This window comes from Ranitomeya variabilis, chromosome 1, assembly GCF_051348905.1.
Source record: "Ranitomeya variabilis isolate aRanVar5 chromosome 1, aRanVar5.hap1, whole genome shotgun sequence".
In the NCBI taxonomy this organism is placed as follows: domain Eukaryota; kingdom Metazoa; phylum Chordata; class Amphibia; order Anura; family Dendrobatidae; genus Ranitomeya; species Ranitomeya variabilis.
Window position 1 is genome coordinate 768,074,845 of NC_135232.1, and position 1,153,433 is coordinate 769,228,277.

The window sequence follows — 1,153,433 nt, forward strand, 5'->3', positions numbered from 1 at the left end:
GCGCTTGGCGGTTCCTGGGGCAGATGGAGCTATTAGGTGTGACACGCGGCACAGCATGTGGGGATGGTACCGATAAGGGTGCGGTCTTGTGGGGGAGGGGCCTCCCATATGCTACGTACCAGGCAGTTCACTTGGATTGGCCTGCTGACCCCACCTGGGGGAGGTACCTGAGGGAGACCAGGCTATTTAAGAGATCCCTTTGGGCTAATACAGGCTCCTTATCCATATTGGAAAATGGAGTCTCAGGAGCAAGGTGCTATGCAGCAGTCTCGTTCCTTGGAGGAGCCCCAAGTGTCGGCTATTCAGCGAAGGTCCAGTGGCAGTAGTCACCCGGGAAGGGAAAGGACCAGTCAGAAACTTAAGCCTGGTAGATCCTCAAGCTGTAAAGATGATACACCGGCTATGAAGGACCCCTCAGTCTACGGTACCAATCAATTACTTTCTAGGGGTAAGTGATCTCCGAGAAAGTTCACTTGGTGATGTGTGTCTCCTCTTATGTTCCCTCTCTCCTTTTTTATCAGGGAAAGAAACGGTCCACTAAAACTAAGCATAGAGAATGTGCTGAATGTGGAGACCCTTTACCGGACAACCACATAAAGAAGCTATGCGGACCTTGTATTCAGCATTTGATAGCGGAGGAGATGCCAGACTTTGTTACCAGCCTGAGACAGATGGTCAGGCAGGAGGTCAGAGGTTCGGTCAAATCCCTTTCTCAGGATAGAGATATTAGAGGAAGATAGCTGTTATGATCCCAGTGGCTTAGGATCACAAATCTAACCAGCTAAGTCAGAGAAAATAGGACAAGCTCTGGGGATGTGGTAACTGGACTGACCGCAAAACCTGATCCTAACCAAACACACTAAAGGTAGGCGTGGAACGTTTCCTGAAATCCTAGACGTCTCTTCACGGCCTGAGAAACTGACTACCCCTAGAGATAAAGTAAGACCTCACTTGCCTCAGAGAAATAACCCAAAAGATATAGAACAGCCCCCCACAAATAATAACGGTGAGTTAAGAGGAAAAGACAAACGCAGAGATGAAACAGGTTAAGCAAATGAGGCCCACTAACGCTAGATAGCAGAAAATAGCAAGGGATCTGTGCGGTCAGTAAAAAACCCTATACAAAAATATCCACGCAGAGAATGCGAGAACCCCCACACCAACTAACGATGTGGGGGGAGCAACTCAGCACCCCAGAGCTACAGCAAGCGGAGAAATCACATATTAGCAAGCTGGACGAAACTCATAATATTCAAGGAAACATATTGAACATAGATGAGCAAGAATAAGCAAACAGAACTTAGCTTCTCATGGAGAGACTGATTACGGATGTAGACAGGAGCAATCAGAATAGCACTGAATACAACGACAGCAGGCATAGACTGAGAGTCCAAGTGAGCTTACATAGAAAACCAGCCCACAGATAACGAGACAGCTGATGCCAGTCACAAACCTGCAGAAAGACAGCACTCACACAGTACCACTTGTGACCACAAGAGGGAGCCCAGAAATAGAGTTCACAACAGTACCCCCCCCTTGAGGAGGGGTCACCGAACCCTCATCAAGACCCCCAGGGCGATCAGGATGAGCCACATGGAAGGCACGAACCAAATCGGCCGCATGAACATCAGAGGCGACAACCCAGGAATTATCCTCCTGACCATAGCCCTTCCACTTAACTAAATACTGAAGCCTCCATCTGGAAATACGAGAATCCAAGATCTTCTCCACCACGTACTCCAATTCGCCCTCAACCAGCACCGGAGCAGGAGGCTCAACAGAAGGAACCACAGGCACCACATACCTCCGCAACAAAGACCTATGGAACACATTATGAATGGCAAACGATGCTGGAAGGTCCAAACGAAAAGACACCGGGTTAAGGATTTCCAAAATCTTATAAGGACCGATGAAGCGAGGCTTAAATTTAGGAGAGGAAACCTTCATAGGAACATACCGAGAAGACAGCCATACCAAATCCCCAACACGAAGTCGGGGAACAACACCACGACGGCGGTTGGCAAAGCGCTGAGCCTTCTCCTGTGACAACTTCAAATTGTCCACCACATGGTTCCAAATCTGCTGCAACCTATCCACCACAGAATCCACCCCCGGACAGTCAGAAGGCTCAACCTGACCTGAGGAAAAACGAGGATGAAAACCAGAATTGCAGAAAAAAGGCGAAACCAGAGTAGCAGAACTAGCCCGATTATTAAGGGCAAACTCGGCCAATGGCAAAAAAGTCACCCAATCATCCTGATCAGCAGAAACAAAACATCTTAAATAAGTTTCCAAGGTCTGATTAGTTCGCTCGGTTTGGCCATTCGTCTGAGGATGGAAGGCCGACGAAAAAGACAAATCAATGCCCATCTTAGCACAAAAAATCCGCCAAAATCTGGACACAAACTGGGATCCTCTGTCAGACACAATATTTTCAGGGATGCCGTGCAAGCGAACCACATTCTGAAAAAATAAAGGAACCAAATCTGAGGAAGAAGGCAACTTAGGCAAGGGCACCAAATGGACCATTTTGGAAAAACGATCACACACCACCCAGATGACAGACATTCTCTGAGACACTGGAAGATCTGAAATAAAATCCATGGAAATGTGCGTCCAAGGCCTCTTCGGGACAGGCAAAGGCAAAAGCAAACCGCTGGCACGAGAACAGCAAGGCTTAGCCCGAGCACAAATCCCACAGGACTGCACAAAGGAACGCACATCCCGCGACAAGGAAGGCCACCAGAAGGACCTAGCCACCAAATCTCTGGTACCAAAAATCCCAGGATGACCTGCCAACACCGAAGAATGAACCTCGGAAATAACTCTGCTGGTCCATCTATCTGGGACAAACAGTCTCTCTGGTGGGCAACGGTCAGGTCTCTCAGCCTGAAATTTCTGCAGCACTCGTCGCAAATCTGGGGAAATGGCAGACAAAATCACTCCCTCTTTGAGGATACCAGCCGGCTCTGAAACTCCCGGAGAGTCGGGCACAAAACTCCTAGAAAGGGCATCAGCCTTCACGTTCTTCGAACCAGGCAGGTACGAGACCACGAAATCGAAACGGGAGAAAAACAACGACCAACGAGCCTGTCTAGGATTCATACGCTTGGCAGACTCGAGATAAATCAGATTTTTGTGATCAGTCAAGACCACCACACGATGCCTAGCTCCCTCGAGCCAATGTCGCCACTCCTCAAATGCCCACTTCATAGCCAACAATTCCCAATTACCAACATCATAATTCCGCTCGGCAGGCGAAAACTTTCTTGAAAAGAAGGCACAAGGCTTCATCACAGAGCCATCAGAGCTTCTCTGCGACAAAACAGCCCCTGCTCCAATCTCAGAAGCATCCACCTCGACCTGGAAAGGAAGAGAGATATCAGGCTGACATAATACTGTAGCTGAAGAAAACCGGCGCTTCAGCTCCCGAAAGGCTTCCACTGCCGCAGGAGACCAATTAGTCACATCAGAACCTTTCTTGGTCAAATCCGTCAAGGGCTTAACCACACCAGAAAAATTAGCGATGAAACGACGGTAAAAATTAGCAAAACCCAAGAACTTCTGAAGACTCTTAACAGATGTAGGCTGAGTCCAGTCATGAATAGCCTGGACCTTGACTGGGTCCATCTCAATAGTAGAAGGAGAAAAAATAAAACCCAAAAAGGAAACCTTCTGTACTCTGAAGAGACATTTTGAGCCCTTCACAAATAAGGCATTAGCACGCAGGACCTGAAATACCATCCTGACCTGCTTCACATGGGACTCCCAGTCCTCAGAAAAGACCAAAATGTCATCCAGATACACAATCATAAATTTATCCAGATATTCTCGGAAGATGTCATGCATGAAGGACTGGAACACAGAAGGAGCATTAGAGAGTCCAAAAGGCATCACCAAGTGCTCAAAATGGCCCTCGGGCGTGTTAAATGCTGTTTTCCATTCACCCCCTGCTTAATACGCACAAGGTTATACGCACCACGAAGATCTATCTTGGTGAACCAACTGGACCCCTTAATCCGAGCAAACAGATCAGACAATAATGGCAAAGGATACTGAAATTTGACCGTGATTTTATTTAGAAGACGATAATCTATACAAGGTCTCAGAGAACCTTCCTTCTTGGCCACAAAAAAGAATCCTGCACCAAGAGGGGAGGAGGACGGGCGAATATGTCCCTTCTCTAAAGACTCCTTTATATAACTCCGCATTGCGGCATGTTCTGGTATAGACAAATTAAAAAGTCGTCCCTTAGGGAACTTACTACCAGGAATCAAATTTATAGCACAATCACAATCCCTGTGAGGAGGCAGGGCACCGAATCTGGGCTCATCAAATACATCCTGGTAGTCCGACAAAAACTCAGGGACCTCAGAAGGAGTGGAAGAAGCAATTGACACCAAAGGAGCATCGCCATGAATTCCCTGGCAACCCCAACTTGAAACAGACATAGCTTTCCAATCCAGAACTGGATTATGGGCCTGCAGCCATGGCAGACCCAAAACGACAACATCATGCAGATTATGCAGCACAAGAAAGCGAATCGCCTCCTGATGCACAGGAGTCATGCACATGGTCACTTGAGTCCAATACTGAGGCTTATTCTCAGCCAATGGTGTAGCATCAATACCCCTCAGTGGAATAGGGAATTCCAAAGGCTCCAGGACAAAACCACAGCGCCTGGCAAACGACAAATCCATCAGGTTCAGGGCAGCACCTGAATCCACAAAAGCCATAACCGAGTAGGATGACAAAGAACAAATTAAAGTAACAGACAAAATGAATTTAGGCTGTATAGTACCAACGGTGACAGATTTAGCAATCTTTTTTACGCGCTTAGAGCATGCTGAGATAACATGAGTTGAATCACCACAGTAAAAGCACAACCCATTTTGACGTCTATGATTTTGCCGCTCAATTCTGGTCTGAATTCGGTCACATTGCATAGACTCAGGTCTCTGTTCAGAAAACACCGCCAGATGGTGCGCAGATTTGCGCTCCCGCAAACGCCGATTAATCTGAATGGCCAAAGCCATTGAGTCATTCAGACTTGCAGGCGTGGGGAACCCCACCATAACATTCTTAATGGCTTCAGAAAGACCTTCTCTGAAATTTGCAGCCAGGGCACACTCATTCCATTGAGTAAGCACCGACCATTTCCGAAATTTTTGACAATACACCTCAGCTTCATCCTGGCCCTGAGAGAGAGCCAGCAAGGCCTTTTCTGCCTGGTTCTCAAGATTAGGTTCCTCATAAAGCAATCCAAGTGCCAGAAAAAACGCATCCACATTAAGCAATGCAGGATCTCCCGGCGCCAGGGAGAAGGCCCAATCTTGAGGGTCGCCACGTAACAGGGAGATAACAATTCTAACTTGCTGAGCGGAATGACCAGAGGAACGAGGTCTCAAAGAAAGAAATAATTTACAATTATTCTTAAAATTCAGAAACCGAGATCTATCTCCAGAAAACAACTCAGGAATAGGTACTTTTCGCTCAGACATAGGACTGTGAACAACAAAATCCTGAATGCTTTGCACCCTTGCAGCAAGATGATCCACACTAGAAGTCAGACTCTGAATATCCATGTCTGCAGCTAAACTCAAAGCAACCCAGAGATTAAGGGGATGAGAGAAGCTGGACAGACTGCAGCAAAGGGAGAGGAAAAAAAAAATTGTACTCAGGGCTTCTCTTATCCCACTTCTGCGATGCATTAAACACTTTTCCGGCCTGCTGTACTGTTATGATCCCAGTGGCTTAGGATCACAAATCTAACCAGCTAAGTCAGAGAAAATAGGACAAGCTCTGGGGATGTGGTAACTGGACTGACCGCAAAACCTGATTCTAACCAAACACACTAAAGGTAGCCGTGGAACGTTTCCTGAAATCCTAGACGTCTCTTCACGGCCTGAGAAACTGACTACCCCTAGAGATAAAGTAAGACCTCACTTGCCTCAGAGAAATAACCCCAAAGATATAGAACAGCCCCCCACAAATAATAACGGTGAGTTAAGAGGAAAAGACAAATGCAGAGATGAAACAGGTTAAGCAAATGAGGCCCGCTAACGCTAGATAGCAGAAAATAGCAAGGGATCTGTGCGGTCAGTAAAAAACCCTATACAAAAATATCCACACAGAGAATGCGAGAACCCCCACACCAACTAACGATGTGGGGGGAGCAACTCAGCACCCCAGAGCTACAGCAAGCGGAGAAATCACATATTAGCAAGCTGGACGAAACTCATAATATTCAAGGAAACATATTGAACATAGATGAGCAAGAATAAGCAAACAGAACTTAGCTTCTCATGGAGAGACTGATTACGGATGTAGACAGGAGCAATCAGAATAGCACTGAATACAACGACAGCAGGCATAGACTGAGAGTCCAAGTGAGCTTACATAGAAAACCAGCCCACAGATAACGAGACAGCTGATGCCAGTCACAAACCTGCATAAAGACAGCACTCACACAGTACCACTTGTGACCACAAGAGGGAGCCCAGAAATAGAGTTCACAACAGATAGCCGAGATCCCCGATTTCAATTGAGGACAGTGACTCGGGAGCTAACGTCAGAGTCTCCTCATTCTTCATCATCCTCTTCAGAGACTGAGTCCGGTCATTCATGTTTTTCTTTTGACCGGAAAGACTGGCTGGTCAAGGCGATAAATAATACTATGGGGATTGAAGAGACCCCGTCAGAGAAATCTATGCAGGATGTCATGTTTAAAAGGCTAGACCGGAAATCTCGTAGATGTTTTCCGGTGGTTGACAAGGTAAAGTCCCTTATTCTACGAGAGTGGAAGAAACCTGAGAGGAAAGGTTCTCTTCCGCCGTCGTTTAAAAGGAAATATCATTTTGAGGAGGCGGCATCTTCAGCATGGGATACAGCCCCAAAACTCGATGCTGCCATAGCCAAAGCTTCCAAGAAATCCTCTACCATTTGAGGATTTGGGAACTTTAAAGGACCCGCTGGACAGGAGAGCTGATGTGTTCCTTAAAGGGGCTTGGGAAACGTCAGCAGGAGCTCTCAGGCCATCAATTGCAGCCACCTGTACAGCACGTTCTATGATGGTGTGGTTAGACAGTTTAGAGGATCAACTTAAAAGCAAGAAATGAGATTTTATCCTCTCTTCCTATGATTCAAGGAGCGGCAGCTTATCTTTCAGATGCATCTGCAGATTCTGTGAAGCTGGCAGCCAGGTCAGCGGCCCTTTCTAATGAAGCTCGTAGAGACATTTGGCTAAAATGTTGGCCAGGGGACATGCAGGCCAGATCAAAACTGTGCAGTATTCCATGTGAGGGGGCGCATTTGTTCGGATCAGTTCTAGATGAACTATTGGAGAAAGCAGGAGATAGTAAGAAGCGTTTCCCTTACTTAGGAAGACCCTCCTACAGACGGGGTACTAATAGAAGATGGTTTGACCGTACAAGAGCTAATGTAATAATTATAGGGGATAACTCAGGAGACTCTTTGCATGGAACAAGACAACTACAGGACACAGTTTTATAAGTGGTAAAGTCTATATTATCACACGGTGAGTCAAACAGGTGCAGAGAGAAACTCAAGTCCACAACACTTGGAGTAAATATTAAACGCAGCTTAGCAGTCTATAGGGAACTTCAGAGGAAAATGCAATCATGCAGAAAGTCTATGAAGCAAAATTATTCTAGAGGATACTTGACACGAATAAGTCCTTGCTTAGTCCAAAACACAGATAGATATGCTTATAAGGCAGTTCAGATAATATCTTAGCTCAACCAGGGAGGCCTGGGTAATAGTCTCAGGTTTTTGCAGAGCAGCAACAGCTTACATGTCCAGCAAATGCAGATGGAAGTAAACACGAGCAGCAGATGAAGGAGGATTACTGGAAACTGGTGTATGCAGCAGGAACTCAGAGCAGAGTAGCAGGATCACCACACAGGTTCACAGGAGCAGGTATATAGCCAGGGAGTAACCAGAGGTCAGGAGCTGGATGCAAGGCAGAATACTCTAGCACAGACTAAAGGCTGGCGTGGAGTTTTATAGCAGGAAGACACAGTGCACATGAGACCAAATACGCCATCTTGGAAAAGGGCAGTAATGCACAAAAAGGTAATAAAAAATGTTCAGAGTCCTGACAACGTCCCTGGAAGGTATTAGGAGATACAGGCTTTAGAAAAGATGAAAAAAGTGGACAAGCCAGCTCACCGGTTATTGGAAGCACGGAACTCCGTCTTGAAAGGCAATGGATTCACAGCAGAAAAAAACACATGTTCCAGCTTCTTAAAAATAAAATTGCAGATTTATTGAAAAATTCTTAAGAAGTGCATACTCCACGGATCTCACAATAGCCCCGGGAGGAAAGCGACGCGTTTTGACTGCAACCGCAGTCTTTATCCAAGCTGAGCTTGGATAAAGACTGCGGTTGCAGTCGAAACGCGTCGCTTTCCTCCCGAGGCTATTGTGAGATCCGTGGAGTATGCACTTTTTAAGAATTTTTCAATAAATCTGCAATTTCATTTTTAAGAAGCTGGAACATGTGTTTTTTTCTGCTTTAGAAAAGATATATGAAAAACTGGATGTACCTTCATAGTCCTAGGCAGCTTCAGCCGGGAGGCCACAGAGCTCACAATACCGTTGATCTTGAAAGGGCCAACGAATTTCTGTCCAAGTTTTTGTGAAGGAACGTTTAACTTCAGATTCTTAGTTGCTAAACACACGGAATCTCCTAACTTGAACATGGGTGCAGGTTTACGGAATCTATCAGCCGATCTCTTATAACGTTCTTGAGCTGTGGTCAGGGATTCCTTCAGAACCTCCAGATTTTGCCTCATCGCAGTCAGCCTTTCCTCTACTGCCGGAACCGGAGAATTAATTGGAGACCTAGGTAAGATACACGGATGATAACCCAGATTGGCAAAGAAAGGTGTAAATTTAGTGGAGGCGCTCTGAGAATTCTTATATGAAAATTCGGCTAACGGCAGCAACTCCAACCAATCATCCTGGAGATGGCTGACATAGCATCTTAGATATTGTTCCAGCGTCTGGTTGGTACGCTCAGTCTGACCATTTGTCTGGGGATGGAAAGCGGAAGAGAGACAGACATTAATATTGAGTGCAGAGCAAAACCCCTTCCAGAATCTTGAAGTGAACTGCACTCCACGGTCAGAGATGATCTCATCCGGAACCCCATGCAACCAAAAGACATACTGTATAACCAAGTTCACTGTATCTTTAGCTGAAGGGAAGGCCGGTGCACGTAACAAAATGAGCAGCTTTAGTCAGGCGATCAACTACCACCATGATTGTATTCATGCCCCCCGATGTAGGCAGCTCCACAATAAAGTCCATTGATATAGACCCCCCAAGGGCGGGACAGAACAGGTAATGGTTGTAGAAGACCCGTAGGTGCCACATGAGGAGTCTTGTAACGAGCACATACCTCGCAAGAGAACATAGTCCTTGGTATCCTTCAGGCAAGTTGGCTACAGAAGAATCGGCTCAGGAACTCTTGTGTCTTCTGTACCCCCCTGTGACCAGCCAACTTGGAGTCATGTACCAACTTGAGGATCTGCAGATGGACGACCTCAGGGATGTAGATACGTCGATCTCTGAACCAAATGCCACCCTTAAAGACAAGATTAATATCCACAGGTGGGTTGGCCAGAAATACATCACCGTCATAGGCCTCCCTGCACTCCTTCCACAAGTCCTGATCGTGGATAACTCCGATGAAATTGGCATCAGATAGAATGGTCTTGGACGGGGCTACAGGTACAGAATCCGCAGCATGGATTCGGGATAAAGCATCAGCCTTCCCATTACGAGAACCTGGACAGTACGAGATAACAAAGTTAAACTGATTTAAAAATAAGTTCCAACGAGCCTGACAAGGAGAAAGACATCTAGCGGATCTAAGGAACTCTAAAATGCGATGGTCAGTTAGCACTATGATCTGTTGTGCAGCTCCTTGCAGATGATGCCTCCATTCTTTGAAAGCCGCAATAATAGCCAGCAATTCCTTGTCTCCTACATCGTAATTCTTCTCTGCCGAGGTCAGTCAACGGGAAAAGAAAGCACAAGGATGTAGTAGACCCTTCTCTCCAGTTCTTTGGGAGAGAATAGCCCCCAAAGCATTATCAGAAGCGTCCACCTCCACAATGAAAGAAAGTGTTGGATCTGGGTGTATCAACAGCGGTGCTGAGGTGAAACAGATCTTAAGCCGATCAAAAGCTTCTTGAGCCTGTGATGACCACTTAAAGGGCTTTTCCTTCTTTGTCAAGGAAGTAATGGGACGGACAATATCAGAAAAATTTCGAATGAAGCGACTGTAGAAATTTGCAAAACCAATAAAACGTTGGACCTCCTTAACGTTCTTGGGTACCGGCCAGTCAAGGATAGCCTGAATCTTACCAGATTCCATGTTCAGCCCCTGGGGAGAGATGATATAACCTAAGAACTGTATCTCAGAACGATGGAACTCGCATTTCTCCGGCTTAATATACAGATGGTTCTCTTTCAGACGTCTTAAAACAGTTTTGCCATGTTCTTCATGTTCCTGTAGAGCAGGGGTCCCCAACCTGTAGCTCGGGAGCCACATGTGGCTCGCGGTCCCATGAATTGTGGCTCGCGGCTGTTTGTCAGCTTGCTGCATTAGCTCCTGTTCTAGCAAACAGATATGAAGAGCACATCTGAAAATGATGAATTTTTTGAGCAGCCCTGCACAAAAGAGCAGATCTGGATGCATATATCCTGGTCTTAGGGGTTTTGAAATAATTTAAGTATGGTACACTGTAGACAAGATGACACCACCTGTCAAAGGAGGTGTTTGAAGCTGGATGTGACAGTGTCTTGGGAGTGCTTTATAGGAGAATACTGAATGGGGGTATTGTAGGAACCTCTGGATCTTTGTATACTGCTTTGGGGTGATTGATTTTTGTGGAAAAGCTTTTGTTACCATTATTCCTGTAATGGGGGCTTTGGTTGCCACTATTGTGAGGGGAGCAGGAAGTGAATGTGGCTCTCGACCCTCTCTCAAGGTTGGATGTGGCTCGCGACCCTCTCTCAGAGCTGAATGGGGCTCTCAAGGTCTGAAACGTTGGGGACCTCTGCTGTAGAGAGTCAGAAAAGATTAGTATATCGTCCAAATAGATCACCACAAACTGGTCCAACAAATCTCTGAAAATGTCATTAGCAAGGTGTTGAAACGTTGCAGGGGCGTTACAAAGCCCGAAGGGCATCACAAGATATTCAAAGTGTCCATATCGGCATCTGAATGCTGTCTTCCACTCATCCCCTTGACGAATACGCACCAAATTATAAGCCCCACGAAGATCCAGTTTAGAGAACACCTTAGCATGGCGAACTCTTTCCAGTAATTCGGGAATCAGAGGCAAAGGGTAACGGTTTCATACGGTTACCTTATTGAGTTCCCGATAGTCAACACAGGGTCTCAGGGTCCCATCCTTCTTTTTTACAAAAAATATAGGTGCCCCTGCTGGTGAGGAAGAAGGACGTATGAAGCCTTTGGCCAGATTTTCATCAATATACTCCTTTAAGGCTTGAAGCTCAGGTGCCGCCAAAGGGTATATATTACCAAAAGGAATAGCTGCCACAGGAAGCAGCTCAATGGGACAGTCATAATGCCTGTGTGGAGGAAGCTGATCTGCATTCTTCTTGTCACAGATGTCAGAGAACTCTTTATATGCTGGAGGTAAAGTAAATACCTGTACATGTGGTTCCGTAGCCGTGGACTCAGGGACAGCTTCTGTTAATGCTGAGTTGCTCCTTGTTGGAAAGATAATCTCCTTGGTCTCCCAGTTGATAATTGGGTCTGAGAACGCAACCAAGGAATGCCTAAAATTACAGGAAAATGAGGAGAAGAAATTAGCAAGAAAGAAATTTGCTCCTGATGATTAGGCTCCAACGAAATTTCAAGGGGTATGGTCTCCTGATCCACAGGCCCAGAGATTAAAGGTGACCCATCCACTGTTTCCATGGTAATTGAAGAGGCTCTTTGCTGAATTTCAATACCATGTTCCTTGGCAAATGCAATATCCATGAAATTGCCACCTGCCGCAGAGTCAATCATAGCTGCACTGGAAATCCACTGTCCTGAACACAGGATCTTAATAGGGAGAGAACAGTGAGAGTTCTTTACCTTAAGCTCCTTGGGGGGTGAAGTCATAGAAAGTGAATTGAATACAGCGTTTAAAGGCAGGCTACATTGAGATGTCAGACTCATCATCACAGTTGTCATACTCCCCTACTGCTGCTAGCACCTTGTTAGGCCATCTAGGACACTTAGGACAATTGATCAAGAAGTGGTCAGACTGGCCACAGTAGAAACATAGACTTTCACGAAGGCGATGCTCCCGGCGCTCATTGATCTCGTGCCTCTGAACGGAATCAATTTGCATGGGCACCTCCTCCACCTCCCGAGATGTTTTACCTGCAGGCTCTTTGGAAGGAAGGGAAAAGTTAAAAATACGGTTATATGCAGCAAACTTCTCCTGCCTACGCTCAGTAAGGCGAATGTCAATGTGCACATAATGCTGTATAAATGTCTCTAGCTCTTGTCGTGACTCAGAGCGAGCTAGTTCATCTTTTACAATACTAGACAGAACCCTTTTAAAAATAGGCAATTGTGCATAACTGTCCCAATTGGTATCTACCGCTAATCTCCTGAATTCAGTAGCATACTCAATAACAGAGCGTTTAGCCTGGCGTAAAGACAATAAAGCAGATTCAGCAGTTGCATGGCGATTAGGATCATCAAACATTAATGCCATAGCGGCCAAGAAATCATCCAAGTTATTTAACCGTGGGTCACGAGACTCAATCATCGGATTCGCCCAGGCGAGCACTCGTGCGGTCAGCAGCATTATTACACACAATACTTTGGATCTATCATTAGGAAAACGGTCAGCATGCACATCAAAATATAGCATACATTGATTCACAAAGCCACGAAATTTGTCGCGATCACCATTAAATCTGAATGGAGCAAATTAGGTGGGCTAGCTGGTGGCGGTTGCCCAGAGGGTAAAGTCGCTTGTGCAGCTATTTGCGTGCTTACCGTATTTTTCTGACCATAAGACACACTTTTTTTCCTCCAAATTTGGGAGGAAAGTGTGGGTGCGTCTTATGGTAGGGATGTAGCATGTGGGGAGCGGGGCAGCAGCGAGTGGGATCGCACTGTTATCCCACTTCAGGAGGCAGAAAAATGTCCCCACTGCCAGGGAATCAGCGCTGGGGAAACCATGTGGTCCCGATGATTAAGTGCAGTGAATATTCATTAGCTACTCCCCGCCCACCTATCAGCTGAGCGGTGAGCAGGGAGCAGCAAATGAATACTGCACTTAAGCAGCAACACACATGGTTTCCCCAGCGCTGATTCCTGCAGCAGCTGGGGAGATCCGTGTGTCCGGGGGAGGAGGAGGCAGCAGCAGCAGGGTCCGGGGGAGAGGAGATCGCTGCGTATCTTCCTGGGCTGGAGCTGAGTGCTGTGCAGTGTGCACAAGGAGGACCTGTGATGATGTCAGAAGTAGGTGGGCTGAAGCATCACATGGCAGCACAGAACACTCCCTCTTCTTGACATCATCACAGGTCCTTCAGACTCCAACACTAGAATCTGCTGGCTTCCATTACCTGTGCTGTAGAAAGGCAACAAGAGGGAGGGCTCTGTGTGTGCAGTCATGGGATGCTTTTACCTCACCACAGTGGCTGGCTGGCTGCCACAATTAAGAGGTTAGTCTTTCCAAAACACAATAAAGCACTCTGCCACTCCTTTAGTGAACTATAACTCCCAGCATGTCATAGGATCTGCAGGACATGCTGAGAGTTATAGTTCTCCCATGGGATTTTAAAGCAGCACTCCAGTGTTATTTTGCAGTGCTGGAGTGGTGCTTTCAATATAAGCCCTGTGCCCCCATTCTTATACTCACCCTCCAGCATCTTCATATAGTACTTCACAGACACCACACTGGTCCCGCAGCTTCCAACATAATAACATACTATTATATATAATAACATTACATATAATAGTATGTTACTTATGTTATTAAATATTTTACCACATTTTTTTGCTTCAAATATTTTTTTCCCTATTTTCCACATCTAAAACCTGGGTTTGCCTTATAGTCCGGTGCGTCTTATAGTCCGAAAAATACGGGTATGTCCTGAAAAGCCCATCCATACTGGGACTCTATGCCAGCAAGTTTGTTTTCCTGGACTGCCATTAAATTTTAAGTTTAATCACAGGGTGGAATGTATAAATTACCTATGTGCTACTACCCAAGGAGGTCCTCTCATGCTCTGTAATCCAACTGATGCGGGAGAGAGGTGCCGCCCTTTTATCTCTGTAGGTTTCCTGTCTCTGAAGGGCGGATCCCCTCTCTCGTTAGTGCTGTCATGGGCTCCTGAAAAACACCGCTACCGGTAAGTAGCTTGAGTATTTCTATTCCTATTTCCCAACCAAATGTTCCCCTCTCATCCAAGTACAAACAAAACGAAACTAGAGGAAAAGTCTGTCCTCAACTATATGGAGAGTATTAAAAAATTAACCAAATATAGATACCGTATTTTCTGGTGTATAAGACGACTGGGCGTATAAGACGATCCCCAACTTTTCCAAATAAAATATGGAGTTTGGGAGATACTCTCCATATAAGACGGGGGTCATCTTATACGGCGTGTGCGGTCCGGATGGTTCCCAGGGTCTGGAGGAGGGGAGACTTGCACACGCCGGCGAATAAGATGACCCCCGACTTTTGAGATGATTTTCAGGGGTTAAAAAGTCGTCTTATACACTGGAAAATATGGTATACACATCAGAGAAGGTGCCATGGACAAAGTCTGATGGAGCTGAATCACTGCTCCACCTTATATTGTCTCACAGAGAGACCGCTCTTCCAGCCGAACAGAGAGGAAAACATAAGTCCTTCATGGAGTTCACTGTCTGCTATGTTAGCACCTAAATGTAGCATAGAATCCTTAGTTACTGAACAGCACGAAAACATAAGAGACAAATCTAGGATTTCTGGCCGTTGATTTCAGTAGGAAAATGTGGTCCATAGAGTCAATGTTAGGGGTCGAGTTCCCGCCTCTGCACAGGGGGAATTTGGGGCCATCTCCGCTGCGGTCTCCCATTCTTCTCCTGCCGCAGTGGAGCCTGCTCAGCGGAGACGTCGGTCCCAGCGTCTCGCTCAGTCTGACTCTGTACGGAGAGTTACTGCTGTTTTTCCTGCTTCTGCCATTGGAGTCAGTGCTGGGCAGCGGCGAGCAGATGCTTCTGGGACTAAGTCCTGCTTTTCTCATTCTGAGCATGCCCAGAGTAAGATCTCTCAGTGGAGAAAGAGGGTCACATGATCAGACACTGCAGCTAAGGTCATTGGTCCTTCAGGAAGGTCCTGTAGGTGCTCACGCTCTGTGGCAGCCTCTCATTGGTCCTTCTAGGAAGGTCCTGTACGTGCTGCAACTATTTAAGGCTCGCATGGCTGCACGGCCATGCGCTAGTATTGTTCTATGTTGTACTTTGCGCCAGTGTGGTCACGTATGATAGTGTTCAGGGACCCGGCTGAAATAAGCCCCTAGAATGCTGGCACCTTCGGCGAGGAGTTTGTGTGTTTGAGTATTCAGGGACCTGGCTGAAATAAGCCCCTAGAATTCTGGCACCTCTGGCGAGGAGTTTTGTGTGCATGCATGACCACTGACTGCTCTCATTTGGGTAGTTAGCCTGTGCCACTGTGAAGGTTAACAGGGCGCAGTGCTTTGAGTTCACGGCTACTCTGTGAAGTAACAGAGGTAGCTCATACCGCAGTTTAGTTCCACCATTTGCTGGCAGCGGGTTCTCCTGCACGGTGGACCCCGGGCTGCGAACGCATATATTATAATAAAGTCTCTATATCCATTTGGTGCGTTCCGCTAGCCCTAACAGTCAATATACCTAACTAAATGTTTTGTGACAGCCTTGTGTATCTTGGCGCAAAAATATATTATGATGCCTGCACTTTTACTTACTGCGACAACGCAGTGGGCTTTTAGCGTTTTACCACCAGGTCTGCTCCAAACGACAAAATCAGTACACGCAGGCAGAAGCAGAGTTCTTCCAGCCGGGGAGCAATACTGAGGAGGCTTGTGCTATAACGCTTCCACAGGATGTGGAACCTTTCACTTCACAGGTCCCGGGCCCCTTCTGTTCTTTAACAGCTTTTCCAGCAGCAATTCCCTTGCATCCGGACAGGTTTGGATACCGGCTCAGTTCAGCTTCAATCTGCCACTGCTCTTTACTCAGTTGGATGCTGTCCCGAGGGGATGTCACCGTATCCCTCTCCTGCACGGCCTCATTCACTCCTCATTCCTGCAGACTCTACCCACGATGGCTGCGCATCCTCTTTTTGTCTTTCGCTTTTATAAAAAAACATCTTCACATCTTACGGACATATCACAGTCTCTTAACCATGTTCAAACAACATCGACATCTTGTGGCCAGTTAACAACATTAACTATAAAGAAACAAATCTATTGACAACAAGCACAAAGATTATTCAGGAGTGAGTACAATTACATTTATCTTCAATTATACAGCCCTGGTGAACTGACACATATCTCACATGCCACCCCACTAGAGGTTGACGCCCTCGGCAACCTTCCTCATACAAATTAGTCTTGCTATAGTGCTGTCCCATTTGTTGTGTGATTCGTGTGCAATGCAAGTCACTCACTTTTAGATTGGAGTTCTCAGGTTGCATGGTCCCAATTCCAGATATCATCACACACTGATTGACAGAGTCCAAGTCCATTTTTAACAAAACAACTTTGCTCAGCAGGTTCAGTTCAGTCACTGACATCGCACAGTAATTCTCACTGATCATAGATCCTTTCCTCTATGCTGTCCATTGCTCTCCTGGCAATCTTTGTACCAATAACGTACCATCCGTTACCGCAGCCTGGGGTTCCCTGCTCGTTTTTCCACCCGAGGGCGAAATAAAGGATGGCTCTTCCAAACCTTTTTCAGATCTTAGGTTTCAGATGTTTCGGGATTTCCCACTGAATCTAGTCGCTGCCGCTCTCATGCTGCTCCTGTTTCCTAGTAATCGTGTGACTTCCAGCCCTAAGGCCCTGAACTGCTGGACTCTTCGTTTTAAACTTGTTCCTGAAACAACTTTACTGTTCTCCATCCAACTCTCTGACTGACTAAAACCAGGAAGTGTCTCAACTAACACTACTCTGGCCCCTCCTAACTTGGAAATCCCCTATTTCCTTAAAGTGCCACTGTCACCCCCTCCAGCCGTTATAAACTAAAATAGCCACCTTGTGCAGCAGTAATGCTGCAGTCTAACAAGGTGGCTCTTTTAGTTTTTGATTCATTTGTTACCTCAATAAAGCGTTTTAAAAATTGGCCACAAATACCAGATATTGTATCTGGAGGCGGTCCGAATCGTCCTCTATGAATCTCCCAACTGCCGTCACTCTTCTCTTCAGGGGCGATGGTCGCCGCCCCCTTCGCGCTGTTGCTTCTTAAATCCGGCGCCTGCGCTGTGCGTGCCTGCCTGGGGCAGGCGCAGTCTTCATTGTCAGTCACAGCTCAGACGCAGGGTGCCTGACTGCGCCTGTGCGGGCAGTGCGGCCACCCTGTTCCTGAATCCCCGCCCCGCACTGTGTTATTCATTATGCACAGTGCGGGGCTGGGGTTCCTGGGCATGCGCACTGCGCTTGTCAGACGCTCCCCCGGTCCCCCGCCTTCCAGCATTGCCGGAATATACAGGTTTCATTGCCGACATTTTGAACAGCCACAAAGAACAACACTGGAAGGCGGGGGACCGGGGGAGCGTTTGACAAGCGCAGTGCGCATGCCCAGGAACCCCAGCCCCGCACTGTGCATAATGAATAACACAGTGCGGGGCGGGGATTCAGGAACAGGGTGGCCGCACTGCCCGCACAGGCGCAGTCAGGCACCCTGCGTCTGAGCTGTGACTGACAATGAAGACTGTGCCTGCCCCAGGCAGGCACGCACAGCGCAGGCGCCGGATTTAAGAAGCAACAGCGCGAAGGGGGCGGCGACCATCGCCCCTGAAGAGAAGAGTGACGGCAGTTGGGAGATTCATAGAGGACGATTCGGACCGCCTCCAGATACAATATCTGGTATTTGTGGCCAATTTTTAAAACGCTTTATTGAGGTAATAAATGAATCAAAAACTAAAAGAGCCACCTTGTTAGACTGCAGCATTACTGCTGCACAAGGTGGCTCTTTTAGTTTATAACGGCTGGAGGGGGGTGACAGTGGCCCTTTAATTAGTTCTTATCCTAATGGAGCGCCCCCACACCGCCACAGGGCCGAGGGGTACCCAGAGCCGGGCCTCTGAGTCTCAGTCTTGGGGTTGTCACAGTGGCTAGACCCGGTCCGTGGCCCTGTCTGTCAGTGGGGGACGTCCGGTGCAAATAATGGTGTTGTAACGGTGCAGTTGTGGGGTGCAGGTCGCGGTAAATAACGAGGACACCAGGTTGCAGTCTCTTTACCTCTTTACTGGAGATCTCTGAGTCCTCAGTCCAGAATACGGTTCACCAGGCTGCGCAAGCCCGGCCGGTCCAATGGCACCTTCAGAGTTCACTTCACAGGTGGAAATCGGTGCCTTCCTTCTTAGCGCTATGTGTTGTAGTCCTTCCCTGCTGTGCTTACGGAAAGTACCCCACAACCGTTGTGTCTGTTTCTTAAGTTCCCTCACAACTCGATTAAGTGATGTTCTTCTAATCTTCCGTCCCTTCCTGATGTTACAGTTAGGACGGCACCCGTTTGTCGGATAGGCCTGGAGTTCTTCCGGGACCCTAGAGACGCCCCTCTCCCGCAATTGCCTCCCAAGACTACATAGGTGATATGTGTTAGACAGCCCGCCTGAGACTGACTGTCCTGCCGCTGTTTGGAGTATGGCTTGAAGCTGTATGCTATTCCACTCCCTCGGCGTTCCGGCCACCGGTAATGCGCCTCAGTAGGATGTTGCTCCGGTCTTACAGCACGACCCCTACTGGTATTCTCCTATCGCTTGATCTCGTTTCTCACTCAGCACAATCTATCTCGCTTCTAGTCCTTTCTTGGGCACCGCCGCTACCCGGAGCAGGCGCGGTCCCTTTTCGTTCTTTCTCGTTGCCAAGCCTCTGTCAGGATCCCACCCCTGCCAGAGACCCTACTGTCTCTTACTCCGCGACACCCTCTGCCACTAGGTGTTGCTTCGTTCAATCCAGTCAGCTTACTCTCCTAACTTCCTGCCTGACCCCCAGTTTACCCACTATGGTGGGGAGTGGCCTAATGAATAGAACCCTTAGCTCCCCCCGGAGGCCCTGCGGTGAAATGTATTGGTGTCTGTGATACCTGATCAGACGAACTCCTTCAGTGCCATCGAACGCACCATGGCTCCCCATAGTGGCGGAGCCACAGTACTGCAACGACCAGGACTCTGGGGCGCTGCACTCCCCCCTGGTTAAACACAGTACTCCGGGACTGGGAAGAAAACAACAATACAAGTTAGCAAAAAGACATACAATTTTGTTGAGTGCAAAACAATAAGTATACTTGAACAGGCTTCCCTTTATGGGAGGTGAGGACACTTAAACGTTACAAACATGGTTAACATTATAAATTACAGGCTATAAATAACTCCTGTTACCCAACCGGGTATTCTACTAAGTGCAAAATTGTTGAACAATAATTTAACATTGCCTTTAAGGACTCACACTCTAAATCCACTAAAGACCTTCCTATAATCACATTATAAGGCACTTTAACTTTTTCATTCTCCTACTTTGGATCTGCAGGACTGCCTGTCCTATCGGCACCAGACCTACTGCCTCTCCTTTCTGCTACAGGACCGCCCCGTTCAGCCAGGGCCTACTGCCTTTTCAACTACTATACACAGTATAGAACATAACTTTTTCTTTCAGTTTGAGAACACTGAGCCGGCTCTACTTGGCTCCTAGAAGGACTCATTCACTAACCCCTACGGGTTCACTTTCTGTCCTTAGTAACACATTATTAACTTTCAATGGGGAACGCAGGGTCTACCTTCTATCCCCCCCTTCTTTTTCTTACCAACATTATTAACTATCTTCTTTTCATAACGTTAAACTTGCTCTCTACTATGCATGCTGGACACCACGTCTACCTCTACGGGTCCACTGCATCCTTCTATTACCTTTCACTTTCTTCTTTCCGAAAACATCATCATCAGCATTTCTTTACATTTAACTAATTGCATACACATAACTTTTACATGTGAATGTTATCATCACTTTTCTTTATCAGCATTATAGCTATTGGCCTTAAAGCATTATCAACAAATAAACATCCCCTTTAAGAGGGGCCAGGTCTCTATGAGGTAGCGCGTCTTTTCTAGCTACCAGTCCATACTCAGCAAAGGCTCCGGTACGGTATCTTCGCAAAGAGTCTCTTTGAGTAAAACCAGTAGGAAGCGCCTTTAATAAGGTGCAAACTATTTACAAGGGAAAAGTTTGTATCATGCACGGTCCATGATTACTGCAGTTCTTTAAACTTTGTGCAAACTTGAATAGCATAAACAAACGGCAAGGTTCCCGGGTCAATAAAGGGATCCATAAAGAGTTAACCCCGGACGGGTTTAGCAGCAAACAGTAAACAGGGAAACAGTAACTATATACATTTTCAGGTTTCCGAGGTTTATTCTTATTCAGGTGGCCTTGGCCCCTGGCTCCCGGCTAATGTCGCGCCAGTGTCACTGGTGGGTCTTCCCGGTGCAGTCAGACCGCTTGATGCCTGAACCTGAAGACGGATCCTAGCTGCCAGCTCAGTTGCTGCAATAACATGTGCGGTGGCAATGTTGGTAAGCTCTGCTACATTTGGTTCAATCACAGCTGAAGTAGTAGATGACACTCTCTCAGGTCCACGTCGGCGAACGTTACGGGCACACCCTTCCTGGGCACTCCGATGGCGGGTATCTCCTGACCGTACAGGCTTCAGACCCTGGTTCCCGGCTGATGCGGCGGGGGTTTGTCCCATCTCTTTCCAGTCTTTCCATTGGGAAATCAGGCACTGTTTATATTGTTCCCAAGTGAGCACGGCAATGGCGTGACCTCTTCTCCAAACCCCATTCGGCTCAATCCGGGGGGCCTCCCACCGGAGAATCACTCCCTCCGAGCTCACATCTAGGAACTCTCCCATTGCGGTCGGTGGCGGGGGTACCAGACCCTTCATCACTTCGAGGGATGATGCCACCATTCCCGCCATGCAGAGGCGGCTACTGTTGTGAGGGGGGTCGGTCGCAGGAGCGGGATCGAGCGTGGAGGCAGGGGTGTCTTCCGTACCTACACCTGATGTGGTTCCACCGATGGCGATCCGGTCCGCTGACAAGAACGCTGGAGTCGGCTGCCGCTCGGACCGCGGCTCCTCCAATGGGGTCCCCGGGTGCGGCTCCGCCCACCATGGTTCCTCCTCCGCTGGCTCCGAGGACGGGATGGGTAAGCTCAGCTCCGCGGCCGGTTCCAAAGAATTCGGATCTTTCCGCTGCAGTGGACATAGGTCCGCCTCTGGTGAAGGAGGGCAAGCCGGAATCGCTTCTTCCTCGTTCAGGTACTTGCTGCTCGTCATCGCTGCCTGATAGTCGGTGGCAGTGCATGCACCTGACTCCGCCATTTCTCCTGGGCCGGGCTTCTCCATCTCCTGCTTCCCGCCGTTGCGAATCAGGGGGTGGTCTTGTACTCCGAGGTAGGTCATCGCTTTGCAGCCAGAAACACGGGGCGGTAGCCATTTCTCGCGCCACTCTGATAGTCTCCTCCCATGGCACGCCCTCCTTCTTCGCTGGCGTAGCAATGGCGGCGGCTTTTGGCGGGAACTTCTCTTGGTCAATGGCAGTACACAGTCTCTCAATAAAGTACAGTTCAAGCACAACAAATCACAGTCTCTAGGCACACATGACCTGATTCTTCAGGCTTAAGTAGATCCTGTTTGTGACGCCAAGTTGGAGCGCCCCCACACCGCCACAGGGCCGAGGGGTACCCGGAGCCGGGCCTCTGAGTCTCAGTCTTGGGGTTGTCACAGTGGCTAGACCCGGTCCGTGGCCCTGTCTGTCAGTGGGGGACGTCCGGTGCAAATAATGGTGTTGTAACGGTGCAGTTGTGGGGTGCAGGTCGCGGTAAATAACGAGGACACCAGGTTGCAGTCTCTTTACCTCTTTACTGGAGATCTCTGAGTCCTCAGTCCAGAATACGGTTCACCAGGCTGCGCAAGCCCGGCCGGTCCAATGGCACCTTCAGAGTTCACTTCACAGGTGGAAATCGGTGCCTTCCTTCTTAGCGCTATGTGTTGTAGTCCTTCCCTGCTGTGCTTACGGAAAGTACCCCACAACCGTTGTGTCTGTTTCTTAAGTTCCCTCACAACTCGATTAAGTGATGTTCTTCTAATCTTCCGTCCCTTCCTGATGTTACAGTTAGGACGGCACCCGTTTGTCGGATAGGCCTGGAGTTCTTCCGGGACCCTAGAGACGCCCCTCTCCCGCAATTGCCTCCCAAGACTACATAGGTGATATGTGTTAGACAGCCCGCCTGAGACTGACTGTCCTGCCGCTGTTTGGAGTATGGCTTGAAGCTGTATGCTATTCCACTCCCTCGGCGTTCCGGCCACCGGTAATGCGCCTCAGTAGGATGTTGCTCCGGTCTTACAGCACGACCCCTACTGGTATTCTCCTATCGCTTGATCTCGTTTCTCACTCAGCACAATCTATCTCGCTTCTAGTCCTTTCTTGGGCACCGCCGCTACCCGGAGCAGGCGCGGTCCCTTTTCGTTCTTTCTCGTTGCCAAGCCTCTGTCAGGATCCCACCCCTGCCAGAGACCCTACTGTCTCTTACTCCGCGACACCCTCTGCCACTAGGTGTTGCTTCGTTCAATCCAGTCAGCTTACTCTCCTAACTTCCTGCCTGACCCCCAGTTTACCCACTATGGTGGGGAGTGGCCTAATGAATAGAACCCTTAGCTCCCCCCGGAGGCCCTGCGGTGAAATGTATTGGTGTCTGTGATACCTGATCAGACGAACTCCTTCAGTGCCATCGAACGCACCATGGCTCCCCATAGTGGCGGAGCCACAGTACTGCAACGACCAGGACTCTGGGGCGCTGCACTCCCCCCTGGTTAAACACAGTACTCCGGGACTGGGAAGAAAACAACAATACAAGTTAGCAAAAAGACATACAATTTTGTTGAGTGCAAAACAATAAGTATACTTGAACAGGCTTCCCTTTATGGGAGGTGAGGACACTTAAACGTTACAAACATGGTTAACATTATAAATTACAGGCTATAAATAACTCCTGTTACCCAACCGGGTATTCTACTAAGTGCAAAATTGTTGAACAATAATTTAACATTGCCTTTAAGGACTCACACTCTAAATCCACTAAAGACCTTCCTATAATCACATTATAAGGCACTTTAACTTTTTCATTCTCCTACTTTGGATCTGCAGGACTGCCTGTCCTATCGGCACCAGACCTACTGCCTCTCCTTTCTGCTACAGGACCGCCCCGTTCAGCCAGGGCCTACTGCCTTTTCAACTACTATACACAGTATAGAACATAACTTTTTCTTTCAGTTTGAGAACACTGAGCCGGCTCTACTTGGCTCCTAGAAGGACTCATTCACTAACCCCTACGGGTTCACTTTCTGTCCTTAGTAACACATTATTAACTTTCAATGGGGAACGCAGGGTCTACCTTCTATCCCCCCCTTCTTTTTCTTACCAACATTATTAACTATCTTCTTTTCATAACGTTAAACTTGCTCTCTACTATGCATGCTGGACACCACGTCTACCTCTACGGGTCCACTGCATCCTTCTATTACCTTTCACTTTCTTCTTTCCGAAAACATCATCATCAGCATTTCTTTACATTTAACTAATTGCATACACATAACTTTTACATGTGAATGTTATCATCACTTTTCTTTATCAGCATTATAGCTATTGGCCTTAAAGCATTATCAACAAATAAACATCCCCTTTAAGAGGGGCCAGGTCTCTATGAGGTAGCGCGTCTTTTCTAGCTACCAGTCCATACTCAGCAAAGGCTCCGGTACGGTATCTTCGCAAAGAGTCTCTTTGAGTAAAACCAGTAGGAAGCGCCTTTAATAAGGTGCAAACTATTTACAAGGGAAAAGTTTGTATCATGCACGGTCCATGATTACTGCAGTTCTTTAAACTTTGTGCAAACTTGAATAGCATAAACAAACGGCAAGGTTCCCGGGTCAATAAAGGGATCCATAAAGAGTTAACCCCGGACGGGTTTAGCAGCAAACAGTAAACAGGGAAACAGTAACTATATACATTTTCAGGTTTCCGAGGTTTATTCTTATTCAGGTGGCCTTGGCCCCTGGCTCCCGGCTAATGTCGCGCCAGTGTCACTGGTGGGTCTTCCCGGTGCAGTCAGACCGCTTGATGCCTGAACCTGAAGACGGATCCTAGCTGCCAGCTCAGTTGCTGCAATAACATGTGCGGTGGCAATGTTGGTAAGCTCTGCTACATTTGGTTCAATCACAGCTGAAGTAGTAGATGACACTCTCTCAGGTCCACGTCGGCGAACGTTACGGGCACACCCTTCCTGGGCACTCCGATGGCGGGTATCTCCTGACCGTACAGGCTTCAGACCCTGGTTCCCGGCTGATGCGGCGGGGGTTTGTCCCATCTCTTTCCAGTCTTTCCATTGGGAAATCAGGCACTGTTTATATTGTTCCCAAGTGAGCACGGCAATGGCGTGACCTCTTCTCCAAACCCCATTCGGCTCAATCCGGGGGGCCTCCCACCGGAGAATCACTCCCTCCGAGCTCACATCTAGGAACTCTCCCATTGCGGTCGGTGGCGGGGGTACCAGACCCTTCATCACTTCGAGGGATGATGCCACCATTCCCGCCATGCAGAGGCGGCTACTGTTGTGAGGGGGGTCGGTCGCAGGAGCGGGATCGAGCGTGGAGGCAGGGGTGTCTTCCGTACCTACACCTGATGTGGTTCCACCGATGGCGATCCGGTCCGCTGACAAGAACGCTGGAGTCGGCTGCCGCTCGGACCGCGGCTCCTCCAATGGGGTCCCCGGGTGCGGCTCCGCCCACCATGGTTCCTCCTCCGCTGGCTCCGAGGACGGGATGGGTAAGCTCAGCTCCGCGGCCGGTTCCAAAGAATTCGGATCTTTCCGCTGCAGTGGACATAGGTCCGCCTCTGGTGAAGGAGGGCAAGCCGGAATCGCTTCTTCCTCGTTCAGGTACTTGCTGCTCGTCATCGCTGCCTGATAGTCGGTGGCAGTGCATGCACCTGACTCCGCCATTTCTCCTGGGCCGGGCTTCTCCATCTCCTGCTTCCCGCCGTTGCGAATCAGGGGGTGGTCTTGTACTCCGAGGTAGGTCATCGCTTTGCAGCCAGAAACACGGGGCGGTAGCCATTTCTCGCGCCACTCTGATAGTCTCCTCCCATGGCACGCCCTCCTTCTTCGCTGGCGTAGCAATGGCGGCGGCTTTTGGCGGGAACTTCTCTTGGTCAATGGCAGTACACAGTCTCTCAATAAAGTACAGTTCAAGCACAACAAATCACAGTCTCTAGGCACACATGACCTGATTCTTCAGGCTTAAGTAGATCCTGTTTGTGACGCCAAGTTGGAGCGCCCCCACACCGCCACAGGGCCGAGGGGTACCCGGAGCCGGGCCTCTGAGTCTCAGTCTTGGGGTTGTCACAGTGGCTAGACCCGGTCCGTGGCCCTGTCTGTCAGTGGGGGACGTCCGGTGCAAATAATGGTGTTGTAACGGTGCAGTTGTGGGGTGCAGGTCGCGGTAAATAACGAGGACACCAGGTTGCAGTCTCTTTACCTCTTTACTGGAGATCTCTGAGTCCTCAGTCCAGAATACGGTTCACCAGGCTGCGCAAGCCCGGCCGGTCCAATGGCACCTTCAGAGTTCACTTCACAGGTGGAAATCGGTGCCTTCCTTCTTAGCGCTATGTGTTGTAGTCCTTCCCTGCTGTGCTTACGGAAAGTACCCCACAACCGTTGTGTCTGTTTCTTAAGTTCCCTCACAACTCGATTAAGTGATGTTCTTCTAATCTTCCGTCCCTTCCTGATGTTACAGTTAGGACGGCACCCGTTTGTCGGATAGGCCTGGAGTTCTTCCGGGACCCTAGAGACGCCCCTCTCCCGCAATTGCCTCCCAAGACTACATAGGTGATATGTGTTAGACAGCCCGCCTGAGACTGACTGTCCTGCCGCTGTTTGGAGTATGGCTTGAAGCTGTATGCTATTCCACTCCCTCGGCGTTCCGGCCACCGGTAATGCGCCTCAGTAGGATGTTGCTCCGGTCTTACAGCACGACCCCTACTGGTATTCTCCTATCGCTTGATCTCATTTCTCACTCAGCACAATCTATCTCGCTTCTAGTCCTTTCTTGGGCACCGCCGCTACCCGGAGCAGGCGCGGTCCCTTTTCGTTCTTTCTCGTTGCCAAGCCTCTGTCAGGATCCCACCCCTGCCAGAGACCCTACTGTCTCTTACTCCGCGACACCCTCTGCCACTAGGTGTTGCTTCGTTCAATCCAGTCAGCTTACTCTCCTAACTTCCTGCCTGACCCCCAGTTTACCCACTATGGTGGGGAGTGGCCTAATGAATAGAACCCTTAGCTCCCCCCGGAGGCCCTGCGGTGAAATGTATTGGTGTCTGTGATACCTGATCAGACGAACTCCTTCAGTGCCATCGAACGCACCATGGCTCCCCATAGTGGCGGAGCCACAGTACTGCAACGACCAGGACTCTGGGGCGCTGCACTAACCTTATCTAATCTTCTAATCTACAGTGCCCCCCACTGTACTAAATCCTATACTACTTGTTACTATTAGGCCATGTGCACACGTAGGTTCGGGTCCCTGCGGGTTCTCCCGCAGCGGATTTGATAAATCTGCAGGGCAAAACCGCTGCGGTTATCCCTGCAGATTTATCACGTTTAGTCTTGCGGTTTCCGCTGCGGGTTTACTCCTATACTATTGATGCTGCATATGCAGCAATATGCAGCATCAATAGTAATGTTAAAAATAATAAAACATGGCTATATACTGACCCTTTGACGTCCCGATCTCCTCGGCGCTGCACGCGGCGGTCCGGTTCCAAAGATGCTGTGCGAGAAGGACCTTCGTGACGTCACGGTCATGTGACTGCGACGTCACGGTCATGTGACCGCGACGTCACCGCAGGTCCTGCTCGCACAGCAACTGAGACTGGACGGCCGCGTGCAGGGCTGAGAGGTGAGTATAACATGATTTTTTATTTTAATTCTTTTTTTTTACCACAAATATGGTTCCCAGGGCCTGGAGGAGAGTCTCCTCTCCACCACCCCGGGTACCATCTGCACATTATCCGCTTACTTCCCGCATCGTGGGCAGAGCCCCATGCGGGAAGTTAGCGGATCAATGCATTCCTATGTGTGCAGAATCGCAGCGATTCTGCACAAAGAAGTGACATGCTGCGGGTTGTAAACCGCTGCTTTTCTGCGCGGTTTTTCCCACAGCATGTGCACAGCGGTTTGCGGTTTCCATAGGGTTTACATGTTAATGTAAACGCTATGGAAACTGCTGCGGACCCGCAGCTGCAGAAACGCTGCGGGTCCGCGGTAAAACCCGCTATGTGTGAACATGGCCTTAGGCTGCCGTCACACTAGCAGTATTTGGTCAGTATTTTACATCAGTATTTGTAAGCCAAAACCAGGAGTAGGTGATAAACGCAGAAGTGGTGCATATGTTTTTATTATACTTTTCCTCTAAGTGTTCCACTCCTGGTTTTGGCTTACAAATACTGATGTAAAATACTGACCAAATACTGCTAGTGTGACGGCAGCCTTACTCTCACTAAATCCTACACTTACACTGAAATTCCCTAAAACTATCCCTAGTCCATAAAGATGCATAACAACACATTACACATACATCATTACATCATAATTAGTGTTGAGCATTCCGATACCACAAGTATCGGGTATCGGCCGATACTTGCGGCATCGGAATTCCGATACCGAGATCCGATACTTTTGTGGTATCGGGAATCGGTATCGAAACAACATTAATGTGTAAAATAAAGAATTAAAATAAAAAATATTGATATACTCACCTGTCCGGAGGCCCCTGGACATCACCGCTGGTAACCGGCAGCCTTCTTTGCTTAAAATGAGCGCGTTTACGGCCTTCCAATTCTAGGAATTTAGGACCTGAGAATTACGTCACGGCTTGTGATTGGTCGCGTGGCGGTCACATGAGCGGCACGCGACCAATCAGAAACCGTGACGTCATGGAAGGCCATAAACGCGCTCATTTTAAGCAAAGAAGGCTGCCGGTTCACAGCGGTAAGGTCCAGGCTGCGTCGGAGAGGTGAGTATATCAATATTTTTTATTTTAATTCTTTATTTTACACATTAATATGGATCCCAGGGCCTGAAGGAGAGTTTCCTCTCCTTCAGACCCTGGGAACCATCAGGATACCTTCCGATACTTGAGTCCCATTCACTTGTATTGGTATCGGGTATCGGTATCGGATCAGATCCGATACTTTGCCGGTATCGGCCGATACTTTCCGATACCGATACTTTCAAGTATCGGACGGTATCGCTCAACACTAATCATAATGCATCTTACACGTAAAACAAACGTTTTATCAGGAAGGGATGTAGGGCATGACTTGCCCCCTATTCTACATACTGCATATCATATTGTTGAAAAAAAAAATAAAGTAACATTCATCAGGCAGGTGCCAGAGACACCTGCGCTGTAGCATGATACAAGCTATAATATGCATATTTTAATTTGATTTTGTCATAATTTTTTTTTTCAAATCAAAGATTTTATTGAGAAATGTTTTGATAAGTTAAAGAAGTGTAACAAACCCTAGCCCTAGCTCGCCCTTTTCAACGGATTGCTTCTGATGATGAAGATGCCTTGCTCCTGAATCTGCCCGCAGTCTGTACTCTTCCCCCACCCATGGAAGAGGGGTAATACAGCGTCATACACCAACCACAATAAAATGGTAATATAAACAGAGATAAAGGAAATTACCAATTATACAAATATTGTCACACAAACAACAGAAGTAAACACCTGGGAGTGGAGAATGAGGTAAAACCAAAGTAGGAGAAGGAAAGGGATTAGCACACACCCAAAACTTAGCAACAGTCTGTTTATTTGTAAAAAAAAACAAAAAAAAGAAATTTGGTAAACATTTTGCAATTTTCAATTTTTATGCCCTTAAATCAGAGAGTCATATTGCACAAAATTATTAATAAATAACATTTCCCACATGTCTACTTTACATCAGCACAATTTTTGAAACATATTTTTTTTTGGTTAGGAATAGTGTTGAGCGATACTTTCCGATATCGGAAAGTATCGGTATCGGAAAGTATCGGCCGATACCGTCAAAATATCGGATCTAATCCGATACCGATACCCGATCCCAATGCAAGTCAATGGGACGAAAATATCGGAATTAAAATAAACCCTTTATAAACTTGTAGGTTCATTCTACATGAAGGAAAACAACTAAGAATAATGTAGGATGTATTGGGGGACGTGGCGGAGACATTAAAGGCACAGAGGTTTAGCCCAATGTAATAGAATAGCAGGATTTTGGGTTTTTTTATGACGTTCGGCGGTAGAAAGATTTTGACTATGTTAATTTTTTTTTTATTTTGTCAGATATTGATGTTTCACTACTTCCACGCCCTTCACCTTCTTTTTTACTTCTCCCACACTTTCTTCTTCATTATCCTCATCATCAGCTTCTTTGACATCAACTTCTTCACCTTATTCATCTTCTTCTTCATCTTCTACCTATTATTTTTTTGGTTACATTGTTCATATTCTTTTTATTTTACTATTATCTTCTTCATATTCTACTTCTTCATCATATTCTTATTTGTGACAGGCATTGCCGTAGTTGTTATCTATAAAAGTTTGAAGATTACACCTTCCGTTCTGCCTGTCACAAAACAGTTACATTTGTCCGCGTTCAGTTTGGCCTGCAGCATCAGGCTTTATCCAGGGGCACCACGAGGAGGAACGGACTCACCCCCATACACTGCTTAGTCTTCTTCTGCTTATAATTTAGATAATATTTTTTGCTCTGATATTTAGTGTTATGCTTAATGTTCTTCTGCTCTTTGTTCTGCAGCCTCTTGTTCTTCTGCTTCTCGGTCTTCCAGGTCGTCGTCGTCTCCAGGGTCATCGTCTCCGGGGTCGTCGTCATCGGGGTGGTCTTCAGGGTCGTCGACTCCGGGGTCGTCGTCATCGGGGTGGTCTTCAGGGTCATCGTCTCCAGGGTCGTCGTCATCACGGTGGTTGTCGTCTCTGGTGTCGTCGTCATCTTAGGGGTGGTCTTCCGGGTCATAGTGTTTAGTCTCTTGAACTTGGAAATGTAGCAGAAGGTACAAGAAGGCTGAGAAAATGCCGAGAAACAGCTGATGGAACTGGAACTCGGATGGCTACCCGAAGGTCCAAGAGCCAATGGAACTACCGAGGACCAGCTGACGTTACTGGAACCCGGTTACTAAGCAGGAGGTACCCGTGCCTGAAAGCACTACCAAGGACCACCTGACGTTGGTGGAACTCGGATACCCAGAGGGAGGCACCTAAGCCAAAGGCTCTGCCCGGAACCAGCTGACGGTACTGGAACCAGGATGGGGAGCAGAAGGTACAAGAGCAAAAGACACTGCCGAGAACCAGCTGACGGTGCTGGAACCCGGATGGGTAGCCGAAGGTCCAAGAGCCAATGGAACTACCGAAGACCAGCTGACGTTACTGGAACCCGGTTACTAAGCAGGAGGTACCCGTGCCTGAAAGCACTACCAAGGACCACCTGACGTTGGTGGAACTCGGATACCCAGAGGGAGGCACCTAAGCCAAAGGCTCTGCCCGGAACCAGCTGACGGTACTGGAACCAGGATGGGGAGCAGAAGGTACAAGAGCAAGTGTCTGCGTGGCTTTTGCAGGACACGATGCTGGCTGCACAGCAGGGGAACAGCTGGCGGTGCTGAACCCCACTGACACATTGGCTGGTGTTTTTCTCTGTGCAGCTAGCAGTACCGGGCCCCAACTGGCGGTGTTAGAGCCCGGGGTCAGCAGGAGGAGGAGATGGAGCAGAGTGTAGGCCGAAGCCTGCACTGGCGGCAGCTTTGGGTCTGTTGTGCCTGCGTGGCTGTTGCAGGACACGTTGCCGGCTGCACAGCAGGGGAACAGCTTGCGGTGCTGAACCCCACTGACACATTGGCTGGTGTTTGGCTCTGTGCAGCTAGCAGTACCGGGCCCCAACTGGCGGTGTTGGAGCCCGGGCTCTGCAGGGGGAGCAGAGTGTAGGCCGAAGCCTACTTGAACCAATTTCAAAGGTAACCTTTAACCCCCCCTCAGGGGTTACAAAGTAGAAGAGCCACAGCTTATGCAGCAGTAGTGCTGCACAAGTCAAAGGTTGCTCTTTTAATTTTGCTCCTTGCACACGCTGAATGAAACACGTATAACATTTAGCCCTTTATACAGTCAAACTGTGTTGGAGGCGCGAGTTCCCTTTGTAATGAGACGCAGCACAGATGTCAAGAATCCCACCTTGGTGCTGGGTGCAGCCTCCTGAGCGTTGTTATTTGCTGTACAGGAGTCTGCGCTGTCGTGTTATCCCCTGGCCTAGCGCTGTTAGCGCTGCCCATCTTCTGACCTCATTTAATGTCGGCCGCTGCGGTTCGCGATGACCATGAATCCCAGCCCCGCGGTGTCTTAACATTGTTAAAACACTGCGGGGCTGTGATTCATGGCCTGGCGCAGCACATATGTTCGCCTCTCGCACTCGGGTCCTTACACCCGCTTCAGACTGTGCGGCGTCAGCTGATCCCTTATCGCATGCCGCGGCCATGAAGCCGCACAGTCTGAGGAAGGCGGAAGGAGATGAGGGACAGGCGAAGAAATGCACCGTTCATGCCCATCAATCACACCCTCGCAGTCCAAATAAATAAGACACCGAGGGGCGTTGTGTGGGGCAAGGCGGCCGCAGAGGCGCACCCAGCCAAACAATGATGCCAGAAGACAGGCAGCGCTACCAAGGAGCTTGTTGCGTGTCAATACAAAGGAAAATCACACCTGAGGGACGTTTTAATGGTCGCAGAGGACTCATTTTTAGACGTGTTCACTTCAACATGGGCAAGGAGATTAAGTTTCTGAGCCACCTTGCACACATGCAGCATTACTGTCGTACAAGGTGGCTGTAAAACGTAAAAACGCCTGGGGGAGGGGGGACAGGTTTCCTTCAATTTCAGTTCTTGTGTCTGCGTGGCTGTTGCAGGACACGTTGCCGGCTACACAGCAGGGGAACAGCTGGCGGTGCTGAACCCCACTGACACATTGGCTGGTGTTTGGCTCTGTGCAGCTAGCACATCTGGGCCCCAACTGGCGGTGTTAGAGCCCAGGGTCAGCAGGAGGAGGAGAGGGAGCAGAGTGTAGGCCGAAGCCTGCACTGGAGCAAGTTGAAAGGGAAACTTTAACCCCCCCCCCAGGCGTTTGTAGCTGAAAGAGCCATCGTGTACAGCACTAATGCTGGAAAAGGTAAACTTAGCTCTTTTAATTATGGTCCTTGCACATGCTGAACCTAACACTTATAAAAAGTGTCCCCTCCTACCGTGATACCGTCCGGTGGGTGGAACTTTCCTTTGTGATGTGACGCAGCACAGCCGTCATTCTTACCCCCTTGGCGCCGTGCGCCGCCTCCTCAGCGTTGTTTGAATCAGTCCCGGAGCCTGCGCTGTTAGGTTAGCCCTTGGCCATGCACACATTTTGCGCTGCCCGTCTTCTGACATCATTTGGTGTCAGGCTGGCTGCGCCTGTGCGGCCGCGCTGGCCGAGAGCCCGCCTCGTACTGTCTTCTGATTTAATCCCACTGGGGGCCTGAGATCCATGGACATGCGCAGTGCATATCTGAACCTCCACCTCTCACTCATCTCCCTACGGCTTCTTCTGACTGTGCGGTGTCACGGCCGTGGCATGCTATTAGGGACCAGCTGACACCGCACAGTTTGAATAAGCCGTAGGGAGATGAGTGAGAGGTGGAGGTTCAGATATGCACTGCGCATGTCCATGGATCTCTGGCCCCCAGTGGGATTAAATCAGAAGACAGTACGAGGCGGGCTCTCGGCCAGCGCGGCCGCACAGGCGCAGCCAGCCTGACACCAAATGATGTCAGAAGACGGGCAGCGCAAAATGTGTGCATGGCCAAGGGCTAACCTAACAGCGCAGGCTCCAGGACTGATTCAAACAACGCTGAGGAGGCGGCGCACAGCGCCAAGGGGGTAAGAATGACGGCTGTGCTGCGTCACATCACAAAGGAAAGTTCCACCAACCGGACGGTATCACGGTAGGAGGGGACACTTTTCATAAGTGTTAGGATCAGCATGTGCAAGGAGCACCACGAAAAGAGGCACTTTTTACCTTTGCATCATTACTGCTGCACAAGGTGGCTCCTTCAGTAACAAACGCCTGGGGGGGGGGGACAGGTTCCCTTAAATTTAACTTGTTGTGCCTGCGTGGCGGTCGCAGTACACGTTGCCGGCTGCACAGCAGGGGAACAGCTGGCGGTGCTGAACCCCACTAACACATTGGCGAGGTGTTTGGCTCTGTGCGGACAGCACTTCTGGATGGCAACTGGCGGTGTTGGAGCCCAGGGACAGGTGGAGGAGGAGGAGGTAGGAGGAGGTAGGAGGGATTGCCACACACACAGCAGGGGAACAGCTGACGTTACTGAACCCCAATAACAGAGGAGCGACTGTTGGGACTGTGCGGACAGCACTTCTGGACGGCAACTGGCAGTGTTGGAGCCCAGGGACAGGTGGAGGAGGAGGAGGTAGGAGGAGGTAGGAGGGATTGCCACACACACAGCAGGGGAACAGCTGACGTTACTGAACCCCAATAACAGAGGAGGGACTGTTGACTGTGCGTACAGCACTTCTGGACGGCAACTGGCGGTGTTGGAGCCCAGGGACAGGTGGAGGAGGAGGAGGTAGGAGGAGGTAGGAGGGATTGCCACACACACAGCAGGGGAACAGCTGATGTTACTGAACCCCAATAACAGAGGAGGGACTGTTGACTGTGCGTACAGCACTTCTGGACGGCAACTGGCGGTGTTGGAGCCCAGGGACAGGTGGAGGAGGAGGAGGTAGGAGGAGGTAGGAGGGATTGCCACACACACAGCAGGGGAACAGCTGACGTTACTGAACCCCAATAACAGAGGAGGGACTGTTGACTGTGCGTACAGCACTTCTGGACGGCAACTGGTGGTGTTGGAGCCCAGGGACAGGTGGAGGAGGAGGAGATAGGAGGGATTGCCACACACACAGCAGGGGAACAGCTGACGTTACTGAACCCCAATAACAGAGGAGGGACTGTTGACTGTGCGTACAGCACTTCTGGACGGCAACTGGCGGTGTTGGAGCCCAGGGACAGGTGGAGGAGGAGGAGGTAGGAGGAGGTAGGAGGGATTGCCACACACACAGCAGGGGAACAGCTGACGTTACTGAACCCCAATAACAGAGGAGGGACTGTTGACTGTGTGTACAGCACTTCTGGACGGCAACTGGCGGTGTTGGAGCCCAGGGACAGGTGGAGGAGGAGGAGGTAGGAGGAGGTAGGAGGGATTGCCACACACACAGCAGGGGAACAGCTGACGTTACTGAACCCCAATAACAGAGGAGGGACTGTTGACTGTGCGTACAGCACTTCTGGACGGCAACTGGCGGTGTTGGAGCCCAGGGACAGGTGGAGGAGGAGGAGGTAGGAGGAGTGTTAAGTCCTTCTCAGTCCCTGGCTTACTAGAGGTAGGGATCCCATAGAAATGACACGCAGCACAAAGGTTGTGTGATCATATACAGGGGAAGCCCAGGAGCACGTCTGACTCACTGGGCTGTACCCCCTCCTTTTATATAGAAAAAAGTTAAACATTTTACAGACATGCGTACAAGCGCTCATATTTCACATCCTTATACAATAACAGTCTATACTAGAGATAAGATTCAATTTCTGGTATGTAGGTAAAAGGTTACAACACAGAAGGAATGCGTCCATAAAAGGAAATGTCAACTTTGCTTAAGTTATCTTGAAATAAGCCAGCTGTTTCAGGAGAAAGACACAATGGATTCTTTCAGTCTGATCTCCACAATTCCCCCCTTTGACATATTCTTTTATTTATTACCACAGGGCTAAAGACAAAGCCTTTATTTTTGGTATTACACATGTACACACTTATATTATTAATAAGAGAATCAAATCTAGTATTAATTCTTCTATCGCAAATTATTTTCTTCTTTAGCAGTATACTAAAATATAAAAACAAAAATTAGTACGGTAATATTAATTTATACTCTTGCATCTATTACACAAAGTTTATCTGTGCATACTGAGATACCCTTGAGCACAATCTGGAATAGTACGTATATGACTACAATAATCATAACTATATGTATTATGCTCTGCATAATCCCAGCAACCCACCCACCGATCCCTCTGAACCAGTTGGCTGGGTTAAGAAAAGAAAAGGTATCTGACCACCAGCTATCCTTATTCTGGTCATTATCTTTGTCATACTGATCTCTGAGTCGTTGTACGTCCTTTAATTTAAATGTCATACTCATAATACTATTAACATCAATATCATGAGTTTTATACTGCTCTTTTGCAATGGCTTGCATGTATCCATGATGCCTTTCCTTCAAGCTTGACTGATGTAGGTGTTGTCAACAGGACTTGGAAGGGTCCGTCAAACCTTGGTTCTAGAGCCTTTCTGGTGTGTCTTTTTACATAGACTTGATCACCTGGTTCCAACTTGTGACTTCCTTCAATGTTGTCAGGATCTGGAAGGGAAGCAAAAACTTGTGCATGCACCTTAGTTAATTGTTTCTGAAGATTTTGCACATAAGAAGTCAATGACTCAATATTTAACACAAGTTGCTGTGGAAAATAACATCCTAAATTGGCAGTCCTACCAAACAAAATTTCATATGGAGACAGTTTAGTCTTACCCCTTGGGGTATTGCGTATTGAGTAAAGGGCCAGTGGAAGGCATTCTGTCCAAGGCTTTCCTGTTTCAGCCATGGCTTTCTGTATTTTTAATTTTAAAGTTCCATTCATGCGTTCCACCTTACCAGAACTTTGAGGATGATACGGAGTGTGTAACTGACTTTCAACACCCAACATTTTCAGTACATTTTGAAATATTTCTCCAGTGAAATGAGTACCCCTATCTGACTCGATCACTTCAGGGAGACCGTAACGGGGTATCAGTTCGGCAACTAGCTTTACAGCAGTGTTTTTAGCTGAAGCCTTCCGAACTGGATAGGCCTGTGGCCACCCTGAGAACATGTCCACACACACCAACACATACTCATACCCATTACTTTTTGGCAGCTGGATAAAGTCTATTTGTAATCGCTGAAACGGATAGAGAGGTCGGACGTGGTGCTTCATAGGGGTCTTTGTTGTCTGTCCGGGATTATGTGCCAGGCATATAGCGCATGCAGCACAATAGTCTCTTGCATAGTTGCCAAAACCTGGAGCCAACCAGACTTGCTTTGCCAGTAGTGTCATTGCATTTGCAGACACATGAGTAGGGTGGTGTAGTCCACCAACTACAATCGGGTACCAGGCTCTAGGTAGACATATTAGTCCATCTTTCTTCCAAATTCCTGCTTGTTCTTCTGCCCCTTCCTTTTTCCATCTATCCCTCTCCTCTTCTCCTGCATCTTCCTGTGCTTGTCTCAGTCTATCTTCAGTATTTTCTGTGAGGTTTACAGTATGAACCTGTCGTAAGGGTTTGACTGCCGCTGCTTTGGCTGCTTTGTCAGCCCTATCATTTCCCCTAGATTCCCTAGTGTCGAGTCTCACATGTGCAGCTACCTTAATTACTGCTACTTCTTTTGTTTCTTGTGCAGCCTCTAAGATCTGTTTGATCAAAGAAGCATGTTTTACAGGTTGTCCTGACGCTGTCATGTAACCTCTAGCTCTCCAGATTACTCCAAAATCAAACACAATACCATGTGCATACCTAGAATCAGTGTATATATTAGCTGTCTGATTCTCAGCTATTTTTAGCGCTTCAATCAATGCTGTTAGTTCTGCTTCTTGTGCAGACTGTTTTGGTGGAAGTGGTTCTGCTTTGAGAGTTTCAGATTCTGACACAACTGCATACCCTGTATGGAAGTTACCTGTGTCATCTGCAAACCTACTACCATCTATAAACAGCTCTAAATCTGGATTTTGAAGTGGTGTTTCGGATACATTGGGTAAGCCTGCTGTTTCTTGTAAAATGAGCTCTGTACAATCATGTGTGTCTGTAGGGAAAAAATTTGCGTGTGGATCAGTGTCCTTATTCCCCCCTTCAGACTCGAGAGGTAGCAGTGTTGCTAAATTAAGAGTCTGAAGCCTTGCAAATGTGATAGTAGAGGGGAGCAGCAAAGAACACTGTAGCCGCAAATGTCTGGCCATGGAAATGTGTTTTGGTTGGACCTGGTTTAATATCCCATAAACATCATATGTAGTTTGAACTGTGAGTGGATGCTCTAGGACAATTTCTGATGCTTTGTCCAACAATAGTGAGACAGCAACAACTACACGTACACAGGTTGGCGCTGCTCTAGCTACGGGATCTAACCTTGCTGAAAGATATGCAATTGGTCTTTGTTTCCCTGCATGCTTCTGGGTAAGAACTCCTGTAGCATGGGAATCAACTTCTGCAGCCATAAGCTGAAATGGTTTGGTGTAGTCTGGTAGCCCTAACGCTGGAGCTGAAACAAGGGCATCTTTTAATTGTTGGAACGAAATCTGACCTTCTTTTGTCAACAAATAAGGTTCACTTTTTACACAGTCATACAGTGGTTGCATTAGTTGACTGGCATGTATAATCCATTGTCTACAATGAGACACTATTCCTAAAAATGCTCGTAGCTGTTTATGATTTCTAGGCTCATTCATCTGTCTTATTGCTTCAGTTCTTTGAGGTGTAAGATGCTTTTTACCTTGAGAAATGCAATGACCTAGAAAGACCACTTTGATCTGACAAACTTGTAGCTTTTGTCTATTCACTTTACACCCTTCTTTTTCTAGAAAACATAGTAAACTCACAGTGGACCTTTCTGCGGTTTCTAGATCTGGGCAGCAAAGTAGTATGTCATCCACATACTGCAAAATTACTACCTGTGATTCAGGTTCAAACCTTTGAAGAACTGTTTGTAGGGCATTTGAATAGAGAGTAGGGGAGTGTATCATTCCCTGTGGAAGGCGTGTCCACGCCAACTGTTTGCCCTTAAATGTAAATGCAAACAAATGCCAACTATCTTGGTGTAAAGGAACCGAGAAAAATGCATTTGAAAGATCTATTACAGTAAACACTTGAGAACTGGCTGGTATCTGTGATAGTAACGTATGAGGATTGGGTACAACTGGGGTGATTGGATCTAGAACTTTGTTTATTTCTCTTAGATCATGTACCATACGATATTTGGGCATAGAACCCTTATCAAGAGTTCTCTTCTTGACTGGATACAGAGGAGTGTTAGCAGGTGATTGTATCTCTACCAAAACTCCTTTCTCTCTGTATTCCTCTATCTGTTTTGTAATCGCTAATTCCTGCTGGGCACTCACAGGGTATTGTCTGAGCTGTGGGAGAACAGTTCCTGGTTGCACAGATAATTTTACAGAAGAGATATGCAATAATCCCACATCAGTGTCACCCTGTGCCCACAGTGTTTCTGGGATCATTGAGAGATCTAGATCTGTAGTGTACTCTTTTTCTTCAGTATAATCCTCAAAAGCCTGAATTCTGACATATTGTTCTAATGATTCTGCATCATCAGGGATAGTCAGCATAACTGTGCCATCTTCCCTAAATTTGATGTTAGCTTCTAATTTCTTTAGTACATCAGTTCCTAACAGACATGTTGGGGCACCTCTGGCATACAAAAATCTGGATGCAAAACATTTAGGTCCTAATGAGACCTCTAGGGGCACAGTATATGGCAGTGTTCGAATTACCCCATCATAACCCTCAGCAAAAGTTGTTTGTTCTGAAATATCTTCCGGATTCGGAAGAAAATCTTGATTCAAAATTGAGGAAGTTGCACCTGTATCTATCAAAAATGGAATCTCTCTCCCCCCCACATTCACCTGTATCATAGGTCTTCTAGATGGTAGGGAAGTTTGTAACACATCGAGTCAATCTGAATCTGGTATGGGACCATCTATGATGGTAGATTTCTGCTGGTTGTCCGTTTGGGGAGGGTTATTTCTGGGAACAAATTTGCCTGACTTTATATCTGCCAACTTCTTCCTGCACTCTCTTTGAAAATGACCTGGCTTTTTACAGTAGTGGCAAGAAAAATTGTGTCTCACTCTTCCTCCTGTATTCGCTTGTGCTATTCTAACAGGCTTACGATTCTCTCTCATATCCATGACTATTCCTAAACATCGTTGTTTCACAATATTTGGTTGTTCAATTGTTCTCCAATCTGGAGTAGAGGATTTAAATTTTTCTCTGATTTTCGGATCTAGCCCCTCTATCAATTGTTTTGTAAAAAGTCTCCTTACTGAAGCATCAGTCAAATCCAATCCTTCATCCCTAAAGCTATTTTCTAGTTCTTGACTATATTCTTCAATACTTTGCCCAAATTTCTGCATAATCACACCTGTAGACCCCCTTTCCCTCTGTTTTCCTCTCATGAAAATTATTAATGCCTCTGTGAACTGGGTACCTGATGCTTCTGTCTGTAAGGCACCCCCTTCTGCCACTGGTCTATTGGGCTGTAGGTGTGTCAATAATTCCTGAAAAAGTCCGGGGGACATTTTCATTCTACATAATTCTTCCCCGTCCGCCCAGACCCCAGCATGAGTCTGCATGATTTGTTGTATATACTGCGCAAATCGGATAGGATATTGAGTGGGATCAGGCGCATTATGCAGGAGGGACATACCCTCAGCAGGGGACCAAGGAAAGTATTGTCTGGTCTGGTGATATCTGGTGTTCATTACCCCGTCAGCACCAGGTTCCCTAAAGGGTCTTGGTACTACCCTAACAGGGGCAAGTACAGCGCCATATCTAGGTGTACCACAGGCTAGGCAATCATTTCTCCAATCTGGATTTTGTTGTCCACAGTGTGAACATTCCCATCCTCCTACCCCACCAAGATTGGGATACAAGGCTGGAAATTGTTTTCCTCCTTCTGCTCTTCCAGATGGTACAAATGATTGGGCTTTTGGATCTAGGTAAGAAGGTGGAATACATCCTTTCCTTCCTATAGACCATTTGAAAGTGTCTGGATCATATCTCCAATTTTCTTCTCTTGCTGTTTTTGAGACTTTTATCATGCAGTGCACAATATCTTCCCACCCATTATCTTTAACTATTCCTCCTCTTTCTTTATTTACTCTTTCCCATTCTGTACTGAACATAAGTGCTTCTGAAATTCCCAATTTTTCTCTTACCCTCCTAATCTGCCTTCTGACTATCTTTCCACATCTTTCCTGTATGATATCTGCTGCTTCCACTTGTCCTAAGACGGTTTTTGTCTGTTTATTTCCCATTTTTCTTTTTCAATATTAGCTATGACTACCCTAGGTGACGTTTGGACAACCACTTCCTCTGTTGGTGGCGTCTCGTTGCCTTCTCTCCTAGGGAGCTAAAATATTGAAAGGCTCGTCTGCTCCATTTCTTCTAATATGCAGGACGTACTTAAGTGCTATTATGCACGCAAACAGACTCAGCAACACCATACAGATCACAAAACTTTCTGTGTCAGTTAGCATACTTGTCCCAGGCTCATGAAACCGCGTCCTGGGCTCATTCTATCAAACCTTATCCAGAAATGAAGGAGGTTTAAGCACTTAATAAGAGTCAAGCATGGGCGGAGAAGAAGAACGCAACCACATGACCCAGTTAGGCTGACTTCCATGTATAAGTGTTATGACCCCAATGGCGAGGGTCTCAGAGGTACGTGGAAGTCTGCAGAATACAAAAATCCAGCTCATAGGGCAGTGGTAACTGGGTTGACCATATATCTACTCCTAACGCCAACACTAGAAGTAGCCGGGGATCATTCCTACGTTGATTCTAGATGACACGCTCCAGCCGGAGAATCTAGCTACCCCTAGTAGAGGAAAACAAAAGACCTTTCTTGCCTCCAGAGAAGGGGACCCCAAAGCTGGATAGAAGCCCCCCACAAATAATAACGGTGAGGTAAGAGGAAATGACAAACACAGAAATGAACCAGGTTTAGCACAGAGAGGCCCGCTTACTGATAGCAGAATAAAGAAAGGTAACTTATATGGTCAACAAAAACCCTATCAAAATCCACACTGGAAATTCAAGAACCCCCGAACCGTCTAACGGTCCGGGGGGAGAACACCAGCCCCCTAGAGCTTCCAGCAAAGGTCAGGATATAGATTTGGAACAAGCTGGACAAAAATACAAAACCAAAACAAATAGCAAAAAGCAAAAAGCAGACTTAGCTGATATAACTGGAACCAGGATCAGTAGACAAGAGCACAGCAGACTAGCTCTGATAACTACGTTGCCAGGCATAGAACTGAAGGTCCAGGGAGCTTATATAGCAACACCCCTAACTAACGACCCAGGTGCGGATAAAGGGAATGACAGAAAAACCAGAGTCAAAAAACTAGTAACCACTAGAGGGAGCAAAAAGCAAATTCACAACAGTACCCCCCCCTTAGTGAGGGGTCACCGAACCCTCACCACGACCACCAGGGCGATCAGGATGAGCGGCATGAAAGGCACGAACTAAATCGGCCGCATGAACATCAGAGGCGACCACCCAGGAATTATCCTCCTGACCATAGCCCTTCCACTTGACCAGGTACTGAAGCCTCCGCCTGGAGAGGCGAGAATCCAAGATCTTCTCCACCACGTACTCCAACTCGCCCTCAACCAACACCGGAGCAGGAGGCTCAGCAGAAGGAACTACAGGCACAATGTACCGCCGCAACAAGGACCTATGAAATACATTGTGAATAGCAAACGACACAGGAAGATCCAGACGAAAAGATACAGGATTAAGGATTTCCAATATCTTGTAAGGCCCAATAAAACGAGGTTTAAATTTGGGAGAGGAGACCTTCATAGGAACAAAGTGGGAAGAAAGCCATACCAAATCCCCAACGCGTAGTCGGGGACCCACACCGCGGCGGCGGTTGGCAAAGCGCTGAGCCCTCTCCTGTGACAACTTCAAGTTGTCCACCACATGATTCCAGATCCGCTGCAACCTATCCACCACAGAATCCACCCCAGGACAGTCAGAAGGCTCCACATGACCCGAAGAAAAACGAGGATGGAAACCAGAGTTGCAGAAAAAAGGCGAAACCAAGGTGGCGGAACTAGCCCGATTATTAAGGGCAAACTCAGCCAACGGCAAGAATGTCACCCAATCGTCCTGATCAGCAGAGACAAAACACCTCAAATAAGCCTCCAAAGTCTGATTGGTTCGCTCCGTCTGTCCATTAGTCTGAGGATGGAAAGCAGACGAAAACGACAAATCAATGCCCATCCTACTACAAAAGGATCGCCAGAACCTGGAAACGAACTGGGATCCTCTGTCTGACACAATATTCTCAGGGATGCCGTGCAAACGAACCACGTTCTGGAAAAACACAGGAACCAGATCGGAAGAGGAAGGTAGCTTAGGCAAAGGAACCAAATGGACCATCTTTGAGAAGCGATCACATATCACCCAGATAACAGACATGCCCTGAGATAGCGGAAGATCAGAAATGAAATCCATGGAGATATGTGTCCAAGGTCTCTTCGGGACAGGCAAGGGCAAGAGCAAACCGCTGGCACGAGAACAGCAAGGCTTAGCTCGAGCACAAGTCCCACAGGACTGCACAAATGACCGCACATCCCTTGACAAGGAAGGCCACCAAAAGGACCTGGCCACCAGATCTCTGGTGCCAAAAATTCCCGGGTGACCTGCCAACACCGAGGAATGAACCTCGGAAATGACTCTGCTGGTCCATTTATCCGGGACAAACAGTCTGTCAGGTGGACAAGACTCAGGCCTATCAGCCTGAAATCTCTGCAACACACGTCGCAGATCCGGAGAAATAGCTGACAAGATAACTCCATCTTTAAGAATACCAACAGGATCAGCGACTCCAGGAGCATCAGGCACAAAGCTCCTAGAAAGAGCATCGGCCTTCACATTCTTTGAACCTGGTAAATACGAGACAACAAAATCAAAGCGGGAGAAAAACAATGACCAGCGGGCCTGTCTCGGATTAAGGCGTTTAGCAGACTCGAGATACATCAGATTTTTGTGATCAGTCAAGACCACCACACGATGCTTAGCACCCTCGAGCCAAAGACGCCACTCCTCAAATGCCCATTTCATGGCCAACAACTCCCGATTGCCCACATCATAATTTCGCTCGGCAGGCGAAAACTTCCTAGAGAAAAAGGCACAAGGTTTCATAACAGAGCAACCAGGGCCTCTCTGCGACAAAACGGCCCCTGCTCCAATCTCTGAAGCATCCACTTCAACCTGAAAGGGAAGTGAGACATTGGGCTGGCACAACACAGGCGCCGAAGTAAACCGGCGTTTCAACTCCTGGAAAGCCTCCACGGCAGCAGGAGCCCAGTTAGCTACATCGGAGCCCTTCTTGGTCATATCCGTCAAAGGTTTCACAATGCTAGAAAAATTAGCGATAAAACGACGGTAGAAGTTAGCGAAACCCAAGAACTTCTGAAGACTCTTAACTGACGAGGGCTGAGTCCAATCAAGAATAGCTCGGACCTTGACTGGGTCCATCTCCACAGCAGAAGGGGAAAAAATGAACCCCAAAAAGGGAACCTTCTGTACACCAAAGAGACACTTTGAGCCCTTGACAAACAAAGAATTTTCACGCAAAATTTTAAAGACCAACCTGACCTGCTCCACATGCGAATCCCAATTATCAGAAAAAACCAAAATATCATCCAGATAAACAATCAAAAATTTATCCAGATACTTCCGGAAAATGTCATGCATAAAGGACTGAAAAACTGAAGGCGCATTGGAGAGCCCAAAAGGCATCACCAAGTACTCAAAATGACCTTCGGGCGTATTGAATGCGGTTTTCCATTCATCACCTTGCTTAATGCGCACAAGGTTGTACGCACCACGAAGGTCTATCTTGGTGAACCACTTGGCACCTTTAATCCGGGCAAACAAGTCAGACAACAGCGGTAAAGGATACTGAAATTTGACAGTGATCTTATTTAAAAGCCGATAATCAATACAAGGTCTCAAAGATCCGTCCTTTTTTGCCACAAAAAAGAATCCCGCACCCAGAGGGGAAGAAGACGGACGAATATGTCCTTTCTCCAGAGACTCCTTGATATATGAACGCATAGCGGTATGTTCAGGTACCGACAGATTAAACAGTCTTCCCTTAGGAAATTTACTGCCTGGGATCAAATCTATAGCACAGTCACAGTCCCTATGAGGAGGCAGTGCACTGGACTCAGACTCACTGAAGACATCCTGATAATCAGACAAATACTCCGGAACTTCCGAAGGCGTAGAAGAAGCAATAGACACAGGCAGGGAATCCCCATGAATACCCCGACAGCCCCAACTTGAGACTGACATAGCCTTCCAGTCCAGGACTGGATTATGGGTCTGTAACCATGGCAGCCCTAAAACAACCAAATCATGCATTTTATGTAAAACCAGGAAACGTATCACCTCGCGGTGTTCAGGAGTCATGCACATGGTAACCTGTGTCCAATACTGCGGTTTATTTGCTGCCAATGGCGTAGCATCAATACCCCTCCTCCAGAGAAGGGGACCCCAAAGCTGGATAGAAGCCCCCCACAAATAATAACGGTGAGGTAAGAGGAAATGACAAACACAGAAATGAACCAGGTTTAGCACAGAGAGGCCCGCTTACTGATAGCAGAATAAAGAAAGGTAACTTATATGGTCAACAAAAACCCTATCAAAATCCACACTGGAAATTCAAGAACCCCCGAACCGTCTAACGGTCCGGGGGGAGAACACCAGCCCCCTAGAGCTTCCAGCAAAGGTCAGGATATAGATTTGGAACAAGCTGGACAAAAATACAAAACCAAAACAAATAGCAAAAAGCAAAAAGCAGACTTAGCTGATATAACTGGAACCAGGATCAGTAGACAAGAGCACAGCAGACTAGCTCTGATAACTACATTGCCAGGCATAGAACTGAAGGTCCAGGGAGCTTATATAGCAACACCCCTAACTAACGACCCAGGTGCGGATAAAGGGAATGACAGAAAAACCAGAGTCAAAAAACTAGTAACCACTAGAGGGAGCAAAAAGCAAATTCACAACAATAAGGCTTATACCCCAACTATTTCGGCTTATTTTTCTACGCACTTTTGCTCTTCTTTCACAACATACCACAACCTTCACACTGTTCACACACTGCCAGGGACAGGACTCATAAGTCTATACAATATGGTAACCCGAGTTTTATAGGTATCTACTCACTACTAGACTAACCCAGCGTGACACGGCTCATAGAGATCTTTCGGATAATACAGGGCAGATAAAAGAGAACTAATAATGTCTCTTACCTGGCCAGGTTTTGCAGTTCATTTGCCGTCCATTATCCCAGATCTCCGTTGTCCGTATCCGCAGGTAAATCTCGAGCAAATACTCTCACCTCAGGTCCCTGTTCGGTGCGCCAGAGTAATGTTGAGTCCTTCTCAGTCCCTGGCTTACTAGAGGTAGGGATCCCATAGAAATGACACGCAGCACAAAGGTTGTGTGATCATATACAGGGGAAGCCCAGGAGCACGTCTGACTCACTGGGCTGTACCCCCTCCTTTTATATAGAAAAAAGTTAAACATTTTACAGACATGCGTACAAGCGCTCATATTTCACATCCTTATACAATAACAGTCTATACTAGAGATAAGATTCAATTTCTGGTATGTAGGTAAAAGGTTACAACACAGAAGGAATGCGTCCATAAAAGGAAATGTCAACTTTGCTTAAGTTATCTTGAAATAAGCCAGCTGTTTCAGGAGAAAGACACAATGGATTCTTTCAGTCTGATCTCCACAAGGAGGTAGGAGGGATTGCCACACACACAGCAGGGGAACAGCTGACGTTACTGAACCCCAATAACAGAGGAGGGACTGTTGACTGTGCGTACAGCACTTCTGGACGGCAACTGGCGGTGTTGGAGCCCAGGGACAGGTGGAGGAGGAGGAGGTAGGAGGAGGTAGGAGGGATTGCCACACACACAGCAGGGGAACAGCTGACGTTACTGAACCCCAATAACAGAGGAGGGACTGTTGACTGTGCGTACAGCACTTCTGGACGGCAACTGGCGGTGTTGGAGCCCAGGGACAGGTGGAGGAGGAGGAGGTAGGAGGACGTAGGAGGGATTGCCACACACACAGCAGGGGAACAGCTGACGTTACTGAACCCCAATAACAGAGGAGCGACTGTTGACTGTGCGTACAGCACTTCTGGACGGCAACTGGCGGTGTTGGAGCCCAGGGACAGGTGGAGGAGGAGGAGGTAGGAGGAGGTAGGAGGGATTGCCACACACACAGCAGGGGAACAGCTGACGTTACTGAACCCCAATAACAGAGGAGGGACTGTTGACTGTGCGTACAGCACTTCTGGACGGCAACTGGCGGTGTTGGAGCCCAGGGACAGGTGGAGGAGGAGGAGGTAGGAGGAGGTAGGAGGGATTGCCACACACACAGCAGGGGAACAGCTGACGTTACTGAACCCCAATAACAGAGGAGGGACTGTTGACTGTGCGTACAGCACTTCTGGATGGCAACTGGCGGTGTTGGAGCCCAGGGACAGGTGGAGGAGGAGGAGGTAGGAGGAGGTAGGAGGGATTGCCACACACACAGCAGGGGAACAGCTGACGTTACTGAACCCCAATAACAGAGGAGGGACTGTTGACTGTGCGTACAGCACTTCTGGACGGCAACTGGCGGTGTTGGAGCCCAGGGACAGGTGGAGGAGGAGGAGGTAGGAGGGATTGCCACACACACAGCAGGGGAACAGCTGACGTTACTGAACCCCAATAACAGAGGAGGGACTGTTGACTGTGCGTACAGCACTTCTGGACGGCAACTGGCGGTGTTGGAGCCCAGGGACAGGTGGAGGAGGAGGAGGTAGGAGGAGGTAGGAGGGATTGCCACACACACAGCAGGGGAACAGCTGACGTTACTGAACCCCAATAACAGAGGAGGGACTGTTGACTGTGCGTACAGCACTTCTGGACGGCAACTGGCGGTGTTGGAGCCCAGGGACAGGTGGAGGAGGAGGAGGTAGGAGGAGGTAGGAGGGATTGCCACACACACAGCAGGGGAACAGCTGACGTTACTGAACCCCAATAACAGAGGAGGGACTGTTGACTGTGCGTACAGCACTTCTGGACGGCAACTGGCGGTGTTGGAGCCCAGGGACAGGTGGAGGAGGAGGAGGTAGGAGGAGGTAGGAGGGATTGCCACACACACAGCTGGGGAACAGCTGACGTTACTGAACCCCAATAACAGAGGAGCAACTGTTGGGACTGTGCGTACAGCACTTCTGGACGGCAACTAGCGGTGTTGGAGCCCAGGGACAGGTGGAAAAGCAGAGGAACACAATGTAGGCCGAAGCCTGAGAAAGTCGAAAGGGAACCTTTAACCCCCCCCCAAGGCGTTTGTAGCTGAAAGAGCCAGCTTGTGCAGCACAAAAGATGCAAAAGGAAAAGGTGGCTCTTTTCATCACGCTCCTTGCAAACACAGAACTAAACACTTATAAAATGTGTCCCCTGAAACCGTGAAACCGTCCCGGAGGTGGGACTTTCCTTCGTAATATGACGCAGCACAGCCGTCATTCCTACCCCCCCGGCGCCGCGCCCCGGCTCCTCAGCGTTGTTTGATTCCGTCCCGGAGCCTGCGCTGTTATGTTATCCCTTGGCCAGGCACACTTAGCGCTGCCCATCTTCTGACATCATTTGGTGTCAGGCTGGCTGCGCCTGTGCGGCCGCGCTGGCCGAGAGCCCGCCTCGCAGTGTCTTCTGATTTTATCCCACTGGGGGCCTGGGATCCATGGCCATGCGCAGTGCATATCCTCGCCTCTCACTCCCCTCCCTACGGCTTCTTAAGACTGTGCGGTGTCACGGCCGTGGCATGCTATTAGGGACCAGCTGACACCGAACAGTCTGAAGAAGCCATAGGGAGATGAGTGAGAGGTGGAGGTTCAGATATGCACTGCGCATGTCCATGGATCCCAGGCCCCCAGTGGGATTAAATCAGAAGACACTGCGAGGCGGGCTCTCGGCCAGCGCGGCCGCACAGGCGCAGCCATCCTGACACCAAATGATGCCAGAAGACGGGCAGCGCTAAGTGTGCCTGGCCACGGGATAACATAACAGCGCAGGCTCCGGGACGGAATCAAACAACGCTGAGGAGCCGGGGCGCGGCGCCGGGGGGGTAGGAATGACGGCTTTGCTGCGTCATATTACGAAGGAAAGTCCCACCTCCGGGACGGTTTTACGGTATCAGTGGACACATTTTATAAGTGTTAAGTTCTGCATGTGCAAGGAGCTAAAACAAAATAGCTACCTTTTCCTTGTGCAGCATTACTGCTGCACAAGGTGGCTCTTTCAGTAACAAACGCCTTGGGGGGGGGGGACAGATTCCCTTACATTTCAGTTGTTGTGTCAGCGTGGCGGTCGCATGACACATTGCCGGCTACACAGCTGGGGATCAGCTGACGTTACTGAAACCCAATAACACTGGGTCGTATGTTTTGACTGTGCAGACGGCACTTCTGAGCCTCAACTGGCGGTGTTGGAGCCCAGGAATTTAAGTTCAGGTGGTAGAAAGATGAACACAACAGGAGACCTGGATAACGTATACAGTGACCTAATTATTTAATCAGGAGGAGGAGTGGCAAATTCCTGCGAGATCCAGGCCTTGTTCATTTTCAGGAAAGTAAGCCGGTCAATGTTATCGGAGGATAGTCGCATGCGACGGTCAGTTAGTACACCACCTGCAGCACTAAAGACACGTTCCGATAATACACTGGCCGCAGGGCAAGACAGCACCTCCAATGCATACTGGCTTAGCTCTGGCCATGTATCCAGCTTTGAGACCCAAAACTTGAAAGGGGAAGAGCCGTCTGGGAGTACAGCAAGAGGGCAAGACATGTAGTCTGTCACCATCTGACGGAACCGTTGCCTCCTGCTGACTGGAGCCGTCTGTGATGGTGTAGACTTTTGTGGGGGGCACAGAAAACTGTGCCACAGTTGGGCCATACTGGTCTTGCCTTGGGCAGAGGCACTGCTTCTGCTCCCTCTTTGTGCAGAGCCTCCACCACTGCCTGGATGCACTGAGCTGCTTTGGAATGCACTAGCAGCACTTCTCTCAGTTGGAATGGAGAAGATGATGGAATTGACCAGTGTGTCTTGGTACTCCCGCATTTTTCGCTCCCGGTTCAACGGTGTGATGAGGCTTTCTACGTTGTCCCGGTAGCGAGGATCGAGGAGGGTGAACACCCAATAATCAGACATGTTGAGAATGTGGGCGATGCGGCGGTCGTTTCTCAGGCACTGCAGCATGTAATCCACCATGTGCTGCAGACTGCCAACTGCCCAAGAAACACTGTCCCCTGCTGGAGGCGTGATCTCTGCCTGCTCGTCATCACCCCACCCTCGCTGTACACACTGAGTACTGGACAATTCGGTAACTCCCTCCTCTGGACGGATGTCTTCCTCCTCCATTGACTCCTCCTCATCCTCCTCACAAACTGTCCCCTGCCTACGCGTTTGTGAGGAACCACGTGGCGCTGACTGTCCAGAAGATGATGGAAATGGTGAATCCTCATCCTCCACCTCTTCCACAACATCATCCCTTAGCGCTTGCAGTGATTTTTCAAGCAGGCAGATAAGGGGGACAGTCATGCTGACTAGTGCATCATCTGCACTCGCCATCCGCGTGGAATAATCAAAGGGACGCAAAACCTGGCAGACGTCATTCATAGTGGCCCACTCTGTGGTTGTGAAGTCTGTACGGCGCTGACTGCGACTTCTTTGCGCCTGAAGCAGCTGGTACTCCATTACAGCTTGCTGCTGCTCACACAACCGCTCCAACATATGTAACGTGGAATTCCACCTGGTAGGTAGGTCACATATGATGCGATGTTCCGGCAGGCGGTGTCGGCGCTGCAGAGCCGCAATGCGCGCTTTTGCCGTGCTGGAACGCCGCAAGTGAGCACACTCTAGGCGGACCTTGTGCAGCAGTGCATCAAGATCCGGATAGTCCCTCAAAAAGCTCTGCACGACCAAATTGAGCACATGTGCCAGACATGGGATGTGAGTGAGGTTGCCGAGGCCCAGAGCTGCCACCAGATTTCGGCCATTATCACACACTACCATGCCTGGCTGGAGATTCGCTGGCACAAACCACACATCACTCTCCTGCTTGATGGCATTCCAGAGCTCCTGCGCTGTGTGGCTACGATTCCCCAAAAAAATTAATTTCAAGACGGCCTGTTGACGTTTGGCCATGGCTGTGCTCATGTCGGTCGTAACAGGTACACGTTCATCACGGGTCCATGTGGAGGTGGACTGTGACGGCTCCTGCAGCGATGATTCTGAGGAACTGGTGTAAGAGGAGGAGTCAATGCGTACAGAATGGATTCCTGCAATCCTTGGAGTGGGCAGGACACGTCCTGCGCCACTCGCACGGTCTGTACCCGGCTCAACGACATTAACCCAATGGGCAGTGAGGGAAAGGTATCGCCCCTGTCCATGTTGACTGGTCCACGCATCGGTGGTGAGGTGGACCTTGCTACTGACGGCGTTCAGTAGCGCGTGTTTTATGTGTCCCTCCACATGCTTGTGCAGGGCAGGGACGGCTTGCCTGCTGAAGTAAAAGCGGCTGGGCACATTGTACTGTGGGACTGCCAATGACATCAAGTCACGGAAGCTGTCAGTCTCCACCAGCCTGAATGACAGCATTTCCAGTGAAAGAAGTTTGGCAATGCCTGCAGTCAGAGCCTGTGCTCGTGGGTGGTTTGACGAGAAAGGCCGCCTTTTCTCCCATGCCTGTATTACCGATGGCTGTAGACTGGGCTGGGAGTGTGTGGATGACTGGGAAAGTGGTGCTGCGGGTGGAATTACAGCGGGTCTCTGGACAACAGGGCCAGAGGTTCTTCCACGGCGATCCTGGGAGGAAGCCGAACCAGCTGCGTGTGAGCTAGAGGAAGAGGCAACACGAGCTGAAGAGGTGGTAGCTGCCGCTGTTGGTTGGCCTAGCTCTTCAGTGTGTTTTTCTAACTCCGCCGGGTGCCTGTTGCGCACATGTTTCCACATGTTGGAGGTATTGAGGTTGCTGACATTTCGACCTCTTTTGACTTTTTGATGACACACCTTGCATCTGACATAGCAAATGTCATCTGCAACTGTGTCAAAAAAGGACCAGGCACTGCAAGTCTTGGGAGCGCCCTTTTTGGCTTTTGGAAGAGACATGCTCCTAACGGGTGCCAAAGCGGAGGCTGCAGGATCCGCAGTCTTCCCCCTCCCTCTCCCTCTTTGGGCCGTACGGGGAATCTCTTCCTCAGAGCTGCTCCCACCACCTTCCTGTCCCTCACGCCAAGATGGGTCAAGGACCTCATCATCTACACTACCCTCTGCCCCCAACTGCTCCTCCTGGGTAGTCTCAGCAGCAGAGCACGCACCAGTAAGTGGCACCTGAGTGTCATCATCAGCTGATGTGGTGACCGGAGCCACTGGCCCACCCGCCTCTTCAGAGGAAGAGAGAAAAAGCTGTTGGGCATCACTGCACCCTGCCTCTTCTTCCATTTCTCCAATGCTGCTTGGCTGGCCCCCTGTTTCCAAGCCAAGAGATTCAGAGAACAGAAGTAGAGACGGCTCCTGTCCTGGGCTCTCTGTCTGCCTGGGCAATTTGGCAGGTGGTGAAGAGACAGATGGCTGCTCTCCAGTGCTCTGTGTCTGAGAGGATGTGGCACTAATTGAAGTTGATGCATTAGCTGCCATCCATCCGACAACGGCTTCAATTTGTTCTTCACGCAGCAGCGGTGTACGGCACTCTGACACAAAGCTGCGCATGAACGACTGTTGCCTGGTGAAAGTGGGTGCTGATGAGTCACCGGTGCCCGCAGCAGGCACAGAATCCCCACGTCCCCTCCCTGCTCCGCGCCCACGCCCACGCCCACGTGCCTTACTCACTGCCTTCTTCATCTTGGTTGACTGATAAAGATAAGCAGAAAAGTACTAACGGCTTTGTGTGCTTATTCCTGAGCAACTCCTCCTAACAGGTATAAGAAACACTAATTTTCTAAAGTGTGGACTAGACTTTAATATGAGCTAATGTGGCCTACACAAATGTAAAGTGGTGTAACTGGTGTGTTTGGTGAACTTTATTATTTATTTATTTTTTGGGGGCTGAACTGACAACGGATAGAGCTGCAGTCACACGGAGACCGTGCAGACAGACGTAAACGGCGCTGCAAGGCCCAAAAACCCTCCTCTACATTATCCTATGTAGTGTTTTTCCACAAGTTAGCTGGAGACGGGTGGAAAGACACTAATAGGATTTTTTTGAAAAAATGTGCAGCAGCCTGCACTACTTAAAACAAAATGAAAATTGATTTGGCGGTATGACGCAGTGAAGAACCCTGAGCTGGAGACAACCAGGCTATGGCTGCTCACAGACTACAGGGCGAGCTGCAGTCACACGGAGACCGTGCAGACAGCCGTAAACGGCGCTGCAAGGCCCAAAAACCCTCCTCTACGTTATCCTATGTAGTGTTTTTCCACAAATTAGCTGGAGACGGGTGGAAAGACACTAATAGGAATTTTTTGAAAAAATGTGCAGCAGCCTGCACTACTTAAAACAAAATGAAAATTGATTTGGCGGTATGACGCAGTGAACAACCCTGAGCTGGAGACAACCAGGCTATGGCTGCTCACAGACTACAGGGCGAGCTGCAGTCACACGGAGACCGTGCAGACAGCCGTAAACGGCGCTGCAAGGCCCAAAAACCCTCCTCTACGTTATCCTATGTAGTGTTTTTCCACAAATTAGCTGGAGACGGGTGGAAAGACACTAATAGGAATTTTTTGAAAAAATGTGCAGCAGCCTGCACTACTTAAAACAAAATGAAAATTGATTTGGCGGTATGACGCAGTGAACAACCCTGAGCTGGAGACAACCAGGCTACGGCTGCTCACAGACTACAGGGCGAGCTGCAGTCACACGGAGACCGTGCAGACAGCCGTAAACGGCGCTGCAAGGCCCAAAAACCCTCCTCTACGTTATCCTATGTAGTGTTTTTCCACAAATTAGCTGGAGACGGGTGGAAAGACACTAATAGGATTTTTTTGAATAAATTAGCAGCAGACTACACTACTTGAAAAAAAAAAAAAAAAAAGAACAGTATGAGGCAATGAACCACCCTCCCTGAATTGAATACAACTAGCTATGGATGGCCTATGTGGCTGCACTCAGACTACAGAGTGGGCTGCACTCACACACACACACACACACAGACCTTGCAGATCGCTGTGAAAACAGCGCTACAAGGCAAAAGCAAGGTGAATAGTAGGTGAACACAGCGGTTGCTAAATTAGCCTTTGGAAAGCACAAAGAAGCAAATCGCTATCTCTAAACTGTCCCTCAGTCAGCAAACAGCGTCCTGTCACTAACTGAATTCACAGCAGAGTGATCGCAAAATGGCGCCAGCGACTTTTAAACTGCATCATGACATCATTTCAGCAGCCAATCACAGCCTTGCCAGTAGTTTCATGCCCTCCATGCTAAACAGGATGTGCCCACACTTGGAATCATTCTCATTGGCTGAATTTCTGCATTTTGAATCTTGGAACTTCCGATTCCGGTATCCGATACGCGGCAAGTATCGGAATCCCGGTATCGGAATTCCGATACCGCAAGTATCGGCCGATACCCGATACTTGCGGTATCGGAATGCTCAACACTAGTTAGGAAGTTATAAGGGTTAAAAGTTGACCAGCGATTTCTCATTTTTACAACAAAATTTACAAAAACATTTTTTTTTGGACCACCTCACATTTGAAGTGACTTTGAGGGGCCTATATGACAGAAAATTTCCAAATATGACACCATTCTAAAAACTGCATCCCTCAACGTACTCAAAACTACATTCAAGAAGTTTCTTAACCCTTCAGGTGCTTCACAGGAATTTTTGGAATGTGGAAGTGAAAAAAAAAAATTTACTTTTACAAAAATTTTCATTTAGACCTATTTTTTTAACTTTCATAATGGTAACATACATTTTGTTGTGCAATTTCTCCTAAGCATGACCATACCCAATATGTAGAGGAAAACAACTGTTTGGGTGCACGGCAGGGCTCGAAGGGAAGGAACACCATTTCACTTTTTGAATGTAAAATTTGGTGGCATAATTAGCGGACGCCATGTCAAGTGAAACCATTTTGGAAACTAGACCCCTTATGGAATTTATCTAGATGTGTATTGAGCACCTTGAAACCACAGGTGCTTCACAGAAATTTATAACGTTAAACCGTGAAAATAAAAAAATAAACAAAAATCTAATTTTTCCTACAAAAATCTTTTTAAGCTACCAATTTTGTATTTTCACAAGGGCAAAAAGAGAAAATAGACCACAATGTTTGTTGTGCATAGAATCATAGAATGGTAGAGTTGGAAGGAACCTCCTGGGTCATCTGGTCCAACCCCCTGCTGAAAGCAGGATTCACTAAATCATCCCAGACAGATGTCTGTCCAGTCTCTGTTTGAAGACTTCCATTGAAGGAGAACTCACCACCTCTCGGGGCAGCCTATTCTACTCATTGATCACCCTAACTGTCCAAAAAAATTTTTCTAATATCTAATCTGTCTCCTCCCATTCAAGTCTCCTCTCAGTCTTCTTTTTTGCAAGCTAAATATTCCCAAATCCTGTAACCGTTCCTCATAGGACATGGTTTGCAGACCAGTCACCATTCTGGTCGCTCTTCTCTGAACTCGTTCGTTTGTTGATGTCCTTTGTAAAATGTGGTGCCCAAAACTGGACACAGTATCCCAGATGAGGTCTGACCAAAGAGGAGTAGAGGGCAATAACGACTCTGCGTGATCAACACTGTATGCTTCTGTTAATGCTACCCAGATTTGCATTTGCCTTTTTTGCTGCTGCATCACACTGTTGACTCATGTTCAGTCTGTGATCTATTACTGTACCCAACTCTTTTTCACATGTGCTGTTGTTTAGCCTGTAGCATGGCTAAAGGGTGTGTAGTCGAGGGGAGGTATGTGCCACATAAGTGCCTTGTTGCTGTAATGTAGCCCGGAGTATTTCTTTGTTGTATATAACCATGTATATATGTGTGTTCCAGGACCTGTGGTGATGTCAGACCACATGGCTAATCATGTGATGGGTTACTGGGTGTGGTTAGCTCTATATAAGACAGGCAAATGCTTAACACAGGGGACATGTGTGGAGGTGAAACCCTCCTGAGTGTGTTAACGCTACAGGACTGAGCCTGGTGGACTGGACACTTTGTTATGCTTTTCCTGAACTTAAGGGTATTTTGTTTGCTGTTATTTTTCCATGTGGTTTATGACGTAATAAACCCTGTGAACTTTAAAGGAACGTGCCTCCTGAGTGTCAGCCGTCGCACCTGAGTGAGTGGAATCCCTACAATTGGTGGTAGACGTGCGGGCAGCGTTCCCAGCGGAGACTAAAGTCTGTTATTGAATGTCCTGGGTCAAGTCTGTTGTAAGCCAGCCAGGGAAAATGGAGGAACTGCTGAAACACTTGGTCCAGTTGCAATCACAGCAGGAGCAACGGCAGCAGGTACAGCAAGAGACCAACAGGCTGTTGATGCAGCAGATACAACAGAGCCAGCAGGAGCAATGGCAGAGCCAGCAGGAGCAACGGCAGCAGATGCAACAGAGCCAGCAGGAGCAACGGGAGCAGATGCAGCTTCTGGCAACCGCCATCCAGGGCAAGACGAGTGCCCCAACCCCAGGTCTGGCTGATGACACCCACGTCCAGAAGACGGTAAGACGCGCATTGCAGAAAATGACCCCCGGGGATGATGTTGAGGCCTTCCTGACGGTATTTGAGAGGGTCGCTGAGAGGGAAAAACTCCAGCCAGAGCAGTGGGCAGAGGTACTGGCGCCATACCTGACGGGAGAACCCCAGAAGGCGTACTATGATTTGACCTTGCAGGATGCCAAAGAGTATCACAAATTGAAAGTTGAGATTCTCGCACGTTTGGGGGTGACACTGACTGTCAGGGCACAGCGAGTTCACAGCTGGGCCTATCACCGGGACAAAGCGCCTCGCTCTCAAATGTTTGATCTGTTGCACCTGGTCCAGAAATGGCTGCAGCCATAGTCATGTACACCTGCACAGATGGTGGAACGAGTGATGATGGATCGGTTTGTGCATTCCCTCCCGAGGTCCATACAGACTTGGGTTGCCCAGGGTGATCCCCAGAATGCCGACGAACTGATCGGACTGGTCGAGAGATACCAAGGGATGGAAGGCTCCTTTGGGAGGCAGACCGTGCCGTACTGGGGGTCCCAGAAAGCTGCTGAGTCCCAAAAAGGGGTGGCGCCTCCAAGGTCACAAAGGGTGGGGGAGGTGGTGCCCAAGGTCCCTACGGGTGATATTATTTGCTGGAGATGCCACGGGCCAGGACATATAGCTGCCCGTTGTTCCCAGACCACTGAGCAGATGGACTGCAGCATGGGACGCCGTTGTTCATACTATGCGTATCCAGCCTGCAGTGTGAACTCTCCGCCCAACGAGGGACCTCAAGCGTGTCCCGTAAGGGTGAACGGTCAAGCAGCAACGGCGCTGTTAGACTCAGGGAGCTTAGTGACCCTGGTGAGGGCCACTTTCCCTCTCCACCTGCTCCCAGGAAAGAAGGTCGGCGTGCGGTGCATACATGGTGATGCCAAGGACTACCCTTTGGCCAGGGTGGACATTGAAACGGCATGTGGCACTGAGTCCCACATAGTTGGCGTCGTGCAGGACTTGTTGCACCCTATAATTATTGGCCAGGATTTCTGTCTGTTTTGGGATTTGTGGGAAAAAGGTTCTGAGCTCCCTAGCAAGAGTAGGGAACCAGTGAACCCTGGAAGGGTGTCACCACACCCAGAGACAGATAGGTTTCCTTTTTGTGTGCTGGTTGGGGATGAGGAGGAAGTATCCCCTGCATCTGACACTATGGAGTTAGAGGTAACCGGTGAAAATTTTGGGACTGCCCAACATAGGGACCCCACTCTGAGGGAAGCCTTTAATAATGTCACAGTTATTGACGGGGTGGTACAGGAGCCAGGGGCAGACACAAGATTTCCCCATTTTCTGATGAGTGGGGAGTTGTTGTACCGGGTCACGAAAATAAGGGAGGAGTTGGTAGAGCAGTTGCTAGTGCCGGGTCCTTATAGACAGAAGGTGTTGGACATGGCCCATTCACACATCTTGGGTGGACACCTAGGGGTGGAAAAAACGCAGGAACGGGTTGTGCAGAGGTTCTATTGGCCTGGGTGTCACCGGGAAATAGTGAACTACTGCAGGTCCTGCCCTACATGTCAGCTAACTGCTCCCACTCCTCATTTCCGGAACCCCCTTGTGCCCCTGCCCATTATTGAGGTGCCGTTCGAGAGAATTGCCATGGACTTGGTCGGTCCCTTAGTTAAATCAGCCCGGGGCCATCAGTATATATTAGTCATCCTGGACTATGCCACACGCTATCCTGAGGCAATTCCTCTGAGAAATTCTTCCTCGAAGAGTATAGCCCGCGAGTTGGTCCATGTCTTTTCCCGGACAGGTCTGCCGAAGGAGATCCTGACTGACCAGGGGACACCTTTCATGAGCAAAGTGATGAGGGAGTTGTGCAAAGCCCTGAAAATCTCCCAGTTGAGGACCTCGGTGTACCATCCCCAGTCAGATGGCCTTGTTGAGAGATTTAACAAGACACTGAAGAGCATGCTGAGAAAAGCTATAGAGAAAGATGGTAGAGACTGGGATTGTCTCTTACCCTACCTGATGTTTTCCATTTGTGAAGTTCCACAGGCCTCCACAGGATTCTCACCATTTGAGCTTCTATATGGCCGACATCCGCGAGGACTCCTCGATATAGCCAAGGAAACCTGGGAAGCCGAAGTCACGCCCCACAGAAGCGTCATTGAGCATGTGGCCCTGATGCAGCAGAGGATTGCAAAGGTGATGCCTATTGTGAAAGAACACCTACTCCAGGCACAAGAAGCTCAGGCCAGAGTCTACAACCGGTCTGCAAGAGTGAGGCAGTTCAATCTGGGAGACCGAGTTCTTGTGTTAGTTCCGACGGTGGAGAGCAAGTTCTTGGCCAAATGGCAAGGGCCATATGAGGTTGTCGAGAAACTTGGTGAAGTAAATTATAAAATTCACCAACCAGGAAGACGGAAACCATTCCAAGTATACCATGTCAACCTTATCAAGCCGTGGCAAGATAGAGAGCCGACAGTATCTCCATCATTGTTAAGCAACCCAGAAGGTGAGGTTGGAGCGGTTACTATAGCGGAGATGCTATCGAAGTCCCAGAAACAGCAGTGCCTGGAGTTACTCCAGAAAAACAGGGACCTGTTTTCAGAGTTGCCAGGACACACGAAGGTCATAGAGCACGAGGTCCTAACAGAGCCACATGTGCGGGTGAACGTGAAGCCCTATAGTATTCCTGAGGCTCGTCGAGAAGTTATCTCCAAGGAAGTGGAGCGTATGTTGAAGCTTGGCGTCATCGAGGAATCCAAGAGCGGTTGGTCGAGCCCAATTGTCCTGGTCCCAAAACCTGATGGAGAATGGAGGTTTTGCAACGACTATCGGAAGTTGAATGAGGTCTCCAAGTTTGACGCTTATCCCATGCCCCGCGTTGATGAGCTCATCGAAAGGCTTGGGCACGCCAGATATATATCCACCTTGGATTTGACAAAGGGGTATTGGCAGATCCCCATGGCACAGGAAGCCAAGGAGAAGACGGCCTTTTCGACACCTGATGGATGCTTCCAGTATGTCCGGATGCCGTTTGGCCTACAGGGAGCTCCGGCGACCTTCCAGAGGGCTATGGATAGAGTCCTTGCACACCATAAGGCCTACGCTGCTGTGTACCTAGATGATATCGTCATCTTTAGCCCGGACTGGGAGAGTCATCTGGAGAAAGTCCAAGCGGTGTTTGATGCTCTAAGAGAGGCGGAGTTTACAATAAACCCGAAGAAGTGTGCCTTGGGTAAGGAAGAAGCTAAATACCTAGGCTATATAGTGGGTCGTGGAGAAATAAAGCCCCAAATCAGGAAAGTGGAGGCAATCCAAACATGGCCGAAACCACTCTCCAAAAAGCAAGTTAAAGCCTTTCTGGGAATCGTGGGATATTACAGGAGGTTCATCCCGAACTTCGCCAGTGGCTGCGCCTCTGACGGATCTGCTAAAGGGGACAAAATCAGTGATGGTTAAATGGTCCGAAGAGACAGAGTCAGCCTTCCAAGAGTTGAAAGGGGCTCTATGTAAGCAGCCCGTTCTGATGGCCCCAGACTTTAATAAAGAATTTATTCTTCAGACAGATGCCTCAGATGTTGGGGTAGGAGCAGTCCTTTCCCAAGAGCTACATGGGGAGGAGCATCCTGTCCTCTATCTGAGTAGAAAGCTGTCCTCATCTGAGAAGAACTACTCAGTCGTGGAAAAAGAGTGTTTGGCCATAAAGTGGGCGGTGGATACATAGTTACATATAGTTACATAGTTAGTAAGGCCGAAAAAAGACATTTGTCCATCCAGTTCAGCCTATATTCCATCATAATAAATCCCCAGATCTACGTCCTTCTACAGAACCTAATAATTGTATGATACAATATTGTTCTGCTCCAGGAAGACATCCAGGCCTCTCTTGAACCCCTCAACTGAGTTCGCCATCACCACCTCCTCAGGCAAGCAATTCCAGATTCTCACTGCCCTAACAGTAAAGAATCCTCTTCTATTTTGGTGGAAAAACCTTCTCTCCTCCAGACGCAAAGAATGCCCCCTTGTGCCCGTCACCTTCCTTGGTATAAACAGATCCTCAGCGAGATATTTGTATTGTCCCCTTATATACTTATACATGGTTATTAGATCGCCCCTCAGTCGTCTTTTTTCTAGACTAAATAATCCTAATTTCACTAATCTATCTGGGTATTGTAGTTCTCCCATCCCCTTTATTAATTTTGTTGCCCTCCTTTGTACTCTCTCTAGTTCCATTATATCCTTCTTGAGCACCGGTGCCCAAAACTGGACACAGTACTCCATGTGCGGTCTAACTAGGGATTTGTACAGAGGCAGTATAATGCTCTCATCATGTGTATCCAGACCTCTTTTAATGCACCCCATGATCCTGTTTGCCTTGGCAGCTGCTGCCTGGCACTGGCTGCTACAGGTAAGTTTATCATTAACTAGGATCCCCAAGTCCTTCTCCCTGTCAGATTTACCCAGTGGTTTCCCGTTCAGTGTGTAATGGTGATATTGATTCCTTCTTCCCATGTGTATAACCTTACATTTATCATTGTTAAACCTCATCTGCCACCTTTCAGCCCAAGTTTCCAACTTATCCAGATCCATCTGTAGCAGAATACTATCTTCTCTTGTATTAACTGCTTTACATAGTTTTGTATCATCTGCAAATATCAATATTTTACTGTGTAAACCTTCTACCAGATCATTAATGAATATGTTGAAGAGAACAGGTGCCAATACCGACCCCTGCGGTACCCCACTGGTCACAGCGACCCAGTTAGAGACTATACCATTTATAACCACCCTCTGCTTTCTATCACTAAGGCTACGTTCACATTTGCGGTGTGCGCCGCAGCGTCGCCGCCGCAACGCACCGCATGCGTCGTGCGGCCCTATCTTTAACATTGGGGCCGCATGGCGCCGCATGTACATGCGTTGTCATGCGTTGTGGTGCGTCGTACGCCGCATGCGGCGTTAGGGCGCACCTGCCAGGGCGCGGCCAACGCAACATGTTGCATTTTTTTGGCGGCGCAGACTTTTTTAAAAACGCATGCGTCGTGTTTGCGTCGTGTTTGCGTCGTCAATGCGCCTTTTTTCCCATTGACTTGCATTGACAACGCAGACGACGCAAGTACTTGCGTCGTGATGCGTTGTACGACGCATGCGTTTTTCTTTCAAAAATGCAAAACATTGTCTAGACTTTGTCTAGACACTTAAAAAAAGCACTATATATATAAAAAAAGGGGGGGGGGTTTGCCATTGTCTTTCACAAGGCTATTCACACAACACACAGAGAAGACACTGAGAGGAGCAACCTGCTTTCCAAACCTGTAAGTATATATTTCTCTTTGCATAATTTTTTTTCTGTGTTTTATTTCTTGTTTTTGATTTAATTTGTGCAATGTTTGCTCTGTGATATTGTACGGTTATGGCACTGTAGGTTGTTATTGAATACTAACATTTTTTTTTAATGTGTTTCTGATATATGCTGGCGTTTCTTGTGTGCGGCCTTGCTGGGTTTGGATTGGTTTTGGATTTATTTTTGGTTGTTCTTGTGTCATGCGGATGTTCAATGCCTTTTTTTTGTAAGATTTTTTATTGTAAAATTTGTGGTGCATGTCTTTTTCTGGCTTCTATTGTTGGGGTAACCGTATGGCGTTTTCTAGGCTCATGTCTTGCTGTGTTTTATTATGCTGTTGGCATTTTGTTTTCTTTCCTTGAGTGTCTTTTCTTGCTGGTGGGGGGCTACATTTATGATGTTTCATTTGTATTGTATTGTTCCGTGCTGCTATATGCCATTATATGTTTAATTGTATTATGGTTACGTAGTTTTCTGTATGGCTTCCATATATATATCTCCTGTATTGAATGTTTCCATAGCCAAGTGTGTAGTTAATTTTTTTTTTTTTATTTTTTTTTGGGCCCTTTTTTTAAAATTTCTTGTGTTTTCTTTTCTATTTGACTATGGTTTTTCTTTTGGTTGCTGTATATTGTAACAGCGGTTGTCCTGTAATGTTTATTGCTTATTATCTAGAATGGTATTTATCGCCTTCTCCAGATGTATTTCTGTGGTAGATGTCACCAGATGGTGTTGTTTTGGATCATGTCTTGTTGCTATTGTAAAGTATTGCGTGCAGTTTGCTATTTCATTGTGCCTTTTTTTTCCCTGTACAGTTTTTTTATATTTAAAAATTTGGACATTGGTGTCTTTTTTTGGTAAAATTTTTTTGGGTCTATTCTTGTAGTTTCTTCTATTGTATTCTCTTGCAATGTATGGCGTTGTGGTGTCGCTTTTTCAGTTTGCATTGTCCTATCAGTCAACAGTCAATTGTGGTTGTTTTAATTTTTTATGCCGATTTTATTGTATGTGTTAGATTTGGATGTGATTTTTTGCTCATTTTTTCATTGCAGAGCAAACTTGCAAGAATGACGAGTGAGTCAGAGTCTGAACATAGGCAATCGGCGAGGGGGAGTGCGGTGAGTAATTATGTCCAGTTGCTTACTATTCGCTGCCATTTGTAGCATTGTCACTAATTTTTGTATACATTTTTTTACAGGCTTCTTCAAGTGAGGGGGAAGGCACACAGCGGGAGCAGGGAGATCGGTGCCAAGATGGGTCGTCAGGCCGGCAAGTGAGTATTTTTTTTTTTTTTTTATCTTTTTTTTGGAGTAGCATCCTGCTGGGAGGAACATTAGGAGCAACCTGGTTTCACTAGGGCTGTTTACTAAGCTTAATTACATATAGCTTTTCAGGGCAGCAAGTATTTGGGGGAAGGTAACATACAGTTGAACTCCCTGCACAAAAACATTCAAAAATACAGGTGTAGAAACCATCAATATAGATACATCAAATGGCAAAGGATAGGGCAAAGGTACAAATCATGCCACGTGCTGATGATGGTTGTTTATATTTGCCTATTTGTAACCTTTTTGTTTTCTATTTTTTCTAGGTTTCACAACGGGACCACAGGGAGTGTATTGATGTGGAGCTCCTGATCTCCAGCATCCAGGAGCGTGGCCCGTTGTGGGACAGCCGTGACCCTCGGCACATGGACCAGGTGGTGTCGAGGCGTTTGTGGGCAGAGGTGGCAAAGTCGCTGTGGGATGGCTTTGACAGTGCCTCAGCGAAGGACAAAGGCACCTTTAGTGAGTATTGCTGAGACGCTGCTATGACCCATCTTGCCAGGATAAACACAACCGTGTGTGATGCGATCAACGCCTAAACTTTGCATCGCTCACGGTTGTTTTATCCTTTTAAAATGCGACATATGTAACCTTTTTTTTTCTTTGCATTCACAGTGAAAAAGTTGAGGACCAGATGGCGATCCATAAAGGACCGTTTCAATAAGGGGCTCAGGAATGAGGAGGAGCAATCGAGGAGTGGTGCTGCTGCGGCCAAGTCGGTTCCATATAAATACAACCGCCAATTACAGTTCCTAAGACCAATCCTTGGCCGCCGACAGTAAGTATTTTGTCCACATACCATATTGCACATTGTACATTGCCCAGACACATAACATATTGCACAGCCACATAGTTCATTGGCCAGCCACGTACATTGTGCATCCACACACATAGTATATTTACAGGCCACTATATCGCAGCCACATAGTACACGTTCTAGCCACGTATCCACATAGTACATTTCCCAGGCACATAGTGTATTGGCCATCAATGTAGTCAGCGTAGCATATTGGCCATCCACGGTAATTATTTTAGGTTAAGCAAGAGTCCTTGTAGTTCCTGACAGGTTCCGTTCTGAGTCAGTGTAGTTCTGATCGCAGGAATAATGATGACGTCTCGATCACATGATCCTAACGTCATGGACATTCCTGCGATCAGATCAGCAAAGTCTGGTTTTTATTTTTTTTTAATTCTTTTATAGACCTTAAATTTTATATTATTTTTGCAACATAGCCAGCATCTTGAAATTAGTTTTTCACACAATAATTTTTTAAAAATATGACAGGGGTATGCATTGCCTTTGGCAGAGGGAATGTACAGTCATTTTCTGCCGTCGGTATGTCCATGATTGTTATCGTGAGCCCTAATGGTCAGCTGGCGATAACAATCAGCAATTTATTATAGGCCACACAGACTGAGAGACAGGGGATTGTAATGTTTTGATGTGTCATGTAATTTTTTTGACAGGAGTTGGCGTATGTGATAGGTTATTAATTGAAGACTAATTTTTTCATTATCTTTTCACAGGACACACAGCAGCACCCTCCAGCGAGCTCCCCCCTGTGAAGCGGAACTTCATGGATCGCCATCTGAGCCGTCACAGCCATCCCACAGCGACAGCAGGCCTGCACCACCATCATCTGGAGAACCGGCTGCCGGTACGTCAGGTTTTCCCCTGCCCGAGGCCTCTGGCGCACCTTCGTTCGGGTATTCCCGACAGCGCCAGCGGGCCTCGGACAGGTCAGTCATGCCTGAATTTTTGCACTTGGGCACGGTGTTCCAGAACGGTTTCAAGGCGTTGAGAGATGAAATGTCCAGTATGGGACGGCGCCTTGAAATCCTGGAAGCCGAGCTCTCAAATCCGGCAAAACATTTCTTCAGCACACTTGCTAAAGGCATGGTGGAAAACCTTACGCCGGAACTCCAGATTTCGGTGATGCAGGACTGCAACAATTCTTACGTGAGGGCTCTGCAGCAGTCTCGGGTCGCGCAGTCAGCGACACTGCCCGTAGTGCCGTCGCTGGCTAGCGTGACTCCGACTACTGCTGCAGAGTCACTCCAGCCCCCCCACCCTGGTCCAAGTGCCGGGCGACGCCACCACAGGCACCATACCAGTGTGCGGCCCACTCCTGCTCCTGCCAGGCCCTCATCCTCCCGTAGGAGTGCTTCTGGGGGAGATGCCGCAGAAGGCAGGAAAAGGAAAAAAAAGAGGAGGCACACAGACAAACACACAGAGGCACAGGTTCTGGCTGCTCCAGGACACACACCATCTCGTCGTGGCTCTAGCCACAGCAGGAGCAGCCAGGGCCAACCAAGCCAAAAACGTAGGCGGCTTGTGTTGCCTCCTCCCTCCTCTACTGACGAGGCGGTCTCCCTAGTGTACCCTGCGGGGGGTTTGGACCTGCCATCAAGCTTACTAGAGTATGGCGGCTCCTCCTCCTCCTCCTCCTCTACCACTCCCACTCCCAGGTCCAGAACTCGAAGCTACCGGTCACCGGTGGTAGCGGATGTTGATCCCCCCTCGGCTGTTGAAACCCCATAATTTTCTTTTCCCTTTTTTTTCTGTTTCCCCTCAATAAAAATTTAATTTTTTGTATACAATATTTGGTCTTCTTTTCAAGTACACTGCTCGGTAATTCACTCCGTGCGTCGTTTATTTGTGCTTCAAACACCTCATATATGCAATGTCAGACAGTATTTTTGGATTTTTTAATTTGACCGTTTCTTTGGGTGTCTTTCATTGCTGTATGAGGTGTTTCCAAACACTAAAGTGTATGAGTTGTTTTCAAAGAAAAAGGGTATGTGTCCACGCTCAGGATTGCATCCGGATTTGGTCCGGATTTTAATTCAATATTTGTAGCCAAAACCAGGCGTGGGTAATAAATACAGCAGTGGAGCATATGTTTCTATTCTACTTTTCCTAATTGTTCCACTCCTGGTTTTGGCTTACAAATATTGATGAAAAAACCTGAGCAATTCAGGATGCAATCCTGAACGTGGACACATACTGTAAAGGTACCTTCACACTTAACAATGCTGCAGCAAAACAGACAACGATGCAATTCACTGCAGCATCGCTATTTGGGAGCTGGAGAGCGGTCTGTGTGACCGCTCTCCAGCGACCAACGATGCCGAGGTCCCCGGGTAACCATGTTAAACATCGGGTTGCTAAGCGCAGGGCGCACTTCCGATGTTTACCCTGGTTACCAGTGTAAAATGCAAAAAAAAAAAATATTCACAATCGCATCCCCCGGCGTCAGCTTCCCTGCACTGACTGAGTGACGTCCCTCACAGCAACGCTGTGCTGTGCATTCACTTTACGGCCGGCGCTCACTCAGTGCAGGAAGTGGACGCCAGGGGACGCGAAGATGAGTATATTTATTTTTATTTTTTAGTTTACAATTAACACTGGTAACCACGGTAAACATCGGGTTACTAAGCGCGGCCCTGCGCTTGGTAACCCGTTGTTTACCCTGGTTACCAGTGTAAAACATCGCTGGTATCGTTGATTTTGCTGTCAAACACAACGATACACGGCGATCTGACAAACAAATAAATATGGTATGGTATAAATTTTGTCTTGGAAGCATGGTAGAAAACGTAAGAAATTTTTTTTATTAAAACACAACATTTTAAAAACAAAGGTTTACAAGTTTTTTAGATAAGGCACATTTACATTGGTGAACTATTTTTAGCATAGTCACACCAGAATACAGTCCAACAGTTTATTACACCATTGAATCTTGCCATGACAGACGGCCAACATCTGACACAAAATAGGCCGCAAAACGGTCCCTCATCTGCGCAATTTCCACGCTTGACCTCAGAGGATGATCATGGAAATTGGGCAATGGGTTGGCTATGGTTTCATCCAGATCAACGTTCAGTCTCTCTTTGGCCAGAATAAAATTGTGGAGAACCACACACGCCTTCACCACCTCATCCACTGTCTCAGTTTTCAGATTAATGGCGGATCCTAATATCCGCCATTTAGAGACAAGGATGCCAAAGGCGCACTCCACAGTCCTTCTGGCCCTGGACAGTCTGTAATTGAACACCCTTTTCGTGTGGTCCAAGCCCCGACTTGAGTAGGGTTTCAATAGGTTGGCAGACATTTGGAATGCCTCATCCCCAACCACAACAAATGGCATCGCAGGGCCTTCGGTGTGGGGAAGAGGTCGTGGCTGGGGGAAATTGAAATTGTTGCCATATAATTTTTGGCCCATATCAGACTCTTTGAATGTGCGCGAGTCATTTGACCGGCCAAAAGCACCAATGTCGACTGCCAGAAAACGGCAGTCCGCACCGGCAATTGCCATCAGCACAGTGGAAAAATATTTTTTGTAGTTATAGAAAAGGGATCCACTTTTCCCTGGCTTGGTAATACGAATGTGCTTGCCATCCACCGCGCCAATACAGTTTGGAAACGAACACACTTCCTCAAATTTCTCGGCGTTGGCCAACCAGATATCGCTTGTAGGGACGGGTAAAAATTCTTCCCGGAGGTTATCCCACAAAGCGCGGCAGGTCTCAGCAATAATTCCCGAGAGAGTGGAGACTCCAATCCGGAACTGAAATTGAAGGGATCGCAAGGTCTCTCCGGTAGCCAGGAAACTGCCAAGAAGATAAAGAAATTACATTAGTACATTGCAATTTATAAGGGTATGTCTCCACTGTCCGGAGACGCGGCGCTATCGTTGCAGCGGCGAAGCCGGTCGGCGATAAGCCCCGCCCCCTTCCTGGGACGCAATGGTGCCGGATGTGTACAGTACACATCCGGGATCATCGCACCCCTCGCCGTAGGGCCCTGTGATATACCTTGCGGGGACGCTGCGTCCCCGCAAGGTGTACGGACATGCTGTGTTCTGAAAAGACGCGCAGCATGTCCGGAGTCGCAGGGCCTCCGCGTGCGGGTTTCCACGCATAGTGGAGACGGGATTTCATAAAATCCCCTCCACTATGCTGGAACATCTGGACGCTGCTTGTTTGACGCTGCAGCGTCAAACAAGCTTACTGACCGTAGAAACACAGCCTAAAAGTACATTGACCATACCACCCCCAACAAAAATTAAGAAAAAAAAAAAAAAAAAAAGGGAAGATGTGAACGTAGCCGAACATATCTCAAGTCATTCAAACAGCTACGTACCGTAGAGTCACCAGCAGCCGCTCCTCTGCGGATATAGCTCTCCGGAGCTGAGTATCCTGCCTGCTGATGGCTCCTTCCACCCGACGCAGAAGATACCGGAAGCTCTCCTGAGACATCCTGGTGTACTCGAAATACTTCTCCAGGTTCTCATTCAGTTCGCCAAACAAGCTATGGTATGCTCCACGGCTCTCCCGGACTTCCAAGATAGGGTGTATCCAAAATCTGCGATGAATCCATCTCCGTTTTTCTCTTTCTCTTTGATGAGCACAGGCGACAGCATAGGCATGAGCCAAGGCTAAATCCATCTCCATATCCATGATAACACTGTCCAAGGGACGCTCCATCATGAATACCAGCAAATGGGAGGAATTCATGTCTGCCATGGTATATATACACAATTACATAAACACCAACCCTCTTCTAGCCATTGGTGGCCCTTATCTATTGTGTAGACACTTTTTTTTGTGGGTGGGATGAAGAATGACTCACTGCACAAAAAACGCATGCGGCGCAAAACGCTGCGTTTTTTGTTGGAAACGCAACTGCGTTTACAAAAAACGCTGCGTTTTGCGCCGCATGCGTTGAACGCATGCGGCGCAAAACGCAGCGTTGTGCATGCGTTGTGTTGCGTTTTTGTCTGCGTTGTGCGTTGCGGCGGCGACGCTGCGGCGCACACCGCAAATGTGAACGTAGCCTAAGCCAGTTACTAACCCATTTACACACATTTTCCCCCAGACCAAGCATTCTCATTTTGTGTACCAACCTCTTGTGCGGCACGGTATCAAATACATTACGGTACTATCTGCTGGGTCGTAAATTCAGATTGATATCTGACCATGCCCCACTAAGATGGATGAGGGAAACAAAGGGTAGAAATGCTAGGGTCACCCGTTGGTTCTTAGCCCTGCAGGACTTCAGTTTCCATGTGGAATATAGGGCCGGAAAGCTGCACGGTAATGCGGATGCCCTATCAAGAATCCCTTGTATAGTGGGGAAAAGTGCCAAGCCCCACGGCTTTAGGCAGAGGGGGGAGGTATGTAGCATGGCTAAAGGGTGTGTAGTCGACGGGAGGTATGTGCCACATAAGTGCCTTGTTGCTGTAATGTAGCCCGGAGTATTTCTTTGTTGTATATAACCATGTATATATGTGTGTTCCAGGACCTGTGGTGATGTCAGACCACATGGCTAATCATGTGATGGGTTACTGGGTGTGGTTAGCTCTATATAAGACAGGCAAATGCTTAACACAGGGGACATGTGTGGAGGTGAAACCCTCCTGAGTGTGTTAACGCTACAGGACTGAGCCTGGTGGACTGGACACTTTGTTATGCTTTTCCTGAACTTAAGGGTATTTTGTTTGCTGTTATTTTTCCATGTGGTTTATGACGTAATAAACCCTGTGAACTTTAAAGGAACGTGCCTCCTGAGTGTCAGCCGTCGCACCTGAGTGAGTGGAATCCCTACAAGCCATATTCCTCCCATTCTGTAGATGCTTTTTTCATTTTCATTGCCCAGATGTAGTACTTTGCATTTTTCCTTGTTAAAAACCATTCTGTTAGTTGCTGCCCACTGCTCCAGTTTATATCTTTTTGAATCCTCTTTCTCTCTTCTCTAGTATTAGCTATCCCTCCTAGCTTTGCGTCATCAGCAAATTTAATCAGTGTACCCGCAATTGCTTCATCTAAATCATTAATAAAGATGTTGAACAATACAGGGCCCAGGACAGAGCCCTGTGGTACCCCACTTGAGACATTTCTGAGTTCACCGATACCCCATATGTGGTCAAAAACTACTTTTGAGGCACAGTGCAAAGCTCAGAAGGGAAGTAGCACCATATTGCAGTGCAGATTTTGCTGCACTTGTTTGAGGGGCCATGTTACATTGGCAGAGCCCCTGTAGTGCAAAAATCAGCAGAAGCCCCCATAAGTGACCCAATTTTGCCAATTAAACGTCTCATTGAATTCATCTAGGGGTGCAGTGATTATATTGACACCACAGGTCTGTCACAGAGACTTTTATACCATTGGGCAGTGAAGAAAAAATAATTTACATTTTTACCACCAAGATTGTGTGTTAGCCCCAACTTTTACATTTTCACACTGGAAAATGGTTAAAAATGGTACCAGAATTTGTGTCACAATTTCTGCTGAATGTAGAAATACCCATATGTTTCTGTACAGTACTACTTTGCCATATGGAGTGACTCAGGAGGGACGAAGTGCTATTTGCCTCCTGGGGCGCAGATTTCCTACACTGGTTTGGGGATTCTACATAAAGAGCCACCAAGCGGTAGAAAAACAGAAACCCCCCCCCCCCCCCCCCCCTCAAGTGACCACATTTTGGAAACTATAACCCTTTGGGAATTTATCTACAGATGTAGTAATTATTTTGACTCCATGGGTGTTTTCCAAAAACAGGCAGCAGTGGATGTTGCCGAGTGAAAATTGCAAACTGCCGTTGTAGTGACCAGTATGCTGTAGTGACCAGTATGTTGCAGTAACCAGTACATTATGCCCAGCCCGTGCTTCTGGAGATACGCACCTGCAAATTTGGCTGTCTGTAATCACTACAGAAATGCCAAACATGTGGGTGCTAAATGTGGTTTAGGCACACTGTGGCTCAGAAGAGATGAGGGCATTTGGATTTGGGAGCGGAGAATTTGCTGAATTTCTTTTGGCTTGTGAGGAAACATTTCGCTTTTCCAGAGCCTTTGTACTACCAGTAACATGGATGCCCCCTATATTTCCGTTAACAGATGACAGATCTGAGTGGGGACTTGCTTTTTTTATGGATTGAGTTGAAGCTTTTATTAGGAACATTTTACATAACGTTTGGGATCACATTTATCCGGCACTCTTCGCTGAGCACTTACTTTAGGGTTTCCATCTAAATCTCTGAGTGATGTGACAGATGAGGCAGCAGATTTACTCTGGACTATATCTGGCCTCTGTTCAGCGGTGTCCTTTTCAAAAGTGCACAACACTGTGGCCGTCGGACACCGCCGGATCACAGGTCAGATGGCGTCCACAATGGCTCCATCTGCCTTATCATAGGGTATTTTCCACCTGGGAGTTCTGTCTGAATCACATAAAGTATTTCAGAGATTTAAACGGAAACCCCGGTGTAAGCGCTCAGCGCAGAGCGCTGGATAACTATGAGCCGAACCTTACAGCGATCTTTGGAAGGCAGAATGAAAAAATCAACAGTAGGTGAAGAATTGGTTTTATTTATTTTTTACGCCGTTCCTCGTGCAGTATAATTAGGCTACTTTATTCTTCTGGTCGGTGTGATTACAGCGATACCAGATTTATATCGGGTTTTTATGTTATGATATGGGATATTAGTTGTGATGTACGTTGATAATTTTTAGGTTTTATTGTTCTCAACACATTCCACTATGTAATGAATAAAGATTTACAACTGGAATATTTCATTCAGTGATATCTAGGATGTGTCATTTTAGTGTTCCTTTTATTTTTTTTGAGCAGTGTAAAATGGTAAAACTGTGTGGTGTTTTATTTGATTGAAATACTTTTTTCTGCATGTGTGTGTTTATTTAACTCTTTAATTACTATAGGATTAGTAATAGATAGGTGTCTTATTGATGCCTCTCCATTACTAAGCCGGCTTAATGTCACCTTTCAATAGGAAGATGACATTAACTCCAATGCCTCTTGCCACTGTTCTCACCTTTGTTGATTGGCTGCAGCAGTAACTTCATGCTTACAGTGCTGTTATCTATCCCCTAGCTCAGTGGCTTGTGATGTCTACATCAGACATCAGACGAGTTCAGTGATTGACTACAGCGCTGCAGCCGATCAAAGATAAAAAGAATAAAACCTCATTTTTTTGTGTTTTTTTTATACACCTGAGCTTATGGAGTAATTTTTGAAATGGGACGACCCTTTTAATGATCTACTTTCATTAACTTCTTTGGGCGCGGGGAGGTGGTAATTTTTTTACTAGTATATATTTGCTACAAGCAACATTATATATATGTATATATATATATTTTAATTTATTCTGCATATAAAAATGCCTTTTTTTATAAAGTACATATGTTTTGGCATTTTTCTTTTTTTTTTTTGGGGGGGGGCACTTTTAGCTAAAGCTTCTATCTTTTTAATATCTGACCATCACTAAAAATGTCACACATATACACATTCACATAAATGCAGACCTATACACTGTATTTTTTATATAGTGCACATATTTATATTTGTGTATACATTTATACACACACAGAAATAAGATGGCAACATATCTGGCAGTAAGCTCCATAAAGATAATAATAAATAATAAATCTTTATATAGCGCTAACATATTTTGCAGTGCTTTACAGTTTGCACACATTATCATTGCTGTCCCCGATGGGGCTCACAATCTAAATTCTCTATCGGTATGTCTTTGGAGTGTGGGAGGAAACCGGAGTACCCGGAGGAAACCCACGCAAACACGGGGAGAACATACAAACTCCTTGCAGATGTTGTCCTTAGTGGGATTTGAACCCAGGACTCCAGCACTGCAGTGCTAACCACTGAGCCACCATGCTGCCCATAAAGATGGGAGCTCCTATCACCATCACAGAATAGCAGTGTGGGGAGACATTGTGCTATCAACAGATGGCAGAAAGGGTAGAGGGGGCAGGGAAAGTGCAGCTGTGTGGGGCAAACAGGAAAAAGCTTTTGCTGGAGTGGAGGACAGGAGGGAGTAGAGAGAATAGAGACATAATACAGGAAGCTCCAGTAGTCACTTCAGGTCAGCACTATGTTCCTCGGGAGCCTCCCCTCCCCCTCCTGATAATGCCGACCAGAGAACTTAGCTGATCCAGCAGTCCATGTGCGAGAGGACACCTTCACTTGAGGGGGAGGGGTTGTGCTGAGCCTCCTTGTCTCCCTCCATCCTACCCTGAGATTCCTGGATAGGGAGAAAGAGAAGAGACCCACCCTTCACAGTTCTCTTATGCTGCAGTCTGAGCCACTGATCCCCACCCTACCTTATACTGTTGAGGGAGGATCTGGAGTGACCCTTCACGGTTGACTCAGTGATTTTCAAATTGATCCACAGAGCGTTGCCGGCAACTGGGAATGACCAGACGGAGACATGTGTCTCTATTTGGGAGGATCGAGCAGATCTCTGACCCCCCATTTATTGTGTCGCACTTTTCATAATCTTAGTAAGTTATACTTCAACCAATCAACATAACACGCTCACAGTTCTTAACCTATAAGAATGCAGGAACAGCCTGTATGCCAAGGTCTTGTAGAACAATACATTAGGGGGCATTCAGAGTAGAATTTCAATATTTGCAGATGACACTAAACTCTGCAGGGTAATCAATACAGGGGAGGACAATTTTATATTACAGGATGATTTATGTAAACTAGAAGCTTGGGCTGATAAATGGCAAATGAGCTTTAATGGGGATAAATGTAAGGTCATGCACTTGGGTAGAAGTAATAAGATGTATAACTATGTGCTTAATTCTAAAACTCTGGGCAAAACCGTCAATGAAAAAGACCTGGGTGTATGGGTGGATGACAAACTCATATTCAGTGGCCAGTGTCAGGCAGCTGCTACAAAGGCAAATAAAATAATGGGATGTATTAAAAGAGGCATAGATGCTCATGAGGAGAACATAATTTTACCTCTATACAAGTCACTAGTTCGACCACACTTAGAATACTGTGCACAGTTCTGGTCTCCGGTGTATAAGAAAGACATAGCTGAACTGGAGCGGGTGCAGAGAAGAGCGACCAAGGTTATTAGAGGACTGGGGGGTCCGCAATACCAAGATAGGTTATTACACTTGGGGCTATTTAGTTTGGAAAAACGAAGACTAAGGGGTGATCTTATTTTAATGTATAAATATATGAGGGGACAGTACAAAGACCTTTCTGATGATCTTTTTAATCATAGACCGGTGACAGGGACAAGGGGGCATCCTCTACGTCTGGAGGAAAGAAGGTTTAAGCATAATAACAGACGCGGATTCTTTACTGTAAGAGCAGTGAGACTATGGAACTCTCTGCCGTATGATGTTGTAATGAGTGACTCATTGCTTCAATTTAAGAGGGGATTGGATACCTTTCTGGAAAAGTATAATATTACAGGGTATATATATTAGATTCCTTGATAAGGCGTTGATCCAGGGAACTGGTCTGATTGCCGTATGTGGAGTCGGGAAGGAATTTTTTTTCCCCATGGTGGAGTTACTCTTTGCCACATGGGGTTTTTTTGCCTTCCCCTGGATCAACATGTTAGGGCATGTTAGGTTAGGCTATGGGTTGAACTAGATGGACTTACAGTCTTCCTTCAACCTTAATAACTATGTAATACACCTTCAGTCTCATGCTCTTGTTCAAACTAGAACAATCAAGGTCTCGTAACAGCTATGAACTTTTACCTAGTAACAGAATTTATCTAAAAAAAGCAAGATGGAGTCGAAAAGCACAAAATGAAGCCTGCTTTAATTTCTTAGTTTAACCCTTCACATTCCCCCCTAGATAAATTTTGTTAACTAATGTCCAGCATCAGAGGTACTATCCCAAGCAATAAGCTCAAGGGGTACTGGTCTTCACATGACTGGTGCCATGTTACCAGCCATAGCTGTTGCGGCGTACCCATCCCCCCTGTATGCTAGAATTTACGAGTAACAATTTCTGATAATGGTGGTGGGGATCTTTTGAAGGTAGCCATGCACTTGGCTTCAACATCTTCATCAGGTAACTTCGTGAAATCAGTGTAGAGAAGAGCAAGGGTGGCAACGCTTTTGGTATCATCATTAGTTGTCCCAGTGCAGAATTTTCTAATACATACAGAAATACACCAAAGAACAAGTTTTAGTATTACATACATGACAAGGATAAAGGCAGCGATGTGTAACAAACTTTGCAAAATTCCAGCTATCCAGCCCCAAATTCCTTTGAACCAGTTGGCTGGATTAAGAAAGGAGAAGGTGTCTGCCCACCAACTGTCCTTATTACGGTCATTGTTTTTATTATATTGATCTCTGAGTCTTTGAATGTTTTCTAACTTTAACTTCATAGTGCTATTGGGATCTATATAATGACAGCAAGCTGGTCCAATAACCTGACACATACCACCCTGTGCTGCTGTTAAGTAATCCAGTGCTACAGTATGTTGATTAGTGACTATGATAAGTTGGTTTTGGACAGCAACAGTAGTATTAAACATTATGCCCCTTTATTTGCCACTAGTCTGTTTAACCAGCTTGCAGTGCGAGGCGTGGATCCACATCGGTCTCCCTTCCAGCTTTACTGATGGAGTGATAAGGAGGACTTGATAGGGACCATCATACAAGGGTTCTAGTCAGTGTTTTCTGACATGCCTTTTCACGACCACAAAATCACCAGGCTTCACGTTGTGACAAGTGTCGGTTTCTGCTGAATCTGGAAGGGAAGAAGAAACTAGAGCATGGGTGTTAGCAAGATTTTTACTAAGCTGAATAACATTGAACAGCATGGTCAGTTTCCTCTGACAACTGCTGAGGCTGGAAATTTGCAACTGGGGGCCTAGCACCAAACAATATCTCATATGGGGACAGGCCATGTTTTTGTAATAGGGGTAGTACGAATGTGGTACAGTACAATGGGTAGGAGCTCTTGCCATGGAGCCGTAGTCACCTGCATCATTTTGGTCAATTGTCCCTTCAGTGTGCCGTTCAGGCTCTCAACTTTCAAACTGGATTGTGGATGGTACGGAGTATGGAGGGCTACAGTGGATCCAAGCATTGTCAGAACCTCCTGATACACATGAGAAGAAAAGGCCGGGCCTTGGTCACTTTCAACAACTTATCTGCATATCTGCATATGACTTCCATCACCAGTTTCTTTGCTGTATTTTTAGCAGTCATGTTGGTAACGGGGAATTCTTCCGGCCAACTGGAGAACATGTCGACAACCACCAGACAATATTCATACCTTCCAGACTTAGGCAACGTGATGTGGTCCACCTGGAGCCTTTGGAAAGGATAGTCGGGCTTAGCAAGGTGCTTCGGGGGTAAACGTTGAAGTTGACCGGGATTGCAGGTCTGACAGATGTTACATGCATGATTGAGGGCTGTCAGGACTGTAGAAATACCTGGAGCCCAGTAGAATTTTGTACCAGGGCTAGGGCCTGCTTTTTTCCTCGATGTGTGGGCCCATGTGCCCACCTGGCAATAGCAGGGTACATCCTCTTAGGAAGACACACAAGTTGGTCCTTTTTACAGAGACCATTGTCCATATGTGCTCCATCAGCCTTCCACTGCTTCACTTCTTCCTTTGGGGACATTCTCTGCATCGTCATTAAGCAGTCACGCGGGGTCCAGCAGAAAACCTCAGTGTGGCGCAGATCATCTGGTTCCTGTAGAGTCAGTGTTTCTTGTAACTGTTTACGCTGAGAGCGTGTGGTCACCATAGTTGGTATGGTTCAACGGGTAGGAGAGCAGAAGCTTTTGCTTGCATATCTGCAAAGGCATTACCAACAGTCTGTGGACTGTTCCTAGGACCATGCGCCTTAACTTTGCTAATGGCCACCTGGGTAGGTAATTTGATTGTCCATGAGGGTTTTAACAGCTTCAGCATTCTTCACTGGAGTTCCGGTGGTAGTAATAAACCCTCGATTGGCCCATAGGGCTCCGAAACATGAGCAATACCAAATGCATACCGTGAGTCCATGTATATATTAGCCCACCTGTCTTTGGCCAGAACACATGCAGTAGACAGAGCCTGAAGTTCTGCATCTTGTGCTGATTGTGAGGGAGGGAGTGCAGCTGCGTGCACTACAGTATCTTCCATAGTAACAGCGTATCCGGTGTGGAATCTGCCAAACTCATCAGCATATCTTGAACTATCCGTGTATAACACCAGATCAGGATTTGGAAGTGGATTTTCACTGACATTTGATGAAGTAGCTGTTTCTTCAGTCAGAAGTTGGGAACAGTCATGTTGGAGGTAATCCTCATCACTGCCATCTTTCTTGGGGACCGGCAGTAAAGTAGCAGGGTTGATTGTAGTACAGCAATGCAACTTGACGTAGTCAGGCAAAAGGAGTGAACACTGCAGCCGCAAGTGTCGTACAGTCAAATGTCTTGGCTGTTGGAGTGTTAGTATTGCCTCAATATCATGCGGGGCAAAAATGTGCATCTCATGTCCAAGAATTATGTCTGCAGTCTTGTCAAGCAACGAGTGAGTGTCGTGAACTGCCCTCATGCAGCTTGGTGATGCCCGGGCCACGGGGTCGAGGCAGGACGAATAATAGCCCACTGGGCGTTGCCTATTGTCATACAACTGTGTGAGTACCCCTGCAGCGTGTCCTTCACTCTCAGACACATATAAATGGAACGGTCGAGTATAGTCCGGGATGCCCAAGCCAGGGGCAGAAGCAATAAGCCGCTTTAATTCAGAGAAGGCATGATAAAGGCTTTCCATACAAACCGGTGATCTTTCCTTATACTTCATTATACCATCTTTCAAGGCATTGTAGAGAGGTTGCATTATGCGGCATGCGTCCGGTATCCACTGACGACAATAAGTACATAGTCCAAGAAAATGCTGTATCACGCTACACGGAAGTGAGACAGAGGGAATGGAGAACCCGAGAGTGGACCCTCTGGGTCACAACCCCAGAGCCCCCAAGGGCGAGCAAACCTGATGGACGCACCCCCTATACAGGGATTGTTAGGAGCAGGTCCAAGGAGGATGGAACCGCAACTGCCAGAGCCAAAGGGACGACTGGGTCAAGACGGTTAGCAGGAAGATGAGGGAACACTCAGGATCAGAAGATGACTGGAGGCAGAGAGCTGAAAAAGAAACAAAAATAGTAAGTGACGGCAAAACTGGAGACTACGGAGACAGAGATGGACAATAGATCCAGGAATGGATGAGACAAGTAAGGAAAGGGAAGGAGCACTTGGAGCTAGCAAGTGAGAAGGCAGGAGAAGGCCTGAGAACGACGCAGGATCAGCTTAACTAAGCAGAATCACAGCAGCAAAGATACACATGTGCTTACCTGGGTAAGCGCCAAGCAGAAATACCCTGTGGGTGCTGCCATATTGGAGGCGGGGCCACCGGGTCACAACCTCCCAGAAACCCGGGCGGCGGAAGAGACACTACGGCGCATGCACGGACCACCGATGCACCAGGAGCCAGAGAAGCCAGGCAGAAAAGGAGGAGGGACATCGGGAGCGCGCTAGCCGAACAGGTACAGCGGTTGTGACAGTACCCCCTCTCTTACTCCCCCTCTTTTTAAAGCTAGAAAGAAACCTCTTTAAAATATGGGGTGCATTGATGTTCTCTAGAGGTTCCCATGATCTCTCCTCAGGACCAAATCCCTTCCAGTCAATTAAAAATAACATCCGACCCCTAACAGTTTTTTGGGCTAGAATATCCTTAACTTCGAATAAATCATCAGAAGTGGAGAAAGAAGGGACCAGAGATTGGGACTAGTGAAAACGATTAAAAACTGCGGGTTTAAGAAGCGAGACATGAAAAGAATTAGGAATACGCAGAGACAGGCAATTTTAACTTAGAAGCTACATCATTGATTCGACTAGAAATTTCAAAGGGACCAATGTAACGAGGGCCTAGTTTATGTGAGGGGATTTTAAGTCTAATGTAACGAGAGGAGAGCCAGACCTTATACCCTGGTTGGAATGGAGGAGCGTCAAGACGTCTCTTATCTGCATACATTTTCATCCGATTACCAGCCTTTATAAGAGCCTCTTTAGTCTCCTGCCAAATTTTGGAGAACTCCAAGGATAGAGAATCCGCCGCCGGTACACCTGAGGTGCAGGAAATGGGAAGGGGAATGCCAGGGTGTTGCCCAAAGACCACAAAAAATGGAGGCTTAGTAGAAGATTCACTAGGTTGATTATTATAGGCAAATTCTGCCTAAGGAAGCAAGGAAACTCAATCATTTTGATGAGCATTGGAGAAATGTCGTAGATAAGATGTGAGAACTTGATTAACACGCTCAACCTGGCTATTGGACTGAGGATGATAAGCGGATGAGAAATCTAGAGTCACTTTCATTAAACCGCACAGAGCCCTCCAAAATCGGGCGGTGAACTGGACTCCTCGATCCGATACAATATGTAGAGGGAAACCATGAATTCGGAAGATATGATGAATGAAGACCTTCGCTAATTCAGGAGCAGACGGTAAACCAGATAAGGGTACGAAGTGGGCCATCTTGGAAAATCGATCCACAACTACCAAAATAACGGAGCAATTCGAGGAGCGAGGGAGATCCGTGATAAAGTCCATAGCAATATGACTCCAAGAACTTGAGGGCACTGGAAGCGGATGCAAGAGTCCGGAAGGTAATTGTAGAGGAACTTTGTTCTTAGCACAAGAGGAGCACGAAGTGGTGAAATCCACGACATCTTGGCGAAGAGACAGCCACCAATAGTGGCATGAAATAAGAGAGTCTTTTTGCCTCCTGCCTGCCCGGCAAACTTGGAGGAGTGACCCCACTGCAGAACTCTCCTTCTGTCACCGCTTGCTATGAAGGTCTTCTCTAGAGGAGGAGAAATTACATCCAAAGGAGCCACGGAAATGATCCTAGCCAGATCAATAATATGTGCAGGACTCTACTGCATCCAAAGGTTGAAAGGATCGGGAGAGAGCATCGGCTCTAACGTTTTTATCACCTGGACGAAAGTGGAGCTCAAAAGCAAAGCGTCAAAAAAACAAGGACCATCTGGCTTGTCGAGGATTTAGTCTTTGGGCAGACTGAACATAGGCCAGATTCTTATGATCCGTACAAATAATGAAGGAATGAACAGCCCCCTCGAGAAGATAATGCCACTCCTCTAAGGCCAACTTTATGGCTAACAGTTCTTTGTCACCAATGGAATAATTACGTTCTGAGGAGGAGAATGATTTAGAGAGGAAGCCACACATGACGATACATCCAGAAACAGATCTCTGTAAAAGGACTGCTCCAACTCCTACGGAAGATGCATCCACCTCAAGAACAAAGGGTTTTTTGGCATCTGGACGGTGTAGCACTGGGGCAGCAGCAAACCTCTATTTCAAAGTTAGAAATGCATTCTCTGCTTCCGAGGACCAGCAGTTGGAATCGACTCCTTTGCGGGTGAGAGCAGAGATGAGTTTGGTTAAAGAGGAGAAATGAGGAATAAATTGCCTATAATAATTGGCGAAGCCAAGAAAACGTTGAATGGCTTTTACCCCAATGGGCCATGGCCAATCCAGAACAACAGACACCTTAGCTGGATCCATCTTTAGACCGGAATCAGACACAATATATCCAAGAAAAGGTACACTGGACTGCTCGAAAACACACTTTTCAATCTTGGCGAAAAGATGATTCTCCCTTAGACGCTGTAAAACTAGACGAACATCACGTCAATGGGTGGAGAGATCCGGAGAGAAGATGAGAATGTCGTCAAGATAGACTATGACACTAGCATAGGGGCAATCTCTGAAGACGTGGTTTACGAACTACGAAATACAGCAGGTGCATTACAGAGGCCAAAAGGCATAACTAAGTTTTGGTAGTGACCGTCACGGGTATTGAATGCGGTCAACCACTCATCTCCTGCACGATTACAAACCAGGTTGTAGGCTCCTCGAAGATCCAGCTTTGTAAACACTCATGCCCCTCTAAGACGGTCAAAGAGCTCGGAGATTAGTGGAAATGGGTATTTGTTTTTTACCATAATGTTGTTCAAGCCTCTGTAATCAATGCAAGGATGAAGAGAGCCATCCTTCTTTTTGACGAAAAAGAAACCAGCACCGGCGGGGGAAGAGGATTTCTGAATGAAGCCTCTGGGGAGATTTTCTTGGACATACTCAGACATAGCTTGAGTCTCTGCTGGCAAGAGGGGATAGATTCTTCCTCTCGGAGGCATGGTACCTGGAACGAGGTCTATTGGGCAGTCATAGGACCGATGTGGAGGAAGATTCTCTGCTTCCTTTTTATTGAAGACATCATTAAAAGAAGAGTAAACAGAAGGCAAACCAGAAGGAATAAGGGAAGAGTGAGAAACACCAACAGGACGCACTGGCAGCAGACACCGAGCCCGACAGGAATCCCCCAATGAAGAATATTGCCACTATGCTAATCTAAAGCGGGCTCGTGGGTCCGTAACCAAGGTAGACCTAGAAGATGGATGCAAAATATTGGCTAGAACATAAAACACAATTTTCTCCTTATGCAGAATCCCTATTTGAAGTTCTACTTCTTGCGTGACTTGGGTTATAGTCTCTTGCAGGGGCTTGCCATCCACCGATGCAAGGAAAAGGGGATTTTCTAAGGTCCTAATGGGAACAGAAAATTTAATAACCTCCTCTAGCCTAATAAAATTCCCCGCAGCACCCAAGTCAATATAGGCTAGCAAGGAAAAGCGTTTACCAGAAACGTGCAATAAGACAGAAAGGGAGGAGTAGAGAGGTATCACATGCACCTAGGGAGGCCTCTCTTACCTGGTCTAGGCAGAGGAGTTTTCCGGACGATCCGGACAGGCACGAAGGAGATGGGAGGCACTGCCGCAGTAGAAACAAAGACTTTGGGTGCGTCTCTCCTGGCGCCGTTGCTCAGACATTTTGAGCCGGTCAACTTGCATCGGCTCCGGCGCAGGTATGGAGGTGGACACCATGGGTCAAGGACTAAGTTGTCTACGTGAAGACAGGGAAGGCCGAGGAATCCTTCGCACGGGCTCGCTCCTGAAATCGAAGGTCAATATGGGTAGCCAAAGAGATCAGATCCTGCAAATTGGTTGGAGTATCGTGACCTACTAACTCATCTTTAATACGCCCGAATAAACCTCGCCAAAATGCCCCCACCAAAGCTTCATTATTCCAACCTAAGTCAGGAGGTAGAGTGTGGAACTGAATGGTGTACTGACCAACAGTTAAGGACCCCTGTTGTAAGTTAAATAGGGACTCCGTAGTAGAGGCCAGGCGTCCTGGTTCGTCGAATACTAGACGGAAAGTCTCAAAGAAATCAGCTAATTGTGAAACCACAGGATCATCACGCTCCCAGAGAGGATTTACCCACACCAACGCATCTCCCTCCAAGTGAGAAACTATAAAAGCTATCTTGGCCCGATCAGTGGGGTATTGTAAAGGCAAAAGCTCATAATGAAGGCGACACTGATTTAAGAATCCCCGACATAATTTGGGATCACTGTTACAGCGTGGTGATTTAGCCAGATGAGGAGATGCGTGAGAAGACGAGACTGGAGCGGCAGCAGACGCAGTGGACTGCAGGGAGAGAAGGCGAGTGTCTACAGAGGCCATGTAACTTAAAATATGGGCTTGGGTGTCTCGCTGTTGCGCCAGCTCTTGCTGCAAACTGGCCAATTGGGAAGCATTCCCGGGGTGTCGCAGGACTGAAGTGAGGACAGACGAGAGTCCATGGACTTCATAAAGGACATTATGCAGGACTGATTTTCTCTTAAAAAGAGTAGCTCTTTCTGAGCAGCTGAGGCTCCAATGGGATCCATGGCCTGTGTATACTATCACGCTACACGGAAGAGAGACAGAGGAAATGGAGAACCCGAGAGTGGACCCTCTTGGTCGCAGCCCCAGAGCCCCCAAGGGCGAGCAAACCTGATGGATGCACCCCCTATACAGGGAGTGTTAGGAGCAGGCCCAAGGAGGATGGAACCGCAACTGCCGGAGCCAAAGGGACGACTGGGTCAAGATGGTTAGCAGGAAGATAGGGAACACTCAGGATCAGAAGATGACTGGAGGCAGAGAGCTGAAAAAGAAACAAAAATAGTAAGTGACAGCAATACTGGAGACTACGGAGACAGAGATGGACAATAAATCCAGGAAAGGACGAGACAAGTAAGGAAAGGGATGGAGCACTTGGAGCTAGCAAGTGAGAAGGCAGGAGAAGGCCTGAGAACGACGCAGGATCAGCTAACTAAGCAGAATCACAGCAGCGAAGATACACAGGTGCTTACCTGGGTAAGCGCCAAGCAGAAATATCCTGTGGGCGCCGCCATATTGGAGGCGGGGCCACCGGGTCACACCCTCCCAGAAACCCGGGCGGCGGAAGAGACACTACGGCGCATGCACGGACCACCGACGCACCAGGAGCCAGAGAAGCCAGGCAGAAAAGGAGGAGGGACATCGGGAGCGCGCCAGCCGGACAGGTAAGTATCAGCGGTTGTGACATGCTGGAGTTCAGTCTCATCTTTCGGAAAAGGAAGGAAGCTGACGGCTATCTTTCTTCTGTGAGGTGTTTGACACCCTGAAGGACAAAGTGACCCAAAAATATCACTTGACCAAGGCAGAACTGAAGTTTTGAGGCCGAAACCCGACAGTTCAGTTCTGCCAGATATCTGAGGAGGCTAACAGGGGCAGCAATGGCTTCCTGCTCTGTTCGTGCACACAACAAAAGATCATCCACATACTGGAGCAGCGTGACACAGGAGTGATCTAACTGCCAGGGTAAAATACACTCGCCCATATTTTTTGCAAACTGATTGGGACTGTTTTGGGCCCCTTTGTTTCATAACTGTCCACGTGAATTGTCGTCCCTGATAAGTGAATGCAAACAGAAACTGGCAATCTGGGTGTAATGGAATGCTGAAGAAGGCATTGGCAAGGTCGAGGACTGTGAACCAAGCAGCATCCTGAGGTATCTGGGACAAAAGAGTATGTGGATTAGGCACCACCGGAGTTTCCAGAACAGTAGCTGCATTAACTGCCCGTAGATCTTGTACCAGCCAGTACACAGGGGGTTGGCCGGGTGGAGTCTTTTTCTTAACGGGAAACAAGGGCGTGTTACATGGGCAAACACAGGGTACCAGGGCACCATTACTGAGTAAGATTTGTATTTGCCCCTTGAGGCCCCACTCCTGATCATGTTTCAAAGGTTAATGATGGACTTTGGGAAAAGGGGCACCAGGTTTGAGAAACACTTTTACTGCTTCTACAGGCATTTTCCCTATATCATCTGGCCCTTTTGACCAGAGTTTGGGTGGTATCTCTGAGAGATATGGGGTGAGTCACTGGTCCTCAGGCATTATTGGGGGTGGATCTGGGCCTATTAGGGCCATCATAACTGTGAGAAGGGCGTGTAGGATACAGATCTCCCCATTGTGTTCATCTGCATAAGGGTTATGTAACGTAAGAACCATCTGACTATCATCTTGGAATTGTATTCTGGAGCGGAACTGTGATAATAAATCTGCCCCCAGTAAATTTACCGGACATGTGGGAGAGATTACGAACTGGGCCGTGACCTCAGGAAAGGGTCCCACAGGGATAGGTTTTGTAAGAGTATGTTTATTGGGTCTGCCATCTACTCCAATATGGGCGATTATCAGGATTTTGAGGCTGTCTGTAACTAGAGTATCCCCCAGAGTTCCCAGTATTCAGATTGCGATTAGAAGGGGGAATCTGAAGGTAGCATCTGTCAGCAGGAGTGTGCCAATCTCTCTGAAAGTGCCCGAGTCCGCCACAGCGCCAGCACTGCAAGCGAGAACTGGTGCAACGGGGCTGGGGAGCGGGATTCCCAGACATAGGGTTAAAAGGGATATTGGAGTAGGGAACTGAATTTGTGTAGGGGAGGAGGGCAGGAGCCTGAGTCTGTTATGTGGGCCACTGAAAAGGAACAAGCTGTGTCCTTGTAGCTGGGGTGGGGGCTGATGTTGGAGCAGGAATCGCTGTGGCTACTGGTTTAACCTTTACCTTTCCTGTTGATGCAGAGCGAGCTAAATTCTTCTGAAAACTTTTTACTATTTTCAATGCATCATCCGGAGTGGAAGTCTCGATATCAGGTCTAACTGACATTATTGCCTCTTTTAATTCAGATTTGAGGCCGGACATTAAAGCTGCCACAAAAGGTGTGAATGGGCTTTATTATACAGTGAGAATCTCAAATCTTTAAACACTACCATAAGACACCCATAAAACTTCTCGGCAGTCTCCCCCTTGTCCTCTGACATCTGTGAGGGAGGTAGCTTGGTCCGCTAATCTATCTTGTGCCCAAACTTTTAAAGCATTGCAGAAATCAACACCACTCTCATATGTTCCCTTGTCCAAATTCACATTATAGGTTATGCCACCCTCAATAATTGGAAAATACCCCTCTCCCCAGCTTTTACTTGGAGTAAGTGTAACAGATCTCTCCGGGGAGTGGAATAAATCTCTCGATTCGCTGCCATTTGTCTATAAAAGGCCATGGGGCAGGTTTCTGGATCGGGTAACTGGTTGCAAAGGGTGTTTATTTGGGATGGGGAAAAGGGGTGGCACATTACCCTCAGTCACATTCTCAATTCCTTCCTGCACCCCAAAACATCCAGTCGCTTTCTCAGTCTTTGTCATAATAGTAGATAGCTTTCCTTTTTCAACGTAACGATAACAAAAACAATCAGAATTTACTTCCTCTTCAACTTCTACATAATTTTCATCACACAATTCATGTGCCAGACCATGGAATTCCTCAGCATCTTTAAGCAAACCACCATCAGTTAACCTCCCCATATTCTTTCTGATACCCTTGTCCCATAGCGTAGGCTGTAGCCTCCCGCCCTTAGGAAAACCTATGATTAAGAATATTTTTCCTGCATTCCTGACAGATTGCTTTCCCCGTCTTTGAATCATGAGACTAATAGTATCACTTCCATCACACAAATTCTTCTTTTTCTTCCACGGAAACATGATTCTCCTTTAGAGCTAAATATCCTTACTTCAGTTATGCACAGTACTGGAGCGGCCGTTCAGTCTGTTCCACCAGGTCTGTCTGTCCCCCACTGGGACAACCCAAAATTCAACGTGGTACTCAGAGAAAGGAGGAGGGCGTCTCAGGCTATCCCTCCGGACACCTCCGGTTATATATATATAATTATATATATATATATATATATATATATATATATATATATATTCCTGAGTTATGTATCCTACCCAATCTTCGATCACCTCACCGCGCCTGATTCTAACAGTGATCAGGATTTCAGGATATTTTGACTAAAAAGAGAATTACATCACTGGTCAATCCGGAGTGTCCGTCCCTTATGAGGTACGGTTCAATCACTGGGCCCCCAACGGAACTACACCTCTATATGATTCCACCCAAGAATCACCCCACCATCGGGGACAACCTCAGATCCTCTTTGCAGCAACAAACACAGGAAAACCACACGAAACAGTCAGTCTGAACAGTATAACTGCCAACTTGCCATGGTTATCGTGGGGGATGATCAGTCCCATTTTCCAGTGCATGTGTCCGGTCCGAGGGTCCTTTGTCTTGTTGTCCTTCGGGGGGCAGAAGCGTTCCTGTTTGGGGGCCCCACTTTGGGCACCAAGCTGTTGAGGGAGGATCTGGAGTGACCCTTCACGGTTGACTCAGTGATTTTCGAATTGATCCACAGAGCGTTGCCGTCAACTGAGAATGACCAGACGGAGACGTGTGTCTCTGATTGGGAGGATCGAGCAGATATCTGACCCCCCGTTTATTGTGTCGCACTTTTCATAATCTTAGCAAGTTATACTTCAACCAATCAACATAAGAACATGCTCACAGTTCTTAACCTATAAGAATGCAGGAACAGCCTGTACGTCAAGGTCTCGAAGAACAATACACCTTCAGTCTCATGCTCTTGTTCAAACTATAGCAATCAAGGTCTCATAACAGCTATGAACTTTTACCTAGTAACAGAATTTATCTCAAAACAGCAAGATGGAGTCGAAAAGCACAAAATGAAGCCTGCTTTAATTTTTCTTTGTTTAAACCTTCACAATACCAGGCACTGTTGGAGGCTATTAGAACCCGAGAAGTGGACCCTCTGGGTCGCGGCTTCAGAGCCCCCCGAGGGCGAGCTGACCAGATAGTGCCACCCCCTATACAGGGAGTGTTTGGGACAGGCCCAAGGAGGATGGAGCCACAACTGCCAGAGCCAAAGGGGCGACTGAGGACTGGGCCAAAGATGGTACTGAGGACAGGAGTGAGACGGGACCACAGAGGAGACCAGAACAGAGAAGGCACCGGACGGGCAGGGACGGCAAGACACTGTACTGACCGGTATGGTGGAGACACGATAGACGGAGAACAACAGGAACACAGGACTGGCAGGAGCAGCAGGAACACAGGAGTGGCAGAGACGGTAGGAACACAGGACTGGCAGAGACAGCAGGAACACAGGACTGGCAGGTACGGCAGGAACACAGGACTAGCAGGGACAGCAGGAACACAGGACTAGCAGGTACGGCAGGAACACAGGACTGGAAGGTATGGCAGGAACACAGGACTGGCGAAGACGGCAGGAACACAGGACTGGCTGGGATGGCAGGGACACTGGACTGGCAGGTACAATAAGTAACAAGTCAAAATCTGATTCTAAGCGTGGGGAGCAGAGACTCCGGCAAGAAGCCGGCGAAAGCAATAGACACAAAGGCGTCTTACCAGGAGAGATGCAGGGGAGAAATACCCGACGGGAGCCGCCATATTGGGGATGGAGCCACCGGATCACGACCTCCCAGAAGTCCCAGCGGTGAGAGGAGCGCATCTGCGCATGCGCGGACCGCTGAAGGGACGAGCACCAAAGAATCCAGACGCAGAGGAGCGAGAAGGAGCGTCAGGAGTGTGCCGGTCGGAAAGGTAAGTATGAGGCGGTATAACAGTACCCCCTCTTTTACCCCCCTCTTTTTAAAACTGGAAAGGAACTTCCTCAGGATTAGAGGAGCATTGATATTCTCTAGAGGTTCCCAGGACCTTTCTTCGGGACCAAAGCCCTTCCAATCAATTAAATAAAAAGTCCTACCTTAAACAAATTTTTTAGCGAGAATATCCTTAACTTGAAAAGAGGCATCAGAAGAAATGGGTAGGTGAGAACGTGAGAACGTGGCGGAACAGAATGAAAATGTTTAAAAATTGCGGGTTTGAGGAGCGATACATGAAAAGCATTAGGAATGCGTAACGAAGCAGGCAACTTCAACTTATAGGCTACATCATTAATTCGGCTAGAAATCTCAAAGGGACCGATGTAACGTGGACCTAACTTTTGAGAGGGAATCTTGAGCCTGATGTAGCGAGAGGAAAGCCAGACCTTATCACCAGGCTGATACGGAGGAACATCTAAACGTCTCTTGTCAGCATACCTTTTCATTCTGCTACTAGCCTTCTCAAGCGCCTCCTTAGCTTTCTGCCAAATCTTGGAAAATTCCAAGGACAAGGAATCCGCCGCCGGTACACCTGAGGTGGGGAGAACAGGAAGGGGAATGCCGGGATGTTGCCCAAAAACAATAAAAAAGGGAGACTTAGACGAAGAATCACTAGTGTGATTATTATAGGCAAATTCTGCTCAGGGAAGAGACACCCAGTTATCATGATGAGCATTGGTAAAATGGCGAAAATAAGATATGAGAATTTGATTTACTCGCTTGAATTGGCCGTTTGACTGGGGATGGTATGCAGAAGAAAAATCCAGCGATACCTTCATAAGTCCGCAAAGGGCTCTCCAAAAATGGGAGGTAAACTGAACTCCTCGGTCGGACACGATATGCTGAGGGAATCCATGAAGTCGAAATATTTGATGTAAAAAGATCTTTGCTAGGTCAGGAGCTGAAGGTAGACCAGGTAAAGAGATGAAGTGGGCCATTTTGGAAAAATCTATCGACCACCACCAAAATTGCTGTGCAATTAGAAGATCTCGGTAAATCGGTGACAAAGTCCATCGCAATATGACTCCAGGGAACAGAAGGCACGGGAAGTGGATGCAGGGATCCTGAAGGAAGCTGTAGAAGAACGTTGTTCCTAGCACACGAGGAACAGGAAGCAACGAAATCCAAGACATCCTGGAGAAGAGAAGGCCACCAATAATCGTGAGAAATCAGGGAGAGAGTCTTCTTGCCCCCAACATGACCAGCGAAGCGGGAGGAATGACTCCAACGTAAAACTTTCATCTTGTCATGATTAGACATGAAGGTTTTTCCTGGAGGAGGAGTGATCACATCCAGGGGAGCCAAAGAAACAATCTCAGCAGGATCCATAATATGCGCAGGTCTCTCCTCTTCAGCCAGTGGTTGAAAAGATCTTGAAAGAGCGTCAGCTTTTATGTTTTTATTTCCAGGTCGGAAATGTAACTCGAAGTCGAAACGAACAAAGACCATCTGGCTTGCCGAGGGTTCAACCTTTGGGCGGACTGGACATAGGCTAGATTCTTGTGATCCGTAAAAATAACGAATGGATGTACAGCCCCTTTAAGAAGATACCGCCACTCCTCCAAGGCCAATTTAATGGCCAATAATTCCTTGTCACCAATGGAATAATTATGCTCTGGAGAAGAAAATGCTTTGGAGAAGAACCCACAGGAAACTAATCGACCCGAGTTAGACCTCTGTAAAAGTACAGCTCCGGCTCCAATAGAGGACGCATTCACTTCAAGAATAAAGGGTCTATTAGTATCCTGTCGATGAAGCACAGACGCAGAAGCAAATTCACACTTCAGGGTTTGGAAGGCAGTTTCGGCCTCCGGAGGCCAAAGATTAGGATCGACTCCCTTGCAAACTAGAGCAGAAATTGGTTTAGTCAAGGAGGAGAAATGAAGGATAAATTCTCTATAATAATTGGCGAAGCTAAGAAATCGCTGAATAGCCTTTACCCCCGAAGGACGTGGCCAATTCAGAACGGCAGACACCTTCTCAGGATCCATCTTCAGGCCATCCTTAGAAACAATATAACCCAGGAAAGGTATGGAAGACTGTTCAAAGACACATTTCTCAATCTTCGCGAAGAGATGATTCTCCCTTAAACGTAGTAAAACTTGGCAAATGTCTCAATGAGTTGTTAATCTGGAGAGAAAACGAGGATGTCGTCCAAGTAGACTATGACACTAGTATAGAGGCAATCTCGAAAGATATCGTTAACGAACTCTTGGAACACAGCAGGAGTATTACAAAGTCCAAAAGGCATTACCAAATACTCGTAGTAACTGTCCCGAGTGTTGAATGCAGTTTTCCACTCGTCCCCCACACGGATATGAACTAAGTTGTAGGCTCCCCGAAGATCTAGCTTGGTAAAAATTTGTGCTCCCCTCAGGCGGTCGAAGAGTTCTGAAATAAGAGGCAAAGGGTATTTATTCTTCACAGTGATGTTATTTAACCCCCTGTAGTCAATGCAAGGGGGAAGGGTACCATCCTTATTTTTCACAAAAAAGAAACCTGCTCCAGCTGGAGATGAAGATTTTCGAATGAATCCTCTAGTAAGGTTCTCCTGAACATAGTCCGACATAGCTTGAGTTTCTGCAGGCGAGAGAGGATAGATTCTTCCTCTAGGAGGAGTGGTACCAGGTACAAGGTCTATAGAACAGTCGTAGGGTCGATGTGGCAGAAGAGTCTCCGCCTCCTTTTTGTCATAAACATCCGCAAAAGAAGAATAAACAGAGGGCAACCCGGAAGGGATGGGGAAGGGACAGGGGACACCAACAGGACGCACCGGCAGCAGACGAGTCCGACAGGAATCCCCCCAACGAAGAATGTTGCCCCTATGCCAATCTAAGAAAGGTTCGTGGACCCGTAACCACGGAAGGCCAAGGAGAATAGGATGAGAAATGTTGGCTAAAACAAAAAACGAAATCCTCTCCCTATGAAGAGCCCCAACTTGAAGCTCTACCAACTGCATAACTTGAGTTATAGTCTCTTGCAGAGGCCTCCCGTCTACGGAAGCAAGAAAAAGAGGATTCTCTAAAGACCTAACAGGAACAGAGAATTTAATTACCTCCTCTAACCTAATAAAATTTCCCGCTGCACCCGAGTCCACATAAGCCTCAAGGGGAAAACGTTTATCATGAATATGCAACAAAACAGGCAGAGTGAGGGGTTGAGAGGTTTCACATGCACCTAGGGAGGCCTCTCTTACCTGACTTAGGCAGAGGAGTTTTCCAGACGATCAGGGCAGGCTCGTCGGAGATGAGAGGAGCTTCCACAGTAAAAACAGAGACCCTGGGTGCGTCTCTCCTTGTGAGGTTGTTCGGAGAGTTTTAAACGATCTACTTGCATCGGCTCAGAGCAGAAACCGAAGCAGAGATTGTGGAACGTGGACTGGGAGGCCTATGGGAGGACATAGAAGAACGAGGAAATTTTCTCTCCCGAGCTCGCTCCTGAAAGCGAAGGTCGATGCGTGTGGCCAAGGCAATTAAATCCTCCAAATTAGTTGGAGTATCACAGCCAGCTAGTTCATCCTTCATACGGCTAGATAACCCCCGCCAGAAAGCCCCTACCAATGCTTCATTATTCCAACCCAAGTTGGAAGATACAGTCCGAAACTAAATAGCGTATTGCCCAACAGTTAAAGACCCCTGCAGTAAATTAAACAAAGCCTCAGTGGTTGAGGCCAAGCAACCTGGTTCATCGAACACTCGACGAAACGTCTCCAAAAAAGGAGTCAACTGAGTGACCACAGGATCATCCCGCTCCCAAAAAGGATTGACCCAAGCTAGGGCCTCACCCTCCAAATGCGAAATAATAAAGGCCACCTTGGCCCGATCAGTGAAGTATAACGGGGAGGAGCTCGAAATGAAGACGGCACTGATTAAGGAATCCCCGACATAGTTTGGGGTCTCCATTAAAACGAGGTGGTTTAGCCAAACGGGGAGAGGGATGAGGAGCAGGAGCAGGTGCAGGAACAGACACGGCAGACTGAAGAGAAAGAAGTCGACTATCGACAGATGCCATATAACCCAGGATATGGGACTGGGTATCCCGCTGTTGTACCAATTCTTGTTGGAAACTGGCCAGCTGGGAGGCATTCCCTGGATCAGAGGACTGGAGAGCAGAAAGACGAGAGTCCATAGATTTTATGAAGGACATCATCCGGGACTGATTCTCCCGCAGGAAAACAAGTTCTTTCTGAGCAGCCGCAGCTCCAGTGGGATCTATGGCCTTTGCGTACTATTAGAACACGAGAAGTGGACCCTCTGGGTCACGGCTTCAGAGTCCCCAAAGGGCGAGCTGACCAGATAGTGCCACCCCCTTTACAGAGAGTGTTTGGGACAGGCCCAAGGAGGATGGAGCCACAACTGCCGGAGCCAAAGGGGCGACTGAGGACTGGACCAAAGATGGTACTGAGGACAGGAGTGAGACGGGTCCACAGTGGAGACCAGAACGGAGAAGGCACCGGACGGGCAGGGACGGCAAGACACTGTACTGACCGGTATGGTGGAGACACACGATAGACGGAGAACAACAGGAACACGGGACTGGCAAGAGCAGCAGGAACACAGGAGTGGCAGAGACGGCAGGAACACAGGACAGGCAGAGATGGCAGGAACACAGGACTGGCTGGGACGGCAGGAACACAGGACTACCAGGGATGGTTGGAACACAGGACTAGCAGGTACGGCAGGAACACAGGACTGGCAGGTATGGCAGGAACACAGGACTGGCGGAGACGGCAGGAACACAGGACTAGCGGAGACGGCAGGAACACAGGACTGGCAGGGATGGCAGGTACACAGGACTGGCAGGTACGACAGGAACACAGGACTGGCAGAGACGGCAGGAACACAGGACTGGCAGAGACGGCAGGAACACAGGACTGGTAGGGATGGCAGGAACACAGGACTGGCAGGCACGGCAGAGAAATGACAATAAGTAACAAGTCAAATCTGAGTCTAAGCATGGGGAGCAGAGACTGAGCCTAGGAACCTAAGGAGACGCCGGCAAGAAGCCGGCAAAAGCAATAGACGCAAAGGCGTCTTACCAGGAGAGATGCAGGGGAGGAATACACGATGGGCGCCACCATATTGGAGGCGGAGCCACCGGGTCACAACCTCCCAGAAGTCCCAGCAGTGAGAGGAGCACGTCTGCACATGCGCGGACCGCTGAAGGGACGAGCACCAAAGAATCCAGATGCAGAGGAGCGAGAAAGGTAAGTATGAGGCGGCGTAACAGAGGCGACAGTGAGGAAGTCACCCCATGCTCAGTTTTTCTCCCCGAAGCTTAAATCAGGCACGCAGCATATGTGCTGCATGCTGAGAGGAGAGAGACTGTTGGAGTCAGGGGCCCACCGGAGGATCCACCGATTTTCCGATGGGCCAGTCCTAGCCTGCCCATGATGCCTTGCAGCTACCATATCACAAGGTCTAGCACAGCCAATTAGGCTGGCTATCACAGTCACTATAAAAGATGAGGTAGGAAAAGTAGTGTCCATTTTAGGGTTTTACAGCCTTAATATATGAGATCTGAGCATACAAATCTTCATTACAGATAGGGATAGAAAGGCTAAACCAGGGTGTAGTGTACTACTGTGGTGCTAAAGAACAGAGAATATGGAAATGGTTGTCTCAGTCTGTGAATAATAATATACCGATTAAAGTGGTAGGGAGGTCCATGACCTGAAGAGTCAGTGTGACTGTGAATTAATTCATCCATGATATACAGCAGCACAGCTTCATAATAACACCATTTTTTTCATTCCAGACGCACTGCAAAAAAGGACTCCTTGCTCCTAATCCTTGACTTTTCACCTATTGTGTCTTTCTATTTCCATATAGACTGTAAGCTTGCGAGCAAGGTCTTCACTCCTCCTGTAACTGATGTTACTTTATATTGTATTTATTGTTTGTTCAGGTCCCTGGTTAATTGTAAAGTTCTGTGGAATATGTTGGCGCTATAGAAAGAAAATTATTAGTATTAAGTTGATTAACTTTGCATTTAGGAATTAAATGAACTAAAAAACAGTTGAAAATAGACAATAATGGTTAATAATTATCGGGAAGTAACCTTTATACAAAGCAGAATGAGACTACAAAATAAACCATAAAATCTAATGACCTAAACCTGAAGTCCAGACAGATTATACAGTAACTCAGGAATCAGTTGTCCATACCAGACAAAGGAGAAAGCTTTCATGAATGTGTAATATTTGTGTTCTATATATGGATTTGAAATGGATTGAAATATAAAATTGCTGTGATATATAACCACGTCCTTACTTGGTGGTTTCCTTAATGGGAAAGAATAAAGTCCCCATGGAAATAATGTGTCATTTTTCAGTGATTTGTGTAGAAAGTAGAGGTCATTACAGTCCTCAGAAGCCCTGTGCAAATCTCTCTGTTGAAATTCCATAGCTATGAATCATCTTTTAGAAAGTACATTGCTTTATTGATGTGAAGGAACTTGAGCCCCAATGGAAATCCTGGCTATGCGGGGATTAGGCACTCCAGTTAGCAGAAAATTGAAGGGGATGTCAAGGCTTAGAATAACCAAGCTTTCCTTCAAAAAATAGCACCACACCATGCCACCGGATTTGGCATGGCATTTCATCTCAGTGAAGCAGATACATGATATATAGGCAAATGGTGTGGGTTTTTTAAGAAAATAGTCATGCTTTCAAATCCTGTACAACCCCTTAAAAGGGATTGTCCCCCTTCAGAAAATATTTTCCTATAAATTCCATTAGTAGTTAAAAAACAAACTGTGCTATACTTACCATTCTTGCCAGTTCCAGAATTGAGTCTACTGCTAGGTCTTTGCTACAGGTCCTGGGGGTCTGTTGTCTGCCGCAATGACATCACGTCAACAGCATTGTAGACAATTGAGTTCAACAGCTCTGCCGATGTACAGTTACATATAAAACTTTGTGCACCCCTGGTTAAAATTACAGCTATTGTGAACAGTTAAGCAAGTTGAAGATGAAATGATCTCTAAAAGGCCTAAAGTTAAAGATGACACATTTTCTTTGTATTTTAGGCACACAAAAGAAAACCATACATATATGCATTGTGGTAAATCGGCTCATTTGGCTGTACATGGAGGTAGACTCGGGAACACTGTAGCTTTAGAAATGTGCTTGGTTTATTCAGATACAATGTAAACCAAGGTGAAGTAAAAAGTAAACAAGGCCCTCTGGGCAAAACAGCAAAACAAAACAGTAACACAAAGCGCAGTCCTTGTATTAGCGAGGATCAGCCCACTCAGGGTTAGAAAGATCTACGGTTCAGGCATAAACAAAACAGAAAACACTTCTCTGGAGTGTTCCTCTCCAGACACTGAACACTGCTGCCTTTGGAGGGTAGCTGCTAAAGCCACAGACCACACCCTGGGGTGGAGATAAGGTGGACATCCTCCCACCTGCTCTTTTTTTTTTTTTTTTTTTTTCCTCTAGTTCTGAGTGTGCGCTTAATTGAATCACTTGCTAGTCTGCCTATACTGCAGCCTTCCTCTCTTTCTCTCCTTCTTATCCTTGAATGGCTCTGTGTTCACCTGTTTCAAATGGATCTTCAGAGTGTAGCTACAGGTTTGAATAATCTCACCACAAAGGTACAAAATTTGCAAGATTTTGTTGTTCATGCACCTATGTCTGAGCCTAGAATTCCTTTGCCTGAATTCTTCTCGGGGAATAGATCTCACTTTCAAAATTTTAAAAATAATTGCAAATTGTTTTTGTCCCTGAAGTCTCGCTCTGCCGGAGACCCTGCACAGCAGGTCAGGATTGTAATTTCCTTGCTCCGGGGCGACCCTCAAGACTGGGCTTTTGCATTGGCACCAGGGGATCCTGCGTTGCTCAATGTGGATGCGTTTTTTCTGGCCTTGGGGTTGCTTTATGAGGAACCTCATTTAGAGCTTCAGGCGGAAAAGGCCTTGATGTCCTTGTCTCAGGGGCAAGATGAAGCTGAAATATACTGCCAAAAATTCCGCAAATGGTCTGTGCTTACTCAGTGGAATGAGTGCGCCCTGGCGGCGATTTTCAGAGAAGGTCTCTCTGATGCCATTAAGGATGTTATGGTGGGGTTCCCTGTGCCTGCGAGTCTGAATGAGTCCATGACGATGGCTATCCAGATCGATAGACGTCTGCGGGAGCGCAAACCTGTGCACCATTTGGCGGTGTCTACTGAGAAAACGCCAGAAAATATGCAATGTGATAGAATTCTGTCCAGAAGCGAGCGGCAGAATTTTAGACGAAAAAATGGGTTGTGCTTCTATTGTGGTGATTCAACTCATGTTATATCAGCATGCTTTAAGCGTACTAAGAAGCCTGACAAGTCTGTTTCAATTAGCACTTTACAGTCTAAGTTGATTCTATCTGTGACCCTGATTTGTTCTTTGTCATCTATTACCGCGGACGCCTATGTCGACTCTGGCGCTGCTTTGAGTCTTATGGATTGGTCCTTTGCCAAACGCTGTGGGTATGATTTGGAGCCATTGGAGGCTCCGATACCTCTGAAAGGGATTGACTCCACCCCATTGGCTAGTAATAAACCACAATACTGGACACAAGTGACTATGCGTGTTAATCCGGATCACCAGGAGGTTATTCGCTTTCTGGTGCTGTATAATCTACATGATGTTTTGGTGCTGGGATTGCCATGGCTGCAATCTCATAACCCAGTCCTCGACTGGAGAGCTATGTCTGTGTTAAGCTGGGGATGTAAAGGAACTCATGGGGACGTACCTTTGGTTTCCATTTCATCATCTATTCCCTCTGAGATTCCTGAATTCTTGTCTGACTTTCGTGACGTTTTTGAAGAACCCAAGGTTGGTTCACTACCTCCGCACCGGGAGTGCGATTGTGCCATAGACTTGATCCCGGGTAGTAAATACCCTAAGGGTCGTTTATTTAATCTGTCTGTGCCTGAACACGCGGCTATGCGAGAATATATAAAGGAGTCCTTGGAAAAGGGACATATTCGTCCTTCGTCATCTCCCTTAGGAGCCGGTTTTTTCTTTGTGTCTAAGAAAGACGGCTCTTTGAGGCCGTGTATTGATTATCGACTTTTGAATAAAATCACGGTTAAATATCAATATCCGTTACCACTGCTTACTGATTTGTTTGCTCGTATAAAGGGGGCCAAGTGGTTCTCTAAGATTGATCTCCGTGGGGCGTATAATTTGGTGCGAATCAAGCAGGGGGATGAGTGGAAAACCGCATTTAATACGCCCGAGGGCCATTTTGAGTATTTGGTGATGCCTTTTGGTCTTTCAAATGCCCCTTCAGTCTTCCAGTCCTTTATGCATGACATTTTCCGCGATTATTTGGACAAATTTATGATTGTGTATCTGGATGATATTCTGATTTTTTCGGATGACTGGGACTCTCATGTCCAGCAGGTCAGGAGGGTTTTTCAGGTTTTGCGGTCTAATTCCTTGTGTGTGAAGGGTTCTAAGTGTGTTTTTGGGGTTCAAAAGATTTCCTTCTTGGGATACATTTTTTCCCCCTCTTCCATCGAGATGGATCCTGTCAAGGTTCAGGCTATTGGTGATTGGACGCAACCCTCTTCTCTTAAGAGTCTTCAGAAATTTTTGGGCTTTGCTAACTTTTATCGTCGATTTATTGCTGGTTTTTCTGATGTTGTAAAACCATTGACTGATTTGACTAAGAAGGGTGCTGATGTTGCTGATTGGTCCCCTGATGCTGTGGAGGCCTTTCGGGAGCTCAAGCGCCGCTTTTCTTCCGCCCCAGTGTTGCGTCAGCCTGATGTTGCTCTTCCTTTTCAGGTTGAGGTCGACGCTTCTGAAATCGGAGCTGGGGCGGTGTTGTCGCAGAGAAGTTCCGACTGCTCCGTGATGAGACCTTGTGCTTTATTTTCCCGTAAATTTTCGCCCGCCGAGCGGAATTATGATATTGGGAATCGGGAGCTTTTGGCCATGAAGTGGGCTTTTGAGGAGTGGCGTCACTGGCTTGAGGGGGCCAGACATCAGGTGGTGGTATTGACTGACCACAAAAATTTAATTTACCTTGAGTCTGCCAGGCGCCTGAATCCTAGACAGGCGCGCTGGTCGTTGTTTTTCTCTCGGTTTAATTTTGTGGTGTCTTACCTACCGGGTTCTAAGAATGTTAAGGCGGATGCCCTTTCTAGGAGTTTTGAGCCTGACTCCCCTGGTAATTCTGAGCCCACAGGTATCCTTAAAGATGGAGTGATATTGTCTGCCGTTTCTCCAGACCTGCGGCGGGCCTTGCAGGAGTTTCAGGCGGATAGACCTGATCGTTGCCCACCTGGTAGACTGTTTGTTCCTGATGATTGGACCAGTAGAGTCATCTCTGAGGTTCATTCTTCTGCGTTGGCAGGTCATCCTGGAATCTTTGGTACCAGGGATTTGGTGGCAAGGTCCTTCTGGTGGCCTTCCCTGTCACGAGATGTGCGAGGCTTTGTGCAGTCTTGTGACGTTTGTGCTCGGGCCAAGCCTTGTTGTTCTCGGGCTAGTGGATTGTTGTTACCCTTGCCTATCCCGAAGAGGCCTTGGACGCACATCTCGATGGATTTTATTTCGGATCTGCCTGTTTCTCATAAGATGTCTGTCATCTGGGTGGTGTGTGACCGTTTCTCTAAGATGGTCCATCTGGTTCCCTTGCCTAAGTTGCCTTCTTCTTCCGAGTTGGTTCCTCTGTTTTTTCAAAACGTTGTTCGTTTGCATGGTATTCCGGAGAATATCGTTTCTGACAGAGGGACCCAATTCGTGTCTAGATTTTGGCGGGCATTCTGTGCTAGGATGGGCATAGATTTGTCTTTTTCGTCTGCTTTCCATCCTCAGACTAATGGCCAGACCGAGCGGACTAATCAGACCTTGGAGACATATTTGAGGTGTTTTGTGTCTGCGGATCAGGATGATTGGGTTGCTTTTTTGCCTTTGGCGGAGTTCGCCCTCAATAATCGGGCCAGCTCTGCCACCTTGGTGTCCCCGTTTTTCTGTAATTCGGGGTTTCATCCTCGATTTTCCTCCGGTCAAGTGGAATCTTCGGATTGTCCTGGAGTGGATGCTGTGGTGGAGAGGTTGCATCAGATTTGGGGGCAGGTGGTGGACAATTTGAAGTTGTCCCAGGAGAAGACTCAGCTTTTTGCCAACCGCCGTCGTCGTGTTGGTCCTCGGCTTTGTGTTGGGGACTTGGTGTGGTTGTCTTCTCGTTTTGTCCCTATGAGGGTTTCTTCTCCTAAGTTTAAGCCTCGGTTCATCGGCCCGTACAAGATATTGGAGATTCTTAACCCTGTGTCCTTCCGTTTGGACCTCCCTGCATCCTTTTCGATTCATAATGTTTTTCATCGGTCATTGTTGCGCAGGTATGAGGTACCGGCTGTGCCTTCCGTTGAGCCTCCTGCTCCGGTGTTGGTTGAGGGTGAGTTGGAGTACGTTGTGGAAAAGATCTTGGACTCTCGTGTTTCCAGACGGAAACTCCAGTATCTGGTCAAATGGAAGGGATACGGTCAGGAGGATAATTCTTGGGTCACTGCCTCTGATGTTCATGCCTCCGATCTTGTCCGTGCCTTTCATAGGGCTCATCCTGATCGCCCTGGTGGTTCTGGTGAGGGTTCGGTGCCCCCTCCTTGAGGGGGGGGTACTGTTGTGAAATTGGATTCTGGGCTCCCCCGGTGGCCACTTGTGGAATTGTACTTGTGTGCATCATCCCCTCTGTTCACCTGCTCCTATCAGGATGTGGGAGTCGCTATATAACCTTGCTCCTCTGTCAGTTTCATGCCGGTCAACAATGTAATCAGAAGCCTTTCTGTGCATGTTCCTGCTACTAGACAACTCCCAGCTAAGTTGGACTTTTGTCCTTGTGTGTTTTTGCATTTTGTTCCTGTTCACAGCTGCTGTTTCGTTACTGTGTCTGGAAAGCTCTTGTGAGCGGAAATTGCCACTCTGGTGTTATGAGTTAATGCTAGAGTCTTAAAGTAATTTCTGGATGGTGTTTTGATAGGGTTTTCTGCTGACCATGAAAGTGCCCTTTCTGTCTTCTTGCTATCTAGTAAGCGGACCTCGATTTTTGCTAAACCTATTTTCATACTACGTTTGTCATTTCATCTAAAATCACCGCCAATATATGTGGGGGCCTCTGTCTGCCTTTTGGGAAAATTTCTCTAGAGGTGAGCCAGGACTGTCTTTTCCTCTGCTAGGATTAGGTAGTTCTCCGGCTGGCGCTGGGCATCTAGGGATAAAAAAACGTAGGCATGCTACCCGGCCACTTCTAGTTGTGCGGCAGGTTTAGTTCATGGTCAGTATAGTTTCCATCTTCCAAGAGCTAGTTCTCATATATGCTGGGCTATGTTCTCTCGCCATTGAGAATCATGACAGGTGACCTGTCTGCAAACAGAGGATTTGGGAATGTTTAGCTTGCAAAATACAAGACGGAGAGAAGACTTAATAGCTGTCTACAAATAGCTCAAGGGCTGTCACACTGTGGAGTGATCAGCCTTATTCTTATTTACACAAAGAAAGACTACAAGCAATGGGATAGAACTGAAAGGGAGAAGATAGACTTAGATACCATATATACTCGAGTATAAGCCGACAGGAGTAAAAGCCGAAGCACCTAATTTTATCACAAAAACTGGGAAAACTTATTGACTCGAGTATAAGCCTGATATGCATTGCCCCCTCATCCCCATCCTTTTATGCATGACCCCATCATCCCTATCCTAGTAGGCACTGTCCCCTCATCCCCATCCTGGTATGCATGGCCTCTTCATCCCCATCCTTGTATGCATGGCCCCATCATCCCTATCCTAGTAGGCACTGTCCCCTCATCCCCATCCTCGATGCACGGCCTCCTCATCCCCATCCTTGTATGCATGGCCCCATCATCCCTATCCTGGTAGGCACTGTCCCCTCATCCCCATCCTGGTATGCATGGCCTCTTCATCCCCATCCTGGTGTGCACAGCTTCCTTATCCCCATACTTGTATGCATGGCCTCTCATTCCCATCCTGGTATGCATGGCCTCCTCATCCCTATCCTGGTATGCACGGCCTCCACATGCCTATCCTGATATGCATGGCTCCTCATTCCTATCCTGGCATGCATGGCTCCTCATCCATATCCTGGTCTGCATGGCTCTTCATCCCTATCCTGGTCTGCATGGCTCCTCATCTTGGTATGCACCGCCCCCTCATCCCTTTACTGGTATGCATGGCCCCCTGATCCCTATCCCAGTATTCATGGCTTCTTATCCCTATCCTGGTATGCATTGCTCCCAGCAGAAAAACTTACAAAAAAAAATCCTACATACCATCCCTGCGCTCCCTCGCAGCGTCTTGTTCCGATGCCAGCAGCTGCTGTGGCGGGGCAATCATCTGTGCCCGCTGCTAAAAAGGAATTAATATTCACTGTGCTCACAGAGAATATTCAATCCCTTTAGTAGCGGGCACAAGTCATGGCCCGGCAGCTGCAGGAAGCCGGGCCATGACGGCACAAACAATGTGCTGAAAAACTCGGCTTATACTCAAGTATATATGGTATTAGAAAAAAACTTTTTGACTGTGAGGGTGATCAATGAGTGGAACATGCTGCCATGAGAGGTGGTGAGTTCTCCTTCAATGGAAGTATTCAAACAGCAAACAGAGGCTGGACAGACATCTGAGATGGTTTAGTGAATCCTGCATTGAGCAGGTGGTTGGATTAGATGACCATGGAGGTCCCTTCCAGCTCTACCTTTCTATGATTCTATGACTATACGTTGTACATTGCGCAGCCCACGTTGTATATTGCGCAGCCCACGTTGTATATTGCGCAGCCCACGTTGTATATTGTGCAGCCCACGTAGTATATTGCCCAGCCACGTAGTATATAGCACAGCTCATGTAGTATATTGCCCAGCCACGTAGTATATTGCCCAGCCCACGTTGTATATTGCACAGCCCACGTAGTATATTGGGCAGCCCACGTAGTACATTGCGCAGCCCACGTTGTACATTGCGCAGCCCACGTTGTACATTGCGCAGCCCACGTTGTATATTGCGCAGCCCACGTTGTATATTGCGCAGCCCACGTTGTATATTGCGCAGCCCACGTTGTATATTGCGCAGCCCATGTTGTATATTGCGCAGCCCACGTTGTATATTGCGCAGCCCACGTTGTATATTGCGCAGCCCACGTTGTATATTGCGCAGCCCACGTAGTATATTGCCCAGCCACGTAGTATATAGCACAGCCCATGTAGTATATTGCCCAGCCCATGTAGTATATTGCCCAGCCCATGTAGTATATTGCCCAGCCATGTAGTATATTGCCCAGCCATGTAGTATATTGCCCAGCCCACGTTGTATATTGCGCAGCCCACGTTGTATATTGCCCAGCCACGTAGTATATTGCCCAGCTACGTAGTATATTGCCCAGCCCATGTAGTATATTGCCCAGCCACGTAGTATATTGCCCAGCCCACGTTGTATATTGCGCAGCCCACGTTGTATATTGCCCAGCTACGTAGTATATAGCCCAGCTCATGTAGTATATTGCCCAGCCACGTAGTATATAGCACAGCCCATGTAGTATATTGCCCAGCCCATGTAGTATATTGCGCAGCCCATGTAGTATATTGCCCAGCCACGTAGTATATTGCCCAGCCCACGTTGTATATTGCGCAGCCCACGTTGTATATTGCCCAGCCACGTAGTATATTGCCCAGCTACGTAGTATATAGCCCAGCTCATGTAGTATATTGCCCAGCCACGTAGTATATAGCACAGCCCATGTAGTATATTGCCCAGCCACGTAGTATATTGCCCAACCACGTAGTATATTGCCCAGCCCATGTAGTATATTGCCCAGCCACGTAGTATATAGCACAGCCCATGTAGTATATTGCCCAGCCCATGTAGTACATTGCCCAGCCCACGTAGTATATAGCAATGTGGGCATCATATCCCTGTTAAAAAAAAGAAATAAAATAAAAAATAGTTATATACTCACCTTCCGGATTCCCCAGATCCAAGCGAAGTGGTTACCGACGGTGCTCATGCGCTCCGGTCTCAAGAGTGCATTGCGGTCTCGCGAGATGATGACGTAGCTGTCTCGCGAGACCGCTACGTCATCATCTCGCGAGATCACAGCATGGACCGGTTACCGGAGCGTCGTGAGCGGGAAAGGCCTGTTGTCGATCCGGGGACCGACGGACGGTGAGTATATAACGATTTTTTATTTTTTAATTATTTTTAACATTAGATCGTTTTACTATTCATGCTGCATAGGCAGCATGAATAGTAAAAAGTTGGTCACACAGGGTTAATAGCGGTAACGGAGTGCATTACACCGCGGCATAACGCGGTCCGTTACCGCTGCCATTAACCCTGTGTGAGGGCAGACTGGAGGGGAGTACGGAGAGGGCACTGACTGCGGGGAGGAAGGAGTGGCCATTTTTCCGCCGGGCTTTGCCCGTCGCTGATTGGTCGTGGCTGTTTTGCCACGACCAATCAGCGACTTGGGTACCATGACAGAGGCCACGACCAATGAATATCCGTGACAGAAAGAAAGACAGACAGACAGAAGGACGGAAGTGACCCTTAGACAATTATATAGTAGATTAGTATTGTCTTTTTTTACTAATGATCAGTATTGTAGCATTCAGTCACTATGTGGTGGTAAATGTGATCTGGCCATGATGTGGAGGTATTTTTCCCTTCTATGTGGTATTATGCCGTCACTATGTGGTGGTAATATGTGATTTGGCTATGGTGTAGAGGTATTTGTCCCTTGTATGTGGTATTAGCTTTAGCTTCCTGGCTGATGTCTGGAGATGTTGCTTCAGTATCACCACATAATCTTCTTTTCTCATGATGCCATCCATTTTGTGAAGTGCAATAGTCCCTCCTGCATCAAAACAACCCAACAACATGATTCTGCTGCCCCCAAGTTTCACAATTGGGATGATATTCTTAGGCTTTCAAGCTTCTCCCTTTTTCTTTCAAACGTAACGATGGTTGGTCATTATGCCCAAAAAGTTCAATTTTAGTTTCATCAGACCACAGGACATGTCTCCAAAAAATAAGGTCTTTGTTCCTGTATACATTTGCAAACACTAATCTGACTTTTTTGTTTCTTTCAGAGTAATGGCTTCTTCCTGGCAGAGTGGCCTTTCAGCCCCTGTTGATATAGTACTCGTTTCATGCGCCCCAGGGTCCTGGTCGTCACAGTAGCATTGCTTTCCTCCCGGGGAGAGTGATGTTACGCTTGAAGGCAAGAAGGGATAACTGTAACCAGGTACCACAAACACGCAACACATTCACACTCCAGGCCACCAGGGGGAGCCTTTGATCCTATTTACTAGGTGACTCCCCATATATATATATATCTGAAAGTCAGTTAGTTCTTGCCAGGAAACAGACTGGATCACTCTGAGGCAGAGGAGGGTTTACGGAGCTGTGTAGCCGCAGTGCAACAGTTCCCGGACAGAGATATTCAGAAAGCCGAATTGATTGCAGTGAACGTGCAGGAGAGGAAAGCACAGGAGAGGATATCAGGGGGAGACCAGCCCCGAGCAGGCTGCCTCCTTCTGAGGCGCAGAGACCAGTAGCCGGAACACCGAGGTTGTAAGGACCTCTATGACTTACATCAGAGACCAGCAGGACAGCTGAACTCCACGTTACCTGTCCGACCTAATGTCCAGGAGGCACAGTGTCACCCTTAGAGGCCGGGGCGTGCTAGAGTCCCTATAAACTGCCTCAAGTCATCAGTCATACGGGTTATGTCCTATCCTAACCGGGGGACAGAGAGAGATAACATCTGTGAGGACCTTATGTGAAGCCATAGGCAGTAAGGGACTACACCACCACGGCGCTAGAGGAAGGCTTTGATTTCCACCTGGATAAGGGGACTCCTAACTTGCCTCCAAGCCGGCCGGACCCTGCGTGCCCTGTGATCTGGTGCCCTGGACTGTGGCTGCCTGAAGACTTCAGTAAAAAAGGTAAAGAGACAGCAAACCTGTGTCCTTGTTCCTTACTGCACCATCCACCATCTTCTATCTACACACCGGGAGCCATGGGGATATACTTCACCTGTAGGAAGTTATACCATCTAGCTGCCATAACATCAACCCAGAGGACCCCTTAAAGCAGCATCAGTCCCCACTGACCGAATACCACAGTTGGCGTCACGAACACAAACTTTATTCCCTTTAAAGACCTTTCTCTTTTACATGGGCGCCCAGGGCCACGAACCGGGTCGCAGCCATCGTGACATCCCCCTGTGAAAACACCGGCCCTGGTACCAAGTACCCCACGGCCCTAGCGGGCGACTCAGTTTTACTGTGGATATTGGCACAATCTTACCAGCTTCCACCATCATCTTCACAAGGTCTTTTGCTTTTGTCCTTGGGTTGATATGCACATGTTGGACCAAAGCACGTTCAGAACCTGTCTCCTTTCTGAGCAGTATGATAGCTGAACATTCCCATCTTGTTTGTACTTGCGTATAATTGTTTGTACAGATAAACGAGGCACCTTCAGGTATCTTGATATTGCTTGTTTGTTTTTTGGTCTGTACTGTATATGTCTCAATGACATATATATATATATATATATATATATATATATATATATATATATATTATATATATATATATATACACAGTACAGAGCAAAAGTTTGGACACGCCTTCTTATTTAAAGATTTTTCTGTATTTTCATGACTATGAAAATTGTACATTCACACTGAAGGCATCAAAACTATGAATTAACACATGTGGAATTATATACTTAGCAAAAAAGTGTGAAACATCTGAAATTATGTCTTATATTCTAGGTTCTTCAAAGTAGCCACCTTTTGCTTTGATGACTGCTTTGCACACTCTTGGCATTCTCTTGATGAGCTTCAAGAGGTAGTCACCTGGAATGGTCTTCCAACAATCTTGAAGGAGTTCCCAGAGATGCTTAGCACTTGTTGGCCCTTTTGCCTTCACTCTGCGGTCCAGCTCACCCCAAACCATCTCGATTGGGTTCAGGTCTGGTGACTGTTGAGGCCAGGTCATCTGGCGTAGCACCCCATCACTCTCCTTCTTGGTCAAATAGCCCTTACACAGCCTGGAGGTGTGTTTGGGGTCCTTGTCCTGTTGAAAAATAAATGATGGTCCAACTAAATGCAAACCGGATGGAATAGCATGCCGCTGCAAGATGCTGTGGTAGCCATGCTGGTTCAGTATGCCTTCAATTTTGAATAAATCCCCAACAGTGTCACCAGCAATGCACAACCACACCATCACACCTCCTCCTCCATGCTTTACGGTGGGAACCAGGCATGTAGAGTCCTTTCGTTCACCTTTTCTGCGTCGCACAAAGACACAGTGGTTGGAACCAAAGATCTCAAATTTGGACTCATCAAACCAAAGCACAGATTTCCACTGGTCTAATTTCCATTCCTTGTGTTCTTTAGCCCAAACAAGTCTCTTCTGCTTGTTGCCTGTCCTTAGCAGTGGTTTCCTAGCAGCTATTTTACCATGAAGGCCTGCTGCACAAAGTCTCCTCTTAACAGTTGTTGTAGAGATGTGTCTGCTGCTCGAACTCTGTGTGGCATTGACCTGGTCTCTAATCTGAGCTGCTGTTAACCTGCGATTTCTGAGGCTGGTGACTTGGATAAACTTATCCTCAGAAGCAGAGGTGACTCTTGGTCTTCCTTTCCTGGGGCGGTCCTTATGTGAGCCAGTTTCTTTGTAGCGCTTAATGGTTTTTGCAACTGCACTTGGGGACACTTTCAAAGGTTTCCCAATTTTTCGGACTGACTGACCTTCATTTCTTAAAGTAATGATGGCCACTCGTTTTTCTTTACTTAGCTGCTTTTTTCTTGCCATAATACAAATTCTAACAGTCTATTCAGTAGGACTATCAGCTGTGTATCCACCAGACTTCTGCACAACACAACTGATGGTCCCAACCCCATTTATAAGGCAAGAAATCCCACTTATTAAACCTGACAGGGCACACCTGTGAAGTGAAAACCATTTCCGGTGACTACCTCTTGAAGCTCATCACGAGAATGCCAAGAGCAAAGCAAAGCAAAGCAGTCATTAACCCCTTCCCGACCTTTGACGCCACGTAGGCGTCATGAAAACCCGTGCCAATCCGACCCATGACGCCTATGTGGCGTCATAGAATGATCGCGTCGCTGCAGAGCGGGTGAAAGGGTTAACTCCGATTTCACCCGTTCTGCAGGGACAGGGGGAGTGGTACTTCAGCCCAGGGGGGGTGGCTTCACCCCCCCGTGGCTACGATCGCTCTGATTGGCTGTTGAAAGTGAAACTGCCAATCAGAGCGATTTGTAATATTTCACCTAAAAAACTGGTGAAATATTACAATCCAGCCATGGCCGATGCTGCAATATCATCGGCCATGGCTGGAAATACTGAAGTGACCCCCCCCACCCCACCGATCGCCCCCCCAAGCCACCGATCTGTCCCGTAGTCCCCTCCGTCCTGTGCTACGCTCCCCCGTCCTCCTGTCCGCTCCCCCCGTGCTCCTATGTCACCCCCCCGTGCTCCGACGCCCCCCCCGTGCCCCGATCTCCCCCCCCTTATACTTACCGAGGCTCCCGGTGCCCGTCCGCCTCCTCCATGGGCGCCGCCATCTTCCAAAATGGCGGGCGCATGCTCAGCGCGCCCGCCGAATCTGTCGGCCGGCCGATTCATTACAAAGTACATTTTGATCGCTGTGGTAGGTTCTATGACAGCGATCAAAATAAAAAAAAAAAATAAATAAACCCCCCCCTTTATCACCCCCATAGGTAGGGACAATAATAAAATAAAGAAAATATTTTTTTTTCTTTTTCCACTAGGGTTAGGGTTAGAACTAGGGGTAGGGGTAGGGTTAGGGTTACGGGTAGGGTTAGGGTTATGGCATGTGCACACAGTGCGGATTTGGCTGCGGATCCGCAGCGGATTGGCCGTGGATCCGCAGCGGATTGGCCGCGGATCTGCAGCGGATTGGCCGCGGATCCGCAGCGGATTGGCCGCGGATCCGCAGCAGATTGGCCGCTGCGAATTCGTACCAGTTTTCCATCAGGTTTACAGTACCATGTACACCTATGGAAAACCAAATCCGCTGTGCCCATGGTGCGGAAAATTCCGTGCAGAAACGCTGCGTTGTATTTTCCGCAGCATGTCAATTCTTTGTGCGGATTCCGCAGCGTTTTACACCTGTTCCTCGATAGGAATCCGCAGGTGAAATCCGCACAAAAAAACACTGGAAATCTGCTGTAAATCCGCAGGTAAAACGCAGTGCCTTTTACCTGCAGATTTTTCAAAAATCGTGCGGAAAAATCTCACACGAATCCGCAACGTGGGCACATAGCCTTAGGGTTAGGGTTGGAATTAGAGTTAGGGTTGGAATTAGGGCTAGGGTTGGAAATAGGGTTAAGATTAGGCTTGTGGTTAGGGTTACGGATAGGGTTAGGGTTGCGTTGGGGTTACAGTTGTGGTTAGGGTTGGGATTAGGGTTAGGATTAGGGTTGGAATTAGGGTTACTGGTGTGTTGCGGTTAGGGTTGTGGTTAGGGGTGTGTTGGGGTTAGGGTTGTGATTAGGGTTATGGCTACAGTTGGGATTAGGGGTGTGTTGGGGTTAGTGTTGAAGTTAGAATTGAGGGGTTTCCACTGTTTAGGCACATCAGGGGTCTCCAAACGCAACATGGCGCCACCATTGATTCCAGCCAATCTTGCATTCAAAAAGTCAAATGGTGCTCCCTCCCTTCCAAGCCCCAACGTGCGCCCAAACAGTGGTTTACCCCCACATTTGGGGTACCAGCATACTCAGGACAAACTGGGCAACAACTGTTGGGGTCCAATTTCTCCTGTTACCCTTGCAAAAATAAAAAATTACTTGCTAAAACATAATTTTTGAGGAAAGAACAATTATTTTTTATTTTCACGGCTCTGCGTTATAAACTTCTGTGAAGCACTTGGGGGTTGAAAGTGCTCACCACACATCTAGATAAGTTCCTTCGGGGGTCTAGTTTCCAAAATGGGGTCACTTGTGGGGTGTTTCTACTGTTTAGGCACATCAGGGGCTCTGCAAATGTAATGTGACGCCCGCAGACCATTCCATCAAAGTCTGCATTTCAAATGTCACTACTTCCCTTCCGAGCCCTGACGTGTGCCCAAACAGTGGTTTACCCCCACATATGGGGTACCAGCACACTCACAACAAACTGGGCAACAAATATTGGGGCCCAATTTCTCCTGTTACCCTTGTGAAAATAAAAAAATTGCTTGCTAAAACATCTTTTTTGAGGAAAGAAAAATGATTTTTTATTTTCACGGCTCTGCGTTGTAAACTTCTGTGAAGCACTTGGGGGTTGAACGTGCTCACCACACATCTAGATAAGTTCCTTGGGGGGTCTAGTTTCCAAAATGGGGTCACTTGTGGGGGGTTTCTACTGTTTAGGCATATCAGGGGCTCTGCAAACGTAACATGATGCCTGCAGACCATTCCATCAAAGTCTGCTTTCCAAAACGTCACTACTTCCCTTCCGAGCCCCGGCATGTGCCCAAACAGTGGTTTACCCCCATATATGGGGTATCAGCGTACTCAGGAGAAACTGGACAACAACTTTTGGGTCCAATTTCTCCTGTTACTCTTGCAAAAATAAAAAATTCTGGGCTAAAAAAATATTTTTGAGGAAAGGAAACACATTTATTATTTTCACGGCTCTGCGTTATAAACTTCTGTGAAGCACTTGGGGGTTCAAAGTGCTCACCACACATCTAGATAAGTTCCCTTGGGGGTCTAGTTTCCAAAATGGAGTCACTTGTGGGGAGTTCCTACTGTTTAGGCACATCAGGGGCTCTGCAAAAGCAACCTGACGCCCGCAGAGCATTCCATCAAAGTCTGCATTTCAAAACGTCACTACTTCCCTTCCGAACCCCGACGTGTGCCAAAACAGTGGTTTACCCCCACATATGGGGTATCAGCGTACTCAGGAGAAACTGGACAACAACTTTTGGGGTCCAATTTCTCCTGTTACCCTTGGGAAAATAAAAAATTGTGGGCTAAAAAATCATTTTTGAGAAAAGAAAAATTATTTTTTATTTTCATGGCTCTGCGTTATAAACTTCTGTGAAGCACTTGGGGGTTCAAAGTGCTCACCACACATCTAGGTTAGTTCCTTGGGAGGTCTAGTTTCCAAAATGGGGTCACTTGTGCGGGAGCTCCAATGTTTAGGCACACAGGGGCTCTCCAAACGCGACATGGTGTCCGCTAATGATTGGAGCTAATTTTCCATTCAAAAAGCCAAATGGCGTGCCTTCCCTTCCGAGCCCTGCCGTGCGCCCAAACAGTGGTTTACCCCCACATATGGGGCATCATCGTACTCAGGACAAACTGGACAACAACATTTGGGGTCCAATTTCTCCTATTACCCTTGGGAAAATAAAAAATTCTGGGCTAAAAATCATTTTTGAGGAAAGAAAAATTATTTTTTATTTTCACGGCTCTGCGTTATAAACTTCTGTGAAGCACCTGGGGGTTATAAGTGCTCACTATGCATCTAGATAAGTTCCTTGGGGGGTCTAGTTTCCAAAATGGGGTCACTTGTAGGGGATCTCCAATGTTTAGGCACACAGGGGCTCTCCAAACGCGACATGGTGTCCGCTAACGATTGGAGCTAATTTTCCATTCAAAAAGTCAAATGGCACGCCTCCCCTTCCGAGCCTTGCCGTGCACCCAAACAGTGGTTTACCCCCACATATGAGGTATCGGCGTACTCAGGAGAAATTGCCCAACAAATTTTAGGATCCATTTTATCCTGTTGCCCATGTGAAAATGAAAGAATTGAGGCTAAAAGAAATTTTGTGTGAAAAAAAAGTACTTTTTCATTTTTGCGGATCAATTTGTGAAGCAACTGGGGGTTTAAAGTGCTCACTATGCCTCTAGATAAGTTCCTTGGGGGGTCTAGTTTCCAAAATGGGGTCACTTGTGGAGGAGCTCCAATGTTTAGGCACACAGGGGCATTCCAAAAGCGACATGGTGTCCGCTAACGATGGAGATAATTTTTCATTCAAAAAGTCAAATGGCGCTCCTTCGCTTCCGAGCCTTACCATGTGCCCAAACAGTGGTTTACCCCCACATGTGAGGTATCGGTGTACTCAGGAGAAATTGCCCAACAAAATTTAGGATCCATTTTATCCTGTTGCCCATGTGAAAATGAAAAAATTGAGGCTAAAATAATTTTTTGGGGAAAAAAAAAGTACTTTTTCATTTTTACGGATCAATTTGTGAAGCACCTGGGGGTTTAAAGTGCTCACTATGCTTCTAGATAAGTTCCTTGGGGGGTCTAGTTTCCAAAATGGGGTCACTTGTGGGGGAGCTCCAATGTTTAGGCACACGGGGGCTCTCCAAACGCGACATGGTGTCCGCTAAAGATTGGAGCCAATTTTTCATTGAAAAAGTCAAATGGCGCTCCTTCCCTTCCGAGCCCTGCCGTGCGCCCAAACAGTGGTTTACCCCCACATATGAGGTATCAGCGTACTCAGGACAAATTGGACAACAACATCTGTGGTCCAGTTTCTCCTTTTACCCTTGGGAGAATAAAAAAATTGTTGCTAAAAGATCATTTTTGTGACTAAAAAGTTAAATGTTCATTTTTTACTTCCATGTTGCTTCTGCTGCTGTGAAACACCTGAAGGGTTAATAAACTTCTTGAATGTGGTTTTGAGCACCTTGAGGGGTGCAGTTTTTAGAATGGTGTCACTTTTGGGTATTTTCAGCCATATAGAACCCTCAAAATGACTTCAAATGTGAGGTGGTCCCTAAAAAAAATGGTTTTGTAAATTTTGTTGTAAAAATGAGAAATCACTGGTCAAATTTTAACCCTTATAATTTCCTAGCAAAAAAAAATTTGTTTCCAAAATTGTGCTGATGTAAAGTAGACATGTGGGAAATGTTATTTATTAACTATTTTGTGTCACATAACTCTCTGGTTTAACAGAATAAAAATTCAAAATGTGAAAATTGCAAAATTTTCAAAATTTTCGCCAAATTTCCATTTTTTTCACAAATAAACTCAGAAATTATCGACCTAAATTTACCACTAACATGAAGCCCAATATGTCACGAAAAAACAATCTCAGAATCGCTAGGATCCGTTGAAGCGTTCCTGAGTTATTACCTCATAAAGGGACACTGGTCAGAATTGCAAAAAACGGCAAGGTCATTAAGGCCAAAATAGGCTGGGTCATGAAGGGGTTAAAGCAAAAGGTGGCTACTTTAAAGAACTTAGAACATAAGACATAATTTCAGCTGTTTCACACTTTTTTGTTAAGTATATAATTCCACATGTGTTATTTCATAGTTTTGATGCCTTCAGTGTGAATGTACAATTTTCATAGTCATGAAAATACAGAAAAATCTTTAACTGAGAAGGTGTGTCCAAACTTTTGCTCTATACTGTATGTGGTAAATTTCAGTCTATATTATGTGTTTATGAAAATATTGGAAATTTTACAAAATATAGAAAAAACATCACATTTTCAAACTATACATTTTTATGCCTTTAACACCTTTACCCCCGAAGATGGTTTGCACGTTAAAGGGAACCTACCACCCCGTTTTTTAAAGATTAGATAAAAATAGTGTGAAATAGGGGCAGAGCTGGGCTTTACATTAGTGCCTCTTTGGTGCCTTTACACCCCCGTTAGGCTGCCGAAATACCTTAGTGAAGTGGCCGTTTTGTCCTGTCACTCAAGCTGGTCAGGTCGGATGGGCGTGGTCACAGCGCTGTTTGTCCCCCAGGATCCTGCTCATCATTACGTTGGTGGCGTAGTGGTGTGCGCATGTCCAGCAGATGAATCCACTGCCCAGGAGATGAATAACAGCGCGGTCTTCGCTATTCAGCCGTTTACCGGTGGGCGCGGCCATCTTTCCTGTGGCCGCGCCTGCGCAGATGGAGCGCTCTGCTGCCCGGGGCTTCAGGAAAATGGCCACCGCGATCTCCATCTGCGCACGCGCGGAATCCCGCGGCCATTTTCCTGAAGCCCCGGGCAGCAGAGCGCTCCATCTGCGCAGGCGCGGCCACAGGAAAGATGGCCGCGCCCACCGGTAAACGGCTGAATAGCGAAGACCGCGCCGTTATTCATCTCCTGGGCAGTGGATTCATCTGCTGGACATGCGCACACCACTACGCCACCAACGTAATGATGAGCAGGATCCTGGGGGACAAACAGCGCTGTGACCACGCCCATCCGACCTGACCAGCTTGAGTGACAGGACAAAACGGCCACTTCACTAAGGTATTTCGGCAGCCTAACGGGGGTGTAAAGGCACCAAAGAGGCAGTAATGTAAAGCCCAGCTCTGCCCCTATTTCACACTATTTTTATCTAATCTTTAAAAAACGGGGTGGTAGGTTCCCTTTAATGACCAGGCCAATTTTTACAATTCTGACCACTTGTGCCTTTGTGAGGTAATAACTCTGGAATGCTTCAATGGATCCTGCTGATTCTGAGATACAGTATGTAACAAAATAATTAATAAATAACATTTCCCCACATGTCTACTTTACATCAGCACAAAATGGAACCAAATGGAACCAAAATTTTTTGTTTGTTAGGAAGTTATAAGGTTAAAAGTTGACCAGCGATTTTTCATTTTTGCAGCAAAATTTACAAAACAATTTTTTTTAGGGACCACATCACATTTGAAGTCACTTTGAGGGATCTACAGTATATGATAGAAGATACCCAAAAGTGGCACCTTCTAAAAACTACATTGCCTGTATGTAGCAGAGCCGATAGGGCTATGGCAGCTTCTAGTCTCCTATGGAGGCTATCGAAGCATGTTTTCGATAATAAAAGTTTTTAAAAATATAAGTAAAAAAAAATTATAAAAGTTCAAATCACCCCCTTCAAAATAAAACAATAAAAAAATTCAAATATACACATATTTGGTATCGCTGTTCAGAATCGCCCGATCTATCAATATATAAAAAGAATTAATCCAATCTGTAAACAGCATAGCGAGAAAAAAAATGAAATGCCTGAATTACGGTTTTTTGGTTGCAGCAAAATTACAATAACGGGCGATCAAAAGAACGTATCTACACCAAAATGGTATCAATAAAAAGTCAGCTCGGCGCGCAAAAAATAAGCCCTCACCTGACCCGAAATCACTAAAAATTGAGACGCCACAGCTCTCAGAAAATGGCAACTTTTTTTTTTTCACCACTTAACATAAAAACCTATACATGTTTGGTATCTATGAACTTGTAATGACTTGGAGAATCATAATGGAAGGCCAGTTTTAGCATTTGGTGAACATGGCAAAAGAATTTCAAAAAATAATTGGGAAATAGCACTTTTTTTGCAATTTCAGCGCGTTTGGAATTTTTTCCCGCTTTCCAGTACATGACATGGTAAACTAAATGGTGCTATTCAAACGAACAACTCGTCCCAAAAAAAATAAGCCCTCACATGGCCATATTGACGGAAAAATGAAAAAGTTATGGCTGTGAGAAAGAGAGAAAAAAACGGAAAAGCAAAAACAAAAATACCCCTTGTCCTTAAAGGGACTCTGTCACCTGAATTTGGAGGGAACAATTTTCAGTCATATGGGCGGGGTTTTCGGGTGTTTGATTCACCCTTTCCTTACCCACTGGCTGCTATATTGGATTGAACTTCATTCTCTGTCCTCCGTAGTACATGCCTGCACAAGGCAATCTTGCCTTACGCAGGCGTGTACTATGGAGGACAGAGAATGAACTTCAATCCAATATTGCAGCCAGCATGCAGCCAGTGGGTAAGGAAAGGGTGAATCAAACACCCGAAAACCCCGCCCATATGACTGAAAATTGTTCCCTCCAAATTCAGGTGACAGAGTCCCTTTATGGGGTTAAAGATTCAAAGTTTACAAATTGCAAAATTTTCAACAAATTTCCGTTTTTACACAAATATTCGCAAGTTATATAGAATAAATTTTACCACCATCATGAAGTGCAATATGTCATGAGAAAACAGTATCAGAATCAGTGGGATACGTTGAAGCGTTCTACATCACAGAGTTATAACTGTTGGGAGATATGCAACACATACAGACTTATTTGTGTGCAGGAGGAGTTTACACTTTTCTGACAGTAGATGGCGACGTTGTTACTGTTATATGCTTAGTTAAATGTAATGCATATACTTATACTTTGGTGTCACTTTCTCTCTGATAAAAGGTTGTTTAGACTTCCTGTTATGCTGTATTAAGAAGCTGATGCATGTACCTCATACTCTGTGTAGATAAATATTGCATTACCCCATATAATCTACTCTCACAAGTTTCTTCTGCGACCAAACTATGCAACAATAGCTAGAGTTGAGTGAATTTGTTCGGCTCCCTCCTTATTGAGCAAGCTACAGCGCTTACCGAAGAAGGTGCAGAGGGAACCCGGATACCTGGTGCGTTTCGATAATCAGGTGTCCGGAGCCGCAGCTGCATGTGTCTCTGCTGTGTGACAGTCACATGTATGGAGAGCCTGTGTGTTGTGACTGTCACACAGCTGCGACACCTGCAGCTGCGGCTCCGGACATCTGATTATCGGGAGTGCTCCAGGTATCCGGGTTCCCTCTGCTGCTTATTCGGTAGCTTGCCAAATAAGGGGGGAGCTGACAACGTTCGTTCATCTCTAATTATAACCTCATAAAGGGACAGTGGTCAGAATTGTAAAAGTTGGCCCAGTCTGTAGCGTAGTCTGCTCAGAGGGGGGCCCACCCGGGGCTACGCTACAGTAACTGTATCGAAGCACGCAGCGTGCCGATACAGTTACCTTCTGCGGCAGAGCAGGGAGAATCGGTCTCCCTGCTCTGCCGCTATGGGGCCCCTGAGCAGGCGGGGGGGCCCGGTGCCAGCAGTGGGCCCCCCGCCTGTCATCGCAGGGTCAGCTGTACCGGCATTTAGCCGATACAGCTGACCGCAATGATGAGGGAAGGAGCGCTGCAATGCGCTCCTTACCCCATCATCCCCGTCAGCATCTGACGTCGGTGACGCTGACAGCGGGCGCGATGAGTCACTGCCCGGCGCCCGCTGTCAGGAGACGAGCAGGAGCTCAGAGCAGCGCAGGAACTAGGAAGAGGTATTTATTTTTTTAAGGAGTGCTGCTTTATACTACAGAATATGCCTATGGGGGTGCTGTCTTATACTACAGGGTCTGCCTATGGGGGGTGCTGTCTTATACTACAGGGTCTGCCTATGGGGGTCTGCCTAATACTACAGGGTCTGCCTATGGGGAGTCTGCCTAATACTACAGGGTCTGCCTATGGGGGGGTCTGCCTAATACTACAGGGTCTGCCTATGGGGGGGTCTGCCTAATACTACAGGGTCTGCCTATGGGGGGGTCTGCCTAATACTACAGGGTCTGCCTATGGGGGGGGTCTGCCTTATAGGGTCTGCCTATGGGGGGTCTGCCTAATACTACAGGGTCTGCCTATGGGGGGGCTGCCTAATACTACAGGGTCTGCCTATGGGGGGTCTGCCTGTGGGGGGGTCAGCCTTATACTACAGGGTCTGTCTATGGGGGGTGCTGTCTTATACTACAGGGTCTGCCTATAGGGGGGTCTGCCTAATACTGCAGGGTCTGCCTATGGGGGTGCTGCCTTATAGTACAGGGTCTGCCTATGGGGGTGCTGCCTTATAGTAAAGGGTCTGCCTATGGGGGTGCTACCTTATACTACAGGGTCTGCCTATAGGTGTGCTGTCTTATACTGCAGGGTCTGCCAATAGGGGTGCTACTTTATACTACAAGGTTTGCCTGCGGGGTGCTACCTTGTGCTATAGAGTCTGCCTATGGGGAGTGCATTATACTATATTGAGGACTATCTAGTACATTATAGTATATTGAGGACTATCTGGTGCATTATACTATATGGAGGCCATCTAGAGGGGCAGCATACAGTGTGGGGATTACAGTGTTGGAGCTATCAAACAGTTTGGAGGCTACTAAGTGGTCAGTATACTGTGTATAAGGCTGCCGTCACTTTAGCAGTATTTGGTCAGTATTTTACATCAGTATATGTAAGCCAAAACCAGGAGTGTGTGATAAATACAGAAGTGGTGCATATGTTTCTATTATACTTTTCCTCTATTTGCTCTACTCCTGGTTTTGGCTTACAAATACTGATGTAAAATACTGACCAAATACTGCTAGAGTGACGGCAGCCTAAGAGAGCATCATACTGTGTATAGGGAAGCTGTACAGGGGGAGACTCAGGACATTATTAAATGTAAAGTGGGCACTTATAGGGGAACTCAGGTTACTGTGACTATCAAAGGGGCACACATGGCAATATTACTTTCTAGGGGCAAAATGTGGGCACTGTTTTCTAGGGCACTTGCACCTGGCATTGCTATATTATAGAGGGGTGCTTTAGAATTTAGAGGGCACACAGAAACACACAGCAGGTGCAGTAATAGGGACACATACGGCAGCAGCGGCTCAGTATTGGGGTATCAGGGACAGTAATAGGTTCACATACAGCAGCAGCAGCTCAGTATTGGGGTATCAGGTGCAGTAATAGGGACACATACGGCAGCAGCGGCTCAGTATTGGGGTATCAGGTGCAGTAATAGGGACACATACGGCAGCAGCGGCTCAGTATTGGAGTATCAGGTGTAGTAATAGGGACACATACGGCAGCAGCGGCTCAGTATTGGGGTATCAGGGGCAGTAATAGGGTCACATATGGCAGCAGCGGCTCAGTATTGGGGTATCAGGTGCAGTAATAGGGACACATACGGCAGCAGCGGCTCAGTATTGGGGTATCAGGGGCAGTAATAGGGTCACATATGGCAGCAGCGGCCCAGTATTGGGGTATCAGGTGCAGTAATAGGGACACATACTGCAGCAGCGGCTCAGTATTGGGGTATCAGATGCAGTAATAGGGACACATGGCAGCAGCGGCTCAGTATTGGGGTATCAGGGGCAGTAATAGGGTCACATATGGCAGCAGCGGCTCAGTATTGGGGTATCAGGTGCAGTAATAGGGACACATACGGCAGCAGCGGCTCAGTATTGGGGTATCAGGGGCAGTAATAGGGACACATATGGCAGCAGCGGCTCAGTATTGGGGTATCAGGGGCAGTAATAGGGACACATATGGCAGCAGCGGCTCAGTATTGGGGTATCAGGGGCAGTAATAGGGACACATATGGCAGCAGTGGCTCAGTATTGGGGTATCGGGCAGTAATAGGGACACGTATGGCAGCAGCGGCTCAGTATTGGGGTATCAGGTGCAGTAAGGCTGCCGTCACACTAGCAGCATTTGGTCAGTATTTTACATCAGTATTTGTAAGCCAAAACCAGGAGTGGGTGATAAATGCAGAAGTGGTGCATGTTTCTATTATACTTTTCCTCTGATTGTTCCACTCCTTGTTTTGGCTTACAAATACTGATGTAAAATACTGACCAAATACTGCTAGTGTGACGGCAGCCTTATAGGGACACATACGGCAGCAGCGGCTCAGTATTGGGGTATCAGGGGCAGTAATAGGGACACATACGGCAGCAGCGGCTCAGTGTCGGGGTATCAGGTGCAGTAATAGGGTCACATACGGCAGCAGCGGCTCAGTATTGGGGTATCAGGTGGAGTAATAGGGACACATACGGCAGCAGTGGCTCAGTATTGGAGTATCAGGGGCAGTAATAGTGACACATATGGCAGCAGCGGCTCAGTGTCGGGGTATCAGGTGCAGTAATAGGGACACATACGGCAGCAGCGGCTCAGTATTGGAGTATCAGGGGCAGTAATAGGGACACATACGGCAGCAGAGGCTCAGTATTGGGGTATCAAGGGCAGTAATAGGGACACATACGGCAGCAGCGGCTCAGTATTGGGGTATCAGGTGCAGTAATAGGGACACATACGGCAGCAGCGGCTCAGTATTGGGGTATCGGGGCAGTCATAGGGACACATACGGCAGCAGCGGCTCAGTATTGAGGTATTAGGTGCAGTAATAGGGACACATACGGCAGCAGCGGCTCAGTATTGGGGTATCGGGGCAGTCATAGGGACACATACGGCAGCAGCGGCTCAGTATTGAGGTATTAGGTGCAGTAATAGGGACACATACGGCAGCAGCGACTCAGTATTGGGGTATCGGGGCAGTCATAGGGACACATACGGCAGCAGCGGCTCAGTATTGAGGTATTAGGTGCAGTAATAGGGACACATACGGCAGCAGCGGCTCAGTATTGGGGTATCAGGTGCAGTAATAGGGACACATACGGCAGCAGTGGCTCAGTATTGGGGTATGAGGTGTAGTAATAGGGACACATACGGCAGCAGGGGCTCAGTATTGGGGTATGAGGTGTAGTAATAGGGACACATACGGCAGCAGGGGCTCAGTATTGGGGTATGAGGTGTAGTAATAGGGACATATACGGCAGCAGCGGCTCAGTATTGGGGTATCGGGGCAGTCATAGGGACACATACGGCAGCAGCGGCTCAGTATTGAGGTATTAGGTGCAGTAATAGGGACACATACGGCAGCAGCGGCTCAGTATTGGGGTATCAGGTGCAGTAATAGGGACGCATACGGCAGCAGTGGCTCAGTATTGGGGTATGAGGTGTAGTAATAGGGACACATACGGCAGCAGGGGCTCAGTATTGGGGTATGAGGTGTAGTAATAGGGACACATACGGCAGCAGGGGCTCAGTATTGGGGTATGAGGTGTAGTAATAGGGACATATACGGCAGCAGCGGCTCAGTATTGGCGTATCAGGGGCAGTAATAGGGACACATACGGCAGCAGCGGCTCAGTATCGGGGTATCAGGGGCAGTAATAGGGACACATACGGCAGCAGCGGCTCAGTATTGGGGTATCAGGTGCAGTAATAGGGACACATACGGCAGCAGCGGCTCAGTATTGGGGTATCAGGTGCAGTAATAGGGACACATACGGCAGCAGCGGCTCAGTATTGGGGTATCAGGTGCAGTAATAGGGACACATACGGCAGCAGCGGCTCAGTATTGGGGTATCAGGGGCAGTAATAGGGACACATACGGCAGCAGCGGCTCAGTATTGGGGTATCAGGTGCAGTAATAGGGACACATACGGCAGCAGCGGCTCAGTATTGGGGTATCAGGGGCAGTAATAGGGACACATACGGCAGCAGCGGCTCAGTATTGGGGTATCAGGGGCAGTAATAAGGACACATACGGCAGCAGCGGCTCAGTATTGGGGTATCAGGGGCAGTAATAGGGACACATACGCTCAGCGGCTCAGTATTGGGGTATCAGCAGGATGAGGAGTTTGTGCAGGTTGGGAATAGATGGTGATGGGGCTGGAATGTGAAGTGAAACGTGTCTTTGTTGTATTCTCTGCAGATGAGTCCTGGGTGGAGACGTTGTCATCTCGGTCTGGGCCAGATGGAAAAGACGGGAAAAATGAATGATTCCATCATAAAGGACGTCAGCGGTAAGAGATTATCTGTAACTGTGCTGTGATCTCTTACATGTTCTGTAGGGCTGGTATCTACCACTGGCCATATGGCGGTAATATCCATGTTGGGCGTTATATAGAGATTATCTTCAGTAACAGCGCGGTCATCTGCTGAGGTTCTCCTCCACTATTAGGGGGCATCACCCAGCTGTAACCAAGGTTACCTGGTTAGCGGCCCACTCAGAAGCTTCGCCCACCCCCAAAACCCTAGCTACGCCTCTGGGCCGTCATTAACGTGCAAACCACCCTCGGGGGTAAGGGGGGGGTAACCCTTTTGATACCACCCTCCGGTGCCCATTTGTGTGCTTCCTATGCGTCTCTCATGGCTGCTGACCACGGCTTACGGCTCCTCACTACAATGTAGCCATTACCGACCATTTCTGTAGATTAAATGATAAAAGAACATTTTGCAGTAAGAAGTGGTAAGCAAGAAGCCGACTTCCGCCCGCCCCCTGTGGGCACCGGACCCGAGAGTTGCCCCTCACCCCAGTGACTGGAGCAGCACAGTGAGCGGCTCACCGCACGTGTCCGCATATGCAGCACAGGGCCGTGATCTGCCTGGCCAATCAGGGAGCCAGGCCGCGTGGCCAATCACAGCGCTGCTTACATGCTGCTACCGGAAGGGCTGCCCAGTGCAGGTGTTAGCGGCGCGGAGCCACAGGTGCCGTGTGCAGGTACCCGGGGCAGGGACGCGGCGGCGGCAGGAGGTGAGCAGCGGACTATGGCTGCGTCTTGCAGGGGCCCCACACATACACGAGTGTTCCCTGCGGAGGAGGAGAGAACCGCCGTGTGCTCAGCCCCTATGGCAGCTTACTCCCAGGGGTCAGGGTTCTTGGTAGTCAGTGCTGGGTACACAGACTCCATGAGGGGAGGTGCAGGGGGCCGGTCATCAGGAGAGCACCCCTGGCTCCAGATTAGCACTTAGTATGGAAGTTCTGGTGAAATCCAGCCCCCAAGTGCGGGGAGCGGACCCTGCCCCTCCAGCTCCGGGGGGCTACCCTAGCCTCTTACCTCAGTGACCTGCCTGAGGGATTGGGCAGTCTGTGGCCAGGGTGGTCCTCACCGAGGGGTCTGCCAGTGTCTAGCCTCCTGATGATGATGCGAGAGGTGGACTACTGCCCCTCTAAGACCGTCCCAGGCGGTGTCTGCCCAATTATCGTGTGCGGGGAGGCAGCTCGCTCAGACAAGCCTGGAGACAGCCCGGGAGCTGGGCGTGAAGTGTCCGCCCCATGCACCGTCCGCCCCGTGCACCGCCATTAAATCTTCTAAGCTGGATTTCTTTCTAGTTTAGTTTGTACCAAGGTAGAAAGCGAGGGCATGGGGCGGTCTCTGCCGTCGAGTCAAGGTGAAAAACTTCAGGTTACTTGAGTAGAAATTTCTTTGCACTATAATAAAACAGTAAAACCCTATATACACGGCGCGTTTTCGCTGCTTTCAGCCTTCTTCAGGTGTATGGTAAAAATGAACTTGGCTCTTACATAGAGGTGAGGGAATGAAGGAACGGAAACCAAAAAAGGAGGAGTGCTTAATCACACACTTATCCCTTATTTCTTAAACTTAAAATGTTGCTATAAAATAACAAACTATATCTTAAAGGGAACCTGTCACCCCGTTTTTTCGGTATGAGATAAAAATACTGTTAAATAGGGCCTGAGCTGTGCATTACAATAGTGTAGTTTGTGGACCCCGATTCCCCACCTATGCTGCCGAAATACGTTACCAAAGTAGTCGTTTTCGCCTGTCAATCAGGCTGGTCAGGTCAAAAGGGCGTGGTGTCTTCCCCCAGATCTTGCGTAGTTTTCCGTTGGTGGCGTAGTGGTGTGCGCATGTCCAAGGTCCCGAATCCACTGCACAGGGGTGTGAAAATAGCAGCGATGTCCGTTATTCCATTGGTGATCGGTGGGCGCGGCCATCTTGCTTTAGCCGCGCGTGCGCAGAAGCGGCGCTCTGCTGGCCGCGGCTTCAGGAAAATGGCCGCGGGCATCCGCGCGTGCGCAGATGGCTATCGCGGCGGCCATTTTCGTGAAGCAGAGTTCGCATCTCGGCTTCACGAAAATGGCCGCCGCGATAGCCATCTGCGCACGCGCGGATGCCCGCGGCCATTTTCCTGAAGCCGCGGCCAGCAGAGCGCCGCTTCTGCGCACGCGCGGCTAAAGCAAGATGGCCGCGCCCACCGATCACCAATGGAATAACGGACATCGCTGCTATTTTCACACCCCTGTGCAGGATTCGGGACCTTGGACATGCGCACACCACTACGCCACCAACGGAAAACTACGCAAGATCTGGGGGAAGACACCACGCCCTTTTGACCTGACCAGCCTGATTGACAGGCGAAAACGACTACTTTGGTAACGTATTTCGGCAGCGTAGGTGGGGAATCGGGGTCCACAAACTACACTATTGTAATGCACAGCTCAGGCCCTATTTAACAGTATTTTTATCTCATACCGAAAAAACGAGGTGACAGGTTCCCTTTAAAAAATGATATATTAGGCTAACATCCTATTGTCTTTAAAAAAAAAAGAGAAAGAAATAGAATATATCTAATCATCATGAAGCCTTCTTAAAAAATGAAAAAAACTTTTTTCTTTGTTCTATCCTCGCATTGGAAATAAATAATATATTTGGGTGCAAATAAATTTCTACTTAAGCAACCCGAAGTTTTTCACCTTGACTCGGCTTGGTGGCAAAGACAGCGCCACTCCCTGGCTTTCTACCGTGGTACAAACTGATTTCTGCAAGTAAGGTAATCTGGCTCATGTTCCCCAAACGTGCAGCATGAATCTGCCTGGTTGCAGGATTGAAGCCAGGTATATTTTTGTCAGAAACTCTGGAACATAGAAGTCCTGTCTAAGGAGCATAGGCGGAGATGAGCCCAGCCCCTGCGCGCTACTTTCCACAGTCGCTTGACCGATCTCTCGCATTTCCATAGAGAGACTTTTTATTAATTTGGTGTGGATGTTTAAAAAAATCATCAATTTTTCATCCAAATGAAACGGACAATTTTTTTGTTTGTGTTGTCATCTTTATGCCATCAGTTTTTATACATCAGCAGTTATTAAAATTTCCAAGACCAAATGCAGTGTCCTATGTTAAAGGGAACCTGTCACCCCAAAAATCTAAGGTGAGCTAAGCCCACCGGCATCAGGGGCTTATCTACAGCATTCTGTAATGCTGTAGATAAGCCCCCCCATGTAACCTGAAAGATAAGAAAAATAGGTTAGATTATACTCATGCGGGCGTTCCCGCTGCGGTCCGATGGGCGTCGTGGTCCGGGGCCTCCCATCTTCTTACGATGATGTCCTCTTCTTGTCTTCATGCTGCGGCTCTGGTGCACTTTGTCTGCCCTGTTGAGGGTCAGAGAGGTCCAGCGCCTGCGCACTGCAGTACTTTGCTCTGCCCTCAACAAGGCAGACAAAGTACGCCTGCACCGGAGCCGCAGCGTGAAGACCAGAAGAGGACGTCATCGTATGAAGCTAGGAGGCCCCGGACTGCGACGCCCATCGTACCGGACGGCAGCGGGACCGCCCCTGGGTGAGTATAATCTAACCTCTTTTTCTCATCTTTCAGGATACATCGGGGGCTTATCTACAGCATTCCAGAATGCTGTAGATAAGCCCCTGATGCTGGTGGGCTTAGCTCACCCTCGATTTGGGGGATGACAGGTTCCCTTTAAAGTGGTTGTCTGGTGTTCTGATAAGTCTGTAGTCACTATATGAATGCAGACTTCTGAATCCTTAGTGAGCACACCGCTTGTTGTAAAGGCTCTCCAGTGTTGCTGGAATGTGGCTTGTAAATCGCATACTTGCGGCCCACCAACAATGCCGTCTAGGCTTTTAATTGAGATGAATCTGTGCTGCACTTTCTGCACATGCTCAGTAGTGACCAGTTCTGTGGGGTTCGTAAGCCAAACCTCCAACTCCTCAATTTCCCTGACTCCGACTCCCCAGCACTGCCTCACTAGTGAGCATGTACATAAAGTGCAGCACAAATTCATCCCAACTAACAGCTGAGACCCTTGGATCAGGAACAGAACAGACATTTATAGGACATTTCAGAACTTTCCCAAATTATTATGAAAACATTTACAGCCCATCCTGCATTGTACTACTGCACCCTACTTATTATATATTTTAGGAGTCGGAGTCAGTCCATTTTATACCGACTCCACAGCCCTGCCTTGCAGTGTGCATTCTATCTGAAGACAACCCCATTAATAATGGCAATGTATCTGTAACAATCAGATGCTACACAACTTTACTATGTTTGTTTTGTAGTGGAGTGTCATACCTATAGACAGGCATACGTGAGAAATATGGAGACTAGTGCATATTGCAATATTTTTTCTTTTTTTGTTTTGTTTCCTTTCTGAGATTTGGTCCATAAAAGAATCCCAAAAACATGTAATCTGAATAGGCCTATTGAATAATATTGTGCAGTCAATTTTTTTTCATAACACCGTATGTAGACCGAAATTATGATCGTGTGAACCTAGTCTATAAATTTGGCAGGTGGATATCAATAAAGATATATGGGGAATAGTTTGTATATTAGTTGGGCTGCTTATAAGGCCATGGTCACACATTCAGTATTTGGTCAGTATTTTACATGAGTATGTGTAAACCAAAACCAGGAGTGGGTGATAAATACACAAGTGGTGCATATGTTTCTATTATACTTTTCCTCTGACTCTTCCACTCCTGGTTTTGGCATATAAATACTGACTAGCTGTTTCCAGCCAGCTAACGCTCGGCATGCTCATTGCTATCTAATTAACGCTGCTAGTGATTAAACTAAAGTAAATAATGACAACATTCAATAGCGCTTACGCAGGTGGTAAATTAACTTAAAATGAAGTTAATAACAATAATAATAATTAAAAATCAGAATAATACTAATACATTTTATTCACAGTGTGGTAATGTGTGGGGACAGAGTCTCGTGTGGTAATGTGTGGGGACGGAGCCTCGTGTGGTAATGTGTGGGGACGGAGCCTCGTGTGGTAATGTGTGGGGACGGAGCCTCGTGTGGTAATGTGTGGGGACGGAGCCTCGTGTGGTAATGTGTGGGGACGGAGCCTCGTGTGGTAATGTGTGGGGACGGAGCCTCGTGTGGTAATGTGTGGGGACGGAGCCTCGTGTGGTAATGTGTGGGGACGGAGCCTCGTGTGGTAATGTGTGGGGACGGAGCCTCGTGTGGTAATGTGTGGGGACGGAGCCTCGTGTGGTAATGTGTGGGGACGGAGCCTCGTGTGGTAATGTGTGGGGACGGAGCCTCGTGTGGTAATGTGTGGGGACGGAGCCTCGTGTGGTAATGTGTGGGGACGGAGCCTCGTGTGGTAATGTAGGGGGGGCCGGATTATGTGTGGTAATGTGGTGGGGGTGGGATTATGTGTGGTAATGTGGTGGGGGGCGGGATTATGTGGTAATGTGGTGGGGGGCGGGATTGTGTGTGGTAATGTGGTGGGGGAGCGGGATTGTGTGGTAATGTGGGGGATTATATGTGGTAATGTGGTGGGGGGCGGGATTATGTGTGGTAATGTGGTGGGGCGGGATTATGTGTGGTAATGTGGGGGGGTGGGATTGTGTGGTAATGTGGTGGGGGGTGGGATTGTGTGTGGTAATGTGGTGGGGGCGGGATTATGTGTGGTGGAGTGGTGGGATTGTGTGTGGTGATGGGGTGGGGGGCGGGATTGTGTGTGGTAATGGGGTGGGGGGCGGAGCTACTGTGCAGGGGGCGGGATTAGAGTAATCACGATGCCTCATATATAGATATATATATAGATGTAAAATACTGACCAAATACTAATAGTGTGATTGTGGCCTAATAGTCGCCGTAGATAAGACAGACCAATAACCCCATTAAACGCGTGACTCGTCCTTTTTTGCCAACCCTATATACACATTTGTTCCAATGCATTTTCCTGACATACTCTGTCCATCAGGGTACTGAGCAGGGAATAAACCGGTAGACATAGTGACGTAACATGGATATTGGCAGATAAGACATTAAAAGGAATCAAGCAAATGTGCTAATAGCCAGACCCATGATAGTCACCTGTCTACCCAACGTGCATGTTTTTCTTGGTAGCATGTGCTCAGGTCAGTGTTTTAGCATCTTTGCTTCATCTCAATGTTTTATTTGCCACATATCAATGTTATTTTATTGGTTTTGCAGACTCCACTTCTGGCATGGGGCATCACATGCTATATCTGTGCCCAGTCCACAATACTGTGCCTTCTTCTAACCAGCAGAGGGTTCTGATCAGTGACCCCACAACCCACCCTGTAATCTGACAGCTCCCGTGGTGATTGTTTTGTGAATGATTAAAGGGAACCTGTCACCCCCAAAATCGATGGTGAGGTAAGCTCACCGGCATCAGGGGCTTATCTACAGCATTCTGTAATGCTGTAGATAAGCCCCCGATGTTACCTAAAAGAGGAGAAAAAGAGGTTAGATTATACTCACCCAGGGGCGGTCCCGCTGCGGTCCTGTCCGATGGGTGTCTCAGGTCCGCTTCGGCGCCTCCTATCTTCATTCCATGACGTCCTCTTCTGGTCTTCACGCCGCGGCTCCAGCGCAGGCGTATTTTATCTTCCCTATTGAGGGCAGAGCAAAGTACTGCAGTGCGCAGGCGCCGGGCCTCTCTGACCTTTCCGGTGCCTGCGCACTGCAGTTCTTTGCTCTGCCCTCAACAGGGCAGACAAAGTACGCCTGCGCCGGAGCCGCGGCGTGAAGACTAGAAGAGGACGTCATAGAATGAAGATGGGAGGTGCTGTACCGGACCTGAGACGCCCATCGGAGCGGGACCACCCCTGGGTGAGTATAATCTAACATCTTTTTCTCCTCTTTCAGGATACATCGGGGGCTTATCTATCTACAGCATTACAGAATGCTGTAGATAAGCCCCTGATGACGGTGAGCTTACCTCACCATCGATTTTGGGGGTGACAGGTTCCCTTTAAATACACAAATCTACTTTATTTCTCTAAAGTGGTTGTCTACAGAGTGTCCCTAAAGTCTGCTCACATAGCCAAAAATACATATTTTCAAGAAACAAAATGTATTAACAACACTTTATTCAATTGGAATATTAAATATCTTCAATATTTGCCATGCAAAGGGTGATGCACTTTGCAAAATTCTATTATAGTTAATTAAAATAATTCAAATTATTGTTAATGAGAATTCCTGTGTGTCCAGACTTTAGGGACACCCTACCCTGCATTAAGAACTGCTTCTTTTTAGGAGGCATTCAGCCTATTTAATGCAGAGTGTAGCCCATTCTGGTCCATTAATACGGTCTCAGGTGTGACCCTCCCTCACCTGTTCATTGCCCATTTGCTAGAACAGGGCACATGTCAGGGGATCTCTTTAGAAGATGGCCATTTAGCAAGCTATAACTACCTGTACAGCCGCCAGGCCCTATTTACACCGGTGTCACAGCATTTGTTTAAGCACCATGACACCTGACAAATCCCTTATGATCCCTCTTTCCCAACTGATTCTTAATCAGCCCGTAGGGTATCTGTCTGTTTTTTATGAATAGAACAGTGCTGCATGAACCTGAGATGGAAATTGAAGAAATCTGCACGCTTGTGTGAATAGAGCCTAAGTTTCACTTTTGTTTAGCCCTCCATACGGGAAAGATCAACTTCCTGACTGCTATGGATTGCTACAAAAACACAAAGTGCTTTGGATTACTGCTACTTCTTGCCATTTATCTCACCCTTTGGCCTTGTTCACATATCTGTGCCCAATTTGTGTATACAAAAATGGCTAGTTTTTTAGTCCACTCCTGTTCTTGTGTCTGTTTTTACTGTCAGTGGTCATCCGCTATAGCTCCATACTATATAATGGGACCATTGAAAAAAGCTGACGCCACGCAAACATCAAATTTTCACGTGTGAATAAAGCTTTAGGTATTCTTTCAGGGGCCTGGACAGTGGACCATCTCTAATTCTACTCCTCAGGCATGTGACCTAACGCTATGTAGATAAGATGCCTATCAACCGACTATGCGTATGCGTGTTCAGGTTTGGCAAATGGGCATGGTATTTCTGGTAGTGCATGCATTGTTTATTTAGAGGAAAGCAAAGTTTGGATGTTTTTTCTTGGGCTTCCTTTGTGTTTCATGTTTCCCCAGCAGGATTTACTTGGGAATAGAGAATAAAACCACATGTAGCTTATAAACTGTACAAGATACTGAGCATCTCCAATAATGGTACCATATACCTACTGCTGCCACAACTGAAGCCATTTACTATGTGGACGGTTTTGGAGCTTTAGCTGATAACTCTGCAATACAGTTGTATACAGCGTGGCCTGCCTTCTGGTAGTTTTCCAACACTTGCCTCTTATGCTCGCAAAGATACTGTGATGATAGTTCAAAAGACAGATTAGATGACCTGTCACTGGCTGTAGACGTGTTTGTAATGTGTCAAAATTCAGCTCTACTGTACTGATAGCTATAACACAAGTCTACAAAAAATTGTTGTCACGGGTTTACTGCGACAGAGGAGCCAGAAGACCACATCGTCTGATTTCTCCTAGTCTTGCACTTATTAGAAGCACTTCACCTTCATATTAAACAGAGCAGATTTCTGTTAGCAGTGCAGGGGTTAATCTGCTGAGTTGAGAGCTCCTGGAAGCTTTCCTGCATTAAGGCTCAGCTGTTCACTGTTAGCCACTCTCATCTCCTATATAATCTGACTCCTGGCTAGCACTCATTGTCAGACCTAGCTTATGCTGCATGGCTGGTGGTTGTTATTGGAAAAGGCATTTGGTGGATTTATCTTTGAGTGTGTGATAATTCACCTTCTTCTCCACCTTTGGTTTAACCTCATCCTCCACTCCCCGGTGCATTCCTCTGTTCGAATATTTTTGTACGATTGCTTTTTTTCATTATCCCTGTTCATATTACCTTGTTAGGCTATGTGCACACGTCAGGATTTCTTGCAGAAATTTCCTGACAAAAACCGGACATTTCTGCCAGAAATCCGCATGCGTTTTTTTTGCGTTTTTGCGCGTTTTTTTCCCCAATGCATTAAATAGCGGGAAAAATGCGAAAAATCCACAAAATTAATGAACATGCTGCTTTTTTTTTACTGCGATGAGTTTTTTTCGCGGAAAAAAAACTCATCATGTGCACAAAAATTGCGGAATGCATTCTAAATGATAGGATGCATATGTATGCGTTTTTATCTCGAAAAACGCAAATCAGGCTGTGTTCACACGTTGCAGATTATTCGCGTTTTTTTCGCGTTTTTTCCCTATAAAAACGCTATAAAACCGCAAATAATCTGCTTATATTATGCATCCTATCATTTTTAATGAATTCTGCACTTTTTGTACACATGATGCGTTTTTTTCCGCGGTAAAAAACGCATCGCGGTAAAAAACGCAGCATGTTCATTAATTTTGCGGTTTTTTTGCGGATTTCCCACTTAAAATGCATTGGGAAATGTCCGGAAAAAAACGCATCAAAAACGCGTCAAAAACGCGGTAAAAACGCGCAAAAAAACCGCATGCGGTTTTCTAGCAGATTTCTTGCAGAAAATTTCAGGTTTTCCTCAGGAATTTTCTGCAAGAATTCCTGAACGTGTGCACATAGCCTGAAAGTGAAAATTCCTGAACGTGTGCACATACCCTTAGTGTGGTTGGTTTTTTACCGTACACTACTACTCCCCTCTTACCTGGGTGGGGGAAAGAGTACCAACTGAGGGCGGATTCAGGAGCTAAGGCGAGGTACGTGGCCTGGGCGTCTTCACCATCGGAAGTATTCTGGGAAGCGGGTCTAGCTAGCAGTCCCCTAGCCTTAGGAATAGGGAAGGAGCCCCTGGTCCCAGGACACCCAAAAGAGTCGTGACAATTGTTTTTTTTAAAAAAAATTTGAGTGCCAAATTCAAAAATTCTATTACTTTTGCTGAATTGGTTCTAGTTTTGAGATAATTCATCCATGAAAATAATGCATTCACGCAAAGCGACTTGTGTATGATGACAAATGCAGTATCTTTTGGTCGTATGACTCTTTACAGTCTTAGAATATCTCAGAAAATAGAGTGAATCTGTCAAAACCCAAGTCATATTCTTAATCAGCACCATAAGCTTAATATAAAACCGTTCAGACATGGTTGGCACCAAAATCACTGTACACCAGTGTTATACACAGCTGTGCAGTGAGATCAGGAGAGCAGACTGTCGGTCATTACATGTCTCACACTGATAAATCCCCCTTCCATCTATATATATATAATTGTTTAAGGGTCTGTTTGTCTGTAACCGAAATCCTGCGTCGCTGATTGGTCGAGGCCGGCCAGGCGCGACCAATCAGCGTTCATAAATAAACTACATACATATACTAGAACGAGAATAACATGAAGGACAGTCTGTGAGGGAGAGAATAACATGGAGGACAGTGTGTGAGGGAGAGAATAACATGGAGGACAGTCTGTGAGGGAGAGATTAACATGGAGGACAGTCTGTGAAGGAGAGATTAACATGGAGGACAGTGTGTGAGGGAAAGAATAACATGGAGGACAGTCTGTGAGGGAGAGAATAATATGAAGGACAGTGTGTGAGGGCAAGAATAACATGGAGGACAGTCTGTGAGGGCGAGAATAACATGGAGGACAGTCTGTGAGGGAGAGAACAGCATGGAGGACAGTCTGTGAGGGACAGAATAACATGGAGGACAGACTGTGAGGGAGAGAATAGCATGGAGGACAGTCTGTGAAGGATAGAATAACATGGAGGACAGTCTGTGAAGGAGAGAATAACATGGAGGACAGTCTGTGAGGGAGAGAATAACATGGAGGACAGTGTGTGAGGGAGAGAATAACATGGAGGACAGTCTGTGAGGGAGAGAACAACATGGAGGACAGTGTGTAAGGGAGAGAATAAAAATGTTCCCCATTTTTAAGTTTAACATATGGTAAAATAAATGGTGTCTTTGAAAACTATAAGTCATCCTGTAGAAAACAAGCTGTCATACAGCGATAGATGACTAATAAAGTTTTGACTCTTAAAATAAAAACAGGAGAAAAACAATGTCAGTTTGTCCAATGGGTTAAACATAAATGTGAGCACCAATGTTTATATGAATACTAGATGGTGGCCCGATTCTAACGCATGGGGTATCTACTATATAATCTGTTTGTAACGGAAATCCCACGTCGCTGATTGGTCACGGGCAGCTGGTGAGACCAATCAGCGACAGGCGCAGTCCAGCTGCGTCCAATCAGCGATATTGGCGCAGTCGGGCCGCGAATTGGCACAGGATTTGAACCACCCTTTGCTGATTGGTCGCAGCCAGCCGTGCACGACCAATCAGCGACAGGCGCAGTCCGGCCGTGAATTAGGGCAGGATTTGAACCACGCTTCGCTGATTGGTCGCACCCAGCCGGCCACAAACAATCAGCGATATTGGCTCGAGATTTAAACCCTGCTGCGCTGATTGGTCGCGCCCGGCGGCCAATCAGTGGTATTGGTGTGGGATTTAAACACCGCTTCACTGATAATGTATATATCCTGTGTATTCATTGCATTATTCTTAAATCTTCATAAATAAACTACATACATATTCTAGAATACCCGATGCTTTAGAATCGGGCCACCATCTAGTATATAATAATCTCTGGAGGCAGATTCTCATGCAGATCCGTGTCCGGTCCATAGTCCTGAACAGCTCATTTACATATAAGAAAAATGTGGATTTCTCTGAAATAAGATATCGGGTTGCAGATGTAAAGGTATTATTGTATTCAGCTTCCTATGACCTGCATGCCCATATAGACCGCTTACGAGCAGTCATCCTACTGACAGATTCCATGTAAAGGGAACCAGTCATGTAAACAAAAATCTGCGGATTAGTAGCGTTCTGAAGCCATGTGGCCGCTGCACTGAAAGCCTGGGTGCTGTGAGGAAATGAAATTTATTCCTCCCGACAGCCTCTGGCATCGATTCATAGGGGTGGGTCTGTGCTGCTTCAGCCTCTGCTCCGTACATAATGAGCAGTAGCTGAAACTACACATCTTCATTGACTGAAAGTCAACTCCGGGGTGTGATTACAGCTGCCACACGCTATGTACTAAGGGGTGACTGAAGCCGTGTTGGTAGTGCCCCTATGGGCTCAGTCCCAATTGCGATGAAATTGCACAAATGCAATATGATTAAAAATCAGATTGCATTCGGACCAATGTTATTCTATCATTGTCTGTTCATCGGCGTTTTTGTTTTCCAGCCCGGATCTCATCACATCACGATTGGACTGGAAAAAATTCGCAGCATGCTGCGATTGAAATTGGAAATCGGATCACATCGCGAAACAGAAGTCAATGGGTCGCGAGAAAAAAAAAATTGCACAGCACTCGGACCATGCGAGTGCTGTCCGATTTTTACACACTAATCTCCTTGGAAAATCCGGCAATCTATGTACCGTGTACAGTAAAATCACAGCGTAGAATAGATATATACACATAAGATAGGTAGATATATAAATGTCAGTGATGTGAGTGTGCGTGTATGTATGTATGTGTGTGTGTATATATATATATACCATATATATATATATATATATATATATATATATATATATATATATATATATATATATATATATATATATATATATATGCAAATCAGCAGCCACGTAGTGTAAAATCACAGCAGGAACCTACAGGATAGAAGACCTGGATTACATACAGTAAATACACATATAATAGGTGGGTTTTATTTATTTTTACTCAGTTATATAGCGCCATTAATTCCACGGCGCTTTACTAACATTATTGGCTCTGTCCCCATTGGGGCTCACAATCTAGAATCCCTACCAGTATGTCTTTGGTATGTGGGAGGAAACCCACGCAAACACGGGGAGAACATACAACTCCTTGCAGATGTTGTCCTTGGTGGAATTTGAACCCAGAACCCCAGCGCTGCAATGCTAACTACTGAGCCACCGTGCTGCCCCACAGATATACAGATGTCTGTGACGAATACAATTAGTGCAGTGTGTGTTGTTAACTGTACATGTATTTAATTATTAAAAGATTATTTTTCTGAAACAAATGGCGTGGGCTCCTGCATAATTCTTAACCAGCAGAGGGAAAGCTGACAGCTGGGGGCAGATGTTTATATTCTGGGAAGGGAGTAATACCCATGGGGATTCCCAGGCTATTAATATCAGCTCACAGCTGTATACTTAGCCTTTACTGGCTATTAAAATGGGGGACCCCCCTAAAAAATGACGTAGGGTCCCCTATAATTAATAACCAGCAAAGGCTATGCAGACATCATTGTCGTCTGCAAAAGTTAAACACACCCATGTTCCGTTTCACTTTCCATGCTATCAGGGCTGATTTCTGGCCCAATATAATCCCGTTAACGGATCGGGCTTATATCTAAGGAGGACTGGTGGCAGTCTTACCAGGCTGACCAGACTCTGTTTCACTGGTGCTAGTGAATGGTGCCATGTCAGCAACTGTGTGGGCCACATTCTCTCACTCCCTGTGTCTCCCCGGGCCCTTGTGGACAAGGGGGTGTCTGTATAAAACTGCCAAGCTGACCTTACGTGACCCCAGGAGGTGTGAAACGTCACATAGTTTTAAGTGAGGAGAACGTACCACGTGATCCCTCAGATGTAATAGTGACGTCAGGCGGTGGGATTCTGCGTGATCTCTCTGGTGCCATTCTTCACATGTGGTGGTATTGTGCATGATCTCTCTGCTGTCCTGCACAACATCTCATTCTAAACCCATATGCAATAATATGGAGTTGTTCCCACATTACACAGACGCTAATGTTGGATTAGAGGGCCTATCATTCTAGTTCTTTCCAAAGGGTGTTTGATAGGGTTGAAATTAAAGTTCTGTTCCAGCATTCAGGTTCGTCCGCATCATACGCCCTCAACCATTCCTTTATGAACCTTACATTGTGCACTTGGGCAAAGTCATGCTGAAATAGAAAAGTGCCTTCCCCAAACAACTGTCAAAAAGTTGTTATTGTCTTGGTATACTGTCATGTCAAGATTTACCTTCACTGCAATAAAGGGCCTTGACAACCATTGGAAAACTATGCCATATCATTATCCCTCCTCCACCAAACTTAACATTTGGCACAATACAGGCAGTTAAAGTTCTCCCGGTATTCACCAAACCCAGACTGGTCCATCAGACTGGCAGATAGAGACGTGTGGTTCATCACTCCACAGAACACATGTCCTCCAGAGTCCAATGGCTGTGTGCTTTACACCTCTCCATCCAACACTTGGCATTGTGCTTGGTGATGGAACCCATGCCCTTAAGCTCCCAATGCTTATTTGTACTAATGTTGATGCCCAAGGAGGTTTGGACCTGAGCAGTTGTCAGCAGTGACTTGGCTACTTTTATGTACTGTACATGATTCCTACAGAAAAATGGGGTCACATATCATTTTAATGACTGGGTAAAAAAAATGGATCACTTTATTAAATAGCAAAAATTCTTTCAGTCAGATAAAGGTAATAAATAGTAGCATAACAGAAACATATGCTAGTGCAGCACTATAATGTAGACCAGAACTGATAATCCTAAATAAAAGTACTGACTGTATAATGCTAAAACTGCACAAAGCATATTCATATGTACAAGTGCTTACCCATACTCAATCTGTCCAAAGGAGGAAGCCCACACGAAACATGTCGGGTCTGTGGGTCACATCGTTATGCTACTATTTACCGTATTACCGTTATCCGACTGCAATCTGTCAGCAATTGTTCTTGCCCCTCTATACAAATGTCTGCATTTGTGCCCATTTCTATTTGAGCCTTTCTACATTCAGCAGAAATTGTGGGACGAATTTTGTTGCCATTTTTACCTATTTCCCAGTGTGAAAATGTAAAACTTGGGGCTAACACACAATCTTGGTGGTAAAAATGTAAATAATTTTTTCTTCAGTGCCCAGTGGTATAAAATTGTGACACCCCTGTTGTGTCAATGTAATCACTGCACCCCTAGATTAATTAATTGATAGGTTTAGTTTGTAAAATAAGGTGGTTACTTATAGGGGGGGTTCTGCTGTTCTGACACCTCAGGGGTCCTGACAATGTACTATGGCACCCTCAAACCAGTGAGTGAAATCTGCCCTGTAATATGGCGCTCCTTCCCTTCTGAGCTTTGCACTGTGCCTCAAAAGTAGTTTTCGACCACATATGGGGTATCTGTGCACTCAGGAGAAATTGCACAACAAACTTTGGGGTCCATTTTCTCCTGTTTTGTGAAAATACACACTGTTTAGTCGCATCAGGGGCTCTTAAAATGCAACATGGCATCAGCTAATTATTCCAGCTAATTTTGCATTCAAAAAGTCAAAAGGTGCTCCTACCAAGCCCTGCCATGCGCCCAAACAGTAGTTTTCCCCACATATCTGGTATCTGTGTACTCAGGAGAAATTGCACAGCAAAGTGTATGGTGCAATTTCTCCTGTAACCCTTATGAAAATGCAAAATTTGGAGCTAAAAATGATTTTTGTCGGGAAAACGTTGTAAACTTCTGTGAAGCACCTGCGGGTTCAAGTTGCTCCATAGCCGAGACCCCGGTGATTTTCAAATGCTCGGGGGATTTATACACTTAATTCTCAATGCCGTTAAAAAGCGGCGCTGAGGAATAAGGCCCCTTAACTGCCGCCGTTAAAAGGGGTATCGGCGGTCATTAAGGGCATAAAAATTGAAAAGTTTGAAAATTGCAACATTTTTAACATTTTCGCCAAATTTCAAATTTTTTCACGAATAAATGTAAGTCGTATCAAAGAATTTTTACCACTGTTATGAAATGCAATAAGTTACAAATTAACATTCTCAGAATCATTGGGATCCATTGAAGCGTTGCAGAGTTATTACCTCATAAAGTGACAGTGGTCAGAATTGTAAAAAATGGCCTGGTCAGGAAGGTGAAGACAGGCTTGGGGGTGAAGGAGTTAGTAAAGCGCATTTTTCTTTAATGTAATGGCATTAGCATTATTGTATGCCATCTATAACTTTTTGTGGGTTTCTTTTAGCTGATTGTGTTTTCCTGTCTTGATCCAGAGGATGGCGTCCCCAGTTGAACTTGTGTCCAGTGTGGATGACTCTCCAGTGCTTGAAGATGGCTCCGACAGTGCGCAGCTGTCGGAGAATGACTCCAAACCAAGAGACAGGACTTCCCTGCCGGACAGTTCAGAGGAGTTTGAGATGATATACAGCAATGGGGAAGAGGATGACTTCAGTGATCTTCCACTTCTGGAAACTGTGGGGAACAAGGCATCGGCCAAAACCCAAAAGGAGTCCAAAGAACAGACAGACGATAATGCTGGTGGCAAAAGCCCAGAAGAGGAGTGGCAAGATATTCTAGGTAAGAAGTTGGCAGAACCCATATGGTGGGCGCAACACGGGGGCTGGATATCTCCGCTCAAAATGCAGGCTACTGAATCAGTCTAGTCACAGGAAAATGCACCCAAGATTTCCAAAATGTCAGTGTATGCAGAGGCAAATGGTCTATTTTTTTTCTGCCCTTTTAATATGGTTTCTAATAAAGTACGTTAAAAACTACATTTTGCCCTTTTTCAAAAACAAATCAAACTGTGAGTGGATCCTGCGCACAGAAATCCGGCCAAAGGTGTGATGGGAAATACATCTAAAACCTCTGTGTATTGTAGCCACAGACATAGCACTGCTTGCTGTTGTTGATTGCGTTTTCATTTTTAGGGTTCAGTTCGCACATTTCATACATAGTGCAAATACTTGTCTGCTGAAACTGTACTGGCGTACTCTACCATGTTGGTGAATAAGGTTCTAACATGCCCCGTTTGATCAAAGCATGGAGAAAACAGCAGGGGATTTTTTATCCACAGCTTGCCTTGCCCGTTGTAGGAATGCCATGGATTTTACCTATGGCTTTCATTCATTGTAGTGTAATGTGAAACATGTATATTTTCATGGAGATTTTGGTGCACATCTATACGCTAGACTTGTTGCTTATAGTCATATGGTCTGCCGTCATGTAACACCAGTAGGACCCGATAGAGAACTGCAAAGTGACCCCAGCAATTGTCTGTAATCTGTAGGAAAATCTGGATGCACTTGTTCAATTGATCACAATGGAATTTAAAGATAATCTGTCACCAAATGTTTCTTGTTTTAAAGGGATTATCCACTATTTGGACAACCCTTTCTGAATCCCTATGTTTCCCCCAGTAAAATAGCCCACGCCCCTTTTTGAAAAAGCGTTCCTCTGGTGTCGGCGCTGTTCCAACAGTGTTGGCACCGTCTCTCCTGGGTTCACGTGATATTGTGGTTTTTCTGATTTACTTTTTTTTTTTCTTACGTAATGAAAAAAAAATCAGTTTGGTATCGCTATAATTGTATTGACCTGGAGAATCACGATTCAAAGTAATTTTTACCACAGTAGGTATACCATAAATGACAAAACCCCAAAACATTTATTCCACCTTTTTCATCCCACTTGGAATTTTTTGGTACATTATTTAGGATAATGTGTAAAAATCAAGACCTTCTATGACTATGTTGTTGGAAAAATAAAAAAAACGTTATGGCTCTTGGACAAAAGCGCAAAAATAAAATTTGGCTGCTGATGCAAGGGTTTAAAGGGGTTGTTGATTATTTTTAGATATTGATGACCTATTCAGTGGATTAATAGTTGGTGTTTGCTGACAGGGAGTTTATAGCTGTTATGTCTTCCTGATCTCCTCTTAGATGGTTTACCAAGGGGATCTTGGTCAATTGATGATTCAGCTGTCCTTTGACGTGGTTTGAGGTCATAGTTTTGTGACCAGCAACAAGATCAAATAAATCTCAAATAGCCCAAATGTTTATTTTACTATATAGTTAGGCCATGTTCACACTTTGCGGTTTTTACCGCGGAACCGCGGCGATTTTGATGCTGCGGGTCCGCAGCAGTTTCCATAGCGTTTCCATTTACATGTAAACCGTATGGAAACCGCAAACCGCTGTGCACATGCTGCGGGAAAAACCGTGCAGAAACGCAGCGGTTTAAAACCCTCAGCATGTCACTTCTTTGTGCAGAATCGCTGCGATTCTGCACCCATAGGAATGCATTGAACCGCTTACTTCCCGCATGGGGCTGTGCCCACGTTGCGGGAAGTAAGCGGTTAATGTGCGGGTGGTACCCGGGGTGGAGGAGAGGAGACTCTCCTCCAGGCCCTGGGAACCATATTTGGGGTAAAAAAAAGAATTAAAATAAAAAATCATGTTATACTCACCTCTCAGCGCTGCCCGCGGCCGTCCGGTCAGAGTTGCTGTACGAACAGGACCTGCGGTGACGTCGCGGTCACATGACCGTGATGACGCCCGGGTCAAATGACCGTGACGTCACGAAGGTCCTTCTCGGCACAGCATCTTTGGAACCGGAGCGCCGCGTGCAGCGCCGAGGAGATCCAGACATCAGAGGGTGAGTATAACCAATTTTTATTATTTTTAACATTACTATTGATGCTGCATATTGCTGCATATGCAGCATCAATAGTATAGGAGTAATCCCGCAGCGGAAATCGCAAAACAAACCGCGATAAATCTGCAGGGATAACCGCAGCGGTTTTGCCCTGCAGATTTATCAATTCCGCTGCGGGAGAACCCGCAGAGGGACGCCGCAAAGTGTGAACATGGCCTTAAGGTTACCATGAGGCACGTGAATACAGAAATGAAAAAGAGAGAGAAGTGCCAGGAGTCGGACCAAGGTGTAACATTGTCAATAAGAACAAAACTTTTATTAAATAAATTAAAAACAATCATATACCATATAATCAAAACCGATTCCAAAAATGCAGGTACAGACAACAAAGGCAATGGGTGGGTGAGCTAGTTGAAAATATCCAAAATAAATGTTTCACAACAGCTTCATTAGCTGACTCGCCAGCGCAGAAGATCGATGAAGTCTCTGGCCATAGAGAGTGGATAAGGTTCACATAATCGTGCGAGTGGATGGCGCGTGCGTGGGATTACAGTGCCGCGACTGCACTTCACAGGTCAGTGTGACGAGCATAGGAGGGGGGTGCCATTATAATGGAGAGGAGGCAGGGATTCTTCCAGGCACCGCACGCCCTGGAGCCTGGAAGAAATCATTAGATTAAATCTGCTTTTCTCAACATCTACACTACAGCTATGAGGCATACAGGCAAGACTGTATGCCCACAGTAATAGCTTAAATTCGTCCAGGGGGTGACAGATTCCCTTTAAAGAGTAACTAAACCTTTGTAATGCTTTTTCATATTTTATTGTCTGTCAAACTAAAAGCAGGTTGGAGGGAGTCTGGGTGCTGAGTCCCCCACTGATTTGTAGCTCAGGAGATGGGATCACCCAGCTCCTGGCTGACCGTGTCACAGATCGGGGTATGGATATAATAGAAGGCATAGACCTCCTAACCTCTGCTTTCTACTAAATCTCTACTCTGGACTGTGTGTGAGCACAGTCAGGCACTGCGTGCTCGGCTGTGCACCTCTTGGGTTGATGGGGAAGGGGTTGGGTCACCGGCTCCAGACCCCACAGATCTGCTTGTAATTATAATGAAAATACATTACTAAGGTTTAGTAATTCTTTAACTTATTATCTGCCAGGGCCGCTGGCACTGGCCTCCCCCTCAAATACTCACCTCTCTCCATTCTCTCAGTGTCGTCTGACTTCTCAAAGCAGAGGGCGCGATGACGTCACTACAGCGTTCCCTCTGTAATATATGGGGTCATTATATACTGTATGAAGTAATATATGGGGTCCATTATTCTGTGTGGAGCATTATAGGGGGCCCATTGTTTTGTATGGAGCATTATGGGGGGTCCATTGTTCTGCATGGAGCATTATAGGGGGCCCATTGTTCTGTATGGAGCATTTTAGGGGGCCCATTGTTCTGTATGGAGCATTATAGGGGGCCCATTGTTCTGTATGGAGCATTATAGGGGGCCCATTGTTCTGTATGGAGCCTTATAGGGGGCCCATTGTTCTGTATGGAGCCTTATAGGGGGCCCATTGTTCTGTATGGAGCACTAATATTGTCTGGTCTAAAATTAAGTCTGCAGTCACTCAGTGTGACTGCAGACTTTAAAAAAGCAAAAAAAAAGAAACCCTCCCCCCTGCGTGGTGGTGAGGATTCATCACTTTCTGAGCTGTTTTAAAATTTACAATAGATATCACTTATGTAATAGAAGTGAAATCGCTGGCATCGTGCTATACCTATATTTCTCTGTTCATCATGAATCATGGTATGTGTTAAAGGGGTCCACTGAGACTTTCGCCCTGGTCAGACATCATGAGAAATGTGAATGACCCTACAGTGGCTTGCGAAAGTTTATTCTCTCTCCCCCCCCCCCCCCCCCCCCCCCGCTTGGTTTTTTACCTATGTTGTTGCATTACAACCTGTGTTAATATTTGTGTAATCTGATTTGTGTATGATGCATCAGCACTAAATAGTCTAGTCACTGGTGAAGTGAGAAAAATAATAGACATACCGTATATACTCGAGTATAAGCCGACCCGAGTATAAGCCGACCCCCCCCCCCCCAATTTTGCCACAAAAAACTGGGAAAACTTATTGACTCGAGTATAAGCCTAGGGTGGAAAATGCAGCAGCTACCGGTAAATGTCAAAAATAAAAATAGATGCCAATAAAAGTAATAATTGAGACATCAGTAGGTTAGGTGTTTTTGAATATCCATATTGTATCAGGAGCCCCATATAATGCTCCATACAGTTCATGATGGGCCCCATAAGATGCTCCATATTAAAATATACCCCATATAATGCTGCACAAAGGTTAATAATGGCCCCATAAGATGCTCCATAGAAACATTTGCCCCATACAGTGCTGCATAAAGGTCGATGGCCCCATAAGATGCTCCACACATTAGGGGCCCCATGAGATGCTCCACACATTGGGGCCCCATGAGATGCTCCACACATTAGGGGCCCCATGAGATGCTCCACACATTAGGGGCCCCATGAGATGCTCCACACATTAGGGGCCCCATGAGATGCTCCACACATTAGGGGCCCCATGAGATGCTCCACACATTAGGGGCCCCATGAGATGCTCCACACTTTAGGGGCCCCATGAGATGCTCCACACATTAGGGGCCCCATGAGATGCTCCACACATTAGGGGCCCCATGAGATGCTCCACACATTAGGGGCCCCATGAGATGCTCCACACATTAGGGGCCCCATGAGATGCTCCACACATTAGGGGCCCCATGAGATGCTCCACACATTTGGGGCCCCATGAGATGCTCCACACATTTGGGGCCCCATGAGATGCTCCACACATTAGGGGCCCCATGAGATGCTCCACACATTAGGGGCCCCATGAGATGCTCCACACATTATGCCCCATAAGATGCTCCTCATATATGCCCCATAAGATGCCCCACACATTAGGGGCACCATGAGATGCTCCTCATATATGCCCCATAAGATGCTCCATACATTTGCCCCATTTGCTGTTGCTGCGATTAAAATAAAAAAAATCACATACTCACCTCTCTTCGCTCAGGCCCCGGGCACTTGCGATAGTCACCTTCCACGTTTCATCGCTGCGTACTGCTCTGTCTTCCATCTTCTGCACTGACTGTTCAGGCAGAGGGCGGCGCGCACACTAATCGCGTCATCGCGCCCTCTGACCTGAACAGTCACAGCCAGAGGACGGAAGACAGAGCAGCGCGCAGCGATGGAACGAGGAAGGTGACTATCGCGCAATGCTCACCTCCCCCGATATACTCACCTGCTCCCGGCGGGGTCCCTGACAGCGTGTCACTGTCAGATGGTCTCGGGGAGCCGGCGGCATCTTCCTGTGTTCAGCGGTCACGTACCGCTCATTACAGTAATGAATATGCGTGCATATTCATTACTGTAATGAGCGGTACCACGTGACCACTAAACGCAGGAAGAGCTGCCCGGAGACCATCGGACATGCAGGGACCGCGCCAGGAACAGGTAAGTATGTGACAGCCGCCGCTCCCCACTCACCCGCCGACCCCACACCGACACTGACTCGAGTATAAGCCGAGAGGGTCACTTTCAGCCCAAAAAAGTGGGCTGAAAATCTCGGCTTATACTCGAGTATATACGGTAAATTAAACTTATGCGATCAAATAACTAAAAATTGGCATGTGCATATGTATTCACCCCTTCACCATGAAGCCCAAGGTGGTCTGCAAACAAGTCAGGGACAAGGTTAAATACAAGTCAGGATCCACTGGAGCACCATCAAATGGAAAGAACATGGTACCAAAACAAACCTGCCAAGGGATAGCCGCCCACCAAAACTCTCAGCCCGGGCAAGGAGGACATTAATCAGAGATGCAGCACAAAGACTGAGGATAACCCTGAAGGAGCTGCAGAGTTCCCAAGCAGTCGCAGGAGTATCTGTTCATATGACCACAATAAGCCGTTCACTCCATTGAGGTGGAAGAGTGGGCAGAAAAAAAACCTTTACACATAAAAATTGTAAGGCTTGTTTTGAGTTTGCCAAAAGATATATGGGAGACTCCCAAAATGTATGGAGGAAGGTGTTGTGATGAGACAAGACCAAAATTGAACTTTTTGGCCACCATGGTAAACCCTATGTCTGGTGCCAAACCAACACAGCTCATCTCCCCAAGAACACCATCCCCACAGTAAATCATGGTGGTGGCAGCATCATGCTGTGGGGATGTTTATTTGCAGCAGGAACAAGGAAAATGGCCTGAGTCAAGGGGAAAATGAATGGTGTGAAATACAGGGATATTCTTGAGCAAAACCTGTTTGTTGGTCAGTGATTTGAGACTGGGTCAGAGGTTCATCTTCCAACAAGACAATGACCCAAAGCATACTGCTAAAGCAACACTCGAGTGGTTTAAAGGGAAACGTGTACATGTTTTGGAGTGGCCTAGTCAAAGACCAGACCTTAATCCAATTTTGAATGTGCGGTCAGATGGATGGTTTCCTCTGGTGAACACCTAACTTGAAAGAGCTGGAGCAGTTTTGACTTGAGGAATGGGCAAAATTCCAGTGGCAAAATGTTTGAAGCTCATAGAGACTAATCCAAAGTGATATGCAGCTGTAATTGCCACAAAAGGAGGCTCCACAAAATACTGACTTTAGGGGGGTGAATAGTTGTGCTCATTAAACATTAAAGTTTTCAGTTATTTTGTCCTATTTATTGTTTGTTTCACAATGAAAGGAAATCAAATGTCCACAGTTGTAGGCATGTTCTTTACATGAACTGATGCAAACTCTAAAAAAAAGAACACTGAAATTCCAGGTTTTGAGGTAGCCAAACACAAAAAATGCCGGGGGGAGGGGTGTGTGTGTGAATACTTTAGCAAGCAACTTTTATGCTCACTTGTTGTGTATTTGCTGTTGATTTTATTACGGGAAGATCTGCACCTCCATTTTTTAGCTTCTGTAAGTTAAACAAAACCAAAGAAATGTGCCGACACACCTGTTGGTAGAAGTGCAAAGCGTGTAGGTGCACATTCACACTGTGGCCGTTAGGAAATATAACCTAGGATAAACATGAAATGAGAGAATACCCTGCAGTATGTAAATGGTAATAGTAGGTGTAACCACATATGATAGTTCATCGATATTGTTTTTGATCAGAAAAGCGTAAAAGCAATCTCAACCCGACAGGGCAGTCCTGATTGGGCACACCTTATCTCTAGTGTAAAACCTTTCTCTGCCAGCAAACTTCAATAGACAGGGGCAGAGCAGGACCCAGACGTGACGGTCTACCCACCTGCCCATGGAAAGCTATATAACCGAAATGCACAGCTCAAAAAGGCATGCTGGCACATTGCGAGTTTTTCCATTGGACATAGGACCATCCTGATTGTTGTGGTGGGGATGACACCGTGTCAGCTAAGTATCCAATGTTGTTTACATGTGCTGCTATTACTATTTACTTTCTGCAGGGAATTTGCTCATTTTGTTATTTATCCTAGCTTATGTTTCTGTAACTTAACAGAAAATTAGAATTTCTAATGCAGATCTAAATCTAGCCTTAAGGCTATGTTCACACGTTGCATTTTTGCAGTGGTTTTTGTTTTTGCTGCTTTTTTTAAATGTGAATTTGAAGCTTAATTTTACATTACCAACAAAGTCTGAGATTTCTGAAATCTCATGCCCACTCATTGGTTTTATTTTCCTGACTGATTTAGGAAAACTGCAACATTTCACTTCTTTCAGCTGCGGATTTGCGGCATTTTTTCACCCATAGGAAACAATGGGTAAGTGCAAAAAATGCTGGTATCAGGTTTTTGCACCAAAACACAGCAAAAACTAAGGCCATGTGCACACGTAGGTTCGGGTCCCTGAGGGTTCTCCCGCAGCGGATTTGATAAATCTGCAGGGCAAAACCGCTGCGGTTATCCCTGCAGATTTATCAAGTTTTGTCTTGCGGTTTCCGCTGCAGGATTACTCCTATACTATTGATGCTGCATATGCAGCAATATGCAGCATCAATAGTAATGTTAAAAATAATAAAAAATGGTTATACTCACCCTCTGACGTCCCGATCTCCTCGGCGCTGCATGCGGCGGTCCGGTTCCAAAGATGATGTGCGAGAAGGACCTTCGTGACGTCACGTTCATGTGACCGTGACGTCACCGCAAGCCCTGCTCGCACAGCAACCCTGCGACCGGACGGCCGCGTGCAGCGCTGAGAGGTGAGTATAGCATTATTTTTTATTTTAATTCTTTTTTTTTAACCACAAATATGGTTCCCAGGGCCAGGAGGAGAGTCTCCTCTCCTCCACCCCGGGTACCATCTGCACATTATCCGCTTACTTCCCACATCGTTGGCACAGCCCCATGCGGGAAGTAAGCGGATCAATGCATTCCTATGGGTGCAGAATCGCTGCGATTCTGCACAAAGAAGTGACATGCTGCGGGTTGTAAACCGCTGCGTTTCTGCGCGGTTTTTCCCGCAGCATGTGCACAGCGGTTTGCGGTTTCCATTGGGTTTACATGTAACTGTAAACGCAATGGAAACTGCAGCGGTCCCGCAGCTGCAGAAATGCTGCGGGTCCGCGGTAAAACCCGCAAAGTGTGAACATGGCCTAAGGGTGTTAAATCCTGATTTAAACTTTATCAATGTTCACAAGAGAGAACACACACTCAGCAAGAAAAATGCAGCGAAAGCCATTTCTTTACTGCATGGTGTAAACTTAGCCTTTCTGCCACATAATACAAAGCGGTCTGTTCCTATATGAGAACTGCCTATTTCACAGCCCGTCAGTGGGCTTCCTAATGTCTGATAGCTGCAGATTGCAATCACATACTGCCATACCAGTCAGCCAGGACAGTGCGGAGCAGGAATACTGGTGGAATGACTGAGGCTTCCTCCCTAAACCTAGTCCTTTTCTGCAGTCCATTCTTCATAAAGCATTCGCCTAATGAAGCGGGGCTGAGTAACGCACAGTGCCCCAGACTGCAGGTGAGCTGATCCAGAGACAGCAGAGGGAGTAGCAGTCAATGATTATTTCCATTCAGAAAGCCATTAATAGTCAGCCTGCCATGGGTCTCCACACTCGCCTATGATGCAGGGAATATATTAGCTGTCACCCAAGTAAAGTATAGGAGGCCCAGAGGAAACCATTACAGGCACGGAGTGTGACGGGCGGAGGTGATTTATGAGATGCCGGAATAATCCGACCAGCCAGTGAGGACATTGGCAGGATATGGGGAAATGGTGCGTATTTAAGGACAGGTGAAGTGAGTAGCCTTAAATCTCCCTATTAAGAGTGCGCAGGTGGAATAACAAGGCTGCGGTTGGGGATCGCAGAGCTGGGAGCTCATTAGGAGTATAACCAGCATTTGCCAGGAGACACGGAATTATGTGCGATTTAGTGTCCTAGTGCTGAAGGCACAACCCTATGGATTGCATTTACAAATGGCGTCCCATTACAAGCTGTAGGTGCAGGGAGTATCATTTATATGGTGTTCTTGAGATATTAGGAAGGCGAAGTGCAATGCTGGTCCTAGTGGAGGCTCACAGATGACCCCAAGCTGGGATACTTGCGCTTGCACATTTGGATGCCTGTGGAATACTGTAAGGTGGGGAATCATCATCATCGCCTTATCACTATCTAATGTGTCTAGTTACAGGAAATGTGGAATTCACATAGTGGCTGCCGTAAATCAGTTTGGAGTAAATAAAGTGACGGGCAGCACCTACATAATAGCTCAGCAAGTTTTTATCACTTAGTCTGAGAGCAGCATGATATAGGGACAGAGACCCTTATTCCAGCAATGTGTCACTTACTGGGATGCTTGTTGAAGTTTTAATTAAAAAAAAAAAAAAAAATCCCTGTTTTCTCTGCTGTTGATCTACCCGTTCTGTGAAAGTTGAGCTCTGTATATCCCTGCCTACACCCCCGATTGGCAGCTTTGCACCTTTGCACAGTGTACACAGAAAGCAGCCAAGTACTGTAGTGGATGGGGTAGATTATACAGAATTCCTGAATATGGTGGCTATGGCGGCATAGTCTTCTAATGATGATCTCCTGCTGATAACTGAGTTTATTGGCCTTGGCTATACACTGCTGAACAACTTGTTACAGCACACATCTTTAAAGAGTTGGTCCGGCATCTAAAATGTCCTTTCTACAGATCTCTCCTTACACCACAACCACTTTTGTCATTCGCTTTATTGTAAAATAGAAAAAACGAAGACAGAAATTACCATATATTATTTTCAATAACTGTTTACTGCAGGGTATTTAATCCTTATGTTTGTGTCTTTGCTTTTTCTGCTCAGTGGCTAGTGTGAATGTGCGCTTACACGCTACATGCACACCAGTTTAGATTCCAGTTCATACCTTTTGGCTTTATTGTCAAATACACTTCTCCCTATCCTGCTGATCCCTACATTTTTTGTTGTTGTTGTTTGTCCTGCATTTCCTGTGGTGTTTCGTTTGAGCGTAGTCTCAAGAGGGACATCACAGGGGGCTAGGGCTATAATGGGGCATCGCTGCCCTCTGAAGATGTCCTCAATCCAAGGTGATAGAAGCTGTGGGAGAGGTGAGGTCAGCGCCGGCACTCTGCTTTTAAGGGATCGTGCATATGACTGATTTTATATTGGATGAGTTCTAGCCATGGTTTTCACAGCACTCGCACCCATGATATTTTATAGGGCTGTGCACAAATTGTGCTTTTTTTTTTTGTTTCTAACACGGAACAAAATTGGCAATGCAAGCATAGGAGTCTGTGACAAACATCGGACCGCACATGGATGACATCAGAGTGTGGTCCGGTTTTCACAGATGGACAGAACGGAGAAACTTTTTTTTTTTTTTTCTCTCTCTCCACCCTTGAGAAACTGATCAGAATAATCAGTTTTGCTCAGATGGAGAGAAAATGGCTGTGTGCCCCCTACGAAAGAAGATGTAATTAGTGGGATGTTAGTGAGTGACACCAGTTTAGCCCCACAGCTTCTAGCACTGCCCTCAAACGAATTGTCATCGGGGGTGATGAAAGAAGCAGTGAGTTACACCTGATGACCATTTTTGAGTGTGGTGCTAGAAGCTCTGAGGCAGAGACAGTGTCACTCACTGCTTCTATCCCCCCACAATGTCTTGTTTCACTGAAGCTGTAGTGGTGGAGTTAGAAGCAGAGTGCTGGTGCTGCGCTCGTCTCTCCTGTAGAGTCCATTGCCATAGATCCAGGACATCTTCAGAGGGCGTAGATGCGAGAAACTATAGTAACTGATCTCTGTCCTCTGACGTCCTGCAGCGGTCGGGGCAAGTGACTGCAGCCCCAGCCTCCTGTGACATCCTGTTTCAGAGGCATATCAAATGTCACAGGAAGTGTAGTAAAAAATTCCAAAATAAAATAACTCCTTTATGGCTCATTAAAATATCAGTGATTTTTTTCATCAATGTTTACATGCCAAAAACCACGAGTGTCTCCAAAACACAGAACAGGTGTCCATATTTCATTTATAGTTTTTCTCTGTATGGTTCCACTCCTGATTTTAGCATTCAGGCACTGATGAAAAATCACTGATGTGTGAATGATTAGCTGGATAGGGAGAAGTGTAGGGTACAAGAGTGGTTGTGGTGTAAAGATAAATATTTATAAAGGACTTTTTAGGTGCTGGACCAACCCTTTAAAGATGTGCTGTCCGATAACCTCAATGAAACAAGATTTACAAGAATAATGCACATTTGATCTGAGCATTACCTGTAGAGAAGTTAATACATTTAAAGGAAATGTGTTGGCTGGTTTTTGCTACATCATAGTAACATAGTTAAGGTTAAAGGAAGACTTTAAGTCCATCTAGTTCAACCGATAGCCTAACCTAACATGCCCTAACATGTTGATCCAGAGGAAGGCAAAAAAAACCCATGTGGCAAAGAGTAAGCTCCACATTGGGGAAAATATTACTTCCCGACTCCACATACGGCAATCAGACTAGTTCCCTGGATCAACGCCCCATCAAGGAATCTAGTATATATAAGGGTACCGTCACACAGTGGCATTTTCATCGCTACGACGGCACGATTCGTGACGTTCTAGCGATATAGTTACGATCTCGCAGTGTCTGACACGCAGCAGCGATCAGGGACCCTGCTGAGAATCGTACGTCGTAGCAGATCGTTTGAAACTTTCTTTCGTCGCTGGATCTCCCGCTGTCATCGTTGGATCGGTGTGTGTGACACCGATCCAACGATGCGTTCGCTTGTAACCAGGGTAAACATCGGGTTACTAAGCGCAGGGCCGCGCTTAGTAACCCGATGTTTACCGTGGTTACCAGCGTAAAAGTTAAAAAAAAACAAACCGTACATACTCACCATCTGATGTCCGTCAGGTCCCTTGCCGTCTGCTTCCTGCTCTGACTGTCTGCCGGCCGGAAAGTGAGAGCAGATCACAGCGGTGACGTCACCGCTGCACTCTGCTCTCACTGTACGGCGGCACTCAGTCAGAGCAGGAAGCAGACGGCAAGGGACCTGACGGACATCAGATGGTGAGTATGTACGGTTTGTTTTTTTTACTTTTACGCTGGTAACCACGGTAAACATCGGGTTACTAAGCGCGGCCCTGCGCTTAGTAACCCGATGTTTACCCTGGTTACCAGCGAACCTCGGCATCGTTGGTCGCTGGAGAGCGGTCTGTGTGACAGCTCCCCAGCGACCACACAACGACTTACCAACGATCACGGCCAGGTCGTATCGCAGGTCGTGATCGTTGGTAAATCGTATAGTGAGACGGTACCCTAACCTGTAACATTATACTTTTCAAGAAAGGCATCCAGTCCCCTCTTAAATTTAAGTAATGAATCACTCATTACAACATCATACGGCAGAGAGTTCTATAGTCTCACTGCTCTTACAGTAAAGAATCCGCGTCTGTGATTATGCTTAAACCTTCTTTCCTCATCTGTGAGCAGCATGCTTTAGGCAAAGGGAAGCTGAATCCAGTGATGTATCCCTTAGTTTACTGGGTGCAGTAGTTGTAACACTGAGTTCTTAGATGTAGCAGACCTGTGAAAGCTAATCCCGCCCACACCAGGCTCCCTATGCACATAGGCTATTGACAGTGAGCTGCTTATAACAGGAGTAGGTGGAGTCAGGACTAGCATGCACATGCTGCTGTAGTTCGAACGATGATCACCAGGTGATAAAACCTTAATTGTAAGTAAGCACACAGCTCTTGCTGTTCTCAGATTATATAGCAAAAACCTCTGACAGATGCCCTTTACTTGAAAGACTCTCATAAGGATTCTGGAGACAGGAGAGGGCAAGCCCTTGACTGTTCAGAGCCTCATCAGTGTTGTAAAAGACATAGTTGAATAAGTTGACTTTTTTCCTTCCTATTACGTTCACCTACTTGAAAGTAAAGCATGATTTATACTTAAGTGGTGCTGGGCATTTAGTGCATTGTTAATAGGAGTTCTCCATCATTATGAGTTATGAAGAGCAGATTGGAAATTCCATCACGCAGGGTGCCAGGACGCTGATCCCATGCCTGGTTTCCAAAGTCCCGTATTTAGCTACCAGCAGTCTGGCATTCATTTACAGTCTGCATCGAATTTTAGAATTGATCTTCTGTAAGCAAAGCTAGAAACTTGATCCCAGCGCATTTCCTTGAGACCTGAATATCGCCCATTAATTTGATATACGGTCTATTCTGTCCTCTGGTGGTCACCCTGAGTATACCATGTGTTTCTTTTCTGGTGAAATTACACATAAATCCTTCCTCCCCCAAATTGTTTATATGGTCATGTTGTGCTCTGGAAGCTGCTCATCCACACCTTCGCTTATGCAACTTTTATTCCTTAACTGAAGATTGCTGTTTTAATTCCTATTCACTGTGCCTTCCAGGTCATACCCGCCCCCCCCCGGTTCCCTCACTTACATTTCCTTCCTTTGAAGTCCACGCTGTCAGACTCTTTAATCCCTTCTCCTTGTGAGTGGCGGTTGTTGATCACCCTCCAGGCTCCTCCCGCCAGTTTCTAAACCACTTTGCCACCTGGCTTACTCACTTTCTATCCTGTGACATCCCCACTCTCATCATGGGAGACTTTAACATCCCCATCAATGATCCCCTCTCCCAATCTGCCTCTCATCTTCTTTCTCTAACTTCTTCATTCGGCCTCTCACAGTTTACTAATTCTCCTACGCATGAGGATGGGAATACTCTGGGCCTGGTTTTCTCCCGTCCCGGCTCGCTGCACGACTTTACTAACTCCCCTCTCCCGCTTTCGGACCACAACCTTCTTTCCTTCGCTGTCAAGAATTGTCTTCTTACTCGGGACACCCCCACTTACCACACTTATCGGAATACACGTTCCATTAATACCCAGCAGCTTATGGACAATCTCCACACATCTTTAGCCCCCATCTCCTCCCTCTCCTGTCCAGACTTAGCATTGTCACACTTCAATAATACACTGAAGAATGCCCTAGATCAGGGGTGGGCAATTAATTTTGCCATGGGGCCGCATGAGAAATTGGGATGGGTTTTAGAGGGCCGGACTAATATAATTAACTCATTTTTACCCAATACTGTAGTATACATATGCTATCTTTTCATAAACAGACAGGGATGGCTCTGTTTTTGGAGTAAAGCAGCCATGTTTTCCTAATCGTGGACAACCCCTTTAAGACTGTGTACTAAAACAGCAAATCCACCCACTGTAACATAAAAGCACTATGGATTTTCCAGTTGGGGTCTGATCACTGCTTAACAAAGGGAAACCTACCCCCAGTGACTGGATGACAAGGTAAAATGCTTAAAGGGGCCCGTCAGCGCGTCTTTACACCTGGCAGTATTAATATTGCTGTGGAGGAGCTTTTTGTCCCCAATAACAATACACCTTTTGTATAGCAATCCAACGGACCAATATTGAGAAATCTAGTATAGACGTCACATGCAAATCGGGCTGGACGTGCACTGGGGGCGTGTCACTGCAGCAGTATTGTCTTCCAAGTGCATTGACACGCCCACAGTGCACTTTTTGCATGATTTGCATATGGTTTCTATGCAAGATTTCTCAAGATTAGCACATTGGATCATTACAAATAAGGTCTCTTTTTTATGGGGGGACAAGCACTAACACATTTACACCACTGCTTCCATATTTAAAAGACAAAACATACAGGAAGTTCCCTTTTAAAGGGGTTGGCCCGTGAAGAGCAATTATGACCCCTCTACAGGAAAAGAGCTGTCTGTCTGATCACAGGAGGGATCCTCTGCTCACAAGATCCTGCGCCCAAGTGGTGGACACATATGTGCAATGGCTATGGGGCTGACGGGAGCGCCAAGTGCTGGGGTATCTGTAACAGCCCCATAGTGTCCTGGGGGACCACCCAAACACTGAAATGGGGTCTCCGCACCCCCCGAGATCACACACGCAGCACTAGATGTACAGAGTTTGTATCTGTTATAGAAACACACAATGCATGATTCAAAGCAGGAGCTTTCTATACAGGTGCACAGGCATGGAGCCCTCCTATCCCCCCACACAGAGACAGCAGCTGCCCCCCAGTCACCCCTGCTGGCAGGCTGCCCCGAGCCTTGCATGCACCCCCTCCTCTCCCACCTGCAGCCCCCATGACCTGCCCAGGACTCCCCTCTTCTGCAGCTCTTACTTGCTCTTGTGCAGACTCAACATGTTGACTTCCGTTGGCTTCTGGGATGCGGGGGAGGGCAGATTGAGCAGGAAACAGGAACCTGGTGGCGCTGCTGCTGCATCCTCCTGCACAGGGGAACATGGCTCCTCATCACCCTCAGCTCTGCAAGCTCAGTTCCGACAGCGTGTGGATGAGCTCGGGGCCTTCACTCCAGCCGCCAGCGGTCCTCCTCAGAGGCGGCTGGCCGAGCGGTGCCGAGGGCGGCTGTCAGAAGTGACAGCTAGCTGGCGGGCCGTTTAAAATCATCAGGCGGGCCGGATGAGGCCCGCGGGCCGCATCTTGCCCAGGTCTGCCCTAGATGAAGCAGCACCTTCTACACGAAGAAAGACCCGACACAGACAACGGCAGCCCTGGCACACTATGCAAGCACGCTTTATCGGTCGTCCATGACAGCACTACGGATGTACAGGTGCTGTCATGGACTCCGAAAAACACCGTTAACCGGTGAGTAACTCAGACTTTATCGGTCGTCCATGACAGCACCTGTACATCCGTAGTGCTGTCATGGACTCCGAAAAACACCGTTAACCGGTGAGTAACTCAGACTTTCTTCAGCGTTGCACAAGGTGTGCAGAGCGGCAGTGGAGAAAATCTCTCTTAGCAGAAGACTTCATCCACTATAAGTTCATGCTCAAAACCTATAACTCTGCCCTTTATCTGGCCAAACAATCCTACTTCACCACCCTCATCACCTCACTATCCAACAACCAAAAACGACTTTTTGAAACCTTAAACTCCCTCCTGAAACGTAAAGTACAGGCCCCCATCACCAACTTCAGTGGTGAGGATCTGGCCACTTAAGGTACCTTCACACGAAGCGACGCTGCAGCGATAGCGACAACGATGTCGATCGCTGCAGCGTCGCTGTTTGGTCGCTGGAGAGCTGTCACACAGACCGCTCTCCAGCGATCAACTATGCCGAGGTCCCCTGGTAACCAGGGTAAACATCGGGTAACTAAGCGCAGGGCCGCGCTTAGTAACCCGATGTTTACCCTGGTTACCAGCGTAAAATCTAAAAAAAAACAAACAGCACATACTTACATTCACGTCCCCCTGCGTCCACTTCCTGACTGACTGAGCGCCGTACAGTGAGAGCAGAGCGGTGACGTCACCGCTGTGCTGCTTTCACTTTCACTTTGCGGCGCTGAGTCAGAGGAGGAAGCAGACTGCAGGGGACGCAATGTGAGTATGTGCTGTTTGTTTTTTTTACATTTTACGCTAGTAACCAGGGTAAACATCGGGTAACTAAGCGCGGCCCTGCGCTTAGTAACCCGATGTTTACCCTGGTTACCAGTGTAAAATATCGCTGGTATCGTTGCTTTTGCTTTCAAACACAACGATACACAGCGATCGGACGACCAAATAAAGTTCTGGACTTTATTCAGCGACCAGCGACATCACAGCAGGATCCTGATCGCTGCTGCGTGTCAAACGAAACGATATCGCTAGCGAGGACGCTGCAACGTCACGGATTGCTAGCGATATCGTTATAATGTCGTTTCGTGTGAAGGTACCTTTACTTCCTAGAAAAAATCAACCACATCCATCAGGATATCTCAGCCCAATCTCCTCACTGCCTGGATCCCCTTCCCTGCCACACCTTAAGCTCACTAGACATCTTTGAGCCTGTTTCAGAAGAAGTTTCCAAGCTCCTCGCTTCTGCTCGGCCTACAACCTGCAACAGGGACCCCATTCCTTCACATCTCCTGCAGTCTCTCTCACCAGTGGTCACCACTCACCTGACTAAAATATTTAACCTCTCTCTTTCTTCAGGTATCTTTCCCTCCTCATTTAAACATGCCATCATAACCCCTTTACTTAAAAAGCCATCCCTGGACCAGAACTGCACTGCTAACTACAGACCTGTCTCTAACCTTTCCTTCATCTCTAAACTCCTGGAACGCTTGGTCCACTCCCGTCTAATCCACTATCTCTCGGATAACTCTCTTCTCGACCCCTTACAATCTAGTTTCCGCTCTTTACACTCCACTGAAACTGCCCTCACTAAAGTCTCTAATGATCTAATAACAGCTAAATCCAAAGGTCATTGCTCTCTGCTGATTCTCCTGGATCTCTCTGCCGCATTCTCACTATACTCCGCTCCATAGGCCTCAAGGACACAGCCGTCTACTGGTTCTTCTCCTACCTCTCTGACCGCTCCTTCACTGTATCTTTTGCCGGCTCCTCTTCCTCTCCTCGTCCCCTTACTATCAGGGTTCCGCAGGGCTCAGTCCTAGGCCCCCTCCTCTTCTCTCTATACACTGACCCTATTGGACAAAGTCAGCAGATTTGGGTTCCAGTATCATCTCTATGCCAATTATACACTTCTTCCCCTGTCATCACCCCTACCCTAATTCAAAATACCAAGGATTTGTCTGTCTGCTGTCTCTAACATCATGTCCTCCCTCTATCTGAAACTAAATCTCTCCAAAACGGAACTTCTTGTGTTTCTCCCTTCTACTAACCTCACTCTTCTCAACATCGAAATTACCCTGGAGGGTTCAACCATAACTCCCAAGCAGCATGCCCGCTGTCTTGGGGTCATATTCGACACCGAACTTTCCTTTGCTCCCTATATCCGATCACTCACTCGCTCTTGTCACTTGCATCTTAAAACATCTCCAGAATCTGACCTTTTCTCACCTTTGAAACTGCTCTTACTGTCGCTCTTATTCATTCTCGTCTGGACCACTGCAACTCTCTTCTGATCGGTCTCCCTCTTAGGCTACTTTCACACTAGCGTTAACTGCTATCCGCCACAATGCGTCATTTTGGCGAAAAACCGCATCCTGCAAAAGTGCTTGCAGGATGCGTTTTTTTCCCCATAGACTTACATTAAGCGACGTATTGCGACGGATTGACACACGTCGTAACCGTCGTGCGACGGTTGCGCCGTGTTGTGGCGGACCGTCGGGACCAAAAAACGCTACATGTAACGTTTTTTGCTCACGACGGTCCGCTTTTTCCGACCGCGCATGCGCGGGCGGAACTCTGCCCCCACCTCCCCGCACCTCACAATGGGGCAGCGGATGCGCTGGAAAAATGCATCCGCTGCCCCCGTTGTGCGGCGGAGACAACGCTAGCGTCGGGAACCTCGGCCCGACGCTAGTGTGAAAGTAGCCTTACCAAACTTTCTCCTCTCCAATCCATCTTGAATGCTGCAGCCAGAGTCATATTTCTGTCCAGCCGCTTCACCGATGCCTCCGTCTTGTGCCAGTCATTACACTGGTTACCCATTCGCTACAGGGTCCAGTATAAACTCATCTCTCTCACCCACAAAGCTCTCCACAGTTCTGCACCACCTTATATCTCCTCTCTCATCTCTGTCTATCGCCCTACACGTGCCCTCCATTCTACAAATGACCTAAGACTAACATCCCCCGTAATCCGAACCTTGCACCTCCGTCTCCAAGACTTCTCTCGTGTTGCGCCAGCTCTCTGGAATGCACTTCCCCAGACGATCAGACTGATACCTAGCCCCGACCTATTCAAGCGCGCTTTGAGAACCCATCTCTTCAAACAAGCCTACCACATCAACTACTCAGGAAACTAACTTTGCCCTGTTCCCTCCTTCCAAATATTATTCTGAATCTGCACCCTACTATTCATCTGTCTCCACACCCTCCATGCTCACGATAACTGCACTTGATACTTGACTATTGCACTTAAACGCACGGGCTGATGACCGGATCATGCAGCTTTATATGAAAATCCCTATTTATCATAATTGCCAGACCTGAAACAACAAGCACTTTTCACCTATTGTGTCCCCCCATTTCCTTGTAGATTGTAAGCTTGCGAGCATGGACCTCACTCCTAATGTCACTGTTTAAATTGTCTTAACTCGTACCGAATTTATTGTTTATACATGTCCCCGCTTAATTGTAAAGTGCTGCGGAATAGGTTGGCGCTATATAAATAAAAATTATTATTATTATTTTATTCAAATGAGCCTTAAGTGCTCCTGGAGAGTTGGAGCACTTCCCGAGCATCTACCACCTTGGCTGTGTTTTTTGCCCAGCCTCGCCTTCCTCTTCTTGATTGACAACTGTTAGTAAAGAACTGGATGACCTTATCTTTAAAAGAGCGTCATGACCATATAAACAGTTTTTGTTTTTTTTTTGGGGGGGGGGGACAATTGCTCTTGACAGATATTCTTTTAATTTTAATTGTCTTTTCAAAGAACTAATACATTAATTTCTAACTATTTGTAAGGTTTGTACAGACTGCGATCTGGTTGTGAATAAATGAAAACAGTTGTCCTCTTTGCAGCATTGTTCCAGAAATCAGACCGATAAAGTATTTAACCACTTTCATGTTTGCTGGATATCTATAAAGTAAAAACACAATTTTCACACTAATTCATATACAGGTAATGGACTCCTGAAAAAGAAAGTTCTGGCTCCAGGCAAGGGTGCGGAGAGCAGACCAAGGAAAGGGCAAGATGTCACTGTGCGGCTGAAGACCTCACTAGGAGATGGCAGCGTAGTAGATGATGATGGTTCCCTCACTTTCACACTGGGAGATGGCGATGTCATCCAGGTAATGCAGTCTGTGGGTGTATAATGTGAGCAGACGTGGACCTTGATCATAATGTGTCCATGAGGAAGGAGTGCTTTTCTCACTGATCAGTTGATCGGCAGCTTGTAAAGCCAGCAGATGAGGAATTTTTAGGAATACTGGTTTCACAATCGCCATATCGTCTCTTTACTTTACCAAGAATATACTTTCTGTGATTGATTTGATTTTACACAACACATTGTAAGCTCCCTGGTGATTTTTTTTTTTTTTTTAGTGTGTGGTGGAAAATGTATCCAGTCACTTCAGGCTTAAGGTGGCCATCCATTATTATGTAGTATGGTGGTTCCTCAAACTACAACATTAGAATTAGCTAAATTAGCCATTGAAGAGGGTCACCAAAAAACAAAAAATGAAGTGTCCTGACACACTGCATACCCCCAAGTGAGAAGGGTAATGTTAATGCCTAGCTGTGAATACAGTCATACGTTTCCAGTAAGAGGGGAACAGCATTATGCAGGTGGTAAGAAGAAGCTGCTGTAGAATAGTGGTGTCCTGAGAAGCAGAAAGAGAAGAGGGCTAACCTTCCCTGAAGGCTACAAAGTGGGCTTCTAACGACCAGGTCATTGTTCTGTGTCTCTGTCTAGGCCCTGGATCTGTGTGTGCAGCTTATGGAAGTGGAGGAAACCATACTTATTGATGCACATGCGAAATACTGCTATGGGAAGGAAGGCAGGTCGGTATCTCGTTACTTCTTAATGTAAGCCTTGATCAGGGCTTCAGGTCTTTGCCTCCTAATTAGTGATGAGCGAGTGTACTCGTTGGTCGGGTGATCTCCAAGTATTTATGACTGCTCGGAGATTGTTTTCATCACCGCAGCTGGATGATTTACAGCTAGTAGTCTGTTTGATTACATGTGGGGATTCCCTAGCAACCAGGCAACCCCCACATGTACTCAGCCTGGCTAATAGCTGTAAATCATTCAGCTGCCACGATGAAAGCTAAATCTCCAACACGAACAAATACTCAGAGACCACCTGAGCGTGCTCGGGAAAACCCGAGCAATGAGTACACTCACTCATCACTAATCTTGGGCATTCTAGCTGCTAACACTTTATAGATCTTCTTCAGTCACATAAGGCCTTGTCTTATGTGGGAGAGATTGTATTATTTTTTTTTATTCCTGTTTTGGGATACAAATCAAATAATGCATGTATTTATTTCTTTTTTTTTTTTCAGAATAATTATTGAAAAATCGTTTTTTTAAATGTTATGTTTTATATTGCTCACTGTTCACACTAAATAACCTATTAAATTATTATTTAGATTATAACTTTTTTCCTCAAAGTTGTCGCTTTTTTTTCTGTTGGTGAGGAACTTAAATGGAGCCCTTCACTACTAAGAATGTGAAGCCAGGTTTGGTTATAATGCGTTTGTACCTTCTCCTCCGGGTCTCTGACAGCTGGGGACACAATCTCGTCCTTTCAGCCTAGGGTGCACCATGACAAGATCGTGTCCCGCTGTATGATGTTGTGCGGCCCACTCAGCTGTCTGCTTCTTCTTCTTATATTTGAATGTATTCACGGCCAATACATTTCAACAGTGTGGAGCCGGGACAGGAGCAGCGCTCGTCACTCCCAGCTCTGACGTGCAGCAGCATCACGAGGTCAGCACTCTGTGGACGTCACCACAATGCTGCCGGCACCGAAGCGCCTTGAGACCAAACGGAGCCGCCAACATTAAGTGCTCCATCAAGGAGCCAAGGATTGAATGCCTAAATATATGTAAAAAACTGTCTCTTACTGTAGCGTTTGAGATTGAGGCGGATTTCGCCAGATTGGGCTCCGTTTCTGCTCTAAGAACTCAATGTCGGTTAGCGTGTGTTCACATTTATTTTTTGGAGCACAAACTGAGCAGAATCTCTCCAAATCCTCCTCAAATACTCCAAACTTGGGTCTGGTGATGTATGTACTGTTTTAAATTTATTGCAGCCCTTGGGATTGATTCAGTATGGCATCGCAGCCCTTGGACCCAAAAAAATGTTATGCCCCCTTGTGTTAAAATGTGAATGGAAATTAATCTAAAAAAAAAAAATGGTAGAAAAAAAAACATCTGGTGTTTCTAGAAAAATCAATGTCTCTATTTTGGCTCCAATGCATTATTGTTGCCTGTGGCAGCTGCATTTACCAGCGCAGTGTACAATGCCAAACCTGCATGCTTTGAAGCTTGCGCAGCTGCTATTATGAATGGCGTTGCATATACCGTCATTTCTTTACATGCTAAAAAGGTACAATAGATTTCTTTACCTACATGTCATCTTTTTTTTTGTCAAGGAGTCCAAGTATCTTCTCCAATGCTAACCTTGTCCTTGAGGTGACCCTGCTTGATGTGAAAGATGGTCCAGATTTGGAGCTCCTCACGGGACAGGAAAAGCTAGCCTTGGCCAACAAGAAGAGGGAACGTGGCAATTTCTATTACCAGCAAGCAGATTATGTGTTTGCCATAAACTCTTATGATATAGCTCTGAGGATTGTGAACTCCAGCTCCAAAGGTTTGTCTGCACTTGTGGTACTTATGTCAGGAGTACATGGAGCCAGATCCACACTTAGCACTAGGATATTATCAGGTGTTCCTATCTCTGTGTGGACACAGTATCCCTTGATTTATTAATTTATTTTTTTGCAAAAAAGCCCTGCTGGCATGAAATAAATTTCTCTGTATGTAATGGAGTTTAAGGCTTCATTCAGATGTCAGTGAGTTGTCACATACACAAAAAAGCCTGAACTTGATCAGTATTTTGGAGCAGATTTTCATCAGTGTTTTGTTAAAGGGAATCTGTCACCCCAAAATTGGCCTATAAGCTGCGGCCACCGGCATCAGGGGCTTATCTACAGCATTCTGTAATGCTGTAGATAAGCCCCCGATGTATCCTGAAAGATGAGATAAAGAAGTTATATTATACTCACCCAGGGGCAGTCCGGTCCGATGGGTGTCACCGTCCGGGGCCTCCCATCTTCATACGATCACGTCCTCTTCTTTGCTTCTTGCTGCGGCTCTGGCGTACTTTGTCCTGTTGAGGGCAGCGTAAAGTACTGCAGTGAGCAGGTGTCGGGCCTCTCTGACCTTTCCCGGCGCCTGCGCACTGCAGTACTTTGCTCTGCCCTCAACAGGTCAGACAAAGTGCGCCAGAGCCGCGGCGTGAAGACAAGAAGAGGACGTCATCTGATGAAGATGGGAGGCCCCGAACCGTGACACCCACCGCAGCGGGACCGCAATACATTTTTTTTTTTCATACATTAAAGGGAACCTGTCACCCCCAAAATCGAAGATGAGCTAAGCTCACCAGCATCAGGGGCTTATCTACAGCATTCTGTAATGCTGTAGATAAGCCCCCGATGTATCCTGAAAGATGAGAAAAAGAGGTTAGATTATACTCACCCAGGGGCGGTCCCGCTGCGGTGGGTGTCACGGTTCGGGGCCTCCCATCTTCATCAGATGACGTCCTCTTCAGCAAGAAGCAAAGAAGAGGACGTGATCGTATGAAGATGGGAGGCCCCGGACGGTGACACCCATCGGACCGGACTGCCCCTGGGTGAGTATAATCTAACCTCTTTTTCTCATCTTTCAGGATACATCGGGGGCTTATCTACAGCATTACAGAATGCTGTAGATAAGCCCCTGATGCTGGTGAGCTTAGCTCATCTTCGATTTTGGGGGTGACAGGTTCCCTTTAATGTATGAAAAAAAAAATGTATTGCAAAACTTCTCCGAATACATTACAATGTTAATCACAGACAGCACACAGATTGTATACTCATGCCATCCGTGTGTTCTCTGTGATTTTCACAGACCCATAGACTTGTATGGGTAATTTTGATCCCTGATGCAGATCAAAAATGGACATGCCGCAATCCTTTTATTTCTGGACACTTTGTGTGCAAAAAAACAAAGAACAATGCACGTACACTTGAACACCTCCATATAATGGCTACATATTCTATACATGAAATCCGGACATCTGAATGAGGCCTAAAGCATTTTCCAGGATTAGAAAGCCACTGCCCTGCATCTTTCCATTGGTTATGTATGAAGACCCTGATTCCACCAATGTGTCACTTACTGAGCTGCGTGCTGCAGTTTTGATAAAATCATGGTTTTCTGTGCTGTAGATCTACCAGTTTTCTGAATGCTGAGCTCTGTATGACCCCACCCACACCACTGATTGGCCACTTTCTGCCCATGTCCAGTGTACACAGAAATCTGACAATGGAGGTGTGGTTAAACAGCTCATGAATATGGAGGAATACCTGGGAGCAGGTTTCCTAGTCCACTACTGATAAACTCACTGATTAAAATCAGCATGAGATTATCAAATCTGCAGCAAGCGTAGTAGTAGTAGTAGTGGTAGTGGTAGTGGTAGTGGTAGTGGTAGTGGTAGTGGTCGTAGTGGTCGTCTGGAGGAAACCCGCACAAACACGGGGGGAACATACAAACTCCTTGCAGATGTTGTCCTTGGTGGGGTTTGAACCCAGGACCACTGAGCCACTGTGCTGCCCTAGTAAGTGACACATCACTGGAATCAGGGTCTCAGTCTCTACATAATGCTGCTCTCAGACTAGGTGTTAAAAACCTGGTGACAGATTCCATTTAAGGCCCTGATGAGTCTTGCATTACAATAGTATAATCCATACGCTAGTCATTAACCATTCCTGCCTGAAGAAGTGGCCATGTACAGTCTACAGGAAATTGTGGCAAATGCAACATGTTTATTCTTCTGTGTCAAAATGATTCCATATTGGAGAGGGGAGACCCTTAATGTATTTTTACATTGAGTTACGGCATTGAGAGTTGGCTGTCGGCTACTGTATTTCATGTGGTTCCCTATTCAGCTGTCTGCTATTTCAACCCTATTCACTCATGGAATAATGGATCGGGGGTATTTGCACAGAAAAACTGCACCCTAATTGGTTGGTATGGTAGCAAGCTTTATTTCCAGTGCTATTTAAAGGGACTCCTGTCAACTCGGGAAGCCCCCTAAATTGCATTAATCAGTACTTGGATTATGGGGCACTAGTCACTTGCTATGTGCCTGGATGCAAAGGCACGACCTACTAGTTTTCTCCATGCATCCATATGCCACGGAGACCTAAAAATGACACAGATTGAGAATCTACTTCTTAGAATTTCTCCATGGATCGTTTTGAAGGCAATGTCTTAAAGGGATCTTTTAGGGTTAGAAAATTGTTTACTTCCTATGAAAGAACAACTAAAGCACTTCCATTCCAATGTTTTCAGAAAACGCTATTGCTGTCCTTCCAATCCACTGGTTGATGAGTATAGAGCAGGTTAGAGGGCTGAGCCTGATCCATACGTGGCCGGTATCGGCTGTGTTATACAGCTGCCAGCACAGAGAGAACTGCAGCGTAATGCCTTAGGTACTGCACCCAATAGCAACCATGGCGCATTAGCAGTTAAGGGGTGGGACCCGCTCTTCCCCCCTCCAAGGCCAATGATAAAGATGATTGCAGTGGGTGCATGAATAGGGGTATACTTGGCTTGGAAATCTTAAGAAACACTGGCCCACTCGCCTACCAGAAAGCCCATGTAACGAGTGATGTGTGTGAAAGCTAACCTGTTTCCTGCCTTCTTATCTCTGCTTTTAGTTGATTTCACACATGAGGAAGAGGGGGAATTGCTGGATGTTAAAATGAAGTGTCTGAATAACCTGGCAGCTTCACAGTTAAAATTGGATCACTTTGAGGCAGCCCTGAAGTCATGTAACGTGGTGCTGGAGCAGCAGCCGGAAAATATTAAGGCCTTGTTCAGAAAGGGAAAGGTAATGGAAACACACGGAGATCCGAGTCTGCAGCTGAAGCTGACCCGCCATCACATTTTCTATCCTTCCTGTTGATCCCTGTTGTGGTGTAAGAGCGATTATCTGTGTCCTTTCTGCCTGTTACTCTGAAGTCAGGCAGGTGGCAGTGTGTGAGCTGTCTAAATGTGGCTCCTTCTTCTCTGTTATTCGGCTGAGATAAGATTGCTTCCTACTAGCCTCTGGTGACATCACAACCTTGTGTAGATTCAGGTAGGGGACAAGATGGCCACAACACCACTTGTTTCCTGGTGCCTGTGCATTTCCTCTCTGCTCCACTAGATGTCGCCCAAGCTCAGCGATGACATGTATCGCATGCCTCACTCCGTACTGATCTATCCACGGGAAGATCACTGTACACCCTCCACAGGGATCCCCACAAGTCCCTGAAATGGGGGTCCACAGTTTTACTGTTCCTCCTCGCCATGGCACTTAGCCATGCTTTTATCCTGTTTCAATGTATTTTAATGTTTTTGGGTTATTTCTGATAGTGTTATGTACTAAGGTTTTTTTTTTGCAAGGCATACGGTAGTTTGTTTTGAAGTTGTAACAACCATTCCCACCTTCCACGCACAAAGTGAATATATTAAAGTGGTTATCCGGAACTATTTGATTGTGTTACTACAGGCCTAAGAACTAACTGTACTACCAAGCACCTATCTCTGCCGGCACAAGAGTGGTCATGGATCCCTTCTTACATCATGCTGATTGACAGCCGACTTCTCAGTGGTAGGTAGTGGGGAGCCGGCTGTCAATCAGCATGACGACTGCAGTCACGCCCTGTCAGCAGGGTGGAAAAGAAGCCATTGCTCTGTCAATGTAATGCCAGTGGAAGTCACAGAATGGCTGGCAGGAGCGGTCAGTGGCCATTCTGTGCCAGCTCTTAGCAACTACCTGTCCGTAAGTTCTTAGGCCAATGTTAAAGGAGTTTTTCGACTATTTAATTTCTTTAAGTCCTAATATATTTATATATTTTTTTAATAGAACTTTTTTTTTTTTTTTGGTGTCCACATTTGTAGAAGATATTCAACTTTTATATGACTAATTTACGAAATAAGAAATGTACTCATACTGATGCTTTCACTTTCTACTTCTCTATCTCCAGGTATTGGCCCAGCAGGGAGAATACAGTGAGGCTATAGCCATCTTAAGGAAGGCATTGAAGCTAGAGCCATCTAATAAGGTACATGGCTCAAATGAATGTGGCTGTATTTTACGGTCTATGTTAAGGACACAATTGAAAAACAGCTGGTTCCTGAATATAGTTAAAATATAACCTTTAATTAATTACTCTTAAAAAAGTGTGAACATATAGTGCTAACAAAAGTGCAGAGTGCATACGTACTAACATAGAGACACATATAAAAACGTATGAGAGTATTACCGCACAAAGACAGACACTGTTACAAATGTAATCATATACTGGTGTCTTTAAACAGAAACAGGCTAGAGACTATGAATCCGTAATCTCTAGATCTCAAGTCTCTATGCCACAACTGTATTCAATAGGAAGGGAAAACAACCTCAGCGGGCTATATCTATATTTACTTATCAGCCCCTAAATGACTGCTGTTGCAGTAGCAGGTTATCCCTATCCGGCGGTATATCTCTCTTTATATTATTCAAAACACTGCAGTGACAATAGTTGTCTTGTAATCACCCTCTACAATTCAAAGCCATATTCAGGGCAAAGACACGCAGTACGTCACATGCAAATGCAACATCATGATACTTATCAGTCTTCTGCTGGTCTGCTAGTCATCCTTTAGGAGATCTGGTGCAGTGCTGTGTATCAATAGCCCATCGTGTCAGTCATTCCACTTTCGACCTCACACAATTCTCTGGGCCCATTATCTTTTACAGTGCTTCCCAACGCGTTTCATATGGAGTAATCATCAGGGGACTGTGTCACCAATAAAGATATTGCGTGAGCATAACGCTAAGGCGGTCCGTTTACCGCCCTTTTTTTATATGTAACTACCTGGCGTATCTTCTTTCCTCATTTCCGGACGCCGGGTACCTCACTTCCGGTGTAACCGGATAGGTTGCACTCTCGGATGCCCAGAAACGCAAAGAACAGTTCCGGATGCCCTACTATCGGCATATCCTGCCGTGACGACATAACCGGTGCGCATCTGGGTATTACGCACTCCGGAGTAAAGGGGAAAGTAAACCCCGTTCCGGAAAGTCCGACGTCGGCACTTCATGCCGTTACGTCAGATCCGATGGGTGGGTATTCTCTCCCTGCTACCCGTTCACTGCTGTATCAGCGTTTAGCGCTAACACTCATACACGGGTAGAGGGAGGAGTCCCATCTCTTAAACATCTCTGTAACCTAGTAACATGGAGATGAAATGGGAAGGGGGCACATAGACTCAAAACGCGCCTCCCCCCTCAGAGCCCTCTATAGAGAGGTATATGCACAGGCTTCTACTGACAAATTAAACCAAAGACACACACATCTCATGGGGCGTATGACACCTCGAAGAGCAGTATAGTGTACCCATAAAAAATAAATGCAAAATGCAAAAAAATGGTCCATCACTATTTAAGTGACCAACACAAAAAAATGAATGGTCCATCACTATTCTAGTGACCAACACAGAAGGGACCAGGCCCCTGTGAAGGGGATGATCGCTTAAACTGCTAGAGAAAAGGAAAATTTGGGGGGATGAGCCACAAAAAACGCAGGAGACACCGCGGACCTCCAAATGGCAGAAAGACAGTAAGGGTGCAGCTATAGGTCTCCCTGAGCCGACCCTTTCTATATAGCTCCCTACCTATCGCGGAGGTTGGCACCCTAGACCTGCGCATTGGCGCCCCCACTCGACGGCGGCTGCCCCTAGTCTAGGATGCCCTATCATTCCCTGTTACTACAGGAAGGAAGAAAAGCCTACGTGGTCATTAAGACCATGTGGTGTAGTGGTTTGTAAGCGGTAAATCCATCTGCTTTCTCTCTGCAGTATGTTCCTGTCCCAGTCACCACCCCTCTGGGACTGATATACCCTATCAATACCCATAAATTTGATCATTTTCAGATCTCCTTGATGAAACCGGTTAATGTGATTGGCGATAGGAGTATCTCTTTTCTTTACGGTGTCGCAATGATGTTCTCCAACTCTCCTTCTAAACTCTCTGCTTGTTTTCCCAACATATTCCAATCCACACTCGCACGTGATTTTATATATCACCCCCTTAGTTTTGCAGTTTATGAAATGGTTGACATGAAAGACTTTCCCTGTTATGTTACTCGTGAAGGATCCACCCTGTTGTATAGAATGACAGTACTTACAGTCACCACATCTGAAACATCCCTTAATCTTTCCACCCAACCAAGTAGTTCGTGACTGTGGAGGGGCAAAGTGGCTGTGGACCAACCTATCCTTTAGCGAGCGGCCTTTTCTAAAGGTGATTAGAGGGGCTGGAGTTAGGATACCACTGAGATCAGTGTCCATCTGTAAAATGGACCAATGTTTCTTAATGATCTCACGCATTAGTCCCGCTCCGTTCGTGTATTTGGTTATCAATCTTACACCGTTCCCATTTTCTTTTTTGGGTGTGGGGATCAAGAGGTCCTTTCTTGGTTTAGTGAAGGATGATTTAAATGCCTCACTCAAAACTTTATTGGGGTACCCTCTTTCCAAAAAACGCTCCTTAAGATCTTTTGCTTGTGTTACAAATTTGGCATCGTCAGAGCAGTTTCTCCGTATGCGGAGATATTGGCCCTTTGGGATTCCTCTCTTAAGAGGTATAGGGTGGTTAGACTCCCATCTAAGGAGGGAGTTTGTTGCCGTAGGCTTCCTAAAGGTGCTCGTAATCAGTTGTCCATCTTCCCCCCTCTCAACAAGGATGTCCAAAAATGCCAATTTTGACCAACTCATCTCAAAGGTGAAGTGTAAACCCAACTCATTCTGATTTAGGTCTGTCACAAAATTCTTGAAGCTGGTTTCATCCCCCTTCCAGATGACGAACACGTCATCAATGTACCTTAGCCAAAGGATGACGCTACCCTCAAAAGCTGTGTGTTCACTGAAGACGACGTTCTCCTCCCACCAGCCCAGGAGCAGGTTGGCATATGAGGGCGCGCAAGGGCTCCCCATTGCTGTGCCCCTGAGCTGGTGGAAGTACCTGCCGTCATACAGAAAGTAATTTTTTGTAAGGCAAAATTCCAAAGCCTGTTTGACAAAAATATTATGATTCAAATATTGTCGTCCTCTCGTACTCAGATAGTGGTCCACTGCCACCAAACCCCTGTCATGTGGAATGGAGGAATATAATGCTTCCACGTCTATGGAGCATAACAGCATGTCTGTGTCCAATATGATGTTATCTAATTTCAAGAGGAGGTCCGCTGTGTCGCGTACGTATGAACTCAGAGAGGTCACAAAGGGCCTCAAGATTTTATCGACATATAGACCCAAATTCTGAGTCAGACTTCCGATACCGGACACAATCGGTCTACCTTTCAGTGGGTTGGTACCCTTGTGTATCTTAGGTAGACAGTAGAACGTGGCCGTTATCGGGTGTGCGGGTACTAGGAAGTCTCTTTCGTTGGAATCAATAAGTTTATTGTCAAAAGCTTCCTTAATAAGCTTTTTAAGCTGGCCAAGGTACAGATTGGTGGGATTAGACTCGAGCCTTTCATAACCCATTTCTTCTTTCAAAAGGGAATAACATAATGTCCTATATTGCGTCACCTCCATCACGACCACGTTTCCCCCCTTATCCGAGGGTTTTATCACTCGTTCATGGTCATTCTCCAATTCACGCAAACTATCCATTTCGGCCTTGGTCATGTTGTAAATTGACCTTTTATGTCTAATGGATTCTAAGTCTTTCAACTCTTGTGTGACTACGTTCAAAAAAACGTCTATGGGGCCTACGTCCCTTGACAATGGGGGCATCCGTTTACTTTTATTCTTCAAAGTTGTGAAAGGTCCCTCACCCATGTCATTCGGGTCTATGTCCCCTAGATGGAAAAGGAATCTAACATCTTTGAGAAGGTCCTCATCTATGCCTAATTCTAAACATCGTTTCTTATCTTCATTAATGAAGAATTTTTTCCATTTTAATTGTCTGACAAACAAATTCAGATCTTTTATTGCTTCAAAGCTATCATAATCCGTAGTAGGGACAAAAGACAGGCCTTTGCTAAGGACCGCCATCTGTACCTCACTCAAGGACCTAGAGGATAGGTTAATGATACTTTGACCTATGATGGATTTCTGGGGTTGAACCTGTTTCTCAAGGGGTAACTGAGATCTAAAAAACGATCCCCCTGAGGTGATCCTCTGGTTGCTCCCCTACCTCCCCGTGCTCCTCCTCTACCTCTAGACTTCCCTCTTGTGTTCTTATACCTTGTTTCCGAGTCCGAAAATTCTTGCTCAGATGATGATAGATCTGACTCTTGGGGTCTGGTTTGTTTGGGGTTTGTTGGTAGGCTCCGACTATCATAAGCCTTATTCTCTCTAAAATCTTGTAAGTCTCTTACGAAAAATTTATGCTTTTTCTCTTTTAGATGGTACTGAAATTTTTCTATAGTGTTTTGTAGACTTTTTTCTTTGGCTCCAAATTCTGGTTCTGTGGAAAAATTTCTAGTAATATCTATTTGTTCTTTCAGACTATTGTTAAGTTTAGTTAGCATCAGTTTCTCTTCCTCTAGTAGCAGTCTCATTAATTTTAAGGAACTCTCAGTCACTTCCTTTTCCCATCTCACAAGAAGTTCTGGATTTTTATATCTGAATCCTGGGGAAATGGGGATTCTCAGATGTCTTGGTACGATCCCTGACTTAATGTAGCTATCGAGGCTCTGCACCTCCCACCACGATGCAATCTGTTCTTTATATAATTTGGTAAGTTCTCTGAAACTGATGCTAACTAAACTTAAGAATTTTCGGACTCGGAAACAAGGTATAAGAACACAAGAGGGAAGTCTAGAGGTAGAGGAGGAGCACGGGGAGGTAGGGGAGCAACCAGAGGATCACCTCAGGGGGATCGTTTTTTAGATCTCAGTTACCCCTTGAGAAACAGGTTCAACCCCAGAAATCCATCATAGGTCAAAGTATCATTAACCTATCCTCTAGGTCCTTGAGTGAGGTACAGATGGCGGTCCTTAGCAAAGGCCTGTCTTTTGTCCCTACTACGGATTATGATAGCTTTGAAGCAATAAAAGATCTGAATTTGTTTGTCAGACAATTAAAATGGAAAAAATTCTTCATTAATGAAGATAAGAAACGATGTTTAGAATTAGGCATAGATGAGGACCTTCTCAAAGATGTTAGATTCCTTTTCCATCTAGGGGACATAGACCCGAATGACATGGGTGAGGGACCTTTCACAACTTTGAAGAATAAAAGTAAACGGATGCCCCCATTGTCAAGGGACGTAGGCCCCATAGACGTTTTTTTGAACGTAGTCACACAAGAGTTGAAAGACTTAGAATCCATTAGACATAAAAGGTCAATTTACAACATGACCAAGGCCGAAATGGATAGTTTGCGTGAATTGGAGAATGACCATGAACGAGTGATAAAACCCTCGGATAAGGGGGGAAACGTGGTCGTGATGGAGGTGACGCAATATAGGACATTATGTTATTCCCTTTTGAAAGAAGAAATGGGTTATGAAAGGCTCGAGTCTAATCCCACCAATCTGTACCTTGGCCAGCTTAAAAAGCTTATTAAGGAAGCTTTTGACAATAAACTTATTGATTCCAACGAAAGAGACTTCCTAGTACCCGCACACCCGATAACGGCCACGTTCTACTGTCTACCTAAGATACACAAGGGTACCAACCCACTGAAAGGTAGACCGATTGTGTCCGGTATCGGAAGTCTGACTCAGAATTTGGGTCTATATGTCGATAAAATCTTGAGGCCCTTTGTGACCTCTCTGAGTTCATACGTACGCGACACAGCGGACCTCCTCTTGAAATTAGATAACATCATATTGGACACAGACATGCTGTTATGCTCCATAGACGTGGAAGCATTATATTCCTCCATTCCACATGACAGGGGTTTGGTGGCAGTGGACCACTATCTGAGTACGAGAGGACGACAATATTTGAATCATAATATTTTTGTCAAACAGGCTTTGGAATTTTGCCTTACAAAAAATTACTTTCTGTATGACGGCAGGTACTTCCACCAGCTCAGGGGCACAGCAATGGGGAGCCCTTGCGCGCCCTCATATGCCAACCTGCTCCTGGGCTGGTGGGAGGAGAACGTCGTCTTCAGTGAACACACAGCTTTTGAGGGTAGCGTCATCCTTTGGCTAAGGTACATTGATGACGTGTTCGTCATCTGGAAGGGGGATGAAACCAGCTTCAAGAATTTTGTGACAGACCTAAATCAGAATGAGTTGGGTTTACACTTCACCTTTGAGATGAGTTGGTCAAAATTGGCATTTTTGGACATCCTTGTTGAGAGGGGGGAAGATGGACAACTGATTACGAGCACCTTTAGGAAGCCTACGGCAACAAACTCCCTCCTTAGATGGGAGTCTAACCACCCTATACCTCTTAAGAGAGGAATCCCAAAGGGCCAATATCTCCGCATACGGAGAAACTGCTCTGACGATGCCAAATTTGTAACACAAGCAAAAGATCTTAAGGAGCGTTTTTTGGAAAGAGGGTACCCCAATAAAGTTTTGAGTGAGGCATTTAAATCATCCTTCACTAAACCAAGAAAGGACCTCTTGATCCCCACACCCAAAAAAGAAAATGGGAACGGTGTAAGATTGATAACCAAATACACGAACGGAGCGGGACTAATGCGTGAGATCATTAAGAAACATTGGTCCATTTTACAGATGGACACTGATCTCAGTGGTATCCTAACTCCAGCCCCTCTAATCACCTTTAGAAAAGGCCGCTCGCTAAAGGATAGGTTGGTCCACAGCCACTTTGCCCCTCCACAGTCACGAACTACTTGGTTGGGTGGAAAGATTAAGGGATGTTTCAGATGTGGTGACTGTAAGTACTGTCATTCTATACAACAGGGTGGATCCTTCACGAGTAACATAACAGGGAAAGTCTTTCATGTCAACCATTTCATAAACTGCAAAACTAAGGGGGTGATATATAAAATCACGTGCGAGTGTGGATTGGAATATGTTGGGAAAACAAGCAGAGAGTTTAGAAGGAGAGTTGGAGAACATCATTGCGACACCGTAAAGAAAAGAGATACTCCTATCGCCAATCACATTAACCGGTTTCATCAAGGAGATCTGAAAATGATCAAATTTATGGGTATTGATAGGGTATATCAGTCCCAGAGGGGTGGTGACTGGGACAGGAACATACTGCAGAGAGAAAGCAGATGGATTTACCGCTTACAAACCACTACACCACATGGTCTTAATGACCACGTAGGCTTTTCTTCCTTCCTGTAGTAACAGGGAATGATAGGGCATCCTAGACTAGGGGCAGCCGCCGTCGAGTGGGGGCGCCAATGCGCAGGTCTAGGGTGCCAACCTCCGCGATAGGTAGGGAGCTATATAGAAAGGGTCGGCTCAGGGAGACCTATAGCTGCACCCTTACTGTCTTTCTGCCATTTGGAGGTCCGCGGTGTCTCCTGCGTTTTTTGTGGCTCATCCCCCCAAATTTTCCTTTTCTCTAGCAGTTTAAGCGATCATCCCCTTCACAGGGGCCTGGTCCCTTCTGTGTTGGTCACTAGAATAGTGATGGACCATTCATTTTTTTGTGTTGGTCACTTAAATAGTGATGGACCATTTTTTTGCATTTTGCATTTATTTTTTATGGGTACACTATACTGCTCTTCGAGGTGTCATACGCCCCATGAGATGTGTGTGTCTTTGGTTTAATTTGTCAGTAGAAGCCTGTGCATATACCTCTCTATAGAGGGCTCTGAGGGGGGAGGCGCGTTTTGAGTCTATGTGCCCCCTTCCCATTTCATCTCCATGTTACTAGGTTACAGAGATGTTTAAGAGATGGGACTCCTCCCTCTACCCGTGTATGAGTGTTAGCGCTAAACGCTGATACAGCAGTGAACGGGTAGCAGGGAGAGAATACCCACCCATCGGATCTGACGTAACGGCATGAAGTGCCGACGTCGGACTTTCCGGAACGGGGTTTACTTTCCCCTTTACTCCGGAGTGCGTAATACCCAGATGCGCACCGGTTATGTCGTCACGGCAGGATATGCCGATAGTAGGGCATCCGGAACTGTTCTTTGCGTTTCTGGGCATCCGAGAGTGCAACCTATCCGGTTACACCGGAAGTGAGGTACCCGGCGTCCGGAAATGAGGAAAGAAGATACGCCAGGTAGTTACATATAAAAAAAGGGCGGTAAACGGACCGCCTTAGCGTTATGCTCACGCAATATCTTTATTGGTGACACAGTCCCCTGATGATTACTCCATATGAAACGCGTTGGGAAGCACTGTAAAAGATAATGGGCCCAGAGAATTGTGTGAGGTCGAAAGTGGAATGACTGACACGATGGGCTATTGATACACAGCACTGCACCAGATCTCCTAAAGGATGACTAGCAGACCAGCAGAAGACTGATAAGTATCATGATGTTGCATTTGCATGTGACGTACTGCGTGTCTTTGCCCTGAATATGGCTTTGAATTGTAGAGGGTGATTACAAGACAACTATTGTCACTGCAGTGTTTTGAATAATATAAAGAGAGATATACCGCCGGATAGGGATAACCTGCTACTGCAACAGCAGTCATTTAGGGGCTGATAAGTAAATATAGATATAGCCCGCTGAGGTTGTTTTCCCTTCCTATTGAATACAGTTGTGGCATAGAGACTTGAGATCTAGAGATTACGGATTCATAGTCTCTAGCCTGTTTCTGTTTAAAGACACCAGTATATGATTACATTTGTAACAGTGTCTGTCTTTGTGCGGTAATACTCTCATACGTTTTTATATGTGTCTCTATGTTAGTACGTATGCACTCTGCACTTTTGTTAGCACTATATGTTCACACTTTTTTAAGAGTAATTAATTAAAGGTTATATTTTAACTATATTCAGGAACCAGCTGTTTTTCAATTGAGCTAATTTTGGTTCTCTTGTTGATCATTTGAGCCTAGCTTGGTATTAAGGACACAATTGCCAGCCTGACCGAGGCCTCTCTTGACTTGAGGTAACGGTCGTATATGCACAGGTGAATCTGGCCAAAAAGTGAATAGAACTGGAAGTACAATACATTCTAAAGCCTTATTAATTGAGGGTAAGAGCAGTAAAAGTATGTGCACACATTGGCAACCAATTTTTTGTATTGCTGAAATGCATCTACAATTAAAATAAAGTGGCTTTAACAACAGGTATTGATGAAAAAGAAAAAAGGTCCTATTTTAGGTCTACAGCTCCTATGCATCTCCATTGTAATAGCCAACAAAAAACCCTGTGTAGTTTGATTCTGAAGTCTTTCTATTGCAATTTGTCCTCCGCTTCTTGTTTAGATTGATGGCAGCAAAACCATGAAGGAAACCATATGGAAACAAGGAGTGAAGAAACATGTGTGAAATAAACTAGAGTTCTTTAAAATACCTTCTTTTTAATCGGATGACCACTTTACAACCCTTTAGCCTTCTCCCACACAGCTTCATTATCTAGTCACCTGGAGGGGCTTCCAACAGTCTTGAAGGACTTCCCAGAGGTCCTGAGCACTTGTTGGCTGCTTGGCCTTTTAACTGCGGTCCAACTCATCACAAACCATCTCAATTAGGTTGATGTTGGGTGAATGAGGAGGCTTTGTAATTTAATGCAGCACTCCTTCCCTCTCCTTTTTGGTTACATAGCCTGGAGATGTGGTTTTGGGTCCTTATCTGGTTTCAAAACAAATATGATTTTCATATATTTATGAAAATAACTAAAATTCAGCATTTTTTTTCAAAATTTTAATTTTTATGCCTTTAAATCAGATAGTTATACCACAAAAAAAAAAATATTTCCCACAAGTCTTTCACTTTTTTCACTAAAATTTTACTTCAGTCCCAAATGTTTTACTTTCACAAGGGTAACGGGATAAAATGAACACCAAAATGTGTTGTGCAATTTCTCCTGAGTACCCCAATACACAAGATGTGGGGGAAAACTACTATTTGGGCACACGGCATGGCTCGGAAACAAAGGCACTCCATTTGACTTTTTGAACGCAAAAATAACTGGAATTGACAGCGGACGCCATGTCGTGTTTAGAGCGCTCCTGATGTGACTAAACAGTGGAAACCCCCCAAGTAACACTATTTTGGAAACTAGACCCCTCAAGGATTTTATCCAGGGGTATAGTGAGCATTTTGATCCGAAGGGTATGACGCAGAACTTGATAACATAGGTTGTCATATTGAATATGTTGTCCTTAGTGATGAGCACAAGTGATTGCATTCAGTGCTCGCATATGCACCGAATATCACTGCCCCGCATGCTTCACGGCTGTTAGATACCCAAAAACAAAGATGCTGGGATTGCCCATGTATGGGCTTGCTCCCACTTGCAATTAAATCAACAAATGCAATCCGATTAAAAGTCAATACCAATTAAATCCTATGCTTCTCTTCTCAATTGGGTTTTGGTTTCCTGTTCCAATCAAATCGCAATCAGACGGGAAAAAAATTGCATGCAAGATCCGGGTTGCACTCGCCCATATAAGTCTATGGGTGCATTGAAATATAGCATTGCACTTGGATATCACCTGAGTGCGATTCATGCCGGCAGCAGAGGAGATAGAGAAATTACTTTCTCTGTCTCCTCCGCACCTGTGCTGTGATTCTGTCATGCGAGAGGATCAGAGCACGGACACTGTGCTCACGCTCGCAACAGAGCAGGAGCCGAGTGTTATTAGTATAGCACATCCAATGCTCTCACATGTGATATTGTAGTGTGACCCCGGTCTATGGCACGCAATCCCTGCATGTTTTTTTTGTCTTAACAGCTGTGAAACATGCAGGTGCGGAGACTCCAGCATATCACTCGAGCACCCGCGATACTCAGTGCATACCCGAGCACCCGATGCAAACTCAAATGGTGAGCGCTTGTGCTCAAGACTATTGTCATCTTTTTTTTTTTCTTTCTTTCTTTAATGGGAACCTGTCACCCCCCCCAGCGTTTGTAACTAAAAGAGCCACTTTGTGCAGCACAAGTGCTGCATTCTGTCAAGGTGGCTCTCTTAGTTCTGGTCCCTGCCAGCGGTGCAATAATCGCTTTTATAATGTGCCCCTCATACCTCGAATTAGACCCGGGGGCGGGTCTTTCTCCCCTAACACAGACGCACCACAGCCGTCACTCATGGCCTCCGGACGCCGCCTCCTCTTCCTTCATTAGTGTTCCCGGTGCCTGCGCTGTAAGTTCGAAGGGCAGCGCAACTGCACATGCCCGGAAAAAAAACTTACAGCACAGGCACCAGGGACAGTAATGAAGGAAGAGGAGGCGGCGCCCGGCGCGCAGAGGCCCTGAGTGACGGCTGTGGTGCGTCTGTGTTAGGGGAGAAAGACCTGCCCCCGGGTCTAATTCAAGGTATGAGGGGGCACATTATAAAAGCGATTATTGCAGCATTGGCAGGGACCAGAACTAAAAGAGCCACCTTGACAGAATGCAGCATTTGTGCTGCACAAGATGGCTCTTTTAGTTACAAACGCCTAAGGGAAGGGTGACAGGTTCCCTTTAAAAAAAACAAAAAAACAATCTTAACGTCAAAGATTGAAATAAATAAAAATTATAAAATAAAAAACTAAATCTGACTAAGGGAATGACATACTAATTATTGGCTTTTGATCACTGTGATATGGTTTATAACAGTGATCAAAAGGAACCAACAGGATAAGTACCTAGTGCTGCTGTCCAGCAGATTTTAGCGGGCGCACCGTGCATGTGCATACCCTTTTTTTTTTTCTTTTTTTTTTCAGGTAGAGGAAGCGGAGGGGCAGATCAGGAGGCACGGGGAATGCCAGGGGAGTTGGGGACATCACCTGTATATCATGTCAGAAGAGAGAAATTATTTGATGTGCTATTTTGATCACAATCCTTCCACGGTAGTTAACCTGTTAAATGCCACTGTCAAATGCTGACAGTGGCATTTAACACGCACTTCCGGCTAGTGCACAGGAAATCCTGCCCATCGCTGACCCCGTCACGTGATCATGGGTCACTGATGGGTCGGCATGACAAACAGAGGTCTCCAGAAGAGCTCTATGGTTGTCACTGCCGGATTGCTGTGAGCGCCGCCCGGTGGTCGGCACTCATAGCAAGTGAGTAATTCTGCTGTATACAGGCGATCTGATAATCACCTGTGTGTAGCAGAACCCGTCAGGTTATGGCAGCTTCTAGTCTCCCATGGAGACTATTGAAGCATGCCAAAATTTTAATTTTTTTTTTAAAAATATAAAAGTTTAAATCACCCCATTCAAAATAAAACAATAAAAAAATCAAATATACACATTTGGTATCACCGAGTTCAGAATCGCCCAATTTAGCAATATAAAAAAAGTTAACCCAAATGCTAAACGGAGTAACGAGAAAAAAAAGTAAAAATGCCAGAATTACGTTTTTTGGTCGCCGCAACATTGCATTAAAACACAGTAACAATCATAATATCGTATCTGCACCAAAATGGTATCATTCAAAACATCAGCTCGGCACGCAAAAAATAAGCCCTCACCCAACCCCAGATCCCGAAAAATGGAGACGCTACGGGTATTTGAATATGGCAGAATTTTTTTTTTTTTTAACTTTGACATTTTTCTTCACCACTTTGATAACAAAGAACCTAGACATGTTTAGTGTCTATGAACTCGTAATGACCTGGAGAATCATAATGGCAGGTCAGTTTTAGCATTTAGTGAACATAGTAAAAAAGTAAAACAAAAAACAATTGTGGAATTGCACGTTTTTTTTTTTTTTTTTGCAATTTCACTGCACTTGGAGGTTTTTTCCCGTTTTCCAGTACATGACATGTTAAAACCAATGGTGTCATTCAAAAGTACAACATGTCCCATAAAAAACAAGCCCTCAGATGGCCATAATGACTGAAAAATAAAAAAGTTATGGCTCTGGGAAGAAGGGGAGCGAAAAACGAAAATATCTGTGGTCATGATGGGGTTAAAAAAACAAAAACTTATTTGGAAATAAGAATTTGAGGGATTGTTGCACCTTTTTCTGAGACCTGTATCGTTTACCTTTTTCGGTTGATGGAGCTGTGTGATGGCTGATTTTGTGCAGGGTGAGTTGTTGTTCTTATTGATACCATTTTGGGATAGAGATTACATTTCGATCGATTGTTACAGAATTTTTTGTAGTTTTGCAGCAGCCAACGAAAAAAACGTAATTTTGCTGGGTTTTTTTTGTGTGTATGGTGTTTACTGATCAGGTTAATGAATTTTAATAACTTGTTGTTTTTTTTTGACCGTGGCAATGCCACATATGTATTTTTTTGAAATTCTCTATTTTTAGTGGGGGGAAAGTGGGGTGATTTGGTGTAGGGGGCTTGAAGCTGTGATTGTCTGATTGCTTGTGCTATATGCAGCAATCCCACAGCACTGCTATAAATGGTAAAAATCACGGTCTCCTTTGAAGCCTGGTCGCATCCTGGATTTCAAGGAATCTTTGTAATGACAAGCACGGGGGTCTTCAATGGACCCCTGGATGTCATAGCAACCCAATGTACACCTTCCATTTTATTTTGTCTTAAGGTACCTTCACACGAAACGACGCTGCAGCGATAGCGACAACGATGCCGATCGCTGCAGCGTTGCTGTTTGATCGCTGGAGAGCTGTCACACAGACCGCTCTCCAGCGACCAACGATGCCAAGGTCCCCTGGTAACCAGGGTAAACATCGGGTAGCTAAGCGCAGGGCCGCGCTTAGTAACCCGATGTTTACCCTGGTTACCAGCGTAAAATGTAAAAAAAACAAACAGTACATACTTACATTCGCGTCCCCCGGCGTCCGCTTCCTGCACTGACTGACTGACTGAGCGCCGGCAGTAGCAGGGCACAGCGGTGACGTCACCGCTGTGCTGTGCTTTCACTTTCACTTTGCGGCGCTCAGTCAGAGCAGGAAGCGGACGGCGGGGGATGCGAATGTAAGTATGTACTGTTTGTTTTTTTTACATTTTACACTGGTAACCAGGGTAAACATCAGGTTACTAAGCGCGGCCCTGCGCTTAGTAACCCGATGTTTACCCTGGTTACCAGTGTAAAATATCGCTGGTATCGTTGCTTTTGCTGTCAAACACGACGATACACGGCGATCGGACGACCAAATAAAGTTCTGAACTTTATTCAGCGACCAGCGACATCACAGCAGGATCCTGATCGCTGCTGCGTGTCAAACTAAACGATATCGCTAGCCAGGACGCTGCAACGTCACGGATCGCTAGCGATATCGTTACAAAGTCGTTTCGTGTGAAGGTACCTTTAGTTACAGGGTTCTATGGTCATGACCTGCTGTGCGGTTAGGTTGGGTCCTCCACCATTGTATTTAGGAGATCTGGTTTTTGTTTGTGTCTGGGGAACTGAAGAGGTTTAGGCTATGTTCACACGTTGCTTTCTTGCTGCGTTTTTTGTAAGCTGCATTTCACAGTACCAGCAAAGTGTAAGATTTCAGACATCTCATGTACACACATTTGTTTTATTATCCTGACTGATTTGGAAAGCTGCTGCATTTTTGAAAATTTTGAATGTCACTTGTTTCATTTTTTTTGTCACCCATAGAAAGCAATGAGTAAGTGCAAAAACGCAGGTGTCCGGTTTTGCTGCGATTTTTATTCAAAAACCTTAAGGGAGTTTAATCAGGCACTAAACTTTATTAACGTGCACAAGAGACGACAAAAACGCAGCAAAACCTGCTTTTTGGAAGCTGCTTAAAATTAGCTGAAAAAAACACAACGTGTAAACTAATGCTGGACCTGCAGGGTATGAAAAGCTTTCTCTCCACAAAACTAAGAAACGTGCTGGTGGCCATTGTATCCTCCTTAGTAGTTGTGCAATCTGCGATCAGACTTTGTGGGGAGTCATAGCAGGTATCACCATAGCCATCTCCACTAGTACGCAGCACCAAGGTGGTCTTTCTACGAGTCCTGGATGGTCACGTTGTCTGGGGCTGCCATTACCCTTCCTATATAGCTCTATCAGGGCTGAAGGATCGTACATACTCTCTCATTGGAGAGGTCTTCTGTTTGTGAAGTGATATAGCAAAGTGCTTCCCGACGAGCTTCTGGGTTGTGCCCCTAGGGGGAGCTTACTGCGGGGTAAGGGGGAACCTGTGCTCTGATCCATGCTTACTGACGATCGGCAGCAAGAATTAAACACTAGCTGCGTTATTGCACCCAGCTTTATTCTGGAGTGCTGCCATGTCAGCCAGGTGCCATATGTCCGAAGTAACTATATGCAGCCAGTGGTCTGATGCCAGGCTCCCGTTCATTTACAGTGCTCCCACTGACATCAGACATATTAGTGAATTGTGCTCAGCTCTTTAAATGTTATCATTTATTAATCTCTACAGTGATGTCTACAGCCACTTCTCAGGTGGGGGCACATTTCTGGAACTGGGCTGATTTAGGCGGATGGTGCTGTTAAACGATGTAATACCCTTTTTGGGGGCTTATTATTTAATTAAATGTGTGTATTTTGGGCTAAAAATACTTTTTTGTTGACATTCTTTTCATTTTTTGCATAGTTTATCTTCTCTAGCCTCTGTGTTGCACTGTCTATTATAGTAACCAAGTCCCCCCCATACACATTTGAGGAAAGTTGGCTGAATCTGCCAATATTGATGGGCTCAGCCGACAGTCGTGTGTATGGGGGCGCCGGCCGACTGATGGCTGGGAGAGACATCTATCAGGCACGTCCGATTGTGGACTGCAGTGTTCTCCCTGAGATGAGCTGCCAGCCGACTTGTCAGTCATAGAGAATTTGGGAGACTCGTCTGAGATGACTGCATTGTTCGGCCTACAGCCATCTAACCTATATGGCCAGCCTGAGGATCAGTCAGCTAGCATTGATAAAGTGGATTTGTAAGGTTGTCTGCCTTTTTCTGAACTTCTCTCAGCTGATCTATGGCCACAGAGCTTTTATGTGGTGATAAATCAGCTGATAAGGGCTCAGTAAAGCCAGCCAAGTTAGACTATCAGAACCCGCTCACTTATGGAGTCTTAGAGAACTCACTCTGCAGCCAGCAATAGACAGTACCGTATGGTATAGACAGAGGCTATAGAAGGCAAGTTGCATCACATTTATATTACAACATGACTGCAAAAATATTTTTTTAGCCCAAAATACATAAATTTAAGAAAAAAAAATATTTAAACACAAATGCACATATGTTTTTCACCTGTAGCTATGTGGCCTACAATGGGTCCTTTCTGACAAAACCACTTGTGAATACATCCTTACTGATCGGTGCTGATGTTTTATAATCTATGGATCTTGACAGACCATCCACGCCGAGCTGTCTAAGCTGGTGAAAAAACATACGGACCAGAAGAATGTAGAGACTGCTATGTACAAGAAGATGCTGGGAAATGTGAGCACTTCGTCCAACAAGCCAGACAAGAAGTCCTCTTGGGTAAGAAGCTACACTACTTCTTCATGTTAAAGTCATTACTCTCATCAGGACATGAAAATGGAGGGACATTTTTGTAAGCTTGATGCAACACCATAGGATCACAACTGATAGAAAAAAAAAAAGATGGATGGCAACTGTTGCATTTTTCCATCTACACACAGGCGCTGGCTCATATCACAATGCTACATAAGACATTGATGTGGTGAGCTGGGAAGTTGGGAAAGATCCCATTTCAAACAAGAGGCTCAGTTCCCCCATCCATGTCCATCCAGCGTTTTTTATAAAGGCCAAATGGAAACGACTGCAGCACTGGATATATGTTGATCTAGGCATTCATACTATCTATGGGTCGTCATGTCTGGACATGTTTGTGTTAGGCTGCTTTCACACATCAGTTTTTTGCCATCAGTCGCAATCCGTCGAATTTTGAAAAAAAACGGATCCATCGCAGATTGTGAAAAACTGATGCGACGGATCCCTTTTTTTCACCGGACCTGACTAGCTGATCCGGCTAATAGGATCCCACACAAATCGGAGCATGCTCAGTTTAAAAAAATTGAACCAGTCGCTGGATTCTGTCATTTGACTGATCCGGCGCCAGAGGTTTCCATTCTAGCAAACGACGGACGGCGACGGATCCGTCACTGTCCTTTTTTTTTTTTTTTTTCCGACGGGACACAAAAAACTTTTCTATGTCTGTTTTCTCCGGCCGCCGGACCGACCATTTTCTAACAGATCCGACGAACGACTGATGAAACGTGAGGCCATTCGTGGCAATCCGTCGTTAATACAAGCCTATGAGAAAAAAACGGATCTGGCGGCAACTTTTGCCAGATCCATTTTTTTCAAAATTCCCCGGATTGTGACTGATGGCAAAAAACTGATGTGTGAAAAGGGTCTTGGTGAACATTGGTATTCTTTATGAAATGCCAATTCTGGAACATCTTTTCTTATCCCCTTCATGACCGAGGGTATTTTCATTTATGCAATCCAAAAGATCAACAACAGAAAAATGCGGCAGCACTCACCCAATTGTGGTCCAGACCTGTAGAAGCGCTTGGATCAGCGCGAAACAGCTGTCGTCATTCACCTGCTCACCTCCCATCCAACTGCACTCCATCGGACCGAAAAGCTGTATTTACTCATGTTCTAAATAAAGAACTGGACCACAATTGGGTGAGTGCTGCCGCATTTTTCTGTTGTTGATCTTTTGGATTGCTTCTATTTTCTCATGCGAGCACCTCCTATATTTCATTCAGCTTGTCACCACTCACCGCTGTCGACCTTCGGTCTGCACACACAGGCTGTGCAGCTTACTTTTTTCTTTTTGTATCGGATTTTCATTTATGCGTTTTTGGTTTTTGCTCCCCTTCTTCCCAGAGCAATAGCTTTTTTATTTTTCGGTAAATATGGCCATGCCTGGGGGCTTGTTTTTTGTGGGACAAGTTTTATTTTTGACCTGTAGCGTCTCCATATTTCGTGATCTGGGGTTACGTGAGGGCTTATTGTTTGCGTACCGAGCTGACGTTTTTATTGATACCATTTTGGCCCAGATACGATCTTTTGATCGCCCCCGTTATTACATTTTAATAAAATGTGGCGAGGACCAAAAATACCTAATTCTGACGTTTCTCATTTTTTTTCTCGTTACGCCGATTAGACATCGGGTTAATTCTTTTTTTTCTTATATTGATAGATCGGTCGATTCTGAACGCGGTGATACCAAACATGTCTGTTTGATTTTTTTTTTTTTATTTTGAATGGGATGAAAGGGGGTTGATTTGAAATATATATATATTTATTTTAAAACACTTTTTTTTTCTTTACATGCTTCAATAGTTACCATGGGAGACTAGAGGCTGCAGTTTTTTGATCGGTTCTGCTACACTCAGTCGATGAGCAGATCACTTGTGTGTAGCGGAAACGCTCACTTGCTATGACAACCATAGAGGTCAACCGGAGACGTCTGGTTGTCATGCCAACCCATCGGTGACAGATGGGCGGGATTTCCGTCTCGCTTCTGGTAAATGCGAGTTAAATGCCGCTGTCAGAGATTGACAACGGCATTTAACAGGTTAACAGCCGCAGGTGGATTGCAATTCCACCTGCGGCTGTTAGAGGCATGTCGGCTGTTAGAGGCATGTCGGCTGTTTTGGACAGCTGACATGTGATGGGAAAGATGTGAGCTCAGCGCCTGAGCCCACATCAAAGGGAGGGAGTCTGACATCAGCTTACTATTATGCCCAACATCGGAAAGGGGTTCATCTTTCTTAATGAATAATGCATTAGAAGCTGGTAGCACTGACACTGTCCAATCAGGGCAGGGAAACACTCCTATCACAAGGGGAAGGGTAACACCTAGTTGTCAATTTATTCATGAGAAATAATGGGAACAGCACAACACAAAATTAGAGATGTAATACTTCAAAATTATTTCACAGACAATACAAGGATTTATCAGTTTAGACATGTCAGGAGAGATGACTGCTCCTTTTTAAAGAGGACCTGTCGCCAAGTAAAATGTGGAAAGTTTTTGCTCATATTTTCTTCCTGCTGCTCCTGAGTAATTATTTTGAGTTTTTTTGGTTTTTTTTTAAATTTCAATCCGCCATATGGTTCCAGAGATTTGTGCTTTATTTAGTGCTTATTTTTACTAAGGGGGCAGTGTTCACAAGGTTGTATTGCAGGGCAGCCCAAAGACAAGACCTTAGGGAATCCTGTGAGCAACGACTCCTTGGTGCAGACTATAAAAATGCTCACTAAATCAAGTCTCGTATCTCTGGAACTGTATGGCGAATTTGCAAAAAAAACCACAACTGGCCTATTCTGGAGCAGCAGGAATAAAAGGAGCAAGAACTGGGAACTTCTGACAGGCCCTGTGTGAAAAGGGTTTTCATTTGAGAAATGTTTGACCCCTTGAGGCCCTCACCGATTCACTGACTGTGTTTGTGCTGGACTATTAAGAGGAACTGGGGACTGTTCCACCTAATTTAGCCATTTCATGCAGTGGTTGTAAAATGGTCCACCACCTAGTTTCCCTGAATGACAGATGACTGCTGTCACAGTACTGAAAGTTTATTGCAACTTGTATTTGACCAGGTTGGCTTTGTAGGAAAGGATCGTAAGTTCTTCTCCATCATGAGCTGCACAGGATGGCGATCTTCCTATTTATACTCTTGCTGTACACATACCAGCCAGTGGGCAGCCTGCGCTTTGTAACTTCCCCTGTCCCACGTGTATATACAGTAGGTGCACTCCCACTCACATTCTTGTCATATGAATCACTTGGTAGCATTCCTTCTATATATCTCAGCTATGATCCTCTTTTCTGTGACTAGATTTAACATGTTGTTACTCATAGGTCTGTATTAATGTGTATATACAATCCATGGATATAGGGTTTTTACTTGGGTTAGATTAGGTAGTTGTTTAACTATTCTCCCTTATCCAGTTTGTTTATCAGCATACAAAGGGTAACATTTCTCCTTGTAGAGAGTGACATGCCAAGCCTGGCATGTCAGAGTGAGGAGGCTTATAAGCCTTGCAATGCTCTTCTGGGAAATTAAATATGCAAATTGCCTTTTCAGAGAGGAAGAAGACTAGAACTCTAGTGCCACCTATTGGAAGTAGCAATCCTAAAACTCAATATCGATCCTTTAACAAGCCTTGTCACATGACGTAGGGTAAAAGCCAAACCAGAGTCTCAATTTGCAGACAGTGTATATCAGCATACAAAATTGACCAACTCTATCTTTAAAGGCAGTCATACCAACCGTACCAAACCTCAGGGATTGACTGGTATTACTGGGGGATAGCTGTCGTAGTGCGATCCAACAAAACATCAGATCACTCTCGTACCGATGTTAGTCTATTGGGCCATGCACATGTTTGACTTTCTTTTTTTTTGGACAGAGAGAGACTGTCCAAGGAAAAAAAATCATTGCGTGCCCAAGTTGGGTCAGATATTTGGATCACACTCTGCTATGCAACTCAATGAGTGTGTGGAAAACGTGAGACTGCACTCTGATGACTTCTGGGTCAGTGATTTCCGTGCACTGATAGTGTCTGGTATCCTCAGACGAGAGCTTCGGGTCACACTCTATACAAATGACCCTCTGATCAGAGTCTGATCAATCAGCCCGATTCTCTTGGATCGTAGAATCTATGGCAATTTGATCCTCGCTTTATAGGCATATATTAGACTGTCACGGTCAGGTCCGGAGATCTGCGGCCAGTCCGTGCATCACAAGCCATACTTGGACATGGCAAAAACCCAGTGATGTTTTACTGTGATTTCTCAACATGTGAATGTGGCCTAAGAGGGTTTACATTTTACAGCCAAATCAACCCTTGTCCTGAATTTGTGATTTGTCGCCTGTTCTAATGCATTATACCATTTTGTTCTGATTTGCTAAAATAACTCTTTTCTTTTCCACAGTCTATTTCCTGGAAGTGGCTTTTTGGCGCCACAGCCATAGCAATAGGAGGTGTTGCCCTTTCTGTTGTAATAGCCGCCCGCAATTAAGCTGGCATTATTCGATTACGAGGACAGAAGCCATTGTCTCTACTACAAAGATATGGAAGCATCAACAATTCTCCCACCTTCACTCTGAAAGAAGTTTTGTGTAAGGTGCAGTGTACAATCGATAAAGATATTTACGTGATCTTTCTAAAAATATTTTTCTGAGCAGATAATTTGTCCCGTCAATCAGCACACCTTTATCACGGAGTTCTCTGATCGTGGGATGTGACAGTGCAATGATTTCAGCTCCATTCATGCAGTGCTTGATGTACGATTTATGGATCATGAGAATGTTCTTGTTCTGTATATTTAGTGAAATGCCAAGGTCTGGAGCTTGGAGCTCCTTCCAGCGTACTGACTGGCCGAGAGGCGCTGCACGTAAGGTGTCTTCACATCTAGTCGTTTTGGTAGATGTCGCACAGTGTTTGACATAGAAGACACCACAGGTTACCTGCTGGAGCTCCTGGACATCTAGGAGTCCCTGGCAAATAGTGTTCTGTATATTCCAGATTACTTTAATGACAAAAGAAAGATGTATATTTATTACAGAGTTTAAGAATGGTCCGAAATCTGAGGGTGCTCTACCATCTTGGCACCAACATGGTACAGGACGAAACACTTATAATATTACTTTCACATTCTTTTTTTTCTTAGCATTGGCTTTAAAAAGCATAAAATTGCATCATAGTGGCACATGGAAGCACCCGGTCATTTCTCTCAGATGTCTTTAGTGGGACCATTCCCTCCAAGCTGCTAGTAAGCTCTGTAGGACCAAATTGTAGTTAGCCCATTCATTATTTGCAATTGTTACTTACCTGTTCTTTTATTGTTGATATTTCAGTAAGAACTTAACATTGCCAAATTCATATAACCTCCTATTGTTGAACCTTTAATCAAAAAATAGATGATTAAATCAAAGTTATAAATTAAATTTGCAATACGATATACTGCCAATAGGTGACCCTTGAAGGGATATTCCAGCCCTCCTCACTTGTGCACCAGGAGGTGTTGTCACATTTGCAGACCTCGGCCTGCTCGTGTGCTGGAGCGACTACTATCGCGCTTCTCTCCTGATTCCATTCTTACAGGAAGGTGTACAGGTAGTGAGTTCCTGCTGTGCACAGGAGTCAGCAGATATGAGTAGGTGTGACGTCACCGGCCTTCTGATACAGAAGTGAGCAGAGCAAAATTGCCCCTCTGTGTACAACGTTAGCTTTGTTATGGCATCGAATGACTGAGCATTCAGTTTCTATGGCAATATAGCCAATGTTCTTGCAGAAAACTCATTACCAGGAGGGCTGCTTAGCTATACCAAGAAGTAGGCATTGATTTATAGGTCCTGAGATGGTTAATAGAGACCAAGTTCTGAGATCGAGGCACTTTCCCAGACATGCTTCATTGCCTCCAGCTAATAAAAGTGATATATTTTGGAATTGAACCTGCTGACTGTTGGTAGGTACCATTATGAAGACCATTTTAGAGATAAGATTATATATGTTAATTGATTATATTGTTTTCATTTTATCGTTTAATAAACCTGATTCCATTGTTTAATTTATTAATGGTCTGTTCCAATGCATTGTGAGACTTCTAAATGTAATTATGAGAATTTTGTGGAAATATCTTCAGGAAATGGCATGAAAGAAAAAAAATGATTCCGTAGTGCTGCGTCTTCTTAATTGTGAAGATTGGTAGAGGGCCAACAAAGTCCTTCTCCACGATCACTAATTGAGGTGTAATACTAGAAAAATCTGCAAAGTGATTAGTGAACAAGCACTCAAATGCGGTAGATCAAGAAATCTATTCTTCATTCCGGGCTAGAAATAAACTGGGGATGTATTTATAATAAATTCTGCCATTTGTATGGTTTGTCAGTTCCACTGCTGCAATTAATATGAACACGTGTAAAAGGATGTTATCGTAAAAGTTGTAAAGAGGACCTGTAATCCGATCAAAAGTGGTCCGCTTTTGTGTATTCCATTTTTATAAATCCACCATATATAAATCCTACATACATCCAGAGCCTTAGGCCTTTTAACTTGGTTCTAGTTGTTCTGGTCTGTTCCAAAGGGCAACGCTCACAGGTAACAATGCAGACACCACCCAATTTGTTCTGACTTGAACGCCCCGCCCTTCAGCATGCTGTGATTTTAATTACATCCAAACAGTTGTTTCTGAGCTTCCTATATAAGCAGGCTTTATCATGTTATTAGCCATAGGTAAGTGTTCACACTAGGCAGTCAGCTCAGGTACCCATCCGTTTTGAGATTACCTTGACGTTTGGTGGATGGGCTCACAATTTTTGGCCAAATCTTGTGCTAAGCATCTCATGTGTTTTTTCATAAATTTCACAAGCCATTATGCTATTCACGTTTCATATATTGCACATTTTCTTGCCTTAGCACAGTATATTTTGAGTGCAGCCATTGATCTATTTGCGACACCCCCCAATTAACGCTATCGGCCACACAAAATTAGCATGAAATATAAGGGACCATATCTCTGGGACCAGATGGCAGATTTAGAGAGAAAAAAAGGGGTTGGAGTGCATTGGGATTAAAATAAGAGTAAGATTTAGTTAATATTGGCCTCTTTTTAGGTCCTCTTTAACCCTTTCGCGCCAGACCCCGTTTTCTCCTTTGTGACCAGGCCAATTTTTACAATTCTGACCAGTGTCATTTTGAGGTCATAGCTCTGGAACGCTTCATCGTATCCCGGTGATTCTGAATTTTTCTCGTACTTCATGATAGTGGAAAAATTTGTTAAATATACTTGCGTTTATTTCTGAAAATATCTGAAATTTGGCGTAACATTTGAAAATGTCACAATTTTCGAACTTTAATCTTCATGCCCTTAAACCCAGAGAGTTATATCACACAAGATAGTTAATAACATTTCCCACATGTCTACTTTACATCAGCACAATTTTTGAAACCTAATTTTTTTTGTTGCGAAGTTAGAAGGGTTAAAAGTTGATCAGCAATTTCTCCATAAAATTTACAAACCCATTTTGTATTAGGGACCACCTCACATTTGAAGTGACTTTGAGGGGGTTTATATGACAGAAAATACTCAAAATTGACACCATTCTTAAAACTGCACTCCTCAAGGTGCTCAAAACCACATTCAAAAAGTTTATTAACCCTTCAGGTGCGTCACAGGATTTAATGGAATGTGGAAGGAAAAAAATGATTATCTAACTTTTTCCCACAAAAATGTTACTTTAGTGCTAAATTTCTCATTTTAATAAGGGTAACAGGAGAAAATGCACCATAAAATTTGTTGTGGGATTCCTCTTGAGTATACCAATACTCCATATGTGGTAGAAAACTACTGTTTGGGTGCACAGCACGGCTCCAAAGGGAAGGCGCGCCGTTGGAGTTTTGGAATGCGAAATTGGCTGGAATTGACAGCAGACGCCATGTTGCATTTGGAGAGCCCCGATGTGCCTAAACAGTGGAAACCACACACAAAGTATGCAGGTACCCCATACTTGTTGGAAAACGACTATTTAGTGCATGGTAGGGCTGGAAAGGGAATGTGTGCTATTTTGCCTGGAATAGGTTCGGGATACCATGTCACATTTGAAGAGCCCCTGACATGACAAAACGGCAGAAACCCCCACAGGTGATCCCATTTTGTAAACTACACCTCTCAAGAAACTCATCTAGGGGAGTAGGGAGTATTTTTAACCCTCGGGTGATTCACAAACTTGTATAAAATTGTAAATTAAATATTACTATTTTTTTTCCCACTAAAAATGTTGCTTTGACCCCAGGTTTGCAATTTTCAAAAGGGGTAATAGGAGAAAATGAACAGTGTAATTTGTTATGCAATTTTTCCTGAGTACATCAGTACCCCACAAGTGGTCGAAAACTACTTTGAACAGTGCAAAGTTCAGAAGGGAAGGAATGCCATATTACATTCCAGATTTTGCTGCACTAGTTTGAGGGGGCCATGTAACATTGGCAGAGCCCTTGGGGTTCCAGAATAGCAGAACCCACCTGTAGATGACCCCATTTTACAAACTACGCCTCTCAATGAATTAATCTAGCGGTGCAGTGATTATATTGACAACACAGGTTAGTCATATAATTTTATACCATTGGGCAGTGAAGAAAAATTACATTTTTTACCACAAAAAAAAAAATTTAGCCCCTGATTTTACATGTTCACACAGGAAAATGGGTAAAAATGGTGCCAAAATGTCACACAATTTCTGCTGAACGTGGCAATACCCCACATGTGGCTGTACAGTACTGCTTAGCCACACAGCAAGACTCTGGAGGGACGGAGCGCTATTTGACTCTTGGAGAACAAATTATTATAGAATAGTTTCCGGACTCCTTATACTGAGCATCTAAATGCCAGGAGAGCAGAATCCCCCTCAAGTGACCCCATTTTGGACATTACACCCCGTTGGGAATTTACAACAACAACAAAGACCAGTCTGATAAACTAGATAAATACAAATCATACTTAAAAATTGAATGCTTTATTATAGACCTATAAAAGGTAAAAGGCTTAAGACAAACACAAGGTGCACCCTGTAGGGGGAACTCCAGTGCTCTCCTGCACAATAAGTTAGAGCTCTACAAATATACTGTCAGTAACCAGGTGTTATATCAGAAAAAGTCACATGCACTGTCTAGCAGATATATAAATAACATAAATCAATCAAATGAATCTCAAAGTATAGGTAACACATGAGTACTGAGAAGAATGGAAAAAATACCAAAAGTAAATAGGCCCACTAAAAAACTTGTATACAAGGTAAGTGCCTGTAGGTGTATAGAAATAAACACTAGATCAAAGTATTTGGTCATATTTCCTCAGAATACAGGGGCCACAACTGAAGAAGGATAGTCCAGATGCTCCCCCTCACCCTGACATGCATTTTGCCCTTAGCTTCTTCCCTTTGGGAATTTATCTACAGGTGTAATGACTTTTGACTCCATATGTGTTTTCTAGAAACAAGCAGCAGTGGATGTTACTGAGTGCAAACTGCCATTGTAGTGACCAGTACTTTGTAGTGCCCAGTACGTTAGGCGCAGCTCATGCTGCTGGAGACATTCACCCATAAATTGGGCAAGCTCTCATCACTACAGAAATGCCAAACATGTGGACGTTAAACATGGATTTAGGCACACAGGCTCAGAAGGGAGGGGGGCATTTGGATTTGGGAGTGCAGAATTGTGCCCTAGAGCCTTTGTACTACCAGTAATGTGGAAGCTCTCAATATTCCCATTAACAGATGATGGACCTGAGTGGGGAATTGCTTTTTTTTTTTTGTGGATTGTGTTGACGCTTTTATTGGGAACATTGATCCGGCACTCTAGGCAGAGCACTTACTTTGCGTTTTCCATCTAAATCTCGGAGTGACGTGATTCAGATAAAAACCCCAAGGGATCCATTCACTATAATGAGGCAGCAGAGTTACTCTGGCCTCTGTTCACTGGTGTCCTTCTTTTCAGAGGTCTGGCAGACTGTGCTTTTATGAACGACTAAAAGACTGACACTGCCGGATCACGGGTCAGACTGCGTCCACAGTGTCTCCATCTGCCTCATAGGGAATCTTCCACTGGGAGTTTTATCTGAATCACGTGTTTCAGAGATTTACATGGAAACCCTAGTGTAAGTGTTAAGCATAGAGCGCAGGATAAAAGTGCACCGAGCCTTACTGCGATCTTTGGGAGGCAAAATGAACAAATCAACAGCAGGTGAACAGTTAGTTTTATTTATTTTTAAGCCGTTGCTCGTGCAGTATAAGTGATTAGGTGACTTTATTCTTCGGGTCGGTGCAATTACAGCGATACTAGATGTATATCGGGTTTTTATGTCTGGCTGCTGCCACATACTAAAAGACGCTTTTCTCCATATTTTGAGAGCTATAATTCTTCCATAGTTCTTCCAACAGTAATGTGATGGCTTGCGTTTTGCGGGAAGAGTTGTTGTTTTTATTGGTACCATTTTCGTGCACATGATATTTTTTAATCACTTTCTATTCCAATTTTTGGGAGGCAAATGAACAAAAACCTGCACTTCAGGATTTTTTTTATTTTTTTTTTATTATTGCCGTTACACGTGTGGTAAAAATAAGGCAGCTTTATTCTTCGGGTCAGTACGATTACAGTGATACCCCATGCCATCTTACGACCACTACTTCTGCCTGACCGGGTGTCAGAGGTAAGTATAGGTTCTCAATGTAGGTCTATGAAATCCTCCTTTGAGCTCACAGACTTATGTTCAGTAATAACTTCCGAATTTCCAAGTAAGCACAGAAGCAATCCAAAAGGTCACAACCTGCAGAAGAGGAATGGAGCTGCACCAATAACAGATGAGAACGACGGCTGATATTTTTACTAGGGGCAGGGAACTTAACATTAGTGACACCACTCCAGTGCTGCAACAACAAAAAGAAAACACTGGAGTGTGGCTTTAAGGCTACATGCACAGGCAGTGGTTAGCTTAAAGTTCTGTAATTAAATATGAAATTAAGAAATCAAAAGCTATTTTATCACCGTTTGGGAATATAGGTGCCATTTTGAGTAATAGATCTAGACATACTGAAGCTTGAATTGTAGCCCAGAGCTGTATTCAAAGTTCTGCTGTTAGGTAGTGGATAAGCTTGTCAAAAACACATTACAGTTAAGCTGAACTCTTATAACTCATTCAGTCCTTTATCAAACATGGATATGAAGACTACATTTCAAGAAAGTACATTACCAGATTGAAAATGGCAAAATTGTGAATGCAGCTCTGGAGAAATACAGGCTGATGTGCAGTAGGTTTAGCAGATGGTCATGAATATAATGTATTATGGCACTATTTTTAGTAATGTATAGCTGTTCAGTCAGTAGTGGTGTAGAAAGCACATAACCTATTTTTGCACCGTTATTGGAGGTAGGATAGTATAGTCCAAAAAGTTATTATAGCATCTGTGTAGTCACAAACTGCATTGCAGAATGGCAGCAATTCACAGTAACAGTGTGTGCTAAGTGGCCACATGGCTAAAAGAGTGCCATTCAGAACATCTGAAACCTTCCTTTATAAGGATTTCCCCCCATTCACTAGAATAGTCATACAAGGTGGACACTGCAGACCTAGGACCCCCAGCAATGACACATTTATCAACTATCCTGTTGTGCTTAACTGTAACTATAACCGCAAATTCTACAGCTGACCTCCACTTCATAATCACAAAGTAAGTACACTGCTGAAAAAATAAAGGGAACACTCAAATAACACATCATAGATCTGAATGAATCAAATATTCTCATTGTACAGGTCCTTCTCAAAAAATTAGCATATAGTGTTAAATTTCATTATTTACCATAATGTAATGATTACAATTAAACTTTCATATATTATAGATTCATTATCCACCAACTGAAATTTGTCAGGTCTTTTATTGTTTTAATACTGATGATTTTGGCCTACAACTCCTGATAACCCAAAAAACCTGTCTCAATAAATTAGCATATCAAGAAAAGGTCCTCTAAACGACCTATTACCCTAATCTTCTGAATCAACTAATTAACTCTAAACACATGCAAAAGATACCTGAGGCTTTTAAAAACTCCCTGCCTGGTTCATTACTCAAAACCCCCATCATGGGTAACACTAGCGACCTGACAGATGTCAAGAAGGCCATCATTGACACCCTCAAGCAAGAGGGTAAGACCCAAAAAGAAATTTCTCAACAAATAGGCTGTTCCCAGAGTGCTGTATCAAGGCACCTCAATGGTAAGTCTGTTGGAAGGAAACAATGTGGCAGAAAACGCTGTACAACGAGAAGAGGTGACCGGACCCTGAGGAAGATTGTGGAGAAGGACCGATTCCAGACCTTGGGGAACCTGAGGAAGCAGTGGACTGAGTCTGGTGTGGAAACATCCAGAGCCACCGTGCACAGGCGTGTGCAGGAAATGGGCTACAGGTGCCGCATTCCCCAGGTAAAGCCACTTTTGAACCATAAACAGCGGCAGAAGCGCCTGACCTGGGCTACAGAGAAGCAGCACTGGACTGTTGCTAAGTGGTCCCAAGTACTTTTTTCTGATGAAAGCAAATTTTGCATGTCATTCGGAAATCAAGGTGCCAGAGTCTGGAGGAAGACTGGGGAGAAGGAAATGCCAAAATGCCTGAAGTCCAGTGTCAAGTACCCACAGACAGTGATGGTGTGGGGTGCCATGTCAGCTGCTGGTGTTGGTCCACTGTGTTTCATCAAGGGCAGGGTCAATGCAGCTAGCTATCAGGAGATTTTGGAGCACTTCATGCTTCCATCGGCTGAAATGCTTTATGGAGATGAAGATTTCATTTTTCAGCACGACCTGGCACCTGCTCACAGTGCCAAAACCACTGGTAAATGGTTTACTGACCATGGTATTACTGTGCTCAATTGGCCTGCCAACTCTCCTGACCTGAACCCCATAGAGAATCTGTGGGATATTGTGAAGAGAAAGTTGAGAGACGCCAGACCCAACACTCTGGATGAGCTTAAGGCCGCTATTGAAGCATCCTGGGCCTCCATAACATCTCAGCAGTGTCACAGGCTGATTGCCTCCATGCCACGCCGCATTGAAGCAGTCATTTCTGCCAAAGGATTCCCGACCAAGTATTGAGTGCATAACTGAACATTATTATTTGATTGTTTTTTTGTTTGTTATTAAAAAACACTTTTATTTGATTGGACGGGTGAAATATGCTAATTTATTGAGACAGGTTTTTTGGGTTATCAGGAGTTGTATGCCAAAATCATCAGTATTAAAACAATAAAAGACCTGACAAATTTCAGTTGGTGGATAATGAATCTATAATATATGAAAGTTTAATTGTAATCATTACATTATGGTAAATAATGAAAATTAACACTATGCTAATTTTTTGAGAAGGACCTGTATACTTTATTCTGTACAAAGTTGAATGTGCTGACAACAAAATCTATTAGCCAATGGAGGCCTGGATTTGGAACGATACTCAAAATGAGAGTGGAAAATCAAATTACAGGCTTATCCAACTTCAGTGGAAATGCCTCAAAACAAGGAAATGATGTTCAGTAGTGTGTGTGGCCTCCACGTGCCTGTATGACCTCCCTACAATGCCTGGGCATGCTCATGATGAGGCGGCGGATGGTCTCCTGAGGGATCTCCTCCGAAACCTGGACTAAAGCATCCGCCAACTCCTGGACAGTCTGTGGTGCAACGTGACGTTTGTGGATGGTGTGAGACATGATGTCCCAGATGTGTTCAATCGGATTCAGGTCTGGGGAACGGGCGGGCCAGTCCATAGCTTCAATGTCTTCATCTTGCAGGAACTGCTGACGCACTCCAGCCACATGAGGTCTGGCATTGTCCTGCATTAGGAGGAACCCAGGGCCAACCGCACCATGATATGGTCTCAAGAGGTCTGAGGATCTCATCTCGGTACCTATTGGCAGTCAGACTACCTCTGGTGAGCACATGGAGGGCTGTGCAGCCCTCCAAAGAATTGCCACCCCACACCAATACTGATCCACTGCCAAACCGGTCATGCTGAAGGATGTTGCAGGCATCAGATCGCATTCCACGGCGTCTCCAGACTCTCACATCTGCACATGTGCTCAGTGTGAACCTGCTTTCATCTGTGAAGAGCACAGGGTGCCAGTGGCGAATTTGCCAATCCTGGTGTTCTGTGGCAAATGCCAAGTGTCCTACATGGTGTTGGGCTGTGAGCACAACCCCCATCTGTGGACGTCGGGCACTCAGACCATCCTCATGGAGTCGGTTTATAACCATTTGTGCAGACACATGCACATTTGTGGCCTGCTGGAGGTCATTTTGCAGGGCTGTGTCAGTGATCCTCCTGTTCATCCTTGCACAAAGGCTGAGGTAGCGGTCCTGCTGCTGGGTTGTTGCCCTCCTACAGCCCCCACATCTACTGGTAGTGCCTCCAGCCTCTGGACACTACGCTGACACACCGCAAACCTTGCCACAGCACGCATTGATGTGCCATCCTGGATGAGCTGCACTACTCGAGCCACTTATATGGGTGGAGAGTCCGTCTCCTGTTACCACGAGTGTGAAAGCACAGCCAACATTCAAAAGTGACCAAAACATCAGCCAGAAAGCATTTGTACTGAGATGTGGTCTGTGGTCCCCACCTGCAGAACCACTCCTTTATTGAGTGTCTTGATAATTGCCAATAATTTCCATCTGTTGTCTATTCCATTTGTACAACAGCATGTGAAATTGATTGTCAAACAGTGTTGCTTCCTAAGTGACAGTATGATTTCACAGAAGTTTGATTTACTTGGAGTTATAGTCTGTTTAAGTGTTGCCTTTATTTTTTGAGCAGTGTATTTCTGCCTCATCCCCCTTTGTGGTATTGGCATGATTTTCTCTTCACTTTGTTTTGAGGGGTTGTAATTAGGGAGGCCTAAAGCATCTCCCCCTAAAGTTCTTTGGTCCAGGCAAAGATTTCTTCTTATCTAAGGCATTTTCCAATAAATCATCCAGAACCAGTTCAAACATGTATTCCCCCCAGAAGAGAATAGAACAACACTTAATTTTAGAAGCTACATCTCCGTTCCATTATTTTAGCCAGAGTACTCGCCTTACAGAGTTCGACATAACTAAAGATCTCGCCACCACACTCACTGATTCTGCCAATGCATCTGCCAAGAATCAAGCGGCATTCTGGAGTAGAGGTAAGGAAGTCAATAGATCCTCTGAGATGATCTTCCAATTGGTTTCACCCAGGATGGGACAAAGATCGTGTAGCACATGGGGAGATGACATTTATTTTCAGTAGGGCTGCTGAAGTTTCCCTTGGCAGACTATCTTCCATTCTAACGAATCCTTAACCCCTTCCCGACAAGCGCCGTATATATACTGCTTTTTTTCCAGCTAACTCAGAGATGGGGGGTTCCAAACACAGACCTGTTCACAGCACAGAATAATGTGAAGGTACCAACATTTTTTCCTTAAACCCTGGGTACAACCAAGAAGGGATAGATGCCTTATCCCAAAGTTGGGAAGTGGATCTTCTCTATGCATTTCCCCCATTCCCGCTTATATCAAGGGTCCTAAGGAAGATTCAAAAAGACCAAGCCAAAGTGATATTGGTAGCCCCCCTTTGGCCCAAGAGAAGTTGGTTCCCGTTGCCCTGGAAGAATGGTTCTCCTACCAGACAGATACGACCTGCTGTCTCCGGGTCCCCTTCTACATCAGGACGCCTGCTTTCTACAACTTGTAGAGAAGATCACTGCACTCGTATAGTTCAAGTTGCTTATATCAAAAAGTTTATTTGGATAAAAAGTTCATGAAAAATAGGCGATATAAAAAAAAAAAATCACCTATTTTTCATGAACTTTTTATCTAAATAAACTTTTTGATATAAGCAACTTGAACTATACGAGTGCAGTGATCATCTTCTCTACATGTTCTATGGAACCTCAGGCCCCGTTCACTAGCACCGTGAACTGCAGTGATTGAGTGCTAGCTTTCCGTGTACCCTGCTTTCTACAACTAAGGGCTCATTTCCACTGGCGAGGAAAACGGACGAGTGCAATCCGATAAAAAATCGGATTGCACTCGGACCAATGTTATTCAATAGGTGTCTTTTCATTTGCGATTTTTTTCTCAGCCGAAATCGGACTGAGAAAAAAATCGCAGCTTGCTGCGAGTCTCGGACGAAACTCGCCGATGCAAGTCAATGGGTGCGAGAAAAAAAATCGCACAGCACTCGCACCATGCGAGTTCTGTCCAATTTTTACGCACCGGTGTCCTTTGAAAAGCAGGTAATTCAGCGCGGTGTACAGTAAAATCACACTGACCAGTTAGAATAGAGTAGATATATACACATAGAATAGGTATATATACATATATATATATATGTCAGTGAGACACCTATAAATGTATATTTATATTTAATGCAGCGCAAGATAGCATAAAAGCCGCTAATTCAATTACCGGCTTTTCATTTCTCCTTCCCAAACCCGACAGGATATGAGACATGGTTTACATACAGTAAACCATGTCATATCCCCCTTTTTTTTGCATATTCCACACTACTAATGTTAGTAGTGTGTATGTGCAAAATTTCGGCGCTGTAGCTATTAAATTTAAGGGTTAAATCGCGGAAAAAATTGGCGTGGGCTCCCGTGCAATTTTCTCCGCCAGAGTAGTAAAGCCAGTGACTGAGGGCAGATATTAATAGCCAGGAGAGGGTCCATGGTTATTGGCCCCCCCTGGCTACAAACATCTGCCCCCAGCCACCCAAGAAAAGGCACATCTGGAAGATTTGCCTATTCTGGCACTTGGCCACTCTCTTCCCACTCCCGTGTAGCGGTGGGATATGGGGTAATGAAGGGTTAATGCCACCTTGCTATTGTAAGGTGACATTAAGCCAGATTAATAATGGAGAGGCGTCAATTATGTCACCTATCCATAATTAATTTTTTGCATATTCCATACTATTAATAATGGATATATTAACCCTTCATTACCCCATATCCCACCGCTACACGGGAGTGGGAAGAGAGTGGCCAAGTGCCAGAATAGGCGCATCTTCCAGATGTGCCTTTTCTGGGGTGGCTGGGGGCAGATGTTTTTAGCCACGGGGGGGCCAATAACCGTGGACCCTCTCTAGGCTATTAATATCTGCCCTCAGTCACTGGCTTTACCACTCTGGCGGAGAAAATTGCGCGGGAGCCCACGCCAATTTTTTCCGCCATTTAACCCTTTATTTTAGCAGCTACAGCGCCCAAATTTTGCACATACACACTACTAACATTAGTAGTGTGGAATATGCAAAAAAAAAGGGGGATATGAGATGGTTTACTGTATGTAAACCATGTCTCATATCCTGACGGGTTTGTGAAGGAGAAATGAGAAGCCGGCAATTGAATTACGGGCTTTTAACATATATCGTGCTGAATTAAATATAAATACAGAATATATATATACGTGTCTCAATGAGATTATATATATATATATATATATACTGTATATATGTTTTCCCGAACATTTGAGCACATAAATCCATTAGATGTCGGTTTTGCAAGCCTGCGAGAAAATATCGCAGTACGGATGCCATACGGATTACATACGGAGGATGCCATGCGCAAAATACGCTGACACACCCTGCCTACGGATCACTATTTTGGGAACATTTCTCCGTATTACGGCCGTAAAAAACGGACCGTATTGTCTTACGCTGAGTGTGACGCCGGCCTGAGGGTGAGATGGAGGGGGGCTTTTAACCTCTGGTCTTCCCTGTCCCTAGAGGATGAGAAGGACTACCTCCTCCTAACGTGCTGTCATGATGGACTTCTGGATGATGGACTCCTAGAAATATAATTACTGGTAGGACTAATTCCTAATTTTTTCCTTCCACATTCCATTAATTCCTGTGAAGCACCTGAAGGGTTAATACACTTAATAAATGTGGTTTTGAGCACCTTGAGGGGTGCAGTTTTTAGAATGGTGTCATTTTTGTGTATTTTCAATCATATAGACCTCCCAAAGTCACTTCAAATATTATGTGATCCATAAAAAAAATGGTTTTGTAAATTTTGTTGTAAAAATTAGAAATCACTGGTCAACATTTAAGCCTTATAACGTCCTAACAAAAAAAAAAAAAGTTTCTAAAATTGTGCTGATTTAAAGTAGACAAGTGGGAAATGTTGTTTAACTATTTTGTGTGACACTACTCTCTGATTTAGGCTGTGTGCCCACGTTGCGATTTTTATGCGTTACTGCTGCGTTTTTTTGCTACAGCGGAAACGCTTAAAAATGCTTAAAAACGCATCCCCATGCAATCCTATGGGATTTCGCAGTGCTGTGCCCATGCTGCAGATTTTCCCGCTGTGGAATTGCATAGCGGTAAAATCCACAGCATATTCATTATTTCTGCGGAATCGCGGCAATTCCGCCTCCATAGGATTGCATTGAAACGCTCACTTTACGCATGTGGCTATGCCCACTACGCGTAAAGTGAGCGCTTAATATGCAGATGGTACCCAGGGCCTGGAGGCGAGGAGACTCTCCTCCAGGCCCTTGGGAACCATATTTCTGTAAAAAAAAAAAAAAAAGAATTAAAATAAAAAAATAAGGATACACTTACCTTCTGATGGCCCCCGGAGTTCTCCCGGCGGTGCACACGGCGGCTTCCGTTCCTAGGGATGCATTGCACGAATCACCTGAGATGACGTTGCGGTGACGTGACCGTGACGTCACAAAGGTCCTTCGCGCAAAACATCCCTGGGTACGGAACGTACTGGGAGCGCCGCTGAGGAGATCGGGGGCCGTCTGAAGGTGAGAATATCACGATTTCTTATTTTTTTTAATTATTTTTAACATTCTATCTTTTACTATTGATGCTGCATAGGCAGCATCAATAGTAAAAAGTTAGTCACACTTGTCAAGCACAATGCTTGACAAGTGTGACCAACCTGTCAGTCACTTTTCCAAGTGATGGGAAACGCACTCATTCTGCAAGCTAAAAACGCTTCTGTTTTGTGGGAAAACGCATGTGAATTCCGCATGCCTTTTACCTGCGGCAGGGAGTTGCAAAATGCTGCGGACATTTCTGCAACGTTGGCACATAGCCTTAAGGGCTAGTCGGGAGAGAGAGCTGTTAGAGATCAGTTGACTGATGGTTGGGCTATCTATTGTGTAGGGTGGCCTTTACATTCTTATTTCAAACTTCAAGTTACTAAAAAGTAAGCGCTATAATTTACCAACATTGGTCCACTTCTGGGCATTACACCGGCACTATACGACAGTACCAGGTGGATATTGGAGGGTTAACTTCTGGGCATTACATCGGCACTATACGACAGTACCAGGTGGATATTGGGGGGTTATTGGTCCACCTCTGGGCATTACACCGGCACTATACGACAGTACCAGGTGGATGTTGGAGGATTATTGGTCCACTTCTGGGCATTACACCGGCACTATATGACAGTACCAGGTGGATATTGGAGGGCTATTGGGACCCTTCTGGGCATTACACCGGCACTATACGACAGTACCAGGTGGATATTGGAGGATTATTGGTCCACTTCTGGGTATTACACCGACACTATACGACAGTACCAGGTGGATATTGGAGGGTTATTGGTCCACTTCTGGGCATTACACCGGCACTATACGACAGTACCAGGTGGATATTGGAGGGTTATTGGGACCCTTCTGGGTATTACACCGACACAATACGACAGTACCATGTGGATATTGGAGGGTTATTGGGACACTTCTGGGTATTACACCGACACTATACGACAGTACCAGGTGGATATTAGAGGGTTATTGGGACACTTCTGGGCATTACACCGGCACTATACGACAGTACCAGGTGGATATTGGAGGGCTATTGGGACACTTCTGGGTATTACACCGGCACTATACGACAGTACCATGTGGATATTGGAGGGTTATTGGGACACTTCTGGGTATTACACCGACACTATACAACAGTACCAGGTGGATATTGGAGGGTTATTGGTCCACTTCTGGGCATTACACCGGCACTATACGACAGTACCAGGTGGATATTGGAGGGTTATTGGGACCCTTCTGGGTATTACACCGACACAAAGATTCAAAGAAGCTTTATTGGCAGGACCAAATACACATCAGTTTTGCCAAAGCAAGTGTATAAAGGCAATAGGGATAGGGACTGTGGGAATGTTGGGTAGGAGCTGTAGGGGAGGTGGACACTATACGACAGTACCATGTGGATATTGGAGGGTTATTGGGACACTTCTGGGTATTACACCGACACTATACGACAGTACCAGGTGGATATTGGAGGGTTATTGGTCCACTTCTGGGCATTACACCGGCACTATACGACAGTACCAGGTGGATATTGGAGGGTTATTGGGCCACTTCTGGGCATTACACCGGCACTATACGACAGTACCAGGTGGATATTGGAGGGTTATTGGGACACTTCTGGGTATTACACCGGCACTATACGACAGTACCATGTGGATATTGGAGGGTTATTGGGACACTTCTGGGTATTACACCGACACTATACGACAGTACCAGGTGGATATTGGAGGGTTATTGGTCCACTTCTGGGCATTACACCGGCACTATAGAAGAGTACCAGGTGGATATTGGAGGGCTATTGGGCCACTTCTGGGCATTACATCGCCACTATACGACAGTACCAGGTGGATATTGGAGGGCTATTGGGCCACTTCTGGGCATTACACCAGCACTATACGACAGTACCAGGTGGATATTGGAGGATTATTGGTCCACTTCTGGGCATTACACCGGCACTATACGACAGTACCAGGTGGATATTAGAGGGTTATTGGGACACTTCTGGGCATTACACCGGCACTATATGACAGTACCAGGTGGATATTGGAGGATTATTGGTCCACTTCTGGGCATTACACCGGCACTATACGACAGTACCAGGTGGATATTAGAGGGTTATTGGGACACTTCTGGGTATTACACCGACACTATACGACAGTACCAGGTGGATATTGGAGGGTTATTGGTCCACTTCTGGGCATTACACCGGCACTATACGACCGTACCAGGTGGATATTGGAGGGTTATTGGGACCCTTCTGGGTATTACACCGACACTATACGACAGTACCATGTGGATATTGGAGGGTTATTGGGACACTTCTGGGTATTACACCGACACTATACGACAGTACCAGGTGGATATTGGAGGGTTATTGGGACACTTCTGGGTATTACACCGACACTATACGACAGTACCAGGTGGATATTGGAGGGTTATTGGTCCACTTCTGGGCATTACACCGGCACTATACGACAGTACCAGGTGGATATTGGAGGGTTATTGGGCCACTTCTGGGCATTACACCGGCACTATACGACAGTACCAGGTAGATATTGGAGGATTATTGGTCCACTTCTGGGCATTACACCGACACTATACGACAGTACCAGGTGGATATTAGAGGGTTATTGGGACACTTCTGGGCATTACACCGGCACCATACGACAGTACCAGGTGGATATTGGAGGGTTATTGGGACACTTCTGGGTATTACACCGACACTATTCGACAGTACCATGTGGATATTAGAGGATTATTAGTCCACTTCTGGGCATTACACCGGCACTATACGACAGTACCAGGTGGATATTGGAGGGTTATTGGGACACTTCTGGGTATTACACCGACACTATACGACAGTACCAGGTGGATATTGGAGGGTTATTGGTCCACTTCTGGGCATTACACCGGCACTATACGACAGTACCAGGTGGATATTGGAGGGTTATTGGGCCACTTCTGGGCATTACACCGGCACTATACGACAGTACCAGGTAGATATTGGAGGATTATTGGTCCACTTCTGGGCATTACACCGACACTATACGACAGTACCAGGTGGATATTAGAGGGTTATTGGGACACTTCTGGGCATTACACCGGCACCATACGACAGTACCAGGTGGATATTGGAGGGTTATTGGGACACTTCTGGGTATTACACCGACACTATTCGACAGTACCATGTGGATATTAGAGGATTATTAGTCCACTTCTGGGCATTACACCGGCACTATACGACAGTACCAGGTGGATATTAGAGGGTTATTGGGACACTTCTGGGCATTACACCGGCACTATACGACAGTACCAGGTAGATATTGGAGGGTTATTGGGACACTTCTGGGTATTACACCAGCACTATACGACAGTACCATGTGGATATTGGAGGGTTATTGGGACACTTCTGGGTATTATACCGACACTATACGACAGTACCAGGTGGATATTGGAGGGCTATTGGGCCACTTCTGGGCATTACACCGGCACTATACGACAGTACCATGTGGATATTGGAGGGTTATTGGGACACTTCTGGGTATTACACCGGCACTATACAACAGTACCAGGTGGATATTGGAGGATTATTGGTCCACTTCTGGGCATTACACCGGCACTATACGACAGTGCCAGGTGGATATTGGAGGGTTATTGGTCCACTTCTGGGCATTACACCGGCACTATATGACAGCACCAGGTGGATATTGGAGGGTTATTGGGACACTTCTGGGCATTACACTGGCACTATACGGCAGTACCAGGTGGATATTGGAGGGTTATTGGTCCACTTCTGGGCATTACACCGGCACTATACGACAGTACCAGGTGGATATTGGAGGGTTATTGGTCCACTCCTGGGCATTACATCGGCACTATACGACAGTATCAGGTGGATATTGGCGGGTTATTGGTCCACTTCTGGGCATTACATCGGCACTATACGACAGTGCCAGGTGGATATTGGAGGGCTATTGGGCCACTTCTGGGCATTACACCGGCACTATACGACAGTACCAGGTGGATATTGGAGGGTTATTGGGACACTTCTGGGCATTACACCGGCACTATACGACAGTACCAGGTGGATATTGGAGGGTTCTGGAGCCACTTCTGGGCATTACACCGGCACTATACGACAGTACCAGGTGGATATTGGAGGGCTATTGGACCACTTCTGGGCATTACACCGGCACTATACGACAGTACCAGGTGGATATTGGAGGGCTATTGGACCACTTCTGGGCATTGCACCGGCACTATATGACAGTACCAGGTGGATATTAGAGGGTTATTGGGAGACTTCTGGGCATTACATCGGCACTATACGACAGTACCAGGTGGATATTGGAGGGTTATTGGGCCACTTCTGGGCATAACACCGGCACTATACGACAGTATCAGGTGGATATTGGAGGGTTATTGGGCCACTTTTCAGCATTATAAGATAGTATACATATGTAGTATGAGGCACTATTAGGCTATGTGCACACGTTGTGGATTTGCCTGCAGATTTTTGCGCACTGAATCCGCATCGCTTGGCAGGAAACGCAGGTGTGGTTTTTATGTGTTTTTTGTGCGGATTTTTTGCGTTTTTTGAAAGCTAAATGAAGATCTATTATTGAACAAAAAAAAAGATTTGTGATGTAATTTCTTGTCCAACCTCCTGTTTTACATTTGCCCAACCCACACTCCATTACACACGGATAGATAGATGGAATGAGATGGATAGATAAAAGGAATTAGATAGAAGGAATGAGATAGATGATAGATGGAAAGAGAAGGAATGAGATAGATAAATGGAATGAGAGATCTATATATAGATAGATATATCTATCTATATCTATGGATAGATGTAGATAGATATATGGATAGATATATCTATAGATGGATATAACTATGGATATATCAATCTATCTATAGATATATCTAGAGATATATTATTATTATTTATTATTATAGCGCCATTTATTCCATGGCCCTTTACATGTGAGGAGGGGTATACATAATAAAAACAGGTACAATAATCTTGAACAATACAAGTCACAACTGGTACAGGAGGAGAGAGGACCCTGCCCGCGAGGGCTCACAATCTACAAGGGATGGATGAGGATACAGTAGGTGAGGATAGAGCTGGTCGCGCAGTGGTTTGGTCGATCGGTGGTTACTGCAGGTTGTAGGCTGGTTGTATATCCATAGATATATAATAACAAGGCCGATGTTTATTAATGAACAATGTTTAATTTTGATCAAAAATGGGAAAAAAAAAAATGGCATGGGCTCCAGCGCAATTTCTCTGCTCCAGCGGGGGAAAGCCGACTGCCGAGGGCCAATATTTGTAGCCTGGGAAGGGGGTAATACCCATGGCCACTTCCCAGGCTATGAATATCAGCCCACAGCTGTCTGCATAGCCTTTACTGGCTATTAAAATAGGGGGATACCCCCAATAAATGACGTGGGGTCCCCGTATATTTTATAGCCAGAAAGGCTACGCAGACAGCTGTGGGCTGATATTCATAGCCTAGGAAGGGGCCATGGATATTGGCCCCCCCAGCTACAAATACCAGCCACCCCAGAAATGGCGCATCTGTTAGATGCACCAATTCCGGCACTTAGCCCCTCTCTTCCCACTCCCTTGTAGTGGTGGGATATGGGGTAATAAGGGGTTAATGTTACCTTGCTATTGTAAGGTGACATTAAGCCCAGTTAATAATGCAGAGGCGTCAATAAGACGCCTATCCATTACTAATCCTATAGTAGTGAAAGAGTTAAAAGAAACAGCCAGAAAAAAGTATTTTAATATTCTTAATTTTACCATACTTACAAGCATGCCTAATTCCTGCGACGCCCTCGATCGCCTTCAAAAAATAATAAACCAACCGTATACTCCCTGTCTGCCGTAGTCCAATTAATAACGAGTGGCCCATGACGATCTCCCCTATAGAACAGTGACCGAGTGATGTCACAGCTCTATAGGGCCTCCAGTGACACACTGACAGGAGACAATGGCTCCTGCAGTGCATCACTGAAGAGGTCACTGTAGTTCATTGCTCTCACTTTATGGCAATGCAGCGTGGGAATTTTCCCACACAGCAGTGCCGCAAGTGAGAGTATGAACTATACTGTACTCACAGCGGCGGAGGGATACAGTGCGGAAGGATACCTTCTGTCGTATCGCCGGTGCCCCTGGAGAGCGGTTGCATCTGCTGATGTGACAGCTCTCTACGGGAGATCGTCGAGGGACGATCGTATTAATTGGATTACTGCAGACACAGGGAGTATATTTTAATATTTTTTACAGGTGATCAATGGGTTCGGGATCAAGGTGATTGGTATGTTGTATGTACTGTATATGTGTATTTTTTATTTTTTTTTTTACATTCAACACATTAGCCGGATGATGGACTACTACTGTCTCATCATTGGCTAATGTGTCAATCACTGTTGCAGGCATAGCCAGATGGGACTTGTAGTCCCATCGGACAATGCCCGCACACACACAACCCCCCAAAGACCCCTCCGGACAGCGCCGCACAGCCCCGGCAGACCCATGGACAGACCGCACACAGTCACCGCCCACACACTCCCTCCTCCCGACCTGCAGCTTTTCATCCACAGCTAAACCACAGATCTTTTTTACATCTGCGGTTTTGCTGTGTATGTGCCTGACACAATGGAAGTCAATGGGTGCAGAAACGCTGCAGATCCACCAAAAGAATTGACATGTTTTGAAAAATAAACCGCATCGTTTCCGCGCTGTATTTTCCGCAGCATGTGCACAGCGGATTTGAGTTTCCATAGGTTAACATGCTACTGTAAAACGCATGGAAAACTGCTGCAGATCCGCAACGTGTGCACATAGCCTTATGGGGGCGTTATTTCGCACTGGATAGGGGTCTGCTGTCTCTGCCAGGGTCTCGATCCTGATCTCAGAGCCCCCAGCACAGGGGAAGCACACCCCCAGCACAGCACAGGTGCCCCTCTCCCCCATCGCAGGGGCAGCACTCCCCCCACACAGCACAGGTGCTCCTCTCCCCCCACACAGCACAGGTGCTCCTCTCCCCCAGCACGGGCAGCACTCCCCGGCACAGGCGCACTTGTCCTCTGGTAAATGCTAGACTGTATGGGCTCCTTCCAGGTGTGACGTCACCTGACAGGAGCCTGTACCGTCTGTATCTACAATAATATATACCTGACAGGAGCCCGTACAGTCTATATCTACAATACTATATACCTGACAGGAGCCCATACAATCTGTATCTACAATAATATATACCTGACAGGAGCCCGTACAGTCTATATCTACAATAATATATACCTGACAGGAGCCCGTACAGTCTATATCTACAATAATATATACCTGACAGGAGCCCGTACAGTCTGTATCTACAATAATATATACCTGACAGGAGCCCGTACAGTCTATATCTACAATAATATATACCTGACAGGAGCCCGTACAGTCTGTATCTACAATAATATATACCTGACAGGAGCCCGTACAGTCTATATCTACAATAATATATACCTGACAGGAGCCCGTACAGTCTGTATATACAATAATATATGCCTGACAGGAGCCCATACAGTCTGTATCTACAATAATATATACCTGACAGGAGCCCGTACAGTCTATATCTACAATAATATATACCTGACAGGAGCCCATACAGTCTATATCTACAATAATATATACCTGACAGGAGCCCATACAGTCTGTATCTACAATAATATATACCTGACAGGAGCCCGTACAGTCTATATCTACAATAATATATACCTGACAGGAGCCCGTACAGTCTATATCTACAATAATATATACCTGACAGGAGCCCGTACAGTCTATATCTACAATAATATATACGTGACAGGAGTCCATACAGTCTATATCTACAATAATATATACCTGACAGGAGCCCGTACAGTCTGTATCTACAATAATATATACCTGACAGGAGCCCGTACAGTCTGTATCTACAATAATACATACCTGACAGGAGCCCATACAGTCTGTATCTACAATACTATATACCTGACAGGAGCCTGTACAGTCTGTATCTACAATAATATATACCTGACAGGAGCCCATACAGTCTGTATCTACAATAATATATACCTGACAGGGGCCTGTACAGTCTATATCTACAATACTATACACCTGACAGGAGCCCGTACAGTCTGTATCTACAATAATATATACCTGACAGGAGCCCATACAGTCTATATCTACAATACTATATACCTGACAGGAGCCCGTACAGTCTATATCTACAATAATATATACCTGACAGGAGCCCGTACAGTCTGTATCTACAATAATATATACCTGACAGGAGCCCATACAGTCTATATCTACAGTAATATATACCTGACAGGAGCCCGTACAGTCTGTATATACAATAATATATACCTGACAGGAGCCCGTACAGTCTGTATCTACAATAATATATACCTGACAGGAGTCCGTACAGTCTGTATATACAATAATATATACCTGACAGGGGCCTGTACAGTCTATATCTACAATACTATATACCTGACAGGAGTCCATACAGTGTGTATCTACAATAATATATACCTGACAGGAGCCCATACAGTCTATATCTACAATAATATATACCTGACAGGAGCCCGTACAGTCTGTATCTACAATAATATATACCTGACAGGAGCCCGTACAGTCTGTATCTACAATAATATATACCTGACAGGAGCCCGTACAGTCTGTATCTACAATAATATATACCTGACAGGAGCCCGTACAGTCTGTATCTACAATAATATATACCTGACAGGAGCCCGTACAGTCTGTATATACAATAATATATGCCTGACAGGAGCCCGTACAGTCTGTATCTACAATAATATATACCTGACAGGAGCCCGTACAGTCTATATCTACAATAATATATACCTGACAGGAGCCCATACAGTCTATATCTACAATAATATATACCTGACAGGAGCCCGTACAGTCTGTATCTACAATAATATATACCTGACAGGAGCCCGTACAGTCTGTATCTACAATAATATATACCTGACAGGAGCCCGTACAGTCTGTATATACAATAATATATGCCTGGCAGGAGCCCGTACAGTCTGTATCTACAATAATATATACCTGACAGGAGCCCGTACAGTCTATATCTACAATAATATATACCTGACAGGAGCCCGTACAGTCTATATCTACAATAATATATACCTGACAGGAGCCCGTACAGTCTGTATCTACAATAATATATACCTGACAGGAGCCTGTACAGTCTATATCTACAATAATATATACCTGACAGGAGCCCGTACAGTCTATATCTACAGTAATATATACCTGACAGGAGTCCATACAGTCTATATCTACAATAATATATACCTGACAGGAGCCCATACAGTCTATATCTACAATAATATATACCTGACAGGAGCCCATACAGTCTGTATCTACAATAATATATACCTGACAGGAGCCCGTACAGTCTATATCTACAATAATATATACCTGACAGGAGCCCGTACAGTCTATATCTACAATAATATATACCTGACAGGAGCCCGTACAGTCTGTATCTACAATAATATATACCTGACAGGAGTCCATACAGTGTGTATCTACAATAATATATACCTGACAGGAGCCCGTACAGTCTATATCTACAATAATATATACCTGACAGGGGCCTGTACAGTCTGTATCTACAATAATATATACCTGACAGGAGCCCGTACAGTCTGTATCTACAATAATATATACCTGACAGGAGCCCATACAGTCTGTATCTACAATAATATATACCTGACAGGGGCCTGTACAGTCTGTATCTACAATAATATATACCTGACAGGAGCCCGTACAGTCTGTATATACAATAATATATACCTGACAGGAGCCCATACAGTCTGTATCTACAATAATATATACCTGACAGGAGCCCGTACAGTCTATATCTACAATACTATACACCTGACAGGAGCCCGTACAGTCTATATCTACAATAATATATACGTGACAGGAGTCCATACAGTCTATATCTACAATAATATATACCTGACAGGAGCCCGTACAGTCTGTATCTACAATAATATATACCTGACAGGAGCCCGTACAGTCTGTATCTACAATAATATATACCTGACAGGAGCCCATACAGTCTGTATCTACAATACTATATACCTGACAGGAGCCCATACAGTCTATATCTACAATAATATATACCTGACAGGAGCCCATACAGTCTATATCTACAATAATATATACCTGACAGGAGCCTGTACAGTCTGTATCTACAATAATATATACCTGACAGGAGCCCGTACAGTCTGTATCTACAATAATATATACCTGACAGGGGCCCGTACAGTCTGTATCTACAATAATATATATCTGACAGGAGCCCGTACCGTCTGTATCTACAATAATATATACCTGACAGGAGCCTGTACAGTCTATATCTACAATAATATATACCTGACAGGAGCCCATACAGTCTGTATCTACAATAATATATACCTGACAGGAGCCCGTACAGTCTGTATCTACAATAATATATACCTGACAGGGGCCTGTACAGTCTATATCTACAATAATATATACCTGACAGGAGCCCGTACAGTCTGTATCTACAATAATATATACCTGACAGGAGCCCGAACAGTCTATATCTACAATAATATATACCTGACAGGAGCCTGTAGTCTGTATCTACAATAATATATACCTGACAGGAGCCTGTACAGTCTATATCTACAATAATATATATCTGACAGGAGCCCATACAGTCTGTATCTACAATAATATATACCTGACAGGAGCCTGTACAGTCTATATCTACAATAATATATACCTGACAGGAGCCCATACAGTCTGTATCTACAATAATATATACCTGACAGGAGCCCGTACAGTCTGTATCTACAATAATATATACCTGACAGGGGCCTGTACAGTCTATATCTACAATAATATATACCTGACAGGAGCCCGTACAGTCTGTATCTACAATAATATATACCTGACAGGAGCCCGAACAGTCTGTATCTACAATAATATATACCTGACAGGAGCCTGTACAGTCTGTATCTACAATAATATATACCTGACAGGAGCCCATACAGTCTGTATCTACAATAATATATACCTGACAGGGGCCTGTACAGTCTATATCTACAATACTATACACCTGACAGGAGCCCGTACAGTCTATATCTACAATAATATATACCTGACAGGAGCCCATACAGTCTGTATCTACAATTATATATACCTGGAAGGAGCCCGTACAGTCTATATCTACAATAATATATACCTGACAGGAGCCCGTACAGTCTGTATCTACAATAATATATACCTGACAGGAGCCCGTACAGTCTATATCTACAATAATATATACCTGACAGGAGCCCGTACAGTCTATATCTACAATAATATATACCTGACAGGAGCCCGTACAGTCTGTATCTACAATAATATATACCTGACAGGAGCCCATACAGTCTATATCTACAATAATATATACCTGACAGGAGCCCGTACAGTCTATATCTACAATAATATATACCTGACAGGAGCCCGTACAGTCTGTATCTACAATAATATATACCTGACAGGAGCCCGTACAGTCTGTATCTACAATAATATATACCTGACAGGAGTCTGTACAGTCTGTATCTACAATAATATATACCTGACAGGAGTCCGTACAGTCTGTATATACAATAATATATACCTGACAGGGGCCTGTACAGTCTATATCTACAATACTATATACCTGACAGGAGTCCGTACAGTCTATATCTACAATAATATGTACCTGACAGGAGCCCGTACAGTCCGTATCTACAATAATATATACCTGACAGGAGCCCGTACAGTCTGTATCTACAATAATAATATACCTGACAGGAGCCCGTACAGTCTGTATCTACAATAATATATACCTGACAGGAGCCCGTACAGTCTGTATCTACAATAATATATACCTGACAGGAGCCCGTACAGTCTATATCTACAATAATATATACCTGACAGGGGCCTGTACAGTCTATATCTACAATACTATACACCTGACAGGAGCCCGTACAGTCTGTATCTACAATAATACATACCTGACAGGAGCCCATACAGTCTGTATCTACAATACTATATACCTGACAGGAGCCCGTACAGTCTGTATCTACAATAATATATACCTGACAGGAGCCCATACAGTCTGTATCTACAATAATATATACCTGACAGGGGCCCGTACAGTCTATATCTACAATACTATACACCTGACAGGAGCCCGTACAGTCTGTATCTACAATAATATATACCTGACAGGAGCCCATACAGTCTATATCTACAATACTATATACCTGACAGGAGCCCGTACAGTCTATATCTACAATAATATATACCTGACAGGAGCCCGTACAGTCTGTATCTACAATAATATATACCTGACAGGAGCCCATACAGTCTATATCTACAGTAATATATACCTGACAGGAGCCCGTACAGTCTGTATCTACAATAATATATACCTGACAGGAGCCCGTACAGTCTGTATCTACAATAATATATACCTGACAGGAGTCCGTACAGTCTGTATATACAATAATATATACCTGACAGGGGCCTGTACAGTCTATATCTACAATACTATATACCTGACAGGAGTCCATACAGTGTGTATCTACAATAATATATACCTGACAGGAGCCCATACAGTCTATATCTACAATAATATATACCTGACAGGAGCCCGTACAGTCTGTATCTACAATAATATATACCTGACAGGAGCCCGTACAGTCTGTATCTACAATAATATACACCTGACAGGAGCCCGTACAGTCTGTATCTACAATAATATATACCTGACAGGAGCCCGTACAGTCTGTATCTACAATAATATATACCTGACAGGAGCCCGTACAGTCTGTATCTACAATAATATATACCTGACAGGAGCCCGTACAGTCTGTATATACAATAATATATGCCTGACAGGAGCCCGTACAGTCTGTATCTACAATAATATATACCTGACAGGAGCCCGTACAGTCTATATCTACAATAATATATACCTGACAGGAGCCCATACAGTCTATATCTACAATAATATATACCTGACAGGAGCCCGTACAGTCTGTATCTACAATAATATATACCTGACAGGAGCCCGTACAGTCTGTATCTACAATAATATATACCTGACAGGAGCCCGTACAGTCTGTATATACAATAATATATGCCTGACAGGAGCCCGTACAGTCTGTATCTACAATAATATATACCTGACAGGAGCCCGTACAGTCTATATCTACAATAATATATACCTGACAGGAGCCCATACAGTCTATATCTACAATAATATATACCTGACAGGAGCCCATACAGTCTGTATCTACAATAATATATACCTGACAGGAGCCCGTACAGTCTATATCTACAATAATATATACCTGACAGGAGCCCGTACAGTCTATATCTACAATAATATATACCTGACAGGAGCCCGTACAGTCTATATCTACAATAATATATACCTGACAGGAGCCCGTACAGTCTGTATCTACAATAATATATACCTGACAGGAGTCCATACAGTGTGTATCTACAATAATATATACCTGACAGGAGCCCGTACAGTCTATATCTACAATAATATATACCTGACAGGGGCCTGTACAGTCTGTATCTACAATAATATATACCTGACAGGAGCCCGTACAGTCTGTATCTACAATAATATATACCTGACAGGAGCCCATACAGTCTGTATCTACAATAATATATACCTGACAGGGGCCTGTACAGTCTGTATCTACAATAATATATACCTGACAGGAGCCCGTACAGTCTGTATATACAATAATATATACCTGACAGGAGCCCATACAGTCTATATCTACAATACTATACACCTGACAGGAGCCCGTACAGTCTATATCTACAATAATATATACGTGACAGGAGTCCATACAGTCTATATCTACAATAATATATACCTGACAGGAGCCCGTACAGTCTGTATCTACAATAATATATACCTGACAGGAGCCCGTACAGTCTGTATCTACAATACTATATACCTGACAGGAGCCCATACAGTCTATATCTACAATAATATATACCTGACAGGAGCCCATACAGTCTATATCTACAATAATATATACCTGACAGGAGCCCATACAGTCTATATCTACAATAATATATACCTGACAGGAGCCTGTACAGTCTGTATCTACAATAATATATACCTGACAGGAGCCCGTACAGTCTGTATCTACAATAATATATACCTGACAGGGGCCTGTACAGTCTGTATCTACAATAATATATACCTGACAGGAGCCCGTACAGTCTATATCTACAATAATATATACCTGACAGGAGCCCGTACAGTCTATATCTACAATAATATATACCTGACAGGAGCCCGTACAGTCTATATCTACAATAATATATACCTGATAGGAGCCCGTACAGTCTGTATCTACAATAATATATACCTGACAGGAGTCCATACAGTGTGTATCTACAATAATATATACCTGACAGGAGCCCGTACAGTCTATATCTACAATAATATATACCTGACAGGGGCCTGTACAGTCTGTATCTACAATAATATATACCTGACAGGAGCCCGTACAGTCTGTATCTACAATAATATATACCTGACAGGAGCCCATACAGTCTGTATCTACAATAATATATACCTGACAGGGGCCTGTACAGTCTATATCTACAATACTATACACCTGACAGGAGCCCGTACAGTCTATATCTACAATAATATATACGTGACAGGAGTCCATACAGTCTATATCTACAATAATATATACCTGACAGGAGCCCGTACAGTCTGTATCTACAATAATATATACCTGACAGGAGCCCGTACAGTCTGTATCTACAATAATATATACCTGACAGGAGCCCATACAGTCTGTATCTACAATACTATATACCTGACAGGAGCCCATACAGTCTATATCTACAATAATATATACCTGACAGGAGCCCATACAGTCTATATCTACAATAATATATACCTGACAGGAGCCTGTACAGTCTGTATCTACAATAATATATACCTGACAGGAGCCCGTACAGTCTGTATCTACAATAATATATACCTGACAGGGGCCTGTACAGTCTATATCTACAATAATATATACCTGACAGGAGCCCATACAGTCTGTATCTACAATAATATATACCTGACAGGAGCCCGTACAGTCTGTATCTACAATAATATATACCTGACAGGGGCCTGTACAGTCTATATCTACAATAATATATACCTGACAGGAGCCCGTACAGTCTGTATCTACAATAATATATACCTGACAGGAGCCCGAACAGTCTGTATCTACAATAATATATACCTGACAGGAGCCTGTACAGTCTGTATCTACAATAATATATACCTGACAGGAGCCCATACAGTCTGTATCTACAATAATATATACCTGACAGGGGCCTGTACAGTCTATATCTACAATACTATACACCTGACAGGAGCCCGTACAGTCTGTATCTACAATAATATATACCTGACAGGAGCCCATACAGTCTGTATCTACAATTATATATACCTGGAAGGAGCCCGTACAGTCTATATCTACAATAATATATACCTGACAGGAGCCCATACAGTCTGTATCTACAATTATATATACCTGGAAGGAGCCCGTACAGTCTATATCTACAATAATATATACCTGACAGGAGCCCATACAGTCTGTATCTACAATTATATATACCTGGAAGGAGCCCGTACAGTCTATATCTACAATAATATATACCTGACAGGAGCCCGTACAGTCTGTATCTACAATAATATATACCTGACAGGAGCCCGTACAGTCTATATCTACAATAATATATACCTGACAGGAGCCCGTACAGTCTGTATCTACAATAATATATACCTGACAGGAGCCCGTACAGTCTGTATCTACAATAATATATACCTGACAGGAGCCCATACAGTCTATATCTACAATAATATATACCTGACAGGAGCCCGTACAGTCTATATCTACAATAATATATACCTGACAGGAGCCCGTACAGTCTGTATCTACAATAATATATACCTGACAGGAGCCCATACAGTCTATATCTACAATAATATATACCTGACAGGAGCCCGTACAGTCTATATCTACAATACTATACACCTGACAGGAGCCCGTACAGTCTATATCTACAATAATATATACCTGACAGGAGCCCGTACAGTCTATATCTACAATAATATATACCTGACAGGAGCCCGTACAGTCTGTATCTACAATAATATATACCTGACAGGAGCCCATACAGTCTATATCTACAATAATATATACCTGACAGGAGCCCGTACAGTCTATATCTACAATACTATACACCTGACAGGAGCCCGTACAGTCTATATCTACAATAATATATACCTGACAGGAGCCCGTACAGTCTGTATCTACAATAATATATACCTGACAGGAGCCCGTACAGTCTGTATCTACAATAATATATACCTGACAGGAGTCTGTACAGTCTGTATCTACAATAATATATACCTGACAGGAGCCCGTACAGTCTGTATCTACAATAATATATACCTGACAGGAGCCCGTACAGTCTATATCTACAATAATATATACCTGACAGGAGCCCATACAGTCTGTATCTACAATAATATATACCTGACAGGAGCCCGTACAGTCTGTATCTACAACAATATATACCTGACTGGAGCCCGTACAGTCTATATCTACAATAATATATACCTGACAGGAGCCCGTACAGTCTATATCTACAATAATATATACCTGACAGGAGCCCGTACAGTCTGTATCTACAATAATATATACCTGACAGGAGCCCGTACAGTCTGTATCTACAATAATATATACCTGACAGGAGTCCGTACAGTCTGTATATACAATAATATATACCTGACAGGGGCCTGTACAGTCTATATCTACAATACTATATACCTGACAGGAGTCCATACAGTGTGTATCTACAATAATATATACCTGACAGGAGCCCATACAGTCTATATCTACAATAATATATACCTGACAGGAGCCCGTACAGTCTATATCTACAATACTATACACCTGACAGGAGCCCGTACAGTCTATATCTACAATAATATATACCTGACAGGAGCCCGTACAGTCTGTATCTACAATAATATATACCTGACAGGAGCCCGTACAGTCTGTATCTACAATAATATATACCTGACAGGAGTCTGTACAGTCTGTATCTACAATAATATATACCTGACAGGAGCCCGTACAGTCTGTATCTACAATAATATATACCTGACAGGAGCCCGTACAGTCTATATCTACAATAATATATACCTGACAGGAGCCCATACAGTCTGTATCTACAATAATATATACCTGACAGGAGCCCGTACAGTCTGTATCTACAACAATATATACCTGACTGGAGCCCGTACAGTCTATATCTACAATAATATATACCTGACAGGAGCCCGTACAGTCTATATCTACAATAATATATACCTGACAGGAGCCCGTACAGTCTGTATCTACAATAATATATACCTGACAGGAGCCCGTACAGTCTGTATCTACAATAATATATACCTGACAGGAGTCCGTACAGTCTGTATATACAATAATATATACCTGACAGGGGCCTGTACAGTCTATATCTACAATACTATATACCTGACAGGAGTCCATACAGTGTGTATCTACAATAATATATACCTGACAGGAGCCCATACAGTCTATATCTACAATAATATATACCTGACAGGAGCCCGTACAGTCTGTATCTACAATAATATATACCTGACAGGAGCCCGTACAGTCTGTATATACAATAATATATGCCTGACAGGAGCCCATACAGTCTGTATCTACAATAATATATACCTGACAGGAGCCCGTACAGTCTATATCTACAATAATATATACCTGACAGGAGCCCATACAGTCTATATCTACAATAATATATACCTGACAGGAGCCCGTACAGTCTATATCTACAATAATATATACCTGACAGGAGCCCGTACAGTCTGTATCTACAATAATATATACCTGACAGGAGCCCGTACAGTCTATATCTACAATAATATATACCTGACAGGAGCCCGTACAGTCTATATCTACAATAATATATACGTGACAGGAGTCCATACAGTCTATATCTACAATAACATATACCTGACAGGAGCCCGTACAGTCTGTATCTACAATAATATATACCTGACAGGAGCCCGTACAGTCTGTATCTACAATAATACATACCTGACAGGAGCCCATACAGTCTGTATCTACAATACTATATACCTGACAGGAGCCTGTACAGTCTATATCTACAATAATATATACCTGACAGGAGCCCATACAGTCTGTATCTACAATAATATATACCTGACAGGGGCCTGTACAGTCTATATCTACAATACTATACACCTGACAGGAGCCCGTACAGTCTATATCTACAATAATATATACGTGACAGGAGTCCATACAGTCTATATCTACAATAATATATACCTGACAGGAGCCCGTACAGTCTGTATCTACAATAATATATACCTGACAGGAGCCCGTACAGTCTGTATCTACAATAATATATACCTGACAGGAGCCCATACAGTCTGTATCTACAATAATATATACCTGACAGGGGCCTGTACAGTCTATATCTACAATACTATACACCTGACAGGAGCCCATACAGTCTGTATCTACAATAATATATACCTGACAGGAGCCCGTACAGTCTGTATCTACAATAATATATACCTGACAGGAGCCCATACAGTCTATATCTACAATAATATATACGTGACAGGAGTCCGTACAGTCTATATATACAATAATATATACCTGACAGGAGCCCATACAGTCTATATCTACAATACTATATACCTGACAGGAGCCCGTACAGTCTATATCTACAATAATATATACCTGACAGGAGCCCGTACAGTCTGTATCTACAATAATATATACCTGACAGGAGCCCATACAGTCTATATCTACAGTAATATATACCTGACAGGAGCCCGTACAGTCTATATCTACAATAATATATACCTGACAGGAGCCCGTACAGTCTGTATCTACAATAGTATATACCTGACAGGAGCCCGTACAGTCTGTATATACAATAATATATACCTGACAGGAGCCCGTACAGTCTGTATCTACAATAATATATACCTGACAGGAGTCCGTACAGTCTGTATATACAATAATATATACCTGACAGGGGCCTGTACAGTCTATATCTACAATACTATATACCTGACAGGAGTCCATACAGTGTGTATCTACAATAATATATACCTGACAGGAGCCCATACAGTCTATATCTACAATAATATATACCTGACAGGAGCCCGTACAGTCTGTATCTACAATAATATATACCTGACAGGAGCCCGTACAGTCTGTATCTACAATAATATACACCTGACAGGAGCCCGTACAGTCTGTATCTACAATAATATATACCTGACAGGAGCCCGTACAGTCTGTATCTACAATAATATATACCTGACAGGAGCCCGTACAGTCTGTATCTACAATAATATATACCTGACAGGAGCCCGTACAGTCTGTATATACAATAATATATGCCTGACAGGAGCCCGTACAGTCTGTATCTACAATAATATATACCTGACAGGAGCCCGTACAGTCTATATCTACAATAATATATATCTGACAGGAGCCCGTACAGTCTGTATCTACAATAATATATACCTGACAGGAGCCCGTACAGTCTATATCTACAATAATATATACCTGACAGGAGCCCGCACAGTCTATATCTACAATAATATATACCTGACAGGAGCCCATACAGTCTATATCTACAATAATATATACCTGACAGGAGCCCGTACAGTCTGTATCTACAATAATATATACCTGACAGGAGCCCGTACAGTCTGTATCTACAATAATATATACCTGACAGGAGCCCGTACAGTCTGTATCTACAATAATATATACCTGACAGGAGCCCGTACAGTCTGTATCTACAATAATATATACCTGACAGGAGCCCGTACAGTCTGTATCTACAATAATATATACCTGACAGGAGCCCGTACAGTCTATATCTACAATAATATATACCTGACAGGAGCCCGTACAGTCTGTATCTACAATAATATATACCTGACAGGAGCCCGTACAGTCTATATCTACAATAATATATACCTGACAGGAGCCCGTACAGTCTATATCTACAATAATATATACCTGACAGGAGCCCATACAGTCTGTATATACAATAATATATACCTGACAGGAGCCCGTACAGTCTATATCTACAATAATATATACCTGACAGGAGCCCATACAGTCTATATCTACAATTATACCTGACAGGAGCCCGTACAGTCTATATCTACAATAATATATACCTGACAGGAGCCCATACAGTCTGTATCTACAATAATATATACCTGACAGGAGCCCATACAGTCTGTATCTACAATAATATATACCTGACAGGAGCCCGTACAGTCTATATCTACAATAATATACACCTGACAGGAGCCCGTACAGTCTGTATCTACAATAATATATACCTGACAGGAGCCCATACAGTCTGTATCTACAATAATATATACCTGACAGGAGCCCGTACAGTCTGTATCTACAATAATATATACCTGACAGGAGCCCGTACAGTCTATATCTACAATAATATATACCTGACAGGAGCCCGTACAGTCTATATCTACAATAATATATACCTGACAGGAGCCCGTACAGTCTGTATCTACAATAATATATACCTGACAGGAGCCCGTACAGTCTGTATCTACAATAATATATACCTGACAGGAGCCCGTACAGTCTATATCTACAATAATATATACCTGACAGGAGCCCATACAGTCTATATCTACAATAATATATACCTGACAGGAGCCCATACAGTCTGTATCTACAATAATATATACCTGACAGGAGCCCGTACAGTCTATATCTACAATAATATATACCTGACAGGAGCCCGTACAGTCTATATCTACAATAATATATACCTGACAGGAGCCCGTACAGTCTATATCTACAATAATATATACCTGACAGGAGCCCGTACAGTCTGTATCTACAATAATATATACCTGACAGGAGCCCGTACAGTCTGTATCTACAATAATATATACCTGACAGGAGCCCATACAGTCTGTATCTACAATAATATATACCTGACAGGGGCCTGTACAGTCTATATCTACAATACTATACACCTGACAGGAGCCCATACAGTCTATATCTACAATAATATATACGTGACAGGAGTCCGTACAGTCTATATATACAATAATATATACCTGACAGGAGCCCATACAGTCTATATCTACAATACTATATACCTGACAGGAGCCCGTACAGTCTATATCTACAATAATATATACCTGACAGGGGCCTGTACAGTCTATATCTACAATACTATACACCTGACAGGAGCCCATACAGTCTATATCTACAATAATATATACGTGACAGGAGTCCGTACAGTCTATATATACAATAATATATACCTGACAGGAGCCCATACAGTCTATATCTACAATACTATATACCTGACAGGAGCCCGTACAGTCTATATCTACAATAATATATACCTGACAGGAGCCCGTACAGTCTGTATCTACAATAATATATACCTGACAGGAGCCCATACAGTCTATATCTACAGTAATATATACCTGACAGGAGCCCGTACAGTCTGTATATACAATAATATATACCTGACAGGAGCCCGTACAGTCTGTATCTACAATAATATATACCTGACAGGAGTCCGTACAGTCTGTATATACAATAATATATACCTGACAGGGGCCTGTACAGTCTATATCTACAATACTATATACCTGACAGGAGTCCATACAGTGTGTATCTACAATAATATATACCTGACAGGAGCCCATACAGTCTATATCTACAATAATATATACCTGACAGGAGCCCGTACAGTCTGTATCTACAATAATATATACCTGACAGGAGCCCGTACAGTCTGTATCTACAATAATATACACCTGACAGGAGCCCGTACAGTCTGTATCTACAATAATATATACCTGACAGGAGCCCGTACAGTCTGTATCTACAATAATATATACCTGACAGGAGCCCGTACAGTCTGTATATACAATAATATATGCCTGACAGGAGCCCGTACAGTCTGTATCTACAATAATATATACCTGACAGGAGCCCGTACAGTCTATATCTACAATAATATATATCTGACAGGAGCCCGTACAGTCTGTATCTACAATAATATATACCTGACAGGAGCCCGTACAGTCTATATCTACAATAATATATACCTGACAGGAGCCCGTACAGTCTATATCTACAATAATATATACCTGACAGGAGCCCATACAGTCTATATCTACAATAATATATACCTGACAGGAGCCCATACAGTCTATATCTACAATTATACCTGACAGGAGCCCGTACAGTCTATATCTACAATAATATATACCTGACAGGAGCCCGTACAGTCTATATCTACAATAATATATACCTGACAGGAGCCCATACAGTCTATATCTACAATAATATATACCTGACAGGAGCCCATACAGTCTGTATCTACAATAATATATACCTGACAGGAGCCCGTACAGTCTGTATATACAATAATATATGCCTGACAGGAGCCCGTACAGTCTGTATCTACAATAATATATACCTGACAGGAGCCCGTACAGTCTGTATCTACAATAATATATACCTGACAGGAGCCCGTACAGTCTATATCTACAATAATATATACCTGACAGGAGCCCGTACAGTCTATATCTACAATAATATATACCTGACAGGAGCCCATACAGTCTATATCTACAATAATATATACCTGACAGGAGCCCGTACAGTCTGTATCTACAATAATATATACCTGACAGGAGCCCGTACAGTCTGTATCTACAATAATATATACCTGACAGGAGCCCGTACAGTCTGTATATACAATAATATATGCCTGACAGGAGCCCGTACAGTCTGTATCTACAATAATATATACCTGACAGGAGCCCGTACAGTCTATATCTACAATAATATATACCTGACAGGAGCCCATACAGTCTATATCTACAATAATATATACCTGACAGGAGCCCATACAGTCTGTATCTACAATAATATATACCTGACAGGAGCCCGTACAGTCTATATCTACAATAATATATACCTGACAGGAGCCCGTACAGTCTATATCTACAATAATATATACCTGACAGGAGCCCGTACAGTCTATATCTACAATAATATATACCTGACAGGAGCCCGTACAGTCTGTATCTACAATAATATATACCTGACAGGAGTCCATACAGTGTGTATCTACAATAATATATACCTGACAGGAGCCCGTACAGTCTATATCTACAATAATATATACCTGACAGGGGCCTGTACAGTCTGTATCTACAATAATATATACCTGACAGGAGCCCGTACAGTCTGTATCTACAATAATATATACCTGACAGGAGCCCATACAGTCTGTATCTACAATAATATATACCTGACAGGGGCCTGTACAGTCTATATCTACAATAATATATACCTGACAGGAGCCCATACAGTCTATATCTACAATAATATATACGTGACAGGAGTCCATACAGTCTATATCTACAATAATATATACCTGACAGGAGCCCGTACAGTCTGTATCTACAATAATATATACCTGACAGGAGCCCGTACAGTCTGTATCTACAATAATATATACCTGACAGGAGCCCGTACAGTCTGTATCTACAATAATATATACCTGACAGGAGCCCATACAGTCTGTATCTACAATACTATATACCTGACAGGAGCCCATACAGTCTATATCTACAATAATATTATACCTGACAGGAGCCCATACAGTCTATATCTACAATAATATATACCTGACAGGAGCCTGTACAGTCTGTATCTACAATAATATATACCTGACAGGAGCCCGTACAGTCTGTATCTACAATAATATATACCTGACAGGAGTCCGTACAGTCTGTATCTACAATAATATATACCTGACAGGAGCCCGTACAGTCTGTATCTACAATAATATATACCTGACAGGGGCCTGTACAGTCTGTATCTACAATAATATATACCTGACAGGAGCCCGAACAGTCTGTATCTACAATAATATATACCTGACAGGAGCCTGTACAGTCTGTATCTACAATAATATATACCTGACAGGAGCCCATACAGTCTGTATCTACAATAATATATACCTGACAGGGGCCTGTACAGTCTATATCTACAATACTATACACCTGACAGGAGCCCGTACAGTCTATATCTACAATAATATATACGTGACAGGAGTCCATACAGTCTATATCTACAATAATATATACCTGACAGGAGCCCGTACAGTCTGTATCTACAATAATATATACCTGACAGGAGCCCGTACAGTCTATATCTACAATAATATATACCTGACAGGAGCCCGTACAGTCTATATCTACAATAATATATACCTGACAGGAGCCCGTACAGTCTGTATCTACAATAATATATACCTGACAGGAGCCCATACAGTCTATATCTACAATAATATATACCTGACAGGAGCCCGTACAGTCTATATCTACAATACTATACACCTGACAGGAGCCCGTACAGTCTATATCTACAATAATATATACCTGACAGGAGCCCGTACAGTCTGTATCTACAATAATATATACCTGACAGGAGTCTGTACAGTCTGTATCTACAATAATATATACCTGACAGGAGTCCGTACAGTCTGTATATACAATAATATATACCTGACAGGGGCCTGTACAGTCTATATCTACAATACTATACACCTGACAGGAGCCCGTACAGTCTATATCTACAATAATATATACCTGACAGGAGCCCATACAGTCTATATCTACAATAATATATACCTGACAGGAGCCCGTACAGTCTGTATATACAATAATATATACCTGACAGGGGCCTGTACAGTCTATATCTACAATACTATATACCTGACAGGAGTCCGTACAGTCTGTATCTACAATAATATATACCTGACAGGAGCCCGTACAGTCTGTATATACAATAATATATACCTGACAGGGGCCTGTACAGTCTATATCTACAATACTATATACCTGACAGGAGTCCGTACAGTCTATATCTACAATAATATGTACCTGACAGGAGCCCGTACAGTCCGTATCTACAATAATATATACCTGACAGGAGCCCGTACAGTCTGTATCTACAATAATAATATACCTGACAGGAGCCCGTACAGTCTGTATCTACAATAATATATACCTGACAGGAGCCCGTACAGTCTGTATCTACAATAATATATACCTGACAGGAGCCTGTACAGTCTGTATCTACAATAATATATACCTGACAGGAGCCCGTACAGTCTGTATCTACAATAATATATACCTGACAGGAGCCCGTACAGTCTATATCTACAATAATATATACCTGACAGGAGCCCGTACAGTCTGTATCTACAATAATATATACCTGACAGGAGCCCGTACAGTCTATATCTACAATAATATATACCTGACAGGAGCCCGTACAGTCTATATCTACAATACTATACACCTGACAGGAGCCCGTACAGTCCGTATCTACAATAGTATATACCTGACAGGAGCCAGTACAGTCCGTATCTACAATAATATATACCTGACAGGAGCCCGTACAGTCTGTATCTACAATAATATATACCTGACAGGAGCCCATACAGTCTGTATATACAATAATATATACCTGACAGGAGCCCGTACAGTCCGTATCTACAATAATATATACCTGACAGGAGCCCATACAGTCTATATCTACAATAATATATACCTGACAGGAGCCCATACAGTCTATATCTACAATACTATACACCTGACAGGAGCCCGTACAGTCAGTATCTACAATAATATATACCTGACAGGAGCCCGTACAGTCTATATCTACAATACTATACACCTGACAGGAGCCCGTACAGTCTGTATCTACAACAATATATACCTGACAGGAGCCCGTACAGTCTATATCTACAATAATATATACCTGACAGGAGCCCATACAGTCTATATCTACAATAATATATACCTGACAGGAGCCCGTACAGTCTATATCTACAATAATATATACCTGACAGGAGACCGTACAGTCTGTATCTACAATAATATATACCTGACAGGAGCCCGTACAGTCTGTATCTACAATAATATATACCTGACAGGAGTCCGTACAGTCTATATCTACAATAATATATATCTGACAGGGGCCTGTACAGTCTGTATCTACAATAATATATACCTGACAGGAGCCCGTACAGTCTATATCTACAATAATATATGCCTGACAGGAGCCTGTACAGTCTGTATCTACAATAATATATACCTGACAGGAGCCCGTACAGTCTGTATCTACAATAATATATACCTGACAGGAGCCCGTACAGTCTATATCTACAATAATATATACCTGACAGGAGCCCATACAGTCTATATCTACAATAATATATACCTGACAGGAGCCCGTACAGTCTATATCTACAATAATATATATCTGACAGGAGCCTGTACAGTCTATATCTACAATAATATATACCTGACAGGAGCCCGTACAGTCTGTATCTACAATAATATATACCTGACAGGAGCCCATACAGTCTGTATCTACAATAATATATACCTGACAGGAGCCCGTACAGTCTATATCTACAATAATATATACCTGACAGGAGCCCGTACAGTCTATATCTACAATAATATATACCAGGAAGGAGCCCGTACAGTCTATATCTACAGTAATATATACCTGACAGGAGCCCGTACAGTCTGTATCTACAATAATATATACCTGACAGGAGACCGTACAGTGTATATCTACAATAATATATACCTGACAGGAGCCCGTACAGTCTATATCTACAATAATATATACCTGACAGGAGCCCGTACAGTCTATATCTACAATAATATATACCTGACAGGAGCCCGTACAGTCTATATCTACAATAATATATACCTGACAGGAGCCCGTACAGTCTGTATCTACAATAATATATACCTGACAGGAGTCCGTACAGTCAGTATCTACAATAATATATACCTGACAGGAGCCCATACAGTCTATATCTACAATAATATATACCTGACAGGAGCCCGTACAGTCTGTATCTACAATACTATATACCTGACAGGAGCCCATACAGTCTATATCTACAGTAATATATACCTGACAGGAGCCCGTACAGTCTATATCTACAATAATATATACCTGACAGGAGCCCGTACAGTCTGTATCTACAATAATATATACCTGACAGGAGCCCGTACAGTCAGTATCTACAATAATATATACCTGACAGGAGTCCGTACAGTCAGTATCTACAATAATACATACCTGACAGGAGCCCATACAGTCTGTATCTACAATACTATATACCTGACAGGAGCCCATACAGTCTGTATCTACAATAATATATACCTGACAGGAGCCCGTACATTCTATATCTACAATAATATATACCTGACAGGAGCCCGTACAGTCTATATCTACAATAATATATACCTGACAGGAGCCCGTACAGTCTATATCTACAATAATATATACCTGACAGGAGCCCGTACAGTCTGTATCTACAATAATATATACCTGACAGGAGTCCGTACAGTCAGTATCTACAATAATATATACCTGACAGGAGCCCATACAGTCTATATCTACAATAATATATACCTGACAGGAGCCCGTACAGTCTGTATCTACAATACTATATACCTGACAGGAGCCCATACAGTCTATATCTACAGTAATATATACCTGACAGGAGCCCGTACAGTCTATATCTACAATAATATATACCTGACAGGAGCCCGTACAGTCTGTATCTACAATAATATATACCTGACAGGAGTCCGTACAGTCAGTATCTACAATAATATATACCTGACAGGAGTCCGTACAGTCTGTATCTACAATAATATATACCTGACAGGAGCCCATACAGTCTGTATCTACAATAATATATACCTGACAGGAGTCCGTACAGTCTGTATATACAATAATATATACCTGACAGGAGCCCGTACAGTCTATATCTACAATAATATATACCTGACAGGAGCCCGTACAGTCTATATCTACAATAATATATACCTGACAGGAGCCCGTACAGTCTGTATCTACAATAATATATACCTGACAGGAGTCCGTACAGTCAGTATCTACAATAATATATACCTGACAGGAGCCCGTACAGTCTATATCTACAATAATATATACCTGACAGGAGTCCGTACAGTCTGTATCTACAATAATATATACCTGACAGGAGCCCATACAGTCTGTATCTACAATAATATATACCTGACAGGAGTCCGTACAGTCAGTATCTACAATAATATATACCTGACAGGAGCCTGTACAGTCTGTATCTACAATAATATATACCTGACAGGAGTCCGTACAGTCTGTATCTACAATAATATATACCTGGAAGGAGCCCATACACTCTAGCATCTTCAGTAGTGAGCCGGCTACACTGTATGGGCTGCAGTCAGGCACCAGGAAGAAGCCCATACACTCTAGGCTCAGCCTCAGCCCTTGTCCTCTCTCTTCCTGTGGTAGATGCTAGAGTGTATGGGCTCCTTCCAGGTGTGACGTCATTTCCGGGGGCGTGTTCTCCAAGGCGGCAAAGGAAAGCAGCATGACAGCTTGTGGACGCCATGGAGGTCAGTGGTTTCAGGGTGAAAAATGCTACTTGCCGATCGCTATTCGCTATTGGGGGAGGCCCTGTGGTGGTCGACCTATTTGTCTGTGTGGGGAGACCCCTGTGGTGGGGTTTTGGGGGGCTCCGCTGCTGCTGGCTATTGTGGGGGACCCCTGTGGTAGGATTTTGGGGGGCTCTGCTGCTGTTGGCTATTGTGGGGGATCCCTGCGGTGGGATTTGGGGGGCTCCGCTGCTGCTGGCTATTGTGGGGGACCCCTGTGGTAGGATTTTGGGGGGCTCTGCTGCTGTTGGCTATTGTGGGGGATCCCTGCGGTGGGGTTTTGGTGGGCTCCGCTGCTGCTCGCTATTGTGGGGGACCCCTGTGGTAGGGTTTTGGTGGGCTCCGCTGCTGCTGGCTATTGTGGGGGACCCCTGCGGTGGGATTTTGGGGGGCTCCGCTGCTGCTGGCTATTGTGGGGGACCGCTGCGGTGTAGTTTTGGCGGGCTCCGCTGCTGCCGGCTATTGTGGGGGATCCCTGCGGTGGGATTTTGGGGGGCTCCGCTGCTGCTGACTATTGTGGGGGACCCCTGTGGTAGGATTTTGGGGGGCTCCGCTGCTGCTGGCTATTGTGGGGGACCCCTGCGGTGGGATTTTGGGGGGCTCCGCTGCTGCTGGCTATTGTGGGGGACCCCTGTGGTAGGATTTTGGGGGGCTCTGCTGCTGTTGGCTATTGTGGGGGATCCCTGCGGTGGGGTTTTGGTGGGCTCCGCTGCTGCTCGCTATTGTGGGGGACCCCTGTGGTGGGGTTTTGGTGGGCTCCGCTGCTGCTGGCTATTGTGGGGGACCCCTGCGGTGGGATTTTGGGGGGCTCCGCTGCTGCTGGCTATTGTGGGGGACCGCTGCGGTGTAGTTTTGGCGGGCTCCGCTGCTGCTGGCTATTGTGGGGGACCCCTGTGGTGGGGTTTTGGGGGGCTCCGCTGCTGCCGGCTATTGTGGGGGATCCCTGCGGTGGGATTTTGGGGGGCTCCGCTGCTGCTGACTATTGTGGGGGACCCCTGTGGTAGGATTTTGGGGGGCTCTGCTGCTGCTGGCTATTGTGGGGGATCCCAGCGGTGGGATTTGGGGGGGCTCCGCTGCTGCTGGCTATTGTGGGGGACCCCTGTGTGTGGGATTTTGGGGGGCTCTGCTGCTGTTGGCTATTGTGGGGGATCCCTGCGGTGGGGTTTTGGTGGGCTCCGCTGCTGCTCGCTATTGTGGGGGACCCCTGTGGTGGGGTTTTGGGGGGCTCCGCTGCTGCTGGCTATTGTGGGGGACCGCTGCGGTGTAGTTTTGGGGGCTCCGCTGCTGCTGGCTATTGTGGGGGACCCCTGTGGTGGGGTTTTGGGGGGCTCCGCTGCTGCCGGCTATTGTGGGGGATCCCTGCGGTGTAGTTTTGGGGGGCTCCGCTGCTGCTGGCTATTGTGGGAGACCCCTGTGGTGGGGTTTTGGTGGGCTCCGCTGCTGCTGGCTATTGTGGGGGACCCCTGTGGTGGGATTTTGGTGGGCTCCGCTGCTGCTGGCTATTGTGGGGGACCGCTGTGGTAGGATTTTGGGGGGCTCTGCTGCTGCTGGCTATTGTGGGGGATCCCTGCGGTGGGATTTTGGGGGGCTCCGCTGCTGCTGGCTATTGTGGGGGACCGCTGCGGTGTGGTTTTGGGGGGCTCCGCTGCTGCTGGCTATTGTGGGGGACCGCTGCGGTTTTGGGGGGCTCCACTGCTGCTGGCTATTGTGGGGGACCCCTGCGGTGGGATTTTGGTGGGCTCCGCTGCTGCTGGCTATTGTGGGGAACCCCTGCGGTGGGATTTTGGGAGGCTCTGCTGCTGCTGGCTATTGTGGGGGACCCCTGCGGTGGGATTTTGGGAGGCTCCGCTGCTGCTGGCTATTGTGGGGGACCCCTGTGGTGGGCTTTTGGGGGGACCTGCTGCTGGCTATTGTGGGATTTTGTGGGGGGGGGGACTGCTGCTGGCTGTTGTGGTGGACTTCTGTGGTAGGCGACCTGCTTGTGTGAGGGGGGCTGCAGGCTATTGGGGGACCCCTGACCTGCTTGTGGGGGGGCGACCTGCTGCATGCTATTGGGGGTGACCCATTTTAGTGGGGGGTGACCTGCTTGTGGGGGGGGGGGGGACCTGCTGCTGGCAATTGGGGGGACCCCTGTGGTGGGATTTAGGGGTGACCTGCTTATGGGGTGACTTGTTTGGGGTGGGAGACCTGCTGCTGGCTATTGGGGTGACCCCTATGGTGGGACCCCTGTGGTGTGATTTGGGGGCGACCTGCGTGCGGGGGACCCCTTTTAGTGAGGGTGGACTGCTTATGGTTGGGTTTGGGGAGGCGACCTGCTTGTTGCGGGACCCCTTTTAGTGGGGGCGACCTGCTTGTGGAGGGGTGACCTGCTGATGGCTATTGATGGGCCCCTGTGGTGGGGTTTGGGGGTGACCTGCTGGCTATTGAGGGGGACCCATGTGGTGGGGTTTGGAGGTGACGTGCTGCTTACGGGGTGGACCCCTTTTAGTGGGGGCGACCTGCTGCTGGCTATTGGGGAGACCCTAGTGGTGGGGTTTGAGGGCGACATGCTTGTGGTCGGGTTTTGGGAGGGCGTGACCTGCTGTCTATTGGGGGGGACCCTTGTGGTGGATGTGGGGGGAGACCTGCTGCAAGCTATTGGGGGACCCCTGTGGTGGGATGTGGGGGTGACCTGCTTGTGATGGGATGTGGGGAGGCGACCTGCATGTGAGGGGTGACCTGCTGCAGGCTATTTGGGGGACCCCTGTGGTCAGATTTGAGGGCGACCTGCTTGTGGGGAGGCGACCTGCTTGTCGTTGAATGTGGGGAGGCGACCTGCTTGTCGTTGAATGTGGGGAGGCGACCTGCTTGTCGTTGAATGTGGGGAGGCGACCTGCTTGTCGTTGAATGTGGGGAGGCGACCTGCTTGTCGTTGAATGTGGGGAGGCGACCTGCTTGTCGTTGAATGTGGGGAGGCGACCTGCTTGTCGTTGAATGTGGGGAGGCGACCTGCTTGTCGTTGAATGTGGGGAGGCGACCTGCTTGTCGTTGAATGTGGGGAGGCGACCTGCTTGTCGTTGAATGTGGGGAGGCGACCTGCTTGTCGTTGAATGTGGGGAGGCGACCTGCTTGTCGTTGAATGTGGGGAGGCGACCTGCTGCTGGCTATTGGGGGGATCCCGTGGTGGGATTTGGGGATGACCTGCTGCTTACAGATGGAACCCTTTTATTGGGGGGTGACCTGCTGCTTACTGGGGGATCCCTTTTATTGGGGGGCGACCTACTTATGGGTTGGGTTTGGGGGGGGCTGAAGAGGGTTTAAGCTGGGTGGGGGGTGGACATCGAAGGGGGTGTGTGCTGGGTGGGGGGGGTCCACGTCCGATGGGTGTTGGACGTCCGATGGGGGTTTGTGGGGGTTGGACGTCCGAAGGGGGTGTGTGCTGGGTGGGGGGGTCCACGTCCGATGGGGGTTTGTGCTGGGTGGGGGGGGTCCACGTGTGATGGGGGTTTGTGCGGGGTGGGGGGTCTGCATCTGGGGGTTTCTGCTGGGTGGGGGGTTCCGCGTCCGGTGGGGGTTGTACGTCCGATGGGGGTTTGTGGGGGTTGGACGTCCGATGAGAGTTTAAGCTAGGGTGGCGTTCGATTGGAGGGGGTGTCTGATGGGATTTATGGTTGGGGCAGGGGGCGTCATATTTGGATTTACGCTTGAGGGGAGGGAATGTCTGGTGGGCTTTGGATTTATCCTGTGGGGTCCGCTGGTTAATGTGAGGTAAATGTTTCTGACTGGGGGAGCGAGGTTATGCTGTGTGGCCCGCTGGTTGATGTGGGGGGGGCTAATGCTTCATTGGGGTACACAAAAAAAATATGAGTGTATGCTGCTTATGCTATGCAAAAATTTTTTTGAGGTATTTCCCTGTAGAGTAGGCCACACCACCAACTGGCACGAAGCTAATCCTTTTTAGCTTAATGTCAGTAGAAGGCAGACATGGGTCTGGACCACCCAGCCCAGTTCTGACTTAGGTTTTGGGTTTTTTTTTTTATTAACGATTTTCCTTTTTCTTTTCTTTTTTTTTTTTTCAGATACGGCTTTTGAGGGCGACAGTGGAATTGTCACTCTAATCTCCCACCTAGAATTGTCACTACCGTATCATCTGTGGTCTACGAGGCAAGGCCCTAACACATCAAGAGTGTTTGTGGTTCCCCAGAGGACGGTCCATGCCACGAATCCCCCTACCCTCCGGCCCCCCCAGAGCCAGATAGAGTAGGGAGGGAAGACTAATCCGTTATGTGCCAGCCGCCGAAAGGTCTGCGTCCAGGTTATTCCATGCCCATCTTCATCATCGGTCTGTGAAGAATGATGTGTGATCTTCAGGACACATATATCCTACCAGGCAGTGAGGGGGCTACTTTAAAAAAAAAAAAAAAATGGACAGGATAAGTATGTCCTAGTTTGCCCCTGAGCAATATGGACGTCTCCTGGGGAAACCTTCCTATTCATGCAGCCTCCATGTTTTCCAGAGGCTCCTGTGACCCTGCTCTTAAAATATCCAGGCTTCGGTCTAGGACTTCTCTGGTGGCCGGTCCACACCGCCAGTGCCCTGAACAATCATGCACGCCAACTTTCTAGTGCGTCCTACTCTGCACCTATCAGTTTAAGAGTACTTCGCTTCTGCAACAGAGTACTAAAGTCTGCCTCCCAAGAGATCTGCTGTTCAATTTTGGTTGTCTTGGAAATGTTCTGTCCAAAAAACCGACGGGACAACTCTCCGACCCGCCAGGAAAAGACGAGACCTTCCTTTAAGCCCCCGTCTCACATAGCGAGATCGCTTGCGAGATCGCTGCTGAGTCACAAGTTTTGTGACGCAACAGCGACCTCAGTAGCGATCTCGCTATGTGTGACACGTACCAGCGATCAGGCCCCTGCTGTGAGATCGCTGGTCGTGTCGGAATGGCCTGAACCATTTTTTGGTCGTTGAGGTCCCGCTGACATCGCTGAATCGGTGTGTGTGACACCGATCCAGCGATGTCTTCACTGGTAACCAGGGTAAACATCGGGTTACTAAGCGCAGGGCCGCGCTTAGTAACCCGATGTTTACCCTGGTTACCAGCGTAAATGTAAAAAAAACAAACAGTACATACTCACCATCTGATGTCCGTCAGGTCCCTTGCCGTCTGCTTCCTGCTCTGACTGTGAGCGCCGGCCGTACAGTGAGAGCACAGCAGTGACGTCACCGCTGCGCTCTGCTCTCACTGTACGGCGGCACTGTCAGAGCAGGAAGCAGACGGCAAGGGACCTGACGGACATCAGATGGTGAGTATGTAGTGTTTGTTTTTTTTGGTAACCAGGGTAAACATCGGGTTACTAAGCGCGGCCCTGCGCTTAAGTAACCCGATGTTTACCCTGGTTACCCGGGTGCTGCAGGGGGACTTCGGCATCATTGAAGACAGTTTCAACAATGCTGAAGTCGTTCCCCCTGATCGTTGGTCGCTGGAGAGAGCGGTCTGTGTGACAGCTCCCCAGCGACCACACAACGACTTACCAACGATCACGGCTAGGTCGTATCGCTGGTCGTGATCTTTGGTAAATCGCTATGTGAGACGGGGCCTTTAGGCCAACCCCCTCCTGGCATCCATGAACCCACCAGCACTGGTCTGCTAGGCCTGGATCTAGCAGACTCTCTTCGACATGATGGGGCGTTCCCACCTTGGATGTTTCTCAGGGTCGGCTGCCGTGTCCTTCACAATTCAAGGCCGGTATTATGATCTCTGGTCTGGGACACCGAAACCTCAGACATCGGAGGCAGGCCTGGGGGGAACAGAGCCACATACCAAACCGACAGTCCAGCCCGCATGCACCAACAGCATACTACAGTTTTACAATACTTTAGAAATGCATAAAATGAAACAAGCAAAGGCATAAAGTTATTCAATGCAAAAAATGCAGTTTTATAAAATTGGAAATGTTTCTATATCTAATGGTAAAATGATATTTATCCAGTATTTCTATAAGTAAAAGTCTGAGATTTCTGTGGGAAATGGTAATTTGTTCCTCTTAAACCAGTTCTGAATGTAAATAAAACATTGCTCTGATGAAGTCTCCACATTGTATTTTTGCCTTTCATTTCATGCGCAGGGCAGGACAAGCCCATGATGTATCTGTGTTAAGGTACCTTCACATTAAGCGACGCTGCAGCGATAGCGACAACGATGCCGATCGCTGCAGCGTCGCTGTTTGATCGCTGGAGAGCTGTCACACAGACCGCTCTCCAGCGACCAACGATGCCGAGGTCCCCGGGTAACCAGGGTAAACATCGGGTTGCTAAGCGCAGGGCCGCGCTTAGTAACCCGATGTTTACCCTGGCTACCAGCGTAAAATGTAAAAAAAACAAACAGTACATACTTACATTCGCGTCCCCCGGCGTCCGCTTCCAGTACTGACTGAGCGCCGGCCCTAACAGCAGAGCTGTGCTGTACTTTCACTTTCACTTTACGGCGCTCAGTCAGTGTGGGAAGCGGACGCCGGGGGATGCGAAGGTGAGTATGTACTGTTTGTTTTTTTGCATTTTACACTGGTAACCAGGGTAAACATCGGGTTACTAAGCGCGGCCCTGTGTAAAACATCGCTGGTATCGTTGCTTTTGGTGTCAAACACGACGATACACGCCAGTCTGACGACCAAATAAAGTTCTGAACTTTGTTCAACGACCAGCGATATCACAGCAGGATCCTGATCGCTGCTGCGTGTCAAATATCGCTAGCCAGGACGCTGCAACGTCACGGATCGCTAGCGATATCGTTTAGTGTGAAGGTACCTTAACACATGGAAGGTGCTATAATAACAGCCGTAGGCTGGTTTCACACCAGCGTTCGGCAGGGCTGCGGACGGCAGCCTTCTTCCTCCGTTAAGGCTACTTTCACACTAACGTCGCTTGCTGTACGTCTCAATGCGTCGTTTTGGAGAAAAAACGCATCCTGCAAAGTTGCCTGCATGATGCATTTTTTCTCCATAGACTTTCATTAGCAACACATCGGGACGGATTGCCACATGTCGCACACAGAAAAGGTGAACGGATGGACTCTAAATGCCTGGTTTCCACCGTGAAGCATGGAGGAGGAGGTGTGATGGTGTGGGGGGCTTTGCTGGTGACACTGTTGGGGATTTATTCAAAATTGAAGGCATACTGAACCAGCATGGCTACCACAGCATCTTGCAGCGACATGCTATACCATCCGGTTTGCTTTTAGTTGGACCATCGTTTATTTTTCAACAGGACAATGACCCCAAACACACCTCCAGGCTGTGTAAGGGCTATTTGACCAAGAAGGAGAGTGATGGGGTGCTATGCCAGATGACCTGGCCTCCACAGTCACCAGACCTGAACCCAATCGAGATGGTTTGGGGGTGAGCTGGACCGCAGAGTGAAGGCAAAAGGGCCAACAAGTGCTAAGCATCTCTGGGAACTCCTTCAAGATTGTTGGAAGACCATTCCCAGTGACTACCTCTTGAAGCTCATCAAGAGACTGCCAAGAGTGTGCAAAGCAGTCATCAAAGCAAAAGGTGGCCACTTTGAAAAACCTAGAATATAAGACATATTTTCAGTTGCCTTACACTTTTATTAAGTATATAATTCCACATAGTTTTGATGCCTTCAGTGTGAATGTACAGTTTTCATAGTCATAAAAATACAGAAAAATCTTTAAATGAGGTGTCTAAACATTTGGTCTGTACTGTCTGTGTGTATGTATGTGTGTGTGTGTATATGTATTTGTGTGTATATATATATAAATATATATATATATAAAATATATTACACGGACAGCGGAATAGCTGATAGTTAATTTGTCGGCTTCTGTTAAATCATTGCAGAGGCTGACAGGATAGGAGACATGGTTTACATACAGTAAACCATTGCAGAACAGTTAGACTTATATAGGTCAGTGACTAATACGGTTAGTAGTGTGTGTGTGTGTGTGTAAAATTTGGGGCCTGTATGTATTTAATAATGTTTTCACTGAAAAAACTGGCGTGGGCTCCCGCACAATTTTCTGTGCCACAGAGGGAAAGCCAGTGACTGAGGACAGATATTATAGCCTAGAGAGGGACCATGGTTATTGCCACCCCAGAAAAGGTGCATCTGTAAGATGCGCCAATTCTGGCACTCAGCCTCTGTCTTCTCACTGCCCTGTAGCGGTGGCATATGGGGTAATAAGGGGTTAATGTCACCTTTGTATTGTAAGGTGACATTAGGCCAGCTTAGTAATGGAGAGATGTCTGATAGATGCCTCTCCATTACTAACCTGTGCGCTTGATGTTACTTGACAATAAAAAGGTGACATCAACCGCACAATTATGAACCCCTCTGCTACAGGGCAAGTGGGAAGAGCGAGGCTAAGTGCCGGAATTGGCACATCTATAAGATGCACCATTTCTGGGACGGCTGACAGCTGATGGTTTTTAGCCTGTGGGGCTGCCAATATCCATGGCCTCTTCACAGGCTATAAATATCAGCCTACAGCTGTCTGCCTAGCATTTGCTGGTTGGATTTTATGTCAATATTTTGTGTCCCCCTGTAAAATAGCCAGTAAAGGCTAAGCAAACAGCTGTGAGCTGATATTAATAGCCTGGGAACCTTTATGGTTATTGGCTCCTTTCCAGAATAGTAACATCAGCTGTCAGCTTTCCCACTGCTGGTTATGAAAATTATGCGGGAGCCCATGCAGGTTTTATTTTTTGAAAAATAAACATTGCATTTCACGCAGGTTTCTTAGTTGTTTTTTTTACAGCATATGTAGGTTAATTATGTTAATGCTCCTACATGGGTGTGTATGTGTCTTTAGTTAATATTAATGAGGGTATCTCGTGAAGAGATTGAATAAGGAAATGCATCAAATTCCTTTATTTATTTTTTAATATATCTTTATTTAGCGCTCACGATTTACAGAAACGCATCAAATCCGCATAAAAAAGTACAGAATTTCCACTGCGTTTTCTGCTAAGAGACGCACTAACCATGCAGACATTTCCTCAAGCAAATCTGCAACGTGCGCACATAGCCTTAACCATTATGCGTCCATATTCATTAATGGAGAAGAAATTGGTGTGCACTAAGGTTGAAATAAGGCGAGGTGCAGGTGTAGAGGACTGGGATGTCCTAACACACTAAGATTAAATTTAATACACCGCACACTCTAAGTGTATCATTTGTGAAAAACTTGAAATTTATTGAAGTGCTATAGACATATCATTCAACAATGCAGAATGCGACCAGAAGTCAAACTGACAACGTTTCGACTCCTCCCGAGTCTTTATCAAATGGTCGCTTAGCAAGGTGAATAGTAGTATAGCATAAATAGTATCCTCGTAGCATAAAGAGTATCTTATAAAATGGTATTAATAATAGGCAGGTAGCCTTACGTTATGGTACCGCAAGTATAGTCTTTCAGAGTTGGTGGGAGTACTAAAAGTATTTTTGTAGCTCAAAGAATGCGATGTTCCTGTTGTGCCGTAAAGCGAATCCTGGCAGGCTCTGTGGGTAGTAAGAGGATTAGCCTCGTGTGGTATATGGACAGCAGATGGGTCTAACGTGACGTAGGTACTGCCTAGGACTACTGGTAGTGTGGGGCTATTTGTGAAGTTCCTCTGGCAATATTAGTAGATAGGTAGCAGCAGCTACCATGAAGCTGAAGACAGGGTACTTCTTTATAAGCAAGGCTCCACACAGGCTGTATGCGGCGGTAGCAAAGAGTGGGTTGCATAAATGGCAAAAGGGGCCATGGGTTGGAGACCTCTTAGGGTGCTGGGGTGTAGGCGGCGCTCCTGCCGTTACAGCAAGGCGCAGGAGCGCCGCCTACACCCCAGCACCCTAAGAGGTCTCCAACCCATGGCCCCTTTTGCCATTTATGCAACCCACTCTTTACTACCGCCGCATACAGCCTGTGTGGAGCCTTGCTTATAAAGAAGTACCCTGTCTTCAGCTTCATGGTAGCTGCTGCTACCTATCTACTAATATTGCCAGAGGAACTTCACAAATAGCCCCACACTACAAGTAGTCCTAGGCAGTACCTACGTCACGTTAGACCCATCTGCTGTCCATATACCACACGAGGCTAATCCTCTTACTACCCACAGAGCCTGCCAGGATTCGCTTTACGGCACAACAGGAACATCGCATTCTTTGAGCTACAAAAATACTTTTAGTACTCCCACCAACTCTGAAAGACTATACTTGCGGTACCATAACGTAAGGCCACCTGCCTATTATTAATACCATTTTATAAGATACTCTTTATGCTACGATGATACTATTTATGCTATACTACTATTCACCTTGCTAAGCGACCATTTGATAAAGACTCGGGAGGAGTCGAAACGTTGTCAGTTTGACTTCTGGTCGAATTCTGCATTGTTGAATGATATGTCTATAGCACTTCAATAAATTTCAAGTTTTTCACAAATGATACACTTAGAGTGTGTGGTGTATTAAATTCATATTCATTAATGAGCAGAACCACGTGACCGCTGAACACAGGAAGAGCTGCCCGGAGACCATCGGACATGCAGGGACCGTGCCAGGAGCAGGTGAGTATGTGACAGCCGCCGCTTCCCCGCCGACAATGACTCGAGTATAAGCCGAGAGGGTCTCTTTCTGCCCAAAAAAATTTCGGCTTTTATGCGAGTACATACGGTACAGCACTCTAGAAGGGTGTGTATAAGGGCATATAGGTGCTGGTGGTACTATATATGGGGAAAACCTGGTGACAGGTTCCCTTTAAGAAACCTATGGAACTAGGTTAAAATTAGCATTTTTTTGGATGGTGAAAAACTTGTAATTTAAATATTGATGGTGGCTGAACTGCAGGTGGTCTGTGTCGCTTCATAAGCTTAAGGCCGGGGTCACACTAGCGTAGAATACGGATGAGCGCTATGTGAGAAAGCATCGCATGGCACTCGGACCAGTGTTAATCTATGGGGCAGATCACATCTGTGATTATTTTTTCATGCCAAATCAGCATACGAGAACAATTGCAGCATATATACCTGACAGGGGCCCATACAGTCTATATCTACAATAATATATACCTGACAGGGGCCCATACATTCTGATATCATCACTAATATACACTCACTGGCCACTTTATTAGGTACACCTGTCCAACTTCTTGTTAACACTTAATTTCTAATCAGCCAATCACATGGCGGCAACTCAGTGCATTTAGGCATGTAGACATGGTCAAGACAATCTCCTGCAGTTCAAACCGAGCATCAGTATGGGGAAGAAAGGTGATTTGAGTGCCTTTGAACGTGGCATGGTTGTTGGTGCCAGAAGGGCTGGTCTGAGTATTTCAGAAACTGCTGATCTACTGGGATTTTCATGCACAACCATCTCTAGGGTTTACAGAGAATGGTCCGAAAAAGAAAAAAAATCCAGTGAGCGGCAGTTCTGTGGGCGGAAATGCCTTGTTGATGTCAGAGGAGAATGGGCAGACTGGTTCGAGCTGATAGAATGGCAACAGTGACTCAAATCGCCACCCGTTACAACCAAGGTAGGCCTAAGAGCATCTCTGAACGCACAGTGCGTCGAACTTTGAGGCAGATGGGCTACAGCAGCAGAAGACCACACCGGGTACCACTCCTTTCAGCTAAGAACAGGAAACTGAGGCTACAATTTGTACAAGCTCATCGAAATTGGACAGTAGAAGATTGGAAAAACGTTGCTTGGTCTGATGAGTCTCGATTTCTGCTGCGACATTCGGATGGTAGGGTCAGAATTTGGCGTAAACAACATGAAAGCATGGATCCATCCTGCCTTGTATGGAGCATCTTTGGGATGTGCAGCCGACAAATCTGCGGCAACTGTGTGATGCCATCATGTCAATATGGACCAAAATCTCTGAGGAATGCTTCCAGCACCTTGTTGAATCTATGCCACGAAGAATTGAGGCAGTTCTGAAGGCAAAAGGGGATCCAACCCGTTACTAGCATGGTGTACCTAATAAAGTGGCCGGTGAGTGTATACCTGACAGGGGCCCATACATTCTGATATCATCAGTAATATATACCTGACAGGGGCCCATACATTCTGATATCATCAGTAATATATACCTGACAGGAGCCAATACATTCTGATATCATCAGTAATATATACCTGACAGGAGCCCATACATTCTGATATCATAACTAATATATACCTGACAGGGGCCCATACATTCTGATACCATCACTAATATATACCTGACAGGAGCCCATACATTCTGATATCATCACTAATATATACCTGACAGGAGCCCATACATTCTGATATCATCACTAATATATACCTGACAGGGGCCCATACATTCTGATACCATCACTAATATATACCTGACAGGGGCCCATACATTCTGATACCATCACTAATATATATACCTGACGGGGCCCATACATTCTGATATGATCACTAATATATACCTGACAGGAGCCCATACATTCTGATACCATCACTAATATATACCTGACAGGGGCCCATACATTCTGATACCATCACTAATATATACCTGACAGGAGCCCATACATTCTGATATTATCACTAATATACACCTGACAGGAGCCCACACATTCTGATACCGTCAATGATATATATACCTGATAGGAGCCCATACATTCTGATATCATCGCTTATATATACACCTGACAGGAGCCCGTACAGTCTACAGTATATCTATAGTAATATATACCTGACAGGAGCCCGTACAGTCTATATCTACAATAATATATACCTGACAGGAGCCCGTACAGTCTATATCTACAATAATATATACCTGACAGGAGCCCGTACAGTCTATATCTACAATAATATATACCTGACAGGAGCCCGTACAGTCTATATCTACAATAATATATGCCTGAAAGGAGTCTGTACAGTCTATATCTACAATAATATATACCAGGAAGGAGCCCATACACTCTAGCATCTTCAGTAGTGAGCCGGCTAGAGTGTATGGGCTGCAGTCAGGGAACCAGGAAGGAGCCCATACAGTCTATATCTACAATAATATATACCTGACAGGAGCCCATACAGTCTATATCTACAATAATATATACCTGACAGGAGCCCGTACAGTCTATATCTACAATAATATATACCTGACAGGAGCCCGTACAGTCTATATCTACAATAATATATACCTGACAGGAGCCTGTACAGTCTATATCTACAATAATATATACCTGACAGGAGCCCATACAGTCTGTATCTACAATATTATTTACCTGACAGGAGCCCGTACAGTCTGTATCTACAATAATATATACCTGACAGGAGCCTGTACAGTCTGTATCTACAATAATATATATCTGACACAAGTCCGTACAGTCTATATCTACAATAATATATATCTGACACGAGTCCGTACAGTCTATCTACAATAATATATACCTGACAGGAGCCTGTACAGTCTATATCTACAATAATATATACCAGGAAGGAGCCCATACACTCTAGCATCTTCAGTAATGAGCCGGCTAGAGTGTATGGGCTGCAGTCAGGCACCTGGAAGGAGCCCATACACTCTAGCATCTTCAGTAGTGAGCTGGCTAGAGTGTATGGGCTGCAGTCAGGCACCTGGAAGGAGCCCATACACTCTAGCATCTTCAGTTGTGAGCCGGCTAGAGTGTATGGGCTGCAGTCAGGGAACCAGGAAGGAGCCCATACAGTCTATATCTACAATAATATATACCTGACAGGAGCCTGTACAGTCTATATCTACAATAATATATACCTGACAGGAGCCCGTACAGTCTGTATCTACAATAATATATACCTGACAGGAGCCTGTACAGTCTGTATCTACAATAATATATACCTGACAGGAGCCCATACAGTCTATATTTACAATAATATATACCTGACAGGAGCCCGTACAGTCTGTATCTACAATAATATATACCTGACAGGAGCCCATACAGTCTGTATCTACAATAATATATACCTGACAGGAGCCTGTACAGTCTGTATCTACAATAATATTTACCTGACAGGAGCCCGTACAGTCTGTATCTACAATAATATATACCTGACAGGAGCCTGTACAGTCTGTATCTACAATAATATATATCTGACACGAGTCCGTACAGTCTATATCTACAATAATATATATCTGACACGAGTCCGTACAGTCTATATCTACAATAATATATACCTGACAGGAGCCCGTACAGTCTGTATCTACAATAATATATACCTGACAGGAGCCTGTACAGTCTGTATCTACAATAATATATACCTGACAGGAGCCCATACAGTCTATATTTACAATAATATATACCTGACAGGAGCCCGTACAGTCTGTATCTACAATAATATATACCTGACAGGAGCCCATACAGTCTGTATCTACAATAATATATACCTGACAGGAGCCTGTACAGTCTGTATCTACAATAATATATACCTGACAGGAGCCCGTACAGTCTGTATCTACAATAATATATACCTGACAGGAGTCTGTACAGTCTATATCTACAATAATATATACCTGACAGGAGCCCATACAGTCTGTATCTACAATAATATTTACCTGACAGGAGCCCGTACAGTCTGTATCTACAATAATATATACCTGACAGGAGCCTGTACAGTCTGTATCTACAATAATATTTACCTGACAGGAGCCCGTACAGTCTGTATCTACAATAATATTTACCTGACAGGAGCCCGTACAGTCTGTATCTACAATAATATATACCTGACAGGAGCCTGTACAGTCTGTATCTACAATAATATATACCTGACAGGAGCCCGTACAGTCTATATCTACAATAATATATACCTGACAGGAGCCCGTACAGTCTATATCTACAATAATATATACCTGACAGGAGCCCGTACAGTCTATATCTACAATAATATATACCTGACAGGAGCCTGTACAGTCTGTATCTACAATAATATATACCTGACAGGAGCCCGTACAGTCTGTATCTACAATAATATATACCTGACAGGAGCCTGTACAGTCTATATCTACAATAATATATACCAGGAAGGAGCCCATACACTCTAGCATCTTCAGTAATGAGCCGGCTAGAGTGTATGGGCTGCAGTCAGGCACCTGGAAGGAGCCCATACACTCTAGCATCTTCAGTTGTGAGCCGGCTACAGTGTATGGGCTGCAGTCAGGGAACCAGGAAGGAGCCCATACAGTCTATATCTACAATAATATATACCTGACAGGAGCCCGTACAGTCTGTATCTACAATAATATATACCTGACAGGAGCCCGTACAGTCTATATCTACAATAATATATACCTGACAGGAGCCCGTACAGTCTATATCTACAATAATATATACCTGACAGGAGCCCGTACAGTCTGTATCTACAATAATATATACCTGACAGGAGCCCGTACAGTCTATATCTACAATACTATACACCTGACAGGAGCCCGTACAGTCTATATCTACAATAATATATACCTGACAGGAGCCCGTACAGTCTATATCTACAATAATATATACCTGACAGGAGCCCGTACAGTCTGTATCTACAATAATATATACCTGACAGGAGCCTGTACAGTCTGTATCTACAATAATATATACCTGACAGGAGCCTGTACAGTCTGTATCTACAATAATATATATCTGACACGAGTCCGTACAGTCTATATCTACAATAATATATATCTGACAGGAGCCCGTACGGTCTGTATCTACAATAATATATACCTGACAGGAGCCCATACAGTCTATATCTACAATAATATATACCTGACAGGAGCCCGTACAGTCTATATCTACAATAATATATACCTGACAGGAGCCCGTACAGTCTGTATCTACAATAATATATACCTGACAGGAGCCCATACAGTCTATATCTACAATAATATATACCTGACAGGAGCCCGTACGGTCTGTATCTACAATAATATATACCTGACAGGAGCCCATACAGTCTGTATCTACAATAATATATATCTGACACAAGTCCGTACAGTCTATATCTACAATAATATATATCTGACACGAGTCCGTACAGTCTATCTACAATAATATATACCTGACAGGAGCCTGTACAGTCTGTATCTACAATAATATATACCAGGAAGGAGCCCATACACTCTAGCATCTTCAGTAATGAGCCGGCTAGAGTGTATGGGCTGCAGTCAGGCACCTGGAAGGAGCCCATACACTCTAGCATCTTCAGTAGTGAGCCGGCTAGAGTGTATGGGCTGCAGTCAGGGAACCAGGAAGGAGCCCATACACTCTAGCATCTTCACAGTGAGCCGGCTAGAGTGTATGGGCTGCAGTCAGGACCTGGAAGGAGCCCATACACTCTAGGCTCAACCCTCTTCCTGTGTACAACGTACGCCATTTGAATCTCGGCGTCCCTACACAGCTGCCGGTCATGTGATCGCGGGCACGTGACTCGTGACGTCAGGTCCTTCTAGGGGATGGGAACCAGCCGCTACCGTGGGGAATGGTGTTGTTAAGATGGCGGCACTGCAGGAGGAACGGAGTTACGGGCTGTCCTGCGGGAGGGTCGGAGGGAGGGTGTCCGTCTTCCACGTGAAGCTTACCGACAGCGCCCTACGAGCCTTTGAAAGCTACCGGAACAGCCAGGTACAGCGGGCAGGAGCGGCTGGTTGGGGTCTCGTGCTGTCCGGGCTCTTACTCTTGCTGTGTGGGGTCGGTGCGGCTGAGCTGCCGTTCTGTGGCGTGCTGGGCCGGTGGCCACTGTGCCCTCCTGAAGTTTGTCCGGGCGTCCCTGCCAAGTGCCCTCCTTATAAGGAGGTGGGAGCCTGTGCCGCCCCCGGGGCGCCCCATCCCGCAGGTCACACCCCACCCTCGGGGGTCCCAGGCTGTGTGCCCCTAACATGGTGGCAGCCGTGTGCCATTACTTGTCCCCTGAGCCTCCCTTACTCCTCACATTCCCCATAGGGGGTGTAGGGCTTCTGGCAGGATGTCGCCATGCTTCCTCCTGGCTGTGTAGGGACTTTTCTTCTATTGTGCACCAGGACAGGCTTGGGGGCTTCTCCCTGCCCTCGGGCTGCCCTCTATGCCACTGGCACCAAGATGGGATTGGGTCCCCGGGCTGTGGAGGCGGTATAAAATGGCCCGACTCCTAAAATATATATATATATATATATATATATATATATATATACACACACATTGGATACAGCAGTACAGTGCAGGATGGGCTGTAAATGTTTTCATAACTTGGGAAAGTTCTGAAATGTCCTATAAATGTGTGTTCTGTTCCTGATCTGAGGATCTCGGCTGTTAGTTGCTATGAATCTGTGCTGCACTTTATGTACCTGCTCAGTAGGGGGCAGTGCTGTGAGGTCAGGGGAAATTAAAGGGAACCTGTCAGCAGACTTTGCCGATATAAGATGTGGCCACTGCCTTTCAGGGCTGATATACAGCATTCTATAACACTGTAGATGGGCTCCCGGTCCGACCTGCAAGTGAAGAAAAATAAGTTATACTCACCCAAGGGGCGGTCCGGTCTGATGGGTGTCGCAGGCCCGGGTCCGGCACCTCCCATCTTCTTGTGATGCCACCCTCCTGCTTCTTCACGGCTCCCTGGCATTGCGCTCCTGCACAGACTTACTTAGGCTACGTTCATCTGCCCTGTAGAGGGCAGAGGAAAGTCCTGCAGTGCGCAGACGCCGGACCCCTCTGATACATGCGCACACAGACATACATGCGCACACACACATGCGCGCGCATACATACATACATACATACATGCGCGCGCGCATACATACATACATACATACATACATACATACATACATACATACATACATACATGCGCGCGCATACATACATACATGCGCGCGCACATACATACATACATACATACATGCGCGCATACATACATACATACATGCGCGCGCGCATACATACATACATACATACATGCGCGCGCGCATACATACATACATACATGCGCGCGCGCATACATACATACATACATGCGCGCGCACGCATACATACATACATACATGCGCGCGCACGCATACATACATACATACATGCGCGCGCACGCATACATACATACATGCGCGCGCGCGCATACATACATACATGCGCGCGCGCATACATACATACATGCGCGCGCGCATACATACATACATACATACATGCGCGCGCATACATACGCGCGCGCATACATACATACATACATACATACATACATACATGCGCGATGCAAAATACCCAAGTGTGACACCATTCTAAAAACTGCACCCCTCAAGGTGCTCAAAACCACATTCAAGAAGTTTATTAACTGTTCAGGTGTTTCACAGTAATTTTTGGAATGTTTAAATAAAAATGAACATTTAACTTTTTTACACAAAAAATTTACTTCAGATCCAATTTGTTTTATTTTACCAAGGGTAACAGGATAAAATGGACCCCAGAAGTTGTTGTACAATTTGTACTGAGTACGCCGATACCCCATATGTGGGGGTAAACCACTGTTTGGGCGCATGGCAGAGCTCGGAAGGGAAGTAGCGCCATTTGACTTTTCAATGCAAAATTGACTGGAATTGAGATGGGACGCCATGTTGCATTTGGAGAGCCCCTGATGTGCCTAAACATTGAAACCCCCCACAAGTGACAACATTTTGGAAAGTAGACCCCCTAAAGAACTCATCTAGATGTGTTGTGAGAGCTTTGAACCCCCAAGTGTTTCACTACAGTTTATAACGCAGAGCCGTGAAAATAAAAATTATTTTTTTCCCCACAAAAATTATTTTTTAGCCCCCAGTTTTGTATTTTCCCAAGGGAAACAGTGTAAATTGAACCCCAAAAGTTGTTGTCCAATTTGTCCTGAGTACGCTGATACCCCATATGTGGGGGTAAACCACTGTTTGGGCGTATGGCTGAGCTCGGAAAGGAAGGAGCGCTATTTGGAATGCAGACTTAGATGGATTGGTCTGCAGGCGTCACGTTGCATTTGCAGAGTGCCTGATGTAACTAAACAGTAGAAACCCCCCACAAGTGACCCCATATTGGAAACTAGAACCCCCAAGGAACTTATCTAGATGTGTTGTGAGAACTTTGAACCCCCGTTTCACTACAGTTTATAATGCAGAGCCGTGAAAATAAAAAATATTTTTTTTTCCCACAAAAATTATTTTTTAGCCCCCAGTTTTGTATTTTGCCAAGGGTAACAGGAGAAATTGGACCCCAAAAGTTGTTGTCCAATGTGTCCTGAGTACACTGATACCCCATATGTTGGGGTAAATCCCTATTTGTACACACGGGAGAGCTCGGAAGGGAAGGAGCACTGTTTTACTTTTTCAATGCAGAATTGGCTGGAATTGAGATCGGACGCAATGTCGCATTTGAAGAGCCCCTGATGTGCCTAAACAGTGGAAACCCCCAATTCTAACTGAAACCCTAATCCAAACACACCCCTTACCCTAATCTCAACTGTAACCCTAACCACACCCCTAACTCTGACACACCCCTAACCCTAATCCCAACCGTAAATGTAATCCAAACCCCAACCCTAACCGTAGCCCTAACCCTAATGGGAAAATGGAAATAAATACATTTTTTTTTTATTTTTTCAAATTTTTCGTAACTAAGGGGGAGATGAAGGGGGGTTTGATTTACTATTTATAGCACGTTTTCTAGCGGGTTTTTGATTGGCAGCCGTCACACACTAAAAGACGCTTTTTATTGCAAAAAATGTTTTTTGTGTTACCACATTTTGAGAGCTATAATTTTTCCATATTTTGGTCCAGAGTCATGTGAGGTCTTGTTTTTTGCGGGACGAGTTGACGTTTTTATTGGTAACATTTTCGGGCATGTGACATTTTTTGACCGCTTTTTATTCCGATTTTTGTGAGGCAGAATGACCAAAAACCAGCTATTCATGAATTTCTTTTTGGGGGCGTTTATACCGTTCCGCGTTTGGTAAAATGGATAAAGCAGTTTTATTCTTCGGGTCAGTACGATTACAGCGATACCTTATTTATATCATTTTTTTATGTTTTGGCGCTTTTATACGATAAAAACTATTTTATAGAAAAAATAATTATTTTTCTGAGGACTATAACTTTTTTATTTTTTCTTTGATGACGCTGTATGGCGGCTCATTTTTTGCGGGACAAGATGATGTTTTCAGCGGCACCATGGTTATTTATTTCCGTCTTTTTGATCGCATGTTATTCCACTTTTTGTTCGGCGGTATGATAATAAAGCGTTGTTTTCTCTATCCCCATGATGGCACCACGGAGAGAGGGGTCCGCCCCCAGGGACAGGAAACCTACAGGTGAAAAAGGGCGTACCTCTCTCCCGCATCAGTTGGTTTCCTGTCCCTGACGGGGAACCTACAGCACGTACCTGAAGGATTCTTCGTGGGATTCCAGGGGCTGGTCCAGTCGATTTCCTGATAGGGGGCGCCCTGTCAAGGCTGGATTAAGCGGTTTTCTCCCCTTTTTTCCTTCCCTGGAGCACCACCACAGGGGTCGGCGGGCCTTATGGGTGAGTGAGAGGGGAAGGCAGTGAAAGGATCAAAGTCTGCCTTCCTCACGAAAAAAAAAAAAAAAGGGGGTAGGAGGAGCGGGTGACGGCGGTCACCAAAAGAGCTCTGTAACACCATATGGAGGTAGCGGCGGCTACCTTTCCATAAGCCTAGGCGAGAGTCGCAGAACCGAACCAAAATAGGGTCGGACGCCATGGGCAGAGACGCCGGAGGAAAGCAGAACCGGCGCCATCTCCGCCAAAGTGCAGAGCCGGACGCCGAAGTGCAGAAAGCGCCGGCAAACAGAGCGCTAGTACGCGCGCGCCGGCGTCCCAGCACATATCCTTCCTCATGTGAGGCCGGAACCGGAAGTTAGGCGGGCGCATGCGCAGATCGCCACTTCCGGGATCGCCGGTTCAAAATGATAAAAGAACGCTCAACAAGCGAGGAAGGGTGGCAAATTCAAACTCCAATGCACCAGTCAGTGCGGAGGCCACTATGAGTAAGAATGAGCAGCAGGATGTGCAGGAAGTCGTCCAACTATCCCCTGAGCAAGCACAGGTGCAGCGGCGTCTGCACTCACAGCAGCAGCGCAAAGGGAACGCTTCCTCTGTACAGCGCAGCAGCAGCGGACGATCAGAGTCACAACGCAGCCGGGGGTCTGCAAAAACCACACGGCCGGCGACGATTCCAGCGGATACAGTCCCCAGGGCCGAGACGGTATCTCTGATTCACAGGGGGTGAGTGACCTACGTGAAAGTGCTGAGTTTTAATACGGGGTTACTGTTTTTTCCTAGGGAAGAAAAAGTGCGGGCAAAACAAAGCATAGACAATGTGCTGTATGTTCAGAGGAACTGCCTTCCTCCTGGGAGAAGAGACTGTGCAGCAATTGTATAAAAAAGACAATTCAGGAGGAAACACCAGCATTTGCCTCAGAATTAAAGTTATTAATAAAAAATCAGGTAGAGAGTGCCCTCAAAGGCATTAAATCTACAAAGAAAAAACATAGAACAAGTCATGGGTTCCCTGAGTCTAGTACGGACGGGTCAGAGAGCGAGCTATCTGACTCAGATGATTCATCAGCTCTAACACCTCTTCAGTGTCCTCAGAAGGGGGACGCAGTTGCTTCCCCATCGAGGAAACAGACGCTTTGGTAAAAGCGGTCAGATCAACAATGGGGCTGGTAGATGAGCGACCTAAAAGAACAGCGCAGGACGTAATGTTCAGCGGCCTGGAACAAAAGAAAAGAAGAGCATTCCCGATAAACGAAAAAATTCACTCTCTAATTAAGAGAGAATGGAATAAGCCAGATAAAAAAGCTCTTCTGACCCCTAAGAGAAAGTATCCTTTCGATGATCCAGCCTGCTCATCATGGATCAAGGCACCAAAGTTAGACGTAGCCATAGCAAAGGCTTCTAAAAAGTTCGCCCTGCCATTTGAGGACATGGGTACCTTAAAAGACCCAATGGACAAAAAAGCCGAGGTTTTTCTAAAAAAACTCCTGGGAAGCGGCAGGGGGTGGACTAAAACCAGCCATCGCGGCCACCTGCACGGCCCGCGCCTTAATGGTGTGGCTCGAACATTTGGACTCCCAGTTAAAGGAGAAAGTCTCAAGGGAGACAATTCAAAAATCAGTTTCTGTTATGCAAGGTGCAGCAGCCTTTTTGGCTGACGCGTCTGTGGACTCGGTCAGGCTAGCGGCCAGGTCAGCCGCCTTTTCAAATGCCGCAAGACGCGCCCTGTGGCTAAAATGCTGGCCAGGGGATCTGCAAACAAAAACAAAACTATGTTCAATACCTTGCGAGGGCGAATTTCTGTTCGGTTCAACTCTGGACGACATCCTCGATAAAGCCGGGGATAAGAAAAAATCTTTCCCTGGATTCCCCAATCAGTCCTACCGGCGGCCCTTTCGGAATAGGAAATTCATGCGGAGGAGACCTCCGAAAGGGAACAAAGAGGCATGGGAAGACAAAAGAAACAAAAACAGAGGTTTCTTATTCAACAAAACCACTCCCGATAATAAAAAAAACTCAATGAAGGTACCCCCCGGGTTGGTGGGAGGCTAGCCGGTTTTCTTCCAGCCTGGGAAAAAATCTCAAACAGTCCCTGGATATTAGGCATAGTACGAGAAGGGCTCAAACTAAAATTCCACGTTCCCCCCCCCAGTGACTTCTTTATGGTAACACCGCAGAGACAGTCGCAAGAACAGTCGGCTCTTCAGATAGAAATTTTAAGCCTAATCCAGAAGGGAGTTTTGCAGGAAGTCCCACACCAGGAAAGAGGCATGGGCTTCTACTCTCCCCTATTCCTTCGAAGGAAACCAGACGGATCGTACAGGACGATCATAAACCTCAAAAAATTGAACAGTTTCCTCGAAATACCACACTTCAAAATGGAGACAATAAAATCTTGCGTCAAAATACTCTTTCCCTTGTGTTTCATGACTGTTCTAGACTTACGAGACGCATATTACCATGTGCCAATCCACAGGGATCATCAAAAGTATCTCAGACTAGCAGCGAATATTCAGGGGGAGGTGAAACACTATCAGTTTCGGGCCCTACCGTTCGGGTTAGCTATCGCACCCCGGGTATTTACAAAAATAATGTCGGAAGTGATGGCTCATATACGGGAACAGAATATCCTGATAGTTCCCTACCTGGACGACCTCCTGGTAGCAGGCACATCGTTCCATCACTGCAAACAACAGTTGGACTCGGTCATGACTTCCCTGTCAAGTCTGGGTTGGTTGTTGAACCTCTCCAAATCCAAAGTAGTCCCTTCTCAGGTACAGGAGTACTTAGGGATAGTCCTGGACTCAAGCACACAAATGTGCTATCTTCCTCAGGGGAAGGTTCAGAAAATGACACAGGCGGTGTCAGTTATCGACTTCCCCGGTCACCACTCTCAGGAAAGCTATGTCGCTGCTGGGCTCTATGACAGCCTGCATCCCGGCCGTACCATGGGCGCAGTGTCATACCCGGGAGCTACAATGGGAAACTTTAAATTCAAGCCGGTATCTGGGAGGAAATTTAGACAGGCAATTAAGTATATCATCAACTACGATACACTCCCTAAAATGGTGGGCGGACCCAGTAAATCTTACCAAGGGGGTCCCTTGGGCATTACCGACGGAAAAAATCCTAACGACGGATGCAAGCCCCTGGGGGTGGGGGAGCGCATGTAGACGGTCAAGTGGCACAAGGGAACTGGAACAAAAATCAAGGACTAACCTCATCAAACATGAAGGAACTGTTAGCGGTAAAGCTCGCCCTGACACTTTCTAAAAATCCTCCGCTCCCACCACGTAAAAATTTTCTCAGACAATCAAGTGGTGGTAGCATATCTAAACCACCAAGGGGGCACCAGGTCGCAAGCACTGATGGAAGAAACTCGATCCATCTTTTACATAGCGGAGCACAACCTGAAATCCTTAACAGCCCTCTACATAAAAGGCTCGGAAAACCAAACCGCAGACTTCCTCAGCAGGACGCGTTTAAAACAGGGGGAGTGGGAGCTAGAACAATCAGTGTTCAATCAGATAGTAATGCGTTGGGGAAAGCCAGAGATAGACCTATTCGCAGACAGTCAAAACCGGAAGGTAGAAACGTTCTGCTCAATCAACCCCCAGGGGGGGCCGGTAGCTCTGGACGCCCTCACAATCCCCTGGAACTATCACCTCGCATACGCGTTCCCGCCAATATCCCTTATTCCCCTAGTCCTGAGGAAAATTCGGGAGGAGACAGCAACCGTGATAGTAATAGCTCCGTTCTGGCCTCGCAGGATATGGTTTTCTTGGCTAAGAAAAATGTCCATAGACAGTCCATGGGTTCTACCAGACACTCAAAATCTGCTATCCCAGGGCCCAGTGTGTCACCCCAGCGTAAAAAGCCTACACATGACAGCTTGGCTTTTGAAAGGAAGCTATTGAGCGATAAGGGGTTCTCACCCAATCTGGTGTCCACATTATTACAGAGCAGGAAGCTTGTAACCACCAGAATATACGGGAAAGTGTGGAAATTTTTTTTATCAGTATCAGGTGCTGACCCATCGGGGGAAATCCCAATAGGGGAAATTCTTGAGTTCCTGCAAAAGGGTTTGGAAAAAGGGTTAGCTACGAGTACGCTAAAGGTTCAGGTAGCAGCCTTGGGAGCACTATATAATTACGATCTAGCCAGAAACCGATGGATCACGAGATTCATTAAAGCTTCGGGTAGATCAAGGCCTATACCTTTGCATAATGCCCCTCTGTGGGACCTAAACCTTGTTTTAAATGCGCTAACCAAAACTCCCTTTGAACCCCTGGCAGACGCACCCCTAAAGATACTATCTCTAAAAACCACACTCCTAGTGGCCCTAACCTCGGCCCGTCGTGTCAGTGACATACAAGCATTATCCGCGTGTCCTCCCTTCACTCAAATTCTCGATGACAGAATCATTCTAAAAACTGACCCGGCTTACCTCCCTAAAATCGCGTCACAATTTCACAGAACACAAGAAATCTCTCTGCCCTCATTTTGCTCCAACCCCAAAAATGAGGGAGAAAAAACACTACATACCCTTGACGTAAAAAGGTGCCTAGTTCAATATTTGTCAGCCACTAGGGAGTACAGGAAGGATAGGGCTCTGTTTGTCTGCTTCCAGGGTCCACGAAAGGGACAAAAAGCGTCGAAAGCCACGTTAGCAAGGTGGATAAGGGACGCCATCGCCCTAGCCTACTCATCCAGCGGGACGGCCATCCCGGAGAATATAAAAGCTCACTCAACCAGAGCAGTGGCATCATCCTGGGCGGAGAAAGCTGGCGCTTCGATACAACAGATATGTAGAGCGGCCACTTGGTCTTCACAATCTACATTTTTCAAACACTACCGCTTAGACTTGACCTCCTCTGATCTTACCTTTTGGGCGAAGGGTTCTAGAGGCAGTGGTCCCTCCCTAAGAGTTATAATCTATGCAAATCTCTCCGTGGTGCCATCATGGGGATAGAGAAAATTATAGTTACTTACCGATAACGGTATTTCTCTGATCCCATGATGGCACCCGTATATTCCCTCCCTTTTCACACACAGGTGTGCACACTATAATGTATAGTTAGTTACCTTAGTCACGGTGCCTCTGTTAAGTTAAAATTGTTAAGCTTAAATTGTGTAAATATTAAGTTGCAGCTGAAGTTCTGTATAAGGCTCTGTAAACCAACTGATGTGGGAGAGAGGTACGCCCTTTTTCACCTGTAGGTTTCCTGTCCCTGGGGGCGGACCCCTCTCTCCGTGGTGCCATCATGGGATCAGAGAAATACCGTTATCGGTAAGTAACTATAATTTTTTGCCTCGTGTTTTGTGTTTTTTTTTTTTTACGGTGTTCACTGAAGGGGTTTACTAGTGGGACAGTTTTATAGGTCGGGTCGTTATGGACGCGGCGATACTAAATATGTGTACTTTTATTGTGTTTTTTTTTTATTTAGCTAAAGGAATGTATTTATTGGAACAATTTTTTTTTTTTTATTATTATTTATTTTTATTTTTTTTTTACACATGGGATTTTATTTTTTTTTACTTTGCCCCAGGGGGGAACATCACAGTAAAGTGACAGATCGCCGATCTGACACTTTGCTGTGCACTCTGTCAGATCGGCGATCTGACGTGCACAACAGGGAGGCTTCCCGGCACCTGCTCTGAGCAGGCGCTGTGACGTCACCTTCCTGCAGGACCCGGATGCAGCCCCGCGGCCATCTTGTATCCGGGGACTGCAGGGAGGAGACGCTCGGTACAAGGTGAGCACATCGCCTTGTACCGATCGTTTCAGGGAAGCACGCAGGGAGCCCCCTCCCTGCGCGATGCTTCCCTGTACCGCCGGAACACTGCGATCATGTTTGATCGCAGTGTGCCGGGGGTTAATGTGCCGGGGGCGGTCCGTGACCGCTCCTGGCACATAGTGCCGGATGTCAGCTGCAATAGTCAGCTGACACCCGGCCGCGCTTCCCCCGTGAGCGCGGCTGATCTTGCTGGACGTATTATTCCGTCTTTGGGAATTAGGGCCCACCCCACATGGACGGAATAGTACGTCTAATGGCAGAAAGGGGTTAAAAAATGATGCAGATGTAAATTAGGCATGTGGGGAATGTTAGTTATAATTCACAAAATAATTAATATCTCATTTGGAGGAATAAGAATTTAAGTTTTAAACTTGTGAAATTTTCCAATAAAATGTGTCAAATTTTTGATATTTTTATAAACGTAAATCATATCGTTTTTATCACTAACATGAAGTACAATATGTCACGAAAAAAGCAGTTTCAGAATCAGTAGGATCTGTTGAAGCGTTCCAGAGTTATAACCTCATAAAGTGACAGTGGTCAGAATTGTAAAAATTGGCTCAGGCATTAAGTACCAAATTGGCTCTGTCACTAAGGGGTAAAGAAGGGTTTGTCCTAGCAGTGAACATCCTGTTTAAGGTGAAACTCTGCTCCATCACGAAGGGTCTATAGTACATTCACCAATTCCTGATGTGTATGTACATGCAAGTCACAAATCAGGTGCCGGTGTATGCAGCAGGCTCGAGTTGCTCTGAACCTGCCTCTAAGGCCACGTGCACACGTTGCGGAAAGTGGTGCCACTTTTTCCAGACTGATCTTGGTAAATCCGCAGGTAACCCGCACTGCGGATTTACCTCAATTTTTTTTTTGCAGATTCCTATTATGGAGCTGGTGTAAACCGCTGCGGAATCCGCACAAAGAATTGACATGCTGTGGAATAAACGCTACGTTTCCGTGCGTTTTTTTTCTGCAGCATGGGCACTGCGGATTTTGTTTTCCATAGGTTTACATGGTACTGTAAACTCAGGGAAAACTGCTGCGGATCCGCAGCAAAATCCGCAACGTGTGCACATACCCTAAGGCAGTGTTTCCCAAACTCCAGTCCTCACGGACCCCAACAGGTCATGTTTTCAGGATTTCCTTAGTATTGCACAGGTGAGATGGAAGTATCAGGAGTTCTCTCACTTGTGCAGCACTATGGAAATCCTGAAAACATGACCTGTTGGGGTCCGTGAGGACTGGAGTGTGGGAAATACTGCTCTAAGGCTACATCCCCACGGTCAGTATTGGGCAGCGCTTTGGATGCAGCACATGTTTGCTGATCCAAAGCGCTGCCGGCTATTGAACGCAGGTGATTCCACATGTGATCACTGAACCGTGTGAAATCACCGCGTCCAATACATTGTGCAGGTGAGATTTAGGCTACTTTCACACTAGCGTCGTGCACTGCAGAAAAAACGCATCCTGCAAAAGTGCTTGCAGGATGCGTTTTTTCTCCATAGACTGACATTAGCGACGCATTGACACACGTCGCAACCGTCGTGCGACGGTTGCGTCGTGTTGTGGCGGACCGTCGGCAGCAAAAAACGTTGCATGCAACGTTTTTTGCTGCGTCGTTCCCATCTTTTCCGACCGCGCATGTGCGGCCGGAACTCCGCCCCCGCCTCCCCGCACCTCACAATGGGGCAGCGGATGCGTTGAAAAACAGCATCCGCTGCCTCCGTTGTGTGGCACTTTCAACGCTAGCGTCGTTGCGACGTGCAGTGCACGACGCTAGTGTGAAAGTAGCCTTAACTTGTGGAAACTCGCACCTCCGCAAGATAAATTGACATGCTGCGGTCTGGAAAGACGCGTCGCATGTCCGTCTCCGCAGGTCTGTGCACACAAAGTGGTCATGGGGTCTCTTGAAATCCCATCCACTGTGCTGTAACAACAGGATGCTGTAGATGTACGCAACATCCAACCCACAGCTTTTGCTGACCGTGTTCACCTACCCTAATAGCTCAATCCGTTTGCTGCTTTTTAACCACTTAAGGCTAGGGCCACATGACGATATTTGTTGTGCGACACTGAAATCTCTGTGCAACTAATGACTTATCGTGTCATCTTGCGATCTCCTGCAGCTGCAACATTCAAATGTTTCCAAATATGCTGGATTTTCTGTTTTAAGTTGCAAGCGATAGACTTCAGTGCAAGGCACAAGTAACGTGACTTGTCGTAACTTGGCGGTTATATTTCACTGCAAAATCCGAGCTGTAAAATAGTTACGCAGCACCAGTAAGTCATGGATAAGTCGCCACTTTTCTGCGAATTGCTGTTGCGTTACACATGTCACCATGCTGCATCAGTCTAAATTGGCTCTTCCGGTGCCCATCTGACCCTCCTGTGGTGTTATTGCTGGGTGCTGATGGGTTGCCATGATAGTTGGGGTCTTATTGAAGGCCCCCATTCCTGCCATTTTTGTACATGCCACAGGATTTACTTCATAGATCAGTATTGCAACATATAGAACAAGGGTTCAAGCCTACTAGAGGGACTAAAAAAAGTGAAAATGAAGAAAAAAATGTTTTAGAAAATTTTAAGTTTGAATCCCACCCACCCACATTTTTCTAATTTAAAAAAAATATATATATATATATGGTATTTATTATTTTTTTATATAGCATCATTGATTTCATGGTGCTGTACATGAGAAGGGGTTACATACAAATTATAGATATCACATAGGCTATGTGTACACGTTCGGAATTGGCATGTGTTTTCCCGCTAAACATTAGCGTTTTACAAGCGATTTGTAGCATCGATTGGAAAACTGACAGGTTGGTCACACTTGTCAAACAGTGTTTGACAAGTGTGACCAACTTTTTACTATTGATGCTGCCTATGCTGCATCAATAGTAAAAAGATGTAAAGTTAAAACTAATAAAAAATTGTGCTATTCTCACCTTCCGGCGGCCCACGCAGCCTTCCCGATCCTCACAATTCCCCCGGCAACTCTTGCTCCCAGCGATGCCTTGCGACAATGACTCCAGATGATGTAGCATCACGCGAGACTGCTACGTCATCACAGGTCATTGTCTCAAGGCATCGCTGGGAACGGGAGCTGTCGGGAGCATCACTAAGGCCTGGGCTGGATCCGGAGGCTGCTGGAAGGTGAGTGTATAACTATTTTTTATTCCCAGGTCCTGGAAGAGAGTGTCTTCTACTTCACACCATGCGGGAAGTAAGCGGATGAATGCATTCCTATGTGTGCTGAGTCCCCGCGTTACCGTACAACGAATGAGCTTGCTGCGTATTTTTATGCAATTCTGCCGCGGAACAATCCGTAGCATTAGCACAGCATTACAGAATCCCATTGAATTCAATGGGTTGTGTTGTGTGTGCGTTTTTGCTGCAAAAAAAGTGGCAAAAACTCATACAATCCGCAAAGTGTGCACATAGCCTTACAGTTATCAAACTAACAATTACAGTCTGATACAGAGGGGCGAGGACCCTGCCCTTGCGGGCTTACATTCTACAGGATGGTGAGGAAGGAGACAGTAGGTTGAGGGTTGCAGGAACTCCGGTGTTGGTGAGGCGGTAGCTCCGGTAGTGGTGAGGAGGCAGTGGAGTCAGTGCAGGCTGTAGCCTTTCCTGAAGAGATGGGTTTTCAGGTTCCGTCTGAAGGATCCGAATGTGGTTGATAGTCGGATGTGTTGGGGCAGAGAGTTCCAGTGGATGGGGGATATTCGGGAGAAGTCTTGGAGGCGGTTGGGTGAGGAGCAAATAAGTGTGGGGGAGAGAAGGAGGTCTTGGGAGGACCGGAGATTACGTGAGGGAAGATATCGGGAGATTAGTTCAGAGATATATGGAGGAGACAGGCTGTGGATGGCTTTGTAGGTCAGTATTAGTAGTTTGAACCGTAGGTAACATAATTTCCATGTAGGTAATGCTCTTATCTATGAAAATATAAAATTAACCCACTGTCAAGAAAGTGTAACTCCAGAATTGCCATTTTCACGGTGGCAGGACCTTTCCTAAACAATAGCAATGCAAAGCATCACTTTTACCCCCCCAAATCTACAGGTAAGTTATAGATCAGCTTGGCACACAGAAATGCAAGCCTTCATACAGGTCCGTTGACAAAATTAGGTTATAGTTTGAAGAAAATGGTGACACGAACCACTTTTTTCCCCCTCAAAGTTCTGTTATTGCTGTAATCGCACTGACCCTAAAAGTCACGTTGTCAGGTCATTTTTCCAATACAGTGAACTCTGTCAAAATTTGCATGTCATTCCCCCTTCATTTTCTAGTTAATTATGAAAAATGTGTGCAAACTGTAAAGCCCTGAGGAATATTTTAGCGCTTTATAAAAATAAAGATTATTATATTATTATATGGTGGCGTTAAAGAGAACCTGTCACCCCCCTCAGGCGTTTGTAACTAAAAGAGCCACCTTGTGCAGGACTAAGGGTATGTCTCCACGGTACGGATGGGCGGCGGTATCGCCGCAGCGGCGGTATCGCCGCAGCGGCGAAGCCACTCGGCGCTACGCCCCGCCCCCTTAATGGGACGCGATCATGCCGGATGTGTTAACTCTTCACATCCGGGATGATCGCTCTCTCCCATAGGGCCCTGTGATATGCCTTGCGGGGACGCTGCGTCCCCGCAAGGTGTACGGACATGCTGCGATCTGAAAAGACGCGCAGCATGTCCGTAGTCGCAGGGCCGCCGCGTGCGGGTTTCCACGCATAGTGGACACGGGATTTCATAAAATCCCCTCCACTATGCAGGAACATCTGGACGCTGCTTGTTTGACGCTGCAGCTCTGCGCAGCGTCAAACAAGCAGTGTTTCCTGAACGTGGAAACATACCCTAATGCTGCACAAGGTGGCTCTTTTAGTTATTCTCCCTGCACACGCTGAATAAGGCTACTTCCACACTAGCGTTAACTGCAATACGTCGCAAATGCGTCGTTTTGCCGAAAATACGCATCCAGCAAAAGTTCTTGCTGGATACGTTTTTTCGTCATAGACTAACATTAGCGACGCATTTGCGACGCATTGCAAAACGTTGCGTCCGTTTTGTGACGCTTGGGCGTGTGGTAGCGGACCGTCGGGAGAAAAAAAACGTTACATGTAACGTTTTTTGCTCCCGACGGTCCGCTTTTTCCGACCGCGCATGCGCGGCCGGAACTCCGCCCCCACCTCACCGCACTTCCCCCGCACCTCACAATGGGGCAGCGGATGCGTGGGAAAAATGCATCCGCTGCCCCCGTTGTGCGGCAGAGAACACGCTAGCGTCGGGAACGTCGGCCCGACGCACAGCGACGGGTTGTTCCCGACGCTAGTGTGAAAGTAGCCTAAGGTTTTGCACATGCATCTTTGGGCCTCCTTCAGACGGCAATGTTTCACATATGTGTTCCGCATTTGTCCTCCCCCCCCCATTTCCTTTTCAAAATTTGAAAAAAAAAAAAAAATAGCACTCATGTCATCAGAAAACGGATAAAAATGGAAATGAGCCAAAAACAGACGCAACGCTGGATCCAGCGCACCGATAAATGGTCTTTTATTTCTGTAAAAAAATAAAATGATATAAAATACATATCTGAATAAGGCTTTGGTGAAGAAACAAAACATGGAAATGGCGTGTTCACACTCCTAAGATAGGCACGGCTGACCGCCACTGGCATGGGCTGTCCAAAAGATTGTTGTCTCAATGAAGCCTAGTGATTAAACTGGATTGATAAAATGTCCATACAGGGGGTCATTAAAGCGGAAAATACATGAGGGGAAGAGTTCTTTTAGGGGAAACCCGAATTAAAAAAAATAAAAAAATTACTGCTACACAGAAGCAAAAAAATCTCAATTACTCCCTGCCAATGTGTCCAAATTCTTATCATGACTCAATTTTATTATTAGGTCAGACGCAGCACAGCAGTCACTCCGGGCGCCGCCTCCTCTTGCTTCATTAGCATCCCCGGCACTGTAAGTACAAAGGGCAGAGCAACTGCGCATGTCCGGAAAAAAAAAAAAAAAACTTAATGCGCAGGTGCCGGGAACGTTAATGCTGCAAGAGGCGCCGGGAGTGACGGCTGTGCTGCGTCTGATTAGGAAAGACCCGCCTCCCTGGCGATTTCAGGGTAAGAGGGGGCCCATTTTATAAGTGATTATTTTTAGTCCCCAGCCTACAACAGGTCTCTTGACGGGTTTTTGCCACTTAGGCCGGTTTCACACGTCAGTGGCTCCGGTACGTATGGTGACAGTTTACTCACGTACCAAAAACACTGACTCACGTAGACACATTAAAATCAATGTGTCTCTGCAGATGTCAGCGTGTTTTCACAGACCGTGTGTCCGTGTGCAAAACACGGAGACATGTCAGTGTTCGTGAGAGCGCACGGATCACACGGACCCATTAAAGTCAATGGGTGCGTGTATACACATACGGCACATGGATGCTGTCCGTGTGCTTTTTTTTTTTTAAAGTCATAGGGTTAAAATTGAAACAAATTGTTTCAATGCACGGACAGCACACAGCCGATATACACGGACAGCACACAGATGACACACGGATGGCCTACGTGCACACACGGACACGGATAGCTCCCGGACCGTTTCTTCCGGTAGACTGGCCTTAATCTGAGAGCAGCATAATGTAGACAGAGCCCCTGATTCTAGTCATGTCACTGGGCTGCAAAAAAGCATTTGCCACTCACACGATATGATGATACAGGTCAGATAAGTAATGTGACAAGCCCAATTACGTGCTTCTATAACTTTATGTCCATATATCCGTTTTGTAATGATTCGTGACTTGTTTAACCTTAATCTTTATTTTCTTTCATCCCTGTGATGTATCATTGAAAATAGTTTTAGCATTCATTAGTCCTGTCAGGTGACTTGTGATTCTACAGAAGACACTGCACTACTTAGGTTGTGCATTAACCCCTTAGTGACAGCCAATTTTGACTTTAACGACCAGGCCAATTTTTACAATTCTCACCTCTGTCACTTTGAGGTTATAACTCTGGAACGCTTCAACGGATCCCGGAGGTTCTGAGTTTTTTTTCGTGACATATTGTGCTTTGTTAGTGGTAACATTTCTTCAGTGTGACTTGCGTTTATTTGTGGGGGAAAAACAAACGGAAATGTGGTGAAAAATTTTGCAATTTTCAAGCTTTCAATTCTTATACCCTTCAATCAGAGAGTTAATAAATAACATTTCCCACATGTCTACTTTACATCAGCATCATTTTGGAAAAAAAAAATTTTTTGCTAGGAAGTTGAAAGATGACCAGCGATTTCTCATTTTTCCTACAAAATTTACAAAACCATTTATTTATTTTTTTTATTGACCACATCACAGTTGAATAGAATTTAAGGGGTCTATATGACAGAAAATGCCCAAAAGTGACACAATTCTAAAAGCTGCCCCCCCCCCCCCCAAGGTGCACAAATCCACATTGATGAAGTTTATTAACCCTTCAGGTGCTTCACAGGAACTGAAGCAACGTGGAAAGGAAAAATTAACATTCATTTTTATTTAGCAAAAAATGTACTTTTTAGACCCAAACTTTTTTTTGTGTTCACAACTGTGACAGTAGAAAATGGACCTCAAAATTTGTTGTGCAATTTCTCCTGAAATACGTCGATACTTTATTTGTAGTGGAAATCTTCTATTTGGGTGCATGGCAGGACTCTGACGGGAAGGAGCGTCATTTGATTTTTTTCTTTTTTTTTCTTTTATGTAACACTAGATGGCAGCCCGATTCTAAAGAATCGGGAGTCTAGAATCCATATATACTTTATTTATTCAAATGTAAGAATAATACAATTAATAAATAATAGTAAGAAAGAACAAAAAATGGCTGCACACACCAGCTCTTGACAATTCTTGACAGTACGGCACATTTCTGATTGGTCGCTCGCGGCAGGCGGCAACCAATCAGAAAAGTGCCGCGCACCACGAAGGCATATATCTTTGTCCACCCTGAGCGGGTGTAGGACGCTGGTGACGTCACTTATCTCCGGACATTATCTCCGGACAAAGCCACGGAAGTTGGCACAAATTGCCAGAAGTAGTATTCTAGGCAATTATATATTAGATTTTAATGTTATCAGTGTTTACCTTTGAACGTTTATATTATATTGTCCTGTCACCAGCCATGTGTACGATTATCGGCCGAAAGCCTCTCTGGAACCAATAATCACCCCATGTAAAGGTATCTTTATAAGTTAAAGATTCAGAATACTATGACTTTTATCATATCCTGAACAGTCAAGTTTTTTATGAACCGTTAAGGTTTTCTGGTTGAAGTAAAAAAAACTCTGAGTGTTTACAGTTTGAAACCATAAAATGTTGAAAAATTATGTCATTCTTGAGTATATCACTCAATGGTGCTCATAAACGTGTCAAATTTGATCTATAATATACTTTAATATACGTTACTTTAATCTTTAATATACTTAAGAACGGGGCCCCAGACATCACACAGGGGGTCTGAAACACCGCACAGTGGTCCAAAATATCGCTGTGCTCTGCCTGGGGCCCCATATGCTGCCTGGGGCCCCTGTGCTCTGCCTGGGGCCCCTGTGCGCTGCCTGGGGCCCCTGTGCTCTGCCTGGGGCCCATATGCTGCCTGGGGCCCCTGTGCTCTGCCTGGGACCACTGTGCTCTGCCTAGGGCCCCATATGCTGCCTGGGGCCCCTGTGCTCTGCCTGGGTCCACTGTGCTCTGCCTGGGGCCCCATATGCTGCCTGGGGCCCCTGTGCTCTGCCTGGGTGTAGGACACTGGTGACGTCACTTATATCCGGACATTATCTCCGGACATTAGCTCCGGACATTAGCTCCGGACAAAGCCACGGAAGTTGGCACAAATTGCAGGAAGTAGTATTCTAGGCAATTATATATTAGATTTTCTGGAATAATTGACCTTCATTTAAAAACTGCATTTTGTTATCTTTGTGTAATATTTAAATTTGTTTGGCGATCTGATACACGTACACTACCGTTCAGAAGTTTAGGGTCACCCAGACAATTTTGTGTTTTCCATGAAAACTCACACTTTCATTTGGCAACTCATTTGATTAATAAATGTAAAATCTAGTCCAGATATTGACAAGGGTCGGAAAAAAGATTTTTATTTGAAATAATAATTTTCTCCTTCAAACTTTGCTTTTGTCAAAGAATGCTTCCTTTGCAGCAATTACAGCATTGCAGACCTTTGGCATTCTAGCAGTTAATTTGCTGCGGTAATCTGGAGAAATTTCATCCCATGCTTCCAGAAGCCCTTCCCACAAGTTGGTTTGGCTTGATGGGCACTTTGTGTGTACCATACGGTGAAGCTGCACCCACAACAGCTCAATGGGGTTGAGATCTGGTGACTGCGCTGGCCACTCCATTACAGATAGAATACCAGCTGCCTGCTTCTGCCCTAAATAGTTCTTGCATAATTTGGAGGTGTGCTTTGGGTCATTGTCCTGTTGTAGGATGAAATTGGCTCCAATCAAGCGCTGTCCACGGGTATGGCATTGCAAAATGGAGTGATAAACTTCCTTATTCAAAATCCCTTTTAGGCCAGTCCCACACATCCAGATAATAATCGGTACCGGAGTTATCCGTGTCAGTGTGCGGCAGCCGTGTGCCGACTGAGGACCACACGGACCGTGCAGGAGACAGCGCTAGAGTTAAGCGCTGTCCCCTGCTTTGGGTGCTGAAGCCGGCATTCATTCCTTCTCCCCAGCAGCGTTCGCTGGAGAGAAGGATTGAAAAATCAATGTTTTGGGGTTTTTTTGTGTTTAAAATAAAGTTCGTGGTCACCTCCCGCCTCCCACCCCCTGTGCACCCACCCGCTTGCATTAAAATACTCACCCGACTCCCGCGATGCTTCCTCTCAGCGCCGCAGCTTGTCCTGTATGAGCGGTCACGTGGTACCGCTCATTACAGGGATGAATATGCGGCTCCACCCCTATGGGCATCCGTGTGCGGTACGTGTTAACACGGACCCATTGACTTTAATGGGTCCTTGTGATCGGTGCGCTCCCACGAACACCGACATGTCTCTGTGTTTTGCAAACGGACACACGGTCCGTGAAAACACGCTGACATGTGCAGAGACACATTTATTTTAATGTGTCTATGTGAGTCAGTGTCTCCGGTACGTGAGGAAACTGTCACCACACGTACCGGAGCCACTGACATGTGAAACAGGCCTTACCTTGTACAAATCTCCCACTTTACCAGCACCAAAGCAGCCCCAGACCATCATATTTCCTCCACCATGCTTGACAGATGGCGTCAGGCACTCTTCCAGCATCTTTTCAGTTGTTCTGCATCTCACAAATGTTCTTCTGTGTGATCCAAACACCTCAAACTTGGATTCGTCTGTCCATAACACTTTTTTCCAAACTTCCTCTGTCCAATGTCTGTGTTCTTTTGCTCATATTAATCTTTTACTTTTATTAGCCAGTGTCAGATATGGCTTTTTCTTTACCACTCTGCCCTAAAGAGTTGCCTCTTCACTGTAGACGTTGACACTGGCGTTTTGTCTGTACTATTTAATGAAGCTGCCAGTTGAGGACCTGTGAGGGGTAGATTTCTCAAACTACAGACTCTAATGTACTTGTCTTGTTCCTCAGTTGTGCAGCGGGGACTCCCACTTCTCTTTCTACTCTGGTTAGAGCCTGTTTGTGCTCTCCTCTGAAGGGAGTAGTACACACCGTTGTAGGAAATCTTCAGTTTCTTGGCAATGTCTCGCATGGAATAGCCTTCATTTCTAAGAACAAGAATAGACTGTTAAGTTTCACATTAAAGTTCTTTTTTTCTGGCCATTTTGAGAGTTTAATGGAACCAACAAATGTAATGCTCCAGATTCTCAACTGGCTCAAAGGAAGGTCAGGTTTATAGGTTCTCTAATCAGCCAAACTGTTTTCAGCTGTGCTAACATACTTACACAAGGGTTTTCAAGGGTATTTTAACACAAAATGCAACTTGTTGCATTCCCCTGCGGTCGGCGGGCGTGTCAAAACAACGCATCCGCATGTCCTGCGTACCCAGTGTTAAAGATAGGTATGCAGGACGCATGCACAAGTAGGCGGGGCTTAGCAGAGGAAGTATGCAGCCCTCCACAAAGCCCCTGAACGTTAATGTGAACTTAGCCTTTGAGATGGTTATATCCATCAGTAGATACATTGTTTGGGTAGGCTGCAGAAAGGTGATTTATATGATATCCTTGGGGGCATTACATAATTTTTGTGTTTTGATGAAAAGGAGGCTCCTGAGATGCCGTTGGAAAATACAGGGTGGTGGTGGTGGTTTGGGGCAGGCACAGCATCTGTCAGGTCTCACAACAACATCTTGGCTTTCATTATAATGTGCAGGAATGAAATGATTCCACCCAAGCAGAATACATGCGATTGTTTTCTGCAGTGCTCTGATCGTGGCTTACCTGCTGCTGTTAAGGTGATTGCTACTAGTAAAACTTCAATTTGACCCATGGAAGCTTAAGTAACGGAAACTAGAAATAGAAGAAAACCGATTGTACTGTGAAAAATGCAAGCTATGTAGCTTTTATCTGATAGTTTGGGCACTTCTTTCCCTTTCCTTCTGCTTGCTGCCCCCTGAGTGAAAAAGCGCTGTTTTTATTTAGCACATTTTTCATTCTGTCAGTCTAGGAATTGAGCCAAAACCTCGAGCCAGAAATTGTACTGTTAGATGATGGCATGACTCAGACATGTTATTGTAAAACCAATTGCTGGAAACTGGGGGATGGGTTTCCAACGTATGTCTGTCTCTGCAGATGCGTATACACAGTGAAGTGCTATCATCTCTGCATTTTCACATCTTCCCATACAGACACCTTAAAGGGAACCTGTCAGCAGGATTGTGCACAGTAACCTACAGACAGGGTCAGATCGGCGCTGTTATACTGATTAATGATGCCTGGTGATGAAATCTGTCTTGTGGTTGTTGTTTAATCTTTATTAGCAGTTTTCAGGTAATGATATGCTCGTGCTTCGGGGCGGCCTGTGGGGGGATCTTCGTGTGGTGCTCTGCTTGCATATTCATCAGTATGGCTTCTGACAGGTCACTGATCCCTTCCCTGACCTGCCCCCTAGTTTACATAATGAAAAAAAATAAGTATGTATATAGTATATAATCAAAATATGTGTGTATATATATATATATGTGTATATATATCTATCTATCTATCTATCTATCTATCTATCTATCTATCTATCTATCTATCGTTTTTTCCGTCTGTCTGTCTGTCTGTCTGTCCTGGAAAACCCGCGTCTCTGATTGGTTGAGGCCGCCAGGCCTCGACCAATCAGCGACGGGCACAGTATCGACGTAGATGTCATAATGGTTGCCATGGCGACGATGATGTCATAAAGGTTGCCTCGACCAATCAGCGACGGGCACAGTCTGCCGCGAATTCTGGAATCATCATTGTCCATATACTACGGGGACATGCATATTCTAGAATACCCGATGCGTTAGAATCGGGCCACAGTCTAGTGTGTGTATATATATATATATATATATATATATATATATATATATATATATATATATATATATATATACATACATACATACATACATACATACATACATACATACATACATACATACATACATACATACATACATACATACATACATACATACATACATACTACGTGGCTGGGCAATATACTACGTGGACATGCATATTCTAGAATACCCGATGCGCTAGAATCGGGCCACCATCTAGTGTATGTATATGTATGTATGTATATATATATATATTATTGTTATTAAAATATATATATTATCTATCTATATCTATATTATTTATATCTATATTATCTATCTATATTATTTATATCTATATTATCTATATTTGTTTTTTTTCCCTTCTGCAGGCACTAGTGGTGGCACCTGCGCCGCAACATGATCGCATCTATAATGTGTATCTAATTATTATTTTTTATGGTATACATAAAATCAGTATAACTGCGAAACCTGACACTGTCTGTGGTTATTGGGCACAATACTGCTCCCAAACTACACATAATGGTTGTTTTTTGGCAAAATCACTTTTCCCTTTCCTGTCATTCCGTTTCTGCATGTTACACTGGGCAATGATTGTGATCGATTATCGGCACGTGTAAAGGACCCTGGAAGTGGACAACAACGGAGGTAGTAAGCAGTCATTCCTGCTTCTGACTGGTCTGCGAGCACCAAGTCTGTGGCCTTCCCACAAAATGTGACCTCCCCCCTCTTTACCTTACAGCCTTCCATGGTGTGATGGGAAGGGAGTGAAAGCTCCCCCTCATTGTTCTGCTGCCCACTGTATTTGGTAACTGATGTCCTGCCCCATATATGTATTTTTTAGCTGTTACAGGAAAGCATGGCTCTAGTGAGAACCATTGGCCTGGCATTTATTTTCTTGTCCTGTGGTGCAGACTGTCTGACTTGGGCCATGTCTCCAGACAAAAATGAGGGCTTTCTGCACAATCAAAACAGTCATTAGATAACTCTGGGGTAGTGTTTAAGTTTCCTTTATTTTTGTTTCCACTTGTCAGCATATTCTCCTTCTGAAGTTATACAGGTAATATTTTATCCTACCGAGCATCACGGTCGGTAATTAACCCCTTAATGACTGGAGCTTTTATTCCTTTTTCGCTCCCTTCCTTCCCAGACACACAACTTTTTATTTTCCGGCAATATGGCCATGTGAGGGCTTATTTTTTTGTGGGACGAGTTGTACTTCTGAACAACACCATTGGTTTTACCATTTAATGTACTAGAAAACAAGAAAAAAATTCCAAGTGTGGTGAAATTGCAGAAAATAGTGCAATCCCACAGTTGTTTTTTGCCATTATGAACTCGTAATGACCTGGAGAATCATAGACACCAAACATGTCTAGGTTCTTTTTTTATCGAAGTGGTGAAAAAAAAATTCCAAACTTTCAAAAAAAATTAAAGAAAAATTAAAATAAATAAATAAAAAAAAAGCAATTTTCTGATACCCGTAGCGTCTCCATTTTTTGTGATCTCCGGTTGGGTGAGGGCTTATGTTTTGTGTGCCGGAAGCGCTATTTAAATGCCGCTGTCAGTTTGACAGCAGCATTTAACTAGTTAATAGCCGCGGGTGGATCGCGATTCCACCCGCAGCTACTGCTGGCACATGTCAGCTGATCAAAACAGCTGACATGTCCCGGGAAAGATGTGGGCTCACCGCCGGAGCCCACATGAAAGGGTTTCTGACATTGGCGTACTAATACGTCCAATGTCAGTAAGGCGTTAAGCAGACATGCACATTATTATTGGACTTGTCCTCCGTCTGCACCCCCGCTCTCCTGTAGAAATATGGATTCTGTACATAGAACTTGCATCGGGAAGCTATATACCAATTTGTTTACTTTAATATCTATGGTTTGATATACTTTCCACGTTTTAACCCCTTCATGACCTTAGGATTTTCAGTTTTCACGGTTCAGTTTTTTTTGCTCCCCTTAAGTCCCGGAGCCATATCATTTTTTTTTTTTTTTTTTTTTCCCTTGAACATGGCCACGTTAGTTTTGTTTTTTTTTTTGCAAAACGAGTTGTACTTTTGAACGACAACTTTGGTTTTACCATATTGTGTACTGGAAAACAGGGAAAAAATGCAAGTGCAGGAAATTAAAAAAAAATAAAAAAAAAAAAAGCTAAAACTGACCATTATGGTTCTCCTGGGCATTATGAGTTTGTAGATACCAAATGTTTACAGGTTTGTTTTTGTTTTTTTTCCCTTAATTTGTGATGTAAAAAAAACCACATGGCTCTATTTTCCAAGACCCGTAGCGTCTCCATTTTTCGTAATCTGGGGCTTGGTGAGGGTTTTTTTTTGTGTTTTTTTTTGCACGCCAAGCTGACGTTTTCATTGATGCAATGTTTTGATCGCCATTGCATTTTACTGCAATGTTGCGCTGACCAAAAAAAGCAATTCTGGCTTCTTCTTTTTTTTTCACATTACGCCGTTTACTGATCGGGCATTTCTGAACTTGGCGATACCAAATATATTTTATATGTTTTTAATTGTTTTATTTTGAATGGGGCAAAATGGGGGTGATTTGAACTTTTTACATTTTTATTTTTTATTTTAAGACTTTTTTTAAATTTATTTATTTTTATTCAATAGTCTCCTTAGGAGACTTGAAGTTGCGATCTTCTGATCGCTTGTGATACTTATTGCCCTGCTATGTGTAGCAATGACAACCACAGGGATCTCCTGCTGACCCCAAGTTGTCATGCCATCCCATCGGCGCTCTGTGATCACACAACAGGGGCACCGATGGGCTGGGTTAGTGACGTGCTTCCGGCGCTGCCATGTTAAATGCCACTGTTGCAGATTGATGGCAGTATTTATCATGGGCGATTCCACCCACGACTGTTAGGGACACATGTCAGCTAATGAAATCAGTTGTCGTGTGCTGGAAAATATGCAGGCTCAACTCCGGAGCCCGCATGGAAGGCCGGACATGACTTTTGACGTATATACTGTATGTGTCATAGGTCGTGAAGGGTGTTAAGGGAATCTGTCAAGATGATTTTATTTGTAACCTGAGATTGCTCGCCAATTACCAATTTAACTGGTGTAAACTGTGTAAATCACCGGCTAAGTCTACGTTCACATTTGCGGTCTGCGCCGCAGCGTCGGGCGTCGCAGCGTCGCTGCATGCGTCATGCGCCCCTATATTTAACATGGGGGCGCATGGACGTGCGTTGCACTTGCGTTTTGCGACGCATGCGTCACTGCGGCGCACGTGTCCGGGCGCAGAGGACGCAGCAAGTTGCATTTTTGCTGCGTCCAAAATCAACCAAAAAAAGGACGCATGCGTCGCAAAACGCAGCGTTGTGCATGCGTTTTGCTGCGTTTTTGTTTGCGTTGTGCGTTGCGTCGCCGACGCTGCGGCGCACAACGCAAATGTGAACGTAGCCTTACCCCCTAATTACAAGTAATCATAATATTAAGGCATTATTTTTATTTGATATAATTACAAGAGAAATAAAAGTGATGTCTTAATAAAATAATAATTACTTGTAATTAGGGGCTGAAACACAGATTTCAGGTATGTCACTCATCAGCCTGTGTGCGATTTGCGTACAATGAAGGTTTTATCACCTGGAGAAATATTACTGCCTGGACTACAGTTCACGTGCCTGCTAGTTTGACCGCACTCCCTCCTGTGCTAAGCAGCTCACTGTCATTGGATGATGTACATGGAGAGGCTGATGTGGGCACGGTTAGCTGTCTCAGCTCTGCTCCATGTTAAGAACGCTGTGTCACAACTGCTGCACCCAGTAATCAGTGATGCATCGCTGGCATCAGGGTCTCTTCTCCTATGCTGTTCTCAGATCAGATAGCCAAGACCTGGTGACAGATTCCCCTTAAGCTTACGTTCCTATAATGAGTATTTGGTGATCTTTTCACTGATCTTATAGCAACGTGGATGGAATTTTAGAAATTTCATGCCCACTTTTTTTTTTTTTTAACGCCGCGTAAACTGTCCTGCAGTGCGTTTCTCAAATCTGCATATGTCAACTTCTTTTGTAAGTACTCTTATTCTGGGCAGATTTTCTCAAAGATTTGCATTAGATATTAAAAATCTGCAGAAAAAAAAAAATGTTTGCACTAAAACTGCATGTAATGTACACATGACTGTATCAATAAAGTGTTGTCAAAGTCTAATACCAGGAATTCCCCAAGACAAGCAGCTGTATGTAGAACGCGATGTACCGTAAAGAGACAACTGCAATAGAGAAGCATGTAAAAAAAATCACTCAAATGCACCATGACAAAGCACAACCTAAGTTACCTAATAGGTGCCGAAAAAATTAGAATATTGTTCAAGAAAACTACTTTTTTTTTTTTTTTTTTTTGCTTTGTGGTCTCCATTTTCCGAGACTCAAAAGTACCGTAATTTACACTCTTCTGTTGATGGGGCTAAGTGAGAGCTTGTTTGCGTGGTGAGCTGATATTTTTATTACTACCCAATTTGTATGGCAGTTTAATTTTTTTTGTTTTTTTTTGCTTTTCTTTATGGCATATACTGATTGGGTTGATTCCATATTTTAATTGATCTGGCTTCAACAAATGCAGCAAAACCCATGTTTGTTTGTTTTTTTATACAAGAGAATATATACTGCAATGCAACATAACTTCAGTACAGGTATATAGTGAAAATATCTGTCTCCGCCTATATCGGAGCTTCATAGGGGTACAAAGATGACAATGAAAGGAGTCTTCAGACCCCCGGCTGTCATGGTATCCAATTGGTTGCCTGTGATCATGTGGTGTGGGGCCGATGAGAGCTGGTGCACCGGCACATGTTTAAATACCACTGTCAGTGAGTGTCAGCAGCATGTAAATGGTCAACAGCAGGGGCTGCAAGTCAGCTTCAGTGGCAGCTCTAGACTGATACAGGCTATTTACTATAGGTTCCTTAATATTGGAAGGGGTTAGACAGCGCCTAAACTGACAGTAAAAACCGAGCACATGATGTGTAGGGAACATGGGCTCTGTAAAGTGTTCTAATCATTTGTTATGCAGAAACTTAAAGAAACTTTTTTATTTTTTTTTATTTCATTAATCAGTAGTACATAAGATATTTTACTGTTGCTTATTTTCATATCAGAGAAATCTGCTTCTTTCTCTTCCAGTACTGATCAGTCATCAAATTCTCAATTCTGAGGTAAAATCTGTATTCAGTGACCACGGACTTTCCCATTGCTGAGAGGAGATGGCAGGTGCTATAAATACAAATATATGTACGCGGACGGAGGGAGGAGCTACCGGCAGAGCTCCTCCCTCTTCCCGTCTACTCAGAATCTCATCAGTAGCAACCGCCATCTCCTGTATCAGTAACGGGAAAGTCCGAGGTCTCTGAATACAGATTTTACCTCAATTGAGAATTTTGATAATGGCTGATAATTTCAGTAGAGAAGCCCTTCTGATTCAGTGTTACCCCCCAGTAAAATAACCCTTCCATTCAGTGCTGCCATTATTCCAGTGGTGTTGGCACGGTATCTCCTGGGGCTCGCGTGACGTTATGCCAAGTGATCCCTACAGCTGGTTGGCGCTAGCTTCACTTTCTTCTCATTGACGTTCCCTTCCTGCAGATGTCGTCACATGTTCGAGGAGAGTGAAGCCTCAGATGTTTGGCTGCAGGGGTCCTAGTAGTGGACACCACCTTTTAAATAGAAAATAAAATGGACATGTTTGCTTATAGCCGTAACTGTATTGACCTGGAAAGTCTTTTTGTCATGTTTTTACCACGCAATGAACGTACTAAAAAGAAAACCATAAATGCAACAGCAGAATTGCAGTAAAATAAATGTTTGGGGGAAGAGTGGTTTTTGTGTAATAAGCTCCTCTGTTCCTCTATGGGTCTTAGAGGAAGGTAAGGGGAAAAAATGCTCAAAAAAATGAGAAATTGATTGGTCATGACTGGGTTAAAGGTTCCTCCAACAAATCACAGTTGTGTCTGCCATTCCTCTTGGCAGTTCTTCTGTCATGTAGCCTCCCTTATAGGTCTCTGCCCCTACTGCTATGGATCATTGTCAGCTTCACAAGTGTCCTGCTTCTAGCCTGGCACCTAGCCTTCCTACGTCTCTGCCCGCGTGCACGTGGTGGCATCACTGACATATGCAGTAAATGATGAGTAATGCTTTACAGCCATTCCTGGAGTCTGATGAGAGCGCTGCATCTGCTATCACTGGCATCTCTGCACTGGAAGGTTTTCTGAGCACACCTATAAGGGTATGTGCACACGTTGCGGATTTCTTGCAGAAATTTCCTGAAGAAAACCGGAAATTTTCTGCAAGAAATCCGCATTTTTTTTTTGCGTTTTTTTTCCGTTTTTTTCGCGTTTTTTTAGCATTCTGCAAGCGTAATTAGCTTGCAGAATGCTAAAGTTTTCCAAGCGATCTGTAGCATCGCTTGGAAAACTGACTGACAAGTTGGTCACACTTGTCAAACATACTGTTTGACAAGTGTGACCAACTTTTTACTATAGATGCAGCCTATGCAGCATCTATAGTAAAAGATAGAATGTTTAAAAATAATAAAAAAAATAAAAAAATGCTTATACTCACCCAGACATCTCATCAGCGGCGTCCGTTCGTCTTCCTATAGCTGGTCTGTGCGCACAGGACCTTCCGTGACGTCACGGTCACGTGAGCGGTCACATGACCGCTCACGACCAATCACAGGACAGTGACGTCATCGGCAAGGTCCTTCGCCGCACATCAGCTACAGGAACCGAAGCGGCAGCATGCAGTGGAGGCGGGAAGACATCGAGGGTGAGTATATCGCTATTTTTTATTTTAATTCTTATTTTTTGACCACTTATATGGTGCCCAGTGCGTGGAGGAGAGTCTCCTCTCCTCCACCCTGGGTACCAACCGCACATAATCTGCTTACTTCCCGCATCGTGGGCACAGCCCCGTGCGGTAAGTAAGCAGATCAATGGACCCCTAGGTGTGCGGAATCCCCTGCAATTCCGCATTTTAATGAACATGTTGCTTTTTTTTCCGCGATGCGATTTTTTTCGCGGAAAAAAAGGCTACATTTGCACAAAAAATGCGGAATACACTTAAAATAATGGGAGGCATATGTAAGCGTTTTTTTCGCGTTTTTATAGCGAAAAAAACGCGAAAAATACTTAACGTGTGCACATGGCCTAAGACTGCCAGGAATTCCGACACCTCACAGGTGGAAGAAACCTCTCAAACATTAAGGCTGTGTTCACACGTTGCAGATTATTCGCGGTTTTTTCGTGTTTTTTCCCTATAAAAACGCTATAAAACCGCAAATAATCTGCTTATATTATGCATCCTATCATTTTTAATGAATTCTGCACTTTTTGTACACATGATGCGTTTTTTTCCGCGGTAAAAACGCATCGCGGTAAAAAACGCAGCATGTTCATTAATTTTGCGGTTTTTTTGCGGATTTCCCACTTAAAATGCATTGGGAAGTGTCCTGAAAAAAACGCGGCAAAAACGCGTCAAAACCGTGGCAAAACGCATCAAAACCGCGGCAAAAACGCACACGGTTTTCTTGCGGATTTCTTGCAGAAAATGTCCGGAATTCGCCAGAATTTTCTGCAAGAAATCCTGAACGTGTGCACATAGCCTTAGGCTATGTGCACACGTTCAGGATTTCATGCAGAAAATTCCTGAGAATTCCGGACATTTTCTGCAAGAAAACCGCATGCGTTTTTGCCGCGGTTTTGACGCGTTTTTGCCGCGGTTTTTTCCGGACACTTCCCAATGCATTTTGGAGTGGGAAATCCGCAAAAAAAAACGCAAAAAGATAGAGCATGTCCGGATTTTGTGCTGTATGCGTTTTTTTTGCGGAAAAAAACGCATCATGTGCACAAAACATGCGGAATTCATTCTAAATGATGGGATGCTTATTGTATGCAGATTATTTGCGGTTTTATAGCGTTTTTATAGGGAAAAAACGCGAAAAAAACGCGAATAATCTGCAACGTGTGAACACAGCCTTAGGATGCCTAAATGGCGCTTTATGGATTAAGATAAGGAGAAAGTTTTTCCGGAGAGTCAGCTGCGCTTCTGGCTATGGGTGTATATAGCCTGCTTGATGTAGATCGCGTGTACCCAACTGTTTGTTACTTATCTGCCATGCCCTTTAAAGTGGATCTGTCATCCGATATAAAACACTTCAAACTGTGTGCATTAACCCCTTCATGACGTGTTGCTTGTTGTGTGCCAGTTTGGAGCTCAGGAGCTGAGCCTGCACCATTCCCAGGAGATTCTAGAGTGGTTTTACCATTTAAATGCTGTCAGTCACTGACAGTGGAAGTTAAATAGCATGATAACCAGTGCATCGGTTCCATTGTCGGGCCCCAGAGCAAGGTTGTGTGCCATTCCATGTGAAGGAGAAGGTTGGTTTGGCCCAGCCTTGGATGAGATTCTGGAGAAAGCTGGGGATCTCAAGAAAGGATTCCCTAATTTATCCATCCCAGCCAAACCTACAAGCGGTCCTTTCGGAAGAGAAGATTTATCTGGAGGAAGCCCCCCAGAGAGCAAGATGGATTGGTGGACCAAAGAAAAAAATGTAGGGGCTTTGTTTAAAACCTCCTCCCAGGATTGTAAGAAATAGCGCCAGTGTCTCCTGTTCCCAGATAAGGGGAGGCTGTCATCCTTGCCTGCCTCCAAAGAAAATCTGGAAGCAGCTGGATTCTTAGCCTGATAAAATCAGGGTTAAAGCTAGAGTTCCAGTCAGTCCCACAGACTTCAAGAGAAAAAAACTAGCTAAATGCATCAAACTTGTCTTGGGGGCTGTCTGGGTGAACAGAGTTGCACGTATAGTCACCAAATATGCAAGCCTCAGGGATTGGGGAGCTCAACTAGAGGAGGTAATGGTCCAGGGCGTCTGGACAGGAAACAAAAGAGTAGATAAATCAGAAGAATTGCTTGCAGTGTCACCATGTTAAAAACCTCTCATGCCATCGGGTGTTAGTGGCATATACAGTATAAATCACCAGGGGGAATATCAAATCCAGACACTTGATGGAGGTGGCAGATCGCTTATTCCAACTGGCTGAGGGTCATCTCCTTTCTTTGATGGCTCTTCATATAAAAAAACGTCAAGGCTGGCTTTCTAAGCTGCAATCAACTAAGACGAGAGTGGGAGCTAAATCAGTCGTCTTCAGCCAGATAGTACGGTGTGGGCCATGTATATGGATACACCTAAATAAAATGGGAATGGTTGGTGATATCAATTTCCTGTTTGTGGCACATTAGTATATGGGAGGGGGAAAACTTTTTAAGATGGGTGGTGACCATGGCTGACATTTTGAAGTCGGCCATTTTGGATGCAACTTTATAAACGGCCCACCCAGGTGTATCTATTTAAATGGCCCACCTTGTACAGATGTGAGGCCTACCAGATATAGATCTATTTGCCAACAAAAAAAGTGTGAAGATTCTGTTCTCTAAATCCCAGAAGAGTCCCTAAGTGGTAGATGCCTCCTGATCCCATGGGATTATGACCTGGCATACACCTTTCCACCGGTGGCCTTAATCCCATTAGTTATGGGAAGATGAGGGAAGACCAGATGAGAGCAAGAATTATTCTGATGGGTCCCTTTTGGTCCAGAAGACCATGGTTTTCATGGTTAAGGATAATGTACGTCACCGAACAGTGGATGTTTCCGGAGACTCATAACCTTCTCACAGGGGTCGATGCACCATCCACAAGTAGCCAATCTACATTTAACGGTAGCCGTGGGGAACAGGGTCGTGGTCTTGTCAAGATCCACTCAAATCATGGGTAATTACTCTTATTATTGATGTATACTCTCTTCTTTTCGACCTCACATAACATGTGCAGCATTCAATTATGAGTACTATATGACAAGCAGGTGCTCAGCGCTCCTTCTCTAGACTACTGTCCTTTTTAGTAAACATGGAGCATTACTGAATCTGTGAGTATCATTTGATATAGATGCGAAACGGATCTAATCTATTGATTGCACATGTACTGTTAACTTTTTTCCTGACCAATTCCCCGGCCCTTTATATTCACTTATGGATTTAATTGCATTGTACCCATAAAAAGGAAAAACAAAACTTTATATCGTACATTTATATGCAAATTTTTGTAAAATAAATAAAATCTTTATACTCTTGTAGCATTTTAACTCTTGTCTTCTTGTTCAACTACATTTAACGGTGTCGAATTTGAGAGGGTGCTGTTGAGAGAAGTTTTTTTTCCCCCCTAATCTTATTTCCATCCTACTAAAGAATAGAATAGCAGCTACTACAAAAATTTATACAACAACTTGGAGAAAGGTTTTAATCGCTTCAGGGTCAAAACCGGAGGATGGGTCACCAGCTAGTCGTATTCTAGAACTCCTGCAAAAAGGTGTTGAACTAGGCCCGTCCACCACCAGTACACGTAAAGTTTAGGTGTCTTCATCGGGTCTCTGTATAATTGTGACTTGGCTATGAATCATTGGATATCTAGATTTATTAGAGCTTCATCTAGATCCATTTTGAGAGAGAAGTTGGCTCTATGGAATTTACATCTGGTCCTAACAGCCATGACGAATGTACCATTTGAGCCTTTGTGTCACTTAAGATTCTTTCACTTAAAACGGCCCTCCTGGCAGCTTTTACATCTGCTCGTAGGGTCAGTGACATTCGGTCCATTTCTGTAGGTCCACCATTTACGCAAATCCTAGAAGACATTTTGAAGCCTGAGCCAGCCTACCTTCCCAATTTCATAGATCACAAGGGGTAGTTCTTCCTTTTAGCTCTAACCCAAAAAATCAAAAAGAAAAAAAAACAAAACGCTGTACTCTTAGGGTACTGTCACACAGTGGCACTTTGATCGCTCCGACGGCACGATCCGTGACGTTGCAGCGTCGCTTGATTATCGCTCCAGCGTCGTAGACTGCGGTCACACTTCGCAATGCACGGCGCTGGAGCGATAATTTCATGACGTAGTTGCGATGTAGAAGTCATACGGGACATTGGGAATATCGTGCACACCTTTGTTACACGCTGCGATCATGCCGCCACAGCGGGACACTTGACGACGAAATAAAGTTTCAAACGATCTGCTACGACGTACGATTCTCAGCGGGGTCCCTGATCGCAGTAGCGTGTCAGACACAGCGATATCGTAACTATATCGCTGGAACGTCACGGATCGTGCCGTTGTAGCGACCAAAGTGCCACTGTGTGACAGTACCCTTAGATGTTTAAAAGATGTCTGGTTAGATACCTAAGAGTTACAGAAGCTTGGAGGAGGGATAGTTCATTATTTGTGTCCCTCCAGAGGCCCAGGACAGTGCTTAAGGCTTTAAAATGCACAATAACTAGGTGGATTAGGCAGGCCATTTCTTTAGCTTGCTCTGCAAGTGGCAAAGCAGTTCCAGAAGGTGTGAAGGCTCACTCTACCTACAAGGGCTGTGGCAACCTCCTTGGGTGGAGAGATTAGATGTTTCAATCGAGCAGATTTGTAAGGTGGCAACCTGGTCTTCTCCTTCCACTTTCTATAAGCACTATAGGCTGGATATGATTTCCTCTTCTTACCTTACGTTTGGGAGAAGGGTTCTGCAGGCTGTGGTCTCTCTCCCTGAATTCTTATTTCTCTGTAATTCTCTTGTGGTGGTTTCATGGGTTGAGAGACTTAGTTGCTTACCAGTAATGGGATTTTTCGGGAACCCGTGACAGCACCCTTATATTCTCTTCTGTCATGTGTGGGTGAGTACTACTTTCACTAGGGTTGTAAGTTCACATTTGAATTTTAAGATACGTGGTGGTGCGTTTTGAATTGTTGTAATAACCATTGGTGGTCCTATCGTGCTCTGTAATGCAACTGATGCAAGGGAGTGGTTCTGCCCTTTTTTATCCTGTAGGTTTCCTGTCCTTAAAGGGCGGATCCTCTCTCTCATGGTGCTGTCATGGGTTCTGAAAAAGTTACTGGTAAGCAAGTCTTTGTTAGCACTAATGAGACTGATGTGCATTCTGTGGTGGATTTTGAGACTATTACAATGAGAATTCTTTAAAAGGACACTGTCACCTGAATTTGGAGGGAACAATCTTTAGCCATAGAAGCGGGGTTTTCGGGTGTTTGATTCACCCTTTCCTTACCCGCTGGCTGCATGCTGGCTGCAATATTGGATTGAAGTTCATTCTCTGTCCTCCGTATTACATGCCTGTACAAGGCAATCTTGCCTTACGCAGGCGTGTACTATGGAGGACAGAGAATGAACTTCAATCCCACATTGCAGCCAGCGGGTAAGGAAAGGGTGAATCAAACATGCGAAAGCCCCGCCCCTATGGCTAAAGATTGTTCCCTCCAAATTCAGGTGACAGTGTCCCTTTAAGGTTAGCATGGTGGGGGTAAGATATGCCGAATTCATTAAGAATTACATGCAACTTAATGAATGCATATCTTCTGTGGTGCTTGCTTTTGCCAGAAATTTGTACACCAGTCAGGAACTTCTGATTGGTTTGGTTGGTATATATATTTCCGAGCCAGGACATATTTTTCTTCGGACACTGTAGCTAATCCAAATAAAGCAATATACACACTGTTAGAATTTGGCTCAGCTTGCCATTTTGAGTGTTTTTGAGAGAAGCCGTGAAAATAAAGGAAGTTAGTTGGCACATGTCATATCCACATATCTTGGGCTACTATGGCTGGAGGGTTCATCACACAAATGGTTCTTTGTTCACTTTTTAAAGGTGTTCTGAAAATAATTGCTCATGCTTACTGTGTAACAAGGCAGGATTTTACGTTCCAGTTGAACATATTCTGTGGATTTGTCAGAACTGTCTGAACCCATAGTAGCAATGCTTCATCAGCTAGAGGCAGTGGCTGTCTTCTGTTAGTTGAGAGATTGTGCAGGCCAGTTTATAGGATAGTTGGAAGAAGTATTGAGAGTGGAGATTGTTGTATGGTGTGAGACGTAATCTTATTAAAGGGAATCTGTCACCCCATAATTTTGGCCTATAAGCTTCGGCCACTGGCATCAGGGGCTTATCTACAGCATTCTGTAATGCTGTAGATAAGCCCCCGATGTATCCTGAAAGATAAGAAAAAGAGGTTAGATTATACTCACCCAGGGGCGGTCCCGGTATGATGGGCGTCGCGGTCCGGGGCCTCCCATCTTCATACGATGACGTCCTCTTCTTAGTTTCCTGCCTTGGCTCCGGTGCAGACGTACGTTATCTGCTCTGTTGAGGGCAGAGCAAAGTACTGCAGTGTGCAGGTGCCGGGCCTCTCTGACCTTTCCTGGCACCTGCGCACTGCAGTATTTTGCCCTCCACAGGGCAGACAAAGTACGCCTGCGCAGGAGCCGCGACAGGAAGCAAAGAAGAGGACGTCATCGTATGAAGATGGGAGGTGCCGGACCACGATGCCCATCGGACCGGACCGCCCCTGGGTGAGTATAATCTAATTTGTTTTTCTTACCTTGCAGGTTAGGGTATCTGCACACGTCAGGATTTCTTGCAGAAATTTTCCTGACAAAAACCAGACATTTCTGCCAGAAATCCGCATGCGTTTTTTTCGCGTTTTTTCATGCGTTTTTTTTCAAAATGCATAGAATTGTGGAAAATCCGCAAAATTAATGAACATGCTGCTTTTTTTACCGCAGTGCGTTTTTTTCCCGCGGAAAAAAATGCACCATGTGCACAAAACATGCAGAATGCATTCTAAATTATAGGATGCATAATGTATGCGTTTTTTATGAGTTTTTATAGCAAAAAACGTGAAAAAATCTGAACGTGTGCACATAGCCTTAGGGTACCGTCTCACAAAACGATTTTCCAACGATCACGACCAGCGATACGACCTGGCCGTGATCGTTGGTAAGTCGTTGTGTGGTCGCTGGGGAGCTGTCACACAGACCGCTCTCCAGCGATCAACGATGCCGAGGTCCCCGGGTAACCAGGGTAAACATCGGTTTACTAAGTGCAGGGCCACGCTTAGTAACCCGATGTTTACCCTGGTTACCGTCGTAAATGTAAAAAAAACCAAACAGTACATACTCACATTCCGGTGTCCGTCAGGTCCCTTGCCGTCTGCTTCCCGCACTGACTGACTCCCGGCCGTAAAGTGAAAGCAGATCACAGCGGTGACGTCACCGCTGTGATCTGCTTTCACTTTACGGCCGGGACTCCGTCAGTGCGGGAAGCAGACGGCAAGGGACCTGACGGACACCGGAATGTGAGTATGTACTGTTTGGTTTTTTTTACATTTACGACGGTAACCAGGGTAAACATCGGGTTACTAAGCGCAGCCCTGCGCTTAGTAACCCGATGTTTACCCTGGTTACAAGCGAACGCATCGTTGGATCGGTGTCACACACACCGATCCAACGATGACAGCGGGAGATCCAGCGACGAAAGAAAGTTCCAAACGATCTGCTACGACGTACGATTCTCAGCAGGGTCCCTGATCGCTGCTGCGTGTCAGACACTGCGATATCGTATGGATATCGCTGGAACGTCACGGATCGTACCGTCATAGCGACAAGTGCCACTGTGAGACGGTACCCTTACAACGGGGGCTTATCTATAGCATTACAGAATGCTGTAGATAAGCCCCTGATGGCGGTGGTCGCAGCTTATAGGCGAATTTTGGGGGTGACAGGTTCCCTTTAAAGGAACCATGATGTGTGGCTGTTTTGTGTTCTCAATTTCACTTCCAGAAACTCTCAACGCTGGTGCCGATTATTCACACGTGGTGGGATGTAAAGTAAAGGCTTCCAGTAAATCTTTCTAGGGTTTTATTGGGGAAACTCAGGAGGTGTGTTTTTTCCAGCAGATGGCCCCTGCATTGTTCCCTGGGGAACTCCCGTGTTCAGCCTATATCAATCAGCATGTACTCGATAGTATCATGCTGGTACTTTGCCATAATCTGGCTGTGTATGTCAGATCTCAGACTAATGCAAAATATCTAATCATGTTTGAGTTTTGTATTCTGGACTTTTGAGTGACGATCCATTCCTATTCTGGAGGTTGATCTTATATAATCAGTTGGATTTTTAGGCTCTTTTAAAGAGGACCTGCCTCTATGAAAACCTGACCAGTATTTGCTCCTATTGTATTCCTGCTGCTCCCCAGTATTGTTCTTAATTTTTAAAAATCCACAATACGATTCCCGAGGTTTGGTTCTTTGTATTTGGTGCCAATATTTATGGTCTGGACAGGGGGGCATGGCTCATGGGGTAATAATGCAGAGTAGCCGAAATCCGCGTCACCATGGAATCCGGTGAGCAACGACTCCTTGTAAAGACCATAAAAATTACATTACCGTATATAAAAAGCCCATATGCTGGCTTTAGAAATACACAAAAAAAACAAACCACTGTCCACTTTTCACCTGGTGACCGTTTCTCTTCAATACTTTCCAACAAAGACTTCAGCTGTTGCCCATAGCAACTATAAGCCTAACTTTTTTCTGCGTTTTTTCCAGATTTTTTAGCAATCTTTTTTTCTTTCTTTTTTTTTTCTTTTATAGTTTTGTGATTTTGAGAAAAACAAGGTATTTGACTTTGAAATATACTGTTTATCATAGTATTTGGGTAGTGCAGGTGGTCTTTAAATATAGTTTTCACTTTCCAAAGGATTCCTAGTAAGCTAACTTTAAAGAAGCACAGTGCTATATAATGATGACTGCATCATATTTTCTCAAACCGATTTATCTTGTCATAATAAAACAGTATGCTTGAGGGAAGCAAGGAAAGGCAGGGAACATAGAGACTTCTGGCAGATGTTGCTCAAGCCCGTGTACTGAGCCCTATATGCTGTAGACTGTTAAACTATTTGGTTGTAGCAGGCGGCCATAATTTTGCCACTTCACCTTTGGCTGCATGGAGGGCACTTTAGTACTTAACATATGGTTACATGTAATTCATTTTCATAAAATTTGAAATCATACCTTTGCCTTCCAGGACTCCTTAGCTTTGAAGCCAGCCATTCGATTCCAAGGTACCCAGGGGGTAAGATTGAGATTTTTTTTTCCTCCCTAATATAGTTTTCATTTTGCAAAGTCTAAATTTTATTCTACATAAGGTGACAATTGTGCATGAATGTATGTTAAAGGAGGTCTCCGCCAGGGCTAGAAGTCATTCACTTTACTGTTGAGGCCTGTTTGGCTGTAGGCAGTTGGACATGATGTCCTCACTTCCAGTCCTGCTGAAGATCACCTACAGGGGTTTCACTTTATGACTTGTTCTAGTATCTTGTGAGCCACGAGCAGTACTCATCTTTAATTTTTGTAGACTTTTTTTGCTCCACTGCCCTAACTACAAATTATGCCCTTCACATTGTGCAGCTGAAGACCAGACCGCTTTTGGGGTGTGCTGCATTATCATTTTTCTTCTAACTACTGTATACTTTGCAGATTTTGATTTCCAACATTGAAGTATATGAGTACAGATCATACAGCTCTGAAAATTTTGCAGTGATCTCTTAATCGTTGCCAGTTTGTCTGATTTTTATCTATCTATCTATCTATCTATCTATCCGCTGAAGAGCCCGGCGTTGCCTGGGCATAGTAAATATCTGTGGTTAGTTATAGCACCTCACTTCTCTTATTTTCCCATTACGCCTCTCCTTTTCCCCCTCACATCTCTCATTTTCTCCCTTACACCTCTTATTTCCCCCCTCACTCCTCTCATTCCCCCCCCCTAACACTTGTCATTTCGGCCTCACATCTGTCATTTTCCGATCACTCTACTATTTTCCCTCCCTCTCATTTTGCACTCACACCTTTTCATTTTCGCCTAACACCCCTCATTTTCACCTCACACCTCTCATTTTCCCCTCAGTATATACATGTTTCTCATCTCCCTTATATATAGTATACACCTGTGTCATCTCCTGTATATAGTATATACCTGCTGTATGTCATCTCCTCCTGTATATTGTATATACATATGTCATCTCCTCCTATATATAGTATATATACTTGTATGTCATCTCTTCTGTATATACTATATACCTGTATGTCATCTCCTCCTATATATAGTATATACCTGTATGTCATCTCCTGTATATACCTGTGTCATCTCCTCCTATATATAGTATATACCTGTGTAATCTGCTCCTGTATATAGTATATATGTCATCTCCTCCTGTATATAGTATATACGTGTCATCTTCCCTGTATATAGTATATACGTGTCATCTTCCCTGTATATAGTATATATCTGTGTCATCTCCTCCTGTTTTAGACCGCGTTCACACGTTATTTGCTCAGTAATTTTAGCTCAGTATTTGTAAGCTAAATTGGCAGCCTGATAAATCCCCAGCCAACAGGAAGACCACCCCCCTGGCAGTATATATTAGCTCACGCATACACATAATAGACAGGTCATGTGACTGACAGCTGCCATATTTTCTATATGGTACATCTGTTGCTCTTGTAGTTTGTCTGCTTATTAACCAGATTTTTATTTTTGAAGGATAATACCAGACTTGTGTGTGTTTTAGGGTGAGTTGCGTGTGGCGACATGCATGTAGCGACTTTTGTGAGATGAGTTTTGTGTGGCGACATGCGTGTAGCAACTTTTTGTGTCGAGTTGCATGTGACAGGTTAGTGTGGCGAGTTTTGCGCATGGCGAGTTTCGCGCGTGGCGAGTTTTGTGTGGTGCGTTTTGAGTATGTGCAAGTTTTGTGTGAGGCAACTTTTGCATGTGTTGCAACTTTTGTGCATGTGGCAATTTTTCCGCGTGTGCAAGTTTTGCGTGCGGCGAGTTTTCCATGAGGTGCGTTTGCATGTGGCGAGTTTTGCGCGGCGACTTTTGTGTTTCGACTTTTATGTGGCGAGGTTGGTGTATGTGTGGTGAAATGTGTGCTGAGGGTGGTATATGTGTTCAAGCACACGTGGTAGTGTGGCGCATTTTTTGTGTGTGTTCATATCCCCGTGTGTGGTGAGTATCCCATGTCGGGGCCCCACCTTAGCAACTGTACGGTATATACCGTATTTTCCGGCGTACAAGACGACTTTTTAACCCCTGAAAATCTTCTTAAAAGTCGGGGGTCGTCTTGTACGCCGGGAATCGCCTTGTACGCCGGGTGTATATGGTGGGTGGGGGGGGGAGTGATCCTGATGACGACGAGGGGGCGTCTCACAGAAAAGTGAGTATCCCCCATTACCTTATCATAGCGCTGCAGCGTGGGGTCTCTGTGCTGGGAGCGGCGGCGGCTGCTGTGCTGTGCTGTGGCGGCTCCTCTTCTGCAGTGTGGGGCCTCTGGTGCTGTGGGGCAGTGGCGGCGGCGTATCTTCATGCAGTCGGGGCTCCTCCGGCATCTCAGCCTGGAAGCCCCGCCGGCAACTCCATCGGTACAATGCGCTGGCCTCCGGGAAAATGGCCGCTGCTTAGATTCAGATCTCGTTGAGATCTGAATCTGAGCATGCGCAGCCCCCAGCGGCCGGGCCACCGCATCGCACCTATTGAGCTGCCTCCGGGAAAATGGCCACTGCTCAGATTCAGATCTCGTCTCCCGAGATCTCGGGACGAGATCTGAATCTGAGCAGCGGCCATTTTCCCGGAGGCCACCTGACCGCATTGTACCCATGGAGTTGCCGGCGGGGCTTCCAGTCTTTGAGATGCCGGAGGAGCCCCGACTGTATGAAGATACGCCGCCGCCACCGCCCCACAGCACCAGAGGCCCCACACTGCAGAAGAGGAGCCGCCACAGCACAGCACAGCACAGCAGCCGCCGCTCCCAGCACAGAGACCCCACGCTGCACCGCTATGATAAGGTAATGGGGGATACTCACTTTCCTGTGAGACGCCCCCTCGTCCTCATCAGGATCACTCCCCCCCCCCCCCAAAAGGCACATATTCACCGGCCCTATAAGACGACATAGGGTGTATAAGAAGACCCCCGACTTTTAAGAAGATTTTATTTTTTAACTGGTAAAGTTGGGGGGTCGTCTTATACGCCCAGTCGTCTTATACGCCGGAAAATACGGTACTCTTTGGCACCATCGCTCTCATTCTTTAAGTCTTTCCCCCCCCCCCCCCACCTTGTTCACATCTGGCAGATGTCAATTTGCCTCCAACACTTTTCCTTTCACTTTTTCCCCTTTATGTAGATAAGGGCAAAATTGTTTGGTGAATTGGAACGCGCAGGGTTAAAATTTCGCCTCACAACATAGCCTATGACGCTCTCGGGGTCCAGACGTGTGACTGTGCAAAATTTTGTGGATGTAGCTGCGACGGTGCAGATGCCAATCCCGGACATATACACACACATTCAGCTTTATATATTAGATTTTTGAGTAAAATGTAAATTGTTCTTTTATTCTATAAACTCCTGAGAACATGTCTCCGAATTTCCATGCAATAAATTTTGTATTTTCTGAAAATGAGAAATGGTCAAAATAACAAAAAAAATGCGTTGCCTGCAAACCTCAAATAATGCAAAAAAAAAACAAACAAGTTCATAATCATTTAGAAACATAAACACTAATGTTTTAACTCAGGAAGAGTTCAGAAATCAATATTTTGTGGAATAACCATGATTTTTAATCACAGCTTTCATGCATCTTGGCATGCTTTCCACCAGTCTTTCACACCGCTTTTGGGTGACCTTGGCTTGTGACTATCCACCTTCCTCTTGATTACATTCCAGAGGTTTTCGATGGGGTTCAGGTCTGGAGATTTGGCTGCCCATAACAGGAATTTGATGTGGTGGTCCTTCATCCACACCTTGATTGACCTTGCTGTGTGGCATGGTGCAGTGTCCTGCTGGAAAAACCAGTCCTCAGAGTTGGGGAACATTGCCTGGTCATCTGATGGTTAGACGGAGACCTGGAGAGGCGTACAAGCCACAGTGTCTTGCATCCACTGTGAAATTTGGTGGAGGATCGGTGATGATCTGGGGATGCTTCAGCAAGGCTGGAATTGGGCAGGTTGTTCTTTTGTGAAGGATGTATGAATCAAGCCGCATATAAGGTTATCCTGGAAAAACAGTTGATTCCTTCTGCTCAGGCAATGTTCCCCAACTCTGAGGACTGGTTTTTCCAGCAGGACAATGCGCCATGACGCACAGCTAGGTCAATCAAGGCGTGGATGAAGGACCACCACATCAAATCATGGCCAGCCCAATCTCCAGATCTGAACCCCACTGAAAACCTCTGGAATGTAATCAAGAGGAAGATGGATAGTCACAAGCGATCAAACAAAGAAGAACTGCTTAAATTTTTGCACCAGGAGTGGCATAAGGTAACCCAAAAGCAGTGAGAAAGACTTGTGGAAAGCATGCAAAGACGCATGAAAGCTGTGATTAAAAATCATGGTTATTCCACAAAATATTGATTTCTGAACTCGTCCTGAGTTAAAATATTAGTTTTGTTGTTTCTAAATGATTATGAACTTGTTTACTTAGCATTATTTGATGTCTGCAAGCAATGCATCTTATTGTTATTTTGACCATTTCTCATTTTCAGAAAATAAATACAAAATGTATTGCTTTGAAATTCGGAGATATGTTGTCAGAAGTTTATAGAATAAATGAACAATTTACATTTTACTCAAAAATATACCTATAAAGAGAAAAATCGGACAAACTAAACATTTTGCAGTGGTCTCTTAATTTTTGCCAGAGCTGTAGCTGAAGACCATCTGTTAGCGGGACGGCTTTTTGTCACTTCGCATGTCCTGAATAGGTGAAGGGTTTCAGAGTTATAAAGGGATGACGACTTGAGACGTGAACCGAGCCTGACACCTCACTGTCCTGGCAGTCATTCTATTCTTGAGCAAGAGTGATTTGAGCTCATTGTCAGAGTGAATGTTGCATTCAAGGAGTAGGGGATGAAGTGGCTCATTAATGGAGAAAATTGCAGACTTCTCTGATAAGATGCATTACAACGTTTCTTACATTTTTTTAGCATTGGTTTTATTCTAAGTTAGGTGAAAGTACAGTTTGCATGATAAAAAGTAGCCCAGTGACCACCACCACCTTTCCTGCAGCCATCCGATTTTCTATCAAACTGCTCTTGTTCTACACATCTGTCTTGTCGTTTATTATCAGTGCGTTGTATATTCATGTAATGTGTGCTTTGTCATAAATTTTGATGCCATGTTTATTTCCTATACAGCAAATAACTATCCCGCGACCGGACTGTCCTACGGAAGTGCGAACCTTCACTTTCTATCTATCTAATGTTGGCAGGGATAGCCCTCAAGGGAGCTTTGATTGCATCCAGCAGTATGTTCAGAGGTGAGCCATTTCCACTTTGTAACCATTTTAATTACATTCTGCATGTTGTTATATATCAGAAAAACCAAATTCTATATTGTCCATCTACACCCCAAGGGAGTCCCAATGATGTCCTTATGGAATTAAAGAAACAGTGCTCGTAATATTCTCTTTCCTGTGTGCTGTATAGTTCTATGTTGTATTCTAAAGGATGAAAACATCTATTGTGTACATTTTGATCTAAGAAAGTTGTAAAATGCAGATTTTGTACTTAAAGGCTTGTTGTGGGTAAAAGTGCAGATGCGCCTAGTATGAGGCCTTAGGTGGCAGCACAATACATGGCTTCTCCTTGGTGTACTGGTGTAAGCCCATGGTCACCCCTTAAAAATCAGGCCTAATTTGACCCTAAAAGGAACCTGTCATCTGGTACATGCTGCCCAAACCGCAGGCTGCATGAATCCGAGCCTTGTCTGCGTCCAGTTATACTAGTTAGCTCAGCCCCAGGTTTATAACCATAGACGAGGCCAGTCCGGCACCACCCCCAGTTGGCTTTTCTCAGTGCTGCTAGAGGTGATTGACAGGTCTCTTCTACAGGTCCTTCTCAAAAAATTAGCATATAGTGTTAAATTTCATTATTTACCATAATGTAATGATTACAATTAAACTTTCATATATTATAGATTCATTATCCACCAACTGAAATTTGTCAGGTCTTTTATTGTTTTAATACTGATGATTTTGGCCTACAACTCCTGATAACCCAAAAAAACTGTCTCAATAAATTAGCATATTTCACCCGTCCAATCAAATAAAAGTGTTTTTTAATAACAAACAAAAAAACCATCAAATAATAATGTTCAGTTACGCACTCAATACTTTGTCGGGAATCCTTTGGCAGAAATGACTGCTTCAATGCGGCGTGGCATGGAGGCAATCAGCCTGTGACACTGCTGAGATGTTATGGAGGCCCAGGATGCTTCAATAGCGGCCTTAAGCTCATCCAGAGTGTTGGGTCTTGCGTCTCTCAACTTTCTCTTCACAATATCCCACAGATTCTCTATGGGGTTCAGGTCAGGAGAGTTGGCTGGCCAATTGAGCACAGTAATACCATGGTCAGTAAACCATTTACCAGTGGTTTTGGCACTGTGAGCAGGTGCCAGGTCGTGCTGAAAAATGAAATCTTCATCTCCATAAAGCATTTCAGCCGATGGAAGCATGAAGTGCTCCAAAATCTCCTGATAGCTAGCTGCATTGACCCTGCCCTTGATGAAACACAGTGGACCAACACCAGCAGCTGACATGGCACCCCACACCATCACTGACTGTGGGTACTTGACACTGGACTTCAGGCATTTTGGCATTTCCTTCTCCCCAGTCTTCCTCCAGACTCTGGCACCTTGATTTCCGAATGACATGCAAAATTTGCTTTCATCAGAAAAAAGTACTTGGGACCACTTAGCAACAGTCCAGTGCTGCTTCTCTGTAGCCCAGGTCAGGCGCTTCTGCCGCTGTTTATGGTTCAAAAGTGGCTTTACCTGGGGAATGCGGCACCTGTAGCCCATTTCCTGCACACGCCTGTGCACGGTGGCTCTGGATGTTTCCACACCAGACTCAGTCCACTGCTTCCTCAGGTTCCCCAAGGTCTGGAATCGGTCCTTCTCCACAATCTTCCTCAGGGTCCGGTCACCTCTTCTCGTTGTACAGCGTTTTCTGCCACATTGTTTCCTTCCAACAGACTTACCATTGAGGTGCCTTGATACAGCACTCTGGGAACAGCCTATTTGTTGAGAAATTTCTTTCTGGGTCTTACCGTCTTGCTTGAGGGTGTCAATGATGGCCTTCTTGACATCTGTCAGGTCGCTAGTCTTACCCATGATGGGGGTTTTGAGTAATGAACCAGGCAGGGAGTTTTTAAAAGCCTCAGGTATCTTTTGCATGTGTTTAGAGTTAATTAGTTGATTCAGAAGATTAGGGTAATAGGTCATTTAGAGAACCTTTTCTTGATATGCTAATTTATTGAGACAGGTTTTTTGGGTTATCAGGAGTTGTAGGCCAAAATCATCAGTATTAAAACAATAAAAGACCTGACAAATTTCAGTTGGTGGATAATGAATCTATAATATATGAAAGTTTAATTGTAATCATTACATTATGGTAAATAATGAAATTTAACACTATATGCTAATTTTTTGAGAAGGACCTGTATACTGCTTTTATACGAAGAATACAGTTTGGAAATAAATAATTTTGTTTGGCTCTCAGAATATGGCAGTACATTAGTTCAACTTTTTTTTTTTTTTATCCACAGATCTATATGTATATTTGTTGTGTGACCAGATGGTTTTTCATTGGTCCCATTTTTGGTTATACATGATCTTTTGATCCTTTTTTTAGCTAATCTCATACTTGGTAAATTTGCCATTATAAAAAGAACCCTCAACCCTGTTTTAAAATGCCTGTTTTTTGTCATGTAAACAAAATTCATACACAGAAGAATAATTTCAGAACTTTTTCCACCTTTTAAAGGGGTTGTCCACTACTTTCAGTTAACCCCCCAATGTATCCCCCGGGGCCCCTAATCAATTTTATAAATACCTTCTGGTTTTTTTTTTCGCCTGTGAGCAGTGCTATGGCGATGGCTGAGTCCGGGTCACGTGACCCCCAGGCTGCAGCCGCCGCTAATTTCCGCCGACGTCACATCAATTTCCAGACTTTGGAAATTGACGTGATGTCAGCAACAGGCGTGACCCAACCTCCACAGACAGCAGTCACTCAAGAGTGACTGGGCTTGGGGCTACCTGCGGGGCTGTGCTGGGATCTACTGGCCAGCCGCGCTCATGTGCTGAGATGTGTGGCCGGTGCGGTGGCGGTGGTCGGTGCGGCGGCGGAGGTCTGGGAAATATGCAAATGCATGTAGAAAAGCCGCGGAGACACCATCACGTGTTTCTCAACGCAGTAATCCCATTAGGGATGGGGCAGTGTTATGGATCACTGCGTTGAGAGACACGTGATGGTGTCTCCGCGGTGTTGGATGTTTTGATCTCCCCGAGGTCATTCATCCTCATGTTTATAGTCTTTTCACCAGGCACTGCTCCTAATAGCCAGTTTCCTACTCCACACTGATGAGGGGCAAATACCCCGAAACAGCTGTCTGTGGATGGATACCATGTTTTGGCATAGGTGGTTTTCCTTTATTGGATGCTGCCCTTCCCATGGTTGTTCCTTCCCGGTGAAAGACCTGGCTATTCATTGCTTGAGTTGAGAAACACGTGATGGTGTCTATGCGGCTTTTCTACATGCATATGCAACATGTGGCGACATGAACCATGCAATGACATGGACCATGCGACGACATGCAACATGTGATGACATGCAGCATGCAACATGTGACAACATGCGATAACATGTGACATGCGATGACATGCAACATATGACATGCGATGACATGCAGCATGCGATGACATGCAGCATGCAACATGCGATGACGTGCAATATGTGGCATGCGATGACATGCACCATGCGATGACATGCACCATGCGATGACATGCACCATGCGACTACATGCGATATGCAACATGCCACATGCAGTACATACATACATACATATAGACATACAGTACATATAACATAGATTACATACTCACCATCACTTGTCACTTTGTTCCCCGAAGCCATAGTCACCTGTAAAAAATATTAAAATAATAAGCAAACAATATACTCCCTGATCCACAGAAATCCAATTAACCCCTTCATGCCGCGGCCCTTTTTCGTTTTTGTGTTTTCGTTTTTCGCTCCCCTCCTTCCCAGAGCCATAACTTTTTTATTTTTCCGTCAATATGGCCATGTGAGGGCTTATTTTTTGCGGGACGAGTTGTACTTTTGAACGACATCATTGGTTTTACCATGTCGTGTACTAGAAAACGGGAAAAAAATTCCAAGTGCTGTGAAATTGCAAAAAAAGTGCAATCCCACACTTGTTTTTTGTTTGGCTTTTTTGCTAGGTTCAAAATGCTAAAACTAACCTGCCATTATGATTATCTAGGTAATTACGAGTTCATAGACACCTAACATGTCTAAATTATTTTTTATCCAAGTGGTGAAAAAAAATTCCAAACTTTTGCTTTAAAAAAAAAAAAAAAGTGCCATTTTCCGATACCCGTAGCGTCTCCAATTTTCGTGATCTGGGGTCGGGTGAGGGCTTATTTTTTGCGTGCCGAGCTGATGTTTTTAATGATACCATTTCGGCGCAGATGCGTTCTTTTGATCGCCCGTTATTGCATTTTAATGCAATGTCGCGGCGACCAAAAAAACGTAATTCTGGCGTTTCGGATTTTTTTCTCGCTACGCTGATTAGCGATCAGGTTAATGCTTTTTTTTAATTGATAGATCGGGCGATTCTGAACGCGGCGATACCAAATATGTGTAGGTTTTTGTTGTTTTATTTAGGATGGGGCGAAAGGGGGGTGATTTAAACTTTTATATTTTTAATATTTTTTTCACATTTTTAAAAACTTTTTTTTTTCACTTTTGCCATGCTTCAATAGCCTCCAAGGGAGGCTAGAAGCAGGCACAGCCCGATCGGCTCTGCTACATAACAGCGATCATCAGATCGCTGCTATGCAGCAGAAATGCAGGTGTGCTGTGAGCACCGACCACAGGGGGGTGCTCACAGCTAGCTGGGATCAGTAACCATAGAGGTCTCAAGGACCTCTATGGTTACCTTCCTGATGCATCGCCGACCCCCGATCATGTGACGGGGGTCGGCGATGACGTCATTTCCAGCCGCCCGCCCGGATGCGGTAGTTAAATGCCGAATAGCGATTTTTTTTTTTCTGGCTTTTTTTTTTTTTTTTTAAACTCTTTCACTACTATAGGATTAATAATGGATAGGTGTCTTATTGACGCCTCTCCATTATTAACTCGGCTTAATGTCACCTTACAATAGCAAGGTGACATTAACCCCTTATTACCCCATCTCCCACCGCTACATGGGAGTGGGAAGAGAGAGGCTAAGTGCCTAAGTTCTGGGGCGGCTGCAGGCTGGTATTTGTAGTCGGGGGGGGGGGGGGGGGGGGCAATATCCATGGCCCCTCTCTAGGCTATGAATATCAGCCCGCAGCTGTCTGCGTAGCCTTTCTGGCTATAAAATATAGGGGGACCCCACGTCATTTTTTTTGGGGGGGTCCCCTTATTTTAATAGCCAGTAAAGGCTACGCAGACAGCTGCGGGCTGATATTCATAGCAGGCTACAAATATTTGCCCCCGGCCGTCTGCTTTCCCCCTCTGGCGCAGAAAATTGCACGGGAGCCCACGCCATTTTTTTTCCGTTGTTTTTTTTTAATGAAACATATTGTTCATTAACCCAAATGTATAAGAAGAGAGGAACGCACTCACCGGGCAGGTAAAATCCAATCCTTTATTGAAGCATGGATAAACTTAGCAGGGAGGGGAGTGGAGGATGACGGACACCCTCCACTCCCCTCCCTGCTAAGTTTATCCATGCTTCAATAAAGGATTGGATTTTACCTGCCCGGTGAGTGCGTTCCTCTCTTCTTATACATTTGGATATTTATTGTCTTGTTTTCCTTGGATACTGCACCACTGGAGCTGCCGTGTGGGACTCTCAGCATTATTTTTGTTTGTTATGCTAGGTGGTTAGCTTGGCTGCAGCTGTGCGGAGGTGATCTCTTTTTTCTTTTTCTCTGGATATATTGTTCATTAACCCCTTTCTGCAAGCTGACGGAATAGTACGTCAGCTGTCAGTTTTCCCCGCTTTGAGGTGGGCTTCGGCGGTGAGCCCACTTCAAAGCCGCAACATGTCAGCTGTTTTCAATACAACAAAAAAACTTACATGATCGCTAAACGGCGTAGCGAGAAAAAAAAAATTTTTTTTTTGGAAACGTCAGCTCGGCGCACAAAAGATTAGCCCTCACCCAACCCGAGATCTCAGAAAATATAGACTGGTATCGGAAAATGGCGCAATTATTTTATTTCTTTTTAGCAAATTTTGGAATTTTTTTTCACCACTTAGATAAAAAAATGACCTAGACGTGTTTGGTGTCTATGAACTCGTAATGACCTGGAGAATCATAATGGCAGGTCAGTTTTATGCTGTGTGCACATGTTGCAGATTTGGGTGCAGAATTTTCTGCACAAAATCTGCATCTCCTTGCAGAAAACGCAGCTGCGTTTTTGATGCATTTTTTTTTCACTTTTTTTATGTTTTTACGCGGTTTTGATGCCCTTTTTTTGTGCGGTTTTGAGGCGGTTTTCAGTGCGTTTTTTTGCGTGGTTTTGATTCAGGTTTTTTATGCTATTTTTATGCAGTTCTGATGCAGTTTTTGGTGCGGTTTTGATGCAGTTTTTGGTGCGATTTTGATGCAGTATTTGCTGTGGTTTTGGTGCAGTTTTGATGCCTTTTTGATGCAGTATTTGCTTCGGTTTTGGTGCAGTTTTGATGCGTTTTTGGTGCATTTTTTGCACGGTTTTGATGTTTGTTTTATTTTTTTTGGTGCGGTTTTTGCGTGTTTTTTGTATGCGTTTTTGAAAGCTAAAAAAAGATATATTATTGACCAAAAAAAAAGATTTGTGATTGTCATTATTGTCCAACATCCTCTTTTATATTTGTCCAACCCACACTCAATTACACACAGATAGACAGATGATAGATGAAATGGATAGACAGATCTACATATAGATAGATCTATAGATGCATACATCTGTCTATTCATATATCTATTTATAGATATATCTGGATAGATATATCTATTGATAGATGTATGGATAGTGTAGGGTGCGTGTCCACTGTCCGGATTAGGCTACTTTCTCACTTCCGTCTTCTGGGCTCCGTCGCAATCCGTTGTTATGGGAAAAGACGGATCCTGCAAATGTGCTTGCAGGATGCGTTTTTTGCCCATAGACTTGTATTAGCTACGGATCGCGACGGATGGGCACACGTTGCATCCGTCGTGCGATGGATCCGTCGTGTTTTGCCGGACGCGACGCACAAAAAAACGTTCAATCTAACTTTTTTTCGTGCGACGTGTCCGCCATTTCCGACAGCGCATGCGCAGCCGGAACTCCGCCCCCTCCTCCCCGTTCATCACAATGGGCAGCGGTTGGGTTGTAAAACTGCATCCGCTGCCCACGTTGTGCTAAATTTAGCACAACGTCCGTCGGTACGTCAGGCCGACTGTTTGCGACGGCCCCATACCGATGGAAGTGTGAAAGTAGCCTTACATCAGAATTAGCTGCAGATTGGATGCTGCGTACTTGTAGTCCCATCGGATGATGCCTGCAAACACACCCCCAAAGACCCCACACACACCCGAACAGCCCACAGACCCCGCCTGCACACACATACACGCACACAGTCACCGCCCACACACTTCCCTCCTCCCGAACTGCAGCGTTCGGACCCACATCCGCAGCAAAACTGCAGATCTTTTTTACATCTGCGGTTTTGCTGCGGATGTGCCCGACTCAAGTAAAGTCTAAGGCCGGAGTCACACTACAGCGAGATACGGCCAAGTCTCGCAGGTTAAAACCTAGCTCTGGCACCGGCACTCCAGAGCGGAGCGTGCAGCTCCATGTATTGCTATGCGGCCGCACGCTCCGCTCTGGAGTGCCGGTGCCAGAGCTTGGTTTTAACCCCTTCATGACCCAGCCTATTTTGACCTTAGTGACTTGGCCGTTTTTTGCAATTCTGACCAGTGTCCCTTTATGAAGTAATAACTTAGGAACGCTTCAACGGATCCTAGCGGTTCTGAGATTGTTAGATTGTTTTTTCGTGACATATTGGGCTTCATGTTAGTGGTAAATTTAGGTCGATAATTTCTGAGTTTATTTGTGAAAAAAACGGAAATTTGGCGAAAATTTTGAAAATTTCGCAATTTTCACATTTTGAATTTTTATCCTGTTAAACCAGAGAGTTATGTGACACAAAATAGTTAATAAATAACATTTCCCACATGTCTACTTTACATCAGCACAATTTTGGAAACAAAATTTTTTTTTTTTGCTAGGAAGTTATAAGGGTTAAAATTTGACCAGTGATTTCTCATTTTTACAACAAAATTTACAAAACCATTTTTTTTTAGGGACCACCTCACATTTGAAGTCAGTTTGAGGGTTCTATATGGCAGAAAATACCCAAAAGTGACACCATTCTAAAAACTGCACCCCTCATGGTGCTCAAAACCACATTCAAGAAGCTTATTAACCCTTCAGGTGTTTCACAGCAGCAGAAGCAACATGGAAGGAAAAAATGAACATTTAACTTTTTAGTCACAAAAATGATCTTTTAGAAACAAACAATTTTTTTATTTTCCCAAGGGTAAAAGGAGAAACTGGACCACGAAGGTTGTTGTCCAATTTGTCCTGAGTACGCTGATACCTCATATGTGGGGGTAAACCACTGTTTGGGCGCACGGCAGGGCTCGGAAGGGAAGTAGCGCCATTTGACTTTTTGAAGGAAAAATTGGCTCCAATCTTTAGCGGACACCATGTCGCGTTTGGAGAGCCCCCGTGTGCCTAAACATTGGAGCTCCCCCACAAGTGACCCCATTTTGGAAACTAGACCCCACAAGGAACTTATCTAGAGGCATAGTGAGCACTTTAAACCCTCAGGTGCTTCACAAATTGATCCGTAAAAATGAAAAAGTACTTTTTTTTTCACACAAAATTTCTTTTAGCCTCAATTTTTTCATTTTCACATGGTCAACAGGAGAAAATGGAACCTAAAATGTGTTGGGCAATTTCTCCTGAGTACGCTGATACTTCATATGTGGGAGTAAACCATTGTATGGGTGCACGGCAAGGCTCGGAAGGGAAGGCGCGCCATTTGACTTTTTGAATGGAAAATTAGCTCCAATCGTTAGCGGACACGATGTCGCGTTTGGAGAGCCCCTGTGTGCCTAAATATTGGAGCTCCCCTACAAGTGACCCCATTTTAGAAACTAGACCCCCCAAGGAACTTATCTAGATGCATAGTGAGCACTTTAAACCCCCAGGTGCTTTACCGAAGTTTATACCGCAGAGCCGTGAAAATAAAAAATAATTTTTCTTTCCCCAAAAATGATTTTTAGCCCGGATTTTTTTATTTTCCCAAGGGTAACAGGAGAAATTGGACCCCAAATGTTGTTGTCCAGTTTGTCCTGAGTACGATGATACCCCATATGTGGGGGTAAACCACTGTTTGGGCGCACGGCAGGGCTCGGAAGGGAAGGCACGCCATTTGGCTTTTTGAATGGAAAATTAGCTCCAATCATTAGCGGACACCATGTCGCGTTTGGAGAGCCCCTGTGTGCCTAAACATTGGAGCTCCCCGACAAGTGACCCCATTTTGGAAACTAGACCTCCCAAGGAACTAATCTAGATGTGTGGTGAGCACTTTGAACCCCCAAGTGCTTCACAGAAGTTTATAACGCAGAGCCGTGAAAATAATAAATGTGTTTTCTTTCCTCAAAAAATATTTTTTTAGCCCAGAATTTTTTAATTTTCACAAGGATAACAGGAGAAATTTGACTGCAAGAGTTGTTGGCCAGTTTCTCCTGAGTACGCTGATACCCCATATGTGGGGGAAAACCACTGTTTGGGCACATGCCGGGGCTCGGAAGGGAAGTAGTGACGCTTTGGAATGCAGACTTTGATGGAATGGCCTGCGGGCATCATGTTATGTTTGCAGAGCCCCTGATGTGCCTAAACAGTAGAAACCCCCCACAAGTGACCCCATTTTGGAAACTAGACCCCCCAAGGAACTTATCTAGATATGTGGTGAGCACTTTGAACCCCCCAAGTGCTTCACAGAAGTTTATAACGCAGAGCCGTGAAAATAAAAATCATTTTTCTTTCCTCAAAAATGATGTTTTAGCAAGCAATTTTTTATTTTCACAAGGGTAACAGGAGAAATTGGACCCCAATAGTTGTTGCCCAGTTTGTCCTGAGTATGCTGGTACCCCATATGTGGGGGTAAACCACTGTTTGGGCGCACGTCAGGGCCCGGAAGGGAGGGAGCACCATTTGACTTTTTGAACGCAAGATTGGCTGGAATCAATGGTGGCGCCATGTTGCGTTTGGAGACCCCTGATGTGCCTAAACAGTGGAAACCCCTCAATTCTAACTCCAACACTAACCCCAACACACCCCTAACCCTAATGCCAACTCTAGCCATAACCCTAATCACAACCCTAACCCCAACACACCCCTAACCACAAGCCTAATTTTAACCCTATTTCCAACCCTAGCCCTAATTCCAACCCTAACTCTAATTCCAACCCTAACCCTAAGGCTATGTGCCCACGTTGCGGATTCGTGTGAGATTTTTTCGCACCATTTTTGAAAAATCCGCAAGTAAAAGGCAATGCGTTTTACATGCAGATTTACCGCAGATTTCCAGTGTTTTTTGTGCGGATTACACCTGCGGATTGCTATTGAGGTACAGGTGTAAAACGCTGCGGAATCCACACAAAGAATTGACATGCTGCGGAAAATACAACGCAGCATTTCTGCGTTGTATTTTCCGCACCATGGGCACAGCGGATTTGGTTTTCCATAGGTTTACATGGTACTGTAAACCTGATGGAACACTGCTACGAATCTGCAGCGGCCAATCCGCTGCGGATCCGCAGCCAAATCCGCACCATGTGCACATAGCCTAATTCTAAGGGTATGTGCACACGCTGCGGGTCCGCAGCTGCGTTTCCGCAGCTGCGGGTCCGCAGCAGCGTTTCCGCAGCTGCGGGTCCGCAGCAGCGTTTCCGCAGCTGCGGGTCCGCAGCAGCGTTTCCGCAGCTGCGGGTCCGCAGCAGCGTTTCCGCAGCTGCGGGTCCGCAGCAGCGTTTCCGCAGCTGCGGGTCCGCAGCTGCGGGTCCGCAGCTGCGGGTCCGCAGCAGCGTTTCCGCAGCTGCGGGTCCGCAGCAGTTTCCCATGAGTTTACAGTTGAATGTAAACCTATGGGAAACAAAAAACGTTGTGCACATGCTGCGGAAAAAACTGCGTGGAAACGCAGCGGTTTACTTTCCGCAGCATGTCACTTTTTTCTGCAGATTCCGCAGCGGTTTTACAACTGTTCCAATAGAAAACGCAGTTGTAAAACCGCGGTAAATCCGCAGCGGTTTTGCACTGCGGATTTATGAAATCCGCTGCGGAAAAATCCGCAGAGTACCAGAATACGTGTGCACATAGCCTTACCCTAGCCCTAACCCTACCCCTAACCCTAGTGGAAAAAAAAATAAAAATATTTTCTTTATTTTATTATTGTCCCTACCTATGGGGGTGATAAAGGGGGGGGGGTTCATTTACTATTTTTTTTATTTTGATCACTGTGATGGGTTTTATCACAGTGATCAAAATGTACATGGAACGAATCTGCCGGTCGGCAGATTCGGCGGGCGCACTGCTCATGCGCCCGCCATTTTGGAAGATGGCGGCGCCCAGGGAGAAGACGGACCGACTCCGGGAGGATCGGTAAGTATGAAGGGGTGGTGGGGGGGGTGGATCGGAGCACCGGGGGAGCGGACACGAGGACGGGGGAGCGGACAGGCGGACGCAGGGGAGTACGGGACTGAACGGAGGACCGGGGAGCAGATCGGTGGCGGGGGGGGGGGGGGGGGGCAGTTCAGGATTTCCAGCCATGGCCGATGATATTGCAGCATCGGCCATGGCTGGATTGCAATATTTCACGATTTTCATAGGTGAAATATTGCAAATTGCTCTGATTGGCCAATCAGAGCGATCGTAGCCACGTGGGGGCAAAGCCACACCCCCTGGGCTAAAGTACAACTCCCCCTGTCCCTGCAGATCGGGTGAAATTGGAGTTAACCTTTTCACCCGATCAGCAGGGACGCGATCCCTCCATGACGCATACGGTGCGTCACAGGTCGGATTGGCACCGACTTTCATGACGCAGCGTATGCGTCAAAGGTCGGGAAGGGGTTAACCTGCGAGACTCGGCCTAAGGGTATGTGTCCACGTTCAGGATTGCATCAGGATTTGGTCAGGATTTTTCATCAATATTTGTAAGCCAAAACCAGGAGTGGAACAATTAGAGGAAAAGTATAATGGAAACATATGCTCCACTTCTGTATTTATCACCCACTCCTGGTTTTGGCTTACAAATACTGATGAAAAATCCTGACCAAATCCTGATGCAATCCTGAACGTGGACACATACCCTAAGGGTGCAGAAACGCTGCAGTTCGGCACAAAAGAAGTGACATGCTGCGGAAAAAAAAAAAGCTGCGTTTCGGTGCGGCTTTTTCCACAGCATGTGCACAATAAGTCTGCGGCTCCCATAGACTTACATTGGTTGTGCACTACACTGCGGATTTGATGCAATTCCGTGCAGCAAAAAACTGCGGATCTGCAATCAAATCCGCAATGTGTGCACACAGCCTTAGCATTTAGTGAACCTAGAAAAAAGCTATATACAGTCATGGACAAAAATTTAGAGAATGAGACAAATATTAATTTTTCAAAAGTCTACTGCTTCATTTTTTCCAATAGCAATTTGCATATACTCCTGAATGTCAGAGTGATCAGCTTAACAGCAACTACTGTACTTGCAAAGTCAATATTTGCCCAGAAAATGAACTTTAACCCCCAAAACACATTTCAACTTCATTGCAGTCCTGCCTTAAAAGGAGCAGCTAACATCGTTTTAGTGATTGATCCATTAACACAGGTGTGGGTGTTGATGAGGACAGGGCTGGCGATCAATCAGTCATGATTAAGTAAGAATGACATCACTGGACACTTTAAAAGGAGGCTGGTGCTTGGTATCATTGTTTCTCTTCAGTTAACCATGGTTATCTCTAAAGAAACACGTGCAGCCATCATTGCACTGCACAAAAATGGCCTAACAGGGAAGAGTATCGCAGCTACAAAGATTGCACCTCAGTCAACAATCTATCGCATCATCAAGAACCTCAAGGAGAGAGCTTCCATTGTTGTCAAAAAGGCTCCAGGGCGCCCAAGAAAGACCAGCAAGTGCCAGGACCGTATCTTAAAACGGTTTCAGCTGCGGGATCGGACTACCAGCAGTGCCGAGCTTGCTCAGGAATGGCAGCAGGCTGGTGTGAGTGCTTCTGCACGCACTGTGAGGCGGAGACACTTTGAGCAAGGCCTGGTTTCAAGGAGGGCAGCAAAGAAGCCACTTCTCTCCAGAAAAAACATCAGGGACCGACTGATATTCTACAAAAGGTACAGGGAGTGGACTGCTGAGGACTGGGGCAAAGTCATTTTCTCTGATGAATCCCCTTTTCGATTGTTTGGGAAATCTGGAAAACAGCTTATTCGGAGAAGAAGAGGTGAGCGCTACCACCAGTCTTGTCTCATGCCAACTGTAAAGCATCCTGAAACCATTCATGTGTGGGGTTGCTTCTCAGCCAAGGGAATCGGCTCACTCACAGTCTTGCCTAAAAACACAGCCATGAATAAAGAATGGTACCAGAATGTCCTCCAAGAGCAACTTCTCCCAACCGTCCAAGAGCAGTTTGGCGCCCAACAATGCCTTTTCCAGCATGATGGAGCACCTTGCCATAAAGCGAAGGTGATAACTAAATGGCTCATGGAACAAAACATAGAGATTTTGGGTCCATGGCCTGGAAACTCCCCAGATCTTAATCCCATAGAGAACTTGTGGTCAATCATCAAGAGATGGGTGGACAAACAAAAACCAACAAATTCTGGCAAAATGCAAGCATTGATTATGCAAGAATGGACTGCTATCAGTCAGGATTTGGTCCAGAAGTTGATTGAGAGCATGCCAGGGAGAATTGCAGAGGTCTTGAAGAAGAAGGGTCAACACTGCAAATATTGACTTGCTGCATTAACTCATTCTAACTGTCAATATAACCTATTGGTACTCATAATATGATTGCAATTATATTTCTGTATGTGATATAAACATCAGACAAACACTAATAAAAACCAGAGGGCAGCAGATCATGTGAAAATATAATTTTGGTGTCATTCTCAAAACTTTTGGCCATGACTGTAGATAGATAGATAGATAGATAGATAGATATATCTCTGTATCTATCTATCTATCCCATATCTATCTATCCATCTATCTATCCATCTATCTGTGTGTAATGGAGTGTGAGTTGGACAAATGTAAAAGAGGAGGTTGGACAGAAATGACATCACAAATCTTTTTGAAGCGAGAGGAGGGAGGGGTTTGGGTGTGTTTTGGAGTGGGTGTGGTAGGTTTGGGCTTAGAGGCCAGGGCAATGCATCATGGAACTTGTAGTATTAGAACACAATAACTCAAAAGAAAGGAAGTTGTCGATTAACCCCATGAGAGCTGGATCCAGCACTGAAGATGTCCTGCTGCTACAGCATGATAAAAGGGAATATTGCTAAAATAAACACAGTGGATTTTTTCAGTGGCACATAATAGCAAGATTTATGGAAAAAAAAAATTATTGTAGTGGACAGTTTCTTTAATGTTGCCTATGATCTGTACAATTCAATTTAAAGGGAACCTGTCAGCAGGATTGTCCACAGTAACCTACAGACACTGTCGGGTTGGTGCCATTATACTGATTACAATTATACCTGGTGATGAAATCCGTCTTGTGGTTGTTTATTCTTTATTTTCAGTTTTCCGCTAATGAGATTCTTGTGCTTCAGGGCGGCCTGGGGGGGTGGTGTTCATGTGGTGCTCTGATTATATATTCATCAGTATGGCTGAAGGTAACTGATCCTCACTGATCTGCCCCCTAGATTGCATACTGAATATATAATATGGTTTGGAAAAAAAAAAAAAAAATCCTATTTAGCATGCAGGCAGCGGCACATACGCTGTAGCATAAGGTGGATAATGTGCATGTTTTCTTTTAATTTATGTATTTTTTTTTTTCCAATAGATGCTACTGCGCAGGCACCGCCTGCACCATTTTGGCAGAGAGAAAAATAATTGGGCTTCATCAAGATGGTGCCTGGGCAGTACCATCTATGGGAACGATGCTACTGAGTGGCGGCACTGGTGCCATCTTGATGAGGCCTAATTGTTTTTTTTTTCTTTGGCGGTGGTTGCGCAGTTGCTTTTATTGGAATGCGATAGATGCTACTGCGCAGCCGCCAGCGCCATTTTGATTAAGATATTTCAGTTAAACACGATAAACAAGGAAAAACTAAAATAATGTGGTTGCATAAGTAAGCACACCCGTAAACTAATACTTTCATTGAAGTAGCCTTTGAATTTGACAACATTCAATCTTTTGGGGTAGGAGTCTATCAGAACTGCACATCTGTCAGATTGCGAAGACATTTCCTGTATAGAGCTTTTTTTTAAGTCAACCCACAGATTTCCAATTGGATTCAGGTCTTGGGGTGTTGCTGAGGCATTCCAGATATTTGATCATCTTCTGGTGAAGTCATTATTTTGCTGATTTGGAGGTATGCTTTCAGTCATTGTCATTCTGAAAGGTGAAATTCCTTTTTAGCAGAGGCCTGAAGGTTTTGTTGCAAAATTGACTGATATTTGGAATGGTAATTCTGATATTTCCCCCCTCCTTGACTAAAGTCCCAGTTCCCACTCCTCAAAGCATAATGCTGCCTCCACAATGATTCTCTGTAGGTATGGTGTTCTTACACATGCTACTTTTCTTTTCATCACTATTTGAGGGGTGTCCAGTTCTAGGTAATGTCACTGTTGTGCCAAATTGAAGCCACTTCATGATGCCTCTTCAGTTTTACTAGGCATGTCTACAAAGCCATCCACAACCTGTCCCCTCACTATATCTCTGAACTAATCTCCCACTATCTTCCCTCACGTCATCTTCGATCCTCCCAAGACCTCCTACTCTCCTCCACACTTATTTGTTCCTCACACAACCGCCTCCAAGATTTCTCTCGAATATCCCCCATCCTCTGGAATTCCATGTCTCAACACATCCGATTATCCACCACCTTCGGATCCTTCAGATGGAACCTGAAAACCCATCTCTTCAGGAAAGCTTACAACCTGCAATAACCATTCTGCCGCCTCACCAACCGCCCGAGCTGCCGCCTCACCAACCGCCCGAGCTGCCGCTTCATCGCCACCAGAGCTGCGGCACCCCCGACCTTCTGTCTCTTCCCCAGTATCCCGTAGAATGTAAGTCAGCAAGGACAGGGTCCTCTCCCCTCTGTACCAGTCATTCTAAATTTGTGTACTGTAAATGAGATCTATAACTCTGTATGTAACCCCTTTCTCATGTACCGCACCATGGAATTAATGGTGCTATATAAATTAATAATAATGTCTAATTAGTAGATTGCATCCCTTGGATTTTTTTTTTAAACCTTTTTATCCAAACATAATTTTCAACAATGAGATCCTTTTGTTGTGTTGTAAGCTGTTTTCAGACCTTTGCTATTGCTGTAATATGCAACTAAGAAAATGTCAGGAAAACACGGTGGCTTAGTAGTTACTACTGCAGCCTTGCAGTGCTGGAGTCTTGGATTCATATCCCACCAAGTACAACATCTGCAAGGAGTTTGGAATGTGGGAGGAAACCCACGCAAATACAGGGAGAACATACAAAGACATACTGATAGGGAATTTAGATTGTGAACTTCATCCGGGACAGTGATGATGTGTGCAAACTGTAAAGCGCTGCGGAATATGTTGGCGCTATATAAATAAGATTATTATTATACTAGATGGTGGCCCGATTATAACGCATCAGGTATTCTAGAATATGTATGTATGTATGTATGTATATAGCAGCCACATACTATATAGCACAGGCCACGTAGTATACAGGAGGCATGTAGTATATAGCAGACAAATAGTACGTGGCCTGTGCTATATACTATGTGGCTGCTATATACATACATATTCTAGAATACCCGATGCGTTAATACAGCCCACGCAGTATATAGCAGCCACGCAGTATATAACACAGGGCACGCAGTATATAGCACAGCCCACGTAGTATATCACACTGCCCATGTAGTATATAGCACAGCCCTCGCAGTATATCACACTGCCCATGTAGTATATCGCACAGCCCTCGCAGTATATCACACAGCCCACACAGTATATCACACAGCCTACGCAGTATATAGCACTGCCCATGTAGTATATAGCACTGCCCATGTAGTATATAGCACAGCCCCCGCAGTATATCACACAGGTCACGCAGTATTTAGCAGTGTGGGCACCATATCCCTGTTTAAAAAAAATAATTAAAATAAAAAATAGTGATATAATCACCCACCGGGATCCACCGAAGATCTGGCGATGCGCGGCTGCCGCCATCTTCCGTTCTGCGGCTGCTGCCATCTTCCGTTCCCAGGATGCATTGCGAAATTACCCAGAAGACTTAGCGGTCTCATAAGACCGCTAAGTCTTCTGGGTAATCTCGCAATGCATCTCTGGGAACGGAAGATGGCAGCAGCCGAGTGCGGCTCGGTGGACTGCGGAGGGTGAGAATAGCAGGTTTTTTCTTTTTTTTATTATTTTTAACATTACATTTTTTTTACTATTGATGCTGCATAGGCAGCATCAATAGTAAAAAGTTGGGGACACACAGGGTTAATAGCAGCGGTAACGGAGTGCGTTACCCGCGGCATAACGCGGTCTGTTACCGCTGCCATTAACCCTGTGTGAGCGCTGACTGGAGGGGAGTATGGAGCGGGCACCGGACACTGACTGCGGGGAGTAAGGAGCGGCCATTTTGCCGCCGGACTGTGCCCGTCGCTGATTGGTCGTGGCCGTTTTGCTGCGACCAATAAGCGACTTGGATTTCCATGACAGACAGAGGCCACGACCAATGAATATCCGTGACAGACAGACGGAAGTGACCCTTAGACAATTATATAGTAGACTAGAAGAGCAAAACTTTAATCAGTATGACTGTAAAAGGTAGATGTGTACTGACTACTATTTAACACAAATGTAAATGTGCTTGGCTAATTCTGAATGCAACTACAACCCCAGTTATAAAAGGGTGTTCACAATTGTTCAACTATATTATTTTAGTTTTAATTTTTTTTTTTTTTTTCAAAATGTTTTCAGTTTTTCTCCATTGATTTGTACCGATTGTAGGTGACATTACAGGTGAAAAAAGTTCTGAAATAATTTTTCTTGCTCTTTTAAAAAGGGTGTTGTAGACTTCTTATATCCACTATACCATCACTACTTGAATGACCGGAAGGGGCAGCGACGTGTAACATCATAAACCTAGAATAGACCCTGCTGGCTCCATTTGTAGCAAATCTTCAGTTATCCCTCTTTTTATGGGATCAATGCAAACTTCACTTGCTGACCAGCCAGCAGCTAAAACGACTTTTTTTTTTTTTTTTTATGGTGGGCAATAAGCTTTACACAGTGTACAGTCAGGGGTCATTATTATGTCTGTCTCCATATAGCAACATTATTTTAAAATGCCTCCGATTGTGAAAATGCTAATTTTCAATTTTCAGCACTTTTGTTTTTTAGGGCCACTCCTTGAATTCCCGTAGTTCTCTGCAATGCAGCTTGCTCATATTCATGTAGCAGCCGTAGAGTGAGAACATTAAGTCCAGATAGAGCTCCCACGTTATCTGCTTCCTTCTCTTGGATGTTTCTGGCTTTACCCCAGCTGGGGTAGTCCCTTTGGGCACCTCCGCGTGATTCCATGTCACAGCAGAACTTCTGATGGCAATTATGCTAAGCATCGGTCAGAAATGCTCTGGAGCAGTGAGGAAACCTCCAGCCTTTGAGAAGGACATCTTGCAGGATATGGCACATCCACACGCCCTTTCATTTTACTTTCCCAATACTGCGGGTGCATATGGAAGTTATTCCATTAGTGATGGAAAAATAACGGATCCAAGCAGGACAAAGTTTTCTTACAATAAACACACACACACGCACGCCTTGGGATAAGTTAGGGCTTGTCCTCTTAGTGCTGCAGCTACATTTGGTGGGACTTGTAGTGTGCCCCTTGTGTAGATTAGCAGCAAGTCCCCTAGTGCTCATTTTAAGTGATGTTGCTAACAACTTGTTTACCTGGATCTGCACTTGGGAGTCTTCTAACCCCCCGTGTCCTACAGAAATAACTTTCTCTGGAGCTTACAGGGCAAGCCAGCATCAGATGAGAAACCTTCTGCCCACCATAGTCATGCTGAAACCTCTTCTAAAATGTTCTTTAATTTTTATCTTCCATTTTTTTTTCATTACACAACTATGTAATACTTAGCCTTTATTACATTGCGCATAGACCACTGTAGGTTAAAGGGTTCTTCATGTCATAGCCATTCATAGGAATATCGGCACCCAAGTGCTGGCCACAAGAGGTTGGCTACTGGAAACGCAAGTGCTGCTGTGCCTTTTCATAACCCGCATTCACTTCTATGGAGGGGTTCTGGAAACTGCACAGTTCAACCACACTGACTTTTGGAGAACCACCTGTTACTAATGATTGGATATCGATACTCCAATTTCAGCCATTAATGGCTACATTGGAAACAACCTTTGAAGCTGGGCTTGAATTTATGTTTAAGTTGAAACTGGGGGCATTGCTGGAGCCGAAGTCCTGGATCTCATTCATTCTGGGTGTAAGTGAAACGTTAAGTAGGTGTACACACCTTGCTTTTTTTTATGTGTCATGTTTGTATCTTATTTAGCAATGGGAATATCAAGCTCGACTGTCTGGGCAGCATCCAGGATAAAGTCACTGTATGTGCTACAGACGAGTCCTATCAGAAGGCACGACAGAGCATGGCCCAAGCTGAGGAGGAGAACAAGAGCCGAAGTGCCATCGTCATTAAAATGGGGAGTCGGTGTGGAGGTAGGTTGTTTCCTTACTATTCTTACTTGCCTTTTATTTAGTGTTTTCATGACTTTAAATGTGATGACAAATAGCTAGGATATGCTATTACTTTCTGATCGGTGACTGACTACAGGTATCCTCACCTACCCTGGGACTGAAACGGTTTGGAAACTATCACCCCTTGCCTTACAGGTTTTCCCACAAACACAGATCATTTTAAAGTTCATTTTTAATCAATACATCTTGCAATAATAATACTTTCCACGACTGGATGTGTTTTTTTTTTTTTATTTGCCTGTGCTGAGATAATCTTATAAATGTGTTCCTACTGTGTATTGGCAGTGTCTGACCGTACAGGGACATGGTCTGATCATACCACAGCTCTGGGGTGAGGGGGAGGGGGGGACACAAAAGAGAGTATACAGTCATTACAGCATGAGATCTGCCTGTATTTAAAAAATGTTTTGCCTCACAGAATCAGCTGTGATCCCGTTCTGTAATGTCTGTGTACTCCCGTCCTCTCATGCCCAGGAGCTGTGGTGTGATCAGACCATGTCCCTGTATGGTTAGACACGGCCATTACACAGTACACAGCAGGGACACATTAATAAGATTATCTCAGCACAGGGACGTTTTGTTCAGCACAGGGACGTTTTGTTCAACACATCCAATGGTGGAAATTATTATTCCAAGATCCATTGATTAAAATGTACTTTGTTATTGGGAAAACCTCTTTAAAGGGTTGATCACTTTCTGTTAGTGCGGGTTTCCTCACTGACTTGCACAGCTATCCTGTCAATACAATGTCTGCCAGTGGAGGAACATGTGATCAGACCTGTCCATCAGCCTCCAATAGAAAAGCAGCTTTCCCATGTGATCTGTATTACATTTGGAGGAGGCTGATGGTCAGACGCGGCCCCTCTATCAGCAGCCATTGTATGGACTGGATAGCTGTGCAGTATGTGGGGCATGTGGCCGACCCAATTATGGTGTGGCTGCTTAGCTCTCTATATGTATCACTATTAATAACAGCTGCATTAAATAAGACATGCTTTGATCATTGCATACGCTAATCATTACATGGAATCATACGTGACTGAAGAGTCACAGTGGATGGCCCATAAACACATTTTTGCTTAGTTGTCATCCCTGACTCTGATTTAGAGGGCATATGTGTAGTACAGTCAGAAGGAACACGCTTGGGCGTCACTACATAATCGTGTGGCTTGTACAGCAGTCCTCTTCGGTCTTGCCTTGTCCATCCCTTTGCCGATAGAATACTCTGTAGTGTCTGATCTGACCATTATGTGAAAATGAAGAATAAACTCTACCAGCAAACTGGCAACATGATAGATGTGGTTTATAAACTTGCTTTATGCTTTACAATTCAGTGTCGGTTATCGGTAGCACTTTGGCGCAGCACGTGTCCGATACATCCAAAGCGCTGCCAGCTATTGAACGCAGGTGATTCTGCATGTGATCACTGAACCGTGCAGATTCACTGCATCCAATATATTGTACTGGTGCAGTCTGAAAAGACACGCCGCATGTCTGCCTCTGCAGGGAAGCCGGAGGCGTCTGTGTACACACAGTTGACATAGGGTTTCTTGAAATCCCATCCACTATGCTGTAACATCTGGCCGCTGCAAGTTGGAGGCTGCAGATATACTCAGCGTCCAACCCGCAGCATTTACTGACTGTTGGAACATATCGCAAGTGTCGGGCCTTGTTCAAATCTTCTTTGTAGTGTTTTTTTTTTTTTTTTTTTTTTTTTTTTTTTTTAAACCCTTTCCAATCAGCATGCTGGATCCCAACTTTTGTGTTTTTGGTCTGTCCATTTTTATCCTAGACGTGGCATCTATTATTCTTGAGTGCAAAATGATTAAAAATGTTTCCAAACATCTGTGCTTCAGATAGTGTAAAAAAAAAAATAAAATAAAAAATCAGCACTTGGGTGACACACGTGGCATCTGAGATTTATTTATTTTTTTTTCTTTTGTTGTTGTTTTTTTTTTATCTGCAAATCGGATGAAAAATGGACAGGTCTCAGACAATTGTTCTGAGTGCGACAACAAACGATGTCTGAATATGCCGTGGTCTCCTTCTGATGCCCTGAAATACGGGATTCTGGTGATTCCCTGACAGGGGCCATTCACATTAATGAGTCAGATGGAGTGGCTTTGCACTCTTTCTGGCCTGCATATAAGTCACTCAGTCTACCTCATTAAAATGATTGGCCCTGTCTGATGCCCTGTGCCATTTTTTTAGGGCATCAGAAGAAAGTCCCGATAGAGCCACTGACGTGTGGCCCAAAAGCATTGTGACTTTATCTGAAGGCCAATATAAGGTTTTGAAAAGCCTATTCACATGCATGATCTGCAACAAATCTGTCTCTTCTCTGTGCAACCTAAGTTAGCATTTGCACCACAGAGGTTATACGGCATTAATAAGCTTATGGTAAATTTCCAACAATCTGTATAGGACTGAACATAGAACCTCCATCCTGGTTCTCATTAGGGGAGATTCCATCAGGGTCTCCTACACTAAATGTCCCATTCCTAGTAATGCCAAGACAATGTGTCAATGATTCCACTAACTAACTCCTGAACCTGCACTGAGTGTTTCCACAGCAGCTTCTTTAGGATCTGGAATGCTTTTTGTGATTGCTTTTCCAGTGTGTGATCTTCTGCGACTATCACAATTCTTTCTCCAGTAATGTTGAGCTTGTGTTGTGCACATGGCTAGATGAGTTCACCTCCTCTGACATGTTGATGGGACTTGTACTGGCCATGATTCCAGTAGTATGATCTCAGCAGACAAGTATCTGGGCCTGACAGGTGACATCACAGTACACGCTCCTTGGCTGCTCGCTTAGATTTGTGCTACGCTAGACTGTTACTTGGCCCCAGAGAACTGTATGGTTACAACCTGCTTGTGCGAGAGTGATGTGAAGAAATGTGCCGTCAATACAAGGCTCCATTTGGCCTTTAACGCACTATATAAGGAATTTCTAAACTATATATTCTGATATTTTATTAGGTAACATTCTTTTAATGATTGGAATTATACTCTACAAATAGCAAACGCATATGTCATGTTCTTTCTAACTGCACGTACAGTACAGAGCAAAATACACACCTTCTCATTTAAAGATTTTTCTATATTTTCATGACTATGAAAATTGTACATTCACACTGAAGGCATCAAAACTATGAATTGACACATGTGGAATTATATACTTGGCAAAAAAGTGTGAAACAACTGAAATTATGTCTTATATTCTAGGTTCTTCAAAGTAGCCACCTTTTGCTTTGATGACTGCTTTGCACACTCTTGGCATTCTCTTGATGAGCTTCAAGAGGTAGTCACCGGAAATGGCTTTCAATTCACAGGTGTGCCCTGTCGGGTTTAATAAGTGGGATTTTTTGCCTTATAAATGGGGTTGGGACCATCAGTTGTGTGGTGCAGAAGTCTGGTGGATACACAGCTGATAGTCCTACTGGATAGAATTTGTATTATGGGAAGAAAAAAGCAGCTAAGTAAAGAAAAACGAGTGGCCATCATTACTTTAAAAAATGAGGGTCAGTCAGTCCGAAAAATTGGGTAAACTTTGAAAGTGTCCCCAAGTGCAGTGGCAAAAACCATCAAGCGCTACAAAGAAACTGGCTCACACGAGGACCGCCCCAGGAAAGGAAGACCAAGAGTCACCTCTGCTTCTGAGGATAAGTTTATCCAAGTCACCAGCCTCAGAAATCGCAGGTTAACAGCAGCTCAGATTGAAGACCAGGTCAATGACACAGAGTTCTAGCAGCAGACACATCTCTACAACTCCTGTTAAGAGGAGACTGTGCAGCAGGCCTTCATGGTTAAATAGCTGCTAGGAAACCACTGCTAAGGATAGGCAACAGAGCAGAAGAGTCTTGTTTGGGCTAAAGATCACAAGGAATGGACATTAGACCAGTGGAAATCTGTGCTTTGGTCTGATGAGCCCAAATTTGAGATCTTTGGTTCCAACCACCATGTCTTTGTGCGACGCAGAAAAGGTGAACGGATGGACTCTACATGCCTGGTTCCCACCGTGAAGCATGGAGGAGGAGGTGTGGGGGTGCTTTGCTGGTGACACTGTTGGGGATTTATTCAAAATTGAAGGCATACTGAACCAGCATGGCTACCACAGCATCTTGCAGCGGCATGCTCTTCCATCCGGTTTGTGTTTAGTTGGACCATCATTTATTTTTCAACAGGACAATGACCCCAAACACACCTTCAGGCTGTGTAAGGTCTATTTGACCAAGAAGGAGAGTGAGGGGGTGCTACGCCAGATGACCTGGCCTCCAGTCACCAGACCTGAACCCAATCGAGATGGTTTGGGGTGAGCTGGACCGCAGAGTGAAGGCAAAAGGGCCAACAAGTGCTAAGCATCTCTGGGAACGCCTTCAAGATTGTTGGAAGACCATTCCCGGTGACTACCTCTTGAAGCTCATCAAGAGAATGCCAAGAGTGTGCAAAGCAGTCATCAAAGCAAAAGGTGGCTACTTTGAAGAACCTAGAATAAAAGACAATTTCAGTTCTTTCACACTTTAAGTATATAATTCCACATGTGTTAATTCATAGTTTTGATGCCTTCAGTGTGAATGTACAATTTTCATAGTCATGAAAATATAGAAAAATCTTTAAATGAGAAGGCGTGTCCAAACTTTTGGTCTGTACTGTATGTCTAGGTGTGTCTCCATGTACCTATGGCTTACACCTTAAGGCTTCATCCAGAGCTATAGAACTTGGGCAGAGTTCCAAACCTAGTGCAACTAAAAAACATTAGCCCTTTCAATATAGAACATCATTTGGTGTGCTACTGCTGTTACATGAACTTGCACACCGGCCATATCATTAAAGTATATCTAAACCTTCACACAGTTTTTTTTATTATAATTTGCAACCTAGATACAAAGTTAAGCACCTTTTTAATTGGTCTTCATTACAAATAGTTTTACCATTGCATGAAGTCCTTTATCTAACTTAATCCTTTATTAAAATGGAAACTAATCTGTCAGCGCTACTTCTGAGGGTTCTCTTTGCTAAACTCCCATCCTTAGAAATAGCAGGTGGAATCACAGACGTAAAATGGAGAGGGGAGAGTATTCTGGAGAGTACTGAAAACTGGCTATAGACAAGGAGGAACAAAGCACATGAAGTAGAAATTGCAGTAACTGTAGCTGTGCTGATACTTGAATGCAAGTTTAGTGTAATATATACTACAGCAAGTGACGCCTGCAGAGCCCTGGATCCACAGACCTCACATCCTGCCTATATTACCGAGAGAGACACTACCACAAAAATCTTTTACTTGTTTCAGGCTTCACTCTATATTGAGGGGTCTGAAAATGAATGATGAATGCAGGCTTAAATTAGTGACATTGTACTAACTAAAGATAACCACTAAAATGTAAAGAATAATTTTTTCCATTTAATAGGTTTTCCATAGCTATTACTGGAATTTTCCAGGCTTGCTACATTGTTGACCTGTCACCAGGATTGGTCATCAATATCAGGTTGATGGAGGTGCACCTACATTCACTTCAGTAGCTGCAATACCTGATAATAGCCGATTAGGCCCCTTTCACACATCAGTTTTTTGCTATCAGTCGCAATCCATCGAATTTTGAAAAAAAAAAAAAAAAAAAACAGATCCGGCGACTGATGCCGCTGGATCCTTTTTTTTCTCATAGACTTGTATTAGCGATGGATTGTGCCGGATGGCCTCACGTTTCATCCGTCGTTCCCCAGATCCGTAGAAAATTTTGTCCGGCGGCCGGAGACAACGGACAAAGTAACGGTTTTTGTGTACGTTGAAAAAACGGACTGCGACGGATCTGTCGCCGTCCATCGTTTGCTAGAATGGAAGCCTATGGCACTGGCTCCATCAAATGATGGAATCCGGCAACGGATTCCGATATTTTTTTTTTTTTTTTTTTAAACTGCGAATGCTCCGATCCAATTAGCTAGATACGCTAGTCGGATCCATCCAAACAAATGGATCTGTTGCATCAGTTTTTCACATTCTGTGACAGATCCATCGAGCCAATGGACTGATGGCAAAAAAACAGATGTGTGAAAGGGGCCTAAGCTGAAGTGTGCCGTTTGGTTATCTAGACTCTCTACATCCAGCCACTGCCTTCTGATTTGTGGGGGTGGCGTGTGTAGGGATAGATCATCAATATCCGATCTGGGAGTGACCATGCACAGGCCATCCATATAGGTCGTAGACCACCCCTTCAAAGGATTAACCAGTCTGTTCTTTATGTTGATGCATTGGAAAATGGGCATAGGTGAGCATCTGAGTAAGTTTGATGGGGTCAAATTTTGACAGCTCAACCATTAGGGAACCACTCTAAAGCAGCAGATCTTGTAATAGGTTACTGATATGCAGTGGCTAGTACCTACCAAAATAGGTGTGAACTGGTGACAGGGCCATGTGAGGTGAAAGCTTACCGAGTCCCGTAGGTAGGAAATGCTAACCTATTTGGTCCAATCCAACAAAAGCTGCTCTGACCAAAGCTAGGTAAAAGGTTAATGGTGGTTATAATAAAAGGTGTAAGACATGAGCATGCATTGTGGCTGTATTGGACAAAGTGCCCAGGCTGACGTGTGTCTACCATCTGAAGCGTCTACAGTGGGCATGTGAGCATTGGAAGTGGGCCACGGAGCAGTAGAAGTTGGTGGTCTTGTCTGATAGCATAGTATTTTCTTTAATGTTGTCAGCTGAGTGTGCATTCCTTTCCTGGGGAAGACATGGGATGCATTGTGGGGAAATGGCAAGTCTGGGCGAGTATGGTGATCTCTGGACTCTTGTTTTATAAATTGTGACCTGTTTAGCATTTTATTAGGTTGTATGCAGCAATATTACCTTAATTTCACAGGGATCCTATTTAACGATTGGCTTTGTTTCTCCTTTCAGTTAAAAAAGTTCAAGTTCGAAAACCTGCACCAGGGGTTCCAGATGCTGTCCCGTCTCGGAAGAGGCCAACGCCTGTCAATCTGGCCAGCGCAATGAAAAAAAGCTCCAGCGCTGTGGCCCAGAGACCCTTCAAAGACAGGGTCCTGCACTTACTGGCTCTTAAATCGTATAAGAAGCCTGAACTAATCCTGCGCCTGCAGAAGGATGGTCTCTCCACGCAGGACAAGGATTCCCTGGATGGCCTCCTGCAACAGGTCCGTATCGGGTCACTTCTCATAGTGCACAATGTTGTCTGCTAGCGTTGCCGGACTGTACTCAGCTGTAGCATCATAGTGCCTGTTTGGAGATTATCAAAGAACGGAGAGAGAGAAGACAGCAAATATAGAAAGAAATATTGGTCCCTGAAAAGCAGTAATTTGTTCCCCTATTTACTTACACTTAGATTAATGAAAGTCTCAGGCAGTGTAATAGTCAGGAAAGCCAAAGAAGTGTCTGTCATTGAGCCGTACTGTTTGTGAAGTGGCTGATTAAATGGAGTGTACACTCGCAAATGTGACTTTATTATCCAGGTTGTCTTTGTTTATTAGTGTAATATTGGAGGTGAAAGCACTTTTAATGCATTGGCTATAATCCAGCATTCATTGTGCCAAGAACTTAGTGTTGCAGATGCATATTCTGTCCATTTTCCTCACCGCTCCTCATCTAGTGCAGGAATCTGCGTATTCAGTCTATCAGTGGCGCTTGTGTGCGGACCTCAGCCTCCCTTTTCACAGAAGTCACATTTCTTACTATTCAGTTGCTTAATGTAGGGAGAATGCTTATCGGAATTTCTCAGCTAAAGAAGCAAAATGCAATTTACTCCTTCAATATAAAAGTGCACATTCTCACAAGTCTCCTTTGGTCTGCTTTAATATAGATTTCCATAGCTTGACATTTCGGTTACAGGATGCAAAATTTAGAAAGGTTGTCCACTACATTATTATTGATGACCGATAGGTCATCAATGTCTCATCAGTCAGGGTCTGACCATCACAATCAGAAGACAGAGCAGCAATTGAGCATTTCCAGGTGGCCGCCCAGAAAAGCTGATCAGCAGGGGTCCCAAACCCTGACCAATCAGACAATAATGACCTATCCTCTGGACAAGGTCATCAGTGATACAGTAGTGGACATCCTCTTTAATTTCATGGCTTCTGTAGTACACGCAACTCTTGGTCTTTTTAAAGCAACCACAAAATTCTTACCGCTGCTACCTGCTATCTGCTCCACTAGTGGGCACATTTGTAACTTTGCTTGAGTTAGAGAGTAGGGGACGCAAAAATGCATATATAAAACTTGGTGAGGTTGTCGGTCCTCAAAGCCTGCACTCTGGGTGACAACTCTCCTAAAGCTGATCACCAGGGCTTTGCTTGCCCTTTGTAGCTTTTCTGCACTATTGGTAAAATGTTGGATCTTAAGTTTGTGTTTTTTCTTGGTAGCTTTTATTAGAGGTTCCTGTTTGTTTGCATTTCTGCAGTGCACTCTGGGGTTCCACCTGAAACCCCCCATAAAACAAGAGTCAGACAAACGCCTGTGGGAGGCCATAGAATACAATGATGCAAATGCAGTCAAATGACTTGTTGGTTTCTTTTCTTGTTTTTTTTTTTTTCCCTGGAATTGTCCATCTTTTGAAATGGCTACAGACACGTGAGCTGCTATCTGAAAATATGGACCATTTTAGAAAAAAGCACATATTGAATTAATTTGCAGTCTGTTTCAGTGCCTACTATGGACCCTACAAGAGTTTGTCTGAATCCTGTTTTTAATAAAAAATCAGGTGGATCACCCCAAACTTAGTGTGAACTGGACCCTAATAGATCATTGAGATTCTTAACCAGATGGGTATCCTTTTTAATGCAGTTGTCTGGGTGTTTAATTTTTTATTTTTTACTTTTTTAGGTAGCGATTCTGAGTGCCAAAGACTGCACCTACACCTTGAAGGACTGTCTGTATAAGGAGGTGCAGAAGGACTGGGCTGGTTACTCTGAAGGAGACCAGCAGCTGCTAAAAAGGATCCTTGTCCGGTAATTTTATGTCTTTAGTTCCAGAACACTACACTGGGGCTCCAAGGGTATAATTGTATTTTCATTGTTAATTTTTTTTTTTTTTTTTCCCATTAGTGTTTTTGTTATATTTGGCAGAATGTTTCAGGGTTTTTGTTGCAAGGTTGCCTCAGTCTTTAAGCTTCATATTGCAAGTATGAATGCTAAAGTGTATCCCAGAAAAAGAATGGACTTCCCAAGGATTTGAGACTCTGCATCACGTGATGTTTTCTGTGTGTAACATAACCCCAGTGTGTAGATGAGATGTGTTAATTTTACAGTGCTAGTATACTTATGTTATGTTTGGGAAGTTGTGTGCATATCTGTAGGATGCATGAGGCAGTCCTGTATATTTGCAGACCCACTTTTTTGATCCATCATGGGATGTTCTGAGCCTCAACCAATTAGACCTTGTACGTGTTCTACTGACTCCATAAAATATCTTTTGCCTCTTGTCATTTACTCCTTCTTACCCGTTTCGGGCCTTCTTACTAGTTTGGTTTGTAGGCTGTTGGATTTGGAGAAATCGCTTGTGGCTGTTTAGTTGCACTTCATCTGGATATTGCTGCACTTTCTTTTAGGCTATGCGCACATGTTGTGGATTTGTGTGTGGAATTTTCCGCACTGTTTTTTCAAAATCCGCAGGTAAAACGCACTGCATTTTGTGCAGATTCCACCTGCATTTTGTGTGCGGATTCCACCTGCGGTTTTACACCTGCAGATTCCTATAGAGGAGCAGGTGTAAACAGCTGCGGAATCCGCACAAAGAATTGACATGCTGGAAAATACAACGCTGTATTTCCGCAGCATGTGCACTGCGGATTTGGTTTTCCATAGGTTTACATGGTACTGTAAACCGCATGGAAAACGGCTGCGAATCCGCAGGGCCAAGTCTGCTGCGGACCCGCAGCCAAATCTGCAACGTGTGTACATGGCCTTAGTGTTTTGTTGGATACAATCCAGTTACATTTCTCTTGTGAATAGGAGGTAGATGATGGATAAAGACTACCATCATACCGTGCAGAGGGGCACTCCTGCTGCAATCCTGACAGTGTACTGTGTATTCTTGGGTGGGACAGGGCAGACTATACGGCAGTGTCTTTGCTGTGAGTGAGCGAATTGTATAGTGACAACTAAAATGTCTAGTAACTTAATTTCCTGTATCAAAGGTTCACAAAATTCTGCATTAAAATGAAACAGTGGCTTGCATTTCCTGTAACTGCTGTCTTTCGAAGGCTGGGTGCCCACGATCCGGAACTAGCAGCACTTTGCATGCAGAGCATGTTCACTATGTCCAAAGGGCTGCCGTCTATTGCACACAGGTGACTCCGCATGTGATCAGTGAACCGTACGGATTCACCGTGTCCAATCCGTTCTATGGGTGAAATCTCTCTTGCGGAGATGATAGTCTCCACAAGAGTAATAGACATGTGCTGTGGTCATGAGACGCGCCACATGTCCGTCTTCGCGGGTGAGCATGGGATTTCTAGAATCCACTATGCTGTAACTTCTGGCCGCATGCAACTTAAATATGCAGCATCAAACCCGCAGCAATTACTGATCGCGGGCACTGACCCTCAATGAGCCTGTTGCTGTGTAGCACCTAGAAGTGTAATATTCACAACTATGAGGCCCATCTGAATGATTGCTGCAGCAATTGGTTCCGAAAACTCTTTTGTGTGTTTTCCCACAGTCTGATTAATATTACCATTCTCTGCAGGAGAATATTGGCAAATTATATTGAATACATGTTTTGACATCTGATCTGGCACATCTTCAGGAGATTGCCTGTCCTTTTCTATTTGGTAGTTTCTCGTTGTTTATGGGCTTCCTTTTGTTTCCATAGGAAGCTCTGCCAATCACAGAATCCAGGATTAGGTGGAGACAGTGCTCCTCTGAGTCCCCCCAAAGACAATGTGAATTCCTCTACCCCCTTTCCTCAAGTAAGTGATAAATCCTTCATGTAAATTAGCAATATTTGGCCAACTGTACGTATATGATCACAAATCACATTTTGTTGCCCATTTTGTATTTTACTATTGAAAACGAACAGCCTCTTTTCTGCCTGATAAAGATGCTTTTGATTTCTTCCTTTTAAAGGCAAATGCCTTGAAATAAAGGCTTTGTTCACACTTTGTGCTGAGGTATCCATAAAAAGAAAAATACTTTTTTTTTCTCCAGGAAGACTATGCCAGGTTGGGGGACGATTTTCCAACTCTTGGCGGCGCTACAGCGTTCTTCCCTTAATAAGTGCCCTTAGTGGCCGCCGTTTTGTTTCGTATTGGTGGTTGCTGAGGGGTTAACACAGATTGTGATATGTAAAACAAAATAAAAAAATATATATATTTAACAAACAAAACTAATTTAAGCTATGTTCACATGTTGTTTTTCTGCAGGAAAAACCTTCTCCGCAGTAAAGAAGCTGCTTACAAAAAGCTTTTGCTGCGTTTTTGTGCATGCTGATAGTTTAACCCCTTAGCGACTGCCGGTACACCTTTTAACGGCGGTAGTTAAGGCTACTTTCACACTAGCGTCGGTCCCCGCCGCACAACGGGTGCAGCGGATGCATTTTTCCAGCGCATCCGCTGCCCCATTGTGAGGTGCGGGGAAGTTCGGGGAGGTGGGGGCGGAGAAAAATCGGACCGTCGTGAACAAAAAACGTTACATGTAGTGTTTTTTGCTCCCGACGGTCCGCCACTGCATGACGCATCCGTCGCACGACGGGTGCGACGTGTGGCAATCCGTCACAATGCGTTGCTTCGTGTTAATCAATGGTGAAAAAACGCATCCTGCAAACACTTTTGCAGGATGCGTTTTTTCGGCAAAACGACGCATTGTGACGGAATGCAGTTAACGCTAGTGTGATAGTAGCCTAAGGGTACTTAGACCACAGCACCGTTAACGGCACTGTTGAAAAAGTATATAGGCCTCCCAGAGTCGGATTCTCTCTGGGGTCTCAGCTGCCGGATAGTAGCAGAGACCCCAGAGAACATGATTCAAGTCGGGTTTTTACCGACCCCCGGGTTGAAATCTCCGTTATTAACTGTATAACGGCGACCGTAAAAAAAAAAAGCGCGATTTTGCAAATTAACTTCTCTGTCCTCCGATGTGATCGCACATCAGAGGACAGAGAAATAGAAGCCCCAATTCCCCCCCACCCCGATATGTACCAGTGTCCCTGGGTCCTCCTGCTTCCTCCCATGGCCGCTGGCGTCGTCTTCCAGTAAGAAAATGGCGGGCGCATGCGCAGTGCACCCGCTAAAATCAGCCGGCCGGCAACAATAGGAAGATTTTTCCTATTGGTTCTTTTTGATCACCCCCTTAGTTAGGGAAAAATAATAAAATCTTCATTCCAAAACATCACTGCTTCCCTTTCGAGCCCCGACATGTGCCCAAACAGTGGTCCCCCACATAAAGGGTATCTGCATACTCAGGACAAACTGGACAACAACTTTTGGGATCCAATTTCTCCTGATACCCTTGTGAAAATAATTTGGGGGTGAAAAGATCTTTTTTGTGGAAAAAGTGATTTTTTATTTTCATGGCTCTACGTTATAAACTTTTGTGAAGCACTTTGGGGTTCAAAGTGCTCACCACACATTTAGATCAGTTCCTTAAGGGGTCTAGTTTCCAAAATGGTGTCACTTGTGGGGGGTTTCCACTGTTCAGGCACATCAGAGGTCTCCAAACGCGACATGGCGTCCAATCTCAATTCCAGACAATTTTCCATTGAAAAGTCAAACGGCGCTCCTTCCCTTCTGAGCTCTGCCATGTGCCCAAACAGTGGTTTACTCCCACATATGGGGTATCGGCGTATCCAAGAGAAATAACACAAAAAATTAAACTTGTGAAGATAAAAAAAATTTGGTTCTGGAGTAAAATGTTTGTTAAAAAAAAAAAAAGTATTAAATGTTTCATTTTTTTCCTTTCACATTGCTTCAGTTTCTGTGAAGTGCGTAATGGGTTAATAAACTTCTTGAACATGGTTTTGAGCACCTTGAGGTGTAGTTTTTAGAATGGTGTCACTTTTGGGTATTTTCATGCAACCCCCCCCCCCCCCCAAAGTGACTTTAAATGTGAGATGGTCCCTACAAAAAATGGTTTTGTAAATTTTGTTCGAAAAATTAGAAATCGCTGGTCAACTTTTAGGCTTAGTGCACACGTTACAGAATTTCGGAATTCCTGCCGCGGGTTTATTGCATGTGGAATTGGCATGCATTTTCCCGCTAAACTCTAGCGTTTTACAAGCGTAATTAGCTTGCAGAATGCTAGCGATTTACAAGCGATCTGTAGCATCGCTTGGAAAACTGACAGGTTGGTCACACTTGTCAAACATAGTGTTTCACAAGTGTGACCAACTTTTTACTTTTGATGCCGCGGAAAAAAACGCAGTATGTGCACAAAAAATGCTGAATGCATTCTAAAAATAGGATGCTTAATGTAAGCTTTTTTTAGCGTTTTTATAGCGAAAAAACACTAACGTGTGCACATAGCCTTAACCCTTATAACTTCCTAACCCCAAAAAATTTTTTTCAAAAATTGTGCTGATGTAAAGTAGACATGTGGGAAATGTTATTTATTAACTATTTTGTGTGACATATCTCTCTGATTAAGGGCATAAAAATTCAAAGTTTGAATATTGAAAAATGTAAAAAATATTCACCATATTTCCATGTTTTTCATAAATAAACGCAAGTAATATCGAAGAAATTTTACCGCTAGCATGAAGTTCAATATGTCACGAAAAAACAATCTGAGAATCACCAGGATCCGTTGAAATGTTCGAGTTATAACCTCAAAGTGACAGTGGTCAGAATTGTAAAAATTGGCCTGGTCATTAAGCTGCAAATTGGCTCCGTCACTAAGGGGTTAATGTTAATAGTTGATGCCAAAACCTTAAGGAAGTTACATCAAAAAAGCATTAAGACCCGATACCTGCGGATTTTGCTGCGTTTTTGCACTTACTCATTGCTTTCTATAGAAGCATAAAAATGCAGGAAGAGTGTCCTTTTAACATCTTTTGGGTGGAAGCTGTCCCATCTGGGGGTATGTTACCATCTATTGGTTTCCCTTACACCTATGTCTGGACCACACAAAAGCAGAAATCAACTTTCCGGATACCATAAAAAAATCAAAATGGTTCAATCCAAAGTCAAGTTTGTGGGATGAAATGTATTGAATTTGTCATGGAATATTAGAAGTTCTTGTTCAGACTCAGTCCAGATCATTAAGATGTCATCGATTTATAGCGGAAATAGGTTAAGGGTTTGATGGAACAAGATGCTAAAAAGTCATTCTCCAGTGTAACCATTAAAAGACTGGCATATTGGGGTGCCATTTTGCTGCCCATAGCAGTTCCAGGGTGGAGTAGATATATCTCCTCGCTGAAAGAGAAAAAACTTGTGTGAGGATACATCTGGTGAGTCTGAATGCAGACTCACTCTGTGAGTCTAGTATAGTAGCTGTAATCATAATGGTAGCAAATACCTCCAGGGGGTGACCAGTTCCGATTAACCCCATATCTGCAGGTTAACCCCTTTCTGACATCAGACGTACTATCCCGTCGGGGTGGTCTGGGCCCCTATGACCACCGAAGGGATAGTACGTCATCACCATCACCAATCAGCCGAGCTCACGGGGGGAGCACTATGTGCCAGGAGCGGTCACTGACTGGCACAGTAACCCCCGGAACACTGCGATCAAACATGATCGCAGTCTTCCTGCAGCATAGGGAAGCATCGCGCAGGGAGGGGGCTCCCTGCGTGCTTCCCTGAGACACTCGGAACAAAGCGATGTGATCGCGTTGTTCAGAGGGTCTCCTACCTCCTCCTTGCAGGCCCGGATCCAAAATGGCCGCAGCCTGCAGCACTGCCTGTCAGATCGCCCTGACTCTATAACACGGTGTACCACCCTGGGACAAAGTAAAAAAGTAAAAAAAATATTGTTCCTATAAATACATTTCTTTATCTAAATAAAAAAAAACAATAAAAGTACACATTTAGTATCGCCACGTCTGTAACGACCCGACCTATAAAACTGTCCCACTAGTTAACCCCTTCAGTGAACACCGTAAAAAAAAGGCAAAAAACAAAGCTTTATTATTATACCACCCAACAAAAAGTGGAATAACGCGATCAAAAAGACGAATATAAAAAAAAAACATGGTACCGCTGAAAACGTCATCTTGAACCGCAAAAAAACGAGCGCTGGAGTCCTGGGTTCTAATCCCACCTTGGACAACATCTGCAAAGAGTTTGTATGTTCTCTCCATGTTTGCGTGGGTTTCCTCCGGGCACTCCGATTCCCTCCCACATTCCAAAGACATACTGACAGGGAATTTAGATTGTGGGGACAGTGATGATAATGTGTGCAAACTGTAAAGCGCTGCGGAATATGTTAGCGCTATATAAAAATAAAGATGATGATTATTATTATTATTCTCAAACATGGGTCGGTATAAACACCCCCCCCCCCCCCCAAAGAAATTCATGAATAGCTGGTTTTTGGTAATTCTGCCTCACAAAAATCGGAATAAAAAACAATCAAAAAATGTCACGTGCCCGAAAATGTTACCAATAAAAACATCAACTCGTCCCGCAAAAAACAAGACCTCACGTGACTCTGTGGACCAAATTATGGAAAAATTATAGCTCTCAAAATGTGGAGACGCTAAAAACCCGCTAGTTTCATCACCCCCTTAGTTAGGGAAAAATAATAAAATTTAAAAAAATGTATTTATTTCCATTTTCCCATTAGGGTTAGAGTTGGGGCTAAAATTAGGGTTAGGGTTTGGATTACATTTATGGTTGGGATTAGGGTTATGGGTGTGTCAGGGTTAGGGGTGTGGTTAGGGCTATGTTTAGGGTTGGGATTAGGGTTAGGGGTGTGTTTGGATTAGGGTTTCAGTTAGAATTGGGGGGTTTCCACTGCTTAGGCTCATCAGGGGCTCTCCAAACGCGATATGGCGTCCGATCTCCATTCCAGCCAATTCTGCGTTGAAAAAGTAAAACAGTGATCTTTCCCTTCCGAGCTCTCCCGTGCGCCAAAACAGGGGTTTACCCCAACATATGGGGTATCAGCGTACTCAGGACAAATTGGACAACACCTTTTGGGGGCCAATTTCTTGTTATCCTTGGGGAAAATAAAAATTTGGGGGCTAAAAAATCATTTTTGTGGGGAAAAAATGATTTTTTATTTTCACGGCTCTACTTTATAAACTGTAGTGAAACACTTCAAAGTTCTCACCACACATCTAGCTAAGTACCTACCTAAGTACCTTCCAAAATCGTGTCACTTGTGGGGGGTTTCAATGTTTAGGCACATCAGGGGCTCTCCAAACGCAACATGGCGTCCCATCTCAATTCCAGTCAATTTTGCATTGAAAAGTCAAAGGGCGCTCCTTTCATTCCGAGCTCTGCCATGCGCCCAAACAGTGGTTTACCCCCACATATGGGATATCGGCGTACTCAGGACAAATTGCCCAACTTGGGGTCCAATTTATCCTGTTACCCTTTGGAAAAATAAAACAAATTTGAGCTGAAGTAAATTTTTTGTGAAAAAAAGTTAAATGTATTTTTTTTTTTTTTTTTTTAAATAGTCCAAAACTTCCTGTGAAACACCTGAAGGGTTATAAACTTCTTGAATGTGGTTTTGAGCACCTTGAGGGGTGCAGTTTTTAGAATGGTGTCACACTTGGTTATTTTCTATCATATAGACCCCTCAAAGTGACTTCAAATGTGATGTGGTCCCTAAAAAAAAAAATAAAAAAAAAATGGTGTTGTAAAAATAAGAAAGTGCTGGTCAACTTTTAACCCTTATAACTCCCTAACAAAAAAAATTGTTGTTTCCAAAATTGTGCTGATGTGAAGTAGACATGTGGGAAATGTTATTTATTAAGTATTTTGTGTGACATATCTGTGTGATTTAAGGGCATAAAAATTAAAAGTTGGAAAACGGTGAAATTTTCTAAATTTTTACCAAATTTCCGGGTTTTTTTTCAAATAAACGCAGGTAATGTCAAAGAAATTTTACCACTATCATGAAGTACAATATGTCACCAGAAAACATTGTCACAATCACCAGGATACATGCAAGTGTTCCAGAGTTATAAGCTCATAAAGGAACAGTGTTCAGAATTGAAAAATTGTCCCGGTCATTAATGTGTAAACCACCCTTGGGGGTAAAGGGGTTAATGGCTTTTTTTTTTTGCTGCTGACAGGGTTCATTGATATATGGAGTAATGCTACTATTTATACATTGGCGATTGCGCTGTTTATGATCTAAAAAAATATATAGTTCTACTTGTGCAGATATAGATTTATATTATATTATACTTGTCTTTTTGTGTGTTAGCTGGTCTGACGGCAACACTTGTTTATCTTCAGGGATACCAGCAGAGAAGTTCCAAGGCTTAAAGGGGTATGCCCATCTCCAGGATCCTATTTCAATACGTAGTGATGTTAAATAATAATGTTAGCAAATGCCTCCAATTAGAAAAGTAGTATAGTTTTTCTCATTCGCCGTGTCTCTTTCCTCATGTTCAGGCATTGCAAGACTTTAGGTATCCATGGTTACAACCACTTGCAACTGGCTAACGGTTACTATATCTTTGGTCGAAACCATGGATACCCAAGATCCTTTAATGCCTGAACATGAGGAAAGAGATGCAGCGAATCGTAAAAACTAAATTACATTTCTAATTGGAGATATTACACCTTTAACATATTCGGATAGGTTCTTGGAGATGGGAATACCTTTTAAGTCTGGCTGATGGCTGGTTACTTGCGGAGTCCCGTTTAGCCGTGGAAGGTGAGGCTAGCCATTAAGAAGGTGCTTAGTTGGTTGGGAGAAGGCCAAGTCATGCTGCAATCTACAGCAGTTCTAGGATGGTGCGCTACAATACAAATCATGTCCGCATTTTCGGCAGCATCACTTTAGATAATGTGCTGCCCACTGATGTTCTGTGCTCATATAATTTTTAACCATGTGTCTAAACAAGCCATTCAACAACTGCAACTGTAAATAGACTCTAAGGGCCCCTTCACACTGGTCGATTCTGCTACGATTACGACGCATTTGCGTCATATTCGACATCGCAGTACGAGCTCGTAGCCAGCGGTCACACTCTACGATGTTAACGCTTTTTCTGACGTAGTTGCGATGTGAACGTCACGCGTCGCAATCGTACGCTACCCTTCACACCGCCATAGTCCTACGACTCCGAGCGTGACGTATTACCAGCATGGGCGTGCTAAAACGTCACGCCCAATCAGGAGACAGGTATGCGGAAGCCCAACCCACGTAGTCGCATTACGAGCTCGTATGACCGCCGTCACATACTACGATTTCGACCGCCACAGCGAGACATTTACGACGAAAGAAAGTTCTGCTCTTTCTTTCACATCGTACGATGCTGGGCTGCGTCGCAAATCGTAACGCCATGTCACACTTTGCAACCTCGGAACGAGGACGGATAAACGTCACAAATCGAACGCTCGTTCAGACTTTGATTGCACAGTGTGAAGGGGCCCTAAGGGCTACTGTACTGATAAAAAGACAATACCTACTTCTGTCTATATATGTCTTCTTTAGATGTGCCTCATTACTGAACTGCTTGTTTGTCAGGTGAAATGATTTTTTTTTTTTTTTTAAGCCTGTGTAAACCAGATGTGTTGCCGAGATAGACTGTTTACACACAACAACCTATTAGTCATCTGAAGCCTGCCTAAACAGGCTAGTAAATGACCAAGCAGCAGGCCCACAGTCTGGGGGGTTATATTTGACACTAACTTTCCTTTATTCCTTATATCTGATCACTCACTTGCTCATGTCACCTGCATTTTAAAAACATCTCCAAAATCTGACTTTTTCCTGACCTTTCAAACCGCTAAAACTCTTACTGTCACTCTTATTCTCTCTCGTCTGGCCTACTGCAACTTTCTTCTGACTGGTCTCAATTACTAAACTCTCTCCTCTCCAATGCAGCCAGGGCTGTATTTCTGTCCAGCTGCTTCACCAAAGCCTCCACTTTGTGCCAGTCATTACACTGGTTACCAATCCAATACAGAATACATTATAAACTCATCACTCATCACGTCCTCCACAGTTCTGCACCACCGTACATCTCCGTCTATTGCCCTACATGTTCCCTCCGTTCTAAAACGGACCTAAGACTAACAGCCTCCATAATCCAAACCTTGAACCTCCGTCACCAAGACTTCTCCCGTGCTGCGTCAGTTCTCTGGAAATCACTCTTTTAAACTTGCTTTAAAAACCCATTGCTTTAAACAAGCCTATCACCTCAAGTCATTAACCTAACTATTCCCTGTTCCCTCCTTCTAAATATTAATCATATGATGCTCCCTCCTATTCATCTGTCTCCACACCATACATGCACCTGATAATTGCACTTAATCACACTGGCTGATGACATGTAGCTTTATATGAAAACCTATTACAGTTGCTGGACCTGAAATAACCTGCACGTTTAACCTGTTGTGTCCCTCTGTTTCCTTGTAGATTGTAAGCTTGCGAGCAGGGCCCCCCACTACTAATGTAGCTGTTTGCACTGTCTTGCCTTACATTGCATTTACTGTCTGTATGTGTCACCGCTTACTTGTAACGTGGCGCTATATAAATAAAGTTATGACGTCTCTATTATTGTCTAATGTAAATGCCCCTTAGTCCTGATTGTAGCTCTGAGGAGCGTCTGTTCCCAAGTAGAAAGCTCCATGGAACAGTTGGTGAACGGACACGTCCAATCCATGGTAGATTGCATGTGAGGGAAAGGTATTCATAAACTAGTACTGCTGTAAATGCGGGCAGGATGTGAATCATGCGGGATTACTGACCATGGCGTTAGTCTGTAGCCTGACTCATCTTCCTGCAAAGCCTGCCTCACGTTACCTTGCTTCATTAACCCCTTTACACCAAGGGTGGTTTGCACGTTAATGACCGGGCCAATTTTTACAGTTCTGACCACTGTCCCTTTGAGGTAATAACTCTGGAACGCTTCCGTGGATTCCAGTGATTATACATATTGTACTTCATGTTAGTTGTAACATTTCTATAATATGACTTGCGTTTATTTGTGAAAGAACGGAATTTTGGGGAACATTTTGCAATTTTCCAACTTTAAATTTTCATGCACTTAAATCACAGAGATATGTCACACAAAATACTAAAGTAACATTTCCCACATGGCTACTTTACATCAGCACAATTTTGGAACCAAAATTTTGTTTTCTTTGGAAGTTATAAGGGTTAAAAGTTGACCAGCGATTTCTCATTTTTCCAACAAAATTTACAAAACCCTTTTTTTAGGGACCACATCACTTTTGAAGTCACTTTGAGGGGTCTATATGATAGAAAACACCTAATCCGAATAGCTGCATCAGGAGCCCGGATACCTGGAGCGCTCCTGATAATCAGCTGTTTGGTGCCGCAGCTGCATGTGTCGCGGCTGTGTGACAGTCACAGCTAATTATAACGTCCTAACCAACAAAAATTATTTCCAAAATTGTGCTGATGTAAAGTAGACATGTGGGAAATGTTATTTATTAACTATCTTGCGTGACATAAGTCTCTGATTTTAAGGGCACGAAAATCAAAAGTTCAAAAATTCAGTTTTCAAAATTTTTGCCTAATTTCCTTTTTTTTCAATAAATAAACTATCCTGAAGTACATTGTCACGAGAAACATTCTCTGAATCAGTGGGAACCATTGACGTGTTCTAGAGTTACAAGAGAGTAGTAAAAAGTGTTGGTTCTCTTACATGAGTTTTGTTCATTTTTTTTGATGCCTTGAGATTCCCTTCCCAAAAAAAAGTGCGCTGCGTTTGTTTTTTTGTTTCTTTTTGTATGAACAGAACACATTCAAAAGGCCTGTTTTTTTTCAGCTTTTTCTTGTAATTTTTTTTTTTTTTTTTGGGGGGGGGGGGGTGGTTGGGAGCAGATAACGTGTTTATTTAGGCTATGTGCACACGATGCGGATTTGCTGCGGATCCACAGTGGATTTTTCCCGCGCAGAAACACTGCAGAGCCGCACTGTGATGTACAGTACAGTGTTAGTCAATGGGGAAAAAAAAGCTGTGCACATGGTGCGGAAAAATCAGTGCAGAATTGCTGCGGATTTCAAAGAAGTGCATGTCACTTCTTTTGTGCGGATCTGCAGCGTTTCTGCACCCCTCCATGTTAAAATTCGCAGTGGCAAAAACCGCACAAAATCTGCATCAATTCCGCATAAAAACCGCACAAAATCCGCATAAAAACCGCGGCTGCGGATTCTGCCAGGTGATGCGGATTTTGTACAGAAAATTCGGCACCTCTTTTCCTACTTGTGCACATACCCTTACAGTACGTGTGTAATGGTTCTATTCACCAAAAATACTTTGATACACTCTGCGAATATAAACTCAAAACGCTGAAAATTGCTGCAGCTCTTAAATTCAGTTAGGAAAACATAACCAAGCGTGTGTGTGAGATTTCTGAAATCTCCAAACCTTTACTGGGGCTGTAAAAACCAGCTTCTAATTTGTATAGCAATGCAGACATGTGAACATGGCCTCATTCTTCATCCCTGTGATCTAGGTTTGTGTTTTGTAGGGCAGTGCCATCTAGTGGTAGCTGCAAGCATTGCCCATAGCTTTCTGCAGCACCATGGGACTGTGTGATCTGTAATCTTGCCTGTACTGAGAATGACTTGCTGGTTGTTGCACTAGTGTATGGAGACTGTAATAAAATAAGATGGTTGCCTAATTATCAGAAACACAAAATGACTGCTGTTCTCTTTTCTGCCCTCAGAAACGACCTCCGCAAAATCCCGAGTTCATTGACCCTTTAGCCAACAAGAAGCCACGTATTTCCCACTTCACGCACCGATCACAGCCTACCTTTAATGGAAAGCTCAGTTCTTCCAATGGAAAGGATTCGCCAGCTCCCCCAACGTTGGATTCGGTCAGTTCAAGTTCCCACCTTCCTCCACCCCATGAACCTCTTTCAGATTCCAGCTCTGATACACAACACAAAGACTGTGAGGGAGAAGAAGCCTCTGAGAGGCTAGGCCTCCCTCTAAAGACAGATGGTCTCAATGAGGCCAAACAGAACTGTAACCCAACACGTACAAAGCCCAAAAAGAAATCCCGAAAGCACAAAGAGCGAGAGCGAACCAAGGAGAAGGGAGCCGGTGGAAAACAAAACTGCAGCTTGGGCAAAATCTCAGGCTTAATCAGTGGCTCTTCTCCAATAGTGCTCGGTGAGTATGGCTGACGACACACGCATAAACACCGAATCAATCTAGGCTACAAGTGGTGCCCCTGTAGTCTGGAGGGTGGGCTATCCATCTACACCAGGGGGCTGATCACAAGTGGTAACCAGGGTGTTAAATGGCTATTGGGATATACTGGGTCCACAGTGATGAGAGAAAGCTAGAAAAGGGAATGGGATATGAAAATCACGCTACATGCATGGGATGTAAAAGTTATCAAATCTTATGGTGGGATGTAGTCTTGGTTGGACCAGTGATGCTGTGGCAACTGGTCGGCTGTACTGCTGACAGACCTGTAAGGCTATGTTCACATGTTGCATTTTTGCTGCTTTTTTTCTGCAGGCAAAACCTGCACTCTTGGCAGGAAAGGAGCTGCTTTACAAAAAGCCGGTTTTGCTGCGTTTATGGTCTCTTGTGCATGGTGATAAAGTTTAGTGGCTCTCAAAAAAAATCAGTATGCAATTTCCTTAAGGATTTTGCACCAAAAATGCAGCGATACCTGCATTTTTCTCCATTTTCAAAAAAGAAAAAAAGCTGCACAAACGCTGAAAAAAAAAAAAAAAAAACCACTGACCTGTTGCAGTTTGCAAAAACGCAGCAGTTTTCCAAATCGGTTAGAGAAATAAAAAAACCGTGTGCATGAGATTACTTTAATCTCATAGACTTTGCTGGTACACAGCTTATAATTTACATAAAACGCAGCACAAAAAAAAAAAAACTGCTGCAAAAACGCAACACGTGAACATAGCCTTAGAGCACACAGACAGCCATTTCTCCAAACCTTTCTACCTAGGCTCCCTTGGATGTTTTTCAATGAGGGGAATGGAAAAAGCGGGGAATCTGTAACCGTGCTTTTAGGATTTGGAAAGGATGCAGTACTTCATTTTATTAATTTTCAACATTACTACGGAGTATGCAGTGGCATGTATAAGTTTGGGCACCCCTGGTCAAAATTACTGATACTTTGAACAGTTAAACAAGTTGAAGATGAAATATCTTCTAAAGGGCTAAAGTTAAAGTTGACCCATTTCCTTTGTAGTGTAGGCAAAAAAGTCTTTTTTTATATTTTAAAAATTATAAAAAGAAAAATGGGCCGATGTAAAAGTTTAAGCACCTTGCATGGTTAGTACCTAGTTACACCCACTTTTGAAAGTATCACACATTGTAAATGTTTTTTTGTAGCCAGCCCAAGAATCTTTCAATACTTGTTTCTTCAAATTATTTTTAATCTTCTTTAAGGGATTTTCATTCATTTTTCCTTGGAAGATTCTTCCAGTTTTGTGAGATTCCTCGATCATCTTGCATGCACTGCTGTTTTTAAGGTCTAACGACAGATTTTCAATGATTTTCAGATCAGGGGACTGTGAGGACCATTGTAAAACCTTCAGCTCGCGCCTTTTGAGGTAGTCTATTGTGGATTTTGACTTGGATAATTATTTAAACATCTGTAAAAGCCATTCTCTTTTCAACTTCAGCTTTTTGATGGATGGTGTTATGTTTCCATCAAGAATTGAAATTTAATTGAATCCTTTTTTTCCTCTACCTGTGAAATGCCTTTGCCATTGGCTGCAACACAACCCCAAAGCATGATTGATTCAGTCCCATGCTTAATGGTTGGTGAGATATTCTTTTCCTGAAATTCTGTGCACTTTTTTCTCTACACATATCTTTAATCATGTAGCAAAATAATTTTTTAACTTCATCGGTCCACAAGACTTGTTTCCAAAATGCCCAAAAGAAAAATGCATCAGGCTTGTTTAGATTTGATTTGCATACTTATGGCACTGAATTTTATGGTGAGGACACAGGAGTGGCTTTCTTCTGATGACTCTTCTGTTACGGCCATATTTGTGCAGGTGTCTCTGAACAATAGAACAATGTACCACAACTCCATAGTCAGCTAAATCTTTCTGAAGGTCTTTTGCAGTCAAGCTGGGGTCCTGATTTTCCTCTCTAGCAATCCTACGAGCCGCTCTCACTGAAATTTTGCTTGGTCTTTCAGACTTTATTTTGACCTCCACTGTTCCTGTTAATGGCCATTTCTTAACTACATTTCGAACTGAGGAAAGGGCAACTTGAAAACACTTTGCTATCTTCTTATAGCCTTATGCTTTGTGGGCCTCCACCATTTTCAGAGTTCTAGGCAGCTGCTTAGAAGAACCCATGGCTGGTGTTTTTTGGCACAAGGTTAGAGGATGCTGGGTTTTTATAAAGCTGGGATTTTTCCATCACTTAACTGAACGTTCATAGTGAACAAACCATAACCTGACCGGGTAATTAAAGTCTGAAACTTTGGTCAAAGTTATGAGCACACAAATCTCCATGGGTGCCCAAACTTTAGCATTGGCCCATTTGCCTTTATGTAATTTTTAAAATGTAAAAAATGGTGTGTGTGTATTCAACACATAGTGAAGTGCGTTGAGAACAATAAAACAAAAATTATCACTGTAAATCAAAATGAATATCCCTTCGAGGTCTGGACTTAAAGTAATACTCAAAATCAAAGTGGAAATTCAAATTACAGGCTGATGCAACTTCAGTGGAATGCCTCCAGACAAGGAAATAATGCTCAGTGTTGTGTGTGGCCTCCACGTGCATGTATGTCCTCCCTACTGTACAACGCCTGGGCATGCTCCTGATTAGGCACCGGATGTTCTCCTGAGAGATTTCCTCCCATCCCTGTATTAAAGCATCCACCAACTCCTGGACAGTCTGTGATGCAAAGTGGCTTTGATGGATGGAACAAGACATGATTTCCTAGATGTGCTCTATTTGGATTCAGGTCTGGGGTACGGACTGACCAGTCCATAGCATCAATGCCTTCATCATGCAGGAGCTGCTGACACACTTCAGCCACATGAGGCCTAGCATTGTCATGTATCAGAAGGAACCGAGGGCCCACTGCACCTGCATATGGTCTCACAATGGGTCTGAGGATCTCATCCAGGTACCTCTGGCTAACAAAGGAAAAGGCAAAGCCAGCTCACCAACAACCACCGCAGGTGCTTGGATCTTTAGCCATGCTGGCTAACACATGGAGGGCTGTGCAGCCCTCCAAAGAAATTCCTGCCCACACCATTACTGACCCACTGACAAACCGGTCATGCTGGAGGATGTTACAGGCAGCAGAACGTTCTCTGTGTCGTCTCCAGACTCTGACATGTTCTCAGTGTGAACCTGCTCCCATCCGTGAAGAGCACATGGTGCCAATGTTGAATCCACTAATCTTGGTGTTCTTTGCTAAATGCCAACACCCACTTGTTGATGTCAGGCCCTCATACGCGCAGTAGCATCTATCGGTGATGGTGGCGCCATCTTGTAAGAGGATTTTTTTTTAATGATTTCCCTTTTTTTATACATTATTCATTATGTAAAATAAGGGGCAAGTCACTGAAGGATCAATGGCCTGTCAGAAGCCATACTGGTGAATACTTGATCAGAGCACTATATGAAGACATATATGATGAGTAACCAATTATACAGAACAGGTGATAACTGTTTCACCCTATGAATGAAAGTAATGACTAACTGAAAAAAGCGTGTAGAAGGTTTTAAACTGGTTGAGGAGCAGCCAGTGTCTGCTATAAATGTGCAGTTGTGGAAGTCTTGTTTCATGTCTCCGCTTCATACGCCATGGAAAGACTGGGAACTGGAACAAGAAACACGCATTATTAAAGGGACCCTGTCACCTGAATTTGGCGGGACCGGTTTTGGGTCATATGGGCTGGGTTTTCGGGTGTTTGATTCACCCTTTCCTTACCCGCTGGCTGCATGCTGGCCGCAATATTGGATTGAAATTCATTCTCTGTCCTCGAGTACACGCCAGCGCAAGGCAATATTGTGAACTTCAATCCAATATTGAGGCCAGCATGCAGCCAGCGGGTAAGGAAAGGGTGAATCAAACACCTGAAAACCCCGCCCATATGACCCAAAACCGGTCCCGCCAAATTCAGGTGACTGGTTCCCTTTAAATCAGCAATGTCTCTCGCAAGCAAAGATTTCCAAGCACACCCGGATACTGATATGTGGTGTTCAAGTTCTTTTGACAAAGCACCAAGAAATGGGTAGGTTTGAAAACCATACTCGGTGGTTGGCCAAGGAAACTTGGAGACTGTCGGCACAGAACTACAGTTCAAGCCAAATACAGGTGCTTCATGGCGGAGCCAATCATTTAAATAAACCTTCCCACCTACTTGTTTTCCATCTATCTCCTCCCTTCTTTTTGCTTCATGAAGCCCGAGCTTTAAATCAGAGGGGAGAGTGGAAATAAAGGGTAAAACGAGCATGTGGGAAGGTAGGTACTATAAAGCAAACAAGACCTCACATGACTCTGTGGGCCACAATATGAAAAAATTATAGCTCTCAAAATGTCATGCAAAAATTAATTTTTGCAATAAAAAGCATTTTTTTTTGTGTGTGTGGGACAGCAGCTAAACATAAACACTCGCTGTAAGGCCTCTTTCACACGTCATGATATTTCCGGTGCCGGAGATGTCGGTGTCCCTGTGTGTAATACTTGCAGCACACGTGTGGCATGCGTGTGCTGCATCAGTACTATACGGATCGACGCCAGGGAAGAAGCGTTACAGTAAGAGCTGTTCCCCGGCGCCGAGTGCTGAACACTGCTCTCATCATTCTCCCCTGCTCTGCCAGCGATCGTGCGAGCAGGGCAGAATGATGAGTTATATTTAAGTGATAAGAGACAGCAGGCGGTGATTGATGGGATTATTCCTCCCATCAGCCTTCTCCTGCTGCTGCTAATAACAGTGATACCGGAGCGGCTAATGGGGATATTCATCAGCCGCCGCCTACGCTATACATAAATAAATGAAGAAAAAAAACCTGCGAGGATTTTATATAGATATATTATATATATCTAAGGGGTACTTCCGTCTTTCTGTCTGCAACTTCTGTCACGGAAATCCCGCGTCGCTGATTGGTCTCACCAGCTGCCTGTCATGGCTGCCGCGACCAGTCAGTCCGATTAGTCCCTCCCTACTCCCCTGCAGTCACTGCCCGGCGCCCGCTCCATACTCCCCACAGTCAGTGCCCGGCGCCCGCTCCATACTCCCCTCACTGCTCACACAGGGTTAATCCCAGCGGTAACGTACCGCGCTATGCCGCGGGTAACGTTACCGCTGCTATTAACCCTGTGTGTCCCCAACTTTTTACTATTGATGCTGCCTTTGCAGCATCAATAGTAAAAAAAATCTAATGTTAAAAATATTAATAAAAAAAAAAACCTGCTATACTCACCCTCCATAGTCCGACGATGCGCTCGCGCCTTCCGCCAGCTTCCGGTCCCAGAGATGCATTGCGAAATTACCCAGAGGACTTAGCGGTCTCGTGAGACCGCTGTCTTTTGGGTAGTTTCGCAATGCATCCTGGGAACGGAAGATGGCGGCAGCCGCGCGCACATCGCCAGAGCGCTGTTGGATCCCAGGGGGTGAGTATGTAACTTTTTTATTTTCATTCTTTTTCTTTCTTTTTTTTTTTTTTTTTAAACAGGGATATGATGCCCACACTGCTAAATACTGCGTGGGCTGCGTTATATACTACAAGGCTGCTATATACTACGTGGGCAGTACTATATACTACATGGCTGCTATATACTACGTGGGCAGTACTATATACTACATGGCTGCTATATACTACGTGGGCAGTACTATATACTACATGGCTGCTATATACTACGTGGGCAGTACTATATACTACATGGCTGCTATATACTACGTGGGCAGTACTATATACTACATGGCTGCTATATACTACGTGGGCAGTACTATATACTACATGGCTGCTATATACTACGTGGGCAGTACTATATACTACATGGCTGCTATATACTACGTGGCCAGTGTTACATACTATGTGGCCTGTGTTTTGTACTGCGTGGGCTGTGCTATATATTGCGTGGCCTGTGTTATATAGTATGTGGGCTGTGTTATATACTGTTTGGGCTGTTATATATTGCGTGGCCTGTATTAACGCATCGGGTATTCTACAATATGTATGTATGTATGTATATAGCAGCCACATACTATATAGCACAAGCCATGTACTATTTGTCTGCTATATACTACATGGCTCCTATATACTACGTGGCCTGTGCTATATAGTATCTGGCTGCTATATACATACATATTGTAGAATACCTGATGAGTTAGAATCGGGCCACCATCTAGTTTTCTATAACCAGCCAGGCAAAACTCGCAGCTGGGCGGCTGCACCCCTCAGCTGTCAGCTTCAACAAGGTTGGTTATCAAGAATAGAGCAGGTCCCCACGCTTTAAAAAAAAAAAAAAAAAAATTTAAATAATTGAAGAAAACGGCATGGGATTTCCCCCCTCCCCCCATTTTTGACAACCAGCCTTGCTAAAGCTCACAGCTGGGGGCTGGTATTCTGAGGCTGGTAAGGGGCCATGGAAATTGACTCCCCCAGCCTAAAAGTAGCAGCCCGCAGCTGCCCAGAAAAGGCACATCTATTAGATGTGCCAATTCTGGCCCTTTGCCTGGCTCTTCCCACTTTCCCCCACGCTTTTTTAAAATTTATTTAAAAAAAAAAACAAAAAAACAGCGTTGGGACCCCTCTATTCTTGATAACCAACCTTGCTGAAGCTGACAGCTGAGGGTTGCAACCCCCAGCTGTGAGTTTTTCCTGGCTGGTTATAGAAAATACAGGGGAACCCACTCCGTTTTTTCATTCATTAAACCGCATGCAGCAGATGAATACCCCCATCAGCCACTCCTGATGTCACTGTTATTAGCGGCAACGGTAAGCTGATGGGAGTAATAGTTCCATCAGCCACCGCATGCTGACTTTTTGGTATAAAATTCTGTGACATACCCATGGTGTCAGTATGATGAATTAATTGAGGGGTGTAGTTTGTGAAATGGGGTCACTTTTGTTTTGTTTGTTTTTTTATGTTCTGGCACCTCATGAGCTCTCCCAGTGGGCCATGACACCTGCAAATCATAACAGTAAAATCTGCCTTCTGAGCTTTGCACTGTGCCTGAAAAATATTTCCTGATTACATGTAGGGTATTGGCGCACTCGGGGAGAAATGGACCTCAGTTTGTTGTAAAAAAAATTCCTATTGGCCCTTAAATTAAAAACTTGGGGCTAAAACAACATTTTAGTGGTAAAAATGTAATTTATTCTTTCTTCACCTCTCAGTGGTATAAAATTCTGTGATGCACATGTGGTGTCAATACGATCACTGCACTCCTCCCTCATTGGGGAGTGTAGTTTGTAAAATGAGGTCACATATGGGCGTTTCTGTTGTTCTGGCACCTCAGGGGCTCAGCCAATGTGACATGGCACCCTCACACCAATCCAGCAAAATCTGATCTCCAATATGGCACCTCTTCCCTTCTGAACTTTACACTGTGCCTCCAACATAGTATTCCCCTACATATGGGGTATCGGCGTACTCAAGAGAAATTGCACAACAAATTGTATGGCGCAATCTCTCTTGTTACCCTTATGAAAATGCAATATTTGGAGCTAAACTAACATTTTTGTGAGGAGAATGCGATTTTATTTTCACGGCTCTAAAGTTCTAAACTTCTGTAAAGCCCATGGGGGTTCAAAGTGCTCACTACACATCTAGAGAGGTTCCTTGGGGGGGGGGGGGGTCTAGTTTCAAAAATGGTCTCACTTGGGGGGGGGGGGGGGTGTTCCACTGATTAGGCACATCAGGGGCTCTCCAAACGCGACATGGCGTCCGATCCCAATTCCAGCCAATTAATGAACATGACACACAAGTGGAGAAGTGGTGTATTTTTTTTTTCCTTTTTTTTGTGCAAGCAATAATTAACATGCAAGGTAAAGGGGTTAAGATTGGACTTCAGAAAGGCAGAATTTAGTGGGCTTAGAAAGAGGGTAGGAAAGGTACAATGGCTGGATGTTCTAAAGGACAAATGTCCTGGAAGGATGGGAGATTTTGCTGAATGAATTTCTCACCGCACAATCTGTAACAATCCCGAAAAAGAAATAATTGGAAGCATTTAAAGAGGCAAGGGTGGATGAACATATAACTTAATCACTTGTTAAACAGGAAAAAAGAAATGTATCTTAAATGTAAAGGAGGGGCATATCTAAAGAAGAATATAATGCTTTTTGCACAGAATGCAAGGCAAGTGTTAGCAGAGCTAAAGTCCGTAATGAAGTGAGGCTTGCCAAGGAGACCAAAAGCGGTAAATATTTTGGGGGTATGTCAAAAGCAAAAGATAAGTCAAAGATGCTACAGGATTATTATGGGATGAAAATGGTGAAAAATGATGTTGAGCAGGCCAAACTTTTAATTTCCTATTTTGCATCTGTGATCTCTAAGAAAGCAATTGTAACATCAGCTGATCTTCACAGTGCCATCAAAAGAATCAAATAATCCACACCATCTACAAACAGAGATGGTAAGGGAACACTTAACTAATTTAAATGACTTTAAATCTCCTGATCCATTTGAATTACACCCTAGGGTACTGAAAGACTTGGCAGAGGAAATTGCAGAACCACTAGCCAGAATCTTAGAAAAATCCTGGCGTACAGGAGAAGTCCCAGAAGATTGGAGATGGGGAAATGTTGCCACTATCTTCAAAAAAAGAAATAAAGATAGAGCCATGAAAATTACAGGCCAGTGCGCCTTACTTCTATACCTGGAAATATCTTTGAACAAATTATTAAACCGCATGTATGTATGTATGTATGTATGTACAGTTTGTACTTGGATAAAAATACAGTATAGATGACCCAGGCTCCACAGAAGGAGGGTCACAGCTCACCACCTCTTCCACCTACAGAGTGTCCTTTTCACTATGGCTCCTATTGCTGAATGTTGGTAACAGCAGCCCAGGCCAAATGGCTGTCCCCATAATCGTGTACAGAAATAAACGATCTATTAGAAAATAAAAAATCGTAGTAATTGCAATCCAGTGTTGGTATAAACAATATATTTTTCCCCATGAAATTCCTTGTATATGGAGCACTTTCTTTTCACCATTTTTCTAGGTGTACCTATAAATGGCCTTAGTACTGAGTATTAAGCTTATAAGGCTAATGTCGGCTGGTTCTGCCTACAGTCTTTTGTCTGTGAGCCTCGGACAATTAACTGTCAAGGAAATTTCTATCCAGCATGTTAGATTTCTGATTGCCTCCCCTCTCCATCTCTTTCATAGAGAACACAGGAGCGCTCAGCTCTTGGGTATTGGAGAGCCAGCCGATATGGCTGCCAACCAAATGCTCCAGGGCCTCAATGGGACCTGCATCCTATTTAGTTTAATTTCTAGGCCATTTGTCCGACTTCTCTCTGGCTGCCTGACATTGGGCGTTTGGTTGTGCGTGACGCTGTGTAATGTTTGTGGTGACTAATTCTATCCTGTTAATGTCACTGTGCTGCCACCATGTGCCGCATGGTTGCGTAGGACATTGCACACCACCTATATGGTCCTATTCCACATGTGCACCACTACTGGATTGTTTGCCAAATGATACATTTATGTGTGCAGCTAGGAACATGCACCTGAACTCTGCTATGACAACCCCTGATCACTTTTAGAACTACTTTGGGGACCCACCTTTTTTGTGTGTCCCTGCATTATAAATTTAATGATATTCTATATAAAAATGCTCTAGCTGATTTTAATGGTTTACACCCGATCTGACATGGATTTTCAAAATAAGCACATCTGCCTCATGAGGTCTAAGAGCTATTTAATAATGTATGCACTTAGAAATGTGAAATGTGGTGACAGATCTGCTTTACCATAGATTAGTTAGTGCTCGGTTGTGTATGTGTATGCGTAGACACATTGCTGGAATTAGGGTCTCTGCCCCTACTTTATGCCACTCCTGCTGTAAACGTGGTGCCTGATTTCCCTTTGTTTACCTCTAAAGAGGAGATTTGTGCAGGAGAGAAGTTGCCTGGGTGTCCGCCCTCCCAAAAGACGTGCTGGTGGCAGCAACAGATGGGAGTACCAGCCCAATCTGACTGATAACCCATGGTGCCCCTTTTACAGCGCCTTTAATGATTGAAGGCTATTGGTTAACTGTATGGTGGGCACTTAGAAGCTCTTGTTTGCGTTTTGACCTATGTTTGTTGGCTAATGGTCACACTTTTTTCCCCCCTAGACTTAAATGGAGCATGCAGTAATTCCAGTATTCCATCATCCACGTCAGAGATGCCAGATTATATTGTGTGAGTACAAAGCCACATTGCCATTGTATCGGCTCACACTTCTCTATTTCAGTCCTGATGTCTTGGTTGTTTGTCATTTCCTAGGAAATACGCCGCAATCTCATCACAGGAACAGCGCCAGAGTTACAAGAATGACTTCAATGCCGAATATAACGAATACAGAGACTTACATGCGAGGATAGAGAGGATAACCAGCAGATTTACCCAGCTAGACTCGCAGCTGAAACAGCTGTGCCCGGGTACCGAGGAGTACAAGGTAAAGATGGCTGCCCGCCGGGCATGGCTTCCGGCAGGGGACGCCCCGGAGAGTGTAGGGGAAGATGTAACGGAAAGGAAAGTGCGGGTTCTCACTACAATTACTTGTGCTAGTGGTTCTATTGGGTTACAGTCCATGTTCCCACTGCGGCCTTGGCATCATATCTGGTCTTGGCTCTGGATTCTGTGACTGCGTAGATCAGTGCAACAATCCTCTCGTCTCCATGTTGCTTCAGGAAACCAGGTGTTAACGTTGTGGGGCAAACTGTTATAATGCTGTAAGGATGGAGTACCATTGTGAAGTCATGCTCACCCTTTTCAGGATTCTGTGCCGGTGTAGATGCAAAATGTTAGAGTATTTTCTGGATGATCTGTTCCATGTGAACATGACACACAAGTGGAGAAGTGGTGTATTTTTTTTTTCCTTTTTTTTGTGCAAGCAATATACAATGTGTCCACTAGAGGTCAGCATAACACTTGGCGTGTAATGTGTACTTTGTTGCTCCTCCACATTTTGACATGTCCTCACTAAATAATGTTTTTCTTTGTAGACCATCCACGATCAAATCTTGCAAGAGTACCGTAAAATTAAAAAGGTAAGCCGTTCTATTAAATATGTTGTATACCGCAAACTGTAAATTACCTTTCACAAGGCAAGGAGAAAAGGCTGCACTTGATTTGGTTATGGCTAGTAAAATCCTTATATGACCAATTAACAGCAGCTTGTAACATTGTCTATTAATGAGAGGGTTTGTAGAAGACGAATGTGCTACCTTCATTTGGTGCTCACTGCTTAAAGGGAACCTGTCACCAGGTTTGGCTGATATAAGATACGGCAATCACCTTTTAGGGTAGATATACAGTGTTCTATAACACTGTAGATAAGCCCCCGATCTGACCTGCAAAAGAAGGAAAAATAACTTTTATTATACGCACGTGCGGTCCGGTCCGATGGGTGTTGCAGGTCCGGTGCCCCCCATCTTCATGTGATGCTGTCCTCCTGCTTGCGCCATGGCTCCCCGGTATAATGCTCCGGCGCAGGTGTACTTCTCTGCCCTATTGAGGACATAGCAAAGTTCTGCAGTGCGCAGACGCTGGGAAAGGTCAGAGAGGCCCGGCGCCTGCGCACTGCAGTACTTTGCTCTGCCCTCACCAGGGAAAATCAGTGCGCCTGTACCGGGGAGCGATGAAGAAGCAGAAGGACGGCATCGCATGAAGATGGGGGGCACCGGACCTGCCACACACATCGGACCAGACCGCCCCCCCGGTGAGTATAATAAAACTTATTTTCCTTCACTTGCAGGTCAGATCGGGGGCTTATCCACAGCATTATAGAATGCTGCCTAAAAGGCAGTGGCTGTATCTTATCGGCCAAACCTGGTGACAGGTTCCCTTTAATCTTCCAATTCTGACATTCATGTGTACGCGAGTTGCCAAAACCTGCTGGGAGTTGCCGATATGTACGGTGGTTGGGTGAACCCACAATGACAGACATAATGGGAATTTTTGCATGTAAACTGCAAAACACGGATTAAAAACATTTCGCTGTAGTGCTCAGACATTATGGGATATTGATCAACTAAATGCAAGAATTCTGACATTTCTGCCTTGCACCAGATTCACGATGTGTTTTTAGATCCTTTATACGACTTGTCTGACAAGGGGGTGTGGCTTAAAATGCACCTCTCGAAGCGAATTCATATTGTAGTCTTAGATTAGGCTTTCATAAGATTAGACCGATCCATCAAACCGCATGAGCTGCTGTGATAAATCTGTTCTGTCCAGTGTTCGCTGTCCGTGATGATAAATCTGCAGTAGTATATTATAGAAGGTACATGGAGGGTCTTATTGATCTTAAAACAATTTCTTCTTTCTTGCAGTCAAATCCCAAATACAGTGAGGAGAAGAACAGATGTGAATACCTTCATAATAAGCTGGCTCACATAAAGAAACTGATTGCACAGTATGACCAACAGCAGTTTCAGTCGTGGCATTAATGCCCACGTCCAGGTAGCGGTATCTGTGCACCTGGGAATGTGACTGGCTTTTGGGTTTTTCCTCTCCATTTCTTTTTTCTTTTTTTCCCTATAAATTCTCTGTGCAGGCGATACCTATTCTCCGGTCAGCACCAGTGGAAGTATTTGCCGTAAGGCGCAGTCAGACTTTCGGTTAACTTCATGCAAGTGTCTTGCCAAGCCAAGTAGTGGAAGCTGCACCTGGCTGAGGCACTCTATAAAGTACAATTTAATATATACATATATTTTTTGTCACAGGCCTCATTCTTTTTTTTTTTGTTGTCCCTTTTAACATTGGGTGGACTAATGAGATATATACAAATGCCAAAAGAAGATATGCTATTTTTATTTCCTGAATTATTGCTGGAATCCAATAATAAATGAATTAATACTGTTGAATGTATGCTGAGACTTCCAAGTGTGGTTTTGAAATAAGTCCTGTATGAAAAAAATTATTGTAAGGATTTACAAAATGCTTAAAATGTTCATGATTCAGGGCTATCTTCACACTATAAAGCGATCCTATGCCACAAGCCAGTTACTGGACGATATCTGGAGGGGGACAGTGGTGTCAGCATGTGATTATCAGGGATACACCTCGTCCTATTGCCTGTGAGTTACACCGGGTTCTTCATTCTTCAAGCACTGGAAAACAAGAAGCCAGTACAAGACCCCTGCGTCCCCCTAGCACACGCCACAGAGTGTTTGCAGCAAGGATTGCAAAAGAAATGCAAAGGGTGAATAATTGTGAGATGAGGCTGCACTGGATGTCTGGATTGTTGGGAATTTTCTCTAAGTGTGCATGTTACGGTTATATTTGTATGCACACCCCTGCACGGATGTAAAACATTTGTTGCACATTCCCACAATGGACTTGAAGCACATTTTGGCACTAAAGTAGTCTGGTGTTATTTCCCATGTAGGGGCGAGTGTGTGATGTGTCTTCAAACACCCAACTGAACAGGTCCATCTTCAGTGGAGATGTAAATGCCAGGGATGATATCTCCTTGGTTGATGTAGGTAGTGAGCTCCAGAGAGTGGAGGATGTGTAACAAAAGTCCTTGTCTCCAAATGTTGGAAGCTGGATCCTAGGTATGGATGTGATTTTTGTGCCTGCTGACCTGAGTGGTTGGCAGAGTGCAGTGCTTCTGTAGATCCCTCATATAGCTGTGGCCCAAGTTGTTCATAGCTCTAAAGAAAAGGCAAATTTTGGGTCATTCTCCATTTGCTGAGGAATTGGTATAGGAGAATGTCGCTTCAGAATGTACACCACTACCTCCATCATCTCCAGTCCATGTGCCCACGAGATCCTTCCTGAACCTTGCTGCACCCATCCTGGGAAGCAAAAGGATGGAGTATACAGGGTCCAAAGTCCCAGTGAGGTGATGCAGCAGCCCGGTAATGCAGCAGAGCCGGGTGAATCCTGATGATATCGGTGGGCGCGGCCATCTTCCTGAGGCCGCGCGTGCGCAGATGGAGCTCTCTGCTGCCCGGGGCTTCAGGAAAATGGCCGCGGGATGCCGTGCGTGCGCAGATGGGGATCGCGGCGGCCGTTTTCCTGAAGCCGAGTTCGCATCTCGGCTTCAGGAAAATGGCCGCCGCGATCCCCATCTGCGCACGTGCGGCATCCCGCGGCCATTTTCCTGAAGCCACGGGCAGCAGAGCGCTCTATCTGCGCACGCGTGGCCTCAGGAAGATGGCCGCGCCCACCGATAACAGGATTCACCCGGCTCTGCTGCCTTACCGGGCTGCTGCATCACCTCACCGGGAAAAGGGACCCCGCTCACTGCGCCTCCTCATCGCCGCACCTCTGCCGCCGCACCTCTGCCACCGCACCTCTGCCACCACGGTAAGCCTGCATTGCGACTATTAGACGCACCCCCCATTTTCCCCCCTTTTTTGGGGGGGAAAAAGTGCGTCTTGTAGTCCGCAAAATACGGTACTTCCTTTTTGGCAAGGGGTAGGGGGTTACATTTAACAAAATAAAAATAAAATGAATATACCCATTTAATTTTGCAGGTCTTTTTTTTTTTTTTTTTCCACCTGTTCAAAGGGAACCTGTCAGGTCCCCCATGCCCCAAGAACCATCAGGAGTTGTATGTACATATCTAAATTCCCTGCCTAACTGTTCTTTATTACATTACACAGAAGCGGATCTTTAGAAAAAGTATTTCTAAAGTCTGTTTTTGATATGTAAATGAGGGCTTTGACTAGTCAATTGTATGTTCGTGTCCCCAGACTAGTTGGCCCACTTAGCATGTGATGACCTGACTTGCAAGCGCCTGCATCTACGCCAGCGTTATACTTGCCTTGTGCATGTGCGCGGCTTCTTTCCTTCACTGCGTCCATCTTCTGAAACCGGGTGTACATGTCCCGGCTTCAGAGAGGCGTGCACTGCACATGATCGACAGTGAAGAAGACTCTCTGACGCTGGGACGCGTACTACCTACCTCTGTTTCATTAGGCATTTTTAGTTTCCTGCATATTGTAACGGGGGCCAGGGTGGTAGCCGTACCAAGGGATTGCTGCTGCTTCCTCATCACACCCCAACGCTCCGCTACAGAAATATCATGTCCATTTTGTGGTGTGCTGTGTGTGTCAAGTAGTTCACCCACCTGTGGGTCAGGGATTTCTTCAGCATACAGGGCTCCAATCCGTCGCAGACACACACAAATGTTATCAAAGTCCCGATTAATTTTCAATAAAACTTTACTCAATTCATACATCTTCATAAGACTTAATCCAACAATCTTCAGAAGACCTAAGAACTTCTCCTCCTGCACTTTCCCTGGTCTTTTCCTTCAGCTTACCTTCTAGCACCGTGGCTTCCAGACCCGCAGTCCCCTGGGAATTCCAGCTTTCTGATACTAGGTTCTCCCCGTCCACTTTCCCCTTACTGGGCGAAAAAGCAGGTTGCCTCTGCAATTCCTTTTCAGAGCGTAAGTCCGGGACGTCACGGGAGGTAACCCACAGACTGGCCACTGATTCTTCATAGCTGCCTCACTGCTCCATAATCTAACATCTCCAGACCTGCTTCCTTTAGTTCTCCTTCTGTCTCTTTGAACTGTAACTCACCACACAACTACTACCACTCCTTCTAGAACAATTCCTCTCACTCTGCCTTCCTGAGGTAATTTTCAGGTAGTGCGAGGAGCTAGAGCACTCTCCCTGTCACTACACTAGCTCTGCCCCCTTTCCAAACTGTCACTACTCTGACCGAAACCAGTTCCCAACACAATCTAATCTCCTACTCTACAGTGCCCCCCTTAACACTAAGGCTACTTTCACACTAGCGTTTTTTGTGAATCTGTCGTTTTGGGCAAAAAATGGATCCTGCAAATGTGCCCGCAGGATGGACGCTGCCCTTTCCTCCCCGGACTTCAGAATGGGCAGCGCATGCGTTGAAAAACTGCATCCGCTGCCCACGTCGTGCGCAAATTTCACAACGTGCGTCGGTACACTGCTTTAGTTGAACACGTGGATTATGGTGCCGGGTATAGGAGGACGCCGCTGCCATATGGAGGTGGGTGGAGCGTCTAGTATTATGCTATATAAGCGAGTGGATAAGGTAGGAGACAGCACAGATTTTGGAATCCGGTATCTTGATTCCTGCTTGTGGCTCTGACCTACTATGGTGGAAAAATCTAAAGTCCCCTGATGAACCCCCTGAATGAATAGAACGGGGGAGAAACGCGTCGGGCAGCGTGTACATGAGCCGATGGACTGACATGACGGCCATGAGGGATTATCTGAGGAACAAGGAGCTAAGTGGATAACTGGCATTAAATTTAGCGTTATGATGCAATTTATGGCATACTAAAGCACTAGATCTGTTCAAGCTAGTTATGCATATAACATATATATATCCCCGGTATCTTTGAATGGGGTAACTGGGAATGTGGATCTGAACTGCATATATACAAGCCAATATATTGGGTGATAACTAGTCTATTCAGTACTGTGTTTTTTTTTTTATTAATAACTTTAGCTAGAAACAATAGTAGATTTTTTGGGGGTATATCCTCCTGATGTCAAGTGACTAATAGTTTTTTTCTAATATCTATATGAGGATCTACTAAAGTTTATGCCTTGATATAGGACAAGCCTGCATAATATTATAGGGCTGTTGGCTAGATATAGGTGTTGCTAGCATATATTAAACAACGTGCAGTTCTAAGTCTTCATTTGATCATTGTATATCCACTATATAATTAACTTGAGTTTGAATATCAGGTGCAGCATCTAGCGTATTTTAATGGATCTAATTTGATCCATATATTTGTGGTGGTGTTTGTCTGTGGGTATTAGATTTGTAGGGGCCATCTAGGGAAATAAGGGACAGTCGCCGTTGAGCGGGGGCGCCATATCGACATTCTAGGGTGCCAACCTCCGCTGCAAGGAAGGTTATCAGACCTTAGGGCATATTAGGGTGAATATAGGTATACTATATCTAATATTTTCATTTTTTATGTTTTTTTCATGTTTTTTGGTTTTTTAGTGTTATTTTTCACGTTTTGCTTATTTTTTCTATTGTGTTATTTTGGTACACAAATGAGATATAGTTAGGCGGTGTCTCTGATCCCTGGATTTTTGGTCCCCTAATTGGGATGTTTTTTATATAGATTTTTTGATAATTATTTGTATTATACTGGATTATTAATAAAGATTAATGTTTTTAAGGGGTAGGTTTATTCTTTCGGTTGTTGGTTCGCTGCCCTTTCCTCCCCGGACTTCAGAATGGGCAGCGCATGCGTTGAAAAACTGCATCCGCTGCCCACGTCGTGCGCAAATTTCACAACGTGCGTCGGTACATCGGCCCGATGCATAGCGATGGACCCGTACCGACGCAAGTATGAAAGAGGCCTAACCCACAACTACACTGTCATAACCCTTGCCAATGCTGACCTACCACTGCCACTGACTGTACCTATTCCTGTCCCTAACACACAGATATCAGAACAGTGTCAGCCATAATCATATTAAACAGTGTCAGCTATCATAAACTACACAGGGCACACAGCAAACACAAAACATACCCAGTTTCATTAGGTAGGCATGCACAGGAATGCAGGGCTCAAGCCAGCCGCCTGCACACCCCCTTACAATATCTTCCTAGTATTTGACAATCCTTTTTGTCAAAGGTTGAATAACAGTGGTTGAAAAATTTTGGGGACGTTCGTTATACTTGTGTACAAAATATATGGCAAAATAAAGTGGCAATAGACAGGTAGTGTGAAAGAAACCCAAGCAATATTAATAATGTGACAGCCACTAGTAGCAGCACCCCTGATATTAACTATGCAGGCAGTAGTACTACCAATACAGTCACGGCACGATAACCTATAGAAATACCACAATAAAAAGTGAAATATAATCCCTGAAAATCTTATACAATCAAAAAATGGGTCCCTTCTGATTTTAAATAGGGAATAGTATATAAAATATCCTCTATATCAGAAATAATGAAGAAATCCGACAACTAAGGGAATGGAAAAGGACAGCCGCTACTAGAACAACCCCTTCATGATCCAAATGCTTGGCCCCCATAAATTAATAAAGTCTACATTCTCTTCCTGTGCCGGCACTGTTCCCACGGTGTCTGCTCTCACGGTCTCGGGGCTCCGGTGCTGCTGTTGTGACACGTGACGCTGGCACCCAGTTAGTGCTGGTGTCACTGATCCTGCCTTTGGGCAAATAGAACATAAAAGAGGAAGTCCGGACTGCTGCTGGTCTCGGACTTCCGCTTCATGCCGAGTTTGACAGGCGGTGGGGACAATGATGCCAGCGCTGATTGGGTGACTGCATCACATGACACAACAACCACACGAGAAGCAGAGTGCCGACGCCATGGGAACGGCATCAGCACGGGAGGAGAGTATAAGCTTTATTATTTTACTAGCTGTTCTACCCGGCTTCGCCCGGATTAATAACTGCTGTTGGCAAAATAGAATGTGTTAACAAAAATTTTATTCTGCACACAAAAACTACAAAATGGATAGCAATGTAATAGCCTGTAACTGGCAGTTTCTATATCCTCTCACATAGAGGTAATGTGACTGATATCAGCCTTTCCACCAACACACCCTAACTGACATGCTATTACCTCACCCAAACTTTGTTATACTGAGAATGTCCTTTGTTGTCTATATTAACCAATCAGAGCTCAGATTAAGTAACTGTAGCAAAATAGAAGCTGAGCTGTGATTGGTTGCTATTGGCAGCCTGATAAATCCCCAGCCAACAGGAAGCCCTCCCCCCTGGCAGTATATATTAGCTCACACATACACATAATAGACAGGTCATGTGACTGACAGCTGCCGTATATCCTATATGGTACATTTGTTGCTCTTGTAGTTTGTCTGCTTGTTAATCAGATTTTTATTTTTGAAGGATAATACCAGACTTGTGTGTTCTAGGGCAAGTTTCATGTGTCAAGTTGTGTGTGTTGAGTTGCGTGTGGCGACATGCATGTAGCGACTTTTTGTGTGTCGAGTTGCATGTGACAGGTTAGTGTAGCAAGTTGTGTGCAGCAAGTTTTGCGCATGGCGAGTTTTGTGTGTGGTGCGTTTTGAGTATGTGCAAGTTTTGTGTGAGGTAACTGTTGTGCATATGGCAATTTTTCCACGTGTGCAAGTTTTGCGTGTGGCGAGTTTTCCATGAGGTGAGTTTTGCCCGCGAGTCTAGTTTTGCATGTGGCGAATTTTGCGTGTGGCGACTTTTGTGTTAAGACTTTTATGTGGCGAGGTTGGTGTATGTGTGGTGAAATGTGTGCTGAGGGTGATATGTGTTCAAGCACGTGGTAGTGTGTGGCGCATTTTGTGTGCGTGTTCATATCCCCATGTGTGGTGAGTATCCCATGTCGGGGCCCCACCTTAGCAACTGTACGGTATATACTCTTTGGCGCCATCGCTCTCATTCTTTAAGTCCCCCTTGTTCACATCTGGCAGCTGTCAATTTGCCTCCAACATTTTTCCTTTCACTTTTTCACCATTATGTAGATAGGGGCAAAATGTTTGGTGAATTGGAACGCGCGGGGTTAAAATTTCGCCTCACAACATAGCGTATGACGCTCTCGGGGTCCAGACGTGTGACTGTGCAAAATTTTGTGGCTGTAGGTGCGACGGTACACACACACTTACACACACACTTACACACACACTTACACACACACACACTTACACACACTTACACACACACTTACACACACACACTTACACACACACACACACACACACACACACACACACACACACACACACACACACACACACACACCTTTATATATTAGATGATGGCTAAGCAATGTATGAGAAGTTGTCCAAGTAGTGGACAACTTGTTTTAAAGGTTATTACAAAATACACAAGTTAATACAATATAAAAATGGAGCGAAGTATTGCTAAAAACTACAGGGGAAGATGGAAAAAGCCCCTGTATAGGAGAAACAAAAAATCCCCAAAACCTGGGCTCCCAAGGATATATACACACTTGAATAGTGTGGTCTACATTTCAACTTGATACTATACTTATGCATGTTGCATACAGGTCCAACAAGCCCATCCATGGATATATTTAAATCTATGTTGCATGTGCCTTTCACTACCCCCCCCCCCCCCAGCCCCCCTTTCTCTTCAACCACAACATCTATATATTTTTTATGGGGCTTACCATCCATGGGAGCCCAGGTTTTGGGGATTTTCTTGTCTGTTCTATACAGGGCTTTTTCCATCTCTTCCTGTACTTAGCAATACTTCTCTCTGATCTCCATTTTTGTATTGTAATATGTTAACTTGAATATTTTGCAATAAACTTTAAGATATTTTTCCATTCTCCTAGTTTTCTTACCTAGTTAAGCTGCTGGTGGTGCAGTTGCTGCCGTGTCACTTAATGGAATCTGCTGCCTTCTGGGAAATCAAGGTGTGCGGTTAACTTTATTGGAAGACAAGCCACTTCTCACAAAAAGGGGTGCCCACTCTGCTCTCATGTACAGGGGAACTTTGGCCACTCTCTCGACTGATCTTTGAGCTCAAAAATGCACTGCATGTGGTAGATGCTTGGAGCAGCAATTATGGACAGTGATAGTACAAGTCTTTCATGACCCAGCAGATATCTACCTTCTTTTACATCTGCTCTAAATAGTTCTCAATAGGCATGAACCAACCGGCAATGGGTCATAGCGTTGCATCTACCTTATGCCCGCATTATTTTCGTTCATGTAAGGTAAAGCACTGCAAAGCTGTTTTACAGTAGATAAGTATGGGCACCAAAAGCTGTATAGGGGACCTGTTGCCGCTGTTCTTCAAGCGTGGCAAAGCTCATGCTGGTTGGCTCCCTGTCATTTGCAACTAGGCAATGTACTGAGCGACACTGCAAATGTAAGGAAGCTAGAATGTTGAAGGCAATGTAACTCCCGATCCCGGACACTGACAATGATATTGATGAGGACGTGTAGGTCATGATGACTAACCAACACAGTGAGGTGTGGAAAGTGAACAGAGGTCCTCTGTGATTTGCACAACAAGCAGTCTGCTTGATTGCATTTGGGCTGATGGGTGTATCGTTGGCATCAAGCAATGGGATGCCTATTGGATAAACATGCTTTTCACACCTTCACTATAAATGCAAAATGGAGGATTTTTTCCAGCTTCTGAAAGGAAATCAAAATTGGCGCATTATTAGGATAAACGGAGTTCCCTGCTCGGCTAAGCTTTCACATAGGAGAGATACCTGCTGACTGCTTGTGACCCCTCTTTGTTCCCCTGCCTGTACCAGCGCTAGGGCTAGAACAAGTAGATGAGGCAGTAACCGTAATTAAAACATCTGGTCTATAATGTCCTATATATTGTATCTGCCATTGCCCATCCTCATGCATGTCAGACACACCACTTGAACAGAAAGGACACAGACCAGGTACGACTTTTGGCTCCTCAAACTGGACCAGTGGCAAGAAGTGGTGGCTTTCTATGGCCGTACAGTCATATCCAGTCTCCCGTGTATGGTCATAGAGGCAATGAGTACCGCATATGGCTTTGTCATAACCAAGCAGATCAGATTGCCTGCAAGTGTAGAAAACGTTACATTTTGTCAAAATGAAAGACATTTTTTTAATTCATCTACAGCTGATGCCAATGATTAGAATAGCTGCAGCAACTGCCTGCATGTCGATTGTACCCTATGGTGTTCTGTTGACCCTCAGTGCCAATGCCTCCCTGCATAGTCAAGCATTTCCTGCATGAGAATTTATACAGTATGCAGACAGACATCTTGCCTTTTCTATAGTGTGCGGTAGTTCCTGCCTGTCCACTGTTATATTGCAGGGCCTGTCAGTCCTGGCCCTGCACTGCCATGTATCTCCTTGCCTGCCCTGTTATGTTCTATAGTGAGGTTAGGCTGCCTAGTGTAGTTTTGATCTCCTGCTGTTAAACAGTAATTTTGTTTCTAGAGGACTAGTAAACCTGCTGCCATATAGTTAAACCATGTCCCTACCACTGATTGCCAGCTTTGGTAGCTTTCTGCCCATATTTAGTGTACACAATCAGTGGTGGGGTTATGCGAAACTTGGCTGCAAATCTATCAGTTGTCTGAATGCAGAGAAAACAGTTATTAAACAGCATGTATGTAAGTACTTGGATAAGAATACAGTAATCAACCAGAGCCAGCATGAGCTTGTAGCAAACAAGTTATGCTAGACTAGTCTAATTTCCATCTATGCTGGAATCACAGACTGGGTGGATCCGGGAAATGCAGTAGATATACCGCAAAGGATTTGATAAAGTATTTCATGCTATCCTTATTGAAAAAATGACCATGTATGGGATTGCAAGGCTACGGTTAGGTGGATTCATTAGTGGCTCAGTGATCATACTCAGTGTGGTAATAAATCGTTGCACATCCAATTGGAAGGCCACGTGCACACGTTGTGGAAAGTGGTGAGGATATTTCCTGACTGATTTTGGTAAATCCGCAGGTAAACCGCACTACGGATTACCTGCGGAATTACCACGGATTTACTGCGGGGTTTTTTTGCAGATTTTGTGCTGATTCCACCTTCGGTTTTACACCTGCGGATTCCTATTTTGGAGCAGGTGTAAACCGCTGCAGAATCCGCACAAAGAATTGACATGCTGCGGAATAAACAACGCTACGTTTCCGCACATTTTTTTTCTCGCAGCATGTGCACTGCTGATTTTTTTTTTCCATAGGTTAACATGGTACTGTAAACTCAGGGAAAACTGCTGCGGATCCGCAGCAAAAACCGCAACGTGTGCACATACCCAAAGAGTGTTTCAAGTGGAGTACCACAAGGCTCTGTCCTGGCCCCAGTGGTGGTCAACATTTTTATGAATGCTCTAAATATGGGAACTGAATGTAAACTAATCAAATTTTCAGACTATGCAAAGCTAGGAGAGATAGCTAACAATATAGAAGACAGAGAAGGGATTCAGAAAGCTCTAGATAAGTTTGAACAATGGGCAGCGACTAATAGAATGGTATTTAACAAGGAGAAATTCAAGATTCTACATCTGGGCAAGAAAAACGAAAATTCCATCTATAGAGTGGGAGGAATAGACCTAAGCAACAACACGTGTGAAAACGACTTGTGTATACTATTAGATCACAGACTGCACATGAGTCAACTGTGTGATGCAGCAGCAAAAAATGCAAACGCAGTTCTAGGCTATATTAAGAGAAGCCTAGTCTAGATCACGTGAAGTAATTATCCCCCGCCTACTCCTCCTTGGTCAGGCCTCACCTGGAATCCTGTGTACAGTTCTGGGCACCACATTTAAAACAAAAAAGAAGCATTAATAAACTGCAGCAAGTACAGAGAAGAGTGACCAGGTTGATGAGTGGCCTGCAAAGTATGTGGAACGAGGAATGGTTAAAGGATCTGGGAATGTCTAGCTTGCAAAAAAAGGCTAAGAGGAGACTTAAAATGTCTACAAATATATTAAGGAATGTCAGTATAGAGGGATCATCCTTCTTCTCATTTGCACATGGAAACACAAGAAACAATGGAATGAAACCGAAAGGGAGAAGATACAGATTAGATATTAGAAAAACATTTTGACAATGAGGGTGATCAATGAGTGGAACAGGCTGCCACGAGAAGTGGTGAGTTCTCCTTCAATGGAAGTCTTCAAACAGAGGCTGGACAGACATCTGTCTGAGATGTTTTAGGTGAATTCCGCATTGAGCAGAGGGTTGGACACGACCCTTGAGGTCCCTTTCAACTCTAACATTCTATGATTCTATGACAGAAAGCAGCCAAGTTAGTTTTACATTGCTGGAATTCGGGTCTCTGTCCCTACATCATACTGCTCTCCCATGGGGGTAACAACTCGAACCTCTGCGAGGCTGCCAGGAGGAATAAAGTTAATTTCCTCCCGGCAGTGGGGCACTGTGCAGGTGTCGGGCAGCTTCATAACACTATTAACCTGCTCATTAACCCCATATCTGCAGGTTAATAGTGTTTTTTACATGACCAGTTCCTTTTCATTTTTGAAGGCCACGATATCTTCTCATGGGTCAAAATGGCAAATATGGGTGAACAGTATGGCTACTTTAATCACAAAAGTTGCATTCTAAAATTCTGAATGGTGACTCTTACTCCTGTGGACTCTGGGTCACGATTGGCTTATACAATACCAGTCTTGATTAATCCCTCCCATTATTCTATGGCGACACAGAAATATGTTGTGTAACATGGAGATTGCGGTGTCACGTGGCCACCTGCATGAGTGTTATTATTATTTATTTATACAGCACCATTAATTCCATGATGCTGTACATGTGAAAAGGGGTTGCATACAGGGTTATAGATATCGTTAACAGTAAACAAATTTACAGTGACCGACTGGTACAGAGGGGAGAGGACCCTGTCCTTGCGGACTTACATTCTTCAGGATAATGGGGATGAGACAGGAGGTCGGTGTGCTGCAAGCACTGGTGGTGGTGAGGCGGCAGCTCAGGTGGTTGGTGAGGCGGCAGCTCTGGCGGTGGCAGCTCGGGTGGTTGGTGAGGCGGCAGCTCGGGTGGTGGTGAGGCGGCAGAATGGTTATTGCAGGCTGTAGGCTTTCCTTAAGAGATGGGTTTTCAGGTTCCATCTGAAGGATCCGAGGGTGGTGGATAATCGGATGTGTTGAGGTGTGGAATTCCAGAGTGTTATTGGTCGTTTGACATGTCACCATGTACCCCTAGCCTTATTGTAGTTTAGATTGCCACAATAGCTAAGATTTACAAGCTTAAATGAAAAATACACAACAAACTTAAGGTTTTAATTGTTCAATGATTAGTCTTGATATTTGGAGGTGGCTTGGTCAACAATTCCTTAAGTGTTCCGCTATCTTCTGTCTCTCATTAGTATGGCACACAGCTAGATCAATATAGTAGTATTAACCCCTTACTGCCAGCAAGCTGGCAGTATCCCCGCTTTGAGGTGGGCTCCAGCGATAAAAAAATCAAAACACCAGAATTACTTTTTTTGGTCACTGACATTGCATTAAAATAAAATAACGGGCAATCAAAAGAACTTATCTGCACAAAAGTGGTATCATTAAAAACGTCAGCTAGTCCCTCAAAAAATAATCCCTCACACTGCCAAATTGACGGAAAAATAAAAAGTTATGGCTCTGGAAAGAAGGGGAGTGAATAATGAAAATGAAAAATCGAAAGAAGCTCCGGTCATGAAGGGTTTAAGACTTTCTATCATAAGTTTTTGGGTTGTTTTGTCTTTCTTTTCCTTTTTTTAAGCAAATAAACTAAATTTACAGAAGGTCAGATTAATAGATTAGTGACTACAGTCTAAAAAACTGTTGACCAGTATAGTCCCATGTCTCAAAATCATGTAGTCTATGCAAAACTCTAGGACTGAGGGCATTCTGCTGATGCCCTGAGAAAAATGCCCATAGACTAGAAAATGAACGCCGAGTTATTTTATGGGAACACACTTTCTATTGCTGACCCAGTTGGTAACACTTTGGACTTGGTTTCCTTAGAGTTGCGAATGAGAGAGTGCCACGCTAGTTCATGGGCAGTATCTGGTTTTGTGTTCACTTGTATGGGGCTGAGCCTGAATCCGAGACGCAGTGAGTAGACGGGAGCGGTGCAGTTTCTAGAGTGAACTGAGCTAATATGGGTGACCTCAAAGCAAACCTATATGGAGGATATACCAAGCTTGCCGGTAATCTGTTGCATTTTTGATCAATTAATTTTTCCACCATTGACAAGTGTTTATGAAAATGGATCACACAGACATGCGCTGAGGCTTGTATGCCAGTTCTTGTAAGTTAAAGGAGCTTTGCACTAGTTGGCTCCTTTTACAAGACACAATTTGCTTGTTGTGTAGCAGACTGAAAAATAAAGACCATGGCTTGAATAGACACTGGATATTCAAAGCCTCTCTGTCAAGCTCAAGGGAGTGAAAAGCTATTGAAACACTTTGGCTTTGTGCCTGTTGGTAATATGGCCTCCTTTTTAACATACCCATTCAAGCCCAGCCACATGCCAGCCTTCTGCCTGATGAATTTGCTTTGTGAAATAACAGGGGTAGAAGATACAATCAGAGAAGGCTGTATATTTTATTAAATTTACATTAATCCCATTGCACATTATATGAAGTCATCCTTTAAAAAAAACATACAAGTCTTTCAAGATGTCTTCTAATGTTTTCAATGACCAGTTGGTGGTTCATGGTTCTTATATATTTCCTTATAAAAAACAAAAACACAACAAAATTCACCCTAGCGAATTCATGTCCACAAATAACCATATAACCAATGTCAAAAGTGAACATATATCAAATAATCACATGAAAGATATATATATGTTAAAAAATGATTTTACCAAAATTTATTACAAAAAAGAAAAAACGACAACAAATAATACTACAGTATTTTACAAAATGTATAATTAATGAGGAGACCAGATCCATATAATAAAAAAGATACTAGAAAAATATATAATTCATATACATATATGTGACCTTCCAGAGTGCAAAAACAAAAAACAATAGATGGCGCTATAATAGGCCTTCTATCCCAATAAAGTGCATATGCATCAATAATAATAGTCTAACCCAGACAATAAAGTGCATAAATTTCTGAAAAAATACTAGTACCAGTGTGAAGATGATCTGTGGCCCTCCAGGACTCCGACCCCAACGTACGTTTCACCTGAGTGGCTTTTTCAAGGAGACTCCTTGAAAAAGCCACTCAGGTGAAACGTACGTTGGGGTCGGAGTCCTGGAGGGCCACAGATCATCTTCACACTGGTACTAGTATTTTTTCAGAGATTTATGCACTTTATTGTCTGGGTTAGACTATTATTATTGATGCATATGCACTTTATTGGGATAGAAGGCCTATTATAGCGCCATCTATTGTTTTTTGTTTTTGCACTCTGGAAGGTCCCATATATGTATATGAATTATATATTTTTCTAGTATCTTTTTTATTATATGGATCTGGTCTCCTCATTAATTATACATTTTGTAAAATACTGTAGTATTATTTGTTGTCGTTTTTTCTTTTTTGTAATAAATTTTGGTAATAAAATCATTTTTTAACATATATATATCTTTCATGTGATTATTTGATATATATATTTCCTTATGCCAATAATATTGCTGGACTGCCACATTTTCATAGTAGACATGCTGATTTTAGATCGTAACTTGCTCATATTCACCAGATAAGGCAATCATTCTTTCCCATAATTAATAAAAATGAACTACTTGTTACACCAATCTGGACCACATCCTTTGCATATTACCTGTCCTCGCGGCATCCTGTGTCTTTGCCCTGCATGGGTGCCTATGGCATCTGGTACAGGTACTAATGTAATCTTTCACGAGACTGCTTAGTAAGGACATAAATCCTTCCATGTAACATAACCTACTGGGCCCTCTGTAATGGGCTGAATGACCTCTGATTGTATCTGTCTCATCTTCCATTCTGCAGGAAGACAACAGCTTTGTATCCTGTTATAGATTTAGGCAATATTTAGCCCTGCATAGTCATGCTGGCTCTCCTGAAATGTGCATATAATCTCTAGCTTTAGTACCGTAGTCCTATTAATACCTAATCTCTTGTGTCCTAATTTGTGACGTGGACATACTGTGGGAGCGGGACATCGGTCATAAATAAGTCAAGCCCTGTATTCACGTTGGCAGTGCTCTCTTTCTACTAAAATAGTGTCTTGTGATGGCCTACGGGAAAATACTGCCGTCCACTATGGGTGCTGCTTTGTGTGGAGAAAAACATTCGGAGCAGCAGAAGTTTGGCAGTATTTAGTGTGACACTTTATTAGTACTCCTGTTGCTCCACGTTGTTCATAGAAGGGTTGTGGAGTCGGCATGACAGACTTCTAACTCTGACTCCTCATTTTCCCTGACTCCGACCCCACAGCACTGGTCGCTACTGAGCATGTACATAAAGTGCAGCTTTAAGCAGTGTTCCTTAGATCAGAACAGACCTTTATAGGACACTTCATAACTTTCCCAAATTATTATGAAAATATTTACAGCCCATCCTGCCCTGAACTATTGTACCCAATTTATTATATATTTTAGGAGTCTGAGTCAGTCCATTTTATACCGACTCCAACTCCACAGCCCTGTTTCGTCATGTATTACTTTATTTTGGTGTATTCACTTGGTATTTGACATGACTGACTGATTCAGTCCATGTCAGAAGCTAAAAACATTGATATGCACTTGAGTGCATGTACTAGCAGACATTTCGGACACTACAGTGGTCACAATCTCGGTTAAAGGAATGTGTTATTAGAAAATGACCTATTTGCATCAAATGTTTATGCTAAACAATTTTTAAGCTTTTTATTTCAATATTTTCATGTCACTTTTATAAAAAAAAACTAACTTCCTGTAGTTTTTACACTAATCAATATGCTTCAAAATGTACTGACTAGTGATGAGCGAACGTGCTCAGATAAGGTGTTATCCGAGTGTCCTCCAAAAATGTTTGAGTCCCTGCGGCTGCATGTCTCATGGCTGTTAGACAGCCGCAACACATGCAGTGATTGCATAACAAACAGGTACGGTAATGCCTACATGTGTTGCTGCTGTCAAACAGCCATGAGACTTCCAGTAGCGGGGACTCGGAACATCGTATTCGAGCACTCCCAAGTCACTCAGATAACACCTAAGCATGCTCTGAGAACACCTCATCGAGCACATTCACTCATCACTAGTACGGGCACATCTTGTTCTGTAGAAGTCACTTTTCATCAGTAATTGGGTATGATCTAGGTTTAGGATGACACTTTTATGTACACTTTGGCATCATAGCTGAGGCCCTAAGTGGCTTATGAATACAACATATGATCGCCTCAACCAATCACTAGCAACACAGGTCTAATCAGGAATTCCAATAACTGAATCCACTAGGCAAAGGCTGCATGGGGTGTTTTTTTTAATTTTATTTTTAATACCCTTAATGAGTACAATATGCGATTTATAAATTTTATATTGTTGGGGAAAATAGTTAGAATATTTTGAGTATACACTCACCGGCCACTTTATTAGGTACACCATGCTAGTAACGGGTTGGACCCCCTTTTGCCTTCAGAACTGCCTCAATTCTTCGTGGCATAGATTCAACAAGGTGCTGGAAGCATTCCTCAGAGATTTTGGTCCATATTGACATGATGGCATCACACAGTTGCCGCAGATTTGTCGGCTGCACATCCCAAAGATGCTCCATACAAGGCAGGATGGATCCATGCTTTCATGTTGTTTACGCCAAATTCTGACCCTACCATCCGAATGTCGCAGCAGAAATCGAGACTCATCAGACCAAGCAACGTTTTTCCAATCTTCTACTGTCCAATTTCGATGAGCTTGTACAAATTGTAGCCTCAGTTTCCTGTTCTTAGCTGAAAGGAGTGGTACCCGGTGTGGTCTTCTGCTGCTGTAGCCCATCTGCCTCAAAGTTCGACGCACTGTGCGTTCAGAGATGCTCTTAGGCCTACCTTGGTTGTAACGGGTGGCGATTTGAGTCACTGTTGCCTTTCTATCAGCTCGAACCAGTCTGCCCATTCTCCTCTGACCTCTGGCATCAACAAGGCATTTCCGCCCACAGAACTGCCGCTCACTGGATTTTTTTTCTTTTTCGGACCATTCTCTGTAAACCCTAGAGATGGTTGTGTGTGAAAATCCCAGTAGATCAGCAGTTTCTGAAATACTCAGACCAGCCCTTCTGGCACCAACAACCATGCCACGTTCAAAGGCACTCAAATCACCTTTCTTCCCCATACTGATGCTCGGTTTGAACTGCAGGAGATTGTCTTGACCATGTCTACATGCCTAAATGCACTGAGTTGCCGCCATGTGATTGGCTGATTAGAAATTAAGTGTTAACAAGAAGTTGGACAGGTGTACCTAATAAAGTGGCCGGTGAGTGTATTTATCACACGTAAACTAATGGCTTCCTTGAAACAAACCCTGAACAGTATTGCTGGTGTGAAGAATACTTTTCCTACTTGCAGTGTCGGGCTCCCCTCAGTTGGCTCTGAGAGTAGCTAAAATCTTTTTGTCGGCACATGACCGAAACTATGCACATCACATATTGTGACCACTGGCAATACCTGGGAATAATGATTGTGTGTACCACACAGTGACGGCAGACTTCCCAAGCCTGGACAACCCCTAATAAATATAAAATATGTTGTAGAGATTAATTCAGTGTTTAGCAGTGCTGAATTAGCAGGATAAGTATTGCAATACTCTGCAACCTGTGCATTGTGCTATTAATGCCAGCGTCGGATGCTTGGCAGGTCCAGGCATTGGAAATTTCCACTGTCTAATGAGACGCTGCTAACTGGTCCTGGAAATTTCCACCAGCATCCTCCATTCAGCCTCTCATTAGCCATTCTGACTGATTCTAGATTCTTCACCCCTAACAACAGTATCACACTGCTTTGGAATCTAACTCCTAAGCGGACTCCGTTTCTTCCAGAGATGCTTATGTGAATGATTTTACTTTGTAATTTAAAGGGAACCTGTCAGCAGATTTTGCTACTATAAGATGCGGCCACTGCCTTTCGGGGCTTATCTACAGCATTCTATAATGCTATAGATAAGCCCCCTGTCCGACCTGCAAGTGAAGAAAAATAAGTTATATTATATTCACACGGGGGCCCGTCCTGTGCAGTCCGGTCCGATGGGTGTTGTAGGTCAGGGTCCGGCACCTCTCATCTTCTTGCAATGCCACCCTCCTGCTTCTTCATCGCTCCCCGGCATCGGCGCTCCTGCTCAGGTGTACTTCTCTGCCCTGTTGTGAGGGCAGGTCTTTCCCTCCGACACAGACGCCTCACTGCCATCAGTCATTTCCTCCTTTCTTCTGGATGCTACCTCCTCAGCGTTCAGTTAATTACCCGGCGCCTGTGCTGTAATCTTTTTTTTTTTTGGGGGGGGGGCATGCGAAGTTAGCGCTGCCCGTCCACTGACATCACATGATGTCTTCCGTCTTGCGCCTGCGTGGACGCGTGGCCCGAGACAAAAAGATTACAGCGCAGGTAAATAACTGAACGCTGAGGAGGCGGCGCCCAGAAGAAAGGAGGAAATGACTGATGGCTGTGAGGCGTCCGTGCCAGGGGAGAAAGACCTGCCTCCCTGACAAACTAGAGGTATGGGTGACAAATTATAAAAACGATTCTTTCAGCGGTGGAAGGGACCTGAACTAAAAGAGCCACCTTGACAGAATGCAGCATTAGTGCTCTTTTAGTTAAAAACGCCTGGGGGAGTGACGGGTTCCCTTTAAAGAGAGCTATATCAGTGATCTAATTTGGAAAAATTAACCCCTTCCCAGCTTGAAATCAAATAGGTTGATAACTGCATACAATAGCAGGTTGAGAAAAGAGAATGTTTCAATTCAGGATAATGGGGTATTAAAGGGGTAGAATTGTATTTATTACATAGTCAACCAACTTCTGGCATCTGTCAACTGTTATTCCAGCCCAGGATGCTTGGACTACATCCCACAATGTTCTGACATTTGTTAACTTTGCTTCAGAAATTACATTTTTAGTGTCACCCCACAAGTGTTCTATTGGATTAAGGTCCAGAGATTGGGCTAGCCTCTCATTTTGATGGACTACAACCAAGATGTTGCTCATTTACTGGTGGGTGTTTCAACATGCAATGACCCTAAACACATTTCAAGGGCATATTCTGTTCAGCGTAAGGCATGACCTCATCATGTATATATGCAAACTGGTCCATGATCCCTGGTGTGCGGTAAATAGGTCCGGCACCATAGTAAAAGAAACATGCCCATATCATGATGCTAGCACCACCATGCTTCACTGTCTTCAGGGTGTCTTGTGGCTTGAATGCAGAGTTTGGGGGTCGTCTGCCAAATTGTCTGTGACCCTTGTACCCAAAAAGAACAAGTGTACTTTCATCAGTCCACAAAATGTTTCTACATTTCTCTTAGGTTAGTTGATGTGTTCTTTGACAAATAGTTTCCACCTCAGCACATGTCGTTTTTTTTTGTGTGTGTTTTTTAACAGTGGGACTTTGCAGTGACTTCTTGCTAAGAGATTAGCTTCACACAGGCTTTTTCTAACTGTCACAGTACTCACAGGTAACTTGAGACAGTCTTTGATGATCCTGAAGCTGTTTATTGGCTCAGCCTTTGCTATTCTTCCATCCATTCGAATGGTAGTCTTCCATTTTCTTCCACATCTCTCTGGTTTGGCTTTCCATTTTAAAGCATTGGAGATCATTTTAGTGGACCAGCCTATCGTTGTCTGCATTTCTTTATAAGTTTTGTCCTCTCCAATCAACTTTTTAATCAAAGTACGCTGTTCTTCTTAACAATGTCTCAAACTACCCATATTTCTCAGGCTTTCAAGGAAAAATGCATGTGCAACATGTCCTGGCTTCACCCTTAAATAAGGGCCACCTGATTCACACCTGTTTGTTCACAGAATGATTGACCTCACTAATTGAACTCTACACTGGTATTATTTTGAACACACCCCATTCAATTAATTATTCTAATAGACTCAAAAACATGCAGATCATGAATACTGAGTCTGTTGGTTTTCTTAAAATCTACTGCACAAACTGGTAAATTGTTTGACGTGGTAATATAATTTATATCAAAAACCGCAATTAATCTGGTTAGTCATATTGGACTGCTATTATTTTGAACAGTGCCTTACATCCCTAAGGCAAAACTTAATGCATAAACACCAACAAATAAGCAACAACTGAAGTCAGCTGCCGTAAAGGCAAACATTTGGTGACGTTCATGGCTTCAAGACTTCAGGCAATCCTTGTCTACAAATAATTCTCTACAAACTATTAAAATTGTACATTTTATTTATGGTAAAGTTAATTGATCCATTATTACTTTTGAGCCACTGAAATGCGGAGGCTTTGTAGGAAAATGGTTGCAATTCCTAAATGCGTCATAGGAAATTTTTGTTCAACCCCTTTAATTAAAGCTGAAAGTCTACACTTCAGTTGCATCTGTTTCATTGTAAGCAAATGGTGGCATAAAAAGCCATGAAGTCATGAAGATTCGATCACTGTTCAAATATTTCTGGACCTAATTATGCATGTACAGTTCTGCTCAAGTTTACATGTCCCAGTAGAATTTTTGCTTTCTTGGCTTTTTCTCAGAGAATATGAATGATAACACCAAAACGTTTTCTCCACTTGTGGTTAGTGGTTGGGTGAAGCCATTTATTGTCAAACTACTGTATTTTCCCTTTTTATATCATAATGACAACCCAAAATATCCAAATGACCCTGATCAAAAGTTCACATACCCTGGTGATTTAGGCCTAATTCAAATGGGTTTGAATGGCTACTATAGGTGATATCCTCACCTGTGACCTGTTTGCTTGTAATCAGTGTATGTGCATAAAAGCTGAGTGAATTTATGGGATCCAGGCAGACTCTTGCATCTTTCATCCAGCCACTGAGGTTTCTGGATTGTGAGTCATGGGGAAAGCAAAAGAATTGTCAACAGATCTATGAGAAAAGGTAGTTGAACTGTATAAAACAGGAAAGGGATACAAAAAGGTATCCAAAGAATTGATAATGCCAGTGAGCAGCATTCAAACTGTGATTAACAAATGGAAAATCAGGGACTCTGTAAAAACAAAACCACGGTCAGGTAGACCAACAAAAATGTCCACAACTGCAAGGAAAATTGTTCGGGACGCAAGAAAAACCCACAAATGGCATCAGCTGAAATATAGGACTCTTTGAAAACTAGCGGTGTGGCTGTTTCAAGATGCGCAATAAGGAGGCACTTGAAGAAAAATGGGCTGCATGGTCGAGTCGCTAGAAGAAAGCCATTACTGCGCAAAAGTCACAAAAGAATCTCCTACAATATGCAAAACAGCACAGAGACAAGCCTCAAAACTTCATGAACATGGTAATTTGCAGTGATGAGACCAAAATTGAACTTTTTGGCCACAACAATAAACGTTTCATTTGGAGAGAGGTCAACAAGGCCTATGATGAAAGGAACCCCATTCCTACTGTAAAGCACAGAGGTGGATCGCTGATGTTTTAGGGATGTGTGAGCTACAAAGGCACAGGAAACTTGGTCAAAGTTGAAGGGAAGATGAATGCAACACGTTATTAGCAAATACTGGAGGCAAATTTGCACTCATCAGCCCAGAAGCTGCGTATGGGATGTACTTGGACGTTCCAACATGACAACGATCCAAAACACCAGGCCAAGTCGACCTGTTATTGGCTACAGCAGAACAAAGTGAAGGAGTGGCCATCTCAGTCTCCTGACCTCAATATCATTGAGCCACTCTGGGGAGATCTCAAGCGTGCAGTTCATGCTAGACAGCCCAGAAATTTACAAGAACTGGAGGCTTTTTTGCCAAGAAGAGTGGGCAGCTTTACCATCTGAGAAAATGAAAAACCTCATCCACAACTACCACAAAATACTTCAAGCTGTCATTGATGTTAGAGGGGGCAATACATGGTATTAAGAAATGGCGTATGTAAACTTTTGAACAGGGTCATTTGGATGTTTTGGGTTGTAATTATTTAAAAAGCAAAAACACAGTAGTTTTACAATAAATGGCTTCACCCAACCACTAACCATGAGTGGAGAAAAAGTTTTGGTGTTATCATTCATATTCTCTGAAAAAAGGCCAAGAAAGCAAAAATTCTGCCGCGCTATGTAAACTTTTGAGCATAACTGTATGTATGTATGTATGCATGCATGTATGTATGTCTCACCCCGTTTCTCTCCATGTATGATATACTATTAGTCTAACCAGGGGTGAACCTAGCCACACTGCTGCCTGAGGCAAACTTCAAAACGGTGCCCCCCCCCCCAAACACATACAGTACAGCCCCCCTATAGGGCTCCCATCTCATATACAGTCCCCCCCATACATTACATGAGTGATAACTATTGTACATTCTACAATAGGTTATAAATCAGACAGTATAGTCCTCCATACAGTATTCTGGGCACCACAGTGCTCCATACAGTGTAATGAGCCCCATATATTGCTCCATACAGTATAATGAGCCCCATATATTGCTCCATACAGTATGAGCCCCATATGATCAATACTGTATAATGGCCACACATGATGCTCCATACCTTATAATGGCCACACAGTGCTCCATACTGTATAATGGCCACACATGATACTCCATACCGTATAATGGCCACACAGTCCTCCATACTGTCTAATGGCCACACAGTGCTCCATACCGTATAATGGCCACACATGATGCTCCATACCGTATAATGGCCACACTGCTCCATACTGTATAATGGCCACACATGATGCTCCATACCGTATAATGGCCACACATGATGCTCCATACCATATAATGGCCACACAGTGCTCCATACTGTATAATGGCCACACATGATGCTCCATACCGTATAATGGCCACACAGTGCTCCATACTGTCTAATGGCCACACAGTGCTCCATACTGTCTAATGGCCACACAGTGCTCCATACCGTATAATGGCCACACATGATGCTCCATACCGTATAATGGCCACACTGCTCCATACTGTATAATGGCCACACATGATGCTCCATACTGTATAATGGCCACACAGTGCTCCATACTGCATAATGGCCTCACATGATGCTCCATACTGTATAATGGGTCCACATGATGTTCCATACTGTATAATGGCCACACATAGTTACTCCTACTCACACGGCTCCGCTCCGTACACCTCATACACACACGGCTCCGCTCCGTACACATTCAGCTCCGCTGCGTACACCTCGTACACACACGGCTCTGCTACATCCACACTGTAAACCCCTACTGACCCCACACATAAGGCAGCTTACCAGCACAGCAGACTCCTGCCATCCATGGAGGTCCCGATCATGTGACCCCTGACTCCTCCCCTCCTGTGACCTCATCACAGGTCCTGTTTGCACAGAGCAGCCAATATGTAGTGTGCTGCTCTGCGGGTGCAGGGATGACCGGCTGATACTGCACACCGTGGGTTATGACTAACCTAACGGTTAGGTTGTGAGCAGGGGTGCGCGCACCGCACTAGTGACACTCAGCAAATGTCAGGGATTATGGAGAGTCGGAACCAGGTATTCTGACCACTGCTCTTCCGCCCCCTGTCATTCAGTGACGACCGCCGCCTGAAACAAAGGGCTCAACTTGCCCCATGATAGCGGCGCCCCTGAGTCTAACTGGTCCTGCATTCATCAGTTAGTCAGATTGTTATAATAATGTATTGACCCTGTGAAAAAAATCAGTTGTCTGTAATGACACCCATGCACATTAAAGATGGGGGAGGGAAATGTCAAACAAAACAATCATTTGTTGGGTAAAACCTTAAGAACAAAGAGGCATTTTAGCTGATAGGTCAGGTTGGCATTGCTTGAAATTAAGTTGAAAGATGGCTTGTCAACTGGTGTCACTAAACATATATGGCCAGCTTGGTGCCTCAGTGGTTAGCACTGTTCTTTGTAACACTGGAGTCCTGGGTTCAAATCCCATGAAGGACAACATCTGAAAGGAGTTTGTATGTTCTCCCCATGTTTACGTGTGCTTCCTCCAGGTACTCCGGTTTTCTCCCACACTCCAGACATACTGATAAGGAATATAGATTGTGAGCCCCATTGGGTAACTGCAATGGTGATTAACCCCTTAAGCCCCCTGGGTGGTTTGCACGTTAATGACCGGGCCAATTTTTACAATTCTAACCACTGTCCCTTTATGAGGTTATAGCTCTGGAACGCTTCAACGGATCCCGGTGATTCTGACATTTTCTCGTGACATATTGTACTTAATGATAGTGGTAAAATTTCTTTGATATTACCTGTGTTTATTTGTGAAAAAAAAACAGAAATTTGGCAAAAATTTTGAAAATTTCGCAATTTTCCAACTTTGAATTTTTATACCCTTAAATCACAGAGATATGTCACACAAAATACTTAATAAGTAACATTTTCCACATGTCTACTTTACATCAGCACAATTTTGGAAACAAAATTTTTTTTTTTGTTAGGGAGTTATAAGGGTTAAAAGTTGACCAGCAATTTCTCATTTTTACAACACCGTTTTTTTTTTAGGGACCACGTCACATTTGAAGTCATTTTGAGGGGTCTATATGATAGAAAATAAGCAAGTGTAACACCATTCTAAAAACTGCACCCCTCAAGGTGCTCAAAACCACATTCAAGAAGTTTATTAACCCTTCAGGTGTTTCACAGGAATTTTTGGAATGTTTAAAAGAAAAAAATGAACATTTAACTTTTTTTCACAAAATATTTACTTCAGCTCCAATTTATTTTATTTTACCAAGGGTAACAGGAGAAAATGGACCCCAAAAGTTGTTGTACAATTTGTCCTGAGTACCCCGATTCCCCATATGTGGGGGTAAACCACTGTTTGGGGGCGCATGGCAGAGCTTGGAAGGGAAGGAGCGTCATTTGATTTTTCAATGCAAAATTGACTGGAATTGAGATGGGAAGCCACGTTGCGTTTGGAGAGCCACTGATGTGCCTAAACATTGAAACCCCCCACAAGTGACACCATTTTGGAAAGTAGACCCCCTAAGGAACTTATCTAGATGTGTGGTGAGCACTTTGACCCAGCAAGTGCTTCACAGAAGTTTATAATGTAGAGCCGTAAAAATAAAAAATATTTTTTCACAAAAATGAAATTTTTGCCCAATTTTTTCTTTTCCCAAGGTTACCTGAAGAAATTGTACCCCAAACATTGTTGTGCAATTTGCCCTGAGTACGCTGATACCCCATATGTGGGGGTAAACCACTGTTTGGGTGCATGGCAGAGCTCGGAAGGGAAGGAGCGCTGTTAGACTATTCAATGCAAAATTGGCTGGAATTGAGATGGGACACCGTGTTGCTTTGGGGAGCCCCTGATGTGCCTAAACATTGAAACACCCAGTTTTGTATTTTCCCAAGTGTAACAGGAGAAATTGGTCCCCAAAAAGTTGTTGTCCAATTTGTCCTTAGTATGCTGATACCCCATATGTGGGGGGAACCACTGTTTGGGTGCATGGCAGAGCTCGGAAGGGAAGGAGCGCCATTTGGAATGCAGACTTAAATGGATTGGTCTGCAGGCGTCACGTTGCATTTGCAGAGCCCCTGAAACAGTAGAAACCCCCCACAAGTGACCCCATATTGGAACCTAGACCCCCCCAAGGAACTTATGTAGATGTGTTGTGAGAACTTTGAACCCCCAAGTATTTCACTACAGTTTATAACGCAGAGCCGAGAAAATAAAAAATAATTTTTGTCCCACAAAAATGTTTTTTTAGCCCCCCAAATTTTTATTTTCCCAAGGGTAACAAGAAAAGTTGGACTCAAGAAGTTGTTGTCCAATTTGTCCTGAATACGCTGATACCCCATACGTTGGGGTAAACCCCTGTTTGGGCACACGGGAGAGCTCGGAAGGGAAGGAGAACTGTTTTACTTTTTCAACGCAGAATTGGCTGGAATTGAGATCGGACGCCATGTCGCGTTTGGAGAGCCATGATGTGCCTAAACAGTGGAAACCCCTAATTCTAACTGAAACCCTAACCCAAACACACCCCTAATCCCAACCACACCCCTAACTCCAACACACCCCTAACCCTAATCCCAACCATAACCCTAACCACACCCCTAACCCTGACACACCCCTAACCCTAATCCCAACCGTAAATGTAATCCTCACCCTAGCCCCAACCCTGACCCTAGCCCCAACCCTAACCCTAGCCCTAACCCTAAAGGGAAAATGGAAATAAATACATTTTTTAAATGTTTTTATTTTTCCCTAACTAAGGGAGTGATGAAGGAGGGTTTGATTTTACTTTTATAGCTGGTTTTTTTTAGTGGATTTTTATGATTGGCAGCTGTCACACACTAAAAGACGCTTTTTATTGCAAAAAATATTTTTTTGCGTTACCAAATTTTGAGAGCTATAATTTTTCCATATTTTGGTCCACAGAGTCATGTGAGGTCTTGTTTTTTGCGGGACGAGTTGACATTTTTATTGGTAACATTTTTGGGCACGTGACATTTTTTGATCTTTTTCCGATTTTTGTGAGGCAGTATGACCAAAAACCAGCTATTCATGAATTTCTTTTGGGGGAGGCGTTTATACCATTCCGCATTTGGTAAAATGGATAAAGCAGTTTTATTGTTCGGGTCAGTATGATTACAGTGATACCTCATTTATTTCATTTTTTTATGTTTTGTCGCTTTTATACGATAAAAACTAAAGAAAAAAGAATTATTTTTGCATCACTTTATTCTGAGAACTATAACTTTTTTATTTTTTCTCTGATGACGCTGTATGGCGGCTCGTTTTGTGCGGGACAAGATGACGTTTTCAGCGGTACCATGGTTATTTATATCTGTCTTTTTGATCGCATGCTATTCCACTTTTTGTTCAGCGGTATGATAATAAAGGGTTGTTTTTTTGCCTCGTTTTTTTTTTTTACGGTGTTCGCTGAAGGGGTTAACTAGCGGGACTGTTTTATAGGTCTGGTCGTTACAGACGGGCGATACTAGATATGTGTTCTTTTATTGTTTTTTGTTTTTTTTATTTAGATAAAGGAATGTATTTATGGGAACAATATTTTTTTTTTCTTTATTTAGGTGTTTTTTTGTGTTTTTGTTTACACATGTGAATATTTTTTTTTACTTTATAACATTGCCCCAGGGGGCATCATGTTATAGGGTCAGATCGCTGATCTGACACTTTGCACAGCTCTGTGTCAGATCAGCGATCTGACATGCAGGGCTGCAGGCTTACCAGCGCTTCCTCTGAGCAGGCGCTTGGTAAGCCACCTCCCTGCAGGACCCGGATGCAGCCCCGTGGCCATTTTGGATCCGGGGCCTGCAGGGAGGAGACGCTCAGTACAAGATGAGCCCATCGCCTTGTACCGAGGGTCTCAGGGAAGTCCGCAGGGAGCCCCCTCCCTGCGCGATGCTTCCCTATGCCCCGCAACGCTGCGATCATCTTTGATCGCAGTGTGTCGGGGGTTAATGTGCCAGCTGCGATAGTTAGCTGACACCCGGCCGAGATTGGCTGCGCTCCCCCCGTGAGCGCAGCTGATCCCGCTGGACGTACTATCCCGTCACTGGGAATTAAGTCCCAGGTCACCTTGACGGGATAGTAGGTCCAATGGGATTAACGGGTTAATGTAAAGTGCTGTGGAATATGATAGTGCTATATAAGCAATGCAAAATAATAATGAAGTATTGGCTAAAGTGTGTGTGGCCATTGAGCATTACAATTGTTGATTAAACAATTATTCAGCCAGCAATATACTTTAATGTGCATTAGCACAGTGCCTTTATGAAGCTGTTGCATTTGCCATCTAATCACTGTCAGCTACTTCACACACTGTTTAATTGCTAGTGTAAGGCTATGTGCGCATGTTGAGTATTTGCTTGCAGAAATTTCTGCAAGGTTTCTGCATTTCTTGGCAGGAAAATTGCTGGGGCAAAAATGGGTGTTTTTGCTATGTTTTTGTATGCGTTTTTAGCATGCAATTTTTGCATGCATTTTTGTACAGCAATGGATGCTTTTTTGATCTATATAAAGATATATTAAAAAAAATTTTGTTTTGAACCAAGAAATTACAACACCACCTTTTTCATTCATGCAGTGGCATCAGGATAATGGGATTAGGGCTTGGTGTCAGCAGCTGTCATTAACACTTAGCCCTAGGCTTAGTAATGAAAAGGTGTCAGCCTGACACCTTCATTACTAAATCGGTAAGTAAACACAAACACACACAGTCACCAACCTATGTAGGAGCGTTAACAGAATGAATGTACATAGGCTGTAACCAAACAGCAACTGTTAATTTTAAAGTAAAAAAATGAAAAAAAAAAAATTGTGTGGGCTCCCGTGTAATTTTAATAACCAGCAGAGGGAAAGCTGAGGGCTGATAATCTGGGAATAGCTATAAAGGTTCCCAGGCTAATAATATCAGCTCACAGCTGTTTGCTTAGCCTTTACTGGCTAGTTTACAGGGGGACCCCAGAACAAAATTGGCATAGTGTCCCCCTATAAAATCTAACCAGCAAAGGCTAGGAAGACATCTGTGGGCTGATATTAATAGCCTTGGAAGGTGCCATGGATATTGGCCCTCTCCCAGACTAAAAACATCAGCTCTCAGCCACCCCTGAAAAGGTGCATCTATAAGATGTTTCAATTCTGGCACTTAGCCTTGCTCTTCCCACTTGCCCTGTAGCGGTGGCAAGTGGGGGTTCATATTTGTGGGGTTGATGTCACCTTTGTATTGTCAGGTGACATCAAGCCCATAGTGATATTGTATAAAAAAAACACACACCCAGAATAAAGTCCTTTATTTGAAATGTCAGACTCCTTTTTTGAATCTTATTTAAACCATGCTCACTAAGCGCTTAACCAACTGATGCCAACGTCTCTTGCAGCAAAAAATAATAAACTACAATATTCCTCACCTATCCGCATTGAAGATAATCCACAATGTCCCACGACGATTCTGATTACTTTGAGAGCAGTCACATCAGTGACTCAAAGACAGCCGGTGATACACTGACAGGAGGTAATCGCTCTCGCAGTGTATTACTGAGCTGACATGAGAAAGTTCTCACGCAGTGGGACATAAGTGAGAGCACTGGAGCTCATCAGCTGATGGTGAATTCTCTTACGGCAGCTCAGTGATATATTGCGGGAGCGATAACCTCCAGTCAGTGTATCGCCGGCGGCTGGGTAGAGCAGTCGCATCCCCCGATGTGACTGTTCTACACGTGTCATCGCCACAGGACACTTGGGATTACGTGGACTGTGGCGGACAGGTAAGTATATGATGGTTTATTATTTTACATTTTTTCAAGGAGACAAAGGCATCAGGGATTTGTTGTTAGATGCGTATAATGGGTTTTTTTTATTTTTGTTTGAATGTGTATGTAATTTTTCTTTTTTTAAAACTGTGAGCACAGGTGCCAGCTCATGAGACTGTCTCCCATCAGCAGCACCTGCTCTCACTGTTATCAGTGACAGCAGATGTAGTCAGATGGGAGTAGTCTCATCGGCCCACACCTGCTGACCTGCAGCAAGCTTTTTACTGCAGGTCACTGCTGTGGGTCATAGTATTTCTGCGGGGTCACGCTGACCTCTGGCGGCATGACCCTGCAGCATTCTGACCGACAGTCTTACCGGCGGTAGGGTTACCGCTGATAAGAACCTCCGCGCCGGTGTTTCTCATGCTGTCACACAGATGACAGCGTGGGAAGCTCCATAGGAAGTACGTGAAAACGTAAACAAAATCTTAGCAAATCCACAAACCTTTTTATACCTGCATTTTTGCTGCGGATTTGACTGACTCAATTGAAGTCAATGGGCGAAAGACACTGCAGAAATGCACAAAGAATTGACATGCTGCAGAAAAAAAACACACTTCTATACTCAAAAGAAATGTACTGATCATATGCACAACACTTCAGGATTGGCATTGAATTAACTTGCATAAGGGTACATGCACACGGTCCGTAAACTCTGCTGGTTGGATGCTGTGTACATTCGCAGCATTCAACAAACAGCGGCCAGATGTTGCAGCATAGTGGATGGGATTTCGAGAAATCCCATGCCCACTATGCATGCACAGACGCCTGCTTCTTACCTTCAGAGATGGGTATGTGGCGCGTCTTTCCAGACCGCAGCATGTCCATTTATCTTGCATGCAGAGACACTAGTCTCCACAAGATAAATGTCACCCATACAATGTATTGGACATGGTAATTCCGCACGGTTCAATGAAAACATGCGGAATCACCTGCATTCAAAAGCTGGCAGCGCTTTGGACACAGCGGACATGTGCTGCGTCCAAAGCACTGCCTATTACTGACAGTGTGCACCTACACTAAGTATTCCATAGCGGTTCTGGCCCCTTTCTGCGCAGAAAAAAAGGTGCAAAAACGCACCGTGTGCACACAGCCTAAGCGGTCTGTTGTCAACAGCCAATCTGTAAGCAGTTTGTATGCACTTATCAATGGCAGTCCTCAATGTTGTTCCTCCTTTAGACCATATCTTCTGTCTCTGTTTCGGCTTTCCTGATTATTGCCGGTATGGATTCCTGGATGTCTCAAACTTAGAGGTTGTCCACTAGTTTTGCATTGATAGATCATCCTTAGGCTACGTCATTAGTGTCTGATCAGCCGGGCTCCAACACCCGACGCTTCTGCCTATCAACTTATCGGTGGCAGCCACCGCCGGTACTTACTTGCAAAGCTGGTTGTCTACTTCTAGAAGCCAGGACTTGGTACTGCACATCTGCCTCCTATTCAGATCAATAGAAGGTTAATGTGCAGTAACAAGCTCCGACACTATAAGTAGACAACCAGCTTTGCAAGTAAGTACCACTGGCCAGTGGTGGCTCCACCAATAACAGCTGATTGGCGGAAGTGTCACGTGATAGACCCTGACAGATCAGACATTGACGACTTATCCTAAAAGTAGTGGACAACTTCTTTAAAATTTTCTCAAACAATTTTGGCATCAAAACTCAAGTTAAAAAAATCTGATTAGTAAAGCTGCTTAAAATTGTGTCTCTTTGCTTTACTGAAAATTTCAAATTGGAACCATGTATAATAAAATTGCTCCTGTGGGAAACCCGACTGATTGACTTCTGACTTCAGTTCACAAGGTTATTGAGGTTTTTTGACTCTTTATCACGTTTTTGTTTTTTTTTTGTTGGATTTTGACTTCAATGCCAAGTTTAGTCTGCATTCTATTAGAAATCTAGTTAAACAGTGACATGTTATTTATTTTTCAGAACCTTGTCAGAAAAAAAACTTATTGTACAAAAATGTGAATTCATTAAGCAGAATTTTCTAAATGATATTTGAAGCTGTTTATGTGAATTTTAGAGCGGAATTCCTTTGTGCACATACAATACTGCTTCCAATTCGTGCAGATTTTGCATGTACAAGTGCCTCTCACTAAATTTGAATATCATCAAAAAGTTAATTTATTTCAGTTCTTCAATACGAAAAGTGAAGCTCGTATATAAAGTTGTTACAAACAGTAATGTATTTCAAGTGTTTATTTCTGTTAATGTTGATGATTATGGTTTACAGCCAATGAAAACCCAAAAGTCATTATCTCCGTAAATTAGAATAACAAAAAACACCTGCAAAGGCTTCCTAAGCGTTTAAAAATGTCCCTTAGTCTGTTTCAGTAGGCTCCACAATCATGGGGAAGATTGCTGACTTGAGAGATGTCCAGGAGGCAGTCATTGACACACTCCACAAGGAGGGTAAGACACAAAAGGTCATTGCTAAAGAAGTTGGCTGTTCACAGAGTGCTGTATCCAAGCATATTAATGGAAATAACAAGGAATTGCCACTATTATTTTTAGTCTTTTTCTAGCAATTCTTCCCTTCTACATGCGGCAAATTTTCTTCGCTCAGCCAAGAAATCAATCGGTACTCTCTTTTGGTAACCTACAATGAATTTTCTGTGTTTCCCTATGATGCAAAATGTAACAAGTGTTCCATACTCTTGGAACACATTATTTTTTTATTGCTTTTTGTGTTGACACACTGCTTTTCAATGCAAGTTCCCAAAACTTAATGTGTCTTTTAATTCTAATGTTGTACATCTTAAGTCTGGTACGGTCACCAAAGACCCCACAAGTAAATATGCCACCAATATAGCGACCTTGCATACTTAACCCCTTTTCGACCTGTGACACAGCGTATGCGTCATGAAAGTCTGTGCCAATCCGACCTGTGACGCATATGCTGTGTCACAGAATGATCGCACTCCTGCAGATCGGGTGAAAGGGTTGACTCCAATTTTACCTGACCTGCAGGGACAGGGGGAGTGGTACTTCAGCCCAGGGGGGGTGGCTACGATCGCTCTCTGTTTCACTTTCAACAGCCAATCAGAGCAATTTGTAATATTTCACCAATGAAACTTGGTGAAATATTACAATCCAGCCATGGCCGATGACGCAAAATCATCGGCCACGGATGGAGACCCCGATCCACCCCTGCCACCAACTGACGGCGGTGATCTGCAGCCGCCTCCAGTGTTTCCTACCCCTCTGTCCTGTCCTCCGCGCCCTCCTCTCCCCTTTGTCCTGTCCGGCGCCCATGCGCTGTCCGATCCCACCTCCCGTACCTCCGGGGTCCTGTGGTCCCTCCTAGTGTCCTTCCATCTGTTAGGATGGGCGCCACCATGTTCCAAAATGGCGGGCGCATGCGCAGTGCGCCCGCTGATTCGTTCATTAATTTTGATCAATGTGATACATCCTATCACAGTGATCAAAATAAGAACAATACTAAATAACCCCCCTTTATCACCCCCATAGGTAGGGAAAATAATAAAATAAAAGTAAATATATTTTCTTTTCCACTAGGGTTAGGGTTAGAACTAAAGTTAGGGTTGCAATTAGGGTTAGGGTTGCAATTAGGGTTGCAATTAGGGTTCGGGTTAGAATTAGGGTTAGGGTTGCAATTAGGGTTGGGGTTATAATTAGAGTTAGAGTTAGAATTAGGCTATGTGCACACGTTGCGGATTGGCCGCTGCAGATTCGTAGCAGTTTTCCATCACTTTTACAGTACCATGTAAACCTATGGAAAACCAAATCCGCTGTGCCCATGGTACAGAAAATACCGTGCGGACACGCTGCATTGTATTTTCTGCAGCATGTCAATTCTTTGTGTGGATTTCGCAGCGTTTTACACCTGTTCCTCACTAGGAATCCACATGTAAAATCCGCACAAAAACACTGGAAATCCGCGGTAAACACTGCGTTTTACCTGCGGATTTTTCAAAAACGGTGCGGAAAAATCTGCACACGAATCCGCAAAGTGGGCACATAGCCTTAGAGTTAGGGTTGGAAATAGGGGTAAGATTAGGGTTAGGGGTGTGTTTGGGTTAGGCTTCTGGTTAGGGTTAGGATTAGGGGTGTGTGGGAGTTAGCATTGTGGTTAGGATTAGGGTTAGGGTTGTAGTTAGGGGTGTGTTGGAGTTAGAATTGAGGGGTTTCCTTTGTTTAGGCACATCATGCGTCTCCAAACGCGACATGTCGTCACCATTGATTCCAGCCAATCTTGCGTTCAAAAAGTCAAATGGTGCTCCCTCCCTTCCGAGCCCCGACGTGCGCCCAAACAGTGGTTTACCCAAACATATGGGGCATAAGCGTACTCAGGAAAATTGCACAACAACTTTGAGGGTCTAATTTCTCCTGTTACCCTTGGGAAAATAAAAAAAACTGGGGGCTAAAAAATTATTTTTTTATGGAAAAAAAATGATTTTTTTATTTTCACGGATCTGCATTATAAAATTCTGTGAAGCACTTGGGGGTTCAAAGTGCTCACCACACATCTAGATAAGTTCCTTGGGGGGTCTAGTTTCCAAAATTGGGTCACTTATGCAGGGTTTCTACTGTTTAGGCACAACAGTGGCTCTGAAAACGCAACGTGATGCCCGCAGACCATTCCATCAAAGTCTGCATTTCAAAACGTCACTACTTCCCTTCCGAGCCCCAACGTGTGCCCAAACAGTGGTTCCCCCCCACATATGGGATATCAGCGTACTCAGGACAAACTGGACAACAATTATTGGGGTCCAATTTCTCCTGTTACCCTTGTGAAAATAAAAAATTGCGGGCTAAAAAATAATTTTTGAGGTAAGAAAAATGTTTTTTTATTTTCACGTTATAAACTTCTGTGAAGCACTTGAGGGTTCAAAGGGCACACCACACATCTAGATAAGTTCCTTGGGAGATCTAGTTTCCAAAATCGGGTCACTTGTGGGGGAGCTCTAATGTTTAGGCACACGGGCTCTCCAAACGTGACATGGTGTCCGCTAGCGATTGGAGCTAATTTTTCATTCAAAAGTCAAATGGCGCTCCTTCCCTTCAGAGCCCTGCCGTGTGCCCAAACTGTGGTCTACCCCCACATGTGAGGTATCGGTGTACTCAGGAGAAATTGCCCAACAAATTTTAGGATCCATTTTATCCTGTTGCACATGTGAAAATGAAAAAAATTGAGGCTAAAAATGTTTTTGTGAAAACAAAGTACTTTTTTCATTTTTACAGATCAATTTGTGAAGCACCTGAGGGTTCAAAGTGCTCACTATGTATCTAGATAAGTTCCTTGGGGGCTCTCCAAATGCGACATGGTGTCCGCTAACGATCGGAGACAATTTTTCATTCAAAAAGTGAAATGGCGCTTCTTCCCTTCCGAGCCCTGTCGTGCACCCAAACAGTGGTTCCCCCCCACGTATGGGGTATCAGCGTACTCATGACAAATTGTACAACAACTTTCGGGGTCCAGTTTCTCCTTTTACCCTTGGCAAAATAAAAAAATTGTTGCTAAAAGATCATTTTTTGTGACTAAAAAGTTAAATGTTAATTTTTTTCCTTCTATGTTTGTTTCTGCTACTGTGAAACACCTGAAGGTTTAATAAATTTCTTGAATGTGGTTTTGAGCACCTTGAGGGGTGCAGTTTTTAGAATGGTGTCACTTTTGGGTATTTTCAGCCATATAGACTCCTCAAACTGACTTCAAATGTGAGGTGGTCCCTAAAAAAATGCTTTTGTAAATTTTGTTGTAAAAATGGGAAATCGCTGGTCAAATTTTAACCCTTATAACTTCCTAGCAAAAAAAAATGTTGTTTCAAAAATTGTGCTGATGTAAAGTAGACATGTGGGTAATGTTATTTATTAACTATTTTGTGTCACATAACTCTCTGGTTTAACAGAATAAAAGTCATAGTTACTCACCGATAACGGTGTTTCTCAGAGCCCATGACAGCACTACCAGAGAGGGGATCCGCCCTTCAGGGACAGGAAACCTACAGGATAAAAGGGCGGTACCTCTCCCCTGCATCAGTTTTGTTTACAGAGCATCGGAGGTCCTCCAGGTTAGTCACAACAACAACAAAAAAATATACAATTTAACGTATCTCTTAGCAAGTAAACACCGTGTCTATATGGAAAACCACTTCACACAAAATAATGTGCTCACCGCACACGTGATGAGGAGGGAGAATAAGCAGGTGCTGTCATGGGCTCTGAGAAACACCGTTATCGGTGAGTAACTATGACTTTCTCAGTCGCCCATGACAGCACTACCAGAGAGAATTTCAGAGACATTGCTTAGGGAGGGACCACAGCCTGTAGAACCCTTCTTCTGAAGGTCAGGTCAGATGAAGAGGCTAGGTCTAAGCGGTAGTGTCTGAAAAAGGTTGAAGGTGATGACCAGGTAGCCGCTTTACAGATTTGATCTAATGGTACCTCCGACCTTTCGGCCCAGGAGGTCGCCATAGCCCTCGTAGAGTGGGCCTTCAGTCCCTCTGGAACAGCGTTTCCGGTGGATGAGTACGCCAAGGCTATTGCGTCTGTCACCCATCGAGCAATAGTGCCTTTAGAAGCTTTGAGTCCTTTTCTGGGCCCCTGGAAGCAGATAAAAAAGAGACCCTTCCTTCCTATGCTGCTGGGTGATTTTAAGGTATTGGGCTAGACACCTTTTCACATCTAGTGTGTGGAATTTCTCTTCCTTCTTATTTTTAGGGTCTGGACAAAAAGAAGGAAGTATTATTTCCTGAGATCTATGAAATGAGGATGCAACTTTTGGCAAATAGGCAGGGTCTGTTTTTAGTATAACTCTATCATCCAGGATTTGTGTAAATGGATGGTTTGCGGATAGGGCTTGGAGGTCACCTATTCTACGGGCCGAAGTCAGGGCTATTAGGAGGGCCGTTTTAAGTGAAAGAATCTTAAGAGGGAGTGATTCTAAAGGCTCGAACGGGGATTCTGTTAGGGCTGACAATACTAAGTTCAAATCCCAAGATGGTAACCTCCGTATAGTTACGGGTTTAGACCTTGCGGCTGCTCTGACGAATCGTACTACCCAAGGGTTGGCTGATATGTTTTCACAGTATAATGCTCCTAGGGCTGCTATTTGTACCTTTTAATGTACTTACTGAAAGGCCTAGGTCTAACCCTTTTTGTAAAAACTCTAGTATTTCAGTGATTGGGACCATGTCTTGCAATCTTACCCCCGAGGATGATAGAAATTTTTTCCAGGTTTTACCGTAAATTTTTGTAGTCACAGGTTTTCTACTTTTCATTAGAGTGGACACTAGTTTGTCAGAAAACCCTCTTTCCCTCAATAGTGACCTCTCAAATACCATGCTGTCAGATGTAAATTCTCTGACTGAGGGTGGAACACCGGTCCCTGAGACAGGAGGTCCGGAAGATCCGGAAGGACCCAGGGATCGGTGATTGATAGCATCCTCAGCCATGAGAACCAGACTCTCCTGGGCCAGAAGGGGGCTATTAGGATGAGTCTGGATCTGTCCTGCCTGACCTTCCGCAGGACTGCTGGAATGAGAATGGTGGGGGGAAAAGCATACGCCAGTGTTTGTGTCCAGGGAATTGTGAATGCATCCACAACCTGGGGGTTCCCCCCGGAGTCCAGGGAGCAGAAGGCTTCCACCTTCCTGTTGTGAGAGTTAGCAAAGAGGTCTATCACAGGGACTCCCCATAGATCTGTGATTTTGTTGAAAATCCCCTGATTTAGAGACCACTCTCCCTGTCTTAATTGGGTACGACTCAAGAAGTCCGCTTTCTGGTTTTCTACCCCCTTTATGTGTAGGGCCGATAGGGAAAGAAAGTTGTTTTGAACCAGGCTGAAAATTTTGGAGGTGGTCCTCATTAATGTTTGGGATCTGGTTCCCCCCTGGTGGTTTAGGTTAGCTACCACTACTCTGTTGTCCGAGAATACTCGGACATGGTGACCTTGTAACTCGTTTAGAAAGTACAGTAAGGCATGCTTTACCGCTCTCAGTTCTTTTTGATTTGAGGAAGATTCGAGCTCCTGATTTGTCCATAACCCCTGAGCGATTCTGAGATGTCTCTATCACCCAAGGAACTCCCTTTGACAAGTTGCTGGGATTTAACCGCCAGGCTAGGGAACGAATAGTAGGCAAATCTAGAGTCATGCGACCTTCTAACTGCCCTCCCAGTAGTTTCTGTTTTTTTAAGACGTCCCACTGGAGGGGTCTTGTGTGGAGTTGCGCCCACTGAACTGCTGGGATGCAAGCAGAGAGGGACCCCAGCAGTGACATCGCCTTCCTCAGAGTCATGGTAGGGTTCGCACGTGCCTCTGACACTAAGTGAATTATTTTTTGTTTTTTCTCGTGTGGCAGGAGACACATTTGAGAATTTGAGTCTAAGATGAGACCCAAAAATTCTTGAACCCTGGCTGGTTCCAGCTTCGACTTTTGGAGGTTCACTAACCACCCCAATTTTTTTAAAACGTCTATGACTCTGTCGCGTTGCTGGCAGCAGAGTTCGGCCGAATTGCTCACAATCAAAAAGTCATCTAGATATGGAATAATCAAGACATTTTCCTCTCTCAGATGCGTCATCATCTCTGCTATCAGCTTGGTGAAGACGCGAGGGGCAATTGATATACCGAATGGGAGAGCCTTGTATTGGTATTCCTTTGTCTGTCCTTTCAAGACTACCGCTAGTCTGAGGAATTTCTGAGAAGATTTGTGGATGGGGACGTGATAATATGCATCGCTGAGATCTAGAACTATCATAAAACAGTTTGGAAACAGATTTTTTATCGTTGACTTTATTGACTCCATTTTGAACCTCTGGTTTTTTACATAGGTATTCAACTTCCATAAGTTTATTATGGTTCGAAAGGTTCCGTCTGGTTTGGGCACCAGAAACAATGGAGAATAAAATCCCTTTCCCCTCTCCAGAGGGGGGACCTCTTGGATGACAGATTTGTTTAGTAGTTTTATGATTTCTAGCTCCAGGGCTTCTTGCTGTAGGGGAGACGACCTCAGCGGTGTTACCACATAGTTCCTTGGGGGTAAGGATAGAACGTTTATGTGAAGCCCTTCCCGTATTAGATTTATAATCCAAGGGCTGGACAAAATTTTCTCCCAGGCCGGGAGGAATTGAGATAATCTCCCTCCCACCCTGGGAGAGATGTCACTTGGAGGGGTTTTTTTTATCGCGAGGGGAGTTACCAAAAAGGAACCCTCTATCCTTCCTTCTCCCGTCATCCCATCGGGTTTGTTCTCTTGGTGGTCTCCTTTAAAAAAAATTTCTGTTCCGAAAGGGCCGCTTATTATATGTTGGGGCAAGGATGGGAAACCCTTTCTTTTTATCACCCGCTTTTTGCAGGATATCATCCAGGGTTTCTCCAAAGAGAAATTTGCCCTCACACGGGATGGAACAAAGTTTTTGTTTAGTTTGCAAGTTCCCTGGCCAGGTTTTCAGCCACAAGGTTCTACGTGCTGCATTTGAAAGGGCTGCGGATTTGGATGTCAATTTAATTGAGTCAGCCGAAGAATCCGCCAGGAACGCAGTAGCTCCTCTAATCATAGGGATAGACTCTAAGATTTTATTTCTCGGGACCCCATCTCTGAGCTGTTTTTCTAGGCTATCGACCCAGATCATTAGAGACCGTGACGTGCAAGCTGCCGCTATGGTAGGCCTTAAGCATCCTCCTGCTGACTCCCAGGCCCCTTTGAGAAAGGTATCTGCCCTCTTATCGAGAGGGTCTTTCAGGGTTCCCATGTCCTCGAACGGTAAGGCAAACTTTTTTGAGGCTTTAGCCACCGCAACGTCTAGTTTGGGGGCTTTATCCCATGTAGCAGAAGCGTCATCTTCAAAGGGGTACTTCCTTTTAATAGAGGGGACCGATGCGTTCTTCCTTTCCGGTTTCTCCCACTCCTTTTTAATTAATGCCTGTATATTTTCATTAAGGGGGAATACTTTACGCTTCCTTTGAGATAGTCCCCCAAACATAATGTCCTGAACAGTTTTGTCAGGACGGGGGTCCAGAACCCCCATTGTAGATCTTATCGCCTTAACAAGGCCATCGACCTCCTCTAGGGGGAAACAATGACGACCTCCACTCTCGTTATCCGAAGAAGAGGATGAGGAGTCATGCGTATCTGAGCTCTTACTCCCGGAATAGGAAGGGTCAGAATCCGCAGGGGAAATAGGTTGTTTTTTAGTAGTCTTCCCACTTTTAAAGGAATTAAACGCAGTCTCAACCTCCGATTTAATTACGGACCGTAATTCGGAGGCAAAGTTTGGGGTCTCCTCACAGAGGACTCGTTCTATACAAGACCCACATAGCTTTTTATCCCACGTCTGCGACAAAGCTTTTTCACATAGGGGGCAGGTTCTATGCTTCATCTTCCCCGTTCTCTTTCTTGCCTAAGATAAATAGAGAAGGGGAACCCTAATTACAAAAGGTGAACTTTCACGAAGATCACTCACCAATCTGACGCAGCCACAGGTACCAGTTCTGTAGGAGGGGTCGCCTGAGAAGCATCCGTGGGAGGCAGCTGATTTACCACACTGGAGCTTTTACTGCGCTGCGTGGAACGGCTCGCATGCCCGCAGCCAGCAACCCGGAAATGGAGTATTCCGGTTCCGGGGCAGCGCCATCTTGGTGCAGTCACTCAGAGCGGCGCCCCCGAACCGGAAGTTCCATATTACTTCCGGTGTGGCGCCATCTTGGATTCCGGCATTCACACAGCATGATGAAGCCCCAGGCTCCCATCAGAGCAGCGGCTGCGCTTCCCCCCGCACACACTACCGGACCCATCAGTCGGCGCTGTGGCTGCTTCGGATACCGGACAAGCCGTGGCAGGGGCGTCCCCGCTGCCAGACATGGGACTGGCCGGCCCCGGTCCTCGTCGGTCGGTCTTTACACAGGTACCGTCCAGGGAGGTTCCCCGTCAGGGACAGGAAACCAAACTGATGCAGGGGAGAGGTACCGCCTTTTTATCCTGTAGGTTTCCTGTCCCTGAAGGGCGGATCCCCTCTCTGGTAGTGCTGTCATGGGCGACTGAGAAAATTCAAAGTTTGAAAGTTGCAAAATTTTCAAAATTTTCACCAAATTTCCATTTTTTTTCACAAATAAACACAAAAATTATCGACCTAAATTTACCACTAACATGAAGCCCAATGTGTCACGAAAAAACAATCTCAGAATCGCTAGGATCCGATGAAGCGTTCCTGAGTTATTACCTCATAAAGGGACACTGGTCAGAATTGCAAAAAATGGTCATTAAGGGCAAAATAGGCTGGGTCATGAAGGGGTTAATATCAGAACTTTAAAAAAAAAACACAATTTTTACCTATAGATGCTCCATATAATTGGCGAAAGAAAAGTACAAATAAAAAAAATTGTTTTAGCAGGTAATGGACTACTGATCACAAATATTCCTGAAAATATTAATAACTAGATCGTGGCCCGATTCTAACGCATCGAGTATTCTAGAATATGTATGTATGTATGTATATAGCAGCCACATAGTATATAGCACAGGCCACGTAGTATATAGGAGCTATGTAGTATATAGCAGACAAATACTACGTGGCCTGTGCTATATACTATGTGGCTGCTATATACATACATACATACATATTCTAGAATACCCGATGCGTTAATACAGGCCACGCAGTATATAACAGTGGCCACGCAGTATATAACACAGGTGACGTAGTATATAACACAGGCTACGCAGTATATAACACAGGCCACGCAGTATATAACACAGGCCACGCAGTATATAATACAGGGCATGTAGTATATAGCACAGCCCACCCAGTATATCACACAGCCTACGTAGTATATAGCACAGCTCACGCAGTATATAACACTGCCCATGTAGTATATAGCAGCCACGCGGTATATAACACAGCCCACGCAGTATTTAGCAGTGTGGGCACCATATCCCTATTAAAAAAAAAAAAAAAAAGAATTAAAATAAAAAATAGTTATATACTCACCCCCGGGGATCCAGCGAAGCTCTGGCGATGCGCGCGCGGCTGCCTCCATCTTCCTTTCCCAGGATGCATTGCAAAATTACCCAGATGACTTAGCGGTCTCAGGTAATTTCGCAATGCATCTCTGGGAACGGCAGATGGCGGCCGGCGAGAGCGCATCGTCGGACGACGGAAGGTGAGAATAGCAGGTTTTTTGTTTTTTTATTATTTTTAGCATTACATCTTTTTACTATTGATGCTGCATAGGCAGCATCAATAGTAAAAAGTGGGGGACACACAGGGTTAATAGCAGCGGTAACTGAGTGCGTTACACCGCGGCATAACGTGGCCCCGTTACCACTGGCATTAACCCTGTGTAAGCGGTGACTGGAGGGGATTATGGAGCGGGCGCTGGGCACTGACTGCAGGGGAGTAGGGGAGGGACTTATCGGATTGTGCCCGTCGCTGATTGGTCGCGGCAGCCATGACAGGCAGCTGGCGAGACCAATCCGCAACGTGGGATTTCCGTGACGGAAGTTGCCGACAGAAAGACGGAAGTACCCCTTAGACAATTATATATATATATATATATATAGATTTCTATAAAATGTTTATAAACCATTTTAGAGCGATGATACTATAGTTATGAGGAATAACGTTATATAATGAGATCAGCTAAGAAAAAAAATATATGCTCTAGTCCATTTTATTGACAACATGTATTTATACATATAAATATGACTTCTGAGGTCTTTTTTTTTTTTCTAACCTGAACAAAGCCAATTTTTAAAACCACTCTTAATGAGAGGTTGGAAAAATTGGGCAGCTTTTGGCTGGATCAAGGGTGATATCATTTACATATGTGAACACGTGTGGGCGATACAGAGAACTGGCACATAATTTATTCCAGTGACCTTGAAGAGAAATAGGGGACATTGATTACATAAGTAAGGGTAACTATTTCAGCAGCATTTAAAAAGGGCCAAATGATTTTCTAACTACAAATGGCATTGTGGGTTCTAAATAATCTAGCGATACAGAATGTATAACCGAAAAAGATTGAACTTGATGGGCCTGTGTGATTTTCAACCTTTGTAGCTTCGTCAACAGTGATCTACCTGTACCAATCACCCCAAGGAAAATGATTAAATGCAGATAACTTATTTGGTATCCTGTATGAAGCTCTTAATAGATTGAATTAGAGGCTGCCCATACACAGAGGTGTTCCTTAGGCCAGTCTCACACGTCCAGATAATTCCGGTATCGGAGAAATCGGTACCGGAGTTATCTGTGTCCGTGTGCTCACGTGGCACATCAGTGTGGCACATGTGCGGCAGCCGTGTGCTGCCCGTGTGCCGACTGAGGACCACACGGACCGTGCAGGAGACAGCGCTACAGTTAAGCGCTGTCCCCTGCTTTTGGTGCTGAAGCCGGCATTCATTCCTTCTCCCCAGCAGCGTTCGCTGAAGAGAAGGAATGAAAAATCAAGGTTTTTTTTAAAAAAAAATTTTGTTCAAAATAAAGTTTGGGGTCACCTCCCGCCTCCCACCCCCCGAGCGCCCGCCCGCTTGCAGAGAAATACTCACCCAGCTCCCGCGATGCCTTCTCTCAGCGCCGGCAGCAGTGACCGCTCATTACAGTGATGAATATGCGGCTCCACCCCTATGGGAGGTGGAGCCGCATATTCATCACTGTAATGAGCGGTACCACGTGACCGCTCACACAGGACAGGCTGGCGGCGCTGAGAGGAGGCATCGTGGGAGCTGGGTATTTCTCTGCAAGCGGGCGGGCGCACGGGGGGTGGGAGGAGGGAGGTGACCCCAAACTTTATTTTGAACAAAAAAATTTTTTTAAAACACCTTGATTTTTCATTCCTTCTCTCCAGCGAACGCTGCTGGGGAGAAGGAATGAATGCAGGCTTCAGCTCCAAAAGCAGGGGACAGCGCTTAACTGTAGCGCTGTCTCCTGCACGGTCCGTGTGGTCCTCAGTCGGCACACGGGCGGCACATGGCTGCCGCACGTGTGCCACACTGATGTGCCATGTGAGCACACGGACACGAATAACTCCGGTACCGATTTCTCCGGTACCGGAATTATCTGGATGTGTGAGACTGGCCTTAGAGGGCCAATGGAAGCTGTTGCGTGTGAGCGCCGCAACTGTTCATTTATATGCCGCTTTCAGAGATTGACAGGCATTTAAATGGTTAACGCACTGAACATTCATGTGATAGTTCACATGAACAGTTTTACACATGAACCAATGGTCCGCATGTAAAAAATAAAAATACCGCATGCAGTACTTTCATCTATATTCCGGATAAGATTCGCCTGTTATAAATCAATGGATGCACAAAAAAATGGATCACAAAGGGGCAGAGGCGTAGCTAGGGTTTTGGTTCGGGGAGGCGAAGCTTCTGAGTGGGCCCCTAACCAGGTAACCTTGATTACAAATCGGTGACGCGCCCTAATAGTGGAGGAGAACCTCAGCAGATGAAGATAATCTAATACAGTGATTTTCAACCTTTTTTGAGCCGCGGCACACTTTTTATACTTAAAAAGTCCCGGGGCACACCACCAACCAAAATGGCACAAAATGACACTAAAACATTACATATTCTACATATAGTTAATAATATAGATTCTAAATGTATTTATACTCACTCAGTGTGAAACCTGGGCCTGTTTCGATAAACACAAAAGGGATATCCTGGCAGGAATGGTGGAAAGACACACACGAAGCTCTTCCTCAACAGTTCTCAGTCTCTCCCTGTTTTTAGTTTTTTTTTTGTGCACATGCCCTACCCCTAACCCTACCCCTAACCCTACCCTTAACCATACCCCTAACCCTACCCCTAACCCTAGTTCTAACCCTAGTTCTAACCCTAACCCTAGTGGAAAAAGAAAAAAAAAAATTTTCTTTTTTTTTTATTATTGTCCCTACCTATGGGGGTGATAAGCGGGGGGGGGGGTCATTTACTATTTTTTTTATTTTGATCACTGTGATATATTTTGATCACTGAGATATAACCTACCTGGAACGAATCTGCAAGGCGGCAGATTCGGCGGGCGCACTGCGCATGCGCCCGCCATTTTGGAAGATGGCGGCGCCCATGGAGAAGACGGGCGGACACCGGGAGGCCCGGTAAGTATGAGGGGGGGGATCTGAGCATGGGGGGTTGATCGGAGGACGGGGGGGTGGCATCGGAGCACGGGGGGAGCGGGCAGGAGGACGGGGGAGCGGACAGGACGACGGAGGGGAGCGGAGCACCGGACGGAGGACCGGAGAGGAGATCGGTGGTGGTGGGGGGGGTACATAAGTGTTTGCAGCCATGGCCGATGATATTGCAGCATCGGCCATGGCTGGATTGTAATATTTCACCAGTTTTTTAGGTGAAATATTACAAATCGCTCTGATTGGCAGTTTCACTTTCAACAGCCAATCAGAGCGATCGTAGCCACGAGGGGGTGAAGCCACCCCCCCTTGGGTGAAGTACCACTCCCCCTGTCCCTGCAGATCGGGTGAAATTGGAGTTAACCCTTTCACCCGATCTGCAGGGACGCGATCATTCCATGACACCACATAGGCGTCATGGGTCGGATTGGCACCGACTTTCATGACGCCTACGTGGCGTCAAAGGTCGGGAAGGGGTTAATGAGCTGTTGCTGACTTAATGATTATACACAGCATTATTGGCGGGCATTACCTTGGCGGCAGGCAAATGCGAGAGTCTCTCCGCTCTCAGGATGACGCGCCGGCCTCGGTGACGTCATTAAGTCGCGCGAGAGTTCAAAGCTCGCGCATGTGTTATTCCGTGACTGCACATCGCTGCGCATTGCCGGGGAACAAAACAAAGGGGGCACCATAGTTTGGGGAACTTTCCCCGCGGCACACCCGACCATGTGTCGCGGCACACTAGTGTGCCGCGGAACACTGGTTGAAAATCACTGATCTAATATATAAAGACCAATATGGATATTACCGCCATATGGTCAGTGGCAGATACCAGCCCTACAGAACATATAAGAGATCACAGCACAGTTACAGATAATGACTTACCGCTGACGTCCTTTCTGATGGAATCGTTCATTTTCCTGTCTTCTCCATCTGGCCCACACCGACACAACTTCTTCCAGCCAAGACTCATCTGCAGAGAATACAACAAAGACACATTTCACTTCTCACATTCCAGCCATCACCATCTATTCCCAACCTGCAGAAACTCCTCATCCTGCTGATACCCCAATACTGAGCCGCTGCTGCCATATGTGTCCCTATTACTGCCCCTGATACCCCAATACTGAGCCGCTGCCGCTGTGTGTGTCCCTATTACTGCACCTGATACCCCAATACTGAGCCGCTGGCGCCATATGTGTCCCTATTACTGCCCCTGATACCCCAATACTGAGCAGCTGCTGCCGTATGTGTCCCTATTACTGCACCTGATACCCCAATACTGAGCCGCTGCTGCCGTATGTGTCCCTATTACTGCACCTGATACCCCAATACTGAGCCGCTGCTGCCATATGTGTCCCTATTACTGCACCTGATACCCCAATACTGAGCCGCTGCTGCCGTATGTGTCCCTATTACTGCACCTGATACCCCAATACTGAGCCGCTGGCGCCATATGTGTCCCTATTACTGCCCCTGATACCCCAATACTGAGCAGCTGCTGCCGTATGTGTCCCTATTACTGCACCTGATACCCCAATACTGAGCCGCTGGGGCCGTATGTGTCCCTATTACTGCACCTGATACCCCAATACTGAGCCGCTGGCGCCGTATGTGTCCCTATTACTGCACCTGATACCCCAATACTGAGCCGCTGCTGCCGTATGTGTCCCTATTACTGCACCTGATACCCCAATACTGAGCCGCTGCTGCCGTATGTGTCCCTATTACTGCCCCTGATACCCCAATACTGAGCCGCTGCTGCCGTGTGTCCCTATTACTGCCCCTGCTGTGTGGTTCACTGTGCCTTCTAAATTCTAAAGCAACCCTCTATAATATAGTAATGCTGGGTGCAAGTGCCCTAGAAAACAATGCCCATATTTTGCCCCATAAAAAGTAATAATGTCCTGTGTGTGCCCCTTTGATAGTAACAGTAACCTGAGTTCCCCTATAACAATAAGTACCCACTTAACATTTAATAATGTCCTGAGTCTCCCCCCTGTACAGCTCCCCTATACATAGTATGATGCTCTCTTATACAAACCATGATGCCTCCTCACTGTAATGCACCCCCACACAGTATACTGACCCCTTTGTAGCCTCCAAACTGTTTGATGGCTCCAACACTGTATGATGGTCCCTTCACTATAATCTCCACACTGTACGATGGCCCCCTCACTGTAATCTCCACACTGTATGATGGCCCCCTGGATAGCATCCATATAGTATAATGCACCAGATAGTCCTAAATGTAGTATAATGCACTCCCCATAGGCCTACTATATATATAGTATAATGCACTCCCCATAGGTCTTCTATATACAGTTAGGTCCATATATATTTGGACAGAGACAACATTTTTCTAATTTTGGTTATAGACATTGCCACAATGCATTTTAAACAAAACAATTCAGATGCAGTTGAAGTTCAGACCTTCAGCTTTCATTTGAGTTTCAGCTCCTTAACATGTGCCACCCTGCTTTTAACCCCTTCATGACCCAGCCTATTTTGGCCTTAATGACCTTGCCGTTTTTTGCAATTCTGACCAGTGTCCCTTTATGAGGTAATAACTCCGGAACGCTTCAACGGATCCTAGCGATTCTGAGACTGTTTTTTCGTGACATATTGGGCTTCATGTTAGTGGTAAATTTAGGTCGATAATTTCTGAGTTTATTTGTGAAAAAAACGGAAATTTGGCGAAAATTTTGAAAATTTCGCAATTTTCACATTTTGAATTTTTATTCTGTTAAACCAGAGAGTTATGTGACACAAAATAGTTAATAAATAACATTTCCCACATGTCTACTTTACATCAGTACAATTTTGGAAACAAATTTTTTTTTGCTAGGAAGTTATAAGGGTTAAAATTTGACCAGTGATTTCTCATTTTTACAACAAAATTTACAAAACCATTTTTTTTAGGGACCACCTCACATTTGAAGTCCGTTTGAGGGTTCTATATGGCTGAAAATACCCAAAAGTGACACCATTCTAAAACTGCACCCCTCAAGGTGCTCAAAACCACATTCAAGAAGTTTATTAACCCTTCAGGTGTTTCACAGCAGCAGAAGCAACATGGAAGTAAAAAATGAACATTTAACTTTTTAGTCACAAAAATGATCTTTTAGCAACAATTTTTTTATTTTCCCAAGGGTAAAAGGAGAAACTGGACCATGGACGTTGTTGTACAATTTGTCCTGAGTACGCTGATACCTCATATGTGGGGGTAAACCACTGTTTGGGCGCACGGCAGGGCTCGGAAGGGAAGGAGCGCCATTTGACTTTTTGAATGAAAAATTGGCTCCAATCTTTAGCGGACACCATGTCGCGTTTGGAGAGCCCCCGTGTGCCTAAACATTGGAGCTCCCCCACAAGTGACCCCATTTTGGAAACTAGACCCCCCAAGGAACTTATCTAGAAGCATAGTGAGCACTTTAAACCCCCAGGTGCTTCACAAATTGTTCCAAAAAAATGAAAAAGTACTTTTTTTTCACAAAAAAATTATTTTAGCCTCAATTTTTTCATTTTCACATGGGCAACAGGATAAAATGGATCCTAAAATTTGTTGGACAATTTCTCCTGAGTACACCAATACCTCACATGTTGGGGTAAACCACTGTTTGGGCACATGGTAAGGCTCGGAAGGGAAGGAGCGCCATTTGACTTTTTGAATGAAAAATTATCTCCATCGTTAGCGGACACCATGTCGCGTTTGGAAAGCCCCCGTGTGCCTAAACATTGGAGCTCCTCCACAAGTGACCCCATTTTGGAAACTAGACCTCCCAAGGGACTAATCTAGATGTGTGGTGAGCACTTTGAACCCCCAAGTGCTTCACAGAAGTTTATAACGCAGAGCCATGAAAATAAAAAATAATTTTTCTTTTCTCAAAAATGATTTTTTAGCCCACAATTTTTTCATTTTCACATGGGCAACAGGATAAAATGGATCCTAAAATTTGTTGGAAAATTTCTCCTGAGTACACCAATACCTCACATGTGGGGGTAAACCACTGTTTGGGCACATGGTAAGGCTCGGAAGGGAAGGAGCGCCATTTGACTTTTTGAATGAAAAATTATCTCCATCGTTAGCGGACACCATGTCGCGTTTGGAAAGCCCCCGTGTGCCTAAACATTGGAGCTCCTCCACAAGTGACCCCATTTTGGAAACTAGACCTCCCAAGGAACTAATCTAGATGTGTGGTGAGCACTTTGAACCCCCAAGTGCTTCACAGAAGTTTATAACGCAGAGCCATGAAAATAAAAAATAATTTTTCTTTTCTCAAAAATGATTTTTTAGCCCACAATTTTTTATTTTCCCAAGGGTAACAGGAGAAATTGGACCCCAAAAGTTGTTGTCCAGTTTCTCCTGAGTATGCTGATACCCCATATGTGGGGGTAAACCACTGTTTTGGCACACGTCGGGGTTCGGAAGGGAAGTAGTGACGTTTTGAAATGCAGACTTTGATGGAATGCTCTGCGGGCGTCAGGTTGCGTTTGCAAAGCCCCTGATGTGCCTAAACAGTAGGAACTCCCCACAAGTGACTCCACTTTGGAAACTAGACCCCCAAGGGAACTTATCTAGATGTGTGGTGAGCACTTTGAACCCCCAAGTGCTTCACAGAAGTTTATAACGCAGAACCGTGAAAATAATAAATGTGTTTCCTTTCCTCAAAAATATTTTTTAGCCCAGAATTTTTTATTTTTGCAAGGGTAACAGGAGAAATTGGACCCCAAAAGTTGTTGTCCAGTTTCTCCTGAGTACGCTGATACCCCATATGTGAGGGTAAACCACTGTTTGGGCATATGCCGGGGCTCAGAATGGAAGTAGTGACGTTTTGGAATGCAGACTTTGATGGAATGGTCTGCGGGCATCATGTTACGTGTGCAGAGCCCCTGATATGCCTAAACAGTAGAAACCCCCCACAATTGACCCCATTTTGGAAACTAGACCCCCCAAGGAACTTATCTAGATGTGTGGTGAGCACGTTCAACCCCCAAGTGCTTCACAGAAGTTCACAACGCAGAGCCGTGAAAATAAAAAATCATTTTTCTTTCCTCAAAAAAGATGTTTTAGCAAGCAATTTTTTATTTTCACAAGGGTAACAGGAGAAATTGGACCCCAATATTTGTTGCCCAGTTTGTTGTGAGTACGCTGATACCCCATATGTGGGGGTAGACCACTGTTTGGGCATATGCCGGGGCTCGGAAGGGAAGTAGTGGCATTTGAAATGCAGACTTTGATGGAATGGTCTGCGGGCGTCACGTTGCATTTGCAGAGCCCCTGATATGCCTAAACAGTAGAAACACCCCACAAGTGACCCCATTTTGGAAACTAGACCCCCCAAGGAACTTATCTAGATGTGTGGTGAGCACTTTCAACCCCCAAGTGCTTCACAGAAGTTTATAACGCAGAGCCGTGAAAATAAAAAATAATTGTTCTTTCCTCAAAAATTATGTTTTAGCAAGTAATTTTTTATTTTTGCAAGGGTAACAGGAGAAATTGGACCCCAACAGTTGTTGCCCAGTTTGTCCGGAGTACGCTGGTACCCCAAATGTGGGGGTAAACCACTGTTTGGGCGCACGTTGGGGCTTGGAAGGGAGGGAGCACCATTTGACTTTTTGAACGCAAGATTGGCTGGAATCAATGGTGGCGCCATGTTGCGTTTGAAGACCCCTGATGTGCCTAAACAGTGGAAACCCCTCAATTCTAACTTCAACACTAACCCCAACACACCCCTAATCCTAATCCCAACTGTAGCCATAACCCTAATCACAACCCTATCCCCAACACACCCCTAACCACAACCCTAACCGCAACACACCCGTAACCCTAATTCCAACCCTAACCCTAATCCCAACCCTAACCCTAATCCCAACCCTAACCACAACTGTAACCCCAACACACCCCTAACCCTATCCGTAACCCTAACCACAAGCCTAATCTTAACCCTATTTCCAACCCTAGCCCTATTTCCAACCCTAACTCTAATTCCAACCCTAACCCTAATGCTATGTGCCCACGTTGCGGATTCGTGTGAGATTTTTCCGCACGATTTTTGAAAAATCTGCAGGTAAAAGGCACTGCATTTTACCTGCAGATTTACAGCAGATTTCCAGTGTTTTTTTTGTGCGGATTTCACCTGCGGATTCCTATTGAGGAACAGGTGTAAAACGCTGCGGAATCCGCACAAAGAATTGACATGCTGCAGAAAATACAACGCAGCGTTTCTGCACGGAATTTTCCGCACCATGGGCACAGTGGATTTGGTTTTCCATAGGTGTACATGGTACTGTAAACCTGATGGAAAACTGCTACGAATTCGCAGCGGCCAATCCGCTGCGGATCCGCGGCCAATCCGCTGCGGATCCGCGGCAATCCGCTGCGGATCCGCAGCCAAATCCGCACTGTGTGCACATGCCATAACCCTACCCCTAACCCTACCCGTAACCCTAACCCTACCCCTAGTTCTAACCCTAGTTCTAACCCTAACCCTAGTGGAAAACGAAAAAAAGGAAAAAAAATTTCTTTATTTTATTATTGTCCCTACCTATGGGGGTGATAAAGGGGGGGGTTATTTATTATTTTTTTTATTTTGATCGCTGTGATAGAACCTACCACAGCGATCAAAATGTACTTGTAAGGAATCTGCCGGCTGGCAGATTCGGCGGGCGCACTGAGCATGCGCCCGCCATTTTGGAAGATGGCGGCGCCCAGCGAGGAGACGTACGGACACCGGGAGGATCGGTAAGTATGAAGGGGTGGGGGGGGGGGTGGATCGGAGCACAGGGGGGGTAATCGGAGCACAGGGGGGGTGAATCCAAACAAGGAGGGAGCGGACAGGAGGACGGGGGAGCCGGCAGGCGGACGGAGGGGACCGGACCCCATAACGGAGGACTGGGGGGGCGATCGGTGGGTGTGGGGGGGTCACTTCAGTATTTCCAGCCATGGCCGATGATATTGCAGCATCGGCCATGGCTGGATTGTAATATTTCACCAGTTTTTTAGGTGAAATATTACAAATCGCTCTGATTGGCAGTTTCACTTTCAACAGCCAATCAGAGCGATCGTACCCCCCTGGGCTGAAGCACCACTCCCCCTGTCTCTGCAGATCGGGTGAGATTGGAGTTAACCCTTTCACCCGATCTGCAGGGACGCGATCATTCCATGACGCATACGCTGCGTCATAGGTCGGATTGGCACAGACTTTCATGACGCAGCGTATGCGTCAAAGGTCGGGAAGGGTAAGGGACCAAAAGTAATTGGACAATTGACTCCAAGGCTATTTCATGGACAGGTGTGGGCAATCTCTTCGTTATGTCATTCTCAATTAAGCAGATAAAAGGCCTGGAGTTGATTTGAGGTGTGGTGCTTGCATTTGGAAGGTTTTGCTGTGAAGTAAACATGCGGTCAAAGGAGCTCTCCATGCAGGTGAAACAAGCCATCCTTAAGCTGTGAAAACAGAAAAAACCCATCCGAGAAATTACTACAATATTAGGAGTGGCAAAATCTACAGTTTGGTTAATCCTGAGAAAGAAAGAAAGCAAGCACTGGTGAACTCATCAAAAAGACCTGGGCGCCCACGGAAGACAACAGTGGTGGATGATCGCAGAATAATCTAAATGGTGAAGAGAAACCCCTTCACAACAGCCAACCAAGTGAACAACACTCTCCAGGAGGTAGGCCTATCAATATCCAAATCTACCATAAAGAGAAGACTGCATGAAAGTAAATACAGAGGATTCACTGCACGGTGCAAGCCACTCATAAGCATCAAGAATAAAAAGGCTAGACTGGACTTTGCTAAAAAAACATCTAAAAGAGCCAGCACAGTTCTGGAAGAACATTCTTTGGACAGATGAAACCAAGATCAACCTCTACCAGAATGATGGAAAAGTATGGCAAAGGCGTGGTACAGCTCATGATCCAAAGCATACCACATCATCTGTAAAACACGGCGGAGGCAGTGTGATGGCTTGGGCATGCATGGCTGCCAGTGGCACTGGGTCACTAGTGTTTATTGATGATGTGACACAGGACAGAAGTAGCCGGATGAATTCTGAGGTATTCAGAGCCATACTGTGTGCTCAGATCCAGCCAAATGCAGCAAACCTGATTGGTCGTCGTTTCATACTACAGATGGACAATGACCCAAAACATAAAGCCAAAGCAACCCAGGAGTTTATTGAAGCAAAGAAGTGGAATATTCTTGAATGGCCAAGTCAGTCACCTGATCTCAACCCAATTGAGCATGTATTTCACTTGTTAAAGACAGAAAGGCCCACAAACAAACAGCAACTGAAAGCCACCGCAGTGAAGGCCTGGCAGAGCATCAAAAAGGAGGAAACACAGCATCTGGTGATGTCCATGAGTTCAATACTTCAGTCAGTCATTTCCAACAAAGGGTTTTCAACAAAGTACTAAAAATGAACATTATATTTAAAATTATTGAATCTGTCCAATTACTTTTGGTCCCTTTATAAACAGGGTGGCACATGTTAAGGAGCTGAAACTCCTAAACCCTTCATCCAATTTTAATGTGGATACCCTCAAATGAAAGCTGAAAGTCTGAACTTCAACTGCATCTGAATTATTTTGTTTATAATTCATTGTGGTAATGTCTATAACCAAAATTAGAAAAATGTTGTCTCTGTCCAAATATATATGGACCTAACTGTATAGTATAATGCACCCCCCATAGGCAGACTCTATAGCACAAGGCAGCCCCCATAGGCAAACACTATACTGTATAATGTATCCCCCATAGGCAGACTCTATTGCACAAGGCAGCACCTATAGACACTCTATAGCACAAGGCTGCACTCATAGGCAGACTCTAGTATCAGGCAGCACCCCATAGGCAGACCCTGTAGTATAAGACAGCACCCCCATAGGCAGACACTGTAGTATAAGGCAGCACCCCTATAGGCAGACCCTGTAGTATAAGGCAGCACCCCCATAGGCAGACCCTGTAGTATAAAGCAGCACCCCTACAGGCAGAGCCTGTAATATATGGCGGCACCTCCTATAGGCAGACCCTGTAATATAAGGCAGCACCCCCATAGGCAGATCCTGTAGTATGACAGCACCCCTATAGGCAGACCCTGTAATATAAGGCAGCACTCCTATAGGCAAACCCTGTAATATAAGGCAGCACCCCTATAGGCAGACCCTGTAATATAAGGCAGCACCCCTATAGGCAGACCCTGTAGTATAAGGCAGCACCCATAAAAAATAAATGCTCACCTCTCTTCCTCCGCAGCTCTGAGCGCCCGCTCATCTCCTGACTGCGGGCGCCGGCTTGTGACGTCATCGCTCCCCCGTCAGTGTCTGCGTCGGTGACGTCAGACGCTGAGAGGGGGATGATGGGAGGAGCGTAGCGCTCCTCCCATCAATGCGATCAGCTGTATCGGCTAAATGCTGGTACAGCTGACCTTCCGATGACGGGCGGGGGGCCCACTGCTGGCATCGAGGCCCCCCCGCCTGCTCAGGGGCCCCATAGCGATGGGGCGGCAGAGCAGGGAGATCGATTCTCCCTGCTCTGCCGCAGAATGTAACTGTATCGGCGCACTGCAGTAGCGTAGCTTCAGGTGGGCCCCCTCAGAGCACTGGGCCCTTGGCGACCGCTCCCTCTGCCCCCTGTAGCTACGCTACTGCATAGGGGTTACTATCTGTATGTAATGCAGTTTTTATGGAACCATTAAACTTATGATATGAAATTGTATTATTAAACCTTTATTAAATTCATGTAAAAACTCTTTGCCATACTGATGTATAAAACAGACACACAGATGGCTCATTGACATAAAAACAGACCCACGTATGACAATATGCATGGACAATCGTGTTTTTTTTCTAGATGACAAATACTAAAAGCGACTGTCCAGAATTTTTCTGTGAGATTGCATGAAAACTTGTATATATAGCTTTATGGAACTGCAAAAACAAATTCCCGATAGTACGCTTGGTGATTCTAAACCTCCTGGCAGTATAGTATCACTCAGTGGTACATTCATGTCTTAGACAATCACTGCCAGTGGTGTGCTCATGTGTGAGACTTGGTCACTGCCACCATAGGTATCGCCCAGTGGTGTGCTCATGTGTGAGACTCGGTCACTGCCACCATAGGTATCGCCCAGTGGTGTGCTCATGGGTGAAACTCGGTCACTGCCACCATAGGTATCGCCCAGTGGTGTGCTCATGGGTGAGACTCGGTCACTGCCACCATAGGTATCGCCCAGTGGTGCGCTCATGTGTGAGACTCGGTTACTGCCACCATAGGTATCGTCCAGTGGAGCGCTCATGTGTGAGACTCGGTCACTGCCACCATAGGTATCGCCCAGTGGTGTGCTCATGTGTGAGACTCGGTCACTGCCACCATAGGTATCGCCCAGTGGTGTGCTCATGTGTGAGATTTGATCACTGCCACCATAGGTATCGCTCAGTGGTGCGCTCATGTGTGAGATTCGGTCACTGCCACCATAGGTATCGCTCAGTGGTGCGCTCATGTGTGAGACTCGGTCACTGCCACCATAGGTATCGCCCAGTGGTGCGCTCATGTGTGAGATTCGGTCACTGCCACCATAGGTATCGCCCAGTGGTGCGCTCATGTGTGAGACTCGGTCACTGCCACCATAGGTATCGCCCAGTGGTGCGCTCATGTGTGAGACTCGGTCACTGCCACCATAGGTATCGCCCAGTGGTGCGCTCATGGGTGAGACTCGGTCACTGCCACCATAGGTATCGCCCAGTGGTGCGCTCATGGGTGAGACTCGGTCACTGCCACCATAGGTATCGCCCAGTGGCGCGCTCATGGGTGAGACTTGGTCACCGTCGTTGTGTGTGTGTGTGTGTGTGTGTATATATATGTATGTATTTATGTGTGTGTGTATATATATATATATATATATATATATATATATATATATATATATATATATATATACTAGACTGTGGCCCGATTCTAATGCATCGGGTATTCTAGAATATGCATGTCCCTGTAGTATATGGACAATGACTATTCCAGAATTCGCGGCAGACTGTGCCCGTCGCTGATTGGTTGAGGCAACCTTTATGACATCATCGTCACCATGGCAACCATTATGACATCTACGTCGATACTGTGCCCGTCACTGATTGGTCGAGGCCTGGGGGCCTCGACCAATCAGAGACGCGGGATTTCCATTATGACATCATCGTCGCCATGCTGTGCCCGTCGCTGATTGGTCGAGGCCTGGCGGCCTCGACCAATCAGAGACGCGGGATTTCCAGGACAGACAGACAGACAGACAGACAGACAGACAGACGGAGAAACCCTTAGACAATTATATATATACTAGATTGTGGCCCGATTCTAATGCATCGGGTATTCTAGAATATGCATGTCCCCGTAGTATATGGAGAATGATGATTCCAGAATTCGCGGCAGACTGTGCCCGTCGCTGATTGGTCGAGGCAACCTTTATGACATCATCGTCGCCATGGCAACCATTATGACATCTACGTCGATACTGTGCCCGTCGCTGATTGGTCGAGGCCTGGTGGCCTCGACCAATCAGAGACGCGGGATTTCCATTATGACATCATCGTCGCCATGCTGTGCCCGTCGCTGATTGGTCGAGGCCTGGCGGCCTCGACCAATCAGAGACGCGGGATTTCCAGGACAGACAGACAGACAGACAGACAGACAGACAGACGGAAAAACCCTTAGACAATTATATATATAGATAGATATATATATATATATATATATATATATATATATATATATATATATACTAGATTGTGGCCCGATTCTAACGCATCGGGTATTCTAGAATATGCATGTCCCCGTAGTATATGGACAATGATGATTCCAGAATTTGTGGCAGACTGTGCCCGTCGCTGATTGGTCGAGGCAACCTTTATGACATCATCGTCGCCATGGCAGCCATTATGACATCTACGTCGATACTGTGCCCGTCGCTGATTGGTCGAGGCGAATTCGCGGCAGACTGTGCCCGTCGCTGATTGGTCGAGGCAACCTTTATGACATCATCGTCGCCATGCTGTGCCCGTGGCTGATTGGTCGAGGGCCTGGCGGCCTCGACCAATCAGAGACGCGGGATTTCCAGGACAGACAGACAGACAGACAGACAGAAAAACCCTTAGACAATTATATATATAGATATATATATATATATATATATATATATATATATATATATATATATATATATATATATATATATATATATATATATATACATACTGTGTGTGACGCGGACGGTGCCAAAATGGCAGCTGTCTTCAATTTGAACTTCTGTCTTCAATAGGGAAAAACTGTAATATTACAGAAATTCCAGGTATAAATAACATACTAGTGATTTATCAAAGAACAGAAACAGGTCGCGCTGCACATGGAGCTTGTCCAATATTCACACTTTTTTATAATGATATTTGTAAAACAGTTGTGTAAAAAACAAAAAAAAGTAACAAAATTGGGCGAACTTTGCAAGGTATCAAAACGGACTAGTAGTGGTTTCTGAAATCCCATTTTTTGCTCATATAGCAGCGTGAGGTGGCCATTTATGACATTACTACATGTCAGCGTTTATTACGGTGCTTTCTTCAGAGAAGGTTCTGGAAGGTCTATCCGCCATAAGGCCTGACAATGATTAATGGTGACAGGTACAGCGCCCTTTCCCTCACTGCACTGTGCATGCTGTCTGTCATCACAGGTCCCCCTCCTCAGGGCTTGTATGTATAGAGGAGGGCGGGGAGCCGGCTGGGGGCGGCCATAGTGTGCAGCGTTGTGACTAGGGGAGGGGAAGAGGAGGGCTGCCAGCAGGGTGGCACAGCAGACGTGTGTCACTAGCAGGAAGCTCCAGCTCAGCCGGCATCTTCTGACAGCTCCTGGTGAGTGCCGGAGGCTCCATGTCTCCCGTCCAGTCTGACAGCAGTATATAGCAGTGAGTGGCATCCCTGTCTGTCAGGCTTCTAGTACCTGCCATGCTGGCTAGAGCACTGGCAGAATGGGTGGAAATGGGGTCATGGCAGAGACCCTGTATGCTTCTCTAATGTCATAGCCTATATGGGAAGATCTTGCCCCTGTGCCAGGGCTCATTCATTGCAGACTCACCTGCATCACCTGCCCTCCTAGTGCTGTGGACTGGCTGTAAGATGATGCCCCCATACACTATAGATGCCCCCGGCCGCTGTCTCTCCGTCTCCTTAATACACCGCAGCTCCTATGTATGGCTGTGTTTTCCCTGAAGCATTTTTTTTATAGTATTTTATAAGCGTTTTGTGGGGGATTGTCTTTAACTCCATTAAAGGGGTTTTCCCAATAACAAATTTCATTTTAATCAATAGATCATGGAATAATAATTTCCACCATTGGATGTGTTGAATAAAATGTCCCTGTGCTGAAATAACCTTATACATGTGTCCCTGCTGTGTGCTGTGTAATGGCCGTGTCTGACCGTGCAGGGCATGGGCTGATCATACCACATCTCCTGGGCAGGAGAGGACACAAAAGAGAGAATACAGACAGGACAGCACGGGATCACAGCTTTCTGGGAGGTGAAACATTGTTTAAAAACGGGCAGTGAAATCTTGAACTTCACAGAAGGTCTCAGTTGTGATCCCAAAGAAAGCGTGCACCTCTTCATAAATCAGAAGTGTCTGACTCCAGCAGCCCCCTCATCAAGACCACCCTGAACGCCAGCCCTAAGTGTCTATGAATATAGTGGTCATGGGCATGCTTCTACATACTTGCGTCAGATATACAGCCTCACATAGTTTCCACCTTTATTTTGCCTAAAGTTGGAATTTCTCTTTGCTTTTTCCTCCTCACCATCTCTAGGTTTCCCCCTAGGTGCTGCTACTATTCCTATTGTCATGAGAAGGACTATGGATCCCTGTATAAAAGCATTTACAGTAGATATCAGAGAGACGACTTTAACGTGTTTCATTATCTGAATTTTTTTTTCTCCTTAAGATTAAGAATGGCAGAAAGATTCAAGATTGAAAGCCCCAATGTACGATACTCAAAGGATCTTATAGAAGCAGATTACAACTATAATACCACCCAAGTGTATGAAGAAAATGGGGTTACCAAGGTAATACCTGAAAGCTCATGTAATGTTGGTCACTTGTTATGGTAAACGATAGGATAAGATGTCTGGCCATCGGAGGAGATTGAAAAAATAGCTACTATGCAGTAAGGCTACTTTCACACTAGCGTCGTGCACTGCACGACGCAATGCGACGTTGTGGCGCATCGACGCAAACTGTGAAAGCGCCGCACAACGGTGGCGGCGGATGCAGTTTTACAACGCATCCGCTGCCCCATTGTGAGGTGCGGGGAGGCGGGGGCGGAGTTCTGGCCGCGCATGTGCGGTCGGAAAAGACGGTTACAACGCACAAAATTTTTTTCCATGTAACTTTTTTTTGTGGCGACGGTCCGACGCAACACGACGCAACCGTCGCACGACGGTTGCAACGTGTGGCAACACGTCGCTAATGCAAGACTGGAGAAAAAACGCATCCTGTAAGCAATTTTGCAGGATGCGTTTTTCTGCAAAACGACGCATAGCGACGTGCAGTGCACGACGCTAGTGTGAAAGTAAACAACAACCAAAGGAAAAAGAAGCAGCATAAAGTCCAGATAAATATGTAAACAAGCTTTATTAACAATTTATTACAGGTTTAAAATGAGCAGAGGGAAGTGGTCCCCGTGCTGTACTCAGCACGCACCTACAGAAACAGGGGGTATGTGCCTGTAGTATATATATGCCCACATTATAGCCAAGGCTAGTATAGCAGAAAATTAAAGTGACTGTGCATAGGATTCAAAGAAGCCTGCATTGGACACACAGGTCCATAAGATTAGCTGACAAGCATATTTCATATTAAGTATATAATACTATACATACCAGGTAATGTGGAAACAAGTCACGGCATGGATTGGCACTTCACCCCTGTATCCCCCGACGCACGTTTCGGCTATCGCCTTTCTCTTGAGAATACTACAGGCACATACCCCCTGTTTCTGTAGGTGCGTGCTGAGTACAGCACGGGGACCACTTCCCTCTGCTCATTTTAAACCTGTAATAAATTGTTAATAAAGCTTGTTTACATATTTATCTGGACTTTATGCTGCTTCTTTTTCCTTTGGTTGTTGATTAATTTAGGCAGTGGTCCTATATGTTCCTGCCCTTGGTCCCAGTTTTTCTGTACTGAATATACCCTATCTGGGTTTAAATACTATGTTGGTGACCTTATATTGTTCCACCTTAGTGTTTTACTTAGTGTGAAAGTAGCCTAAATGGGACTTCGGTGACACGTTCGTGCTGTCCTTTTACACAACTTAACTCATTCAGCATTTAAAGGGAACTGGGCACATGAAAAAAAAAGTGTTAACCTGCTGATATAGGGTTAATCTGCAGGCTAATTGCATTCTGAACCAGCCCGGCACCCATACTTAGAGCCCTGCTGCCATTAGGAAATGAAGTTCATTCCTCCCGGTAGCATTCGGCGTACAGTCACAGGGGTGGCACCGGCGCTGGTTCAGTCAGCCCTCTGTGTATAGAGAAACTGCATTCCCCCCAGTGGCTCAGGGTCAGCTGTCAGTCAGTGCCAGGGGCATGGTTACAACCACCTCTCTATATACACAGCATGGTGACTGAACCCGCTCCGACGCCACTTCTGTGACTAAATGCTGCTTGGGGGAATAAGGTTAATTTCCTCCTGGCAGTGGGCCTCTTAAGTTCAGGCACCAGGCAGGTTCAGAATGTGATTAATGGGGTTTTTCATGTGACAGGTTCCCTTTATTGCCTGGCTGCAAAACATTACAAATTATTAGCTGAAGTAAGCAGCCCCTTAGATGTCTCAAAATATAAAGACCCCCATTTCAGTCATCCATCTGCAGTGTATAATTTTCCCTCCAGCATGTTATTCACAAGAGACGCAGGATCAAGCTTATTTTAATATCATTTTCCACAACTTTTGTCTTCCATGGAGATAATCCTCTGCCAGAGGTGATCATGGCTTTCTGCCATCTTGGCCCGGTTGAGCATTTATATGTATGGGATAGCTGAGGGAGAGAGCTATCACCGGTGGTCATGTAGGGTGTGTATGCACTTTTAATGTTCTGTTCACAACAGCATAATATATTCTTATTACTTATCTTCTTGCAAATAGAGGTGAGCAAATGAATTCCCCTTCCATATATAATAATCCCTTGAGACAGACTCCCATGCAAATCAGTGTCCGGCCCATAGTCCTGAACAGCTCATTTACATATAAGAAAAACCTGTAATTCTCTGGAATAAGACATTGTATCACAGATATCAAGGTATTATTGTATTCAGCTACATATGACCCGAGTGCCCATATAGACGGCTTAGGAGGGTTCATCCTACTGACAGATTCCCTTTAAAACGCACACACACTTGAAACGTGATGTTAAACTCCTGATCCTTCGTTTTCTTGACATCACATGTGATGTTAGAGGAAAGTTGAGACACCATGGTACACATTAGATATTTAGTTGATCTTGCTGAAATCAGCAGTTTCGACAGACATTCATCTAGTGCATTGTTCCCCAACTTTGGTCCTGCCCAGGTGATAATTGCATCAGCTAGACGGCAAGAATTCCATCACCTGTGCAATACTAAGGAAATCCTGAAACCATGACCTGTTGGTGGCTCTTGAGGACTGGAGTTGGAGAACACTGATCTGGTGTGTATGGAATTGTGTAACTGGCATTCAAGGTTTCCTGTGTGTTCTGCTATTTAGGATGTATGATAGGTCTGAAATATAACACACTAGACTCGACTGTAATCACTAGAGTATTTAAACATTCATAGAGCACATACTTAATGTCTGGGACAAGAGTACAATGTACCCCCCATCCCTTCTAAATAAATGATTCCCAAAGACTGACTATAATCAGATGATGGAGTACTTCAAACTTTATCGACAGCAAAAAAAAAAAAAAAAAAAAAAAAGAACCAGCAGGGTAGCCATAAAGCACAAAGTATGGTAGTTAGAAGTATTGTTGCTTACCCAAAGTGAAGGAGGATAAAATGCACTCACCACGCTGCCCCGACGCGCGTTTCACGTGACACTTTCTCAAGGGGAAGTATTATAGGATTGGTATCCAGTTGGTTTATACTGTGGTCACAGGTGCCAATTAGAGCGGTGCATGGGCACTGCTGCTCGTGCCATTTGTCTGCTGCTGCCCGCCGCCATCATGTCGTAAAATATATGACTGGACGGAGCAGGAAGGCATGGCCACTTAGCTTCTCTCAATAGGGTTATTCTGTGCCGAGTGTTGCTTTACACATTGGAGTCTTGATGCTCTCCACCTTTTTTCCTGTTTACTAGACTCTTATGTATTTAATGGTAATTATTTTTTTAATGTGAATTTTTCAATAAACTATCTTTTAAGTCTTATTGGTGGTTTATGGCTACCCTGCTGGTGTTCTATTTTTTGCTTTCTAATCACTAGTGTTGTCTGTCACAGTCGCTGTATTTGCAGGCCATGGTAATGGCTACACTTGGGCATTATCGCACAGATCCAGTGCTGGCCATACTTTCATAAATAAAATATGACTTCTATCACAGTATCACTGAGCTTGTCTCACATTTCATCTGCTACATTCCATGGACAAGCTTTCCAGATGACAGAGGAAGAAAACATCAGCCATACCATTTGATTACCCCAGTAAATGTGTTTGAAACAGCAACATATACAACTTACTAATAAACTTCAATTGACACTGTGCTCTAATCTGAAAATATCAGTGCCCATCCCACAGCACCAGCTCTGACTTGTGCTCCAAATTCTGCCATGGTGGATGCATAACCAAATAAGAAGGTGCAATAAAACGGGATGCTTAAAAATGCTAACAATTTACAGATCGGGGCCCAAAGCAGATGTTTGTTTATTGCTTCTTTTGGGAACAATATGAAAGACCGTGTTAAAGGGGTTGTACGGAACTTAACAATTGGTGACCTATTGTAGAATGAATAACCAGTGTGAGCTTGGTTGGCACCCCAGTGATCAGCTGAAAACTGCACTTAAGGGTTGTTTCATGTTTGTTCTTCAGGAGATTGACAGATCATGCCGGCTGTGTGGCTGAGCCACTGGCCTGATCCAGACTGTTTCTGAGCAGCACATGCAAGCTCTATACTAAACCATTAACAAGCGTGCACTCCTTGCCTAGTAAACCAGCCATGGCAGAGATGTGGCTTGTAACTTAGCTAACAATCTGTAAAGTGTAAAATGAAAAAAAAACAACACTTTATTCTTGAGAACCAAGAGGCGTTTTAATCAAGTTAGTTGCCAAGTTGCTTGTTTATGCAGTCACTTTGCAATTTTAACCACTTAAGAACATGCGACAACCACTTTTTAATCTCCTACTGGAAGATAAACCGTATTCAGCAGCGAGAACAAAGCAATGGAAGAGGCTGTTTTGTTCAATATCTGTATCCGACTGCTTCCAGTGCTAATTTCAGCTGATTGCTGGGGGTCTAACACACGGCTTCCCTACCAACCTTATACTGATCACCTGTTCCATGCATAGAAATTTCAAAAATGTCCTTATTTATTTGACTTTATATGAGTTGGTGACTCTAGGTTCAGCACCTGTTCACACTTAGTCTATGTTTGGATGTGACGGTCAGTTTTTTAAATTTGTATTCATTAGCCTTCTGACTGAGCACTCCTCCTTTTAGCTATAGGTGTTTTTAATCACAGCAGGGCCACTACCACTCCACAGAGAGAGAGATTTTTGTGAGAGGACTCACATTAGGTTCCCTTTCAGATGTAGACTGTATTCTCAGAGAGGAAAGGTATTATTAGGCCCTTGTATACGAGAAATGCCTTAACGTGGGTACAAGGTACACATAAATTGGCCAATTTATGCGCTAAACTTTCTCAATTTTTCATATTTCTAGTGCAGTAATGCAATTCAATTTTCATGTTTCATGTTTGCAGGTTTTGGCATTACAATGTGCTGCCTTATTTACTTGACTATTCCATGGATAGGTCATCAATAGGGATGAGAGGTCCGGTGGAAGTTCGGGTTCTGGTACCCGTCCTGAATTTATTCTAAAGTTCGGCTCGGTAACCAGAACCTGAACCCCTTTGAATACAATAGGAACCCGAACTGGGGAGCTGATCTCACTCTCATTCTCCCACTCCCACCCTGGAACTCCGAAAATTGCATTAGACTTACAGGGAAAATCCGTGTTCAGCATTAAGCACTGGACAGTCACTGTCTGGTATGAACGCCCAACTTGCAAGTTTGGGTTTGCTCATCTCTAGTCATCAAGTGTTCTGTCTCCGATAATCCATGTAAGAGTAGGGGAACTCTGATAGCCCTACTAATAATCAAGTCTTCCACTGTAATTGGGAGCGCACTGGTTGCACTAAGAATAATGCATTAATATTAGTAATGACATCACTTTGTTAATACTAGTAATATCTGAGGACACTTTTTGATTTTTGGGCAAAGAGTCACCATCACTTTTTAAGCATACTACTTATTTTCTGACAATGAGCACCTTCTTTCACTACAGGGCAAAATGGTCATTGGTTAATATGGGCACCTGTGACCCATGTTACACATAGACAGAGCCTCATAGGTGCTGTTCAATAACCGATGAACACCTCTTACTAGAAAGCAAAATGCTCATTGGCTGCTTCTGTGAAAAGGTGGGCTATAACTGTGTGACATCAGCCTTAGCTAACCCATGACTGCTTTCCTCTGTAGTAAGGGTACGCTCATTGCTTACGCAGGGGAGCCTGTATTTATTAATGAGTGCCTTCTTTTACTAGCAAGGGAAGCGCTCATTGTAGTCTTGTAGGGGCTGTCCTGGCAATCAGCTGTGTTACTTACAAGGAAGACTGGGGCCACAAGTGGAGGCAGAGTGGGCTGCATGAACGATTATGCTCTCTAAAGCTTTATGTATTGGTGTTTACACTTTGGAACCAACTTATTGTAGAAAATCCTACAGGTCATCTTTTGATTACAGCACACCCAGCACTGGGGCTTGGTAACAGCTAAATTGTACATTCATGCTCATTTTGTGGGTTTATCATATATAAACCTAAATGTCCATGTATCCATCTGTCGTCATTTGATGCAAGAGTTGGACGCTCTTGGCTTTGACCATAAATTATTTTGGCTAGCTGTAAAGCTAAAGCTTTGAACAGCAGACTTTATGTACGCCCATGCTCCATGTTTCTCTTACACACTCTTACATGTTTCCATGCCATAAATACGCAACATCTTTCTTACCCCCACAGGTCAAACCGTGTTCCACCACGTTCACTTTCAGGACAGAAAGAAAAGTACCCAAACTTGGAGTTATGTTGGTTGGCTGGGGCGGAAATAATGGGACCACAGTTACCGCAGCAGTATTAGCCAATCGAATGGGGCTGTCGTGGATGACCAAGACAGGAAAGAAGGTACGTGACACATAAATATTTAATTTTACTGCCCCAAACTGTAACACTTCTGATGCAGTAACATCAGCAAACACAAAGGCTTTGAAGTGCATAACTAGGCAAGGCCTACTGGTACTGTAATAGGCATGCACAGTCACTTTACTGTAATGGGGTTACGCTGTCCACAGGATGATGTGTCATGGGTTACGGCAAAAATGCATGTCCGCACATAGAAGGTTTGGGCAGTGCTACGTGTAAGGTGAAGACTGCAGTAGTCCTGGAAGACATTGCACTGTGCTATCTGGTTTCCTCTGCTAGTGATAAGATTATAGAGGCTTTATACAAGTTTATTACTTTGTGTGTGGGGTTATTGAGTGCAGACACATCTGGTGATAGTTTGCCTAGATGAACCGATTTCACTCCTATGAATTCTATTTTTAGGTTGCCAACTATTATGGTTCATTATTCCAGTCATCCACAGTCTGTTTGGGCAGTGGACCTGCTGGAGATGTACATATTCCTTTTCGTGACCTTCTTCCCATGGTACATCCTAATGATATTATTTTTGATGGTAAGTTGTGGTCGGTCTGCTTTTTTTTACTTTCAGTCATACACCAATCAAATTCAAGCTTGCATATTTCGGGAGCAAATTTGAAATGGTAAGAAGTGATCGAGTTGTTGATTTTTGACAACACGACGCGTCATCAACCCCACCTATAACTCATTTTTGGTCTATTCTGTCCATCTTCCTTTTATATCTCCAAGGGAAATACACATTACTGACCCAAGCAAGATTCTCGTTCAACTCTAGATTTGAGCCAAAAGTTGCATAAAAGTGGATTTCTGCTTTAACAGATTGTTTAAAAATTTATTAATTTATATTTATTTGGAATAATATAGGTTGGGATATTTCATCTTTAAATCTGGCTGATGCTATGAAGAGAGCAGAGGTTCTAGACTGGCAACTCCAGGAACAATTGAGACCTTACATGGAAAAGATGCAGCCGCGACCTTCAATTTACATACCAGAGTTTATTGCCGCCAATCAAGAAGACAGAGCAGACCATGTTATCCATGGCACCAAAGCTGAACAAGTAAGTACAGCCCTACCCATCTGAAAACATGTGCAGGGCAGAATGACCACTAGTATGGATAACAAACAAAAAGGCAGCACCACGTAATCCCATCCAAACGACAGCAAAGCCCAAAAGGCATGTATAGAGAGAGGATGCATCGGGGCTCTAAGGCCAAGCATTAGAATTTCATGCCATATCTAATCTATACTAGTTTTTATAGAAAAAGGGTGCATTTCAGCACTCCAGTCGGTACATAAATAAGTCTTTTATTACATTGCCAAAAAACAGGAGCAGCGTTTCTATTCATGTAGAGTACAAACACTGCTTTCTGTTTTTTTTGCAATATAATAAAAGATTTATTTATGTACCGACTGGAGTGCTGCAATACACCCTTTTTCTATAAACTAGTTTAGCTTATCTACTCTTATAGTGGCATTTAATTCTAGTGCTTGCTTTTATTCTTAGTAAGTGTAGTGAGCTGAACTCCTTGCATCAAAAGCTTTCACAGGTCAGGCACAGCTACCTGAGTGGATAAGTTGCAATACCAAACTCAGCCCAGGGACAATCATAGCTGTGTTTTTGGAAAAAGCCAAGCTGTCTTTTTTTTTTTTAAACGTTTTGGACTAACCCTTTAACCCCTTAATGACCGCCAATATGCATTAAAAACGCGACCGCTAAGGGGCCTTATTCCCTCATCGCTGTTTTAAAACAGCAAACGGGAATAAGCCTATAGCGTCCCCCAGGGTCTGAAAATTTTCTGATTGCTGTCATTCAATGAATAACATCGATCACGTAAAAAAAGAAAAAACTGTGCTATTAAAATAATATCTCTCCCTTCTGACATGATATTCATATCAGAGGAGAGAGAAACTGTCCCCTAAACAACCCCCGGTACTTCCGCCATTCCCCAGGCCCCTCCTGCTCCATCCCCGGCCCTCCACTTCCTTTTCCTGGGAAAAAAATTGGCGTACGCATGCGCAGTGCTCCCACCAAGATCTGCCGACCAGCAACAGCAGGGATTTTTCTTATTGGTTCCGTTTGATCACTGATAGGGTCTATCACAGTGATCAAAAGCCATTAATTAGTATGTCATCACTCCCTCTATGTCATCCCTTTAGTCAGATTTTTTTTTTTTTATTTTATAATTTTTATTTATTTCATTCTTTGCAGTTAGGGTTGATCTTAGGTTAGGGTTTTAACAAAAGTGAAAAAAGAAAAAAATGATGACGATATGACTAGTGTTTAGCGCAAGTGCTCGCTACTCAAGTTTGCGTTGGTGTCACTTGAATACCCTCGATACTTGGTGCATACTGGAGCGTCCCAATTCAAACTCGAGTAACGAGCACTTGCGCTCAACACTAATGACGACATATTCATTATGACGACCTAATTTTATCTAATTCTGTGTAGTACCTTGAGGGGTGTAATTTCCAAAACGGGGTCACTTATGGGGGTTTCCACTGTTCAGGCACATCAGGCGCTTCCAAATGCGTCCACTCTCGATTACAGCCACTTTTGTGTTCAAAAAAAGTCAAACAGTGCTGCTACTCTTCGGAGCCCTGCATGTGCCCAATAAGTAGTTTCTCCCACATATGGGGTATCGGCGTACTCATGAGAAATTGCACAACAAATGTTGAGGTCCATTTTCTCTTTTTATCCTCAAAAAAAAAAAATTTCTGAAAAAATGTAAGTATTAATTTTTTCCTTCCTCATTCCATAAATTCCTGTGAAGCACCTGAAGGGTTAATAAATATGTGCCCACCATTTTCTTTTTCAGGAAGAGGAGGCAGAGGGCCATGGAGACATAGCTGGAGGGACCCTGGCATGGCGGAGATACTGAGGGGGGGTCTTGGGGACCTCATTTCTTTCGCCTCTGACCTGTACATCATGTCGGGAAAGAGAGAAATATTTTTAATAGCGAGCACACTTTTTTATTCAGTGAAAAACGGCGATCACGTCATCAGAGACGGGGGAACAACTGCCCTGATTATGTTCTCCAGGGTCTCGGCTAACCCCAATAGCTGAAACCCCTGGAGATTTTCTGACCCTGGGGTATTCCTGATCCCTGTTTTAAAACAGCAGTGAAGGATTAAGGCCCTTTAATGGATGCCGTTTTAATGCGTATTGGCAGTCGTTAAAGGGTTAATTTAAAGTTAGAAAATTGTTAAATTTTCAGGGGTTGTTTTATCAAATTTTTTATATTTTCATAAATATACGCAAATCATATTGATTAAATTTTACTACTATCAGGAAGCACAATATGTCATTGAAAAAACAGTTTCAGAATCGCCGGCATCTGTTGAAGCGTTCCAGAGTTATCATCACATGAAATGACAGTGGTCAGATTAAAAGAAATTTGGCCTAGTCATTAAAGGGAACCTGTCAGCAGGATTGTGCACAGTAACTACAGACAGTGTCTGGTCAGCGCTGTTATACTGATTACACTGATACCTGGTGATGAAAATCCGTCTTGTGGTTGTTGTACAGGGGGCAGTCTGTGGGGGGGGTCTTCTTGTGGTGCTGATTAGGTATTTACCAGTATGGCTTCTGACAGGTCACTGATCCCTCACTGACCTGCCCCCTAGTTTACATACTGAATAATATATCTAGTGAAAATATAATAATTCCATGTCTTATGGGTTTGTATACACTTGCATTTTCCACTTTTCATCCAGCGTTCTGGTAGTAGTTTCATACAGGTTACAAAATGTATATCTATGTAATTTAGTGTTCTGAAACACAAGAAATGCCATAGATGACTGATAGGTAGTCCTAAGATCTCTATATATCTTGAGTGTGATGTTCCCCACCTCGTTTCTGCTGTCAGTGAAGAAGTGGCAATAGAACCTGCACTGTCCCAATGACTGGAAGCCAGTGGCTGCATGGAGAATAGAATTTCATTTCCTCCCTATAGCCGCTGCTCCAGTGACCTGGCTAAATAGAATTGAAATATTATATATCTGTGGTAAACGGTGTTTTGGGACTTTACAGAGTTTGTAGACCAGACCTTTTCGGAGTTTACTTTATTGACTGCTGTATAAATCATTACTATGACATGACACAGCACAGTAGTGGGGAGACGTCATCCCATTTCACCTGGGGTTTGGATAACTGTAGACTCAAAAAACAAGGTGGGTTTCCTCACACACCTATCAAAACATTTTTTTATTCATTTTTTTGTTATTTATCAATATTTGTACTTTTTTTCTCACTTTATATATGTAGGTCCAGAAAATTCGTGAAGACATCCAAGAGTTTAAGAGAACCAGTGGAGTAGACAAGGTTATTGTTTTGTGGACTGCAAATACTGAAAGGTTCTGTGATGTGATCCCCGGGGTTAATGATACTGCTGATAACTTGCTGAAGGCCATTGAGGTGAGTGCTCTGTGAGTTTTTTGGGCAAAGTTCTGACAAGCAAATGTAATAGTCCCATGTGTCAGGATAAAACTTGTGTAGGTTGTCTGAGAATACTGATGGAACAGGCAGGGCTGTGGAGTTGGAGCCCATTTTGGTGGAGTCGATGTCATGGAAATTGAGGAGTCGAAGGTTTGGCTTACCGACTCCACAGCCCTGGGAACAGGGATGCCACGCAACCAAGAAAAGTGTTGCAGGCCATATCTTTCTTCATAATCCAACTCACTTTAGGTAGAGAAGCTTCTGCTGCTGTCAGCTGTCCCATCTGTTACCTGCTAGAAGCATAGGCCGAATTCCCTGCGCTGTATGAAATGGGAAAGCTCTTTTCTATGCATGTGGGTGGGGGAGAACATGTAAGCAGCTTAGTTCCTCCCCATCACCTTGTAGTGCTCCCGTCTCTGGTTGGTTCAGAGAGATGATGCCATTCATGCTGCTGTCTTTGCATTTCCTTCCTAAGGGTCAGGTTTCATCACACTGGTGCTCTGTCCTGCTCTCTGCTTGACACGTCAGTTGTCTTGCATAGGAAAATGTGTGTAATCTAGAGCGATTAGCACAACCTCGGGGTGATAAGGCAAGAACACAAGTCTAGCACTGAACTTTCCCCGCTCTGAGTTGGTATCCTGACCTAGTCACTTAATAAAGTAATTGTTATGTAGTAATATCCTTGCGCTCGTTTTCTCATTATATAATGGCATGAATTGGATGAATGCTTCTCAGTCAATGATTTTTGATAACTTCTGGCTAGTTTCTTACTGATGTTTGTTTCTGGTTTCTTCCCTTACACAGCATGAACTTGAAGTGTCCCCTTCCACAATGTTCGCAGTGGCCAGCATTTTAGAAGGCTGTGCCTACATCAATGGATCTCCCCAAAACACATTTGTTCCTGGGGCGATCGAACTGGCTGTGAGGCACTCGGTCTTTATTGGTGGAGATGACTTTAAATCTGGGCAGACGAAGATTAAGTCCGTTTTGGTGGATTTTCTTGTCAGTGCCGGATTGAAGGTAAATATGTGCTCCAAAATATTGTTAGACCTAAGCTTGTGTGCAGCTTTTTGCCTATGACATCTGTAAAAGAGGCCCTCTTACTTGTTGTATATAGAAGTAGACTGCAGCCCTTTACTGAAGGAGGCTCAGCTAAAATAACCTATCTAACCCAAGAAGGTTTGAGCTGGATGTAACGACTCAAAGTCAATGTCCTATCTTGTAATGTCATAGAGGCCAGACTAGAGGGTCAGGCGTTGGGAATATGGTACTACAATCTCCTCAGGCCGTCCTCTCAGAGCATTTTGGAGTGTAGGAATGTATTTTACATTTTAATCTGAACCAAAGCCTCAATATGAGGGAGTATTCTTAGGTGATGTATTCAGATTTACTTCCCCCAGCTTGGCTGCCTTTAGCTTTCCACATCTGCATAACAGCACAGACAAAGGCTATGGTCTCCCTGAGTTTTTTTCAAGAGTTTTTGGAGCAGATCCTCTTCAGAATCCCCCTCAAAAACTATTGGCGAATTCTTACAGTTTATTTGTATGGGAAATCCACTTTGCTGCTCACATGAGTATTCTCTTTTTTTTATTCCCCTTAAGAAATTATGAAAACTGGTGGGTGGGAATATGAAAGTGCCTGTTACTTCTTTATAGAGGACCCTGAAGGAAACCTCTCCAAGCGAGGCTGCAAAGAACTCTTCAGAAAAAAAACCTCTTCAGGAAAAGAAAAACTCCTCCAAAACCTCCTTTTCTGCTAGAATTTTAAACTCCTGGAGAAAGTTACCGTACTTAATTATGTATTTGTGCACTTAAACCCTGATTTATAGTTTGTGGCTTTTGAGTCACTTTTCTGTTTTTGTCTTGTGGTATTTGCTACAGTTTTTGCTACAACTCTTCAAAGTAGCTTGCGTTGTTCTTGAATTTTGCACAAAGTAAAAAAAATAACCTTTTTTAGGCCCCTTTCACACATCAGTGTTTTGCCATCAATCACAGTCCGTCAAATGTTGAAAAAACGGATTCATTGCAGATTGTGAAAAACTGATGCGACGGATCGATTTTTTTTTTGATGGATCTGACTAGCTGATCCAGCTATTTGGATCCTAAAAAAATTGGAGCATGCTCAGTTAAAAAAAACAATCCGTCTCTAGATTCCGTCATTTGACGGATCCGGCGCCATAGGGTTCCTTTCTAGTAAACGATGGACGGCAATGGATCCGACGTTGTCCGTTTTTTCGACGGACACAAAAAACGTACTATGTCAGTTTTCTCCGGCTGCCGGAAAAACAATTTTCGACGGATCCGGTGAAAAACGGATGAAACGTGAGACCATCCATTGCTAATACAAGTCTATGAGAATAAAACTGATCCAGCGGAAACTTTTGCCAGATCTGTTTTTTTCAAAATTCGCCAGATTGTGACTGACGGCAAAAAACTGATGTGTGAAAGCAGCCTTAATCTTTCACTCAAATAGACGTTATTGTAGTCTTTTACCTCTTTAATGCAAAATGGCTGAGAAATTGCACCAAAATATCTTGTGTACATAAAATCACTTCAAGGGAAACTGGAACATAGTTCTGACAAGTTTAACAACTTTTAGAAGAGTTGCATACGATGAATCAGGCGATAACTTATGGAAGCCTTGAACTCTGTCCAGTGGCGAAGTAAAAAAAAAAAAAAATTCTATTCATTCTTATGTATTCCCACTTTCTGATCATATGCTCATGTTTTTGCCTGTCTTTTAATCACTCCAGGTCTCCATAAACACCAAGTGGTTAAAAGAAGTAAGCACACCATTCTTCTGGTCAATGGGAAGGTTATAAAACACCCCTGAAGACCCCTGGCTGTTTTAAATTTTTTTGTTTTTGAACGTTTTGTCAAAGTTTTCACTTAAAAAGAAATAAAAAGGCTAGTGTTTTCTTCATTGCTTGATAATGTCAAAAAATCTCTGAAAACTGCTAAGAAAAAAAAGTCTTTTACAGAAAACCTCAACAGAAATATTAGCAAACTACTTCAAGAAATAGTAACAAAATGATAACACGCCTGCTTCATGATTTAACCCCTTCACGCTGCAACACATTTTCGTTTTTGCGTTTCTGTTTTTCGCTCCCTTTCTTCCCAGAGCCATAACTTTTTTATTTTGTGGTCAATATGGCCATGTGCGGGCTTGTTTGTTGCAGGACAAATTGTACTTTGGAATGACACCATTGGTTTTGCCATATCATGTACTGGAAAATGGGAAACAAAATTCAAAGTGCGGTGAAATTGCAAAAACTTTTTTTTTTTTTTAAACCATGTTCAGCAAATTCTAAAACTGACCTGCCATTATGATTACCCAGGTCATTACGAGTTCATAGACACCAAACATGTCTAGGTTCTTTTTTATTTAAGTGGTGAAAAAAAAATCCAAAGTTTGTAAAAAAAAAATATATATCATTTTCCGAGACCCGTAGCGTCTCCATTTTTCGTTTATTGATACCATTTTGGTGCAGATACGTTCTTTTGATCGCCAGTTATTGCATTTTAATGCAATGTTGCAGCCACCAAAAAAAAATGTAATTCTGGCGGTTTCACTTTTTTTTTTTTTTTTTTGCTACGCCCATTATTGATCAGATTAATTATTTTTTTTGTATTGATCGGGTGATTCTGAACACAGCGATACTAAATATGTTTATTTTTAATTGTTTTATTTTGAATGGGGCAAATGGGGGGGGTGATTTGAACTTTTATATTTTTTTTTATATTTTTAAAAACTTTTTTTTTTTACTTTTCACTTGCTTCAATAGTCTCCATGGAAGACTAGAAGCTGCGATAATCCGATTTCCTCTGCTACACACAAGCAATGATCAGATCGCCTGTGTGTAGCAGAAATGCTCACTTGCTATGAGCGCCGACCGCTGGGTGGCGCTCATAGCAATCCGACAATGACAACCACAGGAGTCTGCTGCAGACCCCGAGTAGTCATGCCAACCCATCGGTGACCTGCGGTCATGTGACACAGGCGCCGATGGGCAAGTTAGCGATGCTCTTCCGGCATGATCACATTAAATGCCGCTGTCAGAGATTGACAGTGACATTTAACAGGTTAACAGCCGCGAGCAGAATTGCAATTCACCTGCGGCTGTTGGGGGCACATGTTAGCTGTACAAAACAGCTGACATGTGCCAGGAAAGATGTTGGCTCATTACCGGAGCCCACATCAAAGGGAGAGACACGACATGCGCAGCACATGTACAAAAATAAAAAAAAGAGCCAATGTTTTCTGAAGCAGATTCCTCTTTAAAACCTCATCATTTTCACCTCCCTGAAAAAATTGTGTGAAAATACGCTAAGGGTATGTTTACATAATCTGACACACGGCCTTTAATCGACCGTTCCTACTGTATTCGGCTTGTGTAAACAGGCTTCCGGTCACCTGACGAACAAGCAGGCTATTGAGCTAGAACAACTAATTTAGATCTCAATTGAGTCTGAAGAGCATGCCAGAGAAGAAACTGAGAGACAACATTATTTGGTAGCACAAACACGTCTTTGAGCTGTTGAAAGCTCTTAGAATTCCCCTGGCAAGCAACTGATAAGTATTTAAAGGGAATCAGTCAGCAAGTTTTTGGTATGTAGTCAGAACGCAGCATGAGTTAGGGGCAGAGACCTTGATTCCAGCTGTGTCACTTGCTGGGCTGCTTGCTGTCGTTTTGATACAATCACAGTTTTCTTTGCTGAGCCCTGTATGAGCCCCCCACACCACTGTTTGACAGCTTTTTATGTACACTGTACTGTATATTTGCAGCTGCTAATCATTTGTGCTGGCGTGGTTACACAGATCAATTGACTCTGAGGCATGAGACAACTACCCCTTGTGTAGTGATAATCTCCTCCTAATATATAATATCATCATTTAGCTCTCGGATTACATGGTAAAAATTTTCTGAGATTCCGTTTAACCCTCTTTAGTCTCTACTTTTGAAAGCCTTTGCTTTTGTGTATTTTGTTTGTGTTTCTAAGCAAAAGCCAGGAGTGGAACAAAGACAGCGAAAGGTGTCATGGAAAAATTAGTTATGTTTTGGCTTACAAATACAGATGCAATCTGGTGTGTGGAAGGGCTCTTCTATTGGAACTACTATTACCAGCAAAATATGCATAATCACTTTTTAGCACTCTATATAGCAAGAAACAGGAAGGGTTAAAAACTGCTTTCTTTCCCTCTCAGGTGCTTGGTTGTGACTGGCACCTGGGCATCCATCCTTTCAGCTACATATAAATACTAAGCGGGTGGTAATTAGGGGTCACGCTCCCATAAAATAGTACATGCTCCCCACCCGCTTGTGTCTGCCAGGCTCAGATAACAGGCCGTCATAGGTTTTAACCTAGCTTTTTTTTCAAATATAATTCTAACGTGTGTGTAATAAATATATTTGTACATTTATAGAACTTTAGCTTCTTTATGCTACAAAAGCTACATGTGTGATTCCAGCCTTATCCTTTGGATAGGGAGTAACTTGGTGATTTGTGTGGGTCTGATTGCTGAGACCCCAGCACTCTCAAAAATGTGCTCTGCAGAAAAGGAACACAAGTGCACATAAGCAATCTCCTCTCCTCAAGAGCCTTGTTCTCAGTGGGTGGACCCCAGCAAGCCTAGATTAGTCCCATCGGCTTCAGTTTTGTGAATGCCCCTTTATGCATGAAGAGCCTTGTTCTCAGCTGGTGGACCCCCAGCAAGCCTAGGTTAGGCCCATCGGCTTCAGTTATGTGAATTCCCCTTTATGCATGAAGAGCCTTGTTCTCAGCAGGTGGACCCCCAGCAAGCCTAGGTTAGTCCCATCGGCTTCAGTTATGTGAATGCCCCTTTATGCATGAAGAGCCTTGTTCTCAGTGGGTGGACCCCCAGCAAGCCTAGGTTAGTCCCATCGGCTTCAGTTATGTGAATGCCCCTTTATGCATGAAGAGCCTTGTTCTCAGCGGGTGGACCCCCAGCAAGCCTAGGTTAGTCCCATCGGCTTCAGTTATGTGAATGCCCCTTTATGCATGAAGAGCCTTGTTCTCAGTGGGTGGACCCCCAGCAAGCCTAGGTTAGTCCCATCGGCTTCAGTTATGTGAATGCCCCTTTATGCATGAAGAGCCTTGTTCTCAGCGGGTGGACCCCCAGCAAGCCTAGGTTAGTCCCATCGGCTTCAGTTATGTGAATGCCCCTTTATGTATGAAGAGCCTTGTTCTCAGTGGGTGGACCCCCAGCAAGCCTAGGTTAGTCCCATCGGCTTCTTCAGTTATGTGAATGCCCCTTTATGCATGAAGAGCCTTGTTCTCAGCGGGTGGACCCCCAGCAAGCCTAGGTTAGTCCCATCGGCTTCAGTTATGTGAATGCCCCTTTATGTATGAAGAGCCTTGTTCTCAGTGGGTGGACCCCCAGCAAGCCTAGGTTAGTCCCATCGGCTTCAGTTATGTGAATGCCCCTTTATGTATGAAGAGCCTTGTTCTCAGTGGGTGGACCCCCAGCAAGCCTAGGTTAGTCCCATCGGCTTCAGTTATGTGAATGCCCCTTTATGCATGAAGAGCCTTGTTCTCAGTGGGTGGACCCCCAGCAAGCCTAGGTTAGTCCCATCGGCTTCAGTTATGTGAATGCCCCTTTATGCATGAAGAGCCTTGTTCTCAGTGGGTGGACCCCCAGCAAGCCTAGGTTAGGCCCATCGGCTTCAGTTATGTGAATGCCCCTTTATGCATGAAGAGCCTTGTTCTCAGCGGGTGGACCCCCAGCAAGCCTAGGTTAGTCCCATCGGCTTCAGTTTTGTGAATGCCCCTTTATGCATGACACTACACAACTTCCCCATGACTTTTTCTTTTTTTCCAGACGGTGTCCATAGTGAGCTATAACCACCTGGGTAACAATGATGGGAAGAACCTTTCTGCTCCTCAGCAGTTCCGCTCCAAGGAGATCTCCAAAAGCAATGTGGTGGATGACATGGTTCAATCGAACCCTATCTTGTATGGAGCAAATGAGAAGCCAGACCACTGTGTGAGTACTCCTGCTATCTGTCGTCTTTTTCTCGAACAGTTTGATCTTTTGGTTACAATAAAATATTTCTACTCCTGATATTGAATCTTAAATACTGTGCGCTAATGGACCAGTTTTAGGAATACTCTATTTCAGCCAGTATCCCGTGTTGTGTGCTTTATCTAATACTCCCTGTCTGTGTCTAGGTGGTTATTAAGTATGTCCCGTATGTGGGAGACAGTAAAAGAGCAATGGATGAGTATACATCCGAAATTATGATGGGTGGCACCAACACCATTGTTATTCACAACACTTGTGAGGTAAGCCGTGCAATATCCGTCTTGTTCACCGCCGTGTTAGAATTTGTAATATGTTATGTTGTAAAGCAACTGCAAGAACGTGTATACAGTAGTAATGATGCCAATTTCATAACATGTTAGCAGTAGTCTTATCACCTCAGTGAGGGTTGTAGTCAGAAAATGACAGTACATGGGTAGAACCTGTTGCCATCCATTTTATTCATCTTAACGGGTCCATCTTGTAAGGAAACGCTTTGCTGAAGAGTAGCATGCCCAGTGATCTGCATGTTACCACGGATACGGTCACTCTAACCCATAACAATGAGCTGTAACTACCAAAGAAATGGGCACATCTTTCCCTGTACGGACATTTTATTTAAAAAAACAAAACCATTTTGTAAGTTTTTTGGTATTTTTTTATTGTGGCATTTAAAAAAAATTATAATTTGGTGAGCTTTGTTTTGCCTCAGAAAATTTTATGGAATAATGGGTAAAAAAGAAACGGGTGGAAAAAATACTTTAAGGCTATGTGCACACGTTCAGGATTTTTAGTGGGTTTTTTTAGCGTTTTTTTTATAGTTTTTTCGGCCGTTTTCCCCAGAAAAAAACGCTTACATAAGCATCCCATCATTTTTAATGCATTCTGCAGCATGTTCATTCTTTGCAGGGATTCTGCACACATAGGAATGCATTGATCCGCTTACTTTCCGCATGTGGCTATGCCCACCATGCGGGAAGTAAGCGGATCATGTGCAGTTGGTACCCAGGGTGGAGGAGAGGAGACTGTCCTCCGGGCCCTGGGAACCATATACCTGTTAAAAAAATAAAAAAAAAGAATTAAAATAAAAAATCGTGATATTCTCCTCACGATGCTTCTGTTCCCAATAATGCTTTGCGACAACAACCTGTGATGACGTAGCGGTCTCACGAGATGCTACGTCATTGCCGCAAAGCATTACTGGAAACGGGAGCATCGCGAGGAGTGGGAAGGCTGCGGGGGCCGCCGGAAGGTGAGAATATCACGATTTTTTATTTATTTTTTTTTTAACTATTTTTAACATTAAATCTTTTTACTATCGATGCTGCATAGGCAGCATCAATAGTAAAAAGTTGGTCACACTTGTCAAACACTATTTTTGAGAAGTGTGACCAACCTGTCAATCAGTTTTCCAAGCGATGCTACAGATCGCTTGGAAAACGCTAGCATTCTGCAAGCTAATTACGCTTGTAAAACGTGTTTAGCGGGAATATGCATGCGATATACTCGTGGCAGTGAGTTGCAGAATTGCCGCGGCAATTCTGCAACGTGTGCACATAGCCTAAAGCACATAATCAGCAAAAATGTAATGAACCCCCACTGTTTGTAGTTCTTTCCTATGTAATTCCAGCTAAGGTCTGGTCACAGCATTATATGTGCTGCAAATACAACCAGGAAAAACCTGCAAAAGACACTTGGTTTTCCTGAGAATTGCTGAGTATAAGAGCACTACACCGTGTGCAGAATTATTAGGCAAATTGTATTTTAGAGGATTACCGTATTTTTATTATTAATCAACAACTATGTTCTCAAATCAACCCAAAAGACTCATAAATATTGTTTTTCAGCCTCCCTTACATTAGCCATGTCCCTGAGTATCAAAAGAATCAAATCACTGCACTCATAGTTCAAGTCAAATTTTGCTGAAGCGGCAGGACTCAGGGACAGGGAGCTTGTGGCCGCCAGGGCGCTTGGAGCATCAGTTGTGATCAAGGCCACCGCGTGGCCGAAACGTTAATTATTTTTTTTGATTGCCTTATTTCTTTGTCTTCACCTTCAATAAAAATATTCACTTCAGCAAAATTTGACTTGAACTATGATGAGTGCAGTGATTTGATTCTTTTGGAGCTCTTGGGGTCTTGGGACTCCGTTCACTTGCACCGCCTACTTCCATCTACAGTCGAGTGCTAGCTCTTTGTCCATTCCACTATGTCCCTGAGTATCGCACACCTTGTGCTTTTTGTTACTCCAGTAATGTAGCAGCTCTGAAATATGGCAAAACTAGTGGCAAATGGCATCTTGGCAGCTTCACGCTTTCCTCAATTCATGGGCAGTTATTTTGCACCTTTTTTGCCCAACACGCTTCTTGCGACCCTGCTGGCTATTTGCCACGAAAAGCTTGATTGTTTGGTGATCACGCTTCAAAAGTTTGGCAATTTGAAGACTGCTGCATCCCTCTGCAAGACATCTCACAATTTTGGACTTTTCAGAGCCCGTCAAATCTCTCTTCTGACCCATTTTGCCAAAGGAAAGGAAGTTGCCTAATAATTACGCACACCTTATGTAGGGTTTTGATGTCATTAGACAACACCCCTCCTCATTACAGAGATGCACATCACCTGATTTATTTAATTGGTAGTTGGCTCTCAAGCCTGAACAGCTTGGAGTAGGACAACATGTATAAAAAGTATCATGTGATCAAAATACAACTTGCCTAATAATTCTGCACACAGTGTATACCGGGGGAGGATCACTGAGTGTAAGGGCACTATACTGGGGGAGGATCACTTAGTATAAGGGCACTATACTGGGGGAGGATCGCTTAGTATAAGGGCACTATACTGTGGGAGGATCGCTTAGTATAAGGGCACTATACTGGGGGAGGATCACTGAGAATAATGGCACTATACTGGGGGAGGATCGCTGAGTATAAGGGCACTATACTGGGGGAGGATCGCTTAGTATAAGGGCACTATACTGGGGGAGGATCGCTGAGTATAAGGGCACTATACTGGGGGAGGATCACTGAGTATAAGGGCACTATACTGGGGGAGGATCGCTTAGTATAAGGGCACTATACTGGGGGAGGATCGCTTAGTATAAGGGCACTATACTGTGGGAGGATCGCTTAGTATAAGGGCACTATACTGGGGGAGGATCACTGAGAATAATGGCACTATACTGGGGGAGGATCACTGAGTATAAGGGCACTATACTGGGGGAGGATCGCTTAGTATAAGGGCACTATACTGGGGGAGGATCACTGAGTATAATGGCACTTTACTGGGGGAGGATCACTGAGTATAAGGGCACTATACTGGGGGAGGATCACTGAGTATAAGGGCACTATACTGGGGGAGGATCGCTTAGTATAAGGGCACTATACTGGGGGAGGATCGCTTAGTATAAGGGCACTATACTGGGGGAGGATCACTGAGAATAATGGCACTATACTGGGGGAGGATCGCTGAGTATAAGGGCACTATACTGGGGGAGGATCGCTTAGTATAAGGGCACTATACTGGGGGAGGATCGCTGAGTATAAGGGCACTATACTGGGGGAGGATCACTGAGAATAATGGCACTATACTGGGGGAGGATCACTGAGTATAAAGGGCACTATACTGGGGGAGGGTTGCTTAGTATAAGGGCACTATACTGGGGAACGATCGCTTAGTATAAGAGCACTATACTGGGGAAGGATAGCTGAGTATAAGAGCAGTATACTGGGGGAGGGTAGCTGAGTATAAGGGCACTATACTGGGGAAGGGTAGCAGAGTATAAGAGAACTATACTGGGGAAGAATAGCCGAGTATAAGAGCACTATACTGGGGGAGAATAGCCGAGTATAAGAGCACTATACTGGGGGAGAATAGCCGAGTGTAAGAGCACTATATTGGGGGAGGGTAGCCGAGTGTAAGAGCACTATACTGGGGGAGGGTAGCCGAGTATAAGAGCACTATACTGGAGGAGAATAGCCGAGTATAAGAGCACTATACTGGGGGAGGGTAGCCGAGTGTAAGAGCACTATACTGGGGGAGGGTAGCCGAGTATAAGAGCTGTATACTGGGAAAGGGTAGCCAAGTATAAGAGCGCTATACTGGGGGAGGGTAGCCGAGTATAAGAGCGCTATACTGGGGGAGGGTAGCCGAGTATAAGAGCTGTATACTGGGTGGAGGGTAGCCGAGTGTAAGAGCACTATACTGGGGAAGGGTAGCCGAGTATAAGAGCACTATACTGGGGGAGGGTAGCCGAGTATAAGAGCACTATACTGGGGGGAGGGTAGCCGAGTGTAAGAGCACTATACTGGGGAAGGGTAGCCGAGTATAAGAGCACTATACTGGGGGAGGGTAGCTGAGTATAAGAGCACTATACTGCGGGGAGGGTCTAATTGTGTAAATTTATGCTGGATCCTATGCCTTCATGTTTTGAATGTTGCAGGTCCCAGTATTTAAAAAAATAAAAAGTGGTAAATAGTGATTTATTTTTGTCTGCAAAATCTTTCCCAACCCATTGTTATGCAGAAACTGCAGTTCTGCCCCACTGTTAGGCTATGTGCACACAATGTGGAATGGGGTGCAGAATTTTCTGCACAAAATCCGCATCTCCTGGCAGAAACCGCAGGTGCAGATTTGCCGCAGATTTTGTGCGGTTTTTATGCGGAATTGGTGCGGATTTTCGGCGGTTTTTACCACTGCAGATTTCTATAATGGAAGGGTGCAGAAACGCTGCAGATCCGCACAAAAGAAGTGACATGCACTTCTTTTAAATCCGCAGCGTTTCTGTGTGGATTTTTCCGCACCATCTGCACAACTTTTTTTTTTCACATTGATTTACATTGTACTGTAAATCAGTGCGGATCTGCAGCGTTTCTGCGCAGAAAAATCTGCTGCGGATCCGCACTAAATCCGCATCGTGTGCACATAGCCTTAGAGTAGATTCGACGTCCTTTGCTCCAGGGATCTGTAGACCCCCATTTCTAGTGAGGATGTAGACTAGCAATATAGCATGAACCTGTGTGGTGGTAAAACCTCTTCACCAGTGTGGAACGCTGGCAGAAACCGCAGTGGCCATTCCCAGCTTTTGTCATGCATTCATGTTCCATACAGACAGGGAAATAATGCCGGATTACCTGTTTGTCTTTAATAGCTTTCACAATGTCATAATCATGTTTTCTGTTGCCATAAAAAGTTCTTTTGAAAGTGTTTAGCACATTTTTCATAACTTCTATTATTTTTTTTTTAGGACTCCCTTCTTGCTAGTCCCATTATCCTAGACTTGGTAATCCTTACTGAAGTTTGTCAAAGGATAACTTTCCGCCGTGAAAAAGATGAAGATTTCCAGACTTTTCACAGTGTGCTCTCCATTCTCAGCTTCCTCTGTAAAGCCCCTCTTGTGCCGGAAGGAGCCCCAGTAATTAATGCTCTTTTCAGACAAAGAAACTGCATTGAGAACATCCTGAGGTAATGTATAAGCTCTTTCTGTATTAAAGGGGTTGTCTCCTCATCTATAGTGGGGGAAATAATTATTTGATCCCCTGCTGATTTTGTAAGTTTGTTCACTGACAAAGACATGAACAGTCTATAATTTTAAGGGTAGGTTAATTTTAACATTGGGAGATAGAACATCAAAAATAAAATTCAATAAATCACATTATATAAATTATATAATTTTATTTACATTTTGCAGGGAGAAATAAGTATTTGATCCCTGTGGCAAGCAAGACTTAATACATGGTGGCAAAACCCTTGTTGGCAAGCACAGCAGTCAGATGTTTTTTGTAGCTGATTATGAGGATTGCGCACATGTCAGGAGGAATTTTGGTCCACTCCTCTTTGCAGATCATCTCTAAATCATTAAGATGTTGAGGCTGTCGCTTGGCATCTCGGAGCTTCAACTTCCTCCATAAGTTTTCTATTTGATTAAGGTCTGGACTGGCTAGGCCACTCCATGACCTTAATGTGCTTCTTTTTGAGCCACTCCTTTGGTGCCTTAGCTGTTAGTTTTTGGGTCATTGTATTGCTGGAGACCCAGCCACGACCCATTTTTCATGTCCTGGTGGAGGGAAGGAGGTTGTCACTCAGGATTTTACGGTACATGACTCCATCCATTTTCCCATTGATGCAGTGAAGTAGTCCTGTGCCCTTAGCAGAGAAACACACCAAAAACATAATGTTTCCACCTCCATGCTTGATCGTGGGGATGGTGTTCTTTGGGTCATAGGCAGCATTTCTCTTCCTCCAAACACGGCGAGTAGAGTTAATACCAAATACCTCGATTTTGTCTTATCTGACCACAGCACCTTCTCCCAATTACTCACAGAATCATCCAGGTGTCCATTGGCAAACTTAAGACAGGCCTGCTCATGTGCCTTCTTAAGAAGGGGGACCTTGCGGGCACTGCAGGATTTTAAACATTGTCGGTGTAATGTGTTACCAATGGTTTTCTCGGTGACTGTGGTCCCAGCTGCCTTGAGATCCTTAACAAGTTCCCCCTGTTGTAGTTTTAGGCTGATCTCTTACCTTCCTCATGATCAAGGATATCCCACGAGGTGAGATTTTGCATCGTGCCCCAGATCGATGTTGATTGTCAGTCATTTTGTATTTCTTCCATTTTCTTACTCTTACACCAACAGTTGTCTTCTTCTCACCCAGCGTCTTACTTATGGTTTTGTAGCCCATTCCAGCTTTGTGCAGGTCCATGATCTTGTCCCTGACATCCCTATAAAGCGCTTTGGTCTTGCCCATGTTGTAGAGGTTAGAGTCTGACTGATTAATTGAGTCTGTGGATAGGAATCTTTTATAAAGGTGACTATTTAAAGGGAAACTGTCACCCCCAAAATGGAAGATGAGCTATGCCCACCGGCATCAGGGGCTTATCTACAGCATTCTGGAATGCTGCAGATAAGCCCCCGATGTACCCTGAAAGATAAGAAAAAGAGGTTGGATTATACTCACCCAGGGGCGGTCTGATCTGATGGGCATCGTGGTCCGGGGCCTCCCATCTTTATAGGATGACGTCCTATGGGCAGACAAAGTACGCCGGAGCCGCAGCGTGAAGACAAGAAAACAATGTCATCGTAAGAAGATGGGAGGCCCTGGACCGCGACGCCCATTGAACCGGACCGCAGCGGGACCGCCCCTGGGTGAGTATAACCTAACCTCTTTTTCTCATCTTTCAGGATACATCGGGGGCTTATCTACAGCATTACAGAATGCTGTAGATAAGCCCCTGATGCCGGTGGGCTTAGCTCATCTTCTATTTTGGGGGTGACAGGTTCCCTTTAAGACAGCTGTCTTTAATGCAGGTAACAAGGTGATTAGGAGCGTCTAACTGATCTGTAGGAGCCAGAACTCTTAGGCCGGCGTCACACTTGGCGTAAGACAATACGCCACGTATTATACGGCCGTAATACGGAGAAATGTTCCCAAAATAGTGATCCGTAGGCAGGGTGTGTCAGCGTATTTTGCGCATGGCATCCTCCGTATGTAATCCGTATGGCATCCGTACTGCGATATTTTCGCGCAGGCTTGCAAAACCGACATCTAATGGATTTATGGGCTCAAATGTTCGGTAAAACATATATACAGTATATATATATATATATATATATATATATATATATATATATATCATTGAGACACATATATATACATAGTCTGTATTTATATTTACTTCAGCGCGATATCTGTGAAAAGTCGGTAATTCAATTGCTGGCTTTTCATTTCTCCTGCCTAAACCCGACAGGATATGAGACATGGTTTACATACAGTAAACCATCTCATATCCCCTTTTTTTTTTTGCATATTCCACACTACTAATGTTAGTAGTGTGTATGTGCACAATTTCAGCGCTGTAGCTGCTAAAATAAAGGGTTAAATGGCGGAAAAAATTGGCGTGGGCTCCCGCGCAATTTTCTCCGCCAGAGTGGTAAAGCCAGTGACTGAGGGCAGATATTAATAGCCAGGAGAGGGTCCATGGTTATTGGCCCCCCCGTGGCTAAAAACATCTGCCCCCAGCCACCCCAGAAAAGGCACATCTGGAAGATGCGCCTATTCTGGCACTTGGCCACTCTCTTCCCACTCCCTGTAGCGGTGGGCTATGGGGTAATGAAGGGTTAATGCCACCTTGCTATTGTAAAAAAGTTCCCAGGCTGCAGTTCATGAGAACATCCAGCAGGGGCGCATCACCGCGACTGAATGTAAGTATAGATCACTCTGCTTTCCTTTCAGCACCCGGGGATTACAGGCACGAGCGAGTGCATTATCGCAGCTCCTGCCTGTAATATTAGTTAACCCCTTCAGATGGATTACCTCGTGGGACGTGATAGGACATCAGAAGGTATGTATATTGTGTGTTTATTATTTTGCCAAGCGAGGGTGTTGCTGATGGATTGAGAGAGCAATAAATTATTTAAACAACCTGTTTGTTTCTTTCATTAAAATACTTTTTAATAATGTGTGTGTGTTTTTTAACCCTTTCAAACAATTGGATTAATAATGGAGAGGTGACATAATTGACACCTCTCCATTATTAATCTGGCTTAATGTCACCTTACAATAGCAAGGTGGCATTAACCCTTCATTACCCCATATCCCACCGCTACAGGGAGTGGGAAGAGAGTGGCCAAGTGCCAGAATAGGTGCATCTTCCAGATGTGCCTTTTCTGGGGTGGCTGGGGGCAGATGTTTTTAGCCACGGGGGGGCCAATAACCATGGACCCTCTCCTGGCTATTAATATCTGCCCTCAGTCACTGGCTTTACCACTCTGGCGGAGAAAATTGCGCGGGAGCCCACGCCAATTTTTTCCGCCATTTAACCCTTTATTTTAGCAGCTACAGCGCTGAAATTTTGCACATACACACTACTAACATTAGTAGTGTGGAATATGCAAAAAAAAAGGGGATATGAGATGGTTTACTGTATGTAAACCATGTCTCATATCCTGTCGGGTTTAGGCAGGAGAAATGAAAAGCCGGCAATTGAATTACCGACTTTTCACTAACACCGCTGCGTATTTCTCGCAAGTCACACTGCAGGTCCGTGTGGAATCCGTATTTTTCTCGCCCCCATAGACTTTCATTGGCGATTTTTTTTGCGCAATACGCTGACAAACGCAGCATGCTGCGATTTTGTATGGCCGTAGAACGCCGTATATTACGGATCCGTAATATACGGCTGATAGGACTAGACCCATTGAGAATCATTGTGCCGTATGTTATGCGAGTTTTACGGACGTAGTTTATGCGCTCTTACGTCCGTAAAACACGCATGTGTGACACCGGCCTTAATGGTCGGTAGGGGATCAAGTACTTATTTCCCCCACTGTATCTCCAGAACTACATTGCTCCCTAGCGTCCCTGCCACATGCTTGTTTGGGGCGGTGCTCTCCTGCCTTAGCGATATTTTTGGTTTCCTGATGCGAACTGTGCTCTATGATGCTGTAGGCAGAGGCCTCATTGCAGCATGGAGGAGTGCAATAGTACTGAAGGCGATTTGGACAGCTTCAGCCCAGTGCTTACAAGCTCTAATGGAAAGAGCATGTAAGCACGGCACACGTTCTTTACAATTTTACCCACTTAAGATAATTACATGTAAAATAAGTTTTATTTGTATCATTTGTGGCAAAAGGGTGGCAACCCCACAAATGTCTACTGCAGAATGAACATCCAGTAACTCTTTGGATCTTCCAAATGTTTCCCACCAGAGCTCCGATTAAGTCTTGTTACAATTCCCTGGTAGCGTCTTGAGATGGCAAATATTTCATACATTGTGCAATATCTTGATCTGGCCATATGCTTTTATTACGAAGTACATTTTACTGTGGTTTGATCGGGATGTGAAGTTTCATCTTTTTTAAAGGTAATTCTCAAAGAATATCATATAAGATGAATTGCAGCACACTGGAATATAAAATCCAGAAGACTTTATTCCAAAAACATAAAATTACAGCGGGCTAGGCATGTGGAATACAGAGAATATGGGTAAGGCTAAGTTCACATTAACGTTCAGGGGCTTTGCGGAGGGCTGCGTACGTCCTCTGCTAAGCTCCGCCTACTTCCGCATACGTCCTGCATTCCTATCTTTAACACTGGGTACGCAGGACATGGAGATGTATGCGGATGCTTCGTTTTGACGCGCCCGCCAACCTCACGGGAACGCAACAAGTTGCGTTTTGTGCGGGCGGTTGGCACGTCAAAACAACGCATCCGCATACATCTCCATGTCCTGCGTACCCAATGTTAAAGATAGGTACACAGGACGCATGCAGAAGTAGGCGGAGCTTAGCGGAGGACGTACGCAGCCCTCCGCAAAGCCCCTGAACGCTAATGTGAACCCGGCCTAACAGCGGTTTCGTGCCTGATCTGCATTTCTTCCTGGTCCCGAAAGCACAAAATGATGGTTGTCCATATTTTCTGTACTCCACGTGCCAACCCGCTGTCATTTTATGTTTCCGGATTAAAGTCTTCTGGATTTTATATCCCCATGAGTGCTGCAATTCATACTATAGCATATGCTTTGCCTTTGCTCTCTGGACTTTTCTGACATTTCTGAGCACCTCTAAAGTGTACGAGGGGAATGTCTCCTAATATGTGGCGATATGGATTTTCTTGCAACTAATTTAATATCTTTTTCATTTGCTTAATTCTTGAAGTACCACTCAGGGGTTTTCTTGTATATCCCCACCAGATAGGTAACATATGTTCCCTGTATGTAGTAAAATACGTGTCAGAGGCTATCTTCTGCTGTTTCCAGTGCCGCTATCTTCTGACCACTCCGCTGAATGGTGGAAGTCACTGTTGATGGTTAGTGTTGTGATCTCTCTGGCTGTACTTCTGTCTGAAAGCCGTATTCTGAGTCTCATAGACTTACATTTAGGAGAGACTTAGGTCTGTCCAGCAAAAACTGAAGTGTTCCGGTCAGTAACAACTCTGGTCACGTGGTTCAGAAGAGAACCGGAGCAGTGCCAGGAACAGCAGAAGATGACCACTGGACAGTATTTTACTAACAACCGGGAACTTGCGTTACTGATACCTATCCGGGGGTGAAATAAGGAAAAGAACCCGAACTGGTACATTAAGGTGACCTGTCCATACTGGGAGCTAATGTTTTACTTCCTATGCCTTGAAGTCGTTCCTATTCCATCTGTGACATTCATGAACTGTGTTTTTGTTTGTTCCAGGGCTTGTTTGGGTCTACCACCTCAGAATCATATGATGTTGGAGTACAAGATGCAAAGAAGTTTTATAAATCTCAAGAGATCCAGCCAAGTCTTAAGTTCGTGCCCTGTATCCAGTAAGAAAGGACCTGGCCAGGTTAATGGCTTTTATCACCCAGGCATGAAAAATGGCCACTGTAATGGACTGGAGCAAACTGTAACCACCAGTGACACAGAGATAGAGAATTAGTTAAGGCCCACAAGTTTTTAGAATTTATCAATAGGGACCCTTATGGAAGATTATTACCATAGAAGTTTGGGGTTCACACTACGATTGCACTGATCTTTTCTACATTAGATCTTGTCAGTTGTTTGATATGATCTAGTTACTAAAATTTTGCACTTTTTTCAGGTTAATATCCATATATTATTTTAATGATAACATAACGAGGTTAATAAAACTAACTTCAAGTAACTTTGGTTGGTCGTGTGATTGGACTACACTTATTACCCTGATAACCGAGACGTTATATATATTTACATAGGTTGCTAGAAAGACCAAATGAACCCCACATGAGAGGAATGCGAGCCAAGTCACCCCGGTGTAACACCTTACAGGCAATATGTCTTCCTGAACCCATATTTAAGTCGATAAGCGCTATAGGTGCAGCAGATTCCAAATCTTTATACTGAACGCAATCCTGAATGTTTGTACAGATTGCCTCTTTTGATGAAGAACAAAACCAGATTATCCATTTTTTCTTTGTAAGTGATGAGAAGCCTCATTATGAGAAATATTGAGTGGCACTGCTTACGCTGTCTTCACGTTGGGCCTATAGGAGATTGCAGACATGCTCAGTCAATACACTGTGTAAACCAAATCCAAATGTAGTGTGAACATTGCCTTATTTTGCAGGTAGCCAGTATACCCAGGTCCTCATCTTGATGTGTTTTAGCTAGCTGTATTTAGATTCATTCATACACAGCTACACTTTTACTGCTGCCTTTAAGGCCTCTTTCTCACTTCCGTCTTTCAGCTCCCATCACAATCTGTCGATTTTTGAGAATGCAGGATCCTGCAAAAAAATTTGCAGGATCCTGCATTTTTCCATAGACTTGTATTAGCGACGGATTGTGACGGATGGCCATTCGTTTCATCCATCGTACACTGGATCCTGTGTAAAAAAAAAAAACGGTCCGTCGGGCAGAGAAAACGTTCAGAGGAAAGTTTTTTCTGCACGTCGGAAAATCGGTCTGCGCTGCCCGTCACTGGCTACAATGGAAGCCTATGGGAGCAGGATGCCTCTCTGACTGTGAAAAGCAGGAATCCAGCGACGATTCCCGCCTTTTCAAACTGAGCATGCATGGAAGAATTTCCCGTCAGGGAAATTCTCTCTCACTCGCTCTCTTTCCCTTTTTACTATTGATGCTGCCTATGAAGCATCAATAGTAACAAGATATAATGTCAAAAATAATTAAAAAAAAAACAAAATCGCAATATTCGCATCTACCGACGTCCCGCGCAGCATCACCGATGCTCCAGGCAGCTAGCGTTCCTAGGAATACATTGCAAAATCTCCCGAGAAGTCGCAATGTATTCCCAGGAACACTAGCTGCCGGGAGCATCGGCGCGCGGGACGCCTGTAGGTGAGAATACTGCGATTTTTATATATTTTTTAACCTGGTTTGTGTTGTGTATGTGTTTTCGCAGCGGAAAACCGCTGCGAAGACGCATACACAACAGGTGCACATAGCCTCGACGGGTCCGTCAGAAAGACGGGTGCAGTGCACACGTTTTCCACAATCTGCACAGGATCCGTCATTTCAACGTCACTCTTGACGGATCCTGTGCAGATTTGGAAGACGGAAGTGTGAAAGAAGCCTAAGCAATAGGATGTGTTCACATATTCAAAGCCAGTTTTTTTGTTTCTTTTTCTGCAACTTGCACAAATACAGTTGTATTGCTATTAGATTTGAAGAGTAAATACACCTTTTACATTTTTTCTTTCCATACATCAACAGTACAAGTAGAGAGACAAAACTTTGTAATAAGCCACTTTGTCTCCTGCTCTGATCGTTCACTTTCAACGAGTGATAGGTTTACACCTGTATCCTATAAAAGTCTATTCAGAGGGACAAGTGTGGGAACATGCTAAAAATACAGAAATAGTGTTACTCCTCATATACAGACCCCTCATCTGACATCTCTGATTCTCAAAAGTTGCGCTTTAAGGCCTCATTCAGAGATTCATTATTTTTCTTGTCCTCTGTGTTTGGTCAGTGATTTTTCACCGAAGAAAAAATAAACTGCAAAGCTTCTCCTACATTTTGCAATATTAAACATGAATAGGACACTGATGCCATCAGTGTGCCATCTGTGATTTTGGAGGACCCATAGACTTATATGGGTAATTTGGTGCATGACTTATTCAAAATCTGACATCTCACTGTTTTTTAGACATGGGTCCAGCCCTCTATACTATAACAGGTACAAGATCTATCTGTGAAAAACATAGCACGTGTACATGACTCATGTACATCTGAACGAGGCTCAAATGATATGGAGACCTATGTATGTATTTTTTTTCTATTAAATGCATATATTTTTGGATAAAGATATTTTTTTAATTGGTTTAATTCAAATTTTTGCAGTGTCTTTTACTATAGTCTCTTTTTTCAATTGACCAAGCCATTTCCGCTAGTTTTCTGGCTTGAAATGCCTACATTTTTTTGCTCGGCTTGCAGGTGAACAGAAATAATGCTACCTTTTGCATTGACCAACTCAACCAGCGTTTTGGAAAGTTTGAGTAGCCTGTTGGTGGTGTGGCCAAGCATATCCGACAAGCTCATTATAATTTAGGCCAATAAAGTGGTGTAAATTATTCCAGAAATGTACTCCAACTGCATAGTATGTGCCAAATTCATGAATACGTTGCAATACGAGGAAACGGGTGCACAACCTATACTGTGTGCCATGGTGCTACATCATGTATCATAGGAACCGTAACATAGAAAAAAGGGATACACTAGTGAAGAGCACACCTGAAATACGCAAAAAAAAATGAAACCTAGAAAGCCATAAAATCATTTAAAACAGTGAAAGACGCAGGCAAGGATCCACTTTATAAAGTGAGAGAGGGCAGATGCTTATGAACAGTAAACAATCATGCAGTTGACCACAAATACCAAGGCACGGCCAGATATGTGTGCATGGATAAATAATGTATACAGTTAGGTCCATATATATTTGGACAGAGACAACATTTTTCTAATTTTGGTTATAGACATTACCACAATGAATTTTAAACAAAACAATTCAGATGCAGTTGAAGTTCAGACTTTCAGCTTTCATTTGAGGGTATCCACATTAAAATTGGATGAAGGGTTTAGGAGTTTCAGCTCCTTGACATGTGCCACCCTGTTTTTAAAGGGACCAAAAGTAATTGGACAATTGGCTCCAAGGCTATTTCATGGACAGGTGTGGGCAATCCCTTTGTTATGTCATTCTCAATTAAGCAGATAAAAGGCCTGGAGTTGATTTGAGGTGTGGTGCTTGCATTTGGAAGGTTTTGCTGTGAAGTAAACATGCGGTCAAAGGAGCTCTCCATGCAGGTGAAACTAGCCATCCTTAAGCTGCGAAAACAGAAAAAACCCATCCGAGAAATTGTTACAATATTAGGAGTGGCAAAATCTACAGTTTGGTACATTCTGAGAAAGAAAGAAAGCACTGGCGAACTCATCAATGCAAAAAGACCTGGGCGTCCACGGAAGACAACAGTGGTGGAGGATAGAAGAATAATCTCCATGGTGAAGAGAAACCCCTTCACAACAGCCAACCAAGTGAACAACACTCTCCAGGAGGTCGGCGTATCAATATCCAAATCTACCATAAAGAGAAGACTGCATGAAAGTAAATACAGAGGGTTCACTGCACGGTGCAAGCCACTCATAAACATCAAAAATAAAAAGGCTAGACTGGACTTTGCTAAAAAACATCTAAAAAAGCCAGCACAGTTCTGGAAGAACATTCTTTGGACAGATGAAACCAAGATCAACCTCTACCAGAATGATGGAAAGAGAAAAGTATGGCGAAGGCGTGGTACAGCTCATGATCCAAAGCATACCACATCATCTGTAAAACACGGCGGAGGCAGTGTGATGGCTTGGGCATGCATGGCTGCCAGTGACACTGGGCCGCTAGTATTTATTAATGTGACACAGGACAGAAGCAGCCAAATGAATTCTGAGGTATTCAGAGCCATACTGTGTGCTCAGATCCAGCCAAATGCAGCCAAACTGATTTGTTGTCGTTTTATACTACAGATGGACAATGACCCAAAACATAAAGCCAAAGAAACCCAGGAGTTTATTAAAGCAAAGAAGTGGAATATTCTTGAATGGCCAAGTCAGTCACCTGATCTCAACCCAATTGAGCATGCATTTCACTTGTTAAAGACTAAACCTCAGACAGAAAGGCCCACAAACAAACAGCAACTGAAAACAAAATGACAAAAACCCTCAAAGCCACCCTAGAGCAGATAAAGGCCAACGATGAGTGCGGGAGCTGAATATATAGTAGCACAAACAAGTCCAAGGGGAGCAATGCTAGGGGGAGTCACACATGATGAAAATCAAGAGATGAGGGAAAGTAATGGTGGAAAATGCACAGCAGCAAAGCCCATGTGTGCGGAATGAAACCCCACGCGTATCGCTGTCACAGCTTCATCAGGGGAAGTGTGGGGAAACACCAGGCAGAAAGAAAAAAGATGGAATGATTGAATAGTGCAATACCGGTGGTTGTGGTATACAGCTGAGAAGGAAGTGTCCGTCACTTAATAAGGGTATGTCAGGTGGCACAGGTGCAATCATGATAACAGATCGCATATCCGTCAGAGCATTAGGTATATGCGGTCTGTCAGCGCATGCACAATCGCGATTAAAGGTAACCAGAGGGCAAATTGTTTGCCACTTCATATGTGCACTGCGGACGAAAACCTCCAATGGAAATCTATGAGCTTTATAGGGTCAGATTATGGAGGGTACACCTCCCCGCAGTGATGTCACAGGCAGCCCAGAACATCAAAGGATCATTTGCTCCGGCCCACCAAGACTGCTTATGGTCCCTAAATGACAGCAGCGAGGTGGCGCATACTACATCCAGATATAGGTATTATGAAAGCATAGTATCATAGTATATGTGGTTACGGAAAAGCGGCTCATACTAGTAAACTAATGCTGGTATTGAGAAGACGTGCTGTGTAGCTGACCCATAACGGATGCCAGCTGCAATGTGGGTGCATAAAATTTCAAAAGCAATAGAACACATTATGAACAAAAAGGGATAAATAAAAGCTGATCAAGTCCACGTCACACATGGAAGACAAGCAAGTGGGGTACAGAACATTGGAGGTGGCACCCAAGAGGCCAGAAGGGTGAGGACAGGAACCAAATGATGCGGGTGACCTGTGTGTAAGGAGCCAACGCCATCAGGTAAATATGCAAATAGCAAAACCACAAAAAATTGGTGCAACAGAGTCCAAAATTCATACCAAAATCTTTATTAAGTACAAAATATATAGAACAAGAATAAAAAACTAGTGGTGGGTTAAAATCTGTTTGCAAAATACATAGAGCACGCAGAGTGTAGGAACTCCATCACAACAGCAACCAGGTATAATATACTGTGAACCTCACAATGGTATTGCTTAATGGCACCACCATAGCAGAGTAATCAGCAAAGTCCGCAGAGCTATAAAGCCAAATAGCACATAGTCACAGATGCAATACAGTGAAATACCTGATAAGCTGGTAGCGCAGGGAGACCGTACACTCCAAACCCACCCCAACGCGCGTTTCGGAGATGTCCTTCCTCAGGGGGCGTGTCATGTAAACACCGCACGTACTTTATATAGTCCCAGGGCATAATAACCAGCCAATGCGCAGAAAGACTAAAGCAGGCGGGCGCCCAGACCGGCACCGGAAAGCACGGGCCCATGCAATCCGGCGCCAGACCGCGACCCGGAAGTGAAGAAAATGATAACTACTGCGCATGTACGGAAATGAACCCGCAGCCATATTCAAAAAGGGGGACTACAGAGTACAGGGTAATGTAATGATGCATGGGACCGGAAGTGCCGTAGCGGCCATGTTAAAGAAGGGAGAAATGCCATATATATAAAAAGGCCAAGCAGCCAATAGGGACAAATATCTATGCACATAACCGTATATCTAGGAACTACCCAAAAAAATAAATACCACGAAAAAAGGGGGGCAGAATACACACAGATAAAAGAAAATATAGATAATCATAAATATCGCCAAAAACAATAAGGAGCAATTCAATTAGAATACACCAATGCATAAGTAGTAAGTAACAATATAATAAATAATGATATATACAATATAATGATATGTACTAATAATAGATGGCAATATGGTATATATATATATATATATATATATAGATAAAGATTACCCATAATACTACATTATATGTACCCAGAGACAAGAAAACATCAATTTATTATATGCATAGAGGAACATGATGGTAAATAGTCCAAGATATAATACATATTTGGTTGCTGAGAGGAATCCCACGACGGGCCCATGACTGGATGGAGGAAATACCCAATGCAGATAGATGACATGACAGATGGCATAATGAAGCTACAAGGTAAGAAGCAAAAATTAATAAAAAACACAAAAAATAAAAGAACCATGTATAGATCCACAGACTACATACACACCAAATAAATACAGCCGATTCAAAGAAAGGGAGCAAATGAGAAACATTCATTGAGGCCATACGGGTGAACTGTATTCAGTCGCCAGATCCATCTGGCCTCCAGCTGGCCAAGGCGTTTGGACAGATTACCGCCACGTATATTAATCTTAATGCAGTCTATGCCCCGTACTCTCAACAGGGCGCTGTTGCAATTATGTAGTAATTTAAAATGGAGAGGAATGGTTTTCAGGGTGGCCGGTTCCGCATGAGTGGCTGCTGCCTCAATGCCCAAAACGTGTTCCCTGATACGGACCTTGAGTTGTCTTGATGTTAATCCAATATACACGAGTCCACAAGGGCACGTGGCATGGTATACCACGTATCTTGTTGTACAAGTAATATACTGGTTAATTTTATAGGTCCTAGACCCATCGAAGTTGGTAAACGTATCAGTACGGTCCACGTTTGGGCAGGCGACACAGCCACCACACGGAACACAGCCAACCCTCCTTGCAAATATGCAAATAGACGTATATAAAAGGTATAGGGCGGGAATTACTACTGAAATGACCAGTGTCAATCCCTGCTAAATAAGCAACAAACCAAAACCATGGAAAGTATAATATAAATGCAGAATGCTGGACATGTATATAAAAGCCTACCGATGGTCTGATGGCTCCACTGGACATGTAGAGAACCTAAGCACCCATAGAACTAATATATATACTGGGCAGTGATAAAACGCAGGGCCAAGCCATACAGTGGAACTGGCCTGATTGAAGATAAGGGTCCCCCTACACAGCAGCTGATGGAAAATGCAGTAACCAATATAAATCTTAACAGAGATGAAAAAAGAGTAAGCGCAGCCACACTGAAAACAGAATCGACCTAAGAAACCGGTAAAGTGTAACTCTTCATTAAGACCCGATGGAGAAGTGGACTTCAATATTTGGATTTTAGCTGCAGGGGGAGCGTACTACAATTATCTCGTCGGACACACATTTTGTAGTCCTACTATCCCAATATGGATAAGTTTACCCTGGTGAAGAGATAGACGTGCCAAATTCATTAGGAGGTGCACACTTGTCAGTATACAAAAAGAGGGAATCGGGGAGCCTCACCTCTGCATTGTAAGGACTTGCTGGCAACAGAATTGAGCTATCGGTGTATCATTCTGATGGGGAGTTTGTAACTCTTATCTGTGTGAACGTCTCTCAGCTGGGTTATGACTACAGACCGCATCAGAGTTGAGCTGAACTTTGATGTGGTCAAAATCAAATGAGAAAAGTCCAGTAAGGGACAGAAAATGAGTTTAGGTATGTGCACACAATTTCTTTTTCAGGGCAGTTCCCACCTGGATAAGCGCTACAAAGAATTATTATTATTACAATAGTGCCATTTCTAACATGTGAAAGAATGAACATAAGGAACATTAATGTAAAAACTACTTGCTGTGAAATGTTCCATAGTCTGTCATCTCTTAATCACTTTAGGCTTTAAAAGCCAAGAAGCGGTTAAAAAAGGTAGCATATTAATTTTTCAGTCCGTTTTCACTTGGAAGCCGCTCGTTATTTAAAGTATAAATTGCAAAAAACAGGATTCTGGTGGCATAGTCACCACAAACACAGAGGGGGAAAAAAAGCCAATAACTCCTCAGGAAGAACATTGCTGCCATTTTCCAGAAGCGTCTTTGCCTTGGAAAACTCAGCAGGTATGCTGGCATCAAAAAGACGTGTGTACATACACTGCTCCCAAAAATAAAGGGAACACTAAAATCCCACATCCTAGATATCACTGAATGAAATATTCCAGTTGTAAATCTTTATTCATTACATAGTGGAATGTGTTGAGAAAATTAAAATCTAAAAATTATCAACGTAAATCACAACTAATATCCCACGGAGGTCTGGAGTTGGAATGATGCTCAAAATCAAAGTGGAAAATGAAGATACAGGCTGATCCAACTTCAGTGGAAATGCCTCAAGACAAGGAAATGATGCTCAGTAGTGTGTGTGGCCTCCACATGCCTGTATGACCTCCCTACAATGCCTAGGCATGCTCCTAATGAGGTGGCGGATGGTCTCCTGAGGGATCTCCTCCCAGACCTGGACTAAAGCATCTGCCAACTCCTGGACAGTCTGTGGTGCAACATAACATTGATGGATGGTGGGAGACATGATGTCCCAGATATGTTCAATCGGATTCAGGTCTGGGGAATGGGTGGTGTTGTGAATCCGCTTTTTGGGCTCCCCTGGTGGTTGCTGGTGGTACTGGTGACTTGTGTCTGCTTTGCTGTCTCAGTTCACCTGCTCCCATCAGTGTTTGGGAGTTTCCTATTTAGCCTTGCTCTCCAGTCATTTCCTTGCCGGTCATCATTGTAACCAGAGCCTTCGGTTGCATGTTCCTGCTACTAGTCTGCTGATCAGCTAAGTGGACTTTGTCCTTTTGTTTTGTATCTTTTGTCCAGTTTGCAGTTTTTGTTATTCTCTGTAGCTGGAAGCTCTTGCGGGCTGAAATTGCCACTCCTGTGTCATGAGTTGACACAGGAGTCTTAAAGTAATTTCAGGATGTTTTTTTTTTAAAGGGTTTTCAGTTGACCGTGAAGTCCTCTTTTGTATCCTTCTGCTATCTAGTAAGTGGACCTCTCTTTGCTAAATCTACTTTCATACTGTGTATGTCTTTTCCTCTTAACTCACCGTTATTACATGTGGGGGGCTGCTATCATCTTTTGGGGTATTTCCCTAGAGGTAAGCCAGGTCTGTTCCTTCCTCTACCAGGCGTAGTTAGTCCTCCGGCTGGCGCGTGGCATCTAGGGTTAATCAGGTATGCTCCCTGGCTACTATTAGTTGTGTGGTAGATTTAGCTCACGGTCAGCTAGAGATTCCATCACCCAGAGCTCATCCGTTATTTTTGTGTTCTGATGTTTCCCCTGCCATTGGGAATCATGACAGTATGACCGGCCAATGTTAAAGTTATTGGCAGAAGAAAGGAGAGAAAAAAGAAGTCTGTATATATTTTTTTTTTTTTTTTGGTTTCCCCCCTATGCTTGCTCCATAGTTGGATCAGTTGCATTTCAGCTCTAATTACAGCCTTTGCCTTTCTCTCCTTCTAATCCTTGAATGGCTCTGATCTCACCTGTTTAAAGATGGACCCTCAGAGTTTGGCTGTAGGTTTAAATAATCTTGCTACCAAGGTTCAAAATTTACAAGATTTTGTTATACATACTCCGATGTCTGAACCTAAAATTCCTACACCAGAGGTGTTTTCCGGAGATAGATCTCGGTTCCTGAATTTCAAATATAATTGTAAATTGTTCCTTTCTCTCAGACCTCACTCCTCTGGAGATCCTGTCCAGCAGGTTAAGATTGTAATCTCTTTGCTGCGAGGTGACCCTCAAAATTGGGCATTTTCATTGACACCAGGGGATCCTGCGTTGCTCAATGTGGATGCGTTTTTTCTGGCTTTAGGGTTGCTTTATGAGGAACCTAATTTGGAGATTCAAGCTGAAAAAGCTTTGATAGCCCTATCTCAAGGGCAAGATGAAGCTGAGATATACTGCCAAAAATTTCGTAGATGGTCTGTGCTTACTCAGTGGAATGAGTGCGCCCTAGCGGCGAATTTCAGAGAGGGCCTTTCTGATGCCGTTAAAGATGTTATGGTCGGGTTCCCTGCGCCCACAGGTCTGAATGAGTCCATGACAATGGCTATTCAGATTGATCGGCGTTTGCGGGAGCGCAAACCCTTGCACCATTTGGCGGTATCTTCTGAAGAGACGCCAGAAAAAATGCAATGTGACAGAATTCTGTCCAGAAGCGAGCGGCAGAATTATAGGCGTAAAAATGGGTTATGCTTCTATTGTGGTGATTCTGCTCATGTTATATCAGCATGCTCTAGGCGTACAAGGAAGGTTGACAAGTCTATTTCAATTGGCACTTTACAGTCTAAATTTATTCTGTCTGTAACCTTGATTTGTTCATTATCAGTTATTACCGTGGATGCCTATGTGGACTCTGGCGCCGCTCTGAGTCTTATGGATTGGTCCTTTGCCAGGCGCTGTGGGTTTGATTTAGAGCCTCTGGAAGTCCCTATACCTCTGAAGGGTATTGATTCTACGCCTTTGGCTTGTAATAAACCACAATTCTGGACGCAAGTGACTATGCGTATGACTCCAGACCATCAGGAGGTGATTCGCTTCCTTGTGTTGTACAATTTGCATGATGTTTTGGTGCTTGGATTACCATGGTTACAATCTCATAACCCAGTCCTTGACTGGAAAACAATGTCTGTGATAAGCTGGGGATGTCGGGGGGCTCATGGGGACACACCTTTGGTTTCCATTTCGTCATCTATTCCCTCTGAGATTCCGGCATTTTTGTCTGATTATTGTGATATTTTTGAGGAGCCAAAAATTGGTTCACTCCCTCCCCACAGAGATTGTGATTGCGCCATAGATCTGATTCCTGGCAGTAAATTTCCAAAGGGTCGTTTGTTTAACTTATCTGTACCTGAACATGCTGCTATGCGAGAGTATATTAAGGAGTCCCTGGAAAAGGGACATATTCGTCCTTCTTCATCTCCTTTAGGAGCTGGTTTTTTCTTTGTATCTAAAAAGGATGGCTCTCTGAGGCCTTGTATTGATTATCGACTCCTGAATAAAATTACAGTCAAATATCAGTATCCGTTGCCTTTGCTGACTGATTTGTTTGCTCGCATAAGGGGGGCTAAGTGGTTCTCTAAGATTGATCTTCGTGGGGCGTATAATTTGGTACGAATTAAGCAGGGGGATGAGTGGAAAACCGCATTTAATACGCCTGAGGGCCATTTTGAGTATTTAGTAATGCCTTTCGGCCTTTCTAATGCACCTTCAGTCTTTCAGTCCTTAATGCATGATATTTTCCGTGAATATTTGGATAAATTTATGATTGTGTATTTGGATGATATTTTGATTTTTTCTGATGACTGGGAGTCTCATGTTCAACAGGTCAGGAGAGTTTTTCAGGTTTTGCGGGAGAATTCTTTGTGTGTGAAGGGTTCAAAGTGTGTTTTTGGGGTTCAAAAGATTTCCTTTTTGGGGTACATTTTTTCCCCTTCTTCTATTGAGATGGACCCTGTCAAGGTTCGGGCTATTTGTGACTGGACGCAGCCTACTTCTCTTAAGAGTCTTCAGAAATTCTTGGGCTTTGCTAATTTTTATCGTCGATTTATAACTGGTTTTTCTGGCGTTGCTAAACCTCTGACGGATTTGACCAAGAAGGGTGCTGATGTTGCCAATTGGTCCCCTGCTGCTGTGGAGGCCTTTCGGGAGCTTAAGCGCCGCTTTTTGTCTGCCCCTGTGTTGCGCCAGCCTGATGTTTCTCTTCCCTTTCAGGTTGAGGTCGATGCTTCCGAGATCGGAGCGGGGGCGGTTTTGTCGCAGAAAAGTTCCGACTGCTCAGTGATGAGACCTTGTGCGTTCTTTTCTCGAAAATTTTCGGCCGCCGAGCGAAACTATGATGTTGGTAATCGGGAGCTTTTGGCCATGAAGTGGGCATTTGAGGAGTGGCGTCATTGGCTTGAGGGTGCCAGACATCAGGTGGTAGTTTTGACTGATCACAAGAATCTGATTTATCTAGAGTCTGCCAGGCGCCTGAATCCTAGACAGGCACGATGGTCGTTGTTTTTTTCTCGGTTTAATTTTGTGGTTTCATACTTACCGGGTTCTAAAAATGTTAAGGCAGATGCTCTTTCTAGGAGTTTTGAGCCTGACTCTCCTGGGGATTCTGAACCTGCTGGTGTCCTTAAGGATGGGGTGGTTTTGTCTGCTGTCTCCCCAGATCTGCGACGTGCTTTGCTAGAATTTCAGGCGGATAGACCTGATCGTTGTCCGCCTGGTAGACTGTTTGTTCCTGATGATTGGACCAGTAGAGTCATCTCGGAAGTTCATTCTTCTTCGCTGGCAGGTCATCCTGGAATTTTTGGTACCAGAGATTTGGTGGCTAGATCCTTCTGGTGGCCTTCCCTGTCTCGGGATGTGCGTGTTTTTGTGCAGTCTTGTGATGTGTGTGCTCGGGCCAAGCCTTGTTGTTCTAGGGCTAGTGGGTTATTGTTGCCCTTGCCTGTTCCGAAGAGGCCTTGGACGCACATCTCTATGGACTTTATTTCTGATCTCCCTGTTTCTCAGAAGATGTCTGTCATCTGGGTGGTGTGTGACCGTTTTTCTAAAATGGTTCATTTGGTACCATTGCCTAAGTTGCCTTCCTCATCTGAGTTGGTCCCTCTATTTTTTCAAAATGTGGTTCGCTTGCATGGTATTCCGGAAAACATCGTTTCTGACAGGGGAACCCAGTTCGTGTCTAGATTTTGGCGGGCATTCTGTGCCAGGTTGGGCATTGATTTGTCTTTTTCGTCTGCATTCCATCCTCAGACTAATGGCCAGACGGAGCGAACTAATCAAACTTTGGAGACTTATTTGAGGTGTTTTGTGTCTGTGGATCAGGATGACTGGGTTGCCTTTTTGCCGTTGGCAGAATTTGCTCTTAATAATCGGGCTAGTTCTGCCACTTTGGTTTCTCCTTTCTTTTGCAATTCAGGGTTTCATCCTCGTTTTTCATCTGGTCAGGTGGAATCTTCGGATTGTCCTGGAGTGGATGCGGTGGTGGATCGGTTGCATCAGATTTGGGGACAAGTGGTGGACAATTTGAAGTTGTCCCAGGAGAGGACTCAGCAGTTTGCTAACCGCCGTCATCGTGTTGGTCCTCGCCTTCGTGTTGGGGACTTGGTGTGGTTGTCTTCCCGTTTTGTCCCTATGAGGGTTTCTTCTCCTAAGTTTAAGCCTCGGTTCATCGGTCCTTATAGGATTTTGGAGATACTTAACCCTGTGTCCTTTCGTTTGGACCTCCCGGCATCTTTCGCTATCCATAATGTATTCCATCGGTCGTTGTTGCGGAGATATGAGGTACCGGTGGTTCCTTCTACTGAACCTCCTGCTCCTGTGCTGGTGGAGGGTGAATTGGAGTACGTTGTAGAGAAGATCTTGGATTCCCGTATTTCCAGACGGAGACTTCAATATCTGGTTAAATGGAAGGGCTATGGTCAGGAAGATAATTCTTGGGTAACTGCCTCTGATGTTCATGCCTCGGATTTGGTTCGTGCCTTTCATAGGGCTCATCCAGATCGCCCTGGCGGTTCTCGTGAGGGTTCGGTGCCCCCTCCTTAAGGGGGGGGTACTGTTGTGAATCCGCTTTTTGGGCTCCCCTGGTGGTTGCTGGTGGTACTGGTGACTTGTGTCTGCTTTGCTGTCTCAGTTCACCTGCTCCCATCAGTGTTTGGGAGTTTCCTATTTAGCCTTGCTCTCCAGTCATTTCCTTGCCGGTCATCATTGTAACCAGAGCCTTCGGTTGCATGTTCCTGCTACTAGTCTGCTGATCAGCTAAGTGGACTTTGTCCTTTTGTTTTGTATCTTTTGTCCAGTTTGCAGTTTTTGTTATTCTCTGTAGCTGGAAGCTCTTGCGGGCTGAAATTGCCACTCCTGTGTCATGAGTTGACACAGGAGTCTTAAAGTAATTTCAGGATGGTTTTTTGAAAGGGTTTTCAGTTGACCGTGAAGTCCTCTTTTGTATCCTTCTGCTATCTAGTAAGTGGACCTCTCTTTGCTAAATCTACTTTCATACTGTGTATGTCTTTTCCTCTTAACTCACCGTTATTACATGTGGGGGGCTGCTATCATCTTTTGGGGTATTTCCCTAGAGGTAAGCCAGGTCTGTTCCTTCCTCTACCAGGCGTAGTTAGTCCTCCGGCTGGCGCGTGGCATCTAGGGTTAATCAGGTATGCTCCCTGGCTACTATTAGTTGTGTGGTAGATTTAGCTCACGGTCAGCTCGAGATTCCATCACCCAGAGCTCGTCCGTTATTTTTGTGTTCTGATGTTTCCCCTGCCATTGGGAATCATGACAGGGTGGGCCAGTCCATAGCTTCAATGCCTTCATCTTTCAGGAACTGCTGACATACTCCACCCACATGAGGTCTGGCATTGTCCTGCATTAGGAGGAACCCAGGGCCAACCGCACCATGATATGGTCTCAAGAGGTCTGAGGATCTCATCTCGGTACCTAATGGCAGTCCGGTTACCTCTGGCGAGCACATGGAGGGCTGTGCGGCCCTCCAAAGAAATGCCACCCCACACCATTACTGACCCACTGCCAAACCGGTCATGCTGAAGGATGTTGCAGGCAGCAGATCACTCTCCATGGCGTCTCCAGACTCTGTCACATCTGTCACATGTGCTCAGTGTGAACCTGCTTTCATCTGTGAAGAGCACAGGACGCCAGTGGCGAATTTGCCAATCCTGGTGTTCTGTGGCAAATGCCAAGCATCCTGCACAGTGTTGGGCTGTGAGGACAACCCCCATCTGTGGACGTCGGGCACTCAGACCATCCTCATGGAGTTGGTTTCTAACCGTTTGTGCAGACACATTCACATTTGTGGCCTGCTGGAGGTCATTTTGCAGGGCTCTGGCAGTGCTCCTCCTGGTCCTCCTTGCACAAAGGCTGAGGTAGCGGTCCTGCTGCTCGGTTGTTGCCCTCCTAATTCCCCCTCCACGTCTCCTGGTGTACTGGCCTTTCTCCTGGTAGCGCCTCCAGCCTCTGGACACTACGCTGACAGACACAGCAAACCTTCTTGCTGCAGCTCGCATTGATGTGCCATCCTGGATGAGCTGCACTACCTCAGCCACTTGTGTGGGTTGTAGAGTCAGTCTCATGCTACCACGAGTGTGAAAGCACAACCAACATTCAAAAGTGACCAAAACATCAGCCAGAAAGCATTGGTACTGAGATGTGGTCCTCACCTGCAGAGCCACTCCTTTATTGAGTGTGTCTTGATAATTGCCAATTTCCACCTGTTGTCTATTCCATTTGCACAACAGCATGTGAAATTGATTGTCAAACAGTGTTGCTTCCTAAGTGCACAGTTTGATTTCACAGACGTTTGATTTATTTGGAGTTATATTCTGTTGTTTCAGTGTTACCTTTATTTTTTAGGAGCAGTGTATATTTACAGACTCGAGTCAGAATGAACTGATTGATAAATTCTCAGTTAACTCATTCTGCAGACGGCAATGTGCAGGGACACAAAGAGCCAGCAAAACCCAAATGAGGCAAAATTGTAAATTTAGTGAGTTGTAGGCATAAAAACATGCATTTTAGTAAAAGAAAAATTAGTTTCCCCCTTTTTCATACGTGTTCTTCTACTTTCAGTGCTCAACATGGCAATGTATCTGATGAAAATCTGCATCAGGTGCCACAAAGATATTCTCTGTTAAGATCCCTGTATGCCTCTGGATTACGTTGGTCGATAGTGATGAGCGAACGTGCTCGGATAATTTCTTCTCTCAAGTGTTATCCGAGTATCTTGGGCATGCTCGTATATTATGTTTGAGTCCCTGCGGTTACATGATTTGCAGCTGTTAGGGAATCGTGTTCAGACTGTCTAACAAACAGACGATCCCCGCATGTGTTGAATCTATCTAACATCAGCAAATCATGCAGCCGCAGGGACATAACATAACATAGGAGATCTCCCAGATGCTCGGATAAGATGTTATCGAAGCACGTTCGCTCATCATTGTGTATGGGGTCCTCTTTACTCCTCAGAGAAAAGATGATAACTCCTACGCTAAGCTGGATCTTCTGGTCTCAGAAGACAGAACTGTTGCTTGAGCGCTGATTCTGCTGACAACTTTCTAAGGTTTCTGGGCACGTTTTAGACTTGTCCTTTCAGGGGAAGGATATATCTGTAACATGGAATGCCACAGTTTCTTTTCTCTTTGTCAGATCTGTGTAGAAGTTGACAGAAAACACCTTCTGTATGAAAAAGACACAGTAAGACCCCATTTCCCTTTGTGTGCATTATTGCGGAACATACAACAGCAGTACATCCCTTTGTGTCAACACCAGATGACTGTCCAAACGAAGTCCCGCCACTCGGTGCTTCATGGTGGAGCCAATCATTTCTATACACCTTCCCACCTGCTTGTTTACCCTCCATCTTCACCCCGTTTTCTTTGATTTACAGCTCTGGCTTCATTGAGCCAGAGACAGGAGGAGATAGAGGGGAAACCAAGTAGGTGGGGAGGTGTAAGTGTGGTGCCCCAGGGTCCTAGTCGACACAGTGATATTGCTTTCCTCACGGGGAGAGTGATGTTACACTTGGAAGCAATGAAATATCTTCTTTTATCAGGTATCACAATGCAAACAACATGTTCACACTCCAGGCCACAAGGGGGAGCTTTTGATCCTATTTCTAGGTGACTCTCCTATATATATATTGTGATTTGGAGGGAAAGTTGAGTTAGTTCCTGTCAGAGAGACAGAGGAGAGGGCAGACCGACATAGTGTCAGAAGGTCTGAAGGGGTCCTGTAGTCCGAGGTACTACAGCCCCTGGAGAAAGAGACATACAGAAGGAAAGAACATCGTTTAGTGAGCGTGCAGGAGAGCGAAGCACAGGAGAGTGATATCAGGGGAGACCAGCTACAAATAAGCTGCCTCCCTCTGAAGCGCAGATAACCGGTAGCCGGAACACCGAGGTTGTAAGGGACTCTACGACTTACAGCAGAGACCGGCAGGACAGCTGAACTGCAAGTTACCTGTCCGCCTCAATACCCAGGAGGCACAGTGATGCTTAGAGTCCGGGGCGTGGTAGAGTCCCTGTAAAAAGGCTTGAGTCACCTGTCATACGTGTTTGTGTCCTATCCTATATGGGGGACAGAGAAGAACAGTGAGGACATTATCAGAAGCCATAAGCAGTAAGGGTCTACAACACCACCGCGCTAGAGGAAGGCTTTAAGTCCACCTGGTAAAGGGGACTCTGGATTCGCTTCCAAGCCAGCCGGACCCTGCCTGCCCTGTGATCTGGTGCTCTGGACTCTGGCTGCCTGAAGTCTTCAGTAAACCAGGTAAAGAGACTGCAAACCTGTGTCCTCGTTCTTCATTGCACCATTCACCATCCTCATCTATACACCAGGAGCCCTGGGGATATACTTCACCTGTGGGAAGTTATACCATCTAGCTGCCATAACATCACCCCAGAGGACCCCTTAAAGCAGCGTCGGTCCCCACTGACCGAATACCACAGGTGGCGTCACGAATATAAACTTTATTCAATTTCCCCTTTTACATGGGCGCCCATGGCCACGGACTGGGTCGCCACCATGACATCCCCCTGTGAACACCGGACCCGGTCCCGGGTACCCCACGGCTCTGGCGGGCGACTCATCTATAAATGATTGGCTCTGCCATGAAGCACCGTGCGGCGGGACTTGGTTTGAACAATCGTTCTGTGCTGACAGCGTCCCATTAAACCTAAGGACACATGGTAGCTTTCTCCTCCTGCATTGGATGCTGGGACTTGAACTGAGAAGGTGGCGTGTATACCGCTCACTAGCTGTGCACCCTACTGCATGTAGTGCACAGCCCGAATAGGAGAGGCAGCCATTAGTATGAAGGTTGTTACTCTATGCGGTGCACAGAAAGATTTCTTTTTATTAAACTTACTGAGTGTGTGCTTTATATGAAAGCGACTGCTATAGCCGCGGTATAATGCCACATCTCATCAAGGCAGGTCTGCTGTGCATACACTATTGACGCAATGGAAGTGCTTACAAGTGGGTCTAATGTTCTCAATATTGGCAATCTATAACAATCCCACACCTCTCTAATTATGTGTCTATATACAGGCTAGCGAACTAGGCACAGCTGAGAGATATATGGCTGCAACATATAAACTCATCTGCTATAACATTAATAGCAAAAAACAAAGGGAATAACAGATTCATTAATTAACAAAACAAACTGCCTGCATCTGCCACTAGGGGGGGATAACTGCACATGGATTTTACATCATTACTATTGGCCCTGATCCATTAAGGTTGGCAGCATGGCGGCTCAGTGGTTAGCACTGCAGCCTTGCAGTACAGTGTTCACTTTAGGACATGATCATATATGAAAGTCAAACATCAGAAATACTCATTTTGATGCCTGACTCTGATCTCACTGTTCGATAATTGCTGCAGCAGAACTTTCATCTTGTTCCATTTCTCACTATTGAAATAACTCTGTTGTGTAATGATGCTCTCTATCCCCATCTTGTGGCTGTTTTTCAGTACTACGCTCCCATTACATATACTCTGCTTAGACTACCATTGCAGATCATCCTGGCAGTGCGCATGGGCAGTCTGTGCCCAGTAGATTCCTTGCCTCCTGTATCTCCCTGTGTGCTTTAGCATCATGAACTTGTTTGTGACGCGGTTGGTCTCATGACGTGGGTCGCAGTGAGCTCCCGCATCCATTGGCTAGCGCTGCACTTTTATACCTCTTCCAGTGATGATGCCACCCCCTGACGAAGGCACCGCAGGGTGGGCGCATCACAGAGGAGCTCCTACTGTACATCGAGTACTATATTTTAAAGAGTATAAGACACACCGGAGTATAAGAGGCACCCAAAATTTTGGGGTGGAAAATAGTAAAAAAAAAATGTTTTTTAATAACATGGGGGTGCACTTTATAGTCTGCTTTAACCGTAGCTTGCTGCGGGGGTGGTGACGGTGGAGTGGGGTCTTAGTAGAAGGGGTCCCTGCTTCAGGAGGCCAGTGGTGGCAGCAGGAGTGCGGGGTCCGCAGCCTCGTACAACCTGGATGTCCCCTCCTCCTGGACTGGAGCCTGCAGCATCGCCACACTCCTGCTGCCACCACTGACCTCCTAAAGCAGCGACTCTGCCTCCAGTGACCCCCCGCCACCCCAGCCATTCCCCCTTTAAGCTATCTTTACATTATAAGACATAACTCCATTTTTTTCCCAAATATTTTTGGGAAAAAAGTGCATTTTATAATCTGGAAAATACATTATGTATTTAATTACACTTTGACCCCTTTTATGAGATAATGCTGACAATTAGCTATGTCCTACATGGGATTATCCCCACTTGATCCCCATCTACATGCGACTACACTCACCTAGGTTTATATTTCCTGGATCATTTATATGGGATGTCTCTCACCCGATATTACACCCACTTGTTACCCCATCACTAACATGTGACTACACTTATCTCAGTCCTCAATCCCCCATATCACATTGTAGTCAGTCATCTTCTTTGGTGCAATTTTTGTCCATATACATCTCCAATATACAATGTCAGTTCTAGCACAGAGAAGAATATACTGTAGATCTACCGCCGACACAATTCTCAGAACTAATCCTCCAGAAATATGGAAGGGAGTCGTCCACTCTGGACATAGGACATACGAGGGAACAATATATTTCTACATTGATGTCTGAGTTGTTCTGTTATGTCTTTACTAGTGAAGAAGAGGAAGTGGAAGAGATTAGGGTGGAGGAGGGAGAAGAAGTGAGTGAAGAGCAGAAGGAGGAGAAAGCAGAGGAGACCGCCGTGGTGATGTAAGTAGAGGTAGAAGGAGGTGATTACAGCCATAACATCAGAGACGTCTGATCTCTACAGGTTGAGGGATAGGACGTCTGTCTCCACCTCTCCCCAGCTGTAGAGAGACCCAACACTGGGGGCGCCAGCTGGGCAGCAGATAATATTGTACATGGACACTGAGAATGGGTGGGGACATGAATTAGAAGCCCCCATTATCTGATATGGTCACAGGGTACAGGAAGGGACTCCAGCCATCTCATGTGACAGCAGAAGAGACTCCATATTCCAGATATGAGGAGACAGAGATGGATTCTCCTCATCTTCCTCTGAGGATCATTTAGGGATGGCAACAGATAGAATAGGAAGAGGACTATTATTATTAGGGACAGACAGTGATTTTTTGGGGTGTTAACACTGACGTTACATGGGGTCCCTACAGGACTATCCTCCACTTATAAAGGATAAAACCGGAGACCACTATGTGGAGGCTTATTATGGGAGTCATGGTTCGGGGGCTATAAATCTTTGCTCCCACCAGTCTAATCTAATGGGATGTTTTCATTCTGTATTTCACAGTGAGGACGCAGAGAAGGCAAAGAAAGCTGCCAAGTATGAGTAAGTGTCCACATAGAACGGCTGCTGGTCATTATTGGGGTCATCACATCTCATTGTCTGTTTTTCTTTTTTCGAGATTTTTTTTAGAGCAGATAAAGCCTGGTACATCTGGCTGGCGAACAACATGTGAGTGATAGAAGATCTTGTTACTACAGACATCCTCTTTTTTTGGAGTCTGCTCATCTCCAGGAGTCATTATCACCTCTTGTAAATCACAGGAAGTAGGCAGAGTTGTCACAGTGTTAGTCAGAGCTTGGGGGGGGATGCAGGATGGTAACCAGATGTATGGGGGGGCGGTAGGGTCTATACATATCCTGCTGCAGAAATTGGAGCTGCTGTCATGTGGCAACTTCTCCTTCCCGTCCTTCATACTGTGATCCTAGTGATCGACTGAGGGGGGAAAGAAACTGAACAGCTGTAAGTACATAGTCACGTAATAGCTCAGTGTAAAGGTCCCATACACATTAAGCCCCCAAACCATTATTCAGCTGACAGCGATCTCTCCCAAGAACCCCATACACAGGACGCTCAGATCGGCCCAGCACCCCTGTGTTCTCTATGACAGAGCCGGTGTCAGACTCCTCTGGAAATCCAACAGGCCGGGTCCTTCTCCCCCGACATCACACATAACTATAGGGCCCTGGGATGGATTTTACGTGGGGACACAGGAGCTTTACACTCAAACTTTGATTATAATAATCTGGATATTTACAACATTGTTTTGTATTTCTTCAGTAAATAGACAAATTGTCCCTTCAGAGAGGGAGGACTAGGACTCTAGTGCCACCTATTGGAAGTAGCAATCCTAATAGTCAATGTCATACCTCCCAACTTTTGAAGATGGGAAAGAGGGACAAAGTTTGCGGCGCCTGACCACACCCATTCATAATTAGTCACACCCATATCCACGTCCCAAGCACACCCATTTAGCACTGCTGATCACACTGTTTCATATACAATAGTTATAAACAAAAAAATATGGCCACACAGTGCTCCATACTGTATAATGACCGCACATGATGCTCCATACTGTATAATGACTGCACATGATGCTCCATATTGTATAATGACCACACATGATGCTCCATACTGTATACTGGCTGCACATGATGCTCCATATTGTATAATGACTGCACATGATGCTCCATATTGTATAATGACCGCACATGATGCTCCATACTGTATACTGGCTGCACATGATGCTCCATACTGTATAATGAACACACATGATGCTCCATACTGTATAATGGCCACACATGATGCTCCATATTGTATAATGACCACACATGATGCTCCATACTGTATAATGACCGCACATGATGCTCCATACTGTATACTGACCGCACATGATGCTCCATACTGTATAATGACCGCACATGATGCTCCATACTGTATAATGACTGCACATGATGCTCCATACTGTATAATGACCGCACATGATGCTCCATACTGTATAATGACCGCACATGATGCTCCATATTGTATAATGACCGCACATGATGCTCCATACTGTATACTGGCTGCACATGATGCTCCATACTGTATAATGACTGCACATGATGCTCCATATTGTATAATGACCACACATGATGCTCCATACTGTATACTGGCTGCACATGATGCTCCATATTGTATAATGACCGCACATGATGCTCCATACTGTATAATGACTGCACATGATGCTCCATACTGTATAATGACCCCACATGATGCTCCATACTGTATTATGGCCACAGTTCTCCATACTGTATAATGACATACAGGCACGCAGCTCACACACACAGTATCACACATACACACGCAGCATCACAAACGCAGCTCACAAACACATGCAGCTTTGACACAAATGCATCACACATGCAGCCATCACACACACACACAGCCATCACACACACACGCAGTCATCACACACACACACGCAGCCATCACACACACACACACACACAGCCATCACACACACACGCAGTCATCACACACACACGCAGTCATCACACACACACGCAGTCATCACACACACGCAGCCATCACACACACACGCAGCCATCACACACACACACGCAGCCATCACACACACACACGCAGCCATCACACACACATGCAGCCATCACACACACACGCAGCCATCACACACACACACGCAGCCATCACACACACACACGCAGCCATCACACACATGCAGCCATCACACACACACGCAGCCATCACACACACACACACGCAGCCATCACACACACACACACGCAGCCATCACACACACCCAGCCATCACACACACACACACACCCAGCCATCACACACACACACACCCAGCCATCACACACACACACACACCCAGCCATCACACACACACACTCAGCCATCACACACACACATCCAGCCATCACACACACACACACACAGCCATCACACACACACACCCAGCCATCACACACACACACCCAGCCATCACACACACCCAGCCATCACACACACACACCCAGCCATCACACACACCCAGCCATCACACACACCCAGCCATCACACACACACACGCAGCCATCACACACACACACACGCAGCCATCACACACATGCAGCCATCACACACACACACACGCAGCCATCACACACACCCAGCCATCACACACACACACCCAGCCATCACACACACACACACCCAGCCATCACACACACACACACACCCAGCCATCACACACACACACTCAGCCATCACACACACACACCCAGCCATCACACACACCAGATACCCCATACACACATGACACACACACAAATGCAGCATCACACATCTCACACACACACACACATCACACACACATCACACACACACACAATCTCCTCTGTGGTGCAGGGGCGGCTGATCTGTCCATGTGCAGCTCTTCAGTTTCTCCGGCTGCTCACAGCTCTGCACTGTCCCGGCACCTCCCCCGTCTCTCCTTCTCTGCCGGGATAGCAGCTAAGAGCAGGAGACGCCGGAGCTCCGTGCACACACAGGAGGAAGTGAGTCGCTGACCTCTCATCTTGATCGCTGCTGGCTCTCTTCCTCAGCGTGGCAGCGCCGCACACACAGGGGGCGGGGGCGGGGGGGGGGGGCGGGATCGGTCGGGAGGAGACACAGCATGTATAAGAAAAAAAAAACAGCCACAAACCTAAGCTACTCAGGTGCCGCCCCCTGCATTGTCCCTGCCCTAGGCACGGGACATTAGTGTCCCGCCCGGGATCCCGGGGCTGGCTGTCAAAATCAGGACAGTCCCGCGGGATCCGGGACGGTTGGGAGGTATGGTCAATGTTGACCCTTTAACGAGCCTTGTCACATGACTTAGGATAATAGCCAAACCAGAATCTCAATTTGCAGACACTGTTTCGGGGTACTGCCCCTCGTCAGTGCAAAGTGGAGGTCTGGTTTGGCTTAGTGAGAGGCATTTCACCGGGATCCAAGATGTATCGTTTCTCCTTGCGGAGAGTGACATAATAAGCATGTCGAGATGAGGAGACTTAAAGCTGCAATGCTCCTCTGGGAAATACGCAAATTGTCTTCAATAGGTGGCACTAGAGTTCTAGTCCTCTTCCTCTCTGAAGAGACAATTTGCATATTTCCCAGAGGAGCTTTTTGGTATCAACTCCTCCAACTTCCGTGTTTTTGGAAGAAGAATGAGTAAAATCCCAAGAACGCTGTCCCAACCGTGAAGCATGGTGGGAAAAACATCATAATTTGGGAGTGCTTTTCTGCAAGGGGGACTGGACAACTGCATCGTATTGAAGGGAGGATGGATGGGGTCATGTATCGCGACTATAGATACTGATGAGGACATTTATACCCTCTATTATTGGCACTGTGACCCCCAAAGATCACAATAATTAAATCCCAAGCACCATGTTCCTTCTCATTGCACAGCCGGAGTAAGGCGGATAGGAATGAAGCGCCTGCCCAGCGTGCGCGCTGCTGTTCCTGCACAATGTTTTGCAGGGTGCAAGCTGCTGTATGTCACTCATTCTTGTTTCTCTTCACTGATGATGAATGTGCAATTTAGGATTATTAGGCTGGGGTCACACTTGGCGTAGGAAAATACTGTCCGTTTGTTACAGGCGTAATACGCAGAAATTATCCCAAAACAGTGATCCGTATGTCATCCGTATGCTACGTTCTCCTGCTTTCAATTCATTCCCCAGTTTTTACAAACAGGAGCAACAGCTGCATTAGCAGGCTCCTGGTTGTAAAATTATTTAACCCCTTCAGATGGATTTACAGCATGGGATGTGACTGAGCGCCGGAGAGGTATGGGATATTGTTGCTTTTTTCTTTTACAGAACGAGGGTCTTTAGGTGGATTAAGCTTACAATAAAGATTTTACAACCCCATGTGTGTATTTATTTCATTAAAATACTTTATCCATAATGTGTGTGTATTATTAACCCTTTACTACTATTGGATTGATAATGGATAGGTGTCTTATTGACATCTCTCCATTATTAACCAGGCTTAATGTCACCTTACATTAGCAAGGTGACATTAACTCTTTATTGCCCCATATCCCACTGCATCAGGGGAGTGGGAAGAGAGTGGCTAAGTGCCAGAATAGGCGCATCTTACAGATGTGCCTTTTCTGGGGTGGTTGGGGGCAGATGTTTTTAGCCGGGGGGGGGCAATAACCATGGTCCCTCTCTAGGCTATTAATATCTGCCCTCAGTCACTGGCTTTCCCACTCCGGCGGAGAAAATTGCGCGGGAGCCCACGCCAGTTTTTGATTGTGATTTAACCCTTTATTTTAACAGCTAGAGCCCCCAAATTTTTGCACACATACACTTGTAACATTATTAGTGAGGAATATGTAAAAAAAAATAAGGGATATGAAATGGTTTACTGTATTTAAACCATGTCTCATATCCTGTTGGGTTTGATAAGGAGATAGCAAAAGCCAGCAATTGAATTACTGGCTTTTAAGCTATCTACCGCTGTATTAAACATATATATATATATATATATATATATATATATATATATATATATATATATATATATATATATATATATATATATACATATATACATATATATATACACATATATATATATACATATATATATATATATATATATATATATACATATATATATATATATATATATATGTCCCACTGACATATATATATATATATATATATATATATATATATATATATATATATATATACACAATACAGACCAAAAGTTTGGACACACCTTCTCATTTAAAGCTTTTTCTGTATTTTCATGACTATGAAAATTGTACATTCACACTGAAGGCATCAATTCAAAACTATAAATTGACACATGTGGAATTATGTACTTAACAAAAAAGTGTGAAAAAGCTGAAAATATGTCTTCTATTCTAGGTTCTTCAAAGTAGCCACCTTTTGCTTTGATGACTGCTTTGCACACTCTTGCCATTCTCTAGATGAGCTTCAAGAGGTAGTTACCGGAAATGGTTTTCACTTCACAAGTGTGCCCTGTCAGGTTTAATAAGTGGGATTTCTTGCCTTATAAATGGGGTTGGGACCATCAGTTGTGTTGTGCAGAAGTCTGGTGGATACACAGCTGATAGTCCTACTGAATAGACTTTTAGAATTTGTATTATGGCAAGAAAAAAGCAGCTAAGTAAAGAAAAACGAGTGGCCATCATTACTTTAAGAAATGAAGGTCAGTCAGTCCGAAAAATTGGGAAAACTTTGAAAGTGTCCCCAAGTGCAGTTGCAAAAACCATTAAGCGCTCCAAAGAAACTGGCTCACATGAGGACCGCCCCAGGAAAGGAAGACCAAGAGTCACCTCTGCTTCTGAGGATAAGTTTATCCGAGTCACCAGCCTCAGAAATCGCAGGTTAACAGCAGCTCAGATTAGAGACCAGGTCAATGCCACACAGAGTTCTAGCAGCCGACACATCTCTACAACAACTGTTAAGAGGAGAGTTTGTGCAGCAGGCCTTCATGGTAAAATAGCTGCTAGGAAACCACTGCTAAGGACAGGTAACAAGCAGAAGAGACTTGTTTGGGATAAAGAACACAAGGAATGGACATTAGACCAGTGGAAATCTGTGCTTTAGTCTGATGAGTCCAAATTTGAGATCTTTGGTTCCAACGACCGTGTCTTTGTGCGACGCAGAAAAGGTGAACGGATGGACTCTGCATGCCTGGTTACCACCGTGAAGCTTGGAGGAGGAGGTGTGATGGTGTGGCGGTGCTTTGCTGGTGACACTGTTAGGGATTTATTCAAAATTGAAAGCATACTGAACCAGCATGGCTACCACAGCATCTTGCAGCGGCATGCTATTCCATCCGGTTTGCGTTTAGTTGGACCATCATTTATTTTTCAACAGGACAATGACCCCAAACACACCTCCGGCTGTGTAAGGGCTATTTGACCAAGAGGGAGAGTGATGGGGTGCTATGCCAGATGACCTGGCCTCCACAGTCACCAGACCTGAACTCAATCGAGATGGTTTGGGGTGAGCTGGACCGCAGAGTGAAGGCAAAAGGGCCAACAAGTGCTAAGCATCTCTGGGAACTCTTTCAAGATTGTTGGAAGACCATTCCCAGGGACTACCTCTTGAAGCTCATCAAGAGAATACCAAAAGTGTGCAAAGCAGTAATCAAAGCAAAAGGTGGCTACTTTGAAGAACCTAGAATATAAGACATAATTTCAGCTGTTTCACACTTTTTTGTTAAGTATATAATTCCACATGTGTTAATTCATAGTTTTGATGCCTTCAGTGTGAATGTACAATTTTCATAGTCATGAAAATACAGAAAAATCTTTGAATGAGAAGGTGTGTCCAAACTTTTGGTTTGTACTGTGTATATATATATATATATATATATATATATATATATATATATACCTATACTATGTGTAGACAATTATTTGATCTATTCTATTCTAACCTGTCAGTGTGATTTTACTGTACACCGCGCTGAATTACTGGCTTTTATATAGAACAACGATGCGTATTTCTCTCAAGTCACACTGTTGGTCCATGTGTAATCCGTATTTTTCTCGTCCCCATAGACTTTCATTGGCGGATTTTTTGCGCAATACGCTGACAAACGCAGCATGCTGCGATTTTCTACGCTTGTAAAATACAGCTGCAAAATATACGGCAGATAGAAGCTGCCCCATAGAGAATCATTGGTCCGTGTGCAATGCGTTGTTTTTGCGCCTCTCATACGTCCGTAAAACTCTCTAGTGTGACCCTGGCCTTACTCTCATCATCCTGGTGTGACCAGTAGAAGCGCCACTGCAGTGCGAAATGGCTGTCGTCCATTCCACTCCTGCTCCCATCCTCCCAACGCCGATGTTTTAAAGTATTGGAATAAAGAAGACATTTTTTTAACCGGTGAGTGCCATCCTTTTCTTTACATTTTTGTATCCATTGTGGCTATTTTCTTAGGAGTGGCACCCCGGCTCACGGAGCACTTACCGCTGTATATATGCCTGCAGTATCGGTTCACGCAATACCTGTGCACTGAGTGGGCTTCCTCGCTGTGCGGATTTATACTTCGTTGGAACTCTCATCATCCCGGCTGAGCCCGGTGGATGGGGCTCCAGCAAACAGACTCTTATAAACCACCAGACCTAAGGAAATGTGATAAAGGTCTGTAGTGGGACAATACATTCAGGGTAGATATGAGAAAAATAGACCAGGGGCATCACTAGCGTCAAAGATCAGGGGCTTCAACCTCAAAATTCTTGCCTGGGAATAAGTTTATCTCCAGTGACTGCCACATTAAACTATGTCAGTGTCAACATGATGGCAATACGGTTCAATCACGTGATAAAGCAAGAAGCCACAAGCTCCTGCCATATTACTGTCCATCTTTTAGGCCACAGGCTGCTGTAGGCCTGCAACTTACAACCCATGAGCGTAACCATCACTGTGCTGCCTCCCTGTTCCCGAGGAAGAAGAAGCTGCATTGGGCAGGATCTCAGGATTAGGTAAATAATAGTTTACGTGTTCGTTTTTTTATATGTTATCGATCTTTGGCGACACCATTCTCTGTCAAAGGGGTCATGAGACTATGTATGGAGGCGTACAGGCCAACATACTGTATATAGAGAGCTGAAGAGGCATCATGGTGGATATAGGGAGCTGTGGTGTAATCATGTGTAAAGGGGAGCTGTTGGGGCTATTATACTATTTATAGGGAACTGTGGGGGACATTATGCTGTAAATAAGGAGCTTGGAGCTACCATAGTGTACATAGGGAGCTATGGTGACATCATACTGTATATAGAGAGCTTTTAGGACACCATAGTGTATATAGGGGGACATTGCGACATCATACTGTATATAGAGAGCTTTAAGGACACCATAGTGTATATAGGGAGCTATGACGTCATCATACAATGTATAAGGAGATGCACAGACCTCATATTGTGCATAAGGTACTGTGAGGGAATCATATTGTAAATAGGGAACTGTGGGAATATCATAATGTATATAGGGAGCTGTAGGGACATCATATTGTGTATGTCGAGTTCCCCCAGACGCAGGGCCGAGGGGTACTCGGTACCGGGCCTCTCTGTCTCGGTTCTGGAGTCGTCACGGTGGCTAGACCCGGTCCGTGACCCTGCTAAGGGGCGTCCAAGGAAAGATGTGGTGATGGTGCGTGGTGTAGGTTGCGGTGAATAACGAGGACACAGGGTTGCAGTCTCTTTACCTCTTTACTGAAGGCTTCAGGATCCACAATCCAGAGTACTGTTAACAGGGCTGGCTGAGACCGGCCGGTCTGAAGGCACCTCCAGAGTTCCCTTTGCAGGTGGAAATCTGTGCCTACCTTCTAGCGCCTGTGTGTTGTAGTACTTCCCTGCTGAGCACCACGAGATAGTCCTCACAACTGTTGTGTCTGTTTCTGATGTTCTTTCCCACAACTTATATCTGTTCTGATGTTCTTCTCCGTACCCCAGATGATATGGCTAGGACGCACCCGTATGACGGGTAGGCCTGGAGTTCTTCCGGGACCCTAGTGTCGCCCCTCTCCCACAATCATTCCCTATGTCTGCTTAGGTGATTTAGGTGAGACAGCCAACCTATAATTAACTGTCCTGCCGTTGGTTTGAAGTAATGCTTGGAGCCCAATACTTCCTCGGCGTTCCGGCCACCGGCTACGCGCCTCAGTAGGATGTTGCCTCGATCTTACGGCACGACTCCTACTGGTGTTATCTCCTTTTTGCTGTTATCTCGTTTCTCACTCTCCACAATAAACCCCGCTTCTTGTACTTTCTTGAGATACCGCCGCAATGTTGTGCAGGCGCGGTTCCTTAACACTCTGTCCTGTTCGCTAGGCCTCTGTCAGGATCCTACCCCTGACAGGGACCCCCCTGAATCTTTCCCCACAACACCCTCTGCCACAGGATGTTGCCTGGTTCCAACCCAGTCAGCTTCTGACTAACTTCCTATCCAACCCCCAGTTTTACCAGATTGTGAGGAGTGGCCTAATACATAGTACCCTTTCCTCCCCCTGGAGGCCAGACTGTGAAGTGTATTGGTGTCTGTGATACCTGGTCAGGTGAACTCCTTAAGTGCCATCAGACGTACCATCACTCCCCTTAGCGGCGGAGCGTCAGTACTGCAACGACCAGGACTCTGGGGCGCTGCACTCGGGGAGCTGTGTGGGCATCGTACTGAATACCTCAAGCTATGGGGACATTACTGCATATAGGGAGGTGTGGGAGACATCATACTATACTGTATATAGGGGCTCATTTGAAGCAGTAGCGAATGGTGAGATAGGGAGCCTGAAAGTCAAAACTTCAAAACATTGTTACCCTTTTGCTCCTCACTGTATATTACCCCCATATCTCTCAACCACTACAGATTCAGCGGATCTATTCAAAATTTAAGAGCTGTCCTGGGAGGTCGGGGGGGATCTCCAGAATTTACCTAGCTCCTAGCAGCATGGCGAGAAGAGATGGGGCACAGGTTGCTTCAGCAGCAACAATATCATCTCCTGTTTTGCAGAAGAGATACTTATTTTATCTAATAGCTACGCTGCCTCCTGCTGGTGTCATAACACAGCCAGGGTCCAGTAGTGAGATTAGTCTATGTTGCCTAGGGAGAAGAGAAGAGGAGAGGATGTTTGAAGCCGTCCTCCTTCCCTCCTTACAGCCCAACCTCCAATATCAATGGACTCTAGTGATGAGTGAAGGTGCTCATATAATGTCTTATCTGACTGTGCTCGTATATTATGTTCAATTCCCTGGACTGCTTAGTTTGCGGCTGATAGCTTCAACACATTTATTAGGCAATCCCCGGATGTGTTGAGGCAGTTTAACAGCTGCAAATCATGCAGCCGCAGGGAATTGCACATAATACAGGGTGGGCCCTGGTTGGCCCTATCAGCTTCCTGTTATACATTAGTATATGGGAGGGAGAAAACTTTTCAAGATGGGTGGTGACCATGGCGGCCATTTTGAAGTTGGCCATTTTGGATCCAACTTAATTTTTTCCAATGGGAAGAGGGTCATGTGACACATCAAACTTATTGAGAATTGCACAAGAAAAACATGGGTGTTCTTGGTTTTAACGTAACTTTCTTTCATGAGTTATTTACAAGTTTATGACCACTTATAAAATGTGTTCAAAGTGCTGCCCATTGTGTTGGATTGTCAATGCAACCCTCTTCTCCCACTCTTGACACACTGATAGCAACACCATAGAAGAAATGCTAGCACAGGCTTCCAGTATCCTTTGTTTCAGGTGCTGCACATCTCGTATCTTCACAGCATAGACAATTGCCTTCAGATGACCCCAAAGATAAAAGTCTAATGGGGTCAAATCGGTAGACCTTGGTGGCCATTCAACTCGCCCATGACAACCAATCCACTTTCCAGGAAACTGTTCATGTAGGAATGCTCGGACCTGACACCCATAATGTGATGGTGCACCATCTTGCTGGAAAAACTCAGGGAACGTGCCATCTTCAGTGCATAAAGAGGGCAACACATCATCATGTAGCAATTTCAGATATCCAGTGGCATTGAGGTTTCCATTGATGAAGAATGGCCCCACTATCTTTGTACCCCATATACCACACAATACCATCAATTTTTGTGCTCCAACAGTCTTGGAGGGATCTATCCACTGTGGGTTAGTGTCAGACCAATAGCTGTGGTTTTGTTTGTTATCTTCACCATTCACAAAAAAGTTTGCCTTTTCACTGAACATAATGTTCTGTGTAAACTGAGGGTCCTGTTCCAATTTTTGTTTTGCCCATTCTGCAAATTCTGGGTCATCCTCGTTGAGATGCTGCAGCAGCTGGATTTTGTAAGGGTGCTATTTGTGAGTAGCTAATATCCGCAGAAGGGATGTTCAACTGATACCACTCTCCAGTGACATGCGGCGAGTGCTACACTGTGGGCTCTTACTGAATGAAGCTAGGACAGCCACTGATGTTTCTTCATTAGTGACAGTTTTCTTGCATCCACATTTTGGCAAATCCCAACACTGAACCTGTTTCATGAAATTTGGCAAGCAGTTTGCTAACTGTAGCATGGGAGATGGGGTGTATTGCATTGAAATCTGCTGCAATGACCCGGGTACTGCGTTCACCAGGCATCAACACAATTTCTATCCGCTCCTCACGTGTTAACCTCTGCGATATGCCAATGGCTGTAAACAAAAAGAAAAACTTGTAAATAACTCATGAAAGAATAAAGTTACGTTAAAACCAAGAACACCATTGTTTTTCTTGTGAAATTCTCAATAAGTTTGATGTGTCACATGAACCTCTTCCCATTGAAAAAAATGAAGTTGGATCCATAATGGGCGACTTCAAAATGGCTGCCATGGTCACCACCCATCTTGAAAAGTTTTTCCCTTCCCATATACTAATGTGCCACAAACAGGAAGTTGGTATCACCAACCATTCCCATTATATTTAGGTGTATCCATATAAATGGTCCACCCTGTATACTATGCGATTGCTGCCACTGTTTTTCCAGGGTGTTGTATAGCTACGTATATTATATTGTGCTGGGAATTGTATCCTCTTCTTGGTACACAAGCATAAAAATGCTTCTAAAATAGGGATAATTCTTGCATGGCTTGCTGACAAGCAATTGCTTCTTATCTTGTTCCTGCTCCTCAAATAAAGGGATAATTTTTGTATAGCTTGCTAAAAAGCCATTGTAATTATTTAATCATTTTACTAACAACAAATCTGTTTTGGAAAAAAAGGGAAATTTCTCACGGTGCTAGCAGTGATGTCATGGTTGCGGCAGTCCATCAGCCGGCTCACACTGAACTGAGAGTGGGAACAGCAGTGACCGGCAGTAACCTCTAGGATGTTACCGCTCATCACTGAAGCTGTGCCCCAAGCTCAGCTCAGTGTGTCCTGGATTCATGGCTGTGTGGTCACATTTTTCTTCTGGGGTCCCCGTAAACTAACCAGTAAAGGCTAAGCAAACAGCTGTGAGCTGTTATTAAAAACCTGGGAACCTTTTGGGATATTATTCCCTTTCCCAGATTATTAACATCAGCGCCCAGCAGTTGTCTTTCCCTATACTGGTTATGAAAATTATGCTGGAGCCCATGCAATTTTTTTTAACTATTTATTTTACAAGTGATGTACACAGTGGTTGCTGAATACAACTCCCATCATTGTCACCTGGTCGCGCTGATCTGAGGGAGACCAGATGACAATTATCCGAGCTGTCTTCAACACCCGGTGCCTGGGAACATCACGAAGTGTGCCACTTTTCCCAGGCGCCAGTACGTGTCACACTGATGTGGCACACAGATGCCACACGTATGTAACACATGGACACAGTAGCATAGCTACTGGGGAGCAGAGAGGGCGGTCGCCCAGGGCCCCGCACTCTGAGGGGGCCCACCCGGAGCTATGCTACTGAAACTGTGTCGGCGTGCACATCGCGCCGATACAGTTACATTCTGCGGCAGAGCAGGGAGAATTGATCTCCCTGCTCTGCCACTATGGGTCCCCTGAGCAGGCGGGGGGCCCTGTGCCAGCAGTGGGCCCCCCGCCCATCATCTCAGGGTCAGTTGTATCGGCTAGATGCCAATACAGCTGACCACAGTGATGAGAGAGGGAGCTTTAGGCTCCCTCTCTCATCATCCCCCTGTCAGCATCTGACGTCACCAACGCCGACACTGACAGCGGGCGCGATGATGTCAGTACTCGGCGTCTGCAGTCGGAGATGAGCGGGAGCAGTGCAGGAACCAAGAGGAAGAGAGGTATTTAGTTTATGGGGCTACATTACACTACAGAGTGTGGCTATGGGGGTGCATTATACTACAGAGGGTGGCAATGGGGGTGCATTATACTACAGAAGGTGGCTATGGGGGTGCATTATACTAGAGAGGGTGGTTCTGGGGGTGCATTATACTACAGTGGGTGGCTATGGGGCTGCATTACACTACAGAGGCTGCCTTGGGGCTGTATTACACTACAGAGGCAGCCTATTGGGGAGCATTACATTATAGAGGCTGCCTATGAGGGTGCATTATACTACAGAGAATGGCTATGGGGCTGCATTACATTACAGAGGCTGCCTATGGGGGTACATTACATTATAGAGGATGCCTATGGGGGAGTATTACACTACAGAGGCTGCCTATGGGGAAGCATTACATTATAGAGGCTACCTATGGGGTACATTACACTACAGAGGCTGCCTATGGGGAAGCATTACATTATAGAGGCTGCCTATGGGGGTGCATTATACTACAGAGGGTGGCTATGGGGCTGCATTACACTACAGAGGCTGCCTATGGGGCTGTATTACACTACAGAGGCTGCCTATGGGCGTGCATTACACTACAGAGGCTGCCTATGGGGAAGCATTACATTATAGAGGCTGCCTATGGGGCTGCATTACACTACAGAAGCTGCCTATGGGGGAGCATTACATTATAGATGTTGCCTATGGGGGAGCATTACATTATAGAGGATGCCTATGGGGGAGCATTACATTATAGAGGTTGCCTATGGGGGTGCATTACATACTGTACAAAGGCTGTCCATGGGAGTGCATTACATTATAGAGGATGCCTATGGGGTACATTACACTATGGAGGGTGCCTATGGGGGTTCAATTCACTATAGAGGCTGCCTATGGGGTGCATTATACTACAGAGGGTGCCTATTGGTGAACATTACATTATAGAGGATGCCTATGGGAGAGCATTACATTATAGAGGATGCCTATGAGGGTGCATTATGCTACTGAGGGTGGCTAGGGGGCTGTATTATACTACAGAGGATGCTTATGGGGGTGCATTACACTACAGAGGCTGCCTATGGGGGTGCATTGCATTATAGAGTATGCCTACGGGGTGCATTACACTATGGAGGGTGCCTATGGGGAGCATTACATTATGGAGGATGTCTATATGGATGCATTATACTACAGAGGGTGGCTATGGGGCTGCATTACAATACAGAGGCTGCCCATGGGGGTGCATTACATTATAGAGGATGCCTATGGGGGTGCATTACGCTACAGAGGCTGCCTATGGGGGAGCATTACATTATAGAGGATGCCTATGGGGGTGCATTACATTATAGAGGCTGCCTATGGGGGTGCATTACATTATAGAGGCTGCCTATGGGGGAGCATTACACTACAGAGGCTGCCTATTGGAAGTGCATTATACAGTATAGTGTCTTCCTATGTGGAGTGCATTATACTATATGGAGCCCTATGAGGAGTGCATTATACTTTATATAGAGTCTGCCTATGAGGAGTGCATTATACAATATGGAGGCCTATAGGGCATGCATTATACTATATGGAGGCCTATGGGGAGTGCAGTATACTATATGGAGACGGTGAACCTATTGGGAGTGCATTATACAATATGGAGAGCTATGGGGAGTGCATTATACAATATGGAGACCTATGGGTAGTGCACTATATTATATTGAGGACTATCTGGTGTATTATGCTATATGGAGGCTTTCTAGGGGGCCATCATACATTGTGGAGATTACAGTGAGGGGGGCCATCATACAGTGTTGAAGCCATTAAACAGTTTGGGGGATATTAAGGGGTCATTATATATACAGTGAGGAGGCATTGTACTGTGTATAAAAGAGCATCATATTGTGTATAGAGGAGCTGTACAGGGGGAAGACTCGGGACATTATTAAATGTAAAGTGGGCACTTATTGTTATAGGGGAATTCAGGTTACTGTGACTGTCAAAGGGGCACACAGAGGGCATTATTACTTTCTAGGGGGCAAAATATGGGCAGTGTTTAGAATTTAGAGGGTACAGAGAACCACAGAGCAGGTGCAGTAATAGGGACACATACGGCAGCAGAAGCTCAGCATTGGGGTACCAGAAGGATGAAGGAGTTTGTGCAGGTTGGGAATAGATGGTAACATGCTGAAAATGTGAGAAGTGAAATGTGTCTTTGTTGTATTCTCTGTAGCCAAGTCCTGGTTGGAAGAAGTTGTCATGTCGGTCTGGGCCAGATGGAAAAGACAGGAAAAGTGAACATTTCCATCAGAAAGAACGTCAGGAGACCTTAAACTATGTTTGCGTTCAAGCACTCGGAAGGTTATCGGTACAGTCTTCAGAGAATTCAGACTGGTACACTTTTTTTCTGAACAATGAAAGACTTAACAGTGTTGGCAAACTGTGGAGAATGGATTCGAGGAAAATCAAATTTTGGGGAAATGGGGCAGTCCAGAACATCAATCACAGTGCGTGAGTGTGAATATTTTGAAGAGGACGTGATTGAAACAACTAGAAATGCCACCCGAATGACTAAATAACAAGGTCTGCGATCCAATTCCCTAAGGATAAAAAGTGTTTTATTGACAAATACTATGCTTGGATATCTTGCTTTAGAACGCCACGTTAGTGATGCACATTGCATCACTAATAAAAAGTTGGGGACAGTTTAGTATCGACAACTGCTACGACAGGTTCCCTTTAAGAATGATCTTTTGCAAGCCCGTCTTAATAAAGTACTCCAAAGACTGGAGTACATTTCTGTCATAATTTACACCACTTTTATGAATTTGCTGGACTCTATTGGACAAACATTGTCCAGGTTAAGCTCTGCCTACTTTTCAAAAAGATAAAAGTTTGGTGGTACCAGAGTAAAAATTCAAAAAGTGTCCATATTTTTACGCAACTCTGAGCTGTACAAACTTTTTTGCAGCATTTTAAAGAGTTTTACCCTAGAATTCTGTCAAAAACTGTTTGATAAGCCAGCCCTTTTGGATCTTTTGCAAATAAATATACAGTAATGTATCATAATATACATTTTTGTAAAGAAAATATTTGTCATTGAGCACTACACAGTATAGTGGCTGGACCTGGTACTAGGCATTCACCCAATGCCATACCTGGTCACCGCCGCTATACAGTTTACGGAGTAGTGCTGTGCAGTGCAGCTCCACAACTGATCACATCAGTGTCCCCGGATATGACAATGTAAAAGTCCAGAACAACCTCTTTAAAGGCTGTCTATACAGGAGTCCCAGGAGACTGCCCCCACCAGTCAGAATGTCATATCATAACTATATGCTAATTTTAAGAAGCTAATATCCTTAAAATTGTGTTAGGGAATGGATTGGCTAAACTATTTCAGAAAACACTCAGTTTAAAAGATGAGCAGGCATTGGCAAGAGGCAAATTTCCAGTCACGACACACCTGACAGGTGACCCGGGACCAGGGGCTCCTTCCCTGTCCCTGACACTAGGGGGAGCCCTAGCTCACCCCATTCCCCAGGATACTTCTGAAGGTGAAGATGCCGGGGCCTCTGCCCTTGCCTTATCTCCTGAATTAGCCTTCCGTCTGTTCTCTTCCCCCATCCAGGGAAGAGGAGTGCTACTGTGCACCACAGTACACCAACCTGACAAACAAGGGAACACAAATGAGGGTAAACAGAAAACACCTGGCATACAAAATATTTACTGAGATATAACAGAGGAATGTATCTGCGAATGGAGGAAGGGAAATAAACCAAAGTAGAGAAGGAAAGGGAATTATCACACTTACAAACCACACAACAATCACAGATTACTCCTCCAGAACTCCTCCTCATATGAACTCCTCACCTCCTAAGGCATGCAGCAAATGCTAGCGCTGACATGGATTTGAATCAGGAGCCAGATTGTAAAGGGAACGGGAGTGGCTGAGCTCAGCTGAGAGCTCAGGGTTTTCCAACATGGCTGATTAACCCCTGTTCTGCTAAAAGGAATAAACACCATTAAAATGAAGGAGAAGTGCTTCTTCTCAGCGCCTGAGTAGGAGCAGTCTGATGCCGCGGTCTTCTGGCTCTTCTCTGTTTTGGAAACCCCGTGACATTTCCATACTCTCCATGGCTGGCTCAGCTTGATGGACAGGTTTTCCTTTGTGCACATTGAAATAAAGGAGTCGTCTTCCCATCGTTGTTCAGATTTTAAAACTGTTTTCAATGAAACACTGCAGCATTTCCGAGTGAAGTATGGCTCCTTTGCAGCCATTCTTGCTGAAGTGGCATCAGAAGTGTAGCCTGAAGAGGTGGTGTTTGTCTTCATTTTATCAATTAGTATTACATATTTCAAACAAAGAGACTTGACTAAAATATATGAAAAAATTCAAATTACATTTATTGATGCAGTTTTGTTTTTTTTTCTTTTTTTGTTAAGCAACTTTCAGTCTAAAGAATTTTTACAATATAAAGAACATACAAATGACATGATGTACATTATATATATATATATACATATATATATATATATATATATATTTGTAGAGCCTACATTGGACAACTAAAATCTAGGACTGAATTCTAACCCTACGAGCAAAATACAAAGCAGGCTCTTTGAGAGAATGCTTTATATCCCAAATACTGTCATATCATATAAAGAACAAATAGCAGTACAATTTTATTTTTTTGTCTTTTAAATCCTGTCCTAATGTTACAGTATTTTACATCACACTAGAATAACGCAGACATTGCAGGAGGTAAAATAAAAGTATAAAAATTAAGAACAAAAAGGGTGTGGGTCAATAGCATAATTCTGTACAAAGTTACTTTGGGATACAATAGAAAAAAAATCCAAGTGAACAACAAAAAGAGCACAGACATCTTTTGCAATGAGGTCCTTTATGTTTAAATTTAAAAAAAAAAATACAAAAAACAAACAAAACAAAAAAAACCAAATCCTTCATAAGAAAGTTAAAGTGTATTCTCTGTTCTTTAAGAGACAGTTCATATTTCTCCTTACTTCATTCCTAACCCCTGCAGGCTCCAAAAGTTGGAGAATGTAAAAAGCTCCCATGTGAAGTATATTTAGAGTTACTTCTTATCCTCGGCTTGTATGTTGCTTTTGTCTACTCTGCAGCCTTGAAGGGGGCTCGTAAGCCTGATTTAACATTTCACAGTAGTATTACAGACCAAAAAGTCCCTCTCAAGAGTCATAATGGAGGAGTTCCTGTATGAAACTGTATGTAAGATATGTAGTGCACGTGTACTCATGCATATATTGGGATGTTAGCGTGTAGGGCTGTCAGGCTAGTCAGCAAAGGCATCATGTGGATCAAGTCCTCCAAGCACTGTGTCTGTACGCTGGAGACAATGTATGTGTCCAAACTTTTGAATGCAAGAATTGACCATTGCTAAACCAAATTAATGTCGGTAAAGGCCTTTGAGCAAAATATGGAGTAGTGCCCCTCTTTTTTTGTAGACAGAGGGATCTTTCAATTTTTTGAAGAAGGAAAAGAAATGTATATAAATATATCACCAAAAACAAGTATTTATATAATCATAATGCTGTAGTGTGTAGACTATGGTGGCACCATGTTTCAACAGTGACAAAGAGTGAACATTCAGTTATTTGAATGTTTTTTTTTTAAGAGGGAATGGTGGAGGGCCCATCACACCCCTAGATAGTCGAGGCCCTTGGGCAACGTTTGCCCTTCCTATGATTCACCCATGACCATTACTAAGGCATTTCCCCAGTAAGAACTGCAGCTTCTTGCTCACAGTTGGCTTTGTAGAAAATATAAAGAATCAGCTAAAAATGACCATAGTCTCTCAGATATCTGTTCATTTTCATGAGAGCCCACTTTTGATGACCAGATTAGGACAGGACTCTAAAAGATACATCTACTTGTGCTGAGGTTCTTATTCATTTTACTGATCCAAACATCACGGAATAGTTGAGATGCCTACATAACAATGGCTTTCAAACAACAGCAATAAATGTATGACACTTATTAAAGATGTTATTGGACCAACACAGACAGACTTTACTGCTTGGAAGACACATGAATGGCTATTACACGAACCTCACATAATATTCCTCCAGTGATTCACTGCAACAGATTAATCTGACCTGACTTTAAACCATGTGGACATTTACAATGAAAAAAATGTTCAATTACATTTACCAGCACAAAATCTGAGAATTCACTTCCTGTTTTATATCCAATCTGCCATTTTTCCCCATATTGACCTGATTCCCAATATCTTTAGTATACACAATTCTCGCTCATGAGATAGAATTACTACCATTGCGTACTGGCCTAAAGAATATTGCTTCAGATATAACAGAAAGAAGGATAGCATGTCATCCTTTTCTTAGCTCTTGAACATGATCTAGTACATTTATTCATATAAAAACTACTATCATTGAGATAACTCGGTTCAAAATCATCCAATTTGGTAACAATTGTGATAACATCCAGTAGTGTGTTTCCATAGTTTTTTCCCCTAATTACATTGAAATGGAGGATCATGCTGAGATATCAGGATGTTATTATTATGTCATTATTTATTGCAGTAGTCACAGGTTTGTCTGTGTATATTGTTTCAACAGCCCCCTTTGTCCTATGCAAAATGAATTTGAAGAAAATCTGTCCTGTCCCTAAATGCTATGAACCTGCAGGTATAGGGTTAATCTGCAGGTTAATAACGCTAAAATACCTCTTTACTAAAAGCGTAGCTACCGGGAGAGTATGAACTATATTCCCTCTAGGAGCCGCCGGCTTTCAGTCATACAGTCCTGAAAGTAGCAGCTACATTCATTGCTCAAAGCATTGTGATCAGCAGCTGTAAGCACACCTAGCGAGTTGTCTATCAAAATGGGGGGCATGCTTATAGCCACCGCTCACTGCGTACTGAGCGGTGACTGTAGATGCTTCGGGCAGGCCTCTATGACTGAAAGCCAGCGGCTCTAGGGAGGAATATAGTTAATTAGCATTGTAACACTATTAGCCTGCAGATCAACCCTATATTTGCAAGTTACCGTAATAGTGTTTGGGACATGACAGGTTCCCTTTAAAGTCCATATATACCTTCTACAACCTTTGAATCCAATCTTTTTATTGCTCCAGTGCACGGAAAAAAAAAATGAAGCAACTTTGCAAGAAGTATTGATTCATCTATATATAGCTGTTATGCAGACTTGCAACAATCAGCCACGAAGACCAATGACGGGTCAAGTCAGTAATTATTATTTTATGAGATTGGTAGGTTGTCCTAGACAGAAAGTGAACAGTTCACTCTTGGTATTGATGTGTTGGAAGCATTTCAATTGGCAAATGCAAAGGCCCCATACACATTCAATAAAAGTTGTCCAAACCCGACGACTTTACCTGGATTGGCTGGCCATCAAATGAGTAAGGAGGTCTCCCGACTCTCCCCCAATGGATTGCGTCAGCAGTTGGAATTCATTTACCCGATCCTTTAGTTCTGATGGTGGAAAAGCCACTTACAGATCATTGTGGCTCAGGCCAGCTCATCTGGTCTGATCTTACAGTGGAGCTACTGTAGCGCAACGTTCTAAAGACATCAATGCTTGCTGTGATAGAAAGCGTCAGAAACCAGGCGCCTTTAGCATCTGTATTACAGCCAGATGTCCAGGCCTGATTGCCAGAATATTAACCAAAAAACAACAGAATCCTAGATCCATGTTACACGGTTAGTTTGAGCCACATGCCGAGCCAAGATTTGCAGCTGGAATACACTGGTTTTTGGTACATGGTTTCATGTTATGCCTGATCAATATATGGAAAACAGATGGGCTTCTTACAAATTAATTGAGGGAGTTGTCAAAAAGGTGGACCTCAAATACTGTAAATTATCTAAAATAACAAACACAGAGGTGCTCGCATCTCCCTAGGTCCAGCTGTCCGCTGCTGCTTTAAACTGCAGTGGTGACGTCACATCAACAGCGTCCATCACCGCTGCAGCCTATCACTTAACTCAGCAGCTTGTGCCATCTACCATGGCACAGTGAATGAGCTCAGTAACTAGTTACAGCGGTAGTGCTGTCAACATGTTGGCGCTGCTCCTGCCAAACCACTGAGACACCGGTCGCTGGAGCGGGGGAGAGCTGAGTATCTGCTGTATTTGTTATTTTAGCTATTTTATGTTTGAGGTCTCCTTTCCTTAAGAAACCCATCCGTTTCTTCTCCATGACAATTGGAGTCAATTGTTCCAGTAGTGTGCAGATAAAGGCATAGAAAAATACACCACCACATGCCATTAGGAAATGTTTGGGTGCAGGGGCCCATTTTGGTCTCTACTGTGTATAAAGAAATGCTTCATTTTCGGTTATACTAGAATCCATAATACGCTTGCTTACATTGGGTTACAACAATTTACTCTAATACCTATGCATCTGTTTTCTTCATATTCCTCTATGCATATTAATTATTTTTTTAACAAAAGACCCATGGTGTACAGAGAAATGAAGGAATATTTTGTCCTCGGAGAACTTTCCAGGTGATGCAGAGGTGGTGTGGCAGACATCAGGAGGTGACCGCAGAGCCAGTATTCATGTCGCATGATGGGACTTTGTGGGCTGCTATATTATGTACACCACAAGGAGGTGAGATAACAGGAGGTTGGGTCTCCACATGATCCAGTAAGTAGAAAGAAATGTAATAAATAAAATCAGAAACTTGCACAGATATAGGTTTAAACTCTTCAATGTCAGAAGATTTTTTTTTTCCTGGCACAAAAGAATTCCACGATTCATGGTAAGTCTTCCAATACTTCTCCTCTGAAGCCAAGCTTGAATTCTTGACAGGTTTTAGGTCTACGAGTTGATGGTTCATCCAATTACTTTGCTGACAGTTGAACCCCAGTTTCGAGAGTTGTGTTTCAATGTCATGGAACGATCTCTTGTCTTTGTTAGTTGGGATTTGGCAGAAGAATAAGAAAGAACTTCACAAGGTCGTGGCTGAAATGCCCGTCCTTCACACCACTGCTCAATAGGTCAAGTCATTGCAGAGATGCAGTCCACCTGACTGTAAGGATTTATAGTGTCTGTAGAGGAGCCTGGAGGGTGGGAACGTTCCTGCTTTGAAATATACAATGTCCTAATTTGTAATCCTCCCTGCTTGGACACGGACAGTTCTCCACGTGAGAGGCTCAATGCACTGGTGTATATGAGGATATCACACACTCATAGTCATGCTGGGCGAATACTGCGAGGAGGAGAAGAAAACATTGTCACTTACATGGAAGAAGTCTCTAGAACTGTTCACACACAAAACGCAGAAAGAAGAAATCCTCTGCTCTTCTTTTTATTATGTGGATGGGGGTCTTACAAGTTCACCCACATCTACCGACTTCTGTTGTGGAATTTACACCAAAAATCTGCAATAATTAACCCACTCTAAAGGTAAGATACGAATTTCTGGAGTTATTTTTAATGGAAAATACTGACACTAATTTGCTGATATTACTGGTGACTGAAATCAAATCTCATAGATATACTTGCATGTGACAATTGAATTAAACTATTGCCATTAGGCTTTAAAATGGATGACCGTGGTTGCAAAGTCCCATTACAGTAGGCGGAGAAGCGCTGGAGCAAAAACTAACAGGCACATTTTAGTTTTCATAGAAAGGTGCCTAAATATGGAGTCCAACCTCATTACTTTCTCTAGAGTCAGCGCAAGGCCCTGCACTATGCACCGCTCAGATTGGGCTTAAAGGGAATCTGCTGCCAGGTGTCTGATACCTAATCTGAGAGCTGGATAATGTAGGAGCAGCGATGTATCACTTTCTGGGACATTATTATTAGAGGACTAGCAAACCTGCTGCTTTGGTAATCCTTCATATTCAAGAGCTCTGTAGAACTCTGCCCCCACCACTGAGTTTCAGTTTCTGCCTATACACAGTGTACACAGGATGCTGCCAATCAGTGGTGTGGGTGGAGCTATACAGAGCTCAGCATTCAGAGAACTGCAGCAGAGAAAACAGGGATTTTATCATAACTGCATCAAGCTGCCCAGAAAGTGACACATTGATGGAATGTGATTCTCCTCTCAGATGGGGGAGATAAAACCTGGTGGCAGATAACCTTTAATGCAATCTAGTCTGGAGAAACTCCGATTTGTCTATGAAACTGACAGATAGTGAAGCTGGCTTCATCACATCACTCCTCTAATCTGCCACATAATGGCATGAAGCTCCTGAGAACAATGCTGGCGCTTTTAGGAGGACTTGTAGCCCGTTGTCCTATTGTGTGAGCTTGTGTGGCATCTATTGGAACTGCGGAACACTTACGCTTTCACTTTGGAAGGGGTTTAAGAAATTCCCGGCCATCTCGCCATCATCACGAGGCGTCCCTGGAGGATTATTCATCCCTGCCATGTTATTTGGAGAATTCTGGAAATAAAATACAGAAACAAAAAGAATGTTTAGGTAACTCAGTAGGATACACTTGTAATATATCTTATTAGACCATAATTTTGGAATGCTTTTGTGAAAACAATGCTCCTTGCAAGAATTGGCAGAACTGTTTGCAATATGTTCTTCCTTGCATCCTATAGCCTGTTGGTGTCTAACTCCCAACCACCAAGTAGATCACACATGAGTTCATCTATGGCCTTAAATGATTGTCTGCTCTGACAAAATAAGGTAAACCTTTGAGTTCAACCAGATTTTGTTTTTTTACACAAGTTCTATCGTTTAGAGACCACTTTTATTAAAAGTGAACCACCCCAATAGCTCCTGTCATGCATACGGTCCTGTATACAAATATACTGTAATACCTTTGGCAACACATCCATATCTCCAGAGCCTGTAAGGAGAAAAAAGATGATGGTCAACACATTGAATTAAGAAGAGCAGACTTAGAATTAGGGCAGAGACAGACTGCCGTATTTCTCGTGCGATGATCGCCTCGCACTGCACGGACTGGCCGCTCCTGACCTGAGCATGACAGTGTGATGGATTACTATGCAGCTATCAAGCTCAGGTCAGGAGAGCCGTCAGCCAGTACAAGGTTTACCATGCGATGCTCGCACGAGAAATACGGCAGTCTGTCTCTGCCCTTAGAATCAATGTAAGTAGTGACTAAAGGAGTTTCAGATCAGATATAAAACCTAGCAATACGTCTTCTTTATTTGTGGCATTCTAATTCTGACATGCTGCATCTTGGAAACCAAAAACGTTACGGAATTTCCCAAATCCCAATGTATATAACTTGACTGAGTAAGGTATTATTCCTATAAAAGTTACCCTTTATTTAGATTCTAAGAGGCTGACCGACATTAAATGCACATTGTAATTCATATTGCATTCAATAGGATATGATTAATTATAAAACAAGCGCAGTATTGTTATTAAATAATATATTTTCTTGCCTCCTGATGAGTTGCCTAAATATGGGGTGATGAAACAAGGTGGGACAGTATATGATGTTGTCTTGGAACAGTAGCGGTAATGAAGGTTAGCTCAGAAACCATCAACAAGTTCCGTATCACTAAGATTAGCACATAAAGAAGAGTCTACTGGGGATAAATCTGTGATATTTGTACTGCGTACTGAACTGCAGGCAGTATTTAGGCACCATCACCATGAGTACGATAAAGCAATCCGCAGATCCGAGGCACTTTATCAACTTGCTGACAGTTTCCGGGTACTGACAGATATACATTAAACTCACATTGGAGCAAAACAAACTAAAAACACACAAGTACATCATGAAGCTATATTACTATGATATATCCAATATGTTTTCTCTAAGTAGTACCCTAATTCAATAGGATGCATATTCTTACAAATATTCTGTCTCCTTTATACATATTATCAACATTCAAATACAGTTGATTTTTTTGGTTGTTACCAGAAATACACACTTTACTGTTGCTTCACGGTTTAATTGAAGCATTACAGTTTTTTTCAACTGGCACATATACTTTTTGAATAATTGTGCTTTTTTTTTCCACCATTGGAGTCAAGAATGAAAAAATGCCATAAAATGGTATATTGGTGCAACTTTCAAAAGCAAATAAAGAACAAAAAGAAAAAAAAGAAGCGAGCCTTAACATAACAAAGCTTTCAACGAGAAATTATATTTTTATAATGACTTGCTACTTGCATATGAAAAAAATGATGAAAGTGATCTATGTAAATGTAGGCTTTTGCATTCTTGCTGATCAACTGCATTTAGACTCAAGTCCACTAGGTGTCACTATAACAATACAGTATGCGACTTCAAACCTGCCTGTAGCCCACAAAGGTACTATATAGGATTTCATGACATTTCATTTTCTCTAGGGGTTTGAAAGAACACCATTATTATAACTCCTTCCTGTTTGCAATGTGTTTTTTTTCCTTATGACTGTTTTAAGAAGACAGTAAAGTATCTCTTGCAAAAAAAATAAAATATCTGTAATAGAGTTTTTGCTATGATCTTTCATGTTGTGATGTTACTGTAAAGATATATATGTATGAAGGTCCTGATTTATGGAGGAAACCTGCATGGTTTTGATTGTTACATACTATTCTATGATAAACAGGTAAATGCCAACATATATTCCTTACAGGTCAAATTTTATTTTTTTGATAATTAAATACAAAGTTTAATTAATTTAAATATATTTCAGAAATTAATCTACCTAATGATCCATTCATATGATGGGGTTCCATTGCACCCATTCCTCCCATTGGGCCATCAGGACCAGGACCCATTGGAAACTGGGAAAAAAGAAACAAACACTGGTCATAAACAAGTATGAGAACATCACACACCTATAGAACAGTTGTATTCACACAATTTCTCTCAATAGGGATGTGAAACAGGACTGCAGACAGCTGATGATCTACAGGGTGGGCCATGTATATGGATACACCTAAATAAAATGGGAATGGTTGTGATATCAACTTCCTGTTAGTGGCACATTAGCATATGGAAGGGGGAAAACTTTTCAAGATGGGTGGTGACCATGGAAGCCATTTTGAAGTCGGCCATTTTGGATCCAACTTAATTTTTTCCAATACGAAGAGGGTCATGTGACACATCAAACTTATTGAGAATTTCACAAGAAAAACAATGCTGTGCTTGGTTTTAACATAACTTTATTCTTTCATGAGTTATTTACAAGTTTATGACCACTTATAAAATGTGTTAAAAGTGCTGCCCATTGTGTTGGATTGTCAATGCAACTCTCTTATCCCACTCTTGACACCATGATAGCAACAGCGCAGGTTTTTGCCAATTTCTTTGTAAATACTTTTAAGAAGTATTCCTTATAGATCAGACTAACAGTTAGGCTGTGTGCACACGTTCCGGATTTTCTCACGTTTTTTTCATGTTTTTTTGCTATAAAAATGCATAAAAAACGCATACATATACATCTCATCATTTATTATGCATTCTGCAATTTTTGTGCATATGTTGCGTTTTTTCCACGAAAAAAACGCATTGCGGTAAGAAACACAGCATGTTCATTAATTTTGATTTTTTGTAGATTTCCCACTATATTATTGCATTGGGAACCTCTGGAAAAATCCGCAAAAAAAATGCACAAAAACGTGAGAAAAACGCACAAAAAAAGCAAAAAAAACGCATGCGGATTTCTTGCAGAAAATGTCCGATTTTGTTCAGGAAATTTCTGCCAGAAATCCTGACGTGTACACATAGCCTAAGTCTGGTCAGTCACGGAGTTAAATCCTTAAGCCCCTGCTAGAGGGAATAAATAGCATAAAGATTTATATTTATGTCACATAGTTATGAGAGCAAGATAGACCAGTGGTTCCAATGCTCAAAAATATGTATTCAACATCATCAGCACGGATTGGCAGTAGTGTCATGGTTGTGACCAAAAGTTTTCAGACGGACGTAAATTTTAGTTTTCACAAAGTGTGCCATGTCAGCGTCTCTAGATTTTGTTCAGACGTTTCTTTGGTTACTGAAGTTCACTTATAAGATTTTCATGCACTTAATTGACAAACCCACATCATGTTTATGCAAATACTCTATATATACAGCATTGACCCTTAATCTTCAAGGCTTCTGCAATTCTCCCTGGCATTCTGGATGTCTCTTCTGGGCCAAATCTTGACTGATGACAACTAGTGTTGAGCGATACCGTCCGATACTTGAAAGTATCGGTATCGGAAAGTATCGGCCGATACCGGCAAAGTATCGGATCTAATCCGATACCGATACCCGATACCAATACAAGTCAATGGGACTCATGTATCGGACGGTATTCCTGATGGTTCCCAGGGTCTGAAGGAGAGGAAACTCTCCTTCAGGCCCTGGGAACCATATTAATGTGTAAAATAAAGAATTAAAATAAAAAATATTGCTATACTCACCTCTCCGACGCAGCCTGCACCTTACCGAGGGAACCGGCAGCGTTGTTTGCTTAAAATTCGCGCTTTAACTTCCTTAAGTGAAGTCCCGGCTTGTGATTGGTCGCGCGCCGCCCATGTGGCCGCGACGCGACCAATCACAGCAAGCCGTGACGTAATTTCAGGTCCTTCAGGATTTTAAAATTACGTTCCGGCGTTGTGATTGGTCGCGTCGCGGTCACATGGGCGACGCGACCAATCACAAGCCGTGACGTCACGGGAGGCTGGACACGCGCGCATTTTAAAATGCCATTCCTGAGCAGGCTCTGCACTGGTGTTGAAGCAATCCCATAGCTGAATCCTCATTAGTCTTGGCACTTGCTAGACTTTCTTGTGTGTTCTAAAGTTTTGAACCTCTCTCTTGGAAGTTCTTGATGATCTGATAAATGGTTGATTTAGGGGCAATTTTACAAGCTACAATGTCTTTACCTGTAAAGTTCTTTAGATGCAAATCAATGCACATTTCCTTTGAGGTAACAAAGAAAAAATAAAATTCAAGTACAAGCCCTATTCTAAAGCAACCAGTCTGCTCTTATATTTCAATCTGCATGACAGAGTGATATCAGCTGCCTTGTCCTCATTAATACTTTCTCCTGAGCTAACAAGAAGATCGCTGATATAATGTAAGCAGGTGATTTTATGTCGGTGGTGTTTTAAGTAAATTTCTATGGTGAGGAATGACTCTTTTGCAATTCAACTGATCATTCTTCATGCCAATCTAGACATAATGCAAATTGCCCCTATCAAAACTGAAGCTGAAAACTTTGTGAAGACCAAAACGTATGTCAGTATGAACAATTTTGCCCACGACTGTACAGCTCTAAGAGTATGCCTAATTACAATATATTATTATAATATCATTACTACAGTATATTTAATAATTTATTGACAATAATAATGTAGAATCCATAGTAATACTTTGATATGATCCCTCTTGTAGGAACCCAAAGATCTGTTGCTCTAATAATAATCGTCAGGGACCTTTGCTGTTCAGCTGCTATGATGATGATGGTAGTACAAAAGAGGAGAGGTCTGACACATTCACATCAATAGTCACGCAGCAAGAATAGTCTGTGATGAAATAGTCCTGCATGAATTTATACATCCAACTGTTCACTTCACTTACACCAGGCCTGCTTCCGCCTGGTCCTATTGGGTTCATCATTGTGTACATGTTCTCACTGGAGTTTGTAGAGTCTGCAAAAGAAAAAATGCCAAAATAAAAAGCAAAATCCATTACATGGTTTCCAATGTACAGTTACACAAATTTCTAATCCACTATGCATTCGATGACTGAAAGCAGAACTCTTGAAAATGGGGTAAGCAATTGAAGGAAATAGCAAAACCTTTCATTGTACAATGAATAAACTTTATATGCACAAAACAAGAAAAAAATTCCTACCAAACAAAACAATCTTTGATTATAGTAATTAATATCATTAATATATAATTCTCAGGGTTTGGGCGATTACTAAACATAAATAGGGCATGTGTAATGACTAGTGATGAGCGAATATACTCATTACTCGAGATTTCCCGAGCACACTCAGGGGTCCTCCGAGTAAGTACATGTGGGGGTTGCCTGGTTGCTAGGGAATCCCCACATGTAATCAAGCTGGCTAACAGATGTAAATCATTCAGCTGCGGCAAGAAAAACTAAATCTCCGAGCACTAAAAAATACTGGGAGGACCCCCGAGCATGCTCGAGAAATCTCGAGTAACGAGTATATTCGCTCATCACCATTAATGACCCAAAAGGGGCCATTGTCATTCTGTCAGATTAAATGTAAGTTGTTGCCCTGTAATACCAGTGGAGACCAGCAGGTGGCAATATAAGGGTTGGCGAGGGTCTGTATTGGAGGATGTCTGACCAACATCCTCTATAGTCTGGTCAATACGATGACCATAGAGAGTTGGAGAGAGTAGAGCCCGACTAGAGGAGAGGAGTAAGGTACAAGGGTGGCTAGGATTGAGTACCTTGCCAGACAGTCTTTTCAGAGCCCTGACAACCAAGAGCTGACAACAGAAGAAATATAATGACATGTTCCTGCATTATGCAAAGAATCTAAATAGAGACATTTATTGACATAACTGTTTATCACTCATGGTAATTCTGCTTCATGTCACCTATCTTATCCATGTTTTTTTTTTCTGTGCTGTGTTGTGCATAAATATGTGATTCTTCAGAATTTCTTTTAGTCTTTGCCTGATGAAGAGACCTGTGTAGTCTCGAAAGTTTGCAATTTGTTACCATCTTTTCAGTTAGCCATTAAAATGTATCAACCACTGAGGACTCTCAATTCTAAATATTTTTCTTGCACTGAATGCGAGAATTCATCCTGATAAATATGTATTGTAAGACAGCCATAATAAGACATATAACACTCTCGCTGTGTTGTGTAGTTCCATGGATTATACATATGACAATGTACTAAGAAACCATCAAGATAAAAACTGCTGAGAAAACTTCCTGTTTCTTTTATGACATTAAAGACTGACTATTCCTTTCTGCTCTTGCTCTTTGTCCTTGGTGACCTTATTTCTCCAGACATATTCCAAAAGCAGATGGAAGAAGTCAATTCCTAGCCAAATGATCAACTATGAGACCATGGATATGTTTTGGGAGGACAAGCCTTGTCTGTAGTATGACTGTTCGGATTAGGCTTTGTCAGGAGAACATTTGTCGGCGGTGATTGTCGGCGGTGATCTCTGGGCTTTGTGCACCTGAAAAATCTGCTCTTGTATCACTTGTTATTCTATCATTTTTTTTTCTATAGAAACATAAGTGTTGGTTAAGTGCTAAGCTGCACTGTGCAAAATAATGCTGAAAACAGTAGTAAATTAATTACAATCCTAGAAATACTGGAGAACTTGGACACAATTCTCTTTTGGGAGGTCAACATCTGTTTTACCTCTGAACTGAAAAACACACAGGCTAGACCTATGCTTCTTGGCTGATATGAGAGGTACTTCTGAACTGTGTAAATATACTAAACACAGCAGATAATGTCAAAACTCATAATGACATGCAGCTCTAGAGTATTGACTGTGTGCTGCATGGCCCAACACTACATCATTTTTGTAGGCTCTGAAGCATTGTCATCCATATGAAACACAATGGTCCATGTAACAGAAATATCATGACACAATGATAAGAATTGTATATAAAAAGAGCTTACCTCCAGGACTGGGCATTATAGGTGTGCCTGGTGGGCCACCACCACCCGGAGGACCCTAAATTAACATATAAAACATAAGAACTGTTATTAGTATAAGCAAAATTAATGAATCTATAAAGATCTGAAATTTTTCTCAAATTATGTCAACTTAAACTTTAATGCTGGTACAGTGGCCAAGAAGCTTTTGTAACACCGCCCCAATGGAATCAATATGGCCGCATTAACAAAAGTGTCAAATTGAAAAATAAAAACAGAAAAAGTGAAGAAAAAAAAACAAACAAACAATTAAAATCTCTCACCACGTAGTTTCCTGGTGAAGATGATGAATATGCTATCTGAATATGAAGAAAAATAGAATTAGTGAGACGTAACGTACACTAACAATAAGATTCCAGCAACTTTGTCAAGAGTTTAAAACTTACAAAGCATAAAGGAGAACTCTACAATGCAATACAAAGAATACAGCTATTATGTTAATCCTGATGGCACAATTTTTAGCCAAAATTTTTATAAAATTTGAAATCAGCCCTGTGTATATTTAACACAGTGGTGTAACACCAATAGCGGGAGACCACATGGCCGCTATGGGACGCATGAGTTGGTGTGGGAGGGCGGCCTGATCTAGAGGGCTCCTACCACTCACTGTCTCAATTTCAACAGTACCTGCCTCCTCAGTTATAGGAGTGGAGGGAGAACTGTGGAGACATCATATTCTGGGAGAATCACTGTGGGTGTCTAATAATGTATGTGAAGGCCTCAAAATATGTGTGTATGGGGGAACAGTGGAGACATCATACTGTGTCAGGGAGAACTGTAGGGCATCCTGGTATGCTGAGGCCACTATGGGAAAATCATACTTTTTAGGGGCCACTGTGGCAAAATCATACTGCATTGTAGTCACTGTGGAGTATCATAGGGTATCATACTGTGTGTGATTTTTGGGGCTATAATGCTCTATGGGGGACATAAAAGGTGTATCGTAGTGGGTGAAAACACTAAGGTTCTTCGATAGGTCAAAGTTACTGTTTAAATGTCACAATACATGTTCCTCTCCCTTTTTTTAAGTTTGGAAGGTATGTACTTCTGTGACTGTGCCCCTGATTGTACACTTCCCAAAATATATATCACCAGAACTATGGACAGACAATGAGTTGACATTGTTACAACACTTCCACTGTGAAACATGAATCTCAAAGACAGCTCTGAAGTATCATACTGTCTGCAACACAGGGTTAATGATAAGTAATGCTAAGTGTTTACAAAGTTATTCAACCTCTAATAAGTTAATGATAAAATGTTCTTCAAAAGTAGATATACCTGTTAGGCTGGGTTCACATCAGATTTTAGCCACACGTCAACGGCTCCATTGGGGTCTCCATCTGAAACCCTCAAAAAACAGGATTCAGCCACATCCTTCGACTGGGCCATTTACTTTAATGAAGCAGCTGGTGTCACTTTGTGCTCAGTATGACCTTATTTTCGGTAGTGTCTGCCTTTTTTCAGGCAAGCGCAAAAATACAGTTGACCACGTTTGTGTGCACGCCTGAAAAAGACAGAGACTGACGAAAACGAGGCCAGACAGAGTACAAAGTGACTCATTAAGTCAACAGCCCTATCGAAGGATATGCGTGAATCCTGTTTTTGAGGGCTTCAGATGGAGGCCCAGACAGATCCAATGACGCGTGGCTAACACATGATGTGAACCTAGCCTCATATATTAAATGTTATTTTTTTTATCTACTTAATGAAACAAAACTTTTAGAATTGACTATATGGGGAAGAAACTAATCTACTGAGATATCTGCCATTTTAGTGCATAAGAAAAAGAATACATTTTATTGGCTACTGTAAACATTTCTATACAAACTGTAAGTTGTAATTTAAGCTCAGTCACAAAAGTCAACTGGACATTTTGATGCCTCATCTTGGCTCTTTGTTTTTATAGTGAGCTAGATGAAATGTGATTTAGTGTTGTTTGAATAGTCTCAATTGCTTACCGAATTAGCATTAGGGTTAGGCCAAGGACCTCGTCCTCCTGGGCCCCTATAAAAAATATGAATCATTATTGGAGATGAAGAAAGGTAACACATCTCACAACATAAAACCAATGAAACCAAGTGTGAATGTGCCTACATGTTCATTCCAGGCATTCCAGGTCCACCTAATGAATTTGGAGGGGGTCTCATTCCACTGCCGTAGTTCTAGGAGAAGAAGAATCGATTAGTTAAGAGGAAAATAATATTTATTTTGTAGTATCAAGCAGAGAATGTTATAATATCATATTTCAAAACAAGGGTTACACTAATAAGATTACCTGAGGTCCCATGCCCGCCATGCCTCGGGGTGGGTTCATTCTTTGCATGGGTCCTCCCATGTTTGGATGACCTGGAAAACAATCAATAATAAAAAAAATGAAACCATTATGCAGAATTTATACATACATATATACATGGGAAATGTATTGAAATCATATATACCATTCAACTAAATGCTGTAAATAAATCATTAACTTATTTAACTCAGGTTTTTAGGAAGGTACAGATATTATGTAGAAATATTTAAAATTATAAAAATATATACCCCAAAATGAGTGATTGATTCCAATTATCTCAATAAAGCAAGGCCCAGTATATGTTTATTCTACTGTACAGGAGGGTCTAGCAGACTGACAATGACAAAAAGACAAGCAAACCTATACTGCACAGTATATTTAGCTTTTTACAAGTTGAATCAATGGATGACATGCCTTTGCAAGTGACATACAGGTGCATCTCCCAAAATTAGAATATCATCAAAAAGTTAAATTATTTCAGCTCTTCAATACAAAAAGTGAAACTCATATATTATATAACATGATTACAAACAGAGTGATCTATTTCAAGTGTTTATTTCTGTTAATGCTGATGTCCTCCGGAGTACACGCCTGCGCAAGGCAATATTGCATTGCACTGGCGTGTACTCCGGAGGACAGAGAATGAACTTCAATCCAATATTGCGGCCAGCATGCAGCCAGCGGGTAAGGAAAGGGTGAATCAAACACCCGAAAACCCCGCCCATATGACCCAAAACCGGTCCCGCCAAATTCAGGTGACAGGTTCCCTTTAAGGAGCTTGGATTGTCTGCCTCTCCACTCTTCCTCCAGACTTTGGGACCTTCATTTCCAAGGTCTAGTGTGAAGTATCCACAATCAATGATGGTTTCAGGAGCCATGTCATCTGCTGGTGTAGGTCTACTTGTTTTATCAAGACCAAAATCAGCACAGCCGTCTACCAGGAAATTTTACAGCACTTCATGCTTCCCTCTGCCGACAAGCTTACTGGAGATGGACATTTCATTCCCCAGCAAAACTTGGCACCTGTCCACACTGCAGAAAGTACCAATACCTGGTTTAAAAACAACAGTATCACTGTGCTTGATTGGCGAGCAAACTCATCTGACCTTAACCCCATAGAGAATCTATGGGGTATTGTCAAGAAGAAGATGAGAGACACCAGACCCAACAATGCAGATGAGCTGAAGGCTGCTATCAAAGCAACCTGGGCTTCCATAACACCCCAGCAGTGCCACAAGCTGATCGCCTACAGGCCATGCCGCATTGATGCAGTAATTGATGCCAAAGGAGCCCCGACCAAGTACTCAGCGCATTTACTGAACATATATTTTCGTAGGCCAAACATTACGGATTTTAAAATCATTTTTTCAACCTGGTGTTATAAAGTATTCTAATTTACTGAGATAATGACTTTTGGGTTTTCATTGGCTGTAAGCCATAATCATCAACATTAACAGAAATAAACACTTGAAATACATCACTCTGTAATGACTATCTAATATGTGAATTTCACTTTTTGTATTGAAGAACTGAAATAAATTAACTTTTTGATGATATTCTAATTTTGTGAGATGCACCTGTTTATATAAAAAATTTAACTCAATGGAAGAATCCATAATAGGACCACCTGCTCTTAGCTGTGTGGATCTGGTCAGTTCCTTGTGCCATCACAACTCTTACATTACGTAACATACATACTCTATCAGTTATGAAATCAACCATATACATGGCCACATATTTCCTTGTAGCCCATTATTATGCCATCCGAAGTAATCCAGTGCATCTTTCTACACACAAAGTCTGCAGCGTTTTACAGTACCAGGAAAGTGGATGAATTTTATCTCTCTTTCATCCATATTCTGTGGGGAGAGGAGGGTTTGTCTGTTTTCATTATTTTTCACTTCACGAAAAATGTTTTTTGTTGCGTTTTTTGGCAGCATGTCAATATCTGCTTTGGAAACGCACCTTTTTGATGTGGATTTTACTCATTTATTCCAACAGGTACCCTATATCCACAGGTTAAATGGCTGGCTCGGCATTGTTTTGTTGTTTTATTTGTACTGATTCCGTAACAAACATGAATGAATAAGTACAGCAAATAGATGCAAACTTAAGATTTAGAAGTGCTGCAAATTTCAGAAATCTGTGTGCAAAATGCACACCACATCCACAACACATGAACATGGCCTTAATATAAATATATTATGAGGCCCCAAAATCCAGAGAGCTACAACGTTTTCCTTGAGTAGCCATTTGGGCTCATGGACACTGACCAAGCCATGTACACAGAGTTGGTGTGACGGTGTACATAGGCAACGATACCCATGTGTGCTAACGTACAATTTGCTGTCTCCCAGCAGAAATGCCCCCCGTGGGAGAACACCTCCATTCATAGAGAATACATAGTATCATTTTTAGGACACCCCTGGCCCTCATAGCCAATTCAAGCATACCTTATGGGGGCTTCTGCTCAGAACAAAAGTTTATCTGCAGTAATAGGCTTTGAATAAGAGCTTAAAAGAGTTGTCTGGTCTTACAATACTCTTGTGTTACTGCAGACTCGTGAATCCTCACATCGCACGCATTGCACACTGTGAGGATTCTCCGGTGCCGGCAGTCATGTGACCGCAATTATGTGATATGCATACTCCCGGCCACATTCCGACTAGACTGTGTCTGGCTTTGCTCAACACACATTGCATAGACTGAGGCCGCTTCCACCTAGTCAGATTGTTGCCAGGAGTATGTAGGTCACATACTTGCGATCACATGACCGCCAATAGGGAATCCTCACAGTAGCCACGTAGAGTGACTGCAGACTTGTAATTTAATACAGAACAACACCTTTGAGAGATTTTTAAGCTATTATAAGGAGAGGAAAACTTCTGCCTTATCAGATACTGAAAAGACTAAAGACGTATGGATTAGTTGATGTGTAATAGCATTTAACATCATATTAAAGAACATTTAGACAGGACGATTATTGGGGAACAAGCATCCATAAGAACTTTTGTTCCTGCAACCCATCTAAACAATCAATCAGGCCTAAAATTCATTGCTCTCAGCAGCACACCGCCTCACGTAAAAGGGGATGTGCTGCCGATAATATGATATTTTATGAGGGCAGAATGAACATCTTATTGTGTTTATAGAACGTTTATTGGTCTAAACAGGCTATTAAACGGCCACCAATCAGCTTTCAAGATTGAGCCATTAACGATAAATCTGCTGGCACTAAATTGTGAGTTAATAGGGAGAAGATGGCAGTAGGACAAACGGTCACAGCATACAGAAAAGAGCAAGGTACATGGTGTCTCTAGGACATTGTACTATGAAGCAATGCTATAAGAGAATACTCTGATATATCATGGCACTTGATAGAACCTTGCACATATTACATATTAAATCAGAAGAAATATGGAGGAAGAGTAGGGCTGGAGCACAGTAGTGAAAATGAGCCATTACTCTCACTTTTGACCTGTGATATCATTTAGTGTCTCCCTAGAAGCTATAATGGTAACATAAAAAAACAATGTAGTTGAATACCATATACCGTCATGGCCGAAAGTGTTGGCACCCTTAAAAATCGTTAGAGAAAATAAAGTTTTTCTCCCAGAAAATCATTGCAATTACACATGTTTTGTTATACATATGTTTATTTCCTTTGTGTATTGGAACAACACAAAAAAAAACAGAAAACAAAATGCAAATTGGACATAATTTCACACAAAACCCCCAAAATGGGCAAGACAAAATTGTTGGCACCTTTCTAAAATTGTGGGTAAACAAATTTGTTTCAAGCATGTGATGCTTGTTCAAACTCACCTGTGGCAAGTAACAGGTGTGTGCAATATGAAAATTCACTTGAAACCAGATAAAGAGAGAGAAGTTGACTCAATCTTAGCATTGTGTGTCTGTGTATGCCACACTAAGCATTGAGAACAGAAAGAGAACTGTCTGAGGACTTGAGAACCAAAATTGTTGAACAATGTCAACAATCTCAAGGTTACAAGACCCTCTCTAGAGATCTTGATGTTCCTCTGTCCATGGTGTGTAACAAAATCAAGATGCCTACAACCCATACTAATCTCCCTGGACAGCAGAGAAAAATTGATAAAAGGTTGCAATGCAGGATAGTCCTGATGGTGCATAAGCAGCCCCAATCAAGAAACCAAAGAAATTCAAGCTGTCCTAGAGGCTCAGGGGGCATCAGTGTCAGCGTGAACTATCCGTTTACATTTGAATGAAATGAAATGTTAGGCCCAGACCCAGGAGGACTCCACTGCTGACACAGAGGCATAAAAAAGATAGACTGTCATGATCTCAATGGCAAGAGAACATAGCATAAGCATATATAGGAACTAGCTCTTGGAAGATGGGAACTGAGCTGACCATGAACTAAACCTAACGCACAACTAGCAGTGGCCGGGTAGCATGCCTACGTTGATTCTAGATGCCCAGCACCAGCCGGAGGACTAAATAATGCTAGCAGAGGAAAATATAAGTCCTAGCTCACCTCTAGAGAAATACCCCGAAAGGAGACAGAGGCCCCCCACATGTATTGGCAGTGAATTAAGATGAAATAACAAACGTAGTATGAAAATAGGTTTAGCAAATTTGAGGTCCACTTACTACATAGCAGAAGACAGAAAGGACACTTTCATGGTCAGCTGAAAACCCTATCAAAACACCATCCAGAAATTACTTTAAAACTCTGGCATTAACTCATAACACCAGAGTGGCAATTCCTGTTCACAAGAGCTTTCCAGACACAGTAACGAAACTACAGCTGTGAACTGGAACAAAAATGCAAAAACAAACATGGACAAGAGTCCAACTTATCTAGTAGTTGTCTAGGAGCAGGAACAAGCACAGAGAGGCTTCTGATAACATTGTTGACCGGCAAGCAACTAACAGAGCAGCAAGGTTATATAGCGACTCCCACATCTTGATGGGAACAGGTGAACAGAGAAGATGAAGACACCAGTTCAATTCCACCAGTAGCCACCGGGGGAGCCCAGAATCCAAATTCACAACAGTACCCCCCCCTCAAGGAGGGGGCACCGAACCCTCACCAGAACCACCAGGGCGACCAGGACGGGCCCTATGAAAGGCACGAACCAGATCAGAGGCATGAACATCAGATGCATTCACCCAAGAATTATCCTCCTGGCCGTATCCCTTCCACTTGACCAGATACTGGAGTCTCCGTCTGGAAACACGAGAGTCCAAGATTTTCTCCACAACGTACTCCAACTCACCCTCAACCAACACCGGAGCAGGAGGCTCAACGGAAGGCACAACCGGTACCTCATACCTGCGCAATAATGACCGATGAAAAACGTTATGAATAGAAAAGGATGCAGGGAGGTCCAAACGGAAGGAAACAGGGTTAAGAATCTCCAATATCTTATACGGGCCGATGAACCGAGGCTTAAACTTAGGAGAAGAGACCCTCATAGGGACAAAACGAGAAGACAACCACACCAAATCCCCAACACAAAGCCGAGGACCAACACGACGGTGGCGGTTGGCAAAAAGCTGAGTCTTCTCCTGGGACAACCTCAAATTGTCCACCACCTGCCCCCAGATCTGATGCAACCTCTCCACCACAGCATCCACTCCAGGACAATCCGAAGATTCCACCTGACCAGAGGAAAATCGAGGATGAAACCCCGAATTACAGAAAAACGGGGACACCAAAGTGGCAGAGCTGGCCCGATTATTGAGAGCGAACTCCGCCAATGGCAAAAAAGCAACCCAATCATCCTGGTCAGCAGACACAAAACACCTCAGATATGTCTCCAGGGTCTGATTAATCCGCTCGGTCTGGCCATTAGTCTGAGGATGGAAAGCGGACGAAAAAGATAAATCTATGCCCATCCTAGCACAGAATGCCCGCCAAAATCTAGACACGAATTGGGTCCCTCTGTCAGAAACGATATTCTCAGGAATACCATGCAAACGAACAACATTTTGAAAAAACAGAGGAACCAACTCGGAAGAAGAAGGCAACTTGGGCAGAGGAACCAAATGGACCATCTTAGAGAAACGGTCACACACCACCCAGATGACAGACATCTTCTGAGAAACAGGCAGATCTGAAATAAAATCCATCGAGATGTGCGTCCAAGGTCTCTTAGGAACAGGCAAGGGCAACAATAATCCACTAGCCCGAGAACAACAAGGCTTGGCCCGAGCACAAACGTCACAAGACTGCACAAAGCCTCGCACATCTCGTGACAGGGAAGGCCACCAGAAGGACCTTGCCACCAAATCCCTGGTACCAAAAATGCCAGGATGACCTGCCAACGCAGAAGAATGAACCTCAGAGATGACTCTACTGGTCCAATCATCAGGAACAAACAGTTTATCAGGTGGGCAACGATCAGGTCTATCCGCCTGAAACTCCTGCAAGGCCCGCCGCAGGTCTGGAGAAACGGCTGACAATACCACTCCATCCTTAAGGATACCTGTGGCCTCAGAGTTACCAGGCGAGTCAGGCTCAAAACTCCTAGAAAGGGCATCCGCCTTAACATTCTTAGAACCCGGTAGGTATGACACCACAAAATTAAACCGAGAGAAAAATAATGACCAGCGCGCCTGTCTAGGATTCAGGCGCCTGGCGGTCTCAAGATAAATCAAATTTTTGTGGTCAGTCAATACCACCACCTGGTGTCTGGCCCCCTCAAGCCAATGGCGCCACTCCTCAAAAGCCCACTTCATGGCCAAAAGCTCCCGATTCCCAACATCATAATTCCGCTCAGCGGGCGAAAATTTACGGGAAAAGAAGGCACAAGGCCTCATCACGGAGCAGTCAGAACTTTTCTGCGACAACACTGCCCCAGCTCCGATCTCAGAAGCGTGGACCTCAACCTGAAAAGGTAGAGCAACATCAGGCTGACGCAACACAGGGGCAGAGGAAAAACGGCGCTTAAGCTCCCGAAAGGCCTCCACAGCGTCAGGGGACCAATCAGCAACATCAGCACCCTTCTTAGTCAAATCGGTCAATGGCTTAGCAATATCCGAAAAACCAGCAATAAATCGACGATAAAAGTTAGCAAAGCCCAAAAATTTCTGAAGACTCTTAAGAGAAGAGGGCTGCGTCCAATCACAAATAGCTTGAACCTTGACAGGATCCATTTCAATGGAAGAGGGGGAAAAAATATATCCCAAAAAGGAAATCCTCTGTACCCCAAAAACACACTTAGAACCCTTCACACACAAAGAATTAGACCGCAAAACCTGAAAAACCCTCCTGACTTGCTGGACATGCGAGTCCCAGTCATCCGAAAAAATCAGAATATCATCCAGATACACAATCATAAATTTATCCAAATAATCACGAAAAATATCATGCATAAAGGACTGGAAAACTGACGGAGCATTTGAAAGACCAAAAGGCATCACTAAGTACTCAAAGTGGCCCTCGGGCGTATTAAATGCGGTTTTCCACTCATCCCCCTGCCTGATTCGCACCAAATTATACGCCCCACGAAGGTCAATCTTAGAGAACCACTTGGCCCCCTTTATGCGAGCAAACAAATCAGTCAGCAACGGCAATGGGTATTGGTATTTAACAGTGATTTTATTCAAAAGCCGATAATCAATACATGGTCTCAAAGAGCCGTCTTTTTTTGACACAAAGAAAAAACCGGCTCCTAAGGGAGATGACGATGGACGAATATGTCCCTTTTCCAAGGACTCCTTTATATATTCTCGCATAGCAGCATGTTCAGGCACAGACAGATTAAACAAACGACCCTTTGGGTATTTACTACCCGGGATTAAATCTATGGCACAATCGCACTCTCGGTGCGGAGGTAACGAACCAAGCTTGGATTCTTCAAAGACGTCACGATAGTCAGACAGGAACTCAGGAATTTCAGAGGGAATAGATGATGAAATGGAAACCACAGGTACATCCCCATGAGCCCCCTTACATCCCCAGCTCAACACAGACATAGCTCTCCAGTCGAGGACTGGGTTGTGAGATTGCAGCCAAGGCAATCCTAGCACCAAATCATCATGTAGATTATACAGCACCAGAAAGCGAATAATCTCCTGGTGATCCGGATTAATACGCATAGTTACTTGTGTCCAGTATTGTGGTTTTTTTATTAGCCAATGGGGTGGAGTCAATCCCCTTCAGAGGAATAGGAGTCTCCAAAGGCTCTAAATCATACCCACAGCGTTTGGCAAAGGACCAATCCATAAGACTCAAAGCGGCGCCAGAGTCGACATAGGCGTCCGTGGTAATAGATGACAAAGAGCAAATCAGGGTCACAGATAGAATAAACTTAGACGGTAAGGTGCAAATGGAAACAGATTTACCAAGCTTTTTAGTGCGCTTAGAGCATGCTGATATAACATGAGTAGAATCACCACAATAGAAACACAACCCATTTTTCCGTCTAAAATTCTGCCGCTCGCTTCGGGACAGAATTCTATCACACTGCATACTCTCTGGCGACTTCTCAGTGGACACCGCCAGATGGTGCACTGGTTTGCGCTCCCGCAAACGCCTATCGATCTGAATAGCCATTGTCATGGACTCATTCAGACCCGCAGGCACAGGGAACCCCACCATAACATCCTTAATGGCATCAGAGAGACCCTCTCTGAAAGTCGCCGCCAGGGCGCACTCATTCCACTGAGTAAGCACAGACCATTTACGGAATCTTTGGCAGTAAATTTCCGCTTCATCTTGCCCCTGAGATAGGGACATCAAAGTTTTTTCTGCCTGAAGCTCCAAATGAGGTTCGTCATAAAGCAACCCCAAGGCCAGAAAAAACGCATCCACATTGAGCAACGCAGGATCCCCTGGTGTCAATGAAAAAGCCCAGTCTTGAGGGTCGCCCCGGAGCAAGGAAATCACAATCCTGACCTGCTGTGCAGGGTCTCCGGCAGAGCGAGATTTCAGGGACAAAAATAATTTGCAATTATTTCGAAAATTCTGAAACCCAGATCTATTCCCCGAGAAAAATTCCGGCAAAGGAATTCTCGGCTCAGATACAGGTGCATGACAAACAAAATCTTGCAAATTTTGTACCTTCGTGGCGAGATTATTCAAACCTGCAGTTACACTCTGAAGATCCATTACAAACAGGTGGACACAGAGCCATTCAAAGATTAGAAGGAGAGAAAAAAAAAAAAAAAAAAAATATTTCAGCAGACTACTTATTTCTCTCCTTTCTCAGCCAAGGATTTTAACCCTTTAGTGGGCCGGTCAAACTGTCATGATCTCAATGGCAAGAGAACATAGCATAAGCATATATAGGAACTAGCTCTTGGAAGATGGGAACTGAGCTGACCATGAACTAAACCTAACGCACAACTAGCAGTGGCCGGGTAGCATGCCTACGTTGATTCTAGATGCCCAGCACCAGCCGGAGGACTAAATAATGCTAGCAGAGGAAAATATAAGTCCTAGCTCACCTCTAGAGAAATACCCCGAAAGGAGACAGAGGCCCCCTACATGTATTGGCGGTGAATTAAGATGAAATAACAAACGTAGTATGAAAATAGGTTTAGCAAATTTGAGGTCCACTTACTACATAGCAGAAGACAGAAAGGACACTTTCATGGTCAGCTGAAAACCCTATCAAAACACCATCCAGAAATTACTTTAAAACTCTGGCATTAACTCATAACACCAGAGTGGCAATTCCTGTTCACAAGAGCTTTCCAGACACAGTAACGAAACTACAGCTGTGAACTGGAATAAAAATGCAAAAACAAACATGGACAAGAGTCCAACTTATCTAGTAGTTGTCTAGGAGCAGGAACAAGCACAGAGAGGCTTCTGATAACATTGTTGACCGGCAAGCAACTAACAGAGCAGCAAGGTTATATAGCGACTCCCACATCTTGATGGGAACAGGTGAACAGAGAAGATGAAGACACCAGTTCAATTCCACCAGTAGCCACCGGGGGAGCCCAGAATCCAAATTCACAACAATAGACTGCAGTTTGCCAAAATGTACGTGAGTAAGCCAAAATCCTTCTTGGAAAGTTTCTAGTGGACAGATGAGACCAAGATAGAGCTTTTTGGTAGAGCATGTCATTCTGTTTACCGAAAATCGAATGAGGCATACAAAGAAAAGAACACAGTACCTGCAGTCAAATATGGTGGAGGTTCAAATATGTTTTGGAGTTGTTTTGCTGCCTCTTGCGTGGGTGCCTTGACTTTGTGCAAGGCATCATAAAATCTGAAGATTACCAAAGGATTTTGGGTTGCATTGTCAGAAAGCTGGATTTGTGTCCTAGGTCATAGGTTTTCCAGCAGGACAGTGACCCCAATTATACTTCAAGAAGCATGAGAAATGGATGAAAACAAAGCACTGGAGAGTTCTGAAGTGGCCAGCAATGAGTCCGGATCTAAATCCTATTGAACACCTGTGGAGAGATCTTAAAATTGCTGTTGGGAGAAGGCGCCTTAAAATATGAGAGACCTGGAGTAGTTTACAAAAGAAAATTTGAGAGGTGTAAGGAGCTTGTTGATGGTTATACGAAGAGATTGATTGCAGTTATTTATTCCAAATGCAACCAAATATTATGTTGAGGGTGCTAACAATTTTGTCCGACCATTTTGGGGGTTTTGTGTGAAATCTGTCCAATTTGCCTTTTTTTTTCTCTGTTTTTTTGTATGGTTCCAATATACAAAAAGGAAATAAACATGTTTTTAACAAAAAATGTGTAATTGCAGTTATACTCTGGGATAAATACTTCATTTTCTGCAACAATTTCAAGGGTGCCAAGTGAAAATCTCATGATTATCTTTGTGTATATATGTAATGCCCAGATACAAAAAAATGCATTTCTCAATGTCGAATACCTGATGTCAGACTAGGTTCCCACCAGTTATATTGGGATGGGTCTAAGATGTGTCACAGACAGAACCCCTAGAACAACACTATATGTAAGCGAGACTCTTCTCATGTTCCTAGTAGTGTATTCATTATTACTTACTCTACACATGGAAGCTGGCCAAACCTCAGCAGTAGTTGAAGGCATTACAGCAGGTAGAAAAGGGCACATTATGTGGTCTAAGCGGCTGTGAATTTCCATTGCTGGTGCCAGCTGCTGAGCAGCGCCTCACAGGAGAGGTAATGGGACGCCTAGCATCGTCCCTCTGCTCCTCCTGCTACCTTTTCCCAAGTAAAGTTAAAGTCACCATATGGTGTTAAAGCAGCGTTCAGCAATTCTAATTCATGTACTTAGGATACACTACACAAGTACCCCTTAATAGCAGAGAAGGCCTGTCTGGGGAGTGCTCAGGAAGAAGCCTGCTCTGCTTTGAAAGGCTGCTGTAAAATGCCGCCCTGGTCTTGGTGACCGCATAATTATTTTTGCACTTTGTCCTTTTGTTAGTCCAGCACTAATGAGCCACTGACGGGAGAGGAAATATGAATCGTATTGCAGAGTTTAGAGCATTGTCGCAGGGCACAGTTTCTCCTTGTATGTCAAAGTAAATGCCATATGAGGAAAGACCTCAAGCATGCATGATGTCTTTTGGCACAACCTCCCAACACATGGAAACATAGGTATTAAGCACACACACATACCTGTGTCTATACATACATACATAGATACTGTATATATAAGACTTTACTAAGAACATTTCTCGCCCATTCATTAAATTTGGTTGCCACTTGCAGAAGCTACAAGGCCCCTGTTAGGTGTCGAGTTCCCGCTGCTGCACAGGGGGAATCTCGAACCACCTCCGCTGCGGTCTCTCATTCTCCTCCAGACGAAGTGGAGCCTGCTCAGCAGAGACATCGGTCCCAGCATCTGGCTCAGACAGATACTGTGCGTTTGGTTACTGCTGCCCTTCCAGGTTCAGCCATTATAACCAGTACTGTTCAACGGCGAGCAGGCGCTCCTGCTCCTTCTGAGCATGCCCAAGGGAAGGCCTCTCATTGGAGGTCGGGAGTAACACGCTCAGGTCCTGTAGCAGCTCCTATTGGTCCACTAAGAAGGTCCTGGAGAGCTACAGCTATAAAAGGTTTGCATGGCCGCACAGCTATGCGCTAGTATGAACCTATTATCGTGTGTGTTTGTATGCCTGTTCTGGTGATTGCTTCTTAATCATTCCCATTCCTTGTGATGTTGAATGCTCGCGAATGTTGGAGTTAACTAGCGCCTGACAGAGCTAATTTATACACAAGAGCATGATCTGTACTGCGTCAAACCAGCAGTGACCGCCAGTGCAGCGCTGTACGCACTCTGTGCGGCTATCTTCTATTACTCCTGACAACCGGTCAGTGTAAGGTGGGAACTCCCGCTTGATCTCTGCATCTGACTCAGGGCATCCTTAGGCGCGGGCTCAAAAGCCACCGAGGGTCGGAGCGGGATCAATCACCAGCATAGTGGGGGTGAATTGCAGGGATCCCACTAGTATTCATTTGCTGCACCCAGTGACTGCTAACAGGGCACAGCGTTTCCTTGACTCCCTGCGACTCTGTGAAGCAGCAGAGTTCACTTCTGTACATACCGGGTGACGGAACCTGTGTCTTTTCTGGTATAGTACCGCCATATGGTGCTGCCATTATCTAGCAGCAGTTTCCACTCCTGCAGGGTGGACCCAGGGCTGTGAACGCACCTTTTACTAACGTTATATTTACTCGGTGCGTTCCGTGAGCCCTAACAGCCCTGTTGCTGACAACAGACCTCAGGGATTTGGTCTAAATGTTATCTTTTTAAAATGTTTTTATTAATGGGGGTGGGACTACCTGTCACTCTGTAGAATTTCGAACATGTATTTAAAAATCAATCAATATCAACATTAGCGACTACTTAATTTAAAGACAAGGTGCAAAGGTTTGCAAAGGCAAACTAAGGGTGGTATTTATTACATTATTATTATTATTTATTACAGGCCTAGCAGTAGAAAGCAATGAGAAAAATCAACAGATTCATTCCTTGTTGGAGCTGCAATGTAATGGAAATGTTAGATGTACAAGTATCAAAATCCACCGATTTTTATAAAACATTGTTATACATTCTTCCTAACAGAATTTAAGCTCTACAATAATTCACAGCAAATCTAAAACATAGGCCCCACTTAAATGGGTTGTCCGGTCAAAATCGATAAGTCTACAGTCACTCTGCGTGACTGCAGACTTATGAATCCACCCAGCGTACGCACTGTGCCCTACAGGGATTCACCAGTTTCAGACCCGGGAACAGACGGCATGTAAGGGTTATACATGCTCCCGGGCCAGTGGCTGCACCCTCGTTCTCCATACCCTTGTATAGAGCAAGGCAGTGCCCACTAGATGGAATCGCCCACTGGCCATCTGCATCACTATTCGGGGCGCGGCCTTGGCTCATTACAAGTGTAGGGGTCTGAAAGTGGCGAATCCCTGAATTCATAAGTCTGCAGCCACACAGAGTGTGAAAAGGTTATGGCTCTTGGAAAGAAAAGGGAGGAAAAAAATTAAAACTTAAAAATGCAAAATCACTTGCTCAAGAAGGGGTAAAAGAAAAGCGCATTATGACTGGATCACCTATGTTTATGAGCACAGGTAAGAAAAAAAAGAAACAATATTCTGTATACACATATATGTAAATGTACCTTGTGGCCGTGTAGGGTCCATGGAATTTGGCAATAGGGGCTGTGAACCTGGGACTCCTACAGGGGGCTATAAACCAGAAAATCATACATTTCAATTTATTTTTCATAAACTTCCAATGTAAACATCTTAATTCTAAAAAGCAATAAGTACAGAGTCCTTTTCCTCAAAGTTTTCTTATATTATGCCTGGGACGGACTGTTTTTGTATATCACCTTTATTGTCAGGTGCCTTTGTCTCAGCAAACACCATAGGAAATAGATAATAAAAATCAAAGTTCTAACACATGCTGAAACTGGAATGAATGATACATGGGGTATAAATTGGAGAAACCAGAAAGGCCTGCTCTAGCTTATTCAGCAAACTTTCCGTTAGTTGGATAAATAGGCCACCATTCTCAGGCCAAAATAATGTTGTTTTAGCCTCCATATGTCTTGTATAAATTAGGGTTAGCATTATTTTACTGTATGGAGTAGCATAACACACTGCACAATTCCATACAAAGATATCTAGAAACAAGAATATAACCCCCATAGTATACTTTTTTTTAACATGGGAGTTTATGAGTGTAACTTAGTAACTCTAAGTTGTAATACTAAAACCAATAAGTGTGATATGAAAAAAAGCCTAAAACATTTTATCTGAAATGAACAAACCTGATTTGGCATTCTTAGGGAAGGTCGAGGGCCACCAGGATACCGAGGTGACATAAATGGCTGCAAAACAAAAGGAAATAATGTTAATTGGGATATGTAGATTTAAAACTTAACCTATATAGTATACAGCTGGTGAACTAAATATTAAACACATCGCCTTTTTTCTAAGTAAATATATTTCTAAAGGTGTTATTAACATAAAACTCTCACCATATGTCTGTAATAACCCATCCAATCCACACAGGCAAAGAAATTAAACCATAGATATCCACAAAATAAGTTATGTATAACAATGAGAAATGACACAGGGAAAAGTATTGAACACGCTTACTGAAATGTAATGAATACGTCATACAAAAGCCTTTATAGGTGATTACAGCTTCAAGGCGCCTCCTGTATTGAGAAACTAGTCACATGCATTGCTCAAGTGTGATTTTGATTTTGTTCCACACAAACACTCTTCAAATACTAAAGTTTCTGTGGGCTCCTTCTATGAACGTCCATAAATATTCTATTGGATACAGGTCAGGTGATTAGTTGGGCCATTCTAGCAGTTCTATTTTCTTTATCTGAAACCATTTGAGAGTTTCCTTGCCTGTGTTTGGGATTATTATCTTGCTGAGATGTCCACTTTCCTTTCATCGTCAACATCCTGGTAGACAACTCTTGGACAACTCTTCTGAAAATTCTTTTCACTTCTCTGTCTGAAATCTTGCAAGGAGCATCTGGTCATGGATGGTTTACGGTGAAATTATGTTCTTTCCACTTCCTGATTATGGCCCAACAGAGCTCACTGGAACCTTCAGTACTCTAGAAATTTTTTCTGCAACCAATGCCATCATTACATTTTGCAATAGTAAGGTTGCAAAGGTCTTGAGACAGCTCATTGGTTTTACCCATCATCAGATTTTTCTTCTGTGGCACCTTGGTTATAAGACACCTAGTGTCAAACTTTCCATGACATTTTGCACCTCTCTTGCTTCATGTGTTCAATACTTTTTCCCTGTTTCATTTCTCATTATTACACATAATTAAATTTATGGACATATATGGTTTGATTTCTTTGCCTGAATGGATTGGATGATATGTTACAGACATCTGGTAAGAATTTCATGTTAATAGCACGTTCAGAAATATGTTTACTTAGAAAATTGGTGACGTGTTCAATATATATTTCACCCACTGTATATGGACAGTGCTATAGGAAACTTCATTTGTGTAAAAAAAAGGTTTTTCATGCCTTCCATCATAGGAGGAATGTGCTAGCTGAAAAGAGACGTGGCCTAATGTGTACAAATTTCTGACAAAAAGCCAACTAATAAGTGAGAATATAGACTATACAGTACAAAAATGCTGTAAATTTGTCAAAAAGCATAAACTACTTTAATAAATTACATACTATTGATAAATATGCACCTAACAGTGAAAATGACCAAGTCTGGATGTAATCATAATTTGGAGGAGTTACCAACTAGATGTGTGCCCATCATAATTGATCATTTTTGACCACCAGCCATAAAAAAGTAAACATTATAAAATATTATTGTTTGTCTGGCTAAAGGACAGTTGCCTTTCAGAATTTGAACAACTTGATACTGATCTGCCAAGCTTATTGGAAATAATGTGCTTCCACCAGGCAAAAATAAAACTTGCAACTTTGTCCCTTTCAGTATTAAAGTAATTGAGATGAACTCAGTTGGGAAAGATGTGTAATTAAAAATATGCTCATATCTACCAAGAAGATGGAGGGATGAGATTGATTGCTTTGTGACCAGAGCTAGATAAAGTCATTATGTTTCAGTTATTGCTGTTGAGAACATCATTCTTTGGGCATGCCCACCCATAATTGCCTAAGTTATTATAAATAGCCCTCACTTCCAGAAGCTAAACGCCTTGGAATGAAAAGTTTGACATTGCTTGCCATTACCTGACTATGTGGACCTATCATTGGGTTATTGGGGTTGTGCGGAGGTGGTTGTGCATGAGGTGATGGCTGAGAACCTGGAGGACCCTATAAAACACAAACAAATATGTTTATGATCATTACATGTTTAGAATAATATAGGACACACAAACAGGGAAAAAAACATGCAATACTTAGTCAGTATATCATGTTCATAAAGAGATCGCAGCTATATACCCGGTAAAGAAGTTCTCTACAGTACAACATAGATTGTGATAGGACATTGTCATAGGCAACTAACACCTCTTCACACTGAATGATTTGGTGTTGTTGTGCAGAAATCAACCTTCCTTGGTTTGGTCCTGTCCTAACACTGCTTGTTTGGGGTGCAGTACTTCCAAATGTGGGCTTTCTGATAATTTAAAATCTTTTAATCTTCCACTTTACTTTAAGGTCGGGATGAAAAATCATCTGATTTTCATCCATACTCCTTCCGCCTGTCATCCAGATGTCCATTTTTTCATCCATATGGCATTTGTTTTATTACATGAGCAGTAACGTACAATCCGATTGTAACACGGATACGTATAATACACTCATCACACCTGCATTTACTTCTGGCTTCATAAGGGAAAGAAAAAAATCATTACATAAGTTATAAAATTCTGAGCCCCCAATTTTTGGGACGTTAATGTGAGCGAGAAACAGCTTGTAGCTTTCTGGAGCAAGTGTATTAATGGTTACATGCACCACCTGACATTTCGCTTCTCTACGAGAACTCATTGTAGATACCACCTCTCGCCATGTCTTGTCAGGTTACTCAAAAACTACGACAGAATGGTAAGGTCTGAAGTCTTTAGAAATCAAGCTGTTTCTAATTGCAGGGTGAAGATCAGCTCTGGACGAAAAACTGCTCCTCCAACAAGTGACATACTGTGCAGAAGAGCAGGAACTTCTGGAGAGCTCATAAAAGTTGCCTCATCTGAGGAGTCTTGTTTAGAGATATCCTGACCTCATGTTGTTCATGCCAGGTGCTTGATCATTCCTATATAAATCAATCACATAACTTAAAATGTCTAGAAGCAATGAAAAGCGCTAGTGCAAGGAGTTGTCATAAGCCTGGGTTTGGCTGAGGATGTGAATTAATGATTCTTCTCCAACATTGGAAATCTAAGGTGTCACCTCAGACTCTACGCTCAGCAAGGCTTATACTTATTAATGGAGGCCATATGCTTTGCACATTACTTACACATCTGACTGTGACACCAAATAGTGTCACCATAACTGTACTGGCCAGTGAGCAGCTGGAAGGTAGCCATCTAACTCCACCACAAACACCTTCCTTGTCTCCATCCTCACATCCTCCCACTCATGGAGAAACTCCCGCACATTCCAGCCCATTGTTCACTCAAGTGTGGAATGGGGAAATGCAGCTGGATTGTTTTCCAGTATCACGAAAATATATGGAGCGATATAATAAGGCGCTGTACGCGACCGTAAAGGGAACACATTGCTGATACAGACAATAGCATAGTGTATTAGTTTGTCCTAACCTTTGCCTACCATGGGTGATTGACAGGGCACTGTATTGTTCTGCAGTTTTGTAAAATGGTAGCTTATTTTAGGTTATACCCTGTGACTACAAGGTGAGGGATATGAGAAACCATTGAGTTTATGCACAAACATAAAAATAGTAAATAAATTAATAATAATCTTTATTTTTATATAGCGCTAACATATTCCGCAGCGCTTTACAGTTTTGCACACATTATCATCGCTGTCCCCGATGGGGCTCACAATCTAAATTCCCTATCAGTATGTCTTTGGAATGTGGGAGAAAACTGGAGTACCTGGAGGAAACCCACGCAAACACGGGAAGAACATACAAACTACTTGCAGATGTTGTCCTTGGTGGGGTTTGAACGCAGGACTCCAGTGCTGCAAGGCTGCAGTGCTAACCACTGAGCCACCGTGCTGCTTAATTAATTAAAGGGAGTGTGTACTCCCATAACTGGATTTAAACTACATATACAATTAAACAGTAGATTTAGCCTCTATAAAATGAAACAATGTAGTATAGTTTTTATTTGCTTGGTTTTTCAGCAAAGGCGTTATATTTCTTATGCGAAGGAAGAAGCCTCGGTGCACCCTTGGCATGGCCACCATTCCGCAGCTCAATTCTCATACCACGCACCTCTTATGTAGATTGACAGCATTCATCCAGGTCGAGAACTGCCTGAAATCAAACTTTGGCACTGTGTGTGCGCACTGACACTGCAGGATCCCAGCATGCATACGCACATAATGTCAGTGTGTGCACACTCCCATCCCTCTCTCCTGTTTGCAGCACCTGCTCGCAGCATATCTTTGTATCATTGGAGCGAGCAGCGGTTACAGACAGGAGAGAGGTATGAGAGCGCTGCCTGCAACTCCTGCAGTGTCAGTGATTCAGGGACTCAGTATGGGCAGCACGCACCCTGGGTTAAGCGAGCGCTGTTAATCAACACATGGGGAGCAGCACATCATGGGGATTTAGGGGCAGAAGAGTGCATCGGAGCTCCTTCATTTGCATAAGAAAACACTTTTTCTTAAAACTACAAATACATATTATGATTTTTTCAAGGGCCCTTTATTTATAAGTAGTTTACATCAAGCTTTGTGGATGGCCGGCTCCCCACAAACAAGCACCATAGAGGGTGACCACCCAAGATCTTCATGTTTTTGATTAGATCAGCATACCACCCACTATGGTGCAGAATGCATACTGGTGGTTAGTATTGTACAAGCACATTCCAAGCATGCTCACACATGGCAGATTTCTTGCACTAATCTTGGAACCTGAAAAATCCATCCTACATGTGTAAATTAATTTATTTTTGAAACATTTCTGTAAGGTTAAATTTTCATCAAAAAATAATTTTTTAATTTTTTGTAGTAAATCGCACTTCTATGGCAAACTCTACATTGCCAATCCTGATTTTGTGATACAAAGTACATGAAATATCACTGAAGTCCATTTTCTTTATTTCCCATTTTGAAGTACCAATCTTATTGCTCACATACCGCTGGACAGGCCCCTGGTCCTTCCCTGGCCAGGACTGGAGGAGTTCAGTGGAGTTGTGAGTGGCAGGGTGCATGCGAGATTAGGGGCTCCATTAACCTTTACATGGCCAGGTTTGTGCATCCATAGGAGAATTGGGAACAAAGTCCTCCATTCTGGCAAGCACAGATCTTTAAGTGATTACTAGGGTTGAGCGAAACGGATCGGTCATTTTCAAAAGTCGCCGACTTTTTGCAAAGTCGGGTTTCGTGAAACCCGACCCCAGTGTGGGATCGGCCACACGGTCGGCGATTTTCGCGCCAAAGTCGCGTTTCGTATGACGCTTTCCCCGCCATTTTTTTCAGCCAATGAAGGAGTGTGTGCAGCGTGATGACATGGGTTCCGGCTCGCTTTGTGCGGCGTCACAAGGGGTAAAGCTGCCATCCTAATGTTTGGGATATAGCGATTCCCACAGTGAAACACAAATTTTGCAGGGACGGAGGAGAGAGAGAGAAAGAGAGAGAAGAAAAAAAATAAAAAATCAATCCCCATTGACTTGCATTGGGTTTCGTGTTTCGGTCGGCCCCCCGACTTTTCACAATAATCGGCCGATTTCACACGATCCGACTTTCGAGACAGTCGGGTTTCACGAAACCCGACTCGATCCTAAAAAAGCAAAAGTCGCTCAACCCTAGTGATTACCCATTCATAGGGACGTTGATCACTTAAGTAGACTGGAAAACCCGAAGTTGATCACTTTTGTAGACTGGAAAACCCCTTTAATAGAATTGCTCAAGCACAATGCATTTTATATGGTATATTGTTTGAAAAAGTTTAGAAAAAAGAAGTAGCCAATAATATGTTGCATGGCTGACTGCTTCCCAGTCACTTGGAGTTAAGTTTCCAGAGGACTTCACCCTAAATAATCAGCAGGATCTTGAGACGAAATCTCTACTACTGCCCAGCCCAGTACCTCTGCTGGAAGAATTTCCATACAACTGAGTGTTCTCATCTGACATCTTGCGGCTTTTAAAGCTATTTATTGCCTGAGGTGTAGGCACTTTACATCTGGTACATAAGGGGTTACCATGAAAGCAGTGGCTTTGATATTTAATAATGCTTCTTCCTGCTGCCTTGCAATTATCGTCCAGGGCTAATAAGAGACATATGGCAGTCGCTGGTTTGAGTCTGTGAGCCCAATCCCGCTAGGTACCAGCCCCGCCAATCGCATTTAGGCAAAAAGAAGGGGGATAAATGAAGCAATTAATAAAATCATTTTCTATCCAGCTAAGGAGATAAATGTTTGGCATAGTCACCCTGGCCATCCATACGCACTAGCGGGGTATGCAGCAATAGATGGCACTGTAGCCCTTCTCTTTTCTGTAGGACAGCGCTGATGAAAAAAATCTTACTTCCACAATTTTGACAGCAACAAGTTTGTTGAGATTTTGTTCTGTTTCTTTCTTCCTTTCTTTTCTGTCTATAATACACCATAAAATAAAACATGCCATGATTTAGCCAGGTGTACAAGCAGGAGTGGCGGACCAAGGTCCAGCTCCTTCATTACAGCCTGTCCTCCCTGTATACAGCCTAGGAAGAGCGATGATCACACTGATACATGTAGTAACTGGGATATGTAAAAATTACAGCTGCAGAAAAGGAGGAAAACTAATCAGTGATTAGATGTTAGATTATAAAGGCAACATCCACCTTCGCGCAAGATGAACATACATAAAAAGTGCAAGAGAGCTATAGAATATGTGTACGATCCCTACGTTCATCTACATTTCTCGTATTGTGTGGCTATATCATTCTTCTTGGAAACCAGAAACAAGCTGATCAGTTTCTTAATAGATTATTAAATTGCAACTTTTTAATTACGATGACTGGGAAGGAGACCCCCAATCATTTTTAGACACTCGTATTACTAAATGGAGAAAGAAAATGAAGAGCTACGAATAGTTTACAGATGGGAACAGGGGATGTTTTCCATAATAAAATGAACAGAATTAATATAAACCGTAAAACAGCTAAATAATGTCACAGAGATGCCATATTTTTCATTTGCTTACTGTATACCCAATGTAAATAAAAGGACAAGGCTCACTATACTCAAAGCCTACGGAGAAAACAGCCGCTAAACCTGTAGTAATGCAAAACCTCACTCACACGGTATGATGGATAATACTTACTGGTATTGGATTTGCACTGGTTGAAGAAAGCAGTACTATAATAAAAAAAACAGCTAATTTCATTGATAAATACAGTGAAGGAAATAATTATTTGATCCCTTGCTGATTTTGTAAGTTTGCCCATGAACAGTCTATAATTTTAAGGGTAGGTTAATTTTAACATTGAGAGATAGAATATCAAAAATAAAATCCAGAAAATCACATTGTATAAATTATATAAATTTCTTTGCATTTTGCAGTGAGAAATAAGTATTTGATTCCTCTGGCAAACAAGACATAATACTTGGTGGCAAAACCCTTGTTGGCAAGCACAATAGTCAGACTTTTTTGTAGTTATGATGGGTTTGCACACATGTCAGGAGGAAATTTTGTCCACTCCTCTTTGCAGATCATCTCTAAATCATTAAGATTTTGAGGCTGTCGCTTGGCAATTCGGAGCTTCAACTCCCTACGTACGTTTTCTATGAGATTAAGGTCTGGTGACTGGCTAGGCCACTCCATGACCTTAATGTGCTTCTTTTTGAGCCACTCCTTTGTTGCCTTGGCTCTATGTTTTGGGTCATTGTCTTGCTGGATGACCCAGCCACGACCCATTTTTATTGTCCTGGTGGATGGAGCGCGGTTGGCACTCATGATTTTACGGTACATGGCTCCATCCATTCTCCCATTGATGCGGTGAAGTAGTCCTGTGCCCTTAGCAGAGAAACACACCCATGATTGACAATGGGGATGGTGTTCTTTGGGTAATAGGCAGCATTTCTCTTCCTCCAAACATGGCGAGTTGAGTTAATGCCAAAGAGCTCAATTTTTGTCTCATCTGACCGCACCACCTTCTCCCAATCACTCACAGAATCATCCAGATGTTCATAGGGCAAACTTCAGATGGCACTGCACATGTGCCTTCTTGAGCAGGGGACCTTGCGAGCACTTCAGGATTTTAAACATTTACTGTGTAAAGTGTTACCAATGGTTTTCTTGGTGACTGTGGTCCCAGCTGCCTTGAGATCATTAACAAGTTCCACCCGTGTAGTTTTAGGCTGATCTCTCACCTTCCTCATGATCAAGGATACCCCACGAGGGGAGATTTTGCATGGTGCCCCAGATCGATGTCATTTTGCATTTCTTCCATTTTCTTACTATTGCACCAACAGTTGACTCCGCACCCAGCATCTTATGTATGGTTTTGTAGCCCATTCCAGCTTTGTGCAGGTCTATCTTATCCCTGATATCCTTATAAAGCTCTTTGGTCTTGTCTATATTGTAGAGGTTAGAGACTGACTGATTAATTGAGTCTGTGGACAGGAGTCTTTTATAAAGGTGACTATGTAAGACAGCTGTCTTTAATGCAGGTAACAAGTTGATTAGGAGCGTTTAACTAGTCTGTAGGAGCCAGAACTCTTAATGGTTGGTAGGGGATCAAATACTTATTTCTCACTGCAAAATGCAAATAAATGTACGGTATATAATTTATACAATGTCATTTTCTGGATTTTATTTTTGATATTCTATCTCTCAATGTTGAAATTAACCTACCCTTAAAATTATAGACTGTTCATGTCTTTGTCAGTGGGCAAACTTACAAAATCAGCAAGGAATCAAATAATTATTTCCTTCACTTTATATGGCAAAAATTCTAAAGGTCTTCAATGCTGGAGATATGTGAGATAAAGTAGTGATTGTGGCAGACAGAATACTTTGCGGATTTAAGCCGACCATACACATTAGAAGGCTATTGGCCAAAAGGTGCTTCAGACGATTGTTTAGCCGACAGCCATCTTGACCGTCTCTCCCATACACAGCAGCACTCGTTCAGCCAAGGACCCCTGCATTCTCTATGAGAAAACCACCAACAGACATCTCTGCAGGTGGCTTATCTCTGGAAGAACAAACCAATCGGCAGTCTGAAATCTGACATGCCCAATCAACCTAACTTTCAGCTGGCAGGGGCCGCCCCAGGCATTATAGTTTTGGCCGAACCCATCTAGATCCGTGGCTTCAGATGACGTTGCCACAGCATTTGTCCACCATAAAGGCAGATTGCAAAAAAGTATACAGTAGATGGGGAACAAAAAAAAAACACACACACTTTGGGCCTCTGTTTAGTGATTTTGAGCATATTGCCGGAGATTTTCCTGACATGTTGTTCAGCTAAGTACATGAATTCAATGTGCAATTTTCCTTAGCTCCACATTTCACATAAATAATGTTGAACATATCATTTGTGAAACCCGTGAAAAAGGGGCCCAGTATGTTGAGGGGGGGGACATGTCTTACATTTACATGGTACATAAGATGAGCAGCAAAATAGATTAATATATATTTGTAGCATAATCTGTGCTAAAATCCTCATATTTTACACACATAGCTTGTCGCAGGTTTGGAATGATTTCCACATTATGCATTGTGAAGCCCACAATGGAAATCTCAAGTTTTATCAGATTTCGATGAGAACATCATCCGAGTTTCACCTGTTTTTATCGTATGTAAAAAAAAAAATCAGACACTCAAATCAATATCACACGTCTCTACAATTTTGCACCAACTACTTGGTCTGCAAAAAAATCATGGACATGTGAACAACCCCATAGATCGTTATATGAGCGTACGAGTTCTATCCATGAAAAATACAATTACAGAAAAACTGATGTCTAAATGTATATTTACCGTAGATTCCATGTAAAAGACTGTGCTAATCATTTTCACTACTTACAAATCGACAAAAAGTTCACACAGGCACATTAAAAACTTGTGCGTTTTTCATCCAGAAAAAACTAATGAATTTTCATGTGTATTGTGATTCCTATGGGATCTGTAGGACATTCTTGTGACATCTGCTTTTATAGATCAATAATTTAAAAAATTATGCACGACCAAATACAGTTTCCTATGTTAATAATTCCATTGGATCCAATATAAACGGGTGTCATACGGATGGTATATGTATGTTATCCATTTTATTTTGAGCACCGATTGAGATATATAGGAGAGCCTCATTCGAAAAACTAAAAGATAAGTGCATGGTTTGATTTTCTTCCACACAGTTAGTCCTTGTGGAAAAAAATGCTCGCGTGAAGTAACTTACTCCATATTGGTCTGTGTGTGGTCAGTTTCTCACAGGAATAAAAAAACATTTGTGTGAAAGTATTGTTACTGAGGAGAAACATAAGGTGTGTTCCTTGGCGAGATGTTGGAGAATAAGGGCCCATACATTGGTATTGCACAGGGACCCTCTGTTTGTTTCTGACCCTGATACAAAGGAGCTTTCTGGCTATCTAACGTTTAAAACAGTCTAATGCTTTGATGATCGGAACATTTCTTTTGAAGGTATTAAATAATTAATTATGTTTCAAAACAGTTTTTCTGCAAAATCCTCCACTCGCTGGTAGGAGAACCATCGCTTCACTTGCATTTCACAGAAACAGTGGCTTGTTTCCTAAAACCCTACTGCAGGCTTAGTCAGGTGTGCACAGTTAATTATAGCAACAGTTGCAGATGGGACGCAGCATGTCTGTGTCAATGTTCATTGTAGAGGCGCGCGCTGCCACCGCCAGAGAGCCTCCACAGGAGCTACATTTACAGCCAGAGAGACAATGACAGTCATACAACTGAGTACACAGCAAAACTCAAAGAACCAACCTTGATCTCAGGATTTTTTAGCTATTTCCATTCTCTGTGCTAGGCTAATGTATGCATGCTCTTTTCTGGCACAGGTTTCAGATTTGTAACAAATAATGAGAAAATATTTTAGAAGAAGAACCCATGAGCTAAAAATCCTTTGTTTCCCATTGTCAAAGCCCCATGCTGCTTAAACCTCACCCACATGGGTGGCCAGCCACCCAGCATTTTTAAAAGTAATGACCACATAATCATGCAGCCATTGGCCACCACATACTGGCACGTTCTCAGTAACATGCGGCTATGGCACCATGAAAACCTGGCCTTAAAAGTTTGTACAAAACACAAAGTCCTTTAGGACTAGGACATAAAAAGGGTCTGTCATTTTTCCTATGAAATAAACATATACTTAAAGGGACTCTGTCACCTGAATTTGGAGGGAACAATTTTCAGCCATAGGGGCGGGGTTTTCGGGTGTTTGATTCACCCTTTCCTTACCCGCTGGCTGCATGCTGGCTGCAATATTGGATTGAAGTTCATTCTCTGTCCTCCGTAGTACATGCCTGCACAAGGCAATCTTGCCTTATGCAGGCGTGTACTATGGAGGACTGAGAATGAACTTCAATCCAATATTGCAGCCAGCGGGTAAGGAAAGGGTGAATCAAACACCCGAAAACCCCGCCCCTATGGCTGAAAATTGTTCCCTCCAAATTCAGGTGACAGAGTCCCTTTAAGCTTTGGCGATGCCCTACACATGGGGGTAAGAGACATAGATATTCAAACGTTTTCCACTGTGGCCTCACCATATTCAGTGGAGGTCCATGCTGAAATAAAAATCTCTCTGTATGATGCCCCTCAAACTTCCTCCACATAGTATGATGTCCCCCCAAAGCTCCTTTATACAGTATGATGGCCTCCACAGGGCTGTCGCTGGGCAACATTGAATTTCAGGTCCCTCCAATGATTTTCTATTAATGGGTTCAGGTCTGGTGACTGGCTAGGCCACTACAGGACCTTGAAATGTTTCTTATAGAGCCACTGCTTAGTTGCCTTAGCTGCATGTTTCGGGTCATTGTCATGCTGGAAAACCCAGCCACGACCCATCTTCAATGCTCTTACTGAGGGAAGGAGGTTGGCCAAAATTTCACAATACATGACCCTATCCATCCTCCCTTCAATCTGGTGCAGTCGTCCTGTCCCCTTTGCAGAAAAGCACCAAAAAAGTATGATGTTTCCCCCACCATGCTTCACGGTTGGGACAGTGTTCTTGGGGTTGTACTCATCCTTCTTCTTCCTCCAAACATGGCGAGTAGAGTTGATACCAAAAAGTTATTTTGGTCTCATCTGACCACATGAACTTCTCCCATGCCTCCTTTGGATCATCCAGATGGTCATTGGTGAGCTTCAAATGGGCCTGGACGTGTGCTGGCATGAGCAGGGGGACCTTGCGTGCCCTGCAGGATTTTAATCCATGACGGCGTAGTGTGTTACTAACAGTAATGTTTGAGACTGTGGTCCTAGCTCACTTCAGTTCATTGACTGGGTCCTCTTGTGTAGTTGTAGGCTGATTCCTGACATTTCTCAGAATCATCCTTACCCCACGAGGTGAGATCTTGTATGGAGCGCCAGACCGAGGAAGATTGACAGTCATCTTGTGTTCTTTCCATTTTCTAATAATTGTGCCAACAGTTGTTACCTCCTCGCCAAACTGCTTGCCTATTGTCCTGTAGCCCATCGTAGCCTTGTGCAGGTCTACAATTTTGTCCTTGGTGTCCTTAGACAGCTCTTTGGTCTTGGCCATGGTGGAAAGGTTGGAGTGTGATTGAGTGAGTGTGTGGACAGGTGTCTTTTGTTCAGGTAACGAGATCAAACAGGTTGTCATGCTCGCGCCCAGACTGGTTGGCGCGGGCGTGCGGGGGAGTGGCCCCACTGGACCACAGACCAAACCTCCCTGGAAGGGGCGTAACTAAGTAGCTTCCTAGGTGTTCGCTGGAGCCTCTGATGGTGAGGTCAGACTTGTGCAATAGGAAGCCACCAGGTACCACTCCAGGGTGGAGTCTGGTTGTGGCTGCTGATCCCACCGGGGAACGGAACATAGACAAGCAAGCGGGCACGGCTGGCACATAGGCAGGCAGACGGGTACAACAGGAACACTGTCAGGCAGGCGGGCACGGCTGGCTCTCTGGCAGGACTGGCGGACAAGACTGGTACACAGGAAGAACCGGTAGGGACCGGTCTGCAGGCAGGTATGTAGAACGGGTAAGAACCTGTTCAGACACGAGGACCTAGGAATAAGTAGATAAAGACCGCAAGAGCGGATGCAGAGCGAAAGCACAGGAGCTAGAGCCAAGAACAGAAATGCAGGAGGCGGAGCCAAGAGCAGGAGGCGGAGCCAAGTGCAAAACCGCAGGAGGCGGAGCCAAGAGCTGGCGGCGGAGCCAAGTGCAGGAGAAGTAGAACCGCAAAGAGCGGAGCCAGGTAGAACCGCAAGGAGCGGAGCCAGGTAGAACCGCAAGGAGCGGAGCCAGGTAGAACCGCAAGGAGCGGAGCCAGGTAGAACCGCAAGGAGCGGAGCCAGGTAGAACCGCAAGGAGCGGAGCCAGGTAGAACCGCAAGGAGCGGAGCCAGGTAGAACCGCAGGGAGCGGAGCCAGGTAGAACCGCAAGGAGCGGATCCAGGTAGAACCGCAAGGAGCGGAGAGGAGCTGCGGGAGGGGTCACTGCAGCAAAGCTGAGCAGAGCCACAAAGAATGTGGAGAGAAGCTGCAGCAAGGGATAACTGCAACAGCAGAAGATAAGCAGAGTAGAAAGGAGCAGAAACGCAGAAGTGAGGAGCAGAGGTAAAGAAACAAAGGTTCAGAGCAGGCAGAGCTGCAAGAGTGCGGAGTGAAAGCAGACTGAGAATACAAGGAAAGACAACAGGGAAGGAAGCCAAAGACTAGGAGACCGAGGTAAGACTAAGTACAGACAAGGCAATGGAACAAGACACAAGGACAAAGACACAGGGACCAGGATATACTGCCTCCTGGTGGGCGGACAACAAGACCAAGAATACAGAGTAGAGCCTCCAGCGAGGGAGTAATATAGAGCAAGGCCAGGCAAACTCAGCAGCTAGAGACTAACTGAGCAAACACATTGCACAGGCCCAGAACACTGGGTGGAGCTGCACTATATACTGGAGGCCTCTTGGTAATTGGTCAGGAACAGATTGGACAGATGCACCTGATTCCTATAAGAACCAGAGAGTTCAGGCGCCGGCCCCCTATACACACACAGCCATGAAGCATGCAGGAGAGCAGAGACATAGAACATGGTGCTGGCAAGAAACAGAAACCACAACATGACCTGGAGCAGTGGGTAAGATAGTGTGAGAGATGTGAGGCCATGCCGTGATGCCAGCAGAGTTGTTACACAGGTGCAATTAATACAGGTAATGAGTGCAGAGTAGGAGGGCTTCTTAAAGAAAAACTAACAGGTCTGTGAGAGCCAGAATTCTTGCTGGTTGGTAGGTGATAAAATACTTATTTCATGCAATAAAATGCAATTTAATTATTTATAAATGATACAATGTGATTTTCTGGAATTTTTAAGATTCTGTCTCTCACAGATGAAGTGTATTTATGATAAAAATTACAGACCTCTCCATTCTTTGTAAGTGGGAAAACTTGCAAAATTGGCAGTGTATCAAATACTTATTTTCCCCACTGTAGGTTTATTTCACAGAGGAAAATATAATGAAAAGCGCTCTAGAATCATTTATTCTATCTTTGATTTCTTAGCTTAGCTTATTTTCCATGTTAAATAGACTAGAATAGGGAGCCAGGCTTGTCTTTATGCATGGAGTGTACAAATACATTCAGTTATTACTTGACAAGTCTAAAATACCAAAATGTCACAAAGTCAGTCCCTAAACCATAACAGAAAATACGTGTTCTGTCAAATGGAACATGTCTTAGGCATTGCTTTCAGCAAGCGGTTGCATTATTTATGTTCATCTCAGAATCCTATAACTTTACCCTGGGATTTTTCTAAGGATTAGAAATACATCTCATGAACCTATAGGCCCCCTTCCACTATGCCAATTTCACTTTTTTCAGAAAAGTGGCAACTGGGAAAAAGGTTGAAAATGTTTTGGGCAAATTTGTTTTGCAGCTGAAAAGCATAGTTGACTTGGGTTTTACATGCAGCTGACAAGCTGAAAGTTAGACCTAAGTGTATTGGCCAAATGTACGGTATGTCTGGCCAATAGAAGTGTATAATCATGGAAGATGTATATGTCAGAAAATCCCATGATTAACTTGGCACACAACATTGCTTGAGCATGACCTGTACTGTATATACTGATGAAGCAATGAAGCTTCTACACGTGCATTTTCGAGAACACAAATTACAAGCCATATGTAGTCAATGAACTGGTTTATCTCTCTCCGCATTATTATATCATTCTGAAGGAATTCTGCAGCGAACACACCAAGAGTCAGATGAGGCAAACAAGTCTAGATACAATACGACCATCTTAAAGAGGTTGTCACAAAAGTTTTCTACATGCCCGTGTGAGAAAGCTCTTCTGGAGTGAACCTATAATTTTGGTATGATATCTGATTGGGAGCTGTAAGCTACAACCGTTAGGGAATGTTACCTTCTCTTATTTTCCAGAGACCTCAAACATACAGTAGTAATGACAGAGAGCTGGTTACATTGCAGTAATTTATCTTAATGACTCAGAAAGAAAGAAAATTCACATACACAACTGTATTTTTAGTGCGCATTTGCAAAATGAAGGTCGTAATTTTAAATCCATTACATCTTGCCAGGGTCTTCTCTAGTGTACTACCAGGCACAGTCTCTTGTCTAGGGAAGGGAAAAGGACTGCAAACCAGGTCTCCTAAATAGTAACTAAATTAGGAGTATTTTATTACCTTTTGGAGAAAAATACCTCTTTCTCTACTTTTTAGCACTTTTTGTCTCCTTGATCTGAGCATTCACTCTGAAAAATTATTCATATCTATTGCCAATCTTACACCTTCTCCTATAAAGCCCAAGGGTAGGGTACGAGGAAAAGCTCAACGAGAAACTGCCCATGCTTCAAGTGCAGGAGAAAAGTTCTAAAAATGTAGAATAAATATAATTTAAAGATTAGAAGTAGAAGTAGAGGTATTCCTCTTGTACAAAAATGACAGCTTATTCTGAAAAGTCACAGGAAAATGCAGGAACACTTTAAAGGGATTGTCTGGTCACAAGATATGTATTTGAAATATCATGGATAAACTATTGTACAATTGCACTAAAGATTGTCTCAGACTTAAATGGGCTGTCTGGTCACAGGATATTGATGACCTATCCCTCTGATAGGTCATCAGTATGAAATCAGTGAGGGGTCAACACCCGACACAGCACCATTTAGCTTGCATAAGCTTTTGAGGTGGCCAGATGTAAAAACATAGAATGATGCTTATCACAGCTGAACGGGGAGGGTCCTAGGTGTATAATCCCCACTCATCTGATATTGATGACCTATGCAACGGATAGCTCATCAACATCTTTTGATCGGACAGCCTCTTTACGTTTTAGACAATTTTCTATGGAGTTGTACAAAGGTGTGTACTTGATAAGTTTTAAAATGTTGTCAGATGCTTCTCGTTTTTAAAGCGCTGTTCAAATTGCATTTGAACCCTCCATATATGTCTGTATGGAACAGCATACTGTTGACATATGCTGAAAAGAGTTAAAACCTAGTGTGAAAACACCCTAAAAATCTATTAAATAAATACAAAACCTCAGCAAAAGAAAAGTAGAGATATTTAAAGGGTTCTTTTGGACTTAAATATTAGTGGCATACCCTATGGATAGGCTACCAGTGTTTGATTAGCGGGGTCCAATGTCCATAACCCCTACTGATCATTGCAATCAGGGAGGCATGGCGCTCTGGTCATCAATGTTAGTGTCCCAGAAAAACCTTTACATGCACTTCTGAAAGCATTATGGTACGTGCTTGAAAGTGCATCCTTATTGTTTTTCCCCCTTAATAAAGGGGTTAACAGAACATAATTTTACATAAACAGACTACAAAATAATGTTTTCCATTGAAGGACTCTTAATAAATTAATAATGCATGGATTTCCAACATAATATAGCTACCCATTCAGTACTATTTAAAAGGATAGATTTTGTAAGGTAACCCACTTAGGCTGTTAAATATTTTACGAAAGGTCATTTTTGGACGGATGTATTACACTACAACAGCTGTCAAATGGCTTCTAATGGAATCCTGGAGATCTCCTGAGACACGGATGAGGAGAATAGTAAGGGGAGGAGAGAAGAGCCGGTCAGGGAGGAGGGAAGGCATTGATGGATGGAATCTGGACCATTAGCAGAAATGATAAAAGGTAATTACAGAGCCATGGTTTAGCTAAGAGACATGATATTCCACAATTCACAAATGGACTTTGGGGCATTGAACATGGGGCTTCAATGAGGTCTTTGAACCTATGCTTACTATTAGTGTTGAGCGATACTTTCCGATATCGGAAAGTATCGGTATCGGAAAGTATCGGCCGATACCATCACAGTATCGGAATCCAATCCGATACCGATACCCGATACCAATACAAGTCAATGGGACTCAAGTATCGGACGGTATTCCTGATGGTTCCCAGGGTCTGAAGGAGAGGAAACTCTCCTTCAGGCCCTGGGAACCATATAAATGTGTAAAAGAAAGAATTAAAATAAAAAATATCGCTATACTCACCTGTCCGACGCAGCCGGGACTTCAGCGAGGGAACCGGCAGCGTTGTTTGTTTAAAATTCGCGCTATTACTTGGTTACGTGAATTCCCGGCTTGTGATTGGTCAGGTCGGCCATGTTGCCGGGACGCGGACCAATCACAGCAAGCCGTGACGAAATTACGTCACGGCTTGCTGTGATTGGTCCGCGTCCCGGCAATATGGCCGCCCTGACCAATCACAAGCCGTGACGTCACGGGAGGCTGGACACGCGCTCATTTTAAAATGGGCGCGTGTCCAGCCTCCCGTGACGTCACGGCTTGTGATTGGTTGCGCCGCGATCAACCAATCACAAGCCGGGAGGCTGGACGCGCTCATTTTGAAATGGGCGCGTGTCCAGCCTCCCGTGACGTCACGGCTTGTGATTGGTTGCGCCGCGATCAACCAATCACAAGCCGGGAGGCTGGACGCGCTCATTTTGAAATGGGCGCGTGTCCAGCCTCCCGTGACGTCACGGCTTGTGATTGGTTGCGCCGCGATCAACCAATCACAAGCCGGGAGGCTGGACGCGCTCATTTTGAAATGGGCGCGTGTCCAGCCTCCCGGCTTGTGATTGGTTGACCGCGACGCAACCAATCACAAGCCGTGACGTCACGGGAGGCTGGACACGCGCCCTTTTTAAAATGAGCGCGTTTCCAGCCTCCCGTGACGTCACGGCTTGTGATTGGTTAATGGCGGCCATGTTGCCGGGACGCGGACCAATCACAGCAAGCCGTGACGTATTTTCGTCACGGCTTGCTGTGATTGGTCCGCGGCCCGGCAACATGGCCGCCCTGACCAATCACAAGCCGGGACTTCGCGTAACCATGTAAAAGCGGGAATTTTAAACAAACAACGCTGCCGGTTCCTGCGCTGAGGTCCCGGCTGCGTCGGACAGGTGAGTATAGCGATATTTTTTATTTTAATTCTCTATTTTACACATTTTAACATTAATGTTGTTCCGATACCCGATACCCGATACCACAAGAGTATCGGAATCCCGGTATCGGAATTCCGATACAGCAAGTATCGGCCGATACCCGATACTTGCAGCATCGGAATGCTCAACACTACTTACTATTGCTAATGAAAACTTCTCACAAGGTATTTACTGCAAGAAAAGCCTCCTAATGGTTCCGAGGCATCTCATAGTTTCTATAAGGTGTTACTACTTGTGGCTTTCCTATTCAAAATAAGAAAAACTTGATTTAATAATTTTATGTGTCTACTCTCAGTATGGCCACTTGTGGAATGCTTGTTAAGAAACTTTAGTACATACAGAAACCATATTGTAAAGGACTGAGATCGAAACTTACAACCAAACCAAATTAGAACATGTTACTCTAAACCCCACCTTAGAAAAAAAGTACAAAATCAATTCACTGGTGCAGTAGTCAGTCAAGTTACTCATTTATTTTAGGTCGATCATTGTAACTTGAGACCACAACTCAATGGAAACCTTGTTTGGCTTTAGAATCATTAGAATCATCAAATTATCAACCAAAGATATAAATACTAAAGAAAAATAAGGAGGTAACTCATAAAAGTAAAGCAAGTCACAGTTTCATAGTTTATAAGACTGAAAGAAGATAAAGGTCCATGGTGTTCCACCTATTTTTCTAATTTCCCCATATGAAAGAAAAAAATCCCTCCTCACTCCAGATCAACATCCCATCAGAAAAATCTAGTACCCATAATTTCTATTAATAAATTATTCAAGAAAGGCACCCAAACCCTACACTTTTAGTAAATCGACTATGACAACATCTTGAGGCAGAGAGTTCTACAGTCTCACTGCTCTTACAGTAGAGAATCACATAAGTTTGGAAAAAGATACTAGAAGTTATAAAATATTGTGATGCAGACAGGAACTTCTTGAGGTCCATGTACAGAACCCAGAAAAATACAATGTAGCCACCTGCACCTGGTGATGTATAGTGGTAGCTCTTCTGGAGACAGGTAGCTCTGGCTGGCTCAATTTGCTTAATCACAAGTGTTTTTAATGATAAAATGCCCATGGTGATTAGCTGGATCTGCCAGCCAACAGTATGTGCCCTAGATCGGCATTAACTTGTGGTGTTATTTAGTTCCTGTGTCTTATATAGTGCCACCATTTTCCGCAGCACTGTACAGAGGTTGTCATCACTTCCATCAGTCCCCAAGTCCCATATTAGTGAATGGTTACTTATGCAATCCCCTAACCAAGGTGGAGATGATTATCTTTAAAGACATTCAATGGATCTGGTTCAATGTTCTTTTCCAGGGATTACACAATTGGAACGAATAACATTTATGTGAACTTGCAATTAATAAAACAGACACATAACTAAATTATGAAAGACATGTCACCCAGTGGACTATCAGCCACCTGCTTGCCCTGTCTGACCTTCCAGTTGTATTCCGAAATAAAATAAAATTAAACATGTGAAGAAATCCAGGAACGCCAGTAATGAATCTAGCAGATGAAACAGAAGGAACACGGCCAGGCTGTGAAATGAAGGTAATATCCAGAGCTGCAGAAAAAGTCTCCTAGCTTGGCTCATTCTCTATTTGTGCGCTGGTGATTGCATTTATGCGGGACACTCAATCCATTAAGTAACGTGTGTAATTAGATATATAGATGCTGGCAAGCCGATGACAGATTGACCTCAGCTACATTGTTCATTTTCTTTATACTCTTACAATACCGCATACACGTGATGTTGTAGATTCTCCAGTTGGATTACAATAGGAGTCATTACTACTAGTTGTCCATTATGTCCCAAGTCCTTCAATGCACCTAGATATGTATGTCACAACATGATATGAGAGGCAATTATTGTGGGGACAGAGGTGCTACCATAAATGCCTAAACACCACAAACATGAAGCTTTCTGGCAGCAAAATGTGACAAATAATGCCAACACATTAACGTGATGGGAAACCCCACTCTCGCCATTTAGGATGAGCTTGCATCTTGAAGCACACTTCTGTTTCTGTTGGGTAGCCAAATACATTGTAACATACTGGAGCCGTGAAGTAGTATTTATAATTGGATATAGATATATAAATATGGAAGCCAGAGACATAAAACCCCATCAGCCAGAACAGCTCTTCACATACTTTGCATGTCGCTGAAAGGGCTGGTCATGTCTTCACTCTGTTCTACTACTTAGACTAAGCATGTCCTGAGCCTGAATAATCCCTGCCTCATCTCAGTCATTGGCATGTGACTACAGCGATGCGGCACTTGGCCAAATTATATTGTCCCCTGCCTCAGATGGTTGGAAATCTTTCTCTCCTATGACAAGTTTTCTGATTACATATCATATTCCTCAAAGAGACAAAATTTTATCAGGATACAACAATAATTACATTTGATATACTGCATGGTATATATAGGGGCACTGCAGCCTTGCAGCACTGGAGTGCAAGGAGTTTGTATGTTCTCTCCATGTTTGCGTGAGTTTCCTCCAGGAACTCCGGTTTCCTCCCACATACCAACGACATACTGATAGGGAATATAGATTGTGAGCCCCATCGGGAACAGTGATGATAATGTGTGCAAAGACTGTAAAGCGCTGCAAAATATGTTAGCGCTATAAAAAAATAAAGATTATTATTATTATTATGGTACATCTGCAAGGAGTTTGTATGTTCTCTCAGTGTTTTCGTGGGTTTCCTCCAGGTTCTACAGTTTCCTCCCACACTCCAAAGACATACTGGAATTTAGATTGTGAGCCCCAATTGGGACAGCGATGATGATGACACGTGTAAAGTGCTGTGGAAATTTAATTAAATAATAGATGGTATATGGAAATTACTGTTCACACACGGCACAGTTAGAGAATTTTTTTCACTCAAAATCTGTTCCATGTGGGTATATTTAACCCCGTAACGACCAGAGGTAGTTTTGGTTTTGAATTTTCATTTTTTGCTCCCCTTCTTCCCAGAGCGATATTTTTTTTAATTTTTTGGTCAAAATGGCCATGTGAGGGCATGTTTTTTGCGTTTTGGATGTTGACTCTTGAGCCAAAGCCACATTTCTAGATTCAAACTGGATATTGACTAACGGAAAGTGCAAAAAAAAATGAATGGTTTCGACAGGTTTTTGCAGATATTACATTGCTTGAGGACCACCAATGATTTCCAAAATAGGCTGTAATGCTCTTACAGTAGCAGAAATCTCCAATAGGACCTAAAGTAGTTTGAGGGCTTTATAGTTTTGTAACTTACAAATTTGAAAGAGGCACATATAATAAAGGCTAAAAGACGTTCTGTATAGCGTAAATTACACTTTGCTGACACCTTAACATTTTATGGTAGTAGTCCTAAGCAGTGTATAGAAGACTTTCTGCATCAGTTCTCCCATCCTGAAAAGTTAGAGGACATGACGGACTGTAAATCATTGTGCTTTGGTTACATGATAGACCCAACCATGCTATGGATGTAAAGTCTACATATCCGCACCATATCCTATCGCGTTGGCTTCAGAAACTCCTTCTCTACATTGCTTGCATAACATCAATGCATGCTAAATAACACCCCCTCTACTATTCTCACCTATCCAGTTGCAAATGCACATCCCCTGCCAATAGTATACTGGCATGGCTCCACCTTGGTATTGGCTGTGCTAATACCACTCAATTAGTACAAGATGTCACAATGAGAAATAGCAATGTCTCCGCTACATTTACTCAGTGTATGCTCATTAATTTGTTGCTAGTAATTAAATGGTGTTGTAGGAAATCGGATCCGTTAACTAATGGAATACCACAACAATCATAGCCTTATAGCTGACAAAGCAGAATTAGGGCAGGTTTTAATTGCTTTAGTCACAGGTTCTCTTTCATAAATACAGCTTTGTCCTTACGAGTGAAGTAGATGCCGCCATTACTATTATATAGCACATCTGCCTGCACTGCGGCACGTTAATAGCAACGTATGATCACGCACCAATTGGCCTCGACTGATGGCAGTTACCTTAACTCCTAATACGGAGGATACCACTGATAGGCCTAATATTTGTTGTATAGCAGTTCTTTTCATACTACATAGAGCAAACAGTCCAAAATAATTGTATACTAATGAACCAATTTCTACAGGTTTAGGTTGACTGGAAATGCCATGTGTGTATGGGAAAAGTTATTAGTCCACATTTATCCCAGCAAGTGTGCCTTTTCGGTTCATTGTGTAGGGCAGCACGGTGGCTCAGTGGTTAGCACTTTTGTTTGCAGCACTGGGGTCATGAGTTGAAACCCCACCAAGGACAACATCTGCAAGGAGTTTGTATCTTCTCCCCATGTTGGCGTGGGTTTCTTCCAGGTTCTCCGGTTTCCTCCCATGCTCCAAAGACATACTGATAGGGATTTAGGTTGTGAGCTCCAATGAAGACAGTGCCAATAATGTCTGTAAAGTAGTGTGGAAATAATGGTGCTCTATACGTGCACAAACATATAACTTTAAGTTCCTATTCAAGGAGCTAACAACAGCTGATCGTTGGGGGTGTCAGACCCCACCAATCTCAATAGGCTATCAATATTAGATGGTCAAACGACCCTATTAACCATTTGCACCAGAAATCAGAGCAATTTCCCCCATGCACATTAGTTAGTAAAAACGAAGGGATAAGTGCACATTGTCCGCTTGGCCAGGATTTAAGCACATTATAGAATTGTGATTTCAAAGTTGCAAATGAGAAAAAAAGTTGCATCTCAACTCCTCACAAACACTGGGATAGTGCAGAACTGCTGTACATTCATCCAGCCCGGATGTTTTTCTGGGTCTTAAATATATAATTGTTATAATTAATGATAACTATAACACTTCAATTAAAATATTCATATACATAAAAAAAAGAAAAGAAAAGAAAACACAAGGAAAGAAAACATTAATGAATCTTACATCAAAATCTAGAGTGAAGTAATTGCGAAGGATTGGAAACATTTACTTCATGTTCCAGCTCGGAATTAAAGGACATTTTAAGACTTGTTAAAATGCAAATTTCCAACTGATGACTTCTCCTACAGCAATAGTGCATAGAATTCTATCACCAGCGCTGAAAGTGATCCATGATAATAATTATTTTGTTTCTATAGTGCCAGCCTATGCCAAAGCACTTTAAATGATATATTATGTGGTCATTCCATATTCTAATGCTTGTTAGATGGCTACTTCATGTACACTCTTTGTGTGCTATATAGTGCCTGTAAAAAATGCAAGTCATTTTAAAAGTTTTTCATAATGTTTTTTCCAATAATTTTTGGTGGCAAACTTTATATTATTACATTTGTAACATGTATTTTTTGATTAAGAATATCCACGCAAAATGCTGCAAAAAAACATACCGTAAGTGGATCTGACAAAAGGAGATTGCAATGGAGGCATATCTCATTTGGTTGCACTCCTGGCGTTGGCTAGAAAAACATAGTAAAAAACTGCATGTTTGAACGCAACATAATATTCTCCTATACAGTAATATATTCCAGCACGTGTGCTATATTTGGTTTTAGCGTTTGTTGCATTAGTTGCCAGTAGCTAGAAATACGGTAAAAAAAATCTGACAAATGAGAGCTAAAATCTGCCATAAGCATCTTTCCTCTGTACCTTTGCAATCTCCTGTACTCTCATCTTACGAGAATAGGGCATCAATGTCTGATCGGCCGGGTTCCGGCACTCGGCACCCCCACCGATCAGCTGTTATTGGCGCCAGCGGTGGTGGCCGCTGGCCAGAAGTACTTCATTGCGGAGCTAGGCCGCCTACTTGTAGTGGCCACCGTGGGGCACTACACATCCATCTCCAATTCAATTCAAGAAGAGGCGGATGTGCAGTAACCAGCCCCAACCACTACAAGTAGATGGCCAAGCTCCTGAAGTAAGTACTGGCACTTATAATAGCTGATCGGTGGGGATGCAGAGTGCCGGACCCCGGCCGATCAGACATTGATGCTCTATCATGAGGATAGGGCATCGATGTAAAAGTAGTGGACAACTTCATTAACTAATCAAAATGCAAGTATTGTACCAAAAATACTGCACTAAAGTTATCATGTGTTTTAGAGACTTTTTACACCACACTAGTCAAAAAATGGATTTGCCTAGAAGTGATGAAATACATCATATTTTCCGTTAAGGTGTGCTATTATTTGGCATAAAATGGTAAAGTACAAAGGCTAGAGGTGGTAAATCAGCAATTTTCGCATGTAGCTTAAATGCTGATTCAGAGGACAGCAAAAACCCCATGGGGCAATCAATAATAGCTCCATATTAGGGGAAAAATTATTTCCCGGCTCCAATGGACAATCAAATCATGATTTTAAGTAGTTAGCTGGTCCACTCCTGACCCATAAATTGTAGGCTTTTTTTGCCCCGGAGAGGTGACAAAACAGGACAGGGACCCAAATATGAAGGACGCCTTGATGTGGCAATTGGGCTCACATACATTGGTCAATTTATGCGCGAAGTACCTTCCTTTTTTCATAGCAATTTTTGCAGATAAATATTTCATGTGTACATTATATAGCGCTTTTTTCCTATTTTCTATGGCAGTAATGCATTTTCAATGTTCTAGAGTAATCATTCTTGGTAAATAATGGTGCAACCTTTATTGTTTTTCAACTTATATGTTTTTTGGTTGGCGCTTGTTCATACTAGCTTGGATGTGCTGGTCATGTTCACTATTTGAATGAAACCTTGTCAGGCAATTAATGCCCAAACCACAGAGAGCATGAATTGCACAATGGCTGCATGCAGGGCTGACGTCAGCACCTGGGCAAGTGCCGGGGCCCTGAGCAGGCGGGGGCCCACTCAACGTCGGGGACACCGGCATGGAGGCCTGGTGTCTGTGCCACTGCCGGCGCCTGCAAGTGGGCCCTTGCTTGCTCAGGGCCCGGGCACTTGTGATACTTACCTCTCCCTGCTCCATCACTGTGGCACCTTCTGACTGTGACATTCAGGTCAGAGGGCACGATGACATCAAGTCTGTGTGCCCTCTGCCTGAACAGTCGTAGTGTAGAGAGCCGGAAGACGGCAGCGCTGAGGAGTCTGGAAAAGAGCAGCGGCTGGCAAGGAGAAGTGAGCATTTTATTTAAAAAAATTTTTTTATCATGTTTCTAGCGTTATATATGGGGACCATCATACACTGGAGCATCACATATAGGGCCCATCGTAGATGGAGCATTATATATGAGGCCCATTATACACTGGAGCATCATATATGGGGCCCATTATACACTGGAGTATCATATATGGGGCCCATTATGCACTTGAGCATCATATAAGAGGCCCATTATACACTGGAGTATCATATATGGGCCCATCATACACTGGAGCACCATATATGGGGTCCATTATATATGGGGCATTATATGGGCCCATCATACACTGGAGCATCATATATGGAGCATTAGATAAAGCTAATCATGGAGCATCATATGGGGGCCATTATATATGGAGCATCATATGGGATCCATTATATATGGAGCATCATATGGGACACATTATATATGGAGCATCATATGGGGCCCATTATATATGGATCATTATATGGGGCCCATTATATGTTGAGCATTATATGGGGACTATTTTGTATGCAGCATTAAATGGGGCCCACCTTATACTGTATGGAGCAATATACAGGGCTCATTATACTCTATGGGGCCCGTCCTATACTGTATGTAGCATTATATGGGGCCCATTATATATGGAGCAACATATTCGGCTTATCATATGCTGGAGCATTATATGGAGCCCATCATATACTGTATGAAACATTATATGGAACCCATGATGTATGGAGCAATATATGGGGCTCATTATTCTTTATGGAGAACTATATGGGGTCCATTATACAGTATGGAGCAATATATGGGGCTCATTATACTGTATAGAGCAACTATGGGGCCTGTTATACTGTATATAGTAATATATGGGGCTCATTATTCTGTATGGAGCAATATATGTGGCTCATTATACTGTATGGAGCATTATATGGGGTCCATTATTCTGAATGGAGCAATATATGGGGCTCATTATTCTGTATGGAACATTATATGGTGCCCATAATACTGTATGGAGCAATCTATGCGGCTTATTATACTGTATGGAGCATTATATGGGCTCATTATACTGTATGGAGCATTATATATGGCTCATTATAATGTATGTAGCATTATATGGGGCTCATTATACTGTATTGAGCATTATATGTTGTCCATTATACTGTATATATGTGGCTCATTATTCTGTATGAACCACTATGTGGTGCCCATAATACTGCATGGAGCATTATATGGAGCCCATATTGTATGGAGCAATATACTGTATGTGGCCTTCATATACAGTATAGAGCAATATATGGGGCTCTATACTGTATGGAGCATTATATGGGTTCCATTATTCTGTATGGAGCAATATATGAGGCCCATTATTCTGTATGGAGCACTATGTGGTGCCGATAATACTGCATGGAGCAATATATTGTGCTCATTATTCTGTACGGAGCACTATGTGGTGCCTATAAAACTGTATGGAGGACTATACTGTCCAGTTTCTGACCTATTGTAGAATGTACGATAGATATCACTCATGTAATGTAAGAAGTAAGTGAATTTTTGCATTGTACTATACTTATATTTCTCTGCTGTATCTGTGCATCATGAATTGTGGTATGTGTTAAAGGGGCCCACTGAGACTCTTTAGCCCGGGGCCCACGAAAACCTGGAGCCGGTCCTGGCTGCATGATTGCAGGTATGCATTGTTTGCAATGTTCCGCCGTTTCAGAGAAAATATACTTTGAAGATCTGGCTGGAGATGAGACTAGTGTGGGTTTGCCCCTGGTCAGTACTGCTACAGGTGATTGACAGGTTTTCCCTTGCTTGCACGTAGGGAGAGACCTGCAATCACTTCTGGCTTTGCTGGGAAGAGCCGAATGAGGGCGAAGCCGGCTCTACCAAAGTCGCCTTTCAGGCTATGGTCCTCGGCCAGATCTTTAAAGTATATTTTCTCAGAAATGCTGGAGCGAATAATGTGCCTGTAATCGGGCAGCCAGTCTGCTACTCACCATTAATCGCCTGACAGGATTTCTTTAACATGCATTCAAGGTTGCGTCCACCTGAAAGTATTTATTTTACTCATTTATACGGGCAGCATGCGTGTCCAGTTCTACACGTCCTATTCAGAAGAGCGAATCACAAATGCTTATGCCTTGAAACTTTTTGCACAACAGTGTTGTATTATAGTCTAATAATAATGGATATTATTATTATTATTATTTTATAACTGATTTAATCTTCTTATACAGTAGATAGCAGGTAAGGGGTAGAAACTGAGAAAGTGATTTATTCCCTTCCAGATAGCTAAGCAAACAGAAGAACAATTACCTCATCATCACTATGAAAATGGGGTAATATCTGCTTTAAATGCAGCTCTGGAAAATTCACCAATGTCCCCTCCGCCATAGTCATCGCTTTTTCTGGCTGCGAAATGCAGATCACTTTAAGAGCTGAGCTGCAAATACCTCATCTCTGAATCCTCCAAAACCACAATTTGTCCCCTCAGGACGCTGAGCTGCAGTGTTCCAGGATCACTCCTCCTGCAGAGCGCTGGCTCCTGACACGGAGCTAAGCTGATACAGCTGTGGCTTCTTTTTTTTTCCCTTTTGAATGTTGATCAACTCAAATGGACCAATATATAGTAGAATATCCATTGGGATGAGTGTGATATGCTTTTACTACACGCTCACAATTACCACGGCAGGAAATATGATATAATCCATATTTTAAATTAACTCTTTGATTACCTGCCTTAGGCTGCATTCACACATCCATTTCCATTTTTATATCTGTCAAAAACTTGCATTTCTCCATGAATGATCCTCTTTGCTTCCATTTGCATTTATTTTTTTCTCAAAAATGTTTAAAAACGGGAGATTCATTAATTTTTTAAACACTGATATTTAGCAATGGATGAATTACAAACTTGATGACAAATCCCCATAGAGTTGAATAGTAGAGTCTTAACTGTAAAAATGGATGAGAATAGAATACAATGGAACCAACAATATACCATTAAGGCACTGTTCACATCTGTGTTGGTTATTTCCATTTATCTCAGGCTCAAAGACCCATGCTGATAAGCTTTACAGGAATCTATGAAGCTGTCAACTAAAGGTACCTTCACACTGAACAACTTAACAACGATATCGCTAGCGATCCGTGACGTTGTGTTTGACACGCAGCAGCGATCAGGATCCTGCTGTGACATCGTTGGTTGGAACTAGAAGGCCAGCACCTTATTTCGTCGCTGGATCACCCGCTGACATCGCTGAGTCGGCGTGTGTGACGCTGATTCAGCAATGTCTTCTCTGGTAACCAGGGTAAACATCGGGTTACTAAGCGCAGGGCCGCGCTTAGTAACCCGATATTTACCCTGGTTACCAGTGTAAATGTAAAAAAACCCAAACACTACATACTTACATTCCGGTGTCTGTCGCGTCCTCCGGCGTTCTGCTTCCCTGCACTGTGTCAGCGCCGGCTGGCCGTAAAGCAGGGCACAGCGGTGACGTCACCACTCTGCTTTACGGCCGGCGCTTACAGTGCAGGGAAGCAGAACGCCGGGGAACCCGACAGACACCGGAATGTAAGTATGTAGTGTTTGGTTTTTTTTACATTTACACTGGTAACCAGGGTAAACATCGGGTTACTAAGCGCGGCCCTGCGCTTAGTAACCCGATGTTTACCCTGGTTACCCGGGGACTTCGGCATCGTTGGTCGCTGGAGAGCGGTCTGTGTGACAGCTCTCCAGCGACCACACAGCGACGCTGCAGCGATCGGCATCGTTGTCTGGATCGCTGCAGCGTTGCTAAATGTGACGGTACCTTAAGTTCCAAGGTCAAGCAAGGACTTGCACCTGTAATATGGGACCACAAATACACCAGTAATGTGCTTATTGGAAACTGGCCTATCTCAAGGATTCCCTTACAATTGTAGTGGTTCTTAAGTTGTCATTCAACTGTTTCTTTGATTTAGAGCATCATGATAACTTCCTAAGTAGCTTCATACATCAGTATGGTCAGAACTCAACTGTAGCCTTTGCATTAGCTGGTTATGCCAAAAGGACGTTTTTGTAGAGTTAATTCAGTGCATTGTCCGCATTACCAGAAGAGGCCTGCAGCTGTTAGAATCAATATTACTATTGACAGATCAGGATGTGTCAGAAACATTTCAAGCTTCATTAGTTTGTTAGTACTAGGCCAGAAATGTAATATTTAGAATTAATAGGAGAGGGGCTGAAGTTGTATTTTGATGGCTAAAGGATCAAAAATTTTGAATCATTGGCTAACCCCTTTAAACAATGCAAAACATACCAGTTTATCAATTGGAATCATTTGTGAATGGTCTTAGCTTAGGTAAAAGAAAAAACATCTGAACATTTGGGAACATCCTGGCAAATATGTAACTGCGACATCAAGACCCAGGACTAGAAGTGGGAGAATCATTTTCCAAGACTCTGATCCATCAGCCAGGTCAGTAATCGGTAACCACTGGATGGGAGGCCTGGGAATCTTCTTACTTACCGGTATTCCTGGCTCTTCTTATGATTGGTCAAGCTGGCTCAACGACACGTTTATGTGTCACGCAGCAATGATGATGTTGCATACCCCGACTAATAAAAAAAAGAGCTGGGAAGTAAGGAGATTCGCAGGTCTACCATACAGTGATCACAAAATATGGGCAGGAGTCCTGGGAATTGATCTTCCCATCTCCAGTCCTGGGTCTAGATGTTGCAGTTACATACTTGTCAGGAGGCTTCCAGAAGTTCAGATTTTTTTTCTTTTATCTCTTCTCAGATTGTCCACCTGATGTTACAGTGCCGGTGGTCACACATACTCATTAGCGCAAGCAACAATTACTGCTATTGTGAAGACCAACCATAGGGAGACAGTGAAACCATTAGGTGAACATTCTGTGAGGGAATTAATAGAATACAAGTGGGCGCTATAATAATTATGTAACAGCAATCTCTAAACGAGAGCATTTTTTTTCATAACGATTCCAATTAAAAAAGTAACAGTTAATTAATATATTTAATCATGGGCCAAAAAGTATTGGAGATTCAACCACCATGAGAAATCATCACTTTCAGTCTTTAAGAATTAGCAAAGCTTTGAAACATTAGCCTAAAGTTTCCTTAATTAACATTAGGAAATATCTTTGTGACCACTGTGATTTGTTGTGTGTGAAGGATAAATGTGCAATGTGATACATCAGCTCTAATAAGATCATCAGATTTATGACATATGCAATGTATTACTAAAGTAAAGAAATTGTTTTTAAGTTAACAACCTCTATAAAATGCAGTTGTATTGTCTAGTTTGACTGTCATGAATTACTAGATACCTACTAGTAGCAAGAAAAATGGAAAAAGTTTGATATACAATAAAATTTAAACAAAAATCTCCCAATGTTTTTTGCTGTTTATTTGATCACTTAAACAGATTAATATTTCACTCTAAGATAAATCTGATATGTATTAAGAGTAATTTGCTGTTGTGCTGATATTGACAAGCTGTGACCTGTAAAAGAAGTTGTATAACTGATATACTGGTAAAGATATATCTATACATACAATATGCCTGTAATGAAAAGGAAAACTATTTAGATTTTTAGGCAGAGAAAAAAAAGCACTCCGTGGCTCACTGGTAATCTTTCTACAGGTTGCGAGTTTAAATCCTGGGAAATACGACACTTCAAAGAAAGTTAATAGCGAATTGTCTGGGCAAATTAGAACTTTGCCCAGAGTGCCGGATCTATAAAAAAAATAAGTAAATAATAAACTCAGCCATACTCACCTACTGGCACTACCTTGATCTAGTTCAGGCTGATTTGTGGTTTTCACCTTGAGCCGGCACGCAATGCTGCAGCAGTCAAGTGACTTGAGCAGTGTGTCATCAGATACGACACCTGACTGCTTCAGCCATTCACAGGCGACTGGTGGACATCACTGATTCCTGATTCTAAACTAATAACGTAGCAGCCTGTGATGGACCCGGGTGGGTGCAGCAGGGCCGCCATCAGGGCATTACTACCATTACTGGTGTATGGGGCCTGGTGAGCAGAAGCAAAGAGGGGGACCCTGATGGGGTGGGACACACTTACACACTGGGCCTGAGCTATTTACTTTTCTTTGCCCCAGGGACCCAGTCACTCACAGACTCAGCTACATAGAATGTATGGCCACCGCAGAGGGGGCTGGCTGACTCTGACATCAGTGATGACAGACATTGCTGGTCTGTACCCTGTTCTTAAGCTGACGGTGCACCTTGAGGCACATTATATGCAGAAGTTGAGAGCCCGAATGTGATGAGGTATCTGTTTGCCTGCAATATGGTACTATTGCCTGTCTTAAAAGGGATATTCTAGTAGCGTAATACTTATTCCCTATACACAACATATGGGATAATTATTAGGGCCAGTTCATATGGCAGCTCTTCCAGCAGAAGTTTGGAGTGTACAGCCACGCCAACAGGCTGCTGAATATCCACAGAGGCTGCTTCCTTCATGCGTCCCATTCTTCTCTATGGGAGACAGCAATGAGGATTGCAGAACGGCGGGTTTCAATTAGTTTAAAAAATGTATGTGACTAATTTCATAAAGAAAAATAAATAAAAATATACCTAAAAAGAGTATTGGATATTTTAAGAAGTTTTTAATAGGTTAGAGTATGACCAAAAGATTCTACCTTGTTGTGGTGGAGGCTTAAAAAATCTTTAGGCCAAAACAAAAGCTGCTGGCTGTGTATGTGATATGGTTCGATGGGAACTGTTAATGTGTAATTGGTGAATACAGGGGCAGAAGTTTTACCATACAGTACACAAACGCACACACATATTATGCTTCTATTATCTTAATGTTATTTTCTGATCTGACGGTTTAATCTTTCATCCCAGTGAAAAATGGAAAAAACTAGGCATCAGAATGTCGTTCCACCCAGACATTCTTTTGCAAGGTACTCAGTGTCATGTGATGTAACATTAAAGGGAACCTGTCACCACGTTTTTGGAAGATGGGATAAAAATAGCGTTAAATAGGGGCAGAGGTGGGCGTTACATTAGTGTGTGTGTTATGCGTTTATTACCCACCTAAGTTGCCGAAATAACTTTGCAAAGTCTCCGTTTTCGCCTGTCAATCAGGCTGGTCAGGTCGCATGGGCGTTGTCTTCCCCCAGATTTGGCGTAGTTTTCCGTTGGTGGCGTAGTGGTGTGCGCATGCCCAAAGTCCGGAATCCTCTTCCAGGGGATTTAAAATAGCGCGGTGTTCGTTATTGCATTGGTGATCGGTGGGCGCGGCCATCTTCCTTTGGCCGCGCGTGCGCAGAAGCGGCGCTCTGCTGGCCGCGGCTTCAGGAAAATGGCCGCCGCGATATCCATCTGCGCACGCGCGGCATCCCGCGGCCATTTTCCTGAAGCCGCGGCCAGCAGAGCGCCGCTTCTGCGCACGCGCGGCCAAAGGAAGATGGCCGCGCCCACCGATCACCAATGCAATAACGAACACCGCGCTATTTTAAATCCCCTGGAAGAGGATTCCGGACTTTGGGCATGCGCACACCACTACGCCACCAACGGAAAACTACGCCAAATCTGGGTGAAGACACCACGCCCATGTGACCTGACCAGCCTGATTGACAGGCGAAAACGGAGACTTTGCAAAGTTATTTCGGCAACTTAGGTGGGTAATAAACGCATAACACACACACTAATGTAACGCCCACCTCTGCCCCTATTTAACGCTATTTTTATCCCATCTTCCAAAAACGTGGTGACAGGTTCCCTTTAAGCAGCACAGGATAGGCAGCGATACATAGAATTGAGTGCTAAGAAGTCAAGTCAGGATACCAAATGCTGCGCTCAGAAGAACACGCTGTGCCCAGCTAATAACTATGAATGTAACTTACGTTACAAAATTCTGAGTAATCTGACTGAGAATTGTTCTAGAAATGTGAGGTTAGACTGACAACAGTGGCACACGTGCCTTTAGTGTAAGCAGTCAGGAATATATTTGACACTTAAGAATTTACTCACTTTATGCCTGGAACCATTTCTATGCCTTGAACAATGACAGTCTGTCAGTCCTTCATATCTTATCAGTCTGTGCTACCACATCCCTTTGTTTTCCTCACCTCTGGAACTAACAGCTCACATTAATGACTGCACTGGATGCAGGAGTTTCCCCTTTGCATGTATGTAGCTTTTGGGGAGGGTTACTTGCTCTCCTTAAAGCAGGGGTAGGGAACCCCAATAACCTTTTCTCTGGCCCCCAGCCAGATTCTTGTGTATTGAGGCATGTGCAATGAAAAATTGAGTCCTGACACTAGTGCCACTTACTTTGTGGGGGGAGTTAGCGCACAGTTTGTACAGCCCCCGAAGGATGGTATAAATATTCAAATGGTCCTTGGCAGGAAATGGATTCCCCACCTTTGCCTTAATGAGACCAATTGAATATAGAGCCTAATTGGTAATGATCTTGCAAATTATCTTTCTCCTGGAAGTGAAGAAAATGATGTCTCAATTGCCTCCTATTAGAGGAAGCTACTCTTTAAAGTCAACGTCCAACCCTTTTTTTCCTCCGAGAAAGAGATCATTTCTATACATACTTGTACAGGGTTGATCCAAAGAGTATAATAAGACGGGTAAGAATGCCATGAAATTACTGAATTTATCATATTAAAAAAAAATACTATAAATGTAATTATGGATCTAATGTGGCACAGTGCACACAACTCGTTCAGCTGTTCTTTTGGGACACTTGAGCTTAGTCTACATTGGTGAGATTTAGGGCAGGTTCAGAAGGCCCTATCAGAACATACGTCTGTCACGTCCACAAATGGTGAATGTGAATGGCTCTGCATGCTCATAGAAGATGGCTGCCTAATATTTACAGGCATTAGTCTGGTATGTAAAATTAACTGGAAGACAGCATGCTGCGATTTATTCACATAGGCCACTGAATTCGTGAAAAATCGCTGGTGTGTACTGGCTTCTTGTTATCATTGGCACAATGCGCCATCCACATGGACAACATGCTGCCTGAAAACATGGCTGTCTGAACCCACCCATTGGGCCATAATGATATGAAAGTCATAATCATATGCAAACGTTTTATCACAGAACTTTGGCACTGTCCCATTCTTCTAAATTAGTTTTACAGAGATTCTACAGAAACCACCCCAGTCAGACATATGGAATGGATTATTTTTGTTGCAGTCATTTCTACAATGCACAGGTTTCCAAGCATTTCCTCCACCATAAGTTTCATCCAATTTAAAAGAATTTTCACTGTAAATATCCTATAAATGAAACAGATATAATATTTTATCTTATCTGCAAAGCAAAGCTAAATTATTTGCAGACACCACTAATTCCCTATCTCTATTGGATGACTAAATGTACAACCCATATTTAGGGGATATCTCACTTATGGCTTACATGTAGAGCATGTGCCATAGCACACAAGTTGATCTCCATCTAGAGATCACCAAAATGATTCATAGGACCCTGGTCAGGCATCCACATTGGCAGCCAGACCACGACAGTATAAACTTTCTTGGCCAACAGTGTCATGATGTTCAGGGGCCTAGTGATTACAAGAGGAACATAGATTGTTGGCATTCCAGGCGTTCCAGTGCAAACTGAGGAAGTCCAACAAGGACGCTAGACAGGGTCCTGCAAATCTCAACTCTACAACTAAATTATTTGCAGATACCACTACTTCCCTATCTCTATTAGATGACTAAATGTACGACCCATATTTAGGGGATATCTCACTTATGGCTTACATGTAGAGCATGTGCCATAGCACACAAGTTGATCCCCATCTAGGACCCTGGTCAGGCATCCACATTGGCAGCCAGACCATGGCATTACAAACATTCGTGGCCAACGGTGTCATGATGTTCAGGGGCTTAGTGATTACAAGAGGAACCTAGATTGTTGGCATTCCAGTGCAAACTGAGGAAGTCCAACGTGGACGCTTGACCAGGGTCCTGCAAATCTCAACTCTACTTTTGTCTTGATTGTCTCCTCTTGAAACTTTCATCAGGCTTAAGGATGGTGGCCGCTTTTAAAACACTAAGGGTACTGTCACACAGTGCAATTTTGATCGCTACGACGGCACGATTCGTGACGTTCTAGCGATATCGTTACGATCTCGCAGTGTCTGACACGCTACTGCGATCAGGGACCCTGCTGAGAATCGTACGTCGTAGCAGATCGTTTGAAACTTTCTTTCGTCGCTGGATCTCCCGCTGTCATCGCTGGATCGTTGTGTGTGACAGTGATCCAGCGATGCGTTCGCTGGTAACCAGGGTAAACATCGGGTAACTAAGCGCAGGGCCACGCTTAGTAACCCGATGTTTACCGTGGTTACCAGCGTAAAAGTAAAAAAAAACAAACCGTACATACTCACCATCTGATGTCCGTCAGGTCCCTTGCCGTCCGCTTCCCGCTCTGACTATCTGCCGGCCGGAAAGTGAGAGCAGATCACAGCGGTGACGTCACCGCTGCGCTCTGCTCTCACTGTACGGCCGGATCTCAGTCAGAGCAGGAAGCAGACGGCAAGGGACCGGATGGACATCAGATGGTGAGCATGTACGGTTTGTTTTTTTTTACTTTTACGCTGGTAACCACGGTAAACATCGGGTTACTAAGCGCGGCCCTGCGCTTAGTAACCCGATGTTTACCCTGGTTACCCGGGGACTTCAGCATCGCTCCAGCGCCGTGATTGCAACGTGTGACCGCAGTCTACGACGCTGGAGCGATAATCATACGACGCTGCGACGTCACGAATCGTGCCGTCGTAGCGATCAAAATTGCACTGTGTGACAGTACCCTTACAGTATTAATTAATGAATAAATGAGTGAATTAGCATAAGTGTTAGCTTGGCTGCTGCTGCAGGATCTCTTGCAAAAACAAAGTTATAAACTGTAGAAAACTCAATAAAAATAGCATACCCTAAAGTTTGCTAGTATTTCTTTCCTAATAAGAAAAATATTTTGTCAAAATGTAATTTCTACAGAGACTTTTTTTTAGTTAAAATGATCTTTAAAGTATCAGTTTATTATTTTAGAAGGATTTCTCTTACATTTTAGCATTCCTATATACTGTTACTTTGTTAGACAATTTTAATTAGGTGTAACTGAGACTGATTCTTGCAGTAAGGCCTTTATCTAATCATTTTAAGAGAAAATTTAGATGTCCATGAATAACAATCACTTTTCAGAACATGGCACTAGGATTGGCCATGTCTCTCCTAACCTGCATTTGATAACCTCATAGGCATTTACGAGGATGTTGAATGTAGGTCAGTCGGTGCATTACAGTGCGGACATGGACCATTATTCCTATGTCTGAATTTGCCCCGTGTCTCAGCAGTGAATTTGAGGCCATATGACTAGTCAGTTACCTGTCACTATGTAGTGGATTCAGCTAAATGTCGTATTCCATATTAAAACATAATTCAATCTCAGGAAAACTACTGGTATTATTAAATTATAATTGTCACACAAGTAAAAATATCTTCATTATGTATATTTACAATTAAAGGTTAAAAAGCATCTGCAAACATCTTTGTGTGGACCGTTGTTCTTTGAGGAATCATTGTGCTTTATATACATAATGGTTAATCATAAATCAGAATGTTACACTGTTAACATTACATTAGCTCTTTGAGCTATTAAAATAAAACATGACCTTCAAAATGACCTTAATATGTTCCTCTAGACTAGTGGAGCTGTTGAAATCTAAAAAAAAAACCAAAAAACAATGCAGAACTGGGTGTAAGGCAATAAATTGATAACCTAGGATGTTCTGAATACAATGTAGTGTATTCACAGGTCAAAGAGAGAGAATTTGTAGAAACTGTGAATAGCAGAAGAGTAGAACAGATCCTTCTTGAAGAATACTGTGAGCCAGGTTCACAAAGAAAACAATTACAATGACTTTACAATTTCTCTATCAATATGACTATAATATCCGTATTTATGGGAACATGAAAGACAACCTTGGTCTTCTACAAGAATTACAACAAGGTAAATGTGACCCCCACTGTCTGTGTTAAAGCCACACCACCAACTCTAAACAGTCCTTGTTATATGAATGGCATCAAAGGAGGTGACAGCTCGACAGAATGGAGATGGTATTACCGTGAGGAGCACCAGGGAGCCCATTACTTGGGAGGATCATGTGGGATTATTTGAGTGATATTTCAATTTTTGCTCTACCTGTCCCTCGTGTGTCTCCCCATGAGTAATGATATCTGAATTGCAGCTATTTCTCGCCACTATTCCTGGCATTCACTCATTCAAGGGAAGGCTTTCAAAGAAAAGCGGCCTTTCTCCTGCTCCTATCTGCGTCCCTCTAACCCTACGGGAAGCAGGCGCCTGCCCATTTCAGCGTGATGGCTTTCACAGCAAAGAACTTCCAGCCTCTGATCTGCTTTGAAGCCAAGTCTGGTTAGCTGGGGCATGGCAGCTTAACTGGAGGGGAAGACACAGCACTTCAGTAACTTACAGTACATCTGTATATGCTGAGCAGGGAACGTCAGGGTTCAGGGTGTAGGGAAGGATGTAATGGGGAGGTCTCACATCTGGGACCCTTTCTATGCTCAATCTTCGCTCACCTTATCATTTATGTACATTTTGACTACTAACTGCTACTTTTTGCATTATTATTATTATTATTATTAATAATATAATTTATTGACCGCAACACTGGAAAACAAAAAGAGAATAAAACAAGTTAATGTATCCCTTCTTACTTTAGTCATGTTTAGTGTTGAGCAATACCGTCCGATACTTGAAAGTATCGGTATCGGAAAGTATCGGCCGATACCGGCAAAGTATCGGATCTAATCCGACACCGATACCCGATACCAATACAAGTCAATGGGACTCATGTATCGGACGGTATCCCTGATGGTTCCCAGGGTCTGAAGGAGAGGAAACTCTCCTTCAGGCCCTGGGAACCATATTAATGTGTAAAATAAAGAATTAAAATAAAAAATATTGCTATACTCACCTCTCCGATGCAGCCTGCACCTTACCGAGGGAACCGGCAGCGTTGTTTGCTCAAAATTCGCGCTTTAACTTCCTTACGTGACGTCCCGGCTTGTGATTGGTCGCGCGCCGCCCATGTGGCCGCGACGCGACCAATCACAGCAAGCCGTGACGTAATTTCAGGTCCTTCAGGATTTTAAAATGCGCGCGTCTCCTGCCTCCCGTGACGTCACGGCTTGTGATTGGTCGCGTCGCCCATGTGACCGCGACGCGACCAATCACAACGCCGGAACGTAATTTTAAAATACTGAAGGACCTAAAATTACGTCACGGCTTGCTGTGATTGGTCGCTTCGCGGCCACATGGGCGGCGCGCGACCAATCACAAGCCGGGACTTCACGTAAGGAAGTTAAAGCGCGAATTTTAAGCAAACAACGCTGCCGGTTCCCTCGGTAAGGTGCAGGCTGCGTCGGAGAGGTGAGTATAGCAATATTTTTTATTTTAATTCTTTCTTTTACACATTAATGTTGTTTCGATACCGATACCCGATACCACAAAAGTATCGGATCTCGGTATCGCAATTCCGATACCCGCAAGTATCGGCCGATACCCGATACTTGCGGTATCGGAATGCTCAACACTAGTCATGTTACCTACCTGACAACTACCAATACCAATTACCAATTCACTGTCATCAGACATATTAAAGCGTACTTGTTACAGGTGACATTTCTTTATAAGCTGTCCTGTGTATACTTGAGGAATAAAAATATTTCTAGCAATTCTATAACTTCCTGTATTTCTACCAGTTCTTCTCTGCAATGTCCATCTATTTTTTCAGTTGTCTCAGGAATAGTGGGTGGAGAATAGCTGCTATGATGCCTTTCATACACCACACACAGACATAAAGGATTCCTGTACTCCTGCCTCTATAAAAAAAAGAGTAAGTACCCCATAGCAAGGTATATGTTCATTTTGCTTGTATTTTAGGTTTTGTCTGTTTAATGGCCAGTCTGAACATGCTCCTATTTTGCATGCATACCAACTTCAGTTTTCAGTTTAGTTTCGGGTTCCTACATTTAGTGCAGGTAAGGGTGTGGTTTCCCTTTCTTTGAGCTGGCCATTATGTTCATGTAGCTTCCCATATGAGGAGTATCCATTTGGGACTCGGTCCTGCTCTGCCCTTATTCACACTGGCGTCCCTATGACACATGGTAAGATTATAATCCTAGAGGTTAGGACTATGCTGATTGTGGTACACTTTGACGCTGGTGGGATGGGCTTTACGCTTTTTTTTAAAATCAAAAACGGTGTTTACTAAGTACCCTATGTTATTTATATGCACCATTGCTTTTACTTATTTACTTACAGCAGGGTATATGTTCATTTTGTTTCTGTTTAATGGCCAGTGTGAACATGCTCCTATTTTGCATGCTCACTAACTTATACTTATATTGGTCAAGTCTCCTGCCTATACGTTGCACAAGTTCAGAAGTAGCATGGTAAAGGATGAGCAGGGTAGTGAGCAGGGTAGTGAATAGGGTAGTGAGCAGGGTAGTGAGCAGGGTAGTGAGCAGGGTAGTGAACAGGGTAGTCAGGAGAGTAGTCAGGAGGGTAGTGAAGAGGGTAGTGAGAAGGGTAGTGAGCAGGGTAGTGAGCAGGGTAGTGAAGAGGGTAGTGAGGAGGGTAGTGAGCAGGGTAGTGAGCAGGGTCATGAGGAGGGAAGTGAGGAGGGAAGTGAGGAGGGTAGTGAGCAGGGTAGTGAGCAGGGTAGTGAAGAGGGTAGTGAGGAGGGTAGTGAGCAGGGTAGTGAGGAGGGTAGTGAGCAGGGTCATGAGGAGGGAAGTGAGGAGGGAAGTGAGGAGGGTAGTGAGCAGGGTAGTGAGGAGGGTAGTGAGCAGGGTAGTGAGGAGGGAAGTGAGCAGGGAAGTGAGGAGGGTAGTGAGGAGGGTAGTGAGCAGGGTAGTGAGGAGGGTAGTGAGGAGAGTAGTGAAGAGAGTAGTGAGGAGAGTAGTGAGCAGGGTTCTGAGCAGGGTAGCTAAACAAAGCAGTGTAACCATAGTGAATCCAGCAGTAGGGTGATATAAAACAATTATTAGAACCAACAGCAGCACAGACTCTCTGCTCCTCTCTCTATCTCTGCTCAGTGGTGTGGTTGGGGTTATACAGAGCTCAGCATTCAGAGAACTGGTAGATCTGCAGCAGAGAAAACTGTGATTTTATCAAATCTTCAGCAAGCAGCTCAGTAAGTTATTCATTGCAGGAATTAGGGTTTTTACCCATACATGATGCTGTTCCCAGATGATATAGCAAAAGCCCGGTGACAGATTCCCTTTGAATGTGACATTTAAATGGAAAAATCCCAGTATGGGTTCTGTTCTGTCTGTCACTCATCAGCCTATAATACGATCATAAGGGTGCTCATTGGCAACAGGAAAATTCCTGAAGGGAACCATATTTTCACTATATACTACAATATTCTGGCATACGTTGATTAAAAAATAAAGTATAATGTAAAATATAAGGTTTTTAAGAAATATAACAAAAATAGGACAAAATATTTTTTTAATCACCTCACCCCATTTTCTCCAGTTAAAGAAATTAAAAGTATCCAAAAAGTATACAGTATTGCACATGTCTATAAAATGATGATCAAAATAGAAAATTATTTAACCAATAGACATTGAAAAGAAAATCAAAATGCCAGAATTTACATTTTTGGATTGTCGCATTTCCCCCCAAAACAGCAACAAAATCAGTAAAAATGGTATATGTACTCAAAAATGGTGCCATTAAAAATTAGAATATATGTATTATGGTCTCAGGAAATAGTGACACAAGCAGGGCCGTATTTAGAGTTTCTGCTGCCCTAGGCACTTTTCGTGCTGCCTCCCCCACTGGTGAGTATGGCTACGTTCACATTAGCGTTGTGCGGCGCAGCATCGGGCGCAGCCGCGGCGACGTATGCGTCATGCGCCCCTATATTTAACACGGGGGCGCATGGACATGCGTTGTCTTGTGTTTTGTGACGCATGCGTCATTTTGGCGCAACTGTCAGGGCGCAGAGGACGCTGCATGATGCAGTTTTTTCTGCGCCAAAAATCATGCAAAAAATGAACGCATGCGTCACAAAATGCTGCGTTGTGCATGCATTGTGCATTGCGTCGCCGATGCTGTGCCGCACGACGCAAATGTGAACGTAGCCTAATGCAGACACTGTCGGCAGTGACTTGGGCTACTTTCACATCAGCGATTTTTACCATTTGTGGCAGATCCGGCAGTTTTTCTGCATCTGCCACGTAACGCATCACTTACTGCAACACTGCGTTCGGTCTCTCATTCACTGTGGGACTTGCGGACATGTGTGGCACTTGCAGTTTTGCCACGATCCGGTAAATGCGGTACTTGCAGCAACAGAAAAAAAACGCTTCTAGCAGTGTTTTTTTGTCTCATCGTAAGTGTAAAACAGCAAGTGCTCCACATGTTCGCAAGTCCCATAGGGAATCACTAAGGGGTCCAAATCTATGTATATGCCCATGTAGCTCTTTCAAAGACAATTCCAGCAATATTTTTATTTTATTATTATACATATGCAAATGAGGGAGTAGATCTGTTACTCCAGCTCTATACCCCCTCAGTGCTGTATTATGTAGTATATAACACAGCCACGTAGTATATAGGAGCCACATAGTATATATAACAGCCACGTAGTATATAGCACAGCCCACGCATTATATAACACAGCCCACGTAATATATAGCACAGCCCACACAGTATATAACACAGCCCACGCAGTATATAGCACAGCCCACGCAGTATATAGCACAGCCCACGCACTATATAGCACAGCCCACGCACTATATAGCACAGCCCACGCAGTTTATAGCACAGCCCACGCAGTATATATCACTGCCCACGTAGTATATAACACTGCCCACGTAGTATATAACACAGCCCACGCAGTATATAACACAGCCCACGCAGTATATAACACAGCCCACGCAGTATATAACACAGCCCACGCAGTATATAACACAGCTCACGCAGTATATGACACAGCCCAGCCCACGCAGTATATACCACAGCCCACGCAGTATATAACACAGCCCATGCAGTGTATAACACAGCCCACGCAGTGTATAACACAGCCCACGTAGTATATAACACAGCCAGGCAGTATATAACACAGCCCACGCAGTATTTAACACAGCCCATGCAGTATTTAACACAGCCCACGTAGTATATAACACAGCCAGGCAGTATATAACACAGCCCACGTAGTATATAACACAGCCCACGCAGTATTTAACACAGCCCACGTAGAATATAACACAGCCCACGTAATATATAGCAGTATGGGCACCATATCCCTGTTAAAAAAAAGAATTAAAATAAAAAATAGTTATATACTCACCCTCCGGCGTCCACCGAAGCTGTCCCGATGCGCGCGATGCTGCCGCCAGCTTCCGTGCATCACTGGGAACGGAAGCTGGCAGCAGCATCGCGCGTATCAGTGGACGGCGGAAGGTAAGAATAGCACAATTTTTAATTTTTTTTAATTATTTTTAACATTATATCTTTTTACTATTGATGCTGCATAGGCAGCATCAATAGTAAAAAGTTGGTCCGGGATGGGGCGACACACTGGCACTGACAGCTCCGCACACACATACAGCTCCACACACATACAGCGCCGCACACACACACACATACAGCTCCACAAGCATACAGCGCCACACACACAGCTCTGCACAAACACACATACAGCTCCGCTGCCAGCACACACGCACATACAGCCCCACACACAGCTTTGCACGCACAGACACACACATACATACAGCTCTGCACACACACACACAAACACACACACACACAGCTCTGCACACCAGCACTGGCAATGTTTGCTACCAGGACCCAGATAGAGTGAGTGGGGGTGTATTATACCCCACCCCCACCACTCACTCTCTGGGTCCGTCTGCCGGGAGCAAAGATCAAACAGACATTAAACATTCAAGGGCTGCTGTGTTTGCACGGCTCCTCCAGCCTCAGGCACTACAGGCAGAGATGAGGCTGAGGAATGTGAGGGAAGGGGTGAGGACCGTGAGGTGAGTCACAGACAGCCGTGCAGCAGGCAGCGCGCGGGCAGGAGCAAGGAGGCTGATCATTGCAGAGACAGTACACTACTCACTGTGTATGTACTGCTCTACTGCGATTCCTCCAGGCAGGCAATGTGAGTCCAGGACCGGACCCAGGGTCGGGACACAGGGCGCGTGCCCCTCCACCTCAGCAGTCAGTCACATTCCGGCCGGGCACCAGTTAGGCTGTGAGCAGGGGGTCACTGTGTCTCAGCAGGGGGAGTAGGGAGAGTCCGCACCAGCACCACGTGTTCTGGCTGCCGCTCTGCCGCCCCCTGTCTTCAGGGATTGACGCGTCGCACAGGACTGGTATTAAAAAAAAAAAAAAAAAAAAAAGAGAAAAAAAAAAAACTTGCTCAGGTGCTGCCCCCCCGCCTGTCCCCGCCCTAGGCACGTGCCCTCAAGTGCCTAGTGGCAAATATGGCCCTGGACACAAGCCTACTGATGTTTTAGTCACCAGTCTTGGTAAAGAGTGCGCTGGAGAAAGATGGGACAATTTCATTAAAGTGTGTGTTGTGTCTCAAGGAATTTTGTGTGTCTTGTACCCATCGTGCGCCACTGAAAAAAAGTACTCCAGTCAGGGAATTACATTTATTCAGGTACTCCGGATTTTTCTCACACTTAATACACTTTCTTGGGAAACTTACACTTTGAAAAAAACATTGAGTCCTGCTGAGGTCAGAAACTGATATGAATGAATATACTGGGGCTATAAAGTAATGGGAAATTAATAGAAATAAATCATGCAGTAAAAATAAATAGTTTGTAAATTTTTTTTTTACTGCGCCATGGTATTTAATTACCATACTTTATCTAATACAAAACCTGCTTTTCTCAACTATAGACAGGCATGCTTTGTGAAGGTAATGGAGAAACTGGAACAAGACTTGGGAGAACAATGCAGGTAGATACTAAAATATGTTAGTTTATTACACTGTATAAGAAGTTAGATATTACATTTAGCAACACAAGGTAGGTTATTACAATCCACATTTTTAAAGAAATCTATTGTCTCTGATTTTTCCCTCACATTTCTGCCAATATAACCAGTTAATTTCTTTAGTTCAAAGACACTTGTCAACATTAGAGGCAGATCCATTTATTCCTGTAAGTTGTAAGGTTGGACCATAATGGATTGGACATGTTTTTAAGTGTATCTATCCTACAAATTGAGTTTTTGGGAATTTGGAAGTCAAGACTTTGATTTTTTCCTGAATAATGTGTGCTGACAGGGCTCATTGCATTGCCTAAAAAGGCCTTTCCATAAATGGGTGTACTTGGTCTGTCTGCAACAATGTTTAGGTAGATAGTTGGTGTCAATGTAACATCCACATTGATGCCAGCCTCAAGTTGCCTCTGTTGACTAGCCTTCTTTCCATAGTGTATGCTAGTGAGATCTTTGCCCCCAGTTAACCACTGCATGAGGACATATTTGATCACATGATGTACAAAAAAAGACATGGTTCACCAGATCAGGGCACCATCTTCCACTGGTCAATGGCTTAACATGAGCACTCTAAGAGTTCTAGGTAGTCCCATACCCAGTAACGTACAATGCACTGTGTGACATTTTTTTCTTTCTCAGCTAGCATTTACTTTTTTAGCATTTTGATCTACAGTAACTCTACTACAGAATCAGATAAGAAGGAATAGCTTTCACTACCTGTGCACATCAATCAGTCAAAGCTGCCCATGATCCTGTTTCCAGTTGCCCGTATTGTCTTCCCTAGGCCACTTTTACTGAGTACTAATCACTAGAGCAGGGCTCCCCAACCTGTAGCTCGGGAGCCACATGTGGCTCGCAGCCCCATGAATTGTGGTTCTTGACTGTCTGCCAGCTTGATGCATTAGGTCCAGGTCTAGCAAACAGGTATGAAAAGCACATCTCAAAATGGTGAATTTTGTGAGTAGCCCTGCACAGAATTGCAGATCTGGATGCAAATTTACTTAGGGGTTTAGAGATGTTTTAGGTAGGCTGGAGGTTTGTACTGCCTGTTAGAGGAGGTGCTCAAAGCTGGATGTGACAGTGTGTTGGGAGAATACTGAATGGAGGTATTGTGGGAACCCCTGGATCTCAGTGTACTTCTCTGGAGTGATTTCTGTGGAAAAGCTTTGGATATCATTATACCTGTAATGGGGGCTTTGGTTGACACTACTTTGAAGGGGGTGGGAGCTGGATGTGGCTCGCGACCCTCTCTCTAAGCTGAATGTGGTTCGCAAGGTCAGAAAGGTTGGGGACCACTGCACTAGAGGAACACCCACAAGACCTGCTGATTTAAAGATGCTCTGACCCAGTTGTTTAGTTAGACGCAGTTGACCACATTTTTGGGTCCACCTGAAAAAGGCAGACACTACCAAAAGTGATGACAGACAACACACAAAGTGTCTCCGTCTGCTTCATATAAGTCAATGGCCCCATCAACAACTTTGCTTGAATCTTGTTTTCCAGTGCTTTAGAAAAAAAGCTCATCCACTGACACGTGGCAAAAATGTGATGTGAACCTGGCCTTATTAAAACTTTGCCCTTGTCAAGTCAGCCAGACATTGTCCACTTTTCCTGCTTTCAATACATTGATTGCAAGAACTCACTACTTGCTGTCTCAAATGTCAAACACATTTATGAGCCTCATTGTCACAAGATTGTCAGTTATTCACTATTCTTATGTATTTAATGCATCTTTCCATAGAGATCAATAGCTCCAAGTTTCTTTTAGGCTTGATTGGCCGAGTACATACAGTTCCATATGCCTATGTCCATGGTTCTAGGCTGTGCCCACCTATTTCTACACATTGTGAATCATAATTCACCTGACCACCTTATTTTTCTTCGGAGAACCTCAAGCAAGAAAGCAGTATTTCCTGGACATCTCGGAGTTTCAAGCATTGTCTGAGTCCCCTTCAAGCACACCCAATAAACCACAGTTTCCCAGGGCCAGCCCTCATTTTTCCTCCTTGCTGCTTCAGAAGCTGGTAACAATTAAAGAGATTTTTTTGTGCCGAGGGAGAGAGAAGAAATAAAAAAGGGAGAGAGAGAAATCTGAGGGAATACTAAGAACAACCAACCCCCCTCTCCATCTTCCGCAGCTGAGATTTATGGCCAGCTGCACCGCTGAGTCGAGATGGAAAAAAAATAAGCTGGAAGAAGAGGCCCAGGTACTCGTAGAGGGGGAATATACCAGAATGCTCACACATATGTATACATCAATACCGCATATATCATAATGAGCCTGAATTATTATATTAGCTCATTGCTCGCAGTATTTATTATGTTCAGCGCCATTACATTAAGTATGGCTTCATGTGCTAATATCCATGTATCACACTGGTAGCAAAAGTGTTGTAGTGTTTTTATTGTCTGACTCTGTACATGTCCCCACTTAATTGTAAAGTGCTGTGGAAAATTTTAGCGCTATATAAATAAAATGTATTATTATATTATTCCTCCTCCCTCCATAGAACTTTACCAGCACCAACTGCCATCTCCTGTCTCAGTAATGTGAGAACTGAACACAGAACCTACCCATGAAATGATAGTGAGAGATCAGTCCAAGAAAAGGAAGAAGCGGATTTCTCTGATAAGATATATTACTGTACTATTGATTTATGAAATAAAGATTAAACGGATGGTTATGCTTTAAGCAAATAATAATAAACTCTGTGGCCAGATTTTGGGGGCATGGTGACAGGCAAAGCAAGCTTTGTCCCCACCAAACAGACACAAGACCCTCTCCAATTTGAGAACATAAATGAATCAGACCATGGTATGGTGACGGCTCTGTGCCATCTATAGGTCTCAGCATTATGTTCTTGCAATAATCCAGGGTTGAAAAGAGAAAGAAGAACCAAGAAGAGCAATTGTCTAGTAATTCTGAGGCTTAAATACTGTACTGAAATACTGATGTAGGGATTGTAAAATTAGCGTGTAACCTCTCGCTGCACTCATTAACCCCTCCACTGTGTAATGGCAAGAAGATACAAAGCAACGCAGCAGAGAAGAGACAGCAGAGACTCTTCCCTATCTCCAAGCCTACTGTCCCCGTGCTTGTGAAGCTCCGACAAGCACCGTCTGATAATCCTGTTTGGAGAGGTCTCCCGCTCGCTGATATATACCCTTTGGGATACAAGAGGGCTTAGCACTGCTTGATTTAGACTACATGGCCAGTGTTTAAATGCTTCACTTGCTGAGGGAAAAAATACCCAGCTTAATACAGCTGTCTTGAATCCTGTCAAACAGCATTTGAGCAATGTGAGTGCGTACACGGGAATAGGATGGGAACGGAGAAGGCACGGTCTAATGTATGAAATGTAAAGGCAAAGATTCCAAAATCACAATGTTACACTTCGATCAGATAAATTAATATATTTCTACTTACTACAGTGGCTTGCAAAAGTATTCACCCCTTTGGCTTCTTACCTATTTTGTTACATTACAACCTGTGTCTAAATATTTTTGCATGTGATGCATCAGCACTACATAGTCTGTTTGCTTCACAATACAAAGAAAACCAAATGTTCACAGTTGGAGGCATGTTGTTTACATGAACTGATGCAAATCCTCAAAAAAAAGCGAAATTCCAGGTTGTGAGGAAGCAAAACACAGAAAAGGCCAAGGAGGGGGTGAATACTTTCGGAAGACTCTGTATATGAGGCTTTTTAACTGATATTCTTCGTTATTGGGCAGAAGATGCACAGAGCTGCTTGGAGGTTGTGGCGAGCCATTACAAGCTTGCGTTCAGGCTCGGACTGGCTCACAGGGGAGCAGGGGAATGCTCTGGTGGGCCTCTGTGCAGGAGTGAGCCTCCAACATGAGCAGAACTTGGCACAGTACACATTTAATGCACTATTTGCAGAAAAAGGAAGCATAGAGCATCTCATTTAATTAACAAACTACCCATTTTATTATACTAAGGAAGCATTTGCTGATATTACAAAAAAGAATGACAGCAAAAGGCATAGTATCCTACTTCTCCAGCCAATGATATCTGCATGTGGCTGAAGAATGAGCTCCCATAACCAATGTTACTGGTGAGCCCTTGGTACCCCAGCCTGACATTGCTTGTGTTTATAGTAAAGTAACACTTCAACCCCTTAAGTACGGCCGATACGCATAAAAACGGCGGCTGCTAAGGGTTCTTATTCTCTCATACCAGTTTTAACTCGGCAACTGGAAATAAGGTAATAGCTCCCCCGGAGTCCAAAAATCTCTAGGGTCTCAGCTACTGGGGGAGGTTGAGACCCTGGAAACCACAATCAGGCCCAGTTTTTACTGTCCCTGATTGTCGTAATTAATTAATAACGGCGATCACGTAAAAAAAATCTGGTGTAAAAATAATTTCTATCTCATGTGACTTGATCTAACATGTCAGAGGAGAGAGAAATGATGGCCACAGGCCCCCACGGTACCTTAGTACCGGATCCGAGATCCCCCCAGCCTCCCACCTCCTTCTCCTGATGCAAAATGGCAGGTGCATGCTCTGTGCACCCACCGAGATCTGCCTGCCTGCACTCAGCAACCGCAAGGATTTTTCCTATTGGTTGCTGACTTTTGATCACTGTGATAGATCCTATTACAGTGATCAAAAGCCCAATGATTAGTATATGGGACAACATTTGGGCTGTGCCTCGCTGTGCATCCCTTTGATCACCCTCCATGTGTCAACCTCCTAGTCAGATTAAAGTTTTTATTTTTTTATTTTATACGTTTTATTTCTTTCATTCTTTGCTGTTAGGCTTAGGGTTAGGATTTTTCAAGAGTTACAAAAAAAATGATGATATGACAACATATTCAATATGACGACCTAATGTTATCAAATTCTGTGCAGTACCTGTAGGTTCAAAATGCTCACTATACCACTGGATAAAGTGCTTGAGGGGTTTTAGTTTCAAAAATGGGGTCACTTGGGGGGGGGCTTCTGCTGTTTAGGCACCTTAGGGGCCCTGCAAATGCTACATGTTGACCACAATCTCTTTCAGCTAATTTGTGTTCCAAAATTTAAATGTTGCTCCTTCAGCTCTGAGCCCTGCTGTTTGTCCAAACAGAACTTTTTGACAACATGTGGGGTATCGCTGTGCTTGTAAGAAAGTGGGCAACAAACTCTGGGGTCCACTTTTTGGTGTTACCTCTTGCAAAAGTGAAAAAATTGGGGCTAAATCAACATTTTAGAGGCAATTGTTTTTTTTTTAATTCCACTGTGCATTAATTCCTGTAAAGCACCTGAATGGTTAAAAAAATCCTGACAACAGTTCTGAAATTTGAGGGGTGCGGTTTTTAAAATGGTATCACTTTTGGGGAGTTTCCAATATATAGGCTCCTTAAAGTCTATTGAGATCTTAATAGGACCCTAAAGAAACAGATCTTGTAAATTTGTTGAAAAAAATGTGAAATTGCTGCTAAACTTTAAACCCCTCTAACATCCTAACAAAATAAAATGACATTTGAAAAATGATGCAGATGTCAAGTAGACATGTGGGAATCTTATTTATTATTTTGTACAGCATGATTAACTGGTTTAAGGATATAAAGATTGAAAGCTTGAAAATTGTGATTTTTTTTCAAAATTTTCATCAAAATTGTGATATTTTCACAAAGAAACGCAAGTCATATAAAACAAATTTTACCACCATGATGAAGTACAAAATGTCACAGAAAAACAGTCTCAGAATCAGTGGGATACGAAGAAGCGTTCCAGAGCTATAACCTCATAAAGGGACAGTGGTCAGAATGGTAACATTTGGCCTGGTCTAGAAGGTCAAAATTAGCTTGGTCACTAAGGGGTTAAGGAATGGTTTACAGTGTATACTGGTTCTCACAATACATACAGAGAAATCTGTGAAGAGGGCAAATTATGGGCGCTCTAACATGGGTGGTATTTGGGTATTGACATGGATTAGGGCATTCTTACTCACAGACAGTTATGCCTGAGGCCAAACAAGTAAATGATAGAATTACAGACAGTGAAGCAATGCTTGGCTTGTGTCAATTAAAGTACTAAATTGTTAGAAATTTTAACCGAAGCTGATGCAGTAATTTTCCTAGACCATGTTCTCTAACCATGTGCATATCTAGCTTAAAGAGGACATGTCAACACTTTTAAGCTGTCAGTTTATTAAACACTTACATTCCTCTTTAAAGGGAATCTGTCACCACATTTGACCTATCTGACCCATTAATATGGGCATACAGGTTACAGACTGCTGAGGGGAGTGATGCCTGTATGTCTCATATCAGATACCTTATTGTGGAGAATTCATCTGTTATCACTTTATATAAATGACATCTTCCAGGCTCTGGGGTGGACGCTGCCTGGAGATAACTCTGCCTCCAGAGATTATTATATAGAAGAGGGAGTTACCAGTGTGATGGCCGCTCTCTGCTCTCCTGATCTCACTGCAGAGCTGTGTGATTATACCTGACACATCTGCACGTTCCTCTCGACTTCCAGCTCATATGCAGATGGGGTGTGATATTGTTACACTACAGCAGAGCTGAGAGAGCTGCAAAAATGTGCTTATAAGAAGACAAAGTTAATTTCTCCTGTTCTGTGTTACAGGTCTCATACTGGTAACTCCCCCTTTTTTGTCAAATAATTTCTGGAGGCAGAGTTATTTTACAGAAAAAAAATTGAACAGCTCATTTACATATAAGAAAAATGGATTTCTCTAGAATAAGACATCGGATTGCAGATATCAAGATACTATTTTATTCCGCTTCGTATGACCTGAGTGCCCATATAGACAACTCTACTGACAGATTTCCTTTAAATAAAATCTCTGGAGAATTATTTTTTATATACCTCTGTGTTATATCAATCCTCTGTGATTCCTCCAAGAAATGTAAGAATAAATTGACAGAATGCTACCATTCCTCTTGGTAAAAGGATGTACACACAGTATACCGATTGGACAGTAACAAATGACCAACGGTAGTGCTCAGTTGTTGTTATTTGTCAAATTTTAGATGGAATAACAGAGGAGTAGCACCAGAATAGTCTTTTTTTTACACTGTGAATATCATGTAAAAAAGATTACTAAAACAGACTTGACAGGAAGCGAAAACTCACTTTAGTATCTCCCATTTGTCAGTCTAACAAAGCCCCTTATTAAAGGTGGTGGATTTAGTTTCCATAGGGAAAACCTGGTGACAGGTTCCCTTTAAGTTCAATATCAGAGAAGCATATAGTTTACTAATAACTAGACCATGCCAAGTATGAGTGTAGTCATTTGCCACCTGCCATCCTGTCTCCTGCTAATCACATTTTATCATTGATAGCTTGTGCATAGTCGCCATCAACAGCACTCCACCAATCTGTTTAGTAGAGTCCACCTCCCCTGAATATAAAAAAAACCTTTTATAATACTCCGGTCCAGTCCGGTGGAAGTCACTGGTCTGTGCTCGGCACCTCCTCTGTCTCCGCAATTGCTGTCCTCTTTGCCTTGTCTTTTTCATCATCCAGTCTGTTCATATCTCGCGCCCATTCTGACTTAGATTTTCAAAGTAGCTACACCAGTCTCAACAAGTCTAAGATCTCAGTTTAATCTGCTTTAAGCTTTAAAATTTGGTTGTAAATCAAGAAATTATATGGTAACAATTCTAGAGTTCATTTTCCTTAAAGGGTTTATGCAGGATTTATGGGGCTAAAAAGTTATCATTAGGTAATTGCTAACTGCCTGCCTGTTCTGCCGTGTTACGATCTCTCCTGGTGGCAATCCTCCTACTTCCTGTGATATCACATCACCAGAGCAGCTCCTTCTCTTCCACTCTGTAGATGGGGCGTTACTGCCAATGTCATCTTTGATTGACAGCCAGTTCAGCCTAACACAGCAGGGAGATAGCTGTCAATCAGCATAACAGCAGCAGTGACTCCCAGTCAACAGAGCAGAGTGGAAGAGAAGGAATTGCTTTGTCGACAAGACATCACAGGAAGTAGGAGAACCGCTGCCAGGAACGGTCTAGGACGAGAGAACGTCGCTCAGTAGATCAAGCAGACATTTAGCAACAACCTGCCAATAAGTGCTTAGCCACATAGAAAGATAAATAAATAGTTTGTGGCTCATTTAAATAATTAGAATGTTGGCATAACCCTGTTCGGGTGCCCATACGTGATGTAAATGTGGGGCAGTAATGTGTTTCCTGGTTAAACTGCACTCAGTTTTTAACTATTTTTTTTTGCCATGCAACAAGTTCAGGTGAAGCATATTTCTAATGTCTATACCCTCACACATAACTCATCTACTACTAGGAGAATACAAGAAACTTTAAGATATGTGCACACCGATTTTTAAGTTGAATTCCGTATGGAACCCACCTGAAAAAGTGTTAAAAAATGACAAAAAATAATTAACATATGCACTGTAATACTAAAACGACACGGCTGAGCGCAGGTTTGTCACTTCCTATAACTGCTCCAAGCTTCGAAAGCCATGAAACTTTTTTTAGAGTGTTTTGCATGTATAACTCTTTGAGATACATCTGGTCCTGCTCCACCAATCTCCTCATCTTAGTCAATGTAAAGGGTAATTCTGCCTATATACTATACTATATATACTATCATCAGCATGGTATTGAGGAATGTCAGAAGAATAAATAATACAGGGTAAGGTCCAACGGACAGAGAGTGAAGGTACTTTAGTGGTCGCAGGATCGGTTTGTTAGGCCAGCTATGCACATTAGGTGGCTGTTGGCCAAATGATGCTGTGGCCGATCGTTCGGCAGGCAGCCCTCTTTGCTGGCTCTCCGATACACAGGAGTGCTTGTTTGGGTGAGCGTGCCTATATTTTCTATGAGAAAGCCTTCCTTATCTCCGAGAGAATATAGCAACCGTCAGCCTGAAATCAGACATGCCCAATTGACATCTCCCTTTCTGACCAGTTGTTTGACCTTAGACTGTCGGCCAGACCCGCCAATATCGTTGCGCTCGGCCGACAATAGTCCAATGTGTATGAGGGCCTTCAGGCACTGAGAGTTTAGATAACTTCTAAGAATACTAAGCAAATGTTGTGACTAGTATAAGATGAGACACATTCACAGAGTATAATACTTGTTTTGCAATTTAAATATCATCTTTTATCACACGAGGTAAGGCAAAAAGGTTAATATGCATTTTGTCCCGCCTGCCAGGTCTACTCTGCTCACTTTCTTCTAGGAAAGTGGCAATCTGGAACCATACTTACTGCTGGTTGTGCAGGAAATAACAGGAGGCAGACGTTCCAAGCAGAGACCGCTTCACTTTATCGATTGTTGGCACACAGGCTTATCCAGCAGCCAGAGAGTCTACATGAAGATAAGCTCGCTGGATGTTTTGGAAAGGCTTTGCTTTCCATGAACTATGCGGTAAACAAGCAAAGGGTTAGTGGCACCTGTCCATTGAGTGTTAATAGACTGTGCATGGAAGGGAAACCGGAATCCCCAGAGTGAACCCATCCATTACGACACAAAGGCAATAATCCTCTTTGATTAAATGCCATAAGAATACAGCGTACCTCTGTCTTTATTTGTTTCTAGCCACTACTATTACATTTTTAGAAACATTTTGTAGGTATAAAGGTCTGGACAGTGACTTTTTTTTTTACATAGTCTACTTTTCCTGTACACAAAACAAAGAAGTGGTAATCCATCTTGTATCAGTATTTACTTGTAATGTCACTGCTATATATTAGGAAGGTAAGAATGCATTTGGAAAATACTTTAGGCAGAAATAATGTAACAATGCAAATTGCCATTTCATTAACGGGGATAAATGCATTTTAAAGACTTCAGCAATTTGCTCAAATATTCTTTAAGTGGAAGGCAGTGCTTGTTATTTTTGGCCTTCGCTGTATTGTGACGTACTGATGTTTCTGCTCTATGTTGTTTGTTAGGTAGACATAACCTGTAGGTGGGGAAGATGGTAGAGTATTGATTGCCTCCATATTTATTGCACCATTGTCATCAGAGCTGATTCTAATTTTTCTGCCGCCTGAGGCAAAAATTTAAATGGTGCTTCCACATGTCCCCTCAAAAAAAAAATCATTAATAAAAAAATCAACACAAAAGAAGAAATCTAAAATTATGCTTCTGAAACTTCAAAGTTTTTTTTCTAAATGACCAAATCCTTACAGTGTTTGATAAGTCTGCAGTCAGGATTCCCCTCTATTTCCAGCTTCAGTGGGTCATCAAGCGACTTCTCATATGTGATTTGTTAATTTGAGGTCACATGACAACAAGATTCTCATCCACTTCTCTCAATAGAATTTTGAGTGATACAGATGAGAGTCTAGCCAGCACATGACCATTAATATACACATCAGAACAGAGGATATCTGTCTGGGCATGTTATGCAACAGCACAGGAACAATACAAGAGGCTCTTTTTCACCTGTCAGGGCAGAACAAAATGTGCCTGTTTTTTGTAGACTGTATTTAATTGACTTTGAAAAGTCAAAATTGTTAAAAGTCTTACAGAGGGATGCCACGCTGTTAAAATTGGGGTGTAATCACAGAAAGTTTAGTTGCAAATAGTCAACACGGTCTAAAAACATGTTATTAAAAAAAGCTGCCAAAGATTTAAGAAGAATCAAATGTGAAGCCACCAGGAGCCCATTATCCTCCAGTCCTGTCATATTCCAGAACTGTAACCTCCCTGGAGTGGTCAGAAGTACAAGGTGTTCAGTGCTCAGAGACATGGCCGAGGCCATGAAGGCTGAAACCCGACTACCATTGAACAAGACACAGAAGGTGAAACGTCAAGACTAGGCCAAGTAATATTGTGGACTACCCATGGTGTAGTGGGCACCTAATTTGTAATTTTACTTTTAAGATTCTTTTCTTTTTTTTGTAATTTTACTTTTAAGATTCTTTTCTATGCATTTTGGAACAAGTATGCTTCTTCTCAGAGAAAACTGCCCTACGTGGATATATGCTTACTTTGTTTTGTGATTTGCTTTGATGGACTTTAAGTGGCTTTAAACTTGAATCTCCACTTTAAATTGGATAAAATAATGAGGATTGATTGTGTGATATGCAAATATGAGCTCCATAATTGCCATATGCAAGTAAAGGTCCCGTCACACATAGCGAGATCGCTGCTGAGTCACAAGTTTTGTGACGCAACAGCGACCTCAGTAGCGATCTCGCTATGTGTGACACGTACCAGCGATCAGGCCCCTGCTGCGAGATCGCTGGTCGTGTCGGAATGGCCTGGGCCGTTTTTTGATCGTTGAGGTCCCGCTGACATCGCTGAATCGGTGTGTGTGACAGCGATCCAGCGATGTCTTCACTGGTAACCAGGGTAAACATCGGGTTACTAAGCGCAGGGCCGCACTTAGTAACCCGATGTTTACCCTGGTTACCAGCGTAAATGTAAAAAAAAACAAACAGTACATACTCACCATCTGATGTCCGTCAGGTCCCTTGCCGTCTGCTTCCTGCTCTGACTGAGATCCGGCCGTACAGTGAGAGCAGAGCGCAGCAGTGACGTCACCGCTGCGCTCTGCTCTCACTGTACGGCTGCACTCAGTCAGAGCAGGAAGCAGACGGCAAGGGACCTGACGGACATCAGATGGTGAGTATGTACTGTTTGTTTTTTTTTGGTAACCAGGGTAAACATCGGGTTACTAAGTGCGGCCCTGCGCTTAGTAACCCGATGTTTACCCTGGTTACCCGGGTGCTGCAGGGGGACTTCGGCATCGTTGAAGACAGTTTCAACTATGCCGAAGTCGTTCCCCTGATCGTTGGTCGCTGGAGAGAGCTGTCTGTGTGACAGCTCCCCAGCGACAAAACAGCGACGCTGCATCGATCAGCATCGTTGTCTGTATCGCTGCAGCGTCGCTGTGTGTGATGGGGCCTTAATACTAACATAATAAATCTATACTGGCACAGAAGTGTTGATGATACAAAGATAATTAAGAGACTAGCCTCTTGGCTAGCTAGTACATTACCAGGAAAGCATGTACACTAAATGTGCCAATCAGGTTACATTGACCATTGAGAGGTCACAAGAGTGACCATTTGGCTTCCTTTGCATCAGAATAGATCAGTAGACTGCACAATTGCCATTACATACTCTCCTGGCTATTGAATAGACAGGATCCTGTAGAAAAATTATACCATAATAGTCTAAGGGTACTGTCACACCGTGCAATTTTCGTCGCTACGACGGCACGATCCATGACGTCGCAGCGTCGTATGAGTATCGCTCCAGCGTCGTAGACTGCGGTCACACTTTGCAATCACGGCGCTGGAGCGATGCCGAGGTTCGCTGGTAACCAGGGTAAACATCGGGTTACTAAGCGCAGGGCCGCGCTTAGTAACCCGATGTTTACCGTGGTTACCAGCGTAAAAGTAAAAAAAGACAAACCGTACATACTCACCATGTGATGTCCGTCAGGTCCCTTGCAGTCTGCTTCCTGCTCTGACTGAGTGCAGCCGTACAGTGAGAGCAGAGCGCAGCGGTGATCACCGCTGTGATCTGCTCTCACTTTCCGGCCGGCGCTCACAGTCAGAGCGGGAAGCAGACTGCAAGGGACCTGACGGACATCACATGGTGAGTATGTTCGGTTTTTTTTTTTTTACTTTTACGCTGGTAACCACGGTAAACATCGGGTTACTAAGCGCGGCCCTGCGCTTAGTAACCCGATGTTTACCCTGGTTACCAGCGAACGCATCGCTGGATCGCTGTCACACACAACGATCCAGCGATGACAGCGGGAGATCCAGCGACGAAAGAAAGTTTCAAACGATCTGCTACGACGTACGATTCTCAGCAGGGTCCCTGATCGCTGCTGCGTGTCAGACACTGCGAGATCGTAACGATATCGCTAGAACGTCACGAATCGTACCGTCGTAGCGATCGTAATTGCACTGTGTGACAGTACCCTAAGAGTTCCAGTGCTACTGAATGTCATCCATCACATGCAACTGAATGATTAATCTGTTAAAATGATGCTATAATAACCTATGGATGACATGATACCATGCATTAACAACCATCGGCAATGTATGACTAAATATGTCAACCACTTGAGCCATAGGATACTATTATTGTGTGTGGCTATATGGAGCATGCTAAGAAGCTGAGTTCACTCCATGGTGGGCACTGGCTAGCTCTGATCACTACTGTTTAACCCCTTAAACACTGTCACGTTTCCGGTGGCATGCCTTCCCCCTTCCCATAATTAGGGGGGAGGTTAGGTTACTATGATAGTCAGAAGCCTAATGAAGGTCATTGCTACTCCTGTAAGCCCAGCTACAGGCTGGACTTCATAGCAGACCATCATCTTCACTCTATTCTGCAGTAATGTAGTATTACAGAATATAGGACAAGTGATCAAACAATTTCAAGTTAATTTCCCGTGAGGAAATTAAAAAATAATAAAAAATAAGTTTTTTAAAAACATTGAAAAATATTAAGGTTTTGATACCCCCTTTTCCAACTTTGAGAATAAAGAAATGAAAAAAATATTTGACATATTTAGTATTGCCACATCTGTAATAGTTTGATATATCAAAATATTTATTAACTCGTACAATACACACTGTAAAAAGAAGAAAAAATTGAAATACAGAAATGCTGTTTTTGATTACCACACATCCCTAAAAACATCATATAAACCCCCAAATGGTATCAATACAATATCAGCTTGCCATGCAAAAAAACCCAAACAAACCCTAATAATTCAATCGAGAAATAAAATGTTATGGATCTTAAGCTTTTTAGTAGAGAAAAATGCTTTTACCTGAAAGAATCCTGGGGGCATGGGTCCTCCTGGCATTCCATCATTCGGAGGCATGTTGCCCATCACAGGACTAGGAGCAGCAGCTGCACTCTGTGGAAAACGGAAAAATAAACTGGCATCAAAATAATGACTCTTCCCAAGTGAAGTCGGATATACAGTTGGTTACTTGCCTGTACACTTCTGACTGTTTTAACACTGAAAACTAGGATGTGATAAAATAAGAGGAGACTCTATAGCACAACAGAATGGAGCCCCTTAAGTCTTCTGGACTGGAGGAGCTGATGTTCAGATACCACACTACTTCCATCCTATCTTTTGCAGGGAAAAAAATTGAAATAATTCATAGCCTGCTTCCCTTTTATGCAGCAAGGATAGACTCAACCTGAGCTGGGCCACCCTACTGGAGCCCAACCAGATGCCACTGTGGTTCATATGCCTTGGACCTGATGGCAGGGGGCATTCATGGAATAGGAGGGGGATTACACTTTTCATTGTTGCCGTTAGTATTATTAGCACATTGTTTATGTGTAATGACTACTGGGCGGTAATACTACTAATGGCCTGATTCATCATTTGCATATTTTTGCTTTGTTACTTCTCCTTTATAATAATAATAATAATAATCTTTATTTATATAGCGCCAACAGTTTAACAGTTTCAAACACAACGGTCATAAGTAACAACGTTAAAGCAAAATAAGACGGCCCTGCTCGTGAGAGCTTACAATCTACAATGAGGTGGGGGAGATACAAAGCACAGGTGTGTATTTACAATGATGTATTTACAATGATGGTCCAGCCATCTTCAGGGGGTGGGGGTAGATGGAGATAGTGAATGGGCTACACACACAAACATAAAATGACTTCGATTAGGGAACGTGATAGGCCGCTCTGAACAAATGGGTTTTGAGCGAGTGCCTAAAACTAATCAAATTGTGGATGGTAATATCTTGGGGTAGAGCATTCCAGAGGATTGGCTCAGCACAGGAGAAGTCTTGGAGTCAGGAGTGGGAGGTACGGATTAGTGCAGAGGTTAGTCGAAAGTCATTTGCTGAGCGCAGTGGTCGGTTAGGCTGATAGACAGAAATGAGGGAGGAGATGTAAGGGGGTGCCGTACTGTGGAGAGCTTTGTGGGTGAGAACAAGTACTTTGAATTGTATCCTGGAATGAATAGGCAGCCAGTGTAATGACTGGCGAAGAACAGACGCGTCCGAGTAACGATTAACTAGATGGACAACCCTGGCTGCTGCATTAAGGATAGACTGGAGAGGGGAAAGTCAAGTAAGGGGGAGGCCAGTTAATAGAGCATTGCAGTAGTCCAGGCGGGAGTGGATCAGGGCGACAGTGAGGGTTCTTGTTGTTTCCATGGTGAGAAAAGGGCGGATTCTAGAGATGTTCTTTAGGTGTAAGTGGCACGAGCGGGCAAGAGATTGTATATGGGAGGTGAAGGAGAGATCGGAGTCAAACATATCACCCAGACAGCGTGCCTGCTGCCAGAGTGTTATTATGGTGCCACCCACGGAGAGGGAAATGTCAGATTTAGGGAGGTTAGTAGATGGCGGGAGCAGAACAAGTTCAGTTTTGGAGAGGTTGAGTTTCAGATAGAGAGCGGACATGATGTTGAAGACTGCAGACAGACAGTCAGTGGCGCTCAGTAGTACAGTGGGGGTAAGGTCCGGGGATGACATGTATAGTTGTGTGTCATCAGCATAAAGATGGTACTGAAAGCCAAATCTGCTGATGGTCTGTCCAATTGGGGCCATGTAAAGGGAGAAGAGACAGGGGCCAAGGACTGAGCCCTGAGGTACCCCGACAGTGAGAGGAAGAGGAGATGAAGTGGAGGCAGAGAACAGAACACTGAAGGAACGGTCAGAAAGATAGGAGGAAAACCAGGAGAGAGCAGTGTCCTTAATGCCTAGTGACTGGAGCCTAGAGAGTAGGAGAGGGTGGTCAACAGTGTCGAAAGCTGCAGAAAGGTCGAGAAGAATGAGCAGAGAGTGGTCACCGTTACATTTTGCTGTCAGAATGTCATTGGTCAAATTGTCTTGTGCTATTCATTGACATTTTTTGGCGCCAAATGAAGTTGATGCAAAATAAAAAATGCTCTTAATTTTTTTCTCTAACTTTTTTTTTTTAAAGTTTTTAGCAGGAAAAAGTTGCACTCTCCACGTAAAATTTACACAAATCCAGAAATACATAAAATCACTCAAGGGACTGGAATGCATGTATGCAAAAATATTGTGACTTTTAAAAAGTTGGAATTGATGCATCAGCTGAAAACATGTGAACACCCAAACCCATCTCACAACGACGAACATAAAAAAGTGAGTGCGTAAAATAGGCTTTAAAAAATGCACTAATTAAAATAAAGCACAAATTGAAAAACAACAAAAATAGACCAAAAAGGACTTGCACAAGTTAGGCTTATCCTTGGGTACAATTTCAAGATACCTAAAGGTGCCTCATTCATCTGTACAAACAATTATACGCAAGTCCAAACAAGATGGGAATGTCCAGCCATCATACCGCTTAGGAAGGAGACGGGTTCTGTGTCCCAGAGATGAACGTGCTTTTGTCAGACATGTGCATATCAACCCAAGGACAAAAGCAAAAGACCTTGTTAAGATGATAGCGGAAGCTGGAAAAATTGTGTCAATATCTGCAGTGAAACGAGTACTGTATCAACATGGGCTGAAAGGCCACTCTGCTAGTAAGAAACCATCACTCCAAAAGAAACATAAAAAAGCCAGATTAAAGTTTGCAAATGCACACAAGAACAAATACCTTAATTTTTGGAGACATGTGGTTTGATGAAACTAAAATTTTACTTTTTGGGCATAATGACCATTGCTCTGTTTGGAAGATAAAGTGAGAAGTATGGAAGTCTAAGAACACCATCCCAACTGTGAAACACGGGGGTGGCAGCATCATGCTGTGAGGTTGTTTTGCTGCAGGAGGGACTGGTGCACTTCACAAAATAGATGGCATCATGAGAAAGACTATATGGCAATACAGAAGACATCAGCCAAGAAGTTAAAGCTTGGGCGGAAATGGATCTTCCAAATGGACAATGACCTGAAGCATGCTGCCAAAACGATAACAACGTGGCTTAAGCATAACAAAGTCAATGTTTTGGAGTGGCCATCATAAAGCCCTGATCTCAATCCTATTGAAAATTGATGGGCAAAGCTGAAAAGGCAGGTGCGAACAAAGCGACCTACAAACCTGGATCGGTTATACCAGTTTTGTCAGGAAGAATGGGCTCAAATTCCGACAAACTACTGTGAGAAGCTTGTGGAAGGATATCTCAAACGTTTGACCCAAGTAATTTAGGTTAAGGGCAATGATACCAAATACTAGTGAAATGTATGTAAACTTTTGACTTTTCAGTAATAAAAATGCCTTAAGACTCTCTCTCTCATTATTCTGGCATTTGTCAAATATTAATAAATGTTATGGTAATCCTAATTGACCTAAAATGGGAAAGGTTTATTCTGATTTCATGTCAGATATTGAGAAAAACATGCATATGTGTCTATTTATATAGTGTATGTAAACTTCTGGTTTCAGCTGAATATATATACACACATATATAGGTAAAGAAAATACACTCCGCTATGTGGGTATATACCGTAGATATCATAGTGAGGTATCTTACTATTTTTGTAAATGTGTCACTATTTCTGCAGACTATAAGTGCCACAATAACCATGTTTTCTAGGCTGAATTCTTCTTTGGCTTATTGGCTCCCTGGCACCTGCTGCTCCTCCTCACAGACTGACAATCATCATAAGCGTCTCTCACGTAATAGCTTTACATCAGGCATTCTAAGTTACACATTCAGGTAATTGAAGGGTTACAGCACAGCGAGACAGGATATTTTATTTAAGCATATCTTTCAGCTGAAGACATCCTCTCCAGGGGAAACCGTTTGGCACGATCCTAACTGCTGAAGGGCGGAAGTGTTTAACCAAAGTTGTGTCTTGTTACTATGACAACAACCGACTTCCAACCGTTTATCAAACTTGGCACAAAAGTCACATTCCCTGAACAGCAAGTCCTGTCATTTAAGACTGTGCACTTCCCTCAATGTGAAAGCTGCAAGTCTCAGAAGTGGGCAGGTCACGTGGCATATGGCTTTCTTACAGACTACTTTGTACAACACTCCTTTCCCAGATTATTAATCCATTGTAAACAAGACACAGAGCAAAATCTGTGTCTGGGCCTCTAATTGTCCTTCGCAATGGCCTTCTGCAGCATCTATACATGAAGACCATCTACATAACAGAAGAAGACTGGATCCTCTGTAACACTGGCAGGTGACACAAGGATGATGGACATTTGCTGTTGTCACCTAATGAATGCCTGGACTACATGCAAAAAGCACACAAAAAAGTCTTTATAAGCAGAAAGCCAGAAGAGCACTGGCTTCAGACATCATGATGTCAAGTAGGAATTGTCACGGTAAACTAGCACTTTGAATTAGACAATGTAAAGAACAAGACTACAACATAATATCAGACTCATGACGTTCAGAACATTCGAGCAACATAACTCAAAAATTATTACTGTAAATTGTGTTCTACAGAAACGCGAAATCTGCCTAAAAAATACAAAAATACTATTTGAAAAAAATTCTAAATCTGTGGAATGTTTAGTCATGAGGGACTTTGCACATGACGCCTTTTAGGATACAACTGTGTCCTTTGTCCTGAAACGTTTTTCTTTTGCAAATTTTCAGTCATTTTCTGAGCGTTTTGCGATTCCAGCATTTTTCTTTACTTGTATTGTGCAAATTAGTGAGCGCCGCAGCTTCACCTGAAGAATTGTCAGGCCACGTCTTTTAACCTCATCACGTCTTTGGAAACCTGAAGCAGTTAAAAGAAGTTCAAAAGACTAAACATATGAAAAGCCAGTCGTTTTTAAATATAAACGCATATGTTCTTCCTTTTTAGCATTTAGTGCTTTTTCAGGTGGGATAAGGAGCGTACCTGCCTGAAACAGACATTGTGTGCACATGCTCTAAGACTTACATATGTCTACAATTAGTTTTTTTGGTTCTCAGCTCTTAGGCCATGTGCACACGTTCAGTATTTTTCGCGTTTTTACGCTATAAAAATGTGAAAAAAACGCGAAAAAAACGCTTACATATGCCTCCTATTATTTACAGTGTTGCATTTTTTTCAGCGAAAAAATCGCATCGCGGAAAAAAAAGCAACATGTTCATTAAATTTGCGGAATTGCGGGGATTCCGCACACCTAGGAATGCATTGATCTGCTTACTTCCCGCAAAGAATTAAAATAAAAATAGTCATATACTCACCTTCGATGGCACCCCGGAGTCTTCCCGCCTCAGCGGTGCATGCTGCCGCTTCCGTTCCTATAGATGGTGTGTGTGAAGGACCTGCGATGACGTCGCGGTCTTGTGATTGGTCGCGTGACCGCTCACGTGACCGCGACGTCATTGAAGGTCCTGCACACACCATCTATAGGAACGGACGCCGCTGAGATCGGCTGTCTGCAGAGGGTGAGTATAACCATTTTTTTATTTTTTTATTATTTTTAACATGATATCTTTTTACTATTGATGCTGCATAAGCAGCATCTATAGTAAAAAGTTGGTCACACTTGTCAAACACTATGTTTGACAAGTGTGACCAACCTGTCAGTCAGTTTTCCAAGCGATGCTACAGATCGCTATAAAAACGTGATAAAAACGCGAAAAAAACGCGAAAAAAACGCTTACATATGCCTCCTATTATTTACAGTGTATTCCGCATTTCTTGTGCAAATGTTGCATTTTTTTCCGCAAAAAAATCGCATCGCGGAAAAAAAAGCAACATGTTCATTAAATTTGCGGATTTGCGGGGATTCCGCACAACTAGGAATGCATTGATTTGCTTACTTTCCGCATGTGGCTGTGCCCACCATGCGGGAAGTAAGCAGATCATGTGCGGTTGGTACCCAGGGTGGAGGAGAGGAGACTCTCCTCTGTGGACTGGGCACCATATAATTGGTAAAAAAAAGAATTAAAATAAAAAATAGTGATATACTCACCCTCTGATGGCCCCCGGAGTCTTCCCGCCTCTCTTCGGTGCATGCTGCCGCTTCCATTCCTATAGATGGTGTGTGTGAAGGACCTGCGATGACGTCGCGGTCTTGTGATTGGTCGCGTGACCGCTCATGTGACCGCTCACGTGACTGCGACGTCATCGAAGGTCCTGCACACACACACCATCTATAGGAACGGACGCCGCTGAGGAGATCGGCTGTCTGCAGGTGAGTATAACCATTTTTTTTTTATTTTTTTTATTATTTTTAAACATTCTATCTTTTACTATTGATGCTGCATAGGCAGCATCTATAGTAAAAAGTTGGTCACACTTGTCAAACACTATGTTTGACAAGTGTGACAGTCAGTTTTCCAAGCGATGCTACAGATTTTCGGAGCGTGGCTTAAGGCCTTGTTCATGGACTTTGCCCCATTCTCTCCTCTAGATGCTATTCTGGTGGTGGAATCATTTGCAATATAACATATGATGGAACCTGCCTCATTGTATTTTTCTCGTGGATTCCATTTGTATCTGTGAGAGAAAAAAAATCTCAAAGTAAAAAGTAGAAATTATATGATTTTTTATTAAATCAGTGCTGCAAAGGTAAAAAAACCACGACACCTGTAGCGCAATATACCCAATATAAAGTCTAGATATAGGTGGATTAGAGGGGGATGTGCTCACCTCCTTTTGGGTTTGTGCAATTTCAGGCACAACTCTGGTAGAGGCTGCTTCTTTCCTCAGCAATGGTGGACAAGCAGCACTGCAGGAAACACAACTATATAGAAAAAATGCAGGACAAGGGCGCTGCTGATAATGACAAAAGAGACTAAGAGATGTAGAAAAGGTTCCTTTATTACTAAGATATCCAGCCTACTGTTTTCAATAAAAAATTGCTAACTTCATCAGGTCATACTGTATGATTGGTGTTTTTTTCTTTATTTTTATTGTACTTACTGTGTACCCCCATTTTGTTAATTAGGCCAAAGAGCACCATACCTGGAGCCTTTTTTTTTTTACTATTTAGGCCACATGCATGTGCACTTTGGCCTGATGAAGATACCAATTTGGTATGGAAACATGTAGCCTGAATATCTTACCAATAAAGGAATCTTGAATATATCCTTTATTATACGGATGTCATTATCAACAGTGCCTATGTGGTGCATTTATGTAAAATCCAAAGAACATGGAGATATAGTACAGACCAAAAGTTTTGACACACATTCTCATTTAAAGATTTTTCTGTTTTTTTTATGACTATGAAAATTGTACATTCACACTGAATTCACCATTCCCAGTGACTACCTCTTGAAGCTCATCAAGAGAATGCCAAGAGTGTGCAAAGCAGTCATCAAAGCAAAAGGTGGCTACTTTGAAGAACCTAGAATATAATTTCAGTTGTTTCACACTTTTTTGTTAAGTATATAATTCCACATGTGTTAAGTCATAGTTTTGATGCCTTCATTGTGAATTTACAATTTTCATAGTCATGAAAATACAGAGAAATCTTTAAATGAGAAGATGTGTCCAAACTTTTGGTCTGTACTGCATATATATATATATATATATATATATATATATATATATATACACTCACCGGCCACTTTATTAGGTACACCATGCTAGTAACGGGTTGGACCCCCTTTTGCCTTCAGAACTGCCTCAATTCTTCGTGGCATAGATTCAACAAGGTGCTGGAAGCATTCCTCAGAGATTTTGGTCCATATTGACATGATGGCATCACACAGTTGCCGCAGATGTGTCGGCTGCACATCCCAAAGATGCTCCATACAAGGCAGGATGGATCCATGCTTTCATGTTGTTTACGCCAAATTCTGACCCTACCATCCGAATGTCGCAGCAGAAATCGAGACTCATCAGACCAAGCAACGTTTTTCCAATCTTCTACTGTCCAATTTCGATGAGCTTGTACAAATTGTAGCCTCAGTTTCCTGTTCTTAGCTGAAAGGAGTGGTACCCGGTGTGGTCTTCTGCTGCTGTAGCCCATCTGCCTCAAAGTTCGACGCACTGTGCGTTCAGAGATGCTCTTAGGCCTACCTTGGTTGTAACGGGTGGCGATTTGAGTCACTGTTGCCTTTCTATCAGCTCGAACCAGTCTGCCCATTCTCCTCTGACCTCTGGCATCAACAAGGCATTTCCGCCCACAGAACTGCCGCTCACTGGATTTTTTTTCTTTTTCGGACCATTCTCTGTAAACCCTCGAGATGGTTGTGCGTGAAAATCCCAGTAGATCAGCAGTTTCTGAAATACTCAGACCAGCCCTTCTGGCACCAACAACCATGCCACGTTCAAAGGCACTCAAATCACCTTTCTTCCCCATACTGATGCTCGGTTTGAACTGCAGGAGATTGTCTTGACCATGTCTACATGCCTAAATGCACTGAGTTGCCGCCATGTGATTGGCTGATTAGAAATTAAGTGTTAACAAGAAGTTGGACAGGTGTACCTAATAAAGTGGCCGGTGAGTGTATATATATATATATATATATATATATATATATATATATATATATATATACATGCAAGAATATATTGAGCCCGCCTACAGCTGTTACCCGTTTTCTTTTTTTTAATTAAATTAATATACAATATCTTTACACTGAACTATAATGAATGGAAAAGATGCTTAACCTGAATTGTTCCGACACACACTGCATGGCACACAACCTTCCAGCCAAAAAGATCCCTCTAATTTATAGAAGAGTGCTACTGATATGTACACTTCTTTATGAAGAGTAATTTGACAATTATCAACACACTGGTTTCTAAAAGAGAACGTAGCAGATGCAATAACCAAATTTTATGTGCCGAAAAGAATCGGAAGTAGAATTTAGTTTGGTGTTTTCAACAAATGCTGGGAATATAAGGGTTAAGCTGCTTAAAATTCAGATATTGCCCGACTGCCGTCATTGCTCCTCTATCACCTCCTTCTCTGCTTCCACATCGCATCGGCCAAGGGAGAAAAGTACCTTGCTCAGCAAAGCCTCCTGCATATCAATGAGCTTAGATTCAGCAGAGAGAGGGTGAGGTGATGGTGGAGAGAAGATGGGGGCAGGGGAAAGAGAGAAACACAAGCCACTGAGGGGGGAGGGGGAGTTGACGAATTATATGGATATACTGTGAGGTGCTGAAAAATAAAGATATTTCACTCTAGATGAAGGTCAGTACTAAATAAAAAAGGATAAGATGAAAGAAATGTTAAAAATAAGGTAGGCACCAATGCAACAAATTTTTCCCAAAATAAAATAATATTATTTTGGTCATAACTATTTTGAAATATTGCAGTGTCCTGTAAATAAAACAACTGATGAGATCTATACACACGACCACATACTGAACATCCACAACTAGAGTAAATTCATGCTGCAAACAATATGTTACAGTTGGGAGACCATTTTAGATCATTTTTAATAAACTTGAAACAATTATCATTATGAGGGCCCATTGTTTTTTAGAAAATGAATGTAAAGAACGAGAGAACTACATTTAGACAACTAGATATAAGATGGTGTCTGCAAATGTATACAGTAGTGAGCTCTATACATGGGATACTTTCAACCATCATTGGCCAATTTTTATGGAAATATGAACAGTGCCAAGTTTTACATAGTGAGATCATGTATGAAACATGGCCATCAACGTCAACTGTTAAGAGACCCTACGACTAGGAATCCAAACAAAATCAGTTGGTGTTTACAGTCAATTCTGCCCCTTGTTGGGTACAGCCAATGTCTTGGAAATATGCCGCATACATTGAGCAAAATAATCTATCGTTTTGCATTGAATTATATTTTGGAGCAGTGGCTCAACATGATTCATTGCAAATACATTTCCAGACATGCTTACTGAAGATCGGAGTGCAATCCTTTGGTTTTCATTAGGAAATAAAATTTTATCACAATGTTCTACACATTGTTACTTCCAGAACTGCTTCTATGGAAAAGTGACAACTTCAAGAGGACAAGTCGCAATGGGCTCAACCTATTGGCACAGCGTAACATGACTGAAATAGAAAAGCACTACGTCACAAAGAAACACAAGAACCGCGACAAGTACATGAAAACGTAGAGACACTATGTACAGAGCGCCAAGTCTAGCATGCCATAATGGTACCTGAGCCATGCATGTATTTCTATCTATGAACAGGGTATCAGTAGGGTTAATGTCTGTTTTTTTGTACATTTTATGTTGTCCCTTGAACTTTTATGGTCCTGCTACAGACAAACTTAGCTTGGCTCACAAATGAAGATTTATTTGAAGTGATGGCTGGTGGAAAACATGTTGCCAAGATCTGTTTCCAATATGGTTAATCAAAACCAGGCATGTAAGGAGTTACAGCAGACGCTGCTTCCATTGGGTGTGCCTACGCCAAGACGCACTGCTAATGATATGTGGGGAGCAGCTTATCCTGAGGGAGCAGAGATGAGAGAAAACATTCCCTTTCTTATACAGACTGCATACAACAGGTTCTAGCACAAGGTTAGCCCATCCACACTGATAATTATGGTACCTTAATAAGAAATGAAGCAGCCATAGAAAAAAATTGCCTACATAGCTTTAGACTATTTTTTCCTGCTCAAAAATCCGGGAATGAGTCAAATTTAGCCTATAATGCTCACTCTATGCAACGTAATTGAAGAATGTACAAATGTTTTCAATAACAGACTAGGATCATTCATGGTTTGGCACATTTTTCATACATCTCTTCAGAGCGGAGAGGAAAAGTATACAGAAAAAATATTAGACTTCTCTTGTATTGTACCCACTCGTTTAGATAGTAAACATGGTCTACCAATGCTTGTTCTTGAATATAAAAGTTCCCAAAAAACAAAAATGAAACAAAACCAGCTGTTGGTAATAGGAACGGGTACTGAAAATTTACCATGTAATTGAAAACTGTTAGACCCTGTTCACACATGATTTCTGCAGTGATTTCTGGTGATGCTGTCTGACTCAATATATTTGTGCTAGGATCTATTAGATGCTGTGTTATGCTTGTAGTGAATAATACACTGCTCAAAAAAATAAAGGAACACTTAAACAACAGAATATAACTCCAAGTAAATCAAACTTCTGTGAAATTAAACTGTCCACTTAGGAAGCAACACTGTTTGACAATCAATTTCACATGCTGTTGTGCAAATGGAATAGACAACAGATGGAAATTATTGGCAATTATCAAGACACAGTCAATAAAGGAGTGGTTCTGCAGGTGGGGACCACAGACCACATCTCAGTACCAATACTTTCTGGCTGATGTTTTGGTCACTTTTGAATGTTGGTTGTGCTTTCACACTCATGGTAACATGAGATGGACTCTACAACCCACACAAGTGGCTCAGGTAGTGCAGCTCATCCAGGATGGCACATCAATGCGAGCTGTGGCAAGAAAGTTTGCGGTGTCTGTCAGCGTAGTGTCCAGAGCCTGGATGCACTACTAGAAGACAGGCCAGTACACCAGGAGATGTGGAGTGGGCCATAGGAGGGCAACAACCCAGCAGCAGGACCGCTACCTCAGCCTTTGTGCAAGGAGAAACAGGAGCACTGCCAGAGCCCTGCAAAATGACCTCCAGCAGGCCACAAATGTGCATGTGTCTGCACAAATGGTTAGAAACCGACTCCATGAGGATGGTCTGCGTGCCCGACGTCCACAGATGAGGGTTGTGCTCACAGCCCAACACTGTGCAGGACGCTTGGCATTTGCCACAGAACACCAGGATTGGCAAAATCGCCACTGACGCCATGTGCTCTTCACAGATGAAATCAGTTTCACACTGAGCACATGTGACAGACGTGACAGAGTCTGGAGACGCCGTGGAGAGCGATCTGCCGCCTGTAACATCCTTCAGCATAACTGGTTTGGCAGTGGGTCAGTAATGGTGTGGGGTGGCATTTCTTTGGAGGGCCGCAGAGCACTCCATGTGCTTGCCAGAGGTAGCCTGACTGCCATTAGGTACCGAGATGAGATCCTCAGACCCCTTGTGAGACTATATGCTGCTGCAGTTGGCCCTGGGTTCCTCCTAATGCAGGATAATGCCAGACCTCATGTGGCTGGAATATGTCAGCAGTTCCTGCAAGATGAAGGCATTGAAGCTATGGACTGGCCTGCCCGTTCCCCAGACCTGAATCCGATTGAACACATCTAGGACATCATGTCTCGCACCATCCACCAACATCACGTTGCACCAGACTGTCCAGGAGTTGGTGGATGCTTTAGTCCAGGTCTGGGAGGAGATCCCCCAGGAGACCATCCGCCGCCTCATCAGGAGCATGCCCAGGCATTGTAGGGAGGTCATACGGACACCTGGAGGCCACACACACTACTGAGAATCATTTCCTTTTCTTGAGGCATTTCCACTGACGTTGGATCAGCCTGTAACTTCATTTTCTAATTTGATTTGAGCATCATTCCAACTCCAGACATCCGTGGGATATTAGTTGTGATTTACGTTGATCATTTTTAGGTTTTATTGTTCTCAACACATTCCACTATGTAATGAATAAAGATTTACAACTGGAATATTTCATTCAGTGATATCTAGGATGTGGGATTTTAGTGTCCCCTTTATTTTTTTAGCAGTGTATACCAGTGATATTGTCCTATGTAAAACACCTTACAGGAAGCAGAACATCTGAATAAAGTTTCATACGTACCGTGACAGTGTCTCCATTCATGCTTTGTGCATAAATACTTAAAGCGACTGTCCAGTGATGACCTAAAAAATTATATGTAGGGGGTGGAGAGTATATGGCGCCAAGTGGAACTGTAGTGTGACAGTTCAGTTCTCCTGATTATCCTTTTGCCATATACAAGCATGTGAAATGTTATGAGTAGGACGCTATGGATGATCGTTAAACTCACGCACCAGGAGATTAATAGAGCTTGCAGCTCCAAACAAGTCAAGGTATCTAACATGGTGGACAGAGCCACTTCAATGAACTCCAAATAGGTGGAGAAGAAGAGATCCTGATCAGGAACACCACAACTACTTCTACTCACCTGACAAGACTGCATGTAGTTACTCTCTCATGTGTAGACCTTAAAATGTACCTGGTTTACATATCGCCATAAGGCAAATAATCCCTAACTAAAAAGTCTATTGTAAATAAAATATAACCTTTATTTATTAAATTAATAAAACTAATGTGCATTATTAAAAACACAAGGTTTGTATTGGTCACTATTAGAAATCTTCTTTTGTCCTGAGTTGCAATTTATATTTGAATAGTCATGAATTACAACAATTAGTACATACAAAATGTAAAAGAAATGGTTAATTATTATAAAGCAATCGGTTGTAAATAAAGGTTATATTTTATTTACAATAGACTCTTTAGTTAGGGATTATTTGCCTTATAGCAATATGTAAATAATGAATGAAATATCCGCTTATTCTTTTTGAAAATTTGGTGGTTTCTTAAAGTGTACCTAGCGCCAGTCCGTGACTGACATTTTTATTTCTGATTTCAGTGGGCAGCCACCTACTGATGGTTTTTCTGCATACACTGTGTGCAGAATTATTAGGCAAGTTTTGTTTTAGAGGATTATTTTTATTATTGATCAACAACTATGTTCTCACTCAACCCAAAAGACTCATAAATATCAAAGCTTAATATTTTTGGAGGTTGGAGTGGTTTTTTTTTTTTAGATTTGGCTATCTTAGGAGGATATCTGTTTGTGCAGTTAACTATTACTGTGCAGAATTATTAGGCTACTTAATAAAAACCAAATATATTCCCAGCTCACTTGTTTATTTTCACCAGGTAAACCAATATCACTGCTCAAAATTTAGAAATAAACATTTCTTACATGCAAAAACACAACCCCAAAAACTTAGTGACCAATATTGCCACCTTTCTTTATGATGACACTCAGCAGCCTTCCATCCATAGATTCTGTCAGTTGCTTGATCTGTTTACGACCAACATTGTGTGCAGCAGCCACCGCAGCCTCCCAGACACTGTTCCGAGAGGTGTACTGTTTTCCCTCCCTGTAGATCTCACATTTTATGAGGGACCACAGGTTCTCTATGGGATTCAGATCAGGAGAACAAGGGGGCCATGTCATTATTTTTTCTTCTTTGAGTCCTTTACTGGCCAGCCACGCTGTGGAGTAGTTGGAGGCATGTGATGGAGCATTGCCCTGCATGAAAATCATGTTTTTCTCGAACGATACCGACTTCTTCCTGTACCACTGGTTGAAGAAGTTGTCTTCCAGAAACTGGCAGTAGGTCTGGGAGTTGAGCTTCACTCCATCCTCAACCCAAAAAGGTCCCACAAGTTCATCTTTGATGATACCAGCCCATACCAGTACCCCACCTCCACCTTTCTGGTGTCTGAGTCCGAGTGGAGCTCTCTGCCCTTTACTGATCCAGCCTCTGGTCCATCCATCTGGCCCATCAAGAGTCACTCATTTCACCAGTCCATAAAACCTTTGAAAAGTCAGTCTTAAGATATTTCTTGGCCCAGTCTTGACGTTTTATCTTATGTTTCTTGTTCAAAGGTGGTCGTTTTTCAGCCTTCCTTACGTTGGCCATGTCCCTGAGTATCGCACACCTTGTGCTTTTTGTTACGCCAGTAACGTTGCAGCTCTGAAATATTGTAAAACAGGTGGCAAATGGCATCTTGGCAGCTTCACACTTAATTTTCCTCAATTCATGGGCAGTTATTTTGCGCCTTTTTTACCCAGCACGCTTCTTGCGACCCTGTTGGCTATTTACCATGAAACGCTTGATTGTTCGGTGATCACGCTTCAAAAGTTTGGCAATTTCAAGATTGCTGCATCCCTCTGCAAGACATCTCACAATTTTGGACTTTTCAGAGCCCGTCAAATTTCTCTTCTGACCCATTTTGCCAAAGGAAGGGAGTTGCCTAATAATTAAGCACACCTTATATAGGGTTTTGATGTCATTAGACAACACCTCTCCTCATTACAGAGATGCACATCACCTGATTTACTTAATTGGTAGTTGGCTCTCAAGCCTGAACAGCTTGGAGTAGGACAACATGTATAAAAAGTATCATGTGATCAAAATACAACTTGCCTAATAATTCTGCACACAGTGTATAGCTTATTATCAAAAGTGGCCAGAAGTGCCCCGAATTTCTAGCAAAAGTTAGGTCCAAACTTCCAGGTTGTGGGATCCTGAAATACAGAACCAGAACCCTCTGAAGACCCCACCATAGTGAAAGTGCGAGGTTATTGCACTTTGCACCAACCCAGCACTGCCGCATTCTTTACCAAGTGGTTACCGAACTGTAACTGCTGCAATGATGTTAGCATTTGATAACTGCCTAGTGTAGGATGTGTCAGTGCTAGGTTAGCGCAAAGTGCGAGATCTCTCCTTTATTGTCCTCTTTTTTTTTCTTTTCCCTCCTTGTGATCCTCTGTTCTCCTCACCCACCCTTTCCTCTCTTCTCTTCCCAGTAGCCTTAGACATCTACTGTGGGCTCCTCTACAGAAATGGCGACTTTTAATTTTAGTTCTCTGAATAACAGGGAATTCAGTAAGCCTGAAAAAGATCCTAAGATCTATGGCATATGCATAAACAGCATGTTCATATACTCTAATTGCAAGAAATCACTCTTTAAAACAAGTTATGTAACTAAGGTGAAAAAGCAGCTTTAAAGAAGCATGTCCATCAAAGTTTATATATATATATATATATATATATATATATATATATATATATATATATATATATATATATATTGCAATCACCATATTATATAGCACTGTGTAATTACAATTGCTCGTTTTACTTTTCTACCCATTAACACTTACTTATTAAACACGGTAAACATCTTAAAAAAAAGAAAAGGCTTTTGCTATAACTACATTTCTAGTTGACAACTAGGATTTTGATGCTTTTTATAAATGATCACAAGACCCTCAAATCCTATATTAACTAACCACATCTAGGAATATGTTGAGAGCATTCCTAGTCCAAACGTATGAGGCCTTTCGTGATTGTAATCGCCAATTTTTGTTTTGTTTATAAATACTCAACTAAACCTGGCAGTGCATTAGTTAAATTTTTGCACCTAAGGAAGCAAAAACTTTTGTACCTTTTCTCAAAACCTCATCAGGCAATACGCAGCATAAATCAGAAGACATTGTAAAAATTTTCAGAGAATATTACCAGTCTCTTTATAACTTAAGAGGCTCATTGGCAGACATTCTGAAAGCAGAGTTGTCACAAAGACTGGATATTTACTGTATATTAAGGAAGTCATCTAAGCCCTGCCTATTTTCTCATAGAAAGACTTCACTTCTTTACAGGAAGATTAGACAATATCAGAAACTGAATTGGGCATTATGGACTCCCCAGGTGACCGAAGCCTGCGTTTACAAAATGTTTGCCTCTCAGTTGTCTCCTTTCATGATTAAAGTCTGCTCCTCTTGATATTTTATGTTGAAAAATGCTCAATCCTAGAGTAACTGATCTTGGCGGAGAATGTCTTCAACAGGTTCCATTTCTCATGAATCAACAAGCCCTGAAGCAGAAAGGTATTGGTCCAGCACTATCAAGCAAGATAATGTCTCACTATACAGGGCATACTTTTTGAGTAAAGCTTCTTTCACACTTGCGTCGGTACAGGTCCGTCGCTAAGCGCGACGTACCGACGCACGTTGTGAAAATTTGGCATGACGTGGGCAGCGGATGCAGTTTTTCAATGCATCCGCTGCCCATTCTAAAGTCCTGGGAGGAGGGGGCGGAGTTCCGGCCGCGCATATGCGGTAGGAAATGGCGGACGCGACGTACGAAAAAACGTTCCCTTGAATGTTTTTTCGTGCCGACGGTCTGCCAAAACATGACGCATCCAGAGCACGATGGACGCGACGTATGGCCATACGTCGCGATCCGTCGGCAATACAAGTCTATAGGCAAAAAACGCATCCTGCGGACACATTTGCAGGATCCGTTTTTTGCCCAAAACGACGCATTGCGACGGATGCCAAATGACGCAAGTGTGAAAGAAGCCTTAGGATAAATGAATTTTAATCCTCCCCACAATCTGTTTCCAATGGAAGCATGCCAGGGTTCCCTTGTTCCTGCTCTTGAATGTCGATGGAATGGAACACTAAGGGGTGGCCATCTTGATATTTCTGAAATGATTAGAAATCAGCTGATGACCTTCTGCTCTATATTACCAACCCAGTGGTGTTCTTGCCTGTTACACAGGAATTTAAGCGGTTTGCCAGGTTCAGAAATTTTAAAGTGAATTATTCTAAAACTTAGGCATTGATGTCACTCTGTCTCCCAATATAATTCCTAACTTTGGGACATCTTTCTCCTTTAAATGGCAGAGGAAACCAATTAAGTATCTGGATTTGTAAATCCTGACTGACCTTGCTGATCTGGCCTCTTAATTTACTACCCCTTCATTAGCGCACACTCTTTGAACTTAAAGTATACAACAGACAACATCTGCCTTGGTTTGACTGTATAAATGTAGCAAAAATGAACACAATCTCCTGCTTTCTATACCTTTTCCAAATTGTCCCCAATTGAGTATCAGAAGATACACAATGTTACCTGGAAGTTCATATGGGACAAGTTAAAACCTAGTCTAAGGGTACCGTCACACATTGAAATTTCCATCGCTACGACGTTACGATTCGTGACGTTCTAGCGATATCGTTACGATATCGCTGTGTCTGACACGCTACTGCGATCAGACACCCTGCTGAGAATCGTACGTCGTAGCAGATCGTTTGGAACTTTCTTTCGTCGCTTGATCACCCGCTGACATCGCTGGATCGTTGTGTGTGACAGCGATCCAGCGATGTCTTCGCTTGTAACCAGGGTAAACATCGGGTAACTAAGCGCAGGGCCGCGCTTAGTTACCCGATAATATCCTGCTTTCAGTATTTTCAGCTTCAGCATTTCTTTTCAAGAAACATTGGTAGGGCTACGGCATCCAATTTGAATTGGTTATACTGCAACTTACACCACCCTCCCATGAAATATCTTTTTGCTATGATGTTATCATAGGGACCAATGAGCTTGAATCCTCCCTAAATAAGCTCATGAAAACAAGACCCTGGTCAAATTTTTAGATATTTTCATATTAAACACAAATTGTCACGGGTTTACAATGACAGTGAGGGGCCAGAAGACTGAAGCGTCTGATTTCACGAGCTCCGGCACTGATTAGAAGCACATCTCCCTCTTATTAACCGATGCAGGTTTTTGTTAGCACTGCAGGGGTTAAACTGTTCAGCATAGATTGTCTGAAGCTTTCCTGCTTGGATGATCTAAGCTGTTAGTATTGGCCAATTTCCTCTGCTATATATATTTGCCTTTGGCAATCTGGATTGCCAGTGTTAAGTCTTGTGCTGCCTGGTGAGGAGTGGAGGAGTCGGTTGTTGGTAGAGGCGTTTGGAGTATTGTTCTGTGACTGTTGCTTGGAGTTTTTGGCTGTGTGCAAATCCTCTTCCTCTCCTATTTTGGTTTACATACCTTTTCTCTCCAGTATTCCCCTTTGTTATCTGAGTGCATGATTGTACAATTGGTATTTTTCCTTTTTCTCTGTACGTCCTTCTTTATTGGTCTGGTTTGCGTATATAATAATAATAATAATCTTTATTTTTATATAGCGCTAGCATATTCCGCAGCGCTTTACAGGTTGCACACATTATCATTGCTGTCCCTGTTGGGGCTCACAATCTAAATGATGATATACATACACTATTACTCCCCACTTCCCTGGTGGGGGTCGGATATACGGCTGGTTCAGCAAGGTACGTAGCCCCGTCATCTTCACCATCAGAAGTAATCTGGAGAACAGGAATAGCTAGGACACCCCTAGTGTTAAGAAAAGGGAAGGAGCCCCTGGCCCCCTGGGTAATAGGCAACAGAGTTGTGACACAAATCATATCCAACTAAATATACCACTAACATAAGTTCAATGTGTAATAAAAGCATAAAATATTTAGAAGTATTACCACATAAAGTGACACATGTCAAGTTTGAAAACTTTGGCCTGGTAAGAAAGGTGGAAACTGGCTTCAGTGGTAAAAGATTAAAGATGGTCTCATTGTTTAGATGCGGTTAAATAGATAGCTCATCTTCTGTCTGCCCCACTCCACTTATTCTATTTCTATTTAACTTTATTTCTTCCTTCCCAGAACTATTATCTTACTTTCTTTTATTTCACTTTCTTGTGTTTTGTCCTTATTAGCCTAGCATAGAATTACACAAAACGACTATTCTCAGCTGGAATGATGATTTATTATTTAATTATTGCACTGCATATTGTGAATATATCATCATGCAATGTCTTATATTTGATACATTCTTGTTGATACCTTTATGCCTTTGCATTCTTATCCCACTGTGTGCACTCTTTGGTCATGTTGTCAGCAAAGATGTACAGTACTGTGGAAAACTTTTAGGCAGATATAGAAAGCTAACTTAAATCAGTATTTGGTGTGACCACCCCTTGCTTTAAAACAACATCAAAACATGAATTCTTCCAGGTTTGGAGAACTAACCCTAGATTTTCTGTGGATGTAAGTTTGTAAATATCCTTCTGTTTTACCATGTAATCCCAGACAGACTCAATGATGTTGAGATCAGAGTTCTAATGAGTGAGTTCTGATGTGTTTGCAGTCAGTGTCCTACTGATGAATAATTTTGGAACCAATCAAACACGTCGCTGATGGTATTGCATGATGGACAAGTATCCACGTTGAAGACTGTAGATGTAGGGGTTGGCCAAGGAAACTTAGAATAGCAGATTAATGACATATTATGCTTACTTCTCTTCAAAATCAGAAAATGTCCAGCAGTATCATCAGCTCAGAAATGGCAGAAACCAGTGGGACCCAGCTTGCTCAGAGAAGTCTGGCCAGTAGTGGTTATTATGGAAGAACTGTAGCTATAAACCATACCTTTGACATAACAACATAGGAACTGTGGTATAGGAAAATGACAGCAAGTCCTCTGAATTGATGAGTTAAAATTGTAAATATTTGGCTGTACCAAAAAGCAGATATAGTGTCTGCAGGCAGGTAATGTTTTTTCAGTATCAGGACAACAACCCCAAACATGAAGCCAATGTGATAAAGAACTAAGTTCGGTGTGAAAAACATCAAAAAGTCATTGGAGTGATGATATGGTCCCATAGAGCCCTAATCTCAATATCATTGAGTCTGGGATTGCATGAAGAGACAGAAAGATGTTTGTAAGAACCTCCCTCTCGAATTACTGAATTCATTGAAAAACTTTGCACAAGTGTGCCTAGAAGAATTGATGATTCACCTAGAAGCAAAAGATGATCATTATCTTTTAACTCTACAGCCCATACATTTAAAAGAATGATCCCTGTTAAATGTGAGCCTGCAGGATTGCCTTAAACGCATATGTTGGGCCTGGCATTGTCATTTGATAATTTTTATTCACTTCCTACATCAAACATATACAACATGACTACATTGTTTGGCCAATAACTTTTGATGTAATGATTGTATTGATTCAACCGTTGCACATGTAATTATCGAAAATGAGCTTAGTCAGGAATGTGTGTGAATTTAATCATGAACATATGAATGTATTATTTTAACTTAAAGCATACATGTAATTTCAGGTAATTTTACTAAATATGCTGCAATGTGTATGTACATGAGGCCTTTATAGGACTTCTATCCTACATTTTTTCAGTTGTTTCTGAACAGTACACATAAACATTCCTGCTTTTCCTTCTATGTTTAGGACAAGTTCAGAAATACAAGGTAACAGCAGTAGGATAAAGTACATAATACAGCAGTATTGAGCCCTGCAGCTGTGAATCCAGCTTGGGGCTGAGCTAAATGATGCACTAACTGCAGTACCCTGCTCCTCTCCCTTCACCTTTCCATTGAATATAATAGGAGATATAACCTGACACCTCACTGTGCTGTCAGGCTAATTTGCTTTCACCAAGAATGATTTGAACTCTTTCAGAAAGGATGATGAGTTCAGAAGGCGGGGAAGAAGTGACTCATACATGGAGAAAGAATCCGATATTTATGGTTAGATATATTACAAAATTGCTAATATTTGCTACCGATTTATACAAAGTTTGCTGAAACAAAAGTGACCATTTATGATTGTTTTACATTATGATGTTAAAAGCAGAAATTAGAAAAAATGTAACTTTCTGTTAGCCTGTAATTTAGATGCAACATTCATATTTAAGTATGACATTGTAAGGTGCAATAGTCAGGGCTAGTGTTCAGCACATATGTTTGGAATTGGTCGCCGAATCTGAATTTGCCATATTGGTACCCTACTCGTGCTGAATTTATGTTTGATCATCGGCTCCGAACATATTCGGTCATTTCCACTCCCACCGACTCCTCTGAAATTCGGCTGTGTTCGATCATAATCGGAACCGAATTTTGAAAAATTCACTCAACTCTAGTCATGGCCTTAGACAGCTTGCGACCTGGGATAAAGTAGCGCCAATATGATAACAACACATATCTTTGTATTTATTTCATAGCATATAAGGAGTTTGAATTTACTGATCAATAGAGTATATTGAGAGTAATGAAACTGCATTGCATGTTCAGTGTTAGTTGTAAGAAAACACATATTAATTACAGTAGGGCATTGAGTATATGGCATAATAGTGATTAGGCAAATAAATAACGTATTAAAAACACAGGCAAATTGCACTTAAATGTGCGGTTCACTGATATAATGAGAAGAATGCCAACATCAGAGTCTTTCAAAAACAAGAAACATATACAAGCAAATATAGCACAAAAGAGAACTGAGGATCATGAGCGTAAATGTAATTTACTACTGATAGACGAGACACATTGTCAAGGTATCCAGACCTTGAATAAAATTAGGGAGAAAGAAACAGTCTGGTGACAATCAGATAAACACCACTATAATGACCTTGAACCTCTAAAAGAGAGTCAATGGGATTATACTACGTTACGCTAAGATATACCTGAGCCAGCAAATACCAGGTGGCAAATGAATTGGGTTTATAAGATGCCAATATATTAAGATGTCTTTAATGGTGGTAAAAAAAATGTCCTAAGACATAATTCCAATTACAATTGAAGATGGAGGTCACTTGCAGGTTACTTAGAAGCATTAGAAGAATAAAAAGGTGACCTTCTATTCATCCTCAGTCACACGTACAGTAGATAGAACAACAGGAACACAGTATGACGTGGCTGATAGTGACAAAGTCGCCATTTAATAAAAGCACAAAGATTATCATGAAAGTTTAATATTGGGTAATGCAAGATAGGCAACAGGAGAAAGATATCAGATATACAGGTACAATGGGGAAAATGTGCATTGTGTCCACGAGGAATGCTGGGAGATTTCAGCTCTGATGACTAAAGAATTATAAATGCAATATGGTCTGTAAATGAGGATCAGTATAACATAACTGATCCTATATGCAAACTGTGACATGGTGCCTCAAGTAATCATCTTCTGTTCCAGCGGCTTTGCAGAACCCCATGGTGTCAAGGCATAACTGGCTTCGCTGTCTGAAGCCAGTTTGTGCTCTTCTTCTACACAGTGTATACTGTTGCGCATGTCATAATAAGTTGGATTGGGGTCTTCCTTGCGTTTTCTGCAGGCTGGCCGCATGACTTCCTCCCAACCCTGCAGCAGTTCAGGTCTACAATTTTTTCCTCTTCCTATGTGTGCCAAAATTCTTTGATTCACTTTAGTGGAGAGATCACAGTACCTGGGCTGCGCTTGCAGAAATGAAGAATCATTGATGGTATAAAATGAAAGTTTTCATTACACCAACGCATTTTGGTGTCTCTTTCAATGTAAAATATCATTTGGTATAATACATTTTTTTATACCTTTAAGGATTCTTCATTTCCACAAAAGCAGCCCAAGGTACTGTGATCTCTCCAGGAAAGTGAATCGCTGTCTGAAAGAATTTTTCCTCCAGCCATGAGGCTATAGCCACGGATTCTAAGGCTCTTATAGGTGTTGTGTTCCTAAACAACCATCCCACGTGACCACTACCATCACTCTCACCCTCTCTCATTTGCGATATTACCCTATTGAACACTTCTGTCCCAACCAGACCTCTGCAAAATTCATTGATTTTCAATTTGTATAGGGGTCTGATGTAATTTGGGGTTTTACTTGATGAAGAGGTCTGAGGTGAACGGCCATTAGGTTGCAGCCTCGAGAAAAGTGAGGCACATATCACTTGGCTAAAGACTTGTAAATGAATTAGGGTTTCCAACAGTCACTAGTTTTTTCTTTTTCTTGTCTGTGCTGTCACCTTTTTGTAAAATAGGGGCTTAATAGGACATACAGGGATACCGACATGGAGCGGGGGCACCGTATCATGACTATTAGGGTGTCAACCTCTGTTGTCAGGTAGGGTGACTGATAGGGATCTTTAGGGAATTGACAGTTCCCACTATTGTGTATATGCATTTATTTCTTTATTGATGTGTAACTCCATTGTTAGGAAGAATTTTATGAGACTTTTACTTTTAAATATAAGAATAAAAGTTATTTTTTAGGGGTCTATTTTCTCTCTGTTTTTTTTTTTTATGTTGAGGCCCTATTTTTCTAGTTATGCTTGTTTTTTTGGGGTCCCCTGACCTGAAGAAGTTTGGGAACCACTTGAGAAGTGAACATTTAAAAAATATCCAAATATAAGCAGAAAATCCCAGTTGTCATAATTAATCCTACTGAAGTATAAAGTGTTTGTAGTATGATTATCAAAATTTAAGTGCCATTTTTTCTCCATCTGACGTGTTGGGAAACATTGTGGAATGTCTGTTGAAACTATACATTTCTGCTTTAAGGTTTGCGCTTTTAACTCCAATGCTCTAGCTCATTCCCACAAGTTTCTAAGCCTGAAGAACACAAGAACTGGAGGTGACAGGACAAGGATGGTGGTTGCGAAGTCAGGATCCCAACCTGCTCTGCTCAGCAGCTGGGCGAGAGCTTGACATACAACAGACAAGGTTAACCACACACAGAACCAGAATATATTATTGTCTTTCTCCATGCAGAGTCCTTTGTATCTTTGTGTCCTGCTCCCACACACTCTCCAGGCTGCCTCCTCCGCTTTCAGCTCTACAGCTCTGGATACAAACCAAGTAGTGTTTACGTAGAATCTTTTCAGCAGCCTGTGCTGTTTCTGTTGCACAAAAATGCAGAATTCCCTTGACACTTTCAACCCATCCTAAATTAATTATAATCTATGGCAGATGATGTAAATCTTATTTTACTATCAGGATAAATATATATTTTCTATTGTGTGATAAACAGGAAAATGTAAAAACACAGTTACAGGAAAATAGAAAAAAAAAGTAATTTAATTAATCAAAACCACTGAGGATGATACAGAGATATAATGGCTTTTTATTTAAATATTTCTATAACCCATTTTAGGGCAATAGGTACTTGTAAAAACATCTTCCAAGGCCTAGTTGCCTGCAGAATAAAATCTTCTACTGAATACTGTGCTTCTTCCAGCTGGTTACAGTTATTAGTCCCATAATGACCTATTAATGGACTTCAGTAATATTGTTAAAGGATTATTTTTGAAAGCACAATGTGATCTTATAATAATATATATGTATACATATATTTATTAATTTGTGCCAATATAACTCATTTTTAAATCTTCCCAATTTTGCACATCTCAACGCCAAAGGATGTCCCTCCAAGCTTGGTTTACCTTCCAATTTATATTGAACAATAATAATAATAATAATAATTTTTATTTATATAGCGCCAACATATTCCGCAGCACTTTACAACTTATAGAGGGGACTTGTACAGACAATAGACATTACAGCATAACAGAAATCACAGTTCAAGACAGATACCAGGAGGAATGAGGGCCCTGCTCGCAAGCTTACAAACTATGAGGAAAAGGGGAGACACGAGAGGTGGATGGTAACAATTGCTTTAGTTATTTGGACCAGCCATAGTGTAAGGCTTGGGTGTTCATGTAAAGCTGCATGAACCAGTTAACTGCCTAAGTATGTAGCAGTACAGACACAGAGGGCTATTAACTGCATAAAGTGTATGAGAACATGATGCGAGGAACCTGATTTTTTTTTTTTTTTTTTAATGGGCCACACAGGGATGGTTAGGTTAATGCATTGAGGCGGTAGGCCAGTCTGTACAAATGAGTTTTTAGGGCACGCTTAAAACTGTGGGGATTGGGGATTAATCGCATTAACCTAGGTAATGCATTCCAAAGAATCGGCGCAGCACGTGTAAAGTCTTGGAGACGGGAGTGGGAGGTTCTGATTATTGAGGATGCTAACCTGAGGTCATTAGCGGAGTGGAGGGCACGGGTAGGGTGGTAGACTGAGACCAGAGAGGAGATGTAGGGTGGTGCTGAGCCATGGAGTGCTTTGTGGATGAGGGTAGTAGTTTTGTACTGGATTCTGGAATGGATGGGTAGCCAGTGTAATGACTGGCACAAGGTAGAGGCATCCGTTTGTAATGGTTGGTGAGGAATAGGATCCTGGCTGCAGCATTCAGGACAGATTGGAGCGGGGAGAGTTTGGTAAGAGGGAGGCCGATTAGTAGAGTTACAATAGTCCAGACGAGAATGAATAAGTGAGACAGTAAGAGTTTTTGCAGAGTCGAAAGTAAGAAAAGGGCGAATTCTAGAAATGTTTTTGAGATGCAGATAAGAAGAGTGAGCCAGTGATCGGATGTGGGGGGTGAATGAAAGCTTGGAATCAAGGATGACCCCAAGGCAGCGGGCATGTTGCTTTGGAGTAATGGTGGAACCACACACGGAGATGTCAATGTCAGGTAAAGGTAGGTTAGTAGAGGGAGAGAACACGAGGAGTTCAGTTTTTGACAGGTTCAGTTTCAGATAGAGGGAGGACATGATGTTAGAGACAGCGGTAAGACAATCACTGGTGTTTTCTAAAAAGGTTGGAGTGATAACAGGAGAAGAGGTGTATAATTGGGTGTCGTCAGCATAGAGATGGTACTGGAAACCAAATCTACTGATTTGACTGTCTTCCTGGAGTTCTAGCTGTCACAAAGTGACTGTCCTGGTGTGACCCAACTCAACGAGTGTGAAACAAGGTACACCGGGGACACTTTAACAACAGTGGGGCCTGTAGGTAGGGAACGGGGAATTGGACACCTCCTGCACTCACCTGAGGATGTGCCCTGATCTTACTATCGTCCCTATATGGGTTCTTTCACCCCGTTGCCAAGCAGGAGACCTAATCCTTCACTTGCCCTGCTCCTATCCCTAAGTAGGGAACTGGCAGGTGGGAGCACTGGTCCCAACGCTGCACTAATACAACAAAAGGGAAAGTTACAGACAACAAAGGGATAAAGAAACAACACCACACTTAGCTTTCTCTGCTACAATGCACTGCACAGCAGAGTAAGGCACCAGATAACAGAATTCAGCTGAAGAAACACAGCACTCAGCAAGCTCCTGTCTCCAGCAAGGTTGGTCTCCAAGAGGACCTGTATAGCCAACAGTCAGCTGATGCATCAGGAGACCTTTTAAAAGGAAGATGGGAGTGGTTACCACCCACATCAGCAGAACTAGCAGCAATGCAATTACACCAGCGGCCACCGGGGGAAAAACTGCAATAACTCCCGATAGCCTGAAAGGAAAAAGTTTTAATCTGAGAGGCCAGATCTGCCACAGATCCAAGCATGGATCATGACACTAACACTCCTGCTTGATCATGCACATCACAGTGCTTTTCTGCTTGTTTACTACCAGCATAACTCTTCTCTGTGTCCACCTCTGATAGAGTGTATCTAGATCTAGATAGTGCATCTAGAATACACTATATACCTATGTGCACTCCCTGTTTATGTACAAGACCCAGCCTGCATTCATTTACATTATTGTTAGCTGGTATCTAGCAGAGCTCAACTCTCCTGCTGTCATGTCCCACGACTTGAGAAATCATTTAATGTTTGCATTGTTTGTGTTCCATCCTTTCTTCCTAGGCAGAAGTTTGCCTTTCCCTTTATTTTGTCCCAACTCTCTCACTGTAGTCCTGTGATGTATGTTTGTTCACGCCCTTATTCTCCATTTTGTCATCATCCCCATATCTGTATGCATCCTATTACATGTCCTCTGTTGAATATTCCTTTTTACCTGCTACTTTCATCATAATACAAGAATTTCGGTTAAAGCAATCCTCTTTTCCTGGTGTCTTCTTATATGAGAACGTGGCTGAGTTAAGCTATCTGATAAATCGGTATGAACGTGAGTACAGGTCAATACGGAAGCGCCCAAAAGAATTGGCCTATCCAGGCACCACTGCGTTCTACATATCCATGAGTCAGAATAGTAAAAAGGAATAACCTGCCTTCAGAGACAGTAACTCAAGGTCTGTGCTGAACCTCAGTGGAAAAGGACATTTCCCAGATACACAGTAACCCAGTTCCCAGCCAGACCCCAGCGTGCATAGAAGCACACACTGCAGATAAACAGTGAGAAGTATAACCCTCATCATCCACTCTTCCTGCCTGCAAACAAATCATGTCTGAAGCGAGGTATACAATGTCCCTACCAGACTTACAGACACAGGAAAGAGACCTAGATCCCCATCCACCAGCTAGTGAAAGAGGAAAACGTACAGTTAAACCTACATGGAAAGTCATGGAGAATTTAGAGACTGAAAAAGGTGTTGTATATCGTGATGTGTCTTCACTATGGGAGAAAGTGCTGAGTCACATAGACACTGTATCAAGGCCTGCTTCTCATGAGTTACCACTAGAGGGAGTCCTAGAACAATTATGCACAGCATACCAAAGGTATATGGAGAAGACTGACCAATACATTACTCTCCTGAAAAAACTGAATCTGCCAGAGACTTTAAAAGAATTGCAAAGTTTCCAGCAACTTAATTCTGAAAGGGACTACACCGTACGCGACATTAAGACAAAGATAGAGGCTAAAATTGCACGGACACCAGATGCATCATCTCGCTCATCCAAATCGTCTAAGCACTCAAAACGCTCATCTAGGTCAAGTTCATCAAAATATTCCACTCTCAGCCAGCAGCTTATAAGGGCACGTGCTAAGGCAGAAACGTCTAAGATACAAGCAGCCTTTGCGCAAAGGAGAGCAGATATGGACGCAGCCACAGCACAAAAGAGAGCAGAAATGGATGCAGCACAAAAGAGAGCAGAAATGGATGCAGCACAAAGGAGAGCAGACATGGATGCGGATGCAGCACGCAAGGAAGCTCTGGAGAAGGAATGTGAGCACGCAACAGCCATGGCGGAGTTAAGGATCCTGGAGCGAGCTATCAGTGGGAGTCAAAGAGACAGCATCAGTTTGTGTGAAGTGGAGGCAGAGGACCCTATTGAACGCACAAGAGACTACGTGCTAAGCCAAAATGGCGAACCGCAGATCATCACTAACACTCCTGATGGCGTTCATGCTTCTCCAGGGCACCAGGATGCCTATCCACTTACAGAACCCTACACTCAAGGTCAGTACAATGCTCCCGAACTTGAACTTCCTTCGTATTCCGGTATGCGCCAAGACCCTGCATCTCATCAAACTCCACAGGCTATTATCTACACGCAACCCAATATACCGGCAGGTCATTATACTCTCGACAACCGCATAGTGCCAGCTCCGCATGTAGCAGAGACTATACCCACCAAACCGGTTGCTGGACTAAATGCATATGCCACTCCATACTTACCCACGTTTCAAGGCCAAGACGTCTCCACTCCTATGTACAACACCGCTCAGCCCACATTCGTGCATCCTAAGTCAGAAAGAACAGACATGTCTGACTTCGCAAGGTTCATGATTCGCCGCGAACTTACTAAAACCGGTCTCACAAGGTTTGACGACCAACCTGAAAATTACAGAGGTTGGAAAAATGCCTTTAGAACCGTAACTAGTGACCTCGGCATCACTGCTGCCGAAGAGCTGGACCTGCTAATCAGATGGCTAGGACCACAATCCACAGAGCGTGTCAAGAGACTCAGGTCTGTACATATCAGTAATCCAATGGCTGGTCTCATGGCTGCATGGGAAAGACTAGAGAAAAACTTTGGCAGTCCAGAAGCCATAGAGGATGCACTGTTCAAGCGTCTACAGAGTTTTCCAAAGATAGCAAGCAAAGACAGTTCAAAGTTCCTGGAGCTCAGTGACTTGCTGTTAGAGCTCCATCTGGCCAAGGCAGACACCCACCTACCTGGCCTCAGCAATCTGGACACTGCTCGTGGAGTAAATCCCATTATCTCCAAGCTACCGTACAACGTGCAAGAAAGGTGGACTACACTAGGGTCAAAATACAAGAAAGACCATCAAGTGTCATTTCCTCCATTCTCCTACTTCTGTGAGTTTATAAAAGATGTGGCAGAACGCAAGAACGACCCAAGCTTTTCCTACCAAGAATCCAGTGGCCCAGCTTCACCTCCTTCTAAATACGTCAGCGCACGCTCGAACGACAGAAACCGCAGGGGTCCAGTGTCAGTGAAGAAGACGGATATTCTTCCCATACCAACATCAGCCCCAGGCAAGAGTAACAAAAGTGAAAAGATAGAGAACCCAAATCGTGAATGTCCCATCCACAAGAAGCCACATCCCTTAAAAAAGTGCATCGGCTTCAGGAAGAAACCGCTCCAGGAACGCAAGGAGCTTCTAAAGAGGTTCGGGGTATGCTACAGATGTTGTGCTTCTACTGAACACCTTGCTAAAGACTGTAAAACTACAATTAAGTGCATGGAGTGTGACAGTGAGGACCACGTACAAGCACTCCACCCATTCCGTCCTGACTCTACACTTACTCCTTCCCCCACCACGAGCCATGGCGGGGAGGACGCAGCTCAAACTGCAAGCCATACCACAATATCTTCTTCATGCACAGAAGTCTGCGGAGAAGACCTCTGGGACAAGTCCTGTGCGAAGATTTGCCTGGTGAACGTATATCCCAACGGTCATCCAGAGAAAGCCGTGAAGGTGTACGTCCTTCTGGATGATCAGAGCAACCGATCACTTGCAAGGTCAGAACTCTTTGATATGTTTAACTTAAAGGGAAATGCCTACCCTTACACCTTAGGTACCTGCAGTGGTGTTACAGAGGTTTATGGGAGAAGGGCCAGTGGTCTTACAGCGACATCTCTCGAGAACACCGTCGAGATACCGTTACCTACACTGGTCGAGTGCAACCAGATTCCATCCAATCGAGAAGAGATCCCAACGCCAGAGGCTGCTCTTCATCACCAACATCTCAAGGGGATAGCAAACAAGATACCAGCCCTCAACAACAGTGCAGATATCCTGATTCTGCTAGGCAGAGACATCCTCCGGCTGCACAAGGTGCGTCAGCAAATTAATGGACCACACGATGCACCATTTGCCCAACGCTTAGATCTAGGCTGGGTAATCATAGGCAATGTTTGCATACACAAGATGAAGAGACCTAACAACATCTCCTCTTACAAGACACACATTTTGTCAAATGGTCGCAGCACCCATTTCCAACCATGCCCACATCACTACTGGGTGAAAGAGAAAGTGAGCAACACCAAGTGGCAACAGGAATCCTTCAACAACATGAACACACTCCAGTCCTGGGAAGAAAACCTCGGGTCATCAGTGTTCGATTCCACAAGTAATGACAACAAGTTGGCACCCACAAGGGAAGATAAAGAATTTATAAAGGTTATGGATAAAGAATTTGTTCAAGACGACTCCAACAGTTGGGTAGCTCCTTTACCCTTTCGTTTCCCAAGAGTGAGGTTGCCGAACAACCTGCAGCAAGCAACTGCAAGGTTCTCATCCTTAAAGCGTACCCTAAAGAGGAAACCAGAGATGGAGAAGCATTTCATTGACTTTATGCAGAACATCTTTGACAGAAATCATGCTGAACCTGCGCCACCACTGAGGGAGGGAGAAGAATGTTGGTATCTTCCATCCTTTGGTGTCTATCACCCTCGCAAGCCTAATCAGATCAGAGTGGTGTTTGACTCCAGTGCTCAGTTTGAAGGCCTCTCTCTCAATAACCTGCTCCTAACTGGGCCCAACCTGAACAACAGCCTCCTTGGAGTATTGATCCGCTTCAGACAAGAACCTGTTGCCATAATGGCCGACATTCAGCAGATGTTTCATTGCTTCATTGTGAAAGAAGACAACAGAAACTATCTTAGGTTCCTATGGCACAAGGACAACAACGTCAACAATCAGGTCATAGACTACCGGATGAAGGTCCATGTCTTCGGCAACAGTCCCTCACCTGCTGTGGCGATCTATGGACTGAGACGGACAGCCCAGGAAGGTGAGAGAGAGTACGGTTCCGATGCTCGGCAATTTGTAGAGAAGAACTTCTACGTGGACGATGGGCTCAAGTCCTTGCCCACAAGCGAAGATGCAATTGACCTACTCTCCAGAACACAGGAAATGCTATCCACATCAAACCTCAGACTCCACAAGATTATCTCTAACAGTCAAGAGGTAATGAACGCGTTTCCATCTGAGGACCATGCCACAAACCTAAAGGACCTCAACTTGGGTTCCGATGTTCCTCCAACACAGCGCAGCCTTGGTCTACTGTGGGATATCAAACGGGACACCTTCACTTTCCAAGTGTCACCCTATGACAAACCCTTTACCAAACGAGGAGTCCTATCTGTCATAAATAGCATCTATGATCCTCTCGGGTTTGTAGCACCCATCACTATTCAAGGCAAGATACTGTTAAGACAGCTTACGGCCGAGAACATGGATTGGGACACCCCGCTCCCAACTCAGAAACAGCAAAGGTGGGAGGCGTGGAAGAAGTCTCTGAAGTTCTTAGAGCAACTCCAAGTCCCACGTTGTTATTCTCCAAGATCACCTTCGACTGCAATCAGAAGAGAAGTCCATATTTTCTCTGACGCATCTACAGAAGCCATAGCCGCAGTAGCTTATCTGATGACCTTAGGAGCTAACAAGGTACACTGTGGTTTCATCCTGGGTAAAGCCAAATTAACTCCAAAGCCTGCACACTCTGTACCCAGACTCGAGCTTTGTGCTGCGGTATTGGCAGTAGAAATTGCTGAAGTTGTACAAGACGTAATGAACGCGTTTCCATCTGAGGACCACGCCACAAACCTAAAGGACCTCAACTTGGGTTCTGATGTTTCTCCAGCCACACTTCTCACACAGAAGATTGGAGCTGCTACAGTTCCGCCTGGGAACTTTGATAATAAGGACATTTACAGACGTCAGTGGAGGCAAGTACAACACCTGGCTAACGTGTTTTGGCATCGATGGAAGACCAAATATTTACACTTGCTTCAAAACTGTCACAAATGGCAGACGCCCAGTCCCAATCTCCAAGAAGGAGACCTTGTTCTCTTAAAGGACAAAGAGGCTCATCGTAATGACTGGCCAATGGGACTTATCACCAAAGTCCTACCCGGTGAGGACGGAAAGACTCGTAAGGTAGAAGTTAAGGTGACAAAAGGGGGCTCTACCCGAACCTTCTTCCGCCCGGTCACTGAACTCGTGCTGCTTCTACGAAAGGAGGACATCACATGAACTGAACATGCTCCTGGACGTTGTTCACGGCGGGGAGCATTCCTCCTCATTCCCCAGTTTATTGAATGTTGACATTTTCCATTGGATTGAACCCTTAACATTCCCATTGGATTCTGGGTTGGTGGAAGAGTTTGCATGTTTGCGGCTTCCCCAATCTGAAGATGGGTTTTATATACTTGAACTTATCTTTCGGTGTGATCTACGGGTCAACAACAACGAGTTGGACTTAAAAATCTTTTATGTTTATTATTGCATGCATGTTTTCTTCCTCTTGTTTTTTCAGGTTCGAACGACTTCGAAAAATTACGGACATCGTGAAATCCAAGGATTTCAGACGGGGAGTGTCATGTCCCACGACTTGAGAAATCATTTAATGTTTGCATTGTTTGTGTTCCATCCTTTCTTCCTAGGCAGAAGTTTGCCTTTCCCTTTATTTTGTCCCAACTCTCTCACTGTAGTCCTGTGATGTATGTTTGTTCACGCCCTTATTCTCCATTTTGTCATCATCCCCATATCTGTATGCATCCTATTACATGTCCTCTGTTGAATATTCCTTTTTACCTGCTACTTTCATCATAATACAAGAATTTCGGTTAAAGCAATCCTCTTTTCCTGGAGTCTTCTTACATGAGAACGTGGCTGAGTTAAGCTATCTGATAAATCGGTATGAACGTGAGTACAGGTCAATACGGAAGCGCCCAAAAGAATTGGCCTATCCAGGCACCACTGCGTTCTACATATCCATGAGTCAGAATACCTGCACTCATCCACAATGGAGCTTGTAATTACTAGGCAATTCAGAGTTGAGCTGTGTTTGTTGCCTGCTGCTGACAAATTATTCATATGAAAATGCTGCACTATTGAAGCATATGACAGAGGATTATCTTTTGCCATAAGCATCAACAGAGCACCATTGGTAGTTTCACATCACTGGTCGGTCAGGCAATAAACCTAGCTCAAATCTCCACCACCTAATGATTACAAACTCTGTTGTGGAGGAGTGCAGGAGAGTTATGCTCTGAGATAAACCAGCTAACAATTATGTATCAACACACAAGCAGCTATACTGATGTAGATCGCAAAAGATAATATCAGCCAGGCAAGGTACTATACATGAGTAGACAGTGCACAAAGCATAAGGTGAATTTTACACTTAAATTAGCTTGATGATAAGCTAGAGAAGTGGGGCTGGTAAGGAGCATAGAGGAGAGGGGGATGGGGTCTGCACCACTAAGGAGAAGCAAACTGCTGCTGATAAAATATAGTTTTAGCAGTGTAAGTATGATATTGCCCATTCAGCTATGTGAAGCTGGAAGCACAGAGATGCAAAGATAAAATATACAAGGGTACAAGACTTTTGGGGCTCAGTCTGTATATTAGCATTAAGTATTCGTTTGCTGTGTTTTGTGAAAAATAATGTGATTGTGGCAATAACCCTTTAAACTAATCAAAGAAAGCAATTATGGCATGCACAGAATACTGATCCGTATAGGACTGTTGCTACAAAGAAAGCACTATATGGAAAATCAGTTTTACCCACTTATTTGTGCATGAAATATCATTAGAAGCAGTTCTAGGAAATGATCTTAGATAGCTTTCTGGATAAATGCACTGCATAACCACTTGTAATTTTTACATTTTTAAATGCGGTTTCACCATTCTTCCAAGTACGTGGAAAAACATAGCAAAAATGCACTTGTTAGACATGTTGTAGTTTCACAATTTCACAAAATTTTATGCCCCCAAAGCAGCATGGTTCTTTACTGTGAAGTAAGGTTGGCACCCGTCTAAACATACCCCTACATCTGATTGGTAGTGGCTATAACTCCCAACAGTCCCAGATTTGAGGGCTCAATTCCGCTATCCTGACACGTGAGGGCTTTTGTTCCAGATTCTAATATTCTAATACTCATCTCTCTCTGGCATCTTCATTGCTCCTCCTTGGGGGATGGGGTTCCAACCCTCTGTTTACTGCATACATTAAATTATAATATTCACACATCTCTCCTGTGATCAGGTCTCCCAAACTCACTCAATCTCACATTTCGATGTTCGTAGGCTGCAGCTCTATCTATGAGCCACAACCCATAATGACAAACAGGAAAATTTGGTAATCTTGACCTGTATATGTCCATAGAGATATATTGTATATAACAATGGATTTCTATGTTCCCTGTATACTAGAGGTGAAGAAAAAGTCTTATTTCTTTGTTCCCATATAACTACTAATATATTAAAAAGCAATTACAAAAATGTAATTTTTTTCTTTTTCTGTGAGTCTCCCCGTTATTTGAACCCACAACCTTCAACATCACATGCATGAGATAAAGAAATTGACTCACAGGCTCTGTTGATGTAATGGGGAGAATTTTGTGTAATTGATCTGTATTGCAGGCGCTGACTCCACAGACAGATTATACTGCTAAATTGGTATCAGTAATGTAATTTTTAATTCATTTAAAAAAAATAAAAATAAACATTTCAAATTAACAAATAACATGGACATATTTGGTGTCCCTGTAATCATAATGACCCGCACAACACGGCAATCAGATTTTTTACGGAGATCGGTAAATGAAGTAAAGATATAGCTGTGCTGAACTGTGAGGTTTTGGTGCTTTTTTCTCTCTTTCCTTCTATGTGAAGCCTAAAAAAATAAATGTAAAAAACTGCAGTTACTTTTTTAAGTGCAGAATCAAAGCTTTTCTGTACTATAAAAAACACATTAAAAATGAGGCTTCAAATCTGCCCCAAAAAGCATCAAATAAGGGAGAAAAGGCCTAATGCAGCAATAATCAGAGAAGATTGTTATTGTGTAGTTTGGTGTGGACATCTGCAGAAAACCAAAAACGCAGTATTTCTGCAATATGTGAACACTGCATTACAGAGACAAAAGAGCCGGATGTCATATAGTGAAGCTACATAAAGATGAGAAAGTTCTGGCTGGTCCGACTGTGAATAATGCACAGATGACGTCCTGCAAGCCCTGGCTAACGAAAATCATGCTGGGGAAGCCAGAAGGTTGGAGATTTGCCTCCCATCCAGCTGCTTGGCACCACTGACCTGTACGCTGGACCAGTGAGTGATCTGTGAATTGATCCGCTCATCTCTAGTCCCAACTGTTCCACAAACAGTCCCAGATTTGTGTCTAAACCCTAATGTCTTGGGCGTCTGCTGAATTTCCCTCACTGCCAGCACAGCTCTGACATTTCCGCCTGTCAGGGTAGAAAAAATGGTAAATGGCCATGTATTGGAGTGTGGACAAAGTTTGCCATGATGCATAATGTGTTCCTCTTTCTGTTCTTCAAAAGATGGGAGGTATGGTAGTTGTGTAAGGGTTGTACAGCTCCCGCAGTGGTGCCAGTTTTGGTAAAGCAGTGGTCTGGTGCTGAAATGTCCCCATCCCTTATCTGGGTAATTCCACATAACTCTCTCCAATGCATGAAGTTACCACAATTAAAATACTATCTGAACATATCCTAGTGACATAGCTGTATTACATAAGGGATTAAGGTAAAGGCATTAAGGACACTGCTCTCTCCTGGTTCTCCTCCTATCTTTCTGACCGGTCGTTCAGTGTTCTGTTTGCTGGCTCCACTTCATCTCCTCTTCATCTCCTCTTCCTCTCCTCAGGGCTCAGTCCTTGGCCCCCTTCTCTTCTCCCTCTACACAGGGCAGATTTGGCTTTCAGTACCATCTTTATGCTGATGACACACAACTATACACGTCATCCCCTGACCTTACCCCGCTGCACTACAGAACGCCAGTGACTGTCTGTCTGCAGTCTCCAACATCATGTCTGCTCTCTATCTGAAACTCAACCTCTCCAAAACTGAACTTCTTCTGCTCCCGCCATCTACTAACCTACCTAAACCTGACATTTCCCTCTCTGTGGGTGGCACCCTAATAACACTCTGGCAGCAGGTGTGCTGTCTGGGTGTTATGTTTGACTCCGATCTCTCCTTCACCTCCCATATACAATCTCTTGCCTGCTTTTGCCGCTTACACCTAAAGAACATCTCTAGAATCCGCCCTTTTCTCACCATGGAGACAACAAAAACTCTCACTGTCGCCCTAATTCACTCCCGCTTGGACTACTGCAATGCTCTATTAATTGGCCTCCCCCTTACTCGACTTTCCCCTCTCCAGTCTATCCTTAATGCAGCAGCCAGGGTTGTCCATCTAGCTAATCGTTACTTGGACACGTCTGCTCTTCGCCAGTCGTTACACTGGCTGCCCATTCATTATAGGATCCAATTCAAAGTTCTTGTTCTCACCCACAAAGCTCTCCACAGTGCGGCACCCCCTTACATCTCCTCCCTCATATCGGTCTATCGGCCTAACCGACCGCTGCGCTCTGCAAATGACTTTCGACTAACCTCTGCACTAATCCGTACCTCCCACTCCCGACTCCAAGACTTCTCCTGTGCTGCGCCAATCCTCTGGAATGCTCTACCCCAAGATATTAAGACCATCCACAATTTGCATAGTTTTAGGCACTCCCTGAAAACACATTTGTTCAGAGCGGCCTATCACGTTCCCTAATCAAAGTCATTTTATGTTTGTGTGTGTGTAGCCCATTCACTATCTCCATCTATTCCCCACCCCCTGAAGATGGCTGTGCCATCATTGTAAATACACACCTGTACTTTGCATCTCCCCCACCTCAGTCTTATTTTGCTTTAATTATTGTATTGTTAACGTTGTTACTTATGACTGTTGTGTTTGAAACTGTTAAACTGTAAAGCGCTACGGAATATGTTGGCGCTGTATAAATAATGATTATTATTATTATAAGGGAAATGTTATCTATAATTATACAATCTTTTTAGATGCAATCACAGGTAGGTTTTGAAATGTAGCAATGTTTTGTTTGCATGTAGCCAGCCAAGAATGGCAATCAATCAGAACTTTTCTTTCAGGATTATTATATTGCAAATAACATTCCCTTTTAATACTTCAGCATACATCTCCCACTGTGTCTTCAATATCCAAAATCAGCACGGATCTACAGCTTCAACCTCCTTTTCAGATAATGTCTGATTTAAAAAAAAACAAAAAACACATCAAACCAGAATAGGTAAACTGCCTGTAAAGTTAATCATCGAAAACTAATATCTCTCGGATGTATTTGTATACAATTAGAACACAAGTTCAAAATAAGATTATAAGCTCTTGGGGCAGCAACTTAGTATAAAGCATGCATATCATAATGCTGGCAATACAAAAGCCAGCACACACGGTCATTCTGATTATTTGTAGATAATACAAGTGTATCAGAAGAAGGATAATGCTATTCTCGAAGGATGGCATAGAATAAGTGCTGGAGGGGTTAATCCGTGTCTAGAGACTCATTTGCAGAACGGCTCGCCCGCTTCACACCACCGGTTGCTATGGAGACCATGGCCCCGGCTGGCTTTTCCAAGCGCTCCGTTCAAGCCGGCCGCCCGTCAATCACACAGCATATAGTTTGTGGGAATTAATAAAACGTAGAGAGTAAAGGTGATTAAATACATGAGGAAAATACTTTAAAATTAACAGTGGAGAAGAAAAAGCAAAATATTCCACAGCTCATTGCTTCTTACACTGTTTATTCATATTTTGAAATATATGTCATATGCTAACGCTGTGGAAACAACACTCACATGTTGGTTTCTCTCATGGGATAGTTTGCAAACAATGGCATAAAATGCTTGGAATACCATACATTGTGGTGATAAGGAAGCAACCTATACCTTAGGGTACCATCACACAGTACCATTTACATCGCTACGACGGCACGATTCGTGACGTCGCAGCGTCGTATGATTATCGCTCCAGCGTCGTAGACTGCGGTCACATGTTGCAATCACGGCGCTGGAGCGATGCCGAAGTCCCCAGGTAACCAGGGTAAACATCGGGTTACTAAGCGCAGGGCCGCGCTTAGTAACCCGATGTTTACTGTGGTTACCAGCGTAAAAGTAAAAAAAAACAAACAGTACATACTCACCATCTGATGTCCGTCAGGTCCCTTGCCGTCTGCTTCCTGCTCTGACTGAGATCCGGCCGTACAGTGAGAGCAGAGCGCAGCGGCGACGTCACCGCTGTGATCTGCTCTCACTTTCCGGCCGGCAGACAGTCAGAGCGGGAAGCAGACTGCAAGGGACCTGACGGACATCAGATGGTGTGTATGTACTGTTTGTTTTTTTTTACTTTTATGCTGGTAACCACGGTAAACATCGGGTTACTAAGCGCGGCCCTGCGCTTAGTAACCCGATGTTTACCCTGGTTACCAGCGAACGCATCGCTGGATCGCTGTCACACACAACGATCCAGCGATGACAGCGGGAGATCCAGCGACGAAAGAAAGTTTCAAACGATGTGCTACGACGTACGATTCTCAGCTGGGTGCCTGATCGCAGTAGCGTGTCAGACACTGCGAGATCGTAACGATATCGCTAGAACGTCACGAATCGTGCCGTCGTAGCGATAAAAATGCCACTGTGTGACGGTACCCTTAGATGTACCAACAGCATGGGCAAGACCAATGTGGCTTACTCTGCTTCGGTGGGTCACAAGCTATGGCCTGCAGAATCGCTAGTGCCAAAGTTAAAAGCACAAATTCAAAGGCTGCTTAGATGGCTATCATCATTCCTAAAGATACGTAACAAAGTCCTAAAATTAAACAAATTATGGTTATGAATGTTTATTGCTTTTTTTATCTACCATTCACATGATTCTTGCCTAAAAAAATCCTTGGCACAATTAAAAGAGGCCACTACTGTACAACCCCTTATTAATGGGTCCAGCGAGTTGAGAAAAAAATTATATCCCCTCCATGATCAGTTCTGTGTCCCCACCAGTCTGCTGGATGAACATCTGGCAGGGGCATTATAGGAGCGCTGCAGGCAGTCATTAACCTGCAGATCTAGACGGCATAGTGTTCCCAGAGGACCTTCCGGAATTGACATGCTGACTACTGAGGAATGAAGCTAATTTGGGGGTATAAGTTATTTATTTGGGCTCATATAACAAGTAACTTCTCAAAAAGAGTGATACATTTTTCTAACAAAGGGAATTTCAGTAGCTAATTTTTCTCAACTAGACAAATACACACTATGGCCAAATTAATGGGTGCACGCTTCTTAATCGTTGAATTCAGATTTTTCTTTCCATCCTAATCAAACAGATGTATAAACTCATGCACCTAGCCATGCAGTTTGCATTCATAAAAAATTGTGAAAAATGGGTCATGCTAAAGAGTTCATTGAAATTGAGAGTATTATTGGTTAGGAGGATGTGACTTTGACAACATGTTTAAACATTCCATGATCAACTGTGAGTGGTATTATTGAAAAGTGGAAACTTTGGAGACCACAGCAACTCAGCCACAACGTGGTAAATCACATCAAGTTACAGAGCACTGTCACCGAGTGATGCCATGCTTAGCACATAAAAATACTTTGTTGACTCAATAACTTCAGAGTTCCCTTACCACTAACATCAGCTCAAAAACTGTACACTGTAAACTTCATAGCATGGGTTTTCAGCAGCTGCATACAAGTCTCCAAGGAGAATGCCAAATATTCAATCGAGTGATGTAAAGTATGCTTCCACTGGACTTAGAAGCATTGGAATTTTTTTTGGAGTGACAAACCACACATCTCTGTCAGTCTTACAGATGAGCCTGGGTTTCAATATTGCCAGGAGAAAATTACCTGCCTAACTGCATTGTTCCAACGGTAAACTGTAAAGTTTGTTGGAAAACAGCAGAAGGCACAAAACATCCAAACAAGAAGAGTTTATCCAGCGAGTAGTTTTAAGTGTGTGAGGGGTGAATTTTTTGTCTTTATATGTAACGTTTTGATTCACTAAATATCAAGAGTTTTTTTGCAAAAACGTCTACTACTGTTTCTCCAACGCTCGCTGGATAAACTCTTCTTGTTTGGATACAGCTGTGCTTAGTTTGGACTGAACTACATCCATATTGGAGCGTCTTAAAAGGCCGTCACAGTGGTGAGCTGAAATGTAATGATCTTTTTCACTCAAGGCACAAAACATGGTCCAGAAAGGAAAGGTTGGGAGTGTTGGATGTCAAAGAACTTGACTTCAAACCTATCAAACATCTTTGGGAAGAACGAAAAAGGAGATTGAGAACCAGGCCCTCGTATCCAACAATAGCGTCTGACCTGTCTAATGCTCTTTTGGATGAATAGGTGAAAATGCCCATACAGACACTCCAAAATCTTGAAGAATGCCTTTCCAGAAGTGTGAAAGCTTTATTAAGCGCAAAAGGAGTTTCCAAATCAATACGCCTTGTAATATGACTATAACATGCCAAACCAGAAGTTCCATTTGCAGACATGTGTTTTGTTTTATTGCTCTCCATCAGTTTAAAACAGGAGAACTGGTTGGCTGGGTGATATGCCTTTGCTAGGGGATTTAAAGGGTGCGAGAAGAGCACTAACTTGGTGTAGGGAGACTTATAGGTCATTTAATGCTCCCAAGAACATTTAAATATACAAATAGCCTTTTCGGAGGGGAAGAGCACAAGATATCTAGTGTTGCCTAATGGAGGCGACAGAGATAATAATACACCACAGCAGAAGTGTTACTAAAGATCATTTCATAACACAACACATATTCTGGTTGAATGACTTAACACATATTCATATTTATACATTTAATATTTTTTGGAGAGTGAGAGAGTGGAAATATGACCAGAATGTACAAGTATTTGCAGAACACATACAGCAAAACCTCTCAAAAAGACTTCCTCTTTGAGAAGAACACCCCTTTCATCTAGACATGGTTTTCTGTGAAAGATTGGAAATATATACAGTCATGGCCAAAAGTTTTGAGAATGACACCAAAATTATATTTTCACATGATCTGCTGCCCTCTGGTTTTTATTAGTGTTTGTCTGATGTTTATATCACATACAGAAATATAATTGCAATCATATTATGAGTACCAATAGGTTATATTGACAGAATGAGTTAATGCAGCAAGTCAATATTTGCAGTGTTGACCCTTCTTCTTCAAGACCTCTGCAATTCTCCCTGGCATGCTCTCAATCAACTTCTGGACCAAATCCTGACTGATAGCAGTCCATTCTTGCATAATCAATGCTTGCATTTTGCCAGAATTTGTTGGTTTTTGTTTGTCCACCCGTCTCTTGATGATTTACCACAAGTTCTCAATGGACCCAAAATCTCTATGTTTTGTTCCATGAGCCATTTAGTTATCACCTTTGCTTTATGGCAAGGTGCTCCATCATGCTGGAAACGTTGGGCGCCAAACTGCTCTTGGACGGTTGGGAGAAGTTGCTCTTGGAGGACATTCTGGTACCATTCTTTATTCATGGCTGTGTTTTTAGGCAAGACTGTGAGTGAGTCGATTCCCTTGGCTGAGAAGCAAGCCCACACATGAATGATTTCAGGATGCTTTACAGTTGGCATGAGACAAGACTGGTGGTAGCGCTCACCTCTTCTTCTCCGAATAAGCTGTTTTCCAGATGTCCCAAACAATCGAAAAGGGGATTCATCAGAGAAAATGACTTTGCCCCAGTCCTCAGCAGTCCACTCCCTGTACCTTTTGCAGAATATCAGTCGGTCCCTGATGTTTTTTCTGGATAGAAGTGGCTTCTTTGCTGCCCTCCTTGAAACCAGGCCTTGCTCAAAGAGTCTCCGCCTCACAGTGCGTGCAGAAGCACTCACACCAGCCTGCTGCCATTCCTGAGCAAGCTCGGCACTGCTGGTAGTCCGATCCCACAGCTGAAACAGTTTTAAGATACGGTCCTGGCGCTTGCTGGTCTTTCTTGGGCGCCCTGGAGCCTTTTTGACAACAATGGAAGCTCTCTCCTTGAAGTTCTTAATGATGCGATAGATTGTTGACTGAGGTGCAATCTTTGTAGCTGCGATACTCTTCCCTGTTAGGCCATTTTTGTGCAGTGCAATGATGGGTGCACGTGTTTCTTTAGAGATAACCATGGTTAACTGAAGAGAAACAATGATACCAAGCACCAGCCTCCTTTTAAAGTGTCCAGTGATGTCATTCTTACTTAATCATGACTGATTGATCGCCAGCCCTGTCCTCATCAACACCCACACCTGTGTTAATGGATCAATCACTAAAACGACGTTAGCTGCTCCTTTTAAGGCAGGACTGCAATGATATTGAAATGTGTTTTGGGGGTTAAAGTTCATTTTCTGGGCAAATATTAACTTTGCAAGTACAGTAATTGCTGTTAAGCTGATCACTCTGACACTCAGGAGTATATGCAAATTGCCATTAGAAAAAATGAAGCAGTAGACTTTGGAAAAATTAACATTTGTCTCATTCTCAAAATTTTTGTCCATGACTGTAGGTCTTTGATGGAACTCACAAACAAAATTTAAAAAAACTAACTGCATCTTACCAAATTTTTACTACATTTCTTTTAGCCATAACCTGAATTGGATAGCTCTATGTTTCTCTTCCTTAATGGCTTGATTTACTATGAAGGACTTCTCCAGAATTGACATATCAGGGCAATTTATTTGACTTTAAGACCATTCAATGGCCTAGAAAACCAGCTAGGTCATCATAATTATAGTCCTCAACCTGATTGCATGTTTATTGTTCTCCTGCTTTGTACAGTTTTGCTTCTGTTATTAATGTGTAAAAAAATCAAAATGAGATTACAATAATCGTTACAGAGTATTAACGGCATTCCCTGCATCCAGTAGAGCTTACAATCTGTTTAAGCACAAAAAAGTTTCTATTATGTAGGAAATTTGCCCCAAAAGGTTGTACCCCTTATTTTTTTTTTTAAAATGATTAGACCTGAACTCCATCTTCTGGAATGAAATATGTTACTGAAATGTGATCGGTCTTTTGCCCCACTCTTGTGAGCAGTACAGAAGAGCAGGCCTATGTCACAAACACCAACATTCCCTAAGCATTCCCATCTAGCCTGCTGTGTCCGCTCTGGTAGTTAACGAGCAATTAATTGAAAGGGATTAATGGGACTAATTAGCAATTCACAACAGGAACATGAGTAGGCAAAACACTTACATATAGGTAGAAAGCACTTGGTGAAAAAAAAAACTATTAGCTATATGGCAAATGGTCTATTGTACTTGGTTTGGTAAAGAAAAAAATTTCAGATAAATCAGTTTATATTCTTCTATATTCATTGATGTGGCTTTCAGATATGTTCATATATCTACATACATGGTGCACAATGCATCTGATAAATGTTGTATTCTTTTAAATCTGCTGTAATAATTGTGCATATATAAAATATCAACAAGCTTTTATAGATTTTTTGTAAAATGAGCAAAAAAGTGATAAATCTTTAAAGTTGGGTACTTCTGGTAGACAAAGGAACACTAGAAAATCACCTGGTCCTGGGGTGGACAGAATGTGTCTAATGATATATTCCCCTATGTTTATATCCCCAGCTACATATATAATATACTTTTAATATACTTATATACATAAGAAATGTATTGTAATTACATAACAGTGCTCAGCATAAATTAGTATACCCCCATTGAAAAGTAAAATTTTAATATCTCACTGAATAGAGGAACAATTTCCATCATTTTGAAAAATAACATATTTTTAACCTATAAGATGAAAGAAAGGCTAATAATATGTTTCATTACAAAATCTTCAGTTTTATTCAAAATACTTGTTGAAAACATGAATATACCCCACCTTAAAAACTACTACATTTAGTATTTTGCAGGACCTCCATGATTTTTAATGAAAGCACCATCTTGTCATATTAGAAAAGTGCATGTCTACCAAGGGCACGGAGTGATGGTAGCATCTTCTCTTATAATATAGAGCAGTATATCAGTAAATTTAAGATTTTTCTAAATGCATGATGCCTACAGTGAAACGTGGTGGTGGCAGTGTCCTTATGTTGGAATACATGAGTGTTGTTGGTGTTGAGGAGCTACATTTCATTGATGATATCTTGAATTTGATCCTCTTTGCTGGGAACCTAAACTAATGTGACTTCTCTCATGGGCTGATCTCTTCACTGTTTCTTTTTTTCTAAAGCAGTAATGCAATTCCAATTCCATATATTTCATGTTTGCATGCTATAGTGTCACATAGTGCAACTTTATTTGTTAGATACTGATAGCATTGGCTACAGAAGAATTCCTAAACTACTGAAGGCTCCAGTGAACACTGTTGAGGCCATAATCTGGAAGTGGAAAGAATATTTGACCATAAATCATCCACGACCAGGTGCTCCACGCAAGATTTCAGACTTAGGAGTGAAAATAATTATCAGAAGAGTTGTCCAAGAGCCAAGGACCAACTGTGGATAGCTACAGATTCCTGGAATGAGCAGGCACAATTTTTTCAATGAAAACTATGAGTAATGTGCTCAACCTCCATGGCCGTATGCACGCTCACAATGAAAGACTCCATCGCTAAACAAAAAAATGTTCAAGTGCTTTTAAAGTTTTCTCAACAACATTTAGACAAGCCTGTGAAACACTGAGAGAATACAGTCTGCTCAAATAAGAACAAAATGTAACTTTTTAGATGCCATATAATACACCATGTTTGGAGGCCAAAAGGCACTGTATATCACCCCAAAAATACCACACCAACAGTGAAGTTTGGATGTGGGAACATCATGGTGTTGGGTTATTTTTAAGCACATCACTTTGGCAAACTTCATATAACTAAAGGAAGGATGAACCGACAAATTTACTGAGAGATTTTTGATAAAAGACTGCTGCCATCTACCAGGATGATGAAGATGAAACAAGGGTGGACATTTCAGCAAGACAATGATCCAAAACACACAGCTAAGGAATCTCTCAATAGGTTTCAGAGATAGAAAATAAAACTTTTAGAATGGCTCAACCAATCACCTGACCTGAATCCAACAGAAGGAAGGAAGGAACTAAAGGAAGGAACTAAAACTCAGAGTTTATAGAAGATGCCCATGGAACCTTCAGGATGTGACAAGTGTTTGTGCAGAAGACTGGACCAAAAATCACACCCGAGGAATACATGCAACTAGTTTCTCCATACTGGAAGCATCTTAAAGTTGTCATCACCAACAAATTATTTTGTACGAATTATTAATTAAAGCGTGTTCAATACTTTTTCCTTATGTAATTTCACCCTATTACACATAACATAATTTCTGGACATTGATGGTTTGATTTCCTTGCCTGTGTGGATTGGATGGGCTGTTACCTGCATCAGGTGAGAATGTATTGTCAATAGCACTGTCATAACTCATTTTGGGGATTCGATCCGGTGACCTGTTGCTGCATGGTTGGTCTCTCTGTCTGCTGAGCTATTGCTCGTTCTTCCATGTCCAACTGCTGATGATTTATGTTTTCTTTGTTTTCCTTGCTTGGTTTTCTCCCCTCCAGGTGTCTCTTGCTTTCCCATTTTGGTTTGCTCTATCACATCTTGGGTGGGGTTTTACATGTTCACATTTCACTGCACTTCCTTGATGCACTTTCTTGGTGGATGTGTGTTCATGAGTTCCAGCACTTCAGCAAAGGGGTTTGCTTGGTAAACTCCAGTTGTATTCTTGCTGAGAGTCTATTTGCTTTCTCTCCCAGCACCTTTTCCTTTTAGCACTGTTGGGTTTCTGAGATGATATACTTGTTCCTTTTATTTTTGGTTCTCCTTAGCTTTTCCTCTCTACCCTGTAATAGTTTGTTTCAGTTTCTCCGGGTTTTCGTATCTTGCTTTACACTTTCCCCTTATTGGCACTGTGTTACGCCTTCTTCTCTGGTTCCTCATGAGGTACAAGAAACCTCTCAACAGCCTTTTAGGGAGTTAGGAACTAATTGGTGTTTCTAGTTGTGTGGCTAGGACCTTTCTAGTCTGTACAGGGACCAGTTGAGTGTTGGTGCTGCATTTCTGGTGAATGTAGACACTTTCATAACAAGCACCTTTAGAAATACATTTACTTACAAAATTGGTAACGTGTTCAATACTTATTTCACATGCTTGTAGACCTGAAAGTTCAGAGCTCAGTGTGTTTCCTAAGAAGTAAACACATGCCCTTTCGGAATACTATCTGATTGTTTAAAGCCTTACGGTTTCTGCATCTCGATCTCTTCTTGCCTCTCACTGTCATGGCTGAGCAAGCTGTGATTTCTTTGACAAAATGCAGCTGAGAACTCTCCTCAGAGATGTATAACTACCGTATGTGAATACTACTTACCTGCTCAGACCGCTAATTCCTTTCCAAGGTCAGGATGAAAGTAACAAGACTTCAGAAAACAACTTGACTATATATATATATATATATATAGACTACACAGGATTTGTCTGTAGTCTCTACACAAGGAGAACAGACAATCATAATCTTAAGGACCTGTTGTATATACAATCAGAAACTCACTAGGTATACCATAACCTAACAGTACATATCAGGTGTTTTATGTGTACAAATCTATATGGAATGATCTAATAATAACTTAAAAACCAACAGTGGCCACTTGTTAAATGTCAGTCTGCGAATCTAACAAGGACCCAGTCTAAATTCAGATCGACACAAACTAGTAAGACATATTTAGTCATGACTGCAGTTTACCTATGAAATTAATCTACATATTAAGTTATGTAACTTAGCAATCACTTATTGTATTACTTATCTTGTGCTTATCCTGTAACGCGGCCTGTATTTATGTTCACAGGTGCCCTCACAGTTCAGCTGATCACCATTGGAAAGAGTCAAACAAGCTTATTGTAGTACACACATGAATCAGCTTAGTTGAGCCCCTTTGGTAGAGTAAATCTAATCATACATGTACAACACACATGAGGAAGAGCTATTTCACACAACAGAAACATGTGCTTGGCTGAGTGTGCATGCTTATTCCAGTGAGGAGAAGAGAATAAGTGACTGCCAAATGCCACTAGCATTAACTCCCCTTACATGGGCACAAAGGATTAGATAATTTGAAATCTGGCCTACCAAAACCAATCATTGGGTGGCCTACATACACATTAGATTGATGGTCAATTCTATTAAAATAACAAATTTTGGCTGCCATTTATCTAATCAGGAAATCCTCTTACTGTTTAGTGCAAAGTGTCCCGTAATGGGAAGAGTTTTAGGCAGGTGTGGAAAATATGCTGTAAAGTAAAGGTACCGTCACACTAAGCGACGCTGCAGCGATAGCGACAGTGATGCCGATCGCTGCAGCGTCGCTGTTGGTCGCTGGAGAGCTGTCACACAGACCGCTCTCCAGCGACCAACGATGCCGAGGTCCCCGGGTAACCAGGGTAAACATCGGGTTGCTAAGCGCAGGGCCGCGCTTAGTAACCCGATGTTTACCCTGGTTACCAGCGTAAAATGTAAGTACATACTTACATGCGTCCCCCGGCGTCCGCTTCCTGTAATGACTGAGCGCCGGCAGTAGCAGGGCACAGCGGTGACGTCACCGCTGTGCTGTGCTTTCACTTTCAATTTGCGGCGCTCAGTCAGTGTGGGAAGCGGACGCCGGGGGAAGCATGTGAGTATGTGCTGTTTGTTTTTTTTTACATTTTACGCTGGTAACCAGGGTAAACATTGGGTTACTAAGCGCGGCCCTGCGCTTAGTAACCCGATGTTTACCCTGGTTACCAGCGTAAAATGTCGCTGGTATGGTTGCTTTTGCTGTCAAACACGGCGATACACGGCGACCTAGCGACCAAATAATGTGCAGACCTTCTAGCAGCGACCAGCAATTTCACAGCGGGATTCTGATCGCTGCTGCGTGTCAAATACAGCGATATCGCTCCCTAGGACGCTGCAACGTCACAGATCGCTGGCGACGTTGCTTAGTGTGACGGTACCTTAAGAATGCTTTCTAAAATAGATGTGTTAATAGTTTACTTTTAGCAATTAACAAAATGCTAAGTGAATGAATGAAAAATCTAATCTAAAATCAATATTTGATGTGACCACCTTTTTACCTTTAGCATGAAAACATCAATTCTTCTAGGTAGACTTGCACAGTTTTTGAAGGAACTTTACAGGTAGATTGTTCCAAAAATCTTAGAAAATTAACCACAGAAGTGGTTGTAGGCTTATGCCTCTATCTATCATTTCAAGGAATTCCTCACATTCCTGGTTCAGAATAAATTTGGAGCTAATCGGATGCCTCTCAAATTGTATTGCATGAAGAATAAGTATATGCCCATACTTCTCACCATTTATAACATCATTCATTGTGACCAAATTTCTAACTCCTTTTGCTGAAATGCAGCCCCAACGTTCAAGGATCCTCCTGCATGCGTCACTGTTGCCTGCCTAATTCTACCACTCTTCAGCCAAATATTTAACATATTGACTACTCAGTCCAGAGTACCCTCTGTCATTTTTCTGGACCCCGATTCTATTGTTCTCATGCATAGTTGAGTCTCTTCGATTTGTTTCCATGTGGCTTTTTGGTTGCAATTTTCCATGAATACCACTTCTGTCGAAACTTCTCTGATCAATACATTGGTGTTGCTAGGTCCTAATGGTTGCTGCCAATTGTGAGCTGATGGCACTGCTGGACATCTTTGGATTTTGAAGAGAAGAATGATGCATCTTTCATGTACTGCACTAAATTTCCTTGGTAACCACTGAATAATCATATCACTGTACTCAACATTGTCCATTTGTTGGTGTCCTCAATGCTGATAAATACAGGCAGATACTTATCCATTGTGCAGCATCATCAAGAAGGTGTCTAACTGATTCCAAATGTATTCTGCTGCAGAACAATGATCTCAAACATATAGCAAAAGTCATTAATAACTGTCTTAAGTGTAATGAAAAACAAGGAGTCCTTGAAGTAACGATATGGCCCCCACAGAGCCCTGATCTCAATATTATCGTGAGTGTGAGGGACTAATAAAGGGACAGAAGGATATGTACAAGCCTACAGCTGAAAAAGATCTGTGGTTTGTTCTCCAAGATACTCAGAACAACCTCTCTGCTGAGTTACTTGTGTTCAAGCGGACTTGAAGAAGTGATGCTTTAATGCTGTTTTGAAGGCAAAGGGAGGTCACACTAAATATTGACTTGATTTAGATTTTATGTTCAATCACTTTTCATTTTGTTATTTGGTACAAAATAAACTATTAATATTTCTATTTTTTAAAGCATTCTTAATTTTCAGCATGCTTTCCACCCCTACTTAAAACTTTTGCACATTACTGCATAAATGACACATTTTCACGAAAACCTGGATAAAAATAGGCTAGGGAGACAATGAAGTGTAAATAGGGTTGTGGAGACACGGACGGGGGTCGGCAGGTGCCCCTGGTCTGCTAGCCGGAAATCCATGGACCAGGGATTGTCCCACCGAACCCCTGCTCTGCTCTCCCTTTAACGTGGGCATAACGCTACTCAGACAAAACAGGTTAATGGTAAAACAGTGTGGCAATGTTTTATTGGACCACAAAATAGGAAGATAACATGTAGGACAGTCTCAGCAAAATACTGCAAGATGGTGAACATTACAGAGTCCCACTCTTCCGCTAACTTGCCAGGATAATGGCAGCTGTTACTTCAGAGCTCCCAGGGTCAACTAACCCACCTGTGGCACGCACACATAGAGAAGGCTACGACAAGCATAGGAAGATGACAGTCCATTCAGGTACAAGGCCAGTTGAGCGGAGGGTCACAACCTAGCTTCATCTTCCTGGGTCAACTACCCCACCTGTGGTGCGCAAACACACAGAGAGGAGGTAATGACAAGCTTAGAAAGATGACAGTCCATTGAGGTACAAGACCAGTTGACCTGAGGGCCACAACCTGGCTTCTCTGAACATCTCCATGGAGCCAGGCGACCAAAGGTCCCAATCCTGGCTTTCTCCAAACGTATCCACGGGTCAGTGATGGTCAATGAAGAAGATCTGTATTCTTCCATCTGGGGCTGGTCCCCTAGTTTGTTTCCTGTAGAATGATAGATCCTTGTCCCTCATGATGGAGCCATCATGTATTGGCAAGCAGTCCTGTAGGATCTCCTGGATGTTTGGATGTCTTGGCAGAATCTCTGGCTGTCCCTTTCTCCCTGTCTCTCTCTATAGAAGCATTTAACCTCTTTTTATACTTAACACGTGTCCTTCATTCAGTATTTACATAAAGGGTAAGAATGGAAATGAGATCAAGTAGCATTACTTGATTATTTAATCTATTTGCATAGTTTCTCCTCCTCTGTTTTTTAAGTCACCAAACTATCTGGCCTACACAATGCATAATTAGCATATCAGTAACCATCACTAGTCATCAAGGATAAGAGCACAATTTGTTATGTGAAATGTCAATATTACAGGCTTACACAAGCAAAAGTCTTTTTTTTTGACCAAGACATAAATTCAAAAGTCAACATACAGATAACAGTCTATTCTTCTGGTTTTGATAAAAATAGTCATCTGAATAATTAGGATACAATGCTGTGTCTCCTCAAGGGTCTTATCCGATATAAAGGAGAGAAGCAGAAAAATAGTTTATGCTCATCTTGTTGGGTTGTGACAGACACAACTCCTGTTTTACCCTGGAGAGCAGAACGCTGCTGCAGATCCACTGAAGCAGATAAAATGTAGACGAATGGAACGATGGTTATGAAATCACCCTACCAATCTCCCACCAGATGATGAAAGGACAGTGAGGGATGTTTCGAAGCGGTTTTTATTTGTCAATGTGTTTCAAAGCATACAACACTTCTTCATCAGGACAAAACACTATGTTCTTATACAGTGGTTTGTACTGATGAAGAATTGTTCTATGCTTCGAAACACGTTGACAAATAAAAAATGCTTCCAAATTCCCTTCACTGTCCTTTCATCTTCTGGTGGGAGATTGGCAGCGCAATCTCAGATCCAAATTTCCATTTGTCTACATTTCCCAGAAAATAGAGCACAGAAAGTGAGCACAGAATGGGAGAGATCAGATCTTAACCATGCAAAATTGTAATTTCAGCTCTGTACTATAATACAGGATGTACCACAGCATCGGTGGAAAAAATACCAGAAACAGCATATTTGCAAAGTTTCATAATTTTATGTAAATTATATGTATCCTGTGAAATGTGTTTTAAACGTGGACATACACTATAAACTTGAAGTGCTCAAGGCGCTAGATATATTGGTTGAACCTGCACATAGAAATAAAGCTGAGGGTGCTTAGTATGTTTTTAGGATCACTGTTATTTAAATCTTACTTGCTGAAATAAGCTGCCAATGGAGAGCATGGGTTAACTGTATTAACACAACCGCTGTGACCCATATTTACAGGAGCTTTATAAAATGATTCTGCTATCTGGCTTTTGTCATCCTTTAGTAGGTCACAGCATAGTGACTGTGGCTTAAAGTTAACAAAAACAGATTAGTCTACTTGCTTGTTTAAATCCCCCCTCTTAAACTTCTCCAAAGCCAGTCAGGAGATAAAGTAAGTGACCTTCCAGATTGAAGACAGCAGCTCCACTGAAAATAAGTTACTTGAGAGATCTCTTGTGTGTAAAGGTACCGTCACATTAAGCGACGCTGCAGCGATAACGACAACGATGCCGATCGCTGCAGCGTCGCTGTTTGATCGCTGGAGAGCTGTCACACAGACCGCTCTCCAGCGATCAACGATGCCGAGGTCCCCTGGTAACCAGGGTAAACATCGGGTAACTAAGCGCAGGGCCGCGCTTAGTAACCCGATGTTTACCCTGGTTACCAGCGTAAAATGTAAAAAAAACAAACAGCACATACTTACATTCACGTCCCCCTGCGTCCACTTCCTGACTGACTGAGCGCCGTACAGTGAGAGCAGAGCGGTGACGTCACCGCTGTGCTGCTTTCACTTTCACTTTGCGGCGCTGAGTCAGAGGAGGAAGCAGACTGCAGGGGGACGCAATGTGAGTATGTGCTGTTTGTTTTTTTTACATTTTACGCTAGTAACCAGGGTAAACATCGGGTTACTAAGCGCGGCCCCGCGCTTAGTTACCCGATGTTTACCCTGGTTACCAGTGTAAAATATCGCTGGTATCGTTGCATTTGGTGTCAAACACAACGATACACAGCGATCAAACGACCAAATAAAGTTCTGGACTTTATTCAGCGACCAGCGACATCACAGCAGGATCCTGATCGCTGCTGCGTGTCAAACTAAACGATATCGCTAGCGAGGACGCTGCAACGTCACGGATCGCTAGCGATATCGTTATAAAGTCGTTTAGTGTGACGGTACCTTAAGACATGAACTGAAGAGTTGACGTTTGCTGCCAGCATAAAACCTGAGCAGTGAAAACATAATCTCACATACTAGGCCTTAAACGAGGAGCAGGGGGCTTTACATACTGTGCGTAATTATGTGATGTCAGGGATGAGACACACAAAACAGTAAATCAGTACAGCTAGAAGTGATATCTGAACAGCTGCCAAAAAATAGGCCAATCTAGCAAATTAGCTATATAACTATGAATTAAGGGGGTTGTCCAGGCTTGGGATAAAAGTCTGCAGTCACTCCATGTGACTGCAGACCGGTGAATAGTGACAGCATATGATGCACAAGCTGTTTCAATTCCCTAATATTGATGATGCAAGTGGGTGGTCAAGTGACCGTATTTATGCGATTGGGTTTCTCTCCATAGAGGTGAATTGAAAGAAGCGGAGGAGAATCTTGTCAGCACATGACTGAAAGAATGCAAATCGCATAGATGCACTCACATAACCACCCTCTTGCACTAGGAATACTGGGGAATCGTGAAAGCATGCGCACCACACACTGTCACTTTTCTGCAGTTTGCAGTCACATCTATTTATTATCTATCTATCTACTGTATCTATTTATCTATCTACCAATGTATCTATCTATCACATATCTATCTACCTATCTATCATCTACCTATCTATTATACTGTATATCTATCATCTATCTATTATCTATCTCTATATCTATCTACCTATCTATCTATCTATTATTTATTTATATATTATCCATCTAGCTATCTATCTTCTATCTATCATCTATCTATCATCTATCTTTATATTATTTATCTATATATTATATATTATCTACATATTATCTATCTATCTATCTATCTATCTATCTATCTATCTATCTACCTATCTATCTATCTAGTCATGTGCCAAAACAAAATAGGGTAGGAAGCTTCCTTTCTGTAACGAGACCAATCTGGAAGTACAGCTAGATTGTCCTAGATATAGGGATACTAGAGCTTATAATTAACATACACTACTAGGCATTCATGAAAAATAACTAGTATTGTTATTAGTGATAAGTGATTGTGTTCAAATAGCGCTGTTATCCGATCATGTGGGAGTGCACGTATATTATGTCCGAGTCCCTGTGGCTGCAAGATTTGCGGCTGTTAGATAGCCTCAACACATGTGAGTATTGCATAACAAACAGGTAACGTCCTCAGGTGTTGAGGCTGTCTAACAGCGGCAACAAATCATGCAGCCACAGGGCCTCGAACGAAGATGTTATCCGAGCACGTACGCTCATCACTAATTGCTATATAAAATATAGTATGTATGTTGTATAAATATTATATTGTATAATATTCTATAGATGCTAATTTATATATCTTATCATATAAATTAGCATTTATCCCCATTGATGACGTTTTTATCTGGCTGGCAACGCCTTTAAGAAAAAGTACTGCCTACCAAACTAATGCATCTCACTATTTTTTAAGCCTTTTAAATAGTAAGTAATATACTAACTTCAATAACATGAGCCTTCTTTTCGATGTAAGCCACATTTTACGGAAGCGACCACTTTAAGGACACAACTTTCTGAAAGCAAAGCCGTAAATAGCTGCTGTCACAGTGATGCTGATCGGCTGGGCTGTGATGGGCACAGAATGCTCCCTTCCCATGCCAGTTTGTAAGATTGCTCTCTAGCACTCAGATGGGGTGGGCGTGCGTTATGTGTCCAAAAGACCAGGACATTAACCCCCAGTAGTGCTGAATCTTTGCGTAGTGACTATATAGTGTATAAAGCTCTGCATGTCAATGCCTGTAAAGGTTCTAGATGCCAAGATGAGGTATAAAATCACTAAAGAAAATTGAGAGATATCTCTCTTCCAAAGATGTATCTCTATATGTCTTAATAGCTGTATATCCCTAGGGTAGAAGTAGAAGGTTCAGCAGCCGGTGAGCACCTGGAAACCATGGAAGGTACAAGATGGTAGAAAGAAATAACCCACTAAGGTACGCCCTTAGTTTTCATTTAACACTCATTAGGTGTCTCATTAGCTGCCATGTAATAATTACAACACATGCTGAACAAATTATTTTCCCATCCATCCATGTAGACAGTAGAGTATTACCATACAGAATAGTATCACGTGATAATGTTCTAGGAAGGTGCCTTAACCCCTTCCCGACGGGCAATTTTCCATTTTCTCACTTTCATTTTTTCCTCCCTTCCTCCCCGAAGCCATGAATATCATATTTTTTTCTGTTGACATAGCTGCATAATGGCTCTTTATTTTTTGTAGGACGAATTGTACTTTTTAAAGACACCATTCAATGTACTGGAAAACGGGAAAAAAAAACTAAGTGTGGTGAAATTGTGATAAAAATGTAATTCCGCCATTGTTTTGGGGGTTTTGTTTTTATGGTGCTCAATTTGCAGTAAAAATGACTCTGAAACATCATTTTCCAGGTCAGTATGATTACAACAATACCAAACTTGCAGATTTTTCTTAAGAGGTTAAAAAATATTCAGAAGTTTGTGAAAAAAAAAAATTATTTGGCTTGCGTTACAAATTTTCCAAGACACCCAACTATTTTTTATGTCAAGTTAGCCGTGTGAATGCTTGTCTTTTGCATGAAAGTTTTATTGATACCAAATTTGGGCAGAATTCAACATTTTGATTGCTTTTTCATTGCAATTTTTAGTGAGCAATGGTGAGCAAAAAAACTCAATTTTGCCATTTAGATTTTTTTTTTTAGTTATAGCTTTTATTTTATGGGTTAATTATCATATTTGCTTTTCTTTTTATTGGAGAAAAGGAAGGTGATTCAAATTTTTATATATTTCTAAACTTTTTTTTTTTACTCTTTAGTCCTTTTATGGGGACTTGAACCTGCAGTTGTCTGATCGCTTACACTATATAATGCAATACTGCTAAATTGCAATGTATAGTGAATATCGAAGTCTCTTTTGAAGCTCAGCGTGAGACAATGAGAGACAACTTCAGCAGGCTCCAAGGTTACAATAGTAACACGTCAGTTGTCTGTGATTGCGTCACGATGAGCGTGGATGCGTGTGAGCAGCGGCGCACGTTCCATTTAAATCCCACTGTCAGAGCTCATCTCCGGCTGTGATTGTTTAACAGAAATGTTGGCACTATAGTATATTTCGCATTTGCCTATTGTGGAGAGAGCTAAGCACCTGAGCCCTCACCACAGATGCCGGATCTGAAATATATCCGTCATCTGCCATGTGTGGGGAGATGTCAGCTCCTGATCCCTCTCCTATGTGATCACCTTTGCAATCAAAGGGTTTACTTTAAAGATACCAACTTTCCCTGCCAAAGGAATCTTCTCATCTATGCTGCTATACTTCTGTAGAGTCCCAGGTCCTTCTCTGACAACTGGCTCTAGGGAAATTGACTACCAAGTAGGACCAGCAGCGCTCAACCTAAGGGCAGTCTCACACGTCCAGATAATTCCGGTACCGGAAAAAATCGGTACCGGAGTTATCCGTGTCCGTGTGCCCGTGCGTTTCTGTGGCACATCAGTGTGGCACACGTGCGGCACACGTGTGCCTCCCGTGTGCCCACTGGGTACCACACGCACGGTGCAGGAGACAGCGCTAAAGTTTAGCGCTGTCCCCTGCATCGTGCTGAAGCCGCTATTCATATCTTCTGTGCAGCAGCGTTTGCTGTAAAGAAGATATGAATAATCCATTTTTTTAGTGGTATTTCATGTGAGGTGGAGCCGCATATTCATGACTGTAATCGGCGGCCCCACGTGACCGCATACAGTAGAAGGTGCGGCCAGGACAGGAAGCAGCGTCAGCCAACGAGGGAGCCGGGTGAGTATTTTCAGAACAGCGGGGGGGCGCACAGGGGGTGGGGACATGGAGCTTTATTTTAAACACGAAATACCACTAAAAAAATGGATTATTCATATCTTCTTTACAGCAAACGCTGCTGCACAGAAGATATGAATCGCGGTTTCAGCACCATGTGGGGGGGACAGCGCTTACTGGAGCGCTGTCTCCTGCACGGCACACGGAGAACGTCCGTGTGCGGTACGTGTTTTACACGGACCCATTGACTTTAATGGGTCCGTGTAATACGTGTGCTCCCACGAACACTGACATGTCTCCGTGTTTGGCACACGGAGACACGGTCCGCAAAAAATCAATGACATCTGCACAGATGCATTGATTTTAATGTGTCTACGTGTGTCAGTGGCTCCGGTACGTGAGGAAACTGTCACCTCACGTACCGGAGCCACTAACGTGTGAAACCGGCCTAAAGTTGGATGTGCACATTGGTATACCATGTAAGTAAACGTCCTAACTCTTAACTGGAACATTTAAGTGACCCGTAAGTGGCAATTATTGCTCATTGTTAGGTCTGTACAGAGAGTGTATTATTTAATGGTAAGAACACACCTTTCAGTCAGGTGGCTTTTTAATCTTTCTATTTGATTTGTGATTTTAACCCCTTGGAGGGCTTTTAACCCTTCATTTTACATCTTTTTTTAGTCAAGCAAGAAAGCGTTTTCTTTTTGGTACATAAAAAAGTTTTTATTTTACAATTGCTACTGAGGAAAGAAGGGACAGAAAGAAATAAAAAGAATCAAAGCTAGAACAAACAGTGGGATTTACTTCTCAATATAATGCAGCTTCAAACAATTTCATAGTAAATAGTTCTAGTCACCTAGTTTTTAATTTCTGTCAAAATCAAAGCCAAAGTAAATGGTGGAAGAAATGCAATTTTTAGCAATTATTATGATTCATCTTATAATTATTATTATTAATAATAATAATAAAAACAACATCATTGTATTAAATATATTAATAACCAGTTTTGATCATACCGGTCTGCATTACATTTACTGTCAGCCATGGGTTGGTATTTTCTATCATCCCATAATATTCTTGCTATAAGTAATTTTTGTCAAAGAAATACTTGCAAATGAAATAACCATTGTCCCATTGCCCTGTAGGGGGCAGCGACAGATCCGGTAATTTGTGATTATGACCAGCGAAGGGACTATGACATTACACATTAGGAGGGCTTCATGATTGTCCATTAAACGTGAAGACAATTCTACTTGATTACTCCATAGTCATCGAAGTGTTTAGTATATTCTACAGTAGCCAAACCATAGTGACCAATAAAACATTGCTGATCCTGAGAGAGCTAAGCGCTGCTTGTTGTGTTTTGTTTCGGAGTAGTTTAAGTAAATGCTAACCAACCTCCAACCTTGTAGCCACTTGCAGAATATATTTGTGAATCCCTCTGGCTATTCTGTAAAAAGAGTTAATAATGATATATACAGGAGACAATGTCCAAAGTGGACCCTAAGTTCCTCATGCTGATCCTGAGTATTGGTGATTGAATATATAGGATGCTAAAAAATTCGGACTGGTCTTTTTTTATTGTATAAAAAAATGAATTAGGAACGCTTAATAAGAGAAACTCTTCCAGTCAACGTGGCTTTACATACATAAAAAAAAAGAAATGAAAACACAACATAGAAATGGGAAAATAAATGACTGGGGTGTAGTCACTCATTAATTTTTTATTTAACCTTTGAAAGTGGGATTTGGTTAGGGGTTTAAAGAGCTCCTCTAAAGTAGACTTTTTATTTTATTACAAAATCTATTTAGAAAGATAGAATAAAATCAAATATCCACAAACAAAAGGGTATTTCAGGTCATGGTGAGAAAATGGTGACCTAATTTGAAATTGCTTTGTTCAGTTGGCTGGCGATCAGCAAAGCTTCAGCAGACATCATATTTCTTTGTCTGGACACACTAACTAGTGAAATGACTTGCAAAGTAAAAAGTGAAAAGATCACCTCAAGGCTGTTTTTTGCTTGCCCAAAGGCACAGACTCTTGGAATGGCTGCCGTCTGAATAGCCGGAGGAACATATGATGTCTCGAAATGCTGGCTAACTTTAAACCTTTAATCTCTTTTTCAACACCCGCAGACCTTTTTTTCTCCTATCTGCATTTGCTTTGTCCTGATCTCTGTTGATTGGCATTTCAACAATCACGCTGGCAAATAAGCAGTGAGTCTTAGGCCATATAAAAGAAGCAACACTCCCTTGGCTAAACCTTCGGAAACTTTATACGTGTCTGGCATTTATACCTTGTATGTCTTAGCGACACCAGAGTAACAGAAGACCTAAGGGGCATTTACCCTGGACAATTATCAAGAATGAGCGTTCCTAGGAAGGTTAGCTTCCTGATAATCAGCTAGAAAAGGAAGGCTGCCGATCTCCCAACGAATAAGCAAAACACTCGATCGTTGAGTGAAATGATTTTTAAGTTTGCTTATATCCTGGTACCACATCATCCTGTGTAAACATGACATGTGCTGCCGAGAACAATGGCAATCTATGTACCCACAACGATTTATTAACAATTGTTCTGTGCTAAACAGAAGCCTGGTCAGCCTGTCTAAACAGGCTAATAAACAAGCATTGATCAGCAAACATGTAGCTGATCAGCAGTTTTTTTCGGTTACAGGTTTATTGAAATACACCCCTACATTTATTAGAAAGGGTTGATCAGATTCACTACAATGATAACAGTGCAACAGTACTACAACTATGTAAATGAATGTCAGCTAAAGTCAACTAGTGGAGGACCTTCTACTAGAAATAGTTGTATCACAAAAGATATTACCTTTATGCTTTTCAATTAAAGAAACCTGTCATGTTATCCATGACGTCCTATATCTAAGTCCTTGCTCTTGGAGTAGGAGTCCAGTAAGCGGTCCTTCTTAGTGACTGGCAGCAGTTCAGTGTCAATGTCCGTCCACTGGACTCCAAAGCATGGCGCTAAGATATTCATGAATAAATTGCAGGTTATTGAATCCTTTCACACAAGCCTATACATCAGTATATGTCATGATTAATAGATGATGAAACCTTGATACATGTGAGCATTTTTTCTGTGTCTAATCTTAAGGATTTAACCTTTTTCTACACTGGATGCTAATGTTTTCTTTATTACATAGTGACCAATTTGCCCCATACTCCATGTATCCAAGCAGGTTGCAGGTGAGCTGGATTAAGCTTTTTCTCATCAATCACTGCACAGGACTAACTCCCAAGCAAAGAAACAGCAGGGATTTAAATGAGAAAATTACAGTTGTACTCAAAAGTTTACATACCCCAGCAGAATTTTTGCTTTCTTGGCCTTTTTTCAGAGAATATGAATGGTAGCACCAAACCTTTTTCTCTACTTTTCCCATAGGCCTACATATTCCCCCGGCATCTCTTGCTACGAATCAGACATGATATTCAATGTAGTGGGTTCCCTTTTGGAACAGATAAGATCAACCCACATGGGTTTTTTTTGCCTTCCCCTGGATCAACATGTTAGGGCATGTTAGGCTATGGGTTGAACTAGATGGACTTAAAGTCTTCCTTCATCCTTAATAACTATGTAACTATGTAACCATCGTGTCCTGATGTTAAGATGATGTTGGGACAACACTAAACAGGTTCTTGTGTGAACACTCCCACATCTTAAACTACATGAACAAACTGTCGGACTTTCCTTCTAAGGACATGGAGAGAAGTTATGAGGATGAAACCCCTTTGAAGACTATCACACTACACTTGGAATTTCATTACTTTGTTACATTAGTAAAGTAGCAATTATAAGTCTAGTTCAAATGGAGCTTGTGAAAGGGGTTGCCCGGTCTAGAATTAACAGTCTGAAGTCACTATGTGTGACTGCAGACTTGTGAATCCTCCTGATGCTCCACTGAGCGCTCCTGTGTTAACTATGAAAAAGCCACTGACTGATACATTGGCCAGTGGCTTATCTCAGGAATAACAATGCGTTTGTCAGTCTAAAATTGGACATGTTCAATCGACATCTCTCTCAATCTCTGCACATGCAATATCGGTGAGTTCTTCTGACTTTAGTCCAATGTGTATGGGGGCCTTCTCCCGCTCTTTGTCTTGTTCCCATTCTTGCTCTCTTCTCTTACTCACTCACATTTCTTTTGCCTTTCCTTTCATTCTCATTTGTCACATGTCCACCTGACCTGCATCTAAGGGTCAGGTCTATGTATCTACCTAAATCAAGTCCGCACTGCCATGTTGCCGGAACTGCACTGCTGCTTAGTTGCATTTGATTTCCAGTCCTTTGGCTGCCCTGATCTGTGGAATGGACAGGAACAGTAAAAAAGCAGAATGTGGCCCATGGGCAGCAATTTGTCCAGGTCTGTTCAAGATTAATAGAGTTACTTTGGAAAGGGTACATTCTATTCATACATCCTATTCTGTAGTAGCCAAATACCCTTCTGCTGTATCTGCAAAGACTTATACGGCATACTTATAAAGTGAGAAATTTAGCTATAATGGGTCCCATTTTAAAAGGGTCCCATTTTTCATATTTTAATGAGCAGTAATAACTTTTTCGGTACCTTCTTCACAGGCCCTACAATATGATCAACTATAACAATGGAGTATTAACTGAAGAATCATAGAAAGGAGAAAAGGGGCAAACAAGTGCCTCGGTCACCCCAAGTGGTTAAGGGTGCAGAGTGTCGGCCAACATCCCTTTTGAATCTTTTCTATAGGGACCCTCACCTCTATGTAGGACTTTGCCTGTTATCGTTATTACGTGGATAGCGGATCTTCACTATATATCAGATAAACACTACAGTGTTCTACATTTTCTTGAAAATGGTAGACTTCACAATTCCCCCACGCTTCAAATCTGTAGTTTACACGTAGCAAAGCTCTGCCAGATCTATCACAGCAGACAAGGAAGAAAAGTGGGGAGGCTGGAGGCGCAAACAATGAGCACCACAGCCCTCCCCCGCTTCTCCTCGTCAGACCCTGCAGTTCATTTCAGGAGTCAGTGACTTATTTAAATGAAATATGACTAATCCTCTCTCTGACAGATGTCACCAATTTAGCGAGCGGCAGCGGCAGGGGAAGCTGCTTCATTTGCAAACGGCCCCTCCATAATGATTAGATGGGCAGGGATGTGTCAGGACTGGGAGGCAGACTAAACTTCCTCGCTCTGTGGACAAGATTATTTAACCTTATCCATCCTGGGAGTCTCTGGCAACTGGTGATGGCTTTTAATGAGTGAGATTCTGAGCAATATAACAGCTTATATATAGTAAAAAGAGTAATAATCAGATTCTTCATATTTATATATAATTAGGTATGGTACATGGGATTCAGGTAAAGAAGAAAAAAATTTATTCAGAATATGATCCTAAATCCAGCATTAAAACACTTTCTCCCAGAGCAAACAATGCCTATACTGCAAATCACCAGTTCCCAAACTGTTTGGCCTGGCAATGAGTGAGACTTTATTTTGATGACTTTTTGGAAACATATACAAACTGCAGAATATGAGGTTAATGTCACATACATAAAAATATGCTTTTTATATGTGATTCTCATCATGGGTGAACAGAATGAAATATTTTTCAATCACAATATCATGCACTTTATGTAGGTATAAAACATTAATTGACACCAGATCTACAAGCAGGAGGGATTTCCAAGCACTGCCATAAAAACCATAATTATGTCAGTTGTGGGATAACCCAGTATTTGAGATTCCCAGATCCTGTGTTTCTCTATCCTAAAACGAGCAGACTGCCGCTCAGCCTGGCTAAAGAGCTCTCGGCTTCCACGGCTCCCATGGCTGCCATATCCTGGGCTGTTAGTCTTACTTTGTATTCAGAACAGCACTGTCATAAGCACATTGTTATGCTGTTGCTGGATGGATGCCTTCCTACCAGGCCCTATATGCATATTACACTGCTTGTTCCTTATCATTGCGGACTACAAAGTTTTATCAGGATTCTATTCATCTGCAAGCTTTATGTACTTTTACGACTTTATGCTATATACTGGAGTACACTGTGCCTTTTTACTTAAGGCTCTGCCATCATGTCCATGGACAAGGCTAGTAATGAAATATCCTTCCCAAACAATAAGCTAGTGTTACTAAATAGCATTGCAAGAATATGTATTGTGAAATTACCACAACAACAATCCCAGCCGAATATGCCATGCAACATCCAAAATGCATAAAAGAAAGGAAGAGCGCTTTGGAGATATTTATTTCAGAATAGTGAAACGTTTCAGGCCTAAGGGTTCCTTTCTCAGACTTGTTGGTTAAAAACACAGCTTTTGACATGAAACCCCCAAGGCATATATCATTAAATACTACGGGGTAAATTTGCTGACTGCCTAAAATTTAGACTTATAAAAATCTTTACATTCATAAAATGTTCTAAAATGGATACTAAGGGGCTCATGCTGCTTGATAAATTTAGTGCATTTTAAAAGAGTTGTCCACTAATAGGACAACCCCTTCTTGAACTAAATGTTTGGCCTCCATGAAATAATAAAGCTTAAACTTACCTCCCATGCCGGCGCCGTTCCAGCGGTGTTGGCACTTGTTCTTCCCGGGCCTCTCATGCGGTGATTTGACATGTGACCCAATCAGTACTAGCGTCACTGTACCCGCCTACGTACGAATTGAACATGAAGAGAAAGACCGCGCTGCAGTTGACCCTGGTGTCCTCTTCATGCTCAATCCATACGTAGGCGGGGACGGTGATGCCAGCTCTGATTGGGCACTGGGGTCACGTGTCACAACACCGCATGTGAGCCCCAGGTAGAGTGAGTGCCGACTGTGCAGGAACGGTGTGGGAACGACACCAGCACGGGAGAGGAGTATAGGTTTTTTTATTTTATTGGGGACAAACATTTAGCTTAAGATTGAGATTTTAGAGATTTTTGCCTAAATTTATAACATCTATTAGATGGCTTAGTTTGCACCATAATTTGGCAAAATACTTCAGAAATACAGCCATCCCCTTTTCTCATAAATTGGTCCCACTTCTAGATAGGTCACAAACATTGGGAAAAAGAGTCAAAAACATATTAGAAACGCAGTGTTTTTGGCACAAACTGAATTCAGATTCTGGCACATTTAGCTAAAGTAAATTTCTCTCCACATGTCCATATCCTAACCTTACCAAGAATATTCATCAAAAGAACAATAGAACAACCCCTTTCTATATTTCCTTTTATTGCATATGTACCTGATACAGAGAAATTCCTATCTATTAACCATAACAAAGAAAACTATACAATAGGCACCATGTAGAACCAGATTCTGGAGAGCCAAGCTGGATACTCTATTTAACTCATTTGCTTTGTGCAGTTTCATTATTAACTCTAAAGAAACATTAATAAAACTCCTTGGAAAAAACTTTCTACAAGATGACACCGAGTATGAAAACACAGTTAAAACTAATAGTCTTAAGGTAAATAGCGCTTAACTCCATTTATCTTTTTGTCCAAACATGCCCCAAAGACTTTCATTTTACCCATCGTAATCAAATAGCCCTCATCCTTTCATTTTCAACTTAACTCTTGCACTTGCACTATAGCTTAAGTTTCATTTGACCGGTGTATTGGCTTGCTGTAATTCAACTGAAATCTTATTGAATATATAAGATCATATCAACATACAGTTATGGCTGAAAGTGTTGGCACCCTTGAAATTGTTCCAGAAATTGAAGCATTTCTCTCAGAAAATTATTACAATTACACATATTTTGTAATACAGTACATACGTTTATTTGTACAACACAAAAAAAACAGAAAAAAAAGACAAATTGGACATAATTTCACAAAAACCTCTCAAATGGACCAGACAAACTTGTTGGTACTTTTCCAAAATTGAGGGTCAATAACTTTTGTTTCAAGCATGTGATGCTCATTCAAACTTACCTGTAGCAAGTAATAGGTGTGTGCAATATGAAAATCACCCCTGAAACCAGATTAAAAAGGCAGAAGTTGACTCAATCTTTGCATTTTGTATCTGTGTGTGCCACATTTAGCACGCAGAACAGAAAGAGGAGAAGAGAACTGTCTGAGGACTTGAGAAGCAAAATTGTTGAACAATACCAACAATCTCAAGGTCACAAGTCTATCTCCACAGATCTTGATGTTCCTTTGTCCACAGTGCGTAACATAATCAAGAAGTTTACCGTGTTTTTCACTTTATAAGACGCTCCAGATTATAAGACGCACCCCAAATTTTGAGGAGAAAAATAGGAATTTTTTTTCAATAAAATGGTGGTGCTTCTTATAATCCATGGGTCTTATTGCTTACCAGGGTGGTGGCTGCGGTGAAATGGGGACCCAGGGCCGCTGCTGGAGGAGGCAGGAGTGGGGTGATGCTGCAGGCTGCAGGCTGGGATGAAGGGGTGTCCAGCTGTGCTGCTGGTGCCTGGTGCTGCTGCCTGGTGCTCTGTGAGTGTTTCCGGTGCCCAGCGGTGCTGTGGGGGTGTCCGGCGGTCCTGTTGTGGGTGTCCGACGCTGCTGCCCAGTGCCCTGCTGGTGACTCCGATGCTGTGGGTGCCGGACGGCACTGCCAGGTTCTCCTGCAGCGGTCTCCAGTGCTGACGGGGCTCTGTCTACATTTTGTGAAAGACCAGAGCCCCAGCAGTCCCATGATTTCCTGTGCGGTAGACTCCGGTAAAATGGCCGCCGGGGGACCGAGATCTCCATCTGTGCATGCGCTGCTCCCCTGGCGGCCATTTTACCGGAGTCCACCACACAGGAAATCATGGGACTGCCGGGGTGGGCCCCGGCAGCACCGGAGACTGCTTCAGCAGCATCGGGCAGCGGCAACCACGCACCCACAGCACCCAGAGACACCAGCAGAGCACTGGGCAGCAGCATCGGGCATCCGCAGTAGCACCGCTGGACACCACCACAGCACCGCTGGGCACCGGAGACACTCGCAGAGCACTGGGTACCAGCGCCAGACACCCGTGGCACCACCGGACACCCCTGCATCCCAGCCTGCAGCAACGGTACCCGTAAGGTACATTAGCATTATAAGACGCACCCCCATTCCCCCCCCAAATTTTTTGGGAAAAAAGTGCGTCTTATAATCCGAAAAATACAGTACTTCCCATTGCACTGTAACTAATCACTCTGGACATGGACTGCAGAGAAAAACTGATGAAAGGTTGCAATGCAAGGTAGTGGATAAGCAGCCCCAATTAAAGTCCAAAGAAATTTAAGCTGTCCTTGTGGCTCAGGGTGCATCAGTGTCAGCGCAAACTATCCATCCACATTTGAATGGAATGAAACGCTATGGCAGAAGATCCAGGAGGACCCCACTGCTCACACAGACAAAAAAAAGCAGAGAAAGCCAAGAAGATAAACAAAAACAAAAAAGGGGCCCTAAACTAGAATACTAAAAGATAGAATAAATTCCGATAAAACAATCTTTATTAAATGCTATTAAAATACTGGAAAAATAGACGTCAGAAAAAAACACACATATTAAAAATTGTCATTGCATAGGAGAGGGTTAGGCTCTATAGTCCCTAATTTAATCCTGATGTACCCCTACCTGCCTGCGGAGGCTGGCACCCTAGTACAGACGATATGGTGCCCCCGCTCACAGTGGACTGACCCTAATTTGTCCCTAAAAGACCCTAACTCATTATTTAGGCACCAAAAACACCCAGTGAAAAATATCACAAATCCTGTGAAGGTAGATAGTGAGTGGAAATTAGTCCCTTGATAGAGGTTAGTAATAAGAACATATATAAATTATAGGCAAGTAAAGGTTGTAAATTAGTACATATGTGCTGTGCATCTATGTCATAAAGTCAATGTATATTATGAATAAAGTCAATGTATATCATGAATGCCGTGCATAAATAGCTCCCATGCCCATAAAATTTACAATATCATAATGTCCATGATGCTAAAATTGAAAGGCAGAAGAGGGAGATTAGAGGATTTTAATCCACTATGACACTGGTATTAAATATACACAGTCCACAATTGGGAAATAATGTCCCTCCATTTGCAGCAGCTGTTCTGATAATACAATAAAATATGATTCACACTTAACTGTATCTTATCTCAAATTAGTTCAAATATTAAGTTGAGGGTGGCAACAATTTTGTCCAGCCCATTTTGGGGGTTTTGTGTGAAATTATATTCAATTTGCCATTTTTTCCTATGTTTTTTTGTGTTGCTTCAAGAAACACAAAGGTAATGTGTATATATCAAAACATGTAATTGCACTAATTTTGGGGGATAAATACTTCATTTTCAAGGGTGCCAACACTTTTGGCCATGACTATAGATAAAAGTTGAGAATTCATCCTTCAGCACCTGTTTAGCATCCATTGAGCATGATAAAAATAGGTTTTGCTTTTTGCTTTTTTTTCCTAGCCATAGCATCCTTTATTGTAACATTTTATATTTTAAGCGGTATGTCCAAAACACAACTGTAGTTTAATAAGTAACCACCTTTCACTGCAAACAATGTCAATGATTTCCAGCAAGTTTTGTCAAGTATTTAGAGGGTTAAATAGCTAGATGTAATTTCCTTTCTTTAGCATTTGATTTGTTAGAAGAGTCTTGGTCTGTTGAAGCGTTTGATGCCGCTCTACCCTTACCCTCTCCTTACAGGATTTCCTCCGGACTTCCTGTCTGCTTTGGGTCTCCGTTACAGGGATGACCCATGAGGTCTGCCAAGTGTGCCATAACACAGTCCGTGTTTAAGGGGCCACAAACCTTTTTTCCACAATAGTTTCAGAGGCTTCTGGTGAAACAAAAGTCAACACACCACGTTCTACAGCAACAGAGAGCACTGTGCATATTACAAGCCCTTGTTACAATAGCAGTGTAGAAGCTATTGATAGCCTGCCTATCTTGGAGAATCATGCAAACTCATCATTCATAGTGGGCATTATTCAAATGATTAAATCTAATCAAACGCAACCAAAATCAGGTTCTGTATAAATGTTTTTCCTAATTAACCTAGTTTATGACAACTGATGCCCGTGTTAATTACGTAAAGGGACATGATTTAGTAGATATACATTATATTTAAAATAAAAGGACATCCATTTTATCACAGTGGACAATAAAGAAAATTATGTCATGACCTGTTTACGCTAAATTTTCTAGCACAGTATCTTTAGAGTAACTTGGTAAAACCAACAATATCCATATCACAATAAAGGAAGTTCTCATAATGGAATAAAGGAAACTGTAATACTGTTTGCCAATGGAGGAAACACAGAGGGATTGTGCAGTGGTTGTTGGTAAGAAAAATTCCAAATCAGTGCACCAAACACTAGGTGAATTAATTTCCCACACACAATAGATTGCTGTTGACCAAACAATGGTTTTCGTCAATCGTTTATCCCCCAGCAATTCCTCCTGATTCCCCCACATACAGAAGCCCTTGGCTCCCATTATGGTGGCATATTTTAAGGAGAACAAAAGGAACGGCAATCTGAAAGCAGAAAAGCTGGATCCTTCTCTCCTCTCTTCCCTGACTTAATCTGTTAGGTTAGGCTACTTTCACACTAGCGTCGTTTTGCTCACGTCGCAATGCGTCGTTTAGGAGAAAAAACGCATCCTGCAAAGTTGTCCGCAGGATGCGTTTTTTCCCCATAGACTTACATTAGCGACGCATTGCGACGCATGGCCACATGTCGCATCCGTCGTGCGACGGATGCGTCGTGTTTTGGCGGACCTACAGCACAAAAAAAGTTCCATGTAACTTTTTTGTGCGTTGAGTCCGCCATTTTCGACTGCACATGCGCGGCCGAAACTCCGCCCCCTCCTCCCCGGACCTTGCAATGGGGCAGCGGATGCGTTGTAAGACTGCATCTGCTGCCCACGTTGTGCTACTTTAACACATTGTCCGTCGGTACGTCGGGCCGATGGTTTGCGATGGCCCGTACCGACGGACTAGTGTGAAAGTAGCCTAAGAGTGGTGAAGCCCCCATACACAAAAGACTGTCAAACACCAACAAACTAGCATATATGCTAATAATCAGCCATTGCTAAATCTATCAGTAAACATGAAGTCACACAATACATGCCCACTTAAGCATGCAGATCCAAGCTGCAAAATGAGTGCTGACTGACAATATACAAATGTGGCAAAAGTTGTCGGGTGTATTACGACACCCCGTTGAAGCCATTTCAATCACATTGTTAGAAACAGAAGGGTAATCCACCACAACTGATAAATACTGAAAGGAATCATGGTAAACACACCACCAACACTCTTATAAACTCTGACTAAAAGAAAATCTGCCTTTGCTCCTCAGAGCAACAAATCACAGAGCAGCTTTCATTTCTTATACTGCTGAGGTAGAATGAAAGCTGTGCTCTGATTGGTTGCTGTGGATACCACCACACTGTTATGAGCTGTGGCTAAAAGAAAATCTGTCATTATTGCCCATAACAACCAATCACTGTGCAGCTTTCATTTCTTATACTTCTGAGGTAAAATGAAAGATATGCTATGATGCTATGGACACCACCAGACTCTTTGGAAGCTCTGTTTAGAAAATCTTCTCTGCCCACAGCAGCCAATCGCAGCTCAGTGTCCATTAATATCTAACCAATCTAATGACACCAACATCATCCACCAAAGGTCATGCAAAGGGATCAAAAGTGTGGTGCAAGAAAAAGTCTAAGGAACCAGGGTTTGTGGAAAAATTATACATGATGGAATTGTTTTGCTATTTCTTTATATAATTTTTTTTTTATTTCTATAATTTTTTTGTAAATAACATTCCAAACATACAAAGAACATAATCCTCAGTCCCTCCCCCATAACATACATCACTTTTACAATGTAATGATGTAATAGTGATCCACCGTTCTGCATCAAATCGAGAGAGTTTGGTCATAAATAAGCAATTAGATGCTGGATCGGATTAACAACATATATCTTGCATTACAAGGATGTGTAGTGACATTGAATAGAATAGGCCTACACAAAATCATTGCAATTCTCTAGATCTCAAGCTTGAACCATCAATCCATGGGGCCCATGGTTTAGCAAACCTAGAGATAGCTCCCCTTTTTAGATAGATGACCCTTTACCGGTTTAGAAGCCAATTAATTTTATTTATAAATTCTGGAATCGTGTGGGCATCTGATCTGATCCCCAATTCTGGGCTATTCATTTCCTGGCCATATAGCATACGTGACCCTGCTATCTTGCCATGTTCAAATCCTCAACAGATCCCAGTATACATACAAAGGGTGAAGGATCCACAATATCTTTCGATATCTTTAGTGAGTTTAGCGATCGAAGGTATATAAAAATCATCTCTTACTTTTCAATTTTACCCTTGCAGGCCTGTGTGATAGTTGTATGGACTCCTTAATCTGGCTCTGTAGGTTCTTTCCTACTTAGATTGATTTGTTAGGCTCATAACTATAGAAGAGTACCATCCTAAAAAAACAACAGCACAACCAAAAGTGGTAGCAGTACTTTATTATTTCTGATGGGTAAAGGCCCATTTCGATGGGTCAATAACAGTCAATCCAAGGAATGTTAATTTCCGACTCTCAGATGGCCTAAACAGGACAGTAATCACCTGACGATCAAGCAGAATGCTTGTTCACTGGATGCTATGATTTTAGATCATCGTTATTGGCGACACATAATCCTGATGCTGCTGATAACATGATATCCTTTGAGCCAAAAATAATTGTTTTTAAATTGGCTTGTACTCATCCCGTGTAAACATGATAGGCTTGTATGTAGCCTTTTGGTGGGTCATGTAAATGGGCCTTATTGAATCACCATTTGATTTTCACAGGTAGACTGAAGATAGAAGTTTAGTTTATGTAACTAGTCAGAACAACTTTATCATTTCCATGAACAATGGCCCTACCAGTAGTTACATGGCATACATTTTCAAGTATTCAGAATGTAAAACATATTTAGCAAGTTGTAATTTAATATGATAGCTACCAATTGGTTTCCAGACATTTTAGCAGATGCTATGTCCTTATTATCTAGCACAGTTCTTAGGAAAAACAAAATGCTGAATATGCTGCATTATTTGTATTTATTGTTCCTTAGCCTGGCAAGCCGTTTCCATCCGAGAGCAGAAAAGCCTATCCAAATTGAGTAGTTTGAAACATCACCTTCTAGAAAAACTACAAGGGCTTTTCCGCTCTGGGACTTCTAGGGGACATGAGTCAAGTTCAGGAAACACAACTGTGTCTTGTTAGTTGGTTTCAGATGTTAAAAGCTTTGGAGCTGTCTCTTTTTAATTACAAACATTTCCGCACTTGGATTTCAGGTCCTAGGAAAGGGAAATAAAATATTGTGCTATAGATTGTAGACGATGGGTGGGTTCCAATATTAACTATTTGAGATCTGCCTGGTAATGAGGCCCTTATAACTCGTCTTATGCTTGCAGAGATCCTCTTACAGTATTTAACCAGGTAAATGGAGGATGGCAGCGTTACAAGTGTGCGCTATTTACAAAAAAAACTTTAGCTTTCCCTTCATGGAATAAGCTACCTTATTTACAATATTATGCAAAGAAATAAGAAAAAAATTTCACTAATGTCCATTGCACATCACTACAAACTTCATAGAAAGGGATGATAAAGGCAAAATAATTAAAATACCAGTCAAAAGGGCAGTATTTTTAAAGCTCCATAAAATGATTGACCCCCTAATATTTGCTCTATTGACTTTTAGATGTACTGTGCGATCTTAGAAAAGTGCAAGTAATTGTTGACCATCTCCAGTTGAAATGTACTAGCAGAGAGCGTGATTCCTTTGAGACTATTACAGTTATTTAAAGGTGTTGCGTACAATGAGATCTAAACTATCAACAGGGAAATATTCCCCCCCAATAAAAAGCATGAAACAATCTGCCTCCTTGGCAGTAAGAGGTCCCACTTTGTCTTGTGGCTCCGTTCAGGAAGCAGAACGCCATGTGTAATTGACAGCAACCTGATTAGCTAACTACGGAAGTAAACAGAGACTGTCTTTAGTGAAGCTGCTTCCAACTTGCACATTGGATCCATGGGCTCTCTCAGGGGCAGTCTCTACCTCCTATTGTAAATGTATAAGGCCTGTCAGTGTGGTATTGGTGGGCAATGAATGAGATCTAACTGCACAGCTACAAAAGTCTTGATAATGCTTCTTTAAGGGACGTTATCAGAAAATGGCTATTAAAATTTTTGTGTTAAACATATTTCTAAATATTTTGGCAATGTTTTTATTTATTTTTTTACTTCACATTTGTACTGGTTTTTTTTCCAGTAGGTTTTAGGCATGAACAAATCAGTTTCTGATTGTTGGATAGCATATATTACATTCAGGTACATTTTATAGAAGTCTCATGAAATGTACCCTTCCTGTTTTTCCATAGACCTCCATATCCAAAACATGCCCAGTAGGAGAAAGGTAACTAAGATTATATGAAGCTTTCTGAGGCATAATCTGTTAGGTGTCAAGTTTCCGTTGCTGCACAGGGGGAATCTCGAGCCACCTCCTCTGCGGTCTCCCACTCTTCTCCAGCTGCAGTGAAGCCTGCTTAGCAGAGACAATGGTCCCAGCGTCTGGCTCAGGCAGATACTGTGCGCTTGGTTACTGCTGCCCTTCCAGGCTCAGCCACTGTAGCCAGCACTGTTCAGCGGCGAGCAGACGCTCCTGGGACCAAGTCCTGCTTTTCCTTTACTGAGCATGCCCAAGGGAAGGCCTCTCATTGGAGGTCAGGGGTCACATGCTCAGGTCCTGTAGCAGCTCCTATTGGACCAGTGATACCTGCACACCTAGCACATGTTACAGTGCCTTTTGCTGTGCCCGCTTATACGGCACCGTGCGCAATCAGTGCGCTTTCCTGACAGCCTGTCAGTGTAGGGTGGGAATTCCTTGGACTCTGCATCTGACTCGGGGCGTCCTCTGGCGCGGGCCCAAAAGCCACCGAGGGTCAGAGCGAGTCCAATCACCAGATTAGTGGGGGTGATTCATAGGGATCCTACTAGTGTCTTGCAGCTGCACCCTGTGTCGGTTAACATGGCGCGGCGTATTTTGGTGGCTCTGTGAAGCAACAGAGTTCGCTACTATTTACACGGGGTGAAGTCTAACCCACGTGTGAACAAGTGTCCATCCGCCATTACTCAGCAGAAGGTACCATCTCTGCACGGTGGACCCCGGGCTGCGAACGCACCTCATATCTACCTCTTTATTATTTGGTGCGTTCCGCTAGCCCTAACATAACCAAATTGGAGAGGCTGGATAACCTTCATGAGTTATAATTGGAACAGCACAAAACCATATACCCAACTTTAGAATGCGGGTGTATTGGATGTGGTTGTCCAGCCATAACATGTCAGGTTATGTGTCTAGTTTTTCATCAACTGGAGAGCCACAAATTGCAGAACACTGCTTTTAAGTAAAAAACAGGGATTAGCTTTAGGGATCACAAGGGTCGAAATTGCAACCAAGCCTGGAAGCATGGTGCGCAAAGGTGGCTTTACTGTTAGGAGGTAATATTACTTTTATGGTGCTACAACAGTGATCATTATAAATGTTAGAGGTCACCATAGAGGCATTACCATCGTGAGGGAACACATAGGGGGTATTCTTACAGTAAGGAGCATTTTACTGAGGAGCACCATTACTATGTGGAGTTTAAAACAGACATTATTCCTTTTGAGGGAAACCAATGTGGCAGCAATATTACTGTCTTGTAGACTGTAAGCTTGCGAGCAGGGACCTCACTCCTAATGTCACTGTTTAAATAGTCTTAACTTGTATTGAATTTATTGTCTGTATATGTCCCGCTTAAGTGTAAAGTGCTGCGGAATATGTTGGTGCTATATAAATAAAAATTATTATTATTATAAGTGGCAATATTGCTTTCTACAACACAAAGGGGGCACTTTTTTCAGGGATACAATTTATTTAGCATTAATGTATTATGAAAGCAGCACTATTATTATGGGTGCAACTAAAGTCACAAAATAGAAGGGAGTGGGCACTACCCAGGAAATTCAAAATAATGGCATCAGCCTCATGCATACAAAAGTAGTCATAAAGAAGGATAAGAGAAAAAAAGTATGCAAAAAACAGCGATCACCAAAAGATATATACATAAGAATTCTTTTTTATTGAGTCATAGACAACATATGGGAGAACAAACACATTTAAAAACATCTAAAAGAGAAACCATTAACGGCTTACAAGAACCACGTACCAGCAACAGCCTATAATATGACCATTGGAGGTCCCAAAACTTGATGGTAGGCAAAAATAGGGGGCAAAGCATGTAAACATGGACAATAAAGTACAGCAGTACCAAGTATTCAGTAAGCACAAATATATGTATGCATGCATGGGTACAGGCAGTAACATACATAATAAGTCAAGTTCAACAGGCGCACTGTGTTGGATATGCAAGATCCCAGACAATCTATATCCTGCAGAATGCCATGTTAAATGTCACAGAGAATTCAAAAGGTGAAAGGTAAATAGGCATATTGAAAAAAGAAGCAATTCAAAGGACAGCTGTAAACAATACTTAGCATTTGTATAAGATGACCATCCTGTGGCCATAGAATGCCATACATAGTGGGAGTGGGGATCTTTTGAACTTGACTAATTGTGTATGTTACTGCCTGTACCCATGCATGCATGTATTTGCATTTTTGAGGAGGTGTTAGACATATATATATTTCTTTGTGCTTATTGGATACTTGGTACTGCTGCACTTTATTGTCCATGTTTACATGCTTTGCCCTCTATTTTGGCCTACCATCTAGTTTTGGGACCTCTATTGGCTATATTATAGGCTGTTGCTGGTGTGTAGTTCTTGCAAACCATAATTGGTTTGTCTTTTAGATGTTTTTAAATTTGTTTGTTCTCAGATATGTTGTCCATGACTCAATAAAAAATCACCCCCCCAGGTGTTTGTAACTAAAAGAGCCACCTTGTGCAGCAGTAATGCTGCATTCTGGCAAGGTGGCTCTTTTAGTTCGGGTCCCTGGCACTGCTAAAATAATAGGTTTTGAAATTTGTGCCTCATATCGTGAAATCGGCCCGGGGCAGGTCTTTCTCCCCGAGTCCAGCAGCCTCCCAGCCGTCAATCATGGCCTCTACGCGCCGGGCACCGCCTCCTCTTTCTTCATCAGCGTCCCCGGCGCCTGCGCTGTAAGTTTGAAGGGCAGCGCAACTACGCTTGCCCGAAAAAAAAATAACAGTGCAGGGGATGCTGATCAAGAAAGAGGAGGCGGCGCCCGGCGCGTAGAGACCATGATTGACGTTTGGGAGGCTACTGGATTCCGGGGGGGGGGGGAAGATCTGCCCCGGGACAATTTCACAGGGACAAATTTCAAAACCTATTATTTCAGCAGTGCCAGGGACCCGAACTAAAAGATACACACTTTTGTTCAGGGAGGCTATATCTGACCAGGGGCACTGAAAAATAGGCTCACACTTGGGTACTGCCCTTGTAAGGGCGGGAGTTGACTGCAGAGGGCACGACAGGGTAAAAGAGGCCCCCGTGTTCCCCACTCCCCCCCTATGTCGTTTATTTGGTCTTGATGTCCTTTCTCCCCATCATCTGGTCTCTTGGTATATGGAGCAGGATCTGAGGGCCAGCTAACAATTTGGGTGAGATTGTGCCATTTTTTATCTAGTGCACTGTTAATTATGAGCACTTTATGTATACAATTTTGAATTATGTTTTTATTTTTAGGTGTATTAATAAATGCTAAGTTTTACTAGGATTTAAAGGGCTGACTTTGCTGTTAATTGTTTGATATTTAGTCAGAGACATTCAGAGTAGATCTTCTGGGTGATTACATTGTTTATATTCTCTAAAAGAGCCACCTTGTCAGAATGCAGCATCAGTGCTGCACAAGGTGGCTCTTTTAGTTACAAATGCCTGGGGCGGGTGACAGGTTCCCTTTAATAAAAGATTCTACTCATGGAACACGGAAGAAGAGCATTACTTGAAGCACCAGTTCATTTTTAAGGCTATGTGCACACGTTGCTGAATTGCCATGGAAATTTCTGTGGCAATTCCGCAACTCCCTGCCGTGGGTAAAACGTATGCGGAATTGGCATGCGTTTTCCCGCTAACCACTAGTGTTTTGCAAGCGTAATTAGCTTGCAGAATGCTAGCCTTTTCCAAGCAATCTGTAGCATCGCTTGGAAAACTGATTGACAGGTTGGTCACACTTGTCAAACATAGTGCTTGACAAATGTGACCAACTTTTTACTATTGATGCTGCCTATGCAGCATCAATAGTAAAAAGATGATGTAGCATCACGCAAGACCGCTACGTCATCACGGGTCATTGTCGCAAGGCATCACTGGGAACGGGAGCTGCCGGGAGCGTCGCTAAGGTCTTGGCTGGATTCGGGGGCTGCCAGGTGTGTATATAACTTTTTTATTTTAATTATTTTTTTAGGGCCTGGAGGAGAGTCTCCTCTCCTCCACCCTGGGTACCATCCGCACATGATCCGCTTACTTTGCGCATGGTGGGCATAGCTCCATGCAGGAAGTAAGCGGATCAATGCATTACTATGTGTGCAGAATTGCTGCGATTCCGCACAAAGAATGAGCATGCTGCGTATTTTTACGCGATGCGATTCCGACGCAGAAAAATACGTAGCATTAGCACAGCATTGCGGAATCCCATTGACTTCAATGGTTTGTGTTGTGTATGCGTTTTCGCAGCAATTGCGCCTCGTTTTCGTAGCAAAAACGCATACAATCCGCAACGAGTGCACATAGTCTAAAGCAACCAGTCTGCTCTTAAAATTCGACCAGCACAACAGAGTAAAATCAGCTGCCTTATCCTTGTGAACTTTCTCCTCAGCTAATAAAAATATCACTGAAATGATGTAAGCAGGTCATTTTGTGGCAGGAGTGAAATTCTGTGGATTCTGTGTAGAATGGTGGATAATCAAAAAGGAGGCTAATTTTCATATGTGAATTTATAATCCCTTAAAAATAATCTTTATTTATAAATTGTTAAAAATATCAATATACCAGTGTAACATACATTATAAAAAAGTTGATATACCATAATATTCAGGACCATTGATCTAGATGTTAATGGTGAACTGTATAGATTGTCCTTTAACACACATAAAATGTTATAAACCAGAAAAAAGGATTCTAAATCTCTAGCTGATAGCCTTAACTGGTACTGCCTAGCCACGTAGGTTGGCACCCTAAAAGATACAAGATATGGTGCCCCAGCTCGGCGACTGCTCTCCCTATCTTCCCCTATAATGCCCTATTATGGTAAAATATAGGTTAGGTAATAGAAATGAAAACGAGACTATAAATATTAAAGGTAATCAAAAACCCACTATAATAGACACTAGTTATATCTCACAACAAAGTGACTATTGCTTGTAAAAAGAGTCACGGTATATATGAAATAGGGAACTTATCCTATAGCTGCTGTACCTCAACGTGTTTCTCCGACCACTTGATTTATCAGGAGGCATGATAAATGGATGTATGATATAGAACTCATGATAGTTGAAACCAAAGGATAATTCTGGCATGGCTGATTATTACCATACAGGGTGTCCCCTTTCTATTATATGCTCAGCTCTGCGCTGCCTATAGGCATCACCGCTGTGATCCAGTCTGGCATACGCGCCATGTGCTCTATTTCACTTTTATGGGGAGTAGGCTACTGTTCCCAGATCTCATTGGCTTCGTCTAGCAGACCAATGGGAGGTATGCTGTATAATAGCTTGGATGGTGAGAACCCCGTTGAAGACTGTGGTACCTCTCGGACTACAAACATTAAATAGGGCAGTAACATATCCCAATCCCTCTCATCTTTGGAGACCACATTTTTGAACATAAATTTCATTTTTTATTAATTTTTCAACTAGACCATCGGTCTGTGGATGATACACCGACATGCGCAATTGTTTAATCTAGTTGAATCTGGAGGACCTTGCACAGTTCCTTTGTCACCTTGGACATAAAAGGAGTCTCCTGATCCATAAGGATCCATAAGGATCTCCTTAGGTAGCTCAAGGCGGCAGAAGACAGCAAACAGACTGGAGCCACTTTTTTTATTAAAGGGAACCTGTCACCCCCCCAGGCATTTGAAACTAAAAGAGCCACCTTGTGCAGCAGTAATGCTGTATTCTGACAAGGTGGCTCTTTTAGTTGTGGGTGCTGTAACTGCCGAAATAATCAGTTTTGTAATTTGTCCTAAATACCTTTTCTTCAGTCCTGGAGGCAGGCCTTTCCCCCTCTGCTGCAGACCCCACACAGCCGTCACTCAAATCTTATTGGCGCCGGGCGCCGCCTACTCACCGCTGTTTTGAAATGAGCCAGCACCTGAGCTCTTTTCTCCTGCCTTGGGCAGGCGAAGTGAGCGCTGCCCGTCTGTCCTCTGTGCTTACGTACGCCCTGCCTGTGAATCCCAGCCCCGCAGTGTCTTCTGATTTATTCACATTGCAGGGCTGGGATTCACAGGCAGGGCGTACGTAAGCACAGAGGACAGACGGGCAGCGCTCACTTCGCCTGCCCAAGGCAGGAGAAAAGAGCTCAGGTGCTGGCTCATTTCAAAACAGCGGTGAGGAGGCGGCGCCCGGCGCCAACAAGACTTGTGTGACGGCTGTGTGGCGTCTGCAGCAGGGGGGGAAAAGCCTGCCTCGTTGACTAAAGAAAAGGTATTTAGGACAAATTACAAAACTGATTATTTCGGCAGTTACAGCACCCAGAACTAAAAGAGCCACCTTGTCAGAATGAAGCATTACTGCTGCACAAGGTGGCTCTTTTAGTTAAAAACGCCTGGGGGGGGGGGGGTGACAGGTTCCCTTTAACTTCAGCAAGTCATATGCCTGAGACCTTGTGGGTCGGGTCTCCACAAAAGACCACTGGTACACTCGTTCTACCCATACTTACATATTAACCCCCAGTCGGGCAAGGATCTCATCATTTGAGTTTCCCATAGTCCTGGGCATCCTCCCAGCTTAGATCAAAATAAGCCTTCTGGGCATCTCCCATCAGGAATGGGGCCACCAGTTCAGCCAACTGAGAACTTGGCAAGCTCTCCCACTCCGCTGTGCATGAAAGCACGGTGAGGAAAACTTCTATGTTGTCCTCTGCACTCATCTTGCCCAGCGCTGACCTGACTTTCTCCTGGACTTCGGGACAAACCAGGGTCTGAAGTGGAGGGCGTCTCTCCCAGGACCACAAACAGTTGCTAGGTTGTTAGCTGCTGTTCTGGGAGAGGACCAATTGTTTTGGTATTTCCTCCATCTTGTCGGTGGGCCTGAGCTGTAGCATTGCAGGGTTGATCACTGATATGCAGTTTTCTTTAGGGTATGCCTTAGTTCACACAGCCTACATTCTCCATCACATGTAAGGCAGCAGCTTTCATGACAGTGCGGTAATGAGGCAGTGATCCTCGATAGTTCAACTGAAAAATCTTTATTTTGGCAACTTGCAAAATGAACACAAACATTATCCTATGGTTTGCAGCCGAATCGTCCATAACAGTCCGTGTTAATCTGTTGCCGTGGGTGACCATACCACCACCGTATCACTCATGGATGCGCCAATGGCGTTGCTGTCTCTGGCACTGACCTGTCTATAGCTTCATAAAGACCTGGTTTACACAGAGCTCCTGCTCTATTGCTTGCAAAACCAATATTGACACACCCAAACCTTCACTGAAAGTTTAAATGGGAATTGTGGGCATGAGCCACTCCCAAGACCCATAGTGGAGGGAGAGATCCGTCACACTTTCATCCTACAGGTCTCTTCAAAAATAAAAGCCCATGTCAGGCTTTCCTAAATCTGACCTGGTCAAATAGCTTGACATTGCCCACACTCTTTTATTTTGCATTGTAATCACAGCTGTGGCTGTAATTACAATGCTCTCCAGTGTGTTCAGTATTTTTGTATCCACATTCAGGGGGACACATAACGACCCTCATATATGATCCCCCTTCACTGCCTTATACCCTACAAAAACTGAAGCAGAAAACTTTTTGAAAACCAAAATTTGTGTCAGTCTCAAAACTTTTGGCAATGACTGTAGACGCTCAGCCAACAGCTTTCTCCAGATAAAATGAAAGTGAAATTCCAATGACCGGATATTTCTCTCTCCAGACAACATCTGTTGAAAGGCGGGAGACCCAGATAGACTGATGGCTACTTGTGCCTGTATTGGAGGGTTCGGATGAAATTAGTCTAATGTGTAATCATGGCTTAAAACACTCTTTGTATCAATATTAAAGAAGGGAGGCTTAATTTATTTAGCCTAATGAAATAAATAGTAATGACCTCATACTAATACTGATGAATTTCTATAGTCATGTTAGAAAGAATCCTTTGGACACAGTATTACAACTCACACCTGAACCTGACCACATCAGGACCATGTATGTCTTAAGCACAGTTAGGAGGCTTGTGTTTTTTAAGTGCCTGTCCTTTCTATCACCCCCATTCATTTCCCTCCCCCTTCCTTTGTCTATTGTTTATCCAGATCTAACTAACCCTGGGCGGGCCGAGGGCGCCTGAAGCCTCACACAGTCCCAGAGCGGGCTCCGCTTTTCCATATTCAAGACAGCGGCTGCTATGGCAACCAGGCCTAAACCTGCCAGCTGACCTGCGAGGCAGACTGGCTTCTGAAGCAGTATGTCTCCGTTCAGGAGAATCTCATTAATTCTAAAATAGAAATCATTTATGCATACAGCGTGCATACCCCCTCCTTTTCTAAGAGGAGCAAAGATTTTTCTTTCAGGTTTTTTTTCTATTTTTTTGGAGAATTACATATATATGTCTCCTAGTAGCAAAAATTATATCTATCAGCTTTATTCTAGCATGAGTGATGTATCTGTATGCCTCGGCCAAAAAAATTGTAACATTGCTTGTAAAAGTGAGGCTAACACACAACATTATGAAATATGTTGTGTGCAATAAGGCTGCCAGTGAACTTCACCCTCATCCTAGGGCTTTTCAGTCAAAAAATACAATCTTGCAGAACTCCAATGAATGTAATTTGTATTCACTTATTCAGGCTTATGTACCTCATATTCACCTCTAATCAATGGAGTGCTGCAACATCTTTATTTTATAAGTGATATATATTGTGTATACTTTGTGCACAATCGTCTCATACTATCAGCCTCAGACATGCAATTGTATCCTTTGTCACCTCTTTACATATCTGTCATCAATTTAAAGTTATACTTCTTATTATATATATATATATATATATATATATATATATATATATATATATATATACACAAAATACAGCAAGACTAAGAATCGTTCTCACTAGTGATAGCCATCTCAATAGCCGTGCATGCCATTGTAAAACACGGATGGTTGAAGAAACAGAGCAAGCCATTTATGCCAAGGAGTGTAAATGATTCTTCACTGCTCTCTTGTGACATAGTGCCATACATAAGCCAGTTATATCTAGTTAATTGCCTGAATCCTTTTGGATAAAATATCAATCTGTAATATCCTGTGACAAAACTGGGCCAAGAGGCAGGACAAACCGACAGTTGACTGAATGCAACACAGCTTGGAGAATTGAGAATCGTATAAACACACTCCCACTACAAATATTACACTACAGCTATTTCAATGCTGAATAATGTATATATATATGTATATATACACAGCATATATATATATATATATATATATATATATATATAAATACACACACACATATATATATATATACAGTGGGGCAAAAAAGTATTTAGTCATTCAGCAATAGTGCAAGTTCCACCACTTAAAAAGATGAGAGGCGTCTGTAATTTACATCATAGGTAGACCTCAACTATGGGAGACAAACTGAGAAATAAAAATCCAGAAAATCACATTGTCTCTTTTTTTATCATTTTATTTGCATATTATGGTGGAAAATAAGTATTTGGTCAGAAACAAACAATCAAGATTTCTGGCTCTCACAGACCTGTAACTTCTTCTTTAAGAGTCTCCTCTTTCCTCCACTCATTACCTGTAGTAATGGCACCTGTTTAAACTTGTTATCAGTATAAAAAGACACCTGTGCACACCCTCAAACAGTCTGACTCCAAACTCCACTATGGTGAAGACCAAAGAGCTGTCAAAGGACACCAGAAACAAAATTGTAGCCCTGCACCAGGCTGGGAAGACTGAATCTGCAATAGCCAACCAGCTTGGAGTGAAGAAATCAACAGTGGGAGCAATAATTAGAAAATGGAAGACATTCAAGACCACTGATAATCTCCCTCGATCTGGGGCTCCACGCAAAATCCCACCCCGTGGGGTCAGAATGATCACAAGAACGGTGAGCAAAAATCCCAGAACCACGCGGGGGGACCTAGTGAATGAACTGCAGAGAGCTGGGACCAATGTAACAAGGCCTACCATAAGTAACACACTACGCCACCATGGACTCAGATCCTGCAGTGCCAGACGTGTCCCACTGCTTAAGCCAGTACATGTCCGGGCCCGTCTGAAGTTTGCTAGAGAGCATTTGGATGATCCAGAGGAGTTTTGGGAGAATGTCCTATGGTCTGATGAAACCAAACTGGAACTGTTTGGTAGAAACACAACTTGTCATGTTTGGAGGAAAAAGAATAGTGAGTTGCATCCATCAAACACCATACCTACTGGAAAGCATGGTGGTGGAAACATCATGCTTTGGGGCTGTTTCTCTGCAAAGGGGCCAGGACGACTGATCCGGGTACATGAAAGAATGAATGGGGCCATGTATCGTGAGATTTTGAGTGCAAACCTCCTTCCATCAGCAAGGGCATTGAAGATGAAACGTGGCTGGGTCTTTCAACATGACAATGATCCAAAGCACACCGCCAGGGCAATGAAGGAGTGGCTTCGTAAGAAGCATTTCAAGGTCCTGGAGTGGCCTAGCCAGTCTCCAGATCTCAACCCTATAGAAAACCTTTGGAGGGAGTTGAAAGTCCGTGTTGCCAAGCGAAAAGCCAAAAACATCACTGCTCTAGAGGAGATCTGCATGGAGGAATGGGCCAACATACCAACAACAGTGTGTGGCAACCTTGTGAAGACTTACAGAAAACGTTTGACCTCTGTCATTGCCAACAAAGGATATATTACAAAGTATTGAGATTAAATTTTGTTTCTGACCAAATACTTATTTTCCACCATAATATGCAAATAAAATGATAAAAAAACAGACAATGTGATTTTCTGGATTTTTTTTTCTCAGTTTGTCTCCCATAGTTGAGGTCTACCTATGATGTAAATTACAGACGCCTCTCATCTTTTTAAGTGGTGGAACTTGCACTATTGCTGAATGACTAAATACTTTTTTGCCCCACTGTATATATACACATTTATATATATACACCTCACTACAGCAATTTCAATGTTGAAGTGTGTGTGTGTGTATGTACAGCTCTGGCAAAAATTAAGAGACCACCACATTAAAACCCTGTCATGGGCAGCCCAATCTCCAGACCTGAACCCCATTGGAAAGCTCTGGAATGTAATCAAGAGGATGATGGATAGTTACAAGCCATCAAACAAAGAAGAACTGCTTACATTTTTGTGCCTCAAGCAGTGTGAAAGGCTGGTGGAAACCATTCCAAGACGCATGAAAGCTGTGATTAAAAATTATGGTTAATCCACAAAATATTGATATTTGAACTCTTCCTGAGTTAAAACATGAGTATTGTTGTTTCTAAATTATTATGAAATGGCTTTCTTTGCATTATTTGAGGTCTGAAAGCACTTTTTTTTTTTTTTTAATTTCTCCTTTTCAGAGAAAAAATACAAAATGCATTGCTTGGAAGTTCGGAGACATGTTGTCAGTAGTTTATAGAATAAAAGAACAATTTACATTTTACTCAAAAATATACCTATAAACAGAAAAATCATACAAACTGAACATTTTGCAGTGGTCTCTTAATTTTTGCCAGAGCTGTATATATGTTGTTGTTTGTCCTTCGTAGTTTAAAGGGAACCTGTCACCACGTTTTTGGAAGATGGGATAAAAATAGCGTTAAATAGGGGCAGAGGTGGGCGTTACATTAGTGTGTGTGTTATGCGTTTATTACCCACCTAAGTTGCCGAAATAACTTTGCAAAGTCTCCGTTTTCGCCTGTCAATCAGGCTGGTCAGGTCGCATGGGCGTTGTCTTCCCCCAGATTTGGCGTAGTTTTCCGTTGGTGGCGTAGTGGTGTGCGCATGCCCAAAGTCCGGAATCCTCTTCCAGGGGATTTAAAATAGCGCGGTGTTCGTTATTGCATTGGTGATCGGTGGGCGCGGCCATCTTCCTTTGGCCGCGCGTGCGCAGAAGCGGCGCTCTGCTGGCCGCGGCTTCAGGAAAATGGCCGCCGCGATATCCATCTGCGCACGCGCGGCATCCCGCGGCCATTTTCCTGAAGCCGCGGCCAGCAGAGCGCCGCTTCTGCGCACGCGCGGCCAAAGGAAGATGGCCGCGCCCACCGATCACCAATGCAATAACGAACACCGCGCTATTTTAAATCCTCTGGAAGAGGATTCCGGACTTTGGGCATGCGCACACCACTACGCCACCAACGGAAAACTACGCCAAATCTGGGTGAAGACACCACGCCCATGTGACCTGACCAGCCTGATTGACAGGCGAAAACGGAGACTTTGCAAAGTTATTTCGGCAACTTAGGTGGGTAATAAACGCATAACACACACACTAATGTAACGCCCACCTCTGCCCCTATTTAACGCTATTTTTATCCCATCTTCCAAAAACGTGGTGACAGGTTCCCTTTAAGGTGACCATGAGGACCATGAGGGTTTAGAGGAGGATCATTGACGGTCGGTCTGGTGACTAATGAGGCCAATGTGGGCTCTGAAAGCTCGTCCACATAAGGGACATAAGTAAGTAGATGTAGTCAGGACACAGCTCGCTTTTGAATTGCCTCAAATTTTCTCCTGTCTTAAGCTGCTCACCTGAAACTCCAGCACCTAGAAAGAGAAGCCATGGCACTGTGGAAATCACAGGATGGATAGAAGTGTTAACGATGAAAAAGTGAAAACTAAAGTTTCAAAACATCTTGATTTTTTCGGCATCAAGTATAAGAGCCACATGCAGAAACACCCAACATGGTAACGAGACAGTATCAGACCATGTAATTCTCATGTTACTGTGAGCTGCCATGCTACCATGGCCTACAGTGTCCCTTGACTTGTCTCCCATGGAGCACATCTGGGATATGGTTGGTTGGCAATTGCAAAGGGAACTGTCAGTAGGGGATCTTCATGATTTGCATGTCCAAGTGCATTCAGTAAGGCAGAACATTCGAAAAGCGGTGCTTGCTCTTGTTCCTGTCCACCATATTTTTTTAATTGTTTTTTGATGGAATAAAGATTACTCTGAAAATTTTACCAGAAGCTGGAACATTTTTTTTTTTTTTCTTGTTTTTGCATATACTAAAACTACATGAATGCTAAATAAATGTGTAGAACTCGAACGTTGCACTGGTTTGGACGTATATACCTTAATTACCCTCTTGGGTCAGTCTTAATTTGCTTTTTAATGCCACTTACTCATTTAAAATACCTGCACACATAGTTGCTACACTGTAGGCAAGCAATGTGATTCCAATACTAAATTTCCTACATGCTATATGGCAGGTCCTTTACTTTTACCAATTAGAATTTGAAGGGCTTTGGAATATTCCATCTTAGTTTATCTTGACATTTACAAAATGTATTACAAAAAATATTAATATATTGCAGTTTGGAAAAACTTTTCTAAGGATTGTTATCCATATATAACAAGTACATTCATTTAAATACACATGGACTGGTAGGCTTTACACACAGAGCCAGGTATAAATTATCATATACAAAGATGTTTAAAAAATACTTACATTCCTTTCATATACTTTACGGAATATGTAAAGCATATGCCGTAAATGTATACTAGATGCGGGTCTCATTCCCATTCATTGGTTCAGGAATTACAAACATGTCTCAATCAACAGTGTCCAGTGTGGCTCCATTCTCAAGATTGATATAGGTCTCATTGATGGGACACGTATTCGTATCTACTATAAATTTATGTCATAGCTCGTAGAGTGGGAAAATTAGGACACTTTAGTGGGATTTTTTTTAAGCCTTTTTGTACATAGCACTAAAAAATTAGGAAAAATGTAAAGTTGCATTCTAAAATAAGAGGCTTTTTATGGTCTACAAAAGAACATTCCTGAAATCACATTTTTTATTTAAAATGTGCAGTGATAAGAGAATATTCTTATGTCCAATTCTCTGTCCATGGTGCTGAAAGGCAAAAGGGGTCACAAAGGCCAATAAGAGTCATTCAACCATATTCAGATGCACCCTGCCACATTCAGATGGATCAAGTCCACAAAAACAGCATACGAATAGTATACAGATGAATACAATAAAAACAAGATAGAACACATATGTATAAATATATTACATACTCCTCAATATTGAAATTGCAGTATCAAGTAGGAAAAGTCATGGAATTATGATAATCAATTGACATCTTAATGATATGCAAACAGTGAAAATATAGAAAAAAATTTTTTTGAAACATCTTATTTTATTAAGCATTGTTATTCAGAAATACACTTACTCAATCTCTTGGATGCTGTGAATGAGGTTACTCATGGTTATCTGGTTCTTCCACACTGAATACACTAGCAAAGGCAAATCATCAAGATCCAACACTGTCAGCTCTATTTGCAATTGCCGACCAATGACATCTGAGATGTGCACAATGAGAGATAAATCTGGAAGTGGTGCAGGCCATGGTAGCATGTTTAGACCATGAAGGTTCCTCACAGCAGCACATGATACATGCAGCATGGCTTTAATAGGATGCTAGTATCATAACAAATAAATCAAGATATTTTGAAATTTTGTTGAATTTTTGCATTTGCATATCGTTAACATGTTTATCAATCTGGCATTTTCAGAATTTCACAACTTTTCCTTTTTGGTGCTGCAATTTCAATGTTGAGCAATATATATACACTCACCGGCCACTTTATTAGGTACACCTGTCCAACTTCTTGTTAACACTTAATTTCTAATCAGCCAATCACATGGCGGCAACTCAGTGCATTTAGGCATGTAGACATGGTCAAGACAATCTCCTGCAGTTCAAACCGAGCATCAGTATGGGGAAGAAAGGTGATTTGAGTGCCTTTGAACGTGGCATGGTTGTTGGTGCCAGAAGGGCTGGTCTGAGTATTTCAGAAACTGCTGATCTACTGGGATTTTCACGCACAACCATCTCTAGGGTTTACAGAGAATGGTCCGAAAAAGAAAAAAAATCCAGTGAGCGGCAGTTCTGTGGGCGGAAATGCCTTGTTGATGCCAGAGGTCAGAGGAGAATGGGCAGACTGGTTCGAGCTGATAGAAAGGCAACAGTGACTCAAATCGCCACCCGTTACAACCAAGGTAGGCCTAAGAGCATCTCTGAACGCACAGTGCGTCGAACTTTGAGGCAGATGGGCTACAGCACACCGGGTACCACTCCTTTCAGCTAAGAACAGGAAACTGAGGCTACAATTTGTACAAGCTCATCGAAATTGGACAGTAGAAGATTGGAAAAACGTTGCTTGGTCTGATGAGTCTCGATTTCTGCTGCGACATTCGGATGGTAGGGTCAGAATTTGGCGTAAACAACATGAAAGCATGGATCCATCCTGCCTTGTATGGAGCATCTTTGGGATGTGCAGCCGACAAATCTGCGGCAACTGTGTGATGCCATCATGTCAATATGGACCAAAATCTCTGAGGAATGCTTCCAGCACCTTGTTGAATCTATGCCACGAAGAATTGAGGCAGTTCTGAAGGCAAAAGGGGGTCCAACCCGTTACTAGCATGGTGTACCTAATAAAGTGGCCGGTGAGTGTATATATATATATATATATATATATATATATATATATATATATATATATATAGAGAGAGAGAGAGAGAGAGAGAGAGAGAGAGAGAGAGAGAGAGAGAGAGAGAGTGATAAATACAGTGAGTACTGAAAGAATTCAGACACCTTTTAATTTTTCACTGTTTCATTGCAGACATTTGGTAAATTTAAAATAAAGTTATTTTTTTCTCATTAATGTACACTCTGCACCCCATCTTGACTGGAAAAAACAGAAATGTACAAATTTTTGCAAATTAAAAAAGAAAAACTGAAATATCACATGGTCATAAAAATTCAGACCCTTTGCTCAGCCACTCATATTTAAGTCACATGCTGTCCATTTCCTTGTGATCTTCCTTGAGATGGTTCTACTCCTTCATTGGAGTCCAGCTGTGTTTAATTAAACTGATAGGACTAGATTTGGAAAGGCACACACCTGTCTGTATAAGACCTCACAGCTCACAGTGCATGTCAGACCAAATGAGAATCATGAGGTCAAAGGAACTGGCCAAGGAGCTCAGAGACAGAATTGTGGCAAGGCACAGATCTGGCCAAGGTTACAACAAAATTTCTGCAGTACTCAAGGTTCATAAGAGCACAGTGGCCTCCATAGTCCTTAAATGGAAGAAGTTTGGAACCACCAGAAGTCTTCCTAGACCTGGCCATTCAGCCAAACTGAGCAATCATGGGAGATGAGCCTTGGTGAGAGAGGTAAAGAAGAACCCCAAGATCTCTGTGGCTGAGCTCCAGAGATGCAATAGAGAGATGGGAGAAAGTTCCACAAAGTCAACTATCTTTGCAGCCCTCCACAAGTCGGGCCTTTATGGCAGAGTGGCCAGACTGAAGCCTCTCCTCAGTGCATGACATATGAAAGCCCGCATAGAGTTTGCTAAAAAACACACGAGAGACTCCCAGATTATGAGAAATAAAATGCTCTGGCTGATGAGACGAAGATAGACCTTTTTGATGATAATTCTAAGCAGTATGTTTGGAGAAAACCAGGCGCTGCTCATCACCTGCTCAATACAATCCCAACAGTGAAACATGGTGGTGGCAGCATCATGCTATGGGGGTGTTTTTCAGCTGCAGGGACATTACAACTGGTTGTCATTGAAGGAAACATGATTGCGGCCAAGTACAGAGATAACCTGGATGAAAACCTCTCCCAGAGTGCTCTGAACCTCAGACTTGGTCGAAGGTTCACCTTCCAACAAGACAATGACCCTAAGCACACAGCTAAAATCACAGGGAAGTGGTTTCAGAACAACTCTGTGACCATTCTTGACTGGCCCAGCCAGAGCCCTGACCTAAACCCAATTGAGTATCTCTGGAGAGACCGGAAAATGGCAGTCCACCAACGTTCACCATCCAACTTGATGGAACTGGAGAGGATCTGCAAAGAAGAATGGCAGAGGATCCCCAAATCCAGATGTGAAAAACTTGTTGCATCATACCCAAGACTAATGGCTGTACTAGCTCAAAAGGGTGCTTCTACTCAATAATGAGCAAAGGGTCTGAATACTTATGACTGTGATATTTCAGTTTTTCTTTTTTAATAAATTTGCAAAAATTACTACATTTCAGTTTTTATCAGTCAAGATGGGGTTCAGAGTGTAAATTAAGCCCTTTCTGCCAGCTGACGGAATAGTTCGTCAGCTGTCATTATCCCCCGCTTTGAGGTGGGCTCCGGCGGTGAGCCCACCTCAAAGCCGCGACATGTCAGCTGTTTTCAACAGTTGACATGTGCTCGCAATGGGCGCGAGCTGCCCACGCCCATTAACTAGTTAAATTCCGCTGTCAAAAGCTGACAGCGGAATTTAACAAGTGCTGCCAGCCGCGCGGCCGGAAGTACTCGCACCGCTGACCCTGTCACGTGATCGGGGGTCATCGGTGCGTTGCCATCACAACCAGAGGTCTCCTCGAGACCTCTATGGCTGTTGATAGCATATTGCTGTGAGCGCCACCCTGTGGTCAGCGCTCTTAGCAAGCCTGTAATTCTGCTGCATAGAGGTGATCTGTGGATCACCTCTATGTAGCAGAGGCGATCGAGTAGTGGATGCTTCAGGAGGCTACTGAAGCATGCCAAAATAAAAAAAGTGCTTAAAAATATAAAAAAATAAAAAAAAATAAAAGTTCAAATCACCCCCCTATCGCCACAATCAAAATAAAACAATAATAATAAAAAATCAAACCTACACATATTTGGTATCACCGCGATCAAAATCGCCCAATCTTACAATAAAAAAAGGATTAACCTGATTGCTAAACGGCGTAGCGAGAAAAAAAATCAAAACGCCAAAATAACATTTTTTGGGTAGCTGCAACAGTGCATTAAAGTGCAATAACGGCCGATCAAAAGAACCTATCTGCACAAAAGCGGTATAATTAAAAACGTCAGCTCGGCACACAAAAAAATAAGCCCTCACCCGTCCCACAGATCATGAAAAATGGAGACGCTACGGGTAAAGAAAAATTGCACAATTTTTTTTTCTTTTTTAGCAAACTTTGGATTTTTTTGTTACCACTTAAATAAAAGAGAACTTACACATGTTTGGTGTCTATGAACTTGCAATGACCTGGAAAATCATAATGGAAGGTCAGTTTTACCATTTAGTGAACCTAGCAAAAAAGCCAAACAAAAAACAAGTGTGGGGTTGCACTTTTTTGCAATTTCATCGCATTGGGAATTTTTTTCCCGCTTTCTGTTACACGACATGGTAAAACCAATCGTATCTTTCAAAAGTACAACGTGCCCTGCAAAAAAAAAGCCCACACACGGCCATATTCATGGAAAAATAAAAAAGTTATGGCTCTGGAAAGAAGAGGAGCAAAAACCAAAAACGAAAAAAGCTCCAGGGTGAAGCTGTTAATGAGAAAAAAAAACTTTTTTGAATTTACCAAATGGCTGCAATGAAACAAAGAGTGGAAAATTTAAAGGGGTATGAATAGTTTCCGTACCCACTGTATATATATATATATATATATATATATATATATATATATATACATATATATATATATGTATATGAACAAAAAAAGGAAAACAGCACAAAAAAATGAAAAAAAGTGGGCTTTAATGCCTGAACGGCATGGCAACGTTTTGGATATGGTATCCTTTATCAAGCTATTGGAAGCCATTGGATCATTGGTTTGGAAAGCGTTGCACGATAACTGTGGTAGTATTGGATGCTGTTCCAATTTTGACTCTTATATATATATATATATATATATATATATACTTTTCAAAAAAATAAAGGAAACACTTAAACAACACAAATGTAATTCCAAGTCAAAGTTGTTGAGCAGTACAAGATCGGGTTGGGTTATAAAAAAAAATTGCAATCTCTAATGGTCCCCTGGACCAACATCAAATCTATTACCATCAAATGTAAAGAACATGGTACCACAAGAAAGCTGCCAAGAGAGGGCAGCCCATCAAAACTCTCAGTCTGGACAAGGAGGGCATTAGTCAGGGAGGCAGCACAAAAAGACCAAAGGTAACCCTGAAGGATCGGCAGAGTTCCTAAGCAGAGAATGGAGTATCTGTCCATATGACCACAATAAACTATACACTCGATAGAGTTGGCCTTTATGGAAGAGTGGGCAGAAAAAGCCTTTACTTACGCACAAAAATTGTAAGTCTAGTTTTGAGTTTGCCAGAAGACTTGTCGGGAGGTAGGTGCGGTCAGATGAGACCAAATTGAACTTTTTGGCCACCAATGTAAATGCTATGTCTGACGCCAAACACACACAGTTCATTACCCCAAGAACACCATCCCCGCAGTGAAACATGGTGATGACAGCATCATACTGTGGGAATGTTTTTCAGCAGCAGGGACAGGGAAAATGGTCCAAGTCAAGGGGAAGATGGATGGTACAAAATACAGGGATATTCTTAAGCAAAACTTGTTTCAGTCTATCACTGATTTGAAACTGAGACGGAGGTTCACCTTCCAATAAGGCAATGACCCAAAGCATACTGCTAAAGCATCAATTGAGTGGTTTAAGGGGAAACATGTAAATGTTTTGGAATGGCCTAGTCAAAGCCCAGACCATAATCAAATTGAGAATCTGTTTTCAAACTTGAAGATTCCTGTTCATCAGAGAAAACCATCTAACTTGAAGGATCTGGAGCAGTTTTGCCTTGAGGAATAGGCAAAACTGTCAGTGGTACGATGTGGAAAGATCATAGAGAGTTATCCAAAGTGACTTCCAGCTGTAATTGCCGCAAAATGGGGCTCTACAAAATAATAACATTAGGGGTGTGAATAGTTATGCACACTTAAGTTTTCAGTTATTTTGTCCTATTTGTTGTTTGCTGCACAATAAAAATAAAATCACATTTTCAAAATTGTAGGCATGTTCTTTACATGAACTGATGCAAACTCTAAAAAAAAAAACTGTGAAATTCCAGGTTGTGGAGTAGCAAAACATGAAAAATGCCAAGGAAGGGCAAACCCTTTTGCAAGCCAATATATAGTGTCTTGCAAAAGTATTCACCCTTCCTTGGCTTTGGCATTTTTCATGTTTTGCTACTCCACAACCTGGAACTTCACAGGGGGAAATAAGTATTTGATCCCTTGCTGATTTTGCCCACTGACAAAGACATGAACAATCTATAATTTTAAGGGTTGGTTAATTTAAACATCAAAATTAAAATCCAGAAAATCACATTGTATAAATTATATAAATTTATTTGCATTTTGCAGTGAGAAATAAGTATTTGATCCCCTACCAACCATTAAGAGTTCTGGCTCCTACAGACCAGTTAGACGCTCCTAATCACCTCGTTACCTGCATTAAAGACAGCTCTATTACATAGTCTCCTGTCCACAGACTCAATTAATCAGTCAGACTCTAACCTCTACAACATGGGCAAGACCAAAGAGCTTTCTAAGGATGTCAAGGACAAGATCATAGACCTGCAAAAAGCAGGAATGGGCTACAAAACCATAAGTAAGACTGCTCACGCTGCTCACCACACACCTAGAGAAATTCCATGAGGGGTCTAGTTTCCAAAATGCTGTCACTTGTGTGGGGGGAGGGGGACTGAACAATTGCTGCCACATTTCCACACATATTACAGTTGATCACTTTTTGTTTTGTTAAAAAAAAGAATCACTTTAGTCGCTGTGGTATTGCTGGATGATCTTTTTTTGTTAATTTTGTAGAATTTATTTTTAAATACATTATACTTTTATGATTTTAATTCCCACGGGATAAAAACTGGCATTAAAACAACATAGGTCAAAAATAGAATAGCAATACCCTAACACGTGCCTCCGAATATATTAGCAACACAACAATATCATATTCACACAGTTAAGGACTGGACCTATCCGAATCCTATTTGCAGAGAAGAAAGCCTGCAATCATGAACATTCAACGTTGATGTGGTTTGCAGTCATAAGACAACTGAGAGGAGCTAAAAAAGGCAGATAAAAGAGTCAGAAACTCTCAAATTGGACTGTCAGAATGAGTTAATGGCAAATTCTCAGTGAACTCATTCTGCAGCCAGCAATAAACAGTGTAAAACAAGGGATAGAGAAGTCAAATGATGCAAACATTTTAATGAAACTCAATATCAAAAATTATTTTTCGCTTAAAGAAAAAAATAAATAAATCTGTACATGATTTGGAAATAAATGCATTCTAGAACTACTACTTATTTAGGAAAGAATCAGATGGTTGACATTTACTGTAAGCACACGGCATGGTTGTAAGAAGCACATATTGTCATTCATATCGGTTTAGTAATACATTTTCCCCTCCCATCTTGATTCTTCATGAGCTGTCAATACTAAACAGGTTTCCAGAGGAACGCAGTCGAGAGCGGTGGCTCCCTGCCGAGGGTAATGTTGGGCTAGCGGGGCAATGCAGCAAGAGAGACACGTCTTGTATCCCAGGCAACAATCCGGTAAGCACACTGCAGCAGCATGGCACAGACAAAATGACATTTGTCACTTGTGAAGTTGTGAAATGCCTAATGAAACATAAGGGCTTCCGACTGCAGCAGCATGCTGGTAATAACAGCCTGATTGGAAGGTTTCCTTCTGGAGGCTGCCTACATGTGGAAGGAGGAAGTGGCAGATCTGTAGGAAAGTAGATCTCTGGTGTGTGGGCGCGAAGAAATACACACCAATATGGGACTGTTATATAGGTACATAGGTTGTAAAAAGACCTAGGCCCATCAAGTTCAGCCTTTCTCCACCTATTGTTCATTTGTCACTAATTTAACTATAACCCGCAATGTTATGTGCATCGAGGAAATCATCCAGCCCTTTTTGAAAAGCCGTTATAGTGTCTGCCATTGCTACCTCTTGCGGTATGGCATTCCACAGTCTGACTGCTCTAACTGTAAAGAACCCTTTCCTGTTTAGCTGCCGGAATCTCCTTTCTTCCATCTGTAATGAGTGCCCCCTGGTCCTCAGTATGGTCTTTGGAAGGAATAAGTCATGTGACAGTCCTTTGTACTGACCACACATTTATTTATACATGTAAATGAGATCTCCTCTGAGGCGTCTTTCTTCTAAGCTAAACAAGTTTTCCGACCTCATCATATGAGAGGCCTTCCATCCCTTGTAATAATCTAGTTGCTGCTGAACTTCTGAATATTCTTTTTAAAATGTGGAGCCCAAAACTGGATCCCATATTCTAGATGTGGCCTCACCAGTGATTTATAAAGGGGTAATAATACGTTGGCATAGCGGGATTTTATCCCTGTTTTTATACATCCTAAATTCTTGTTTGCTTTTGCGGCTGCTGCTTGACATTGAGTACTACTGCGAAGCTTACTTGTAACCAGAATACCCAAGTCCTTCTCCTGTTCTGTATAGTCCCATGTATACTCCCATTTAAACCATTTAATGTATATGCAGCAATAGGATTTCTCCATCCTAGGTGCATTACTCTACATTTATCTACAATGAATCTCATTTGTCAAGTGTTTGCCCATTCAGACATCTTATTCAGATCATTTTTAAATTTTGTAAAGTCAACATCAGATTTTATTAGACACTATAACAGCTTTTAAAAAAGTGCTGGATGATTTCTTTGATACACATAACATTGCTGGTTACAGTTAAATTAGTAACGAAATGTATAATTCATGGAGAAAGGTTTCACTTGATGGAACTAGTTCTTTTTTCAGTTAGTGTCCGGTGCTAAATGTCGAACACGGACTTCTTCAGGAGATCCATTACAATGTTTGAAGTTCCAGGGGAAGTCCGTTGGAGAGAGAGAGAGAGAGAATTTTTGGGCTCAAAAGTTTGTGTCCTCATTGTTTCTAGTCCAGAACCTGAACTTCCACAGGTCCACTCATCACTAGCAGTAAGGGTATGTTCACACAATGTCTTCTAAACTGAGGTGAACCTACCAAGGTCTTGACGCAGAGGACGTTTTAAGAAACTCTGGTGTTTCTTTTTCTGAATAGTCTTTAGTGTGCTATTTTTGGCTGTTTGGCACTTTTTTCGGAGGGTTTTCCCATTGATTTGTATTGTAAAGTGCAGCACATGTTACAAGTGGACAATGCTGAAGGAATAGACATGTCCCTTCTTTTAACCTCTTTTTTAGAAAGCAGAAGCGGTTAAGAATCATTTGTTTTTGGCAGTCGGTAGTTTCTTGAGCCATTCCATTGCCTTTCTTCATGAAGTACAGAGCATGTTTAAAGTGGAAAATGCCTGAAGAATTGTCAACTAACTTTTATTATCTGCTAAGCATCTTTGGAAATTAGTAAAAAGATGATCAAAAGACTGAACATACGGACAACAAGTTGTTTTTACATAGTTTTCGCATAATTTCATTTTTTATATAGATGAACCAGAATCCATTTTTGACCCACATGGCATGTTAACCAAAAGCCAGTATGCTCTTGACAATGTGTTTTTGTAGGCCATTTTGACACACACAATTTGATTAAATCTGGACCAAAAACTTACTGCTTGTATTAACTGTTTTGCTGTTTTTTTTAACAAATATTAAAAGGAGTTGTCTGCTCTGAGCAATCTCTACTTGTCAGAAGAGTCCTTTTAAAATAAGTAGATCGGAAAATGTCTTACTGGAGGGATCCACAGCAATCAGCTGTGATTTGTGGGGAAACTTGAATAAGTTTACAGTTCTCACTCAAATCAATGGAAGTGTAATGCAGAAGACAAGTCCACCAAAGCAACCAAAGATAATCATTATAACTTCTTTCTACCGTAGGCTAGAGATGAAGATCAGGAACAGAGTATGTAAGTATTTCCCCTCCAAATTTCCTAATGAGGTAATGAAAATGGATGGAGAGATTGAGGGTTTGTTCCCACAATGTGTACTTTCTGCGGAGAGCCAATACCTTGCTAGCTATATAGATGATGCTCCAACAAATTCCATGTACAAGTTGTGCAGAACTTCTCCATAAAAAAAAAAATCTGCAGTATGTTAATTCTTTGTGCGGAATTCATATTGGAAAAGAAATAGAAATTTAAATCAAATCGATATTTGGTGAGATCACAGTTTGCCTTCAAAACATCATCAGTTTTCAACCATGCATCACTATTGCCTGCACATACTCATATTGTTCTACTCTCCAAGCCCTTTGGCAAACTGTTTTCTGTTGCCGCCAAATATTTTAAAATGTCATTTAAAAGCCCAGAGCACCTGCAACCATTTTTTCATTATTTTATACTTAGTTGAGTCACTTGGCCTTATTTTCATGCGGAAGGTGTGGTTTTCAGCCACATTTCTGCCATGATGATCACATTTGGCCAGACTTCTCCAAACAGTAGATGGGTTTAGCTGGGTCCCACTGGTTGCTGCCCCTTCTGAGTTGATGGCACTGCGAGATATCTTGAGATTTCAAAGGGAAGCATGATGGGTTTTTCAACTGATGTACTAAGTTTCCTTGGAGGACAACTACGTCTATGATCCTCAACGTTGCCCCTTTCTTGGTGTCCTCAATGTTGATAATCACATGCAGATACTTATCCATCATGCAATACCGTCAGGGAGGAGTCTGATTGGTTTTAAATTTATTCTGCAGCAGGACAATGACCTCAAACATGCAGAAAAAATAAAAAATAAATAGAATAGGGACTAATCAAAACTAGTTGTGCACATGTAATCCCTTTAAAACTTAGCTTTTAATATTATAAATATAAAACCCTGACCCAAAACAAACCTTGGTTAGATACCATATAAAATGTAAATGCCACAAATTAGGTCACCTGTTGCTGCCTTGCTGTGGAGGTTGGCACCCTAAGAAATGATTTATTGGCGCCCCCACTCAATGCAGGCTGTCCCTCTCTTCCCTACAATATCCCTCTCAGTATAGGTGGGAAAACAATATAGTGAAGAACAGTGGTGAAAAAAAGGGGTTTCACAGATATATAGATACAAACAGTACCCAAAAAAAAACCTCAACAGGCACCCCCAAGTACCATAATGATGATCCAACACATCGCTAAGCGGCAAATCAGATAGTCAAACATTAATATTCAGTCCAGACAATAGCCGTATTTGTCCCATGTCCATCATGGACGTAAAAATGTTGCAAACCATAATCCAAAAGGGACCAGCCCAAAAGACCAGAATATCATAATGGATAACGATAGAAGATAACTTAGCGTGTGCTGGTATCGCCCCGACGCGTTTCCCCGTTAACACGGTTCATCAGGAGGGAATAGTGTGGTCATCAATACCGCCGGATGCCATGGAGATGAATAGCATAAGCCGGCGGTGGAAGTGCGCTAGCATAAATAGCTCACATTGAATCCACGCGCCTAAATAGGCCTCGCCCCCACAAGGATACAGCGGGACTCCATCCGGGTCATACCAGAGTTCTGTCCCCCAATTTTGGATAAAATCCCAATACCACTAATCCAATACTCCTTCACACGAAAGTACCATACTTAAACATGCATTGAGCATGATTACTAATATTCCTATGCTCTTAGTTGCCTTACCCGTATCTTTACTTCCGGGTCCTAATGTATCCAGGTGCGTGCCTTCTATTCTGTGTTGCTCATGCGCACACCTGGATCCAGGTGACACGCACAACCCTCATACAGCTTGCATATCACAGGGAGACTGCGCCGTGTTACTAGAGGGGCGTGTCCCAATGCCGATAAACACTCAACCTGGCCTGCCGTTGATTACTAGCACGGCTAAATGTTACTACAGGGCCCTACAGCAGATTAATATTCTGTCAAGGCAAAACAAGGAATAATAAGACGATTGTATATACAATCAAAAGGAGTTATGGAAATAATATTTATTCCAAAAAGGATGAGGATATACATTCCTGTTCATGGCCACTGTAAAAATAGTGGCTTAATAGTATTACCTTACTTTTATTTTTATTCGATCAAAAATTGGGGTGACCAAACGCCTTGAAATAAATTCTATAACCAAAGATAATAATAGACAAATATAATGCCAAGATTAATTCCCCTACAGTCGGGAACATGCAAAGGCATGTATTTGTTAGGATATGGGATTAGTACGGAAGATATTCCAATCTTTCCTTATTATTTAATGTGTGACAGAGACGGACAACCACAAGTAATCTAACAGAATGATATTCAAATAAAACAGGTATACGACAGGCACTCATTGAGCCCCCTAGGGGACAATGATTGAATTCTATATATCCACTCGGTCTCTCTCCTTTGTATAATCCTGTCCAGGTCGCCCCCTCTAGTTTTTGGTTTCACCAGTTCAATCATACTAAATGAAATCTCACGGAGGTTTCCACCATGGCAGTTATTCATATGGCGAGCCACTGGGGTATCCCGTTTATGCCTAATATCCCCCAGGTGCTCGCCAACTCTAACCCTGAGCTCCCTCAGGGTTTTGCCTATGTAGTCCAACGGACAGGTACAGGTAGCTTTGTAGACTACACCAGTGGACTTACAGTTTCCAAAATCTCTCAAAGAGAAAACCTTGCCATTTGATGCACTCTTAAAGGTCTTCCCTTGGGTCATAACATCGCATCTTGTACAGTTACCGCATCTAAAGAAACCTAAAGGTCTCCTATCCAACCACGTCCCTGGTTTAGGTGGTCTCTGGTATAGGCTTTTGGATTATGGTTTGCAACATTTTTACGTCCATGATGGACATGGGACAAATACGACTATTGTCTGGACTGAATATTAATGTTTGACTATCTGATTTGCCATTTAGCGATGTGTTGGATCATCATTATGGTACTTGGGGGTGCCTGTTGAGGTTTTTTTTGGGGTATTGTTTGTATCTATATATCTGTGAAACCCCTTTTTTTCACCACTGTTCTTCACTATATTGTTTTCCCACCTACACTGAGAGGGATATTGTAGGGAAGAGAGGGACAGCCTGTGTTGAGTGGGGGCGCCAATAAATCGTTTCTTAGGGTGCCAACCTCCACAGCAAGGCAGGTGAGAGCAGTAGGCTGTATTGTAGTACCTCAACAGGTGACCTCAAACATACAGCAAATGTCATTAAAAAATCAAACCGCCTCTACTTGTTTTGCCTCTCTCAATTAGTACAGCGGTACTTAGGCCTTATGCAGAATGTAAACAATTACGCAGAATGTAAACATTGCGCAGTGCACACATGTTTTTGCCCACAACATTACCCCACAAAAGTTGATTAAAAATGTCACCCCCCCCGCGACCAAGCAACCAAAGGGCACAGTACCCTCACAGAGGCGGATTAAAAATTTCACCCACAGGTTCCTTGCATAAAGAAAGCAGGATGAAGAATGCCAATGGCGCAATTGAAGGAGCGCCTGAAAATGAACAACCTGAAATGGTACAGCGTACAAATTCCAAAATAGTGTATGGTGATTCAGATCTTAAATTGAACAAATTAAAATGGAGGCCAACAGCATGGATCCCAAGATGGTGGTGACCTGTGGTCTGAGGTGGAGAAGTCCGGACCACCGTGAGAGTGCACGGCACCCAAGGAAGTGAAAAGGTGCTCTGCCCATTGCCCATACTAATGTGTGCAACTCAGATTTTCATGCCTTAGATTGAGCAGAGATTTTATAGGTATAATGATGCTTGGTCCTTGTGTCTACTCTAAGTGAGGTCCCATGCATTTCAGAATAAGATACAGTATATACAGTTAGAATAAAATCAGATATATTTGTAAACCCTGCTATATATTTCAACTTTTCACATGTAAAAGGGAGGGTTTCCGTAACAGTCATAGTGGATAGTGAATTCTATTTATGCTTTGTTTGCTCTGTAAGACTAACACGATAACCCCTGCAGGAGCAACCTGTCAACCAGCATGTGTACACAATCTGTATCTACACACTTATGTCTACTTCTGGGTAGCAAAAATATAATCTACAAGAAGATATATACCAGGGATGTGGTTATCATTCACAAAAGAGCAGCCACCATCTGCTGATGATTGGAGACATGGACAAATTGGTTGGTAAGAAAACAAGCTATTTGTTGCCAGGATGAACATCATATTCAGGCTGATGATACCCCTCTTAATCACAGGTATGTGTCATGTCCATAATGAATGAATATCTTGTCACAGACAGTGTCTTGCATAAGTATTCACCCTCTACCCTTGGCTTTTTACCTATTTTGTTACATTAAAACCTGTGTTTAAATATTTAAATATTGTAAACTGATTTGTGTGTAATGCATCAGTACTAAATAGTCTAAGTTGGTGAAGTAAGAAAAGTATAGGCATAAATTAAATTTATGGGATCAAATAACTAATAATTGGCATATGCATATGTATTCACCCCTTTTGCGTTAAAGCCATCAAAAATTTCTGGTGCAGACACATTAGATGTTTGACCTAATTTTAGTAGGGCAGTAGTGCTGTGCACTGTGCCATTGGAAGAAACATTTAAAAAGATTTGCATTGTTTTGAATAATTTTGCTACAATTATACTTGTGTTTATGATGTTATTTGTATGAGAAAAAGTAAAATCTTTAAAAAATAAAGTTTAATTAAAAAAAAAATTCTGGAGCAAGCAATTACCTTCATAAGTCACCTGCTTAATGAAAGGAAGTCCCCCTGTGTGCAATCTAAGTGTCACATGGTCTGTCAGTATATACACACCTTTTCTGAAAGGCCACAGAGGCTACAACACCATTAAGCAAGAGACACCATTAGCTGAACAGGGTTGGGCTATAAAAAAATATCCCAATCTCTGATGATCCCCCGGAGCACTATTAAATCCATTATCATCAAATGGAAAAAACATGGTACCACAAGAAAGCTGCCAAGAGAGGGTTGCCCACCAAAAGAAAGAGATGCAGAGTTCCCAAGCAGAGATGGGAGTATCTGTCCATATGACCACAACAAACTGTACACTCCATAGAGGTGACCTTTATGGAAAGCTGGGCAGAAAAAGCCTTTACTTACATACAAAAATTGCATGGCTCGTTTTGAGTTTGCCAAAAGACATGTCGGAGACTCCCCAAATGTATGGAGGAAGGTGCTGTGCTCAGATGAGACCAAAACTGAACTTTTTGGCCACCAAGGTAAACTCTATGTCTGGCTCCAAATCAATCTAGCTCATCACCCCAAGAACACCATCCTCACAGTGAAACATGGTGGTGGCAGCATCATGCTGTGGGGATATTTTTGGGCAGCAGGGACAGGGAAAATGGTCTGTGTCGAGGAGAAGATAGATGGTGCAAAATACAGTGATATTCTTGAGCAAAACCTGTTTCAATCTGTCAGTGATTTGAGACAGGGACGGAAGTTCACCCTCAAACAGACAATGACCCATAGCATACTGCTAAAGCAACACTCAAGTGTTTTAAGTGTAAACATGTAAATGTTTTGGTTTGGCCTAGTCAAATCCCAGACCTTAATTCAATTTGAGAATTTGTGGCCAGACTTGAAGAAAGTTGTTTACCAGAGGAAACCATGTAACTTGAAGGAGCTGGAGCAGTTTCATCTTGGACAATGGTCAAAAATCCTAGTGGCAACATGTTGAAAGAGACTTATCTAAAGCGACTTGCAGCTGTAATTGCCACAAAAAGAGGATCTACAAAGTATTGACTTTAGGGGGTGAACAGTTATGCATATTGAAGTTTGCAGTTATTTTGCCTCATTTGGTGTTTGCTTTACAATAAAAAAAAAACAAAGGTTCACAGTTGTATGCATTTATTAGGTTGTGAGGTAGCAAAACACAAAAAATGCCAAGGGGCTGAATATTTTCAGAAGCCACTGTTTATGAAGTCCTCAATTTGCAGGCTTTGTCTAACAAGAGAACAATTTCTACTTAAAGGGAATCTGTTAGTAGGATGAACCCTGCTAAGCTGTCTATATGGGCATGCAGGTCATAGGAAGCTGAATATCGTGACACCTTGATATCTGTGATCTGATGTCTTATTCCAGAGAAATCTTAGTTTTTCCTATATGTAAATGAGCTATAGGTTGGATATAGATCATGGGTCTGCCTCCAGAGCTTATTTTAAATGAAAGGGGTGTTATCAGTGTGAGACATGTATATCACAAGAAAAGTATGTCAGTCATTACATGTCTCACACTGGTAACGCCCCCATTCATTTACAATAAGCTCTAGAGGCAGATTGTCAGGGAGATCAGTGTCCACCCTGTAGCCCTGAACAACTCATTTACATATAAGGAAAACACAGATTGCTCTGGAATAAGACATCGCATTGCAGACATCAAGGGTGTCATTTTATTAAGCTTCCTATGACCTGCATGTCCATAAAGAGGGCTCAGGAGGGTTGATCCCACTGACAGATTCCCTTTAAGAAGGCTACAGGTTTCTTTTATTACTTTTATTTATTAAGTTGCAACAAGAGATATATTAAAATCAGTCATGACTTTAGGCTAGACACACTACAGCAAAATTCAGTCATTAAATTGGGAGTAGTATATAAGTTTTATGATGACCATATGGGCAGATTTACTAATCAAGATTAGGCAGTCTTACAAAGTTCCACATTTAGTGGTCATACCAGATGGTAAATCTCGTGCATCTTTAGACTGCCTATTCTAAGTTTACACCATTTAAAAGATGGCTAATTTTCAGACCATTTTTGGTCAAAATACTGGACCATACCTTTGTAAATTTGATCTATTTTACTAACACCATTAACCTCACACCCATTTTTGTAGCTATTCTAAAAGCGTCAGATAAGGTCCAAATATGCGTAAAACAGTAAATAAATGTGGCACAAGGTATGTGTGGAAAAATACTGGCTCAATTTCAGACATAATTGTTGTGCATTTTCATTAGTAGATCTCCATTCCCAGTGTAAATCTCAGTGTTACTGTTAGTCATTAGTCTAGGAGAAGCCGAGAGGCTGAGTAGTCAAGAGGTCCAAGGTCAAAAGCCAGGAGGGCACGTCATAGACAGAGGGGTGAGACAAAGGCGTAGTCAGGCAACAGTCCCAAGTAAGAATTCGAAGAAGGTAGCGGATCAAGGCAAAAGGGTTAGTCAAACGGATGGTGAAGGCAAATCCAAGGTCAAGTAGCAAAGAATCAGAATACTAGACTAGGAGCACAGACAAACACACATATTTTGAGCAAAGCTGGCAGCAATCTAAGTCAGAGAGCTGGCTAAATAGCCAGGTAGTAACTCTGAACAGGAGACACATGGATAAAGCCACAGCACACCCTGGTCCTGATTGAACGGCTAAACTGTCACTCAAGACACTGAAAGCTCAGCACATCCCAGCATTCGATTGGATGGCTGAGCTGTCAATACATATATATATATATATATATATATATATATATATATATATTAAAATCATATAAGAAAAAATGCGTATAATGAACAATTCATAAATTAATCTTTATTGTAAACAAAACATAAGGGATATAATCCCCATAATATACACAGTAAAACACACACACCTGGAAGCCACATGTGTGTTACATAGGTGAGCCAACAAAAATTGGTGGCACCACTCTGAGTGTGTACAGGTATCAAAGTAAAACAGGAACAAAACTGGACTATCGTATCTTATATATAAATGGTATCAGCAGATAGAAAAGGAGTTGAAAAAAATCCAAACAATAAATGAGATCAAATCATCACTTGCCTCCCATAGTGGTAGAGCCACTGTGACAAAAAGAGCTGAATATCCAAAAACAAATTAGGACTAGTATAACAAGCACATAGACCAGATAGTGATAAAAGTATCTTACCCAAAACACTCAGAGACTGGTGCCACGACCCCTACGCGCGTTTCGGCAGCGTGCCTTCGTCAGGGGGAGTGCATATATATATATATATATATATACTGTGTATACACTCACTCATACACATACCCTGTATCCTGTATACACAGAGAAGGTGGAAAGGAGGAAGAAATATAGAGAGTAAGGAAAATAATCTATATGCTTTTGGGGGATTGGACTTGAGCTGTCAAAGCCCTAAACCACCTCCACCTCCCTTGAAGTAACTAGTTGCCTTAACGTTCTTACGCTGTTACTGTTTTGGATAAAATTAAGTTAAGTGTGAGAAAATCTGCCTCTAATCTATGATTACAGGCACACACTGTCACAGCTCACCCATATTTTGCATGCGGGTGGGAGGTCAGGTGCCAACTAGTCTCAACCGGGTGGTCTCTTTAGAGTTTAGTTGGCACGTGTCACGGAGAGACTAGGTGGGCGAGAGCTTATAACCCGGGCCCCTGCAATTTCCCTAAGACTAAGGAAATACTGACTGGCCCTCTACCTGAAGTTTACACTGATGGTGTGCATGTTCCGGCCTCGAACCTCACCCTGCCTCCTGATACACCCCTGAGCTGGAAACCTCCTCCCTCCACCCAGTGAATGCAATACACCAGTACCCACAGTTAGCACAGACAAGGATAAAGGAAAATATACATCACTAGTGTTGAGCGATACCGTCCGATACTTGAAAGTATCGGTATCGGAAAGTATCGGCCGATACCGGCAAAGTATCGGATCCAATCCGATACCGATACCCGATACCAATACAAGTCAATGGGACTCAAGTATCGGACGGTATTCCTGATGGTTCCCAGGGTCTGAAGGAGAGGAAACTCTCCTTCAGACCCTGGGATCCATATAAATGTGTAAAAGAAAGAATTAAAATAAAAAATATCGCTATACTCACCCTCCGACGCAGCCTGGACCTCAGCGAGGGAACCGGCAGCGTTGTTTGTTTAAAATTTGCGCTTTTACTTGGTTACGTGAAGTCCCGGCTTGTGATTGGTCAGGGCGGCCATGTTGCCGGGACGCGGACCAATCACAGCAAGCCGTGACGAAATTACGTCACGGCTTGCTGTGATTGGTCCGCGTCCCGGCAACATGGCCGCCATTAACCAATCACAAGCCGTGACGTCACGGGAGGCTGGACACGCGCGCTTTTTAAAATGGGCGCGTGTCCAGCCTCCCGGCTTGTGATTGGTTGATCGCGGCGCAACCAATCACAAGCCGGGACGTCACGGGAGGCTGAACACGCGCCCATTTTAAAATGCGCGCGTGTCCAGCCTCCCGTGACGTCACGGCTTGTGATTGGTTGCGTCTCCCATGTGACTGCGACGCAACCAATCACAAAGCCGGGACGTAATTTTAAAATCCTTAAGGACCTGAAATTACGTCACGGCTTGCTGTGATTGGTTGCGTCGCCCATGTGACTGTGACGCAACCAATCACAACGCCGGAACGTAATTTTAAAATCCTGAAGGACCTGAAATTACGTCACGGCTTGCTGTGATTGGTTGCGTCCCGGTCACATGGGCGGCACGCAACCAATCACAAGCCGGGACTCACGTAAAGGAAAGAAAAGCGCGAATTTTAAACAAAGAACGCTGCCGCTTCCCTCGGTAAGGTGCAGGCTGCGTCGGAGAGGTGAGTATAGCAATATTTTTTATTTTAATTCTCTCTTTTACACATTTTTACATTAATGTTGTTTCGATACCGATACCCGATATCACAAAAATATCGGATCTCGGTATCGGAATTCCGATACAGCAAGTATCGGCCGATACCCGATACTTGCAGTTTCGGAATGCTCAACACTATACATCACGCTGCAGTCACTCAGGAATACACTATAAATGTGCAGGGCAAAATAAACACAAATATAGGAAGGAGTAAATAAGACAAGGGAAAATACACCACCAGCAACGATACTCCAACGACCAGCTCTCCACTCCAGACCGAGATAACAAATGCGCAAGACAGAAGCTATAATCGGCGACACCCAATGATCAGGAGAACTATAAAAAGGCAATGGGCATGGCCCAGCCTCCAATCCGAGGATCAGGTAAATTAACCCCGGAACAGCTAGACAAAATCTAGCCGACGCCAATGAGCAAATAGTGGTCAAAAGCGGAACTACCGCCGTCTGTCGGATGACCTGGTCTGAACAGCGTCTGACATGACAGCACGTGACCACAAGTGTGGAGATCATGTTACCATCACCCATCTGATCAGGGGATACTAAAGAATGGTGTCAGCCTGCGTAACACCAATTGTCTTTATTCAGTAGCTGCAAATTAGATAGACTGACTGCAGACTTTTTCTTCAAACTCAACACTTTAAGAATCATAAGCCACATATGCAGAGCTGACATTGTGATAATTTATGATAATATATCTACTATTAACTATCAAACAGTTCACTAAGCACTAAATACAGACTTCATGTACACAGATCAATATAGCCCTACCCAGTTTGGGCTTACAGTGAGCAGCGGACCCAGCATGGAGACACACAATGTTCAAATGTTAATTAATTACACAAGATTTGCGTCACACAAGCTTTCCTGTTGACTCTTTGGTAATTGATTAACCAAGCAGTAGCCCAATTCTGGAGATAAGCAAGTCAAATTCAACAAAGCCATCGCCCAAAAAGGATGCAATACATTAATTACCAATGTGTAGGGCCTAACAGAGTAAAGGTCATCCTAGGAAGACAAAGTGTGATGAATTAATGCAATTTATCAATCATTCAGTAAAGACAATAGTGTAAGGTTTCCTTCTAGCAAATAGCACACAATAGCTGTATAAGAAGTAGCCTGTAACATTATTCCTGAAAATCTTACATCTCAAACATTCTGACATTTTCTTTCTATCTTATTGTATAGCTATGCTTCATATCCAAGTTGTACCCAGTATTTTTACTTACAGACCATTAACAAATGGTAAAATAAGGTTTTTTTTAGCCATAATATCATAGTTTCAATAACCAGATAATTTTTAAATTTAACGCTTATTGTCACATTAGTGTTATAGCATAGCCATGACATATCATTAGAAAAAAGGAGCATTGTAGTAAAGGGGACCCAAAGACAAAAGATATCAGCTTGCTCTTGTGGCAACTGTCGGCCCCCATACACATTCCACTCAGCCAATGTTCTAATATATGTGGGGGACTTACAAGGACAGATGATGTCGAGGGAGATAAGGATTTGGCTTGTCAGATTTCAGAGTCTAGCTGCAGCTCTGTCATAGAGAACACAGGTGTGTGGCAGAGAGTGCACTCCATGTATAGAGGACACGGGAGAGGAGGCGGCAGCTATCAGGCAGTTTGGTACAAGGAGAAGTAGGGAGAAGGCTGGCAGTTTTGTACAACAATATACAGCGGTATGTCAAAGTTTGGGCACCCCTGGTCAAAATCAATGTCATTGGGAACATTTAAGCAAGTTGGAGATGAAATGATCTCTAAAAGACCTAAAGTTGAAAAAAAAAAACAACATGGTTTGTACCTAGTAGCACACCCTTTTGAAAGTAGCTTTTTTAGCTTTTTGTAGCCAGCCAAGAGTCTTTCAATTTTTGTTTGAACGATTTTCATCCATTCTTCCTTAGAAAATTCTTCCAGTTCTGTGAGATTCCTGGGTCGTTTGGCATGCACTGCCATTTTGAGGTCGAGCCACAAATTTTCAATGATGTTCAGATCAGGGGACTGTGAGGACCATTGTAAAACCTTTAACTTGCACCTTTTGATGTAGTCTATTGTGGATTTTGACATGTGTTTTGGATCATTATCCATTTGTAGAAGCCATCATCTTTTAAACTTTAGATTTTTTACAGATGGTGTTATGTTTGCATAAGAATTTTTTGAAATTTCATTGAATCAGTTCTTCACCATTGATCCACCCCTATGCTTAATGGTGAGATTTTCTTTTCCTGAAATTCTTTGCCCTTTTTCTTCACACATATCTTTGATCATTATGGCCACATAGTTCTATTTTAACTTCATCGGTCCACAGGACTTGTTTCCAAAATGCATCAGACTTGTTTAGATGTTCTTTTGCATACTTCTGACTCCAAATGTTATGGTGCGGTCGCAGGAGAGATTTTCTTCTGATGACTCTTCCATGAAGGCCATATTTGTGCAGGTGTCTCTGAACAGTAGAACAATGCACCACAACTCCAGAGTCTGCTAAATTTCTCTGAAGGCCTTTTGCCGTCAAGTGGGAGTTTTGATTTGCTTCTCTAGCAATCCTACAAGCATCTCTCACAGAAATTTTGCTTGGTCTTCCTAATCTTGACCTCCACTGTTCCTTAATTGCATTTCAAATTAACGAAAGGACAACTTGAAAATGCTTTGCTATCTTCTTATAGCCTTCTCCGGCTTTGTGGGTGTTAGGGCTAGTGGAACGCACCAAATAATTAGAGAAAAGGAATAAGGTGCATTCGCAGCCCGGGGTCCACCGTGCAGAGATGGAACCTGCTGCTAGGCAATGACGGACTATATGGCGGTACAATGAAGATACACACACGGGTTCACTTCACCCTGTGTGAAAGAAGCGAACCCTGTTGCATCACAGGGCCGTGGTACCGCACGTAACAGAAATAATAATAAAGTAGCACAAGAGTGATGTGGTCCCTAAAAAAAAATGGTGTTGTACAAATGAGAAATGCTGGTCAACTTTTAACCCTTATAACTCCCTAACAAAAAAAAATTTGGTTCCAAGATTGTGCTGATGTAAAGTAGACATGTGGGAAATATTACTTGTTAAGTATTTTGTGTAACATATCTCTGTGATTTAAGGACATGAAAATTCAAAGTTGGAAAATTGTGAAATGTTCTAAATTTTGGCCAAATTTCCTTTTTTTTTCACAAATAATCGCAAGTAATATCAAATAAATTTTACCACTATCATGAAGTACAATATGTTATGAGAAAATAACGTGAGAATCACCGGGATCCGATGAAGCGTTCCAGAGTTATAACCTCATAAAGGGACAGTGGTCAGAATTGTAAAAATTGGCCCGGTCATTAATGTGTAAACCACCCTTGGGAATAAAGTTGGGGATTTGGTCAGGATTAATGGTGTCCTCAATGCTGAGTAATATAAGCAGATACTTTTCTATTATACAGTAAAATCAGGGAAGTGTCTGATTTTTTCCAAATTTATTTTGTACTTTGTCAACTACCCCAAACATACAGTCAATGTCATTAAGAACTATCCTCAGTGTATAGAAGAACAAGGAGTCCTGTAATTGATCATTTGGCCCCCACAAAGCCCTGATTTCAACATCACCGAGTCTGTCTGACATTACTTGAAGAGACATAAGGATTTGCAGAAGCCAACATCCACAGATCTGTGGTCAGCTATTATGACTGCCAAAGCACATTCACACGGGTAACGTACAAACCAGGGTAGACAAATACTTGAATCTGACAGGTCCCTGTTCACACCAGGAAAAGTCTATGACCAGCAAGAAACACCAGCAGGGAAAGGTATTTAAAGCTGCACCCCAAAGATGATAGGACAGACAAACAGAATAAATTAAAAACACCTGTTACCCAAAACCGACAGAAACAAAGATAACAGAACTAAAACACACAAAGAAAAGGTGTATAAGTTGTGCTTCAGCGGAAAGAGATGTTGACCACAGAATACAGAATAAAGGGTTCGAATCCAAAAGCGTGACATTAGCTCTCCATGATGTTTAGAACAACCATGCATTTTGTTAACTGATACAAATAAACTATTAACACTTCTATATTTGAAACCATTCTTGCTTTCCGCATCTTTCTCACATCTGTCTAAAATCTTTGCACAATGCTGTATATTTTGTTATTACTATGTCACCGTATACACATAGTTCGTATTAGGAGCAAGGTGTAATTAATAAATCTGCAAAATAAAAATGAAGACATGGTGGTTTGCAGGAAAGCTCACAATTTCTACATGGAATTCCTTCCAGTTGTATCAAGTGAAAATATGGAATTTTCATATGCTTCTACAACTAAGCGCTCAAAGCAGTTTACAAGAACAATGTCCAAAAAGCTTTGTGTGATTTAATGTTTAACAAAGCCAGGTTTCACTTTAAGGTCCAGCTTCCAACAGTGAGGTTATCCTGGCATGACTCCACACTCTGAAATGGTTGACACGCATAGAGCAAAGGAAGAGCCAGCGGGGATGATCAGGCGCACAGTTGCTGGCTTCTGCACAACAACCTCCTGCCCGTCCTTCCAGCCTGCTGCAGTAATGGTGTCCAGATGTGACTGGCCCGCTGCAGTACATGCTGGCAGCCGGGAGGATGGCCGAGTTCTTGCCAAATAACACATTACTTGTTCCTCTGTAACAAGTAACTGTTGTAAGTGCCCCACATTTACATTGTGCTACAACTTTTTTCACAACCTACTTAACCAGATTTCCTTTCTGTTTATATATTTAAAATAAATTTCTCGTTTTATTACTTTGGCCTTCAGGACTAATTAATTAATTCTTTGGATGATTCTTGTTGATGACATTTTTTTTTTCCCATCTGAAGCAAAGTATTCATTTTATTTCCTCTATGGAGCTATGGAGGTGGTGTCCAAATGATCAAGATCCAATCGTTCTGCTTGTTGTCACCTGTGCATTTGTGCTGGGATGTACCTAAAACCACTTATGCAGAGTACAGTTTTCTCTTCAGTATATGTCCAACCAAAGTCTAACTACTGACAGGCTCTCTTAAGGAGACAGACTGTATGTTTGTGTGTGTATATATATATACACTCACTGGCCACTTTATTAGGTACACCTGTCCAACTTCTTGTTAACACTTAATTTCTAATCAGCCAATCACATGGCGGCAACTCAGTGCATTTAGGCATGTAGACATGGTCAAGACAATCTCCTGCAGTTCAAACCGAGCATCAGTATGGGGAAGAAAGGTGATTTGAGTGCCTTTGAACGTGGCATGGTTGTTGGTGCCAGAAGGGCTGGTCTGAGTATTTCAGAAACTGCTGATTTACTGGGATTTTCACGCACAACCATCTCTAGGGTTTACAGAGAATGGTCCGAAAAAGAAAAAAAATCCAGTGAGCGGCAGTTCTGTGGGCGGAAATGCCTTGTTGATGCCAGAGGTCAGAGGAGAATGGGCAGACTGGTTCGAGCTGATAGAAAGGCAACAGTGACTCAAATCGCCACCCGTTACAACCAAGGTAGGCCTAAGAGCATCTCTGAACGCACAGTGCATCGAACTTTGAGGCAGATGGGCTACAGCAGCAGAAGACCACACCGGGTACCACTCCTTTCAGCTAAGAACAGGAAACTGAGGCTACAATTTGTACAAGCTCATCGAAATTGGACAGTAGAAGATTGGAAAAACGTTGCTTGGTCTGATGAGTCTCGATTTCTGCTGCGACATTCGGATGGTAGGGTCAGAATTTGGCGTAAACAACATGAAAGCATGGATCCATCCTGCCTTGTATGGAGCATCTTTGGGATGTGCAGCCGACAAATCTGCGGCAACTGTGTGATGCCATCATGTCAATATGGACCAAAATCTCTGAGGAATGCTTCCAGCACCTTGTTGAATCTATGCCACGAAGAATTGAGGCAGTTCTGAAGGCAAAAGGGGGTCCAACCCGTTACTAGCATGGTGTACCTAATAAAGTGGCCGGTGAGTGTATATATATATATATATATATATATATATATATATATATATATATATATAGTATATGTATATATATACAGTACAGACCGAAAGTTTGGACACACCTTTTCATTTAAAGATTTTTCTGTATTTTCATGACTATGAAAATTGTAAATTCACACTGAAGGCGACAAAACTATGAATTAACATATGTGGAATTATATACTTAACAAAAAAATGTGAAACAACTGAAATTATGTCTTATATTCTAGGTTCTTCAAAGTAGCCACCTTTTGCTTTGATGACTGCTTTGCACACTCTTGGCATTCTCTTGATGAGCTTCAAGAGGTAGTCACTGGAAATGGTTTTCACTTCACAGGTGTGCCCTGTCAGGTTTAGTAAGTGGGATTTCTTGCCTCAGTTGTGTTGAGCAGAAGTCTAATGGATACACAGCTGATAGTAGAAAAAAGCAGCTAAGTAAAGGAAAACAAGTGGCCATCATTACTTTAAGAAATGAAGGTCAGTCCGAAACATTGGGAAAACTTTGAAAGTGTCCCCAAGTGCAGTTGCAAAAACCATCAATCGCTACAAAGAAACTGGCTCACATGAGGACCGCCCCAGGAAAGGAAGACCAAGAGTCACCTCTGCATCTGAGGATAAGTTTATCCGAGTCACCAGGATAAAAAACACATATACATGCATGCATCATATGGACAAAAGTATTAGGACGCTCTTCTTAGTCATTGAATTTAGACTGTTCATTCAGTCCCATGGCCACAGATGTATAAAATCCAGCACTTAGCCATGCAGTCTGCTCTAATTTGTGAACTAATGAGTAAAGCTAAAGAACTTACTGAATTTGAGCGGGGTACTGCAATAAAATGCCACCATTGCAACAAGTCAATACATAAAATTTCATCCTAAATATTACACAACCATCAACTGTGAGAAGCAGTATTATTGAATAGTGGAGGCATTTAGATACCAAAGCAACATGTAATGTTAAAGAGTGGGGTCACCAAGGGCTGAGGCATACGAGTGCATAAAAGTCACCAATACTCGGCTGACCCAATAACTTCAGAGTTACAGGTTTTAACAACAGCACAACAACCGTGCACCGGGATTCTCATGGAATGGGAAGGGTTTTCATGGCTGAGCCTAAACCTTGCATTATTAGGGACAATGCCAAGATGGAGTCGTGTAAAGCATGCTGCCACTGGACTCTGTTCAGTGGTGAATTGCACTTCTTTATCTGGACCAGGCTAGGTTTGGCAAAGGTCAGGAAAAAGTTATTTGCATGACTGCATTGTGACAGCTGTAGAGTTTAATGAAGAAGGGATAATGCTGTGGGGTTGTTTTTCAGAAGTTGGCCTAGGCCATGAGATTCAAAGAAAAGTGAATAATAAAACTTCAACATGCCAAGACACGTTGAACAAGTATATGCTTTCAACTTTATGGGAACAGTTTGGGAAATTTTTTCTGTTACACCATGACAGTGCCCCAGTGCACAATGTAGGGTCCAGTAATCCATTGTTGGGTGAGTTTAGTGTCGGGGAACATGACTGGACTGCCCAGCACCCTGACCTCAACTCGTCAAGCACCTTTGGGATAAACTAGAACCGAGATTCTGCTGCAGGTCCTCTCATCTAACATCAGTATTTGATCTCACAATTAGACTACTAGATGGAAAAATTCTTTTGGAAAAGCTTCTCAAAAGAATGAAAACTGTTAGAGAATTGAGAAAATCAGGTTGAGACGAATTGGCACATGACTAGACGTATGCAAATAGCATGCATATGATCAATTGACCATGCATGAGGAATACAGGAGAATCGTAATAGTGTACGTGTTACACAATTTTATAATTTGGCAGTCTGCAGTGACTTAAATTAACTGTAGACTTTTCATTACAGCCTAGTCAACTCTTTAAACAGCTAAAACAGTTAGATGGGTAAATAAAAGCTAAAAGGTAGTGCATCTTTTATGAATGCTTTATGGAACTAAAAAAGATGCATGTGAATTATGTCTGCAGATATTATGACTGGCATATGGCTGCAACCAAAGGTCAAGATCTGCCAGGTGTCAGACATGATGCACAGTTATAAAAAACACAGAGCAGAACAAAGAACAATCACAATATTATTTTACACCTGTTATTATTTATTCCACTAACATGCTCGGTTTTAGTGTCCCTTTTCCTTCATATATGAGATTATGCATGTCACATGCTGTCACAAATGTGGGACCCACCAGGATAAATCACATAGTGTACTTTCACTGTAATTCTTTTCGTTACTGCAACTCTTTCTATTAGTGTACTTTTACTTTATCATATTTTTTTTACAGAAATTATATCTTAAATTAAAAGGAAACTGTCATAAGAAATAGTATTTATATGCAGCTATAATGATATTCTGCAAGTAAGTACTGTTTTAAACATGTGCAGTAGTCTAACTGGATGTTCAGCTGCAGGGAGAAAATGTGAGTTATATTCTCCCTGCAGCTGCTCACTTCCAGTCAACAGGGAGGCGCAGAGGGCTGTGAGCTGTCAGCGATCTACAAGAAGTGAGAACACTGTAATATATACAGTAAAATACATTGACCAGTCACATCTGGATATCATTAAGGGAACAGGCTGGAGGGACGGGGCAGAGGTGGTTGTGCAGAAGCCAACGACTACGTCACTTGAGTGCTGAGTAAGATGTGAGTCAAGGAGTGTACAGAGCATGGACATCTGTCAGCCTCCGGAGACACCCACTTGACTGGAACTGAGCGGCTGCAGGGAGAGTATAACTTCATTTTCTTCCAGCAACCAAACATCCAGTTAGACTGCCGAATATTTTTAGATCGATATTTACCTGTCAATTAGCATTATGTCTACATGTTCATACTGTTCTTTTTTATGACAGGTTCCCTTTAATTTGAGATGTCATTATTGAAAGTGTGAAAAAAGACAGTAGATAGTAATAGCAATAAAATAAATAAATAGATTACAGTGCCTTTAAGTAGTTTTCTAAAATCATTCTAAGAAAACAGTAGATTTCTAAAACACAGTAACTCATGCGCATTCTGCAGATTTCACACTGCCCCGCTCAGGGAATTCGCAAGAAGGGAAGTATCCAGAGGAAATGCCAATAGAATGAATGCATGGCCAAATGAAAATGCTTGAGATTCAATCTATGTAGTGAGAGACTATGGAAGAAAAATGAAAACATATTACATAGGCAAAGGTGATCTCAGGATATTTTCCAGAAATACATGCACTGTTAGTTTTTTTTTTTTTCCATCACCAGCCTAAAGTGTGTCTGAAAGAGCTTGGGAAGCGGTTTGTGAAAGGACAGTGACCACAGTGTTGTGGGATAGTTGGTTTGCTGATCTAGCTGAATAGTAACTTATATCCTTCTGAACTTCAGGAGATGTGTACATATATTTACATCATGTATTATATACAGCTTAGAGCTCCTATAAGCCTAACTAGACTACACGGTGGGACAAATTGTACTTACCATAGAGGCAGACCATGTGGCTGCTATGTGACCCTTGGAGAGAGGGAGCAGGGGTGTAGCGAAACACTTATGGATGACTACACAATTTCTCTTCATGTCTATAACTTTCATCTATCAACGGAATCAATGGAACAGACTACATAGTATAACAGTAAATAAGGCCCTATGCCAAAACAGTTCATAATCAAGGACACGCCCATTAGAACTTCATCCACATAACACAGCCCACTGAGGAAGCCCACGCGAAACGAGGCTGGTGACATACTTTTCTAGGTGGGGACTAGGGGTAAGATTTAATGGAGCCACTTTATTTTTTATCGCAATGTATCCTTAAAGTGGTATATACACCATTAGTTATAACTGAGTCCTTTTGCCATCAATATGATACACTTTTCAGTTATGAAATTATAAAAAATTGGATATATGGGCATTGGGGGTTTATTTAAGTGGATTAATGTAGTATAATGCTACTGATTATATGAGCACTGGCACTTTAAGCAATTTTTGGTTATCCATTTCTCTTCCCACCCTATAAAGACTATTTTGTGGACAGTATGTTCCTTATACCTGTGCCCAACTATCTACTTTTTCGGTACTTTGTATTTTAATGCTTATGCTTAGTCTTTTTCTGTACTTAATTAAATGTTGTTATATTTGATTATGATCTATAACTTTCATCTGCATCATTGGCAAGTTGAGTTCCCTCTAAGCCTTTGTAGGTAATGAGTGGGCCAGTTAGGGACCTAAGCATTGTTTCCACTAGGCCAGATAATTAATATCAAATACTAATATGCCTTAATAATTAGCTATAAAGTAGCCACACATGCAAGGCCACATAACATAATGGCAAATTATATTACACAGCATCCAGGTCTTGTGACATTTAAAGTGTTTTATGGCGTACAAACTTTGTTGAAACCGCCTCACAATTTTTTAATCCCTGGTGCTCTGGGGGCAGTGAAGTGGTAAATGTCAGTAAAACTGCTGGTTTAGAAAAGGTTTTGGGAAGTGAAAGTGTTAATGTTGTTTTAACTGGTGGTCTAGGGCAATGAGTGGATTCATTCCAGTATTCTTTGTGGTCTAAGATAGTGAATAGGTTAATAAGGGCATCCATGATGGTCTAGAGTAGTCAAAGGAAATGTTTTAACATCTCTAGGTGAAGGAAGTGGAAAGGTTAATGCTGCATATCTGTGCTGCAAATGTGTCCATTGGTTTCTCACCTCTAGAAGCTCCATACTTCTACAAGCTCTTTTCTACAAGCTCCACAATCCTACAAGCTATCTTCTACAAGCTCCACAATTCTACAAGCTCACCACTACAAGCTCCACAATTCTACAAGCTCACTTCTACAAGCTCCACAATCCTACAAGCTCACTTCTCCAAGCTCCACAATTCTACAAGCTCACTTCTACAAGCTCCACAATTCTACAAGTTCACTTCTACAAGCTCCACAATTCTACAAGCTCACTTCTACAAGCTCCACAATTCTACAAGCTCACTTATACAACCTCCACAATTCTTCAAGCTCACTTCTACAAGCTCCACAATCCTACAAGCTCAGTTCTACAAGCTCCACAATTCTACAAGCTCACCACTACAAGCTCCACAATTCTACAAGCTCACTTCTACAAGCTCCACAATCCTACAAGCTCACCTCTACAAGCTCCACAATTCTACAAGCTCACTTCTACAAGCTCCACAATTCTACAAGCTCACTTCTACAAGCTCCACAATTCTACAAGTTCACTTCTACAAGCTCCACAATTCTACAAGCTCACTTCTACAAGCTCCACAATCCTACAGGCTCACTTCTACAAGCTCCACAATTCTACAAGCTCACTTATACAACCTCCACAATTCTTCAAGCTCACTTCTACAAGCTCCACAATCCTACAAGCTCACTTCTACAAGCTCCACAATTCTACAAGCTCACCACTACAAGCTCCACAATTCTACAAGCTCACTTCTACAAGCTTCACAATCCTACAAGCTCACCTCTACAAGCTCACTTCTACAAGCTCCACAATCCTACAGGCTCACTTCTACAAGCTCCACAATTCTACAAGCTCACTTCTACAAGCTCCACAATTCTACAAGCTCACCTCTACAAGCTCTACAATTCTATAAGGTCACTTCTACAAGCTCCACAATCCTACAAGCTCACCTCTACAAGCTCCACAATTCTACAAGCTCATGTCTACAAGCTCCACAATTCTACAAGGTCACTTCTACAAGCTCCACAAGCCTACAAGCTCACCTCTACAAGCTCTACAATTCTATAAGGTCACTTCTACAAGCTCCACAATCCTACAAGCTCACCTCTACAAGCTCCACAATTCTACAAGCTCATGTCTACAAGCTCCATAATTCTACAAGCTCACCTCTACAAGCTCTAGAATATTATGATTGGGCTAAGTCACTCAGAAGTGCTCTGCTTCTATCATTAAATGATTATTTTTCACAGGATAGGTGATAGCTTGATGATCGATGAAGGTCCCAGTCCTGGGTCCCCCACCGATCCATAGAACAAGGCTCTAGAGTACTTATGTGAATGAAGCAATGGCAGCACACACGTGCCACTGCGTCACTCACTGTCTATGTACTGCTGGAAATAGATGAACTTTGTACTTAATTATATTTAGCTGTCCCATAGAAAGGAGGAGGCATGCATGCGAGGCCATTACTACATTAAGTCGAGGCACTTCGGAGTCCGTCTCTCTAGACTAGTGCGCTTCCTAATGGTGGGAACCCCAGTGATCGGCAAGTTGTCACTTTTTCTATGCATAGGTGATATCTTGCTAGGATGGTAATAATTATTTTAGGGATGCCAGTGAATGTGTTGAGGGGGTGCCTGTAAGCCCCCCTGGATTTGGGGGTCTAATAGCAACTGTGACCATTGGAATGCCTATGACCATGATACAGTAACAGGCTCACACTGTCTTATCTCATAACAATTTAAAGAAGCTGTCTAGGCAAAAATAAAAGTTCCTCAGAAAAACATTCCATGACACGCTGCTCAAATCACCTGACTGCTGCAGCCAATCAAAGTTCACAGCGGTTCTGCTGAAGCGGCCTGTGCTGCACCCATGTGAGTGTGGGTAGGCGAGTATCAATTATTTTGTACTTTGACTTTTTATACATACAAGCCCCCTGAGAAAGTTTTATTTTTACTGGTGAAACCATTTTTACCATAAGCTTTCACATTCATTAGGACATAAATTTGCAGTAAATTGGTACAAAGTTCATTACAATTAGTTTCTGAGCTGCTAGTTCAAAGGTGGCAACCAATCAGGCTGCAATTTTTGCTGTAACATATGCAAACATGGCTGTTGTAATATAACTGAGCTGAAAAATACCAATTTCCTTGCAAGCATAAACAATTAGTTAAGATTGGCTACTAATATAACTTCTAAATTCCCACTATATTTTCAGTTTTAGATACTAAAAAATAAGGGCTTGTTCACATGCTGCCTTTTTCCAGGGAAAAAAATGCAGCGTTTTACAGTACCAGGAAAGGGAATAAGGTATCTGAAATCTCAAGTACACGCTGCTTATTATTTCCTTGCAGATTTGACCCATCCAAGCATTTATTTCAAATCTCCCGGGTTTTTGCAGCGCTATTCAAATACATGGGGAAAAAAACAAAAGCAAAAATACAAAAACTAAAGTAAAAAAAAGTAAAAAATGCAACAAAAGTGGGCATATTTTATGGGAGTATAAAGAGAAAAAAAAAAATATGATACATAATAAAAATATTGAAAAAGGTAAAGCAGTGTTTTATTCTGTACACCCCAGCATTTCTACAAAGGCAACATGAAAGGGAAAATACGATGTAAAGCATGAATTTCACCTCTTTAGTCTTCAGTAGATATAATATTAAAAAATATATATTAATTAGAATAAAAAGGAAAAAAAAAATATGTATTGTATTATGATTATTATGGGAAAAGTTAATCAAATAGAAGTCTCATATTTCTTATTAATCTTTATGTAAAAAATAGACCACACTTTAGAACTGCATGAATTGAACATAAATTTCTATTGAAGCAGGAGTTTTACTATTTCTACAATGTAGCATAAGGTGGTTATTAGTGATGAGTGAACGAGCTTGGATAAGGTGTTATCCAAGCATGCTCAGGTGCTAACCGAGTGTATTCAGCATGCACAAAAACATGCAACCCCTAACATGTGTTGCGGCTGTCGAACAGCCGAGAGACGTGAGGGGCTCGAACATATTTTTCATGCAGGCTGAAGACACAGTTTTTGATGCAGCTTATTCAACCAGAACTAGAAGTTGATCTAGCAAGAAATAAAAGTCCTTACTTTACATTTTCTATTCATTTTGAATTTACTCCGTGGCTTTGGCTTAAAAACTGCATCAATAATTGCATGTATGATGCCACCCTTAAAGGGACTCTGTCACCTGAATTTGGCGGGCTATGTAAATGCCCTGTGTCCGGTCCGATGGGCGGTGTTTCCTCTTCGTTCATTCACCCTTTCCTTTGCCGCTGGCCGCAATAGGCCGCACTATGTCCCGGAACACAGCAAAATACTTCCGGGACATAGTGCGCTGGCGCATGCGCACTAATGCTTTTCGCCTTTGCACGCAGTTGGGCAAAGCATACTGCAAGATTGCATTGCGCACACTGAACTATGGAGGAAACCTACTGAAATTCAAGAAAATATTGCGGCCAGCGGGAAAGGAAGGGGTGAATAAAAGAAGAGGAAACACCGCCCATTGGACCGGACACAGGGCATTTACATAGCCCGCCAAATTCAGGTGACAGAGTCCCTTTAAAGGAGTATTCTTTTGTTATGAAATTGGTATGGAAAGAAGTAATTTTGCTACTGACTTGCTTTTTTCTATCTGCTTTCATTCTATTGTTATGAGAGCTTTCATCTTACAAACTATAAAGCTTTTTGCCCAGAGTCTGGTCTAGTTTGCCCAGTAAATACATTAGGAGTTAACTCCTGAGCTCCTAGCCCCCTCTGTCCAGCCCAGTGACTTTTATAGTTAGCTGCTCACCTCCCTACATCTCTCTTTTAGCTCCTGATTTTTTATCAGTCCTGTAAACTCACAAGTCCACAGCCCCACCATAGGCAGTTTTGATTCGAGCTTGTTCACTGTTATCTTTATATGCAAATATAATGATCACAGAGCAGAATTCAGAACAAGCACTGACAGAATATTAATGAGTCAAAGTTGCATAATCTCAGTAGGAAGCTACAAGTGCCCACCCCTTATCAGCAACAAGGAACGTTATAGAAGTCAATATTGTTCAGAACAGCGCAGCATGACCCGAAAGTGGCTGTTTGCAAACACTATGGAGCCTCAGAACAAGCATGGAGGATTTGATGAACTTTGCTGGATTTGCTTGGACTACGTCAGATTCGGTGGACTACGTCGGACTTGCATGGGATTTTTTTTTTTTTTAATAAAGTGGTGAATCATGAATCAGGGAAAGTGTTGTATTGTCATCCGTCCTGATGGAAAAAAAATGAACATGTCTACGGATATGCTCGCAGCCCCATAGATTATGACAGGTGTTTGTGTGTACGTGTCTCCGGTGCATTTGAAAACAGACGTCACACGTACCGGAAACACAGATGCATAGCATGATATAGAGAAGGAGAAGCTGAGAAGAATGATGTAAAGGCTTGTTAGAAAAGATTCTGTATAAATGGTATACTATTTATTGAAATCCCTGGAGTTTGTATGCATATGAGTCCAGTGGGTGGTCTTACTCAGTGACTGACAGCTATCTCTCCATGCACAGTCATACAGGGAAGTCTGTCAATCACCCACTGAACCCATATGTATGCAAACTCCAGGGATTTCAATGAATTAAATACAAGTTTTAATTAAACTGTTCCAACAAAAATGTGATGAGCTCATCCTGCTCTATTACATCCTGCCTACAAATCAGATACCATTTTCAACACGACAGGTTCCTGAAAAGGTAATATTTCTATTGTACGTTCATAAGGATTTTAAATGACAGAAAAGCCTCAGTAGATTCATGTTCATGCTTCATCGCATGGTCAAAAGGTGTTCTATAGGTGTACTTTTATATTATGCCCTTTTAGGCTGGTTTCACGCATCCATGTTTTGGGCCTGAGTTAGGACCTTGATGCATGGATTGGCTGTAGTTATCCTGACCTGAACTTGACAGCCTCATAAGCTTATTTGAGGCAGTCATTTTCAGTTCAGGAGACCCTGTTGTGAATTTGGATTCTGGGCTCCCCCGGTGGCTACTGGTGGAATTGAACTGGTGTTTTCATCTTCTCTGTTCACCTGTTCCCATCAAGATGTGGGAGTCGCTATATAACCTTGCTGCTCTGTTAGTTGCTTGCCGGTCAACAATGTTATCAGAAGCCTCTCTGTGCTTGTTCCTGCTCCTAGACAACTACTAGATAAGTTGGACTCTTGTCCATGTTTGTTTTTGCATTTTTGTTCCAGTTCACAGCTGTAGTTTCGTTACTGTGTCTGGAAAGCTCTTGTGAACAGTAATTGCCACTCTGGTGTTATGAGTTAATGCCAGAGTTTTAAAGTAATTTCTGGATGGTGTTTTGATAGGGTTTTCAGCTGACCATGAAAGTATCCTTTCTGTCTTCTGCTATGTAGTAAGTGGACCTCAAATTTGCTAAACCTATTTTCATACTACGTTTGTTATTTCATCTTTATTCACCGCCAATACATGTGGGGGGCCTCTGTCTCCTTTCGGGGTATTTCTCTAGAGGTGAGCTAGGACTGATATTTTCCTCTGCTAGCATTATTTAGTCCTCCGGCTGGTGCTGGGCATCTAGAATCAACGTAGGCATGCTACCCGGCCACTGCTAGTTGTGCGTTAGGTTTAGTTCATGGTCAGCTCAGTTCCCATCTTCCAAGAGCTAGTTCCTATATATGCTTATGCTATGATCTCTTGCCATTGAGATCATGACAGTTTGACCGGCCCCCTAAAGGGTTAAATTCCTTGGCTGAGAAAGGAGAGAAATAAGAAGTCTGCTGAGAATTTTTTTTTTTTTTTTTTCTCCTTCTAATCTTTGAATGGCTCTGTGTCCACCTGTTTGTAATGGATCTTCAGAGTGTAACTGCAGGTTTGAATAATCTCGCCACGAAGGTACAAAATTTGCAAAACTTTGTTTGTCATGCACCTGTATCTGAGCCGAGAATTCCTTTGCCGGAATTTTTCTCGGGGAATAGATCTGGGTTTCAGAATTTTCGAAATAATTGCAAATTATTTTTGTCCCTGAAATTTCGCTCTGCCGGAGACCCTGCACAGCAGGTCAGGATTGTGATTTCCTTGCTCCGGGGCGACCCTCAAGACTGGGCTTTTTCATTGACACCAGGGGATCCTGCGTTGCTCAATGTGGATGCGTTTTTTCTGGCCTTGGGGTTGCTTTATGACGAACCTCATTTGGAGCTTCAGGCAGAAAAAACTTTGATGTCCCTATCTCAGGGGCAAGATGAAGCGGAAATTTACTGTCAAAGATTCCGTAAATGGTCTGTGCTTACTCAGTGGAATGAGTGCGCCCTGGCGGCGACTTTCAGAGAGGGTCTCTCTGATGCCATTAAGGATGTTATGGTGGGGTTCCCTGTGCCTGCGGGTCTGAATGAGTCCATGACAATGGCTATTCAGATCGATAGGCGTTTGCGGGAGCGCAAACCAGTGCACCATCTGGCGGTGTCCACTGAGAAGTCGCCAGAGAGTATGCAGTGTGATAGAATTCTGTCCCGAAGCGAGCGGCAGAATTTTAGACGGAAAAATGGGTTGTGTTTCTATTGTGGTGATTCTACTCATGTTATATCAGCATGCTCTAAGCGCACTAAAAAGCTTGATAAATCTGTTTCCATTTGCACCTTACCGTCTAAGTTTATTCTATCTGTGACCCTGATTTGCTCTTTGTCATCTATTACCACGGACGCCTATGTCGACTCTGGCGCCGCTTTGAGTCTTATGGATTGGTCCTTTGCCAAACGCTGTGGGTATGATTTAGAGCCTTTGGAGACTCTTATTCCTCTGAAGGGGATTGACTCCACCCCATTGGCTAATAATAAACCACAATACTGGACACAAGTAACTATGCGTATTAATCCGGATCACCAGGAGATTATTCGCTTTCTTGTGCTGTATAATCTACATGATGATTTGGTGCTAGGATTGCCTTGGCTGCAATCTCACAACCCAGTCCTCGACTGGAGAGCTATGTCTGTGTTGAGCTGGGGATGTAAGGGGGCTCATGGGGATGTACCTGTGGTTTCCATTTCATCATCTATTCCCTCTGAAATTCCTGAGTTCCTGTCTGACTATCGTGAGTCGTGACGTCTTTGAAGAATCCAAGCTTGGTTCATTACCTCCGCACCGAGAGTGCGATTGTGCCATAGATTTAATCCCGGGTAGTAAATACCCAAAGGGTCGTTTATTTAATCTGTCTGTGCCTGAACATGCTGCTATGCGAGAATATATAAAGGAGTCCTTGGAAAAGGGACATATTCGTCCATCGTCATCTCCCTTAGGAGCCGGTTTTTTCTTTGTGTCAAAAAAAGACGGCTCTTTGAGACCATGTATCGATTATCGGCTTTTGAATAAAATCACTGTAAAATATCAATACCCATTGCCGTTGCTGACTGATTTGTTTGCTCGCATAAAGGGGGCCAAGTGGTTCTCTAAGATTGACCTTCGTGGGGCGTATAATTTGGTGCGAATCAGGCAGGGGGATGAGTGGAAAACCGCATTTAATACGCCCGAGGGCCACTTTGAGTATTTAGTGATGCCTTTTGGTCTTTCAAATGCTCCGTCAGTTTTCCAGTCCTTTATGCATGATATTTTTCGCGATTATTTGGATAAATTTATGATTGTGTATCTGGATGATATTCTGATTTTTTCGGATGACTGGGACTCTCATGTCCAGCAAGTCAGGAGGGTTTTCCAGGTTTTGCGGTCTAATTCTTTGTGTGTGAAGGGTTCTAAGTGTGTTTTTGGGGTACAGAGGATTTCCTTTTTGGGATATATTTTTTCTCCCTCTTCCATTGAAATGGATCCTGTTAAGGTTCAAGCTATTTGTGATTGGACGCAGCCCTCTTCTCTTAAGAGTCTTCAGAAATTTTTGGGCTTTGCTAACTTTTATCGTCGATTTATTGCTGGTTTTTCGGATATTGCTAAGCCATTGACCGATTTGACTAAGAAGGGTGCTGATGTTGCTGATTGGTCCCCTGACGCTGTGGAGGCCTTTCGGGAGCTTAAGCGCCGTTTTTCCTCTGCCCCTGTGTTGCGTCAGCCTGATGTTGCTCTACCTTTTCAGGTTGAGGTCGACGCTTCTGAGATCGGAGCTGGGGCAGTGTTGTCGCAGAAAAGTTCTGACTGCTCCGTGATGAGGCCTTGTGCCTTCTTTTCCCGTAAATTTTCGCCCGCTGAGCGGAATTATGATGTTGGGAATCGGGAGCTTTTGGCCATGAAGTGGGCTTTTGAGGAGTGGCGCCATTGGCTTGAGGGGGCCAGACATCAGGTGGTGGTATTGACTGACCACAAAAACTTGATTTATCTTGAGACCGCCAGGCGCCTGAATCCTAGACAGGCGCGCTGGTCATTATTTTTCTCTCGGTTTAATTTTGTGGTGTCATACCTACCGGGTTCTAAGAATGTTAAGGCGGATGCCCTTTCTAGGAGTTTTGAGCCTGACTCGCCTGGTAACTCTGAGCCCACAGGTATCCTTAAGGATGGAGTGGTATTGTCAGCTGTTTCTCCAGACCTGCGGCGGGCCTTGCAGGAGTTTCAGGCGGATAGACCGGATCGTTGCCCACCTGATAAACTGTTTGTTCCTGATGATTGGACCAGTAGAGTCATCTCTGAGGTTCATTCGTCTGCGTTGGCAGGTCATCCTGGCATTTTTGGTACCAGGCATTTGGTGGCAAGGTCCTTCTGGTGGCCTTCCCTGTCACGAGATGTGCGAGGCTTTGTGCAGTCTTGTGACGTTTGTGCTCGGGCCAAGCCTTGTTGCTCTCGGGCTAGTGGATTATTGTTGCCCTTGCCTATTCCTAAGAGGCCTTGGACGCACATCTCGATGGATTTTATTTCAGATCTGCCTGTTTCTCAGAAGATGTCTGTCATCTGGGTGGTGTGTGACCGTTTCTCTAAGATGGTCCATTTGGTTCCTCTGCCCAAGTTGCCTTCTTCTTCCGAGTTGGTTCCTCTGTTTTTTCAAAATGTTGTTCGTTTGCATGGTATTCCTGAGAATATCATTTCTGACAGAGGGACCCAATTCGTGTCTAGATTTTGGCGGGCATTCTGTGCTAGGATGGGCATAGATTTATCTTTTTCGTCCGCTTTCCATCCTCAGACGAATGGCCAGACCGAGCGGACTAATCAGACCCTGGAGACATATCTGAGGTGTTTTGTGTCTGCTGACCAGGATGATTGGGTTGCTTTTTTGCCATTGGCAGAGTTCGCTCTCAATAATCGGGCCAGCTCTGCCACTTTGGTGTCCCCGTTTTTCTGTAATTCGGGGTTTCATCCTCGATTTTCCTCTGGTCAGGTGGAATCTTCGGATTGTCCTGGAGTGGATGCTGTGGTGGAGAGATTGCATCAGATCTGGGGGCAGGTGGTGGACAATTTGAGGTTGTCCCAGGAGAAGACTCAGCTTTTTGCCAACCGCCACCGTCGTGTTGGTCCTCGGCTTTGTGTTGGGGATTTGGTGTGGTTGTCTTCTCGTTTTATCCCTATGAGGGTCTCTTCTCCTAAGTTTAAGCCTCGGTTCATCGGCCCGTATAAGATATTGGAGATTCTTAACCCTGTTTCCTTCCGTTTGGACCTCCCTGCATCCTTTTCTATTCATAACGTTTTTCATCGGTCATTATTGCGCAGGTATGAGGTACCGGTTGTGCCTTCCGTTGAGCCTCCTGCTCCGGTGTTGGTTGAGGGTGAGTTGGAGTACGTTGTGGAGAAAATCTTAGACTCTCGTGTTTCCAGACGGAGACTCCAGTATCTGGTCAAGTGGAAGGGATACGGCCAGGAGGATAATTCTTGGGTGAATGCATCTGATGTTCATGCCTCTGATCTGGTTCGTGCCTTTCATAGGGCCCATCCTGATCGCCCTGGTGGTTCTGGTGAGGGTTCGGTGCCCCCTCCTTGAGGGGGGGTACTGTTGTGAATTTGGATTCTGGGCTCCCCCGGTGGCTACTGGTGGAATTGAACTGGTGTTTTCATCTTCTCTGTTCACCTGTTCCCATCAAGATGTGGGAGTCGCTATATAACCTTGCTGCTCTGTTAGTTGCTTGCCGGTCAACAATGTTATCAGAAGCCTCTCTGTGCTTGTTCCTGCTCCTAGACAACTACTAGATAAGTTGGACTCTTGTCCATGTTTGTTTTTGCATTTTTGTTCCAGTTCACAGCTGTAGTTTCGTTACTGTGTCTGGAAAGCTCTTGTGAACAGTAATTGCCACTCTGGTGTTATGAGTTAATGCCAGAGTTTTAAAGTAATTTCTGGATGGTGTTTTGATAGGGTTTTCAGCTGACCATGAAAGTATCCTTTCTGTCTTCTGCTATGTAGTAAGTGGACCTCAAATTTGCTAAACCTATTTTCATACTACGTTTGTTATTTCATCTTTATTCACCGCCAATACATGTGGGGGGCCTCTGTCTCCTTTTGGGGTATTTCTCTAGAGGTGAGCTAGGACTGATATTTTCCTCTGCTAGCATTATTTAGTCCTCCGGCTGGTGCTGGGCATCTAGAATCAACGTAGGCATGCTACCCGGCCACTGCTAGTTGTGCGTTAGGTTTAGTTCATGGTCAGCTCAGTTCCCATCTTCCAAGAGCTAGTTCCTATATATGCTTATGCTATGATCTCTTGCCATTGAGATCATGACAAGACCCATGGCCAGTCCATGCATCAAAGTCCCTAGTCAGACTGCGAATCAAGGATGTATGATATTGTCATTAGGCACACTTTTTAGCTATGATTGCCCTGTAAAGCAGTTACTGATGACTGGAAAACAAGAGATATTTTCTTGGCTTCCATGGGAAACTTTACAGTATTTAAGACATCTCTTTTCGATGAAACCAAAATAAATGGATAAATGACACGTTGCACTATATTATCCACCGTTACAGCATCACTACACAAATAGTCTCTTTAGAAAGGAGGAGGACTAGAACATGACACCTTCATGAGAACCAGTAGTGAAAAACAAACCACTGGGTGAACAAGAAAGGATCCAAAGTTTTGGAGGCTAAGCCAATTTTTTGAGAAATATGCCACAGTATAGTCTCACCAAAATAAGCACATGAATGGAAACACAACACTAAGGTGTCACCAACCACAGAAAGCCAGAAGCAGCACAACGGCAGTCATCGGGTTCCAAACAATTAATAAACAAAGAGTGAAGCTCTGATCATTCTGTCACATATCATGAATGCTTTGTGATGGTTCATTTAGGTGCCCATTAACTAATGACGGGTCACAGATATTCATTTTGTTTGGTTTTTTTAGCATAAAATAGTAGTGCCAATACTAGACAAGGCTCATGGACATGAGTGGCGAGCTTTTTGAAAAATGGAAAATAAATATTTTTGTTAATCTCATCGCATCTTTAATTCACAATGCAAGAAAAACCACATTAAAATCTGGTAATTAAATCCTAAACAACACTGTACATGCCTGAGCTGCCATGTACATACATGCATACACATCAGCATATGATTTTCTGCATATAGGCACACATTGGTATAAGATACGAAGACTGATTCCTTCTGTAATGCAATGTGACATTCGGAAAGAAAGAAATCGCCTCCTATATCTGACAGACTTAGTCAAAAGCTGTGAAAATAAAGGGAAAGAACACAGGTTTTCTGGTTATTTCATGCAATTTGTTGTCATGTTGCAGATATAAAAGGTCCTTTGTCTTCATGCTGCCGGCTGGTCTCAGTCTCAGAAGCGTGCCTGACTATTCCCACTGGGCTGAGGCTGGATCCTGCACTCCGTTCTTATAAAATTATTCATGCGCTTAGTGGGTCTCCAGCAGGAAAGCACTGCACAGCGTGGGCCATGAAATATTAATATCTCCTGTAGCCCTGCAACAGAGCATGCTCACAAGCCGGAGGGCAGGTGGGGGGAGGGAAAGAAGGGCTGAAGGTGAAGGTGAGACGTCGAAAGACAAGAGAGACACAGGAGCAGATTCCATGCCGGCCTAGCAGTGAGGAACCGTGATAAAGTTTATTGTGGGATGCTAATGGTTAAAGAAATAGGAGTTTTTGCCATCTTCAATTTGTTGAAGCAGCGGGGAAAGTACTACAGTTTCAAGCGTGTGGAGGAGGTCTACTAAATGGTTACATATTTATGGACATGGTTGAACTGTAGGTGCTTATAAAACCGATCTACAGTCATGGACAAAAATTTTGAGAATGAGACAAATATTAATTTTTCCAAAGTCTACTGCTTCATTTTTTCTAATGGCAATTTGCATATACTCCTGAATGTCAGAGTGATCAGCTTAACAGCAATTACTGTACTTGCAAAGTCAATATTTGCCCAGAAAATGAACTTTAACCCCCAAAACACATTTCAACATCATTGCAGTCCTGCCTTAAAAGGAGCAGCTAACATCGTTTTAGTGATTGATCCATTAACATAGGTGTGGGTGTTGATGAGGACAGGGCTGGCGATCAATCAGTCATGATTAAGTAAGAATGACATCACTGGGCACTTTAAAAGGAGGCTGGTGCTTGGTATCATTGTTTCTCTTCAGTTAACCATGATTATCTCTAAAGAAACACGTGCAGCCATCATTGCACTGCACAAAAATGGCCTAACAGGGAAGAGTATCGCAGCTACAAAGATTGCACCTCAGTCAACAATCTATCGCATCATCAAGAACTTCAAGGAGAGAGCTTCCATTATTGTCAAAAAGGCTCCAGGGCGCCCAAGAAAGACCAGCAAGCGCCAGGACCGTATCTTGAAACTGTTTCAGCTGCGGGATCGGACTACCAGCAGTGCCGAGCTTGCTCAGGAATGGCAGCAGGCTGGTGTGAGTGTTTCTGCACGCACTGTGAGGCGGAGACACTTTGAGCAAGGCCTGGTTTCAAGGAGGGCAGCAAAGAAGCCACTTCTCTCCAGAAAAAACATCAGGGACCGACTGATATTCTGCAAAAGGTACAGGGAGTGGACTGCTGAGGCCTGGGGCAAAGTCATTTTCTCTGATGAATCCCCTTTTCGATTGTTTGGGACATCTGGAAAACAGCTTATTCGGAGAAGAAGAGGTGAGCGCTACCACCAGTCTTGTCTCATGCCAACTGTAAAGCATCCTGAAACCATTCATGTGTGGGGTTGCTTCTCAGCCAAGGGAATCGGCTCACTCACAGTCTTGCCTAAAAACACAGCCATGAATAAAGAATGGTACCAGAATGTCCTCCAAGAGCAACTTCTCCCAACCGTCCAAGAGCAGTTTGGCGCCCAACAATGCCTTTTCCAGCATGATGGAGCACCTTGCCATAAAGCAAAGGTGATAACTAAATGGCTCATGGAACAAAACATAGAGATTTTGGGTCCATGGCCTGGAAACTCCCCAGATCTTAATCCCATTGAGAACTTGTGGTCTATCATCAAAAGACGGGTGGACAAACAAAAACCAACAAATTCTGGCAAAATGCAAGCATTGATTATGCAAGAATGGACTGCTATCAGTCAGGATTTGGTCCAGAAGTTGATTGAGAGCATGCCAGGGAGAATTGCAGAGGTCTTGAAGAAGAAGGGTCAACACTGCAAATATTGACTTGCTGCATTAACTCATTCTAACTGTCAATATAACCTATTGGTACTCATAAGATGATTGCAATTATATTTCTGTATGTGATATAAACATCAAACAAACACTAATAAAAACCAGAGGGCAGCAGATCATGTGAAAATATAATTTTGGTGTCATTCTCAAAACTTTTGGCCATGACTGTAGTGACATTTGTACGCCATATTGGGTATTGCAAATGATTGGGGAACTCGTATGTCACTTTACTGAGTCTTTCTAGTCTCTCTACAATAAAACCCTGCCACAGTGAAAACTAAAGTTGGTATATGTGACGCCCATCCCAAGCCCTCTTCCCAATGTCCTTGCACTGTGTATAAGACTCACCATGGCTAGGAGCTCTCTAGTGCACACACAATGTGAGTCTTGGTGCATTTCTAATCGGTTAGTAAATAACAGGAATTGCAAATCAGGAAAATTGGCTGACACAATTTGCATATCTCCAGCCACAATATTAGTTATGACAACCATATCTGATGTCCAGTACGTAGTCATTCTCTACATGCAATACTAGACACTTACTGTATATGCGGGCCAGAGCCTATGTAAGGACAGTGCCTATTCCCACATTAAGAATTCATAACATTGTCATATTGCTGCATTCTTGGAGCCAAAACTATTTATCTTTTTTTCATCAATGCACTTGTGTAATGCCTTGTTTATGTTGGATGAGTTGTATTTGTTGATGGCACAATTTTGGGCTACTTCTTTTAAGTGTGAATGTAAAAACAAAACAAAAACAAAACACAAATACCATCATTGGGAATCTGTCATCAGGTTTTTGATACCCCATCTGAGAGCAGCATGATGTATGGGCAGAGACCCTTATTCCAGTGCCACTTACTGGGCTGCTTGTGGCAGTTTTGATAAAATCACAGTTCTATCTGTTGTAGATCCATCAGTTCACTGAATATTGAGCTCTGTATAACCCACACCCCTGATTGACAGCTGTCTGTGTATGCAGAAAACTGCCCATCAGTGGTGGGGCGTCAATATGCAGAGCTCATGAATATGGAGGACTACATGGCAGCAGGTTTATTAGTCCTCTACTGATAATGTCATGCTGATAAAATAGTGATTTCATGAAAACTAAGCAGCTCAGTAAGTGACACATTGCTAGAATCAGAATCACTGTCTCTACATTATGCTGCTCTCCTCGAGGTGGCAAAAACCTGGTGACAGATTCCCTTTAAAGGGAACGTGTCACTGATTCATGCTTCCCAAACGGTGGACAGCATGAATCAGAGCCTGGATGCACGATAGAAGCCAGGTATATTATTTTTCTCTAAAACGCTCCTGTGTTTCAGAGAAAGCATACTTTCAAGATCCTGGCAGGAACCATCACTAGAGATTACACTAGTCCAGCTCTGACCCTAACTGGCTCTTCCCAGTACCCCTCTAGTTGATTGACAGATCTCTTGCTCTGAAAAATATACCTGTCACTGGGATACTGCGACAGAGAAGGGCCAGAAGATTGCAGCGTCTTGTTTCAAAACTCCTGCACTGATTAGAAGTACTTCACCATCTTATTAAACAGTGCAGTTTTTTCCCTTGCTAGCACTGCAAGGTTTAATTTGTTCAATTGAAGCTCGTGGAGCTTTTCTACCTGGATTGTCTTAGCTGTTTAGTGTTGGGCACTGCCCTCTGCAATATATGCTCGCCTCTGGCACTTAGGGATTGCCAATATTAGTTCTTACTGCGTAGCTCTGGAGTTGGAGGTGTTGTTGGTTGTTGGAGTAGGCGTTAGGAGATTTGTTCAGGAGATTGTTGCTTGGAGTTTTGTTTATGTACACATCCTCATCCTCTCCTATTTGGTTTATCATTCCTTTAACTTCCCTGTGTTCCACTCTGTTGTTTGGTCAGTGTATTTTGTATGATTGTTATTTTCTTTTATCCCTGTCATTTTCCCTTGTTTGTCTGGTTAGTGTTTTCCTATACACTTCGGCTTCCCACCTCCCTTGGTGAGGGAGGGGACATGTAAGGGTTGACATTGGAGCATAACAAGGCATGGGTATCTGGCATCTTCACCTTCAGGAGTAATCTGGGGGACAGCCATCGACAAGAGAAAAGATAGACCAATTGGGGTAGGCACAACCACAAATGTATAAAAATCCTTTATTATCACCTCACAAAAGTACATAAAAAATTTTAAAATTCATAACAAGAAATCACACCCCCACTCATGGGTTTAAGTCAAACCCTGAGCCAATAACAATTGAAATAACAACGTGAATAACATGAACAATATTATGTATACAATCACATGCTAGACGCCGTGCGCACCGAAATATCGGTCCCAAATAATATCAATGCTCTGCCCAGGCAAAAGCCATTGTATCAGCGACCCATAGATATTTAATAACCCTGTTTGCTGGAGAAAGAAGCACTCTGGATAAATATCATGTAGGTTAGATAGCAAGAGCCCCACAATATGGTCCGGAAAAATACAACCTGAATGTTGCCTAATGGCAAAGTCATGGTCCAGAGTCCCGTATTCCTGTGACCACTAAATGAACAAAGCAGTCCATAAGCACGCACCAAAACGATCTGATAAAAGGCTCAAGAAAATGGAATTCCCAGAAGGGGGAACCGGGTATGATAGCTCTGAAAAGAGGGGGGGGTGTGAAGGACAGGCCCCACGCGTATCGCTGCCGCAGCAGCTTCGTCAGGGGAAGGGGGACAGGGATAGACTAGGGCATCCCTAGTTCTAGGGACCTGGTTAGTACCCACGGTCCTGGCTGCAATTGAGTAGCCAGGTTCTGTTTCATTCTGCCCAGTTTAGCAGCGTAAATCAGGTGACAAGTTCCCTTTGAAGTGACATCTTCCACCATGTATCCTACTACAATAACTTCATTTTTCTATTAACGCAGTTGTATGTGTGCTGTATTGTATATAAGAAGGCAATATTCTAATTCTAGAAAACAATTTGGGATACATGTAAATTATTAATTTAACTATTGTTAAATTTTGAGGGTAGGTGAACTGAATATCAGATTTTCTTGGGTTCTTTTAAAGTCATTTGTTATAGAAATGATCTATCGCCTTTATAGTAAAGTTTGCAATATAATTTTATTTTTTTTCTTACCTTAAGCAGTATTCTAGAGCATAAATGCCCTCAGTATTAAACATTGCATTGCTGGACACTCCCTCTGTTTAGTTACCTGGATTGCTATTGACCAAGTCATCCAAGGGGTTAGACATCTGGGATCAGAGTTATATTCTATCCAGGCAAACATAGAAATTTGTTGGCTGTACAGTTCAGGTGTCTGTGCCATCCACTTAACATTGCACCTGCATTTTGCACATACAATTACACCCATCAATATGTTTTTGGAAGTAAACCCATGAAAGCAAACTAATGCAGATGTTATTGGACTCATCCAAATGGTAACCCCGGACCCAAGCACTGCAGTAGAAAAGTGCTGCCCTCTGATCCACCATGCTGCTGTATGGGGAATAGTACGACAGGTGGCAAACTTTAGCTCATACCGCCACGCAGGGCAGCTAATTCTTCTGTGTATATGTTATTTTAATGAAATACCATAGGCTCAGAGCCAGAGAGGTGCACAGGTTTGACGACTGTATTTCTGATACTGTGGCTCATTTCTGTCCCAATTTTTGCATGATCTGTGAGCGGTAGGTATGAACAAGCACAACAATAAGCCGACATCAGGGACTTCAATGCATCGATATAAAAGGAAGCGTCTCTGTATTTTTTCCAATGTTGTCCCTTTTCTGTATAACATGGCATGTGTGGCTCTGTCTCAAAGACAAGTACAGTTCTTATGAAATGTAAATCTGCCTGTTCTTTTACCATTTCATGCAAATTGTACACAAAACTACTTGGTAGTTGCAAATATTAACATTCTGCTGTAAAAATAAAAATATAAAGAAAATTCATTTTACATCGCATTCCAAAAAAGGTGTGACTGACATGGAATTTTGCTGACATTGAGAAAATAATAAAAAGCACCATTAGGCCCTGTTCACACTAGCAGTATTTGGTCAGTATTTTACATCAGAATTTGTAAGCCAAAACCAGGAGAGGAACAATCACAGGAAAAGTATATTAGAAACACGTCACCACTTCTGTATTTTTCTCCCACTCGTGGGATCCAACTAGCGGCAGATACCGCGTTGGTGTAGGAGAGACACGCGCAGCCTTCTATTCTTTTACTCTGAATGAGCATTTTCTGCCGAGATCTGTCCTCCTAGCATACAGCTATATACTATCTTCCACTGTACATATTCCTACTACCATAGCAGTCGGACTGATGAAGGCCCATGTAGGACCCAAACATCTCATGTTACTGTGACAGGACTACATTAAAATATCACTGGATTTCAAAACTAAGTTGAGGGCCAAGTTCTATGTTACTACACCTTGGGCCTGAGAACCTACTTGTGCACCTCTACAGTTGTGCTACGATATATTCTATATCACTGCAGGGTGACACCTGTCAATCAACTTGATGTTGGAAATAACGCCCCAATGACAGAGCAGAGAAAGAGCTGCTCTATCCACATGACATCACAGGAAGTCGGGGAATCGCCGCCTTATTCGGGAGAGTTTGATGCACAGCAGAACAGGAAGGTAGTTAGCAGCAACTGTACCTGCCGGTAAGTTCTTAGCCCCATAGGGGGAAAAAATCCCGGATAACCCCTTTAAGTGTGTAATATACGCCCTCAAGTCAACAAGAAAGACAAACATTGTTACAGAAAAACATACTAACACAGTGATCTATCAGCAGTGGACTGAATTCGTATTCTTCCACTATACTCAATAATATAACCATAGAGTTACTGCATAGTGGTCATCACACTCCATGCTTTACTAGACATTACAGGACTATTTAGAAAATCACTAGACTATAGTCCTACAAAAACCAGACCCATTACATTTACCAGATCCTAGACTGCACATAAGTGGGTCATTTTTTAGGATGTGGCTCTTGACCCCAGTCATATGGAATGCGGAACATGGTATCTCACTTGAGGATGGTGCAGTAATGCAGGGCCGGCGTCAGCACCCGGTGTACCCAGGCAAGTGCCAGGGCCCTGAGCAGGCAGGGGGCCCACTCGCCATCGGGGATACCTGCGCACTATGGGGGTCCGGTGTCTTTGCTAGTACAGACACCCACGAGTGGGCCCCTCCACTTGATCAGGGTCCCGGCACTTGTGATACTTACATATCCCAGCTCCACCACTGCGGCGTTTCATGACTGTCACGTCTGTGCGCCCTCTGCTTGAGCAGTCACAGTTCAGAGAGCTGGAAGATGACGACGCTGAGGAGTCCAGAGCAGAGCAGCAGCCAGCGATGAGATGTGAGTATTTATTTTTTTATGTTTGGAGCATTATATATGGGGACCATTATACATTGGAGCATCATATATAGGGCCCATTTTGCACTGGAGCATCATATATGGAGACGATTATACACTGGAGCATCATATATGGGCCCATCATACTCTGGAGCATCATATATGGCGCCAATTATATATGGAGCATGATATGGGCACCTCATACTCTGGAGCATTATATATGGAGCATTATATGGGAACTATTCTATATGGAGCATTATATGGGGCCCATCATATACTGTATGGAGCATTATGTGAGGCTTATTATACTATCTGGACCATTATTTGGGGCTCATTATACTGTATGGAGCAATATATGGGGCTCATTATACTCTATGGGGCCCATCTTATACTGTATGGAGCATTATATGGGGCCTGCTATACATGGAGCAATATATGGGCCCATCATATACTGGAGTATTATATGGAGCCCAGCATATACTGTATGGAACATTATATGGGACCCATTATGTATGGAGCAATATATGGGGCCCATTATACAGTACGAAGTAATACATGGGGCTCATTATATTGTATGGAGCAATATATGGGGCCTATTATATACTGTATGGAGCAATATATGGGGCTCATTATTCTGTATGGAGCAATATATGTGGCTCATTATACTGTATGGAGCACTACATGAGGTCTATTATTCTGTATGGATAAATATATGGGGCTCATTATTCTGTATGGAGCATTATATGGGGCCTATCATTCTGAATAGAACAATATATAGTGCCCATAATACTGTGTGGAGCAATATATGTGGCTCATTGTACTGTATGGAGCATTATATATGGCTTATTATACTGTATGGAGCATTGCATGGGGTCCATTATTTTGTATGGAGCAATATATGTTGCTCATTATTCTGTATGGAGCAATATGTGGGGCTCATTATTATGTATGGAGCATTATGTGGTGCCCATAATACTGTATGGAGCAATATATGAGGCACTTTATTCTGTATAGAGCACTATGTGGTGCCCATAATACTGTAAGGAGCAATATATTGGGCATACTGTATGGAGGACTATACTGTCTGATTTATGACCTATTGAAGAATTTACAATAGATATCACTCATGTAATGTAAGAAGTGAAATCTTTGGCATTGTACTATACCTATATTTCTCTGCTGTAACTGTGCATTATGAATTGTGGTATGTTTTAAAGGGGCCCACTGAGACTCTTTCGCCCAGGGCCCACGAAAACCTGGAGCCGGCCCTGCAGTAATGATATAGACCTGAGAAGGTTTAACTGGAGCAGGTTTTCCTGAGATTGAGGCATATCAGCTTAGTGGCCAGAGTCTCTCACAGAGGGCACAAATGTGACAGCAGTTATATGCAGTATTCGGGCACAGAGCTTGGTGGTTACTTTGCAAACTTCACAGTTTAGCAGCTGTGGTACATTTCACAGTTGCTCTCTCACTAGGTGCAGTCTGTAATGTTAACCTCACACATGGTAAGGTTTTAATATTAGACAGTGTAGGACCAGCCCGATCAGAGTTACCTTGTTGTGGTGGGATGGCTTTTATGCTATTTTTGATGAAAAACAGTATTACTAAAAACTCTGTGTTATTTAAATGCACTTTTTGCTTTTTATTTACTTAGTTACAGCAGGGTTTTTGCTCATTTTTTTCTGTTGTAGGTTTTATATGTTTTATGGATAATGTGAACATAGGTTTATGAGCTTGTGTACCAACTCAAGTGAAGCTCAATTTTTGTGTTTTTTCTTTGTATTACTGCATCAAATCCTGAGCCAATTCTGACTGTGGGAATATACCTAAGACCACAGCAGAGCACAGCATTATAGGCCTCAGCTCCCCCACCAACTAGCTGAAATCTGTGCGGGCATCACCTTGATGTAAGAGATGGATGGAGTGGAAAACAGTAGCACTGAACATTGCTGATTTAGTTCATATTAAAATGGGAGATGACATAATATGACAAAAATGGTTAATGGCAGTCTGACATTTTGAACCCCCATTAATCCTGTGAATGAACTGGATGCAATGTTTTCCTTATGGCGCTCCCAGGCACACGACAGTACAATGTTTCAGGACACTCGAATGTGCTTGGAACTGCAGGAAAGCCCCATTCACTGCATGGTAAAACAGTGAAGGAAATACAGCACTAAATAAGGTTTGGCTCGTTCATTCTAAGGATACCTCAATTTAAGGTCAGACCCTAAGGATTAGAAAGTAATGACATATCTTCGCGATATACAACCACTTTATAAGTGGCATTCTGTGACTTTTGTAGCGCCAAATGCAGCAAAATGGCATACAGAGTTAATCAATTTTGTGCATAGTAGAAAAAATGGTGTTTACTTTTGTTTTACTTACCCTTATCTACAACTTTGCTAGTGCAAATATTTCACGTTTAGCAAATTGGTACAAAAGTACACAAAAATATCTGGTGTACAAAAAATAAAGGGTTTCCATGGGGAACCGGAGTACATGTGCGCAAGTATTTTGTGACTTTTTAAAAGGTCGCAAATAATGAACCAGGAAAAAACATCTGGAAACCCTAAACCTCACTCCAAAAAAAAAAAAAGCAAAAAAAACAAAACAGGCAGACCGATATAAAGTAGACATTAAAAAATCCGTAAGCAAAAAAAGAATTGGGTGCAAATAAAAAAAAAGGCAAAATGCACCATAAAGAAGACCAAAAAAATGGCACGAATGCAATGATGAATCGGGCCTCATAGGGCTGTTCTTGCTCATATACAGAAAACTGTCTACCAGTTCCACTAAATAATATATTTTATTCTAAAGATATTAAAGTTGTAGCACAACTTTGATATAACATTTGCCCTCAAGTCAACCATATTTTGGGAAGTCCATTTGCAAGGTAATTAACTCAAGCACAGATAAAGAGTACAAGAGCAAGCTATATCTCTGCACATTTATGCTTAGCGTGCATATACATATAAACATGCTTAATTGGATTTCCAATGTATCTGCTCTAAATACTGACCACCACATGTTGACACTCCTGGTTGTGCAGCTCCAATGTAATGTGGCTGCCCCACCTGCAGCTTCAGCTCATTGAAAACTACAAACGGGATCATCATTTTAATTAGGTTTTCTTAATCAACCATTGCAGATTTAAATAATCTCAGGGTTTCTCTGTGGGAACAGAGCCAATGGAGCAAAATGGAGGAATATTAATTGTCTTAGAGATTTAGATAGCTGTGTTTGTAGGGAGCAGATACAATGGCATCAGAAATGTATAACATGATTAGAGGTTTCAAGACTGATGGAAATGAGTAGGTGAACAAGAATATAAACGGTTACCATACAGAGTGGAAAAATGTCTCCATCTACTGAAATTTGCCTCTAGTAGCTACAGGTATTTGTAGGGACACACATTTTCATTTCAGGAAATAGAATTTTTAGGCTAAAGTCCCCCATACACATTAAACTTAAGTAGGCCTAAACAGGTTTGGCTGACAGTCTGATGTGTACAGCAGCCCCGAACAATTTATTATTAGGAAAATATTGATCGGTATATCTGATTTTGGCCTGCTGATCGTATTGTCCTCTGGAGATAAGCCACCCCAAGACATGTATGGTGACGGCTCTCTCATAGAGAACACAGTGCTAGAGTGCTTGAGCGAACGAGTGCTTGTGTAGCGCCCCCACTGCCGCAGGGCCGAGGGGTACCCGGTACCGGGCCTCTGAGTCTCTGCTCTGGGGTTGTCACAGTGGCTAGACCCGGTCCGTGACCCTGCTGAGGGGCGTACAGTGATAGGTGTAGATGGTGATGTTGCGGTGCAGTGTAGGTTGTAGTAAATAACGAGGACACCAGGTTGCAGTCTCTTTACCTCTTTACTGAAGATCTCTGGGTCCTCAGTCCGGAATCCGGATAACCAGGCTCCGCAAGTCCGGCCGGTCCAATGGCACCTCCAGAGTTCTCTTAACAGGTGGAAATCTGTGCCTTCCTTCTAGCGCTAGGTGTTGCGGTCCTTCCCTGCTGTGCTTACGGAAAGTCCCCACAACTGTTGTGTCTGTTTCTTAAGTTCCCTCACAACTCGATTAGATGATGTTCTGCTAATCCTCCGTCCCTCCCTGATGTTACGGTTAGGACGGCACCCGTATGACGGGTAGGCTCGGAGCTCTTCCGGGACCCTAGAGTCGCCCCTCTCCACAAGTTGCCCCCCAAGACTGCATAGGTGATTTAGGTGAGACAGCCCGCCTTAGACTGACTGTCCTGCCGTTGGTTTAGAGTATTGCCTGAAGCTGAATATTGTAATACTCCCTCGGCGTTCCGGCCGCCGGTTGTGCGCCTCAGTAGGATGTTGCCTCGGTCTCACAGCACGACTCCTACTGGTATTCTCCTTCTTGCTTTGATCTCGTTTCTCACTCAGCACAATCTATCTCGCTTCCAATCCCTCCTTGGGCACCGCCGCTATGCTGAGCAGGCACGGTCCCGTTACGTTCACTCAAGTTGCCAGGCCTCTGTCAGGATCCCACCCCTGACAGGGACCCTACCGAATCTTCTCCCACAACACCCTCTGCCACAAGGTGTTGCCTGGTTCCAACCCAGTCAGCTTTCTGTTCTAACTTCCTGCCTGACCCCCAGTTTTACCAGTATGTGAGGAGTGGCCTAATGAATAGAACCCTTAGCTCCCCCTGGAGGCCCGGCTGTGAAATGTATTGGTGTCTGTGATACCTGGTCAGATGAACTCCTTCAGTGCCATCAGACGTACCATAGCTCCCCTTAGTGGCGGAGCCACAGTACTGCAACAACCAGGACTCTGGGGCGCTGCACTCCCCCCCGGTTAAATCCAGTACTCCTGGACTGGGAAGAAAACAACAATACAGGTTAGCAAAAAGACATACAATTTTGAAAATGCAATAACAATAAGTAAGCTTGAACAGAGCTTCCCTTTATGGGAGGTGAGGACACTTGAACGTTACAAACATGGTTAAACATTATAAATTACAGGCTATAAATAACTCCTGTTACCCAACCGGGTATTCTACTTAGTGCAAACTTTTGAATAATAAGTTAACATTGCCTTTAAGGACGTACACTTCCTATCCACTAAAGACTTTACTTATAAAACATTATAATATTAATTAACTCTTTCTCTTTCATTCTCCTTCATTAAATCTGCAGGACCGCCTGTCCTAACTGCTCCAGGCCTACTGCCTCTCCTTTCTATACAGGACCGCCCCTTTCAGCCCGGGCCTTCTGCCTTTTCAACTACTATACATAGTATAGAACATAACATTTACTTTCAGTTTGAAATCACTGAGCCATCCTTACATAGCTCCCAAGAGGACTCACTGACTAACCCCGTACGGGTTCACTCTCTGTCCTCATTTTTCTATCAACATTATCAAACATTTCTTACAATCAACTGGTTGGATACATATAACTTTTACATGTAGACATCATCATCACTTTCTTTTTGCCCAGACATTATTGCTATCTATCAGTCTTAAAGCAATACCATTCTTTAAGTGCAACAAGTGAACATCCCCTTTAAGAGGGGACCAAGTCTCTATGAGGTAGTGCAACTTCTCAAGCTGCAAATCCATATGCAGCTAGGACTCCAATACAAGTTCCAAGAATCGTATCTTCGCAAAGAGTCCGTCTTTTGTATAAAACCAGTAGGGAGCACCTTTAAGAAGGTGCAAACTATTTACAAGCAGTTTGTATCATGCACTGTTCATGATTGCGGCAGTTCTTTGATAACTTGTGGAACAAAAACAAAAATGAAAATAAAAGCAAAAATGAAAAGCAATAGGGATCCCGGGTAAACGAAGGGATCCCTTTAAGAATAACCCTAGTCGGGTTTAAAGCAGCAAAAAGCAGGGAAACAAACAGTTAACTATTTACATATTCAGGTTTCCGAGGTTTAGTTGGACGGCTTCCAGGGCTGCACCTGGCACTTAACCCTCCTTGGCCTGGGCAAAGTGAGGTCCAGGGTTACACCCAGTGCTGGACAAACACCGTTAATCCATCTTTCATGTATGGTTAAGTCATGCGCAGCGATGGAGGTCTGTGCAGCTTGAGTATGGGCATTTGCTGCAGCAGAGGTAGCGGCTGCTGCAAGATCAGTCACGGGAATGGAGTCAGCAGTTGTGGCACTAGCAGTCACCGGAGTGGTGTCGGTCGTCAGGGCAGGGTCGTCCTTCATACCTGCTTCAGATGCGGTCCCTCCGGTGCCGGTCTGCTCTGCCTCCACTGGGGTCTGGAACGCTGGGTGCGGGGCCTTGTGCTGCGGCATTGTCATCTCTGCATGCAGCATACCGCTTTCCGGCAGGGCCTGGCTTTCCAGCTTCGGAGCACTGGAACTTCTTTCCTGCTCCGGACCAGACGAGGCTGCCGACAGGCGTCCGGCGAGGCTCCCGATGAAGATCTTCTTCCACCCGGCCTCAGTGCTCAGCTGCGTCCGCCGGGGTCGGTCGCTGAGCTCGTCCACTCCGGCCTGCAGGAATTCAGCATCAGCGGTGGAGGCCTGGTTGCGGTGCCCCTCCGGGTGGCTGGGGGAGTCCTCTGCTCCGACCCCACGCTCCGGCTCCGGGCGGCTCGCCATGGTGTCCTCCATGTCGCTGACTTCTTCTTCCTGGTCCTTTTCCCGCTCTCTCCTTCGTGGGCGGTTTCGTTTTCTCTGTCTCTGCCCACCATTGAGGATCAGGAGGCGGATCTCGGCTGCTGACGGACACGTCCTCAAGGGGCCGAGATATTTAGACTGGGCGGCCATTGTCTTTTGCGCTCTTCAGCTTGTTCACGCCCACTTCCACGACATTCTTCTTCTCCTGCGCTCTCCTTAGCGCCGTAATGGCGGCGGTTTTGGCGCGAACTTTTGGCGGCAAGTGACAATCCACAGTCTTTGCAATAAAGTACAGTCCAAGCACAGTAAATCACAGTTCCAAGGCACACATGACCTGATTCTTCAGGCTTAAGTAGATCCTGTTCGTGACGCCAAGTTGTAGCGCCCCCACTGCCGCAGGGCCGAGGGGTACCCGGTACCGGGCCTCTGAGTCTCTGCTCTGGGGTTGTCACAGTGGCTAGACCCGGTCCGTGACCCTGCTGAGGGGCGTACAGTGATAGGTGTAGATGGTGATGTTGCGGTGCAGTGTAGGTTGTAGTAAATAACGAGGACACTAGGTTGCAGTCTCTTTACCTCTTTACTGAAGATCTCTGGGTCCTCAGTCCGGAATCCGGATAACCAGGCTCCGCAAGTCCGGCCGGTCCAATGGCACCTCCAGAGTTCTCTTAACAGGTGGAAATCTGTGCCTTCCTTCTAGCGCTAGGTGTTGCGGTCCTTCCCTGCTGTGCTTACGGAAAGTCCCCACAACTGTTGTGTCTGTTTCTTAAGTTCCCTCACAACTCGATTAGATGATGTTCTGCTAATCCTCCGTCCCTCCCTGATGTTACGGTTAGGACGGCACCCGTATGACGGGTAGGCTCGGAGCTCTTCCGGGACCCTAGAGTCGCCCCTCTCCACAAGTTGCCCCCCAAGACTGCATAGGTGATTTAGGTGAGACAGCCCGCCTTAGACTGACTGTCCTGCCGTTGGTTTAGAGTATTGCCTGAAGCTGAATATTGTAATACTCCCTCGGCGTTCCGGCCGCCGGTTGTGCGCCTCAGTAGGATGTTGCCTCGGTCTCACAGCACGACTCGTACTGGTATTCTCCTTCTTGCTTTGATCTCGTTTCTCACTCAGCACAATCTATCTCGCTTCCAATCCCTCCTTGGGCACCGCCGCTATGCTGAGCAGGCACGGTCCCGTTACGTTCGCTCAAGTTGCCAGGCCTCTGTCAGGATCCCACCCCTGACAGGGACCCTACCGAATCTTCTCCCACAACACCCTCTGCCACAAGGTGTTGCCTGGTTCCAACCCAGTCAGCTTTCTGTTCTAACTTCCTGCCTGACCCCCAGTTTTACCAGTATGTGAGGAGTGGCCTAATGAATAGGACCCTTAGCTCCCCCTGGAGGCCCGGCTGTGAAATGTATTGGTGTCTGTGATACCTGGTCAGATGAACTCCTTCAGTGCCATCAGACGTACCATAGCTCCCCTTAGTGGCGGAGCCACAGTACTGCAACGACCAGGACTCTGGGGCGCTGCACTTGTGTATGGGAAAACCGAGAAGACTGCCGGACGAATAATTAGCCAATCCATAGTTCAGCAAGCAGCCATCTAATGTGTATGGTAGCTTAAAGAACTTGCCCACTACTTAGACAACCGCTTGGCCCCGATGAAATAAAAAAAAGATTATGCTCACCTCCAGTAGCAGCGCCGTTCCAGTGGCATCAGCCCTTGTGTTCCCAGGGCTCATGGGCTGTTGTTATGACACGTGATCCAGGTGCCCAATCAGTGCTGGCGTCACTGTCTCTGCCTTCAGACAAATCGAACATCAAGAGTAAGCGAGAGCTGCGACTGCTCTCTCACTTCCTCTTGATGTTCGATTCGTATGAAGTCAGAGACAGCGATGCCAGCGCTGATTGGGCACCTGGATCACGTGTCATAACAACAGGACAAAAGCCCCATTGTAACAGGCCAGATTAACCCCCACCCAGAATATATCTGGGGTTAAAGTGGCCTAGGCCAGATTATACCCGGGGTATAGTTTGGCCAAGGCCAAACTATACCCCGGGGTATAAATTGGCCTAGGCCAGATTATGCCTCTCCGGGATAGAATATACCCCGGGTATATTATGAGCTAGGCCAAACTATACCCCGGGGTATAAATTGGCCAAGGCCAGTTTATACTCCTCTGGTCCAGAATATACCCCAGGTATATTATGGCCTAGGTCAAACTATACCCCAGCTGTTGTGAATTCCGTTCTTGGGCTCCATCCTGTGGTTGCGAATGGTATTTTTGGGAGTTCTGCTCTTGGGCTCCCTCTGGTGGTTTCAAGTGGAACTTAGCAGCTGCGTTCACTAATCGGTTTCCTGGCCTTGTTATTTAACTGGGCTTTTGGCTTTAGTGGATGCCAGCTGTCAATGTATTTCCTGTGGATTCAGTCCTTTCCTGGAAGTTCTCTGTTGGCCAGTCCATTTTCAGCTTAAGATAAGTCTGCTACTTGTTGGGTGTTTTCCTGCTTATGACCTTTATGTCTCTTTGTCCAGCTTGTCATTATGAAATATTCCGGCTAGTTGGAAGCTCTGGGGTCGCAGATTTGCCCCTCCACACCGTGAGTCGGTGTGGTGGTTATTTTTGTAAACTCTGCGTGGACTTTTAGTTTTTATACTGACCGCACAGCAACCTATCCTATCTCTGTCTATTTAGATAGTAGTGGCCTCCTTTGCTAAAAAATCTAGTTTCATTTCTGAGTTTGTCATTTCCCTCTCCACTCACCATCAATATTTGTGGGGGGCTATCTTCCTTTGGGGGTTTCTCTGAGGCGAGATAGCTTTCCGTTTCCATCTTTAGGGGTAGCTAGTTCTTAGGCTGTGCAGAGGCGTCTAGGCAGAGTTAGGTACGCTCCACGGCTATTTCTAGTGTTGGTGTTAGGAGTAGGGATTGCGGTCAGTAAAGTTACCACCTCCTCAGAGCTAGTCCTATTTTTGTTTTACCCACCAGGTCATTTCAGTGCTGCTCCGTAGTGAGTCCATGATTGGTTTTGCCCACCAGGTCATCTCAGTACCGCTCCGTACCCACCAGGTCATAACACCCAGCTGCTGTAGATCAGATTTTTCAGGCTTTGGAGAACCATTGAGTGATATATTCAATAACGGGGCCCCAGGCAGCACATGGGGCGCAGAGACAGCGAACGGGGTCCCAGGCAGCACACGGGTGCCCCAGGCAGCACACGGGGCAGAGGCAGCGCACGCTGTCTCTTCCCCCTTGTGCACTGTTTCTGCCCCCCTGTGCGATGACTCTGCCCCCCTGTGCGATGACTCTGCCCCCTGTGTGCTGTCTGGGGCCCCGTTCTTGAGTATATCGCTCAATCCTGTGTGATGTCTTGTGCCCCTGTATGATGTCTGGGGCCACTGTGCCATGTCTGGGGCTCCTTGCGCTGTCTGGGGCCCCATGCACTGTCTCTGCCCAATATGCGCTGCCTGGGGCCCCATGCGCTGTATCTGCCCCTTGTGCGCTGACTGGGGCCCCTGTGTGCTGTCTGGGGCCCCTGTGCTCTGTCTGGTGCCCCGTTATTAAGTATATCACTCAATGATTCTCATAAACGTGAAAAATCTGATCTACAGCAGCTGGGGTATATTCTGACCCGGAGGGGTATAGTCTGTCGTAAGCCACTTTAACCTGGGAATATTCTGGGCAGGGGGTTAATCTGGCCTGTTACTCCGGGAATGTGAGTGTTTGACACAACTGGAAAGGAGTCAGCACGGGAGGTGAGTTTGTTTTAATTTTATTGGTGCCAAACATTTAGATCAAGAAGGGGTTGTTCTAGTAGTGAACAACCCCTTTAAGTAAGGTTTTATTTTTCTTGCTAACAGGGTTGATTCTACACTAGTTGAACCTCATTCCTAAAGCCTCACTTTTAGCAGAAAATCCACTTGTGTAATAAAGCAGCAGTTCTTTTTTTTACGTTTTCATTGTGGATTTGCAGTATGTTATAATAATAGAATTTGACAAAAGACAAGGATCATAATAATCCAATATATGTGTGTGCCTGTGTCAAGATGACATTTCAGCTAGTATGATGCTTTGGGAAAGATTATTGAGCTAATAATGCCATTCATAATTCTCTACAACATAGAGTAATTGATACTGAAAACAACATGACTCTGTGACACGGCGTTGTGTATTATCTTCAAAATGTACTCATTCTGTAACACAGGTTAGACATTCCTGCCTGGCAAACAGTAAAATAGTACCCCTGCCGTCCCTGACGTGGATATGGAAACAGATGGATTGTACCAAAATTCTACCCTTTTCCCTGGAGTTAATTAGCTTCTTACACCTCCTCATGGATGATGCCCTCTTGAGGCAGGTCCATGTGCAGGAGGCCACTGGCTGGGCTTACCCTGGAGGACCATGACTAAGTGACTACCTGGCCTACGCTAGAGCCTCTGACGATGACAATAGGCTTGGGCCATTAGGGTAGTCACTAGATACCACTCAAGGAGAAGCAGAGCGGTGCACGCAGTGAGTAGGGCGGTGCTTACAAGTCATGCAATTCACCGATGTGACACAGAGTTCCTCCAACTTAGAACTACTTATTACGGACTTACTCTAGAAGAAATTCAGATGCATAATGGAGGAACAGTAGCGCCCCCTACATATCTATTGGGAGCAGTTTTGCATCTTTATACAGCTTAGAGGTTGTATGGAGTCATAACGCAATAGTCTCAATTTGCAAGGCTTCTTGAGATGATGACATGATGAGAGGTGATGGACATTTTATAGTGATTTCCACTTGTGCATATTATCCAACTATTTACAACTGCAGTGTGCAATCTATATAATTTTTATGTAAATGGCACCTTATAGATACTATAGATACTTTTTGTCTATTAATTTAAGTTAATAGTTCCTTACTTTTTTTATGCAACACTACCTACAGTAAGCTAGTCAAATGACACTTTTTTAAATTCTTCCCTTGTCAAATTCTCCACAAGATTGAAAAGAGTTAAATTATTCTGGTCATATTTTTTTTTTAGAAGAGAAGTCTCCATTTCCATTATCGTCCCTTTACTCCTTTTATCCCTCTTTCTAACCTCTTTCCTTTCTGTTGGCAAGAGGCCATTTTAGTTTTCACCCAGCAAAACTGTCTCCCTACTCCTTCTGCCAAGGAAAAGCAGAGGCAGACAGCGAGATGGGGAAGGTATGTGGCGAGACCTGCTAAAGACGCTTGGCTACAACCCAGACATTAACCCAAATAACTCTGAAAGCCTTGAAAAAAAGTAGATTATCTCCTGCCAGCAGCTCTAAATTTATATACATTGTATGTGCCATAATCATGTCTTATCCTTCAATAGGCCATGGTATGGGAACAATTTCCAGCAATACCCCAAAATTGCAATTTTCAAGAAAGTAACTCAAAACTTTTCACAAGGTGTGAATACACAGTAAAGGCTATGTTATTACGTGATAATTTAATCTCCATGACCGGGCTGCAAGATTTCCAAGATGTAGAGAGTGCCAACCGTCAGTAACAAGTACGGAACAATTGTATAACCTAGTATTGTAGTAGCTCTACACATCAGATCATTTATGTACTCACACGTAAGGAGGATCCAATGTTCTAATGGCCAATAAGGGTCCCAGTAATCTCCCCATATATCAACTATCCTGTGTCATGTGCATAGGTGTTAAAAGTAAGAAAAAAAACATAACAAGTTTATTGTAAATGATATACAAATGACATACAATAACATGAAAAACGAGAGGATGAATAATGGCCAGAAAATGGTGATAGAGTAAAAGATGAGAAAAATAATGAATGATGAATCACTGTACTAATATGGTCCACTATGCGGAGCCTTTAATGTGTTTTCAATGAGATGTATGACATTGAGTCACAAAAAAATGTAAACCATAGAAGCAGATATTACACTTTAGCTTCACATAAAACTGTAGACATGCCAGGTCAACAAAAGATTCACAACGCAGGTTGTAGGCTTTTAATACGTCAAACTTAGTGGACTGCGTAATGCACACAACGGGCAAGACCGGCTACACGTGAAGTTATGTGAAGAGTTTTGAATATTTTTAAGTACAGTTCTGTAATATTTAGGAGCTGGGGGAAAATAAGAACCAAGGGAAGTCTTTTAGAATAACAAATGGCACCCATGGAAGTTGGCTAATTGTTTGTACTTGGCCTTAATTTTAAGGAAACAGGGCATAAACTTCAGTATCGCTTTGGGGGAAATTAGAGGTTGTCCATCTTTACAAGTGAGCAGAGTCTTCAATAGCCATAGTTACTGAAGACCCACATCTATCTCTAAGGCATTCCTGCATGTGTTTCATGGAGTATAACAGCTCAGAAGAGTTGCTTTTACAATGACGGGGACAGAGGAACGAACAGGTAAAATGCTGGTTAACCCCTTTCTGACCAAGCCCGTTTTCCATTTTTGTTCTTCATTTATTTCCTCCCCTTCTTCGAAATGCCATAACTTTTTATTTCTTCTGGCACCATACCAGTATAAGGGCTTATTTTTCTTATTTTGGCAGGACAAGTTGTAATTTTTGATGACACCATTCACTTTACCATACAGCTCTGGCAAAATTAAGAAGACCTCTGCAAAATGTTCAGTTTGTCTGATTTTTCTCTTTATAGGTATGTTTTTGAGTAAAATGTAAATTGTTCTTTTAGTCTATAAACGTGTGACAACATGTCTCCGAATTTCCAAGCAATAAATTTTGTTTTTTTTTTCTGAAAAGGGGAAATGGTCAAAATTAAAAACCCAGTGCTTTCAGACCTCAAATAATGCAAAGAAAACAAGTTCAGAATCTTTTAGAAACAACAATACTAATGTTTTAACTCAGGAAGAGTTCAGAAATCAATATTTTGTGGAATAACCATGATTTTTAATCACAGCTTTCATGCGTTTTGGCATGCTTTCCACCAGTCTTTCACACGGCTTTTGGTGCAAAAATGTAAGCAGTTCTTCTTTGTTTGATGGCTTGTGACTATCCATCATCCTCTTGATCACATTCCAGAGGTTTTAAATGGGGTTCAGGTCTGGAGATTGGGCTGGCCATGACAGCATTTTGATGTGGTGGTCTCTTAATTTTTGCAAGAGCTGTATAATGTACTGAAAAAAAATGGGAATGTAATAACAAGGGGGGTAAAATGGTGTAAAAAAAAATTTCCGGCAAATCTACCATTGTATTTCGGATTTTGTTTTTGCAGTGTTCAGTGTGCAGCTCAAATGACTTAGCAACATGACTCTGCAGGGTGATTTGACATTTTATTTATATGATATTCATTTAATTTTTTATTGACCTTTTACTTTTCCTTGAACCTATTGAGGTATATACGGTGCTAAAAATAACCATCTCCCATGAAGCCCAATCACATGCTGGCAGTAATTTGCAATGCCCTCTTGGGAGATTCATATGCTTCCTGGTCACATGAGATAAGCTGCTGAAGACCATAGAAAGGGAACACAGGAAAGCTTCAGAAGAGTGGGTTAAGAGGCTAAAAGGTGTGAAAATTATACTCCAAAGATGTTTTTTTTTCAATCCGTGTGATAACCCCTTTAAGGGCTTGTGTGCAGAGCCTTGTCTGTTCCGATTGCCCAATGAATCTGCAATATGGGAACCGAAACTTGTGAGTCTACAGCACGAGATGTCACATATGTCTCTGTACGGACAGCTATAGGGCTACAACTAGAGGTTTCACATCCTAAAGACAAATATTACAGTAATTTGCCAAGTTGGCAATATTGTTTCACTGCATTAAGCCACATTGGCCAGCAAACAAGTTCTATGTTTGCAATTTTATATGGAAAAAAATATAATCTGCATCTAAAGAGCTGGTTTAGAGCATGTTCTTCTGGCAGGTCGGTTGACTTTGCTGTAGGAGATAGAGGCAGACTAAAGGATGGTGCGGAATGATCCACGGGGAATAACTCTAAGCAGAGATTTGTAGAGGATCAATAGTGCTCGGCAATAGGAAGCCATCCTTGGTTCATTGTAATGTATGGCCTGGAAATCTTGGCAGGGTGGAAGAGCTGAGCTTGTGTGTGTGTTCAGATTGAGAAGTAATTGATTTCACACTGCAATGCGCAATACTATATTGCTATTGTACTGACACACTCAGGATCTAGTTCCTACATGTAAAGTGTTACAGTAGTAAATACACCTTTATCGCTCTTTATGTAAAACACCCAAAAAACATCAAAGATATTTGGAAATGTGCAATCTGCAGATAGAGCCTGGACTTGTTGAAGAATATATGGCTGAAACATTGCATATGTCTCTCCACCAGCTCTCCTTATTACTGCCAAGCAAGTACTATTGGCTTTTGGTCAAATATTTATCTCCCTGCTGGTAAAATACCAGCTTTGTGGCCACAACTTCTTCTTAAATAGCACACATGCTGCGGCCACAGTTAGTCCCCACAGGAGGACCATTAGATCAGTCAATTGATTATTCACTTTAATACATCTAGTTATAGAACACAGAATTGCAGAAGCCTTAAAGAAGAAAATCACTATTTCATCTTGAAAAACAGAAACTTCTCTAAATGTGGGAATATCTACAATATGGTCCTGGATTACTTACCAAACAAACACAGATCCTCTCTTTACTGATAAAACAAACGTGATATCGGCTTCGTAACGTAAAGCTTTCTACTAATCTGGTTGGAATAGATCATATTCATGGACTGACACATAGATACTGAAGAGCTTGACCAGTGACTTCAGATGAAAACGCTTCTCTCAGTATAGAGTAACTTTAGCTGTTATTGGACGCTAGGGTTTGAAGTTTCAATTATGGTCAGCCATTTTGAAAGCTGTAGGAGTGGTCTTTAGTCACCCAACCTTTACCGTCTGAACACACTGTTCTCAGTAAGACTGGACGACTATACATATAGGTATAACTAAGCCATCTCTAATAAGACAGATGATAGAAGGTTCAGGCTTGTACAACTTCAATACCTGATCTTATTGGTGTTTGGAGGCTGCTTGTTCTCCTTTCCCTATTGAGAACACATGATCTCTTGGAAGAGAATCCATGAACGGAGGAGAGTCTGGTGATATAGCACTTTACCTTTTTGCCTCCTTTCCAGCTCTTAGCATATTGTAGAATAGGGAAGGAGCTCCTACACTAAGGATGTCAGCCATCATACTGATTGGAACCAACAACACAAGTCCTTTTTTACAGTTCCATTCAGTTAAATGGAGGTTATGACCTTGGCAAAAACAAGTAAGACATGCAATTTTCAAATAAAAATATAGTGAAGCAAAACCGATGATTAAAGATCTATAAAAGGTACTTTAAATATGACTAGTTTTCTGTGAATTATCATTTGATCTTCCTTTTTGCCCAATATCGCAGTAGAGACGATGATGGAATGAGAAGACTCTTCACCGCACTCCCTAAAAGAGATGAACAGTCCCACTTAAAGTGAAGAGTACATTTTATCTCCTTTCTGCATTTATAAAGCCAGACCTTGTTAGACAAGGGTACATTGTACTTCTTCATCCTAAATGTATTAATTAGAATTGACTTCTATACTTATGTATTATTTATGTGTAGTTCCACATCTCCTCATGTGTCACATCCTGATTAATAGTTCAGAACTCTTACTGCTATTATTTAGTCTCCGTGATTTAGGATTCCAGTATGAATAGCTGTAATATTTGTATATAGCTGTCATTGAGAGTAGAAAGTGGTATTACCATAGCTCTGCTAAATATATGGCTGGGAAACACATATACTATCCTTAGCTGATGTATTCTTCTTGGTAATAATGCTATGAATGTACAATGTGAAGAGAACTCTTAGATACAAGAAGACTATTGTCCAGTATCAGATACGAGAATTGTACTGCTTGTATTAATACAATTAGGCACCATGAAATATTTTCTGCTATAGACTACATGTGAAGGACTTGGAAAAGGGAAAAAAGTTTGTCTTCTAGAAGTTAGAGCAAGACTGGTGACTCAGATCAACAGGAATGAACTGTTCTCTCCAATCTCCATGTCCTCTGTTGCACTCCTCCACTTGGGATCCGTCTCCGGACACAAGGGATACGTGAAGATAAATGAACTAATCTGTGATTCACAATCTCTCCCTCTTGATACATTATCTTTATCATGCATATTCATTATATATCAGTCCATGGGAATATTGATTTTGTATAATGTATAATGTTTAATTATGTATGCAAAGAAACAAATTATTTTAAGAATATTATCCAAAGCAGCTTGCGTAAAGGGAATCTGTCACCACTTCTGACCCATTAATATGGGCATACAGGTTACAGACTGCTGAGGGGAGTGATGCCTGGATGTCTCATATCAGATACCTTGTTGTGGAGAAATCATCTGTTATCACTTTATATAAATGACATCTTCCAGGCTCTGGGGTGGACGCTGCCTGGAGATAACTCTGCCTCCAGAGATTATTATATAGAAGAGGGAGTTACCAGTGTGATGGCCGCTCTCTGCTCTCCTGATCTCACTGCAGAGCTGTGTGATTATACCTGACACATCTGCACGTTCCTCTCGGCTTCCAGCTCATAGGCAGATGGGGTGTGATATTGTTACACTACAGCAGCGCTCAGAGAGATGCAAAAATGTGATTATAAGAAAAACAAAGTTCAGCTCGGTGTTGGTTACCTGTCACACTGGTAACTCCCCCTTCTATATAATAATCTCTGGAGGCAGATTTATGTTCCGGGCAGTGTCCGCCCCAGAGCCTGGAAGAGGTAATTTATAACTAAGAAAAACATGGATTTCTCTAGAATAAGAGATGTATCATTTTATTCAGAGCTCTTCCTATGACCTACATGATAAAGATGACTTCCTAAAATTGATCCTACTGACAGATTCCTTTATCTTTAAGCCACTTGCAAATATTGAATATTTGGTCAGTATTTTCCATCAGTATCTGTAAGGCTACTTTCACACTTGCGTCGGTACGGGTCCGTCGCTATGCGTCGGCGCGACGTACCGACGCACGTTGTGAAAATTATGCATGATGTGGGCAGTGGATGCAGTTTTTCAACGCATCCGCTGCCCATTCTAAAGTCCGGGGAGGAGAGGGCGGAGTTCCGGCCGCGCATTCGCGGTCGGAAATGGCGGATCTGACATACGAAAAAACATTCCCGCGAACGTTTTTTCGTGCCGATGGTCCGCAAAAACACGGCGGATCCAGTGCACGACAGTCGCGACGTATGTCCATACGTCGCGATCCGTCGGCAATACAAGTCTATGGGCAAAAAAACACATCCTGCGAGCACATTTGCAGTTTTTGCCCAAAACAACGGATTGCGATGTACGTCACATGAAGCAAGTGTGAAAGAGGCCTAAGCCAAAACCAGGAGTTGGTGATAAATGCAGAAGTGGTGATGTGTTTCTATTATACTTTTCTTCTGATTATTCCTCTCCTGGTTTTGGTTTACAAATACTGATGTAAAATACTAACCAAATACTGCTAGTGTGAATAGGGCCTTACTGTTGAGCAAATACCTTATTATTCTATAGCCATCCTTCTTACACAATAATAAATCTAATTAATACCACTCATACGTACATTATAACTATAAGCTCCAAATGAATTTCATTACTCATTTACACATAAGTGTGTTACACACTCTGCTTCCATTTCTATTAGCGATAAGGTACAAGAATATAAGGAGCAATTCTCTATTATATTCTGTTTGCTGATAGCCCCATATACAGTATGTAGAGGGAATATGTTTGGATAAAGCAAAGCATTGAATTTGAGACCTTTGACAGAATATTGGGAGCACATTACAACTGCTTATATTTTGCATATTAGATAGCAAGGTCTGAGTTACGAAACAGCCTGATCTACTCTCAGCTTGTAGGGTCGATGTGGGAAAAGGAGATATTTGAATAACAGATATGTGAATACAGGCAAACAGGCTAGAAGCGGGGCAGAGAGACAGAAGAGGGCTCCTGTGCAAGGACAGCGTATGGGTGTTTTGCAGTCCAATATCTATTGATAATGCACCCCTTTATGAGTCTCTGACAAAAGCTGCTTGCAGCTTTGTAGGTGGAATAGGGCCCTTTCTCCTCTTAGGCCCTGTGAAAGGGCCCTTTTCCACCTACAAAGCTGTAGTGTAAGGAATCATGAAGTAACACAATATTGTTCACCATTTTCTCCCAATAGGCATTCATTGCCTATCTGAGGCATAGGGGCTAAATATCTGGATTCTAGAGGCCCCAAAGTATTACTAGAGTAGGGGTCCTGCATCCTCTGTTTTTTGCACGACTGCAGTGAGAACTTTGAATGGTGCGCAGTTGAGCATGTGCAGTGTTGTGAATTTGCTTTTTGCTCCCTCTAGTGGTTACTAGTTTTTTGACTCTGGTTTTTCTGTCATTCCTTTTATCCGCACCTGGGTCGTTAGTTAGGGGTGTTGCTATATAAGCTCCCTGGACCTTCAGTTCTATGCCTGGCAACGTAGTTATCAGAGCTAGTCTGCTGTGCTCTTGTCTACTGATCCTGGTTCCAGTTATATCAGCTAAGTCTGCCTTTTGCTTTTTGCTATTTGTTTTGGTTTTGTATTTTTGTCCAGCTTGTTCCAAATCTATATCCTGACCTTTGCTGGAAGCTCTAGGGGGCTGGTGTTCTCCCCCCGGACCGTTAGACGGTTCGGGGGTTCTTGAATTTCCAGTGTGGATTTTGATAGGGTTTTTGTTGACCATATAAGTTACCTTTCTTTATTCTGCTATCAGTAAGCGGGCCTCTCTGTGCTAAACCTGGTTCATTTCTGTGTTTGTCATTTCCTCTTACCTCACCGTCATTATTTGTGGGGGGCTTCTATCCAGCTTTGGGGTCCCCTTCTGGAGGCAAGAAAGGTCTTTGTTTTCCTCTACTAGGGGTAGCTAGATTCTCCGGCTGGCGCGTGTCATCTAGAATCAACGTAGGAATGATTCCCGGCTACTTCTAGTGTTGGCGTTAGGAGTAGATATATGGTCAACCCAGTTACCACTGCCCTATGAGCTGGATTTTTGTATTCTGCAGACTTCCACGTTCCTCTGAGACCCTCGCCATTGGGGTCATAACAGTTTGCCAGGCCAGTATTAAATGTTTAATGCATTGCAGAAGAGGGATTATAAGAAAGAAGATTCTGAGTTTTTTTTTTTTCCCCTTTACCTCAGAGTGGCTATGCTTGCTGCAGACATGAATGTCCAGACCTTGATTACAAGTGTGGACCAGCTGGCTACTCGTGTGCAGGGCATACAAGATTATGTTATCAGAAATCCTAGGTCAGAACCTAAAATACCGATTCCTGAACTGTTTTCCGGAGACAGGTTTAAGTTTAGGAATTTTGTGAATAATTGTAAATTGTTTTTGTCCCTGAGACCCTGTTCATCTGGAGATTCTGCTCAGCAAGTAAAAATTGTTATTTCGTTCTTACGGGGCGACCCTCAGGATTGGGCTTTTTCGCTGGCGCCAGGAGATCCGGCATTGGCTGATCTTGATGCGTTTTTTCTGGCGCTCGGTTTACTTTATGAGGAACCCAATCTTGAGATTCAGGCAGAAAAGGCCTTGCTGGCTATGTCTCAGGGGCAGGACGAGGCTGAAGTGTATTGCCAAAAATTTCAGAAATGGTCCGTGCTGACACATTGGAACGAGTGTGCACTGGCCGCTAATTTTAGAAATGGCCTTTCTGAAGCCACAGGTCTGAATGATACTATGGCACTGGCTATTCAAATTGACCGGCGGTTGCGGGAGCGCAAAACCGCAAATTCCCTCATGGTGTTGTCTGAACAGACACCTAATTCGGTGCAATGTGATAGAAAAACCGCAAATTCCCTCATGGTGTTGTCTGAACAGACACCTGATTTAATGCAATGTGATAGAATCCTGACTAGAAATGAGCGGAAAATTCATAGACGCCGGAATGGCTTGTGCTACTACTGTGGTGATTCTACACATGTTATCTCAGCATGCTCTAAACGTATAGCTAAGGTTGTTAGTCCTGTCACCGTTGGTAATTTGCAACCTAAATTTATTCTGTCTGTAACTTTGATTTGCTCACTGTCATCTTATCCTGTCATGGCGTTTGTAGATTCAGGTGCTGCCCTGAGTCTTATGGATCTCTCATTTGCCAAGCGCTGTGGTTTTACTCTTGAACCATTAGAAAATCCTATTCCTCTTAGGGGTATTGATGCTACACCATTGGCAGCTAATAAACCGCAGTATTGGACACAGGTTACCATGTGCATGACTCCTGAACACCGCGAGGTGATACGTTTCCTGGTTTTACATAAAATGCATGATTTGGTTGTTTTAGGGCTGCCATGGTTACAGACCCATAATCCAGTCCTGGACTGGAAGGCTATGTCAGTCTCAAGTTGGGGCTGTCGTGGTATTCATGGGGATTCCCTGCCTGTGTCTATTGCTTCTTCTACGCCTTCGGAAGTTCCGGAGTATTTGTCTGATTATCAGGATGTCTTCAGTGAGTCTGAGTCCAGTGCACTGCCTCCTCATAGGGACTGTGACTGTGCTATAGATTTGATCCCAGGCAGTAAATTTCCTAAGGGAAGACTGTTTAATCTGTCGGTACCTGAACATACCGCTATGCGTTCATATATCAAGGAGTCTCTGGAGAAAGGACATATTCGTCCGTCTTCTTCCCCTCTTGGTGCGGGATTCTTTTTTGTGGCAAAAAAGGACGGATCTTTGAGACCTTGTATTGATTATCGGCTTTTAAATAAGATCACTGTCAAGTTTCAGTATCCTTTACCGCTGTTGTCTGACTTGTTTGCCCGGATTAAGGGTGCCAAGTGGTTCACCAAGATAGACCTTCGTGGTGCGTACAACCTTGTGCGCATTAAGCAAGGTGATGAATGGAAAACCGCATTCAATACGCCCGAAGGTCATTTTGAGTACTTGGTGATGCCTTTTGGGCTCTCCAATGCGCCTTCAGTTTTTCAGTCCTTTATGCATGACATTTTCCGGAAGTATCTGGATAAATTTTTGATTGTTTATCTGGATGATATTTTGTTTTTTTCTGATAATTGGGATTCGCATGTGGAGCAGGTCAGGTTGGTCTTTAAAATTTTGCGTGAAAATTCTTTGTTTGTCAAGGGCTCAAAGTGTCTCTTTGGTGTACAGAAGGTTCCCTTTTTGGGGTTCATTTTTTCCCCTTCTGCTGTGGAGATGGACCCAGTCAAGGTCCGAGCTATTCTTGATTGGACTCAGCCCTCGTCAGTTAAGAGTCTTCAGAAGTTCTTGGGCTTCGCTAACTTCTACCGTCGTTTTATCGCTAATTTTTCTAGCATTGTGAAACCTTTGACGGATATGACCAAGAAGGGCTCCGATGTAGCTAACTGGGCTCCTGCTGCCGTGGAGGCTTTCCAGGAGTTGAAACGCCGGTTTACTTCGGCGCCTGTTTTGTGCCAGCCTGACGTCTCACTTCCCTTTCAGGTTGAGGTGGATGCTTCGGAGATTGGGGCAGGGGCCGTTTTGTCGCAGAGAGGCCCTGGTTGCTCTGTTATGAAACCTTGTGCCTTTTTCTCTAGGAAGTTTTCGCCTGCCGAGCGAAATTATGATGTGGGCAATCGGGAGTTGTTGGCCATGAAATGGGCATTTGAGGAGTGGCGTCATTGGCTCGAGGGTGCTAAGCATCGTGTGGTGGTCTTGACTGATCACAAAAATCTGATGTATCTCGAGTCTGCTAAACGCCTTAATCCGAGACAGGCCCGCTGGTCATTGTTTTTCTCCCGCTTTGATTTTATTGTCTCGTATTTACCAGGTTCAAAGAATGTGAAGGCCGATGCTCTTTCTAGGAGCTTTGTGCCTGATGCTCCTGGAGTTGCTGATCCTGTTGGTATTCTTAAAGATGGAGTTATCTTGTCAGCTATTTCTCCGGATCTGCGACGTGTGTTGCAGAGATTTCAGGCTGATAGGCCTGAGTCTTGTCCACCTGACAGACTGTTTGTCCCGGATAAGTGGACCAGCAGAGTCATTTCCGAGGTTCATTCCTCGGTGTTGGCAGGTCACCCGGGAATTTTTGGCACCAGAGATCTGGTGGCCAGGTCCTTTTGGTGGCCTTCCTTGTCAAGGGATGTGCGGTCATTTGTGCAGTCCTGTGGGACTTGTGCTCGAGCTAAGCCTTGCTGTTCTCGTGCCAGCGGTTTGCTCTTGCCCTTGCCTGTCCCGAAGAGACCTTGGACACATATCTCCATGGATTTCATTTCTGATCTTCCGCTATCTCAGGGCATGTCCGTTATCTGGGTGATATGTGATCGCTTTTCCAAGATGGTCCATTTGGTTCCTTTGCCTAAGCTGCCTTCCTCTTCCGATCTGGTTCCTGTGTTTTTCCAGAACGTGGTTCGTTTGCACGGCATCCCTGAGAATATTGTGTCAGACAGAGGATCCCAGTTCGTTTCCAGGTTCTGGCGATCCTTTTGTAGTAGGATGGGCATTGATTTGTCGTTTTCGTCTGCTTTCCATCCTCAGACTAATGGACAGACGGAGCGAACTAATCAGACTTTGGAGGCTTATTTGAGGTGTTTTGTCTCTGCTGATCAGGACGATTGGGTGACATTCTTGCCGTTGGCTGAGTTTGCCCTTAATAATCGGGCTAGTTCCGCCACCTTGGTTTCGCCTTTTTTCTGCAACTCTGGTTTCCATCCTCGTTTTTCTTCAGGTCATGTGGAGCCTTCTGACTGTCCTGGGGTGGATTCTGTGGTGGATAGGTTGCAGCAGATCTGGAATCATGTGGTGGACAACTTGAAGTTGTCACAGGAGAAGGCTCAGCGCTTTGCCAACCGCCGCCGCGGTGTGGGTCCCCGACTACGCGTTGGGGATTTGGTATTGCTTTCTTCCCGCTTTGTTCCTATGAAGGTCTCCTCTCCCAAATTTAAACCTCGTTTTATTGGGCCTTACAAGATATTGGAAATCCTTAATCCTGTATCTTTTCGTCTGGATCTTCCTGTGTCGTTTGCTATTCACAATGTATTTCATAGGTCCTTGTTGCGGCGGTACATTGTGCCTGTAGTTCCTTCTGCTGAGCCTCCTGCTCCGGTGTTGGTTGAGGGCGAGTTGGAGTACGTGGTGGAGAAGATCTTGGATTCTCGCCTCTCCAGGCGGAGGCTTCAGTACCTGGTCAAGTGGAAGGGCTATGGTCAGGAGGATAATTCCTGGGTGGTCGCCTCTGATGTTCATGCGGCCGATTTAGTTCGTGCCTTTCATGCCGCTCATCCTGATCGCCCTGGTGGTCGTGGTGAGGGTTCGGTGACCCCTCACTAAGGGGGGGGTACTGTTGTGAATTTGCTTTTTGCTCCCTCTAGTGGTTACTAGTTTTTTGACTCTGGTTTTTCTGTCATTCCTTTTATCCGCACCTGGGTCGTTAGTTAGGGGTGTTGCTATATAAGCTCCCTGGACCTTCAGTTCTATGCCTGGCAACGTAGTTATCAGAGCTAGTCTGCTGTGCTCTTGTCTACTGATCCTGGTTCCAGTTATATCAGCTAAGTCTGCCTTTTGCTTTTTGCTATTTGTTTTGGTTTTGTATTTTTGTCCAGCTTGTTCCAAATCTATATCCTGACCTTTGCTGGAAGCTCTAGGGGGCTGGTGTTCTCCCCCCGGACCGTTAGACGGTTCGGGGGTTCTTGAATTTCCAGTGTGGATTTTGATAGGGTTTTTGTTGACCATATAAGTTACCTTTCTTTATTCTGCTATCAGTAAGCGGGCCTCTCTGTGCTAAACCTGGTTCATTTCTGTGTTTGTCATTTCCTCTTACCTCACCGTCATTATTTGTGGGGGGCTTCTATCCAGCTTTGGGGTCCCCTTCTCTGGAGGCAAGAAAGGTCTTTGTTTTCCTCTACTAGGGGTAGCTAGATTCTCCGGCTGGCGCTTGTCATCTAGAATCAACGTAGGAATGATCCCCGGCTACTTCTAGTGTTGGCGTTAGGAGTAGATATATGGTCAACCCAGTTACCACTGCCCTATGAGCTGGATTTTTGTATTCTGCAGACTTCCACGTTCCTCTGAGACCCTCGCCATTGGGGTCATAACAGTGCAGTGTCACTCCATTCAAGGTATGCAAGTCTGACAGAGGCAAACCAAAAATTAAATGTGAATTAAGAGATGATTTTTTTTAATAATATACAGTATTAAACAATGTTATATATTATCTAACATATGAAGACCTGAGATGAGTAAATTTGTTCGGCTCCCTCCTTATTTGGCAAGCTATAGCGCTTATGGAATAAGCTGCAGAGGGAACCGGACAGCTGATCAGCTGGAGCACTCCAGGTTCCCTCTGCAGCTTATTCCGTAAGCGCTATAGCTTGCCGAATAAGGAGGGAGCGGAACAACTTAGCTCATTTCTAATAAAGACAATTCTACAGGCTGAGGGGGTTGTCCATTACTTGAGCAAAAAATAATAACACCTATACTCAACTCTGGTGCTGGCGCCTTTTCAGCTGTGTTGGAACTTACTCTTCCAGGGCTCGCGTGACATTGTTATGTCACACGATCTCTGCAGCCCATCGGCATCCATTGTCTCTTTCAGACAAATCAAATATCCCAATAAAGTGAGCGAGCAGCCACAACTCTGACTTCCTCCAGATGTCAACTACGTCAAAAGAAGGGGACAGTGAAGTGGACAGTGATTGGCCACTGGGATCACATGACATAATGTCACGCGAGCCCTGGTAGAGCCAACACTGCTGGAACAGCACTTGCATTGGTGAGTATAGGTGTTAGTGATTAAAAAAGGGTTGTCCAAGAAGTGGCCACCCCCTTTAATAACCCATAAATATGTATCAGGCTAGAGTATATTATTTGTGGCATCTTTACTGTTTCCATCACATATTGCATGTATACATATGCAGATATATAGGGCAATATCAGAATTTATCAAAAGGATAAATCCTCTGAAGAAATGGTAGGCAAAGTTTTTCACCAGCTGCACGATGGCTCAGTGGTTAGCACTGCAGGATTGCAGCGCTGGGGTCCTGGGTTCTAATCCCACCAAGGACAATATCCGCAAGGAGTTTGTATGCTCTCCCTGTGTTTGCTTGGGTTTCCTCCCACATTCCAAAGACATACTGATAGGGAATGTAGATACAGTTAGGTCCATATATATTTGGACAGAGACAACATTTTTCTAATTTTGGTTATAGACATTACCACAATTAATTTTAAACAAAACAATTCAGATGCAGTAGAAGTTCAGACTTTTAGCTTTCATTTGAGGGTATCCACATTAAAATTGGATGAAGGGTTTAGGAGTTTCAGCTCCTTAACCTGTGCCACCCTGTTTTTAAAGGGACCAAAAGTAATTGGACAATTGACTCAAAGGCTATTTCATGGACAGGTGTGGGCAATCCCTTAGCATTGTCATTCTCAATTAAGCAGATAAAAGGCCTGGAGTTGATTTGAGGTGTGGTGCTTGCATTTGGAAGGTTTTGCTGTGAAGTAAACATGCGGTCTAAGGCGTTCTCTGTTGTGAATTTGGATTCTGGGCTCCCCCGGTGGCTACTGGTGGAATTGAACTGGTGTCTTCATCTTCTCTGTTCACCTGTTCCCATCAAGATGTGGGAGTCGCTATATAACCTTGCTGCTCTGTTAGTTGCTTGCCGGTCAACAATGTTATCAGAAGCCTCTCTGTGCTTGTTCCTGCTCCTAGACAACTACTAGATAAGTTGGACTCTTGTCCATGTTTGTTTTTGCATTTTCGTTCCAGTTCACAGCTGTAGTTTCGTTACTGTGTCTGGAAAGCTCTTGTGAACAGGAATTGCCACTCTGGTGTTATGAGTTAATGCCAGAGTTTTAAAGTAATTTCTGGATGGTGTTTTTGATAGGGTTTTCAGCTGACCATGAAAGTGTCCTTTCTGTCTTCTGCTATGTAGTAAGTGGACCTCAAATTTGCTAAACCTATTTTCATACTACGTTTGTTATTTCATCTCAACTCACCGCCAATACATGTGGGGGGCCTCTGTCTCCTTTTGGGGTATTTCTCTAGAGGTGAGCTAGGACTAATATTTTCCTCTGCTAGCTTTATTTAGTCCTCCGGCTGGTGCTGGGCATCTAGAATCAACGTAGGCATGCTACCCGGCCACTGCTAGTTGTGTGTTAGGTTTAGTTCATGGTCAGCTCAGTTCCCATCTTCCAAGAGCTAGTTCCTATATATACTTATGCTATGTTCTCTTGCCATTGAGATCATGACAGTTTGACCGGCCTACAAAGTGTTAATTGTTTGGGCTGAAGCAGGAGAAAAAGAAGTGTTGAAGGGAAATTTTTTTTTTTTTCCCCTCAGAGTTTTGCTGCCTAGCCCTTAATTGCTGTCTAGCTGCTTCTTACCTCCTCTTAACCCTTGAATGGCTCTGGGTCCACCTGTTTGTAATGGATCTTCAGAGTGTAACTGCAGGTTTGAATAATCTCGCCACGAAGGTACAAAATTTGCAAGATTTTGTTTGTCATGCACCTGTATCTGAGCCGAGAATTCCTTTGCCGGAATTTTTCTCGGGGAATAGATCCGGGTTTCAGAATTTTCGAAATAATTGCGAATTATTTTTGTCCCTGAAATCTCGCTCTGCCGGAGACCCTGCACAGCAGGTCAGGATTGTGATTTCCTTGCTCCGGGGCGACCCTCAAGACTGGGCTTTTTCATTGACACCAGGGGATCCTGCGTTGCTCAATGTGGATGCGTTTTTTCTGGCCTTGGGGTTGCTTTATGACGAACCTCATTTGGAGCTTCAGGCAGAAAAAACTTTGATGTCCCTATCTCAGGGGCAAGATGAAGCGGAAATTTACTGCCAAAGATTCCGTAAATGGTCTGTGCTTACTCAGTGGAATGAGTGCGCCCTGGCGGCGACTTTCAGAGAGGGTCTCTCTGATGCCATTAAGGATGTTATGGTGGGGTTCCCTGTGCCTGCGGGTCTGAATGAGTCCATGACAATGGCTATTCAGATCGATAGGCGTTTGCGGGAGCGCAAACCAGTGCACCATCTGGCGGTGTCCACTGAGAAGTCGCCAGAGAGTATGCAGTGTGATAGAATTCTGTCCCGAAGCGAGCGGCAGAATTTTAGACGGAAAAATGGGTTGTGTTTCTATTGTGGTGATTCTACTCATGTTATATCAGCATGCTCTAAGCGCACTAAAAAGCTTGGTAAATCTGTTTCCATTTGCACCTTACCGTCTAAATTTATTCTATCTGTGACCCTGATTTGCTCTTTGTCATCTATTACCACGGACGCCTATGTCGACTCTGGCGCCGCTTTGAGTCTTATGGATTGGTCCTTTGCCAAACGCTGTGGGTATGATTTAGAGCCTTTGGAGACTCCTATTCATCTGAAGGGGATTGACTCCACCCCATTGGCTAATAATAAACCACAATACTGGACACAAGTAACTATGCGTATTAATCCGGATCACCAGGAGATTATTCGCTTTCTGGTGCTGAATAATCTACATGATGATTTGGTGCTAGGATTGCCTTGGCTGCAATCTCACAACCCAGTCCTCGACTGGAGAGCTATGTCTGTGTTGAGCTGGGGATGTAAGGGGGTTCATGGGGATGTACCTGTGGTTTCCATTTCATCATCCATTCCCTCTGAAATTCCTGAGTTCCTGTCTGACTATCGTGACGTCTTTGAAGAATCCAAGCTTGGTTCGTTACCTCCGCACCGAGAGTGCGATTGTGCCATAGATTTAATCCCGGGTAGTAAATACCCAAAGGGTCGTTTATTTAATCTGTCTGTGCCTGAACATGCTGCTATGCGAGAATATATAAAGGAGTCCTTGGAAAAGGGACATATTCGTCCATCGTCATCTCCCTTAGGAGCCGGTTTTTTCTTTGTGTCAAAAAAAGACGGCTCTTTGAGACCATGTATTGATTATCGGCTTTTGAATAAAATCACTGTTAAATATCAATACCCATTGCCGTTGCTGACTGATTTGTTTGCTCGCATAAAGGGGGCCAAGTGGTTCTCTAAGATTGACCTTCGTGGGGCGTATAATTTGGTGCGAATCAGGCAGGGGGATGAGTGGAAAACAGCATTTAATACGCCCGAGGGCCACTTTGAGTATTTAGTGATGCCTTTTGGTCTTTCTAATGCTCCGTCAGTTTTCCAGTCCTTTATGCATGATATTTTTCGCGATTATTTGGATAAATTTATGATTGTGTATCTGGATGATATTCTGATTTTTTCGGATGACTGGGACTCTCATGTCCAGCAAGTCAGGAGGGTTTTTCAGGTTTTGCGGTCTAATTCTTTGTGTGTGAAGGGTTCTAAGTGTGTTTTTGGGGTACAGAGGATTTCCTTTTTGGGATATATTTTTTCCCCCTCTTCCATTGAAATGGATCCTGTCAAGGTTCAAGCTATTTGTGATTAGACGCAGCCCTCTTCTCTTAAGAGTCTTCAGAAATTTTTGGGCTTTGCTAACTTTTATCGTCGATTTATTGCTGGTTTTTCGGATATTGCTAAGCCATTGACCGATTTGACTAAGAAGGGTGCTGATGTTGCTGATTGGTCCCCTGATGCTGTGGAGGCCTTTCGGGAGCTTAAGCGCCGTTTTTCCTCTGCCCCTGTGTTGCGTCAGCCTGATGTTGCTCTACCTTTTCAGGTTGAGGTCGACGCTTCTGAGATCGGAGCTGGGGCAGTGTTGTCGCAGAAAAGTTCTGACTGCTCCGTGATGAGGCCTTGTGCCTTCTTTTCCCGTAAATTTTCGCCCGCTGAGCGGAATTATGATGTTGGGAATCGGGAGCTTTTGGCCATGAAGTGGGCTTTTGAGGAGTGGCGCCATTGGCTTGAGGGGGCCAGACATCAGGTGGTGGTATTGACTGACCACAAAAATTTGATTTATCTTGAGACCGCCAGGCGCCTGAATCCTAGACAGGCGCGCTGGTCATTATTTTTCTCTCGGTTTAATTTTGTGGTGTCATACCTACCGGGTTCTAAGAATGTTAAGGCGGATGCCCTTTCTAGGAGTTTTGAGCCTGACTCGCCTGGTAACTCTGAGCCCACAGGTATCCTTAAGGATGGAGTGGTATTGTCAGCCGTTTCTCCAGACCTGCGGCGGGCCTTGCAGGAGTTTCAGGCGGATAGACCTGATCGTTGCCCACCTGATAAACTGTTTGTTCCTGATGATTGGACCAGTAGAGTCATCTCTGAGGTTCATTCTTCTGCGTTGGCAGGTCATCCTGGCATTTTTGGTACCAGGGATTTGGTGGCAAGGTCCTTCTGGTGGCCTTCCCTGTCACGAGATGTGCGAGGCTTTGTGCAGTCTTGTGACGTTTGTGCTCGGGCCAAGCCTTGTTGTTCTCGGGCTAGTGGATTGTTGTTGCCCTTGCCTATTCCTAAGAGGCCTTGGACGCACATCTCGATGGATTTTATTTCAGATCTGCCTGTTTCTCAGAAGATGTCTGTCATCTGGGTGGTGTGTGACCGTTTTTCTAAGATGGTCCATTTGGTTCCTCTGCCCAAGTTACCTTCTTCTTCCGAGTTGGTTCCTCTGTTTTTTCAAAATGTTGTTCGTTTGCATGGTATTCCTGAGAATATCGTTTCTGACAGAGGGACCCAATTCGTGTCTAGATTTTGGCGGGCATTCTGTGCTAGGATGGGCATAGATTTATCTTTTTCGTCCGCTTTCCATCCTCAGACGAATGGCCAGACCGAGCGGATTAATCAGACCCTGGAGACATATCTGAGGTGTTTTGTGTCTGCTGACCAGGATGATTGGGTTGCTTTTTTGCCATTGGCGGAGTTCGCTCTCAATAATCGGGCCAGCTCTGCCACTTTGGTGTCCCCGTTTTTCTGTAATTCGGGGTTTCATCCTCGATTTTCCTCTGGTCAGGTGGAATCTTCGGATTGTCCTGGAGTGGATGCTGTGGTGGAGAGATTGCATCAGATCTGGGGGCAGGTGGTGGACAATTTGAGGTTGTCCCAGGAGAAGACTCAGCTTTTTGCCAACCGCCACCGTCGTGTTGGTCCTCGGCTTTCTGTTGGGGATTTGGTGTGGTTGTCTTCTCGTTTTGTCCCTATGAGGGTCTCTTCTCCTAAGTTTAAGCCTCGGTTTATCGGCCCGTATAAGATATTGGAGATTCTTAACCCTGTTTCCTTCCGTTTGGACCTCCCTGCATCCTTTTCTATTCATAACGTTTTTCATCGGTCATTATTGCGCAGGTATGAGGTACCGGTTGTGCCTTCCGTTGAGCCTCCTGCTCCGGTGTTGGTTGAGGGTGAGTTGGAGTACGTTGTGGAGAAAATCTTAGACTCTCGTGTTTCCAGACGGAGACTCCAGTATCTGGTCAAGTGGAAGGGATACGGCCAGGAGGATAATTCTTGGGTGAATGCATCTGATGTTCATGCCTCCGATCTGGTTCGTGCCTTTCATAGGGCCCATCCTGATCGCCCTGGTGGTTCTGGTGAGGGTTCGGTGCCCCCTCCTTGAGGGGGGGGTACTGTTGTGAATTTGGATTCTGGGCTCCCCCGGTGGCTACTGGTGGAATTGAACTGGTGTCTTCATCTTCTCTGTTCACCTGTTCCCATCAAGATGTGGGAGTCGCTATATAACCTTGCTGCTCTGTTAGTTGCTTGCCGGTCAACAATGTTATCAGAAGCCTCTCTGTGCTTGTTCCTGCTCCTAGACAACTACTAGATAAGTTGGACTCTTGTCCATGTTTGTTTTTGCATTTTCGTTCCAGTTCACAGCTGTAGTTTCGTTACTGTGTCTGGAAAGCTCTTGTGAACAGGAATTGCCACTCTGGTGTTATGAGTTAATGCCAGAGTTTTAAAGTAATTTCTGGATGGTGTTTTTGATAGGGTTTTCAGCTGACCATGAAAGTGTCCTTTCTGTCTTCTGCTATGTAGTAAGTGGACCTCAAATTTGCTAAACCTATTTTCATACTACGTTTGTTATTTCATCTCAACTCACCGCCAATACATGTGGGGGGCCTCTGTCTCCTTTCGGGGTATTTCTCTAGAGGTGAGCTAGGACTAATATTTTCCTCTGCTAGCTTTATTTAGTCCTCCGGCTGGTGCTGGGCATCTAGAATCAACGTAGGCATGCTACCCGGCCACTGCTAGTTGTGTGTTAGGTTTAGTTCATGGTCAGCTCAGTTCCCATCTTCCAAGAGCTAGTTCCTATATATACTTATGCTATGTTCTCTTGCCATTGAGATCATGACAGTTCTCCATGCAGGTGAAACGAGCCATCCTTAAGCTGCGAAAACAGAAAAAACCCATTCGAGAAATTGCTACAATATTAGGAGTGGCAAAATCTACAGTTTGGTACATCCTGAGAAAGAAAGAAAGCACTGGTGAACTCAGCAATGCAAAAAGACCTGGGCGCCCACGGAAGACAACAGTGGTGGATGATTGCAGAATAATCTCCATGGTGAAGAGAAACCCCTTCACAACAGCCAACCAAGTGAACAACACTCTCCAGGAGGTAGGCGTAGCAATATCCAAATCTACCATAAAGAGAAGACTGCATGAAAGTAAATACAGAGGGTTCACTGCACTGTCATGATCTCCATGGCCAGAGAACTAGCATAAGCCTCAATAGGAACAAGCTCTTGGAAGATGTAACTATACTGACCATGAACTAAACCTACCGCATCATCTAGAAGTAGCCAGGTAGCATGTCCTACTTTTTATCCCTATATGCCCAGCGCCGGCCGGAGAACTAAATAATGCTAGCAGAGGGAAATATAAGACCTGACTCACCTCTAGAGAAATGCCCAAAAAGGAGACAGAGGCCCCCCACATATATTGGCGGTGATATGAGATGAAACAACAAACGCAGCAGGAAAATAGTTTTAGCAAATTTGAGGTCCGCTTTCTAGATAGCAGAAGACAGAAAGCATACTTTCATGGTCAGTAGAAAACCCTAACAAAACTCATCCAGAAATTACTTTAGGACTCTGGCATTAACTCATAATACCAGAGTGGCAATTCCTGATCAACAAGAGCTTTCCAGACACAGTAACGAAACTGCAGCTGTGAACTGGAACCAAAATACAAAAACAAAACATGGACGAATGTCCAACTTATCTAGTAGATGTCTGGGAGCAGGAACAAGCACAGAGAGGCTTCTGATAACATTGTTGACCGGCAAGCATCTAACAGAGAAGCCAGGTTATATAGCGACACCCAGATCTAATCAGAACAGGTGAACAGGGAAGATGATGTCACAAGTTCAATTCCACCAGTAGCCACCGGGGGAGCCCAGAATCCAAATTCACAACAGTACCCCCCCCTCAAGGAGGGGGCACCGAACCCTCACCAGAACCACCAGGGCGATCAGGATGGGCCCTATGAAAGGCACGAACCAGATCAGAGGCATGAACATCAGATGCAGTGACCCAAGAATTATCCTCCTGGCCGTATCCCTTCCACTTGACCAGATACTGGAGTCTCCGTCTGGAAACACGGGAGTCTAGGATTTTTTCCACAACGTACTCCAACTCACCCTCAACCAACACCGGAGCAGGAGGCTCAACGGAAGGCACAACCGGTGCCTCATACCTGCGCAATAACGACCGATGAAAAACGTTATGAATAGAAAAGGATGCAGGGAGGTCCAAACGGAAGGAAACAGGGTTAAGAATCTCCAATATTTTATACGGACCGATGAACCGAGGCTTAAACTTAGGAGATGAGACCCTCATAGGGACAAAACGAGAAGACAACCACACCAAATCTCCAACACAAAGCCGAGGACCAACACGACGGTGACGGTTGGCAAAAAGCTGAGTCTTCTCCTGGGACAACTTTAAATTGTCCATCACCTGCCCCCAGATATGATGCAATCTCTCCACCACCGCATCCACTCCAGGACAATCCGAGGATTCCATCTGACCGGAGGAAAATCGAGGGTGGAACCCCGAATTACAGAAAAACGGGGACACCAAAGTGGCAGAGCTGGCCCGATTATTGAGGGCGAACTCCGCCAATGGCAAAAAAGCAACCCAATCATCCTGGTCAGCAGACACAAAACACCTCAGATATGTCTCCAGGGTCTGATTAGTCCGCTCGGTCTGGCCATTAGTCTGAGGGTGAAAAGCAGACGAAAAAGACAAATCTATGCCCATCCTAGCACAGAATGCCCGCCAAAATCTAGACACAAATTGGGTTCCTCTGTCAGAAACGATATTCTCAGGAATACCATGCAAACGAACAACATTTTGAAAAAACAGGGGCACCAACTCGGAAGAAGAAGGCAATTTGGGCAGGGGAACCAAATGGACCATCTTAGAAAAACGGTCACACACCACCCAGATGACAGACATCTTCTGAGAAACAGGCAGATCTGAAATAAAATCCATCGAGATGTGTGTCCAAGGCCTCTTAGGAATAGGCAAGGGCAACAATAATCCACTAGCCCGAGAACAACAAGGCTTGGCCCGAGCACAAACGTCACAAGACTGCACAAAGCCTCGCACATCTCGTGACAGGGAAGGCCACCAGAAGGATCTTGCCACCAAATCCCTGGTACCAAAAATTCCAGGATGACCTGCCAATGCAGAAGAATGTACCTCAGAGATGACTCTACTGGTCCAATCATCAGGAACAAACAACCTATCAGGCGGACAACGATCCGGTCTATCCGCCTGAAACTCCTGCAAGGCCCGCCGCAGGTCTGGAGAAACGGCTGACAAGATAACTCCCTCCTTAAGAATACCTGTGGGGTCAGAGTTGCCGGGTGAATCAGGCTCAAAACTCCTAGAAAGGGCATCCGCCTTAACATTCTTAGAACCCGGTAGGTACGATACCACAAAATTAAACCGAGAGAAAAATAATGACCAGCGCGCCTGTCTAGGATTCAGGCGCCTGGCGGTCTCAAGATAGATCAAATTTTTGTGGTCAGTCAATACCACCACCTGATGTCTGGCCCCCTCGAGCCAATGGCGCCACTCCTCAAACGCCCACTTCATGGCCAAAAGCTCCCGATTCCCAACATCATAATTCCGCTCAGCGGGCGAAAATTTACGGGAAAAGAAGGCACAAGGCCTCATCACGGCGCAGTCAGAACTTTTCTGCGACAACACTGCCCCAGCCCCGATCTCAGAAGCGTCGACCTCAACCTGAAAAGGAAGAGTCACATCAGGCTGACGCAACACAGGGGCAGAAGAAAAACGGCGCTTAAGCTCCTGAAAGGCCTCCACAGCATCAGGGGACCAATTAGCAACATCAGCACCCTGTCTAGTCAAATCGGTCAATGGCTTAACGACATCCGAAAAACCAGAAATAAATCGACGATAAAAGTTGGCAAAGCCCAAAAATTTCTGAAGACTTTTAAGAGAAGAGGGCTGCGTCCAATCACAAATAGCTTGAACCTTGACAGGATCCATCTCAATGGAAGAGGGAGAAAAAATATATCCCAAAAAGGAAATTCTCTGAACCCCAAAAACGCACTTAGAACCCTTGACACACAGAGAATTAGACCGCAAAACCTGAAAAACCCTCTTAACTTGCCGGACATGAGAGTCCCAATCATCCGAAAAAATCAGAATATCATCCAGATACACTATCATAAAATTATCCAAAAAATCGCGGAAAATATCATGCATAAAGGACTGGAAGACTGAAGGGGCATTAGAAAGACCAAAAGGCATCACCAAATACTCAAAGTGGCCCTCGGGCGTATTAAATGCGGTTTTCCACTCATCCCCCTGCCTGATCCGCACCAAATTATACGCCCCACGGAGATCAATCTTAGAGAACCACTTGGCCCCCTTTATGCGAGCAAACAAATCAGTCAGCAACGGCAATGGGTATTGATATTTAACCGTGATTTTATTCAAAAGCCGATAATCAATACATGGTCTCAAAGAGCCGTCTTTTTTTGACACAAAGAAAAAACCGGCTCCTAAGGGAGATGACGATGGACGAATATGTCCCTTTTCCAAGGACTCCTTTATATATTCTCGCATAGCAGTATGTTCAGGCACAGACAGATTAAATAAACGACCCTTTGGGTATTTACTACCCGGAATTAAATCTATAGCACAATCGCACTCACGGTGCGGAGGTAGTGAACCCAGCTTGGGTTCTTCAAAGACGTCACGATAATCAGACAGGAACTCAGGGATTTCAGAGGGAATAGATGATGAAATGGACACCAAAGGTACGTCCCCATGAGTCCCCTTACATCCCCAGCTCAACACAGACATAGCTCTCCAGTCAAGGACTGGGTTGTGAGACTGCAGCCATGGCAATCCCAGCACCAAATCATCATGTAGATTATACAGCACCAGAAAACGAATAGTCTCCTGGTGATCCGGATTAATACACATAGTCACTTGTGTCCAGTATTGTGGTTTATTATTAGCCAATGGGGTGGAGTCAATCCCCTTCAGAGGAATAAGAGTCTCCAAAGGCTCTAAATCATACCCACAACGATTGGCAAAGGACCAATCCATAAGACTCAAAGCGGCGCCAGAGTCGATATAGGCGTCCGTAGTAATAGATGACAAAGAGCAAATCAGGGTCACAGACAAAATAAATTTAGACTGTAAAGTGCCAATGGGAACGGATTTATCAAGCTTTTTAGTACGCTTAAAGCATGCTGATATAACATGAGTAGAATCCCCACAATAGAAACACAACCCATTTTTCCGTCTAAAATTCTGCCGCTCGCTTCTGGACAGAATTCTATCACACTGCATGTTTTCTGGCGTCTTCTCAGTGGACACCGCCAGATGGTGCACTGGTTTGCGCTCCCGCAGACGCCTATCGATCTGAATGGCCATTGTCATGGACTCATTCAGACTTGCAGGCACAGGGAACCCCACCATAACATCCTTAATGGCATCAGAAAGACCCTCTCTGAAAGTAGCCGCCAAGGCACACTCATTCCACTGAGTAAGCACAGACCATTTACGGAATTTTTGGCAGTAAATTTCAGCTTCATCTTGCCCCTGCGATAGGGACATCAAAGTTTTTTCTGCCTGAAGTTCCAAATGAGGTTCCTCATACAGCAAGCCCAAGGCCAGAAAAAACGCATCCACATTGCGCAACGCAGGATCCCCTGGTGCCAATGCAAAAGCCCAATCTTGAGGGTCGCCGCGGAGCAAGGAAATCACAATCCCAACCTGCTGTGCAGGGTCTCCAGCAGAACGAGATTTCAGGGACAAAAATAACTTACAATTATTTCTAAAATTCTGAAAGCTAGATCTATTCCCTGAGAAGAATTCCGGCAAAGGAATTCTCGGCTCGGATACCGGAGCATGAACAACAAAATCTTGCAAACTTTGTACTTTCGTGGCGAGATTATTCAAACCTGCAGTTACACTCTGTAGATCCATTATAGACAGGTGAACATAGAGCCATTCAAAGATTAGAAGGAGAGAAAAAAAAAAGAAAGACTGCAGCATAGACAGACTGGCAAGTGATCCAATTAAGAGCACACTAACTACTAGAGAAAAAAAAAAAAAAAAAAAAAATTTTCAGCAGACTTCTTATTTCTCTCCTTTCTCAGCCAAGGATTTTAACCCTTTAGTGGGCCGGTCAAACTGTCATGATCTCCATGGCCAGAGAACTAGCATAAGCCTCAATAGGAACAAGCTCTTGGAAGATGTAACTATACTGACCATGAACTAAACCTACCGCATCATCTAGAAGTAGCCAGGTAGCATGTCCTACTTTTTATCCCTATATGCCCAGCGCCGGCCGGAGAACTAAATAATGCTAGCAGAGGGAAATATAAGACCTGACTCACCTCTAGAGAAATGCCCAAAAAGGAGACAGAGGCCCCCCACATATATTGGCGGTGATATGAGATGAAACAACAAACGCAGCAGGAAAATAGTTTTAGCAAATTTGAGGTCCGCTTTCTAGATAGCAGAAGACAGAAAGCATACTTTCATGGTCAGTAGAAAACCCTAACAAAACTCATCCAGAAATTACTTTAGGACTCTGGCATTAACTCATAATACCAGAGTGGCAATTCCTGATCAACAAGAGCTTTCCAGACACAGTAACGAAACTGCAGCTGTGAACTGGAACCAAAATACAAAAACAAAACATGGACGAATGTCCAACTTATCTAGTAGATGTCTGGGAGCAGGAACAAGCACAGAGAGGCTTCTGATAACATTGTTGACCGGCAAGCATCTAACAGAGAAGCCAGGTTATATAGCGACACCCAGATCTAATCAGAACAGGTGAACAGGGAAGATGATGTCACAAGTTCAATTCCACCAGTAGCCACCGGGGGAGCCCAGAATCCAAATTCACAACACTGCACGGTGCAAGCCACTCATAAGCATCAGGAATAATAAGGCTAGACTGGACTTTGCTAAAAAACATCTAAAAAAGCCAGCACAGTTCGGGAAGAACATTCTTTGGACAGATGAAACCAAGATCAACCTCTACCAGAATGATGGAAAGAGAAAAGTATGGCGAAGGCGTGGTACAGCTCTGTCATGATCCAAAGCATACCACATCATCTGTAAAACACGGCGGAGGCAGTGTGATGGCTTGGGCATGCATGGCTGCCAGTGGCAATGGGTCACTAGTATTGATGATGTGACACAGGACAGAAGCAGCCGAATGAATTCTGAGGTATTCAGAGCCATACTGTGTGCTCAGATCCAGCCAAATGCAGCCAAACTGATTGGTCGTCGTTTCATACTACAGATGGACAATGACCCAAAACATAAGCAACCCAGGAGTTTACTAAAGCAAAGAAGTGGAATATTCTTGAATGGCCAAGTCAGTCACCTGATCTCAACCCAACTGAGCATGAATTTCACTTGTTAAAGACTAAACTTCAGACAGAAAGGCCCACAAACAGCAACTGAAAACCACCGCAGTGAAGGCCTGGCAGAGCATCAAAAAGGAGGAAACACAGCGTCTCGTGATGTCCATGAGTTCAAGACTTCAGGCAGTCATTGCCAACAAAGGGTTTTCAACCAAGTACTAAAAATGAACATTTTATTTAAAATTATTGAATCTGTCCAATTACTTTTGGTCCCTTTAAAAACAGGATGGCATTTGTTAAGGAGCTGAAACTCCTAACCCCTTCATCCAATTTTAATGTGGATACCCTCAAATGAAAGCTGAATGTCTGAACTTCAACTGCATCTGAATTGTTTTGTTTAAAATTCATTGTGGTAATGTCTATAACCAAAATTAGAAAAATGTTGTCTCTGTCCAAATATATATGGACCTAACTGTATAAGCAAAGCATAAGAAATAATAAATAAGAGGCCACAACCAATGTATTTGAGGACAGTCACAATTCCAGCTATTAAAATAAGCACATTTGATATGCCTCACTTCGCAATTAGCAATATTAGTCTATGGGAATAATTACCTGTAAAATGTGCATGACATGTTAATGAAATGCTTGCTACTACAGGGCTGTCACCCTTCTATTATTTTAGCAATGTGTTATTTTGTCGCACTGTTTACACATGCTCTACACTTAATTGACACAGTAGCTCTCATTTGCTTTGATCTAAATTAATTGGTTAATGGTCTCAATTTACTCAATTAGCTGAATTAGGCTGGATACGGTCTTGTGCTCCTCACTTATTTTTACAGGTTTTCTAATTTGGAGGTCGGACACAGGGAAAATGGTCGATCACTCATGTATGGATTGAAGACAGCGGGTGACAAGACAAGAGAGACTTGTTCACCTCAAGCACATGTACAGGAGTGCAAGGACAAATACTCTACTACCAACATAAAAAAGAACAAGAGCAACAAGATCTATTGAAAGAAACAGAAATCAACAGTAACTAAGAGTTTCCGAGGATCAATATGCTAAGCTTGCCCCATAGCACGTTTAGAACAATATAACAAACCTCCTTGAATGTCCTCTGGAATTCTTAAGCCTCCCTACACATTCGACTGACGTCGGTTGAACCTACAGATATTGATGGATTCAGTAGACAGTTTAATTTTTATAGAGGAGCCCCAAACCTCTCCACTATGATGATGGGGGAGGTAAGGATCTAGTATGTCCAATTTTGGACTCCTGGTTCCTTTGTTCTTTAAAGTATAACCTACTGCTTTGTATGTATGGCAGCAGCCGTCCCATAGAGAAGACAGGAGTGCTCCACAAAACAGGTGTAAAAGAAGTTCTCTTGTGTTTGGGAGAGTCAGGGGAGAAAGCTGCCGGCTAACCATGTGCCAAACCATCATTCAGCCAACAGCTATGTAAAATGTATAGGGGGTTTTAGGCTAGCTTCACATGCAGTGTGGCAAACTGATTAAAACGTCTAAGTCTTAGACATTGCAAACTTAGGCTACATAGTCTTAAACTACAACAAATTTATCAAAGTGGTTCATGCTATTTAATTCATCTGTCTAATATTAAGACTGTAACTTTACACCACCCATAGTTGGCTTACTTTATGCCACAAACCGGTGCTACAATTCTGGCGCATTGCGTCTCACATTTAGCCAAACCTCCTTTCTGATAAGTCATACCCCCTTTTTATTGGGGACACATGCCTACAAATTAGGCTGCCGTCACACATTCAGTATTTGATCAGTATTTTACATCAGTATATGTAAGCCAAAACCAGGAGTGGGTGATAAATGCAGAAGTGGTGCATATGTTTCTGTTATACTTTTCCTCTATTTGTTCCACTCCTGGTTTTGGCTTACAAATACTGATGTAAAATACGGACCAAGTACTGCTAGTGTGACGGCAGCCTTACTAAATTATAAATTGTATCTAAATATGGTACTTACGGGACATCATTTACGTGTCACCCCGCAATGATCACATTGCACCACCCTGGCAAATCAAAAGCCACACTGAGAATCCCAACCGATGGACCGGAATCCCGCAAATCGATCCAAACTCTATATCAAATCACAAAACACAGTCTCGTGGTGCGAAATTCTGGTGCAATTAACTTGATAAATATGCCTCAAGCTTTTTCCAAAAACTGTCATTCCTTTGGTGGATTTTTTTTTACGGCATTTTTATTTTGCATTTTTCATGTGACCAAATGTTACTTTGAAGTCTATTGTTACATAAAACACAATATATACAATGCACCCTTTCTCAGCATTCTTTGTGTATGACTATTTTCGTGGTGTTTTTTCCCATAGACTTCTCTATCTGACCTTAAAAAAAGCAATGAAAAAACACGTCCACAATCTAATAAAATAAAAAAATGCCAACAATAGCGTCTGTGAAAACAGCCATGAAAAAAAGTGTGAAATTTATTTTTTTTCCAGCGTTTGAAAACACTGAGAAAAAAAGTTTGCATGAAGAAGGACTTACGGGAACCAGCATCTCTGGTTACAAAGATCATGCCACATGGGCCTCAACGATGGAACTAGTGGACTGGATTGTCTGTAATTTCTAATATCAATGGCTATACATGTAATAAGTCCAATACAATACTGCCTGGTAAATATCAGATAAAATGTCAGTATAGGATCGTCTATAGCATTAAGTGTATGTGCACACAATGCCTTTTTTAGACGAATTCTGCCGCAGAAACCGCCTAAAAAAACTATGAGAGAACGCACAAAAGAATGACCATAAGCACTTCTATGTAAAAACAACTTGTGGTGCATATGTTTGCGCTTTTGAACGTCTTTTAACCCCTTCAAGTTTTTAAAAATTACTAGAAGTTAAAAAGTGACATGTCCATTGTTCTGGCATTTTCTGTTTGAAAGACGATCTTTACATTAAAATACAGGCCAGTAGGAAAGCTCAAGTCATGCCCTGAAGATGGCCGGTTGTCTTTGGTAGCATTTTGCCAATGTTTTTGCTTAAAAAAAGTCAGATCTTTCTTATTTAGGGTATGTTCACAAGCATGCGTTTTGTTTTCAGCATTTTTCTATGCTAGTTTTAGCTGTGATTTGCAGTACTAGCTATGTCTATGAGATTTCAGATATCTCATGCACACAGCTTGTTTTTTTATTCTTTAGAATTTTATTCAAAATCTTGGTTTTTGCAGAATAGAGTATGTCACTTCTTTCAGTGTTTTTTCACCCATTGAACGTAATGGATGGTGAAAAAAAACGCAAGTACAAGTTTAGCTGCTTTTTTTTTTTCGGGGGGGGAGTGGAGGAGTGGGGGGTGTAGAGGTTCACAAGAGAAAAGTTTGCATGTCAAAAATAGCAAAAAAAGGCACAAAAAAACCACAACAAAAACCAAGCAAAACCTGCTTTTTTGCAGCATGTTTCTTACTACCAGGAGAGCATGGTTTGCTGCAGAAAAAAACCGCCATAAAAATGCAACGTGTGAACATAGCCTTATTCAATAGAGTAAAGAAAATGACCACAAAACAAGAGTCAAAAAAGAATCACAAAAATCAGTGGAAATTGTTCAAAAAAAAACATTGGCAGCAAAAACCATTGGAAAAATAAGAAGACAAGAGACATTTCATGAAAAAAAACTCCATATTTTCCTATCTTCTGCTTGAAAAGACATTCTGGGCACATGTCCTTAGACCCCATTTTGAGAGTGATCTGGCTTCCTCAGACATTTGTAAGAACTGAGGCTTAGGATACAGTGGACAGTGGTTAGCACTGGGGTCATATCTAACCAGGAGGAATATCTGCCTAGGGTTTATATGTTCCCTTATTTTGATTGTATTTCCTATCAGAACGTTCATTCCCTTCCTATGAAATTGACAAAAGTATCTTTGTGCCTAAACTCGGCAGGTAGATTAGGTACACTAAATAGTGGTGCTGTGGGTGTATTGCAAGAGAAAAATGGTCAAGCCCATAAGCATTTTGCAAAAAAAGATACATATTGGTAATTTTTGGGCAAATGCGTTCTTTGGGTTGTGCATCGTTGTGGCCAATGACTCTGTGATCCAGGAGTCTACTCGGTTTGTCGATATCCAGGGGTCTACCTGGTAGATCCAAACTAATTGTGGCATGAGCTAGCAACACACACAAAATAAGAACAAGTTGCTCTATTTCTCAGTATATTGTATTGTGATTAGACTAAAAGTAATAATGAAGCACACACAAGGCTACAGAGACTACCAAGTCCAAAAGGTAGAGTAAAAATTAGTGGCAGAGATTAGTCGGAGGGAGCGATACAACACAATGACACTATACTGTTGGAACTTTAGATTTAATCAATTGCCAATAAAATATAGAATATCCCCCCACTGTAATAAAATAGACTGGTTCTAACAATAAACCAGGAGAAAGTTTCAATAGCAAAATGCAGAACAATGCACAGATTTATCATGCGTTGTGTCGGAGGAGGAAAAGCTATGGGAGGGAGGGAAGCGGGCGAGGGAACAGCCATACTGGGGAAGGAGGGGTCCTTGGGGGATTAGCCCTCCAGTACCATCATGAGTATAAAAATAGGTCACATCTATTCTACATGTCACTGCCTGGTGAGGATAGTGCTGGCAGGGAATTCATTTAACCCTGGAGGTCCCAGGCTGCCTCCGCAGAAGGAAGCCTATTTTTCATTTTCTGTTGCAATGTCAACTGACTTGGGAAACAATAACAAATTTATTTTAAGTCATAGAAAGAAAAAAATATTTCAGCCTTAATCAAAAAAAATATACATAACTCAATGGGTGCAACTATACATTTTATATGGCCTTTCTATCACTACTGTAACTAAATTAATAATAATAATAATAATAATAATAATAATAATTTTTATTTACATAGCGCCAACATATTCCGCAGCGCTTTACAACTTATAGAGGGGACTTGTACAGACAATAGACATTACAGCATAACAGAAATCACAGTTCAAAACAGATACCAGTAGGAATGAGGGCCCTGCTCGCAAGCTTACAAACTATGAGGAAAAGGGGAGACACGAGAGGTGGATGGTAACAATTGCTTTAGTTATTTGGACCAGCCATAGTGTAAGGCTCGGGTGTTCATGTAAAGCTGCATGAACCAGTTCACTGCCTAAGTATGTAGCAATACAGACACAGAGTGCTATTAACTGCATAAAGTGTATCAGAACATGATGCGAGGAACCTGATTATGTTTTTTTTTATTATTATTTATTTATTTATTTTATTTTTTTTTTTGAATGGGCCACACAGGGATGGTTAGGTTAATGCATTGAGGCGGTAGGCCAGTCTGAACAAATGAGTTTTTAGGGCACGCTTAAAACTGTGGGGATTGGGGATTAATCGTATTAACCTAGGTAATGCATTCCAAAGAATCGGCGCAGCACGTGTAAAGTCTTGGAGACGAGAGTGGAAGGTTCTGATTATTGAGGATGCTAACCTGAGGTCATTAGTGGAGCGGAGGGCACGGGTAGGGTGGTAGACTGAGACCAGAGAGGAGATGTAGGGTGGTGCTGAGCCATGGAGTGCTTTGTGGATGAGGGTAGTAGTTTTGTACTGGATTCTGGAGTGGATGGGTAACCAGTGTAATGACTGGCACAAGGTAGAGGCATCGGTGTAACGGTTGGTGAGGAATATGATTCTGGCAGCAGCATTCAGGACAGATTGGAGCGGGGAGAGTTTGGTAAGAGGGAGGCCGATTAGTAGAGAGTTACAGTAGTCCAGACGAGAATTAATAACTGAGACAGTAAGAGTTTTTGCAGAGTCAAAAGTAAGAAAAGGGCGAATTCTAGAAATGTTTTTGAGATGCAGATAAGAAGAGAGAGCCAGTGATTGGATGTGGGGGGTGAATGAAAGCTCGGAATCAAGGATGACCCCAAGGCAGCGGGCATGTTGCTTTGGAGTAATGGTGGAACCGCACACGGAGATGGCAATGTCAGGCAAAGGTAGGTTAGTAGAGGGAGAGAACACGAGGAGTTCAGTTTTTGACAAGTTCAGTTTCAGATAGAGGGAGGACATGTGTTATGGTTCCCAATGGCAGGGGAACATCAGAAACATAGAAAAACGGACAAGCTCTCGGGTGATGGAAACTAGAGCTGACCGCGATGCTAAACCTATACACACAACTAATAGTAGCCAGGGAACGTGCCTACGTTTTCGCTAGACGTCTCGCACCAGCCGGAGGACTAACTACCCCTAATAGATGAAACACAGTCCTGGCTTGCCTCCAGAGGAAAATTCCCCACAGGAGATAGTAGCCCCCCACATATAATAACGGTGAGTTAAGGTGAAAAGACAAACGTAGTATGAAAACAGATTTAGCACAGTGAGGCCCACTAACTAGATAGCAGAAGGATACAATAGTGGACTTCGCAGTCAGCTACAAAACCCTATCAAAAACCATCCTGAAATTACCTTAAACTCATGTGCCAACTCATGGCACCGGAGTGGCAATTTCAGCCCACAAGAGCTTCCAGCTGCAGAGAATCACATAACTGCAAACTGGACAAAACATACAAAAATAGACTAAGGACAGAAATGTCCAACTTAGCTGGTCAGCAGACTGGGAGCAGGTACATGCAACAGAAAGACTCTGGTTACATTGATGGCCGGCATTGGAATGACTGAGGAACAAGGCTAAATAGGAAACTCCCACATCCTGATAGAAACAGGTGAAAAGCTCACAAGACACCAGTACCACAAGCGACCACTGGGGGAGCCAAATAACCGAATCACAACAGTACCCCCCCCTTAAGGAGGGGGCACCGAACCCTCACAAGAACCACCAGGGCGATCTGGATGAGCCCTATGAAAGGCACGGACCAAATCTGAGGCATGAACATCTGAAGCTGAAACCCAAGAATTATCCTCCTGACCGTAGCCCTTCCACTTAACTAGATATTGAAGTCTCCGTCTGGAAACACGGGAGTCCAAGATTTTCTCCACCACGTACTCCAATTCACCCTCAACCAGCACAGGAGCAGGAGGCTCAACAGAAGGCACAACTGGCACCTCATACCTCCGCAATAACGACCGATGGAAAACATTATGGATAGCAAAGGATGCTGGGAGGTCCAAACGAAAAGACACAGGGTTAAGAATTTCCAAAATCCTATAAGGACCGATGAACCGAGGCTTAAACTTAGGAGAAGAGACCCTCATAGGGACAAAACGGGAAGACAACCACACCAAGTCCCCAACACGAAGACGAGGACCAACACGACGATGGCGATTAGCAAAATGCTGAGTCCTCTCCTGGGACAACTTTAAATTGTCCACCACCTGACCCCAAATACGATGCAACCTGTCCACCATAGTATCCACTCCAGGACAATCCGAAGATTCCACCTGACCAGATGAAAAACGAGGATGGAACCCCGAATTGCAAAAGAAAGGGGAAACCAAAGTGGCAGAACTGGCCCGATTATTAAGGGCAAACTCTGCCAACGGCAAAAAGGTGACCCAGTCATCCTGATCAGCAGACACAAAACACCTCAAATAAGTCTCCAAGGTCTGATTAGTACGCTCCGTCTGGTCATTCGTCTGAGGATGAAATGCAGACGAAAAAGACAAATCAATGCCCATCCTGGCACAAAACGCCCGCCAAAATCTGGACACAAACTGAGATCCCCTGTCAGAAACTATATTCTCCGGGATACCATGCAACCGAACCACATTCTGAAAAAACAGAGGCACCAACTCAGATGAGGAAGGCAACTTGGGCAAAGGTACCAAATGAACCATCTTAGAAAAACGGTCACACACCACCCAGATGACAGACATTTTCTGAGAAACAGGGAGATCAGAAATAAAATCCATAGAGATGTGTGTCCAAGGCCTCTTAGGAATAGGCAAGGACAACAACAATCCACTAGCCCGAGAACAACAAGGCTTGGCCCGAGCACAAACATCACAAGACTGCACAAAAGTACGCACGTCCCGAGACAGGGAAGGCCACCAGAAGGACCTAGCCACCAAATCCCTGGTACCAAAAATTCCCGGATGACCTGGCAACGCAGAAGAATGAACCTCCGAGATGACTCTACTGGTCCACTCATCCGGCACAAACAATCTACCAGGCGGACAACGATCAGGCCGATCCGCCTGAAACTCTTGTAAAGCACGTCGCAGGTCAGGGGAGACAGCAGACAATATCACCCCATCCTTAAGGATACCCGTAGGTTTGGAATCACCAGGGAAATCAGGTTCAAAACTCCTAGAAAGGGCATCAGCCTTCACATTTTTAGAACCTGGCAGATACGAGACCACAAAATTAAACCGAGAGAAAAACAACGACCAGCGCGCCTGTCTAGGATTCAGACGTCTGGCCGACTCAAGATAAATCAAATTCTTGTGATCAGTCAAGACCACCACCTGATGTCTAGCACCCTCAAGCCAATGACGCCACTCCTCGAATGCCCATTTCATCGCCAAAAGCTCCCGATTACCAACATCATAGTTTCGCTCGGCGGGCGAAAATTTTCGAGAAAAGAACGCACAAGGTCTCATCACTGAACCATCTGAACTTTTCTGTGACAAAACCGCCCCCGCTCCAATCTCGGAAGCATCAACTTCCACCTGAAAAGGAAGTGAAACATCAGGCTGGCGCAACACAGGGGCAGAAGAAAAGCGGCGCTTAAGCTCTCGAAAGGCCTCCAGAGCAGCAGGAGACCAATCGGCAACATCAGCACCTTTTTTAGTCAAATCAGTCAAAGGCTTGACCACGCTAGAAAAACCAGTTATGAATCGACGATAAAAATTAGCAAAGCCCAAAAATTTCTGAAGGCTCTTAAGAGAAGTCGGCTGCGTCCAGTCACAAATTGCCCGAACCTTAACAGGATCCATCTCAATAGAAGAAGGGGAAAAAATGTACCCCAGAAAAGAAATCTTCTGAACCCCAAAAACACACTTTGCACCCTTTACAAACAGAGAATTGGTCCGCAAAACCTGAAAAACCTTCCTAACCTGTTGAACATGAGACTCCCAGTCATCCGAAAAAATCAAAACATCATCCAGATACACAACCATGAATTTATCCAGATATTCACGGAAAATATTGTGCATAAAAGACTGAAAGACCGAAGGGGCATTTGACAAACCAAAAGGCATTACCAAATACTCAAAATGGCCCTCGGGCGTATTAAATGCGGTTTTCCACTCATCCCCCTGCTTAATTCGCACCAAATTATACGCACCGCGAAGATCAATCTTAGAGAACCACTTAGCTCCCTTAATGCGAGCAAATAAATCTGTCAGCAATGGCAAAGGATACTGATATTTGACTGTGATCTTATTTAAGAGTCTATAATCAATACAAGGTCTCAAAGAACCATCTCTTTTGGCTACAAAAAAGAACCCTGCTCCTAAAGGAGACGAAGAAGGACGAATATGTCCTTTTTCCAAGGACTCCCTAATATACTCTCGCATAGCAGCATGTTCAGGTACAGACAGATTGAATAAACGACCCTTAGGAAATTTACTGCCAGGAATCAAATCTATGGCGCAATCACAATCTCTGTGAGGGGGAAGAGAATTAAGAGTAGACTCCTCAAAAACATCACAATAATCAGACAAAAAAGCCGGGATCTCAGAGGGAATAGATGAAGCAATGGAAACCAAAGGTGCGCCCCCATGATTTCCCTGACATCCCCAGCTTAGTACAGACATTGTTTTCCAGTCAAGGACTGGGTTATGGGTTTGCAACCATGGCAATCCCAGCACTAATACATCATGTAGATTAAACAACACAAGGAAGCGAATCACCTCCTGATGGTCTGGAGTCATACGCATAGTCACTTGTGTCCAGTATTGTGGTTTATTACTAGCCAATGGTGTAGAATCAATACCCTTTAAAGGTATAGGGACTTCCAGAGGCTCTAGATCAAACCCACAGCGCCTGGCAAAGGACCAATCCATAAGACTCAAAGCGGCACCAGAATCCACATAAGCATCCGCGACAATAGAAGATAACGAACAAATTAAAGTCACAGACAAAATAAACTTGGACTGCAAAGTGCCAATAGCAGAGGATTTAGCAACTTTGTTTGTCCGTTTTGAGCATGCTGATATAACATGCGTTGAATTCCCACAATAGAAGCACAACTTATTTTTGCGCCTATAATTCTGTCGTTCGCTTCTGGACAGAAAACTATCACATTGCATACTCTCTGGTACCCTCTCAGAAGACACCGCCAAATGGTGCACAGGTTTGCGTTCCCGTAAACGCCGATCAATCTGAATAGCCATTGTCATGGACTCATTCAGACCCGTAGGCGTAGGAAACCCCACCATGACGTCTTTTACGGCATCAGAGAGACCTTCTCTGAAATTTGCCGCCAGAGCGCACTCATTCCACTGAGTAAGCACAGACCATTTTCGAAATTTTTGGCAATATATTTCGGCTTCATCTTGCCCCTGAGAGAGGGCTATCAAGGCCTTTTCAGCCTGTATCTCTAAATTAGGTTCCTCATAAAGCAACCCTAAGGCCAGAAAAAACGCATCCACATTGAGCAACGCAGGATCCCCTGGCGCCAATGAAAATGCCCAATTTTGAGGGTCACCCCGCAATAATGAAATCACTATTTTAACCTGCTGTGCAGGATCTCCAGCAGAGTGAGATCTCAGAGAAAGAAACAATTTACAATTGTGTTTAAAATTCAGAAAACAAGATCGATCTCCGGAGAAAAACTCTGGTAAAGGAATTTTAGGTTCAGACCGAGGAGCATGTATAACAAAATCTTGTATATTCTGAACTTTAGCAGCAAGATTATTCAAAGTTGTAGCCAGACTCTGGAGATCCATATTTCAACAGATAAAATCTGAGCCATTCAGGGGTTAAGAGGAGAGGAAAGCAGGAGACTGCAATTAGAGCTGGAGTGCAACTTCAGAGAAAAAAAAAAAAAAAAAAAATTCCACACAGTTCCTTTTTCTCTCCTGCTTCAGCCCATAGATTAAACATGTTGGCCGGCCATACTGTTATGGTTCCCAATGGCAGGGGAACATCAGAAACATAGAAAAACGGACAAGCTCTCGGGTGATGGAAACTAGAGCTGACCGCGATGCTAAACCTATACACACAACTAATAGTAGCCAGGGAACGTGCCTACGTTTTCGCTAGACGTCTCGCACCAGCCGGAGGACTAACTACCCCTAATAGATGAAACACAGTCCTGGCTTGCCTCCAGAGGAAAATTCCCCACAGGAGATAGTAGCCCCCCACATATAATAACGGTGAGTTAAGGTGAAAAGACAAACGTAGTATGAAAACAGATTTAGCACAGCGAGGCCCACTAACTAGATAGCAGAAGGATACAATAGTGGACTTCGCAGTCAGCTACAAAACCCTATCAAAAACCATCCTGAAATTACCTTAAACTCATGTGCCAACTCATGGCACCGGAGTGGCAATTTCAGCCCACAAGAGCTTCCAGCTGCAGAGAATCACATAACTGCAAACTGGACAAAACATACAAAAATAGACTAAGGACAGAAATGTCCAACTTAGCTGGTCAGCAGACTGGGAGCAGGTACATGCAACAGAAAGACTCTGGTTACATTGATGGCCGGCATTGGAATGACTGAGGAACAAGGCTAAATAGGAAACTCCCACATCCTGATAGAAACAGGTGAAAAGCTCACAAGACACCAGTACCACAAGCGACCACTGGGGGAGCCAAATAACCGAATCACAACAGACATGATGTTAGAGACAGCGGTAAGACAATCACTGGTGTTTTCTAAAAAGGTTGGCATGATAACCGGAAAAGAGGTGTATAATTATGTGTCGTCAGCATAGAGATGGTACTGGAACCCAAATCTACTGATTGTTTGTCCAATAGGGGCAGTATACAAAGAGAAGAGGAGGGGGCCTAGGACTGATCCTTGAGGAACCCCAACAGTAAGGGGAAGGTGAGATGAGGAGGAACCAGCAAAAGATACAGTGAAGGAGCGGCCAGAGAGATAGGAGGAGAACCAGGAGAGAATGGTGTCCTTGAGGCCGATGGAGCAGAGCATAGTGAGGAGGAGCTGATGATCCACAGTGTCGAATGCTGCGGAGAGATCAAAGAGAATTAGCATGGAGTAGTGACCATTAGATTTAGCTGTTAATAGGTCATTAGAGACTTTAGTGAGGGCAGTTTCAGTAGAGTGTAAAGAGCGGAAGCCAGATTGAAGAGGGTCGAGAAGAGAGTTATCTGAGAGATAGCGGGTAAGACGGGAGGGGACCAGGCGTTCCAGGAGTTTAGAGATGAAGAGAAGATTAGAGACAGGTCTATAATTAGCGGCACAATTTTGGTCGAGGGAGGGTTTTTTAAGTAACGGATGTATGATGGCATGCTTAAAAGAGGGAAAAATACCGGAAGTGAGGGAAAGGTTGAATATTTTTGTTAGGTGAGAGGTGACAGCCGGGGAAAGGGACTGGAGGAGATGTGACGGAATGGGGTCACTGGTGCAAGTGGTCGGGCGAGAAGATGCAAGGAGCCTGATTACTTCTTCTTCTGTAACTGGTTCAAAGTCAGAGAGTGAACTAGATGCAGTGGGGGAGGGAGGACAGTGCATGGTATGAAGTGATTGGGAGATGATTTCCTGTAGAATGTGGTCAATTTTTTCTTTGAAGTAATTGGCCAGATCGTCAGCGCAGATATCTGTGGTTGGGGCCTGCTCTCTTGGGTTGAGTAGGGACTGGAAAGTGTCAAAGGGACGTTTAGGGTTATTTGACAGTGAGGTGATGAGGGTGTTGAAATAGGTTTGTTTGGAGAGGTGAAGGGCAGAGTTGTATGCTTTTAGCATGAACTTATAATGGATGAAATCTTCGGGTAGATTAGATTTTCTCCACAGACGTTCGGCGCACCTGGAGCACCGCTGCAGGAAACGTGTTTGCAGCGTGTGCCATGGTTGTCGCCATCTGTGCCGAGTTGTTCTATGTATAGGAGGTGCAGCTTCATCCAGGGCACTTTGCAGGGTTTCATTGTAATGCTTCAGAGCAGAATTAGGACATGAGATGGAGAAGATTGGGGCCAATGAGGACTGCAAGTTCTTCATAAGTTTCTGGGTGTTAATGGCCTGTATGTTTCTATAAGTGTGGAAAGTGGGGGTGACCTGAGCGGGATGGCAGTTCTTGATAGAGAATGAAAGAAGGTTGTGGTCGGAGAGCGGGAGAGGGGAGTTTGTGAAGTCGTCCACTGAGCAAAGCCGGGAGAAGACCAAGTCAAGGGAGTTTCCATCTTCATGCGTTGGAGAGTTAGTATGCTGCGAGAGGCCGAAAGAGGAGGTTAGAGATAAAAGGTGAGAAGCAGATGGGGAGGGGGAGAAGCAATGGGGATGTTGAAATCACCCATGATAAGGGTGGGGGTGTCACAGGAGAGAAAGTGTGGAAGCCAGGTGGCAACGTGATCCAGGAACTGATGAGAGGGGTCGGGAGGATGATACACCACCACCACTCGCATGGAGAAGGGGATGTAGAGTCTGACAGCATGGACCTCAAATGAAGGGAATACAAGTGAGGGTACTTGGGGGATAACTTGGAAGGTACATTTGGGTGAAAGGAGCAGACCTACGCCTCCACCTGCTCTGTTGTCTGATCTTGGGGTATGAGAAAAGTGTAGTCCACCATATGAAAGAGCAGCAGCAGCGGTGGTGTCTGACTGCTGGATCCAGGTTTCAGTAAGAGCCAGGAGATTAAGAGAATTAGAAAGGAAGAAGTCATGAATGAAGGAGAGTTTATTACACACAGAGCGAGAATTCCAAAGGGCACAATTGAAAGAGACAGAAGGCATGCATGGAATATTAATAAGGTTAGAGGGGTTTCTGGGTGTAGCAGTTGGGAGGTTTGACTGGCTATAACATGGGGGGCCGGGGTTGGGAGAGATATCTCCAGCGACTAGGAGAAGGAGGATAGAAAGAGTGAGCAGATGGTTAAGTGATTTGAGAGAGCGTTTCTTGTGTTGGATAGTGGGACTAAATGGATCTGCGCTGAAATATATCGTAACAAAAATAATCTATATTATGGATATGATAATTTCTCAGCCTCCTAGTATTTCTGTATTGGAAAGGACCTTGTGTAGTTATCCTGTAATACTTAATACACGAGTGTATGACAAATCAGTACTACACATCACACCGTACAGACGTGCAAGTTTCCATATAGCTCTTATATGCACTACATGCACTTTCAAATCCGTTTCTCCTGGCATCCCAGGAGCAGGACCGATACTTTAATTAAAGGGAACCTGTCACCAGTTTTGTGACATAGCAGCTAAAAATATCACCTTTTTCAGCGTCTGCACTGCATTCCCTAAATCCTTATATAAACCCCTGACTCCCCTTGTATACTTCGGAAAAACCTTTTTAATTTCTCGGTACGGTCCGATGGACGTGGTTTAGGGCCTCTCTATTAGTCTCCTTCTTTAATTGACGTGGATTAGGATCCACATTGAAGTGTGACATCTCGCACCTGCGCAGAAATATCACGCCTGCTCAGTATGGTTTGCCCAACTGCAGGCAAAGCCGAAAAACAGAAGTGGGCATGCACCACACACATATTTCCGGTTCATGTACCAGAACTACTTCCATGTACTGGAAAGACGTTTGTCGGCATATGCGCATTTCTGTTTTTTGGCTATGCTCCCAGTTGGGAAAAACATACTGCGCAGACGTGATATTTTTACGCAGACTCAAGATGTCGCGCAACAATGTGAATCGTCTCCCATATCAATTAAGGAAGGAGTAGAGTGAGTAGCAGCCAGGGGCAGGGATAGAGAGGCCCGAAACCACGCCCGTCGGACCAGACCCAGAAGAGTATCATACGGGAGAAATGAAAAAGGTTTTCGGGAGTATACAAGGGGAGTCAGGGGGTTATATAAGGATTTAGGGAATGCAGCGCAGATGCTGAATAAGGTGACATTTTTACCTGCTATGTCACAAAACTGGTGACAGGTTCCCTTTAAAGTCAGACCATCTAATACATCAATCTGCAGGATTTAAACCCTGTTGAAAAGAAAAGCAATGTGGTGTGAGTCTATAGAGTGTGCGCATGACAATTGTATCTCTGCCTTGTACTACTAGTGCAAAAAGTGTAGTAGCCCTATACTAGTTTGCGGATAGGGCATAAATCAGGTTTGATTGAAAATGTTTATTGACTGACTCATGTTATAGGGAGGTTTCAGTTTTACAGAAGTTTTAAAACTCTCTATACAGTTTGTATAGCACAGTTCACAGTTACTGGATATCTAAGTACCCATACTGACCCAATCTGTCTCATAGATAAGAATTTGCTCCAATATATCCAGTCTAGGCAATCTGAGGCTACAGTCTACACTCATTGCACCAAGCCCTCAGGACAGGAGCGATCGCTTATGATGTACTTAGCTCACACTGGATAGAGTACACTGTGCGCTACTGTAGCAAACTCTAAGGTGCAAGGTTCTGTATATATACGTTCTCAAGATTAATCACTGCTAGCAAAAAAGAGCTCAAAAACTAGGAAGCATTGAAACTTTGGGGCCAAATTCAGGCTTCTATTCCAATATTACAAATTGGTGTATGAAACTGTTTATTGGCTTTATTCGGGATTCACGCTACATTCATTTAAAAAAAGGAAGCGGGGGACAAGAGTATCTCCCATCAGAGAAAGAATGGTATAAAATAACAAAAGAACTTATACTTACCAGTTAAATCTCCAGCCATAACAGAACTGCTACTGAGCTGTTCCCTATTGGTGTTTTTTTTTTTCAGTGATACCAAGCTGTTTACCCACAAGATTCAGTAGTGTTGTGTGGAGCACACTAGAAATTGCCTGCATCATAGCTACAGTATTTGACACACTTCAACTCAAGAGGACCAAAGGAAGCTTTGATTCATTGTAAAATTAGTAAACTTTTATTATTACAAAAACACTCTATAAAAACATTAATAAAAATACAAGCACATGATACATCGATAACAGTGCATATGACACAATAGTGTAAGAAAAGACACCAGGACTAAAGAAATGTCCCGCATGAATCATAAATTGTATATATCCACACGTGCAAGGTCATTAAGGTGCAGGCAAGCTTTTAACCCCATATATTGCTCCAACAAGAGGGAATTTTCCTATGTCTCTGTAGACCTATGTAGGGTATTATGTATATAGGCATGTATCACAGGAAAAACCCTCAGCGTTCAACATAAAATATGGTCATAAAATAGCAGTGACCCTTAAGGCCATGGAAGTGCTAAGTCCAAGGGTCCTGTAAAGTGGGCATGGGGAAAGCCTGTCTCACCTGATGCAGGGACACTCCAACACGTGCGTGGGGTGCGTGTTGGAGTGTCCCTGCATCAGGTGAGACAGGCTTTCCCCATGCCCACTTTACAGGACCCTTGGACTTAGCACTTCCATGGCCTTAAGGGTCACTGCTATTTTATGACCATATTTTATGTTGAACGCTGAGGGTTTTTCCTGTGATACATGCCCATATACATAATACCCTACATAGGTCTACAGAGACATAGGAAAATTCCCTCTTGTTGGAGCAATATATGGGGTTAAAAGCTTGCCTGCACCTTAATGACCTTGCACGTGTGGATATATACAATTTATGATTCATGCGGGACATTTCTTTAGTCCTGGTGTCTTTTCTTACACTATTGTGTCATATGCACTGTTATCGATGTATCATGTGCTTGTATTTTTATTAATGTTTTTATAGAGTGTTTTTGTAATAATAAAAGTTTACTAATTTTACAATGAATCAAAGCTTCCTTTGGTCCTCTTGAGTTGAAATGATATAGTTAAAGGGAGATAATAATGGTATTTTGTGACAAATGGTGGTCGCAATAATGATCCTGGAAATTGTGTTAAGTATTTGACACACTGCTGATTTTGCAAGTTTTCCAACCTACAAAGAATGGAGAGGCCTGTAATTTTTACCATAGGTACACTTACAGACCTCCATTCCTTGTAAATGGGAAAACTTGCAAAATCGGCAGTGTATCAAATACTTATTTTCCCCACTGTAGATGCAAGTGGGGGTGAGTAGCACTTGCTATATACGGTATGTTGATCTACCCCAGGGCTGTAGACAGGGCTACAGAGGAGGAAGCTGTAACACTGTTGGCATAGTCTCTCCCAGGTGAGGGAGACTAAATTACTTGCATAAGAATCCCTCCAGTGAGCAAGAATTGTCACGGCATAGATTAGCAAAGAGGTTTTTATTTGTGGGTAAAGAATACATTTCTACAAGGTGTAAAAAAATAAGCACAGCACACCAATGGTGGTCGGAATGAAGAGGTGTGCCATGTCAGAGATGGCAAGGAGACTAGTGCCTCAGTATGAGGGACAAATACAGATTGCCAGACAAATTAGCAGCACATTACTGTCAAGAGAAGCAACCACGAGAAGGGCTGAAACAAGCATTAATAGTATGTTGTTGTATATTAAGAGTGACACAGAAACTGAATGAAGGTGAAGCTGCTGAGGAGATTGCCAGCAAGCTGTTTAAAGTGCGAGCCCAGCATTGTTGTTTATCTCAACTGTGTACCTTTACTTAAGCTGTTGCCACTAGTGATGAGTGAATATACTCGTTACTTGATATTTCTCGAGCACGCTCGGGGGTCCTCCGAGTATTTTTTAGTGCTCGGAGATTTAGTTTTTCTTGCCGCAGCTGAATGTTTTACAACTGTTGGCCAGCATAAGTACAGGTAGGGAATCCCCACATGCAATCAAGCTGGCTAACAGATGTAAATCATTCAGCTGCGGCGAGGAAAACTAAATCTCCGAGCACTAAAAAATACTCGGAGGACCCCCGAGTGTGCTTGAGAAATCTCGAGTAACGAGTATATTGGCTCATCACTAGTTGCCACCAAAAAGTATGTTTTTTAACCACAAAGCAAATTGCCTTTAAAGAGACTGTAACCATCAAGACTGTTGCCTCTTTGTGAGAAAAATTGTTCCTGAACTGTCCCCGATGCAAGGCTGCATTTCTTTTACCATATCTGACTAGGAAAACCACTCCGACTACTGAGGATTGCAACAGCCTATTTGTCTTAAAAGGGCATGCCATCCAAACACAGTTTAATACTTTTATAGGCAGGCAACTTAATGTATAAGATCTTTTGTTATTTTATACAATTTCCTCTCTTTGGTCACATTTTGTAGACCCTAGAAAAATCACTTTAAATAACTTAGAGGAAGATTGCAAGTTAAAAAATGTATGTGGTTACAACAGGATGGCAGCGCACATGAGTAAGGAGGAGGAAAATGACAAGTGTGACGTGAGCAGGTTTGGAGAAGCAGCGCCTGGGATGCATCTCCATCTGTAACATGGCGGACAATATTAATTCCATTTGGTAACTACAAATCACGTACTGGTCAATAGGTTCTAAGAGCACTATAAAGTTTTTAGTTTTCTCTGGAGAAGTGCTTTACCTGAATTTTTATCATCTATTTACCAAAACATTAACTAGGTTTGCGAATGCCTAATATTTGGAAAAATGTTATTATTGGGGATTTATGGAATTGTAAAAAGAAGTCCAGGGTTTTCTTCCAGAAACAGAACCACTCTTTATTGGATTTTTATTACAGCTCATCTCCATGCTCGTTAATAGGGTCGAGATGCAAGGATCAGACACAGCCTTTGTAAAGAGTTAACAAAAATGCATGAAAAAGAAAAAAATCAATAGTGAAAATACAAGATGATCTCATTCTAGGGATGGTAAGAATGTGTCACATACAATAATGCTTGATGTCTGACAGCATCAACTGCCAGAAATAGATTTCCCATCTCATGCAGCTGGTGACCATGCAGATTGAAAAGTACAAGGTAAATGATCAGTAGGACATTCAGGTCTAGCGAGCCAGTAACATTCAGAGGTCAGTTATAGTGTTGGAAAATAAATGTTTGCTACATGCATGTCATATGGTGTTTTCTGATCTTCACGTTCATCTGTACATTATTCCCACTTGACACAATGACTTCCTAATGGTTCACAACATCATTGAGTTGACACGCTGTCTGGTTATGTTATCTCAGAAACAATCATCTTGAGAACATGGTGTATTAGTTAGTTTGGTATTGGCTGGACATTGCCAAATTATACTGCCAATATCCAGCTTCTTTTAGAATTTTCGCTGCTAGAAAGAACAAGGAGGTAAGTCCGACTACAGAAGAACCTAAACCGGTATAGGAACAGAACAACTTGCCGAAACAAGATGATTACGGTAGCACTGACTACATTATAGCATTGAGCACAACTAGAACTGTAGTGTGAAAACTTTTTCTGCTTAAAGTTCTTCCATGATCTGAATACCCTTGTAAGGACGCTATTGGGTGAAAACCATCCACATGTATGGCTGGTGAATAAATGCACTCCATGCATAAAGTTCAACATTGTGGCACTATGTAATCATGGCTAATACATAGGACCTTCTTCTTGCTATAAATGAAGTTGACGAGACATATCATTTTGTCCTAAAAATAAGCCAAATAATAAAACCATATAAAATAGAATAAGCTTGTCTGAGACCTTGAGAAAATAAATTGGCAACAGGAAATGTTAAAAAATAAACAAATCAAACATTACTCATCTGTTATATCCCCACTCTCCAGCAACAAAGCCCCATCATGTTTATTTGCGAGGACCAATGTGCCATACAGCCCTATGATATGCTGCAGCTAATCACTGGCCTCAGGTCATTGTTGCATGAACATGAAGAAAGACTAGCAGGGACCACAAGGCTGGAGCTACAGCAGAAGGGGCCTCAGAGAGACTACAACCTATCATAGCATACTCCGTCTAGGAATTGTTTGTGAGACCGCACCAACCACTGGTATAGCAATGCCTCTGTGTTTCTGGGGGGTCTTGCGCATGATAGGCTTCTATGTCTTTACAGAAGCAACCCTGACTTGTGATAGTTTGCTAGCTGTTCACACTTCCATTTACCACAGTTCTCTTTAAGACTACCACTGTACCTTGGATTACCCACATGCAAATGAAACTTGACAGTAACTTTACTGATTACACCTCTATAATTTTGTGATGAGCATAACTACAGATGCTGATCCCATATTAATATTTCTCCAGTAGACATCCCTCTCTTCCGACAGTCACAACCTATGTTCAATTACAGTCTAAGTTTCTAAGTAATTTTTAATCAATTTTAACGTTGCTCCATGACAATACAGCCACTGACTACTTTTCTCAAAGTCTTCTGCTCCACTCTTCTAGTTTCTTCTCTCACAGCCCCTCCGCATTCTCATTCGTGGGCAACTATGCCCGGACTTCTGATTGGTCTTACTAAAGGTTCCACCATCTGTCACACAGTTACTGTACACACATTTACTAGAGGCACTAAACACACAGGGTGATATGGACATTGTATTGTCCACAATCAGACATACGGGCCCAAAGAAAAAGCTCTTTCTGGCTGACACCTACTGCGAGATGACAGCTAACACAGAAAGGCACAGTAGTGGCTGCACCTCCCTACATCTCCTCCATCATGTCTGTCTAACACCCTACTCATGCTCTCAGTTCTGCTAATGATCAATGACTTACATCTTCTTTAATATGAACCTCTCACTCCCATGTCCTAGACTTTTCATGTGCTGCACCAGTTCTCTAGAATGCATTACCTTTGATGATAAAGTTCATTCACAATATCCACTGTTTTAAGCGTACTCTAAAAACACCTCTCTTTAGTTAGACCTACCACATCAACTAACTAATCTAACTGTTCTCAGCTCTCCCTTCCTACATTTTCCTCAGATTCTGGTCCCTTCTATCATCTGTTCTCACATTTCATGGCCTTTATAGTACTTTGTATTTGGATATACTGTAGGTAGATAACCGCTGGCTGGTGAGCGGATAATGCAGCTGTAAATCAGGGGTGGGGAATCTTTTTTTCTGCCAAGGGCCATTTGGATATTTATACCATCCTTTGGGGGCCGTACTAACTCCGCCCACAAAGTACATCCTGATTCTGGCACTGGTGTCAGGACGTAATCTTTCATTGCACGCCCTTCACTGTTCAGTAGTGAACACTGCGTGTGTGTGCTAACAGTGTAAGAAGAAATTAATGAGCTGGTGGCAATCAAAATACAGCTCCTTGCCCAAGAATGCGGTCCCTGAGAATCTGCTCGGGGGGGCCTGATAAAAGGTCATTGAGTGCCGTAAATGACCCTAGGGCCTGAGGTTCCCCACCCCTGCTGTAAATGAATACCCTGGACCATGCAATTCAAGCTCTTTTTACCTTTTATGTCACCCTCTACTTCCTTATAGATTGTAAGCTCTTGCAAGCAGGGCCCTCAATTTTTTTAATTTCAATTGGTGAATTCTTGCTAATGTCTGTCATTGCTTGTACATGTACCTCTGAATTGTAAAGTGCTGCAAAATATGTTGGCACTATAAAAATTAAGCATATTATTTTATAAAGTCGATACTGTCGAGACAATGGCTTGCTAGGTCCTACTAAATGTGCCTCAACATTCTTGGACTCTGTGGGTATAATGGCATACGGTATTATGCATTGTGACCTGTAATAATTAGCACAGTGGAATACTCAACAGTGATTTAGAATGAAAACCTATCAGTACAACTTTGCAACGGGGCAAGAAGGGGTACTTGCAGTTCACTCCTCTTACACAAAGGGAATTCATCTTGAAGCATGGCCTGAAGTCTTAACTCTGGTGATTTAATGTAATAGCAAAAGTACAAATTCCTGATTTTTCAGGAAGTCTTTCTAATAAGCTATTTTAAAAATACCGATCTTTGATTATATAAAGGCAAGGGGGAATATAGCAATGTTCTAAAAAGTTGTATAGGGTGATAATGCTTTTAGTAATTCTTTCAATTCTGCTTTAATGTGATTGAGCTCTATGTTATTATTTAGTAAAAGTATCACTTTTAGGGAGCAGACAGACAGCGGTAAGGCTCATGCGAGGATCACATTGCAATCCTCGGACCTGACCTGATTGTGACAGCTGCATAGAAATACATCACGCTGTCACGCTCAGGTCTGGAGAGCGGACGGTCAGTCTGAGGATTGTGATGCGGTCCTTGTAATGGAGTGGTCTGTACAAATTCACGGAGACATGCCTGATTTTGATCTAAGATTGGATCAAAATCGGCAATGCAAGCCTATGGGTCTGGGAAAATATAGGACCGCCCTAGAATGACATCTGAGTGCCAGTACGATAAAAACTGATGTCACTCGATCCACACTCTGATCAAAATATTCGTCCATTTGTCACATATGTGGAAAATATGGACATCTGAATAAGCCGTAAGGGTAAGCAATCACTATTAAAGTCTTGAGAATCCCTTTAAGGCCTTATTCAGACATCCTTGATATTTCTTGTAAGCAAAAACATGGGCTATTGTTGATCAGTGCTTTGGATCTGAGTTTCATCAGTGTTTGGTCAGTCTCAGTTTTTACCATTGGTGTTTCATCAATGAGAATCAAAATAAATAAATTACACTACTCCTATCCTTTGTTAATAGCAGACAGCACACAGATTACACACTGATAGGTCATTTTGATCCTTGAATTGGATAATAAAGGGACTCACAGTAGAACACGGACTTGTGAACGGTCCAATAGAATATAATGGGTGCATGGTCTAACCCTGGACATCATTGATAGAACACGTAGGTAATTCATAGATGTCTCAATGAGGCCTAAGGTGTGTCCCAATAGGAAATTGTACAAAATCTGGTGAAATGCTATCTAAGCAGGTATGTTACGTCTTCAATTGTTTTTATAAAAAGAAAATAGACAGCAAACTCATGGAGTATATATGATTCATTAATGGTATGTGGTGCTTATTGTGCAAGACAGCCAAACACGGAGTGACATCTCGTTGTACTATATCTAACATCTCATCGTGTGTTCTAAGCCAAGTGTAGAGTGTAAAAAACACCTTAATAAAGCAGATTCATGAGCTCTATATGGGGACATGAGAAACAAGTCACATCCACTGATCCAGTGTAACACTCAAGCTGTGACCATACACAATGTCTGAGGAGCAGGACTGCGTCTTTGCAAAAACAATATCTCTCAGATTCAGTAATATGTTTGCGGTCTCAGGAGTGAGGTTTTTCTGCGGCACACAGTGGGCTCCTCTCTTTCTTTTCTGCCCCCGCCTGCTCCTGCATGTCCCCAGTTTATTCAATCCCTGCTGTTACCACTGATCTGCCAGCTGCCACTGTGAGTCTGTTTCCCCCTTCTCTGACATAGCCATTACCTCCCAGTTTGATCAGTATCACAGCAACAACACCAAACGGTTCCCCTGTTGGCGGAGAGCTCCCGCGTGCCTCTCTGCCCCTATTTGTACAATGCAATGTCATGACACTGGGAGGATTGCCTCAATTTCACGTTTTGTACCAAATGGTGCCCCGCTTTGATGCTCAGAGCAGGAGGCAGGGGGTGCCTCCAGGCGACTTGGTTTTAGCTGTACTCTGATGTTTCTCTAGAAATCAAATGCTTGGGTGAGCATCTTGAAACCTAAGCGGCTCTGCGTACCTCAGCAATGCTGAAAAACTACAGTCCATAAGATCTAATATTCAAGCATTGAAGAAGAATTTGTCAGCTAGCCTACAGAATGACACAACCATGTTCTAAATTCACTGAATTTCATACGACACCATTAAAAATTCCAACTGCCTGATCAGAAACTGTAGGTAATTACTCGCAAAAGTCAAAGTCATCGTCTGAAAGTGCTCCATAAAATCTTGGGATACCATTGGCGTTACTGTCATATAATAATGAAAATACTGTAGATTTTTGGACATCAGATTTACTATATTTGTTATAATACTTCTTCATTTATCCATAGTAATAGCTGGTAATTCCTTTTTCTGAAGACATGGAGAAATGATCTATGTGTGACTTACATATACAAAGATCTGTTTCTTTGCAGACAAAATAACATTTCAAGTATAATGTGTGATAGCAAGTCACATTCATGCCGTCAGATGCCTGAAGAGCATTTCAAGGTCAGGAGCGTTTTTGCCGGCCAGATGCAGTTTGTTACCTGTACCCAAAGTACTAGCAGTTTTGCAATATCGTCTTGGACAAACACAGCACTCTGTATCTTTCCATCATCTGAAATCATTCCATCTGGGACAGCGGCCAGTTCTTGAGCGAGGAAAATCTTAGAAAATCCTGTACACAACTGATGGCATTAACCCTGCCACGGCCAGATGTGCCAGCAATCAGAGCTTTTTAAAGGCTTCACTGCTAAGGTCTAAATCCAAGTTCTCTAACATCTACAAATAAGGGATGCTAATGTATTCATTATGTTATACATTCTACAATATAGGACAGTGGCTTGTCAAATACAATCAATTTTATAGGATAAGAGAGCAAAAATTAAGGCGGATGTAACTGTGGACTCAAGGCAAACAAAATGCCCAATATACTGAATGTAGGTGGTCTAAACGTTTGGAAAAATAAATAAAGGAGGGAAAGAAAGGAAGGAAAGAAAGGCAAGGAAGGAAGAAAGGAAAGAAAGGAAGGAAGAAAGAAAGAAAGAACGAAGAAAAGGAAGGAAGGAAGGAAGGAAGGAAGGAAGGAAGGAAAGAAAGAAAGAAAGAAAGAGAAAGAAGGAAGGAAAGAAGGAAGGAAGGAAGGAAGGAAGGAAAGAAAGAAGGAAGGAAGGAAGGAAGGAAGGAAGGAAAGAAGGAAGGAAAGAAGGAAAGAAGGAAGGAAGGAAAGGAAGAAAGGAAGGATGGAAAGAAAGAAAGAATGAAAGAAAAGAAAGAAAAAAGGAAAGGAAAGGAAAGAAAGAGGAAAGAAAGAAAGAAAGAAAGAAAGAAAGAAAGAAAGAAAGAAAGAAAGAAAGAAAGAAAGAAAGAAAAAAAGGAAGGAAGGAAGGAAAGGAAGGAAGGAAAGAAAGAGGAATGAAAGAATAGAAAATTATCCTAATGGTCTGTACTCACCAGATTTGTCAAAATTTTCACACCAGTAGTTTAGGGATCATTCAAAATTGTGCATTCTGGTCACCATTTTGCATCAATATTTGTGAACCCAAACCAAGAGTGGGTGCAAGTCACAAAGGTGATATACATATTTCCATTATATTATCTCTGCCAGTTTCACGCCAGGTTTTGGCCAAATAATGACCAAAATCCACAAGTGTGAAAGTCAGATTAGAAAATGAGTTCATCACTTATAAGAACTATGAAAAAAGACTAACTCGATAAAATATGGAATGAGTTGCCATTCTGCTGCATTAATTGCCCTAACTGTACTACGACTAGTTGCATAAAAAATGGAGTACAGGGTTGACATCAGCATGAGGAAAAATCAATCAGTACTACCCATAAGTGTAAAATATACAGAAGACAGTGCTGCTTTGTGCACTAACAATCATCCCTTTTGTGATGCTGCAGTACAAGACACAACCTTAGGACAAGAGTGGTGCTGTTTCTAGGACAAAAACACACTCTTTGTTGAGATGTCAGATAATTTGTGCATCCGTTTCTTTAAAAAAGAAAAAGTAAATGACACAAATTATTCCACAGGCATGCAGAGGTTCACTTCTGCGGCACAGCAAGAGAATCCTTGCCTGTGATACATGGCAACTCCTTGGAACCAAGCGCGCATGATCTTTAATGTAATCCTGCTACATACGGAGAACTGTATCTGTATCTCATGCATGTAGTGTGGCAGACACCACAAGGTGACCTGTTGTGTGAGATCATTCTTGCTACTCTTCTTGACGTAAGGCAGAGGCAGTGATGAGTATCTATGATTTATTTGTCATATTTTTTCTAGTCTATGAAATGCTTCACTAAATTCATAACCACAATTTTCAAACATATGTACTCATGTGGTCATAATTACAGAAATATTACAAAGGTGGTTAGTAAGGAAAGCCTTCTATTCAGTCCTGGTATTGAAACAAAAAAAAAAAAAAAAAAATTCTATCTTCAATCTGGGAAAAATGGCGGATAGTGGACTTTCTTAGGGTACGTTCACACAGGACTTTTTTGCTGCTTTTTTTTGCTGCTTTTTTTTATGCTAATTTTCAGCTGCTTTTTACAGTACCAGTAAAGCCTATGAGATTTCAGAAATCTCATGCACACACGTTGGTTTTTTGTTTGATCAGTTTTTTCTGCTTTGCTGCTTTTTTTGGACATAGGGCATGTCACTTCTTTCAGCGTTTTTGCAGCGTTTTTGCAGCGTTTTTTCACCCATTGACTTGAATGGGTGATGAAAAAAACGCTGCAAAAACGCTGAAAAAACGCATGTAGCATTATTTGCTGCTTTTTTTGTGCAGAAAATCATGGCCAGCAGGAAGGGATCTCACAGCCAAGAGCTTAGGGGTGTGGTTAGTGAGGTGTGAAGAGCCATTGTGAGCCATTGTGAGGTGTGAAGAGCCATTGTGAGGTGTCCTGATTGTGATCTATTGTGAGGGAGTTCCTGGTAGTGAGGTGTGAAGAGCCATTGTGAGCCATTGTCAGGTGTGAAGAGCCATTGTGAGGTGTCCTGATTGTGATCTATTGTGAGGGAGTTCCTGGTAGTGAGGTGTGAAGAGCCATTGTGAGCCATTGTGAGGTGTGAAGAGCCATTGTGAGGTGTCCTGATTGTGATCTATTGTGAGGGAGTTCCTGGTAGTAAGGTGTAAAGAGCCATTATGAGGTGTCCTAGCAGCTGAAAATTGGCATAAAAAAAGCAGCAAAAATCTGCAGCAAAAATCTGCAGCAAAAAAGTCCTGTGTGAACATACCCAAAAAACGCACCAAAAACGCACCAAAAAAACGCACCTAAATTAGCATAAAAAAAAGCAGCAAAAAAAAGCAGCAAAAAAGTCCTGTGTGAACGTACCCTTAATCAGGAACTGTCAACTCTCCTGGCATGTCAATTTTAGTAAATACATTTATCTTTGATAAAATAATTCTTCAAGAAAAATAGAAAAACGTCAGCACCATCTGGGGAAATGTCTGTGTTAGGACACATTTACACGTACCAACCACGGCTGTTAGAAAAACACTGACTGGCTACATGCAAGCCCACCAGCGGTTATTTAATGGCGTGTTGACCACACTTCTATGCACACAGAATGATCGCTAATGTGATAGTATTAGACTATAATGTTATTGGCAGCACATTACTCTTTACACCATGTGATGCTGAGAATGATACATTTTAAGCCTGTTGCTGTGTATTTTGCTTGTTTGTTAGGTGGTAGCTGGCAGGTTTAGACAGACCGATAACCAATAAAAGAAGAGTCCTTACGAACGCTCGTTCTAGATTAATGGCCTGTTTAAATGGGCCTTAAGGGTGCTTTCACACTGTGGTCTTGCCAATGCTCAGTGGTCCCTTCAGGGCGTCCAAATCCCCTGCAAAACGTCTGAGTGTCCGCCTCCAGTAGGTGTAAGTGCAGCGCCCCAGAGTCCTGGTCGTTGCAGTACTGATGCTCCGCCGCTAAGGGGAGTGATGGTACGTCTGATGGCACTTAAGGAGTTCACCTGACCAGGTATCACAGACACCAATACACTTCATAGTCTGGCCTCCAGGGGGAGCAAAGGGCACTATGTATTAGGCCACTCCTCACAATCTGGTAATACTGGGGGTTGGATAGAAAGTTAGACAGAAGCTGACTGGGTTGGAACCAGGCAACATCCTGTGGCAGAGGGTGTTGCGGGGGAAGATTCAGGGGGGTCCCTGTCAGGGGTGGGATCCTGACAGAGGCCTAGCGAACAAGACAGAACGTTAAGGAACCACGCCTGCACTACATCGCGGCGGTATCTCAAGAAAGGACAAGAAGCGAGGTTTATTGTGAAGAGTGAGAAACGAGATCATAGCAAAAAGGAGATAACACCAGTAGGAGTCGTGCTGTAAGATCGAGGCAACATCCTACTGAGGCGCGTAGCCGGTGGCCGGAACGCCGAGGAAGTATTGGGCTCCAAGCAATACTTCAAACAGAGGCAGGACAGTTAATTATAGGTTGGCTGTCTCACCTAAATCACCTAAGCAGACATAGGGGGCAACTGTGGGAGAAGGGCGTCACTAGGGTCCAGGAAGAACTCCAGGCCTACCCGTCATACGGGTGCGTCCTAGCCATATCATCTGGGGGATGGAGAAGAACATCAGAACAGACATAAGTTGTGAGAAAGAACATCAGAAACAGACACAACAGTTGTGAGGACTATCCCATGGTGCTCAGCAGGGAAGTACTACAACACACAGGCGCTAGAAGGTAGGCACAGATTTCCACCTGCAAAGGAAACTCTGGATGTGCCATCGGACCGGCCGGTCTCAGACAGCCCTGTTGACAGTACTCTGGATTGAGAATCTTGAAGCCTTCAGTAAAGAGGTAAAGAGACTGCAACCCTGTGTCCTCGTTATTCATTGCGACCTGCACTACGCACCACCACCTACACCTTTCATTGGACGCCCTTTAGCAGGGTCATGGACCGGGTCTAGCCACTGTGACAACCCCAGAACTGAGACAGAGAGGCCCGGTACCGAGTACCCCGCGGCCCTGCATCTGAGGCCGCTCCATATACACCCCAAAATGACAGCACGTGTTGACTCTAACGGCACCATATTAGTCAATGGCCACGTCGGTGCATACATACATGAATCCCGTTTTGGGGGTGGTTTGGACGAAAGCCCCAAAGGGACCACTGAGCATGGGCAAGAACGCAGTGTGAATGCACCCTTAAAGGTAAATTCACACTTGGTGTTTTTTCAGAGTTTTTTTTCTGCAGAAAAAACATGATCTCTTAGGGTACCGTCTCACAGTGGCACTTTTGTCGCTACGACGGTACGATCCGTGACGTTCCAGCGATATCCATATGATATCGCTGTGTCTGACACGCAGCAGCGATCAGGGACCCAGCTGAGAATCGTACGTCGTAGCAGATCGTTTGGAACTTTATTTTGTCGCTGCATCTCCCGCTGTCATCGCTGGATCGGTGTGTGTGACACCGATCCAGCGATGCGTTCGCTTGTAACCAGGGTAAACATCGGGTTACTAAGCGCAGGGCCGCGCTTAGTAACCCGATGTTTACCCTGGTTACCATCGTAAATGTAAAAAAAAACAAACCGTACATACTCACATTCCGGTGTCCGTCAGGTCTCTAGCCGTCTGCTTCCCGCACTGACTGACTGCCGGCCGGAAAGTAAAAGCACAGCACAGTGGTGACGTCACCGCTGTGCTCTGCTTTCACTTTACAGCCGGCACTCAGTCAGTGCGGGAAGCAGACGGCGAGGGACCTGACGGACACCGGAATGTGAGTATGTACTGTATGTTTTTTTTTACATTTACGATGGTAACCAGGGTAAACATCGGGTTACTAAGCGCGGCCCTGCGCTTAGTAACCCGATGTTTACCCTGGTTACCCGGGGACTTCGGCATCATTGGTCGCTGGAGAGCTGTCTGTGTGACAGCTCCCCAGCGACCACACAACGACTTACCAACGATCACGGCCAGGTCGTATCGCTGGTCGTGATCGTTGGTAAATCGTTTTGTGTAACGGTACCCTTAGCACGAAAGAAGCTGCAGAAAAAAAGCATATTTTCCTTGGTTTTTCTTGCATTTTTTTGCTGCAGTTTTGGCATGCTGGATTTGTCTCTTGTGCATGCTTATAAAGTTTAGTGTTGACAAAAGAAGTCCTATTATATAGAATCAGGTTTTTACACAAAAACTGCAGCAAAACCTGATACATGCATTTTTTCACCACTTATTCATTTCAATGGGTGAAAAATGCTAAAAAAAACCCGCTGAAAGTAACATGCTCCATTGTGCAAAAAACATGCAAAGCACAAAATCGTGATGACAAAAACCAAGCTGTGTGCATGAGATTTCTGAAATCTCATAGACTTTGTTGGTACTGTAGAACACAGCTAAAAATGTGCATAAAAACGCATTAAAAAAATCTGCAAAAACACCTAGAGTGGGCTTAGCAGGACGCCATGGAGTTGGGTGCAAAGTTCTTCTGATTGGAGCATCATTTCTTAGGATGGTGCATTGGTTTGTTCTCATGAAAATGTATGAGCAAAAACACAAATGTGTTTTACAGACTTCCCTATATATTAAAGTTGTCTGAGCTCATTTATTTCTGCAGGACAATCATATGATGTGCATGTCCTGTCTCCTCCTTTTGTTCTTTCAAGAGCTAAACCACCGCCAAGGGAGACTGGTTACACCTCTGTCGCAGAGTACACAGGAGCACTCGGCTGAGTGAGAACTCTTGTGTAAGATTCGGGAGAGATAACTGTTGGCTGAACCATTGTTCAGCTGACAGCTATATGGTGTGTATAGGGCCTTAAAGTGGTTGTTCCCTACTAAGACAACCCTTTCTCGATCTGAATGTTTCCCCTCGTTAAATCAAAAATCCCCATTCTCACCTCCCTTGTCAGCATCGTTCCAGCACTCTCAGCACTTAAGGCTGAGTCACACATAAGGATATCGTTAACGATATCGTTGCAACGTCACGCTTTTGGTGACGTAAGCAACGATCCCGCTAACGATCTCGTTATGTGTGACAGCGACCAACAACCAGGCCCCTGCTGGGAGATCGTTGGTCGATGGGAATGATCAGGACCTTTTTTTGGTCGCTGATCACCCGCTGTCATCGCTGGATCGGCGTGTGTGACGCCGATCCAGCGATGTGTTCACTTGTAACCAGGGTAAATATCGGGTTACTAAGTGCAGGGCCGCGCTTAGTAACCCGATACTTACCCTGGTTACCATTGTAAAAGTAAAAAAAAAAAACAGTACATACTCACATTCTGATGACTGTCACGTCCCCCGGCGTCCACAGGGTTGACTGTGTCAGCGCCGGCCGTAAAGCAGAGCACAGCGGTGACGTCACCGCTGTGCTCTGCTTTACGGCCGGCGCTGACACATTCAGTGCAGGGAAGCTCTCGGCAGCAGCGCGTGCATTACCAGCGCTCCTGCCAAAAGCAGTTTTAACCCTGTGGACGCCGGCGGGGGACGTGACAGACATCAGAATGTGAGTATGTAGTGTTTTTTTTTTTTACTTTTACAATGGTAACCAGGGTAAATATCGGGTTACTAAGTGCGGCCCTGCACTTAGTAACCCGATGTTTACCCTGGTTACCCGGGTGCTGCAGGGGGACTTCGGCATCGTTGAAGACAGTTTCAATGATGCCGAAGTCGTTCCCCTGATTGTTGGTCGCTGGAGAGAGCCGTGTGTGTGACAGCTCCCCAGCGACCACACAACGACTTACCAATGATCACGGCCAGGTCGTATCGCTGGTCGTGATCGTTGGTAAGTCGTTTAGTGTAACGTTACCTTTAGATTCCCAGGGCTAATGTGAGGTTTTTACATCGCGTGAGCCCTGTGCACAATCAGCGCCGCCTTCACTGTCCACGCCTTCGGATGTATAAGTAATCAACAGGAAGTGAGAGCTGCTGCGGGTCTCTTACTTCCTCTTGGTTACTTATACGTCTGATGGCGGGAATAGTGATGGCAGAGCTGATTGGGTGCAGGGCTCACGTGACGTCACAACCTCACATGATCCCTGGGAGTCCAAGTGCTGACAGTGCTAGAACGGTGCTGGCACGGGAGGTGAGTATGGGTGTTTTTATTTTAACAGGGGAAAATATTCAGATTTAGAATAGCTTGGCCTAGTAGTGGACTACCTCATTGATCTTTCTTTGGTACCCTGACATTGTTACTAACAAATAAAGTTGCACTCTGTAGTGTAGTGCTATAGCATGTATGCATGAAATCTTTATATATTATTTCTAAACATAAAATGTTTTCGGTGATTACTTTGTATCTCCGTTCATACTACACCCACACACAAAAATGATGCACCATTTGAAAGGTAAACTTGCCCCTTTCAGCAAGAAAATAGCCAAACAAACCAGACATCCATGATGTGATCACAAAATACAGTTTAAACATTAATTTTCATAAACCTGCAGTAAGGAAAAATGACCTGCAGGTGGCACCACACTACCCCAAAGCACACTACCACAAAGCTGCTTACAGACATCACAAACAGATCCTAACATTTGCCCTGGGGGCTTTCCAGCTTGCTGAACTCCTTGCCCAGCCGATTTCAGGCACATTGGAGGATTGCACACTACACTGCAGGTGAGTCACATATGAAAACACATTTGTAAATATGCACTGCCTATTCAATTGCACACTTGCTTCGTTTATACTCCACTGACACACACAAATAATACACCATTTCAATGGTCAAATTACCTGCAGGTGGCATTTGCCTTGGGGTCTTTCCAGCTTGCCGAAGTGCTTGCCCAGCCTATTTCAGGCAAATTCAAGGATTGCACACTTCACTGCAGGTGAGTCACATATGCAAACACGTTTGTAAACATGCACTGCTTTTTCGGTGATTACTTCGCCCCACACACATAAACAATACACCATTTGAAAGGCAAATTTGCCCTTTCAGCAACAAAACACACAAACAAACCACACATTCACAATTTGATCAATAAATACAGTTTAAACATTCATTTTCACAAACCTGCAGAAAAAAACAACTTGCAGGTGGCACCACAACCTCAAGACATTTTTTTGCCTCTACTTATCAAACCAATTTATTGTTTTACTAATCTTCATATATAAATACCTCTCTGTGTTCATCATCTCATTAAATACATTAACATTTGACCAGCTTGATTTTCCTGAAATTGCCTGCGCCCCCGACAAGCATTGTGCACGGGTCAACTAGCATATGGAATTTGTATTGCACTGCTGCTCTAGATAATAATGAAAAATGAAGAAAATTAGCACATAATTTGTGTTTATGTATTTGTTAGTTATGTACAGAGATGGCTACTCTTAGTATGCACCTGTAAACACCAGTTTTTTGTTTGGAAGTGATGGGCAGTCTATGATATTTGCATATTGGGTCTCTGAGCAATCCGCCTAAGGCAGTTTTAATGACAGCAGGATCCTACCTACCCATATAAATGTAGGCTCCAGCCTAGGAAAGGATTCCCATTAGACATGTAGGTTCCCAGCAAAAGGAGATCGCCTTGTCGTTGGCTGCTGGACTGTCAGGACTCTGAACATTTTTTACCTTTTGTGCATTACTGCCCTTTTCCAAGATGGCGTCTTTGGTCTCATGTGCACCGTGTTTTCCTGCTATAAAATTCCACCCCAGCCTTCAGTCTGTGCTAGAGTATTCTGCCTTGCATCCAGCTCCTGACCTCTGATTACTCCCTGGCTATATACCTGCTCCTGTGAACCTGTGTGGTGATCCTGCTACTCTGGTCTGAGTTCCTGCTGCATACACCAGTTCCAGTAATCCTCCTTCATCTGCTGCTCGTGTTTACTTCCATCTGCATTTGCTGGACATGTAAGCTGTTTCTGCTCTGCAAAAACCTGAGACTATTAACCAGGCCTCCCTGGTTGAGCTAAGATATTATTTGAACTGCCTTATGAGCTTATCTATCTGTGTTTGGACTAAGACAAGGATTTATTCGTGTCAAGTATCCTCAAGAATAACTGTGCTTCATAGACTTTCTGCTTGATTGCATTTTCCTCTGAAGTTTCCTATAGACTGCTAAGCTGCGTTTAATATTTACACCAAGTGTTGTGGACTTGAGTTTCTCTCTGCACCTGTTTGAATCACCGTGTGATAATATAGACTTTACCACTTATAAAACTGTGTCCTGTAGATGTCTTGTTCCACGCAAAGAGTCTCCTGAGTAATCCCCTATAATTATTACATGGACATGCATGAATTGGTCAAATTATGTGCTAAGTATCTTTACTTTTTCTGACTAGCTAGAGCAGTAATGCTATTAATTTTTCATATATTTCATGTGCAACTTTACTTCTTGGTTATATATAGATGGCTACTCTTGGTATGCACTTGTACACACCAGTTTTATGTTTGGAAGTGACGATCAGTCTTTGATAACTCTCCAGTTACTGTTTACAGTGTAAGGAAGTGTTTACACTGCATCTTTTTTTTAAAAAAACATTGCCCCAGGAATCAAAAGAATATACCTATTTATTTCTATGAACTTGGTGTTCCTATGCTCAGGCTTTTGAACTTCTTTTAAACTCTTCAGGCTTTCAAAAGATTTCAGTTGCTTAAAAGATCTAATGTACATTCATATCGACTAGGAAGATACGCAATAATTAATAATAGGAAGCAATGGAATGCTAAAAAAAATCCCTTGAAGATGCCTACACATCTTTACATGTTTTGGAAGTGTTTACACTCTAAAAACATTAGCGTTTCTTCACTGCTTTAAACATTGTTTTTACAAAGTCCAGCAAATTCCAGGAATAAAGGTCTAAAATCTCTGAAAAAATGCACAATAACCACTGGAAAAAACACAGAAAAATTGCTTAGGAAAATAATTAAGAACGCTAAAAAAGATAATTAAAGTTTAGAAAAGTACAGAGAATGGGAGTTTTCTGAAGCATTTACTACTTGAAAAACGGAGGTTCTTGACCTCTATATAGAGACACACCCTAGTGACATGAGGAATGGTAACACCTAGATTCCAGTGGAAATAACAGAGGAAAGGCACAATGCAGGGTTTAAGACCTTCCATAATTATATTTTTGTTATTTACTAACACAGACATATCAGGTGAGCGATAAGGTCTTCTTTAATATAGCTTTGATGGAACTACCTTAGGTCTCAGCTTCTTGTGCATAATTTCAGATACATAGTAATTTGCCTTTTTTCTCTAATAATCAGCTCATTCATTATAATGCTGTAGATAAGCCCCCGATGTAACCTGAAAGGTAAGAAAAACAGGTTAGATTATACTCACCCAGGGGCGGTCCCGATGCAGTCCGGTCCGATGGGAGTCGTGGTCCGGGTTCGGGGCCTCCCATCTTCATATGATGACGTCCTCTTCTTGTCTTCCTGCCATGGCTCCGGCGCAGGAGTACTTTGTTTGCCCTGTTGAGGGCAGCGTAAAGTACTGCAGTGCTGACCTTTCCCAGCACCTGCGCACTGCAATACTTTGCTCTGCCCTCAACAGGGCAGGCAAAGTACGCCTGCGCCGGAGCCGTGGCAGCAAGACAAGAAGAGGATGTCATCGTATGAAGATAGGAGGCGCCGGACCCAGACCGCGACGCCCATCGGACCCAGACCGCAGCAGGATCGCCCCTGGGTGAGTATAATATAACCTGTTTTTCTTACCCATCAGGTTACATCGGGGGCTTATCTACAACATTACAGAATGCTGTAGATAAGCCCCTGATGCCGGTGGCCTTATCTCATATACGATTTTTGAGTGAAAGATTCCCTTTAAGAACTCATTACATGACATTCATAATGCATAAAAATAAAGTTCCGTCTTCATTTAGCCTGTTTACAGCATAACTGTTGTTTTATTTTTTTTAATTTCATAATCTAATAGTATACATGAAAATAAGCAACTGTGTAATATATCTTATCAGAGAAATCTGCTTCTTTCTCTGCCAGTGCTGATCAGTCATTATCAAATTCTCAATTCAGAGGTAAAATCTGTATTCAGTGACCACAGACTTTCCATTACTGAGAGGAGATGGTGATTGCTATAGATACAATTATATGTATCTGGGAGGAGGGAGCAGCTATAGGCAGAGCTCCTCCCTCCTCTCGCCTACACAGAATCTCATCAGTAGCAACCGCCATCTCCTATTCCGTGGTCACCGAATACAGATTTTACCTCTGTATTGAGAATTTGATAATGGCAGATCAGTATTGGTAGAGAAAGGAGCAGATTTCTCTAATAAGATATATTACACAGTTTCTTATTATTGATTTATGAAATAAGCATTAAAATAATGGTTACACTTTAAGGAGTTTTTCCTATATTAAATATCCACAGGATATATGATAAGTGTATGATAACTGAGGATCCCACCTCCTGGGACACCTGCTATCTTGAGAAAAAGTTCCTGTGTGGGAATGGTGTGGTGATATTTAGGGATGAGCGAACAAGCTCAGTGCTACTCGGGTAACACTCGAGTATCTAGGTGCTTGGATGTGCTCGTTACTCGGTGATCATTAGTCGGTGCTTGAAAAACAAAAACCTCAAATCCCAGCCCGGCATTGCCTGCGAGTCACATTAATGCCATAGCCATCTTGGTAGTGGCATTACTATAATTGGCTGGCTGTATGACATCATCAGGGGTTATAAAAGGACTGGTGCCACCATGCTCGGCACACTGATGTCATTGCACAGCTTAGAGACAGTTCTTCCTGGAGGGAGAGAGTGTTTGTCCTGATTTGTGTGTGCACAGTTTAATGAATCAGAGTCCTGTGGTGTTGATACTGGTGCTGATGCTGAAACATACCATCATAGTAACAGTCCTTCTAAGGGCTAATCTTGAGTTTTGTTGTTTGTATCAGATACATTCTGCATTTAGCCTAGCGAGGGAGAGTTGCAGGAGCAGGAACAGTGGCTGAATACAGTCTCTAGGCAGGGTTTAGGGCTTTGCAGTCCATTGCAATATATATAGCTGTGGCAGTTGACCACATTCTTTTTTTTTTTAGGTGAAAAAAATTCACTATATTTTCATCCATAGAGTATTACGTGCTTTGTGCTACATTTCGGTATTATATAACACTCCCAAAAAGCAATGAAAAATGTTTCTCTATTCAATTGCTCATCCATAGAGTATTATGTGCTCTGCGGTACATTTCAGTGGTATATAACAAACCAAAACAGATTTGAAAAATATTTCTGGTTTCAATTACTCATGCATAGAGCATTTACATGCTTTCTGTTACATTTTGGTAGTATTTAACAGTCAAAAAAAGCATTTAAAGATTTTTCTGGATTCAATTAGTCATCCATAGAGTATTACATGCTTTCTGTTACATTTCGGTGGTATATAAAACTCCACCAGCATGTGTCCAGGAACATCACCGATGTCCTTACCAACGCGGTTGCTGGAATTATCCACTTAATGACCAACATATGGACAAGCGCTTGTGGTCAGAAAAGCTACATTTCCCTGACAGCACACTGGGTGAACAATGTGGAGGCTAGGGCAGAGTCCCACTCTGGCACGTCTCATGTGCTACCGATGTTGAGGACTGCTGGCTTTGCTTCTATCAGGGTTTCTTCCACCTCCTACACCAGTTTCTGCACCCCCTCATGCTCATGCTCCTCTATCTCCAATGTGCTATCTCAGATCATACCATGCACATCAGCCGGAAGCTGAAAGCTCTGCAGCACTGCCTTAGCAATGAGGCAACAAGCTCAACTGAAGCTAATTTGTCTAGGAGACAAATTGCACACTGCGGTAGAATTATTGAAAGGAATAATGTTGGTGGCTGTGAAACTTGGCAAGTTCACACGCATACCATGCTTGGCCCATATGCTAAACTTGGTAGTTCAGCGGTTTCTAACAACCAAACATATTTGCCAGAGCTTTTGGTCAAGGTATGCCGACTCAGTGGCCATTTTTGCAAGTCATTTACAGCTGCCGCCGCTCTAGCAGTGCTACAGCAGCACATGCAAGTGCCACCTCACTGACTGGTGTGCAACGTCACCATGCGCTGGAACTCCACACTGCACATGCTGGCTAGGCTTTGTGAGCAGCAGAGGTCAGTTGTGGAATACTAGCTCCAACATACCCATCGGTATTCTGGTCAGCCTCCGCACATAACTGCTGAAGAGTGGGCTTGGAAATGTGACATTTATGCAGATCTCCAAGACATTGAGGACTCCATAAAGATGGTGACCGGCGATGACACCATAATCTGCGCAATTATCCCGCTTCTGGGGCTTCTTAAACAGTGTCTGCTGACAATTAAACATGACGCTTTGCATGCGTACCAGGTAGAGATGGAGGAAGACATGAGACAGGGAGTTACTACCCAGCCTAGCCTCATCTCATCTGCTCAGCGCAGATTGGGTAACAATCAGGGGGTGGAGGCTGAGGAGGAGGAGGAGGAGGAACAGGAGTTTGCAACAGGAGTTTGCAACAGAGGCTAGTACAAAAACAAGGTTTGTCCCATCTCTCCTATGTGGATGGGCTGAGGAGGGGAATGACGAGGAAGAGATGGACGAGGAGGAGAAGGTGGAGAGTAGTCATCATGGTGAAGAAAGGGAAGTGTTGGCTGTAGGGACCTTGGCACATATGGCAGACTTTATGTACTGCTGCCTTTCCCATGACCCTCATGTTACATTCATCTTGACCAAAAAAAGAGTACTTGTTGTTCACCCTGCTAGTCCCATGCTACAAGGAAAACCTTGCATCTCTCCTTCCTGAGGCAGAGAGGTCTACTAAACTGGTGCTATAGCAGAAGTTCATTGTGGAAAATATGTTAAAAAAATTCCCATCAGACAACGCTAGTGGCAGGAGGAAAGTTTCCTTGCCCAAACAAGGAGAAGAGGAGAGGGAGACACACACCAGGTATAGCAGAGGCTGACCGGAGATGTCAGAGTATTTTTGACAAGAAGGGAGAAGCTTTTAAAAATGGTTTAAGCAATATCTTGCCGACAAAACCAGCATACTCCCTAATTCCTCTGAGACCTTCAGCTATTTGGTCTCAAAGCTTTTTGTGGTGTTGTTTTGTGCTGCCCTTCCACTAGCGTCTTGTCGGAGTGGGTTTTTAGTGTCGCCAGTGGGTCAAAACAGACAGGCGAACAGAAACTGCTGACAGGTTCACTTTGATAAAAATGAACAAAACTTGGATTAGCCTCAACTTTTCCACAGCATCAGATGACAGCAGCATATGAAGTGTTTTTAATCCTCAATATTTGAATGAGGCCTGCCAGTTGTTGCCTTCAAGGGTCTATGGATGACTGGATGACCCTAGTCACCCTAGTAATATTTTCCTGGTGTTGTGCAAAGCCTTTATGAGTGTAGTGGTCCATAAACTACTCTTTCAAAATATTTCAATGAGGCCCGCAAGTTGATGCCTTCAAAAGTCTATGGATGACTGTAATATTATTATTATTTATTTATATAGCACCATTGATTCCATGGTTCTGTACATGAGAAATACCCTCCTTATCATTTTTTCATGGCTTTGCACTATGTGCAGAGCCTTTATTAGTGTAAAAGTTTTTTATGAGGTACTACAGTTGGTGCCTTCAAGAGTGTATGGATGGCCCTGCTTATAATTTTTGGCAGGCTTTCCACTTAGTGCACAGCCTTTATGAGTCTAGGAGTACCACTACATGATAATTTGCATGAGCCACTCCTTTATCTGTAATACAGGGTGTATCTGCGTCCCTCTTACATCTAATTTTTGGCAGTTCTTGCTTCCTTCATAAAATACAGTACACTGATATTTCCAATGTTTTAATAAAAAATGTAAATGTTGGTTTACTCAATTATTTGTTTAAATTCCTTTTTAAATTTTGCCTTATATACAAGTCAATATACAGAAAATAATGTTTTGTAACATTTTCTTCCCGTAAACACCAATTTCTCGTCAATTTTGAAAGTTTTATTGTCAGTGCTAAAAGTGGAGTTCAAGTGTGACACCATTTTTATCAGCAGCCATCTAGGAGTCAGAGATGCTTCTAGGGGTCTTCTCCATGCTGTTCTCCTTCCATTCAACACTTTTTCTATCCAATTCAACAATTTCACTGCCTCCCAGACCTCCTTGTAGGGTCTACCAGAAAAATGCTTGGATTTCCCATTGAATCCCATTATACTCGTTATTCGACTCGAGCATCTGCATATTAGGAATTGCTTGGTTCAAATAACGAGCATCCAAGCATTTTAGTGCTAACTTATCTCTAGTGATATTCGACTACAGCTTTATTTAATTGAGACTGATGGAACGTCTAGATCAATCAAGTTCTATGAAAGTGAGCAAAGTGGTGGTCTATAATGCTCGTCATTCAGATGATGACTTCAAATCCAGTGATCTCAGGATTGATGTGGGTTTATTGGTCTGACCCCCAACAATGATACATTAATTACCTATCCTCTGGTTAGCAGAGAGGCTCTCTGTATGACATGATCCCACCCTATATCATAGTTAAGTAACATGGCAAAATCATTGTTTATAAAAAAAAAAGGGGAAATTATATAAATGCATGTTGTCTACTTTAAAATGTCAAGATCATAACAATTTTGTAGGTAAAAAAGTGAACCCCTACAAATGACATTTTTGAAGCCATTGATTATTTCTTTGCTGTCAACCTTATGCTTATGTAGAGTTGGTGATATTATGTGAAAGGCAAATTTCTCTCCAGAGGGAGAATAATTGCCTGTGGGACTTTTCTTTGCCTTTCTTTGTCCTGCCACCAAATTTTAGTCAACTATATAGCTGGAGGTGGTGAGGTGAATAAAACATTAAATAGCGGTGCACTATATAGAAGCAGTTATATGAAGGTCTGTGATCCTGCTCATGTATAATATTATAAATATGACATATTAAAAGAGTAATACCTTTTAGAATGTGTGATCAGGTATCTGTTTCCACTGAAAACCCGTCATACTGAAGAGGCGGTTGAAACAGCCAGTATCACAGCCAAAAGCTAAATTAGTCCGTGAAAATTCATGAAAACACAGTGAAACTTACATTTTCCTAAAATAGGTTCTCACCTATTTCAAACCTTATCTCTATGCCAGCAAAATAGCAATTTACCTCCAAATACATTCCAGAAATTGCTCTTTTGAAATCGAAATCTTGGTTACAAAAATTAGATTTGTGTAACAATCTGTGCCCATATTAATGGGAAACCTGTCTTCAACAAACATCTTAAAGTAGGACTATGTCTCCATAAATATCAGAATTTGCAATATTCTGTGCCCCACTTTAAGCCACTTGATGGCTGAAAACCAATCAATTAATTCTACATAGAAATCTAAAAAGTCGAATTTTAGTGTAATACATTATTCATTCAAAGTGTCTCTCAAACATTCTAAAAGTGTCAACATATTTTAGAGAAATAGAAGGGAGGGCTGAGTGACCCACTTTTCTTTCCTGTACCCAGCAAAAGGCTCTTTGCAAAAAGTTTTGAAAATACTAGAAATGATCAAGCTTGATAGAAAATTGACAGCAATGCTTCATTCTGACGAAAAATGATCAGTGATTATCAGTAGGACATCTAATATAAATATTAACAATGTTTTATTTAAAAAAATACTTAAATGCTTTGCAGACTCTTAATTTTTTTTAAAAAAACTTAAAGTTGATATAAATGTCTCATGATTGGGAATCAATATTATAATATGATGTTGCAGTTAAGCTTGGATAAGGAAGTCAAGGCTCAGGAGTTAACTCAATCCAATAAATGGGTCTGTCTATTAGAACAAAACCCTTTATTTGTCCTAATAAGCCAATACATGCTGAGATAAGAGAAGGAAATTCCTCGCTCTTTACTCTAGAGAACTGCAAAGAATCATAGAAATCAATGGATGCCTATTGATGTTAATGAGTGCCCTGAAATGAACTGCTGCCACTGGAAGAGGTAGAGGTAAGGGTTTCCCCAAGTGAGAACTGCGAAGGACGAAGGTCACAGAAATGGGTCTCATAAGGACCAGCTTATCCCCAGACTCGTAAATAGGAAATGTTCCATTAGTTCCAATCTTATAGTTCATATCAGTCAGTAAGCATGAGCAGAAAATGGTTTACATCAATTTTTGACCAAAAATATATTCAATGTACAGATATAACAAACTGCAATGGCTACGAAAATAAAATCACATACATTAAATAAATGTTTTACAATGTGTCCTAAGTAAGGCCAGGGTCACAAATAGTGGTAAATGGCTGCTTGTGTTTTTTAATGCTGAGGTATTAAGCGCAGGAAGGGTTAACTGAATACATGGCTGTTGACTGCTGAATTTTTAACCAAGCTTCCATGGGAAACATATTTCCTGAACCACCAAGGTTCCAATTAAACAGAGAGCCCACAGCCTGCCCGCTAGAATATATGTTCGGCCTGAATCATACACAAATGTGCCACAGCCAAGCACAATAGCCGCACGCAACAGGCTTTTCCTTGGCTCAGATTGCCGATTCTTTTTTTTTTCTTAAGACTTTCCAGCTGTTTTTCTATGTTCAACCAGAGTCTCATAAAAGATCAGTAAAATGTTGTTAAATTGGGGGAAAATACCAAAAGAAAAGTGTGTTACATTTTAGCGAATCAAAGAGTCTTGAAAAAAAAAGTAGACATCATTATGAATTTATTTTCACTTAACCCTTTAATTATTGTCACCATTGGGTATTCATGTATGAGAAAATGGCATCTGTACATAATGTATCCTACACACAACACAACAGCAGCATTTTTCTTCATCATCCAACATTAATTGTATTGTAAGACAAGAGAAACCATATGAATCATTTAAAGAACAAAAGGTTCATAGGGTAGAAGTGTGGTGTAAACTTACATAGTCGTGGAACGCCTTTGCTTCACTGGAGTGTTCACAGGTCTCTCGTCTGTCAGGTGCTGCACAGTACAAATCCCAAAATACGCTGTGTAATGTCAAGGAGAGAAATAAGTTAGGACTAAGCTTAAAAAAAACACAGCTGTATCTCATAGTTATCCATGACCCATTAAATTACTAAAGATATATGGTAATGATTGGCTACCCCACAAAACACTGCACATTATCATAATTTAATGACAGGTCGTCAGTAATCATGCCCGCATTGGCCTACTAACAAAAAGTAGTAACTTACCAAACTCATTCAAAGTAAAAACTACTCAATTCAAGAGACGATGTGGATGAAATTAAAATCTTTCATTGTCTCCAAACTTTGCTAGAAATCATGTATGCATAACTAGGCTAACGAATGGTGGTCATAAACATTAGACTAGTGGTCCCAAGTTGTGTGGCTCGCGACGCCAGTTGTGTGGCTCAATGATGACCATATACACTGGTTACATTAGAACATCCACATTGACAATATTGTAGACATACACTATAGGGTCAAAAATGTATTAGGACACACTTCTTAATCAGTGAATTGCATCACCGAGTACAGTGCCAAGAGTCAGATGGAACGGGGTAAGTCACACCGATGCCGGACTCTAAAGCAAGTGGAAAGGGGATCTATGATGTGACTAACCTAGACATCTGATGGACAATTATGGGTTTGCCAAGTAATCATTGGCTGCCTCATTGCATTATGCCAACTGTAAAGTTTAATGATATGGGGATGTTTTTGATGGGATGGCCTAAGACCTTTAGAAGCTTCCAGAAGTGGATTTTACAATGTAAGCCTATAAAGCATCAGAATAAGGGTCACAATGAGGTCCCATAGGATTACACTTTAAAAGAGACTTCCAGCTCACGCATAGAGCATAGCAAGATCTAGATGGTCTCAACAGCAGTGACGTCGTTCAGCAGCTGAGAGGCGCTGAATAACAGAGAAGATGGTTGTAGGTTAATATATTAACACATTGACACTACAGTTAATTCACATATACAGGTTTAGGGGGAAAACAGTTAAAGGGAGGGCTTCTTTAAGCCAATGGTTATTAAAATTAGCTCTTCTCTAGAAACAAGAAAGCTGGCTCTTGAGTGCCTCCCATTGGAGGTAGCTCAACCTTAATGTCTTACCCTTTAAAAATCCTTGCAACATGGCTTGGAAATTTATTCAAACCAGAATCTTCTACAAAAAGCAAAAGATACCTATTTACACATAGCTGTTTCATATTTTTTGCCTCTTGTCAGTGCAAAGAAGGGTGTTGATTGGCAAGTTTCTTAGAAAAAATTTTAACAACTAAGTTACGGCATCACCACCACAGCAGCAAAGAGATAAAACTGGACCAGTGGAAGATGAACAATGCTTATTTTCTTATTTTTACCAATAACAAGCCTAAAGATATTAAAAAACTAATCCTACAAAACCTTTAAATATTCTGATAAATAATTATTAAAAAGGTTTATATCTTATCAAATGACACTTTTCAAGTGACCTTTGATAAAATCCACAAGGATAAAATAAAAGTTTTCTGGTAAAATGAGGAAATCAGTCAGGTTAGTAAAATAACCCCACAATACCACTTAGGGCTTAGCATTGGACAACTTAAAGCTTCCAAACCGCACAAACCTCTTCCAAGACATACTGAGCCTACATGATTTGGCCAAAACTGCTCTGTATTTTTCTAGTTCTTGGTTCCAGGACCATTGCCTACAAATATGTTAGACTTGGATATTTTCTTATTTTTTTTAGTAGCCTTTTTTATATTTGTAGCCACAAAAAGTAATAATTCAGTTATAATTTTAGCACATCAAGATCTAAGTGTTACATTTTAGAAATGTAATTAAAATCTACTCACAACATTCTTCTTTGACAAGATTTGTGAATCTATGTAGACATTAATTAAATGTATGATTGAATCTGTGTTCTTAAATATTAACTATTATTTTAAATACTGAGAAGCATCACTATTAAGTTAATTATACATTTATATCCAGATGAGGATTTTATCAATGGTTAGGCTAAGAATGAATGCATCTATAAAAGACTGTAAAAAAAGTTTTCATCAGATAAATTTACTTCATGTCCATGTATTTCATGTCCATGTATTTCTTTTACGTGAATTTGTAAAAGGCTTTTTCCTGATAATTAGCTTTTATAAAATATAACAGGGATCAGCGAACAAATAAGCAAACAATTTTTTTGATAGCAGATCACAGCAGATCTTCCCATATGTACAAAGGATGTGCCGCAAACAAAAGTTTTCTGATCCACTAAAAAAAACCCTCTAAAATTACATACCGCAATAAGAATGATTTTGTGTTTAATTTCTTATAAAATTTTGCATATTTCTATTTCACCCCTTATTATTAATATTATCTGGAAATATACAATTTTCCTTCTTAGATCATTTTGAGAACTGATAATGACCTTAGAAATAAACCATACCATGTAACTAACATATCATGAGAACTTACAGTAGAACGTGCATCTGTCTGCCTCTAACTCCCTCTTCCCCTTCCCTCTGCATAGAATATTAAAAGCACCAACAGTTATCTCATTAATAGGAAAATCTGTGTTCACTGAAGACATATTTTATCCATGAACTGAGAACATTTAGAATGGAAGATGGAAGGGCCAGCCTTAGCTATGGCGAGAGGGAACATGCACAATTGCCAGGACTCCTATTCCCATGAGGGCCCAAAGCGAAATCTTAACTATTGAAGGTTAAGTGAGCCAGTCAGTATGTGGCTGCCTGACTTTATTATCAGTGCAGTTTTCAAGGTTAGAATTGTAGAAGAACTTTCGGTGACATCATGGTCATGTAACCCTGTGAAAGTAAGGAAGAACTAAAGAGGAGAGAACGTGATATATTTTCTACATTGTGCAAGTGTATATTTGTGTGCAAAATGCAATGTGTAGAGCCGGCGTCTCTGACTGCTGCCCCTCTTCCCCAGCAGAGATGCCGGTTTACTCACTGCCGCGGCCCCCATTCTGCACTTCCTTCTTCCTCCGTGTCTGCTGATGTCTGGGATGCACGCAAAGTGCACAGATCCCCAGGACTATGCTTAGTGCACGCGTGCTGTCCTAAAGTGTCCCCAACCAATAGCTGGGGGACATCTACTGTTTAAGGCACCTTCTCCAGCATGGACCTGCCTGCACAACGTGGTTAGTTAGCCCATAGCATACTTGCTAGTTGTCAGGTCCCCAGTACCCATCAGTCAGTTTACTAGTCTTGTACCTGTCTGCCTGTACTTGCTTGTCTACCTCAGTTTCAGCTGCTGCAGTCCGCACCTTCCAGTGCTCATCTGTATATCAGCCCATCCAGTCTGCACCTGCCAGCACTCGTCTGAACATCAGCCGGTCCAGTCTGCACCTTTCAGCGCTCATCTGTATATCAGCTGGTCCAGTTCACATCTGCCATTGCTCATGTATATATCAGCTGGTCCAGACCGCAGCTGCAAATGCTCATCTGTCTACCAGCTGTTCCAGCCCACACCTGCCAGTGCTTCTGCATACCAGCCAGACCAGCCTGCACCTGCCTGTGCCTATCTGTACACCAGCCAGTCTTGTCTGTATCTATGGTCCCTGTGTTCCTTCAGTGCCTATCTTGACCCTTCCTCAAGGCCGTTCCTGCTACCAATCCCTTGGGGGTAAGCTGCCATGCTTCCGTGGTGTGTCATGGAGTAGCATCTGGTGTTCATCAGGAGCCAAGCCTAGTTACGCCCCTCCAGGCTCTCCACACACACAGACCACAGCACAGTGGTTACACCATTCCCATTACACAATGTGTGTGTATGTATGTAAGTTTGACATGCAGTACATGTGAGTGTGTCATATATAGTGTCTGAGTAAAATACAGAAGTCTAAGAGGTAAGGTTTCTCCTTGTGGAGAGTGACATACCAGCTCTGGCTTGTCAAGGTAAGGAGGCTTATTTGCTATGTTCCTCTGGGAAATTTAATATGCAAATTGCCTCTTCAGAGAAAAAGAGGACTTGAACTCTATAGGGCCATCTGTTGGAAGTAGCGATTCTATAAGTCACAACCAACCTCCAACAGGTGGCGCTATAGAGTTCAAGTCCTCTTTTTCTCTGAGGAGGCAATTTACATGTGTAAAATACTGTAAGCTTAACATACATTGTGTGTTTGTGTAGAATGAAGATTATGTATGTAACAAACAGTGTGTGTAGCAAGGAGCGTATGTGTGTAGCATGGAGTGTGTGTGTGTGTAAAGGTACCTTCACACTAAGCGACTTTGCAGCGAGAACGACAACGATCCGTGACGTTGCAGTTTCCTGGATAGCGATCTCGTTGAGTTTGACATGCAACAGCGATCTGGATCCCGCTGTGATATCGCTGGTCGGAGCTAGAAGTCCAGAACTTTATTTTGTCGCTGATCACCCACTGTCATCGCTGGATTGGCGTGTGTGACGCCGATCCAGCGATGTGTTCACTTGTAACCAGGGTAAATATCGGGTTACTAAGCGCAGGGCCACGCTTAGTAACCCGATATTTACCCTGGTTACCATTGTAAAAGTTTAAAAAAAAACAGTACATACTCACATTCTGATGTCTGTCACGTCCCCCGGCGTCCACAGGGTTACGCGCTGCTGCCGAGAGCTTCCTGCACTGACTGTGTCAGCGCCGGCCGTAAAGCAGATCACAGCGGTGACGTCACCGCTGTGCTCTGCTTTACTGCCGGCGCTGACACTTTCAGTGCAGGAAGCTCTGAGCAGCAGCGCTTAACCCTGTGGATGCCGGGGGACGTGACAGACATCAGAATGTGAGTATGTACTGTTTTTTTTTTAACTTTTACAATGGTAACCAGGGTAAATATCGGGTTACTAAGCGCGGCCCTGCACTTAGTAACCCGATGTTTACCCTGGTTACCCGGGTGCTGCAGGGGGACTTCGGCATCGTTGAAGACAGTTTCAACGATGCCGAAGTCGTTCCCCTGATCGTTGGTCGCTGGAGAGAGCTGTCTGTGTGACAGCTCCCCAGCGACCACACAACGACTTACCAACGATCACGGCCAGGTCGTATCGCTGGTCGTGATCGTTGGTAAGTCGTTTAGTGTAACGGTACCTTAACATACAGTATGTGTAATACACAGTGTGTGCGTTTACCATTAAGAGTGTGTAACAGTGTGTGTAGCTTATAGTCTATGTGTAATATACAGTGTGCATAGCATGGAGAGTGTGTGATTGTAACATACATTGTGTGTAGCATGAAAAGTGTGTGTATGTGCATGCAGGACCACAATCAGGGCATTACTGCCTTTACTTTTGTATATGGCCCGGTGAACAGAAGTATAAACTGGGTCCGGGCTTCGCCTCTTGTGCTTTTCCTCACGCGGCCCCAGGGTGTAATAAAGTGCTGTGTGCCATGGGGACAACCTCAGCGCTGGGAGCTTTCATGAAGTTCCACAGCTGCCTAAACTGTACGGCTGCACAGCTCTAGCTACTTGCATCTTTTCTGGACATCTGGTCAGGTGATGGTGCGTACACAATGACGTCATCTCGTGCGTGCCGACATGTACGAGTGCCACGGCCATTGCCAGGACACCAGAATCAGAGCTGCACCTGTAGGGGATCCTCAGTGAGGTAAGTATGAAAAAACATTTTTTTTTCTTTAGAAAATGAAATAAATAGGTTGGGGGGAGAGGGACTGCAAATGGTGAAGTGAGGTGGGGAGGAGGATTGCAAATTATGAAGTTGGGAGACTACAAATGATAAAATAAGGGGAGGGAGACTGCAAATGATAAAGTGAGGGGGGCAGACTGCAAATGATGAAGGGAGGGGGGAGGGAGGCTGCAAATTGTCAAGTGAAGTGGGGAGGACTGCAAATGATGAAGTGGGGGGACTACAAATGATAAAGTGAGATGGGGACGGGGGACTGCAAATGATAACGTGAGGGGGCAGACTGCAAATGATGAAATGAGGGTGGGAGGGGGACTGCAAATGAAGTGAGGGGGAGGGGGACTGCAAATGATGAAGTGGGGGGGGACTGCAAATGATGAAGTGAGGGGAACTGCAAATGATGAAGTGAGGAAGGGAAGGGGGACTGCAAATGAAGTGAGGCAGGGGACTGCAAATGATGAAGTGAGGCGGTGGAATGAAAATGATGACATGAGGGGGGAGGGTACTGCAAATGATGAAGTGAGGAGGATGTGGGACTTCAAATGATGAAATGAGGGGGGGATTGCAAATGATGAAGTGAGGGGGGACAGGGGACTGCAAATGATGAAGTGAGGGGGGAGGACTGGAAATGATGAAGTGACAGGGGGTGGGGGACTGCAATTGATGAAGTAAGGGGGAGGAGGACTGCAAATGATGATGTGAGCTGGAAGAAGGGGTCAGCATGGGAACTGCAAATGAAGTGAGGGGAGGGGTGACAGTAAATGATGAAGTGAGGGGGGAAGGGGGACTGCAAATTATGTGATGGGGACTACAGATGATGAAGTGAGGGGGAGGAGGATTGCAAATGATGAAATGAGGGGGGAGAGGGACTGCAAATGATGAAGTGAGGGGAGAAGGGAGACTGCAAATGATGAAGTGAGGGGGAGAAGGGGGACTGAAAATGATGACGTGAGGTGGGGGACTGCAAATGACAAAGTGAAGAGATGGGGACTGCAAATGATGATGTGAGGGGGATTGCAGATGATGAAGTAAGGAGGAGCATGACTGCAAATGATGAAGTGAAGGGGGACGTGGGACTGCAAATGAAGTGAGGGTGTACAGGGGACTACAAATGATGAAGTGAGGTCGTGGACTGCAAGTGATGAAGTGAGGGGGAGAAGGCGGACTGCAAATGATGAAGTGAGGGGAACTGCAAATGATGAAGTAAGGGAAGGAAGGGGGACTGCAAATGAAGTGAATGAGGCGTCATCCGGGATTTTTCAATCTGATACAGGCGATACAGTTCTTCCATCACTTGTCCCTGAAAACAGGCGCCTTGGTCAGAGTGAATTCTCTTCGGACAGCCGTACACTTGAATGAAGTCTCTGCAAATGGCCAGCGCCGCCAACTCAGCAGTCTGGTCCTGGGTTGGGGTCATCACAGCAAATTTGGTGAAGTGATCGGTCATCATCAGAAAGTGTTCATATCCAAAGTGAGCCGGGCCTATAGTCAAGTAGTCAATCATCAACACCTTTAGGGGAGTAGAAGTCTCGATAGTCTGCATAGGGGCCCTCTGTTACAGAGGTTTAGCTAGCTCACAGATACTGCACTGTTGACAGGCTTCGTCTACTGCAGCTTTCAGCCGAGGATGATAGACTAACTTCTGCAGCCACTGGATTGTCTTCTCTGGGCCAAAGTGGGCCCCTCTTTCGTCAGCTTCTGTGGCCACCTTGTGAAGCAGTGTTTCAGGGAGCACCACTTGCCAGGTGACACCCAATTCTCAGGTCAACTGCATTTTCTGATACAATAGACCATCTTCCAGAGTGAGCCTTTCCCATTGCTTAAGGATCTGCAGAGTTCCCGGAGACAGGGCATTCCTCTCTCTTTGGTTGGGAAGTTGTTTTAGAGCAACCCATTGTTAGGGCTAGCGGAATGCACCGAGTAAATATAGATGTTTTATTATAATAGATGCGTTCGCAGCCCGGGGTCCACCGTGCAGGAGAACCTGCTGCTAGCAAATGGCGGAACTATAAGGCGGTATGAGCTAACCCTGTTACTTCACAGAGTAGCCGAAACTCAAAGCACTGCACGTTCTTTGACTTCACAGTGGCACAGGCTAACTACTCAACTGAGAGCAGTCAGTGGTCATGCATGCACACAAACTCCTCGCCGGAGGTGCCAGCATTCTAGGGGCTTATTTCAGCCAGGTCCCTGAATACATTCACACAAAATCTCCTTGACGGAGGTGCCAGCATTCTAGGGGCTTATTTCAGCCGAGTCCCTGAACACAAACTCACATTACCACACTGGCGCAAAGCACATAACATGGAACAATACTAGCGCATGGCCGTGCGGCCATGTGAGCCTTAAATAGTTGCAGCACGTACAGAACCTTCCTAGAAGGACCAATGAGAGACTGTCACAGAGCGTGAGCACCTACAGGACCTTCCTGAAGGACCAAAGGCCTTAGCTGCAGTATCTGATCATGTGACCCTCGATCTCCACTGAGAGATCTTACTCTGGGCATGCTCAGAACGAGAAAAGCAGGACTTAGTCCCAGAAGCGTCTGCTCGCCGCTGCCCAGCACTGACTTCAATGGCAGAAGCAGGAAAAGCAGCAGTAACTCTTTGTACAGAGTCAGACTGAGCGAGTCGCTGGGACCGACGTCTCCGCTGAGCAGGCTCCACTGCGGCAGGAGGAGAATGGGAGACCGCAGCGGAGATGGCCTGAGATTCCCCCTGTGCAGAGGCGGGAACTCGACCCCTAACACCCATTGCCTCATCCGAGCGAGTTCCCTATCTTCCTGCTGAAATCATACCCAGTCGTCATGGGATCATCCCGAGGTGCATCCTCTGGGCACCTCCTCGATCTGTCCCTGCATGGCCACCACCATAATGGCAGAATTACGAAATTGAGGGATCTCTTCAGCCTCCAGGTCTTCATCTCGGTTAGGTCAAGGTCACTCTGGATAAAGCGTCGGTGTGTGTTCTCAGCTCCTCTCCGATAAGCGATCTTATATCGGTACTTAGCCATGTGGGCCACCCATTGCTGCTCCATAAAAGCTGGCTCTATCTGCATTTTTACTTCTTCGAGAGGGGTACAGGCTCGGATAGGCAGAGTGAGCACAGTTTGACCTGGTGGTAAGACAAGGTTGCCAGCAGCCGGGACGATCACCTTACTCAATGTTTTTCCTTCACTCAAGGTCTCTTGGGCCTGGGCCACCTGGATCAACTGCTGGAACACTTTCCTATGAGGAGTACGAGGGCTCCACCAATTCAGAAACACATCAACTGACTCGTTGACCATGATGTTCCCGAGATCTTTCAGTACGTTCATCCCTAAAGTCGCAGCGGGGACCATTGCCAGTGTCCCCAGCGGTCAACGTGACTCCTTTCCGGCCCACATTTTTGCCACACACAGTCATTTGCATCCAGACCACCCCTGCGACCGTAATGGGCAACTGATTAGCAGCTGTCAACTTGATCATGGGGCCCCATTCAGGTAGCATTGTCTGAGGGAAATTACATCTGAAGTAGGTCTCAGGCATAGTGGTTACTTGAGAAACAGTATCAACTAAGCAGTGTACGGCCCAACCATCCATTTCAGCTCACCAAGAGGACTCAGGGAAACTAAACTTATGGGACTTCTTGCACTTCTTCTTGACTGGCTCTGGGTGGCGTCCCCCAGCCATGGAGCCTCCTAGTTTAATGGACGGTGGTGGAGGGGTCTTCCCCGCCGTGCACATCCCCGAGCAAAATATCCAGTGCCCCCACAGTTGTAACAAGTCGGCTGCTCTTCTTTGCAAGGCATTCTCATTTCCCGGCGAGGCTCAGGGTCAGTTCTGCCTCTGGGGGGCTCAGGGGTGCTGAAGATTTCTTCCTCAAATCAGACCATTCCTCTTGCATATCCTGGATCTCTTTCCGGAGCTCTCTCACCCAACTTGGTTCGGTGGCCAGTGAAACGTATACCTCCCCACTCCGGACCTTCCCCGCTGGGACTGTCACCCCCTGCTCTTGCTCACGTGCGCACGCTTCGGCCCCAACTTCTTAAAAGGACAGATGCATTTTTACTCGCGAGCGCTCTTTCTTGTTTGAGCAGCGCATCTCTAAAGCCTGCCACTAGCTGATCTCGCAGAACTATATCAGGGGGTCCTACACCTACGCTGTCTTGTTTAGCGATTGCAGCGTGGATCTCCTGCAGTGCATAAATGTAGTGTGTCACGGACTCCCCCTCCCTTTGGACACAGCTAAAGAAGCGCATGCACAATTCTCCGACGTCTGTGGGGTCTCCGGGCATTTCCTCTAAGATTTGTAACACTTTGTTGAAGGTATCTCGATCATGGGGGAACTGGAAAATGACAGAGTTTCTCGCCTCTCCGTCCAGGGCCATCATGGCAATCTCTGCCTCCATTGTGGGGGTCATGGGGTGCATCCTCAACATACCCCTGACTTCATTTAGTCTAGTCCCATAGTAGAGTGTTGCTCCCAGTACATTTTCAGAGGTTACTCAACATTGCCCCCAGTGAGATGCTGACCCTTGGAGCACCCCCAACTGATTGGTCTCCTCTGTGACTGTGAACTGCATCCTGCGGACTACACCAAGTGTGAGTAGGTTGCGGGATGCAGTGATGCACAAGAGACAGAGCAAGGGTTAACAATTTTACTTAACACAGGGATACTCCATGCAGAGCGTAAACAGTTAAATGGGGAGAAATAAGCAGTTCAGATGTAAAAGGACATACTTATTGAAGGAAAAATGAATATAGTAGAAGTAATAGTTCTGGTAAGGTTAACTTATCCAGTCAGTCAGTTTTCAGGCTGTGGGGGTTACAAGGTAAGCGATGGCGTCAACAACAGCTAATGCGGGGTTGGTCCTGAAGATAATGATCCGTCTTCTGGCGGTTAGTCTCTGTTATCCTCCGCTGAGCCCCTAGTCCATATACTGATGCGGTAGAGAGGGTACGGGCCACAGCACTGTTTGAGCCTAACCTGGCTCAGCAAATATACACTGGGGGGGTCAAGGCGCAGATAACGGTCACACAACTGGTCTCTCTATCAGTCGGCCCACGCGTGGTACTCATGGGCCTGAATGTCATGAATCCCAATGGCTAGGGATAGCACAGGACAAGCAAAGTACAAATATATTACGGACGAGCTCTAGGGTGATGGAACCTGGGCTGACCGCTGCCCTACGCCTGACAAACGCAACTAGAGATAGCCAGGGAGCGTGCCTACGTTGGTTCTAGACGCCACGCACCAGCCTAAGAGCTAACTAGCACTGCAGAGAAAATAAAGACCTCACTTGCCTCCAGCGGAATGAACCCCAAAAGATATAGTTGCCCCCCACATGTATTGACGGTGAAATGAGAGGAAGGCACACACATAGAGATGATATATATAGTTTTAGCAAATTGAGGCCCGCTGTAAACTAGAAAGCAGAACGATACAAAAGGGGACTGAGCGGTCAGCAAAAAACCCTAATCAAAAAACCATCCTGAGATTACAAGAACCCATGTGCCAACTCATGGCACATGGGGAGAACCTCAGTCCACTAGAGCTACCAGCTAGCATAGAGACATAATAAGCAAGCTGGACAAAAAACCAAACAACTGAAAATCAGCACTTAGCTTATCCTGAAAGATCTGGGAGCAGGTAGGCAGGAACCAAACAGAGCACATCTGAATACATTGATAGCCGGCAAGGGAAATGACAGAAAGGCCAGGTAAAATAGGAAACACCCAGCCACTGATGGACAGGTGGAAACCAAAGGCCGCAACCCACCAAAGTCACCCAGTACCAGCAGTAACCACCAGAGGGAGCCCACAAACAGAATCCACAACAGTACCCCCCCCTTGAGGAGGGGTCACCGAACCCTCACGAGAACCCCCAGGGCGATCAGGGTGAGCTCTATGGAAGGCGCGGACCAAATCAGTCGCATGAACATCGGAGGCGACCACCCAGGAATTATCCTCCTGACCATAACCCTTCCACTTAACCAAATACTGGAGTATGCATCTGGAAACACGAGAATCCAAGATCTTCTCAACAACATACTCCAATTCTCCCTCCACCAGCACCGGAGCAGGAGGCTCAACCGAAGGAACAACGGGCACCTCATACCTCCGCAACAACGACTGATGGAACACATTATGAATAGCAAACGATGCTGGGAGATCCAAACGAAAAGATACAGGGTTAAGAATCTCCGAGATCCTATAAGGACCGATGAACCGAGGCTTGAACTTAGGAGAAGAGACCTTCATAGGGACAAAACGAGAAGACAACCACACCAAATCCCCAACAAGAAGTCGGGGACCCACGCGGCGACGGCGATTAGCAAACTGCTGAGTCTTCTCCTGAGATAACTTCAAATTGTCCACCACCTGATTCCAAATCTGATGTAGCCTGTCCACCACCACGTCCACTCCAGGACAATCCGAAGGCTCCACCTGACCAGAGGAAAAACGAGGATGAAACCCCGAATTACAAAAAAAAGGAGAGACCAACGTGGCCGAACTAGCCCGATTATTAAGAGCAAATTCGGCCAGTGGCAAAAAAGCAACCCAGTCATCTTGATCAGCAGAAACAAAACACCTCAAATAAGTTTCCAAGGTCTGATTAGTTCGCTCCGTCTGGCCATTCGTCTGAGGATGGAATGCAGACGAGAAAGACAAATCAATGCCCATCTTGGCACAAAACGTCCGCCAAAATCTAGACACAAACTGGGATCCCCTGTCAGAAACGATATTCTCCGGAATCCCATGCAAACGAACCACGTTCTGAAAAAATAAAGGGACCAACTCAGAGGAGGAAGGCAACTTAGGCAAGGGCACCAAATGAACCATCTTAGAAACGCGGTCACACACAACCCAGATAACGGACATTTTCTGTGAAACCGGGAGATCAGAAATAAAATCCATGGAAATGTGCGTCCAAGGCCTCTTCGGGATGGGCAAGGATAACAACAACCCACTGGCCCGAGAACAGCAAGGCTTAGCTCGAGCACACACTTCACAAGACTGCACAAAGGTACGCACATCCCTAGACAAGGAAGGCCACCAAAAAGACCTGGCCACCAAGTCTCTAGTACCAAATATTCCAGGATGACCAGCCAACACAGAAGAATGGACCTCGGAGATGACTCTACTGGTCCAATCATCCGGAACAAACAGTCTTTCTGGTGGACAACGATCCGGTTTATCCACCTGAAACTCCTGCAATGCACGTCGCAAGTCTGGGGATACGGCGGACAAAATTACCCCATCCCTAAGGATACCAGTAGGCCCAGAGTCTCCAGGAGAGTCAGGCACAAAACTCCTGGAAAGAGCATCTGCCTTCACATTCTTTGAACCTGGCAGGTATGAAACCACGAAATTGAAACGAGAAAAAAACAACGACCAACGAGCCTGTCTAGGATTCAAACGCCTGGCAGACTCAAGGTAAATGAGATTCTTGTGATCAGTCAAGACCACCACACGATGTTTAGCACCCTCAAGCCAATGACGCCACTCCTCAAATGCCCACTTCATGGCCAAAAGCTCCCGATTACCCACATCATAAATGCGCTCGGCGGGCGAGAATTTTCTAGAGAAGAATGCACATGGCTTCATCACCGAGCCATTAGAACTTCTCTGTGACAAAACCGCCCCCGCTCCAATCTCGGAAGCATCAACCTCAACCTGAAAAGGAAGTGAAACATCTGGTTGACACAACACAGGAGCAGAAGAAAACCGGCGCTTAAGTTCCCGAAAGGCCTCCACGGCCGCAGGAGACCAATCAGCAACATCAGCACCCTTTTTAGTCAAATCAGTCAAAGGTTTAACAATACTGGAAAAATTAGCAATGAACCGACGATAAAAATTAGCAAACCCCAAGAACTTCTGAAGGCTCTTAACAGATGTAGGTTGTGTCCAGTCACAAATCGCCTGAACCTTGACGGGATCCATCTCAATAGTAGAAGGAGAAAATATGTACCCCAAAAAAGAAATCTTCTGGACTCCGAAGAGACACTTTGAGCCCTTCACAAACAGAGAATTGGCCCGCAGAACCTGAAACACCTTCCTGACCTGTAGAACATGAGACTCCCAGTCATCAGAAAACACCAAAATATCATCCAAATACACAATCATAAACTTATCCAGATATTCACGGAAAATATTGTGCATAAAGGACTGAAAGACTGACGGAGCATTGGAGAGTCCAAAAGGCATTACCAAATACTCAAAATGGCCCTCAGGCGTATTAAATGCGGTTTTCCACTCATCACCCTGTTTTATCCGCACCAGATTATACGCACCGCGAAGATCTATCTTAGTGAACCACCTAGCCCCCTTAATGCGAGCAAACAAATCAGTCAATAATGGCAATGGATACTGATACTTGACTGTAATCTTATTCAGAAGGCGATAATCTATACAAGGCCTCAGGGAACCATCTTTTTTTGCCACAAAAAAAAAACCTGCTCCCAGAGGGGACGAAGATGGACGAATATGTCCCTTTTCCAAGGACTCCTTAATATAATTCCGCATAGCAGTATGCTCTGGCAGTGACAGATTAAATAAACGACCCTTAGGGAACTTACTGCCAGGAATCAATTCTATAGCACAGTCACAATCTCTATGCGGAGGGAGCGAATTGAGCTTAGGCTCCTCAAAAACATCCCTATAGTCAGACAAAAACGCAGGGATCTCACAAGGAGTAGATGAAGCGATTGAAATCGGAGGTGCATCATCATGAACCCCCTGACATCCCCAGCTTAACACAGACATTGTTTTCCAGTCCAGGACAGGATTATGAGTTTGTAACCATGGCAGACCAAGCACTAGTACATCATGTAAATTGTAAAGTACAAGGAAGCGAATCACCTCCTGATGAACGGGAGTCATGCGCATGGTCACTTGTGTCCAATACTGCGGTTTATTCATAGCCAATGGTGTAGAGTCAATTCCCTTCAGAGGAATAGGAACTTCCAGAGGTTCCAGACTAAAACCGCAGCGTTTAGCAAATGACCAATCCATAAGACTCAGGGCAGCGCCCGAATCCACATAGGCATCGACGGAAATGGAAGACAGTGAAAAAATCAGAGTCACAGACAAAATGAACTTAGGCTGCAGAGTACCAATGGCAAAAGATTTATCAACCCTTTTTGTGCGTTTAAAGCATGCTGATATAACATGAGCTGAATCACCACAATAGAAACACAATCCATTTTTCCGCCTATAATTTTGCCATTCACTTCTGGACTGAATTCTATCACATTGCATAGTCTCAGGTGCCTGTTCAGAAGACACCGCCAACTGGTGCACGGGTTTGCGCTCCCGTAAACGCCGATCAATCTGAATGGCCATAGCCATAGACTCATTCAGACCTGTAGGCATAGGGAACCCCACCATAATATCCTTAATGGCCTCAGAAAGACCATTTCTGAAGTTTGCAGCCAGGGCGCACTCATTCCACTGAGTAAGCACCGACCATTTCCGAAACTTCTGACAATATATCTCCGCTTCATCATGCCCCTGAGAGAGGGCTAATAAAGCCTTTTCAGCCTGAATCTCCAGGTTAGGTTCCTCATAGAGCAATCCCAATGCCAGAAAAAACGCATCCACACTGAGCAATGCAGGATCCCCTGGTGCCAATGCAAATGCCCAATTCTGAGGGTCGCCTCGCAGGAAAGATATTACAATCTTGACCTGTTGAGCAGGGTCTCCAGAGGAGCGAGATTTTAAAGAAAGAAACAATTTACAATTGTTCCTGAAATTCAGGAAGGTAGATCTATCTCCAGAAAAGAACTCTGGAATAGGAATTCTAGGTTCAGACATGGGAGTGTGAACAACAAAATCCTGTATGTTTTGAACTTTTGCCGCGAGATTACTCAGGCTGGAAGCCAAACTCTGGACATCCATGTTAAACAGCTAAGATCAGAGCCATTCAAGGGTTAAGAGGAGGTAAGAAGCAGCTAGACAGCAATTAAGGGCTAGGCAGAAAAACTCTGAAGAGAAAAAAAAAAAAAAAAAAAAAAAATTTCCCTTAAACACTTCTCTTTCTCCTGCTTCAGCCCAAACAATTAACACTTTGTGGGCCGGCTATACTGTCATGAATCCCAATGGCTAGGGATAGCACAGGACAAGCAAAGTACAAATATATTACGGACGAGCTCTAGGGTGATGGAACCTGGGCTGACCGCTGCCCTACGCCTGACAAACGCAACTAGAGATAGCCAGGGAGTGTGCCTACGTTGGTTCTAGACGCCACGCACCAGCCTAAGAGCTAACTAGCACTGCAGAGAAAATAAAGACCTAACTTGCCTCCAGCGGAATGAACCCCAAAAGATATAGTTGCCCCCCACATGTATTGACGGTGAAATGAGAGGAAGGCACACACATAGAGATGATATATATAGTTTTAGCAAATTGAGGCCCGCTGTAAACTAGAAAGCAGAATGATACAAAAGGGGACTGAGCGGTCAGCAAAAAACCCTAATCAAAAAACCATCCTGAGATTACAAGAACCCATGTGCCAACTCATGGCACATGGGGAGAACCTCAGTCCACTAGAGCTACCAGCTAGCATAGAGACATAATAAGCAAGCTGGACAAAAAACCAAACAACTGAAAATCAGCACTTAGCTTATCCTGAAAGATCTGGGAGCAGGTAGGCAGGAACCAAACAGAGCACATCTGAATACATTGATAGCCGGCAAGGGAAATGACAGAAAGGCCAGGTAAAATAGGAAACACCCAGCCACTGATGGACAGGTGGAAACCAAAGGCCGCAACCCACCAAAGTCACCCAGTACCAGCAGTAACCACCAGAGGGAGCCCACAAACAGAATCCACAACACCTGAAGCATTCAGCACCTTGCTCTGTGCGGGTCAGCGGGCACACTGCACATCTCTGTGCACAGTCTCTGTTGGTGGCAGCAGGGATGCTCGGGTGCAGGCCTGTATTGCTGCAGTGCTCGAGGGATGGAGCACTCGCTTCTCTCTGCTGCGCTCTCTGTTCCCGCCAAGTCTGCCTGCTTCGGCACGCGCTGTGACTTTTTTAACTTAGCCACACCCCCTGCAACCGGATGCAAGTGTAGGTCCAGTCCCCTAAGCATTTCCCTGGACAACAGAGGAGACAGCCTCAACAGTACCGGATCTGGCGCAGAGCAGGTACCCACGTCCCGGTCCTCCTGCTTACAATGGTGTGACTGTATTTGTCCCCTGTATGTGGTATTATTGCTCATTTTAAAATGAAAAATAAATAAAAATACACCTAAAAAGTGTATTGGATATTTTAAGAAATGTTTAACAGGCTAGAGTAGAGTAAGGCCCGGCCAAAAAAACCTACGTTGTTGCGGTTGCAGCTTAATAAATAATTGGGCCATAACAAAAGCTGCTGGCTATGTGTGTGATATGGTGCTCAGTAGGAATTGTTAATGTGTGATTGGTGAGGACATGAAGCAGAAGGGAAGTTTTTCCAAGAGTGGGCGGTGGAACTGTGAAAGGGGTGGAGGCGGAGCTAGGGTGGAGCCTGAGCTCTGTCTCAAGGGGTAACGAAAATTTTGCCAGTATACGGCTCTGAAATTCCTGGTGGCAGCCCTGTGTGCATATATAATATGAAGTGTGCATCCATATTTTAACCCCTTTCTGCCAGCTGACGGAATAGTACGTCAGCTGGCAGATCCCCTGCTTTAAGGTGGGCTCCGGCGGTGAGCCCACCTTAAAGCCGCGACATGTCAGCTGTTTTGTACAGCTGACATGTGCGCGCAATGAGCGCGAGCGGAATCGCGATCCGATCGCGCCCATTAACTAGGTAAATGCCGCCGTCAAGCGCTGACAGCGGCATTTAACTGGCGCTCCCAGCCGTGCGGCCGAAAGTGCTCGCACCGCTGACCCCCGTCACATGATCTCCTTGAGACCTCTATGGTTGTTGATGGCCAAATGCTTTGAGCGCCACCCTGTGGTCGGCGTTCAAAGTACACGACAATTTCTACTACATAGAGGTGATCTGTACTTCACCTCTATGTAGCAGAGGCGATCGTGTTGTGCATGTTTCTAGCCTCCTATGGAGGCTATTGAAGCATGCCAAAATAAATAAAAAAAAGTGTTTAAAAACATAAAAAAAATAAAAAATATATAACAGTTTAAATCACCCCCCTTTTGCCCCAATCAAAATAAAAGAATTAAAAAAAAATCAAACCTACACATATTTGGTATCGCCGCGTTCAGAATTGCCCGATCTATCAATAAAAACAAAGGATTAACCTGATCGCTAAATGGTGTAACGAGAAAAAAAATCAAAACGCCAAAATTATGTTTTTTTGGTCGCCGCGACATTGCATTAAAATGCAATAACGGGCGATCAAAAGAACGTATCTACACCAAAATGGTATCATTAAAAACATCAGCTCAGCACGCAAAAAATAAGCCCTCACCTGACCCCAGATCACGAAATATGGAGACGCTACGGGTATCGGAAAGTTGCGCAATTTTTTTTTTTTGCAAACTTTTTTCCACCGCTTAGATAAAAAATAACCTAGACATATTAGATGTCTATGAACTCGTAATGACCTGGAGAATCATAATGGCAGGTTAGTTTTAGCATTTGGTGAACCTAGCAAAAAAGCCAAACAAAAAACAAGTGTGGGATTGCACTTTTTTTGCAATTTCATCACACTTGGAATTTTTTTCCCATTTTCTGTTACACGGCATGGTAAAACAAATGGTATCGTTCAAAAGTACATCTCGCCCCGCAAAAAATAAGCCCTCACATGGCCATATTGACGGAAAAATAAAAAAGTTATGGTTCTGGGAAGGAGGGGAGCGAAAAACGAAAACGAAAAAACGGGAAACGTTCCGGGGGTGAAGGGGTTAATATACCAGCAGCACAGACCAGAGTTTAGAGGAGTAAACACGTCTGCTATAACCCAATGAACAAGCAAAATGCTCATTCATCAGGTGATTGGATCGTTTATGCTGGAACAAAAATCATCATTCTCTGTTGCACATCACCCCATGTAAAACAAGACATGTGCTGTCGATAATAAGGCCGGGTTCACATTACGTCCAAGCAGTCCGTTAGACGGACTGCGTTACACCGCGGCATAACACGTTTTTTTTTTTTCTTCTTTTTTCTGGATAACACGGTATAACGCCTATTTTGGGCGTGTGCTAGCGATGCGCCGTCATTGAGTGACCGGCCCTGGGACGCGGGCTGCAGTGTTTCCGGGTCAGTCACCGCTTGCGCAGATAGAGCATCTGCAAGCTCTATCTGCGCTAGCATGTCAGCACTTGCGTTAACGCAGCCCATTTAACGCATGTGTTGAACGGGCTGCTGTTAACGCAATGTGAACCTAGCCTAACATGAAACTGTATTGGGACAGAGTGATCATAAATGATATCATTATAACCACATAATTCTTTGTCAGCCTGTGTAAAGAGGACAGAAAACAAGTCCCAAATCACTTGTATCTAGTAGATCACAACTCAATTAATGGTCTTAAAATGACTTGCACTCTAAATGTGCAGGTATAAGTGTGCATTTGGGCCCCACTTCACCTTAAATTGGCCACATATTTAGGAAAAAAAAGAAGGCGATTTCTCTAATAAGATATATTACAAAGATTCTTATTTTCACATTTTCATTTTCACATCTATACTATATTGATTCATGGAGGAAAAACATTAAAATGAAGGCTACATTTTTCAATTTTAGACATCTGTAAATTTTTAGAATGTCTAGATTTAGTGTGGATTGAGAGGTGTCCCTGAGGTGTGACATAAATGACTGTTTTTTGAATACCTTTCTAAATGCTTTCTTATCACAACAGTACCATAATTTGTACGAAAACCTGAAACCAGTGGCTCAATTCCCCTCAATTATAGGTAAAGCATATACAGTATAATGAGATCCATAAGAGGGCTAATTGATGGAGGTCCTGAACAGCTGACCACTCTTCATTTAAATTGAGAATGATCTAATATAGAAATCGAAAATAGGAGACGTCAGGTTTATAAAACCTATGAGAGCTCCTTTAAGTAATCTTAAAGGTGAAAACCTAGGAACACCACTAGTGCATCTGACCAGTATTTGTGGGTTGCGTGTTCTTTGAATCAAATCATACTTCATTATAGCTTTTTATGATATAAAAAGCTCATTAAAAAAAGGCAGCATGGGAAAATCCTATAGACGACCATGATAAATATTATTACTTGTCAAATATTTATAGTCCCCGAACCCCAGTGTTGTAACATTTGATGTTAGGCGCGGATCTTACCCTATACAAAATGTAATAGGAAATGATTTCACTTCCTCAGACATAGCAGGAGAGAGCTAAAAAATATGCTATATCCCAGCAGTGTACCAATAAATAATTTCAAATACATGTCTGCCTCATAATCGATGGGTCCCCTGTGTGGAGAAGGGACCATAATTTACGAGAGTTTCTCCATTGTAGTCAGAATATAGACAGGTCACAGCTTCTCTCCAAGGCAGTATGAATAGCTCTAGGCTCCCAAGAGTGAAATCAAACACAAGAACAGAATACAGAACTTACACTTTCAAATAGAGACTGCACACATTATGTTGTGAATTGTAATTTGTTTAATTAAAGTTACTGAAAGCCATTATTCATCAGGCTAGTCATATGGTCATCAGTCTAGAAGACCCTAACTGGTCTGGTTGGAAGAATATTTCTTGGATGTGCACAGCAACAGCTTGTAATTTACTTGTCTTGAATGATACATTTTCTACATTTCTATGTAGATGAAATAGGATATAGTGTTTCCAGTTAAATATTCTTCCCATTTACAGATAAAGATCTCAGTAGCAGACTGGGATTCTTAAGGTATACCAGAAGAGATGATTTTGTGGGTTCATCCTTAAGGCCCCGTCTCACATAGCGAGATCGCTAGCGAGATCGCTGCTGAGTCACAAGTTTTGTGACGCAACAGCGACCTCAGTAGCGATCTCGCTATGTGTGACACGTACCAGCGATCAGGCCCCTGCTGCGAGATCGCTGGTCGTGTCAGAATGGCCTGGACCTTTTTTTGGTCGTTGAGGTCCCGCTGACATCGCTGAATCTGTGTGTGTGACACCGATCCAGCGATGTCTTCACTGGTAACCAGGGTAAACATCGGGTTACTAAGCGCAGGGCCGTGCTTAGTAACCCGATGTTTACCCTGGTTACCAGCGTAAATGTAAAAAAAAACAAACAGTACATACGCACCATCTGTTGCCCGTCAGGTCCCTTGCCGTCTGCTTCCTGCTCTGACTGAGCCGCCGTACAGTGAGAGCAGAGCGCAGCGGTGACGTCACTGCTGCGCTCTCACTTTCCGGCCGGATCAGTCAGAGCAGGAAGCAGACGCCAAGGGACCTGACGGGCAACAGATGGTGAGTATGTACTGTTTTTTTTTTTTTTACATTTACGCTGGTAACCAGGGTAAACATCGGGTTACTAAGCGCGGCCCTGCGCTTAGTAACCCGATGTTTACCCTGGTTACCCGGGTGCTGCAGGGGGACTTCGGCATCGTTGAAGACAGTTTCAACGATGCCGAAGTCGTTCCCCTGATCGTTGGTCGCTGGAGAGAGCTGTCTGTGTGACAGCTCCCCAGCGACCACACAGCGACCACACAGCGACGCTGCAGCGATCAGCATCGTTGTCTGTATCGCTGCAGCGTCGCTGTGTGAGACGGGGCCTTTAAGCTAAACAGAATATGAGCATGTCCTTCATAGTAATTTTTTTAAGGTCTAAAATGTAAAATTTTCAATAAGAAAGAGATCCTAGTGGTGAGTGAATGACACCAAATGAGGTTGGCTTCTGGTAGACATTTTGTAGCCTTTATCGTATGAGAGTCTATGAGCAGCATCGGACTGGAGTACCTTGGGCCCACCAGAGAAAAATCATTCTTGGGGCCTACCTTGCATTTATATAGAAATAATACCAATTCTGTTGAAAAATGAGGTAATATCAAACAAAGTGTTTATTAGCCTACCATGGTAACCTTCAAAAGGAACCTGAAGACTCTTTTTCACATGTAAAGTGCCATGTAATAAATGGCGCTATAATAGTGAATAATAATAATAATAATAATAATAAATAACCAATTTAAATTAATGTATAAATAACACACTAAAGAAACACTCCAGGAAAAAAAGAAACACCGTATTTTTTGGCCTATAAGACACACTTTTTTCCTCCCAAAATGTGGAGGAAAATGGGGGGTGCGTCTTATAGTCCAGATATATTGGCTCTGGCTGTGATGGGGAGGTGGGGGAGCGGTATCGGAGGAGCAGCGGGTCACAGAGGCAGGAGCCGGTGGCTCCAGCTAACTCTTGTGCCTGCTGGTAAAGAGAAATGAATATGCACTGCATTCCATGCCCATGGGCGTGGCGGGCGATGAATATTCATTTCTTCCTGGCATCCTGGTATGATTGATTGGCCCCATCCCCTTGCTGGCATGATTGGCTCCACCCAGTCCAGGTATCCATGGCCCCATCAGAAAAGATTGAAAAAACAAACCTTTACTCTTACCTTCCTCCGCTCCCTTGCAGTCGCAGCGTCCTGCTCCGGTGCCAGCAGCTGCTTAATGCTTGTAAGCAGTGCATGGCAGGGACATCATGCGCTGCTCACAAGCAGAGCACAGCTGCCAGAATACTCACCAGGTGTTCATCAGAGATCGTGGTGAGTATCCATTCCTCTTAAGTAGCGCGCACTGTCAGCCGCCTGCTTCCTGCTGTGGCCGGTGGTCATGTGTGCCGATACTTAAGAGAAATGGGGATGAGGTGGGCCACCAGAGGTGTCTCTGGTGTCCCGGTGCCCCAGTCGGATCCTGTCTATGAGCCTGGGTTCACCGATATCTACATCATAAATGCTATCACAGTTATGAAAATGTATATACTGTATTGCCATATTCAGCTAGGTACATTGTGGCACAGGACAAGAAAAACCCTCTATTAGGCTACAGCTATTAAATAGATCACATTGCCTTCTGATTCTCAGTAATAGCAACTTGATTTCCAGTGAATCCATTTACAGCAAATTGAAAGACTGCAAAGCCTCCAATTGCCCTGAAAAGACTCTGAAGTCTCCTTCGACTGTATTCAACCCTTTCAAGCTTCTTAACCCAAGCACAGCCATAGTAATGTCAAAATGATTTCAACATAGAAATGGTTTATAACAAACAACACAGTGCACTGCCAAACTTCATAGTTTTAAAATTAAAAATGGTACAAAAATCATTCCATTTAGCCATTTGTGATCAGGCACAGCATTCTGTGCAGAAAACTGACTCAAACTGCCGATGTTGCTGTCAGAGATAACATCATACTGCTGTGCAATATATTTCATAACGCCCTCTACTTTCTCCCTATTAATACGCTTGCTGGAGATAAAAGAAGCCAAGTGTGACTTGTGTTTGGTCAGTTGTGGTAGTGATGCTTCTTCTAATGGTTCTCATTTTCTAAGGCCGGATTCACATACCCATGGTCCAATTAAACCCGTAATGGATCCAATAGCCATGGACTGTGGCACACAGTTGAGTGAATATGGCCTTACTCGTGGTATGTTTTCATTTTCCTTTACACTACCATGTCCATTATCACTTTTTATTTTACCAAACATTTTATACAGCACTATCATTAACTTTTTTTTTTTTCTATCATTAACTTTTGACAACCCTTTCAACCCCAACTATTCAATCTATACCAAAAAGGAAAGAACAAAAAATGCTAGGTAGGCGGGGTTCACATACAAAAAGTAAAATGTGGCAGCAGGTCGCAGCATAGGTGTGACGCGTACAGTTGTCAAATTTGACTAGTAAAACAGATGTGCAAAAATAGACATGAACAATTAAATGTCTACTTTTTTTTGTTAATCTTTCAAGTTTTTCAATCAAAATTCAACCCCCTTCCCAAAAATGATGTAATCAGAAATGCTAAGTAGGTACACATGTAAAGAGCCTGCACCTACAGTGCCTAAAAGTAGTATTCAACCCTCTGCAGATTTAGCAGGTTTAATAAGATGCAAATAAGTTAGAGCCTTCAAACTTCAAACAAGAGCAGGATTTATTAACAGATGCATAAATCTTACAAACCAAAAAGTTTTGTTGCTCAGTTAAATTTTTATAAATTTTAAACATAAAAGTGTGGGTCAATTATTCTTCAACCCCTAGGTTTAATATTTTGTGGAATAACCTTTGTTTGCAATTACAGCTAATAATCGTCTTTTATAAGACCTGATCAGGCCGGCACAGGTCTCTGGAGTTATCTTGGCCCACTCCTCCATGCAGATCTTCTCCAAGTTATCTAGGTTCTTTGGGTGTCTCATGTGGACTTTAATCTTGAGCTCCTTCCACAAGTTTTCAATTTGGGTTAAGGTCAGGAGACTGACTAGGCCACTGCAACACCTTGATTTTTTGCCTCTTGAACCAGGCCTTGGTTTTCTTGGCTGTGTGCTTTGGGTCGTTGTCTTGTTGGAAGATGAAATGACGACCCATCTTAAGATCCTTGATGGAGGAGCGGAGGTTCTTGGCCAACATCTCCAGGTAGGCCGTGCTATCCATCTTCCCATGGATGCGGACCAGATGGCCAGGCCCCTTGGCTGAGAAACAGCCCCACAGCATGATGCTGCCACCACCATGCTTGACTGTAGGGATGATATTCTTGGGGTCGTATGCAGTGCCATCCAGTCTCCAAACATCACGTGTGTGGTTGGCACCAAAGATCGCGATCTTGGTCTCATCAGACCAGAGAACCTTGAACCAGTCAGTCTCAGAGTCCTCCAAGTGATCATGAGCAAACTGTAGACGAGCCTTGACATGACGCTTTGAAAGTAAAGGTACCTTACGGGCTCGTCTGGAACGGAGACCATTGCGGTGGAGTACGTTACTTATGGTATTGACTGAAACCAATGTCCCCACTGCCATGAGATCTTCCCGGAGCTCCTTCCTTGTTGTCCTTGGGTTAGCCTTGACTCTTTGGACAAAAGCCTGGCCTCGGCATGGGAGGAAACTTTCAAAGGCTGTCCAGGCCATGGAAGGCTAACAGTAGTTCCATAAGCCTTCCACTTCCGGATGATGCTCCCAACAGTGGAGACAGGTAGGCCCAACTCCTTGGAAAGGGTTTTGTACCCCTTGCCAGCCTTGTGACCCTCCACGATCTTGTCTCTGATGGCCTTGGAATGCTCCTTTGTCTTTCCCATGTTGACCATGTATGAGTGCTGTTCACAAGTTTGGGGAGGATCTTAAATTAATCCAAACATGTGAAGCTCATTGAACTACTTCTTAATACTTTAGGGGAACCAAACAGAATTCTGGGGGGTTGAGGGGTTGAATAATAAATGACCCTCTGAAAAAACTTTTCACAATTTAAAAAAAAAAAAAATAAACAAAGAAATAACATTCTTTTTTGCGGCAGTGCATTTCACACTTCCAGGCTGATCTACAGTCCAAATGTCACAATGCCAAGTTAATTCCAAATGTGTAAACCTGCTAAATCTGCAGGGGGTTGAATACTACTTGTAGGCACTGTATAAAATTTGACAGTAAAAACACATCCAAAATATTGTTTGCTGCATGCACACTTTTTGATTAACAAATGAAATATCTGGATTTTGAAGAAATGTATTTAGCTTTTTTAACAAATGTGTCCCCTCCTTCACAAAGGGGGTTGCACCAGAAGCTGAAAAATTAATTACAGTCGCTTGTGATGAGACAGAACACTGTCTCTGACTGACATGGATTTCAGATTTTTTTCTATAAACAATATTGTGTTGCCTTGCTGCTGCTTTTAGTGCATTATGAATGAAGAAACAATGTAATTGTAATTCAAATGCACCAAGACAGATGTCAGTTACACCATATCACTGGTTATGATAAATTGCATAATTGCAGCAAGCGATTTACACACACCGATGTCCTTTGTAAAGCTGTCAATTCATCTGCCGTGTACAGTAAAATCACAGCATGACCCAACAAAATAGAATAGCTAGAATAGGTATATACACATAGAATAGATAGATATAAAGATGTCAGATATACAGTGGGGCAAAAAAGTATTTAGTCAGTCAGCAATAGTGCAAGTTCCACCACTTAAAAAGATGAGAGGCGTCTGTAATTTACATCATAGGTAGACCTCAACTATGGGAGACAAACTGAGAAAAAAAAATCCAGAAAATCACATTGTCTGTTTTTTTTACATTTTATTTGCATATTATGGTGGAAAATAAGTATTTGGTCAGAAACAAAATTTCATCTCAATACTTTGTAATATATCCTTTGTTGGCAATGACAGAGGTCAAACGTTTTCTGTAAGTCTTCACAAGGTTGCCACACACTGTTGTTGGTATGTTGGCCCATTCCTCCATGCAGATCTCCTATAGAGCAGTGATGTTTTTGGCTTTTCGCTTGGCAACACGGACTTTCAACTCCCTCCAAAGGTTTTCTATAGGGTTGAGATCTGGAGACTGGCTAGGCCACTCCAGGACCTTGAAATGCTTCTTATGAAGCCACTCCTTCGTTGCCCTGGCGGTGTGCTTTGGATCATTGTCATGTTGAAAGACCCAGCCACGTTTCATCTTCAATGCCCTTGCTGATGGAAGGAGGTTTGCACTCAAAATCTCACGATACATGGCCCCATTCATTCTTTCATGTACCCGGATCAGTCGTCCTGGCCCCTTTGCAGAGAAACAGCCCCAAAGCATGATGTTTCCACCACCATGCTTTACAGTAGGTATGGTGTTTGATGGATGCAACTCAGTATTCTTTTTCCTCCAAACACGACAAGTTGTGTTTCTACCAAACAGTTCCAGTTTGGTTTCATCAGACCATAGGACATTCTCCCAAAACTCCTCTGGATCATCCAAATGCTCTCTAGCAAACTTCAGACGGGCCCGGACATGTAGGCAAAAAAGGCGTCAGTTAGAAATATCACATTAATGGCGACTCTTATTACAGATAATAGCATAAAAGGAGAATAGAGAGTCAAAACTGGCCAATGGGTTTACACAAAAACTTCTTTTTATTGACAAAAATCAGTCATATAAACATTAATGTACCATATCATAATAAATACTTAGTCACAAGAGTATTTAGCGACTATATCCGTATATACATCAAAGGGACCCAGATACTCAAACAGGACAAGAGTGAATTGATTCAATTATTTAAATAATGTGTACACACACAATGGGTTTGGCTATTTGCAGACATGTATGGATTAAATCCAAGTCATATGCTCTAATGTACTGAGAGTCACCACATGTCCCCAAAACGCCAACATAGATATAACAGTTAGCGCAAATGAAATTAGGTTAAGTTGAATTACCCATATGTGTCGGGACGTCCTGTAAGGGTCCTGGATTCCGTACCCCAACGCGCGTTTCGTGTGCAGTCTTTATCACTTCCTCAGGGGCCCGGACATGTACTGGCTTAAGCAGCGGGACACGTCTGGCACTGCAGGATCTGAGTCCATGGTGGCATAGTGTGTTACTTATGGTAGGCCTGTTACATTGGTCCCAGCTCTCTGCAGTTCATTCACTAGGTCCCCCCGTGTGGTTCTGGGATTTTTGCTCACCGTTCTTGTGATCATTCTGACCCCACGGGGTGGGATTTTGCGTGGAGCCCCAGATCGAGGGAGATTATCAGTGGTCTTGAATGTCTTCCATTTTCTAATTATTGCTCCCACTGTTGATTTCTTCACTCCAAGCTGGTTGGCTATTGCAGATTCAGTCTTCCCAGCCTGGTGCAGGGCTACAATTTTGTTTCTGGTGTCCTTTGACAGCTCTTTGGTCTTCACCATAGTGGAGTTTGGAGTCAGACTGTTTGAGGGTGTGCACAGGTGTCTTTTTATACTGATAACAAGTTTAAACAGGTGCCATTACTACAGGTAATGAGTGGAGGAAAGAGGAGACTCTTAAAGAAGAAGTTACAGGTCTGTGAGAGCCAGAAATCTTGATTGTTTGTTTCTGCCCAAATACTTATTTTCCACCATAATATGCAAATAAAATGTTAAAAAAACAGACAATGTGATTTTCTGGATTTTTTTGTCTCAGTTTGTCTCCCATAGTTGAGGTCTACCTATGATGTAAATTACAGACGCCTCTCATCTTTTTAAGTGGTGGAACTTGCACTATTGCTGACTGACTAAATACTTTTTTGCCCCACTGTATATAATTAGTCTTGTGTAGCTTACTGTACGTGTATTTTATTACTGAACAAATTATTTTCTGAAAAAAATGGAGTGGGATTCCCCAATAGTTTATTAACAGCAGAGGGAAATCGGAAAGCTGGGGGCAGATGTTTATAGCCTGAGAAGGGAGGTAATACACATGGAGCTTCCCAGGCTATTAATTTCAGCTCATAGCTGTATACTTAGCATTTCCTTGTTGTTAAAATAAGGGATTCCCCAAAAAATGATGTAAGGTTCCCCTATAATTAATAACCAGCAAAGGCTAGGCAGACAGATGTGGGCTGTTATTAATAGCCTAGGAAGGGACCATGGATATTGGCCTTCTCCCAGACTATGGATATTGGCTCCTTATTGCTGGATGGCAGGCTATATAGTTGCATCACGAAACAATGCAGCCTACCATCTAGACGTAGCAGCGCTAGACGTGTCATGGGACAAATGGATTATTATCTTCTCGGTGGACAGGTGAGTAATATGGTTGTTTATTATTTTAATTCTGTTACAGGGGACATTGGCTTCAGTGGACTTGGAGATTATGTGAGAATGGTTTAATTCAGATTCAATAAAGGAGTCTGTGTCATTTTTTTTAATTAAAGGACTTTATTCTGCGTGTGTGTGTTTTTTTATACAATATCACTATGGGGTTAGTAATGTAAAGGCTAAGTATAGAGCGGTGAGATGATATTAATAGCCTGAGAATCACCATGGGTATTACCCTCTTCCCAGGCTATAAACATCTGCCGCCAGCTGTCTGTTTTCCCTCTGCTGGTTAATAAAATATTGGGGAATCCCATGCCATTTTTTTCAGAAAATAATTTAGTAAGTACAAAAATACATGTTCAGTAAGCTGCACATGCACTGTTTTAATTATATATGTGAGTGACATCTTCATATCTATCTATCTATCTATCTATCTATCTATCTATCTATCTATCTATCTATCTATCTATTCTATGTGTATATACATTTGAAACTAGAAGTTTACATACACTATAAAAAGACACATATTCATGTTTTTCTCAATAGCTGAAATGAAATCAGAATAAACCTTTCCCATTTTAGGTCAATTAGGATTACCATAGTTGCTAATATTTGCCAAATGCCAGAATAATGAGATAGAGAGAATATTTAAGGTATTTTTATAACTTACTGCAAAGTAAAAAGTTTACATACACTAAGATTACTATGCCTTTAAACATTTTTTGATGATGTCATGTGTTTGGAAGCTTCTGTTTTTTTTCAACATCTGAATTAGTTATAGACACACCTGTGGATGCATTTCAATGCACACCTGAAACACACTGCTTCTTTGTGTAGCATCATGGGAAAGTTTAATGAAATCAGCCAATATATTAGGAAGAAAATTGTGGACTTGCACAATTATACGCAAGCGCAAACAAGTTGGGAATGTCCAGCCATCACACCGCTCAGGAAGGAGACAGGTTCTGTGTCCTAGAGATGAAAGTGCTTTGGTCCAACATGTGCATATCAACCCAAGGACAAAAGCAAAAGACCCTGTGAAGATAATGGCGGAAGCTGGTAAGATTCTGTCAATATCCACAGTGAAACGAGTACTGAATCAACATGGGCTGAAAGGCCACTCTGCCAGGAATAAGCCATTACTCAAAAAGGAACATAAAAAAGCCAGCTTAATGTTTGCAAATGCACACAGGAACAAAGACCTTAATCTTTGGAGACATGTCCTGTGGTCTGATGAAACTAAACTTGAACTTTTTGGGCATAATGACCATCGTTACGTTTGGAGGAAAAAGTGAGAAGCTTGGCAACCTAAGAACACCATCGCAATTGTTAAACACGTGGGCGACAGAATCATGTTGTGGGGTTGTTTTGCTGCAGGAAGGACAAGTGCAATTCACAAAATAGATGGCATCATGAGAAAAGAAGATTATGTGGCAATACTGAAGCAACATCTCAAGACATCAGCTAGGAAGTTAAAGCTTGGGCAGAAATGGGTCTACCAAATGGACAATGACCAGAATCATACTGTCAAAATGGTAACAAAGTAGCTTAAGGATAACAAAGTCAATGTTTTGGAGTGGCCATCACAATGCCCTGATCTCAATCCAATTGAAAATTTATGAGCAAAGCTGAAAAGGCAGGTGCGAGGAAGGCGACCTACAAACCTGGATCAATTACTTTCCCCAGTTTTGTCAGGAGGAATGGGCCCAAATTCTGACCAACTTTTGTGAGAAGCTTGTGGAAGGATATCCCAAACGTTGGACCCAAGTCATTCAGTTTAAGGGCAATGAATGAAATGAAATGTATGTAAACTTTTGACTTTGCAGTAAGTAATAAAAATGCCTTAAAACATTCTCTCTCTCATTATTCTAGAATTTGGCAAATATTAGTAATTATGGTAATCCTAACTGACCTAAAACAGGAAATATTTATTCTGATTTCATGTCAGATATTGAGAAAATCATGCATATGTGTCTTTTTTAGATAGTGAATGTAAACTTCTAGTTTCAACTGCATCTATTCTATCTTGTCAGGTCACGCTGTGAATTTTCCTTATGCGGCAGATGAATTTGCCAGCTTTTTAAAGTACATAGGGGATCCCATACCTTTTTTTTCTAAAGGAATTTATTTAAAAAAAAAAACCCATGTGCAGTAAACTAGACACACAAAGCACTCATTATATAGCTCACTCACATATTTATATCTTGAAGAATATTGCCTTGGAAAACTATTTGTAAATGACATTTAGAACTGCTCTATGTAAAAACTCATGTTAAAATCACATTACAATTGGATAGCAATCGCATGGCATTCGGATGTCAGTAGGATGCTAGGTGTGAAAAATCGGACTGTACTCGCATGAAAATTTTATGACACTTTCATGACACTCGCCTGACTTTTCTGGAGCGAAATCAGACCTTTCTTGTCACGGTGATGGGAATGAGCACTTACACTGCAGCTAGCACCTTGCTTATTTCCTCCCCCCCACCATCAATGGAATCTCTGCATTATTCGCAGATTACCACACTCTTCTTTACTGCTGCGACTATGCAACACGTTACTGTCTGGAGACTTTGTCTAATAATTTATGGCATTCTTTTCCTAGTTCTGCTGCTGATCTGTGAGCTCTGATGTCCTCTCACTATTCTAAATCAACCTAAAATGGGTGCTGCATTCTCTGCCTGGGCATTTATTCAGGCTATCATAGTCCCTTAGGAATAGCTGCTCCTAAGGTAATGTGGCCAATGCCATCTTCTGCAATATGTAAAAAGGTGGTGAGAATTATATTTTGTAATTTGTGCAATTCGAATTGAAAATTGTTTACATTCGCCAGGTCAAGCAAATTTCTACACAAATTTGATTTGCAGAAAATAGATTTGCTCATCTCTTCTGGGTAAAGATTAATTTAGATTAACAAACATTATTTTACTTATATGCGTAAAGTTACATTACCTCAATTGTGGCCAGTTGAGAACTACTGTGAATAATAGTAATTATTATCTGAACTTATATTGCTGATCACAAAAAGGCCCATTCCAACAAGAAAAGTGAGATTTCTATTAATAATGGTTTCCCAGACTTGTAGTAAGTGACCTCCAGTGATGACAAGGTAAAACTATAAAGAGATTCATTTAGGAGGTCAGAGACTAGAAGAATAGCAAATCATAGCAAATGAGATGGCACTGCAGATTGTCAGGTTACTAGAGTAACACCATGTAAGACATTCTGCAGAGCGGTGTCCTCTTTATCATGTACAACACTGCGCACCTAAAACAGCACGTTTTCACCTCAATGGACCCACTATGTATGAGCTACACAAATAATTGTCCAAGACTGAGGCAGCATGACTGGAGAATAAAAAAATCTTCAGCAATCCCCCTGTGTTAAGCAGTCAGCTTCTCAGCCAAGAATAGTGATTGCTAGGACAACTTAAAAGAAAATCATTCCACCATGTGACATAAGGTATCTTGCACTACTCACTGATCTCAGTGATGGATTTTCAACACAGGCACACCAGGTATGTACTTTAAGAAGGATAATAAATGATAGTTATATTTAGGATTTTTGGAGGTTTTTATCTTTACAGTATATTAGTCTTCATAAACACCCATTATTAGTGGCGTACCACAAATGGCGAAGACCACGTGGCTGCTGTGGGGCCCATGAGCTGGGAGACCCGATGCCAGAGATGGCCCTCCCCCCACCCGGGATCACATTTACAACTGGATGCCCATACAGTTTAAGCAATGATGAAAGAGGGAGCATCAGCTGACACTCCCTCCTCCATCATTCTTCCTCGGCATCTGACATCTCAGCGCCAGGTGTGATGACGTCACTACATGGCTGGGAATGAGGAAGAAAGGTAAGTATCGTATTTTTTTTAAAATCAATGAGTACATTGTAGTGACCATAATACTGTAATGAGGTCTAAGGGGTGCATTATAGTATATGGAAAACTATGGGGAATGCATTATACTATATGGAAGACTATGGGGGGTGCATTATACTATATGGAGAACTATGGGGAGTACAGTATACTATATGAAGGACTATGGGGTGCATTATACTATGTGCAGGACTATGGGGGTGAATTATACTATATGGGAAACTATGAGGAGTGCAGTATACCATATGGAGGACTATAGGGTGCATTAAACTATATGGAAGACTATGGGGTGCATTATATTATATGGAGGACTGTGGGGACTGCAGTATACTATATGAAGGCTATCGGGTGCATCTTATTATATGGAGGACTATGGGGTTCATCTATGAATTGTAGAGGCTGTCCAAGATTAGAAAAAAGCTGCTTTCCTGCAGAACAGTATCACACTGTTGCAGTTCAGTTCCACCAAAGTAAAGGTACCTGTGCTGCAATGTCCCACTGTTACTGAAAAAAAGCATCCATGTTTTCCAAAACCTGGAAAATCGCTTTAACTCCAACACTACATTTGACAAAATTTTACTTCCTGTGAAGCACCTGAAGGTTTAATAAACTTCTTGAATGTGGTTTTGAACACTTTGATGGGTGCAGTTTTGAAAATGGTGTCACTTTTGGGTATTTTCTATCATATAGGTCCCTTAAAGTGACTTAAAACATGATGTGGTCCCTAAAAAATTGGTTTAGTAAATTTTGCTGGAAAATTGACAAATTGCTTATCAACTTTTAGCCCTTCTAACTGCCTAACAAAAAAAATATTTTTCAAAAATTATGCTGATGTAAAGTAGACATGTGGTAAATGTTATTTATTAACCATTTTGTGTGATATAACTATCTGGTTTAAGGGCATACAAATTATAAGTTTTCATCCAAATTTTGATATTTTCACAAATGCAAAACATATTGGCCTGAATTTAACACTAATATGAAGTTAAACATATTACGAAAAACAGTCTTAAAAACAGTGAGATACCGTATTTTCCGGCATATAAGATGAATTTTTAACCCCTGAAAATAGTCTCAAAAGTCAGGGGTCGTCTTATACGCCGGGTACGGCATGTGCAGGGAGCGGTCCTGGATGGTTCCCAGGGTCTGGAGGAGAGGAGACTCTCCTTCAGGCCCTGGGATCCATATTCATGTAAAAAAAAGAATAAAAATAAAAAATATGGATATTCCATAGACCAAAAAGACCAAAAAACGGCACTGTCAGAACAAAGCCAAGGCTGCTCCACTCCTGGAGCCAGGTGTTAATCAACAGTCATTATACTGCCAGCCACATATGCTCAGATCGGGTGCTCTTCAGAATGAAGCAGACGATTCCAATAGTACATGCAAGAAAAAAGAAGGCACTCATCGATCTAAAGTTGGCAATCTTTATTCAATATTCATATAAAACCTTCATGGCCGGGGGAGTGAGGAAAGGAACTCATGCGAGCAGGAGCAAACGACAGCTGTTTCGCGCTGTGCTTGCGCTTTTACGCGTCAGCATCTGGCCCGTAGAAGCACAAGCACAGCGTGAAACAGCCATCGTTTGCTCCTGCTCGCATGAGCTCCTTTCCTCACTCCCCCGGCCATGAAGTTTTTATATGAAGATTGAATAAAGAATGCCAACTTTTAAAAATATGGATATAATTACCCTCCGACGTCCCTCGGCTCTCAGCAGTGCAAGCGGCAGCCTCTGTTCCCAAGGATGCATTGCGCGAAGGACGGAAATGACGTCACGGTAGCGTGACCGCAACGTCATCTCCGGCCCTTCGCGCAATGTATCCTTGGGAACGGAGGCCACCGCTTGCACACATATTTTTTATTTTTATTCTTTTTATTTACATGAATATGGATCCCCGGGCCTGAAGGAGAGTCTCCTCTCCTCCAGACCCTGGGAACCATCTGGACCGCACACGCCGTATAAGAGGACACCCGTCTTATACGGCAAGTATATCCCAAACTCCATATTTTATATGGAAAAGTTGAGGCTCGTCTTATACCCCCAGTCGTCTTATACACCAGAAAATACGGTACTTTGAAGCGTTCTAGAGTTATTACCACACAAAAAATGACACTGGTCAGAATTGTAAAATTTGGCCTGGTCACAAAGGTAAAAACAGGCTCGGCAGTGAAGGGGTTAAAAGAATAGTCCAAAAAATGATTACACTGTGTGCAGGTTCTGATATAGCATACCTAAGGAAAGATCACTGTTATCAACTGTCCCTTCAGTACTTTCATAGACATTACACAGTGTATTAGTTTTGTCTGAATTGTTAATACATTTCTCAACATAGAAATTGCAAGACCAAAAAGGAAAAGTCGTGGAATTATTGAAATCACAGGATCGATTATATGCATGAGTGATACGGGCAGAAATACATGCACTTACAAGCATTGACATGCTATGAATGAGGTTAAAAAATGGTCATCTGAGGAATATTATGCCATGCTGAATGCACTTGGGGGCACTAATCATCAAGATCCACTGCTGACAGCTCCCTTTTGCAATTGCCAATCAATGATGTCCCAGAATTTCTTAATGTGAGAGATGTCTTGAGACACAGCAGGCTATGGTATCACATTCAGGCTCAGCAGGCTGCTCACAGTAGTGTGAACAACATTCAGCTTGGCTTTTTTTTTGTTTAAAAGCAGCTCCTGAGGCACTTTTGAGAATTGGCGGTACCACTGGCTCTACAGCCAAATCATTGTAACTCCAGGCTTTTTATGGATCTAGAATAAAGAGAGATCCAGCTACGATAAATCATGTGACACTACACTATAATCCCAGAAGTAGGACCAGTATGGCATTCCCTTGTGAAGGGTTCTTCATGCTGTTGCCATGTGATCTCAAGACCATTTCTGGCTATCATTGCATCCAAGACAAAAGCAGAATCAGGAGGAAAGACCTCTGTTCCAGCCTTGCTCTGCATCATGATAGCCTTTGAGACAGATAAAATGAGGTCAATGGAAAACATGTAGCTGGACATCTGGCTAATAAATATTGTGGAAATGCTATCTAAACATTTGTGCAGACACTACTTGACACCTTAGGCTCGATATGATATATCCAATTTCACTTGCAGTGTAGAATGGATCAATAGTGGAACCAGTAGTATGGCTACCATAGCCTGCAACGTCTCTGGACTTGCCTCCCACCGAGCACATCTGGGACATCATTGGTCAACAATTGCAAAGATAGCTGCCTGCAGAGGATCTTGATGTTTTGCCCAATTGCATGCAGCATGGCAGAATATTCCTCAGACACCTATTAATAACCTTATTAATATGCTAAGGCATTTAAGAACTTTTAATTTTGTGCATGGTGCTCATACTCAATATTAATTAAAAAGATTGGCTTTCAAAATATTTTGTTTAAATATTTTTCATAATTCCTCTAATTTTCCTTCTTGGTATTGCAATATTCTTGTTGAGGAATGCTATGTACACTTTTAAAAACATAAAACAAAATTAAAAACATTACCAAGTTTAACTATATAGGATTTGTTTAAGTCTGGAGATATTAAGCCAAAAAAAACTAAGCGCCCCCCCACCCCAAATTTTAGAATTTTACACATTACTTTTATTTTGAAAAGCATTTGTGCAATACAACTTCAGTTGCCAATTTAAAAAGTACCCAAAAGCTTAAAAAATTACTTTCCAATGTGTATGTGTTCTACAGTCAGGCAAGTTGGTTGTGTGTAGAGTTGAGCGAATTTGCTCGAATTTCCAACAAACAGGCAGTCCATGCATGTGCTGTGACTGTGAGACAGCCGCGACACATGCAGCTGTGGCACCGATCAGCTGATCGGCCAGGAGTGATCCAGGAAGCCGGGTTCCTTCTGCAGCTTGTTCGGCAAATGCCGAATATGAGGGAACCCGAGCAAATTCGCTCATCTCTAGTTGTATGACAGAAGTGTTTAAATAATGTATAGAAAAAGACATAATATGTCCTATACCTAAAAAAGCCTTAAAAAATAATACTAGAAATAACAAAGATTATAGCATTTCTATACAATTTTCCCCACTATAACAGTTAGCATAAACCATGTCTTACAAATACAAATCAAAGAATGGTGAAAATATCGCAAAAAATGAAACTTACCACCACCAAGAGTGTAAAAACCCAGGAGGTTCTCCTAATGTGATATTTTTTTCCCATCGTATCTATAAAAAAGACACTATGTTAATCAAACAACCAAAAACTATCCTAAGCAGTTTAACAAAATGCATAGTAGATACTAAATACTAAAATGTAGTTACACATTGCCCAAAACAAGACGATACAGTGTGATGTGTAGGGAAAATTGGATGACAGAACACTGAAAACTAAATTAGTTGACCCTGTCCTAATGCGTTAAAATGGTAAGTCATACGGACATCATAGGGAGGCCCTATTTGGTACAATCTGATAATTTGAATGGGTGCCATGTGGTACACCTATATATTGCAATGTGAGTCGGTCCATCCTTTACTTCAGTGATAGCAGCTGATTGACTGATGTCTTGGGCAATCAATTTTATGTAAAAAGGATTTAAACAGAACAGCAGGGTAAAGGTTGTGGTAAAACGCAACTATGTTTAGCACTTGCCACATAAACTTTCATGAAAGAAATAGTTCTAGGAAATGTTTGCAGAGGAAACTGCACCAGTGGAAAAATCACAGTACTTCATTGAAAAACATGGCAGAGATTTTTAGATGTATTCCAAAAATTCAAGTATCTTCCTTTCACAAAAATTATTTTCATTGACGCCAGTGTACACACAGGAAAATTAGCAACGTTTCGGCCACGCAGGGCCTTTGTCAAGCCAAGAAAAATTAGCACTTTTTTTCTTGGCTTAACAAAGGCCCTGTTTGGCCGAAATGCTACTAATTTTCCTGTGTGTACACTGGTGTCAATGAAAATAATTTTTGTGGACGGAAGATACCCAATACCTTGGATTTTTGGAGGACATTCAATTTTTACACCCTAGTGGAGGGGCTGTACCAAGGACACAGATTGATGCATGTGATACACCTTGTTTTAATAAAGATTTTTAGATGTGGTATATAATGCCATGGTTCACCTTCGTTGAAGTCATGCAGAGACCATTTACACCATAGTAGGGCATGATAAGCACGCCGTGGTTTTAAAAACAGTGGGGAAAAAAAATGAAATTAAGCTTGATGTGATGAAGGGCTACGATTTTTAAGCCTCTGGATAGTGTTTTCATTCGACCACAGCAAACCGGGTCTTTGAAAATAAGGAGATAAAACACAAAGGGCCAACTCTCTATTGCTTTAGCGCCTGTATTTTGACTAGTTTTGGATATTTCTCACTTTATTTCTTCATTTGCGCCTAACTCTTCTTTTAATCTGAGCTCTTTTTAAGTCTATTTTATATGTGTTTGCATGATTTTTTTTAAGTACACCACTGTACGTGGAGTTTAGAGTTACAAAAAAGGTTAAAAAGCAATGATAAAGACAATTTTTAACTTTGCCCAAAATTAATGAACGGTGCACACGCCATTTTAAAGAATGTGGCACAAAAAACGGCAACGAATGAAGACAAAAAAGAAAAGTAACTTAAAAAATCCTACAAAAGTATATTAGAAAGTTATATAAAGTTTTCTTATCCAACCCTAAAGCTTTATTTACACACAGCCAGAAAGTCACTTTTAATGATGGAGTAATTTTGTCATTAACATGTCTATCTACTCACAAAATTCCGAATCAAGTAAAAAAGCGAGATGTGGAAGGAAGTTGCACAAGTGTGCTCCTTTCTTTGGCGTTTTCTTTCTACTTCTGTTACAAGGATAATGGAGTCTTTATGCCAGCTAAAAGCAGGTAATAAGGAAAGTAATGCAGTTGTCCTATGGCGGCTGATCTGCACAGGTCCCCGCTGCGAGTACAAGTGTTATGAGCAGGTAATGTTAGCTTAGAATGGCAGCACTCTGCTGGGTATCACACCTATTACTTCCCTCATACAAAGTGGGAATTAGACCCTTCTGCCACATACCGCACTTAAATATTACAGGTAGAGCAGAGTGCTTCACATCACAACAGAGTAAGAGTGTCGTGGCGTTAAAATAATGGCTTCTATTTATACGCCGGCTCTAACTGCAAATTCCCTTTTTTCTAAACTGTAAACTGGATCAGCCACCATTGTAGTGAGACCCCGTAATGTTCTCCATCTGAGCACCTTGCAAGAAATCCAAAAATAAAATCAGAGGACAGCCCCGGAAACCGTAGCATTTTGGATTTCCAGACAATTATGCCAACACTGCGTTTTCCCGTGCGGATTCTGATGCCTGTTCCACAAAGACGTCAGTATGAAAACTGTCCACAAAGCGACCACTTTGGTTTGCAGTAGGAAAACAGCTAGTCACTGCAGAGTGAAGATGAACACTTTCCTGGAGGGCATGGAAGTCAGCTACATCGGTATTTTGACTGCATATCGTCTATATACATACAATACGTATTCATACACGCGCATATACAATGATATCCCCAAACATGCAATCACATGCATACACCACATTACACTTATATGCAGTATTTATATATTATACAGCACAGACCAAAAGTTTGGACACACCTTCTCATTTAAAGATTTTTCTGTATTTTCATGACTATGAAAATTGTACATTCACACTGAAGGCATCAAAACTATGAATTAACACATGTGGCATTATATACTTAACAAAAAAGTGTGAAACAACTGAAATTATGTCTTATATTCTAGGTTCTTCAATGTAGCCACCTTTTGCTTTGTTGACTACTTTGCCCACTCTTGGCATTCTCATGATGATCTTCAAGAGGTAGTCACCGGGAATGGTTTTCACTTCACAGGTGTGCCCTGTCAGGTTTAATAAGTGGGATTTCTTGCCTTATAAATGTGGTTGGGACCATCAGTTGTGTTGTGCAGAAGTCTGGTGGATACACAGCTGATAGTCCTACTGAATAGACTGTTAGAATTTGTATTATGGCAAGAAAAAAAGCAGCTAAATAAAGATAAAGGTGGCTACTTTGAAGAACCTAGAATATAAGACATAATTTCAGTTGTTTCACACTTTTTTGTTAAGTATATAATTCCACATGTGTTAATTCATAGTTTTGATGCCTTCAGTGTGAATGTACAATTTTCATAGTCATGAAAATAAAGAAAAATCTTTAAATAAGAAGGTGTGTCCAAATTTTTGGTCTGTACTGTATATTCATCTAGGCTTACACACATTTATATCCACAAATATGCATGCAGAAATGTACACGCATACATGTGCAGCGGATGTAAAACGTCTACACACCCCTGTTAAAATGCCACGTTTTTGCCATGTAAAAAAAATCATAGTAAAAAGCATTATTTCACAACTTTGAACACCTTTAATGTCATCTTTAATCAGTACAAATCCATTAAGGAACAAACAAATTATTTTGAGGGGGAAATGAAAATTGCAAATGTAAAATAGTGTGGTTTCATAAGCATGAACATCCTATAATAAATGGCGATGTGGTAGTGTTCAGAATTAGCCAATCACATTGAAACTCACGTTAAATAGTAGTCAGTACACAGCTACCATTTACAGTGATACTGATTAACACAATATAAAGTTTAGCTCTTCTAGTAGTGTTTTTCTGACATTTTCTTAGATGTATTTCACAGCCAAGGTCTGTAAACAGCTTACAACACAGCAAAAGGATCGAATTGTTGAAAGTTATGTTAGAAATTTCCAAGGCATTAGATATACTAAGAAACAATGTGAAGACGGTCATCAAGAAGCTGCTTAAATTTGCACATCGGTGAGATTATTTAGAACTGGACGTCCCTCAAAAATTGGTGAAAAGACAAGAAGAAAATTGTTCTTGGAGGCTGCCAAGAAGCAACATTAAAGGAGCTATTGAATATGAGGAGAACTTGAGTCATAATGCATCTCAAAATATAAATATTTTATTAAGGGTAGATATTTACCACAGACTAAATACAATTATATATATTTTATAGAATATGATAAAATAGTGTGATCCAAAAAAGAGTAGTAACAGTCACAGGGTGGATCAGGACAACATATTATGCTAAATAATTACATAGACATGTAAAAAGCAATGCACATAAGCAATGTAACTTAAACAGGTAGGACAATCAGTTAGTCACTTGTTTGTACCAAGACTAATCAGTTCCACCTATATCTATCACCATGTTTAGTGCTAGCATGCATTGGTAAAACAATTACAATGTATCAGACATAAGTAGCATAAGATATGCATCAATAAATCAAGGGTTAATTACCCATATTGTGTCTCCTCTTGTCCACGATGTGACCGCAAACCCGACGCACGTTTCGCGAGTATAAAGACTCCCTTCCTCAAGGGGAAGGGGAACATTAAAGGAGCTGTGGGAATTTCTGGCAAGTGCAAATTGTTTACTGCATGTGACAACAAACTCCCATATTCTTCATATGTCTGGCCTGTAGGGTAGGGTGGCAAGACGCAAGCCTTTTCTTACAAAGAAAAACAGCCAAGCGCAGTTATGCTTTGCCAAAACCTACACTAATCTGCCAAAAACATGTGGGAAAATGTGTTATGGTCTGATGAGACCACAGTTGATCTTTTTGACCATAATACCAAATTAGGCACAAAGCCAACACTGCTCATTACCCCCAAAAAACCACTATATGCACATATCTTTTTTCTCCTGAAAAGATTTTAGCTGTTTTTTTTCAATTGATTTATACAGATTAAAGGTGACATTAAAGGTGGAAAAAGTTCTGAAACAATTATTCTTGGTCTGATTTTTTTTTTACATGACAAAAACTTGCCATTTTAACAGGGGTGTTTGGAATGTTTTAATCTGTTGTATAGGTATACATACAGTATATACTCACAGAACTCCATACACTCAGTGACCTTTTTTGATGCCACGGCTTTAATGTATTGATACCAGTCAGGGGAACAGCTTGGCATTGATTGGTGTTGAGGCTTGGCTGATATGTGGCCACAACACTTGTTTGCCCAGTACTGTAGATGCTAATGATTTAGGAGACTTTGCAGAACCCCCCAGGCAAAATAATCTGGAATTTGAACATCGGTATTATATTTCTCTTCCCGCAAACCTTTAGTTGATACAAGTTGATCTGAGTAGGTGATAGCTGTCTTTACATCCAAAAAGATCTGTCTTTCTTAGGTTACTTTCACACTAGTCCGTCGGTACGGGACATCGCAAACCGTCGGCCTGACGTACAATGTGTTAATGTAGCACAACGTGGGCAGCGGATGCAGTTTTACAACGCATCCGCTGCACATTGTGAGTTCCAGGGAGGAGGGGACGGAGTTTCGGCCGCGCATGCGCGGTCGAAAATGGCAGACACGACGCACAAAAAAACATTACATCGAACGTTTTTTGTGCCGACGGTCAGCCAAAACACGACGCATCCATCGCACGACGGATGCGACGTGTGGCAAGACGTCGCAATGCGTTGCTAATGCAAGTGTATGGAGAAAAAACGCATCCTGTGGGCAACTTTGAAGGATGCTTTTTTTCTCCAAAACGACGCATTGCGACGTGCGTCGAACGACACTAGTGTGAAAGTAGCCTTACTGCCATATTCATTGCCCTGCTGCTTGTGTGTGGACATCTGACAGCGTGGCCCATTATAGAAATGGATGACTGATGCCTGCACCGGAAAGTGCCACCAGCACTTACCCTCATTACATTACATAGAGGAAGATGGCCACTCTTCTTGGGTGCAAAAACGTGTACAATTAGATAAAGTTTTTTATATTTTGTCAATGCAACCACCTTGTTGAAAGATGGGGATGCAAGGAAATTGGGGCATATTTATCAAGACAAACGTACCAGAATTCTAAGGTATTTTGTGCCCAAACTGTCTTTTATGACTTGTACCATATTTATTAGATGTTTTAGACACTTTTTACGACTTGATCGACTTGGAACCATGGTACTGATGAAGAGGTGTGGCTTATTAGGAAAAAAACGTTTGGCTTTATGTTGACACAAATACGGCAAAATTGTGGGGCACAAAGTAAACCGACTAATAGGTAGTGTAAACTTACAATAAGATTCGTAAAGTGACACCAATTTATCAAACAGCATAACCACTAACCACTGATAAATTTTCCACATACTGAGACTGTCTAGTCTCAATTTGCACTGTCTGAGAATTAGACGGTTTGATAAATATGCCCAATTATCTTCCTGCAAGAGTTTTTCTTCTTTATTTCCATTTCTGAAATCCTTACCATTTCTCTCTACAACTAAAAGAACTTCATGTCTGTTAAACATTTCCTGCACCCTTCTAGATTTTTCTGTGACATTTGGTTAAAGCATGTAATGAGCGCAAAATTTCCATAACCATACCCACTTTTACAGTCCAAAATTCTTCCTAAAAGTGCATCTGGATGATAGGACTCAGTCTGATGATGGACCAACATATCTCTTATCGCATGGGAATATTTCAGAAAATGCTGCTCAGTGCCAGCTCCTCCTGCTTGACAGCTCCTGTGCCTGAAGACACAGCATAGAGGCTATCAGTCAAGCAGGAGAAAGTGGGGCGGCGCTGGGCGGGGAATAGACCTGGAGTGACAGTGGCTTCAGATCTACAGCCTCATTTAAATACAAATGATGATTTCTCAGTAATGGAGGAACAGAGTGGCCATGGAAAGAAAGGTATTGCTGGACTTGTCTTTGAAAGAGTTGCACACATATAAATAGTTTGGGGTATGAAATCCAGCTGACAGATTCCCTTTAAGGTAAACATACCACACAAACCCACTTCCCCCACTAGGGGGAGGGTTACACTCCAAATACATAGTAAACCATACTGATCTCACACACAATTGATTGTGAGAGACTCAAGAAGTGTTTGAACACATGAATAAAAATAAAATTATTTTATTGAAACAATTGAAACACATATACATTAAAAAGGTGCCTCAAAGCAAACAAGGGGGGAGCAGCTGCAGTCAAAGAAAAATATAATGTTACCTCATAGATATTTTAGTAAATATTCCTGGACAGACAGAGTAATCAGACAGAATATATGCACACCTTATCATTTGAAGACATAAGAAATGTGAAGATTGTTCCAGCTCCTTTCCGATTAAAAATCCTTTATTGATCCATATCCTTAAAAATCATCCCTGCACAGAAGGGAATGTGAACAGCGACAAAAACTTGAGCCATGAGGAAGATCTTTTAGATCGAAACGCATAGCTATTAGCAGGTTTTTGTCGCTGTTCACATTCCCTTCTGTGCAGGGATGATTTTTACGGATATGGATCAATAAAGGATTTTTAATCGGAAAGGAGCTGGAACAATCTTCACATTTCTTATGTCTTCAACTGTTGCTACGTCTGGGTCAGGACGGGTTCACGTGCTCCTGTGGTCTGTTGGTGAGCTGACTGGGCCTTTGGCCCCTGTATTTTTCTATTGACACCTTATCATTCTATGCAGAGTCCAAAGGGGAACTAAAAGGTAGTGGGAATGGGGCAGATGGCAAAAAGTGCATAAAGTTCTATGATTGATAATTATCAATGTTTCTAAGATGTAGCCATTTACTCACAAGGGAGATATATTAAATATAGACCCCTGTATTAATAACAAGTTTGTATATTCCCACACATACCATTCCTAATTAGAATCTGCCATGGTACAGATTTGCATAGAACTGATTACACATATTGTACAACATAATAAAAAGGTAGCCAGCATCATGTAGGTTTAGAAAAGTACGTATTACCTAAGATCAGAGCTGACAAGGAAATGGTGACTGCACGCTACCTCCTCTCACCCTGACGCGCGTTTCGCAGATGCTTCTTCCTGGAGGCGCATCGTATGGTTTACAGATTCTCTAAGTAGTGAATTTCCCCATTTTTATCATTCACTGGAAAGCATTTAATAGATTAAAAAAATGTTTGCCAATCTGCTTTAACCCTTTTACGACTTTAGATGTATCCATATGTCAAGGATGGGAAGTACAAAAGCTGTGCGCACACACTATCACCGTCGGGTGTCCAGCTGACATGACAGCTGACACCTGGCACTCACTGCCAGGAGTGGTGCCCACACCGCTCCCGGCAGTTTATCCCAAAAATGCTGCGATAATGATCACAGCATTTAGAAGGCCGGGAGGGGACTCCCTCTCCCTCTGATCGGCGCCCCCATGACGTTATCGCGAGGGGTTGATTGTTGCCATGGTGACCCGATGTTGACATGACCACATACAAGCCACCAGGGCTAGCAAGCTTGTTACACCATGCACAGAGCATGGTGTAACAAGCTTGTATGTCAGCACAGCGCTGCATCGCTGCGTCTGGAATGACCCACCCTATAAAACTGTCCCACTAATTAACCCTGTCAATGAAAACCGTAAAATAAAATAAAGGCAAAAAACGATGCTTTATTATCATACCTCTGAACAAAAGGTGGAATAAAATGCAAAAAGACAAATGTAAATAAAAATGGTATTGCTGAGAACATCACCTTGTCCAGCAAACAACAAGCTGCCATATAGTTCCATCAGTGGAAATATAAAAAGTTATAGCTCTCAGAAAAAAAAGAGATGCAAAAATAATTCATTTTTTTTAAAATAGTTTTTATTGTGTAAAGGAGCCAAATATAAAAAGAAAGAAATGTGGTATCATTGTAATTGTACTGACCCGAAGAATAAAGCTGCCTTTTTGCAGCCTCAGTTCCCTGAAGAAGCCAGTAATGGCGAAACATGTTGGAGGGGGGGCTGTTTGTTTTTAGATTAGTTAGTCCACATTATTGTAAAATGCCATCAGGCCAGTCTCACGCGTCCAGATAATTGCGGTACCGGAAAAATCGGTACCGGAGTTATCTGTGTCCATGTGTCCGTGTGCTCACGTGGCACATCAGTGTGGCACACGTGCGGCAGCCGTGTGCCACCTGTGTGCCGACTGGGTACCACACGGACCGTGCAGGAGACAGCGCTAGAGATAAGCGCTGTCCCCTGCATCTGGTGCTGAAGCCGGAATTCATTCTTCTTCCCAGCAGCGTTCGCTGGAGAGAAGGAATGAAAAATCATTGTTTTTTTATTTTTGGGGGGTTTAAAATAAAGATCATTGTCACCACCCCCCTCCCACCCCCTGTGCGCCCACCCGCTGGAAATAAAATACTCACCCGGCTCCCTTGATGCTTCCTCTCAGCGCCGCAACGTCTTCCTGTATGAGCGGTCACGTGGCACCGCTCATTACAGTGATGAATATGCGGCTCCACCCCTATGGGAGGTGGAACCGCATATTCATCTGTTGTGATTTTGATTTTTGCTCCCTCTAGTGGTCATTAGTGATTTGACTCTGGAGCGTCTGTCTTTTCCTATATCCTCACCTGGGCCGTTAGTTCAGGGGCGTTGCTATATAAGCTCCCTGGACCTTCAGTTCAATGCCTGGCATCGTTGAAATCAGAGCTAATCTGTTGTGCTCTTGTCCTCTGATCCTGGTTCCTGTTTTTCAAGCTAAGTCTGCTTCCTTGCTTTTTGCTTTTGTTTTGTTTGGTATTTTTGTCCAGCTTGTTCCTATCTGTATCCTGACCTTTGCTGGAAGCTCTAGGGGGCTGGTGTTCTCCCCCCGGACCGTTAGACGGTTCGGGGGTTCTTGAATCTCCAGCGTGGATTTTTTATAGGGTTTTTGTTGACCAGATAAGTTATCTTGCTATATTCTGCTATTAGTAAGCTGGCCTCTCTTTGCTGAACCTGGTTCATTTCTGTGTTTGTCATTTCCTCTTACCTCACCGTTATTATTTGTGGGGGGGTTGTATCTTGCTTTGGGGTCCCTTTCTCTGGAGGCAAGAGAGGTCTTTGTTTTCTTCTCCTAGGGGTAGTTAGATTCTCCGGCTGGCGCGAGTCATCTAGCTATCACCGTAGGCATGATCCCCGGCTACTTCTAGTGTTGGCGTTAGGAGTAGCTATTTGGTCAACCCAGTTACCACAGCCCTATGAGCTGGATTTTTGTATCTTGCAGACTTACACGTTCCTCTGAGACCCTGTCCACTGGGGTCATAACAGTATGCCAGGCCAGTATTAAATGTTTAATGCATTGCAGAAGTGGGATTATAAGAAAGAAAATTTTGAGTTTTTTTTTCCCTCTCTCATTTTTTTTTTTCTTTTCCCCTTTACCTCAGAGTGGCTTAAGCTTGCTGCAGACATGAATGTCCAGACCTTGATTACAAGTGTGGACCAGCTTGCCGCTCGTGTGCAGGGTATACAAGATTATGTTACCAGAAATCCTAGGTCTGAACCCAAGATTCCGATTCCTGAACTGTTTTCAGGAGACCGATTTAAGTTTAGGAATTTCAGGAATAATTGTAAATTATTTTTGTCCCTGAAACCTTGTTCGTCTGGAGACTCTGCTCAACAAGTAAAAATTGTTATTTCATTCTTACGGGGTGACCCTCAGGATTGGGCTTTTTCGTTGGCGCCAGGAGATCCGGCATTGGCTGATATTGATGCGTTTTTTCTGGCGCTCGGTTTACTTTATGAGGAACCCAATCTTGAGATTCAGGCAGAGAAAGCCTTGCTGGCTATGTCTCAGGGCCAGGACGAGGCTGAGGTGTATTGCCAAAAATTTCGGAAATGGTCCGTGCTGACACATTGGAACGAGTGTGCACTGGCCGCTAATTTTAGAAATGGCCTTTCTGAGGCCATTAAGAATGTTATGGTGGGTTTTCCCATTCCCACAGGTCTGAATGATACCATGTCCCTGGCTATTCAAATTGACCGGCGGTTGCGGGAGCGCAAAACCGCAAATTCCCTCATGTTGTTGTCTGAACAGACACCTGATGTGATGCAATGTGATAGAAAAACCGCAAATTCCCTCATGGTGTTGTCTGAACGGACACCTGATTTGATGCAATGTGATAGAATCCTGACTAGAAATGAGAGGAAAATTCATAGACGCCGGAATGGCTTGTGCTACTACTGTGGTGATTCTACACATGTTATCTCAGCATGCTCTAAACGTATATCTAAGGTTGTTAGTCCTGTCACCGTTGGTAATTTGCATCCTAAGTTTATTCTGTCTGTAACTTTGATTTGCTCACTGTCATCTTATCCTGTCATGGCGTTTGTAGATTCAGGTGCTGCCCTGAGTCTTATGGATCTCTCATTTGCTAAGCGCTGTGGTTTTATTCTTGAACCATTAGAAAATCCTATCCCTCTTAGGGGTATTGATGCTACGCCATTGGCAGAAAATAAGCCGCAGTATTGGACACAGGTTACCATGTGCATGACTCCTGAACACCGCGAGGTGATACGTTTTCTCGTTCTACATAAAATGCATGATTTGGTTGTTTTGGGGCTGCCATGGTTACAGACCCATAATCCAGTCCTTGACTGGAAGGCTATGTCGGTGTCTAGTTGGGGCTGTCGTGGTATTCATGAGGATTCCCTGCCTGTGTCTATTGCTTCTTCTACGCCTTCGGAAGTTCCGGAGTACTTGTCTGATTATCAGGATGTCTTTAGCGAGTCCAGGTCCAGTGCATTGCCTCCTCATAGGGAATGTGACTGTGCAATAGATTTGATTCCAGGCAGTAAATTTCCTAAGGGAAGACTGTTTAATCTGTCGATACCTGAACATACCGCTATGCGTTCATATATCAAGGAGTCTCTGGAGAAAGGACACATCCATCCGTCTTCTTCCCCTCTTGGTGCGGGATTCTTTTTTTGTGGCTAAAAAGGACGGATCTTTGAGGCCTTGTATTGACTATCGGCTTTTAAATAAGATCACTGTCAAATTTCAGTATCCTTTGCCGCTGTTGTCTGACTTGTTTGCCCGGATTAAAGGTGCCAAGTGGTTTACCAAGATAGACCTTCGTGGTGCGTACAACCTTGTGCGCATTAAGCAAGGGGATGAATGGAAAACCGCATTCAATACGCCCGAAGGTCATTTTGAGTACTTGGTGATGCCTTTTGGGCTCTCTAATGCCCCTTCAGTTTTTCAGTCCTTTATGCATGACATTTTCCGGAACTATCTGGATAAATTTCTGATCGTTTATCTGGATGATATTCTGGTTTTTTCTGATAATTGGGACTCGCATGTGGAGCAGGTCAGGATGGTCTTTAAAATTTTGCGTGAAAATTCTTTGTTTGTCAAGGGCTCAAAGTGTCTTTTTGGTGTACAGAAGGTTCCCTTTTTGGGGTTCATTTTTTCCCCTTCTGCTGTGGAGATGGACCCAGTCAAGGTCCGAGCTATTCTTGATTGGACTCAGCCCTCGTCAGTTAAGAGTCTTCAGAAGTTCTTGGGTTTCGCTAACTTCTACCGTCGTTTTATCGCTAACTTTTCTAGCATTGTGAAACCTTTGACGGATATGACCAAGAAGGGCTCCGATGTGGTTAATTGGGCTCCTGCTGCCGTGGAGGCTTTCCAGGAGTTGAAACGTCGGTTTACTTCGGCGCCTGTTTTGTGCCAGCCTGATGTCTCGCTTCCCTTTCAAGTTGAGGTGGATGCTTCAGAGATTGGAGCAGGGGCCGTTTTGTCGCAGAGAGGCCCTGGTTGCTCTGTTATGAGACCTTGCGCCTTTTTCTCTAGGAAGTTTTCGCCTGCGGAGCGAAATTATGATGTGGGCAATCGGGAGTTGTTGGCCATGAAATGGGCATTTGAGGAGTGGCGTCATTGGCTCGAGGGTGCTAAGCATCGTGTGGTGGTCTTGACTGATCACAAAAATCTGATGTATCTCGAGTCTGCTAAACGCCTGAATCCTAGACAGGCCCGCTGGTCATTGTTTTTCTCCCGTTTTGACTTTGTTGTCTCGTATTTACCAGGTTCAAAGAATGTGAAGGCCGATGCTCTTTCCAGGAGCTTTGTGCCTGATGCTCCTGGAGTCGCTGAACCTGTTGGTATTCTTAAGGATGGTATTATCTTGTTGTCAGCTATTTCTCCAGATCTGCGACGTGTGTTGCAGAGATTTCAGGCTGATAGGTCTGATTCTTGTCCACCTGACAGACTGTTTGTGCCTGATAAGTGGACCAGCAGAGTCATTTCCGAGGTTCATTCCTCGGTGTTGGCAGGTCACCCAGGAATTTTTGGCACCAGAGATCTGGTGGCCAGATCCTTTTGGTGGCCTTCCTTGTCTAGGGATGTGCGGTCATTTGTACAGTCCTGTGGGACTTGTGCTCGAGCTAAGCCTTGCTGTTCTCGTGCCAGCGGGTTGCTCTTGCCCTTGCCTGTCCCTAAGAGACCTTGGACACATATCTCCATGGATTTCATTTCTGATCTTCCGGTGTCTCAGGGCATGTCTGTTATCTGGGTGATATGTGATCGCTTCTCCAAGATGGTCCATTTGGTTCCTTTGCCTAAACTGCCTTCCTCTTCCGATCTGGTTCCTGTGTTTTTCCAGAACGTGGTTCGTTTGCACGGCATCCCTGAGAATATTGTGTCAGACAGAGGATCCCAGTTCGTTTCCAGATTCTGGCGATCCTTTTGTAGTAGGATGGGCATTGACTTGTCGTTTTCGTCTGCTTTCCATCCTCAGACTAATGGACAGACGGAGCGAACTAATCAGACTTTGGAGGCTTATTTGAGGTGTTTTGTCTCTGCTGATCAGGACGATTGGGTGACCTTCTTGCCGTTAGCTGAGTTTGCCCTTAATAATCGGGCTAGTTCCGCCACCTTGGTTTCGCCGTTTTTCTGCAACTCTGGTTTCCACCCTCGTTTTTCTTTGGGTCATGTGGAACCTTCTGACTGCCCTGGGGTGGATTCTGTGGTGGATAGGTTGCAGCGGATCTGGAATCTTGTGGTGGACAACTTGAAGTTGTCACAGGAGAGGGCTCAGCGATTTGCCAACCGCCGCCGCGGTGTGGGTCCCCGACTACGTGTTGGGGATTTGGTGTGGCTTTCTTCCCGCTTTGTTCCTATGAAGGTTTCCTCTCCCAAATTTAAACCTCGTTTTATTGGTCCTTACAAGATATTGGAAATTCTTAATCCTGTATCCTTTCGCCTGGATCTTCCTGTGTCGTTTGCTATCCACAACGTGTTTCATAGGTCCTTGTTGCGGCGGTACGTTGTGCCTGTGGTTCCTTCTGCTGAGCCTCCTGCTCCGGTGTTGGTTGAGGGCGAGTTGGAGTACGTGGTGGAGAAGATCTTGGATTCTCGTCTCTCCAGGCGGAGGCTTCAGTACCTGGTCAAGTGGAAGGGCTATGGTCAGGAAGATAATTCCTGGGTGGTCGCCTCTGATGTTCATGCGGCCGATTTAGTTCGTGCCTTTCACGCCGCTCATCCTGATCGCCCTGGTGGTCGTGGTGAGGGTTCGGTGACCGCTCACTAAGGGGGGGGGGTACTGTTGTGATTTTGATTTTTGCTCCCTCTAGTGGTCATTAGTGATTTGACTCTGGAGCGTCTGTCTTTTCCTATATCCTCACCTGGGCCGTTAGTTCAGGGGCGTTGCTATATAAGCTCCCTGGACCTTCAGTTCAATGCCTGGCATCGTTGAAATCAGAGCTAATCTGTTGTGCTCTTGTCCTCTGATCCTGGTTCCTGTTTTTCAAGCTAAGTCTGCTTCCTTGCTTTTTGCTTTTGTTTTGTTTGGTATTTTTGTCCAGCTTGTTCCTATCTGTATCCTGACCTTTGCTGGAAGCTCTAGGGGGCTGGTGTTCTCCCCCCGGACCGTTAGACGGTTCGGGGGTTCTTGAATCTCCAGCGTGGATTTTTTATAGGGTTTTTGTTGACCAGATAAGTTATCTTGCTATATTCTGCTATTAGTAAGCTGGCCTCTCTTTGCTGAACCTTGTTCATTTCTGTGTTTGTCATTTCCTCTTACCTCACCGTTATTATTTGTGGGGGGCTTGTATCTTGCTTTGGGGTCCCTTTCTCTGGAGGCAAGAGAGGTCTTTGTTTTCTTCTCCTAGGGGTAGTTAGATTCTCCGGCTGGCGCGAGTCATCTAGCTATCACCGTAGGCATGATCCCCGGCTACTTCTAGTGTTGGCGTTAGGAGTAGCTATTTGGTCAACCCAGTTACCACAGCCCTATGAGCTGGATTTTTGTATCTTGCAGACTTACACGTTCCTCTGAGACCCTGTCCACTGGGGTCATAACATTCATCACTGTAATGAGCGGTACCACGTGACCGCTCATACAGGACAAGCTGCGGCGCTGAGAGGAAGCATCGCGGGAGCTGGGTGAGTATTTTATTTCCAGCGGGCGGGCGCACAGGGGGTGGGAGGGGGGTGGTGACAAGGATCTTTATTTTAAACCCCCCAAAAATTAAAAAACAATGATTTTTCATTCTTTCTCTCCAGCGAATGCTGCTGGAGAGAAGAAATGAATGGCGGCTTCAGCACCACACGCTGGGGGGACAGCGCTTATTGTAGCGCTGTCTCCTGCACGGCACACGGACGGCACACGGACGGCACAAGTCAGCATTGACTTTAATGGGTCCGTGTGATACGTGCGCTTCCACGAACACTGACATGTCTCCGTGTTTTTCAAACGGACACACGGTCCGTGAAAACACGCTGACATGTGCAGAGACACATTGATTTTAATGTGTCTACGTGAGTCAGTGTCTCCAGTACGTGAGAAAACTGACACCACACGTACCGGAGCCACTGACGTGTGAAACCGGTCTAAGAGTGGTCCGTGGCCATCAAGGCAATAATCCTATTTACAATTAATGTCAAAAAAGCTGTAGATAGGCTTCACATGGGGAAGTGTTGAACAATACTTACCCATAAAGACTATTTAGCCAGTGAAACTACTCACCTTAAGGCTATATGCACACATTGCAGATTTGACTGTGGAATTTTCTGTGCAGATTCTGCATTTCTTGGCAGAAAACGCTGGTCAGAATCTGCACCTTTTTTGGTATGTGCAAACGTTGCAGATTTTTGTGTGGATTTCTTCCTTTTTTTACCCCCTGCAGATTTCTATTATGGAATGGGTGCGGAAACGCAGCAGATCTGCACAAAGAATTGACATGGTCTTTTTTTCAATCTGCTGTGTTTTCCGTGCGGATTTTTCTGCACCATCAGCACTGCATTTTTTTTTTGCCATTGATTTACATTGTACTGTAAATCACTTGCGGATCTGCAGCGTCTCTGCGTGGAAAAAAACGCTGCGGATCTGCAGGAAATCTGCAACGTGTGCACATACCGTAACTCGTATAAAGGGGAGGAATTGAATAATACCTACCCCCATGTGAGATTGCCTATCAATATTAGATTTATATAAAAACAGGGAGGAATTGCTTAAAATCCTTGAAGTAATAGCCCTCAGTAGCTAACATTATACTGCATGAGGAGGAACTGTGTCCATTTGTATAACCAATACATTAAGATAGGACACTAATAACTAACGTGTACTTTGTATTTTTAAAGAACACATTCTTATTATTACTATTTTAATGTAATCATTAAAAGTCATATTTCATTAATCTCAGAATCTTTAGTTATTGTCTCCTTGCCATTCAGCAATGTGTAAATTATCGTATTAAACCCTACGCTGACTCCAGTTGAACTGTATCAGATAGTAAAAATTGTCATGTGCCCAAAATTGGTATTAATAAAAACATCAACTCGTCCCACAAAAAAATAAGCCATCACATGATTCTGTCAGCAGAAATATGGAAAAATTATAGCTCTTAAAATATGTTGATGCAAAACCTAGTTTTTGCAAAAAAAAGCGACTTTTACTCTGTGATAGCAGCCAAACATAAAAAATCTGATATAAATCTGGGCTATAATCACACCGACACGAAGAATAAAGTCGTCTAATCACTTATACCGCATGAGGAATGGCGTAAATAAAGAAATAAAACTATTTCTTTATTTGTTGTTGGTTTGTTCATTCTGACTCCCAAAGATCGTAGTAAGGCTTGGCACACATTTATCCTGTGCTCTACGCTGAGCACTTAATCCGGGGTTTCTGTGTAAATCTCTGAAATACATGATTAAGATGGAATCACCGGTGGAAGATTACCTATAATGAGGAAGATGGAGGCACTGTGGATGTTGTCTGGCCTATGATCCGTTGGTGTCCGTGTTTTTAGGCCAGTATAAAAGTGGCATCTGCCACAGTTTTGTGTACCTCTGAAAAGATGGACACTGCTGGGCAGAGGCCAGACAGAGTCCAGAGTAACTCTGCTACCTCATTATAATTGCACAAATCAAAAAGAACCGAACATAAGGTCATAAAAATATGGGGGCAATAAGATTACATAAAAATGCCTTTATTCATGAAAACATACATGGCAAATGGTAACACCAACACAAAAGGGTGTACCACACTGTAAAAGTAAATAAAATAGTAGTTATACCAAATAAAAGATAAATATTAAAGATATATATCATTACTATCACCAGGTAAAACAGAACAAACCGGTGATATAGCCCAGCAAAACCAGAGATCCTGGTAATGTGACCTTAGATATCTGTTAAGTGGGTACACAGGCAATATTACATAAAGAGAAATATGTTCAAAAGGTTTGCTGTGACCAGTTAAAGTAATAGGGTTTGACAGCCCCTATGTGCATATGTAGGTGGACTATGTATATAGTACTGTAAATACTGGCTCTGACATGGGAAATCAAGCATCAATCAATATTTTGCTACAGCAGAGTCCTAGCAGAGGCACAAAAAGGTGTATAAAGAGTAAATAATACAAGAACACCTGGTGAATGGTGACTGGCAGTGCGGCACACTTTGGTGACTGGCCGCACTGCCAGTCACCATTCACCAGGCATTCTTGTATTATTTATTTTTTATACATGTGGAAAATGTTATTTATTAACTATATTGTGTGATATAACTCTCTGGTTTTAATTACAAAAAAATTAAAAGTTTGAAAATTGCTAAATTTTTGCCAAATTTCAGATTTATTCACAAATAAACGCAAGTCATATCAAACAAATTTTTACCACTGTCATGAAGTACACTAAGTCAGGAAAATTATTACGACATAAAGCCAATAATGTTTGTAAAGCGTTGTGGAATTAATGGCGCTATATAAATGAGTAAAATAGATAAAGTGACGCTGGCCAGAATCATAAAATTTGGCCTGGTCAGGAAGGGGTTAAAAACATACACCTGTGCCCAAACGCTGCCTCAAACAAAATAGTGCACCTCTCCTTTGCATTAGCAGCTGCTGGCTCTTGTTCCTGCCAACCTCAATGAAGTGGTTTTACTACTTAGAAAGACGATAAACAAGTACTTTCCAAAGGTCCAGGAGGTCTTAGCACCACTTGTTTGTCTCATAAAGTTCTGCAGTTTGGAATGAGCTGACCTTCATCGCTCAGTAAAAGCCTGCAGGAAGAAGGTTAACTGTAGGTAAGATCAGCCTTTCTGGCTATGGTTAGGTGTCAGCGCTATAACAAGAGCTGCAGGCAGCAAATACAAGGGAGCCATAGTACATTGCTATGCGGAAGGACTATTAAAGACAAAGTATACACAACTACAAAAATAAATGAAACCTGCGTACCCAGCTCACAGAAGAAGCTATTAGAAGGAGAAAATTAAGTTATATTTTCCCTGCGGCCACTCATTCCCAGTCATCGGGGCGGTGCAGCGAGCCGTTACAGTCACCGCTCACTACAGTGACCATGCCTGTAATCAGTCTCTGGCACCCTGACTGACAGTCTGCTCTGCAGTGTGTGTGCATCATTTGAGCAGAGCTAGCTATCAATCAATGCGTCATCATTTGAGTAGAGCTGGCTATCAATCAATGTGTCAAAGAGAGATTATACAGCAATCATTATATAGGGAGAGGTGAATCTAACAGCTCCCTGCACCCCCTCTATGACTGACATCGAGCAGCTGCAGGGAGAATAAAACTTCATTCTCTCCCTGTAGCCTCTGCTCCAATAAGCCAGCTACACAGGGTTTAAACGCCATTTACCTGCAGATTACCCATATATCTGCAGGTAAGTAGTGTTTCTGGATGTGACAGGTTCCATTTAAAGTGCTCGTACACAGAGTAAATCTGGCAGAACCTATTTTGGTAGGACCGGCTGACCATCTAATGTTTATGAGGATGTCAGCAATCCATATACTTTGTTCTCGCGATAGATAAGCAGTCGCTTAGAAGTGTCAAGAAGTGGCTTATTCTCCTCTGTGCATTGGTAATAGCCAAACCTTGTGTGAATGTGTGTGGTTGGAAGCAATGCCTGTCCGGTTAAGGTTTTATGTACCACTTAATAATAATGCTAAAGATTTTATAAGTGTATTCAAGTAGATTGCATGAACCAATCATCAGCCAGTATCTGTATAAATACAGATATAAAATGCTATTGAGCGAATAGAGGGTGTCGAAACAGAATACAGGAAGGTCAGATCCTGATGAAAATTTAGGAAGGAAGAACAGGGAACAGTTAGATACGTGAAGTGAGGTGATAGGCCAGTCTAAAAAGATGTATTTATAGGGTATACTTAAAACTGTGAATAGCATAAATAAACCATATTGTCTGGGTAGTGCATTCCAGAGAACTGGCACAGCACGAGAAAAGTCTTGGAGATGGGAGAGAGAGGTTCGGATTATGGAGAATGTTAATCTTAGATTAGCTGCAGAATGGAGAGCACAGGTAGGATGGTAGAAAGACAAAAGACAAAAGAGCGGAATGCAGGGTGGTGTATCTCTGTACAGCGCTTTGCGGGTGTGTGTTGTACTCTATAGCATACAGGCAACCAATGCAATGATTGGACCAAGAAGAGCGACACCCATCGGAACGGACTGCCCAACAGGTGAGTATAATAAAAGTTTTTTTTCTTCTCTTACAGGTCGGGTTGGGGCAGATATACAGCATTATAGAATGCTGTAGATAAGCCCTGAAAAGGGGTGGCCGTAACTCATATTGGCCAAACCTGGTGACAGGTTCCCTTTAATTGTTTCACCATTTAGCCTGACATCTACATTTAAGTGTTCGTGTCCAGGGTTAGTTCTATAAGCTATATCTGTAGACATCTATCATATTGGGGAGTCACTTGACTACAATTGTGTATGCATATAATGCCCCTCTTATATTGATTGTTACATTTATGATATCTTTCAGCATATTTTTGGTCTAGTGTCCCCTTCATGAGGCATTCCATATTTTATCTATTCTTGTGATTTTATTATGCATAACAAAGACTGACGTTTTTATTTATAAATGGATCCTTCTTTATTCTGGACAGTACCTGTAGCCAGAATAGGTGTTAAATTAGTTATGCTGAAGTGCCATTAATGTATATGTTTGGACGTACTGAAAATTGATATACAGGTCTTTTGTAGCCACAAAGCTGGCTTTTATGGTTCATGTAACCTTGGCTTAGTGCATTTTTTCACTAATAAGTGTTTCTACACTCTGGATTAAGGCAGATTATAGAGATCTAACATTCTAGGGAATGATATAAAACCATTACATTTCTTATTGTAATTGAATAATGTTTTACCTACTTCTGAACCTAACGTTTATGAAATATTAATGTTTGGAGTCAAATTCATTTAATTTTCGCCAATTATATATTCTGTTCTTATGCTGCCTCCATACGAGTTTGAGTGGTTTGATTAATTTGAACACGGACAGATTGGTCAACCCTGTAAAACCATTGCAGTGTCTTGCCCAATGTCCATTGGAACGTTATCATGGATTTATAAGACTGTCAGTTGTGATCATCAGATCACATTCCCCAACATATCTGCTATTCCATATCTTAATTCCAAGAGAATCCTTACTGAAAAACAGGGTCCGTTTAGGGGAGCAAAAAGAGCAATTGGGTTCAGCTGATTAAGGCAGTAGAAAATTCTGCACCGTTAGGCCTAAATGTTTGTCAGATTATTAGAATCATTACAACAATAAATTAACAATGCAGTTTCCTAACAATCAGGACAAGTAGAGAGGAATGGACAGAATAGGGTCACGTTTAGTTGAATCCTGGGGATTGGTTTTGAAGAAGGTTGATAGTGAGTGGGATTACCAATTTCCAGAATTGGTGGTAAGATTGAAGAGTTAGAAAGAAGAGGGTGGAGTAGTTGCAAAATTTTTTGGGGTGCCCTCTATTTCATCAGAATCTACGAATCTGCTAGCAGAACACCCGCCTCTACCTATAAGTACAAGGTGATAGGGTAAGGTTTTTTTTGTAAAGTCTTCATCTGTCACAGCTAATTAATGTCTGGGAATGTAATTATTATATACTAGATGGTTGCCCGATTCTAACGCATCGGGTGTTCTAGAATATGTATGTCCACGTATTATATTGCCCAGCCACGTAGTATATTGCCCAGCCACGTAGTATATTGCCCAGCCACGTAGTATATTACCCAGTGACGTAGTATATTGCCCAGTGACGTAGTATATTGCCCAGCCATGTAGTATATTGCCCAGCCACGTAGTATATTGCCTAGTTACATTGTATATTGCCCAGTGACGTAGTATATTGCCCAGTTACATTGTATATTGCCCAGTGATGTAGTATACAGCAGAGCCACATAGTATATTGCCCAGTGGCGTAGTATATTGCCCAGTGACGTAGTATACAGCACAGAGTCACGTAGTATATTGCAAAGCCCATGTAGTATATTGCCCAGCTATGTAGTATATTGCCCATCCACGTATGACACTGGTTAAAAAAATAAAAAATAAACATATACTCACCTTCCGCAGGTGCGTTGTAGCTCTGTCGCCTGTGTGGGGTGCAGGCGGCATCTTCCGGTCCCAGGGTGTGATGACGTCACGGTCAAGTGACCGTGACGCAGTCACATGACCGTGATGTCACGGCAGGTCCTTGTCGTGCAGGACCTGTCATGACGTCGCGGTCACATGACCGTGTAGCGGTCACATGACCGTGATGTCACGGCAGGTCCTTTCCGCGCAGTACTTGTGATGACATCGCGGTCACTTGACCGTGACATCATGGCAGGTCCTTCTGCCAGACCATCTGTGCCACCAGAACGTGCCGGTTGCATCGCGAGGAGCAGGAAAGGCGGCGTAGGCGAGTATATAATCGTTTTTTATTTTTTTAATTATTTTAACATTAGATGGTTTTACTATTGGCGCTGCATAGGCTGCGTCAATAGTAAAAAACTTGGTCACACATGCTTAATAGCAGCGGTAACGGAGCGCGTTACCCACGGCATAACGCGGTCCGCTACCGCCGGCATTAACCCTGTGTGAGCGGTGAGCGGAGGGGAGTATGCGGGCACCGGACAGTGAGTGCGGGGAGTAAGGAGCGGCCATTTTCTTCCGGACTGTGCGCGTCGCTGATTGGTCGCGGCAGCCATGACAGGCAGCTGGCGAGACCAATCAGCGAATGAATAACCGTTACAGACAGAAGGACAGATGGAAGTGACCCTTAGACAATTATATAGTAGATACATATTGAATCCCTAGAGGAGTATAGTAACCTCTCAGGTAGTGAAAAACGGAGATAATCTTCCCAAATATGTTTTAGTGACACTTTTTGTAAAGGTAATGGTGAACCACAGTGCGCTTGACAGATTTGTCACCTCTGAGTTGGCATAATTTGACTGGGGATTTAACTCTTTTGCCACCATAATATAACCTTCCTAGGTCTCCCTCACTGTATTAATAATGTTTTGTACGCTTAATTTTTTGAATTACCGGTAGCTATTGATTATCTGATGTTATGATGGTTATTTATTAAGGAAGATGATGTGGCCATTTATTTTCCACTGCCAAGCAGCATGTTCAGTGAGTTGTGCAAGAATAAATTGGTGATTTTAATTTAAACCCTTATTTACACTTGCCGAATTCTACCAATAAATGAGTAGCAATCAACTATGTAGAAGTTGATCGCCATTTGTTCAATATCCCATTTACATAGGCCTACACAACTGTATGGGGAGAAAATCAACTTTAACTTAATAGTTTTGTCCCAATACAGCAATCATGTTTTTGGGGCGATATGCTGTTGACAGCAATGATTTTCATGCTGGGATAAACTATCCGATCAGCTCAATCTTTTGTATGTTTACATGGGCTCATGATGAGGAATCCACATGTTTGTCTGCGTAAATATGCCTCAAGCCAAGCCAACCATTCAATATCTTAGTCAATCTCCGTAAAGGACTTACAGTAGTACATAAGGATGCAGGATGCAGTCCGAGGGGGGGCGGAGGAGGGATCTGGCATGTTCAAATCCTCAATGTCTCGGCCAGGTCTACCAAACATCAACATGTGTGGTGAGTAACCAGTAGTACTGTGCACCCTGTTATTGTAAGCCCACATCAATTCGGGGAGATACTCAGGCCAGCATGTCTGTTGCTGACTCTCTAAGGACCTCAACATTTGCAACAAGGTCCGATTAAAACGCTCACACGCCCCGTTACCCTGAGGGTGGTAAGGCGTTGTTCTCGACTGCTCGATACCATAGAGCTGGTGCAACTCTTTCATCAGCGTCCCCTGAAAGCAGGCCCCTTGATCTGAATGTATTCTCTGCGGACACCCGAACACTTGGAAGAAATGACGGCACACTGCCTCAGCCGCCGACTTGGCCGTCTGATCTCTTGTCGGCACCGCTACAGCATACTTGGTAAAGTGATCTGTCATCACCAGGCAATAGGAGTACCCTGACGTAGAGTACCCTATCAACACGTAGTCAATCATGAGTAGCTCCAGTGGAGCTGAAGTCTTAATAGACTGTGTGGGAGCCCGCTGCTCAGGGCTTTTGTTGAGCCCACAAATTCGGCACTGCCGACACGCGTCGGCCACCATCCCTCCCAACTCAGGGCAGTAGAGGACTCGCTGCAACCACTGAAGTGTCTTTTCACTTCCAAAATGGGCCCCCTTCTCATGCGCCTCACGAGCGACCACTGGACCCATCCCCACAGGAATTATCAGTTGGTACCGATGCTGCAGCTCCGATGGCAGGTACACCTTACGATACAAAAGACCTTGTTCCACACACAATTTATCCCATTGTCGAAGGAGTTTCATTCCTTCCATGGACAACTGAGCCTTGTCCTCTGCACTGGGCCAGGCCTTGTTTTGTACCCAACGGCGCACAAGTGCAACGTCCGGACACTCATCCTGGACTCTTGTCCAATCTGAGGATGTTTTACCCAGGACACAGGGCATCCCGGTGGCCACCCCACTTGAGTGTACCACACTTTGGAAGATAGGTATCTGCCCCAAAGCTGGAGTTTCAGTGTCCTCAAGTTGTTCGTCAACATCTTCCCCTGATGACCCAAGGGGCACTCTTGACAATGCATCTGCATTGCCGTTTTCTCGACCAGAGCAAAATTTAATGCGGTAATTGAACTTGGCTAGTCTGGCGACCCACCGCTGCTCTAACGCTCCCAGTTTTGCATTCTCTAAGTGAGCTAGCGGGTTGTTATCTGTCATGACTAGCACCTCAGCTCCTGTTAGATACTCGGCGAAGCGTTCTGTCATTGCCCACACCAGGGCCAGCAATTCCAGATGGAATGAGCTGTAGTTAGCCGGATTTCGCTCGGAGTCTCTTAAAGATCTGCTGCCATAAGAAATCACTCGCTCTCGGCCGTCCTGCACCTGTGCTAGTACTGCCCCCAACCCATGAAGACTACCATCGGTATACAACAAAAAAGGGGTGTCAAACCGGGCGTAGGCCAGCAATGGGACACTCGTTAGGGCGGTTTTCACTTCATCAAATGCCTTTTTCTGTAGGGGCCCCCCATGGAATGGGGCGATTTCAAGGACCCAGCGCTGTCCCTCTCAAAAGTTCATTCAAGGGACTCACCACTTGTGAGAATTTAGGCACAAACCGCCGATAGTATCCTGCTAGGCCCAGGAAGGCCCGCACTTCTCACAGGTCACAAGGAGGTGGCCACTCTTGTACCGCCTTGATCTTACTGTCTAAAGGTAGTACCCCGTCCGGGGTCACCAGATGCCCCAAATATTCAATCTGGTTTCGTAACAGTTGACATTTTTTTGGCTTTATTTTCAGGCCGTAGCTCTTGAGCCGCCGGAGAACTTGACGCAGCTTCTCCAGATGATCTTCAAATGAGGTTCCGAACACCACAATGTCATCTAGATATATCAGGACTGATTCAAAATTTAGATCGCCCAAGCAATGTTCCATCAGGCGTTGGAAGGTTCCCGGGGCGGTAGCGAGGCCAAAGGGCATCTGGTTGAACTCAAAGAGCCCCATTGGCAAGACAAACGCCGTCTTGGCCCGATCTTTTTCAGCCATTGGGACCTGCCAGTACCCGCTTGCCAAATCCAATGTTGAGAAATACTTGGCCCGACCCAGGGCCGACAGGGATTCTTCAATACGGGGTAAAGGATATGCGTCCCGTATGGTGTGGGCATTCAATTTTCGATAGTCCACACAAAATCGGAGTCTCCCATCCTTCTTGCGGACCAAGACTACAGGGGCCGCCCAGGGACTCCGGCTCTCTCGGATCACTTGGTTGTCCAGCATACTGGCCACCATGCTCTTCACCTCTTGATAAAGTGCTGGAGGAATTTGACGATATCTTTCTCTAATGGGTGGAGTATCCCCCGTTGGAATCTCATGCTCAATCGTCTGGGTACACCCGAAGTCCTCTCCATGTTGGGAAAAGGTCTCTTGATGTTCCCACAAAACTCTCTCCAACTGCTCCAACTGCACGGGGGTCAGCTTCTCCCGATCCACTCCCATCTGCTCCATGATCACATGACCATTCCATTCCTCCGTAGGAGGCTCAGTCTGGCCTACCTCGACCGCAAAGGTCCAGGATGACTGTTGGTCTGGTCGCAGTTCGAATCCTGCATTTTCCGGCACCTTTTCTGCTGGCACGAACAGTTCAGCCAGTATGGTTCCAGCGGGAATTGCAACAGCTTCATCTAAAACATTGATGCATCGGACCGGCACTCGTCCATTCTTCACAATCGCCAGAGACCGGGCCACATGTACCTTGGCAAATGAGGAACCCTCTCGGGCGGGCTCAAGTAGCACTTCAAGCCCATTCAATCTCTGTGCAGCTCCCACAGGCAGCATTAAGAGTTCCTCTTGTCTTGGTCCCAGCAGGATCGGGGCCCTCGATGGCACTCGGACCCGGCCCACCCGGCCACCTGGGACCGCACTTTTCAGCAAGTCGCAACTCAGCACTAGACGGTGTAGAATTCTCTGTGTGGGTCGGTGTCTTGTCGCACGGGCCCAGTATCAGGGTCCTTCACTGGCATACATCTGGTGATTCAAGTCTCGCAGCACGTTTATTCCGAGCGTCACTTCCATCCCTCTTCTAGGGGGGTGATCCACCAGTACTACTCCTTTCTGCCCCAGCTCTTGACCAAACATTTTTAGTTGCATCCACACGATTCCCTTGACTGACAGTTGACCATTATTTGCGGCGGTCAGTCGTATCACTCGGCCATCCTCTGGAATCACTAGTCGACTGAAGTATCTCTCATATACTTCTAGTGGCATTATAGTACATTCGGATCCCGTGTCAACCAAGCACCTCATCTTCCGCCCTTCAAACTCTGCTTCTATCACTGGACTACATGCAAACAAATCTTGCTCATTCCGTCGAGGGCTTTGTGTGGGTGGGGCCGCTGCTGCTTGCCCTCTCATGGCAGTGGCCGGAAGTTTAAAGCTGGCGACGGGGTTTCTGGGGCTGCAAGCGTCCGGCAGTAACGAGAGATGTGTCCCTGTCGCCCACACTTCCAGCAGGTGATTGCTCCTCGTGGATGAGGGCTTGACTCATTCTGATAGGATGACCTGGCCGTCTGTGGGGTCACCGTTCCAGGGGGTGGGGCAGGAGGCCCCCGTGAGGGGGTAGAGGCGGGATCAACTGTCAGTTGAGACAATTTCAGCTTCAACTCCTTCACCTCAGCACGCAAAGCTTGTACCACGCTCACCAGCCCCTCTCCCCCTGACCCTGATGACCCACCTTCCTCCAGCTGGGCACTGTTCATTGACCCCTCGGGCACATGGGCAGATTTCTCTTCCCTTTCCACTGCAGCTCGGTAAATCTGCCAGAAGGATAATTCTGGTGCAGCCCGGGCCATTTCCAACAGTTTGTCCCGGAGAAGTCTATTAGCTAAACCGGTGATGAATTGATCCTGGAGCAAGCGGTCTACCTCCCGGAACGCTCCCATGGCCCCCTGGTCTAGTCGCTGCATCTCATTCAGCGTCTCTTGCAAGATATTAGAGTACTGCATCAGGGACTCACACTCTCTCTGGGGACGATTAAAGAATAGGGACCGAAGCTGGGCCACACGCGCTCGGCCCCCCAAACTCCCCTCTAACAGTTCCAAAATCTTTTCTAACGTATCCCTCTCTGATTCTGGGCGCACCATCACCATACGTCTAATATCGCCCTCCAGTGCATTTAATGCCAGCTCAGCGCGTAACGCGGGGGTCAAATTACACATGCGCAGAATACTTCAGATTCTCTCAGCCCAATCTTGCAACGCCATATTGCGCCCGTCGTATTTCGGCATGTGCTGAAGTAAAGCTCCTACAGGCACATACCCTCCCGAAATCGCCGCGGCTGCCAGAGGAGCCCCAACCCCCGAGGAGGATGCGGATACAGCGGGGCCATTTCTACCCTTGCCCTCGTCCATGACAAACACTGGATCCTGCCGACTACGCCAAAAATGTAATGACCAGAGGTCCGAATAAGATCCCGTGAGTCACAAACCAAGACTAAGGCAGAAATCTCCAACAGTTGTTTACTCCAAGGCAAAATAACTAAGGTGATATAGAGAATACCAGGGCAGATATACCCCCAAAGATACACCAATTCAGCAGCAGCTGAAGTCACTGTGCCACTCCAAGGTCTCCTGAGAACTGTAGGCTCCAACAGGCTAATAATCAATTTACCTAACAGAACAACTTAATACAAGAACAAGTGTAAATTGAATGTAGTGTTATCAAGGGAGCCCCTGGAATGACACACTGAGTATAACTTACACACATCTAATATGCAATACACCTCTAAAGTAACGATTCAACACTCTGAATAGGGATACCCGGGTATCTAGGACTATGGTACCGTATCCTGAGATAGATCTCCTCTCAGGCAGGAATCTGCACAGGCTGCAGCCAGTCCATATCTTCAGCGCCAATAAGTTACAGCAAGCTCCTCTTGTCTTGTCGGCCGATGCCGAGCCCAAACGCCGGGGACTTAGTTAGTGGTCTCACGATGTTGTCTCTGCTTCTGTAGCTCCTAGGAATGCTTCCACGACAGCCCGTCCGTCTCTGTATCAGCAGTCTGTCCAGACTTGTTTCTCCACTCAATGCACAGGGAATCCACAGACTTCCAAATACGTACTGGGTTTTTAATAAAGTCTCAGTCTTTTCTTAGATAAAGGGTTAGCTCTTCTCCAGGAAACGTTAGTAACAAAAGTCTCTCACAGAGTTAAACAAAAGGTTAGCTCTTCTCCAGGGGAACGTTAGCAACAAAAAGTCTCTCAAAAGCTTCTTTTCCTCCAAACACACTCGCAGTAAATCCACACACAGTCTCTTTTTAAGATATCACAGCAGCTTCTGCCTTTTCTTCCCGCCTCTCTCTCTCACTTCCTTGTTTCACTTTACACACGAGACACCAGACCCCACCCCCCAGCACACATTGTCTCCGGGAGTTTTGTAGGGTCTGTCCTCTGCTGCAGCAAGCAAAAACCACAGGGTCCTAGCGCCCTCTCAGTGGGACTACAGTTCACCCTCTTACAGGGTGTTGCAAAGTGACGACCTGGTTCTTCCCTAGTGACCACCTGGTTCTTCACTAGAGCTCCTGATGGTGTGGTTGGAGCTGAGCCGCAGGTGGTTGCCAGGTACCACTTCAGGACAAACTCCAAACTGCAGCTGCTGATCCCAAGGGAACAAGGACGAAAGTACAGACTCGGAGAATCTGGTAGGGCAGGAACAGGATCACGGCCAGAACAGATATTGGAGCTGGTTCAGACAGAGTGGACAGATATACTCAGGGTCCAGGCAGGACTGAATGGCAGGTTCAGACAGGATGAACTCAAGGTATAGGTACTGATTCAGACAGGACAGATTCAGGGATAGGTGTCAGGTACAAACTGGATGGGTTCAGGAATAGAGACCTGACAACAGACTTAGCAGCTTGAAAACTCACTAAACATTAATGCACAGGTCCTGGGAATGGAAAGCCATGGCAGGGACCAGAACAGAGCGGCCGTGGTGGGGAGCATGTCAGCGTCCCTGCCGGGAAGAGGAAGAATCGTGCAGGGATGCCTGCAGTGGCATTACAAGAGGTTTCAGTGTGCATCTTTAAGGGTGGGATATTAAACTGTGGGTTATGCCAAGGTGTCCACCGTTTGTTTTGTAAAAATGACAGAATTTCTGAAGGCTCTAACACAGATGTAAATGTAGCCTAAGATTGTCCTCTTGTATTGACAACTGTGATTCATCAATTGTAAGGCCAGTCTTGTTGCCACCTACAGTACACAAATTCAGCACAATGGATCAGTAGTTGGCATTGTTTGGCAGCAATATTGAGAACCTGGATTTGATCAAGACCAGGACAACATTAATTTGTGTACCATTATATTTTATTGTTGCTACTGTCCTCATTTATGACCCTTTTTGGTTCTATAAAGTGACATGTAAGTGTATTACTAAACTAGGCTAGAGAAGGAAGCCCAGTGAGCTAGTAAGCCATGATTTTTAATGAAACTCATTAACGTCATGTGTTCACACTAAATTTAACAAAACAAGTTTTCAAAATTACATCACCCAGTAACATCTTTGTTGTAATGGCATGTTGCTTGGCATGCATTCCATTAAATTGAATCTACGCACTCAGATCAAATCCTGCAAATCCCAAATTAGTTGAAGCGCAATTTAAACGATTCATTCCTAAATTATAATGAGCGAAAGGCCACTTAGTATCAATAACGTCTGCCTAGAAGCAGCAGGAAGGGATTAAGACCAAATGGAAAAACATGCATCTGGATTAGCAGTTTCATTGACCTGCTGCCTAAAACTTGTCTAACTCCTTTAGCAAATGATCACCTTGGCAAACAGGCTGCAGTGTGGTAATGGACTATAATGATCTGTGAAGCATAGGATAGTAATCATTAGTAGGACTTCTAACCAATCATTCATTAGTAACAATTACTTCTCTGCTATAATGAATCCACCCAAGAAATCATTACTCTCTGGGAGTAGACACACTATCTCATAACAAATCCAAATTTTCAGACGGGATAACGTTTATCACACGGGACTGCCAGCAAGAAGTGTATTGAACCAACTGTGAGCTCAAGACCTTTCATATTAAATTACTATACCGTAATCTCAGAAGAAAAAAAAGAGATTGGGTATATGAGTGATGAAGTACACTGCTTACATCAGATGCAAATAATCAGACTATTTTATTAAAATCAATAAATAAAACATTTTACATTTTGAAAAAATAAATACCAAAACTAAAATGGAGACATAGTAAAAGTTGTCACTTTACAAATCGAATTTTTGACATATACGATGTAAAAAATGTCAGAATTCCTTGCGTTATGTCTTCTAGCATTGAAGCATATGTTTAGTCAATGTTTAGATTTGAACAACTGAAAATATGAGAAACCCTAACATATTGTATTATTTAAATAAATAAAATTTGCGCTGGTAAACCCCAAAAAATCCCTAGAGCACTAGTAATACAAAATAGATCAGTGTGATAGCTTCACACAATGTATGATCTAGTGTAGAATAACAGTCATTAAAAGTATTGGAGCACTTATTGATTAAAGAAATGCGAGACATGTGGGAGGTGGCTACACTCGAAAGATACATTGCATTTGACTGTATCCCTAAAGGTCTCACAGTCCATAAAACCCTTTCAGGAGATATTGGGGACCCCGATACATTACTACAGTGGAACGCCATGTTTCACTCATTTTCTAAACAAGCAGTAGACTTTATCATAGAAAAAAGGAAAAAACAACTGGTGATTAGCAAGGAAAAGATCTCTAAATTATTTGAAACTATCAGACCTTTTAAAAAACATCCTGATATTATAAAATTATCAAGTAGCATCCAGAGTAGGATCTACAATAAAGAACAGGAAATTATAGACAAGAAAAAGAAAAAATTTGGTAGAGACGCAGTTCCTGTATGTACATTCAAAGATACCCCACAACTTGAACTTGACTTTAAAACTATTGACCAAGTTGATGGGAGCATCTCCGAGATATTTTCCTTACATCCAACTCCTTCCCCATCACCAAGAAGGGCAGAGCCATTAACTGAAGTAAGTGGTGCTGATCAACTAAACACCCCAATAGGAAGTATCCACATTCAGTGTCAGTCACCTGTAGCTCTCCCCTCCACTTCAACCAGTACCCACAATTGTTTTCTGGCCCTGACCAGTACTAATCCAGAAACATCTAGCGAGCCAAACTCAGACATGCATGGCATATCTCATAATGAAAGAGTTTCTGGAAATAAATCAAAAAAAGGGAAAGGGAAGCATCCAGCCACATCTTACATTGGGAAAAAAACCACCATAAGACACCCTTTTTTTCAAGTAGGAACAAAAAAACACGTAAAAGGGGTTGTCGAGGTGGGAAACTCACCAAAAAGAAAAAAACAATAAATGAGTTACCAACTAACTCCCAAAAGATTTTCAACTTAAGTAAATATATCCTTGACCCTGATGAGATGTCCCTACTACAAAAAGGTCTAAAATATGCCCCAGCGAGCCAATTTAACAAATTCGATGCCTATATTGGTATTAAGCTCTTTATGAGGAAACTCGCTATTAAAAAATACTATATAAAAAATCCTATCATTAAGAACTCTGAAGAAGTACCACCTAACCTCTATGTGCATACAGATCTGAGGAACAAATCCAAGTTTCACCCCACCAATGAATATTCCGAACAGATGGAAGCATTTCAAAGGAATGTAACAGAGGACATCCGGCAATTAAATGATAAGAAATGCCAAAAATATAAATATAATTTAACCATGAAAGAAAAAAAGGCCATTCAATCGCTACAGCAAAATAAAAAAGTAGTTATACGTCCAGCCGATAAAGGTGGGGGAATTGTTATTCTAGATCAGGAAGCATATAATATAGAGGCTATGCGCCTCCTTAATGACCAAATAACATATAAAAAACTAAGTAAAGACCCTACAGAGGAGTATATCAGAGACCTGAAAGATCTAACCAATAAAGGGTTTAATATGAAGCTGTTAAATAAACACGAATATGATTTTATCAATAACTCTACACCTAGACTGGCTGTCTTCTACTATCTACCGAAAATACATAAAAACCAGACTAATCCACCGGGTAGACCAATTATATCTGGTATTCAGTGTTTAACTGCCAACCTGTCAAAATACGTTGATTATCATCTGCAGAGAATTGTATCACTGTTACCAGCCTACCTGAAGGACAGCGCCCATATTTTAAAATTGTTACATAATATCCAGTGGCAAGACCACTATATACTTGGCACTCTGGATATTACTTCATTATATACAATTATAGACCACAACAAAGGGTGTAATGCTGCTAAACACTTTTTGAGTAAGTTGTCTACTATTCCCAATGAACAAATTGAATTTTTATATGACTCTATGCAATTTATTTTAACGCATAATTATTTTATATACGGGAAGGACTACTACTCCCAGCAGTGGGGTACTGCTATGGGGACCAGGTTCGCGCCGAGTTACGCCAACCTCTATGTGGGTAGGTGGGAAGAGACCGCTATCTACCCTGAGGGGCGACTTAGGGCGGACCTGGTCCTCTGGCAACGTTTCATTGATGACATTGTTTTTATCTGGTCCGGCGGACCGCACACTCTTAATAGTTTTTTAAGTAATTTAAATAAAAATGAGTTCTTTTTAAACTTCACTGCGAATATTAGTACCAATGTCATCAACTTTTTAGATTTGCAAATTTTTATTGATAATGGCGCCATCCAGACTCGTACGTTTTTTAAACCAACAGATACAAATAGTTTTATCCCCCTAGACAGTTGCCACCTCCCGACATGGCTGCTCAACATTCCTAAAAGTAAATTTATGCGTATTTACCGTAATTGTTCAAGAACTGAAGATTTCAATTCTGAGGCCGAAATTATGACAAAAAAATTTTTACAAAAAGGGTACAAACAAGATTTATTGGGGATCTCTAAAGACAGTGTTCTTACAAAACCACGTCTGGATTTGATTAATTTCACTGGGAAACAGAAGGCAAAAAATGAATCCATCCCTATAATTACTCAATATAACACCAACTCTTACTTATTACGGAAAATAGTAAATAGACACTGGCACCTTTTAAAAGATGACAAGATTATTGGTGACAAAATATCTGATGGTCCCAGGTTTGTATACAAGAAAGCTGTTAACCTGGGAAATATGGTTGCTCCCACTATCCAGAACAAACCCCCTTGTGCTCATAATTCTCTCTTTCACAGCTCACTAAAAGGTTTCTTTCCGTGCCGCAAGTGTAGCCTGTGTAAACAAATTACGACACATAAAACTGATAGTATAAACAAAGGGGATTTTAAATATAAGATAAATGACTTTATCACCTGCTCCACAACAGGAGTAATCTATATTATCAAATGTCCATGCCAGAAATTGTATGTGGGGCGTACAAAAAGGCCCCTAAGAGTTAGGATTAGTGAGCATATGCGGAACATCAGGAACAACTTTATAGGTCATCCATTGTCCAAGCACTTTATTGAAATACATGGAGGAACGGTTCAAGCAATGGAGGTTTTTGGTATTGAAATAGTATATCCACACTGGAGAGGGGGTAATTATATAAAATCTATGTCTAGAACTGAAAGTAAATGGATTTTTCTATTGGACACACTGACCCCTAGAGGACTCAATTATGGAGTCGAGTTGTTCGGCTTCTATTAGTAAATTAGATCGCGGAGGCTATAAAAGGAACTTCAACCCGGGCAAGGACCAGCCCTGAGGAAGAAAACAGTTGTTTTCGAAACGTGTTGGTTTGCTTTGGTCCTTACCGCGATCCGTACCTAATCCAGCAGTCACGTGGGGCGGTCACCTGGTTCACACGTCACGCAGGTCCTGTATGCGCCGCTCACACCGCTCACACGTTGTAGCGCCGCCGGCCATAGACGGTGCACCTCCGCCCTCTGCTGGACTTCCACACTCGGAGTTGCTGTTACCGGCCGGAACAGCCCTCCGGGACTACCACCCTCTGAAGATTTCTCACTGCATCATCTTGCCCTCCCGGAAAATCGACAGAGGCAACAGATCATCTGTTTCAACTCCTAAAGGTATTAATCATGACTTGTTTTTAGTTCACTGAATGCGTTATCAGTGCCAAGGGCAGCGGAGTACTTTTCTATAGCCCTCTGTATAGACTGAGTCTATTATGGACTCTGTGTCCTGACTGTTATTCTACACTAGATCATACATTGTGTGAAGCTATCACACTGATCTATTTTGTATTACTAGCGCTCTAGGGATTTTTTGGGGTTTACCAGCGCGAATTTTATTTATTTATTTATTTATTATATTCATTTTTTTACAATCTTGTGGGGATTGTTTAAATTCTGCAGCAGGTGATTATACCCGGTACCTCCAGCGCCGCTTTCATTCTCTATATAGACATATTGTATTATTTCCCTGTTCAAACATTTTCATGTTGGTATTGACTGCAGGATCCAAACCAGGTTATTGTATCACAGATCCAGTGATTTGAACTTTTGGCTCATATGAGCCTATATCAGGAATGCTGTAACACTGACAATACAGTAGTATCAAAACTTGAGCCTTCAAATCACAGATTACTAAATTTAAAGGTGCTCAGAATCCTCAGCTAACTGACAGCTGAATGGATAATTCTGTCCAACTTAGAGATGGATGGGTCGATTCATGGGAATCTGGACCATCGGCCTGGTCTGCATTCTCTGGCCGTTGAAAGAGAGTCTTGAGAATGACCAACACGGGTTTTGATTAGCCTGGCTGGCACAACGTCATCTGTACGCTAGTTCAGCTAATCAAAAGTTGCAAAGGTGATCCCCAATGTAGGAGATTCGCGAGAATGGATGTCATGGACTGGAGCCCTGAGAATCGATGCGTTCATCCTGATTTCTTCACACACCTGAGCATGGTAAAGCTTCACGTGTTCTGTATGGGGAGAGGAGTCTAAGCCACTGCTACACACCTCTGACTCAAACTGCCCAATCCTTCTCAATATAGTCTATCTGGGGAAAGTTGGAAGGCCCTCATACAGATCAAATAGTCACTCAAAGTAGTCAGTTTGGCATACGTTAATCTAATATTTATGGAAACCTTAGGGTCTGTTCACATATGCATTATGGAAAAACCCACAACACTCTGACAGATCTATTGTACTATATAAAAAACACCTATGTCTTACAGACCCTCATTGATTTACAAGAGTCTAAACTAAAGTCTGAAAGCTAGTTTGAAGGTTTTGTTTTTTGAAGAAGTGCTACATTACCGTAATGTAAAGAATATATCCTTAAAACATATCAGCAGCATAGGTTCATGGGGATAAGTCCTTTCAAACTGATGTTGTCAGGCTCTTTAGAGAGGTAAGGTTCAAGCTGGCCCTGGGTGATTTTGTGGATGTTGCATGCATTTTGGCATTTCATACTGTACCACAAAAAAAGATAGCATATAATGTGCAAATTCTGGACTGGGACTTGAGTAATTAAATGGTTAATTACTGACTCAAGGATATTAACAATATTTTAACATTGAGTCACAGTTACCTTTGGGGAAACACAGTAGTCAGTATTAAGCCCTAGTTCTTTCAATATGCTTATTAATACAGTGCAAAAAAAGAAACATTAGTGTAAAAATCAAGGCTGCCTAAAAATGAACAGAAATATGTAACCAGGCCGGCATCTTTTATTATCTCCTTCTGGTCGCAGGAGACATGGGTTGTTTAATTTAGACATATCAGGGGTCATACGGATAGCAGCTGTTTATGTGAACCTGCCTGGTGTCCTTGAATAATTAAAGCCTAGAGATAAAGGGTCATGTTAGTTATGTTGACTATGCTTAAAAATGTATTTGTAAAGTATGAAAGCTTATAAAAGGTAAAGTAGAGAGTCACTAGAGATGTCCATAAATCAACATAAAGGATCGTCTACATACGGTCCTGGGCCCTAAGGATTTAAATTAGCATCTACGTATTTCACTGCTACGCTGAGGGCCACAACTCCTTTTCATTTGAAAATACAAAGTCTAAAATACTTATCCCACCACATCAGGAGGATTTATCACATTTATTTTTGGAGGACATTTTTTATATTTAACACATCCCATGATCTTTTGTGTAAATCATCCTAGAATGTATGTTCAGATTGACTGCAAGGTAAGTAGTACAGTGCCTTGCGAAAGTATTCGGCCCCCTGGAACTTTTCAACCTTTTCCCACATATCATGCTTCAAACATAATGATACCAAATGTAAATTTTTGGTGAAGAATCAACAAGTGGAACACAATTGTGAAGTTGAATGAAATTTATTGGTTATTTAAAATTTTTGTGGAAATTCAAAAACTGAAAAGTGGGGCGTGCAATATTATTCGGCCTCTTTAACGAAATGGCTTTCTTCTTGCCACTCGTCCATAAAGGCCAGATTTGTGCAGTGTACGACTGATTGTTGTCCTATGGACAGACTGTCCCATCTCAGCTGTAGATCTCTGCTGTCCATCCAGAGTGATCATGGGCCTCTTGGCTGCATCTCTGATCAGTCTTCTCCTTGTTTGAGATGAAAGTTTAGAGGGACGGTCGGGTCTTGGTAGATTTGCAGCGGTATGATACTCCTTCCATTTCAATATGATCGCTTGCACAGTGCTCCTTGGGATGTTTAAAGTTTTGGAAATCATTTTGTATCCAAGTCTGGCTTTAAACTTCTCCACAACAGTATCGCGGACCTGCATGTTGTGTTTTTGGTCTTCATGATGCTCTCTGTGCTTCAAACAGAACCCTGAGACTATCACAGAGCAGGTGCATTTCTACGGAGACTTGATTACACACAGGTGGACTATATTTATCATCATTAGGCATTTAGGACAACATTGGATCATTCAGAGATCCACAATGTTCTTCTGGACTGAGTTTGCTGCACTGAAAGTAAAGGGGCCAAATAATATTGCACACTCCACTTTTCAGTTTTTGAATTTCCACAAAAATGTAAAATAACCAATAAATTTCATTCAACTTCACAATTGTGTTCCACTTGTTGTTGCTTCTTCACCAAAAATTTACATTTGGTATCTTTATGTTTGAAGCATGATATGTGGGAAAAGGTTGAAAAGTTCCAGGGGCTGAATACTTTCGCAAGGCACTGTATATGCAAAAAAAGACCAGAGACATGGCATAATAAATGGACGTTTAAATAAACACAGCCGGTATTGTATGCATGTAACTTTAAGTACAATAGCTTTATCCATACATTTACTAACATTACCCCTCAGAGTCAGTGACTAGACTTGTGTTGGTGGGTATATTAACAAAAATCATAGTTAGCGGGACAATATGAATATGGCCAATTCCAAGCGCACATCTTTCTTTAATTCTCTATCCATGCTATAAACCTATATTTTTAGCCACATATATTAACCATGTAGTATGTGTAGTAACATTATCCTTCTATATTATTTCAAAACACTCTTTTTCGGTGATTACTTTGTATCTCCGTTCATACTGCACCCACACACAAATGATGCACCATTTGAAAGGTAAACTCACTCCCTTCAGCAAGAAAATAGCCAAACAAACCACACATCCACGATGTGATCACAAAATACACTTTAAACATTAATTTTCATAAACCTGCAGTAAGGAAAAATGACCTGCAGGTGGCACTACACTACCCGAAAACATACTAATACAAAGCTGAAACAAATCCTAACATTTGCTTTGGGGGCTTTCCAGCTTGCCGAACTCCTGGCCCAGCCGATTTCAGGCAGGTGCATATAAAATATTTGCTACATATGTGGAAGTAGAATAAAAGTAAAACTTTACCTGTTCAAGACTTCAGCTTTAAAACTGTAGATATAAATGAATGCTGCTGAAAAGGGACCAGACGGGTTCTGAACCATCAGATTTTCCGTATTATTGGACAGTCATTGAAAGGTCTATCTTCCTTCTAAGGTTGCAGCTTATTGGTGACCTGGAGTCACCTCTGGTTCCAAGTAAAAAAAGTTTAAAGTAAAAAACGCAGCGTTGACGTAACTCAGACTGTATATTGTTTCCCGATGGGAGAGATTGGTGGAAACAACCTTGGAAAAATTGAAAAAAAAAATCCAACCATAGGGAAAAAAAATTTGCAGATATTATTTTTTTTGAAAAGGGATATTCCCAATTATTATACAATGGTGTAAATACGCTCAGTTATGAGGTCAATTCTCCTTCATCATTTTCACTGTCAAAGTGGCACTGCTGTACAGGGAGCTGCTCCGTTCACATACATAGGGTTGTGTTGCACTTCCCTACACTGCAGATAGATGGCAGTGTTGCTGTTTAGGGAAAAAAAGGCTGCTGCCCCTGTTCTTTTGCAAGGTAAGGACAATCAGACCCCTTCTGATCAGTAAGTAGAATACCACTATGTTTAATGTTGGGGATCTCCTTTAGGCTGGAGTCACACATAGCGTATAAAAAATCGGTCCGTTTTTCACGGACGAGAATCGCAGAAATGTTCCCTGAACAGTGATCCATATGTCATCCTTGTACAGTGTGAGGATGCGATTTTCTCGCATGTAAGCATCTGTATGGCGAGATTTTCTTGCTGGCTTGCAAAATGGACATATCCATGGGCTCAAATATGAAAACATATATACAGTCTATATATATATATATATATATATATATATATATATATATATATATATATATCTATATCTACAGTATATATACTCTGCTGCCCGGCTAATCCACCTCTCTCCTCGCTACTCCCCTGCTTCTCCCCTTTGCAAATCCCTCCACTGGCTCCCAATTCCCCAACGAATCCAGTTCAAACTACTAACACTGATCTACAAAGCCATCCACAACCTGTTCCTATATCTCTAAACTAATCTCCCAATATCTTCCCTCACGTAATCTCGATCCTCCCAAGACCTCCTACTCTCCACCACACTTATTCGGTCCTCACACAACCGCCTCCAAGATTTCTCCCGAATATCCCCCATCCTCTGGAATTCCATGCCTCAACACGTCCGACTATCCACCACCCTCGGATCCTTCAGACGGAAACTGAAAACCCATCTCTTCAAGAAAGCCTACAGCCTGCAATAACCATTCTGCCGCCTCGCCATCGCCAGAGCAGCCGCCTCACCACCGCCAGAGCTGCTGCACCTCTGACCTTCTGTCTCTTCCCTACTATCCCATAGAATGTAAGTCCGCAAGGACAGGGTCCTCTCCCCTCTGTACCAGTCTGTCACTGTAAACTTGATTACTGTAAACGATATCTATAACTCTGTATGTAACCCCTTTCTCATGTACAGCACCATGGAATTAATGGTGCTATATAAATAAATAATAATAATAACTATCTATCTATCTATCTATCTATCTATATATATATTTATATTTATATGTCAGTGAGACACATACCTCTCTTTGTTCATCATCTCATTAAATACATTTACATTTGACCAGCTTAATTTTCCCGAAATTGCCTGCGCCCCCGACACCCAATGTGCGAAAATTTCGCACGGTCCATCTAGTTATGTTGAATTTCTGAACCACTAATTTTATCCTTTTGTTAACCTGTTTGACAAATAAAGCTTTAAAGCGGTTGGCCACTTTATGTTTAGTTTATCTGATATGTGGGGGACATGATTTTGTGGCACATACTATTATACAGGTATGGCAGGTTCTCCTCCTGCTCTTGTTAGTGCTGGTTTCCCCACAGACTGACCAGCACTTCTGTCCATACAATGGCGGCCGGTGGAGGAGCATGTGATCAGACCTGCCCATCAGCATCCTTCAATAGAAAAGCAGCTTTCCCATGTGATCTATATTCCAATTGGAGGAGGCTGATGGTCAGACGCGGCCCCTCTATCAGCAGCCATTGTATGGACAGAAGGGCTGGTCAGCGTGTGAGGAAACCCACAGTAACAAGAGCAGGAGGAGAACCTTCCATAACTCTATAATAGTAATTCTATATAAAAACATGTCACCGAGACAGCTGAAAAAATATAGATAAAATGGCCAAGCATGTTAACTAATCCTGCACCCAGCAATCTATAGTGAAACACAGCAAAATGAAGTACAAAAATTATTTTAGCTATAATTACATGCATTTGAGTAAGAAAAAATTGTCCCCAAAAGTGGACAACTTCTTTAAGTTGTCACTATATGTCACTGAACGGTAGCATTATTGGTGTGGCTAGAGTTTGGTAACGACTTAGGATGGGGAACATTATTATAAGAAAGGGAACGTTAATTCAGGAATGGGCCGAGATAGGGAACAGTATTAAAAGAGCGCGCCCAATCAGGAAACATTACAGGAAGGGGACTAGGATGGGGGACATTATTAGAAGGAAGAGCCAAGGACATTAAACATTTACAGGATGGGGGACATTATTTAAGGATGGGGAACGTTATTACAAAATGGGGGGCATTATTACAAGATGGGGTCAGGATGGAGGACATTATTAAAATATGGGGGCCAGTACAGAGGACATTATTACAGGATGAGGGCCATTATTACAAGATAGGGGTCAGTATGAGGGCCATTATTACATTACGGGACAAGAATGGGGGACATCTATTACAGGATGGGGCAAGGATGGGGATATTATTACAGGATGGATGGCGTTATTACAGGATGGGGGACATGACTACAGGATGGGAGTCAGGATGTGGGAAATGATTACAGGATGGGGACAAATGGAGGACATCATTAAAGGATGGTGATCATTATTACAAGATGGGAGTCAGAATAGGGAACATTATAACCGGATGGGGCAAAGATGGGGGACATTATTACAGGACCACGGCCAGAGATGGGGGACATTACAGGAAGAGGGTCAATATTACATGATGGGGCCAGGAAGAAAGACATTATTAAATGTTGGGAGCCAGGACAGGGATATTATTAAAAAAGGGACCCAGGATAGGGAATGTTGTTATTAAATAAAGGGGAACATTATTACTATATGGATGTCAGGATGGGGGACATTATTTCAGAATGGGTGCCAAGACAAGGGACATTATTACAGAATGGGAGACATTAATATATTATGGGGGCCAGGACAGCAGACGTTAGTACAGAATGGGGAATATTATTAAAGGATGGAAACATTATTTAAAGAAGGGACCCAGGACAGGGAACATTGTTACAGGCTGGCAGACATTATTTAAAGACATGAGTCAGGACGGAAGACAGTAAAACAAAATAGGAATCAGGACAGAGCAAATTATGATAAGATGGGTTCCATGACATGGGACATTATTATAGAATAGGGGCCAGGACAAAGAACATTATTACAGGATTCGGGACATTATTACAGGTCCAGGTTTGGGGACAATATTACAGGATGGGTGCAATATTACAAGAAGAGGGCCTGGATGGGTGACAATTACTGTATGTGAGTTAGAATGAGGAACATACATTATTAGTTTATGGAGGTAAGTGGGGGACATAATTATTATAGGAGGCCAAATAGGGGACAATATTACTCTATGGGGGCCAGAATGGGGGACACTATTACTTTACAATGGGGGGTATTAATAATATTCCCCATCTTGGCCCATACATCATAAAATTATTAATCTACGCTGCCACAATGTATTGAGGCACAAAAGATAGATTCTATTACTGTATGGGGGCAGAAATTGTGTAAGTTACTACTGTAGGAGTGATCAGTCATAGATATATGTGTGCTATTTTCTGCAGAGACGATTCCTGGCTGGAAGAAGTCATAGCGGTCTGAGCCAGATACAGAAGAAAAGAAAAAAAATGAACGACTTCAATTGGAAACTGGTAAGTCACTAGATTTACCTGTACTTTGGAATTATACAATCTACTGAGCTCCTGTATATACAGTAATTGTCACTGGGGGTAATATTAGTATTAGTGATGTAGTTTTTGATAATGGTCAGTATGGTGATATTATTCGTTTACAATGTAGTAATATGTGGTCTGGTCATGGTGTGGCAGTATCTGTCCCTTGTATGTAGTATTATTGGTATATTGTTCTTAGTATAGTGGACTTCCTACAGTAACAGGATGGAGGACATACTCAGAGAATATATAGTGATAATATATAGTCATTGAGTGTGATATTTATTCACTTCATGTGGTTTATTATTGGTATATTAGTTTTTGTATTGCGGACTTATTCAGTAACAATATGGGGATATTTGGTAACTGTATTACTTAGTAGAAGTATTACTTCCATTGAGTCAGAAATCTACAAGCCATTAACCGTCATACACTTTCAGACTCCTTACACTCATCACTGTCCCCAATCTCTTCTTTCTCCTGTCTTGATCTGGCGGTAGATCACTACAATGACACTCTTAGAAGCACCCTTGACCAAGTAGCTCCCCTCACCCTCAGAACCTCCAAACACAGAGTAAAACAGCCCTGGCTCACTCGCCACATTTGATCCCATCACAGAAGAAGCAGTCTCCAAGCTCCTCTCTTCTTCTCGTCCGACTACATGCACTACCAACCCCATTCCCTCTCATCTCCTCCAGTCTCTCTCTCTCCAGTCGTCACTACTCACCTAACTACATCTTTAATCTTTAACTACAACTTTAATCTATCACTCTCCTCAGGCATTTTCCCATCCTCCTTCAAACACTCTATCATTACTCCGTTACTAAAGAAACCCGCCCTCGACCCATCCTGCACAAATAACTACAGACCGGTCTCCAACCTCCCCTTCATCTCTAAACTCTTGGAGTGCCTAGTCTACTCCCGAATTACCCGTTACCCCTCCATTCACTCCCTCTTAGACCCTTCACAGTCCGGCTTCTGTCCCCTACACTCAACAGAAACTGCACTCATCAAAGTGACCAACGACCTTCTGACAGCAAAATGTAACGGTGACCACTATCTGCTAATTATTCTCGATCTTTCTGCAGCTTTTGACACTCTCGACCACCCTCTCCTACTCTCTAGGCTACAGTCACAAGGCATTAAGGACACTGCTCTCTCCTGGTTTTCCTCCTATCTTTCCGACTGCTCCTTCAGTGTTCTGTTCTCTGGCTCCACTTCTTCTCCTCTTCCTCTCACTGTCGGGGTACCTCAGGGCTCAGTCCTTGGCCCCCTTCTCTTCTCTCTCTACACGGCCCCAATTGGACAGACCATCAGCAGATTTGGCTTCCAGTACCATCTTTATGCTGATGACACACAACTATACACGTCATCCCCTGACCTTACTACCGCTGTACTATAGAACACCAGTGACTGTCAGTCCGCAGTCTCCGACATCATGTCCACTCTCTATCTGAATCTCAACCTCTCCAAAACTGAACTTCTTCGGCTTCCACCATCTACTAACCTCCCCAAACCTGATGTTTCCCTCTCCGTGGGTGGCACCATAATAACACCCCGGCAGCAGGCACGCTGTCTGGGTGTTACGTTTGACTCCGATCTCTCCTTCATATCCCATATACAATCTCTTGCCCTCTCGTGCCGCTTACACCTAAAGAACATCTCTAGAATCTGCCCTTTTCTTACTATGGAAACAACAAAAACCCTCACTGTCGCCCTGATCCACTCCCGCCTAGACTACTGCAACACTCTATTAATTGGCCTCCCCCTTACTCGACTTTCCCCTCTCCAGTCTATCCTTAATGCAGCAGCCAGGGTTGTCTATCTAGCTAATCATTACTTGGAAGCGTCCGCTCTTCGCTAGTCATTACACTGGCTGCCCATTCATTATAGAATCCAATTCAAAGTAATTGTTCTCACCCACAAAGCTCTCCACAGTGCAGCACGCCCTTACATCTCCTTCCTCATTTCTGTCTATCAGCCTAACCGACCTCTGCGCTCTGCAAATGACTTTCGACTAACCTCTGCACTAATCCGTACCTCCCACTCCCGACTCCAAGACTTCTCCCCTGCTGCGCCAATGCTCTGGAATGCTCTACCCCAAGATATTAGGACCATTCACAATTTGCATAGTTTTAGGCGCTCCCTCAAAACATATTTGTTCAGAGCGGCCTATCACCTTCACTAATCAGTCATTTTATGTTTGTGTGTAGCCTATTCTCTACTTCTATCTATCCCCCGCCCCCTGAAGATGGCTGGACCATCATTGTAAACACATCATTGTAAATACACGCCTGTACTTCGTATCTCCCTCACCTCATGGTAGATTGTAAGCTCTCACGAGCAGGGTCGTCTTATTGTGCTTTATTTATTGTATTGTTAACGTTGTTACTTATGACTGTTGTGTTTGAAACTGTTAAACTGTAAAGCGCTGCGGAATATCTTGGTGCTATATAAATAAAGATTATTAATAATAATCTTAATGCTGTCTTTTCTATGAGACATATATTTTATTTTTTCAATGGGGATTGGCAAGCAAACACATATATATATTATAAGCTCTAGAATGATACAGGGCCCCATGCTGTACATGTGATCAACATGCTTATGAGGGTCTAAATCCAAATTTTGTACTGGGGCCCATAGGACTCTTGTTAAACCACTTATTGGATGTTTGGAATTCACTGGAATTGCCCATTGAATAAAGGCCCAGAAAACCTGGTTACAAACAAATCTGTTTCCAGGAAAAAATGGTTAGAATGTCTATTACAGAGAAATATGCAAATTGCCTCTGCTGAAAAAAAGAGGACTTAACTCTATAGCGCCACCTGTTGGAAGTAGCGATCCTACAAGTCACAATCAACCCTTTAACGAGTCGTGCAATATGACTTAGGATAAAAGCCAAATCAGTATCTCAATTCGCAGACACGGTGTTTCGGGCTGTTGGCCCTCGTCAGTGCAAAGCATGAGAACTGATTTGGCTAGGTGAGAGTCTCTGGACTGGGATCTAAGGGGTAACGTTTCTCCTTATGGAGAGTGACATACCAGCTGGCTTGTCAAGGTAAGGAGGCTTATTCGCCGTGCAATGCTCCTCTGGGAATTTAAATATGCAAATTGCCTCTGCTGAAAAAAAGAGGGCTTAACTCTATAGCGCCACCTATTGGAAGTAGCAATCCTACAAGTCACAATCAACCCTTTAACGAGACGTGCAATATGACTTACAGAAAAAAATTGATAAAGACCTGGGAATACATCAGTCCATGGTTAGACATTGTCTGCAGAAAATTAAGAACAATTGGTATTCTCCAGAGGAATGTGGGTCTTTATCAGATCACATCAAGAGCACAACAAGAAATCTTAAAAGAGGTGTGAATAAACCCAAGCGTGACAGCAAAAGACCTACTAAAAACTATAAAGTACAAAAACCTCAGTTCATGTGTCCACTATTAGAAAAACACTAAACAATAAGAACCTTTCTCAAGTTTGCCCAAGATCACGTGGATTGTCTGTAGCGCTACTAAGTGAATGTTCTATGGATGGAAAGAACAAAAAGTTTAACTTTTTTTTGAGGAAAAAGGAAAACTACATACCAATGCCAAAACCCCATCCTAACTATAAAGCACAGAGTATTATGATTTTAGGTGGAAGGATTAATTACCTCAGAGCTTAGACAGCTTGTGACTATTGAGGCATAATGAAGTTAACATGTAAAGATGTATAAAATGTTTTACATAAGAATGGAAGAGCAGTACTCATTAGATGATACTGAAAGGGAATGACCTTGTCTCATCTCCACTTGGACCTGATCCTGTACCATCTTTTTCTGTCACCAGGTTCTGCCGTATATATTAATTCTCTGAGAATTACTGGTCATGGAGGAGACGTGTGGATAGGAAACTCTGGGCAGCACAGTCTCTGTCAAGCCTAAGATGCTAGAGTGGCTGCTACCTGTAATGTAGACAAGTCTGACAATATGTATGTGCTGTCCATCTGGCATCATGAGCTCCCTACTATGGCCCACGGAACAGCAGAACAACTGACTTAAACAAACATACTGCTGGGATGTGCCAGTTACAGCTTATACTTGCTGTGGTTCAGTCCTGCTTTCAGTGCCTAGCTCACCGTGATTCCTGTTTTTGACCTTGGTCTGTGTTTAGGCTATCCTTCCGCCTGATGATTCTGTTCCTGACCCTGGCTTCCTTGTATAGATGTGACTTTGTGACCACCCACTGCCAGCTCGTTCCACTGGCACATCCCAGTCCAGATCCCTGTAAAGGGGTGAAAGGGTGAAGGCCAGTGGAACTTCTGGGATATGGTAAATGGAGTGGCTAGCGCTAAAGGTACCTTCACACGAAACGACATTATAACGATATCGCTAGCAATCCGTGACGTTGCAGCGTCCTCGCTAGCGATATCGTTTCGTTTGACACGCAGCAGCGATCAGGATCCTGCTGTGATGTCGCTGGTCGCTGAATAAAGTCCAGAACTTTATTTGGTCGTCCGATCGCTGTGTATCGTTGTGTTTGAAAGCAAAAGCAACGATACCAGCGATATTTTACACTGGTAACCAGGGTAAACATCGGGTTACTAAGCGCAGGGCCGCGCTTAGTTACCCGATGTTTACCCTGGTTACTAGCGTAAAATGTAAAAAAAACAAACAGCACATACTCACATTGCGTCCCCTGCAGTCTGCTTCCTCCTCTGACTCAGCGCCGCAAAGTGAAAGTGAAAGCAGCACAGCGGTGACGTCACCGCTCTGCTCTCACTGTACGGCGCTCAGTCAGTCAGGAAGTGGACGCAGGGGGACGTGAATGTAAGTATGTGCTGTTTGTTTTTTTTAGATTTTACGCTGGTAACCAGGGTAAACATCGGGTTACTAAGCGCGGCCCTGCGCTTAGTTACCCGATGTTTACCCTGGTTACCAGGGGACCTCGGCATAGTTGATCGCTGGAGAGCGGTCTGTGTGACAGCTCTCCAGCGACCAAACAGCGACGCTGCAGCGATCGACATCGTTGTCGCTATCGCTGCAGCGTCGCTTCGTGTGAAGGTACCTTAAGTCTGCTCATGGAAGCCTTATTAATCTCTGCCATCCTACCACGCACAGTGCCCCTAGGACAGACCCAAAAAACAATGATTAAAAAAAAATTGTCTTTTGCCTATGGGCTATTAGGACAACCAGATGCCTTCCAATGGCCTCCATGTCTGCCATATCCTTTAGCCAATCAGTTGGGTGTGATAGACTGAACAGTGTTTCATCAATGCAATCAAGGACAACATAAACAAGTCCCTTTGTGGAACTCGCAAACATTGTGAAAAAAAAATGTTTTTAAATGTTAACAAATGTAAAAATTAAAAGAACCTCAAATCACAGTCTTAACAAAAATTGTTTATTTGTGGAAAAAAAAAACAACCCCCATATTTGGTATGGCCTGGCCACATTCGTAGTAACCCATACTATGAAACTATATCATTTTTCATCCCATATGGTGAGCGTTGTTAAAAAAATATTAAAAACTGAGCCATAATTGCTGTTTTTGTCTACCTTGGCTGAAAAATTAAATAAAAGTGATTAAAAAGTCATATGTATTCCAAAACGCATGTACACAGAAAAATAAAAAAAAAGTCAAGGCTCTTACAATACGACAACCAAAAAAGCAATTTTTTTTTAAAGTTATTCTTCTTGGTCAAAAAGGCCCAAACTGTCTGTGATGTCAATTAGTTAATTAGAGCTGGATCCTACTTGCCATTTAAAGTTGTAAGCCATTGCCCAGGCGAGGTAAGTCTGTTAGTGTCGGTTTAAATCTAAAGAGATTTCTTTATCAATGGCTGATGGTCTCACACAATTTGATCACACTGTGTGCTAAGTACTTGAATTTTATAAGTACAGTATAATCTATGTAGCAGTAGTGCAGTTCAAATTCATATGTTCAATGTTCACATCATATACCTTAGGCTTCTTTCACACTTCAGTTGTTTGGCGTCAGTTTGAATCCACCGTTTTCATCAAATAGCGGATCCGCCATTTTTTGGGGGCGGATCCGCTATTTTCCCATAGACTTGCATTAGCGACGGATTGTGACGGATGGTCGTCCGTTCCATCCGCCATGTGACGGATCCGTCGAAATTTGGCGGACATCATCTAGACATAGACGGACATTATAACATTTTTTGTCTGCACCGAAATGGCGGTTCGCGACAGATTCGTCGCATCCGCCATTCCATAGAATGGCCGCCTATGGACCGTCATTTTGGCGGATCCGTCACCCCAATCCGCTTTTTCAATTGCGCATGCTCCAAAAAGTAGATACTTTTCCCAGACAACCCCCAAGTAACAGATCCGTCAAAAAAACGGATCCGTTAGAACCATTTTCTCAACAATTGTGACGGATCCGTCGATCCGTCACTATGTCGGAGCAGACTGACGCCAAACAACTGAAGTGTGACAGAAGCCTTAGCGAGCTCAGAGTGTTGTTGTATTTGTTTGTGTATACATTAGATAGGGTACACATTAATAGTTGACGAAGAATTGGTGAAACGCATGTCGGGTGTTTGGAGGGTGAGCTGTTGTGAAATTGGATTTTGGGCTCCCCCGGTGGCCACTGGTGGAATTGAACTGGTGTGCATCATCCCCTCTGTTCACCTGTTTCCATCAGGATGTGGGAGTCGCTATTTAACCTTGCTCCTCTGTCACTTCCATGCCGGTCAACATTGTAATCAGAAGCCTTTCTGTGCATGTTCCTGCTGCTAGACAACTCCCAGCTAAGTTGGACTTTAGTCCTCGTTTGTTTTTGCATTTTGTTCCAGTTCACAGCTGTAGTTTCGTTTCTGTGTCTGGAAAGCTCTTGTGATCTGAAATTGCCACTCTGATGTTATGAGTTAATACTAGAGTCTTAAAGTAATTTCAGGATGGTATTTTGATAGGGTTTTCAGCTGACCATGAAAGTGTCCTTTCTGTCTTCCTGCTATCCAGTAAGCGGACCTCAATTTTGCTAAACCTATTTTCATACTACGTTTGTCATTTCATCTAAAATCACCGCCAATATATGTGGGGGCCTCTGTCTGCCTATCGGGGAAATTTCTCTAGAGGTGAGCCAGGACTATATTTTCCTCTGCCAGGATTAGTTAGTCCTCCGGCCGGCGCTGGGCGTCTAGGGATAAAAAACGTAGGCAACGCTACCCGGCTACTGTTAGTTGTGCGGCAGGTTTAGTTCATGGTCAGTTTAGTTTCCATCCTTCCAAGAGCTAGTACTTATGTTTGCTGGGCTATGTTCTCTTGCCATTGAGAACCATAACAGTTTGACCGGCCCAAAAAGGGTTAAATTAATTGACAGAGAAAGGAGAGAAAAGAGAAGTCTGCTGAAGATTTTTTTTTTTTTTTCTCCCCTTCCCTTCAGTTCTGAGTGTGCTTGTAATTGAATCTCTTGCAAGTCTGCCTATATTGCAGCCTTTCTCTCTCTCTCTCTCCTTCTAATCCTGGAATGGCTCTGTGTTCACCTGTTTAAAATGGATATTCAGAGTTTAGCTGCAGGTTTGAATAATCTCACCACGAAAGTTCAAAATTTACAAGATTTTGTTGTTCATGTTCCTATATCTGAACCTAGAATTCCTTTGCCTGAATTTTTCTCGGGGAATAGATCTTGCTTTCAAAATTTTAAAAATAATTGCAAGTTGTTTTTGTCCCTGAAATCTCGCTCTGCTGGAGATCCTGCTCAGCAGGTCAGGATTGTGATTTCCTTGCTCCGGGGCGACCCTCAGGATTGGGCTTTTGCATTGGCTCCAGGGGATCCTGCGTTGCTCAATGTGGATGCGTTTTTTCTGGCCTTGGGGTTGCTTTATGAGGAACCTCAGTTAGAGCTTCAGGCGGAAAAGGCCTTGATGTCCCTATCTCAGGGGCAAGACGAAGCTGAAATATACTGCCAGAAATTCCGTAAATGGGCTGTGCTTACTCAGTGGAATGAGTGCGCCCTGGCGGCGAATTTCAGAGAGGGTCTCTCTGATGCCATTAAGGATGTTATGGTGGGGTTCCCTGTGCCTGCGGGTCTGAATGAGTCCATGACAATGGCTATCCAGATCGATAGGCGTCTGCGGGAGCGCAAACCTGTGCACCATTTGGCGGTGTCTACTGAGAAGACGCCAGAGAATATGCAATGTGATAGAATTCTGTCCAGAAGTGAACGGCAGAATTTAAGACGAAAAAATGGGTTGTGCTTCTATTGCGGTGATTCAACTCATGTTATATCAGCATGCTCTAAGCGTACTAAGAAGCTTGATAAGTCTGTTTCAATTGGCACTTTACAGTCTAAGTTTATTCTATCTGTGACCCTGATTTGTTCTTTATCATCTATTACCGCGGATGCCTATGTCGACTCTGGCGCCGCTTTGAGTCTTATGGATTGGTCCTTTGCCAAACGCTGTGGGTATGATTTGGAGCCTCTTGAAACTCCTATACCCCTGAAGGGGATTGACTCCACCCCATTGGCTAGTAATAAACCACAATACTGGACACAAGTAACTATGCGGATTAATCCGGATCATCAGGAGATTATTCGCTTTCTTGTGCTGTATAACCTACATGATGTGTTGGTGCTTGGATTGCCATGGCTGCAATCTCATAACCCAGTCCTTGACTGGAAAGCTATGTCTGTGTTAAGCTGGGGATGTAAGGGGACGCATGGGGACGTACCTGTGGTTTCCATTTCATCATCTATTCCCTCTGAGATTCCTGAATTCTTGACTGAATTTCGTGACGTTTTTGAAGAACCTAAGCTTGGTTCATTACCTCCGCACCGGGAGTGCGATTGTGCCATAGATTTGATTCCGGGTAGTAAATACCCTAAGGGTCGTTTATTTAATCTGTCTGTGCCTGAACATGCTGCTATGCGAGAATATATAAAGGAGTCCTTGGAAAAGGGACATATTCGTCCTTCGTCATCTCCCTTAGGAGCCGGTTTTTTCTTTGTGGCTAAGAAAGATGGCTCTTTGAGACCGTGTATTGATTATCGGCTTTTGAATAAAATCACGGTTAAATATCAATATCCGTTGCCACTGCTGACTGATTTGTTTGCTCGCATAAAGGGGGCCAAGTGGTTCTCTAAGATAGATCTCCGTGGGGCGTATAATTTGGTGCGAATTAAGCAGGGGGATGAGTGGAAGACCGCATTTAATACGCCCGAGGGCCACTTTGAGTATTTGGTGATGCCTTTTGGTCTTTCAAATGCCCCTTCAGTCTTTCAGTCCTTTATGCATGACATTTTCCGTGATTATTTGGATAAATTTATGATTGTGTATCTGGATGATATTTTGATTTTTTCGGATGACTGGGACTCTCATGTCCAGCAGGTCAGGAGGGTTTTTCAGGTTTTGCGGTCTAATTCCTTGTGTGTGAAGGGTTCTAAGTGCGTTTTTGGGGTTCAAAAGATTTCCTTTTTGGGATATATTTTTTCTCCCTCTTCCATCGAGATGGATCCTGTCAAGGTTCAGGCTATTTGTGATTGGACGCAACCCTCTTCTCTTAAGAGTCTTCAGAAATTTTTGGGCTTTGCTAACTTTTATCGTCGATTTATTGCTGGTTTTTCTGATGTTGTTAAACCATTGACTGATTTGACTAAGAAGGGTGCTGATGTTGCTGATTGGTCCCCTGCTGCTGTGGAGGCCTTTCGGGAGCTTAAGCGCCGCTTTTCTTCCGCCCCTGTGTTGCGTCAGCCTGATGTTGCTCTTCCTTTTCAGGTTGAGGTCGACGCTTCTGAAATCGGAGCTGGGGCAGTTTTGTCGCAGAGAAGTTCCGATTGTTCCGTGATGAGACCTTGTGCCTTTTTCTCGCGTAAATTTTCGCCCGCCGGGCGGAATTATGATGTTGGGAATCGGGAGCTTTTGGCCATGAAGTGGGCTTTTGAGGAGTGGCGTCATTGGCTTGAGGGGGCTAGACATCAGGTGGTGGTATTGACTGACCACAAAAATCTAATTTATCTTGAGTCCGCCAGACGCCTGAATCCTAGACAGGCGCGCTGGTCATTGTTTTTCTCTCGGTTTAATTTTGTGGTGTCCTACCTGCCGGGTTCTAAGAATGTTAAGGCGGATGCCCTTTCTAGGAGTTTTGAGCCTGACTCCCCTGGTAACTCTGAACCTACAGGTATCCTTAAGGATGGAGTGATATTGTCTGCCGTTTCTCCAGACCTGCGGCGGGCCTTGCAGGAGTTTCAGGCGGATAGACCTGATCGTTGCCCACCTGGTAGACTGTTTGTTCCTGATGATTGGACCAGTAAAGTCATTTCTGAGGTTCATTCTTCTGCGTTGACAGGTCATCCTGGAATCTTTGGTACCAGGAATTTGGTGGCAAGGTCCTTCTGGTGGCCTTCCCTGTCTCGAGATGTGCGAGGCTTTGTGCAGTCTTGTGACGTTTGTGCTCGGGCCAAGCCTTGTTGTTCTCGGGCTAGTGGATTGTTGTTGCCCTTGCCTATCCCGAAGAGGCCCTGGACGCACATCTCGATGGATTTTATTTCGGATCTTCCTGTTTCTCAGAAGATGTCTGTCATCTGGGTGGTGTGTGACCGTTTCTCTAAGATGGTCCATTTGGTTCCCCTGCCTAAGTTGCCTTCTTCTTCCGAGTTGGTTCCTCTGTTTTTTCAAAATGTGGTCCGTTTGCATGGTATTCCGGAGAATATCGTTTCTGACAGAGGAACCCAGTTCGTGTCTAGATTTTGGCGAGCATTCTGTGCTAGGATGGGCATAGATTTGTCTTTCTCGTCTGCTTTCCATCCTCAGACTAATGGCCAGACCGAGCGGACGAATCAGACCTTGGAGACATATTTGAGGTGTTTTGTGTCTGCAGATCAGGATGATTGGGTTGCTTTTTTGCCTTTAGCGGAGTTTGCCCTCAATAATCGGGCCAGCTCTGCCACCTTGGTGTCTCCTTTTTTCTGTAATTCGGGGTTTCATCCTCGATTTTCTTCTGGTCAGGTGGAATCTTCGGATTGTCCTGGAGTGGATGCTGTGGTGGAGAGGTTGCATCAGATTTGGGGGCAGGTAGTGGACAATTTGAAGTTGTCCCAGGAGAAGACTCAGCTTTTTGCCAACCGCCGGCGTCGGGTTGGTCCTCGGCTTTGTGTTGGGGACTTGGTGTGGTTGTCTTCTCGTTTTGTCCCTATGAGGGTTTCTTCTCCTAAGTTTAAGCCTCGGTTCATCGGCCCGTACAAGATATTGGAGATTCTTAACCCTGTGTCCTTCCGTTTGGACCTCCCTGCATCTTTTTCTATTCATAATGTTTTTCATCGGTCATTGTTGCGCAGGTATGAGGTACCGGTTGTGCCTTCCGTTGAGCCTCCTGCTCCGGTGTTGGTTGAGGGCGAGTTGGAGTACGTTGTGGAAAAAATCTTGGACTCCCGTGTTTCCAGACGGAAACTTCAGTATCTGGTCAAATGGAAGGGATACGGTCAGGAGGATAATTCTTGGGTGACTGCCTCTGATGTTCATGCCTCCGATCTGGTCCGTGCCTTTCATAGGGCTCATCCTGATCGCCCTGGTGGTTCTGGTGAGGGTTCGGTGCCCCCTCCTTGAGGGGGGGGTACTGTTGTGAAATTGGATTTTGGGCTCCCCCGGTGGCCACTGGTGGAATTGAACTGGTGTGCATCATCCCCTCTGTTCACCTGTTTCCATCAGGATGTGGGAGTCGCTATTTAACCTTGCTCCTCTGTCACTTCCATGCCGGTCAACATTGTAATCAGAAGCCTTTCTGTGCATGTTCCTGCTGCTAGACAACTCCCAGCTAAGTTGGACTTTAGTCCTCGTTTGTTTTTGCATTTTGTTCCAGTTCACAGCTGTAGTTTCGTTTCTGTGTCTGGAAAGCTCTTGTGATCTGAAATTGCCACTCTGATGTTATGAGTTAATACTAGAGTCTTAAAGTAATTTCAGGATGGTATTTTGATAGGGTTTTCAGCTGACCATGAAAGTGTCCTTTCTGTCTTCCTGCTATCTAGTAAGCGGACCTCAATTTTGCTAAACCTATTTTCATACTACGTTTGTCATTTCATCTAAAATCACCGCCAATATATGTGGGGGCCTCTGTCTGCCTATCGGGGAAATTTCTCTAGAGGTGAGCCAGGACTATATTTTCCTCTGCCAGGATTAGTTAGTCCTCCGGCCGGCGCTGGGCGTCTAGGGATAAAAAACGTAGGCAACGCTACCCGGCTACTGTTAGTTGTGCGGCAGGTTTAGTTCATGGTCAGTTTAGTTTCCATCCTTCCAAGAGCTAGTACTTATGTTTGCTGGGCTATGTTCTCTTGCCATTGAGAACCATAACAGTGAGCCTCATCATGTCTATAATCCTGTATGCACTGTTTACATTTTATGTTATCAAATTTTTGGGGAGTTATCTTTTCTGGCACTCCAATCCATACTATGATTTTACCTTTATGTTTGAATTACCGGTAACCTCTTTTTTTACTTATCAGTTATGTGGTATGTATGTATATTGCCTTTATGCATAAATTCATTCTCCATTTTTACTTATGAATCATTTGATATACATACATATTCGTATACTATTTGTGGATAGTAACTAGTTATGGGACATTTTGTGGTGCCTTCTAATTTTTCAGTTTTTTTCTCCCTCCGGAGTTACCCACCATTTACAGTGGGGAAAAAAGTATTTAGTCAGCCACCAATTGTGTAAGTTCTCCCACTTAAGAAGATGAGAGAGGCCTGTAATTGACATCATAGGTAGACCACAACTATGAGAGTCAAAATGAGAAAACAAATCCAGAAAATCACCTTGTATAATTTGGCAAGATTTATTTTGCAAATTATGGTGGAAAATAAGTATTTGGTCATTAACAAAAGTTCATCTCAATATTTTTTTATATATCCCTTTTTGGCAAACTTCAGACGGGCCCGGACATGTACTGGGTTAAGCAGGGGGACATGTCTGGCACTGAAGGATCAAAGTCCTTGGCGGCATAGTGTGTTACTGATGGTAGCCTTTGTTACGGTGGTCCCAGCTCTATGCAGGTCATTCACTAGGTCCCCCCATGTGGTTTTGGGATTTTTGCTCACCGTTCTTGTGATCATTTGGACCCCACGGGGTGAGAACTTGCTTGGAGTCCCACATCAAGGGAGATTATCAGTGGTCTTGTATGTCTTCCATTTTCTTATTATTGCACCCACAGTTGATTTCATCATAGCAAGCTGCTTGCTTATTGCAGATTCAGTCTTCTCAGCCTGGTACAGGGCTACAATTTTGTTTCTGGTCTCCTTTGACAGCTCTTTGGTCTTCACCATAGTGGAATTTGGAGTGTGACTGTTTGAGGTTGTGGACAGGTGTCTTTTATACTGATAATAAGTTCAAACAGGTGCCATTACTACAGGTAATGAGTGGAGGACAGAGGAGCCTCTTAAAGAAGAAGTTACTGATCTGTGAGAGCCAGAAATCTTGCATGTTTTTAGGTGACCAAATACTTATTTGCCACCATAATTTGCAAAATAAATCTTTCCAAATCAGACAAGGTGATTTTCTGGATTTGTTTTCTTATTTTGACTCTCATAGTTGTGGTCTACCTATGATGTCAATTACAGGCCTCTCTCATCTTTTTATGTGGGAGAACTTGCACAATTGGTGGCTGACTAAATACTTTTTTCCCCACTGTATCTATGTTTGCTACAGTGGATATACACTTTTATTTATGTAATAAAAATATAAATTTTACTATTTGTATTTATTTTAATCCTGGCACATTATTTTGTTGTATTGATTTTCACATTTTAATACTAATCAATGAAAATATATAGGCAATTTGCAAACTTATTTAGTGGCTTGCAAAAGTATTCATCCCATTGGCATTTTTACCTATTTTGTTACATTACAACCTGTGTTCAGATATTTTTGTAATTCGATTTGTGTGTGATGCATCAGCACTAAATAGTCTAGGTTGGTGAAGTGAGGAAAATATAGGCATACATTAAATTTATGGGACCAAATAAGTAAAAATTGGCATGTGCATATATATTTACCACTTTTGAAACCCCTAACAATTTCTGGTGCAAGCAGTTACCTTCATAAGTCACATGCTTAGTGAAATTAAGTCCCCCTGTGTGCAAGTGTCACGTGGTCTGTCTGTATATGTACACCTTCTCTGAAAGGCCACAGAAAAGGCCACCATTAACCAAAAACCATGAAGAGCAAGGAGATCTCCAAACAAGTTAGGGACAAAGTTGTTGAAAAGTACAAGTCAAGGTTGGGTTAGGAAAAAAATCCCAATCTCTGTTGATCCCCCGGAGCACCATCTAATCCATTATCATCAAATACATGGTACCACAACACACCTGCCAAGAGAGGGATGCCCACCAAAACTCTCAGCCCAGGCAAGGAGGACATAATCAGAGAGGCAGCACAGAGACCAAAAGTAACCCTGAAGGAGCAGCAGAGTTTCCAAGCAGAGAATGGGAGTATCTTTCCATACGACTACAATAAGCCATACACTCCATAGAGGTAACCTTTATGCAAGAGTGGGCAGGAAAAAAGTGTAAGTATTTTGGAGTGGCCTAGTTAAAGCCCAAACCTCAATCAAATTGAGAATCTGTGGTCAGACATGAAGATCGCTCCTATGTCATCAAGTTAGATGGTTTCCTCTGGTGAACAGCAGTTTTGACTTGAGGAATTGGCAAAAATCTCAGTGGTAAGATGCGAAAAGCTCATAGAGACTTATCCAAAGAGACTTGCAGCTGTAACTACTGCAAAAGGAGGCTCTACAAAATACTGAATTTAGGGGGGTGATTAGTTATGTACACTGAAGTTTTCAGTTATTTTGTCCTATTTGTTGTTTTCTTCAAAGTTGTAGGTATGTTCTTTACATGAAATGATGTAAACCCTAAAAAAAAACTGTGAAATTCCAGGTTGTGAGGTAGCCAAACACAAATAATTACAAGGTGGTGAATACTTTCATAAGCCATTGCATGCATAAATATCAGGAACGCATTCATGTCCATGTGTCTAACAACTGAATGTAAATAAATAAAATATATAAAGAAAAATATAGGAGTGGTGTATGGCAAAATTACACTGCAACTGTAACATGTCTGCCCTATTATTTATGTAAAAAACCCATTAACAACTGCTGATACGCATTAAAACAGAGACTGCTAAGGTCCTTATTCCATTAAAAAGGCAATCAGGAATAAGGGAATAGCGTCCCTTAGTGTCCGAACATCTTTGGAGTTTCAGCCACCGGGGGCAGTTGAGACCCTGGAGAACACTATCAAGTCCAGACTTTCCTGTCTCCCATCACATGATTGTTGTTATTCAATAACGGCGATAAAGTAACAAAAAAGTATGTCCACTGTTAAAATCATTTCTCCCTCCTCTGACATGATATACATGTCCGTGGAAAGTGAAATGGTGTTCCCCCCCCCCTACGTCCGCTATCTCCCGGCCACCATGTCTTCTTTCCGAAAAAAATGTAGGCACATGCACAGTGCGTCCGCTGAGATAGGCCGGCAACAGCGGGGAACTTTTCGTATTGGTGGTTCCTTTTGATCACTGTGATATGCCCTATTAAAATGGGGTTAGGGTTGGGCTTTGGGTTAGGGTTGGGCGACATGATGACTAGCATGGAGCGCAAGTGCTCACTACTCTAGTGTGCATTGGGTGATTGGATATGCCCTGATTATCACGGATATGCCCTGATTTCAGTTTGAAATTGCGAAGTTTTCAATTTTTTTTGTCAAATTTTTTATATTTTCATAAATATACGCAAATTGACCAAAATGTACCACTAACATGAAGTACAACATGTGACGAAAAAATAATATCAGAATCAGTGGGAACCGTTGAAGCATTCCAGAGTTACTACCACATAATGTGGATGATTGAGCTAAAGAGAAAGCATTAAGTTAAGGATTTTATTTGAGAATTTGAATTTTCCCCTAATTTTACAGACTATAATAGATCAAATCAGAAATCTATAATCCATGTACAAGCTATATTAATATATGTTAAAAGGATATATGACTACATCTAGATAAAGTAAGCAGCCATAATATGTGTTTGCTAAATTCACTGTTTACCAGCATCATACTTTATATCATATACAGAACACATATATAGCAATCTACCATAACTGCTGGCAGTTGGAAGAATTAAATTTTAGTTTATATAACTCCACTGCCTTAAACAAATAAACTACAAAAGCAGAAGGCAGGATTTAGGACAGAATGAAAGCTTAATGCACTGATCTTAAACATCTGGATAGGATGTGACCTGAATGTCTGCTCTTAATCTCTTCCATGTGCCACGGATAACAATACATGGTATTCTGCAACAGCACTACAACTGTGTTTCTTGCAGTTAGCCATTCGACCACTTTGTTATGGCAACTTACATTGAGGAAGATACTAAAGGTACCGTCACACTCAGCGACGCTGCGGCGATATAGACAACGAGCCGACCTAAACTAGATCGCTGGAGCGTCGCTATTTAGGTTTACCCCAATGACCGAACATTTTGCTCATTTGTCAGGTGAATAGCAGCTAGTTAACACTTGACAATAATTGGGAAACGAGTAAACCAGTGTAAATGCACTCTTAAATTTGCTCTGATTCATCATTTTAACTGCCACAACACACTGGACCTTCCTCTCAAATATAAGTCAGGCTTATCTTTCTGTCTACCTATACTGATGCCTTCACCTTGTGCCAGTCATTGCACTAGTTGTCCATACACTTCAGAATAAAATATAAACTAATCACACTCATCCACAAACTGTCAACGGTCTGAACTGCCCTACATCTCGTCCCTCGTTTCTCTTATGACCTTCGTTCTGCTAATAATCTTAAGGCTAACATCCTCCTTCTAGTGTGTAAATTAGGTGTATTACCAGAGAACTAGAGACAGGTGTTATGCAGAGACTGATGCAGCACATTTTTGTAGGCACCATTTTAAGATGCACCAGTCCCACATTCACTACTGATAATTGCAACAACTAGCTTCTTGTTGCGTTTGTTCTTGTTCATAGCCATTCATTTTTTCATGAGCAAATTTCTAACTCAATTGGACTTGTGGAGTAATATGTGTTGCAAAATTGAGTAAAGTTGGTCTCTTTGTGGAGCCAATATAACATTTTGTACATTCACCAAAAAGAAAATCACAGATTCCTATGTATAATAATGTACATACAGTATTTCCATTTTTATACATAAAAATTTGACAATAAATTGTTCAATCTTGAGATGATATTTTGACAAACAAGTCTCCAACTTTTTGAACAAAGACCCTCATATACAGAATATCACCTCTCACATTTTTGTAAATATTTTATTATATCATTTTCATGGGACAACACTTAATTAAGATATGACAGGTTTATACAATGTAGTCAGTGTACAGCGTGTATAACAGCGTAAATTTGGTGTGCCCTCTAAATAACTCAACACACAGCCATTAATGTCTAAACCATTGGCAACAAAAGGGAAAATGGCCAAACTGTGCCCACAGGGTGACTGCAGGCTTATTGATTTGGACCGGACAACTCCTTTAACTGTCTTGAGCATGGAATTCACTAGAGCTTCACAGGTTGCCACTATAATCCTCCTCCACTTCTCCATGATGACATCATGGAGATGGTGAATGTTAGAGACCTTGCACTCCTCCACCTTCCATTTGAGGATGCCCACACCTGCTAAATAGGGTTTAGGTCTGGAGACATGTCCAGCACCTTTACACTCAGTTTCTTTAGCAAGACAGTGGTCGTCTTGGAGGTGTGTTTTGGGTTATCATGTTGAAATACTGCCCTGTGGCCAGTTTCTAAAGGAAGGAGATTATGCTCTGCTGCAGTATGTCACAGTACGTCTTGGCATTCATAGTTCCCTGAATGAACTGTAGCTCCCCACAGCCAGCAGGACTCATGCAGCCCCAAACCATGGTGCTCTCACCACCATGCTTGACTGTAGGCAAGACACACTTGTCTTTGTACTCCCAGTTGCCACACACATGCTTGACACTATCTGAACCACATAAGTTTATCTTAGTCTCATCAGACTACAGGACATGGTTCCAGTAATACACAGTAGTCTATGCCCTTACTCTGGTTGTTTTTAGCAAATTGTTTGCCGGCTTTCCTGTGCACCATCTTTAGAAGAGGCTTCCTTCAGGGGATGACAGCCAAGAAGATAAATTTGATGCAGTGTGGGCATATGGTCTGAGCATTGACAGGCTGACCCCACACCCCTTTAATCTCTGCAGCAATACTGGCAGCACACTTATACATCTATTTTGAAAAGACAACCTCTGGTTATGAAGCTGAGCATGTGCACTCAAGTTCTTTGGTCGGCCATGGCGAGGCCAGTTGTTAGTGAAACCTATCTTGATAAACCGGTGTATGGTCTTTGCTACCATGCTGCAGCTCAGTTTCAGGATGTTGCCAATCTTCCTATAGCCTAGGCCATCCTTATGTAGAACAATAATTGTTTTTTCAGATCCTCAGAGAAAAAAGAAATGTTAAAAAAATTATGTGGGCTCCCGCATAATTTTAATAGCCAGCAGAGGGAAAACCAATGGCTGAGGGCTGATGTTAATATTCTGGGAAGGAGCCAATAGCCATAAAGGTTCCCATGCTATTAATATCAGCTCACAGCAGTATACTTAGCCTTTACTGGCTAGTTTACAGGGGGAACCAAGAAAAAAAATTGACATAGGGTTCCGCTATAAAATCTAACCAGCAAAGGCTAGGCAGACAGCTGTGGGCTGATATTAATAGCCTAGGAAGGGGCCGTGGATATTGGCCCTCTCCCAGACTAAAAAATCAGCTCTCAGCCACCCCAGAAAAAGCCCATCTATAAGATGTGCCAAATCTGGCTCTTAGCATCGCGTTTCCCACTTGCCCTGTAAAGGTGGCAAGTGGGGTTCATATTTGTTGGGATGATGTCACCTTTGTATTGTCAGGTGACATCAAGTCCACAAGTTAGTAATGGAGAGGCGTCTATAAGACACCTATCTATTAGTAACCCCATAAAGATATTGAATAAAAACACAGACAGCCAGAATAAAGTTCTTTATTTGAAATAATGACAGACTCCTTTAATGAATCTTAATTAAACCATACTTAACAAATGCCTAAGCCACTAAAGCCAACGTCTCCTGCAACAAAAATAAAATAATAAACCACAATATTCCTCACCTGCCCACAGAGAAGATAATCCATAATGTCCCACAGTGATCCTGTTGACTTTGAGAGCAGTCACTGATGTGACTGCTCCCAAAGACAGCCAGTCATACACTGACAGGAGGTAATCGCTCCCACAGTGTATCACTGAGCTGCCGTAAGAAAGTGATCAGCTGATGAACTCCGGTGAACTCTCTCATGGCAGCTTAATGATACACTGCAGGAGCGATTACCTCCTGTCTGTGTATCGCCGGAAGCTGGGTACGTGGACTACGGTGGACAGGTGTGAATATGGTGGTTTATCATTTTACATTATTTTTAGGAGACGAGGGCTTCGGGGATTTGGTGTTAGGTGAGTATAATGGGGTTTTTATTTTTATTTGAATATGTATGTAAAAATGTAACTTTTTTTTTGGGGGGGGGGCAGATGAGACTGCATCTCCCATCAGCGGCACTTGCTGTTACTGTTATCAGTGACAGCAGACGTAGCCCGATGGGAGCAGTAGTCTCATCAATCCAAGCCTGCTGACCTGCAGTAAGCGTTTTGCTGCTGGTCACAGTCACAGCTGTGGGGTCATGCTGACATCTGGCAGTATGTCCTGCAGCGCTCTGACCAACAGTCTTACCGCCGATAAGAACCTACGACTCGGTGTTTCTCATGCTGTCACACATATGACAGAGTAGGAAACACCATAGGAAGTACGTGAAAACGCAAACAAAAACTCAGCAAATCCGCAAACATTTTTATACCTATGTTTTTGCTGCGGATTTGACTGACTCAATTGAAATCAATGGGTGTAAAACACTGCAGAAACGCACAAAGAATTGACATGCTGCAGAAAAATAAACACACTGCAAATACTCAAAGGAGATTTACTGATCATGTGCATGACACTTCAGGATTGTCATTGAATTAGCTTGCATAAGGATTCCATAGCATTTTAGGCCCATTTCCGTGTGGAAAAAACGCAGCAAAACCACATAAAAAATGCACCATGTGCACACAGCCTAACACTAATGAGTCACATGACACCGAGGGGGGGGGGAGGGAAAATGGCTAATTGGATTACCACTTAGGTGTGTACTCACTTTTGTTGTCAACGGTTTAGACATTATGTGTCTGTGTGATGAGTTATTTAGAGGGCACACCAAATTTACACTATTATACAACCTGCACACTGACTGCACCCTATCAAAGTGTGGGATCGTCAGTGCTGTCCAATGAAAAGATGTAATAAAATATTTATATTTACAAAAATGTGAGGGGTGTACTGTATATGAGAGGCATACAGAGTTACAGATTGTTAATAGTGCCACACTTGAACATTCATCACTTCTGAAAATAATGCTGGGTGTAGCAGGTAACATGCAATATCTGTTATGAATAGTGTTGAGCGATACCGTCCGATATTTGAAAGTATCGGTATCGGATTGGATCGGCCGATATCCAAAAAATATCGGATATCGCCGATACCGATACCCAATACCAATACAAGTCAATGGGACACAAATATCGGAACGTAATAGGGAGCGATCCTGGATGGTTCCCAGGGTCTGAAGGAGAGGAAACTCTCCTTCAGGCCCTGGGATCCATATTCATGTAAAAAATAAAGAATAAAAAAAAAAAATATAGATATACTCACCCTCGGACGGCCCCTGGCTGTCACCGCTGCAAGCATCTGCCTCTGTTCCTAAGAATGCAGTGAGTGCAGGACCTGCGATGACGTCGCGGTCACGTGATTGGTCACATGAGCGGTCACGCGACCAATCACAAGACCACGACGTCATCCCAGGTCCTACACTCACTGCATTCTTAGGAACGGAGGCTGCCGGTTGCACCGCTGAGAGCCAGGGGCCGTCGGTGGGTGAGTATATCCATATTTTTTATTTTTATTCTTTATTTTTTACATGAATATGGATCCCGATTTCCGATAACGCAAAAATATCGGAACTCGGTATCGGAACTCCGATACAGCGAATATCGGCCGATATCCGATATTTGCAGTATAGGAATGCTCAACACTAGTTATGAAGGATTAAATCATTCCCCTAATCAAACCAGAATATATCCTTTACAAAACTATATTCAACACATAACTACATAACTTGATGTTCTGGCTTCTTTATAAATTTTGGCTGGGACCTAAAAAACACTAACCACTTGGAGTAGACAAAGAGGGGAGGATAGTCCCCCAATCCTATACAGTACTTATTTAGCCCCTAATGCAGTTTTGGACTTGAAGTGTAACTATTTTTTGTTCTTCTATAGGGGATATTGATATCCTCTGTGTTTCAATGTAGATTAATGTTCAAGATGGTTCAACCTGGAACTGCCTAAATGGCTTTTCCATCTCATGACCTAAAAGATCTATGCAACATGGATTCTTACCTCTGACAGGAAAGTCTGTGCGGATTTCTGAGCTCCTACATGTAGTAAATACTCATACACATATAAAGCTAATCTGTAAAAGAAAGAAAAAAAATATTAGCATAAACAGAAGTAAAAGTAAATGGATTAATCACTATGCATATTAAGATTGTATATGAGAGGAAATGTATTAAACAAGAGAATAAACTACAACTGTCATGGAAAGAAGAATGAAAGTGTAACCACTGACGGTAGAAAGTCTAGAATGATAATATATGTTGCATGACAAGTATCTCAGGAGGCTTATAAATATCATAAGAAAGTACTTTAATCTGACAAATAGACTTATTCGACTGATAAATTTGAGCCCCACCCTCTTCCTCCCCATAAACGAGCATGTTCAGCTCAGCCAACAGCATGTCTTCCAATAGAACACACATGTCAACTCTGGCCCGCAGGGAGAGTGTATTTGGCATGCTGTAGGTTGATCCCTCATTTATTGATATGGTGGTGACCTCTTTGTTTAACTTCCCTTGGTTTGGTATATTGGTGGTTCTCTTATACTGCCTTTTTTAGTGTTGGCACACCGTTGATATTTATTGTATCATGAATTTAGAAGCTAGGGAGTTAGCTTGGAATAACCAGGTTAAGGGTGCTTTTTGCACTAGTGATGAAGTAGTTTTTGATGATTTATTTCATAGTATCTCTTTGGAGATTACAAATTTACATAAAACTATAACAAAAACTTGGTGGAACATTAAGGGATTAGAGGAGTTAAACAAATTAGGCATTGTTCCCAGAGGGCTTAGAGTCAAGCTCTTTCCCATTTGGGTAGTTGACCCTGATTTTAAACAGACTTGGGAAGTTGGTCTTCTGAGATGTTCTTATATAATTAACTAGCTGAAGAGCCCGGGCATAGTAACTAACTGTGGTTTTTCCCCCACACATCTCTCATTTTCTCCCTCACTCCTCTCATTTTCCCCCTTCACACCTGTCATTTTGACCTCACACCAGTCATTTTCCTATCACTTCACTATTTTCCCCTCACTCTTCTCATTTTCTACTCACACCTCTTCATTTCCACCTCACACCTCTCATTTTCCCCTCACTCCACTATTTTCCCGTCACTCCACTATTTTCCCCTCACTTCTCATTTTCTTCTCACTCCTCTCATTTTCCCCTCACTCGTCTCTCTTCCCCACACGTGCTCAGCAAGTTCCTGTTATGAGCACAGCAGTGTAATCCATGAGGCTCCTCCTTTTCCCCTGACATCATGCCTCACAGGAGCAACTCCATTTTAGACACAACGGAGCTGGATGTGGCCTGTGCCTGCTGTGCACTGATACTCTGAACGTGGTGGCCCTGATTGTAGCTCGCAGCGGCTGGGATGTCACAGCCGGTGAGTTTTGCAGGGTTGCTTTCGAGGTGAATGTGTCACTGCCCATGTGCGCTAACAACGTGGGCTATGTGGACGAGGCTTTGCGTGTGGAGTGAGTGTGGCTATGTGGAGTGGGCATGGCTTGATACATAGATAGATACACACACATACATACACTCAGTTTTATATTTATAATAGATATGCATATTGAACATGATCACAATCTATTGGTCAAACTTAAGGAGGATATAAAAAGTAAGAAGGTCAAACTGAGTACATGTGACTCCCAAAAGCTTGTTTTACCTTTCCAACAATGTCTTAAAGACACTATTGATCAATTTGAGAAAGAAATTGTACAAGGCAAAAAACATACATTTTTAAGTGACAAAACATTTTAACAATAAACAAGCATTCAAGTGGTCACATCATGGGAATAGGAGACCTCTAAAATCTGACAAGAACAAAGGCCTGGAATCTGTGCCTATGGTTGGGGATTAATCTACCAGTGATTTTTTTATCCTCAGAAGCAAGCAACAAGGAAGGTGCAATAGAAAGAGTCGATGAAAATCTTCTAAATCAAAGAAAGAGTGGTCGGCGCTACCAGGATTGGTTTCAAACCTACAAATGAGAGGTGAGACAGAAAAGGAGAAAATGATAACCAGTGCTACCACTAACAACGGATCGGCCTTCCATGATCGACACCCTTTCACAGGATGAGACACAGGCCTTTTGTGACCTTCTGGACCTTCTTGAGGAAAATGAGGTATCAGGTTCTTCTCTCGGATTCAACAGCTGTATTCAAGAAGAAGTTGGATTGATTCCTCCTATTGGCTGTTTACTCTAACATACTGACAAAGAAGGAGTTTGATCTTCTTACAACAATGCGTCAGCTGTCCCCACCCTATATATGCTTCCAAAAGTGCATAAATCCCTACAGGAGCCACCAAGTTCTTATATTCAAGATTCTCCTCACCTGATTCAACAATTGGATGAGATGTCAGTTACATCTAACACCATTCTTGCAACCATGGATGTTGAATCACTTTATACCTGCATTGACTATGACATTGGAGTTGGAGTGCTTTCTTATTTTTTGAACCAGCAAATCTCAGTGAATTTTTGGGATTTAAGGACCACGAAAGAAGACACCCAAATCAGGACCAACTTATACCACAAGGTGACGATGACGAACAGTCTTTTACATTACTCCAGTTTTCATCCCCCCCATTTGCGCAACAGCATCCCAAAGGGCCAGTTCCCACGAGCGAAGAGAAACTGTAGTTCTTTGATTGACTTTAAGAATCAAGCCGATGACCATCCACCCATCAATGTGACTACTATCTATAACAACCAATGGCACGACATCCATCGAATCCTGAGAAAGAATTGGGACATTTTGCAGAGTAAACCAAGACTTAAGCCATTTCTTTCTGACTCCCCCAAATTGGTGGCCAGAAAGTTGAAAGACTGTTTGATATCTAGCCATTTTAAACAGCCAACTAACAAAACCGATTAAATCAAAACTATACACTAATTGCCGGTCTCGGAATGTTGTATATCTCATCAGTCATCTCATCATCACTACTGGGGTCATGCTGATTGACAGCCGGCTTCTGTGCCTAATTGGGGGAAGCCGGCTGTCAATCAGCATGACACCAGTTGTCCCGCCCTGTCAACAGGAAGAGAAACCACTACTCTGTTGCTGAATCTCTGGCAGGAGCGGTCAATGGCCGGTGTTGGGTACAATAGTCAGGTAGTTGCCTGTTAGCAACTACATGCCTTTTTTTTTAAAGTCCCAGATATCCCCTTTATTGTACTCACCTTTTTGCCCTTTTATTTTTAATAGCGCACACTGGATCGACTCCGTGGTTGATTTACACAGGCATTTAAGTTCACTTTACTCACGTTGTAGGTATTGGTTATATTTACAAACATGCTTCTTATTTTACATTATTTTACTTTATCTCCATACTTACTTGATTCATTTCATCTGTCTATTACAAATAGTAAATATAAACCTCAAAACTTCATGTTCACTTTGGATTTACCTTATTTGATTTGTGCATACTATATCCATGCGTACCTCTTTAATTACTGATTTTCAGGGTGCGTGCTTGCGCGGTACCCCTGATGGTGAACGCATCAATACATACAGGTGCTTCTCACAAAATTAGAATAGCATCAAAAAGTTAATTTATTTCAGTTCTTCAATACAAAAAGTGAAACTCATATTATATTGAGTCATTACAAGCAGAGTGATCCATTTCAAGTGTTTATTTTTGTTAATGTTGATGATTGTGACTTACAGCCAATGAAAACCCAAAAGTCATTATTTCAGTAAATTAGAATAGTATATAACCCCAACTTGAAAAAGGATTTTAAAATGCGAAATGTTGGCCTGCTGAAATGTATGTTCAGTAAATGCACTCAATACTTGGTCGGGGCTCCTTTTGCATCAATTACTGCATCAATGCGGCGTGGCATGGAGGTGATCAGCCTGTGGCACTGCTGAGGTGTTATGGAAGCCCAGGTTGCTTTGATAGCAGCCTTCACCTTGTCTGCATTGTTGGGTCTGGTATCTCATCTTTGTCACGCTCGCGCCCAGACTGGTTGGGGTGGATGTGCATGGGTGTGACCCCACTGTGCCACAGACCAGACTACCCTGGAAGGGGCATAACTATGTAGCTTCCTTAGTATTCGCTGGAGCCTCTGATGGTACAGAAACACAGGAGGTGGAGCCAAGAGCAGGAGGCGGAGTCAAGTACAGAAACGCAGGAGGTGGGGCCAAGTACAGAAACACAGGAGGCAGAGCCAAGAGCAGGAGGCGGAGACAAGAGCAGGAGACGTAGAAACGGAGCAAGGTAGAACCGCAAGGAGCTGAGCCACAAAGCGAAGGCACAGAGTGCAGAGACAAGAGCAGAGCAAAGTCACAGAGTGCAGAGACAAGAGCAGAGCCAGCCAAGACACAGAGTGCAGAGCCAAGTGCAGAGCAGAGCAAAACACAGAGTGCAGAGCCAAGAGCAGAGCAAAGCAAGACACAGAGTGCAGAGCCGAGAGCGGAGCAAAGCAAGACACAGAGTGCAGAGCTGAGAGCAGAGCAAAGCAAGACACAGAGTTCAGAGCAAACCCTGACCAGGAACAGGACTAGACTAAGGCAGAGTCAGGAACGGAACGTACAGACACAAGCACACAAGCCAGGGTACAATGCCCCACTGGGTGGCAGACAAGGTCACAAGCCAGGGTACGATGCCCCACTGGGTGGCAGACATAAGACACAGGCCAGGGTACAACGCTCCACTGGGTGGCAGACACAGGAGTCAGAGACAGGACCTGGCACCTCAGCAGCTAGGCACTGACTGAGAGAGAAAGTTGCACAGGCCCCCCCCTATGGGTGGGAAAGTCTTAAGTACAGGAGGCCTCATGGCAATTGGCCGGGGACACCTTAGCAAGGTGCACACAGTCTCCATAAGAAACAGGAGCTGCCTGCGCCGCCCCCCTATGCACACAGACAGAGCATGCACAGAGAAAGCAGCAGACATGAGGCACACAGCATTGAGCTGGCAGCAGAGAGAAGTCACAACATGGCTTGGAGAAGTGAGTTTGTGTGTAAAGCAGGTGGGGAATGGAAGGCCATGCAGCGATGCCAGCAGGGTTGTTACAATCTTCCTCTTGACAATATCCCATAGATTCTCTATGGGGTTAAGTTCAGGCAAGTTTGCTGGCCAATCAAGCACTGTGATGCTGTTGTGTTTAAACCAGGTATTGGTACTTTTGATAGTGTGGACACTTGCCAAGTCCTGCTGGAGAATGAAATTTCCCTTTCCAAAAAGTTTGTCAGCAGAGGGAAGTATGAAGTGCTCTAACATTTCCTGGTAGACGGCTGCACTGACTTTGGTCTTGATAATACTCAGTGGACTTACACCAGCAGATGACATGGCTCCCCAACCATCACTGATTGTGGAATCTTCAAACTAGACCTCAAGTAGCTTGGATTGTGTGCCTCTCCACACTTCCTTCAGACTCTGGGACCTTGATTTCCAAATGAAATGCAAAATTTACTTTCCTTGTGGAGGGTGTCAATGACTGCCTTCTGGACATCTGTCAATTCAGCAGTCTTCCCTATCATTGTGGAACCTACTCAAACAGACTAAGAGACCTTTTTAAACGCTTAGGAAGCCTTTGCAGGTGTTTTTGTTAATTATTCTAATTTACTGGGATAATGACTTTTGGGTTTTCATTGGCTGTAAGCCAAAATCATCAACATTAACAGAAATAAACATATGAAATAGATCACTGTTTGTAATGACTCCATATAATATATGAGTTTCACTTTTTGCATTGAAGAACTGAAATGAATTAAGTTTTTGATGATATTCTAATTTTGTGCATCAACAGATGAGCTTTCTCTGGTTTGAGGAACACAGGATCACGCATGCGCAAGTGGCTACCAGTACTGTTCAAATGAACAAGTTTGATGTATCTCTCTCTACGCATGTGGAGTTCATATTGCCTGTACAGCGACTCTTTGAACAGGCTTTATATATGTATATATATATATATATATATATATATATATATATATATATATATATATATATATATATACATATATATATATGTATATATATATACAACATTCACTGTGGCACTGACAATATGGTGGATGCCTCGATTGTTATACACACCACTCTGAACAGCTGGTAACTATTCCCCTGATTCGTTACTATATATATCTAATAAACAAAACATTCACATACCCCTGAAGAAGCCACACACGCTGGAGGTGATACGCGTGAGGTCTCCCCATCCTCCGTACCATTTGCCCATTTGTATGGCCTCTACACATTCTTCTTGCTCGAATTTTGTTTTGATTCCAGTCTCTTCAAGTAGATGCTTCTTCGCATAGCTACAATTTGTCTTATTTGACTGGTTTGATTGTGGTCTGCGCCAATAGCTGTTTCTTGGTATCAGCATAATACCTTGCACTTTACTATTATCCCCTATGTTTTATTTGCTTGGTATCCATTATTTTCATCACATGATTATATCGGCTACTGTTTTTCTCTGCTTATTGCTTTTTCACATCAGTAAAACTGTTAATTATCAGGTTTTGCGGATTGTGATGGAAATATACATCTACACTAGCTTCTGTGTTTTACCAATACTACGGTATCATTAGAAGGTTTGACATTCTATATCTCTTAGGGCATTGTAATATAATAGCATTTCTGGTCTGTATTATGATATATAATTAGGGATCAGAACTGTTATAGTATTATTGGGCAACAGAAGTCAGACATTATCTTTATGAGCATGTCATGATTTGTTGATTACCACTTTTTGTCTTTTAAATGTTTTTAATCTGTGTGTTTCTTTTTTGATATTTCAATAATAACATAATGTTGCTTCATTGGTGATCCCTTGTTTGGCATGCTTCTTTTTCTCTATTTTCATTGCATTTGGCTCCGCCCTGCAGCGCAGTTTCAACTATATCGACATCCTGGATGACAAAAGAGTTGAAAGCGATGATGAAAGAGGGAGCCGTCAGCCCTCCTTCATCACTCTCCCTCTGTGTCTGCTTCTCAGGGCAGCATGTGAGATGACGTCACCACAATGTGTCCACTGTGCCAACCAGTGTAAAGCTTCAGATTGCTCCCTGCCAAGACAGGAACAGCTAGGGACCAGGGTGAGTATTTATTTTTTTTTATTTGGGTCTCATTATTCTGATTGGAGGACTATGTGGAGCCATTATAATGTATGGAAGGCAATGCAGGGCCCATTATACTGTATGGAGGATTATATGGGGCTATTATTCTGTAGGAAAGGCAATGCAGGGCCCATTATACTGTACTGAGCATTATATGGGGTCCATTATACTGTATGGAGCATTATATGGGGTCCATTATACTGTATGGAGGATTATATGGTGCCGATTATACTGTATGGAGGATTATATGGGGCTATTATACTGTAGGAAAGGCAATGCAGGGCCCATTATACTATATGGAGCATTGTATGTCCATTATACTGTATGGAGGATTATAAGGGGCTATTATACTGTAGGAAAGGAGCAGAGCCTGTTATACTGTATGGAGGACTATGTGGGGATATTACACTCTGTGGAGGGCGATGCATGGCCCATTAGACTGTATGAAAGCAATGCAGGGCCCAAGTTTTTAACCTTGGCCCTCTGTGTATTTGAGTTTGACATCTCTGCAATAGAGAGAAAAGTTCCAAATCCTGTCTCTTCGTGAGACATGCCGACAAATTTTTGGCCTGTAACTATACACATATATGTCGATGCTATTGAGGTTGGTGGCATCTGCCATGAAAAATGTTTATGACCAGAGAAAAGGGTTTGTGTGGAGATAACAAGATATCACCTAAACACAGGATTAGTGATAACTTATTGATCGGTGGTTGTCCGACCGCTGGAAACCGCATAAATCGACAGGATCCCTGTTAGAATGGAGCAGCAGTGCACATATTCTACCTCTGCACCATTCGTTCCTTGTGTTTCCCCTGGATAACCCCTTCAACGGCAATTGTTGTAGAAGGACGCAAGCCCAAGTAACATGCACAAACACTACCTCAATATTGTAGAATAATTACTGCAGAAAGGCAAACAGTATACAAGTAGACATACGTGCTGATTAGAGGCTCAAGTAGTTAAAACATAACTCAATATACTGACAGTCAAGTGATGCAGCAAATGTAAGAGAAAGCCCTATCGGACATCATAGCACTCCGACAACTCACAATTTACTCAGTGGTAAATACCAAGGACTCTAGGATTACTACTGCAACATATTTTAGCTACACACTTAAGGTATGTGCACACGCAGATGGAACCTCTGCGGATTTTTCCGCACCTGTTTTGAGAAATCCGCAGGTAAAAAGCACTGCGTTTTACCTGCAGATTTACTGCGGATTTTATGCGGTTTTTATGTGGATTCCACCTGTGGTTTAACACCTGCGGATTCCTATTATGGAGCAGGTGTAAACAGCTGCGGAATCCGCACAAAGAATTGACATGCTGTGGAATAAACAACGCTACGTTTCCACGCGTTTTTTCCGCAGCATGTGCACTGCGGATTTTGTTTTCCATAGGTTTACATGGTACTGTAAACTCGGGGAAAACAGCTGCGAATTCGCAGCAAAATCCGCAACGTGTGCACATAGCCTTACTGTAGCCAACAGCTATCTACCCTGAGAACTTCGCAAGCATTCATGCTTTGATCAGTCGAGTTTGTATGTTTAAGGGCTTATTAATTGTTTAATTATTATTGTTTGTATGCCAAAAACAAGGAGTGAAACTTTCAGAGAAAAACTAGAATGGAATGATTGACATCTGTTCCGTGTTTCGGAGACACCCCAGGTTTTGGCAAATACTGATGAAATACAAATCAAAAATATGTGTGTGTGATGTGTAAATAAAGCCTAATAGGTGCAATATAGACATTTATCTATATGGGCAGCTGAGGTGCCATTTTTTAAGTTAGTTCAGCAAGTGTACCAGTGGCCAAGGTTTGCCAAGTTAGGCTACATTTCCACCATGAGCATTTTGGTAAGTTATTGATGTTGCAGAATTTCTGCATCTATTAGGTTACTTGCATTTTTTCAGTGTCTTTTTTATGTTTTTATCATGTTTTTGTCTCGTTTTGGTGTGTCATGATTTTCAACAAAAATCTGCTTTGGTTTTTATACTTTTTGGTATTTGGCTTTACAAAACTGTTTTGACACAGTCATGTATGGACTACATGCGCTTTTTTTATCTGTAGATATTCAACATATAAAGCATGTTAATAGGGAAAATCTGCGCATAAAACTGAGGATATCCACAAGAGATATTGACATGTTGCAGATTTGAAACACACACTGATGGTCAGATCATGTACACATTCAGTATTTGGTCAGTATTTTACCTCAGTATTTATAGGCCAAAACCAGGAGAGGAACAATCAGAGGAAGAGTATAATAGAAACACGTCACCACTTCTGTATTTATCACCCACTCCTAGTTTTGACTTACAAATACTGAGGTAAAATACTGACCAAATACTGAACGTGTGACCATGGCTTAAGATTCTGCGTTCTTGACACAGTGAAAAAACTCACCAAAAACGTATCATGGACACACAGCATAAAAGTATAAGGGTATGTGCACACGATGCAGATTTAGTGCAGAATTTTCTGCACAAAATCTGCATCTTCTGGCAGAAAACGCAGCTGACAATTCCTGCGTTTTTTATGCGTTTTTTGTGCGTTTTTTGCAGTGCAGTTTTGGTGCAGTTTTTTAGTGCGTTTTTTGTGCGTTTTTTATGCTGATTTGTCAGCTTTTTTTAAAGCTAAATTGAGATAAAGTTTAAAAAAAAAAAAATTACGTGATAAGGGGTTAACGTCACCTTGACATTGTATTGCTACGTTCACATTTGCGTTGTGTCGGGCGCAGGTTCGGCGATGCATAGCGACGCATGCGTCATGCGCCCCTATATTTAACATGGGGGCGCATGGACATGCGTTGTCTTGCATTTTGTGACGCATGCGTCATTTTTGGCGCAAGCGTCAGGGCGCAGAGGACGCTACATGTTGCATTTTTTTTGCGTCCAAAATCAAGCCAAAAATGGACGCATGCGTCACAAAACAATGGGTTTTTGCATGCGTTGAGCGTTGCGTCATCGACGCAATGCCCAACAACGCAAATGTGAAGGCTACGTTCATATTTGCGTTGTTGGGCGCAGCGACGTGACGCAACCAACAACGCATGTACACAACGCAGCGTTTTGCGACGCATGCGTTGTCATAAGATCCTACAGATTGGGAATTTCGGCACAGGGAAAACGCTACAAGTAGCGTCCCCTGCTCCCTGTCTTGTGCGTCTATATGACGCATGCGTCGTAAAATGCAGTACAACGCATACCGGCGCATATCCATGCGCCCCCATGTTAAAGATAGGGGTGCATGAAGCATGCGTCGGTATGCGTCGCCGACGCTGCGCCCAACAACGCAAATGTGAACGTAGCCTAAGGTGACGTTAACCCCAGTTAATTATGGAGAGGCGTCTATAAAGACGCCTATCCATTATTAACCCCTCAAAAAAAATTGGCGTAGGCTCCCGCCGAATTTTCATGTCCAGAAAGGGAAAGCCAGCGACTGCAGGCTGCTAATTTGTAGCCAGGGAAGGGGTTAATCTTCCTCCTTAAAATAGGAGGACCCCAGAAAAAAAATGACATGGGGTCCCCCTATATTTTATAGCCAGAGAAGGCTACGCAGACAGCTGCGGGCTGATATTCATGGCCTAGAGAGGGCCATGGATATTGCCCCCCCCCCCCCCGGCTACAACTACCAGCCTGCAGCCACCCCAGAAATGGCGCATCTCTAAGATGCGCCAAATCTGGCGCTTAGCCTCTCTCTTCCCACTCCCGTGTAGCGGTGGGATATGGGGTAATAAGGGGTTAACGTCACCTTGACATTGTAATGTGACATTAACCCCAGTTAATAATGGAGAGTCGTCTATAAGACGCCTCTCCATTATTAACCCAAATTACTGAACACAAAAAAAAGACACAGGAAAAAGTATTTTAATATTCTAAATTTAACCATACTTACAAATCCCTTGATGATCTGTAGTCTTTTCCGACGTAGTCCATTAATATCGAGTGTCCCACGACGATCTGCCATGGAGAACAGCCACACCAGGAGATGTGACTGCTCTCCATGGCTGCCAAAACACACTGACAGGAGCTAAAGCTCCTGCAGTGTGCCTGCGCATGCGCGCGAGTTTACCGGAGTTCAATGAACTCCGGGACTCTCGCTTTACGGCACTGCTGCGTGAGAGATTTCACGGCAGTTCAATTGCCATAAAGTGAGCTCCCGGAGTTCATTTAACTCCAGGAAACGAACGGGCAGCTCCGATACACTGCAGGAGCGATTAACTCCTGCAGTGTATCACCGGAGGACGTCGTGGGACAACCTATATTATGGATTACGACGGAAAAGATTTTTTTATTTTTTATTTTGGGACAAGGATGATCGTGGATGGTGGCCTTCGGGGACGTATGTGGTGAGTATGTACTACATGTTATATGTTGTATGTTTTATGTGTGTTAGTGTTTTTAACCCATTGTAGTCAGTCGCCTGACGATGGGACATCTCTCCCATCATCACATTTCGATGGGAGAAGTAGTCCCACCCGACGAATGACTACAATGAGTCACTACAGACACACACACAGACACACACACACACACACTATACATACCATATGCCTCACATCGATCCCCATCCGACAGTACGACTCCGCCCACACACTTCCTCCACATCACTGACGTCACTTCCGTCTGCTGCGGTTTTGACACCCAAATCCGCATAAAAACTGCAGATGGTATTTACATCTGCAGTTTTTATGCAGATTTGACCCACAAAATGGGAGTCAATGGGTGCAGAAACGCTGCAGTTCTGCACAAAAGAAGTGACATGCACTTCTTTGAAATCTGCAGCGTTTCTGCATGGATTTTTCTGCACCATGTACACAGCTTTTTTTTTTTCACATTGATTTACATTGTTATGTAAATCACAGTGCAGTTCTGCAGCGTTTCTGCTGCAGAAAAAAACGCTGCAGAACTGCACTAAATCTGCATCGTGTGCACATACCCTAACTCTATTTTTTCTTTTAACTTCACCCCCGGATAGGTTTCAGTAATGCATGTTCCTGCTGTTTAGTAAAATACTAACCAGTCACCATCTTCTGCTGTTCCTGGCACTGCTTCGGTCCTCTACTGAACAAAGTGACCAGAGTTGTGACTGGCCGGAGCACTTTAGTATTTGCTGGGTGGACTGGAAGTCACTCCTCAATGTAAATCTATGAGGCTCAGAACTGGCCCCTCAGACTTATATAAGGGCTCCTTTATGGAATCGTATTTGTGGTCCGAGTGTCCATGAAAAAAAACAACTAAAAAAACACAGCACTCGGACCAATATTATTCAATGGAGCAGTGCAGATAAGCAATTTTTTTTTTAACTAAGCTAATCTGCATGTGAAAATAAATAAAATAAGGAAAATAAAATTGGGTGCCATAAGGAACCACAGCATTGCATCTATTTTTTATAGATGCTGTTAATAGAGCTTCCACACACAAGGCACTCCGCTTACCTGATCCTAGGGGTTGCTCTAGCCTTCACCTTTTAAGGCCGGCCTCACACTTGGCGTAAGACAATACGCCACGTATTATACGTCCGTACTACGGCCGTAATACGGAGAAATGTTCCCAAAATATTGATCCGTAGTCAGGGTGTGTCAGCGTATTTTGCGCATGGCATCCTCCGTATGTAATCCGTATGGCATCCGTACTGCGAGATTTTCACGCAGGCTTGCAAAACCGACATCTAATGGATTTATGTGCTCAAATGTTCGGGAAAACATATATACAGTATATATATATATATATATATATATATATATATATATATGTCATTGAGACACATATATATATATTCTGTATTTAGATTTCATTCAGCGCGATATCTGTGAACAGCCGGTAATTCAAACCCCATCTGAAGGGGTTACCTTTCTGGGACTGTAAAATGCTGCATTTTTGACAAAAACAAGTGAACATGCCCAAAAAGTGATATACTATGTATCTATAGCTCAAAATAGAGATATGAATACATTATTATATTATATAATTCACTTGATGCAAATTATCCCCCCACAAAAAAATTATGGGCAGTGGCAGAATGTTTAGGAAATTTATGGACAGATGGTGGAAATGTAGTCTTGCACAGACTTTCTAATTTCAGATGGCTGTAGCCAACTTACCTTTGTGTAATAAAGTGTTTATGCCTTCCTGATTTCTTATTCTTTTGCATGTTTGTCACACTTAAATGTTTCAGATCACTAAACAAATGTAAATATTAGACAAAGATAACACAAGTAATCACAAAATGCAGGTTTCAAATGAAGGTCTTTATTATTAACCCCTTCACCACCAAGGGTGGTTTGCACGTTAATGACCGGGCCAATTTTTACAATTCTGACCACTGTCCCTTTATGAGGTTATAACTCTGGAACGCTTCAACGGATCTTGGCGATTCTGACATTGTTTTCTCGAGACATATTGTACTTCATGTTAGTGGTAAAATTTATTCGATATAACTTGCGTTTATTTGTGAAAAAAACGAATATTTGGCGAAAATTTTGAAAATTTCGCAATTTTCCAACTTTGAATTTTTATGCCCTTAAATCACAGACATATGTCACACAAAATACTTAATAAATAACATTTCCCACATGTCTACTTTACATCAGCACAATTTTGGAACCAAAATTTTTTTTTGTGACGGAGTTATAAGGGTTAAAAGTTGACCAGCAATTTCTCATTTTTACAACACCATTTTTTTTTAGGGACCACATCTCATTTGAAGTCATTTTGACGGGTCTATATGATAGAAAATACCCAAGTGTGACACCATTCTAAAAACTGCACCCCTCAAGGTACTCAAAACAACTTTCAAGAAGTTTATTAACCCTTCAGGTGTTTCACAGGAATTTTTGGAATGTTTAAATAAAAATGAACATTTAACTTTTTTTCACACAAAATTTATTTCAGCTCCAATTTGTTTTATTTTACCAAGGGTAACAGGAGAAAATAGACCCCAAAAGTTGTTGTACAATTTGTCCTGAGTACGCTGATACCCCATATGTGGGGGTAAACCACAGTTTGGGCGCATGGCAGAGCTTGGAAGCAAAGGAGCGCCATTTGACTTTTCAATGCAAAATTGACTGGAATTGAGATGGGACGCCATGTTGCATTTGGAGAGCCCCTGATGTGCCTAAACATTGAAACCCCTAACAAGTGACACCATTTTGGAAAGTAGACCCCCTAAGGAACTTATCTAGATGTGTGGTGAGCACTTTGACCCAACAAGTGCTTTACAGAAGTTTATAATGCAGAGCCGTAAAAATAAAAAATCATATTTTTTCACAAAAATGATCTTTTCACCCCCAATTTTTTATTTTCCCAAGGGTAAGAGAAGAACTTGGACCCCAAAAATTGTTGTGCAATTTGTCCTGAGTACGCTGATACCCCATATGTGGGTGTAAACCATTGTTTGGGCGCAGGGCAGAGTTCGGAAGGGAAGGAGCGCCATTTGACTTTTCAATGCAAAATTGACTGGAATTGAGATGGGACGCCATGTTGCATTTAGAGAGCCCTTGATGTGCCTAAACATTGAAACCCCTAACAAGTGACACCATTTTGGAAAGTAGACCCCCTAAGGAACTTATCTAGATGTGTGGTGAGCACTTTGACCCAACAAGTGCTTTACAGAAGTTTATAATGCAGAGCCGTAAAAATAAAAAATCATATTTTTTCACAAAAATGATCTTTTCACCCCCATTTTTTTATTTCCCCAAGGGTAAGAGAAGAAATTAGACCACAAAAGTTGTTGTGCAATTTGTCCTGAGTACGACGATACCCCATATGTGGGTGTAAACCATTGTTTGGGCGCATAGCAGAGCTCAGAAGGGAAGAAGCGCTATTTTACTTTTCAATGCAAAATTGACTGGAATTAAGATGGGATGCCATGTTGCGTTTGGAGAGCCCCTGATGTGCCTAAACATTAAACCCCCCCACAAGTGACACCATTTTGGAAAGTAGACCCCCTAAGGAACTTATCTAGATGTGTTTTGAGAGCTTTGAACCCCCAAGTGTTTCACTACAGTTTATAACGCAGAGCCGTGAAAATAAAAATTATTTTTTTTTTCACAAAAATGATTTTTTAGCCCCCAGTTTTGTATTTTCACAAGGGTATCAGGATAAATTGGACCCTAAAAGTTGTTGTCCAATTTGTCCTGAGTACGCTGATACCCCCTATGTGGGGGGGAACCACTGTTTGGGCGCATGACAGAGCTCGGAAGGGAAGGAGCGCCATTTGGAATGCAGACTTAAATGGATTGGTCTGCAGGCGTCACGTTGCATTTGCAGAGCCCCTGATGTACCCAAATAGTACAAACCCCCCACAAGTGACCCCATATTGGAAACTAGACCTCCCAAGGAACTTATCTAGATGTGTTGTGAGAACTTTGAACCCCCAAGTGTTTCACTACAGTTTACAACGCAGAGCCGTGAAAATAAAACATATTTTTTTTTTCCCACAAAAATGATTTTTAGCCCCCCAAATTTTTATTTTCCCAAGGATAACAAGAGAACTTGGACCCCAGAAGTTGTTGTTCAATTTGTCCCTAGTACGCTGATACCCCATATGTTGGGGTAAACCCCTTTTTGGACGCACGGGAGAGCTCGGAAGGGAAGGAGCACTGTTTTACTTTTTCAACGCAGAATTGGCTGGAATTGAGATTGGACGCCATGTCGCGTTTGGAGAGCCCCTGATGTGCCTGAACAGTGGAAACTCCCCAATTCTACCTGAAACCCTACCCCTAACCTCACCCCTAACCGTTTACTGAACATTTTCTGACAGTCATAAGTGCCACGTATATAAGTGCCACGTATATAAGAGCCACGTATTTAAGAGCCACGTATTTAAGTGCCACGTATTTAAGTGCCACGTATTTAAGTGCCACGTATTTAAGTGCCACGTATTTCAGGCACTGAAAAATACGTGGCACGTAAATACTTCAGTGCCACGATATTTCAGTGCCACGATATTTCAGTGCCACGTATTTCAGTGCCACGTATTTCAGGCACTGAAAAATACATGGCACGTAAATACTTCAGTGCCACGATATTTCAGGCACTGAAAAATACGTGGCACGTAAATACTTCAGTGCCACGATATTTCAGTGCCACGATATTTCAGTGCCACGTATTTCAGTGCCACGTATTTCAGGCACTGAAAAATACGTGGCACGTAAATACTTCAGTGCCACGATATTTCAGTGCCACGATATTTCAGTGCCACGATATTTCAGTGCCACATATTTCAGTGCCACGTATTTCAGGCACTGAAAAATACGTGGCACGTAAATACGTGGCACGTAAATACGTGGCACGTAAATACGTGGCACGTAAATACGTGGCACGTAAATACGTGGCACGTAAATACGTGGCACTGAAATACGTGGCACTGAAATACGTGGCACTGAAATACGTGGCACTGAAATACGTGGCACTTAAATACGTGGCACTTAAATACGTGGCACTTATATACGTGGCCACTGAAATATCGTGGCACTTATATACGTATGTAAACGTATATTTCAGTGCCACGTATTTCAGTGCCACGTATTTCAGGTTAGGGGTAGGGTTAGGGGTAGGGTTAGGGTTTTTTGTTTTTTTCTTGTTTTCTTGTGTTATTCTATAAAAACGCATGCGTTTTACCGCGTTTACATGCATTTTTTCACACATGTGGTTTTTTTAAAAAACGCATGCAGATAAAAACGCAAGTGTGAAACCAGACTAAAAGACGCTTTTTATAGCAAAAAAGTTTTTGCGTCTCCACATTTTGAGACCTATAATTTTTCCACATTTTGGTCCACAGAGTCATGTGAGGTCTTGTTTATTGCGGGACGAGTTGACGTTTTTATTGGTAACATTTTCGGACACGTGACCATTTTTTATCACTTTTTATTCCAATTTTTGTGAGGCAGAATAACCAAAAACCAGCTATTCATGAATTTCTTTTGGGAGAGGCGTTTATACCGTTCTGCGCTTGGTAAAATTGATAAAGCAGTTTTATTCGTCGGGTCAGTACGATTACAGCGATACCTCATTTATATCATTTTTTTATGTTTTGACGCTTTTATACGATAAAAACTATTTTATAGAAAAAATAATTATTTTGGCATCGCTTTATTCTGAGGACTATAACTTTTTTATTTTTTTGCTGATGATGCTGTATGGCGGCTCGTTTTTTGCGGGACAAGATGATGTTTTCAGCGGTAACATGGTTATTTATATCCGTCTTTTTGATCACGTGTTATTCCACTTTTTGTTTGGCGGTATGGTAATAAAGCGTTGTTTTTTGCCTCGTTTTTTTTTTTTTTTTTCTTACGGTGTTTACTGAAGGGGTTAACTAGTGGGCCAGTTTTATAGGTTGGGTCGTTACGGACGCGGCGATACTAAATATGTGTACTTTTATTGTTTTTGTTTGTTTTTTTTAGATAAAGAAATGTATTTATGGGAATAATATTTTTTTTTTTATTATTATTTATTTAGGATTTTTTTTTTTTTTTTTTTTACACATGTGGAAATTTTTTTTTTTACTTTGTCCCAGGGGGGGACATCACAGATCGCAGATCTGATAGTGTGCACAGCACTCTATCAGATCGGCGATCATACTTTCATCGGAGCAGGCTGCAGCTTTCATCTGCAGCCTGCTCCGACCCGGAAGTGCTCCCTGCAGGACCCGGATACAGCCCCTCGGCCATTTTGGATCCGGGGCCTGCAGGGAGAAGACGTTCGGTACGAGGTGAGTACATCACCTTGTACCGATCGTCTCAGGGAAGCACGCAGGGAGCCCCCTCCCTGCGTGATGCTTCCCTGTACCGCCGGTACACCGCGATCATGTTTGATCGCGGTGTGCCGGGGGTTAATGTGCCGGGGGCGGTCCGTGACCGCTCCTGGCACATAGTGCCGGATGTCAGCTGCGATATGCAGCCGACACCCGGCCGCGATCGGCCGCGCTCCCCCCGTGAGCGCGGCCGATCGCGTATGACGTACTATCCCGTCGGCGGTCATGGGGGCCCACCCCACCTCGACGGGATAGTATGTCAAATGTCGGGAAGGGGTTAAGGGAGAAAGAAATCCAAATCTACAGGGCCGTGTGAAAAAGTGATTGCCCCCTAAACCTAATTTATTGCCCCCTAGCGTTTGCGGTAACTGGCAGTTAGTCTTTTACAATGCACCGGAGGAATTTTGGCCCACTCATTTTTGCAGAATTGTTGTAATTAAGGCACATTGGAGGGTTTCCGAGCTTGGACCGCCTTTTTAAGGTCCTGCCACAGCATCTCAATTGGATTAAGGTTAGGACTTTGGCTAGGCCATTCAGAGGTGGACTTGCTGGTGTGTTTTGGATCATTGTTATGCTGCATCATCCAAGTGCGCTTCAGCTTGAAATCACGAACAGATGGCCAGACATTCTCCATCAGGATTTTTAGGTAAACAGCAGAATTCATGGTTCCATTTACCACAACAAAGTCTTCCAGGTCCTGAAGCAGCAAAACAGCCCCAGACCATCCCACTTTCTCCACCATATTTTATTGTTGGTATGATGTTCATTTTCTGAGACACTGTGTTACTTCTACATCAGATGCAATGGGACATACACCTTCCAAAAAGTTGAACTTTTGTCTGGCCAGATGTTTTCTGGCAAAACTGAGATGAGTCTTTTATGTTCTTATTGCTCAGCAGTCGTTTTCATCTTGGAACTCTGCCATGCAGACCAATTTTGCCCAGTCTTTTAGTTATGGTGAAGTCATGAATACTGACGTTAACTGAGGCAAGTTCTTTGGATGTTGTTGGGGGGTCTTTTGTGACCTCTTGGATGAGTCGTTGCTGCGCTCTTGGGGTAATTTTCCACTCCTGGGAAGGTTCATCGCTGTTCCATGTTTTCGCCATTTTTGGATAATGGCTCTCACTGTTGTTCGCTGGAGTCCCAAAGCTTTAGGAATGTCTTTATGACATTTTCCAGACTGATAGATATCAATTACTTTGTTTCTCATTTGTTCCAGAATTTCTTTGGATTGCAACATGATGTCTAGTACAGATGTAAAGTATTAGATATGGCCCATACCCATGTGTTAGTTGGTCATCTAGGGGTAGAAAAAATCCAGGAAAGGATCCTCCAGAGGATCTACTGGCCTGGTTGTCACCGTGATATTGTGAATTTCTATAGGTCCTGTCCCACCTGCCAGCTGACCTCCCTAGTGGCTAATTTCCGTAACCCTTTAGTGCCGCTGCCCATAATTGAGGTTCCATTTAATCACATAGCCATGGATCTAGTGGGACCCCTGTTAAAGTCTGTCAGTATACCACCATTATATCTTCGTGGTACTGGACTATGCTACACGGTATCTGGAGGCCGTTCCACTACGTAACTCCTCCGCCAAGGGTATCGCCCAAGAGTTGGTCCATATCTTTTCTAGAACGGGGTTGCCTAAAGAGATCCTGACAGACCAAGGGACCCCGCTTATGTCAAAGGTCATGAAGGAGTTGTGCAAAACCCTACAAATCACACAACTCTGGACCTCAGTCTACCATTTACAGACGGATGGCTTGGTAGAAAGGTTCAATAAAACATTGAAGGCTATGTTAAAGAAGGTCATAGAGAAGGACGGCCGGGACTGGGACTGCCTACTACGACATCATCTATTCTCCATCAGAGAAGTTCCACAGGCCTCTACTGGATTCTCCCCTTTTGAACTTTTGTATGGCCGACACCCCCATGGGTTTCTCGATGTAGCAAGGGAGATATGGGAGGCATAGTCTACTCCCTACAGTAGTGTAATCAAGCATGTCACCCAGATGCAAGAGAGGATAGCCAAGGTGATGCCCATTGTGAAAGAACACCTCCTCAAAGCACAAGAGGCACAGTGGAGGGTGTACAATAGGTCAGCGAGGGTGAGATACTTCGACCCTGGGGAACGAGTACTGATGATGGTACCTATGGTGGAGTGCAAATTCCTGGCCAATTGGCAGGGCCCCTACAAAATAGTTGAAACACTTGGGGTTGTCAACTATAAAGTCCACCAACTAGGGAGAAGGGAGCCCTACCAGGTATACCACGTCAACTTGATTAGGGCACCAGTGGAAGCTCCGTATTTGATGGCTAATCCTGAAGCTGACCTGGAAGAAGTTAAGGTGGCAGAGATGCTGCCCAAAAGCAACAGTGCCGAAAGTTGCTATAGCGGAACAGAGACCTGGTCTCAGAACTGTCAGGCTGTACAAAGGTCATAGAGCATGAGGTTCTGATGGAGCCTCATGTCCGGGTCAACTTGAAGCCATATAAGATTTCCAAAGCCCGCCGAGAGTTGATCTCAAAAGAGGTAAAAGCGGATGCTGAGCCTGGGAGTCACTGAAGAATCCAAGGGTGGCTGGTCCAGTCCAATAGTCTTAGTACTGAAACCAGATGGAGAATGGCGTTTTGTAATGACTATAGAAAGCTGACTGAGGTCTCTAAGTTCAATACATACTCAATGCTCTGTGTCAACAAATTAATTGAGAGCCTAAGGCCGGCTCGGTACATTACTACACTTGACCTCACAAAAGGATATTGGCAAATTCCCATGTCCCAGGACACAAAGGAGAAGACTGCCTTTTCAATGCCAGATGGATGCTTCCAGTACACTAGGATGCAATATGGGTTACAATCCGCTCCAGTCACATCCCAGAGAGCCATGGACTGGATCCTAGCTCCCCTCAAGAGGTATGCAGCGGCCTACTTGGACGACATTGTGATCTTCAGCCAGGATTGGAGAAGCCATCTGACAAGGTCCAGGCGATACTTGATGCTCTATGGAAGGCGGGGTTTTCCATAAACCCGAAGAAATGTGCCTTGGGAATGGAGGAAGCTAAATACATGGGTTATGTCACAGGCAGAGGTGAAATAAAGCCCCAAATAAAGTTGAGGCGATCCAGAGTTGGCCACAACCTGTCTCGAAGTAGCTGGTCAGAATGTTCCTGAGTATTGTGGGATATTACCGCCGGTTTATCCTGAACTTTGGCATGATAGCCGCCTCTCTGATGGCACTCCTTAAAGGGACAAAGTTGGCTATGGCTAAGTGGTTCTCAAAAGCCGAGACTGCCTTCCAGGAATTGAAGCTAGCTCTGTGTAAACAGCCAATGCCAGTGGTACCGGATTTCTCCAAGGACTTCGTGGTCCAGACAGATGCATCAGATGTTGGGCTGGGTGCTGTCTCATCACAAAAGGTGAATGGGGAAGAGCACCCCATAATGTATCTGTTGGAAGTTGTCATTTTGCGAGAAGAATTACTCCATAGGGGAGAAGGAATGTTTGGCCATCAAGTGGGCATTGGACACTCTAAGGTACTACCTCTTAGTCTGGAAGTTCAGACTAGTGTCAGATCATGCCCCACTTAAATGGATGAGGGAAAAGAAGGGGAACAACGCCCGAGTGACCAGGTGGTTCCTAGCACTTCAGGATTTTAACTTCCATGTGGAGCTTAGGCCAAGGAAACTGCATGGCAATGCTGACGCTCTGTCAAGAGTCCACTGTTTGATGGTAGAAGGTGCCAAAGCCCCCGGTTTTGGGTAGAGAGGGTTTATAAAATGGCCGCTGGATGCATCCTTGAGGGGAGATATGGGTCATCGCGGTTATTAGCAGCGGTGATGTGAGCTCGGAAGCATGCTCTAGCACATATAGTGCTGAGAGAGTTATTAGGCCATTCCTGGGCCGGGTTTTATAAGCAGTCATAAGAGATGAGTGGGAATGATTGCTCACATATCCCTACCCCAGGGGCGTGGTTTGGCAGATAAAATGGAGACTGAGTGTCTCATTCAGTGTCTGGATCTGGAGATGTGTGGATCTCCTGTGCGTTGGTCTATGCTAAAGCCAAAGGACCAGACACTATCCTGAGCGGGAGGACCCCCTATATTTTGTATGGACTTTTTACTTTGTGGTTTCACTTTGTGCCGGAAAAGGCTGTTCTTTTGTTTGCTATCCTGAGCGGTTGAAGAAGTTTAAATAAACTTGCCTTGACATTTCAGCAATACCACATCCTGTGCGTACCTCAACCGCAGCTGAGTACAAATCTCTACATTAGGTTACTTGCGTTTTTTTCATTGAGTTTTTGTGCATGTTTTTAACACATATTTTTATTGTATGTTTGATGCTGTGTTGTCTCTTTTTAGTATGTCATGCTTTAAATAAAGCTGCTTTGTTTTTGATGCTTCCTGTTTTTTTGCTTTGACAAAACTTTATTTCTGTACTTAGGTGCGGATTACATGCGTTTTTGATGCATTTCCGCTGAGGACATGCTAAAAACACATGTGTGTTTTTTACCTGCAGATTTTCCGAATCTAATGTAAGTCTATGGGAAAAATCTGCACAGAAAACAAAAGCGTACCCCAAGAGAAATTGACATGTGATGGATGGATGGATGGATGGTAGTGAGGCCAAAGAGAAACCGAAATTCTGTTGTGGTTATCCACATTTTATGGGGCTCTAGTCTAAACATAATAAGTTTGGTGCTATATCACCACAGCCCCACAGCTATAAAGCCACTTTGGATCACGTATGTTTGCTGTAATACTATGGGCATATAGCCCTTATTTTTATTGGAGTATATAGAAGAACTCAACTACAGGAAGTTTTCTCCTAATATGAGGCAATTTCGCCTCTTGGGGCTCTTGCTTTCCTCTGAATCAACATGTTAGGTTATAGGTTGAACTCGCTGGACCTTTGTCTACTCTTAGCCTTAAAACTAGGAAACTTTTCATGTAATGTAGGATCCTAATTGTGCCCGCAAGACTGAAGTGAGTGTACACCACAATACGACACTTGCTTCTTCCCTGCAATAATATAACACTAATCCACATGGAAGATAAGAAAACACAACAAAAAATGTCATGACATGGTATTATTATAAATTAATCTTCTTTAAACAGTCCTAAAACTTGTAATGATGATAACATGTAATATATATATATCACAACGAGGAATCCTCTCCTAGTTCTCCCCAGACATTTATTAGCATTATGAAAACATGCATGAGGATCTAGTGTGATCCCTTTGGAGCTGAAGGGGTTGACAGAAAGAAAGCAATACATCAGCAAAGTGTTTTCATCTCAATTAACCCAGTTTTGCAAGCATTAAGGGCTAATACAAGAAGGAAGAACAGTTCATTTCTATAATGGTCTCACTGGGAGACTGTCCATTAGATGCAGCTTGCTGTACACTTAAAATATATTGCATACTAGAGTTCATGGTAGTCTCTTCATACTAGATTTATACTTTAGCGGACATCTGCTATGATTTCACAGACTATTTTCAGTAAAGAAAGGGAAGCACATTAAGACTTTCAGAGACAGTAATGTGCATGCCATACAGTGCTACAAGGTAAGAACACTTTTTATTAAAATATTAGCAATGATGGCATTATATAATCATCTGTTATAATTTTAAAATGAGAAAATAATGAGTGACTACTAAGAAAAGTAAACCATGGCGAGTACATAGTCACCAAGACAGGATATATAAAGCATATAAAAATTTTATAAAAGTTATAGTTAATAATAAATGAGTAAAAGAGGGTTGGGGAGTTTTTATTTAAAATAAAGGACTTTACTCTGGGTTTTCTAACTTAAACTTATGGGGTTAGTGATGGTGGCGTCTTATAGATGACTCTCCATTACTAACCCCTGGGCTTGATGTCAGCTGAAATTACAAAGCTGACATCAACCCCAGAAATATTACCCCACTTGCCACCGCATCAGGGCAAGTGGAAAGAGCTATGGCTAATCCCCAGATTTGGCACATCTTATGGATGAGCCATTTCTGGGGCAGCTGAGGGCTGATGTTTCCAGTCTGAAAGGACCCCAATATCCATAGCCCCTTTCCAGGCTTTTAATATCAGCCCACATCTGTCTCTTTAGTCTTTGCTGGTTAGTAATATTAGGGGTTACTCCTTTTAATAACCAGTAAAGGCTAAGAATACAGCTGTGAGCTGTTAATGATAGCCTGGCAACCTTTATGGATATTGGCCCTTTTCCCAGAATATTAACATCAGCCCCCAGCTTTCGGCTTTCCCACAGCTGGTTAGGAAAATAAAGAGGGACCCCACACTTTTTTTTTATTTATTCATTTAATACACAAACAGCATGTGCTGACCAACTCCCATCAGCTTCGCCTGGTTGAGCTGATCGCAGGTGACAATGATTAGAGCTGGCTTTAGCACCTGACACCTGGGAACAGCGCTGACCATACTGCTTGTTCCCATGCACCAGTACATGCCATACTGATGCAACACATGGACAGCACACAGATGCCACATGTATGTTGCACAAGGTACTAGTTTGTCCAGTACCGGTAATATACGGAAGTGTGAAGGACGCCTTAGGTCACATTCACACATTCAGTATTTGGCCAGTTTTTTACCTCTGTATTTGTAAGCCAAAACCAGGAGTGGGTGATGAATACAGAAGTGGTGATGTGTTTCTATTATACTTTTTCTCTGATTGTTTCACTCCTGGTTTTGGCTTACACATACTGAGGTAAAATACTGACCAAATACTCGATGCGTGCACGTGGCCTAAGGCTACATTCCAACGATGAGCTTTTGGTGCGGTTTTGACACTGGATCAAAAATGCAGCGTCTTAAGGCCCCGGCACACATAGCGATTTACCAACGATCATGACCAGCGATACGACCTGGCCGTGATCGTTGGTAAGTCGTTGTGTGGTCGCTGGGGAGCTGTCACACAGACCGCTCTCCAGCGACCAACGATCAGGGGAACGACTTCGTCATCGTTGAAACTGTCTTCAACGATGCCGAAGTCCCCCTGCAGCACCCGGGTAACCAGGGTAAACATCGGGTTACTAAGCGCAGGGCCGCGCTTAGTAACCCGATGTTTACCCTGGTTACCAAAAAAAACAAACAGTACATACTCACCATCTGATGTCCGTCAGGTCCCTTGCCGTCTGCTTCCTGCTCTGACTGAGTGCCGCCATACAGTGAGAGCGCAGCACAGCAGTGACGTCACCGCTGCGCTCTGCTCTCACTGTACGGCGGCTCAGTCAGAGCAGGAAGCGGACGGCAAGGGACCTGACGGACATCAGATGGTGAGTATGTACAGTTTGTTTTTTTTTACATTTACGCTGGTAACCAGGGTGTAAACATCGGGTTACTAAGCGCGGCCCTGCGCTTAGTAACCCGATGTTTACTCTGGTTACCAGTGAAGACATCGCTGGATCGGTGTCACACACACCGATTCAGCGATGTCAGCGGGACCTCAACGACCCAAAAAAAGGTCCAGGCCATTCTGACACGACCAGCGATCTTGCAGCAGGGGCCTGATCGCTGGTACGTGTCACACATAGCGAGATCGCTATGGAGGTCGCTGTTGCGTCACAAAACTTGTGACTCAGCAGCGATCTCGCTAGCGATCTCGCTATGTGAGACGGGGCCTTAACAGTTCTAGCAAAGTGGATGGAGTTTATAGAAATCTAATGCCCACTGTGCTTCTTTTAACGTTGTGTGAACTGACCGGTGTATTTTTCAAATCAGCAGCATGTCAATTTCTCTTGGGGGTACACTGAGTTTTCTGTGTGGATTTTCCCCACAGACTTATGTTAGATGCGGAAAATCTGCACCAAGAAAAATACACAGTGGTTTTTTGTGCTTTTCCGCATCGGAAATGCATCAAAAACGCATGTAAGTCGCACCTAAGTATAGCAATAAAGTTTTTTCTAAGCAAAAAATACAGGAAGTATAAAAAACAAAGTAGCTTTATTCATAGCATGACGCACCAGAGATAAAAAAAAGCTTACAAATACTGATGGAACACTGACCAAACAACTGATGGGTTATTGGGCATTATCTAGTACAAATACTGAAGCAGAGTAAAGGTACCGTCACACTAGGCGATATCGCCAGCAATCCGTGACGTTGCAGCGACCTGGATGGCGATATCGCTGTATTTGACACGCAGCAGCGATGTGGATCCCGCTGTGAAATTGCTGGTCGCTGCTAGAAGGTCTGCACATTATTTGGTCGCTAGGTCGCCGTGTATCGCCGTGTTTGACAGCAAAAGCGACGATACCAGCGATATTTTACACTGGTAACCAGGGTAAACATCGGGTTACTAAGCGCAGGGCCGCGCTTAGTAACCCGATGTTTACCCTGGTTACCAGCGTAAAAGTTAAAAAAACAAACAGTACATACTCACCTGCGCGTCCCCCAGCCTCTGCTTCCTGACACTAAAGCGCCGGCCCTAAACTGAAAGTGAAAGCAACAGCGGTGACGTCACCGCTCTGCTGTTAGGGCCGGAGCTCAGTCAGCGTCAGGATGCAGAGGCTGGGGGACGCGCAGGTGAGCATGTACTGTTTGTTTTTTTAACTTTTACGCTGGTAACCAGGGTAAACATCGGGTTACTAAGCGCGGCCCTGCGCTTAGCAACCCGATGTTTACCCTGGTTACCCGGGGACCTCGGCATCGCTGGTCGCTGGAGAGCGGTCTGTGTGACAGCTCTCCAGCGACCACACAGCGACGCTGCAGCGATCGGCATTGCTGTCGCTATCGCTGCAGCGTCGCTTAGTGTGACGGTACCTTTACTGGAATGAGATATGGTAAACTTAAAAAAGTCCCTTCACAGAGGCATGTCCCTGGCGGGAAGTCATTGTCTTTTTAAGAGTTTATGCAGGTATTTGACACCTAGCCAATTAACTCCAACTTTAGCATTAAACAGAGGTTAATGAAGTGTATGGAAAGCTCCTGTTAAACCAATTAACTTTTTATGCACATTTGCAACTTTTATGCTACTGTGATAGTATACAGAAAAGCAATGAGCCTAACAGCAATTTTAGAAAATTAGCTATCTGACCATAAAAGAATGTCCGTCCTTGTGTACACAACTTATTACAACTCCACACAACCGCCGAGCTGTAGGGAGCCATAATAGGGTACCCAGACTTTAGATTTCTCTGGGTCCTATTGTATTTCTTTATGTTGCCAATTTCACTTTATAGGCATGATTTTTTCATTTTGGATTTATATTAATCAGATAAATAAACGTGGAAATTATGGCATGTTATGTGATGCTATTTTACAGAGGCATTTTCTTTGAAAACAGTACATGTGGGGATAGTGGCTACCTGGCGGCCACAAAAGGAGAGAAAAACCAAACACGTTAAAAAAAACAAACAAACAATCTACCTTTAACCCCTTAATGACAAAGCAAATATTGAACTTCCTGACCAGGCCAAATTTAACAATTCTGACCAGAATTCATGAGGTTACAAGTCTGGAAAGCTTCAAAGTATCCCACTGGTTTTGAGACTAATTTTTTGGGACAAATTGTACTTCATGATATTGGTAAAAAAAATTTAATATGACTTGCGTTTATTTCTGAAATAAAATGGAAATTTGTTGAAAATTTAAAAAATTTCACAATTTAAAATTTTTTAATTCTTATGCCCTGAAATCAGAGAGATATGTCACTAAAAATAATTAATAAATAACACTTCCCACATGTGTACTTTACATCAGCACATTTTTGGAAACATAATTTTTTTTTTGTTAGGAAGTTAGAAAGGTTACATGTTGACCAGCGATTTCTCATTTGTCCAATAAAATTTACAAAACCATTTTTTTAGGGACCACATCACATTTGAAATGACTTTCAGGGGTCTATATGGCATGCGAGACAGCGCTTACTGAATGTTTTGGGGATCACTCACTTGGCAACGGGATTAAGGCATACAGGAACGGTTTTTCACTTAAAACAGTCCATCCAGTTTATTTACACACAGCATAAACTGCATATAGTACAGTCCATTTTGTTACATCCACGAAACATGTTATGACCACCAGTCTGTTCCAACAGATACACCTATCTGCCTTTCTTACAATCCCCTTGTCCGAGGCTACCTTCCAGGAGCTCTTCTGCACATGCTGACTTCTAGTCAGTCCTGACTTCCAGGGAAGCTTCCTTACTGGGACCACTGACTCGTGCTATGTCTTGCTTGACAAGCTCCAAAATCGGTCAGTTCCAGACCCTCAGAAGGACGGTGGCTTTCCCAAATCAGATAGCCGTCACGGACTCTGCAGGCATATGACCTCCTCCATGTGCTTTCCAGTGAAGCCTGTCTCCTTCCAGGACCTTCCAACAGAGAGACCATGTGACCAAACAACAGTCTCATTATATTCCATAAGGCACACCCATTGATGGGAGGTAAGTGGTTAGCCAGACCCAAATTTATCAAAGGATACTGTGATCATATTGATATTATGCATGTGTCACAGAACTGGGCAGTTTGTCACAACATTTGGCAGTGAAAAAAAAATTAAATTTTTTACCATAAAAAAATTGTTTTAGCCCCAGATTTTACATTTTCCCACAGGGTAATAGGTCAAAATGGCACTAAAATGAGTCACATACTGTAATTTCTGCTGAACTTGGAACCCTATATGTCGCTGTACAAAACTGCTTAGTCACACAGCGAGACTCGGGAGGGAAGGAGCGCTATTTGAGAACACATTATTGCACAATAATACATACAGAGTCCATAAGAGTCAGAAGATCAGAATCCCCCTCTCAAGTGACACAATTTTTTGAAATTATACCCCACTGGGAATTTATCTACAGGTGTAGTGATGATTTTGACCCCATGGGTGTTTTACAAAAACAAGCACCAGTGAATGTTGCTAAGAGAAGAATGCAAATCTACCATTGTTTTGCCCCTGCATTGCAGCGCACAGTACATTATAGTGCCCAGTACATTATGCCTAGCTTGTGCTTCTAGAGACATGCACCCATAAATTAAGCGGGCTCTGATTGCTACAGAAATGGCAAACATTTATCCTGCACTCTACGCTAAGCACTTGCATTGATGTTTCCATCTAAATCTCCGAATAGAGAGATTCAGATGAAACCCCTCAGGGATCCATTCACTAAAGTGAGGTAGCAAAGTTACTCTGGACTCTGTCTGGCCACTATTCAGTGGTGTCTGTCTTTTGAGAAGTGCATAAAAATGCAAGCTTAAAAAGAAAGACACCGCCAGATCATAAGCCAGATGCCATCACAGTGTCTCCATCTGCCTCACTATAGGGAATCTTCTGCCGGAGGTTTCAACTGAATCACATATTGCAGAGATTTACATGGAAACCCTGGTGTAAGTGCTCAGCATAATGTGCAAGATAAATGTGAGCTGACCCATACTGCGATATTTGGGAGGCAGAATAAACAAATCAATAGTAGGTCAAGAATTGGTTTTATTAATTTTTTACGCCTTTTCTTGTGCGGTATAATTGATTAGATGACTTTATTATTCTTGGGTCAGTGGGATTACAGCGATACCAGATTTATATCAGCATTTTCAGTGATACCATTTTTCATTGCATTTTATTCCACTTTTTGTTTGGCAATATGATGAAAAAGAATAGTTTTTTGCCACATTTTTCATTTATATTTTTTACAGCGTTCACTTAAGAGGTTAACTAGTGTGACGTTTTATAGATCAGGTTTTTCTGGATGCGGAAATACCAATTATGTGTACTTTTTTTTTTTTACATAAATATACATATTTATGGGTATTTAATGTTTTTAAATTTTTTTCAAACAATATTTTTACTATTTTTTTTTTATTTTTTGTCTCTACGGGACTGTTTGATTACTCTGATCACTGTTATAATGCATTGCAATGCACCAACATTGCAATGCATTATATCTGTCAGTGTTACATTGACAGAAGCTCCTGGCATGGTCTAAGCGGGCTACCGTTGCTTGGAGACCTGGAGGTTGCCATGACTACTATCGGGCCCTTGCTATTGCGATAAATATTTATTGCGGCATTTCGGGTAGTTAAACAGCCGGAGGCAGTGCGGGCACCACTCCTGGCATTGACAGCTGGGGCTCGAGCTCCTGTACCTATATGTCATCGGTCGGGAACCCCTATCCGATCATGACGTATAGGTACATCAAATGTCGTGAAGAGGTTAATTAGCTCAAGACAAGGCCAATTTCCGCAGTTACTAACCAAGCACATTTTCATTTCAATTTTTTCATACATGCAGTTTAATGAGCACATTTTTTTCTTGTTCGAATATTCAAATAATTTTGTATCTTACTTAGGCCTCTTTCTTTTTTCTTCCCCTCTACAAGTACACTCCCCTGATGACATCTCACTATTGAGAAAGAAATGGGTCGGGAGGGATTTTTACTGGGACTACTATTGAAGCCATACTTGGGTACTGCCCTTGTGAGCCGGCTACACTTGGAATTTTACTGAACTGGAGGTCCCTATGGGTCAAACTAGTGACATCTACACATTTTCTATGCACATTTTCATTTAGTAATAATGTAGTATGTGTTTGTAAATCACATGTAGTTTAAAGGGAACCTGTCAGCAGGATTGTGCACAGTAACTACAGACAGTGTCAGGTTGGCACCGTTATACTGATTACAATGATACCTGGTGATGAAATCCGTCTTGTGGTTGTTGTTTAATCTGCATTTTTAGCTTTGAGCTAATGATATGCTCGTGCTCCGGGGCGGCCTGTGGGGGTCTTCATGTGGTGCTCTGATTAGGTATTCATAATGCAGACTGTTGACAGGTCACTGATCACTTACTGACCCGCCCCCTAGTTTGCATAATGAATATTAGCACATACTGAATGAAAAACAAAAAAACTTCTGCAGGCAGGTCCGGCTGTGGATCCTGCGCTGTAGCATAACCACATGCTTACTGTCCTGATAATAATGTGTTATTCGGATAGTACAAAAAATAAATAAACCAAAATGGCACCCGCCGCCCCTGCGCAGTAGCAGCTATTGGTGTATACTGTATAGAGGTGATCAAGCTGATGACGTGATCCGTCATTGGTCGTTAAGGGATTAAAACAAAAATTCACATGTTCCGCCAAAATGTCACAACCCTTTAACAAAACATTCAGGCATACATAAACTCTCTTCAGGAAAGACTGGAGTAAACTTGCACGCAATTGAATCAAATGAAAATATCTAGAAACCCCAAACTCAGGCCACAATGACGAACATAAAAAAAAATGCAAGCGCATAAAATAAGACTTTAAAAAAGGCTCAAATTAAAAGATTAAGGCGCAAATGAAAAACAGTGGAAAAACACAATAATGAAATGGCCCCTCCTTTATGTCAGGATGAATCCCCTATTGTGAGTGGTGGAAGAAAACATTTAACTGTTGGGTTAACAAACCTCACCACGAAGATACAGTATATATCATATGTTCAAGTCACAAGTCTTAAAACTATACCTAAAAATGAATAGCATGTCATGCTTATGTTTGCAAGCAATCATCCCCATTATTTATTTTTGACACCTACCTGACTAAGATGTCACTTAGAATGACTTCTCTTTATTAAGGACACATTTTACCCACACGACTATTTGTTTATTTGACGATACAGTGGTCTTGGCTCCCGAGAAGGCCCCATCCTGTAGCTCAGCGACCCAGTGTTTCGGGTGATTTATACTGCTTACTTCTGCTGTTGACATTGGCTGCTTATACACACAGTTCAATCCGTACTTGTAAAAAGAATATGGCCAGTCCAAATCACTTTTCTTTTTCAACCTTCTCGGTGACTTGACTTTGCAGCCATGAAATCTGTCTCGTGGAAGTGCCAGTTATGTTTGGCAACTCCCTGGTGTTTCCGAGGATAGCATAGTGTTTTGGGAGAAACTCTGATGTATTTTAGGTTGTTATAGACTGCACACAAAACAAGGTCTTTCTCTTGGTTTCCAATCTAGATCATGATTGTGCAGTGAATGTAAAGGCAGATTATAATGTGTTATGAATTATTTGGAGGCTCTATAGATATACCGTGCTGGAGATCCTGGAAGTGAGTGGGCTAACAAAAAACAGCCCTTCACTCTAGTGATGAATATGTCTTAAGGACAGACAAAGACAGAAGAGGGCCCCTGTACAAGAACAGAATATGGGCCCTTTTCAGTCCAATAATGTGTATTTGATAGGAGATGCATGATACTTTAGGGGTGAAAGTGGGCCCCTTATTACTTGGGCCCCAATTATATATCCACCACAGGTATGTGTCTATCAAATTCTGAATCTTCCGATAAATATAAAAATATTTTTATTTGTCCTCAAGCTCATGAATATGGATGACTACGTGACTGCGGGTTTACTAGTCCTCTAATGATAATCTGCTGCTGATAAAACAGTAATTTTATCAAAACTACAGCAAGTGACGCCTCACTGGTATCAGAGTATCTGTCTTCAAATTAAGCTGCTCACAGATGAAGTGGAAAAACCTGGTGACAGTTTCTCTTTAAAAATGATCTATTTATGTTTTATTTTTTCTCAAGTATTTAAAAATGCTGTATAAATGAGAAGTGTGAAGAATAAAGCTTCAAATGCCACCAATAGCCTATTCGCATGGCATTTTGCAGTGCATCTACAGTGGATACGGAAAGTATTCAGACCCCTTTAAATTTCTACATTTCTGGGGGTTTTTTCTGTCAAGATGGGGTGCAGAGTGTACATTAACCCTTTCACCCCGAAGCCTGTTTTCAACTTCCTGACCAGGCCATTTTTTTCAATTCTGACCACTGTCACTTTATGAGGTCATAACTCCGAAATGCTTCAACGGACCTGGTTATTCTGAGATTGTTTTCTCGTGACTTATTGTACATTATGATAGTGGTAAAATTTCTTCGATATGACTTGCGTTTATTTGTGAAAAAAAATGGAAATTTGACGAAAATTGTGAACATTTTGCAATTTTTAAACTTTTAGTTTTTATGCCCTTAAATTATAGAATCATATCATACAAAATAGTTAATAAATAACATAACCACATGTCTGTTTTACATTAGCACAATTTTGAAACATAATTTTTTTGTTAGGAAGTTATAAGGGTTAAAAGTTAATCAGCGATTTCTCATTTTTACAACAAAATTTGCAAAACCATTTTTTTTTAGGGACCACCTCACACTTGAAGTGACTTTGAGGGGCCTATATGACAGAAAATGCCCAAAAGTGACACCATTCTAAAAACTGCACCTCTCAAGGTACTCAAAACCACATTCAGGAAGTTTATTAACCCTTCAAGGTGCTTCACAGGAATTTTTGTAATGTTTAAAAAAAATTGAACATTTAATTTGTTTTCACAAAATTTTAACTTCAAATCCAATTTGTTTTATTTTACCAAGGGTAACAGGAGAAATTGGACAACAAAAGTCGTTGTACAATTTGTCCTGAGTACGCCGATGCCCAATATGTGGGGATAAACCACTGTTTGAGCACATGGCAGAGCCTGGAAGGGAAGGCGCGCCATTTGACTTTTCAATGCAAAATTTGCTGGAATTGAGATCGGACACCATGTCGCGTTTGGAGAGCCTCTGATATGCCTAAACAGTGGAAACCCCCCACAAGTGACACCATTTTGGAAAGTAGACCCCCTGAGGAACTAATCTAGATGTGTAGTGAGCACTTTGAACCCCCAAGTGCTTCACAGAAGTTTATAACGTAGAGCCGTAAAAAAAATCATATTTTTTTCACAAAAATGATTTTTTGCCTCCAATTTTTTATTTTCCCAAGGGTAACAGGAAAAATTGGACTCCAAAAGTTGTTGCTTAATTTATCCTGAGTACGCTGATACACCATATGTGGGGGTAAACCATTGTTTGGGTGCATGGCAGAGCTCGGAAGGGAAGGAGCGCCATTTGACTTTTCAATGCAAAATTGGCTGGAATTGAGATCGGACACCATGTTGCGTTTGGAGAGCCCCTGATGTGCCTAAACAGTGGAAACCCCGCACAAGTGACACTATTTTGGAAAGTAGATCCCCTAAGGAACTAATCTAGATGTGTGGTGAGCACTTTGAACTCCCAAGTGCTTCACAGAAGTTTGTAATGTAGAGCTGTAAAAAAAAATCATATTTTTTTCACAAAAATGATATTTTTGCCCCAAATTTTTTATTTTCCCAAGGGTGACAGGAGAAATTGGACTGCAAAAGTTGTTGTCCAATTTGTCCTGAGTACGGTGATACCCCATATGTGGGGGTAAACCACTGTTTGGGCGCATGGCAGAGCTCGGAAGGGAAGGAGCGCTGTATTGGAATGCAGTCTTTGATGGAATGGTCTGCGGGCGTCACATTGTGTTTGCAGAGTCCCTGATGTGCTTAAATAGTAGAAGCCCCCACAAGTGACCCCATATTGGAAAATAGACCCCCCAAGGAACTTATCTAGATGTGTTGTGAGAACTTTGAACCCCCAAATGTTTCGCTAAAGTTTATAACGCAGAGCCGTGAAAATAAAAAATATATTTGTTTCCACGAAAATGATATTTTTGCCCCCAAATTTTTATTTTCACAAGGGTAACAGGAGAAATTGGACTGCAAAAGTTGTTGTCCAATTTGTCCTGAGTACGCTGATACCCCATACGTCGGGGGAACCACCGTTTGGGCGCATGGCAGAGCTCGGAAGGGAAGGAGCACCATTTTACTTTTTCAACGCAGAATTGGCTGGAATTGAGATCGGATACCATGTCACATTTGGAGAGCTCCTGATGTGCCTAAACAGTGGAAACCCCCCAAGTCTAACTCCAACCGTAACCCCAACAAACCCCTAACCCTAATCCCAACCAAAACCCTAACCACACCCCAACCCGAACACACCCCTAACCCTATTCCCAACCCCAACCATAACCCTGACCACATCCCTAACCCCATCACACTCCTAACCCTAATACCAGCCCTAATCTCAACCATAACCCTAAGCACACCCCTAACCCTGACACACCCCTAATCCCAACCCTAACCCCAACCGTAAACATAATCCAAACCCTAACTTTAGCTCCAAACCTAACCCTAACTTTAGCCCCAACCCTAACTTTAGCCCCAACCCTTACCCTAACTTTAGCCCCAACCCTAACTTTAGGCCCAATCCTAAACCTAATGGGAAAATGGAAATAAATACTTTTTTTTATTTTATTACTTTTCCCTAACTAAGGGGGTGATAAAGGGGGGTTTGCTTTACTATTTATAGCAGGGTTTTATTGCAGGTTTTTGTTTGGTAGCTGTCACACGCTAAGAGACGCTTTTTATTGCAAAAAATAGTTTTTGCATCACCACATTTTGAGAGCTATAATTTATCCATATTTTGGCCCACAGAGTCATGTGAGGTCTTGTAAGGGGGGCGTTTATACCGTTCCGCGTGTGGTAAAATTGAAAAAACAGCTTTATTCTTCGGGTTAGTATGATTACAGCGATACCTCATTTATATCTTTTTTTATGTTTTGGCGCTTTTACACAATAAAAACTATTTTACATAAAAAATAATTGTTTTTGCATCACTTTATTCTGTGACCTATAACTCTTTAATTTTTATGCTGATGACATTGTATGGTGGCTTTTTTTTGCGGGACAAGATGACGTTTTCAGCGGTACCATGTTTATTTATATCCGTCTTTTTTATCACATTTTATTGCACTTTTTGTTCGGCAGTATGATGATAAAGCATTGTTTTTTGCCTCGTTTTTTATTTATTTTTTTGCGGTGTTCACTGAAGGTGATAGTGGGATAATTAGATAGTGGGATAGTGATAGAGGGATAGTTTTATAGAGCGGGTCATTACGGACACGGCGATACCAAATACAGTACAGACCAAAAGTTTGGACACACCTTCTCATTTAAAGATTTTTCTGTATTTTCATGACTATGAAAATTGTACATTCACACTGAAGGCATCAAAACTATGAATTAACACATGTGGAATTATATAATTAACAAAAAAGTGTTAAACAGCTGAAAATATGTATTTTATTCTAGTTTCTTCAAAGTAGCCACCTTTTGCTTTGATGACTGTTTTGCACACTCTTGGCATTCTCTTGATGAGCTTCAAGAGGTAGTCACCGGGAATGGTTTTCACTTCACAAGTGTGCCCTGTCAAGTTTAATAAGTGGGATTTCTTGCCTTATGAATGGGGTTGGGACCATCAGTTGTGTTGTGCAGATATCTGGTGGATACACAGCTGATAGTCCTACTGAATAGACTGTTAGAATTTGTATTATGGCAAGAAAACAGCTAAGTAAAGAAAAACGAGTGGCCATCATTACTTTAAGAAATGAAGGTCAGTCAGTCCGAAAAATTGGGAAAACTTTGAAAGTGTCCCCAAGTGCAGTGGCAAAAACCATCAAGCGCTACAAAGAAACTAGCTCAAATGAGGACCGCCCCAGGAAAGGAAGACCAAGAGTCACCTCTGCTTCTGAGGATAAGTTTATCCGAGTCACCAGCCTCAGAAATTGCAGGTTATCAGTAGCTCAGATTAGAGACCAGGTCAATGCCACACAGAGTTCTAGCAGCAGACACGTCTCTACAACAACTGTTAAGAGGAGACTTTGTGCAGCAGGCCTTCATGGTAAAATAGCTGCTAGGAAACCTCTGCTAAGGACAGGCAACAAGCAGAAGAGACTTGTTTTGGCTAAAGAACACAAGGAATGGACATTAGACCAGTGGAAATCTGTACTTTGGTCTGATGAGTCCAAATTTGAGATCTTTGGTTCCAACCACCGTGTCTTTGTGCGATGCAGAAAAGGTGAACGGATGGACTCTACATGCCTGGTTCCCACCGTGAAGCATGGAGGAGGAGGTGTTATGGTGTGGGGGTGCTTTGCTGGTGACACAGTTGGGGATTTATTCAAAATTGAAGGCATACTGAACCAGCATGGCTACCACAGCATCTTACAGCGGCATGCTATTCCATCCGGTTTGCGTTTAGTTGGACCATCATTTATTTTTCAGCAGGAAAATGACCCCAAACACACCTCCAGGCTGTGTAAGGGCTATTTGACCAAGAGGGAGAGTGATGGGGTGTTACGCCAGATGACCTGGCCTCCACAGTCACCAGACCTGAAGACAATTGAGATGGTTTGGGGTGAGCTGGACCGCAGACTGAAGGCAAAAGGGCCAACAAGTGTTAAGCATCTTTGGGAACTTCTTCAAGATTGTTGGAAGACCATTCCCGGTGACTACCTCTTGAAGCTCATCAAGAGAATGCCAAAAGTGTGCAAAGCAGTCATCAAAGCAAAAGGTGGCTGGCTACTTTGAAGAACCTAGAATATAAGACATATTTTCAGTTGTTTCACACTTTTTTGTTAAGTATATAATTCCACATGTGTTAATTCATAGTTTTGATGCCTTCAGTGTGAATGTACAATTTTCATAGTCATGAAAATACAGAAAAATCTGTAAATGAGAAGGTGTGTCCAAACTTTTGGTCTGTACTGTATGTGTACTTTTATTGTTTGTTTTTTTTATTTACATAAATAAATGGATTTATTGGAAAATATTTATTTATTTTTTTCTTTATTTGGGGATTTTTATTTTTCTTATATATTCTATTTTTTTTTTTACTTTATAGCATTGTCCCAGGGTGGGACATCACTATGTTACATCAGATCGCTGACCTGACACTTTGCATAGCACTGTGTCAGATCAGCGATCTGACAGGCAGTGCAGGAGGCTTTGCGGCGCCTGTTCTCAGCAGGCGCCGGGAAGCCACCTCACTCCAGGACCTGGAGGGAGCCCCGTGGCCATTTTGGGACTCCTTCGAGAACACAGGAACAACGCGATCACATCGAGTTGTTCCGGTGGGAGAGCGCAGGGAGCCCCAGTTTCTGCGCGATGCCCCTCTATGTCACTGTCACTACTGACAGCGGCATCAGAGGGGTTAAATGCCCACGATCGGCACTAGCGCCGATCGTGGGCATTGCTGCGGGGGTGTCAGCTGTGACATACAGCTGACACCCGCACGCGAACGCCGCGGTGCTCACCGTGAGACCGTGCGATCGTGCCGCCGTACTAGTACTGTGGTTCCCGCAGAGCAGTACTAATATGGCGCATGTCGGGAAGGGGTTAATGTGAATAAAATGAACTTTTTTGAATTTACCAAATGGCTGCAATGAAAAAAAGAGTGAAAAATGTAAAGGGGTTTGATTACTTTCCGTACCCACTGTATGTCTCAGTCCAGAGATTCTATTTGATTCATCTGAAAATGGGATTCACATGAGCCCCTAATGGTGCCATTGAATTATATAATGCAAACTTTGAGCTCCGTTTGCACTCCTTTCCAGTGGTGTTTATTCAGTCAGGCACAAGAAGCTTCCCTTCAACCAACCAAGTATCCTAAATCACATTTCAAGGTCTGTTAAAGGTTCGATAGTGACTTGTAGGACCGGTGCTTCCAACAGGTGGCGCTATAAAGTTCAAGTCCTCTTCCTCCCGGAAGAGACAATTTGTGTATTCAACCATACACTTTAGGAGCTCAGTCTTATCTTCTGAAACACCACACTCACACCTAACTTACAGATAGTTATGGCTATGGCTATTGTCACAAAGAAATATTTAAAAATCCTTCTTAACATCACATTTTATTTTTTATTTTTAGGTAAAAAATGGTAAAGATTTCGTTTGGTGGCGAAGAAATTCAGCATTCATCGTAAGCTGGCGACAGAGAAACAATACAATGCAGCACACTGAAGAGTACAGCGCCAACCCAGTCAGATGTCAAACCTGCCTCCATGCCTACTCCCAGGTCTCATGTCAAAGCCAAAGTGTAGGCTGCCATGTGAGAACACAGCAGGAGGGGGATGGGTGTTATCAGAGGAGGAGAACAAGCAGTTTCTTTGATTGCCAGGAGCTAGAAATAAACATATTGCTGTTGGTAGTAGAGCATGAAATGGCAATAGGAAACGTTAGGTGACCAGGAATTAAATAAACCTATATGCCAGGTGCTAGTGTTTGACAGGGTTAAGCCAAGTCTGAGGTAAAGGAGGTCAAATATACATGGGCCTCCTTTAGAATAATCTAATGACATGTAAACGCCTAAATCATGGTGCCCAAGGTCATTAGGCGTCTGTTCGTTATAGCAGTATATACTATTTACACTATATGGCCTAATTTTTCAAAAATTGCATGTGAAAAATTGGACTGTTAGTCAACTATTGACGAAATTTAGAGATCAGAAAGGGGAAGAAAAACATTTGAAATCTACATTAAAGTGACGGTTCACCTTGTTGGGTGGGGGGGTCTGTAACTTGTGATCCCGACTATTTGATAGAACCGCTGGGTCACGGCCGTGAATCTGTCATAGGGAATTTCCTATTCAATTAAATTGAATGGTACATGTGTGCATATACATTGCGGTTAATATTTAAAAAAGAAAACATTTTAAGCTAAAATGGCAGCTAAAAGCCGGGCACAGCAAACAGCCTGCCCAAATTCTGCCAATTTGGAGATGCAAAATGGGAGCTTTTAACGCCCACATACAATTTCCTTTTTTTTTAAGGTGTCTCTTGATGAACGCAGTTTCTTGCAAAGTAAACTGAAACTTCTTGCACTCAGTAGATACGAATCTTAATAGTAAACCTAGAAGATTAAAAATTCAAATGGAAAAAAAATATTGTGGCCCGTAAGGTACAAACTGTCTTTACTCAGGGACAGGTTAAATAAATGGTATATATAGGACAGTGGATAAATCACTGATCGCTGGTGTTCGATCCCGATAATGGGGCTCTGAAACCACGAGAACAGGGCTACGCAGAGCCCCATGCTGAATGCAGAGTGTTGTATTTGCTTATTTGCGACAGTCCCATAGATAATCAATTTGCAGAGTCCCGTTCTAGGGATTGCTGGGAGTCCCATCAGTAAGACTCCCAGTGATAAGTACGTTACAGGAAAAATCTATCATGATGCACGCAGAACAAAGAACTGTACCGTAACTCTACCAAACTCTTTACCCAACTTTTCATCACAAAACCAGGAGAGATTATAAACCATTGGAAGTAAATAAAAGTCCTTCCCAAATTGACCACAGTGATCCATAAAATCATGAGAAATTGCTACAGAATATATATATATATAAGATATTTTATATCTTTTTATTCTACAATAAAATAATCTACATTTGCTAAAGCAATAATATCCCTTTGATGATTAATATATTCAAATTTATTTTTTTTTCTTTTTACAACGGGTTGTCCACTGCTAGACGTCGCCTTATTAATTGCCTCAGAGTGCTGCAAGAACCCCAAAAAAATGAAACTACATTTGTTACTACTCCTCTGCTCTCTGGCCTGTGTACCCTGTACAATCTCCTGACATAAACAATGTATGGTCACTGAACGGCTGCAGCCTTCACTATTCCACATGAGCAGAAGAATCCTGCTTGCTTCCACTTGCATGGAATTGTAAATGCTCCAGCAGATCAGCAGTTGCTGATTATATCTGGGAACACAGATATATATCGGGGGACACAGTGCTGAGAGCAGAGGAGTGGTGCTAGCATGGGAGGTAAGTATAGATTTTTTTTTTTACGTTGTTCAGTACTATGCCAGTAATGGACAACTCCTTTAAGGACATTCAAGATAATGTATAGGCCACCATTCACATGACTTCGTCCACATTGAGGCTAGGGTCACAGGACCGATTTTCTTGATTTTGCTTATCACACTCTGATCAGAGTGTGATCAGAGTGTTATTAGAGTGTTATCAGTGTTATTAGAGTGTGATCAGAGTGTTATTACAGTGTGATAAGAGTGTTATTACAGTGTTATTAGAGTGTTAGTGTTATTAGAGTGTTATCAGTATTATTAGTGTGATCAGAGTGTGATCAGAGTTATTACAGTGTGATCAGAGTGTGATCCGATTTTCTGTGGAGCATAAAAAATTCTCCATCTTCTCCATTCTGTCAGTCTATCAAAATCTGACAACACTCAGATGTCATTTCAGTGAGGTTTGATGTCTTCCACGGATCCATAAACATGAATGGGTGAGTCCTATCCGATTATCAGAGGCAACTCGTGCATGCTGTGATCTTCTTCTTCAGCCTGACCCAGTTCGAGAAAAAAAACTGGTAGCACTCATCCAATTTTTACAATCATGTGCACAAACCCTAACAGAAAGAACAGTTTTTATGAATGAGACACTTTGCATTTTTATGTAAATTGTCATTTTCCATTGCAGTTTTTGGGTTTATAGCATCTAAATCGGTCAGATAATTGATAATTGCCAACATTTAAAAAGTGTAAGGAAGAATACCATAAGTAGCATTATACTGCGTCTCCTATGCTTCTACTCTGCAGTGTGATCATAAAAGACATAGCAAGTAAGTCACAGGCATTATGAGACATTTGGGGCTTTCCAGTTATTTGGAAATAGAGCTGCATATATTATCACACAGATGAAAAAATGACCAAAAAAACAATGCCGTGAAACATTTTTTACAAGCACAAGTTGGACTGCGCTGCCAAATCTGATTTATTTAGACGTCGAAATTAGCCTGAAATCTAATGACTCCAGGCCCATGTTCATAAAACATAGTCAGCTAATCTTCAATTATTAAAGAAAACCAAAATAAAACCATTTAAAAAAAAATCAAGCTCTTCGTGCCAAAAGGATACACTTTACTGCAACTTCAATATACACAGAGAGGAAGGAAACACGCTGCTGTGGAACACTTTCTGTAAGCGACACTCCAGGAAATGAGCTTCAGAACTGGCCAGCACTTCTACAACTGTGAAATCCCTGCTCCTGTTTCTGGCATCTACTCCTCGTACTTGTTGTAGATGGACGCCGAATAGGAATCAGACATGTGCTTTGCAGAACACACATTTTTATATAAGAAGAGGCGTGTGGAGACTATATGGTGGTTCGAGGAGACCCTGTAGCACGTAAACATAAGATCTCTCCATGTGCATCTTCTATAAGGGGCTGAAAGCAATGCTTCTATGGAAGAAAACCTCTATGCGTCCTGAATCATATGGCGCATACCACAATTTGTTTTTTTTTTTAAAACAACCTCATGAAATCAGACGCTTATAGATATACAGTTGGGCCTGATAAAAAATACTATATTGCAGCTTTATGGATCTCGGAGATTAAAATAGTTGTATTATGCCCATGTGAATAATGTCTAAGTATTATTATTATTATTATTTATTATTATAGACCCATTTATTCCATGGCGCTTTACATGTGAGGAGGGGTATACATAATAAAAACAAGTACAATAATCTTAAACAATACGAGTCACAACTGGTACAGGAGGAGAGAGGACCCTGCCCGCGAGGGCTCACAATCTACAAATTAGTATAACTACATTGCTTGTTGTAGGACTGTTTTATTGACCTACGTGGAAACGTGTTCATTCAACACTTTTTAAAAGAATTACATTGGTGCTTGCATGTTTGTGAAAGTTCAGAATTTTCCATATTTCTGCATAAATTTGACCTAAAACTAAGATTTTCACACAAGTCTTAAAAGTAGATAGAGAGCCAGATCATAATAATGAGTCACAATTATTAGACTTTGTCAATTTTAAATGAGGACAATTACCCAATATCACGTTTGTGAGTGGCAAAAGTAAAACAAAGTAGAAGTGTGCATAGCAGGATGCCACTGGTCTCCAAGAGAACATTGCTGCCCATCTGCAGATTGGTAATGATCACCTGGACAAGCCAGAAGACTATAGAAACTGCATTGTGATGAACCGATATAGAGTCTTTTGGTTTAAATAACAAGCTTTATGCTTGGAGAAAGGAAAACATGGCATTACAGCACAAAAACGTCATACCTATGTGTGAAACATGGTGGTGGTAATATCATGGCATCATGATTGGCTCTGTTTTGCTGCATCTGGGCCAGAATATCTTGCCACCATTGAGGAAACAATAAACTGTGAATTATATCAGCAAATTCGCAAGGAAAATGTCAGTACACGTGTCCATGAGCTGAATCTCAAGAGAACGTGGGTCATGCAGCAAGACAATGTCCCAAAGAGAACAAGTCGGTCTACAAAAGAATGTATAAAGAATAATAAAGATAACGTTTTGGAAAGAACAAGTGAAAATCTGCACAGTTATCTTATAGAAGTGTTGTTGAAGGACCAAAAGCAAGTAGTTCATGGGAGAAAACTCACCAACATAACAAAACTGAAGTTGTTTTGTAGAGAGGAATGGGTTAAAATTCCTTCAAGCCGATGTGCAGAATTAATCAACAATTACTGGAAACGATTAGATTAAGTTATTGCTACACAAGGGGGTCACACCAGATACTGAAAGCAAAGGTTCACAGACTTCTGCCACTCGCAGACATGTGATATTGGATCATTTGCCTAATTTTAAAAAATTACAAAGTCTAATATTTTGGCTTATTTGTTTGATTTAGTTTTCTTTATCTACTTTGAGGACTTGTTAAAATGTGAGGTTTTTTAGGTCAAATTTATCCAACAATATGGAAAATTCTGAAATATTCACAAACTTACAAACACCGCTGTATATCTGTGCATGGATATATAGTGATGATCATGGCTTGGTAGTTGGACAGTGAATTGAATCAAGGCAATATATGCATGAACTTGCTATGTGCTTTCTCTATACTTCATCTTTATTAGTTTTTTTGTGAGAATTCATTAAAAACTCAAGTTTTCAAAAAACTTCAGAGAATTTGTTTTCTAAACATTATGAGATATATTATACCTCTAGATCTCAGATACACTAATTTCCAAAAATATGAAGCTTCGTGACATTCTATCTCTGTATATTGGTGAAAATTGGTGAGAATTTTTTTGTTAAGAATCAACACTTAATTAATGCGTATTTATACTTTACTAGATGGTGGCCCGATTCTAACGTATCGGGTATTCTAGAATATGTAGGTAGTATATAGCACAGGCTACGTACTATATTGCACAGTGACGTAGTGTATAACACAACCGACGTAGTATATAACATAGCTACGTAGTATATAACAGCCACGTAGTGTATTGCACAGGCACGTAGTATATTGGTCAGCCACATAGTATATAGCAGAGCCACGCAGTATATAACATAGCCACGTAGTATATTGTAGAGGCACATAGTATATTGCATAGCTACATAGTATATTGCACCGCCACGTAGTATATAACAGAGCCACGTAGTATATTGCACAGTCGACGTAGTATATAACAGAACCGACACAGCCACATAGTATATTGCACAGCTACGTAGTATACAACACAGAGCACGTAGTATATTGCACAGCTACGTAGTATATTGCACAGCCACATAGTATATTGGACAGTAACGTTGTATATTGCAGTCACATTGTATATTGCCCAGCTACATAGTATATAGCACAGAGATGTAGTATATAACAGAGCCCATGCAGTATGTAACACAGCCCACGTAGTATATAGCAATGTGGGCACTACATGCGTGGTTAAAAAAGACTAAAAAAAATAAACATATACTCGCCTTCCAAAGGCCCCTTGAAGTCCTGGCGCCGCTGTGCGGTGCACGCGGCAGCTTCCGGTCCCAGGGTTGGTCCTGTGATGACGTCGCGGTCACATGACCATGACGTCATGGCAGGTCCTTCTCGCATAGCATCCTTGGCACTGGGAACCTGCCGCTTGCACTGTCGAGGAGAGCGTGCGACGTCAGCAACTTGGATTTCCATGACAGACAGAGGCCGCGACCAATGAATATCCGTGACAGACAGACAGACAGAAGGACAGACAGAAGTGACCCTTAGACAATTATATAGTAGATCTTCAATTCAACTTTATATTCCCGTGTTGCTTTATGGAGGAATAATATCCCTTTACCGTGTTAGCCGATACGTAGAAAAGACAAAAATTGAGAGTCCTCAGTAGCTGATACCTTTTAGTGGCTAACTGAAAAGATGATGACAAATAGCAAGCTTTTGAGACTACTTAGGTCTCTTCATCAGAAAACCTAAGTGGTCTTGAAGCTTGCTATTTGTCATCATCGTTTCAGTTAGCCACTAAAAAACAATCAACTACTGAGGACTCTCAATTTTCTCTTCACTAATGATATGTTCAAACAGATTTGTTGTAAAAATTTTCAGCGACTGTTACAAATATCATAATGGGATTTTTAAACTCACATGCTTCATAAAAAAATTGAGATTTATGAACAGATTGTATGGTTTGGGCAAGATACGCACATGGCCTAAGATCTGGTTGAAGCAAGATGTACTTGATATGTAGGGATAAGCGGACCCATGGATGTTCAGGTTCAATGAACATACAGTTAAAAGTTCGAGACCCTCAACACAATACAAGTCAATGGGGACTCGAACTTTGGTGCTGTAAAATGGCTGTAAATGGTCATGGTAAGGGCTATGGGGTTGCAAAAGGAAGCAAAATGGGGGTAAGAGCAAGACAATTGCCCTGTAAACAAATGTGTATAGAAAAATTACTTAAATCCTTTAAATTAGTCAGCTACCTTGCGTTAATTAGTTTACCGAACAGGCTGGATAGAATCAATAGAATGGTGTGAGGCTAGACAACACACTGTCCAAAAACAATGTAAAGGTACCGTTACACTAAACGACTTACCAACGATCACGACCAGCGATACGACCTGGCCGTGATCGTTGGTAAGTCGTTGTGTGGTCGCTGGGGAGCTGTCACACAGACAGCTCTCTCCAGCGACCAACGATCAGGGGAACGACTTCGGCATCGTTGAAACTGTCTTCAATGATGCCGAAGTCCCCCTGCAGCACCCGGGTAACCAGGGTAAACATCGGGTTACTAAGTGCAGGGCCGCGCTTAGTAACCCGATATTTACCCTGGTTACCATTGTAAAAGTAAAAAAAAAAAACACTACATACTCACATTCTGATGTCTGTCACGTCCCCCGCCGGCGTCCGCAGGGGTCACACACGCCGATCCAGCGATGACAGCGGGTGATCAGCGACCAAAAAAAGGTCCTGATCATTCCCATCGACCAACGATCTCCCAGCAGGGGCCTGATCGTTGGTCGCTGTCACACATAACGAGATCGTTAGCGGAATCGTTGCTACGTCACCAAATGCATGACGTTGCAACGATATCGTTAACGATATCGTTATGTGTGACTCAGCCTTAAGTCAATGTAAAATATTCTTATCAATGTCATGTGTAACTATCCATCCATTCATTGAAACCCACCCAGAGCTTAATCACATTAGTAAGAAAAGCAGACAACTGAGAGCTGGTGCTATTATTTTGGGAAGGGGTCAATATTCATGGATCTTCCCAGTCTATTAATATCACCTCACAGCTGTCTCCACAGCCTTTACTGGTTATTAAAAATGGGGGTTCCCAAAAAATAATGTGGGGTCTCACCTATTTTTAATAACCAGCTGAGGGATAGCAGACAGCTGGAGACTGATGTTATTATGTTATTATTCTGGGAAGGGGCCAATATCTATAAACGTTCCCAGCCTATAAATATCAGCTCACAGCTGTCTGCGTAGCTTTTACTGGTTATTAAAATGGGGGACCCACCAAAACAAATGCAGACAGTGGCGGGCTGATATTAATAGGTTGAGAAAAGATCATGAATGTTGGCCTCCTCCAAAACTAACACCAGCGCTCAGCCGACCCAGAAATGGCTCTTAGTCTCGGCCCTTCCTGCTTGCCCTGGTGCGTTAGCAAGTGGGGTAATGGTTTTGTGTAACTGTTTTGTGTCCACTGACATCAAGCCCAAGGGTTAGTAATTGAGAAGCATCTATAAGGCACCCCCATTACTAATCTTGTAATCAAAAGTAAGAAAGACACACACACACACAGAAAAGTCCTTTAATTGAACAAAACACTCCCCGACAAATCCCCTATTTTAGCCATTTATTTAGAAAAAATAAAAAAAATAAAAGTAATCCTCAGCTATCCGTCTTTAATCCATAATGACGAGGTCCCACAAATATCCCTGACTCTGCTCCATCCAGATGCAGCACTGACCGGTGACATCAGTAATGTGACTGCTCAGCAGCCAGCACAAGTAGCCGACACACTGACAGTAGCGCGTGAATCCAGATGCTGCGCCTAGCAATGACGTCACTAAGGTTATTGCAGTTCATAGCTGCTAAACTGCAGTTACCTTAGTGATATTACCTCAGTTCACAGATGTTGGTTCTCGCGACTTCAGAGCAAGTGCCAGACTAATAAGCAATCGCTCATCAGTCTTGCCATGAAACTGATGCCTGTGAACTTAGGTGACCGCAATAAGGTTACAGCTGGGGTGACTGTCATACTGTGAGGTGGGTTTTGGTGACCATCATACTGTGTTGGGGGCTTAGGTGACCATATAACTTTGTGGGGTTTTATGGGGCCATCATACTCTATGGGGGCCATGGAAGGGGTATCATAGTGGGTGAAAATACTAAGGAACTTCAGTAGGGGCAAAATAACTGTTTAAGTACCACAATACATATGCCTTAAAAAGTTGGGAAGTAGGCCCTTCTGTGACCATGCCTATGTGCCGTGATGGATCTTACGCTATGGAGCCCTGTGATTTCTATGTATGACCCTGCATATGAGCATTATTACACTACAGAGGCACTGGGGGTCATTATTATAATGAAACACAATGGGGCATTGCTATCATTATAGGAACAGCATAGGAGGCAATATTGTTATAAGGAAGCACAGGAGGGTGTTTGTACTATTAGAAGGAGATGTGGGGCCATTATTATTATTATTATTATTAACGGTCAAGGGGAATTATTATTAAAGGAGGCACATCAGGGATTATTATGGTATGGTGCTGTATATAAAAGGAGACACAGAAGAGCATTATTATTATAAGGGAATAAAGAGGGAACATTATTACTGTGTAGGGGCACAGGTATTGTGTGGGGCAAAAAAGGAGGGTGACATTACCATTAATACCACTATATGATTTGTATAGAGGTGGGGAGTGTGAGGAGGGTCCTGGAAAAGCAGTAATTCAAAGATGTCCTGTGTTACATTTTGCAGGACGAGTTATGGATGGGAGAAGTGGTCACGGCTGTCTGGGCCGAATGGACAAGAAAACTGAAAAAGAATGACTGCAATCATTGAGAACATCACTGGTACCTGTACAGTATATACAAACATGGTCTGCGGAGCACTGATGTAGAAATGAAATCATTATATAGGTCACTGTATTGTGATAATAGCAGTCCTAATACAGTGGTTTTAGTTAATGATCAGTATGGCAGTACTATCACTACTGTACATACTGGTAATTTGTTGTTATGGTTTGGTGGTATTTGTCTGTTATATTGTTGTATAATCATTGCAGTATTATTCTTACATCTCATATATATCGGTATTATTGGAAGTATAGATAAAATCTTGATTTCCTACAGGCATGGTAATATAAGAAATAAAGACCCCAATCTGGGGAAGAGGGCAGCATGAGCTTGTGTGCTTTCAAATGCCAGGGCTGGATTTTAGGCCCTGTGCGACACTGACTAGGGATACAATAATAACCACCAAAAAGTAGGCAAAAATACAAGTAAGATTCTGGGGGCTGACATGGGAATATTTCTGCTCATAATGAGTGACGATGAATGATATAACAAGTCCATTTGTGCTCGTTTAAGGTCATTTTACACAGTCCAATGCAAACTGTATGGGGACAAATGATCATTAACATCGGTCATTCAGTCGACTTACAGTCGGCAGCACATCCCATTTAATCTGCGGAAACCGGTTATTTTAGGGCTTGAATGAACAATCCAATGAATGAATGAATGAACAAGCTTTTTGCTCATTTGTCAACAGTTAGATGGTATAATCTTATAAGATGAGTAAACTTTATAAGATTATCAGTCTATATAAAGGGACCTTATGAGACCAAGAGAAAGATAGCGCTCTCACCACATGAATCATCCACTGACATACAATAGAAGTACAAAGCAGATGATGTAGTAGAAAAATTAATTCTACATATGCTAAGATAGCACTTATACAGATACAGCAATACTTAACATAATATAGCTCATTAAGTTATGTCACAGTGGTGTAACAACCTGTAACTCTGAAGGGTGCAAATATACAGGCCAACTACGGCTATTAACGCCTTCGTGACCCACCTAACCAATTTTAACTTTAATGACCAGGCAAAAAATTTTAAATCTGTCACTTTATGTGGTAATAACTCTGGAGTGCTTCTTCGAATCCCAGTGAGTCTGAGACTGTTTGTTCTTGACATATTATACTTCATGATAATGGTAAAATTTGTTTGATATGACTTGCATTTATTTGTGAAAATATCAGAAATTTGGAGAAAATGTTGTTAATTTTGCAATTTTCAAACTTTTCATTCTTATGCCCTTAAATCAGAAAGTTATGTTACACAAAAAAAGTTAATAAATAACATTTCCCACATGTCTACTTTACATCTGCATCATTTTTGTTGTTGAGAAGTTAGAAGGGTTAAAAGTTGATCAGCAATTTCTCATTTGTACAACAAAATTTACTAAATCAATTTTTAGGGACCACATCACATTTGAAGTGACTTTGAGGGGCCTATATGATAGAAAATATCCAAACGTGACACCATTCTAAAACCTGCACCCCTCAAAGCCCTCAAAATCACATTAAAAAGCAATGTGGAAGGAAAAAATAAACATTTTTCTTTTTTTAACAAAAATTTTCCTTTAGACCCAATTTTTTTTATTTTCACAAAGGTAACAGGAGAAAATGGACTTTAAAAGTTGTTGTGCAATTTCTACAGAGTACAACGATAACCCATATATGGGGGAAAACTACTGTTTGGGTGCAGGGATGAAATGAAGGAGTGACGTTTTGGAACACAGACTTTGTTGGAATGGTCTGTGGGTGTCTTTTCATGTTTGGAGAGCCCTTGATGTGCCTAAACAGTGGAAACCCCCCACAAGTGTCCCAATTTTGGGAACTACGCCTCTTAAGGATTTTATCCAGTTGTATAGTGAGAATTTTGAACCCTACATGTACAAAGACAGAATTTGATAACATTAGGTAATCGTATTGAAAATTTTCACTTTTTTCCCCAAAATTTTGTTTTAGCCCCAAATTTTTAATTTCCTAATGGATAATAGGTGAAAACAATTTGTTACCCAGCTCCAGCAAAAAAAAGTAGGCTCAAGACCGGGCCATTTACCTCCATTTCTAACTAGTCATATTTTTGGGTTTCCTCATAAATGAACTGTAACATTTTATCTCATTCAGATATGCAAGCAATTTTTTTCATGATACATGAAGCTTAATTTTTATGTCACAATGATAGTCAATTTTCTTTGCTGATAACGGGCAATATTGGTAGGAAAACACAGGAAATAGGTGTTGGTTTTTACCATTTTTTATGACCAAATATTACCACTAAAATATATTAAAAATGTGTTGCCCATTCGGTTACAGTTATTTTTATATGTTGGATATGTTTTTTTAAATGGGGGCAAAAACAGTGCCATCAATTTGGATTGACTATGGCATTTTTTTAATTTATTGTTTACTTGTTTTTCATTTATTTTACATATTGTGCTCCCCATTAGGGCATAAAAGATATTTAGGGCAGACATTTCAATATTTAAATATTTTTATTTTACTCTGACCTCTCCACCATGGCCAAGAACAAAGAGCTGTCTAAGGACACCAGGGACAAAATTGTAGACCTGCACAAGGCTGGGATGGGCAACAGCACAATAGTCAAGCAGCTTGATGAGAAGGCAACAACTGTTGGCACAATTATTAAAAAATGGAAGAAACACAAGATCTGTCAATCTTTCTTGGTGTGGGGCTCCATGCAAGATCTTGCCCCATGGGATAAGGATGGTTCTGAAAAGGGTCATGAATCAGTCCAGAATTATATGAGAAGAACTGGTCAATGACCTGAAGAGAGCTGGGATCCGTCTCAAACATTACCATTCAGAACACAGTACGCCATCATGGATTAAAATCCTGCAGGGCATGCAAGGTTCCCCTGATCATGCCAGCACATGTCCAGTCCCATATGATGTTTACCAATAACCATCTAGATGATCCAGAGGAGACATGGGAGAAGGTCATGTGGTCAGATGAGACCAAAATAGAACTTTTTGGTATCAACTCCACTCGCCGTGTTTTGAGGAAGAAGGATGAGAACAATCCCAAGAACACCATTCCAACCGTGAAGCATGGTGGGGGAAACATCATACTTTGGGTGTGCTTTTCTGCAAAGGGGACAGGACAACTGCACTGTACTGAAGGGAGGATGGATGAAATCATGTATCACAAGATTTTGGCCAACAACCTCCTTCCCTCAGTAAGAGAATTGAAGATGGGTCGTGGCTGCGTCTTCCAGCACGACAATGACCAGAAACACACAGCCAGGGCAACTAAGAAGTGGCTCTGTAAGAAGCATTTCAAGGTCCTTGAGTGGCCTAACCAGTCTCCGAACCTGAACCCAATAGAAAATCTTTGGAAGGAGCTGAAACTCAAAGTTGCTGAGCGACAGCCCCAAAACCTGAAAGATTTGGAGAAGATCTGTATGGAGGAGTGGGCCAAAATCTCTGCTGCAGTGTGAGCAAACTTGGTCAAGAACTAAAGGAAAGTCTGTACCAAATATTAAGATTTGTTTTTCTATTGTATCAAATATTTATTTCATGCAATAAAATGCAAATTAATTATGTAAAAGTCATACTATGTGATTTTCTGGATTTATTTAAAGATTCTGTCTCTCACAAAATTACAGACCTTTCCATTCTTTGTAAGTGGGAACACTTGCAAAATCGGCAGTGTATCAAATACTTATTTTGCCCACTGTAATAGATGGTAAACTGATTTTACCAAAAAAATCAAAGGTTTCACCATCTTTACTCTATGAACTAAAGAATTAGATGATAACTTACCTCAACATTGCTGCACTGCTATGTACATATTTTTGAGTAGTAGTAGATAGTATTACTATCTGTCTCACATCAATCATTTCAGTTGTGTAAATTATTACTGCTCAATCTATAGGTTCACATTAATTTAAATGATCTTCTACACAATCCGTCATACAATGCGTTTCCTCCATAAAGTACGTTCCAAATTATTAATTGACAAAAATGCAGCCAGTGAGCATGCTTTCATAATCACTGAATGCTTCCAAATGGAAGGATGAAGCCATAATTACAAAGGAACAATAAATACATCTGGTCTGGAAGGCGGGATTGACCCCTTTCATTCTAAATAGGCCCCTTTGTCTTTGCGGAAGTGTTATTGTTAGCAGGGGAATGCTAAGAATCTCTACAGCATAGGTGTCTCGGTATATATTTCCCTGAAAGAAAAGTAAATACCAGCAAGGGCCCCTGAGCAGCTTCAGTTCTTTTTCCAAAGCTTGGACACGGAAAGCATAAGCGCCTTCATGATATTTAGTATTAATTCTATAAAACATTAAGTTATTGACATAAAAATAGAAAACTAATTTCATTTATTTGATTTCATTTCAATGACTCTGTTAAAGGTCTATTTATGCACAAAATATGTGGGGGTGCAAATGAAGGTACCCCAAACAAGCGACTAGGTGTACCTGAGTCTCTTTGAGGTGTGTAGTGAATAATGAACAATAATTCTATGAGATGCATTGTAGTAAACATATTTTATGTGTGAAAGAAGTTAATTAGATAGTAAAGACCATGTGGTCCATGTGTTCAGCTTCTGGCCCCACTTCATATCATTTTGCTTACTTATTGTCCCACGGAAACACATTTCTTTTAGATACATTTACTACTTACATTATTTATAAATTGTAAGAAATAATAATAAACTTTATTCTTTTATGTATTTAGAAAAATGCTTTCATTTTATTTTTTACACATTTTAAATCCTATCAAAGGGAATTTAATTACTAATTTATACACTGAACACATATGGACTGGCCCACAGGAGAACAGGAGAATCCTCCGGTGGGCCCCTGTGCAGGAATGGACCATTAACCACTTATATGAGCAGTACTTGGCACAATATACTTGAGTCACCATATAAAGGAAAGGACAGCATCTTATTAATTTAACAATTATCCCAGTTTATTGCTATAGAATTTTGTGAATGAGGATAAAGTCATACTTGCATGTAGACAAAAAGTGGGGCCATGAAGTTGATGTTACTGGTGGGCCCTTGGCACCCCAGTCTGACACAACATATATGTGCCAGTAAATACGCCATGTAAGATTAGACTTGGAGGCTTTCTGTTAGGACATTTACAAACATGCTATAACGACAAAATTATTTCATAGACCCCGGACTGTCTATCTACACAGGGGCGGACATATCATTGGTGCAATCTGTGCAGAGGTAAGGGGGCCACTTCCACCTCCAAAGCCGGTGGAATTGTGCTTTATAATGAGCAAAGGGCCCCTTGAACGGGAACCCAATTCTGTCTGTGTCCGTCACTCTATCTACATAAGGTATAGGCAACCATTGCATGACTGGGAAAGCTCCCCTTCGCATATACATTGCGATTTATTATGGACCACTAAGGGGCTAATGATAGAGATTCGAAATTTCTCTAATATCAGCAATAACAACACCAGGGAGATTATGATTGGCACCACATTGCTGCTGCCAATCGTCGCACCACTGCTATGCCTGCTCTATCGCAGTTCCTTAATTCTGCGTACTTATTCTATTTTTTCATTTTTTAGTTTTCTAACAGATTGAGCTTCGAGATATTTTAGTAGATTGTGGCATAGACAGAAAGAGCTTTTCCGGCCCCAAAATATAGATTTTAATATTAAATCAGACCGATTTCTAGAATATATATTTAGCCAATCAAGAAGCTCAGCAGAGGATGACTTCTAAATAGTCCACTTACAGTTCCACCCATCCGTAATACTGCTGAAAATCAAGTATAGGTACAGAATTCCTTTTTGTGTGTCGGCACTTGTATCTTAACATAAATAAATGAGGAAAAAATTGCAGATAAAAATAATAAGGCCCTTCCGCCTGTATTTTTCTGTAAGGATTGGAAAATCAAGAGCCGTATTTACACCCTATGCATTCAATTCGCGGAAGGCAAATTGCCATCTAAAGCGGTCTCCTGTGGCTCGGAGCTATATTTAATGTTGCTTGTGTTGGTGGAAATATTCTGTTCAGCCGCAGAGATCGCAAAGGAACAGCAGCCAGGAATATTTGATTGCGGATTTAACCAATTATGTGCTGAATTGTTAAAACAGCTTCATTTTTAGCAGGAAAGCAATTGCTTGGTTGCCATATTTATGGAATAGAGAATAATTTATTTAGGATTTCAAGGTAGTAGAAACCTTATAGTCATCTGCTCTCATTGTCAGTTGTCAATATGAAGAAGCTACATGTACCTAAAAGAGCTTGCTAACTGTCTAAATCCTTAAAAATATATATCCTTTTGCATTGATTTTCCAAGAAGTGAATCAACCTAATGTGGTGCAAATTTTGTGAGTTTGTCAATTAAATCTCTTACAGATATTACAAACCTGATACACTGCAAACGGGGAGTGACAGAAAAGTAAGACATAAAAATTCCCATGTACGGCTATGTTCATACATTGCGTTTTTGCTGCAGCAAAACTTGTTCTCTTGGCAGTAAAGAAACGGCTTACAATAAGCTGGTTTTGCTGCGTTTTTTTTGCGACATACAGTTACTGACTTGAATAAGATTTCTGGCATAGGGAATGCCACAGTTCATGAAGAATTAGACAAGCTGTGGTATCACACCCCTGCCATGCCCTTATTCCACTCCAACTTTGCCCATTTGCCAGAGCTGAGAGAAACTGGCGTGAAAATGGCAAAAGTAGAACATTTCTGAGCAAGTAGGAGTTGCGCCAAAATTTCTGACTTTTCGATGTAATTTAACCCAAAATTCTGGCCAACGTTTCCTTTCCTTGCATGTATAGCTACACAAAAACATTTACAATACAGACATTTACCCAAAGTGCCCTGTCGCAGTCAAAAACCATCTGAAAGAACTGCAAAAAAGTGGGAGCAATAATAAGAAAATGGAAGGCAAACAAGACCACTGATAATCTCCCTCAATCTGGGGCTCCACACAAAATCTTACCCCATGGGGTCAAAATTATGACAAGAAAGGTGAGCAAAAATCCCAGAACCACATGGGAGGGACCTAGTGAATGACCTGCATAGAGCTGGGACCACCATAACAAAGGCTACCATCAGTAACACACTACTTTGCCAGGGACTCAGATCCTGCAGTGCCAGACGTGTCCCCCAGCTTAAGCCAGTACATGTCCGTGCTGTATGAAGTTTGCTAGAGAGCATTTGGATTATCCAGAAGAGCACTGGGAGAATGTCATATGGTCTGATGAAACCAAAGTAGAAACAAAACTCGTCGTGTTTGGAAGAGACAAAGTTGAGTTGCATCTAAAGAACACCATACCTACTGTGAAGCATGGAGGTGGCAACATCATGCTTTGGGGCTGTTTCTCTGCAAAAGGACCAGGACGACTGATCCGTGTACATGAAAGAATGAATGGAGCCATGTATCGTGAGATTTTGAGTGCAAACCTCCTTCCATCAGCAAAGGCATTGACGATGAAACTTGGATGGGTCTTTCAGCATGATAATGATCCCAAGCACACTGCCAGGGCAATGAAAGAGTGGCTTTGTAAGAAGCATACAAAGGTCCTGGAGTGGCCTAGCCAGTCCCCAGATCTCAAGCCCATAGAAAACCTTTGGAGTGAGTTGAAAGTGCGTGATGCCCAGCGACAGGCCCAAAACATCACTGCTCTAGAGATCTGCATGGAGGAATGGGCCAACATACCACCAACAGTGTGTGCCAACCTTGTGAAGACTTACAGAAAACGTTTGACCACTGTCATTGCCAACAAAGGATAAATAATAAAATATTGAGATGAACTTTTGTTAATGACCAAATACTTATTTTCCACCATAATTTGCAAAATAAATCTTGCCATATCAGACAAGGTGATTTTCTGGATTTGTTTTCTCATTTTGACTCTCATAGTTGTGGTTAGTGTTACCTATGATGTCAATTACAGGCCTCTCTCATCTTTTTAAGTGGGAGAACTTGCACAATTGGTGGCTGACTAAATACTTTTTTCCCCATTGTACATGACTGTTGAAAAATGGAAGATGAGATTATCTGCTGTGTATAGCGTGCCATGTTGGATCACACAGATCAATGGGGGCATCAGCTGTCAACTTGGACCAACATAGACTTTCAGAATGAAAGGGCTCCATAAAGCACTCACACCTTTTTGGCGCTGCTCACAGATTTGTATTCTAATCATACTGTGGCTAAGCTACGCTGTATCCATAAGTCCTATGGAAATGAAGGGCAGTTACGGAAACCGCATAGCTCAGCAGCTCTGGGTGGCTTCTTAGCTTCATCTCCAGAGGTTAGATCACACATGGATTATTCCAGTTTCAGCTATGAAAGCCTGAGAAGGGAATATCCTTTTTGAATTGACCTTTGCTTAGAATCTTTTGTCAAGTTTCTAAAATACCAGCAATTTTATTCTGTAAATCAGTGGTTCTGCAATATCAAAGGTACCTATTGTGGTCTTCTCATGTGAATCTATATTATGTCTAATAGAGGTTGTCAGGGACTTACATATTTATGAAGAGATAAACGGCAGCACTCAACAGAAGACACAATGTATGGAGCTGCGGGGTTCCACTTCATACTTTGCCTGAGTAACAGCTCGCTCAGCAATGCATCACTGCAGAGCCGGCTGTCAGTCAATATGCCACAGGGTGTTCACAGCCGCCGCTCATTGTATAATGAATAATGACTGACATTGCACCCGCATACCTGCATGACTGAAAGCCAACGGCTCCTGGAAGAAATAAAGTTAATTTTCCCCCGGGTACCACAATTTCAGTACAGCAGCCAGGCACCTTCATAACCCTGTTAACCTGCAAGTTAACCCCTTAATCCTCGGTGATTTTTTCGTTTTTCGCTTCCCTTCTTTCCAGAGCCATAACTTTTTTATTTTTCCATCAATATGGCCATGTGAGGGCTTATTTTTTATGGGACGAGTTGTACATTTGAACGATACTATTGGTTTTCCCATGATGTGTAACAGAAAACTGGAAAAAAATTCCAAGTGCGATGAAATTGCAAAAAAAGTGCAATCCCACACTAGTTTTTTGTTTGGCCTTTTTGCTAGGTTCACTAAATGCTAAAACTGACCTGTCATTTTGATTATCCAGGTCATTACGAGCTCATAGACACCAAACATGTGTAGGTTCTTTTTTATTTAAGTGATGAAAAAAAAATCCAAACTTTGCTAAAAAAAAAAAAATTGCGCCATTTTCCGATACCCGCAGCGTCTCTATTTTTTGTGATCTCGGGTTGGGTGAGGGCATATTTTTTGCGTGCTGAGCTGATGTTTTTAACGATATCATTTTTGTGCAGATGTTTTTTGATCGCCCGTTATTGCATTTTAATGTCACAGCGACCAAAAAAACGTAATTTTGGCGTTGATTTTTTTCTCGCTGCGCTGTTTAGTGATCAGGTCAATCGTTTTTTTTAATCGATAGATCAGGCGATTTTGAACGCGGCAATACCAAATATGTGTAGGTTTGGGTTTTTTTTGGTATTGTTTTATTTTGATTGGGGCGAAAGGGGGGTGATTTGAACTTTTATATTTTTTTTATATTTTTATAAGCACAGATCACCTCTATGTAGCAGAAATGCAGCATTGCTATGAGCGCCAACCACAACGTGGCGCTCAAAGCAATCTGCCATCAACAACCATAGAGGTCTCAAGGAGACCTCAGGCTGTTATGTCAATGCACGGCTGACCCCCGATCATGTGACCGGCGGCGCTTGTTAAATGCCGCTGTCAGAGTTTGACAGCGGGCATTTAACTAGTTAATGGGCGCGAGGGGATCGCAATTCTGCTCGCGCCCATTGTGGCCACATGTCAGCTGTTGATAACAGCTGACATGTTGTGGCTTTGATGTCGGCTCACCGCCAGAGCCCACCTCTGCCAGTTGATGTACTATCCCACCTGGTGGCAGAAAGGGGTTAATAGTGCAATTGGACCCAACTGATTCCCTTTAAATGCCTTGTAAGAATCCCTGAGTTCCCTTTTGCACTCTGATACTTCATTGCATATATACACATACCTGTGGCTTTTGCAGCACAGTATGTGAAATCTTTGCTTTTAGACCAACTGGATGTTTCTTCAATGTCTTTTATGGGGGTGTGCGCTTTCACTCGTTCCTCCCAAGAGTAATAGACGGTGTATTTGAAGGAGAAATGAAAGCACACGCCCAGTTGTTTTGTAAGGAGAAATTTCACATACCGTGCTCCAAAAGCAACAAATGTGAATATCTCTGCAATGGAATGACACAGTGCAAAACAGAAAAGGGAAGCAGAATTGGGAGAACACAGGGCATCTTTTCAAAGCACGGAACTCTGACGGGTCTTATTTAAGCTCTTTTTGACTGATATTCTCCTTTAAATGAATGTGGATGGACAAAGTTTCTGATGCAAAGAAGAAAGGAACAGAAAATAATTGTTATTTTACTCCGACATACTGGAAAACTGAGAGGCTTGCAGTAGCACCGCTTCCATTTCTGTCTAAGTGGTGTCAGTTACTATAAACAAACTGTATAGAATCTAATCCTCTTTTCTAAAACACACTTGGGATAAGTTCATAACGTCCTTACAACTAGAATGCTCATATAACAGGAATTACCCAGGGACCTGGTGGCAGTGAATGATAGAGCTGGAGAATAAAAACTAGTACTTTGTGAAAACTCGCTGCCCTGCCCGGCAATTTAAAGATTGTGCTCACTTTTGCAGCCATGTGTGGCATTTTTATGAGAAACATAGATACACAGTTGCTCAAAGCATTTGGAGCAATTTTCAAGTGCTCTGTCTTTATTACTGAAGCCAACCTGAGCTTTCCTTCTCCATTTAATTTAGTCTTTGAGTCATTAAGAAGATAAGACTCAATTATTTCGACAACCCTACGTCAGGGTGAAGCTGAGAATACAAGAAAGCTAAACAGCCTGGGCCTACGTAGGCACTAGGGTCCGTGACATGACTTTGAGAGCTTACAATCTAAGAGCTTGGGAAGAAAATGAAGACTTCACTGTGAACAGCAGAAACTCAAAGTCATGAACGATAAAGGATGTCTTTTGTTTGCCGCTAATGTTCTTGGCCACCGGATGTATACAAGATCGATTTTAACTCATGCATTATTAAACGATTGAAATTTGATGCTTTGGAGTTCAGAGCTATATTTCTTGTGTGCCTTTTTCCTGCAAGGTGCTTAGTTTTTTCAGGATATTATAAATTAAATTAAAAGCAACCATAAACAAAACTAGAAATGCATGTATTGTCTTGTCTTTTCCAAACCACCTATGTATAATGTTTGTCCTGTTGGTCATCTATCAACACGTATGACAATGAAAAGAAATCCCCCTCTTATTTTTTTATTCTTGTTTTATGGGATATGTCCCAAATCACAGATCACAATGGCATATACAGCTCTGGCAAAAATTAAGAGACCACCACATCAAAACCCTGTCATGGGCAGCCCAATCTCCAGACCTGAACCCCATTGAAAACGTCTGAAATGTAATCAAGAGGATGATGGATAGTCACAAGCCATCAATCAAAGAAGAACTGATTACATTTTTGCGCCAGGAGCAGTGTGAAAGACTGATGGAAAGCATGCCAAGACGCATGAAAGCTGCGATTAAATATCATGGTTATTCCACAAAATATTGATTTCTGAACTCTTCCTGAGGTAAAACATTAGTATTGTTGTTTCTAAATGATTACGAACTTGTTTTCTTTGCATTATTTGAGGTCTGCAAGCACTGGTTTTTTTTCTGTAATTTTGACAATTTCTCCTTTTCAGAAAAAAAATACAACATTTATTGCTTGGAAATTCCAAGACATGTTATCAGAAGTTTATAGAATAAATGTACAATTTACATTTTACTCAAAAATATACCTATAAAGAGAAAAATCAGATAAACTGAACATTTTGCAGTGGTCTCTTAATTTTTGCCAGAGCTGTATATCCAGTATATTAGATATAAGTCCTAAATAAAGCACGTGAAAGGATAGAAAGTGTTTGCTATGCTAAGCAGTTGTGTGCATGCAGTTTCTTGAGACTGCCTTAGCTGGGAACATCAGCTGTTGGGTGGCCTCAAACAAATTACAAGATGAAGGACAATGCCAAGGTAGCCAGTTTACGGACTCCCAGGAGGGGGGTAGTCAATATGAAAGTACATGGCCATATGGAATATAATAAGGCCAGAGGTTAGTAAGGTTTTACCTTTCTATTTAGGACTGAAAAGCAGAGCACACGGTTTTCCCCTCAAGGCGCTTTCAAGCATTTTTTGATATCAGTTTCCATTTATTGTGTGTAGGAAAGTAAAAGCACATACAATACAATACACGTGTCTAACCTTTAAAGATTTCAGTCTCATTTTTGATTTGCCATAACATGCTTATTAAGGTGTAAAAAAATGGCAATTCATTTTTCTAATAGTATGGTTATTTATAGCTGGTTCCTGGAGCACAAGTGGGACAGGAATGGAAGGATTACAAGAAATTCCATATATAATGAGCAACATAGGCTCAGAGACTTGAAAATAACAAACTACTTTACCCATCCTTTCCAGGTCCAGCAATGTCTCTCTGCCGATGCTCCAGTTTTTTTTGACTAGCTGTAGTAGGGACGTCACATCTACACTGATCGTAATTGCTGCAGCCAATCACTGGGCTCAGTGGCTCTGCTGAAATAGATGGCATGAGTCCCTGAACTCAGTAGTGTGATATCACTGCTGCAGTTGATGAAACAGACGTATCACTGACCCAAGGAGGGTTCCAACTTGGTTTATTTTATCAGTCTCTGAACCATTGGTGTAAGAAAAGCTAAAACCGGACAAGCCATTTAAGATACATATATACTTCTTATAGGTCATAAATTTTAGATTGTGAGCTCTCTGGCTTCCCCCAGTCTCCCCAATCACATTGGGTGGGCCATGACACATGGATGGCGGCTTTGAATGGTACTACTTATTCTGTCCCTTGCAAGCGAATAGGAGAGTTGTGCCAATTTTGGTGCTTTGCTGTCTCTGATGTGGGGGTACTGGGATTCAGCCTTCTATGAATATGAAATAAACTACTTCTTTGTGTACAGCATTAACTTGAATGCACATTAATGTCTCCCGTGTCAGAGCCTCTGAGTTTTGCTGCAGTGGGAAAACAAGAAAAGTAGGTGGAAAAAAGGTAGGAGAGTAGGAGGACACATCGAATGAAAGGTCGAGAAAAGGTTCTGAAAGGACAAAGAAATTAAAATAAATTGAAGAAAAAAAGCCCAGTTCATTTTAGCAGAAATAAAGGGGACCTACGAAGGGGCTTTGGCAGGGATGTTACCGTGTAAGGTGGCAAATGTCGTAGTATCTGTACAGTGGTTATTATTGGTCACGAGTGAACTCTATAGAGTGAAAATTAATTTTCATAATTCTTCAAATTACTGGCTTTGCCAACCAGTCTATATTCCATATTACATGAAATGTATAGTATTTTGTGGCAAAGAAAGATAATAATTCAGATTTGACAGTCAATAGGCACAGTCAACACCAAATGCAGTATTTTATAATTTGACAGCCTTATGCCAGCCTTTCTCTGAGTCTCTATCACTTTAAATGCTTTTTGGAGCTGGAGTTGAATTATCGCTTGTTTCTCGGCTTTTTGATACAGACAGGCAGCACGAGCAGCCGAGTGACCTATGGACAAGTAGCACAGGCACTCGGGAAATATGCTTTACTATCAGCGAACCACAGCGCTTAAAATTAGTATCAGGTCAGTTCTACACTGGCAACTTTTTAGTTCAATAATTTTTCTTTGTATTTTTTCTTGCAGTTAAATGTTGAGAAAAAAAAACAGAGAAAAATAACATTGCCATATTGCTCCATATTTAATAACATTTGCAGTTTGACTTTCTCTGCTTGGTTTACATCTGACTCATTGGATGCAGAGAAAAGTGCTCTTGTGAATAAGCCTGTTGGCTTGTGAATCACTTGTTATTGCCCACTGCTCACCCCCTTCCATAGCTTAGAAAATATGACGTCCGTGCTCCTTTTGTTGTTCATTCCCAATAGCTAATTGAAAATCTGAGTTGCAATTCATTGCTTACAAAATGTTCACCGCAATAAACTACAGGAGGAGAGACATATGAGTCAAAGCAACATGTTATATTATTTAGTATAATGATAAGTCTTATAGCATCTATACCAAGGGCGCACAACCTGCTTCCAGGGGGCCACAGGTAGTCAGAGGTACCACCTGGTCGGAGACATGCTTACTGCTCAAAAATACTGTCCATGACTGAGAGGACTGGCATGTATCGTGGGACCACGCATTGGTAAATACTAATGTTGCACTGTGTGACCGCCTCTACGAATCCCATTGACAGAATACCCCTTAAAGTTTTATTGTGGCCCCATAGCTTGCTTTAATCTAACAATGTAACATTGGGACTAAAAAAGGCAGTGCATTCCCGATCTAGAGAATGCAGAGCTGAAATGAATGCTTTTGTCCCTAAAAACAAAATATAGAATAGAACCTTCCATCTACAATGTGCCATTTATAGGACGCTTATAACGCTTACCTAATAAGCTGCAGCGGGAACCCGGATACCTGGAGCGCTCCCGATAATCAGCTGCATGTGTCGCGGCTGTGTGACAGTCACATGTATGGAGAGCCTGTGTGGTGTGACTGTCACACAGCCGCGACACATGCAGGTGCGGCGCCGGACACCTGATTGCATTGTGTTACAAAGGTTTTGTCCCTCGGACAATTTTGAGTGTTCCTGATAGATTTTTTCATGCTGATTTCAGAAATGGCTTCAGATTTTTCCAATCACGTAAGGTTTTTGAAAAATGATACTTAACATTATAATATTCTGTTAGAATTCTAAAAACACGGATTAAACTGCGCAACAAATTTCAGGGAAGTTCTTGTCCCCTGAGAAAATTGTACTGTATCTTATAGACGTTGATATGCTGAACACGAATATGTGCTCCAAAAGTCTGTATCACGTAAGGTTTTTAACCCCTTCATGACTGGAGATTTTTTTGATTTTTCGTTTTTCGCTCCCCTTCTTTCCAGAGCCATAACTTTTTTATTCTTTTGTTAATATGGTCGTGTCAGGGCTTAATTTTTGCAGAACGAGCTGACGTTTTTAATGATACCACACTTGTGCAGATGCGTTCTTTTGATTGCCCATTATTGCATTTTAATGCCATATCGGGGTGACCAAAAAAACGTAATTCTGGTGTTTTGATTTTTTTTACCGCTACGCCGTTTAGCGATCAGGTTAATCCTTTTTTTTATTGATAGATCGGGCGATTCTGAACGCGTCAATACTAAATATGTGTAGGTTTAGTTTTTTTATTGTTTTATTTTGATTGGGGCGAAAGGGGGGAGATTTGTATTTTATGGGTTTTTTTTTATATTTTTAAACACTTTTTTAAAATTTTGGCATGCTTCAATAGTCTCCATGGGAGGCTAGAAGCATCCACTACTCGATCGCCTCTACTACATAGATGCGATGCTCAGATCACCTCTATGCAGCAGAATTACAGGCTTGCTTTGAGCGCCGACCACAGGGTGGCGCTCATAGCAATCTGCCATCAACAAACATAGAGGCCTCTGGTTGTGATGGCAACACAGAGATGACCCCCGATCACGTGATGGGGGTCGTCGCTGCATGTATTTCCGGATCGGCATCCAGAAGTGCATTTAAATGCCCGCTGTCAGAGTTTGACAGCAGCATTTAACTACTTAATAGGCGCGGATGGATCACGATTCCACTCGCGCCTATTGCGGGCACATGTCAGCTGTTAAAAACAGCTGACATGTCGCTGCTTTGAGGTGGGCTCACCGCCAGAGCCCACCTCAAAGCAGGGGATACCGCCAGCTGACGTACTATTGTTGCGCAGTGTTATCGGCGAGCTCCAGGCATCTGGATTCCTGCTGCAGGTATTCAGTAAGCGCAGTAGTTTGCCGAATAAGGAGGGAGCTGAAGATATTCACTCATCTCTACTTATGAGGACAACATACATTACATTACACACTGCCTGAGTATTGTGTACATTTTACACAAGGGATCTGTTTCATTTGAACATGATAAATGAGTTGGAATAGAAATTAATTTGTAGTTACCTGAGTAATTAGAAGAAAAAATCACCACAAGCATGATCATGTGTCAAGCAGAGGGGGTACTAATAACAATGAATACTACCTATTGTCCTATTGTTCTTTCATCCTAGAGCTACTGGGGTCAGATTCTCAGCAGTGTTATCCTTTATAAAGTGCCAGGTGGCCATTTAACAGAAGACACCCAATAAGCCCTTTGAAAGACTATGGACACTCCCCATAACTGGCTTTCAGGAATTGCTTCTGACTCCATGACCTATCCCATGGTCCTCTCACAAATGGCTACAGGGGGCCCTGATCTTTGGATATTGCTTCACCTTTTCGTAAAGCTAATAATAGGGACAGATATTTTTTAATTTCGCTACACCTTAAATGACCCAGTAAAGCTTTTAGTTCTTGTATACCACAGTGATGAGAAAAGTATTTGCCACTACTGAATTCATTTCTATCCTTAAATGTAATATAATATTAGATGTTTTTCATTTAAAAAACAAAACAAAGAAAAACTGCATTTGAGTCTGTAAATGTAATACTAATGGTTCCTACAATATTCTATCGAAATCTCAGAATTGAAAAGTCACCACAGTGTTTTCTCAAGAACACTATGCCACAGTCTGTAGAACTTCAGAAGACAAAAAGTCTACTATGAAATTTTAAAGCTCTAAAATGCAGATATAGGGTTAATCTGCAGGTTAATAGCGATCTGAACCTGCCTGGCACCCATACTTACACCCCCGCTGCCGGGGAAAATGAACGTTATTCCTCCAGGCAGCATAAGGGTTTCAGTCACGGGGGTTGCATCGAGCAGGTTCAGTCACTGCTCTGTGTAGAGAGACCAGTGGTGGTAACCGCACGCCCGACACTGAGCGACCTGTCAGTCAGTGCCTGAGCGCTTCTTCATTTTCAACTGCCGGCAGCTTTTTAGCATTTTTACACATTTTTTGGGGTTGTCTTTTGGTTTATTTTTTTCTCCATTTAACAATGGGAAAATCCTCAAAAGATTTCCAGTAGTAGAAGAGGCCTTTTGTGTCCCAAAATGGTTCTTTATTATTCCAACGCGTTTTGCCGCCTTTCTCAAGGTAAAAAATGTGCCAGTCTACCACTGGAACGCGTTGGCACAATAAAAAATCATTTTGGAACACAAAAGGCCTCTCATTTACGGGAGAGCAGCCCATTTATTGCAATATTGTCCTCCTCTACTATTGTTCTACTGGAAGTTTTTCTCTCCCAGTAATGGGCCGCTGACGCAGTTGCACCATCTACAGGGGTTGTGCCTTCACACAACACCGCCAGGTGAGCGTATACACCTGCCATTCACCATCCTTACCAGGCGGTACTGCATGTGCGCTTTTGTCTTCTAAACAGTTCTTCAAAAAGATTTCCAGACATCTTTTTAGTCTTCCCGTTGACTTGTATAGTAAAGTATAGAGAGTCTTCAGAGTGGAATGCGCAGGAAGAATAGTCAGGTCATTTTTAGCTACATGTCATTTTTGGAAACCTGAAGCCGTTAAAATGATGAACAAAAGCCTGAACATATGAACAGCAAGTTATTTTTCATAGAAATTCATATGTTCATTCTTTCGAATGTTTTCTGAGTGCTTTTTATAAGAAGGATTTTAACTCCACCTAACAAAGACGTGTGCACATGTCCTAAGTCCAAATTGAAACTGTGTGGACAACGCGGTCCCTATTCTTCCTGGGATAAAACAAATATAGCAAATGGAAGAATAAAATTGAGGCAATGTATTATTGCCATAAAGAGTCAACAATGAGTCAAAACAGAGAGCAACACAATGAGAGGGGGCTCTTGTTTTAGTCATCCTTGTATGAAGCCCATACACAGAGGGCTATTCATCTGTATTATAAAAAGCAGTAGTCTCATCTGTACGTACCATCAAACTTTACTCTTGGGATTTCTTCCTTTAGTTACAGAAGAGTTAAAATATTAACAGACATATCTGAGTGGAGTTCTTGAATTCCCAAAATATTGTCTTTTAAAATTCCTTAAAATATTCCTTAAAGGAGTTTTCCCAAGAACAAAAGTTCATTTTAATCAATAGATCTTGGAATAATAATTTCCACAGCTGGATGTGTTAAATAAAATGTTCCTGTGCTGAGATAATCTTATAAATGTGCCTCTGCTGTGTACTGTGTAATGGCTGTGTCTGACCGCGCAGGGACATGGTCTGATCACACCACAGCTCCTGGGCAGGGGAGGGCGCAAAAGGGAGTATACAGGCAGGAAAGAACGGGATCACAGCTGATTCTTTCTTTGAAGTAAAATGTGGTTTAAAAACAGGCAGGGGAATGTTTCAACTCACAGAAATAATCAGATGAGACCCCATGCTGTCCTGTCTGTATACTCCCTGCCCTGCCCAGGAGCTGTGATATGATCAGACAATGTTCCTGTACGGTCAGACACGGCCATTACACAGTACACAGCAGGGACACATGTATAAGATTATCTCAGCACAGGGACATTTTATTTAAACACATCCAATTGTGGAAATTATTATGATTCCAAGATCTATTGATTAAAATTAACTTTTGTTCATGGGAATCCCCCTTTAACCCCTTCATGACCTTGGGATTTTCCGTTTTTTCCGTGTTCGTTTTTTGCTCCCCTCCTTCCCAGAGCCATAACTTTCTTATTTTTCCGTCAATTTGGCCATGTGAGGGCTTATTTTTTGCGGGACGAGTTTTACTTTTGAACGACATCATTGGTTTTACCACGTTGTGTACTGGAAAATGGGAAAAAAAATTCCAAGTGCGGCGAAATTGCAAAAAAAGTGCAATGCCACACTTGTTTTTTTTGTGGCTTTTTTGCTAGTTTCACTAAATGCTAGAACTAACCAGCCATTTTGATTCTCAAGGTCATTACGAGTTCATAGACACCAAACATGTCTAGGGTTTTTTTATCTAAAAATTCCAAACTTTGCTAAAAAAAAAAAAAAAAATTGCACCATTTTCCGATACCCGTAGCGTCTCCATTTTTCGTGATCTGGGGTTGGTTGAGGGCTTATTTTTTGCGTGCCGAGCTGACGTTTGTAATGATGCCACTTTTGTGCAGATATGTTCTTTTGATCGCCCATTATTGCATTTTAATGCAATGTCGTGGCGACCAAAAAAACCTAATTCTGGCGTTTCGAATTTTTTTCTCGCTACGCCGTTTAGCGATCAGGTTAATCCTTTTTTTATTGATAGATCGGGCGATTCTGAACGCGGCGATACTAAATATGTGTAGGTTTGATTTTTTTTACTGTTTTATTTTGAATGGAGCGAAAGGGGGGTGATTTAAACTTTTATATTGTTTTAATTTTTTTCACATTTTTTTAAATTTTTTTTACTTTTTGCATGCTTCAATAGCCTCCATGGGAGGCTAGAAGCTGGCACAACTGGATTGGCTCTGCTACATAGCAGCGATCGTCAGATCGCTGCTATGTAGCTGAATTACAGGCTTGCTATAAGCGCCAACCACAGGGTAGCGCTCACAGCAGGCCGGCATCAGTAACCATAGAGGTCTCAAGGACCTCTATGGTTACTATCCTGATGCTCCGCTGACACCTGATCATGTGATGGGGGTCGGCGATGCGCTCATTTCCGGCCGGATGCGCCGGTTAAATGCCGCTGTCAGCGTTTGACAGCGGCATTTAACTAGTTAATAGCGGCGGGTGGATCGCGATTCCACCCGTCGCAATTGCACGCACATGTCAGCTGTTCAAAACAGCTGACATGTCCCAGCTTTGATGCGGGCTCACCGCCGGAGCCCGCATCAAAGCGGGGGTTCTGACCTCGGACGTACTATCCCGTCCGAGGTCAGAAAGGGGCTATAGTAACTAAAATAATCAACGTATCCATAATGTTCAATAATCAGCTATCGTTGACGAAAAGTTTTTTATTCTGATAATACCAAAATATTATTGGTAAGCATAAATTCTTCCAATATTACTACCAGATCAAGCATGTCATCACCCTACACTGTTATCAATTCCCTTTTCGTATTCTATTACATGATTGGCGAGCGGCAAAATTGCAATGAATTCCAACCCTTTCATGATAATTGATCTATGTTTTATACTAATCAATATGCTTTGTCAAATGCAAAAAAAGTACGGTAGTAATAAAATGACTGCAAGCTCAGAGAAGTATGACGTAGTCTGAGAATAATTCAGGCGCAGTCTTTTTACGTTAGTCAACAAGTGGGCAAGCTTTTGAGTCTGCGGCTTTAAACAGGCAGAAAGGTACATGGCACCTCATGCAGTTCAGTCGGCAGGTCCATCGCTATCCTGCTGTTTTATACCAAGAACATGTGATATATTTTGTTTCCCGCACAGGGGGAAAAAAACTGTTCAGAAGCAGAAAATATCCCTCACTAGAAATGATTTGCCTCCCATGGTGCAGAAAATACAAGGAAGGCTTAAGGCGTATCGGAATAGAAATTCTAGCCTTTAAAACTTTCCAACTGAGTTTTTTATTGTGCAGGTGATCTGGCTATCTGTGCCTTTCCGAGCTCAAAGTATCACTGTATATCAAATATAGATGAATGGAATTTTCCATACATTTTTAATTCATCCATTTTTAGGCGATTAGAGACTCATTGAACATCGAATTTTTGATCCTTTTAAGTGAAAATGGTTCGAATCAATGTCCATTAGGTGCATGTGTGAATATTTATTCATCCAGAGACAGTTTTCCACAATATCTTGCTTACTGTGCACCAGTGGTGCCACACAAAAGACAGAATTGCATTTTTAATGTTTAGCCACAGCTCTTCTAGCTGCCTTCTGGGACCTATGATATTGATGCGTTATCTTTAGCAAAGGTTGTCATTTCGTAGGGATCCACTTCCAGCACCGCCACCAATTACATGACTGAAAAGCTCTTATCCTTTGGCGAGTATTGTGTCCATTCTTTTAAGAAGCACTCCCACTAAATTATTTTATTCACATGGCCAAGTTCACACGACGCAGCACAATTCCCAGCGTTCACAACTAAGGGAAAAAAAACATGGAAAACAAGCAATAGTTCCAACATGAAACAATGCAATTGCCACAAAAGAAAAAGATGTCACAGCTCACCCTGTTCCCCACCCCTTCGCAGTATCCTTTGCACACGCTCATTAGATGCTTCATTACTGCTAATGTAAATGTGAATTTCCTGAAACAACAGGAATTTAGAATCTAAAAAAGCCACAGTATTCAGTGTCTAATTTGATTGCAGGATTTCTAATTTTTATTGTTAATAAAGATTGTGACATGAAAAAAAAAATTATTGCTAACATTAAAAAAATAAAATAGGTTTAACACAAAAACCTGATTTGGAACAATAGGTCATTCTCTAATAACACATCCCTTTTAAAGTGATTCTTGGAGCACATCTAAAATAGTTTCGAGAAAGTACACAGAAATCTTGTCTAATTTAAAGTATACTCTGTTATCTTTTGCTAAATGTAGAATCTTCATCAGTACGATTTTACTATTTTACAAAGGATTAGCCTATTTACAATTAGGTTGGGTAGTCAGGTAAGTATCACATCCCACTGGGAGACCTGGAGTTAGACAGTTAGTCATGTGTAATAATAAATCACAGCTCTTCTTTAGAGTTGGTGTGATTTATGTCCTATTTTAAATGGATTTGGTTTCATTCGGTGCTCTTTTCATGCTGGCTAAGACCATACAGCCTGGTTGTTCTATGCTTTAACTGCTTATCATTTATTCCCTCTATATACATCGGCTCTGGGCGGTTAGTCCCTGCTAGTGAAAGATTTGTCCTCCTGTGCTGAGTGCTAAAGTTAAGTGGTTGGAGTGGAGTTGTGGTAGTAGGGATCTGTAGTTTCTTGTAGTATATGTGTATTTATCTCCTGGTCCCTATTCCCTTTTAGTTTATTTCTCCCTGTCCCTATCCTCATCCCTATTTCTGGTTTGTGCTTTTGTATGATAGAGGTTTTCTGTTATTTGTGCTTTGTCTTTGTGTCTTATTTACCCCACTTTTATGTCTCATGCCTCATGGGATTGGACAGATTAGGGTTTAGCAAGGTTGGAGACCCAAACCTCTCAAGAGTGCCCAGGGACAAGGATAGTTAGGGTCACCGTTACAGGGACAGTTTGAGGCCCCTCTCCTTTACCAAAGACTGTCACAGCATGACAGTAAGCTTGTTGTTAATCAAATTAAGGAACTGCTTTAATAAAAATTTAACAAAATCTCATCATGATGAAATAAAAAAATTAAAGACTTTCAATGTAGAATACAAGGATTTGATTATATTCAGCAGCAATAGGACAGAATAATTGAATAACACGCACGGAAAAAGTAATGAGCCAGGAATAACCTGCAGAATGTTCTAACAATTCTATTTTTTAACTGATGTTTATATAATATTAATGTATTATTTATATACCGTATATCAAAAAGATGCTCAGAGCTGCAGTGAAGATTTCTGGACTGAATAATTGCATTATACCTAGCAGTCATGAAAGCAAATGTGATCCTTTCCGAACTTTTCACCATACTGTTGGGGTCTTTAAATCCAACATATCTCTTAATATTACACAACTTTAAGCAACATAAACATTTTAATCTTTCATTATGCTAATTATGCAAATTGTCTCTTCAGAGAGGAAGAGAGCTAGAACTCTAGTGCCACCTATTGGAAGGTAGCAATCCTACAAGTCAATGTTGACCATTTAACGAGCCTTGTCACATGACTTAGGATAAAAGCCAAACCAGAATCTCAATTTGCAGACACTGTGTTACGGGGTACTGCCCCTCGTCAGTGCAAAGCGGAGATCTGGTTTGGCTGTGTGAGAGGCATCAGACCGTTATCCAAGAAGTATCGTTTCTCCTTGCGGAGATAGACATGCTAAGCATGCCAAGAAGAGACTTAAAGCCGCAATGCTCCTCTGGGTAATATGCTAATTATGCAAATTGTCTCTTCAGAGAGGAAGAGAGCTAGAACTCTAGTGCCACCTATTGTAAGGTAGCAATCCTACAAGTCAATGTTGACCCTTTAACGAGCCTTGTCACATGACTTAGGATAATAGCTAGACAAGATCTCAGTTTGCAGACACTGTGTTTCGGGGTACTGCCCCTCATCAGTGCAAAGCGGAGATCTGGTTTGGCTGTGCGAGAGGTGTCCGACCGATATCCAAGAAGTATCGTTTCTCCTTGCAGAGATTGACATGCATTGCGGCTTTAAGTCTCCTCATCTCGGCATGCTTAGCATGTCGATGTCCGCAAGGAGAACCAATACTTCTTGGATAACAATCTTTCATTATGAAATCTATGCATGAACAAATTTGTCCGGAAACAATGGCAAGCTCATAAAGGACACTTCTAATAGGATGTGAGAACACATTCAGACTTGACTTTTTAATACTCACTTTTTTACTTGGCATTTGATTGGACTTGTGCTTTATCTAGTAGTAACATTTTGCATGGACAATGTAAAACATTTTGTCTTGCAAATAAATAATGCAGCAAATATGGACTGTTTTCTTTCCATAGCCGCAACCTTCACCCTGTCTATCACAATCTGCACTTTTACACATGGTTTACTACCATGTAGTTCAGCTTCTTTTTAGCCTCCATCTTGATTCCCAGAATTCCAATCTGTATTTTTGCATCCTTTATAGTCTAATCATTCTCATAATGCGTTAGCACAGTATTACATGGTCAGCTAGAGCCATTATTATCCCATCCTGCTATGATAACGCTGTGATTTTCCTTTCCTCTATAGTCTCCTAAATTAGCTAATATATTGAGAGAAAGAAAGAGTAAGGAAAGCAAAACTGTAAACTACTACACAACAATTATGAGATAGGAGCTGTGCAACTATCATTATTATCTGTGATAGGAGCTTTGGTCTCTTTAGTAGTAAAGTCCATGCAATTGCATCATGTAGGCAGTTCTAATGACTGAGATGTGACCCACTTTAAAGAATATAAAGAACCTAAAGCCATGTAATACTCAGGGAGGGGAGTACCATGATATGACATGACCCAACTGTGAAGAAGTATACCATGAATTTTCAGGTAGTATTACCTTATCACTTTGTTGCTTTCTATCCTATATACATTTTATATATTGGTAGGAGTGCTGACAGACAGAATAATAAAAAAAAAAGTCACAAAAATGCTATTTCCATCATCACAAGTTGTCTAACACAGCACATGCTATTCCTATTGCCGATCCATCTTATATTTTATACTTTTATTGGTCTAACTACTGTATAAAAATACTATAGCAGGTCTTAAATTCTCTTTTTTGTTTCACACAAAGTTTAAATGCCTGTCATATGAGCATGCCTAATAGTTATTTATCCGGAGCACCCGATGCATGGGCTCTACTAAGCATGCGTGTGTTCTGTATGGTGAGCGAGGAATAAGTTGCTGTTGTAGTCCTCTGAAAGAGGACACGCCAGGAGAATTAAAGCATTGAGTGCTGAAATTCGTCATGCCTAGTGATTCTTCCTCAAACACCCTTTATGGGGAGAGAGTCGTGAGGCCACATGCACATCAGTTGATGCATTATATAGGATGTGTTGTCATAATTCACACTGTGCTGTATCATATCCCAAGAAATCTGTAGAGTAAAACTCTCAAAAAGAGATCAGAAATTGACATGTCCACTTTTTTTTAAAGGACATCAGTCAAGCTCTCATACCACAAAGCACTGACCTTCTGGCGCAGATTCACAATGCCTCATTGCTAACCGAATGAAAAGGCTCCTACACACACATGGCCTGAATTAGCCAGGCTGCTCCCACTGGGATTCTATGGCTGGAGTTGAATTGGGAGCAATACACAATCATGCAAATGCCGTTCATATGCAAATGAACCACATTCATATGCTAATGAGGTATATGTCTTGTCATTGTCCCATAAGGAGATCTGGTCTTGCTTGGGGTCCCCTGAGGACAAGTGCTAATCCTTTTCCCCTATTACTTACCTGTTTTGAGATGGCCATTCTTACATTATTATGAAAACCTTTGTTTTAAGGAACACGAAAAGAATACATTTAGCTTAAAATAATGTATTAGTTCCTACCCCTGATGAAACACTAGTTCTTTACAGCAACAATATGCCCTTTGCATCTGTATGTTTCAGGCGCCGGGACCATTGTTATCGGGACCATATAAATCAATTCTTTCAGATTCTCAAATATAGAAAAATATACGTCTCTTAGGAGCCAGCGGTGTTTTTTCTTCCCTCTAATGCCCATAAAGCAGGAAGTTTATTAGAAGGGCGAGTTTAGGCTGCATATTATATCTACTCAGTGAGCATGGCCATTATTCTGTAGAAATATTCTAGTTCGCAATAGTACACCTAGTAGAACCGAGGTCTATGAAATGGGTAAGCCCAAGTTCTGACTCCTTCATTAATGGCCATTAATTAGTAGTAACCAATCTACTGTAGTAAAATGGTAACCTCACTGTATCATTGTTTTTTTTCTTCTTTTTATTTTTAATAAATAGTGCCATATATTGATAGAACATCAATATATTTACCGTATATTATTCACATTTCTAAACTTGCCTAAATGCCTGTGAAAATTAATAAATTAAGCAACCGATATTAATAACATAAGCCGTATTTTTCGGACCAAATTTGGAAGAAAAGTGAATAGTTTGAATTTAGCTTACTGAGGAGGGCAGGGTCACAGGGTCGCTGCTGCAGGAGGCGGTGGCAGGAGTAGGCTGATGCTGCGGGCCCTGGGCTGGGAGATCTCAATCTATGCATGCGCCATCTGCGGCAGCCATTTTCCAAAGCCCACCATAGAGAAATCAATGGGAAATGCGGGGACTCTGCTCACCGCCAACATTTTCTGAAAGCCCAGGGACTCACAGCCACACACAGCTGGGACACTTCCTCCTTGCATCGCCCAACTCCTGCCACCGCCAGCTTCCTGGAGCAGTGACCCTGCCTCCTGTGATCCCATTCCACCGCAGGCACCCCCCACGGTAAGCTGTCGTAAAATTGGACAATAAAACACGGTAAGCTGTCGGAAAATTGGACAATGAAACAATGCACCTCCATTTTATTTTATTTTTTGAAATGTCCTATTTTCTTCCCCAAAATTTGGGATGCGTCTTAGGGTCCGGTGCGCTCTTATAGGCCGCAAAATACGGTACAGTGATGAGCAAAAGGGTAACAATGTTTAGAACGTTTGATTTCATGCTCCATATCTCACCTTCCAATACTGCTTCGAAAGGGAGGCTAACATCATTTTATAGGCAATCATCTTGGCTACCTCATACATAAATTTGACTTGCAACTATTTTGCATATGATTAGTTATTAGTTAAGTATTAATCAAAATTTCATGTGTCCCAAAATGGTATAAGAAAAACAAATCCTCATACAGCTCTGTAAACAAAATAAAACTAAAATATTTATTACCTTTTTTATTTAGCCCCTTAAGGACCGCTGATACACATAAAAACGTCAGCTGCTAAGGGGCCTTATTGCTTCATTATAAAACGGAGATTGGGAATAAGAAATAGCGCCCCCATAGTTGGAAAATCCAATCACATGATCTATCATGTAAGAGGAGTGAAAAATGTCCCCAGGCCCCCATGTATCTTAATACTGGAACCGCCATTCTACGATCCCCCTCCTCCTGTTCCCAAACCCAAATGGCGGGCACATGTGCAAGATCGCTTGCCAAGATCTGCCCAGCAAACGCAGGGATTTTTTTCTATTGGTTCCTGAGTTTTGATCACTGTGATAGATCCTATTACAGCTTCTCCCACAAAAATAAGCCATCATACAACTCTTTCTCCACAAAAATAAAAAAATTATGGGTGTCAGACTAGAGGAACCTCCCAAAGTGATGTTGGGGGTGAGGAGTAAGGAAATCATTATGTATTTTGATGTAAAAGTTGCAATACATAAAAAACTACATACATTTTGTATCATTATCAAATCGACCTACAGAATAAAGTTGACAAGTCAATTAAACTGTATAGTGAACAACATTGGAAAAAATAAAATAAAATTCAAGAATTGCTGTTTCTTTTTTATTCCTCCTCCAAAGTCAGTAATAAAAAGCAATCAGCCAAATGTACCAGAAAATGATCTTGTCATACAAAAATTAAGGCGTCATACAGCTCCATTGATGGAAAACTTCAGAATTTGGTAAAAGAAAAACAAATGATTTTGCTTTCAATAGAGTGTTTGTTATCGTCATAATTGTATTCATCAACAGGGTAAAGTTAACACTTTATTTGTGCAGCCCGTGAACAGAGTGAAATGTTTCTCGATAAAAAGTTTATAAAAGTTAGGCAATAAGTTTATATATCCCCAAATTTTGCCACTGACCACTCATCCTGCAAAAAAACCTCAAACCTTTGTTGCAGCTACTTAGTAGAAAAAACATTAAAATAATATAGCTCTTGGAATGCAGCGATGAAAAAGAGAAAAAAAAAATGCTTTGTCCTAATGGCTAAGCAGGAGCGAGTCCTTAAGGGGTAAACCCTTTAATGCCCATGTGTGCAGGGCTCAGGGGCTGCGCTCACTTCACAAGTAGCTGATGCCGGTTGTTTTACATATCCAGCATCTGTCTGCTGAGGAGCAGGGACTGGTAAGCACTAATGGTCCACGGTGTAGGTATTTCTGGATGACTCAGAGAAGTTTAGAGAAGAGCGACCAGGATGGTGAGCGGACTGCAAAGTATGTCCTACGAGGAACAGTTAAAGGATCTGGGAATGTTTAGCTTGCAAAAATGAAGAGTGAGAGGAGATTTAATAGCTGTCTACAAATATCTGAAGGGATGTCCCAGTGTAGAGGGATCATCATTAGTGATGAGAGAGTGTACTCGTTGCTCTGGTACACTCGCTCATCACTGCTCATCTTTATTCTCATTTGCACAAGGAAAGACTAGAAGCAATAGGATGAAACTGAAAGGGAGAAGATACAGATTAGATATTAGAAAATAACTTTTTGACGGTGAGGGTGATCAATGAGTGGAACAGGCTGCCCTGAGAGGTGGTGAGTTCTCCTTCAATGGAAGCCTCCAGAGGCTGGACAGACATCTGTCGGAGATGGTTTAGTGAACCCTGCATTGAGCAGTGGGGTTGGACACGATGACCCTGGAGATCCCTACCAACTCAATGATTCTATGATCAGGAGAATGGGATCCTGTCACCCGTTCGGCAGTCCAGAAAGCATGTGAAGTAGTCAGGTGGTCTTCCAAGACTGTGAGGCTCCACTGTAGTTTATGGGAATTGTGAAACATTAGGCAATAAGGACAAAACCCATGACCTATTGTAGAGAGCCATGTGCATGCATCACCTCTTCCTTATTAGGGCCTATTCACACAGCTTTTTACAAGGATTTTACTGCAATACCGCGTTAAAAAATGCTTTAAATACTCATTGAGGGAGCTTCCTGCTGGCTTTAATGGAAAATGTTCAAAATAACGTGAAAAAACATCCTTGTGTGCCCTAAAGGAGCTTTTCCCATTCAATCAGTTGGAAATGTCCTTAGGATAGGTCCTCAATGTCTGATCAGCCATGGTCAGACACCTGTTACCGGTGTCAGTGCCGGCCGGAATGACTCACTTGCAGAGCTGGCCGTCTTCCGGTAGTGGCCGCGGCAGGGTACAACACATCCTTCTCCTATTGATTTGAATAGGAGGCGATGTGCAGTGCCAAGCCTCGGCCACTATCAGAAGACCTTCAGGGTCCGACATTTCCCGGGAGCCGGGTGTCGGACTCTGGCCGATCAGACATTGATGATTTATCCTAAGGATAGGCCATCAATAAAAAAGTAAAGGACAACTTTGTATCTGCCATGAAAACAAGGGTTGTTTGTATCCTCTGAATCAACTCGGGCTTTTAAGTTTAAAACATGTGAACATGATGTATCTAGGTCTTCTTCCAGCCCATACAGAAGTAATACATTTTCATACTGTTAGACAACAGCTAGATAGATTCGTCTTTCAGTATCTCTGGAAAGCTGGGTAACAAACTATATGGAACTGTGGTAGAGATCTGCTAAATCTACCAATATAAATTCTCAAATTGTGGCATCGCTAGACAGAAGTACCTTCCAGGAACCTGAGGAAGCTTTGTAACCACCATACATCCTGACAAGGGAGAGGATGCAGCACTTGTGGAGTTTTCCCTGCACAGCAGCGCTCTCGTACCTCCTGGCCGTGCAGGGAACTGCAACTGTCCCTATTAACTTGAATAGAGTCGTTTTATAGTTCCAAGTACATCTTGGAGGCTGGGGAAGCAGAGCAAGGAAAACAACATGAAGGGGGTACGTCACTGCATCTCCTGAGAGAAAAAAAAACTGTGAATTTTTTAGTAAAAATATTGTGAGAAAAAAAAATCTGTGAGAATAATAAGCATGTTCGTTCAGTCTTCTTGCTGGATCATAGTATAATGGTGCGGATCCACATTCACACCTGAGGCACAACTGTGGCAGGACCTTGGATTTCTGTCACAGATCCCATAGTAACGACATGTCGGAATAGCTATTGGCACATTGGTGATGTGTGAACAGGACACTTCTGTTAATGAAAGCAGATCTGTCACCAGATATCACAATGCACACTGCGTATCTCATTAAATAGATACCTTGGATCGGAAGAGGCTGGTGTACTTACTGATAAATTGCTTGCATGATTCTAATACGAAGATGAGCATTTCTCAAAGAGAGATAATACAGCCAACCTGAATAGATTTTCACAATAAGTACATCAGCTTCATCAGGCATATGAAATCTATTTACTAATGTATGCAATTTGCATTGTTAACGCTGGTAACAAGTCTTCTACATGTAAAAAAAAAAATTGCCTTTCCTGTCTTACAGATTAGATTACTATGAACGTGTGATTGTTCTGTAGAGGAATGAGAACAGGACATAATGACTTTCTGTTACTTCAGAATCCCCCAAAATAAGGTAAATACAGGCATATATCACAAATAATACAAAGTAGGACAAACCAGAATAGTCAGAGCCACTTGCACTATTCTACAAGCCAACTGGACATTTTGGGGGGCTTATTCATTGCTGGTATAGAAAATGGAGCACCAAGCAACAACATAGTCAATCCCTGTACATTGTTGGGTAGGGTGCTCGCTGGTAACACTGGTGTACGGTGATTTTGGTGCCAGAGGTTTTATATTAAGCTTATGGTGCCAATTAAGAATATGACTTGGGTTTTGCCAGACGCGCTTTCTTTTCTGAAATATTTAATAATTACAGTAGAATTCTGGCTTCAAAAAGACGCTTTTATAGCTTTGTAAGCCTACAGATTGACATTATATGGGATATTTCATTACCTAAGACAATGTAAAGAGTCACACGACCAAAAAATAATGCATTTGTTATCATACACAAGTCGCATTGAGTGAATGCATTATTTTCATGGATGAATTATCTCAAAACTAGAACCAGTTCATCAAAAGTAATAGGATTTTTTAATTCAGCACCCTCAAAATACCCTAAATCCATTGAAAAAACCCTTTCACCTGAAATTTTTTTTTTTGTAGACCTGAGCAATCAATGGCAGTTTGCTTCTGGGAACCTAATCATTAGGGTAGGTCACACAAGCCTTTTGGTTCAAGTGCTGACAAAATGGACAGCACACAGACCAAAGTTATTCAATGGGGTAGTGAAGATGAGTGATTTCTTTCACTTACTGAATAGGAGTGTGAGAAAAAAAATCACAGCAGCATGCACTCAATGCACGCATCGCAGAATTCAAGTCAACGGGTAGTTAAAAAAATAATAAAAAAACGGATGCCATATGGAGCCACATTGTAGGATCTGATTTTTACGGATACATTACAATTCTGTAACATCAGAAGCTGCGGGGCTGTGTGCACACGTTACGTTTCTGTGACTTGCAGATTTAGATATAGAGTGTGTCAATTCTTTCAGAGATTTTGGTGCAGATTTCACTTATACCAATGAGTGGGGGATAATCTAAACTAAAAACACAGCAAACACACTCCTTTTTGCAGCTGCGATTTTCCTGCCAAGAGATGCAGAAATGGTGCAGAAATTTCTTCACCAAATACCTTAATGGTCTTGTAAATGATTAATAGCTGCTGCTGTAAAAAACGGATTCCATGCAGACAGCATATGTATGACAACAAGTGAGAAAAATGTCGTCCAAGTTTTCTGGATGAAACTCTGAGCTACCATATTTGCGGACTATAAGACGCACCCCAAATTTTGCTTTGCTGAGGAAAATAGTGAAACTTTAAAAAAATAAATAAAATGGTGGTATGTCTTATAGTCCCATTTTACGGGGCGGACTGAGGTCACAGGAGGCAGGGTCGCAGCTTCAGGAGGCAGGAAGGGGGCGATGCTGTGGGCCTAGGGCTGGAGGAAGGGGTATCCCGACACTGCGAGGATGGACATCTTAGAAGAGCCCAGGGCCCGCAGTCTCACAGTGCCTGGACACCCCATCCTCCCAGCCCAGACCTGCAGCATGGTGCCACCAGCCTCCTAAAGCAACGACCCTTCTTCCTGTGACCTCGCTCCACCGCAGCCACCCCCCCCGGGGAGATACCTTTGGATTATAAGACGCACTCCCATTTTCCTTACAAATTTTGGGGGAAAAAAATGCTTCTTAGATTCTGAAAAATACGGTATTTTTATACGAAATAGCGAGCACCCTACCCAACCCTGCCTACAGGGGATCCTAAAGCACAAGCCCAGGTTTGGTATCAGTATACGTGACAGAATCAGAGGATTAGTTAACTAAGCAAATCTACTGTAAGTGACCAAACCCGCTAAATAAGTATTCATTCGTCGCCAGCATTGTAATATCCCATCATGACCATTCGCTTCGGATTTGAACTATTAGTTAATCTAAAACAAGTATTGCACACTTGGTCACATCCTGCATTATCAGATGGTTTTCACAAAATCACAGTTTGTAAGCAGTTAGTGGTGAGGCATGGTTTACTTTTACCAGCTTTCGGCTTCTGTAGGACATTGGTACAGTGAGAGAGGTGCCTTCATATTATACAATCTGCTAATCTGCTATTAAAAAAGAGCACTCAATTAATCCTGAAGATTTTAGATAGATCTTACATAACCAGATTATGGCTTACAATTTTCTGTTGTTTTTTTGTATTTTTTTAATGTAAACTCCGATTATTTAAAAGGATATCACCTAACTGGCCAAGAAGACACGCTTGTAAAGCTGAACAATGGAAGAGAAGTAACAAGACTTTTCTCTTCGGGTGTTAGGTTCCAGAAATAAGATTAGAGTCATAATATATGCAACATAAACTTAATTTTGGAGGAAAAAAGGCCCGCCAACGCATTTTTCTAAAATACCCAAACAAAAATGATTCTCTATTGATAAGAAAGTCTAGATGCCCTAATATTGGACTACTAGAAGTCCACTCCTACACGATTGTACATCAGTGCTGGCCTAGGAGCCAAGCAACAGTCCTTACTGTCCTTAGTATGATGGTAAACAATTTGTGTAATCTCACAATATGGCAGTATGAGCCGAGAACTGTTGGGTGGAGTCTTTAGTCATAGGTTCATAACACAATATTGTCATATTGAAGCACTTGATATGGTCAAGAACTATTCCTCTTTACTTATATATACATCATATTCCACAGCTCTTTACATACATTGTCATCAATGGTCTCACAATCTAGATTCCCAATTTATATGTCTTTGGAATGTGGAAGGAAACCGGAGAACCTGGAGGAAACCCACGCAAACACAGGGAGAACATACAAACACGTTGTGGATGCTGTCCTTGGTGGGACTTGAACCTAGGACCCCAGAGGTGCAAAGTAACAGGGCTAACCACGGAGCCACCAAGCAGCCCAGAACTCAGATGAGCTGCAGAAGAAGAGCTTTGGCTAAAGAATTGTTGGTAAATGAGTGGTCTGGCACAAAATGGGGTCTGGACGAGAACTGGAAGAGTTGCCTGGCAGGGACAGTCTGGTAAAAATTACAACTGGGAACAGGGTGATCCAGGACATAAGAGAGCAGGGCATGGGTTACTCTCTGGCACACAGAAGAACTAGGCATGGGGTGACATAGCACTCAGGAGAGTTTAATAATAGTAGTTTGGCATATAGGAGATCTGGGAAGTAGTTATGTTGCACACAAGAAAGTAGGGGGACCTTGCCATTCCCTGGGTAAAAAAGAACTTTTGCCATTGTTAAAAAAAGACTTACACTGCTCACTAAGGGCCTCGAAAAAGGGACAAAATCTGCTTAAACTCACAATGGTCAATAAATAAAAAAAATCCTTGGACACTATACGGTGTTACCAGAAAAGCTTGAGGTTTTGTGAGGGTTTAGGATATTATAAGTAGAAACACTGTCATGCGGTTTAAAACATTCAATAGATTCCATTGCTAATATTTATTAACACTGAATATAGTCTAAACATGTCCCAAATATTCGACTTTGCTGTCTGTCCTTAGCTGGGACCTGTGGACTACGGAGCCTGTGATGCAAGTGGCAGAGGTGACGCTCAAAAACAGAGAATTGGTGGTTGACTTTAAAACATGGAATTTGCTCATTGTTTCGGGAATCTTAACCAATAATGAGAGAAGGGTTGGATGACCAATGTCAAAATTGGAGAAAAGAGTTGGTCATATCTAGTAATGCCATAGATTTAAAATAACTCAAGTAATATGTATTCATCAGTTGTGTTTATTATCCACCACTGGGGGGAGGTATCCAAATAAGTTTTACAAGATCACTCCAACAGAGTTTGGTACAACCAGTAGGAAACATTGGCCTTTCCTCATAGCTACACATAGTTTACATGTTTTTTTATGTGCTCAATGTAGAAGACAAGGTCAGCGCTGGACATATACTCCGTGTTGCAGGACACATTGGCCTTGTCTTCAGCCCCACTATCTCTGACAACTGCGATGGTAACGTGGATTGTTTGACAACTTTGCAGAAACATCCCTAACTTACCATAATGATAGCATCTGAGTGTACACCATCTCCGCTGAAGGACAAAGTGTGACGAGTGGACATAACTGTGACGCTAAGGCTTCTTTCACATTTCCTTCGGTAGGGGGCCGTCACGAAGCATCGGCGCGACGTACCGATGGAAGTGTGTGCTTTCACATTTCCGTCAGACTGCAGGGTGAGGAAAGATCGTGAGAGCGATATTTCCTGCTGGGCATGCGCAGTCTGAAACACTGGATGCAACGTACAGAAAAATGTTCCCTTGGCCATACGTTGCGATCCTTCAGCAATACAAGTCTATGGGAAAATGCAGGATCCTGCTAATTTTTTTGCAGGATCCTGCACTTTCAAAAATCGACGGATTGCGATGTGACACAAAAGACGGAAGTGTGAAAGTAGCCAAAGAATACAACCAGTGCTGTTCATATCAACACAGTTACATAGCGCACCTACAAACCTGGACAATAGAATGGGGCATGGGAGGCTGTTATTGAGAAGGTAAAGGTTATGCTTGTAACATAAAATACATTCTTGTGTTTATGAGCGTTTATTCTCAGATTAAACGAGTTATACAGACACACATTCAGGAACAGGCTACATGGCGCTGCACACCCTATATTGCAAATATAATGCCCCCATAGCAGGGCATAATGCACACACACTTGGCAAGAAGCAGCACAAGGGAATAGAAATGGGCTATCTAATGCCAGCTAGGAGGATTTCAGTTTTTTCCTAACCGGCTCTAACAGTCGACACAGATACAGTTACCAAAACTTTTTACATTTTTTAAACTACACCAAGAAAAGAATAGAAAGATGATGTCAGTGCCAGCAGGAAACATAAGAGATGGCAAAAGTGTCCTGATGTGAAAGTGTGACAACTGCCCCAATCACAACGTATCACATGACACTGAAAAGGTGTAAAACATAGTGATTGAAGCAATACAAAATAAAATGTATGGCTGTTCTGTATACGAACATACAACCCCACATATGGCTGTTCTGTGTACATACAACCCCACATATATCTGTTCTGTATACAAACATACAACCCCACATATGGCTGTTCTGTGTACATACAACCCCCCGTATGGCTGTTCTGTATACAAACATACAACCCGCCGTATGGTGTACAGTAAATAAACATACAACCCCACGTATGGGTGTTCTGCATACAAACATGCAACCCCACGCATGGTGTACATTATACAAACATACAACCACACGTACGGTGTACATTATACAAACATACAACTTTATGTATTGGTGTACAGTATGCAAACATACAACCCCACGTATGGGTGTTCTGCATACAAACATGCAACCCCACATATGGCTGTTCTGTATACAAACATACAACTCCACGTATGGTGTACAGTACACACAGTATACAAACATACAACCCACGTATGGTGTACATTATACAAACATACAACTTCATGTATGGGTGTTCTGTATACGAACATACAACCCACCGTATGGTGTACAGTATACAAACAACCCCACACATGGTGTACAGTATATAAACATACAACCACACGTACGGTGTACATTATACAAACATACAACTTTATGTATTGGTGTACAGTATGCAAACATACAACCCCACATATGGCTGTTCTGTATACAAACATACAACCCACGTATGGTGTACAGTATACAAATATACAACCCCATGTATGGTGTACACTATACACAATATACAAACATATAACCCCATGTATGAGTGTTCTGTATACAAACATACAACTTCACGTATGGGTGTTCTGTATACATACAACCCCACATATGGGTGTTCTGTATATATATATATATATATATATATATATATACACACACACACACACACACACACACACACACAAACAACTCCACCTATGGTGTTCTGTCTACAAACCCATGCATGGGTGTTTTGTATAGAAACATACAAGTACATGTATTGGTATTCTGTACACAAACATACAGCCCCACATATGGTGTCCAGCAAAGCTACAACCTCACGTACGAGTGTTCTGTATACAAACATACAGGCGTACTATGTCAACCAGATCATCCAAATCTGTGAACTCAACTCCATAAAGGCAAGGAATCATCTGGTGGGACTCTTCTAAGAAATGATATGTAAATCCATATTCTTAGAGGAATTATTGTCCTGGGCTTGAGAAAACCAGAAGGAGGCAGAGGTGGAGTGTCAGCTTTGTCTTGCCACAATGACAATCAAGTTAACCAGTTCTTGCCCATTCTGTGCCTCACAGCCTGAACACAAACAATCCCCCTACCCAGCAATTTGACTGTAAAGCCTTGGGGTGCTGAAGTCCACCGAGGAGATAATAAGAAGGCTGGGAAGGATAATGAGCTGTGGTGGGCTTAGGAAGGGGTCATTGTCCCAGCTGTCCCGGTATGGGGCATCCCTTGCTGGGCTGTGGATTGTGTCTTTGGGGGTGGGATGCCAGGGAAGCATGCTGGAGCAGGGACAGGGACCGGCAATTTACACACAAGGGGGATTCTCCAAAAATTGCAGTTTACATGCAAAGAGTGAACTTGCCATAGTGGCCGCAGCCAAAAATAAGGAGGGAATTTCAAGAGTGCGAGTAACTTCATGTTGCGAACCCCCGACTGCACCCTCAGCAGCTGTGCCCAGCACACATCCCCACACACCCGCTGATCAGTGCCCACAATGGAAAAAGTTTGCAAGTCGCTGAGAAAGTGCTGAGCGCAGAGCACGGCAGCGAGCCCACGACACGGTGCCAGGAGCCCCCATGCCAGTCCAGCTGCCGGCAAACTTCTGGGGAGCAGTGATGCCAGCCGTGCCTCCTCCTGGTCCTCAGCGGTCCGCGAGCCCAGGACTGGCAGGACGGAGCCGGCACGGCCATCACCCAGCCGGCTGTGAAGAAAGCAATGAGTGGCACTTACTTTTCCCTCGCCTGGCTATCAGAAGGGACAGTGGATCCTTTCCCTTTGGCATACATGCTTGTTTGAGACTTTTCCTACTCAACACCTGTCAAAGGAAGCAGCCAGCAATGCTCTCTCTATCTCCATAGCTACCCCTTCAGTTTTTTACATCCCAAAGCATTGGCCACAAATCAGGCACATTTTCTAATGGGGGATCTTGAAACAGCCAGAGCTTTTTTTTTTTTTTTCTTTTTTTTTTTTTTTGTTCAGCTGTTCCAGGAATCGGACACTTCCCCCGCCCTGATGAGAAGGCAGCGTGTGTGATGGAGGGGAGCGTGTGTTTCTGCACTCTTAAAGGGGCGACGCCACAGCCGGGACCTGATCGCTGCTTACTCCGCTGTCCACCCCGCTGGCTTAAAGGGGCCGCATGAAATAGGCAGGACAGTGAAGGGCATCAGCCTGAATGGCCTGTCCGGTATGATCTCCACTGTGCCAGGAATCCATCCTGCAGGAAATGTAGAGACAGGCAGCACAGTTCTGCCGGGGTCCAAAACGTGGCAGTGCCAGCCAAGCACTTTCCTATTAAGCCATTAAGGGGAATCTGTCACCAGGTTCTTGCCACCCTGTCTGAGAGCAGCATGATGTAGGGACAGAGACCCTGATTCCAGCGATGCAGGGGCGGCCATACCATAGGTGCAAGAGGTTAGGGGGCCACTACCCCCTCCAAAGCCAGTGGAATTGTGCATGCACGGGGCCCTCTTCTGTCTGTGTCCACCAGTGCAGTGATGCATCACTAAGGGTATGTGCACACGTCTTTAAGACACTGGCGCACTGGCGCACCTGCCAAAGTTTTCCTAGACGAAGCCACTTCAGAATGAAGACGTCTTTTTCCTGAAGCGGCTTTGCTGGCAGCGTTCTTATCGCGTTTGCTGTGACTCTGCTGCCAATATCTTTTTTATATAGTTTAAAGAGTGAATGAAGTTTGTCTTTGCCAAAACTGTGTATACGTGCGTGTATGTAGATTGAGCAGGGGCGGACATACCGCCGATGCAGCTGCCCTAATAATGAGGGCAATCTGGCCTGTTTCTCAGAACCCAAGGCTCCATGAGCCCCCTGGCCAGATTGCCCACATGGGCAGCATCATGGGGGGCGCATGAACATGCGCCAGGATGCGTTGTCAAGTGTTGTACGACGCATGCGTCATTTGGGCGCACCAGACAGGGCGCGGCCGACGCTACATGTTGCATTTTTCCTGCGCCAAATTTCCGGTAAACAACGCATGCAACGCACTTGCATCTTAAAGGGAACCTGTCACCACGTTTTTGGAAGATGGGATAAAAATAGCGTTAAATAGGGGCAGAGGTGGGCGTTACATTAGTGTGTTTGTTATGCGTTTATTACCCACCTAAGTTGCCGAAATACCTTTGCAAAGTCTCCATTTTCGCCTGTCAATCAGGCTGGTCTGGTCAAAAGGGCGTTGTCTTCCCCCAGATTTTGCGTAGTTTTCCGTTGGTGGCGTAGTGGTGTGCGCATGCCCAAGGTCCCGAATCCACTGCCAGGGGATTTAAAAGAGCGCGCTGTTCGTTATTTCCTTGGTGATCGGTGGGCGCGGCCATCTTCCTTTGGCCGCGCGTGTGCAGAAGCAGCGCTCTGCTGGCCGCGGCTTCAGGAAAATGGCCGCCGCGATATCCATCTGCGCACGCGCGGCATCCCGCAGCCATTTTCCTGAAGCCGCGGCCAGCAGAGCGCCGATCACCAATGAAATCACGAACAGCGCGCTTTTTTAAATCCCCTGGCAGTGGATTCGGGACCTTGGGCATGCGCACACCACTACGCCACCAACGGAAAACTACGCAAAATCTGGGGGAAGACAAGACGCCCTTTTGACCAGACCAGCCTGATTGACAGGCGAAAACGGAGACTTTGCAAAGGTATTTCGGCAACTTAGGTGGGTAATAAACGCATAACAAACACACTAATGTAACGCCCACCTCTGCCCCTATTTAACGCTATTTTTATCCCATCTTCCAAAAACGTGGTGACAGGTTCCCTTTAAATGCGCCAAAAAACCACATTACTGTCTATGTACAACGCATAGGGCGCAGGTGTCTGCGTTGACCCGCGTAGTTCGACGCATGCGCCTTTTGAGTAAAAAACAAGTGATGAAGTGTCTAGACAGTGACAAGACCACCCCATAGATATAAAAAAAAAGGGTGATTGCATTGTATTTCACTTGCCTGCACATCTGGAAACAGAGAGTACACGAGACACAGCTCTGCCTTCAAGAGATGTAAGTATATAATTTCTCTGCCCATTTTTATTTATTCTTTGCAGTGTTTGTTTTTGTTTTTATGTGTGTGACATTTTTTTTTTTCTTGCAATTTATGGTGGTTTATTTAATTTTTATTTGGTTGTTCTGCGTTGACCGCATGCGTCAAAAAACGCTGCGTTGTGTATTGCGTTTTGGGTTCTGTCGACGACGCCTCGCCCAAAGACGCTAATGTGAACGTAGCCTAAGGTTACGTGTCCACGGTCAGGATGGCCGGCGCTAAGCCCCGCCCCCTTTCTGGGACGCGATGATGCCGGATGTGTTAACTGTACACATCTGGGATCATCGCACCCTCGCATAGCGCCCTGTGATATTACTTGCGGCGACGTAGCGTCGCCGCAGGTAGCACGGACATGCTGCGATCTGAAAAGACGCGCAGCATGTCCGGAGTCGCAGGGAAGTCGGATGCGTGTTTCCACGCATAGTGGACACGGGATTTCATAAAATCCCCTCCACTATGCTGGAACATCTGGACGCTGCTTGTTTGACGCTGCAGCTCTGCGCAGCGTCAAACAAGCAGCGTTTACTGACCGTGGACACACACCCTTACTGACACGATCGCAGATTAGAAAAACTTTTGGGTATGCACAGCACTACCACAGACACGCAGATTGCACATAGAGTCTTTTTGAAAAACTGCACACACACAAAACCTAATACTGTCCCACATTAGGCTACGTTCACATTTGCGTTGTTGTGTGTTGCGTCGGCGACGCATCGGCGACGCAACGCACAACGCATGCAAAACGCATTGTTTTGTGACGCATGCGTCCTTTTTTTGCATGATTTTGGACGCAAAAAAAATGCAACTTGCTGCGTCATCTGCGCCCTGACGCGTGCGCCCAAAAAGACGCATGTGTCACAAAACGCAACACAACGCATGTCCATGCGTCCCCATGTTAAATATAGGGGCGCATGACGCATGCGGCGACGCTGCAGCGCCTGACGCTGCGGCGCACAACGCTAATGTGAACGTAGCCTTACAGCTGCATGCTGTCCTTACACTAAGCAGAGCTCAAATAAAAAATAATCTTAAACCAGGAGGAAAAGTGGGCAAGGAGGTGGAAGTGGCGGTGTAGGTGGAAGAGGCAAAAGTGGTGTAATCCAGATATTTTTTTCGTTTTTTTTTCTGGAACTGACTTAAAACAACCTAGAATTACCAAAACTAAAACTATCAATTAGAGATCAGTGAATATTTCAATGTTCAGTTCAGATTACGATCCCCGAAGTTGCAATATTCACAGATTAATTTGTCGAATATTCGTCAAACATAATCAAACGCCATTACAGTCAATGGGAGGCAAAAACAAACGCATGCACAACATCTTAGGCTACGTTCACATTAGCGTTGTGCGGCGCAGCGTCGGGCGCAGCCGCGGCGACGCATGCGTCATGCGCCCCTATATTTAACATGGGGGGCGCATGGACATGCGTTGTCTTGCGTTTTGTGACGCATGCGTCATTTTGGTGCAACTGTCAGGGCGCAGAGGACGCTGCATGATGCAGTTTTTTCTGCGCCAAAAATCATGCAAAAATTGAACGCTTTGACAGTCACCAGGCATGGATCTTCTGGCCAAGAGGTCAGCTGTAATGTTTCCGATGGGACCAGCTGGTCTGGAAGGCCCGGGACCTGGTCGACTTCACTCCTGGGGGGTAAAGTTGCATCTGTCTCCCCCAAATTCATGCAGCACACAAGGATAGTACCGTCCCGCACGGTAGCCAGGGACCTCGCGACCAATATTCCTGATGGCAGCTGGTCGACTCTGCTGGGCTCAATCTGGACTTCCACCCCTTCCAGCGGGATACCAGTTCGTATAGGCAGGGGAAGGACCGTCTGTCCAGGGGGCAACACTCGATTGACAGAGGCGGGGACAATGACTTTGCTGAGTTCCTTTCCATCGCTGTATTCTCACTGGACCTGGGCTGTCCATATCAGTTGTTGAAAAACCCATTTCTGGGGTGTTTGGTCACTTCATTGTTGTAGGAACTGTTCCGGGGACTCGCTGAAAAGAAGGCTCCCGAGGTCTTTTAAAAAGTTCATGCCAAGGGTTACGGTATGGACTTTAGCTACTTCTCTATCCACCAATACTACTCTCCTCCTGACATCTTTACCGCAGACCTCTATGTTCATCCATACCCCCCCTGCGACCAGGATGGGCAAGTGATTGGCCACCATAAGTTTGATCACAGGGCCCCATTCACACTGTAGTGCCTCCGTGAAGTGACTGCGGAAATATCCCTCAAGCATGGTGGTCACTTGTGAGCCTGTGTCCACCAGGCACCGCACCGCTCTTCCATTGATTTCTGCCCAGACCAGGGGGCACGTGGAAACAAGGCTGGGGGGACTATTACTACTCCTCTTCTGCTCTCCACGCTCCGAGCGGCGTCCCTTGAGCTCGGAGACACCTAGTTTAAAGGAGGGTGTGGGGATGGTCAGCTCTGGCGGGGATACCCTCGGGCGATGGGGCTGGGCTCTCCACATGTGTAGCATGTTTCAATATTGCATCACGCAGTCCCATCACCAGCTGATCCCTGAGCACCACATCAACTGGTCCTACACCTACACTGTCTTTCTGTCTAATAGCAGTGTGAAGTTCTTGTAGGGCATTCATGAATTGGATCACAGTCTCCCCCTCTCTTTGTACCCGGTGAAACAGTCGCATGCGAAGTTCCCCTACATCAGTGGGGTCCCCATGCGTCTCCTTCAGTATGCGCAGCACGTTGTCTAGGGTATCTCTCTCCTGGGGAGACCTATGCATGACAGAATCCCGTGCCTCCCCCTCCAGGGCCATCAATGCAATCTCTGCCTCCAGGGCTGGTGTCATTGGGTGCATCCGCATCATTCCCTGGATACGCTCCGTCCAGCTCCACAGCATCACATTGCTCCCAGTGAACCTTGGCAAATTATTCAACATGGCTCCCAGAGAAATGCTAGACCTGGGAACTTCCCCAACTACTTGGTCTGCCCTTTCCACGCTACCGTGTGACATCCTGCCGACTACGCCAAGTGTAATAGAGTGCAGGGTAGAGTATGTCACCACGGAACAAACAGACCAACTGTTGAGAGGGGTTTATTAACAGTAGCAATATTCTCCTTGCATGGAGAAAACAGTAGAATATAAACTGATAAGATACCTGTGCAAAAATATGGGAAGCAGTATAAGTTCCCAGGCAGTCAAACAGTATAACAGTATTTCTGGGGAAAACACTTATCAGTCTGAGGACTTGCTTGTAGGGTCTTCTTCACCAACGTAGGCACCAAGAAACAGTGGCACTTGTCGTCCCTCTGTTATCCGTGGGCTGTGTAGTCTCTAGGAACCCGCATCCTGGGGTTTAAGGGGTTACTGTGGTGAGCAGAGAGGATGCTAGGCAAACGGGGTCACCTGTGCTCTGAGTCATTTCCTTCAACAGTGCAGCCTATCCCAGGAGAATGATGCTCAGTCTATTTTTGGGTCTCCCAAAAGGAATCAGGGGCTCTGCACTAATACCGTGGATACTATGGGCCACTGTCTCTGCAGGGGCCACTGTCTATGCATGGGTCACTGTCTCTGCATTGACATCAGGGCGCACATCACCAGTCACAGCAGAGTCCACTTTCATGTACTCACAAGATGCAGTCTTTATGGACAATCTCCCTGTATCAGTCCTCTGACCGGGAGCTCTCTCTCTCTTCCCTGGGCACCTGCCAGTAGCCGCTAGCCAAGTCTAACGTGGAGAAATACCTGGCATTCCCAAGTGCCAACAGGTACTCCTCTATCCTGGGCAGTGGGTATGAATCCTGCACAGTGCAAGCGTTGAGCCGGCGATAGTCCACACAGAACCGCAAGGAACCCTCCTTCTTCCTCACCAAGACTATAGCGGCAGTCCACGGGCTCTGACTCTCACATATGACTCCCTTCTTCACCATATGTGACAGCATTCCCTTCACCTCCTCATACATCTGTGGGGGTATTTGGCGGTACCGTTCCCGGATTGAGGCCGCATCCCCGGTGGGTATCTCGTGGGTAATGGCCATGGTAAGTCCAAAGTCGTCTTCGTCTCTGGCAAACACCTCCCGATATTTCCCCAATAAGGCTTCCACCTTAGGTACCTGCTGTGGGGTAAGTTCTGAGAGCTCTGCCCTCATGCGTTCCAATATCTGTTGCCCTTCTTGCAGCAGTCTGGGGTCCGGAGCTGCCTCCGCTTTGACGGTCACCAGGCATGGATCTTCTGGCCAAGAGGTCAGCTGTAATGTTTCCGATGGGACCAGCTGGTCTGGGAGGCCCGGGACCTGGGCGACTTCACTCCTGGGGGGTAAAGTTGCATCTGTCTCCCCCAAATTCATGCAGCGCACAAGGATAGTACCGTCCCGCACGGTAGCCAGGGACCTCGCGACCAATATTCCTGATGGCAGCTGGTCGACTCTGCTGGGCTCAATCTGGACTTCCACCCCTTCCAGCGGGATACCAGTTCGTATAGGCAGGGGCAGGACTGTCTGTCCAGGGGGCAACACTCGATTGACAGAGGCGGGACAATGACTTTGCTGAGTTCCTTTCCATCGCTGTATGCTTTCCGGACCTGGGCTGTCCATATCAGTTGTTGAAAAACCCTTTCCTGGGGTGTTTGGTCACTCCATTGTTGTAGGAACTGTTCTGGGGACTCGCTGGAAAGAAGGCTCCCGAGGTCTTTTAACAAGTTCATGCCAAGGGTTACGGTATGGTCTTTACCTACTTCTCCATCCACCAATACTACTCTCCTCCCGACATCTTTACCGCAGACCTCTATGTTCATCCAAACCACCCCTGCGACCGGGATGGGCAAGTGATTGGCCGCCATAAGTTTGATCACAGGGCCCCATTCACACTGTAGTGCCTCCGTGAAGTGACTGCGGAAATGTCCCTCAAGCATGGTGGTCACTTGTGAGCTTGTGTCCACCAGGCACCACACCGCTCTTCCATTGATTTCTGCCCAGACCAGGGGGCACGTGGAAACAAGGCTGGGGGGACTATTACTACTCTTCTGCTCTCCACGCTCCGAGCAGCGTCCCTCGAGTTCAGAGACACCTAGTTTAAAGGAGGATGTGGGGATGGTCAGCTCTGGTGGGGATACCCTCGGGCGTTGTGGCCGGGCTCTCCACAGGTGTAGCATGTTTCATTATTGCATCACGCAGTCCCATCACCAGCTGATCCTTGAGCACCACATCAACTGGCCCTACACCTACACTGTCTTTCCATCTAATAGCAGTGTGAAGTTCTTGTAGGGCATTCATGAATTGGATCACGGTCTCCCCCTCTCTTTGTACCCGGTGAAAGTCGCATGCAAAGTTCCCCTATGTCAGTGGGGTCCCCATGCGTCTCCTCCAGTATGCGCAGCACATTGCCTAGGGTATCTCTCCTGGGGAGACCTATGCATGACAGAATCCCATGCCTCCCCCTCCAGGGCCATCAATGCAATCTCTGCCTCCAGGGCTGGTGTCATTGGGTGCATCCGCATCATTCCCTGGATACGCTCCGTCCAGCTCCACAGCATCACATTGCTCCCAGTGAACCTTGGCAAATTATTCAACATGGCTCCCAGAGAAATGCTAGACCTGGGAACTTCCCCAACTGCTTGGTCTGCCCTTTCCACGCTACCGTGTGACATCCTGCCGACTACGCCAAGTGTAATAGAGTGCAGGGTAGAGTATGTCACCATGGAACAAACAGACCAACTGTTGAGGGGGGTTTATTAACAGTAGCAATATTCTCCTTGCAGGGAGAAAACAGTAGAATATAAACTGATAAAATAACTGTGCAAAAATATGGGAAGCAGTATAAGTTCCCAGGCAGTCAAACAGTATAACAGTATTTCTGGGGAAAACACTTATCAGTCTGAGGACTTGCTTGTAGGGTCTTCTTTTCCAACGTAGGCATCGAGAAACAGCGGCACTTGTCCCTCTGTTATCCGTGGGCTGTGTAGTCTCTAGGAACCCGCATCCTGGGGTTTAAGGGGTTACTGTGGTGAGCAGAGGGGATGCTAGGCAAAAGGGGTCACCTGTGCTATGAGTCTTTTGCTTCAATAGTACAGCCTATCCCAGGAGAACGATGCTCAGTCTATTTTTGGGTCTACCAAAAGGAATCAGGGGCTCTGCACTAATACCGTGGATACTATGGGCCACTGTCTCTGCAGGGGCCACTGTCTCTGCATGGGTCACTGTCTCTGCATTGGCATCAGGGCGCACCTCTCCAGTCACAGCAGAGTCCACTTTCACGTACTCACAAGATGCAGTCTTTATGGACAATCTCCCTGTATCAGTCCTCCGACCGGGAGCTCTCTCTTCCCTGGAGCGCAGCTGTGTGCTGTTCTGGCTGCTGTATCCGCTGCTCTCTCTGCTGCACCCACTGCTCTCTCTACTTCATGCGCTGCTCTGTGTCCGGTACACGCTCCTCTAGACCTGGAAAACGCGCCCTTTCTCTCCCTCAGCCCGGCTTCCTTTCTGTCCCGGTCTCTAAGTCTGCCACCAGGGAAACCTGCTGCACAGCTAAAGTGGTTCCAGGCACGGAGCAGAGAAGGTAACCCCCTTATATTTCCTCCGTCCCCTCCCGCCAACTACGAACAACAGAAAGGGGAGGATTATTCTCTTCATCTGACAGTTGCTCACCCATCACCTCTTCCTCCTGCATTTTTTGCTTGGATCTTTCACCTTTGATAACATAGTAACATAGTAACATAGTTATTAAGGTTGAAGGAAGACTTTAAGTCCATCTAGTTCAACCCATAGCCTAACCTAACATGCCCTAACATGTTGATCCAGAGGAAGGCAAAAAAACCCATGTGGCAAAGAGTAAGCTCCACATTGGGGAAAAAAATTCCTTCCCGACTCAACATACGGCAATCAGACTAGTTCCCTGGATCAACACCCTATCAAGAAATCTAGTATATATAACCTGTAACATTATACTTTTCAAGAAAGACATCCAGTCCCCTCTTAAATTTAAGTAATTAATCACTCATTACAACATCATATGGCAGAGAGTTCCATAGTCTCACTGCTCTTTCAGTAAAGAATCCACGTCTGTCATTATGCTTAAACCTTCTTTCTTCCAGTCGTAGAGGATGCCCCCTTGTCCCTGTTTCAGGTCTATGATTAAAAAGATCATCAGAAAGGTCTTTGTACTGTCCCCTCATATATTTATACACTAAAATAAGATCACCCCTTAGCCTTCGTTTTTCCAAACTAAATAGCCCCAAGTGTAATAATCTATCATGGTATTGCAGACCCCCCAGTCCTCTAATAACCTTGGTCGCTCTTCTCTGCACCCGCTCTAGTTCAGCTATGTCTTTCTTATACACCGGAGACCAGAACTGTACACAGTATTCTAAGTGTGGTCGAACTAGTGACTTGTATAGAGGTAAAATTATGTTCTCCTCATGAGCATCTATGCCTCTTTTAATGCATCCCATTATTTTATTTGCCTTTGTAGCAGCTGCCTGACACTGGCCACTAAATGTGAGTTTGTCATCCACCCATACTCCCAGGTCTTTTTCATTGACAGTTTTGCCCAGAGTTTTAGAATTAAGCACATAGTTATACATCTTATTACTTTTACCCAAGTGCATGACCTTACATTTATCCCCTTTAAAGCTCATTTGCCATTTATCAGCCCAAGCTTCTAGTTTACATAAATCATCCTGTAATATAACATTGTCCTCCCCTGTATTGATTACCCTGCAGAGTTTAGTGTCATCTGCAAATATTTAAATTCTACTCTGAATGCCCCCTACAAGGTCATTAATAAATATGTTAAAAAGAAGAGGGCCCAATACTGACCCCTGTGGTACCCCACTGCTAACCGCGCCCCAATCCGAGTGTGCTCCATTAATAACCACCCTTTGTTTCCTACCCCTGAGCCAGCTCTTAACCCACTTACACATATTTTCCCGTATCCCCATTATTCTCATTTTATGTATCAACCTTTTGTGTGGCACCATATCAAAAGCATTTGAAAAGTCCATATACACTACGTCCACTGGGTTCCCTTGGTCCAGTTTGGAACTTAACAGTTTGTCTGCTATCACCAGCCCCCTCGATTGCAGTAATCAACCCTCCCTTGGTACCCACCTGTGTGACAAAATTCTAGAACTTAGAGACAATGTTATCCCTTCCACATCCTCCTCTGCTTCCTCCTCTTCTTCTGGGACCACCATCTCCCGTGTACTATGCTAGCAGGTGCGTAGGATGCAGTGACACAGGAGGCAGAGCAAGGGTTAGCAGGTTCTTTATATATAGAAACAGTAATGGTACAAGCAGGGGGGTAAAGGATGTAGACTGGGGGAAAAGTCAAATGCAAAAGAATGTAACAGGTTAACTTATCAGTCTCTGTGCGCTGGAGGAAGGAGGCTGGAAGATCCCCCGGCGGTGCGAGATGTCTCCGATCAGGTCCCACAGATGAGCGATGCACTTTCTCCTTGCGAGGATGAATCCTCTGGGTTCTTTGGCACGTTATCTCCTGATTCATGCACAGGGTGGGGTAGAGGTGATGGTCAGCAGCACAGAAGAAGAAGAAGCAGAAAGTTCAGTAGGCAAGGCTGCAGTAGAAGCACGCAGTCCAGCGGGACTCAGCCACAGGCACGGGCCGGTCCATAGCAGGCACCGCGAGGATGGAACTAAGCAGTGCCTCCACGATAATGAGTGGAGCCAAGGTATGCACTACTTCTTGGTCAGTACCTAGTGCGGATGCCTCGCTAGGCTCAGGGTAGTCTGTATCAGCAGTCTTACTAGCCGGGTGCACAGTCTTAGCTAGCTGGTGTGAGTCCCGTCTTCCCGCACAGACCGCTATTTATGTTGGACCCGCCCCCATCAGTCAGGTGTCCTGAACTACTCCAGTCAGAAATCTCTTCCCCCTGAAACAACGTTGACAGCCCCGACAGTTCCAGCCAAGACATGCAAAGGGAACCGTTAGCCTGGTTTTCCTCCCTACACTCGCAGTCTATTCAAACTCTACTCCAGCATATAGATGACCAGAATAGTGATGAGGTTGACGGCATCATCAGTGCTAACCATCTTAGTAGCCATTTTCAAACTGTGCAGAAGGGTGCAGAGGTCTTTAATCTGTGTCCATTCTGCAAAGGCGTCGCTAGGGTTTCAGTTTGAGGGGGGCGGAAAATCTGAAAATCTGAGTGAGCCCCTAATCAGGTAATCCTGACTGCAGCTATACGGCGCACCCTAATTGTGAGTATAGGAGAACATCAGCAGATGACCGCGCTGTGATTGAAATTAAATCTACAGTTAGGTCCATATATATTTGGACAGAGGCAACATTTTTCTAATTTTGCTTATAGACATTACCACAATTAATTTTAAACAAAACAATTCAAATGAAGTTGAAGTTCAGACTTTCAGCTTTCATTTGAGGGTATCCACAATAAAATTGGATGAAGGGTTTAGGAGTTTCAGCTCCTTAACATGTGCCACCCTGTTTTTAAAGGGACCAAAAGTAATTGGACAATTGACTCCAAGGCTATTTCATGGACAGGTGTGGGCAATCCCTTCGTTATGTCATTCTCAATTAAGCAGATAAAAGGCCTGGAGTTGATTTGAGGTGTGGTGCTTGCATTTGTAAGGTTTTGCTGTGAAGTAAACATGCGGTCAAAGGAGCTCTCCATGCAGGTGAAACAAGCCATCCTTAAGCTGCGAAAACAGAAAAAACCCATCGGATAAATTGCTACAATATTAGGAGTGGCAAAATCTACAATTTGGTACATCCTGAGAAAGAAAGAAAGCACTGGTGAACTCATCAATGCAAAAAGATCTGGGCGCCCACGGAAGACAACAGTGGTGGATGATCGCAGAATAAGCTCCATGGTGAAGAGAAACCCCTACACAACAGCCAACCAAGTGAACAATACTCTCCAGAAGGTCGGCGTATCAATATCCAAATCTACCATAAAGAGAAGACTGCATGAAAGTAAATACAGAGGGTTCACTGCATGGTGCAAGCCACTCATAAGCATCAAGAATGAAAAGGCTAGACTGGACTGTGCTAAAAAACATCTAAAAAAGCCAGCACAGTTCTGGAAGAACACTCTTTGGACAGATGAATCCAAGATCAACCTCTACCAGAATGATGGAAAGAGAAAAGTATGGTGAAGGCGGGGTACAGCTCATGATCCTAAGCATACCACATCATCTGTAAAACACGGCGGAGGCAGTGTGATGGCTTGGGCATGCATGGCTGCCAGTGGCACTGGGTCACTAGTGTTTATTGATGATGTGACACAGGACAAAAGCAGCCGAATGAATTCTGAGGTATTCAGAGCCATACTGTGTGCTCAGATCCAGCCAAATGAAGCAAAACTGATTGGTCGTCGTTTCATACTACAGATGGACAATGACCCAAAACATAAAGCCAAAGCAACTCAGGAGTTTATTAAAGCAAAGAAGTGGAATATTCTTGAATGGCCAAGTCAGTCACCTGATCTCAACCCAATTGAGCATGCATTTCACTTGTTAAAGACTAAACTTCAGACAGAAAGGCCCACAAACAAACAGCATCTGAAAACCACAGCAGTGAAGGCCTGGCAGAGCATCAAAAAGGAGGAAACTCAGCGTCTGGTGATGTCCATGAGTTCAAGACTTTAGGCAGTCATTGGCAACAAAGGGTTTTCAACCAAGTACTAAAAATTAACATTTTATTTAAAATTATTGAATCTGTCCAATTACTTTTGGTCCCTTTAAAAACAGGGTGGTACATGTTAAGGATCTAAAACTCCTAAACCCTTCATCCAATTTTAATGTGGATACCCTCAAATGAAAGCTGAAAGTCTGAACTTCAACTGCATCTGAATTGTTTTGTTTAAAATTCATTGTGGTAATGGCTATAACCAAAATTAGAAAAATGTTGTCTCTGTCCAAATATATATGGACCTAACTGTATATACAAAAATGAACACTCATATTACTATATGGAGACCATATCGTGGTAGATACCAGTCCTTCAGACCATATAAGCGATCACTGTACAGTTATAGGTAGTGACTTACAGAGGATGTTCTTTCTGATGGAATCGTTCACTTTTCCCGTCTTTTCCATCTGGCCCAGACCGACACGACAACTTCTTCAGCCAGGACTCGTCTGCAGATATTACAACACATCTGATTTCTCACATTTCCAGCACCGTCCCCATCTAACATTTCCAGCACCGTCCCCATCTATTTCCAACCTGCACAAAATTCTCCTTCTGCTGATACCCCAATGCTGAGCCACTGCTGTCGTAGATATTCCTATTCTGCACCTACTGTGCGGTACAATAACCGTGCTCCTCTTACCGCTCCATATAATAATGCCACCACTGTGCTCCTTACATAGTAATAATGCCACATTTGTGCTCTCTAGATAGTAAAATTCCGCTCTAAAAATATTAATGCCCTGTGCTAGTGCCCTCCACATTTTGTCCCTAAAAAATAATAATACCCCATATGCAACTTTGATGGTCACAATACTCACTCTGAGTGCCCCTATAACAATAATGCTTAAGTGCCCACTCAACATTTAATAATGTCTAGTGATGAGCGAGCACTACACAGTGCTCATGATGCTCAGAGCTTACCGAGTATTTCCGGCTTTGCTCGGCAGGAGTCCGGGTCACCGCCCTGCATGTTTGATGCTCTTTAGAGTGCCAGTTTACATGCAGGGATTGTCTGCCACACACTGTAATGCCGCAGCCATGTTGATTGTGGCATTACAGTGATTCGCTGGCCGCACAGCGTCATCAGATCTATATCAGACGTGGCGCCACCCTGCTCGTCACAGTCAGCTCCGGAATCACGCAGTGTAGGGACAGTTACTGCTGAGATAGGTGTATATAGATATCAGAGCTAGGAAGGCAGTGTACGTGGCAGACATCATTGCATATAGCAAGAGGGCCCATTCCAGTTCTGTCTGCTGCTGCCTATTACAGATATTTACATAGTCCCGGGTATCAGGGGCCAGGAATAATTTTTTTTGGATCTTAATCCTGATTATTTTCTTTAAAAGCAATCTAGAGCACACTGTTTTTCTGCTGCATTTGCTGGTTGGCACTGCAGAATACAGCAAGATCCTTTCTATATTACAGCGTAAAAATCCAGCTATTTTAGACAGGGGTTTGGCTGTCACACGGATCACATCTCAGTGCGTTGAAAATTCTGCCATTTGTGGCCTACTGTTAAATTTTGTTGTAGTGTCTTAGATTAGTCACCAGTTTGCTGAAAAACAAATAGTTACCTACAGGACAGCTATTTTAAACAGGAGTCACACGTATCGCCTATCAGTACATTAAAAATTGTGCCATTTCGGGCCTCAATTTAAAATTTGTTGCAGTGTCTTAGGCAAGATATTGACACCAGTTTGCTGAAAAAAAAAATTTACCTACAGGCCAGGTATTTTACACTGATGTTTGTCCGCCACATGGATCGCCTATAAATGCGGTCAAAATTGTGCTATTTCAGGTCTCAATTTACATTTTGTTGCAGTGTCTTAGGCAAGTTATTGACACCAGTTTGCTGAGGAAAATTATTTACCTTCAGGCTCGATATTTTACACTGGGGTTTGTCTGCCACACGGATCACATATCAGTGCAGTCAAAATTGTGCCATTTTAGGCCTCAATTTAAGTTTTGTTGTAGTGTCTTAGATAAGAAACCAGTTTGCTTAAAAAAAAATTGTTATCTACAGACCAGCTATTTTAAACGGGTTGGCTGTCACACGAATTGCCTATCAATGCAGTCAAAATTGTGCCATTTCAGGCCTCAATTTATATTTTGTTGCAGTGTCTTAGGCAAGTTCTTGACACCAGTTTGCTGAAAAAAGTTACCTACAGGCCAGATATTTTACACTGGAGATTTCCGTCACACATATCATATATAAGTTTGTTCCAAATTCATCCATTTGTTGTGAATATTGAAAATATTGTACTCCATTTAAAATGAGCAAGGCACGTGGCAAGGGACGGGGAGGTGGACGTAATGGTGCATGCAGAGGCCGAGGCCGTGGGCAAGCTGAAATTGTGCCACAGGAAACACCCACATCTTCTCGCCTGACCTTCCTGTCCCAATTACTAGCAGCACAACACTAATGAACCCAGGGAAGTGTCAAAAGGTTGTTGGGTGGATAGTGGATAATGCTTCTGAGTCGCCCACCAGGGCAGCGGGGTACTCGGTACCGTGTCCGGTATTAGGCCGGGATCACACATACGCGAGATGCAGCCGAGTCTCGCAGGTGAAAAGCAAGCTCTGGCGCCGGCACTCCAGAGCGGAGCGTGCAGCTCCATATATTGCTGTGCGGCTGCACGCTCCGCTCCGGAGTGCCGGCGCCAGAGCTGGGTTTTCACCTGCGAGACTCGGCTGTATCTCGCGTATGTGTGATCCCGGCCTTAAAGGGGAAGTCACGGTGGCTGCGACCTCGTCCGTGGCCCCTGGCACCCAATAAAGGGGACAGTCTTTTAAGGGAAAAGTATTTATAAGTCTGTCGTGACGCCACCTGTGGTGTTCGGTCAATAGTGGGACCGACGCTGTGTTAAAGGGGTCCTCTGGGGGATGTTATTGCAACACTGATGGTACACTTCCCACAGGAGAAGTGGGGTCCCCAGGGGTCCTAAGGTGTATGGTGGTGATGACTGTTGCTGGTAAATGAGTAAAGGACGCAAGTTGTAAGTCTTTACCTGGTTTACTGTAGTTGGCAGGCCACAGTCAAGGGCACCGGCAACAGGTACATTGGAGTCCAGGCAGCCCAGAAACAAGCGGAATCCTCTTGGCTAGTGTTGAGCATTCCGATACTGCAAGTATCGGGTATCGGCCGATATTTGCTGTATCGGAATTCCGATACCGAGTTCCGATATTTTTGCGATATCGGAAATCGGAATCGGAAGTGTGCGGTGCGTATGGTTCCCAGGGTCTGGAGGAGAGGAGACTCTCCTTCAGGCCCTGGGATCCATATTCATGTAAAAAATAAATAATAAAAATAAAAAATATTGATATACTCACCCCTCCAGCGGACCCTGGCTCTTAGCGGTGCCTCCGTTCCTAAGAATGCAGGGAGTGAAGGACCTTCGATGACGTCGTGGCTTGTGATTGATCGCATGAGCGGTCACATGAGCTGTCACGTGACCAATCACAAGCCGCGACGTCATCGAAGGTCCTTGTCTCCCTGCATTCTTAGGAACGGAGGCAGACGCTTGGACCGGTGAGAGCCGGGGCCATCTGAGGGGTGAGTATATCAATATTTTTTATTTTTATTCTTTATTTTATACATGAATATGGATCCCAGGGCCTGAAGGAGAGTTTCCTCTCCTTCAGATCCTGGGAACCATTCCGATATTTTGTGTCCCATTGATATGCATTGGTATCGGGTATTGGTATCGGCGATATCCGATATTTTTTGGATATCGGCCGATCCAATCTGATACCGATACCTTTGCATATAGGAAGGTATCGCTCAACACTACTCTTGGCAAGTCAGGTTAGGAGCCTTCCACACTGATCTTGCTAAAGTCCCTTGCTGCCTGAAGTGTTCCAAACAAAGTCCTAATTCTTTAAGTTCTTTCTCCTGTCCTGGGACAGGAATCTGTATGGCAGGCAGCTTGAGCCGTACTCTCTGGGGTCTCTACATGGTGACTCCAGGCTCCAGGATGCTGCTGTGCCACAGGCGTAATTTGGGCAATGTCTGTATGATCTTATACCCACCGATTCTGCTGAATGTCCTGTAGTTCCACTAGCCTCCAGGCTCCTGGTACCCGGTCTCTGCGCACTGATGCCTCGGAGGCCTATTCTCAGCCTTTTTGAGCCCTGAATCTCTCCTCTGCTCCTTTCCTGTCTGTCCTCGCTCACAGACTGTCTGTACAAACTGAACTGACTCCTCCTCCAAACCAGGATCTTTATCCAGGGAAGCTGCCCTAAAACAGGGTTTTGAGCACTCCCAGACTGGGAAAAGAAACATAAACAACAGGTTACATAAGACATTTTTGTAAAACATTTGAACAGGTTAATAACTTTTTCTTCCCTTACGGGAGGCACGGTTCTTGAACGTTGCAATAAACATTTTATAAATGTACATCTGGCTTTATACCAGGGTGCCCTTGTTCATAAATATAACAGTACCGAAGCGAGGGACACGTCATAAACCCACAACGTAGTGTTGGGCGGGCTACAAGGCACCTAGTTTTGCCGTCTCCAGGTGAGTCAGTGGATTGTTGTCCGTGTAAACTGTGAATCTTGCTGAGGCCAGGTAGTGCTTGAACCTCTCTGTTACCGCCTAGACGATGGGGAGGAACTCCAGCTTAAAGGAACTGTAATTTTCGGGGTTCCTTTCCGTGGGACAAAGCTTCCTGCTGGAATAGGCAATTACTCTTTCCTTGCCTTTCTGTACCTGGGACAGTACTGCTCTCAATCCCACGTTGCTGGCATCTGTGTACAGCACAAACAGTTTTTCATATTCTGAGTAGGCCAGTACCTTATCTCCCGTGAGAGCCAACTTCAACCGAGTGAAGGATCTCTCCAGCCTGTCGTTCCAGTCAAACGGGGTATTCTTACCCTTAGTTTTCTTAGATTGGCCCACTAACAGGTCTTGCAGTGGTGCGGCTATCTTGGTGAAGTCTTTTTTTTTTTTAAATCATGTATTTTTTATTAAAGCATATGACACGCCATTAACACAGTCCGATACAATTTCCAGACAAATACCGTACATTAGATACATGACCTGATAATATATTTTCATTTTACTAAACAACACCCTTACCACCTAACCAACCCCCCTCTCCCTCCCCCCAATCTCTTGCCCATTATCCAATACAACCATCTGACAGCATCACCTCTTGAGAAAAGATAACAAGCTTTACAAAAACACGCCTGTACATGTAGGAGTCCCCCCAGAATCAACTACATGACACCCATTCTACTTTGCAGTAACTCAGCAGACGCCACACCTGGGTAATCCATCCATCCACCCCACACATTTTCAAATTTTGTATTCTGACCTCTCTTACTGTATATATTTCTTTCCATAAGGACAATAAAATTTATCTTGTTGATAAATTTGTTTTTCCCTGGCGGTTTTTCATCCAACCAGTGCATTGCGATAAGCTTTCTCGCAGCATACAACAATCTTGCGATAGTCAGCCTTCCACATTCATCCGTAGCAATATCATCCATACAGCCCAAAAGGCAAGTCAGCGGGTTACGCACCACATCTACTCCTGTCACCTCCTGGATCAAGTTAAGCACCTTCACCCAAAAGGGTTGGAGGCGAGCACACGACCACATCATATGTAGCAGATCAGCGCCTTCCTCACCACACCTGGGACATTCTGAGTCACCTCTCAGTCCTGCCTTCCTCATCCTTGCCGTGGTCCTGTACACCCTATACACCAGGTATAACTGTGACACCCTCTTAGCCTCACTCAGGGAAGCCCTGGGGATATATTGAAGTATGGACTCCCACTGGGACTCCGACAAGGGGCCCACATCCGCCACCCATTTCTCCTGAATCCTTAATGGATGCTTCAATAAAAAGGTATCCATCAGACCCCTGTACATCAAGGTAATGAACCCCCTCATACTCCTCCGAGGCCCAATAAGATTCATCTCGGTGAAGTCTTTAATAAATCTGTAGTAACCTACAAACCCGAGGAACTGTCGGACTTCATGGATGTTAGTGGGCTTTGGCCAGTCTCTGATCATGTTGACCTTGTCAGGGTCTGGTGCCACTCCTTCGGAGCTTACCACATGGCCCAGGTACTGCACTTTGGGCTTCAACAGTTGACATGTAGATGGTTTCACCTTCAGGCCAAAGTTGGACAGAGCTTCAAACACTTCAAACAGGTGCTTCAGGTGGTCCTCATATGTCTTGGAGAAGATTATGACATTGTCCAGGTACAGCAAGACGGTTTCGAAGTTCTTGTGCCTGAGACAGCACTCCATCATTCTCTGAAATGTTCCTGGGGCGTTGCACAGTCCAAATGGCATGTAATTAAGTTCAGCGGGACCCATTGGTGTTGTGAAGTCCGTCTTCTCCTTATTCGCCTGTGCTATGGGAACCTGCCAGTACCCACTGGTGAGATCCAAGGTGGAAAAGTAGTTAGCAGATTTTAAGGCAGCTAATGACTCTTCTATTCTAGGCAACTGGTATGCATCCTTGTGTGTAATGCAGTTTACCTGCCTATAATCTACACACATTCTCATGGTGCCATCCTTTTTCCTGACGAGGACTAATGGAGCTGCCCAGGGGCTACAACTATCTCTAATTACTGCATAGACATTCAAGAAAGAAAGGAAGGGGGAGAGGGAAGGTTTAGACCTTGACACGCCGAGACATGCATCTGTAAGCCGTTGCAAATAAATGTAGCTGGTGGGTGCCATACCTGCTGGTGATTTCAGCTGAAGTAGAAAGAAAGCAAGGGAATATCCAGCACATCCATCCAGTGTAAGTAAAATATCCAAAATGTATTAGAACATTTTAAAAGGGATTAAAAGAAGAGAGAGAGAGGCCCTCTCTGTCTGATGCGTTTCTGGCGCACCACGGCGCCCTTAGTCATAATTAGTTCCTATGACTAAGGGCGCCGTGGTGCGCCAGAAACGCGTCAGGCAGAGAGGGCCTCTCTCTCTTCTTTTAATCCCTTTTAAAATGTTCTAATAAATTTTGGATATTTTACTTACACTGGATGGATGTGCTGGATATTCCCTTCCTTTCTTTCTATCTCTAATTACCCCAGCCTCCTTCATCTCTCGCAACATACTTTTGGCACACTGGTAATGAGCTGGAGGTGCAGGCCGGTAACTCTCCATAATGGGTGGATGACTTCCCGTGGGGATATGATGTTGTACCCCTTTTACCTGCCCAAAATCTAGTGGGTGTTTACTGAATACCCGTTCATACTCATGGACCACCCAGTAAGCCCCTTGTTTCTGGTGTGAAGGTGTAGAATCAGTGCCCACGTGTAATTTCTGACACCAATCTTCTGTTTGTCCTGCAGAGCCATTGTCCTCCACCTGGTTGGACGGGACCAAGGGTTCTGTTGCCTGTATCACATTATTATCAAAAGTAAACAGTTTGGCAAGTGTGGCATATCTGGTTAGGTGGACCTCTTTGTCCCCACAGTTAAGGACATGTACTGGTACCCTCCCCTTGCGGACTTCAACCACCCCCTGGCTGTCAGGATTGTGGGCCTACTATCTGAATACACAGGTTCTACTAGGGCCTGGTAGTCTTTACCTCTGAGGTATATTGCTGCCCGACACCATATTAACATTTCACTCCTGGGGGTATTGCAATGGGGATTGGATCACTCACTGTGACTCTGCCAATTTCTCCACCAGATAGTTCTACCTGCTGTCTCTGTACCAGGGCTCTGATTTCCTTTTGTAGGACTCTCTGCTCACTGGAACCAGCAGTTTCAGCCACCTGTTATAATAAGACAATAACCTTGCAAGACAATTTTCAATAACTTTAGTACCAATGGTCATCATGGGGTTACATTCACGTTGGTCAATATCAACAATCACCATTCCTTGGGCCTTTAATTCCATCACCCCACTTTAATGGTGACCTCCTTGTATCCCACCTGCAGGCAAAGGCTGACCATTACCTGGTCTCTGTGCACTGACTCCTTGGAGGCCTATTCCCAGCCTCCTTGAGCCCTGAATCTCTCCTCTGCTTCTTTCCTGTCTGTCCTCGCTCACAGACTGTCTGTACAAACTGAACTGACTCCTCCTCCAAACCAGGATCTTTATCCTGGGAAGCTGCCCTAAAACAGGGTTTTGAGCTCCCCCTCCTGGCCTGGATTTGAAAGGTGTTGTGTGTGTGATAACCTGTTAAAGGGAATCTTACTTGTCTCCAGGCATAGCACTACCCTCCCCGAGAGGAAGGCAGCACAACTGTGGTAACCGAACTCCTGGGGTGCCACACTTCGAGTCACTGTGCTGTCACCACCACCACCCTGTCTTCCACACAGTCAAGTCTGAGTAGCTGTGAGTCTGGACCGCATAGTCCTCACCCTGATCCTCCTTCCTCCCACCATACCGAGTGCCAGGAGACAACTGATCCCACAATTGGACACTCAGAAGAGCTGTTCACTTTTCCATTTATAGATTCGGGCCTCTCGCCCGGTTCACTTGAAGCGGGGCAAGAGGAGATTGCATGTAGCGATGCCCAAATATTTGAGCAGCCACGGTCACACGACCGTGTCACCGTGGGAAAGTGTCACAAGAGGTGAAAGATGTTGAGACCCAATTGCCAGAAAGTCAGGAGGAGGACCAGGGTGCAGAAGTGGAGGACAAGGTGTGTTGTGAACTCTGTTTTTGGGCTCCCTCTAGTGGTCACAAGCGGTACTGTGTAGTGTTGTCTTTCTGCAGGTTGGCAGCATCAGCTGGTTCGTTATCCTTGGTTGGTTTCCTATTTAGCTCACCTGGATACTCAGTTCCTTGCCTGCTCTCAATGTATTCAGTGCTCTTCAGATTCCTTGTGACTACCTTGCTCCCAGTCTCTCCAAGACAAGCTAAGTTTTTGTTTGATCATTTTTTGATTATCAGCATTTATTATGTTTTTAGTCCAGCTCGCTAAAATGTGATTTCCTAGCTTGCTGGTTGCTCTAGGGGACTGAGTTTCTCCCCCCACACCGTTAGTTGGTGCGGGGGTTCTTGAAATCTCAGTGTGGATATTTTGTAAGGGTTTTTTACTCACCGCACAGACCCCTTTACTATTTTCTGCTATCTAGTATTAGTGGGCCTCATTTGCTAAATCTGTTTTCACCCCTGTGTATGTGCCTTCCTCTTACCTCACCGTTATTATATGTTGGGGGCTTCTATATCTTTGGGGATTATTTCTCTGGAGGCAAGAGAGGTCTTTCTTTCTCTCTAGGGGTAGTTAGTTCCTCAGGCTGGCTCGAGACATCTGGGATTTTTAGGCACGTTCACCGGCTGCTTCTAGTGTGTTTGGATAGGTTCAGATTTGCGGTCAGTCCAGTTTGCCACCTCCCTAGAGCTTGTCCTATGTTTGTTACTTAGCTGGAGTAATTTGTGATCCTCAACCACTAAGGATCATAACAGTAGAGCAGGCCAAAAAGTGTTTAATGCATCGCAGAAGTGGGATAAAAAGAAGACCTGAGTACATTTTTTTTTTCTCCTCCCGCTTTTCCTTTGCTGCAGTCTGTTTAGCTTCTTTCATCCCCTTGAACTCTGGGTGGTTTTGAGCTCAGCTGCAGACATGAATGTTCAGACTATGACTTCTAGTGTGGATCATCTAACTGCATGGGTGCAAAGTATTCAGGATTTTGTTATTCATAGCCCTATGTCAGAACCAAAGATACCCATTCCTGAGTTGTTTTCTGGAGATAGATCTAGGTTTCTAAATTTTAAGAATAATTGTAAGTTATTTCTATCTCTGAGACCTCGTTCCTCTGGTGATTCCGCTCAGCAAGTTAAAATTGTTATCTCCTTGTTGCGTGGCGACCCTCAAGATTGGGCTTTCTCTCTGGCGCCAGGAGATCCTGCATTGCTTAATGTAGATGCATTTTTTCTGGCTCTTGGTCTGCTTTATGAGGAGCCTAATCTTGAGAATCAGGCAGAAAAAGCATTGCTGGCTATCTCTCAAGGTCAGGATGAAGCAGAGGTGTATTGTCCAAAATTTTGGAAATGGTCGGTGCTTACTCAATGGAATGAGTGTGCCCTGGCCGCAAATTTCAGAGAAGGTCTTTCTGAGGCCGTTAAGAATGTTATGGTGGGGTTTCCCACCCCTACAAGTCTGAGTGATTCTATGGCTTTAGCCATTCAGGTTGATCGGCGTTTGCGGGAGCGCAAATCTGCTCATCCTTTGGCGGTATTTTCTGAACAGAGACCTGAGTCTATGCAATGTGACCGAACTCTGACCAGAATTGAGCGACAAAGTCATAGACGTCAAAATGGGTTGTGCTTTTACTGTGGTGATTCTACTCATGTTATCTCAGCATGCTCTAAACGCTTAAAAAAAAATCGCTAAACCTGTCACCATTGTACTATGCAGCCTAAATTTATTTTGTCTGTTACTTTGATTTGTTCTTTGTCATCCTACCCGGTTATGGCTTTTGTGGATTCGGGTGCTGCCCTGAATCTGATGGATTTGTCATTTGCCAGGCGCTGTGGTTTTGTCCTGGAGCCTTTGGAATTTCCTATTTCTCTGAGGGGAATTGATGCTACGCCATTGGCTGAGAATAAGCCTCAGTATTGGACGCAAATGACCATGTGCATGACTCCCGTACATCAGGAGGTGATTCGCTTTCTTGTTCTACATAATTTGCATGATGTTGTCGTTTTGGGTCTGCCATGGCTGCAGGCTCATAATCCAGTTTTAGATTGGAAAGCTATGTCTGTGTCAAGTTGGGGTTGTCAGGGAATTCATGGCGATGCTCCGTTGGTGTCGATTGCTTCTTCCACTCCTTCTGAGGTCCCTGAGTTTTTGTCTGACTACCAGGATGTATTTGATGAACCCAGGTCCAGTGCCCTGCCCCCTCATAGGGATTGTGACTGTGCTATAAATTTAATTCCTGGTAGTAAATTCCCTAAGGGACGACTTTTTAATCTGTCTATACCAGAGCATGCCGTGATGCGGAGTTATATAAAGGTGTCTTTGGAGAAGGGACATATTCGCCCATCCTCTTCCCCTCTTGGTGCAGGATTTTTTTTAGTGGCCAAGAAGGACAGTTCTTTGAGACCTTGTATAGATTATCGTCTTCTGAATAAAATCACAGTCAAATTTCAGTATCCTTTACCACTATTGTCTGATTTGTTTGCTCGGATTAAGGGTGCCAGTTGGTTCACCAAATAGATCTCCGTGGTGCGTATAACCTTGTGCGCATTAAGCAGGGAGATAAATGGAAAACAGCATTTAATACGCCTGAAGGCCATTTTGAGTACTTGGTGATGCCTTTTGGACTCTCTAATGCTCCTTCTGTGTTTCAGTCTTTCATGCATGACATCTTCCGAGAATATCTGGATAAATTTATGATTGTTTATCTGGATGACATTTTGGTCTTTTCTGATGATTGGGAGTCCCATGTGAAGCAGGTCAGGATGGTGTTTCAGGTCCTGCATGCTAATGCTTTATTTGTGAAGGGCTCAAAATGCCTCTTCGGAGTACAGAAGGTCTCCTTTTTGGGTTTTATTTTTTCTCCTTCTACTGTGGAGATGGACGCAGTCAAGGTCCAGGCTATTCATGACTGGACTCAGCCCACGTCTGTTAAGAGTCTTCAGAAGTTCTTGGGTTTTGCTAATTTTTACCGTCGTTTCATCGCTAATTTTTCTAGCGTGGTTAAACCTTTGACGGATTTGACCAAGAAGGGTTCTGATGTGACTAATTGGTCTCCTGCGGCCGTGGAGGCCTTTCGGGAGCTGAAGCGCCTGTTTTCTTCGGCTCCGGTCTTGTGTCAGCCAGATGTCTCTCTCCCCTTCCAGGTCGAGGTTGATGCTTCTGAGATTGGAGCAGGGGCTGTTTTGTCGCAGAGAAGCTCTGATGGCTCTGTGATGAAAACATGTGCTTTCTTTTCAAGAAAGTTTTCGCCTGCCGAGCGGAATTATGATGTTGGTAATCGGGAGTTGTTGGCTATGAAGTGGGCATTTGAGGAGTGGCGACATTGGCTCGAAGGAGCTAAGCATCGTGTGGTGGTCTTGACTGATCACAAAAAATCTGATTTACCTTGAATCTGCCAAGCGCCTGAATCCTAGACAGGCTCGTTGGTCGTTGTTTTTCTCCCGTTTCAACTTCGTGGTCTCATATCTGCCTGGTTCGAAGAACGTGAAAGCTGATGCACTTTCTAGGAGTTTTGTGCCTGACTCTCCGGGAGTTTCTGAGCCGGCTGGTATTCTCAGAGAGGGAGTGATTTTGTCTGCCATTTCCCCAGATTTGCGACGAGTGCTGCAGAAATTTCAGGCGGATAGACCTGACCGTTGTCCACCAGAGAGACTGTTTGTCCCGGATAGATGGACCAGCAGAGTTATTTCTGAGGTTCATTCTTCGGTGTTGGCGGGTCATCCTGGGATTTTTGGTACCAGAGATTTGGTGGCTAGGTCCTTCTGGTGGCCTTCTTTGTCGCGGGATGTGCGTTCCTTTGTGCAGTCTTGTGTGATTTGTGCTCGGGCTAAGCCTTGATGTTCTCGTGCCAGCGGTTTGCTTTTGCCTTTGCCTATTCCGAAAAGGCCTTGGACGCACATTTCCATGGATTTTATTTCGGATCTTCCGGTATCTCAGAAAATGTCTGTCATCTGGGTGGTGTGTGATCGTTTTTCCAAGATGGTCCATTTGGTGCCCTTGCCTAAGTTGCCTTCTTCCTCCGATTTGGTTCCTCTATTTTTTCAGAATGTGGTTCGCTTGCACGGCATTCCTGAAAATATTGTGTCTGATAGAGGATCCCAGTTTGTGTCCAGGTTTTGCGGACTTTTTGTGCTAAGATGGGTATTGATTTGTCTTTTTCGTCGGCCTTCCATCCTCAGACTAATGGCCAAACCGAGCGAACTAATCAGACGTTGGAAACTTATTTGAGATGTTTTGTTTCTGCTGATTAGGATGATTGGGTGACTTTTTTGCCATTGGCCGAGTTTGCCCTTAATAATCGGGCTAGTTCTGCTACTTTGGTTTCGCCTTTTTTCTGCAATTCTGGTTTCCATCCTCGTTTTTCCTCGGGTCAGGTTGAGCCTTCTGACTGTCCTGGGGTGGATTCTGTGGTGGATAGGTTGCAGCAGATTTGGAACCATGTGGTGGACAATTTGAGGTTGTCACAGGAGAAAGCTCAGCACTTTGCAAACCTCCGCCGCGGTGTGGGTCCCCGACTTCGTGTTGGGGATTTGGTGTGGCTGTCTTCTCGGTATGTTCCTATGAAGGTCTCCTCTCCTAAATTCAAGCCTCGCTTCATCGGTCCTTATAAGATCTTGGAAATCCTTAACCCGGTGTCTTTTCGTTTGCATCTCCCGGCATCGTTTGCCATTCATAATGTGTTCCATAGGTGTTTGTTGCGGAGGTATGTGGTACCTGTGGTTCCTTCTGTTGAGCCTCCTGCTCCGGTGCTGGTCGAGGGCGAATTGGAGTACGTGGTGGAGAAGATTTTGGATTCTCGTATCTCTAGACGGAGGCTTCAGTATTTGGTGAAGTGGAAGGGCTATGGTCAGGAGGATAATTCCTGGGTTGTCGCCTCTGATGTTCATGCGGCCGATTTGGTTCGTGCCTTCCACGCGGCTCGTCCTGATCGCCCTGGGGGTCTTGATGAGGGTTCGGTGACCCCTCCTCAAGGCGGGGGGTACTGTTGTGAACTCTGTTTTTGGGCTCCGTCTAGTGGTCACAAGCGGTACTGTGTAGTGTTGTCTTTCTGCAGGTTGGCAGCATCAGCTGGTTCGTTATCCTTGGTTGGTTTCCTATTTAGCTCACCTGGATACTCAGTTCCTTGCCTGCTCTCAATGTATTCAGTGCTCTTCAGATTCCTTGTGACTACCTTGCTCCCAGTCTCTCCAAGACAAGCTAAGTTTTTGTTTGATCATTTTTTGATTATCAGCATTTATTATGTTTTTAGTCCAGCTCGCTAAAATGTGATTTCCTAGCTTGCTGGTTGCTCTAGGGGACTGAGTTTCTCAACCCACACCGTTAGTTGGTGCGGGGGTTCTTGAAATCTCAGTGTGGATATTTTGTAAGGGTTTTTTACTGACCGCACAGACCCCTTTACTATTTTCTGCTATCTAGTATTAGTGGGCCTCATTTGCTAAATCTGTTTTCACCCCTGTGTATGTGCCTTCCTCTTACCTCACCGTTATTATATGTTGGGGGCTTCTATATCTTTGGGGATTATTTCTCTGGAGGCAAGAGAGGTCTTTCTTTCTCTCTAGGGGTAGTTAGTTCCTCAGGCTGGCTCGAGACGTCTGGGATTTTTAGGCACGTTCACCGGCTGCTTCTAGTGTGTTTGGATAGGTTCAGATTTGCGGTCAGTCCAGTTTGCCACCTCCCTAGAGCTTGTCCTATGTTTGTTACTTAGCTGGAGTAATTTGTGATCCTCAACCACTAAGGATCATAACAAAGGTGGTGGCTGACATAGTAACTGACCCAAGCTGCCAGGAAGACATGCAGAGTGAGGACAGCAGCACATGGGGAGGGAGGCATAGCACCCCAACAGGCTGGAAGAAGCAGTGTGGTGGCCGCAGACAGAAGGGGGTTGACCGTTCTCCGTAACACCAGCACAATAGAAGTTGCCAGAACAACTGTTAGGTCTTCCCGAGTCTGGTTGATTTTTAACGACTGTGCCGATAACCCCAAAAAGGCAATTTGCACCACCTGCCAGGCCAGCATCAGCAGGGGTAGCAAAACTACCTGCCTGACCGCCACCAGCATGATCAGACACATGGCAGCAAAGCACTCGACTGTGGGCCGAACCCCAGAGTCCAGGAACAGTGTCTGTGGGTGACACCACTGCTTCTTCTGCTGTTGTGCGTGCAAGCCAATCCCCTGTCCATGGTGCATGTGAAGTTGCCTCCTGCCTGCACATGACGTTGCATCCACTCAACTAGCACCATCAGCAAGCACATCCATGTTCTTGTCTCAGTGCAGCGTTCAGTTGTCCATACCCCAGTCCTTGGAATGCAAGCTCAAATACGCAGCCAACGCCCCACAGGCCACACTACTAAATTCACAAATTTCTCAACTGCTTGCCTTTTAGGCTCGTGGAGACAGAAGCTTTCCACAACCTGATGGCGGCAGCCATCCCTTGGAACTCAGTCCCCTGCCGTCACTATTTCTCCTGGTGTGCCTTCCCCGCATTACACAATAACGTGTTCCACAACATTAACCGTGCCCTCAGCAATGCAGTTACTGGGAAAGTTCACCTAACCACGGACATATGGACAAGTGCTTGTGAGCTGGGATGTTACATCTCGCTCATGGCACACTGGGTTACCATAGTGGAAGCCAGGACCCAGTCAGACCTTGGGATGGAACACATCCTTCCAACGCCGAACATTGTGGGCCCTATATCAATCAGGGTTGCCCTCAGTCTACAGCTCCTGCACCTCCTCCTCCTCTTCAGCCACTATCTTTGAAGCGACCACATCAGTCAAAAGCTGAGAGCACTGCAGCACTGCCTCAGCCAAGCCGCAACAAGCTGTGCTGCAGCTAATATGCTTAGATGACAAACCGCACAGTGCTGAAGAGTTGTGGACAGCTCTGAAAGAGCAGGCAGATCTATGGCTGAACCTACAGCCAGGCATGGTCGTGTGTAACAATGGCCGTAACCTGATGGTGGCTCTGAGGCGAGGCAAGTTCACATATGTACCATGCCTATCCCATGTGTCCCAACCAGATCTGCTTGTGAAAGTAAGCCACCTGTGTGCCCATTTTAGAAAACCAGCTACAGCTTCCGCGACCCTTGCCGTGCTTCAGCAGCGTTTGCAGCTTTCGGCTCACCGACTGTTGTGTTTTGTCCCCATGCATTGGAACTAGTGTTGAGCGATACCGTCCGATACTTGAAAGTATCGGTATCGGATAGTATCGGCCGATACCCTAAAAGTATTGGATATCGCCGATACCGATACCCGATACCAATACAAGTCAATGGGACACCAAGTATCGGAAGGTATCCTGATGGTTCCCAGGGTCTGAAGGAGAGGAAACTCTCCTTCAGGACCTGGGATCCATATTACTGTGTAAAATAAAGAATTAAAATAAAAAATATTGATATACTCACCTCTCCGGAGGCCCCTGGACATCACCGCTGGTAACCGGCAGCCTTCTTTGCTTAAAATGAGCGCGTTTAGGGCCTTCCATGACGTCACGGCTTGTGATTGGTCGCATGGCGGTCACATGAGCGGCACACAACCAATCAGAAGCCATGACGTCATGGAAGGCCCTAAACGTGCTCATTTTAAGCAAAGAAGGCTGCCGGTTACCAGCGGTGATGTCCAGGGGCCTCCGGAGAGGTGAGTATATCAATATTTTTTATTTTAATTCTTTATTTTACACAGTAATATGGATCCGATACCGATTCCCAATACCACAAAAGTATCAGATCTCGGTATCGGAATTCCGATACCGCAAGTATCGGCCGATACCCGATACTTGCGGTATCGGAATGCTCAACACTAATTGGAACTTTACACTTGGAACTTTACACTGCAGATGTTGGAAAGGATTTGTGAGCAGAAGAGGGCAATTGTTGACTACGAGCATCAACAAGGCTGTCAGTATTCAGTTCAGACTCCACACATAAGACCTCAGGAGTGGACATGGTTGTCAGACATATGTACCATCCTCCAATACTTTGAGGACTCAACCAAGATGGTGAGCGTCGATGACACCATAATTAGCATCACCATCCCGCTTCTCTGTGTTCTGAAACACTCAGCTCACAATCAAAGAGGATGCATTAAAGGCTGAGCACGAGGAGATGGAGCAAAGAACCATATAGATGTCACGGTCTTTCTTTTCACTCTTGTACAGAATGTAGGTAAAAGATGAAGTCTGGCCAGCAACATGGCAGGGACAGACAGGGACAGAGACAGTGTGAGTGTTAGCTAGAAGTATGGCCCATAGTGTGATGGAGTTCAGGGGGATCTCTGGGGAAAGAGGGGTCCATGTTAGTTAGGTACAGAAGAAGAAATGGGTGTGTATGGCAAATGCAAGGGAATGGGAGCAATGTGGACAAGCAGAAAGTTATCTCAAGAAGCCAATTTGGGGACTCCACTGTTGTGAATTCTGCTCTTGGGCTCCCTCCGGTGGTTATAAGTGGTAGCGCTGCTGTCTCTGAATCACAGCATTTATCAGGTGTTTTCACTTTTTGCAATTTGGACAGGGCTATTTAGTCTTGCTTCACCCTTTAGTCAGTGCCAGTTGTCCATTGTTCCTGGAGGATTCACATCCCTGCCTAGTCTCTTCTGCTTTGCAGTTCTTTTCAACAAAGATAAGTTCTGACCTTGATTTTGTTGTCCACATGCTGTGGTCTTATTGTTCAGTTATTTTCCATGTTTTGTCTTGTCCAGCTTGGTCTGTATAAGGATTTGTTTAGCCAAGCTGGTATCTCTGGAGATGCAGATATACCCTCCATGTCTTTAGTTAGCTGTGGAGTTTTTGTATTTTCTGTGGTGGATATTTTCTAGTGTTTTAATACTGACCGCATAGTACTCTGTCCTGTCCTTTCTATTTAGCTAAAAGTGGCCTCCTTTGCTAAATTCTCATTTCAGTCTGTGTATGTTTTTTCCCTCTCCTCTCACAGTCAATATTTGTGGGGGGCTGCCTGTTCTTTGGGGATTTTCTCTGAGGCAAGATAGTTTTCCATTTCTATCTCTAGGGATAATTAGTCCTCCGGCTGTGTCGAGATGTTTAGGGAGCACTAGGTGCATTCCACGGCTACTGCTAGTTGCGGTGTTAGGTTCAGGCTCTGCGGTCAGTACAGGTACCACCTTCTTCAGAGTATGTCCCATGCTGCTCTTAGGCCACCAGATCATAACAGTACAACTGGCCAACAATGAGTTAACCGCATCTCAGAAGAAGGGAAGGAAAGTGCTGAGCCATTTTTTTTCTGTAGTCTGTTGTGGTTTTTTTTTCTCTTCCCTCTTTGCCTCTGGGTGGCTCAGGAGTTCGGCGCTGGTATGGATGTTCAGGGATTGGCTTCTCGTGTGGATCAACTTGCTGCTAGAGTACAGGGTATTTCCGATTATATCGTTCAGACTCCAGTTTTAGAGTCTAGAATTCCAACTCCTGATTTGTTTTTTGGGGATAGGTCCAAATTTCTGAGCTTTAAAAATAACTGTAAACTGTTGTTTTTCTCTGAAACCCCGTTCCTCTGGTGATCCCATCCAGCAGGTTAAAATTATTATATCTCTGCTGCGTGGTGACCCCCAGGATTGGGCATTTGCCCTGGAACCTGGGAATCCGGCGTTGCTTAATGTAGACACCTTTTTTCAGACGCTTGGGTTATTGTATGACGAACCTAATTCAGTGGATCATTCTGAGAAGACCTTGTTGGCCCTGTCTCAGGGTCAAGAAGCGGCAGAATCATATTGCCAGAAGTTTAGAAAATGGTCTGTACTGACTAAATGGAATGAGGATGCCTTGGCGGCAATCTTCAGAAAGGGTCTTTCTGAATCTGTTAAAGATGTTATGGTGGGGTTCCCCACGCCTGCTGATCTGTTGTGAATTAGACTTCTTGGCTCCCTCTGGTGGTTATTAGTGATATGACTCTGGGATTTTCTTTCCTCAGTTTGCACCCACCTGGGTCGTTAGTCCAGGGGTGTTGCTATATAAACCTCCTGGATCCTTAGTCCAGTGCCTGGCATCGTTGTAATCAGATCCTTTTTGTTTGCTCCTATCTGCTGGTCCTGGTTCGTGCAAAATTAAGCTAAGTCCTGCTTCTTTGTTTTTTGGGTTATTTGCTTGCTCTCATTTTTGTCCAGCTTGTACTAAATGTGATTCCTGACCTTGCTGGAAGCTCTAGGGGGCTGGTGTTCTCCCCCCGGGCCGTTAGACGGTTTGGGGGTTCTTGAATATCCAGCGTGGATATTTTTGATAGGGTTTTTGCTGACCATATAAGTTATCTTACTATATTCTGCTATTAGCTAGTGGGCCTCTCTTTGCTAAATACCTAGCTCATCCTTACGTTTGTCTTTTCCTCTTACCTCACCGTTATTATTTGTTGGGGGCTTGTATCCAACTTTTGGGGTCTTTTCTCTGGAGGCAAGAAAGGTCTTTCTTTTCCCTTCTAGGGTTAGTTAGTTCTCCGGCTGGCGCGAGACGTCTAGAATCAACGTAGGCACGTTCCCCGGCTGCTGTTATTTGTGGTGCTAGGATTAGATATATGGTCAGATCAGTTACCACTGCCCTATGAGCTGGTTTTTGTGTTTGCAGACTTAGAAACTATTTCTGAGACCCTTTGCCATTGGGGTCATAACAGTATGCCAGGCCAACATTGAATGTTTATTGCATTGCAGAAGTGGGATAATAAGAAAGGAAATTCTGAGTTTTTTTTTTTTTTCCTCTCTTCCTCCCCTTTACCTTTGAGTGGCTTGTGCTTGCTACAGACATGAATGTCCAGACCTTGATTACAAGTGTAGACCAGCTTGCTGCTCGTGTGCAGGGCATACAAGATTTTGTTACCAGTAGTCCAATGTCTGAACCTAAAATACCTATTCCTGAACTGTTTTCTGGAGACCGATTTAGGTTTAGGAATTTCAGGAACAATTGTAAATTGTTTCTTTCTCTGAGACCCCGTTCATCTGGAGATCCAGCTCAGCAAGTGAAAATTGTTATCTCTTTTTTACGGGGCGACCCTCAGGATTGGGCTTTTTCGCTAGCGCCAGGAGATCCGGCATTGGCAAATATTGATGCGTTTTTTCTGGCGCTCGGATTGCTTTACGAGGAACCCAATCTTGAAGTTCAGGCAGAAAAAGCCTTGCTGGCTATTTCTCAGGGCCAGGATGAAGCTGAAGTGTATTGCCAAAAATTTCGGAAATGGTCCGTGCTTACTCAGTGGAATGAGTGTGCTCTGGCCGCAAATTTCAGAAATGGCCTTTCTGAAGCCATTAAGAATGTGATGGTGGGTTTCCCCATTCCTACAAGTCTGAATGATTCTATGGTGCTGGCTATTCAAATTGACCGGCGTTTGCGGGAGCGCAAAACCGCTAATCCTCTGGTGGTGTTGTCTGAACAAACATCTGATTTAATGCAATGTGATAGAATTCAGACTAGAAATGAGCGGAAAAATCATAGACGTCAGAATGGGTTATGTTTTTACTGTGGTGATTCTACACATGTTATATCAGCATGCTCTAAACGCCTAACAAGGGTTGTCAGTCCTGTCGCCATTGGTAATTTGCAACCTAAATTTATTTTGTCTGTGACCTTAATTTGCTCATTGTCTTCTTACCCTGTTATGGCGTTTGTGGATTCAGGTGCTGCCCTGAGTCTTATGGATCTGTCATTTGCCAAGCGCTGTGGTTTTGTTCTTGAACCGTTGGTAAATCCTATTCCTCTTAGAGGTATTGATGCTACGCCATTGGCGGAAAATAAACCGCAGTTTTGGACGCAGGTAACCATGTGCATGACTCCTGAACATCGGGAGGTGATTCGTTTTCTTGTTCTGCATAAAATGCATGATTTGGTCGTTTTGGGTCTGCCATGGTTACAGACCCACAATCCAGTCTTGGATTGGAAGGCAATGTCTGTGTCAAGTTGGGGCTGTCAGGGAATTCATGCTGATTCCCCGCCGGTGTCTATTGCTTCCTCTACTCCTTCGGAAGTTCCTGAGTATTTGTCTGATTATCAGGATGTATTCAGCGAGTCCAGATCCAGTGCTCTGCCTCCTCATAGGGACTGTGACTGCGCCATAGATTTGATTCCAGGTAGTAAATTTCCTAAGGGAAGATTATTTAATCTGTCTGTACCTGAGCATGCCGCAATGCGTTCGTATATCAAGGAGTCTCTGGAGAAGGGGCATATCCGTCCATCCTCTTTCCCTCTTGGTGCGGGATTCTTTTTTGTGGCCAAGAAGGACGGATCTTTGAGACCTTGTATTGACTATCGGCTTCTGAATAAAATCACTGTTAAATTTCAGTATCCTTTGCCTCTGTTGTCGGACTTGTTTGCCCGGATTAAAGGTGCCAAGTGGTTCACCAAGATAGATCTTCGTGGTGCGTACAACCTTGTGCGCATTAAGCAAGGAGATGAATGGAAGACTGCATTTAATACGCCCGAAGGTCATTTTGAGTACTTGGTGATGCCTTTTGGGCTCTCTAATGCGCCCTCAGTGTTTCAGTCCTTTATGCATGATATTTTCCGGAAGTATCTGGATAAATTTATGATTGTTTATCTGGATGATATTCTGGTTTTCTCTGAAGATTGGGACTCACATGTGGAGCAGGTCAGGATGGTGTTTCAGGTTTTGCGTGAGAATGCTTTGTTTGTTAAGGGCTCAAAGTGTCTCTTTGGAGTACAGAAGGTTCCCTTTTTGGGGTTTATTTTTTCCCCTTCTGCTGTGGAGATGGACCCAGTCAAGGTCCGAGCTATTCATGATTGGACTCAACCCACGTCAGTTAAGAGTCTTCAGAAGTTCTTGGGTTTTGCTAACTTCTACCGTCGTTTTATCGCTAATTTTTCTAGCGTTGTTAAACCTTTGACGGATATGACCAAGAAAGGTTCTGATGTTGCTAACTGGGCTCCTGCAGCCGTGGAGGCGTTCCAAGAGTTGAAGCGCTGGTTTACTTCGGCGCCTGTTTTGTGCCAGCCTGATGTCTCACTTCCCTTTCAGGTCGAAGTGGATGCTTCTGAGATTGGGGCAGGGGCCGTTTTGTCACAGAGAGGCCCTGGTTGCTCGGTAATGAGACCATGTACTTTCTTCTCCAGGAAGTTTTCGCCTGCTGAGCGGAATTATGATGTCGGCAATCGGGAGTTGCTGGCCATGAAGTGGGCATTTGAGGAGTGGCGTCATTGGCTCGAGGGTGCTAAGCATCGTGTGGTGGTCTTGACTGATCACAAAAATCTGATGTATCTCGAGTCTGCTAAACGCCTGAATCCTAGACAGGCCCGCTGGTCATTGTTTTTCTCCCGTTTTGACTTTGTGGTCTCGTATTTACCAGGTTCAAAGAATGTGAAGGCTGATGCTCTTTCAAGGAGCTTTGTGCCTGACTCTCCTGGAGTTGCAGAACCAGTTGGTATTCTTAAAGAGGGAGTTATCTTGTCAACCATTTCTCCTGATTTGAGACGCGTGTTGCAGAGATTTCAGGCTGGTAGACCTGACTCTTGTCCACCTGACAGACTGTTTGTTCCTGATAGGTGGACCAGCAGAGTCATTTCCGAGGTTCATTCCTCGGTGTTGGCAGGTCATCCGGGAATTTTTGGCACCAGAGATCTGGTGGCTAGGTCCTTTTGGTGGCCTTCCTTGTCACGGGATGTGCGGTCATTTGTGCAGTCCTGTGGGACTTGTGCTCGAGCTAAGCCTTGCTGTTCTCGTGCCAGCGGGTTGCTCTTGCCCTTGCCTGTCCCGAAGAGGCCTTGGACACACATTTCCATGGATTTCATTTCTGATCTCCCGGTGTCTCAGGGCATGTCTGTCATCTGGGTGGTATGTGATCGCTTTTCCAAAATGGTCCATTTGGTGCCTTTGCCTAAGCTGCCCTCCTCTTCCGATCTGGTTCCTGTGTTCTTTCAGAATGTGGTTCGTTTACACGGCATTCCTGAGAATATTGTGTCTGACAGAGGATCCCAGTTTGTTTCCAGGTTCTGGCGATTCTTTTGTGCTAGGATGGGCATTGAGTTGTCGTTTTCGTCTGCCTTTCATCCTCAGACTAATGGACAAATGGAGCGAACTAATCAAACTCTGGAGGCTTATTTGAGGTGTTTTGTTTCGGCAGATCAGGATGATTGGGTGACCTTCTTGCCGTTGGCTGAGTTTGCCCTTAATAACCGGGCTAGTTCCGCTACTTTGGTTTCGCCATTTTTCTGCAACTCTGGTTTCCATCCTCATTTTTCCTCGGGACATGTGGAGCCTTCTGACTGTCCTGGGGTAGATTCTGTGGTGGATAGGTTGCAGCAGATCTGGAATCATGTGGTGGACAACTTAAAGTTGTCACAGGAGAAGGCTCAGCGTTTTGCCAACCGCCGCTGCGGTGTGGGTCCCCGACTTCGTGTTGGGGATTTGGTGTGGCTGTCTTCTCGATTTGTTCCTATGAAGGTCTCCTCTCCTAAATTTAAGCCTCGCTTCATCGGTCCTTACAAGATAATGGAAATCCTTAATCCTGTGTCCTTTCGCTTGGATCTTCCGGTGTCGTTTGCCATTCACAACGTGTTCCATAGGTCCTTGTTGCGGCGGTACGTTGTACCTGTGGTTCCTTCTGTTGAGCCTCCTGCTCCGGTGTTGGTTGGGGGCGAGTTGGAGTACGTGGCGGAGAAGATCTTGGATTCTCGTCTCTCCAGACGGAGGCTTCAGTATCTTGCCAAGTGGAAGGGTTATGGTCAGGAGGATAATTCCTGGGTGGTTGCCTCTGATGTGCATGCGGCCGATTTAGTTCGTGCCTTTCACGCTGCTCATCCTGATCGCCCTGGTGGTCTTGGAGAGGGTTCGGTGACCCCTCCTTAAGGGGGGGGTACTGTTGTGAATTAGACTTCTTGGCTCCCTCTGGTGGTTATTAGTGATATGACTCTGGGATTTTCTTTCCTCATTTTGCACCCACCTGGGTCGTTAGTCCAGGGGTGTTGCTATATAAACCTCTTGGATCCTTAGACCAGTGCCTGGCATCGTTGTAATCAGATCCTTTTTGTTTGCTCCTATCTGCTGGTCCTGGTTCGTGCAAAATTAAGCTAAGTCCTGCTTTTTTGTTTTTTGGGTTATTTGCTTGCTCTCATTTTTGTCCAGCTTGTACTAAATGTGATTCCTGACCTTGCTGGAAGCTCTAGGGGGCTGGTGTTCTCCCCCCGGGCCGTTAGACGGTTCGGGGGTTCTTGAATATCCAGCGTGGATATTTTTGATAGGGTTTTTGCTGACCATATAAGTTATCTTACTATATTCTGCTATTAGCTAGTGGGCCTCTCTTTGCTAAATACCTAGCTCATCCTTACATTTGTCTTTTCCTCTTACCTCACCGTTATTATTTGTTGGGGGCTTGTATCCAACTTTTGGGGTCTTTTCTCTGGAGGCAAGAAAGGTCTTTCTTTTCCCTTCTAGGGTTAGTTAGTTCTCCGGCTGGCGCGAGACATCTAGAATCAACGTAGGCACGTTCCCCGGCTGCTGTTATTTGTGGTTCTAGGATTAGATATATGGTCAGATCAGTTACCACTGCCCTATGAGCTGGTTTTTGTGTTTGCAGACTTAGAAACTATTTCTGAGACCCTCTGCCATTGGGATCATAACATGATCTGAGTGATTCTATGTCTCTGGCCATTCAGATTGATCGGTGCTTGTGCGAGCGCAGAGTTGTGCACACTATGGCATTGTCTTCCGAGCGGAGTCCTGAGCCTATGCAGTGTGAAAGGATTGTGTCTAGAGCTGAACGACAAGGATTCAGACGTCAGAATAGGTTGTGTTTTTACTGCGGCGATTCTGCTCATGTTATTTCTGATTGCCCTAAGCGTACAAAGAGAATCGCTGGTTCTGTTACCATCAGTACTGTACAACCTAAATTTCTGTTATCTGTGACCCTGATCTGCTCATTATCGTCATTTTCTGTCATGGCATTTGTGGATTCAGGCGCCGCTCTAAATTTAATGGACTTAGAATTTGCCAGACGTTGTGGTTTCCCCTTGCAGCCTTTGCAGAGTCCTATTTCTTTGAGGGGCATTGATGCTACACTAAAAATAAACCTCAGTTTTGGACACAGCTGACCATGTGCATGGCGCCAGCCCATCAGGAAGATTGTCGTTGTCTGGTGTTGCATAATTTGCATGATGCTATTGTGCTGGGTTTCCCATGGTTACAAGTGCATAATCCGGTATTAGATAGGAAATCTATGTCTGTGACTAGTTGGGGTTGTCAGGGGGTTCATGGTGACGTTCCTGTGATGTCAATTGCCTCCTCCCCCTCTTCTGAAATTCCTGAGTTTTTGTCAGATTTCTAGGATGTATTCAATGAGCCCAAGTCCAGTTCCCTTCCACCGCATAGGGACTGTGATTGTGCTATTGACTTGATTCCAGGCTGTAAGTTCCCTAAAGGCCGACTTTTCAACCTGTCTGTGCCAGAACATACCGCCATGCGGAGCTATGTGAAGGAGTCCTTGGAGAAGGGGCATATTCGGCCATCTTCTTCACCATTGGGAGCAGGTTTTTTCTTTGTTGCCAAAAAGGATGGCTCCTTGAGACCCTGTATTGATTATCGCCTCTTGAATAAGATCATGGTCAAATTCCAATACCCTTTGCCTTTGCTTTCTGATCTGTTTGCTAGGATTAAGGGGGCTAGTTGGTTTACTAAGATTGACCTTCGAGGGGCATATAATCTGGTTCGTATTAAGCAGGGGGACAAATGGAAAACTGCGTTTAATACGCCCGAAGGCCATTTTGAATACCTTGTGATGCCATTTGGACTCTCTAATGCTCCATCTGTGTTTCAGTCCTTCATGCATGATATATTTCGGAATTATCTTGATAAATTCATGATTGTATATTTGGATGATATTTTTGATTTTTTCAGATGATTGGGAGTCTCATGTGAAACAAGTCAGGATGATATTTCAGATCCTTCGTGATAATGCCTTGTTTGTGAAGGGGTCTAAGTGCCTCTTTGGAGTACAGAAGATTTCTTTTTTGGGCTTCATTTTTTCTCCCTCATCTATAGAAATGGATCCGGTTAAGGTTCAGGCCATTCATGATTGGATCCAGCCCACATCCGTGAAGAGCCTTCAGAAATTTTTGGGCTTTGCTAATTTTTATTGCCGTTTCATTGCCAACTTCTCCAGTGTGGTTAAACCCCTGACCGATTTGACGAAGAAAGGCGCTGATGTTACGAATTGGTCCTCTGCGGCTGTTTCTGCCTTTCAGGAGCTTAAACGCCGATTTACTTCTGCCCCTGTGTTGCGTCAGCCGGATGTTTCTCTTCCTTTTCAGGTTGAGGTTGACGCTTCTGAGATTGGGGCAGGGGCCGTTTTGTCTCAGAGGAATTCTGATGGTTCCTTGATGAAACCGTGTGCCTTCTTTTCTCGAAAGTTTTCGCCTGTGGAACGCAATTATGATGTCGGCAATCGTGAGTTGTTGGCTATGAAGTGGGCGTTTGAGGAGTGGCGACATTGGCTTGAGGGGGCCAAGCACCGTATTGTGGTCTTGACCGATCATAAGAATCTGATTTATCTCGAGTCTGCCAAACGGCTGAATTCTAGACAGGCCCGATGGTCCCTGTTTTTCTCCCGTTTTGATTTTGTGGTCTCGAATCTTCCGGGTTCTAAGAATGTTAAGGCTGATGCCCTCTCTAGGAGCTTTTTGCCTGATTCTCCTGGGGTCCTTGAGCCGGTCGGTATTCTGAAGGAAGGGGTGATTCTTTCTGCCATCTCCCCTGATTTACGACGGGTTCTTCAGAAATTTCAGGCTGATAAACCTGACCACTGTCCAGTGGGGAAATTGTTTGTTCCTGACAGATGGACTAGTAAAGTGATTTCGGAGGTTCATTGTTCTGTGTTGGCCGGTCATCCTGGGATTTTTGGTACCAGAGATTTGGTTGGTAGGTCCTTTTGGTGGCCTTCTTTGTCAGGATGTGTGTTCTTTTGTGCAGTCCTGTGGGACTTGTGCGCGGGCCAAGCCTTGCTGTTCCCATGCTAGTGGGTTGCTTTTGCCTTTGCCGGTCCCTGAGAGGCCTTGGACGCATATTTCTATGGATTTTATTTCGGATCTTCCGGTTTCCCAGAGGATGTCAGTTATCTGGGTGGTTTGTGACCGGTTTTCTAAGATGGTTCATTTGGTACCTTTGCCTAAGTTGCCTTCCTCTTCTGATTTGGTTCCGTTGTTTTTTCAGCATGTGGTTCGTTTGCATGGCATTCCGGAAAACATTGTGTCCGATAGAGGTTCCCAGTTTGTTTCCAGGTTTTGGCGGGCCTTTTGTGCTAGGCTGGGCATTGATTTGTCTTTTTCTTCCGCATTTCATCCTCAGACAAATGGCCAAACCGAGCGAACTAATCAGACTTTGGAAACTTATTTGAGATGCTTTGTGTCTGCTGATCAGGATGATTGGGTGGCTTTCTTGCTATTGGCCGAGTTTGCCCTTAATAATCGGGCTAGTTCTGCTACCTTGGTTTCACCCTTCTTTTGTAACTCTGGTTTTCATCCTCGTTTTTCTTCAGGGCAGGTTGAGCCTTCTGATTGTCCTGGGGTGGACTCTGTGGTTGACAGGTTGCAGCAAATTTGGGCTCATGTTGTTGACAATTTGGTGTTGTCTCAGGAAGGGGCTCAGCGTTTTGCTAACCGTCGTCGCTGTGTTGGTTCCCGGCTTCGGGTTGGGGATTTGTGTTCTGAATTCCAATCTCGGGCTCCCTCCTGTGGTCATGGTTTCCTCTCCTAAGTTCAAACCTCGTTTCATCGGTCCTTATAAGATTTCAGAAATCCTCAATCCTGTGTCATTTCGTTTGGACCTCCCAGCATCTTTTACCATTCATAATGTGTTCCATAGGTCATTGTTGTGGAGGTATGTGGTGCCTGTGGTTCCTTCTGTTGATCCTCCTGCTCCAGTGTTGGTCGAGGGAGAACTGGAGTATGTGGTGGAGAAGATCTTGGATTCTCGTGTTTCGAGACGGAAGCTTCAGTACTTGGTTAAATGGAAGGGCTATGGTCAGGAGGATAATTCCTGGGTTGTTGCCTCTGATGTCCATGCTGCCGATTTGGTTCGTGCCTTTCATTTGGCTCGTCCTGATCGGCCTGGGGGCTCTGGTGAGGGTTCGGTGACCCCTCCTCAAGGGGGGGGGTACTGTTGTGAATTCTGTTCTCGGGCTCCCTCCTGTGGTCATGAGTGGTACTTTGTGAGTTCTGTTCATGGGCTCCCTCTGGTGGCTTTGAGTGTTACGGCTGGTCTGTAGCTGGACTCCAGCTGCCTCGTTTCCTGCTAGGCTTGCTGCCTATTTAACTCCATCTGGACCTTTACTTGTTGCCTGCTGTCGTTGTATTCAGTACTGGTTCAGATCTCTCTGGGACTTCCCTTGTGACCTGTCTCCTCGTGGAGAAGCTAAGTTCATACTAGTCCATTTTTGCTCATTGTTTTTTGAAAATGTTTCTCAGTATATGATGAGTTCAGTCCAGCTTGCTTATATGCTATTTTATTGCTAGCTGGAAAGCTCTGGGGTGCAGAGTTGCCCCCCTCACATCGTGAGTCGGTGTGGGGGTCTTTTTGTATTCTCTGCGTGGATAATTTTTGTAGTATTTTATACTGACCGCACAGATTCCTTGCTATCTTCTGACTATTTAGTTATTAGTGGGCCTCATTTGCTAAAACCTGTTTTCATTTCTATGTTTGTGTTTTCCCCTTAACTCACCGTTATTATCTGTGGGGGGCTGCCTACACTTTGGGGAAAATTTCTCTGAGGCAAGTGAGGCTTTGTTTCTCTCTAGGGGTAGCTAGTTTCTCAGGCTGTCTAGAGGCGTCTAGGCCGAGTCAGGAACGCTCCACGGCTGCCTATAGTGTGTGTTGATAGGATCAGGATTGCTGTCAGTAAAGTTCCCACATTCCCAGAGCTTGTTCTTATTTTTGGTTTACCCATCAGGTCAGTTCATGTGTTCCTTACCACCAGGATCATAACAGAACAGCAGGCCAGTAAAGTGTTAATGCATCGCAAAAGAGGGATAAGAGAAGCTCTGAGTTTTTTTTTTTTCCTCTGCAGTGTGCTTAGCCTCTCTCCTCCCCTTAATCTCTGGGTGGTTCAGGACTCAGCTGCAGATATGGACATTCAAGGTCTGTCTTCTTGTGTGGATCAGCTCGCTACAAGGATACAAAGCATTCAGGATTATGTAGTTCACAGTCCTATGTCAGAACCTAAAATACCAATTCCTGAGCTGTTCTCTGGAGATAGATCTAGGTTTTTGAATTTCAAAAATAATTGCAAATTGTTTCTTTCTCTAAGACCTCGTTCCTCTGGTGACCCTGCTCAGCAAGTTAAAATTATTATTTCTTTGTTATGTGGTGACCCTCAAGATTGGGCATTCTCCCTGGCGCCAGGAGATCCTGCATTGCTAAAAGTGGATGCGTTTTTTCTGGCGCTTGGATTGCTTTATGAGGAACCTAATCTAGTAGACCAGGCAGAAAAGATTTTGCTGGCTCTCTCTCAGGGTCAGGATGAAGCAGAGGTTTACTGTCAGAAGTTTAGGAAGTGGTCTGTGCTCACTCAATGGAATGAGTGTGCCCTGGCAGCGATTTTCAGAAAGGGTCTTTCTGAAGCCCTTAAGGATGTTATGGTGGGGTTCCCCACGCCTGCGGGTCTGAATGAGTCAATGTCTTTGGCCATTCAGATTGATCGGCGTTTGCGGGAGCATAAACCTGTGCACCATCTGGCGGTGTTTTCTGAACAGAAGCCTGAGTCTATGCAATGTGACAGGATTCTGACCAGAATTGAACGGCAAAATCACAGACGTCAGAATAGGTTGTGCTTTTACTGTGGTGACTCCACTCATGTTATCTCTGATTGTTCTAAGCGCACAAAAAGGTTCGCTAAGTCTGTCACCATTGGTACTGTACAGCCTAAATTCATTTTGTCTGTTACTTTGATTTGCTCTCTGTCATCCTACTCTGTTATGGCTTTTGTGGATTCAGGCGCTGCCCTGAATTTGATGGATTTGTCATTTGCCAGTCGCTGTGGTTTTATCTTGGAGCCATTACAATTCCCTTTTCCACTAAAGGGAATTGATGCTACGCCATTGGCCAAGAATAAGCCCCAGTACTGGACTCAAGTGACTATGTGCATGACTCCTGCACATCAGGAGGTTATTCGCTTTCTGGTGTTACATAATTTGCATGATGTTGTCGTGTTGGGTCTGCCATGGCTGCAGGTACATAATCCAGTTCTGGATTGGAAAGCAAAGTCTGTGTCAAGTTGGGGTTGTCAAGGGGTACATGGCGATGTTCCTTTGGTGTCAATTGCTTCTTCTACTCCTTCTGAAGTCCCTGAATTTTTGTCGGATTACCAGGATGTATTTGATGAGCCCAAATCCAGTGCCCTACCTCCTCATAGGGACTGTGATTGTGCTATAAATTTGATTCCTGGTGGTAAGTTCCCTAAGGGTCGACTTTTTAATTTATCTGTATCAGAACATACCGCTATGCGGACTTATATAAAGGAGTCTTTGGAGAAAGGACATATTCGTCCGTCCTCGTCACCTTTGGGTGCAGGGTTCTTTTTTGTGGCCAAGAAGGATGGTTCTCTGAGACCCTGTATAGATTATCGCCTTCTAAATAAAATCACGGTCAAATTTCAGTACCCTTTGCCTCTGCTGTCCGATCTGTTTGCTCGGATTAGGGGGGCTAGTTGGTTCACCAAGATAGATCTTCGAGGAGCTTATAATCTTGTGCGTATAAAGCAGGGCGATGAATGGAAAACAGCATTTAATACGCCCGAAGGTCATTTTGAGTACTTGGTGATGCCTTTTGGGCTTTCTAATGCCCCTTCCGTGTTTCAGTCCTTCATGCACGACATCTTCCGAGAGTATCTGGATAGATTTATGATTGTGTACCTGGATGATATTTTGGTCTTTTCTGATGATTGGGAGTCTCATGTGAAGCAGGTCAGGATGGTGTTTCAGGTCTTGGGTGCCAATGCCTTGTTTGTGAAGGGCTCTAAATGTCTCTTTGGAGTCCAGAAGGTTTCCTTTTTGGGCTTTATTTTTTCCCCTTCTACTATCGAGATGGATCCAGTTAAAGTCCAGGCCATTTATGACTGGACTCAACCTACATCGGTGAAGAGTCTTCAGAAGTTCTTGGGCTTTGCTAATTTTTACCATCGCTTCATCACTAATTTTTCTAGTGTAGTTAAGCCTTTGACGGATTTGACTAGAAAGGGTGCTGATGTGACGAATTGGTCTTCTGCGGCCGTTAAGGCCTTTCAGGAGCTGAATCGTCGGTTTTCTTCGGCTCCTGTCTTGCGTCAGCCTGATGTCTCTCTTCCCTTTCAGGTCGAGGTTGATGCTTCTGATATTGGAGCAGGGGCTGTCTTGTCACAGAGAAGCTCTGATGGCTCGGTAATGAGACCATGTGCTTTCTTTTCTAGAAAGTTTTCGCCTGCCAAGCGGAATTATGATGTTGGTAATCGGGAGTTGTTGGCAATGAAGTGGGCATTCGAGGAGTGGCGACATTGGCTTGAGGGAGCCAAGCATCGTGTGGTGGTCTTGACGGATCACAAGAATTTGATTTATCTTGAGTCTGCCAAGCGGTTAAACCCTAGACAAGCTCGATGGTCGCTGTTTTTCTCCCGTTTTGATTTCGTGGTTTCGTACCTTCCGGGCTCAAAGAATGTGAAGGCTGATGCCCTTTCTAGGAGTTTTGTGCCTGACTCTACGGGAGTTTCTGAACCGGCTGGTATCCTCAGAGAGGGGGTGATCTTGTCTGCCATCTCCCCTGATTTGCGGCGGGTGCTGCAGGAATTTCAGGCCGATAGACCTGACCGTTGTCCACCGGAGAGACTGTTTGTTCCAGATAGATGGACCAGTAGAGTTATTTCCGAGGTTCATTCTTCGGTGTTAGCGGGTCATCCTGGGATTTTTGGTACCAGGGATTTGGTGGCTAGGTCCTTTTGGTGGCCTTCTTTGTCGCGGGATGTGCGTTCCTTTGTGCAGTCCTGTGGGATTTGTGCTTGGGCCAAGCCTTGCTGTTCTCGTGCCAGTGGATGGCTTTTGCCTTTGCCTGTCCCGAAGAGGCCTTGGACGCATATTTCCATGGATTTTATTTCGGATCTTCCAGTCTCTCAGAGGATGTCTGTCATCTGGGTGGTTTGTGATCGTTTTTCTAAAATGGTCCATTTGGTGCCCTTGCCTAAGTTACCCTCCTCCTCTGATTAGGTTCCGCTGTTTTTTCAGAATGTGGTTCGTTTGCATGGTATTCCGGAGAACATTGTGTCTGACAGAGGGTCCCAGTTTGTGTCCAGATTTTGGCGGTCCTTTTGTGCTAAGATGGGCATTGATTTGTCTTTTTCTTCGGCCTTCCATCCTCAGACGAATGGCCAAACCGAATGAACTAATCAGACCTTGGAAACTTATCTGAGATGTTTTGTTTCTGCTGATCAGGATGATTGGGTGACTTTTTCGCCATTGGCTGAGTTCGCCCTCAATAATTGGGCTAGTTCTGCTACTTTGGTTTCGCCTTTTTTTTGTAATTCTGGTTTTCATCCTCGTTTTTCCTTAGGTCAGGTTGAGCCTTCTGACTGTCCTGGGGTGGATTCTGTGGTGGATAGGTTGCAGCAGATTTGGAACCACGTAGTGGACAATTTGACGTTGTCACAGGAGAAGGCTCAGCGCTTTGCTAATCGCCGTCGCTGTGTGGGTCCCCGACTTCGTGTGGAGGATTTGGTATGGTTGTCATCTCGTTATGTTCCTATGAAGGTTTCCTCTCCTAAGTTCAAACCTCGTTTCATCGGTCCTTATAAGATTTCAGAAATCCTCAATCCTGTGTCATTTCGTTTGGACCTCCCAGCATTTTTTACCATTCATAATGTGTTCCATAGGTCATTGTTGTGGAGGTATGTGGTGCCTGTGGTTCCTTCTGTTGATCCTCCTGCTCTGGTGTTGGTCGAGGGAGAATTGGAGTATGTGGTGGAGAAGATCTTGGATTCTCGTGTTTCGAGACGGAAGCTTCAGTACTTGGTTAAATGGAAGGGCTATGGTCAGGAGGATAATTCCTGGGTTGTTGCCTCTGATGTCCATGCTGCCGATTTGGTTCGTGCCTTTCATTTGGCTCGTCCTGATCGGCCTGGGGTGTTATGATCCTTAGTGGTTGAGGATCACAAATTACTCCAGCAAGGTGACTAAACATAGGACAAGCTCTAGTGAGGTGGAAAACTGGACTGACCGCAAAACTGAACCTATCCAACCACACTAGAGGCAGCCGGTGAACGTGTCTAAAATCCTAGACGTCTCGAGCCAGCCTGAGGAACTAACTACCCCTAGAGAGAAAGAAAGACCTCTCTTGCCTCCAGAGAAATAATCCCCAAAAGATATAGAAGCCCCCAACAGATAATAACGGTGAGGTAAGAGGAAGGCACATACACAGGGGTGAAAGCAGATTCAGCAAAAGAGGCCCACTAATTCTAGATAGCAGAAAATAGAAAAGGGGTCTATGCGGTCAGTAAAAAACCCTTACAAAATATCCACACTGAGATTTCAAGAACCCCCACACCAACTAACGGTGTGAGGGGAGAAACTCAGTCCCCTAGAGCAACCAGCAAGTAAGAAATCACATTTTAACAAGCTGGACAAAAAACATGATGAACGCTGATAATCAGAAACTGAACAAACAAAAACTTAGCTTGTCTTGAAGAGACTGGGAGCAAGGCAGTCACCAGGAATCTGAAAAGCACTGAATACATTGATAGCAGGCAAGGAACTGAGTATCCAGGTGAGCTAAATAGGAAACCAACCAAGGATAACGAACCAGGTGATGAAGCCAACCTGCAGAAAGACAACACTACACAGTACCGCTTGTGACCACTAGAGGGAGCCCAAAAATAGAGTTCACAACAGTACCCCCCCCTTGAGGAGGGGTCACCGAACCCTCATCAAGACCCCCAGGGCGATCAGGACGAGCTGCGTGGAAGGCACGAACCAAATCGGCCGCATGAACATCAGAGGCGACAACCCAGGAATTATCCTCCTGACCATAGCCCTTCCACTTAACCAGATACTGAAGTCTCCGTCTAGAGATACGAGAATCCAAAATCTTCTCCACCACGTACTCCAATTCGCCCTCGACCAGCACCAGAGCAGGAGGCTCATCAGAAGGAACCACAGGTACCACATACCTCCGCAACAAAGACCTATGGAACACATTATGGATGGCAAACGATGCCGGGAGATCCAAACGAAAAGACACCGGGTTAAGGATTTCCAAGATCTTATAAGGACCGATGAAGCGAGGCTTAAACTTAGGAGATGAAACCTTCATAGGAACATACCGAGAAGACAGCCACACCAAATCCCCAACACGAAGTCGGGGACCCACACCGCGGCGGCGGTTGGCAAAGCGCTGAGCCCTCTCCTGTGACAATTTCAGATTGTCCACCACATGGCTCCAAATCTGCTGCAACCTATCCACCACAGAATCCACCCCAGGACAGTCAGAAGACTCAACCTGACCCGAGGAAAAACGAGGATGGAAACCAGAATTGCAGAAAAAAGGCGAAACCAAGGTAGCAGAACTAGCCCGATTATTAAGGGCAAACTCGGCCAATGGCAAAAAAGTCACCCAATCATCCTGATCAGCAGAAACAAAACATCTCAAATAAGTCTCCAACGTCTGATTAGTTCGCTCGGTTTGGCCATTAGTCTGAGGATGGAAGGCCGACGAAAAAGACAAATCAATGCCCATCTTAGCACAAAAAGTTCGCCAAAACCTGGACACAAACTGGGATCCTCTATCAGACACAATATTTTCAGGAATGCCGTGCAAGCGAACCACATTCTGAAAAAATAGAGGAACCAAATCGGCGGAGGAAGGCAGCTTAGGCAAGGGCACCAAATGGACCATCTTGGAAAAACGATCACACACCACCCAGTTGACAGACATTTTCTGAGATACTGGCAGATCCGAAATAAAATCCATGGAAATGTGCGTCCAAGGCCTTTTCGGGACAGGCAAAGGCAAAAGCAAACCGCTGGCACGAGAACAGCAAGGCTTAGCCCGAGCACAAATCACACAAGACTGCACAAAGGAACGCACATCCCGCGACAAGGAAGGCCACCAGAAGGACCTAGCCACCAAATCTCTGGTACCAAAAATCCCAGGATGACCCGCCAACACCGAAGAATGAACCTCGGAAATAACTCTGCTGGTCCATCTATCCGGGACAAACAGTCTCTCTGGTGGACAACGGTCAGGTCTATCCGCCTGAAATTTCTGCAGCACTCGTCGCAAATCTGGAGAAATGGCAGACAAAATCACTCCCTCTCTGAGAATACCAGCCGGCTCAGAAGCTCCCGGAGAGTCAGGCACAAAACTCCTAGAAAGTGCATCAGCTTTTACGTTCTTCGAACCAGGCAGGTACAAGACCACAAAGTTGAAACGGGATAAAAACAACGACCAACGAGCCTGTCTAGGATTCAGGCGCTTGGCAGACTCGAGGTAAATCAGATTTTTGTGATCAGTCAGGACGACCACACGATGTTTAGCTCCTTCGAGCCAATGTCGCCACTCCTCAAATGCTCACTTCATAGCCAACAACTCCCGATTACCAACATCATAATTTCACTCGGCAGGCGAAAACTTTCTTAAAAAGAAAGCACACGGCTTCATCACAGAGCCCTCAGAGCTTCTCTGCGACAAAACAGCCCCTGCTCCAATCTCGGAAGCATCAACCTCGACCTGGAAGGGGAGAGAGACATCTGGCTGACATAAGACTGGAGCTGAAGAAAACCGGTGCTTAAGCTCCCGAAAGGCCTCCACGGCCGCAGGAGACCAGTTAGTCACATCAGAGCCCTTCTTGGTAAAATCCGTCAAAGGTTTAACCACACTAGAAAAATTAGCGATGAAACGACGGTAAAAATTAGCAAAACCCAAGAACTTCTGAAGACTCTTAACAGACGTGGGCTGAGTCCAGTCATGAATAGCCTGGACCTTGACTGGGTCCATCTCCACAGTAGAAGGAGAAAAAATAAAACCCAAAAAGGAGACCTTCTGTACTCCGAAAAGGCATTTTGAGCCCTTCACAAATAAAGCATTAGCACGCAGGACCTGAAACACCATCCTGACCTGCTTCACATGGGACTCCCAATCATCAGAAAAAAACAAAATGTCATCCAGATAAACAATCATAAATTTATCCAGATATTCTCGGAAAATGTCATGCATGAAGGACTGAAACATAGAAGGAGCATTAGAGAGTCCAAAAGGCATCACCAAGTACTCAAAATGGCCTTCGGGCGTATTAAATGCTGTTTTCCATTCATCTCCCTGCTTAATGCGCACAAGATTATACGCACCACGGAGATCTATCTTGGTGAACCAACTTGCACCCTTAATCCGAGCAAACAAATCAGACAATAGTGGCAAAGGATACTGAAATTTGACTGTGATTTTATTCAGAAGGCGATAATCTATACACGGTCTCAAAGAACCGTCCTTCTTGGCCACAAAAAAGAATCCTGCACCAAGAGGGGAAGAGGATGGGCGAATATGTCCCTTCTCCAAAGACTCCTTTATATAACTCCGCATCGCGGCATGCTCTGGTATAGACAAATTAAAAAGTCGTCCCTTAGGGAATTTACTACCAGGAATTAAATTTATAGCACAGTCACAATCCCTATGAGGGGGCAGGACACTGGACCTGGGCTCATCAAATACATCCTGGTAGTCAGACAAAAACTCAGGGACCACAGAAGGAGTGGAAGAAGCAATAGACACCAATGGAGTATCGCCATGAATTCCCTGACAACCCCAACTAGACACAGACATAGCTTTCCAATCTAAAACTGGATTATGAGCCTGCAGCCATGGCAGACCCAAAACGACAACATCATGTAAATTATGCAGAACAGGAAAGCGAATCACCTCCTGATGAACGGGAGTCATGCACATGGTCATTTGCGTCCAATACTGAGGTTTATTCTCAGCCAATGCCGTAGCATCAATCCCCCTCAGAGGAATAGGAAATTCCAAAGGCTCCAGGACAAAACCACAGCGCCTGGCAAATGACGAATCCATCAGGTTCAGGGCAGCACCCGAATCCACAAAGGCCATAACCGAGTAGGACGACAAAGAACAAATCAAAGTAACAGACAAAATAAATTTAGGCTGTATAGTACCAATGGTGACAGGTTTAGCAACCTCTTTTAAGTGTTTAGAGCATGCTGAGATAACATGAGCAGAATCACCACAGTAAAAGCACAACCCATTTTGACGTCTATGACTTTGTCGCTCAATTCTGGTCAGAGTTCGATCACATTGCATAGACTCAGGTCCCTGTTCAGAAAATACCACCAAAGGATGAGCAGATTTGCGCTCCCGCAAACGCCGATCAACCTGAATGGCTAAAGCCATAGAATCACTCAGACTTGTAGGGGTGGGGAACCCCACCATAACATCCTTAATGGCTCCAGAAAGACCTTCTCTGAAATTTGCAGCCAGGGCACACTCATTCCATTGAGTAAGCACTGACCATTTCCGAAATTTTTGACAATACACCTCTGCTTCATCCTGCCCTTGAGAGAGGGCCAGCAACGCTTTTTCTGCCTGATTCTCAAGATTAGGCTCCTCATAAAGCAATCCAAGAGCCAGAAAAAACGCATCCACATTAAGCAATGCAGGATCTCCTGGCGCCAGAGAGAAAGCCCAATCCTGCGGGTCGCCACGCAACAAGGAGATAACAATTTTTACTTGCTGAGCGGAATCACCAGAGGAACGAGGTCTCAGAGATAGAAATAACTTACAATTATTCTTAAAATTCTGAAACCTAGATCTATCTCCAGAAAACAACTCAGGAATGGGTATCTTTGGTTCTGACATAGGGCTATGAATAACAAAATCCTGAATACTTTGCACCCGTGCAGCAAGATGATCCACACTAGAAGTCAGAGTCTGAACATCCATGTCTGCAGCTGAGCTCAAAACCACTCAGAGTTCAAGGGGATGAAAGAAGCTAGACAGACTGCAGCACAAAAAAAAACAAAAAAAAACAACAATGTACTCAGGTCTTCTTTTAATCCCACTTCTGCGATGCATAAAACACTTTTTGGCCTGCTATACTGTTATGATCCTTAGTGGTTGAGGATCACAAATTACTCCAGCAAGGTGACTAAACATAGGACAAGCTCTAGGGAGGTGGAAAACTGGACTGACCGCAAAGCTGAACCTATCCAACCACACTAGAGGCAGCCGGTGAACGTGTCTAAAATCCTAGACGTCTCGAGCCAGCCTGAGGAACTAACTACCCCTAGAGAGAAAGAAAGACCTCTCTTGCCTCCAGAGAAATAATCCCCAAAAGATATAGAAGCCCCCAACAGATAATAACGGTGAGGTAAGAGGAAGGCACATACACAGGGGTGAAAGCAGATTCAGCAAAAGAGGCCCACTAATTCTAGATAGCAGAAAATAGAAAAGGGGTCTATGCGGTCAGTAAAAAACCCTTACAAAATATCCACACTGAGATTTCAAGAACCCCCACACCAACTAACGGTGTGAGGGGAGAAACTCAGTCCCCTAGAGCAACCAGCAAGTAAGAAATCACATTTTAACAAGCTGGACAAAAAACATGATGAACGCTGATAATCAGAAACTGAACAAACAAAAACTTAGCTTGTCTTGAAGAGACTGGGAGCAAGGCAGTCACCAGGAATCTGAAGAGCACTGAATACATTGATAGCAGGCAAGGAACTGAGTATCCAGGTGAGCTAAATAGGAAACCAACCAAGGATAACGAACCAGGTGATGAAGCCAACCTGCAGAAAGACAACACTACACAGTACCGCTTGTGACCACTAGAGGGAGCCCAAAAATAGAGTTCACAACACTGGGGGCTCTGGTGAGGGTTCGGTGACCCCTCCTCAAGGGGGGGGTACTGTTGTGAATTCTGTTCTCGGGCTCCCTCCTGTGGTCATGAGTGGTACTTTGTGAGTTCTGTTCATGGGCTCCCTCTGGTGGCTTTGAGTGTTATGGCTGGTCTGTAGCTGGACTCCAGCTGCCTCGTTTCCTGCTAGGCTTGCTGCCTATTTAACTCCATCTGGACCTTTACTTGTTGCCTGCTGTCGTTGTATTCAGTACTGGTTCAGATCTCTCTGGGACTTCCCTTGTGACCTGTCTCCTCGTGGAGAAGCTAAGTTCATACTAGTCCATTTTTGCTCATTGTTTTTTGAAAATGTTTTTCAGTATATGATGAGTTCAGTCCAGCTTGCTTATATGCTATTTATTGCTAGCTGGAAAGCTCTGGGGTGCAGAGTTGCCCCCCACACATCGTGAGTCGGTGTGGGGGTCTTTTTGTATTCTCTGCATGGATAATTTTTGTAGTATTTTATACTGACCGCACAGATTCCTTGCTATCTTCTGACTAGTTATTAGCGGCCTCATTTGCTAAAACCTGTTTTCATTTCTCTGTTTGTGTTTTCCCCTTAACTCACCGTTATTATCTGTGGGGGGCTGCCTACACTTTGGGGAAAATTTCTCTGAGGCAAGTGAGGCTTTGTTTCTCTCTAGGGGTAGCTAGTTTCTCAGGCTGTGTAGAGGCGTCTAGGCCGAGTCAGGAACGCTCCACGGCTGCCTATAGTGTGTGTTGATGGGATCAGGATTGCGGTCAGTAAAGTTCCCACATTCCCAGAGCTTGTTCTTATTTTTGGTTTACCCATCAGGTCAGTTCATGTGTTCCTTACCACCAGGATCATAACAGATTTGGTCTGGTTGTCTTCCCGTCATGTCCCTATGAAGGTTTCTTCCCCTAAGTTTAAGCCTCGGTTTATTGGCCCTTATAGGATTTCTGAGATTATCAATCCAGTGTCTTTTCGTTTGGCCCTTCCAGCCTCTTTTTCCATCCATAATGTTTTTCATAGATCTTTGTTGCGGAAATATGTGGTGCCCGTTGTTCCCTCTGTTGATCCTCCTGCCCCGGTGTTGATTGATGGGGAGTTGGAGTATGTGGTTGAGAAGATTTTGGATTCTCGTTTTTCGAGGCGGAGGCTTCAGTATCTTGTCAAATGGAAGGGTTATGGCCAGGAGGATAATTCTTGGGTTGTTGCCTCCGATGTTCATGCTGATGATTTGGTTCGTGCCTTTCATTTGGCTCGTCCGGATCGGCCTGGGGGCTCTGGTGAGGGTTCGGTGACCCCTCCTCAAGGGGGGGTACTGTTGTGAATTCTGCTCTTGGGCTCCCTCCGGTGGTTGTAAGTGGTAGCGCTGCTGTCTCTGAATCACAGCATTTATCAGGTGTTTTAACTTTTTGCAATTTGGACAGGGCTATTTAGTCTTGCTTCACCCTTTAGTCAGTGCCAGTTGTCCATTGTTCCTGGAGGATTCACATCCCTGCCTAGTCTCTTCTGCTTTGCAGTTCTTTTCAACAAAGATAAGTTCTGGCCTTGATTTTGCTGTCCACATGCTGTGGTCTTATTGTTCAGTTATTTTCCATGTTTTGTCTTGTCCAGCTTGGTCTGTATAAGGATTTGTTTAGCCAAGCTGGTATCCCTGGAGATGCAGATATACCCTCCATGTCTTTAGTTAGCTGTGGAGTTTTTGTATTTTCTGTGGTGGATATTTTCTAGTGTTTTAATACTGACCGCATAGTACTCTGTCCTGTCCTTTCTATTTAGCTAGAAGTGGCCTCCTTTGCTAAATTCTCATTTCAGTCTGTGTATGTTTTTTCCCTCTCCTCTCACAGTCAATATTTGTGGGGGCTGCCTGTTCTTTGGGGATTTTTTCTGAGGCAAGATAGTTTTCCCTTTTCTATCTCTATGGGTAATTAGTCCTCCGGCTGTGTCGAGATGTCTAGGGAGCGCTAGGTACATTCCACGGCTACTGCTAGTTGCGGTGTTAGGTTCAGGGTCTGCGGTCAGTACAGGTACCACCTTCTCCAGAGTACGTCCCATGCTGCTCTTAGGCCACCAGATCATAACACTCCACCATTTTTCAACTTCAATGCAGTAGCAAATATGATGGGACTGAGAACAGCCTTATCTACAAGGTACATCCAGGAAAGTCAGGTAGCGGGACCAGTAGGGTGGTAACAGGAGCTCCCTTACATGTAGGTTCCAGGGAAATGGAGTTAACCTTAGAGCTGAAACACTTTGCATTAATCTGTATTGCAAGAACTGTGTCTGTGTCCATCACCACTGGAAAAGTGCCATTGTATGTGAATGGAGAACAGGGAAACTGTGTTACATGTTGCTACCTGTATTTGAGTGTTGCTGTTAGTAAAAAGGACTCTATATTTTTAAGTTGGTGTGGATTCATTATTCTGAAGAAGAAAGGAATTGGCACCGTGGTAGGCAAATCAGATGTACGTATAGAAATCTCTTCCAAAGAAACACTACAGCACACACACAGGGACCCAAATGTTCCCCTATTTCGGTAGAGGGTAGGGGGAAGAAAATGTACCACTCACCCATGGCTACTACCCTGCCCCGTTACAGGTGCAGAGCATATACAGCAGCTTTTTTGGCACTGTACTCCCACAGATGGGGTTGCAGAGTAGACACAGCAGCTTTTTGGCACATTACTCACACAAATATGGGTGCAGAGTACACACAGCGGCTTAATTGCACATTACTCCCACAGGCAGGGTTGCAGAGTACACACAGAGGCTTTTGGCACAGTACTCCCACAGATATGGGTGCAGAATACTCACAACAGCTTTTTGGTCCATTTCTCCCACTGAGACATATTTAGAATACACACCGCGGCTTTCTTGCAGAGTATGCAAACTTACACTGTCTCTCACTCCAACTGCGTCACGTCGCTAAAATAATCAGAGCGGAACTGTGCGATCTAGCATTTATGCAGGTTTAGTTATGTGGTGTGCCAGCCAATCACAGCCATGCCAATACTTTGTATGATTCTGAGGGAAACAGAAGTGTCTACAGCACAAAAGCTTGTCGATTGGCTGCGCTGCAACCTTTCAACAAACGTTATTAGACATGCGATCCCTAACAACAAACTGGACATCCCGTTAAAAGTCCGTGTTCGGGGTTCGGTAACAGATATTAGGTCTCTGGTACGGACCCCAGTTCACTCATCCCTAGAAACAAACACCATTGCTCATCATGAATTTGACGAACGGCATGCTCCATGCTGCCATCCTGCCCCAGCACCACCTGAGTGAAAATGCTGTGAGAAAGTAATCAGAAGTCACCAAATTGTAGCGTAAATTCTAGTTGTGCCAAAATTATGTGACTTTTCAAAGATTTTTATACAGTATCTGGCATATAAGTTTTCATGAATTGGGCCCTAAATGTTTATATGCGGCACAATACCTTAGCATTTGGAGCCCTACTGTCAATTTTCCCCAGGGCCACTTTACCTATAACCAGCCCTAAAGCTTAATTCCCATAGGGAAAATGATGTACCAGTCCATTTAAAATGTGCAAATACTTTATTAGAAAATATAAAATTGCATGAACCAGACAAAACAGGTGTGTGAAAATTCCAAAGCTGGAACGATATAACACCAGGGGCACACACCCCCACCAGTTACCCCATTAGGGAGACCTAAGCTACAGTATATAGCAACCAATGGTCAGCCCAGGTAGTGGTGCCAAGCACCTACAATATATCACACCATGAACTGACACAAAGTTAGTTAGGTTGCCGAAGCATATGGTTACCGTGGAAATATCCACCTATTCATGCCAAATATGGCTATTGTAGCTTCTCCCCTATTAAGCACACCGTGTGACCAAATATCCTAAGTACTTACTATGCGAAGTGCACCACTATGATGGGAAACCAGGGGGGGGTGAGTGCCCGCCCCAACGCACGTTTCGGTCCGTCCTTCGTCAGGGGGCACCAAGGACAGACCGAAACGCGCGTTGGGGCGGGCACTCACCCCCCCTGGTTTCCCATCATAGTGGTGCACTTCGCATAGTAAGTACTTAGGATATTTGGTCACATGGTGTGCTTAATAGGGGAGAAGCTACAATAGCCATATTTGGCATGAATAGGTGGATATTTCCACGGTAACCATATGCTTCGGCAACCTAACTAACTTTGTGTCAGTTCATGGTGTGATATATTGTAGGTGCTTGGCACCACTACCTGGGCTGACCATTGGTTGCTATATACTGTAGCTTAGGTCTCCCTAATGGGGTAACTGGTGGGGGTGTGTGCCCCTGGTGTTATATCGTTCCAGCTTTGGAATTTTCACACACCTGTTTTGTCTGGTTCATGCAATTTTATATTTTCTAATAAAGTATTTGCACATTTTAAATGGACTGGTACATCATTTTCCCTATGGGAATTAAGCTTTAGATTAATGGATGTGTCCTTAGTATAAGGTTTTCCACAAGGGGTCTCTGAATTGGTAATATTATGGATTTATTGATTACTATACTCTTCCCCCTCAATATGTGGTATTGTTGTTTGTTGGTTATTCCTATAACCAGCCCTGTTTAGAACCTTGGTCTGAGCCATGTTCTCTTATATCTGAAAGGGAGTAATATTACATGTTTGCTGTGAAAGCAATTAGCTACTCAGAGTTGTGTTGCAATTTATCTTTGTATCAATACATTTCAGACAGTCTCAGCACTTGGAGAAATCTCAGGCATGCATTTGCTGACAAGGTGAACTCGCAAACATAAAAAACTGTGTGGATTCTGCATTACATAGAAATTGTATTTTCTTGTCACAGCTTCCCCTCCAACCAAAAGATTTGGGGCAGACATGTATAGTCCTCTTTTCTCAAATACATACTCCCTCTGGCAATGTCTTGACTGTCTTTTTATTTAAAACCTCTGATTTCTCGCAGCTACAAAAATCTGCTTTTCTTATTTTAATAGGTAGGATCAGATTAACCCAAACACTATCCCCTCCCCCATCATTCCCTGCAGATACTGCATGCTCTAATCTCTGCGGATTCTTCCAAATGTCCTCCTGGATGTTTAAGATATATGGAGATGTTGTTAGCAAGCAAAGCCAAAATCTCAACAGGGGTGAGAATAAATAATCAGGATAAGGTGTGGATTTATTTTTCTGGTACGATTTCATTTAAAGTATAAATTATGAAAGACTGAGACAAGATGGGAAATATACATGTAAAAAGACATTTATTTTGATAAACGCAAACCAAAGATGTTGCTTGTGTGTATTTTCCTCTGTTGTAATATTTGATGTTTCTTAATGTAAAATAAGGCACAGCTTCAAAGTAGTTTGCTACTGTAAGAATATTAGTAGTAAAAAAAAACTGTATTGCTCTGATACTTTAAACGGGTTGTCCAACAGGAAAATAATCTTCTAGTGATGTGACCTCTGCAGCCAATCACAGTCTGCAGCAGTGCTGAGACTTCTGAATGGACAGACACTACTTCAGGAGCCAGTGGAGAACTGTGGAGTAGCCTGTGCTGGATCCCCGGGGGCGTTAAAGGGTGAGCATGCGAGCATGCTTCCATTTGTTATTTTTAATCAATCCATTCCTAAAAAATAGATTACTGATAACCCCTTTAAAATAAATGTGTGATCATATAATTACCCATTGTTTAAATCAAGTTTTTTTGTGTTCAATGTATTTTTCAACCTTTTTCGCAATATGTTATTTCTGTCACAGGTTTACCTCAACAGAGAGGAGCCAGAAGACTGCAGCATCTGATTTCTCCTACTACTGCACTGTTTAGAAACACTTCAACTTCATATTAAATGGTGCAGGATTCTTTTTTATCAGTGCAGGGGTTAATCTGCTCAATTGAGAGCTCTTGGAATCTTTCCTGCATTAAGGTTCTCAGCTATTCACTGTTAACCACTCCCCTCTCCTATATATTCTGGGTGCTGGCAAGTCCTCATTGCCAGAGCTAGCTTCATGCTGCATGGTTAGAAGATTGTGATTTGTTGTTGTAGTTTGAGAAGGCGTTTGATAGATTTATCTGATAATGTTGCTATGTATTGATTGTGTCCTAATTCCCTTCCTTCTCCTATTTTGGTTTTAACCCATCCACTCTTCCCTGATATTTACCTCTGTTGTTTTAGTGAGTATATTTGTATGAGTGGTATTTTCCTTTATACCTGTTTATATTACCTTGTGAGTCTGGTTGGTGTATTATGGTACACTGCTAATCCTATCTGGTACAGGGTACAGACTGAGGTCGGATTTAGGAGCTAAGGCAAGGTAAGTTGCCCAGGCGTCTTCACCATCAGAAGTGTTTCCAGGCACTGGGTAAGCTAGGGTGCCCATAGCGGTAGGGACAGGAAAGGAGCCCCTGGTCCAGGAATACCCAACGAGTCGTGACAATTTCCATATTGTTATCTTTACTGAAAATAAACAACATATTAAATCTTGCAATTTTCACAATGGCCACTGGGACTATTGCGGCCATTTTAAAGTCAGCCATTTTGGATCCAACTTTATTTTTTTCAATGGGAAGAGGGTCATGTAACACATCAAACTTATTGAGAATTTCACAAGAAAAACAATGATGTACATGGTTTTAACATAACTTTATTCTTTCATGAGTTATTTACAAGTTTCTGACCACTTATAAAATGTGTTCAAAGTGCTGCCCATTGTGTTGGATTGTCAATGCAACCCTTTTCTCCCACTCTTGACACACTGATAGCAACACCGCAGAAGACATGCTACCACAGGATTCCAGTATCCCTGCACCACCACATTATGGGTGTCAGGTCTGAGCATTCCTACATGAATAGTTTCCTGGCAAGTGAATTGGTCATCGTGGGCCAGTTGAATAGCCACCAAGGTCTCCCGATCTGAACCCCTTAGACTTTTATCGTTTGGGTCATCTGAAGGCAATTGTCTATGCTTTGAAGATACGAGATGTGCAGCATCTGAAACAACAGATACTGGAAGCCTGTGCTAGCAGTTCTTCTGTGGTGTTGCTATCAGTGTGTCAAGATTGGGAGAAGAGGGTTGCATTGGCAATCCAACACAATGGGCAGCTCTTTGAATACATTTTATAAGTGGTCATAAACTTGTAAATAACTCATGAAAGAATAAAGTTACGTTAAAACCAAGTACACCATTGTTTTGTTGTGAAATTCCCAATAAGTTTGATGTGTCACATGACCCTGTCATGTTCACCACCCATCTTAAAAAGTATTCCCCCTCCCATGTACTAATGTGCCACAAACAGGAAGTTGATATCACCAACCATTCACATTTTATTTAGGTGTATCCATATAAATGGCCCACCCTGTACTTTGGAGTGATGAGAAATGTTTTTTGGAACTGATGGCTTTAAAACTGTATAGTGTCACAAATGAGAAAAGTGCAAAGAAAAATGCATGGTGCCTACAGTGAAACATGGTGGTGACAGTGTCCTTATGTGGGTTTGCATGACAGCTGCTGGCGTCAGGGAGCTACATTTCATTGATGGTATCATGAATTCACAGATATACTGCTCTAAATTGAAAGAGAAGATGCTACCATCACTCCGTACCCTGGTAGATGTGCACTTTTACAAAATGATAATAAGCCGAAACACACATCTAAGGCCAATGTTGCATTTTTGAAGAAGAACAAGTTGAAAGTGATTCACTGGCTAAGTATGTCTCCTGATCTGAATCCACTTGAATACTTATGGGGAATTCTGAATAAACAAGTTGAGCATCACTATCCATCCAGCATCCAGGCAGTAACAGAGGTCACTTTTGAGGCAAAGAAAAAGATAGATGTTGCAGTATGTTATCAGTTTGTTTATTTCATGCCTACAAGACATGGAGATGTCCTTAAAAATCATGGCGGTCATACAAAACACTAAATGTGGTAGTTGATGATCTGGGATATATTCATTTTTGCATAAACTAATTTGAGTAAAACTAAATATTTTGTAATGAAAGTTATATTATTAATAGTAACGAGCGAGCGTGCTCGGATAAGGTGTTATGCGAGCAAGCTCGTGTCCAAATCGAGTATTTTTGGCGTGCTCGAAAAGTGCTAGTCGTGCTGCATGTCTTGAGCCTTTTTTTCTGGCACAACGAAAATACTCGATTAGGACATGAGTGAGCTCGGATAACATCTTATCAGAGCATGCTCGCTCATCAGTAATTATTAACTTTATTTTCATGTTATGGTTCAAATGTTCTATGAAACTCAGGTTTGCCAAAATTTTGAAAAATGTTCTTTTGTTCAGTGAAATATTGAATAAAATCTTACTGTTCAAAGGGGGTGTACTCATTTATGCTGAGCACTGTACATCTTTATTCACAAAAGAGTGCCTTCATCTTTTGTATTGAAGCATCTATTAGGTGTTCCCAAATTTCACTTTGAAAGGTGCTAGACCAGGGGGAGCTGTGAAATTACCTATTGTGATTAGTGGATCCAAATTGTTTACGTTAACTCACTGTTATTGTAATCATACCTCTAAAGATAATGAGCCTATGTACCTATGTATCTCTTCAGATTCATTGACTCTTATTAAGGACATAAGCTAAATTCAATGTATAAATAAACCACACATGGACTTGCTATGTAAGATCCATGGTAGCATCTATCTATATAATCGTCTAAGGTTCACTTCCGTCTGTTTGTCTGTCTGTAACGGAAATCCCGCGTCGCTGCTTGGTCGCGGCCGGCCGGGCATAGTCCGGCCGCGAATTCGCCCCTTCCTACTCTCCATCAGTGCCCCCTCCATACTCCCCTCCAGTCAATGCTTACACAGGGTTAAAGGCTGCGTTACACCGCGTTATGCCGTGGTGTAACGCAGTCCGTTAACGCTGCTATTAACCCTGTGTGACCAACGTTTTACTATTCATGCTGCCTATGCAGGATCAATAGTAAAAAGATCTAATGTTAAAAATAATAATTAAAAAAATTATTATATACTCACCTTCCGGCGCCTTTCCCGCTCCTCGCGACGCTCCGGTCCATGCATTGCGGTCTTGCGAGATGATGACGTAGCGGTCTCGTGAGACCGCTACGTCATCATCTTGCGAGACCATAATGCATTCTTCGGACCGGAGCGTCGCGAGGAGCATCGCTAAACTCCTGGATCCGGGAGCCGCTGGAAGGTGAGTATATAACTATTTTTTATTTTAATTCTTTTTTTGAACAAGGATATGGTGCCCACATTGCTATATACTATGTGGCTGTGCTGTATACTACATGGGCTGTGTTATATACTACGTGGGCTGTGTTACATACTACGTGGGTTGTGTTGTATGCTATGTGGGCTGTGCTATATACTACATGGCTGTGCTGTATACTACATGGGCTGTGTTATACACTGCATGGGCTGTGCTATACACTACGTGGGCTGAGCTATATACAACTTGGGCTGTGCTATATACTATGTGGGCTGTGTTATATACTGCGTGGGCTGTGTTATACACTGCGTGAGCTGTGCTATATACTATGTGGCTGTGCTATATACTACGTGGCTGTGCTGTATGCTACGTGGGCTGTTATATACTGAGTGGGCTGTGTTATACACTGCGTGGGCAGTGCTATATACTATGTGGCTGTGCTATATACTATGTGGCTGTGCTGTATACTACATGGGCTGTGTTATATACTACGTGGGCTGTGTTACATACTACGTGGGCTGTGTTACATACTACGTGGGCTGTGTTGTATGCTATGTGGCTGTGCTGTATGCTACGTGGGCTGTGCTATATGCTACGTGGGCTGTGTTATATACTACGTGGGCTGTGTTGTATGCTATGTGGCCTGTGCTATATGCTATGTGGCTGTGCTATATGCTACATGGGCTGTGTTATACAGTATGGTACTTGGCTGTGCTATATTTCTCTGCTGTATCTGTGCATCATGAATAGTGGTATGTTTTAAAGAGGGGGGCCCACTGAGACTCTTTCGCCCGGGGCCATCAAAAACCTGGAGCAGGCCCTGGCTTCACTGATTGGTCATGCCCGACCGTGAACAATCAGCGACCGTCACAGTTCGGCCGCGAATTGGAGCGGAATTTGAACCACGCTTCACTATTTCGTCGCGCCCGGCCGGCTGAATCCTGTGTATAAATTGCATTATTCTGAAAACTTCATAAATAAACTACATACATATTCTAGAATACCCGATGCGTTAGAATCGGGCCACCATCTAGTACATGTATAAGTTCCTAGTTTTTTTAAATGCAACTACACAACCAATATGATATAAGTATATAACATATATCACCCCATGTAACTAATACCACCTCCTCAAAAAAAGGGGGTGAAACAACAAATACAAAGCCAATATGGTAAAATATAAATTTTATTATAATGATATTAAAATACACCTTTTTTTTTTTTCTTTTTTTAATTTGGAGGTTTAGTTTTTCTTTCTTTTTTCTTTTTTTTTATGACCATCACACTAATTATGCTACAGGTGTTCTGTTACTGCTTTGGCCTCCTATTGGTCTGCTTCGTATATAAATCTTTCCCCTTCCCTACTTTCCTTCACTCCTTGAAAAAGCCACGTCCAGGCGAAACGTGCGTTGGAGCTAGCAGGATACTATTGGGTATGGACTGTTTAATATTATAGGATATCTGCTCTATCCCATTCCCCTTTGCTTCTTTGATTTTCTGAATGCAGGCTTGCAAAACAGATGTTAGCTATGTGATATGGGATATATTTTTTGCACTATTATGTCTATTTTTTTGTCTATAAACCCACTCCAATTATTGCACTAGGGGTTATTTGTATTGTTCTGTTGGTTTTCTTTTCCCCTTTTTTTAATGTGTATTTTAATATCATTATAATAAAATTTATATTTTACCATATTGGTTTTGTATTTCTGTTGTTTCACCCCCTTTTTTTGAGGAGGTGGTATTAGTTTTTTTAAATGACAAGCTATGATCACAGCAAAGGAGGTTAGAGAACAGAAGCCTTTGGCTGCCATAAGGTGAAACACTATACTGATTTTCCCCTGAAAACCCCTTGATGATTCCTTGTGCAGCTCAAAGGCAAAATGCTCAGGAGGAATCAAATGCTGAATGGGCAATAAGTGAAAAAAAAAAGGTACTATCATGGGTTGAAATCTCCTACTATTTAATTGTAAGTCATTATGCAGCACCCCAGAGTCCTGGTCGTTGCAGTACTGTGGCTCTGCCGCTAAGGGGGGGCTATGGTATGTCTGATGGCACTGAAGGAGTTCATCTGACCAGGTATCACAGACACCAATACATTTCACAGTCTGGCCTCCAGGGGGAGCTAAGGGTACTAATCATTAGGCCACTCCTCACAGTCTGGTAAAACTGGGGGTTACGCAGGAAGTTAGAGAGAACGCTGACTGGGTTGGAACCAGGCAACACCTTGTGACAGAGGCCTGGCAAACAGAGAGAAAGCTACGGGACCGCGCCTGCACTTCATAGCGGCGGAGCCCTAAGAAAGGACAAGAAGCGAGATTTATTGTGCTGAGTGAGAAACGAGATCAAAGCAAGAAGGAGAATACCAGTAGGAGTCGTGCTGTAAGATCGAGGCAACATCCTACTGAGGTGCAAACAACCGGCGGCCGGAACGCCGAGGAGGTACAGAGCTCTAAGCCATACTTCAAACCAACGGCAGGACAGTCAGTCACAGGCGGGCTGTCTCACCTAAATCACCTACGCAGACATAGGGGGCAACCTTTGGAGAGGGGCGACTCTAGGGTCCCAGAAGAGCTCCGATCCTACCCATCATACGGGTGCGTCCCAACCATAACACCAGGGAGGGACGGAGGATTAGCAGAAGATCATCTAATCGAGTTGTGAGGGAACACGAGAAACAGACACAACAGTTGTGGGGACTATCCCGTAAGCTCAGCAGGGGAGGACCACAACACATAGCGCTAGTAGGAAGGCACAGATTTCCACCTGCAAAGGGAACTCTGGAGGTGCCATCGGACCGGCCGGACTTGCGCAGCCTGGTTAACCGTATTCCGGATTGAGGACTTTGAGACCTTCAGTAAAGAGGTAAAGAGACTGCAACCTGGTGTCCTCGTTATTAACTGCGACCGGCACTACACCGCGCTACCAACACCATCCACACCTTTCACTGTGCGCCCCTCAGCAGGGTCACGGACCGGGTCTAGCCACCATGACAACCCCAGAGCAGAGACTCAGAGGCCCGGTACCGGGTACCCCTCGGCCCTGCGGCAGTGGGGGCGCTGCAATTATGCCATTAATGTTCACAAGAGTCTCTGGATTACCAGCAGAAAAACAATTCCGAAAAATCCATTTTTCTATACCAATTTTCATCTCATCAAGTTCAAGTGCTATATTTTGTTGCTCACTGTTAAGAAAGAATTCCTTTCTTAGTCTTTTCCCAAAAAAATTTGGCCATGGATATGGTTTCAGAATCAACTAAGGCCGCTTTCACATTTGCGGTTGTGTCCGCAGCGTTTCTTCCGCAAATATCTGCATGCATTGTGTATTCCTATCTTTAACATTATCGACGCATGCGTTTTTCTATGTTCGCGTTTTGCCGCGTTTGACGACGCATGCGTCGTCTAGCCGTCTGCGTCTTGGCGTGGAAATGCAACATGTAGTAATTTTTAGAGGCGTCATTTTGCCGCCTGGAAACGTATGCGGCTGATTGTGCAAGGTTTGCGCCAAAAAAACGCATTGTAGTCTATGTAAACGCATGCGTTTTTCAGTACATGCGTTTGCTTGCGTTTGCCGACGCATGCGTCTCAATTGAGAAAAACATGTCTAGACACTGATAAGCCACCCCCCACATACAAGGTGATAAAGGGAGGGTGTGGACAGTTGCAGGTCACTACTCATCAGACTGCCTTGCAGACGAGATGCCCCACAGCCCCTTGGAGCAGCAAACAAGCCTCAGAACTATGTGAGTATATCCTATCCAATGCATTTCTTTTCTATAATCTGTGTCTATATGCCCTAATTTCTGTCATTCCTTTCTTTCTGCACACATCAGAATGTCTTCTTCTTCTGATGAGGAAACGCCTGGGCCTGCACAAGGGGAACATGTCAGCGAAGTGAGTATTCACCTCCTCAGATTGGTAAGTATTCACTGTCACATCTACACATATGACAATGTATATTTTCCCTTTTTCAGACCACTTCTTCTACAGCGGAAGAGACTGGGCAGGAGACTGGGCAGGAGCAGCGTAGTCACGGCCGGGCAACACGGCGGCATCGTGTAAGTATAGCTGGCTGAATGTGTATTGTATCCTCACTTTATAATTCTTGAATCTTCATTTCTTTCTACTTCTCTCTTTCTTTCCCTTTTGCTTCAGCAGCAGTGTTTTTTTTTACTTCAATATTCATGCCATTCCTCTGATTCTGTTTTCTGTCTTCCGTATGTGAATGCCTCCTATATTAATGTACTTTTTGTTGTTAGGTTCCAGAGGAGGATGAGGACCTAATTGAGAATGAACACCTCATCTCCCTGGTTCACGAGCGAGTCGCATTGTGGGACACCCGGGATCCACTGCACGCCAACAATGTGACGATCCGGAGGCTTTGGAATGAGGTGGCCGCAGCGTTGTGGGATGGCTGGGCCAATGCCCCGGCTCGGGTCCGTTCTGCATTTGGTAAGTATCGCAATGCACTGTGATGTAGTCAATACCTTGGCCATGCTCACACAACTGTGTATGATGTGAGAAAGTCATTACTTTTTCACAGCACATACAGTTGTGTGACCACGGTCAAAAGACCATTGTCCTAACTATTATGTTTTGTTTTGCCAACAGTGTCAAAAGTGAAAACACGTTGGAGATCGATGAAGGACCGCTTCAACAAGGACCTGCGCCAAGAGAGCCAGCTTCCAAGTGGTTCTGCAGCAAGGATACGCAAATACAAGTACCACCGCATCCTTGCGTTTTTGAGACCGGTCCTTGCACGAAGAACGTAAGTATATTGGTTAAAAAAGAAAAAAAAAAGTGGTGTATAATGCAATTTTTTGGGGGTCATTATTTCAAATCAGTATTTTTAATCCAAAACCTTGAGTGATTGATAGATGCAGAAGTGGGGTACGTGTTCTTTGAATACTTTCCCTCACATAGTTCCTCTCCAGGTTTTGGCTTACCAATACTGATTTGAAATACTTAGCAAATACTGAGAGTGTGACGGCAGCCTGCACAACAGATCTATACTCAGCAAGTTAGGTGTCAGAAATAATGAATTCAGGATGCCAATAGCTCCTCAATTCATTTTTCCTGACACTTGTCCTGGTGAGTATACAGGTGGCTTGTATGTCCTCTGTCGTCAATTCGTATTTCCCATCAGTATTTGTAATCCAAAACCATGAGTGGTTGATAGATGCAGAAGTGGGGTACGTGTTCTTTGAATACTTTCCCTCACATAGTTCCTCTCCAGGTTTTGGCTTACCAATACTGATTTGAAATACTTAGCAAATACTGAGAGTGTGACGGCAGCCTGCACAACAGATCTATACTCAGCAAGTTAGGTGTCAGAAATAATGAATTCAGGATGCCAATGGCTCCTCAATTCATTTTTCCTGACACTTGTCCTGGTGAGTATACAGGTGGCTTGTATGTCCTCTGTCGTCAATTCGTATTTCCCATCAGTATTTGTAATCCAAAACCTTGAGTGATTGATAGATGCAGAAGTGGGGTACGTGTTCTTTGAATACTTTCCCTCACATAGTTCCTCTCCAGGTTTTGGCTTACCAATACCTTGTATAGAGATATGGCTTGTATTGCCTCCATCGTCTCTTCATATTTTACATCAGTTTTTTTAATCCCCAAGGACTGGTCGATGCATGCAGAAGTATAGCATGTTGTTTTATGAAACTTTTATTCCTACTGTTGAACTCCTGGCTTGCAAATTCTGATGTAAAATTCACTACAAATAGTGTTAGTGTGACCTTTCCCTATCTGAATGTTTATCTAACTGTTGAGTTATCTTTTTGTAAATGTTTTGTAATATTTTTTTTTTTTTTTTTCCGCAGCACTTGGAGCTCCACTGTTGGCCCAGGTTCTGGAGCGGTCCTTCATCAGTCAGCCACGGACCCGTCCCAGCCATCCTCCAGCGCTGCAGCAAGTGGGCCTGCCACACAACCTGGAGACCAGGAAGCTGGTCCATCAGATGTTCCCCTTCCCCAGTCCTCTGCCTCTAGCCAATTTTTTATGGGCTCCTCCCGGCAGTGGCAGAGGGCCGCGGACAGGTCACTCATGCCCGAGTTTTTACACTTGAGCTCGGTCTTCCATGAGGGACTCAAGGCGATGGGTGACCGACTGGATACTGCCATTAGTCATATGAGCACACGTATCCAGGAGGTTACCACAGCCCTTGCCCAAGTGAAAGCCGACCTCCAGAGGCCAGCACATCATTTTTTTAATCAGGTAGAACAGGGCATGTCGGAACACCTTAGTCCTGAGCTCCAGATTACTGTTATGCAGGCCTGCAATGCTGCTTACGTGCAGGCTATGCAGCAGAGTTGGTATTTTCAGCAGACAGTGGGGGCATTTCCAACAGTGCCCACACTGTCACGCTTTACATCAATGCCGACATCTGCTGCATACCACTGCACGGCCACCTCCATTCCAAACACTGCCGGACCGTATTATAGCACCACCACCATGCCCAGTGCAGTGGGTCAGCCCACCGCCACCACCATGACAACTGCTGCTCCTGCTTGGGCCTCCTCCACTGCCACCAGCATGCTGCCACCGCAGGACCCTGGCCTGGCGTTCCCCGCCACCACTACAAGACTGCCATTGCCGGACCCTGCCCTGGCGTTTCCTGGCACCACCACCAGACTGCCGTTGCCGGACCCTGCCCTGGCGTTTCCTGGCACCACCACCAGACTGCCGTTGCCGGACCCTGCCCTGGCGTTTCCTGGCACCACCACCAGACTGCCGTTGCCGGACCCTGCCCTGGCGTTTCCTGGCACCACCACCAGACTGCCGTTGCCGGACCCTGCCCTGGCGTTTCCTGGCACCACCACCAGACTGCCGTTGCCGGACCCTGCCCTGGCGTTCCCTGCCACCACGACAACGAGCCCGCGCAAAACAAGGAAGGGGAAAGGCAAAAAAAACCAAAAAACCATAGCTATCCCTCCCCCCTCACCTCCCAATGTGTCTGTAATGTCTGGTTTGTCTCACCCTTCCAGTGTGTCTCAGCCCTCTCATGTGTCTAGCCCTATCCCTGAATATCCTGACCCCAGCAGTTTTATAGCGCCTTCTCCTGCCACCCCTATGTCGGCTATAATAAGCCAGACCTCACAACTCAACACCCCACAATATCGGCACTCAACCCCAAGCAGGCGCAGTTAATTTTTTTGTTTTTGTGTTTAATAAACCTGTGTTTTGCCCCAATGATGTTTGGTTAATTGTGTATTTCGCCGCCGTCACCACACACCGTGCGCCAATAACAAATAATGCGTCAAACACTTTTTTGGGGGCCACCTCCAACCTACAGTACTTAATTAACAGAACACTGAAGCTTGGTGTGTGTTTGCTTAAGAGATATGAGGTTGCCCCCCAAAAAAACACTAGTATTTTCTCCAAAAACAGTTCTTTCTGTTTACTCCGTGACTTTTGGTAGCACACAGAAGACAAAATGGTGGTAATACACAGCACAATTGTACTCAACAGGTCGTGTCTTATCAGAAACATTATTTATGACCCCTGACCTGCTGATTTTAGAAATGCATTATATTACCTCCATTTTATCTTATGGGTACATATACATATATTTCACACAAAGTGAAGGGTCAATGTACGTCATACATGACATATCTATACTCACCCGGACAAGTGTCATGAAAAATGAATTCAAGAGCAATTAGCATCATAAATTCATTATTTCAGACACCTGACTTGATTACTATAGATTTGTGGTATAGGCTGCCGTCACACTCTCAGTATTCGCTTTGTATTTTACAGCACTATTTGTAAGCCTAAACCTGGAGTGGAGCTATGTGAGGAAAAGTTCAATAAACACATATGCACCACTAAAAGCATTTAACTACCACTCCTGGTTTTGGCTTACAAATAATGCTGTTAAGTACTGGACAACTACTGCGACAATAACAGACATCGTCTATACAGTCTGCGGCAAATAGCTAATGGTGAAACAAGACAGCACTCAATGACGTCAAGAACCTAAGCCCAAAAACCCAAAGTGGTTTGTTAAGGAAATAGATAGGAGACATGTTGAAGAAAGTAAATCACAATTATTTTATTAGAAAAAACATTAACATTCCAAACATAAATTTGCAGACCCGAAACCAGCAGTACATTTTACACCATATTGTCCTGCCATGGCACACGTCCAATGTCAGAATCAAAAAAGGCTGCAAATTGGTCCCGCATGTGGCCTACTTCAACTGTTGACCGCAGCGGGTGATGACGGTGTCATGAATCCCAATGGCTAGGGATAGCAAGGGACAAGCAAAGTAATACAAAATATCGGACGAGCTCTAGGGTGATGGAACCTGGGCTGACCGCTGCCCTACGCCTGACAAACGCAACTAGAGATAGCCAGGGAGCGTGCCTACGTTGGTTCTAGACGCCACGCACCAGCCTAAGAGCTAACTAGTACTGCAGAGAAAATAAAGACCTCACTTGCCTCCAGAGGAATGAACCCCAAAAGGTATAGTTGCCCCCCACATGTATTGACGGTGAAATGAGAGGAAGGCACACACATAGAGATGATATATATAGGTTCAGCAAATTGAGGCCCGCTGTAAACTAGAAAGCAGAACGATACAAAAGGGGTCTGAGCGGTCAGCAAAAAACCCTAATCAAAAAACCATCCTGAGATTACAAGAACCCATGTGCCAACTCATGGCACATGGGGAGAACCTCAGTCCACTAGAGCTACCAGCTAGCATAGAGACATAATAAGCAAGCTGGACAAAAAACCAACAACTGAAAATCAGCACTTAGCTTATCCTGAAAGATCTGGGAGCAGGTAGGCAGGAACCAAACAGAGCACATCTGAATACATTGATAGCCGGCAAGGGAATGACAGAAAGGCCAGGTAAAATAGGAACCACCCAGCCTCTGATGGACAGGTGGAAACCAAAGGCCGCAACCCACCAAAGTCACCCAGTACCAGCAGTAACCACCAGAGGGAGCCCACAAACAGAATCCACAACATGACGGTAATCAGGCAAAGGGTTTGCAACAGGTTCATCAAGTTCTATGGTGGGTCGCTCCTTAGCCAGAATGAAATTGTGGAGAACCACACAGGCTTTAACCACCTCATCCACTGTCTCCATTTTTAGATTTATTGCAGTTGCTAGAATGCGCCATTTGGACACCATAATCCCAAAGGCACACTCTACTGTTCTGCGTGCCCTGGTTAGTCTGTAGTTATAGATCCGTTTTGTGCGGTTCAAGTCCCGACTTGAATAGGGCTTCAGGAGATTTTCACTCATCTGAAAGGCCTCATCCCCAACCATTACAAATGGCAGCGGTGGGCCTTGAGTGTAGGGGAGTGGTCGTGGCTGTGGGAAATTAAAATTTTTGCCATAAACACGTCGGCCCATATCAGAGGTTTTAAAAGTCTGTGAATCGTTGCCACGGCCAAAAGCACCAATGTCCACAGCAATGAAGCGACAGTCCGCATCGGCTATTGCCATAAGAACTACTGAAAAATATTTTTTGTAGTTGAAGAACTGTGATCCCGTTCTGGCTGGTTTGGTAATCCGGATGTGCTTCCCATCCACCGCACCCAAACAGTTGGGAAAATCACAAACAGTCCAAAATTTGTCAGCAATTTCTTTCCACATGTCCTCCGTGGGTATGGGTATAAATTCCTCACGGAGAATGGTCCATAAAGCCCGGCAGGTTTCAAAAAGAATTCCGGACAGCGTGGAAATCCCAAGGCGGTACTGGAAATGAAGGGATGACAAGCTCTCTCCAGTTGCAAGAAATCTGTAGTAAGAATAAATAATTTACAAAATAGGCAAAAAAACATCAGACCTGCAAAAAATTTTGGGTAGCTTTTGTTTAGAATTATTACGTACCTTAAGGTAACCAGGAGACGTTCCTCTGGTGGAATGGCTCTACGGAGCTGTGTGTCCTGTCTCCGGATGGCTCCTTGGACACGATCAAGCAAATCCCGGAAAGAGTCTTGTGACATCCTGGTATATTCCGGGAATTTTTCTGGGTTCTCATTGAGCTCACCATACAGGGTGTGATATGCACCACGGCTCTCACGCAGTTCTACAATTCGGTGTTGCTCCCAAGCAAACGCACATGCCAGAAAAATCTTGATGCTCAGATCCAGTTTGAAGTAATAGCTATCCATGTGAAGATCCATCTTGTCACAGGACACAGGAGCAAAATCTGAAGATTTCAGCTGTCCTAGGGTCTATATATAGATTTCACATAATACACGCCCTCTGTAGTCCCATTGGCTGGTTGTTGCATCTAGATTTTTTCTCTGGTAAATTTTTGCGACATGCGCACAAAAAACGCAAACGCATGGAAAACGCAAGCAAAAGCATGTAAACGCAGCGTTTTAATGACGCATGCGGTAACCGTAAGCGTTTTAAAAACGCTGCGTTTACATGCGTTTTCATGCGTTTTTCGTGTCCTTGCATTTGCGGATTAAACGTTGCAGATTAAAACGCTAATGTGAAAGTAGCCTAAGCTGTTATATTTTGACACTGAATGTAGGTTTGGTCTTCACTTCTTCAACCATCCTCTTCTCATGGGCAGTGTGTAAGCAATGAAGGGGGCCAAATCTCACTTCCCCATGAACAGACTGCTTCAGTCTACTCCTTATGTATACCCCCTTCTAGGGCACCTGAGTTGTCCAGCCCTTGGGTCTATATTTACCTTTTCTTCTCTTATAAAGGCCCCGTCTCACATAGCGAGATCGCTAGCGAGATCGCTGCTGAGTCACTAGTTTTGTGACGCAACAGCGACCTCAGTAGCGATCTCGCTATGTGTGACATGTACCAGTGATCAGGCCCCTGCTGCGAGATCGCTGGTCATGTCGGAATGGCCTGGACCTTTTTTTGGTCGTTGAGGTCCCGCTGACATCGCTGAATCGGTGTGTGTGACACCGATCCAGCGATGTCTTCACTGGTAACCAGGGTAAACATCGGGTTACTAAGCGCAGGGCTGCGCTTAGTAACCCGATGTTTACCCTGGTTACCAAAAAAAAACAAACAGTACATACTCGCCTTTCGGTGTCCCTTGCCGTCTGCTTCCTGCTCTGACTGAGCCGCCGTACAGTGAGAGCGCAGCGGTGACGTCACTGCTGTGATCTGCTCTCACTGTACGGCGGCTCAGTCAGAGCAGGAAGCAGACGGCAAGGGACACCGAAAGGCGAGTATGTACTGTTTGTTTTTTTTGGTAACCAGGGTAAACATCGGGTTACTAAGCGCGGCCCTGCGCTTAGTAACCCGATGTTTACCCTGGTTACCCGGGTGCTGCAGGGGGACTTCAGCATCGTTGAAGACAGTTTCAACGATGCCGAAGTCGTTCCCCTGATCGTTGGTCGCTGGAGAGAGCGGTCTGTGTGACAGCTCCCCAGCGACCACACAACGACTTACCAACGATCACGGCCAGGTCGTATCGCTGGTCGTGATCGTTGGTAAATCGCTATGTGAGACGGGGCCTTAACACCCATGTGAGTGGTTAAGCAGCACGGTGGTAGTGAGGCGAAGAGGATGAGTTCCCAAGCTAGGGAGGGTGATGTTGCACATAGCTTTGATGGACAGCTATGTTTGTGCAGTTTGGGGTCTTAGAGAGATATACAGGTCCTTCTCAAAAAATTAGCATATAGTGTTAAATTTCATTATTTACCATAATGTAATGATTACAATTAAACTTTCATATATTATAGATTCATTATCCACCAACTGAAATTTGTCAGGTCTTTTATTGTTTTAATACTGATGATTTTGGCATACAACTCCTGATAACCCAAAAAACCTGTCTCAATAAATTAGCATATCAAGAAAAGGTTCTCTAAACGACCTATTACCCTAATCTTCTGAATCAACTAATTAACTCTAAACACATGCAAAAGATACCTGAGGCTTTTAAAAACTCCCTGCCTGGTTCATTACTCAAAACCCCCATCATGGGTAAGACTAGCGACCTGACAGATGTCAAGAAGGCCATCATTGACACACTCAAGCAAGAGGGTAAGTGTCATGAATCCCAATGGCTAGGGATAGCAAGGGACAAGCAAAGTAATACAAAATATCGGACGAGCTCTAGGGTGATGGAACCTGGGCTGACCGCTGCCCTACGCCTGACAAACGCAACTAGAGATAGCCAGGGAGCGTGCCTACGTTGGCTCTAGACGCCACGCACCAGCCTAAGAGCTAACTAGTACTGCAGAGAAAATAAAGACCTCACTTGCCTCCAGAGGAATGAACCCCAAAAGGTATAGTTGCCCCCCACATGTATTGACGGTGAAATGAGAGGAAGGCACACACATAGAGATGATATATATAGGTTCAGCAAATTGAGGCCCGCTGTAAACTAGAAAGCAGAACGATACAAAAGGGGTCTGAGCGGTCAGCAAAAAACCCTGATCAAAAAACCATCCTGAGATTACAAGAACCCATGTGCCAACTCATGGCACATGGGGAGAACCTCAGTCCACTAGAGCTACCAGCTAGCATAGAGACATAATAAGCAAGCTGGACAAAAAAACCAACAACTGAAAATCAGCACTTAGCTTATCCTGAAAGATCTGGGAGCAGGTAGGCAGGAACCAAACAGAGCACATCTGAATACATTGATAGCCGGCAAGGGAATGACAGAAAGGCCAGGTAAAATAGGAAACACCCAGCCTCTGATGGACAGGTGGAAACCAAAGGCCGCAACCCACCAAAGTCACCCAGTACCAGCAGTAACCACCAGAGGGAGCCCACAAACAGAATCCACAACAGTACCCCCCCCTTGAGGAGGGGTCACCGAACCCTCACGAGAACCCCCAGGGCGATCAGGGTGAGCTCTATGGAAGGCGCGGACCAAATCAGTCGCATGAACATCGGAGGCGACCACCCAGGAATTATCCTCCTGACCATAACCCTTCCACTTAACCAAATACTGGAGTTTGTGTCTGGAAACACGAGAATCCAAGATCTTCTCAACAACATACTCCAATTCTCCCTTCACCAGCACCGGAGCAGGAGGCTCAACCGAAGGAACAACGGGCACCTCATACCTCCGCAACAACGACCGATGGAACACATTATGAATAGCAAACGATGCTGGGAGATCCAAACGAAAAGATACAGGGTTAAGAATCTCCGAGATCCTATAAGGACCAATGAACCGAGGCTTGAACTTAGGAGAAGAGACCTTCATAGGGACAAAACGAGAAGACAACCACACCAAATCCCCAACAAGAAGTCGGGGACCCACGCGGCGACGGCGATTAGCAAACTGCTGAGTCTTCTCCTGAGATAACTTCAAATTGTCCACCACCTGGTTCCAAATCTGATGCAGCCTGTCCACCACCACGTCCACTCCAGGACAATCCGAAGACTCCACCTGACCAGAGGAAAAACGAGGATGAAACCCCGAATTACAAAAAAAAGGAGAGACCAACGTGGCAGAACTAGCCCGATTATTAAGAGCAAATTCGGCCAGTGGCAAAAAAGCAACCCAGTCATCTTGATCAGCAGAAACAAAACACCTCAAATAAGTTTCCAAGGTCTGATTAGTTCGCTCCGTCTGGCCATTCGTCTGAGGATGGAATGCAGACGAGAAAGACAAATCAATGCCCATCTTGGCACAAAACGTCCGCCAAAATCTAGACACAAACTGGGATCCCCTGTCAGAAACAATATTCTCCGGAATCCCATGCAAACGAACCACGTTCTGAAAAAATAAAGGGACCAACTCAGAGGAGGAAGGCAACTTAGGCAAGGGCACCAAATGAACCATCTTAGAAAAGCGGTCACACACAACCCAGATAACGGACATTTTCTGTGAAACCGGGAGATCAGAAATAAAATCCATGGAAATGTGCGTCCAAGGCCTCTTCGGGATGGGCAAGGATAACAACAACCCACTGGCCCGAGAACAGCAAGGCTTAGCTCGAGCACACACTTCACAAGACTGCACAAAGGTACGCACATCCCTAGACAAGGAAGGCCACCAAAAAGACCTGGCCACCAAGTCTCTAGTACCAAATATTCCAGGATGACCAGCCAACACAGAAGAATGGACCTCGGAGATGACTCTACTGGTCCAATCATCCGGAACAAACAGTCTTTCTGGTGGACAACGATCCGGTTTATCCACCTGAAACTCCTGCAATGCACGTCGCAAGTCTGGGGATACGGCGGACAATATTACCCCATCCCTAAGGATACCAGTAGGCCCAGAGTCTCCAGGAGAGTCAGGCACAAAACTCCTGGAAAGAGCATCTGCCTTCACATTCTTTGAACCTGGCAGGTATGAAACCACGAAATTGAAACGAGAAAAAAACAACGACCAACGAGCCTGTCTAGGATTCAAACGCCTGGCAGACTCAAGGTAAATGAGATTCTTGTGATCAGTCAAGACCACCACACGATGTTTAGCACCCTCAAGCCAATGACGCCACTCCTCAAATGCCCACTTCATGGCCAAAAGCTCCCGATTACCCACATCATAATTGCGCTCGGCGGGCGAGAATTTTCTAGAGAAGAATGCACATGGCTTCATCACCGAGCCATTAGAACTTCTCTGTGACAAAACCGCCCCCGCTCCAATCTCGGAAGCATCAACCTCAACCTGAAAAGGAAGTGAAACATCTGGTTGACACAACACAGGAGCAGAAGAAAACCGGCGCTTAAGTTCCTGAAAGGCCTCCACGGCCGCAGGAGACCAATCAGCAACATCAGCACCCTTTTTAGTCAAATCAGTCAAAGGTTTAACAATACTGGAAAAATTAGCAATGAACCGACGATAAAAATTAGCAAACCCCAAGAACTTCTGAAGGCTCTTAACAGATGTAGGTTGTGTCCAGTCACAAATCGCCTGAACCTTGACGGGATCCATCTCAATAGTAGAAGGAGAAAAAATGTACCCCAAAAAAGAAATCTTCTGGACTCCGAAGAGACACTTTGAGCCCTTCACAAACAGAGAATTGGCCCGCAGAACCTGAAACACCTTTCTGACCTGTAGAACATGAGACTCCCAGTCATCAGAAAACACCAAAATATCATCCAAATACACAATCATAAACTTATCCAGATATTCACGGAAAATATTGTGCATAAAGGACTGAAAGACTGACGGAGCATTGGAGAGTCCAAAAGGCATTACCAAATACTCAAAATGGCCCTCAGGCGTATTAAATGCGGTTTTCCACTCATCACCCTGTTTTATCCGCACCAGATTATACGCACCGCGAAGATCTATCTTAGTGAACCACCTAGCCCCCTTAATGCGAGCAAACAAATCAGTCAATAATGGCAATGGATACTGATACTTGACTGTAATCTTATTCAGAAGGCGATAATCTATACAAGGCCTCAGGGAACCATCTTTTTTTGCCACGAAAAAAAAACCTGCTCCCAGAGGGGACGAAGATGGACGAATATGTCCCTTTTCCAAGGACTCCTTAATATAATTCCGCATAGCAGTATGCTCTGGCAGTGACAGATTAAATAAACGACCCTTAGGGAACTTACTGCCAGGAATCAATTCTATAGCACGGTCACAATCTCTATGCGGAGGGAGCGAATTGAGCTTAGGCTCCTCAAAAACATCCCTATAGTCAGACAAAAACGCAGGGATCTCAGAAGGAGTAGATGAAGCGATTGAAATCGGAGGTGCATAATCATGAACCCCCTGACATCCCCAGCTTAACACAGACATTGTTTTCCAGTCCAGGACAGGATTATGAGTTTGTAACCATGGCAGACCAAGCACTAGTACATCATGTAAATTATACAGTACAAGGAAGCGAATCACCTCCTGATGAACGGGAGTCATGCGCATGGTCACTTGTGTCCAATACTGCGGTTTATTCATAGCCAATGGTGTAGAGTCAATTCCCTTCAGAGGAATAGGAACTTCCAGAGGTTCCAGACTAAAACCGCAGCGTTTAGCAAATGACCAATCCATAAGACTCAGGGCAGCGCCCGAATCCACATAGGCATCGACGGAAATGGAAGACAGTGAAAAAATCAGAGTCACAGACAAAATGAACTTAGGCTGCAGAGTACCAATGGCAAAAGATTTATCAACCCTTTTTGTGCGTTTAGAGCATGCTGATATAACATGAGCTGAATCACCACAATAAAAACACAATCCATTTTTCCGCCTATAATTTTGCCGTTCACTTCTGGACTGAATTCTATCACATTGCATAGTCTCAGGTGCCTGTTCAAAAGACACCGCCAACTGGTGCACGGGTTTGCGCTCCCGTAAACGCCGATCAATCTGAATGGCCATAGCCATCGACTCATTCAGACCTGTAGGCGTAGGGAACCCCACCATAATATCCTTAATGGCCTCGGAAAGACCATTTCTGAAGTTTGCAGCCAGGGCGCACTCATTCCACTGAGTAAGCACCGACCATTTCCGAAATTTTTGACAATATATTTCCGCTTCATCATACCCCTGAGAGAGGGCTAATAAAGCCTTCTCAGCCTGAATCTCCAGGTTGGGTTCCTCATAGAGCAATCCCAATGCCAGAAAAAACGCATCCACATTGAGCAATGCAGGATCCCCTGGTGCCAATGCAAATGCCCAATTCTGAGGGTCGCCTCGCAGGAAAGATATTACAATCTTGACCTGTTGAGCAGGGTCTCCAGAGGAGCGAGATTTTAAAGAAAGAAACAATTTACAATTGTTCCTGAAATTCAGGAAGGTAGATCTATCTCCAGAAAAGAACTCTGGAATAGGAATTCTAGGTTCAGACATGGGAGTGTGAACAACAAAATCCTGTATGTTTTGAACTTTTGCCGCGAGATTACTCAGGCTGGAAGCCAAACTCTGGACATCCATGTTAAACAGCTAAGATCAGAGCCATTCAAGGGTTAAGAGGAGGTAAGAAGCAGCTAGACAGCAATTAAGGGCTAGGCAGCAAAACTCTGAAGGAAAAAAAAAAAAAAAAAATTCCCTTAAACACTTCTTTTTCTCCTGCTTCAGCCCAAACAATTAACACTTTGTGGTCCGGCTATACTGTCATGAATCCCAATGGCTAGGGATAGCAAGGGACAAGCAAAGTAATACAAAATATCGGACGAGCTCTAGGGTGATGGAACCTGGGCTGACCGCTGCCCTACGCCTGACAAATGCAACTAGAGATAGCCAGGGAGCGTGCCTACGTTGGTTCTAGACGCCACGCACCAGCCTAAGAGCTAACTAGTACTGCAGAGAAAATAAAGATCTCACTTGCCTCCAGAGGAATGAACCCCAAAAGGTATAGTTGCCCCCCACATGTATTGACGGTGAAATGAGAGGAAGGCACACACATAGAGATGATATATATAGGTTCAGCAAATTGAGGCCCGCTGTAAACTAGAAAGCAGAACGATACAAAAGGGGTCTGAGCGGTCAGCAAAAAACCCTAATCAAAAAACCATCCTGAGATTACAAGAACCCATGTGCCAACTCATGGCACATGGGGAGAACCTCAGTCCACTAGAGCTACCAGCTAGCATAGAGACATAATAAGCAAGCTGGACAAAAAAACCAACAACTGAAAATCAGCACTTAGCTTATCCTGAAAGATCTGGGAGCAGGTAGGCAGGAACCAAACAGAGCACATCTGAATACATTGATAGCCGGCAAGGGAATGACAGAAAGGCCAGGTAAAATAGGAACCACCCAGCCTCTGATGGACAGGTGGAAACCAAAGGCCGCAACCCACCAAAGTCACCCAGTACCAGCAGTAACCACCAGAGGGAGCCCACAAACAGAATCCACAACAGGTAAGACCCAGAAAGAAATTTCACAACAAATAGGCTGTTCCCAGAGTGCTGTATCAAGGCACCTCAATGGTAAGTCTGTTGGAAGGAAACAATGTGGCAGAAAACGCTGTACAACGAGAAGAGGTGACCGGACCCTGAGGAAGATTGTGGAGAAGGACCGATTCCAGACCTTGGGGAACCTGAGGAAGCAGTGGACTGAGTCTGGTGTGGAAACATCCAGAGCCACCGTGCACAGGCGTGTGCAGGAAATGGGCTACAGGTGCCGCATTCCCCAGGTAAAGCCACTTTTGAACCATAAACAGCGGCAGAAGCGCCTGACCTGGGCTACAGAGAAGCAGCACTGGACTGTTGCTAAGTGGTCCCAAGTACTTTTTTCTGATGAAAGCAAATTTTGCATGTCATTCGGAAATCAAGGTGCCAGAGTCTGGAGGAAGACTGGGGAGAAGGAAATGCCAAAATGCCTGAAGTCCAGTGTCAAGTACCCACAGTCAGTGATGGTGTGGGGTGCCATGTCAGCTGCTGGTGTTGGTCCACTGTGTTTCATCAAGGGCAGGGTCAATGCAGCTAGCTATCAGGAGATTTTGGAGCACTTCATGCTTCCATCGGCTGAAATGCTTTATGGAGATGAAGATTTCATTTTTCAGCACGACCTGGCACCTGCTCACAGTGCCAAAACCACTGGTAAATGGTTTACTGACCATGGTATTACTGTGCTCAATTGGCCAGCCAACTCTCCTGACCTGAACCCCATAGAGAATCTGTGGGATATTGTGAAGAGAAAGTTGAGAGACGCAAGACCCAACACTCTGGATGAGCTTAAGGCCGCTATTGAAGCATCCTGGGCCTCCATAACATCTCAGTGTCACAGGCTGATTGCCTCCATGCCACGCCGCATTGAAGCAGTCATTTCTGCCAAAGGATTCCCGACCAAGTATTGAGTGCATAACTGAACATTATTATTTGATGGTTTTTTTGTTTGTTATTAAAAAACACTTTTATTTGATTGGCCGGGTGAAATATGCTAATTTATTGAGACAGGTTTTTTGGGTTATCAGGAGTTGTATGCCAAAATCATCAGTATTAAAACAATAAAAGACCTGACAAATTTCAGTTGGTGGATAATGAATCTATAATATATGAAAGTTTAATTGTAATCATTACATTATGGTAAATAATGAAATTTAACACTATATGCTAATTTTTTGAGAAGGACCTGTAGAGGCACTTGCTAATAAGGGATGAGGGAAAACAAAAGCACCCAGAGTGAGTGAGTCAATTGCACTAGTTCCTCTGGTAGGATTTCATGCTTGTCAGTATTAGAAGTCTTATTTGGGAGTACTACCTTAACAGACATGTCTTTTTGTGAGGAACCGAAGTGGTAGAGCAATATATAGGGTAGAATGAAAACCTTAAAGGTACCTTCACATTAAGCGACGCTGCAGCGATATCGACAACGATGCCGATCGCTGCAGCGTCGCTGTTTGGTCGCTGGAGAGCTGTCACACAGACAGCTCTCCAGTGACCAACGATGCCGAAGTCCCCAGGTAACCAGGGTAAACATTGGGTTATTAAGCGCAGGGCCGCGCTTAGTAACCCGATGTTTACCCTGGTTACCAGTGTAAATGTAAAAAAACAAACACTACATACTTACATTCGCGTCCCCCGGCATCCGCTTCCCTGCACTGTATGAGCGCCGGCCCTAACAGCAGAGCGGTGACGTCACCACTGTGCTTTGCTTTCCGGCCGGCACTGACACACTCAGTGCAGGAAGCTCTGAGCAGCAGCGCGGACGCCAGGGGACGTGACAGACATCAGAGGGTGAGTATGTACTGTTTTTTTTTTACTTTTACAATGGTAACCAGGGTAAATATCGGGTTACTAAGCGCGGCCCTGCGCTTAATAACCCCATATTTACCCTGGTTACCATTGTAAAACATCGCTGGCATCGTTGCTTTTGCTGTCAAACACGACGATACACGCCGATCTGACGACCAAATAAAGTTCTGAACTTTCAGCAACGACCAACGATGTCACAGCAGGATCCTGATCGCTGCTGCGTGTCAAACACAACGATATCGCTATCCAGGATGCTGCTACGTCACGGATCGTTGTCGTTATCGTTGTAAAGTCGCCTAGTGTGAAGGTACCTTAAAACCAAGAGTTTTTAACATGCAAATCTCATGCCAGGTTAATCCAGCGTTAGCTGGCTATCAATCTCTTGCAAACTGTTCTGAAATTGTTGAAAAAAAATAGGGGACTTTTTTACAGTGTGCATAAAAAAATGGATTCTCTGTGACTTTTTTAAGCTGGAGAAGCTTGTGCCGATCATTGTACCTGTAATTATGATCGTTTTAGAGGATACAGTGATTGCTGCTGATGTGTTCGTATCAGTTTTCCCAGCTTTCAACAAGTATCACTTACAATCTTTTCTAGTACTTTTATAATAATAACCAATTCTTAGGATAGAATCTTAGGTGACAACAGCTGATTGGTAGGGGTGCCAATCCGTAGGATAGGTCATCATCAATATGAAAGTACTGGAAGCCTCTTTTAAGAAGGGTATTTTGACGCCTGAATGTCCAAAGCCAAAAGTCACCTTTTGTAATGCATCAATCTAAAGTGATTTATTTTATACTTTTGCCAAATAACAGTGATTTAGCAGCAGACAGGGTTATTTATTAGGACTAGCCCAAGATAGGAGGATTATGTGGTCACAAACATATGTAATTTCCTGTTGATTAGATATATAGGGGAAATATTGAGAAGTGAAGAGACCTGTGGTCTGGTCTGTGTGCCAAGAAGGGATTCCATAATATGAGTGCGTTATGAAGGAAAGGAAGGATTGAGTGGCAGCAGGATTCCAGATCTCAGGCAGGAGGCCTAGCAAAGACAAAGAGGAAGAAAGGTTTCTTATCTCAGGCCAGGAGGTCTAAAGAAACAATGAGGCAGAAGCCAAAGAAATGATTCCTTTTCTCAGGCAAGCAGGTGCTAAGCAAGTAATTATCTATACTATATAAGAAGCAAGAGCCAGGTCTGAAAATCATAAAGCAAAATATGACCAGTCTGGGATACCAGTTCGCTTATGGTGAACTGAAGATGCAGTGGCACAATAAAGAGCTTGTGGCCCTCATCGAATGGATTTTGAGAGTATTAGTAAGGAGTTGTACCGACGTACCTCAGCTAGTGGGGTCATCACAAATCAACTGGGAGTTTGTGAGGGGCGGCAGTGACACACCTTGACCTGCGCGGTCCTCACAGGGGAAGATGGAGCTTCCCACAATGATTTGCTGGACCTATGTAATAGGTAATGGAAGCAATATACCGCCACATGTAACCGTAAAGATCCTGCCTCTGGATTGTGCAGAAGAAGCATTCTTGAAGAGTTGTGCCTGCTGTCTAAAGTATATACTGTACTTCAGTAAAAAGTTTTTTTTTGGACTCTGGTTTCCCTCATTCACATCTGCCTCATCTGGTCCTGACCTGTCATGTCAAAACGGCAGCATGTAGTCTGCAGACGTCATGAAGGTGTCACCTCTCCCTGTAAGACTTGGAGTTAGACCATCCATCGGATCATGAATTACAGGTCTTCTTTAGAGATGGTGTGATTTGTGTCCCATATTAAATGGATTTAGTTTCTTCTAGTGCTGAAGAGGTTAACAACCCTTTCTATGCTGGTCAGAAACATGCAGCTCCATTTCAGCTGCTTCTGATATGGTCATTACCTCTTTCTATATAAACTGGTCAGACCTTCCTTGTTGATGAAAGATTCGTCTTCCTGTACTGTGTGCTATAACTAAGAGTTTGAAGTAGAGTTGTTGTAGAAGTGTTCTATGGTTTGCTGTAGCACGTGTGTGTTTATCTCCTGGTCCCTATTCCTTTCTCACCATTTCCTCCACTCTATTGTTGGTTGGTGCTTTTGTATGATAGAGGTTTTCTATTATCCCTTATGCCTTTGTGTCTGGTTTACATTACATTTCTGGCCCATAGGGTGGGGGATGGAACAGATCAGGGTTTAACATTAGCAAAGTAAGGCTGGAGACTTGGAGACATTCTACCTTCAAGAGTATCCAACCTTCAAGAGTACCCTAAGAGTATATGCAGCACCCCAGAGTCCTGGTCGTTGCAGTGCTGATGCTCCGCCGCTAAGGGGGGCTATGGTACGTCTGATGGCACTGAAGGAGTTCATCTGACCAGGTATCACAGACACCAATACACTTCACAGTCTGGCCTCCAGGGGGAGCTAAGGGTACTATGTATAAGTCCACTCCTCACAGTCTGGTAAAACTGGGGGTTGGATAGGAAGTGAGTTCAGAAAGCTGACTGGGTTGGAACCAGGCAACACCTTGTGGCAGAGGGTGTTGTAGGGGAAGATTCAGAGGGGTCCCTGTCAGGGGTGGGTGTTATGATCCTTAGTGGCTGAGGATCACAGAATGGACTAGCTAAGTTACTGAACATAGAACAAGCTCTAGGGAGGTGGTAACTGGACTGACCGCAACCTGATTATAACAAACACACTAAAGGTAGCCGGTGAACGTGCCTAAATTCCTGGACGTCCCGATGCAGCCTGAGAAACTTGCTACCCCTATAGAGAAAATAAGACCTCACTTGCCTCAGAGAAATGACCCCAAAGATATAGGAAGCCCCCAACAAATAATAACGGTGAGGTAAGGGGAAAATACAAAACGTAGAAATGAAAACAGATTCAGCAAATGAGGCCCACTAATACTAGATAGCAGAAGACAGGCAGGGAACTGTGCGGTCAGTAAAAAACCCTATACAAAATATCCACGCTGAGAATTCAAGAACCCCCACACCAACTAACGGTGTGAGGGGAGAAACTCAGCCCCCTAGAGCTACCAGCAAGCAAGGAAATCACATATTAGCAAGCTGGACAAGGACAAGTAAATAACCAAAAAACATATTGAACACTGATGAGCAAAAAATAACCAAACAGAAAACTTAGCTTCTCTTGAAGAGACTGATAGCGAAGGAATTCAGGAGAGATCAAAATAGCACTGAATACATCGACAGCAGGCAAACACTGAAAGTCCAGGTGAGCTAAATAGGAAACCAGCTAACAGATAACGAGACAGCTGATCCAGCCTCAGACCTGCAGAATGACACAAAGAGCCACCAGAGGGAGCCCAAAGACAGCACTCACACAGTACCACTTGTGACCACAAGAGGGAGCCCAAAAACAGAGTTCACAACAGTACCCCCCCCTTGAGGAGGGGTCACCGAACCCTCATCAAAACCCCCAGGGCGATCAGGATGAGCCACATGGAAGGCATGAACCAAATCGGCCGCATGAACATCAGAGGCGACAACCCAGGAATTATCCTCCTGACCATAGCCCTTCCACTTAACCAAATACTGAAGCCTCCATCTAGAAATACGAGAATCCAAGATCTTCTCCACCACGTACTCCAATTCGCCCTCAACCAGCACCGGGGCAGGGGGCTCAACAGCAGGAACCACAGGCACCACATACCTCTGCAACAAAGACCTATGGAACACGTTATGAATGGCAAACGACGCTGGGAGGTCCAAACGAAATGACACCGGGTTAAGGATTTCCAAAATCTTATAAGGACCGATGAAGCGAGGCTTGAATTTAGGAGAGGAGACCTTCATAGGAACATACCGAGAAGACAGCCATACCAAATCCCCAATACGAAGTCGGGGACCCACACCGCGACGGCCTTCTCCTGTGACAACTTCAAATTGTCCACCACATGGTTCCAAATCTGCTGCAACCTATCCACCACAGAATCCACCCCAGGACAGTCAGAAGGCTCAACCTGACCCGAGGAAAAACGAGGATGAAAACCAGAATTGCAGAAAAACGGCGAAACCAAAGTAGCAGAACTAGCCCGATTATTAAGGGCAAACTCGGCCAATGGCAAAAAAGTCACCCAATCATCCTGATCAGCAGAAACAAAACATCTTAAATAAGTTTCCAAGGTCTGATTAGTTCGCTCGGTTTGGCCATTCGTCTGAGGATGGAAGGCCGACGAAAAAGACAAATCAATGCCCATCTTAGCACAAAAGATCCGCCAAAATCTGGACACAATCTGGGATCCTCTGTCAGACACAATATTTTCAGGGATGCCGTGCAAGCGAACCACATTCTGAAAAAATAGAGGAACCAAATCGGAGGAAGAAGGCAACTTAGGCAAGGGCACCAAATGGACCATTTTGGAAAAACGATCACACACCACCCAGATGACAGACATTCTCTGAGAGACTGGAAGATCCGAAATAAAATCCATGGAAATGTGCGTCCAAGGCCTCTTCGGGACAGGCAAAGGCAAAAGCAAACCGCTGGCACGAGAACAGCAAGGCTTAGCCCGAGCACAAATCCCGCAGGACTGCACAAAGGAACGCACATCCCGCGACAAGGAAGGCCACCAGAAGGACCTAGCCACCAAATCTCTGGTACCAAAAATCCCAGGATGGCCTGCCAACACCGAAGAATGAACCTCGGAAATAACTCTGCTGGTCCATCTATCTGGGACAAACAGTCTCTCTGGTGGGCAACGGTCAGGTCTAGCCACCTGAAATTTCTGCAGCACTCGTCGCAAATCTGGGGAAATGGCAGACAAAATCACTCCCCCTCTGAGGATACCAGCCGGCTCTGAAACTCTCGGAGAGTCAGGCACAAAACTCCTAGAAAGAGCATCAGCCTTCACGTTCTTCGAACCAGGCAGGTACGAGACCACGAAATCGAAACGGGAGAAAAACAACGACCAACGAGCCTGTCTAGGATTCAGCCGCTTGGCAGACTCGAGATAAATCAGATTTTTGTGATCAGTCAAGACCACCACACGATGCTTACCTCGCTCGAGCCAATGTCGCCACTCCTCAAATGCCCACTTCATAGCCAACAACTCCCGATTACCAACATCATAATTCCGCTCGGCAGATGAGAACTTTCTTGAAAAGAAAGCACAAGGTTTCATCACAGAGCAATCAGAGCTTCTCTGCGACAAAACAGCCCCTGCTCCAATCTCAGAAGCATCAACCTCGACCTGAAAAGGAAGAGAGACATCAGGCTGACACAAAACTGGAGCCGAAGAAAACCGGCGCTTCAGCTCCCTAAAGGCTTCCACGGCCGCAGGAGACCAATTAGTCACATCAGAACCCTTCTTGGTCAAATCCGTCAAGGGTTTAACCACGCCAGAAAAATTAGCAATGAAGCGACGGTAAAAATTAGCAAAACCCAAGAACTTCTGAAGACTCTTAACAGATGTAGGCTGAGTCCAGTCATGAATAGCCTGGACCTTGACTGGGTCCATCTCAATAGTAGAAGGAGAAAAAATAAAACCCAAAAAGGAAACCTTCTGTACTCCGAAGAGACATTTTGAGCCCTTCACAAATAAGGCATTAGCACGCAGGACCTGAAATACCATCCTGACCTGCTTCACATGGGACTCCCAGTCCTCAGAAAAGACCAAAATGTCATCCAGATACACAATCATAAATTTATCCAGATATTCTCGGAAGATGTCATGCATGAAGGACTGGAACACAGAAGGAGCATTAGAGAGTCCAAAAGGCATCACCAATACTCAAAATGGCCTTCGGGCGTATTAAATGCTGTTTTCCATTCATCCCCCTGCTTAATACGCACAAGGTTATATGCACCACGAAGATCTATCTTGGTGAACCAACTGGACCCCTTAATCCGAGCAAACAGATCAGATAATAATGGCAAAGGATACTGAAATTTGACCGTGATTTTATTTAGAAGACGATAATCTATACAAGGTCTCAGAGAACCATCCTTTTTGGCCACAAAAAAGAATCCTGCACCAAGAGGGGAGGAGGACGGGCGAATATGTCCCTTCTCTAAAGACTCCTTTATATAACTCCGCATCGCAGCATGTTCTGGTACAGACAAATTAAAAAGTCATCCCTTAGGGAACTTACTACCAGGAATCAAATTTATAGCACAATCACAATCCCTGTGAGGAGGCAGGGCACCGGATCTGGGCTCATCAAATACATCCTGGTAGTCCGACAAAAACTCAGGGACCTCAGAAGGAGTGGAAGAAGCAATTGACACCAAAGGAGCATCGCCATGAATCCCCTGGCAACCCCAACTTGAAACAGACATAGCTTTCCAATCCAGAACTGGATTATGGGCCTGCAGCCATGGCAGACCCAAAACGACAACATCATGCAAATTATGCAGCACAAGAAAGCGAATCACCTCCTGATGTACAGGAGTCATGCACATGGTCACTTGAGTCCGATACTGAGGCTTATTCTCAGCCAATGGTGTAGCATCAATTCCCCTCAGTGGAATAGGGAATTCCAAAGGCTCCAGAACAAAACCACAGCGCCTGGCAAACGACAAATCCATCAGGTTCAGGGCAGCACCTGAATCCACAAAAGCCATAACCGAGTAGGATGACAAAGAACAAATTAAAGTAACAGACAAAATGAATTTAGGCTGTATAGTACCAACGGTGACAGATTTAGCGATTTTTTTATGCGCTTAGAGCATGCTGAGATAACATGAGTTGAATCACCACAGTAAAAGCACAACCCATTTTGACGTCTATGATTTTGCCGCTCAATTCTGGTCAGAATTCGGTCACATTGCATAGACTCAGGTCTCTGTTCAGAAAACACCGCCAGATGTTGCGCAGATTTGCGCTCCCGCAAACGCCGATCAATCTGAATGGCCAAAGCCATTGAGTCATTCAGACTTGCAGGCATGGGGAACCCCACCATAACATTCTTAATGGTTTCAGAAAGACCTTCTCTGAAATTTGCAGCCAGGGCACACTCATTCCATTGAGTAAGCACCGACCATTTCCGAAATTTTTGACAATACACCTCAGCTTCATCCTGGCCCTGAGAGAGAGCCAGCAAGGCCTTTTCTGACTGGTTCTCAAGATTAGGTTCCTCATAAAGCAATCCAAGCGCCAGAAAAAACGCATCCACATTCAACAATGCAGGATCTCCTGGCGCCAGGGAGAAAGCCCAATCTTGAGGGTCGCCACGTAACAGGGAGATAACAATTCTAACTTGCTGAGCGGAATCACCAGAGGAACAAGGTCTCAAAGAAAGAAATAATTTACAATTATTCTTAAAATTCAGAAACCTAGATCTATCTCCAGAAAACAACTCAGGAATAGGTACTTTTGGCTCAGACATAGGACTGTGAACAACAAAATCCTGAATGCTTTGCACCCTTGCAGCAAGATGATCCACACTAGAAGTCAGACTCTGAATATCCATGTCTGCAGCTGAACTCAAAGCCACCCAGAGATTAAGGGGATGAGAGAAGCTGGACAGACTGCAGCAAAGGGGGAGGAAAAAAAGAAAAAAATTGTACTCAGGACTTCTCTTATCCCACTTCTGCGATGCATTAAACACTTTTTGGCCTGCTGTACTGTTATGATCCTTAGTGGCTGAGGATCACAGAATGGACTAGCTAAGTTACTGAACATAGAACAAGCTCTAGGGAGGTGGTAACTGGACTGACCGCAACCTGATTCTAACAAACACACTAAAGGTAGCCGGTGAACGTGCCTAAATTCCTGGACGTCTCGACGCAGCCTGAGAAACTTGCTACCCCTATAGAGAAAATAAGACCTCACTTGCCTCAGAGAAATGACCCCAAAGATATAGGAAGCCCCCAACAAATAATAATGGTGAGGTAAGGGGAAAATACTAAACGTAGAAATGAAAACAGATTCAGCAAATGAGGCCCACTAATACTAGATAGCAGAAGACAGGCAGGGAACTGTGCGGTCAGTAAAAAACCCTATACAAAATATCCACGCTGAGAATTCAAGAACCCCCACACCAACTAACGGTGTGAGGGGAGAAACTCAGCCCCCTAGAGCTACCAGCAAGCAAGGAAATCACATATTAGCAAGCTGGACAAGGACAAGTAAATAACCAAAAAACATATTGAACACTGATGAGCAAAAAATAACCAAACAGAAAACTTAGCTTCTCTTGAAGAGACTGATAGCGAAGGAATTCAGGAGAGATCAAAATAGCACTGAATACATCGACAGCAGGCAAACACTGAAAGTCCAGGTGAGCTAAATAGGAAACCAGCTAACAGATAACGAGACAGCTGATCCAGCCTCAGACCTGCAGAATGACACAAAGAGCCACCAGAGGGAGCCCAAAGACAGCACTCACACAGTACCACTTGTGACCACAAGAGGGAGCCCAAAAACAGAGTTCACAACAGGTGGGATCCTGACAGAGGCCTAGCAACCAGAGAGAACGTTACGGGACCGCGCCTGCACGATATAGCGGCGGTACCCCAAGAAAGGACAAGAAGCGAGGTTTATTGTGCTGAGTGAGAAACGAGATCAACGCAAAAAGGAGAATACCAGTAGGAGTATAATATATGAGAATGTCATCTAGGTACACGATAACGAATTTCCCCAAAACATGCGAGAATACATCATTGATGAAATGTTGGAACACTGCAGGTGCGTTAGTCAACCCAAATGGCATCACCAAATTTTCAAAATGACCCTCAGGGGTATTAAAAGCCGTCTTCCACTCATCACCTTGACGGACTCTTATGAGGTTGTACGCCCCCCTGAGGTCAAGCTTGGTAAACCACTTAGCACCTGCCACCTGGTTGAACAAATCTGGTATCAGTGGCATAGGGTATGGATCACGAACCGTAATCTGGTTCAACTCCCTGAAATCCAAACACGGGCATAATCCGCCATCTTTCTTCTTCACGAAGAAGAACCCTGCTGCCACCGGCGAGGATGACGGCCTAATGTGCCCTTTGCTCAAGCTTTCAGCAATGTAATCTTTTAACGCTTGTCTCTCCGGACCGGAGATGTTAAACATCCTTGCTTTAGGCAATTTGGCCCCTGGTTTAAACCTGATAGAACAGTCATAGGGATGGTGTGGCGGCAACTCTGAACAACCCTTCTCAGAGAACACATCCACAAAATCCAGAAGTGACTCCGAAACGCTTGAAGTAACCGCAGCAACACATGTGGCCAGGCAATTCTCCTGGCAAAACTCGCTCCACTGAATTATGTCCTGAGTTTTCCAGTCAATTACCGGGTTGTGCATAGACAACCAAGGAAAACCCAAAACCACCTGAGCAGGAAGATTCCTGAGCACCTTACATGTAACCCGCTCAGAATGTAGAACTCCAATGTGGAGTTTCACCTCAGCCACAAATTCAGTAATCTCCCCCTGAGAGAGAGGAGCAGCATTGATGGTGACCACGCAGATAGGATGAGACAGTTTTTCAATCCTAAAACCTGCTGTGCATGCAAACTCCTCATCAATGAGATTTATGGCTGAGCCACTATCCACAAAAACAGTAATTGGCAGCTCACTGCCAGCGATAAAAACCTTAGCAGGGAGCATGCATTGAGAAACCACCATGGAGGATATACATAAGCTCAGATTGGTCTCCTCCACACCCTCTGAGCTTAGAAGTTTTCCGCCGTTGCGTTTTTCTTAGACAGCAGAGGACAGATGTTAATAAAATGACCAGTTTTACCACAGTAAAATCAGGCTCCCTGCTTCCTGAGCTCAGGGACTGGACGCTTCACATGTGACACCCCTGTGATTTGCATAGGCTCCGTGGGCTCACCTGCAGCAACCTCACGTGAACCTAAACCCTCTCCCATAGGCGGTGTCTCAAGCTCCCCCTGACGCAAACGGCGATCAATGCGGACAACCAGACTCATAGCGGAATCTAGAGAAGTAGGAGTCTCGTACATCAGAAGGGCTTTTTTAACCCTTTCAGAAATTCCATGCATAAACTGACTCGCAATGCTGGATCATTCCATTGTGTATCGATCGCCCAGCAATGAAATTCAGAACAGTAATCCTCTGCAACTCGCTCCCCCTGGCGAATAGAGTGTATCTTATATTCTGCTAGAGCCATTCTGTCAGGTTCATCATAGATTTTTCCTAGAGAGGAAAAGAAACTCTCCACAGAGTCAAATGCAGCAGAATCAGATGGCAAAGAAAACGCCCATGCTTGGGGATCCCCGCTTAACAATGACAACACCAGGCCCACACGCTGAGCCTCATTACCCGAGGAGATCGGGCGCATACGGAAATATAGTTTGCAAGCTTCACGAACAGAAACAAATTTACTGCGTTCCCCAGCAAATTTTTCAGGCAAAGGAAATTTAGCCTCAGCAACTCTTCCTGTCGCTCCAGCTTGCACATTAGATACTGCTAGTCCCTGTTGCTGTACTGCCCCCCTCAACTCAGTGACCTGTAGGGACAGCGCCTCCAACTGGCGGGTTATGGAAGTTATGGGATCCATGACAAACACAAAAAAAAAAAAAAGAAACCCCCTTTTTTTGTTGTTGTTGTTGTTGTTGGGCCGATTATAATGTCACAGGGAGACTAGGTGGGCAAGAGCCAATAACCCGGGCCCCTGCAATTTCCCTCAGACTAGGGAAATCCTGACTGACCCTGTACCTGGAGTTTACACTGATGGTGTGCATGTCCAGGCCTCGACCCTCGCCCTGTCTCCTGTTTGAACCCTAGGCTGATACCTCCGCCCACCACCCAGTGAAGAGGTAATTCACCAATTCCCACAGTTAGCACAGACAAGGATAAAGGAAAATATACACCACGCCACAGTCACTCAGGAATACACTATAAATGTGCAGGGCAAAATAAATACAAATATAGGAAGGAGTAAATAAGACAAAGGAAAATACACCACCAGCAACGAATCTCCAACAACCAGCTCTCCACTCCAGACCGAGATAACAATGCACAAGACAGAAGCTATAATCGGTGACACCCAATGATCAGGAGAGCTATTTAACGGCAATGGGCATGGCCCAGCTTCCAATCCGAGGAGCAGGTAAATTAACCCCGGAACAGCTAGATAAAATCTAGCCGACGCCAATGAGCAAATAGTGGTCAAAAGCGGAATTACCGCTGTCTGTCGAACGACCTGGTCTGAACAGCATCCGACATGACATAGGATCTTATTCAAGTAGTAAAAAAAAATGAAAGGATAAGTATGCTCAACTCATAGGCTCTGCAGCTTTCTATTCCTGGTATTGGAGCAGCAGAACTATTTCTGTGCTCTCCAAAGCACCATCCTCTGTTGTAGAATAGACTGTTTTTTTTCCAAACAAAAGGTCCCCATACATATTCTGACAGCCTAATGTGTATGGGGGCCAATCATTTTGATCACTAGAAGATAAATCTCTGGAAGAGGACAGGAGTTTGCCATAGGCTCTCTCATAGAGAATGCAGCAGGGGAATTAGGAATAGTTAGCTGGCTGGCGGCGAACGATCTCGGTTGCCAACAATCTAAAGTGTTTGTGCTTTGGCTCACCGTGCCCCAAGGTATAATGTATTATGCGCTGGTGCACCAACTACCGCAGCACACATATCGGTTCTGGGAGGTTTCTTGCCTTGTGCTGCACAACCGTCAATACAGAATGACTGCACAGCTCCAGGGCTCCCTCTGCCTCATCTGTGACGCATTACTGATGGCACGGCATTGCGTACGCTCCGGTATGTACGAGCATCACTGCTGAAAGGACAGCAGAAGTGGAGCTGCGCCTGCAGGGAATCATCTGATAGGCAAGTTTGAAAAACATTTTTTAAATAAAATTAATTTAATGAGTGTGGGAAAGGGGGAGCAAATGAGCACGAATTCATGCTGGGGGGTGGAGTACAGTGAATGATGATGAATTGAAACTGGGGGTGGGGAGGGGAAAATAAATAATGGGGAGATGACATCAAATAATAATTAATTGAGATTGGGGGTGGGGGATAATAAATGATGATGAAGTTAGACATGGAGATGGGGTACAGCAAATAATGATTAATTGAGACATGGGGGCAGCAAGTGGTGAAGAATTGAGATTTGGTGGTGGAAGAGTAAATAACGATGAATTGAGAGTGGGGTGACCGCAAATGGTGATGAATTGAGACTGGGGGGTGAGGACAGCATATGGTGATTGAGACTGGGGGTAGGGTACAGCAAATGTTGATTAGTTGAGTATGGGGGTGAATAAATAATGATAACTTGAGACTGGGGAATGGGGTACAGCAAATGGTGATGAATTGAGATGGGGTGGGGGAGAATAAATTATGATGAATTGAGACTGGTGGGGGGTTACAGCAAATGGCGATGAACTAAGACTAGGGTTGTGGGAGAATAAATGATGAATTGAGGCTGGGAGCACAAGTGGTGATGAATTGAGACAGGGGTGTGAGGACAGTATATGGTGATTAACTGAGACTGAGGGTGGGATACAGCAAATTGTGATTAATTGAGACTGGGGTGGGGACAGCAAATGGTGATGAATTGAGAATGGGGTTGGGGAGAATAAATAATGATGAATTGAGACAGGGGGATGGGGTACAGCAAATAATGATTAATTGAGAATTGGGAGACAGAAAATGATGAATTGAGACTGGGAGGATGAGGGAGAATAAATAATGATGAAATGAGACTGGGGTGACTGCAAATGGCGATGAATTGAGATTGGAGTGGGGAAGAATAATGATGAATTGAGACTGGGGTATGGGGTACAGCAAATGATTATGAATTGAGACTGGGGGTGAGGAACAGCAAATTGTGATGACTTGAGAGTGGTGCAGAGCAAACGATGATGAATTGAGGGGGGTTCCTGTTACTGTGCAGGGCTGCACTATGTCGCTTTTTTCTTCATCTGGCATAGTGTAGAAGTTGGGGAAAAAGTGGGGAATGTGCCCTGGAAGCTGTGTTATTTTCTACAGAGACGAGTCCTTGCTGGAAGAATTGATGGTGGTCTGCGCTGGATGAAGAAGAAAAGCGAAGATGAATATATTCAACAGGAGATATCACTGGTGAGTCAACCTGTAGGGACAGCGCCTCCAACTGGCGGGTTGTGGAAGTCATGGGATCCATGACAAACACAAAAAAAAAAAAAGAAACCCCTTTTTTTTGTTTTAGTTGTTGTTGGGCCGATTATAATGTCACAGGGAGACTAGGTGGGCAAGAGCTAATAACCCGGGTCCCTGCAATTTCCCTCAGACTAGGGAAATCCTGACTGACCCTCTACCTAGAGTTTACACTGATGGTGTGCATGTCCAGGCCTCGACCCTCGCCCTGTCTCCTGTTTGAACCCTAGGCTGATACCTCCGCCCACCACCCAGTGAAGAGGTAATTCATCAATTCCCACAGTTAGCACAGACAAGGATAAAGGAAAATATACACCACGCCACAGTCACTCAGGAATACACTATAAATGTGCAGGGCAAAATAAATACAAATATAGGAAGGAGTAAATAAGACAAAGGAAAATACACCACCAGCAACGAATCTCCAACAACCAGCTCTCCACTCCAGACCGAGATAACAATGCACAAGACAGAAGCTATAATCGGTGACACCCAATGATCAGGAGAGCTATTTAACGGCAATGGGCATGGCCCAGCTTCCAATCCGAGGAGCAGGTAAATTAACCCCGGAACAGCTAGATAAAATCTAGCCGACGCCAATGAGCAAATAGTGGTCAAAAGCGGAATTACCGCTGTCTGTCGAACGACCTGGTCTGAACAGCATCCGACATGACATAGGATCTTATTCAAGTAGTAAAAAAAAATGAAAGGATAAGTATGCTCAACTCATAGGCTCTGCAGCTTTCTATTCCTGGTATTGGAGCAGCAGAACTATTTCTGTGCTCTCCAAAGCACCATCCTCTGTTGTAGAATAGACTGTTTTTTTTCCAAACAAAAGGTCCCCATACATATTCTGACAGCCTAATGTGTATGGGGGCCAATCATTTTGATCACTAGAAGATAAATCTCTGGAAGAGGACAGGAGTTTGCCATAGGCTCTCTCATAGAGAATGCAGCAGGGGAATTAGGAATAGTTAGCTGGCTGGCGGCGAACGATCTCGGTTGCCAACAATCTAAAGTGTTTGTGCTTTGGCTCACCGTGCCCCAAGGTATAATGTATTATGCGCTGGTGCACCAACTACCGCAGCACACATATCGGTTCTGGGAGGTTTCTTGCCTTGTGCTGCACAACCGTCAATACAGAATGACTGCACAGCTCCAGGGCTCCCTCTGCCTCATCTGTGACGCATTACTGATGGCACGGCATTGCGTACGCTCCGGTATGTACGAGCATCACTGCTGAAAGGACAGCAGAAGTGGAGCTGCGCCTGCAGGGAATCATCTGATAGGCAAGTTTGAAAAACATTTTTTAAATAAAATTAATTTAATGAGTGTGGGAAAGGGGGAGCAAATGAGCATGAATTCATGCTGGGGGGTGGAGTACAGTGAATGATGATGAATTGAAACTGGGGGTGGGGAGGGGAAAATAAATAATGGGGAGATGACATCAAATAATAATTAATTGAGATTGGGGGTGGGGGATAATAAATGATGATGAAGTTAGACATGGAGATGGGGTACAGCAAATAATGATTAATTGAGACATGGGGGCAGCAAGTGGTGAAGAATTGAGATTTGGTGGTGGAAGAGCAAATAACGATGAATTGAGAGTGGGGTGACCGCAAATGGTGATGAATTGAGACTGGGGGGTGAGGACAGCATATGGTGATTGAGACTGGGGGTAGGGTACAGCAAATGTTGATTAGTTGAGTATGGGGGTGAATAAATAATGATAACTTGAGACTGGGGAATGGGGTACAGCAAATGGTGATGAATTGAGATGGGGTGGGGGAGAATAAATTATGATGAATTGAGACTGGTGGGGGGTTACAGCAAATGGCGATGAACTAAGACTAGGGTTGTGGGAGAATAAATGATGAATTGAGGCTGGGAGCACAAGTGGTGATGAATTGAGACAGGGGTGTGAGGACAGTATATGGTGATTAACTGAGACTGAGGGTGGGATACAGCAAATTGTGATTAATTGAGACTGGGGTGGGGACAGCAAATGGTGATGAATTGAGAATGGGGTTGGGGAGAATAAATAATGATGAATTGAGACAGGGGGATGGGGTACAGCAAATAATGATTAATTGAGAATTGGGAGACAGAAAATGATGAATTGAGACTGGGAGGATGAGGGAGAATAAATAATGATGAAATGAGACTGGGGTGACTGCAAATGGCGATGAATTGAGATTGGAGTGGGGAAGAATAATGATGAATTGAGACTGGGGTATGGGGTACAGCAAATGATTATGAATTGAGACTGGGGGTGAGGAACAGCAAATTGTGATGACTTGAGAGTGGTGCAGAGCAAACGATGATGAATTGAGGGGGGTTCCTGTTACTGTGCAGGGCTGCACTATGTCGCTTTTTTCTTCATCTGGCATAGTGTAGAAGTTGGGGAAAAAGTGGGGAATGTGCCCTGGAAGCTGTGTTATTTTCTACAGAGACGAGTCCTTGCTGGAAGAATTGATGGTGGTCTGCGCTGGATGAAGAAGAAAAGCGAAGATGAATATATTCAACAGGAGATATCACTGGTGAGTCAACCTGTAGGGACAGCGCCTCCAACTGGCGGGTTGTGGAAGTCATGGGATCCATGACAAACACAAAAAAAAAAAAAGAAACCCCTTTTTTTTGTTTTAGTTGTTGTTGGGCCGATTATAATGTCACAGGGAGACTAGGTGGGCAAGAGCTAATAACCCGGGTCCCTGCAATTTCCCTCAGACTAGGGAAATCCTGACTGACCCTCTACCTGGAGTTTACACTGATGGTGTGCATATCCAGGCCTCGACCCTCGCCCTGTCTCCTGTTTGAACCCTAGGCTGATACCTCCGCCCACCACCCAGTGAAGAGGTAATTCATCAATTCCCACAGTTAGCACAGACAAGGATAAAGGAAAATATACACCACGCCACAGTCACTCAGGAATACACTATAAATGTGCAGGGCAAAATAAATACAAATATAGGAAGGAGTAAATAAGACAAAGGAAAATACACCACCAGCAACGAATCTCCAACAACCAGCTCTCCACTCCAGACCGAGATAACAACGCACAAGACAGAAGCTATAATCGGCGACACCCAATGATCAGGAGAGCTATTTAAAGGCAATGGGCATGGCCCAGCTTCCAATCCGAGGATCAGGTAAATTAACCCCGGAACAGCTAGATAAAATCTAGCCGACGCCAATGAGCAAATAGTGGTCAAAAGCGGAATTACCGCTGTCTGTCGAACGACCTGGTCTGAACAGCGTCCGACATGACATAGGATCTTATTCAAGTAGTAAAAAAAAATGAAAGGAAAAGTATGCTCAACTCATAGGCTCTGCAGCTTTCTATTCCTGGTATTGGAGCAGCAGAACTATTTCTGTGCTCTCCAAAGCACCATCCTCTGTTGTAGAATAGACTGTTTTTTTTCCAAACAAAAGGCCCCCATACATATTCTGACAGCCTAATGTGTATGGGGGCCAATCATTTTGATCACTAGAAGATAAATCTCTGGAAGAGGACAGGAGTTTGCCATAGGCTCTCTCATAGAGAATGCAGCAGGGGAATTAGGAATAGTTAGCTGGCTGGCGGCGAACGATCTCGGTTGCCAACAATCTAAAGTGTTTGTGCTTTGGCTCACCGTGCCCCAAGGTATAATGTATTATGCGCTGGTGCACCAACTACCGCAGCACACATATCGGTTCTGGGAGGTTTCTTGCCTTGTGCTGCACAACCGTCAATACAGAATGACTGCACAGCTCCAGGGCTCCCTCTGCCTCATCTGTGATGCATTACTGATGGCACGGCATTGCGTACGCTCCGGTATGTACGAGCATCACTGCTGAAAGGACAGCAGATGTGGAGCTGCGCCTGCAGGGAATCATCTGATAGGCAAGTTTGAAAAACATTTTTTAAATAAAATTAATTTAATGAGTGTGGGAAAGGGGAAGCAAATGAGCATGAATTCATGCTGGGGGGTGGAGTACAGTGAATGATGATGAATTGAAACTGGGGTGGGGAGGGGAAAATAAATAATGGGGAGATGACATCAAATAATAATTAATTGAGATTGGGGGTGGGGGATAATAAATGATGATGAAGTTAGACATGGAGATGGGGTACAGCAAATAATGATTAATTGAGACATGGGGGCAGCAAGTGGTGAAGAATTGAGATTTGGTGGTGGAAGAGTAAATAACGATGAATTGAGAGTGGGGTGACCGCAAATGGTGATGAATTGAGACTGGGGGGTGAGGACAGCATATGGTGATTGAGACTGGGGGTGGGGTACAGCAAATGTTGATTAGTTGAGTATGGGGGTGGGGGAGAATAAATAATGATAACTTGAGACTGGGGAATGGGGTACAGCAAATGGTGATGAATTGAGATGGAGTGGGGGAGAATAAATTATGATCAATTGAGACTGGTGGGGGGTTACAGCAAATGGCGATGAACTAAGACTAGGGTTGTGGGAGAATAAATGATGAATTGAGGCTGGGAGCACTAGTGGTGATGAATTGAGACGGGTGTGAGGACAGTATATGGTGATTAACTGAGACTGAGGGTGGGATACAGCAAATTGTGATTAATTGAGACTGGGGTGGGGACAGCAAATGGTGATGAATTGAGAATGGGGTTGGGGAGAATAAATAATGATGAATTGAGACAGGGGATGGGATGCAGCAAATAATGATTAATTGAGAATTGGAAGACAGAAAATGATGAATTGAGACTGGGAGGATGAGGGAGAATAAATAATGATGAAATGAGACTGGGGTGACTGCAAATGGTGATGAATTGAGATTGGAGTGGGGAAGAATAATGATGAATTGAGACTGGGGGATGGGGTACAGCAAATGATTATGAATTGAGACTGGGGGTGAGGAACAGCAAATTGTGATGACTTGAGAGTGGTGCAGAGCAAATGATGATGAATTGAGGGGGGTTCCTGTTACTGTGCAGGGCAGCACTATGTCGCTTTTTTCTTCATCTGGCATAGTGTAGAAGTTGGGGAAAAAGTGGGGAATGTGCCCTGGAAGCTGTGTTATTTTCTACAGAGACGAGTCCTTGCTGGAAGAATTGATGGTGGTCTGCGCTGGATGAAGAAGAAAAGCGAAGATGAATATATTCAACAGGAGATATCACTGGTGAGTCAGTGTGTTACCTGTACACTGACACTATATACTATGTAATATATATTAGATCTCAGTATTACCTGAACTTTATACCCTATATACAGAGCTCCTGTGGTAATATGTAGTCTGGTCATGGTGGGCGGGTTTTTGTCCCTTGTATGTGGTATTATTCTGTTACTATGTCGTGGTAATATGTGGTCTGGTCATGATGTGGTGCTATTTATCCCCTGTATGTTGCATTATTTTGTCATTATGTGGTGGTAATATATGGTCTGGTCATGGTGATATTTGTCCCTTATATGTGGCATTATTAATCATTTAAAAAAAAATATATGACACATTCCCTTAAAGAAAAATAAAGAAAAATATACCTAAAGAGAGTATTGGATTTTTAAAGAAATTTTTAATAGGTTAAAGTAGAGTAGGGCCTGGCCAAAATAGTCTCCTGGTTGTGGTTGAAAAGAATCTTTTGGCCAAAACAAAAGCTGCTGGCTATGTATGTGATATGGTGCTTAATGGGAACTGTTAATGTGTGATTGTTGAGGACATGAGGACATTGTGCAGAAGTGAAGTTTTTCCAAGAGTGGGTGGTGAGACTGCGGAAGCTTCGAGGGGTGGAGGCGGAGCTGAGGTGGAGCCTGGGTGGAGTCTCAAGGGGGCCCAAAAATGTTGCCAGTATGGGGCCCTGAAATTCCTGATGGTGGCTGTGCCTAGTGTCTGTTACCGAACATCGAACACATTTTACTGTGTTTTCTTTTTGGGTTTGCCAGTCTAATAAAGCTTGTTGGCACTTCTGGAGCCATCACAGCCATGCCAAGTATTAGCAAGGCTGTGATTTGCTTATGCAGCATGTGACCAGGCCTGTATAAAGGTCGGATCTCGAGTGCCATTACTATTATGCTCTCGTTAGTGTAGGGATAGGACAGCTGGAGTGAGAGACAGATTCTGATGATGCACTCTGTAAACACAATGCTGTGTGTACCTTGCACCCTCCGCCAGTGTTAGTACTGTCTTTTAAGTCACTAAGTATACTCTGCACCCCCTGCCTGTGGGATTACTGTTCTTGAAGCTGCTCTGTGTACTGTGCACCCCTTGCCTGTGGAAGTACTGTCCTTGAAGCCGCTGTGTATTCTAGTAGTTTTGCAAATCAATATATCGCATTAGCCATCTATTTGGCCTTTGTAATCACCAGAAACACTTTTTCAGGCATTGTATGTGTTTTATAGTACTTTGGCAAATCAGTATATCTCATCAGCCATGTAGTTGCCATTTCTAGGCCCCAAAAATAGTTTTTCAGGCCTGGTGACTGTTTTCTATTCGTTTTGCAAATCAGTATATCACAACACCCATCTCGTTGACATTTCTAGGCCTCAAACATAATTTTTAAGGCCTGATGTGTGTTTTCCAGTAGTTTTGCAAATCAATATATCGCATGAGTCTTCCTGTTGCTATTTCTAGGCCACAAAAATACTTTTTCAGCCCTGGTGTCTGTTTTCTAGTAGTTTAGCATATTAATATATCACATCAGACATGTCGTCATTTCTAGGCCCCAAAAATACTTTTTCAGGCCTGGCGTATGTTTTCTAGTAGCTTTGCAAATCCATATATCGCATAAGCCTTCTCATTGCCATTTGTAGGCCAGAAAAATAAATTTTAAGGCCTGGTGTGTGTTTTTTATTAGTCTGGGAAATAAATAATTGGCACCAGCCATCTACTTGTCATTTTTAGACCAAAGCCATAAGTTTTCAGGACCTCTGTGTTTTTTTTTCTTGTACTGTTGCAAATAAATAAAACTACTCTTCAACTATCTCTTTATGAGTAGTGTTTACAAAATCTACATCCACTAAATGAAGAGAGCATCAAATAAGCATAGCTACCAACTGTCCCTCATTCTGCGGGACTGTCCCGGTTTTGAGCCTTTGCCTCGCACTCCCGCATGGGATGCTCTGCTTCCCACAGACAGAGGAGAAGCAGCTGACATGGCCCCTTGTGTTAAGCCATGCCCCTTACCCTTCCGTATGCAGTGCAGTACGTATCAGGCGGTCATCCCTGCACCCACAGAGCCTTACACCACATATTGGCTGCTCTGTGTGCACAGGACCTGTGATGAGGTCACAGGAGGGGAGGAGTCAGGGGTCACATGATCGGGACCTCCGTGGATTGCAGGACTGGGCTGTGGCGCTGGTTGCCAACTTGCCATGGTGCTGCTGGATGAAGTAAGTAAGCTGCCTTGTGTGGGGTCAGGAGGTGTTTACAGTGTGGATGTAGCAGACAGTGTGTACGAAGTCAGGTGTATGGAGCGGAGCCGTGTGTGTATGAGGTGTATGGAGCGGAGCCATGTGTGTATGAGGTGTATGGAGCAGAGCCGTGTGTGTATGAGGTGTATGGAGCAGAGCCGCGTGTGTATGAGGTGTACGGAGCGGAGCCGCGTGTGTATGAGGTGTATGGAGCGGAGCCGTGTGTGTATGAGGTGTAAAGCAGAGCCGTATGTGTATGAGGTGTACGGAGCGGAGCTGAATGTGTACGAGGTGTACGGTGCGGAGCCGTGTGTGTATGAGGTGTATGGAGCTGAGCCGTGTGTCTATGAGGTGTACGGAGCGGAGCTGAATGTGTGCGAGGTGTACGGAGCAGAGCTGAATGTGTAGGAGGTGTATGGAGTGGAGCCGTGTGTGTATGAGGTGTATGGAGCGGAGCTGAATGTGTACGAGGTGTACGGAGTGGAGCCATGTGTGTATGAGGTGAGCGGAGCCATGTGTGTATGAGGTGTATGGAGCGGAGCTGAATGTGTACGAGGTGTACGGAGCAGAGCCATGTGTGTATGAGGTGAGCGGAGCTGTGTGTATATGAGGTGTAAGGAGCAGGCTGAATGTGTATGAGGTGTATGGAGCAGAGCTGTGTGTGTATGAGGTGTACGGAGCGGAGCTGAATGTGTACGAGGTGTACGGAGCAGAGCTAAATGTGTACAAGGTGTATGGAGTGGAGCCGTGTGTGTATGAGGTATATGGAGCGGAGCTGAATGTGTACGAGGTGTACGGAGTGGAGCTGTGTGTGTATGAGGTGTACGGAGCAGAACTGAATGTGTACGAGGTGTATGGAGCAGAGCCGTGTGTGTACAAGGTGTATGGAGCAGAGCTGAACGTGTACGAGGGGTACGGAGCGGAGCCGTGCGTGTATGAGGTGTATGGAGCAGAGCTGAATGTGTATGAGATGTATGGAGCGGAGCTGTGTGTGTATGAGGTGTACGGAGCGGAGCCGCGTGTGTACGAGGTGTATGGAGCGGAACTGAATGTGTATGAGGTGTATGGAGCTGAGCCGTGTGTATATGAGGTGTATGGAGCAGAGCTGAATGTGTATGAGGTGTATGGAGCGGAGCTGAATGTGTACGAGGTGTATGGAGCGGAGCTGAATGTGTACGAGGTGTACGGAGTGGAGCCACATGTGTACGAGGTGTATGGAGCGGAGCTGAATGTGTACGAGGTGTACAGAGCAGAGCCGTGTGTGTATGAGGTGTATGGAGCGGAGCGTGTGTGTATGGAGCGGAGCTGTGTGTGCAAAGTGTACAAAGCGCAGCTGCGTGTGTAGGAGTAGATGTGTGGCCATTATACGGTATGAAGTATCATGTGCAGCCAATATACAGTATGGAGCATCATGTGTGGCCATTATACGGTACGAAGTATCATGTGCGGCCAATATACAGTATGGAGCATCATGTGCGGTCAATATACAGTATGGAGCATCATGTGTGGTCATTATACAGAATGGAGCATCATGTGCAGCCAATACACAGTATGGAGCATCATGTGCAGTCATTATACAGTATGGAGCATCATGTGCAGCCAATATACAGTATAGAGCATTGTGTGCTGCCATTATACAGTATGGAGCATCACGTGTGGTCATTATACAGTATGGAGCATCATGTGAGGTCATTATACAGTACAGAGCATCATGTGCAGCCAATATACAGTATGGAGCATCATGTGCAGTCATTATACAGTATGGAGCATCATGTGAAGCCATTATACAGTATGGAGCATCATATGCAGTCATTATACAGTATGGAGCATCATATGCAGCCAATATACAGTATGGAGCATCATGTGCAGTCATTATACAGTATGGAGCATCATGTGAAGCCATTATACAGTATGGAGCATCATATGCAGTCATTATACAGTATGGAGCATCATGTGTAGTCATTATACAGAATGGAGCATCATGTGCAGTCATTATACAGTATGGAGCATCATGTGAAGCCATTATACAGTATGGAGCATCATGTGAGGTCATTATACAGTACAGAGCATCATGTGCAGCCAATATACAGTATGGAGCATCATGTGCAGTCATTATACAGTATGGAGCATCATGTGAAGCCATTATACAGTATGGAGCATCATATGCAGTCATTATACAGTATGGAGCATCATGTGTAGTCATTATACAGTATGAAGCATCATCTGCAGCCAACATACAGTATGGAGCATCATGTGCAGTCATTATACAGTATGGAGCATCATGTGCGGACATTATACAGTATGGAGCATCATGTGCGGTCATTATACAGTATGGAGCATCATGTGCAGCCAATATACAGTATGGAGCATCATGTGCAGCCATTATACAGTATGGAGCATCATGTGCAGTCATTATACAGTATGGAGCATCATGTGCAGCCAATACACAGTATGGAGCATCATGTGCAGTCATTATACAGTATGGAGCATCATGTGCAGCCAATATACAGTATAGAGCATTGTGTGCTGCCATTATACAGTATGGAGCATCATGTGTAGTCATTATACAGTATGGAGCCATTATACAGTATGGAGCATCATGTGAAGTCATTATACAGTACAGAGCATCATGTGCAGCCAATATACAGTATGGAGCGTCATGTGCAGTCATTATACAGTATGGAGCATCATGTGAAGCCATTATACAGTATGGAGCATCATGTGTGGTCATTATACAGTATGGAGCATCATGTGCGGACATTATACAGTATGGAGCATCATGTGCGGTCATTATACAGTATGGAGCATCATGTGCAGCCAATATACAGTATGGAGCATCATGTGCAGCCATTATACAGTATGGAGCATCATGTGCAGTCATTATACAGTATGGAGCATCATGTGCAGCCAATACACAGTATGGAGCATCATGTGCAGTCATTATACAGTATGGAGCATCATGTGCAGCCAATATACAGTATAGAGCATTGTGTGCTGCCATTATACAGTATGGAGCATCTTGTGTGGTCATTATACAGTATGGAGCATCATGTGAGGTCATTATACAGTACAGAGCATCATGTGCAGCCAATATACAGTATGGAGCATCATGTGCAGTCATTATACAGTATGGAGCATCATGTGAAGCCATTATACAGTATGGAGCATCATGTGTGGTCATTATACAGTATGGAGCATCATGTGAGGTCATTATACAGTACAGAGCATCATGTGCAGCCAATATACAGTATGGAGCATCATGTGCAGTCATTATACAGTATGGAGCATCATGTGAAGCCATTATACAGTATGGAGCATCATATGCAGTCATTATACAGTATGGAGCATCATGTGTAGTCATTATACAGTATGAAGCATCATCTGCAGCAATATACAGTATGGAGCATCATGTGCGGACATTATACAGTATGGAGCATCATGTGTGGACATTATACAGTATGGAGCATCATGTGCGGTCATTATACAGTATGGAGCATCATGTGTGGTCATTATACAGTATGGAGCATCATGTGCAGTCATTATACAGTATGGAGCATCATGTGAAGCCATTATACAGTATGGAGCATCATGTGTGGTCATTATACAGTATGGAGCATCATGTGAGGTCATTATACAGTACAGAGCATCATGTGCAGCCAATATACAGTATGGAGCATCATGTGCAGTCATTATACAGTATGGAGCATCATGTGAAGCCATTATACAGTATGGAGCATCATATGCAGTCATTATACAGTATGGAGCATCATGTGTAGTCATTATACAGTATGAAGCATCATCTGCAGCAATATACAGTATGGAGCATCATGTGCAGTCATTATACAGTATGGAGCATCATGTGCGGACATTATACAGTATGGAGCATCATGTGTGGACATTATACAGTATGGAGCATCATGTGCGGTCATTATACAGTATGGAGCATCATGTGCGGTCATTATACAGTATGGAGCATCATGTGCAGCCAATATACAGTATGGAGCATCATGTGCAGCCATTATACAGTATGGAGCATCATGTGCAGTCATTATACAGTATGGAGCATCATGTGCAGCCATTATACAGTATGGAGCATCATGTGTAGTCATTATACAGTATGGAGCATCATGTCCAGTCATTATACAGTACGGAACATCATGTCCAGTCATTATACAGTATGGAGCATCATGTGCGGTCATTATACAGTATGGAGCATAATGTGCAGCCATTATACAGTATGGAGCATCATGTGCAGTCATTATACAGTATGGAGCATCATGTGCAGCCATTATACAGTATGGAGCATCATGTGCAGTCATTATATAGTATGGAGCATCACGTCCGGTCATTATACAGTATGGAGCATCATGTGCAGTCATTATACAGTATGGAGCATCATGTGCGGTCATTATACAGTATGGAGCATCATGTGCAGCAAATATACAGTATGGAGCATCATGTGCAGCCATTATACAGTATGGAGCATCATGTGCAGTCATTATACAGTATGGAGCATCATTTGCAGCCAGTATACAGTATGGAGCATCATGTGCAGCCAATATACAGTATGGAGCATCATGTGTGGTCATTATACAGTATGGAGCATCATGTGTGGTCATTATACAGTATGGAGCATCATGTGTGGTCATTATACAGTATGGAGCATCATGTGCAGTCAATATACTTGTAGACTGTGAGCCTTCGCGGGCAGGGTCCTCACTCCTCCTGTACCAGTTATGACTTGTATTGTTTAAGATTATTGTACTTGTTTTTATTATGTATACCCCTCCTCACATGTAAAGCGCCATGGAATAAATGGTGCTATAACAATAAATAATAATAATAATAATTATAATATACAGTATGGAGCATCATGTGCAGTCATTATACAGTATGGAGCATCATGTGCAGCCATTATACAGTATAGAGCATCATGTGCGGTCATTTTACAGTATGGAGCATCATGTGCAGCCAATATACAGTATGGAGCATCATGTGCAGCCAACATACAGTATGGAGCATCATGTGCAGCCATTATACAGAATGGAGCATCATGTGCAGTCATTATACAGTATGGAGCATCATGTGCAGCCAATATACAGTATGGAGCATCATGTGCAGTCAATATACAGTATGGAGCATCATGTGCAGCCAACATACAGTATGGAGCATCATGTGCAGCCATTATACAGTATAGAGCATCATGTGTGGTCATTATACAGTATGGAGCATCATGTGTGGTCATTATACAGTATGGCGCATCATGTGTGGTCATTATACAGTATGGAGCATCATGTGCAGCCAATATACAGTATGGAGCATCATGTGCAGTTATTATACAGTATGGAGCATCATGTGTGGTCAGTATACAGTATGGAGCATCATGTGTGGTCATTATACAGTATGGAGCATCATGTGCAGTCAATATACAGTATGGAGCACCATGTGCAGTCATTATACAGCATGGAGCATCATGTGTGGTCATTATACAGTATGGAGTAGGGTTGAGCGAAACGGATCGGACAAATCCAAAAATCGCCGACTTTCAGCCAAGTCGGGTTTCATGAAACCGACCCGATCCTAGTGTGGGATCGGCCATGCGGTCGGCGATCTTCGCACCAAAGTCGCATTTCATATGACGCGTTCAGCGCCATTTCTCAGCCAGTGAAGGAGGACACAGAGTGTGGGCAGCGTGATGACATAGGTCTCGGTCCCCACCATCTTAGAGAAGGGCATGACACTGATTGGCTTGCTTTCTGTGGCGTCACAGGGGCTATAAAGGGGCGTGCACGCCAACCGCCATCTTACTTCTGCCGAGCTTAGCATAGGGAGAGGTTGCTGCAGCTTCGTCGAAGGGACATAGTTAGGGAGGGAAGATTAACCTCCAAACCGCTTGTGCTGTAGCGATTTCCACTGTCCAACACCACCTTTGTTTTGCAGGGACAGTGGAGGCTATATCTTTGTGCATCATCTCTGTAGCTTATTAGGCTGCCTTATAAGGCTCCCTGATAGCTGCATTGCTGTTTGCACCGCTGCTGTGCAAACCAACTGCTTTTTTAAAAGCAAAAATCTTGTTGCACATTTCTACACAGTTATCTTGTTTATATGTCCACACTTTTGTGTGCAGCAGTCCTTTTTATTGCTGCCACACTTGTCCTGTGATCATTGTAGGGAGATTGAAATTGTACTACAGTCCTTGTATTTTTTCATATATCTTCCAGCCACTTCCTGCCACTCACATTGCGTTGTTTTATACACTGTGCCTGAGTTTGGGTTCAGCCTCCCCCCCAAAAAAGTGAGATTCAAATTCTCCCAAAGTGGATATACCTCCGTCCTGTTAGTTTGTCGTATATCAGCCAGCCACTTGCTGACACTCACATTATGTTGTAAAATACACTGGGCCTGAGTTTGGGTTCAGTCTCCCCCCCAAAAAAGTGAGATTCAAATTCTCACAAAGTGGATATACCTCAGTCCTCTTAGTTTGTTGTGTATCAGCCAGCCACTTGCTGCCACTCACATTGCGTTGTTTTATACACTGGGCCTGAGTTGTGGTTCAGTCTCCCCAAAATAAAAAGGGAGATTGGAATTCTCACAAAGTGGATATACCTCAGTCCTCTTAGTTTGTGGTGTATCAGCTAGCCACTTGCAGCCACTGAAATTGCGTTGTTTTATACACTGTGCCTGAGCTTGTGCAGCGCCCCCACTGCCGCAGGGCCGAGGGGTACCCGGTACCGGGCCTCTGAGTCTCTGTTCTGGGATTGTCACGGTGGCTAGGCCCGGTCCGTGACCCTGCTGAGGGGCGTACAGTAAATGGTATGATGGATGTGGATGGTGGTGGTGGTGCGGTGCAGTAAATAACGAGGACACCAGGTTGCAGTCTCTTTACCTCTTTACTGAAGATCTCTGGGTCCTCAATCCGGAATACGGTTAACCAGGCTGCGCAAGTCCGGCCGGTCCAATGGCACCTCCAGAGTTCTCTTTGCAGGTGGAAATCTGTGCCTTCCTACTAGCGCTATGTGTTGTGGTCCTTCCGGCTGTGCTTACGGAAAGTCCCCACAACTGTTGTGTCTGTTTCTTAAGTTCCCTCACAACTCGATTAGATGATGTTCTGCTAATCTTCCGTCCCTCCCTGATGTTACGGTTAGGACGGCACCCGTATGACGGGTAGGCTCGGAGCTCTTCCGGGACCCTAGAGTCGCCCCTCTCCACAAGTTGCCCCCTATGTCTTCGTAGGTGATTTAGGTGAGACAGCCCGCCTATGACTGACTGTCCTGCCGTTGGTTTAAAGTATTGCTTGAAGCTAGATTTATAGTAATACTTCCTCGGCGTTCCGGCCGCCGGTTGTGCGCCTCAGTAGGATGTTGCCTCGGTCTCACAGCACGACTCCTACTGGTATTCTCCTTGTCACTTTGATCTCGTTTCTCACTCAGCACAATCTATCTTGCTTCTAATCCTTCCTTGGGTACCGCCGCTATGCTGAGCAGGCACGGTCCCGTGACGTTCTCTCAAGTTGCCAGGCCTCTGTCAGGATCCCACCCCTGACAGGGGCCCTACCGAATCTTCCCCCACAACACCCTCTGCCACAAGGTGTTACCTGGTTCCAACCCAGTCAGCTTTCTCTCTGACTTCCTGCCTGACCCCCAGTTTTACCAGTATGTGAGGAGTGGCCTAATGAATAGAACCCTTAGCTCCCCCTGGAGGCCCGTCTGTGAAATGTATTGGTGTCTGTGATACCTGGTCAGATGAACTCCTTCAGTGCCATCAGACGTACCATAGCTCCCCTTGGTGGCGGAGCCACAGTACTGCAACGACCAGGACTCTGGGGCGCTGCACTCCCCCCGGTTAAATCCAGTACTCCTGGACTGGGAAGAAAACAACAATACAGGTTAGCAAAAAGACATACAATTTTGAAAATGCAATAACGATAAGTAAGCTTGAACAGAGCTTCCCTTTATGGGAGGTGAGGACACTTGAACGTTACAAACATGGTTAAACATTATAAATTACAGGCTATAAGCAACTCCAGTTACCCAACCGGGTATTCTACTCAGTGCAAACTTTTGAATAATAAGTTAACATTGTCCTTAAGGACGTACACTTCCTATCCACTAAAGAATTATTCTGAACATTATAATATTAATTAACTCTTTCTCTTTCACTCTCCTTCGTTAAATCTGCAGGACCGCCTGTCCTAACTGCTCCAGGCCTGCTGCCTCTCTTTTCTTTACAGGACCGCCCCTTTCAGCCCGGGCCTACTGCCTTTTCAACTACTATACACAGTATAGAACATAACATTTACTTTCAGTTTGAAATCACTGAGCTATCCCTACATGGCTCCTAAGAGGACTCACTGACTAACCCCGTACGGGTTCACTTTCTGTCCTCATTTTTCTATCAACGTTATCAAACATTTCTTACAATCAACTAGTTGGATACATATAACTTTTACACGTAAGCATCATCATCACTTTCTTTTTGTCAAGACATTATTGCTATCTATCTGTCTTAAAGCAATACCATTCTTCAAGTGCAACAAGTGAACATCCCCTTTAAGAGGGGATCCAGTCTGTATGAGGTAGCACATCTTCTCAAGCTACCAGTCCGTACTCAGCAAAGGCTCCGGTGCGGTATCTTCGCAAAGAGTCCTTCTTTAAGTAAAACCAGTAGGGAGCACCTTTAAGAAGGTGCAAACTATTTACAAGCAGTTTGTATCATGCACTGTTCATGATTGCGACAGTTCTTGGTAGCGAAGAAGAAAATAGAAAATAACCAAAAAGCAGTAGGGATCCCGGGTCAACAAAGGGATCCCTTTAAGAGTTAACCCTAAACGGGTTTAGCAGCAAAACAGTAGAACAGTAACTATTTACATTTGCAGTGCATTAATATCTACTCAGGAGGCAGCCCCCACCGAGGCTTTACCTGGCAAGTGGCTTTCTGCGGACCGGATAAGCTGGACTCCAAGTTTACTCCTGCGGCCAGGTGTACCCCGTGGGTTTGGGTCTTCTGCACGACCAGGTCGTGTGCTGCGATGAGGGTCTGCGTGGGCCGATGGATGATGCTGGCAGCGGCGGCGGCAGCAGCAGCGGCTTCAGCGGCAAGCTCTTCCCCCTCGGTTCGGGATACCGCCAGAATGGCGGTGCAGCGCTGCATATCCCGGGCCCACCAGCTGCTCCCCTTTAGGTGCCGGCGATATGTGACCACATCCCCCGGCTTCATGAAGGACTTGGTGCCGTCTCCGCACAGGCAGGGCTCCACTTCATCCTGGGTGATGCGGACTCTCAGGGCTGTCCCGATCTCCTGCACAAAGCCTTTTCCTGTCTGGGGCAGGTAAACAATCACGACGCCCCACTTCGGCAGGGAGCCTTCCAGCAGCTCACCACGCGCCTCCCGCTCCACTTCCCGCTGGAACTCCGCAATCAGGTGATTCCTGTACTCTCCCCAAGGGAAGGGCCCCATGTCTGGCCCCCCCGGTTCTTTGGGAGCAGGCGGCAGGGATGCTGGAGCACCAGTGGCCGCAGCGGCGACCGGGTCCGGTGAAGAGGTGAGGCGATCTCCCTTGGGGTCGCGGCACTCAGCACCCCTACCTGGGGTGACTCCTCCAGCATCACTCCTTTCCCTTGAGGGAGGCACATGGGCTGGGGACTGCGCAGGCAAAGGGTTCCCCATCGACAGCTCCCACGGATCCAGATCCTCCAGCGGGGGCATATCCGAATAATCCTCCGGTGACGGGGGTCGATGCGGGGCCATCCTTTTCTGCAGGCCTTCTCCAGTTTCCAGTCCCACCTCATCTGAGTCATAGTTTCGTTTCTTCAGTCTCCGCCCGCCATAGAAGATCAGGAGGCGGATCTCCCCTGTTGACGGGCCCGCCCTTAGGATGCAACAATATTTAGACTGGGCGGCCATTGACTTTCGCGCTCTTCAGCTTGTCTACGCCTACTCCACGCCCCCCTTCTTCTCCTGCACTCTCCTCAGCGCTGTAATGGCGGCGGATTTTGGCGGTAAATGGCAACACACAGTCTTTGCAATAAAGTACAGTCCAAGTATAATAAATCACAGTTCCAAGGCACACATGACCTGATTCTTCAGGCTTAAGTAGATCCTGTTCGTGACGCCAAGTTTGCAGCGCCCCCACTGCCGCAGTGCCGAGGGGTACCCGGTACCGGGCCTCTGAGTCTCTGCTCTGGAATTGTCACGGTGGCTAGGCCCGGTCCGTGACCCTGCTGAGGGGCATACAGTAAATGGTATGATGGATGTGGATGGTGGTGGTGGTGCGGTGCAGTAAATAACAAGGACACCAGGTTGCAGTCTCTTTACCTCTTTACTGAAGATCTCTGGGTCCTCAATCCGGAATACGGTTAACCAGGCTGCGCAAGTCCGGCCGGTCCAATGGCACCTCCAGAGTTCTCTTTGCAGGTGGAAATCTGTGCCTTCCTACTAGCGCTATGTGTTGTGGTCCTTCCCTGCTGTGCTTACGGAAAGTCCCCACAACTGTTGTGTCTGTTTCTTAAGTTCCCTCACAACTCGATTAGATGATGTTCTGCTAATCTTCCGTCCCTCCCTGATGTTACGGTTAGGACGGCACCCGTATGACGGGTAGGCTCGGAGCTCTTCCGGGACCCTAGAGTCGCCCCTCTCCACAAGTTGCCCCTATGTCTTCGTAGGTGATTTAGGTGAGACAGCCCGCCTATGACTGACTGTCCTGCCGTTGATTTAAAGTATTGCTTGAAGCTAGATTTATAGTAATACTTCCTCGGCGTTCCGGCCGCCGGTTGTGCGCCTCAGTAGGATGTTGCCTCGGTCTCACAGCACGACTCCTACTGGTATTCTTCTTGTCGCTTTGATCTCGTTTCTCACTCAGCACAATCTATCTCGCTTCTAATCCTTCCTTGGGTACCACCGCTATGCTGAGCAGGCACGGTCCCGTGACGTTCTCTCAAGTTGCCAGGCCTCTGTCAGGATCCCACCCCTGACAGGGGCCCTACCGAATCTTCCCCCACAACACCCTCTGCCACAAGGTGTTGCCTGGTTCCAACCCAGTCAGCTTTCTCTCTGACTTCCTGCCTGACCCCCAGTTTTACCAGTATGTGAGGAGTGGCCTAATGAATAGAACCCTTAGCTCCCCCTGGAGGCCCGTCTGTGAAATGTATTGGTGTCTGTGATACCTGGTCAGATGAACTCCTTCAGTGCCATCAGACGTACCATAGCTCCCCTTAGTGGCGGAGCCACAGTACTGCAACGACCAGGACTCTGGGGCGCTGCACTTGCGTTCAGCCTCAACCCCCAAAAAGTTAGATTCAAATTCTCACAAAGTGGATATACCTCAGTCCTCTTAGTTTGTCGTATATCAGGAACTAGCAAGAACCTTATATCACTGGGATGATAATAGATAAAATCTTTAATTTTTATTAAACATTTATTAAAACCTTTAACCACACAACATATGATACACACAACCGTGCTCACTGCAGCTGACCCTCACACTGTGAAAACTCACTTACCCTGCCTATACAGCGGAGGTTGGCACCCTAATCAATATCGAGTGAGGCGCCCCCGCTCCTCGACGACTGATCCTAAAGCTCCTACTCAATTCACTGGGAAAAAGTGATACAACTACACCCCAGTCTCACGCGGCAGGAAAGTAGAAAATAGGCATGGTAATTGCTTGATGGAGCATGTCATAAACAGTGTGAAGTAAAGTGATGCCGTTCCTTAAAGTGCAGACATACAGTGCATAAAAACAAAACAAAAACCTGACTAAAACTGATCACTGTTCTGTAACAACCTACCTAACTGTGGAGGTTGGCACCCTACTGTACAGCGGAAGTGGCGCCCCCACTCACCGAGGGCTCTCCCTAGCAATAGCCCTAAAAATCTCTAGATGTAGCTATTGATAGTATAAGGCTGGTTTCACACTTGCGTTTTTATCTGCATGCGTTTTTAAAAAAAACAAAAAAAAACCGCATGTGTGAAAAACGCATGTAAACGCGGTAAAACGCATGCGTTTTTTAGACGCATGCGTTTTTATAGAAAAACACAAGAAAACACAAGAAAACACAAGAAAATACAAGAAAACACAAGAAAACCCTAACCCTAACCCTACCCCTACCCCTAACCCTAACCCTAAACGTGACTGAAATACGTGGCACTGAAATACGTGGCACTGAAATACGTGCAACTGAAATACGTGGTACTTAAATACGTGGCACTTAAATACGTGGCACGTGGCACTTAAATACGTGGCACGTGGCACTTAAATAGGTGGCACGTGGCACTTAAATACGTGGCACTTAAATACGTGGCACTTAAATACGTGGCACGTGGCACTTAAATACGTGGCACGTGGCATACGTGGCACTGAAATACGTGATACGTGGCACTTAAATACGTGGCAATGTGACTGTCAGAAAATGTTCATTAAACGGTTAGGGGTGAGGTTAGGGGTAGAGTTAGGGTTAGGGTTTGGATCCCTTTATCACCTTGATGGTGGTGGGTGGCTTTTCAGTGTGTTTTGTTTTTTTTCTATAAAAAACGCATGCGTTTTTAGCGCAAACAAACGCATGTGCTTAAAAACGCATGCGTTTACATAGACAGCAATGCATTTTTTTGCCGCGAAAAAACGCATGCGTTTTTTCGCAGCAAAAAAACGCGCAAGAAAATACTGCAGGTAGCATTTTTGAAAATGAACGCATGCAGACAAAAAACGCATGCGTTTGAAAATGCGACCAAACGCATGTGCAAAAAAACGCATGCGTTTTCAATGTTAAATATAGGAAAAAAAAACGCATGCGTTTTTTGTGCAAAAAACGCTGCAGACAAAAACGCAAGTGTGAAACCAGCCTAACCCATATAGATAATAGAAAACAGATAGGTGTAGGTTCCCAATAGCAATTTAGATGTAATATACAAAGGGGTACCACACCGCCAAAATATAGCCACCAGACTTTTCAGATATGTACAAAAATCAGGAGCCACACCAATTGATAGTCATTAATAAACAAAATATACTGGGCCTGAGTTTGGGTTCAGCCTCCCCCCAAAAAAAGTGAGATTCAAATTCTCACAAAGTGGATACACCTCATTCCTCTTAGTTTGTCGTATATCAGCCAGCCACTTGCTGCCACTCACATTGCGTTGTAAAATACACTGGGCCTGAGATTGGGTTCAGTCTTCCCCCCAAAAAAAGTGAGATTCAAATTCTCACAAAGTGGATATACCTCAGTCCTCTTAGTTTGTCGTATATCAGCCAGCCACTTGCTGCCACTCACATTGCGTTGTTTTACACACTGTGCCTGAGTTTGGGTTCAGTCTCCCCCCAAAAAAAGTGAGATTGAAATTCTCACAAAGTGGATATACCTCAGTCCTCTTAGTTTGTCGTATATCAGCCAGCCACTTGCTGCCACTCACATTGCGTTGCAAAATACACTGGGCCTGAGTTGTGGTTCAGTCTCCCCAAAATAAAAAGGAGATTGAAATTCTCACAAAGTGGATATACCTCAGTCCTCTTAGTTTGTGGTGTATCAGCCAGCCACTTTCTGCCACTCACATTGCGTTGTTTTATACACTGTGCCTGAGATTGGGTTCAGTCTCCCCCCAAAGAAAGTGAGATTCAAATTCTCACAAAGTGGATATACCTCAGTCCTCTTAGTTTGTCGTATATCAGACAGCCACTTGCTGCCACTCACATTGCGTTGCAAAATACACTGGGCCTGAGTTTGGGTTCAGTCTCCCCCCCAAAAAAGTGAGATTAAAATTCTCACAAAGTGGATATACCTCAGTCCTCTTAGTTTGCCGTATATCAGCCAGCCACTTGCTGCCACTCACATTGCATTTTAAAATATACTGGGCCTGAGTTTGGGTTCAGCCTCCCCCCAAAAAAAGTGAGATTTAAATTCTCACAAAGTGGATACACCTCATTCCTCTTAGTTTGTCGTATATCAGCCAGCCACTTGCTGCCACTCACATTGCTTTGTAAAGTACACTGGGCATGAGTTTGGGTTCAGTCTCCCCCCAAAAAAAGTGAGATTGAAATTCTCACAAAGTGGATATACCTCAGTCCTCTTAGTTTGTTGTGTATCAGCCAGCCACTTGCTGCCACTCACATTGCAATGTTTTATACACTGGGCCTGAGTTGTGACTCAGTCTCCCCCCAAAAAAAGTGAGATTCAAATTCTCACAAAGTGGATATACCTCAGTCCTGTTAGTTTGTCGTATATCAGCCAGCCACTTGCTGACACTCACATTACGTTGTAAAATACACTGGGCCTGAGTTTGTGTTCAGTCTCCCCCCAAAAAAAGTGAGATTCAAATTCTCACAAAGTGGATATACCTCAGTCCTCTTAGTTTGTCATAAATCAGCCAGCCACTTGCTGCCACTCACATTGCATTTTAAAATACACTGGGCCTGAGTTTGGGTTTAGTCTCCCCCCCAAAAAAGTGAGATTGAAATTCTCACAAAGTGGATATACCTCAGTCCTCTTAGTTTGTTGTGTATCAGCCAGCCACTTGCTGCCACTCACATTGCGTTGTTTTATACACTGGGCCTGAGTTGTGGTTCAGTCTCCCCAAAATAAAATGGGAGATTGGAATTCTCACAAAGTGGATATACCTCAGTCCTCTTAGTTTGTGGTGTATCAGCTAGCCACTTGCAGCCACTGAAATTGCTTTGTTTTATACACTGTGCCTGAGCTTGCGTTCAGCCTCCCCCCCAAAAAAGTGAGATTCAAATTCTCACAAAGTGGATATACCTCAGTCCTCTTAGTTTGTCGTATATCAGCCAGCCACTTGCTGCCACTCACATTGCGTTGTAAAATACACTGGGCATGAGATTGGTTTCAGTCTTCCCCCCCAAAAAAGTGAGATTCAAATTCTGACAAAGTGGATATACCTCAGTCCTCTTAGTTTGTCGTATATCAGCCAGCCACTTGCTGCCACTCACATTGCGTTGCAAAATACACTGGGCCTGAGTTTGGGTTCAGTCTCCCCCCAAAAAAAGTGAGTTTCAAATTCTCCCAAAGTGGATATACCTCAGTCCTCTTAGTTTGTCGCATATCAGCCATCCACTTGCTGCCACTCACATTGCGTTGTTTTACACACTGGGCCTGAGTTTGGGTTCAGTCTCCCCCCAAAAAAAGTGAGATTGAAATTATCACAAAGTGGATATACCTCAGTCCTCTTAGTTTGTTGTGTATCAGCCAGCCACTTGCTGCCACTCACATTGCGTTGTTTTATACACTGGGCCCGAGTTGTGGTTCAGTCTCCCCCCCAAAAAGGTGAGATTCACATTCTCACAAATTGGATATACCTCAGTCCTCTTAGTTTCTCGTATATCAGCCAGACACTTGCTGCCACTCACATTGCGTTGTAAAATACACTGGGCCTGAGTTGTGGTTCAGTCTCCCCAAAATAAAAAGGAGATTGAAATTCTCACAAAGTGGATATACCTCAGTCCTCTTAGTTTGTTGTGTATCAGCCAACCACTTGCTGCCATTCACATTGCGTTGTTTTATACACTGGGCCCGAGTTGTGGTTCAGTCTCCCCCCCAAAAAGGTGAGATTCACATTCTCACAAATTGGATATACCTCAGTCCTCTTAGTTTCTCGTATATCAGCCAGACACTTGCTGCCACTCACATTGCGTTGTAAAATACACTGGGCCTGAGTTGTGGTTCAGTCTCCCCAAAATAAAAAGGAGATTGAAATTCTCACAAAGTGGATATACCTTAGTCCTCTTAGTTTGTGGTGTATCAGCCAGCCACTTTCTGCCACTCACTGTCATGTCGGACACTGTCCAGACCAGGTCGTCTGACAGACAGCGGTAATTCCGCATTTGACCACTGTTTGCTCATTGGCGTCGGCTAGTTTTTGTCTGGCTGCTCCGGAGTTAATTTATCTGATCCTCGGATTGGAAGCTGGGCCATGCCCATTTCCTTTAAATGGTTCTCCTGATCTTTGGGCGTTGCCGATTATAGCTTCTGTCTTATCCGTAGTTATCTCGGTCCGGAGTGGAGAGCTGGTTGTTGGAGAATCGTTGCTGGTGGTGTATTTTCCTTTGTCTTATGCCCTGCACCTTTATAGTGTATTCCTGATTGACTGCGGCGTGGTGTATATTTTCCTTTATCCTTGTTTGTTATAACTGTGGGTATTGGTCTATTGCATTCACTGGGTGGTGGGCGGTGGTGTTCAGTCTAGGGCTGAATCAGGAGTCAGGGTGAGGGTGGAGGCCTGAACATGCACACCTTCAGTGTAAACTTCAGGTAGAGGGTCAGACAGGGTTTCCCTAGTCTGAGGGAAATTGCAGGGGCCCGGGTTATTAGCTCTCGCCCTCCTTGTATTCCCGTGACATTATAATCGGCCAAACAACAACAAAAAAAAAGGGGTTCCTTTTTTTTTTTTTCTCTCTTCTCTGTGTTTTGTCATGGATCCCATGACTTCCATAACCCACCAGTTGGAGGCGCTGTCCCTACAGGTCACTGAGTTGAAGGGAGCAGTGCAGCAACAGGGACTAGCAGTATCTAATATACAGGCTGGAGTGACAGGAGGAGTTAATGAGCCCAAGTTTCCTTTGCCTGAAAGATTTTCTGGGGAACGCAGTAAATTTGTTTCTTTTCGTGAAGCTTGCAAACTGTATTTCCGTATGCGCCCGATCTCCTCTGGTAATGAGGCTCAACGTGTGGGCCTGGTGTTGTCATTATTGAGCGGGGATCCCCAAGCATGGGCATTTTCGTTGCCGTCTGATTCTGTTGCATTTAACTCAGTGGAGAGTTTCTTTTCTGGTCTAGGACACATTTACGACGATCCAGACAGAATGGCTCTAGCAGAATCTAAGTTACGCACTATTTGCCAGGGGGAGCGTGTTGCAGAGGATTGCTGTTCTGAATTTCGCCGCTGGGCGATTGACACTCTGTGGAATGAGCCAGCATTGCGGAGTCACTTTATTCATGGAGTTTCTAATAGGGTTAAAAAAGCCCTCCTGATGTACGAGACTCCTGCTTCACTAGATTCCGCTGTGAGTCTTGTTGTCCGCATTGATCGCCGTTTGCGTCAGGGGAATCATGAGACGCCGCCTGTGGGTGAAGGTTTAGGTTCACGTGAGGTTGCTGCAGGTGAGCCCACGGAATCTATGCAAATCACAGGGGTGTCACATGTTAAGAATCGTACCCCTGTACTCAGGAAGCAGGGAGCCTGTTTTTTCTGCGGTAAAACTGGTTATTTTATTAATATCTGTCCTTTGCTGTTAAAGAAAAACGCAACGGCGGAAAACTTCTGAGCTCAGAGGACGTGGAGGAGTCCAATCTGAGCTTATGTATATCCTCCATGATGATTTCTCAGTGCATGCTCCCTGCCAAAGTTGTTGTCGCTGGCAGAGAGATAGCAATCACTATTTTTGTGGATAGTGGTTCCGCCACAAATCTCATTGATGAGGAGTTTGCGCGCACTGCTGGTTTTAAGATTGAAAAACTGCCTCATCCTATCCGTGTGGTCACCATCAATTCTGCTCCTCTTCCACAGGGGGAGATTACTGAGTTTGTGGCTGAGGTTAAACTCCACATTGGGGTTCTTCATTTCGAGCAGGTCACATGTAAGGTGCTCAAGAGTCTTCTGGCACAATTGGTTCTGGGTTTTCCATGGTTGTCTGCACACAACCCGGTGATCGACTGGAAAACTCAGGACATAATCCAGTGGAGTGATTTCTGTCAGGAGAATTGCCTGGCCACATGTGTGTCCGCTGTGACTTCAAGCGTTCCTGAGTCACTTCAGGATTATGCGGATGTGTTCTCTGAGAAGGGTTGTTCAGAGTTGCCGCCACATCGCTCCTATGACTGTTCTATCAGGTTTAAACCAGGGGCCAAGTTGCCTAAAGCAAGGATGTTCAACATCTCTGGTCCGGAGAGACAAGCGCTCAAGGATTACATTTCTGAAAGTTTGAGCAAAGGGCACATCAGGCCGTCATCCTCGCCGGTGGCAGCAGGGTTCTTCTTCGTGAAGAAGAAAGATGGCGGATTACGCCCGTGTTTGGATTTCAGGGAGTTGAACCAGATTACGGTTCGTGATCCATACCCTATGCCATTGATACCTGACTTGTTCAACCAGGTGGCAGGTGCTAAGTGGTTTACCAAGCTTGACCTCAGGGGGGCGTACAACCTCATAAGAGTCCGTCAAGGTGATGAGTGGAAGACGGCTTTTAATACCCCTGAGGGTCATTTTGAAAATTTGGTGATGCCTTTTGGGTTAACTAACGCACCTGCAGTGTTCCAACATTTCATCAATGATGTGTTCTCTCATGCTTTGGGGAAATTCGTTATCGTGTACCTAGATGACATCCTCATATATTCTTGCGACCGTGATGCTCATTTAGATCATGTCAGGCAGGTGTTACAGCATCTCAGAGAGAATAAGCTGTATGCTAAACTTGAGAAATGTGTATTTTTTGCTCAAGAGTTGCCGTTCTTGGATTATATTGTGTCTGCTTCTGGTTTTAAAATGGACGCCGCTAAGGTGCAAGCGGTGCTGCATTGGGAACGTCCTGATAACCTGAAAGCACTTCAGCGGTTCCTTGGGTTTTCTAACTACTATAGGAAATTTATCAAGGATTTTTCTATCATTGCTAAACCGCTAACTGACATGACTAAAAAGGGTACCAATTTCTCCGTTTGGCCTGAGGCTGCTGTTCGCGCATTTGAATTTCTCAAGAACAGTTTTGTTTCAGCCCCCATTCTTGTGCAGCCAGACGTATCTAAACCCTTTGTCGTGGAAGTCGATGCGTCTGATGTTGGTGTGGGGGCGGTACTATCTCAAGGCTCATTCTTGAGTGGTTTGCGTCCGTGCGCCTATTTCTCAAAAAAACTGTCGTCCGCTGAACGTAACTACGATATCGACAACAGGGAGTTGTTGGCTATTAAGTTGGCCTTTGAGGAATGGCGACACTTCTTGGAGGGGTTGGTACATCAGGTCACTGTTATTCCTGACCATAAGAATCTGCTGTATTTGGAGTCTGCCAAGCGTCTGTCTCCCAGGCAGGCTTGCTGGGCATTGTTTTTCACGCGGTTCAATTTTGTTGTCACTTACAGATCGGGGTCTAAAAACACTAAGGCGGATGCTCTGTCCAGGTGTTTTCCGGGGGGTGAACCTCGGGAGGATCCAGTACCCATCCTCCAAAAGGGTGTTGTGGTTTCGGCTCTCACTACCGAGGTTGAGGCTGAGATTGCCGAGGCTCAGGAGGAGGTACCATCTGAGCTTCCCATCAACAAATCTTTTGTACTGCTTCATCTCCGCCTAAAGGTTTTGGCGGAGCATCATGATGCTGTCCTGGCTGGCCACCCAGGGGTTAGAGGTACCTTGGAGTTGGTGTCACGTCGGTTTTGGTGGCCCAAGATCAGACAGGATGTGGTCTCATACGTGTCAGCTTGTACCACGTGCGCTAGGGCTAAGACGCCCCGCTCCCGTCCTGTTGGCACACTACTTCCTCTTGAAGTACCTAGTAAGCCATGGATGGAAATCTCCATGGATTTCATCACTGATTTGCCCTCATCAGCTGGGAACACAGTCATCTTGGTGATTGTTGATCGGTTTTCAAAAATATCGCACTTTGTGCCTTTGCCTTCGTTGCCTAACGCTAAGACTCTGGCTCAGGTATTTGTGCAGGAGGTGGTCAGACTTCATGGGGTTCCATCTGACATCGTGTCTGATAGGGTGTCTCAGTTTGTGGCAACATTTTGGAGAGCATTTTGCTCACGGCTGGGGATCAAGTTGTCTCATTCTTCGGCGTTCCATCCTCAGTCAAATGGTCAGACTGAGCGTATGAACCAAAATTTGGAACAGTACTTACGCTGCTTTGTCTCTGATAACTAGGAGGAGTGGTCTACCTTTCTTCCTTTGGCTGAGTTTGCCATCAATAATCACCGCCAGGAGTCATCTGGGGAGTCTCCATTTTTTTGTGTTTACGGGCTACATCCTCAATTTTGTACCTTGAGTCAGAGGGGCTCTTCCGGCGTTCCGGAGGATGATCAGTTAGGAGCACAATTATTATCAGTCTGGAGGAGAGTTAAACAGCGCCTGTTGAGTGTGGGTGCTAGGTACAAACGTGTGGCTGACAGTAGGCGTGTGCCAGGTCCGGACCTGAGTGTGGATGACTGGGTGTGGTTATCCACAAAAAACATAAGACTCAAAATACCATCCCTTAAATTGGGTCCACGGTTTATTAATCCATTTAGGGTCACCGCCGTCATTAACCCAGTAGCGTACCGATTGGAGCTCCCTACAGTGTATAAGATACACAACGTGTTCCACAGGTCTCTTCTAAAGAAGGTGGTGGGTTCTGTGGATGTGACGCCTATGCCACCTCCAGTCTTGGTGGATGGTAATTTGGAGTTTGAAGTCTCCAAGGTGGTTGACTCTCGTGTAGTGCGTCGTACTTTACAGTACTTGGTACACTGGCATGGTTATGGGCCCGAGGAGAGGTCCTGGGTACCAGCCTCGGATATTCATGCGGATCGGCTGGTCAGGTTTTTTCATCGTCGCCATCCAGACAAGCCGGGTCCTATAAGCCGTGAGGGCCCTGGGGTCCCTCGTAGAAGGCGGGGTACTGTCATGTCGGACGCTGTTCAGACCAGGTCGTTCGACAGACAGCGGTAATTCCGCTTTTGACCACTATTTGCTCATTGGTGTCGGCTAGGTTTTGTCCAGCTGTTCCAGGGTTAATTTACCTGATCCTCGGATGGAAGCTGGGCCATGCCCATGGCCTTTAAATAGTTCTCCGGATCATTGGGCATCGCCGATTATAGCTTCTGTCTTGTGCGTTGTTATCTCGGTCCGGAGTGGAGAGCTGGTTGTTGGAGATTCGTTGCTGGTGGTGTATTTTCCTTAGTCTTATTTACTCCTTCCTATATTTGTATTTATTTTGCCCTGCACATCTATAGTGTATTCCTGAGTGACTGTGGCGTGGTGTATATTTTCCTTTATCCTTGTCTGTGCTTACTGTGGGTATTGGTGTATTACCTCTTCACTGGTTGGTGGGCGGTTGGTGTCAGCCTAGGGTTGAAACAGGAGACAGGGCGAGGGTCGAGGCCTAGACATGCACACCATCAGTGTAAACTCTAGGTGGAGGGTCAGTCAGGATTTCCCTAGTCTGAGGGAAATTGCAGGGGCCCGGGTTATTAGCTCTTGTTCACCTAGTCTCCCCGTGACAGGGGTCTCCAAACGCGACAGCCAATTTTGTGCTCAAAAAGTCAAATGGTGCTCCCTCCCTTCTGAGCTCTGCCGTGCGCCTAAACAGTGGTTTACACCAACATATGGAGCATCAGCATACTCAGGACTAATTGGACAACAACTTTTGGGGTCCAGTTTCTCCTTTTACCCTTGCAAAAAGAAAAAAATTGGGGGCTACAAAAATAATTTTTCTGGAAAAAAAAAGATTTTTTATTTTCTCGGCCCTGCGTCAAACTTCTGTGAAGCACTTGGGCGTTCAAAATGCTCACCACATTACTAAATAAGTTCCTTGGGGGTCTAGTTTCCAAAATAGGAGTACCTGTGGGGGGTTTCTACTGTTTAGGTACATCAGGGGCTCTGAAAATGCAACATGACACCCGCAGACCATTCCATCAAAGTCTGCATTTTAAAACGTCACTACTTCTCTTCTGAGCCCTGATGTGTGTCCAGACAGTGATCCCCCCTACATATGGGATATCAGCGTACTCAGAACAAATTAGACAACAAATTTTGGGGTCCAATTTCTCCTGTTACCCCTGGGAAAATAAAAAAATTGGGGGCTAAAAAAAAATCATTTTTGTGGAAAAATAATATTTTCACGACTCTGCATCATAAACTTCTGTGAAGCACTTGGGCGTTCAAAGTGCTCACTAAACATCTAGATAAGTTCCTTGGGGGGGTCTAGTTTCCAAAATGGGGTCACTTGTGGGGGGGTTTCTACTGTTTAGGTACATCAGGGGCTCTGCAAACGCAACATAATGCCCGCAGACCATTCTATCAAAGTCTGCATTCCAAAACGGCGCTCCTTCCCTTCCGAGCTCTGCCATGCACCCAAACAGTCATCCCCCCACATATGAGGTATCAGCGTACTTAGGATAAATTGCACAATAAATTTTGGGGTCCAATTTCTCCTGTTACCCTTGTGAAAGTAAAAATTTGGGGGTAAAAAGATCATTTTTGTGGAAAAAATTAGATTTTTTATTTTCATGGCTCTATATTATAAACTTCTGTGAAGCAGTTAGGGGTTCATAGTGCTCACCACACATCTAGATAAGCTCTTTCGGGGGTCTAGTTTCCAAAATGGGGTCACTTTTGGGGGGTTTCTACTGTTTAGGTACATCAGGAGCTCTGCAAATGCAACATGACGCCGGCAGACCGTTCCATCAAAGTCTGCATTAAAATGTCACTACTTCCCTTCCGAGCCCTGATGTGTGCCTCAACATATGGGGTATCAGCATACTCACGACAAACTGGTCATCAAATTTTGGGGTCCAGTTTCTCCTGTTACCTTTGAGAAAATAAAAAAATTGCGGGCTAAAAAATAATTTTTAAGGAAAAAAAAGGATTTTTTTTTCTCGGCTCTACGTTATATATTTCTGTGAAGCACTTGGGGGTTCAAAGTGCTCATAACACATCTAGTTAAGTTCCTTAATGGGTCACTTGTGGGGGGGTTTCCACTGTTTAGGCACATCAGGGGCTCTCCAAACGCGACATGGCGTCCGATCTCAATTCCACCCAATTCTGCATTGAAAAAGTCAAACGGTGCTCCTTCTCTTCCAAGCCCTGCCTTGCAGCCAAACAGTGGTTTACCCCCACAAATGGGGTATCGGCGTATTCAGGAGAAATTGCACTATAAGTTTTGTGGCTCATTTTCTCTTCGTACACTTGTGAAAATAAAAAAAAAATGGTTCTGAAGTAAAATGTTTGCAAAAAAAAGTTAAATGATGATTTTTTCCTTCCACATTGTTTCAGTTCCTGTGTAGCATGTAAAGGGTTAATAAACTTCTTACATGTGGTTTTGAGCACCTTTAGGGGTGTAGTTTTTAGAATGGTGTCAAGTTTGGGTATTTTCTGTCAAGTACACCCCTCAAAGTGACTTTAAATGTGAGATGGTCCCTAAAAAAATGGTTTTGTAAATTTTGTTGTAAAAATGAGAAATCGCTGGACAACTTTTAACCCTTATAACTTCCTAACAAAAAAAATTTGTTTCCAAAATTGTGCTGTTGCAAAGTAGACATGTGGGAAATGTTAACTATTTTGTGTGACATATCTCTCTGATTTAAGGGCATAAACATTCAAAGTTTGAAAATTGCTAAATTTTAATATTTTTGCCATATTTCCATTTTGTTCATAAATAGTGTTGAGCGATACTTTCCGATATCGGAAAGTATCGGTATCGGAAAGTATCGGCCGATACCGTCAAAATATCGGATCCAATCCGATACCGATACCCGATCCCAATGCAAGTCAATGGGACGAAAATATCGGAATTAAAAGAAACCCTTTATACACTTGTAGGTTCATTCTACATGAAGGAAAACAACTAAGAATAATGTAGGATGTATTGGGGGACGTGGCGGAGATATTAAAGGCACAGAGGTTTAGCCCAATGTAATAGAATAGCAGGATTTTGCGTTTTTTTTTATGACGTTCGGCGTTAGAAAGAATTTGACTGCTTCCACGCCCTTCACCTTTTTTTTTACTTCTCCCACGCTTTCTTCTTAATTATCCTCATCATCAGCTTCTTTGACATCAACTTCTTCACCTTATTCATCTTCTTCTTCATCTTCTACCTATTATTTTTTGGGTTACATTGTTCATATTGTTTTTAGTTTACTATTATCTTCATCATATTCTACTTCTTCATCATATTCTTATTTGTGACAGGCATTCCCGTAGTTGTTATCTATAAAAGTTTGAAGATTACACCTTCCGTTCTGCCTGTCACAAAACAGTTACATTTGTCCGCGTTCAGTTTGGCCTGCAGCATCAGGCTTTATCCAGGGGCACCACGAGGAGGAACGGACTCACCCCCATACACTGCTTAGTCTTCTTCTGCTTATAATTTACATAATATTTTTTGCTCTGATATTTTGTGTTATGCTTAATGTCCTTCTGCTCTTTGTTCTGCAGCCTCTTGTTCTTCTGCTTCTCGGTCTTCCAGGTTGTCGTCGTCTCCAGGGTCGTCGTCTCCGGGGTCGTCGTCATCAGGGTGGTCTCCGGGGTCGTCGTCATCGGGGTGGTCTTCAGGGTCATCGTCTCCAGGGTCGTCGTCATCACGGTGGTTGTCGTCTCTGGTGTCGTCGTCATCTTAGGGGTGGTCTTCCGGGTCATCGTGTTTAGTCTCTTGAACTTGGAAATGTAGCAGAAGGTACAAGAAGGCTGAGAAAATGCCGAGAACCAGCTGATGGAACTGGAACTCGGATGGCTACCCGAAGGTCCAAGAGCCAATGGAACGACCGAGGACCAGCTGACGTTACTGGAACCCGGTTACTAAGCAGGAGGTACCTGTGCTGAAAGCACTACCAAGGACCACCTGACGTTGGTGGAACTCAGATACCCAGAGGGAGGCACCTAAGCCAAAGGCTCTGCCCGGAACCAGCTGACGGTACTGGAACCAGGATGGGGAGCAGAAGGTACAAGAGCAAAAGACACTGCCGAGAACCAGCTGACGGTGCTGGAACCCGGATGGGTAGCCGAAGGTCCAAGAGCCAATGGAACTACCGAGGACCAGCTGACGTTACTGGAACCCGGTTACTAAGCAGGAGGTACCCGTGCCTGAAAGCACTACCAAGGACCACCTGACGTTGGTGGAACTCGGATACCAAAGGGAGGCACCTAAGCCAAAGGCTCTGCCCGGAACCAGCTGACGGTACTGGAACCAGGATGGGGAGCAGAAGGTCCAAGAGCAAGTGTCTGCGTGGCTTTTGCAGGACACGTTGCCGGCTGCACAGCAGGGGAACAGCTGGCGGTGCTGGACCCCACTGACACATTGGCTGGTGTTTTTCTCTGTGCAGCTAGCACATCTGGGCCCCAACTGGCGGTTTGTTAGAGCCCAGGGTCAGCAGGAGGAGGAGGAGCAGGAGCAGGGGGAGGGGAGTGTAGGCCGAAGCCTGCACTGGCGGCAGCTTTGGGTCTGTTGTGTCTGCGTGGCGGTCGCAGGACACGTTGCCGGCTACACAGCAGGGGAACAGCTGGCGGTGCTGGACCCCACTGACACATTGGCGAGGTGTTTGGCTCTGTGCAGCCAGCACTTCCGGACAGCAACTAGCGGTGTTGGAGCCCGGGCTCTGCAGGGGGAGCAGAGTGTAGGCCGAAGCCTACTTGAACCAATTTCAAAGGTAACCTTTAACCCCCCCTCAGGGGTTAGAAAGTAGAAGAGCCACAGCTTATGCAGCAGTAGTGCTGCACAAGTCAAAGGTTGCTCTTTTAATTTCGCTCCTTGCACACGCTGAATGAAACACGTATAACATTTAGCCCTTTATACAGTCAAACTGTGTTGGAGGCGCGAGTTCCCTTTGTAATGAGACGCAGCACAGATGTCAAGAATCCCACCTTGGTGCTGGGTGCAGCCTCCTGAGCGTTGTTATTTGCTGTACAGGAGTCTGCGCTGTCGTGTTATCCCCTGGCCTAGCGCTGTTAGCGCTGCCCATCTTCTGACATCATTTAATGTCGGCCGGTGCGGTTCGCGATGACCATGAATCCCAGCCCCGCAGTGTCTTAACATTGTAAAAACACTGCGGGGCTGGGATTCAGGGCCTGGCGCAGCACATATGTTGGCCTCTCACACTCGGGTCCTTACACCCGCTTCAGACTGTGCGGCGTCATCTGATCCCTTATCGCATGCCACGGCCATGAAGCCGCACAGTCCAAAGAAGGCGGAAGGAGAGGAGGGACAGGCGAACTGATGCACTGATCCTGCCCATCAATCACACCCTCGCAGTCCCAATAAATAAGACACCGAGGGGCGTTGTGTGGGTCAGGGCGGCCGCAGAGGCGCAGCCAGCCAAACAATGATGCCAGAAGACGGGCAGCGCTACCAAGGGGGTTGCAGCGTGTCATTACAAAGGAAAGTCACACCACCGGGACGGTTAAATGGTCACACAGAGGACACATTGCAGACGTGTTTTCAGTTCCACATGTGCGAGGAGAATACGTTTCTGAGCGACCTTGCACACATGCAGCATTACCGCTGTACAAGGTGGCTGGATAACGTAAAAACGCATGGGGGAGGGGGGACAGGTTCCCTTCAATTTCAGTTCTTGTGTCTGCGTGGCTTTTGCAGGACACGTTGCCGGCTGCACAGCAGGGGAACAGCTGGCGGTGCTGGACCCCACTGACACATTGGCTGGTGTTTTTCTCTGTGCAGCTAGCACATCTGGGCCCCAACTGGCGGTTTGTTAGAGCCCAGGGTCAGCAGGAGGAGGAGGAGCAGGAGCAGGGGGAGGGGAGTGTAGGCCGAAGCCTGCACTGGCGGCAGCTTTGGGTCTGTTGTGTCTGCGTGGCGGTCGCAGGACACGTTGCCGGCTACACAGCAGGGGAACAGCTGGCGGTGCTGGACCCCACTGACACATTGGCGAGGTGTTTGGCTCTGTGCAGCCAGCACTTCCGGACAGCAACTAGCGGTGTTGGAGCCCGGGCTCTGCAGGGGGAGCAGAGTGTAGGCCGAAGCCTACTTGAACCAATTTCAAAGGTAACCTTTAACCCCCCCTCAGGGGTTAGAAAGTAGAAGAGCCACAGCTTATGCAGCAGTAGTGCTGCACAAGTCAAAGGTTGCTCTTTTAATTTCGCTCCTTGCACACGCTGAATGAAACACGTATAACATTTAGCCCTTTATACAGTCAAACTGTGTTGGAGGCGCGAGTTCCCTTTGTAATGAGACGCAGCACAGATGTCAAGAATCCCACCTTGGTGCTGGGTGCAGCCTCCTGAGCGTTGTTATTTGCTGTACAGGAGTCTGCGCTGTCGTGTTATCCCCTGGCCTAGCGCTGTTAGCGCTGCCCATCTTCTGACATCATTTAATGTCGGCCGGTGCGGTTCGCGATGACCATGAATCCCAGCCCCGCAGTGTCTTAACATTGTAAAAACACTGCGGGGCTGGGATTCAGGGCCTGGCGCAGCACATATGTTGGCCTCTCACACTCGGGTCCTTACACCCGCTTCAGACTGTGCGGCGTCATCTGATCCCTTATCGCATGCCACGGCCATGAAGCCGCACAGTCCGAAGAAGGCGGAAGGAGAGGAGGGACAGGCGAACTGATGCACTGATCCTGCCCATCAATCACACCCTCGCAGTCCCAATAAATAAGACACCGAGGGGTGTTGTGTGGGTCAGGGCGGCCGCAGAGGCGCAGCCAGCCAAACAATGATGCCAGAAGACGGGCAGCGCTACCAAGGGGGTTGCAGCGTGTCATTACAAAGGAAAGTCACACCACCGGGACGGTTAAATGGTCACACAGAGGACACATTGCAGACGTGTTTTCAGTTCCACATGTGCGAGGAGAATACGTTTCTGAGCCACCTTGCACACATGCAGCATTACCGCTGTACAAGGTGGCTGGATAACGTAAAAACGCCTGGGGGAGGGGGGACAGGTTCCCTTCAATTTCAGTTCTTGTGTCTGCGTGGCTTTTGCAGGACACGATGCCGGCTGCACAGCAGGGGAACAGCTGGCGGTGCTGAACCCCACTGACACATTGGCTGGTGTTTTTCTCTGTGCAGCTAGCAGTACCGGGCCCCAACTGGCGGTGTTAGAGCCCAGGGTCAGCAGGAGGAGCAGGGGGAGCGGAGTGTAGGCCGAAGCCTGCACTCGAGCAAGTTGAAAGGAAACCTTTAACCCCCCCCCCCCCAGGCGTTTGTAGCTGAAAGAGCCATTGTGTACAGCACTAATGCTGGAAAAGGTAAACTTAGCTCTTTTAATTATGGTCCTTGCACATGCGGAACCTAACAGTTATGAAATGTGTCCCCTCACAGCGTAAAACCGTCCGGTAGGTGGAACTTTCCTTTGTCGTGTGACGCAGCACAGCCATCATTTTTACCCCCTTGGCGCCGTGCGCCGCCTCCTCAGCGTTGTTTGAATCTGTCCCGGAGCCTGCGCTGTTAGGTTAGCCCTTGGCCATGCACACATTTTGCGCTGCCCGTCTTCTGACATCATTTGGTGTCAGGCTGGCTGCGCCTGTGCGGGTGCGCTGGCCGAGATCCCGCCTCGCAGTGTCGTCTAATGTAATCCCACCGCGGGCCTGTGATCCGTGCCCGTGCGCAGTGCATATCCTCGCCTCTCACTCCCCTCCCTACGGCTTTTTCAGACTGTGCGGTGTCACGGCCGTGGCATGCTATTAGGGACCAGCTGACATCGCACAGTCTGAAGAAGCCGTAGGGAGGGGAGTGAGAGGCGAGGATATGCACTGCGCACGGGCACGGATCACAGGCCCGCGGTGGGATTACATTAGACGACACTGCGAGGCGGGATCTCGGCCAGCGCACCCGCACAGGCGCAGCCAGCCTGACACCAAATGATGTCAGAAGACGGGCAGCGCAAAATGTGTGCATGGCCAAGGGCTAACCTAACAGCGCAGGCTCCGGGACAGATTCAAACAACGCTGAGGAGGCGGCGCATGGCGCCAAGGGGGTAAAAATGATGGCTGTGCTGCGTCACACGACAAAGGAAAGTTCCACCTACCGGACGGTTTTACGCTGTGAGGGGACACATTTCATAACTGTTAGGTTCCGCATGTGCAAGGAGCACCACGAAAAGAGGCACTTTTTCCCTTTGCATCATTACTGCTGCACAAGGTGGCTCCTTCAGTAACAAACGCCTGGGGGGGGGGGGGACAGGTTCCCTTAAAGTAAACTTGTTGTGACTGCGTGGCGGTCGCAGTACACGTTGCCGTATACACAGCAGGGGAACAGCTGGCGGTGCTGAACCCCACTAACACATTGGCGAGGTGTTTGGCTCTGTGCGTACAGCACTTCTGGACGGCAACTGGCGGGGTTGGAGCCCAGGGACAGGTGGAGGAGGAGGAGGTTGGAGGAGGTAGGAGGGATTGCCACACACACAGCAGGGGAACAGCTGACGTTACTGAACCCCAATAACAGAGGAGGGACTGTTGACTGTGCGTACAGCACTTCTGGACGGCAACTGGCGGTGTTGGAGCCCAGGGACAGGTGGAGGAGGAGGAGGTTGGAGGAGGTAGGAGGGATTGCCACACACACAGCAGGGGAACAGCTGACGTTACTGAACCCCAATAACAGAGGAGGGACTGTTGACTGTGCGTACAGCACTTCTGGACGGCAACTGGCGGTGTTGGAGCCCAGGGACAGGTGGAGGAGGAGGAGGTTGGAGGAGGTTGGAGGAGGTAGGAGGGATTGCCACACACACAGCAGGGGAACAGCTGACGTTACTGAACCCCAATAACAGAGGAGGGACTGTTGACTGTGCGTACAGCACTTCTGGACGGCAACTGGCGGTGTTGGAGCCCAGGGACAGGTGGAGGAGGAGGAGGTTGGAGGAGGTAGGAGGGATTGCCACACACACAGCAGGGGAACAGCTGACGTTACTGAACCCCAATAACAGAGGAGGGACTGTTGACTGTGCGTACAGCACTTCTGGACGGCAACTGGCGGTGTTGGAGCCCAGGGACAGGTGGAGGAGGAGGAGGTTGGAGGAGGTTGGAGGAGGTAGGAGGGATTGCCACACACACAGCAGGGGAACAGCTGACGTTACTGAACCCCAATAACAGAGGAGGGACTGTTGACTGTGCGTACAGCACTTCTGGACGGCAACTGGCGGTGTTGGAGCCCAGGGACAGGTGGAGAAGGAGGAGGTTGGAGGAGGTAGGAGGGATTGCCACACACACAGCAGGGGAACAGCTGACGTTACTGAACCCCAATAACAGAGGAGGGACTGTTGACTGTGCGTACAGCACTTCTGGACGGCAACTGGCGGTGTTGGAGCCCAGGGACAGGTGGAGGAGGAGGAGGTTGGAGGAGGTAGGAGGGATTGCCACACACACAGCAGGGGAACAGCTGACGTTACTGAACCCCAATAACAGAGGAGGGACTGTTGACTGTGCGTACAGCACTTCTGGACGGCAACTGGCGGTGTTGGAGCCCAGGGACATGTGGAGGAGGAGGAGGTTGGAGGAGGTAGGAGGGATTGCCACACACACAGCAGGGGAACAGCTGACGTTACTGAACCCCAATAACAGAGGAGGGACTGTTGACTGTGCATACAGCACTTCTGGACGGCAACTGGCGGTGTTGGAGCCCAGAGACAGGTGGAGGAGGAGGAGGTAGGAGGGATTGCCACACACACAGCAGGGGAACAGCTGACGTTACTGAACCCCAATAACAGAGGAGGGACTGTTGACTGTGCGTACAGCACTTCTGGACGGCAACTGGCGGTGTTGGAGCCCAGGGACAGGTGGAGGAGGAGGAGGTTGGAGGAGGTTGGAGGAGGTAGGAGGGATTGCCACACACACAGCAGGGGAACAGCTGACGTTACTGAACCCCAATAACAGAGGAGGGACTGTTGACTGTGCGTACAGCACTTCTGGACGGCAACTGGCGGTGTTGGAGCCCAGGGACAGGTGGAGGAGGAGGAGGTTGGAGGAGGTTGGAGGAGGTAGGAGGGATTGCCACACACACAGCAGGGGAACAGCTGACGTTACTGAACCCCAATAACAGAGGAGGGACTGTTGACTGTGCGTACAGCACTTCTGGACGGCAACTGGCGGGGTTGGAGCCCAGGGACAGGTGGAGGAGGAGGAGGTTGGAGGAGGTAGGAGGGATTGCCACACACACAGCAGGGGAACAGCTGACGTTACTGAACCCCAATAACAGAGGAGGGACTGTTGACTGTGCGTACAGCACTTCTGGACGGCAACTGGCGGTGTTGGAGCCCAGGGACAGGTGGAGGAGGAGGAGGTTGGAGGAGGTAGGAGGGATTGCCACACACACAGCAGGGGAACAGCTGACGTTACTGAACCCCAATAACAGAGGAGGGACTGTTGACTGTGCGTACAGCACTTCTGGACGGCAACTGGCGGTGTTGGAGCCCAGGGACAGGTGGAGGAGGAGGAGGTTGGAGGAGGTAGGAGGGATTGCCACACACACAGCAGGGGAACAGCTGACGTTACTGAACCCCAATAACAGAGGAGGGACTGTTGACTGTGCGTACAGCACTTCTGGACGGCAACTGGCAGTGTTGGAGCCCAGAGACAGGTGGAGGAGGAGGAGGTAGGAGGGATTGCCACACACACAGCAGGGGAACAGCTGACGTTACTGAACCCCAATAACAGAGGAGGGACTGTTGACTGTGCGTACAGCACTTCTGGACGGCAACTGGCGGTGTTGGAGCCCAGAGACAGGTGGAGGAGGAGGAGGTAGGAGGGATTGCCACACACACAGCAGGGGAACAGCTGACGTTACTGAACCCCAATAACAGAGGAGGGACTGTTGACTGTCCGTACAGCACTTCTGGACGGCAACTGGCGGTGTTGGAGCCCAGAGACAGGTGGAGGAGGAGGAGGTAGGAGGGATTGCCACACACACAGCAGGGGAACAGCTGACGTTACTGAACCCCAATAACAGAGGAGGGACTGTTGACTGTGCGTACAGCACTTCTGGACGGCAACTGGCGGTGTTGGAGCCCAGAGACAGGTGGAGGAGGAGGAGGTAGGAGGGATTGCCACACACACAGCAGGGGAACAGCTGACGTTACTGAACCCCAATAACAGAGGAGCGACTGTTGACTGTGCGTACAGCACTTCTGGACGGCAACTGGCGGTGTTGGAGCCCAGGGACAGGTGGAAAAGCAGAGGAACACAATGTAGGCCGAAGCCTGAGAAAGTCGAAAGGGAACCTTTAACCCCCCCCCAAGGCGTTTGTAGCTGAAAGAGCCAGCTTGTGCAGCACAAAAGATGCAAAAGGAAAAGGTGGCTCTTTTCATCATGCTCCTTGCAAACACAGAACTAAACACTTATAAAATGTGTCCCCTGCAACCGTAAAACCGTCCCGGAGGTGGGACTTTCCTTCGTAATGTGACGCAGCACAGCCGTCATTCCTACCCCCCCGGCGCCGCGCACCGGCTCCTCAGCGTTGTTTTATTCCGTCCCGGAGCCTGCGCTGTTATGTTATCCCGTGGCCAGGCACACTTAGCGCTGCCCGTCTTCTGGCATCATTTGGTGTCAGGATGGCTGCGCCTGTGCGGCCGCGCTGGCAGAGAGCCCGCCTCGCAGTGTCTTCTGATTTAATCCCACTGGGGGCCTGGGATCCATGGACATGCGCAGTGCATATCCTCGCCTCTCACTCCCCTCCCTACGGCTTCTTAAGACTGTGCGGTGTCACGGCCGTGGCATGCTATTAGGGACCAGCTGACACCGAACAGTCTGAAGAAGCCATAGGGAAATGAGTGAGAGGTGGAGGTTCAGATATGCACTGCGCATGTCCATGGATCCCAGGCCCCCAGTGGGATTAAATCAGAAGACACTGCGAGGCGGGCTCTCTGCCAGCGCGGCCGCACAGGCGCAGCCATCCTGACACCAAATGATGCCAGAAGACGGGCAGCGCTAAGTGTGCCTGGCCACGGGATAACATAACAGCGCAGGCTCCGGGACGGAATAAAACAACGCTGAGGAGCCGGTGCGCGGCGCCGGGGGGGTAGGAATGACGGCTGTGCTGCGTCACATTACGAAGGAAAGTCCCACCTCCGGGACGGTTTTACGGTTGCAGGGGACACATTTTATAAGTGTTAAGTTCTGCGTGTGCAAGGAGCTAAACAAAAATAGCTACCTTTTCCTTGTGCAGCATTACTGCTGCACAAGGTGGCTCTTTCAGTAACAAACGCCTTGGGGGGGGGGACAGATTCCCTTACATTTCAGTTGTTGTGTCAGCGTGGCGGTCGCATGACACATTGCCGGCTACACAGCTGGGGATCAGCTGACGTTACTGAAACCCAATAACACTGGGTCGTATGTTTTGACTGTGCAGACGGCACTTCTGAGCCTCAACTGGCGGTGTTGGAGCACAGGAATTTAAGTTCAGGTGGTAGAAAGATGAACACAACAGGAGACCTGGATAACGTATACAGTGACCTAATTATTTAATCAGGAGGAGGAGTGGCAAATTCCTGCGAGATCCAGGCCTTGTTCATTTTCAGGAAAGTAAGCCGGTCAACGTTATCGGAGGATAGTCGCATGCGACGGTCAGTTAGTACACCACCTGCAGCACTAAAGACACGTTCCGATAATACACTGGCCGCAGGGCAAGACAGCACCTCCAATGCATACTGGCTTAGCTCTGGCCATGTATCCAGCTTTGAGACCCAAAACTTGAAAGGGGAAGAGCCGTCTGGGAGTACAGCAAGAGGGCAAGACATGTAGTCTGTCACCATCTGACGGAACCGTTGCCTCCTGCTGACTGGAGCCGTCTGTGTTGGTGTAGACTTTTGTGGGGGGCACAGAAAACTGTGCCACAGTTGGGCCATACTGGTCTTGCCTTGGGCAGAGGCACTGCTTCTGCTCCCTCTTTGTGCAGAGCCTCCACTACTGCCTGGACGCACTGAGCTGCTTTGGAATGCACTAGCAGCACTTCTCTCAGTTGGAATGGAGAAGATGATGGAATTGACCAGTGTGTCTTGGTACTCCCGCATTTTTCGCTCACGGTTCAACGGTGTGATGAGGCTTTCTACGTTGTCCCGGTAGCGAGGATCGAGGAGGGTGAACACCCAATAATCAGACATGTTGAGAATGTGGGCGATGCGGCGGTCGTTTCTCAGGCACTGCAGCATGTAATCCACCATGTGCTGCAGACTGCCAACTGCCCAAGAAACGCTGTCCCCTGCTGGAGGCGTGATCTCTGCCCGCTCGTCATCACCCCACCCTCGCTGTACACACTGAGTACTGGACAATTCGGTAACTCCCTCCTCTGGACGGATGTCTTCCTCCTCCATTGACTCCTCCTCATCCTCCTCACAAACTGTCCCCTGCCTAAGCGTTTGTGAGGAACCACGTGGCGCTGACTGTCCAGAAGATGATGGAAATGGTGAATCCTCATCCTCCACCTCTTCCACAACATCATCCCTTAGCGCTTGCAGTGATTTTTCAAGCAGGCAGATAAGGGGGACAGTCATGCTGACTAGTGCATCATCTGCACTCGCCATCCGCGTGGAATAATCAAAGGGACGCAAAACCTGGCAGACGTCATTCATAGTGGCCCACTCTGTGGTTGTGAAGTCTGTACGGCGCTGACTGCGACTTTTTTGCGCCTGAAGCAGCTGGTACTCCATTACAGCTTGCTGCTGCTCACACAACCGCTCCAACATATGTAACGTGGAATTCCACCTGGTAGGTAGGTCACATATGATGCGATGTTCCGGCAGGCGGTGTCGGCGCTGCAGAGCCGCAATGCGCGCTTTTGCCGTGCTGGAACGCCGCAAGTGAGCACACTCTAGGCGGACCTTGTGCAGCAGTGCATCAAGATCCGGATAGTCCCTCAAAAAGCTCTGCACGACCAAATTGAGCACATGTGCCAGACATGGGATGTGAGTGAGGTTGCCGAGGCCCAGAGCTGCCACCAGATTTCGGCCATTATCACACACTACCATGCCTGGCTGGAGATTCGCTGGCACAAACCACACATCGCTCTCCTGCTTGATGGCATTCCAGAGCTCCTGCGCTGTGTGGCTACGATTCCCCAAAAAAATTAATTTCAAGACGGCCTGTTGACGTTTGGCCACGGCTGTGCTCATGTCGGTCGTAACAGGTACACGTTCATCACGGGTCCATGTGGAGGTGGACTGTGACGGCTCCTGCAGCGATGATTCTGAGGAACTGGTGTAAGAGGAGGAGTCAATGCGTACAGAATGGATTCCTGCAATCCTTGGAGTGGGCAGGACACGTCCTGCGCCACTCGCACGGTCTGTACCCGGCTCAACGACATTAACCCAATGGGCAGTGAGGGAAAGGTATCGCCCCTGTCCATGTTGACTGGTCCACGCATCGGTGGTGAGGTGGACCTTGCTACTGACGGCGTTCAGTAGCGCGTGTTTTATGTGTCCCTCCACATGCTTGTGCAGGGCAGGGACGGCTTGCCTGCTGAAGTAAAAGCGGCTGGGCACATTGTACTGTGGGACTGCCAATGACATCAAGTCACGGAAGCTGTCAGTCTCCACCAGCCTGAATGACAGCATTTCCAGTGAAAGAAGTTTGGCAATGCCTGCAGTCAGAGCCTGTGCTCGTGGGTGGTTTGACGAGAAAGGCCGCCTTTTCTCCCATGCCTGTACTACCGATGGCTGTAGACTGGGCTGGGAGTGTGTGGATGACTGGGAAAGTGGTGCTGCGGGTGGAATTACAGCGGGTCTCTGGACAACAGGGCCAGAGGTTCTTCCACGGCGATCCTGGGAGGAAGCCGAACCAGCTGCGTGTGAGCTAGAGGAAGAGGCAACACGAGCTGAAGAGGTGGTAGCTGCCGCTGTTGGTTGGCCTACCTCTTCAGTGTGTTTTTCTAACAACGCCGGGTGCCTGGTGCGCACATGTTTCCACATGTTGGAGGTATTGAGGCTGCTGACATTTCGACCTCTTTTGACTTTGTGATGACACACGTTGCATCTGACATAGCAAATGTCATCTGCAACTGTGTCAAAAAAGGACCAGGCACTGCAAGTCTTGGGAGTGCCCTTTTTGGCTTTTGGAAGAGACATGCTCCTAACGGGTGCCAAAGCGGAGGCTGCAGGATCCGCAGTCTTCCCCCTCCCTCTCCCTCTTTGGGCCGTACGGGGAATCTCTTCCTCAGAGCTGCTCCCACCACCTTCCTGTCCCTCACGCCAAGATGGGTCGAGGACCTCATCATCTACACTACCCTCTGCCCCCAACTGCTCCTCCTGGGTAGTCTCAGCAGCAGAGCACGCACCAGTAAGTGGCACCTGAGTGTCATCATCAGCTGATGCGGCCTGCGATGTGGTGACCGGAGCCACTGGCCCACCCGCCTCTTCAGAGGAAGACAGAAAAAGCTGTTGGGCATCACTGCACCCTGCCTCTTCTTCCATTTCTCCAATGCTGCTTGGCTGGCCCCCTGTTTCCAAGCCAAGAGATTCAGAGAACAGAAGTAGAGACGGCTCCTGTCCTGGGCTCTCTGTCTGCCTGGGCAATTTGGCAGGTGGTGAAGAGACAGATGGCTGCTCTCCAGTGCTCTGTGTCTGAGAGGATGTGGCACTAATGGAAGTTGATGCATTAGCTGCCATCCATCCGACAACGGCTTCAATTTGGTCTTCACGCAGCAGCGGTGTACGGCGCTCTGACACAAAGCTGCGCATGAACGACTGTTGCCTGGTGAAAGTGGGTGCTGATGAGTCACCGGTGCCCGCAGCAGGCACAGAATCCCCACGTCCCCTCCCTGCTCCGCGCCCACGCCCACGTGCCTTACTCACTGCCTTCTTCATCTTGGTTGACTGATAAAGATAAGCAGAAAAGTACTAACGGATTTGTGTGCTTATTCCTGAGCAACTCCTCCTAACAGGTATAAGAAACACTAATTTTCTAAAGTGTGGACTAGACTTTAATATGAGCTAATGTGGCCTACACAAATGTAAAGTGGTGTAACTGGTGTGTTTGGTGAACTTTATTATTTATTTCTTTTTTGGGGGCTGAACTGACAACAGATAGAGCTGCAGTCACACAGAGACCGTGCAGACAGACGTAAACGGCGCTGCAAGGCCCAAAAACCCTCCTCTACTTTATCCTATGTAGTGTTTTTCCACAAATTAGCTGGAGACGGGTGGAAAGACACTAATAGGATTTTTTTAAATTAATTAGCAGCAGACTACACTACTTGAAAAAAAATTAAAATTGATTTGGCGGTATGACGCAGTGAACAACCCTGAGCTGGAGACAACCAGGCTACGGCTGCTCACAGACTACAGGGCGAGCTGCAGTCACACGGAGACCGTGCAGACAGCCGTAAACGGCGCTGCAAGGCCCAAAAACCCTCCTCTACTTTATCCTATGTAGTGTTTTTCCACAAATTAGCTGGAGACGGGTGGAAAGACACTAATAGGATTTTTTTAAATTAATTAGCAGCAGACTACACTACTTGAAAAAAAATTAAAATTGATTTGGCGGTATGACGCAGTGAACAACCCTGAGCTGCAGACAACCAGGCTACGGCTGCTCACAGACTACAGGGCGAGCTGCAGTCACACGGAGACCGTGCAGACAGCCGTAAACGGCGCTGCAAGGCCCAAAAACCCTCCTCTACTTTATCCTATGTAGTGTTTTTCCACAAATTAGCTGGAGACGGGTGGAAAGACACTAATAGGATTTTTTTAAATTAATTAGCAGCAGACTACACTACTTGAAAAAAAATTAAAATTGATTTGGCGGTATGACGCAGTGAACAACCCTGAGCTGCAGACAACCAGGCTACGGCTGCTCACAGACTACAGGGCGAGCTGCAGTCACACGGAGACCGTGCAGACAGCCGTAAACGGCGCTGCAAGGCCCAAAAACCCTCCTCTACTTTATCCTATGTAGTGTTTTTCCACAAATTAGCTGGAGATGGGTGGAAAGACACTAATAGGATTTTTTTTAATAAATTAGCAGCAGACTACACTACTTGAAAAAAAAAAAAAAAAGAACAGTATGAGGCAATGAACCACCCTCCCTGAACTGAATACAACCAGCTATGGATGGCCTATGTGGCTGCACTCAGACTAGAGAGTGGGCTGCACTCACACACACACACACACACAGACCTTGCAGATCGCTGTGAAAACAGCGCTACAAGGCAAAAGCAAGGTGAATAGTAGGTGAACACAGCGGTTGCTAAATTAGCCTTTGGAAAGCACAAAGAAGCAAATCGCTATCTCTAAACTGTCCCTCAGTCAGCAAACAGCGTCCTGTCACTAACTGAATTCACAGCAGAGTGATCGCAAAATGGCGCCAGCGACTTTTAAACTGCATCATGACATCATTTCAGCAGCCAATCACAGCCTTGCCAGTACTTTCATGCCCTCCATGCTAAACAGGATGTGCCCACACTTGGAATCATTCTCATTGGCTGAATTTCGGAATTTTGAATCTGGGAACTTCCGATTCCGGTATCCGATACGCGGTAAGTATCGGAATCCCGGTATCGGAATTCCGATACCGCAAGTATCGGCCGATACCCGATACTTGCGGTATCGGAATGCTCAACACTATTCATAAATAATCGCAAGTAATATCGAAGAACTGTTACCACTAACATGAAGTACAATATGTCACAAAAAAAAATCTCAGAATCAGCGGGACCTGTTAAAGCGTTCCAGAGTTATAACCTCATAAAGTGACAGTGGTCAGAATTGTAAAAATTGGCTCCGTCATTTAGTACCAAATTGGCTCTATCACTAAGGGGTTAAAGAGGAGTGCACCATCCGTAACTATAAACACACCCGTGGCACAAGCTTCTTAATTTTCACCCATACATATTACCAAAAATATCCAATTGTCACAGTCGATAATTGTTAAAGGAATGCCACTAAACGTAGATCACCACTACCCTGGCAAACATCAGATTTCCTCTTTACAAGATATGGACGATGATGGTATTGATGACTAGTTTGAAATTTACAACATCCACATCAAGAAAATGAAGATCACAGCTTCAAAACATGTGCAAAAAAGGCCAGGAATGTCTGGAAAATCATTTTCTTTTGGGCAAACTTTCTCTCTTACTTAAGTGTTACCGAATGATGCATACACAGCTCTCATGTCTATTTAGCGTGGAATGGTTGAAAGATGATGTATTCTGTTTTGTCCATGTCCACTTTTTGAAAGCGAGCAGAAAAGAAGGATGAAATAGCGTGAAGACGTGTGATTTTGGTTACTAAGGAGGTGATATTAGGTACAGATAGGTAGATCTGCGTGCTATTGGCATACTGATGATATAGAAATCCGTGCCATTACATCAGCTGTCCAGGGCCGAAGATGTAGATGGAGAAGAGTAGGGGTCCTAGAACTGAGCCTTGGGGAACACCGAAAGACCGGGGTCGAAGTGAGGAGGTGGTGTGCGAGAGGGAGACACTGAATGTCCCTGTAACAGCCTGGTTGTTTTTTAAAGACTGTGCTGATAAACCCAAAAAGGCCATTTGCACCACCGGCCATGCCCGCAGCAGAAGGGGTAGCAAAAATCCCATCCTAACCACCACAAGCATGATCAGGCACATGGCAGCAAGCACCTGACTTTGTTGGTTGAACACAAGGCTCCATGAACAGTGTCTGCGGGTAATACCACTGCTTCTTCCGATGTTGTGCATGCAAGCCAATCCACTGTCCATGGTGCATTTTGAGATGCCTCATGCCCTGCATCTGCAGTTGCACACAAACTAAAATAGCACCATCAACAAGCACGTCCAGGTCCTTGTCCAAAAGCAGCGTTCAATTGTCCATACCCCAGTAGCTAGAAGTGCCTCTTTTGCTAAATCCTGTTTTTCTGCCTGCGTGTGTTTTTCCTCTTATACTCACAGTCAATATTTGTGGGGGACTGCCTATCCTTTGGGGTTCTGCTCTGAGGCAAGAAAGAATTCCCATTTCCATCTATAGGGGTATTTAGTCCTCCGGCTGTGTCGAGGTGTCTAGGACGTGTTAGGTACATCCCACGGCTACTTCTAGTTGTGGTGTTAGTTTAGGGTTTGCGGTCAGTACAGGTACCACCTACTCCTGAGAAAGTCTCTCATGCGGCTCCAAGGTCACCGGATCATAACAACCAGTGTCCTCTGTCATTCCTCTGTGTCCTTTCATCATTGTTTTGCAAAGCTGAATACGGAGCATGAACTGTCTCTCTCTACTGCGAACATGCACTGTACTCATGGTCTTGGAGCGCATGGTGCCTCGCTCTCTGGCGGTCACTGTGAACATGGCTCCTCGCTTTCTGGCAGTACCGCTTTTATTGGTGGGAGCAAACACCTTCGAAGTACAGAGACAGAGTACAACACCGCCCAAGCGTTCACACTCTGCTCCTCAGTCTTTCTATGTGCGCAGTGACTGCCTCTAGGCAGAAGATGATGATGGTGGTAGTAGTAGTTGGAGCATTTAACACAGTCATGAAGCAGCCATAACAACTTGAAAGAGAAGTGTTTTTAATGAGATACCACACTGTTCGATATGCGGTCTGTATTTTTTAATTTTTTAAACTAAAACAGTGTACCGAACTAGGGTAACAGACAGCAAATAAAGCTGAATGTAGGCATGAATTTCCACAATTTGGAGGCCACAAATACATCAGATGTCTGACAGCGATAACACACTGCCAAATATGTGGCCTGTATGTTTTTAAATGTAAAATAATGCTGTATATAAGTAGAGTAAGAGACAGCAAAAACAGTGGAAAACCGGCCTACAATGCCCAAACTTGGAGCGTGCAGATATATGAGGCCTATCATGGAAATACCACACTGCCAAATATGTGGCCTGTATTTTTATTTTAATGCAAAATAGTGCTGTATATAATTAGAGTAACTGACAGGAAAAAAGTGGAAAACTGGCCTACAATGACCAAACTTGGATCACGCAGATATAAGAGGCCTGTCACGGAAATATCACACTGCCAAATATGTGGCCAGTATTTTCCGAATGCAAAATAGTGCTGTATATAATTAGAGTAACAGACAGCAAAAAAAGTGGTACACCGGCCTACAATGCCCAAAATTAGATCACGCAGATATACTGTATGATGCCTGTCACGGAAATACCACACTGCCAAATATGTGGCCTGATAATTAGAGTAACAGACAGCAAAAACAGTGGCAAAATGGCCTAAAATGCCCAAACTTGGAGCACGCAGATATATGAGGTCTGTCACGGAAATATCCCACTGCCAAATATGTGGCCTGTATTTTTATTTTAATGCAAAATAGTGCTGTATATAATTAGAGTAACTGACAGGAAAAAAGTGGGAAACTGGCCTACAATGCCCAAACTTGGCGCACGCAGATATATGAGGGCTGTCATGGAAATACGACACTGGCAAATATGTGGCCTTTTTATATTTTTTAAGCAAAATAGTGCTGTATATAATTAGAGTAACAGACAGCAAAAACAGTGGAAAACCGGACTACAATGCCCAAACTTGGAGTACGCAGATATATGAGGGCTGTCACGGAAATACCACACTGCCAAATATGTGGCCTGTATTTTCTGAATGCAAAATAGTACTGTATATAAGTAGAGTAACAGACAGCAAAAAAGTGGTACACTGGCCTACAATGCCCAAACTTGGAGCACGCAGATATATGAGGGCTATCACGGAAATACCACACTGACAGATATGTGGCCTTTTTATATTTTTTTATGCTAAATAGTGCTGTATATAATTAGAGTATCAGACAGCAAAAAAAAAGTGGTCCACCGGCCTGCAATGCCCAAACTTGGAGCACGCAGATATATGAGGGCTGTCACAGAAATACCACACTGGCAAATATGTGGCCTTTTTATATTTTTTGAAGCTAAATAGTGCTGTATATAAGTAGAGTATCAGACAGCAAAAAAAGTAGTCCACTGGCCTACAATGCCCAAACTTGGAGCACGCAGATATATGAGGGCTGTCACGGAAATACCACACTGGAAAATATGTGGCCTGTTTTTTTTTTAAATGCAAAATAGTGCCATATATAATTAGAGTAACAGACAGAAAAAACAGCAGCAAAATGGCCTAAAATGCCCAAACTTGAAGCATGCAGATATATGAGGCCTTTTTTGGTGACACAACTATGCTATGTATGCCTGACAAATTATGATTTTTAAACAGGCCTCAGTCTGACATCTGTATATTTTTGTTTTTTGTGGTGGATTTTTGGGAAAAATAATGCAACTAGGTATATAGTAAAGAAGCTGCAGCAGCAGCAGACAGTTATGAAGCTTTGGGAGGGATGCAGTGGGAGCAAAGTACGCACATACAGTGCCTGCAGGCCTTGCACTGATGTGGATATGCTGTGCCCTGCCTACCTAGCGCTGCAATATTGGGACCCACAAATTAGCCCTAAAAAGGACTGTTGGTTTCTCAGGAGTTGTGGAATTAGCAGTTGCAGATCTACACTATTAAAAGCAAGATTCTGCCTCTATCTCGGCAGCAGCTCTCCCTAACCTTGCTGAATCCTGAGCAGAATGCCAGAATGCGGAGAGCAGGGCTGTGTTTAGGTCTCTTATACTCGTGATGATGCTATGCGGCCAAGCCAATCACTGCACGACTACAACAAACATGGCTGCGGCATTTCATGGCCTGGCAGACAATCCCTTCAACGTGATTGGGTCTCTAAAGTGCGCCAAAAATGCTGGGTGCAGACAGCAGTTACCACCGAATAATCCCGGAAATGCTCGCTGCTCCGTGAGTACACCGAGTACACTGATACTCGGGTGAGTAACGAGTAGTGACGAGCACGTTCACTCATCACTAGTGGTAAACTGTTCCACTCATTGCTCAACCTCACTGTTAAAAAGTTTTTTCTAATATCTAATCTGTATCTTCTCCCTTTCAGTTTCATTACATTGCTTCTTGTGTTTCCATGTGCAAATGAGAATAATGATGATCCCTCTACACTGTGACATCCCTTCAGATAGTTGTAGACAGCTATTAAGTCTCCTCTCAGTCTTCTCTTTTGCAAGCTAAACATTCCCAAATCTTCTAACCGTTCCTTTTTAAATGAAAATACCGTATATAATTGAGTATAAGCTGACCCGAGTATAAGCCAAGACCCCTAATTTTGCCACAAAAAACTGGTAAAACTTATTGACTCGAGTATAAGCCTAGGGTGGGAAATGCAGCAGCTACTGGTAAATTTCAAAAATAAAAATAGATACCAATAAAAGTAAAATTAATTGGGACATCAGTAGGTTAAATGTTTTTGAATATCCATATTAAATCAGGAGCTCCATATAATGCTCCATACAGTTCATTTTGGACCCCATAAGATGCTCCATACAAAATACGACCCATATCATGCTCCATAAAGTTCATGATCGGCCCCATAAGATGCTCCATATTAAAATATGCCCCATATAATGCTGCATAAAAGGTTAATGATGGCCCCATAATATGCTAATAAAATATTATGCCCCATATAATGCTGCACAAAGGTTTATGGCCCCATAAGATGCTCCATAGAATATTATGCCCCAAATAATGCTGCACAAATGTTGATGGCCCCATAAGATGCTCCATAGAATATTATGCCCCATATAATGCTGCACAAAGGTTGATGGCCCCATAAGATGCCCCATAGAATAATATGCCCCATATGCTGCTCCATAAAGGTTGATGGACCCATAAGATGCTCCATAGAATATTATGCCCCATATAATGCTGCACAAAGGTTGATGGCCCCATAAGATGCTCCATAGAATAATATGCCCCATATGCTTCTCCATAAAGGTTGATTGACCCATAAGATGCTCCATAGAATATTATGCCCCATATAATAATGCACAAAGGTTGATGGCCCCATAAGATGCTCCATAGAATAATATGCCCCATATGCTGCTGCTGCGATTAAAAAAAAGACATACTCACCTCTCGTCACTGGGCGTCTGGTGCCGGTGTCCTGAGCAGGCGGGGATACCAGCGCGCTATGGGGGCCAGGTGCGGCAGTCGCTGCTGGCTCAGGACACTGGCACTTGCAATATTCACCTGCCCCCGTTCCACTGCCATGTGCCGCTGTGTCTTCCGGGTCTCTGCAGTGACTGTTCAGGCAGATGGCGCGCACTAACCAAGTCATCGCGCCCTCTGACCTGAACATCACAGCCAGAGGACGTAGAAGACAGAGCCCAGCGGTGGAAGAGGGACAGGTGAATATCGCATGGCTCACCCTTCCCCGTCATACTCACCCCATCCTGGTTCGGTCTCTGCTTCTCAGATGGTCTCTGGCACCGGTCACATGGTACCGCTCATTAAAGTAATGAATATGCACTCCATGCCTATGGGAGTGGAGTGGCGAGCATATTCATTACTTTAATGAGCGGTACCACGTGACCGCTGAACAAAGGAAGAGCTGCGTGTGCCGGAGACCATCGGAGAAGCAGGGAAGTGCAGAGACCGCGTCGGGAGCAGGTGAGTATGATGTGACAGTTGCCACTCCTGCCGCTCCCCCTCTCCCACCGACATCCTGGGACAATGACTCGAGTATAAGCCGAGAAGGGCACTTTCAGCCTAAAAAAATGGGCTGAAAATCTCTGCTTATACTCTAGCATATACGGTAATATTTTTAATGGCCACTGCGATGTGGAAGCTGGATACATTTCTCCTCCATTGATATGTTTGCTTATAAGTGATTCCTGGTGCAAAAGCTGACTCTTGGGCTAAACTCTTAGGCCTCATTCAGACGTCCATTTTTCTCATGTATGGACTGATTATTTTGATCAGACTCTGACTAGATTTGATTACAGTGTGGTCCTATTATTTTCAGCTTTTTTCATATGTGTAGAAAAAAAGTTTCTCCACATACTTGTTTATGACAGTCAATGAAACTGGGAGTACGGTCTGATTTTTTTCACAGACCCATAGACTTATCGGGAGGGGGATTGCATAATATACTATTTGCAAAAAATACAGTTCACTCATAATTTTTAAGTTAAATTTTTTCTACAACAAAAGCTGGAACTTTATCCAATGTATTAGTTTGCATTTCGTTAGGGTTTACCACCATAATATTTACTATTTTACTAAGCTTACCTACAGTATGTTTTTCTTTCATGTTCATGGCCACTTAAGTAAAAAAATCTAAGTATTATTTTATCATGAAATGATAATTGTGGTGTTATATATGTACTGTGTATGCATACAGTATATATGTATAAATATATATATGTATATATACTGTGTGTATAATATATGTAACTAAATTATACCTTGTAAATAGCAGGTATCATATCTATATTAGACACAGAACTTGCTTTGTTTCTTCTTGGGAGATATTCATCATCTTTTGTACATAGCTCTGCTGTTGCTATGACAACCAGACCTACTGAACACATTGGGAGTTGGGCATCTGGTAAACTGCAGCAAAGCTATGGGAATCATAATCATAAATAAAAGGAATCATAAATGAATAGATAGAAATGAAATGTGCTATGGCATTATTCGGCATATACTATACTGTATGTGATATATTACTTGTGTGATTATGTCTTTTCAAATAACTTTCATTTTTTTATTTACGTTTTCTGCTATTATTTTATTGATAAATTATGTAAATACATAAATAAATACATAAATTGAATATACAGTATATAAAATGGAGTACTATACAAGTGTTAACATGTTAATAATTTTAAAAAGAGTAATTCATTGGAGGTTGTCCTGGAGGTTATTTATGAATACCCGCCTTTTAGAGTATGTGCACACGTAGATAGAACCTCTGCGGATTTTTCAGCACCTGTTTTGAGAAATCCGCAGGTAAAAAGCACTGTGTTTTATCTGCGGATTTGCTGCAGATTTACCGCGGATTTGATGCGGTTTTTGTGCGGATTCCACCTGCGGTTTTACACCTGCGGATTCCTATTATGGAGCAGGTGTAAACAGCTGCGGAATCCGTACAAAGAATTGACATGTTGTGGAATAAACAATGCTACGTTTCAGCGTGTTTTTTTTCCTGCAGCATGTGCACTTTGGATTTTGTTTTCCATAGGTTTACATGGTACTGTAAACTCAGGAAAAACAGCTGCGTATCCACAGCGTTTAAACAGCTACGGATCCGCAGCAAAATCCGCAACATGTGCACATACCCTCAAAGACACATACAGAGAAAAAGACTTGTTAAAATTGACAAACTGCTTCAAACTGTACAACCACGAAGCCATCTTTTCAAGATTTTTCATCCTGCTCAGTGTACTGGAAATATAATGCTGTATGCACACGTTCAGGATTTTTCGCATTTATTTAGTTGTTTTTTGCTATAAAAACATGATAAAACCGCGAAAAAAAGCATACATTAAGCATCCTATTATTAGAATGCAATCCCCGTCTTTTTCCACTGCGGAATCGCATTCCGGAAATAAATGCAGCATGTTCATTCTTTGTGCAGAATCGCGGGGATTCCGAACACATAGGAATGCATTAATCCACTTACTTTCTGCATGTGGCTATGCCCACCATGCGGGAAGTAAGCGGATCATGTGAGGTTTGTACCCAGGGTGGAGGAGAGGAGACTCTCCTCCAGGCCCTGGGAACCATATAATTGTCAAAAAAAATATTTAAAATAAAAAATCTTGATATTCTCACCTTCTGGTGTCCCCAGCAGTCTTCCCACTCTTCGCGATGCTCCCGTTACCAATAATGCCTTGCGGCAATGACCTGTGATGACGTAGCGGTCTCGTGAGACTACTATGTGATCTGTTATGGTCCGGTGGTAGGACCTCAAAACTGACCTGACACATATGACCGGAATATAGGACAAGTTCTGGGGATGTGGCAGCTATACTGCCCGCAATCCTGATCCTATCCACACACACTAAAGGCAGCCGTGGAGCGTTCCTAAAATCCTAGACGCCACGTTCACAGCCTGAGAAACTGACTACCCCTAGAGAGAAAGCAAAGACCTCACTTGCCTCAGAGAAATAACCCCAAAGTTATAGATAGCCCCCACAAATAATAACGGTGAGTTAAGGGGAAAAGACAAACGTAGAAATGAAACAGGTTAAGCAAATGAGGCCCGCTAATACTAGATAGACAGAAAATACTGTGCGGTCAGTACAAAAACTATCAAAAATAAACCACGCAGAGAATGCAAGAACCCCCACACCGACTCACGATGTAAGGGGCGCACTCTGCACCCCAGAACTAACCAGCCAGCAAAAAATCACATAAAAGCAAGCTGGACTGAACTCATTATATACTGAGAAACGTTTTCAAGGAAATAATGAGCAAACAAACTTAGCTTCTCCAGCCGGAGACTGGTCACAAGGAATATTCAGGAGAACTCAGAAACAGGACTGAATACACCGACAGCAGGCAACAAGTGAAGGTCCAGGTGGAATTAAATAGGGACCAGTCATAGCAGGAAATGAGGCAACTGAGCCCTGCTACAGACCCGCAGTATCGCTAAAGGCCACCAGAGGGAGCCCAGACGGAATTCACAACAGTGATCACAGGTCATTCTCACAATGCATTACTGGGAACGGGAGCATCGCGAGCATCAGGAACGCTGCAGGGGCCTTCGGAAGGTGAGAATATCATGATTTTTTATTTTTTTAATTATTTTTAACATTATGTCTTTTTACTATTGATGCTGCATAGGCAGCATCAATAATAAAAAGTTGGTCACACTTGTCAAACACTATGTTTTACAAGTGTGACCAACCTGTCAATCAGTTTTCCAAGCGATGCTACAGATCACTTGTAAAACGCTAGCATTCTGCAAGCTAATTACGCTTGTAAAACGCTAGTGTGTAGTGGGAAAACGCATGCCAATTCCGCGTGCATTTTCCCACAGCAGGGAGTTTCGGAATTGCCACGGAAATTTCCGTGGCAATTCCGGACATGTGCATATAGCCTTACTCCATCATATCTACTATGGTAGAGCGGCTACTGACTGTGATTGAGACATTGATGATACAATTAGGAGACCAGAGAGTCCTCATCCTTTGAGATGTTGTCATGTTGTCTACCAGCCTTGGGACAAAAAAAACTTTAATCATCATGCTGTAATAAGTGGCAGCATTACATGTAAGGCTAGTTTTACATTTGCGTTCGAATCCGCAGCGTTTAATCCGCATCCGCAAGTGCAGGAAAAAACGCATAGAAAAACGTACAAACGCAGCATTTTCTAGATGCATGCGGGAACACATGCGGTTAATAAAATGCTGCGCTTTCACGCTTTATCATGTGTTTTCTCATGCGTTTGCGTTTTTTGTGCGCATGGTGGAAAATTTTACAGGAGAAAAATATAGATAACCAGACACCGCCAATGGGACTACAGAGGGCGTGTATTATGGGATATCTATATATAGACTCTAGGACTGCTGAAATCTTGACAGTGTGCTACTGTATCCGGTGTCATGATGGATCTTTGCATGGAGAGCTTTTATTTCAACCTGGATTTAAGCATCAAGCTGTTTCTTGCCTGTGCGTTTGCTTGGGAGCAACACAGAAATCGTGACAGATGGAGAAGGACAAGGCGGAGGCGTTTTTGGCGACACCCCATTATCGAACTACGTGAGAGCCATGGAGCCTATCACACGTTATATGGCAAGCTTAATGCCAACCCAGACAAATTCCTGGAATATACCAGGATGTCGCAAGACTCTTTCCGGGATTTGCTTGGTCATGTCCAAGGAGCCATCCGGAGACAGGACACCCAGCTCCGTAGAGCGATTCCATCAGAGGAACGTCTGCTGGTTACATTAAAGTACGTAACAATTCTAAACAAATGCCAGTCCTAATTTTGGTTGTTCTGACATGTATTCTTTGTATTTTCCTTTATGTCTTTAGCAGAACAACACCATAAATAGAATTGATTGTTATTTTTTTTTATTTTTTTTATTACAGATTTCTGGCAACTGGAGAGAGTTTATCATCCCCCCACTTCCAATACCGGCTTGGAATTTCCACCCTGTCCAGAATAGTTGCGGACACCTGCCGGGCTTTGTGGAATGTTCTCCGGGATGAGTTTATACCCCTACCCACCGCGGACATTTGGATTGAAATTGCTGAAAAATTCTGGAGTGTGTGTGATTTCCCCTACTGTTTGGGAGCGGTGGATGGAAAGCACATCCACATTATCAAACCAGCCAGAACAGGATCGGAGTACTTCAATTATAAAAAAATATTTTTCTGTTGTGCTCATGGCAATAGCAGATGCAGACTGTCGCTTCATCGCCGTGGACATTGGAGCTTTTGGCCGTGGCAAAGATTCCCAGACTTTCAAGAACTCGGATATGGGCCGCCGTGTGTATGGCAACAATTTCAATTTTCCCCCGCCACAACCTCTCCCCAACACTCAAGGTCCACCGATGCCATTTGTTATGGTTGGGGATGAGGCCTTTCAGATGTGTGAAAACCTACTGAAGCCATATTCCAGTCGGGACTTGAACCACACTAAAAGGATCTTTAATTACAGACTGACCAGGGCCCGAAGAACAGTAGAGTGAACCTTTGGGATTCTAGTCTCAAAATGGCGCATTCTTGCAACAGCCATTAATCTAAAAATGGAGACAGCCTGTGTGGTTCTCCCCAATTACATAATGGCTAAGGAGCGACCCAACATTGAACTGGATGAACCAGTTGGAAACCCATTGCCAGATTACCAGCATCACCTGCTGCGGTCAACTGCTGAAGCTGGCCACATGCGGGACCAATTTGCTGCCTTTTTTTATTCTGATATTGGACGTTTGTCATGGTAGGACAATATTGTGTAAATGTCCTGTTGGGGATTGGTCTGTACCAGTTATTTTTTAAAATGTTAATAATATTTGTTGTTAATAAACTGTATTTGTTTGGTATCTTGACCGTGTCTCCTATGTATTTCCTCTACAAACCAAGGCTGCCGTCACACTAGCAGTATTTGGTCAGTATTTTACATCAGTATTTTTAAGCCAAAACCAGGAGTGGGTGATAAATGCAGGAGTGGTGCATATTTTTCTATTATACTTTTCCTCTAATTGTTCCACTCCTGGTTTTGGCTTACAAATACTGATGTAAAATACTGACCAAATACTGCTAGTGTGATGGCAGCCTTAGGTTGTTAGTGGTAAGGTTGTTGACGTCATTGCATCCTGATTCTGTTCTGCAGTATCTATTGGATGCAGACTGAAGAGACGATGGCTGTTTAATACAAAACAGATCTATACTCATCAAGTCAGGTGTCAGAAATAATGAATTCATGATGCACATATAATAGCCTCATGAATTCACTATTTCTGACACATATCCAGGTGAGCATAGATATGCCTTGTATGACTGCCATCGTCCCTTCACTTTGTGTGAAATAGATTACGTACACAGAAAACAAAATGGAGGTTATACAAGGCAGTTCTTTACTCACCAGGTCAGGTGTCCTAACCAATTAGTTTTTGGACACATGACCTGTTGAGTATAGTTCTGCATTGTATTGCCGCCATTTTCTCTTCAGTCTGCAACACTAGTCACAGACTAAGCAGAAGGAAGAGATTATGGAGAAAATACAAGTATAAATTTTTTGGCCCACCTCATATCTCTATATTAAAGACACACAAAGCTGCAGTGTTGTACTTGTTAACTACTGGAGCTATGATGTGGCCAAAAAATAAAGTGTGCGGCACAGTGTTTTATTTGGCGCACGGTGTGTATTGCCGGCGGCGAAATACACAATTAACCACACATAATTGGGGGCAAAAAACAATAGTATTTATTTTATAAGAACCAAAATATTTATTTAACTGCGCCTGCTTGGGGTAGAGTTATGTAAATGGGGGGCGTGTAGCTGTGAGGCCTGGCTAAGTGTGGACGTCGCAGGGGTGGCACGAGAAGGCGCAATTAAACTAGTGGGGTCTGGTAGTTCGGGGATGGGCTTGACACATGAGAGGCCTGAGACGCACTGGAAGAGTGAGACAAACCTGACATTACAGACACACTGGGAGGTGAGGGGGGAGGAATACTGATAGTACGCAGTTTTTTATTTTTTTCCTCTTTCTGGGATCTACGTGTTTTGGGAAGCCTCGGTGGGCTCATTTGCTGCGGCATGGTCGTGGTGGGTGACCTGTCAGGGTCCGGCTGCACTGTGCTTGTAGAGCGTGCAGCCATGCCAGAGTCCATAGTGCTCGTAGAGTGTGCAGCCATGCCAGAGTCCATAGTGCTTGTAGAGCGTGCAGCCATGCCAGAGTCCATTGTGCTCATAGAGCGAAAGGCCATGCCAGGGTCCATTGTGCTCGTAGAGCGGAAGGCCAAGCCTGGGTCCTGCTGCATCGTGGTGGTGGTATAGCGGAAGGCCATGCCTGGGTGCTGCATCATGGTGGTGGTAGAGCGGAAGGCCATGCCTGGGTCCTGCTGCTGCATGGTGGTGGCAGTGGAGGAAGTCCAAGCAGGAGCAGCAGTTGTCATGGTGGTGGTGGTGGGCTGTCCAACAGCACTCGGCATGGTGGTGGTGCTGTAGTGGTGTCCGGCAGTGCTAGGAATGGAGGTGGCCATGCAGTGGTATGCAGCAGAGGTCGGCATTGAGGTCAAGCGTGACAGTGTAGGCACAGGTGGATATGCCACCACTGTCTGCTGAAAATACCAACTCTGCTGCATAGCCTGCACGTAAGCAGCATTGCAGGCCTGCATGACACTAAGCTGGAGATCAGGAATAAGGTGTTCCGACATGCCCTGTTCAATGTGGTTAAAAAAATGATGTGCTGGCCTCTGAAGGTCGGCTTTTACTTGGTCAAGGCTTTTGGTGACCTCCTGGATACGTGTATTCATATGGCTAATGGCAGTATCCAGTCAGTCACCCAAAGCCTTGAGTCCATCATGAAAAACCGAGCTCATGTGCAAAAACTCGGGCATGAGTGACCTGTCCGATGCCCTCTGCCACTGCCGGGAGGAGCCCCAAAAAAAAGGGGCAGAGGCAGAGGACTGGGAAAGGGGAACACCTGGTGGACCAGCTTCCTGGTCTCCAGTTAGTGTGGCAGGCCCACTTGCTGCAGCACTGCTGGATGGCTGAGACGGGTCCGTGGCTGTCTGATGAAGGACCGCTCCAGAACCTGGGTCAATAGTGCTGCTCCATGTGCTGTGAAAAAAGGAAAAAAAAAATAATACCAAAAACTTACAAAACGCCAACTCCTGTTGAATAGAAACATACAGATTATGGCAATACAACTCGACCTAAGACACCGAAAAAATACTTACGTTCTCTGGGCAAGGACCGGTCTTAAAAATGCCAGAATGCGGTGGTATTTATACTTTCGGATACTTGCTCCAGAACCACTGGGAACACGGCTCTCTTGATGCAGGTCCTTGTTGAAGCGGTCCTTCATCGAACGCCAACGTGTTTTCACTTTGAGCACTGTTGAAAAAACAAAAAATAAGGGTTAGACAATGGACTTTTGGCCATGCTCACACAACTGTGTGTGAGGAGAGAAACTCCTGAGAGTTTCTGTCATCACACACAGTTTTAGTGATCATGGCCAAGGTCTCTGCTGCATCACACTGCATTGCAATACATACAAAATGCATTTCGGACCCGAGTCGGGGCGTTGTCCCAGCCATCCCACATCGCTTTGGCCACTTCATTCCATAACCGCCGGATCGTCACATTGTCCGAGTGCTGGGGAACCCGGGTGTCCCACAACGGGACTCACTGAAGGACCAGGGAGATGAGGATATCGTTGTCAATGAGGTCCTCATCCCGTTCTGGAACCTAAAAAATAAATGAATACATTAATGTTGGATACATTAACATAAGGAAAAGAAAGAAAACAGAGGCTGAGAAATGGCATGATTAATGAAAGGAGTCCAGAAGAAAAATGTAAAGAAAGAGGAAAGTAAAGAAAGGAAGATTCAAGAATACTAAAGTGAGGATACAGTAAACAGTCAGCCAGGTATACTTACACCCTGCCACCTTGCCACCCGACCATGACCCCGCTGCTCCTGCTCACCCTCTGCCGCAGTGGAAGAAGTGCTCTAAAAAAAGGATTAAAAAATTGTCACATGTGTAGATGTGACAGTGAATACTTACCAATCTGAGGAGTTGAGTACTCACTTCACTGACATGTTCGGCTTGAGAAGGCCCAGGACGTTGCTCCTCATCAGAAGAAGATGACGTTCTGATGCATGCAGAAAGAAAGAAATTGCAGAAATTAGGACATGTAGAGACAGAAAATAGAAAATAAAGGCATTGGCTAGGATATACTTACATTGTTCTGAGTGTAGATTCCTTCCTATGTCTGTTCTGCTGCGTCTGGAAAGCTTCTCTATCTGCTGTGTAGTGACCTGCACATGTCCACTCCCTCCCTTTATCACCTTGTATGTTGGGGGTAGCTAATCAGTGTCTAGACATGTTTTTCCCTGGTGCAACGCATGTGGAGCGCCCCCACACCGCCGCAGGGCCGAGGGGTACCCGGAGCCGGGCCTCTGGGATCTCAGTCCTGGGGTTGTCATGGTGGCTAGACCCGGTCCGTGGCCCTGTCTGTCAGTGGGGGACGTCCGTTGCAAATAGGTGCTGTTAACGGTGGTATAGCGGTGCCGTTGTGGGGTGCAGGTCGCGGTAAATAACGAGGACACCAGGTTGCAGTCTCTTTACCTCTTTACTGAAGATGTGGGAGACCTCAGTCCAGAGCGCTGTTAACTGGGTTTTCAGAGACCGGCCGGTCCAACGACACATCAGGAGCCCTCTGTACAGGTGGGAATCAGTATCTACCTTCTAGCGCTGTGTGTTGTAGTTCTTCCCTGCTGAGCTCCCGGGATAGTCCTCACAACTGTTTCTTTCTGTCTCTACTGTTCCTTCTCCGTCCTCCAGTTGATATGGTAGGACGCACCCGTATGACGGGGTAGGCCTGGAGTTCTTCCGGGACCCTAGAGTCCCCCCTCTCCCACAGCTGCCTCCGTTGTCTGCTTAGGTGTTAAGTGAGACAGCCAACCTGTAGTTAGCTGCCCTGCCGTGGTTTGCAATGTACTTAAAGTCTCTTACTTGCTCGGCGTTCCGGCCACCGACTGTTTGCGCCTCAGAAGGATGTTGCCTCGGTCTAACAGCAAGACCCCTTCTGGTATTTCTCCTTTTCTGTATTCCCGTTGTTTACTGGTCAGTTCTGCTCTGAGGAGTCTGCCAGGATCCCATCCCTGACAGGTCCTCTCACTAGCTCTTCCCAGCTACTTCTCCCTGTCTTCCTGTCCAACCCCCAGTTTTACCAGAGTTGTGAGGAGTGGCCTACTAGATAGGACCACCCCCCCTGGTGGCCGGAGTGTGAAGTGTGGTGTGAGTGTACCTGATCAGAGAAACTCCCTAGTGCAATCAGACGCACCATAGCTCCCCGTAGTGGCGGAGCCACAGCACTGCAACAACCAGGACTCTGGGGTGCTGCACTCCCCCCCGGTTAAATCCAGTACTCCAGGACTGGGAAAACAAGAACAATAATACATGTTAACAGGAAACACACAAATTTTTGAAATAGCATAACAATTGAACATAACAGAGCTTCCCTTTACGGGAGGTGAGGATTCTTGAACGTTGCGAAAGTTTGGTCATGCACAGTTTATGACTCTCAGTTCAGTGGTTGAAACAGCGGGGACCCCGGGTAAACAAAGGGGCCCCCCTTGTGGAAGTTTTTTGAGCAATTCACCGTCCATTACTCTAGTGTCCATTTAAAAACCTGTAACAAAAGGATATGCATACAAACATTTTCAATTGCGTAGCAGCCCTATCAATACCTCCAAGTTTTGTAGCGGAGGTGAGTTTGATTTTGAGTGCTGCGTGTGGACCTTCGCAGCGCAGGGGTTGCTATTGGTCTAACAGGGCCCGCTATGCTTGCTACCGCTGGTGTAGTGTGCTGTTTTCTAACTACACTTCTAGTGAGTCTGGGTAGCACTGGCAGGTTGGGGCTCTCAGAGCTGCTGCTATCAACAGTGGGTACGGCAGGCTCACTGATAACAGAGGGAGGATTTGCCGGTTCAACGGTTGGCATGGCTTCTTCAGGCAAGGCTTGTTGAGGTTGCGGGACCGGATGATCTGGTACCACCATTGTTTCTGGTGGGTCCGGCTGTGGAAACGTTAGAACAGGTACCGCGATGGCCTGATTTATCTGAGTCCAGGACTGGGGAAAGTCACCAAGGACAGTATGGAACATCTTCTCCTTTTCCACCAGCGGGGAGATTTCTGGGGCCGGGCCCCTCTCTTTCAACTTATCGGGGCAGACCTTAAGGTGATCCCTGGATACCGCTGTCGAGGTCTCCCCTCTGTCCTTGCTGATGAGACAGACCTTAGTGTTGTCGAAGTCGGATGGCAAGATGGTATACGGTTCCGCTTCCCATTGGTCATCAAGCTTGTGTAACCTCCTCTTTCGTTTAAGCACTTGCTCACCAGGTGACAGGGGAATCGCAGGAGCGTGTTGATTGTAGTCCCTTTCTTGTTTCTGCCTAGCCTGGGTGAGACTTCTCTCCACACACTCCTGTACTTCGCGGTATCTTCGCTGCCTTTCTGTATCCCAATCTGCCTCCGGCGAGGTATCTTCGGGTACTAGGACCCCCATGTCCAGATCAACGGGTAACCGACTAGACCTTCCTCGCATCAGGTACGCTGGAGTACAGTTGGTGGAACTTACTGGGATGTGGTTGTACATATCCACCAAGTCAGGCAACTTTGTCGGCCACAGGTTCCGTTCCTCCACAGGCAAGGTCTTCAATAAATCGATTACTACCTGGTTCATCTTCTCGCACATCCCGTTGGTTTGGGGGTGGTACGGTGTAGTTCTGATCTTCTTACACCCGTACAACTGGCAGAATTCTTGGAACACTTCCGCTTCGAATGCAGGCCCCTGATCGGTCAGTACTTTCTCTGGGTAGCCATGGGGTCTACAAAAGTGCTGCTGGAAGGCCCTGGCGGCAGTCCTAGCTGTTAGATCCTTGACAGGCACAACCACCAAAAACCTGGAGTAGTGGTCCACGATGGTAAGGGCGTAGATATAGCCCGACCGGCTAGGCGTCAGCTTCACATGATCCAGCGCGACCAGTTCGAGCGGCCGTTTGGTGATGATAGGCCGCAGGGGAGCCCGTTGACTGTCACGGTCCTTCCTTCGCAGACTACACGGACCACACTCTCGACACCACTTCTCAATGGTTCTCTTCATGCCAATCCAATAGAACCTCCCTCGGAGCAGCTTCTCCAGCTTCCTCCATCCGAAGTGTCCGGCTCCATCATGGTAGGCTCCCAGAACCATGGGCGCATCTCGCCTTGGCACCACTATCTGCCACACCAATTCATGAGTACGTGGGTCGATGCTCCTCCTGCACAACTTGCCATCATGGATAAACAGTTTGCTTCTCCCCTTCCACAGCTGTTGAGTTTCTTGTGGATCATCTGGGCCAGGGTGCAACCCAGCCTGCGTCAAGAGTTCCTTCACCTGACGGACCGCGGGGTCACTATCCTGGGTTTCTGCCCATCCGTGGTGGGGCAGGGGATTCAGCGTGGCATCCGGTTGGTTCTTGTGCCTGTTCTTCACATGGTGAGAGTTCTGAGTGGCTTTGGGGCGATGGAAGGCAGGCAGCTCCACCTCTTCAAGTGCCTCCGGGTCTTCTCCCACTTCTGGTAGATTGGGCATTCGGGACAGAGCATCGGCATTGGCATTCTGGTGTCCTGCCCGATATTTGATGGTGAAATCATAGTTGGACAGCCGGGCCATCCACCGCTGTTCCAAAGCCCCGAGTTTGGCAGTACCCAGATGCGTTAGCGGATTGTTGTCCGTGAAGACGGTGAATTTCGCGGAGGCCAGGTAGTGCTTAAACCTCTCTGTCACTGCCCAGACGAGGGCCAGGAATTCCAGCTTAAAGGAACTATAGTTGTCAGGGTTCCTTTCCGTGGGACGGAGTTTCCTGCTGGCGTAAGCGATCACCCTTTCTTTGCCGTTCTGAACCTGGGACAGCACGGCTCCTAATCCCACATTACTGGCATCTGTGTACAGCACAAACGGTTGATCGTATTCGGGGTAAGCCAGTATCTCTTCTCCCGTCAGTGCCGACTTCAAACAGGTGAAGGATTCCTCCAGCTCTTCGTTCCAGTCAAAGGGGGTTTTCCTCCCCTTGGTCTTCTTTGGTTGGCCCACCAGCAGATTTTGCAAGGGTGCGGCCTTCTTGGTGAAATCCTTAATGAATCTCCGATAGTAACCTACCAACCCGAGGAACTGCCGGACTTCGTGGAGGTCACTAGGCTTTGGCCAGTCCTTGATCACTGTGACCTTGTCGGGGTCTGGGGCCACTCCTTCAGCGCTCACCACATGGCCCAGGTACTGCACTTTAGGTTTGAGCAGATGACACTTGGACGGTTTCACCTTTAAGCCGAATTTGGACAGGGCTTCGAACACCTCGGCCAGGTGCTTCAGATGGTCTTCGTAGGTCTTAGAGAAGACAATGACATCATCCAAATACAGCAGCACAGTTTCAAAGTTCATGTGTCCTAGGCAGCACTCCATCATCCTCTGGAACGTTCCTGGAGCATTGCACAGTCCGAAGGGCATGTAGTTGAACTCGCAGAGACCCATTGGTGTCGTGAAGGCCGTCTTCTCCTTGTCCGCCTCCGCTACAGGAACCTGCCAGTACCCACTGGTGAGATCTAAGGTAGAGAAGTAGTTAGCAGATTTTAAAGCAGCCAGAGATTCCTCTATCCTGGGCAGTGGGTATGCGTCCTTATGTGTAATGCGATTCAACTGCCTGTAATCAACACACATCCTCATTGTACCATCTTTCTTTTTAACGAGGACTAACGGAGCTGCCCAAGGGCTACAGCTGTCTCTCACCACCCCAGCCTCCTTCATTTCCCACAACATGTCCTTGGCACACTGGTAATGAGCTGGGGGTACAGGACGATATCTCTCTTTTATGGGTCGATGATCTCCCGTGGGGATGTGATGTTGGATCCCTTTCACCTGCCCAAAATCTGAGGGGTGTTTGCTGAATACCTGCTCGTACTCGTGTACCACCCTGTAAGCCCCCTGTATTTGATGAGACGGGGTGGAGTCAGTGCCCACATGCAGTTCCCGACACCAGTCTTTCGAGTGCTCTGCAGAACCTTTGTTCTCCGCCACGTTTGACGGGACCAAGGGTTCAGGTGTCTGTATTACACTATTATTGACAGTGAACAATTTGGCGAGCGTGGTATACTTGGTTAGGTGGACCTCTTCCTCCCCACAATTGAGGACACGTACGGGCACTCTCCCCTGTCGGACGTCAACCACCCCCCGGGCTGTCAGAACAGTAGGCCTATTGTCTGAATATACAGGTTCCACCAAGGCCTGGTAGTCCTTACCCCTGAGGCCTATGGCTGCTCGACACCATATTAACATTTCACTCTTGGGAGGTATCGCGATGGGGTTTGAATCACTTACAGTGACATGACCAATCTCACCACCAGTCAGCTCTACCTGCTGTCTCTGCATCAGAGCTCTGATTTCCTTCTGCAGGGCACGTTGCTCACTGTGGCCAGCGTTTTCTGCCACCTGTTGCAACAAAACAATCACTTCTGCAAGACAATTTTCTATAACATTAGTACCAAGAGTCATCATGGGATTACATTCTCGACGATCAATATCTACAATCACAATCCCTTGGGCTTTCAATTCCACCCGCCCCACTTTGATGGTGACCTCCTTATACCCCACTTGTGGCAACGGCTGACCATTACTGGCGATTATGGTGAAATCATCGTCAGGGCCACGAGTAATATCAGCGTCCTCCCAATACCGTTTGTAGAGTACGTAAGGTATAGTCGTCACCTGAGAACCGGTGTCCAGCAAAGCATTCAAGGGGATTCCATCAATCACTACAGGGAGAACTGGTCGTCCTCCAATATACTTGGTTCTCCAATGCTGCGGGCCTGACCGTCCTACTCCTGGGGGTTGGCCCTTTGCCCCAGGGGTTACTCGTTTAAAGGACAGTACCTTGCAAGATGGCCCACCTGATGACAGCGGCGGCAGATGGGTCGTCCATCCTGGTGGAAGCGATCGTCGGGCCGGCTCCTGGTCGGCGGAGTCCTCCTCCGTCGCATCCAAGGGACATCCTCCGGGCTGGAAGCCAACTGGATCTTCTCTTTGGGGGCCTCCTGTAGGGACTGCACCGTCCGGGCCAGGGCAGCAACGCTCTTGGTTAGCTCTTGCATCTGGAGACGGAGTCCTGCAGGGGAGTCGTCCTCGAAGCTCTGGGCGTCGGCCTCCGCGGCAACTGGGGTATCCAATGCCACCTCCTGGTGGTAGGTGAGAGCGGGGCGCCTGGGTGGCACTGCGCGGCTGGGCTGCCGCTCCTGCAATGCCTGGATAGCTTTATCTTTAAACTGCGCAAAAGTCAAGTCTGGATTTTGCATGGCCAGGAAGTGCAATTGGCCCCGCTGGTGACTGCACAGGAGCCCCTCGATGAACCGCTCCTTCAGGATTTTATCCTCATCCTGCATGCTGCCGGGGTCACTCTGCTTAATGGCCCGCATCGCTTCCTGGAGATTAAGGGCATAGTCCCGTAAGCTATCCTGCGACCTCTGTTTGCATCCATAGAAAGTCAGTTTAATCTCTGTGGCAGTGCGAGTATCAAAGGTGGCTTTAAGCTTGGCAAAAATCTGTTGTGCAGTTCCTTTATCCTCAGCGGGCCAGGATTTCACTTCTCTCAGAGCCGCCCCAAAGAGTTGACCGGTTATCATATGGACCTTCTGAGGCTCGGTTAGGGGATAGAACTCGAGTAGGCTGCAGAGCCCTTCTTTAAAGTCAGTGAATGTATGCGCCTCCCCAGAGTATCGTGGGAGCCAGGTCGCTCCGGGCAGGTAGGGCATGGAGAAGGGCATTATGGCTTTTGCGTTAGCGGCGGTGTCCGACTGGCTGATGGGTGCAGCGGGCTCCGCGGCAGCCAGTGGCGGTATTAGGGCCGCGGCTTCGCCCGCTGCGGGGACCGGAGCTGCCCCTGCGTCCGCGGCTGCGACCGCCACCTCCTCTCCTCCCGACTCGGACATGGCCGTCCCTTCCTCCCACTAACCTGCTGGAGGTCGGAGTTCCTCTTCCGGGATTGGCGTCTCACCGCGCTTTCCGTTCCGCGCTTCTTTTGGCCGATCCCGCCCACGTAGCTAAGGCTCCTCCCTCCGCGCGCGGCAATGGCGAATTTTGGCGGTAACTTTCCGCGGCAAGCAGTAGCACACAGTTCTATCAATAAAGTACAGTTCAAGCACGACAAATCACAGTCTCTAGGCACACATGACCTGATTCTTCAGGCTTAAGTAAATCCTGTTCGTGACGCCAAAATTTGGAGCGCCCCCACACCGCCGCAGGGCCGAGGGGTACTCGGACCCGGGCCTCTGGGATCTCAGTCCTGGGGTTGTCACGGTGGCTAGACCCGGTCCGTGGCCCTGTCTGTCAGTGGGGGACGTCCGTTGCAAATAGGTGCTGTTAACGGTGGTATAGCGGTGCCGTTGTGGGGTGCAGGTCGCGGTAAATAACGAGGACACCAGGTTGCAGTCTCTTTACCTCTTTACTGAAGATGTGGGAGACCTCAGTCCAGAGCGCTGTTAACTGGGTTTTCAGAGACCGGCCGGTCCAACGACACATCAGGAGCCCTCTGTACAGGTGGGAATCAGTATCTACCTTCTAGCGCTGTGTGTTGTAGTTCTTCCCTGCTGAGCTCCCGGGATAGTCCTCACAACTGTTTCTTTCTGTCTCTACTGTTCCTTCTCCGTCCTCCAGTTGATATGGTAGGACGCACCCGTATGACGGGGTAGGCCTGGAGTTCTTCCGGGACCCTAGAGTCGCCCCTCTCCCACAGCTGCCTCCGTTGTCTGCTTAGGTGTTAAGTGAGACAGCCAACCTGTAGTTAGCTGCCCTGCCGTGGTTTGCAATGTACTTAAAGTCTCTTACTTGCTCGGCGTTCCGGCCACCGACTGTTTGCGCCTCAGAAGGATGTTGCCTCGGTCTAACAGCAAGACCCCTTCTGGTATTTCTCCTTTTCTGTATTCCCGTTGTTTACTGGTCAGTTCTGCTCTGAGGAGTCTGCCAGGATCCCATCCCTGACAGGTCCTCTCACTAGCTCTTCCCAGCTACTTCTTCCTGTCTTCCTGTCCAACCCCCAGTTTTACCAGAGTTGTGAGGAGTGGCCTACTAGATAGGACCACCCCCCCTGGTGGCCGGAGTGTGAAGTGTGGTGTGAGTGTACCTGATCAGAGAAACTCCCTAGTGCAATCAGACGCACCATAGCTCCCCGTAGTGGCGGAGCCACAGCACTGCAACAACCAGGACTCTGGGGTGCTGCACATGCGTTCACAAACGCAAGCAAACACATGTGCTTGCAGCCACATGCGTTCACATAGACAGCAATGCGTTTTTTTGCCGCATTCCATCCGCTAACAACCGTATATGTTTTTTTGCGGCAAATTGACGCCTCTAAAATTACTACATAGCGTAGCGTTTACTGCGCCAAACCGCAGACGACGAAACGGCGCATGTGTCGTCAAAAGCGGCAAAACGCAATCGATCGCATACACATGCGTTTCTAATGTTAACCCCTTAATGACCACCAATACGTCTTTTAACTGACCTGAGATATAAGAGAATAGCCTCCCCATACAGGTGACAATTCAGCAGCTGCCGGCTGTACACTATAGCTGACAACTTACTGTATCAGCCATGATCAGTGTTTGTATCGTCCAAATCTGTTTAACCCCTTAGATGCTGCTGTCAATAGTGACTACATCATTATAAATGGTTAACAGAGTGTGGGGTCCTCCTCTTTATCCAAACTGGTGCCCTCAGATCATCATTGTACACTATGTTCCAAATTATTATGCAAATGACATTTTTCTCGGATTTTCCTAAATGGTAGGTGCAAATGACAGTCAGTCTAATAAAATTCATCACCCGTTAGAGTATACATCGAATTTTATTGTAGAAACCTCCCAATGATAACAGTATAATCTCCAAAATGTACTGTTCCAAATTATTAGGCCCTGTAGAATTTCTAAACATTTGATATGTTTTATAGAAATGAAAATGCTCCTTTGTAGAATTTGCAGCATTAGGAGGTCACATTCACTGAACAAAAAAGCTATTTAACTCCAAAACATCCTGACCGGCCAAGTTACATGTTAACATAGGAACCCTTCTTTGATATCACTTTCACAAGTCTTGCATCCATTGAACTTGTGAGTTTTTGGAGAGTTTCTGCTTGTATTTCTTTGCATTAAGTCAGAATAGCCTCCCAGAGCTGCGGTTTTGATGTGAACTGCCTCCCACCCTCATAGATCTTTTGCTTGATGATACTCCAAAGGTTCTCTATAGGGTTGAGGTCAGGGGAAGATGGTGGTCACACCATAAGTTTATCTCCTTTTATGCCCATAGCAGCCAATGACTCAGAGGTTTTCTTTGCAGCATGAGATGGTGCATTGTCATGCATGAAGATGATTTTGCTCCTGAAGGCACGTTTCTGCTTTTTAGACCATGGAAAAAAGTTGTCAGTCAGAAACTCTATTTACTTTGCAGAGGTCATTTTCACACCTTCAGGAACCTTAATGAGCCCTACCAGTTGTTTCCCCATGATTCAGGCCCAAAACATGACTCCTCCACCTCCTTGCTGACGTCGCAGCCTTGTTGGGACATGGTGGCCATCCACCAACCATCCACTACTTCATCCATCTGGACCATCCAGGGTTGCTCGACACTCATCAGTAAACAAGACTGTTTGAAAATTAGTCTTCATGTATGTCTGGGCCCACTGCAACCGTTTCTGCTTGTGAACACTGTTTAGGGGTGGCCGAATAGTAGGTTTATGCACCACAGCAAGCCTTTTAAGGATCCTACACCTTGAGGTCTGAGGGACTCCAGAGGCACCAGCAGCTTCAAATAACTGTTTGCTGCTTTGTAATGGTATTTTGGCAGTTGCTCTTTTAATCCAATGAATTTGTCTGGTAGAAACCTTCCTCATTATGCCTTTATCTGCATGAACTCTGTCTGTGCTCTGTTTCAGTCACAAATCTCTTCATAGTATCATGATCACTCTTACATTTTCGTGAAATATCTAATGTTTTCATACCTTGTCCAATGCATTACGCTATTTAACACTTTTCAGCAGCAGAGAGAGCCTTTTTATTTCACATATTGCTTGAAACCTGTGGCCTGCTTAATAATGTGGAACATCATTTTTAAGTAGTTTTCCTTTAATTACAATCACCTGGAAAGCTAATTATCTCATGTGTTTAAGATTGATTTCAGTAATCCATTGAGCCCTGAGACACAATATCATCCATGAGTTTATTTGAAAAACAAAACAATTAAATCTTTATGACCATGAAATCCAATTTGCATAATAATTTGGAACACAGTGTATAGTCCTGATGTTTGTGATGGCAATTCATGGCCATATATCGGCCTTAAGGTACCTTCACACTGAACGATATCGCTAGCGATCCGTGACGTTGCAGCGTCCTGGCTAGCGATATCGTTGAGTTTGACAGGCAGCAGCGATCAGGATCCTGCTGTGCCATCGTTGGTAGGAGCAGAAAGGCCAGAACTTTATTTCGTCGCTGGATCTCCCGTAGACATCGCTGAATCGGCGTGTGTGACGCCGATTCAGCGATGTCTTCACTGGTAACCAGGGTAAACATCGGGTTACTAAGCGCAGGGCCGCGCTTAGTAACCCGATGTTTACCCTGGTTACCAGTGTAAATGTAAAAAAAACAAACACTAAATACTTATATTCCGGTGTCTGTCCCCCGGCGCTGTGCTTCTCTGCACTGTGTAAGCGCCGGCCGGCCGGAAAGCAGACGTCACCGCTGTGCTTTCCGGCTGGCGCTTACACAGTGCAGAGAAGCACAGCACCGGGGGACAGACACTGGAATGTAAGTATGTAGTGTTTGGTTTTTTTTACATTTACACTGGTAACCAGGGTAAACATCGGGTTACTAAGCGCGGCCCTGCGCTTAGTAACCCGATGTTTACCCTGGTTACCAGGGGACTTCGCATAGTTGGTCGCTGGAGAGCTGTCTGTGTGACAGCTCTCCAGCGACCACACAGCAACGCTGCAGCGATCGGGATTGTTGTCTAGATTGCTGCAGCGTCGCTAAATGTGACGGTACCTTTAGAGTCTGACGGCTGTTGTAACCTGTTCAGACGTTAGTGGCATTTAGGTGGTAAAAATACACATTTTCATTTCTGTCATGCCACTTTGTATTAATTCCTGAAAAGCACCTGAAGGGTTAATAAACTACCTGAGTGCAGTTTTCAATATGTCAGGGGGTGCGGTTTTTAGAATAGTATAACTTTTGGGGGTTTCCCAATATATGGGACCACTAAACGCACTTTAAACATGGATAGGTTCCTAAAAAAATAAATTTTGTAAATTTTCTTGAAAAAATGAAAAATTGCTGCTACATTTGTGAACCTCCTAAAATGCTAAGAAAATAAAATAACATTTTACAAATGGCGCTGATGTAAAGCAGACATGTGGGAAATGTTATTTATTAATGTTTTGCTGTGGTATGACTATCTGGATTAAAGGGATAATCATTCAAAGTTTGAAAATTGCTAATTTTTTAACATTTTTCTCAAATTACTGATATTTTTTATAAATAAACACAAAACATATCGACCTAAATTTATGATTATCATAAAGTATAATGTGTCACGAAAAAACAATCTCAAAATCACTGGGATTTGTTGAAGTATTCCATAGTTATTACCACATAAACTGGCACTGGTCAGATTTCAAAAATGTTGCTCCGTCACTAAGGGGTTAAATATAGGAATACACAACGCATGCGGACACAACCACAAATGTGAAACCGGCCTAAGTTTTGCTTTCTTGTTTTAAATGAGAAATCCTCTATATAAGGTCAAATAGAAGAGCCACTCATGTGCATAGTGCTCTGCAAGTTTGAGCACCCTGATCTTCGTTGTATGCTTCATCTTCCATTGTAGTCTCCAGGAGTGGACATACAGGTTCTCACAAAATTAGAATATCATCATATTCTCTAGCGACTCCGGTCGTATACCTTCTGCGCTGCTGCATACAGGACATTTCTAAGCATCCAGGCAACCTGAACCCATTGGATCTGCAAACGGCAGGACACTGATAATAACGACTATAGCAGTAAATTTGTTCTGATGAATCTCCGGATGTGGACCGAAAATGTTCAATCATTTTGCTTTATGGATGCACAATAAATAATTAGTTTTTTCAAGCCACAATACCACTTGAGTGGCAAGTACTTTTCTAATTTTGGACAATTGTGGGATGGACGCCCTACTTGAGCTCTTCCCATCCTATTATTGTATGAGTGCCGTGTTTTCACTACCCTTTCTGACATTAGACATACTATCCTGTCGAGGTGACGTGGGCCTGTATGACCACCATCGGGATAGTACATCATATGCGATCAGCCGCACTCACGGGGGGAACGCGGCCGATCGTGGCCGTGTGTCAGCTGATTATCACTAAATAAAAGTACACATATTTAGTATCGCCGCGTCCGTAACGACCCGACCTATAAAACTGTCCCATTAGTTAACCCCTTCAGTGAACACCATAAAAAAAAGAGAAGCAAAAAACAATGCTTTATTATCATACCACCAAACAAAAAGTGGAATAACACGCGATCAAAATGACGGATATAAATAAACATGGTACCGCTGAAAACGTCATCTTGTCCCGCAAAAAACAAGGCGCAATACAGCATCATCACTCAGTGAAAAAATAAAAGAGTTATAGCCCTCAGAAAAAAGCGATGCAAAAATAATTATTTTTTATATAAAATAGTTTTTATTATATAAAAGCGCCAAAACATAAAAAAATGATATAAATGAGGTATCGCTGTAATCGTACTAACCCGAAGAATAAAACTGCTTTATCAATTTTACCACACACGGAACGGTATAAATGCCCCCCCAAAATAAATTCATGAATTGCTGGTCTTTGTTCATTCTGCCTAACAAAAATCGGAATAAAAAGCGATCAAAAAATGTCATGTACCCGAAAATGGTACCAATAAAAACGTCAACTCGTCCCACAAAAACCAAGACCTCACATGTGTCATGTCAGACGCTATTCACACTAGGGCGTCCGACAGACAGCGGTAATTCAACATTCGTCCACTATATGCTCAGTGGCGTCAGCTAGACTTTATCCAGGTTGTCCGGGGTTAATCTAGCTGGTAATCGGGTTGGAGGCTGGGTCACGCCCATGGCCTTTTTATAGTCATTCTGGACTTTGGGCGTCGCCGATTATAGCTTGTGTCTTGTGCCTGGTGATCTCGGTCTGGAGTGGTGGTCTAGGAGAAGAAATATAGTATCTGGTGGTATATTATCGTTTGTCATATTTCTCCTTCCTATATTTGTATTTGTTTTGCCCTGTGCACATTATAGTGTTTTCCTGTATGTCTGTGGCATGGTGCGTTTTTTGTTTTCCCTGTCTGTGCTTTCTGTAGGGGTTGGTGTGTAGTCTTATCACTGGGTGGCGGGTGGAGGTTTCAGCATAGGACTGAAACAGGAGTCAGGGTCAGGCCTGGCGGCCCAGACAAGCACACCATCAGTGTAAATTCTGGGAGAGGGACAGACAGGGTTTTCCCTAGTCTGAGGGATATCGCAGGGGCTCCGGTAATCAGCTGTAGTCTACCCAGTACCCCCGTGACATTATAATCAGCCTAAATAAATTTTCGATGCCATGGATCCCATGACTTCCATTACCCGCCAGTTGGAGGCGCTGTCCTTACAGGTCACTGAGTTGAAGGAGGCAGTTCAGCAACAGGGTCTTGTAGTAACTAATGTGCAAGCTGAAACTGCAGGTAGAGTTGCAGAGCCAAAGATTCCTTTACCTGAGAGGTTTGCTGGGGAACGCAGTAAATTTGTTCTTTTTCGTGAAGCTTGCAAATTATATTATGTTACATATGACCAGGTTTTAAATACATCAGATATGGATTACATACATTAGCTAGGACTGCTCTGATATGGGTATACCTTGACGTTTGGTAGAGCAGCTTAATATACATTTTTTGCAAAAAACTTATCAACCAAATACCCTGTTTTTTCCATCTTTTTACCAGCACTTGCTGTCTACTGTGATTTTTTTGCAACAGAGTGTTTTTGGTTTTACTGTGCTTTTTTGTGTTTTCAAGTCTCTTGGTGGTGTGAACATGTCTCTATGGGCTTGTTCACCGTGCACGCAGCTCATGTGTTCTGGTTTCACATAATTGTTTTCTTGTGTCCACAAGACTGGGGAGGCCTCCACCCCTCTTTTTTTGAGCTGTGTGCACAGGAGCCATTCTGTCCAGCGTGTCCACATGGACATTCCTTTTCTGAATCCTGCTCATACAGGTATTGTACATATGACCAGGTTTTAAATACATCAGATAGGGATTACATACATTAGCTAGGACTGCTCTGATATGGGTATACCTTGACATTTGGTAGAGCGGCTTAATATACATTTTTTGCAAAAAACGTATCAACCAAATACCCTGTTTTTTCCATATTTTTACCAGCACTTGCTGTCTACTGTGATTTTTTTGCAACAGAGTGTTTTTGGTTTTACTGTGCTTTTTTGTGTTTTCAAGTCTCTTGGTGGTGTCAACATGTCTCTACGGGCTTGTTCACCGTGCATGCAGCTCATGTGTTCTGGTTTCACTTTATTTAGGGTCAGCCAAGCGTCTGTCCCCTAGGCAGGCTCGCTGGGCATTGTTTTTCAAGCGATTCAACTTTTTTGTTATGTACCGACTGGGGTCTAAGAACACTAAGGCAGATGCTTTAGGTGTTTTCCGGGGGGAGAACCTCGGGAAGATCCGGTACCCATCCTCCAAAAGGGTGTAGTGGTCTCGGCTCTCACGACAGAGGTTGAGGCTGAGATTGCCGAGGCTCGGGAGGAAGTACCATCAGAGCTTCCCATTAACAAATCATTTGTATCGCTTCATCTTCGCCTAAAGGTGTTGGGTGAGCATCATGATGCTGTTCTGGCTGGCCATTCAGGGGTTAGGGGTACCTTGGAGTTGGTGTCGCGTCGGTTTTGGTGGCCCAAAATCCGACAGGACGTGGTCTCGTACGTATCAGCATGTACCATGTGTGCTAGGGCTAAGACGCCTCGCTCCCGTCCTGCTGGCACATTACATCCTCTAGGGGTACCCAGTAGGCCATGGACAGAGATCTCCATGGATTTTATTACAGACCTGCCCTCCTCAGCTGGGAACACAGTCATCTTGGTGGTTGTTGATCGGTTCTCAAAGATGTCGCACTTTGTGTCCTTGTCTTCGTTGCCTAACGCGAAGACTCTGGCTCAGGTTTTTGTGCAGGAGGTGGTCAGACTTCACGGGGTCCCGTCTGACATAGTGTCGGATAGGGGTACTCTGTTTGTGGCAAAGTTTTGGAAAGCATTTTGCTCATGGCTGGGGATCAAGTTGTCGCATTCTTCGGTGTTTCATCCTCAGTCAAATGGTCAGACCGAGCGTATGAACCAACATTTGGAGCAGTACTTACGCTGCTTTGTTTCTGACAACCAGGAGGAGTGGTCGACGTTCCTTCCTTTGGCTGAGTTTGCCATTAATAATCACCGCCAGGAATCATCTGGGGAGTCCACGTTCTTTTGTGTTTACGGGTACCATCCTCAATTTTGTACTCTGCGTCAGGGTGGCTTTGTTGGCGTTCCGGAGGAGGACCAGCTAGGAGCACAACTGTCATCCATTTGGAGGAGAGTGAAACAGCATTTGCTGAGCGTGGGTGCAAGGTGCAAACGAGTGGCTGACAGTAGACGTGTGCCAGGTCCGGATCTGAGTGTGGGTGATTGGGTGTGGTTGTCCACAAAGAACATAAAACTCAAAGTACCACCCCTGAAATTGGGTCCAAGGTTTATTGGTTCATTTAGGGTCGCCGCCATCATTAACCCAGTAGCCTACCAATTGGAGCTTCCTACTGTATATAAAATACACGTGTTTCACAGATCTCTTTTAAAGAAGGTGGTGGGTTCCGTGGACGCGGCGCCGATGCCACCTCCAGTCTTGGTGGATGGCAATTTGGAGTTTGAAGTCTCCAAGGTGGTTGACTCTTGTATAGTGCATCGCACATTACAGTTCCTGGTACACTGGCGTGGTTATGGGTCGGAGGAGAGGTCTTGGGTACCAGCCTCGGACTTACATGCGGACTGGCTGGTCAGTATGTTTCACCGCCGCCATCCAGACAAGCCGGGTCCTATAAGTCGAGAGGGCCCTGGGGTCCCTCGTAGAAGGCGGGGTACTGTCATGTCGGACACTATTCACACTAGGGCATCCGACAGACAGCGGTAATTCCACATTCGTCCACTATATGCTCAGTGGCGTCAGCTAGACTTTATCCAGGTTGTCCGGGTTTAATCTAGCTGGTAATCGGGTTGGAGGCTGGGTCACGCCCATGGCCTTTTTATAGTCATTCTGGACTTTGGGCGTCGCCGATTATAGCTTGTGTCTTGTGCCTGGTGATCTCGGTCTGGAGTGGTGGTCTAGGAGAAGAAATATCGTATCTGGTGGTGTATTATCGTTTGTCATATTTCTCCTTCCTATATTTGTATTTGTTTTGCCCTGTGCACATTATAGTGTTTTCCTGTGTGTCTGTGGCATGGTGCGTTTTTTGTTTTCCCTGTCTGTGCTTTCTGTAGGGGTTGGTGTGTAGTCTTATCACTGGGTGGCGGGTGGAGGTTTCAGCATAGGACTGAAACAGGAGTCAGGGTCAGGCCTGGCGGCCCAGACAAGCACACCATCAGTGTAAATTCTGGGAGAGGGACAGACAGGGTTTTCCCTAGTCTGAGGGATATCGCAGGGGCTCCGGTAATCAGCTGTAGTCTACCCAGTACCCCCATGACAACATGATTCTGTGGACCAAAATATGGAAAAATTATAGCTCTCAAAATGTGGTGTGTGACAGCTGCCAAACATAAAAACCCGCTATAAAAACCTGCTATAAATAGTAAATCAAATCCCCCTTTATCACCGCCTTAGTTAGGGAAAAGTAGTAAAATAAAAAAAATGTATTTATTTCCATTTTCCCATTAGGGTTAGGGTTAGGGTTGAGGCTAAAGTTAGGGTTGGGGCTAAAGTTAGGGTTAAGGTTGGGGCTACAGTTGGGGTTAGGGTTTGGATTACATTTACGGTTGGGTTAGGGGTGTGTCAGGGTTAGGGGTGTGGTTATGGTTATGGTTGGGATTAGGGTTAGGGGTGTGTTGGGGTTAGGGGTGTGTTGGGGTTGGGATTAGGGTTAGTGGTGTTGTCAGAATCCCTGCTATAGACTTATAGCAGGAGTCTGAGTCAGGATACTAAAACTAACTCACCAGGGAGTTAAAGGGTCTGGGTAGCAGAAGCTGTCAAGGTGTCAGAGCAGCAGAGCCAAGCGAAAAGAAAGTCGGCTAGATGCTGCAACAGGACCTGTGGCACGTGACCGGTCATGTGATACGGAGGCGGAGTCTCCCACAGGTTTGCAGCATCAAGCAGAAGAGCACAGCGGCAATGATACCAGGACACTGCAAAGGGGGTAAGCGCACAGGTGTGGGCAAGAGTAAAGGGAGGTCAAACCAAAACCAAGGTCAAGGTTACCAGACAGGGCAGACAGTACAAAAGGGGAAGCCAAAAGAGAAACCAAGAGACAAGCCAAAAGTCAGAACTAAGAGAGCAAGCAAAGTACACAATCAGCAGGCAGAATCAGAAACAGGAAGACAGACCGGGACAGAACCAATCAATCTCACAAAATACAGGCACAAAGGCACAAGCACAGCGGGGTCGACCACCTCAGAAAAGGGCACAAGTATAACCGACAAGGTCGGAACCCACAGAGAGGCTATAAAATGCCTCACTGATGTCAAAAGGAGGCTCCAAAAGATTAATCCCAAAGATACCACAACCATGAAATAGACAGAACCATGACAGTACTCCACTCTTAACCAGGGGCCACCAGACCCCCAGGTTTCCCAGGATGGAAAGCACGAACCAGGCGATCTGCATGCACGGAACGAGCTGACACCCAAGATTGGTTCTCCGGTGCAAATCCCCTCCAATGTACCAGGTATTGTACTGAACAGCGGACCCTGTGGGAATCCACAATGTCACTTACTTCATACTCCACCTGACCCTCCACCAAAACTGGGGGGGAACCAAACCTGGATCTTCTAATACTGATGCAGCAGGCTTCAATAAAGATCTATGAAACACATTATGAAGTTTGAACGAGACCGGGAGTCGTAAACGATAAGCCACAGGATTAATTACTTCAATAATCTTGTAAGGACCAATAAACTTTGGAGCCAACTTGGTTGATGGTACTTTAAGACTGATGTTCCTAGTGGAGAGCCACACCTGGTCTCAGAGTCATAACACCTGAGCTGTGTTTCTCATTGGCTAAAGATTTATATCTCTCCTGAGCCCTAGTGAATCACTAGCAGTGATATTCCTCCGCACCTCCGACCACAGGTTTTTGAGCCATTTCACACACCCTTCAGCCCCAGGACAGCCAGAATCCAACCAAGAGAACTCACTGAAATGTGGGTAAAAACCATAATTAACAAAAATGGAGACTTACAAGTGGATTGATTCACTCGATTGTTGAAAGCAAATTCGGCAAGAGGTAAGGCGTCACACCAATCATCCTGCAGGACAAAAGTTAAACACCAAAGGATCTGCTCGAGGGACTGATTGGTGCGCTCAGCTTGGCCATTAGTTTCAGGACAATATGCTGAGGCAAAAAACAAGGAAATACCCAACTTCTTACAAAAAGCCCGCCAAAATCTAGCCACAAACTGTACCTCCCTGTCCGAGATCACATTCAATTGAATCCCATGCAATCGTATCACATGTTGAAGAAAAAATCTGGATAAAATTTCAGCTGAAGGCAGAGCTGTTAAAGGTATAAAGTGGGCCTGCTTAGAAAATCTGTCTACCACAACCCACACAACATTATTCCCCCAGGATGGAGGGAGATTAGTAATGAAGTCCATGGACAGATGAATTCATGGCTTCTATGGGACTGGCAAAGGCACCAGTCCTCCGGCCGTCCGGCAATGAGAGCTCTTGGAACGGGCACAGATCCCAAACGCAGAAGCATATTTTCTGACATCAGAACTAGAGATGAGTTGTGTTCGAGTCGAACTGTTCGCCAATTTCAAATTTGAGCTGTTTTGGGCGGTGTTCGAGTCGTTCGACGAACCCGAACAATTTGCTTAAAATTCAGCTGTTCGAGTTTCTGTTCGATAACTGTTCGTTCACCAAAAGCATAGCTTGATTTGCACATTAAAACTGTTTATCATTGTTAATGGACTGTTTCAGTGTATAGTGGGCGGGTTTTGGGGGGTAGGGGGATAGATCTGTGCTGAAACAACGCCGATCTCCATTTTTTTTTTCTTTCCCGCATTTACAGAGAGGCGGTGCAGTCTCTCAGCCTATCAGCAGTACGCACACACACAGCAATGTGCATGTGATGCAGACAAGCAAGGTCATGTGTCATTGGCTGTGTATGTCACATGTCACTCCTTGCCCAATGAGAACCAGCCATTTGCCCCGTCGTCACCATTTTCTCACTGCTGCAGCTTAGTGTTAGACGGCACCGCTGCTGCTGTGGGCGCTATACAGTCAAAGAGTCTTTTTTTGCCAGCAAATTTTCTGAGAGATTGGTTTAGGGAGTCGGCAGTTGGGACTAGTTGTAATATCAGCCCTTTTCAGGGTAGGTTACAGCAGTTCATAGCACTGTTTGCCAGGCAGGTCTGAGCCAGTGCTGTGCAAGTGTTAGTCACAGCATTTGGTGTAATCTAGCTCAGCCAATCCTTTTGGGCTAGTAGCATTGTCCGATAGTCATCTGAGTAGCCCGCCTCTGAAGCTAGCTACACCGCCTGTGTATCTCAATTTTTAAAGCATCTAACTCAGTAAATCGTTTTGGGGTTTTGGGCTTAGTAGCAGTGTCTGCACGTCAGCAGAGTAGCCCGCCTGTGAAACAAACTATACCACCTGTGTATCTCTATTTTCACTGCATCTAATCCAGTTGATAGTTTTGGGCCTAGTAGCATTGTCTGCACGTCAGCAGAGTAGCCCGCTTGTGAAGCTAGCTACACCGCCTGTGTATCTCTATTTTCACTGCATCTAATCCAGTTGATAGTTTTGGGCCTAGTACCACAGTATGGCCACTCAGTTCTGCTCGGTTTTCATCCATCGGTTGTTGTGCCAACAACTTCAGATACAGAGTTGCCAATTAAGCACTAAAATGAGTGGCAAAAGGCCTGCTGCTGGTGGAAAGGGGAATAGGCGTGTTGGAAAGGGAAAAAAAGATTGTGTCCATGGGGTAGGTGGTAAAGCAACAGTAACATCTGCAGAAGAAAGACAATCTTCCAGCCAAAGTAAGATGTCTACTTCTTTTTGTGGACAATCTGATATGATCCCTTTCTTACGACCATCGCTACAAGCATCGCCAAAAATTCCAGATGAGGCACAAAAACAGCAGGTGCTTGAACGGATATCAAGTGCTCGTTCAAGTGGGCTCTCCTCCATATCAACTTCAACATCACAACTACTCCAGTCCTCAGAGTTGTCACCCCAATTGCACTTGCTTCCTCACAGCTCCCAAGTCTCCAGCTGCCTGTCTGAGCATGGGGTAGCACACATGGTTGAGTCTGTAGAGCTGTTTATGCATACTATAGCCTGGGAATCAGAGGTCTGCTCCAGAGCTTCTGTGAATCCAGAGGAGGAAATGATCTGCACTGATGCCCAGAATCTTTGTGAGTTGGATCCAGGCCCACATGAAGAAGGTTCTGAGCATAATGTAGACCCTCGGTCCCAAACTGTAACTCCTGTTGGTGGAGACAATGAGGAAGATGATGATGAGACTGAGATACCTGATTGGAACGAAAAGTTGACTTTTCGGTCGGGGCAGGAAGAGGTTGGCTCTGAGGACGATGGGTGTGAGAACACACAGGATGATGATGACGAGGTTGTAGACCCCACTTACTGTCAACCCCCAGTCCGCCAGTCCATGAGGTCAGCAGAGGAGTTGGAGGAGGATGCTAGTGACGAGTCTGACGACGAGGTAACGGTGCGCCTTCCTGGACAGAGACGGAGTACTGGAAGCACGTCAACAACTGCATCAATTGTGCCTCAGACCAGAAGTCGAGGTGGCTCTTCAGGCCGCACAGGCTCTAAGCCTTGCATAGCCTGGGCATTTTTTGACATCACAAAGGATGACCCAACTCATGTTGTCTGTAAGATTTGTCAACAAAATCTCAGTAGAGGCCAAAAAATCACTAGCTTGAGTACTTCATGCATGAACCGTCACATGGATATGAGGCATAAGTTGCAGTGGGAAGCTCACTGTGCTACAATGCGGCCTAGTGGGCCGGGTCAACCACCGTCTACCCCATCAAGTGCATCCGCGTCCTCTTCATCCTCTGTAACTGTGGGGACAGCAGTCGCACAAGGTTTTGGAAGCAGACCTTCCACCTCTTTACCCACAACAGCCAGTGTGATTGGCAGGTTGTCAGGACATTTGCAAGTGGAAACACCTGCTAGTGTTGAGCGCTCTCCGACATCGACACCACATTTTGATCAAGGCAACATAACATCTCCGCCTGCACCTTCCTCACAGATCAGCAGTTTGCCGGGGACACCCTACTCAACTCTGTCTAAGCACTGCAGCCAGCCCTCAGTCCCTCAGATGTGGACAAGTAAAAGACCATTTCCTCCTAGCCATGACAAAGCTAAGAGGTTGAATTTCTCCATCTGCAAGCTGTTGGCTACAGAAATGCTGCCTTTCCGCCTGGTGGACACAGAGGATTTTCGAGACCTTATGTCTAGTGTTGAGCGATACCGTCCGATACTTGAAAGTATCGGTATCGGATAGTATCGGCCAATACCCGAAAAGTATCGGATATCGCCGATACCGATACCCGATACCAATACAAGTCAATGGGACACCAAGTATCGGAAGGTATCCTGTATGGTTCCCAGGGTCTGAAGGAGAGGAAACTCTCCTTCAGGCCCTGGGATCCATATTAATGTGTAGAATAAAGAATAAAAATAAAAAATATTGATATACTCACCACTCCGACGCAGCCTGGGCCTTACCGATGTAACCGGCAGCTTCCGTTCCTATGAATGAGCGCTTGAAAGACCTTAGATGACGTCGCGGCCTGTGATTGGTCGCGTGAGCGGTCACGTGACTGCCAGGTGACCAATCACAAGCCGCGATGTCATAAAGCCGCGATATCACAAAAGTATCGGATCTCGGTATAGGAATTCCGATACAGCAATATCGGCCGATACCCGATACTTGCGGTATCGGAATGCTCAACACTTCTTATGTCCGTCGCAGTGCCCCAGTACCAGATGCCCAGTCGCCACTACTTCTCAAAGAAAGCTGTGCCTGCGCTACACCAGCATGTCGCACACAACATCGCCGCTTCCTTGAGAAACTCTGTGTGTAACAGGGTGCATTTCACCACAGACACTTGGACGAGTAGACATGGACAGGGGCGTTACATGTCGGTGACTGGGCACTGGGTAACTACGGCGACATCAGGAGAAGGGGCTGCTGTCCAAGTCTTGCTGTCCCCACGAGTTGCTCGTCGATCCTCTGTATCTAGAAGTTACTCCACTGCTTCTGCCTCCTCAACCTCCTCTCAGTCCTCCACCTGCACCCAAAGCCTGTCTGGTAATGCCACCCGCGTTGTAACTGCGCAGAAGGAATCCTGCACACCTCCTCACTATGCTGTCACCAGGGCTCAATGGCATCAGGCAGTGTTTACATTGAAATGTCTGGGAAATGTGAGTCACACAGCTGAGGAGTTGTGGTCAGCTCTGGAGACCGAGTTCCATCAATGGTTGTCTCCACTCAACCTGCAGCCAGGGAAGGCCGTGTGCGACAATGCTGCAAACCTGGGTGCGGCCCTTCGCCGGGGCAATGTCACACACGTGCCTTGTATGGCTCACGTTTTGAAACTGGTTGTCCAGCAATTTTTATCTCACTATCCCGGACTAGATGGGCTTCTGCAGAGGGCACGGTCTCTGTGTGCTCACTTCCGCCGTTCGCATCCCGCAGCTCGACGACTTGCATCTCTACAGAAGTCGTTGGGCCTGCCAGTTCACTGGCTGAAATGCGATGTGCCCACATGGTGGAATTCAACTCTGCACATGTTGCAACGACTGTGGCAGCACCAATGAGCCCTGGTGTAATACATTATGACGTATAGCCTGGGCCAACGAGATCAAGAGGTGGGGCAAATCACGCTGCAGGAGTGGTCTCAGATCAGGGACCTATGCACCCTTCTGCACAGTTTTGAAATAGCAACGGAGATGTTTAGTGCTGTCGATGCCATTATCAGCATGACCATTCCGGTGATTTACATGCTGGAGCAAACCTTACAAAGTGTTCGAAGTCAGGTGGTGGAACAAGAGGAGGAGGAGTCGTATGCAGAAGGGATCATATCTCCAAGGTCAAGAAGGTAGGCAGCACCAAGGCGGCAGGCATTGGAGGCTGGGGGAGAGGGATTACCGAGGGTGCATGGTAGCAGCCAAACTGTTGAGGAAGGTGCAGGAGGCGAGGAAGAAGTGGAGGACGAACTGGCGCTGGGCATGGAAGACTCATCAGATGAGGGAGACCTTGATCAAATTTCTGTTGTGCGAGGTTGGGGGGAGAGGGCAGACGATGGAAGCATGATTCTTACCTCGCCACCACCAAGACAACAAGGACTGGATCCTCCTGGATGCGCAAGACACATGAGTGCCTTCTTGCTGCACTACCTGCAACATGACCCTCGGATTGTCAGAATCCGAAGTAATGCCGACTACTGGGTTGCCACACTCTTAGATCCCCGGTACAAAAGCAAATTTGGCAAAATAATTCCTGCCATAGAAAGGGATTCACGCATGCAGGAGTATCAGCAGAGACTGTTACAGAATCTAACATCTGCTTTTCCACAAAACACCAGTGGTGCACGTAGTGAATCTCTGAGTTCTAACTTGCCAACCATGGGACTATCGAGTCACCACTCAAACTGTAACAGTAACTTCGTATCTGGTGGTAACAGCAATTTTTTCCAATCGTTTCAAGATTTTTTTAGACCATCCTTTGCAAGGCCACAGGAGACAAGAAGTCTGACGCACAGCCATCGCCTAGAGAGGATGGTACAAGAGTATCTCCAAGTTAACATCGATTGTTATGGTTCTCAATGGCAAGAGAACATAGCCCAGCATACATAGGAACTAGCTCTTGGAAGGATGGAAACTTAAACTGACCATGAACTAAACCTGCCGCACAACTAACAGTAGCCGGGTAGCGTAGCCTGCGTTTTATCCCTAGACGCCCAGCGCCGGCCGGAGGACTAACTAATCCTGGCAGAGGAAAATATAGTCCTGGCTCACCTCTAGAGAAATTTCCCCGAAAGGCAGACAGAGGCCCCCACATATATTGGCGGTGATTTAAGATGAAAATGACAAACGTAGTATGAAAATAGGTTTAGCAAAATCGAGGTCCGCTTACTAGATAGCAGGAAGACAGAAAGGGTACTTTCATGGTCAGCTGAAAACCCTATCAATACACCATCCTGAAATTACTTTAAGACTCTAGTATTAACTCATAACATCAGAGTGGCAATTTCAGATCACAAGAGCTTTCCAGACACAGAAACAAAACTGCAGCTGTGAATTGGAACAAAATGCAGAAAACAAACAAGGACAAATGTCCGACTTAGCTGGAAGTTGTCTGGTAGCAGGAACATGCACAGAAAGGCTTCTGATTACAATGTTGACCGGCATGGAAGTGACAGAGGAGCAAGGTTAAATAGCGACTCCCACATCCTGATGGGAACAGGTGAACAGAGGGGATGATGCACACAAGTTCAATTCCACCAGTGGCCACCGGGGGAGCCCAAAATCCAATTTCACAACAGTACCCCCCCCTCAAGGAGGGGGCACCGAACCCTCACCAGAACCACCAGGGCGATCAGGATGAGCCCTATGAAAGGCACGGACCAGATCGGAGGCATGAACATCAGAGGCAGTCACCCAAGAATTATCCTCCTGACCGTATCCCTTCCATTTGACCAGATACTGGAGTTTCCGTCTGGAAACACGGGAGTCCAAGATTTTTTCCACAACGTACTCCAACTCGCCCTCAACCAACACCGGAGCAGGAGGCTCAACGGAAGGCACAACCGGTACCTCATACCTGAGCAACAATGACCGATGAAAAACATTATGAATAGAAAAAGATGCAGGGAGGTCCAAACGGAAGGACACAGGGTTAAGAATCTCCAATATCTTGTACGGGCCGATGAACCGAGGCTTAAACTTAGGAGAAGAAACCCTCATAGGGACAAAACGAGAAGACAACCACACCAAGTCCCCGACACAAAGCCGAGGACCAACCCGACGCCGGCGGTTGGCAAAAAGCTGAGTCTTCTCCTGGGACAACTTCAAATTGTCCACCACCTGCCCCCAAATCTGATGCAACCTCTCCACCACAGCATCCACTCCAGGACAATCCGAAGATTCCACCTGACCGGAGGAAAATCGAGGATGAAACCCCGAATTACAGAAAAAAGGAGACACCAAGGTGGCAGAGCTGGCCCGATTATTGAGGGCAAACTCCGCTAAAGGCAAAAAAGCAACCCAATCATCCTGATCTGCAGACACAAAACACCTCAAATATGTCTCCAAAGTCTGATTCGTCCGCTCGGTCTGGCCATTAGTCTGAGGATGGAAAGCAGACGAGAAAGACAAATCTATGCCCATCCTAGCACAGAATGCCCGCCAAAATCTAGACACGAATTGGGTTCCTCTGTCAGAAACGATATTCTCCGGAATACCATGCAAACGAACCACATTTTGAAAAAACAGAGGAACCAACTCGGAAGAAGAAGGCAACTTAGGCAGGGGAACCAAATGGACCATCTTAGAGAAACGGTCACACACCACCCAGATGACAGACATCTTCTGAGAAACAGGAAGATCCGAAATAAAATCCATCGAGATGTGCATCCAAGGCCTCTTCGGGATAGGCAAGGGCAACAACAATCCACTAGCCCGAGAACAACAAGGCTTGGCCCGAGCACAAACGTCACAAGACTGCACAAAGCCTCGTACATCTCGTGACAGGGAAGGCCACCAGAAGGACCTTGCCACCAAATCCCTAGTACCAAAGATTCCAGGATGACCTGCCAACGCAGAAGAATGAACCTCAGAAATGACTTTACTGGTCCAATCATCAGGAACAAACAGTCTACCAGGTGGGCAACGATCAGGTCTATCCGCCTGAAAATCCTGCAAGGCCCGCCGCAGGTCTGGAGAAACGGCAGACAATATCACTCCATCCTTAAGGATACCTGTAGGTTCAGAATTACCAGGGGAGTCAGGCTCAAAACTCCTAGAAAGGGCATCCGCCTTAACATTCTTAGAACCCGGTAGGTATGACACCACAAAATTAAACCGAGAGAAAAACAACGACCAGCGCGCCTGTCTAGGATTCAGGCGTCTGGCGGACTCAAGATAAATTAAATTTTTGTGGTCGGTCAATACCACCACCTGATGTCTAGCCCCCTCAAGCCAATGACGCCACTCCTCAAAAGCCCACTTCATGGCCAAAAGCTCCCGATTCCCAATATCATAATTCCGCTCGGCGGGCGAAAATTTACGAGAAAAAAAAGCACAAGGTTTCATCACGGAGCAGTCGGAACTTCTTTGCGACAAAACCGCCCCAGCTCCGATTTCAGAAGCGTCGACCTCAACCTGAAAAGGAAGAGCAACATCAGGCTGACGCAACACAGGGGCGGAAGAAAAGCGGCGCTTAAGCTCCCGAAAGGCCTCCACAGCAGCAGGGGACCAATCAGCAACATCAGCACCCTTCTTAGTCAAATCAGTCAATGGTTTAACAACATCAGAAAAACCAGCAATAAATCGACGATAAAAGTTAGCAAAGCCCAAAAATTTCTGAAGACTCTTAAGAGAAGAGGGTTGCGTCCAATCACAAATAGCCCGAACCTTGACAGGATCCATCTCGATGGAAGAGGGGGAAAAAATGTATCCCAAGAAGGAAATCTTTTGAACCCCAAAAACGCACTTAGAACCCTTCACACACAAGGAATTAGACCGCAAAACCTGAAAAACCCTCCTGACCTGCTGGACATGAGAGTCCCAGTCATCCGAAAAAATCAGAATATCATCCAGATACACGATCATAAATTTATCCAAATAATCACGGAAAATGTCATGCATAAAGGACTGAAAGACTGAAGGGGCATTTGAAAGGCCAAAAGGCATCACCAAATACTCAAAGTGGCCCTCGGGCGTATTAAATGCGGTTTTCCACTCATCCCCCTGCTTAATTCGCACCAAATTATACGCCCCACGGAGATCTATCTTAGAGAACCACTTGGCCCCCTTTATGCGAGCAAACAAATCAGTCAGCAGTGGCAACGGATATTGATATTTAACCGTGATTTTATTCAAAAGCCGATAATCAATACACGGCCTCAAAGAGCCATCTTTCTTAGACACAAAGAAAAAACCGGCTCCTAAGGGAGATGACGAAGGACGAATATGTCCCTTTTCCAAGGACTCCTTTATATATTCTCGCATAGCAGCATGTTCAGGCACAGACAGATTAAATAAACGACCCTTAGGGTATTTACTACCCGGAATCAAATCTATGGCACAATCGCACTCCCGGTGCGGAGGTAATGAACCAAGCTTAGGTTCTTCAAAAACGTCACGATAGTCAGACAAGAATTCAGGAATCTCAGAGGGAATAGATGACGAAATGGAAACCAAAGGTACGTCCCCATGCATCCCCTTACATCCCCAGCTTAACACAGACATAGCGTTCCAGTCGAGGACTGGGTTATGAGATTGCAGCCATGGCAATCCAAGCACCAACACATCATGTAGATTATACAGCACAAGAAAGCGAATAATCTCCTGATGATCCGGATTAATTCGCATAGTTACTTGTGTCCAGTATTGTGGTTTATTACTAGCCAATGGGGTGGAGTCAATCCCCTTCAGAGGTATAGGAGTTTCAAGAGGCTCTAAATCATACCCACAGCGTTTGGCAAAGGACCAATCCATAAGACTCAAAGCGGCGCCAGAGTCGACATAGGCATCCGCGGTAATAGATGATAAAGAACAAATCAGGGTCACAGATAGAATAAACTTAGACTGAAAAGTGCCAATTGAAACTGACTTATCAAGCTTCTTAGTACGCTTAGAGCATGCTGATATAACATGAGTTGAATCACCACAATAAAAGCACAACCCATTTTTTCGTCTAAAATTCTGCCGTTCGCTTCTGGACAGAATTCTATCACATTGCATATTCTCTGGCGTCTTCTCAGTAGACACCGCCAAATGGCGCACAGGTTTGCGCTCCCGCAGACGTCTATCGATCTGGATAGCCATTGTCATGGACTCATTCAGACCCGCAGGCACAGGGAACCCCACCATAACATCCTTAACGGCATCAGAGAGACCCTCTCTGAAATTCGCCGCCAGGGCGCACTCATTCCACTGAGTAAGCACAGACCATTTACGGAATTTTTGGCAGTATATTTCAACTTCATCTTGCCCCTGAGATAGGGACATCAAGGCTTTTTCCGCCTGAAGCTCTAAATGAGGTTCCTCATAAAGCAACCCCAAGGCCAGAAAAAACGCATCCACATTGAGCAACGCAGGATCCCCTGGAGCCAATGCAAAAGCCCAATCTTGAGGGTCGCCCCGGAGCAAGGAAATCACAATCCTGACCTGCTGAGCAGGATCTCCAGCAGAGCGAGATTTCAGGGACAAAAACAACTTGCAATTATTTTTGAAATTTTGAAAGCAAGATCTATTCCCCAAGAAAAATTCAGGCAAAGGAATTCTAGGTTCAGATATAGGAACATGAACAACAAAATCTTGTAAATTTTGAACTTTCGTGGTGAGATTATTCAAACCTGCAGCTAAACTCTGAATATCCATTTTAAACAGGTGAACACAGAGCCATTCCAGGATTAGAAGGAGAGAGAGAGAGGAAGGCTGCAATATAGGCAGACTTGCAAGTGATTCAATTGAAAGCACACTCAGAACTGAAGGAGAAAAAAAAAAATAAAATTTTTCAGCAGACTTCTTTTTTCTCTCCTTTCTCTGCCAATTAATTTAACCCTTTGTGGGCCGGTCAAACTGTTATGGTTCTCAATGGCAAGAGAACATAGCCCAGCATACATAGGAACTAGCTCTTGGAAGGATGGAAACTTAAACTGACCATGAACTAAACCTGCCGCACAACTAACAGTAGCCGGGTAGCGTAGCCTGCGTTTTATCCCTAGACGCCCAGCGCCGGCCGGAGGACTAACTAATCCTGGCAGAGGAAAATATAGTCCTGGCTCACCTCTAGAGAAATTTCCCCGAAAGGCAGACAGAGGCCCCCACATATATTGGCGGTGATTTAAGATGAAAATGACAAACGTAGTATGAAAATAGGTTTAGCAAAATCGAGGTCCGCTTACTAGATAGCAGGAAGACAGAAAGGGTACTTTCATGGTCAGCTGAAAACCCTATCAATACACCATCCTGAAATTACTTTAAGACTCTAGTATTAACTCATAACATCAGAGTGGCAATTTCAGATCACAAGAGCTTTCCAGACACAGAAACAAAACTGCAGCTGTGAATTGGAACAAAATGCAAAAAACAAACAAGGACAAAAGTCCGACTTAGCTGGAAGTTGTCTGGTAGCAGGAACATGCACAGAAAGGCTTCTGATTACAATGTTGACCGGCATGGAAGTGACAGAGGAGCAAGGTTAAATAGCGACTCCCACATCCTGATGGGAACAGGTGAACAGAGGGGATGATGCACACAAGTTCAATTCCACCAGTGGCCACCGGGGGAGCCCAAAATCCAATTTCACAACAATCGATGCCATGACTGTGGAACTGGACCCTTGCTCATTTTGGGCCTCCAATCTTGAAAAATGGCCTGAGCTCGCCACTCACACCTTGGAGATCTTGTCGTGCCCCGCAGCCAGCGTTCTCTCTGAACGTGTGTTCAGCGCTGCTGCTGGTGTGCTGACAGATAAGCGCACGCGGCTGTCCAGTGACAATGTAGACAGACTAACGTTCATGAAGATGAACAAATCCTTGATCCGCAAGGACTTTTCTACCCCTGTGTCATCTTGGGGAGACTAAAAGCTTGATGATTTTTGAAAATCACCTCACCAACCGTTTTAAAAAACTCTGGCGAAATTGATGCCACTTAAGTGGTGTCTGTGGCCGAATTTTTGGAAAAAATGGAGACTCTTTGATTTAGTCTCCTTGCTGAGTTTTACATGACGTTGCCATCGTCAATTCCAGGTGGGTGGGTGTTGTGAACTCTGTTTTTGGGCTCCCTCTTGTGGTCACAAGTGGTACTGTGTGAGTGCTGTCTTTGGGCTCCCTCTGGTGGCTCTTTGTGTCATTCTGCAGGTCTGAGGCTGGATCAGCTGTCCTGTGGGATTTGTGCTTGGGCTAAGCCTTGCTGTTCTCGTGCCAGCGGTTTGCTTTTGCCTTTGCATGTCCCGAAGAGGCCTTGGACGCACATTTCCATGGATTTTATTTCGGATCTTCCAGTCTCTCAGAGAATGTCTGTCATCTGGGTGGTGTGTGATCGTTTTTCCAAAATGGTCCATTTGGTGCCCTTGCCTAAGTTGCCTTCCTCCTCCGATTTGGTTCCTCTATTTTTTCAGAATGTGGTTCGCTTGCACGGCATCCCTGAAAATATTGTGTCTGACAGAGGATCCCAGTTTGTGTCCAGATTTTGGCGGATCTTTTGTGTTAAGATGGGCATTGATTTGTCTTTTTCGTCAGCCTTCCATCCTCAGACGAATGGCCAAACCGAGCGAACTAATCAGACCTTGGAAACTTATTTAAGATGTTTTGTTTCTGCTGATCAGGATGATTGGGTGACTTTTTTGCCATTGGCCAAGTTTGCCCTTAATAATCGGGCTAGTTCTGCTACTTTGGTTTCGCCGTTTTTCTGCAATTCTGGTTTTCATCCTCGTTTTTCCTCGGGTCAGGTTGAGCCTTCTGACTGTCCTGGGGTGGATTCTGTGGTGGATAGGTTGCAGCAGATTTGGAACCATGTGGTGGACAATTTGAAGTTGTCACAGGAGAAGGCTCAGCGCTTTGCCAACCGCCGTGGCGGTGTGGGTCCCCGACTTCGTGTTGGGGATTTGGTATGGCTGTCTTCTCGGTATGTTCCTATGAAGGTCTCCTCTCCTAAATTCAAGCCTCGCTTCATCGGTCCTTATAAGATTTTGGAAATCCTTAACCCGGTGTCATTTCGTTTGGACCTCCCAACGTCGTTTGCCATTCATAACGTGTTCCATAGGTCTTTGTTGCGGAGGTATGTGGTGCCTGTGGTTCCTTCTGTTGAGCCCCCTGCCCCGGTGCTGGTTGAGGGCGAATTGGAGTACGTGGTGGAGAAGATATTGGATTCTCGTATTTCTAGATGGAGGCTTCAGTATTTGGTTAAGTGGAAGGGCTATGGTCAGGAGGATAATTCCTGGGTTGTCGCCTCTGATGTTCATGCGGCCGATTTGGTTCATGCCTTCCATGTGGCTCATCCTGATCACACTGGGGGTTTTGATGAGGGTTCGGTGACCCCTCCTCAAGGGGGGAGTACTGTTGTGAACTCTGTTTTTGGGCTCCCTCTTGTGGTCACAAGTGGTACTGTGTGAGTGCTGTCTGTGGGCTCCCTCTGGTGGCTCTTTGTGTCATTCTGCAGGTCTGAGGCTGGATCAGCTGTCTCGTTATCTGTTAGCTGGTTTCCTGTTTAGCTCACCTGGACTTTCAGTGTTTGCCTGCTGTCGATGTATTCAGTGCTATTTTGATCTCTCCTGAATTCCTTCGCTATCAGTCTCTCCAAGAGAAGCTAAGTTTTCTGTTTGGTTATTTTTTGCTCATCAGTGTTCAATATGTTTTTTGGTTATTTACTTGTCCTTGTCCAGCTTGCTAATATGTGATTTCCTTGCTTGCTGTTAGCTCTAGGGGGCTGAGTTTCTCCCCTCACACCGTTAGTTGGTGTGGGGGTTGTTGAATTCTCAGCGTGGATATTTTGTATAGGGTTTTTTACTGACCGCACCTTTCCCTGCCTGTCTTCTGCTATCTAGTATTAGTGGGCCTCATTTGCTGAATCTGTTTTCATTTCTACGTTTTGTATTTTCCCCTTACCTCACCGTTATTATTTGTTGGGGGCTTCCTATATCTTTGGGGTCATTTCTCTGAGGCAAGTGAGGTCTTATTTTCTCTATAGGGGTAGCAAGTTTCTCAGGCTGCGTCGAAACGTCCAGGAATTTAGGCACGTTCACCGGCTACCTTTAGTGTGTTTGTTAGGATCAGGTTGCGGTCAGTCCAGTTACCACCTCCCTAGAGCTTGTTCTATGTTCAGTAACTTAGCTAGTCCATTCTGTGATCCTCAGCCACTAAGGATCATAACAGTACAGCAGGCCAAAAAGTGTTTAATGCATCGCAGAAGTGGGATAAGAGAAGTCCTGAGTACAATTTTTTTTTTCCTCTCCCTTTGCTGCAGTCTGTCCAGCTTCTCTCATCCCCTTAATCTCTGGGTGGCTTTGAGTTCAGCTGCAGACATGGATATTCAGAGTCTGACTTCTAGTGTGGATCATCTTGCTGCAAGGGTGCAAAGCATTCAGGATTTTGTTGTTCACAGTCCTATGTCTGAGCTAAAAGTACCTATTCCTGAGTTGTTTTCTGGAGATAGATCTAGGTTTCTGAATTTTAAGAATAATTGTAAATTATTTCTTTCTTTGAGACCTCGTTCCTCTGGTGATTCCGCTCAGCAAGTTAGAATTGTTATCTCCCTGTTACGTGGCGACCCTCAAGATTGGGCTTTCTCCCTGGCACCAGGAGATCCTGCATTGCTGAATGTGGATGTGTTTTTTCTGGCGCTTGGATTGCTTTATGAGGAACCTAATCTTGAGAACCAGGCAGAAAAGGCCTTGCTGGCTCTCTCTCAGGGCCAGGATGAAGCTGAGGTGTATTGTCAAAAATTTCGGAAGTGGCCGGTGCTTACTCAATGGAATGAGTGTGCCCTGGATGCAAATTTCGGAGAAGGTCTTTCTAAAGCCATTAAGAATGTTATAGTGGGGTTCCCCACGCCTGCAAGTCTGAATGACTCAATGGCTTTGGCCATTCAGATTGATCGGCGTTTGCGGGAGCGCAAATCTGCGCACCATCTGGCGGTGTTTTCTGAACAGAGACCTGAGTCTATGCAATGTGACCGAATTCTGACCAGAATTGAGCGGCAAAATCATAGACGTCAAAATGGGTTGTGCTTTTACTGTGGTGATTCAACTCATGTTATCTCAGCATGCTCTAAGCGCGTAAAAAAAATCGCTAAATCTGTCACCGTTGGTACTATACAGCCTAAATTCATTTTGTCTGTTACTTTAATTTGTTCTTTGTCATCCTACTCGGTTATGGCTTTTGTGGATTCAGGTGCTGCCCTGAACCTGATGGATTTGTCGTTTGCCAGGCGCTGTGGTTTTGTTCTGGAGCCTTTGGAATTCCCTATTCCACTGAGGGGAATTGATGCTACACCATTGGCTGAGAATAAGCCTCAGTGTTGGACTCAAGTGACCATGTGCATGACTTTTGTACATCAGGAGGTGATTCGCTTTCTTGTGCTGCATAATTTGCATGATGTTGTCGTTTTGCGTCTGCCATGGCTGCAGGCCCATAATCCAGTTCTGGATTGGAAAGCTATGTCTGTTTCAAGTTGGGGTTGCCAGGGGATTCATGGCGATGCTCCTTTGGTGTCAATTGCTTCTTCCACTCCTTCTGAGGTCCCTGAGTTTTTGTCGGACTACCAGGATGTATTTGATGAGCCCAGATCCGGTGCCCTGCCTCCTCACAGGGATTGTGATTGTGCTATAAATTTGATTCCTGGTAGTAAGTTCCCTAAGGGACGACTTTTTAATTTGTCTGTACCAGAACATGCCGCGATGCGGAGTTATATAAAGGAGTCTTTAGAGAAGGGACATATTCGCCCGTCCTCCTCCCCTCTTGGTGCAGGATTCTTTTTTGTGGCCAAAAAGGATGGTTCTCTGAGACCTTGTATAGATTATCGTCTTCTAAATAAATTCACGGTCAAATTTCAGTATCCTTTGCCATTATTATCTGATCTGTTTGCTCAGATTAAGGGGTCCAGTTGGTTCACCAAGATAGATCTTCGTGGTGCGTATAACCTTGTGTGTATTAAGCAGGGGGATGAATGGAAAACAGCATTTAATACGCCCGAAGGCCATTTTGAGTACTTGGTGATGCCTTTTGGACTCTCTAATGCTCCTTCTGTGTTCCAGTCCTTCATGCATGACATCTTCCGAGAATATCTGGATAAATTTATGATTGTGTATCTGGATGACATTTTGGTCTTTTCTGAGGACTGGGAGTCCCATGTGAAGCAGGTCAGGATGGTATTTCAGGACCTGCGTGCTAATGCCTTATTTGTGAAGGGCTCAAAATGTCTCTTCGGAGTACAGAAGGTTTCCTTTTTGGGTTTTATTTTTTCTCCTTCTACTATTGAGATGGACCCAGTCAAGGTCCAGGCTATTCATGACTGGACTCAGCCTACATCTGTTAAGAGTCTTCAGAAGTTCTTGGGTTTTGCTAATTTTTACGGTTACTTCATTGCTAATTTTTCTGGCGTGGTTAAACCCTTGACGGATTTGACCAAGAAGGGTTCTGATGTGACTAATTGGTCTCCTGCGGCCGTGGAAGCCTTTCGGGAGCTGAAGCGCCGGTTTTCTTCGGCTCCAGTTTTGTGTCAGCCTGATGTCTCTCTTCCTTTTCAGGTCGAGGTTGATGCTTCTGAGATTGGAGCAGGGGCTGTTTTGTCGCAGAGAAGCTCTGATTGCTCTGTGATGAAACCTTGTGCTTTCTTTTCAAGAAAGTTCTCGTCTGCCGAGCGGAATTATGATGTTGGTAATCGGGAGTTGTTGGCTATGAAGTGGGCATTTGAGGAGTGGCGACATTGGCTCGAGGGAGCTAAGCATCGTGTGGGGGTCTTGACTGATCACAAAAATCTGATTTATCTCGAGTCTGCCAAGCGGCTGAATCCTAGACAGGCTCATTGGTCGTTGTTTTTCTCCCGTTTCGATTTTGTGGTCTCGTACCTGCCTGGTTCGAAGAACGTGAAGGCTGATGCTCTTTCTAGGAGTTTTGTGCCTGACTCTCCGGGAGTTTCAGAGCCGGCTGGTATCCTCAGAGAGGGAGTGGTTTTGTCTGCCATTTCCCCAGATTTGCGACGAGTGCTGCAGATATTTCAGGCGGATAGACCTGACCGTTGCCCACCAGAGAGACTGTTTGTCCCAGATAGATGGACCAGCAGAGTTATTTCCGAGGTTCATTCTTCGGTGTTGGCAGGCCATCCTGGGATTTTTGGTACCAGAGATTTGGTGGCTAGGTCCTTCTGGTGGCCTTCCTTGTCGCGGGATGTGCGTTCCTTTGTGCAGTCCTGTGGGATTTGTGCTTGGGCTAAGCCTTGCTGTTCTCGTGCCAGCGGTTTGCTTTTGCCTTTGCATGTCCCGAAGAGGCCTTGGACGCACATTTCCATGGATTTTATTTCGGATCTTCCAGTCTCTCAGAGAATGTCTGTCATCTGGGTGGTGTGTGATCGTTTTTCCAAAATGGTCCATTTGGTGCCCTTGCCTAAGTTGCCTTCCTCCTCCGATTTGGTTCCTCTATTTTTTCAGAATGTGGTTCGCTTGCACGGCATCCCTGAAAATATTGTGTCTGACAGAGGATCCCAGTTTGTGTCCAGATTTTGGCGGATCTTTTGTGTTAAGATGGGCATTGATTTGTCTTTTTCGTCGGCCTTCCATCCTCAGACGAATGGCCAAACCGAGCGAACTAATCAGACCTTGGAAACTTATTTAAGATGTTTTGTTTCTGCTGATCAGGATGATTGGGTGACTTTTTTGCCATTGGCCAAGTTTGCCCTTAATAATCGGGCTAGTTCTGCTACTTTGGTTTCGCCGTTTTTCTGCAATTCTGGTTTTCATCCTCGTTTTTCCTCGGGTCAGGTTGAGCCTTCTGACTGTCCTGGGGTGGATTCTGTGGTGGATAGGTTGCAGCAGATTTGGAACCATGTGGTGGACAATTTGAAGTTGTCACAGGAGAAGGCTCAGCGCTTTGCCAACCGCCGTGGCGGTGTGGGTCCCCGACTTCGTGTTGGGGATTTGGTATGGCTGTCTTCTCGGTATGTTCCTATGAAGGTCTCCTCTCCTAAATTCAAGCCTCGCTTCATCGGTCCTTATAAGATTTTGGAAATCCTTAACCCGGTGTCATTTCGTTTGGACCTCCCAACGTCGTTTGCCATTCATAACGTGTTCCATAGGTCTTTGTTGCGGAGGTATGTGGTGCCTGTGGTTCCTTCTGTTGAGCCCCCTGCCCCGGTGCTGGTTGAGGGCGAATTGGAGTACGTGGTGGAGAAGATATTGGATTCTCGTATTTCTAGATGGAGGCTTCAGTATTTGGTTAAGTGGAAGGGCTATGGTCAGGAGGATAATTCCTGGGTTGTCGCCTCTGATGTTCATGCGGCCGATTTGGTTCATGCCTTCCATGTGGCTCATCCTGATCACACTGGGGGTTTTGATGAGGGTTCGGTGACCCCTCCTCAAGGGGGGAGTACTGTTGTGAACTCTGTTTTTGGGCTCCCTCTTGTGGTCACAAGTGGTACTGTGTGAGTGCTGTCTGTGGGCTCCCTCTGGTGGCTCTTTGTGTCATTCTGCAGGTCTGAGGCTGGATCAGCTGTCTCGTTATCTGTTAGCTGGTTTCCTATTTAGCTCACCTGGACTTTCAGTGTTTGCCTGCTGTCGATGTATTCAGTGCTATTTTGATCTCTCCTGAATTCCTTCGCTATCAGTCTCTCCAAGAGAAGCTAAGTTTTCTGTTTGGTTATTTTTTGCTCATCAGTGTTCAATATGTTTTTTGGTTATTTACTTGTCCTTGTCCAGCTTGCTAATATGTGATTTCCTTGCTTGCTGTTAGCTCTAGGGGGCTGAGTTTCTCCCCTACACCGTTAGTTGGTGTGGGGGTTCTTGAATTCTCAGCGTGGATATTTTGTATAGGGTTTTTTACTGACCGCACAGTTCCCTGCCTGTCTTCTGCTATCTAGTATTAGTGGGCCTCATTTGCTGAATCTGTTTTCATTTCTACGTTTTGTATTTTCCCCTTACATCACCGTTATTATTTGTTGGGGGCTTCCTATATCTTTGGGGTCATTTCTCTGAGGCAAGTGAGGTCTTATTTTCTCTATAGGGGTAGCAAGTTTCTCAGGCTGCGTCGAGACGTCCAGGAATTTAGGCACGTTCACCGGCTACCTTTAGTGTGTTTGTTAGGATCAGGTTGCGGTCAGTCCAGTTACCACCTCCCTAGAGCTTGTTCTATGTTCAGTAACTTAGCTAGTCCATTCTGTGATCCTCAGCCACTAAGGATCATAACAGGTGGGGTCGTCTGCAGAGTTGTTTACTCATACTATGGCCTGGGATTCAGTGTCTGCTAGTCAGCAGAGTAGCCCAGCCACCCACCACCTGTTTACCTAAGTACTATTTTAACAGCATCTGGCCCAGGAAATCCTTTTGGGCCTCGTAGAATTTAGTGCTACTCAGCAGCGTACCCCACCCATGAAGCAAGCTACACCACCTGTTTACCTAACTACTATTTTGTAACAGCATCTAGCCCAGGAAATCCTTTTGGGCCTAGTAGAATTTGGTGCAACTCAGCAGAGTACCCCACCCATGAAGCAAGCTACACCACCTGTTTACCTAAGTACTATTTTTAACAGCATCTGGCCAAGGAAATCCTTTGGGGCCTAGTAGAATTTGGTGCTACTCAGCAGCGTACTTCACCCATGAAGCAAGCTACACCGCCTGTTTACCTAACTACTATTTTGTAACGGCATCTAGCCCAGGAAATCCTTTTGGGCCTAGTAGAATTTGGTGCAACTCAGCAGCATACCCCACCCATGAAGCAAGCTACACCGCCTGTTTACCTAAGTACTATTTTTAACAGCATCTGGCCCAGGAAATCCTTTTGGGCCTAGTAGAATTTAGTGCTACTCAGCAGCGTACTCCACCCATGAAGCAAGCTACACCACCTGTTTACCTAACTACTATTTTGTAACGGCATCTAGCCCAGGAAATCCTTTAGGGCCTAGTAGAATTTAGTGCTACTCAGCAGTGTACCCCACCCATGAAGCAAGCTACATCACCTGTTGATCTAATTACTAATTTTTAACTGATCTAGCCCAGGAAATCATTTTGTACCTAATAGCATTTTGTGCTACTCAGCAGAGTACCCCACCTATGAAGCAAGCTACACCGCCTGTTTACCTAACTACTATTTTGTAACGGCATCTAGCCCAGGAAATACTTTTGGGCCTAGCAGAATTTGGTGCTACTCAGCAGCGTACTTCACCCATGAAGCAAGCTACACCGCCTGTTTACCTAACTACTATTTTGTAATGGCATCTAGCCCAGGAAATCCTTTTGGGCCTAGTAGAATTTGGTCCAACTCAGCAGCGTACCCCACCCATGAAGCAAGCTACACCGCCTGTTTACCTAAGTACTATTTTTAACAGCATCTGGCCCAGGAAATCCTTTGAGGCCGAGTAGAATTTGGTGCTACTCAGCAGCGTACTTCACCCATGAAGCAAGCTACACCGCCTGTTTACCTAACTACTATTTTGTAACGGCATCTAGCCCAGGAAATCCTTTTGGGCCTAGCAGAATTTGGATGCTACTCAGCAGCGTACTTCACCCATGAAGCAAGCTACACCGCCTGTTTACCTAACTACTATTTTGTAACGGCATTTAGCCCAGGAAATCCTTTGGGCCTAGTAGAATTTAGTGCTACTCAGCAGCGTACCTGTTGTGAACTCTGTTTTTGGGCTCCCTCTTGTGGTCACAACTGGTACTGTGTAGTGCTGTCTTTGGGCTCCCTCTGGTGGTTCTTTGTGTCATTCTGCAGGTCTGAGGCTGATCAGCTGTCTCGTTATCTGTTAGCTGGTTTCCTATTTAGTTCACCTGGACTCTCAGTTGTTGCCTGTTGTCAATGTCTTCAGTGATATTTTGGAGCTCTCCTGCAGTCCTTCGTTATCAGTCTCTTCAAGAGAAGCTAAGTTTTGCTTGATTCATTTTTTGACCATCAGTGGTCATATGTTTCTTGGTTTATTTTTGTTTTCTTGCCCAGCTTGCTAATATGTGATTTCCTTGCTTGCTGGTAGCTCTAGGGGGCTGAGTTTCTCCCCTCACACCGTTAGTTGGTGTGGGGGTTCTTGTATTCTCAGCGTGGATATTTTGTATATGGTTTTTTACTGACCGCACAGTTCCCCATCTGTCTTCTGCTATCTAGTATTAGCGGGCCTCATTTGCTGAATCTGTTTTCATTTCTACGTTTGTGTTTTCCCCTTACCTCACCGTTATTATTTGTTGGGGGCTTTGGGGTGATTTCTCTTGAGGCAAGTGAGGTCTTTCTTTCCCTCCAGGAGTAGATAGTTTCTCAGGCTGCGTCGAGACGTCCAGGAATTTAGGCACATTCACCAGCTACCTTTAGTGTGTTTGGTTAGGATCAGGTTTGCAGTCAGTTCAGTTACCACCTCCCTAGAGCTCGTGTCTATGTTCATAAACTTAGCTAGTCCGTTTTGTGATCCTCAGCCACTAGGATCATAACAGTACAGCAGGCCAACAAGTGTTTAATGCATCGCAGAAGTGGGATAAGAGAAGCCCTGAGTACATTTTTTTTTCCTCTCTATCTTTGCTGCAGTCTGTCCAGCTTCTCTCATCCCCTTAATCTCTGGGTGGCTTTGAGTTCAGCTGCAGACATGGATATTCAGAGTCTGACTTCTAGTGTGGATCGTCTTGCTGCAAGGGTGCAAAGCATTCAGGATTTTGTTGTTCATAGCCCTATGTCAGAGCCAAAAATACCTATTCCTGAGTTGTTTTCTGGAGATAGATCTAGGTTTCGGAATTTTAAGAATAATTGTAAATTATTTCTTTCTTTGAGACCTCGTTCCTCTGGTGATTCCGCTCAGCAAGTTAAAATTGTTATCTCCTTGTTACGTGGCGACCCCCAAGATTGGGCTTTCTCTCTGGTGCCAGGAGATCCTGCATTGCTGAATGTGGATGTGTTTTTTCTGGCGCTTGGACTGCTTTATGAGGAACCTAATCTTGAGAACCAGGCAGAAAAGGCCTTGCTGGCTCTTTCTCAGGGCCAGGATGAAGCGGAGGTGTATTGTCAAAAATTTCGGAAATGGTCGGTGCTTACTCAATGGAATGAGTGTGCCCTGGCTGCAAATTTCAGAGAAGGTCTTTCTGAAGCCATTAAGAATGTTATGGTGGGGTTCCCCACGCCTGCAAGTCTGAATGACTCAATGGCTTTGGCCATTCAGATTGATCGGCGTTTGCGGGAGCGCAAATCTGCGCACCATCTGGCGGTGTTTTCTGAACAGAGACCTGAGTCTATATAATGTGACCGAGTTCTGACCAGAATTGAGCGGCAAAATCATAGACGTCAAAATGGGTTGTGCTTTTACTGTTGAGATTCAACTCATGTTATCTCAGCATGCTCTAAGCGCGTTAAAAAAATCGCTAAACCTGTCATAACGTGTTCCATAGGTCTTTGTTGCGGAGGTATGTGGTGCCTGTGGTTTCTTCTGTTGAACCCCCTGCTCCGGTGCTGGTTGAGGGCGAATTGGAGTACGTGGTGGAGAAGATCTTGGATTCTCGTATTTCTAGACGGAGGCTTCAGTATTTGGTTAAGTGGAAGGGCTATGGTCAGGAGTATAATTCCTGGGTTGTCGCCTCCGATGTTCATGCGGCCGATTTAGTTCATGCCTTCCATGTGGCTCATCCTGATCGCCCTGGGGGTTTTGATGAGGGTTCGGTGACCCCTCCTCAAGGGGGGGTACTGTTGTGAACTCTGTTTTTGGGCTCCCTCTTGTGGTCACAACTGGTACTGTGTAGTGCTGTCTTTGGGCTCCCTCTGGTGGTTCTTTGTGTCATTCTGCAGGTCTGAGGCTGATCAGCTGTCTCGTTATCTGTTAGCTGGTTTCCTATTTAGTTCACCTGGACTCTCAGTTGTTGCCTGCTGTCAATGTCTTCAGTGCTATTTTGGAGCTCTCCTGCAGTCCTTCGTTATCAGTCTCTTCAAGAGAAGCTAAGTTTTGCTTGATTCATTTTTTGACCATCAGTGGTCATATGTTTCTTGGTTTATTTTTGTTTTCTTGCCCAGCTTGCTAATATGTGATTTCCTTGCTTGCTGGTAGCTCTAGGGGGCTGAGTTTCTCCCCTCACACCGTTAGTTGGTGTGGGGGTTCTTGTATTCTCAGCGTGGATATTTTGTATAGGGTTTTTTACTGACCGCACAGTTCCCTATCTGTCTTCTGCTATCTAGTATTAGCGGGCCTCATTTGCTGAATCTGTTTTCATTTCTACGTTTGTGTTTTCCCCTTACCTCACCGTTATTATTTGTTGGGGGCTTCCTATATCTTTGGGGTGATTTCTCTTGAGGCAAGTGAGGTCTTTCTTTCCCTCCAGGAGTAGATAGTTTCTCAGGCTGCGTCGAGACATCCAGGAATTTAGGCACGTTCACCAGCTACCTTTAGTGTGTTTGGTTAGGATCAGGTTTGCGGTCAGTTCAGTTACCACCTCCCTAGAGCTCGTGTCTATGTTCATAAACTTAGCTAGTCCGTTTTGTGATCCTCAGCCACTAGGATCATAACACGTACCCCACCCATGAAGCAAGCTACACCGCCTGTATACCTAACTACTATTTTGTAACGGCATCTAGCCCAGGAAATCCTTTTGGGCCTAGTAGAATTTAGTGCTACTCAGCAGCGTATTCCACCCATGAAGCAAGCTACATCGCCTGTTGATCTAATTACTAATTTTTAACTGATCTAGCCCAGGAAATAGTTTTGCACGTAATAGCATTTTGAGCTACTCATCAGAGTACCCCACCTATGAAGCAAGCTACACCGCCTGTTTACCTAACTACTATTTTTTAATGGCATTTGGCCAAGGAAATCCTTTTGGGCCTAGTAGAAATTTCTGCTACTCAGCAGAGTACCCCACCCATGAAGTAAGCTACACCGCCTTCTTACTTTCTCAATCTAACCCCTCGGCTCTGGGGTGTCCACTCTCCCTCCAGCTCTCTCCTTCTCACAGGTGGACTACTGCGTGTTTTCACACTGTGGCGAATCTTTTGGGCCCAGGCATAAGAAGTCGTCGAGGTAATGGATAATATGTGACGCCTCATAAATGTCCATGACGACACATTCGAGGAAGAAACTAAACGCCTCAAATAGTGAGCAGGATATGGAGCACCCCATGGGCAAACAGTGATCTATGTCGTATGCTCCTTCACAGAATAAGCCCAATGGGAGGACACTATTTGGAGGCACAGGTAGTAACCGGAACGCCCCCTCAATGTCTGTTTTGGCCATTAGGGTGCCCCTTCCCAACTTCTTGACCCACCTGATTGCCTCGTCAAAGGAGGTACAGTACATAGTACTGTACTTGGTTCTGTGTCGATGTTGTCGTTTACTGACCTGCCCCTTGGATATGACAAATGGTGGATTAGTCTGAATGTATTGGGTTCATTTTTTGGCACAACTCCCAATGGGGGTACCACTACGTCTTCTAAGGAAAGTGTTCTGAATGGACCCGCCGCCATTCTACCTAAAGATATTTATTTTTTTATTTTTTTGTCAAGACATCTGGGTGTTGGTAGAGTGAGTTTAGATTTTTACTCCAGTCTTTCTTAACTTTAGAAGGGCATGACATGCCTTTATCTGTGTCTCCACCTCCTTTTACTCCTCCACCTCTTTTCTTTTTGCATGACTATGTGTAGTTGTGACTTTTCCATGTGTTTGTTGTGTCTTCTGAGCAGTTTGTCAGCTTTTGGACACCTTTTAAGGTGTTTTCTATGTGTTTTCCATGTGTTTGTATGTGTTTGTGTTTGCCTGCCATTGGTTTCAATGGGGTTCGACGGTGTTCGTCGAACAGTTCGTCGGACAGTTCGTCGAACACTAGGGAGGTGGCTCATCTCTAATCAGAACCCATTGAGGGCCATCGAAAAACCCTTGCCACCGCTTTGTGTGTGACTGAAATACCTGAATGAGCACTCAACCTAGACCCATGAAACTCCTGCAGAAGCCTAGATTGAAACGACTCGGGAAAAAACTGTTTCCCTTCAGGTTTGGATGCTGGGCTTTCAAAATCTCCCTCTCCAACTCAGAAGAAATACCCGCCACAACCCCCCGAGGGTGAAAAATGGAGGACGGCGGCTCGGGGGGCGGACATAGGCTCAAAACTATGTGACAGAGCATCTGCTTTAACATTTTTGGACCCTGGTCAAAAAGTAATAGAAAATTGAAATCTAGAAAAAAAAAAAAGACCAACGAGCATGTCTGGGTGTTAACCTTTAAGCGGACTCAATATATGACAAATTCTTATGATCAGTGATCACCGTGATGGGATGGGCCACCGTCTCCAAAAAATGCCTCCATTCTTCAAATGGTAATTTAATAGCCAGAAGTTCCCTATAGCCAACATCATAGTTTCTCTCGGCCGAAGAGAACAATGATACTGCTTCCACCCCCACCTCAGATGCATCCACCTCCACAATAAACGGTTTAGATGGATCTGCTTGCACTAAGATTGGGGCAGAGACTAAGCATGTTTTCAACCTCAAAAAGGACTCCTTAGCTAATGGAGACCAATTGTTAAGATCTGCACCTTTACATGTAAGGTCTGTGAGAGGTTTAACCACCTGAGAGAAACCCTTGATTCATTTACGGTAGTAATTAGCAATTCCCAGTGAGCCCAGCAAAAAGAAAGTAGGCTAGACACTGCAACAGGATGTGCAGCACGTGACCGCTCATGTGATATGGAGGCAGAGTCTCCCACAGGTCTGCAGCATCAAGCAGGAGAACGCAGCGGCGATGACACCAGGACACCGCAAAGGGGGTAAGCGCACAGGGGTGTACGAGAGCAAAGGAAGGTCAAACCAAAGTTACCAAACTGTCATGATTCCCCAATGGCATGGGAACATCAGAAACACAAAAATAACAGACTAGCTCTCGGGTGATGGAAACTCAAGCTGACCGTGACCTAAATCTACCACACAACTAACAGTAGCCAGGAAGCAT

At 44.0% G+C, this 1,153,433-nt stretch overlaps 6 protein-coding genes across 11 annotated transcripts; 5 read left to right on the forward strand and 1 right to left on the reverse strand.

Moving 5' to 3' along the window:
• The first annotated feature begins 62,102 nt into the window (after window positions 1–62,102).
• Window positions 62,103–65,455, forward strand: LOC143783690 (uncharacterized). The gene is made up of 5 exons (XM_077271925.1): window positions 62,103–62,536; window positions 62,617–62,691; window positions 63,010–63,205; window positions 63,359–63,521; window positions 64,271–65,455. Exons 1-5 carry the CDS (start codon window positions 62,333–62,335, stop codon window positions 65,283–65,285), a joined length of 1,653 nt encoding a protein of 550 aa, XP_077128040.1. The 5' UTR covers window positions 62,103–62,332; the 3' UTR covers window positions 65,286–65,455.
• A 54,803-nt stretch (window positions 65,456–120,258) lies between these two features.
• FKBP8 (FKBP prolyl isomerase 8) lies at window positions 120,259–186,141 on the forward strand. 4 transcript variants are annotated; one of them, XM_077271929.1, is made up of 9 exons: window positions 120,259–120,398; window positions 136,040–136,343; window positions 156,502–156,671; window positions 157,295–157,383; window positions 158,981–159,198; window positions 162,311–162,483; window positions 163,625–163,702; window positions 179,930–180,061; window positions 184,500–186,141. In XM_077271929.1, the coding sequence occupies exons 2-9, from the start codon at window positions 136,043–136,045 to the stop codon at window positions 184,584–184,586; spliced, it is 1,248 nt and encodes a 415-aa protein (XP_077128044.1). In that variant the 5' UTR covers window positions 120,259–120,398; window positions 136,040–136,042; the 3' UTR covers window positions 184,587–186,141. The 4 variants fall into 4 exon arrangements, with proteins under 4 accessions (XP_077128044.1, XP_077128045.1, XP_077128043.1 ...); XM_077271930.1 differs by lacking the exon at window positions 120,259–120,398 and adding an exon at window positions 120,480–120,683; XM_077271928.1 differs by lacking the exon at window positions 120,259–120,398 and adding an exon at window positions 120,554–120,664 and having other exon boundaries at window positions 136,038–136,343.
• Window positions 186,142–244,004: 57,863 nt separating this feature from the next.
• Window positions 244,005–342,599, forward strand: ELL (elongation factor for RNA polymerase II). Of its 2 annotated transcripts, XM_077271931.1 has the most exons (12): window positions 244,005–244,287; window positions 282,422–282,469; window positions 287,584–287,705; window positions 307,287–307,450; window positions 314,388–314,641; window positions 316,326–316,450; window positions 318,315–318,411; window positions 329,269–329,719; window positions 339,860–339,926; window positions 340,011–340,182; window positions 340,733–340,777; window positions 342,062–342,599. In XM_077271931.1, the coding sequence occupies exons 1-12, from the start codon at window positions 244,159–244,161 to the stop codon at window positions 342,176–342,178; spliced, it is 1,791 nt and encodes a 596-aa protein (XP_077128046.1). In that variant the 5' UTR covers window positions 244,005–244,158; the 3' UTR covers window positions 342,179–342,599. The 2 variants fall into 2 exon arrangements, with proteins under 2 accessions (XP_077128046.1, XP_077128047.1); XM_077271932.1 differs by lacking the exon at window positions 282,422–282,469 and having other exon boundaries at window positions 244,089–244,287.
• A 56,817-nt stretch (window positions 342,600–399,416) lies between these two features.
• Window positions 399,417–430,234, forward strand: ISYNA1 (inositol-3-phosphate synthase 1). Of its 2 annotated transcripts, none has more exons than XM_077271933.1 (11): window positions 399,417–399,542; window positions 400,627–400,747; window positions 406,948–407,109; window positions 407,530–407,659; window positions 407,989–408,182; window positions 411,390–411,539; window positions 412,365–412,580; window positions 418,401–418,565; window positions 418,751–418,864; window positions 423,846–424,063; window positions 429,784–430,234. In XM_077271933.1, exons 2-11 carry the CDS (start codon window positions 400,634–400,636, stop codon window positions 430,007–430,009), a joined length of 1,689 nt encoding a protein of 562 aa, XP_077128048.1. In that variant the 5' UTR covers window positions 399,417–399,542; window positions 400,627–400,633; the 3' UTR covers window positions 430,010–430,234. The 2 variants fall into 2 exon arrangements, with proteins under 2 accessions (XP_077128048.1, XP_077128049.1); XM_077271934.1 differs by having other exon boundaries at window positions 399,497–399,595.
• A 42,230-nt stretch (window positions 430,235–472,464) lies between these two features.
• SSBP4 (single stranded DNA binding protein 4) lies at window positions 472,465–956,292 on the reverse strand. Its single transcript, XM_077271935.1, has 18 exons — window positions 956,121–956,292; window positions 871,332–871,404; window positions 808,043–808,104; window positions 771,709–771,793; window positions 556,239–556,328; window positions 499,782–499,865; window positions 497,855–497,914; window positions 497,201–497,267; window positions 483,604–483,674; window positions 483,423–483,490; window positions 483,287–483,332; window positions 481,589–481,624; window positions 481,290–481,344; window positions 479,237–479,307; window positions 476,370–476,448; window positions 474,519–474,547; window positions 474,031–474,132; window positions 472,465–472,943 (listed from the first exon to the last, which is right to left on the reverse strand). Exons 1-18 carry the CDS (start codon window positions 956,174–956,176, stop codon window positions 472,914–472,916), a joined length of 1,164 nt encoding a protein of 387 aa, XP_077128050.1. The 5' UTR covers window positions 956,177–956,292; the 3' UTR covers window positions 472,465–472,913.
• Window positions 956,293–1,020,360: 64,068 nt separating this feature from the next.
• LOC143798782 (uncharacterized) lies at window positions 1,020,361–1,022,375 on the forward strand. The gene is made up of 6 exons (XM_077281125.1): window positions 1,020,361–1,020,404; window positions 1,020,495–1,020,555; window positions 1,020,636–1,020,719; window positions 1,020,921–1,021,113; window positions 1,021,273–1,021,429; window positions 1,022,291–1,022,375. The coding sequence occupies exons 1-6, from the start codon at window positions 1,020,361–1,020,363 to the stop codon at window positions 1,022,373–1,022,375; spliced, it is 624 nt and encodes a 207-aa protein (XP_077137240.1).
• Window positions 1,022,376–1,153,433: the final 131,058 nt, after the last annotated feature.

Bases quoted from the DNA above. Each gene is read 5' to 3' on its own strand.
- LOC143798782 (XM_077281125.1), top strand. From the start codon at position 1,020,361: ATGCCCCACAGCCCCTTGGAGCAGCAAACAAGCCTCAGAACTAT. The intron at 1,020,405-1,020,494 runs GTGAGTATATCC...TGCACACATCAG, and splicing joins CAAACAAGCCTCAGAACTAT to AATGTCTTCTTCTTCTGATG. The intron at 1,020,720-1,020,920 runs GTAAGTATAGCT...TTTTGTTGTTAG, and splicing joins GGGCAACACGGCGGCATCGT to GTTCCAGAGGAGGATGAGGA.
- FKBP8 (XM_077271929.1), top strand. From the start codon at position 136,043: ATGGCGTCCCCAGTTGAACTTGTGTCCAGTGTGGATGACTCTCCAGTG. The intron at 156,672-157,294 runs GTAATGCAGTCT...GTCTCTGTCTAG, and splicing joins GAGATGGCGATGTCATCCAG to GCCCTGGATCTGTGTGTGCA. The intron at 159,199-162,310 runs GTTTGTCTGCAC...CTCTGCTTTTAG, and splicing joins TGTGAACTCCAGCTCCAAAG to TTGATTTCACACATGAGGAA.
- SSBP4 (XM_077271935.1), bottom strand. From the start codon at position 956,176: ATGTATGCCAAAGGGAAAGGATCCACTGTCCCTTCTGATAGCCAGGCG. The intron at 474,548-476,369 runs GTAGATTAATTT...TTCTCCTTACAG, and splicing joins TCATATGAATGGATCATTAG to GCTCTGGAGATATGGATGTG. The intron at 472,944-474,030 runs GTAAGTGTTCCG...TCCTCCTCGCAG, and splicing joins ACCCCTTCCAAAGTGAAAGC to TATTCGCCCAGCATGACTAT.
- LOC143783690 (XM_077271925.1), top strand. From the start codon at position 62,333: ATGGCGTTGTGGTGTCGCTTTTTCAGTTTGCATTGTCCTATCAGTCAA. The intron at 62,692-63,009 runs GTGAGTATTTTT...TATTTTTTCTAG, and splicing joins ATGGGTCGTCAGGCCGGCAA to GTTTCACAACGGGACCACAG. The intron at 63,206-63,358 runs GTGAGTATTGCT...TTGCATTCACAG, and splicing joins GAAGGACAAAGGCACCTTTA to TGAAAAAGTTGAGGACCAGA.
- ELL (XM_077271931.1), top strand. From the start codon at position 244,159: ATGGCGGCACTGCAGGAGGAACGGAGTTACGGGCTGTCCTGCGGGAGG. The intron at 307,451-314,387 runs GTAGGTTGTTTC...TTCTCCTTTCAG, and splicing joins AATGGGGAGTCGGTGTGGAG to TTAAAAAAGTTCAAGTTCGA. The intron at 318,412-329,268 runs GTAAGTGATAAA...TTCTGCCCTCAG, and splicing joins CCTCTACCCCCTTTCCTCAA to AAACGACCTCCGCAAAATCC.
- ISYNA1 (XM_077271933.1), top strand. From the start codon at position 400,634: ATGGCAGAAAGATTCAAGATTGAAAGCCCCAATGTACGATACTCAAAG. The intron at 400,748-406,947 runs GTAATACCTGAA...TTACCCCCACAG, and splicing joins AAGAAAATGGGGTTACCAAG to GTCAAACCGTGTTCCACCAC. The intron at 424,064-429,783 runs GTAATGTATAAG...TGTTTGTTCCAG, and splicing joins TGCATTGAGAACATCCTGAG to GGCTTGTTTGGGTCTACCAC.